Source organism: Narcine bancroftii, chromosome 4 (assembly GCF_036971445.1).
Source record: "Narcine bancroftii isolate sNarBan1 chromosome 4, sNarBan1.hap1, whole genome shotgun sequence".
NCBI classification, from domain to species: Eukaryota; Metazoa; Chordata; class Chondrichthyes; order Torpediniformes; family Narcinidae; genus Narcine; species Narcine bancroftii.
The window spans coordinates 171,983,891-172,926,853 of NC_091472.1; the positions used below are offsets into that span (position 1 = coordinate 171,983,891).

General features: G+C 41.8%; 7 protein-coding genes, 8 long non-coding RNA genes and 1 pseudogene across 35 annotated transcripts; 10 read left to right on the plus strand and 6 right to left on the minus strand.

Moving 5' to 3' along the window:
* The first annotated feature begins 3,902 nt into the window (after window positions 1–3,902).
* On the plus strand, window positions 3,903–62,504 carry LOC138761223 (solute carrier family 2, facilitated glucose transporter member 11-like). Of its 3 annotated transcripts, none has more exons than XM_069933004.1 (12): window positions 3,903–4,021; window positions 5,743–5,841; window positions 6,371–6,531; window positions 13,460–13,584; window positions 15,138–15,267; window positions 20,430–20,578; window positions 39,948–40,135; window positions 44,709–44,819; window positions 54,684–54,785; window positions 56,079–56,154; window positions 56,966–57,093; window positions 61,841–62,504. In XM_069933004.1, the coding sequence occupies exons 1-12, from the start codon at window positions 3,953–3,955 to the stop codon at window positions 62,027–62,029; spliced, it is 1,527 nt and encodes a 508-aa protein (XP_069789105.1). In that variant the 5' UTR covers window positions 3,903–3,952; the 3' UTR covers window positions 62,030–62,504. The 3 variants fall into 3 exon arrangements, with proteins under 3 accessions (XP_069789105.1, XP_069789106.1, XP_069789107.1); XM_069933005.1 differs by having other exon boundaries at window positions 6,383–6,531; XM_069933006.1 differs by lacking the exon at window positions 54,684–54,785.
* Window positions 51,386–67,205, minus strand: LOC138761225 (uncharacterized). 2 transcript variants are annotated; one of them, XR_011356198.1, is made up of 4 exons: window positions 66,847–67,205; window positions 61,825–62,010; window positions 55,544–55,669; window positions 51,386–52,526 (listed from the first exon to the last, which is right to left on the minus strand). It is a non-coding gene; the product is annotated as an uncharacterized lncRNA (long non-coding RNA). The 2 variants fall into 2 exon arrangements; XR_011356197.1 differs by lacking the exons at window positions 51,386–52,526; window positions 55,544–55,669; window positions 66,847–67,205 and adding an exon at window positions 56,160–56,326 and having other exon boundaries at window positions 61,825–62,130.
* Window positions 67,206–67,307: 102 nt separating this feature from the next.
* On the plus strand, window positions 67,308–145,235 carry LOC138761224 (solute carrier family 2, facilitated glucose transporter member 11-like). 5 transcript variants are annotated; one of them, XM_069933009.1, is made up of 13 exons: window positions 67,308–67,397; window positions 88,998–89,071; window positions 92,638–92,736; window positions 92,837–92,997; window positions 109,274–109,398; window positions 112,376–112,505; window positions 118,766–118,914; window positions 119,419–119,606; window positions 120,190–120,300; window positions 127,875–127,976; window positions 136,913–136,988; window positions 139,954–140,081; window positions 141,918–145,235. In XM_069933009.1, the coding sequence occupies exons 2-13, from the start codon at window positions 89,063–89,065 to the stop codon at window positions 142,116–142,118; spliced, it is 1,479 nt and encodes a 492-aa protein (XP_069789110.1). In that variant the 5' UTR covers window positions 67,308–67,397; window positions 88,998–89,062; the 3' UTR covers window positions 142,119–145,235. The 5 variants fall into 5 exon arrangements, with proteins under 5 accessions (XP_069789110.1, XP_069789109.1, XP_069789111.1 ...); XM_069933008.1 differs by having other exon boundaries at window positions 67,340–67,445; XM_069933010.1 differs by lacking the exon at window positions 67,308–67,397 and adding an exon at window positions 68,090–68,162.
* Window positions 145,236–148,532: 3,297 nt separating this feature from the next.
* Window positions 148,533–220,184, plus strand: LOC138761227 (solute carrier family 2, facilitated glucose transporter member 11-like). Of its 2 annotated transcripts, none has more exons than XM_069933013.1 (13): window positions 148,533–148,633; window positions 160,514–160,675; window positions 185,240–185,338; window positions 186,543–186,703; window positions 189,188–189,312; window positions 194,601–194,730; window positions 197,541–197,689; window positions 201,311–201,495; window positions 206,430–206,540; window positions 208,209–208,310; window positions 215,748–215,823; window positions 219,219–219,346; window positions 219,873–220,184. In XM_069933013.1, exons 3-13 carry the CDS (start codon window positions 185,282–185,284, stop codon window positions 220,092–220,094), a joined length of 1,446 nt encoding a protein of 481 aa, XP_069789114.1. In that variant the 5' UTR covers window positions 148,533–148,633; window positions 160,514–160,675; window positions 185,240–185,281; the 3' UTR covers window positions 220,095–220,184. The 2 variants fall into 2 exon arrangements, with proteins under 2 accessions (XP_069789114.1, XP_069789115.1); XM_069933014.1 differs by lacking the exon at window positions 148,533–148,633 and adding an exon at window positions 151,065–151,167.
* LOC138761229 (uncharacterized) lies at window positions 188,802–191,255 on the minus strand. Its single transcript, XR_011356201.1, has 3 exons — window positions 191,183–191,255; window positions 189,404–189,484; window positions 188,802–189,293 (listed from the first exon to the last, which is right to left on the minus strand). It is a non-coding gene; the product is annotated as an uncharacterized lncRNA (long non-coding RNA).
* On the minus strand, window positions 191,969–196,608 carry LOC138761230 (uncharacterized). The gene is made up of 3 exons (XR_011356202.1): window positions 196,510–196,608; window positions 193,214–193,360; window positions 191,969–192,121 (listed from the first exon to the last, which is right to left on the minus strand). It is a non-coding gene; the product is annotated as an uncharacterized lncRNA (long non-coding RNA).
* Window positions 220,185–246,655: 26,471 nt separating the features above from the next.
* On the plus strand, window positions 246,656–294,093 carry LOC138761226 (solute carrier family 2, facilitated glucose transporter member 11-like). Its single transcript, XM_069933012.1, has 12 exons — window positions 246,656–246,806; window positions 258,734–258,832; window positions 263,979–264,139; window positions 265,574–265,698; window positions 269,280–269,409; window positions 274,543–274,691; window positions 278,112–278,299; window positions 281,610–281,720; window positions 283,856–283,957; window positions 285,384–285,459; window positions 287,234–287,361; window positions 293,654–294,093. Exons 1-12 carry the CDS (start codon window positions 246,801–246,803, stop codon window positions 293,867–293,869), a joined length of 1,491 nt encoding a protein of 496 aa, XP_069789113.1. The 5' UTR covers window positions 246,656–246,800; the 3' UTR covers window positions 293,870–294,093.
* Window positions 278,609–295,011, minus strand: LOC138761228 (uncharacterized). Of its 2 annotated transcripts, none has more exons than XR_011356199.1 (3): window positions 294,869–295,011; window positions 293,647–293,732; window positions 278,609–278,962 (listed from the first exon to the last, which is right to left on the minus strand). It is a non-coding gene; the product is annotated as an uncharacterized lncRNA (long non-coding RNA). The 2 variants fall into 2 exon arrangements; XR_011356200.1 differs by lacking the exon at window positions 294,869–295,011 and adding an exon at window positions 294,174–294,198.
* A 14,594-nt stretch (window positions 295,012–309,605) lies between these two features.
* Window positions 309,606–880,001, minus strand: cabin1 (calcineurin binding protein 1). Of its 8 annotated transcripts, none has more exons than XM_069933017.1 (36): window positions 879,916–880,001; window positions 870,280–870,369; window positions 866,970–867,083; window positions 860,060–860,194; window positions 859,341–859,521; window positions 851,394–851,523; window positions 840,710–840,859; window positions 825,377–825,663; window positions 820,403–820,568; window positions 811,961–812,097; window positions 805,832–806,049; window positions 803,358–803,436; window positions 798,038–798,225; window positions 786,091–786,240; window positions 777,016–777,210; window positions 775,486–775,722; window positions 773,486–773,636; window positions 770,048–770,160; window positions 767,867–768,028; window positions 763,177–763,383; window positions 751,559–751,704; window positions 747,437–747,698; window positions 744,431–744,601; window positions 739,734–739,823; window positions 732,988–733,139; window positions 727,071–727,240; window positions 672,616–673,379; window positions 644,547–644,660; window positions 581,540–581,703; window positions 521,950–522,046; window positions 520,492–521,133; window positions 443,531–443,605; window positions 372,079–372,367; window positions 333,893–334,069; window positions 325,887–326,104; window positions 309,606–314,666 (listed from the first exon to the last, which is right to left on the minus strand). In XM_069933017.1, the coding sequence occupies exons 1-36, from the start codon at window positions 879,919–879,921 to the stop codon at window positions 314,520–314,522; spliced, it is 6,774 nt and encodes a 2,257-aa protein (XP_069789118.1). In that variant the 5' UTR covers window positions 879,922–880,001; the 3' UTR covers window positions 309,606–314,519. The 8 variants fall into 8 exon arrangements, with proteins under 8 accessions (XP_069789118.1, XP_069789119.1, XP_069789117.1 ...); XM_069933018.1 differs by lacking the exon at window positions 879,916–880,001 and adding an exon at window positions 879,476–879,746; XM_069933016.1 differs by lacking the exon at window positions 879,916–880,001 and adding an exon at window positions 878,394–878,442.
* On the plus strand, window positions 317,808–331,761 carry LOC138761235 (uncharacterized). The gene is made up of 3 exons (XR_011356206.1): window positions 317,808–318,153; window positions 324,203–324,469; window positions 331,670–331,761. It is a non-coding gene; the product is annotated as an uncharacterized lncRNA (long non-coding RNA).
* LOC138761233 (uncharacterized) lies at window positions 426,882–484,977 on the plus strand. Of its 2 annotated transcripts, XR_011356203.1 has the most exons (4): window positions 426,882–426,958; window positions 427,325–427,451; window positions 438,032–438,251; window positions 484,871–484,977. It is a non-coding gene; the product is annotated as an uncharacterized lncRNA (long non-coding RNA). The 2 variants fall into 2 exon arrangements; XR_011356204.1 differs by lacking the exon at window positions 438,032–438,251.
* On the plus strand, window positions 523,292–574,685 carry LOC138761234 (uncharacterized). Its single transcript, XR_011356205.1, has 3 exons — window positions 523,292–523,421; window positions 569,700–569,775; window positions 574,446–574,685. It is a non-coding gene; the product is annotated as an uncharacterized lncRNA (long non-coding RNA).
* Window positions 729,203–729,553, plus strand: LOC138760234 (U1 small nuclear ribonucleoprotein 70 kDa-like; the record flags this gene model as incomplete). Its single annotated transcript, XM_069930566.1, has 2 exons — window positions 729,203–729,304; window positions 729,509–729,553. Coding segments are annotated over 2 exons (147 nt in total), but the record flags the coding sequence as incomplete, so codon positions are not given.
* LOC138759980 (uncharacterized) lies at window positions 734,425–738,492 on the plus strand. 3 transcript variants are annotated; one of them, XR_011355293.1, is made up of 4 exons: window positions 734,425–734,682; window positions 735,118–735,249; window positions 735,455–735,798; window positions 736,815–737,277. It is a non-coding gene; the product is annotated as an uncharacterized lncRNA (long non-coding RNA). The 3 variants fall into 3 exon arrangements; XR_011355292.1 differs by lacking the exon at window positions 736,815–737,277 and adding an exon at window positions 737,292–738,492 and having other exon boundaries at window positions 734,426–734,682; XR_011355294.1 differs by lacking the exon at window positions 736,815–737,277 and adding an exon at window positions 737,292–738,492 and having other exon boundaries at window positions 734,434–734,682; window positions 735,455–735,652.
* A 29,420-nt stretch (window positions 880,002–909,421) lies between the features above and the next one.
* LOC138761236 (protein PML-like) lies at window positions 909,422–939,468 on the minus strand. 2 transcript variants are annotated; one of them, XM_069933024.1, is made up of 7 exons: window positions 939,111–939,468; window positions 927,184–927,302; window positions 923,191–923,687; window positions 915,392–915,969; window positions 914,541–914,605; window positions 913,523–913,727; window positions 909,422–912,515 (listed from the first exon to the last, which is right to left on the minus strand). In XM_069933024.1, the coding sequence occupies exons 2-7, from the start codon at window positions 927,217–927,219 to the stop codon at window positions 912,478–912,480; spliced, it is 1,419 nt and encodes a 472-aa protein (XP_069789125.1). In that variant the 5' UTR covers window positions 927,220–927,302; window positions 939,111–939,468; the 3' UTR covers window positions 909,422–912,477. The 2 variants fall into 2 exon arrangements, with proteins under 2 accessions (XP_069789125.1, XP_069789126.1); XM_069933025.1 differs by lacking the exon at window positions 927,184–927,302.
* LOC138762396 (phosphoserine aminotransferase-like) lies at window positions 928,209–934,520 on the plus strand (annotated as a pseudogene).
* Window positions 939,469–942,963: the final 3,495 nt, after the last annotated feature.

Genomic DNA, 942,963 nt, shown 5'->3' on the forward strand with positions numbered 1-942,963 from the left:
TGGGTGAACCGGTACGATAAATGGTGAGACAGGCACAGCGCTGACCAGGTAACCCCATGCACAGGCCAAGGTAAGAAAACTGGACTTTTAAGTATTGCCTTGGTGGTCTAGATCCCGAAGGAATTGGGAATAAGAGGCCCAATGTGGGAAATAAGGGAAGTACATGTACGGGTCCAATTAAGAGAACAAGGAAATGTCTCTGGGACAATTCCTCCTGAAAGTCCCTTGGGGAGGATGATAAGGAATTGGAAACTTAACTAAAAGAATCTGACCAGGACAAAAGTTTGGGTAACATTAATTCATTAGGTCCACTGAACGGACTGGAATCAACATTTAGTGTCAGAAGTGGGATTCCAAAGGCTCTGCAGATCTTTGGCAGATGGAGCAAAATGGTGTGGGTCTGTGCAGACCAGGGATTTGGCCAGTGGAGTAATTATAATTTTTATCTTCTCCATTTTTTCTGCTCTGAACGAACCATCTCTGCATGATTCTGTGGCCAGGGACTGAGAGACCAGATGGAATTTAATGGAAGATAGCAAAAGGTCAGACTTGAATTAAGAGTTCAGGGAAGTCGGCGGTCTGGGACCGTGGTTGAATAGGAGGTCCGAGAGCTCAGATAAAGTCAGGGACCTTAATGGGTAATTGTATGAATACAGTGATTGAACAGGGTTCACCAATACAACGTGTGAGAAATATCCAGAAGATGAGAAGACTATACGTGAAGTTTTTGCGGGGGTGGGGGGTACTTTGAATAAGAGATCATGTAAAATTGGGTGGTTTTTAGGAGGTACATGGGATGATGAACTAATTAAAGAGGCACAAAAGGTGATTTGGAAGCAGATATGAAATGAGAAAGCTAGAAATATAGTAGGGAAATGGCATCTACTGACACAAAAAAGAAAAGAGAGAGATAAGCTTGCAAGTTGGCAGACTAACGCCATAAAAATGGGTATCCCACTGACAGAAGGTGGGACAGTAAAACCTGTGGAAGTCCTCCAGAAAGAATGTGCACATAGAAAAGAAAAGGAAAGATCAGGAAAAAGAAAAGGTGAAAAGCAGGCAGGTAAAACCTCCCGTATCAGAGGATAAACGAAGACTACGTAGTCAAATGGAAGCCTTAAGGCTGATGGAGGAGGGAGAGACGAGTGACCCCTGGGAGGATGTAGAATGGACCCCAAGTATTCCTTGGGGACCCCCTTAAGGACCACCACTAGCATATCATCCACCCGTATCTAGACCCCCAGCAGTGGTCCTCACTGCGCCAGCAGTACCCAAAGTATTTTTGGATCCTGTTAGTGCTCGAATCCAGAGCCATGATAAATCATCTGGCCACTGTAACAAAGAAGTTAAGATTTAAAGAAAGTCTGTAGAAAATTGCAGAGTTTAAAATTAAGCTGAAGCCTCAGTGAGGATAGAAGTCTGGAAGGACACCTGTTGACCTAAGAGAATTCTGCAGAAAAAAATAAGATACCGCTCGACCAGCCAGGCAAATTGGCAGGAAGACCAGAAGAAATGTTTTGAGAAGTTATTGAAAACATAGATAATACAGCCAGTTTGTGCAAAATACTACAGAACACAGAACGAAGACAGCCAGGAATACTCTCAAAGGGACAACGCAAGATACAACTTTGTTTACAGTTCAAAAAAGAACACAGGTTGCAGTGTAAAGATGGAGAAGAGGTCATCTCGTCGGGCTACAGACCTCGAGCTCTTCTCACAGAGATGTCTGATTCATGAGTTGAGCCAGCAAGGCAGATGGATAAGGCTTGGTGGAAGGTTGGAGTCAGTGACCAGAGAAGAAGCAGCTTCAACTACCATGCAGGAAGACTCCTTTAAGGCACTGCAGTCTTGACACAAAGGCACGGTGACTCCTTTTGACCAACCAACTACTTCTCCACAAAGATGGAGCCATCAATGCAGGGCCTCTCCACCCTGGCTGAGGAGTTAGCCAAAAATTCGGGAGTAGACACCTCACTAACTGGATGGCTGGAATCCTACTTTGGGAAATGGAAGGGAGTAATAGTCTCCAGACTGACTTCCCTAATAGTGGTGACAGGAGTATTAACTTGCATGGGATGTTTATTATACCCTGTGTGCGCGGGCTTACACAGTGGCATATTGAAACTGTAATTATGAAACAAATAGCCGTGAGGGATGTAAAAGATGGGTCAGCATGAAATAATTTGTACCCACTTGATAGCGAAAGCAGAAACAATATGGAAGAGACTAGTGGTATGATGCTATCCAAATTGGAGGCGTCTTATGGTTTTGTCTCGGAGCCTACCTCAGCGAATTGCCAAGGCCAATTCCCAGCCTCAACTCCAGGATGATAAAGATCTTGGGCCAAACCTCAACCCAGATGACATAGTCTGAGAGTTTGATCCTGAAGGGGACCTGGGTGAATGGGTCAATTAAACTGAGAGGAACAGGTTAATTGGTCACATGGATGTGTTTGGGCTGTGCCAAGAAGGGCTGGTGACCTGCTGTATCTCTGGATTAAGTTAAAATACCTTTCAAATGGTGAAAAGAGCCAGAGACCAGTTGAAGTGAATACAGCATAACATTATGAAACCAACCTTGGATTTAAAACCCTGGAAGAGGACTAGGTAAGCAAATTCATGAACAAGTGAAAACAAAGTGATGGTGAAGCTCCAGCAATGTGTGGTGTCTGCAGACTTTCCGGTTTTACTTCTTTAATGACAAATGAGTGGAAGTTTGATACTTTCAAAGGAATCAAATGTCACGGGGAAAAGCAGTTCTCAAGAATGAGAAGAGGGCGGTTGGAATATGTGTAGAAAGCAGAATTGGAGGGGACAGTCGGCACCGGGGCGGGGCCCCGCGATGGAGGGGACGGTCGGCACCGGGGCGGGGCCCCGCGATGGAGGGGCCGGTCGGCACCGGGGCGGGGCCCCGCGATGGAGGGGACGGTCGGCAGCGGGGCGGGGCCCCGCGATGGAAGTGACGGTCGGCACCGGGGCGGGGCCCCGCGATGGAGGGGAAGGACAGGACTGGGTGGGGACCCGCAATGTAGGGGTCCATGATGGAGAGGATTATGTGCAGATGGGGAAAATCCTAATGAATATTTTGTGTTTATATTTTACAGTGAATCAGATGTGGGAGGGGAGGCAACTAACTGAAGAGAGTTTGCAGTAGTAGTGAAGAGATGTTCACCTTAGATTGTATAAGGTGTATTAATCTCCCCGCCCAGACCACTTTGCTTTCTAGTACATTGTGGAAAGGTCGGAAGAAAACTGTTGGGGACTGGACAGACAATTTTTAACTCATTGCTGAGGACAGGAGAAATTCCAGAGGACTAGAGGATGGCAGGTGTGGTCCTCTGCACCAGGAAAACTGGACAGAGACTGCGAGATGGTTCCGTTGAGCAGTGTCCCTCTGTCCGCTGCAACAGCATGGACCTCCTTGTGACCAACCACTTGGACTCCTCAGCTCAATACCACACCGACACGTCTGTCCATGGGCAAACCGATGGGACAACACCCCACCTTCCTTCTAGGCTGTCTCCAATCAGACCATCAACATCTCCAATCCCCCCCCCCACCCCTCTCTTTCCTCCTCCAGCACCCCATCCATTTCCCCTGAGTCATCTGCTCCTCCCACCGGTACCTCCCTATTACCTCGACCTGTGTTCCTCCCCCACCGAGGTTTCCCGTTCTCCAGAACTAAGGAGCGCCCAGTGCCGAAATGATGAGCTGCTTTTTATTTCACGTGGATGCTGCGTAATGAGTTCACTTTCCCAGGCAGGTTTGGGCACTGAGCCAGATCTTAGCATCGTGGGGTGGTTCTTATTCACCCCTCAGGTCTCTGCGCTGTATTGACTGGTGCTCTCTCCGTTTCTCTCGCCCATTTCTTCGGTAACAACCTCTCACTTCCTTTGCAGAAACCGGTGGGAGCCGTAGCCCCCTCGTTGTCATCGCTCGACACCTCAGTCGCCATGAGCTGCTGCAGATTTCGACGCTTCTCCCAGAGCCAGGAGTCCATTTCCCGGTTCTTTGCCTATCTGGTATCTACTGGGGATCGCAAACTCGGCCCTCGACCCACTGCTCCTACCGCGGGCCCCCACCCCGGCCCCTGCTTCATCCCACCCGGCCCCCCGCCCGGCACCCCGACCCCCGTCCCCGCCCGGGTCCCCGCCGGGTCTACCCCCGCCCGCGTACCTGGTCCCGGCCCAACTTCCGCCCTGGGTCCCTGCTGCCCCCACCCCTCTTGCCTTTCGCCCTGCACAACCCTCCCCCTGCGCCCACCCCCTCCCCTTGTTCCCTTGCCCTGCTCTCCCCCTCGATTGACCCCACTTCCACCCTGCTCTCCCCCTTGCCCCACCCTCACCCACCACCCCCTCAACACTCTCCAGCCCCCCCATGACTACCTTAACCTTCCCGAAATCATCCCTCCACCTCTCTCCCTCATTCTCCCCTCTCCCCCATTGATCCTTTCTCTCTCTGTGTCTTCACTATCCCCTTTGGCCTTCCCTTCTCTGACAATGTGGTGTCTTCAGTAGAGGCCTCGCCTTCATTCCCCTTTCACACACTTCAAAGATTTCTGTGCAAGCCACGACTCAGGACTTTTCTCTCGTCTCTATCTCAGTGCCTACTTCTTCCACCAGGATTCTCCATTCCATACTAAAGACCCCTTCTCCTGCCTTCTTCCTCCTCCTGGACGTTTTGTTCTGGGCTTCTGCCTGGCTGTTTCTTTTTATTTCTAACTGCTGTCAAGACATCAACCATCTCGACTATACCACTCCACTCACTTGTGAGTCTTTAGGGACCATTCACTGCATCCGGTGCTCCTTATGTGGCCTCCTCCACCTTGAGACTGGATGCAGACTCCGAGATTGTTTCTTTGAGTAGCTTCATTCACTTTGCTGCAGCAGTCAGGACCTCCCAGTAGCCAACCATTTTAATTCCACGCACCATTGCCACACTGGCATGTCTGTCCACAGGCTTGTGTACTGCAAATCAAGACCTCCCACAAATTGAAAGTGCAACAACTCCTATTCCATCTTGTCAGGCTCCAACCAGATGGTATCAATATCCTCTTCTCCAACTTCTGTTAATCCAACCTCCAGTCCCTTTTTTTCCCTCATCACTCTGTGTCCCTTCCTCCAGCTCCCCACCTCTTCCTTCTCCTATCATCTTTTTTAGCCCTCCATCTTCTCCCTCTTTCTCTTCTGCCCTTCCATCTGTATCCACCTGTTACCTCCTATCTGTTAGCCTGTGCTCCTACCCCACCCCTCTCTCACCCACCCCCCTTCCTGTACCCCACCCCCCCATCTTTTGATACAGGCATCTGGCTGATTTTTCAGCATTCCTGAGAAAGGACTCAGCCCAAAACATGGACTAATTTTACTTCCTGTGGATGCTGAGTGACCAGTGGCATACCTAGGGGATGCAGGGGAAGTGAGCACATTTTCCAAAAGTGGTGCCTCCCCCCGCTCTGGTCTGATGCCAACTGCCACCTTCCTCTCCGCTCCAGTCTGACGCCACCCCCGCTCCAATCCAACAACGGCAAAAAGTTAGTGAGGCCCTCCATTCACCCACTGACTCACCATCTGGTATGTGTCGTGCTTTATTAATGTGCTCACTGCCCCTAATGTTAGAACCTGGATACACCCCTGTGAGTGATTTGCTGAGTTCAGCACTTTTGGGCACAGCACTAGCCCTCAACATCTGCTAACTATGACACCGATGGAAAGTAATCCTTTCTATTTTCTCCTTGCTCCTTTAGCTGCAGATTAGGTGCCTCCTCCTGACCATCTTTGCTGCCTGTGTTGGTGGCACCTTCCAGTATGGCTTTAACCTGACAATCATTAACGCACCAACATTTGTGAGTCCAACATTTGTTTTCTCTGGACCATCAAGGGATGAAGGGTGACCTGATAGAAGTTTATAAATGTATGAGGGCCTTTGAAAGGGCAGTCAGAATTTTTTCTGAGAGCAAAAGTGTCATCTGCGAGGGTACATACATATGTTTAAAATGGTGGTGGGGAGGGGGTGGTTTAAAGGAGATATTCTGGGCAAGTTACTTACAGAGTGGGAGATGCCTCACCTGGAACTTAGCATCAGGAGTGGTAGTGGTGGTGGAAGTAGATATGATTGTCATGTCTAGAATAGAGTCTTCTAGAATAGATAGACCTATGAATATGCAAGGAATGGGGGGATATATAGTATGTGGAAGAAGCAAAATTTTGGTTTAAAGTGGGCATCATGTTCAGTGCAGGCATGTGGACAGAAGGGCTTGTTCCTGTGGTGTGATTCTATTAGAGTTCTGGTGAATTGGTAAAGGTTGATTGCCACCAAATCTGTAAAACCAAAAATTAAAACTAAATCCCTACTTTTTAACCTTAAAATGACAGTTTGTCCAACAGTTCATCAATGAGACCTGGTCTGAACGTTTCAGCAGCCAGCTGGAGAGCTGGACCATCACACTCCTCTGGACCATCATTGTGGCTGCCTTTTCCATTGGAGGACTGGTTGGGGCTCTTATTGCTGGACCCATGGCCATAACATTTGGAAGGTGTGCCATATGAACTCTGAGAGGAAGATAAGCCAGTTTTCATTTCTTCTTTTTAAAGAGTACATTGTTGAGGTTATTTGTGAGTTCAAGACCCAAATACATAAAGATACATTTTTCTCCTGCATTTATCCACCCCATTATTATTTGCACTCCACCGTCCTCCATTCAGCGTTACTCAATTCTCCATCCTCCTTCCTCCATGACCCCCTTGTCTGTCTGTTTTTTTACCCTTCATAGCTCTCTCCATCTCTCTGAAATTTTCATGCTGCTAAATTTCCTCTTCTCTTTTCACTTCACCACCCATGCCTCTCTTGTCATAGCTCTCTATTATTAGTCCTATCTAAATTCAACCGAACCCCCAAGCCCTTCCTGCCTGCACATGTCCATCCTTCTCCATGCTCTTCCTCCATCTATTCTCTGTTTCCACTCCCATTCACTCACTCCCTTCTGTACTGATAATAGCCACACCAGCAGTGCAAGTATAAGACAGTTTTAATAAACTAATATGTACACTAAGAAGTCTTGTGTCTCTGCAAGACGAACCTGGAAGGCTGGACTGTAGCTCTGGACTGCTTTATATGCAAGGTCACCGGGATGACCCCTGGTGACCTAGTGGTGTAATTACATATCACCACATTCACCCCCCCCTTAAAAAAAAATTGTTATTCCCCCACCGTTTTCCTTCCCTTGTTTGTAAGTTCATGTCCAAAATTTTTCGTGGCTTCCGTTGCCTTCTGGACCTTCTCGGTAGTGGTATAGGGGTGGGGAGCGCGGTCTGCCTTTCGGCCTTTCTTGGTGGAGGTGTGGGAGTGGGAAGTACTAGATGGCCATGTGGCTGTGTGGGCTGGGGATCCTCTTGTATGTGATTAGGTCCTGCCATCAAGTCTAGGGTGGTGATATTTTGTGGGGCGGGCGTACCCAGGGTCCTGATTTCTGGGGTGGGTGGTATAGTCCTCTGGGGTGACTCGATGGACGACTGTTCTAGTGACTGCTGCTGCGCTCCTTGTTGATCCGTAGACATCTGTGTTTCCTCCGCGTTGTTCGCCCATCCGGCCGGCGCGAGATTCCTGGTGGCCACCGAGTCTTCTCTTCCATCTGGGAATGTGACGAAGGCGTACTGAGGGTTCGCGTGCCTCAACTCCACTTGATCCACCAGCGGGTCCGCTTTGTGGGTTCTGCAGTGCTTCCAGAGGAGAACAGGTCCCGGTGTCATCATCCATTTAGGCAGCACTGTGCCCGTCGTGGCTTTCCTTGTGAAAGAAAAGATACGTTCATGTGGGGTCATGTTAGTGGCAGTACACAACAAAGAATGAATAGAGTGTAGGGCTTCTGGCAACACTTCTTGCCATCTAGTAACAGTCAGGTCTTTTGCTTTTAAAGTCAAGAGGACCGTTTTCCAGATAGTGGAATTTTCCCTTTTGACTTGTCCATTCCCCCTGGGATTGTAACTTGTAGTGCGGTTGGTAGCAATCCCTCTCTCGTGCAGGTACTGCTGTACTTCTGAGCTCGTGAATGCAGCACCCCTGTCTGTGTGTATGTAGTTCGGGTACCCAAATATGTGAAGATGCGTTGGAGGCATTTTATAACCATGGTTGCTGATACATCAGAACACGGGATTGAGAAGAGGAAACGGGAATATTCATCTATTATGTTTAGGAAATAGACATTTCTATTATTGGACAGGAGCAGGCCCTTAAAATTGAGGCTGATGTGCTCAAAAGCTTTTATCAGGGTGGCTTTGTCTGGCCAGTAAAATTGCGGTTTGCATTCCACACAGATGGGGCAGCTCTTGTTCACTGACCTCACTTCCTCTACCAAAAATGGGAGGTTTTGGTTTTTAATGAAGTGAAACAGTCTAGCGACCCCCCCCCGCCCCCCCCCCCCAGGTGGCCCAGCTCATCGTGCAAGCTCTGCAACTGGGACGTGTGGTTAAGGATGGCGCAAGTGCCTCTGGACAGTACGTCCAGGGGCTCGTTGAGTCTCCCGGGGTGGTATAGAATGTCATAGTTAAATGTAGACAATTCTATCCACCAGCGCAGGATTTTGTCATTCTTAATTCTCCTCCTGTTCTGGTTATCGAACATAAAAGCCGCAGGCCGTTGGTCCATGACGAGGGTGAAGTGTTTGCATGCCAGATAATGTCGCCAGTGCCTTACTACTTCCACAATGGCTAGGATCTCCTTCTCTACTGCTGAGTGTCTTACCTCTGACCACTGTAGGGTTCGCGAGAAAAAAGCCACTGGTCGTCCGTCTTGGTTTAGGGTGGCTGCCAGAGCCACATCAGATGCATTTGTTTCCATGGACCGCATGGTAGCTTTAGCGATATGGTCCCTAATGTCCCTGAATGCTCTGGTGGCTGCTGGGCACAGTGGAAAAACTGAGGCTTTATAAGTGGGTGGGCCCTGTCAGCGTAGTTGGGGACCCATTGGGTGTAGTAAGCGAACAGTCCCAAACACCTTTTTCGTGCTTTCAGCATGTGTGGCACTGGGAGGTCTAGGAGAGGATGCATACGGGCTGGGTCTGGGCTGATTTCCCCGTTCTGCACTATGTAGCCGAGGATTGGCAACTTCCTGGCACTGAAGACGCATTTGTCCCTGTTGTATGTTGGGTTCCTTTTCTCAGCTGCCTGGAAGAAGCATTTTAAATTCATGTCATGATCCTCCTGTGTTTGGCCACAGATTGTCACGTTGTCTAAGTCGGAGAACACCGCTTTCAGTTAGAACTCCTCTACTATTCAGTCCATTTCTCTCTGAAACGAGGACATTCCATTGGTGACACCGAAGGGGAGTCGCAAAAATTGATACAGCCTGCCGTCTGCCTCAAGTGCCGTGTAAATACAATCGCTGTTTCTAATGGGCAGTTGGTGGTATGCTGCCTTCAGGTCTATGGTGGAGAACACCTTGTATTGCGCAATGTTGTTGACCATGTCTGCTATGCGGCGGGGGGTAGGCATCTAGTTGTGTAAATTTGTTGATAGTCTGGCTGTAATCCACTACCATGCACAGTTTTTCTCCTGACTTTACTACAACCACCTGGGCTCTTCAGGGGCTGGTGCTCTGCTCTATGGTGCCCTCCTGTAGCCTGTGACCTCTGTCCCTCGGGCTGTACCTCCTGCTCTTTGTGGCTATTGGTGTGTATTCTGGGGTCAGGTGTGTGAACAGTGAAGGGGGTTCTATGTTCAGGACAGACAGGCTGCAGTGTTGTTTCTTCGTAAGGCGTAGTGGGGGGTGAGGCCCGTTGTGCACAATTGTAATGCTTTCTAACTGGCACTGAAAATCTAACCCCAATAGTACCGGGGCACAGAGGTGAGGGAGTACTAGTCATTTGAACCCTTCATATTTTGTGCCTTGGATTTCTAGAGTAACCCCGCAAAACTGTTTTACCTCAGCCGCAAGGCTGCAGGCTGCTAACAGGATCTGGTGTGTGGGGAGGGCAAGGCAGTTGACTAATCCCTGGTCAATAAAACTTTCAGTGCTTCCACCATCTATTAAGCAATTTATCCTCACATCATTAATTTTGATGCACATAGTAGCATCAGATAAATTGTGTGGACTCGCCTGATTCATCCGTAGGGAAACAATTCTGGCGTCTTCTTCCATCCGATAGCACTTGTGGTGATATGTAATTACACCACTAGGTCACCAGGGGCCATCCCGGTGACCTTGTATATAAAGCAGTCCAGAGCTACAGTCTAGCCTTCCAGGTTGGTCTTGCAGAGAGACAAGACCTCTTAGTGTACAGATTAGTTTATTAAAGCTGTCTTATACTCGCACTGCTGTTGTGGTTATTGTCAGTACAGTACTCGGCGTCATATTCATCTCCTGAAGACTGTGTCCTCTGCTCTGTAGCATTTGTCCAAGATGGCTGGCTGCACATGGCATTCTTCTTCTTCTGTTTGTCTGTGGAGAAAGAAGAGGTTTCCTGCCTCTCATTAGCATGAGAATGGGCCTCTACAGATTTTTGCTAATGCCCATGTTTTCCACAGTTGGAACAGATATTTTCTCTGGCAGGGCAGAGGCCTCTGGGGTGCTTTCTTTGTCCACAGAAAAAGCACTTGGGACCCTCAATGTGGGCTGCTCCTGCTGTGAATTCCTGCGAGGCAGCATACTTTTCTTCTCGTGGGGCTAGAGAATCCAGCAGTGTGAAGTTTGTCTGAGCCCCAGGGTCCTGTGAGTACTCCTCCAATTCTTTCCTGGTGCTTTCTAAAGCTTCTGCAATAGTCTCTGCCTCATCTAGCCCCACCATTCCTTTCTCCAGCAATCGATGTCTCGTCTCAGTGGACCATGTGCCCGCAACAATTCTGTCCCGCTGTAGAGCTCGTCGAAAGAATCAAAGACTTGTTGATCCAAACCAAGGCTTTTATTAGCAAAAGACAGGAGCTCTTCACAGGTGGCCGACCAGTCCGGAATGATCCGACCTGGCTAGGGACACAACCCTTTAAGGCCCAGACAGTAGGCGTGGCTTAGCTTTCAGCCAATCGGTGTAAGCACAGTCTAGATACTGTAACTATATACACTATATACTATAGTGTATATAGACCTGTACTATCACACCCGCATACTCCTGAGCTGATACTGCTTTAAAGTTGAAGCCTTTCGCCAGGTCTTTCAGAGAGAGTATAAAGTCTCTGGCAGACTCCCCTACTTCTTGTGACCTGGTCATGAGCCTGTACTGGGAGTGGAGTTCACTATGCCCCTTACTGTAATGCCTTTGTAAAATGCTTATTGGTTCTTGGTAGGACCTGGCATGCTGTATAAGGGAGTAAGGGTGGTCTCCCAGCTGCGCTAACAGCAGCATTAATAGCTCTTTATCAGACGCCTTAGCACCCTCCATGCAATTCAGAAAGCATCTCTGCCAGCAGCCGAAGTGTGTGCCGGCTCTGTGATTTCTGGGGTCGAGCTCCAGCCTGTCTGGTCGCAGCACATGGCTAAGCTGCAGTCTCTGGTCCCTTAGTTGTAGCAAAGGTGGACTCTGGGGTACTGCTGGTAGAGCCTCTGTGGGGCTTGTGTCTGCTGGAGGAGTAACCTAGGTGCTTGGGGCTGTTGGCTGAGTCTCTGGCTTTGGGACGTTTGCAGCGGGCTTGGGGGGAATTCCCAGCAGTAGCGTCAGGACTCTGTGGTACTGGGGAAACTGCTGCTGGGGAAGTGACGGTGGCGGTGTCTGCTTTCCCTGACTCTGGAGTGGTCGGGAATTCTGCACATATGTGGCGATTGGGAGCACGACTTGTGGAGATCCTTCCACCTGTGCTTGTAGTGGCCCCTTTCTGATTGGACCGGGGTTTAGGGTTGGCGGCCCCTGTACCAGCAAACCCACAGGCAGGCAGGGCTCTTGGCCGTTTCTTACCTGCCCTATTGTACTTCTGTGGTCTTCCCCGCATTCCACCATGATTCCAGTACAGCGGTCCCTCACCGTCTCTGTCCTCGGATGCACATATGTGCTGGTCGTCCCTGGATTCCATTCCTCAGGAAGAGTCTCCAGGTGGTCGGGAAAGTGCGTTGTAGCAGAAGCAGCTTCCATCCTATTAGTTTATTAAATTGTACTGACAATAACCACACCAGCAGTGCGAGTATAAGACAGCTTTAATAAACTAATATGTACACTAAGAGGTCTTGTCTCTCTGCAAGACGAACCTGGAAGGTTAGACTGTAGCTCTGGACTGCTTTATATTACAAGGTCACTGGGATGACCCCTGATGACCTAGTGTGTAATTACATATCACCACACCTCCATCTATCCATCCTCTGCCACTATCCCCACCTCTAACCTGCCTCGTTCTTCTAACCATCAAAAATTTGAAATTCCATGCAGATGAAATCTGAGGTTTTAATTTCTAAGGTCAGAAGCTAATCTATTTCTTGAGTTGTCTGACTGGGATAAATAAATTTGCCAATAAAACAGCCTTTTCTAATTGTGCAGGTTCTGAAAGGTTGGAATATTTGTCAGAATGTTGCTCACCAAGCTTTCATTTCTGACATTGAGCACATAAGCTTGTTTCATTTACAATTAATTCCTGTTGTCAATTAGACTTGAAATTGGTTTTGTCTGTTTAATGTAAAAAGTGCAAGGGTTGAAATAGTGAGTTAGAATCAGGGGATGGAGCAGAGGTGGAGACACAGAGGATGAAATGGGATGGAACAGAGGGGTGGAAATGGGTAGGAACGGGCAGAAATAGGATGAAACAGATGGGGAGAAACATGGAGAAACATGTAGATATAGAGGAGAGGAAGAGAAGGGGAGAAATGGAGAGAAATTGGTTGAAAGAGAGGGGCAGGAACAGGGGAGAAACAGCAATAGAAACAGGGAATGAAACAGAGGGTAGGAACAGAGGGAGAAACAGGGGGAGGAACAGATGGGTTGGTGTACTACAAGTATACTTACTCCCAACATCAATCCACAAAGAACATGGTTCTGATCTTTATATTGCTTTAAATCCAGATCTGATTGGATTTTGTGATCATGATGATGTATTCATCAAGAGTACCCTGTCAGCACACATCAGTGTCTGGCATGGAAGCTGCTCTGCTCATGTCTTCAGGAAACTGCAGAATTGTGAGCAGAGTGTTGTGAGTGTAGCTCAGAACCTCACACAAACCCCTCTTCCCTCTATCTCTACCTTGTGCCTTGGAAAAGCAGGCAACGTGCAAATGATCCATCCCACCTCGGTCACACTTTCTTCTCCCTCCTCCTGTTGGGAAGAAGATTCAAGATTGTGAAATGATGCACCACCAAAATCAAGGACAGTTTCTTTCCCGTGGCTATCAGACTATTGTATGAATCCCACACTGGCAAAGTAACTTGACTGAGCTGATATCTCATTAACTCAACTCACAGTATGATGACTTCACTGTTCCTTGGTGCACGTGACTATAAATGTAAACTGGGTAGCATAGAAACTTGCTATATTGTCAATTATTTTCTTTTCACACAGGAGGAATTCGCTGCTACTGAACAATGTTTTTGTACTCATTGGTGCTTTGCTAATGGGTTTGAGCAGAACAGCCAAATCATTTGAGATTATCATAATTGGAAGGTTCTTTGCTGGAATAAACTCAGGTATCTATTTTTTTCCAAAGTATTGGCCTTGGAGAATGGCACTCCATAGAAGTCACCACATAGATGCTGTCCAGTGGGAACATCACCACTCTTGTCATACTCCCTGCCCAAAGTAATCTCCCAAGTTCAAATATTCTTTAAATGTGTGCAAATATTATGCAAAAGTGATACTCACCAATTTAAAGCTCTGTGCATTGGGCCATTGCTTTCTGCTGTGCATTCATCCACTGGAGGGTGTTGACTCAGTAGGATCACAAAATACATTAGAACATATCCTGAGGTTTTTGCATTCTCTTGTCAAATTCAAATGAAAATGTATATTGAATGCACTCTGCCTTGTGTGACAAGTCCCCGTAGTTTAATCCTCATGCTCATGCTCATCCTCATACTAGTACCTTGTAGAACTGGAGGTAGGGCACATGGGTTGTTCAATCATTTTCATCGATTCTTCACAAAGCTGGTCTCTTGGTTGGCTGGAGTTGGCAACATTTTCTTTATTAATTTTTTTGTATTTGCAAGCAAATTTGATGAGTTCTTCCTTTCTACATTTCGGTTAGTGTAGCTGTTGGCAAATGCCGTTACAGTGCCAGAGACTGGAGTTCGAACCCAGCGGTGTCAGTAAGGAGTTTCCTCCAAGTATTCTGGTTTCTTCCCACTCTTCAAAACCTATTAGGGTTGTAGGTTCATTGGGTGTAATTGGCTCATCGGCTGGTAGAGCCTGTTACCATGCTCTATGTATGTCTATGTCTAAAATTTGCATCCACAGAGCACTTTCCATAATTTCCATTTGTTCAATCCATGGTTCGATTGAACCTGCTTGGAAAGATGTATCTTACCATCTTGATGCAAGCAGAGAGGAAGTCCCTGGGTCTCAATGAACCGAACTACTACACAACTCCAGAGAACAAAACCCCACAGTCCATGAAAGATTTGCAGCCTTTGCTCCTGTAGTCACTCTTGGCTAGCCTTTCATCCTTGCTAACAGCTAATGGCCCTATTCTCTTCTGTAATCCCAATTGCCCCAAATTTCAAATTCACTGGTGAAAGTTTCCAATTGCCCTGATAAACATTCTTCAAACAAAGGACTGAAGGTCCCACTGATCTTTTTGCTTCAGCTGCCTGACCTTACAGCAAACCTATGTGGATGCGGTCATCCTTCATTGTAGCAGACGCTCAAGCCACCTCAATATTTGCTTGATGGGTGCAGGGTGCCTGGCGTCTCGCTGAATGAGAGGACTGTGGCTTGGTGACTTCCTTCCTCAGGAAATCAAGGCAAATATGGAAAAAATGCACGAAAAAGGAAAAGTCTGCTCAGCCTCAGGCAATTGTAACTATCGGGATGGCCCTTGCAAAGTGGTAGCTCAGGCACATAGGGCAGAGTGGCTTCCTCATGCGAAATGATGTTTTATGATCCAAAGCAACTGAAAACAAAGCAACAACATTAGTGACTCACCAGGTACCATGAACAAGAAGTTGCAAGTTGAATGTATAATGTGCTGAGTATCCAGTGAGAGCATGAACAAAGTATAACTTCATTGTCCTTATGTCTTGAGGTGTGGGATTCAACATCAACCCCATGTATCTCGGTGAGAGTAGTCCGAAGGAGATACGGGGCACTGTGGCCCTCTCGTTTGCTCCGTTCACTGCAGCGGGATTGGTGGTGGGACAGACCATTGGACTTGGGTAGGTTCTTGCATTCTTTCCACTCCTGGGCCAGTTTCCTTGGACCTATAAATCCAGGCCACAACAACTTGGGCCATCCCTAATCCCCAACTCTATGGTGCAGCCAATACAAGCTGTTCTACTTGGCTTGGTCTCCATCAAATCAACCCATTGCACACATACCTGTACTCACCTACCCTCAAACCCAACAGTCCCGATCACCTGGTTCCAGTAACAACACACACATACATCTGAATACACATGCATGCACACCCACCCATTTACGCACACACGCACCTGTGAACGCAGTAACATGTATAGATACACACACGTGAATGCAGACATGGGTTTACACACATACAACTACACACAGGTTATACACACAACTGTGTACACATACACGTATACACACAACTGTGTACATATATGTATGCACTCACACCTATGTACACACTCACAGGGGAACTCGGGTCCCGGATCCGATGGTAGCTCTGTTGGAACCATGTCGTCTGGAACCCTGCGGTGGGTATTTGGAGTTTCCGGGCTTATTGTGGGTGTCGAGACCTCAGTTCCTGAAGGTGTCAGGTCTCCGATTGAGACGGTGTCCTCTCTACCATCCAGATATGCCACGTCGGCATCCATCAGATTTGCGTGCAGTAGGTGCACCCTCTCGACCAGATAGTCCGTTTTACTTCTCGTGCTTCTTCAGCAGGACTGATCCTGGTGTCATTAGCCATGCTGGAAGAGTAATCCCCGACATGGATTTCCTCGGGAATGCAAACATTAGTTCGTGAGGAGTCGCATTGGTCGCGGTGCAGGGAAGCGTTCTATTGGAGTGGAGCGCGGTGGGGAGAACCTCATGCCAGTGCGAGTCTGGAAGGCCTTTAGAATGGAGGGCCAATTTTACAGCCTTCCAAACCTTTGCATTTTCCTCCAGTTGCAGTGACGGCCACCATTGCATCTCTTACAGTAGCAGTTCCCGCCATGAAGCACAGCAAGATGGCGGCGGCGAGCAGCATGGAGAGGTGGGGGCTCACACCTCTGGGCCTGGGCACAGGGTGTACGACTGTTCGGGGGCCACGCACATGGTAGCCTTCCAGGGGTTTCCCTTTGCCCGACAGACTTATGCTCAGTGTCCCCTCTTACTGCATCATGAACACACGGAGTCTTTCACGGGTCATCTGGCGCAGGGGTGTTTGGCCTGTCCACAGAAGTAGTACTCCCGGTTGTGTTTGGCCGCAGTAGTCTGTACCTGGGACAGCAGTGCTCCGTGGGCCTGGCTTTCCCAGAAGACACCACTTTCGTTAGTGAGGTGGTCTGCTCCCAGATGGGCCTCTTCGAAGTATTTTGCCAGATCAGGGGTACTGGCAAGGTCCTACTTCCCCAACTCCAGTAGACGCAGCCTCATGTACCTCAAACTCACTCCAGTCACGAGTGTATCCCAGACTGTGGTGAATCTGTGTCGTGCTGTCAGTCTTTCACTGTGCTTAGTCTGCTTTACTGTCATTGGATGTGTATTATCTCTACCACTAAAGACACTCCCCTTGGGTATAACTGTGTATGCACCCATATCATTCATTATTGTACCACTAGTTTCTGCTAATAAAAGTCATGATTCCTGGTTAACTACACAGCCCTCATCTTCTTCATTAACTGGCACTTCACAGACTTGCTCTTATTCCCTCACTCGGGCTGAGACCACTTTGTAGTGACACTATCTCGTCAGCGTCCATAGTTCCAGGACGTAGTCATGTAGCGATTCACCCGGTCATTGCCAAGGTGTGAGTTGGTGTCATTCTCATATGTTGCGCAGTCCTTGATGACCGCATATCCCTTGGGGCCGACTCGAGAGAGGAGGGCCGATCTCCAGAGGCCAACAGAGTGGAAGACTTATTGGGAGGCCACTAAGTAGGACTGGAAGCACTCCAACCAGTAGGTGAGTTTTTCCAGGGTCTCTGGGGACAGAGGGTCGACCTGGAGCATCACTGGCTTCAATGGGGCTTCCATCCCGTCTTCAAAAGTAAGGTAATAAGAGCATGTTTGTGCTTCTCACAAGTCTCCGAGTTCTATCGATCATGTTACAATTCTTGTCGCTCCTCCTGGCCGATGCCACCTTTGTGGCCTTCGTATCAGAATGATGATGGCAGGGGGAGTATTGCAGCCTCTGGAGTGGTGGCATCAGTCGTCCTCGATCAAGCAAAACCCCGCCAGCTGAGCAACTTGATGATGGACGTGAAGATAAATGGACATCTAACAGATTGTTTATGGCTTGACGGAGAGCTTTATAAACTCTATGACCGCTGGGAGACACAACTTAAAGGTTTACCCCATGGACTACTGTATCTATCTTGCATTGCAATTATATTCGGCGACTATTCAGGGGAATTTTAGAGACCGGCTGTTAGTTGTAAGCTAATAAAATTTTAACGTGATGGTTAGTACTCAGAGACTTGTGAGGAGCAGAAACACGCTTTTATTAGCTTAGAACTAACGGCCGGTATCGACAATGGTCTTCAGGTAAATCGGAGGTAAGGCGGAAAAACAAGGTTTATATCGGGACTGACGGGGGTGGAGCCAAGAGGAAGGGTCGGCCATCTATACATAGACAGTGAGTTCCAGTTCACTGTACACACACACATTTGTGTACACAGCTGTCTACAAACAAACACACCCGTGTACAAACAAACCCGCACAAACACACACACCCGTGAACAAACACACACCCGTGAACAAACCCGCACAAACACACACACCCGTGAACAAACGCGCACAAACACACACCCGTGAACAAACCCGCACAAACACACACCCGTGAACAAACCCGCACAAACACACACACCCGTGAACAAACCAACCCGCACAAACACACACACCCGTGAACAAACCAACCCGCACAAACACACACACCCGTGAACAAACCAACCCGCACAAACACACACACCCGTGAACAAACCAACCCGCACAAACACACACACCCGTGAACAAACCAACCCGCACAAACACACACACCTGTGAACAAACCGCACAAACACACACACCCGTGAACAAACCGCACAAACACACACACCCGTGAACAAACCCGCACAAACACACACCCGTGAACAAACCAACCCGCACAAACACACACACCCGTGAACAAACCAACCCGCACAAACACACACACCCGTGAACAAACCAACCCGCACAAACACACACACCCGTGAACAAACCGCACAAACACACACCCGTGAACAAACCGCACAAACACACACACCCGTGAACAAACCCGCACAAACACACACCCGTGAACAAACCAACCCGCACAAACACACACACCCGTGAACAAACCAACCCGCACAAACACACACACCCGTGAACAAACCAACCCGCACAAACACACACACCCGTGAACAAACCAACCCGCACAAACACACACACCCGTGAACAAACCCGCACAAACACACACACCCGTGAACAAACCCGCACAAACACACAACCGTGAACAAACCCACACAAACACACACAACCGTGAACAAACCCGCACAAACACACACACCCGTGAACAAACCCGCACAAACACACACACCCGTGAACAAACCAACCCGCACAAACACACACCCGTGAACAGACCCGCACAAACACACACACCCGTGAACAGACCCGCACAAACACACGCACCCGTGAACAGACACGCACAAACACACGCACCCGTGAACAGACCCGCACAAACACACGCACCCGTGAACAGACCCGCACAAACACACGCACCCGTGAACAGACCCGCACAAACACACGCACCCGTGAACAGACCCGCACAAACACACGCACCCGTGAACAGACCCGCACAAACACACGCACCCGTGAACAGACCCGCACAAACACACGCACCCGTGAACAGACCCGCACAAACACACGCACCCGTGAACAGACCCGCACAAACACACGCACCCGTGAACAGACCCGCACAAACACACGCACCCGTGAACAGACCCGCACAAACACACGCACCCGTGAACAGACCCGCACAAACACACGCACCCGTGAACAGACCCGCACAAACACACGCACCCGTGAACAGACCCGCACAAACACACGCACCCGTGAACAGACCCGCACAAACACACGCACCCGTGAACAGACCCGCACAAACACACGCACCCGTGAACAGACCCGCACAAACACACGCACCCGTGAACAGACCCGCACAAACACACGCACCCGTGAACAGACCCGCACAAACACACGCACCCGTGAACAGACCCGCACAAACACACGCACCCGTGAACAGACCCGCACAAACACACGCACCCGTGAACAGACCCGCACAAACACACGCACCCGTGAACAGACCCGCACAAACACACGCACCCGTGAACAGACCCGCACAAACACACGCACCCGTGAACAGACCCGCACAAACACACGCACCCGTGAACAGACCCGCACAAACACACGCACCCGTGAACAGACCCGCACAAACACACGCACCCGTGAACAGACCCGCACAAACACACGCACCCGTGAACAGACCCGCACAAACACACGCACCCGTGAACAGCCCCGCACAAACACACGCACCCGTGAACAGCCCCGCACAAACACACGCACCCGTGAACAGCCCCGCACAAACACACGCACCCGTGAACAGCCCCGCACAAACACACGCACCCGTGAACAGCCCCGCACAAACACACGCACCCGTGAACAGACCCGCACAAACACACACTTCAAGATCATGCATTTACTCCCCTACCCTCACACCATCCTCACCACCATCACCTCCTGCTGTCACCTTCGATTCCTGGAACAATTTGCAGGCATTAAGATGGTGGTGTTAACTCTGGAAAGAACCCTGCACTCTTCACTACACTCTCCATATCCACACAGTTTCTCTGGGATTGATACTCAGCAATTTTCCCTTGATGCCAGGGTTCTGAAGACTGCAATTGATTTGAAAAATGCTCAAAGTGAAAATTTTAATTTCAAATGTATCAGGTAATAAAGTTAGAAAAATTTCTATCTTTCATATCGCTGTTATTTTAAAAATAATTCTTTGGCAACGGGTGTCGCTGGGAAGGACAGCAATCTCATGCTTCTCTGCATCCTCCCACTTCCTGAGTCTTACAGGTGTTGTGACCAGACGTGGACTGTGTCCATAGTGCAAGGTATGAGAAAGTAAAGCTATTTTGTGATGTTAATTGCAGAGAGGTTTTGGGCAGTGAGGAATTGTGGCCTCTACTGCTGGCATCCTGTGGCGTGCCAGCCCTGATCCAGCTCATTCTGCTTCCGTGGTGCCCAGAGAGCCCCAGGTACCTACTGATTGACAAGAAGGACAAGGAGTCGTGTATGAAAGGTAAGTGATGTCATAGGGAAAAAAAATCTTTTTCATTTTGGGTGGGAGAAAGAAATGACTCGTGAGTTCAAGTTCATTGTTCACATGATAGTGTGAATGAGATCCAAGTACCCTACTCCCTCGCTATTCCCTAATGCCTTCTTTCCTGTTCAGCCCCTCCCTCCATCCTCACTCACCTCCTTCCATCCTGACTCCCCTCCTTCCATCCTCACTCCCCTCCTTCCATCCTCACTCCCCTCCTTCCATCCTCACTCCCCTCCTTCCATCCTCACTCTCCTCCTTCCATCCTCACTCTCCTCCTTCCATCCTCACTCCCCTCCCTCCATTCTCACTCCCCTCCCTCCATTCTCACTCCCCTCACTCCATACTCATTCCCCTCCCTCCATCCCCACTCCCCTCCCTCCCTCCTCCATCACTCCCCTCCCTCCCTCCCTCCTCCATCACTCCCCACCCTCCTCCATCACTCCCCACCCTCCTCCATCACTCCCCTCCCCACCCTCCTCCATCACTCCCCTCCCTCCCTCCTCCATCACTCCCCTCCCTCCCTCCTCCATCGCTCCCCTCCCTCCCTCCTCCATCGCTCCCCTCCCTCCCTCCTCCATCGCTCCCCTCCCTCCCTCCTCCATCGCTCCCCTCCCTCCCTCCTCCATCGCTTCCCTCCCTCCTCCATCACTCCCTTCCCTCCCTCCTCCATCGCTCCCCTCCCTCCCTCCTCCATCGCTCCACGCCTTCCCTCCTCAATCACTCCTCTCACTCCCTCCTCCAACACACCCCTCCCTCCCTCATTCATCACTTCCCTCCCTCCCAACTCCACTCCCTCCTTCATCACTCCCCTATCTCCCACCCACCTCCATCACTCCCCTCCCACCCTCCTACCTTCCCTCCCTCCTCCAACACTCCCCTCCCTCCCACCATCACTCCCCTCCCTCCCTGCTCTATCATTCCCCTCCCTCCCTCCCTGCTCCATCACTCCTCTCTCTCCCACCTCCAACACTCCCCTCCCTCCCTCCTTCATCACTTCCCTCCCTCCTACCTCCAACACCCCTCCCTCCCCATCACCCCCTAACTCCCACCTCCAACACCACTCCATCCCTCCCTCCCTCCTCCATCACTCCCCTCCCTCCCTCCTTTATCACTTCCCTCCCTCTCTGCTCCATCACTCCTCTCCCTCCCACCTCCAACACTCCCCTCCCTCCTTCATCACTCCCCTCCCTCCTCCATCACTCCCCTACCTTGCACCTCCAACACCCCTCCCTCTCACCCTCACTCCCTCCTCAATCACTCCCATCGCTCCATCCACCATCACTCCCCTCCCTGCCTCCTCAATTACACCCCTCCCTCCCTTCTCCATCACTCCCCTCCCTTGCTCCTCCATCAGTCCCCTCCCTCCCACCTCCATCACTCCCCTTCCTCCCTCCACCATCACTCCCTTCCTCCCTCCACCATCACTCACTCCCTCCCTCCACCATCACTCCCCTCCATTACTCCCCTTCCTCCCTCCACTATCACTCCCCTCCCTCCCTCCCTGCTCCACCACTCACCTCCCTACCCCCTCCAACACTCCACTCCCTCCATCCTCCATAACTCTCCTCCCTCCCACCTCCAACACCCCTCCATCACTCACACCTCCATCACTCCCCTCCTTCCCACACTCCTCCATCACTCCCCTCCCTCCCACCCTCCTTACCTCCCTCCTCCAACACTCCACTCCCTCCTTCCATTCACACTCCCCTTCCTCAATCCTCACTCCCCTCCCGCCATCACTCCCTCCCTCCTCCATCATTCCTATCCCTCCCTCCTCCATCACTCCCCTCCCTCCCTCCTCCGTCACTCCCCTTCCTCCATCCTCTGTCACTCCCCTCCTTACCTCCACCATCACCTCTCCCTCCCTCATCCTCTACCTCCCTCCCACTCCCACTCCCCTCTCTCCCGCCTCCTCTCCCTCCCTCCTCCACCACTCCCCTCCCTCCCTCCCCATCACTCCTCTCCATCCTCCATCACTATCCTCCCTCCCTCCTCCATCACTTCGCTCCCTCCTCCATCACTCCCCTACCTCCCACCTCCAACACCCTTCCCTCCCTCCTCCATCACTCCCTCCCTCCCTCCTCCATCACTCCCTTTCCTCCCTCCTCCATCACTCCCATTCCTCCCTCCTCCATCATTCCCTACCCTCCCTCCTCCATCACTCCCTTTCCTCCCTCCTCCATCACTCCCCTCCCCCTCCATCACTCCCCTCCCTCCCCCTCCATCACTCCCCTCCCTCCCTCCTCCATCACTCCCCTCCCTTCCTCTCCATCACTCCCCTCCCTCCCTCCTCCATCACTCCACTCCCTCCCCCTCCATCACTCCCCTACGTCCAACCTACATCACTCCCCTCCCTCCCTCATCCTTCACTCCCCTCCCTCCCTCCTCCATCATTCATCCCCCTCCCTCCTCCACTCCCTCCCTCCCTCCTCCATCACTCACCTCCCTCCCTCCTCCATCACTCACCTCCCTCTCTCATCCATCACTCCCCTCCCTCCCTCCTCCATCACTCATCTCCCTCCCTCCTCCACTCCCTCCATCCCTCCTCAATCACTCACCTCCCTCCCTCCTCCATCACTCCACTCCCTCCATCCCCTGTCACTCCCCTCCCTCCCTCCTCCATCACCTCTCCCTCCCTCATCCTCTACCTCCCTCCCACTCCCACTCCCCTCCCTCCCTCCTCCCTCTCCCTCCCTCATCCTCTACCTCCCTCACACTCCCCTCCTTCCCTCCACCTCTCCATCCCTCCTCCATCATTCCCCTCCCTCCCTCCTCCATCACTCCCCTCCCTCTCTCCTCCATCACTCTCCTCCCTCCCTCCTCCATCACTCCCCTCCCTCCCTCCTCCATCACTCCCCTCCCTCCCTCCTCCATCACTCCCCTCCCTCCCTCCTCCATCACTCCCCTCCCTCCCTCTGCCATCACTCCCCTCCCTCCCTCCTCCATCGCTCCGCGCCTTCCCTCCTCCATCACTCCCCTCCCTCCCTCCTCCATCACTCCCCTCCCTGCATCCTCCACTCCCTCCCATCCTCCTCTATCACTCCCCTCCCTCCCTCCCTCCTCCATCACTCCCTCCCCTCCCTCCTCCATCACTCCCTCCCCTCCCTCCTCCATCACTCCCTTCCCTCCCTCCTCCATCACTCCCTTCCCACCCTCCTCCATCACTCCCTTCCCTCCCTCCTCCATAATTCCCTACCCTCCCTCCTCCATCACTCCCTTTCCTCCCCTCCATCACTCCCCTCCCCCTCCATCACTCACCTCCCTCCCTCATCCATCACTCCCCTCCCTCCTCCATCACTCCCCTCCCATCCTCTCCATCACTCCCCTCCCTCCCACCTCCATCACTCCACTCCCTCCCTCCTCCATCACTTCCCTCCCACCCTCCTCCATCACTCCCTCCCTCCTCCATCACTCCCTCCATCCTCCATCACTCTCTCCCTCCTCTATCACTCCCTCCTACCTCCAACTCCCCTCCATCACTCCTCTATCACTCCCCTCCCTCCCACATCCAACACCCCTCCCTCCCTCCTCCATCACTCCCCTCCCTCCATCACTCCCATACCTCCCTCCTCCATCACTCCCCTCCCTCCAACATCACTCACCTCACTCCCTCCTCCATCACTCCCCTCCCTCCCTCCTCCATCACTCCCCTCCCTCCCTCCTCCATCACTCCCCTCCCTCCCTCCTCCATCACTCTCTTCCCTCCCTCCTCCATCACTCGCCTCCCTCCTCCATCACTCGCCTCCCTCCTCCATCACTCCCTTCCATCCATCCTCCATCATTCCCCTCCCTCCCTCCTCCATCACTCCCCTCCCTCTCTCCTCCATCACTCCCCTCCCTCTCTCCTCCATCACTCCCCTCCCTCCCTCCTCCATCACTCCCCTCCCTCCCTCTGCCATCACTCCCCTCCCTCCCTCCTCCATCGCTCCGCGCCTTCCCTCCTCCATCACTCCCCTCCCTCCCTCCTCCATCACTCCCCTCCCTGCATCCTCCACTCCCTCCCATCCTCCTCTATCACTCCCCTCCCTCCCTCCCTCCTCCATCACTCCCTCCCCTCCCTCCTCCATCACTCCCTTCCCTCCCTCCTCCATCACTCCCCTCCCTCCCTCCTCCATCACTCCCCTCCCTCCCTCCTCCATCACTCCCCTCCCTCCCTCCTCCATCACTCCCTTCCCTCCCTCCTCCATCACTCCCCTCCCTCCTCCATCACTCCCCTCCCTCCTCCATCACTCCCCTCCATCCCTCCTCCATCATTCCCCACCCTCTCTCCTCCATCACTCCCCTCCCTCTCTCCTCCATCACTCCCCTCCCTCTCTCCTCCATCACTCCCCTCCCTCCCTCCTCCAGCACTCCCCTCCCTCCCTCTGCCATCACTCCCCTCCCTCCCTCCTCCATCGATCCGCGCCTTCCCTCCTCCATCACTCCCCTCCCTCCCTCCTCCATCACTCCCCTCCCTGCATCCTCCACTCCCTCCCTTCCTCTATCACTCCCCTCCCTCCCTCCCTCACCTGCTCCATCACTCCTCTCGCTCCCACCTCCAACACACCCCTCCCTCCCTCATTCATCACTTCCTTCCCTCCCACCTCCAACTCCACTCCCTCCTTCATCACTCCCCTACCTCCCACCCACCTCAATCATTCCCCTCCCACCCTCCCACCTTCTCTCCCTCCTCCAACACTCCCCTCCCTCCCTCCCACCTCCATCACTCCCCTCCCTCCCTCCTCCATCACTCCCCTCCCTCCCTCCTCCATCATTCCCCTCCCTCCCTCCCTGCTCCATCTCTCTCTCCCACATCCAACACTGCCCTCCCTCCCTCCTTCATCACTCCCCTCCCTCCTACCTCCAACTCCCCTCCCTCCCGTCTCAATCACCCCCCTAACTCCCACCTCCAACACCCCTCCATCCCTCCCTCCCTCCTCAATCTTTCCCCTCCCTCCCTCCTCTATCACTTCCCTCCCTCTCTGCTCAATCACTCCTCTCCCTCCCACCTCCAACACTCCCCTCCCTCCTTCATCACTTGACTCCCTGCTCCATCACTCCCCTACCTCCCACCTCCAACACCCCTCCCTCTCACCCTCACTCCCTCCTCAATCACTCCTCTCCCTCCATCCACCATCACTCCCCTCCCTGCCTCCTCCATCACACCCCTCCTCCATCACTCCCCTCCCTCCCTCCTCCATCACTCCCTTCCCTCCATCCTCCATCACTCCCTTCCCTCCTCCATCACTCCCCTCCCTCCCTCCTCCATCACTCCCCTCCCTCTCACCTCCATCACTCCCCTCCCACCCCCCTCCATCACTTCCCTCCCTCCCTCTGCCATCACTCCCCTCCCTCTCACCTCCAACACCCCTCCATCACCCACACCTCCATCACTCCCCTCCCTCCCACCCTCCTCCATCACTCCCCTCGCTCCCACCTTCCCTCCCTCCTCCAACACTCCCTTCCCTCCCTCCTCCATCAATCCCCTCCCTCCATCCTCCATCACTCCACTCCCTCCCTCCTCCATCACTCCCTTCCCTCCTTCCTCCATCACTCCCCTCCCTTCCTCCTCCATCACTCCCTTCCCTCCCTCCTCCATCACTCCCCTCCCTCCCTCCTCCATCTCTCCCTTGCCTCCCTCCTCCATCACTCCATTCCCTCCCTCCTCAATCACTCCCCTCCCCTCCATCACTCCCCTCCCTCCCTCCTCCATCACTCCACTCCCTCCCTTCTCCAACACTCCACTCCCTCCCTCCTCCATCACTCCCCTCCCTCCCTCCTCCATCACTCCCCACCCTCTCATCTCCATCACTCCCCTCCAACCCCCCTCCATCACTTCCATCCCTCCCTCCTCCATCACTCCCTCCTTCTATCACTCCCTCCTACCTCCAACTCCCCTCCCTCCCTCCTCCATCACTCCCCTCCCTCCCACATCCAACACCCCTCCCTCCCTCCTCCATCACTCCCCTCCCTCCATCACTCCCATCCCTCCCTCCTCCATCACTCACCTCCCTCCAACATCACTCCCCTCCCTCCCTCCTCCATCACTCCCATCCCTCCCTCCTCCATCACTCACCTCCCTCCAACATCACTCACCTCCCTCCCACTCCCACTCCCCTCTCTCCCGCCTCCTCTCCCTCCCTCCTCCATCACTCCCCTCCCTCCCTCCCCATCACTCCTCTCCATCCTCCATCACTATCCTCCCTCCCTCCTCCATCATTTCGCTCCCTCCTCCATCACTCCCCTACCTCCCACCTCCAACACCCTTCCCTCCCTCCTCCATCACTCCCTCCCTCCCTCCTCCATCACTCCCTTTCCTCCCTCCTCCATCACTCCCACTCATCCCTCCTCCATCATTCCCTACCCTCCCTCCTCCATCACTCCCTTTCCTCCCTCCTCCATCACTCCCCTCCCCCTCCATCACTCCCCTCCCTCCCTCCTCCATCACTCCCCTCCCTTCCTCCCCATCACTCCCCACCCTCCCTCCTCCATCACTCCACTCCCTCCCCCTCCATCACTCCCCTACCTCCAACCTACATCACTCCCCTCCCTCCCTCATCCTTCACTCCCCTCCCTCCCTCCTCCATCATTCATCTCCCTCCCTCCTCCACTCCCTCCCTCCCTCCTCCATCACTCAATTCCCTCTCTCATCCATCACTCCCCTCCCTCCCTCCTCCATCACTCATCTCCCTCCCTCCTCCACTCCCTCCATCCCTCCTCAATCACTCACCTCCCTCCCTCCTCCATCACTCCCCTCCCTCCATCCTCTGTCACTCCCCTCCCTCCCTCCTCCATCACCTCTCCCTCCCTCAACCTCTACCTCCCTCCCACTCCCCTCCCTCCCTCCTCCTCTCCCTCCCTCCTCCATCACTCCCCTCCCTCCCTCCACATCACTCCTCTCCATCCTCCATCACTATCCTACCACCCTCCTCAATCACCCCTCCCTCCTCCATCACACACCTACATCCCAGCTCCAACACCTCTCTCTCCTCCATCACTCCCCTCCCTCCATCCTCCATAAATCCCTCCCTCCCTCCCTCCTCCATCAATCCCCTCCCTCCCTCCTCCGTCACTCGCCTCCCTCCCTCCTCCATCACTCCCCTCCCTCCCTCCTCCATCACTCCCCTCCCTCCCTCCTCCATCTCTCCCCTCCCTCCCTCCTCCATCACTCCCCTCCATCCGTCCTCCATCACTCCCCTCCATCCCTCCTCCATCATTCCCCTCCATCCCTCCTCCATCACTCCCCTCCCTCCTCCATCACTCCCCTCCCTCCCTCCTACATCATTCCCCTCCCTCCCTTCTCCATCACTCCCTCCCTCCCTCCTCCATCACTCCCCACTCTCCCTCCTCCATCTCTCCCCACTCTCCCTCCTCCATCTCTCCCCTCCCTGCTTCCTCTATTCCCACTCCCTCCTCCATCACTCTCCTCCTCCATCACTCTCCTCCTCTCCCTCCTCCATCCCCCTCCCTCCCTCCTCCATCACTCCCCTCCCACCCTCCTACATCATTCCCCTCCCTCCCTCCCTCCTCCATCACTCCCTCCCTCCATCCTCCATCACTCCCCTCCCTCCCTCCATCCTCCATCACTCCCTCCCTCCCTCCTCCATCACACCCCACACTCCCTCCTCCATCTCTCCCCACTCTCCCTCCTCCATCACTCCCCTCCCTCCTTCCTCTATTCCCACTCCCTCCTCCATCACTCTCCTCCTCTCCCTCCTCCATCACTCCCCTCCCTCCCTCCTCCATCACTCTCCTCCCTCCCTCCCTCCTCCATCACTCCCCTCCCTCCCTCCTCCATCATTCCCCTCCCTCCCTCCCTGCTCCATCACTCCTCTCTCTCCCACCTCCAACACTCCCCTCCCACCCTCCATCACTTCCCTCCCTCCTACCTCCAACTCCCCTCCCTCCCTTCTCAATCACCCCCTAACTCCCACCTCCAACACCCCTCCATCCCTCCCTCCCTCCTCCATCATTCCCCTCCCTCCCTCCTCTATCACTTCCCTCCCTCTCTGCTCCATCACTCCTCTCCCTCCCACCTCCAACACTCCCCTCCCTCCTTCATCACTCGCCTCCCTGCTCCATCACTCCCCTACCTCCCATCTCAAACACCCCTCCCTCTCACCCTCAATCCCTCCTCAATCACTCCTCTCCCTCCATCCACCATCACTCCCCTCCCTGCCTCCTCCATCACACCCCTCCTCCATCACTCCCCTCCCTCCCTCCTCCATCACTCCCCTCCCTCCCACCTCCATCACTCCCCTCCCTCCATCCTCCATATCTCGCTCACTCCCTCCACCATCACTCCCCTCCCTCCTTCCTCTATTTCCACTCCTCCCTCCCTCCTCCATCACTCCCCTCCCTCCCTCCTCCATCACTCCCCTCCCTCCCTCCTACATCATTCCCCTCCCTCTCTCTTCCATCACTCTCCTCCCTCCCACCTCCAACACCCCTCCATCACTCTCACCTCTATCACTCCCCTCCCTCCCACCCTCCTCCATCACTCCCTCCCTCTCACCCTCCTTCACTCCCTCCTCCAACACTTCACTCCCTCCCTCCATCCTCATTCCCCTTCCTCAATCCTCACTCCCCTCCCGCCATCCCTCACTCCCTCCTCCATCATTCCTATCCCTCCCTCCTCCATCACTCCATTCCCTCCTTCCTCCATCACTCCCCTCCCTCCCTCCTCCATCACTCCCTTCCCTCCCTCCTCCATCACTCCCTTCCCTCCCTCCTCCATCACTCCCTTCCCTCCCTCCTCCATCACTCCCTTCCCTCCCTCCTCCATCACTCCCCTCCCTCCCTCTTCCATCTCTCCCTTGCCTCCCTCCTCCATCACTCCCTTCCCTCCCTCCTCCATCACTCCCTCCCTCCCTCCTCCATCACTCCCTTTCCTCCCTCCTCCATCATTCCCTACCCTCCCTCCTCCATCACTCCCTTTCCTCCCTCCTCCATCACTCCCCAACCCCCTCCATCACTCCCCTCCCTCCCTCCTCCATCACTCTCCTCCCTTTCTCTCCATCACTCCCCTCCCTCCCTCCTCCATCACTCCACTACCTCCCTCCTCCATCACTCCACTACCTCCCTCCTCCATCACTCCACTCCCTCCCTCCGCCATCACTCCCCACTCTCCCTCCTCCATCACTCCCCTCCCTCCTTCCTCTATTTCCACTCCTCCCTCCCTCCTCCATCACTCCCCTCCCTCCCTCCTCCATCACTCCCCTCCCTCCCTCCTACATCATTCCCCTCCCTCCCTCCCTCCTCCATCACTCCCTCCCTCCCTCCTCCATCACTCCCTCCCTCCCTCCACCATCACTCCCCACTCTCCCTCCTCCATCACTTCCACTATCCCTCCTCCATCACTCCCCTCCCTCCTTCCTCTATTCACACTCCCTCTTCCATCACTTTCCTCCTCTCCCTCCTCCATCCCCCCTCCCTCCCTCCTTCATCACTCCCCTCCCTCCCTCCTACATCATTCCCCTCCCTCCCTCCTCCATCACTCCCTCCCTCCCTCCTCCATCACTCCCCACTCACCCTCCTCCATCACTCCCCTCCCTCCCTCCTCCATTTCTCCCCTCGCTCCCTCCTCCATCACTCCCCTCCATCCCTCCTCCATCATTCCCCTCCCTCCCTCCTCCATCACTCCCCTCCCTCCCTCCTCCATCACTCCCCTCCCTCCCTCCTCCATCACTCCCCTCCCTCCCTCCTCCATCACTCCCCTCCCTCCCTCCTCCATCACTCCCCTCCCACCCCCCTCCATCACTTCCATCCCTCCCTCCTCCATCACACTATCCTCCATCCTCCATCACTCCATCCTTCTATCACTCCCTCCTATCTCCAACTCCCCTCCCTCCCTCCTCCATCACTCCCCTCTCTCCCACATCCAACACTCATCTCCCTCCCTCCTCCACTCCCTCCCTCCCTCCTCCATCACTCACCTCCCTCCCTCCTCCATCACTCCCCTCCCTCCCTCCTACATCATTCCCCTCCCTCCCTCCCTCCTCCATCTCTCACCTCCCTCTCTCCTCCATCACTCCCCTCCCTCCCTCCTCCATCACTCATCTCCCTCCCTCCTCCACTCCCTCCCTCCCTCCTCAATCACTCACCTCCCTCCCTCCTCCATCACTCCCCTCCCTCCATCCTCCGTCACTCCCCTCCCTCCCTCCTCCATCACCTCTCCCTCCCTCATCCTCTACCTCCCTCCCACTCCCACTCCCCTCCCTCCCACTCCCCTCCCTCCTACTCCCCTCCCTCCCTCCTCCTCTCCCTCCCTCCTCCATGACTCCCCTCCCTCCCTCCCCATCACTCCTCTCCATCCTCCATCACTACCCTACCACCCTCCTCCATCACCCTTCCCTCCTCCATCACTCGCCTACATCCCACCTCCAACATCCCTCCCTCCTTTATCACTCCCCTCCCTCCATCCTCCATCAATCCCTCCCTCCCTCCCTCCTCCATCACTCCCCTCCCTCCCTCCTCCATCACTCCCCTCCCTCCCTCCTCCATCACTCCCCTCCCTCCCTCCTCCATCACTCCCCTCCCTCCCTCCTCCATCACTCTCCTCCCTCTCTCCTCCATCACTCCCCTCCCTCCCTCCTCCATCTCTCCCCTCCCTCCCTCTGCCATCACTCCCCTCCCTCCCTCCTCCATCGCTCCGCGCCTTCCCTCCTCCATCACTCTCTTCCCTCCCTCCTCCATCACTCGCCTCCCTCCTCCATCACTCCCCTCCTTCCCTCCTCCATCACTCCCCTCCCTCCCTCCTACATCATTCCCCTCCCTCCCTCCTCCATCACTCCCCACCCTCCCTCCTCCATCACTCCTCTCCCTCCCTCCTCCATCACTCCCCTCCCTCCCTCCTCCATCATTCCCCTCCCTCCCTCCTCCATAACTCCCCACTCTCCCTCCTCCATCACTCCCCACTCTCCCTCCTCCATCACTCCCCACTCTCCCTCCTCCATCACTCCCCTCCCTCCTTCCTCTATTCCCACTCCCTCCTCCATCACTCTCCTCCTCTCCCTCCTCCATCCCCCCTCCCTCCCTCCTCCATCACTCCCCTCCCTCCCTCCTCCATCACTCCCCTCCCTCTCTCCTACATCATTCCGCTCCCTCCCTCCCTCCTCCATCACTCCCTCCCTCCCTCCTCCATCACTCCCCACTCTCCCTCCTCCATCACTCCCCACTCTCCCTCCTCCATCACTCCCCTCCCTCCTTCCTCTAATCCCACTCCCTCCTCCATCACTCTCCTCCTCTCCCTCCTCCACCCCTCCTCCCTCCCTCCTCCATCACTCCCCTCCCTCCCTCCTCCATCACTCCCCTCCCTCCCTCCTCCATCACTCCCCTCCCTCCCTCCTCCATCACTCCCCTCCCTCCCTCCTACATCATTCCCCTCCCTTCCTCCCTCCTCCATCACTCCCTCCCTCCCTCCTCCATCACTCCCCACTCTCCCTCCTGCATCACTCCCCACTCTCCCTCCTCCATCACTCCCCTCCCTCCTTCCTCTATTCACACTCCCTCCTCCATCACTCTCCTCCTCTCCCTCCTCCATCCCCCCTCCCTCCCTCCCCCATCACTCCCCTCCCTCCCTCCTACATCATTCCCCTCCCTCCCTCCTCCATCACTCCCTCCCTCCCTCCTCCATCACTCCCCACTCACCCTCCTCCATCACTCCCCACTCTCCCTCCTCCATCACTCCCCTCCCTCCCTCCTCCATCACTCCCCTCCCTCCCTCCTCCATCATTCCCCTCCCTCCTTCCCTCTTCCATCACTCCCTCCCTCCCTCCTCCATCACTCCCCACTCTCCCTCCTCCATCACTCCCCACTCTCCCTCCTCCATCACTCCCCTCCCTGCTTCCTCTATTCCCACTCCCTCCTCCATCACTCTCCTCCTCTACCTCCTCCATCACTCTCCTCCTCTCCCTCCTCCATCACTCCCCTCCCTGCTTCCTCTATTCCCACTCCCTCCTCCGTCACTCCCCTCCTCTCCCTAACTAATCTTGCACCATTCCCAATTCCAAAGTCCTCCTTCCTTTCCCTTGTTTGTTTATTTAGTAATGGCAGACCATTTTAGTAATGGTGACTGTTGCTTTATGATTACTGCATTTGATTAACAGCTGAATGGATTTTAACAATTATAGGGGCCTGCAGAACGAATCTGGAGTAGCCTTTCGAATCAGCTATGAATCTGTGAGCTCTGGGTTTGTTCACTTTCTCTCACATAGAGTGACATTAAGAATTGAGATCAGCTTTTGTTTTGTCTTCAACTTCAGCAAGGACTTTCCCGTGCCACTTGGGGCTGACCTACCTGTTGTCTCTTTCCATAAGACAACTCTTTTCCCATTATACTTGCTACAAATTAGAACCATCAAACACTAGAGCGCAGAAACAGGCCCTTTGGCCCCTCTAGTCTGTGCCGAACCTTTTATCTTTCCATAGTCCCACTGACTTGCACCCAGTCCACAGTCCTCCATACCTCTCCCATCCATCTACCTGTCCAAATTCTTCCTAAATTTTAAAACTGAGCCCACATTCACCATCTCAGCAGGTAGCACATTCCAGACTCCCACCACTCACTGTGTGAAGACATCCCCCCTCACATTCGCCCTGAACTTTTCCCCTTTCAATCTTAACCCATGTCCTCAGGTTTGTATAATTATCTCGCCTACCCTTAGTGGAAAAAGCCTATCTACATTTATTCTGTCTATTGTTATGAGCCCAGAGGACCCCAAAACCCAGCAGCAATAGATATTCATCAAGATAAATGGTTACTTAAACAAAAGTTGATTTTAATTATTTTTAAACATGAAAACAAAATCAAACTTTAACTTTAACTAACCTAACTTCACCCCCTTCTAATTCTAAGTGCATGTGTGTAAATTTAAGAAAAGTTCTTTGGTTCACAGTTCAATCTCACTTCTCATTCTTCCAAGTTCACTGGTTGCAGGCAATTCTTATACTGTGCACAGAATTTAACATGCATAAAGTTCACCAGGCTTTGGTGCTCGAAAGGTAAATGTTTACTGCTCAGGAAGGTTCTTGTTGGTCTTCAGAGAGAGATTTGTTGTACGCTGACACCCACAACTGATTCCTTTTTGAATCAGTCACTTCAGTGTATTGCCGAAGAACCTTTCCCCTTCAGGGTTCTCCAGATGATAACCTCTTTCTTTCAGGTCACCACAGAGTTCCTTTTTGTTTCACTTATTTCAAGTGAAACATTAGACAGCCGTCATCTCCTCTTGCATGAACCACAAGGGCTTTGACCTTGCTGAACTAAGCACTCACAACTCATCTTCCAAATGGGGTTTTCCACAAGCTTGACTGCTTGTCCTGTTCCAGTCCCAGTTGCTGACTGAAACACTGCAGAACTGAATTCCCTCTCTAAGAGAGAAAACCTGTTTGACTCTCTGCTTGCAAAACCACATGACCCTCTTTGAACAGCAAGTTCCACTCCAGACAACCTGCAGCTCCAACGAGTTCTTTCATCTGTTTCCTTTTTGTAAACAACAATCCATTAGTGAAGTCTCTTGGGCACTCTCCAAAGCTTTTGTAAAGTCTCTTGGCTCCGATATGTCTCGCACTAGCAGAGCTCCAGTATTTTAAATAAGAACTGTTTTAAAGTGTTTGTATGTGACCTATACAAAAAAAAACCTGCCCCAATTAATCTCCAAAAAACATATCTATATACAATACAAACACAACATAATCTGTCACACTATCCCCACCATAATTTTAAATACCTCTATCAAATCTCCCCTCATTCCTCTGCATTCCATGGAATAAAGTCCTAGCCTGTATAACCTTTCCCTGTAACTCAGTTCCTGAAGTCCAGACAACATCCTAGTAAATCTCTGCCCTCTTTCTATCTTATTGATATCTTTCCTGTCGTAAGGTTGTAATGGCACTGATTTACCACAGCTTACAAACAAATAAAGAAAATACTCCTCGTTTCTTTCTGCACACCATGAAGTCAACTTTCTTTTATTATTCACCAGGCACAACACTGCATTCTTCAACTCCCCAAACACCACCCAGCTAAACTCCTCTGTGGCTCACTGCCACGTGGGTGATCTTGACACTCTCCTCCTTCTGCATCTGAGATTTATCATTCATATACAGACGCTAACACACCCGCGCATGAACATTATTATCCCCATGTGTCACGCTGCTTTATGTCATCAGCTGCAGCCAGCATCGCTCCCGACGAATAAGTACGTGACTGTGACAGCCACCCACTCCTACCCACCCCCAGCCTTCAAGCCATGTAAGGAGTTTCTAGCTATAAAAAAAATTGTATATCCGATCTGTTTGAACACCTTCCAATAATTTTCCAGCCTATAATTTCCAGGTTACTTTGAGAGCCTTTTTTAAACAACGGAACAATGTGAGCTACCCTCCAATCATCTGGCACCACACCTGTGACCAAGGACATTTTAAATATTTCTGCCAGAGCTCCTGCAATTTCTACACTAGCTTCCCTCAGGGGAATATCTTGTCAGCCCTTGGGATTTATTCACCCTTATTTGCTTTAAAGGAGCAAGCACTTTCTCTAATCTACATAGTTTCCATGACCTCACTGCTTGTTTGCCTTACTCCCACAACTCTGTGCCTATTTACTGTGTGAATACTGATGAAAAAAACATTTAAGATCTCCATCTCTTTGGCTCCATACAAAGCTGACCATTTTGATCTTCAAGAGGACCAATTGTGACCTCTACTATCCTTTTCCTTTACTATAACTGTAGTAAACCTTAGGATTTTCCTTCACATTGATTTGTCAAAGCATCCTCATGTCTTCATTTAGGCTTCTTGATTTAATTCTTGAGATTTATCTTGCATTTTTTATACTCCTCAAGAACCTAATTTATTCCATGTTGCCTATGCCTGCTATACACCTCTCTCTTCTTCCGAACCAGGTCCCCAATATCCCTGAAAACCAAGGTTCCCTATACCTGCGAACTTTGCCTTTAATCCTGACAGAAACATAGAAACTCTGTACTCTAAAAATTTCACCTTTGAAGGTCCTCCACTTACCTTGCACATCCTTGCCCGAAACAACTTATCCAAATCCACACATTCTCGATCCTTTTCTCATTTCCTCAAAATTAGCCTTTCTCCAATTTAGAATCTCAACCCAAGGTCCAGATCTATCCTCCTCCTTAATTAACTTGAAACTAATGGCATTATGATCAGTGGACCCAAAATGTTCCCCTACACATACTTGTCTCGTTTCCCAATACGAGATCCAGTATTGTATTCTCTCTAGTTGATACCTCTATAGATTGATTTAGAAAACTTTGCTGAACACATTTGATAAACTCCAAGCCATCAGCCCTTTTACAGTGTGGGAGTCCCAGTCAATATGTGGAAAGTTGAAGTCTCCTACTCTCACAACTTTGTTTCCTGCAGCTGTCTGCTATCTCTCTACAGATTTGCCTCTCCAATTCTCGTTGACTATTGAGTGATTTGTAATACAATCCCATGAGTGTGGCCATACCTTTCCCGTTCATCAGCTCCACCCATATAGCCTCAGTAGATGAGCCCACTGATCTGTCCTGCCTCAACACAGCTGTTATATTTTCCCTGACAAGCAATGCCACTCCTCCCCCTTTGTCTCTTTACAGTGTCTCGCACACACTGGCTGAGAGAGCTTGTTTTTTCTCCCTCTCTTTTTCAACTGAACTGCCAGAAAGCCCATGTGACTCTCACTTGCAAAACCCCAACCTTCTTCAGCAAATAACAGGAGTTCTTCTCCTTGGCCAAAATGTTGTCTTGGATAAACACAACCCAGGAGTGACCTTTTTGTGCACTCTGTAGAAAGGTACTTGTAGCCAGTTTGTCTCCAGTCCATTCATTTTATGACATTAGTTCAATTAGCACCTACTTGTGAAATGTGCATCACATTTTCCAGATATGGTGCAATGCTATTGAATATGAATCCTTCAGTCTTTCAAATAAGATCTATTTTAAAATGTATGTATGTATGTAACCCACTAATCTTACCAAAATTCTCCCAAATATTTATCTATTACAATACCTAAAAATTGCCCTCACTTTTCCCTCCTGCTGAATCCTTTTTGTTCCTCGAATAGGGTGGCCCTTTTCTTGCTTCAACTCTGAATATCCCTCACCTTTTGCATGTTCTTGCCAAAGCCTTACCACTCTGACCCAGTGCAGGCTGATGATGACCACTTCCTCGATGATTTATTTACATTGTCTCCTTAATAGGACAAATGTGCAACTTTAATTATCTACTGGCAGCTCATAAGGAAGATGCTCCTTGCTTTCCAAAAATCAATGGGTAGATTCCCTTAATTTCTCTAATAAAAATCCCTTGCTATTCCAAACATCTTATTGTAGTGATCTTGTTCCTTATCATCTGGCCTGCTATAATATTGGCTCAAATCCCGACGATCACCTCCATAGGATATTTAATAACAGCGTACACAAAAGTGCTGGAGAAACTCAGCAAGTCGCACAGCATTCCTTGTATGGCAAAAGTAAACATACATAACCAATGTTTCGGGCTTGAGCCCTCTGTCAAGGCTTGAGGAAAATGCAGGCAGGTGCAAGCTGGATGAGGGAGGGAGGGTAGAAGGGTAGATAACTCGCTGAATGAAGAGGATGGGGAGCTGAAGGGAAAGGGAAAGAGATGGGGAAAGGGCCCAATGGAAACCAGAGAAGTCGATGTTAATGCCATCTGGGTGGAGAGTGTCCAGGTGGAATGTTAGATGTTGTTCCTCCAATTTTCAGGTGGCCTCAGTTTGGCAGTGTATAAACCCATGGACAGACGTGTCAGCACGGAAGTGGGGTAGGGAATTGAAATGGTTGGCCACTGGGAGACCCTCGCCATTGCAGTTTTGTATATTTTTAACTTTATGTTGGGGTTAAAATAACAGCATTATGGAAGTCATAGTGTTCCTTTTTTTAAAATTTGTTTTTCCATTTGCATCAGTAACAAGTACAATACTTATCCATAATCTTACAGAGTAATAAAATGATGCCAAAAGAACACAGAAGAAAAAAAGGAAAAAATCCTATCTGAATTTATCATATTAATTGAATTTCAAATTTACAAATATAATCTTAAGCCTTAAATTAACTAGGGTGAGTTGACGTGGGAGCAGCGGACGCCATGGATGAACTCTTATCAATGAAATCCATATAAGGCTTCCAAATATTATAATTTTTTTCTGGTTGATTCCGTAAATTATACATTATTTTCTCTAATGCTATACTATTTAGTAATTCCATTTACCATCTAAAAATCTGCTTAGTAAATAGTTCAGACAAAGCTTTAAAGTTTGCCAAATAGATGGGAGGATGTTAAGATTCGGTAAAGAAAGATGAAGAACTTGATAGTGCAAAAATGGGAGAATGAGAAAAAGTGAAACCTGAAACAAATTATAGACATTTCCATAGGTATGTGAAAGATTAATGAAAGTAAGCATTGCTCTTCCTTTTAAAAAAAAAACCAAGAAATAAGAAATGGCAGGGAATGCCATTTATTTGCTGAGAACACATACAGATACAAGAATATTGTGAGGGAACAAAGACCTTCTGAGAAATAAAAAATGGTACAGTAAAACACCTGCTATCGGAATTCAGCAACCAGCAGCCTCAAACAACCAGCAAAAATATCATGGAAAATAAACAGGTAAAGAATACGAACATTTAAAATTTAATCCCCCCGCCCCCCCTGAGCTCAGTTCACCAATCACCCAAAGCGCAGTCTTAAGTAACCGGAAAATTCACATATCTGGCATCTACCAATCCCCGTAGGTGCCAGATACTGGGGGTTTTAATGTACTTTTTTTATATATCAGAAGATCCTTGGAAATTATGTTTGGAAAAATGAATGGAATTAAATGAAAATGAATGGAAGTAACAGAAAATAAATAGACTGGAGTCAAGGTGTAAAGGTGGAGTTCATTTACTTTTGAATGACAGCATACACTAAATGACCTAATTCAGATCCTGTGATTTGTTTGTCTATTTTATTGTAATGATTGGCATAGCTGTTAGTGATGTGACAGAGTATACAGAGTATATAGATATGTTTTTGGGAGATAAATTGGGAAAGGTTTGTTAGAGTAGGTCACATACAAACACATATCAGCTACACAGCTTTTGCAAGAGCTCTGAAGAATACTCAAGAGATTTCACTAATGCATTGTTGTTTACAAAAGGCAACAGATGAAAGAGCAGGCTGGAGCCACTGCTGTTTGAAGGAGAGCTTGGTGCTGTAAGAAGGTCATGTGTTTTTCCAAGTAGAGAAAGTCAAACAAGCTTTCTCTCTGTGTGAGTGAGAGAGAGAGAAAGACAGGGATCACTTGTACAGTAGCTGGGACTCGAACAGCACAAGCTGGCAAGCCCATTTGGAAGATGGCTTGGTCAAAGCCCTTGTAGTTCATGCAAGAGGAGAGGACTGGCTGTCTCATGTTTCACTTGAAATAAGTGAAACAAAAAAGAACTCTGTGGTGACCTAAAAGAAAGAGGTTATCATCTGGAGAACCCTGAAGGGGAAAGTTTTGTCAGCAAGACACAGGAGTAGCTGGTGGAAGTACATCAGTTGTGGATGTCCTGGAATAAAAAATCTCTCGACAAGAACCTTCCTGAGCGGTAACCATTTACCTTTCGAGCACTAAAGCATGATGAACTTTATGCATGTTAAATTCTGTACAGTGTATAAGGATTGCCTGCAAACAGTGAACTTGGAGGAATGAGAAGTGAGATTGGACTGTGAACCAAAGTTCTTTTCCGAACTTACACGCACATTACATATACGTGCACTTAGAATTAGAAGGGGGTTAAGTTAGGTTAAGTAAGTTTGTGATAAGTTAAAGTTTGATTCTATTTTCATGTTTAAAGATAATTAAAAGCAATTAAAGATAATTAAACTTTTGTTTAAGTAACAATTTGACTTGGTGAATGTCTATTGTTGCTGGGTTTTGGGGCCCTCTGGGCTCGTACAAATCTGCCACTGTCTATAAGGAATTTGTACGTTCTCCTTGTATCTGCATGGGTTCCCTCCAGGTGTTCCATTTTCCGAGACACTCAGTGACTCAGAAAGGACTCTTTTTGTTCCATGTTATGTACTGTTACATAGAAATAAAGGTATCTTGAATCTCTATCTCTTGATCTGAATCCTCCACTCTCCAAAAACGTATGGGGTTTGTAGGTTAATTAGATTATTTGGGTAGCACAGGCCTGAGGTCTGGAAGAGCCTGTTCCCATGATGTATGTTGAAATTAAATTTTAAAATATATCCTGTTTGACTCCAGCTACTTTTCCACCAGCTTTGTTGACCAATTGGTCAGTCAGAAGGTCAAAGAGCTATTTGTAACTAAGAATATCCCCCTTTCTGTCCGCACAGCACTAAGAAGGCTGCAAGGCAATGGCGACATCACTGCAGAATTGGAACAAATGCTGGCAGAGCAAACTGTGCTTGAGAGTCAGAGGGCAAAGAGACTGTGGGAACTCTTCCAGGACCGTGCTTACAGATGGCAGCTGATCATCATCTTTGTGTTGGCCAGTGCCGTGGATTTTTCTGGGAATGACACTGTGAGTACAATCCAGGTCCACTGGAAGCTTCACTCTTGAAGTTAGGCTGCAACAGTTATTGCCTTGTGGCTCTGGTAACCCTAACCTCGGGCGGTGTTGGGGTGGAATCCATACATTTTCTGTCACTGGATGGGCTTCTCCTTTGTCTTCTGGCTTCCTCCTACAGCGCCCTCCATAAAGTTTGGGCCAAAGATACACATTTTGCCTTTATTTTCCCCTATGCTCAACAATTTTAAATTGTAATCAAACAATTCTCGTGATTAAAATGTGATTCCAGATTTTATTAAAGGATATTGGTGTACATTTTGGTTTGACAATGAAGAAATCACAGGACTTTTTATGCATAGTCCCTTCATTTCAGGGCACCATAATATGAAAGTGGTCATGCTTAGTACTTTGTTGCTTATCCCTTGCAGGCAATGACTGCTTGAAGTGTGTGATTACTAGACATCACCAGATGCTGAGCATCTTCTCTGGTGATGCTCTGCCAGGCCTCTACTGCAGCCATCTTCAGCTCCTGCTTGTTTTGGGGGATTGTCCCCTTAAGTTTTCTCTTCAGCATTTGAAAGGCATGTTGAATTGGATTTAGACTGGGTGATGTGGGTAGTTCCTGGTCAGCAAGGACACGTGACGAACATGGATCCAAGACATCACCAAACACAGGTCTACACCATCTGCCTGTGCTGGAGATGCCTCCCTCCCAGACGCAATGAACAACTACTATGTGTGCTTTGAGGCAAAAAAAGACATTGCAGCGAAGAAGACCACCTCTCCTACAGTTGACTGGGTGCTGTGTCTTGCAGTGGTCGACGTGAAGAGAGAGAGAGCTAAGCAAGGTCAGCTCTATTCCAGGTGAAGTGTGATGGCTCTGATGTCACCCTCGCTGCCACCTTCAATCAAGGGGGAAAACCCATGGCCTTTATCGCCAGGACCCTTCACAGTTCAGAGCTTGGTCACTCTGCCATCAAAAAGGAGGCCCGGGCAATTGTGTAAGCAGTCCATCACTGGTGCCACTACCTAGCAGGCATTCATGTTCAGCACCACCCACAGAGGCAAGATCAAAAATGTCAAGCTCCTGATGGAAAATCGAGCTGGCCACCTTCAGCTATGACATCCAGTATAGGCTGGGGAAGTCCAATGACTCCCCTGATGCCCTGTCCTGGACTTCCACCCTCACACAGTCCGAACAACTGCAGGCAGAGGCATCACGCGCCTGTACCATTTCATGAAGTCCCGAAACCTCCCCTTTACCATCCAAGAAGTCCGGACCATGACCAAATCCTGCAGAGTCTGTGCAGAGTGAAAACATGCTTCTTCCACCCGCCATAGGCCCATGTAGTCAAGGCCACTTGGCCCTTCGAGCGACTCAGCGTCGACTTCAAGGGACCATTGCCTTCCTCGAATAAGAATGTCTATTTTCTCTCAGTCATAGAGAAATATTCCCATTTTCCCTTCGTCGTCCCTTGCCCTGACACCTCCACTGCCTCTGTTGTCAGAGCCCTAACACAGATCTTTACCATGTTCGGATACCTGGCAATCATCCACACCGACCAGGGTTCCAGCTTCATGAGTGAGGAGATGCAACAGTACCTGACAGAGCGAGACCTTGTGGTGAGTTGCACGACTAGCTAGAACCTTGGGGGCAACGGGCAGGTGGAGCATGAAAATAGGGTAATCTGGAAGGCAGGCCTCCTGGCCCTGAAAGGCTGGTCCATCGACTGCTGGCAAGTGGCCCTCCCCTAGGCACTCCACGCCATACGGGTGCTCTTGTGCATGGCTACCAATCAGAACCCTCATGAACGCCTTTTCTCCTTCCCTAAGAAATTGGTGACTAACATCTCCTTGCTAACATGGCTGATGTCTCTGGGACCGGTACACCTCCGCAAATACGTGCAGACCCACAAGACCGACCCCCTGGTTAAGCAAGTGCTCCTTCTCCATTCAAACCTGAACTATGCCTATGTCAGGTACCCCAGTAGATGCAAGAACACCATCTTGACCAGGGATCTGGCACCAGCAGGGGACCAACCTTCCCACCCCGGCCCACCCAGGATTCCTCAGGAGCCAACCCACTCCCTCTGCCACTCCAGAGGGCCCCATTTCTTGCAGACCTTCCCCACACCTACATCCCCTCACTGCCAGACCACATCCTGCCCACACCACCTGCCTTCCCACCCTCCCTGGACCCAGTCAACCTTCAGGCAACCCTGTCCCTGCTGACCATTGACCAGGAGTCTGTCCTGTGATGATCTCGTAGACACAGACAACCATTGGACTACGTGAATTTGTAAATACTACCTGGTGTCAAAGGACACCACCCCCCACCAATCCCCCACCAAGGACATTTTAAAGAAGGGGGTGAATGTGGTGATTCAACCATAACACTGGCCACACTCCTATCAGCTTACTGCAGGGGGCAACCTCTGTACCTGCATGTAGGCAACCTGGGAGCCTGGACCCACATGGCTGTCTGTCAATCACCAGCCTGTATATAGACTTGAGCTGGCCCCTCCCTGGGGTCAGTCGGACACGTGGAGCCAGCAGAGGACAGCCTGGAACACATGGAACCAGCAAGATATTAAGACTGGTGTATACAGAGTTTGAGGTGATTAAAGTCTGTAGTGCAGTCTTCTCACGTTTTGTGTTTGCTTGCTGCACTACAGCGCATCACAGGCATCTTCATTCTTCTAAATTCCAATGAGTACAGCTGAGTCTATCCAGTCTTCATATATTAGTCTTGCCGTCCCAGGTGTCAGTCTGGTTTCTTAGTCCTTGATAGTTCAATTGAAGTAAAACATGAAAGGCTGCAGACACCGTGATTGAAGTAAAAACACAATGCTGGAGAAACTCAGCAGGACTACTGTGGGCAAGAAGAAACTGGAGGAATCAATGTTAATACCATCCAGTTGGCGAATGCCCAGCTGGAATATTAGGTTGCTTCTCTAATTCAGCCAACGTGCCACCGCTTCCAGTTTTATTCCTCTTGAAGGAACGGTTAAACCTTGTCAGCTTTCCCAAAGTTGCTCGCTCTTCAGGGCTCGTTCTTCAGGGCTCCCACTTACTGTCATCTAAACCAGGCATTCTATACCCTTTTCCGGCCACACCACCCCTCCCCCCAACCCAGGATTTGGCTCAAAGTTCATGGCTCCCTTCCCTGTGTAGCAGTCAAGTTATGGTTTCTTCCAAATTTCCCTCCTACCGACTACATAAAATAAAATTAAATATATTTATAATACATGAGGCGAAAAGAAAACCGGGCTTTTATCAAGGAATGAGCAAAATGTAGGCAGATGCTTGAAGGTCTCAGGCCTGAAACGATGATTATGTATCTTTATCTTTGCTACATAAAGGACACTATTTGACCTGATGAGTTTCTCCAGCATTTTGTGTTTTTACTTCAATAACAGTGATTTATTTATGCTGTTCGCATCGTTGTAGGACCGGAGTGTGAATATCTTTATCTGGATAAAGATAACTTATCTCCTTCCATGAGGATATTAGTAAATCACCCAGCTTTTGCCAAGAGGGTCACCAATTTTGATTCAAGGTTTTAGTTCCAGACTTCTTTAATTGTTAATTGCTGCTGTGATGGGAATTGAAACTGTACATAGAAAATAGGAGTGGGAGCTGGTCATCAAGTCCTCCAAGCCTGTTTCACTCTTCAACATCATGGCTGATCACTGACTTCTATATCCTGTTCCCACCTTCTCTTTGTATGCCTTCATCCCTTTAGTATTAAAAATATTCAAGGAGATCTATTTCTTGATTATTTGGCCATTGCCAGTTCAGTGATGGAAAACTTTGCAGATTCACTAACGAAGAAGTTGCCTTCAAATTTCATTTGGTTCATCTGTGTCCATGGCTGTGGATTCTCTAGTTGTAGGGGACATCTGGCCTCTATCTATGCCTCCAGATCATTAATCTAGGATGCTGGATTATCAATGCAGGATTTAATCACTTTATCACCTATTTCTAAATCCCATTTAATTTATTCCCCTTCTTCTCTTTCCTATGAGTATATTAAATCTCCATTCTAAAGGACAGCTGAGGTTTGAGTATTTTCAAGAAAGAAGTCAACAGAAATTGCAAGGCTCTTATTGAGGGACCTGTGTCTGAATGATTCCTCCACAAATGTGGCCTGATCACTTGTTTCTTGCCAGATATTTATATATAATGGGATATCAGAGGATCATTAGGTTTGGGCATGAAAGAGTTAGAAGATCAGCCTTGATCTTATTGAATGCTGAGCAGACAGGAGAGCCTTCTGCTGGTTTTAATTATCATGTGATCACCAAACCTTTCATTCCATTGCTGAAGCGGCCTCTTCAGCTTTTAAATAAACCTGCTGAGGAGACTATTTAATACAAAGAGGTGACACTGTAGAACTCCATTAAATGATGTAAGTACTTTTCTGAAGATATCAGACACTATAAATTTATGAATCAGGTAATGGGATAACTGGGTGCAGAATTTCTTAGTTGCATTCTGAAACATGTATATTTACTGTGTGTCCAGTAAATTCTGTGCTAACTAACATTGCTGGATTCTGAGTATAATTTCTTTTCCCCAACAGATCTATTCCTACGCTGTGTATGTGTTTCGCGCTGCAGGAATTTCCGAGGCAAACATCCCATATCTCACGATTGGAACTGGGTGCTGTGAGTTCATCACTTCATTGATAAGTGTAGGAACTGTTATGATTTTCCTTCGTTTCACCGTGAATACGTTTATTTTCACATTTCTGTTGTTGGGTTCTGATTATTTTACATTAATTTTCATTTCTGATTTTGATATTGATGGCAGGACTGGGCTGCACTGTTACACAGTCTCTCATCTTGGCTCACTGTAAGGATTTTAATCAGTCAACTATCCTCCCCTCTTAAAATCTCAAAAACACACAGATTGTTCCAATTTTAAACTTTTAATGATACAACAGGTAGAAGGCCCTTCTGGCCCAATTATAACCAATTAATCTACCAACTCCTTACTTTTTGGATGGTGGGAGGAAACTGGTGGACCTGGAGGAAACCCATGCAGACACCAGGAGAATGTACAAACTCCTTATAGTCAGCACCAGATTCCAACCCAGATCACTGGAGCTGTGATAGTGTAGTGCTACACTAACCCTGCCACCCTTTTCTGAAGGATAGGGCAGAGATTGGATACATGCAGAATAACATTAACATTGGCCATTGGATAATTATTTCCTCTCCCATGCTCACAGATTTGAAAAGGCAAAGGGCAATATTTACTCCAAAAATCTACATTTAGAGAAGAATGTTGCATTCATGAGCAGGAATTATCTCAGCCTGTGTACACCACTTTGTCTTGAAGGAAGTCAAAAGTTCCAACTAAGTGAAACATTGTGGCCTAGAAATTCCTTTCTTCAACTCCGGACATGGAGCTGTCAGAGTGCAGCTGGTGGAGCTCTAAGGGCCCAGTCAGTGGGGCTGTCAGAGCGCAGTCACCGCGCACCCAGCGGGGCTGTCAGAACGAGACTGACGGGGCTGTCAGCACGTAACTGTGCTTTAAATCATCTCAAGTTTACTTATAATAGCTAATGCAAAGTAATGCTATGTAAATAGTTGTTATTACTCTATTGTTTAGGGAATAATGACAAGCTAGTCTATGGGTTTGTCCTAAGTTTGGACAGTCTGAAGCCACTCTGGTAGATTTTCTCATGATCTTTTATACATTGAGTGCATATGTCTTATTAAATTGTGCACATTTTTCCCATGGTCTCTTATACATTGAGTGCATAGTGCTTTATTCCTGCTCTGATTTCACTGTCAAAAGTATTTAATATGCTACTTGGGATGTCACCACTAGAGGTGGCTCCTCCCCCCTTATATCCAAGAGATCTACATGAACCAGGTAAATCATGGTCCAATGTGAATGACTTACCGGATATTGCGTGCTCAGTAAGTTTACCTGCTTCCTAGGAGGGTTGGTAGTGTGAAAGGGGCAAAAGAAAAAAAAGGCATCTTAGCAAGAGCTTTGGGAAACATTAGAATCTATCATCCCCTGGCCTGAAAAACAACCATTTATCTTAAATGTGAAACACAGAAGCTGTAGATCAGGGGTGTCAAACTCAAATTCACGGAGGGCCAAAATTAAAAACTTGGACTAAGTCGAGGGCCGAACTAAATATTTATTGAAAATTTTCAACAACATCTGCATGTTTTCTCTTCTTTCAACATATGTAATGTTAAACTTTTTCTTATTAAAATAAATGTTTAATAATAGTTTTGGATAAACTCTTTCATTGTCATTGGCCCATTTCCTTTAGCGTTCTGAAACCGTGCACATGACGAGTCAATGAGGGATGATTAAAGCAGTGGTCTTCAAACTTTTTCTTTCCACCTACAGACCACCTTAAGCAATCCCTTACTAATCACAGAGCACCAATGGCACAGGGACGCGAATGAAAAGAAAAAGGTTGAGAACTGTTGTATTGTGGTAACTCCACATCTGATTAGGTTAATTGTTAGGCAAGTGGTTAGAGAAAGAACCCCCCCCCCCACCCCAAGAAAGGCTTAAATCACAGGAACAAAATAAGCTTCCGTCTCACTGCTCCCAATCTTACACACAGTCCTGATGTGGAATGTGGGGTTGCAGCTCCACGTTCACCCGAGTTCAGGTGCTGTCTGTGTGGAGTTTGTACGCTCTCCCCTGTCTTGGACCAACAGGTCGGTCGCCTGACGAAGGCACCCGAACCCCCCGTTGAAACGCCGGCGTCCGGGGCGGTGGAGGAATTGGCTGAGAAGAGCGCGTTGCTCCCACCCCCCTCCCATGGTTGAAGAGGGATTAAACTGCGATCTCACGGCGCCGGGCTCGTCTCCAACAAAAGGAGCGGGAGGCAGGGTCCACCGCGCACAGAACGAGGGGGAAGTCATCGCCAACGAGACGTTTGGTCTGGTGTCGCCGCTGAAGCGCAAACCCAGCGAGGATGGTCCCCAAGTCCAGCCGCGTCTGTGTGTCCGGGAGCCGGGCGGGCTGAGCTGGCGCTCCGATCCCCGGGATTCGGGACTCTGAGATCCTCCACACCTCCGGCGTCTTCATTTTCACCTTCAGTGTGCATGCGCTATACTGGCGCGGCGGCCAGCGGGCCAACTCTAATATTTATTTAATATGATCTTGCGGGCCAAATATAATTATATCGCGGGCCAAATTTGGCCCGTGGGCCAGAGTTTGACGTGTGCTGTAGGTGCTGGAAACTTGAGCAGAAAAATTTATTATCATCTGACTGTACATGTGCAACCTGATGAAATAGTGTTTCTCTGGACCACGGTCCACATTACAAAACCACACAATACACAGTACATGATAATCACATATATACAGAAAGGTATAATTCAAAATAAAATATGTTTAAATGTTTTCGGAAGATTTACTCCTTTCAGGATACTGCTCATCAATCTCACAGCCTGTGGGAGAAACTATTTCCTATTCTGGCAGTTTTGATTTTGTTGCTCCTGTACCTCCTTCCTAATGGTAGTGGGTCAAAGGTACTGCGTGTTGGATAGAAAGAGTCTTCTATAATTCTTATTAATATTTAACCATGCTCCCGGTAAATGTCATGAGTGGAGGAAAGGGAGACCCCAGTGATCTTCTCTGCTGCATTGATGATCCTTTTTATTGACTTCAAGTCAAATGCTTTGCTCATCCCAACCCACACAATGATGTAGCCAGTCTGGACACTTTCCAATGAGTACCTGTAAAATGTTAAGTTGAGGGCCAGTCGTCAGCATGGAGAGACCATGAATGATGGAAAGGAGTGAGGAGGCACTATTCAAGACAAACAAACGGTGGTGTGGTGAAGGTGAAAATATAAGATATAGAAACACAATTAATAAGACTATCAAATTTATTAGTATCAATGTGAATGGTTTAAATGGCCCCATAAAGAGGAAGAGGGTCCTGGCTCACCTTAAAAAAAAATCAGAGCAGATATAATATTCTTACAGGAAATGCACTTAATGAAAAGGGAGCATGATAAATTTAAAAGGGAGTAGGTGGGGCAGGTGTTCTCTTCCTCCTTCAGCTCTAAAGCTGGGGGGGGGAGCCATTTTAATACTCAAAAGGATCCCGGTGGTGGTGAATGGGGGAGCTACAGACCTGGCCGGGAGATTTGTGATGGTACTCTGCCAGTTATACTCAGAAATATGGATACTGCTAAATCTCTATGCCCCAAACTTTGATGATGAGCAGTTCATGAAAAATTCTTTTCTAAGGGATGCAGAGGGTAAACAGATTCATTGGAGGAGATCTTAATTTTTTCCTGAACGCTATTCTAGATAAGACATCAAAGACATTGACAAGGTCTAAGGCAGCGAAAACCACTCTGGCCTTTATGAAAGAATTGAATTTGATGGACATATGGAGGCAGAGGAACCCGCAGGCTAGGGACAACTACTTTTACTCAAAGCCCCTTGACTCTCATACCAGAATTGTATTAACACTGTTGTTAATGGATGTAGTGATCCAAGCAGAGGAGACACAGACTCCCAGAATCTTTTTCAACAGCGATTATTGTGGTGATACCTAAAAAGAACAGGGACCCTTTGAAGCCATCCTCATACAGACCTATTACATATTGATTACAAAATAATAGCCAAGGCACTGGCCAATAGGCTGGGTCAGTACTTTCCCAAGTTGATAGATCTGGATCAAGTGGGCTTCATCAGGAAAAGGCACTCTGCTAACAACTGGACAGAATTGATTATTTTTTGATGTCTGTCCGGTTGAAAGGCAAAGTACTTGAATCAGAATATTTAGTGAGGTTAGTATCAGACCATTCACCATTGATCTTGCAAGTAACAATGCCTGAAAAACAGGCAAATGTTTATAGGTGGCGCCTTAATGTTCCGCTGTTGAAAAACCCAGTCTTTTGTACTTTTATAAGGGGTAAAGTTGCTCTGTTTTGTGAAACAAATTGCCCCTGAATTTTTAAATCTGGGACACACTACAGGTCTATCAAAGGGGGAAAATAAATTTTGTATACCAAAAGTATTAAAAAAAAAGCACTGAGGTGTAGATGTTGGAACAGGAAATCACAAAATTGGAAAAAGAATATTAAAACTTGGGATTGAATGATTGGATCAGGAATTGGAAAATAAGAATTATAAATAGAACACTCTGTAAACATACAGTGGAAAAAACTCTCATGCGATCCAAGCAAAGATATTATGAATTAGATGGAAAAAAAAGCACATAACATTTTGGCATGACAACTGAGAGCAGAGGAAACTTCAAGGACGATTAATGTGGTTCAATCGGGGCCAGACTTGGTAAAGTACAATCCAAGAGAAATAAATGACACCTTTAAAACTTATTTATGAGAAATTGTATAAACCCGAGGTGCAAGAGATGTAAATAAAATTAAAGAGTTCTTGGTAGGGGTTGAGTGGCCGAGATTAACCCAGGAGAACTGGACAGAATTAGATGCCCCATTTTCCAGTGAGGAAATCGAACAGGCCTTGGGAACATTACAAACAGGTCTCCGGGAGAGGACAGCTTCACCCCTAAGATTTATAAGAAACTCAAAGACCTGTTAACACTGTTGTTAATGGGTGTAGTGATCCAAGCAGAGGAGACACAGACTCCCAGAATCTTTTTCAACAGCGATTATTGTGGTGATACCTAAAAAGAACAGGGACCCTTTGAAGCCATCCTCATACAGACCTATTACATATTGATTACAAAATAATAGCCAAGGCACTGGCCAATAGGCTGGGTCGGTACTTTCCCAAGTTGATAGATCTGGATCAAGTGGGCTTCATCAGGAAAAGGCACTCTGCTAACAACTTGAGCAATCTATTTAACATTATAGATTTGGCAAAGGCAAAACATGATCCAAAAATAATAGTTTCGCTAGATGCAGAAAAGGCCTTTGATTGGCTAGAATGGCCTTTTTTGTTAAAATTTTGGAAAAATTTGGAATGGGACAAATGTTTGATTAAAAACATTGTACGACAAACCACAGGCAAAAGTCAGTACGAATGGACACATGTCACCAACATTCCCCTCAATAGGTCCAGCAGGCAGGGCTGTCCTCTGTCTCCAGGACTGTTTGTCTAAGCAGAGGGCATCAGGAAAGATCCATTGATAAAGGGATTCAAAGAGGGTCAGTGTGAGCACAAGATAAATGGCAGATGACGTGTTGCTATACCTGACAGACCCAGCCGGGTCTTTGCCAAAGTTGCTTATCACACTGGAGGACTATGGTACAATATCGGGCCAACATAGTAAAAAGCAAGATCATGCCATTGAATAAATTTAACCACAAAGAATATAAAAGAAACAGCAATTTCATTTGGCATGCAGGAGCTGTGAAATACCTAGGAATCAAGATTGATAGTAATCTGTAAAATTTATATAAACTCAACATGCTGGAGAAGATTGAAGGTGACTTAATGAGATGGAGGGATCTGCCCATCATCTTAGGGAAGGGTTAACTGCATAAAGATGAAGGTGATGTCAGGACTCCAATATATCTTCTGTTCTTTGCCATTTCCATTGCCACAATCTTTTTTTAAAGGTGCTGAATGATAGCAGAAGGAAATTCATCTGGAATGGGAAAGTACCCAGAATAGCCTTATAAAAACTGACATGGGACTACAGTTTGGGGGTGGGGGGAGGATCTAAGGTTGCCTGATTTTAAGAAATATTATCTAGCAGCTCAATTGAGTTTCCTTGCATCCTTCTTTGAGGAGGGGAAACCACCCACTTGGGTGCAAATGGGATTACATGCAATGGGGGAGAGGACGTCAAAGGATTGCATACACAAATGGGATGCCAAATTAATAGGGAAAAAATGGAAAACCCAGTCTGAAACATCTGATTAAAATCTGGCATGAGATCAATGAGCTTATTGGAAAGGAAGTGGAAATATTGCTAAAGGCACCAGCGGCTCGTAATGAATTGATGCCCATGAACATGACAATAAAATCCTGGAGATTTGGCATCAGCAGGAGATCCAATAGATTGAGGACTACTACAAAGGGAGGCAGCTTATGTCCTTCGAGCAGTTTAAAGGGTAAATATGATTTATGGGACCTTTCATTGTTTCCTCCAGTTAACATCCATTGCGGCTGTTTTTCCATACACAAGCTTTAAATTAGCTTGGAAAAAAACCAATTGACGAATAACACCCAAAACCCGACTGGACAAGCCCCCATAAAATGATGCAAGCCCAAAGGACCCCAAAACCCAGCAGCAATAGATATTCACCACGACGAATGGTTACTTAAACAAAAGTTGTTTTTAATTATCTTTAAACTTGAAAACAGAATCAAACTTTAACTTATCACTATTAACTAACCTAACTTCACCCCCTTCTAATTCTAAGTGTACTTGTGAAATGTGCATAGCATTCTCCATAGTTTCTGTAAAGTCACTGAATATGAATTCTTCAGTATTTCAAATAACATGTTTTAAAATGTGTATGTCTGTAACCTACTCTAATTTATCAATTTATCTCCCAAAAACATCTCCAAATATTCCATCACACAGCCATAGCTGATGTACACAGCTGTAGCCACTCCCTGACAAAAAGACTTGCAGAGATCTACCAATAGATCGATTAATGAAAATAATTATATAAGGGAGTGGCTTCACAACCTCCATGGACACTTACTGGAAATGCCGACACCACATCCAGCCTCTTTTTTTCTCCCTTTTTGTTTTCTCTGCCCTTTATTTTTAGGGGGGTGGGTTTGGTAATGGGAAGGGAACAAACCCCACATGTATGTAAATCGCTGGGAGATATTGATATTTCTGTAACAGTCAGTGATGTTATCTTTTTTTTAATTGATGGAAAACGTAAAATTAAATATTTTTTTAAAATTGGGACGACCTTGCCCTCTTCAACCTTCCTAGGAAGTGTAGACATTGCAGCACCTTCCTGACTAATGAGGAGGTGCTGTGTGTCCAGTATAGGTCATCCTTTATATGTACACCAAGGAACTTTATGCTCTCTGCTCTCGCCATGACAGAACCATTGATATCTCATTGAGAATGGTCAAACTTGGTCCTTCTGAAGTCCAAAATTAGTGCTTTTGTCTTGCTGAGACACAGGTTATTGTTCCCATGCCATTTTAAATTAAAATCTTAAATTTAAAATATTTAAATTTGGTCACCCAATTAACCTACACCCCTGATGCATTTCAAATGGTGGGAGAAAAGTGGAGCCCCCCCCCGGAGAAAACTCACACAGATGCAGGGAAAATGTACAAACTCCTTACAGACAGCGCGGGATTTGAACCCGTCCTGATTACTGGCGCTATGAAGGCATTGCACTAACCTTTATGCTCCAACCTTCCATTTTATGAGCTTTCCATCCCCTGTTCTGTAAAGTCTCTTGTTGCTGATGAGGTCAACTCCTATTGGGCTTATGTGGAAATGGATCAGATACAAGAAAAATCAATTTTATATATAAATGGAATTTATTGCTTTTACAAACATATTAGTTACCTGGTTTAACTCATTCAAAGTATGGAGTAAGTGGAACCAATTTATAGGTTCGAAAGATGTATGTTCAATTAAAACTCCATTATATCAAAAATCAGTTGATTCCTTTTTCTATGCATAACCCTTATTTGAAGGAATGGGATTTAAAGAGTCTGGTATCAATTGAAGATTGTTTTGAGGCAGGTTTATTTCTTTCATTTGATAGGCTTAGAGAGAAGTTTTGGATATCACAAAATACATTGTTTGCCCATTATTAAGTACGAGATTTTTTAATGAATAGGTTTGGTTGAGTAATTATATAACCAATACAATTGAAGTTTGAAATATTGTTTATGGATAAGGGAATGAAAGGGTTTGTTTCTGAAATGTATTCATTGTTAGACAAAAATGAAGAAGGTAGGCGTATTGAGAATAAGAGATAAATGGAAACAGGAGTTATCTACTTTTTCTGAGGAAGAATGGTCTGACTTATGTTTGCATAGTGTTACAAAATTAGTTAACGTGCGTTATAGTTTATTCAATTATAATTTTCTGCATCAGTTATATTTAACTCCTGAAAAGTTAGAGGTATGGTTTTAGAGATTTTAATTCGTGTTTTCGGTGTGGAGATCAGATAGGTACTTTTGTTAATTCTGTGTGGAATTGTACCTATCAATTTTAAACCTTTTTGGGAAAAAATTATAAAATTTTTGCAAGATTTATTTCAAATAGATCCATGGTTATGTTTATTAGGATATATAACAGTGCATTTGGATAAATCTTGGATTGCATTTATTCGGTTGAGCTTGGCAGTAGCTAGGAAGTGTATAGTGGTAACTTGAAAAAATGATGCAGAGTTGAGTATACAGAGATGGCATAATGAAATTTAATCATGTTTATGTTTAGAGAAAATTATATATAATTTGCAGAATAATTACTCTTTTTGAAAGAATGTGGACTCCATATTTAAAATCTAAGTAATTTTTAAAAATCATTCTTGTTTGAATTGTATAAACGATGTATTGTAACCTAACCCACTTTATTTGTTTGTTTTAATACTTTCCTTTGTGTATGTTAAGCCCCGCGTGGGGGGGAAGGGATAGTAAGGGGTGGGATAGTGGGCTGGAGGGTGGGGGTTATAGGGGAGTAATTTAGAGGAGTGTCTTTTATTTATATTTGTGTATTTTATAAAATTTTAAATAAACTTTAAAAAAAAACCTCCTGTTGAATCATCTGCAAACTTGGATGATTCTGGTAGCTTGAACAGTAGTGGACAGAGCACACAGTTCTGAGGTGTGATGGGACTTGCAGTTTGCTGCCAACCTGGACCAACTGTGGTCTGTGGTCCACTGTAGTATTTCCATCAAGAAGTCCAAAATCCAGTCATTGGCAATAATCATACAGTCATCAGGGTGAGTTGCCTGGACTTCACAGTTGGCCCCATAAAGTTTTCTCAATACTTCCCCAGCATTTGCAGAAGCAAGAATGTAAACTGCTAAGATCAGAGTGCCTGTAAATTCCCTGAGTAAGTAGAAGGGCCTGCATTTCATCATTAGGAACTCTATCTAAGAACCCAGCAGGTCACTCAGCACCCATGGATAGAAATGCTCAGTCGACGCTTCAGGACTAGAGTGAAACATTGACCATTTCTATCCATGGATGCCATCTGACCTGTTGAGATCCTCCAGCTATCCTTTGTCGGCTCATTGACCACAACTCATTGTTTTTTGTCCATAAGTCTATTTTTATAGAAGTAAACTCTGGTGAATGTTTCCAACATCTTGTTACATGAGCCTGTAGCTCTTCATTGTAAAACACATTCTTAAAATCAGTATAGCAAAAACCTTCTGTCACGTCAAGAAATAATGACTTTTAGTTCTGCAGCAGGTCTCTTTCTCTACTGAATCAAGTTATGACTTCATGTAAAATAGATGACCAAGACTCTCACATGAGGCTTCAGAATTAGGGTTTAGCAGCACCAGGAGATTGGGTTTATGCCAGTGATTTACTACCAGATTTGCAAGGTAGCCAAGTTTGCTTCTTGCTTTAACAGAGGACATGTTTGTGATAGGTTCTGACATTGACCTTCCTCAATTAGAATCTGTTAATTGACCGGATTGGGCGCAGGCTGCTTCTGATTGGAGGTTATGGTCTGATGGCTGCCTGGGGAATATGTTTCACCATCTCGTTGAGTCTCCAGGTGAGTCACAACCTCTGCCTCACTGGTAAAAGCAACACGGAAGGTTTGACTAAATCTGTTTTCTGGTTACGTTACCACTTATTGGAACTCGCATCTGAAGGGCTCATAATGAACCCCCCAAAATGGAAATCTCATCCTGTTTGTTGCCTCCACCTTTTCAAAGGGCCTTTTTCCCTGTGAGGTGGCAGAACGATTGTTCTGGGGAGATAAAAAAAACTAGTCTAGGAGGGATAAAATACTCAAAATGGCCAGTCTGATAGATTAATAGCTTCCTCCTGACCTTTATTCCGCTGCTCAATTAATTCCAACCTGCTGATAAAGTTTTCATTCATCTTTTTAATGTAGACTTAATTATTACTTCATGGACAATCTTTATATTTCCATTCTCTATAATCTTTATAAGATCATTTAAAAATGTGCAGGCACCAAACCACTCACCCATCACCTTTTCATTTGCTGAACTATCTTGGCATCCTGTCAAGTCTTGCATACATTCGAAGATTCAGATCATTGTTTTCAAGTGCTCTACAGGCCTACAACATCTGCTCCTTTAATTCTGCCTCTTAGGACCTTTCTGAATCTAACTGCTCCACCAGTGGTATTGATACCATTCAGTATGTTGCCCAAGGTCCTGAACTCTTCTATTCCCTTCAGAAACCTTTTTAAAATCCACCCAAGGAAGAGGGAGATCTAAGCCTAGATTAGTGGCATGTTCTCATTGAGTCATAGCATGGAATAGGCCCTTTGGTCCAACTCACCCATGCTGGCCAAGATGGCATTCGGGGATGGTCCCATTTGCTGGCATTTGGCCCATATCCTTCTGAATCCTTCCTCTCTGTACATCTGTCCAAATGTCTTATGGCTGCTTTAATTGTACTTGATTCCTTTACAGATTATTAAATTAGATGGGAAGCATTAAAAAATGTTTCAAGAGGAAATGAAGCATTTAAAAAATATATGTTAAATAGCCAATTCCCATCATTAAAGTTACATTATGTTAAAATCTTGCTCCCATGGATGTTTGGATTTTTTGCTTTGACCTTACTCTCGTGCATGGGACTGGCTCGTTCCCGGCCTTCAGTAGTGAGTACACTTCACTGATCAGACCGGTTTTCTGGTTGGGGATACGCATCCTTATACACACTTGGTGATAATGGTGGTGGAGAACTTATTGTTGCTTGCTGAGATCTTGAGTCAGGCACCAATTTAACCTCACTGAGAAAGTGTTGTCATTGGGAAAAGGTAACAGAGAGGGCAGCGCCTTACATGCCACATTGATTCTCCCTTTCCTAGGATAAGATCAGCTGGATGCCATTCCTCAGCATGGCCTGCATTTTTGCCTCCATCTTAAGCTTTGGAATCGGACCAGGTAGGTTGTCTGTCATTGAAGATTTTAATACACAAAAAGAAGAAAGTTCTCATTGAAATTTAAAAAAAATGCAGCAATTACAACAAATCTGAAATAAACAAAATATAAGTGCTGGAAGTTCTCATTGGGCCAGGCAGCATGGAGAGATGTTTCAGGTTGATGACGATCAAAACTGGAAAATATTAGAGATAAGACCAGGTAAACATAGGGAAAAGGAAGCGATGAAGAGCAAAAAGGACGGTCTGTGATAGTGAGGATGGCAGTAAAATTTAATGTGTACAACAGGGCAGAATTTAAAAAAAATGGTTCGAGAGGGGCCATCAGATGGGAGGTCACTCATTGAAATTGTTGAATCTTGTACCTGCTGGAGCAATGAAAAGTGCCCATTTGGGTAGAGGATTAATTCTGTCAGTTTAAGATGAGCTCTATTAAAATAGTATAGGAGCATGGAGTAAACACGTGAAATGCCATTTGTGATTGTGTAGCTCCAAATGGAGTTGCTCATCTTCCATTGATCCCCAAATTCCATGCAAGCTCAGGGATAGAGGAATGATCACGCTGCATCTGCCTGGAATTCAACCCATGGAATTTCAGAACCATAACACTTCCATCTCCCACCCCCCCCCCCCACCCTTTTTGATACAGCCTTACATCCAATGTATATGTGAAACGGAAAGTAAATCAGCCATGATGGAATGAGTAGGCGGGCTTGATGGGCCGAATGACCTAATCCCTCTCCTCTGTCTTATGACCTTGTATTCAGTCATAATGAGCAGAGGTTGTAAAGACTGTATTTTTTTCTCTTTTGTAGCCGGAGTGTCTACAGTCATACCAATGGAGATTTGTGACCAGAAGGCAAGGCCAGCAGCCTTCATGATCTATGGCTCCCTATTCTGGATAAACTTCTTTCTAGTTGGAATGACTTTTCCATTCCTTGTTGTAAGTATCCAGATTGCAAACATTTAACTGAATATTGTGGCATACATGCTGAAAAACCATCTGGAATCTAGATAAGTAGTTTTCAAATGTTTTCTTTCTATTCACATACCACTTTAAGTAATCCCTATGCCATTGGTGATCTGTGATTAGTAAGGGATTGCGTAAGGTTGAGAATCACTGCTCTAGACCCAATTGTTACTGAAATATTTTACTTGAGAAAAATTGTTGTTGGCCCATTTTCTTTGAAGTTATGCAATCGGGCACTTAGCAAGACTATTGAGTGCAATTAAAACAGATTTTCAAACTTTTTCTTTCCACTCACATACCACCTGAAGTAATCGCTTACTAATCACAGAGCACCTATGGCACAGATTGTTGTATAGATCTCAAGCAATCATGAGAGTTGTTAGATCTGTCCAATGTAGCCATATTTACTGATGGCCCTGGTGTCACATAGCACAGAAACTGTCAGTGCCACCCATAAACTAACCCTAGTTACCTGCACTGATTCTTTCTCGCACTGCCGAGAGCTTCACCTCTGCACAGATTCTGGCCCACTTCCTCACACACATCTCCCCACCGAGACTGCTTCTTGTGTTCTTCAGACTCCAGCTGCGGCTCCACCGTCTTGGTGTTGGTCAGGGGTGCAGTGCTGCTAGAGCTCACCAGTGCATCACTACAGCACCTCATGGGGTTGCTATGGACGGCAACCCCCTCCAACCATCCCACCCTGCTGAGCGCTATTCTGGACATACAAGGAACCTGTTTATTCCATGACTGGTTGTCCACCTTTGTCCTACCTTTCACTCTCAATTATACAACACCAAATATAACATGGTGGCCACCAATGCCAAGTCTTGCGAGACCACCTTGTTGCTGTTTTTGGTGTACTCCAGCACCTAAAATATTAGCACTGCACCCCTGGTGTTGGCCATGACTTGGTCAGTACTCTGCACTTTGCGGGTCCAGTCCCGGCCCGCCTCTCACTCACCTTTTCAGGTCCACTTTGGCCCGGTCTGCTTTATTCCTTTTGCATTTGTTCTGTCTATGCCCTTCCAGCAATGCACAGCTGGCCAGATCCTCGGCCAGTCACCCTCTCACCTCGTGTCTCCCTTTTGCCTCATCACATGCCCACTGCCACCCACTGCCTCTGAGTTCAAGCACGTTCTGTTCTGCAGTGCATCCCATCCGGTTCTGTTGCCGTGCACATTTTAACATTTACTGTTTGATTTCTAACCTGCCACCCCACCTCCCAACCCTATGCGGCTGCAGTGCGTTGCTTGGGTTGGTTACCGCTTCACAGTGCACTGCCCGGCTTCAGGTTCACCTGTCATAGTAGGTCCACTTCAAATCACCCATCAATCTCCACTTCACCATGCAGTCATTTACTGCCGTGCCTTTCTTCGTCAGTTAATGCTTTCGTCTGTCTGCATCTGGCCTTGATTCACTCTGCATGGTCTGAAAAAGTTCATCCTTTCAAGTCCACGTTATCCCCATTCCTGCTGTACCCCTTTCAGGTTCATGTTGTCCCTGTCCCATTCATACCCCTTTCAGGTTCACATTATCCCCATCCCACCGTATCCTTTTCCGGTTTGCGTTATCCCATCTTGCTGTACCCCTTTCAGGTTCGCGTTGTCCCCGTCCCGTTCGTACCCCTTTCAGGTCGGCATTGTTCCCATCCCGTTCATACCCCTTTCAGGAAAGCATTATCCCCATCCTGCCATACCCCTTCCAGGTTCATGTTGTCCCCGTCCTGTTCGTACCCCTTTCAGGTCATGTTGTCCCCGTTCCTTTCTTACTCCTTTCAGGTCTGCATTATCCCCGTCCCGTTTGTACCCATTTCAGGTCCACATTATATCCGCCCCATTCATATCCCTTTCAGGTCTGTGTTATCCCCGTCCCATTAGTACCCCTTTCAGGTCTGCTTGGTTCTGCTGCTCCTCATCCACACCCAGTTTGCCAGACGCGGATCATCCTGATGCCCTCTACTTCTGAGTCCATCGTGGTCCTTGCTTATTGGCACCGCCCTCTTCCACCGCTGCACATTTTGCAGTCCAGTTTAAATCATCCAGCACTCCCTGGAATGGTTGGGCAAATTTATCAATGGCTTGTCCCACTCCTTGTTTACCCTGCACTTTAGCCTGCCCTGCCATACACCTTTCAGGTCCACTTGGCCTCTGCTCTGCTGTGTCCACTCTAAGCAGTCCATTCTCCCCCCCCCATCCAATGGATTTAAAGGAAAAAGGCAAATTGTTTTTTTTAAATCTTGACTGCTAACGTTTCGTTTTAAGGGCAATTTTTAAGCAAAGTTTTACATGCACTTGAATATTAGAATGTGGTAATAGTGGTCGAACTTAGTTTTCCAACTATGGCATGGGGGTCAATGAGTTACTTAACTGCATTCATAATAACTATTTTAGCCAGTGTGTAGAAGGATGAATAAAGGCATGGGGTCATAGGTAGGTGGAATTGTAGATTTAGTTTTAGAGAATGAAGCTGGAAGCATTATCAGTAGAGGCCATTGATGTGAATGTCACAGCTATTACATTTAGTAATGTTGTGGAAAAGGCAAAAATAGAATATGGGTCGTAGCTGTAACATCCATGGCTGGTTTAATCAAAGTAAACCAGAAGCAATGACCTGACAAAAGAGAAAATTACAGCGTACAGGAAGGAGATGCAAGAAAGCAGGATAAATTGTCCCAAAAAAGCTTGCCTGCCAAATCCAGTGACCTTCGGGTCAAAGATTTTTTCCCTGAGGTTAGGTGAGACAAGAATATGGGTTAAGGGTGAAAGGAGAAATATTTAGGGGGAACATTAGGAGAAATTTCTTCACTCAGAGTGATGGGAGTTTGGAATGAGCTGCCAGCTGAAGTGGTGAATGCAGTTCAATTTTGATGTTTAAGAAAAAATTGGGCAGGCACATGGATGGGAGGGGTATGGAGGGGTATAGAGTCAATGGCACTAAATAGAGTAATAATCCAACATGAACTAGATGGGCCAAAGGGTCTGTTTCTGTACTGTAGTGTTCTGTGTTCTAAAATATCCAAAGAAGGCAAGGCAAAACAAAAGGTGATGACCAGAGACCAAACTGGTTTATTAGATGAAGGACAATAGTTGAGCAGGGAGATTTTGGTAGGACTGTGCATTGTGTGGAGTCCCTATTTTATGGCTTTAGTTCGATAAATATAGCATCGTTGAATAATTCTAAAAATAATCTATCTTGAAAAACCGTGATTTTGCCTTGAGACATTATCACCTCTCCTGTCCTCCTTATTCTCCTCTCTGTATCTTCTGAACCATCTGTAGTTCCCACAGAATTCTATAATACCCAGTTCTCATCTCTTTACTTGAGAAACATCACATATTTATTAAAATGAAGAATGAGCCATTTGGCCACTCAGGTCCAATCTGTTCAATTCCTCTTTATACTATTTGCAAACTATTCAGAACATTACAGGACAGGTGTGGTTGCACAGGAGAGCACACTGAGGAGACCAGAACTGGAAAATGTTCACTTTGTGGTAGCATTGGAAAAGCTGGGATGGTTTTCTTTGGAACAGGTAAATCTTGATAAGATGTGCAAAATTACAAAAGAGTGAGACAAAGTAAAGAGGCAGGATAAATTTTTTGGTGAGGCAGTCAAAACCCAAGGAACATAGATTTAAAGAACTGGGGAAGAAATGAGGAAAATACAGTTCCCCAGTAGGTAGTCGGGGTCTGAAACTCACTGCTTGAAAGGCTTTTGGAGGCAGAAATCCCCCCACACCCCCTCCACCCCCACCACCTCAGTTAAAAAGAGCCCAACCAAATGGTCTGTGAAGAGCAATGGGCTGCAGGGCTCCAAATCAGATGCTGGAAGTGGTGATGAGGACGAATAGCTCTGCCCTCTCTAGCACAGACATGATGGGCTGAATGCTCTCCCTCTATGCTGTAAATGTTTATTCTAACAGCACTCAGATTTCATTTTTGGACTCAGTAGTGGAGGAGAGATGCCCTCTACGTAACTGCCCAGGCAAATTTTGAAGTGGGAGTGGCAGGAAGCAGATGTGTGGGGTGGGTGACAAGTCCCAAGGATATAGATGAGGTGCTCCAACAGGGTCACTGACCATGCATGCACAGTCAAATGTCATTCCTAAAATCCACACCACCATTTGGATGTACTATTCTGTGCACCACACCTTCACCTGCCAACATTCTCTGCCAATAAAATGTCTACTTCACGTTCAAACCCCACACCCACGTTTTGAAGGATGCTCACCTGCTGACTATACAACCTTGACCTGCTCATTGCCCACAAAAACATTCACCAAGTTTCTGTGTTTTCAAATGTGCATCTTCTGCTTGATGATAGGGGGAGGAGATACCAGGGTGGGATGTGACCTCTAATTTGTTTGCTGTTTTTCCAAGACATCAGGAGGCAAAGATAGAGTCAGTGGAGGGGAGATTAATCTGGTGATGGTTCAAGCACATTCACAATTCTGCAGCTTCTTGCAGTCTTGTCAAGAGTATGGTGTATTGTAAATTGTAATTGTAAATTAGCGTTAAAAGTTGTAAAGCTAGAACAATTTCAAGCGGGTAGCTGAGGAAAGAGCACAGGAAGGAAAGAACATGTGGCAATTTCTGTTAAGAAAATGGAAAGCAAGAAAGATTACACAAAAGCACTAATGTTGCAGGTTAAAAGTAGTGGGTATTGCCAACAGCACAATCACTCCCAAAAATGTTCACTGACCCTTTTTGTCTTTCAGGAAGGTCTGGGCAGTTTCTGTTATCTGCCGTTCCTCTTATTTAGCACCTTTACAGCCATTTTCATTGGATTCACACTGCCAGAAACAAAAGGGAAGACTTTTCTGGAGATTTCTCAGAAGTTTCACACTCTCAACTTTGGCACTCAGCTGTACAAGTTCCTGAAGGCAAACTGGAGAGAACAAAAATAATGTCATTAGCACAAAACACTGGTCTGTATCACTGATCTCACCATGTAATTAATATCTTTCTAGGCACCAGCTGAGTTTCTCCCTTTAGCATCTGCTTTCTTCATTTATATAGCCTGAATGTATTCAATAAAAAGGCAGGAAAATTGCAAGTTAGTTCCAAATTGATTGTCAGAGTACATACTGAAAATATTTGTGCATAATGCGACGGCCCCCCCATTTTGGAGGGCAAAAGGGGGGGAAAATTTTGCCCCCCCCCCTTTTTATTGCCCCAAAATCATCATGGAAATGCCACTTTAACAGGTTGTGGGAGACAAGTGTTGTGTTGTGCTGAATGAAATTACAAAATTATCATAATAAATGTAATCAATTTATTGTTCCAAATGTAAACATAAATAAAAAGAAAAACATTCTTTTAAAATCCTTCAAAATCAGACTCATCGTCATTAGATGCTCCAAAAAGCGCATTCCCTTCTTCTCTGTTGATCTTCTCATCTGTGTCCTCGCCTGTTGTGTCTGTTATTTCATCTTCAGATTCATGTTCCTAGTCTGAAGTAGTAGTGGTACTTGCATCGTCCCCTAAAACATCATCTTCAGTCCCATCCATTTTGTTGCTGATACCTGTCTTTTAAAAAAAACTCAGAGAGACCATATTACTTGGAAGTGAATCCCAGGCCTGCTTCACCCAGGAAACAACAGTGGCTAGGCCTGGTTTCTTGAGATTTCCCCCGGCTGTTTTCTCCACTTGGTCTGAGGCCATCCAGGAAATCCAATCTTTTCTAACATGGTCCTTAAATGGCTTATTAAGCACGACACATCAAGAGGTTGCAGTACACTTGTCAAGCCATCAGGAATAACATCTTGGTGTGTCTTGAATCGCTTGAGCTGCTGCTTTACCGCTTCTGTCAGATGGCCTTGAAACTGGTCCTACAATAACATTGATGGTTTCTTTAAATGAGATCCAGATCTTCTATTCCACACCTTCTCCAACCACTGTTTGACGCCCTCTTCATCCATCCACCCTTTGGGATGGCAGTGTACAAGAACACCTGGTAGGAACTTTTCTCCTTTTGGAATGGTCTTACGCTTAAAGATCACCATTGGCTGTAACTTGGACCCTTCAGCTAAACGGCACAAAACTACGGCGAAATGGGTCCTTTCATGACCTGCTGTCCTTACATAAACAGTCATACTAACTACTGTGTCAATAGTTCTGTTACCAGGCATAGCAAAACAAGGGAATGTCATCCATATTGCCAATATTATACATGTCAAAGTCATGCTCCATCCTTAACTTAATCACAAAATCGTGAAAACTAATTATCTTGTCATCTTAATCACTGGGAAGCTTCTGTGAAATCTTGGTTCTCTGTCAGGGAGTGCCTCTTCATAATCCTCTGACACCAACCATCCGACACCTTGAATGTGCCACTCACTCCATATTTGCGATCTTTCTGCAGTTTCTTAGCTTGAAGCTGGATATGGAAACAGGTGACAATGTAGCCATCCTTTCTGCGCCTTTCTACCCAGTCAACCAATGCCTTCTCCAGATCTGGATACAGAGCCCGCTTTCCCCTACGAGCATGTTTGGTCATGGGCAACTGGGCTATCTCTGATTTCTGCTTCCTCCAAAGCCTGACGTTACTCTCAGCAACACCGAATTCTCTGGAGGCTGCATAGTTGTTATTGCTTTCTCCATACTTGATCACTTTCAGCTTAAATGATGCATCAAAAGCACTGCATTTTCTCTTCGTTCCAGGAGAAAACATCAAGGATAGAAATTAAGAGCAACAGCAAAATATGCGTTTCATGTGACCACCTCATGTGACTCCCCCTCCCCTCACCCGCCTGGCTGCATGAGTCGCTCTGTCGACTACCGCTCGCCCGCCCTGCCGCACAAATCACGCGGCCAACTACTGGCCGGCTGAGTCGTGCTGCCGACTACCACTCGCCCAGTCGGCTGCCCACCTGAGTCGCGCTACCGACTATCGCTCGCCCGCCCGAGCTGCCCTGTGAGTTGCAGAAATTTTAAAAAAAAATTCTACTCCCGTGTATAATGTGACCCCCCTTTTTCTGAGGGAAAAAGGGGGTAAAATGTTTTGCATTATACATGAATATTTATGGTAAATGACATCACATACAGCCCTGTGATTTTTTTTTCCTGTGGGCCAGGCAGAATTACCACTTATTAGTGGTGCAAAAAAAAACTATTCAACACACAAGGGTAAACAAGAAATGTAAATAAACTGACTGTGTGATAGAGAGATATAAAAAAAATAAAGTGCAAGATTCCTTAAACGAGTCTCTGAGTTTGTTGTGGAGGGGTAGCAGCTGTTCCTGAACTTGGTGGTGCGAGTCTCGTGGCAGCTATACCTCTTTCCTGCTCGTAGCAGAGAAAACAGCGTGTACTAAGTGGTATGGATCATTGATGATTGCTGCTGCTCTCCATCGGCAGAATTCCCTGTAGATGTTCTCAATGGTGGGGAGGGTTTTGCCTGTGATGTCCTGGGCTGCATTCACAACATTTTGGAGGGCTTTACGTTCAGGGGAATTGGTGTCCCCATACCAGACCATGATGCACCCAGTCAGCACACTTTCCACCAAACATCTGCAGAAATTTGCCAGGGTTTCTGAATCATGTCAAACATCTACAAACACTTGAGGAAGTAAAGGTGCTGGCATGCTTTCTTTACTTTGTCATTAGTGTGTTGGATCTAGGAGATGGAGACTCCCGAGAAATTAAAGTTACCAAGAAAAAGTGAATGTGACAATGGTATTTTGCTTCTGGGTTTCATGTTCAAGCTGATGCTTCAGGTTGGGATTGGAAGTTGGGGGGTGTGGGGGAAAGGGGAAGACTTCGATGTCACAAAGATCACAAAATTCTGTCAATAATTTAAAAAAATGTTTCCACGTGTTACAAATGTGACTGTGGTGCCTTCATACACAGTGAAAGAACCCTGATGAAGGGCTCAGGCAGAAAACATTGGTTATATCTCTTTGCTTCCTATTAGACACTACAGGACCTGCTGAGTTTCTCCAGCACTTTTGTTTTTGCACTTTAATCACACAATTTGTTGCTTACAGCGACACTGGTTGCTTTTATTAATGATCCAAGCCTTATTTTTCTTTACAAAAATAGTCTTTATTCACAATAAATTATTGACAGAAAAAAATATCGTTCAAAGTTTTTTCACACCCATATCAGTCAAATCTCTATTTTCTCATCAATGTAAAAATGTCACATTGTTTTCTAAATAGATCATTACCATCCCTATGGCACCTTGCCGTTTCTCCACCCACCCCTTCCCCCCAGCCCACCCTTGTTGGTCAAGGGAATTGCCCTCAGTTTCAGCCTCTCAAAGCCCAGTAATGGGAGTCTAGACTGTGGTCCTTCCCCGCAACTCCCTTGCGTTGGCTGCTGTTGGACTCTGGCTTTACCCTACCCTTAATTTAGTCTATGTGTCGTCTGAGTCCAGCGTGTTCGTTAAATGAAGTGATAGGAGAAGGTATTCGGTTCAACAATCAGTTTATTACACAGCACAAGAATAAAGCTCAACAGAGCTTTGGTTCAGTCGTTAGTTCATAGGTCACCTGCACAGCGAGCTATTCCCCAAGACTGACCTCTACTGTCCAGTCTCTACAGTTTATATAGCTCAACCTTATACAGAACAAAAGTTGGCTTCCTTTGCTAGATTTCTTGCATAAGATTTATCACGAGTAATTTCCTGCTCTGCAGATATCTGGGGTGTAGAGCTCCCATCTTAATCCTCAAGGCCAGAATATCCTGTTGTTTGGATCAGAAATCAATTCATATTTCTTTGTTCTCATCTGGCCATATTCTTCTGTTCTACTCAACACCTCCTTCTGTCTTAGCCTTCTTACTGAGTTAGTTTCCATTCTCTTTGTTTCTGACAGTCTCTGTCAGGATTCTCTTTGTTCTTGTCTGGCCATCGGCTCCTGTGCTCATCAACACCTCCTTTTGCCTTAACTTTCCTACTAAATTGTTTCATACATATTCTCTCTTTTGTATTTGGGGAGCAGACAATTCTAAACCTACTGTAATCAGCCAACTTTGCTATATACTGTGACTGCCCCTTACTTACATTACTCTTTCCCTTCACCATGAGGTAAATATTAAATTGTTACATAGTACTGGATTCATGTATACAAAATGAATAGTACATAAGCATATATTCTACATATTTTCTATGATTAATTAACCCCTACATTCCAACACTGCACCAGACTTCAGTGTGTCCCTCAGTACATATTCCTGCAGCCTGGAATGCGCCAGTCGGCAGCATTCCTTGACCAACCAACATCTTAGTTCGCTGAAAGACCAACAGGTTTCAGGCAGACCAAAGTAGTCTTTCACTAATACGGTGTTCTTCCAGCTGTTCTGGATGTCTGACTCCGAAAGTGTCCCTGGGAACAGACTGTTAATCAGAGTCCTCTGTCACGCTGCCGTGGGGAATGAACTGTGACAAGGACCCTTGCATTCTTCTCCACACACTCCTAAGTGAATCTGCTTTCTGCAAAGAGGCACAGTTTGCACAGCAATTAGCGCAACACTGTTACAGCACCAGTGATCGGGACCAGGGTTCGAATCCCACCCTGTCTTTAAGAAATGTGCACGTGCTCCCCATGTCTGCATGGGTTTTCCCCAGGGGCTCGTTTCCTTCCTCTGTTCAATTGGGTGAAAATTGTGTGCAGAAATGGCTTGTTAGCAGACTGTATATTTAAATTTACACTCCACTGCAATCATCTTGAGGACAACTTGTGTGGTGGGTGATGTTCTGATTGTACAGGAAGGATCTTACCTCCAATCAGGCTAAGTCCTGGTGCTGGTGAGCCCTGGTGATGAAGCCAGATGACCTGGATGGTCTGCTCAGGGAACCACTCCACCATTTCCATCGAGTCCTAGTCTCTCAGTGTCTGCAGGCCGTTCCGTGCTGACCACTGCCTGACCTGATGGCCTTAATGTGGAGGATGGAATAATAAGTTCCATGGAGCTCTCTGGAATTGTGAGCTGGGTGTTTAGCAGGAGGTGGGGAACTGTAGTCACTGGGCATCAGGGAGAGCCACCGATCTATATATGGTCAATGGAAGTACCAATAACATCGAGACGAAGCAGATGTTGCCAGGAGGTCCGCAGCGGCCGCCTGGACACCGCCCTCTGCCGCCTGGAGGTCCCCAGCTATTGCCTGGACACCGCCCTCTGCCGCCCGGAGGTCCCCAGCTACTGCCTGGACACCGCCCTCTGCCGCCCGGAGGTCCCCAGCTACTGCCTGGACACCGCCCTCTGCCGCCCGGAGGTCCGCAGAGCCTGAGGGACCTTGACCTACCGTTCGGTGGATTCCATGGGCGACCGGTGAGTCTGCAGTTCAGACAGATTCGATGGAAGCGTGAGCGTGTCCAGGTAAAGCGGGGGGTTGGCGAGGAGCGCCGGCGGAAGGTTGGAGATTGCATTGGGCGGGCGGGCGGGCGGGGGGTCGCTGGGAGCCGGTGATCGCGGAGAGCGGCCGGGCGAGTGTATGGATCACAACTCCGAGGCACCCTGTGGTCTACCTGACGAGCAAAGCCCTGGAACCCCTCAGTCCCCAAACCCCCGGGGTTTCCCCCGCGACATTCTCCCGTTTATTTGTCTGCAGCTGCAGTCTTCACGAAAATTTCATCCACGCAGGTGCGTTCCCTTGCCCCGCCTGCATTTGGCTCATTCTCGCTCCGAGGAAGACCGTTAAGAACAAGGGTATTTTCTAGCTAGTAAATCATTTGCTTGGCGAAATTCATTAGTAAGCGCTGCTTTGCGCTTGCAGCATTGGCAAGGAGATGAGCCGGGCTGGGCTAAGGCAGCTGCTTTGATGGCGGACTCAAGGCTGTGGGGAGAACAGCAAGATCGCCTTGTCGATGCGGCCACGCAGCTGCTGTTTGGAAAGGCAGGCAGTGCGAATGTCAGAGCCAACCTCGCAGGATCGGAGAAACAGGCGCTGGGACAGTCCGTAGTTGAAAGGGTTCCCGTGCTGCTATTGATAAGGATGCCCAGGTATTTTGACCCGAGAATGGATGTGCTCGCCAGAAAGGATGGTGTGGAACTGGACGGCCTACTAGGTGCAGCGTTATGAGATGCAATCAAAAGGTGCGTTGCTGCAGGGCATCCAGGTGGTAGTAGGCACCTTGTGCACTGGTAGGGGTGGAAGTGATGCCATAGCTGAGATGCTGACCTTGGAAGCTGCTGGATCTCAGATGAATAGTGTTGGCATCCATAAAATGCCTGAGTTGTGGAGTCAAAAAGTGGAATTCTCTGTACCAGTGGGTTGTGGTGGCTGGAACATTGAGGTTATTTAAAGAAGGATGTTTTGAAAGATCAGGGAACAGATGACTCTGGCACTGAACCATGGAACGTTGCAGCACAGAAACAGGATCCTTTGGCCCTCCTAGTTTGCACTATTTTTCTGCCTGGTCCCACTGACCTACATGCTGTCCATGGCCCTCCATGCCTCTCTCATCCATGGACCTGCCCAGATTACTCTTAAATGTGAAAATTGAGTGCATTTCACCACTTCAGCTAGAAGCTCATTCCACATTCACACCACTCTGTGTGTGAAGATGTTCCCCCTAAATTTTTCCTCTTTCACCCTTAACCCATATGCTCTGGTTTGTATCTACCCTCAGTGGAAAAAGCCCACCTACATTTACTCTGTTTATCCCCCTCATAATTTTAAATGCCTCTATTAAATCTCCCCTCTTTTTTTCTTTGCTCCAGGGAATAAAGTCCAAACTTGTTTAATTTCTTCCTGTAACTCAGTTGCTGAAGTCCAGGCAACATCCTGATAAATCTTCTGTGAACTCTTTCTATCTTATTGATAGTTAAATTACCAAAATTGCACATAATACTCCAAATTTGGCCTCACCAATGTTTTATACAACTTTATCATAACATCCCAACTCCTGTACTCAATACTTTGATTTATGAAGGCCAATATGCTAAAACCCTATCCACCTGTGATGCTACTTTCGGGAAATTATGTACCTGTATTCTCAGATTCTTCTGTTCTATTGTACTCCTTCGTGTCCTACCATTAACCGTATATGTCCTTTCTTAGTTTGTCCTTCTAAAATACAACATTTTAACCACCCATTTTTTTAAATGTTAGCAGTTGAGAGGGAGGGGTGAGATTTGGGCAATCAGATGAGACTTTGTAATTTTAAAATACTATTTATATGATGTATGTAATAATGTTTGATACGAGTCGTGGAAAAATTAAAATAATATATTAAAAACAAGTGGTGGATGATTTCTTCTCAGACTGGGGGCCTGTAATTAGTGGTGTGCCTCAGGGATCAGAGCTGGGACCATTTGTCATTGATATCCATGATCTGGATGATAATGTGGTAAACTGGATCAGCAAGTTTGCAGACAACACGAAGATTGGAGATATTGTCTGCATTAAATTTCACCTGCATTTTTCAGCCCAGATTTCTAGCTAGTCCAGATCCCTCTGCAAGCTTTGAAAACCTACTTCACAACATCGCCACAATATCTCCAATCTTCGTGTTGTCTGCAAACTTGCTGATCCAATTTACCACATTATCATCCAGATCATGGATATCAATGACAAATGGTCCCAGCTCTGATCCCTGAGGCACACCACTAATTACAGGCCTCCAGTCTGAGAAGAAATCATCCACCACTTGTTTTTAATATATTATTTTAATTTTTCCATGACTCGTATCAAACATTATTACATACATCATATAAATAGTATTTTAAAATTACAAAGTCTCATCTGATTGCCCAAATCTCACCCCTCCCTCCCAACTGCTAACATTAAAAAAATGGGTGTTTGAACATGCCTTCATTAATTAGTCCATATCTTGATCTTCAGGAATTCAAGGCTATTAACAAAACTATTATTTAAACCTTTTTGGGGAAGTTAATTATATCCTTAAGCCAGTATGATTCAAATAAGTTTGCCATATTTTAACAGACACGCCATATTTCTTTCTAAGATTGTTATCTTTTCCGGGGTGGGGGGGGGGGCACAACTTTGCATTTCTATATTCCAGTGAGTAATAAGCAGGGGGGAGTCAAACTTCCATGAACTGTATTTGATATTTTGATAGTTTTGTGCCAATCACCATAAGATTGGTCAATAAATACAGTCTGGTTCCAATGGAAAATCCACTTCTATAATTGTTGTCAAAATTTCTGCCAAGTCATATCAAAAGGATCTTACTTTCACGCATAGCCGGGTTCAATGAATGAATGTTCCTACCTCTATACCACGCCTAAAACACAAGTCTGGACTTTCAGATTTTAAACCATGCAATTTTTGTGGCGTAAGGTATAATTGATGCATAAAATTATATTTGTACCAATCTATATCTGACATTAATAAATGATGTCATATTATCAGAGCACAATTTTGACCAATAATCTTATTGAATCCTTTTTCCCAAGTCAGTTTCCCACCTTTCCCTCGATTTATGCAAACCCCAGTTTTGGGCTATTGCTCTGCAATAGGAAATGCATCTTGGATCTAAATGTTCTTGTGATCCCCTTTTGAAGAGCCTCCATGACACTACACATATGGCTGGTCCTAAACTATCTCTTCAAAAACATTTTAATTGACGATAGCAGAAGAAAGTTCTATTTGACAAATCATATTTTTTTTTTAGCTGCTCAAATGTCATAAATTGTCCTTGTTTATAGCAATCCTCGAATCACTTGATCCCTTTACAGTGCCAAGTGATCATCCACCACGGCTCCCTGGCTTCTCCTATCCAGCCATTGTCGAATCCACTTTACTACTTTACCATGAATACCTGGTATCTGAACCTTTCTGACTAACCTCCCTTGTGGAACCTTGTCAAAGGCCTGACTAAAGTCCATGTAGACAAGATGCACAGCTTTTCCTTCAAAAACTTTCCTGGTAATCTCAAAAAACTGTAAGATTGGTTAAACACGAGCTACTAAGCACAAAGCCATGTGGATTATCCCTAATCAGTCCCTGGCTATCCAAATAATTGTATATCTGATCTCTTAGAACACCTTCCTATAATTTACGTACTACTGATATCAGGTCTATGATTTCCAGGGTTAGTTTGGGAGCCTTATTTTTTTTTAAACAATGGAACAGTGTGAGCTACCCTCCAATCCCCTGGCACTACACTCATGGCCAAGGACATTTTAAATATTTCTGCCAGAACCCCTGCAATTTCTTGTCAGGCCTTGGAGATTTATCCACCCTCATCTCCTTTAAGACAGCAAGCACCTCCTCCTCTTTAAAATCTGTATGGGTTCTGTGACCTCACTGCTTGTTTTTCTTACTTCCCACGACACTGTGCCCATTTCCTGAGTGAATACTGACGCAAAAAACCCATTTAAGATCTCCCTATAACTTTTGGCTCCATACAAAGGCACCCACTCTGATCTTCAAGGGGACCAATTTTGTCCCTTACAATCTTATTGCTCTTAATATAACAGTAGAAAACTTAAGGTTTTTCCTTCACATTATCTGCCAAAGCATCCTTATGTCTTCTTTTAGCCTTCCTAATTTCTTTCTTGAGGTTTTTCTTGCATTTTTTATACTCTGGTACCTCATTTGCTCCATGTTGCCAATACCTGTATACACCTCTCTTCTCCTGAACCAGATCGCCAATATCTCTCAAAACCAAGGTTCCCTATACCTGCTAACTTTAATCCTGACAGAAGCATACAAACACTGTACTCACAGAATTTTACCTTTGAAAGTCTTCCACTTACCTCGCACAAATTTGCCTGAAAACAAATTACCCCAATCCACACATTCTAGATCCTTTCTCAAAATTAGACTTTCTCCAGTTGAGAACCCCCACCCGAGGCCCAGACCTATCCTTCTCCATAATTAACTTGAAACTAATGGTGTTATGATCACTGGACCCAAAATATTCCTCTACACATACGTCTGTCACCTGTCCTGTCTCATTCCCTAATATGAGATCCAGTATTGCACTTTTTTCTAATTTGCAACTCTATATTGATTTAGAAAACTTTCTGAACACGTTTGACAAACTCCACCCCAGTCAAAATGTGGAAAGTTAAAATCCCCTACTATCACAACCTTATGTTTCCTACACCTGTCTGCTATCTCTCTACAGATTTGTTCCTCCAATTCTCGCTGACTAATGGGTGGTCTGTTATACAACCCCTGAGTGTAGTCCTACTTTTCCCATTCCTCAGCTCCACCCATATTGCCTCAGTAAAGGAGCCTCTGGTCCGGCTCTGCCCGAGCATAGCTGTGATATTTTCCCTGATGAGCAATGTTACTCCCCTCCCTTTCATCCCCCCGTGCTATCACGTCTAAAGCAACAGAAGCTCAGAACATTGAGCTGCCAGTCCTGCCCCTCCTGCAATCAAGTTTCACTAATGGCCACAATATCATAATTCCACGTGCCATTCCACACTCTAAGCTCGTCTGCCTTTTCTACGATATTCCTTGCATTGAAATAAATGCACCTTGAGAACATTTCACCACATTCATTCTCTTAACGTCTAATGTTGCGTGCAATTTTCATATCATTTTTTCCCTCCTCCACTCCTCTGTCTGCTCTGTTATTCTGGTTCCCATCCACCTCTAATCTTGCTTAAACCCATCGGAGCAGCACGAGCAAACATTCCTGTGAGGATATTAGTCCCCTTCCAGTTCAGATGCAAACTGTCACATCAGGACAGGTCCCACCTTCCCTGGAAGAGAGCCCAATGATCCAGAAACCTGAAGCTCTCCCTCCTGCACCAAGTCTTTAGCTATGTGTTAAGTTGCATTATCCTCCTATTTCTAGCCTCAATAGCACACGACATGAGCAGCAATCCTGAGATCACAACCCTGGAGGTCCTGTCCTTCAACATGGTGCCTAACTCCCTGAACTCTCCTTGCAGTACCTCATCACCCTTCCTATCCACGTCATACATGGACTACAACATCTGGCTGCTCACCCTCCCTCCTGAGAATGCTGTGAACTTGATCTGAGATACATCAGACCCTGGCACCAGGGAGGCAACATACAATCTGGGAATCTTTTTAAAATATTTATTATTGATTTTAATAAAGAACATACAAACAAAAAGAGTACAATTCACTAAGATGACATGTGGACAGTTACACGAATTAAATAAAATATTCCGTATATCACTAACAAACATAAATTTTAAATCATATCTGTAATTCATATTCCATATAGTATAAACCTTTTTTAAAAAAAAACCCTCAAATAATACAAAAAAAAGAGGAAAGAAGAAAATAGTAAAAGATAAAAAATCAAACCCCTTGCCTAACTGCATTGCTAGATGTTATATATGACTGTATTAAAAGAATACAGCCATGCATGCAGCCATGCAGCCATCTTCAGCGCAAACTCCGGGAGATCCAAAATGAGTGGTGGACTAGCCTCGCCAAACGAACACAGCTCAGCGCGGACATTGGCGACTTCAGGGGTTTCTACGAGGCTCTAAAGGCTGTGTACGGCCCCTCACCCCAAGTCCAAAGCCCGCTGCGCAGCTCAGACGGCAAAGTCCTCCTCAGCGACAAGATCTCCATCCTCAACCGATGGTCAGAACACTTCCAATCTCTTTTCAGTACCAACCGCTCAGTCCAAGATTCCGCCCTGCTCCAGCTCCCTCAACAGCCCCTAAGGCTAGAGCTGGATGAGGTTCCCACCCTGGATGAGACATATAAGGCAATCGAACAACTGAAAAGTGGCAAAGCAGCAGGTATGGATGGAATCCCCCCAGAAGTCTGGAAGGCTGGCGGCAAAACTCTGCATGCCAAACTGCATGAGTTTTTCAAGCTTTGTTGGGACCAAGGTAAACTGCCTCAGGATCTTCGTGATGCCACCATCATCACCCTGTACAAAAACAAAGGCGAGAAATCAGACTGCTCAAACTACAGGGGAATCACGTTGCTCTCCATTGCAGGCAAAATCTTCGCTAGGATTCTACTAAATAGAATAATACCTAGTGTCGCTGAGAATATTCTCCCAGAATCACAGTGCGGCTTTCGCGCAAACAGAGGAACCACTGACGTGGTCTTTGCCCTCAGACAGCTCCAAGAAAAGTGCAGAGAACAAAACAAAGGACTCTACATCACCTTTGTTGACCTCACCAAAGCCTTCGACACCGTGAGCAGGAAAGGGCTTTGGCAAATACTAGAGCGCATCGGATGTCCCCCAAAGTTCCTCAACATGATTATCCAACTGCACGAAAACCAACAAGGTCGGGTCAGATACAGCAATGAGCTCTCTGAACCCTTCTCCATTAACAATGGCGTGAAGCAAGGCTGTGTTCTCGCACCAACCCTCTTTTCAATCTTCTTCAGCATGATGCTGAACCAAGCCATGAAAGACCCCAACAATGAAGACGCTGTTTACATCCGGTACCGCACGGATGGCAGTCTCTTCAATCTGAGGCGCCTGCAAGCTCACACCAAGACACAAGAGAAACTTGTCCGTGAACTACTCTTTGCAGATGATGCCGCTTTAGTTGCCCATTCAGAGCCAGCTCTTCAGCGCTTGACGTCCTGCTTTGCGGAAACTGCCAAAATGTTTGGCCTGGAAGTCAGCCTGAAGAAAACTGAGGTCCTCCATCAGCCAGCTCCCCATCATGACTACCAGCCCCCCCACATCTCCATCGGGCACACAAAACTCAAAACGGTCAACCAGTTTACCTATCTCGGCTGCACCATTTCATCAGATGCAAGGATCGACAATGAGATAGACAACAGACTCGCCAAGGCAAATAGCGCCTTTGGAAGACTACACAAAAGAGTCTGGAAAAACAACCAACTGAAAAACCTCACAAAGATAAGCGTATACAGAGCCGTTGTCATACCCACACTCCTGTTCGGCTCCGAATCATGGGTCCTCTACCGGCACCACCTACGGCTCCTAGAACGCTTCCACCAGCGTTGTCTCCGCTCCATCCTCAACATCCATTGGAGCGCTCACACCCCTAACGTCGAGGTACTTGAGATGGCAGAGGTCAACAGCATCGAGTCCACGCTGCTGAAGATCCAGCTGCGCTGGATGGGTCACGTCTCCAGAATGGAGGACCATCGCCTTCCCAAGATCGTATTATATGGCGAGCTCTCCACTGGCCACCGTGACAGAGGTGCACCAAAGAAAAGGTACAAGGACTGCCTAAAGAAATCTCTTGGTGCCTGCCACATTGACCACCGCCAGTGGGCTGATAACGCCTCAAACCGTGCATCTTGGCGCCTCACAGTTTGGCGGGCAGCAGCCTCCTTTGAAGAAGACCGCAGAGCCCACCTCACTGACAAAAGGCAAAGGAGGAAAAACCCAACACCCAACCCCAACCAACCAATTTTCCCTTGCAACCGCTGCAATCGTGTCTGCCTGTCCTGCATCGGACTGGTCAGCCACAAACGAGCCTGCAGCTGACGTGGACATTTTTACCCCCTCCATAAATCTTCGTCCGCGAAGCCAAGCCAAAGAAGAAAAGAAAAATGAAGGTAAAAAAAATTAATATAAGGAATGTGGAAAAGATACAAGTCAGACAATTACAATGGAGTAAAATTATGAAGTAAGAAAATGAGTCATAAATCACCCCCATAACTTACTGAATCTTACATTTGAATTATTAATTGAATAACGAATCTTTTCCATATTCAAACAGGACATGATGTCACGGAACCACTGATCATGAGTAGTCTGGGATTCTTGATCCTTTCCGCAGAACCTCTTATCAGTCCCCCTAACTATGGAATCCCCTATCACTACAGCACGCCTCTTCTCCCTTACCTTTTTAGCCACCAGACCAGATCCTGTGCCAGAGACCTGATACTGTTTCCCCCAACAGTATCCAAAATGGTATACATGTTATTACATAGAATGCTACAGCACAGTACAGGCCCTTCAGCCCTCGATATTGTGTCGACCGATATATTCCTTAAAAAGAAAGTACTAAACCCACCCTACCCTGTAACCCTCTTTTTTTTCTTTCATCCATGTGCCTGTCTGAGTCTCTTAAATGTCCCTAATGTTTCTGCCTCCACCCCCCCCAACTCTCTGTCTAAAAAATCCCTCCCTTCACTTTGTATACATGTCCTCTGGTGTTTGCTATTCCTGCCCTGGGAAACAGGTGCTGGTTATCCACCCTATCTATAATCTTGTAGCCCTCTATCAAGTCTCCTTTCATACTTATACGCTCCAAAGAGAAATGACCCACCATTACAAACCTTGCCTCATAAGGCTTGTTTTCCAATCCAGGCAACATCCTGGTAAATCTTCTCTACACCCTCTCCATAGCTTCCACATCCTTCCAATAATGAGGTGACCAGAACTGAACACAGCCCTCCGTGTGGTGTCACCAGAGATTTGTAGAGTTGCAACATGACCTCTCTACTCCTGAACTCAATCTCCTTATTAAAGAAACCCAGCATCCCATAGACTTTCTTAACTATCCTATCAATCAGTGCAGTGACCTTGAGGGATGTATGGATTTGAACACTCAAGGTCCTTCTCTTCCTCCACATTCTCAAGTAACCAACCATTAACCCTGTACTCAGCCTTCTGGTTTGTCCTTCCAAAATGCATCACCTCACACTTATCTGGATTGAACTCTATCTGCCACTTTTCAGCCCAACTCTGCATCCTGCCCATATCTTCTTCCAACCTTTGACAACCAATACTTCCATTTACAACTCCTCCAACGTTCGTATCATCCGTAAACTTACTGAGTCATCCTTCCACATCTTCATCCAGGTCATTTATAAAAATAACAAAGAGCAGGGGTCCCAGATCAGATCCTTGTGGTACTCCACTAGTCACCAACCTCCAGGCAAAATATTTTCCTTCCACGACTACTTTCTGGTTTCTTCCTGCAAGCCAATTTTTTATCCACACAGCCAAGGTTCCATTGATCCCATGTCTCATGACTTTCTGGATGAGTCCTTGTCGAATGCCTTGCTAAAATCCTTTCTTTTTCAATCTTTTTATTGATTTTAATATATTCAAAATACATAGGCACATATAGTAATAATAATAAAGTAAGTTAATATCAAGTTACAAGTATCAAGTAACGATAAACAAGGTAGGTATGAACCCATGTTATAAATTGGAAAAAAGTTAAAAGAAAAAAACATATTCTTAAACTAATCTAATAATCTAACCCCCACTCTATGAGGGTTGTTGGCCATTAAGGAATCCACTACCATAATAATAACTTTTGGGCCATAAAAAAAGCAGAGATGAATAATGTACAAATTTTGAAAGTAATTGAGAAAAGGACCCCAAAGAGAAAGAAGCTTAAGATCCATTGCAGTAGTAGAAGACCTAATGTTTTCTAGAGACAGATATGCCATCACATCAGACAACCATTGAGTATGAGGTGGGGGGAGGGGCAGCATCTTTCCACCTCAGCAAAATGGCCCTTCTGGCAATGAGGGAAGCAAAATCCACTACATGGGATTGTGAGAAAATCAGTATTAAATCCATTGGCCCACTTACTCCAAAAATAGCAATGAAAGGGCTAGGAGTCAAATTAATATCAAGAACTAACAATAAAGTACTAAATACTCCTTGCCAAAAATTAAAGAGAGAAGGACATAGCCAAAACGTGTGATATCTATTGTGAAAGGGATTAGTTGATTCTGCATCATTGAAATTTAGCTAACAGTATCTTAGAAAAGTGTGCTCAATGAACTACCTTAAATTGAGTTAATGAGTGCCAAGCACAAAGAGAAGATGAGTGAACATGTTTTAAAATAGAATCCCATGTAGTTTCGGCAAATGGTTGTTGAAAATCTTGTTCCCGTAATTTCTTAATACCACCTCAATCCTAGGAGTAGTTCATAAAGGGCAGAAAGCAATCCTTTATGATTAGGTTTAAAATTATATACTTGCAAAATAAGGTTAAAATCTAAATCCTGTGGAAGCTTCAATGTTGAAGAATTTAAGAAGCTTCGAATCTGTAAATAACGTAAAAAATTCTGTTTAAGTATTTAAAATTTAATAGATAATTGTTCAAAAGTGCCAATTCTTGGTCAATATATAGATCTAGAAAAGATAGGATTCCCAAGCTTAGCCACTGAGTGTAACCAATATCGTGGGCCGAATGTTGAAAAAAAGGAATAACATAGACTAGGGCTAATCAATAAAATCCTTTGGTAACCAAAATGTTTTCTAAATTGAAACAAAATTCTCAAAGTGTGTCCGACGACTAAATTATCAGTTAACTTGGAAGCCAAAAAAGGCAAGTATCAAAATGAGAGAATACCGTTTAGTAGAATTAGTCTCTAGGTCAATCGATCTTTTTTTTAAATTTTTTAAATTTTTCACACTATGAACCATATTAATCAAAATACACACAAGATTTCCCTCTTGAATATACACAGTGGCATTTTCTCCCCTTTTTTTCCCCCTCCCTCCCTTCCCTCCCTCCTTCCCACCCCCCTCTAAACCTATTAAACATTCAACATATACATTACAATAAACCCATTAAACAATGTCATCACACAATGAAAATAAACAAGAAAATTGCATCATCTACTTTTACATACTGGATCAGGTAATTTTGTCTTCTTCTCATTCTATCATTTTAGGGGGTGGAGGTCTGCGGTAGTCCCTCTCTGTTGTGTTCCATGTACAGTTCCCAAATTTGTTCAAATAATGTGACTTTATTTTTTTAAATTATATGTTATTTTTTCCAATGGAATACATTTATTCATTTCTATGTACCATTGCTGTACTCTCAGGTTCTCTTCTGATTTCCAAGTTGACATTATACATTTTTTTTTGCTACAGCTAAAGCTATCATAATAAATCTTTTTTGCGCTTCATCCAGTTTGAGGCCTAATTCTTTACTTAGAAGAAAGATCTCTGGATTTTTTGGTATGTTGCTTTTTGTGATTTTATTTAATACCTGATTTAGATCTTCCCAAAACATGCCCAAATTGCATGTACTGTTGTTCCTGTTTCCTTCTTACAGCGAAAACATCTATCTGATAATGTTGGATCCCATTTATTTAACTTTTGGGCATGATATATATCCTGTGTAACCAATTATATTATATTGGTAGTATGGACCAACCTAAGAGGGGAGGCAGGCCCCTCCAGCCCGGGTAAGAAACCTGCATAGGAGAAGGCCACTCCGATATAAAACCTATGACCCAAGGACCTCGCTGCCACGTCCCAGCTTGCTCGGCCACGGCACACGAACCATGGGTGTAAAGGGTGGGGCCAGTACTGCGCGCACTGCACTCCACCTAAAAGCTCCTTTGCGCAGGCCCGAGGACAAGTCCACGTCCTCCCCCTCCACGTCCTCCCCCTCCACGTCCTCCCCCTCCACGTCCTCCCCCTCCACGTCCTCCCCCTCCACGTCCTCCCCCTCCACGTCCTCCCCCTCCACGTCCTCCCCCTCCACGTCCTCCCCCTCCACGTCCTCCCCCTCCACGTCCTCCCCCTCCACGTCCTCCCCCTCCACGTCCTCCCCCTCCACGTCCTCCCCCTCCACGTCCTCCCCCTCCACGTCCTCCCCCTCCACGTCCTCCCCCTCCACGTCCTCCCCCTCCACGTCCTCCCCCTCCACGTCCTCCCCCTCCACGTCCTCCCCCTCCACGTCCTCCCCCTCAAAAGATGCTCACAAACTAAAGCTAGCATGCTGGAACATCAGAACCATGCTAGACAAGGCTGACAGCCACCGACCTGAACGTCGGTCTGCCCTCATTGCACATGAACTCCTCTGAGACCGCAGAGCCCACCTCACTGACAAAAGGCAAAGGAGGAAAAACCCAACACCCAACCCCAACCAACCAATTTTCCCCTGCAACCGCTGCAACCGTGTCTGCCTGTCCCGCATCGGACTTGTCAGCCACAAACGAGCCTGCAGCTAACGTGGTCTTTTTACCCCCTCCATAAATCTTCGTCCGCGAAGCCAAGCCAAAGAAGAAGAATTATATTGTATCATGTGTAACCTTGTATTTATTATATTTTTCATAGTTTCAAAGCATAACTTTTCCCATATTTCATTTTTTATCTTTATGTTTAAAATCTTTTTCCCACTTTTGTTTGGGTTTATAGCTTATTTCATCATTTTCTTTCTCTTGCAGCTTGATGTACATGTTTGTTATAATTCTTTTTATATCGTTGTTTCTGTAATCACATATTCAAAGCTGCTTCCTTCTGGTAATCTCAGACTGTTTCCCAATGAAATCCTTCAAGTAGGTTTTCAGTTGGTGGTATGCAAACATTGTACCATGAGTTATTCCATATTTGTACTTGATTTGTTCAAATGATAATAAATTATTTCACAAAAAACAGTTTTCTATTCCTTTAATTCCTTTTCTCTCCCATTCTCTAAAGGAAAGGTTATCTATTGTGAAAGGGATTAGTTGATTTTGCATCAATAATAATTTTGGTAGTTGGTAATTTGTTTTTTTCCTTTCTACATGAATCTTCTTCCATATGTTGAGTAAATGGTGCAGTACTGGTGAACTTCTATATTGCACCAGTTTTTCAAACCATTTATAAAGTATATGTTCTGGTACCTTCTCTCCTATTTTATCTAGCTCTATTTTAGTCCAATCTGGTTTTTCCCCTTGTTTGATAAAAATCTGATAGATACCTTAATTGTGCTGCTCTATAATAATTTTTAAAGTTTGGTAGTTGCAAACCACCTTGTTTGTAACATTCTGTCAATTTATTTAGTGCTATCCTTGGTTTGCCCCCTTTACATAAGAGTTTCCTTATTATTCTCTTTATTTCATTGAAGAATTTCTCTGTTAAGGGAAACGATTGGAATAGGTATTGTATCCTTGGGAAGACATTCATTTTAATGCAATTTACCCACCCTTTCAGTGTTAGTGGCAATTCTTTCCAATGTTCTAAGTCATCCTGTAATTTCCTCATTAATGGCTGATAATTTAATTTGTATAGGTGGGCTAAATTATTATCTAATCTAATACCTAGGCATCAGATTGCTTGTGTTTGCCATTTAAATGGTGATTCTTTTTTAAACTCTGTCTAATCCGCATTAATCATTGGCATCGCTTCACTTTTATTTGCGTTGATCTTGTTCCCTGATATTTCTCCATATTCCTTCAATTTCTAATGTAATTCTTTTATTGATATTTCTGGTTCTGTTAAGTATACTATGATGTCATCTGCAAATAAACTGATTTTATATTCCTTCTCCTTTATTTATATCCCTCTTATTTTATTTTCTGTTCTTATCAGTTCTGCCAATGGTTCTATTGCTAAAGTGAACAGTGAGGGAGATGGTGGACATCCCTGCCTAGTTGACCTGCTTAATTTAAATTGGTTTGATATGTATCCATTTACTGTCACCTTTGCCAATGGTCCCTTATATAAAGCTTTAATCCAATTAATATGTTTTTCTGGTAGGTTGAACCTCTGTAATACTTTGAATAAATAATTCCATTCTACCCTGTCAAAGGCTTTCTCTGCGTCTAAAGCAACAGCCACTGTTGGTATCTTATTTCCTTGTACTGCATGGATTAAGTTAATGAACTGCAGACATTGTCCGTTGTTCGTCTTTTCTTAATAAATCCAGTTTGATCTAGTTTTACTATTTTTGGTTCACATTCGGCCAATCTGTTTGCTAATAGTTTTGCTATTATCTTATAATCTGAATTAAGTCGAGATATTGTTCTATATGATGCTGGTGTTAGTGGATCTTTCCCCGTCTTTGGTATTACTGTAATTATTGCTGTTTTACATGAATCTGGCAAGTTTTGTGTTTCTTCTATCTGGTTCATTACTTCGAGGAGAGGAGGAATTAATAACTCATTAAATGTTTTATAGAATTCTATCGGGAGTCCATCCTCTCCAGGCGTTTTATTGTTCGGTAGCTTTTTTAATATATCCTGTATTTCTTCTATTTCAAATGGATTTATCAATTTGTTTTGCTCCTCTTCTTGCAATTTCGGTAGTTCAATTTTAGCTAAAAACTCATCTATTTTGTCTTCTTTCCCTTCGTTATTAGTTTAGAATTTCTTAAAGTTTTCATTGATCTCTGTTGGGTTTTATGTAATTTGTTTGTCCTTTTTGCTTGATGTCAATACTGTTTTTTTTAGCTTGTTCTGTTTTAAGTTGCCAGGCTAGTATTTTGTATGTTTTTTCTCCTAGCTCGTAATACTTCTGCTTTATTTTCATTATGTTCTTCTCCACCTTATACGTTTGTAATGTTTTGTATTTTATTTTTTTTGTCCGCCAATTCTCTTTTTGTTGTATCTTCCCTTGTTGCTAGTTCTTTTTCTGTACTTACTATTTCCCTTTCCAACTATTTTATTTCCTGATTGTAGTCCTTTTTCATCTTAGTTACATAACTTATTATCTGCCCTCTAATGAAGGCTTTCATTGCATCCCATAATATAAATTTGTCTTTCACTGATTCCGTATTTATTTCAAAGTACATTTTAATTTGGCGTTCAATAAATTCTCTAAATTCCTGTCTTTTCAGTAGCATGGAGTTTAATCTCCATCTATATGTTCTTGGTGGGATGTCCTCCAGTTCTATTGCTAATAACAGGGGTGAATGATCAGATGACAATCTAGCTTTATATTCCGTTTTCTTAACTCTCCCTTGGATATGGGCTGACAACAGGAACAGGTCAATCCTTAAGTATATTTTATGTCTACTTGAATAATATGAGTATTCCTTCTCCTTTGGGTGTTGTTTCCTCCATATATCCAAAAGTTGCATTTCCTGCATTGATTTAACCATAAATTTGGCTACTTTGTTCTTTTTGCTAGTCTTTTGTCCAGTTTTATCCACCTTTTGGTCCAAATTAAGGTTAAAATCCCCTCCTATCAATATATTACCCTGCGTATCTACAATCTTCAAAAAAATATCTTGCATAAACTTTTGATCCTCTTCATTAGGTGGATATATATATATATATATATATATATATATATGTATATGTACGTAGACCAAATTCCAGAATTCTGGATATATCTGACATTTTATCATTACATATCTCCCTGCTGAATCTTTTATTTCCTCCTCTATTTTGATTGGTACATTTTTATTGATTAATATAGCTACACCTCTGGGTTTTGAATTATATGATGCTGCCATTACGTGCCCTATTCAGTCTCTCCTCAATTTATTATGTTCCACTTCAGTTAGATGCGTTTCTTGCTTGAATACTATATCTATTTTTTTCTTTTTTCAGTAAATTTAATAGCCTCTTCCTTTTGATTTGGTTATGTATTCCATTAATATTTATAGTCATATAGTTCAACATGGCCATCTCATACTTTGTTTACACCTCATTTCTGCTTCCTCACCACCACCTTTCCCTTTTTCCCCATTTTCATCTCTCAGTTTTCCTTTTTTGAACTCAATGTATGACAACACTTCTAAAACATTAAATACTTCAACCATCTAAAATTCCCTTAACCCAAGTAACCCCGCACCCTTCTCTGAGTCATCCCTTGTCCCTTGCCGGGCAACTACAACTCCCCTCTCCATTCGGATTGCGAATCCGTTCGCAAGCTTCAACTGATTTTGCAGTGATTGTTATTCTCTCCCACCCAACCCTCTCCAGAAAAGACTTTTATCTTCACATTAAAACAAAGCTCACCCTCCTTTCTTCTCTTTTTTCCCCCTCCTTTTTTTTTACCCTCTCCCTTACTTTTTCTTTCCCTTCTTTAGTTCTTACTTGTACATTATTTTTAGATCTTTATATGCAGTTTGTCGTTGTTCTTCATTCTTGTTACATCTCTTCATCTCTACTTCTGTCCTGCAGGCATTCTGCAAATTCTCATGCTTTCTCTGGATCTGAGAACAGTCTCTTTTGCTCCCCCGGGATAACTATTTTAAGCACAGCTGGATATCTTAACATAAATTTATAGCCTTTTTTCCATAGGATTGATTTTGCTATGTTAAACTCCTTCCTCTTCTTTAGGAGTTCAAAACTTATGTCTGTGTAAAAACAAATTTTTTGACCCTTATAATCCAATGGTTTTTTGTCTTCTCTAATTTTATTCCTTGCCTTCTCCAATATATTTTCTGTTGTCGTGTATCTCAGAAATTCTACTAAAACGGATCTTAGTTTTTGTTGTGACTGTGGTTTCGGGGCTAGTGTTCTGTGTGCCCTTTCTATTTCCATTCCTTCCTGTATTTCTGGCATTCCCAGGACCTTTGGGATCCATTCTTTTTATAAATTCTTTCATATTTTTGCCTTCTTCATCTTCCTTTAGGCCCACTATATTTACTTTGTTTCGCCTACTATACTTTTCCATTACATCCATCTTCTGAGCTAACAACTCTTGTGACTCTTTAACTTTTTTGTCAGTCTTTCAATTTTCTTCTAAAGTCATTCACTTCCATTTCTACAGCCATTTCTCATTCTTCCACATTTTCTAATCTTTTCCCTATTTCTGTTATGACCAGCTCTATTCTACTCAATTTTTCTTCTGTGCTTTTCATTTTTCTTTTCATTTCACTAAATTCTAATGTCATCCATTCTTTTAATGCTTTCATTTGTTCTTGAACATTTTTTTAATCTATGTACTGTCCATCTATTTTACCTTCTAATCCTCTGTGCAGAGCTTAGTGTTCTTCTTCTTCTGTGTCTGCTCTTGGGTTTGTGTCTTCAATTTCTCTCCCTTGTATCTGTACTTCTTCTGACTTTCTTGTTGAGCTGCTTGCCTCAGTTTCTTGGGTGTTTTTTTTTCATTGGTTCTTGTTGTTGGTCCTCTTCTTCTGGGCTAGTTATCTGTTGGGCTTCCTGTTGCTGTTTTTCGCTCTTATCACTCCCTTTTTCATTGCTTTCCTCTTCTTCCAGCTGAGAGCCCTGTTTTCGGGCATCTCTCAGCTGGTCGCACTGCGCAAGTTCACTCCACAGCTGGGCTCCCCTCCCGTCGGTGTTTTCCTTTTCCTTGTTGTGCGCATTGCACACTTCTGTTTGGCTCAGTGAGCCATTTTTGCAGTCCCGCGGTCTGGAGGTCGTGACCCTGCGGGGTCTCCACTATCCTTGGGGAGCGGACTCTTTGTCCACGGTGGGTCTCTGTCTCTTCATGCAGCTAAGGCCTTTACCTTTCTCTTCCGGCGTCTTTCCTTCTTTTTTTCCCATTGTTTTTGGTTTTTATTTCTTAGGTGCCATTTTCTTTCTTTTCTCCACACCTTTATCTTTAATTTGTTGTGTTTTATGTTTCTTGACCTTTGAGTTTTCTTCACTTTATTTCTTCTTTTCTGGAGAGGGCTGGTATTCTCCTACCGGCCACTACTCCATCACGTGACTCCTCCCCAGGTCAATCCATCTTGAATCACCTTGGTATTCATTATGATGAATCCAAATAGTAATAGATCTATTATTCGCTGCCCAGTAATAAATTCTAAAATGAGGTAATGCTAAACCTCTATTTATTTTAGTGTTTTGAAGGAAATTTTTTTTGAAGCAGGGGCGCTTGTTTTTCCAAACAAAAGAAGAGATGAGAGAATCTAATGAATTGAAGAAGGATTAAGGAACAGAAAGCAGTACAGCTTGAAAGATATATAAGAATGTAGGCAAAATATTCATTTTGATAATATTTACATGTCCAATTACAGTAATTGAGAGAGGAGACCATTGAGATGGGTACTTTTTAACATAATTCAATAAATTTTAAAAGGGACAAAGGAATCAAAGGAGCAGGAAGAGTTCAAAACGAGTATTTCACTCTTCTGCAAGTTTAATTTATAACCTGAAAACTGACCAAATTGCCTGAGATGTAACAAAATGTGTGGAATCGAATGGTCAGGATTGAATATGTATAGTAGAAGATTATCAGCATAGAGAGACACCTTATGAATATTTCCAGCTGTAGGGATTTCAGAGATCACTGCTGATTGCTGAAAAGCGACCACTAATGGTTCCAAAGCCAAATTAAATAGAAGAGGATTTAAGGGACAACCCTGTCTGGTTTCATTATGCAGTTTAGAAGGTTTGGATTTAATTGAATTAGAGAAAATTGAAGCTGTAGGGGATAGTATATCAGTTTAATCCCATTAATAAATCGAGAACCTAAATTAAAAATTCTATAGTACACAAAATAAATATTCCCATTCTACTCTATTAAATGCCATTTTAGCATCTCAAGAAATAATACATTCAGAGGATGAATTTGTGGGAGAGTAAAGAATGCATTGCTAAAATCCATGTAGACCATATCTACCACCCTACCCTCATCAATATCTTTAGTTATCTCCTCAAAAAACTTAATTAGGCTCATGATGCACAATCTTCCCTTCACAAAGCCATGCTGATTATTCTTGAGTAGACTGTACTTCTCCAAATGCTCATAGACTGTATTCTTAAGAATCCTCTCCAATAGTTTGCATACCAAGACTCGCTGGTCTATAATTCCCAAGATTCTCCCTATTAACTTTTGTAAACAAGGGAATTATATTTGCCATTCTCCAATCCTCAAGCACCTCCCCTGCAGCCAAAGAGGATTCAAAGATCATAGCTACTGCCCCAGCTATCTCTTGTCTCATTTCCCACAGCAATCTGGGGTAGATCAATTCTGGCCCAGGGAACTTATCAATCTTGATGTTTTTAAGAAGATCCAACACTTCCTCTTCCTTAATCCCCACATTGCCAGCACACAGGTCTGTTCTATTTTAACCTCACTCTGATCAAGGTCCTTTTGTTTTGTGAATACTGACACAGGCTATCCTTCCTCACCATCGAGAACATCTACAGAAAACGCTGCTGTGAGAGGGCAGCAGCGATCATCAAGGATCCACATCACCCAGCACATGTTCTGTTCTCACTGCTACCATCAGGAAAGAGATATGGATGCCACGAGACTCACTGTCAGGTTCAGGAATAGCTCTACCCCATCACCATCAGACTCCTCAACAACAAACTCAATCGAACTCATTTAAGGACTCTCATTTGTGCACTTCATAGATTTTTTTTTCCTCTTTGTATGGCACAGTTTGTTTACATTTCTTTGTTGGTTTACATGTGTATGTTGTGTTGATTTTTTGTTGCACTAACTCACCCGCAGGAAAAAGAATCTCAGGGTTGTACGTGATGTCATTTCTGAACTCTTGACAATAAATATGAAATCTGATACCCCAACTTTTCAGATATCCATCAATCTCTACATTAAATACCACTATAGACTACTCACTTGTTGTGGTATGTGTGTATTGCTATTCTTTTTAGGTCTTTGGCTAATGATGACCCTGGGATACTGATCTTGGAATATTGATGATTCTAACAGCAGTGAAACAATGAAGATTTATTTGTCAATGTGTGGCTTTTGTGTTCTGTAACTGGCTACTCATCAAACTAAGCCTGATGTACATCCAGCTAACTCAATGTTGAGTAAACTTATTCAATGTCTTAGAAACTGCAGAAGGAATCAGTTCCTGTCCAATCAGCAGTAAATATTTTTATTTCTGACATGGGGAGAAGGTAACTGATGAATCAGGTGAGGACCTGTGGACCTTGGACATGTTTCTGAGGAAATCCCACTCAACTTCATGTGGTGGAAAAGTGACTGAAAATCCACACATACTTTTTGACCAGATAATTCTGTGAGTGATGTGGTCTGTGTGTTGGCAGCTGGGAATTCTTTCCTTGAACCTGATCACCTGCATGAGACCATTGAATTTCCTGTTGTCCTGGGCACCTTTTCATGTTGCCACTCCATTTCCATCCGTACCAACTGGAAGTCATAATCATAAAAATGGTACAAGAGGACTGGGATCAGGGAATGTATGAACAGAAATTGAAAGGGCAGGGTAGTTTAATAAAAATGGTTATGGAAATCTATGGGATCCTGGGCATTATAAATAGAGGCATAGATCACAAAAGCAAGAGGTCACGGTGAACAGTTATCAAAGAGTGGTTTGTCCCAAATCAGAGGGCTGTGTCCTGCTTCGGAAACATATGAAGGCTTTAAGGAGGGTGCAAAAAAGGTTTATTAAAATGACTCGAAGGATGACAGATTTTAGTTGTTTGGATAGACTGGTGAAGCTGGCGTTCTCTTTGGAACAGAGGAGTTTTGAGGGGACATGAGAGTGTTATTTTAAACTGCTATTCGATACTGAGAGAAACTCCAGTGGTGGTGGTGTTAAGAATCTGGAGAAAATGCAGATGATTGACAGGATATCCCAAAAGTGACATGAGGAAAAAGGTGTCATTCATACAGCATGTGGAAAACCTGCCAGGTTGTTGTGGAGTCAGATTCAGTTGTAGGATTCAAGAGGGAACTGCTTAATTATCTGAAAGGAAAGGATTTGCAGGGGATTTGGATCAGCTAGATTTTTCTTGCATAGAGCTGGAACAGACTTGATGGGCCCATTGGCCTCTGATCATTCTTTGATATTCTGAGGCTTGAGGTATTTAGCCTCCAAAAACTACAGCCATCCCCAGTTGTTAGTGCATCCCTATCAGTGGGGACATTTCTTCTTGATTCTATTTAGTTTGGGTGTTGATTCCATTAATTAAAAATAAAATATGACCTTCTTATTGATTGTTTTCTGTAAACTTTTTAAATTTTTGGTCTTCTCTATTACTCATTGAATGAATGTGAATATTTCCGAGAGAATGTGCATTCAGCTGTTGTTGCATCCCACTGCTTTGGAGTTGGGATACAGTTTTCACAAATATCACAAAACATTTGAGCTCGGGCATCCTGAGAACGGGAACACGCAATGCCCAAAGGAATCATGGAGGAGTTCCAGAAGCGTTAGGCAATGTGCATCATCAGTGGGATGGCAATATTTTAATGTAGTTGTCTTGAAATTAACATTATAATTTGATTTGATATTGATTTGATGTAATTGCGTTAAGACTTTTGGGGAAAAAAGTACCTTGGAAAACAAAATAAGACAATCAACTTCTATACTGCTTCAAGATAACCACATTATTTTGTCATGAATGAACTGCTAATTCATCTTGTGATTAATGAAAGGTGCCCAACTTTACTCAGTTCCATTATTTTCTTTCAGTCCTGATGCTGCCAACTCCTTGGAACATGACCTCCCAGTTAAATGTCTGGCAGAAAAATTTGTAGATGGAACTGGTAAGTTATTGTTAGAAATTATTGTCAATTACCGATACATATATTGAAAATGTCAGATTAACAAAATTTAAATAATGTGTGGAATAAATAAAAAATAAAAGGAAATGTTATTTGAAAAATAAGTTGCTTCTGACTCTTGAATTTTGGACCACATGTTTTTGCTGTTTATTTTAAAACCTCTCTGTGAAATAAAGAGTATTTTTCTGATCCTGAACCATTGAGGATGTTCAGGGACCAGCTACAATTCCTTTTCATTAGAAAGCTGAAAAACACTGGCTATGACATAATTGTCCTGTGGCTCATTGTTGATGTAAATCAGATTATGAAAGGGAAGAATAATATATCAGCAATGAAGGCATCACCCCCCCCCCCCCCCCATCCCAGTCTATCCATGGCCTTGCTCCCTTCTTGTACCATGTTTCTATGCAAAAATAGATGTACCACTAGTCTTTTAATATTCCCTCTTCTCTTTAATCCCCAAATACTCATCCTGGGTAAAATAGTGACATTGACGATTCAAGATTATTTTATTGTCATGTAATAAAACAGAAAATGTAATATTACACAAAATTCCCTTTAGTTTGCTGTAAGGCAGACAAAGGTTTACTATCAGCAAAAACTGCCCAGTGCTCTTACAGCCAGAGAGAGAAAAGAAAAGGAGTCCCTGAGTGGCCATGGATTCGCCTCCAGTGCTTCTGCAGCCTTTAGTCCAAACCATCAGCAACCTGAGTTCCAGATCCAAACCTCTGACATGATCAGATAGTCTCCAGCACCCTCTCGCATTTTGGTTCCAATACCTGCTACCACTTCAGCCCATCTCCAGCAATCCACAGCCTGGTGAGAGTCCTTTGAGTGCAGTCGCCAGCAGCCCGCATCCTGCGTGGGTTCCTCACCGCAAGTCACCAATTGCCCATCGCCTGTGTGTTCTTCAGCTTCAGAGCCCCTTACTGGCACACTTGATTTGTTTCGTTAGTGTATCACACTCACTGTTCGCAATGCGATCACTCTTACAGTGGGGCACGTCCTGAATTTTTACCCTAAGCCTCAGGTTGGAAGTGGCACTCTACCCCACTTCCACTCTGATTTTTCTGTTCTCTGTCTTCTATACTTTCTCCTAAAATACAGATCCACGTAACTTCAGATAAATCGTTTTATCTATCACTCGGGCAACTTACCACTTCCCCAAGCTCAACAATCTGTTCAATAGTTTTGATTATAACAGTAACTTTTTTTTATATAATCACCAAGCACCTGTCTCTTGCAGAGTAACTCCTGAAAATTGGAATGGTCCAATGGTCGAATTTATTTAAGTCATGAAACACTGACAGATCCCTTGTGGTGTCACTTTTAGTGAATTGGAGGAAAGTTTTATAATAACAAAGCTTGCATTATGTGATGTGTACTTTCGATTCAGAGTTACACAGCCATAGAAACAGGCCTTTTGGAATGCCACCCACATGCCTATTAAAGCTAATCCATTTTGCTTGCATTTGACCCATATCCCTCTAAACCTTTGCAGTCCATGGAGCTGTCCAAATGCTTTTTAAACAATGTACCCACCTCTACTACCTTCTCCAGTCATTCGTTCAATATACACACCACCCTCTATGTATAAAACATGCCTCTCAGATCTCCCTTAAATCTTTTCACCTTAAATCTATGTCTTCTAGTTTTTCACTCCACTTCCTAGGGAAAAAGTTAGTGATTATCCACTCTATTTATACCCTTTGTAATTTTGTAAACCACTCTAAAGTCACCCCTCAGCCTCCTTTGTTCCAAAGAAAATGTTCCCAGCCTATCTAATCTCTCCTTGTAACTCAAGCCCTCCAGACCAAGGAACAAGGAATTTCTCTGCACTTTCTTTAGCTTAATCATAACCTTCCTCTAGTGTGGCAACCAGAACGGCGCACAATACTCCATGTGACAACCAACCAACATTTGGTCCCACATCTGGGACTCAGTTCCAGGGTCACCATCCTATCGACCTGTGTTGCTACTTACAGGGAACTATACTTGAACCCCAAGATATCATTGTTCAACAGCACTCCCTGTTTTCACTGTGTATATCCTGGCCTGCATTAACTTCCCAATATAGATCATTTTGCACTTGTCTGAGTTAAATTTCTTCAGACATCCCTTTGCCCTCTTTCCCAGATGATCAATATCCTGTTGTAACTTTCGATGACTTTCTTCACTATCCACTATGCTGGCAAATCCAGTGACATCTATAAACTTTGTGGTCACACCACTGACATTCTCATCCAAATCATTAATGTGCAAGATATCTATAATTTCCCCGACTGTAGGGGTGTGGCTGAGAGCCACCCAAGCCCATTGTTCACCAGTGTCTTGAGTTTTTAAATTTTTGTGAATAATTTTCATAGTCAAACATTCAAAATTAAAAAAAAATGTAAAACTTAATAAAATAATTGAAAAGGCAGAAAACAAGCAGTAGTGGACAGTTAGGATGATAGCAGAGTGGGCTTCTTAGAAAGGTTGGGACCCCCACATTCACACAATCTTGTATAATAGTTTCCACTTTTGGAGAGGTACACGGAGAAGCAAAATTTGGAGGGGGGGGGGTGGGAAGGGATGTGGTGTCAAGTATCCTTTTGTATTTATTGTCACCTTTTAATACAATTAAGTTTAATATTGCAGGTGGTTTTGTAGATTTTATTTTTGCAAAGTTCTGGTTCAGCTGCAGCAGGTAAGAATTTTGCTGCAAATATACATTGTACAATGAGTATGGCAATAAACTCATTATCATAGATTCTCATTTTACTTGGTTTTGAATTGCACATATGAAATTCTTTGTATCCTTCACTAGAATAGTGGTGTGGACTTAAATGCATCTTAAATCAATATTAAAGGTTAATCTATTTGAGGATGTATGGAAAACAGTTGTAATATGGGTTTGTTTGTGAATATTCTAGGCCAGTGGTTCTCAACCTTTTTCTTTCCACTCAAGTATCACTTTAAGTATTCTCTATGTCATCGGCGCTCTGTGATTAGTAAGGGATTGCTTAAGGTGGTATGTGGGTGGAAAGATAAAGTTTGAAAACCACTGTTTTAATCGTACTTAATTGACTCGTTATGTGCACAGTTTCACAACTCCAAAGGAAATGGGCCAATGACAATTTTTTCTCAAGCAAAATATTTCAGTAACAATTGGGTCTGGAGCAGTGGTTCTCAGCCTTCCCTTCCCACTCACATACCACCTTAAGCAAACCTTGACTAATCACAGAGCACCGATGGCATAGGGTTTACTTAAAGTGCTATGTGAGTGGAAAGAAAAAGGTTGAGAACCACTGTTCTAAGCTAAAGATAGAAATGCATAACATCGATGCATTTTTATCTTGGCTGTGTAAAGTTTGACCTGCTCAGCTTCTCTAGCATTGGTTTTTACTGAGATGAGTAAGGTGTAATGAACTTTTCCCTTGCAAACTTGAGAATGTTAAATGTGGAGAAAGACAAATCTCGTGGTGTGGCATAACAAAAATATTTGTGAAACTGAGTGGGATAAGCCTTAATTGAAAAGTAATCCTATTTTCTTTTTGTTCCTTCAGATGCAGATTAAGGGTCTCCTCCTGACCATTTTTGCTGCCTGTATTGGTGGCACCTTCCAGTTTGGTTTAAACCTGACAATCATTAATGGACCAACAATTGTGAGTCCAGAGCGAAAGTCTCTTTAAGTGGTTGGTTGTATGCAGATGCATTTTCGGAAGCAACATTAAATCTGTACTTTGCTCTCCCTCAAAATGACAGCTCATTCAAATATTCATCAATGAGACATGGACTGAGCGCTATGGCAGGCACCTGGACAACAGTAACATCATGTTGATCTGGACCATAATCGTGACTGCCTTCTCCATTGGAGGATTGGTTGGTGCACTAATTGCTGGACCCATGGCTATAACCTATGGAAGGTATGGATTATAAGAGAAATGCTAGGGTGAAGCCCTGCCAATTCAAATATCTATTAACAAGAGCAGTGGATGACCTACCATTCAGAAGTAAGAGTCATGGATCATTACCACAGAGATTAAAAATATGAAATGGTGAACATGGACAAAGAATTAGGCAACTTTTGAACTTTGATTCTGTGACTGGCTTGAGGTTTCCGATTCCAAACTTGGTTATGCCAGGGCATGGTGGAGAACAGAATTAGAGGGGAAGTTGGAAGGAGCAGGAAATGTGAACTGGAAGGAGTAACAACGCATTGGGCCATCAGCAAATATACTCCTTGTTTTATTGCAAGTTGCTGATGAAGGTGTGTGGCATGGCTAACTGACCCATCTTTAGTTGTTGAAAAAATGAGACAGCTAAAGCTAAAGGCTTTCAAAGCTTGCAAAGGGATCTGCACCAGATGGAAAAACGCACTGCAAAATGACAGATGGACTTTAATTCAGTCAAATGTGAGGTGTTGCATTTTGGAAGGGCAAACTAAAAAAGGATATACATAGCAGGGCACTGAGGAGTGTGGTAGAACAGAGGAATCTAGGGATACAGATACATAATTCCCTGTTTTAATCATACCTCATTGACTTGTTATGCGCACGGTTTCATAACTCCAAAGGAAATGGGCTAATGACAATTTTTCTCAAGCAAAATATTTCAGTAACAATTGGGACTAGAGCAGTGGTTCTCAACCTTTTATTTCCTCTCACATTACCACCTAAAGTAATCCTTTACTAATCAAAGAGCACTTATGGCATAGGGATTACTTAAGGTGGTATGTGAGTGGAAAGAAAAAGGTTGAAAACCACTGGTCTAGACAGAGTAAATGTAAGTCAGCTATTTCCATTGAGGTTAGGAAAGATGCAAACTTGAGGACATGGGTTAAGGCTGAAAGGGAAAAAGTTTAAGGGGATCATTAGGGGGAACCTCTTCACACAGAGAATGGTGGGAGAGTATGATACGAGCTGCCAGCTGAAGTGGTAGATGTGGGTTCAATTTTAACATTTAGAAAAATTTGGACAGGTACATGGATGGGGTGGGGCGGGTATAAAGTGCACGTCAGTGGGACTAGGCAGAATAATCAGCACAGACCAGAAGGCCTGAAGAACCTGTTGCTGTGCTGTAATGTTCTATGGTACATCAATGACAAAATTAGATGTGAGGATTAATTATGACAGCATGTTTGGCCTGGTTTCCTGATGGGAGAGGTTTCAACAGAAGATGTGCACAAATACTCAAAATTGCACAAAATATGGGCACAGATGGGTCCAATTTCTAAACAAAAAAGTTGTTCTGGTGTTGTGGATGGTGAGTGCAGTGATGGAGGGACAGGAAGCAGGTTTGCTGTGGAAGCTGGGAACATGCTCCCATCCATCCAGGCCAAAAAACAGTCTTTATCCGTTCAATCTTGGTGGGTTTTTTTTAAAGAGGCCTGGATGTGTGTCTCACCACTAGAAGCCCGAGAAATTGATTAATCTGAGGCATGCAACCTCCATTCAATATTTAAGCAAGCAATCTCTTTCCTCAGAGTGGGCTAGCATCATGGTCCTCCTCTTAAGAGCACTGCTTTCAATTTTTTTTTTAAGATGATGAGCTTGAAATAAATGTTTAACTGGTGTGCCTCGGCAATAATAATATCTCTGAAGTTGGGTTGGCATTCATTAAAGGGAGGATTTAAAGTGCTCCATTGTTTACATTCCACAACCAGCTCAAGGGTCATGGCCCAGACTTTGAAAAGCAAGGGTGTGGAGGCAGTTATGAATGTTCCAGCTTTCCTACATTTAAACAGTGTGTCAAAAAGTTCAAGGCAGTTCTGAGGATCACCGAATCAGACTACAATTACAAGTTGTACTGAAACACAAGTGCTTTGGCCATGGTTTAGATCTGTGGCCAAGCAACAATCAGTAAATCAAGGATCAGAGAGAGTCCACTTTATAGGGAGAACAAATATGATTTGTTTGCTCCTCTCTGACATTTTTTAACCAGATAATAGTTTTTTTTTCTCTTCTCTCAGCTTTCTCTTCCGTGACTGGTGTCTCTAAAACTCTGTTGGTAACTGTAATGAACTTGGATGGGATGGCACTATTCCTTCTACCCTTTCCTCGTTCTGCATAAGGGTCATTTGGAGAAATCTCATTGGTAAATTTGACATTTCTTCTTTAGTGAGGTGACTCCCCTCTCCACTTCAATACCACAAGTTCTGCATCTGATCTGAAGCTCTCCAGGTGGGGTACGTGACAAAACATTTTATCCAATTGTCCTCCAATAATTAATTGACATTACAAGTCCTACAAATTCTCTTTCCATGAACACACTGTTCCCTTTAAGCTTTCAGTTCTCTTCAGTTACAGTAAAATCCCCGATATCCTGCAACCATTGGGATCGCGGATGCTGGATATGCAAATTTTTCGGTTGCCTGAGACACACTCTTTCAATGCCTAACTAATACACCTGCATCAAAAATAAACACTTTAAAAGATAAGAGTGCAAAATGTAAAGTAATTTTTAAAAAAAAATCTGTTTTAGTCCTTATTTAATTCCTATAACTTACAAAATTTAAATTCAAACCCCAGTTGGTGGTGCTGTAACAGTGTCGTGCTTTACTACTACGCTAACCGTGTCACCATCATAATTAACCCCCTCCCCCAAGTTTACTGACAAACCCTTACTAATGTACTTAAAAATATACTAATAAAGACTTACTAGGCAGGGAGGGGGAGACACTGTGAGGAGTCACGCCAGCAGCGAAAGGCATGGGCCAGCTCTTCAGCCTGAGCCCCACCACCTATTCAAACACAAATTTGTTCAAACTTTGTTCAATTAGCTGCTGCAGGTGGGAATGACCAGGCCGCTACACTGGCTGAATGTTTGCTCCCATCTTCACCAAGGGGTTGTGTGTTGCTTCAGAGAACATTTTACGATTTTAAACTTTTATTTACTTTTTTATTTATTCTTGTTTATTTAAAATATATTTACTTATTTCCTTTTAATTGCCAGTTGCTTGAATTCTGGATACCGGGAAATTTACTGGGGTTTTAAACCAGCTGGGAGATCACATGGTTTCACGTGTACAAGTGATCAATTGTAGTTTTCTTGCAAGTTGCTCAAGTTTGTCCTTAATTTTCTGTAAAACAACAATCGCATTGGTGATAATATGTTTGATGCAATACTCTTTCTGTCACCCACCCTCCTCACCTTTCAATTTCATTGTATTTTTAAGCTTGTCTGTAACTTTAAGCTTGTCTGCTGGGACTCTGTAAAATGGTTCTTTATCACTTCTGCGTCAGTAAATTGTCTATTGCCCACTCAAGGGTTTCAAGTTGGTTACATCATACCTGGTACAATCAGAAGGACTCTTCAGTGAGCATTTGTAGAGGTGAACTCTTAACATTCACATAGCCATGCAAAGCAGAAGGGCAATAGCACAATGAGATAGTACAGAGTCAACATGAAAAAGATTGATTTGAATATTGCAAGGGCAGCATGAGAGCGCTGTTCATTCAGGCAGTGGGAAAGAAACCATTTTTAAGTGTGTTGGTGAACAAATTCACACTTCACCCCCTCCCACTGGGGAGAAAGCTGAAGAGAGTGTGTCTGTTATGTGAGACGTGTTGGCTATCTTTCTGAGGCAGTGAGAGATGTAGGTGGAGCCCATATAGTGGAGGGGATTTTGCCTGAAGTCTTCTAAGAAAGTAGAGGCAATGGTGTGCTTTTTTTGACTGTTGTGTCAATGTGGTTGGCCTCAGGTCAGATCATTGGAAATTTTTACTTTCAAGAACTTTGAGATGTTTCCACTTCAGCACCATTGGTTATGGAAAGGATGTAGCATCCGCCTCCTCTCCTGAACCCTATCATTATCTCTGTCCTGTTAACCTTAAGAGAGGTCGTGATCTTGCCTTCTGTCATTATCTTTTTGGTTGTGCATTCCATCTCCACATTATTTAATACCTAGCCCACTGCTGTGGAGTTGTCAGTAAATTTGAAGATGGAGTTGGAACAATATTTGGCTGTAGATTTGCGGGAATAGAGGGAGTATAATAGAGGGACTAAGTTTCATTTTTTGAGAAAGAGCGAATTCCCAACCCATGACATATTGTCCTTGATCGTGAAACTAAGAAATATGAAGTGGACTTTCAAATTTGACTCTACTATTTATTTTAAAAAATATTTATTTTTATATACATACAGTATATATGTACAGAATATATATTGTTTGTATGTACACTGCCTTCCATAACATTTGGGTCAAAGACACTTTTTTTCCTTTATTTGCCCCTGTGCTCCACACTTTTACATTTGTATTCAAACAATTCACATGTGATTAAAGTGCACATTGCAGATTTTATTCAAAATTATTTGTATACATTTTGGTTTGACCATGTAGAGCACACATGTCAAACTCAGGCCCGCGGGCCAAATTTGGCCCGTGATATAATTATATTTGGCCCGCAAGATCATATCAAATATGTATTAGAGCTGGCCCACTGGCCACCACGCCAGTATAGCGCATGCACAGCTAATACTACAAATCCCAGAATGCTTTGCAAATGCATTGGCACCGGCCCGTCAGCCCGCTAATCGCCCCCACCTCCTCTGTTTACTTTCATTAGCATCTGCGACCTGTCGCCCAACTCACATGTAATAAACCCCTTACGAAAAATGGCCAAACCAAAGACAGAAAACAGGACCTTTCAAGACAGGTGGGAGGCAAACTCTGACCCAAGAGTTTGATGAACTTGCATCTAAGAAGAGATGCCAAGTATCTGGTTTAGACCCAGGTGCATCAGAGTAAATCACAGTGTAGCAAGCTAAGCTTGAATTAATATTTTCTTTGATTAACTTTGGACTGTTCATAGTTGAAAGATTGGATTTTCATTGAAGCAAGTTGTTATTTTTTTGACTTGTTGGCTTGTGAAAAAAAATACATTTAAAAGGAGCTTAAAGGCTCTAGAGAAATATTATTTATTGAATATTTTATTTCTCATTTGTTAATGCTTCTTCTGGAAAGAGTTTAACCAAAACTATTATTAAACATTTATTTTAATAAGAAAAAGTTTAACATTACATATGTTAAAAGAAGAGAATACATGCAGATGTTGTTGAAAATTTTCAATAAATATTTAGTTTGGCCCACAACTTAGTCCAAGTTTTTAATTTTGGCCCTCTGTGAATTTGAGTTTGACACCCCTGATGTAGAGATTACAGCGCTTTTTAATCATAGAACCTTCATTTCAGGGCACCATAATATTTGGGACATTTGGCTTCATAGGTGTTTGTGATTACTCAGGTATGTTTAATTGCTTCATTGGTGTAGGTATCCGAGTGCTAGGCATGCTTCTAAGCTTTTGATCACTTTTGGAGTCTGTAAATTTAAAAAAACTTTAAATTTAGACATCCAGCATGGTAACGGGCCCCATCAGTCCATGAGCTCGTGCCGCCCATTTAACCTACAATCCCCGGTATGTTTCGAATGGTGGGAAGAAACCGAAGCCCCCGGGGAAAACCCACACAGACGTGGGGAGAATGTACAAACTCCTTACAGGCAGCACAGGATTTGAATTCCGATCCCGATCGCTGGCACTGTAACGGTATTGCACTAACTGCTACGCCAACCCTTTTAAATAGTTCTTGACATTTTTCAACATCCGGACCAGAGTTGTGGCAACAATGAAAGTCAAAAAAGCCATTATGAGGCTGAAAAACAAGAGTAAAATAGTAAGAGACTGGAGTCCAAACCTTGGGAAAACCAAATTCAACTGATTGGAATATCGTTAAGAAGAAAGAGCGTACTGGTGAGCTCAGTAATCACAAAGGATGTGGTATTCCAAGGAAGATCTCCAGTGCTGATGAAAGAAGAATTCTCATCATAATGAAAATAAATCCCCAAATGTATATACGACAGATCAGAACCCTATCAGGTGTGGATAAGATATTGATTACTGTCTGCAGAAAAACCGAAGCTACACTGCAAGATGCAAACCATGGCAAAGATAGTATACTTTGTATCTTTGGCAGTTCCTTAACGCCTCCACACTTTGCTCTTGCCATCACTCTGATACAGGTTAATCTTGGTCTCATCTGTCCACAAGACATTTTTCCAGAATTCTGCTGGCTCTTTTAAATACTTATTGGAAAACTGTAACCTGGCCATCCTTTCAGGGCTAACCAGTGGTTTGCAACTTGCAAAGTACTCTGTCTTTCTGTTCATGGTCTTCTGCGGATAGTACTCATTGACACATCCACATCTGCCTCCTGAAGAGTGCTGCTGACATATGCTTGGCGATTTTAGTTTATTATGATGAGAATTTTTCTGCCATCAACAGTGGAGATCTTCCTTCGAATACCAGTCCCTTTGCAATTACTGAGTTCTCCAGTACACTCTTTCTTCTTAATGATATTCCAAATAGTTGATTTTGGTAATCTTAAAATTTGGGCAATGTCTTTTACTATTTTATTCTTGTTTTCAGCCTCATAATGGCTTCTTTGACTTTCTTTGGCACAACTCTGGTCCTCATGTTGAAAAGTGGCAACTACAGACACCAAAGATGATCAAAAGGTTAGAAGTCTAGCTCTCTTCTACCTGCACCAAAGAAACAATTAAACATACTGTGGTGGTACACCACCGGCCTACTGCAGGGGGCAACCTCTGTATCTGCAGGAAGGTAAGGGGACAGGGGAACACCTGGCCGGGCTGTCAATCAGTCGGCCTGAAGGGATCAAGCCCCACCCGGTCAGGTGTCAATCACCCTCCAGGATATAACCTGCGCTGGCCTCCCGAAGCTCACTCAGAGTTACTGCAGCTACAGCCAGCCTGGCTCTGTGGAAGTCTTTGTGGATTAAAGCCTGGTGTACAGTCTTTACCTTGTGTGTGTCTGATTCTGTCTAACACCGCACCACAATTTAATCCACAAAATTTTTCCACAGCTGCCATGGAAAAACTCCTGTGTGCAGGGAGCCTCGAAGTTGACCGACGCCACCCGGAAGCCCAGACACGCTTCGAGATCTGGCACCACGCGGTCGAAGCAATCATCGAGGCACATGAAGGTGGCATCCTGGACTCAGATTGGAAGAGGTCGGTCCTACTCTGGTCAAAGCTGGGTCCCCATGCCTTCCAGGCAACCAAAGGATGCTCCATGTACAAGAGCACAATGGACACTCTCGAGAACTTGTACAAGCCCCCCATGAATGCGGTCTGTGCAAGGTACCTCCTCAACACCTGAGCCCAGCAACCTGGGGAGACGGGTTATGAGAGTTGGCTGAACCCGGGGTAGGTGCAGAGGAGGTCGAGAGATTGATCCGGCACGCCTTCGTCTGAGGGGAGGTTGAGAGGCTGATCCGGGACGCCTTTGTCCGAGGAGAGGTTGAGAGGCTGATCCAGGACGCCTTCATCCGAGGGGAGGTTGAGAGGCTGATCCGGGATGCCTTTGTCCGAAGGGAGGTCGACAGGCTGATCCGGGACACCTTCGTCCGAGGGGAGGTCGAGAGGCTGATCTGGGACGCCTTCGTCCGAGGGGAGGTCGAGAGGCTGATCCAGGATGCTTCGTCCGAGGGGAGGTTGAGAGGCTGATCCGGGACGTGTTTGTCCGAAGGGAGGTTGAGAGGCTGATCTGGGACCCCTTTGTCTGAGGGGAGGTCGAGAGGCTGATCTGGGACACCTTCGTCCGAGGGGAGGTCGAGAGGCTGATCTGGGACACCTTTGTCCGAGGGCCATGCTCGAGGGCCATCCGGCAGAATCTGCTGGAAGACCATATCTACTCCCTAACTGTGGAAGTGGTCCAAACCCTGGAAGCAGCATCCCTGCACATCGAAGTCTTCGATTCCAGGTTCCCCCAGGCTCCCTCATTGCCCTCGCACACTACAGCTGCAGCCCAAGACCGAGCTGGGGAGGAGAACGTCACTGCGGCAGGCGCCCAGGCTCCTGTAAATACTGTGGGTCCTGGTGTGGGTCAGATCGACGATCGCGCCAAAACTGCCCAGCTAGGAACCAGTATTGTTCCCGATGTGGCAAGAAAGGCCACTTTGCAAAAGTCTGCCTCTCAAAACCTGCTGGCAGCTCAGCAGCCCTCTATGACCTCCCTCGTGGACCCCCCCCCCCCAGTGCGCGAGCCGCGCGGCACCATTGTCCCCGCGACACTTCTGCCTTCCCCGACTTCGACGGTGCAACATCCAGCCCTGCCGGCGACTCTCGCAGCATGTGCCCTGAGCACCTACACCAGCCCCCCGCCCTCGCCAGCGCCATATGCCAAGAACTACAGCAATGTCACTTCTGGCTCACGGCGTACTGTCACTTCCGGCTGACAGTACAACGTCACTGCCGCCAGCCGTGATGACGTCATATTCCCTGGCGCAATGGACACGGCTGGGGAAAGAGGCCAGCCACACAGCGGGCCCCCACTTGCCGGTGCCATCTTGGGTCAGGCAGCGGCTGACATGGAGGGCCCCTGACGACTTTGAGAATGACGTGGTCAACACAAGGGACGACCAAGCCGTCCTACCGACGCTCAAGGTGCCATCGGCTGCTGCATGACATCGACGTGGTCAACACTACTGACGCTCCCCATGTCTCCGGATGCCATCGGCTACCGCACGCCGCACCCCACCACCGATGTCAATGTGGTGAACACAGGCGATGACCAGGCTGCCCTACCGACGCTCCCCAGGTCTCCGGAAGCCAGAAATCGCTGCGCACAGCTGGAGAGTGATGACTCCGAGACAGTCCTGGCCGACACCACCACACTGACCAGGGACATCCCTCACGACCTCGTGTGCTCGATGATGGACATGCAAGTCAACGGGCAGCTAACAAAGTGCCTGTTCAACAGTGGCAGCACCGAGAGCTTCATTCACCCGAGCGTGGCCCACTCCCTGAGATTAAAAGTCCACCCCACCACCTGCTCGATCGCCCTCGCTGCCAAGGATAAGACTGTTGGTCTTATCCTTGGCCAATATAACTGTAGGAGTGGAGACTTACACAGGGTTCAGGCTCCTGGTCATGCCCAAACTCTGCGCCCCATTCCTCCTGGCCCTAGATTTCCAGTGCCACCTACAGAGCTTGCCTTTGGGGGGGCCCCAACCTCCACTCACATTACACAGCACGCCAACCTACCAGCCATGGCCAATCTGCGGCCTCTCCAAACTGCGCATCACCCCACCGGCGCTCTTCCCACGTCTTGTGCTATGCTGCAAGCCGATTGCCGCCAGAAGTAGGTGCTATTGCGCCGCAGACAGAGACTTCATCAAGGCAGAGGTGCGACAACTCCTGGCGGAAGGCATCATAGAACCCAGTAACAGCCCTTGCAGAGCCCAAGTCCTGGTGGTCAAAGGGGGAAGTAAGCCGAGGATGGTCGTGGATTGCAGCCAGACTATTAATTGGTACACCCAGCTGGACGCCTACCCCCTGCTGAGGATTGCCGACATGGTCAATGAGATAGCCCGCTACCGGGTTTTCTCCACAATTGACCTGAAGTCGGCGTATCACCAAATCCCTACACCACCTTTGAGGCAGATGGGTGTCTGTACCAGTTCCGCCGAGTTCTCTTTGGGGTCACAAACGGGATCTTGGTTTTCCAGTGGGAGATGGATCTTATGGTAGACCGGCACAAGATGAAGGCGACGTTCCCATACCTGGATAACGTCATTATCTGCAGCCATGACCAGCAGGACCACGATGCTAACCTGGAGAAATTCCTCCAGACGACCGGGAAAGTTGGAACCTCACTTACAACAAGGAGAAGTGTGTGTTTAGCACCATCCGCCTCGCCATCCTGGGGTACGTTGTGGCCCATGCGGCCCAGATGCAGAAAGGGTGCACCCATTAATGGAGTTACCCCCTCCCCCCCACACTAAAGGCCCTCCGCAGGTGTCTTGGCCTGTTCTCTTATTACTCGCAGTGTGTCCCTCGCTTTGCGGACAAGGTCTGCCCACAGGCCCAAGCTACAACCTTTCCCCTCCCACCCGAGGCTCAGGCAGCCTTCACCCACATCCAGCAAGACAGGTAGCCCCCATTGCTATCCTCAACCAAGGGATGCTTTCTTCTCCAGGACCCTCCACGTCTCTGAGTTAGGGCATTCCGCCATTGAAAAGGAGGCCCAGGTGATTGTGGAAGCAGTCCGCCATTGGTGCCACTACCTGGCCGGCAGGAGATTCACCCTCCTCACGGACCAGCGGGCCATGGCATTCATGTTTAACACTACCCACAAGAGCAAGATCAAGAACGACAAGATCCTGCGCTGGAGAGTCGAGCTCGCAACCTACAGCTACGGCATACAGTACCGCCCCGGGAAGTTTAACGACTCCCCCGATACCCTCTCCCACTCCTGTGCGTCTATGCACGACGACAGAGTGCAATTATTGCATTAGTCACTCTGCCATCCGGGTGTCACCAGGTTGTACCATTTAATTAAATCCCGAAACCTGCTGTACACCATCAGGGATGTCAGGGATGTGACCGAGGCCTGTCGGGTCTGCACGGAGTGTAAACCCCGCTTCTTCTGCCCGCCTCAGGCCCATGTTGTTAAGGCTACCTGGCCTTTTGAGCATCTCAGCATGGACTTCAAAGGGCCCCTGCCTTCCACGAGCTGAAATGTCTACTTCCTCATGGTAGTGGACGAGTATTCACGCTTCCCTTTCGTTATCCCTTGCGTGGACAGCTCCACGTCCACCATCATCAGGGCCCTGGGGCAGATTTTCACCATGTTTGGCTACCCCGCCTTCATCCACAGCGACCAGGTGTCTAGTTTCATGAATGACGAGCTGCGCCAGTTCCTGATGGCGAGGGGCATCACAACCAGTCGCACGACCAGCTATAACCCGAGAGGCAATGGACAAATGGAACGTGAGAATGGTGTGATCTTGAAGGCAGTCCTCCTGGGTCTCAGGTTGAAAGGGTGGGCTGTTGAGTACTGGGAGGACACCCTGCCCGAGGCACTCCACGCCATTTGGTTGCTGCTGTGCACAGCTACCAATGAGACCCTTCACGAACGTCTGTTCTCATTCCCCAGGAGATTGGCGACTGGAATGTCACTCCCAGCATGGCTCTCATCCCCGGGACTGGTGCTCCTGCGTAAGCACGTACGGACACACAAGGCCAAAGCCCTGGTCGAGCAGGGAGAAGAACAACTGGTTTGGTCCAGATCCTTCTGTCTGCCTTTGGAATGTTCATCCCTTTTTGAAATCCAAACATTCTAAACTGCCTCCAGACAATGACTCTGTTGGGGCCTCCTTCCACTCCACAGCACCACCTAGTGGTGGTTTGTCTTCCAAGTCCAGAAATTTCCAGATCAGCTTCTGCACATGCCCAGTCCGTCTTCCACTCTCTCACACTCTCTGCATTCCACCTTCACTTTGCCTACGTTAGGTTTGGCAGTGGCAGGGAGGACACCGTCTCAAATAAGGACCTGGCACCAGCAGGAGCACCCACCACACCACGGCATCCTCCAGCCCAGGACAACACTGACCGGGCATACATCCCTGTCCCCAGGCAGCTATGAGGCGCGCAGGACCCCCTTAACCACCAGGGGCCCGCTTCAGCCTTAAGAGACGGATCGTCTCAACCTGTAAATATTGTATGTATAGAGTGGGTGCGATTCCTTATTACTGCCCCCCACCCCCAGGTCAATTTTAAAGAAGGGGGTGAATGTGGTGGTACACCACCGGCCTACTGCAGGGGGCAACCTCTGTACCCGCAGGAAGGTAAGGGGACAGGGCAATACCTGGCCGGGCTGTCAATCAGTCGGCCTGAAGGGATCAAGCCCCACCTGGTCGGGTGTCAATCACCCCCCGAGATATAAGCCTGCGCCGACCTCCCGAAACTCACTCAGAGTTACTGCAGCTACAGTAGCCTGGCTCTGTGGAAGTCTTTGTGGATTAAAGCCTGTTTGGATTAAAGCCTGTTTTACAATCTTTACCTTGTGTGTGTCTGATTCTGTCTTAACAGTGCACCCCACATACCTGAGTACTCACAAACACCTTTGAAGCCAAATGTCCTCAACATTATGGTGCCCTGAAATGGGAGAACTATGTATAACAAGTGCAACATGGTCAAACTAAAATGTAATCATGAATAAAATCTGGAATGTGCACTTTAATCACATGTGAATTGTTTGAATTCAAATTTAAAACTGTGGAGCACAGGGGCAAATAAGCATTAGGGAAGGCACTGTATGTGTGTTATGTTTGGATGTTTTGCACTGAAGACAGGAGAACGCTGTTTAATCAGGTTGTACTTTGTACAAGTAGATGATAATAAACTTGAACTTGATGAGTGACATATAGTAGGATCAAGATGTTCTGGTGGCAAAACTTTAGCAGACGATTACAGCAACTACCTAGGAAGGCAAAATGCATGCTGGTCTTTACTGCCAGTGGTGTTGATATTTAGAAATAGTTAAGTGTAGTTTGATTTGTACAGGTGAGGCCATACCTGGAGGGCTGCACAGTTTTAATCCCTTTATTTAAGAAAGGATTTACTAGCATTGGAGGCAGTTCAAAACAAGATGCACCAATTCCTGAGATGAGAGGGTTATACTATCATGAGTGGCTAATGAAATTAGATCTAAAATATTATCTTTGGTGTTTAGAAAAATGAGGGATGATTTTATTGAAGCATACCAAATTCTGAGGGGGCATTGGTGGCAGTATCTTGAACAAGGGAACGTTGAAGGCTTGGAGTGGGGGAATAGATGTATGAACTTCTTGGAGAGAGTGATGAATCTCTGGAATTCTCTACCATAGTGGTGGTGGAGACTATGTCATTGGGAAATATTTGAAGAGGAAGTCAATAACTTCTGTAAGATCGGGGAATTGTGGCATACCGTTTGCCAAGTATTCTACTCCTGCTCATATTATCTCATGTACTTCTGTTCAGGTTCAAGTTTCAGTTTATTGTTAGATTATACCCAGTGTAGTGAGAAATGTTTGTTCTGTGAGCAGACCAGCCTGTCAACTCGAATATGCTTACAGTAGTACAAGGTAGAAGAGGAAAAGCACATTACAGTGTATTGTGTTACAGTGAAAAGATCAATTAGTGCGCGACAAGCACGGGATGGGAACAATCTTGTGAGGTTCATTCTGGAGCCTGATGGCTGCTGAAAAGAAGCTGTCTTTAGCTTCATACTCTTAAACCTTCTCTCCGACTGGAGGAGGGAGAAGTGCGTGTCTGGGGTGGCATGGGTGTTATATAGAGAATTTAGGTTAAAAAGACTTGTTAAAATGTGATGATTAATCATAAACAGGGAAGCCAGAACGGACAGGGAGTTTACTAGCAGTCAAGGACAAAAGGATCTGCTGAATATGTTTTTTTAAACCTATCTTTTCATGGTCATAGTGAGAGACATGCAGGAGACAAAGGATTGATAAGAAGGGTGAGAAACAGAATTTAGTGTATGTAGAGTTCACAGCGTACGTAACGAACGTGATAATTAAAAATGCAGTTATACTTAGAATGCTTTTGTAATACTAACCAATTAAAACAGTATTAATAAGAAGGGGAAGGGCAAATAATAAGGGTATAAAAATCAATGCACTGTATGTATCGGGGCTTAACTGGTGAGAAACCAGTTGAGTCCAACTCTGCAGACTTGTAAATAAAGCTTGTCGTGTCATCAGTTTTAAAGAGACTCATGTGTGAGAAGTTTTATTTCTGACAATGGGGTCTTCAGTCTATTGGCTGCTTTTCCAAGGCAGCGGGGTGTAATGGTGTTGATGCAGGAAGGTCTGCATGATGCTCTGAGCTGGATTCACTGCCTTTTGCAGCTTCTGATGTTGGATGAGCACCTGATGCATCCAGTTAGGGTGCTTTTGGTGGTGCACCTGTCAATTTTGTTAAGGGACATGGGGCAACACGCCGAACCCCCTGAGCCTTCAAAGAAAGTAGAGGTGTCAACGTGCTTTGATGTGGTTGGTCCAGGTCAGGTCACTGAACTTGAAGCTGTTTACTGTCTCCACTTCACCATTAATTTGGAAAGAGGTGTGGACTCTACCATCAGAGCAGTAATCTTACATGTTATCAAGCAAAGTTGTTTTGATGAAAATAGTTCAGGATTAACCAATATTTTGAAAAGCTGGCAAATGTATTTCCAAAGAATTTGGGTATTAATTCAAGTGCAATGGAACCTTCCCATCCCAAGTGCAAGAAATGGGATTTGAACCTTGGATTTTTATTTAGAGAGCTTTCAGTCACTGTGGAATTAAACTGGCATTTTCTTTGGGTGAAGATTGCTAAACTTTAGGATGTGAGGGAGTCCAAACTCCCTTGTATAAATGTCTGTTTCGCATGAAAGAAAGAATAAATTTCCTTATGAAGCTGACTTGGTCTGAATAGTAGCACACAAATATGGAAAGGTTAAACAGATTAGGACTTTATCCCCTGGAGCATAGAAGAATGAGGGGAGATTTAATAGAGGTATTTAAAATTATGAGGGGGATAGACAGAGTAAATGTAGGTAGGCTTTTTCCATTGAAGGTAAGTGAGATACAAACCAGAGAACATGAGTTAAGGATGAAAGGGGAAAAGTTTAGGGGGAACATAAGGGGGAATTTATTCACGCACAGAGTGGTGAGAGTGTGGAACAAGCTTCCAACAGAAGTGGTGAATGTGTTACAGAGCTCTGTGTTGTGTATTGACCAATGTGTTGTGTGGTTTTATGTTAAAAAGTGACAGTTTGCCTTTGAAAGCCAAAGTGAAGGTGGACTGCAGAGAGTGTGAGAGAGTGGGAGACGGACTGGGCATGTGCAGAAGCTGATCTAGAAATTTCTGGACTTGGAAGACAAACCACCATTGGGTGGTGCTGTGGAGTGGAAGGAGGTCCCAGCAGAATCATTGTCTGGAGGCAGTTTAGAATGTTTGGATTTCAAAAAGGGATGAACATTCCGAAGGCAGACAGAAGGATCCGGACCAAACCAGTTATTTTCTCTGCAAGCAACATAAGAAGACAACTTTGAATTTTTGTTCCCTCTCTCTCTCTCTCTCTCTCTCTCTCTCTCTCTCTTTCTCTCTCTCTCTCTCTCTCTTTCTCTCTCTCTCTCTCTCTCTCTCTCTCTTTCTTTGAGTCTTGTGTGCTTTGTGTTTGTTTTGTGTCTTCTAAGTTTTTCTGTGGGCTGGTTGGAAATATAACTTAGACTTTAATTACAAATGGTTTTTTTTAGGCTGGGGAATTTATTAGTTTTATACTGTTATAAACATTTGTATATTAACCAGTGGGCATTGTTATAAAAGGGGAGATTTTGAATTAAAGTTTGAAGGTGAAATTTTGTTAATAAAGTAATTGTTCATCTTTACCCCTATGTGATATGGATGGGAGAGGTATGGAGGGATATGGTTTAGATCAGTGGAACTAGGCAGAAAAATGGATCGGCACAGACTAGAAGGGCCAAAGGGCCGGTTTCTGTGCTGTAATATTCTATGATTCTTTGGTACAAAATGCTGAAGAAACTCAATGGGTCAGGTTTAATCCATGGAAGTCACCATTTTGGGTGGAAGAAAGAATTTACTTCACTGTGCACCTTTGCTCCATCTGTCCCAAAGGCTGGGATCTCCTGATAGCCAGCCACTTTAATTCCACTTCCCATACGGACATGTCTGGCTATGGCCTACTTTACTGGCAAGTTCAGATGCCCTACACAAATTAGAATTATTTTACGTGTGGGCAGTCTCCATCTGGACAACATCAATATTGACCACTCTGATTTCCAGAAACCCAACCTGCCCCCCCCACCCCCTTATTTTCAAACTCTCACCCTTGCTTTTCCTGATCCCTCTGGCTACTTTCTTCTCTTTTTCTTTCCCTCTTCCACCCTCTCGGCCTGCCTGTGTGTCACACCTTCCTTCATCTTGCTCCCCACCTCCTTTCCTTTATCTATTGCCTCTTCTAGCAGAGCTCATCTTCCTCAGCCCTCTGCTCCTTCCTCCCATCACCAATCTTTTTACATTATTCCCATTTCTGTCTCCACACACATTCCTCCCCCTCCCACCTCGGCTCATGCTCCTCTCCCTCCCCCCACCATTTTTACTCTGGCTTCTGCCCTCTTTCTTCCCAGTTCTGATAAAGACTCTGGGCTTGAAAGGTTGACAATTTGTTGCCTTCCACAGATACTGCCTGACCCGCTGAGTTCCTCCATCATTTTATGTGTTGCTCCAGTTCTGCAGTATCTGCAGCCTCCCTTGTTTAGCTCTGATTAGAACTTGTTGGAATTAATTAATCGCCGCCAACATTATTTACTGACTGACTTCCATTTCTTTCTTTTCAGGAGGAACTCGCTGCTGCTGAGCAATGTATTTGTACTCATTGGTGCTTTGTTGATGGGTCTGAGCAAAATGGCCAAATCCTTTGAAATGATTTTAGTTGGAAGATTCTTTTCTGGAATAAGCTCAGGTATCTTTCTGAGAAATTAAGTTGTTGTTCACCGTGCAACTGCAGAGGAGGCTGTTGTGCCAAAGTTGAGCAAGGCTGCTCGTAGATCCAATAGAAATAAGCCTTGCACGCACACTGCTGCACGCAACACATTTTAATAGCTAAGTTAAAATGAGCGATACTTATCTCAGAAATACACCTGAGTCCGCTTAACCCCAGTGCCCCATTCCAATAGGTCCACAGCATTGATCGTGACCTAACCTGTGGTGAGCCCAAATCCAAAAGACTACCACCAGGGTGCTTTCTCTTTTACATCCTGGTCACTTTTCTCCACCCCAACCTTTGTCTACCTTGGGTATCTCTCACCCAAGTCAACCTTACCCAACACACACACGCCCACACACACACACACACACACACATTTGGCTCCTAGCAATTGTCCCTTGCATCATAGACCAACATAGTACAGGCCCTTTAGCCCACAATGTTGTGCCAAGCTATGTAAACCTACTCCACAACTATCCCTTGCCCTTACCTCCCTCTTCTCCTCCCCCCACTTTTTAATTCTGGCACCTGTCTGCAGTTTGCTCATACCCTAACCATATTGACAAAGGGCACTGGCCCAAAATGTTGGTATGAAATAAACCTGTGTGACTTGCTGAGTTTCTCCAACACTTTTGTGTATTGTAATACAATCACACATTGTAATACAATCACACATCTGCAGACTTATCTGTTTAACTTCACAACCATGTAATCCAGTGGTTCTCAATCTTTTTCAAAAAAATGTACATCCCACCATTGGCAGAAAAAAGTTATATATTCAAAAGACATTTTAACTATATCATTTACTGCAAGTGTATTTCAATGCAATTAAGGCTGGGAATACACTGGAACACATTTCATATCCTACTACCACTTCAATATGTCAACCATCTCAAACACACATTTAACCTTTGCTTGCTTGGTCTCCACGTTTTGAATATACAATAGCACGAGATCCCTTAAACCGATTAATCAATATTTTATTATGTCTTAGAATTGAAAAATGTAATAAAAGTAATGATCGAATCAGAAGAATACTGACTCAAAGAAAGCATGAAAAAAACACTAGCACAGTTTCTGACATTTTTTTCCTCAGAGTTCCATCAAAACTGTGCTAGTCTCATGCTTTACCTTCTGGGGTCCCTTTTTTCCCGATTTTGGTGTCCCCCTTAGGCTGGAACCTGGAGCGGACCCACCCCACAACTCCCCCCACCCCTCACCCCCAACAACTATCAATACGTTAGCGCACAAAGATACATACAGATCCAGGTCTCACTCACGACTGATCTGAAAAAGTAAAGGGGTTTGAACAGATTGTTGAGATAATTTGGAATCCTCGTCGCCAATGAGATCATTTGAAATGGATGATAATAAGGTTGGTTAGAAAAAATATAATTATAATGTCAAGCAAGGATAGCCACGGTTAAAATAAGAGAAACAACAGAGAAACATCGGAAGAGCAAAAACGTGTTATGAAAATAAAAGGAATAAAGTGATTTTACTTGGAAGTTACCACCATTGTGTTGTACTGACAGTGTTGCCATGTCACATCTTTCACACCAACATAACGAGTTTATTTTTTCAAACCAACTTTTTAATTATTTCCCAAAATATTCCTATGCTCCACCTTGAGAATCTATGATGTAATCCTTCCAGACCCATAGCTTTCTATTTTTCTTCCATTCATGTGCCGATCAGAGTCTTTTGAATATCCATATTGTACCAACCTCCATCTCCTTCCCTAGCAATACATGCCAGGCACCCAGCACTGTGTAGAAAAACTCTGAAATCTCCCCTAAACTTTCCTCCACGCTCCTTAAATGAATGTTCTCTGGCATTTGCTGTTAACGGCCCAGGAAAAAGGTGCTGGCTGACAATCCCATCTATGTTCATAATCTTGTATACCTTTGTTAAGTCTCCTCTCATCTTCATCGCCACAAAAAGAAAAGCCCTAATCGTACTTCCATTGTGTTCTCTGCCGACATGTTGGGATCTTACTGCAGGGACTGATGTCACAGGAATGGGTTGAGAGTTACTCCCAGGTCTTTGCAAAATGAAATCTTCAGTTTACTTAAATGTTTTGATAGTTTCACCTTCACTTTGTTCGCACAACTTGGGTAGACTTTTGTGGCTGATCTAATGTTCGATTCTCAATTGAGAAGATCTTCATAATGGGTGGATCAATGGCACAGCAAGTAATGCTGCTGTCTCATTGCTGAAACCTGACCTCCAGTGCTGCCTGGATGGAGTTCACACCAGGCATTCTGGTTTCCTCCCACTCTCTGGAGACGGGTTGGTCAAATGGCTATTTCAAATTACCTCTAATTTTTAGGGATATGAAGTTCAGGGGGAATTTAATGGTCATGTGAGAGAGAAATAAGTGAGGGATTGTGATTGGTGCCATTGCTCTGAGGGCCGGCATGAGACCAATGAGCTGAACATTTCCTTCCATGTTGTAGGGCAATATGAGAAAAAGATCTGGCTGTTACCTTTCAGTCTTCTTAGCTGCAATGACCCCTTCCTCCTTCCTGGTATACCTTTCTTTAATTTAAGAGTCATGAAGGGCCATTGCTCTTGGAACGAGGGGGAGAAATTTTAGTGGAGAGGTTGATTGATCACTTCCTCGAGATGCGACCTTTTCAGACGGGTTTGAATAGGCCTGTGATCTCTTTCCCCTCCATGTGCTTACATAGCTTATTGACACTCACCAGTCAGGGTTGTCATGAGGAACCACTTTCCCTTGGAATGGCAATGGTGGAGTGGGGGAGAAGAAAGGACCAAGAGAGGTGCAGCTGACATACATGCAGTAAACCATTTCTTTGTTGAATGTGTTTATAGATAGAAGTTAATGGTGCAAAGTTGTACTTGTGGAGAATTAGAAGTAAAATGTGACACATGCCCATTTCTATGAGTACCTATACGTAATGAACTTCTTTTTCCTTTTGTTCTTGAGGTGTGGGAATGAACATCAACCCCATGTATCTTGGTGAGAGTGCATCAAAGGAGAAACGAGGCACGGTAGCCTTGTCATTTGCTCCATTCACTGCAGCAGGATTAATAACAGGACAGGTTTTGGGACTTGGGTAAGTTCAGTCATTTTCCCATTTATAATATATACGGTTTTGATTCTGGACTTTATTGAGGTTAGCATAGCGGTTAGCCAGACACTGTTACAGCTCTAGTGACCTGGGTTTAAATCTAGTCTTCTCTGTAAGGAATTTGTACATTCTCCCCGTGTCTATGTGGGTTTTCCCCAAGTGTCCGGTTTCCTCCAACCCTCCAAAATGTATGGGGCTGCATTTGGGTGTGTTTGGGCGGCACGGGTTTAAATGGCTGGAATCAGCTTCTACCGTGCTGTAAATAAAATTAAAAATGTTCATGTCAAAAATGGAATAAATGTATCCCTCTCACAATGCAGCTGTAAAGAAAGTTTGTACCCAGGGATCAAGCCTTGAGATCACTGCTATTCCTTTCAATATCATACAACTTCAACCCCCCCCAAAAAAAAAATTACTCGAATGTTTTCATCTCTCTTGCTCTTTCTCTATTCCTTGAATTCTGCTACTGTGGTAAAGGTTTTGCTTGCCTAATTTGTCATCTCTATCTATGCTCTTGTATCAAACTATGCTTCGTAATAATTTCTGCCAATGACCCTGGATTTTTTGATAACATTTAGAATTCCTATTTAAATGAAAGTTGTTGCTAATTAAATTAATGGAAAACATGAAGGCATCATTTGAGATCCATTACATCCTTGCAGGATGTTAACTTTTGAGAAAGCTACAGCTTCATCCCAAAGTTCTTTTGGTTTATGTTTGAACCATCCAAGCCCTAGAGAAGCCTGCTTTGCTATTGATAAGTAAAACACAAAAGTCTGAAATAAAAACACAAAGCTGGAGAAACTCAGCAGGTCAAACAGCATCCTTTATGTTATAGCAAAGATGAAAATACATAACCGATGTTTCAGGCTTCTCCGCCTTCTCCTTTCTCTTCTCCTTCTCCTCCTTTGCAACCACGCCTCCTTCCTTACCCTTTTAGTCACCCGTATATTGGAGGAACAACACCTGATTTTATGTCTGGGCACTCTCCAGCTGGAGGGTATTGACATCTACTGTTCCAGTTTCTGCTAACCTGCTCTCCTTCCCCCCCACCTCCCCCACCCTACCTCCCCCACCCCACCTCCCCATCCCTTCTCCCCTGTCAGCTCTCCACTCCCTTCCTTCTCTCTTCACCTAGCCTTCCCTCTTTCCCCTGCTTGCTGCTGTCCCCTCTCTCCCTTCTCCACCTATCATCTCCTGCCCTTGTGGCCACGCCTCCCCTTACCCTTTTATTTGGACACCTGCTGACATTTTTCCATAGCTTGACGAAGGGCTCAAACCCAAAGCATCGTTTATGTATTTTTATCTTTGGTATATAAAGGACACTGTTTGACCTGCTGAGTTTCTCCAGCTTTGTGTTTTTATTTTGCTATTCATCATGTTCTTTAACAGTTGTTTGAAATTTGATTAGATCCCAGTCCTCAGCATTGTTTTTTAATATTATGAACATTATGATCTAGTTTGTAATATATTCCACGTTAATCTGTAATTTCAAGATCTATTATTTCCTGCTTGTAACCTAAACCCTGCTTTTTTCTAATATCTCTCCATAATGAATTGTGGTTCTTTCAGATCTTTCTTGTCAATATTGTGAATTTAAGTGATGATTATACTCCTGCCAAATAACAAACAAAGTGCTGTGTCCTCTACAAGTTGGTTCCCATCATGCATTTTTATCTCATGACTTAACATACCTGCTGCATAATTTTTTGGGGGCACTAACGTGTTATATTTTGTGTACTGAACCTCGAATGCTAGTTAGTGTTGGTACAATGACATTTAGCTGTTGATTTAAACTTGCATGTAATTGGCTGAATTGAGCATCTGATTCACTTCAGCTGTGCTACTTCTAGTTTCGCGTGATGGAAACACTCAGTAGTTCAGGCTGTATCTATTTCAAAGGCCAAGAAATATGTTCTTGCAATACTGAAAATGTGCTCTATGGTTGAAGGGGATGAAAATGGCTTTAATCAAGGGTAAAGCAAAATTGTGACCATTTTCAGACATCTTAACTCCACTAAGGGAATTAAGCCCCTGACTCAAGATTTTTATTAATTCTGCATGTATGTTTCCAATGCGAATCTCACCAACTCATGTCGACAATGGTGCGTTGCCTCATTCAGATTTTACAATGCACTTTTTAACTTACCTATGGCCTTGGATACATGTGTCTGAAAGGGCACAGTCACTGCTCACATACAGAAGATCCAGATTTTAGCCTGAAACTGTGCCTTATAGTGAGTCAATCACATTCTGCCTTGTTATATGCTGAGCAACTCCACAAAACTCCTTGGTTTGCTGTTTGTTTGTCATTACTTCACACTTGATGAAGGTGCGAGGAAAGCTCAGCGTTTAATCTTCTGTGGTCAAAACCCATCTCTGATGGTCAGCCATGGGGAATGTGGAGGAGGGGGTAAAGGTGGGCTGATTGCTGAAGATCTTATACACTTGGTTCATTGGCACAGATGCTCTTATCAAGGCTCCTCTATGGAACAATGCCTTTGTAGGTGATGCAAAGTTTTGCTTCAACAAGATAGTCCTCATTGTGACCTTAGATACAAGTTCATACAAATGTCTGGGCTACTACCACAATAAAAATGAGTATCACCATCTCTCTCAGCATTCTAGCCTCGGAGTCATTCCAGATTGCTACCACTGATCTTTGTGTCATCTTGTGGTGGGTTGCTCACCATTACATTGGAAAGGTAACTGAAGTGCTGTACTCCGGAAGAGGCTACTTTATCCACTTTTCCTTAAACTCAGACCAGGTATGGACTTTTACTAACATCGCAGGCTTGCTCAGAACGTAGGCACTCATAGGCTGTGCCCATGTAGTCTTTAGAGCTCCTCATTACTAACCTGAGCTGTTTGTTCATCAAGTGGATGTCCATTCACTCAATATACAGCTTACGATTGACCTTGATACAAAATTCAGTTTGAGTTACCCTGGCAACTCATACAGCTCTTTCATTCAAAGACAAGTTGCTAACACATTAGAATGAATTTTGGATGACTCTTTCCTGGTATGGCTTCCTTTTGTTCTGTAAACTTTAGACACTGGATTTGTCTGCAACCACAAGAGAACTACAGTGTTTATGGGACCGTGGTGAAGGCTCTGATAGAGCTATCCAGAAAAAGATTTCAATAGCTTCACCACTCAAGGGGGCACAAGTATTTTCCTAATTTTGTACTTCTGTTTTCTCCCTGCTCCATTCTTTTCTGTATTGGGGAATAAAGAAATGCTAGAGAGATTAAACACATATTTTTGCATCAATATTCATGAAAGAAGATCCAAAGGAAAAAAATCTCCTCTATCATGTAAAACAACAAGTGAATGAGCAGCTGGATGAAATTGGTAATGAGGGAAATTATTGGGATTGACAGCTGATAAATCTCCATAATCTGTATGGCCAGAGGCACCTATGGATGCACAGGTTGTTCTCTTATGGAATGCATTCAACTCCATCCTGGTTTCCACTGGTTGTAAGATAGTAGTACTTTATTTGCATAGTGCATTTAAAATGACGCACACTGAACATACAATTAGGAATAAATTGATTACTATCTAAACAGCAACAAGCAGCCAAAAAAAACTGGCGCGCCCATCTTTTTAACAGAGATTATCCCACTTAGAACGTTAATATTTAAACCCTACCCATTCCTCCCAATCGCAGTAACGAACAACTTCTCAATTTTAAATGAACATCAGTGTAAATAAGCTTGGTTGCAATTCTGTTTAGATGTTACAAAAACTGCAGCCATCTTGGGGCAGGTTTGCTGGCATCAGCAAGACTTAGATGTTACTGTCTACCAGCTTCAATGGGGGAAACTACCAATCAAGTCACAGTTTCTCGAGTTGTCAAATGAAACCCAATGATTTAAGAAATAAACGAGAAAGACCAGTTAGACTGATGTCCTTAGCAAGGAAGTGCTGGAAACTTTTATTAAAGTAAATAATAATGACTAGGCAGAGTTATTATGGATTTATGGCTGTTAAACCCATTGGTTACAATCTTTTAAGGTTCCATCTAGCTGAATAGATAAGTGGGAGGAGTTGTGCTGTATTTGGCCTTTCAGAAGATTTTCTATAAAGTAGCACACATTTAATCAAAATGAGAGCATGTGGATTTGAGAGTTGTACACTGGGGTAGACTGAGGTTTGCTTAACAGACAGAAAACAGAGTAGTAATAAATGGATCACTTTCACGTGTGTTTCTGATTCATGGGTGGATTGGGAATTGGTGCTGAAACCCCAGCTTTTTGCATTCTATGCCAATTATTCAAATGAGGACTCCAACTCAATCCAAGTTTGGTGATTATAGAAAGTAAGATGGCTTTGTGAACTGTGAGAAGATGCAAGAAACCTTGGATAGGATATCAATAGGCTCAGTGTGTGTGAGGATAATAATGTGGAAAAATGTGAGGTCATCCATTTTGGTGATAAAACAGAAAAGCAGTGTATATTTTATACCCTAGAATTGACCTGTGCATCTTTGTACATGAATTCCTAAAAGTTCACATACAATTATTGTGGGCAGTTAGGAAGGCATACAGTATATTGTTTTCATCACAAGAAGATTTGAGCACACAAGTATAAGTGTGTTACTGAAATTATAAAGGGCTTAGGTATGACTGCATTTTTCCACATTATTATCCTCACACACTGAGCCTATTGATATCCTATCCAAGGTTTCTTGTATCTCCTTTCAGTTCACAAAGCCATCTTACTTTCTATAATCAGTAAACTTGGATCTCGTTGGATCTGGTCTCATTCCCCAAGGAAAGCAGAGAAGTGGAGCAGAAGTTCACCAGGTTGATACCTGGAGTGGGGCGAGGAGGATGGTTGTCCTAATGAGTGAGAGAGGGAGGGGGAGAGAGAGAGAGAGAGAGAGATTGAATGAGACTGGGTTGGGATTGTGGTTAGCAGAAGGAAGAGAAAATAGGCAACGAATGTAGGGAACTGGTTGCTGAGAGTTCAGGACCATATGAGAGTGAATGAGAGAATGCCAGTGTATGTGAGAGAGGACAGGCAAGGGGGAGAATGTGTGTGTGTCAGGATGGAGGGGATTGTTGCTTGTGGGTATGTGTGAGGGCGCATGTATTGGAGGCAAGTGTGAAAACAGCTGAATGCAAAAAATGTAGAATGTCACAAAATGTGTATTGAGGTTGTGATATGTTTTTATAGCCCTGATCTGCAGTTCTAGGAGTGTTATTGTGGAGAAGAGACCATAGTGTGAGTACTGAATGTTGTATGCTGAAGTGGACGGGGTCTTTGAACCATTAAGGCTGCTTTGCCTTAATGTTCCTATCAGAACATTTGACAATACAATCATGAAACTGCTCTTTTAGCACACTTAAGAAGGGACTTTCTCTGCCAGAGTACTTGGCGTTGATGACTCGTAGTATCTTTCGTGACCTTTCCCCATTCATCCCATTATTTCCTTTCTCATTACAGCTGTCACTGGTACAGCAGCCAGTTGTCCAAACCAGGCCACATTTAATGCTCATTCTGCCTCTTTGTAGGCTGGCTCCCAGCCCTTCAATCCTCAACAAATATCTTCCCAAGTTCCTACTGCAGGCACCTTTTTGTCACATCTCCCAAGTGCAGAGTAGATGCTGTCAATGAATCAACAAAGATTCATTTACAGACATGCTGATCTGACCACAATGTACCTGATATGATCAGCGCAGCCTGAAGATCCTCCAGGCAGGAGGATTTGTGTCCCAAAATATTATCATCATCTCATCACTAATGTAACAACATTTTACAAGGTTTAAAAAAAAAACTAAATTGTTTGTATGAATTTATTGAACTGTTATTCTCTCCTCACCTTTACACTGTTCTTGAAACTGCACCCTTTGTATATGATTCTGTGGTCACGGTTAATGGTTTGTCTGATTGTAAGTTGCAGCCTGTGCTATACTTGATCAGTATATATTGTGAGGTGAACTGTTTGTACACACTGCTGATCCTTAGCACAGTTAGTGCAGCTGTTAGCACGACCCAGGTTCAAATTTGGCGCTGTCTGTAAGGAGTTTGTATGTTCTCCCTCTGTCTGCGTGGGTTTCCTCCCACCATTCAAAAATGTACAGGGTTTGTGGGTTAATTTATGTGTTTGGACTCATGGACCAGAAGAGCCCATTACTGTATCTCTAATATAAAATTAGCACATCCTTCTATTGTGTTGGTGGACAGCATTGATAGTATTCACGAACAAGTGGTCATTTTGTAATCCTGCTCACAGTGAGGTACTCGGCAGGGAAGAAATGTGGCCTGTCCTGCTAGCAACCTGTGCATTTCCAGCTCTAATCCAACTTGTCACTCTTCCGTGGTGCCCAGAAAGCCCCAGGTATCTGCTGATCGACAGGGAGGACAAGAACCTGTGCATGAAGGGTAAGCAATGCTGAGAGAAGAATTATTCTTGGGTTAAGGCCTTATGGAAAAAGCTGAAATAGCCAGTGGTTTTAGAGGCAACACTTTTACAAAAATGTTCTCACTTCCTGCTGCTGAAAGCTTTGTCTTGTGGCTTGTGGGTCCAGCAGTCTTAGATACCAGAGATCACAAGAGGTAGTGTGAATCTTGGACTTCTCGGTGTGCCTCATAACAGGTGGAAGTCCATGGCATGCTCATAGATTTAGCAAGAAGCTGTAAGTTTTGCTTTGCTGCTCAAACGTCCAATGGCAGAGGCTAGTTTTTCAGGGCTTCAAGGTGCAAAAGTGCAGGGAGATTGATGTGGGGACGGCAGTTGGCAATTCAGGTGGGGGGGTGGGGGGGCAAGGTTAGTTTAGGTCAGCACAGTCCAACGTGCAAAGTAAAATGTGCAGTGAGCAGCTGTTGGTGAATCTGTCAAGCTATGCCAGCTTATGATTGGCTCTCTGCTGTGCTCTATTTTCATAGCACTGAAGCGATTGCATGGCAATGCCAACTTGACTGCAGAAATGGATGAAATGCTGAAAGAGCAGACTGCGCTTGAAGGAAAAAGGGCAAAGACCCTGTGGGAACTGTTCCGAGACCATACTGTCCGAAGGCAGCTGATCACCATCTTCGTGCTGGGTAGTGCCATGCAGTTATGTGGGAATGACGCTGTAAGTAGGGGTGAGGTCCAAAGACAGTTTTACACTGGGAATGTAAAATAGCAGCATCTGCTGTCTAAATCTTTATTCAAATGTGTGTGGGTGGCATTCAAATGCAAGCTTCATTTTCTCAAAACTCTGCTGGATGCAGGGGTTTTCCCTTCTTCATTTCAAGTCAAGTCAAGCTGATTGTCATCTGATTGCACAAGTACAACCTAACAAAACAGTGTTCTCTGGTCCTTGGTGCAAAACACACAGACACACAACCAGATAGAGCACACATTCGGACAAACAAAGCTTTATAAAAGGAAAGAATTAGTGAGGCAATATACATCATGGGGCAATTTTAAAGGATGCATGAACAAGTCTCCCTCGGCATTCACCGATACAAGTCTCCCTCGGCATTCACCGATACGTCTCCCAAGGCATTCACCGATACAAGTCTCCCAAGGCATTCACCGATACAAGTCTCCCAAGGCATTCACCGATTCAAGTCTCCCTAGGCATTCACGATACAAATCTCTGAAGATGGCACTACAAAAAGATAAGCATATTTCACTGCATTCAGAGTTTAATTTTTTTTCCTCCCCAACAGATATATTACTACGCTGTTTACTTGTTTCGAGCTGCAGGAATTTCCAATGATAAAATCCCATATGTCACTATTGGAACAGGATGCTGTGAGCTCGTTACTACTTTAACAAGTGTATGTAATGTTTAATTTTCTATTCATATTTATTTAGTTTTACTTATTTTCTATATATTATTGCTCTAAATATATTTGACTTACTATACAAATGACAAAGAGCAAATAACCCCATTATATAGGCCAAAAGCAGAGAGGAATCTTCTAGTTCTCAATGATTCTTCGTGTTTGGACTCAAAAGGGATGAAATGCACTGAACAATGAATAGACTGAAGAATACAAACGTACTGTGTGCAGAAGAGGTGCAGGGAGGAAGCAGTATTTGCAGGGTGAAGTGCATTATGTACAAAATCATGCACTTGTGGCGGTGTGAGCAATGGAAGAAACACAACCACCATGTTGAGGGTCGTTAACAACTGTTTTTATTTAAATTCAGCGCGCCCCTATAAGGGCAGCAGGAGCTCAGTCACCTGGTGCATTGTGACATCATAATCGCTGCCCAGGGTAGGCGCTGGAAGGGATGCTGGAGTCAGAGGGAAACCTCCGACGATGCCATTTCCCCATGGTTGTCCCGCTACGTGGCGATACAAGCAGGGCCGGTTCGCCATGAGGATGTGCGCCGCCACACAACACCCCCCACAGAACCGACTACGCGCCCTGTTGCTTTGGCGGCCGGCCCCGGCGATGGGGCGCAGCCATCTGCACCGGCTGTGATCAGTCCAGATGGGCCACCTTCAGGCAGTCCACCTTAAAAAGTTCCTCTCTCCCCCCCCCAACATCCAGGGTGAAGGTTCTGCCGGACCAGTGCAAGACTTTGTATGGTCCCTCGTACGGTCGCTGTGGTGGTGCACCTTGTGGTCCCCTCTGCACGAAAACGAACTGGACCAAGTCGAGCTCTTTGGGGAGACAAAACAGCCAGGTGCCGTGGCGTGCCAGGGGTGAGGGAGCTAGGGAGGCTAGTCACCTGCGTAGGTCCGCCAGCATGTTTTTGTCAGTGGCCGTGGTGTCAGGGTCTGGGCCGAAAAATTCACCCGGCAGAGAAAGCGGTGCGCCATAGACCATCTCCGCTGCTGAAGCCTGCAGGTCCTCCTTGGGTGCCGTCTTAATCCCGAGGAGGACCCAGGGTAGTTGGTCCGCCCAGTCTGCCCAACCCGTTGGACTGCGGGTGGTATGCTGTGGTGTGGTGGAGCTTGACCCCCAGGTGCTTCACCATCTGAGTCCACAGGGCAGACATAACCGGCACTCCTCTGTCGCTAATGTTGTGCGCCAGTACTCCAAAACGGGTGATCCATTGGTTGACCAGAGTCCTGACGCACGTCTCCGCGGAGGCCTCCTTAATCGGGATGGCATCCGGCCACCTTGTGGCCTGATCCACCACCATGAGGAGGTAACTAGCCTCGTTGGACACCGGCAGGGGCCTGACAATATCAACGTGGATGTGTTTGAATCTGCGAACCACCGGGTCAAAGTTCTAGATGGGGGCTTGTGTGTGTCACTGGACCTTGGAGATCTGGCACCTGGTACAGTTCCTGGCTAGTTCCACCACCTTCTTCTTCAGCCCGTGCCCTACAAACCGCTCCGCAACCATCCGCACGGTTATCTTTACCGCTGGGTGAGCGAAGTCGTGGATCAGACTGAAGACTTTCGCCCTCCAGTGCAGCGGGACCACTGGGTATGGCGTGCCTGTTGAGACGTCACAGAGCAATGTGTCTGAGCTGCTGGGCAACCGGACATCCTTGAGTTTGAGGCCCGAGATAGCAGTCCGCGAGGCCCGAGATTGTGGACTGCAAGGCCTACGTCTCCGCATCGTTCCTCTGTGCCTGAGCCAGTTGTTCATAATCCAGGCCGGGCCCTGGACGGGAGAGCGCATCCGCCATTACATTGTCCTTGCTGGCCCTGTGTCGGATGTCGGTCGTGAACTCAGACACGTACGAGAGGTGGCGCTGCTGTCTGGCGGACCACGGATCCTTGGCCATCGCCAATGCTTGAGTGAGGGGCTTGTGATCCGTGAAGGCTGTGAATGGCCTGCCCTTGAGGAAGTAGCAGAAATGACGGATGGCCAAATATAGCGCCAGGAGCACCTGGTCGAAAACGATGTATTTGAGCTCCGGCGGGTGCAGCTGCTTGCTGAAAAAGGCCACTGTTCCAGAACCCCCCCCCCCCCCACTGCTGTAGCTGAGGCATCCTTGGAGAGCACCATGTGCGCCTCTGGCCATGGGTGCACCAGCAGCGTGGCACTGGCTAGAGCCTCCTTTGTCGCAATGAAAGCCTCTGACCATGATAACGTCTTTTCTTTGGTGGCCATGAGCCCGAACAATGGGTGCATTGTGCGCGTGGCTCCGGGGATGAAACGATGGTAAAAGTTCACCATCCCCACGAACTCTTGGAGGACTTTCAGGGTGGACGGTTTGGGGAATCGTTGAACAGCCGCTACCTACTCCAGCGCCAGCGTGGCCCCAGCCACCGAAATGGTATGCCCCAGGAACTGGGGGGACTCCTTGCTGAACTGGCATTTGGCCGCGTTGACCGTGAGGCCGAAGTCCACCAGCTGGACAAAGAGTGTGCGGAGATGGGCTTTGTGTTCGTCACGGTTGTGACTGGCAATGAAAACATCATCCAGGTAAATGAACACAAAGTCCAGGTCTTTTCCAACCGCGTCCATGAGGCACTGGAACATTTGGGCCGCATTCTTTAGACCAAAGGGCATACGCAGGAACTCGAAGAGGCCGAAAGGGGTGATAATGACCGTCCTACCTACATCGTCTAGATGCACTGGGATCTGATGGTATCTCTGAGGTCCACTTTGGAGAAGACCCGTGTGCTGTGGAGGTTGGCGGAGAAGTCCTGTATGTTGGCCACCGGGTACCTGTCGGGGTGGTTGCGTCGTTCAACTGACGGTAGTCCCCACACGGTCTCCAGCCCCTGGACGATTTCGGGACCTTATGGAGCGGCGATGCCCAGGCACTGTCCGAGCGCCAGACGATTCTCAGTTTCTGGAGCCTGGAGAACTCCTCCTTTCCCTGCTGGAGCTTCTTGGGCAGCTGCTGTCTGGGTCTAGCATGCATTGAGGAGCCCTGTGTGGTGATGCGGTGGAAGACCCCCATGCTGGAGCAGGGCGGCATTGAACTGTGGCTCTAAGATGGTGAGGAATTTGTGGAGGATCTCATCGAACTTGTCCCTTGTGGCAGCTATGGTGGCGATTTCGGGCCTGTGGGCTTCTGCTGTGTTTGGTTGGGTGGAGTGGAACGTTCGGGCGTTGACCAGCCTTTTGCCCTTCACGTCAACCAGTAGGCCATGAGCTCTGAGGATGTTGGCTCCTAACAGCGCGGTGCCCACGGAGGCTAGGACGAACGTCCAGTGGAACTTCTTCCTGATCTGTATCTGTGCCCTGTGGGTGCTGTAGGTCCTGATGGTGGAGCTGTTGGCCGCCTGCAGGGTTGGACCTCGAGATCAGGTGCGAGTCTCTAATGCTGTGGGGGAAGGACGCTGAGCTCAGCCCGTGTTCACCAGGAATCGGTGGCCGGTGGATCTGTCCGTCACATGAAGGAGGGTATTTGTGTGGCTAGCCATCAACGGCAACTGGTCTGGTCGTTTCCCTGAAACTGCAGGGCTGGCGGCACTTACGGGCTTGCTTGCTCCCCAGCGCTGGTGGTAGAAACACCAGGTTGACTAGCCCTTCTCTGGCTTGGTCTTGGAAGCGGCTTGTGGTCGGCTGGCTCCTGGTCATGCCACCTGGTTGAGGGCTGCCTCGTTCTCCCTCTTCGTGCACCAGAGGGCATCCACACGGGCTGCTGCTCTCCTTGGGTTCGAGAAGTCTTCATCTTTGAGGAGCAGCTGGATGTCCTCCGGCATCTGTTCCAGGAATATCTGGCGGAAGAGAAAACAAGGCTTGTGGTCTTTCGCCAGGGCCAACATTTTGTCCATAAGTGCCGACGGACTAGGGTCCCCAAGCCCATCTAGGTGAAGGAGCCTTGAAGCCTGTTGCTGGGGAGTTAGCCCAAAAGTTCCAAGCAGCAGGTCTTTGAGGGAGGTCTTTGTAGAGACTGAGTCTTCTCATTCTGGAAAAAGATACCTGAGAAATGTCCTACAGTGTTTTATAAATATTGTTACGAGTCCAGAGGACCCCAAAACCCAGCAGCAATAGATATTCACCAAGACAAATGGTTACTTAAAAAAAAGTTGCTTTTAATTACCTTTAAACATGAAAACAGAATCACACTTTAACTTATCACTATTGACTTAACTAACATAACTTAACCCCCTTCTAATTCTAAGCGCACTTGTATGTAATGTGTGTGTAAGTTCAGAAAAGTTCTTTGATTCACAGTCCAATCTCGCTTCTCATTCCTCCAAGATCACTGGTTGCAGGCAATTCTTATACTGTGCACAGAATTTAACATTTATAAAGTTCACCAGGCTTTGGTGCTTGAAAGGTAAATGGTTACTGCTCAGGAAGGTTCTTGTCAGTTTTCAGAGTGATTCATTGTACGCTGACACCCACAACTGATTCCTTTTTTAAATCAGCCACTTCAGTGTCTTGCCAAAAAAACTTGTCCCCTTGGGGTCTCTAGATGATAACCTCTTTCTTTCAGGTCACCACAGAGTGCCTTTTTATTTATCTTATTCCAAGTGAAACATTAGACAGCTAGTCCTCTCCTCTTGCATAAACCACAAGGGCTTTGACTAGGCTGAACTAAGCACTCACAACCCATCTTCCAAATGGGGTTTTCCACAAGTTTGTCAGCTTGTCCTGTTCCAGTTGCTGCTGCTGACTGTAAAACTAGAACTAATCTGTGTGAGTGTGTGTGTGTGTGTGTGTGTGTGTGTGTGTGTGTGTGTGTGTGTGTGTGTGTGTGTGTGTGTGTGTGTGTGTGTGTGTGTGTGTTTCTCTCCCTCTCTCTCTGAGAGAAAAAGCCTGTTTGACTCTCTCTGCTTGAAAAACCATATGACCCTCCTAGAACAGCAAGTTCCATTCCAGACTGTCTGTGGCTCCGACAAGCTCTTTCATCTGTTGCCTTTTTGTAAACAACAATCCATTAGTGAAGTCTCTTGGGCATTTTCCAAAACTTCTGCAAAGGTTCTGGGGCCAATATGTCTAGCATTAACAGAGCTCCAGTATTTTAAATAAGATCTGTTTTAAAGTGTTTGTATGTGACCTACTCTTAAAAACCCTTCCCCAATTTATCTCCCAAAAACATATCTATATTCTGTCACAATATTGCCTCACAGCATCTGATTGCTACACTGGCCAGGTCAATCTGTAATTAGATGTCCAAACTCTGCTGTGCCAGGCAATGGAACAATTAGTATATTGTGCTGAACTGTGAATAGATTACTGCAATTAAGCTATTCTCCAGCAGAGTATAACAGGTTATTGCATTGGTCCACTGTGGTCGAGGCTATGAATCTTCTGGGCAAAGATATCCCTGTTCTTTTGTGTCACGCCATGCTCTTAAGGTTACTTAACTACCTGTCCTAAATTAGAACATGTATGAAGTGAGAAGCGTAGGGTTCATACTTCAGGTTAGTGATCTCAAATCAGTCTGTGAGGTTAGTGATTTTTTTTGGTCATATTTTATTTATCATTTTAATATATTTAACAATCCCTCCCTCCCTCCACTCCCTCCCCTCTAAACAAGTCCTATTAAGCAGAGAACAAACAAAGAAAAAGGAACAAAAAAAAACATCCCATTGTCATTGCGTATGGTAAAACCAGTGTTAAGATCTTTACAGAGGTCTACTGGCTAGCCAGTAGTGTTTCTAAATAAGGCTGCCAGATTTTTAGAAAGATGTTGTATCCTTTTCTGAGATCATATGTAACCTTTTCAAATGGGATGCAGCTATTCATCTTTGAAGTCCACCTATCCATGAGTAGATGGGAGTCAGACTTCCTTGTTACTGCTATGCATTTCCTGGCCCGCATAAGGCAATTTTTGTGAATTTAATTTGAGAATTAGTTAGTGATCTCCCAACCATGGTAAAGTTCCCCGGAAGACCAAGTTCTGGATCTACTGGGAAGATAACTCCTGTGAGTTGGTTAGGGTGTCACAGAGGTCATATGAGAAGGGCCTCACCTTTGTGCAGAGCCAGGTAGAATTTAAAAAGGAACCAACTTCTACACCACACCTAAAACACATCTCTGATAATTCAGCTTTATATTGGTGTAATTTCTGTGAGGTGAGAGAATTATAATGGGCAAATCTATACCCAGCATTGATAGTAGCCATCAAATTTTCCTGACATAGATCTGACCAGAGTTGTTTGTCAATTATTGTTTCTACGTCTGACTCCCATCTCACCCTAGATTATGCAAACCTGCCTTTGGGCTCTCACACATCAGTAAAAAGTACATTTTAGAAATAAATGTATATATTTGAGGTTAGTGATCTTTACTCAGTCTGTGATGCAAAGGCCAGGCACATGGGCAGCATTGAAAGGAGAATGTTTAGGGTCCAGCAAGTTATTGTAAGGGTGAAGGTGGGGGATAACAAGTGCAGCAAATAGAAGGTTGAATAAAGTTGGAGGAGAAAAGGCCTGTCGAGAGTATAAAGAGGATAGGGATGCACTTAAAAAGGAAATAAGGAAGGCGGAATCAGATCACAAAGTATCACTGGCGGATAGCATTATGGTAAATCTGAGAGTATTTTAAGGATGAACGAGGGAAAGAGTCAGGCAACAGGAGCTATCTGTGGATGAAGCCAGAGGTGAAAGGTGAGGTCCTAAATTACTTTCATCAGTATTCATGAAGGAAATGGACTTTGACAGTGGAGCATTCAGTGGAGAGGGAAGTGATATCTTCTTGCTGGCATCCTTGAATAAAGAGGAGGTGCTCAGTGCCTTAGAGGGCTCAGAGGTGGATAAATTCCCATGGCAGGATGAGATTCATTCCAGCCTACTACGGGAGGCAAAGAGAAAGATTGTTGAATGTCTTGCTGAAATGTTTAAATCTTTACTGGAGAAGTTATATATATATATATATATATATATATATATAAATTATGAGGGGTATCGATTGGCTGGTCAACAGGAAACTTTGTCCATGTCAGAGGGAGATAAAACTAGGGGGCATATATTTAGGATAAGGGCATAGAGATTTAGAGGGACCTTTAGGACCTAGTGTTTGGTGAGTACCAGTGATACACTGCCTAAAAGAGCGGTGACAGCACTTGGTTGAGCACTGGGACCGCCTAGTACTAGCAAGCCATGGGTCTTGTGCTGGTTGGTTGCCCACTGGTCGGTGTTGATACAGAAGGAAGAATAATTACACGATTGCATGGCAATACCAGATCCCATGTGATTTGTGGCCAATGGCATTTAATTTCAGAATTGCGGTCCAGCTGAACCATGGAGCTGGACTTATGCTAATAAAGGTAAACAAGAAAATTTGCAGATGCTGGGGACTAGCAAAAGTGTCAATAGTATGTAAAAGTACTGGAGAAACTCGGCAGGTCACCCAGCATGCATAAGAAGTAAAAGGCAGTGACGTTTTGGGCCTGAGACTTTCTTCAGGAATCCTGAGCTCCGAACTTTGCTATTGTAGGAATGACATACGAGATTTTGACATCAGACTTGGGAGTGCTTGCAGAGATGGATGCATTATTGACATGCTCTAAAATTTGATTTTCTTCTGTTAGAACCTGTTTGTTGACCGGATTGGGCGCAGGCTGTTGCTGATGGGAGGTTATGGTCTGATGACTGTCTGGGGAATATTGTTCACCATCTCATTGACCCTCCAGGTGAGTCAGAATTTCTATGTCAGAGTGAAAAGATGATCAGGATTGGAATTTAATTTTCAGAATGTGATTCCTAATTTGGGTCCAACAAAATGAAAGAATCTTGTGAGTAGAGTTACAGAAGAAGGTCACAAGACTTAGGAGCAGAAGTAGGCCCATTGTCCCATCGAGTCTGCTCCGTCATTCTAGTCATGAGCTGATCCATCCTCCCAGTCAGCCTCACTCCCCATAACCCTTGATGCACGTACTAATCAAATACTGTCAATCTCTGCCTTAGAACACAGAACATTACATTATAAAATTTATATTATAATACACACACACATTAAAATAGCACAGTACAGGCCCTTGAGCCCACAATTTTGTGCTGACCTGTGTAGACCTACTCTACAGCAATCTAATCCTCTACCTGACACCCATTACCCTCTATTTTTCCTACATCATATGCCCATCTATGAGACTTTTAAATGTCCATATTTCTACCAGCCTCCACTGCCAGCAATACATTCCGGACACCCACTATTCTCTGTATTTTAAAAAAAACATCTCCCGTAAACTTCCCTCCTTAAACAAATGTCCTCTGGTATTTGCTATTATTGCAGCAGGAAAAAGGAAAAGGCTCCACCCTATGTAGGCCCCTCATAATCTTATTTGAAGTAAAACCCCTGGTATCTGGTACTTGTATTGGTAGATGCCAGATAAACAGGTTTTCTGGTTGCTTGAGACTAACTCTTGCAGTGATTAACTAATGCACCTGTATTAGGAATAAACAGTTTAAAAGACAAAAAAAATACTGTACTTAGACTGAACAAATATATAAACCTTAAAGCATGTCACTTTATTTTCAGTTGCGTCCTTTTAAACATTTAACCGTTGCTACATCTGCAGGTTCCCCCACTTTCCATGGAGCCCCTCCAAAAGATGAACAATAACATTATAGATAATTAATCTCCCACCCCCCACCAAGTTTACATATAAAGTTGTACTTAATAATGTCTTTCTTTGGCTTGGCTTCGCGGACGAAGATTTATGGAGGGGGTAAAAAAGTCCACGTCAGCTGCAGGCTCGTTTGTGGCTGACCAGTCCGATGCGGGACAGGCAGACACGATTGCAGCGGTTGCAAGGGAAAATTGGTTGGTTGGGGTTGGGTGTTGGGTTTTTCCTCCTTTGCCTTTTGTCAGTGAGGTGGGCTCTGCGGTCTTCTTCAAAGGAGGCTGCTGCCCGCCAAACTGTGAGGCGCCAAGATGCACGGTTTGAGGCGTTATCAGCCCACTGGCGGTGGTCAATGTGGCAGGCACCAAGAGATTTCTTTAGGCAGTCCTTGTACCTTTTCTTTGGTGCACCTCTGTCACGGTGGCCAGTGGAGAGCTCGCCATATAATACGATCTTGGGAAGGCGATGGTCCTCCATTCTGGAGACGTGACCCATCCAGCGCAGCTGGATCTTCAGCAGCGTGGACTCGATGCTGTCGACCTCTGCCATCTCGAGTATTAATAATGTACTAATAACAATAAAGACTCTTACTAAGCAGGGATAAGGAGAAACTAGAAGAGTCTCCCCAACAGGAACCAGCCCTTTATCCTGGGTGATGCCATTTTATTCATACATAATTTTGCTCAAACAGCTGCTATGAGCAAAGCACAACGAAGGCCCTCCACTGGCTGAATATTTGCTCCCATCTTCACCAAATTTTTGAGTTTTTTCAGAGAACGTTAACTTCTATAATTTTAAACTTTTATTTAAATTTATATTTATTATTTATCTTAATTTGTATTTTCCTCGATTTTTTTTTTTGCCGGTTCCTTGAGGTTGCCGGTTACTTGAATTTCAGATACTGTACTATTTTGTAAGATACCTACTTTCTCACGACAAAGAGAAAAGCTCCAGCTCTGTCAACCTTGCTTCATATAACATGTTTTCCAATCCAGGCAACATCCTGGTGAATCTCCTCTGCACTCTCCTCAAAACAATCAAAATTTCCATGACAAGAGTCTTGTATGAGAATAAAAATGTTTTGATCCAACCTCTGCTTGGAACTTTTACAATGTTTAGCAACTCCAGGGTGATTTTCAGATCCATGCAGAGATCAATTTTGAATCATTCAAATTAGCAGGGACAGTGTGCAGTTCCACACAGATAGCACCAGAGGTCAGAGTTGAACCTGGGTCACTGGACCTGAGATGCAGCTGTTCTCTGAGCTGCAACCCTGTGTCTCCTTCTGAAATTCTCCCCTTAATTCACATTCTTTGAGGCCTGGGCTGGTGTCTGTTTTTGAACAACAATGCTTCTGTGATCCTTTTAAGTGCTTGTTGACTTAAAAGAGCAATGTAAATGCAAGTTGCCACCATTGTGCTGTCACTTGCCCCTTTCACACTTGCAAGTGGGCCCAGGAATTAATGGCCAATCGGCCTTTGAAGTGTCTAGTGTGGAAGGAAAATAGTCTCAACATCTGTATCAGATGGTAACATCTCACACTTCGACTGCATCAACCCTTTGACCCATCCTTGGCGTCTGCAGACGCTTGCATTATAATCAAGCAAGTGTAGAATGGGCAATTGCATTGTGGGATTGAAATGACCCAAGTTTTTGTGTGAATGCAGGAACATGAAGGAAGAAAAGATTACTATGAAGATATAAAATTTGCTGTGGGAAAGTCGCAGTGGGAGAGAGGAAATAAATAACAATAGTGGACAATTTTTAAACAGCTTGGGAAAGTTGGTAGCGCTAGACTGCACAATTTATAAAGGTCGTGGGAAACAAATGATGGTGGACCTGACTTTCCAGAATGCTGCGCGGCAGAGAAATCCCTCCATGAGTGCTCCGGGCATACAGCCCTTTCTCTGCCGCACAGAATTCTGGGAGGTCAGGTTTGCCATTGCTTTTTCCCTAGGTATTTCTATATTGTGCGCAATAGCGCTATCAACTTTCTCTCGCTGTTTAAATTGTATGAGATAGCGCTACCAACTTTCCCATGGTCTTTATAAATTGTGCGCTATAGCACTATCAACGTTCCCACTCTGTTTAAAAATTGTCTGCTATTGCTATTTTTTGCTAGCATTTTTGCCATGGTCCCCTATAATGGGACAACAACATCAGGGGCTGAAGGGCTCATACTGTGCTGTACATAAAGCTTAATTATGTTATAATTAGGCATGATTAATTTTGTTTGAATATAAGATCATAATATATTGATCAAGATTTAGGGCAGGTCCACCATTGCTCAATGTGTCATGACATCATCAGTAGAAGGTAGAACAGTCCTAACCCCCGCCCCCAGGGATAGCTCCTTGCAAGTGTGAAAGTGTTCAGTGTTCTATTTAGGAGTGGTCAAGTGTGAAAAGCCAAACCCCCATCCCTATCCCAGGTCACTGAATGGCCGATTTAGTGGGATGCAAGTGTGAAAAGGGCAAATGATATTTATGAATTAGTTTGTAAAAGGCCTCTGGATGTTATTTTACAATGAACAGGGTTAACTCCTCTTCCAAAATAATAAATATGAGAATATAATACATTTTCCTGGATGGTAATATTCTATATTTTTTTCTCCTCACTATTTTTTTCTGCCCTTGTATTTTCAAGCCATTGGCTCCCTCCCTGTTTGGTAATACGTCTTCCAATGCCTTAATCAAAGGGCACCGATCTTGTTTGAGTTTGGAGCAAAGCATTTCCTGAAGATACATCACATTAGCAATATTGGGCAGGAGGAAGAGAGGAACCCCTCCCCCACCCCAAAAAATTCTGTTTCACAAGCCAAATCTGATAATTCTGGAAGGGAAGCAAATTGTGCTAAAGGCAGAAAGTCTATACAAAGGGATATAGAGAGGTTGGATGAAGAAGCAAAAATATGGGAGATGGGATCAAAGTGAAATTGTCTGCTTGGGTAGGTAAAGGTTACGTTATTGTAATGTAATGCTACATTTAGAACGTAACATACACAAAATTCTTTAACTTTTGTCTCCCATAAGGCAGACAGAGAGTTGCCACTTTGTCCAGCCCCCCCATCACAAAAACCTATAGCACCTAATATTCCTAGGTGGTCTCCCCGCCATACTGACCAGGCCTGAGCCTGCTTAGCTTCTGAGATCATTCTCAGGCGTCTTCATGCTATTTGGCTTAGTAAAGGATAGCAAAGCAAAATGTTATTTAAATGTGGAGAAACTACAGGATGAGGAGGCACAGAGGGTCCTTAATCTTGTACATTAAACCGAGTAAGTTTGGATATTGGTTGAGCAAGGCCTTTCTCACAGGGGAATGAAGAATAACAGTAGAACTGAGCCTTGTGTGCACAGAGCTTTAATGAAAACAGACCTGGAGTGTATTTTTAGCTTCTTTCTTCAAGGGAGGGTATTCTTGTGTTTGAGGCAGTTCAGAGAAGGTTTACTAAATTCTGGAATTAAAGGGTTGTTTCTTGAGCAAAGGTTAAGCAATTTGGCTTGTACATTGTACTTTAGAAAGAGAGGTAGTCCAACTGAACCTTGAAAGTTTCTGAAGAAGATTGACAATCTAATTTATTTCCCCTTGGCAGTTTTAGTTTCAGAATAGAGTGAAACACAAATGGAAGAATTTTTGCCAAATGTTAAACTTCCAAAACTAGAAGAGAGAGAAAGGCTAGAATTAGACACTCCTTTTACAAGGGAAGAAATTGAAAATGACCTGGGTACCCAACAGGCTAAGAAATCACCGGGGGAGGATGGATTCCCACCTGAGTTTTACAAACAATTGAAAGAACTATTAATGCCCCTGTTAATGGATGTTCTGGACCAAGCAGTAGAAACACCGACCCTCCCAAAGTCATTCTCAACTGTGATTATTACAGTGTTATCAAAAAAATATGGACCCATTAAAAACTTAATAATTTGCACCAATATCCCTGTTAAATGCTGATTACAAGATACTAGTGAAAGCATTGATTAATAGGTTAGGACAATATTTACTAAAATTGATATGTATGGATCAAGCAGGATTTGTTAAAGAAAGAATTCCTCAAATAGTCCAGGAAGATTATTTAATGTAATACACAAGGCAAAATTTGAACGGAATCCAAGTATTACAGTCTCCCTGGACACAGAAGAAGCAGTTGACCATCTGGAATGTCCCTTTCTATTTAAAACACTGAAAAAAATTTGGTATAGGTGGAACATTTATAAACTGGATAGAAACTTTAAAGCATAAACTGCAAGCTAAAATTATAATCAATAATCAGATGTCAGCGATTTTCCCCTTGAGTAGATTGAGCAGAGAGGGAATGCTCCCTGTCCCCAGCGCTTTTTATTTTAGCGATTGAACCCCTGGCAGAGATAATAGGAGGAGACCGGATATAAAGGGCTTCAAAGTTGGACAAGAAGTACATAAAATTAGTCTATTTGTTGACGATGTGCTACTATACTTATCAAACCCGCTTAATCTTTGGAAAAATTACAAAGTACACTAAAAAAATATGGAAGAATATCAGGTGATAAAATAAATATGGACAAAAGCAAGATAATGCCATTAACAAATTTTGATTACGAAAGATAACAAAAAGGAAGTAAATTTAAATAGAAGACGGATGGAATGAAATATCTTGGAATAGCGACTGTCAACAACTTACAAAATCTGTACAAACTAAATTAAGTTCATCTTCTTGGGATGATAGAAAGGGACCTGCAGAAATGGAGAGGCTTACCGATTACTTTAGCGGGGAGGGTAAATTGTGCCAAATGAAAGTGATGCTAAGACTGCAGTATCTTTTTCAATCACTGCCTATTCCGCTACCCAAAAACTTATTTAAACTACTAAACAATCATATTATGGGATAATATGGTACCAAGAGTCGCACTGGAAAAACTGACAGAAAGCTGGGAGGACTTAGACGTCCTGATTTTTAAAAAAATATTACTTAGTTGCACAGGCTAGATTTCTCACAGTCTTTTTCATTGAAGACACCACCCCCCACCCCCCCCCCCCGCTTGAATTCAGATGGGAATGCATTCAATGGAGGAGGGGGAAACAAAGGATTTTATCTACAAATGGAGTGTCAAATCACTAGAAATAAAAGATAGATAATCCCAAACTAATACGTATGATTAGAACGTGGCAAGAAATTAATGAATGTACAGGTAAACAATGTAGGGATATCAATAAAAGTACCATTGTGTAAAAATATATTATTGCCTATGAACATGGGCAATAGAATATTGAATTTGTGGTATGACAAAGGTATATTAAGGACAGTTACATGGAAGGAACTGATATCCTTTGAACAATTAAAACACAAATACGGAGTGGCTAATGGGGCCACCTTCTGTTTTCTCCACCTTAGAGCGTTCTTAAGAGAAAGATGGGGACCAACGTTGACCCCATCTGAAATGAGAGAAACTGAACAAACGGTTTGGATGAGGAATACACCTAAATTTATAACAAAAATGTACTGGGCTCTCCAGAGCGTAAGTGCAAAACCAGGGTTGCAGAAATCAAGGAAAAGATGGGAGTTGGAAGTGGGTATGATGATTTCAGAAAAAAGCTGTTCAGATTGGTGTAAGGACAACATGACATCAATGGTCAGATTTAATGCAAGTTCTGGACTGGTTCATTATAATATTTTATACCAATTACATCTTACCCCACAGAAAGTACATAGATCAAAAGCTGAAATATTAGAGATGTGTTTCAGATGTGGGACTGAGACAGGAACTTTACTACATGCTATGTGGTCGTGCATGAAGGTGAGGCCATTTTGGCAAAAAATCACAGAAAAATTTACCAGGATAGCAGGAGTGGTCTTCATGGGTGACCCGAAGCTATACCTATTAGGTAATTTTATGGAAATAAGCAACAAATTGAATAAATGTCAAATCAATTTATAAAAATAGCACTGGCAGTAGCAAAAAAAGTATCGCGATTACTTGGGAGTCCGATTCCCCTCTACTTATAGCACGATGGACTGTGGAAAAAAAATCACGTAACTTAAAGAATAAATATGACATTTTTGTAAAGATCTGGCAGCCATACCTGGACCACATAGAGGCCCAGATACAGTAATAAAAATAGAAAAAGGTCTATAAATGCATCTATTGTATATATTTAAATGTGGTTTCCCCGACTGTATTCCATATATTTAAAAGATATGCAAACTCTGACGGTGTGTGAATTCATGCGTATGGAAGGGGGGAGGGAGGGAGGGACTGTTCTGATTTTGTTGTTTGTAGAAAAAGTTTAATATATTGTGATATTGAAAATTTTATTATGTATATTTTTGAAAATAAAATATTTAAAAAAAGAATAGAGTGAAACTTGAAACTCTGCAGATGCTGTCTTTGTAGTAAAAATCACACCATAATGCTGGAGGAACTCAGCTGATCTTTCAGCGTCCATAAAAGACAAAGATATATTGCCAACGTTTCAGGCCTGAGCCCTTATTCAATGAATAGGCAGAATGAGCCAAAAGCAGCATATCTCAGAAAATATCAAAATTCTGACAATGCTAGCTGGGGGAGGAATCCAGACCAACAAAAAGTGTTAATTGGATATTATAACGGGAGAGGTAAGAATTTATCATGTCTGTCCGGTGCTCCTATTGTGGTCTCCTGTACATCAGAGTGACTGGACACAAACTGGGAGAACACTTTGTTGAGCACCTCGACTTTGTCTGCTGCAATACCATGGATCTCCCAGTGGCCACCCATTTCAGTTCTCCATCCCATTCCCTTGCTGACATGTCTGTCCCTGGTTTCATGCACTGCCAGACTGAGACCACTCACAAATTGGAGGAATAGCATCTCATCTTTCGACTTGGTAACTCCAGTCAGATGGCATTAATATTGACTTATCTGATTTTTGTTAAAACCCCCACCCCCTGCCCCCTCACTTCTTCCTCTGTCACCTTCCCCCAGCTCTGTCTCTCCCTTTCCTGTCTCCTTTCGCTCAGACATAATAAATTCTCACCTCTCCCGTTATCATATCCAGTTAACGCCTTCCGTTGGTCTGGATTCCTCCCCTAGCCAACATTGTCTGAATTCTGAGATGTGCTGCTATTGGCTTATTCCTTGAAGCAGGGCTCAGGCCTGATATGTCGGCAATATATCTTTGTCTTTTATGGGATGCTAAAAGGCCAACTGAGTTCCTTCAGCATTTCGGTGTGTTTTTAGTTTCAGAATAAGTAATTGCCCATGAAGATTTAAGATGAAGATTTTTCCAAGAATTATTTCTTTGGAATCCAGAGAACTGTGGATGCTGGTTCAGTCAATATATTCAAAGCAGAGGTAGTCAGATTTTTTAAATGAAGTTATAAGGAAGAGGAAGAAAACTGGAGCTAATACTAAAATTAAATTAGCCACAATCTTATTGAATAGCAAACCCTGCCTGAGAGGTCTCAAGGTCTATTGCTGTCCTTTTTTCCATCAGCCAATGCCAGCAAATTGTAGCTGGAGCACAGATTACTGCAGAGGTACTTAGAGAGATCATTGAAGCTGATTTCCTTCCTAACCTGTGGCTGATCAGGGTAAGTATTGTATGTCCACCAAAATGCAGACTCAACTAAATCTGAACAGAATTGAGCTTGAGTCCAGGGCACCACGGTTAGCATAATGCTATTACAGCACCAGTGACCCAGGTTTGAATCTAGCACTGTCTGTACAGAGTATGGACGTTTTCCCTGTCTGTGTGGAAGCTCTGCTTTCCTCCCACTCCTGAAAACTTGCAGGGGTTGTGGGTTATTTGGGGTATTTGGCCAGCATGGGTTCATAGGCTGGAAAGGCCTGTTATCATGCTGTATGCATGTCTACATTTAATTTAAAATTTGACTGGGCCATCTGTTGCAAGGAAAGAAATTCAAATTCATTTGAGAGCTTGAACCTCATTCTTAAGAATATTTTCAGTTGTACTGTTAGAACTAACCATCTAATGACTGGTTGTAAACCTAAGCCCTGCATGTCTAACTAATGCAATCTGTCTTGAACTAGGACAAGTTTAGCTGGATGCCATACTTGAGTGTGATTTGCATCTTCGCATCCATCTTAAGCTTTGGACTCGGACCAGGTAAGTTGCTGTGTTACAGTTTGTAAATAAAATCGTAAATGTTGGGAAAATCCAATAGACGTTGTGGGGTAAAAAAGTTAACATTTCAACTTGAGTCCTTCAGAAGTGGAATCCAAATGAGCTATTCTTGTACAATTAAGACAGAAAAACTGCATGAAAAGGACATGAGATATTCTGGTCAGAAATAGGGAGTTGATGGGTTGAATTGCATGCAACCAGATAATGGAGAAACAAGATGTTCTGCATCTACCATTTTGCCCTGCTTGACCTGGGAGCTGCTGGTGTGGTATTTTGTACGGCTTTATTTAATGGTGTCACGTCTCCAGAATGGAGGACCATCGCCTTCCCAAGATCGTATTATATGGCGAGCTCTCCACTGGCCACCGTGACAGAGGTGCACCAAAGAAAAGGTACAAGGACTGCCTAAAGAAATCTCTTGGTGCCTGCCACATTGACCACCGCCAGTGGGCTGATAACGCCTCAAACCGTGCATCTTGGCGCCTCACAGTTTGGCGGGCAGCAGCCTCCTTTGAAGAAGACCGCAGAGCCCACCTCACTGACAAAAGGCAAAGGAGGAAAAACCCAACACCCAACCCCAACCAACCAATTTTCCCTTGCAACCGCTGCAATCGTGTCTGCCTGTCCCGCATCGGACTGGTCAGCCACAAACGAGCCTGCAGCTGACGTGGACTTTTTACCCCCTCCATAAATCTTCGTCCGCGAAGCCAAGCCAAAGAAGAAAGAAGATTTAATGGTGGCTGAAAATATTGAAACCAATCAAAGGTTCCCCATCAATTAAGTTTCAGATTTCAGATTTATTGTTGGAGTACATACATGACATCACATACAACCCTGAGATTCTTTTCCTGTGGGCGAGGTAGAATTAGCAGTGCAAAAAAAAAGTGACTCAACGTACACATGTAAACAAACTGGCTGTGCAATACAGAGATAGAAATAAACCATAAAGTGCATGGATAAGAGTCCTTAAATGAGTCTCTGATTGAGTTTGCTGTTGAGGAGTCTGATGATGGAGGGTAGCAGCTGTTCCTGAACCTGGTGGTGTGAGTGTTGTGGCACCTGTACCTCTTTTCTGATGGCAGCAGTGAGAATAGAGCGTGTGCTGGTTGGTGTGGATTGCTGACGATTGCAGCTGCTCTCTGACTCTGACTGCAGCGTTCCCTGTAGATGTTCTCGATGGTGGGGAGGGATTTACCTATGATGCCCTGGACTGTGTCCACTACCTTTTTCAGGGCTGTACGCTCAGGGGTATTGATGTCCCCATCCCAGTCTGTGATGGAACTGGTCAGCACATATAGAAATTTGTCATACCAAACCTCTGCAAACTCCTGAGGAAGTAGAGGCGATATCGTCCTTTCTTCATGATCCCATTGCTGTGTTGTGACCAGGAAAGATCCTCTGTGATAGTGACTCCCAAGAATTTTAATTTGTTCATGCTCTCCACCTCTGATCCTTCACTGATCACTGGATCGTACACCTCTGGTTTTCCCTTCCTGAAGCTGACAATCACCTCCTTGGTTTTGGTGACATTGAGTGTGAGGTTGTTGTTGGTGTCATTGCCCCTTTTTATGCAACGCACTAACATGGTATCATCAGCAAGTGTGAAGATGGCGATGTCATACAGTCATGTGTGTTTAACAAGTGGAGCAGGGGGCTACGATTGCAGTTTAGTGATCCCGCTGCAGTAAGTAATGTGAGATTAATTTTAGGTGCTGTCTTTCAGTGACTTTTTCTGGTGAAATTGCTCCACTTTTCCAGGATGAAGTTGCTGTACTTTATGTTGCTCTTTTAAGTAGACTGTGTTTTGAGTAAATAGATTTGCTGTTAAAAATATTCCTACCTACCTCCAATTCAATGGTGATTAATTAATATATTCTATTGCCTAGCACTGAAATTTCTCATCTTCCTGACGTACGTGCTATAACGTATCAAGAAAGCTGCAGATTATGATGTTAGTTGGGGTCACTTATGATATAATGGTCTTATAGAACAGAACAATATAGCACAGTACAGGCCCTTCAGCCCTCGATGTTGTGCTGACCTATATATTCCTAAAAAAAAAGAAACCCTCCCTACTCCGTAACCCTCCATTTTTCTTTCATCCATGCGTCTGTCTAATAGTCTCTGCAGGCATTGTTTCCCCCCACCCACCCCCCCCCACCCCCCCCCACCCCCCCCCCCCCACCACCACAGCACTAGCATCACTAGTCTCTACACGATATAAGCAGCGGGTATGTCTGTTACGTCACAGGTAGGTGGATGTGTGATGGCGGCACAGAAGAGGTTCATGGCAAGTAGGCACCACCATCCCCCTCGTCCCCCACTGAGCGAGATTTGGAATGTCAGATTGGGCCCCCTCTCCTGTCGTGGTTACCCTAATGCCGCCCGATTAGATGTCCTTGCGCTGACCCTGTTCCATGGCAAAGTATTCCAGGAACCCACAACACTCTGCGTTTTTAAAAAAAAAAACACCCCTGATGTCTCCCCTAAACTTCCCTCCCTTCACTTTGTACTCATGTTCTCTGGTGTTTGCTGATCATGCCCTGGGAAACGGGTGCTGGCTGACCTCCCTTTCTATGCCTCTCATAATCTTGTAGACCTCTATCAAGTCTCCTCTCATCTTTCTATGTTCCAGAGAGAAAAGTCCCAACTCTTCTAACCTTGTCTCATAAGACTTGTTTTCCAATCCAGGTAACATTCTGGTAAACCTCCTCTGCACCCTCTCCATAGCTTCCACATCCTTCCTACTGAACCCAGCTCTCCAAGTGTGGTCTTACCAGAGATCTGTAGAGTTGCAGCATGACCTCCCTATTCCTGAACTCAATCCCCCATTATGATGGGGTGTTCATTCCTGCATGCGATGGGCACTAGAGTTTGAACAATTGCAAGGAGTATCTGGTATGCTATTTGATTCAATGTTACTCCTTTCTGATTTCTTTACCCTTAGCCGGAGTAAGTGGTGTCATACCGATGGAGATCTTTGACCAGACTGCAAGGCCAGCAGCCTACATGATCAATGGCTGTCTTCTCTGGATAAATTTTATAATTGTTTCATTGTCTTTCCCATTCCTTGTTGTAAGTACTGTTTCCATAATGTTGACAACCTTTGACTGTGATATTGTGACAAATTAACCTTTTTTATACTTCTGTAAATTTGCTTCTCAACCATCCATGGTCTATAGTGTACGAACAGGAAATGTTAGAGATCCCAAGGTCAGGTGACATCCGCAGACTGAGAAATTATTAGTATTTCAGGACAATGGGCTTTCATGGAGACTGGTAAAAATAAGAATGCAGTAAGTTTTAAGGTAATGGGAGAGAGAGAAGCAACAAAGAAGCAAGGGCTTAAGGAGGAAGGAATGCTGGCTCTGGGATAGATGAAGAACAAAAGGTGGATTGAGAGAAAGAGTAAATGTGAACAGTGGAATCATTATCTGCAATTGCCGAACAGTTGTACCTGGGCAAAGTAGTTAGAGTTTGAACAGTGGGGAAGGACAAGGGAGTGTATCATTTGTGACTCTCGTTGGAGTATGTTGTGGGAATGGGTGTGAAAATTGATGAGTTGTCCAGGCCTTCTCTTTGGAATTTTAAAAGGGCAAGATGAGATGTGCTTTACAGGTAATGTCAGGCTGAAGGAGGAAGAAATGGCAGACAGTGTTTATTTAATATGTGGCTGGCAGAGTGGAAGTTGCAGATAAGGAAGCAGTAGTATATTGTTCCAGGAAATTCGGAAAGGTGGAAGTCAGAGTGAGGGAAATGGAAAGGATGCTATTGAGGATCTTAGCAGTTCTACTGGGAAATATTGTTTTGTTGAAGGATAAGGGTAACATACACAGCACCACCATATGCGTGGAAGCATCATCAGAACAGATGCAGTGGAAAGTGAGAGAATGGGGTGTCGACAGAGTAAATGCAAGCAGGCCTTTTCCACCAAGATTAGGTGAGTCAAGAACAAGGGATATGGGTTAAGGGTGAAATGTTAAAAGGGAACCTTAGGGGAACTTCTCCACACAGAGGATTGATTAACTGTCAACTGAAATGGTAAACATGGGCTTGATTTAAACATTTAAGAAAAATTTGGATAGGTACATGGATGGGAGGGGTATGGGGACCTATGGTGCAGGCACAGGTCAATATGACTAGACAGAGTAATAGTTCAGCATAGATTTGATGGGCCAAAGGGCCTGTTTCTGTGCTGTAATGATCCATGGTCAAAGTCCTCGCAGGAAACTGGATGAGAGGACGTGTATGGAATGATAGAGGTGTAGGTGAGCCATGGGATGTGGAGCTGTAAAATAAAAGTTCACCTAAATAAGGCCCAGAGCTAGTTTGGATCAAAGAAACTGCCAAATGCGAGCAAAGCATGGCCAAGGCACTCCACTGGCTGAATATTCACTCCCAACTTCACCAAAGGTTTACATGTTACTTCAGAGAACATTTACTGTTTTAAATTGGATTATTTTGTGGTGGCTGAGTTATACACCATCCTCCATGCTGTCTGGGATGTACATCTCCAGTGCTTAATTCAATGGCTGAATCCTGGAAGTCCTGCCTGTTCAGCAAACAGGACTGCAAGTGGTTCAAGAATCCAACCCACCACTACCTTCTCTAGGACAGTTAGGGATGGGCAATAAATGCTGACCTTCTCACAACACCCAGATCCCAGAAAATAAGTTGAAAGGTTATGAAAGAGTGAGATGTGAAGACAATCTTAAGCAGAAAACTCTTTGTTGGCGGAACGCAGCAGGAGTTGACCAGTACCTGGGGAGAAATAGTCAATGTTTTGGGTCGAACCCTTCATCAAGATTACAGCTGCAATATTATCTGTCTTGTGTAAAGGATTAAAAAAAAGCTTTGATCCAGTTCTGAAAGCATGTTCAGTGGTGCTCACTTTGTCTTTGTGTTTTGCAGGAGGCGTTGAGCAGTTTCTGTTATGTGCCATTCCTTTCTCTCAGCTTCCTCGTCTCTTTATTTATTGGATTCTTCCTTCCTGAAACAAAAGGAAAGACCTTTCTGGAAATCTCCAATGAGTTTCACAAACAAACTCTCCATGGGCTCAAGCAGAGCAATGAAGATAAATCAATGAAAAGACCAGAGCCAGCCGTAACATAAATGACCAAAGGTCCCAGTCTCAAAGTAAGGGTTTGAAACTCAGAAGCCTGCAGTAAAAACACACAGTAAATGCTGGAGGAACTCACCGGTCTATCAGCGTCCATAGAAGGTAAAGATATATTACCGAAGTTTTGGGCCTTGAAGAAGGGCTCAGGCTAGAAAAGTACGTAAGATATCTTTACCTCCTTTGGACTCTGTAAAACTTGCTAAGTTCCTCCAACATTTACTGTGTGTTTTTTGCTCAAAGTAAGGATTTGATCATTCAGGACTGATGAGAGAACAAATTTATTTTCACCTAGAACAGTGGTTTTCACCCTTTTTCTTTCCACTCACATACCGCTTTAAGTAAATCCCTATGCCATTAGTGCTCTGTGATTAGTCAGGGTTTGCTTAAGGTGGTATGTGAGTGGGAAGGGAAGGTTGAGAATAATTGCTCTAGACCCAACTGTTATTGAAATATCTTGCTTGAGAAAAATTGTCATTGGCCCATTTCCTTTGGAGTTATGAAACCATGCATGTATAATATCAGTTAGGTACGATTAACACAATGGTTTTCAAACTTTTTCTTTCCACCCACATACCACCTTAAGCAATCCCTTATGAATCACAGAGCACCTATGGAATAGGGAATACTTAAGTGGTATGTGAGTGGAAAGAAAAAGGTTGAGAACAACTGATCTAGAAGATGGTGAATCTGTGGAATTCCATGTCACAGAAGAGATTGATTTGCTGATTTCAATCATGATAGACTTTTAGCTGTTGGATGAATGTAGGGACATAAGGATAGGACAGAAAAATGGCACTGCGATGAAAGACCAGCCATGATCTTATTGAATGATTAGCATGTGATGCTTAATACTTATCTAGTTCAGGCATTTACCCCCTCCATAAATCTTCATCCGCGAAGCCAAGCCAAAGAAGAAAGAAGTTCAGGCAATATCTGTGACAGAGATATTGTTAATAAACTGATGCATGAACTTGGTTTCTCTGCACAGATACTGACTGAGTGTTTTTTAGATTTTATTTCAAATTCACAGCATCTGTAATTTATTTTGTTGCTTTTCTGCAATATTCATTTGGGTGGGGATGTTTGCTCTCTCCATCCTGAGCTGTGTGATAGGGCAGCGATTAGTTTGTTATCTCTGTCACGGGGTGGAGAACTGATGACAGAAGTAAAATTAGTTAATAGTCCAGTTAGTATGCTGAAGAATCTGCATATTAACTCAGAAAATTGACAGGCATAACCAGAAATGGTCAATAAAAATGAAGTTCATATTTAAACGTATATAAAAATAACTTGCTAAAATACAGGAAGCTAAACAGGAAAGTCTTCAGATGCTGTGATTGTAGAGCAATACACTAAAAATTGATGCTCCCATGACCTGCTGAGTTTTTCCGGCACTTTTGTTGCTTCAAAATACAGGAAGCCCCTGGGTTACATTAGGGCTCCGTTCCTTAGAACATACCAGGGTTGAGGTCAATTGGGTGTAATTAAGCGGCATGGGCCGAAAGGGCCTGTTACTGTGCTGTATATCTAAACTGTCTAATTTCAGTCAGAAACAGTTTGCAATAGTTGCTCACATCATATCACTCTGCATGCACTTGCTATAATGTTTTAATTTCATTGAATATTCACCCCAACATTACACACAATTAAACTAATGAAATACATAGTCATAATGAATTCCACAAATAGTTTATTATTACTACTATCTTGAAAATGGTTTAAAATGGAAGGGAGAATTTGTGACATTAGATTTCAGTAACCCAGAGATCTCCTTTATTCTGTATCTCCTTGAAGAGCTTAATGACAGGAAATGCTGGAAATACACAGGCAGCAATGACAATCAAGGTTACCTCAAAGGATCTCTTGTCTATAAACAATAGTGACAGTGAAGGAAGCTGAGGGAAAACCTTTGCCTTCACTGTCCAACCATGTTGGGGTTGTTCTGCTGTATCCCTGCTTCTGACTGATCAAATGCACCTATCCCTTGAAAGGGAACAACAGAAGAGTTCAAGATGGCAGGTGTTTATAGCCTCGTCTGAAAATAAGAGGGAACAGAGCGTGCTCAATTTAACCAGGTGTCTGGATGTACTCCCCATTCCCCTACTAATCTAGTGCCAATAAGTCCAGTTGCACTGAGCTGACTGATCCCAGAGATAGTTAGTGAGATGTCTGAACCCCAACCCTGCAACTTTCGGATAGACCTTGTTTGGCAGCCAATCGACGTGTTTCTAGTCAAAGCAAGGCCTTACATTTTTAAATATTACCTCAGGACAAAGACATACAAATGGCAAAACGTTGATTCAAAGTTTATTGAAATATTCATACAAATAATTAAAATAAAGTACAGAAAAATAATGGGTAATTAAAACAAATGATGACCAGTTTTATGCCAGAAATATTAGCTAAACATTCCCACACAGGCTTTATGAAATGGGAAAGGTGATTAGTATTAAGCAGTCAAGTAAACTTAATGATATCAAAGTTAAATATTCACTATTTCCTCACCCCCAAAATGAGAACTGCTGCTAAACATATTTTTCCGTTTTTATTATTTGTCTTGGAATCATAGAACACTACAGCATAGAAATGGGCCCCTTGGCCCATCTAGTTTGTGCCCAACTATTCTGCCTAGTTCAGTAGTTCTCAACCTATTTTTTTTCCACTCACCACAGAGCACCTACCGCATCCTCGGTGTAAGGGATTACTTAAGGTGGTATGTAAGGGGAAAAAAAGGTTAAGAATCAATCCAGGGGCATTAGTATCATGAACAGAATAGGGCAATATAAAATACCAATAAAACTAAATGTGTATCATTTGTGTATTTAAAATTTTATAACTTGTTGAGCATACCTCAGGTGAAATGCATGGAAGCTTCCACCAAATAACCGAATCATAAATGAGGAAATAACATGGGCAAGAGAATGAAATGTATTGCAGTAACTTACTGGATTGCAGTAGAGCATGCTTGATTTGAGATGTTCAGGATGTACTTTTTCATATTTTCCATCTTCTTGGATGGTACTGATTACTTTTCAGAATTGGCTTTGAAGAGCTGTGGTTCGATGTCTACCAATGTCTTCAATGCTTCGATCAATAAATGACTATTTTAATGCTTTTGTATCATTTCAGTTACAATTTTTGAAAGGTTGCAAATAAAGCAAGTGATTGAAGAAAAGTTGTTCAGAAAACAACTTGTCCATACAACTATAACAATGAACCACTATATAATATTAATAATAGTTATATAATAATATTCATTTATAGTCCGTTTTTCTTCCCAAATTATAAACTTAATTTACATTTTTCTCCATATAAAGCTACTTTTTAAACAGTAGAGAAGGATGTGCTTTGGAGGATTTGGGTTGTAATTTGAATGCAATACTGGAGAATCAGAGTCAAAAAGCCTGTGAGTTCTCTGGAAGGGTATTTTCACTTTTAATGCCTCCCTCTTTTGTTCCTTTCACCACTGAAATGATCCATCCTTTTGATACTGTTACTTCCAAAAGCATATTAAGACAGTGCATTCTAGATTTCAGATTTATTGTCAGAGTTCATAGGTGGCATCACATTACAATCCTGAGATTCCTTTATCCAGTGCGCACAGAAGAATTACCCAAAAAAAAGACACAGTATAAACATGTAAAAGAAATGTAAATAGATAATGAATGTAAACAAGCTGCAATACAGAGAGAACAAAGAAAATCAATCAATCAAGTAAGAGTCCATAAATGGAATCCCTGATTGAGTTTGTTGTTGAAGAGTCTGATGATGGAGGGGTAGCGACTGTTCCTGAACTTAGTGGTGTGAGTCTTGTGGCACCTATAACTCTTTCCTGATGAGAGCAGTGAGAATAGAGTGTATTCTGGTTGGTGAGGGTCTTTGATGATTGCTGCTGCTCTCCAATGGGCCATTCCCTGTCGATGTACTCCATAGTAGAGAGGGTTTTGCCTGTGATGTCCTAGGCTGTATTCAATTCCTTTTGGAGGGCTTTACACTCAGGGGTATTGGTGTTCCCATACCAATCTGTGATGTAGCCAGTCAGCACACTTTCCACTACACCTCTGTAGAAATTTGCCAGGGTTCATGGTGTCATACCAAACCTCTATAAACTTCCCAAGGAAGTAGAGGTGTTGACGTGCTTTCTTCATGATGCCATTAGTATGTTGGGTCCAGGAAAGATCCTCTGAGATAATGACTCACAAGAACCTAAAATTGCTCACCCTCTCCACCTCTGATTCCCCCAATGATCACTGGATCGTATACCTCTGGCTTTCCTTTCTAGAAGTCGTCAATCAGCTCCTTAGTTTTTTCTAGATCATATCAATGGATTGAGTAAAATAATTTCTCACCTTTTTATTTGTCCAGTGTTTTCAATCTTCATCCTAAGACTAGAGCATCATGAGGTGCTCCGTCAGTTCTGGCTCTGCCTCCCCTGGTTCCTCTGTCTCCCTGCTGTTTCTATGTACAGTTGTACTGAATGAACACAAATGCAACAAGAGCCAAGAAACAAAACACTGCAGGAGGAACCCAGTGAATTGTGGGGGGGGGGGGGGCAGTGGCAGTGGTGGAAGGAATTGTCAATGTTTGATTCAAGACCTTGCGTTGAGATTGAGAGGGAAGATAGCCAACATGAAGGGGCAGAGGTGCAAGGAAGGGGCCAATGTGTGATAGGTGTACATGGAGAGCTGGTACTAGAAGCCTCAGCAGCAATTTCAGCAGGAAAAAGGAGGCAATTGGTGGATTATGAGACTTAGCATTCACTGCCTTGTATCTCAGCTAAGCAAAGGAAGCTGGAATTTTCTACATATGATACAAGGAACTCCTTAGTAGAAGATTTGTTTTGCTATCGTACAACATGGAACTCCCGTCTGCAAATGTAGTCACCCTCTCCACATTATAAAGCTTGACTCAATAAAGTTAATCAGTAATGAGAAAGGACAGATAAAATCCTAAAGCTTGCTGTTGCATTGAACATTACATTTAAATTGATGATTCATTGACCCTTTACACCCACAAATGTACCACTAAATACCGATCCAACTCCATCTTCTAATTTGCTGCCAATGCCAGAGAAGTAGGCCAGGTATCATCACCAATGGTTATCATTGACAGTTCCCGATCCTTGGGAATTACAGACAGGGGTGCAATGCTAATTTTTTAGGTGCTGGAGCTCCCCATGAGGCGCCTGCAGTGGCACTCTGGTGAGCTCCAGCAGCATTGCACCTCTGATTACAAAGTAGTAATTGTGTCTGGCGTGACAGAGTATATAGATATGTTTGTGGGAGATAAATTGGGAAAGGTATGTTAGTGTGGGTCACATCCAAACTCTTTAAAACAGATCTTATTTGAAATACTGGAGCTCTGCTAATGCTAGACTTATCAGCCCCACCGCCTATATAAGAGCCTTGGAGAGTGCCCAAGAGATCAAAGAGCTTGTTGGAGCTGCCTTCTGGCTGGAAGAGAACTTGCTGTTCTAAGAGGGTCATGTGGCTTTTGCAAGCAGAGAGGGTCAAACAGACTTTTACTCAGTCAGTTAGAGAAAGAGGGAGAGAGAGAGAGAGAGACAGATCAGTTCTACAGTGTTAGAGCCAGCAACAGCAGCTGGGACTAGAACAGGACAAGCTGGCAAGCTTGTGGAAAACCCCATATGGAAGATGGGTGGTAAGTGCTTTGTTCAGCCTGGTCAAAGCCCTTGTGGTTCATGCAAGAGGAGAGGACTGGCTGTCTAATGTTTTACTTGGAATAAGAGAAATAAAAAGGCACTCAGTGGTGACCTGAAAGAAAGAGGTTATCATCTGGAGAACCCTGAAGGGGCAAGTTTCATCAACAAGGCACTGAATTGGCTGATGGAAGTAAATCAGTTGTGGATGTCCTGGAACAACAAATCTCTCTCTGAAAACCGTCAATAACCTTCCTGAGCGGTAACCATTTATTTCAAGCACCAAAGCATGGTGAACTTTATACATGTTAAATTTTGTGCACAGTATAAGAATTGCCTGCAGCCAGTGAACTTGGAGGAATGAGAAGTGAGATTGGACTGTGAACCAAAGAACTTTTCTGAACTTACACACACATTACATAACACGTGCGCTTAGAATTAGAAGGGGGTTAGGTTAGTTATGTCAATAGTGATAAGTTAATGTGTGATTCTATTTTCATGTTTAAAGATCATTAAAAGCGACTTTTATTTAAGTAACCATTTGTCCTGGTGAATATCTATTGCTGCTGGGTTTGTGGATCGTTGGCTCGTAACACTGGAGCATGCATTTACCTTCATCCTTCAGTTCAAGGAGACTGATAGCTATTTATAGAGAAGCATTATAATGGTGTTTTTAGTTTGACATTCTATTGCAACATAACTGGTGTTGGAACAACTTGTTCTTTTCAGTCCTTGGACAGGAATTCAAAACTGATCCAGGACCAGTCTTTGTGTTTTCCTATTTTTATCGAATAGGGGAGAGGGTCACAATTCAGCTTGAGAATGGAGATAACAAGATTTCAGGTTTAGGTAAGTGCATTTTCTTAAAGAAGAATCTCAACTTGTCACAAATAAGTTGAGTGCAATGGGATGACTCCGATGTATTTCTATTGACTTAAAAATTAATCCGCCCACACTGAATTTAATAGCAGTTTCTGCAGATAAACAGGCCATTCAAACCAACAGGTCTAAGCCAGAATTTATGTTCCATACAGGTCTCCTCTCCATCTCTCTACTGCAGAAAAGGCCATTTAGCCCATTGACCTTGGGCTGGCTGTTTTCAATGCTGTCCTGTGTTCTTTCCCCATTGTGTAAAAATCTTTAACCTTGTATGACTATTTTTTTGAAAGCCATAATTATATCTGCTTCCACTTCAATGAAAGCTGGTGGATTCCAGATCATAACTACTAATTATTTTTTAAAAAATTTCTCATTTCATAGATTTACAGAGAGTTGCATCCCAGAAAATTGGGTTGCTTTCTCCAGAGCATAGGAGGCTGAGGGATTACCTGTTAGAGGTGTAGAAAATCTTGAGAGTTGTTCGTAGGATGGACAATCAGAATCATTTCCCCACGCACACGAGAGGACGTGAGTTTAAGATGAGGATGAGGAAGTTTGGGGGTGATATGTGGAACAAATATTTTACACAGAATGGCAGGCACCTGAAACAGGCTGTTAGGAGTAGTGGTGGAAGCAGGAGCAGCAGTCACGTTTAAGATGCTTATATAGACAGGGGATAGAGTGATGCAAGGAGCAGATTTTTAGTTTGATTTGGACATCATGTACAGCATAGACTTGTGGGAAGAAGGGTTCGCTTTTTTTGCATTTTGTTTTCAAATTTGCCACCACGTGTATATATATATATATATATATATTATTTAGAGTAAAATATGAAAGTCTACAGACACCACGATTGAAGTACTTTATATAGCAAAAATAAAGATACATAACCAAAGTTTCACGCCTGAGCCTTTGATGTACGAACATGGTACATCTTTGCTATATAAAGTATGTTTCTTCAGCATTGTAGTTTTACATATTATTTGTTTATTACATCAGTAATATTTGACTTTGCTGCTGGGTGCCCTTAACAAACCCTAGGCTGAGAAATACTGATTAGATGAATCTGTACACTTAATAAAGTATTAAGTTCAAATCTGTGTAAACTGTAAATGAAAATTAAAACAAAACTTTTGATGTTCAAAATCTAAAATAAAAGCACTAAATGCTGAAAACTCTCAAAAGGTCAGGCAGCATCTGTGGGGTGGGGGGGGGGGTTGGGGGGGGGAACAGTTACATTTTTATGTCCAGGACCCTTCACTAGGATTTCTCTCATTTGCCTGTCTTATATTTTTGGAACCCAGTTTTAAACATCACACGTTGAAACGGCTCTATATTTATCATGTTTAGTCTCTCCAAAGTTTCAGTGATAGAGAACAAGTCACATTTGACTTCTATTTTCGATAGGAAGAGCACCAGCTTGTGTAGCCAGACTTGATGGAAATCATTCCTATATTTTGATATCAGATTTTAAGTTTGTTTATCATCTGATTCCACAAGTACAACCCGACGAAACAGGGTTCTCTGGTCCTCGGTGCAAAGGATGCAGACACACAACCAGGCATAACATACATACAGACAAACAATACATATACTGGACAAATATATATATATATATATATATATACATATAAATAAATTTTGTTAAACAAATAGAGTCTCGGATGGTTAGTTTGAGCAGTATGTTTAGTCGTTCAGCACTCTCGCTGCTCGTGGGAAGAAGCTGTTTCTCAGGCTGGTGGTGCTGGCTCTCATAGTCCTGTATCTCTTCCCCGAAGGGAGTGGCTGAAAGATGCTATGGGCAGAGTGGAAGGAATCCTCAATGATTTTGTGTAACCTCCTCAGACCACGATCCCAGTAGATCATGTTGATTGGGGGGGTTGGAGGGATGCCCCCTCTCTGCCACTCTTATGGTCCTGTGGATTGACCTCCAATCCATTTGTCTGCAGCAACTGTACCACAATGTGTTGCAGTCAACCAGGACGCTCTAGATAGAGCTCCTGTAGAAGATTGTCATAATGGTGGCTGATAGCCTTGCTCGCTTCAGTCTTTTCAGGAAGTGCAGTCACTGTTGTACCTTCCTGACAAGGAAGAAGACTGGAGAACATTGTCGGGTTGTACTTGTCCAATCAGATGATAATAAACTTAATTGTATTGAATAATGCATCCAAGTTCTCTTATTACTCCACTGAGACTCTGACTTTCAAGCTTCATTTGCATTATTCATCCCCTTGAAACCCCAATTAATGCAGTTGTTTGGGTTTGAACAGGGAATATTTTTGGCCATTCTCCGTTCTAACACCTTCAGTCTGTGATCAAAACCTATATTGAAATAATAATCATTCATGTTGTTTTTTTATTCTTGGGATTAAAGTTACTGGCACATCTGTCAGCCCTGTCCCTGAATGAAGGTCGTTTTGTGACATTATTTAGAATTGCTGAAGACTATACTGAAGATCAATCTGCATTACCTGAAGAGAATTTGAGGATTTTCAAGATCTGAGGTTTGATATATGGTGACTTGTTCTGTATTACATTGGCATGTGTCATAGAGGTGACATTGTTCAAGCTTATTATCATCTGACTGTACACATGCAACCCAATAATGCATTTCTCCAGACCATGGCGCACACATACACACAGTACTATATCTACACACACACACACACACACATACAAAGGTATAATTTAAAATAAACGTATTTATAAATAGTATGGGATGATTTACTTGGTTACAGGATACTGTTCATCAATCACGTAGACTGTAGGAGAAGCTATTTCCCAGCCTGGTAGTCCTGATTTTGGTGCTCCTGCACCACCTTTCTGATGGTCATGGGTCAAAGATCCTGTGTTCTAGATTGGAAAGGTCTTATTCTACAAGCTCTCTTTTAAACAATATTCCCGGTAAATGTTGTCAATAGAGGAAGGGGATCTTGTTGGCCCTTTTGAAAAACCTCTGTATTGGCATGCAGTCCAATGTTTGCTGCTACTGTACCACAGAATGGTGCAGCCAGACAGGACACTCTCAAATGTTCTCCTGTAAAAAGTTGTCAAAGTGAAGGCTGGTAGCCTTGCCCTCCTTAACATCCCTAGGAAGAAGCATTTGGAGTTTAGAGCATAGGTTTGAGAAATGCTTTGATGGAGGCTTGGCATGATGCCATGTTGCATTTTGATGATACACACAGAAGCCACCATTGTTGGGTCAAGAGTGTTTGAGATCATTGTATTGCATTGTGTTGAACTTACTTGATGTTGTTTGAGCTCCATCTTGTATGTTGCAAATAATAGAATAAATCAGGTGATGAACACCCAGAGTAGCATTTCAAGTTTATTATGATCTGACTTTGCGTATATAAGACATAATAGTGTATTTGCAGACCAGATACACAGAGCACATAATAATCACATACAGATATAAATATATAATGTACAATAAATCTGAAATTGTTGGAATAGCACATCGGCCTGTGCAGTTCATCCCTTTGCTATTTCTAATGGACTTCAGCACTTTGAAAAACCATACGAGCTGAGTTGAACTTAGAATTTTAAACTTCCATATTTTTTTACCTATTTTCTGCATTTCTCTTTTGCCGGTTACTTGAGGCTGCCAGTTGCTTGGATAACAGGAGTTTTTTGTTTAAATGTTCTCCTTACACAAGAGAGAGAGTGCCAAGAGAAACAGAAGGGCGAGATGGAGGAAGATGAATCATTCAGGGTGGGGTGGGTGATAAGCAGGGACAAGGGTTACCAGCATTGGGTTCTGATAAGAAGGTGACAATACAGGAACTGAAGGGGAACAGTGAAAAAAGGGGAAGAATCGAATGGGGAAATGTGGATGGAAGACAAAGGATCCAAAGAGGGAGGGGGAATGAATAATGAGAGGCTAGGTGGGGGTGGGTAGGAAAGGAGGCAAAAAAAAATGGGGGGGAGAGGAAAGGGGAAGAACAGATATCATTTGGAAGAAATGAGAGAGGTTGTTATCTGAAATTGGAAAACTACTTGTTCATACCACTGGGCTGTAGACTAGTCAGGTGGATTATGAGGTGGTGTTCCTCTAGTTTACATTGGGCTTTGCACTGGCAGTGGAGAAGACCTGGGTACAGAGATTGGGAAGGGAATAGAAGAGGAGATGAAGTTGTACACAACCAGGAGCTCAGGGTGGCCATTGTGGAAGCATGAAAGCTTTGTAAAACAGCCCCCAAGCCTGCCCTTGGTCTCACCGACATAGAGGGGGCCACATTGGGAGCACTGAGCAAAATGGATGAGTTGATGAAGTGCAAGTTAACCTTTGCCTCAACTGGAAAGGCTATTTATGTCCCTGGGATGGTGGTGAGGGAGGACGTGCAAGAACACGCCACGTCTTCCCTTCCCCTTGGGCTGCTGTGGAGGCCAGGTCATTGGGTGTATTTAAGGCAGAGATGGCTAAGTTTCTGAATAGACAGGGTATCAAAGGTTATGGGGAGAAGGGGGCTGAGATGGAGATTAGATCAGCTCATGATCCGATAAGCTGAATGGCCTAATACTGTTCCTATATCTCATAGTCTTATGGGTTTTTTATTCAGGCAGTTGTCTACCTTTTTTTTATATAGCTGACCTGAAGGGCCCAGGCCCGAAATGTTGGTTATCCTTTGGTTCCTGTCGATGCCACTTAACCTGCTGACTTTCTCCAGCACTTCCTGTGACTGCTAACTAGAGTTCCAGGGGTCACGGAGGGGTGGTTGGGGAAGGATAAGTAGACAAGGGAGTCAAAGGAGATGCCGGGAGTGGAGGTGGAGGTGGAGGTGGAGGGGGGGGGGGGGGGGTCCTACAAAACAAATGAATAGAAGCAGGCAATTAGGCCCATCAAATCTGTTCCATTAATCTACACTAAGATACTCTATACTAGTTCCAATTTCTGGCCTTTTCCCCATATCCCTTGATACCCTCACTAATGAGATACTTGTCTATTTCTTGTGTAAATACTCCCAGTGATCTGGCTTCCACTGCTGTATGCGGCAGCAAGTTCCACAGATCCACGATCCTGTGGCTAAAGAAGTTCTTCCTAATCTCTTTTATATGGATAACCTCTAATTTTCAGACTATGACCCCTTGTCCTCAATTCACCCACCAAGGGAAACATCGTACCTGCATCCACCCTATCTCTAAACCTTTCAAAATATGAAATACCTCTGAGATCTCCTCTCATTCTCCTATACTCCAATGAATACAGCTCAAGAGCTGCCAAATGCTCCTCATACATAAGCCCTTACATTCCAGGAATCATCCTAGTAAATCTCCTCTGCACCCTCTCCATCAACATCACATCCTTTCTAAGAGAGGGGGCCCAAAACTGCACACAGTTCCCCAAATGAGGCCTCACCAGTGCCCCATAGAGCCTCATCAACATCTCTTTTCTCTTATACACTTCCTCTTGAAATGAATGCCAACATAGCATTCGCTTTCTTCACTATCAATTTCACCTGGTCATTAACTTTAAGGTTTCCTTGCACGAGGACACCCCAGGACCCTTTGCACATTTGAGGTCTGAATTTTAACCCCATCCAAATATTATTCTGTCTGTTTTACTTCCACTGCCAAAATGTACAATTGTACATTTCTCTATGTTAAATCTCATCTGCCATACTTTTGCCCGGTCTCCTAATCTGTCTATATCCTTCTGCAACTTTACGGTTTCTACTCCGCCTCCTATCTTGGTTACATCCACAAATTTGGTCACAAAACCATTAATATCACAATCCAAATCATTAATATAAATTGTAAACAGCAGCGGCCCCAATACCGACCCCTGCGGAACACCATTAGTTGCAGATGGCAAAAATGAGGGAGGATAATGTGCAGAATGCAGAGGATGGTGGGAAAAAGGGCTCTTTCATTAAAATTGTTTAAAACTTCACCCTGAATGTAGTAAATTAATCCTCAACCTGCTTTTCATTGCACCTGAAAGAATTTCTGTCCTTTAGTGTTGAAAAAGATACATTTTGAAAAATTCTGATTTGTTTTAATGACAGCATTTTCGACCAAGATCATTGGAAGAATCTGGGGTCTTGACTTGCTGCCATTATCCTGTATGTTGTAGGAACCACTGGCAGTCACATTGAGTGGTTCCATGCTATTTGAGACAACACCCTGGAATGATTTGTGACAGGATGTCGCACAGCCTTTTGCAACCAGGTGCTCTTCCATCTTGCGAGCTTCGTGCCATGGATTCTTACCAAATACAATTCCCCTGTCTTAAATCCTGTGCACTTCAGAAATGGTTCCTAAGATGAGCTGCGCAAAGTCATTGTGGTCATCGAACAGAATTGCTTGAAGCAGTTTGAAATGATGAATGTAGAAATGATGAATGCAGGATGTGGTTATGAAAGGTACGCAGTGTCCAGGCTTCCTCGTTGCCAGGTGCCAAATATTCTAATGAGCTCTTGCAAAGGGAGAGAAAGTATTTGAAGTGAAATAATTTTTCAGTGAAGAAACCATCTGCAAGGCAGTTTTGTATTTTTGTGAAAGGTCTGATGAACTAAATAAACCCATACTATTAGTGTTAAAGAGGAAAGTCTATAGACCTGTGATTGTAGTGGAATACAGAGGTAATTCATTTTCTTCTCCAGCAATCTTACATTTGAGAGTAAGGTGGTCAGGAGCGCAGGTCTAAGGCCTTATCTCCTTCAGGGCAGATAGAGACACTGCTGCTTCTGGCAAGACTCGAGGAGGGGTCTGTGCATTTACATCAACAAGAACTGGTGAGGATAAAGCCATAAAGGAGCTTTATGGTGTCATCTGCAAAGCCCACCCTGACGATGCCATGATTGTTGCTGGTATCTTCAATCACTCCAACCTGAAAATGGTCTTACTACAGTTTTAACAGCTAATTAACCACCACCAGAGGAGAGGACACCCTGGATTGGGTGTACACCAACGTGTCTGGTGCGTGCAAGCTGCAACGCACCCCCACATTGGTTACACAGATCACATATCTGTCCTGCTAACACTGATGTACAGACTGCTGGCAAAGCAAACTAGGCCAGTTAGCAAGGAAATCAGGACATCGGGGCTATCCACAAGTTATGGGGTGAGGGGACAGAGGCACTATGGAACTACTTTGAGACCACAGACTGGAGCTGCTTCAGGAAGGCAGCCACCTACAATGGACATATAAACATAGAGGAGTACACGAAATCAGTGACTGGCTAGATCAGCAAGTGCATTAAGGATGCCACTGAGATCAAATGCTTCACAACCAGGGCTAACCAGAAACTATGGTTGGATGGAGAGGTCCGGACCCTTCTCAGAGCTCATGATGCTGCCTTCAGGACAGGGAATAGGATGGCACTAAGATCAGCCAGGGCTGAACTCCCCTGTGCAATCCAGAAGGCAAACTGGGTTATACACAAACAGAAGATCCACAGACAGCTGTGTGACACAAGGGACATGTGGCAAGGGATCAAAAAGTTAAGGACAATGATGTTGCCCTTCCAGGCAGAATGAACACCTTCTATGTACAGTTTGATGAGAAGAACAGAAAGATGGCAAAGAAAGCTCCGTGTCCCGCTGATGAACAGGCCCCTTGCATAGCCCAGCCAAGGTGAGGAGAACTCTATCCAAGATGAACCCACACAAGACGGTGGGAGCAGACAACATACCTGGTCGGATAGTGAAGAACTGTGCTCACCAATTGATGGATGTCTTCACGGACATCTTCAACACCTCACTGCAGTAGTCTATCGTTCCCATAGGGTTCAAGGCAGTCATCATCATCCCAGTACCCAAGTGGGCAACAATAACAGGCCCAATGACTGTTACTGCCCTCCAGCATTATGAAAGTTTCAAGCATCTGGTAATGGAACATATCAAAGTACACCTCTCAGGGATGCTGGATCCATTTCAGTTTACCTATAGAAGAAACCATTTCCCAGACAAGCCTATAGCCTTGTTGCTTCACTCCAACCTGGCCCACCTGGGGAATGATGCCTGATACGTAGGAGTTCATTGACTTCAGCTTAGCATTTAAAATGATAATTCCCAAGAGGCTGGTGGAGAAGCTGACCTCACTGGGACTCAACACCCCATTCTGTAACTGGGTCCTAGACTTCATAATGGAGAGACCACGATCTGCCCAATCAGTATATTGAGTCCTGTCATGTGTGTGTGCTCAGTCTGTCCAGTCAGAATATCGAGTACTGTCATATGTGTGTGCTCAGCCCTGTTCACACTACCGACCCACAACTTCATCGCCAGATCCAGCTCCAACGGTGTCATCAAATTTACAGATGACACAACAGTAGTTGGTCTCATCAGCAACAATGATGAGTCGCACGACAGAGAAGAGGGAAAATCTCGTGAAATGGTGCGAGAATAACAACATGAGACTGAATGTGGACAGGACAAAGGAGATGATCGTGATGGTTAATAATTACATTTTGAAAATATGGGATCAAAAAGGAATTAAAATTATACAGGATTGTTATGAGGCAGGTTATTTTATTTTCAAAGAATGAAGGAGAAATATGAAATAGCATCAAATACTCTTTTTTGTTATTATCAAGTTATTTGTAATTGGATCATTTTGGGAATACTTTGAGGTTACCTCGACAGGCTAAATTTGACATTTTAATTATGGAAGGTAGGAAAAAAAGATTTATATCTGAAATGTATACATTATTGCAGAATAAAATGCCTAAATTGGATTTACAAAAATCCAGGTTAAAATGGAAAAAAGATTTAGGAATAGAAATTACTCAAGAGGATTGGAGAAATTTGAGTAAAGGTAGTATGACAAAAATTGTGAATGTAAGATATAGACTAGTTCATTATAACTTTATACACCAATTATATTTAACTCCCAAGAAATTAAAGAGATATAATTTACTTTTCACAGATTTATGTTTTGGATGTCAGAAAAAAAAAGGAATGTTTTTACATCCTACATGACTTTGTGATAAGGTAAAACCTTTCCGGATGTGATTTAAGGAACTTTTACAAGATATTTTAAAAATTAAACTTCCAGTGGACCCATCGATATTTTTGTTAAGTAATATCAAAAATTTTTGTTTGGAATTAAGATTAAATAAATTTCAAATAGCATTTTTGAGATTAGCATTAGCAGTAGCGAGAAAATGTATTGCGATTCCTTGGAAAAATTATGTAGATTTGAATTTACGTAGATGGCAGACAGAATTGAAATCTTGTACACCTTTGGAAAAAATAAAAAAATTTATGAGATAATTATCTTTTTAACGATAAGTTTGGAGCTCTTATTTGTATTACATGGGTTTAAAATTTTGAATCTTTCAGCCTTGCTGTGGTGGAAGTACCTCAGTCCACAGTAATTGTCTATGTTATTGTAGTTTGCATCTCTATTTCTCTTTTTCTTTTATTTTTTTTGTTTTCTGGGGTAGATGGATGGTAGTTTAGGGGTGGAATCAGGGAAGGGGTATTTAAGGGGGGAGGGTTACATTGATTAAAGAGTGGGATAGTGAGGTTTTTGTTTCTTTTTGGGTTATACACCATGTATATTTTCTAACATTACATATTATGTACTAATCAATTTATTAATTGTATGTATTATGGTTTAAAATTTTAAATAAAATATTTTAAAAAAAAGGAGATGGACTTCAGAAGGACCAGGAACAACCAGCCTCCACTGTACATCGCCAATTCTGTTGTAGAGAGAGTGGAGACACCAAGTTCCTTGGAGTTCACTTAATTAGTGACCTTTTGTGGACACTCAACATCCCCTCACTTGTCAGGAAGGCACAACAACAACTGCACTTCCTGCGAAGACTGAAATGGTCAAGGCTACCCGCATCACAGTGTGATATGGTTGCTGCAGAGAACTGGATTGGAGGTCAATCCACAGGACCACAAGAGTGGCAGAGAGGAGCGCGGGAGTCTCCCACCCCTCCATTGATGTGATCTACTGGGATTGTTGTCTAAAGAAGTTGTGTAAAATTATTGAGGGCCCCTTCCACCCCACACACTGCATCTTTCATCTCCTCCCTTCTGGGAAAAGATACAGGAGGATCAGAGCCAGCACCATCAGGTTGTGAAACAGCTTCTTCCCATGGGCAGTAAAAATGCTGATTAACCAAAGGAACTGCTCACACTAACCATCCGAGACTCTCATATTCATGAAACAACATTTATTTATTTATTTGCTTAGATAAAATACTTGGCCTGCATATGTTTTGCTTGTCTGTATTTGTCTTATGTCTGGTTGTGTGTCTGAGTGTTTTGCACTGACCGGAGAACATTGTTTCATCAGGTTGTACTTGTACAATCAGATGACAATAAATTTGATCTGACAAATGCAGGAGAAACTCAGCATGTTATTCAGCATCCATAGAAAGTAACGGGTAACTAGTGTATCAGACCTGACCACCTTTATTCTAAAAGCTGCATTAACAGAGTCCTCCCAATGGTCAACCATTTTAATTCCACAAACCATTCCCAGACCAACATGTCTGTCCATGGTGTCATGCACACTGACTGTTCCACCTGGGCACTCTCCAACCAGATGACATTAACATTAGCCTCCAATTTATGTAAAGCCCCTCCCCCTGAGTGTCTGTTTCCTTTCCTCCAGCTGCCCACCCCTTTCCTTTCCCTCTCCATTGTGAAAGCTACCCCCTTTCCCAGTCACTTCTCAGCCTTTTTCTCTTCTACCCTTCTACTTATATCCACCTGTGAGAGATAATAGAATATAGGAAGTAAAGCTAGTATGAATGAAATAAGGAATACTGGACTGGACTAGAGGAAGTTAAGTAAGTGCTGAGTAGGGATGAATTCCGATAAGAGTGTGAGGAAAGGTTACGCAAGTATAATAGAATAAGGGTCTTATAGTGATAGAAAGAATTAGCAAGTCCTGGGGGTTGAGATGTGTGAATAAGGACAAAGGCAGATTCATGAATAAGGAGTACCAAATGCCAAACCAATCCAGGAGGCAGAAGAATGTTAGGGGGGGGAAGGGTACCTCTACACTGAAATGAACTGTATAAAAGTTGGGTGAGCCCCAGTGTATGTGTGTATTCCCAGGGTAAGGGGAAGCTCCCAACTTTGCACTGTTGTACAATAAATGTTCTTTGTTCTCAATTTTTGTCTCGAGCGAAATCTGTAAAGGTACTTCTGTTTCTCACATACCTGTTAGCCTGTGCTCTTCCCCTGCCCCTTCCTCCCTCCTCTCCTCTCCTCCATCCACCTTTTCATTAAGATGCCTGTCTCCTTTTTCCTCATACCGTGACGAAGGGCTGAGCCCCAAAACTGGTTACTCTGTACTTCCTATAGATACTGTGTGGCTTGCTGAGTTTCTCCAGCACTTCTGCTTATTCCACAAACCCATACTATGAATTACTGGCTAAATATGATATCTCTCTGCATTACTAGCTACATGCTGCCACAACCATTTATGCATAATTTAAGATAAATAGTTGTAACTTGCTGAATAAATCCATCATCAACACAAAGCAGAAAAAATGTAGAAAATGCTGGAAACAGGAGGCATCAGTGGAGAGAGAGGCATAATTTGTATTTTGCTCTTGTATGTATAAAGTATTTTGTTGTCAGGTGCAGAAATCCCCGAAGCAGATACCTGAATAAAAGAAAGGATAAGATCACTTCTGCTATGAATTACAATCTACTAACCCATGAAGTACTGTATATTTTGGTGTATAATTTGACCCAAATGTTTGAGCCTAATTTTAAGGGATTTATGGTATATCCTGCCATCTAAGTCGAGCCCCACTTTTTTGGGCTGTCCTGGTCTCACAGGAACAACAACTTTTTTTAAAACACCCCAATCAGAAGAAACAAAGCTCTAAATTAAGTAAGTTTTTAAAAAAACTCTGGCCTATCAAACAGCAACGGCAATGGCCCACGGAGCTGGAGCAGTGACATCTTGCACCAGGCAGGAGCAGGAATCTCAGCCTACCAGACAGCAATGGCGACGGCCCACAGAGCTGGAGCAGTGACATTGTGATCCAGGCGGGAGCAGGAGTAGTGACGGCGACCTCAGGGTCACAGGTAGGAACAGTTATAATGGTGCCCAGCCATGGGGAGGTGTCGGGGAGCAGCACCAAAATACATGGTATATGTTATTTACCTGCAATGCATTTACAATGGACAATATATTTTTTTGAAAAGGTTTGCTTCCTGACTATGATAGATAACTTGTGTTCAGGCTGAACACAAAGATAATTTTAGTTGGAAGTTGGAGAAACATTAAATTAACTTTTATTGAATTTAGCATGTTTAATCTCATAATGATTGTATTAGTTCAACTGACATCAAAATGTTTTTTCACTGATTTTCATTTGTATTCAACATCTGATGCCTCTTGAGTCAGTGCCCAACAATTGTCGGAGAGCATTGATAGGTTTCATTTCCCCTGATACTGTTTTTCCATGGTCGCATTGTCTTGGTGAAACTTTCATTATGTTCATCACCAAGATCAGCAGGGAAGAAGTCCAAATGGGAATGCAGAAAATGAATTTGCAATGACATGTTGCATGTCATGGTTTTGTGTGCTTGAAACATGTTAAAAATATAACAGGAAATCAGAAAAATAGGCTTTATATAAAAAATGGTACATGATAAGAAAATCTTATGGTGATTTTCGCAATCAGCTGCCCAAAATCTATGAAGTAGAGCCAAAAGTGTTCTGAAAGCAAACTCTTTGTTGTCTAGTTGCAAACATATCAAAAGAGAATTAGAAACAGAGATGATCCATGAGAATTAGAAAAGGAGATAAACAACAAAAAGAAATCATTTATTATCTTGATGAATGTAATTTCAGTGCTATTTGAAGCTTGAGTGGACAGATTTGAATAAATTACACTGAAAAAGAAGGATTGGAGATTGGAAGGTTACACACCTGTGCACTTTAGATAGCAAAGGTAATTTGGAAATGAAATGACAGTTGGATGGACAACTGGATCAAGGTTGGATTATTGGAGGAAAAGGTGATAGAACATATTTTAAAGTAGGGGGAAATATTCCTTAAGGAGAGGAATTAATTTAAGAAGGTTTCTTAAGAAATGGAAGCAGGTGAATATGAATACAATAAAATGGGAATTAAATATTGTTTACCTAATGTTTAGAAAAGTTGAGCAAAATGGAAATGGAGGACAAGGTAAAAGATGAAATAAAGATAATAAAGAGCATGAAAGTAAAATTAGTTTGAGTGGAGCATGGAAATTCTAAGTGCAGGAAACATTTGGTGTCTTGTTCTCCATGTAGGACAAATGAAAAAATTAGAAATGTATCAATACGATTACGATTGGGATATTTCATTGACATGTAGTCTAGGCAACTCAGATTAGCAGCGTGTGATAGTACAGATTCTATCACCAATGTGTATATGTACAGATTGTAGTGTAGGATGACTGTGATTGGCTGAGAGTGTAGCCACACCTACTGGCAGGTCTTAAAGGATTGCTCCTAGCCAGACCAGGTCATTCTGGACTGGTCGACCTACATGTGATATGCTCCAGTCTTTTAGTTAATAAAAGCCTTGGTTTGGATCAACAAGTCTTTGGTTCTTTTGACTCGCTCTACAATTTTATTAACTAAAAGGTTTTGAAGGGATGGAGCATATGCTACGGCTGCAACGCCTCGACGTCGATCCACAGTCAGCTACAGCCTCGAATGACTTTAAGCACTGGGTGAGATGCTTCGAAACATACTTACAGCTCTCTGACCCTGCCGTGATAGATGACAGCCGTCGACTACTAGTATTGATGACTATGGTGTCCCCGAGAGTCTTCCAGAGCATCCAGGACACGACCACTTACGCCACAGCCATGAAGATGCTGAAAGGGCTCTACGAGTGACCAGTGAACAGGATCTATGCTCAGTACAAATTAGCAACAAAGAGGCAACAGCCCGATGAGTCCTGTAGACCTTATATTCAGGCACTAAGGGCAATGGGCAGGGACTGTGCCTGCACAGACAGAACTGCCGCGGAGACCAGAGACGATCTCATTCAGGATGCCTATGTTGCCGGGGTTCAATTGAATGAAGTGAGGCAGTGCCTGCTAGAGCACGAGGGAGAAAACCTAGAGGACATGATCTGGATCGCAGAGACGATGGAGGCTGCAGTCTTACATATGGACGTGTATTCTCGGGGCTGGACCCTGTAATGGAAGATTTAAACTGTTTTTTACTTTTGCAGCCTTTGCTTCTGCAAGGCTGAGAAACTGCTTGTTTTTTTAGAATCAGCAGACATAATCTAATTTACACCATGAGGCCCAGGATGCAAATGAATTAGTAGATACACCTAAATTCCACCATGGGGCCCAGGATGCAGTTGAATCAGAAGACATAATCTAAATGAGGCCCAGGGATGCAGTTTTCTTTTGTTGGTCGCAGACTGTCAGGAGATCTTGAAGATAATTAAATCATTTGTTCAAAGAGATAAGCTATGAAGTAAACAACTTTTGGGTAATATAAGCCATGGTCCCACTGCTGAAGTTTGAGACTCTCCGAGAGGTGGCAAAATCTCTCAGCAAGAAGAAGAACTTCTAGAGTCCAGCTAACATCCCGGTCGAGGGAGGTGGAGAAGCTGCTACCAGCGCCCCGACAACCTACTACAAGTGTGCAGTTGTTGCCTCGCTTCAGGAGTTGGGACAAGTCCAGGTCTTGATAAGTATAGTTGGGAAGGGCTAGCATATTGTAGTTTGAAATCAGCTTTTGAATTTGTAATAAACATTTGTATAAACTGAACTGCTCTCAGTGTGTGTGTCTATTTTCTTTTGGTAGCTCAAACACTGTGACCAATCTAAAACGAACAAAATGAGAGGTACAAGTTTACCCAGGACAGACCCCATGCTCTGATGTGAGTAGGATGCCCTCCCTCGACCCTACTACCCCCCGGCACAACAACGGCCTGTCGGCTGCCGCTACGCTGCCCCATGCGACCCCGAAGTGTTATTTCTGTGGGAAGAACAAGCACAGCAGGTCCCAGTGCCTTGCGAGAAAAGCCAGGTGCCAGAAGTGCCTTAAAAATGGCCACTTTGCTGTAGTCTATCGCTCCAAAATGGCCACCATCAAACACAGTGCCTCGTGTGAAGCCAAATTGCCACCCTCCCAATCAAACACTTCTTCCTCAGAGCTCTCGTCCAATGAGAGCAAGGGCTCCACCGCACGGCAGCGCCTGACGTCACGGGACAGACGCCGAGTGCGGAAGGTACAACCCACCCTTGCCGCAATGACATTCACACTCCCTCACGAAGCAACATCCAACCAGGTCCCAGCCCCGACCTCAACTGCCGCTGCCGACCAGGGACCCGCTACCGCCATCACCGCTGAGCCCACCGCCACCATCACCGCTGAGCCCACCGCCACCATCACTGCTGAGCCCGCCGCTGCCGACCAGGGACCCACCGCCGCTGCCGACCAGGGACCCACCGCCGCTACCAACTGGGGACCCACCACCATCGAGGTAGCTGACCTGGTAGCTGCGACCGACACTAGCGACCCATTACCCCTGACGCTGCCGACCGGGGACACGCCACCGCGACCAATGCTACCGACCTGGTACCCACTGCCATGACTGCTGACGACCACCTGACTGACCGCCCCACCGCTGACAGCAAGTAGCGATCCCCAACACTTACCGTTGACTGGCTGACACCCCCAGCAGGCTGCAGGCAGCAACACCAACTCCTCGATTCTGTCTCTTCAGGCCTAACTGTTTGCGTGATGTCATCACGCACACGTTGTGTGACATCATCAAGCAGGACTCCACTATCCCCATTACAAGTTTCTGCATCAGTTACCGTAGACCAGGACTTCCCCCAACCCTTCACAAAAGCAATGGAACTGCTTAAAGTGCATGGACACTATACCAATTGCTTATTTGACTCGGGGTCAACTGACTGTTTTATCCGCCCAGACCTGGCCCACCGTTGCGGACTGGCTATTCCCCCCATTGCCGACCAGATCGCACTCGACTGGGGTAAAGGGGTATTGCATGGCGACCCTGAAAGTCCAGGGCATCACATTCACAGACTTCAAACTATTAGTCCTTCCCCAATTGTGTGCCCCTGCACTGCTGGGACTGGATTTTCAGTGGCAGTTTCAAACCATTTCCCTGCACTTTGGGGGGCCTCATGCTCCACTCTCTGTCTGTAATCACTTCACCCTGGAAGCCTCCTGCCAGCGACAGCCCGAGCCACCCGCCCCTGTGCCTCACCTGTAGCCTCTCCACCCTCCAAGTTGCTCCACCAGCGCTCTTTGCAAACCTCACCCCTGGCTGGAAGCCTGTGGCCACCAAAAGCCGGCAATATAGTTATGAACACAGGAAATTTATCACAAGCGAGGTGCGCAGACTGCTGGACGAGGGCATTATCGAACCTAGCTCGAGTCCCTGGAGGGCCCAGGTGGTGGTTGATAAAAACGGGGAGAAGCTGCGGATGGTGGTTGACTACAGCCAGACAATCAATTGCTTCACGCTTCTGGATGCGTACGCCCTTCCATGGATCACAGATGTGGTGAATCAGATCACCCAATACCGTGTATTCTCCACCATTGACTTACGTTCGGCCTATCACCAGCTCCCGATCCACCGAGAAGACCGACCTTTCACGGCCTTCGAAGCGAATAGATGGCTGTATCAATTCCTCAGGGTACCCTTTAGGGTCACAAATGGTGTCACGGTCTTCCAGCAGGAAATGGACCGGATGGTGGACCAGAACGTGCTAACTGCTACTTTCCCATATCTGGACAATGTCACCATCTGCGGCCATGACACGAAGGATCATGATGCCAACCTTGAGAAATGTTTTCAGACTGCAATTCGGCTGAACTTGACCTACAATTTCGACAAGTGTGTCTTCCGGACCACTCTGCTTGCAATTCTAGGTTGCGTGGTGGAAAACGGGGTGGTCATGCCAGACCCTGACCGCATGCGTCCCCTCATGGACTTGCCCCCCCCCCCCCCAACACCCAGAAGACACTTAGACGCTGCCTGGGCTTTTTCTCTTACTATGCCCAATGGGTTCCACACTATGGCGACAAGGCACGGCCACTCATCAAGACCACCTTCTTCCCCCCGTCAACCGAAGCCAGAGTGGCTTTCGACCGCATCAAATCGGACATCGCTACTGCAATGCTGCATGCCATTGAGAATCCATCCTGTTCCAAGTCGAGAACGATGCGTCAGACTTTGCACTGGCAGCCACTTTGAACCAGGTAGCCTTCTTCTCCAAAACCCTCCAGGGTCCTGAGAGCCGATACTCTTCTGTTGAGAAGGAGGCCCAGGCCGTAGTCGAAGCAGTATGTCGTTGGAGACACTACCTCACTGGTAAGCGCTTTACACTGCTGACCGACCAACACCCGGTCTCCTTCATGTTTAGCAATACCCAGCGAGGTAAGATCAAGAATGACAAAATCACCAGGTGGAGAATCGAACTCTCCACCTTTAATTATGACATATTGTATCAGCCTGGTACACTCAACAACCCGTCAGATGCGCTCTCCAGGGGGACTTGCGGCAACATACAACTGGACAGGCTGCAGAGTCTCCACGAGGAACTTTGTCATCCAGGGGTCACTAGATTTGCGCACATTGTCAAAGTTCAAAACCTGCCCTACATGGTTGAGGAGATTCGCTCCATGACCCGAGCCTGTCCGGTGTGCGCTGATTGCAAGCCCCACTTATTCCATCCGAAGAACACCCACATCATCAAAGCTACCCGCCCCTTTGAGCATCTCAGCGTGGACTTCAAAGGGCCCCTACCATCGACCATACGTAATACCTACATCCTTACGGCCATCGATGAGTACTCCCGCTTCCCGTTCGGTGTGCCCTGCTCGGACATGACTGCCTCCTCAGTCATAGAGGCCCTGCACAGCATCTTCGCCATCTTTGGGTACCCCAGTTACATCCACAGTGACAGGGGGTCCTCGTTTATGAGCGCAGAGCTGCGGCAGAACCTTCTGGAGTGTGGTATTGCTTCAAGCAGGACCACCAAAGGAGGAGTTACGTGATGGAGTAGTGGCCGGTCAGGGAACTCCAGCCCTCTCCGGAAAAGTTTAAAAAAAACACACAAAGGCACAAACATAAAAATTAAAACAAAGTGAAAGTAAAGGTGGGAAGAAAATGGCAGCGAAGAAAGAAAAGTCGAAAGCAACGGGAAGAAGAGAAGAAGAAAGAACATCGGAAGAAGAAGGTGAAGGCCTTACCTGTCTGAGGAGGCCCGCCACGGAGAGAAAAGCCCGCTCCCTAAGGTCAGTTGAAGTCCCGAGCTCAGGACTACAAAAATGGCTTGCAGAGCCAAGTAAAAATGCGCAACCGCGCATGCGTGAGGAGTCGGGCATGCGCGATGCGCATGAAAAAAAAAACACTGACGGGAGGGGGGACCAGCTGAGGAGTCGATCTCCACAGCTGAGAATGACAGCTGCAACTCAACAACAGGAAGAGAACATAGAAAATAAAGAGAACAAGAAAGAAGAGAGTAAAAAGAAAACAAGGAAACAACAGATGACCAACCCAGAGGAAGAAGAAGAACATAGAGAAATGGAAGAAGAAGGGAAAGGCAAGACAATGGATTTTTTTTTTAAAGAATATATGGAATCAGTGAAAGAATGGCAATTACAAGAATTTAATGAAATAAAAAGAAGAATTAAACGTGCAGAAGAAAAAATGAATAGAGTAGAGATGATCATGTCAAATATAGGAAAAAGAGTGGACAAGGTGGAAGAACGAGAAACAGCCGTAGAAATGGAAGTAGAGGACTTAAAAAAGAAATTAGAAGAATCTAATAAAAAAGTTAAAGTGACACAAGAGCTGTTTGCTCAGAAGATAGATATAATGGAAAATTATAATAGAAGAAATAATATAAAGATAGTGGGCCTTAAGGAAGATGAAGAAGGCAAGAATATGAGAGAATTTATAAAAGATTGGATCCCCAGGGTCCGAGGAAGACCAGAATTACAGGAAGAAATGGAAATAGAAAGGGCACATAGAACATTAGCCCCGAAACCACAGCCACAACAAAAACCAAGATCCATTTTAGTAAAATTCTTAAGATATACAACAAGAGAAAATATATTGGAGAAAGCAATGAAGAAAATAAGAGAAGACAAAAAGCCACTGGAATACAAAGGTCAAAAAATTTTTTTCTATCCAGACATAAGTTTTGAACTCCTGAAGAAGAGAAAGGAGTTTAATACAGCAAAAACGATCCAATGGAAAAAAGGATATAAATTTATGCTAAAGTACCCAGCGGTACTTAAAAGTTATTCCAGGGTAGCAAAACAGACTATTCTCGGATCCGGAGGAAGCACGAAAATTTGCAGAACAACTACAAAACAGACAGGGAGATGAAGACATGTAACGAGAGTAAAAATGACCACAAACTATATGTATGTGTGTATGTATATATGTGTGTACATGAGTGTATCCGTATTTAAAGGAAAATATATAGAGTATAGATAAGAATTAATAAGGGAAAGAAAGGGAAGAGAGGAAGTAAGGAGGGAATTAAGAGAGTGACCTTTGTTATATATGAAAATTGAAATCTTTTCTGGGGGGGGCTGGGTGGGGAGGAGTTACGGTCACTGCGAAATCAGTTGACGCTTGCGAGTGAATTCGCAAATCCAAATGGAGAGGGGAGATGTGGTTGCCCGACAAGGGATAAAGGGCTACTCAGGAAGGGGAGGGGATAGTGGGGTTAAAGAAATTTTAGATAGGAGAATAAGGGAAATGTTTGATGTTTTAGAAATGTTGTCTTATAAAGTGTTCAAAACAAGAAAGCAGAAATGGATAAGAAGGAAAGGTGATGATGAGGAAACAGAAAGGAAAGATAAACAAAGTATGAAATGGCTACGTTGAACTATATGACTTTAAATATTAACGGAATACATAACTAAATCAAAAGGAAGAAACTGCTAAATTTACTGAAAAAAGAAAAAATTGATATAGCATTCGTGCAAAAAACACATTTAACTGAAATGGAGCACAAGAAATTAAAGAGAGATTGGGTAGGACATGTAACAGCAGCGTCATATAATTCAAAAGCTAGAGGAGTAGCTATATTAATCAGTAAAAATGTACCAATTAAAATGGAAGAGGAAATAATAGATCCAGCAGGGAGATATGTAATGATAAAATGTCAGATATATTCGGAGTTTTGGAATTTACTCAATGTATATTCACCTAATGAAGAAGATCAAAAATTTATGCAAGATTTTTTTTGAAGATAGCAGACACGCAAGGGAACATACTAATAGGAGGGGATTTCAACCTTAATATGGATTCAAACATGGATAAAACTGGGAAAAAAATTAACAGAAAGAACAAAGTAACCAAATTTATAATTAAATCGATGCAAGAATTGCAACTTTTGGATATATGGAGGAAACAACACCCAAAGGAAAAGGAATATTCATATTATTTGGGTAGACATAAAACATACTCAAGAATAGACCTATTCCTGTTATCAGCTCGTATGCAAGACAAAGTAAGAAAAACAGAATATAAAGCTAGAATATTATCGGACCACTCACCCCTGACATTGACAATAGAGTTGGAGGACATCCCTCCAAGAATGTATAGATGGAGATTAAACTCCATGCTACTTAAAAGGCAGGATTTTAGAGAATTAATTGAAAGACAAATTAAAATGTATTTTGAAATAAATACGGAATCAGTGAAAGATAAGTTTATACTATGGGACGCAATGTAAGCGTTCATCAGAGGGCAAATAATAAGTTATGTAACCAAGATGAAGAAGGACTACAATCAGGAAACAGAGCAGTTGGAAAGGGAAATAGTAAATATAGAAAAAGAATTAGCAATGAAGGATGATACAACTAAAAGAAGAGAATTGGCAGATAAAAAAATAAAATATGAAACACTACAAACATATAAGGTGGAGAAGAACATAATGAAGACAAAACAGAAATATTATGAACTAGGAGAAAAAACGCACAAAATTCTAGCATGGCAGCTTAAGACAGAACAAACTAAGAGAATGGTATTGGCATCAAGGAAAAAAGACAAACAAATCACATATAATCCAACGGAGATTAATGAAAACTTCAGAGAATTCTACGAACAATTATACCAAACTGAAAACTAAGGGAAAGAAGACAAAATAGATGAATTTTTAACTAAAATTGAACTACCAAAATTACAAATAGAGGAACAAAATAAATTAACAGAACCATTTGAAATAGTAGAAATACAAGAGATAATAAAAAAAACTACCAAATAATAAAACACCAGGAGAGGATGGATTCCCAATAGAATTCTATAAAACATTTAAAGATTTATTAACTCCTCCCCTCCTGGAAGTAATCAACCAGATTGACAAAACACAAAGCTCACCAGATTCATGTAAAACAGCAATAATTACAGTAATACCAAAGCAAGGGAAAGATCCACTCGCACCAGCGTCATATAGACCAATATCTTTACTTAACACAGATTATAAGATAATAGCTAAACTATTAGCAAACAGATTAGCCGACTATGTACCAAAATAGTAAATCTAGACCAAACTGGATTTATTAAAAAAAGACGAACAACAGACAATATTTGTAAATTTATTAACTTAATTCATGCAGTAGAAGGGAATAAAGCTCCAACATTAGCAGTTGCTTTAGACACAGAGAAGGCCTTTGTCAGAGTAGAATGGAATTATTTATTCAAAGAATTACAAAAATTCAGTTTACCAGAAAAGTATATTAATTGGATTAAAGCATTATATAAGGGGCCATTGGTGAAAGTGACAGTAAATGGATATATATCAAAGCAATTTAACTTAAGCAGATCAACAAGGCAGGGATGCCCACTATCACCCTTATTGTTCGTGTTAGCTATAGAACCACTAGCAGAATTGATAAGAACTGAAAATAAAATGAAAGGGATAAAAATAAAAGACAAGGAATATAAAATCAGTTTATTTGCAGATGACGTTATAATATACTTAACAGAACCAGAAATATCAATAAAAGAATTACATAGGAAATTGAAGGAATATGGAGAAGTATCAGGATACAAGATGAATGCAAATAAAAGTGAAGCAATGCCAATGAATAATGCAGATTTCACAAAATTTAAGAAAGAAACACCATTCAGATGACAAATGCAAGCAATACAATACCTAGGTATACAAATAAATAAAAACCTCGGCCATCTATATAAACTCAATTATTATCCACTAATGAAAAAATTACAGGACGACTTAGAGCATTGGAAAGACTTACCACTAACACTAATAGGAAAGATAAACTGTATTAAAATGAACATTTTCCCAAGGATACAATACCTATTTCAGGCATTGCCAATACACTTGACGGAGAAATTCTTCAAGGAGTTAAAGAAAATAATGAGGAAATTTTTATGGAAAGGGGAGAAACCGAGGATAGCACTAGATAAATTAACAGAATGGTATAAACAAGGAGGCTTACAACTGCCAAACTTTAAAAATTATTATAGAGCCGCACAATTAAGATACCTATCAGATTTTTATCAAACAAGGGAAAAGCCAGATTGGACTAGATTAGAACTAGATAAAATAGGGGAGAAGATACCTGAACATATATTATATAAATGGGATGAAAAATTGGTACAACGTAGGAATTCTCCAGTATTACATCATCTGCTCAATATTTGGAAGAAGATTCATGTAGAAAGGAATAAAACAAATTACCAATTACCAAAACTAATACTGATGCAAAATCAGCGAATCCCTTTTACAATAGATAACCTTTCTTTTAGAGAATGGGAGAAAAAAGGGATCAAAAGAATAGAAAATTGCTTTTTAGGAAATAAATTACTATCCTTTGAACAAATGAAGGATAAATATAATATAACTCAAGATACAGTGTTGGCATACTACCAACTGAAATCCTATTTGAAGGACAAATTGGGAAGCAGTCTGAGGTTACCAGAGGGAGGTAATTTTGAATATGTGATTACAGACACAATGATAATCAAAAAATTTATAACAAATATGTATATTAAACTGCAAGAAAAGGAGAATGAGGAAGCAAATGGTAAAACTAACAAAAATGGGAACAAGATTTAAACATAAAGATAAAGAAGGAAACATAGGAGAAGTTATGTTCTGGAACGATGAGAAATACAATAAATACGAGGTTACGTATGATACAATATAACTGGATACACAGGCTATACATTACACCTCAAAAGTTAAATAAATGGGACCCAACAGTATCTGACAGATGTTTTTGTTTTAAAAAGGAAATGGGAACAACAATTCATGCAATCTGGATGTGTGAGAAAGTGAAAAAATTTTGGGAAGATCTAAACCAGATATTAAATAAAATCACAGAAAGCAATATACCAAAAAACCCAGAGATCCTCCTCCTAAGTAACATAAAAAACAAAGAATTTGGACTTGATTTGGATGGTGCACAAAAAAGATTTGTTAGGATAGCCCTAGCTGTAGCAAAAAAATGTATTATGTCAGCCTGGAAATTAGAAGATAACTTGAGAATACAACAATGGTATATAGAAATGAATAAATGTATTCCATTAGAAAAAATAACATATAATTTAAGAAATAATATTACAATATTTGAACAAATATGGGAGCCATACATAAAACACAATAGAGAAAACCTACCGGGGACATCTACCACCTAAAATGACAGAAGGAGAAAGAAATGAAAAGAATTGACTCAGTGGAATTTCTTGTTTATTTTATTGAGTGACAACATTGTTTGACGGGTTTAATGTATCTTAGATTCTGTACTTTAAATGAATGGGAAGGGAGGTAGGGAGGATGGGATGGGAAGGGGTGGGGGGTGAGAAAACGACACTGTATATATTTGAAAAGAAAAATATATGTATCTTGATCAATGTGTTTTTAGTGTGAAAAATATAAAATTTTTAAAAAAAGCAGGACCATCAGCTATAACCTACGCGGTAATGGGCAAGTCGAAAGAGAGAATGCCACCGTCTGGAAAGTGGTTACACTTGCCCTCCGGTCCAAAGGTCTCCCCACGTCTCACTGGCAGGACGTGCTCACTAGTGCCCTACACTCCATCTGCTCCCTCCTATGCACCGCGACCAATGCCACCCCCCATGAAAGGATGTTCTCTTTCCCAAGGAAATCCGAATCGGGAACAACCATACCGGCGTGGATCACGGTTCCCGGGCTGGTCCTCCTACGGCATCATGTCCGGTACTCAAAGAATGACCCCTTGGTTGACCGAGTGACTCTGCTCCATGCGAACCCGCATTATGCCTACATCGAGTACCCAGTTGGGCGGGAGGACACTGTCTCGGTAAGGGACCTAGCTCAAGCCGGATCAGGCGCAGCAGTGCTTTCAACCAAACCTCCCCCAATTCCTTCTCCCCCAGGTCATGTGCTTGAACAGAGGGACCAGCACCACCCCAGCAGCTCAGGCCAGACTGTCGACAACGCCGTTGGGGAATTGAGGGAAGCAGTGGCCACACCCTACAAGCCTGCCAGCGACACAACTCCAGTGACCCCAATCCTGGCACCATGGCGGTCACGCCGGATGGTCAGGCCCCCTGACCAGTACAGCCCCTAACCTCCACCAGACCCTTCTTTTTTCTTTTTTCTTTTTTACAGCCCTCCATCCACCCCGGGGTCATTTCTCAAAGAAGGGGTGAAAGTGGTAGTACAGATTCTATCACTAATGTGTATATGTACAGATTGTAGTGTAGGATGACTGTGATTGGCTGAGAGCGTAGCCACAACTACTGGCAGGTCTTAAAGGATTGCTCCTAGCCAGACCAGGTCATTCTGGACTGGTCGACCTACATGTGATATGCCCAGTCTTTTAGTTAATAAAAGCCTTGGTTTGGATCAACAAGTCTTTGGTTCTTTCGATGCGCTCTACACAGCAGTAATATGGAGGATACATTTATTGAGTGTAGAAGAGATAATTTTCTAGATTAATATACTGAGGAATCATCAAGAGAACAGGTTCTATTAGATTTAGAAAGGGCAAGAAATGATTAATCAATCATCTTTCTGTTAATTGGCCTTTTACTGGAGAACAGTAATCATTACACGACATAATTTTATGTTACATTTGAAAGTGATTTAGTTCAATCTGAAACTTGGACCTTAAACCTAAATGAAGTTATCTGTGAAATGTGAGTTGCACAAGATAGATTAGAAAATCAATTAAGAACTAAAATTCAAAGTTCTGATTTTATGTACATGACATCACATACAACCCTGAGATTCTTTTCTCTTGTAGGCAGGTAGAATTTATATTTATCGATAGTGCAAATAAACTGTGCTCAAGGAAAGACAAAAAAGATAAATGTAAACAAGAAGAAAGTGCAATACAGAAAATAAATATTCAACAATAAATAATGTGCAAAATAAGAGCCCTTAAATGAATCTCTGAGTTTGTTGTTGAGGAGTCTGAAAGTGGAGGGGTAGCAATTGTTCCGGAACCTGGTTGTATGAGCCTTATGACACCCATATCCCCTTCCTGATGGCAACAGCGAGAACAGAGCACGTCCTGGGTGGTGAGGATCCTTGATGTTTGCTGTTGCTCTCTAACGGCAGCATTCCATGTAGATTTTATTCATGGTGGTGGAGAGTTTTGCATATCTTTTGCAGGGATTTCCACTCAGAGATATTGGTGCCCCCTATACTAGGCCACAATGCAACTGGTCAACACTACACATGTTGTAGTGTTCCACTACACGTCTGTAGAAATTTGCCAAGGCTTTTGATGTCATACTAAACCTCCACAAACTGCAGAGCAAGTAGAGGCATTGACGTGGTTTCTTCACAATGACATTTGTGTGTTGGGTCTAGGAAAGTTCATCCAAGAGAGTGACTCCCAGGAATTTAAATTTGACCGCCCAATGATCAACTGTTTGTTGTACACCTTTGGCTTTCCAAAAATCCATAATCAGCTCTTTGATTTTGGTAACATTGGGGACCAGGTTGTCACTGCACCATTCAGCCAAGTTTTCAACCTCCCTTCTGCATGCTACTGTTAATACATAGCTACATATACTCCATCCACAATAAATAAGAGAAGTTAGTGTTAGTATTAAGTCAAAAGAAAAGGCCAAAATAAACCAGTAAACCTGAGGATTGGGAAAGTTTCTTTACATTTTGGTCGTGAAATTGATAAGTAAAAGGGTTGGGTAATTAGCATAGATTTATGAAAAGGAAATTAAGCTTGATAAATTGATTAGCGTTCTGTGTAAATAGCAGAATAGATTGAGAAGCTGCAAATATGGTGTATTTGCATTAACGAAAAGACTTTGATAGAGATGTAAATAAATACAATTAAAGTCGATGCTGTTCAGTGTTTTGGATACAGAATTGATGAGTGGAGTGTGGAAATAGGTTATTTTTGGATTAGGAGGTTGTGACCTGCAAGAACCGGTACTTGGACCCTAAATGTTCACAATCTGTCAGTGATTTGAATGCAGGGACCATGTGTAATATGTTAAAGTTTGCTGTGATTCTAAGCTGGGTGGTGAGGAGGATTCAGAAAGAATTCAAGAAAATGCAGACAAGTTGAGGGAAAGGCCAGGAACATGTAATATAATGGGGAAATGCAGTCAATCACTTTGGTTGAAAACAATTTGAAAGCTGTTTATTTTTTAAATGTTGATGGACTGAATTTTTTTGGTGTTTAAGGGGACCTGTACACAAATCACTGAATAGTAATACTCAGATGCAGCAAGTAATTACAAAGGCAAACAGGATGTATCCTAGCCTTATTTGCAAGAGGATTTAAGGTCAAAAATAACAGTATTATCTTGAGACTGTGGGTTTTACCTCAGGAAGGATGCATTTTGAAATAGAGGGAATGCAACAAGCATTCGTCAAATTGATGGTTGAAATCTGGGTTTTATTTTACAAGGAGAGATTTGGCAGAATGGGCAGACTGGAGTTTAAAAAGATAAAAGTGACCTTTTTGAAACCTTTATGATTTTTATAGGTGGGCAGGAAAATCAAAGCTGAGATAGAGTGATAATCAGTCAGGAAAATCAAGACTTATGGGGAGGGTGGGAAAGTGGGATGATCCATAACTCCAATCAAGGGTACATGGGGAGAACTCCTCTTGTTTGTTCCTCCTTCTTGTGGACCCAGAATCCCAGTGGCCATCCACTTCAATTCCCCACCCCATTCCCTTGCCGACATGTGTGTCCATGGTCTCATGCACTGCCAGACCAAGACCACCTGCAAATTGGAGGAAAAACACCACATCTTTCATCTGGGCACCCTCTGACTGGACGGCATTAACATTAACCTCCAGTTTCCATTAGCACCCCCGCCCCATCTTTCCTTATGACTCCTTTCCTCTAGCTCTCTCTCTCTCTCTCTCTCTCTCTCGCTCTATCTCCTCCCACCTTTTCCCTCTGTCTCCTTTCACAGAGCCAAAAACAACCCCTCCCTCTAACAATTCTCACCTTTCCTATCTCCTGTCCTCTTATCATATCCCATTGACTGTTGTTCTGTACTCCCTCCCCTTCCCATTCTTCCCTTCTCACTAGCCTTTTAATACTGTGCAGGAGCCTGCCTGTATTTATTCATACCTTGAGGAAGGACTCAGGCCTCAAATATTGGTTATATATCTTTATCTCCTCTGGATGCCTTGAGACCTGCTGAATTCCTCCAGCATTTATACATTTTTTTCTCTCAAAATAAGAGGTTTGAAATGTCTTCACCCTGTGGGTAATAAATCTCAGGGATTCTGTCCCCAAGAAAACAGTTGCTGAGAATGTTCAAATCAGGCACAGCTAGCTTAGCAGTTAGTGCAATGCTATTACAATGCCAGAGACCTGGGTTTGAATCGGCGCCGTCTGTTAGGAACTTGTACGTTCTCCCTGTTTCTATGTGAGTTACCTCCAGGTGTTCCGGTTTCCTCCCACGTTGGTAGGTTAATCAGGGTATTGGGTGGCACGGGCTCGTGGGCTGGAAGAGCCTGTTACCAAGCTGTATGTCTAAATTTAAAAAAACAGCAATAGATAGAATTTTGAATGTTCGAAGAATCAAAGGACGTGCAATTACTGTGGAGGTAAATAATTAACCGTGATCTCTTACAGTGGTGAAGCAAGGGTTTGACTGCCAACTGTTGCCTCTATATCTATTTCTCATGCTGGCACAGGTCTAGTAGTTTTCCAATCGTACTAGAACTTCATTCATGGGCATCATTCATAGTGTTACCACTGGCACAGTCACCATCATATTTAAAGACCTGAACTCCAGGAATTCCGATTCAGTTTAGTCATGGTTAAAGTAGAGATGGTGCTCAACCAATGTTATCGAGCAGAGTGGGATGGTGGATGTTGAACAGCTGACTCTTCCCACAATAATAGTTCTGCTTTTATTATGGTTAAGTGTAAGGTGAATAAAATCAGGAGGAATTTTACAAGTTATGTTACTGGAGAAGTATTAGCAAGAAAAGAAACTTTCAGCTGGGTCAAATATGGTACTCGGATAGATTGCAACATCACAGTCACCTGGACAATGAGGGAGTCCAGTTCTTCTGAAGGTTAATTGGTCTTCCCAACAGAATAGGAAGAAAATGCAATTCAGGTATTTTTAAGATAATTAACAGAGCATGAAAAGAGACTGTGGAACAATCTGCTCATGCACAAACTCTATATAAGACCCATGCCGGAACTTTATACCATTGATCCTTCTTCGTTCCCTTTGCAACGTTTCATTGCTTGCAGAAATTGGGTGTGGCTTGGGATCAAGCATCTAATGGAAAATATCCTGAAGGAGCTGGTATGATCACATTATAACTTCACCAGATTGGAAACTGAATGTTAAAAATGCACATGGTTAATATTGATATCTGTTTTGTGGTTTGTAGATTATGTTTGCAGTGATGATACATGATGATGAATTTACAGGGCAAACAATGGGATAATTTTGCCAGGCTGTGCTGCTTGTGGGGAATCCTGAGATCTCTGTTCAAGGGCAACCACAGAGAGGCTGGTGAGCAAACGGGGACATCTCGGTAGCGCAGACTCGTAGAATTAACCCTTCGATCTCCAAAAAAAGTTAAAACCTTCTGCATTCTTTTGAACTTGATTTGCTTAGCAGAGTACATTGGAGCAGTAGGTCATTGTCTCCATTGGCAATGGGCACAGACCTTCAAATACTGTCAACCATTTACCCTTGAGAAGAGATTGAAATTGTACAATGGCAGAAACACGACAGCTTTACCTTCCTTGTAAAATGCTCACAGTGGAAATACAATGACTATCCTTCCATTTTGCCGTTACCGGTTTCTTGAATATGTTTCTTTAATACACAAAACCTGATGTTCTTTTTCTGGGGAACAAAAATATTGTCATTACTGCTTCACAGGACAGGGAGCAGAAAGATATATTTCAGTACAAAGAGGGATGGTAACAGTAGTTAACAATATGTGAACTCTGTAACATTTCATTTGATTTCATAATCCTTGATTTATTTTATTTTTTGGTTGGAATCAAATTGGGAGAGATCAGTGATGAGACTAGAGTCGTACTGCACCTGTTATATGCAGATCAGATATCGGTTAGTCATGGCACTTGGAAAAATCCTTCTGAGCATCCCAATAAGTAATATCATGTTGGGTACGACAGACATTAAAAAAAAGTGAAATTTCCTAACTGTGTTTTCAACAATATTCATTCAGAGGGAATTTCACTAAAAGTTATTTCTGGCAAACTGAGCAGAATTATTTACATCACAAGCAGACCAACATAATCCTTCTAGCCAATAAATAACCTTAGGCTGGTAAAGGGAAGGAAGAGAAGGAATGAGCAATGCACATAAACAAGTTACAACATGATGCTGGAGAAACTTAGCAGGTCAAATAATGTTCTTTATACAAAGATAAAGATACATAACCAACTTTTTTTGAGCTTGAGCCCTGAGTAAATAGAGAGCAAAACATCGTCTGCAGAACAAAGAGTACAAAGCAAATAAAATGCAGGGAAACAAAAATCAAATGGCAGATGGGGGTGGCAAGGAGTGAGGTTAGAGAGAAGCATGGACAGAGGAAATAGAATGAAACTTAGACAAAGAATGAAAGAGAGGAGAAGCAGAGAGCAAGTAGAGAAAATAATAGAGCAATGAGTGTAGAAGGGGGTTCATTGTAAAGAAAACAGAGAAACACAATCCAGGGAGAACAGAAAGGAACAGAGTGGGAGGAAATAAAGTGAGGAACCAAGTTGTTGGAGGTATGAGACCATAAGACAAAGGTCCAAGAATAGGGCTATACAGCCCATTGTGTCTGCTGCACCATTTGATCACAAGCTGATCTATTATGCCTATAATCTTTGATGCCCTGGCTAATCAAGAGCCTATCAATATCTGCATTTAATACACCTGGCATCTACCACCGCCTGTAGGGAGATCCCAATGAAGTTCTGTCCGCACTACTGACTCCGCACTTTTTGCACTATAACCAACAATGGATATTTATTATTCATTTTTCCTCTTTCCCCACCTGATTTTATTCATCTGTATATTGTATTTATGTATATGACAATAAACTTCAAACTTCTGTGACTATAAACAAATGATACAGTAGATAGACTAGTGGGTTATCTATCTGAGGACATACAGAATTTTGGTGTTGACTTTGGAAAGGAAAACATGCAGAGTGAAGAAATAGAGAAGGGAGTGTACAATAATATGAGAAGACTGGGGAACTTGTAGTCAATTAAAAAGATGAGTTCTGCAGGAAAAAAATGAAACAGATTATGCTAATGGTGAGAGATTATAGAGGCATGATTTACCAACAACCAATCAGCAATTTCAGTAAGTAAACAGGAAATCTAGCAGAATGTAATTGTTTACTGTGAGGGAAGTTAAAGCCAAATGCATGGAGGTTATTTTTCATTCTGTATGGGAAAGACCACTCCTGTTATTCTGTGTATGGCAACGATCTCTTGATTTACGAAAGGAATTAAATGCTTTGGAAGTAGTCCAGAGAAGGTTTACCAGATGAACATCTGGAATGGGTCGGCATCTTATGAGGAAACAGGGGTTGGTTTGTATCTGCTGGGGTTGTAAAATTTGAAACAAACAAGATTCTGATGAATTTTGTCAGGGTGGCTATGGAGAGGATGTTTCTTTTGGTGAAGAATCTAGATGTAGGGATCACTGAAAGAATAAGGGTGAGACAATGATTATGTAAAATCATTTTCTCTGAGAGGTCTGTGAGTGTTTGAAACTCTCTTCTTAAGAGGCTGTCTACAACCAGATGGTACTAATATGGACATCTCTAATTTCCATTACCCACCCCCCCCCCCCCTCCTCTCCCCTCTAGACTCTCTCTTTCCCTATCCCTCTGTCTCCCTTCCTCCAGCTCCCCATCCACTTTCCTTCCTTCTCAGCTCTCTGCCCTCTCCCCCATCATTTCTCAGCTGCTTTCTATTCTACCCTCCCACCTATATCCAACTGCCTCTTACCTGTCAGCCTGTGCTCCTTCCTTTCCTCCCTCTCCCCACACCTTCTTCTCCCCCATCCCACCTTTTTATTTCAGCCATTTTCCTGTTTATCCTGATTCCTGATATGGGCACAGGTCCAAAACTTTTCACTTCCAGTGAATGTTGCATTACCTGGTGAGTTTCTCTAGCACATTCAACCCCAGCATCTGCAGATTTTAATTCTTCAAAGGCTGCTGCAAGAGAATCGATAGATTCTTGATAAGCAAGTTTCAGTGGTAGGTAAAAATGTGTAGTTTGAGGTTAAAATTAGATCAGCTGTAAAGTCATTAAATGACAGACCCAACTTGAGGGACAAGTTCCAAATTCTGGTGTATGATTGTTTGTAAGTAAAGGCAATAACGGTAACCAAGTGAAGTAATATTCAATGAACAAAAAAAAAATAGCTAGAATGTTGTGGTTTAATTACTTGTAGATTTCAGGGAATGAAATGCAATCCATACATAAGCAACTATAATCAAAAGTGTCAAATTATTTTGGTTAAAATCAGGATATACTGGAGATACTCAGCAGGTCAGACAGCATTAATGGAGAGAGAAGGAGAGTTAATGTTTCTTGCCATGACCTTTTATCAGCCCCAAGTAATCAAACTTAAGAAAATTCAAACAAATGGAAAATGACATTATAACCAAAATTTGTTTCTGCTGGATGGGCTTTTTAAAAATTTACACTCAGATATGATAGTTTAATTTATAAATGAGGTATATAGAGAAGTTTAAATTGGACACAAGGGAACTACTTAATTGGATGCCCTCAACAACTGGTCAGGATTATATGCAAGACTAACGTAATTGACTCAGGAGAGATGCTAACTTGCTGGCTGAATATTTGCTCCCATCTTCACCAAAGGTTTATGTGTTACTTCACAGAACATTTACCATTTTAAATGTATATATTTTTTACTTATTATTTCATTTTATTTATTTTAATTTTTTGTATTTATTTTCCTTGCTGGTTGCCAGTTGCTTGAATTCCAGATACCAGGGATTTTTCTGTATATATTTTTTCTCATGGAGGACTAAAGAGTCTGTTCCCATGCTGTATTTTTCTAGGTTTCTATATGATGTTAGCATGAGCTTTGGAATCGGATCTCAAGCCATGGGTTGCAAGCCCTTTCTGGGAGGCAGCGAAGGTGATTTCATCCAGGAGGCCTCATGTAGCTGACATGGCCACCTTCGTTGATCTGCTGAAGGATCCCTGCCACCTCTGCTGTATCCGTTGCCCACTTGCAGCACACCAGACAGCTGGAGCTCCCAGAAAGGGCACGTGGCCGGAAACTGGGGAGAGGGAGATGGGTCACTCAGGCAACAATTCTCTAGTGATGAATTTCCTGCAGTCTGGGATAGGTGATCAGCTGATGTAGATGCTGGGAAAGAAATGGGATCAAATGCAGCTCCCCTGGACATGATGTCTTCTGGCACAGACATACTCCTCCTATGCTCTACTATTCCATGTGGAATGTGAATAAGCAAACTACCTCCTGGCAACAAGAACATCTGCAGGTTCTGGGGTACACAAACATGCTGGAGAAACTCTGCAGGCCATGCAGCATCTATAGGAAGTAAATGGCAGTCTATCTTTGGGGCTGGCAACATTTGCTTTTCATTATCACACCATTGAATCTGGGAAATAGTGGTTTAGAGCTACCCTGTGTATAGATTAGGACTTTTTAACATTTTAATATCTCATTGACTGCAAGCCCATCCATTTTTGGGTTTATAATTATCTCAATACCTCAATGTGTGTCTAAAAGTGTAAGTGCACTTGTGACTGTGACAAATGGAATGGCCAAAGAGATTTAAATAGTCCCATTTATACCAACAATAATGTTCATACTTGATCGATTTATTGATTTAACATCCTGAACATAACACATAATAAATTATTTGAATAAATAAATAAATTAGTGGAGCAGGCAGAGGAGACACGGTGCTTCTCCGCCAGATTCTATTGCCTAGTCAAACTAATGAAGGCTCAATGCAGGCTTTAAATAGCCTGTTAAGGAGCAGATAGTGGTTTATTTTAAAATCCTGCAACTGTGGAGTCTCAGCCCAAGATGGGTATATATGCTAGGGGTAAAATTATTAAAATCACTAGATTCTAATCCTAACTATCATGTTGGATGTTTAAATTATAAGGCTGCATTATGACCTAAAAGCTCGTTTTAATGAGTTTCATTATTATTCAACTTTGCTGACCAGTTTTTGGTGTATTAAATCACAGAGAGCAATTACATAATCTTTAATCTGTTTGTCCTTCTTATCGTAAGCTAGTTAACTGCTCAGGCCACCTCCCATGGATGCCAGCCTTGAGGATTCGTCCTTTCTCATCCACCCATTAATCGGCTGACTGTTAGATAGTTACTTATGAAAGTTGACTATGACATTAAATCTGCCAAGTTATCAACAATTGCCTTACAGTCTAATCCTCCTTCAGAGGAATTACTGATTGCAAATGGCCAAACTGGTTGTATATCAGTCAGGCCCTGTGCACATGGTAGTGAGGTGAAGAAGCAGGGATGGCTAATGGTGACAGCCCCCTTATCCACCCACCTTGGCTTAATTACTAACGAGCTTTATCCCTCACTGTGTACACATGAAAACAATTCATGCATATATTCAGGAGAGCTTAATGCTTAATATGTTACTATGTGACAAAAAATATCCAATGAGAAAGGAAGGCATTCCATAACCAGTTTGGGTTTTGTACAGCCCATTCAGCTCCAGATCTCTCCACAGTCTTGGTCCAGACTTAAACCAAAGCGGTGATTTCATGAAGTGAGATTAGAGTAGCTACCCTTGACACCAAGGCAGCATTTGACCAAATGTTCCATTAAGGTGTCCAAGCAGGATTGGCCACTTGGTGTAAAGGGGAAAACAACCCAATGATTGGAATTATACCCAGCACAAAGGCACTTGGTTTTGTCAAAGGTCAACCTCTCAGCACCACGTCTTTGTGCCAGAAGTTCCTCAGGGCAAGGGCCTCAGTTCAATAATCTTCAATGCTCTTTCATTCATCATAAGCTTAGAAATGGGGATAATTGCCGATGATTACACAATATTCGGTTCCGTTCTGAAGTCCTCAACAAGTGAAACAGTCCATCCCTGCATGTAGCCAGTTAACATTCAGGCATGGACTAATAAGTAGCAAGTAACATTGTGCCACAGAAGTGGCAGATAATGACATCTACAAAAGAGAGAGCTTAGTCACCTACCCTTAACACCCAATGCCATTACAGTTGTTGAGTTCCTTTGGATTAATATGCCAGGGTCATCAAAAGATCAAATCAACGTCACATAAATACCATGGTTATCGGAACTCATAAGGGGCTGTGTATCCTGCAGCAAGCGCCTCACCCTCAATGTCACAAAGCCTACAAGGCACAAGTCAGGAGTGTGGTGGATGATGCTCCACCTTCCTGGAGGAGTGTAGCTCCAGCACCTCCCAAGAGGCTTGACACCATTCAGGGCAAAACAGCCAGTTTGACTGGTGCCTTGTCATTCACCCTAGACATTCTTTTCCTCCACCACTATTTGCTGCAATGTGTACTATCTACAAAATGCACAGTGGACAACTCTGCTGGCACCACCTTTCAAATCCACCATCCCTACCACCAAGAAGGTTGAAGACATCAAGAGCATAAGAGCGCTGCCACCTACAAGATCATTTGAAAATAGACATTGGGACAAAATGTTGGAAGTTACTAACCAACTGCCATGGGAGTACCTTCATCAGGAGAACAATGGTCAAGAAGGCTGACCAAGTGCCATTAGAGATAGGCAATGAATGCTCATCTTATCATGAATGCCCAAATTTGCTCAAAAAATGAACAAATTATAAAAGTTTACTTCAAGCCCACCAGTGGAGATTACTTGATCTGTATAATATAGCTTCATGTTTCGAATCACAAATAATTTTTGCAGCTTCTGCAGATTTAGTCTTTAAAACTCCTTCTCCTCTAATTTGGATACTGCCATGTTTCCTTCGATTTCATTCAGCTGCTTTGCCATCAGATTCACAGGATTTACATATACTTATCACATTTACAATTTTGTTTTGGGTTCTTATATGCTCTAAATGTCAGTAGCTGAAAGCTGGTTCTGACCAGTATCGCAGCACCATCTGCCCCAGTTACTGAGGGCATGGGTTAGATATTTGTCTCTGCTTTCCAAGTTTGCCTGATGGGCTGGTGTAAGTCCAATATGGCAAAACCCATTTGGTTCTGATTCCAAAGTCTTGAATGAACATAATCCATGATCTTGTTCAAAGTATTTGATGAACCATTGCCCAGTTATCCATCCTACTCCCTTCGTGGCTGGTCAGAATCATGCAATGTTCATAAATGTTTAAAAGTGTTCACGCCTGAACTCTATCAACACAGACTTTGTGGTGATGCAATTCCTTTCCTACCATGTGCACTGCTGGATCCCATGAATTACTTCAGCTATTTACCTTTTTGTGACTGGCTTTGTCAGACCTTACAAAAAGAGAGTACGTTTATTTTCTCTCTAAAGTCGGGTTATCAAGGGAAAAGGAGATAAGATATGGCAATAGAATTGAAATGCAGATTGGGTAGAATGATGGAGTAGCTTAAGAGTCTGAATGTTCACAAGAGGACTTTTCAGGTGCCACATTACAGAGAGACAAACTCGGGAACTAATCTCAGAAGGTATGTAATGCAAGAAGGAAGTTAGATCTGGATTGATACCAGAAAACATAAAATTTGATCAGCATATAGAATGGGTTGCCAGGAGATGTAATTAAGGACAGGATACAAGGCATTGAACAGCATGGTTAGTGCAACGCTGTTACAGCGCCAGCAATTGGGACCGAGGTTCGAATCATATTTGTACGTTCTCCCCGTGTCTGAGTGGGTTTCCCAGGAGATGGCGGTTTCCTCCCACCCTTCAAAAAGTATGGGGGTTGTGGATTAATTGGGTGTAATTGACAAAAGTGCCTGTTACCATGCTGCATGCATAGATTTAAATTTAAAATTTACAAGATTCTCCAATAAAAATGTCACTGTTGGTATTACATAAATTTGAGATCAAATGAGCTCAGGATCTTTCAGCAACCATACCTTAACAAGTATGAACTCTAATTCTAGTGCCAGCCATGTTTATGAATACTTTCTCCTCATATAGTTCCACCTGAAGGTCCTTCTGCTGCTAATCGTTGTCACGGGAATGGGAGGAACATTACAGCATGGCCTCAATATATCTCTCATTAATGCACCATCTATTGTGAGTTACCAACACCTTTATGTTGAGTTGTTTAGTGGGATGAAGAAAATGATATTGCATTGATGTTGATTTGTCAGATGAATGGATTTCTCTTTCCTCCCCACCACCCCCCCCCCCCCACTTGATAAACTTGACATTACTCCTTCTTACTTTAGTCTTGATTAAGGGCCCTGACCGGAAATGTTGACTATTTCTGCCCATGGATGCTGCCTGACTCAGAGTCTGTCCAGGAGCTTATTGTTTGCTAAAGGTTGCAGAATCTGAAGCTTATCTGTCTCTTGGAGGTTGTTCCAGCGCCCAGAGGGATCATCCCTGATTCTAATCACACTTCAAATTACACAATTACACAATTTGCTTGCTCTTTTACAATGACATTATCATGCTTCCACTGGGTTATCACCAGGACTGGAAGGCCAAAGTTACAAGACTGAATATGCTGGAAATGTTGACAGAGATATGAGTCAAATGCAGGAAAAAGGGACGAGCTCAAATAGGCAACTTGGATAGTATGGACATGTGGGGCCAAAGGACCTCTTTCCATTCTATACAAGGAGTGATGCACGAAGGTCTGCAATTGCTGTGATTGTAAAAACACAAAAATGCTGGAGGAACTCAGCAGGTCTCGCAGTACCCATAGGAGGTAAAGATACTCAACCAACATTTTGGGCCTGAGTCCTTCTTCAAGGCATTAGTAAAAAGCAGGCAGACATCATAGCTCTGTGACACTATTTCCTACATTACAACAGTGAACACACATAAAGATAACAAAATTGTTTTTATTAGGTGATGAACTACACCCTATGTAAATTCTTGTTCTCAATGGCTAAAGCAACTGGACAATAGTGGACAAGTCGCCCAATTGCTTTCCTGATTCGGAATGGTGCGCAATGCAAAGATCTTAAACCAAAGTGCTGGGGGTGTGAAAGGAGGGGATTCATCAAATATCACAATAGATGGACTTGACTTCAGAATGCTCTAGAAATTGAGTCCAGGCACATCCATGGAGAAAGTGGCTTGTTCTTTCTTTGGGACTGATCATGGAGAAACATTGTCAGAGAACTTGAGGCAGTAGGTTGCAATAGGTCAGATGGCAGAAGGGAAAAGGAAGCTGAAACAATTAAAAATTCAGAGGGACATTCACTCTTGCCATTAAGAAGTCTTTTGACAGAAATGTTGATCTCAAATCAATTTGTTCTAATTGCAGTATATTAAATATTTTATCAATGAGACTTTGCTGGAACGCCATGGCAGTGTGATGGAGGAACAGCTAATCAAAGTGATCTGGACAGTCATTATATCGATCTATCCAGTTGGAGGTGTGCTTGGGTCATTTATTGCTGGACATCTTTCAGTTAGATTCGGAAGGTAAGAACAGAGACATTCAGGCTTGGCCCCTTGGAATTTTCATTCACCTGGTTTTGCAGCAGAAATATAGTTGGTCGAACCGTGAACTTCCAATTCCTGAGGTGAGCTGAAAATATTTCAGATGCCATGCCATCTCTGGCAAGTTTCAATAAATCAGCTTGTTGGTTTTCTTCAATATGCATATCTGGATCCTCTGTGGGTTAAAGGGAACAACTGTCTATTTGGGTAATAAACTTGTCCATGTAGGCTCCTCCCAGTTAGTCCAGGCATTTGAATGTTTAACCTCTATGACACACTATAAAGGACCTGTTCCAAGAAAGGCACAACAAAAGTTCCCAGCAAGAAATGGGGCCACATTGTCGCAGACCATTTGATCCCTCCTTCTGATTGGAAACCCAATTCAACTGACCTCAATCAGTGCAGATGAGCAAGAACATCTCCACAATCTCCATCAGCACCAGAGCACCATAGGGATGTGTTCTTAACCTCTTGCTCTACTCACTCTACATTTATGAATGTGTGTCTTGTTACTACAATAAGACCATCTACATATTTTGTTGATATAAACAAAATAGAGAGAGTGCAGAGAAGGTTCACGAGAATGTTGACAGGATTTCAAGGTCTGAGTTACAGGGAAAGGTTGTGCAGACTGGGGCTTTTTTCTCTGGAGCGTAGAAGATTGAGAGGGGACTTGATAGAGGTGTTTAAGATTTTAAAAGGGACAGACAGAGTAAATGTGGATAGGCTTTTTCAATTAAGAAAGGGGAGATTCAAACTAGAGGACATGGTTTAAGATTGAAGGGGGAAAATTAAAAGGGGAACATGAGGGGAAATTTCTTTACGCAGAGGGTGGTGGGGATGTGGAATGAGCTTCCGGCAGACGTGGTCGAGGCGGGATCATTGGTTACATTTAAGAAAAGACTGGATCGTTACATGGATAGGAGGGGACTAGAGGGGTATGGACCGGGTGCTGGTCAGTGGGACTAGGAGGGTGGGGATTTGCTACGGCATGGACTAGTAGGGCCGAACTGGCCGGTTCTGTGCTGTAAGTGGTTATATGGTTATATGGTTATATATTCGTTGACAATACCACAAGAGTGAGATGCGTAAAAAGGGGTGATGAAGCAGCATGCAGGAGAGAGGTTGAAAACTTGGCTGAAAGGCGCACCAACACAACCTCATACTCAATGTCACCAAAACCAAGGAGCTGATTGTTGACTTTAGGAGGGGGAAACCAGAGGTGTATGATCCAGTGATCACTGGAGGATCAGAGGTGGAGAGGATAAGCAAATTTAAATTCCTGGGAGTCACTATCTCAGAGGACCTTTCCTGGCATGATGAAGAAAGGACATTAGCATCTCTACTTCCTCAGGAGTTTGTGGAAGTTCAGTATATCATCAGAAACCCTGGCAAACTTCTACAAATGGAAAGTGTGCTGACTGGCTGCATCATGGTCTAGTATGGGGAATCAATACCCCTGAGCATAAATCCCTGCAAAAGGTAGTGGACACAGCTCAGGAATTAACAGACAAAACCCTCCCCACCATCAAGAACATCTGCAAGTAACGGTGCCTTTGGAGAGCAGCAGCAATCATCAAGGCTCCACATCACCAGCACATGCTTTGTTCTTGCTGCTACCATATGGAAAGAGATACAGGAGTATCAGAGCCAGCACCACCAGGCTGAGGAGCAGCTTCTTCCCACGGGCAGTAAGAATGTTGAACTGCTCACACTAACCATCCGAGACTCTCATTTGTACAAAACAAAATCTATTTATTTATTTATTATAGCTAGAATAGCTAGAATAGCTAGAATACTTGTCCTGCATATGTAATGTTTGTCTGTATGTGTGGTATGACTGGTTGTATGTTGGCATGTTTTGCACCGAGGACCTGAGAAACCTGTTTCGTCAGGTTGTACTTGTACAATCAGATGACAATAAACTTGCCTTAACCATCAGGAAAGAGGTATAGGTGCCACAAGGCTCACACCACCAGGTTCAGGAACAGTTGCCACCCCTCCACCATCAGACTCCTTAAATGACAAACTCAATCAGAGACTCATTTATGGACTCTTACTTTTCACTTTATTTATTACTGAACCAATCCTTGGATGTTAGAGGTGGTGACCTTGGTCTGGGTCTGTTGTTAAGGGTGACATCTTTGAGTAAAGTGGTTTCCTGCTCTCTTCTGTACCTATGACAATTGTGTACTGTTAACAGTTATTACCATTGTAATGGTCCATTTGTTCAGAAGTGGGAGCTCATGTTTCATCAAGGAACTACTGTCATATGCTCCATTGCAATTCTATCACATTCTTCTGCTTGTTTGAAGCAGTTTTGACTGGCTATGGTTCAACATGTTTTTATATGAATGTCTGCCAATGTGGTATTGTACTTTGAGACCAATTGTGACTCTGAGAGGGAGCTGAGATGTTTTCGGTCTGCTGAATTCATCCTTTCAAATCAAATTTATTGCATTACAGGAAGAACTGTCTGATATTCAACAATATTGTGGCAATAGTAGCCGCTTTAATAGTGGGTTTTAGCAGGATGGCGAAATCTTTTGAGATGATCCTTGTGGGAAGGTTCCTGTATGGAGTAAATGCAGGTACGAGAGGCATTTATTAAACTTTGCAAATATTGTGGCAAGGGTTTGAACAATGTTATTTCCAAAGCTTCAGATTTAAGCTGGATCGTACCTCAGACTCTAATTTTCTACAAGCAGATAGCCATCTCAGAATTTTCCTGTGTTAAGCTGCAACAATGCACTCTGAGTTGCCCTAGGAAATGTGACCAGTAATTTCAAAGAGAAAGGAAAAAGAAAATCAATGTTGATCAACTCTAAATTAAAAATTAGAAAAGTTATGCAGTTTCTTAGATATTCTTAATACTGAAAGCTCTGTTTTAAAAGTGTGATATCAAGGAGAGAGACAAATGTCTGAAAATCCCCATTCTGATAATACTACCTCCCCCTCCCATGAAATTATTCTGATAAAACCATTAAACTACCTCCCCCTCCCATGAAATTAAAGCTTCCCTTGCGTGACATTAAATCATTTCTGGCATCACGTTAACTTATCACATTGAACTCCAATTACCTTAAACTCCACATGCCTAGCGATAATAAAACCTCACCACACAGTCTTGTGATTTTAGAGCTGAATTTTTGATGACGTTAAAAGTTTAAATTGTTAAACTCTCACATCAGATGTAAGCCTTATCCTTTTCTTGTGATTTTCATTTCACCCCATTAGCTTAATTCTGTGACAGCATCCTTGTATGGACCTAAATCCTTCCTGTGAAAGTTCTGTAAATGTACCGATGTGTCCCAATTCCCTCCACCTGCTGCAGCTTTCATTTCTGGATGACCGCGATGCCTTCTATACTTCTTTTGAAAGAAAAGAAATAAAGACCCCTCACAAGCTCCCACAGTCCCAGTGATTCTGTGCTTCCAATCTCTGAGGCTGAGCTGAACAGAACCTTCAGGAGGGTGAATCCTTGGAAAACATCCGGCCTAGACAGTGTACCTTTCCGGGCATCTTAGAACCTGTGTTTTTTCAACCTTTCGCTACACTGGTTAAGGTCCCCACTTGCTTTAAAAGGGTATCCATCATTCCAGTACCCAAGAAGTACAAGGTGACATGCCTCAATGACTATTTGCCCATGGCACTAGCATCTGAAGTGCTTGGAGAGGTTGATTATGGAGCAAAAAGGACCTGGGCCCACTTCAGCTTGCCTACTGACACAACAGGCCAACGCCAGATGCCTTCTTGCTGGCCTTCTTCTCTGTGTTCGATCACCTAGACCACAGGAACACCTTTATCAGGCTGTTGCTCATTGACTACAGCTCAGTGTTCATCATTATTATGCCAGCAAGACTCATGACTAAGCTAAAGGGCCTGGGACTCTTCTCATCCCTCTGCAACTGGATCCTTGACTTCCTCCCTGCAGACCCCAGTCAGTGTGGATCAGCAACATCACCTCCTCCACAAGACCAGAAGAAAAAGGAGTAGATTTAGGTATTTGGCCTCGAGTCTGCTCCACCCTTCGAATCATAGCTGATGTATTTTTCCTCTCAACCCTATTTTCTTGCCTTCTCTCCATAACTTTTGACACCCTGAATAATCAAGGGCATATGAAACTCCGCTTTAAATCTACCCAATAACTTGACCTCCACAGCCATCCTTGACAACACACTGACCATCCACACAGGGACACCCCAAGGCTGCGAGCCTAGTTCCCTGTCCTATTTTTTGTACACCCATGACTGCACAGCTAAGTTCTGCTCCAACTCAATCTACCAATTCACTGATATTGCCATTGATGTTGGCCAAATAACTGGAAGCGATGAGTCAGAGTACAGGATGGAGATCAGTAATCTGGTTGGATGGTGTCTAAAGAATAGTTTTGCTCTCAACGTCACCATGTCCAAGGAGTTCATCGTGGGTTTTAGGGAGGAGATGCAAGGGACCACACACCTGTCTGCATTGATGGGAGGAGGTGGAGGGAGTCATAAAACTTCAAGTTCTTGGGAGTCCATATCTCAGAACATCTCTCCTGGAACCAGCAAATCAAAGCAATTGTGAAGAAGACACACCAATGTCTCTACTTTCTAAAGCAGGGGTGGGCAACCTACAGCCCCCATGGCCTGGATCAAAACTTATCGGGCCTGCAACCAAGCGTTTGCCCGATCACACTCAGCTGCTCCAACATACATCGTTCGCGCACTAAACTGTCAGCCTTTGTCATTGGTGGCCCTAGGTGGGGACAGTGTGCATGGATGAAACATTCTTCAGCAAAGGTGGCTATATAAATGCCATCTGTTCCTTTGGGGTCATGAACCAGGCAGAAAAATGACTGAGTTCACATAGAATGTTCACTGAAGTCTCCACATCGTTATAAGCAGGAATCAATCACCAACCGCATCGCTTTCTGCCCCTGGAAAACTAACTTGCCCTGGTGCTTCCGGGAACATTCTTTGCCCTCAAGCTGGGCCTGAGACAAACTATGATTCAGTGGCCAATTATCCCGCTCTTGGTCCCAGACCACTCATCCACCGGTGAATGTGGAGCCAGGCGACCAATGGGGTGAACCTTTCGGAGTGACCCCGAAATACTCCCTCCCCTGAGCTGCTCAAAAAGGCACAAACCCAGATGTCCGTGCGTGGGACACTGTGATGTTCCTTCGTCCAATTCTAGCTGGAAGCAAAACTCATTTAAGCATAAAGCAAATTTCGTTCACTCGGAAATGGGATTTACCTCACATTTTCGTAGTTCAAAACACACCTTAGAGCGCAGAGAAATTAAATAAAATTGGGTGGTCTGGATCAAAGACAGAAGTTGACAGGAATACACAATAGCTTCTGCTGAGGAAGATTCAAGATGCTATATTCGACAAATTTATTTATATCCGCAGTTCTGAAATAAAAATAATTGTTACTGATTATTTTTAAAGCTCCTGAACTATTTGAAGACTTATTTAAAAGCAACCAAGTTTAAATGACAGTTTGCAGCACTGTCCAAAATATTTATATCCAGCAAAGGAATATTTTATCACTCCTGCTAAATCGTTTGTTCTACCAGTGGTAAGATTGATTGCACAACTCCTTGAGATGATGTCTTGTAATTGGCATCAATCATACAACAAACAGAATCAAGTTTCCCACTGACTGAGCTGCTGTCTGTTTTGGGGTTAGTTATTTTGTTTTCATTAGGACTCATTTTTCTCCTTTTGACTTCTTTTATTGTGTCATTTTAATGACTAACTTGTGATTTTTGGTACATTTCCAGATTTGAATATGCCTTCCCCTGACTTGAAATGCACCATCGTAGTTTTTTGGAAGGAATACGGTTGATGTCATTGCTTGAATTTTTTCTGTGGATTGATTTTTGATAAATTATCATTAGTTATGTTCCTATATTGTACTTTATATTGTACTTCAAGCAGAGACAATCAAAAAATTAAATTACATGATGTCTGTGTTTTAGTATTTATTTCAGTGCGGCCTGCCGTTCAACCATGGACACACCATCCAGCCCACGCACGGTAAAAGGTTTCCCTCCCCTGTTCCAAAGGGACTGAGGAAATTTAGCATGTTGTCAGATACTCTATCAAACTTCTTCATGTGCGCTGTGGGACGAAAACATAGTCTGGTCCATCACAGACTCTAACCTCCCAAACATTACAAACATCTCTGTGAAGTACTGCCTCAAGAAGGCAGCAGGCATCATAACGGACAGTCATCACCTTAGTCACAACTTCTTCTCGCTGCTACCTTTGGGCAGAAGGTACAGAAACCTATAAACAAGCATATCTGGGTTCAAGAACAGTTTCTTTTCAACTGTTATCAGACTCTTAAACCTCTCCTTGATTCACTAATCATGGACTGTCTGAACTTGTACAAAAGGACTGTCCTACACTATTACAAGTCATTTTCTTTGCACTATGATTTGTTTTACTTTTTAATTTAATTCAAATAGTTTAGTATTACAGTTTTTTTTTATAAGTACCTGTTCGGATGCAGCAAGTAAGAATTCAAGACCATGTACTTTGTACAATGTTACTGTTGAGCAACATACATTTTAGACCAATATTCTAAGAGTCAATCCCTTAGAAGACACATCCCTTCCTTTCCAGTGAGAGGTCCTTTCTAGTATCTGTGGAGAGAGAAACCAATCACCTAAGCCACTGATTCAAAACATTAATTTCATTTGTTGTTCCACAGATACTTCCTTGTTCTCATTGACCCTTTTAAATTCAAAGTGTCTGCCATTCTTTGATTTTGTGTCAACACTTTCCTCCTTATCCAGACTATTGCCTTCCAGTGCCAGGGTCTTCCTTCCCTGCTTGAGGGGCACTTCCTTTTCAAAGTTGTCAGCTATTTAATCCCCGTTACCCTTGCCACCCAGTCCTTGGCTTCATCCAATGCCAGGGTAAGGCCAAATGAAAACATGAACAATTTATTATATTCCACCTCATTAGCTTAAAATCCAGCTGCATGAACATAAACTTCTCCAAATTTATGTCATCCCCTCCTCATTCCATTTCCACTGTTTCCGTCTGTCCTCTACCTGCTCCCGTTCTCACTTTTCTCTTAAACCTTCCCCCTCCCCCCAATGGGCTCCTCTCTCTCCACCTCACTCACCTTCATTTACATAGAACAGAATAGGCCCTTCTGCCCACATTGTTGTGCTGACCAATGTAAACCTACTACACAACAATCTCACCTATCTTCTATATTTCTTACATCCATGTGCCTGTTTGAAAGTTTTTTGAATGTCCCTGTCATACCACCCTCCATCACTATTCCTGGCAATGCATTCCAGATACCCACCCCTCTCTGTATAAACTGACATCTCCCTTAAACTTTCATCTGCTCATCTTAAACCATTGTTACCTGGTATTTGCTATTGTCACCCTTGGGATTAGGTGCTGGCTGACCCCTCCTATCTAAACTCCTCATAATCTTATGTACTTGTCCACCATCTATCACCTCTTGACCTCTCCCCATCACCCATCCCCTACCTTTTTATGCTTGCTATTCCCTCTTCCCACTTTATCCTTGAATAATGCCCCCAATGCAAAACATTGAGTGGCCATCACTTTCCACAGATTCTGCCTGACCTGATGATCTCTCCAGCTTCTCTTTGTCTGTTGATAGATTCTACCATCTGCAGATCTAGTGTTTCTCTGTCGCTTTCTTCCTGTGTTTCAGTCCTTCCTCTTTCCTGACCAATGGCTCACTCCCCATTTACGTTAACCCTTCGTATCAAATAATCAAACCTTTATCACGACTGCAACCAGACAGATGTGCTGATGGCGTTTACATCTCATGTTCCTTCAATAATCCAATGAGTGGCAAAATTAACCTGTGTTTTATTTCCTTTCCATCTAAAGGGAACGGTATGAATATTCATTGTATGTACCTTATGGAATGTTCTCCAAAGAAGTTACGAGGCCTTGTGACTATCACCACAGCCACATTCATTTCTCTTGGGAAATGCTTAGGACAGATTGTTGGACTCAGGTCAGTCTCCTTGAGATGATCGAGTATATTCACACGTGTAGTATAACAGTGTCACCATGTGATCACCAATGTGGGCTGCAGCTCATTCAGAAGCTAAGAGGCTTCAGGAACTGCCTTATGTTCCAGTGAGTCTTTAAAGTGACATGTCAGGAATGTCTGAATTCCTGGGGTTTTAATACAGGGGGAAGAGAGGGGTGGGGTGCCTCAGCAAAGTGTTCTGGCATTTGGGACTGCATAGCAACCAGAGAGCCAATCCCTGCTGGTCTTTTGGAGATCATTGCTACTTTTACATTTCATCAGGTGCCAGGCTCCCACTGGTGGGTGGTTTGATCCCACCTCTGCCCCAGCTGAGTGGATGGTGGATTGAACCTGCAACCTTCCTCCTTACTGCTGCTTCCTCAAAGGTCTGTCATCTGCATTCCACCTGAGGGGCTTGTCAGATCATTTTCTCAACTTGGCTGGCAGATTTTATTCCTCTCTACTCTTTTGCCCTCATGATAAGTTTGTGAACTTGTATGACCCTGCTGGACACCTGTACCTAATTTGGTCATACACTTGCCTAATAACTAGTCGTTGGTTGCAGTGAAACTTAAAGACCAGCCATTCTCAACCTTTTTGTTGTTATGGCCCTCTTAGGACTCTGCTCAAAGTTTACAGGCCCCTTCTCTGTGAAGCGCACAAGTTTAATTCCATACTTCTCTCCTACCGACTGCATAAAAAACAAAAAATGTTATGATTTCAGACCGTGGCCCCTCCCCCCACCCCCAGAAAAGTGCTGTGGCCCCCCGAGTGGGGTTTCAGCCCCTGTTGAGAATGGCTGCTGTAGACCTTGTGCTCAACGATAGCTCCTGAACTAATTGTGGATCCTGAATAGTCCGCTTCACAACAGCAAATGTTTTGTTGCCTGCAGTGAAGGTGTCACTGTTCACGTGCTTACGACATTGAATTTATGTCACTGGTGCAGGCATGTCGCCTTGTATTTTGAGTTTGTTTCTTGGAGACAGGTCTTTGCTCACATTGTTTAAGAAATGAATAGTTATGGCAGCCTGTGAGAAACCTGTGAACCAGAGTAATGTTGAAGATATAATGTTTGCATAAAACGAAGCTCATTAAATCAGTCTTATCACAGCTGCTGGGGAATTAGAGCTTTTAGAGGAATCCAAAATGAAGACAAAGGGATGGGGAAGAGAACAAGAAGAGCACTGGCAGAAATTCTATCCCTTTGAAACCTTTCCTCCAGCTCTCCACCCCCTTCCCTCTCCATTCACAGAGCCATCCCCCCTCCCCTTGTTTGCTGGTGTGCTCCTCCTTCTGCCTGACCCCACCACCATTTTGTGTGGGTGCCTGCCCATAGTTTGTTCATATATTGATCATTGGTTATGCATCTTTATCTTTGCCATATAAAGTACATTGTTTGACTTGCTGAGTTTTTCACCACTTCCTTGGAGAAGAGGCATCTCTCCAATATTATTCCTTGCTGTAAGGGGCATGTAACAGAAACCCTTTGCCGATGTAACCTTCAGCTGACCGTGGTCCCCTCCTGTTTCCCTGTCTGGCAACCATTCCAACTCTGCTGTGTCTCTCCTCATTGCTCCACCTTGCACAGGGATCAGTATCACACATTCCATGTGGAAAAGCAGCAGAGTTTGGGCGGCACGGTTGGCATAGCGGTTAGCACAATGCTGTTACAGCACCCGGGTTAGAAACCAGCGCTGTCTGTAAGGAGTTTGTACATTCTCCACATATCTGCGTGGGTTTCTTCCCATCCTACAAACTTACAGGGGTTGTAGTTTAATTGTGTGGCACAGGCTCGTGGACCAGAAGGGCTTCTTTCTTCTTTGGCTTGGCTTCGCGGACGAAGATTTATGGAGGGGGTAAATGTCCACGTCAGCTGCAGGCTCGTTTATTACTGTGCTATATGACTAAATTTAAAAAAAAATAAAACAGGGAATGATCCTAAATTTTGCTACTTCCCACATTTTGGACATTAAATATACACGTTCCACTTTTCTACAGCCGACTATCCCACAAAAGAAAACACAAAAACAAAACAAAACTAAACCTGAAAGTAATCGGATATTAACTTAAGTAGTGCAGTGGGGTGAAGCCTCTTCCTGCAAAACACTGGGATTTCTTTGCAAATATACTTGGCTATGTTCAAATTTGTTTAAGTGTCATCGAACTATTAGTATTCAACCAGTCGAAGCAGCGTTTCTCCGGACTATAGTGCACCCACATAGTATAAAGCACATAATATATAATGTACATAAAGACATAAATAAATAAATAGATTTAATTATGGCTGCTTCATCAAAATCCCGTTTGATAGCCTTGGTATAAAATCAGTGCTGCTCTCAGATTAATGTGGCAATCTGACTTTTCTGTACACTTTGTGTCAGATTAATGTACATAGATGAGTGTAGATACTTTGTATGTTGTGCAACTATTTTAAAGAAATTGATGCATGTAACACGAAACAGTAGATATTGTGCAAATTCAAAGGCTCCGACTCGGGTTCGAATCTGGTGCTGTCTATAAGGAGTTTGTACATTCTCCCCATTTCCTACCACCCTTCAAATCATATGGGGGTTGTAGGTCAATTGGGTGTATTTGGGAGGCGCAGACTTGTGGGATGGAAGGGCCTGTTACCGTGCTGTATGTCTAAATTTAAATTTACAATATTTCATGTCTTTCACAAAATAAGTTTTACTTGAGCAAAAACATCTTTTGGAGGTAGAAATGTCTGAAAGATTTTGAGAATATTTAAATATATCTCAACCTTGTGTTATGTGCTCTTTTTGTTTCTCCAGAGAGATTTTAGGCAGTGAAAGTGTATGGCCTTTATTGTTGGCCTTCAATGCCGTACCTGCCTTGATTCAGCTTGTTATCCTGCCCTGGTTTCCAGAGAGCCCTAGATACCTCATGATTGACAAAGGAAACAGGGCTTTGTCCATGAATGGCAAGTGACAACAGTTTATCTCCTGAGTGATCATTACTGCAGCTGTAAAGAGCTTTACTGTTGGATTTGTTGTTGTAGTCACTAAGAAAGGTTATGCAACATTTCATTAATTACAAAGCACTGTTCCACACTGAAATAAGGAGGGATTACGCCTTTCAGAGAGCAATGAATCTGTGGAATTCTCTGCCCAAGGAAGCAGTGGAGGCTATCCCTTTCATTGCATTTAAGACACAAGCCCCTTTCACACTTGCAAATTGTCCCAGGAATTATGACCAATCGGCCTTTAAGGGTCTAGTAACTGCTTTCACACTTGCGTCCCACTAAGTCGGCCATTCGTGTCCCGAGATAGGAATCGGGGTTTGGTTTTTCACACTTGACCACCCCTAACTGGGACACTGAGCACTTTCACACTTGTAAGGAGCCTTCCTTGAGATTAGGACTATTCTATCTTCGACTGTTGACGTCATGACACATCGAGTGATAGTGAACCTGCCCTAAATCCTGATCAATGCATTATGTAAGATCTTATATTTGAACAAAATTAATCATGCCTAATTATAATATAATTAAGCTTTATGTACAGCACATTATGAGACCTTCGGCCCCTGTTGTTCTTGTGCTGACCGATATAAACCTTTATAAGGGAACGTAAGAAAGTGTTAGCAATAAATAGCAATAGTGGATAATTTTTAAACAGGGTGGGAAAGTTGGTAGGTCTATCACATACAATATAGAAATACAGTTGGGAAAAAGTGATGGTGGACCTACCCTCTCAGAATTCCATGCAGCAGAGAAAGGGCTATAGGCATGGCTGCATGCACAGAGTAGTCATGGAAGGGTTTCTCTGCCACAAGGCATTCTGGGAAGTCATCCACCATCACTTTTTTTCCCACAGTTTCAATAAATTGTGCACTATAGCGCTACCAACTTTCCCACTGTTTAAAAATTGCCCTCTATTGCTGTTTATTGCTATTTATTTCTTCTTTCTCTCTCTCTCTCTCTCTCTCTTTCTCACGGCAAATTTTATACCTTCATTTTAATCTTTTCTTCCTTCACGTTCCTACACTCATGCGAAAACTTGGGTAATTTAAATCCCACAATGCAATTGTCTCTCCTACACTTGCCTGATTGCAACGCCAGCATCTGCAGGCCAGGGATTGTACTAGGGGTTGAGGCCGTCATTCAGTGGTCTGAGATGACGTCATGTGACACCGGCGTTGAGACCATTTTTCTTTCACACTAGACACTTTAAAGGGCAATTGGCCGTTAATTCCTGTGACCACTTGCAAGTGTGAAAGGGGCTTAGTGTGAAAGGAAAATCTTCTCAACACCAGCATTAGATGATGACATCTCACACTATGGATTGACGGCCTCGACCCCTAGTACAATCCTCGGCCTCTGCAGACACCAGAATTGCAATCAGGCAAGTGTAGAATGGGAAATTGCATTGTGGAATTAAAATAATCCATGTTTTTGCGTGAGTGCAGGTACGTGTAGGAAGAAAAGATTAAAGTGAAGGTATAAACTTTGCCATGGGAAAGTCCACAGTGGGAGAGAGGGAGAAGAAATAAACAGCAATAAATAGCAATAGCGGACAATTTTTAAACAGCGGGAAAGTTGGTAGTGCTATAACGCACAATTTATAAGGACTGTGGGGAAAAAAGTGACAGCAGACCTGACTTCCTAGGATGCCTTGCAGTAGAGAAATCCTTCCATGAGTTCTCCGAGCATACAGCCCTTTCTCTGCCACAAGGCATTCTGAGAGGGCAGGTCCAACATCGCTTTTTCCCACTGTATGTCTATGTTGTGCGCAATAGAGCCACTAGCTTTCCCATGCTGTTTAAATTGTGTGTGACAGCGCTACCAAATCTCTCATGCTGTTTAGAGCTGCTAACTTTCTCATGGTCTTTAAAAATTGTCCACTATTGCTATATCTAGGTCAGCACAACAACAGGGGCTGAAGGGCTCATAATGTGCTGTACATAAAGCTAATTAGGTTATAATTAGGCATGATTAATTTGTTCAAATATAAGATCATAATACATTGATCAGGATTTAGGGCAGGTCCACCATTGCTCGATGTGTCATGACGTCACCGGTAGAAGGTAGATCAGCCCTAACCCTGGGGATGGCTCTTTGCCTTGTGAATATGTGCAGTGTCCCAGTTAGAAGTGGTCAAGTGTGAAAAACCAAACCCCCATCCCTATCCCGGGACACTGAACGGCCGAGTTAGTAGGACGCAAGTGTGAAAGCACCTAAAGATAAATTGATTTTTGAAGAATATGAGATTTATGAAGAGCCGGCGAATAAAATGGAGCTGAGTCCACGATCAGATCAGCCATGATCTCATTGAACGATGGGGCAGGCATATAATGGGCCAGATGGCTGACTCCTGCTCTTGTTTCAAATGTTCTTCTGCTTGTGGTTATTGGAGATAGACAGGATTGGAAAGTAGAACACCTACTCTCATAGATTAAGTGCCAATTATTTATTTGTAGAAAGTGTGTCATTTCCACAATTTGCAATTTTCAGGACTGACTAGTCTGAATTATCATCTGGTCCTTTGCATTGATAGAAAGAGTGGCAATGTGAATAATAGATGACCACAGCCTTTGATGGCTCAATCATATTTGCCCATTTTAATTTGTATAGAGATTGTTGAGTCTCTGTAGTAGCTCATATTGGGATTACTATTTGGTATTTACAAATAAATCAATTGGTCAGGGAGGTCAGTTGGGTGTAATTGGGTGGCACGGGCTCGTGGGCCCACGCTGTATGTCTAAATTTAAAAATGGCATTTAAACAAATCCCTCCAATAGTCTATTTAATTAGAAGCTACTGAGAAAGATCTATCATGCCTGCTAGTTTTTCTTTCAAAATGACAGAGGAGGCGCCATTTTATAAAAAGCATAATTTCAGTGTGAATTTTCACTGAGCTGCCCTGAATATTTGTAATATATGAAAAAAATACCATGCCAATTATTTGGTCCAAAAAGCTGTTGACTTCAAGTTTGCTTTATGGCATTAACTTTTTGAATCTGGTGAAATTCCCAGGAAAACTCCTGCTTCTGAAGCTGAGCTCAACGTTGGTGCAGCAGGGGAGGCCTTGAACTGGATAAGTCCTTAGTTCTAATACATTCAACTTGCATGGGATTGCAATTGATCAACCAGTGAACCTGCTTGTGCTGAGATGACATTAAAATGTTGCTGCAAGTATATTCATGTACACTACACTAAAAGTGACCGAAATGCAAGAAAATAGGAGCAGGAGTGGGCCACTTGCCTCATTTAGCCCCCCTCCACCTCCCTCTCCATTCATGTGATCACAGCTGATCTGCTCCAAACCCCGATTCCAATGTACAATTTCCCCATTCCCTTCAATCTTTCAAAGATTCCCCCAATCTTTCAAACACTTATCCACCTCCACTTAAAGGTAAATCTAGTCTCTAAGGCTCTCTGAGGCAGTGAATTCCAAAGATTCGCCACTCTCTGTGAGAAGGAATTAATATACGGAGATTCTTCTGTCTCCTTCCATGGGCTCACGGGGACAGCACTAGATCAGCTGAGCTTACCATGACACCAGACTTATATCCATTTTGTTTCCATCCAATTTGCTTGCAGCTCTTCAAAGACTATGGGGAAAACACGATTTTCATCAAGAGCTTGAAGAGATGCAGGCTGAACGATCTGCGATAAAAGAGAGATCAAGGAGCATGTGGGAGCTGTGCAGGGATCCCTCAGTTCGAAACCAACTTGTTATTGTCATCATGATGTCATTCTTAATGCAGCTCAGTGGCATTAATGCTGTAAGTATCCAAAACAAAAGGGGAAGAGAGAGGTTGGAGATTAGTGCTCACAGAAACCTCAGATGTTCAACTTCCATCCTATTGCAGAGATACGTTAATGATTTGAAAGAGGGGACAGAATGTAGAGCCCCTACATTTGCTAAATTGAGTTGAAAAACAAATTATGCAGAGGGTACAGAGAGTCTGCAGAGAAATATCGATAGACGAAGTGAATGGGCAAGGGTCTGGCAGATGGAGTACAATGTTGGTAAATGTGAGGTTATCCACTTTGGAAATAAAAATTGAAGATCAGATTATTATTTAAATGGCAAGTGATTGCAGCACGCTGTCAAGCAGAAGGACTTTGGAGTGCTTATGTACGAATTACAGAAGATTGATTTGTGGGTGCAGCAGGCGATCAAGAAGGCAAATGGAATGTTAGCCTTCATTACTCGATGTATTAAATTTAGTTGCTGGGAGGTTATGCTGCAACTGTATGATGTACTGGCAAGGCCACATCTGGAATAATGCATACAGTTCTTTCTGGAGGAAGGATGTACTGGTTTTGGAGGCGATGCAGAGGAGGTTCACCAGGTTGATTCCAGAGATGAGGGTATTAGCCTATGAGGAGAGATTAAGTCATCTGGGACTGTATTTGCTGGAATTTAGAAGAATGAGGGAGGATCTTGTGGAAATGTATAAAATTATGAAGGGCATAGATAAGATAGAGGTAGATAAGTTGTTTCTATTGATAGGGGAGACTAGAACTAGGGGACATAGCCTCAAGATTCAGGATATTAGATTTAGGACAGAGATGAGGAGGAACTGCTTTTCCCAGAGAGTGATGAATCTGTGGAATTCTCTGCCCATTGAAGCAGTGGAAGCTACCTCAGTAAATATATTTCAGACAAGGTTAGATAGATTTTTACAGAGAAGAGGAATTAAGGGATATGGGGTAAAGGCAGGTAGGTGGAGATGAGCCGATCATCAGATCAGCCATGATCTCATTGAATGGCAGAGCAGGCTCAACAGGCTGGATGGCCGACTCCTGCTCCTATTTCCTATTACACATTTGCACAGTCAGGTTGTGAAAGTTAGCTATCTCATTAAAGAATGACAGCTTTAACTCTGATCAGGACCTGTGGACAAGAACTGAATTTGTTTTGCACAGTGGCGCAATTCGCCAGTGATCTGGGTTCAATCCTGACCTCTGGCGTGGTCTGTGTGGAGTTTGCAACTTCTCCCTGTGGCTGCATGGGTTTCTTCTTGGTGCTTTGAGTTCCACCCACATCCCAAAAACATGCAGGTGAGTAAATTAATTGGCTGCTGCCAATTGCCCCTGGTGTGTGGGTGAGAGAAAGAATCTAGGGAGAGTTGACAAGAATGTGGGCAGAATAAAATAAATCAATTAATGTTGGTTTAGTGTAAACAGGTGGTTGATGTGGACTTGATGGGCTGAAGGACCTGTTTCTGTGCTATGTATCTCTATGATTCTATAACTTGCTCATAATAATGAGTTTATTATCATGTGCATTTTACAATCTACATTTGCACCCAAATTCTTAAGCGCTGCAGCTGAACAGGTACTTTGTAAAAAAACACACAATATCAACTGCAAAAACAACTAAAAATTATTACAATCCATACACTTAATTGGATTAAAAAGTGACAACAAAAAGAAAATAAATTAAAAAGTAAAATAGCATGTACACCACAGATGTAAAATGCAAGCAGGAAGCAGATCAGAACATTTGGCTTGATGACCCCTTATTAGATGGTTAACTTGTAACATTCCTTTCTCCACAGTTGCTGCCCAGTCTGCTGAGTGTTTTTTTTTAAATTAGACATAGAACACAGTAACAGGCCAATTCGGCCTTACGAGTCCAAGCCGCCCAACTTACACCTATTAGCCTGCACCCCAGTGTGTTTTTGAAGGGTGGGAGGAAACTGGAGCCCCTGGAGAAAACACACGCAGACATGGGGAGAAGGTACAAACTCCTTACAGACAGCACAGGATTCGAATCCCCATATGATCCTGATCGCTGTCGCACTGTAAAGATGGTGTAACCGCTACGCCCACTGTGCCACCCATGGTATTTACAGTAGCATGTTGCTTCAACCCATGTTTATTTAGTTGTAGTTTGTGGAACCCATGTGAGCAATTTGGTTCCTGTGTTTATCCTACAATTTTGTGCTCTAAAGGATTGCAATAGGTGTGATGTGGTATTGAGTATTCAAACTGAGAATTCAAATAATTGAATATTGTGAAAGGCATCAGAATGATACAGGCAAATTGGGCAACTATTGCCTGGAAGAAGCCAGTAGAATGATCAGAATTACACAAAACAACCCAAAAATGGATATTATTGCACTTCAGTTTGAGGAAGAAAAACTATTTTTATGGCAGACAATCTTCAGTGAAGCAAACTCAGGAGTAATTCTTTCTTCTGATGCTCTCATACTTACTTTTCCTTCTTGCAACTATGTATTTAGATTTTTACTTCTTGGATTAAAACAAAACTGCGATTAAAAATGCACTTCAGGTAATTAAAACTTCCCAGTTCTGTTTCTGTTTCACCTGGACAAGGATTATCAAGGACACACTGATTAAGGAAAGCATGCTCACTAAAACATGTATCGTGCTCATGTTTACAGTCAGGTCCCAAACACATATCAACCTTTCAAATAAATCTATTTACAAAGTTGCAGAGGTTCCATGCTGCAGTATCTTCACCCTCTTTATATGGCCTAAACCCCTCCCCCCCCACCAAAGAAAAATCTTGCCTTTATATATTGTTTTGCACAATCTCAGATTGCTCACTGTACATTTTATCCCCATAAAATTATGGGTTAAAAGAAGGAAAGAGAGGCTTTTTACTATCCATCAATAATGGATAGAAGAGCAATATAAATCCACTAATATGATAGGAGATCAGGACTATATTTCCATTGATTGTTTTTGATTAGAAAAATATTTCTGTTTCAGTGATTGTCACACTCATGTTATTTTTGTGCCACTGATAATAGAATTGTATTTTAAATGGATTGATGTCACATTAAGATGGTGGAGAAAGGAATTTGGTTTGATCACATTAATCTATCATCAAATCATCATGGCAAGTGTTGATCTTCCTACTTTTAAACGTGATATAAAATGAACCGATGTAACCTAACAGTTAATGTATATCACCACTTATTTTCATACCTGTGGAATTGTATCTGCTGGCTGCTATATTTTTCTCTGCCATGGGATTGCAAAGATTTTGAAAAGATTTGAAAAGTTTATTCCACAGTATCACCAACTGGTGATAATGTGAAATCACAGCATGTAACAGCACACCTACTTGATTTATTTAATTTAAATTTAGACATAGAGCATGGAATGGCCTATGTGCCTATGGCGCCCAATTACACTCAACGAACCCGTACATCTTTAGAAGGTGGGAGGAAACCGGAGCACCTGGAGGAAACCATATAGACGAGGGGAGAAAGTACAAACTCCTTACCGACAGTGCTTGATTTTGACCCAGGTCGCTGTCGCTTTTTATGTTTTTAAGTTAAACATTAACAAACAAGCATAACCAAAACCAATTGATCTCCCATTGCAACATAGCCGTTGATTTTTCTGCTGACTATATCAAAGATGTCTGCTTCAACCATGTCACATGGATAGGCTCTACCTTCTCACATAAAGGAATTCTTCCTAAATCCTACATTTGCTCAGTTAGAGGCGATCTTGTATTCAGGTCTCCTTGTTCTGAACTCATCCTATTAAAACTCTTGATAATTTTATAAACCTCTTTTATTTCTGGTTCTTTTCATGAGGAAGAACCAACTTTTTCTGCACTTTCCTCAATGGCTGCTTTGCAGCACGAATGGGTTGAGTGCACGCAGTATTCTTGCTGTGCACGGATCAAATGTTCATGATAAAACAGCATGACCTTTGATTGCTTAAGAATTCAAATTTACACTCATTGTATTATACACCTCAAAAAGTGAACAAAGCCGAGCCAGAAATTTTAGTTTTAGGTGCAGCATAGAGACAGGGACCTTTGTGCACTCAACCTGGTCATGCTCCAAAGTGAGGCACTTTTGGGTAGAGCTAGGCCAAGTCCTAGAAAAAAATCATAGGTAAAGAGTTTCCACAGTATCCAGAGTTGTTCCTTTTGGGAAACATCATGGACATAAGGCTTACGATGAAGTTGTCCAAATTACAAATCCAATTTGTGTTGATCGCATTGGCAGTGGCCAGAAGTACATAGGGGTTACCTGGAAGTCAGAGTCTTAACTAGCCATTGCACTTTGGAATGCGGTAATGCAGAGCTGTGTTCCCTGGAGAAAATTACCTCTAATATAAGGAGGAAATATACACCTTTCTTAAAATTTGGTAGCCATACCTGCGTCATAAAGGGGCAAAGATATAAGGCAGTTCTTTATGCTTAGTCACTCTGCCCCCCACCGTGTCTGCCCTCTCCCTGAGGGTTGAGGGTGGGGGAAAGAGAGAGGTTGAGCCACAAACATTTAAAGACCTGGAGGCCAGTGGTGTGGTCCCGACGAATCCTGCAGTTTCTGTTTTTCCTCTGGGTTTATTTTCTTTTGTAATAATTCTTTAAATGTAATTGTTTTGTTTTACGTTCTGTCTTTATGTCCCTACCTTGTCATGAAGATTAAGAGACACTGATAAATGTTACATGAATAAGGAATGAGGGCTCATTTATTGTTGCTTTTTCTTTTTCTGAGGTGATTGTCTATTTAATTTTATTTTCGTATGTAATGTTCGTGATTTGGGAGGGATGTGGGGGTAAAAATTGGACTCGACGGTGAAGCTTGTATATAATTGGAGAATGTAGTGTGTTTGAGTTTTATAAATAAAATATTCAAAAAAAAAAGGGTTTAACTCTTCTGATTTTTATGTACTTTTCTTAAGGGATCATATTTAATTTTTTGTTTTCCAGATCTATTCCTATGCCTTTGAGATTTTCTCTGCAGCGGGGATTGGTGAGCAGACAATACCATATGTGTCCATTGGAACAGGGCTGATTGAAACTCTCACATTGCTGATCTGTGTAGGTACAATGCAGGTCTGGATAACTACTGATCAGGAAGGGTAGAAATGATATGAGTTTGTGGTTGTGGGTAGTTAGTTATATTAGATGCGGAAGCTGCTTTCTCTAGACCTCTGTGATTCTGCTGAATCTTCTTGGATTGACTGAGGTCATGCACAGAATGTACTACTTGCAAAGAACTACAGGTCATCTTTACACATCTTCTCATGATGTGGAAAGAAGGCTATTCACCCCATTGGATCCAGGCTAACTCACAGGGGAGCATTTCCATCAGTTCCAATCCCCCTCTCCTATTTCCCTCTATCCCTGCAACACATTCTCTCTCATCCATGCTGTTCAAGTGATTTTTGATTCTTGTTGTCACTTTCCAATGCAAAGAGGTCATGTACAGTTGACAATTAACCTCATAACCTCCCAGCTGTGGGGTAAGGAAGGAGACCAAAGGTCCCAGAGGAAATGCGCATGATCGTAATGAAGTAGACAAACTCTGCAGTCAGGATCTAAACCCAAGCCTTTGAAGCTGGATACTAGCTTAGTTTCCTTGAGTTCAAGGCAGATCCCATATGGTAATTAGCTTGGGCCATCACACGGTAGTCACTGTTGAGATTAGATAGAGATCTCTAATAGAGATCTGAGAGTGATGCTCAATCTAACTAGAAGTGCATTAGGAAGAGACCTTTCCGTGGAGATGTCTGAATTATTGCATTTATAAACCTGAGCCACCACACAAGGCAATAGGTACAATTGCCGAGGTCTTGAAACTGTATCAAACTTGGTTTGTATCTTGGAGGTTGAATCACCACAAAGTACCCAGCCCCTTCCTAATCTGATACTGTTCCACAAAAAAACCACAGAGTATATAGTTTATCCTGTTGCAAGACCAAGCTATTGCTATTTCTGTTGGATTTGCCGACTCAAGGAATGATTTTAGTTAATTAATGCCTTGTTGAAAAGCTGAGAGAAGAGTTCAGAATGGCTCATTTTAACCACCTGACCACGTCCAGCTCATATCCATTGGTTCCACAGGCACGTGTGACCTGACACTTGGTCTTAAATTGTTTATTATCTTATGCACAGAGAAACAGTGGAAAGCTTGATTTTGTATGCAATGTACTCAGCTCCCAAAAAGCCAGCACTCTCAGGAACAAATTGGCATCCAAAAAAAAATGTTCACAGACAATATAAGAAGGGCTCCCACCGGACCTCAGATGCTGGCAGTTTCCTGATCATATGGGCGGGTTGGATCTAGAGCTCAGCTGGCCAAATGGTTCAAACAAGGATCTGTGCGGCTGCCGAGGCTATGGGAAAGCTGGAGATGGATCCATGCACACTCTTTTGCTTTTCTTTCTCATACTGTAGACAATGCTAATTGTCAGACAATGGTAATGGCGATCCTTATGGCAGACTAAAGGAAATTTTGTGTAATATTACATTTTCTGTTTTATTACATGACAATAAATTAATCTTGAATCTTGTCCACATACACCTTTACCTTGCTCTACTCTACTTGAGTTAAAAATCAAAAACTACCATCAGAGTTCCATGAGATCATGAAAAATTCTTTCACCCAGGTTGGAGCCTGGGTTAGTCTTCAAGTTAGGTCAAAGACAAAGGAAAATGGAGCCTCGGCATAACTCAGTGTTTTATTTTGTGTATCTTGTCTCACAGGGCTACTTCATTGAACACACTGGAAGAAAGCCCCTCTTCTGTAGAGGGTTAGGCTTTATGAGTCTTTGGTTGGGACTTTTGACGGTTACCTTTTCACTACAGGTGAGAAGCATTGAGTGGGGCCTAGAGAGAGCAAGCCACCAATGTTAGGAGTCATCTCTCAAGCTGGCATTCATAATTAATAAGGGTTGTGATCTGTGAATTTAATGAAAGAGCAAAAAGTTGCGGGTCTCAGGGGAGTAGGGAAAAAAGTGAAAATGAAATCATTTGTCTCAGCAAGAAGTATTAAATTCTACAGTAAGTACATTAGATAACACAGCTTGAGTTTTGCAGATTAAAGGAGGATCTAATATATTTTTAAAATCGAGCTTTAGAAAATATTAAAAATATATTTCTCCTGGGGGAATTGTAATGCAGAATATAACTCTGACAAGTGTGAAGTGATGCCTTTTGGTAAATTGGAGGGGACCAAATGTAGAAAATCTAAGCTTTCTGAAGTCACAAATTTGAGGGGAAGAACCAGTTGAGCAAAGTCTGTAGAGATGTATAGGTGGGTTAAGACTGTGGGCAGGGCCTGGCAGATGGAAAACAAGGCTGCTAAATATGAGTTCATCACTTGGGAAGGCAAAAAGAGTAAATTGAACTATTACCATATATGCCAGCATTTAAGATGACCACTTACAATGTAGATTTTGAACTTTACTCACTGTATAAGGCTACTCTAAGTCTGGAACTTACCACTGACCAGTGGAGTGATGCTGTCACAATATTTTAAAAGCAAATTATTCAGTAAAGGTTTAAATGTTATTAGCACAATAACATTTAATGTTTAAAATAAACCACCTTTAACAAGCCGTTTAAAGCCTGTACACAGCCAACAGCAGACTGGGTGGATGTACCCCATGGGGGAGCACTGAGACTTTACTGTCAAGGTTCACATTGTATACCGGCTGTGGGGAAGTGCTGAGGCTTCACTGTCAAGGTTAACATTGTATACAGGCCGTGGGTGAGCACTGAGACTTCACTGTCAAGGCTCGTATTGTATACAGGCCGTGGGGGAGCGTTGAGACTTCACTGTCAAGGTTCACATTGTATACAGGCTATGGGGAGTGCTGAGACTTTGCTGTCAAGGTTCGCATTGTATACAGGCAATGGGGAGCACTGAGACTTTGTTGTCAAGGTTTGGATTTTATACCTCTGGGTTTGGGGTGACATTTTTAAGTTTTTCCTTACTTATGTGCTGGCATATATGGTATTTCAATGGTGAAAAACTGCAGCATGAATTGTAGAATTTGTATTAGACATAACTTTTTTACATAAATCTTACCAGACCTCTAACTATTGATATATTCAAATCTTGTTCCCAACTTTTCTTTGACTTAAAGGTAATTTGTAGTTTTTCTTGTAGCATCATATATGCTATAGAAATATTTTTTTAGAAATTCCATCAACAATTAACTGTTCTAAATCTGTAAGATCTTTTAAAATCATATCCAATCCTAATTTCTCTCTTAAGCTCTTAATTAAAAATAACAAAAAAGTGTATTATGAGGAATGTCATTTTTAATTGATCCAATGACATCAGCCTATCATTATCAAACAATCTCCTAATTTAGAAATTCCTTTATTATTCCAATTATTAAAAAAAGGATTATTAAAAAAATTAAAAGGTTAATCAATGGCATTTTTAATGATGAAGGATTTCCATCAATTTCTAATTTAATTTTATTCCAAATGTTAAGTAAATGCTTAAATAGAGGAGCATCCCCATCAGTGATCATCAACCTTGATTCGCATTTTGAAATAAATTCTTCAGGTATAATTTCTCTGATCTTATTTAATTCGATTTCCATCCATGCTGGTTCAATTTTCCCATATAACGAAACAAGAAATCTTAATTGTGCTGATTTATAATAATTCTTAAAATTATGAATCTGTAATCCTCCTAATTCATATTTCCATGTTAATTTTTCCAACAATTTTCTTGCTATTTTCCCTTTCCAAAGAAACTTCCTGTCTTGTTTATTTAAATCCTGGAAAAAAAAAATTGTTATAGAAATGGGTAAAGTCTGAAATAAATATTGAATTCTTTGAAAAATATTCATTTTAATACAATTAACTCTTCCAATTAGAGTAATCAGTAAATTTACCCACTTTTAAAAATCTTCATCTATTTTCTTAAATAATCGAATATAATTTAATTTGAATAAATTTTTCAAATTATTATCAGTATATATACCTAAATATTTAATCTTATCTATCCATTTAAATTGAACAGCTTTTTGACATTGTAAGTAATCCCCCTGCACCAATTCCATTTCCTCACTTTTATCCCAATTTATTTTATATCCTCAAACTTTTCCATATTCTATCAACTGCTTATAAAGTGTAGTTGAGTTAAATATACTAACACATCATCTGCAAATAAACTAATCTTATGTTCAGTTTGACTTACTACAAACCCTTTCAACTATTGATCAGTACGAATCCTCTGTGCAAGAGGTTCTATACCCAAAGCAAACAAAGCTGGAGATAAAAGACATCCCTGTCCACTCGATTAGGTTAATTTAAATAATTGAGATATCTGTAAGATGTAGATTATTTCATTATAACTTTTTACATCAATTGTATATTACACATCAGAAACTGAATAGATGGAAATTGGGTACATCAGATGTGGAAAGGATACTGGAAGTTTTATTTGTTCTAAATGGTCTTGTTCAAAGGTTAAACCTTTTTGGGTTTCCATTAATAAGTTATGGGCATTGTTTTTACTGTTAAATCCTGAATTATTGCTGTTGGGAAATTTTGAGAATATAACTCCTCAATTATCTTTATCATCTTTTCAATTGAAATTTATTAAATTAGTTTTGGTAATAGCAGGGAAATGTATTGATGATGATTTGAAATCAGATGTTTCATTAACATGAGAAAGCTGGCATACAGAGAGTCAAAGTTGTATTCTATTCGAAAAAATTACATACAATTTGAAGGGTAAATATTCTGTATTTTTATAGATTTAGATCCCAAATGTTCGAATAATGGGATTAAAATTATAAATAGTTCTTTTGAGTCCTTCAGATCAGTGAAGTCTTCCCTGAAAAATGAGTAAGGGTCTTTCATAAAAAAATGTTTTTCTTTGGGCGTCTTGAGCGTCTTCCAAAGCAATCCAATTCAATATATAATATTCATTATATATTTTAGGTATTAAGTTTTAGTAGGGTTAGTAAGGGTTGGGGGAGGGGGTAGAGATTAGTTGGGTTTTTTAGGTGTTTTTTTCTCTTTTTCTCATATATATATATATATATATATATATATATATCTCTCTCAGCATATATGTGTAAGTTCTCTAATATCAATTTATGATGTTATAATTGTCATATATGCATTGATTTAAATAAAATATTCAAAAAAACTACAGAATGCTCCTGTGAAGAGACCTGGGAGTATTTGTGCAAAAGATTAATTTGCAGATGCAGCAGGTAATCAGGTAGGCAAATGGGCTTTCATTGCTGGAGGGATTGAATTGAACTTAAGAGCAGGGAGTTTCTGCTACAACAAGGTATTGGTGAGGAGGCCATTGCTGGAGCACTGTGTGCAGTTCTGGTCTCCTTTCTTGCAATATTGATTAAGGAGTCCATCAAGCTCAAGCTCATTGATGGAGGCCATTTGGATAGAGTTTATACAATAGAGGGCAATTATTTTGTTCTGGGCACCCAGTGATGTGTGGGAGATAAGAAGGGCAGATTCATATGCAATCATGAAGAGGTGTCAGAATAACAGAGTTAGAGAAATAAGAGATTTCTACTTTTCCAATAATAATTTGGATCACTTCATACAAAAATGCTTATGGGGGTGGAATTTTAGGGTGCATCCAGAGGAGTTTCTGAACCTCCAAGACTTGGTGCAGGACTGGGCCTAATCTTAGAGAATGTTTGGTGCCAGTGGGAGAACTTTTTCGAGATAGTGCCCACGTTCCATAAGTTACAGAAAGAGCTGAGAATGGATGGGAAATGACGGTCCTAGATTGCAAGAAGCCTAATTTGAACAACACAGGATCTGAGAATAGCTGCTTAAAGGTGGTCTACATCTGACAAAGTGGATGTAATTCACAAGTGAATTAGTGAGAGTTCAATGTCTACTTGTTGCAATAGGGTGAATGGTAAGGCTGACAAGTCCCAGGAAACCAGGACATCTGGGGATACTGAGAATGAATTAAAATAAAAGAAAACATATGGTATGTATATGATAGGAACGTTGTGAGCTGTTTTGACTGTTTGTTTTAACATTGGAAAGGTTTCAAAGGAGGTTCACAAGGATGATTCCAGGAATGAAAGGATTATTGTATGAAGAGCATTTGACAACTCTTGGCAATTTACACTGGAATTTAGGAAAATTAGGGGATTGGGATCTTATTGAAACATTTCAAAAGTTGAAAGACAAGGATAGAGTAGATGTTGAAAGGTTATTTCCCATGGTGCGAGTATCTAGGACAAGAGGGCATAATTTCAGGATTGAAGGGTGTCCACTTAGGAATTTCTTCAGCCAGAGGGTGGTAAATCTGTGGAATTTGTTGCCACGGAGGTTGTGGTGACCTAGTCATTAATAAAGATTTTAATAGGTCCCTGATTAGTCAGGGCATCAAAGGTTATGGGGAGAAAGCCAGGCACTGGGACTGAGTGAGAAAATGGATTAGCTCATGATTAAAATGGCAGGGCAGATTCAATGGGCTGGATAGCCTATTTCTGCTTCTATGTCTTGTGATCTGATGGTATTTCTTTCTTTGGCTTGGCTTCACGGACGAAGATTTATGGAGGGGGTAAAAGTCCACGTCAGCTCCAGGCTCGTTTGTGGCTGACAAGTCCGATGCGGGACAGGCAGACACGGTTGCAGCGGCTGCAGGGGAAAATTGGTTGGTTGGGGTTGGGTGTTGGGTTTTTCCTCCTTTGCCTTTTGTCAGTGAGGTGGGCTCTGCGGTCTTCTTCAAAGGAGGTTGCTGCCCGCCAAATTGTGAGGCGCCAAGATGCACGGTTTGAGGCGATATCAGCCCACTGGCGGTGGTCAATGTGGCAGGCACCAAGAGATTTCTTTAGGCAGTCCTTGTACCTTTTCTTTGGTGCACCTCTGTCATGGTGGCCAGTGGAGAGCTCGCCATATAACACGATCTTGGGAAGGCGATGGTCCTCCATTCTGGAGACGTGACCCACCCAGCGCAGCTGGATCTTCAGCAGCGTGGACTCGATGCTGTCGACCTCTGCCATCTCGAGTACTTCGATGTTAGGGATGAAGTCGCTCCAATGGATGTTGAGGATGGAGCGGAGACAACGCTGGTGGAAGTGTTCTAGGTGATGCCAGTAGAGGACCCATGATTCGGAGCCGAACAGGAGTGTGGGTATGACAACGGCTCTGTATACGCTTATCTTTGTGAGGTTTTTCAGTTGGTTGTTTTTCCAGACTCTTTTGTGTAGTCTTCCAAAGGCGCTATTTGCCTTGGCGAGTCTATCTCGTTGTCGATCCTTGCATCTGATGAAATGGTGCAGCCATTTATACCATTTCTGATGGTATGAAGGAATAAAAAATGGAGAGACTTGACACGAACTGTTTGATGAGACACAACGACCCGGCCAGTGGCATTTGCTGCCTCACATTTCCAATGGCCCAGGTCCATTCCTGACCTTTGGAGTGTTTGTGTAGAGTTTCTACATCCTCCCTGTGACCACATGAGTATTTTGGTTTTCTCCCTCATGTTAAGGCATTTGAGTTAGCTGTTGTATTGGCTGTTTTAAAGAGGAGGGGGGATTTGAGGGGAATGTGAGGAGAGCAAAATGGGATGAGTACAGGATTAGTTTCAAGGTGTGCTTTAGATAGGCTCAGTGCACCAACGAGCCAGCTGCTGTTTGACTCAACGAGGATCATAGAAATTCTAGGGGTTGTTTCTTAGAAAATGCGTGGCAAAGAGGGGACACAAAATATCACTGGTTGACAAGCTTAAGGAAAATCCTGAAGTATCTTGTAAGTGTATTAAGGACAAGCAGGAAAGACTAATGGTGAGGTCTCTGTATGGAGCCAGAGGACGCAGGTCAGATCTTCAATGAATATTTCTCATCTGACTTCACTAAAGAGAAGAATGTTTTAAGTGGAGAATTGAGGAAAGGGGATGGTGTAATTTTGCAATATAAATACACAAAATGCTGGAGAAACTCAGCTGGTAAAACAGTGTCCTTTATGGAGCAAAGGTAAAAATATATAACCGACATTTTAGGCTTGAGCCCTTCGTCAAGGTATGGAAGAATGTCGTCAAGCATCTGAACAAAAAGGATGGGGGGTGCTAGGGGGGGCAAAGGCAGGAGATGATAGATGGAGAAGGGAGGGAGGGGACAAAAGCGATCAGGAGGAGGAGGGATGGCTGTGTGGGTGGAGGGTGAAGGGATGGGGAAGAACTGGAAAAACTGGCGAGCAGGTTAGCAGAAAGCAGAGAAGTTGATGTTAATGCTATCCAACTGGAGAGGGCCCAGACTGAAAATAAGGGTGTTGTTCCTCTAATCTGTGGGTGGTCAGGTGGGACAGTGCATAAGACCATGGACAGACATGCAAGCATGAGAGTGTGACTCAGAATTGAAATGGTTGGCTACTGGGAGACCTCTGTTGTAGCGGAGGGAGTGGATTTTGTCAATTATCCATCCAAGTTCCTGATGCCTCGAATAAAGCAGGTACTTACTGTGGTCAAAAGTAGTATGCATGAAATAGTTGACCACCTAAATTTTACCCTAAGAATTGTTCCAAAATTCAACAATTACATTCATGTATAGGGTATGTGATGGTCAGCATGGCTACAGTGGTCCAAAGGCCCTGATTCTGTACTCAATGTAATGTGCTGAGAATTTCCAGCATGGGATGTTAATGCTTGGTTTTTTGAAAGCTGTTAGAAGAAGATTCAATAATAACTTGCAAAAATGTTTTAATATTTGGGAATGATAACATGGACAAGACAATCATGTAGAGTTATAAACAGATGGGACAGATTTTACAAAGAATCACCACAAGGTTGTCCTTCTGCACTGTATGCTTCTGTAATGATTAATCTGCCATGCTTTCCATGAGAAATAAGTACAATAAAATCCCTGTTATCTGGAATTCAAGCAACTGGCAAAAAAATTGCAGAAAATAAATATGTAAAAAAAACAAAAGTTTAAAATTGGCATCCCCTAGAATCAGTTTGCCAATCACACAACACGTAACCTTAAGAAACAAGTAAATTCTCTCATTCCACATCTACCAATCCCCTTAGGTCCTGGATACCAAGGGTTTTAATGTATTTGAAATAATTTGCAAAGTTAAGAGGTTGATATATCAGAGAGAGTTAATAAAATTTGAAGTTGTGATAGTATATTTGATGGGTTGGGGACTGAATGGTCTTTATGTTTCATATAGTTGCATCCTCACAGAGGGTCCTTGGAGAGATGGGGTGAATAAGGGTGGAGGAGCAGAGGGAGGTACTTATACACATAGCTGGCACCTAATCTTGCCTTTTCCCTACAGCACCTTGTCAGCTGGATGCCATACTGCAGCTTGGTCATCATCTTTGCCTATGTCCTCAGCTACGGATTTGGCCCAGGTAAGCTGAGTTCCTAGGTGTAAGCATCTCCGATGACTTGACCTCTTGTCCTGATCCACCCATGTCAATGCAATGGCTAGGAAAGCCTGAGGAAATCTGGGATCTCACCTGCATCCCTTAACACTTCTTTTTCCAACTCATTCATGAAGTGCACCATTAAATTGCAGTGCCACACATTAACCTACACGGCTGGCACCCTCAAATGCACAAGTGCAAGTTGACACTGGAGGGTAGAACGCCATTCCTAGTTGCATGACCCCTGGTACTGCTCATTGTAACTGACTTTATCGAGTGGAACATATTGCATCTCACAATCAAGGATACTTGGTGCCCCGTTGCACAGGTCTCCTGGTTAACCTAGGAGTAGGTTAAAAAAGACCTCTTTGTTCTGTGAAAATTCATGCACAAGAAGGTATATAAAATAATGTTCACAGTGCGTACTGCTTGTTGTGGATAACAAGTCAGAAGCTGGCCATTCTCCTCCCGGTAAGAATCCAGTAAAGCAAAAGGAAAGTGCACTTGTTTTCACCAGATGAAAGTGGCAAATCATTCTATGGTCATTGTGGAAGTGAGCTGATGCTCAAGAGTTTTTTAAAAAATCATTTTAATAGCTTGTTTATTTCACAGGTCCCTTCCCATTAACTTTATCAAAGAGAATGTTAAATGTTACTTATTTTCACAGATCTGTTTTATGACAGTTTCTAAGTGTATGCCTGTTAAATGTTCCAGACGAAACATTTGTTAAACAACAAATTAAATTACCAGTAGATAAAATGCTTCATTCTGGTGAAGATTAATTAATGAATGTTTGCCCCACTAGGAGAGACGTACGGGCATCTGTTAATGCTGGTGCTTGAACAGAGGGACAAATTGAGTAATGCAAGAATTGAAAGCAAGTACCAAAGCAAATTGCTTCTGAAATCCCTCAAGTTCAGGAATGGGATTGTGAGTAATTTGTAAGTTTGATGCAAGGGTAATAATATCATCACCAACATCAAAGTACTCGAGCTGGCAGAGTCCGCAAGCATCGAATCCATGCTGCTGAAGATCCAACTGCGCTGGGTGGGTCACGTCTCCAGAATGGAGAACCATCGCTTTCCCAAGATCGTGTTATATGGCGAGCTCTCCACTGGCCACTGAGGCAGAGGTGCACCAAAGAAGAGGTACAAGGACTGCTTAAAGAAATCTCTTGGTGCCTACCACATTGACCACCATCAGTGGGCTGATATCGTCTCCAACCGTGCATCTTGGCGCCTCACAGTTTGGCGGGCAGCAACCTCCTTTGAAGAAGACCGCAGAGCCCACCTCACTGACAAAAGATAAAGGAGGAAAAACCCAACACCCAACCCCAACCAACCAATTTTCCGCTGCAACCGTGTCTGCCTGTCCCGCATCAGACTTGTCAGTCACTAACGAGCCTGCAGCAGACGTGGACATACCCCTCCATAAATCTTTGTCTGCGAAGCCAAGCCAAAGAAGAAAGAATAATATCATCAAAACAAAGTATTTCTCTGGATTTTCATCATACACTGAATGGACTGGAAGAGTCCCTGTCTGAAATGCTAGATTATTGATTCTGCATTAACATTAGCACTGGTGGAGTGGAGATAGTGGATAGCTTTAAGTTCCTAGGTGTAAGCATCTCTGATGACTTGACCCCTTGTCCTGATCCACCCATGCCGATGCGATGGCTAGGAAAGCCTGAGGAAATCTGGGATCTCACCTTCATCCCTTAACAACTTCTATCAGGGTCCATCATTGTGTAGGATGGGAACTGCTCCTCCAAGACCGCAAGAAACTGCAGAGGCTTGTGATCATGGCTCAGCCCATCACACGCACTCCACCGACTCCATCTAGAACTCCCAATGCCTTGGAAAAGCAGCCAAGATATTAAAAGACTCGTCCCACTGTGGCCATGCCCTCCTCATCCCCACCTGCCACCACACCCAGTTAGGAAGTAGATTCACGAGTATGAGATAACACACCATCAAATTCAAGAGTGTGTTTCTTTTACACCTTTATCTGACTTCTTTACTCCATACAAACTGATCTCTCTCTATAAATCAGTACTTCTTTTATGTCTTACTTATTGTATTATGTATGAGATATCTACTGGTCTGCTTGCAAAATTACCTCCATCACCGCACCTTGGTACATATGACAGTAAATGAACCTGAGCTTCAATCAACTCATTACTTGATCACCATCATGAGACCTCTGGCCACTCTCTCCCTATCCTCTGATCATACAGCATAACTATCCTCATTTTTCTTCTCCAAACGGGGTGAAAAGGAGCTTTCTTTACTAAATCGGACAATTTTTGACCGTGTCAGACTCTGAAATAAACAAAACTGTAGAACTTTGTGACTCAAGTTCAAGTTGTACCAGAATGCATGTACTCATGTACCAGGATGCAGCGACTGAACTGGTTTTAGGCCCATGTTCTCCCAGCAACAAATATCCTTCTCCTATGATTTACTATTTCAATTTCAATTACAGCATGGTTAACATTGCGTTGTTGCAACGCCAGTGACCTGGGTTTGAATCCCATGCTGTCTGTAATGAGTTTTTATGTTCTCCCTGAGTCCACATGGGTTTCCTCTGTGTGCAACAGTTTATTCCCACCCTTTAAAAGTGTATGGAGGTTGTAGTTTAATTGGGTGGCATGGGCTCATAGGCTAGAAGGGCCTGCTACCACGTTGTATGTCTAAATTATTTTCAAAATTTAAACCACACTGACTCCTACCGGTCATGGGACAAAGATCTGCCTGACTAAAGTCAGCAAAGAACAAATGAGCTTCTACTTCATGTGACTGTCAAGAAACAATTTGGCAGTGGAAGTTCAAAGAGAGTCAGCAAAGAGCACTGGCTTGCAGAATCCAAACCAATGGAGCAAAAAGGCTTTAAATGTGTTCAAACACAGAGTTACTGGAGGAACATAGCAGGTCTTTACCTCTTATGGATGCTGCAAGATCAGCTGAGTTCGTCCAGCATCTCTAAGTTTGGACTACAATCACAGCCTCTGCAGATTTTAAAGTTTCACTTTAAGTGTGACCAGCTCTCTTGCCTCAATCTCCCTTACCCTCTAGAAATATTTTTTTCTCAATTGGCCCTTCACCCCTGCTAACTTCCTAAACTAGGATTCCCAACATTCAACAAAGGCATTCTGGAGGTTTAATCTGACTGCCACAGAACCTGTTCCTCCCTGGCATCTTCCATTCACCAGCTCACCATGATGCCACTTTACCAGTTCAGCACCTGGCGGTCAGATAGCATATTTCATTTCAAAATGTTTTAAATGTCTTAATGTTTCACTTCCACCTTGGTAAGATAGCAGGACAATCTTGAAAAGTGAAAAAGTTTGTGGTGATCTAGGATTGAACAATGTTTTGCAGGAGGAGTGGCTCTCATGTTACCCACAGAAATATTCCTTCAGTGTGACCGACCATCTGGCTACATCATCAATGGCTTCCTCAACTGGTTTGGGCTTTTGCTCCTCGCGCTGATTTTCTCCTTCATGGTTGTGAGTATTCAATGATAATCTTAAAATGAACTGAAAGCTTCCCATCAACATGCACAATTAAATCAGGGGACTGGGTACCTGTCACAGCTGCCTTACCCTGACAATGTCTGCTTCATTGGCCTGTTTGATCTCTCTCTCTCTCTCTCTCTCTCTCTCTCTCTCTCTCTCTCTCTCTCTCTCTCTCTCTCCCCCCCTCACATACATGCACCCCCTTGCTCATTCTCTGAGATACTCTGAGAGACACCCACACTCTCAGACCCTCTTCCAGACTCTCTAACTCTCTGTTACTTTCACTCATTGAGATTTTGTCATTCTTCACTCTAAACTATTCCATTCATTAAGCCTCAGTCCTCTCTGATCTCTCATTTGCCCTCTCCCTCTCTGTGACCTTCAGTCTCATGCACTGACCCTCCTTGTTGTAACCTCACTCACTGTCCTCTAGTCACTATATCTCACCCAAGGAGCCATCCACTCCTAAGGTTTTGTTTGCCCTTTCACTTATGGCCATTGTCCCTCTCTGCCACAGGACGGTCTGGGCTACCTCTGCTTTCTGATATTCAGCGGAATCTGTGTCATGCTAACCCTCCTGAGTTACTTCATCCTAGTGGAAACGAAGGGTAAGACAACGATTGAAATCAGCGAGGAATTCAAGAACAAAAAGCTCTTTCAAAAAGCAATGCTCCACACGCCACCTAATGGGGCACTCCCGCAAAGCACTGTGGAAATTATCATGTCAACTGCATTCTAGTTTCTGGAAGATGTTGCTAAAGAGAAACGGATGATATTTTGAACTGAGCTGCAATGTTGTGTTGTGTGTTAACCTTCCCCCCCCCCCCCACCCCCCCCCCCCCCCCCCCCGGCCACTCTGGTCCTGATACAGGAAGAGTCCTTATTTTGTCAACATTTATACTGATCATTTATAAGCCAGGACTGCCATCTGGAGGATGACCCCTCTTGACCATCTGCAGGCATGCACCTAACTGCTCATTTGCCTATGTCATGATGTAGAGCAGTTATATTCATCAATCTTAGTTTTCTAAGACAGATTTTTATATTAATAAACAAGTAATCATTTGGGAATCCATCATGGAATAGTGCCAGCAATCAATGGAAGGCTTGTGCCATGGGAACAGTGGTCTTTTGCTGTATTTTATCCAAATACCTGATTAAATGTTGTCAGGACACCCTCATGAATTTCTCCTGCTAAAGGGCTACTGGCAAACTCATTGGGAATTGCTTTATATATTAATATTTAAATTGAAATGGGTGCCATGCTGGCATTATTCTCAGATTTGAAGTAAACATAGGACAATCAGACCTGCTTGCTGTAAGCTGCAGCAGTGCTGGCTCCAAATGTTCCCAAGTCCTTTGGTTCAACACTTCATCGATTGATGTGTTTGCTTCACCCTGTGATAAGATCAGCAATGTGATTGTTGCCGACAGTTGTCTGCTCCTCTGATAAGAAAGGAAACCTCGGTCGTCTGCAGCATCCAGGCCTTGTCAACACATGGCAGCAGCATCCACGGCAGAAACATGTCAGCGCTGCTTTTCTTTTCAATTTTATTTGAAATGTAGACATATAGCACAGTAACAAGTTATTTCAGCCCATGAGCCCATACAGCCCAATTAGCCTACAACCCCTGGTACACTTTCAACAACACAGTTTTCAGTGTCCAGCTCTCAGGAGGACAGAGGGTGAAACATCTTATGTCTATTCTAAGTCATGCACCGTGTTTACTGTGAGACATATAATGCTTCTCAGAATCCTGGAACTCCTGCTCACAGCTCAGAGAAAGCATCTACACCACATGAATAACATAAAACAATATTCCCTGCAAGGTATCAGGTAATACCATTCCAAAGAAAAAAAGCCCTACCATAATTCTGTCCCGTATCTTTAAACATGGTAAACGTAAATTGAGCTGCCAGAAAAAATTAGTAGACAGGAAGGTGAAGGAGGTGGGTACAAATACAGCAATGAGAAGATATTTATTTAGGTGTGTGGATCAGAAAGGTTTAGAGGGACGTGAGCCAAATGTAAGTAAATAGGACTAGCCCATATGAGCAACGTGACCAACATGGGTGAATTGGCTGCAAGGCCTGTTTCCATCCTGCCTAACTCTTGTTAATCTCTGAGTGACCTTCCATGGCAGAGGAATTAACCCAGACTTACCAATGCCTATTGTAAAGGGAGGATTGATGGTGACTGGCCAACCCTTTCTAAGATGAAGGGACTAACACTAATTAAACAATGGTTTACTCTGTGACTGCCCAACAGCTCCCCTTCAAATACAACAACCACAAAACTGAATGGATGATAGTGGTAAATGATAATCTCTCTTTAAAGAGGGATTGACACTGACTAACTGCTCCCATTACAGGGGAATCGAGACTTGACAAAAACCTTCCACAACAAAAACACCTGACATTGACTTCCCAAAGCCAACAATTATAGACAGATTGTTTATGAGATGTTAACAGATGAACAGTGATCATAAATGGATTTGACATTGATGACAACTTCCTACCAGCACCACACTGACTCTTGAATGGTAGCTGTAGGCACAGTAGCTGTGGGAATGAAATCCATGTAATTAAATAACTTTGGAATAAAAAGTTAATGGTGAGTATGGGACTGCTGGATTGACCCAACACCCAACCTTGTGGGTATCCAGAGCTGAATTCAAATGTCCATCACTGTTATATAATGGTTTGCTTCATCATGCTTCTATTTATAAAGATTTAATACAGAATGTTGCTCCAACAAATCATTGTTGTCGAGACTATAAGAGTAAAGGAAAGAAAGCTTCAAGTAACCATTATGCAGGGCTTACCATGCTAGTTGAGGGAACCAGTTATTCAAGCACTCTTCTGACGAGGAAGGCAGGCTTTGTATCCATATTGTTCCCCATTTGGTAAGCAATTATCAGTGGAAATTCTTCACAAATAGAATCAGTTTATTCCATCTTCAATGCACTCCTGTCAAGAGCAAATGGTTTTAAAGAGAGGAAATATTTATTATTTCCCTCACTACCTTCAACAGTCAAGAGTACCTTGCAGCTTGTAATTGGTCCTTGTTTAGCCTTTCACGAATGTGGTTGCAAGGTGACTGAGTCTAGAAGCTAGGTATCCCACCTCAATGGGTTGAATATCTTATGGTCCTATGGACTAATTTGACAGTTAAATAATATATGCAAAACAGGATGGGGCTGGAGGGGGAGGTGACTCTATAAATAAAGGATGAAACCAGAACTGTGGTGGGAAATTATCTCTTGACTCAGAAGGTTAAGACAAGGAATCCATTTGGGTGGCAATTAAATACAGCAAGAGGTGAAGACGGCCATGAGTTCCCTAATAGTAGCCATACAGTAGGACATTGTATCTGTGAAGTAATGACGGCTTGCAAGAATGGTACTGCAAGCTTTAATCTTAATATAAAGGTATTTAATGTTGTCTGACACCTCACAAGATTTGAAGTGTCCTTTCTACTATTTTTTGTCACATAGTCTAGAATTGAACAAGATTATCTACCTCAGACCTTTGAGGATGAATTAATTGAGTGCATTCAGACCAGTTTCTTAGCATAGAATGCAATGGAATTTGCCAGGAAATATTTTATGGTCATGCATAATCTCAGAGTGGACACTATGGAAAAGAACGGGCACACCATGATTGAATTGCAGATTCAGCTTGAGAGTTGAAAAACTTGACCGTGAAACTCATGTCACAAATGTAATGCAAGGCACAAAGGCAGACTGGAGAAATAGATGAAAAGATAAGCAGAGGCTGACATTTGAAAAGACATTTTATAATGTCTTTTATAGTAAGAAATGAAGTCCTAAAGCGAAGATGGTTCCATCTGTGGATAATGAACCAATTTCAGTGTGAGATCAGTGTAAAACAAAGCATCAAAAGTTGTGAAAATGAATGGAGGGGCAATAGGTTGGGACCATTTAAAACCAGCAAAGGATGACTAAAGTAAAAGGGGATTAAAAGCCTTATCAGAGTAAACAAAACAAGGAAAATACCAACAGGCAGTAAGAGCTTCGCTAACTTTATAAAAAGAAGAAACAGAGCAATGGTGAACTTCTGTAGAGGATGGGACTGGTGAATTACAAAATAATGGAGCTTGAGAAAATATCTTGTATCTACCTTGCTGGTAATAGACACTGAAAATCAGTCAATAATAGAAGAAACTAGGTTCAAAAAAGAAAGGAATTTAACATAATTAGCATCAGTCTTGAAATAAAAGTAGAAGGTGCACTAATAGGAATGAAGGATAGCCATCGTTGTTCCTTTATTCAGTAGAGAAGTAGAGATTAACTACAGGGAAAGGTTATAATGGACAGCATTTCCACTTTCAGGATGCCTTTGGGCCACCCAAGGACAAATTTGTTTAAAGACCAAGACCTCAAATGCAGTAGAATTCCTATGGTGTACCAGTCAATGGTGATGCTTACCTTCTCAAGTGTTTCTGAAAACCTCTCTACACCACAACACTGATGAATATTCTCTCCCAGATCACCATCCCCTGCACTGAGGCCTTAATTATACACAGGCAACTCCAATGGCCATCAGACTCCCGAAGCAGGCATACTATTTGAAGCTCAGAATGGGGAAAAGATCACCAGGTGGTTACAGGAGATGATTTATGGATGTTCTTAAACCCTCTCTGCACAACACCCCTCCTGACTTCCGGGTATTCCTAGCCATGAGCACGCAAAGTGGAAAAGGAGCACTCAGGATGGTAATGTGAGGACCCCAAGCCAGTGCATTGGGAGCACATGATGCCCATCTAAATGCACCTCCTCTCAAATTACCCAGCTGCCCACTCTGCCGAACAAGTCCTGTCTCAACTATGTCAGAATCTGCAGGTCTAACATTGTCCCCATCATGAACAATGGAAGTTATAGAACTGTAGTAGAAGCAAGTTACTCTCAAAGCCTAAGATGACCACTCCAAAGCTCCTCCCACTCCAGTTTTCAGCAATTTCCACTCCATCTTCAGTAGGTTGGTGCACATCTACAAACATCAAGCTTCAATCTCCTTCTAACCTGGGAGGTAGAGTTTCTGACTTTTGTTTTGCTCCAGTATTTTTCCAAGCTGCTGAAACTAACAGGCGGCACAGTTAGCTTACGGGTTAGCACAGTGCTGTTACAGCGCCAGCAACTGGGGTTCGAATCTGGCACTGTCTTAATGAGTTTGTAAGCTCTTCCCATGTCTGTGTGGGTTTCCTCTGGGTGCTCCGGTTCCCTCCCATCCTTCAAAATCATATCAGGGTTGTAGGTCAATTGAGTGTAATTGAGCAGCAGGGGCTCATGGGCTGAAAAGACCTGTTATCATGCTGTATGTCTAAATTGTTTAAAAATCGCAGGAGAAAAAAAGCCAAAGGCGTTTGGATTCAATTCTTTGTCCTTTAATTCTTACAATTTGCAGACTGTTACAAACCACTGTTTGATTGCCATTCATAAATCATCCAATCCAATGAGAGTATGCTGCTTTTCCAGAAAGTGGGGGTAACTGAAGGATGGATGTCGGATGAACAATGTAGAAGGGGGATAATTGACACAGTGTCTGATTGCCCAGCAAGAAATGGCAATTCCACCATGGAAACAGAAATCAAAAGAGAACACCAGGCAAAAACAAGCTTCTCCCACTGGTAACACATTGACAGGGACAATGTATTGAGTTCAGGTAAGATCAGATTTAGATTTATTGTCAGAGTTCATTCATGACATCACATACAACCCTGAGATTCTTTTTCCTGCAGGCCAGGCAGAATTTCTACTGATTGGTAGTGGCAAAAACTTTACTCAATAAAAGTTACATATACTAAAGAGAGAAATATAAACAAATAAAGAAATGTAAACAAACTGACTGTGCAAATACAGAAAATAAATATTCAATAATAAATAATGTCCAAAGTAAAAGTCCTTCTGATTGAATTTGTTGCAGAGGAATCTGATGGTAGAGGGGTAGCAGCTGTTCCTGAACCTAGTGGTGTGAGTCTTGTGGCACCTGTACCTCTTTTATGATGGCAGCAGTGAGAACAGAGCATGGCTTGGGTGGTGTGAATCCTTGATGATTGTTGCTGCTCTCCAATGGCAGTGTTCCCTGCAGATTTTCTCAATTGTGGGGAGAGTTTTACATGATGTACTGGGCTGTGTCCACTACCTTTTTCAGGGCTTTCTGCTCAGAGGTATTGGTGCCCCCATACCAGGCCATGATGCAGCCGGGCAGAGCACTTTCCATTGCACATCTGTAGATGTTTGTCAAGTTTTTTGATCTCATACCAAACCTCTGTAAACTCTTAAGAAAATAGAGACACTGACATGCTTTATTCATGATGTCATTCATGTGTTGGGTCCAGGAAAGGTCGCCAAGACAATGCTCACAGGAATTTAAATTTGCTCATCCCTTCCACTTCTAATTCCCCCAATGATCACTGGATCGTTTAACTCTGGTTTTCCCAACCTAAAGTCCAGAATCAGCTCCTTGGTTTTGTTGACATTGAGTACAAGGTTGTTGCTGGTGCGGCATTCAGCCAAATTTTCAATCTCCCTCCTGTCTGCTGACTCAGCGCCATTCTTTATACAACCCTCTACCGTAGTATTGTCAGCGAGTTAGTTGATGGTGTTGTCATACCAAGCCACTTAGTCATAGGTGTAAAGAGATGAGAGCAGGGGGCTAAGAACTCAGCCCTGTGAGAATGGGGAATTGAGGCCCAGGTCTGGTAGTTTGCTGATCGGTTTTGAGGGATTGATGTATTGAATGCCAAACTATAATCTATAAAGAGCATTCTGATGTATGTGCCTTTGCTGTCCAGGTGTTCTAGAGCTTTGTGCAGAGCCAGTGAGATGCATTTTTTTGCTGCGGAAGGCAAATTGGAATCGATCTATGACACTGTTCATACAGTGATGTGCTTCAACTCCATACTCTCAAAACATTTCATTTGGGTGCCACTGGTTGGTAGTCATTTTGGAAGGTAACCACTCTCTTCTTGGGCACTGGTACAATTGAGACCTGTTTGTAACTGGTGGGTACCACGCCATGCCAGAGAGATGTTGAAAATATCCATGAATACATTGGCAAGTTGATCAGCACAAGTTTTCAGTACACAGCTGGGTATTCTGTCTGGACCGGATGCTTTCCTTGGATTTATCCTCCTGAAGGCAGCTCGCACGTCATCCTCAAATGCTGAGTGTAGAGAATCATCAGGGGATATGGGGATGTGCAGTGGTTTGTCCTTGTTCCAATGGTCAAATCAGGCGTAGAAGGCATTGAGTTCATTTGGGAGTGAAGCTTTGCCATCTCCTACTGCACTGGATTAGGTTTTGTAGCAGGTTATGCCATTTATGCCCTATCATAGCTGTTGGGAAACCTTCATGGTTTCCATTCTTGTCTGGAATCTCACTCTGTCCAAGAGATGGATTTTCATAGGTTGCACATGTTTCTTCTGTAGTGTTCTGGATCTCTGGACTTAAATGCCTGTGATCTGACTCTCAGCAGTTCTGGATTTCATTTTTCATCCAGGGCTTCTGGTTGGTGAAAACCCTGAATGATTTGTTGAGGACACACTCATCCACAGATATTTTGATAAAGTCTGTGAAGTCCCTGGTGTAATCATTCAGATCCTCAGCTGAGTCAATCCATTGACTCGAGGCAGTTAAAGAACTGTTCTTCCTTAACTTTGTGAGACCAAATAGAAGTGTCCATCAAGCTGTTGATGGGCTACATGATTATGGTGCAATGTGTCAAATCTGTAGATTGGCTATTAAAGATAGGCGATTAAAGTTAACAGATTCCTTGGAAATCAAACAAACATTCTTTTCTTTGACTTCTGTGAAAAAATAATAATTTTCCCAACATGTCTGAAATTTTCAGAACTTTGCTATTTTCTCTTTTTTCGGTTCCACCATGTTTCATCATCTGAGGTAAACATTTCATTGATGAGTAAAATTTCACTGGTTGGTCTAGTAGTTGTTCAAAATAGCAGCGACTTCTAGTACCCTGTATGAAAATTAAGTAGTGCAATGTACATACAGAGACTAATGGGTCGTATTCTATTTTATTTTAAAAATTCACCCTGGGCCACTTAAAAATAGGCAAAAGTTAGCCTGGGAACCATAATTTGGCCAACCCTGGTTTAATGTAAGTGGAGGAAAGTTTAAGGGAGATATCAAAAGTAACCTTTTTTTTTACACAGAGACTGGTGGGTGCCTGGAATCCATTGCTGGGGTGGAGGCTGGTACAATGGGGAAATTACTCTCTTAAAGGCACATGGATGTCGGAAAAAATAGAGGGTTATGGGAGTGAGGTAGAAAAATAGAGGGTTATGGGTATGCTTGTTGTATAGGTTTACAAAGGTTGGCACAACATCGTTGGCACAACATCGTTGGCACAACATTGTACTGGACTATAAGATTCTATGGTGTTCTTTTGTACTTTGATATTTCTTTTGCTTTTTACTATAAAGGTTTGAATTAAGGAATTAGTAAATAATTTGGGGCCACAATTTCATCAGTGTAACCCTTTACATTTCTTTTACTGATTAATTTGGCCACAGCACTCTTACATCGTGAGATAATTATGTGCTATAATAAAGCTTTATAACTGCCAAGGGTTATTTTATGAACCTTGATCTGTGCTGCTCAGTGGTTGGCTGTCATTTTTCTCCGGATGACTGTGCATGCAGTGAATGTCAAGGGTCACTATTTTGTGGAAAGTGACTCATTGAATGTATTTCTCACATTGGGAAACCCAGCACTTACAGCCAAGGAGATTGAGAAAGATTACATCAGGGGCTCCAACCGAGTCTATCTGCAGAATAGTGCAACATGGAAAATTTCTGGGTTATATATTTAAGTCAAGTTTATTGTCACCTGATTGCACAGGTATAACCCAAAGAAACAGCATTCTCTGGTTCTTGATGCAAAACACACAGACACACAACCATGTATAAGACACATAAAGGCAAACAATACATATGCAGAACAGGAATTCATGTATACAAATAAATAAATAAAAGTTGTTTTGTACAAATGAGAGTCTCAGAGGGTTAGTGTGAGCAGTTTCTTTGGTTGTTCAGGATTCTCACTGCCCGTGAGAAGAAGCTGTTCCTCAGCCTGGTGGTGCTGGATCTGATACTTCTGTATCTCTTTGCCGATGGGAGTAGCTGAAAGATGATGTGTGCAGGTGGAAGGGGTCCTCAATGATTTTGCACACCTTCTTCAGACAAAGATCCCTGTAGATCATATCGATGTGGGGGAGGGAGACTCTAGTAATCCTCTCCGCCACTCTTATGGTCCTGTGGATTGACCTCCGATCCATTTCTCTGCAGCAATCGTACCACACTGTGATACATCTAGCCAGGATGCTCTCAGAGCTTCTGTAGAAGGTTGTTATAATAGTGGCCAATAGCCTTGCCCTGTCAGATCTTCCCCATCTCCAAATAAGAAACCATTTTGTGGACGGCATGCATCAAAAAACAACCATTAATTAAATGCATAAATTGAAATGAAAGATCAATGGTGTAAGTTGTTCATATCTTCAAAAAACCCCATCTCCCCACCCCCCAAACAAAGCCCCAAAGTAGAAAAAAGAACAAAAGAGAGGATATACATGAAAAAAGAAAAAACAAAGAAGCAAGAAAGAAAAGAAGAAAGAAAAAAAGGAATTGCCGGGATCTGGTATCCAGTCATAGGAGCTAATTCCTTTTCTTACCTAGATCTCAGGGAAAAAAACCAGGATGTGGAACTCAGATACAGAATAGGTGTCCCTAAATATGACTACCATACCTACAAAAACATATTATACTTCCTTAAGTTGAAGTACTCTTCTCCAGGGAAACACAACTATGCATTTCCGCATTCCACTGGACTCTGTGCAGAAGGGAACCAGTCTTCCAAGTAACTGCAATTATAAGAAATTCTAATTCAGTGGTTCTCAACCTTTTTCTTTCCACTCGCATACCACTTTAAATAATCCCTATACCATCAGTGGTCTGTGATTAGTAAGAGGTTATGGGTGGAAAGGAAAAGGTTGAGAACCACTGTTCTAAATGATATTTGGACAGTTTCATTTTAGATTTTACACCCACAGTATTTCCTAAGAGAAACAATTCTGGACTTGGTGTTAATTGTTTCCCAAGAATTTGATTTAATGAAATTCTTAAATTTTCCCAAAAGGGGTTCGCTTTAGTGCTCGACCAGGTGGAATGTAAAAAGGTTCCTGTTTCTTCACTGCATCGCAATATATTAAAGTTTAATTTATGCAACTTCTGCAGGATAAGGTCTAAATGATGCAAAAAATTATATTGCACCAATCTATAACTTATATTAATTCTATTGGTCATGCAGTCCTGACATAAGTCAGACCAGTTCTAATCATCAATACTAATATTCAAGTCTGATTCCCATCTTTGTTCTGATTTATATAACTTCCACTTGTAAGTGCCCGATTGAAGTAAGGAATGCATTACAGATGTAAACTTTCTTGTGTTCCCCTTTAGAATCAGATTCTCCATTTCATTGCACCCTGGTAACATAATGGTCAGACCTAATTCATCTCTGATAAAAAGCTCTTAATTGAAAGTAGCAGAAGATTGTATTATTAAGAATATTATATTTATTTATTAACTGTTTAAATGACATTACTTCCCATTGCAGATAATAATCTTCCACATACCTGATCCCTTTACAGAACCACGCATGATCTTTGATATCCATTTTAAAGGAATTAATCTATTTTGAGTCAAGGGCATTTTTGGAGATATTTTTCTTTTTGTTCCAATTAAATTATTCAGCTTGTACCAATAATTCAAAATATGTTCTTTTTTAAATGATGCTTCCTTTCCACCAGAAATAGATTTAGTATATAAGATCGACTGCTACTCTCTGTCCGACTGTGCAGTTCAATTTCCACCCCTGAAGGCTTGTCTCTTCTGTCAAAGAGGGAAGTGACAAATTTCATCGGGGCTGCTGGTAAACGATTCATTGACCATGGAGCCAGAATATCCACCTGTTCAGGGCAAACACCTAGGAAATTAGAAAGATGTAAATAACACCGAGCTTCTCCTTTGATATTTTTCCAGTGTTGTGTGTGTGGAATTATCAAAAGTATATGGATCATAGATAAGAAAGTGAATCCTGTCAGAAGCTGTGACAATGAAGATATTCCCAGTCCTGTTTGGGAGATGCCTTATCAAACATAGAAAAGTGCTACCTTTTACCCCATCTTGTAAACTTGGATGGAATATACCGGGTCTGATATGCAGGCAGTGCCTGCGCTGGGCAGTGGACCACGAGGGGTTGCAGACTCCAGGGGAGCAGTGGACAGGTGCAGGGCAGCAGAAACAGGGAGAACACCCTGTTCACTGAGAAGCCTGGGGATGACCCTCCAGGATGGTAACCATTGGAAGTGGACCAGCGAGGGGCTCAGCGGCTGAAGGACCCAGGCAGCCTGTGGGCTGCTGGCAAACCTGCAGTTGAAGATCTCACAAAGGCTGCAGGCACATGGAATCAGGTACAGAACTGGAATTTGAGGGGGTGCTGAGGGCAAGAAGGGTTCTCAAAGGCCTGAAGCGCTGAAAGCTTCCTCATAGTTTTGGAGGCTTGGATCTGGAGCTCAGGTTCCCAATTGTTTAAACATGAGTCTGAGGCTGCAGAGGCTGTGGGAGCACTGGAGGCAAATCCACAGGATCTCTGAAGGGACTCCCTTTTGCTTCTCTTATTGTTAGGGACAGCAGACAATGCTCATGGTGACTCTGTTTGCCTTATGGCACACAAAAGTTGAATCCTTGATATTTCGGGAGTTACTCTCTCCTACTGTCAGAAACTCGCCCAACTTCATCTCTCCCTCTCCCCGACCTAACTCCATCTGCCCATCACTCTCCACCCCTCCTGGGCCCACCATCACACTCTAGCTTCTCTCTCCTCTTTATACTAGCTATCTTCCCCTTCCATCCTCCTGTAGGGACAGGATCTTAAAAGTCAACAATTCCTAACACCCCCTCCCCACCAACCCCCCCCCCCCCACCCACATCTGCTGTTTGGCCTGCTGAGTTTTAAATTTTAAATTTAGACATGCAACACAGTAATGGGCCCTTACAGCCAAATTTGGTGCTGCCAAATTACACCCAATTAACCTACAACCCCTGTATGTTTTTGAAGGGTGGAAGGAAGCCGGAGTACCCCGAGGAAGCCCACGCAAACAAGAGGAAAACATACAAATCCTTACAGATAGCACTGGAGTCTAAATATACCTAAATATCCTTACAGATAGCACTGGAGTCGAACCCCGGCTGCAATAGCGTTGCGCTAACTGCCACGCTGATCTTGCCACCCCCTTCTTCAACAGTTCTCTAAAAGTTTGTATTTTGCAGGATATAAGCGGATACTGGGGTGAAAATCAGGATTCAAACAAAATAAGTAAATAGCTTCACTTTTAATATTTCCCTTTTATAACTTGAAGTAGATGGTGCCTTGAATGACCAATCTGTTTTCAACAAGCATTCTGTAATGTTCCATGTTCGATATTCTACTCCAGTAATAGAGTGTGATAGGCAAACACTGACAACTTAAATTCAGAGCCCACTATACCTCTGGTGAGAACCTTTATCAACCACTGTAATCTGGATCAAAAGAACGTGTATATAAATACAGGAATGTCTTTGCTTGTTCACAATCCAGTTATTTGATCAGAGTCACATGATTTTCAATGTGCTATATGTCCCCTAGACTGAGGTTGCAAATGAATCTACAAGAGAATATTAACCAAAAAGGCTCACTGATGTGAAGAAGAGAGTTGAACATTTTGTTTTACTTCTTTCTGCCTTCAAAGGAAAAACTGTACATGACCAGGTGACCAGAGCAATATTTGCAACGGTTTGCGCAGTGGTTAGTGCAACACTTTTACAGCGCCAGTGACCTAGGTTCAAATCCAGTGCTGTCTGTAAGGAGTTTGTGTGCTCTTCCCGTGTTTGTGTGTGTTTCCTCCAGTTTCTTCCCACCTTTCAAAAACTTACAGGATTTGTATGTTCATTGGGGGACACAAGCTCATGGGCCAGAAGGCCCAGTTACCGCACAATATGTCTAAATTTAAATTTTAAAAGATTTAAAGCAGTAGAGCGCTGGGAACACGGAACCCAGTCAAGCTGAATCAACCCAATTTCAAGAACTCAGCAGTTATACCAGGCACCTATGTTCACAGCGATTGGGATATGAACCAGGAGGAGTGCCTTTGAAGACGAGGGTTTTCACCAAAAACCCTTGGAAATGAGAATTTGGTGGGAGTTTTGGAGTTCATGATGAACGGTCCATGGTAAAAGGTCCCCAGTCCCCAAAGTCTGCACCTGATGAGATCCTAATTGTAAGAAATCGGAGGATTTCTGAACATACCCTCCTCAGAATGACAGTCCTTGCCCTATTTTATCCTTGGGCCAAAGATGAACATTGAAGACAATCTTTGCCCCAGATACTGGGAGAGCTCTCTGCTCTTCTTTGAATATTACATCTTATCTTGAACCTCCATTTGAGCACACAGGTGCCTTTGGTCTAAGTTCTCCTGCAACCATGCTCTCTGAAATAGAGAAAAGTACACTGGTTTGTGCAAAAGTCTCCATAAAATACCTGGTGTAGATTTCTGAGACTCCCACTATTAAAGAGAACCTCTCCCCAACTGAAATCAGTGACATTTCCTTTCAGACCCTGAATAAGATTACAGTTGAATTATCCCAAGCCTTCTCAGTTGTTATTCAACAAAACACACGCTGTTCCTGGGTTATGTAAGGGTTCTGTTCCTGAGAATTGTTGTAAGCCAATTTATTTGTGTTTAAAACATCCATTTTCCATACTAACCCATATCATATTGTTCTGCAAACACTTTCTACAATTCTCCTCAAATATTCACCTGAACTCTACTCCTAATTAAACTAATAGAATATATCTTAATTATCAGTCATTAATTAATACCATGAAATAATAATAATAATTATTATTATTCTTACTAGCTTGAAAATATGCTTAAAAAATTTATGGAAGAATTTGTACTGTCAGATTTCCATAAGTCGGTTATCTCTTACTTGTGTTCAGTAAAGTTGTTGTTTCTAAATATGTCAGAAAGGAGTAAACCATAGGCCACCCACACCCTCACAATTGCTTTCCCTTTCAATAGGATTATGGCTGAACTTTTATCCCTCAATGCCATTTTCCCAACAAATCTCATCTATCTAATTTGTAAATATCTCTACCTCGGAAAGATTCACAATCCTTGGGGAGGCAGAATTGCTTCACATCTCAGTGCTGAATGGCCAAGCCCTTGCCTCTGAGCATCTGATTCTCAACACCCCACACCCATAGGGGAAACATAATCTTTGCATCCACCCTGGCAGATCTAGGAAGAATTTTGTCATTCCCATTTCTGAATGAAGAGCAACAAATCTGAACCCAATTGCCTTTGTGTGACTGTACCAATCTGGCAGCACGTTAATCAGATGACAAGTATTGCTCCTTCAGAAATATTAAACAATCATGGGTGGAAATTTTTCTTTGGCTTGGCTTTGCGGATGAAGATTTATGGAGAGGTATGTCCACGTCTGCTGCAGGCTCGTTGGTGACTGACAAGTCCGATGCGGGACAGGCAGGCACGGTTGCAGCAGTTGCAAGGGACAATTGGTTGGTTGGGGTTGGTTGTTGGGTTTTTCCTCCTTTGTCTTTTGTCAGTGAGGTGGGCTCTGCAGTTTTCTTCAAAGGAGGTTGCTGCCCGCCGAACTGTGAGGCGCCAAGATGCACGGTTGGAGGCGATATCAGCCCACTGGCGGTGGTCAATGTGGCAGGCACCAAGGGATTTCTTTAGGCAGTCCTTGTACCTCTTCTTTGGTGTACCTCTGTCTCGGTGGCCAGTGGAGAGCTCGCCATAGAACACAATCTTGGGAAGGCGATGGTCCTCCATTCTGGAGATGTGACCCACCCAGCGCAGTTGGGTCTTCAGCAGCATGGATTCGATGCTTGCGGACTCTGCCAGCTCAAGTACTTCGATGTTGGTGATGAAGTCATTCCAATGAATGTTGAGGATGGAGCGGAGACAGCGCTGATGGAAGCGTTCTAAGAGCTGTAGGTGATGCCAGTAGAGGACCCATGATTTGGAGCCGAACAGGAGCTTGGGTATGACAACGGCTCTGTACACGCTGATCTTTGTGTGTTTCTTCAGGTGGTTGTTTTTCCAGACTCTTTTGTGTAGTCTTCCAAAAGCGCTATTTGACTTGGCGAGTCTGTTGTCTATCTCTTTGTTGATCCTTGCATCAGATGAAATGGTGCAGCCGAGGTAGGTAAATTGGTTGACCATTTTGAGTTCTGTGTGCCCGATGGAGATGTGGGGGGGCTGGTGGTCACGGTGGGGAGCTGTCTGATGGAGGACCTCAATTTTCTTCAGGCTGACTTCCAGGCCAAACATTTTGGCAGTTTCTGCAAAACAGGACGTCATGCGCTGGAGAGCTGGCTCTGAATGGGCAACTAAAGCAGCATCGTCTGCAAAGAGTAGTTCACGGACAAGTTACTCTTGTGTATTGGTGTGAGCTTGCAGGCGCCTCAGATTGAAGAGACTGCCATCCATGTGGTACCGGATATAAACATCGTCTTCATTGTTGAGGTCTTTCATGGCTTGTTTCAGCATCATGCTGAAGAAGATAGTAAAGAGGATTGGTGCAAGGACACAGCCTTGCTTCACGCCGTTGTCAATGGAGAAGGGTTCGGAGAGCTCATTGCTGTATCTGACCCGACCTTGTTGGTTTTCGTGCAGTTGGATAACCATGTTGAAGAACTTGGGGGGGAATCCGAGGCGCTCTAGTATTTGCCAAAGCCCTTTCCTGCTCATGGTGTCAAAGGCTTTGGTGAGATCAACAAAGGTGATGTAGAGTCCTTTGTTTTGTTCTCTGCACTTTTCTTGGAGCTGTCTGAAGGCAAAGACCATGTCAGTAGTTCCTCTGTTTGCGCGAAAGCCACACTGTGATTCTGGGAGGACATTTTCGGCGACACTAGGTATTAGTCTATTAAGGAGAATCCTAGTGAAGATTTTGCCTGCAATGGAGAGCAGCGTGATTCCCCTGTAGTTTGAGCAGTCAAACGACAGAGAAATAGAGTTAAACAAAATTGGAGAAAATTTTCCTGAGGAATTTATTTATAAATGGGAACCAAGGTTGATTTGTTGCTGACAGAAATGCTCCGTTATTGAAACATTTGATTAATATTTGGAATAAGATTAAGTTAGAAAATGGTGGAATTCTTTTGTCATCAAAAACGCCATTAATTAATCCTCATAATTCTTTCAAAAGATAACCCTTTTAAAAATACCTGGTATACTAAAGGAATTTCTAAAATAGGAGATTGTTATGAGAATGGTAGATTGATGTTATGATCAGTTAAGAATTGAATGTGATATCCCACATAATACTCTTTTTTGATATTACAATTAAAAGCCTATTTAAGAGAGAAATTGGGACCAGATAAGGTATTCAAAGATTCTATAGATTTAGAACAGTTGATTGTTGATGGAACTGTTAAAGAGTTTATTTCAATAGCATATATGAAATTACAAGAGAAAGCACCTAAATTAGGTTAATTTAAGTCATGAGAAAGATGGGAACAACAAGGAAGTCACATGATGGAGTAGTGACCGGAAAGAAAATACCAGCCCTCTCCAGAAAAGTAAAAAAAGTAAAGAAAAAGGAAAGCCACAAACATAGAAACCATAACAAATTAAAAATAAAAGTGTGGAGAAAATAGCAGCAAAGAAAGAAAAACCAAAAACAACGGGAAGAAAAGAAGAAGGAAAGACATTGGAAGAGAAAGGCCTTACCTGTACGAGGAGGCCCGCCATGGAGAGAGAAGCCTGCTTCTTGAGGTCAGTGGAAACCCCGAACACAGAACTATAAAGATGGCGCACGGAGCTAAACAAAAGTGCGCAACTGCGTGGGAGGGGGAACCAGCTGAGGAGTAAATCTCCACAGCTGAAACAGACAAGAATAACACGACAGCAAGACTCCCAACAGGAAAACATAGAAAATAACGGGAACAAGAAGGAAGAGAGTAAAAAAAGGAAATCAGAGAAACAGCAGATGACCAACCCAGAGGAAGAAGACCAAAACCAAGTCACCTTTAATAAAAATAAGAAGACCAAAAATACCCAACAAAATAAAATAAACAACCCAACAAGAAAACCAGAAGAGACAGAGGTAAAGGACACAGATCCTGGAGTGGACTCAGAAGAAGAGGAGGGAGGACATCAAACTCTACACAGAGAAATGGAAGATGAAGGGAAGGGCAAGTACATGGATAAAATTTTTTTAAAGAATATATGGAAACATTAAAAGAATGGCTGACACAAGAATTCAGTGAAATAAAAAGAAGAATAAAAGGTACAGAATTAAAAGTGAGTAGATTAGAGATGGTCATGACAGAAATAGGAAAAAGAGTAGACAAGGAGGAAGAACGAGAAACAGCCACAGAAATGGAGGTAGACGACTTAAAAAAGAAATTGGAAGAATCTGATAAAAAAGTTAAAGAAACACAAGAGCTGTTAGCTCAGAAGATAGATATAATGGAAAATTATAATAGAAGAAACAATATAAAGATAGTGGGCCTTAACGAAGATGAAGAAGGCAAAAATATGAAAGAATTTATAAAAGAATGGGTCCCCAGGGTCCTAGGAATGCCAGAATTACAGGAAGGAATGGAAATAGAAAGGGCACACAGAACATTAGCCCCTAAACCACAGCCACAACAAAAACCAAGATCCATTCTAGTAAAATTCCTAAAGTATACGACAAGAGAAAATATATTGGAGAAGGCAATGAAAAAAATAACAGAAGACAAAAAACACTGGAATACAAAGGTCAAAAATTTTTTTTCTACCCAGACATAAGTTTTGAACTCCTGAAGAAGAGGAAGGAGTTTAACGCAGCAAAAATGACCCTATGGAAAAAAGGTTATAAATTGATGTTAAAATATCCAGCGGTGCTTAAAATAGTTATCCCAGGGCAGCAAAACAAACTGTTCTCGGATCCAGAAAAAGCACAAAAATTTGCAGAACACCTACAAAACAGACAGAGAGATGAAGAGATGTAACAAGAACAAAAATGACAACAAACTATATATAAAGAAGAATAAAGTATAAGTAAGAACTAAGAAGGGAAAGAAAGGGAAGAAAGGAAGTAAGGAGGGAATTAAGAGCATGAGCTTTGTTATATGTGAAGATTAAAATCTTTTCTGGGGGGGCTGGGTGGGGAAGAATAACAGTCACTGTGAAATCAGTTGATACTTGTGAGCGGATTCACAATCCAAATGGAGAGGGGAGATGTGGTTGCCCGACAAGAGACAAAGGGCAACTCAGAGAGGGGAGGGACTATTGGGGTTAAAGGAATTTTAGATATGGGAATAGTGGAAATATTTTGTTTTAGAAATGTTGTCTTACAATGTGTTCAAAAAAAAAACAGAAATGGATAAGGGAAGGTGGTGATGAGGAAATGGAAAGGAAAGATAAACAAAGTATGAAATGGCCATGTTGAACTATATGACTATAAGTATTAATGGAATACAATACCAAATCAAAAGGAAGAAGCTGTTAAATTTACTGAAGAAAGAAAAAAATTGATATAGCATTCATGCAAGAAACACATCTAACTGAAGTGGAACACAAGAAATTAAAGAGAGATTGGATAGGGGATGTAACAGCAGCATCATATAAGTCAAAAGCCAGAGGAGTAGTTATATTAATCAATAAAAATGTACCAATCAAAATAGAAGAGGAAATAATAGATCCAGCAGGGAGGTATGTAATGATAAAATGTCAGATATATTCAGAATTTTGGAATTTACTCATTGTATACGCACATAATGAAGAAGATCAAAAATTTATGCAAGATAACTTTTTGAAGATAGCAGACATGCAAGGGAACATACTAATAGGAGGGGATTTTAACCTTAATTTGGACTCAAACATGGATAAGACTGGAAAAAAGACTAACAGAAAGAACAAAGTAACCAAATTTATAATAAAATCGATGCAGGAAATGCAACTTTTGGATATATGGAGGAAACAGCACCCAAAGGAAAAGGAATATTCATATTATTCGGGTAGACATAAAACATATTCAAGGATAAACCTATTCCTGTTATCAGCCCACATTCAAGGAAGAGTTAAGAAAATGGAATATAAAGCTAGATTGTTATCGGATCACTCACCCCTGTTATTGGCAATAGAGCTGGAGGACATCCCACCGAGAATATATAGATGGAGATTAAACTCCATGCTACTTAAAAGACAGGATTTTAGAGAATTCATTGAGCGACAAATTAAAATGTACTTTGAAATAAATACGGAATAAGTGAAAGATAAGTTTATACTATGGGATGCAATGAAAGCGTTCATCAGAGGGCAGATAATAAGTTATGTAACTAAGATGAAGAAGGACTACAATCGGAAAATAGAACAGATGGAAAGGGAAATAATAAATACAGAAAAAGAATTAACAATAAAGGAAGATACAACTAAAAGAAGAGAATTGACAGACAAAAAAAATAGAAACACTACAAACATATAAGGTGGAGAAGAACATAATGAAGACAAAACAGAAGTATTATGAGCTCAGAGAAAAAAACACACAAAATACTAGCGTGGCAGCTTAAGACAGAACAAACTAAAAGAATGGTATTGGCATCAAGGAAAAAGGACAAACAAATTACATATAACCCAACGGAGATCAACAAAAACTTCAGGGAATTCTACAAACAACTATATCAAACTGAAAACGAAGGGAAAGAAGACAAGATAGATGAATTTCTAACTAAAATTGAACTATCAAAATTGCAAACAGAGGAGTAAAATAAATTAATAAAACCATTTGAAATTGAAGAATTACAGGAGATATTAAAAAAAAACTACTGAACAATAAAACACTGGGAGAGGATGGACTCCCAATAGAATTTTATAAAACACTTAAAGACTTATTAATTCCTCCTCTCCTGGAAGTAATGAACCAGATTGAAAAAACACAAAACATACCAGATTCATGCAAAACAGCAATAATTACAGTAATACCAAAGATGGGGAAAGATCCACTAACACCAGCATCGTATAGACCAATATCTCTACTTAACACAGATTATAAGATAATAGCTAAACTATTAGCAAACAGATTGGCCGACTGTGTACCAAAAATAGTAAAACTAGATCAAACTGGATTTATTAAAGAAAGACGAACAATGGACAATATCTATAAATTCATTAACATAATCCATGCAGTACAAGGAAACAAAACTCAAAACAAAACTCCATCAGTGGCAGTTGCTTTAGATGCAGAGAAAGCCTTTGTCAGAGTAGAATGGAATTATTTATTCAAAGTACTACAAAATTCAACCTACCAGAGAAATATATTAATTGGATTAAAGCATTATATAAGGGACCATTGGCAAAAGTGACAGTAAATGGATATATATTAAATATTAAATTAAGCAGATCAACAAGGCAGGGATGTCCACTATCTCCCTCACTGTTCACGTTAGCTATAGAACCACTAGCAGAACTGATAAGAACAGAAAATAAAATAAGAGGGATAAAAATAAAAGAGAAGGAATATAAAATCAGTCTATTTGCAGATGACGTTATAATATACTTAACAGAACCAGAAATATCAATAAAAGAATTACATAAGAAATTGAAGGAATATGAAGAAGTATCGGGATACAAGATGAATTGAAATAAAAGTGAAGCAATGCCAATGAATAATGCAGATTTCACAAAGTTTAAGAAAGAATCACCATTTAAATGGCAAACACAAGCAATTCGATACCTAGGTATACAACTAAATAATAATTTCGACCATCTATACAAATTAAATTATCAGCCATTAATGAAAAAATTACAAGACGACTTAGAGCATTGGAAAAACTTACCACTAACACTGATAGGAAAGATAAACTGTATTAAAATGAACATCTTCCCAAGGATACAATACCTATTTCTATCATTACCAATTCACTTAACAGAGAAATTCTTCAAGGAGCTAAAAAAAATAATAAGGAAATTCTTATGGAAAGGGGGGAAACCGAGGATAGCACTAGATAAATTAACAGAATGGTACAAACAAGGAGGGTTACAACTACCAAACTTTAAGAATTATTATAGAGCAGCACAACTAAGATACCTATCAGATTTTTATCAAACAAGGGAAAAACCAGATTGGACCAGATTAGAGCTAGATAAAATAGGGGAGAAGATACCTGAACACATACTAAATAAGTGGGATGAAAAATTGGTGCAACATAGGAATTCACCAGTATTGCACCATCTGCTCAACATTTGGAAGAAGATTCACACAGAAAGGAATAAAATAAATTATCAACTACCAAAATTAATATTGACACAAAATCAACTAATCCCTTTCACAAGAATGGGAGAGAAAAGGGATCAAAAGAATAGAAAATTGTTTTTCGGGAAATAAATTATTATCTTTTGAACAAATGAAGGACAAATATAATATAACTCACGATACAATGTTTGCATACCACCTACTTGAAGGACAAATTGGGAAACAGTCTGAGGTTACCAGAAGGAAGCAATTTTGAATATGTGATTACAGACACAATGATAATTAAAAAATTTATAACAAACATGTATATCAAATTGCATGAAAAGGAGAATGAGGAAACAAGCTGTAAACCTAAACAAAAATGGGAACAAGATCTAAACATAAAGATAAAGAATGAAACATGGGAAAAGCTATGCTCCGGAACTATGAGAAATACAATAAACACGAGATTACGAATGATACAATATAATTGGTTACATAGGCTATACATCACACCCCAAAAGTTAAATAAATGGGACCCAACAGTATCAGACAGATGTTTTCACTGTAAAAAGGAAACGGGAACTACAATACATGCAATTTGGGCATGTGAGAAAGTGAAAAAATTTTGGGAAGATCTAAACCAGATATTAAATAAAATCACAAAAAGCAATATACCAAAAAACCCAGAGATCTTCCTTCTAAGTAATATAAGAAATAAAGAATTTGGACTCGATTTGGATGGAGCACAAAAATGATTTATTATGATAGCCCTAGCTGTAGCAAAAAAATGTATTATGTCAACCTGGAAATTAGAAGACAACTTGAGAATACAACAATGGTGCATAGAAATAATAAATGTATTCCATTAGAAAAAATAACATATAATTTAAGAAATAACATCACAATATTCAAACAAATATGGGAACCATACATGGAACACAATAGACAAATCCTACCATGGACCTCCACCACCTAAAATGACAGAAAGAGAAGACAACGAAATGAACTGACTCAGTATATAAAAGTAAAAGACAAAAATTTCTTGTTTGTTTTTATTAAGTGACGACATTGTTTAACGGGTTTAATGTATCATATAGATTAAACTTTGAATAAATGGGAAGGAGGAGTGAGGGAGGGAGGGAAGGGAGGGGGGAAAAAGGGGAGAAAATGACACTGTATATATTCAAGAGAAAAATGTCTGTATATATTTTGGTCAGTATGGTTCATAGTGTGAAAAATTTTAAAAATTTAAAAAAAGAAAGATGGGAACAAGATTTAAATATATCAATAGATCGACAAATTTGGCAAAATTTATGTAAAGAGGTTATATCTAATACAATTAACGTAAGATATAGATTACTTCATTATAATTTATTACATCAGTTACACCTCAGAAATCGAATAGATGGAAGTCGGACATATCGGATCAATGTTTTAGATGTGGGGAAGATATTGGAAGTTTTCTTCATTCCACATGGTCTGGTCCAAAAGTTAAACCTTTTTTGACCTCTATTAGTAAATGTTTGCAACAGGTTACAGGTGTTTTTCCTTTGAACCCTGAGTTATTTTTGATGAGAAATTTTGAAAACATAACTCATAAGCTACTTTTTTCAGATTTTCAGTTGAAATGTGTTATATTGACTGATGACAGCAAGGAATATATCGCTGTCACTTGGAAATTAGATGTTTCTTTAACATTAGGAAGATGGCAAACAGAGATTTTTTAGAAAAAAAATTACAAATAATTTGAGAGGTAAATATTCTATATTTTTATAAATTTGGAGCCCGTATACTCCAACATTAGGCTTGAAATTATAAATAATCGCTTTGAATCCTCCGGACCAGAGAAGACTTCCCTTAAAAATAACGATTTCTTGTGAAATGTTTTTGGGATATTTGAGCATTTCCTAAAGCAATCTAATTCAATATATAATCATATTCATTATGTATTTTAGTAAGTTAGATTTTTTTTATAGTTATTATTTTTAGTGGAGGGTAGAAGGGATTGGGGGTTGGGAGAGAGGGTTTAGTTAGGGTTCTTTTGTACTTTTTTCTTTTTCTTTATATAAATCAACATGTATTTAATCAATAACTTTGTAATAGTGTGATGTGTTTTTTTATTTGTCATAAATGTGTTGATCGTAAAAATATTTTTTTAAAAGACATCGCTCCTTCAGCGTGCCTGAACATTGCAAAGTGCTGAAAATGCTGCTGCTGAAGTATTTGGGATCAGAGTACACGAGTGACTCTGTCAACCATAAGCTTGCGGTCATTCAGACAGGAGCCTGGATGGAAACCCAGTTGGCTTAAATCCAGAGCTTGTGACTTTGCTCTGTTCTGCTTTCAAATGCCAAATGAGTAACAGTAAAGCCTTGCGGTTGCATAATGCAAAGGTCCTATTCTCCTCAAACAGCATCAAATGCACACCAGTCATTCAATATGCAGAATCGGACATTTTGGTGCCTACAGTTTGTCACCGCATATTTTGATGCTTTCATTTTGGCGATGGATATTTTAGCAAAAAAAATGACTTGCAGCCCCTCGGATATTTTGGCGTCTGCAGTTTGGTGCCAGCTCTTGCATTTGGTGATGGACATGGCATGTAATTTATTATAATTTTAATTGAATATAATAAATATTAAGGATCGATTGAAATTGTTTCTTGGTGCTAACAGTTAGGCTACAACAATTTATTCACATTATGAAGTGAGGAGCAGCGCTTTGGTCTATCGTGTGGGACCCTGCACTCGGGACAGCGGTTGTCGCTCTATCACTGACATGGCACTATGGGCGCTGGATGCTTACCAGCGATGACTGAGTTAATGAGTCAATAGAACCAGGGGATGGGGAGCCAAGTGGAGGGGGGAAGGGGGGAACCACATGGAGGTGACTGGATGGAAGAGGGGGTCCGGGAGTGGAGGGTGATTAGGGATCATGAGGGTATCAGTATCCAGTCCCCAGCCCCTGGACACCCTGCCTCCGCTACCCCGAAAGGGCTTGGCAATAGGTTTCCTCCCACTGTCTGCTGCCTCCGCTTACTCACCATCATGCGCTGGTAAGCCTCCTGCATCTGTAGTGCTATGTCAGTCAGCTTGACGCGATAGAGCAACAGCCGGCATCCCGAGTGCAAGGTCCCGCACGACAGACTGAAGCACTGCTCCTCGCTTCATAATAAGTATAACAAGTGAATAAATTGTTGTAGCCTAATTAGTGCCAAATGTTCAGTGCCAAACTGTGGCTGGCAAAATGTCCGGAACCAAACTATGGCTGGCACAATCTCCAGAGCCAAACTGTGGGTGTCAAAATGTCCTGAGCCAAACTGTGGGTGTCAAAATGTCCAGAGCCAAACTGTGCAGGCCAAAATGTCCAGTGCCAAAATGTCTTAGACCCTTCAATTTGAGCTACTCTGCAAACACTGGTTTCTTGAGGTGCACCACACACTTCACCATTCACAGAGATATTTCCTGAGGCTATGCAAACACCCATTCGGATCCTGAACATGGATGAGAGGTAAACAAAAGCATGAGGGGATCAGAAGAAAATAGGAGCAGGAGTCAGCCATTCATCCCTTCAAACCTGTCCTGTTATTTAATATGATCTTGACTGATCTTCCACAGGCCTCAACTCTTCCCAAAGGCCTGAGTTCCCCCTCTTTAAAATAAATGATCTGCCTCTTTAAGTAGCTCTAGCTATCCAGCTTCCTCAACCTTGTGAGGTAGAACATAGGCATAGAACATTATAGCATAGTACAGACCCTGCAGCCCATAAGATAGTGCCAACCTATATGAACATAACAACCTAAACCTTCCCTAACTCATTCCCATTACCTTGTATTTTACCTGCATCCGTGTAGCTATCTAAGAGTCTTTTAAATGTCCCTATTATACCAGTCTTCACCACACGTGCTCATTATTCTCTGTGTAAAAAGGTTTACCCCTGATTTCTCCCTTAAACTTTCCTCCTGTCTCCTTATACATATGCCTTCAGATAAATGCTACTGTTGCCCTCATAATTTTGTAGACATCTATTTAGTCACCTCTCAACCTTTTTTGGTACAAAGCATAAAGCCCTAGCTCTGTTGACCTTGCCTCATAAGACACACTCTCCAAACCAGGCAACATCCTGGTAAATCTCCTCTGCACCCTTTCCAAAGCTTCCACATTCTTCCTGTAATGAGGCAACTGGAACTGAACACAACATTGTAAGTGCGGTCTAAGCAGTATTTTATAGAGCTCCAACATTACTCCATGGTTCTTGAACTCACTCCACTGATTAATGAAGGCCAGAACATCATAAGCCTTCTTAACTATCCTATCAGCCTGCATGGAAGCATTGAGAGATCTATGAATTTGGATCCCAAGGTCCCTCTGTTCTTCCACATGGTTAAGAATCCTGCCATTAACCATATACTCTACCTTCAAGTTTGACATTCCAAAATGCATCACTTCACACTTAATCAGATTGAATTCCATTTACCATTTCTCCACCCAACTCTGCATCCTGTCTATATTCTATTATAACCTACAACAACCATCTACACTTCCATCCTTCATGTTATCTGTAAACTTACTGACCTATCCCTCCACTTCTTCATTCAGGTCATTTATAAAAATCACTAAGAGCAGGGCTCCCAGAACAGATCCCTGCAGAACTCCACTAGTCACTGACCTCCAGGTAGAATACGTTCCATTTAATACTACTCTCTGCTTTCTGCAGGCAAGCCCATTCTGAATCTACACAGCCAAGGTTTCATGGATCCCATGCTTTTTTTCTGAATGAGTCTCCCATGGGGGAACCTTGTCAAATGGCTTACTAAAATCCATATGCACCACATCTACCACCTTCCCTTCATCAGCTTCTTTGATCACTTAATCAAAAAACTCAGTTAGTCTCATGAGGCATGACCTACCCCTGACAAAGCCACACTCATAATCCTGACCCTTTGAATAGTTTGCCCAGCACTGGGCAAATTCACCATCATCTGGCAATCCCCAGTTAGGACTTGATGTTGTGAACTGGCGTTGTGAAAAGATGGGCCTCATAAACTTTTTTTAATGTGAAAAGTACACCACGGTAGAAGGTCCTCTGTCCTGTGAAATCCATCCAGTCAAATTACACCCAATTAACCTGTACATTTCTTTGGAGGGTGGAACACCCAGAAAAACCCATGCAGATCATGGGGAGAATGTCCAAACTCCTTAAAGGCAGCACCAGATTCGAACATGGGTTGCGGGCTCTGTAATGACGATGTGCTAAATGCTAGGCTGACCAAGCCTGCTCCCTCTAACACTGAAGGAATCTTTCCAGGTTTGCTTGATTGCTACAGAGAGAAAAATGGAGTTCTTTACTGGAGGGGCAGGAATAGCTGGTATTGCTCACCTTACAGCATAGGATGTCATAGATGCTCTGTGGTTAGTAAGGGATTACTTAAGGTGGGATGTGAGTGGGATCATCCACAGCGATGATCAGGCAGAAAGCTGGTGGGCCTGTGTAGAGAGTTGGCCAACCCCCTGCTCACCCCCATCAAGGGTTAAACTCAGAAGGATCATTCTGTTTCTGTGACCTTGTTGTCTTTACCGCCAGCACATTAGTCAACATGACTGGCCAGAAAGTAATGCCTGTCCATCTTATCTTACTTTCCCTATTAATTTCAGACTAATGTATCTGAAGTAAGAACAATTCAGTCTTTAACAGAAGCAGCAGAGCATATAATGTATTACATCTTGCACCTTTACATAGGTAATGTATTACACATGGGGCAGAATTCACTCTTGAGTTCTTGGGACTTTCAACCAGCTTACATATTAAAGGCTGAGCTTCTTGGAGCATTACTGTTGAACACACGGTGCCGGGCGACTGAGCCTGGAAATCAGATCGCAGTATGTTGAAGGAGCTGGTACGATCCAATTACAATGTGATTCTGCAGTTCAATTATTTTTGTGGGCGCAGTGCAAGGGAAATCTCCGCTCCAGCTGCCAGCTATTGAATGATCTGGGCATTTACAGCACAAGTCAAACTCTTGGGGATCCAAAGAGCAGGTTCTTTTCCCCCGGGATCTCTTTCAGCAAGGTTTGATGTCGTTGCAGACTGAAAGAGGTAGCCTAAAGAGGAATGATGGTAGAGTTTTAACCTTATCTGATTTAAATGGATTTAAGTGTTGAGTTGTTGAAATTGGATTTATTTACTGATTGCCTAGAATTGCAAAGTAAAAGCTTTTCGAAATGAGAACTTTTTCATATGATAAATGTCTGTATTAATGACGGACATGTGGGGGTCGTGTTATTTATGTGTGTCCCTTAATGTAAGTTGATGCCTGTCTAAAACCATGCCAACCATTCATTTGGAACGTACAAATGAGTCCTCAGCTCAAAGTGCGTTTTGTCGCCCTAAATGGGGGTGGTACAGTTGAAGCCCAAATACAAGAGGATTAGACCGCCTCTCTGTGAAGTTGCAATTCTGTTACTTTCAACATCACCATAAGTTTTGTCTTCTCTGTTTTCACTCATGGTGATGCCAGAGAGTTGCTGTTGGTTTCAGGACCAGAGGGGAGATTATGCAAATGCAAATTACTTGAGCCTCCTGCAAATTGGGAGAGAGCCAAAAAGCTTCAAGAAATGAATGGATGGCAGTGAAGTGTGGTGGAGATCCTTGGGGGAACTGGAGAGCTATGCTGTTAGAGTGGACTGCACTCAAATCATGTTGCAACCTACCATAGAACTGAGGGAGTATAAAGGATTTAACGTTAAAGAGCCTAAAAATCTAAATGGAGCTGTACACAGAATCCTACTTACTTACCATCACACATGAACAGCAATATAGGGGCTGCAGAGAGTGGTGTGCACATGGGATGCACTGCTGGCAACAGTGGTAGAAGCAGGTACAATAGGATCTTTTAAGAGACTATTATCTACATATATGGAACTGAGAAAAATGGAGGATGACTCAGTATGGAAATTATAGGCAATTGTTAGAATAAGTTATTAGGTCACCACAATACTGTGGGCTGAAGGGCCTGTAACAGTGCTGTAGATTTTGGTGTTCTATGTTCTATGTCAAGCCAGGGAACCACAGGCTGATGAGCCCAGCATCAGTAGTGGGAAAGTTACTGGTGGGGATTCTAAGGGACAAGATCTGTCTGCATTTGGAAAGTCAAGGGCAGATTATAGATAATCATCATGGGTTTGGGAAATCATGTCTCACAAATTTAATTGAGTTTTTAAAGAAATTGCCAAGACGACTGATGAGGGCAGAGCTGTGGACCTTGATACAGGCTCTTGGAAATCAAGTTTCCACTTGGTAGACAGGTCCAGAAGATAAGATCACATGGGATCTAAGGTGAGGCAGCCAAATAGATGCAAAGTTGGGTTGGTGGTCCGAGTCAATGGGTGGTGTGGAGGGTTGTTTTCAGATCAGAGACCTGTGATCAGTGTTGCACCACGGGGATCAGTGCTGGCACTCCTGTTGTTCATATATATTAAAGACAGTGATATTGTGGACAGAGAAGAAGGTTAGAACAAGATCTAGATCAACAACAAAAGTGGGCAAATGAGATAGAATTTGACTCAGACAAGTGCAAAGTGATGCATTTTGGGAAGCTAAACCAGGGCAAGACAGACACCATGAATGGGGAATGTTGTAGATCAGAGAGACCTAAGGTACCTGAAAACAGTTCCCCGTTAGCTTTGACACAGATAGAGTACATAGTGAAGAGGGCATGTGGCATGGCTTGTTTTTGTTAGACCAGATAATGTGTACATGAGTCATGTTAAAGGTATACAAGGGGTTGTATACCTCTAATAATACTCATGTACACTGGAATACTGAGCATGGTTCTGGTCACCATACTGTGGTTAATCTAGAATGAATATTGATGTTGCCGGAAAAGTGAAAGATGGAAGTTTGCAGACACTATGGTTATAGTAAAAACCCACAGTAAATGCTGGAGGAACTCAGCCAGTCTCGCAGCATCCCTAGGAGCTAAAGATATATTATCGCCTTTTCGGGCATTAGCCCTTCTTCAAGGTACAAGCCAAAATCAGGCGAGTGTCTGAATGAAGACTGAGAGAAGAAGATTGAAGGAGAGGAGACCAGCCCAACGAATAATAGGTGTTAATTGGGTAAGAGGAGAGGTGAGAATTGATTTTGGCTCTGTGAAAGGAGACAGAGGGTAAAGGGAGGAGAGAGAGAGAGAAAGAGACAGAACTAGAGGAAAGGAGACAGGTGATGAAGATGGAATGGGGGGAGGTTGTTTGGGAAGTTAATGGAAACCATAAAACTCAATGTTAATACTATCCAATTGGAGGGTGTCCTGATGGAAGGTCAGATGTTGATCCTCCATTTTGTGGGTGGTCTTAGTCTGGCAGAGCATGAGACCATGGACACATATGTCATCAAGGGAATGGGGTTGGGAATTGAAATAGGTGGATACGGGGAGATCCACACTATTTCAATGGACAGAGCCAAGGTGCTCCACAAAGCAATCTCCCAGTCTGCACCCTGTCTCTCTGAGGTAGAGGAGACCATAATGGAAGCACCAGATGCAGTAGATGATCCCTGAAAAAGTGGCTAGAGCTGAAGTGCTCAACAAAGAGATCTCCCAGTCTGTACCCAGAACCTCTGGGTATGGAGGGCTTAAGTTACAAGAATAGGTTGGATCACCTGGGACTGTTTACCCTGGAGTGGAGGAGGCTGGGGGGTGACCTAGCATAGGTTGTAAAAAGCTATGAAGTGCAGGGATAACCAATGAGTGAAGGTCTTGACAGTTAACCAATGAGTGAAGGTCATGGCAGCCAACCAATAAGTAAAGGCCACAACAGCTAACAACCAATAAATGCAAGACACGAAAGCTAGGCTCACTGTTTTTGTTGAGCACTTCATGGACTTTGGGAGATATGTGAACATCCTGTATCAAGTTATCCAGGCTGTTCTCCTGATGTCCACAATGCCACTTTAAATCATGAAACAGTAACAATCTAACCTGATATACAAAATAGAAAAGCATAGGAACAGCCCTTTTAACCCTGTCTCTATGCCAAGCACAATGTCTAAATCAACCTAAAACTCGGCTGCTTCTTTTGAAAGATATCCCTCCATCCCTTTCACATTCATGTCTACCTTGAAGCCTCTTGAATGCTACACGTATCTCCTTCCATCACTACTTCAGGCAGCCTGTTCCAGTTTTGTGAAGCTCTTCGGTGGGGTTGTAATAATAGTGAGCATTTTGCTCCAGTTTAAAGCAGCATGGACTAAAATGGGCTGTACATAAGTCAGGGCACTGTTCAATACAGAACATTTGTCAGAAAATGGCCACCATGAATGTCCATGGTCTAATTTTGTGACTGAAATTATTTTACCCAAAAATGATCTCCAACCTAATCTACTCTGGGCAGAGCCTGTTGTCAGTCAGCAGTAAGCCTCCCAAAGTTCAGTAGCTGATGGAGTATCTTCCCATTTCCATTGAGGCACAGAGTCTCAGTTTGCTCCACTCCGAGCCCGGACTGTGCCACGCGGCTCCATCTCTCCGAGAGCAGAGGGACGATGCCAAACAACAGAACATAGTCATGCTGGAGCTGACAGTTGATGACTCCAGAGTGGCCATCATGAATCAGACCGCTGCCATCTGGAATCGATCCAGTGTGTTGGCATGAGGGGCATGATGTGTTACATCAGGCCATAGTCCCAGTGATGCTTGATTAAGGGATGGCATGTGTGGCATCGTGGAGATTGGAATGTTCTCTCCTCTCTCATCTTTTCCCTTCCCACTGAGTGGGTCACTGCATGGGACAGGCTGTACAAACCAAGCTGCAATGTTGGCACAAATGGTGACCTCAAAGGTAAATAGCTCCGATAAGTATACAGTTTGTAGTTTTTCATTGAGTGTGATTGTAAAAAAACCTTATATATTTGAATAAAGTCATCCCAAATTCCAAGGTATGCAGATCTAAATTGTCTAGCCTCTCTTCAGAGGGCAACACTGTTAGCATAGCGGTTAGCGCAATGCCTTTACAGTGCCAGCGATCAGTACTGGGTTTTGTATCCCATGCTGGCTGTAAGGAGTTTGTACGTTCTCCCTGTGTCTGCGTGGGGTTTCTCTGGGAGCTCTGGTTTCCTCGCATCGTTCAAAACATACTGTGGGGGTATAGGTTAATTGGGAGTAAATTGGGCAGCATGGACTCATGGGCTGAAATGGCCTGTAACCATGCTGTGTATCTAAAGGTCTAAAATAAAAGACAACCAGCCACATTTCCTTGAATAGGCTGAAGATGTCTTCGCTTCTACCTTGAAGAAGAGCTCAGGCCCAAAACGTCAGTAATATATCTTTACATCCTATGGATGCTGCGAGACCATCTGTGTGTTTTTACTACACTCATAGTGTCTGAAGACTTTTTTGTTTTACGCAGTGATCACTTCTGCCAGCCAGAAGCCCATGCTTCTATAAATGGGAATTGAGTCCCAGCTAATCTAAAGACTGAAAAGATTTCCATCAAGCTAAGGGATTCAGCATAGGAGCAACAAAATGTTTCAGTGAGATATGTGCCACTGACAGGAATGGCTAGGAGGTTAAAAAGTTCAACAATACCTTGACCATCACAGGCAGAGCTAAGAAGGCATGGACACAGTGCTCACCCATTAGGTTCTGCCTCTGATACCTGTCTATTAGTGGACCAGGTGGGGAAAATGGGGAAAAGAAGCACGTCCATCAATGTATCCAAGAAAACTTTATAATTTTCCTCATAAGTCTTCAGGATACTTACAATGTCCAGTTGAAGCAGACCACAGAAGTAAACATAATGTGCATAATGAGTAACAGTCGATATCAGCAATGAAAATATGGAGAGTTTAAAAACTCTTAATACTATAAAGTGGACTGGAAATGTCAACCATGGAGGCTGTTTAAATGAAGCTTTATGCTGTACCTGCAAGCCATTGGGATTGATAGCAAGTCGGATACATGGAAGATTGCACTGCTACTTACTGTGGCGGCACTTTAAACGCTAGAGGTTTTCAACACATTTATTTTTGCTGAGGCAGAAGATCGGAGCAAATTCGACAAGATTATTGAGATGTTTGATGAACACTGTTCAAAGAAAAATGAAACCTTTGAGAGGTATATGTTTTGCTCGTGCACACAGATGTAGGGAGAGAGTTTTGATACTTAACTAAAAACAAGAACATACAATTTTGATTTGCAGCAAGATTTAATGAACTATGAACAAATTGTGTGCAGGATTAATGATAAGAAATTGAGAAAGAGGTTATTGCGAGAGACAGAGCTTTGCTGGAGCTATGAATCTATGCCACGCCAGTGAACTTGCTCTGCAGCATGCGAAAAAATGTGGTGATAGTGTAAAAGCTAGTGAAAATGAAGACATAGTCATAGCCACAGTATCTGGCCATGCACACAAATGAAATATGAGATCTAGGAACCAACAAAATGATGGAAAGGCATTCAATTGTAAATGATACAGCTCCAAGCATGCTCCAAAGCAATGCCCAGGTTATGGGAAAGCCTGAAACAAGTGCAAAGGGCACAATCACTATGGAAAGCAATGTTTTTCCAAAGGGAAACTAAACAGAAGTAAAAGGGTACACACTATAGAAGAAACTGCTCTCAGTGAATCACTTTTCATGGGCCTGGTGGTGCAGGAAGTGAACAGAGTCAAGCAGGATAAGTGGACTGTGCCATTTTATACAAATGAAATAAATATTCCTTTCAAGTTAGACACAAGGCAAAGGTCAATTTGATCTCTGAGCATGACATCAGGGCAATGAAGATAAAGCCATACATTCATCCAAATCCTGTGCTGCTCAAAGCCTACAATGGACAGAGCATTGACACAAAATGTACATGTAAACCAGTGGTTCTCAACCTTTTTTTTCCACTCACATACCACTTTAAGTAATCCCTATGCCATCTGTGCTCTGTGATTAGTAAGGGATTGCTTAAGGTGGTTTGTAGGCAGAAAGAAAAAGGTTGAAAACCACTGTTTTAATCAAACCTAATTGACTCGTTATGTGCACAGTTTCATAACTCCAAAGGAAATGGGCCAATAACAATTTTTCTCCTGCAAAATATTTCAATAACAACTGGGTCTAGAGCAGTGATTCTCAACCTTCCCTTCCCCCTCACAACCCAGCTTAAGCAATCCCTTACTAATCACAGAGCACTTATGGCATAGGGATTACTTAAGTGGTATATGAGTGGAAAGAAATAGGTTGAGAACCACTGAGTTAGAGGTTCAAGCAAGCAAGTCTCATGTAGAAAACAGGCAGGGCAGGTCAATGAACAGAATGGTACTGTCAACTCAAAGTGAAAGTTAAAGATAAAGAGCACCACCTCAGGATCTCAATAGTCTCAGAATGACATGAATCACTGCTCAGTGATAAAGCATGTGAAAACAAACCTAGTTAACAGTGACCATGCAGAGAACAGTGCAGAGGAAATAATGGTCAATTTCCTGACATCTTCAAGGGGTTTGGAGTTCTACCATTCACCTATCTTCTTCTTTGGCTTGGCTTCGCGGACGAAGATTTATGGAGGGGGTAAAAGTCCACGTCAGCTGCAGGCTCGTTGGTGGCTGACAAGTCCGATGCGGGACAGGCAGACACGGTTGCAGCGGCTGCAGGGGAAAATTGGTTGGTTGGGGTTGGGTGTTGGGTTTTTCCTCCTTTGCCTTTTGTCAGTGAGGTGGGCTCTGCGGTCTTCTTCAAAGGAGGTTGCTGCCCGCCAAACTGTGAGGCGCCAAGATGCACGGTTTGAGGCGATATCAGCCCACTGGTGGTGGTCAATGTGGCAGGCACCAAGAGATTTCTTTAGGCAGTCCTTGTACCTTTTCTTTGGTGCACCTCTGTCACGGTGGCCAGTGGAGAGCTCGCCATATAACACGATCTTGGGAAGGCGATGGTCCTCCATTCTGGAGACGTGACCCACCCAGCGCAACTGGATCTTCAGCAGCGTGGACTCGATGCTGTCGACCTCTGCCATCTCGAGTACTTCGACGTTAGGGATGAAAGCGCTCCAATGAATGTTGAGGATGGACCGGAGACAACGCTGGTGGAAGCGTTCTAGGAGCCGTAGGTGATGCCGGTAGAGGACCCATGATTCGGAGCCGAACAGGAGTGTGGGTATGACAACGGCTCTGTATATGCTTATCTTTGTGAGGTTTTTCAGTTGGTTGTTTTTCCAGACTCTTTTGTGTAGTCTTCCAAAGGCGCTATTTGCCTTGGCGAGTCTGTTGTCTATCTCATTGTCGATCCTTGCATCTGATGAAATGGTGCAGCCGAGATAGGTAAACTGGTTCACCTATAATATCCAGTTAAAAGAGGATGCACAGCCAGTAGTGCATGTCCTGAGGTGGGTTCCAGCACCATTACAAGAAAAGCTCAAGCAATAACTCAACTGAAAGACATCACTAGGGGTCATAAAGAATGTGGAGGAACCCACAGAATGGGTGAACTCAATGGTGTGTGTCAAAAGGAAGAATAGTGACCTACATATGTACATAGACCCAAAAGACTTAAATGCCAATATAAAGAGGGAACATTATCAGATTCCAACCAGGGATGAAATTACAAGTGAGATGGCCAGTGCAAAAGTTTTTCACTAAATTTGATGCATCCCAGGGCTTCTGGCAAATAAAACTGCACGATGATAGCACAAAATACTGTACATTTAATACACCATTTGGCCGATACTTCTATCTGAGGATGCCTTTTGGAATTTCCTCAGCTCTGGAAGTGTTCCACAGGACAATGGAGCTCATCATAGAAGGCATAAATGGGGTACGCACATACATGGATGACATGATCTTATTGAATAGTGGAGCAAGGTCGATGGGCTGGATGGCCTATTCCTGCTCCTATTTCTTATGTTCTTATGATCCTATGGTGATCCACACAAGAACAACACAAGAGGCTCATCAAAGTGCAACAATGCATCCAGAAGTATGGATTAAAGTTAAACAGAGAAAAATGTCAGTTTGGTGAGAAGGAAATCAACTTGCTGGGAGATAAACTGTCAGAGGCAGGTGTGGAGCCAGACAAGAGCAAGGTGAAAGCAATTTTATAGATGCCCGACCCTCTGACAAAAAAGGCATATTGAGAATCCTGGGAATGATCAATTTCATTGGTAGTTCATACCAAAGCTGTCTTCCAAAACAATGAACTTAAGGAAGGTGCTACAGGTCAAATGTGAATTCAAGTGGACAACCAAACACGAGGAAAAATGGGGATGACTGAAAACTATTTTAACTTCAGAACCAGAACTTTTTATGTTCTTTGATGGATCCAGAAAGGTGAAAATATCCATGGACGCTTCAAAAGATGGAGTAGGTTCCGTACTATTTCAGGCTATAGGAGAAGTTTGGAGGCCAGGAGCATAGGGATCAAGGACAATGATAACATCTGAATGTTGATATGCATAGATAGAGAAAGAGTGTTTAGGTCTGGTCTATGGATTCGAGAAATTCCACAGTTATGTGTATAGTCTACCAATATTTATGGCAGAGACAGACCACAAGTTATTAATAGCAACAATCAAGAAAAATCTCTGGGAAATGTCGCCAAGAATCCAAAGACTGATATGAAGCTACAATGTTATGACTTTGAATTGGTGTACATACCAGGGAAACTTATCGTGTTAGCTGATGTGTTGTCCAGGGCAATGACACAGATTGAAGCACACGATGAGAGTTCCACAGAGACAGATGTGATTCTCCATGTGAATCTGATCACTGAATCTCTTCCCGTATCTGACATAAAATCCAAGCAGTTCTACAGAAGGTCATCAAGAATCTGAATGAAGAATGACCAAGAGGTGAACGTCAGCCATACTATAATGTCAGAGCTGAGCTGTGTTGTCAATGGGCTTCTAATTAGATAGAGCAGATGCTAAAAAGGGTGCATGAGGGGCACCTTGGAATGGAAAAATGCAAGAGGAGGGCCAGGGATAAATGCTGACATTGACAGGATGGTTCAAGCTGTAAGACCTGTTTGAAGCAGCAAGCAAAGCAGACAAAGGAACCCATGATAATAACTGACCTACCAGCAGAACCATGGCAGGAAGTTGGGACTGATCAGTTCCACATGGATGGAAAGAATTAATTGGTGGTTATTGATTATCTATTGAACTATCTGGGGATTTTGCTGCTTCCTAACATGTCTGCTACTTGATTGATCAAATACACAAAATTGATCTTTGCAAGATATGGAATTCCTCAAATTGTCTACAGTGACAATGGACCATGCTACAGTTGTAGAGAACTCCAGAACTTTGCAGAAGAGTCTAATTTTCAGCATGTGACTTCAAGTCCTCTGCATCCAGAGTCGAATGGTAAAGCAGAGAAAGGAATTCATATAGTTAAACAGTTGCTCAAGAAAGCACTAGACAATGACTCAGATCCATATCTAGCTTGAGTGAGTTACAGAGCTTCACCACTTGAACATGGCATGTCACCACTGAGCTTCTGATGGGACGTAGACTACGCACCACACTTCCCCACTCTGTAGACCCAAACAAGAACTGGGATGTTGAATGGAAACAAAAGCGTCTGCTAGGGAGTCAATAGGCAAGTCAGCAAGAAACAGAGCCACTCACACAACATGACACAGTGAGATTCAGAGATTCCAACTCTTGGGACAAAAAGGCTACTGCTTTGGGAGAAGTAAATCTAAGATCCTACACTGTCAGAGCAGAGGAGGGTCAAATACCAAGGAGGAATCAAAGGAGCCTGCTGAAAACACCAAAGATACTGGAAAAACTGATAAATAAATGCAGGGGATTCAGCCAGCACAGAAACAGAGGAAGCACCACCAGTGGTAGACAGTAATGGACCAGTAGAGCCGATACAAGCACTTGTGTTAAGAAGATCTGCACATGTCATCAAAGCACCTGACAGGCTGAATCTATAAAAGGAAAAGAACTGCACACTTTAATGTTTGTGCTGCTAATCTTCATGTTATGTTTCTGTGGAACTTTAAATTGAAAGAATGCTGTATTAATGCTTCATGTTTGATTAAGGATCTCAAGGAAAGGGGATGTAGTGATAGAATGCTACCAACAGGAGTTGGAGACAGAGTGTGTAGCATCAGGGAAATGTTGCATCTTTGGAATGCTGTTGCATCTTGGGTAGATTCAAGATGGATGCTTCCACATGAGGCCAAGCATGTGTATGTTCTTTCCATTGAGCTGTTTGCTTAGTTAATAAATCTAGTTGTTTTAAAAACAACCCAAGTTTCTTTACTATAATAAAAGAAACATCATAGAAAGTAATCCTCAAGTACTATAGATCTCAAAATGGATCTGTGGGAATATGAGTTTCCTTGCTTGCTTTCCTTTTGTTCAAAGATTCTATGCAACACAAATGGATGTTTTGGTTCTTCTTTCTTCCTTAAAGTAGGTCAGATTGAAAGCATAGATCAGGAGAGCCTAATTTACAGGAGGAACTGCTCTGGGTTAAAGGTGTTTGCTCCCTCTTGCAAGAGAGATCTCCCTTGCACTTGTAAAGCCTCCGTTTAAGTTATTTCCTTGGACAGGAGTCACAATGAACTTATTAGTCACTATTTAACTAATAGTGAAAAATAGCAAACTATGGTCAGAAATGGTAGGGAAGATGTTAACACAGATCCCTTGGTTTATAAGTGCTTGGCATTTAATTTTAGGTAGAGATAGAGAGATATAACATGGAATCTGGCCTATCAGCCCAAATCCCTGCTGTCCATCAACTACTCATTTTTACACTACTCCAATCCTAATCCATCTTATTCTGACCAACACACCACCCTTGCTGGAACTCACCTACACACTAGAGACAATTAGCTCATTGGTGGAGAAAGTCAGTTGTTCAAACAGTGGACATTATGTAGCAAGGATAAAGATACATAGCCAACATTTCAGGCTTGAGCCCTTCATTAAAGTATGGACAAAGCCTTGATGATGGGCTCAAGCCTGAAATGTTGGTTATGTATCTTTATCTTTGCTATATAAAGGACCTGACATAACTCTTTGCTTTGAGAAAATTTGGGGAAAAGTCTCAGAATCCTGTGATGATTTATGTCCAATATAATCTTTATTATCTGGTAATAAATGGGAAGCTATTGAGGACTAAGATGAGAGAAATTTTTCATGCAGTAGGCAACTTGGAGAGAAAGCTTCCTGATTGTATCAGAGGTTCAGACCTGGGAGCTCAGGTTAGCTAATGGATCAGACTGGAGGCCACGTTACTGCAGTGGTTGGAGGCAAATCAGCTGGGTGTTTCTGAAGGAGCTCTCTTCTGCTTCTGCTTCTCTTATGGGAGGGGGCACCAGGCAAGGCTAATGGCCCCTCTTTGCCTTTACAGCACTTTCGTGCTTTATTACATGACAACAATAAAGGAATCTTGAATGAACCTGTGAAATTCTGAGTCATGTTTTTGTGAAAAGAGATAGATAAATTATTGGCCATTTCAGGAATTAAGGGATATGAGAAGAGTGCGGGAAAATGGTGCTTAGATAGTTGTGATGGTGGATGGTGGAGCAGGCTTGAAGGGTTGCATGGAGTTAACCAAGAAAGTCTGTAGATGCTGTGATGTTTCTTTTATTACAATAAAGAAACAGGTTCTTTTTAAACAACTAGATTTATTAATTAAGCAAACAGCTCAGAGCACACACAGACCAGACCTCATGTGGAGACCTCCATCTTGAATCTACTCCAGATGCATCAGCATTCCCAAGATGCCACACATTCCATCTCTGACTCCTCCTGGTGGTAGCACTCTATCACTGCATCCCCTTTCCTTGCGATGTTTAATCTAACATTAAGCATTAATACAGTATTATTTCAATTTAAAGTTCAACACAAACGGTGGTACCACTCTATCTCTATAGATGCTGTGGTCAAGTGCAACACACAAATGATCTGGAGAAACTCAGCAGCATCTATGGGAAGTAAAGGGTGACCAATGTTTAGGGTGGGCTATTTGTGAAAGGCCTCATACAGCCACTTGTATAAGTCTGTGTGTTTTTATTCAGCTCTCAGCAATAATCACAACATTTGTTTTAATTTGCAGTTTCTGCGAAGGAACTTCTTCTTGTTCGTTTTTGTGGTGGGACTCGGTGGGAGTTTCCAATTTGGGTTCAACGTATCTGCCATCAATGTACCATCAGAGGTAAGCCGGGCATCCCCTCACGTGCACTTTTCCTGACACACTCCATGGTGCTTCCACTCTGCCTGCTCCTGATATTGCAAAGGAAGGTTGCCTAATAGTTATGATCCAAAGACTCAGGGACATTGGCTCGAATCCACCCAACTACAAGGCTCAACTCATCTGTCCATGGTGGAAACTATTGTAATACTGTAATGTCATAAAAATGGCAGACAGTTAAATTGTGTTACTTAAGGACAGAAAGTTACTGTAACTCCAAGTCAATAATAAAAATGTTAATTCTTAAGTGCACCAAGTTAGACCCCACCAGGAGGAGGAACTGAAGGCAAAAGAGAAGGCAAATTTAAGTTTTAAATTTAAATTTTAAGTTTGGACATCAGCACAGTAACAGGTCCTTTTGGCCTATGATTCCATTGTTGCTTAATTACACCCAATGAACACACCCCAGTGTGTTTTGAAGGGTGGAAGGAAACTGGAGCACCAAGAGGAAAACCTTGCAGACATGGGGAGAATGTACAAACTCCTTACAGACAGCACTGAATTTGAACTCCAGTAACAACATTGCGCTAACCGGTACACTAATCCTGCCACCCCTTTACTTCGCGTGATAACATATGGAGAGGACAGTTGGTCACCTGTTACTGAAATCCACGTGCAATGCACCAAGGAGCTGGAGAAACTCAGCAGGTCACTCAGCATCTATAGCAGTGGCTCCCAAACTTTTTCTGGCTGCCGCTCCCTTGGATCCCAGACCACATCACCCCCCCCCCCCCAACCCACCAACATGTACAACGAACGGACCCCTCTTTGTTGGTATTGGGTCTACTGCAAATTTAAAACAACAACTAATCTAACACTATAAACAAGTGTATGTATTTCACAAATAAAATTTGTAGTAAACCAATTTATTTAGATATATGAAAGGGTAAATTTACATCTCACCTGTCACTACGCTGTCTTCACAGTTTTCACACTATATATTTGCCTACACTTTTTTTGTTTGCTGTGCTGTGGCCATATGTTATTCTGTAGTCACCATCCAGGTCAGTCGGTCGCCATCCCAAGCAGTTGCCATCCTGAGTGATCCCGTCCTGGCTAGCCACCATCCTAAGCAGTCACCTCTTCACCGACAGATAGCACGTGATGAGCGCTGCAGGTTGAATTTGCCGGAAACATTCCGACTGCCCCCTGACTGCCTTCTTTTCCCTCACCTCTCCCTTGGATCTTTCCACCACCCCCCAGGGGTGGGGGGTGGGGGCGGCAGCACCCACTTTAGGAATGACTGACTATAGGAAGCAAAGGGATATAACCAATGATTTGGGTTTGGGCCCTTCGTCGAGCTATGAACAAAAAGCAGGCAGCTGTCTGAGTAAAAGGTGGGGGGAGGAGAGGAGAGGAGGAAAGAAGGGCAGGGGAAGGTGCACAGGCCAACATGCAAAGAGGTCACTCGACATGGGTGGGAGGGCTGAAGAGAAAAAAGCTGAGAAGAGATGGAGGAGGCGGTGAAGAGCTGGAGGAAAGTAGACGGAAGGATAAGGAAAGAGAGGGGGGGTCTAATGCAAATGGAGGTCTATGTTAATGTTGTCTGATTAGAGAGTCCCCAGATGGAATATCAGGTGTAATTTCTCCAATTTGTGGGTAGTTTCTGTTTGGCAGTTCATGAAGCCATGGACAGACATGTTGGTGTGGGAATGGCATGTGGAGTTAAAATGGTTGGCCATTGGGAGTTCCCAGTTATTTCAGTGGACAGAGCGAAGGTGCTCAACAAAATGACCTCCCATTCTCTCTAATATAGCGGAGGCTACAACAGGAGCACTAGGTGCAATGGATGAGCCCTGCAGATTCACATGTGAAGGGCTGCTTCATTTGGAAGGGCTGTTTGGGAAACCTGCTGAGTTTCTCCAACACAATCACTGTGTCTGCAGATGTTCCTGTTTAACAGTTTTGGTGGGATGCCATTTAATGCAACCAATAATGCCAACATGGTTCCCAGACAAATATGATTTGCTCAAGTGGGCAAATTAGTTAGCATGGGTGAGTTGGGCTATAGCTCAATGACTCTAACAATGCATAACCACATACGCTGCTTTGATGGAAGGTTAAAACAGCATTTGCACTTGAGTGAAAGCCCATGGGTTACCCTAACCATTCATTCCCACCAGATGCGGTGTTCCACACATGCAGAGTGTGCTTCTAAATGCTCTGCAACATCCCAAACCTGCAGCTTCAGCACCTAGAATGATATGGACAGGAGTGTCATCTTCTACAGACTCCCATTCAAGTCACATGCTCTCCTGGTTTGGAAAAATCATTGCTCTTCCAACATTTTTGCATCAACATTTCAGAATGTCTGATCCAACAGCCCCGTGGAGCACCACAAATTCTACAGCAGTCCAGCAAAGTCCTTTGGGATGAGGGATAAATGCTGAGCTGGCCAGAGATACAGATATGCCAAAAATAACATAGAACACTACAGCACAGAACAGGCCCTTTGGCCCTCAATGTTAAACCAACTCATATATTCCTTAAAAAAAAGTATTAAACCCTCTCTACCCCATGACCCTCTATTTTTCTTCCATCCATGTGTCTATCTAAGAATCTCTTAAATGCCCTAATATTTTAGCCTTCACGACCATCCCTGGCAACGCATTCCAGGCACCTACAACCCTCTGCATAAAAAAAACTTACCGCTGATGTCTTCCCTAAATTTCACTCCCTTCACTTTGTACATGTCCTCTGGTGTTTGCTATTCCTGCCCTGGAAAACAGGTCCTGCCTGTCCACCTTAACTATGCCTCTCATAATCTTGTAGACCTCTATTAAGTCTCCTCTCATCCTTCTATGCTCCAAAGAAAAAAGTACCAGCTCTGCTAACCTTGCCTCATAAGACTTGTTTTCCAATCCAGGCAACATCCTGGTAAATCTCCTCTGCACCCTTTCCATAGCTTCCACATCCTTCCTGTAATGAGGTGATCTGAATTGCACACAACACTCCAAGTGTGGACTCACCAGCGATTTGTAGAGTTGCAACATGATATCTCTACTGCTGAACTCAATCCCCCTATTAGTGAATCCCAGCATCCCATAGGCCTTCTTAACTATCCTATCAATCTGTGTAGCGACCTTGATGGATGTATGGATTTGGACCCCAAGGTCCCTCTGTTCATCCACATTAGCCATTAACCCTTTCTTTTTCAATCTTTTTTATTGGTTTTTATAGAAAATACAATGCAATGAAAGGGAACAAAACTGAAAATACAGTATTGTGTGTGTGTGTGTGGAACTTCAAACCATATAAACTCGATCCCCCTCCACTCTAATAAAAAAAACTAACTAAAAACCGCTGAGAAGTTTATCTTGAAGGTTATATATATTTTGTAGATTTTGGTTCCTACCTTAAATTAAAAAAAAACCAAGATAAGGTTAAATATCTCATGTGGAAGAGTAAATATATCTAATCATGTTAGAAACATTTACATCAAATGAAAATAAGACATAAAAGGTTGCCATGTAGCTTCAAATTTCACCAATGAATCAAATACATGATATCCATTTGTTTCTAAACTTATACAAGACATAATATGAGAAAACCTTTGAAACACTGTTGGAGGTCTAGAGTCTTTCCATTTGTATAGGGTAGCTCTTCTAGCCAACAATGTAGAGAAGGCCACAACCCATTGAACAGGCACAGAGAAACACCCTATGTCTGGGTCAATAGGGCAGTTATTGGATTGGGTCGTAGCTCCTCCTGGAGTAGAGTACTGGCCATTAACCCTGTATTCAGCCTTCTTGTTTGTCTTTCCAAAATGCATCACCTCACACTTATCCAGATTTAACTCCATCTGCCACTTTTCTCCGCAACTGCATCCTGTCTATATCTTCTTGTAATCTTTTACAACCTTTAGTTCCATCCACAACTCCTCTGACCTTTGATTTATCTGCAAACTTACTGCCCCATCCTTCCACCTCTTCATCCAGGTCACAATGAGCAGGGGTGTCAGAACTGATCCTTTTGCCATACCACTATTCACCAACCCCCATGAAGAATACAGTCCTTCCACTAAAACTCTCTGCTTTCTTCCTGAAAACTAATTTTTGTATCCACAGTTAGCATATCAATATGATAATCCTATGTAACCCTGCACTCTTTCTACAGCCAGCCTGCCCATTGATACCAATACTCCTTTTTTTTCAGACATACAGCATGGTTACACACACTTCTGTCCCATGAGCATGTACCGCTCAATAACACAAAATAACCTATAATCCCTGTCTGTTTTGAAAGGTGGGAGGAAACCAGAGCACCCAGAGGAAATGCACATAGACATGTGGAGAATGTACAAAATCCTCATAGACGAGGCCAGATCCAAACCCAAGTCATGGGTGCTGTAACACCATTGGACTAACCGGGTTGCTTCTTTTTAAGACTCTTCTAGAGCCCTATTCTTATGACAGCAGAGAGAAGGTTCAGCCCATTGGGTCAATGCCAGCTCTTTAGGAAGCAATCCCATTTTTCTTCTCCTCATTTCCCTGCACCCTGCAACTTACTTTCTCTCCTACAAATTCCCATTAACTCCCATTTGGTTCCTTTTGCCAAACTTTCACTGAAAGCAATATGTAAGTAAATATCTCATTGGCTTGATATGTAGGTCGTCCAGGTCTCATAGAAGGGCAGGGACCTCTATCCCAGGTCTCGATGTACAATTATCCTTTTCCTCAATCAATTAAAGACAGTGGTCAACTTTATCATCAACCCCTGCCCCCAGTGGGTGGTTGTGCCTGAGATTTAGAAAATGGTCCCGATCTTCCAAGATCTTGCCCTTACCCATTGTTCTGAGAGGTCAGTGTGGCGTACTCAAGGCAGGTAGGTTCATAGAAACTGTTGTCATGAAGATGTCACTCATAAAATTTTATTGAGATTGATAAATTTCATGAAAATCAAAAACTACAGATGTTGGAATAAAACTGAAAATGCTGGGAAAACTCAGCTGGCCAGGAAGCATCTGGCTTTGACCTCAGACTTAAACTCAGCTTCCACTTTTACTAACGGTGATACTCCCAACAATAATCATAGTGGTCCAGAAATATATCTGAAATTATATTGTTGTGTAGCATTGAGTGTAATCTGCTGTGTCAATTAACTCTTCCAGTATATTAAAAACTTCATCAATGAAACTTGGATCCATCGATATGAAACACCCCTGCAGGAATATTCGTTAATGTTGCTCTGGTCCTTCATTGTATCTGTGTACCCAGTTGGAGGATTGGTCGGAGCACAATTTGCCGCTGTTTTAATTGTGAAGTATGGAAGGTAGGAATACTTCATTTGTGGCCATATCTTGAAAATGTGGGCTCTGAATTTGTCTCACCCCACAACTTGGTTTAAACAGAAAAGCTATGCTCCCAAAAGGGATGATGTGTGTATTTGGCAACTTGAAGGCAAAAGCAAGACAATAAAATGGCAACAATTCAGGAAGGCAAATGAAGAATTGACGTCAAAGAATTAGATGGAATTGACAGACTGAATCTTGTAGGGACAGTCAAGGGGTGTCAATAGCAAATACCAGAAGACATCGATTTAAGGTGAGGAAAGGAAGGTTTAGGGGAGATGTCAGAGGTAAGTTTTTTACACAGGGAGTGATAGGTGTCTGCAATGCATTGCCGGGGGTGATGGTGGAGGGTCGTAGTGTGCAGTAGGGGCATTTAAAAGAATCTTAGATAGGCACATAGATATTAGAAAAATAGAAGGTTATGGGTGTGAGGTTGGGGATTAGATGGTTATAGAGTCGGTTTACATATGTCAGCTAAAGGGTGATAATGCATTGTTCTGTGTTCAATTTAAAAGACTTTCAGATAGGCACATGGGTGTAAGAAAAATGAAGGGTCATGGGCTGTGAGGGAGGGAAGGGTTAGGTTGATGTGGAGCAGGTTATATATCAGTACAACATTGTGGACAAAGGACCTGCACTGTGCTGTATGGTTCTATGCATGTAATTGGGGATGGAGTTAAAGTAGATTGGATTGGAAGAGTAGATTCATCAAGGAGTTTGAGATGGGTGATATGTACGCTTATAGGCAGAGGACATTACTGATGAACCTTTCTGTGGACAGTCAGACTGAGGGATTGGAGATAGAGAATGATTAAAGTTCGAGTGGTAAATGGTTAGACCATCTGAGAGATTGGTGGTGCAATGATGGATGGATGTCTGAAGATGACAAGAATTCTAAATTGAAGGTAGCTGTCAGGGTCCATCTGATCAGAGGAAAACAACAATTTTGTAGACAGACAGGAGGCTGCAGATGCTGGTATCTGAAGCCAAAACACAATCTGCTGGAGGACCTCTGGATCGAGCAGCATCAATGAGAGAAGTGAAGAGAATGGTCAACATTTTGGACCGGAACCCACGGAGGAGGTTTGTGGGTCTGTAGAACATTATATCTCTGGCTAACTGCATTAATCTTATTTTCAAGTGAATTTGAAGATAGAAGATGATTTATGTCTAGCAAAATAAAGATAAATGCATTAGGTTCTTTAAATAGCATTTATTCTAACTGGGACTATTGAAGAGATATCTAATGTGAAAAAGATTCAGCTAGTTCTGTACAATTCCCAGACATTTCTTGCTATTTCATCTCGGTGAATTGAGCTTCTCCAGTCTTCCAATGCAGAGACTAAATTGCTATTACTGCACGGAGCAAAACTTGTAATTATTTAGTATGTATCTACCATGCATTTGTATTTCAGGAAGAAATCCCTGATGTGTAATAATGTTGTGGCAGTTGCAGCTGCGTTAATAATGGGATTCAGCAAGATGGCAAGATCATTTGAGATGATTGTGGTGGGAAGATTCCTGTATGGAATTAGCATAGGTAATGGTGTATTTTATTTATGGCTCAAAAGTGCTTTGTTTTTCAGAAATAAAAATTATGCCTATTAAATGTTGGGAATAGATACAGAAAATTCTGTCTCAACCATTACCTAAATCCTTCAGGTTCTAGCATCTTCTAGTTGCTACTTCTTTTCAGGGCATGCAGAGTTCTTCCTCTTCTCATCAGCAGAAATCTTGCGAACACCCCTTTCTCACTGCTTCTCACTCTGTGATTTCTATTTATCTTTCTTCACCTGATCCCTTTTTTAATCTTCTTTCTCTCTGTATATCTCTCTCCTTTTGTCTCTCCCACCTGCCAATCAACTGCCTCTGTCCCTCATCTTGGACCTTCTTGGTCCACCAATCCCTTACTGGCCCCTGTCCAACCCCCTCCCACTCTGTTATCTCCCCTCTGCACTCCTAGTTTCGGTGAAGGGGTCCAGTCCGAAACATTGACGATTCTTTTCCTCCCACTGAGCTCCTCCAGTGGACTGCTCTTTGTTCCGGATTCTGTGGCCTCTCCCATGACAATGGAATCAGGATGCTGCCTCACGACATGGTGGTGCATAGCTCCAAGATCTCTGCCTAATGACACCATTAAATGGACTCATGGAGCTCATTGACTGCACCTCAAATTCCTCCTATTATCTGGTGCTAATTATTTTAAATTGCCAATCCAAATGGTCACAGTGCAATCAAGAGCACAGCAGAGAAAGACATAACCATATAACAATTACAGTACGGAAACAGGCCATCTCGGCCCCTCTAGTCTGTACCGATTTAAGTGATCTCCTCTAGTCCCACCTACCTGCACCCTGCCCATAACCCTCCAAAAACTGTCAGTTACCCCACTGGTCCTGCTTTTTACCCATCACCTTGTAAATCGTTCCCCCAATGAACCCATTTCAAGATTCAAGATTCCTTTATTGACGTGTAATAGTATAGAAAATGTAATATTGCACAAAATTTCCTTTTGCCTGCCGTGAGGCAGGATGAGAGAAAGAGAAGCAAAAGGGAGTCCCTTCTGAATCATTGAGTGTTCGTGGATTTGCCTCCAGCACTTCCACGATCTCTGCACCTACACAGGTTTCTGTTCAATTCATCGGCAATCCGAGCTCCAGATCCAAACCTCTGACATGATCAGGAAGCTTTCAGCACCCAAAACCTTTCAGGGACCCATCTTGCCCTCAGCACCCTCTCAAATCCCTGCTCCATTACCTGGTTCCCATGAGCCATCCTCCAGTTGCCCTCAGCCCATGTGGGTCCCCCAACCACAAGTCTCCTGCAGCCAGTGTGGGACCCTCAGGCACTGACCCCCCTCGCTGGTTTTCTGCTGTGGTCACTATCCTCTAGGGTCATCTCTTCTGCTTCTCCTTCTCAACGGGAGATCTTCTTCCTATTTCTGGTGCCCTGCGTCGGTCTGCTGCTTCCCGGAGTCTGCGACCCGTCGTGACTGCTGCCGAGCACAGGTTCTGCCATCTTGGGCTCTGACTTCCACCGTTTCACGATTTTACTTATAAATACTCATGTTACAGAACAACATGATCTCATCAGAGAAGTATAAAATATTGTATAAGGGAATTTTACATGTATTATTTGTATAATTTTTGTATTCAATATTACAAGTCATTATTTTATTGTTTAATTATTATAGAATTTGATGTCCTGAATGAAATAAGTTATGGTTCTGCTTCTAATTTACAATTGATGTTTGATATGTATATGATATGATTTGTTTCATAAATACTATTGGCTCCTTTAAGAGGACGGTTAATGCCTGTATGAAACCACTAGCATTAGGACTGGGTGCCTGAACCCTTTGGGGGAGCACTGTGTCTTTGCTTCCCCAGCAGCAGCTCTGTCATTGCAGCAGGTTCTGGCAGTGTCACCATTTTTGTTTTAATTTAACATCCATTTGAATGTTGTGAAGGATTTTGTATCCACCACCCTTTTATAAAATGCACCCCAGGTAATAGGAAACTGATGCAGAAAAAAAACTTCTAAATTCTTCCCTGTCACTTTGCCACTTATTGTGAGCCTTACAGTTTCTAGCTCTCCATGTTCAGCTTGTGATTCCAAACTTCTGTTTTGTTGACTTGGATGATATAGACTATCCACGTGAGATCAAACATGCACCTGACCAAAGGGAGAATGTTTTACCTCACTTCTCCCATCTCCTTATTTTCTTGAAATTCTTTCTAACATGAAATGCTTTAATCGAATGCGGAGCAACTTTAATGAAAACCCACCAATACCCTGGGACACTCATCTCCTCCTCTGCCTGAGAGATTTCAATTGTTTGCTTAAGGTGAATGTTGAGGTGACAAAGATCAGTTTGAGATTTGGAGAAAAAAGTGAGCTGGTGCCTGTGGCTCATTGTCCATTCAGAAATCTGATGGCTGAGAGGAAGAAGCTGTTTCAGTATCATTGGGTGTTCATCTTCAGGCTCCTGTACCTCCTTCCTGATGGTCGCAGTGAGAAGAGGGCCTGGCTTAGGTGGTGAGGGTCTTTGATGATAGAGGCTATATGTATGAGTTGGTATCCTTTCATGCCAGTGTGTGAATCCTTCAGTATATCTTCATATTGTCCAGCGCCTCTTGATATATAGTTGTGATGCACACACAATAAACAACCTTCCCACCGCTCCTCCGATCAATCGACCCCCGGCTGGGTTGGTTTACTTATGTGGTCAATCACTAGAAGAAATTACCCACATCATTTGCTTTAATATTCTCAGGTTTCACCAGAATATTCTCAACTTCAATACACTTCAGCTGATAGCACCCTCATAAACATCAAGTTATACATATCTCTTCCCATAATGGAATAATCTGTATTACTATTCTCATCAATATCTTGCTTATTAACCTTTACATTTGAAATTGTTGATATTTTAAATGATGACTGCTCGCAGATATAATACCTAAAATGTTTGCCTCACCTTGCTCCTCGACGTTAAACAAGCCCCTTTTCTGTCGTTTTCTACTGCCATTATTTCTGCTCTGTTGAGACACTACTTGACTGACGTGACTTTGGCTTACGGTATTTTGCTGAACCTTGCCTGCAATGACTGTGTGCCCTTGCTTTCTATCAAGGGAGCATTTGCCACTCTGAAGCGATGCACTTGTGTCAAGTAATTCTTATTGCACTGGGAACATATTTCTCACGAGATCTGTTCACTGATGTCACACATGTTCAAATAACCCAGACTCCATGTTAAAGACTCCATCAGTATTCTCTTCATTGCTTTGCATAGTATCTATTAGCAGTAAATCAGAGGACACTGGGGTGTTTACAAAATTAGAATGAAACGGGGATTTGGACTTTCCAATTGTCTGCAGAACAGAAAAATAAACTTTGGGCATTTCACTGTGGGCTTGAAATTACAATGAATGGTTGACTTCACCAATGAGTGTTCTCCATAGTGGCCAGTTTATGACTGGGTTGGACAATTGAACATCTACCCCCATTCATCGTGATAATATTGAATTTCTCCAAAAGCTTTAAACACAAATAAGCTGGTGGCGCTGACATGCGTTGTTGCTGACATACTGTTTTTGTTATTTGGATTCTTTTTCAAAGGCATTGGATTGGTTGCTCATGGCTTGTACCTTGGAGAAACAGCGCCGAAGGAATTGCGAGGAGTCGTGTGTCTGACCCGCACTGTATTTAATGCCTTTGGGAAGTGTATGGGCTTAGTAGTTGGACTCAGGTAATCCACAAAAACCTCTCACTTGCAACGGAAGCGATGAAGATCCCTCATTGTGAACAGCACTCTTTCAATGTTTAATATTGAATGGGATGGGAGTCCACATGTCAGGCGTTGGGGCCACAATAAAGAGCGGTGCTCATCAAGAAATTTACTATTAGTCTTACATACCTGTGAATGACTGAGAAATAACATTTAATAAGTTAAATTTAAATCTTTTTAAAAATTCATTAAATTATTTTTTTTAATTTATAAAATTAAATTAAAAGAACAATTATATGTTCCATATTTATGGTCTTATATTTAATATGAATGTATTTTTTGAGAAATTGCTGTGCTCCTTTTGGACAACTTTTTATTGTTTCTATTTCCTCCATTCTCTAACTTGATTCTGTTTTCTGATTGTGTTTGCTGTGAAAGGAAACACAACCCTTGAGTGAACTCAAGGAATCCGCCCCGCCCAGGGCACACAGTTGTCAATAAATGTTCCGATGGCACACACCTGCTTCATACAAGGTCGGGAAAGACTACCTTTGGGTATCATGGGAGATCACACGATTCTAAATCATTCAACTTTAACAAGGGCGGTGGCGGGGTGGGGGGTCGTGAGATGTTTGCTGGAAGTATTTACAAATAAAATTACCATTTTTGCTGAACATGGGAACGGAGATACTCACACATTGTGTCCCGAGCCAAGCATAGTGATCCTTTTTACAGTCTATGCGCGGGCATGGTTTTAGTCAGCATTGAGGCATGGCATTCAGGCCTTTGTATCATGCCAACTGATTATATCTCCTTCCTAAAATCTGCAGGCAGGACTAATCTGGTGGATGGATTGCTTCTATCTGTTCTCGGCATAAAAGCATATCTCTTCCTCTCTTGATTCTCTTCTTTCTCCCTTTGAGATAAAAGCTCCCTTCCCCCCTGAGTCTTGCTTTAATGAAGATTGCTGTATAAATAGGAATACATAATGAATAGGGACTCATGGCATCATGTAACATGTTAGTGAGAGAACTGATGACTGGAATATAATTCCATTAAAAAAATCGTATACACTAGAAATCAAATATTATTAGCCTCAATTTAAATTGAAGTAAAGAGCCTCTGCATAGGACCTGTAATTAATTCATACACTTCAGAGATTTTCAGATAGCTAAGGCTTGCATTCCATTATCCCCCTAAAATTTAGAAGTGATAAATAAACCTCTAAATATTATTGCTTGAATTAAGAATATGGAATTATGACCAAGATATTCTTGATTATTCACCATAAGTTGGGAGGGAGACCGATTTCAGGAATTCCTCAGATTCCTCTGTAGTTAAAGTCGACAATTGGGAGCATCTATTAATGGAAAATGGGTAATACTAATTTAGTGTAAATCCAATAAAGTTTACAAGCATGTTTTAATTGTTAATTTTACCTAAGGTCCTTTGTAAACGGACTGTAGTTGAAACAATAAAAGAATCACTGAAAGCAGTTGGAACCACAGTGAAAAGGGTGTTTAATAATCTAGATCAGGGAAGTTCTCAACCAAGTATGAAAGCAGCAAACGTGTACCACCACCTTTCAGAAGAAGTCAGCATTTTTACTTGGATCATTACATTGCTAAATCTAATAATGTGACTTAGAAGGTTTTCCATTCAAATCGATAATTCCAGATTTCTACTCAGATAAAAATTATTTCAGTGAGTAGAATTTATTCTTCATTAATCTCAAAAATATCATTTCACTATTTGGGTCTGATCACCCTGAGACATCAAAACAATCTATGTTTAGGGACCACTTGTATGGAGTTCTGGATAGATTGTCCCAGAGACAGGGAAAAGATAGTAGGATGAGGGAACTGTGGCTAACAAAAGAGGTGCGACAGCCAGTTAAAAAGAAGGAACAAATAGAGGGTTTAGGAAGCAATAGTAGAAAGAACTCGTGAAAATTATATGGTAGCCAGGAAGGAACTTAAGAAAGGACTAATGAGAGCTAGAAGGGAGCATGAGAAGGCCTTGGAAAGTAGGATTAAGGAAAACCCTAAGATGTTCTGTACATTCATGAAGAACAGAAGGATGAACAGACTGAACAGTTGGACTTAGAAAACCTTCTAAGTCACATTATTAGCCTTTTTAGGATAAAGGAAGGAACATGTACCTGGAGGTAGGGAAGATCCTAAATGAATAATTTGCTCAGTGTTCACCAGAGAGAGAGAGACCTTGAGATCAGAATAGAACAAGCTTATGTAGTTAAGAAAGAGGAAATGCTAGATCTTCCTAGAAACATTAGGATTTCAAAATACCTGGGAATGGATGAGATATACCCCAGGTTACTACAGGAAGTGAGGGAAGAGATTTCAGAGGATTTGGCAATGATCTTTGCAACCTCCAAGAGGCAGAGGCACCCAAAGATTGGAGAATGGCAAATGTAGTTTTCTTGTTTAAGAAAGGCAAGAGGGAAAATCCTGCAAATTATAGATCAGTGAGTCTTACATCAGAGATGGGCAAACTACTGGGCGGGATCCTTAGGCCCAGGATTTATGAGCATTTAGAGAAGCACAGTCAGCATGGCTTTGTGAAGGGGCAAAAGAAATTGATGAAGGTAAGGTGATAGATGTAATGTATATGAATTTTAGTAAGACAGTTTGACAAGGTCCCCCATGAGAGGCTTGTTCAGAAAGTCATGAGGCATGGGACCCATGGAACCTTGGCTGCATGGATTCAGAATTGGCTGTGGACGAATGTTGTCAGAAGCCCCTACAGCATGCCCTGTGGCTGTCTAACCTGCTCAGTAACAAGACAGAGCTGAAGATGGTGGAGGTGGTACCCATATGTACAATGGGGACATTCAAACAACTCTAACATAGGCCCTTGGATGCAAGAAAATTTGAGGGTTATGAGTGTGAGGAAGGGAAGGAGTAGATTCCGATAGAGTAGGTTTACATGGGTTGGCACCACATTGTGTACCAAAGGGCTTCTACTGTGCTGTAATCTTCTATGTAAGAATGAATCCAATGACTGGCTCTGACACCTATGTCTACCAGCTCAAATACATAGCAGGGTATTGATGCAGGGTTGCGAGCAGTTCCAATTGGTACAGAATCCTTTGTACCTGAAGAGAATGTTGGCTGTCCCTTTGATATTGATATGATCACCTGTCTTTCTATAAACCAAAAGAGATCCTATGGGGATTGTGTCCAAGGCTTGTTAAACATAACCATAGAAACCCAGCACTGTGCAGTGACTGAAGGTGACAGCAGGAAATTGAGGATCTTCCCCCTACCTGTTCCAACCCTACTGTCCACCAGATATTAACCTGCAAACAGTCTCGATTGAAGCCCCATTAACCATGGGTCCACGGCTAAGGATCAGGGATTTGACACTGCCCCCTCGCCCTCCACCCCACAGATAATCCTGCCACATACCTGCGCGCAACAACAATTAAATACCTCGTTAGGATTTGGAAGGTAAGCTGGGTGAAACCCAAGCAATCACGGGGAGAACATGCAAACTACACACAGGCAGTGCCCAAGGTCGGTGAATAGAGCTTGGTGGCCATTGCACATCCTATTCTCCTAAAGTGCCACTGAGGTGGAGGTCAGTTTGGTAAATGAGGAGGGGAAGAGGGCTTATTTGGAACTGTCCAGATATCTCCAATGGCTTGGTTCCCCTCTCTGAATGATTTGTACATCTTCCATCACCTTTCCCCCAAGGAGTCGCTCAATCTCCTTCTTTGCTGCCCAACTTTTTGCACAGTCTTGATCTCTCTCCAGCTGTTCTGCTTCTGAATCTGCATGAAGTAGCAGGGAGGAAACATCTGCCTTTTGGATGACACGTCAAGTGAAGCTAGAGTCAGATCTCCCAGCAAGAGCAAGAGGCTCTGAGCCCATCTTTAGCTTTCATTACTGGCACTGGGAACTTACTACTGTAATGGAATATATTTGGGAGATAAATTGGTAAAAATTAGAGTAGGTTACACACACACACACACACACACACACACACACACACACACACACACACACACTTTAAAACAGATCTTACTTGAAATACTGAAGAATTCATATCCAGTGATTTTACAGAAACTATGGAGAATGCTATGCACATTTCACAAGTAGGTGCTAATTGAAATTATATCATTATAGCAACAAGCTAGGAGACTCTCGGGCTGTTGAAAGGTCTTTGCAAGGGTTTTGACAGAGTGCACTGAAAGGTCACTCCTGGGTTCTTGTTTACGTAAAAACAGAAGCTTAACTAAGAAGACCAACCCCTATTGTTTGCTGAAAAAGGAGGGGGGAGGTTTTGCAAGTGTGAGAGAGAAAGAAGAACATGTGGCTAGCAGTTGGTATCTCAGATGAAGGGAGAGAATCACAGTTGAAACAAGCAGGAAGCTTGTTGGAACTGAAACAGAAAGCTCCAGAGTGACGGACGGTTGGCAGTGCTATCTGTCTGATGTTTCTCTTGGAATAAGTCGAACAGAAAGGAACTCTGTGATAGCCTGAAGGAAAGAGATTATCACCTGGAGAACCCTGATGGGGCAAGTTTCATCAGCAAGACATTGAGGTGACTAATGGTGGTACCTCAGTTGTGGAAATCCTGGAACAAGAAATCTCTATCTGCAAACCTACAAAGAACCTTCCTGAGTGGTAAACATTTACCTTTCGAGCACCTAAGTCTGGTGAACTTTATACATGTTAAATTCTATGGACAGTATAAGAATTGCCTGCAACCAGTGAACTTGGAAGAATGAGAAGTGAGATTGAACTGTGAATCAAAGAACTTTTCTTAAGTTTACACACATCTTACACCTTACGTGCGCTTGGAATGATAAGAGGGTTAAGTTGGGTAGTTAAGTTTATAGAGATAAGTTAAAGTTTGATTCTGTTTTCATTTTTAAAGATAATTAAAAGCAACTTTTGTTTAAGTAACTACTTGTCTTACTGAATGTCTATTGTTGCTGGGTTTTGGCATCTTTTGGGCTCATAACACTACCCCTAACTTGGCAGCCTTATAACAGTGACTGTACTTCATGGGTTGTAAAGTGTGATGGGATGACGTCCGGTGGTGAGGGATGCTCTGTTAGTAAATTAATTGAGGTAGTGGATCAGGAGAGTGGCAATCTTAATCGTCCCCTCTTATATTTTATATCAGGGAAATTCTAGGTGATGAAAACAAATGGCATTTATTGCTGGCCTTCAGTGGATTGCCTGCCATGATTCAACTTGTCATCCTGCCCTGGTTTCCAGAGAGTCCCAGGTATCTTCTCATGGAGAAAGGAAACAGAGCTCTCTGCATAGATGGTAAGTGAAAATGCAACAGACTAGACCATGTAGGCCATGACGGCCAAACATCCATTACACATTCTCCTTGAAAGAGCAGCCTGATCTTTTCCTGGTTATTAAGAGCGTGCGGTGGTGTAAGATGTTTTCTTGCAGAGGCACATATATTTCTGACATCATTAGATGAATAGACCCAGTTGGTGCCAAGTCAGTAAAGCAGAAGCAGGCCATTTGGCCTGACTAGTCCAGACTGGTATTTATGTTCAGCACGAGGCTCCTCCCATCTTTCCTCATCTGACTCGATCAGGAGGAAAGTTTGTGGGGTTGACCAGCTCCAGAGGATGGAGCACAATGTCTAGGCTGGGACACCAGGATGGACCTGAAGAGGGTGTTCCATTATCAGCACTCAAACTTTTTCCAAGATCCCCTGCCGCTCCTTCCAAAAATAACTCTTCCCCGTGGATGACTAACATTCAACTAATAGCTGCAAAAAACAATGATGCTGTTGGTGGAGGTTCCTGGATATGCGTTCACTGCTGATGCCTGCATTGTGGCATAGTGCAAAAATTACTCCACTCTCTGTATGGTGCCCTGGTACTATTGGATATCAAATGAAGCACTTCTGAAGGTTACGCAAATGCATTCAATTATGCCTTTGAGCAAACAACCATTGTGGAATATTCTTTTTTCTTCCAGCTTGCTTCAATGCATACAAGTCAAGTTACCTTTATTTGTCATTCATACCATAACTGCTAGTGTAATGCACAGTAAAGACGAGATAGCACTTCTCCAGGACCATGTAGTAGATTTACATAAATAAGAGTTAAATTTTAAAACACAATACAATAAAAGCCCATGATATACTAGTGCATGTGTGTTTTAGGAATTGAGGAGCCTGACGGCTTGGGGGGAAAATACGGTGGTACAATCTGGACATGTGGGCCCAAATGCTCTGGTACCTCCTTCCAGATGGCAGAAGGGATGAAAGTTTACAAGAAGGGTGTGAAAAGTCCTTCACAATGTTATTGTGTGTCCGTCATGGTAGGAAGCGAGATCCCAATAATCTTCTCCGCTGACTTCACCATCCTCTGCAGGGTCTTATGGTCTGAAATGGTACGTTGTCAAACCAGGCGGTGATGCAGTTGCACTGGAGGCTCTCGATACATCCTCTGTAGAATGTAGTGAAGTTGGAGGGTGGGAGATGAACTTTCCTCAGCCTTTGCAGGAGGTGGAGGCACCGCTGGACTTTCTTGGATATTGAGCTGGTGTTGAGGGACCAGGTGAGATTCTCTGCCAAGCGCACACCAAAAAACTTGGTTCTCTTAACAATCTCAATGGTCAACAGAGAGTGATCCCCCGGGTCCTCCTGAAGTTGACAACCATTTCTTTTGTTTTATTAATGTTCAGATACAGGTGCTTGGCTCTGCACCAGTCCATTAGCAACTGCACCTCATCTCTGTACACTGACTCATCACTTTTGCTGATAAGGCTGGTAGTATTGTCAGCGATGCAGTTCGAAGTGTGTATTGCTGCACAGTTAAGAGTCAGTAGAGTGAACAGCAATGAACTAAGGACACCCCCTGGGGGTCCTCCATGTTCAGTGTTCAGGTGAGAAATGGGTATAGTTCCTGTTGCGGCGGGTTTAGGGCAGCACGGTTGGTGCAGGGTGATTAGTGCAGAGCCTTTACGACACCAGTGATTGGGACTGGGGTTCGAATCCGTGTGGTGTCTATAAGGAGTTTGTACATTCTCCCCATGTCTGTGTGGGTTTTCCCTGGGGGCTCTGGTTTCCTCCCCCCATTCAAAACATACCGGGGGTAATAGTGCCTATGCGCAGGTTTGTTAAGTGTCAATATATGGGTGATGAATCTCAGATCCAGGAGCAGGAGAGTGTCAGGATCACCCATGTGGCAGTGAGCCAATGAGAAGGTCCGAGGAGTTTAACTAGGTGTTGTTTGGGGAGTTGAAGAATGCAGTGTTGTGCCTGGTGAATGATAAAAGAAAGTCGACTTCATGGTGTGCAGGAAGAAACAAGTGAGTGTATTCTTTATTTGTTTGTAAGCTGTGGTAAATCAGTGCTGTTTACTCTCATTACTTTGGCCATCTGCTGTAATGTAAACAGAGCCCCACCTGCACTGTGATGATAACACCGCAGCCACATAATTCATTCCCTTTAACACTTCGTTTCAGTACTAAGACATACATACAACAAATTCAAAAATCTTTGTGGTAAATAAAATAAGTTTTTTTTATTCTTTATTGGTGGAAGATGAACAACCAGATTACAGACAATTATCAAATTGTGATCTAGAATATCTGTCAGAAATTGTACCATTTTAATAGTGTAACACAAGAAAGAGTGGGGGAAGACCATACCACCTCTCAGGCCCGTCCACCATTCGGTTGGGAGAGAGGCAGTACAGATATTGGGTTCTGTGTTAAATCATTTTACAATCTTCCATTAACATGTCTTAGCTTTATCAGCCTGCCGTGCGCATGTATTGCAAAAGAAGGCTCGTGTACTCTATTCTTCACCCTCAGATGTCTTCATATCAGTTTGCTTTTTATATTTAAAACACTCAAAATTTATTTCCCACAGAGGAGAGTTGATCACTCCCACTTCCAAGCCTTAATCTCAGTGATGGATTACTATGTCCATTGGGTACTAACTTATTCCAAACTTTTAACATTGCTTCTTAATTCATGGGTCCTGATATTCTACCAATTGAGATTTTTTTAAATCCTTGAAGCAAGATGATCAGAATACTGAATGTAAAAGTGCAGGTCCTAAGGCATTACATAAGTGAAAAAAACTGGCTTAAGACATGGAGATGATCAAACAGTGTCTAACCACCCCCCCCATCCCCCCTCCAGGCCCCAGGACAGCACGGTTACAGTAGCATAGTGCAACACTATTACCCAGGTTCAAATCCAGCGCTGCTTGCAAGGAGGTTGTACGTTCTCCTTGTGACCTGCATAGGTTTTCTCTGGGTGCTCCACTTTCTTCCCACCCTCCAAAAATCATATGGGGTTGGTAGGTTAATTGGGTAATTGGACAGAATGATTTAAATGGTTAGAATCGGCTTCTGCTGAGTTGTATTGTTAAATTTAAACATTTAAATTCCAAAAAAAATTAAAAAGGCACCAACAATTTCTAACCTGCTTCATCACAATGTGTAAGCCTCTATACTAATTAATTTCTGTTTTGTAAATACCATGCTTGTTTTGCCCGCTATATGTTACTGTGGAAATGATTTCCCAAGCCCTGCCCAAATTGTATGAGTACCAAGGCATTTAGGTCACCGATATGCACAGTAAATCTATAAGGATACTGCATCAAGATGCTGGCAGTAGCCTCACTAGTTTATGATTCAATATCCACCTGCCTTGTGGATGAGCATTTGTTCTAATTTGTTGAGTCCACGGTTTCTGTTTCCAAAGCTCTGCGAAGATTGTGGGGTCCAGGTGATTTCACTGAGGAGGTGAAGGAAATGATGGCCGAGCAGGATCAAGCTCAAGGGGCTGTCAAAAACAATCTCCTGCAGCTCTTCTTGGACAAAACGATACGGTGTCAGCTCCTAACTGGTGTGATCGTCAGTGCGGGTTTGCAGCTAAGTGGCATCAATATTGTAAGTAGTTCACCAGGTTCAAGTGCACTAATCCCAAGCCACAAGCAAAAATCCCCAGTTCTGTCACTTCTGATTAGAATGAATGGCCAGGTAATTTCCAATAGGCCCGACATGCAGAATACTTCAAGATGACTTGCTGTAAAACTTTCACCTTATTTCAGGTTAAAGAACAGAAAGCAGTTTTATAATGAAATCTGTGGACAGCACCTATGGGAATTGGTAAATGCCAGATAAGTGCATTTGCCAGTGGCTTGAGATTGTGTGTTGTGTGATTGGCGACCTAACTACAAGGGGACACCAATTTTAAACTTTTGTTTTTTACCTATTTATTTTGTGTAATTTTTTTGCCGTATGCTTGAATTCAGATAACGGGGATTTTACTGTTCATCAATCTGAAACAAAGTCACGAGGAACCCAAAGTGCCAACACTGTTGAACAGACCACAGCACCCCTCTATGCTATGCTTGGGTGGGGTACAATCTGAGCCTGTGTCTGTGATTTCCCAGTGAGGGGCTTTGTGATTGTACCATTGAAATGGATTCACTTTCGGAAGAACAAAACTGGGGGACGAGTGTTCGCCTCATTGACTGCTGTATGGCTGGTTTTTGGAGTGACAGAGATTCGGGAACGAGCTTGCTTTCCACTGGTGCTTTCACTGGACCGCTGAAACAAAACAGAAACTGAGGATGAGACTTTCATCTGTGCGGCACTTATACTGCCTGACAACTAAACCCAAAATCTGCCAAATCGTTCACTAAAGAATACGCCGTGTTCTTTGCCATCTGTGTGCAGGCTAAAGCCATTGGTCAACCCGCTAACCCAAGAAAACAGGTAGACCTACAATAGGGCCGCAGATAGAAGTCCCCCCTCAATCCATCCTCCCCACCCAGTGATGAAGCTGCCCCAATGGGTCATCAAGCTGCCCCAATGGGTCATCAAGCCATTGTACCTCATGCAGTGTCCAGTGCTTGAAAGACACGATAGGCAATTTCTGCATGGAAAGTGGAAATGGTCAGACCAGAGAAAGATATTTGGAGCTTAATGACCTTTGCTTAAATGTTTAAGATTATCCCTTGAAGAGATGCTACTCACGAGGTTTAATTTCATTAGACATCAAAGGAATTGGCATTTATCATGATTTTAAATCATGGCAAAAAATGGATACAGAGTTGGCTAGCCCACAAAAGACAGAGGGTATGGTAAAGGGTGTTATTCAGTGTTTTTCCACAAAGATCGGTGTTGGGACCCTTATTGTTTGTGAATACAAATGACTTGGGTGAGAAAGTAGGTGGGTGGGTTGTAAAAGTCTAGGTTACCCAGAACTGCAGACAGTGTAGAGGGTTGTCAAAAAAAAACATAATAGGACATACCTGTATATCAGTTGCAGACATGGGTAGTTTAATCTGGACAAGTGTGAAGCATTTTGGGAAGTCAAATGTAAAGGGAAAGAATACAGTTAATGACACAGCCCTTAAAAGCATCTAGGGGTTGAGGTCCTTGAAAGTGACCCCACAAGAAGATAGGGTGGTAAAGAAGGCTTATGGTATGCTTGACTTCGTTGGGAGTGGCAGTGAGAACAAAGTCAATAAGTTATTTTGCAGTTGTTATTAAACTTTGGGTAGGCCGCACTTGCAATTCTGTGTCCCACATCACAGAAAGGATGTGGAGGCTTTGGGAAGGAAAGAAGAGATTTACCAGGATGTTGCCTGGTTTAGAAGGTATGAGTTATGGGAGCAGGTTGGACAAACTTGGGTCATTTTCTCTGGACTTTTGGAGACTGAGGAGTGACCTGACAGAGGTTCATACAATCAGGAGAAGCAGAGATAGAGTGGACTGTCAGAATCTTTTACCGGGTAAAATGTTAGAGGACATGCGTTTAGGATAAGGAGGCAGAAGTTTAACCAAATGTGTGGAGGATTTTTTTTCAGAAGTTTAAGGGAGAATTTTTTTTGACACTGAGTGGTAGGTGCCTGGAACAGGCTGCCAGGAGTAGTGGTGGTACCAGATACAATAGTAGCTTTTAAGAGGCTTCTAGATAGGCACAAGAATATGGAAATGGAGGGAATATTTATCACATGCAAGCAGTAGAATTTTAGTTTGGTTTAGACATCATATTCAGCACAGACATGTGGGCTGAAGGGCCTCTTCTTGTGCTGTACTGTTCAATATTCTATGTTCATGTGTAATGACATAACAACTGGGGGTTCCCTTATTCCTTCAATATTATTGTTTGCCACATCAACTATTAAAGAAATTCCTTTTCCTTGTGACTGAAACAATAATTCTAAAGAAACTCTAAAACTGTTTAAGGAAACAGAGAGTACTTCTTTTCATTTATTTTAAACCCTTTACAGGAGGGTTGCCAGATTTGGCACCTTTGGCCCCAAACAGCAGAAATTTGGCATTTTGTTGAATTCGTTGGTGGCAGGAAGTGCCGAATGGCAGGCTTTTTGCAGTTTTGGAAGATTTTTAGGCTCTTTTTAGTTCTGTTGGTGCTTTTTACAACTTTAATTTTTCTTTAATTTCGGCAACCCTGCTTTAGAGCTGTAAATGTTGTCAAGAAAGGTGGATATATCTAATTGCCGGGAAGTGTGGAAAAGTGTGGTCGCAGGAAGAAAACATTGGATGTAAATATAAATCACCATCAGGGATCAGGTATAATCCTGGGCCATCTTGCCCAGTCATTCTCAACTCTGTGGCCTCCTTAGAACTCTACTTGTCCGTGAAGCAATCGTTTAGTTGGTTTCTTCCGTACTTCTCCACTACATAAAAAACAAAAATATTTTTGTGCTGTGAGCGCTCCCCCCATCCCCGGCCAATTTAGAATGCCTGATCTAGCCCAATGACACTAGGTAAAAGCAACTCCAGGATACTGATGCCACAACCCCATGGAGAACAGAGTCCTAAAATGGCCACCTTTGATCCCCAGGAAAACCCAAAGGTTACATGGGGATAATGAGATCCATTTTCAACTAGCTGCCCTGGACACAAACTTGGTGAAGCAGGTATCACTAGATCAAAAACTTAAACAGCTTGCAAAAGTGATGGTCGATCTGAATCCTCAGCCTACTACCAAATTAAAAATGTAACCAATATATACAGAATATGGTTACAGGCCCTTCAATCCACATGTCTGTGCTGAACATCTTACCCAACTAAACTAATTCTCTGCAGCTTGAATTTGGTAGATATCCCTTGGCTGTTTTATTCATTGGTCTGATATGTTTTTATTTTAATGAATGGGCCAAAGCTAACTTTTCTTAAGTAGATCATTTCTGAACAAAATCTGACAATTGATATTGTTTTCCAGATCTATTTTTATGCAAATGATGTTTATCAGCAATTGGGAATTACAAAGGACAAGATTGTGTACGTGGGGATTGGTGCAAGTGGAATTGAAATATTGACTTCAGTGATATGCGTAAGTTCAGTCTCCAATCAATTATCAATTATTGAAGAGTAACTATCATTTTGTTTATAATATTCCCCCTAAGAAGAAACTCCAAATAGCGGAGTCTCTGAGTAGAGAGATTGTCCTCTGTCTCCCCAACCTGAGTCAATGCCACTCCCCCCACCAAAAGGGGTTTCATCTCCCTCTCACACGTGCTGGTTGTGATCCCTACCTCTCCATCCATTGATTCATAGCAACACAAGAAACCAGAGCACTCAGTCTGCCCCACCATCCAACATGACTGCTCTATTTGGCCTCAGCTCCACTTCTGCGCCCCTTCATTCCTCAGTCTCTCAAACATTTATCTATCTCCATCTTGTATCAAACGATCTGACCTCTGCCTCCTTCACGACAATAGAATTTCAGAGATTCGCTACCCCTGAGAAAATTTTCTTTGTCTCTCAGCTTTAGATGCTTTATTCCTTATTTTGTTATACACAAACATGCAGCATTCAGGATCCCAATGAAGAGCTCAGGCCTGATACATCAGTTCCCCTTTCCTTCCTATGGATGCTGCATGACCTGCTGGGTTTATCCAGCACATTTTACATCCCCTTGTTCCTAATTCCCTGCGAGTGGAAATATCTTCTGCCTTCTCCAAAGGGGAATCAGAAATCACCTTAGGAAAGGGCATGTGCCCAGGAACAAGAAGGGGAGGAGGCCAGGACTGCATTCAGGGTCATGGCTTTGGTTCAAGGTTCAAAGTTCAATATTCCTTTTTATTGTCACGTAGTAATACATAAAAATGTCTGCATCAGTGGCAGGGTTCTCCCAGTGGCCAACCACTTCAATTCCGCACCCCGCTCCCATGTCTATCCATGGCCTCAAGCACTATCCCACCAAAACCACCCATAAAATGGAGGAACACCACTTGATTTTCCATCTGGGCACTCTCCAACTGGATGACATTAATATCATCTTCTCCGGTTTCTGCTCACCTACTCTCTGTTTTCCCTCCCTTTCCCTTCCCTCTGTCTTCTTTCCTCCAGCTCTCCACTCCCTTCCCTCCATTCACAGAACTATTCCCCCTTCTCCCTGTTTGCTGGAGTGCCCTCCCTCCCTTATTCACCTATTACCTCCTGCCTTTGGGACTGTGCTCCTGCCCCTTCACCCCACTATTTTGTTTGGGCACCTGCCAACATTTGTTCATACCTTGATGAAGGGCTCAAACCCGAAATGGTGGTTATGTAACTATCTTTGCTGTTAGTCCTACTGAGTTTCTCCAGCATTGTGTCTTTATTTCATCCACAATGTTTGTAGACTTTGTGAAATATTCTGGATATACTTCAACTCTGTCTGCCGTCAGGCAAATGAAGAGTCATCATGAGCATTCCCTGGCACCCTAACAATAGGAGAAAGGGAAGCAAAAAAGAGTCCCTTCAGAGACACTGAGAGTCTGGGAGTTTGCGTACAGTGCTCCCGTAGCCTCTGCAGTCTCACAGACTCCTGTTCAAACCGTTGGCAGATCCAATACGATCGGGAAGCCTTCAACCCCCAAGGAACTTCGGGAATCCTTTCTTGCTCTCAGCACCCTCTCAAATCCTGGTTACGATATCTGGTTGCCATGAGCCAGTCTCCAGCAGTCCACAGCCTGTGTGGGTCCTTCAGCCATTGGTCCACTGCTGTGGATATGTTCATGTAGGGTCATCTCCTAATCTTCTCCTTCTCAACAGGGGAGGGGAGAGTGTGATTAGGCATAACAAAGGTCAGTAAATCCCCTGGCTGGACCATGTGGCAAATAAAGCCAATCTCCCCGAGAGAAGCAAGAGGTGGTTACTGAACTACTGAGTATGAAGCTTCAATTGAACTCAGACGTCCATACCTATATCAGATCAGCCATAAATCTATTAAATGTGAAGTGTGCATAGCTCGTCTATGAAATCTTCAAAGTCGCGTACTCCTGCGTTAATGTCTAATGTTCTTGAAATAGATATTGCGATCTGTATGAGGACTCGTTTCTTGCTACAGTTGAATGGTCTGAACTTGGGTAGAGGAAATAGAGTTTTAAAGTTTGCAACTGAAGTAAAAATTGGCAGCATAGAATGTCCCAAGAAAGTCTCACTCTTTTTAAAAATCTCACTCTTTTTAAAAATCCTATTGCACAGGGATTCGTCATTGAGCGAGTTGGAAGGAAGATCCTGCTGTGGAAAGGGTACTCCTTCATGGCATTGTGGATACTCCTACTGATTATTACACTCTCTCTGAAGGTGAGCTTCATAGAAGGCCTGTCCAACATTTGTTAGAATGATGACATGAAGGTAAAGATTCATGGGTTCTTTCTCTCTCTCTCTCTTTCTCTCTCTCTCTCTCTGGTGGATGTGCATGCCTGTGTGGGGAAATGAGAAAACTGTTGCATGTCCACGTCCACCCACGTTTGTCGGAGGGTCCACCCACGTTCACCCTCCAACAAACTCCTCAACACAGGAAGGCTGTGTAAAAGTGCCCCTGTGTAAACGAGCACATCAGAACACACCGGAGGGAAGTATGCTAATCTTTTTTCAGAATAATTCAGCTGTTTCTGTGTAAAGATGCCTTATCATGTGGGCTCCACACTATAGGATGGAGAATTACACATCAACTCAGCAGGGCATTGAAATGCAGAAGAGAGAGTGTTGGATAATCAGACGTTCCTTCATTGGAATTGCTCATTTTGATACCATGGGGACTTTTAAAAGCATAAGCAGAAGATCCATTCCTGCCGTCAGTAGGTCTCGAACATGGAGTTGAAAATCCAGGAATAACTGTTAGCAATCTAGAACAGTGAAAAGTAAGGAATTGAAACCCTGTGAAAGAGATCGAAGTAACATAGACCTGAATGGATATTTTCCTGGGATTTCCCCTTAAACTATGCCTGGGACATTTATCCTTCCTGCTTTTTCTCAGAGACACAGAGCACTCTGTCCACTGTGCTGTGCCATTGCTTTGAAAGAATCCACTCCTGTGTCACTCACATGCTTCACCTTATAAAATCCAGAGACTTAAGCTTCAAATGCATGATTGGTTGAAAGTGAGATGTGGTCACTTTGATGGTAAATGGGGTAAACCAATGGCTATGAATTCAGAATCTATTGTCATGAATTTGTCACGAAATTCATTGTTTTGCTGCAGCTTAACAGTCCAAATGTTGCTATAAATTACATTTTAAAACAAATAAATAAATAGTGCAAGAAAATAGGAGAAAGTGAGGTGGGGTCTGTGGTTCATTGTCCATTCAGAAATCTGATGGCAGAGGGGGAAGACGCTGTCCTTGTGCTGCTGGGTACTCATCCTTGGACTTCTGTACCTACTTCCTGATGATAGCAGAGTGAAATGGGTCATGGGGGTCCTTGAGGATAGAGGCTGCTTTCTTAAGACATTGCCTCTTGTAGATCTCCTTGAAGGAGGGGAGACTGGTGCCTGTGACATTGCTGGTCAAGTTAACAACTCTCTGGGGTTTATTTCCTGTCCTGTACATTGGCACCTCCAAACCATGAGAGCTTCAATCTCAAAGGATAGAAAACCAGCCCACACTGAAACATGTGCAGGCTGCCCTCAGGTGCTAGGAACTATTGGTTCTGTTCAGCTAATGATTCAAATGTGTGTAACTTCTCTAACATTTCCCCTTTGCTCACTCATTGAATGGGTCTCTTTCAGGAATATTTCTCCTGGATTCCATATTGCAGCCTGGTCTTCATCTTTGCTTACATCTTCACTTTTGGGATAGGTCCAGGTGGGTACAAGCTCTACTGATTCTCTTTAAACCCTTAGACATGCTTTAGGTTTTCTAGGAGGTGGCTGAGGCAGGTACTATTGAAACATTTAAGAAAATATTGGACAGATATATGATGGGTTTAGAGTAATATGGGTCAAATGCAGGCAGGTGTGGGTGAGACATTTTGTCGGCATGGGGAAGTTGGGCCAAAGGGCCTGTTTATGCACTGTATCTAAAAGGAGCAATCATACATAGGCATTGCATGTCATCTCTCCCAAAGTTGGAGACATTTTTATGCAGTTCCAAAGGGTAGACGGTTTGTTTCAATTTCACTCGGCTGGACAAAAATAAGACACCCTCTTCAATATCAATTGCTGAGCTCCATGAGCATCTGTATTCTGGTGAGCGTCAGTATTCTGGAGAAAATCCTAAAGGAAAGGTTGTACATATGTTTGGAAAGGAAGGGACAATCAGGGGGAGTTAGCGTGCCTTGGTGTGGGGAAGATCTCACCTCTCTTGAATGACTGAGTTTTTTTAACCTCCCCATAAACTGATTGGAGTTTACCTCTGAATACAGTAAGTCCACTGGTATCCGGCACCCATGGGGATTGATAGATGTGGATAAATGTACTTTCTGGTTGCTTGAGACCTACTCCTACAAAGCCCAACTAATACCCCTGCATTAAGAATAAAAATACAACAGTAAAAGTCTCAAAATCCAGATTGCTCAGGGATTGGGTCAGTCCCAATTTTTGGATTTTCCAGATTTTGATCAGTACTTTTAAAATTCAAATTTAAGGAGAATAAACAAAAGTATTTTTTCATATAAAATACCAAGTACAAAAACACAATTTTTTTCCCTCACATTTCCACGTGGTTGCTTTTTGCCGCTGTGTATCTGCGAAAGCTGAGAGTAAAGGTCTAGGTTCTTGATTGGTCTGGATTTCTGATGTCCAGATTTTCAGATTTTTTTTGTATTCTGTACTTACACTGGACAAACTTCACGCATGAATTATATAAACCTTAAAGCATTTTACTTTATTTTCAGTCACATTCTTTAAAAACATTCAACTGTGGCTGCATCTGCAGGTTCCTCCCCCTCCACAGATCCTCCTGAAAGACTAGCAATGATTAACCTCCCTCCGCCATCCCACAAGCTTATAGATAAAGCCTCTGACTGGGGTGACTCTTACTAAGCAGGGATAAGGAGACACTTTAAGAAAGTCCCCCAATGGCGAGCGGCATCCACCAGCTCCTCATCCTGGGTGACACCATTGGTGAGTCACATAACTTTATTCAAACAGCTGCTACTGGCAAAGCACGACCAAGGCCCTCCGCTCCCATCTTCACCAAAGGTTTATGTGTAACTTCAGAGAACATTTACTTTTACAGTTTTAAACTTATCTATTTTTACCTATTATTTTATTCTTATTTATTTAAATACCTGAACATTTATTTTCCTCAATTTTTTTTGTCGGTTGCTTGAGGCTGCCACTTGCTTGAATTCCAGATACCAAGAGTTTTACTGTAGTCATTATTCAAGAGGTAAAATTTCTTACGCAGCCAATTCACCCTATACCTTTGCCACTGCTTCACAAAGTCCAGCAGTTCTCCAGGGAAGAAAATGAGTGCAGATTCTGTGAAAAAGCAGGGCATGAGGGAAATCCTCAGCAGATTGGCCCTGAGGAACACACAGTTAACATCGCAGGCCAACATGGTGCTGTTAAAAGGTTGTTCAAGTCTCCTGACCTCTATCATTAAGACAATGAATGATTCTTTGCTCTTTCCCCAGGTAGTGTCAGTGGAGTTTTACCTTTGGAAATATACACTCAGTCTAATCGGTGTATTGCTTTGGTAGCAGCAAACAGCCTGCAGTGGCTGTCTCTCTTCATCCTTGGTCTGCTGTTCCCTTTTATTATTGTAAGTAGAGTTTGAATCTCAATAGTGAGCAGGCCAATCTGCGCGCGCAGTGAGGAGGGGCGGGGGATGGGAGGGGCTGGGGGGTGGGGGGAGACTTCATCTGGTCAACTTCTTCACTTTTACTGCTGTGTTAACTGAGATCTAACACACTCAAAAATTTCATCTTGACCTGACACACACAGGAGACTGCAGTTGCTGGAATCTGAAGGCAAGCACAATGTGTTAGAGGAACTCACCCGGTCGCATGGCATCAGTGGGAGAAAAAATGGCCGGAACCCTTTATCAAGATATTCCACAGTTTATAAGCAACCAATACTTAGAGATTTCCCCTTCAAGTGTCACTCTGCTAAAAACCATGGTCAATATATTGGGATTAAGGGAGATGTGTCTCAACCAAGGGTTTGGCCTGAAACATTGACCATTCTTTTGCTGCTTGATCTGCTGAGTTCATCCAGCAGAGTGTGTTCAGATTAATTTTGACCATTTGACACTGTCCTATGATATTAATCACATAAAAGGAACCTGGCAAGAGCGATGGATTTTTTTTCTGAAACTGTTCTCACTTTATCTATCACAGTAACAGTGAATTAGAGTTTGATGCATGGCATTGCACTATGCATACAGTTCATCTGTTTGTAATGGCACTGTTTTCCAATTTTACTGAAGAAGCTTTGTGGCTCAAGCAATTAGATTGTCTCAGTTTTCTGTGTCCTTCTGCACTTAAATGATTCCCAACAGAGTGACACCTGAAGGAGAAATCTCAAAGTATTGGTTGCTTTAAATTGCTGAATTATTGGCCAATCTTGATCAGGGAAACATCTTTTCAATGGGAAGGTAATGTGCTGATATATTGTTCCTGATATACCAATATTCAGTTTAAGTCTGCAGTTGCTGTGATTGCATTAAACACAGAAATGCTGGAAGAATTCATCTGGTCTCCCAGTATCCATAGGAGGTAAAGTGAGGAGCGAGTAACGAGACTTAGTGAGTAAAGAGGCGTGTTTACCGATCTCAGGCCTAGTTTAGGTGAGAGGTGAAGGACCAGCGAGGAGGAGGAGCAAGAAGTGAGCAACAGCGAGTTAAAAGGCGCGTTTTCCAATCTCAGGCCTATTTTGGTGACAGGCGAAGGACCAGCGACGAGCAAGTGACAGGGCAGTAGGATTAATTTGTAGGGGCCAATAAAAGGAGGGGAAGGACAAGGAGTGGCCATCAAGGAGTGGCCCAGCGAGTGAGTGGCACAGAGAAGGAGTGGAGCACTGAGGTTTTGGCTTGAGAAGCTTCGGCGTGGAGAGGATGAGGCACAGGTAAAAAGGGTAAGTTCTTTATTTATTTTTTCTCTTTTAATATAATCACTGTGTTCGTTTCAGGCATGGCTCCAACCCGTGTCATGCTCCTCCTGTGGCATGTGGGAACTTAGGGAGATTGACAGTGTCCCTGAGGACTACAAGTGCAGGAAGTGTGTCCAGCTGCAGCTCCTGGTAGACCACATGATGGCACTGGAGCTGCGCGAGGACTCCCTTTGGAGCAGCCGGGATCTGTAGAATGCAGTGGATAGCACATTTAGTGAGTTGGTCATGCTGCAGCTTAAGAGAGTAGAGAAAGGTAGGGACTGGATGATCAACAGTGAGCAGTATTAGGAAGGTCATGCAGGAGTCTCCTGCGGTCATCTCCCTCCAAAACAGCTATACCGCTTTGAATATTGTTGGGGGGAGATGGCCCATCAGGAGAAGGCAGCAGTAGCCAGGATCATGGCACCATGAGTGACTCTGCTGAGCAAGAGGTAGAGCAATAATTATAGGGCGTTCTATAGTAAGGGGAATAGACAGGAGCTTCTATGACTGCAAAAGGGACTCCTGGATGGTGTGTAGTTTCCTGGGTGTAAGGATCTTGGAGCAGCTGCAGGACATTCTGAAAGGGGACGGTGAACAGCCAGCTGGCATGATCTATATTGGTACCAATGATATGGGACGAGATCCTACAAGCTGAATTTATGGAGCTGAGAGCTAAGTTAAGGAGTAGGACCTCAAAAGTAATAATCTCAGGATTATTACTGCTGCCATGAGCTAGTCAGAGTAGAAATAGCAGGAGAGTTAGAATGAATATGTGGTTTGAACAGTGGTGCAGGAGGGAGGGTTTCAGTTTCTTGGGGCATTGGGATCGGTTCTGGGGCAGATGGGACCAGTACAAACCGGATAGTCTACATCTGGCCAGGGCCAGGATCAATGTTCAAGGGAGGTTGTTTGCTAGTGGTGTGTGGAAGGTTTAAACTAATGGGGCAAGGGGAATGGGAACCTACAAAGAAAGAATGAGGAAGGTGGTACAGAGACCAAAGCTAGAGTTAGAAAAGAGAAAAGAAAAATAGAGGGCAGAAAAGGCTGCAGAGTTCACTAGATACTAAAAGGACAATGAGTATAAAGGCACTTCATCTAAATGCCTGTAGTGTTAGAAATAAGGTTTGTGAACTTGAGATACAAATCAGTCCCCAGGCATATGATTTAGTGGCCAACACAAAAACATGGTTGCAGGGTGGGCATGATTGGGAATTAAATATTCAAGGGTATCAGGTAATACAAAAAGATAGACAGGAAGGTAAAGGAAATGGGTTGGCACTCTTAATCAAGGATGAGCTCAGGAAAGGGGGGGGGGAGAAAAAGTCACTGTATATGTATGAAAAAGAAATAGTGTATATCATGGCTAATGTGATTTATGGTGTGAAAAATAAAAAAATTTAAAAAAAAAAGAAAAGAAAAAAAAAGGATGAGCTCAGGGCAATAATGAGAGATGATGTAAGATCTAAGGAGCAGAATGTTGAGTCCATCTGGATAGAGATTAAGAATAGTAAAGGGGGAAAAAAAATCACTGATGGGAGTTGTCGATCGCCCACCAAATAACAATAGCACAGTGGCAGAGGCAATTAACCGAGAGATAGCTGAGGCATGTAGAACAGAATGGCAGTTGTCGTGGGGGACCTTAATTTCCACGTAGATTGGGAAAATCAAGTTGGTCAAGGTAATCTGGAGGATAACTTCATAGAATGCATCCGTGATAGCTTTCTTGAGTAGCATGTTAAGGAATCAACAAGGGAGAATGCTATTTTAGATCTAGTATTGTGCAATGAGAAAGGTAAAATTAATGATCTAATAGTTAAGGACCCTCTTGGGAAAAAACAATCATAATATAATTGAATTTCTCATACAGATGGAGGGTGCAATAGGTAGATCTAAAACTAGCGTACTATGCTTGAACAGGGGAGACTACAACAGGATGAGGGAGAAATTGGTCAGCATTAATAAATCCAGTTTCGTCGTTTTACTATTTTTGGTACACACACAGCCAATCTGTTTGCTCATAGTTTTACTATTATCTGATTCCACCTGCATTGAATTCGCCCATCGTTATTGAATGCCTGAAGAGGGCGCACAAAATCAATGAACCGGTGTGGACTCGAAAGGCCAACATGGCCTGTTTCCGCTCCGTAAATGGTTATATGGTTATGGTTATATGGACTGGGAGCAGAGATTTTTCACAGTGCTCCACAAAAATATATTTCCATTAAAAACAAGGGCACTAAGAGAGGGAAAAGCCAGCCTTGGTTAGCTAAGGAAATAAAGGAAAGTAAAAAATTAAAAGCTCATGTGTTCAAAGTATCCAAGAGTAGTGGGAAACTGAAGGATTGGAAAAACTTTAAAAGGCAACAAGGGACAATTAAACGAGAAATAAGGAAAGGGGAGAGGATTATGAAGGTAAATTAGCACAAAGTATAAAAACAGATTTTAAAAAAATTATAAATATATAAATCAGAAGACGGTGACTAGAGTCACCATAGGACCCTTGGAAGAAGAAAAAAGGGAGATTGATATTGAGTCATGAGGAAATGGCTGAGGCAGTGAACAGATATTTGGTGTCAGTCTTCATGGTGGAAGACACATCCAGCATGCCAAAGAGTGGTGTTAGAGATGCGAAGGGAAGTGAGGGCCTCGATAAAATAATTGTTACAAAAGAGATAGTGATGAGCAAACTAATGGGACTGAAAGCAGACAAATCCCCTGGTCCTGATGGGATCCATCCCAGGATACTGAAGGAAATGGCGGGAGTTATAGTAGACATTGGTAGTCATTTACCAAAATTCTCTGGATTCTGGGCAGGACCTGGCGGATTGGAAAACAGCAAATGTCATACCACTTCTTAGAAAGGGATGTAGGCAGAAGGTGGGTAACTATTGGCCAGTTAGCTTAACGTTTGTAGTCAGGAAAATGCTTGAAGATGTCATTAAGGATGAAATAGTGAGATATTTAAAATGAAGGGGTGCCATCAGGGAGATGCAGCATGGATTCAGAAAGGGAAGGTCTTGATTGACAAACTTGCTGGAGTTGTTTGAGGATATAATGGGTCCAGTACATAGAGGGGAACAGGTTGATGTTGTATATTTGGTTTTCCAGAAGGCATTTGATAAGGTGCTGCACAGAGATTTATCAATAAGATACAGATGAATGGAGTCAGGGGATGTATATTGGCATGGATTGAGGATTGGTTAACTGACGGAAGGGCAGAGAGTCAGGATAAGTGGGTGTTATTCTGATTGGCAGACAGTGGTAAGTGGGCTGCTGCAGGGGTCGGTGCTGGGCCCGCAGCTGTTCACTATTTACAATGATGATCTCGAAGAGGGGACAGAGTGTAGTGTGGCCAAGTTTGCAGATGATACTAAATTGAGTGGAAAAGTCAATTGTACAGAGAATGTGGAGAGGCTGCAGAAGGATATAGATAAGTTAGGTGAGTGGGCAAAGATCTGACAGATGGAGTACAACATTAGTAAATGCAAGGTCATCCACTTTGGTAGGAAAAATAGAAGAGAAGATTCTTATTTAAATGGTGAAAGACTGCAGCATGCTGTCATGCAGATGGACTTGGGAGGGCTTGTGCATGAATCGCAAAAAGTTGGGATGCAGGTACAACAGATTATTAAGAAGGCAAATGGGATGAGGGCCTTCATCGCTATAGGAATTGAATTCAAGAGCAGGGAGGTCATGCTGCAACTGTACATGGTACTGGTGAAGCTGCACCTGGAGTACTGTGTACAGTTCTGGTCTCCATACTTGAGGAAGGATACACTGGCCTTGGAAGCAGTCCAGAGGGGGTTCACCAGGTTGATGAGGGGGTTGAGGAGGGACTAAATCGTCTGGGATTTTACTCACTCAAATTCACAAGAATGAGAGGACATCTTATAGAAACATAAAATTATGAAAGGGATAGAAGCAGAAAATTTGTTTTCACTGGTAGGTGAGACCGCAACTAAGGAACACGGCCTCAAGATTCAGGGGAGTAGATTTAAGACAGAGATGAGGAAAAACTGTTTTTCCTAGAGAGTAGAGAACCTATGGAATTCTCTGCCCAGGGAACAGTTGAGGCTACTTCATTAAATTTATTTAAGGTTCAGTTAGATGGCCTACTCCTGCTCCTATTCCTTATGTTCTTATATTACCTTCCTAGAGGTATCAGGTCCAAAATGTTGGCTATATATCTTTATCTCCTTGATGCTGCGAGACCGGCTGTGTTCCTCCATCATTTCTGTGTTTTACAGAATCAATTCCAGAATTTACATGTAATGAGTTCTTAAATCAGCTAAAGTGGACAGTAGGAAGGCAGACATAGTACTTTCATAGTACTTGCGAGATATTTCAGTGTGATGGAGGTGAACAGGAAGACGGATGGGGCAGGATGCATTGCATTTGGGAGCCCATGGTCTGAACATGGGGGATTTAATGCACTTGTATGCTGGAACATCTCAGGCACAATGGTGAGAAAATGACCATGGTTTCTGTGTCTTAAAACAGCAGAGATTTAATGTTTCATTTAGATTTAGACATTAGGCACAGTTACAGGCCTTTTCGGCCCTTGATCCAGTGCTGCCCAATTACACCCAATTGACCTATACTCCTGGTGCGTTTCGAACGATGGGAGGAAGCCAGAGCCCCGGAGGAAACCCACGTAGAGACAGGGAGAACGTTAAAACTCCTTATAGACAGTGATATAGATTTGAACTCAGGTCGCCGGTGCTCTAACAGCGTTGTGCCATCCACTACACTAACTGTGCCAGCCTGATGATAAATGTTATGCTATCTCGCCCAGCTTGAAAATGACTGCAGTTCCATTCCCAGCACTTAATGCATTGTTGCTTAAACACATGCTTAACCTTTTCACATGTCTCTCTTTAATCACCTTCTAATGCTTCAGCACACAGGAAGGTTGTTAAATTATGTACAAGTTCCTCTCAGATAGACTGTTTACCTTGCAGGAGGCATTGGGTCCATTCTCCTTCTTCCTGTTTTTTGGAAATTGCATGCTTGCCTCGATCTTCATGTTTTACGTCCTCCCTGAAACAAAAGGAAAAACTCTTCTTCAAATCAACGAGGAGTTTAAAAAGCTACGCGAGGCAAAAAGTGGAACATGTCCTGTTCTCTGCATGGGATGTATCCCCGACCAGGCAGTGGTTCTATCTACAAGACTGTGACCAAATGCGAGGCGGCTTCCAAATATAGTAATGTTAGTCCAAGGCTGCTCTACAGTGGTCCCACATTCAGCTGCCATGTTGACTAATCCTCAGATTTAACTTGTTTCTTATCAGTGGCTAAACTCAGGAAAAGAGACATCTTCAACATTACAGGTTAAATGCCAGTTTAAAATCATTACTGTACTATCTTCACCTGAAACAATAAATAACTCTTATTTACTTAAGCGTGACCCACATTTATCACGAGTTATGATAAAAAAACATGTTTACAAAAATAAGGGGAGGACAAATAAGATCCTGACACCTGTATGAACCATTCTTGATCATTGGATAGTTAGTGCATTTGATTAGAATCCAGGCAGTTAATGTCACACAATGCAAACCTCCAGTGTTGTTCACACTGCTGCTTGGCACCAATTAACACATTCCGCTGGAGATTGACCTGCTGTACAAACAAGGTGCAGCATATAATTGAACCTCCCCCACCCCTTTCCTGAATGGGGAGGGTGGAGTACACCAAACATTGTGAACAGCTCACGCTCACAGGAATTCCTTTTTGGGAGGCTCTTTTGACAGAGGTCCAGGGGTAGGAGAGAAGGGGTATGAATTAAAGAAGGTCAAGGTGGGTTTTGAGGGGAGGGGGTGAAAGTGGTGTCAACCAGGTGTGGGAGAAGCGATCAATAGAGTGAGGGGAGTGTGGCAGAAGAAGAGAACAATAGATGGAAATGAAGAGTGGTGATTACAATAGAGAGCATCAATAAAGAGAGGGAAGAGGAATCAGGGTAATGTACACAGACAAGAGGCAGAAAGTGGGATAATCAAATCAACTTGAGGATGGTGTGTGCAGTGGGATCGTGTCAGAGAGAAGTATGCAGTAAGAAGGGAAGGAACGAATTGACAAGACATGAGGAGAGTGAGAGGAGACGAAACTCCAGAGCTTCCAGATCCATAGGGAAGAAAAACCAAGAAAAATATTAAAATAATAATCAAAATACTCACCAGTGGTGTTGGAAAGCATCAGCAACCAGCAAAAACATCAAAGAATTGGCTCCGATGCCAGGGTTTGACCTGAATGCCTTGTGGCAAAGGAAATGGTAGTGCCTCCTTGAGGCTCAATGCAGAGGATGACATGGGAATGGAGATGCAGCCCATCCCACAGGAGTGCTGAGGTAAGGCCAATCCAGGAAGGGGAAGTGATACTACCCTGGACCAGCAAACAGACAATGAAAGCCTTGTGGAGTGGTCCAGAGCTTGGGAGGAGGGGGGCTTGGGCCCCCGTCCCATGGCGAGAGCACAAGGACAGGCGCTATCGCATCGAATGCGACGTGGCTGGTGGGAGCAGTGATGGATTGAGTGGCTGGGAAGCGCGGGGAGCTCATCGATTGGGGAAATTGCAGGCTCAAGATGATCCAGCATCAGGTCAGGTGACATGCCAAGCAGTACCGATGGGTGTGGTGATGGCAGTGACAGCAATGGAGGTGGCAGTGGTGAAAATGAAGGACAGGAGGATTGTCCCGAGGCCTGGGAAGGACTCCACGGTAAGGCAAAGGGAGAAGGAGGGCTTCTTGTGTGATATTTTGGAGGCCATGGGACTCCGGGAAGAGAGACTGTTCCAGGCAGAGGAGAAGAGAGCTGAGAACAAGGCTAAAAAAAACTGGACAAGATGCAGAGTGCCCTCTCAGCCTAACAGGGAGAATGGCAGAGGTAGAGGACAGAATGGGCACAAATGAGGATAGAATAAGTAGAGTGGGAAATGAATTGGATGCATTGGTGAGGGAGGGGGAATGTGACTGTGGTAAGTTGGATGTCCTGGAAAACTACAGTTGAAATATAGTGGGGCTGGTGGAGAGCATTGAAGGGAAGGACCCTGTGAGGCTTTTTCCAGAGATGGATCCCCGAAGTGCTGGGCATAGACACATTAGGAGAGATGGTAGAGGTGGAAGGGGCACACTGGTCAAAAACTGGGCCCTGGGCAGAAACCCCATTCCATCCCCAGTGAAGCTGTTGCGTCACCAGGACAGAGGGAAAACTTTGGGAGTGGCGGTGCCCAGTGCAAGAAGGAGGGGGGTGGGGCGATGGAACTAGAGGGATATAAAGTATTTTTCTACCCTGATAATAGCGCAGCACTTTTAAAGCACAGAAAATAATTTGTACCAGTTAAAAGACTGATTAAACAGAAGGGGTGTCCTTTGACCCAGCTACTCTGTAAGTGGTGCTGCCAGGGGGTGGGGAAGGAAGTTCTTTGCGGAACTTGAAAAGGCACAGCAATTTGTAAAGGAACTGCCAGCACTTGGTGGAAAAAAATAAAAACAAAAGCCGGGACTAATGTATTTTACTGTAAAAATAAATTGCATAATGGAAAGTATTTTGATGTAAATATTGGTTTTATGTGAATGCATTGGAAATGAGAAATGGGAAGGGATCTGGGAGGATTGTGGGGTGAGGGTGAAGGGGAAAGGGAAAGGTGTAGACACACAGAGGGAAATGGAGATGGCATGGGAGATGTGATCGCTGTGGGGGGGGGGGAGTAGGAGAAGGGAATATGGGGAAGGTTTGGGGTTTGTTGTTGTACTCTGTAGTGTCTTTGTCCTTTTTCTCTCTCTTGTTTTCTTGCGTTTTGTCATGGAACCAGCGGGATGGTCCGAATGGTCAAGGATAAAGAATTGGATGGATATCGGACTAGGGTTGATGGGGGTACATGGGGCGGAACAATCACAGGAGGAATCACTGGGGCAATGACCAAGTAAAATACTTCGCTTTAATGTGAACGGATTAAATGGGACGGTGAAGAGGAAAAGAGCCTTGGCACACATAAGAGCATTGGGAGTGGATATTGCTTTCCTTCAGGAACATATTTAATGGAATGTGAACACCAAAACCTGAAGAGAGGATGGGTGGGCCAGGTACTAGTGTTCTCCTTTAATTCTAAGGCAAGGGGGGGTTGCAATTTTGATAGAGAAAAATGTTCCAGTGAGGGTAAGGAATGTGGTCATGGACATAGCAGGTAGGTTTGTGATGGTACACTGTCAGATATACTCAGAGTTCTGGACCCTACTGAAAATATATGCCCCTAATTGGGAGGATGAAAAGTTTATGCATTATTTTCTTGACATTGACAGAGGGAAGAGAAAACATCTGGTTTTTTTGGGGGTAGGAGGATTTCAATTTTGTCTGAATAAGTTGTCAAAAAGGGTAAATAAGGTCAGGGTGGCTAAAACTACCCTGACCTTTATGAAAGAGCTGAACTTAATAGATGCCTGGAGGTGGCACCATCTAAGGAAAAGAGATTATTCTTTTTATTCAAGACTGCATGACCACGACACCAGGATAGATTTATTTTTGGCATAAGCCCAAATAGAGGGTGGGATCATGGAAACAGAGTACATGGCAAGACTTTGTCAGACCATTACCCCTTGACATTAATTGCAATGCCAGATAAACAGGAGATGATGTATAGATGGTGCCTTAACCCATTGCTGTTCAAGAAGCCAGGGTTTTGTAGCTTTATTAGAACACAGATAGACACATTCTGCGAGGCCGACTGAAACTCGACTGCGGTCAAATTCCTTCTTTGGAACACTTTTAATACATTCTTGAGAGGTCAAATAATTGGTTGTACAAAAACAGTTAAAAAGGAATATCTTATAGAGGTAGAGGAATTGGAGCAGGAGATTGTGGACTTAGAAAAGATTTTCAAAACTCAGGGTCAGAAGAGGAATATCAGACTTTGACAAACAAAAGATTCATATATAACACACTCCAAACTTGTATGCTGGAGAAGGCCATATTAACCATATAACAATTACAGTACGGAAACAGGCCATCTCGGCCCCTCTAGTCTGCACTGATTTAAGTGATCTCCTCTAGTCCCACCTACCTGCTCCCTGTCCATAACCCTCCAATCCTCTCACATTCATATATTCATCCAACCTTCTCTTAAATGACAAAATTAGCCCTGCTGCAACCACCTCTTCCGTAAGGTCATTCCACTCAGCCGTCACTCTCTGGGTGAAGAAGCTGCCTCTCATATTACTTCTAAACTTTTGCCCCCTAACCCTTAACTTATCCCCCTTCGTTCCAATCTCACCTACCATCAAAGGGAAGAGCCTATTCACAGCTAATCTGTCTATCCCCCTTATAATCTTAATACCTCTTTCAAATCCCCCCTCAACCTTCTACGCTCAATTGAATAAAGACCCAGTCTACTCAATCTTTCTTTGTATTCTAGATATTGCAACCCAGGCAACATTTTAGTAAATCTTCTCTGCACCCTCTCTACCTTATTGATATCCTTCCTATAATTTAGAGACCAGAACTGCACACAGTATTCCAAATTTGGCCTCACGAATGCCTTGAACAGTCTCAACATCACCTCCTAGCTCCTATATTCTATGCTTTGCTTTATAAAGGCCAGCATACCAAAAGCCTTCTTTACCACCCTATCAACATGTGAATCCACTTTCAAAGAACAATGAACCATTATTCCAAGATCTCTCTGTTCCTCAATGTCCTCCCCTTTACTGTATATGTCCTGTTTTAATTATTCTTCCCAAAATGAAGGACTTCACACTTAATGATATTAAACTCCATCTTCCAGCCCACTCTTGTAAGCAGTCCAAATTCTTCTGTAGTCCCCGAAAACTATCGCCACTACCCGCAACTCCCCCTATTTTTGTATTGTCAGCAATATTTACTAACCCAACTTACCACTCCATCATCCAAATCATTAATGTAAATGACAAACAACAAGGGACCCAACACTGAGCCCTGAGGCACACCGCTTGTCACCTGCCTCCATTCTGACAGTTATCCACCATGACTCTCTGGCATCTATCTTCTAGCCACCATTGAACTCATCTATCTCAACATTAATACCTAGCGCCTGAACCTTCCTCACCAACCTTCCATGTGAACCTTATTGAAAGCCTTACTGAAATCCATATAGACTACATCTTCTGCTCTACCATCATCAACCTTCTTAGTCACATCCTCAAAAAGTTCAACAAGATTTGTCGAACATGACTTTCCCCTCACAAATCCATGTTGGGTGTCCCTGATCAGTCCCTGCCCCTCTAGATACTTATACATATTATCTCTAAGAATCCTTTCCGAGTTTACCAACCACTGACGTCAAACTTACTAGCCTATAATTGCTGGGCTTACACCTGGAGCCTTTTTTAAACAGAGGAACCATGTTTGTGACACATCAATCCCATGGCACCATGCCTCCCTTCAGTGATTGTTGAAAAATCACCGTCAGAGCCTCTGTTATTTCTTCCCTGACTTGCCTTAAGATCGAGGCAAAAATATCACAAGCTGAGGGAGTGAACCCATAATGTTCTCTCCTGGCAGCTGAGGGCCTCAAGAACAATTAATGCAGTCCAGACAAGGGATGACAGGATCTCATAAGTCAAAGGAGCTAAATGAAGTCTTTAGACAATTTTATGAAAAATTGTATAAATCAGAATCATTGGGAAAGCCTGAGAAAATAGATAAATTCCTGTTAAAATTGGAGTTACCAAATTTAGATCAGGAAGATCAGGAGGGATTGAATACTCCCTTCATAGAAGAAGAAGTAGAAAAAGCATAGAGTCTGTTACAAGCTGGCAAATCTCTGGGGGAGGATGGGTTCCTCCCTGAGTTTTATAGGGAATTCAAAGATCTCCTGATGCCCATCTTTATGGAGGTGGTGGATCAGGTGGTTGAAACCCACATACTCTCAGAATCTTTTTCAACATCAATTATTACGATGATTCCTAAAAAGATAGGGACCCATTGAAATCTTCTTTTAGACCTATTTCAATGCTGAATACAGACTATAATATATTTGCTAAGGCCCTGGCAAGTAGATTGGGAAAGCATTTTCTGAAGCTAACAAATGAAGACCAAGTGGGCTTTGTGCAAAAAAAGACAGGCTGTGGATAATATAAGCATACATTTGGCATAGTCAAGGGATGACCCAAATGTAGCCATGGCCCTTGATGCTGAGAAGGCATTAGAGTGGGACTTCCTGTTTAATGTACTGGAGGAATTGGGATTAGGGTCAACTTTTATAAATCGGATCAAAACGCTATACCATGCACCCAAGGCCAAAGTTGCGACCAATGAGCAAATATCTCCAGCCTTCCCATTATTGAGATCTAGTAGGCAGGGGTGTCCATTGTCTCCAGCTCTATTCTGAAGTCATACAACAAGATCCAGACATCAAGGAGTTCAGAGTGGGTCGGGAAGAAAACAAAATTAACCTATTTGCTGATAATGTGCTAATTAATATATCTGACAGACTCAGAAACTTCATTGGCCAGGCTCCACTCTACTTGGGAGGATTATAGTACAAGATCATTTGGGACAAGAGTGAAATTATGCCACTTACAAAAGAGGATTATGGTCATTTTAAAGAAAGCAGCCAATTGAAGTGGCCACAAAAGAGGATTAAGTACCGGAGAGTCAGGGTGGACAAAAACCTGCAAAATTTATATAAACTAAATTAGACTCCCTTGCTAAAAAAAAAATGAGGAGGACCTGAACATTGGTGGGCAGGGTCAATTTTGTTGAGGTTAATGTGCTGCATTAAGGCTTCATTACCTCTTCCAGACTTTGCCCATGACATTGCCCCAGAGATTCTTTCAGAATATTAATTCATAAGTAGGTTCATTTGTAATAGGAGAGTGGCCAGGGTCTCCATGCAGAAATTAACCTGGGATTACAGACTGGGCAGATTGAGATGACCACACTTTAAGAAATACTATTGGGCAGCACAGTCAAGGTAGATCACCTCACTCTTTGAGGGAGGAGGTATACCATCCTGGGCACAAATTGGTCTGCACACGATAGGTGAGAAGATAGCAGAAGACTACTTATAAATGGGACTCTAAATTATTATCTGGCAACAAAGACACCCCCTTATTAAAACACACTATATGTGAAACAAGATTAATCAATGCATTGGACTTAAAGTGGGGTTGTATTCAAAAACCATCCCTGACTCAGAATGGCATAATACCATGGTCAATAGATAACATGATCCTGGACACCTGGCGCCAGAAAGGGATTATGTGTATCGAGGACTGTTATGAGTGGGGGCAGCTAATGTCATTTGAACAACTTAAAAATAAATATGATTTGCCAAACAAGACATTCTTTTTCTATCTTCAGTTAAGGTCTTTCTTAAGGGATAAATTAGGCCAGCTATGATCCTGCCAGTGGCATGGTGGTCCTGATTCGAAAGGGGAAGACATGCAAGTTTATTACGGTAATGTATTTCTTACTCCAAGTAGAAAGCCCAAAACCAGGTCTTCATAAATCTAGGGAAAGGTGGGAGTCAGACTTGGGTATAATGATTAATGAACGGTGCTGGTCAGACCAGTGTTGTGACAGCATGACCTCAATTATTAAAACTCGATACAGGCTGGAGCAGTATAATTTTCTACACCAGTTGTACTATTCGCCGCAGAAATTGAACAAGGCTAAACCAGAAATTTCAGATCAATGTTTTAGGTGCAGCATAGAGATGGGAACCTTTGTGCACTCAACCTGGTCATGCTCCAAGGTGAGGCCCTTTTGGGTAGAGCTAGGCCAAGTCCTAGAAAAAAAATCATAGGTAAGTGTTTCTCCGACAACACTCTCCCCTTCCTGCATCTCTCAGTCTCCATCTCAGGAGACAAGCTTTCCTCCGACATATATTACAAGCCCACCAACTCCCAAAATTACCTTGACTACATGTCCTCACACCCTGTCCCCTGCAAGGATTCTATCCTCCTCTCTCAATTTCTCCAACTCCGCCACATCTGTTCCCAAGGCGAGGTCTTCCAGTCGAGATCTTCCAAAATGTTTGTCTTCTCCCGCAAACGTGGCTTCCCCTCCACCATCATCAACTCAGCCCTCACCCACATTTCCTCCATTTCCCACTCATCTGCCCTGGCCCCCTCTGCCCCCAGATGCAACGAACATAGAATCCCCCTCATTCTCACCTACCACCCCACCAGACACTGCATCCAACATATTATCCTCCAAATTTCCAGCACTTACAACAGGATCCCACCACCAGACATATCTTCCCCTCTCTGCCTTCTGTAGAGAACGCTCCCTCCGTGACTCCTTTGTGCACTCATTCCTCCCCACCAATCATCCCCCCGGCATCTTCATCTGTGGCCACAGGAGGTGCCACACTGACGCCCACACTTTTTCCCTCACCACGATCCGGGGCCCCAAACTGGCCTTTCAAGTGAAGCAACAGTTCACTGTGTATCCACAGGATTGATTTACTGAATCCCATGCTCCCTTTGTGGCCTTCTCTACATAGGAGAGACTGGGCACAGATTGAGAGATCACTTCGTTGAACACCTTCGCTCCATCTGCTACAGTAACAGAGACCTCCCAGTAGCCATCCATTTCAGTTCTGTGTTACACTCCCACACTCACATGTCAGTCCACGACCTTATGCACTGTCCCACCAAGTCCCCACCCACAAATTGGAGGAGCAACACCTGATCAGGGCACTCTCCAGTCAGATGGCATTAATATAGACTTCTCCGGTTTCTGCTAACCTATTCTCCTCTCACCCCCCTTTCCTGTTCTCCTCCCTCCCTTCCCCCTCCCTTCAACTAGCCATCCCTCCTCCATTTGATCTCTGCTGTCCCCTCCCTCCCTCCTTCACCTATTACCTCTTGCCTTGTGACCACACCTTCTCCCCACCTACTCTTTTGCTTGGACACCTACTGATATTTTCCCATACCTTGATGAAGGGCTCAAACCCAAACGTTGGTTATGTATTTTTACCTTTGTTATACCGTGACAGAAGTGCACCAAAGAAGAGGTACAAGGACTGCCTAAAGAAATCTCTTGGTGCCTGCCACATTGACCACCGCCAGTGGGCTGATATCGCCTCAAACCGTGCATCTTGGCGCCTCACAGTTCGGCGGGCAGCAACCTCCTTCAAAGAAGACCACAGAGCCCGCCTCACTGACAAAAGGCAAAGGAGGAAAAACCCAACACCCAACCCCAACCAACCAATTTTCCCCTGCAACCGTGTCTGCCTGTCCCGCATCGGACTTGTCAGTCACCAACGAGCCTGCAGCTGACGTGGACTTTTTACCCCCTCCATAAATCTTCGTCCGTGAAGCCAAGCCAAAGAAGGAAAAGAAGATACAGGACACTGCTTGATCTGCTGATTTTCTTCAGCTTTGCGTGTTTTTCCTTAAGGATAGAAGCTGCTTTCTTAAGACACCATTTCTTGTACATGACCTCGATGTAATGAAGACTGATTCCCATGATGGTGCTGGTTGAGTTCATAACTCTCTATAGCCTTTTCCTGGTCTGTACATTGGCATCTCCATACCAGATAGTAATGCAACCGGACACAATGATCTCCATGTAGAAATTTGCAAGTCTTTAGTGACATATCAAATCTCAAACTCCTCACAAAGTATAGTCGCTGACAGGCCTTCTTCATGATTGGATTGACATGGAGACCCCAGAACAGATCGCCAGAGATGTTGGCCCCCAGGAATTTGAAGTTCTTGACCCTTTCCACTGCTGACCTCTCGATGAGGACTGGGTCATGTTCTCCTGATTTTCTCCTCCTGAAGTCCACAATCAGTTCCTTAGTTTTGTTAACATTGAGCGCAAGGTTGTTGATGTGACACTGCTCGAGCTGACCTATCTCCCTCCAGTACGATTCCTCATTGCCATCTGTGATTTTGGCAACAAACTTGGTGTCTTCAGCAAAATTATATTTGGCATTTGGCCACCCAGTCACAGGCGTAGAGCCCTTTCCCTTCAACTTTTTATTCTCTCTCTTACCAGAACCCCTCAAAACCACTCTACACTGTTTAGTTTGAAATTTAATCTACAATTTGCAACCCACACAAATGCTGGAGGATCTTATCAGATCAGGCAGCATCTCTGGAAGGCAGCAGACAGTTTGGCTATAACCCTTCTGATAAAGATCGCAGCTGAATGATTTCTACCCATGGATGCTGTCTGACCTGCTGAGATTCCTCCAGCAGTTTTTTTTTGTTTGCCTAAGATTCCAACATCTACACTTTCTCACGGTTGAACAAATGTTTGTGAAGTTGGACCAAAACCAACCTGCTGTCACATTCACTGTTAATGAAGGCTAACATCTAGTGTGGCTTCCTTACCACCTGATCAACTTGATTGCTGCCTCTTTCATCTTGCACACTGAGGTGCCTCTTGTTCCTCAATACTCCTCAGGGCTCTCTCACTTCCAAGGGTGCTCCGGTTTTCTCCCACACCCATAGCTGTGCGGGTTAGTGCGAGAAGGAAAGTTGACTGGAAGAGAGAAGCTTGCTGCATTCCTTTCTTTCTTGTTATCAGCCAGAGCTGATAAAAGCCTCCTTATTTGACAAGGTAGTAAAAGATTGTTGACCACTGAGTAAAGGACACGACTGAAAATTCTCCCAAGAGAATTCTAAGAAATATGCACTTTTCTGGAGCAGTCTGTTTGAATGTCCTGGAAACTGAGGGATTTGAGGGTGTAAATATATGACAGAAGCCACAAGGGAGATTTACTTGGGGTGAGACTAGCTCCTTGTGGCAGTGCATCTTGCTGTATTGGAGTTCTCATGCTTTGGAAAGTGTGAAAAAAAATCAGTGCAGCTGTATTCATGTTTGTTTTCAAACAACTCAAGGTCCACTTTAACAAATGAGTGAGTTGGCCACTGTAAGTTGCCTCCAATGTGAGCTAAGTGTCCCAGTCCGTGACTGGGAAATTAGATCAGTCTCTGCGACTTTTTCAAAGCCTCCATCAAATTTGCACAAACACTCTCCTTTGCTCATTAAATACAGCCCCTCTATTGTGCTCTCCTGCAAGTTCCCACCCAGTTCCCTTTTACCTCCTGTTGGATGCACTCTGCATTGAGCAGGGGGCTATCCATCGTCCACTGCCCGAACTCCCGCATATCCCCCCCAAATAGGAGCGCCTGACATCCTCCTGCTATCCCAAGGCACGCCAGCGGGCGGCGCGGCGAGCCAGGATTTAAGGGAGCTCAGCAGCAGTACCAGCTGTATCCCCCCACGCAGAGAGCAGAATGGAGCGGCGCCTGGCAGGGCGGAGCCCTGGAGACAGGATGGAATCATGTCAAGGCAGTGGATGCACAGACTGCAACCCAGTTGCCATCCCGATTGCTCTTCTCCACACTGAGCGGGCAGTCCTGGGTCAATAGGTACACTAACGTACAAGAGCCTCATTCCACTGGGCAATAAGATGACAAGTGACTTGTTTCTGCAGGACCACCCCCACCCCCCCGCACCTCCCACTCGTCAAGGAATCGGACTCTTGAACTAACCACACAAAGATGCTTTCACCCCATATCAACTGTAATCTCTATAACTCCCTACTCGGTGCTCTGTTTTCACCTGCTGTACTACAGGAGGGTTGTTGAGCTGGATTGCTTGCAAAACAAACTTTCTCATGTTCATATGACAATGAACTTATCAAGTCTCAGTCTCCCTCTGTTTATTCATTATCGTGCATATTGTACAATGTATATATGCATCAAACTTCTTTCTTACTGCAGCCAAACAAAACAAAAACTACCTACTAAATACTTGATTGAATTAAAAAGACAATAAGCCACATCCCCTCCCCGCCCCGCCCCCCCCCAACTTCCAAAAAATAGATAGTGAAACAGGACAACCTGCAGATGCTGGAACCTAGTGCAGAAGATAAAGGTGCTGGAAAAATTCAGCAGGTCATGCAGCATCCACAGTAAGTAAAAGGCAGTTGACATATCAACCCTGAGCCCTTCTTCAGGGGTGTGAAAAATTAGGCAAATACCTGAATAAAATGGTGGTGGGGGTGGGGACAGGGGGGAAGAGCACAAGTTTAACAGATGAGGCAAAATGTGTATACAGGTGAGAGAGTAGAAGTTGAGAGGTGAAGGAGAGGGCAAACACTGAGGAGGGTAGCTCTCATAGGGGAGAAGGGAAACAGAGGCATGGGGAAAGAGAGAGAGAGACTTGGGGGAGAGATTTAATGGAATTTGAAGGTTGATATTAGTGCTGTCTGGAGATTGCCACAAAGGTGTTGTTCCTCCAATTTGCAGGTGGCCTCGATTTGGTGTGCGGAAGTGAAATGGCTGACCACTGGGAGGTCCTTCCAGTGGACAGAGTGAAGGTGCTTAATGATGTGATCTCCCAGTCTGCGTCCAGTCTCTCTGATGTTGAAGAGACCACAGCAGATGCCATACGTGGGCCCCTGCAGATTCATTTGGAAGGACTATCTGGGCCCCTGAATGGTGGTGAGGGAGGAGGTGCAAGTGCACTTATGGCAGTCACAGGGGTAGGTACCAAGGGGGTGATTGGTTGGAAGGGGACAGTAGATGAGGAAGTTCACAGAAAATGGAGGGGAAAGATGAGAATACACGATATGTTTGGTGGTGGGATCCCACTGTCGGTGGTGGGAATTGTGGAGAATAAAGCTTGATCAGCCAATGTGCAGCGTGATGTGGAGGTGTCTCTGACCTGAAACCTCGACCATTCTTATCCCCACAGATGCTCCACGACCTGCTGAGTTTCTTGGAAGATCATGTTTTACTCCAGATTTTGGCATCACTCAAACTGATTTCATATTTGGTTCAATTTGCCTCCAAGAACATAAACGTGACAGTTGCAGCTCTCCCGTATGGACCTTTTGCAGGAGGGCGAGTGCACACACCAAAGTAAGGGCATGACATTCAATCCATGCCCAGCTCTCTAGCCCTCTGCCATCCTAGCCCCAGAGATATTCATCGCCCCCAACAAGTGTCTCACCCAATGGGCACCAGATGTGCCAGCAAGGCGCCCAACCTTACCAGGAAGCTCCTGACTCCCTGGGCGGTGGATGGACAGTTCCAGTGACAGTCTCTCTGAGGTTTGAACACCCTGGCACCCTATTCCCTGTCCTGTCTGGTTCAGCAGCAACTGTGTCACCTGTACCCAGACTGATATCACAGCAGGTAAAGCCAGATTTAATCTTCTGTCCTCTTGTTACCAATTCCCCTCCTCATGCATCCAAGGGGATATATTTTCTCCCTCAATATCCTCCAGTAACCTACGACCACAGATGTTGGGCTCACCGGCCTGTAGGTCCTTGGCTTTACCCTACAGAATTTCTTGAACAGAGGCACATTTGCCTCCCTCCAGACCACTCGCTCCTCACCTGTACTTAATGACAACATAAATTTCAGCCAGGGCACCTGCTATTTCCTCTCTGGCTTCCCAGTGTCCATGGATCAGGACCTTTAGCACCTCAGCAGTAATACTGATTGTTCTCAAGACACTAATATAGACTTCCCCAATTCTTTCATCTTTCTGCACAGTAAAATCAGAGGAGAAGTACTCATTTAGGACCTTGCCCATCTCCTGTAGCTGAGGGATCCTACATTTTCTCTGGTTACCCTTTTTATGTGCACCATGAAATAATCCCCAGTGTTATCTGCCAGCAATATTTTCTGTCCCCTCTTTACCCTCCCAGTGTGTGCCAAGTCTGACGACCTGATCTTCAAACACTCACCTTCCTCAGAGACTGAAGACTGTGCTGGGGCATTGGAGATGGAGGCAGAACTTCATCTTTGCTGGTGTGGGTTCTCGTCCGTCACTGCTGGGTCTGTCCACAAGGATCCTGATGCTCCAGGCTCTCAACTTGCGAATTTGGAGTGAAGGGTTTCCTGCTCTTTTAGTGATGAGTGACTCATAGAACATTACAGCACACAATGTTGTGCCGATCTATAAACGTTCTCCTCATCAACCTAACACTTCCCTCGCTCACAGCCCATAATCCTCCATTGTTCTTACATCTACAGTTGCTATCTATCTGAAAGTCTTCTAAATAGAGTATTGTACTATAGTACAGGCCCTTCGGCCCATGCTGTTATGCCGACCTATGTAAATCTACACCACCACAATCTAATCCTCTTCCACACGCCCATAACTCTCTATTTTTCTTACATCTATGTGTCTATCCAAGAGCCTTTTGAATGTCCTTATTGTACCAGCCTCCACCAGCACCCCCAGCAAAGCATTCCAGGGACCCACCACTCTGTGTAAAAAAAAAACATACCCTTGACATCTCCCCTCAACTTTCCTTCCCTCTGGAATCATCAAACCCAGGGAAAAGGGGCTAATCTTTTAACCTTGGTTAAGGTCCACCCTAACCAAGCTCTTCATAATCCTATATACCTCTATTGTCGCTTCTCATTCTTTGTCGCTCCAAAGGGAAAAGTCCAAGCTTGCGCTGGACTCGGAGTGCCAATGAGCCAAAAATTGGCCTGGCCCATCCCTCAATCCACCCCTCCCCCAGAATTAGCCTTCCCCTGGGGTACTGTTGCTTGGTTCAGCTCCTGTTGAAAGACTAGATCATGGATTAACAAAGCTCATTATGTTTGGACCCAAGTTTGGAGTCATCTACAGATGAGACAGAATTAGCCATGGGCTGAGAGTGAGGAACAAAGCGTTAGGGTGCAGGGAGATACAAAAGATTAATTGTTGTGCGAACCCCCACAGTAACTGTATTTTAGGCTTGAAATATAACTGCATTTTACGCTGGCGGGGGGGGAGGGGTTGCAACAAGACTTTAAAAAATACAGGGTTCCTTGGGTGTAAGTATCAAACACCACGGAACCAGGCCCACAGACCCAGCTTGTCCATACCGAACAACGTGTCCTCCTACTTTAGTCCTACTTCATTGCATTAGGCCCTCACCCCTTCAATCCCCTCCCATCCATGGATTTCTTTAAGTTAGTGGTTTCCAACCCTTTTCTTTCCACTCACACACCAATTTAAGTAATCCCTATGCCATCGGTGCTCTGTGATTAGTAAGGGATTGCTTAAGATGGTATGTGAGTTGGAGAGGAAGGTTGAAAATCACTGCTCCAGACCCAATTGTTAATGAAATATTTTGCTTGAGAAAAATTGTCAGTGGCCCATTTCCTTTGGAGTTATGAAACCGTGCACATAACGAGTCAATGAGGCATGATTAAAACAGTGGTTTTCAAACGTTTTCTTCCCACCCACATACCACCTCAAGCAATCCCTTACTAATCACAGAGAACCTATGGCATAGGGAATACTTAAAGTGGTATGTGAGTGGAAAGAAAAAGGTTGAGAACCACTGCTCTAAGTGTTTCTTGAAGGAAGCTAACATAGCTGCCTCCACTACTTTGGCAGCTCACTCCATGCACCCACCAGCCTCTGCATGAAGAACTGTCCCACAAACCCCCCCCCACTTCTCAAACCCATCCCTCTCATCTTGTAGTTATGCTGCTTCAGTTAGATTTTCCAACTCTGGGCTACAAATAGTTAGTAGAGGGGAAATGTGCAAGCTAAGTTTTCCTTTTTGATGAGGAGCAGTTGGTGCCCTAGAAAGGTGGTTTTAAGCAGATACAATGGTAAGGTTTGAGAGGAATTTAAGCAAGGATGATGGGATTAGTTTAAATGGGCATCATAGTCAACACAGATATAATGGGCCAAAGGGCCTGTTCCTGTACTGTCCTGTTCTTTGTCCTACCAAGTGTGATCAGTAACAAGATTATATTTCATTCCCAATGGAACCTGCGATGTAAAACATCAAAGACAAGGGTCACAGATGGGAGTGAAAGGAGATGCAGGAATCTACTGGAGGAACTGCAAGGGTCAGAGAGAAAGAAAGGCTGGCATGTCGGGTCAGATCCTGAAACGATGGGAAAGCCCTCGGCTTCACTGGCTGGTAGCGAATGGAAGCAAAGAGACAAATGGGTCAGATGGAACCCCCTCCCTCACAGACAGAGGGGTTGTGGTTTATTGACAGCTGCCTTCAGCTCATAGTATTTCACATGCAACATATTTTCTGATTGTACACAAAACTTGAACTGGAATAGCTTTACATTTAAATCATGGCATATATATATAAAAAAGCAGAGATCATTCCTGCAGAAGAACATTGAACAGTTAAGCCCTAACACTTTTAATAGTTGTTTTGCTGCAAAGCGATGACATGGTTTAAAAACACTCCCTGTAAAAATGTATGTTCACACTCAAGAGGCAGAATCCCTTAGAAAAAGTACAATATATAAAAAAACATTCCACGCTGCCGCTGGTAACCCTATTGTGTATTTTACATTGTTCCAAGATATTCAAATACAAATGACCCCTCTACCATATACCTTGAATCAATTGTCTCGAAAAGTCAGATTACTGCTTGTACTTTGGCCACTCTTGCCCCTTTAACAATGGAAGAGTGTATGGGCAGAACTTGCGCAGAGAATGCCCCCCTCAGGATCCCGTAGCCTTTCACTGATGTCATTGTGCTGTACAATCCATTCCAGCTGGGTCTGGTGACAGGAGGTCTCCCCTCTCAGAGAAGGCAGCTCTTCGGTGAGCAGCATTCTGAATGGTTTCCATCAAAGGTGGTGGTTATATTCCCACTTCTGGGACAACAGCTGAGCACTTGATTCCCTGAGCCGGTGGCGTATTAAGTTCTGGGACACCAGTGTGCACGATTCAGTCTGCAAAACCAAAGCTGTTGAGCTGCAAATTAGGTTCAACTACTGTCACGAAAAAATAGTGTAAAGCAACCCTCCTATGGCACCTTACAGAACAATATTTTCTTCAGTTATTTGTTGAGTGGAGCTTCTTCCTCCAGAGTTCCCCTCGTGAAGCAACCGAATTGTTTATCAAAATGACCCCAATATCGGGTCTCTGTACCATTTACGAGTTTATCCATTTCTCCCTTCTATCTGTACACAGGCTGTGACTTCTTCTACTCCCATTCCACATGGCATCAGGTGGGTCTGAATCCCCAGCTGCCAAGGCCAGACAATTGAGCATTCCTGTCCTAACCCCACTTCTTCCTTTGTTACTCCTTCAAAACTGCCTTTCCAGAAGCCATTTGTCATTCTTAGATGGTTAACCTTTAGATATTTTATGAGGAAGTTGCTGAAGACATTTTAGATTGCATGTGCAATATAAATGCAGGTTCTCATGTCTTGTGGCAAAGCTCACTTGGGGAACTCACCATCATTGTGGGTGACTGCTAAAAAATGCAAGAGAGGACCCCAGGGCAAAACACTCACTGCATTGACAGGGCAACCAGATTCAATTTTTGGCACATAATGGAGTGAAACACAAAAGTCTACAGATGCTGTGATTGTAGTCAAAACAGATGCTGGAGGAACTCAGCCAGTCTCACAGCTTCCACAGGAAGATATACCCTTTCCTTGAGGAAGGGCTCAGGTCCAAAATGTCAATACTATATCTTTACCTCCTTTGGCACATAATGGGAAAGGTTGGGGTTGGGCGGGGGGGGGGGGGGGGGGGAGAGAGGGAGAGAGAGAGAGAGAGAGATAGAGAGAGAGAATATGTGTGCATATGCTATCTCTCATTCATCTTACACAGTTGTCCAGTCACAGAACTATTTACTACCAATTCATCATTGCTTTCCACATTCAGCTAATATTTAAAAAGAATTTGAAAATTTAATGTTAATTTCAAAACAATCTAATTATTATAAATTATGAAATGGCCGCTAAATAAAGATCTGTCTGAACCACTGCTAATTCTGTGCCCAAAAGCCTCTTGGGGAATAATCATAATAAATCATTGCAAGCTTTCACAGCTCTTCATGATGAATGGCAGCTCTCACTGGTACATCTGTGGATATATACTGCAGGTCCATGTTATGTTGTGGACCTGATAACACCCTCCACTTCATGCAAAACACTTAATAATGAACCAATTCAGCCCACAATGGTCTCAAGTGCACTGTGAAGAGGCCCAAAGCTACAGTCAGAAGAATTATACCCTCTGGGAAGAAATAGCTCCAGCACTAATTGCTCTGTTTATACTGCAAGATCCTCCTTGGGTAATGCCAGTATCCGCTCAGTACTGCATAAGTTGGCAGCAGATTTAGTGGATGCCAGAACCTGCCAATCTCCAGAAATCAATGATGCATTTACATCAGTCTGGTACATGCCTTACACAAATGGCAAATTGTTTTTTCTCCACCTGTTATTCTTGGAAATATTCAAAGGATTTGCATATTTAACTCGCTGGTTAAGTGGTATGGGCTCATAACCGGTTTTCAATACTGAGATAATGCAATACCTGGACCACAAAGGGGCAATTTTAACTTAATGCAGTACATTCTGCTCAGACATTCAGAAGAAAGTTTTTTTTCTTACTTTCTCTTCCATTCATCTGATCTCTTCAATCTGACTGTTCTCTCGATTTTTTCCACAAAAGCTGTTTGGAATTCAATTAACTCCCTTCTCAGACATCGCTGTGCCTTTCTCCCATTTCTGGTCAAGGAGGCAAGATGAATTGCCAGATATTCTGTTCTCCAAACCATGCCGTTAACAGCTTCTGCCAAGTTGTGCAGTACAGGTTTTCCCCAACATATGTCTGAGTTCCTTTCTGACTGACCAGTCGTTTCTCGAAATGGACGCAAGTCAGATATATGGTAGCTCCGCTTGTAGTCTCCATGCTGATCCCACCACCCCACGCTCTCCCAACAGCCCGCTGTACCTGCATAGCATTCTTTTATCCTGAGAATTGACTGACGTACACAATGCCGGGATATTGTCTGACAGTCACTATTGTATTTACGCAGCCGTTACCACTGGTGGACGAACGGCCAAGCATAATTTTTATATTTACGTATATTTTTTCTTCACTTTTAAAAATTTATACAGTACTTTTTTTTGGTCATAAGTTGGGGAGAGGCTGTAATTTAGAAATGACTTAATGAAAGCTGGAAAACATCCAACAACTCCATTACGGCAAGACCTGACCCAGAACATTTGGAGTTAGACTGAGTGAAGGTGGGAGTTAATAACATACACTGTCAGCTAGTCTCAGATATATCAGACTGTAGTAATATTTTACTGCTTGACACAATGTGAGTATGCTATCAGTTCCACAAACTAGATGTTTTTATTGGCCTGGTGTCGACAATGGCTGTAATATTAGTGTCTGACGACTCACCAGGAGGTTGAATCAACACACAAAGTTCTGGACAAACTCATCAGGTCATCCGTGGAAGGTAATAGACTGTCGACGTTTCAGGTTAAACCCTTCACCAGGAATAGCAGGAAACAGGTAGATGCTCGAATAAGAGGGGAAGTGGAAGGGGGAGAAGCATGGGCTGGTAGGTAGATATAGGGGGGAGGGGGCGAAGAACCTTGGAGGTGATAGGAGGAAGTGGAAGGGGTGAGGAAGATGTGCTTTGATAGGAGGAAGGGAAGGAGTGGGCAGCTGCAGGAAAGTGTGGGTGAGTAAGTAGAGGCAAGTAGAGAGGGTGGGGAGGAGAAAGGAAGAGGATGAATGGGGCTCGTGATAGGGAAGCGGGGAGGGGTGGTGTTGGTAGAGTAAACAAGGGGAGAGGAGATTTACTGGGAATTAATTGGAAATATCAATGTATGCTAAAGATTGCTGATCTCCACAGATCAGCACCTCGTGTGTTGGTCCATTTTCCGAGCAGGCTGCGTGACTGGATATGGGTGGAGTCATTTTGAGCTGACTGCCCATCCTTCTACTGGGCCTTGGGTTGAGACAGACATGATTAGGATTCTGCTTTGTTTTAAGATGGATGCCCTATGTGAACATTTTCATTCTGATGAGGTGCCTCCTCCTACACTCTCCTCCTCTGATCTGACGTGGGCTTGCATGGTCCAATGGCCATTCAACAGTGAGAGATACCAGCAAAGAAACTTGCTTGAGTCAGACAATTACTGCACAGGTGCCAACCTTTGTCCTCCAGCATCTCTCAGTAACCATCTCGATGTACTGGACTCCTGGTTCTAGAATTGGCTTCACTGAGCTCGAAGATATACAGTCAGTTCCCTGCATCTAAAATATTGACTAAAAACATGCAAAGGAAACTAACATCAATGATTCAAAAAGGTGCAAGGTAGAAAGAAATTCCCCTCTCCTGATTAGATTGACATAATACTTCACTGAGAATGCATGGAGGGAAGTTAAATGTATGATCTTATTGAATCAAGTCACGACAGGGAGACATTGGCAAAATCTACAGAACAATCAATCCATTCTAAACAGTGCCACCCACATTTACTTATTTCAAGGCCATCTCTGAGGATGGCTGGAATTCCAGCAGAAACAAGAGCCGGGAAAGCTGGAAGGAGCTTAAGTAGCTTCTTGACCCATCATATTTTCACCATTCTCAATCCTTCCCTTGTGATCGCAGAGGCATTTCCTCTGCGTGGTACACAGCAACTGCAAAAGGATGTTCTTGCTTCACATTTTCTGCCCAGTAATCGAGCTGGAAACTCGGTTGAGGTGGGGGGGGGGGGGTGGGGAGGGGAGGGAAGAGGCCATGCTTTCTGGGACAGAGAAGGGACCATGTTTAAAATCGCGGAGTCTCAATCCTGAACGCTGAACAAAAACATTTCTCTTACAGAGGCAGCCCTTGGAGTCAGAAACAAGGTACCCAGCGAGGCTCAGAAACTTAGCTGCTCCTGTTGCCACAGTGCCCTTAATATTTACAACATCTATTGCTGACAAGAGAATGCTACAATCTCATCAATCATCTTCATACAAATTACCACATAATCCTGTCTCCTGTAGAAAATTGTACTGCCATTTATTTTTACAACAGCATTTGTGGGTCCTCATCACTTGTGTGCCCAGGGCTGCAGTGTGACACTCCACCCACTCATATGTCCATGTAGTCATCTTCCTCATCATCAGTGTCACTCTCCAATGAAGACTCTTGGCTCGACGTCTCCAGAATTTCCAGTGCTGGCTGCCGTAGAGCCTCCTTCTTCACATTGGCAGCACTCTGGGAGGACAGAATGGCAGTCTGTTGGAGAAAGAGGAGAGGAACCTTTAGCCCAATGGCACTGGAGACCTAATCATAGGGTCATTTTGCAAAACCAAACTTAACAAACACATTTGTGGAGAGATCTACCGGGACCAATGCCTGAAGAGGGCGCACAAATTCAGTGAACCGGTGCGGACTCGAAAGGCCAACATGGCCTGTTTCCGCTCCGTAAATGGTTATATGTCTATGTAGGAGTCAACATTTAGGATCTAGAATTGTTACGTTCAAGTTCAAATTTATTATCACATACAATCCTGAGATTCTTTTTTCCTGCAGGCCAAGCAGGAAACTGTAACTGTACTCAAGAAAAAGATAGGAATACAAAAGAAGAATTGTAAAGAAAAAAATGTAAACAAATTGACTGTGCAAATACAGTTAAAATATTCAGTAATAAATAATGTCCAATGTAAGAGTCCTTAAATGAGTCTCTGATTGAGTTTGTTATTTGGAGTCTGATGGTGAGGGATAACAACTGTTCCTGAACCTGGTGGTACGAGTCTTGTGGCCCCTCTGATAGCAGTAGCGAGCACAGAGCATGTCTTGGGTGGTGTAGATCCTTGATGATTATTGCTGCTCTCCAATGGCAGCATTCCACATAGATGTTCTCGATGGTGGGGATTTGGCTGTGAAACACTGGGCTGTGTCTATACCTCTTGGAAGGATTTCCGCTCAGCAGTACTGGTACCTCCATACCAGACTGTGATGCAGCCAGCCAGCACACTTTCCACAACACGTTAAAGTTTCTGATGATATACTAAATGTCTGCAAACTCTGGAGGAAGTCGAGATGTTGACGTGTTTCTTCACAATGACATTAGTACTTTGGGTCAAGGAAAGGTCTTCCGATATAGTGACTCCTTGGAATTTACATTTGCTCACCCTCTCCACTCTGATCCCCTAATTATCACTGGATTCAATACCAGAGTCCCCAGCAAACTCCTCCCCAACCAGGATCTTGGCCTCAGCACTGCCCTCTGCAACTGGATCCTGTCTAACACACCACAATCAGTGATGATGGGGAACATCTCCTCCACCATCACAATCAACCCACTGCTCCTCAAGAACGTGTACTCAATCCCCTACTATACTCCCTCTGCACCCAAGACTGTACAGATAAATACCGTTCAAACTCCATCTTTAAATTCACTGACACCACAGTTGAAGACCGAGTATCAAATAATGACAAGACAAAATACAGAAAGGACATTGAGGGTCTAGTGGCACAGTAACAAAAAAATTACTCTCTGACAACATCAATAAGACAAGGGAGCTGATCAGAGTCTTCAGGAAAGAGGGTGGAGCCTACAACCCTGAAGAAGAGACAGTGGATGGCTTAAAGTTCTTAGGAATAAACATCTCTAATGACCTGGCCTTGATCAGCCACATTAATACAATGGCCAAGAAAGTGCATCAATGCCTCTACTTTCTTAGAAGACTAAGGAAGTTTGCCATGTTCCCCTTGTCCCTCAAGTCCTAGGCAATGAGCCTGGGTAGGTGACAGACCTCTTGGTGGCTGCGCATTTCAGAGAGAGTAACCACAACACTATGGCCTTTAGCAGAGTCATTGATTGGGAATATGAATGGATGAAATGGGAAATTTTACAATTTATTTGAATTAGAGAAGGCTTAATTATGATAGTATTGGGCAGGAACTTGGGAGAGTAAAATCAAATTTTGTTAAAGAAATGCAGAGCAGAAATGCGGAAGATGTTTAAAAAAGATCAAGTGCTGGAACTCCTTAAATTCATCAGGTTACTATGGGAGGTGAGGGAAGAGATTGCTAGGGCATTGGCGATATTCTTTGTATCTGCTTTGGCTACAGGAGGATTGGAGGATGGCAAATGTAATTCCCTTATTCAAGAAAGGTAATAGGAAGACTCCTGGGAATTATAGCTTATTGAATCTTATGCCAGTGGTAGGATAAGATTCATGAGCATTTGGAAAAGGAAAGTCTTATTAAAGATAGAATGGTTTTGTGTGGGGCAGGTCAAGTCTCATGAGCCTAATTAATGAGGTGACAAAAGAAATTGATGAAGGTAAGGCGATGAATGTGAATTTAGTAAGGCTTTTGACAAGACTTCCCATAATAGGCTCATCCAGAATGTCATGAGGCATGGGATCCATGGAAACTTGGCTACGTGGATTCAAAATGGGCTTGCCTGCAAAAAGCAGAGGTTATTGGAGGATGGAACATATCCTGCCTGGAGGTCAATGCCTAGTGGTGTATGAAGGGATCTGTTCTGAGACCCCCGCTCTTCGTGATTTTTTATAAATGACTTGGATGAAAAAGGGGAGGGGTGGGAGAGTAATTTTGCAGATGACATGAAGGTTGGATATGCTGTGAAAAGTACAGAGAGTTGCCATAGGTTATAGCAGGATATAGACAGGATGCAGAGTTGGATGGAGAAGTGGCAGATGGAGTTCAATCTGGAAAAGTGTGAAGAGATGCTTTGGAAGGTCAAAGGTGAAAACAGAGTATTCAAGTTTAAATTTATTGTCATATTAATAAAATGGTGTTGTATTACATGAAATTTATTTTTTGCCTGTTGCAAGGCAGATAGATTCACCACTGGCAGGAATTGTCAAAGCACCTTTGGTGCCCAGCTCCAGTCATCTGCTTCCCCAGAGTCTGCAGCCCCTCATGGCTGCTGCCGATTAATAGGCACCACCATCTTGGGTGCAGATCCGCGGTCACAGGATTTCAATTAAAATCACTGACAGCTCCCTCAACTGGCCGTTCAAAGCCCGCTTGGAGCTGACAACAATTGACTGGGCAGCTTGACCCTACGGGAGTGCTACATCTCTGCACCCTGTGGGCCCGCACCGGTGGTAGCATTGCTGTTACAGAGGCTCCATCAGCGCCACCATCTTGAAATGTGGTTAATAGCAGGATTCTTAACAGTGTGAAGGAACAGAGAAATCTCGTGGTCTCGGTTCATAGATCCTTCAAAGTTACTGTGCAAATTGACTGGGTGATTAAGAAGGCGTATGTTCAAGAGCATTGCAGCATTATAAAACTCAGTTTAGACCACACACTTTGGATATTGCATTCAGTTCTGGTTGCCTCATTACAGAAAGGATGTAGATCAAGGGTGGCCAACATTTTAATTTTTAATTTAGACCTACAGCACGATAACAGGCCATTTTGGCCCACGAGTCCGTGCTGCCCAATTAATCTACACCCCCAATATGTACTCGTGCACCAAAATAGCCTGTTACCATGCTGTATATCTAAACTAAAAATTAAAAGGTTAGCCACCCCTGGTATAGATGTTTTAGAGAGGAAATTTCTCAGGATATTGGCTAAATTGGAGAAGTACCTTATGAAGAAAGGTTGAGCGAGCTAGGGCTTTTCTCTTTGGAGCAACAGGAAATGAGAGATGTATGAGATTATGAGAGGCATAGATAGGTGGACAGCCAGCACCTTGTTCCAGGGTGGAAATGGCCTTTACTAGACATCTGTTCAGGTGAGTAGAAGAATGTTTAGGGGAGATGTCAGAGGTGGTTTTTATCCCCCACAGAGAGAGCAGTGAGTGCCTGGAATGCATCACCAGGAGTGGTGGTGGTGGTGGTGGTTGGTACAATGGGGACAGTGAAAACATTTTTAGGAAGGCACATGGTTGCAAACAAATGGGGTGGAAGGGTTTAATTGAAGCTGATATAGGTTTATATAGGTCAGCACAACATTGTGAGCTGAAGGGGCTGTAATGTTTTATGTCCATGCCTACTAACAATGGCATAAGTGGGTCCCAGAAAGGGGTACAGTAGGTGGGGAGAGAGATCACGTGCAGAAAATAGGTCTGCCAAGTGGGAAGAGCAGAGAGACAGGAGGGGGAGCTCGAGAGGGAAGGCAGACTTAATTGTATTTACTTCAATGCAAGGAGCCTCAAAGATCAAAGGGATGGATCGAAAGCTCAGACCAGCACAAGGGAGTAAAATATTGTTACAATCATAGAAACATGGGAACATAGAGTGTATGAGTGTGAGATCAGGAAAAATTAAATTATTGTGGAGTTGGTTACACAGATCAGCACAATATTGTGGTTTGTATTGTGCAAAAATGTTCTATGTTCTATAGCAGGAGGAGGGTTCTGTGGCAGAGGGAGGGACAGGGGTTGGCAGCTCAAAGCTCCAGGGGATAGAAGTTTTACACAAGACACAGGCATGAAAGGTGGGGGTTGAAAGAGGTGTCTTAGTGGAAGGAGCTTAGATGAGGTGGAATTTGTAAATTGCATCCAGGAATTTTTTAAAAGCAGCATGTAGAGAGGTGGCTGAATTTGATATTGGGCAACGAGGACAGACAAATGAATGAAGTGTCTGTGAGGGAACCTTTTTGCAATAGTGACCAGAGTTGGTAAACTTCAAGGTAGTCATGGAGAAAGATAAAGCTGGTCCTCCAGGTTCAGGCCCAAAACTGGGGGAAGGCATACTTCAGTCAAGTGAGACAGGACCTTGGGGAGGTTGACTGGGAGCAACTGCTGAAGGGAAAATGATCTGCGATCAGTGGGAGGAGTTGAGAATCGAGACAGTCAGGGTTCAGAGACAGCATGTCCCTGTAAAGGAAAGAGACAAAGGTATTAAGCATGTTGGGAATGCTGGTTTAGAATCAGAATCAGGTTTATTGTCATGAACATGTCACAAAACTTGATGCTTTGCAACAGCAGTATTGTGCATTACAGGTGCAAAACTGATACGATTACAGTTCCGTAAACACAGTATTTAAAAATAAACAAATAGTGCAAAAGAAGAGAAAAAAGTGAGGTAGTGTCTATGGTTCATTGTCTGTTCAGATATCTGATAGTGGAGAGGAAGAAGCTATTTTTATAACATTGGGTGTGCGTCTTCAGACTCCAGTACCTCCTTCCTGATGGTAGCATTGAGAAGAAGGCATGGCTTGGATGGTGAGGGTCCTTGAGGCTGCTTTTTTGAGATGCCACCTCTTGTAGATGCCCTTAATGAAGTGAAGACTAAAGCCCATGATGGTGCTGGCTAAGTTTACAACCCTCTGCAGCCTTTTTCTGACCTGTGCATTGGCACCTAAGTACCAGACAGTGATGCAACCAGTCAGAATGCTCTCCACAGTACACTTGTGGAAATTTGCAATAGTCTTTGGTGACATACCAAATCTCCTTAAACGCCTAACAATGTCCTTTACAAAGGACATTGATGGTATGATCAGGCATGAAAAAGAAGGAAGCGTTTGTCAAGCACAACCAATCAATATCACATCAGTGTTTTGAAGTTTATGGGATATCGGCAAGTACTTAAGAAAATTAAGAGGGCAAAAAGAGGCCATGAAATTACTTTGTAAGTAGGAAAATGAAGAACTCGAGAAGGAGGGTGGAGAGTAAGGGGAGCGGGAACACAGATATTCCAGAAAGGAGGAAACATGAAGGTAGATAAATCTCCTGGGTTTGATGGTATCTTTCCCAGGATGCAATGGGAAGTAAGGGAGGAGTTTGTTCGGGCTCTGATAGTGACTTTTGCATCTTCATTAGTCAACAGGTGACGTATTAGAAGACTGGAGGATGGCAAATGTTGTCCCCTTATTCAAAAATGGATAATGCAGGAAACCATATGCCAGTAAGCCTTACATCAGTAGTATGGAAATTATTAATTCCAAGGGACAGGATTTATGTTCACTTGGAAAGGCAGGAACTAATTAGATGTCGAACACAAAAATGCTGGAGAAACTCAGCACGTCATGCAACATCTATAGGAAGTAAAGTGTAATCAATGTATGGGGCCTGGGCCCTTTGTCAAGGTATGAGCAAAAAAATGCAGGCAACTGAATCATTAAAAGGGGAGGGGAGAAGGGGAGGAGAGCAGAGAGGAAGGGGCACGGGGAGGAGCACAGGTTAACCAGGTAAAGTCAAGAAAATAAAGCAGCCTGAGCTCTGGCCACCGTGCCATGACAAACCCACAAAGCCCAGATATATGTTTCACATCCTGTTGTAAATGTCTTCAATATCGTGTGTGACTGTGGTTAGTTAAGTGTTAAATGTTGAAAGTCTGGAGGGAGGGGGACTGAAAAAGCTTGAACTCTGCAGAAAATTTTGTATAGAATTGATAACTGTAAACTGTAGTCAATGCTGATATTGATAATATTGACACTGATAATATTGATAACTGTTTGAGTTCCAGTTTGGAAAATCATAAATGTTCAAAAAAAAGTCTAAGGTGGATGCACATGGGAGAGAAGAGAAAAAAGCTGAGAGGCAATATGAGGAGGTTAGCTCTCTGAATGTAGAGGGAAGGGAAGGGCATGGAGAGCAGGTAAAAAGGAGAGAGGGGGAAAGGGTTGGACCCTTTCACCTGTATGATCTCTTCCCTGTTAGTCTGTGCTCCTCCCTTTGGCCTTTCCTCTCTCTTCTCTCTGCATCCCCTCAACCATTGGTGGCACAGTTTGTGTAGAGGTTAGCGCAACATCTTTACAGCGCCAGCAATCAGGACCCGACCTGGATTTGAATCCTGTGCTGTTTGTAAGGAGCTTGTACATTCTCCCAGTGTCTGTGTAGGTTTTCTCGGGGGCTCCAGTTTCCTCCCATCTTTCAAAAATGCACTGGGGTGTAGGTTAATGGGATGTAAATTGGGAGGCATGGACTCGTAGGGCTGAATTGGCCTGTTACAGTGCTGTATGTCTAAACTTGATTTTAAAAAATTATTCAGGCGTCTGCTTGTTTTTTGCTCATACATTGGTGAAGGGCTCAGGCCCAAAACGTTGGTTACCCTTTACTTCCTATAGATGCTGCGTGACCTGCTAAGTTTCTCCAGCACCTATGTGTATTGCACTGCACCCCCAGCATCTGCAAACTTTCCTGTTTAGTTAATTAGCTGATTGTTTTTGTGCAGGGAAAATTCTATCTCATCTATCTGATTGAGTTTTTTCAGGAGATAACAAAAAAAATTGATGAACACGGTGTTTTTGATGTGGTTTCTGTTGACTTTAGGAAGTCTATTGACACTGAATGTAAAGCACATGGGATCTGAGGAGAGTTGGCAAACTGGATCCAAAATGGACTGGGTGATAATTGATGTGAGTAATGATGGAGGATTGCTTTTCTGACTGAGTCTCTAACAGTGGTGTATTGCACGGATCAATTTTGGGTCCTTTGTTATAAAGAATTTGGATATATGTCACATATATATTACAAAAATTGGTAGTGCATATGGAGAGACATGATGAGCTGGAAAATAGGGCGGAATCTTAGCAAATGGAACTTAATCCAGACAAGTGTGATATAATGACTTTTGGGATGTCAAATGCTGGCAGGACATCCAGAGTAAATTGTAGCGATCTTAGGAGCATCGATGTAGAGCGAGCCCTTGGGGTGCAAGTTTGTAACACTCTGAAAGTGGCATCATGGGTTGATAGGGTGGTGAGGAAGGCATTATTGGCACTTCCTCTTCTCTGGGTCTGCATCCTGCAACCACATGGCATTGTGAGAATGTGTTCACTGGAATGGACACTGCAAGGACAGTGGAAGAGCAAGGCTCCTTCCACACAATCCCAAGGATTTTCAGTTCAGGTACAGGTACAGCATTAGTTGGGTATAGATTGATTGCCTTTATACTGATCCACTGACAAATCCCAGCAGGGAGCCCCTAATGCCTGTGATATTTTTCCATTTAGTAAGCATGCTTTGTATGAAATTGCCAATTTAGTCCCACTTAGTGGCAAATTAATACAAGTTCCCATGACCACAAGGAATGGGACTCCAGCAGTTGATATTAGATTTGACCCTTAAAGGCAGTCATATTCTTCTAACGATCTAAATGTAATTAGGATGTTCTGTTTTGCACACTTTAAAGTCGGCATTAGTGCATTTAAAAATGTTTCTGCAATGTGTTTGTCTAAACCTTACCTGGAGTTATGGGAAGAATCCAATTTCATTTTTAATTGAGAAATCAGCTGCATATTGCTTGCAGATGTATTACATTTATATTATGGTAAGAATTGGTATACAGGGCGGCACAATTAACGCAACCCTATCACAGTGCCAGCAACCTGGGTTCAAATCCAACCATGTCTATAAGGAGTTTGTCTGTTCCCCTTGTGATATGTGTGGGCTTTCCTCAGAAGCTCTGGTTTTCTCCCTCTCTCCAAAACATACAGGGTTGGTTGTTGATTGGTTGTAATTGAGGAGCATGGGTTTCAATGGCCAGAGTTAGCTTCTACCATGTTGTAAATAAATTTTAAAAAATTGCTGAACCCACCAATTAAAGAAGGGGAAAAATTAAACTAAGCACTGAGTGACTAGACCACACATGTCAAACTCTGGCCCCCGGGCCAAATTTGGCCCGTGATATAATTATATTTGGCCCGCAAGATCATATTAAATATATATTAGAGTTGGCCCGCTGGCCGCCGCGCCAGTATAGCGCATGCACACTGAAGGTGAAAATGAAGATGCCGGAGGTGTGGAGGGATCTCAGAGTCCCGAATCCCGGGGATCGGAGCGCTGCACTCAGCCCGCCCGGCTCCCGGACACACAGACGCGGCTGGAGTTGGGGACCATCCTCGCTGGGTCTGCGCTTCAGCGTCCGAACGTCTCGTTGGCGATGCCTTCCCCCTTGCTCCGTGCGCGGCGGACCCTGCCTCCCGCTCCTTTTGTTGGAGATGAGCCTGACGCCGTGAGATGGCAGTTTAATCCCTCTCCAACCATGGGAGGGGGGTGGGAGCAACGTGCTCTTCGCAGCCAATTCCTCCACCGCCCCGGACGCCAGCGTTTCAACGGGGGGTTCGGGTGCCTTCGTCAGGCGACCGACCTGTTGGTCCAAGACAAGGGGAGAGCGTACAAACTCCACACAGACAGCACCTGAACTCGGGTGAACGTGGAGCTGCGACCCCACATTCCACATCAGGACTGTGTGTAAGATTGGGAGCAGTGAGACGGAAGCTTATTTTGTTCCTGTGATTTAAGCCTTTCTTGGGGTGGGGGGGGTCCTTCTCTGACCACTTGCCTAACAATTAACCTAATCAGATGTGGAGTTACCACAATACAACAGTTCTCAACCTTTTTCTTTCCACTCGCGTCCCTGTGCCATTGGTGCTCTGTGATTAGTAAGGGATTGCTTAAGGTGGTCTGTGGGTGGGAAGAAAAAGTTTGAAGACCACTGCTTTAATCATCCCTCATTGACTTGTCATGTGCACGGTTTCAGAACGCTAAAGGAAATGGGCCAATGACAATTTTTCTCAAGCAAAATATTTCAGTAACAATTGGGTCAAGAGCAGTGATTCTCACCCTTTCCTTTCCACTCACATCCCACCTTAAGCAATCCCTTACTAATTACAGAGTTCCGATGGCATAGGGCACACATGTCAAACTCTGGCCCGCGGGCCAAATTTAGCCCGCGATATAATTATATTTGGCCCGCAAGATCATTTCAAAAATGTATTAGAGGTGGCCCGTTGGCCGCCGCGCCAGTATAGCGCATGCACAGTAATACAACAAATCCCAGAATGCATTGGCGTCAGCCTGCTAATCACCCCCACCTCCTCTGTTTATGTCGCAGGGTCTCACCGTGGACTCTGGTTTTGGGGCCTGGCCGGTGTCAGGGGAAGCCAAGGCCGCTTCCCAGCGCCCGGAACCGGAGGCCTCGGGCCTGACCTCGCCAGGACCGTTGCCCACTCCCCCTCCCTGCCGCAGGCCGACCCGCGATTTACGGTGACGGGGCCGCTGATCCGCCGAGATGCCGCCCTGCAGCGAGAGCCGATGCCCACGCACTGTCGTTGTCCAACCCGATCGCCTGCAAACCCCGCCCTCCCGCATACAGGCCTGAGTAAGTATTATGAACTTTAATCTCAGGATAAAACGATCTTTCAATCGTTTCATGTCACAGTGATAAATATATTCCTGGTTAAAAATGGTCCTGCACCTGGATACAAGCTCATTAGGCATAAAACTTGAAAAGTGTGTAAATCAAAGGATATCTGTACCAATGGAAAAAGGGCATGGCAAATAACCCTGCTAGAGTTCATGCCCACAATCAGTCACCCATTTGATTGTTTCAGGAATCATGTTATTCTCCCACATTCTCAATAGCCCTCAGATTTTACTATTCGACAGCACACTAGCAACATTTGACAAATCCTCCATAGACAAATATTATTTATTGAATATTTTATTTCTCATTTGTTAATGCTTCTGGAAAGAGTTTATCCAAAACTATTATTAAACATTTATTTTAATAAGAAAAAGTTTAACATTACATATGTTGAAAGAAGAGAAAATATGCAGATGTTGTTGAAAATTTTTAATAAATATTTAGTTCGGCCCTCGACTTAGTCCAAGTTTTAAATTTTGGCCCTCCGTGAATTTGAGTTTGACACCCCTGGACTAGACCAATTGATTTAACTGCATTTGTGAAAACCACTAAGTTTTAATCTCTCTAAAAGCCTATGAAAAACAGAAAAAAACCCACATTAGGTGATGTGATCATGATTTTTGTTGGCATTACTATGTTTGATGTTGAGAGATGTGTATTATCAAACTGGACAATCTTAGCCCCGAGTGCTATTTAAACCCAGCTCATTGGTGTAAATGAAAATCAGTCCTAAGGGGAATGTATGCTTTAAAATATTGACTGGAAGAGAAAAGCTAGCTGCATTCCTTTTTCTCTGTAATCAGCCAGAGCTGATAATGGCCTCCTTATTTGGTAAGGTAGTAAAAGACTATCAATCCTTGGGAAAGGGATACGACCCTGATTAACAAATCCCAAGAGGATTCAAAGGAATATGTGCTTATATGGAGCAGTATGTTCAGGAGACCTAGGCATACAAAGGTATAAAAAATGACTTGTAAGCCATGAGGAGTCTCTCTTGGATTAAGACTAGCTGCTCGTGGCTGTTACTTGCTGTAACAGAGTTTTCACACCTTGCAAAGTGATTTTAAAAATCTGTTTGTGCCACTGTATTCATGTTTGTTTTCAAGCAACCAGTTACACTTTAACATTATTTGATGACCTCTCATCATTCAATAAGTATCATTTGCTACCCAAAATCTTGTGTAATTTTGAAAGCCCTCTACAAAGCCTTTTCCAGAACATTGGGCACGACATCCTAAATCATACACATCAAGTTGATGCCGAGCTGTGTGAGGAACTGACTCCAGTCACTTGAACACTTGGCACAGTTGACAACGGGAGCTAAAATGCGGTATAAAAATAACAATTCAAGGCAGCATGAATATTAACTTACCTTTAATTTTTGCTTGGTTTCCTCAGACACACTGCCTTTTGGTGACAGGAGGGTAGGGGTAGGTGGTGTGACTGTTATCTCTGGTGGAAACTTTGCCACCGATGATGGGATGAAGAGTTTTGGCATGTTTGGAGGGACACGTGACTTTATACGACTGCCATCTCCTTTGCAGGATTGGGGTGCTGAGGTGGTAGAGGACTCACTTACAGAGCTGGAAGCTGCAGAGAAATAACATAGGAACACAAGGTGAATTACAGCAGTCAAGTATCAGTGGTTTTGAAAATGAATCTGGGTCAAATGCCTCCCTAAAATGGGGAGATTTGAATTTAATTCATACATACTATCAAGTCTTCTATGTCAATTAAAATTCCACAAAGAACTAATCCTTTAACATTAAGAAACATCTTTTACATCTTTCGAATCCCTTGACAAATACATTGCAACTTGTATGGTAAAACTCCCGGTATCTAGCACCAGTGGGGTTTGGTAGATGCCGGATAAGTGAATTTGCCAGTCGCTTGAGATGGCGTGTTGCATGAATGATGAAGTGACCACTAGAGGCACCAGGTTAAAACTTTTGTATTTTTTACCTATTTATTTTCCATGATTTCTTTGCCGGTTGTTTCAATTCCAGATAATGGGAATTTTAGTGTAATTTGATTGTGACCATCATTTACAGTGTTCTCAATAATGTTTGGGACAAAGATACTTTTTTCCTTTATTTGCCTCTGTGCTCCATAGTTTTAAATTTGTAATCAAACAATTCTCATGTGATTAAAGTGCACATTCCAGATTTTTTCAAGGTTATTTGTATACATTTTGGTTTGACCATGAAGAAATTACAGCACTTTTTATACATAGTCCCCCCCATTTCAGGGCACCATAATGTTTGGGACATTTGGCTTCACAGGTGTTTATGAGTACTCAGGTATGTTTAATTGCTTCATTGGTGCAGGCATCAGAGAGCTGGGCTTGCTTCTAAGCTTTTGATCACCTTTTGAGACTGTAGTTGCCATTTTTCAACATAAGGACCAGAGTTGTGCAAATGTAAGTCAAAGAAGCCATTATGAGGCTGAAAAACAAGAATAAAACGGTAAGAGACACCACCCAAACCTTAGGATTACCAAAATCAATGGTTTGAAACATCATTAAGAAGAAAGAGTGTATTGATGAGATCAGTAATTGCAAAGGGACTTGGAGGCCAAGGAAAACCTCCACCTCTGATGACAGAAGAGTTCTCATCATAATGAAGAAAAGTCCCCAAACAGCTGTCTTACAGATCAAACACACTCTTCAGGAGGCAGATGTGGATGTGTCAATGACTATTGTCCACAGTAGGCTTCATGAACAGAAATATAGAGGCTACACAGCCAGATGCAAACCATTAGTTAACCACAGAAACCAAATGGCCAGATTAGTTTGCCAAGAAGTATTTAAAAGATCCAGCAGAATTCTGGAAAAAGGTCTGTGTACAGATGAGATCAAGATTAACCTGTATTAGAGTGATGGCAAGAGCAAAGTGTAGAGACATAAAGGAACAGCCAAAGATCTAAAGCAGACCACCTCATCAGTGAAAATGGTGGTGGGGGTGTTATGACCTGGGCATGTACGGCTGCCACAGGTACTGGTCACTTATCTTCATTGATGATGTAACTGCTGATGGCAGAAACAAAATGATTCTGAGGTGTATAGAAACATCGTATGTACTCAAGATCAAGCAAATGCTAAAGCAACAAAGGTGTTTTTAAAAGTTAAAATTTGGAAAATTCTTGAATGGCCAACTCAGTCACTCGATCTAAATCTAAATGAGTATGCATTCCATTATGGTGAAAAGAAAACTTAAGGGGACAAGCCCCTGAAACAAGCAGGAGCTGAAAAGGTTGGCCTGCACCAACAGGGGCGAGCCGTAAACCAGCTCAGCTGATGAAGCTTGCAAGTCATCTTTTGGAGCGGTCCGTATCCCCAGCGTCACCCAGGATAACACATCCAGCCATTGCGGTCCTGTGAATCATGCACGAGGGCCTGTTTCAGGACTGTGGAAACACTTCACTAGACCGTTGGACTGTGGATGGTAGGCCGTGGTGCAATGGAGTTGGGTGCCGCAGAGGTGTGACAAGGTGGCCCACAGTTACGAAGTAAACTGTGCACCTCTGTTAGAGGTAATATGCTCTGGTACTCCAAAATGTCCCACCCAGGTAGATAGGAAAGTCCTGGCGCAAATTTCGGTTATTATATCGACCATGGGTGCAGCTACTGACCAGCGAATGAATTGATTGACCATGGTGAGGATGTATCTGTGGCCGTGTGATACGGGCAAAGGTCCAACAATATCAACGTGTATGTGTTGGAATCTCTGGGTGGTCAGGGGAAAGTCCTGCATCGGGCTCTTGGTGTGTTTGTGGACCATGGCCGTTTGTTGGCACATCATCTAGCTGTACGGGGATTTTGTGGTAGCCTTTTACGAGGTCTACTTTGAAAAAGAGCAGTTTCCCATGTAGGTTTACGGTGAAGTCCTGAATGTGTGGTATCGGGTACTGTCTCTGGTAGTCGCCGCATGGACGTCAACCCACGCTTGCTTTAGGATCCGTATGTAGGGGAGATGACCATGGGCTGTTGGAATCCCTGATGATGGCCAGCTCCTCCAGGGTTTTAAATTTAGCTTGTTGTAGATGGTCGGAGGGGAAGTCTCCTCACCTTGGCGTGGATGGATGGTCCCTCTGTTATCACATAATGCTGGATGTTGTGTGGCGGGGTGTTCAAATCAAAATCCAGTATGAGGATTTCAGGAAATTCAGTTAGGACTTTCACAAATTTGTCTGTAGCTAGAGTTTGTATGCGCAAGGCTGGCTGCATACTAGGCAAGAGTGGGCATGACTGGAAAGTGGGGGCATGGACTAACCGGCGGCTGTGCTCATCAACCAGTAGGTTATTTGGCCCTCAGGAAATCCAGCCCTAGGATCAGTTGGCGTACGGCTGCGATAGTGAAATCCCACTGGTAAGCTGAGTCTCCCAGTAACAAACTGACTGACCTGGTGCCATAGCTGGGTATAGACGTTCCATTTGCCGTGAGTAGGTTGAATTGTGTTTCCCGTTCAAAGGCATTCGGCAGGATGTTGCGTTTAGCTCCCATGTCAACCAAAGATCTTCGTCTGGAGATCTGGTTGACGGCGCAGAAGAAGCCTGTGTATTCACCAACCTCTGCAGCTGGTGTTGCCATTTCCTTGGTTGTCGGCCAAGTAGGTACATGGTGGGACACAACGGCAAGCATTCCAGCCCTACCTTATGTGGTAGAAATACTTCCCATCTCGTTGCTGCCCTTTGGGTCTCCCTACCTGTCTGGGGATGTGGGCGGTTGCCGAGGTGGACAAGGTAGTCACTCTGTTGGTTGTGGCTACCTGTTGGACTGTCCCAGAGGTCTTAGGAACCCTGTATAGTCCGTCTGTCTCAGCTGCTACCATGAAGGTCAGAAAAATCTGTGTCGGACAGGAACAAGGTAATATCATCGGGGAGGCGCTGTACAAAGGCGGCTTTGAACATCAGGTACTTGGAGTGTCTGTCAGCTAGCACTAGCATTTCAGTCATTGGCTCGGAGGGGGACCTGTACCCAAGTTCATCAAGGTTGAAGAGGTGTGTCCCTTTTTTCAGCTCAGTCATGGAGAAAGTTTGTAGGAGGTGGGTCTTGAATGCCTCGAATTGACCTTCTGCTGGAGGGTCGCTCAGGAACAGTTCGACTTTAGTGGCTAACTCCTTGTCTAGCAATGCGATGACATACCAAAACATTGTAGCTTCACTGGTAATATTGCAGAAGTGGAATTGTGCCTCCGCTTCAATGAACCACACACATGGACTATGTGGCCAGAACGCTGGCAACTTAATGGCAACAGCACTCAGAGATGGTTCATCTGCCATTGTGTAGGGTTCAGAGACACCTGAGCCATTAGGGTCACCAACGTGGCGCCTTAAGGACAGAGCTACAAGGAAAACATCTGACTCAAGTTGAGATCAGCAAAAAACTGCTTTAATCAGTTTTACAGGTAACTTTTATGTCACATCCGGTTTGGCTGTCCCAAACACGGAAGTGACATCATGACACTTCCAACGTATTCCCCAGCCTGCTGACTTCATCCCCGAGATGAAGGGCGTCCAGCGCCATTTTAGCGCGGACCCCTGGAACGTGTGGATGGCCAGAATCATGGGAGCTATTCGAGCTTGAAGTCCCGCCCCTTGGCTGCCACTATAGTGCCCTGCAATAAGGGTACAATGTATAAATCCTGTAATTTCTACATGGTCAAACCAAAATCTGGAATGGGCACTTTAATCACACGTGAATTGTTTGATTACAAATTTAAAACTGTGGAGCATAGAGGCAAATAAAGAAACTTTATGGAAGGCATTGTATGTAAAAAGCCACTACTGATTAGTATGGAAATTCCCTATAAAGCATTACAGGGAATATCAGCTTGACTATAACATGGGGAATGTAAAGCCTTTACAGAACACAAGAAATATTGTGTATAGTGACAGTCCCAAAATACATCATATTAAATACTAACCTGTCACTGCAGAAATTTCTAGTTCCATTCACATTATATGCAATAACTAAAAAGTGTGTATTTCAGGTTATTGTGCACATAGCAGGAAATGGGAGATCTTGTTCATACTTTCCAGAAATCATAGCTCCCTGTGGAAGACACAGAACTACAGTCCCTGTGTATATTATAACAAATAACAGGCTCTGAACATATCACAAGGAATGCTGCATTAGATGTGTATCACACAGAATACCAGATCTTTGTCCATATGTAAATTATAGATTAATTAGTCTCTTTATACCTTAAGTGAATATATGCCCTGAACACATAACAATTAAGGGATATAATTGGCTTGTTCATTGTGGAAAGCAGCCTCCTTGTTCACATTATGAGAAACACATATTTTATGGAGCAGTAATTTTACAGGGGCATTCACCATTTGTTAAATGCAGGGAGCGAGTGATTGGAAATAGCAGCATTTGCTGATATACCTTGAAGTGTTCTTTTCATACTCTTACTGTTTGTAACCCTTTGCTGTTCTTTCAATCACTCGTTCACCAGTTTTGATGCCAACACAGTATGCCTTTTTACTTTAGTTTTGTCTTTTAATAAGTCATGTTGGACTTCTGTTTTCACTTCTTGTCATATCTTAAATATGATCTAAGGAGAGCTGTTTTGCAAGGAAGCATTGGTAGTCACTGCCCAGCTGCCATTGTTGGACCAAGGCTGGGATGAGGTTGAGAGCCAAAGTAGTCCTAATGACACCCAAACAGAGCATCAGTCAGGTTACCCATGCCCAATTCAGGAGAAACAAGTGGCACTGTTCCTATCATTCATCTGTTCAGGAATCTGGAGAAAGGTCAGTAAGAGCTTCAATAAACTGAAGTTCAGGAAGAACAAAGAAATGCTGTACTCCTCCCCCTGCCTTTTCGTTCCTTCTCCCCAGCCCTTCAGGCACGACCTGCTTTTTACTCATACTTGAAGAAGGGCTCAGGCCTGAAACATCTTTATATATCTTTACTTCCTATGGACAGTGCGAGACCTGCTGAGTTTCTCTAGCTTTTCTGTGTTTTTACTAATATTTTTCTGTGTTTTTTACTAATATGACAGCAGCTTTTGTGATTCACTTTAAAGTTGGCTTTGAATATGAACAATTGTTTTAGCCTGTCAATTACCTGATAATGTTTGGAAGTTTTTTTGATTAACTTTAATGTTAATTATGATTGATTTTCAAATACATTTATTTTTCAGGAGTTAAAATGAAAATCTGCATGCTGCGAAGAACCTGTGTCTGCTTTAGGAAACTAACAGAAGCCACCAAGATGCAAAACTGATCCATACTTTCTGGTGGACATCAGCATCAATAATAAATTGTTGCATCAAATATTACTGCACCATGTTTTCTTCCTCAGGATAATGGCTTCTTCCTTATGTTTTTCAAATCAGTGGCCTATCAACAAAAGGCCATTTTGCAGTTTGTACTTTGGAACCTTCGCTTTGCTACACTTGGGCTTTGAACAGCAAAATGATTATATGCAACATTTACACTCTGCTTCGTTAATTTAAATACTTTTGGGGTTTGGTAGGCAATTAATTTTACCACACCAACTTGCATCAGCATTTAAAAACACATCAATTAAAGTATATAAGATAAAAAGAACATTCAGGTGGTTCAGAATCAGTGACTTCAAAACTTGTAACAGAATTCACCAGCAAGTTGTTGCCCCATTCAATAATCTCTCCCAGTGAATGATTAATGCTTCAGCTATCAAAGGTGATCAGCTTCAGAGTGGAGAGGTGATGTGTTTTGTCATTTTAGCCTTGATTCTGATTTGTTTAAAATAATCCAAATAGACGGTTTTCAATGATGAGAAAGGATGGGTGGCACAATTAGCATAGCAGTTCACACAACGCTATTATACAGGTACACAATCCTTTATCCGGACATCTAAAATCCGGAAAGCTCCAAAGACAGGCATTTTTTTCCTGGTGCTGGTACAGCGGAGGGAAAGAGAGAGAGAGAGACGGCAGCATGACTAGGGTGGGTGAGGGGGGAGAGAGACGGCAGCACGACTCGGGTGGGCAGGGGTTGGGGGAGAGACGGCAGCGCGACTTGGGTGGATGAGGTGGGAGAGAGACGGCAGTGTGACTCGGGCGGTGGGGGGGAGGGAGACGGCAACACGACTTGGGTGGGAGGGGAGGGAGACGGCAACATGACTCGGGTGGGAGGGGAGGGAGACGGCAACATGACTCGGGTGGGCGGGGAGAGAGAGACGGCAGCACGACTCGGGTGGGCGGGGGGGCAGGAGAGAGACGGCAGGAGCGTGACTCTGGTGGGCGAATGGAGAGAGAGAGAGTCGGCAGCGTGACTCGGGTGGGGGGAGAGAGATGCCAGCGCGACTGGAAGGGGTGAATATGGCAGCACAATTTGGATAGGCTTAAATCTGGGCAACTGGCTTTTGTTCTGAAATCCAGAAAAATCCAAAATTCGGAACACAAGGGTTCCGGATAAAGGATTGTATACCTGTAGCACCAATGATCTGGGCTCGAATCCGCTACTGTTTAAAAGGAGCTTGTATGCTCTTCCAGTGTCTGCGTGGGTTTGCTCCTGTTTCCTTCCAGTTCCAAAGATGTACAGATTTAATGGGTTAACTGGGCACATGGGTGTAATTGAGCGATGCAGGCTTGTGAGCCAGAAGGGCATATTACTGTGCTCTACCTCTAAACAAAAGGGCATTTTATGCTAAACGTGGTGAATTTGGCACTGATGCGAAGATTTACAAAATTAGCCAAAAGTACAGTAGAACTAGCACATCTGTGGTTTGCTAAAATGGGTCCTGTTTCATTCCAGGGAGGACCTCACCAACTCTAGCAGTGACAACAAAAGATTGTCAGCCTTGAAAGGCACATTCCCACAACAGCCAGACTACAGCAACCCAGACTGTGACTGCCATGCAGCAGAGAGAGGCACGCTGCTTTAGAGGCCACAGACCTCTTGATTTAGTGTAAGATTCCCAGGAATCCTTTAAGCCTGTGCTACTGAAATGAATCAGTTTATTACCAAAACCCCTGTGTTCTCCAGCACATTGATTTGCCAGTTACTCACTAAGCAGACCAATGGATAGTATCATTAGTGTGTCTACAGTCAAAGCACAATAAAGAATCTGGAAACACTGTAGCAACTACTTAGTAAAGCATAATTGAGTTTAATGCTTTAGTGTTTTGAGAGCTTGTCCCTGGAGCAAGACATTTGGCAAGACTGTTCAGTTTTTTGAAGTTACTACATTTCCTTTCAGTTGGTGCACCATTTGATTCCATTGCAGGAGTGGGGGGGGGGGGGTAAGGGTTAACAGTGATGGGAGACTGAAGACTGGACTGTTGATGCCACCTCCCTTTAGTTGCTTATATTGTGTACATCTTCGTGGTTGATACTCAAGCTACATATCTATCTATTCTTTGGCTGAATGTACTCACTGTGACTGGAGGAGTGTTCAGGATGAGGCGCCTCATTCTGTTGAGGGTAACTGCTCTCTTCCTTCCAGTGGGAGGAATCATGGGATGAAGCCACAGTTGCCATTTTCATCTGCTGGCACAAGTGAGTCTCCTGATGCCGATAGTTGAGTTCTTCTAAAGGTTCCTCTGAGTCCTCATCTGAAGAGCGTGGTGGATAGAACAGAATTGTTCATCAGTCCTTTATGTTCAGTGCTCTCAAACCTGCACCATAATGCCCAGAAACATAACTGAACAATGTCTGTTTTATTGTGCCATTCACTTCCCCATCATAGTTCCTGCATATGATAACATCATCAACATGCAATGCTTGTCTTAATTACTTAACAGAAATGGGGTTGTGACATATAACCTTGAAATATAACTGTCAATGAAAAACAGTGGATGTCACCTTAAAGTAATCAATGGTGTGGGAATTAAAGTTTCTTACCCTCCAAAAACTGAAAAACACTACAGGGTTTATCAAAATTGTATTGGTCTGTCAAGATGGAGGGGCCTATAAACCGGTTCAGAGGACTACATGGCCAAAGTGACAACAGGATTCCATGAAGCAACTTTTGATATTTGGAAGACCACTGACACCCTTCCCTTGGTCAGCACCCATCAAGTATAGATAACCTGGTGAGCTGTATTGCCTTGTGGACATGCAGGACAAGTCTTAAAGGTCAGGAAACCATGAAAATTATCTCTTAAAGCAAGGATGTTCCCATTTGGCACTGCTCCAATCTAGCACACCCACCAAATTTTCTTCACATCCAACTTCGAGACACTTGTAATGTTATGAGACAAAATTAGGGTTATGGGACCAATACATATAACCAGCATCGCACATTATGCTGTGTTAATTGCTTTTATGAGGTACTCAATATTTCTGTCCAAGTTGCTTCCTTCGCCACTTTAAGCACCTCAACCCACAGATATTCAGTTCAAAGCATGTTCTGTTGACACGAAGCATGGAATTGAGGAGAGTAGCTTCAGTTCAAGCCACTTGTTCTGGAGATGGATTCCAAAAATACATTGAACCAACATCTGAAATGCACACATTATATCTTTTGTAACAATAGGATGCAGAAAGGTTACTGAGAAAACAAAGTAGAAAGAGACTGAAAGGAGTATTCTCTGTTTCCATTTCAGATTTCTATCCTCGGTGGTTTTCGGTTTCACAAAGGTATACCATATGTTACTGTAACAGCAAATATTGGAATGCTGAAAGATGTTAATGTGCATTTATCCAAGAAGGACAAGCCTGGGAACTCCAGGCTGATAAGCCTAATGTTAGTAGTGGGAAGGTCACTGGAAGGGATTCTGAAGGACAGCATTTGTTCACATTTGGAAAGGCAAGGATTGCTTGGGGAGACTTCACATGAGAGTTCATGAGTTTTGCAATATCACTGACAAGGTCCCACATGGTGAGCTGGTTAGAGTACATGTGATCCAGGGTTAGTTAACAAAATTGGATGCAAAATTGGCTTGGTGGTAAGAGGCAGAGGGAATCAGTTTTGGAGGTGAGGGGATGGTGCTGCTTTTCAGATTGGAGACCAGAGACCGATGATGTGCTGCAGGGATTGGTGCTGGGTCCCATATTGTTTCCTGTGCATATTAATGATTTGTTAGAGAATATAGGTGGTGTAGGAACCAGAATTTACCTGATCGCATTGTTTGAATACTGCAGACATGTCTGCGAGCATCGGTGGTGTCCCTGGGTCCGGAGACTGTGCGTGATCAGTTCTTCCAGTGCTCATGCACTTTTCACTGGGGTTGTTGGTGCATGCACAGGGATTTTGTGCAGTTGGATTTTTAGTTAGCCAATGTTGTCTGTAATGGCTAGATAGACGGTGAGTGAATAGGGCTCCGATATTTTCTGTTTATTGCTAGGCTACATTAGGATAGACGTTAACGAAGGTGTTAGACTACGTTAGCAAGATCGTTATTATGTTATCTTTACCAAGTTGATAGATGTTATGAGTCATTTTGTGTTAATAAATAAACTTTTTATAACTCATCTGGACTTTGTTAGGAATTCCTCGCAACATGACACAGTTAAGAGCCCATTTAGCCTCAGAGCGGGTTTGTTTATGGATAGTAGTCGCTACAAGTGGCATGATCAGTAAGTGAGTAGGTGATCCCACAATTGATGGTGAAGAAGACTGTCTCAGGTGAAAACTGAATCCAGATCCTCGGGTTAAGTGTGCAAGGAGATAGTGTAGAGGTTATTTCCCATGATGGAGGAGTCTGGAACCAGAAGGCACAGCCTCAGAAATCAAAAATGTCCCTTTAGAACAGAGATGAGGAGTAATATCTTACCCAGAGCATGGTGAATCGATGGAATTAGTTACCATGGAGAGGTATGGAGGCCAAATCATTGGGTATATTTTAGACGGAGGTCGATAAGTTGTTGGTTATGAAAGAAAAGGAATCAAGGTAGGAGAATGGGATTGAAAAGGATAGTAAATCAGCTATGGATTCAATGGGCTGAATGACATAATTCCACTCTTACATCTTCTAGATTCATGGAATGGCAGGTGGAATTTAACTCAGACAAGCGTGAAGCAATATATTTTGGAAATTCAAACAAGGCCAGGATTTACACAGTGAATGACAGAGGCCCAGGGAGAGTTACTGAATAGCACAACCTTGGATTTCAAGTATATATTTCCCTGCAATTGGCAACACACAGTTAGATAAAGTGGTGAAGATGGTATTCTTGTCTTAATCAGCCAAGACATTGAGTCCTGAGGTAAAGGACATCATGTACAGTTGTGCAACTCACTGAAGTACTGTATCAGTTGCAGTTAACACACTATAAATTAATATGATCAAACTCGAGAGAGTGCAGAAAAGATTCACAGGATTATTGTCCGGAGTAGAGGAAATTGGATAGGCTGGACTGAGTGAAGGAAGTTTAAGGGTGAAATTATAGAGACATAAAATTATTAGGGGCAGAGAGAGGGTGGACAATATCAGTCTCTTCCCCGGGGAGGGGAGTTCAAAAGCAGAGAGCACACATTTCAGATGAAAGGGAAAGAGTTAAAGGAGATCGGAGTGGGAAGATTTTCACAAAGAGGGTATATGGGACAGGCTGCATACAAGGCATGAGGGCATGTACATGGAGAGGAAAGTTCACCAGGTTGATTCTAAACCTAGGGGATTTGTTTGTGAGGAGAGATTGGGTAGTCTGGGACTGTACTTATTGGAGTTTAAAAAAGGGAAGTGGGAATCTCGTAGCAACAAGTAAAATCATCAAAGGAAAAGAAGCAGAGAGGTTTTGTTCATGGGCAGGTGAGACGATAACTTAGGGACATAGCCTCAAGGCTTTGGAGAGTAGACTTAAGACATGGATGCAGAGGAACTGCTTCTACCACAATCAATGGAATTATCTGCCCAAGGAAGCAGCAGAGACTACCGTCAGAGATAGACAGATTTTTTTAAGAATAAGGGAATGAAGGGTTTTGGGTCAGGTGGGTAAGTAGAGCCAAATCCACGGCTAGATCAGCCCTGATCTTGAATGGTGAAACAGGCTCGACGGGCCTGATGGCCGACTCCTGACGTTCTCATTTGCAGTGTCATTCACCCTTCTGGATATCATTATGTGCTCTACTGAAGCATACAAAGCAGGAAATGCAGCAGCCAAAATGTGCAACAGGCCCACAAGGTAATTACAAGGAGATAATATTAGTGATGTTGGTTGAGAAATAAACATTGACTGGAATGCAGGGAGAGTTAAAAGCTCTACTCTGAAGAGGTGCCATGGGATCTCTCTCAGAGAAGAGACAAGACTGGGTTAAATTGTCAGGTCTCAGAGAGTGTACTTTTAGAGAGTAAGCCCGGATTCCAAATCAGAATTTATTTTCATGAACATGTGTCACAAAATTTGTTGTTTTATGGCAGCATTACATGTGTAAAATTGCTACAACTTAAATTTTTTTTAAAAATTAGTGCAAAAGAAGAGAAAGTGAGGTAGTGTCTGTGGTTCATTGTTCGTTCAGAAATCTGATAGCAGAGGGGAAGAAGCATTTTTTTTGACTACTGCTGCTCGTCTTCAGGCTCCTGTAATTCCTTCCTGATGGTAGCAGTGAGAAGAAGGCTTGGCCTGGGTGGTGAGGGTCCTTGACAATAGAGGCTGCCTGTGGTAAGATGTCCTTAATGGAATGAAAGCTGGTGCCCATGAAGGCACCAGTGGAGTTTACAACTCTCTGCATTCTTTTCCTGTCCTGTGCATTGGAACCTCCATACTAGACAGTGATGCAATCAATCAGAATACTCTCCACGGTTCACCTGTAGAAATTCTCTGCTCATGTCCTTGTCTTGTCACCTCCTGCCCCATGTTCCCAGAGTCCATAGTTCTTGAATTGGCTTTGTCCACCACTTCACAACCCACAAAATCAAACGTAATTCATCACTGGGATTCCAGATAGCAGCAGAAAAAGGAAAGAACGGTGTAAACACAACAAACAGGAGCAGGCCTTTTGAACTTGAACTTTTGGAACAAACCTACTGTTAATTCCTGACTGGGTACTCCGCTCCATCCTCAACATTCATTGGAGCGCTTTCATCCCTAACGTCGAAGTACTCGAGATGGCAGAGGTCGACAGCATCGAGTCCACGCTGCTGAAGATCCATCTGCACTGGGTGGGTCACGTCTCCAGAATGGAGGACCATCGCCTTCCCAAGATCGTGTTATATGGCGAGCTCTCCACTGGCCACCGTGACAGAGGTGCACCAAAGAAAAGGTACAAGGACTGCCTAAAGAAATCTCTTGGTGCCCGCCACATTGACCACCGCCAGTGGGATGATCTCGCCTCAAACCGTGCATCTTGGCGCCTCACAGTTTGGCGGGCAGCAACCTCCTTTGAAGAAGACCGCAGAGCCCACCTCACTGACAAAAGGCAAAGGAGGAAAAACCCAACACCCAACCCCAACCCACCAATTTTCCCCTGCAACCGCTGCAACCGTGTCTGCCTGTCCCGCATTGGACTTGTCAGCCACAAACGAGCCTGCAGCTGACGTGGACTTTTACCCCCTCCATAAATCTTCTTCCGCGAAGCCAAGCCAAAGAAAACTCTCTGCCTGTTCTGCCATTCAATAAGATCCTGCCCCTGACAGACTAAAAGACACTTGATATTGCCCTCTGATGTATGAATGATGCCACAGGTCTCTTGGGGCAACATGAATTCCAAAGATTCATGACTCTTTTACTGAAATCATTCCTCCTCGTTCCAATTCTCCTTGTGAGTGGAAACACCCTACTCTGTCAAGCTGTCACATAAGCTGACACAGACGGTTCCAGAAAGAATGTGATTGCTGGGGATACAGACATAGGATCCTAGGGAGAATCAGCAAGACAAGAGCAAATACCAGTGCACATCTGTTTAAGGTGAATGGAGAAAAGTTTAGGGGATATGTCAAAGTTAAGATTTTTTGCCAGGGGACTGCTGCAAATAGGGACACTCAAAATACTCTTAGATAGCATGATGTAAGAAACATAGAGGGTTATGGGTAAGAGGTAGGGAAAAATTAGATTGTTGTGGAGTAGGTTTACTTAGGTCGGCACAACATTGTAGGCTGAAGGGTCTGTACTATGATTTTAAGTTCTATTGGTCAGACAGATACACCAGATTCCTGAGAAAATGAACAAGACCGAGCTAAATGAGTCCTGGGGCACTGCTTATGATGTGTTAAGGCATGGAGGACCTATTTTACATTCGATTCCCTTTAATTAGGTATTTAAGCAGCTTCCTTTCAGGTTCTCTAGTCTAGATCTTCAGCCACTCTCACTAATCCTCCCCAATGCTGGTGACCACCATTTGATCTGGCCACCCTAACCACTGATTGGACCCAAATCCCACAACTTTTCCTTCCACCCATTCCACTTGACTACTGACTTTGCTCCCCTGACTCCCAATTGCACTCTCGCACCCCAATTCTGATCCTTGACAATCAATCCTAATTTTACAATCAATGGCAACCAATCTCTCAACCACAATGGCTGTGCATTCAGCGACTCCCCTGGTACTCAGGCTTTAGTCCCCTGCAACGACTCTAACCAAGCCCTGATTTACTCATATTTCATACTGGCAGAGCACACCATCTCCTTGTGCAGGCCTACAGAGTCACAAATCACCATATGTGATATATTGCCAGGGGGTGGGGGGTGGGGGGGAGGGAGGGGGAGGGTGGTTGAAGTAACATTCAAAAGACCCTGAGATAGGCACACAGATATGAGAAAAATAAAGGGTTACAGATGTGATGTAGGAAAGTGTTAGAATATCATGGAGTAGGTTTACAGAGGTTGGAAAAACATTGTGGGCTGAAAGGTCTGTACTGTGTTGTAATGCTCTATGTTCTACATGAAAGTGAATTTCCCCATAGTTCATACACAATCAAAATGTTTGTTGCCCTGCTACCAGCCACTGACAAAACGAGGTTGTGGAGACATTGGTTGATTTTTAGGAGCAAAGTATTTCAAATGGTCTTTTTTGTATCCAATCTACAAGAGTGATTTCTTGAAAGACATCTGAAGAGTGGAGTCACGTGATGGAGTAGTGGCTGGTCGGGGAACTCCAGCCCTCTCCGGAAAAGTTAAAAAAAAACAGAGAAAACACAAAGGCACAAACACGAAAATTAAAATAAAATGAAAATAAAGGTGGGAAGAAAATGGCAGCAAAGAAAAAGTCGAAAGCAACGGGAAGAAGAGAAGAATAAAAGACGTCGGAAGAAGAAGGTGAAGGCCTTACCTGTCCGAGGAGGCCCGCTGTGGAGAGAGAAGCCCGGTCCCTCAGGTCAGTCGAAGCCCCGAGCTCGGGGCTACAAAAATGGCTCGCAGAGCCGAGTAAAAGTGCGCAACCGCGCATGCGAGACTCCTCGCGCATGCGGGATGCGCATGAAAAAAAACAGTCGGGAGGGGGGACCAGCTGAGGAGTCGATCTCCACAGCTGAGAATGACAGCCACAACACAACAACAAAAGGAGAACATAGAAAATAACGAAAACAAGAAAGAAGAGAGTAAAAAGAAATCAAAGAAACAGCAGATGACCCACCCAGAGGAAGAAGAAGAAGAAGAACACAGAGAAATGGAAGATGAAGGGAAGGGCAAGACAATGGATATATTTTTTTTTAAAGAATATATGGAATCAATAAAAGGATGGCAATCATAAGAATTTAATGAAATAAAAAGAAGAATAAAAAGTACAGAAGAAAAAATGAATAGATTAGAGATGGTCATGTCAGATATAGGAAAAAGAGTGGACAAGGTGGAAGAATGAGAAACAGCCATAGAAATGGAAGTAGATGACTTAAAAAAGAAATTAGAAGAATCTAATAAAAAAGTTAAAGAGACACAAGAGCTGTTAGCTCAGAAGATAGATATAATGGAAAATTATAATAGAAGAAATAATATAAAGATAGTGGGCCTTAAGGAAGATGAAGGAGGCAAGAATATGAGAGAATTTATAAAAGATTGGATCCCCAGGGTCCTAGGAAGACCAGAATTACAGGAAGAAATGGAAACAGAAACGGCACATAGAACATTAGCCCCTAAACCACAACCACAACAAAAACCAAGATCCATTCTAGTAAAATTCCTAAGATATACAACAAGAGAAAATATATTGGAGAAAGCAATGAAGAAAATAAGAGAAGACAAAAAAACCACTGGAATACAAAGGTCAAAAAATTTTTTTCTATCCAAATATGTTTTGAACTCCTGAAGAAGAGGAAGGAGTCTAATACAGCAAAAGCGATCCTATGGAAAAAAGGATATAAATTTATGCTAAAGTACCCAGCGGTACTTAAAATAGTTATTCCAGGGCAGCAAAGCAGACCAATCTCGGATCCAGAGGAAGCACGAAAATTTGCAGAACAACTACAAAACAGACAGAGTGATGAAGACATGTAACGAGAGCAAAAATGACCACAAACTATATGTATGTGTGTATATATGTGTGTACATGTGGGTATGTATATTTAGAAAAAAATATATAGAGTATAGATAAGAATTAATAAGGGAAAGTAAGGGAAGAGAGGAAGTAAGGAGGGAATTAAGAGAGTGACCTTTGTTATATATGAAGATTAAAATCTTTTCTGGGGGGGGGCTGGGTGGGGAAGAACTACGGTCACTGCGAAATCAGTTGATGTTTGCGAGTGATTTCGCAAATCCAAATGGAGAGGGGAGAGGTGGTTGCCCGACAAGGGACAAAGGGCAACTCAGGAAGGAAAGGGGATAATTGGGTTAAAGGATTTTTAGATAGGAGAGTAATGGAAATACTTTATGTTTTAGAAATGTTGTCTTATAATGTGCTTAAAAAAAGAAAACAGAAATGGATAAGAAGGAAAGGTGATGATGAGGAAACAGAAAGGAAAGATAAACAAAGTATAAGATGGCTATGTTGAATTATATGACTTTAAATATTAATGCAATACATAACCAAATCAAAAGGAAGAAACTGTTAAATTTATTGAAAAAAGAAAAAATTGATATAGCATTCATACAAGAGACACACTTAATCGAAGTGGAACACAAGAAATTAAAGAGAGATTGGATAGGACATGTAACAGCAGCATCGTATAATTCAAAAGCTAGAGGAGTAGCTATATTAATCAGTAAAAATGTACCAATCAAAATAGAAGAGAAAATAATAGATCCAGCAGGGAGATATGTAATGATAAAATGTCAGATATATTCGGAGTTTTGGAATTTATTCAATGTATATTCACCTAATGAAGATCAAAAATTTATGCAAGATATCTTTTTGAAGATAGCAGATACGCAAGGGAACATACTAATAGGAGGGGATTTCAATCTTAATTTGGATTCAAACATGGATAAAACTGGAAAAAAAATTAACAGAAAGAACAAAGTAACCAAATTTATAATTAAGTCGATGCAAGAAATGCAACTTTTGGATATATGGAGGAAACAACACCCAAAGGAAAAGGATACAATGTTTATTTCAGACATTACCAATATGATTAACAGAGAAATTTTTCAAGGATTTAAAGAAAATAATAAGGAAATTTTTATGGAAAGGGGGGAAACCGAGGATAGCACTAGATAAATTAACAGAATGGTATAAACAAGGAGGCTTACAACTACCAAACTTTAAAAATTATTATAGAGCCGCACAATTAAGATACCTATCAGATTTTTATCAAACAAGGGAAAAGCCGGATTGGACTAGATTAGAACTAGATAAAATAGGGGAGAAGATACCTGAACATATATTATATAAATGGGAAGAAAAATTGGTACTACGTAGGAATTCTCCAGTATTGCATCATCTGCTCAACATTTGGAAGAAGATTCATGTAGAAAGGAATAAAACAAATTACCAACTACCAAAACTAATACTGACGCAAAATCAGCTAATCCCTTTTACAATAGATAACCTTTCCTTTAGAGAATGGGAGAAAAAAGGGATCAAAAGAACAGAGAATTGTTTTTCAGGAAATAAACTATTATCCTTTGAACAATTGAAGGATAAATATAATATAACTCACGATACAAGGTTGGCATACTACCAACTGAAATCCTACTTGAAGGACAAATTGGGAAACAGTCTGAGGTTACCAGAAGAAAGTAATTTTGAATATGTGATTACAGATACAATGATAATCAAAAAATTTATAACAAACATGTATATTAAACTACAAGAAAAGGAGAATGAGGTAACAAATGGTAAAACCAAACAAAAATGGGAACAAGATCTAAGCATAAAGATAAAGAATGAAACATGGGAGAAACTATGCTCCGGAACCATGAGAAATACAATAAACACAAGGTTACGTATGATACAATATAACTGGATACACAGGTTATACATTACACCTCAAAAGTTAAATAAATGGGACCCAACAGTATCAGACAGATGTTTTCGAGGGCGTGGCAAGATGGCGTAAGGAACAGACGTGCCTTCCAGTCCTATCCTGACTCTAACTTATTGTTTTGTCTTTAAATGCCCGTTAAAACTTTTTTAAAAAGTTTATAAATAGTATGAGATGTTGAATTAATACCTAATGGTATATTTGTTAAAAAAAAAGTAAAAGGAAACATCAACAGATTGTTAAAAAATTATATTTTCCAAAATTATCTGAGCCTGCTTGTTTACAAAAAGCCACAACTCAGCGTGAAATGGATCCAGGAAAACAAGCGAAGAATTCAGCCTTGGAGCTCCGTTCTGATTTCATAAGTCTTTCTGAAGGTCGTTTTCAGCTGCCTTTAGAACAAAGGACTGGCCGGATGCCAGTATTTCAAACAACGTCTACTGAGACTTTGACTGCTGAATTAGCTGGGGCGCTACCAGTTGGAGAGTTAAAGAGTTGTTATTTGACTGCTATACCACCAGTTATATCAGCTCTTCCAGATACTGACGTAACGAAGCTTTTAAAGAAGGTTTGGATCAAAGATAACCCTGATCATCAGCCTCCTGATACTTCTGGGGGGTTTGTGGCAGGGGCTCTTACACGGAATCAAACTGCAAGAAAAGCTACTAAATTAAAAGAAGGGATAGAAGGTCCTCTGATTCCACAAAAACAGCAGAATCCCACCATGTCTGGATCTATTGATGTTGATATACTTTTCAAGAGTCTTGAACATAAGATCTTTTCTTCAATGATGCATTTAGGTGATTCTATGAATAATCTTACTTCTAAGATTAATGCATTGGTGGATGTCAATACTCAACAGATGGCTGATTATGGAGCTTTTAAAGTTGAAACTATTGAAAGATTTGAGATGTGTGATCAAGGATTATCTGATGTACAAGATCAATTGCAAGATGTGAATAAAACAATTGAAACGTTACAGATTCAGAATAAAAATTTAGACGGAGAACCAATCCAGACGGAATAATGTGAAAATTGTCGGCTTGCCAGAAGGCATAGAAGGGCCAGATCCAAGAAAATTTTTCACTGAATGGATTCCACAAGTGTTGGGACAAGATAAGTTTTCTGAAGGTTTAATATTGGAACGGGCTCATAGAGCTTTGAGAAGGAGACCTTTTTCAGGACAGAATCCAAGACCTGTTCTGGTTTGCTGTTTAAATTACTGTGATAGAGAGACTATTTTACGTATGGCTATTAGAAATGCACAGCAAAACAAATCTCCTTTGATGGTTCAGAGTAATCGTGTTTTCTTCTATCCGGATTTGAGTCAGGAAATTATGTTTCAACGACGTGAATTTAATTCTGTGAAAGAATTATTGTGGGGAAAAAAGGATATAAGGCAACATTTAGATACCCTGCGGTACTGAAGATTTTTCAGGATGGATATCAACCAAAGTTCTTTGATAATCCTAAAGAAGCTATGGATTTTGCTCAGTCTTTACCAATTACACAATTCCAGGAACGACGTAGTCCTCCACGGTCTCCAAAGAGGGCAGAGCTGCAAGAAGGGAATTTGATTTCTGGAAGAAATGGAAGAAACAGTGGTCGCAATGACAAAGGAAACTCATTTATTGGATAAGGAACATTTGAAACTCAAACGTGAATGGGTTGGGCACGTTTTTTTATTCTTCGTTTAATTCTAAGGCAAAAGGTGTGGCAATTTTGGTACAAAAGAATCTACCATTTTAGTTACAGAGTGAAGAGAAAAATGGTGGAAGATTATTAAAATTAAATTGTACAATCTTTAATGAGGCATGGACTTTGCTTGATGTTTATGCTCCTAATGTTGAGGATACAGCTTTTGTTGTGGATATGTCTTTATTACTTGGACAATCGAACTCTAATGTGATGTTGGGGGAGATTTGAATGTGGTGTTGGAGCCTTTATTGGATAAGTACTCAAGAGTAATTAAGAAGTCTAAGATGGCAATCCAAGTGATTAATATGATGGCAGATTTGAATTTAATTGATATTTGGTGAAGAGTTAATCCTACAGAGAAAGATTTTTCTTTTTATTCCTCGCGACATAATTCTTTTTCTAGAATTGATTATTTTTTAATATCAGCACATTTGCAGGATAGGGTTACATCTATGGAGTATAAGGCTAGATTGGTTTCGGATCATTCATTATTATTATTAGAATATTTGAGTTCACAAGATGTTCAGAAAGCTTCAAGATGGAGATTTAATACTATGCTATTACGACGCGAATTTAATTCTGTGAAAGAACGGTTGTGGAAAAAAAAGACAGGGCAACATTCAGGTATTTTGCGGTACTGAAGATTTTTAGGATGGAAATTAGCCAAAATTCTTTGACAATCCTAAAGAGGTTATGGACTTTGCTCAGTCTCTACCAATCATGCAGTTTCAGGAACGATGTAGTCCTTCAAGGTCTCCAAAGAGAGTAGAGATGAAAGGTGGTATCCAGATTTTTAAAAGAAATGGAAACAATGGTGATCGAAGTGGTAACGTTGATTTAAAAAAATAAATCTTTTATCTTTTTTTTGAAAAGAGTTTAAATAGTTTAAATAATGATGATAGTTTAATGAAATGGGAGTTGGGAGAGGGAACTGGGTGGGCACTAGTTTCCAGAAGTCATCAGCTACCTGTGAGTTATCTCACACCCAATATTTTGGGGGAGTTACTGCTTTAGGAGGTTTAAACAGGAGGAGGTAGTGTGGCCTCCGAACTGTTTTTTGTTTCTTTTTAATTTTTGGGTTAAGAAGTGAAGGTTTTTTTTAATTATTTTTTAAAAATAAATAATAATTATTTTTTTTAAACTCTTTTTGTTTTGATTGTAATTGAGAGGGAATTAGGAGGTTTTTTTTCTCTCCTTTTTTTTTCTCTTTTTTTGGGGTTTTTTTTCTCTTTTTTCTTTCTTTTTTAAGAGGATGATGTCACAGAAGATAATAAGTCAAAAATTGAGGATGTTGAATTAGATGAAGAGGAAGATGAGGGGAAAGGTGATAAGAAGAAGAAGAAAATTAAGTACAAATACATTGAGGGAGAAGAGTTTAATAAAATTAAGTTAATTTTGATAGAGAATTTTGAAGATGTTATAAATGAAGAATATGGAGAATTTTATAAGAGTTTGAACTTTTTTTTCTTTTTATATAAGGGGAGGGGAAGGGAATAAAAAGTTTATTTGATTGTTTTTCTAAGGGATGTTTTTGTTCTCTCGATGAATTATAAAGGAAACTTGGTATTAATGGAAATTCTGTATTTATGTATTATTAATTATGATTTTTTGTATAACAGATATGTAGTTGATATATGATTTTAATATTTGAATTTAGTTTTAAAGTGGATTTCATTTGTTAAATACATGAATTATGTTTGATTTAAATATATGTTTAAGGGTATTTTTTTAGTATTGATTTTTTTTGTTGTTAGTAATTTTTTTTGTTGTTAAGTTTTATCCTTTTTTTTGTAAGTGGGGTTTTTTCTATTTTATTTACAACATTGTTAATTAATTCTTCACTCTTTATTTTGGGGGGAGGGTTGGATTAATTTTAAATTAGATGATTAATGTTGTGTTATAATTATTGGGAGGGTTAATTTGTGTAGTTTAATGATGTAGTATTCTAATTTTTATTATCTTATTTTTTATTATTTCTTTAAATGTAATTTTTATTTTATTCATGTCATAAAATTTTAAATAAAGTTTAAAATAAAAGACAGATGTTTTCGCTGTAAAAAGGAAACGGGAACAACAGTTCATGCAATCTGGACATGTGAGAAAGTGAAAAAAAATTTGGGAAGATCTAAACCAGATACTAAACAAAATCACAAAAAGCAATATACCAAAAAACCCAGAGATCTTCCTCCTAAGTAATATAAAAAACAAAGAATTTGGACTTGATTTGGATGGAGCACAAAAAAAATTTGTTATGATAGCCCTAGCTGTAACAAAAAAATGTATTATGTCAACCTGGAAATTAGAAGATAATTTGAGAATACAACAATGGTATATAGAAATGAATAAATGTATTCCATTAGAAAAAATAACATACAATTTAAGAAATAACATTACAGTATTTGAACAAATATGGGAGCCATACATGAAACACAATAGAGAAAACCTACCGTGGACATCTACCACCTAAAATGACAGAAGGAGAAGATAATGAAAAGAACTGACTCAGTGGAATTTCTCGTTTATTTTTATTGAGTGACAACATTGTTTAAAGGGTTTAATGTATCTGAACTTTAAATAAGTGGGAGGGGAGGTGAGGGAGGGAGGGAGGGGAGGAGGGAAGGGGGGAAGAAAACGACACTATATATTTGAAAAGAAAAATGTATGTATCTTCATCAATATGGTTTATAGTGTGAAAAATAAAAAAAAATTTAAAAAAAGAAAGACATCTGAAGCTACCTTTGAAGAGAAATCCACACAGCAGCATGCACAGGGTTTGTAAAGCCATTGCCTCATTTGAGGATTGGCTTTGTGTCAGTGCCCACCTCAAGCCAGACACAATGCAGCTCAAGTCAAATCTTCACATAGATTTTTAAAACCATGGACACAGAACTAGCAAGTGCCCTGGCATCATTAAAGGACTCCATCACCATGGTCACAACCCTTCTCACTGCTACCTTTGGGAACATTTAGGAAGCCAAAATTCAGCACCTCTTGGTTTCAAGAACAGTTTTTATCCAATGGCTATCAGGCTGTAAAACCTCCCCTAACTACAAACTATTCCAGGACCATCAAAAAGATCTCTCTGCACTTTTGAAATGCCACATTTTTTCTTGCATTAACTGTAACTGCAAAAATGAATTTCTCTATCAGATCTTTATATTTATTTCCTCTTTCTGCACTGGGGTAATTTAATATGTACTTAGTGTTAGTGTAATATAAAATGAGTTTATATTTTATGTATCTAAAACCCATTAGTCATTATAACCCAACAGATTGATGAAGGCAAGGTAGTGGATCTGGATTCTAATAAGATGATTGACAAGGTTCCCCATGATAAGCTCATCTAGAAAGTCATGAGGAGTGAGATCCATGGAACTTGGCTGACTGCATTAAGAATTGGCTGGTCAACATAAGGCATAAGGCAAAGGATGGTAGTGGATGGAGGTTGATCACTGGTGGTATTGTCTAAGGATCTGTTTTAAGTCCCTGCTCCTTGTCATAACTCTATAAATGACAGATAAGGAAGTGAAGGGTGGGTAAGTGTGCAGATGACATAAAGATTGGTTGTGTATATTGTACAGGATTGTTATTGGCACAACAGGACATAGACAAGTTGCAGAGTTGGGTGAAGAAGTAGATGGAGTTCAATATGGAAAACTGTGAAGTGATGCACTTTGGAAAGTTGAACCCAAAGGTGCAGTATGTGGTTAATGGCAGGAATCTACACAGTGTGGAGGAACAGCTGGATCTTGACGTCCAAGTCCATTGATCTCTCAAAAGGTAGTTAAGAAGACTTATGGTGTTCTGGCCTTCGTTAGTTGGGGAACTGAGTTCCAGAGCTGTGAGGTATTGTTGCAGTTCTATAAAACTCTGGTTAGACCACACTTATTATAGAAAGGATGTGAAAGCTTGAGAGAGGGTGCAGAGGAAATTTACCTGAATTGGATTAGACAATATGCCTTATGAGGAAAGGTTTACAGAGCTAGGGCTTTTCACTTTGGAGTGACAGAAGATGAGAGGCAACTTAATAGGGTGGACAGTCATTCCCTGGGTGGCAATAGCCAAAATCAGAGGACATAGGTTTTAAGTGAGTGGAGGAAAAATCAGGAGAAACGACAGAGGTAGGTTGGTTATGCAGAGTGGTGGGTGCTTGGAATGCATTGCTGGGGGTGGTGGTGGAGATACAATTGGGACATTAAAATGCTCTTAGATAAGCACATGGATGTAAGCAAAATAAAGGGTAATGGACTGAGAGGAAAGGAAGGGTTAGATTGATCATGGAATAGGTTCATGCAGATCGGCACTACATTTTGGGCAGTTCTCTATTACATACTTGTTATCATTACCAGCTACCTGCATATGCATATGAATGTGCATATCTGTAACAGATCAACACTTTCACTACCAGAGGCCTACAAATGTGGCAAGACACAAATCATGCTCACTGATGGGGAACAACTTCTCAAGCCTTTGGAAAGTCGACGTGAAGCATCAAAGCAAATTTGTGTTAGAAATGTAAAGAGATTTGATGGACAGATATAAGAGAACCAACTGTCACTTGATTGAAGCCCAAGATTCCCTTTGCTACTGTGAGAAAGTTCTTTAAAAATCTCCGCAGATGCATGAAATATTTCAATAATTAGATGATCCTTTCTTAAAAGATTACTGCATTCACTCATAGGAGCACCTGTTTGATATGCAGGTCTTGCCTTTTCTCATCTTATGAAGATATTAGGTCAATGAGGTGGTCTTTATTCATTTTTCAGGAATTGTACATTGCTGGCAAGGCCAACATTTACTGCCCATTTCTGTGGTTAGTCATCTTCTTGAATTGACTTCATTCTTATGGTAAAGATAGCCCAACAGTCCCATGTTAAATCCCTGTTGAACAAAAAAAAATTGACCTTTCGGAATATTGATCAAGAGAACTGAGAAGGATTCAACACTGAATATATAAGCAGCTTGTGGCTGAGCCCACTAGAGAAGAATATTTGATAACAGATCTTAAGGTAAAGGAACTCTTAGGAGGCAGTGATTATATGATCATAATATATCCAAGGCTGATATAGACAGATATTGGGTCTACAGGGGAATCAAGATCAATGGAAAACGTCAATGAAGTGGAGGTGAGGCTAAAATCTGCCATCACTTGATCAGATGTCAATATAAGTGCAAAGAACAGTATGAGCAACCTCTGCACCCATTGTGTTCTTATTGGCACAGTGCTGGAGAGGGTTCGGAGTTGGAGTGGTAGGTTGCATGTAATGTGTGACTTGGCATCTTGTTACAGCAGAGAAGTGAATAGAAAAGGAGGCAAAAAATTATCACTTCCAATAAAAAGAATCAGGACTGCCAGCTCCAGATTCACTGAAGAAATAACAGAGTCATGCAGAGCTGAATGCTCTCAACTTCGAACTTTTGAATTGCCAAGTTTGTTGATCTCAATCAATGCAGCATTTTGGGAGCTGCCTTTAGAGATGGGCAGCATTTGAGGATAGTCAGGCTTCACACCATCATCCTTGGGGATCAGAAATCAGAGAGGCTGATGACACAGGAGGGTTTTCTGTCCACACTGGTCAAGACAGAGTTACTCCTACTTCCCAGCTCAGGGCCCATTGCCGTCGGTTACAGTGATCTGTCGGATGTTGTCCATCTCTAGGTAAGCTATTCTGAGCAGTTATAAAATTTGCAACTGCCTGACAATGTTGATAATTGCCCAAAGGAGGACAAATCCAAACTGGCTAATTATCACCTGATCAGTCTACACTTCATCAATAGCAAGCTGTCGCCGATGATGCTAACAAGAGGCAATTATTAATCAATAACCTGTTCACCTGTGCCCAATTTGAATTTCACCTGGACCAATCAGCATCAGCCCTTGCCTTAACCTTAATCTTAACATTGACCAGAGATGAATTCAGATATGATTGGCTTTAACATCAGGGTGGCATTTGTTTTGTGTGGCATCAGTATACTGTGGTAATACAGAAGACCCTGGGCACTGAGAGGAAAACACTTCCATGGCTAGAGCCAACCTGGCTCGGAGGAAAATGCTTGTGATCATGGAAGGTCAATCATCTATGCCTCAGAACATGACTGCAGAAGTTCCTCTAGTTAATGTCCCAGATCCAATAATCTTCAACTCTTTCAAATTCATTGAGAGGTACAGACAGAGTAAATGCAAGCAGGCTTTTTCCATTAAGATTATGTGAGAAAAGAACTAGAGGACATGGGTTAAGGGTGAAAAGGTGAAATGTTTAAAAGGAACATATGGGGAACTTCTTCATGCAGAGAGTGGTAAGAGTGTGGAACGAGCTGGCAGGGGAAGTGGCGAATGAGGGTTCAATTTTGACATTTTAAAAATTTGGATTGGCACACAGATGGGAAGGATATGGTTCACGTTCAAATGTAAACCAATGAGAAAGCGCTCTGGTCCTTGGTGCAAAAACATCCAAACACATAACCAGACATAACCTACAAACGATACAAACACAGTACGTATACACACACACACACACACAAACACAAAAATAAATAAATATTGTTTAATATATAGTGGAGTCTCAGAGGGATTGTATGAGTAGTTCATCAGATTCATTGCCCATGGGAAGAAGCTATCTCCCAGTCTGATGGTTTGAGCTCTGATACTCTTATATCTCTTTCCTGAAAGGAGTAGTTGAAAGATGGTGTATATGTGGGGTAGAAGGAGTCCTCAATGATTTTGTGAGCCCTCTTCAGACAACTATCCAGGTAGATCACGTTAATTGGGGGCGAGGGGAGACCCCAGTGATCTTCTCTGCCGCTTTTATAGTCCTGTGAATTGACCTCCAATCCAATGCTCTGCAGCAACTGTACCACACTGTGATGCAGCCAACCAGGATGCCCTTGATGGAGCTCCTATAGAAAGTTGACAGGATGGTGGCCGGTAGCCTTGCCTGCCTCAGTCTTCTCAGGAACAGCAGTCACCGTTGAGGAGATGTTGTGCGACTAGATTAAATCACTTCTTAAGTTGAGTCTGAAGAACTAGTGCACTCTATTCTCTCCACTACTGAGCTATTTTAAAGAGATCATTTCTGGTCCTCCTGAAGTCCACAATTATCTCCTTTGTTTTGTCCACAATGATAGAAACATAGAAGATAGGAGCAGGAGTAGGTAATTCGACCATTCGAGCCTGCTCCGCCATTCAATGAGCTCATGGCTGATCTTAAAGTTCAGTACCCCATCCCCGCCTTCTCTCTGTAACCCCTAATTCCCTTATACTGAAGAAATATGTTGAATTCCCTCTTAAATATATTCAATAAACCTGCCTCTACTGCTCTCTGTGGCAATGAATTCCACAGATTCACCACCCTCTGGGTAAAGAAATTCCTCCTCATCTCGGTTCTAAATGGTTTGCCTATTATCCTCGAACCATGGCCCCAGGTTCTGGACTCCCTTACCATTGGAAACATCCCTTCCGCATCTATTCTGTCCAGTCCTGCCAGTATTTTATATGTCTCTATGAGATCCCCTTTCAATCTTCTAAACTCCAGCGAGTACAATCCCAATTTGCATAATATTTCCTCATAAATTATTCCTGCCATTCCAGGTATCAGCCTGGTGAATCGCCTCTGCACTCCCTCCATTGCAAGAACATCCTTCCTTAGATAAGGTGACCAAAACTGCACACAATACTCCAGGTGTGGTCTCACCAAGGCCCTGTACAGCTGCAGTAAGGTATCCTTGTTCCTATACTCAAACTCTCTTGATATGAAGGCCAACATACCATTTGCCTTTTTAACCACCTTCTGTACCTGCATGCTCGCCTTCAGAGACTGGTGTACAAGTACCCCTAGGTCTCTCTGCACTTCCCCATCTCTTAATCTATTGCCATTCAAATAGTAGTCTGCCCTCCGGTTTGTATTACCAAAGTGGATAACCTCACATTTATCCACATTGTAGTGCATTTGCCATGTATCTGCCCAGTCTCTCAATTTATCCAAATCACACTGGAGCTTCCTGACCCCCCTCTTCAGTGCACACAACCCCTCCTAGCTTAGTGTCATCTGCAAATTTACCAATCCCCTCATCCAGATCGTTAATGTAAATTGTGAACAGCTGGGGTCCCAGTACAGATCCCTGTGGCACCCCACTGGTCACCGCCTGCCACTCAGAAAACGAGCCATTTATCCCAACTCTCTGTCTTCTACCTGCCAGCCAGTTCTCAATCCACATCAATAGTTTGCCCCCAATCCCATGAGCCTTGATTTTGGAAGCCAGTTGTTTATACGGGACCTTATCGAAGGCCTTTTGGAAGTCCAGGTACACCACATCCACTGGCTCTCCCCCATCTATTTTACCTGTCACCATCTCAAAGAATTCCAATAGATTTGTCAAGCACGATTTACCTTTTGTAAATCCATGTTGACTCTGTCCAATCCCTTCTCTGCTAGTCATATGCTCCGCTATTACAAACCGTGCATCTTGGCGCCTCACAGTTTGGCGGGCAGCAGCCTCCTTTGAAGAAGACCGCAGAGCCCACCTCACTGACAAAAGGCAAAGGAGGAAAAACCCAACACCCAACCCCAACCAACCAATTTTCCCTTGCAACCGCTGCAATCGTGTCTGCCTGTCCCGCATCGGACTGGTCAGCCACAAACGAGCCTGCAGCTGACGTGGACTTTTTACCCCCTCCATAAATCTTCGTCCGCGAAGCCAAGCCAAAGACATCCTTAATAATGGATTCCATCATTTTGCCCACTACTGATGTAAGGCTCACCGGCCTATAATTCCTCGCTTTTTCTCTACCCCCCTTTTTAAATAGTGGGGTAACATTAGCTACCCTCAAATCCATGGGTACTGATCCTGAGTCTATCGAGTTCTGGAAAATAATGGCCACTTCCTTAAGTACCCTAGGATGTAGATTATCAGGCCCTTGGGATTTATCTGCCTTCAATCCCATCAATTTCCCCAAGACCATGTCCTTAGAGATACTGATTTCTTTCAGTTCCTCCCTTGCATTAGTCTCTATGTTCCCCAACATCCTTGGGAGGTTATTTGTTCCTCTCTTGTAAAAACAGAACTAAAGTAAGAATTTAATTGGTCTGCCATTTCCTTATTCCCCATTATATATTCCCCTGATTCTGACTGCAAAGGACCTACTCTGGATTTCACCAATCTTTTCCTCTTGACATATTTATAAAAGCTTTTGCAGTCGGTTTTTATATTTCCCGCAAGCTTACTTTCGTAATTTATTTTTGCTCTCTTGATTAATCCCTTTGTCCTCCTTTGCTGCATCTTGAACTGCTCCCAGTCTTCGGTTGTGGTACTTTTTTTGGCCAATTGATATGCTCTCTCTTTGGACCTAATGCTGTCTCTAATTTCCCTTGTTATCCACGGTTGAGTCACCTTTTTTGGTTTATTTTTATGCCAAACTGGTATAAACGATTTTTGCAATTTCTCCATTAGATGTGTGAATGCTTTCCATTGTCTATTCACAGTCAACTCCCCCATAAACACCACCCAATCAATCTTACTCAACTCCCGTCTCATACCATCATAATTCCCTTTATTTAAATTCAGGACCTTAGTCTCGGTTTTAATTTCATCACTCTCCATGTCGAGTGAGAATTCGATCATATTGTGATCGCTCCTACCCAAAGGGCCTCGTACAACAAGATTGTGATTCGCCCCTTATCATTGCATAATACCCATTCTAAAATGGCCTGCTCCTGAGTTGGTTCCTCGACATATTGGTCTAGATAACCGTCCCGTAAACATTCAAGGAATTCCTCCTCCTCAGTATTTTTACTAATTTGGCTAGTCCAATCTATATGTAAATTAAAGTCTCCCATGATGACAGCTGTTCCCTTATTGCACGCTTTTCTAATTTCTCTTTTAATGCCTTCCCTCACCTCTACATTACTATTTGGAGGCCTATATACCACCCCCACTAACGTTTTCTTCCCCTTGCTACTCCTCAGTTCTACCCATAAAGATTCCGCATCTTCCGAGTTGATATCCTTTCTGTCAATCATGTCGGTCCCTTCTCTCACCATCAATACTACCCCACCCCCTTTTCTCTTTTGCCGATCCCTCCTAAATATCGTATACCCCGGGATGTTAAGTTCCCAGGCTTGCCCACCCTGCAGCCATGTTTCTGTAATCCCAATCAAATCATATTTGTTTATCTCAATTTCCACAGCTAATTCATCTACCTTGTTCTGAATGCTTCTTGCATTAAGATATAAAGCCTTCAGATTTGCTTTTTTCACCCTCCTTGGTCTCTCTGATTTTTTACTTTCGCTGCCTAACCTAACTTTTCCTGTTTTATCTTTTCTATCCTTTGCCCTATCATAAAGGTTCCCACCTCCCTGCCAAATTAGTTTAAACCGCACCTGACGGGTGTACCAAACCTAGCTGCCAATATATTGACCCCTTTTGGGTTTAGGTGTAACCCATCCTTCTTGTAGAGGTCATGCCTTCCCCAAAAGAGATCCCAATGATCCAAGAAGCCAAAACCCTATCCTTTACACCAGCCCCTCAGCCACACATTCATTTTTCTGAACCTTCCATTTTTGTCCTCAGTTGCACTTGGCACAGGTAGCAAACCAGAGATCACCACCCTGGCTGTCCTATTTCTTAGTTTCTGTCCTAGCTCTCTGTAATCCTTTTTCAGTACTTCCTCCTTTTTATCTATGTCATTGGTACCCACATGTACCAAGACATCAGGCTGTTCGCCTTCCCCTTTTCGAATACCCTGGACCCGATTTGAGATATCCCGCACCCTTGCACCAGGGAGGCAGCACACCATGCGGGCATACCTATCTGGCTCACAGAATCTCCTGTCTGTATTTCTGACAATGGAGACTCCAATGACCATGGCATTCCTCTTTACCTTTTGGTCCACCATGCCAGGTTCAGTGCCAGTGACCTGGTCACTGCTGCCAGGTTCTGTCAGGTTGCTGTTCTTGCACCACATTACAAGATTTTCCACCTCTTCTTTGTAGTGCAAGTTATCATTGTTGTCGATGAGGGCAATTACAATAGTGTCATCTGGAAACTTGATGACTCTGTTGGAGGTGAAACTGGCGATACAGTCATGGGTCAGTAGCGTGAATAGGAGCGGGCTGAGCACACAGCCGAGGTACTCCAGTGCTCAGCATAACAGTGCTCTACATTCTGCTGTCGACCTAGACAGATTGAGGTCTTACTGTTAGGAAGTCCAAAATCTGTTACATAAAGGGGTGTTGAGTCCCAGTGAGGACAGGTTTTCCACCAGCCTCTGGGTAACAATTGTACTAAACACCACGCTCAAGTCGACGAACAAGCAGCCTGGCATATGAGGCATTGTTCTTCAGATGTATCATGACAGAATGGAGGAACAACGCTTTAGCATCATCAGTGGAATTGTTCTGTCTGAAAGCAAATTGAAATGGGTCCATTTTCCTGGGAGGTGTGCTAAGATAGGTTCCATCACCAGACGTTCGAAGCATTTCATAATGGTGAAGAACATTGCCATGGAGCAGTTGTCATTGAAGCCTGTTACTGTTGCCTTCTTTGATACCAGGATGATGGTGGCAGTCTTGAAACCTGTGGGGATAATGGACTGTTGCCGTGAGGTGTTGAAGATGTCCTTAAAGACCTCAGTCAATTGTCTGTTCAGTACCCAACCAGGTATGTTGTCTGGTCCTGCTGCCTTGAATAGGGTTCTCCTCACCTTGGCCCCAGCTCTGTCATCCTATTCTTCTCATTGAACCATGCATAGAAGATGTTCAATCTGTCCAGGTCTTGGTGCAAGTCAATGAGACAAAGTGTAATAATAGTGTAGCACAGACCAGATAGGCCAAAGGGCCTTTTACTGTGCTGTACAGTTCTATGGTTCAACACTTTTCTCCATCGCAGAAGTGGAAATGTTTTCTGAAGGCTGCAAAATGTTTAATTCCAATTGCAGCCTCTAAGCAAATGAAGCAGTACATGCTAATGAGGTCTTCCATGCCGGGTCATCTGAGATGTTCTCCTTCATCAACATGCATGGCTTCTCCTGCAATATCATCAACTCTGTTCTCACCTGCATATCCTCAATTACCTGCGTCTCTGCCCTGCCCCCCCCTTTCCCCAAGCACAACAAGGACAAGATTTGCCTTGTCCTCACATACCACCCCTCCAACCTCCACATCCAACATATCATCCCATCACCAGTTTCATCTTCCTCTCCCCTCCCCTCTCTCCCTTTCTCAGGGACCACTCCCTCTGTGACTTCCTCTTTCACTCATTCCACCAATCTCCCCCTTAGTATCTAATCCTGTGACCACCAAAAATGTCACACTTGTGACTACAACTCCTCTCTCACCACCATTTGGGGCCCCAAACAATCCTTCAAAGTGAAGCAACACTTCACTTGTGAAACCACAGATGTCATCTACTGCATCCAGTGCGACCTCTACATCAGAGAGACTGGACACAGATTGCGCGAGCACTTGGTTCAGCACCTTTACTCCATCTGCTACAATATCGGGGATCTCCTTATTTCAATTCCTCTATTCATTCCCATGCTGACACGTCTGTCCATGGTCTCAAGTACTACCAGACTGAGACCACCTGCAAATTTTATGAAAAACACCTCTGTGCTCCCTCCACCAGGTAGCAATAACATTGATTTTTTGGTTTCCTCCATTAGACCCCTTGCGCCACCCCAACCCTCCATCTCTCCTCTTCCCCTATGTCTCCTTTCCTTTCCTCTAGCTCTGCATTCACTGAGCCACCCACCCCCTCAAACATTTCTCACCTTTCCTCCCATCCATGTCCAATGATCACCTTTTGCCTGTTAGCTTATGCTCCTCCTCCTGCCCTTTCTTCCCTTCTCCATCAGCCTTTTTATTCAGGTGCCTGTCTGCTTTTTATTCATATCCTGAAGGGCTCAGGCCTGAAAGCTGTTATAGATCTTTACCTCCTATGGATGCTGAGTAACCTGCTGAGTTCCTCCAGCATTTTTTATGTTTTTACTACATTACACCATCTGCAAACTGTTTTTCACTACATGCTAACAAGAAACAAGTCACATTCACTCCAAAAACAGTTTCACCACCACTTCTCATATTTCTTACAAGAAATCTATCTGTCCATCAACCAATGTCAGCTCACGGAAACAAAAAATCCATTCCCCACTTATTTTCTGTGACCTATTCTTTACAACATGTCTATGGCAGTACTCATTGTCCCTGTCTTCACAGGCCAAAGCAGTGAGGTGACTCCTCCTGAACTCCACTACAGTGATGCCTGTTGCTGCTCGAGACCCACAATCCAGATTCTGACTGGACTGTTTTGATGTCACTTCCCTCATTTGTGGTTATCCAGAATATGAGGAGCATCCTAGATTTCAAACAAGTGGCAGGATGCAGATCCCCTGGGAAAGAGGAGTTCTGCCAAACCAATATTTAATAGGGCCACTAAAAGTACAATGCACAAAAATGCTGAAGAACTCAGCAGGTCATGCAGTTCCCATGGAAGCAACACTCTTGGATCTGGACAGGTATCTGAGGTACAGGTAGGGGATCACTTTGCGACCAGTGACCATAATTTTATCAGCTTGAACCTGGCTATGGAAAAGGATAACATTGGTCCTCAGATTAGAATCCTAAATTGGGGCAAGGCTAATTTCCACATGAAATAGTCAGTAATAGTTGACTGAAGCAAATGTCAGAGAATTAGACCACAAATACTAAATGGGAGAGAATGGCAAGGTAAAGGAACCCTGCTTAACATGAGAAACAAGGGCATAGAAACAAGAAAAAAGAGGCATACATCAGATTCAGACAGACAAGTTCAAAGGAATCCCTTGACAAATATAAGGAGCATAGGGAAGAGGGAAAAAAGGAAGGCTAAAGCAGGTTTTGAGATGGCATTGGCAAACATTGTTAGGGAGAATCCAAAATGATTTCAAGTACATTAAGAGCAGAAGGAGGTTCCACAAGGGAAGGAGCAAGTTTCCTTAAGGTTCAAAGTCTTTGTGTAGAGCCAGAGGAGACGAGGAAGATCTTAAATAAATATTATGTGAATGTGTTTATTGTACAGCAGGAAGAGCAGGAGGGGTAGGGGAAGGAGGTATCCAGAGATTGCCTAGGGCATGTCTGCATCAGTAATGCAGAGGTGTTAGCGGTCTAAAGCTCCCTTTACATTTGCGTTCCACTAAATTGGCTGTTCAGTGTCCCAGGATAGGAATGGTGATTTTGCTATTCACACTTGACCACTCTCATCTTAGAGACTGCATGCTTTCTCACTTGCAAGGAGCTAGCCCCGGGCTTAGGACTATCCTACCTTCTACTGGTGATGTCATCGATTGATGGTGAACCTGCCCTAAATCTTGATCAATGTATTATGATTTTATATTCAAACAAAATTAATCATGCCTAATTATAACATAATTAAGCTTTATGTACAGCACAGTATGAGCACTTCATAAAATCATATAACAATACCATTAAAGCATAGACACAGGTCAACGGCCCTTCTAGTTCATGCCGAACACTTACTACCACCTAACCCCACTGACCTGCATACAACCAGTAACTCTCCATTCCTTTCCCATCCATATACATATCCAACTTCTCCTTAAATTCTAATATTAGGAGGAGTCACGTGATGGAGTAGTGGCCGGTCAGGGAATTCCAGCCCTCTCCCGAAAAGTTTAAAAAAAACACACAAAGCACAAAGGTACAAGATTAAAATTTATAATAAAGTAAAAATAAAGGTGAGAAGAAAATGGCAGCGAAGAGAGAAAAGTCAAAAACAACGGGAAGAAAAGAGGAAGAAAGAATGTCGGAAGAAGAAGGTGAAGACCTTACCTGTCCGAAGAGGCCCGCCGCGGAGAGAGAAGCCCGCTCCCTCAGGTCAGTGGAAGTCCTGGGCTCGGGACTACAAAAATGGCTCGCAGTGCCGAGTAAAAGTGCGCAACTGCGCATGAAAAAAAACACACTGACGGGAGGGGGGAACAGCTGCGGAGTCGATCTCCACAGCTGAGAGAGACACCTGCAACACAGCAGCAGGTGCAGAACACAGACAATAACGACAACAAGAAAGAAGAGGGTAAATGGCCATGTCAGAGATAGGAAAAAGAATGGAAAATATGAAAGAACGAGAAACAATTGTAGAAATGGAAGTAGAGGACTTAAAAGAGAAATTAGAAGAATCTAATAAAAAAGTTAAAGAGGCACATGAGCTGTTAGTTCAGAAGATAGATATAATAGAAAACTATAATAGAAGAAATAATATAAAGATAGTGGGCCTTAAGGAAGATAAAGAAGGCAAGAATATGAGAGAATTTATAAAAGATTGGATCCCCAGGGTCCTAGGAAGACCAGAATTACAGGAAGAAATGGAAATAGAGAGGGCACATAGAACTTTAGCCCCGAAACCACAACTGCAGCAAAAACCAAGATCCGTTTTAGTAAAATTCTTAAGATAAACAACAAGAGAAAATATATTGGAGAAAGCAATGAAGAAAGTAAGAGAAGACAAAAAGCCACTGGAATATAAAGGTCAAAAAATTTTTTTCTATCCAGACATAAGTTTTGAACTCCTGAAGAAGAGGAAGGAGTTCAATACAGCAAAAATGATCTTATGGAAAAAATCATTTATAAATTTATGTAAAGTACCCAGCGGTACTTAAAATAGTTATTCCAGGGCAACAAAACAGACTATTCTCGGATCCAGAGGAAGCAAGGAAATTTGCAGAACAACTACAAAACAAGCAGAGAGATGAAGACATGTAATGAGAGTAAAAATGACCACGAACTATATGTATGTGTTTAAAGGGGTATATGTGTGTATATATATATAGTGTGTATACATGAATGTATCCGTATTTAGAGGAAAATATATAGAGTATAGACAAGAATTAATAAGGGAGGGAAAGGGAATAGAGGGAATAAGGAGGGAATTAAAAGAGTGACCTTTGTTACATATGAAAATTGAAATCTTTTCTGGGGGGGCTGGGTGGGGAGGAGTTACGGTCACTACAAAATCAGTTGACGTTTGTGAGTGAATTTGCAAATCCAAATGGAGAGGGGAGATGTGGTTGACCGACAAGGGATAAAGGGCAACTCAGGAGGGGGAGGGGACAATGGGGTTAAAGAAGTTTTAAATAAGAGAGTAAGGAAAATGTTTGATGTTTTAGAAATGTTGTCTTATAAAGTGTTCAAAACAAGAAAGCAGAAATGGATAAGAAGGAAAGGTAATGATGGAGAAACGGAAAGGGAAGATAAACAAAGTATGAAATGGCTACAATGAACTATATGACTTTAAATATTAACAGAATACATAACCAAATTAAAAGGAAGAAACTGCTAAATTTACTGAAAAAAGAAAAAATTGATATAGCATTTGTGCAAGAAACACATTTAACTGAATTGGAGCACAAGAAATTAAAGAGAGATTGGGTAGGACACGTAACAGCATCGTCGTATAATTCAAAAGCAAGAGGAGTAGCTATATTAATTAGTAAAAATGTGCCAATTAAAATAGAAGAGGAAATAATAGATCCAGCAGGGAGATATTTAAGATAAAATGTCAGATATATTCGGAGTTTTGGAATCTACACAATGTATATTCACCTAACGAAGAAGATCAAAAGTTTATGCAAGATATTTTTTTGAAGATAGCAGATACGCAAGGGAACATATTAATAGGAGGGGATTTCAACCTGAATTTGGATTCAAATATGGACAAAACTGTGAAAAAAATTAACAGAAAGAACAAAGTAACCAAATTTATAATTAAATCGATGGAAGAAATGCAACTTTTGGATATATGGAGGAAACAACACCCAAATGAAAAGGAATATTCATATTACTCGGGTAGACATAAAACATACTTAAGAATAGACCTATTTTTGTTATCAGCTCGTATGCAAGATAGAGTAAGAAAAACAGAATATAAAGCTAGAATATTATCGGACCATTCACCCTTGATATTGACAATAGAGTTAGAGGACATCCCTCCAAGAATGTATAGATGTAGATTAAACTCCATGCTACTTAAAAGGCAGGATTTTAGAGAATTCATTGAAAGACAAATTAAAATGTACTTTGAAATAAATACGGAATCAGTGAAAGATAAGTTTATACTATGGGATGCAATGAAAGCGTTCATTAGAGGGCAAATAATAAGTTATGTAACCAAGATGAAGAAGGACTATAATCAGGAAACAGAGCAGTTGGAAAGGGAAATAGTAAATATAGAAAAAGAATTAGCAATGAAGGAAGATACAACTAAAAGAAGAGAATTGGCAGATAAAAAAATAAAATATGAAACACTACAAACATATAAGGTGGAGAAAAACAGAATGAAGACAAAACAGAAATATTATGAATTAGGGGGAAAAACGCACAAAATTCTAGCATGGCAGCTTAAGACAGAACAAGCTAAGAAAATGGTATTGGCATCAAGGAAAAAAGACAAACAAATCACATATAATCCAACAGAGATCAAGGAAAAATTTAGAGAATTCTATGAACAATTATATGAAACTGAAAACGAAAGGAAAGAAGGGAAAATAGATGAATTTTTAACTAAAATTGAACTACCAAAATTACAAATAGAGGAACAAAATAAATTAACAGAACCATTTGAAATAGTAGAAATACAAGAGATAATAAAAAAATTACCAAATAATAAGACACCAGGAGAGGATGAATTCCCAATAGAATTCTATAAAACATTTAAAGATTTATTAATTCCTCCCTTCCTGGAAGTAATCAACCAGATTGATAAAACACAAAGCTTACCAGATTCATGTAGAACAGCAATAATTACAGTAATACTAAAGCAAGGGAAAGATCCACTCGCACCAGCGTCATATAGACCAATATCATTACTTAACACAGATTATAAGATAATAGCTAAACTATTAGCAAACAGATTAGCAGAGTATGTACCTAAAATGGTAAATCTAGACCAAACTGGATTTATTAAAAAAAGATGCACAACAGATAATATTTGTAAATTTATTAACTTAATTCATGCAGTAGAAGGGAGTAAAGCGCCAACAGTAGCAGTTGCTTTAGACGCAGAGAAGGCCTTTGTCAGAGTAGAATGGAATTATTTATTCAAAGTATTGCAAAAATTCAGTTTACCAGAGAAGTATATTAATTGGATTAAAGCATTATATAAGGGGCCATTGGCGAAAGTGACAGTAAATGGATATATATCAAAGCAATTTAACTTAAGCAGGTCAACACGGCAGGGATGCCCACTATCACCCTTATTGTTCGCGTTAGCTATAGAACCACGAGCAGAATTGATAAGAACAGAAAATAATATAAAAGGGATAAAAATAAAAGACAAGGAATATAAAATCAGTTTATTTGCGGATGATGTTATAGTATACTTAACAGAACCAGAACTATCAGTAAAAGAATTATATAAGAAATTGAAGGAATATGGAGAAGTGTAAACACAAGGTTACATATGATACAATATAACTGGATACACAGGCTATACATTACACCTCAAAAGTTAAATAAATGGGACCCAACAGTATCTGACAGATGTTTTTGTTTTAAAAAGGAAATGGGAACAACAATTCATGCAATCTGGACATGTGAGAAAGTAGAAAAATTTTGGGAAGATCTAAACCAAATATTAAATAAAATTACATAAAACAATATACCAAAAAATCCAGAGATCTTCCTCCTAAGTAACATAAAAAACAAAGAATTTGGAATTGATTTGGATGGTGCACAAAAAAGATTTGTTAAGATAGCTCTAGCCGTAGCAAAAAAATGTATTATGTCAACCTGGAAATTGGAAGATAATTTGAAAATAGAACAATGGTATATAGAAATGAATAAATGTATTCCATTAGAAAAAATAACATATAATTTAAGAAATAATATTACAATATTTGAACAAATATGGGAGCCTTACATGAAACACAATAGAGAAAACCTACCGGGGACATTCGAAAGGAGAAGAAAATGAAAAGAATTGACTCAGTGGAATTTCTTGTTTATTTTTATTGAATGACAACATTGTTTGACTGGTTTAATGTATCTTAGATTTTGTACTTTAAATGGATTGGGGGGAGGTAGGGAGGGTGGGATGGGAGGAGGGAGAAAATGACACTATATATTTGAAAAGGAAAATGTATGTATCATGGTCAATGTGGTTTATGGTGTGAAAAATAAAAAATTTAAAAAAAACATATCTATATACAATATAACATCCATCACAAGTGAATGACATATCATTAATAGCATCTGATCTGCATGTATTAGCTTTTATTTCTCTTATGGCTAGGCGGGCGGTGTTGCTCAGATGGAGGGACATTACCCTGCCTACTCATGCTCAATGGCTACGTGACGACACGTAAACTTAGAGAAGATTAGATGCTCAATTTCCAATTTGAATGTAAATTTTCAAACACTGTGGGGACCCTTTTTGAATTACTTTCATAATCTTTATTTGTTATGAAGGTAGAAATGTAGATTAATGAGGCAATTTATCACTCTGATGAGAAATTTGTCTTTTTTTTTGGCCAAACAGCTTCTTTCTTGGTAATAGGTTTAGATTTTCATTTTTTAAATAAAATAATAAAATATCCATGCAAAATAAAACAAAAATAAAAAAAAATGCTAATATTGAGCCTGCCTCTGCCACTTCATCTGGAAGCTTGTTCCACACACCCACCACTCTCTGAGGAATGAAGTCCCCCCCCCTCATGTTTTGCCCCCTAACTCTCAACTCATGTCCTCTCATTCATATATCTCCCTTTCTTAAAGGAAAAAAGTTTCTCCACGTTAACTCGATCTATACCCCTAATAATTTTTAAATACCTCAATCAAATCCCCTCTCAACCTTAGACCCTGTAACCCCGGCAACATTCTAGTAAATCTTCTCTGCACTCTCTCCAATTTGTTGATATCTTTCCTATACTTTGATGACCAAAACTACAATACACCAAGTTTGACCTCACCAATGCCTTGTACAATTTTAACATAACATCCCACCTCCTATACTCAATGCTCTGATTTATAAAGGCCAACATACCACAAGCTCTCTCTACCATCCTATCCATATGTGACTTCACCTTCAGGAAACTTTGTCCCTCTGTTCTACTGCACTCTTCAATACCCTACCATTCAGCATTTCATTCCTATTTTGATTAGCCCCACCAAAATGTAACACGTCACATTTATCTGCATTAAACTCCATCTTTCATCCTTCAGCCCACTCTTCTAACTGGCCTAAATCCCTCTGCAAACTTTGAAACCCTTCTTCACTATCTACAGCTCCACCTATCTTAGTACCATGCTCATACTTACTAATCCAATTTACCACCCCATCATCCAGATCATTAATGTACATGACAGATAGTAATGGATCCAATACTGAACCCTGAGGCACACCACTAGTCACTGGCTTCCAATCTGACAGTTATCTACCACGGCTCTCTGGCATCTCCCATTCAATCATTGTTGAATCCATTTTACTACTTTAATATTAATACCTAATGATTGAACCTTCCTAACTAACCTTCCCTGAGGAACCTTATCAAAGGCCTTACTAAATTCCATATATACCACATCCACTGCCTTACCCTCATCAATTTTCCTAGTAACCTCCTCAAAAAATTCGATAAAATTTGTCAAATATGATCTTCCCCTCACAAATCCACTTTGACTGTTCCTAATCAAACCCTGCCTATCCAGATATTTATATATACCATCTCTAAGAATACTTTTCATGAACTTCCAGGCCTATAATTACTAGATTTACTCCTAGCATCTTTTTTCAACAATGGAACATGAGCTACCCTCCAATCTTCCAGCACCATCCCGTTACTAATTACATTTTAACTATGTCAGTCAAAGCCCCTACGATTTCTACACTAAACTCCCTCAAGGTCCTCGGGAATATCTTGTCAGGACATGGAGACTTATCCTCCTTTATCTTCTTTAAAAATGCCATCATCATTTCCATAACTTCCTCACTTATTTCCCTTACTTTACACAGATCAACATCATTCTCCTTAGTAAATGCTGAAGAAAAAAAACAGTTTAAAATTTCCCCTATCTCTTTTGGCTTCATGCACAGCCATCCACTCTCATCCTCAAAGGGACCAATTTTATCCCCCACTATCCTTTTGCTCCTAATATATTTGTAGAAACCCTTTGGATTTATTTTCACTTTACGTGGTAAAGCAACTTCTTATCTCCTCTTAGCCTTTCTAATTTTCTTTTTAAGATTCTTTTTACATGCTTTATATTCCTCTAACACCTCATTTACTTCCTGCTGTCTTTACTTTTCGTACACCTCCCTCTCTTTCTGAACCCTTGAAAACCAAGGCTCTCTAAAACTTTTAACCTTTCCTTTCATCCTAGCAGGAACATAACGTCTCTGTATCCTTCAAATTTCACCTTTGAATGCCCTCCATTTTCCTTTAACATCCTTCCCATAAAAGCCTCTGTTGTTGTTGTGCCAACCTATATAAACCTTTTATAAGGAACTCTGGGAAAGTGCTAGCAATAAATAGCAATAGCGGACAATTTTTAAACAGTGTGGGCAAGTTAGTTGCACTATAGTGCACATTATAGAAATACTGTGGGGGGAAAAAACAATGGCAGACCTGCTCTCCCAGAATGCCGTGAGGCAGAAAAAGGGTTGTATGCACAACTGCATGCACGGAGCAATAATGGAGGGATTCTCTGCCACACGGCATTCTGGGAAGTCGGGCTTGCCATTGCTTTATTTCCCCCCCCATGGTCTTTATAAATTGTGCACTATAGCGCTACCAACTTTTCCGTGCAGTTTAAAAATTATCCACTATTGCTAATTATTTCCTCTCTCTCTCTCTCTCTCTCCCACTGCGACCTTCCCATGGCAAAGTTTATACCTTCATTTTAATTTTTTCTTCCTTGATTTTCCTGCACTCATGCAAAAACTTCTATCCCAGAATGCAATTGCCCATTCTACACTTGCCTGTCTGCAGATGCCAGGATTTGTACTAGGGGGTCGAGGCAGTCTTTCCCTGGTGTGAGATGACATCACCTCATACCAGCATTGAGAAGATTTTGCTTTCACACTAGACCCTTTTTAGGCCGATTGGCTGTTAATTCCTGGGATCACTTGCAAGTGTGAAAGGGGCTTTAGATTGTATCAATGTGGATAAACCTCCACGTCCAGACCAGGTGTATCCCAGAACATAATAGGAAGACAGGACAGAAATTTTGAGAACTTGACAGATATTTTTGCCAGCTTTAGGAAAGTTAGCGAGAGACTGGCCTATTTTCCTCAGAGCATTGGAGGTTGAGAGAAGATCTTACTGAAATCGATAAATTCAAGAGGGGCATATGGTAAATAATCTCAATCTGTTTCCAAGGTAGAATCTAAGACAAGATGGCTAAGGTGAGTGGGTGGAATTCAGAAGGGGCGTGAGGGGACAGTTCTTCACTCACAAGGTGGTGGGCCCATGGGAGTATTTGCCAGACAAGTGGTGGAGACACTTCCTTTAATAACCTGGATAACACCATGGATGGGAGAGGACTGGATGAGTATGGGTCAAATGCAGGCAAATAAGACTAAAGCATTTGGGTCAATGTTCAGCAAGGAGAAGTTGGACCTGTGGGCCTGCTTCCAGGCTGAATGACTCTTGTAACTCAATATTTAACATCTTTTAATTTTTGAATGAACAAAGAGAAGCTGAAGGGACTCAGTAGGTAAGGCAGCATCCGTAATTTTAGACATGCGAAATGGTAACAGGCCCTTCCAGCCCACACCCAGTTAGCCTACAATCCCCATACAAGTTTTGAAGGGTGGAAGCAGCCAGAGGAAACCTACGCAGACATGGGGAGAAACTCCTCATAGACAGTACCGGATTCAAACCGCAGTCATTGGCATTGTAACAGTGTTGCACTTCTTCTTTCTTTGGCTTGGCTTCGCGGATGAAGATTTATGGAGGGGTAGAATGTCCACGTCTGCTGCAGGCTCGTTGGTGACTGATAAGTCCAATGCGGGACAGGCAGGCATGGTTGCAGCGGTTGCAAGGGAAAATTGGTTGGTTGGGGTTGGGTGTTGGGATTTTCCTCCTTTGTCTTTTGTCAGTGAGGTGGGCTCTGCGGTCTTCTTCAAAGGAGGTTGCTGCCCGCCGAACTGTGAGGCGCCAAGATGCACGGTTGGAGGCGATATCAGCCCACTGGCGGTGGCCAATGTGGCAGGCACCAAGAGATTTCTTTAAGCAGTCCTTGTACCTCTTCTTTGGTGCACCTCTGTCTCGGTGGCCAGTGTAGAGCTCACCATAGAACACGATCTTGGGACTAACCACTACACTAACCATACTTCCCTGTTTAAACACTGATTTTTAAAAAATTTCAGGTAACCCCCACCTTGATCTGGTTCCACTGTTTCTATCTCTTTATTTACTCCTGTTCTCACTTTTCTGTCTAAATGCCTTCCCATTCCCAGTGATCTCTCCCTCAATCTGTCTCTCTACCTCTCCTGCCTTTTGTCCAATGCCCTATCACCTCTTAACTCCTCCCCAGTTTATTCCCCTCCTTGATATACCTGATATCACCCCTTCCTACTTTAGTCTCAATGAAAGGTCCCATCCAAAAAAGCTGACTGGGTACTTCTTTCCATGGATGCTGCCTGACCTGCTGAGTCCCTTCAGCTTCTCATTATTCACTCGTTTTTCTGTTTCTGTATGGCTCTTGTGTTATCTCTTCGAGAGTTTCACAGCATGTAAGCTGGCCCTTCAATCCAACTTGTCAATGCTGACCAAGTTGTCCAACCAACCTAAGCCCATTTCATGCACTTTTTACCTGCCCATATCCTTTAAATCCTCTTATCTTTTCATGCTTTGCAGGTTTATTTAAATGAAAGCATGTTTATTTTCATGTATAGTAAAACTCCTGGTATCCCAAAGCATGGAGATTGATAGATGCTGGATAAGTGACTTTTCCAGTTGCTTGAGATTGCATGTTGCATCATTGCCAAACTAATGGGAAAGGGTGTCAATTTTAAACCCCTTTTTTACCTATTCCCCCAATTTTTTTTGCTGATTGCTTCAGACTGCTAGTTATTTGAATTCTGGATAACAGGGGTTTTACTGTATTTTTAATATCCCTGAACACCTCTTTCCTTGTTCACAAAATTCCACTCCTTGTTCAAGCTGCACTTAGCAACCACAAAAGCTGTTTTATAATGCATAGCAATATGCCAGCCCAAATTCCCCAAGCAATGACTCAGCCTCTGCTGTTAATAATCACACCTCCTCAAGTCGCCAGTTGTCGCTGACCATCTGATTACCTGCCAACAGATACTACCAGGCAGTTCTTTATTATTCATTAGTATTGTAAATTACACAATAAAATTACATAAATACAAAGTCAAGATTAAATGTTAGCATGAAATCACTTCCTCACTAATTCCCAGTTTAGCAAGCGAGATCTTAGCAATTAAAGTAATGAGGAAAAATAATAGGTTCAGTCAATTTTTGAAGTAAATGAGCAGGGGTTTTCATAGTTATCAAGGGATATTGGTAACAGTTAATTACATTCAAAAATCTAAGATGTAGTTGAAAACTAAGTCATTTAGGATTGGATTAACACTGAATGATTTTGAGAATAATTAGTGTGTGGACTAGACAGTAAAAAATACAAGGGCGAAGATTGTAAAGAGGTCAGGGTGCATGGCATGGTTACCTTAGCAGTTAGCACAACTCTATTACACCGACTCAGGCTTGAATCTGGTGCCGTTGGTAAAGAGTTTGTATGTTCTCCCCCATGACCTCCATGAATTTCCCTGGCTGCTCTGGTTTCTTCCCACCCTCCAACAGTTTGTGGGGATGGTAGGTTAATGGGTGCAAATTGGTGGCACAGGCTTCAAATGGCTGGAATTGGCTTCTATTGTGTTGTAATTAAATTTACATATGAACTTAATTTAACTAAAAGGCAAACTGAGCTTAAAGACTATCTCGTTCTTCAACTTGGCAGTTTTTCTTGCTAATTAGTATGCTGGCATTCACCATTAGGTACATCCCAGAACTTCTCTTCTTTGGCTTGGCTTCGCGGACGAAGATTTATGGAGGGGGTAAAAAGTCCACGTCAGCTGCAGGCTCGTTTGTGGCTGACAAGTCCGATGCGGGACAGGCAGACACGATTGCAGCGGTTGCAAGGGAAAATTGGTTGGTTGGGGTTGGGTGTTGGGTTTTTCCTCCTTTGCCTTTTGTCAGTGAGGTGGGCTCTGCGGTCTTCTTCAAAGGAGGTTGCTGCCCGCCAAACTGTGAGGCGCCAAGATGCACGGTTTGAGGCGTTATCAGCCCACTGGCGGTGGTCAATGTGGCAGGCACCAAGAGATTTCTTTAGGCAGTCCTTGTACCTTTTCTTTGGTGCACCTCTGTCACGGTGGCCAGTGGAGAGCTCGCCATATAACAGGATCTTGGGAAGGCGATGGTCCTCCATTCTGGAGACGTGACCCACCCAGCGCAGCTGGATCTTCAGCAGCGTGGACTCGATGCTGTCGACCTCTGCCATCTCGAGTACTTCAACGTTAGGGGTGTAAGCGCTCCAATGGATGTTGAGGATGGAGCGGAGACAACGCTGGTGGAAGTGTTCTAGGAGCTGTAGGTGGTGCCGGTAGATGACCCATGATTCGGAGCCGAACAGGAGTGTGGGTATGACAACGGCTCTGTATACGCTTATCTTTGTGAGGTTTTTCAGTTGGTTGTTTTTCCAGACTCTTTTGTGTAGTCTTCCAAAGGCGCTATTTGCCTTGGCGAGTCTGTTGTCTATCTCATTGTCGATCCTTGCATCTGATGAAATGGTGCAGCCGAGATAGGTAAACTGGTTGACCGTTTTGAGTTTTGTGTGCCCGATGGAGATGTGGGGGGGGCTGGTAGTCATGGTGGGGAGCTGGCTGATGGAGGACCTCAGTTTTCTTCAGGCTGACTTCCAGGCCAAACATTTTGGCAGTTTCCGCAAAGCAGGACGTCAAGCGCTGAAGAGCTGGCTCTGAATGGGCAACTAAAGCGGCATGATCCCAGAACTACTCATTAATGGAAATATCTGGAAATGCTGGCAACATCCTTGACTCAGAAACGTGCACAAGTCACTATCTGCAGGACCTCTTTTCTCTTCCTGCACAAGAAGGAACTTCACAGGGTAATGAAAGCACACCCGTTGCAATCATCTAATTGTCATTGCTATTTGTGTACTGTTGCCAACTCCATACATCCCTTCTCTACCCTCCCACTCACTAATCCAGTTTGCCCATTGCACCTATTGTTGCAGCTCAACTTTAACTCCCAGTTACCAAATACCTGCAATTTAAATATCACAAACTCTTTCTTTCCAATCTCCACAATTGCTACAAGCCTTAAACCACCTAAAAATTCCCCAAGTTAATTGATTTCAATTTCTCATATCATCTCTCCATCCCCATTTTGCTTCCAAATTTCTGGACTAACCTCCCAAATCATTCACCTTTTCACCGGCAAGCTACCTACTCAAAGATTGCATCTAATTGGTTGTGTGCAACCCACCCATTCCCCTGAAAATTCTGTGAAACACATTGGGAAGCTTTTCTACATGCATGGACATATTAGAAAGCTTTTCTACGTGCATAGACACATTATAAATGCAAGCTACAGTGGAGCTTACCTTGAGTGAGGTACGCTGCAGTGGAATGCGTCTCTGATGGAGCAGAAGTTTGGGGTTCGGCTTCACGCACATTTGACCTCAGTGTGACCTCAGCACCTCGTGTGTCTCCTTGGACTGTGTGACTTAACTTCATCTTGGGTTGCAAATCAGGGGGCTTCACACTCTCAGGCACCACTGTGCTGGGTGTGGTCAGGGTGGCAGCAGATGGGGAGATAGTGCTTGAGGTTGAAGGGAAGAAGCTCTCCTTAGAGTCCTTGGAATATTTTGGCGTGGTTGGCGTCTCTCCTGACTGTAAGAGAGTTGAATGAAAATTAATGGCAGAGTCATCTGTTCATGTAACTGTGGAGTGAGAAGCAGAATTACAATTTTGAGAGTTTTCACCAAAACTGAGAAACATTAGGATGCATGCTTTCATCCCCTTTTCTACTCCATGAGTGTACAGCCAATTTCAGCTCTAATTCAACCTCCAAATTCACTGACAACACGACTATTGTTGGCAGAATAACTGAAGATGAGTCAGGATTTAGGATGGAAATAGAGAACCTGGTTGAATGGTGCATGGCAACAGTCGACTCTCAACATTACCAAGACCAACGAGCTAATTGGTAATTTTAGACAGGAAAAGCTGAGGGACCAAACACCTATTTACATTGATGGGATGGAGAGAGAGAGGGTTAGGACCTTCAAGTTCCAAGTTCCTGAGAATCCAAATTTTAGGAAACCTTTGCTGGAGCCAGCACATCAAGACAACCATGAAGAAAACATACAATTGTCTCCACTTTCTAAGACTTTGAGGAGATTTGGTATGTTGTTGGATACTCCATCAAACTTCTATAGATGTACTGTAGAAAGTATACTGACTTTGGAAAATCTGGTAAATTTCTATAGATGTGTGGTGGAAAGTGTGCTGACCAGCTGCATCACAGTCTGATATGGGGACACCAATTCCCCCGAGTGAAAATCCCTGCAAAAGGTAGTGGACACAGCACAGGACATCACGGATAAAACCCTCCCCACCATCATGAACATCTTCAGTGTGGAGCTGAAGTGGCTAGCTATTGGGAGGTCCTTGCAACAGACATGGGAACAGGTCCTTAAGCCCACAATGTCCAGCCAATCATGATGCAAAATTAAACTAATTGCATCTACCTCCATGTGGTCTATTCACCATTTCTTTCATAAAGACAAAGAAAATTCAAACGTCTGACTAAATTGCCATAAACCTGGTGGTGACCTTTGTTAGTACCAAAATAAAGATTTCTCTTGGCATAAAATCCCGGGCAGGTAGAAGAAATAGAAAGTGTATTAAAATCTGTTCAGTTGCACAGCATCCCCTAGCTGAGGAGCAACTCTCCCTCCAAAATTGACCCCTCCTCATACTGAAGGGCCTTAGACAGGTAATAACCAATGAAAAGCATGGGCTGTTTTTCTCCTGTCAAGGCTGCCCATCAACTCCACATAGTAACATAAACACCCGCTTTCAACATGAATTGTTTTTGGAAATTGCAATCTGTCATGTAAGCACTCTAAGTTGAAACATTGAAATATTGCCTGGCATTGTGCTGAGCTCTGACAATATATTGAATTCTCTGCCTGGAGCATGCTTAAGCTCTGCCAAGGGCAGGTTGGAATAATGAATGTGCAAGGTCTGAATCAACAATATAATGATCATGGCAGTTCCACACTCAATTGGAACAGAAATAATCCAAACCATTTCATGCATGGAATATGGAGGTCGGTTCATGGATTCACTAAGCCACATTAAATCCAGAAAGATGATCTGTTCTTTCTGGTAAGAATGGAAATCTCTATGCTATAGCATGTCCCTATGCAAAATGCACCACTCTTGCCTTTAGGAGCCACGAGGTTGTGATCTTAAAACGAATTCAGAAGCTTGAATGCAAAGGTCTATGGTGACTGTGGACAAGTGCAAGGTTGTTGCACTTTGGGTGGTCAAATCTAATGGGTGAGTGTACAGTTCCCCTTGAACATTGATATACAGAGAGATCTTGAGGTGCAAGTCCAGAGCTCCTCAAGAGTGACTGCACAATGAATAAGGTGATAAAGAAGCCAGGCTGGACATCATGCATAAAAGTTGGCAAGTAACGTTGCAGTGGTATAAAATATTGGAGTGTTGTGTGAAGTTCTGGTCACCATATTACAGGATGTGGAGGCTTTGGATAGTATGTTTAAGAGGCACTTAGATAAAGAGAGGTATAGACCACATGGAGGTAGATGCAATTTGTTTAATTTTTCATCGTGATTGGCTGAATGTCGTGGGCTTAATAAGGACCTGTTCCCATGTCTGTTGCAAGGACCTCCCAATGGCTAGCCACTTTAGCTCCACACCGACATGTCTGACTATGACTTCAGATACTGCCAGTTGAGGTCAGTAATAAATTGGAAAAATAATACTTTGTATTCTGTCTTGACAATCTCCAACCAGACAGCATCAATTCAACTTCTCCAATTTTACTGGACATCGAAGATTTTGCTCCCTGAACACTTTTGGGTATATTATATGGATTTTGAGCTACTGATTACAAAAATCACCTTAAAATTTTCCTATCATGTACAATTTATTTAGATATAACCTATATTTTGTGATTTCTGTCATATTTTAAGTCTACTAGTATATTGCCCACAAAGCAAGCTGTTTTGGTCAGTTCAAGCATGCCTGGGCATGCACTCAGTGCAGGTGCTATGCAAATTCTGTCTTGGGCCTGGGCATGCTTAGTCAGGATAGATGCAGACAGGATGTAAAAGCAGCTCACATATAGATGCTGTGCATTATTACATTGATATAGATTGAATGCATGTTGATGCACACATTTTTCAGGCAATAGTATAGTGAATGTATTTAACAATAGCATCTATTGTCTTCAGGAAGATTCAATACAGCAGAAATATCTTGTCAATGTCGCATTAGCTGTGATACATTCTGTTACATTTGTTGTGAGTTTACACTTGAGGCTCAAAGACGCAGCATGACTGGACATTAAAAAAGCCTATGAGTTCTACTTTGGTTGTAATATTGGTGACAAAGACAATCCCTGGGCTCCTCACTTTTGTTGTGCAACATGTGCAGTCAACCTGAGAGCTTGGCTCAGCATCATTATGCAATTAAAAGTGTTAAATTTAATAAAGGTTAATTTAATGTTTCTCCAACTTCTAAGTGGTACTGTAAATCTGAAATTATCTTTGTGTTAAGCTGGAAGTAGTCTCTCATAATCCAATACAGGTACACGATCCTTTATCCAGAACCCTTGGGGGATAGTGTGCTCCAAATTTTGGATTTTTCCGGATTTCGGAAAACCCACCCGAATTGTGCTGCCATACTCACCCCCACCCCCTTCTAGTCGCCGAGCTGTCTCCCCCAAGCGCCAGCTGCCCGGCTGCCTCTCTCCCCACTTACCAGATTTTGGAACTTTTTGGATTTTAGATGTCTGGATAAAGGATCCTGCACCTGTATTTTTTTCAGAAGCTAACCTTTTGGAAAAAAAATGTTGTTCAGTGTAGGAAGGAAGGTGTGTGTGATGTGCAGGTCGTGAGGCTAGGGGAGGGGGGAAAGGGAAGGAAAAGAGGAAGTATGGGGTAGCCCACTTTCCATCACCTAACTGACCCCATTCTTCCTCTTTTCTTACCCTTTCCCCTCCCCTGGCCTCTTGACCTGCACATCACACACACCTCCCTTCCTCCAGCCCCCCACCCCTTCCCTTCTTTCCTCCTATCAGAGTGCACCTTTCTCAGTCCGCTTCCTGTTGCCCTATCATCCTTCAGCTCCTTTCTCTTCTGGCAAGACTAAGGCCAGTACAGATGCTCATTACCCAAGCTAAAAAACAAACTGCTGGAGAAACTTAGCAGATCAGGTAGCATCTGCAGATGGAAATGACAGTCAATGTTTTGCTTTGAAAACCAGCGACCGAACTGCTGAGTCTCCGCAGTCTCTGATGTCTGATTAGAACCCTGTTGTGAGCTTGAGTGGCAAGCATCGTGTCTAGAGTAAGAAGCTAACAAGTCATTAGTGTACATTTCAGGGGTGCAGAATTCTATTCAGTTGTTCTCGGGCAACTCCTGATTGTAAAGTTCAAAGCAGTAGACCCTTTCATGACAGGGGTCCATTTGGAGGCTGACGACAAGTGTGCAGGGGAAACGTAAAATGTATCTTTCATGGAACAGCCCTAAAAGGATGCTCCTGCGCTGCATTCATATCGTGTGGTGCCTCACAGCGCCCTCTGGAGCCAATGGAGGCGGATGACTGGTGCTGTAGTGCCATCTGTCATAAATATACGGTGTTTCCCAGAACAGTTCCAGCTGCAGGGGGAATTATGGGTAGGGATGACGACCATTACTCTGCCATGTTTTGAGCTGCTGATAGCGGCCCCGAAGGCTGAAGTTGCCCAGTGAGGCTGTCACAGCCCGCACCAACCACCCTGCTGGCCGCCCCTGCCCTTATGGCTCCTGCTGCGTGACGGCCTCCACTGACATCCCCTGACCTGACGACCCTCACTGCCTGACAGCTTCTGCCGGCTGCCCCTGCCTTGACTGTTCCTGCCCACTGCCCCTGTGCTGATAGCTCCCATCTGCCACCCTACCCTGATGGCTCCTGCCTTGAGGGGGTCATGTACAGAGAGGGGAGATGGTGCCATCAGCCCACCCATAACCAGCTGCTTGCAGTGGTTATACATTCATGTGGGGCGGCAGAGCACAGCGCTCTGTCGATTATCCTTTCCTGAGAGGGATTGCAGTCGGTACCTTGGAGCTGGCCACAGTGCATTCAAGAAGGTAAGTCTCCCAACATAAGAGCAGAGAAGCTCCACCTTTACAGTTGGGCTTTTTCTTTGCATGAAAGGGCCTAATGTTGGTAAGGTGCTAACTGCAATGTGCCAGCAGGAGTATTTCTTTTAATGATTGATATGAGTAAAACATCTCAAGATCTCCCTTCTATTTATTAACCAGCAAGACAATTCACTGGTGACAATGGACAAAAGTGGCCAAAACAAAATGCAGGACATATAAATGCACAAAATGATTTGTTTTGTTATATGGAATGTGTTTGATGCACAGGGTGATGAAGCTGATGGAGTGAAATGCTGTTTGCACATGGACAACCTGTGCAGGGATTCTCATAATGCCTGCATGCCTGACATGAGAAATGCACTCCTTCAGGAGAGGCATTTTCACCTCTTGTCATTCTAGTGCTACTTCTAAATGTCAGTTACTACTGTCAGTTTGCAGGCCCCTCAATAACATCACGTCGAGCTAGCTTCCATCAGAATTCTCCCTCTTCACCCGTTTAGCTCCCCTCCCCACTATTCTCCCTTTCCTCATGTAAACAGGTTGGGTGACTATGATTTATACTCCTGTAACTGATCGAATCATTGTAAAAAATTAAATGCAAATTTACTTTATGATTTATAGTATGTTTCCCATTCAGGATCTCTAATTAATTCAAATGAAAGTATAGAATGACTGATTAGTTAGCTTGAAATACTGTATTGCTTTGAATGTTCACTCTCCATAGAAATGTATAGTCCATCATACAACATGTCATTATTTGCATAGTAGTCTGTTGTGTACATCGATTCTGGAGTTTGTTTTAACTTAATGAGGAGGGTGGGTTTTCAGGAAACAAGATGATGCATGAATTAAATAAATATAAATAGGTCACAGAAAATAAGAGAAATGGTGGAAGTTTATTGTCATGGGTACTAAGGTACAGCGAGAAAGGATGTCAGAATGCCTGGCATGAGAAATTAACCTCAATTTCTCACTTCTTCAGTGAATCTCATAACCAGAATGATCTGTTTTTGCATATGAACTGCATGTAATGAGAGGCTGAACATACTCTTGTCGGAGAAAGAAACTGAGAGCTGTGCTAATGAAAACAGTGAAAGACTTGGTTGGACCAGAAACCACAGCAGAAAGCAGCTAGGCTGAGGGGCCTGCTTCAGAGCTGCATGGTTTTTATAATTAAATGTTACATATGACCAAGCAGGGACATGGGATGTTCAAGATTTAATGTATGAAGTCGGGTTGGAACCTGACTTATTTGAGCAGATGACAGTGAAGCTGGTAAGGTTATTACTTTCATACTGATCAGTATCATAGATGTACTCGTAGTAAGTCAAGGTGCAGCAATTTCCACTTGAACCAAAGGGAAAAAGGCAGAATAGGAAACTCTGGATGGAAAGAGATATTAAGGCTTTGGTTCAAATCAAAGAAGGTGTGTATCAGATTATTGGCAGCTGGGATCAAGCAAATCTCTGGTGGACTATAGGGGGCGCATCACAGTTAGGTATGGGAACACCAATACCCCTGAGCGTAAAGCCCTCCAAAAGGTAATGGACACAGCCCAGGACATCGCAGGCAAAATCCTCTCCACTATTTGAGTACATCTACAGAGAACGCTGCTATTGGAGAGCAGCAGCAATCATCAAAGACCCATGCCAGCACACGCTCTGAAACTCAATGCTGCCATCAGGATGGAGGTATAGGTGCCACAAGACTTGCTCCATCAGGTTCAGAAACAGCTGCTTCCCCTCCACCATCAGACTCCTCAATAACAAACTCAATCAAAGACTTATTTAAGGACTCGTGCACTTTATTAATTTTCTTTTGTTCTCTCTGTATTGCACAGTCAGTTCGTTATTGGTTTACAGTTCTTTTGTTTACATGTTTATGTTGTTTACAGTTTATTTTTTGCACCAATTAGTGGTGATTCTGCAGTGCCCGCAGGTAAAAGGAATCTCAGGGTTGTATATGATGTCATGTATGTACTCTAACAATAAATCTGAAATCTGGATCTAGCACAACACTCAAGAGGGAGATCACCCGGGGGTGGGGGGGGGGGGGGGGGGTGAAGACATGGGAGTCTGTTTCTCCTCAGCTGAAATGTTCAGAGCCCGAATTTAAGGACTTAATATATGTTTGAAAGTTTTATGAAAAGACTGTTTATGATACGAGAAGAAAGTTGGTTAAAAGAGCTGAAGTTCAACAGTCAAAAAAACTGCATTTTAAGAAGTTGGAAGAGTCTGAAAAATCTGGCCTTACCGAAGATTTGGAGCCTCAAAGTCAGTTGCAGATGGAGCCAAAGACCCAGCGACCTATATCAGTGACGATGGCTGTAGTGGCTGCGTCTTCTACGCGAAGAGCAACGCAAGATGGTGCCGCCGCAGCATCTTTGATGTCGCTTCGGGAGGTACACGATGTGCGGGAGTCCGCCGTGTTCAGCGTGTTGAGTAGCGCGGTCAAGTGTGGGGAGGGTGGGGGGTGCGACGCATCGCTTGCAACTGTGTCTTTAATGCAGTATGCAAGGGACGTGGCGGAGACGGCCTACCAACGTTTCACGGTCACTGCTGGGACTCGCGCAGTGGTGCGTATGTGCGAAACTCTCGAGCGAGTGAGGGCTGCGGGGGCTGCTCGACGCTGAGTGAGAAGCAGACCTGCAGCCAATCTAAAGAAGTTCAGGAGGCTGATATACAGAAAGAAATGGAAGAAGAGCTGGAACATTATCTGGAGGAAGAAGACAGTCAACTTTTATTAGCTGCAGCTAAAGTAGAAGGTACACCTACATCTTTAAAATTACCTTCACCTTATAAGTCTCCCAGTACAATGAGTCCTATGCCCCCTTCTGACGTGATGGTAATGTTAGAAACAATAACTAAGCAAAATGAGAGTTTGATGGACTATGTCTCCACCAGTTTTCGAAATGTTGATCAACAGCTTTCTGATATTAGACTTAAAATTACTAATATGTCTGGTGAGATTGCTTCAATGAAGGTAGATGTTAACAAGTGCTTGACAGCAGTGGATAAAGTCGAAAATAAAATTAAAAATGCAGAAGATTGAGTGGATCAAGTTGAATGAGCGGTGGCTGGATGGCAGATTGAGAAGAATTTTTTACAGAAGATGGATTCTTTAGAAAATCAAAGTCGACGAAATAATATAAAAATGGTGGGGTTGCCAGAAGGATTTGAAGGAATAAATCCTATGAACTTTTTTTAAAGAATGGATTATTGAAATATTTGGTCCAGAATATTTTCCAGAGGGTTTGGAGATCGTACATTAAGAAAAAAACCATTGCCAGGGCAACCACCTCGAGCTGTTTTGGTGAGGTGTTTGAGGTATCAAGATCGTGAGATGATTCTATGTGCAACGGTTTTACAGGTTCGTATGAATGGTCCAATGGCAATTCAGAATAGTAAAGTTTTTTTTAATGCAGATTTGAGTCAGGTGGTTGTTATGAGACAGAAAGAGTTTAATGCTGCTCAAGCAGTTTTATGGAAAAAAGGGTATAAGTTTACTTTTAGATATCCAGCAATTTAAAAAATATTCTATGGGCAGTATCAATCTCAATTTTTTGAAAATCCATGGGCAGCCTTCACTTTTGCTAACTCTTTACCATATTCTAACTTGATACAGGATTTTTCTTCGAAACCGCTGGTGCTGTTGAGCAAAGCTGAAAATGGAAATTCCAGTAGTATCCAGTGCCTGAGGGGCCTCTTTGCTCTCTGGCTGGGGAGAAGATACCATCCCAGCTAAATCCGAAGTCATCAGCCACTGTTGGTATTAACCGCACCCGGTGGTGGTTACTGCTTTGCAGTTTTTTTTGTGGGGGGGGGGTTTAAAGGGTTTTTTAAAAATTGTTTGTTAAGGGTTTTTTTTCAAGTTAATGGTGAAAGATTGGGGGCCATTGTACAAGTTGTAATGAGTAGTTTAAGCTTTGCAACTTTTAACGTTAAGGGTTTAAATCATTCAATAAAGAGGAAATGTGTTTTAGATTAAGAAGTTAAAAGTATATATTGCATTTTTACAAGAAACTCATTTGACAGAAAAAGAACATTTGAAGTTAAAAAGACATTGGGTAGGAAATGTAATTTCGTCTTCATTTTATTCTAAAGCTAGAGGGGTGGCGATTTTAGTTAATAATGCAGGAAGAGTGTTGATTGTTAATTGTAGATTGTTTTCTGAAAGTTGGACTTTAATGAATGTTTATGCACCAAATGAAGAAAGTCAAACATTTATTTCAGAGGCATTTTTAAATTTGAATCAGTCAAATGGGAATGCATTAGTACAGGGTTTCCCAACCAGGGGTGCGAGATAGCATTCCAGCTTTTTTTTTATAAATCTATACTCCTTCAATTTGGATAATATGTCAGATGATGAAGAGCTAAAGGAAGATCTTATTGAACTGCACACAAATCGTGTTCTTGAAATGCAGTTTGAAAGCAAAACTTTGGAACAATATTGGTGTTCGGCAATGGACAGGTTTCCAAGACTTTGTGAAAAAGCACTAACTGTGCTCACCCCATTCGCGACGACATACTCATGCGAGTCTGGATTTAGTGCCCTTTTGTCAATCAAGACAAAATCTAGAAATCGCTTGGGTGCCCAGGCAGATGTGCGGATTGCTATCTGCAACAAGGTGCCACGTTTTGGAAAACTCTTCAGCAATAAACAGGAAATAAAGCATTATATAAGGGACCGTTAGCGAAAGTGACAGTAAATGGACATGTATCAAAGCAATTTAACTTAAGCAGGTCAACGCGGCAGGGATGCCCACTATCACCTTTATTGTTTGCGTTAGCTATAGAACCACTAGCAGAATTAATAAGAATAGATAATAATATAAAAGGAATAAAAATAAAAGACAAGGAATATAAAATCAGTCTATTTGCGGATGATGTTATAGTGTACTTAACAGAACCAGAACTATCAATAAAAGAATTATATAAGAAATTGAAGGAATAGGGAGAAGTGTCGGGTTACAAGATCAACGTAGATAAAAGTGAAGCAATGCCTATGAATAATGCGGATTTCTCAAAATTTAAGAAGGAATCTCCATTTAGATGGCAAATGCAGACAATAAGATACCTAGGTGTACAAATAAACAAAAATCTCGGCCAACTATATAAACTCAATTATTATCCACTAATGAAAAAATTACAGGACGATTTAGAGCATTGGAAAGATTTACCACTAACACTAATAGGAAGGATAAACTGTATTAAAATGAACATTTTTCCAAGGATATTATACTTATTTCAGGCATTGCCAATACAACTGACAGAGAAATTCTTCAAGGAGTTAAAGAAAATAATAAGGAAATTTTTATGGAGGGGGGGGAAACCGAGGATAGCACTAGATAAATTAACAGAATGGTATAAACAAGGAGGCTTACAACTGCCAAACTTTAAAAATTATTATAGAGCCGCACAATTAAGATACCTATCAGATTTTTATCAAACAAGGGAAAAACCAGACTGGACGAGATTAGAATTAGATAAAATAGGGGAAAAGATACCTGAACACATATTATATAAATGGGATGAAAAATTGGTACAACATAGAAGTTCTCCAGTATTACATCATCTCCTCAATATTTGGAAGAAGATTCATGTAGAAAGAAATTAAACAAATTATCAATTACCAAAACTAATATTGACGCAAAACAAGTTACTCCCTTTTACAATAGATAACCTTTCCTTTAGAGAATGGGAAAAAAAGGGATTAAAAGAATAGAAAATTGTTTTTCAGGAAATAGATTCTTATCCTTTGAACAAATGAAAGATAAGTACAATATAACTCAAGATACAGCGCTGGCATATTACCAATTGAGATCCTACTTGAAGGATAAATTAGGAAGCAGCTTGAGTTTGCCAGAGGCAAGTAACCTTGAATATGTGATTACAGATACAATGATAATCAAAAGATTTATAACAAATATGTATATTAAACTGCAAGAAAAGGAGAATGAGGAAACAAATGGTAAAACTAAACAAAAATGGGAACAAGATTTAAATATAAAGATAAAAAAGGAAACATGGGAGAAATTATGTTCTGGAACGATGAGAAATACAATAAATACGAGGTTACGTATGATACAATATAACTGGATACACAGGCTATACATTACACCTCAAAAGTTAAATAAATGGGACCCAACAGTATCTGATAGATGTTTTCGATGTAAAAAAGAAATGGGAACAACAATTCATGCAATCTGGACATGTGAGAAAGTAGAAAAATTTTGGGAAGATCTCAGTCAGATATTAAATAAAATAACAGAAAACAATATACCAAAGAATCCAGAGATCTTTCTCCTAAGTAACATAAAAAACAAAGAATTTGGAATTGATTTGGAGGATGCACAAAAAAGATTTGTTAAGATAGCTCTAGCCGTAGCAAAAAAATGTATTATGTCAACCTGGAAATTGGAAGATAATTTGAAAATACAACAATGGTATATAGAAATGAATAAATGTATTCCATTAGAAAAAATAACATATAGTTTAAGAAATAATATTGAAATATTCGAACAAATATGGGAGCCTTACATTAAATACATTAAATACAATAGTGAAAACCTACCGGGGACAATCATTACCTAAGTTGATGGAAGGAGAAGGAAAGAAAAGAATGGACTCAGTAGAATTTCTGGTGTATTTTTGTTCAGTGACAACATTGTCTGACTGATTTAATGTATCCTAGTTTGTAAACCTTAAATGGATGGGAGGGGGGGGGTGGGTTGGGAGGAGGGAGGGGGGGGGGAGAAAATGTCACTGTATATGTGTGAAAAGGAAAAAGTGTGTATCATGGCTAATGTGATTTATGGTGTGAAAAATAAAAAATTTAAAAAAAAAGCAATAAACAGGAACAAAAGAGTCATTAAATTTAAATTGGCTTATGAACATTAGTTCTTTAATTTTTTTAAAGAAATTTCATTCATGGATGAAAATTTAATTTTTTTCTAGAGTTTATGCAACTTTTAATTGTAATATTTTTTCTTTTCATTATGTTTAATTTTTGTTTATATATTATTAAAAATTGATTATACAAATTTGTTTTGGTCACCTTCACCTTTATTCTTAAATAAATTATTACTTTATGGGGTGTGAGAACATATTAAAAATTTTTAGGGGTGCGGGGCATAAAAAAGGTTGGGAACCACTGTATTAGTAGGAGGAGACTTTAATTGTTGTTTGGATCCAAAAATTGTTAAAAGAACTAAAATGGTGAAAAGACTGCTTGAGATGATGAAGGATTTAAATTTAGTGGAAATTTGAAGGAAATTAAACCCAACTGAGAAAGATTTTTCATTTTATTCGGCTCGATATAATTCTTTTTCAAGAATAGACTTATTTTTGATTTCTACACATTTACAAGGTAGATTTAACTTTGCAGAATATAAAAGTCATTATTGTCAGATAATTCGTTACTATTGGTTAGATGTTTAGGTACTGAATTAACTGAGACAGCTTATCGATGGAGGTTTAATGAAATGTTATTGAAGAGACCAGATTTTATTAAGTATATGAGAAATCAAATTATTTTTTATTTTATTATTTACAAACGAGTGAAAATTCAGTTCATAATAAATTCATTTTGTGAGATGCTTTAAAAGCATATTTGAGGGGATAAATTATTAGCTATGCAACAAAGATTAAAAAAAACAGTATTTATTAGAAAGTTTAAATTTGGAAAAGGAAATTGAAGGCTTGGAGAAAAAATTACAAAACAATTGTACAGAAGATCTAAATTGAAATTATGTTATAACAACTTACAAACATATAAATATGAGAAAATGATTTTGCGGTCTAAGCAATGTTATTATGAATTGGGAGAAAGAGCGCAAAAGGTTTTGGCATAGCAACTTAAAACTGAGCAAGTATCAAGGACAATTAATGCTTTTAGGAAGAATGGAGAAATTACTTATAAACGAGAAGATATTAAATTTTTCAAATTTTATGAAAATTTATATACATCAGAGGATGATCAAGAAATGGATCAAATTGATTTACTTTTATCTAGCCTAAATTTGCCAGTGTTGAATGAAGTTGAAGTAAAGAATTTAGATACTTTATTTACTGAATTAGAATTGAAAGAAGCTTTGCAATCGATGCCTAATGGGAAATCTCCTGTAGAGGATGGATTTACGGTGGAGTTTTATAAAGAGTTTAATAATTTATTATTTCCATTATATAAAGATGTTTTGAAACAAGCAACTGAAACGGGTGTATTTCCAGAATCTTTCTCAAGAGCATTGATTACAGTTACATACCGATATCATTATTAAATGTTGATTATAAATTGGTGGTGAAAGTTTTAGCTAATAGGTTACCGAATTATTTGCCAAAATTGGTACATGTAGATATTCAGCAGAAAATATAGTTAAATTGATTTTATTAATGAATGCGGAAAAACAAGATAATCAACCAATGGTTGTATCTTTGGATGCTGAGAAGGCATTTAAACAAAAACTTCCCCTCGACATGGTCAAAGTATTGGAAAAATTTAATTTTGGTCCTTTTTTAGAGGTTGGGTTAGGGCTTTATATGGGGGACCTACAGCAAGGGTAGTGACGAATGGTCAAATTTCAAAATCTTTTAATTTGTCTCGTTCTACAAGACAGGGTTGTCCTCTTTCACCTGCTTTGTTTGCTTTGGTGATAGAACCTTTAGCTCAGGCTGTTCGACAAGATTTTGGTATTAGGGGAATTCAAATGGGGGAAAATGAATATAAAATTAGTTTATTTGCGGATGATGTTCTGGTATATTTAATTAACCCAAAAACTTCACTAAAGTCATTACAGGATTTGTTGAATAAGTACGGTAAATTATCGGGATATAAGATTAATTGGGAGAAGAGTGAGATTTTACCAATAGCGGAAGAAGATTAAATGGATTGTAGACAAATTACTAAATTTAGATAGTCAAATAAAATTAAATATTTAGGAGGAGTTGTAAATAAAAATTATCATGAATTATTTAATTTGAATTATGTACCTTTATTAAATAAGGTTAAAATTGATTTAGATAACTGGAAAGATTTACCATTAACATTAATGGGAAGAGTGAATTGTATAAATATGAACATTTATCCTTGAGTACAATATCTTTTTCAATCTATCCCTTGTATGGTACCAAAAATATTTTTAAAGGAAATAAATAAAGCTATTAGGTTATTTTTATGGAAAGGTAAATTATCGAGGGTTTCTTTACAAAAATTGACTTGGCAATATGAATTAGGTGGTTTGCAATTACCTTGTTTTTATAACTATTATGAAGTGGCACAGTTGAAGTTTATTAATAGGTTATTTGATATTGAGCAATCTCCTAGGTGGGTAAAAATAGAGATGGATCAGATTTTGGAAAATATTTATTTATGAATGGAATCTTTTATTGTTACAATAATTTAAATTACCCATTTTACGACATGTAATGAACATTTGGTACAATCATAATTTAGTTATAGGTTCTAAAGGGATAATTTCGATAAGGTCACCATTATACCAGAATAAATTAATTCCCTTTTCATTGCATAATCCTTACTTAAAAGATTGGGAAATTAAAGGAATAGCTAATGTTATAGATTGTTTTGAAGCAGGGAGGATTTGTTCATTTAAAAGGTTACAGGAAAGATATGGCATTGTATCAAATTCTTTGTTTGTTTATTTCCAACTTCGAGATTTTTTAAAGAAGAATTATGGTAAGGAAATAAATTTACCAGGTCAAATGAAATTTGAATTATTAATTGCAGATAAAGGTGAAAAAGGCTTTATTTCTGATATGCATAGGTTGTTGCAAGAGAAAATGGAAAAAGTAGATAAGTATAAAATTAAAGAGAAATGGGAAAACGTGGGAGAAATGATCAAAAATGTGTGTTGACAGTTACAAAATTAATTAATGTGAGGTATAGTATGGTCAATTATAATTTTTTGCATCAATTATATTTTACCCCTGAGAAACTGAAGAGATATGGATTTAGTATAACAGATTTATGTTTTAGATGTAGGGAGCAGAAAGGTACTTCTGAACATTCAGTTTGGTCGTGTAAGAAAATTAAGTATTTTTGGGAGGAAATTAAAAAATATTTGAGGGATTTGTTTAAAATGGATATCCGATTGGATCGAAAAATGTGTTTGTTAGGTTATGTTAATGTTCCATTTGTTGATTCAAAAATGTCTAAACCATATTTAGCTTTTTTAAGATTAGGGTTAGTAGTAGCAAGAAAATGTATAGCTGTTACATGGAAGAATGATGTACAACTAAATTTGCGAAGATGACATAATGAATTGCAGTCTTGTTTATATTTAGAAAAATTAACATATAATGTAAGAAATAATTACTCTTTTTTTATTGATATGTGGGGTTTATATTTGAAACATATGGCTATAGAAATTAAATAATTGTAGTAAGGTTGGCACACCAATTTGATACATTTTTGTAAGGTTATGGGGTTAGGTTTTCTTGTTTGGTTTTGCGTGGTTTTTTTGTATTATAAGGGGCAGGGGATGTAGTTATAGTTACTTTATATGTATTTGATTTTCTTTATGTAATTTGAAAATATTAAATCAAATTTTCAAAAAAAGAGGGAGATCACCAGAACAAAAGGGGTCATGAGCTAGCTCTGGCATATAAGGTAAGAGAGACTCTACAAGTACATTAGAGGGTAAAGGCTAAACAGACAGGGCCTTTGAAGAATTAATGTGGTCGTTGCCCCAGCAGATGGGAAAAGTCATAAATGAATATTTCTCATCTTTTTTTAATGTGGGGATATACATGGAAGCTTGGTAACTAAGGTTACAATGGGATCCTGATCAATTGGCTAAGTGGGCCAAGGAATGGCAAATGGAGTTTAATTCAGCTAAATGTGAGGGAAGTCAAACAAAGGCTGCAAATGGTAGGGCCATCAAGAAGGTTCCAGAACAGTGAATAGAGGGGTACAGGTACAAAGTCCCCAATTTAAGTGGTGACACAGGTGGACAGGGTGGTGAAGAAGTTGTTTGGCATGCTTACCTTCATTGGTCAGAGCACTGAGCATGGAGTCAGCACATCATGTTATATCTGTACAAGACTTTGGTAGAAATTTCAGGCATAGCAAATCAGCACCCTCTGGTTCCTGATCCTTTCATCGCTGCCAGTTAGAGTCATTTCTTTCATTAAATCCATACACATGGGAAATTGACCCTCTTGCCACATTTACATCTATGCCCCCCGAGTACCAATCCTTCTGCCATTATTTATGTATCCAAGCTTCCTGACTAATCTGCCATTGGAAACAGTGTGTTAAAATCAAAATCCCTCAAGATTTTGAATATCCTACACAGTGATTATATACAATTTCACACAAGTACTGCCAGTTCTCCTCTAACATCTCTTAAAAGTGGTAAAGGTTAGCTTGCACTGACTCTTGTCCATCTCCCAGCAGCATGTCACACCTCCCTTCACTCTATTATTCATTAATAGTCCGGTTCTCTTTCCCTCTTGATGTCGATTTTGCCCAATGTTAACAACACTTCTTTGGCTTGGCTTCGCGGACGAAGATTTATGGAGGGGTAATGTCCATGTCAGCTGCAGGCTCATTTGTGGCTGACAAGTCCGATGTGGGACAGGCAGACACGGTTGCAGCGGTTGCAAGGGAAAATTGGTGGGTTGGGGTTGGGTGTTGGGTTTTTCCTCCTTTGTCTTTTGTCAGTGAGGTGGGCTCTGCGGTCTTCTTCAAAGGAGGTTGTTGCCCGCCGAACTGTGAGGCGCCAAGATGCACGGTTTGAGGCGATATCAGCCCACTGGCAGTGGTCAATGTGACAGGCACCAAGAGATTTCTTTAGGCAGTCCTTGTACCTCTTCTTTGGTGCACCTCTGTCTCGGAGGTGATCTTGGGAAGGTGATGGTCCTCCATTCTGGGGACGTGACCTACCCAGCGCAGTTGGCTCTTCAGCAGCGTGGATTCGATGCTGTCGGCCTCTGCCATCTCGAGTACTTCGATGTTGAAGATTAAGTCGATCCAATGAATGTTGAGGATGGAGCGGAGACAACGCTGGTGGAAGCGTTCTAGGAGTCGTAGGTGATGCCGGTAGAAGACCCATGATTCGGAGCCGAACAGGAGCGTGGGTATGAAAACGGCTCTGTATATGCTAATCTTTGTGAGGTTTTTCAGTTGGTTGTTTTTCCAGATTCTTTTGTGTAGTCTTCCAAAGGCGCTATTTGCCTTGGCGAGTCTGTTGTCTATCTCATTGTCGATCCTTGCATCCGATGAAATGGTGCAGCCAAGATAGGTAAACTGGTTGACCGTTTTGAGTTTTGTGTGCCCGATGGAGATGTGGGGGGGCTGGTAGTCATGGTGGGGAGCTGGCTGAAGGAAGACCTCAGATTTCTTCAGGCTGACTTCCAGGACAAACATTTTAGCAGTTTCCGCAAAACAGGACGTCAAGCGCTGAAGAGCTGGCTCTGAATGGGCAACTAAAGCGCTGCCTTCCCTGTGCCCGGACCAGGGCCGCCACCTCCTTCTTTCTACCCAGACCAGGGCCTCCGCCTGCTTCACTCTACCGAGGCCGGGGCCGCCGCCTCCCCCTCGCTTTTTACATTTTACACCCCAGTTACACAGCAGTAAGAAAGGGTGTGACTCGGTCAACCCCGTCAGAATCCAACCAGGTCCTTGACCTACCTCAGAGGTAGTTAAAGAACCCAATTAAACTTACCTAGGCCATGTCCACAGGTGATTTGCGACCAGGTAACAACACTTACATATTTATCTTATCTACAATTTTTTTCTACACCATCAGCTCTCATTAATTAATAGAGATCAAAAAGTCATGGTTCACATATCAAATCCTGGGAATTCTGCTACATCCTTCTTGGCAATTTGAAAAACAGTAGCTCATACATTTGTTTTTTTTATCCCAAGCCAATTTTTTTTATCCTTGTTCCTCCTTATTTCCTACTGGGGAAATAAATTTAGAATACTTATCTAGATTTCTGGTAGCTATTGTGAAGGTTTGTAATAGAGAATGGAAAAACAACTTTTGGAATGGGAGGCTTGGTCAATAAAATGGGCAAAAGGGTAAAGCTAGGTCATTTTGAAAGATGTTTTCTCACCTGCACTATGTCAGGAACCTCAAACAACAGCCAGGGTATGTACTAATTATGCAAATGAATAACAACATGACTTTCTTGATTAATTTGTAGGAAAAGATAGGTGGAGAAAGGAAATTAATGGAATAAATTTGAAATTAGTATCTTGTTAAAAAAAAACAATCTTTTTAAGGCCAAAATCATTCACTACATTCTAGATTGCCTCTGTGAATCTTGCTTTCTTGAGAAAAGCATGAATTTGAAGCTTCTATCCTTGTTCATCTGGTACACACCCACGCAATGTGGTAATAAACATTCTAACTCATCCAAGACTGATTTTTTGGCTCTTTTATTGCTTTCACTTTGTTTGTAGCACACTGCCTGCCCAAACACAGGGAATCATTAATGACGTGAGGCAGAGCTTTCAGCTGGTTCTTCCCTGTGGCTATTAGACTGATTATTTCATGAGCACGACATTGCAGCTTCAGCTTAATCAGGTCCATTGCCACTTGAAATTCACATTTTGGATCAGCAACACCACAGCAACCACAGTAAAATGAGCCACAAAACAAGACATCAGCTTAATTTATCAGGCTGATACTTGCGAGAGAATTCAACTGACCACACTGTTCTCAATGAGATGAGGTGGTGCTGGATAAATTTGGCAGAAATGACAGAGCTAGGGCTTTTCTCCTTGGAGAAAAGAAGGATGAAAGGGGACTTACTAGGTTATACAAGATGAGGGGCCTAGATAGGGTGGACAGCCAGAACTTTTTTCCTGGGGTGGCAATAGCAAATACCAGAGGATATCTATTTTAAGGTTAGTGGAAGGAAGTTTAGGGAAATGTCAGAGGTATGTTTTTTTTTAACTCAGAGACTGGCGGGTGCCTGGAATACATTGCCTGGGGTGGTGGTGGAGCCTGGTGCAATAGGGACATTTAAAAGACTCTTAGAGAGACCCATGGATGTAAGAAAAATAGAGGATTATGAATGTGAGGGAGGGAAGGATTAGATTGTTATGGAGTAGGTTAACACAAGTTGGCACAACATCATGGGCTGAAGGGCCTGTGCCATTCTGTAATGTTCTAATTTCTATGTTAAATGTGGCAACAGGATTCAAAGCAAGAACTCAATATCTGCATGCATATAAACTCAAGATTTCATCCTTTAGCACTCAGACCTGGTACTTGTTTTATAAACAAGTTAGCCTGAGAAATTTAATCTGAAACATATTGAACTGTGTTCTAATAATTAGATACAAAAATATCAATAATAAAAATAACAGAACTGGATCATAGTTACTATGAGCCTGCTGCCCTCTGCTCCAAGCAGCCAATTAAATGATGACTGGGCTTTCAGAAGTGCTATTTTGAAGCAGGAGAGGACTCCATCCTCCCCAGCCTTGTTGCTGTAGATTGAATAATGACTCCTGTCATACTACAATTATATGGTGATTGGTTATCTAGTTGCTTTTGTCTGAAATATTACACATGCCTTCACCTCAGCACACAAATACATTTGCTACAAACTGTGAAATGCTCCATCAGGTTTATACAGGGTAGAAGTTGCAAATGGCAATGATAATAATATAAACCTAAAAATGAGGGGAAGAGAAGATGGAAAGGTTTCAGTCCATGTGTGCCATTTTGACCAGCTTTAATAGCTGAACGGAAGTAAATCTTAATAAACAAAAATATTTGAAAATAAATCCAAGGAGGAGTCTTCTAGCATTTCATAAATATACAGGAAACGAATGAAACAGCAGAGTGGAGTCGTGGAGCAGACTCGATGGGCTGATTGGCTTACTTCTGCCCCCATACATCTTGTGAAACTAGGCATCAGTATTTTGGCAGCCAGTGATTTGGTGCCTGATGACCTGTAGTGGTGCTGAGAGAGAACCGAAGTGCAGGGATGCATACTCTGGCCATATTGGTAATCCAAGCATTCTGAGTAATCGAAGTATATGTTCAAGGTTCCTTTATTGCCACGTACAAAAATACACAAAATTTTGCACTACTGAAACATCACTTTCATTTTGTACTAACTGCAACTGTGAAGATTTATCTGTCTCCTTATTTATTATGTAAAGGCACATAAAGAGGCAACATTAATCCAGCATCCCCAATAAGAAGAGAAAAAGAAGCAAATGTGAGCCTCTTCAGAGACAGAGTCCGTGGATCCCACCGCCTTCTCCGACACCACCACCTCATGAGCTCCTGTAACCCCTGTCTGTTCCAGCAGTGAACCCAAGCTTCAGGCATACAAGTCACCCTTCTCGGTTTACAGCTCTGATATGATCAGGAAGCTGTTAGCACCGAAGACCCTTTGGGAGCCCTGATCCCAGCCCCAAAACCTGGCTCCCTTGAGCCTGTCTCCAGCAGCCTGGTGTGAGTCCTCTGGCCACCAAGCCCTGTGCTGGCCCACTGGTGTGGTCTCCTCCCCTGTAGAGTCCCAGTTTCAACCTCTCAGTGGGCTGGCGTTCTCCCACTTCAATGCCCTGTGCCTTACTGCTCCCCCGGAGTCTGCAACCCTCATGGTCTGGGCTACCAAACATGGGCACTGCCATTTTGAGTATGGACTCCCCATTCTATTGGCAGATTAAGGGATACTTGGGCCTGAAGACCAGACAGTAGGACCCATGGAGGAATGCTGGAAGACTCCTCCTGGGTCCACACCTATGGCTGTGCTGCCATTACTGGAGCTGCAGCCTAATGATTAAATTGCCAGATTAATGACCAATGAGACTTTAGTGTCACATACGTAACTACAATTTAGAGATCCTACTTGGAGCTGGCATACAGGTATGTAATAGACATGATGATAATTGAAAATTAAATTACCACAATGTGCCAAGGAAGAAAGGAGACAATAAATAAAGAATAAATAAATATTCATAGTTGCAGTTAATGCAAAATAAAAATTATGTTTTGATCTTTAGGTGGTTCTGGGCTAACTTATGTTGAGGGTAGCATGGGGAGGTTCCTGATAGCTGTTGGAATTAAAACTGTTCTTGCTGGTCTTCAGGCTTTTGTACCTCTGCCTGAAGATAGCAGCAAGGTTGTGACCAGGGCAATGAGGGTCATTTAGAATGTTGCCTGTCTTCATGAGGCAATACCTCACATAGTTATCCAGACAGGAGACAGGAATCATTCAGGAAATAAGAATTCAAATAATTAAAAAGGATTCAAAAATAATTATTCTTATTATAAATTACAACAATAAATCAACTTTCATTTAAAGCCATCCTCAACTATTTTGGCAAGTTTGTAGCTTCACCAACACAGTTAATTTTTAACTGGCCTCTCATCTGGACTAATTTGGTTGGGCATCTCTTCCCAAGAGTAAATAAATAAATAATCCAGGAGCGTGACCATCTGTTAAACCTCTTACCTGATGGCCCAACCCACAGACCAGCTCCAAATGCTCTCCACACTGGACTACCAGCTATGTTGACAACAAATAAATAATCTTCTATAGAGGCAATAACAATGGGGAGTGAGAACAAGGTGCATGAAGAATACATTGCAGCAGGGGTAAGGAGAATAAATCTGTAGATGGTGCATTTTGTTCAAACCTGAGGATACACTGAAGTATTTCCAGGGTTTGAATAGTTTGGCTAATAATTAAACATGTCAAGTAAAAACACACCAAAATCCTGGAGGAACTCAGCCGGTCTTTTCAGCATCTAGGGGAGACAAAGATATGTTGCCAATGGGTCTTAACAGTTGCCAATTCAAATGCCATCTGCAAATTTGCCACAGCTGACGGCAGAATCAGAGATGGCAATGAGGAAGCATACAGGAGGGAGGTAGATCAGATAGTTGAGTGATGTCACAACTTGTACTCAACATTAGCAAAACCAAGGATCTGATTGTGGATTTGAAGAGGAAATCAGGAGGACTTGAATCAATCCTCATCGAGGGGTCAACAGTGGAGAGGGTCAAGAACTTCAATTCCCTCTGAGGATCTGTACTGGGGCCTTCCATGTCGAGGCAATCACGAAGAAGGCTTGCCAGCTGCTATACTTCGGAGGAGCTTGAGGAGATTGTAAAGATGTCACTAAAGATTCTCGAAAATATCTTCAGATGCACCATGACTGACTGGTTACTTCACTGTCTAGTACAGAAGTGCCAATGCACAGAACAGGAAAATAAAAAGAAAATTGTTAACTCGGCCAGTGACATCGCAGGCATCAGTCTTCACTCCATCAAGGACATATACAAGAAGCGGTGTCTTAACAAAGCAGCCTCTATCTTCAAGGACCCTCACCACGACCTGTCTTCTTCACACAGCTACCATAAGGATGGAGGTACAGGAGCTTGGAGATGAGCACCCAACTGCTTTTTCCACTCTGCCATCAGATTTCTGAATAGACAATAAACCACAGACACTACCTCACTTTCTCCTATTTTCTTGCACAAATTATTTATTTTTGAAATGTAATATGTAGCAATATTCACATTGTAATGTTGCACAAAACATCAAATGTTGTGACATATGCATGACAATAAATTCTGATTCATATGAATGAATTCATATCCTTTCCACCAGCTGAGTTTAGAGACTCCAGGACTCAGAATTTTAAATGGATATGGAAGTATAGGAATTATCGAACAATTCACAGGTAGCTCACATCTAAAATTTTAATCCAACTAGAAGGCATGCCAACAATTTTCAACACTGCACATGGTCTATGATTAATAATTAGTACAGTAGGAATAATAAGTATTCAAGTTGCACAGGGAATGGGTGCAGGAGGGGGCCATTCAGCCCTTTGAGCCTGCACCCTATTTAATATGATCACAGCTGATCACATGACCTCAGTACTGTATTGATAGTGATCACTAGCAATGCCTTACTGTTTGATTAGACTTGGCTGCCAGCAGGGAACTGACACAGAGTATGCAATATCTGTAATGTAGACTTCCAGCCTCATGGCATGCCTCATGTGCTCTTTACAACAATTTTTAAAGTAAAGAACCTTTTCCTTCATCCATGTGCTGTCTAAGAACTCACACATACAAATACAAGATGAAACAAATACCTTTTCCTGATTTCTCTCCAGACCCTTCAAATCTACCTTATGAACAGGGCTCAACAACTTTCTGTAGCAGAGAGTTCCACAAGTAAGTTCACAGCTCAGTGTAAAATGGTTTTCCCTTTATCCTGTCCATCTCAGTCCTAAATGGATTTTCCTTTATCTTTGGACTTTGACCCTGTGTTCTAGACTTCCACAACATTGGGAACATTCTTCCTGCATCTAACCTGCCATGTCCTGTTAGAATTTTGCATGCCTCTATGAGATCCCCTCTTATTCATTCTAAATTCCAGTGAGTATGACCCTCGTCTATCCAGCCTTTCTTCATACTTCAGTCCTGCCATCCCAGGAATCAGTACACTGAATCTTCACTGCACCCACTCAATAGCAAGAATATCCTTCCTCAGAATGAGACAAAAAATGCACACAATACTCAAAGTGTGGCCTCACCAAGCCCCTACATAACCACAGTAAGACCTCCCTACTTCTGCTGTCTATTCAAAACATCTGGTAATAAAGGTCAACATGCTGTTCACTTTCTTCACTGCCTGTATTTCAACCCTCAGAGACTAATGCACCAGGACACCTAGATCTTGTTGCGCCTCTGCTTTTCCTAAAACTTCGGAAGTTAATTGGGACCCTGGCTGTTGCCTGCTCTAGTCTTGCATTGCTTGCTTTGAAGAGCCTTTAGTCTTTGAGTTCTTGCAGTGTCCTTCCACTTTCTAACATCATTCCTTCTTTCTAAACTCTCCAAAAAGCTTGAAAATCTTTCATGAACATTATATTGACAGAATCACACTAGCCACCCAGCAACTCAAGTCTACTGCATAATAGAGATGTTTAACCTTAACTACAAGATGTTAGATTGTTTAAAAAACAGTTGTAATCCCTCTCATACCCCATAAGGATTCTTCAACTGCAAATATACTTCAGGGTTATATTTTAATATTCACAACCCTGTGGTCACATTTTCAGATTTTGCTAGTGTATGCAATGGTCGCTCCAGGCAATTACAGGCCTAGAGCAGAGCTAGGGAGACATAAAATAAAAATGAGGTGCTGGGCATGAGACATTCGACACAGTATTCCAAAGGGCTCATTGACATGTTTCATTAATATTTATTCTGTATAAGTTCTCCAGCCAGCTTCTCAGAGTCATCAGATACTACTTAACCCACAACAGATGTGCCCTGCCTGCTAAAAGAATTGGGGAAAGTTTCAACTGGCAGCAAAATTAAATTCTACCAGCATCTTTAATGAAACCTTAACCCATCTTCATTTCTTTTAGATGCTGACAGTCTAACTGTATATTTTACTAATATTTGGTTTTATTTTTAAATTTAGAGACATATAAAAATTCTTGCTCTTTAGAATTTAGTTTCACATAAAGCCTCTGGTCATCCCAAATATATGAAATTTTCCACCTTGTTGGCAGAAATGCAGACCACCAGGGTCTGTAGACTTGTGGCCAGGCACAATCCTCTACACAATCAGGCCGTGGAATGTTGTAGCTTTCAATGAGTACAGAAGGATTGCTGTGAGCAGTATCAGGTCTAAAAATGAGCTGGCAATACGGTGATGTTGCAACATAGGCCAAAGGCCAGTATAAGGGGCAAACAGCACCCAATGGACAGAGGTTGGCCAGCTCATAACCACTGGATGTCAAAGCTCTGCAATCCTTCCACATATAGTCATGAAACACTTGCCCAACTACACAGTTAATCACAATGAGAAAATGCACCAAAATTCTACATGCTGAAGCTGAACAGGTACTTGTAAAAAAATATATAATGGTACACTTAATTGAATTAATAAAGAAAATAAATTTTTTAAATAGGTTTATAATATATATTCACAGTTAGCCCAGTGCACAAATAGTGCAGACAGTCATATTGTGGCATTGGAGCAGTCCCTGATTAGTGTAACAAGGGGAGTTCAAGAGCCTGACAGCTGGAGGTATGAAACTGTTCTTGAACCTAGAGGTGCTGGATTTCAGGCTTCTGCCCGAAGGTAGCAGTGAGAAACGGTTGTGACCAGGATGATGGGAGCCTTTATGGCTTTGATTGCCTTATTGAGGTAACACCTTACATAGATGTCTATAGTGGATGGGAGAGGGGAAGACTATAATGGACGTGGCTAATTTGGCTTGGTGAGAGAAGGCAGAGCAGTGTGGTAAAGGGATGCTTCTCCGATTGGAACTCGGTGACCATTGTTGTGTGATATAATGTTAACAACTTGCTTTTGAGGGCAAGTATGATCAGTGAGTGACTACACCTCTTCATATCCTCTCCCCTCTAAAAATTATCTTCCTTTCTCTTATTTCCTCTACTTCAGTCACATCTGTACCCAGGATGAGGTCTTCCATTCCAAATCATCCGAGATATACTCTTTTTTAAAAAGAATGGCTTCCCCTCTACTACACTCAACTCAGTCCTTACCCACATCTCCTCCATTTCCTGTACATCTGCCCCAATCCCATCTGCTCTTAAATGCAACAACGACAAGATTCCCCTCATTTCCCACCCCACTAGCCTCCACATCCAACATATTATCCTCCGCAATTTCCCCCACTTACAATGTGATACCACCACCTCCTGCATCTTCCCATCCCCACCCAGAGACAGGACCCTCCATGACTCTCTTGTCCGCTCAACCCTTCCACCAATTGCCCCCTTGGTACCTACCTCAGTGACCTTTGGAAATGCCACACTTGTACCCATACCACCTCATTCACCACCATTTGGGACCCCAAACAGTCCTTCCAAGTGAAGCAAGACTTCACTTGTAAATCTGCAGGCATCATCTACTGCATCGGGTGCTCCTGTTGTGATCTCCTCTACACAGGAGAGACTGAATGAAGACTGAACGTTCATTTCATTAAGCATCTTCTCTCTGTCCTCTGTAATAACATAGATTTCCCAGTGGTCAACCATTTCAATTCCATGCTCCATTTCAAATGAAGTCCACCCACAATTTGGAGGAACAACACCTAATATTCTGTCTGGACACTCCAACTCGATGGCAGTATCATTCATTGGCTTCTCCAGTTTCCATTAGGTCCCTTCCCGGTCTCTCTCTCTCTCTCTCTCTCTCTCTCTCCCTCCCTCTGTTTTCTTGAATTTAGTTCCCCACCCCATTCCCTCTCCATTCAGAGAGTCATACCTTCCCCGTCACCTTTTTTTTCTGTTCTCCCACCCAAATTTGGTTAGGAGAAAAAGGGAGGTGCACAAGAGGTATAAAGAGCAGGGAGCTGAGAAGTTGAAGGAGGACTACCAGGAGTGTAGAAGGAATCTTAAGAAATAAATTAGAAAAGTCCAAAAAAAGGCATGAAGAGGCTTTGGCTGACAGAGTAGAAAGAAATCCAAAGGGTTTCTATAAGTACATTAAAAGTAAAAGATTAGTGAGAGATAAAATTGGACCCCTTGTAGATAGCGAGGGTAGGCTGAGTGAGAAGTCTGAGGAAATGGGGGAAATTTTGAATGATTTCTTTGCCTCGGTATTCACTAGGGAAAAAAATGTTGAACCAGTTGAAGTAAAGAAAAATAGTGGGGAGGTCATGAAGCATATAAGGATAACCAAGGAGGTAGTGATGGCTGTGTTAAAAAAGATAAAGGTGGATAAATCTCCCGGACCGGACAAAATATTCCCTAGGACACTCAGGGAGGCTAGTGGACAGTTAGTGGGGCCATTAACAGAGATATTTAGGATGTCACTGGCCACGGGGGTGGTACCAAAGGATTGGAGGGTGGCGCATGTGGTTCCTCTATTTAAGAAAGGGTCCAAATGCAAACCTGGGAATTATAGGCCTGTAAGTCTGACGTCTGTGGTGGGCAAGTTGATGGAAAGTGTTCTGAGGGATGCTATTTACAAATTTTTGGACGTACAAGGATTGATAGGGAGTAATCAGCATGGTTTTATCAGGGGTAGATCATGCTTGACAAACCTGATTGAGTTCTTCGAGGGGGTTACAAAAAAGGTTGATGAAGGGAAAGCTGTGGATGTTGTCTATTTAGACTTTAGTAAAGCTTTTGACAAAGTTCCCCACAGGAGGTTAGGAAAAAAGGTGGAGGCATTAGGTATAAATAATGAGGTAGTGAAATGGATTCAGCAGTGGTTGGATGGAAGGTGTCAGAGAGTAGTGGTAGACAATTGTTTGTCCAATTGGAGGCCGGTGACTAGTGGAGTTCCTCAGGGTTCGGTCCTGGGTCCACTATTATTTGTTATATATATTAACGATCTGGATGTAGGGGTAGAGAATTGGATAAGCAAGTTTGCGGATGACACAAAGATTGGTGGTGTTGTGGACAGTGAGGTAGATTACCGTAGATTAAAAGGTGATTTAGGAAGGCTGGAGGTGTGGGCTGAGAAATGGCTGATGGAATTTAATACAGATAAATGTGAGGTGCTGCATTTTGGAAAGGCAAATTTAAATAGGTCATATACATTGAATGGTAGACAATTGAGGAGTGCAGAGCAACAAAGGGATTTAGGAGTTATGGTAAATAGTACCCTCAAGGCTGATACTCAGGTAGGTGGTGTGGTGAAAAAGGCATTTGGAATGTTGGCCTTCATAAATCGGAGTATTGAATTCAAGAGTAGTGAGGTTATGATGAAATTGTACAAGGCATTGGTGAGGCCAAATTTGGAGTACTGTGTACAGTTTTGGTCACCAAATTATAGGAAAGATATAAACAAAATAGAGAGAGTGCAGAGAAGGTTCACGAGAATGTTGACAGGATTTCAGGGTCTGAGTTACAGGGAAAAGTTGTGCAGACTGGGGCTTTTTTCTCTGGAGCATAGAAGATTGAGAGGGGACTTGATAGAGGTGTTTAAGATTTTAAAAGGGACAGACAGAGTAAATGTGGATAGGCTTTTTCAATTAAAAAAGGGGGAGATTCAAACTAGAGGACATGGTTTAAGATTGAAGGGGGAAAATTATAAGGGGAACATGAGGGGAAATTTCTTCACACAGAGGGTGGTGGGGATGTGGAATGAGCTTCCGGCAGACGTGGTCGAGGCGGGATCATTGGTTACATTTAAGAAAAGACTGGATCGTTACATGGATAGGAGGGGACTAGAGGGGTATGGACCGGGTGCTGGTCAGTGGGACTAGGAGGGTGGGGATTTGCTACGGCATGGACTAGTAGGGCCAAACTGGCCTGTTCTGTGCTGTAAGTGGTTATATGGTTATATATAGTTATATCTGTTGATTATTTGTGTTCTTGTATCCACCTATGACCTCTTGCCTGTTTGCCTGCACTCCTCCCATTGCCCCTCCTTTCCTCCCCCCACCTCACTCCTTTTCATTCAGGCACCTGCCTGCTTTATGCTCAAACCTTGCCAAATCTCTCACACTGATTTTATCTCTCTTTGGTTCCTTTAAATGCTTCGTGACCTGCTAAGTTTCTCCAGCAGTTTTGTGTATTAAACTACAACTGCTCCACTCTCCTTTCCCTCCACTCTAACATTTCCAAGATTACAATCTCTGTTCTTCTAAATGACTTCAGCAAAATGTTGTCTTGGCTCTGCTGTATCCAATCACTGTTGGTTACTCTGCACTCTGCACTGTGTGGTTATGGCAGTACTATGTTTGGGTTAACTTGCTAGCAAAAAAAAAGAGACGTTGGCCTTTCGAGCCGAAGCCCTTCATCAAGCCCTTTCCCCCAAATGCTGCTTGACCTGCTGAATTCCTCCAGTGGATGGTCCAGAAACCCCTCCGCAGCCGGGATCACTCTCAGAACTCAGGGTTACTGAGCTGAGGCCCCGGTACGTAGAGAGGGCTGGGTTCAATCCCTCGTTTTCCGCCTCATCCACTGAGGTAACCAAGAGCCCCAAGCAAGTATTTCCATCACTGTAACCTTCTCGAGACCCTCAAAACAATGTTGTCAGCATGTTGGAAATATATAAGAGCATAAGAAGTAGGAACAGGAGTCCGGCCCGTCGAGCCTGCTTCACTGTTTAATAAGATCATGGCTGATCTGGCCGTGGACTCAGCTCCTCTTACCTGCCTGTTTCCCATAACCCTCAATACCCTTTTCCTTCAAAAATCGATCTATCTGTGTCTTAAATACACTACTCTCTGGGAGAAGCAGTTCTCCTTAGATTTTGTCTCAAATCTTGTCACCCCTGAAGCCTGGAGGAGATGTCCCCTAGTTCTATCTCACCTGCCAGTGGGAATGACCTCCCTGCTTCTATTGTGTCCATTCCATTCATAATTTTCTATGCCTCACGAAGATACCCCTTCATCCTTCTAAAGTCCGATGAGTGTAGTCCCAGGCTACTCAACCTCTCCTTATAAGCTAACCCTTCATTTCCTGGTGAACCTCCTCCGAACAAACAAGCTCAAACTATGAAGGCTGTACTACAGGCTTTAATTAGCTTAAAACTAGCACACAAGTTTCAGTATCCTTGAGTTATTGGCTGAGAGCAGGAGGGTTGAGCTAGTGGAGTTATTCCAGTGAACCGGTGCGGACTCGAAGGGGCGATATGGCCTGTTTCCGCTCCGTAAATGGTTATATGGTTATAAAACAAACTTTATCACTATACTCCACTAGATAAACTAACTTCTTTCAAAGCTAAGGTTGACAGGCTTTTTGGATATTAAAGGAATCATGGGATTTGTGGACAGGGCAGGACAGAGAAGTATGAGCTGGAGCATCAACCTTCAGTTTGATGAAAGATGGAAAGGGTAAAGGGGCTATGAACTGAGTTCATTGCAAAAAAGATTTATTCATAATTAAGGGAATATGTCAAGAGAATGAGCAAAAATTCATACACAGCTCATTTAGAACATGATTTTGCTCATGGATAAAATTGGAATTAAACTGCTGAAATTTGGCGCCAAGTACTGAGAAGTCACATGACTATTATCTTTCCAAAAAAAAGCCCCCAATATGTGATAACACAAAACCCAAATTGCTACAGCAAATATAGATACCAAAACATCATACTTTTTATAATGACACATGAACTAGTCACTTCCTTAGCTATTAAACCTTAACAAGTAGATACTCTCAGATCAAAGCTTGCCTTAGGAAGGTGCAAAATAATTCTATGCTGGCTTGGAAGTGCAGAGTCAAACCTCAAATTCCTGTTTCAAGCCACAATGTTTTTATACGTCTCATTTTAACAGCTCAGGAAATCATTTAAATTTAATGTCTTTATTGACAGATTAAATACCCTTCAATTGGGGAAAAACTGGAGAATGAAAGTATGATTGTCAAGGGGCTAAATATCACCTTGTCAGCTCCTTAGTTTTTGATCACTGATCTGAGTGCGATGGACACCAAACATTAGCCAGAAATCTACATCAACTCTCAACTAAAATACTCAGCAGCAATACACAAAAGTACTGAGAAACACAGCAGGTCACGCAGCATTCACGGGCCGGAGACCATCGTCAAGAATGTGGAAAAACCAGTAGATGTCTAAATAAAATGGTGGGGGACATGGGAGGGGAGGAGAGGAAGAAGGGGAAGGGAGAGGAGCACAGGCCACAGGTGTCAAGGTCAAAGAGAAGAAAGCTGTTAAGTGATGGAGGGAGGATAGCTCTCTGATGGGAGAGGAAAGGGAAGAGGTTGGAGAGCGAGGAAAGGAGACAGAGATAGAGACAGAGAGAGACTTGTGGGAAGGGTTTAACAGAAATTGGAGAAGTCGATGCTAATGGCTTTTGGTTGGCAAGTGCTTAAACAGGCTATAAGGTAAACAAACTGCAATACAGAGGAAAAAAAAATCAATAAAGTACAAAAGAGACATGAAGGAAGTCCCTGATTGAGTTTGTTGTTGAGGAGTCTGATGGTTGAGGGGTAGCAGCTGTTCCTGAACCTAGTGGTGTGAGTCTTGTGGCACATATACCTCTTTCTAGATGGCAGCAGTGAGAACAGTCCATGTCCTGGGATGTGTGGATCCTTGATGATTGCCTTTCCGATGGAAGCATTCCATGTTGATGTTCTCGATAATGGGGAGAGTTTTGCTGTGATGTACTGGGCTGTGTCCACTACCTTTTGCAGGACTTTCTGTTCAGAGGTATTGGTGCCCCCATACCAGGTCATGATGCAGCCGGGCAACACACTTTTCACTGCACATCTGTAGAAGTTTGCCAAGGTATCTGATGAGATACTAAACTTCCACAACCTCCGAAGGAAGTAAAGGCACTGATGTACTTTCTTCACAATGACTATAGTATGTTGGGACCAGGAAAGGTCTTCTGAGATAATGACTCCCAGGAATTTAAATTTGCTCTGAAATCACAGAAATGCTGGAGGAACTCATCTGGTCTTGCAGGTCCATAAGAGATAAAGATAAAATTGATGTTTTGGGCCTGAGCCCTTCTTCAAGGTGCTCACCTCTCCAGCTCTCCACCTCTGATCCCCCAAAGATCACTGGATCCTACACTTCTGGCTTTCTCTTCCTGAAGTCTACGATCAGCTCCTTGGTTTTGTTGACATTGAGTCGTTGGTGCACCATTCAGCCAAGTTTTCATTCTCCTTCTATATGCTGACTCATCACCCCTTTTTATACAGCCCACTACCATAGTATTGTCAGCAAATTTGTAGATGGTGTTATTGTCATACCGAGCCATATAGGTGTAAAGTGAGTAGAACAGAGGGCTAAGTACGGAACCCTTTGATGCTCCAATACTGCTGGAGATTGTGGAGGAGATGTTCTTGCCAATCAACACTGATTGGCGTCTGGAGGTGAGGAAATCCAGGATCCATTTACGCAGTGGAGTATTGAGGCCAAGGTCGTGCAGTTTGCTGATCAATTTTGAGGGGGTGATTATGTTGAATGCCAAAACAATTGGGCGGTACTGCCGGAGATGCTGCAATGGCAGTGCTACCCCTGGTGCAAACTCAGGGAAGCAGAAAAACAGTGCTGCTCTGAAGGGTTCAACCACCCAGTCCTAATGCCAGCAGCTGAATACAGGATTTAAACAACCTGTTAAAGGAACCAACATGTTTGTATGTGAATTCCTGCAACCGTGGATGCTTGTACCCAAGACTGTGCTCAGCAGTGGCCACAAGGGTTTGCAGACTCTGGGGGAACAGTGGACCGGTGCAGGACACCAGAAATGGAGAGAGCACCCCCTCCCCCCTTCCCCTTCCCAAACATTGAGAAGGAGAAGCAGAGGGGATGACCCGACAGGACAGTGACCATGGTAGCAAACCAGCGAGGAGCTCAGTGGCTGAGGGATCAATACAGGCTGCAGGACACTTGCAGTGGGGGTACCCCCACAGGCTGAGGGCAACTGGAGAGTGGTTCATGGGAACCAGGTATTGAGGGCAGGATTCAAGAGGGCAAGAAGGTTTTCTGGCCGTAGGTGCTGAGGACTTCCTGATTGTGTCAGAGGTTTGGATCTGGAGTTTGGGTCGCAGATGAATCGAACAAGAGTCTGTGCAGCTGCGTAGGCTGCAGGAGCACTGGTGGTGAATCCATGGACATTCAGTGACTCTGAAGGGACTCTCTTGGTTTTCTGTCTCTTTTATTCTGAGGGTTGTGGGGCAACACCAATGGCAACTCTTTGACTGCCTTACATCAGGCAGAAGGAAATTTTGTGTATAATTAGGTTCTGTACTATTTCATGACAAGGTTTTGCAGATATGGCATCTGCTGTAGACATGTTGCTGCAGTAGGCAAATTGGAATGGATCCATGTTGCTTTTCAGTCAGGAGCTAATATGCTTCAACACCAGCCTCTCAAAATATTTCATTATTGTGGATGTGACTACCACTGGGTGGTATTCATTTAGCCAGATGAAGAGGCTACAATTGCTGATTTCATGTGGGTGTTGGAGGGGGAAATTACATTCACCTACCATACCTGTATATCTATCAGGAACTAGTATGATGGTGCATGAGCAAAGGACAGCAAACATAATTTTGTCAGGACTATGCTGCATTTTAATCGTCAAGTATTTACTTATTCATTTTGCAGGACATGGCTTTCCCTGGCAAGGGCAGTGTTTATTGCTAATCCCAGTTGAGAGAGTGTTACGCTATGTTACAATAGAATGTAGCATTGAGAGGGTGTTACACTGTGTTACAATAGAATGTAGCATTGAGAGGGTGTTACACTGTGTTACAATAGTGTTCAGCCATGTTGCAATAGAATGACTGTGGGAGGCAATTAAGGTTTGCCACCTTGTTACAGCTCTGAAATTAAAGGGAGCCAGAGCAAGTAAGAACAGCAGATTAAAGCACAATAAGGAATCCAAAAAGCTTTTGTGATAATTCAGTGGTGCCATGGTCTGATTACTGATCTCATTTCAAACAATTGCATGTTATTTAATAAATACATTTACATTCCACAGGTTTTGGGATCATTAGTCCAAGTCTCCAAACTAGTGCTTCATTCATTTTATCACTGTCTCATGATTTATCACAATTACTGGCTTCAAAATACTCCAGATCACTTTCATTAAGCCCAAATAATTTACTGTTGCAGCCACTTGGCACCATTCTTATGGGTCCCAAAGGGTTCCCTGCCCCTAACATCAAATTACGGATAGTTAATGCCTACGACATAAAGATCCCTTTGTATATTCCATGGGAAAAAAATCAAATCTAAACTGCAATTTTTCAAATTATCCCAAAAGGAAGGAGATACTTGGATGATGAAAAGCTTGGACAGAGAAGCTGCATTTAAATTGCCAGCAGGAGAAAAAAAAAATGATCAGCTTTTGACATAGTTTGATGCAATTCTATGAGGGAAGGGATGAAAGACTGGGGAAATTACGTGGTTATAGAGGTCAATGAGATTAGGTGGTGAGGATTCACTGACAACCTTGCAAGTGGAGTGGCATGATGTCAGGATAACAACCTCTCCCTCAATATCAGCCAAACAAAAAGGCTAGTTGGTCAATAATGTCAGGAAATGGAGAGGAGCATTTGTCCCAGTATGACTCAATAATGATGAGATGGAGGTGGTGGAGAGCTTTAAGTTCATGTTTAACGACTCTGTTTTATTTTTTGAAAAAATAGGGCAGCACGGAGTAGTGTAGCAGTTAGTGCTAATGTAGCACCAATGACCCGGTTCAAACTGCTGTTGTAAGTAAGGAGTTTGTATTTTTGCCCCATGCTCTGCCTTGGTTTTCCAGAGATGATATAGTTTCCTTCCACCTGTCCTGGTCTAATTTTGCTGATGTTAAAACCAAGGAAGTGCATTGATGCCTCCACTTTCTCAGAAGTCAGAAGAAATTCGGCATGTCCATGAGGTCTCTTACCATCTTCTACAGGTGCCCTACAGAAAGTATCCTGTCAGATGCATCATTGCTCAGGATGGGAACTGCTCCATCCAAGACTGTAGAGAATTGTGAACTCGGCTCAGGCCATTGAAAGAGCAAACACCCCCTCCATCGACACTTCCCACCGTCTTGGGAGATCTGCCCATCCCAACCCCAATCACACTTTCTTCTCTCTGTTTTTGTCAAGTAGAAGATACATGCGTATGAAAATGCGAACCTCCAGATTCAAGAACATTTTCTTTCCTGCTGTTATTTGACACCTGAATGGATCTCATTGGGTCAAACAGTTGCACTGTATTTTTTAAACAATACTTTTTTTCCATTCCTTGTACTATTCGTCCGCTGTCACACTGCTCTTTGTTTATTATTATTGTATTACCCGCTGTTTGAGTTGAATTGCTTGGATAACACAGAAGTCAAAGCTTCTTACATTAAACTTTGTTTATTTGCCACAAGGTGCCTCATAGAGAAGAGTTCTTCTGCGAACAGACTAACAGGTTACATTTAACATTAAAGTGCACAAGTATAAGATTGTAATGAAAAGATTAATTAGTACCAAGCAAAGGCAGCACTGTGAAGGATTAATTCTGGAGTCCAGAATATGTCAGAGCAGAATTTGGCTATTTGGTCCTTCGAGTCTGCTCTACCAATCAAATTATGGCTGATGTATTTTTCCTTTGAACTCTATTCTCCAGCCTATTCCCTATAACCTTTGATATACTTACTAATTAAGAAACTATCATCCTCTGCTTTAAATCTACCCAATGACTTGGCCTCTGCAGCTGTCTGTGAAAATGAATTCCACAGATTCTCAAGGTTCTGGCTGAAGAAATGTCTCCTCATCGCTATTCTGAAGGGAATTCCTTTTATTCTGAGGCAGTGCCCTCTGGTCCAATACTCTCTTAATACTTTTCCATATCCACTCAATCTTCCAATGAGATCCTCCTGAACGCTCTAAACTCGAGCATGTACAGGTTCAGATAATCGCAGGGAATTGGTGCACATCTTCATGCTCTTAAGTTTTCTCCCTGATTTATTTTGAGGGTGGGGAGGGTGGAGAGAAGAGAGAGTGTCCAGGGTGTGATGAGTCCTTCAGGATGTTGGCTGCTTTTCTACTGTTGGTAGCAGAACTTGTAGATGGGAGTCTATGGAGGGTAGATGGCTACATGAAGTTCTGAGCTGCATTCACCATTTTCTGCAGCTCCTTTGGATCTTGAGCAGAGCAGTTTCTGTCTGACTCTATGATGCATCCAGCTAGTCTGCTTTTGATGGTGCACCTACAGAAGTTGTTGAGGGATGGGGTGACATGCCAATAGAGGTAAATTCACTCTTACTTGAAAAATCATCTCTACCTCCCAAATCAGGTCATTGGAGAAGATTATTCCTAAGAACTTGAAGCTATGCACTCTTGACTTCAACACCATCAACAGGGATACTGTCTAACCTACTGGGCTCCTCCAGCTTTTAGTGCATTTCTCTCCAGTTTTCCAGCATCTGCAGTTTCTCTTGTTTACCATATTTTTTCCCCCTTCTTATTAATCTTGAGAGGAAGGTTGTCATGCCTCAGAAATGTTACTGGGTAAAAATTTTCAAACTTCACATTACACAACACTATGGGAAGAACTAAGTCAAATTAAGAAGGCAACACAACATCAGATCCTTAAGGGAGATCAAGGATGAATGGTGATCCCAAGAATTTTCTGTTTGATTTTTTTTTAGTGACATTTAATGACCCACTCCCTTTGTTGACCTTACAAGTCAAAACTTTTGCAAAGACATCTGACAAATCTTTTCACTGTTGTCTCTTTCCTGGAATGAATAAACATCACTAATATCACCTATAAGGTGCAAGTTCTCCATTCTGAAATAATTCTTGTAAGCCTCATCCCACTTTCTTTCCATATTTTTTTATGGCCAGAGATACACAGGAAATCCCCAAAGAGATGTTCAAGTTAGTCATAGATTTCACCTTTGATTTTCAAAAGCAACAACTTATGATGTCACTGCTTTTACAAACAGAAATCAATGAACTTGGCACCTGCTGGAGAGAAAGCCTATTATAATTATAAACCCATTGACCCAAGAACAGAAAATAATGCTGCACGTCATCAGAAACAGCACTTTCTCTAAATACTGCATCTCAACATCAGCAAGAGCTGACTGAACTTTAGCTCTCTTCTTGCTGCTATTTTCAGAAAGAAGGTACAGAAACTTGAAGTCCATCACCTCCAGGTTCAAAAATAGTTTATTTCCAACAGGTATGAGGCTCTTGAACACCTGAACCATAACTCTACAACAAAACCATTGTCTACTAATGACAGGACAAATTTTTTGCACAACCAAGCAAGTGTGAATATTTATTATTTTTTTTCTTTTCCTTTTGTATTAATTATAATTTATTTCATATTTTGTGGTATACTAATTATACCTAATTAGTGCTGCAGTGTTTTACGTAACTGGGAAGCTTCAGCAAGATATTCATTTCACCTGTACATTGTATTTCTGTACATGACAATAAACTTGTTAATTCAAATGATAACTGTGTCACATTCACACATGCAAAACAGAAGGAAATGTAAATTCGAATTATGAAGATTTATAAAAGATTATCAATATTCATTTCTGCATTTTAAATACACAATAAAAACTCTTGATAAATATAAAGGATTCTGGAAATTAAGAATTCACATAGTGAACCAAGCTATTCCAATAAAAAAAAACTACAGACACTGAAAATATAGAAACAAAAAGATTTCAATGCCCTAATCCTTGCCACAAACTGTCATAGGACCATACAACTGAGAAGACTCTTCAGGCCACTTTGAGCATCTTGACCATCAAGTATCTTTCTCCACTAATCCCACTCATCAGGACTTGTTCCCCAGGCTTCCATGTCTTTATGATCCATGTGCTCACTGACATCATATAAAATGTTGTGAAAATCGACTATCCCTTCAGGTTTCAAACTCTAAACATCTGGGTTAAAGAAAGTTTCCTCCTACTCCTCATCTTAAACCTATGCCATCTGGTCACGGACACCTCTGCCAAGGGGAACAGTTTTCTCCTGTCTGCCCTATCTATGCTCATCACAATTTTCTACACCTCAGTCAAGTCCTTCCTTCGGCTTTCTCCACTCCAAGGAAATCAAACCCAGCCAATTTCATCTCTCCTGGTATCTGGCATCTCTTAAACTATTTGGCTAAAGAAAGGTGTGATCATATGAGTGATCCTCAATGGAACCAATAAATACTGAAAACTGCACAACTCCCAAAATATGGGGAGAAATTATGGTTTCAAAATATTATAGGTTTCCAAGAACCTTACTTTCCAGGCTGCTGCATTTGACCTATTTAACTAATATAAACAAGAAGTCAAGAACACAACTGGCCAAGAGGAAATAGTAGATCTCTAAGATTGATACCTCCAAGATAAATATCATAATCCAATTCTGTGTGTTGATGAGAGATTAGATATTGATTAAAAAGCATAAAAGAAATTGATGGATTCTAAATGTGGATGACTAAATCCAGGCAACATCCACATTATTGCAGTTTCGATAAAAGAAATGGAATTCATAAAACATAAACATTTGAGATGTGGAATGAATTCACTCTTGCAAAATTTGTGAGGGAAAATTTTATACAAATAAACACAAAATGCAAAATAAATGACAATTTTTATCTATTTTGGTCTTTTTCAATTCGCATTTCTTGACATGTGTAGACAATGTGGTGAGTATTTTTTTAAGCACGAGTGGTAAATTTGTTTTACCCCAAGAGTTTTTCCATAACACATGACCAGCAAGTCGTGAATTGAAATGACTATTGTTGTTTGTTGTTCCATATTCCAACATCTGCAGACTCTCAGAGGTCTACTGTTTTCTGTTGTGAGTTATATTATCAAACTATCAAAACTATATTTGAAGTGCATTTGGAAGTCTACATCTCCATTTAAACTGGAGCCTGGAAGATGATCAGCATCTGCAATGGCATGTGTTGCCAAAAGTAGCCCACTAGGCACTTATAATATCTACTTTTGAAAATGACAAAGTAATTTCTGAAGAGCATTTCCCCCCCCCCCCCCCCACCCCACTTCCTCTCCACACCAATGAACCTGCAGCTGTGGTATTGTGAGAAAAACATCCTACAGTCCACCTAAAACATGGAATCAATGGGAAATAGGGTCGTGCATATTACTACCATAATGCAGGAGTTGCCTGTAATTGTAAATGCTTTTACACCAGTAAATTTTTCTGTTAGTCATGATTTAAAACTAAAACAAAAATGTTCCACTTTCCAACACCCCTATCTCCAGAAAGGCCAACATTTTATTTTCCTTTACTCTCTGTATTGATATTGCTGCCCTATTTGATGGGCATAATGACTGCTTTTCATTTGACTTGGATGGCTTCACACTTCTGATTTCCTGATGCCATCACTCCTAATACAACTGCTACATAGTACAGTATAGTTCATATGCCACATTGCTATTTGTGCTTTACAGCTCTATTTGAACTCTTCAGCATGTCCCAATCTGGACATTTAAAAAGAGCAGCACATGTACCACAATCGATACAAAAAAAAAACTCCTCAGGATTACCTTGTACCATTATCCAAGACATAATCAAAAGTGATTCTGTGGAAGAGGGGAACACATTGAAGGTATTTGCTCCATATATGTCTGCTTCTTCGAGCTCATGCATAAATAAAAAGCAATTAGGCCAATACAACATTAACATATTTGCCCACCAGTGTCTGGAGCACAACACTGATGAAGAGATGAAGAACTGACAGTATGTATGGGGGCAGAAAAGAAGTGGGTGTCTTGATTGGTAAACAGGAGTGATATTGTTCAGACAGCAACACTCTCACATGTAGCTTTTCTTTTTTATTATACAATGATTGCTGCATGGGCCAACAAAGAAATGTGGGTTGTTTCATTTCTCTGAACCGAGAGTTAAAGTGCTCCCAAACTGAATGTCAAAAATCGATTAGCCAACAAATATTTCAGCTGCTGAAGCTGATAGTGAAACAGGGTTTTTTGGTGCCTCAACGGAAACCTGAAAGTTGCGGCTCTTGGAGGAAATTTCACTCAATTCTTTCAATCAGTGGTTCCAGAATGTGGGACCAGACCTGTCAGGAAGGCCAGTTTCAGAAACTCACCGTCTCAAATTAATGATGTTTCACGTCCACAGAAACAGGCAGACACTGAAATGAAACATCTTGTAGTACCTTTCCACTGTGTACAAAGTCAAACTGTAAGCTGGATCAAGCATAAGGGAACTCAGAAAGAAAGAAGGTGGCACAAATGGAGAAGCTCGAAGACCCACTGCCTCACAGTTCAAAAGACCCAGATTCAATTATGCCCTCCAGTGCTGCCTGTGTGGAGTTTGCATGCTCTTCCCTGTGATCATGTGTGTTTCCCCTAGATGCTCTGTCTCCTTTTACATCCCAAAGTTTTGTGCTTGGTAGGTTAGAGACACAAGAAACTGCAGGTGCTGGAGTCTTGAGCAAACAACGAGAAGCAGGAATGACTCACTGGGTCAGGCAGCATCCATGGACAAGCAATGAGCAGTTATCATTTTGGACTGGGACCCTTCTTCAAGGCTAAGGTGGGAAGGGAAAATAACAAGCATCAAAGCCTTCCCCATTCCTTTTTATGCTTGCATTCTCCTGATCCCTACTTACACTTGAAACAGGATTCCAACCTGAAGCATTGATTGCCAGCTATTCTTTGTGGATACTGAGTCCCTCCAGTTTCTCAAGATTGGTAGGTTGATTGGCTACTGTAAAGTAAGCATGTGTAAGTGTATGAATATGTGTGATTGAATGAGTGCACAAGAGAGAAAGAATGAGGGAAGTTAATGGCTATATGGATACAGGGAAAAATTAGTAGAGTGTGCTGGCAAAGGCTCAATGGCTCAAAAGCCCTCCTGCTATGAGTAGAAGATGTGGAATGACAAGTTCCAGTCCAGCTTTTGGGAATGGGAGACAAGAGAGATCTTGTGTTCATATGAAATAAATTAATGAAGGATGTTCTTGCTCCAGGGGCAAGATCACAGGAGACACATGAGAGGCCATTGGAAGCACTGCTGGAGAAGGCAGAAACATGGAAAATGGGCCAGCATCAGAGTTAGATTGAGTGTTAACCTCTTCAGACGGCGTCCTGACGATCTTACTCTCAAATCTAAGATCACCAGAGGAAAAAATGGATTACCTGAGGCTGCATCTGAACCAGAGAGAATTACAGGGCTGCTGTGCTCTGGTGATTACAGAAACATGGCTCCAGGATACCATTCCAGACTCATCGATTCAGCTGGATGTACTTATCTCCTTCAGGACAGACAGAGACACTGCTGCTTCTGACTAGACTTGAGGAGAGGGTCTGTGCAGTTACATCAATGAGAACTGGTGCACCAAAGTCTCTGTTGTGAAGACCTTCTGCTCAGCAGAACAGACTACCTCCTGGTGAAATGCAGACCCTTCTACCTGCCCAGGGAATTCTTGGTGATTGCCGCAGTCTACATTCCACTTTGGCTAACGAAGGTAAAGCCATGAAGGAGCTTTATGGTGCCAGCTGCAAAGCCCAGACTTCCAAATCTGATGGTTGTTGGTGACTTCAATTATACGAAGCTGAAAACAGTCTTACCATGGTTTCAACAGCATGTGAATTTTGCCACTAGAGGAGAGAATATCCTGGATTGGGTGTACACCAATATCTCTGGTACGTACAAGGCTGCACCCTGCCCCCACCTTGGTTACTTGGATCACATATCTGTCCTGCTCACTCCAGTGTACAGATCGTTGGCAAAGCAAACTAGGTCAGTTCGCAGGGTGATCAGGAAGCGGCCTGGATGCCAGAGCAGTGCTGCAAGACTGCCTTGAGACCATAGACTGGAGCTATTTCAGGGAAGTGGCCACCTACAACAGTCATGTAAATATAGAGGAGTACATGAGTTCAGTGACTGGCTTAATCAGCAAATGCATTGAGGATGTCACCAAGATCAAATGCATCACAACCAGGGCTAACCAGAAACTATGGTTGGATGGAGAGGTCCGGGCCCTTCTCAGAGCTTGAAATGCTGCCTTCAGGACAGCGTGTAGGATGGCACTAAGATCAGCCATGGCTGACTCTCCCATGCAATCAGAACGCAAAGTGAGGATATGCACAGAAGATCCATAGAGTATGAAACTGGAGACATGAGGTGCATGTGGCAAGGGATCAAGAATATTTTGGATCACAAGTCAACCATGTGAATTAAGGACAATTATACCTTCCTCTGGACAGACTTAACACCTTCTATGCATGGTTTGATGAGAAGAACAGAATGATGCTGAAGAAAGCTCTATATCTCCTTGATGAATAGGCCCCCTGCATAGCCACAACCGAGGTGAGAAGAACCTCATCCAAGGTGAACCTATACAAGGCGGTGGTACCAGATAACATACCTGGTCAGGTATTGAAGGACTGCACAGACCAATAGACAAAGTCTTCATGGACATCTTCAACACCTCCCTGACTCAGTCCATCATTCTCACACGGCTCAAGACAGCCATCATCATCCAAAGAGAGTGACCATAACAAGCCTCAATAACTACTGCCCCTGTGGCACTGACCTCCATCATTATGAAATGCTTTGAGCATCTCGTGATGGAATGCATCAAAGCACACCTCCCAGGGATCCTGGATCCATTTCAGTTTGCCTACAGAAGAAACCGTTCCACAGACAATGCCTTCTCACTTCACTGTGTCTTGGCCCACCTGGAGAAAAATACCTCATATGCCAGGATGTTGTTCATTGGCTTCAGCTCAGCGTTTAATATGATTATTCCACAGAGGCTGGTGGAGAGGCTGTCCTCATTGGCACTCAACACCCCTCTCAGTAATTGGATCCCCTAATGAAAAGACCTGTCTGGGTCAGTAGCAAAATATCGAGTCCCATCACGCTGACCACTGGTGCCCCTCAGGGCTGTGTGCTCAGCCACTCCTGTTCACACTACTGACCCATGACTGCATCATCAGATCCAGCTCCAACAGTGTCATCAAGTTTACAGATGACAGAAATGAGTCACGTGATGGAGTAGTAGCCGGTAGGGGAACTACAGCCCTTTCCAGAGAAGTAAAAAAAAAGATAGAGAAAAAACAAAGGCACAAACATAGAAACCATAACAAAGTGAAAGTGAAAGTGTGGAGAAAATGTCAGCGAAGAAAGAAAAACCAAAAACAACGGGAAGAAAAGAAGAAGGAAGGACTTTGGAGGAGGAAGGTGAAGGCCTTACCGGTACGAGGAGGCCCGCCGTGGAGAGAGAAGCCCACTCCCTGAGGTCAGTGGAAACCCCGAACACAGGACTACAAAAATGGCTCACGGAGCCAAACAAAAGTGCGCAACCGCGCAAGACAAAAATAACACTGACGGGAGTGGGGACCAGCTGAGGAGTAAATCTCCACAGCTGAAACAGACAACTACCACACAACAGCAAGACTCTCAACAGGAAAACATAGAAAATAACGAGAACAAGAAGGAAGAGAATAAAAATAGAAAATCAAAGAAACAACAGATGATCAACCCAGAGGAAGACGACCAACACCAAGACACTTTTAATAAAAATAAGAAGACCAAAAATACCCAAACAACCCAACAAGAAAACCAGAAGAGACAGAGGTAAAGGACACAGATCCTGGAGTGAACTCAGAAGAAGAGGAGGAAGAACACAGAGAAATGGAAGATGAAGGGAAGGGCAAGTACATGGATATATTTTTTTTTAAAGAATATATGGAAACAGTAAAAGAATGGCAGTCACAAGAATTCAGTGAAATAAAAAGAAGAATAAAAAGTACAAAAGAAAAAGTGAATAGACTAGAGATGATCATGACAGATATAGGAAAAAGAGTAGACAAGGTGGAAGAACAAGAAACAGCCATAGAAATGGAAGTAGATGACTTAAAAAAGAAATTAGAAGAATCTGATAAAAAAGTTAAAGAAACACAGGAGTTGTTAGCTCAGAAGATAGATATAATGGAAAATTATAATAGAAGAAACAATATAAAGATAGTGGGCCTTAAGGATGATGGAGGCAAAAATATGAAGGATCCCCAGGGTCCTAGGAAGACCAGAATTACAGGAAGAAATAGAAATAGAAAGGGCACACAGAACATTAGCCCCGAAACCACAACCACAACAAAAACCAAGATCCATTCTAGTAAAATTCCTAAGATATACAACAAGAGAAAATATATTGGAGAAGGCAATGAAAAAAATAACAGAAGACAAAAAAACCACAGGAATACAAGGGTCAAAAATTTTTTTCTATCCAGATACAAGTTTTGAACTCCTGAAGAAGAGGAAGGAGTTCAATGCAGCAAAAACGACCCTATCGAAAAAAGGTTATAAAGTTATGTTAAAATACCCAGCGGTACTTAAAATAGTTATTCCGTGGCAGCAAAGCAAACTATTCTCGGATCCGGAAGAAGCACGAAAATTTGCAGAACAACTACAAAACAGACAGAGAGATGAAGAGATGTAACAAGAACAAAAATAACAACAAACTATATATATATATGTGTGTGTGTGTGTGTGTATATATATAAAAAAATAGAGTATAGGTAAGAACTAAGAAGGGAAAGAAAGGAAAGAAAGGAAGTAAGGAGGGAATTAAGAGAGTAACCTTTGTTATATATGAAGATTAAAATCTCTTCTGGGGGGGCTGGGTGGGGAAGAATAACAGTCACTGCGAAATCAGTTGACGCTTGCGAGCGGATTCGCAAATCCAAAGGGAGAGGGGAGATGTGGTTGCCCGACAAGGGACAAAGGGCAACTCAGAAAGGGGAGGGGCTATTGGGGCTAAAGGAATTTTAGATATGAGAATAGTGGAAATATTTTATGTTTTAGAAATGTTGTCTTATAATGTGTTCAAAAAAAGAAGCAGAAATGGATAAGAAGGGAAGGTGGTGATGAGGAAACGGAAAGGAAAGATAAACAAAGTATGAAATGACTATGTTGAACATTATGACTTTAAATATTAATGCAATACATAACCAAATCAAAGGGAAGAAACTGTTAAATTTACTGAAAAAAGAAAAAAATTGATATAGCTTTCGTACAAGAAACACATCTAACTGAAGTGGAACACAAGAAATTAAAGAGAGATTGGATAGGACATGTAACAGCAGCATCATATAATTCAAAAGCCAGAGGAGTAGCTATATTAATCAATAAAAATGTACCAATCAAAATAGAAGAGAAAATAATAGATCCAGCAGGGAGATATGTAATGATAAAATGTCAGATATATTCAGAATTTTGGAATTTACTCAATGTATATTCACCTAATGAAGAAGATCAAAAATTTATGCAAGATATCTTTTTGAAGATAGCAGGTACACAAGGGAACATATTAATAGGAGGGGATTTTAACCTTAATTTGGACTCAAACATGGAAAAAACTGGAAAAAAAACTAACAGAAAGAACAAAGTAACCAAATTTATAATTAAATCGATGCAAGAAATGCAACTTTTGGATATATGGAGGAAACAACACCCAAAGGAAAAGGAATATTCATATTATTTGGGTAGACATAAAACATACTCAAGGACAGACCTACTCCTATTATCAGCCCACATTCAAGGGAGAGTTAGAAAAATTGAATATAAAGCCAGACTATTATCAGACCACTCACCCTTGTTTATTAGCAATAGAGCTAGAGGACATCCCACCAAGAATGTATAGATGGAGATTAAACTCCATGCTACTTAAAAGACAGGATTTTAGAGAATTCATTGAATGACAAATTAAAATGTACTTTGAAATAAATACGGAATCAGTGAAAGATAAGTTTATACTATGGGACGCAATGAAAGTGTTCATCAGAGGGCAAATAATAAGTTATGTAACTAAGATGAAGAAGGACTACAATCGGGAAACAGAACATTTGGAAAGGGAAATAACAAATATAGAAAAAGAATTAGCAATAAAGGAAGATACAACTAAAAGAAGAGAATTGGCAGATAAAAAAATAAAATATGAAACACTACAAACATACAAGGTGGAGAAGAACATAATGAAGACAAAACAAATATTATGAGCTAGTAGAAAAAACGCACAAAATTCTAGCGTGGCAGCTTAAGACAGAACAAACTAAAAGAATGGTATTGGCATTAAGGAAAAAGGACAAACAAATTAATATAATCCAACGGAGATCAATGAAAACTTCAGGGAATTCTACGAGCAACTATATCAAACTGAAAACGAAGGGAAAGAAGACAAAATAGATGAATTTCTAACTAAAATTGAACTACCGAAATTACAAACAGAGGAGCAAAATAAATTAATAAAACCATTTGAAATAAAAGAATTACAGGAGATATTAAAAAAACTACCGAACAAGAAAACACCAGGAGAGGATGGATTCCCAGTAGAATTCTATAAAATATTTAAAGACTTATTAATTCCTCCCCTCCTGGAAGTAATCAACCAGATTGATAAAACACAAAGCATACCAGATTCCTGCAAAACAGCAATAATTACAGTAATACCAAAGACAGGGAAAGATCCACTTGCACCAGCATCATATAGACCAATATCTTTACTTAACACAGATTATAAGATAATAGCTAAACTATTAGCAAACAGATTGGCCGACTATGTACCAAAAATAGTAAATCTAGACCAAACTGGATTTATTAAAAAAAGACGAACAACAGACAATATCTTTAAATTTATTAACTTAATTCATGCAGTAGAAGGATATAAAACTCCAACAGTAGCGGTTGCTTTAATGAACATTTTCCCAAGGATACAATACCTATTTCAGTCATTACCAATACACCAAACAGAGAAATTCTTCAAGGAGTTAAAGAAAATAATAAAGAAATTCTTATGGAAAGGGGGGAAAACTGAGGATAGCACTAGATAAATTAACAGAATGGTACAAACAAGGAGACTTACAACTACCAAACTTTAAGAATTATTATAGAGCCGCACAATTAAGATACCTATCAGATTTTTATCAAACAAGGGAAAAACCAGATTGGACCTGATTAGAACTAGATAAAATAGGGGAGAAGATACCTGAACACATACTATATAAATGGGATGAAAAATTGGTGCAACATAGGAATTCACGGGTATTGCATCATCTGCTCAACATTTGGAAGAAGATTCACGTAGAAAGGAATAAAACAAATTACCAACTACCAAAACTAATATTGACGCAAAATCAGCTAATCCCTTTCACAATAGATAACCTTTCCTTTAGAGAATAGGAGAGAAAAGGGATCAAAAGAATAGAAAAATTGTTTTTTGGGAAATAAATTATTATCCTTTGAACAAATGAAGGATAAATATAATATATCTCACGATACAATGTTTGCATACCACCAACTGAAAACCTACTTGAAGGACAAATTGGGAAACAGTCTGAGGTTACCAGAAGGAAGCAATTTTGAATATGTGATTATAGACACAATGATAATTTAAAAATTTGTAAAAAACATGTACATCAAACTGCAAGAAAAGGAGAACGAGGAAACAAACGGTAAACCTAAACAAAAATGGGAACGAGATCTAAACATAAAGAATGAAACATGGGAAAAGCTATGCTCTGGAACTATGAGAAATACAATAAACACGAGGTTACGTATGATACAATATAACTGGATACACAGGCTATACATCACACCTCAAAAGTTAAATAAATGGGACCCAACAGTATCAGGCAGATGTTTTCGCTGTAAAAAGGAAACGGGAACAACAATTCATGCAATTTGGACATGTGAAAAAGTGGAAAAATTTTGGGAAGATCTAAACCAGATATTAAATAAAATCACAAAAAGCAATATACCAAAAAACCCAGAGATCTTCCTCCTAAGTAATATAAGAAACAAAGAATTTGGACTCGATTTGGATGGAGCACAAAAAAGATTTGTTATGATAGCCTTAGCTGTACCAAAAAAATGTATTATGTCAACCTGGAAATTAGAAGACAACTTGAGAATACAACATTGGTATATAGAAATGAATAAATGTATTCCATTAGAAAAAATAACATATAATTTAAGAAATAACATTACAATATTCAAACAAATATGGGAGCCATACATGAAACACAGTAGAGAAATCCTACCATGGACTTCCACCACCTAAAATGGCAGAAGGAGAAGATAACGAAAAGAACTGACTCAGTAAAATATCTTGTTTATTTTTATTAAGTGACAACATTGTTTAACGGGTTTAATGTATCTTATAGATTGAACTTCAAATAAATGGGGAAGGGGGTGAGGGAGGGAGGGAAGGGAGGGGGGAAAAGGGGGAGAAAACGACAGTGTATATATTTAAGAAGAAAAATGTCTGTATGTATCTTGGTCAATATGGTTTATAGTGTGAAAAATAAAAAATTTTTAAAAAAGTTTACAGATGACACAATAGCAGTTGGCTTCATCAGCAACAACCATGAGTCGCACTACAGAGAAAAGGTGGAAAATCTCATGAAATGGTGCGAAAGTAACAACCTGAGTCAACATGAACAAGACGAAGGAGATGATCGTGGACTTCAGGAGGACCAGGAATGATCATCCTCCACCACACAACAACTCTGTAGTAGAGTGTGGTGAGTGTGATAGAGTATATAGATATGTTTTGGGAGATAAATTGGGAAAGGTTTGTTAGAGTAGGCCACATACAAACACTTTAAAACAGATCTTATTTAAAATACTGGAACTCTGCCCCATGCTAGACATATCAGCTCCATAGCTTTTGCAAGAGCTTTGGAGAGTGCTCAAATGACTTCACTAATGGATTATTGTCTACAAAAGGCAACAGATGAAAGATCTTGTTGGAGTTGCAGATTGTTTGGAAGAGAGCTTGCTGTTCTAAGAGGGTCATGTGGTTTTGCAAGCAGAAAGAGTAAAAAAAGGCTTTCTCTCTAAGAGAGAGAGACTTCTACAGTGTTACAGCTAGTAACATTAGCTGGGACTGGAACAGGACAAGCTGGCAAGCTTGTGGAAAGCCCCATTTGGAAGACAACCTGGTCAAAGTCCTTGTGGTTTATGAAAGAGGAGAGGACTGGCTGTCTAATGTTTCACTTGGAATAAGAGAAACAAAAAGGAAATCTGTGGTGACCTGAAAGAAAGAGGTCATCATCTGGAGAATCCTGAGGGAGCAAGTTTTGTCAGCAAGACACTGAAGTGGCTGATGGAAGTACATCAGTTGTGGGTGTCCATCGTACAACAAATCTCTCTCTGAAAACTGACAAGAATCTTCCTGAGCAGTAACCATTTACCTTTCAAGCTCCAAAACCTGTGAACTTTATAAATGTTACATTCTGTACAAAGTATAAGAATTGCTTGCAACCAGTGAACTTGGAGGAATGAGAGGTGAGATTGGAATGTGTACCAAAGAACTTTTCTGAACTTACACACACACACATTACGTACACGTGCGCTTAGAATTAGAAGTGGATTAAGTTAGATTAGTTAAGTTAAAGTGCGATTCTGTTTTCATGTTTAAAGATAATTAAAAGCAACCTTTGTTTAAGTAACCATTTGTCTTGGTGAATATCTATTGCTGCTGGGTTTTGGGGTCCTCTGGGCTTGTAACAAGAGTAGCAAGTTCCTTGAAGTTTACTTAACTAGTGACCTATCATGGACACTCAACACCACCTCACTTGCCAGGTCGGCACAACAGTGATTGGACTTCCTGAGAAGACTGAAGCAGGCAAGGCCACCAGCCACCATTATGTCAATCTTCTATATGAACTCTATCGAGAGCATCCTTGGCGGCTACATCACAGTATAGTGTGGTACAGTTGCTGCAGAGAAATGTATCAGATATCAATCTACAGGACCATAAGAATGGCAGAGAGGATCACTGGAGTCTCCCTCCCCCACATCAACGTGATCTACTGAGATCATTGTCTGAAGAGGGGGCATAAAATAATTGAGGATCCTTTCCATCCTGCACACAGCATCGTTCAGCTGCTCCCATAGGGAAGAGATACTGGAGAATCAGCACCACCAGGCTAAGGAATAGCTTCTTCCCACGGGCAGAGAGAATGCTGAACAACCAAAGGAATTGCTGACATTAACCATCCAAGACCGTCATCTGCACAAAACAAAATTTATTTATTTATTTATATAGATATAATAATACTTGTCCTGCATATAAGGAACTGCTCACACTAACCATCCGAGACTGTCATTTGTACAAGACCATTTATTTATTTATATAGATATAATATTTGTCCTTCATATGTATTATTTGTCTGCATATGCGTTATGTTTTAATACCGAGGACTGAAGAACGCTGTTTCATTGGGTAGTACTTGTACAATCAGATGACAATAAACTTGACTTGACGAGAACAATACCAAGAATAGTGGAAATGGGGAAGTATTACTTTCACTGTAAGAAGTCTGCTAGAAAAGTGCAAAAAGTTTATGATTTGTTTGAGGGAGAAGAAAATCCTGTCAGTTATGTTCAGTTGATTAACAATAAAAGCAGGATCCAAATTAAGTTATTCTGAAATCCAAAAATTGATCTGAGAAAACACGGAGTAAAATTTAAAATGAAAACACTTTTATAAGCCTCAATTTAAAAGGATAAAATGAAATTCAATGGAAACACATTCTAACAGGTCAAATGCTTTGCATTTCCTGAGAATACGTTATGAAACAGTACGAGCACAGTTCAGGCCCTTCAGCCCTGACAGTGTGTTCCAGGCACACATCACTTTCAGTGTAAAAACCTACCTATACCTTTCCTCCAATCACCTTAAATGGAGGTCCTCTGGTATTGGCCATTGCCATCCTGGTAATGTATTAGATTAGACATCTTCCTTTCATGAGATGCAGAGAAATAAAATGCCACAATCCTCTTTAGCACATAACAGATAGTAACCAGCAAAGGCTGGTTGCCCACTTCAAACAGTTCACTTTCTGAATAAGATAGCCCAAGAACAAGTGAAGAGGGAGCCCACAACTCTCTATTATGTTAAGAAATCAAAGACTTGGAGGCCTAATCAATTTCTGGAATACTAATAGAAAATGAACGTACAAGGAGAAACGGATACCTGCTCCAGATGCCAGGCCTGAGTTTATCAACTTCTCTGCACATAGAACCGTGCCCTTCAACTCTTGCACTAATGAAGTCTGAGCCCACCAAATCTTCCAGTCATCCTGCACCCACCAATCAACCTTCACATACATAACAGGAGCTCCTACAATTTCCTCTGGAGTCCAGTTAGAAATTCCTTGATATTGGACTTCGCTCAGCAATTCCTTCACACGTTCCTTTCCCCTACTTTCGACTTACAGAAGAAGTATATCAGAGCTCAAGATGTGTTGGAATTTGCATGGAAATTTAAACATTCAGAGTCTGATCCACTTCGTGGATTATAAATGCACACCTATTTCATATTTGAATAATCCAGTTTCAAGGATGGTCGATCATGATGATTTATAGGAAGCTTGCATTATTCTCAGAAACATTAACAGAAGACAACACTTTCAAATTAAAATCATGAAATTCACAGCAACATTTTTTTTCTATTCTTGGTAACAATTTTCAGAGTTTACTAAGTTTAAACTACAGAAAATGAAATGATTAACACTGCTGCAGTGTTAAAGAATCATTGCTACTGTTGATGTGGTTTGCTCACATTCGCTAATTGCATTTTGGTGTGTTTTCCAAAACTACGAATTTTGAATTGTCCTTCGGTACAGAAAACATTTCCTTAGTATTAGGCTTCATTCAAAACCTAGGGTGATAAATTCTTGAGCAAAATCTTAATGGTGTATTGTTCAAGATCCAGCAAGGCCCATATTTATTGCCTACCCTCATTATTCTCGAGTGATGGAAATGGGAATGCTGTTCCTCTGATGAAGGAGCTCCCACATTGGTGGTGCAGTGAGAATCTTGAATTCAGATCTTGCAATGATGAAAGAATGGCAATTTTTCTAAGGGATGCATCTTGGAAGGAAACCTTCAGGTGGTAGTGTACCTTGACACCTGCTGTCCTTGTTCTTCTCTGTGGTAGAGACCACTGATTTGAGAAGTGCTGCTGCAGAAGTCCAGGCAAGTGAATGTAATACATCTTATCGATGGTACAATGCAGGGAATTAATTTATTTGGTTTGGATAGGGCGTCAATCAAGCGACTGTTTCTCAACAGCCATTGGAGCTGTATGCACAGTCAAATGGATTCTTGAAATCAAGGGAATCCTTCCCATTTCACTGTTGGAATTCAGCTCTTTGGCCCCTCATTGGTCCAAGGATGCAATGGATCTGGATGTGCTTGGATTTTGTGAAACCCAAACCCCATTGACCAGCTGACTATCCTTGGATTGCAGAAAATTCCCCATTATCCAGAATTCAAGCAACCGGCAAAAATAAAGCAGAAAATAAATAGGTAAAAAATACAAAAAGATTAAAACTGGTGCCCCCTAGTGGTCAGTGCATCAATCATGCAACATGCAATCTCAAGCAACCAGAAAATTCACTTATCTGCCAGTTACCAATCCCTAACGGTGCTGGATACTGGGGGTTTTACTATTGATGGGCAAAAAAAATCCCATGATTCTAACCAGTATCTGATCAAAACTGATGCCATCACTTTGAGAGAGTTGAACTAACACAATTAATTTATGTAATGTTCAAACACCCACTGAAACTGAGATTCCTAAACAGAATGAACAAGCACACAGGGAAGATGGAACTTGTGAACAGTAATTTATAAATAGCCTTCCTCAGCTGCCAACAAGTAGTATGTTGTGTTGTTGAATTACTCCAAGTAATTCAAATCAAACCAATTGGGATTTATCAGATGTCAGCGATCAGAGAGGAGTTAAGTACATGCACAGGAAACATTGGAGATTCTGCAGCAGACTGTGGAGTGTCCTGGGATAGACTGGGCTGCCAGCATAATAGGATAGTTAAGAGAGCTGAAATGCTGTTCCTTTGCTGCCAACAGTGATACCAGAAGGAAATTTAAATCCCCAACAAATTATGTCTAAAAAAAGGAAACACCATCGACAATTATTACACTATTCTTTAGGATTCACATTGCCATTCAGGTTTACTACATCAAATAGAGCAAATGGAATACTGGAAATTAAATACTGGGTTTAACTCAGAAATCATTAGTATTTTAGACAGATTTCTCTCAGATCTTCGGGTGAAAAGAAAACACTAATCACCAGATTTGGGACATTTCCCTCAAAGGAGAAGAGATAAAAGCAGCAGAAAAAAAATTCAAGGGTGAGTCACCAACTCAGTGAATGCCTTGAAGGGATTACTGACCGACCAATGAGTTTGAGTATTAGAGGCAGCGCTTGAAGATTTCTGCTGTAATACTGTGCCCTGCTTCTTTGGCTTGGCTTCGCGGACGAAGATTTATGGAGGGGGTAAACGACCACGTCAGCTGCAGGCTCATTTATGGCTGACAAGTTCGATGCGGGACAGGCAGACACGGTTGCAGCGGTTGCAGGGGAAAATTGGTTGGTTGGGGTTGGGTTTTTCCTCCTTTGCCTTTTGTCAGTGAGGTGGGCTCTGCGGTCTTCTTCAAAGGAGGTTGCTGCCCGCCAAACTGTGAGACGCCAAGATGCACGGTTTGAGGTGATATCAGCCCACTGGCGGTAGTCAATGTGGCAGGCACCAAGAGATTTCTTTAGGCAGTCCTTGTACCTCTTCTTTGGCGCACCTCTGAAACGATGGCCAGTGGAGAGCTCGCCATATAACACGATATTGGGAAGGCAATGGTCCTCCATTCTGGAGATGTGACCTACCCAGCGCAGTTGGATCTTCAACAGCGTGGATTCGATGCTGTCGGCCTCTGCCATCTCGAGTACTTCGATGTTAGGGATGAAGTCGCACCAATGAATGTTGAGGATGGAGCGGAGACAGCGCTGGTGGAAGCGTTCTAGGAGTCGTAGGTAATGCCGGTAGAGGACCCATGATTCGGAGCCGAACAGTTGTGTGGGTATGACAACGGCTCTGTATACGCTTATCTTTGTGAGGTTTTTCAGTTGGTTGTTTTTCCAGACTCTTTTGTGTAGTCTTCCAAAGGCGCTATTTGCCTTGGCGAGTCTGTTGTCTATCTCGTTGTCGATCCTTGCATCTGATGAAATGGTGCAGCCGAGATAGGTAAACTGGTTGACCGTTTTGAGTTTTGTGTGCCGGATGGAGATGTGAGGGGGCCGGGAGATCCAAAATGAGTGGTGGACTAGCCTCGCCAAACGAACCCAGCTCAGCGCGGACATTGGCGACTTCAGGGGTTTTTACGAGGCTCTAAAGGCTGTGTATGGCCCCTCACCCCGTCCAAAGCCCGCTGCGCAGCTCAGACGGAAAAGTCCTCCTCAGCGACAAGATCTCCATCCTCAACCGATGGTCAGAACACTTCCAATCTCTTTTCAGTGCCAACCGCTCAGTCCAAGATTCCGCCCTGCTCCAGCTCCCTCAACAGCCCCTAAGGCTAGAGCTGGATGAGGTCCTCACCCGGGAAGAGACATATAAGGCAACTGAACAACTGAAAAGTGGCAAAGCAGCAGGTATGGATGGAATCCCCCCAGAGGTCTGGAAGGCTGGCGGCAAAACTCTGCACGCCAAACTGCATGAGTTTTTCAAGCTTTGCTGGGACCAAGGAAAACTGCCTCAGGACCTTCGTGATGCCATCATCATCACCCTGTACAAAAACAAAGGCGAGAAATCAGACTGCTCAAACTACAGGGGAATCATGCTGCTCTCCATTGCAGGCAAAATCTTAACTAGGATTCTCCTAAATAGAATAATACCTAGTGTCGCCGAGAATGTTTTCCCAGAATCACAGTACGGCTTTCATGCAAACAGAGGAACTACTGACATGGTCTTTGCCCTCAGACAGCTCCAAGAAAAGTGCAGAGAACAAAACAAAGGACTCTACATCACCTTTGTTGACCTCACCAAAGCCTTCGACACCGTGAGCAGGAAAGGGCTTTGGCAAATACTAGAGCGCCTCGGATGCCCCCAAAGTTCCTCAACATGGTTATTCAACTGCACAAAAACCAACAAGGTCGGGTCAGATACAGCAATGAGCTCTCTGAACCCTTCTCCATTAACAATGGCATGAAGCTAAGCTGCGTTCTCGCACCAACCCTCTTTTCAATCTTCTTCAGCATGATGCTGAAACAAGCCATGAAAGACCTCAACAATGAAGACGCTGTTTACATCTGGTACGGCACGGATGGCAGTCTCTTCTATCTGAGGCGCCTGCAAGCTCACACCAAGACACAAGAGCAACTTGTCCGTGAACTACTCTTCGCAGACGATGCCGCTTTAGTTGCCGATTCAGAGCCAGCTCTTCAGCGCTTGATGTCCTGTTTTGCGGAAACTGCCAAAATGTTTGGCCTGGAAGTCAGCCTGAAGAAGACTGAGGTCCTCCATCAGCCAGCTCCCCACCATGACTACCAGCCCCCCCACATCTCCATGTGCCCTGCTATTGTGGCAACAATACCATAAATACTGCACACAAAACAATCTGAAGTGGCCTGAATTTCAATGCAAAAGGGAAGAAGACAGTTCACACTCCAACATCATCCTGGAGGTTACATTGCACACTGAGGTCTCACAGAGAGTAGAAATCTTGAAGAAATCAACAATGTGTTGACATAGCAACAGTCACTGGGACTGGCTGGCTTGGGTTCTAAGAGATAGAACTGACAGATTTTTCTCCCTTGACCATAGGGATGTAAAGTCAAGAGGAGCATAGACTATTTCACAGGTAAGGGAAATCTAAAACTAATGGTTTTAAGGTGAGAAGGGAAAGATTTAAAAGGCACCTCTTCCCGTGGGTATGTGGACTAAGCTGACAGAGTGACAGAGGAAGTGGTAGAGGCGCGTACAATATAAGAATTTAACAGACATTTAGAAAGGTACATTGAGAGAAAAAGTTTAACAGAATATTATAGGCCAATAGAAGGCAATGGGACTAGCTGAGTCAGACCACTTGGTTGGCATGGAAACTTGGGCTGAAGGGCCTCTTGCTGGGTTGTAAAACTCCATGACAATGTTGGGCTACCAAGTCAATGATCCATTATGTAATATTTTACAAGTGCTGGGTTTCTTTTCTTTGCTGTGCACGCCACAGATATAGAAAGCACTTGAGGAATAAGACAGGAGGAATCAATCCTAAGAGAGGAACATAAAAAGAAAATGCTGGAAACTCTCAGCAAGCCAAGCAGCATCTGTAGAGCGAGAAGGAGTCACTGTATCAGGTAAATAAATGACCCTTTATAAGAGATGAGAAAGTGAGACAAACTTGTTTCCAAGTGTAGAAATGATAGAGGTGGAAAGAGCACTGGAAATATCCGAGATAGAATGGACACTCAATTCTCTGAAGGGACTCTCTTTTGCTTCTGTTTCTCTTATTGTTATTTGTTAGGGGCACTGGACAATTCTCATGATGACTTTTTGTTAGTCTAACAGCAGGTTTATTGGAGGGGAACCTGCAGGTGGTGGCATTGTATCATGAATTACTTTTTTTTGTATAATGACATGACAATAAAAGGAATCTTAAATCTTGAACTAAAGTGGTCCAAGGTAGCAATTCTTTTTTTGTGTAAGAAAATGTTGGAATAGTCTAATTCAAAGAACAGCATGGACTTACGAAATAAAGTACTGGAAACACTCAGATCAGGTAGCATCCACAAAGAGAAAAGCTTCTGTTAATGTTACAATGGATGAGCTTATGCCAGGGCGGTCTACTCTGACACAGTTACTTGAAACTGATGAATTCAACATGGAGCCCAATGGCTGCAAATGTGCCCAGAGAGAAGACGATGATGAGTTTAGTGTCCAACACATTGTACAATGCGCTTAAGTTCTTACTTGCTGTGGCTGAACAGGTATGTAAAGAAAACCTATAAAAGTAAACTAATTGAATGAAGAGTATTCACAGAAAGTGACTTGCAATAGTGCAGACAGCCCATGACTAATGTCTCAAGGGGAGTTTCAAGAATTTGTTGGATACCAACTGTTCTTGAGTCTCAAGGTGCTGGTTTTCCGGCTTCCGTTACTTCTGCTTGAAGGTAACAGCAAGAACAGTTTGTGTCCAAGGTGATAGCGGTCCTTTTTTGATGTTGAGTGCATTCATGAAGCAGTGCCTCACACAGATGTCTGCAATGGAAGAGAGGTCAGAGCCGTGATGGATCATCATAGCCTTCTAGATTTCTGGGGAGTCAAATTCCCAAACCAGGCTGTGATGTAACCAGTCAGTATACTTTCCATAGTGCACCTGGAGAAGTATGAAGAATGTGCCAAATATCCTCAGATTCCTTGGGAAATAGAAGTGCTACTCCTTAAGTGTCACTGGAATGGCGTAGGAGGCTAAAGACAGAATTTAGAGCAGGAGACTAGGGAGATGGTGAATTAAAGTGAACAAAGAATTGCTGGGAGAATTCAGCAGATCAGACAGCATCCAGTTCAGGATCATCATCAAAACAAGAGGGAAGGAAGTGATATTAAATATATCAAGGGCTTATAAACCTATGGAAGGGGCCAGAGGTGATAGTACATAGGGCAGAAGGTGGGAGACGTGGAAAAACAGGTAGAAGGAGAGACCACGGTGGGGGGAGTGGGGGGGACGGAAGAAGGGAAGAAAAGTTAAATAAAGAAAAAAGAAAAGAAAAAATAAGTGGTGGAGTGGATAAAGAAGAAATGGAAACAGTGGAGATGGGGGATAACTAAAAATGGAAACATCAATGTTCATGTCATTAGATTGAAGGCTGAGCTTGGATCCATTGCCGGACAAAGTTGTCTGTGTTTGGTCTCACTGATGTTAAGGCCACACCAGATATATCAAGTGCAAGCTTAGTTCATGTAAAGCTCAGCCTCACCAATCTCTCCATTCATTGTACTCTATATAGCCTAGTCTGCTGCATTCAGAGATGCAAGAGAGATCCAGTTGTGAACATCATGGTCCCTTTGGAATGTTGAAAGAGTTGGGTAAGATGTGCATGGTGGTGGGATTTTATTGAAGATGGCCAAAACTATGAAGGATGATCTGTTGAATGTGGAGGTTGGCAGGATGTAAAGTGAGAGCAATGGGAAGCCTGCCTTCATTGTGGCTGGGTGGAGAGGTGGCGACAGCAGAAGGTGGGAACTAGAAAGTTGAGGGTCCCATCAGCTACAGCAGAGGGAAATCCACAGTTATGGAAAAAGGAAAGTGCCCCATAAAGTTTTGTGTGGAATGACAGTAATAAACTTGAACTAGACTCCTCATCAGAACAGATGTAATGGAGATCAAGAAATTGGGGGAATGGAATTAATAAGTCTGTACAAAAAAGCAGAATGAGAGAAAGTATAGTGGGAATAGATTTGCAGTGGGAATCTGTGGACTTGTAATGAATTCCACTAAATCAGAAACATTCAGTAGGTCAGGCAGCTTGGTTAAGGTAGTGGAATATTTTGTTCATTTCCAGGCAGAGGGAATGGAGTTTATTTTTGAATTTTGAGTTTGAACAAAAATAACATCTGTACAGCAAGCAACGGTTTTGACTCTGCTTTTGAAGTGCAGCACCTGGGGCTGATAATGTGTGAAAGCAGTTTGTGGCTTGATGAAAGTTTTACAAAGTGGGGTGCTTCCTTTTCATCAGTCTCCCTTCCCGTGACAGTGGCATTATCATTATTAGTACACAATTTTTTTTAAAAACTGCACATTTGATATTCTTTGATATTCAGTTCAATGGAATATTGGCCTGTGGAAAAGCCCTGTGCTGGCATGATGCAAGGCACAGAGCTCCAACACATATCACATGTCAGTTAAGAGTTCACAACTCTTTGCAAGAGCATGTCTGGGCACAGGCTGAACAATACAGATCTTTTTGTCTGAGGTGGCAAGACTGTCATGAAGCTCCCTCAACAGCATTTGTGCACAAGTGCAGTCAATACCATTTGCAGAGTCTTAATTACTCACAGAAAGTAAAGCAATATTGCTCTAATGCAATACTTTTTTGAGAAACCAGAGTTCCTTCATCCTGAGCCAGTTATTTGGGTGCATCTTCTGAGGTGGTATGTGCACTGTTGGAGGTTAGATGACTGATAAGATCACAGGAAGCTGCTGCTGTTGCCACTTTGCATCTGTTGTTTCGCATCACAATTCAAGTTCTCCTGTCCTTTGTGAGGACAGTTTCCCAAAGTATTACTGGGAAATCAGAGACATTTTTCAAATGCATGCAGTAATTTTAATAAAGCCATGAATATTATTTACAAGTAGAGCAGCAGCACATCTTTATTCAAAGCCTTACACAGCATTATTGTGTGTTGCATTCAACCAGATGGCATTAACATGGACTTCTCCAGTTTCTGTTAGACCACCATTCTCCCTTTCTTCCCCATCCCTCTGTCTCCTTTCCTCCAGCTCTCCATCCCCTCCCTTTTCCATTCACAGAACCACTACAGCGCCCCCCCCCCACCCCACACACACACACACACACACACACTGTTTGCTGTTGTGCCTCCCTCCCTTATCCACTTATTACCTCTTGCCTGTGGGACTGTGCTCCTCTCCCTCCAGTGATTTTGTTCAGGCACTTGCCTACATTTTGCTCATACCTTGATGAAGAGCTGAGGCCTGAATCTTTGATTATGTATCTTTTTCTTAGACAATAGACAATAGGAGCTGGAGTAGGCCATTTGGCCCGTCGGGCCAGCACCGCCATTTTAGATCATGGCTGATCATTACCATCAGTACCCCTTTCCAGCCTTATCCCCATAACCCTTAACTCCGTTACCCACAAGAGTCTTATCTAACTCTCTTTTGAACATAGTCAGCGAATCCGCCTCTACCACCCTCTGTGGCAGAGCATTCCACAGATTCACACTTCTCTGGGTAAAAAAATGCTTTCTCATCTCCGTCCTAAAGGGCCTACCCTGTATTCTTAAACTATGCCCTCTAGTCCTTGTCTCCCCCATCATTGGGAACAAGTAATCAGACTTCACCTTGCCTATCCCCCTGATGATTTTGTATACCTCAATCATGTCCCCCCTCATCCTTCTAAACTCCAATGGATACAAGTCCAGTTTTTCTAGCCTTGCTGCATATGATAACCCTGCCATCCCTGGAACTAACCTTGTAAATCTCCGCTGCACACCCTCTATAGCTAGTATGTCCTTCCTCAAGTTTGGAGACCAGAACTGGACGCAATACTCCAGGTGGGGTCTCACCAGGGCTCTGTATAACTGCAGAAGGGCGTCTCTGTTCCTATACTCCAATCCCCTCTTTATGAAAGCCAACATTCCATTTGCCTTCTTCACAGCTTTCTGAACCTGCATGCTAGCCTTCAGTGACCGGTGAACAAGTACACCCCGATCCATTTGCACTTCCCCACTCCCTAGCTTGTCTCCATTTAAATAATACTCAGCTTTCCTATTCCCCCAAAATGAATAACCTCACATTTGTTCACATTGAAATTCATCTTCCATTTAGCCGCCCACTCCTCCAGCCTGTCCAAGTCCCTCTGCATTTTCCTTACATCCTCCTCACACCCCACACCGCCACCCAGTTTAGTGTCATCTGCAAATTTGCTCATGTTATTTATAATCCCCTCATCCAAATCATTAACATAAATTACAAACAACTGAGGACCCAACACCGATCCCTGAGGCACTCCACTCGTCACATCCTGCCATTCTGAAAAAGACCCATTTACTCCAACCCTTTGTTTCCTATCTCTTAACCAATTTCCTATCCATGTCAGCACCTTACCTCCAATACCATGCTCCCTGATCTTGCCCACTAGACTCCCGTGCGGTACCTTATCAAAGGCCTTCTGGAAGTCCAAATACACCACATCCACTGGCTCTCCCGAATCCACCCTCTTTGTCACATCCTCAAAAAATTCCAGAAGGTTAGTCAAGCATGACTTACCCTTAAGGAATCCATGCTGACTAGCCCTTATACTATTATTACTGACTAAGTGTTCTGCTATTTCTCCTTTTATGATGGACTCCAATATCTTCCCCACCACTGATGTCAGGCTAACCGGTCTATAATTTCCCGTTTTCTCCCTCCCTCCTTTCTTAAAAAGCGGCACCACATCAGCCACTCTCCAATCCTCAGGGACCTCCCCGGAATCTATGGAACTTTGGAAAATGTCGACCAGTGCCTCCACAATTTCCATAGCCACCTCTTTAAGCACCCTAGGATGCAGCCCATCAGGCCCTGGGGATTTATCAGCCCTCAGTCCCAACAATTTACTCATAACCTCCTGCTTCTGGATCCGGATATCCATTAGATCCCCTACCTCCCCAGTAAAGTTCCCCAAGTCTCTTGGTACCGCATGACCACTACCCCCTAACTGACTATAACCTATATCCTCCTTGGTGAAGACAGTTGCAAAGTATTTGTTAAATTCCTCTGCCATCTCCTTGTTTCCGGTAATAATTTCACCCTTGCCCATTTTCAAAGGGCCAATTTTAGACCGAACCAATTTCTTCCTCTTCACATACTTAAAAAAGCTTTTGCTATCCTCCGCAATATTATCTGCTAATTTCCTCTCGTACTTCATTTTCCCGTCTCTTATGGCTTTCTTAGTTACCCTCTGATGTTCTTTGAAGGTTTCCCAATACTCTAATTTCCCACTCCGCTTCGCTATCTTATAATTACTCCCTTTGGACTTGATAATGCACTTGATTTCCTTAGTGAGCCAGGGCTGCCATTTGCGTCTCCTAGAGCCTTTCCTCCACTTTGGAATAAATTTGTCCTGAATCCTGTGAAAAATGTCCATAAAAACCTGCCATTTTTCCCCAGTTGTCCTCCCAGCTAGTATATCTTCCCATTTTATTTTGGATAGCTCCTCCCTCATAGCTGCAAAATTCCCTTTATTTAACTGAAGTACAGATGCTTCCGACTTCCTTTCCATTTCCCTTTCTAATTGCAGCTTAAAAGTAACCATACCATGGTCACTATTCCCTAATGGCTCCCCTACATCAAGGTCACTTATTAAGTCTGCGACGCTGCACAGCACCCAGTCCAGAATCGACTTCCTGCTTTGATAGGTTTGATAGGTTCCTCCACTAGCTGTTCCAAGAAAGTATCTCGTAGACATTCTATAAACTCGCTCTCTTGTGTTCCTGCCCCCGTCTGATTATCCCAGTCCACCCTCATGTTGAAGTCCCACATAACTACCGTATTGCTACCACTTTGACATGCCACTCTTAATTCCTGATTTATACTACTACCGATATCTGAGCTACTTTTCAGAGGCCTGTAAATGACCCCCATTATATTCCTCTTGCCCTTGCAATTTCTTAATTCAATCCAAACAGACTCTACCTCACCTGTTTCAATGTCCTTCCTTTCAAACGCCTGAATCTCATTTCTTACCAACAGAGCTACCCCACCTCCTCTTCTTAACTTTCTGTCCTTTCTAAAGGACGTGTACCCTAGAACATTTATTTCCCAATCCTGCCCTTCCCGCAGCCATGTCTCCGTTATTCCGACAATGTCATAACCTCCCATTGCCATTTGCGCCTCAACCTCATCCATTTTATTCCTTACACTCCTTGCATTCATACACAATACCTTGATGCCATACCTCCTTTCTCCCTCCACCTTGGTTCTTGGTGCATTCGTTCTTATTCTCCTATCACTTTTAGCTCCCTTATTCCTTATTGTTTCACCGTCTATTGGAACCACCCCTATATTCTCTCTCCTATCTACTTCCCTATCAGTCCTGCTCCCTTCCCCCTGCCAAATTAGTTTAAATCAGCTCCGACAGCTTTATTAAACCTAACTGCCAGTATATTGGCCCCCTTCGCATTCAGGTGTAAACCATCCCTCCTGTATAGGTCCCGTCTTCCCCAGAAGAGATCCCAATGGTCAATGAACCTGAATCCCTGCACTCTGCACCATTCCCTCAGCCACACGTTTAACCTCTTGATTTTATTATTCTTGCCCCCACCCTCGCACAGTACAGGAAGCAGCCCCGAGATTACAATCCTGGAGGTCCTGCTTCTCAACCTCCTTCCGAGCTCACGGTAGTCTCTCTTCAGGATCTCCTCCTTCAATCTATCTATGTCATTTGTGCCCACGTGTATCAGGACCTCTGGCCGGTCTCCTTCCCCCCGCAGGATACTCTGAACCCTATCCGAGACGTCACGTACCCTGGCTCCTGGGAGGCAACACACCATACAGGAACACTTGTCAGGTTCGCAGAATCTTCTGTCCGTTCCCCTAACGATGGAGTCCCCAATGACCACCTTGTTCCCCTTCTTCTCCTTCCGTACCACTGTCTCCTTTGGCGCTACCTCTGGCAGGTTATCTCCCCCTACTTCATCCAATACTGTATATTCGTTGCTAAGATCTGTAGCCACTGGGGTGCTCTCCACAGAGCTAGCAACTTTTGCCCCACTCCTGACAGTAGTCCACTTTCCTGACCCCCCCAATCCAGGTGTGTGACCTGTTGAGTTTCTCTCGAATTGTGTTTTAGAGCTGAGGCCTGAATCTTTGCTGTATAAACTATGGTGTGTGACCTGTTGAGTTTCTCTCAAATTGTGTTTTTACTTTCTGTTGCTTATACCTGAAATGTTGGTTATTCTTTACTTCCTTTGGATCAGATACTGCATGACCTGCTGAGATTCTCCAGCACATTTGTGCATTGCACTCGACTCCTGCATCTGCGGACTTTCTTGTTTATCTGCGTATTGCCTGCTTTGATAGATCAAGACTGAGGAGGAAGGAATTATTGTGATCTGTTTAATGTTTACTGATACCAAAGTACAAAGTGCCTTATTTCTGTGGTTCTGACAAATATATAAGCAAAAGTGTATGACACAAACATGCAAGCTGTAATGTTTCTGCCTTTGTGGGTTCTTGGTCTGTAGTGAAGCAATATGCAGAGTGTGCAGTGAAATACATGGTTGAAGTAAAAAAAACACAAGAATGCTAGAGGATCTCACAGGTGTTACACAGCATCTATCAGAGGTAAAGACATACAGCCAATGTTTCAGGCCTGACCCCCTCTTCAAGTAGGAGCAAAGAGCAGGCAGATGCCTGAATGAAAAGTAAAAATACACAGAAATGCTGGGGTCATTCAGCCAATCGTGCAGTGTCCATAGAAGGTAAAGATATATTACTGACATTTCAGGGTGGAAACTTTCTTCAGGGCATAAGCAAAGAACAAAAAGGGATCAGAATAAAGACAGATGGAGGAGTCCAAACCAACAAAAGGTGTTAATCAAATATGACAAGATGAGAGGTGAGAATTGATTTTGACTCTGAAAGGAGACAGAGGGAAATGTGGGGGGCGGGGAAGGGTGTGTGAGAGAGAGAGAGAGAGAGAGAGAGCGCGAGCTGGAGGAAAGCAACAAGGGGAAGAGAGAGGGGGGCATGTTTAACAGAATCCGGAGAAGTCAACGTTAATGTTATCCAGTTGGAGGGTGCCCAGACGGAATATAGAACATAGAACACTACAACACAGTACAGGTCTGGGGGGGCGTGGCAAGATGGCGTAGAATCTAGACATGTAATCTCGACCTCTCTGGCCAGACTTTTAAGAACCCGTTTTTAACTCTTTGTTTTCAGATTTAAATTTTTTAAAACTTAGTTTAAAGTATCAAGGAATTGTTATGGCTATTAATGGTAAAAAGATTAAACCTCAAATACAGAAGAAACGACATTTTCGGAGTGTTGAAGATTTAGAGCCTAAACAGTCTGCTACAACTTCAGGTTTGCTTTCTTTCAAGCCTAAACCACAGAGATTGCCTATGGGAGCTGAAAAAATGACTACTACTCACCAGGAGAAGGACATGGCTGGAATTACCCATTCTCAGAAGGAAGGTACGTGTGCACGCAATGTGGATCCTGATTCTGGCAGCCTGCCAACTTTAATGCAGGGGGCACGCAAGAAGATTACTCCATTGCTTGAAATACCCCAGGATATACTCCAATCTGAATATTTTGGTCTTTTTTGTGAGTTTTTGAAGCAACAACGGGCTGTGGGGGGAGAACAGCGTCAGCCCCCTGAGGAAGTCGGGGTGCCATCGCTGGGAGTCCAGACCCGCAGTAAAACTGTTAAACTGCCTGTTGTTGAGATGCAGCAGGAGCTGCAGTTACCTGGTTCTGCCACTATGCAAGAGAAAGCAGGGCTGAGCTTTTCTGAATTACAATGTAAACAGCTAAGCCTTATCATTCAGCCTATGCTGAATGAAATGTCTCAAAGGCTCAGTTTGGAACTGGATACAGTTAAAATACGTGTGGAAGCATCTTGTAAGGATTTTAAACAATTTCAGGCTGCTTTTTTGAAATGTCAACAACAAGTAGCTTCTAATATAGAAAAGGTGTTGGAGGTGGAAAAATCCGTTGAAGAATTGCGAGAATGTGAGAGGGAGTTAGAGAGGAAAGTAGATTATTTGGAGAATCAAAGTAGAAGGAATAATGTGAAGATTGTTGGTTTGCCCGAAGGTATGGAAGAACAAGATCCTCTTCGTTTTTTTACCGAATGGATACCACAAATACTGGGGCAGGAATTTTTCTCTGGAGGTCTGGCATTGGAAATAGCTCATTGAGCCTTAAGAAGAAGACCTCTGCCTGGTCAACCACCGAGACCCGTGATAATTCGATGTTTGAATTATTTGGACAGAGAAACGATACTTCGTTTAGCAGTGCAAAACGCGAGACAACGACAAGCTCCGTTAATTATTCGGAATAGTAGAGTTTTTTTCTATCCTGATTTGAGTCAAGAGGTTATTCAGTGTCGGCGTCGATTTAATCCAGTTAAAGAAGTTTTGTGGCATAAAGGTTATAAGTTTACTTTTCGCTATCCGGCAGTGTTGAAGGTATTTTGTGGAGACTTTCAATCTTGGTTTTTTGAGAATGAGTGTGAAGCAATGAGTTTTGCTGATTTGTTGCCAGATATAAGAGGACAAAGACGTAGCTCACCATTGTCTCCTAAAGAAAAATCTGGTTGTTCGGGAAATGGAAGAAACGGGAGAAATGGGAATGAAAAGAGTCTGTTTCCTTGAAATGGGGTCGCCGAGTCTGAAATTTCTTGGATGAATAGAATAACTTCTTTATGTCATTGTGATATCTTGTTGTTATTCTTTGTTTGGCTGGGGAGGGAGAAATTGGCTCTATGTTCTACTAGTCATCAGCCACTGGTGGGTGATCCACACCCAACTTTTGTTTCGGGATTACTACCTATTGGTAGTTTTTTTTTGGGGGGGGGGGTTTCTTTTTATCTTTTTTTTTTAATTTTCATTTTATTTAGACCTTAATTTGTGGTTTATTTTTCTCCTATTGGAGGGCCTATTTACGTTGATCTGAGTCTTTATATATTGATATTATTAGTTTTTAGTAATATTAGTGGATATGTCAAAGTTGAAGTTTGCTACTTTTAATGCTCAGGGTTTAAACAGTCCGATTATGCGTAAGTATATTTTTATCAAGTTTGATCTTAGGTAAAATGTGTTCAGTATGTTCAGTAATGTGTTACCTGAAATTATTAAATTTTAGACTTTTGGCATAATGAGATGAAATATTGTTTAATAATGGAAAAAATTACATATGTTTCGCAGATAACTATAGTTTTTTTTATTAATAGGTGGTTGTTATATTCAGAATATTTACATTTTTCTTTTTGGAGTTGGCTGAAAGAGGGAGGGGTTTCTTTCCTTTTTTTCCTTTCTTTTTTTAATATATATAAAATATAACGTTCATGCTTTGTTTATTGTTATATATATTTTACTTACTATCTGTATTTTGAACGGATAAATAAAGTTTAAAAAAAAACACAGTACAGGTCTTTCGGTCCTCAATGTTGTACCGTATTTGAGGTGTTGTTTATCCAACTTGCAGGTGTCTCACTCTGCCAGGGCTTGAAAAGTGTTTAGACAGGTCGGCGTGGGAATGGGGCAGGGAATTGAAATGGATTGCCAATGGAAGATCCCTGATGGTGCAGCGGACAGAACTAAGGTGTCCACTCTCTTTGATTTAGAGGAGACCACAATGAGAACACTGGATGCATTAGATGACCCCTGCAGAATCAGAGGTGAAGTGTTGCTTCACTTGGAAGGAGGTAACATGGTTGAAAAGCTGTACCTAGTTTTATTCAATGTTCTTCTTGGGGCACATGCATCAACACTGCACACGGTCAGACATAAATTAAATTTCTTTCCATTTAGAAAGAAAAGAGCAAAAATAATTCAACAACACTCTCAAAATTACAAATGTAATTGGTTTGGTAGGTTCTGAGGTCAGGATGTGTTGATCCTGGAGGCTCAATAGATGTTGTGAGTTCACCCATGGACTTAAAACTGAAAATGCCATTTCTTGACTTTATCCAGTCATGGTCTGTCAACTCTTCCATAGAAGCTGTCGGACTCACTTCAGGATTACGTTCAAACTTATCTTTTCCTGTGATCAAGGAGTCTACATGAAACTTCCTGAATTCCTATTTCCTCATGGGACTCTTCTTGGGATCTTGTACACTCAATTTCTCCAATGTCTCAGCACAACAGCTCTCAACATGTACCCCAAACTCCTCAACTTAACAGTATACGCATGAGGTTTGCTTTGTTTCAACTCTTTCTCCCAATTCCCCTTGCAGTAGAAACACAAAAAATATTGATGCTGCATTCTTGAGTGAATGAAGAGAAAGTGGAGGAAGTCTCTCTCCATTGAATAGACATGGTCAGTCAAAGTTGGGTCCCTTTATCAAGACTAAAGGGAGATAGGTATAAAGAGATGTAAAAAGAATGGAAAGAAGGGTTCGGGAGGAATCAAGAGGTAATAGGGCACTGGACATAAGAGGAATGGAGAGGTAGGCAGGGGAGTAGACCATTGAAAGAGTTGGGAGGATGGGGGAAATGGGTTAAAGAGTAAATTGGAACAGGATAGAGAAATTAACATTGCTGGCAACCTGGAATTCCAGCTTAGACCAAAAGCAGAAAGTGCAATACCTGTCTCCATACACCCCCTCTCCTCATCACCTCCATCCAAGGCCATAAAAAACATTCCCAATGGGGCAGAGCTTCACATGGACCTCAGCAAACTCAATCGATTGCACTCAATGCGGAATTCTCAGCATCGGTGAGACCAAATGTAGATTGGATGACTGCTTTGCTGTTTAGAGGTCCAATCTACAACTCCTGGTTACAAGTCACTGTATTTCCTTTCACCATTCCGCACAAAAGTGTCTAACCCCAGCCTCATCCATTGTCAGGGTGAGGCAAAACATAAACTTGAGGAACAACACCTTATATTCCTCCTAGACAGCATTAAACCCAATGGTATGAGGATTGATGTTTTCCAATTTTAGATAACCCCCATCTCTACCCTATTCCACCATTTCCATCTCTACTCCAGCTCCAACTTCTACCTCTAACCTATTCCCACTTCTCATCCTTCGCTGTGTTTTCTCCCTCTACCTGTCTCTATACCTCTCTCACCTTCCTCTATCCAGTAGCCCTTCAGCTTGGGCCATCAAAAACATTTTTTTCATATCTTTGTAAATGGTATCTCCTCTTTTTTAACTTTAATCTCGATAAAGGGCCTTTACTCAAAGCCTTGACTGACTATTTCTATCATGAATGCTGTCTAACCTGTTAAATCCCTCCAGATTCCCTTTGTTCAGTCCCTTACCAGTACAACTGAGTCAGACTTAATTATGACCTGTGGTTGCTGTGTACCATCCTTTTTGCAGGTGTGTATCCTGCTATTGAGTTCAGTATTGGATCTGTAGCTCTGAGGAAAGACTGAGAGTCAATGACATCTGATCTGCTTTCTGTGTCTTGTTTCATAGGTGCCTTTTGCTGTGCATACTGAGAGAGTTAGTCATTCAGTGCAGAAACAGACCCTTTGGCCCAACTTACCCATGATAACCAAAATGCGCCACACACAGTAGTCCCACCTGCCTGCATCTTGCCCATATCCCTCTAAACCCATCCTCTCTATATATCTGTCCAAGTGTTTCTTAAACATTGCAACATGACCTGCTTCAACCTCCTCCTCCTCCAGCACCCCATTCCACATACTCACCAACCTCTGTGTAAAAAAAGTTACTTCTCAGGTTCCTGTTATATCATCCCCCTCACCCCCACCCCCCCACTTCTTCACCTTAAAGTTATGTTCTCTGGTTAGTGATGACCCTACTAGGGAGAAGGTCTGTACATACACACATAGAACACAAAAGCTTGAAAACAGGCCTTTCAGCCATCTAGTCCATACCAAACTATTATTCTACCTGGTCCCATCAACCTGACTCTGAACTATAGCCCTCCATGCCCCTCCCATTCATTCACCTATCTAAATTTTTCTTAAATGTTGAAATCAAACCCACATCCAACTCTTTGTATACTCTCACCACCTTCGGAGAAAAGAAGTTCCCCTTAAATATTTCATCTTTCACCTATAACCCTTAAGCTCTTGTTCTTGACTCACCCAATCTCAGTGAAAAGAGTCTGCTTGCATTTATCTGATCTATACCCTTCATATTTGTGTATGCCTCTACCAAATCATTCATTTTCAAATGCTCCTAACCTAATCAACCTTTTTCCATAACTCAACTCCTCAAGCCCAAGTAACCTGATTTCTTCCTCTTTTGATTTTATTGATCTCTCAGCTCTCCCATCTGAGTTTGAACGATACGGATTTGTTAAGCAATAATAGATCACAAACTGAAATGACTGAAAGTGTTAGCCACCTTTTGATACAATCTCCTCAGGAAGACCCAGTGTTGCACAAGGAGGTCAGAGACCTAAAGTGTACTCAGTGGGGGTGCACAGTCCACGTGCTCTACCTCAGTCCTGTATGACTGATAATACAATACATGGAAGGTGGACACACTGGAACTGCCTTGTGGGCCATTTCCACATTTTGAATGGTGCTTTTGGGAGTTGTCACCTGCACCCTTTTGATTGCCAGGCCAACAGCCAAAGCAGTTACTGCACTGGTCTGGCTGATCATTCTTCAGTAGTGAATGTCAGGACTGTTTTGAGGAGTAGCAGAAGCCCAGCATCTGGGGAAGATTGATGTTCGCTACTTATGCCCATTTTCTCGCTACAACAATCGAATCATCCTTCTCTTTGTACAGTTATAACCACATGAGTCTCTTGCAAAACCATTTTTTTTCTGCACTCTTTTGCTCCCAAAGCCTCCTGTATGTCCCCTCGAGTATTCAGAGATTTTGCCCATCTCCAAATAAAGAGTGTTTTGTCTTCCTCAAGTCCTAACCACAACAATGAGCATTACTCAATCAGACTGAGAAGCTATAATCCTCACAATGGGTCATTCAGTTTAATTAATTAATCTTGGAGCTAAGTCTTCGGTAGTCTGGTCTCAATTAACTTGTCTAGATGTTCAGCTGAATGTGCATGGGGCTCTCAAATTTGATCCAACTGTAATTACTCATTGTTTCAATCCTTTTTTAATTATCTGAGCCATTCCTTTACAAACAAATTGGCCTGTAATTTTTTTTTTTCACAAACAAGTTGATTTGTAAATCCAGCTACTGTTGCGGTTTGATTCATTTTTCAATATCTCTTTTAGTAAGATTTCTTTCGTACATGCTTACACATTTTGAACAAGAACACTTTTGTCTTCAATTTGCCCTCATAAACACCCTCATTTGTTCCACAGGAAGGGCTTGTTGTAAACGTCATGGCTCCCAGTGTAGGTTTGGATCTGAACTGCCACGTGACACTCGTTCCACTGGTTTAACTTGGTGATCCACATGCTCTACCCACAAAGACACCTGTGCCTGAGCTGACCTCTGGGTCTGTATGCAGTTACAGCAACTGATCTTACATTCTCAGACTCGGGCCACCACCACACTGCAGCTGCTCAAAGCACTCAACAATTTTATTACTTTGCACTGCTTCATTTCTTTCCTGTTCCTTTTCCATTTCCCAGCACCTGCCCCTGTAGGTCACTCGTCACTAGGGAAGTAGCATTCAGAACAAGACAAAGAAAGCATGATGTACAAGAAACATGCAGAGCTCTGAACATTGTGTATTTGATGTTCTTTTCAGACTTCACATTGAAATACATCATGCAGTGACATCACACTTATTTACATTCAAAGGTATTTGAAAGAGGATAAATGACGATGAGTGCCTATGAGTGAATGGCACAATGTGCACATGAAAAATAAGAAAAAAAAAGTCACTGAGGGCACGTGAATATATGGCAATGTATTTTTGAGTAACAGTGAGTGGGCATCTATGTAAGAGTATGTCAATAAAAGCAAACAACACTGTACAGATGAATAAATCTATACGAGTTACAGGTGACCATGTGAAAGTGTGCAAATGAATGAGAGAGCACAAGTAAACGGCAGCAAGTTAAGTGTATAAGTGGATGAATGAGGAAGGGTAACATACAATATGCATGAATCCAGTACCCAACATGAGGCACAGCCTGATCGGAGTCTGTAATCTGCTCTGCAGTTGGTGCAGCTGTCAGACCCTTCACTGAACTGTATCACATGCTGTGGTCTCTGGTTTACGGAACTCCAAACCACTGTAACCATAAAATAACATTTAATTTCGAGATGCAGCACAGTAACAGGCCCTTCCTGCCAACAAGCCTATGCTACCTGATTACACCCTTGTGATCAGTCAACCTTCCTAGCCCATATGCCTTTTGAACATGAAAGGAAACCAGAGCACCCAGAGGAATCCCACGCTGTCACGGGGATAATTTACAATCTCCTCACAGACAGTGGAGAACTCAAACCAGGGTTGCTGGCACTGCAATAGCAATGCATTAACTGTGCTCTTTCAACTAATATATCACACATCTTCCTTTTAACCTTGATCAGTGCAGACACAAGTTTTATATATTTCTAGCATATTAATTTTTTAATAGCTTCACAATCACTAGCCACAACCTATATAAATTTTCTATATAATGAAGAGTACTTTATATCAGAAATCCAGTCTCCTTTTCACACAACCAGATAAGAACCAGATTGCCATTTCGTTCCAATGGAGTGGATTGCTTTTGATCATTGACAAAATAGAGTTTAGCAAGAACATGCTAAAATTGATATCAAAAAGAAATCACCAGCCGTGGCAGAATTAGATAAGATCAGGAAGAGTGTTTTATTTTGAGAATTTGGCTTGGAACTTTTCTTGAAGAATAATTTAGATGAGCAGCAAGAGTTCCTGAAATATCTTATTGGCTTCTAGAGAAACAGAAGAACTGGAATCTTGAGCAAACAAGAGGAACTGGAGGATTACTGAGACCCAGATCAGTTCTGGACTTCCTTCCAATTATTACTGTGAAAAGATACAAATACGTGCACGAACACAGTGTTCTCTTCTCCCCAGTGGGCTTACAGCCTGCAACAGATACCTGTTTCTGCGTTGATGTGGCCATTTGCATTTGGCAGAACTTCATGGCTTGCTCCAAAGCCACATCTTCATCAACCTAGCAAAGAAAAATAAGATGAGGGAACAAACATTAGAAATCCTAAAGAAATCCTCAACAATAAAACCAAATCACATAAAGTGGAGCTCATAGAGGTCTTACAGCATGGAAATTAGCTCTCCAGCCCATTTTACCCACATCAACCAAAATGTCCTTCCCACACTAGTTCCGCCTGTCTGTCTTTGCCCATATCCCTCAAAACCCATCCTATCCATGTATCCATCCAAATGTTTCATAGGCCTGCCTCAACTACCTCCTCCAGCAACCCATTCTATACATTCACCATCTTCTGTGCAAAAAAGTTACGCCTCAGGTCCCTGTTAAATTCCCCCACTCCATTTGATAAACGCTGGTTCAGTCACAACTGAAATATTGCGCCCGCATTCCAGATAAGATGTGAAGATTTTAGAGGGGTACAGAAAAATATTAATCCAAGGATGAGAGACTTCAGTTAAGCAGGCAGAACAGAAAGGGTTGTTCTGGGAACAGAGGAGGTTGTGATGGCATCTGACAGAGACATTTAAAATCTTGAAACAAACAGACAGATTTGATAAAGAGAAACTATTCTGCAGAAGGATGAAGAATGAGATGACACACAGTTTGAAGGATTCTGGCACAGTACTAAAAGTGACACAAGGACAGCAAGTGGTTTGGTGCCTGGTACAATGCATGGAGACAGATTCAACTGTCATGTTTCAAAGAGAGTTGAAGAAGCAGATTTCACATAAGAATCTGCAAAGCTCTGAGGAGAATGGGTCAAGCCAGACCTGTCTTATATTGAGCCGATGGACCGAATGGCCTTATTCTGTGCTGAGATCTTTTGGCACTCCAGGCCAAGTTCAGCGCAAAAACAAACATTTCTCAACTACTGAAAACAACAATTAGACATAACAAATCTACCTCTTTTTGCTGCCTCAATTTATACTTCCATCAAAAATACAGATAATTGTCCTTTGAGAACATTTGTTCTGGCCACTATCCTTGCATTGTCAAGCATTTGTGTAATGCTTTCTAAATAAAACCCTCTCTTTCCATATGAAATCCAGGGAGCAATGTGGAGAGAGGTACATTTTTTAAATGTCTCATAAAATACTGAAAACCTAAGTCAGATTGCCTTTGAGATCTTGAGTTTTTGAAAGTAAATAGTCCTGCTTTTCATTTTAACTTGGAGTCATCTTTATTATCCACTCTGCTTACTCTCAGGACAAAGTGATATGAAAATGGTATAGCCATCAATGAGAATATTTCTGACAACCATGGAACAATTTCATGCCTTTAGTTTAAAAAAAGACAAATATCTTTCCACAAACAGCGATGCAATAATTCAGGTGTACTGCTTTCTTTACAGGATTGCTATTAGTAAGGTAAGAGCTGCTCAGCCTTTTCTCCTGTTATGTGAATCCTTTCTGTGCAGTTACTTGAGTGGAGAATCAGAATGTCTAATCCTGTCTGTAAAGTAGATTTTCTATCCGTATTGCACTGAGAAACTAAAGAATATCTAATCCTATATGTGATGTGGATTGATCATCTAGGAATGCCAGTGTTGACTTTTATTTTTAAGAGATACAGCATGGTAACAAGCCCTTCTGGCCCATATGCCACCCAAATACACCCATGTGGCTAACCCTGAACATCTTTGGAATGTGGAGAGAAACCGGAGCACCCAGAGGAAATCCATGCAGACTCAGGGAGAATTTACAGACAATGCTGGATTTGATGCTTAAATAGCATTGTGCATTTCAGTACTCTATTCTCAGGAGTGGAATTGCACTCTGATTTAGAGATTTTCACAGCTATGAATGAAAAACCCAACCTGAGGAATTTTTAAAGTTATTTCATATAGGCTGACTGACCATTCCCCCACAGCTACAATGATCCCAAACATGATATTGATCTGTTTAATGATGAAACATCAGATATTGATCAGAAACAGAGGACACATGCAGAAAACGGAACAAATCATTCTGTGTTAGTGTTAGTGAAGCAATTCCACAAGGCACAATGCCATAACCAATAATACTAAGTTAATAACAATAAGTAAGATGTTATAATAAGAATGTTTGCATTATGTTGCTGCCACAAGACACCAAATATCATGACTTGTTCATGACAATAAATTTGGATTCTGACCTTTCCCCAAAGAACATAACAAGCACTTAGTCAGCATCTTCAATATTTCTATTTAGTGCACTTGCTTGAGTCTATATTGTTGATGGATATTTTTAGTTACTTTTGAGGTTTGTTCTTTTATATGGGTTGTGTGGGGTGGTGGTAATGTGGCTGATGGTGTAATTGAGATATTTTGATTTAGTTACCTCTGTATTAAAAATTTCAAAGGTTCAAAGATTCAATTTATAGTCACATAACAGTTTATTAAAAATGTACATGATATACTTCAACTTTTGTCCACTGTAAAACAAACAAAGTCACAAGGAGCATTGCCCAGCGCACCTGACAATAGTAGAAAGAGAAGCAAGAGTCCTGTCAGAGACACTGAGTGCCCATGGATTGGCCATTTACACTTCCATAGCCTCTGCAGCCACACAGAGTCCAGTTCAAACCATCAGCAGACTGGGCTCCAGATCCAAACCTGTGATACAATCAGGAAACTTTCAGCACCTGAGGTCCTTCAGGAGCCTTTCTTGCCATCAGCACCCTCTGGTTCCCATGAGCCAGGCTCAGCAGCTCGCCATCTGTCTGGGTCCTTCAATCGCAAGTCACCAACAATCCGCAGCTGGTGTGGGTGGGTCCTTGAGCCGCTGAGCTCCTTTCTGGTCCGCTGCCATTGTCACTTTCCCTGCATGGTTGTCCTTCTCCTCAACCGGGAGGTGGTGGGTTTTCTGTTTCTGGAGCAAGGTGCCAGTCTGTTACTTGCTTGGAGTCTACAAACCCTCGAGGCACACTGTCCAGCATAGGCACCACCATCTTTGGTGCAGGACCAGTGTTAAATTACTTAAAAAGTACAGGCTATTTATTGACAACACTCTCAGGCAAAGATCAGATGTGGATTATGACAAAGCAAACAATGTATTGAACAGTCAATAAAGTCTAATTTTCTCAGAAATGAGAAGTTAAAAAATTGAGGTAACGAAAACCACAGCAACTTCTCAAAAGCAACTTAATTTCTGAAAAAAACTGAAGGCATCAGATCAATCTCAATCACTACAGCTCTGCAGTCAATCACCCTCTCAACTGGATCAATGCCAAGAAATACCCGCCTACCTCCATCTTCCTCAGCCGACCATCATTTCTAAATTTAAGGCTCTCTTTGGCAGGATAACATTACAAAGAAATCTCCAAAATGTGTCAGCACACATGGCAGGAACTGGTGGGATTAGACACCGGTGAAGTTATGCCATGAAGAATTCCCTCTGCTGGCCGTTGTGAATTTTTATTTATTTTTTTAAATTTAGAGATACAGCCTGGTAACAGGCCCTTCTGAGCCACGGACCCATGCTGTCCAATTACATCCATGTGACCAATTAACCTACCGACCTTGTATGTCTTTGGAACACAGGAGGAAAACAAAGCACCCGGAGGAAACCCACGCAGACACAGGGAGCATGTCCAAACACCTCAAGGGCAGCAATGGATTCGAATCTGGGTCACTGGCACTGTTATACTGTTTCGCTAACTGTGCCGCTCATTTATTTTAATCATTCTAACTATAGTATCATTCCTTTCTGCTGCAATAGGGAGAATAAAAAGAGATTTTCTGCTGATAGTTATCTTGCGGTTAACAATTGGATAATTAGCTGGTAAGAACGATACAGTCCAGAAGTAGAAATCAGGAAATCTGCTGATGCCAGGATATAGTGCCATTCACCAAAGTGTACGAAAAACTCAGCAGCATCTATCGGAAATAAAAGGCAGTACCTGGAGTACTGCGTGCAGTTTTGGTCACCTTATCTGAGGAAGGACGTCCTTGCCTTGGAGGGGGTGCAGAGAAGGTTCACTAGGCTGATACCGGGGATGGAGGGACTCGCATATGAAGAACGGTTGGATAGACTAGGCTTGTATTCTCTGGAATTTAGAAGATTGAGGGGGGATTTTATTGAAACATAAAATTCTTAAGGGTTTAGACAGACTAGACGCAGGAAGGTTGTTTCCAATGCTGGGAAAAACCAGAACCAGGGACCATAGTTTAAGGATAAGGGGGAATTGTTTTTAGGACTGAGATGAGGAAAAATTTCTTCTCTCAGAGCGTGGTAAATGTGTGGAATTCTTTGCCACAGGAAGTAGTTGAGGCCAGTTCTCTGTCAATATTTAAGTGTAAGTTAGATTTGGCTCTTGTGGACAAGGGGATTAGGGGGTATGGGGAGAAGGCAGGAACCGAGTACTGATCAGCCATGATCATAATAAATGGCAGTGTAGGCTTGAAGGGTAAAATGGCCTACTCCTACACCTATTTTCTATGTTTTTATGATGTTTCAGGCCTGAGCCCTTCTTCAGAAATGTTGAAAATCACAGATGCCTGAATAAAAAGGTGGAAGGGGGGAAGGGAAGGGAGAGGAGCCCAGGAGTAATAGATGGATACAGGTGGAAGGGTAAAAGAGAAAGAAGCTGAGAAGTGATAGAGGAAGAGGGCAGAGGGCTAAGAAGAGTAGCTCTCTGACAGGGGAAGGTTGGGATGGGTGCAGGGAGCTAAAGGAGGAGCGACAGAGAGATGAGGGAAACAGAGAGACTGGGGGGAGGGGGGGTAACAGAAATTGGAGGTTGATATGGATGCTGTCTGGTTGGAGACTGCTGAGGTGGAACACAAGGTATTGTTCCTTTAATGTATGGGTGACCTCAACATGGTAGTACATGAGACCATGCGACATGTTAGCAAGCCAATAAGATGTGGAATTATATTTGTTGTCCACTGGAAGGTGCTTGCTGTTGCAGTGGACAGAGCGAATGAAGTGATCTCTCATTCTGCATCCAGTCTCCCTGATGTGATGGAGGGCGCATCAGATGTGGTAAATGACTCCTACGTGACTCCCTCATTCACTCATCCTTTTCCACCAATCCCTGGTACCTACCTCTGTGACCACAAGTGCTACACTTGCACTTGTATCTTCCCCCCTCACCACCATTTGCGGCTCAAACAGTCCTTCCAAGTAAAGGAACATTTCACCTGTGAATCTGTCACAGCCATTTACTACATTTATATTTTGTAATGCATAATGGTCCACATGGTTGGAAACAGAAGAGACTACAGGTGCTGGAATGTTGGAGAGGTGATGGAACTATGTGGAGGGAAACACTTTGGTCCAGTGATCATAATGCCATTAGTTTCAAGATAATTATGAATAAGAATTGGAGAAAGGCCGATTTTGAGGGAAAAGGATCTAGAAAACATGGATTGGGGCAGGTTGTTTTCTGGCAAGGGTGTGCTTGGTAAGTGGGAGGTCTTCAAAGATGAAATTTGAGAGAAAAAGTTTGTAGGCTCCTGTCAGGATTAAAGGGAAAGTTAATAGGCATAGGAAACCTAGGTTTTCAAAGGATATTGGGGATTTGGTTAAGAAGAAGAGAGAGGTGTAGGCAACAAGGATAAATCCCTAGGGCCTAACAAAGTATTCCCTCAGACCTTAAGGGAGGTTAGAGTAGAAATTTCAGGGGCCCTGGAAGGTATATATATGGTAAGTCCTTAGCCACGGGTGAGGTGCCATTGTTTAAAAAAGGCTCTAAAAATAATCTGGGAAATTATAGGCTGATGAGCCTGACATCAGTAGTGGGTAAGTTATTGGAAGGTGTACTAAGAGATTGATATACAAATATTTGGATAGACAGGGACAGATTAGGGATAATAAACATGACTTTGTGCGGTGTAGGTCATGTTTAACCAATCTTATAGAGTTTTTCAAGTATATTTAAAGTTGACAAAGGAAAGGCTGTGGATGTTGACTATATGAACCAGTAAGGCCTTTGACAAGGTCACTCATAGGAAGTTAGTCAGCAAGATTCAGTTGTTCTGTGTTCAAAGTGAGGTAGTAAATTGGATTTAACATTGGCTTTACAGGAGAAGCCAGAGAGTGGTAGCAGATGACAGCCTCTCTGACTGGAGGCTTCTAACTAGTTGTGTGCCACAAGGATTAGTGCTGGGTCTACTGTTTTTTGCCATCTATATTTATGATCTGGTTGATTATGTGATAAATTGATTCAGGAAGTTTGCAGATGACAAAGATTGGAAGTGCCATGGTCAATGAGGAAGGCCTTCAAAGTTTGCAGAGGGATCTGGAGCAGCTGTAAAAATGGCAGATGGAATTTAATGTAGACAAATGCAGACTTTGGATGGACAAACCAAGGTATGACAGACTGTAAATGCTAGGGCACTGAGGAGTGCGGTTGAACAGAGGTAACTGGGAATAACAGATACACAATTCCCTGAAAGTGGTGTCATGGGGAAATAGGATCATAATGAAAGCTTTTGGCACATTGGCCTTCATAAATCAAAGCACTGAGATAGGAGTTGGGATGTTATGGTGAAGATGTATCAGACATTGGGAAGGCCAAATTTGGAATATTGTGTGCAGATTTGGTCACCTAACTACAGGAAGGATATCAATATGATTGAAAGAATGCCAAGGAAATTTACAAGGATATTGCCAGGAAGAACTGAGTAACAGGGAAAGGTTAAACAGGTTAGCACAGAAGAATGAGGGGAGATAGAGTAAATGCAGGCAAGCTTTTTCCATTGAGGTTAGGTAAGATAAAAACTAGAGGACATGGGTTAAGAGTGAAAGGGGAACATTTCAAAGTGGGAACAGAGAGTGGTGGGAATGTGGAACGAGCTGCCAGCTAAATTGGTAAATGTAGGCTCAAGTTTCACATTTAAGAAAAATTTAGACAGGTACATGGATAGGAGATGTATGGAGAATATGGTTCAGGTGCAGGTCAGTTGGACCAGACAGAAAAATAGTCTAGCACAGACTAGAAGGGGCAAGGGGCCTGTTTCTGTGCTATAGTGTTCAATAAATCTATGGTTAAGCAGCATCAATGGAGGGAAAGGAATTGTTGATGTTTCAGATTGAGACACCATCAAGTTCATGGTCATGTTTCATCTGAATGAAAAATATTCCATGATTCATTTGTTTTCTTTTGGTAGGTCAATTCAACCATCCACACAATGTTCATTTTTTAAATTTAAATAATGCAGAGCCAGGCCTCAACTATACTTTTGCTGCTGTTCAGATACTGCTGGAAGGAAAGTTCCTGTCATTGACATACTTAATCTTCAGAACCCCAAATCTGTGCCCTATTTATCCTGATGTCACTGCAAGCTTTCTGCAGTTGATCTCTTGAACATGTTCTAAGATTATTCACCAAAAATGTTCATACCTTCAAGTTTCACCCACAGACCACTGATATCCATTACACAATTTTGAAAGAAAGCAGAACTACTACTTAAAATTGCCTTTACCCATAGCAGAACAATAGTGCATTTGAGTTTCTTAGCATTCACTGTGAAATTCAACTCAATCTTTTGATAGGATTTTCATTTGTGCAAAAACCTTTCTTCTACTGTAAAACTCTCCAAACGATATCCACAATTGTTCAATGCTCAAAATTAGCCTTCAGCAAAATTTTAAATCTCACTGATCCTGAATAATTATAATTCTTGGTCAATGGCAGAAGAACCGGTTTTCTTCATAAGCTTCCTCAGAAGAGCTGACACTCTAACTGCATTCTTCTGTCATTAATACCATGCAGCGCAGGCACAGCCCTTCACTCCACCAACAATCAAGCAGCTGTTCACACTAATCTTGCACTAATCAAATGTTATTCTCCCCATATTCCTACTCACTCTCAGATTTGATCACTCAAATAAGGATGGTTTACAGTAACTGATGAACCAATCAACCTACACATCTTTAGAAGTATCAGACTATACCCCAATGGTCACAGGGAGAACATGCAAGCTACATACAGACAGAGCCCAAGGTCAGGATCGAACATCAATCAGTGAAGCTGTGAGGCAGCAGCACTGTGCCACTGTGGCAGCTTCCTTTGTGTTCAGCCGCATCATCTATTCAACACATTAATTTTAATTTAATGGCGCAGCATGGTAAAAGGCCCACGAGCCTGCGGCACCCAAATACACCATGCAACAATTAGTCCATTAGTCTTGTAGGTCTTTGAAATGTGGGAGGAAATCGGAGCACTTAATCTGTATGGAGTTTGAACGATCTCCCTGGAGGAAACCAAAGCAGATCACAAAGAGAATGTTTAATCTCCTTGCAGACAGCAGCAATTTTGAACCCAGGTCACTGGCACTGTAATAGCATTGCACTAATTGTTGAACTAACTGTGTCCTACAATGTTCTGGGATGATTTCCAAGTCAACATTCTACTACATTGGGTTCAATTTCTGATCCTGACCAATATGAATTGGGGTCACTTCTGCAAACTGAGTGAAAGAGCATTTCCAACTTGGGCCTTGAGGTGCTCCAAATAACAGCCCTTTTTCATGAAAAGAAATCTTGGTATTAGTAGAAAAAAAAGAAAAAGACCTACACCTTTGGATATTGTTGGAAATGCAAGTAGTTTCAAAGTTAACTTGTCTAAAAAAACCTTTTCACTTTCCAATCCTTTGCAGGGGTTGGGCTGCATTACAATTACTAGCTGGATGATTAGGTTCAGCTATTCTCAACCATTTTTTGGCTATGGCCCCTTTAGGACTCTGCTCAAAGTTATGTGCCCCCCTTCCCTGTGAAGCAGGCATGCAGGTTTCTTCCATACTTTTCTCCCATCGACCTCATAAAAACACATTTTATGATTTCAGTCCATGGCCTCCCTTAAATGTGCTGTGGCCCCTGTTGAGAATGACTAGGTTGGCTCACACTCTGGTACACAAAGACATCAGCAAATTAAAATGTTCTCAATCATGAATTGATTCTCTCGCCTTAATATGTACAAGAGTTGAACTTTGACGACCACAACAACTGAATGCAAGAAGTCCCCAGGCAAAAAGCTAGAGATCCTTTGCCAGACTGAGTGGTTTAAACAAAGAACAGTGGGCATGCAATTAACCAGCTGTCACAGTGGCAACTTTCAGCTTCTCTCCACACCAGTGCATCAAGCACAAATTCCTTCTGCAATAAAAAACTACAATGTAGTTTTATAAATTCATACAAATAATTGAGATTACAGTATTTAAATAGCAATCTCTTTTCCTTCAAAGAGCAGTGAGTCCATACAACATGTTGCTGAAAAGCTCACTGCATTAAAGCAAAAAAAAAAGGAAGATATGAATTTTTTTTAAGATGAAGAAAAATCTCAAATCATTCTTTTCTTGGTGTGATCCGAGAACATTTGTTCCAGCTTAATGTGTTAATAAAGATGAAACTGCAAAGTAAGTGTACACATGATAACACATCGGAACCGGGACAAATAACAGAAATGCAAGCAAATCTAATACAATTTGGGTTAGTGGGTCAACAGGTGGCAGAAGCACTTCAATATAGACCACTATGAATTCTGTCTTCAATTCTGTTTGGCAAGAAGCCAAAGGTTGTCTAGTCTAGTGGGACAGTCACAAACAGTATGCAGTTAAGAAAAAAAAATCCCAGGAGGAACTTCGTTTGTTTTACCCACCACAAGGAATCATGCCTTTAAGTGAACTGCTTTAAGGGAAAGAAAACAGACTGTAGGGCACCTTTCAGGAGGGAGCTAATTAAATACTTGGACACAAAAGCAGGGCTGTGAGCAGCTGTTTTCTCTGCAAGAACAACCTAGTACTCATGAAACTTGAACAGCTTCTGAGGACATGAGAAACAGCAGTGGGTGGTGGCCCCACGCTTGAGCCTGCTTCGTGATCATTGTCACTTTGCAGCTATTTTCCACGTAGTCTGAAAAACTGAGTATGTCAAGGCTAAGATGGTCACTGGCTGAGGTTTCACCCATGCACAGTTGGAACAAGACTTCAATAAATTTATATCCATCCCCTTTGTAATAAAGGTCAAAATCCCATTTTTCTAGTTATTACTGTACATGATGACCAACCTTTCTGAGCTTCATGTGTGTGATGACACACATATCTATTCACTCAGGCATTCTGTAGTCTCTCTCCATTTAAACATTTCTACTCAAATGAATCACATCACATTTCCTCACGTTATATGTCATCTGCTAAATAATTTCTAGGTATATATGCAGACTTCGAGTTCTCTCCAGTTTCCTATCTCACCTATCTTTGTGCAATCAGTAAATATGGCTACAATATTCAGTATTCCATTTATTTTTTCACAGGGTCATTGACTGCATCCGGTGCTCCCGAAGTGGCCTCCACTATATCAGGGAGACCGGATGCAGACTGGAAGATTGTTTCGTTGACCACTGCAACACCAAGGACTCCCAGTGCCAAAACACTTCAATTCTTGTTTACCTAAAATACACTTGGTCCCTTGTTCAAAAACAGAAGCAGGGGTAGGACATTCAGCCTTATTTCTTACTCCACAATTCCTTGAAATCATGGCTGATCTTGGAAATAGCACAACATTATGTATTCACTTTAATTCCCTTCACATCTAAAATCTCTTGATTTCCATCTTGAATGCACCACATTATTGAGCTGTGAATTTTGTTGCATATTTACATTGCACAGTGCAAATGATAGTAAACCTGCTATCTCCTACAGTCCTCCTGGCTGGTGAAGAAATTTGCTCTCATCTCATCTTTTCCCTCAACAGCAAATCCCTTGTTTTGTGACTGTGATTCCCGGTTCTAAACATCATCGCGGTAGGAAAGATCAGTCCTGCATCTACCCAGTCAACTTACTTTGTCCATTTCAATGAGATCACTTCTCATTTTTCCAAACTCAAGACAACATGCCTAAAATACAACCAACTTATCAAGCCAGCAAATTTTTGTTGCACCCCCTCTTTTACAAGCGTGTCCTTCCTCAGGAGGGAAACCATACCTGCACACAATTCCAAATGCCGTATCACCTTTGTATTATTGGAGCATACTGTCTCCAATCTTGCACTGAAATCTTAACATAATAACAAACAGCACACAATTAACCTTTCCGATTGCCTACTGAACCTACATAGTAACTTTCAGTAATTAGTGCACAAGGAAACCCAGATCGCTTTCAATCTCTCACTATTTAAAAAGTATTGCGGCAGACAGAGCTAAGGTTCTCAACAGTCTCTGCTTGTATGCTGGGAGTAGGAGTGCAGCCAGGTGATTAGACTTCCCAAAGTGTGGTCGTGGTATGGCTCAGTTGGTGTTCTTCATGGTGGTGTAGCATGGTCGAGTGTGTTGCCTCCCCTGGTCTTGAATATGATGTGTTGATGGTAGATTGTCAGAGACTTCCTCAGGTTGGCCTGATTAAAGTCCCATATAGGAAAGGCATCAGGATGTGCTGATTCATGGCACTTAATCACGGAGCTCAGTCCCTCCAGTACCAGCGTGACATTAGCCTAGGGCTGAATATACACTGCGACTAGGAAGATGGCAGTGAACTCCCTCAGCAGATAGAATGGGCAGCACTTGATCACCAGATGTTCCAGGTCAGGGGAGCAGGATTGGTACATAACCGTCAATTCTGTGCAACATGATGAATTGACGATGACATGAATGCCACTTCCCCTGGTTTTTTTATGACGCCAGTGTTCAGTCAGCACGATTGAGAGTGTAGCCCTTGAGCTGTACAACTTGGACTGTACCACTGTGTCCGGAATGTCCATGTTTCTGTAAAGCACATCATACAACACTCCCTGATGTCTTTCTGATGTTGAAGTCTGGCTTGGAGTTCATCCAGATTGTTCTCCAAAGATTGTACGTTGGCCAGGAGCTTGATAGGGAGAGGAAGCCTCAGCGGCCAGCATCTCAGCTTAACCTATAGCCTCCCTCTGCATCCACTTGATCAGGTCTTCTTTACATGGTTCATGGGTCCGCTGCAGATAGTTCCCGCGGTGTTTAAATAGTCCGTACGAAGTCCCTTTAAATCTCCCGTGATGTTTAAAGATAATGAGCACCAACTATTTGCGATTCCCAAGAAATTTAAATGGCTCGATTGCTGGCTTTTTAACACTCCCACAGTGCTGAACTTGCCTGAGCACTGGTTGTTTAAAGGTCCCACGTTCCAATGTTGACTGCTGATCCTCCTGATTCCAAGGTCTGCCAGACATTATGACAGATTATGTTATATTTTATATTGTATGTAGATATGTTTTAAAAGGAGATAAATTGTGGCAGGTTTTTTTAGTTTAGGTCACATACAAACACTTCAAAACAGATCTCATTTAAAATGCCAGAGCTCAGACAGTTCAGGCTCCGAGTGCCTTTGCACAAACTTTGAAGAATGCCTATAAGGACTTCACAAGTAGGTGTTAATTGGACATGCTGTGGAGTAATAGATTATTGTTTTAGAAAGCAACAGATGAATGGACTTGGAAGATTTGGTCCGGTGCCACAGTTTGTTTTTTTAAATATTTTTTTATTTTTCACACTGTGAACCATAACAACCAAAACATGTACAAACGTTTCTCATTAAATATACACAATGGCATTTTTCCTTTTTTTTCCCTCTTCCCTCCCCCCTCCAAAACCAATAAATAAGACCATAAAACAATGTCTTCACGCAAAGGAAAAACAAACCAGAAAAATGTGTCATCTACTTTTAGACACTAAATCTAATAGTTTTGTCTTCTTATCATTTTAGGGTATGGAGGTCCGAGGCAAGCTCTCTCTGTTATGTTCCATGTATGATTCACAAATTTGTTTGAACAATGTGACTTTAGTTTTTTAATTATATGTTATTTTTTCCAATAGAATACATTTATTAATTTCCATGTACCGTTGCTGTATTCTCATGGTCTCTTCCATTTTCCAAGTTGACATTATACATTTTTTTTGCTACTGCTAAGGCTATCATAATAAATCTTTTTTGTGCTTTATCCAATTTGAGGCCTAATTCTTTATTTCTTATGTTACTTAAAAGGAAGATCTCTGGATTTTTTGTTATGTTATTTTTGTGATTTTATTTATTATCTGATTTAGTTCTTCCCAAAACGTATTCACTTTCATACATGCCTAAATTGCATGTATTGTTGTTCCCATTTCCTTCTTACAACGAAAACACCTATCTGATAATGTTGGATCCCATTCTTTTAATTTTTGAGGAATGTGTAACCAATTATACTGTATCATGCGTAACCTTGTGCTTATTGTATTCTTCATAGTTCCAGAATGTAACTTTTCCCATGTTTCATTCTTTATCTTTATGTTTAAATCCTTTTCCCACTTTTGTTTAGGCTTATAGCTTATTTCCTCTTTTCCTTACCTTGCAGCTTAATGTACATGTTCATTATAAATCTTTTAATTATCATTGTGTCTATAATCACATATTCAAAGCTGCTTCCTTCTGGTAAACTCAATCTGGTTCCAAATTTATCCTTTAAATAAGCTTTCAATTGATGGTATGCAAACACTGTACTGTGAGTTATTCCATATTTGTACTTCAACTGTTCAAATGTTAATAAATTATTTCCCAAAAAACAATTTTCTATTCTTTTGATTCCTTTTCTCTCCCATTCTCTAAAGGAAAGATGATCCATTGTAAAAGGGATTAGTGGATTTTGCTTCAACAACAATTTTGGTATTTGGTAATTCGTTTTTTTCCTTTCTACGTAGATCTTCTTCCATATATTAAATAAATGATGCAATATTGGTGAGCTTTTATATTGCACCAGCTTTTCATCCAACTTATAAAGTATATATTCCGGCACCTTCTCCCCTATTTTATCTAGTTCTATCTTAGTCCAGTCTAGTTTATCTCTCAACTGGTAAAAATCTGATAAATACCTTAATTGAGCGGCTCTATAATAATTTCTCAAGTTTGGTAACTGCAAAGTACCCTGGTAATACCTCTCTGTTAATTTATCTAACGTTATCCTCGGTTTCCCCCCTTTCGACAAGAATTTCCTTATTATTCTCTTTAGTCCATCAAAGAATTTTTCTGTTAAGGGAATTGGTAACATTTGAAATAAATATTGTATCCTTGGGAAGACATAAATTTTAATGCAGTTCACCCTCCCTATCAACGTTAGCGGTAGATCTTCCTAATGTTCTAAGTCTTCCTGCACTTTATTTATTAGTGGTTGATAATTTAGTTTGTACAAGTGGCTTAAGTTATTGTCTAACCTTATTCCTAGGTATCGGATTGCTTGTGCTTGCCATTTAAATAGTGATTCTTTTTTAAGTTCTGAGTAATCCACATTATTCATTGGCATCATTTCACTTTTATTTGCCTTGACCTTGTACCCCAATATTTCTCCATATTCCTTCAATTTCTTATGTAATTCTATGATTCTGTTAGGTATACTATGATGTCATCTGCAAATAAACTGATTTTATACTCCTTCTCCTTTATTTTCATCCCTTTTATTTTGTTTTCTATTCTTATCAGCTCTGCCAATGGTTCTTTTGCTAAGGCGAACAATGAGGGGGATAATGGACATCCCTGCCTAGTTGATCTACTTAATTTGAATTGGTTCGATACATATCCATTTACTACTACCTTTGCCAATGGTCCATTATACAATGCTTTAATCCAATTAATATATTTTTCTGGCAGATAGAACTTCTGTAATACCTTAAATAAGTAGTTCCATTCTACCCTGTCAAAGGCTTTTTCTGCGTCTAAGGCAATTATTGGTTTCTTATTTTCTTGAGCTGCATGAATTAGATTAATAAGTTTACAGACATTGTACGCTGTTTGTCTTTTCTTAATAAATCCAGTTTGATCTTGTTTAACTATTTTTGGTACACAGTTGGCCAATCTGTTTGCTAATAATTTCTCTATTATCTTAAAATCTGAATTAAGTTGAGATATTGGTCTATATGTCTATATGGTGTTAATGGATCCTTCCTCTTCTTTGGTATTACTGTAATTATTGCTGTCTTACATGAGTCTAGCAAGTTTTGTGTTTCTTTTACCTGATTCATTACTTCCAGGAGAGGAGGAATTAATAACTCTTTAAATGTTTTATAAAATTCTATTGGAAATCCATCCTCTCCTGGTGTTTTATTGTTCAGCAGCTTTTTTAATACATCCCGTACTTCCTCTATTTCAAATGGTTTTATCAGTTTGTTTTGTTCCTCTTCTTGCAATTTTGGCAGATCAATTTTAGCTAAAAACTCTTCTATTTTATCATCTTTCCTCTCATTTTCAGTTTGGTATAATTGTTCATAAAATTATTTAAAGTTTTCATTAATTTCTGTTGGGTTATATGTGATTTGTTTGTCCTTTTTCCTTGATGCCAATGCAGTTCTTTTAGCTTGTTCTCCTTTAAGTTGCCAGGCCAATATTTTGTGTTTTTCTCCCAATTCATAATACTTTTGCTTTGTTTTCATTATGTTCTTCTCCACCTTGTACGTTTGTAATGTTTCGTATTTTATTTTTTTGTCCGTCAATTCTCTCTTTTTCTTTATATTGTCCCTTCTCACTAGTTCCTTTTCTATACTTACTATCTCCCTTTCCAACTGCTCCATTTCCCGATTGTTATCCTTCTTCATCTTAGTTACATAACGTATTATCTGCCCTCTAATGAAGGCTTTCATTGCGTCCCATAGTATAAATTTATCTTTCACTGATTCTGTGTTTATTTCAAAATATGTTTTAATTTGGTGTTCAATAAACTCTCTAAATTCCTGCCTTTTAAGTAGCATGGAGTTTAATCTCCATCTACATTTTCTTAGTGGGATGTCCTCCAGTTCTATTGCTAATAACAGGGGTGAGTGATCTGAAAGTAGTCTTGCTTTATACTCAGTTTTCCTAACTCTTCCTTGAATATGGGCCGACAACAAAAACATATCAATCCTTGAGTATGTTTTATGCCTACTCGAATAATATGAATATTCCTTCTCTTTTGGGTGCTGTCTCCTCCATATATCCATAAGTTTCATTTCCTGTATTGATTTAACCATAAATTTGGCTACTTTATTCTTTTTGCTTGTCTTTTATCCAGTTTTATCCAACAATGGATCCAAATTAAGGTTAAAATCCCCTCCTGCATAAACTTTTGAACAAATTCAAATTCCAAAATTCTGAGTATATCTGACAACTTATCATTATTTACCACGTGACTTCTCCGTGCCACGGTCTGTTTGAAGGCAGTTTGCTGTTCTAAGAGGGTCATGTGGTTTTCTCTGAGAGAGAGAGAGAGAGAGAGAGAGAGAATTCAATTCTACAGTTTATCAGCAGCAGCTGGGTCAGGAAACAGGAACAGGAAAAGCTGGCGTTTGTGGAAAAACCCCATTTTAAAGACAGATTCTGAGTTCCTAATTCAGTCTGGTCAAAGCCCTTCTGGTCCATACAAGAGGAGATGGTTGACTGCATAATGTTTCACTCGAAATAACCTGAAAAGATCATCATCTGGAAAACTCTGATGAGGAAAGTTTCTTCGGCAAGACACTTACGTGGCTGATCGGAAGGAACGAGTTTGTGTCCAACGAGCACCAAATCTCTCTCTGAAAACTCACAAGAACCTTCCTGAGTGGTAACCATTTACCTTTCAAACACCAAAGCCTGGTGAAATTCACATTTGTTAAATTTTGTGCACAGAATAAGAATTGCTTGATACCAGTGAACTTGAAGGAGTGAGAAGTGAGATTGGACTGTAAATCAAAGAACTTTTCTGAACTTACTATGACAGAATAGAGATATACTTTTGGGAGATACATTGGGGCACCAGGGGTTTTAGTATAGGTCACATACAAACCCTTTAAAACAGATGTTATTTAAAATACTGGAGCTCTGCTCATGCTAGACATGTTGGGGTGAACAGTCTTTGCAAAAGCTTTGGAGAGTGCCCAAGAGACTCCTCTAATGGATTGTTTCCAAAAAGGCAACAGATTAAAGAACTTGTCAGAGTCGCAGACTGTCTGCAGAGGAACTTGCTGTTCTAGGAGAATTATGTGGTTTTGCAAGCAGAGAGAGTCAAACAGGCTTTTTCTCTGTGGGGGGGGAGAGAGAGAGAGAGAGACAGACAGAGATCAATTCTACAGTTTTACAGTTAGCAGCAGCAACTGGTACAGGACAATCTGGCAAGCTTGTGAAAACCCCATTTGGAAGGCAGGTTGTGAGTGCTTAGTTCAACCTGGTTAAAGCCCTTGTGGTTCATCCAAGAGGAGAGGACTGGCTGTCTAATATTTCACTTGGAGTAAGAGAAACAAAAAGGCAATCTGTGGTGACCTGAAAGAAAGAGGTTATCATCTGGAGAACCCTGAGTGAGCAGGTTTCTTCAGCAAGACACTGAAATGGCTGATTAAAAAAAGGAATCAGTTGTGGGTACAACAAATCTCTCTCTAAAAACTGATAAGAACCTTCCTGAGCGGTAACCATTTACCTTTCAAGCACCAAAACCTGTGAACTTTATAAATGTTAAATTCTGTTTACAGTATAAGAATTGCCTACAACCAGTGAACTTGGAGGAATGAGAAGTGAGATTGGACTGTGAATCTAAGAACTTTTCTGAACTTACACATACATTACATACACGTGCGCTTAGAATTAGAAGGGGGTAAAGTTAGGTTGATAATTCAAAGTTTGATCATGTTTTCACGTTTAAAGATAATTAAGAGCAACCTTTGTTTAAGTAACCATTTGTTGGTGAATTTCTATTGCTGCTAGGTTTTGGGGTCCTCCGGGCTTATAACAACATCCTTATTAACAGGTAAGTTTAATTTTGTGGTTCTGGTTTTTTGGTTGTACTTTGTCATTCTGAAAAGGAATATTTGATAATTCCCATCAGAGCTGCATGCAGAGTCGTTACTGTATCTTGTAATTGTACGCCTTAATATATGTTTTGTATATTATTGATCAGTTACTCTCATAACTAAAATATAAAGGTGGAAAAAACTGATTTTTTTTGCTGGATTTTAAATTCTCCCATCTACTGGGAATCTACCACAAATCTTTTCAACCATGACAGATATCTAAAAGCAAAATACAACAAAGGATGTGGGCAAAAGGATAACTGATTTATTTGTATTTACTATCTTTTCAATTTAGTTGTTTTTTTTAATATATTGTTTTTGTAGTTGTTCGGCTGCAACACGTAAGAATTTTGGTGCAAATGTACATTTGTGGTGGCCCGCAATTGCGGACATCAGGTCGGCACATTGTGCGACTGCAGACGTGGACAGAAATCACTAAAGCAACTCCCAGGGCAACGAACCGGCGGGGGTAGAAGCTGGGGCAGCATCAGACCAACAGCCCTAAAATGGCATTGGTCAAGCTGCCCAGCTAACTCAGCAGAAACAGCTGGGGAAGAAGGGCTTTCATATGCAGGAACGTTCCCGCCCGCTATTGTTATTCATATGGATAACTCAGTCAATCAGCAAAAACGGCGAGAACTTGAACAGTATAAAAGCAGCCTTTCCAGCCCTAGGAGTGAGCTTAACCTGCCACACTGTGTGTGTTTCTTTGTAGCGGTCGGCTATACATTGTCTCTTCTCTTCTCTTCGGCTTGGCTTCGCAGATGAAGATTTATGGAGGGGTAATGTCCACGTCAGCTGCAGGCTCGTTTGTGGCTGACAAGTCCGATGCGGGACAGGCAGGCACGGTTGCAGCGGTTGCAAGGGAAAATTGGTTGGTTGGGTGTTGGATTTTTCCTCCTTTGTCTTTTGTCAGTGAGGTGGGCTCTGCGGTCTTCTTCAAAGGAGGTTGCTGCCCGCCGAACTGTGAGGCGCCAAGATGCACGGTTTGAGGCGATATCAGCCCACTGGCAGTGGTCAATGTGGCAGGCACCAAGAGATTTCTTTAGGCAGTCCTTGTACCTCTTCTTTGGTGCACCTGTCTCGGTGGCCAGTGGAGAGCTCGCCATATAACACGATCTTGGGAAGGTGATGGTCCTCCATTCTGGAGACGTGACCAACCCAGCGCAGTTGGATCTTCAGCAGCGTGGATTCGAGTACTTCGATGTTGGAGATGAAGTCGCTCCAATGAATGTTGAGGATGGAGTGGAGACAACGCTGGTGGAAGCGTTCTAAGAGCCGTAGGTGATGCCGGTAGAGGACCCATGATTCGGAGTGTGGGTATGTACAATTTGAACAATAAACAATATCATTACCAAGAGTGTGGATGGGTGATCAGGTGTGGTCAAACTGAATGAAAGAGCAGATTCAAAGGGCTCAAAGGACTACTGTTGTTTTTTAATTTAAATTTTATTTTATTTTTCAAATTTACAAATCCTACAATTCCAAAGTTCAATTATCTACATTTTACCCCAATATATCCTCTAATTGTGAGAAGTGTACAATTCATACTTTATATCATATGTTCTGGCTACTCCCCTCCCTTTGTAACTCCTGGAAAGAGTTATTTACCACATTATCTTTAATTCTTGATATAATTCTGTCTCCGAGCCCTTTTATTGCTATTTTTGGAATGAGTGGACCAATGGACTTTATTTTGACCCCATCTCAATCTCATGTGGTTGATTTTGCTTCCCTGATTGCTAGAAGGCTCATTTTGCTGCTGTGGAAAGATGTTGTCCCTTCCATGCAGACACAGTCGTTATTGGATTTGATGGCATCCCTCTCTCCAGAGAAAATTAGGTGTTCAACTACTAAAACAAGTATTTTTTTCCTCTCTTTGGGTTTTTTTAAATTATTTTCAAAATTTAACGATCAATTATTTTTGGTCTTTATTAATTTTCTTTCCTTTTCCATATCATTTTTTCTAAACTGTTTTGAAATTAATAGTTGATATCTGACTTTGATAGTAATTGGTCATATAATAGATTGGGGTTAGAAATTTAGTTAGATTAATGATAGAATTTTTTTTCTTTTCCTTTTCTTATCAATAACATGATCTGTAGTGGGTCGGCTCAACCCCACACACATGACAGGCTGAAATGCCATAGCAAACAGCCAGAGCAGCAGGGCACAGGGGAGCGCTGGATCTTTGCTCCGACGGGGAGCCAGGGGAACCCGGCCAGGCCTCACAGCACCATTATGACATCAGTCCCGAAAACTTGTCGCCTCCCCTAAAAAGGAACGCGTGTGGTTTGAATAAACGGCAGTTACTGGTTTACTTGCTTGGTGTGGACAACATTTATTTCAGCAACTCGGTCTTTGGCAGTGCTACAGATCATCATATCTTGCTAACTATCATATATTGCTAACTATCTGTAATTTTAATTTTCTGTTACCTGAACATTATATCATATGCATCTGTGTATCTGATATTATTTTTTTCAAAAACCAATAAAAAGATTGAAAAAGAAATTTACAGATCCAGTAAGATAACAGGCCCTTCAGGCCCGTGGGAGCAAAGATGCAGCACTCCCACAGAGTCCAGCTACCAATTGACTGCTGTCGGCTCCGAACGGGCCAATGGGGGCTTTTATTTGAAAATCATGATTACATTTTAGTGTGACCATGTAGAAATTAAAGCGCTTGTTATACAGTGTTCTCCCATTTCAAGGCACCATAATGTTTAGGACAATTCGCTTCACAGGTGTTTGTGAGTACTCAGATATGTTCATTGGTGCAGGTACAAAAGAGCTAGGCTTGCTTCTAAGCTTTTGATCAAACACCTGTGAAGGCAAATGTCCCAGACATTATGGTGCTCTAAAATGGGGGAACTATATTTAAAAAGTGCTGTAATTTCCCCATGGTCAATCCAAAATGTATACAAATAACCTTGAATAAAATCTTTAATTACTAATTGTCTGTTAAAATTGCATATATACATTGCCCAAACTCAGAATTACCAACAATTTGGAACATCATTAAGAAGAAAGAGCCTACTGGTGAGCTCAGTAATCACAAAGGGACAAGTAGGCTAAGGAAGACCTGCACTACTGATGACAGAATTTTCTTCATGATGAAGAAAAATCCCTAAATGTATGTCCGACAGATCAAAAACACTCTTCAGGAGGCATGTGTGGATATCTCTGATCCTCATGTTGAAAATGGCAACTATAGACACTAAAGGTGATCAAAAGCTCAGAAGCAAGCCTAGCTCTCTTATACCTGCACCAATGAAGCAATTAAAGATACCTGAGTAACCACAAACACCTGTTAAGCCAAATGTCCTAAAAATTATTTCAGGACTCGGGAGAGCTGTGAGTGTCGGGAACCAGCTGGAGATGAGTGCAGTTTAAAGGGAATCAGAGGGAAACGGAACAGTGATTGGTGGGAGGAGTAATAAAGATAAGGGCAGTGACAAATAAAAGAGGGTAGCTCAAGCTGAGTGGCCAGTGTTCAGTGTGTGAGTGGACCAGTGGGACTTAGAGGCTTTGGCTCACAAGGCTTCACCAAGCAAAGACAGAGGACAACCTTGATTCCAGTGAGGCAAGGCCAGATAAGATATTTGTATTTAAATTAGGAAGAGTTAATGGAGACAGCTTGGGCAGAGGAATGTTCTGATTGCAGGATGTGGGAAATCTGGGACAGCCAAATTGTTCCTGAAGACTACATCTACAAGAGGTGCAACCAGCTGCAGCTCCTGTAGATTGAATTATGGAACTGGAGCTGGAGTTGGATGAACTCTGGATCATTCGGGAGTCAGAGAGAGTGATAGAGAGGAGCTTCAGGGATACAGTCACCCCCAAAAGTCAGGAGGCAGGTAACTGGGTGACTGTTAGGAGAGAGAATGGGGATAAGAAAAGAGTGCAGCACACCCCCGTGGCCGTTCCCCTCAACAAAAATTATACTGTTTTGGGTACTGTTGGGGGGAGGCATGATATATCAGGGGAAAGTTGTAGTGGTCTTGTTTCTTGCACAGAGGCTGCTCCTTGGCTTAGAAGGAAAGAGGGGAAAGGAAGAGAGCTATGGTGACAAGTGGATAGGAGGTTCTGTGAATGAGATTGAGGCCCCTGGATGGCATGTTGCCTCCCAGCTGCCAGAATCAAAGATATGTCTGATTGAGTTCACAGCATTCTGGAGGGGGAGGGTGAGCAGCCGGATGTCATGGTCCACGTGGGACCAATAACATGAATAGTGATGAGGTCCTGAAGAGGGAATATAGGGAGTTAGGTAATAAGTTAAAAAGCAGGACCTCAAGGGTGGTAATCTTGGGATTGTTGTCTGTGCCATGCACATGAGAGGGTAGGATTATGAAGTTGTGGCAGATGAATGAGTGGCTGAAGAATTGGGGCAGGGGGTAAGATTTGTGGATCACTAACTCTTCTGGGGAAGGTCTGACGTGTACAAAAAGGATGGTCTGCACCTGAACTGAAAAGGGACCAATATCCTGGTGGGCAGGTTTGCTAGAGCTGTTGGGGAGGGTTTCAACTAGATTGGCAGGTAGGTGGGAACCAGAATGTGAGCAGAGAATAGGGTATAAATCAAAAGGATGATACTATGTGTTCTGAGTTTGTGAGGAAGAACAGGCAGGAAACAAAACCTAAATGGAGCCAGTTAGAGGATTTGAAATCTGCCTATTTCAACACAAGGAGTATTAGGAATAAATGGGATGAACTTTGCGCATGGATCAGTATGTGGAATTATGATGTTGTGGCCATTACAGAGATTTGGCTGGAAGAAGGGCAGGGTTAGCTGATGCAGGGACCGGGGTTTAAAAAGGAATAGGATGGGAGGTGGAAAAGGGGGAGGAGTAGCATTACTGGTCAGGGATAGCATCACAGCTATAGAAAGGTAGGATGCTACAGAGGAAATGCCCACTAAGTCGGATTAAGGAGAATCCCAAGTTCTATGCGTACGTGAAGAACAGAAGGATGATGAGAATGAAGGTGAGGCCACTAAAGGTGTGGGTGGAAGTCAAAAATAGGAAGGGAGCTATCACTGTGCTGGGAGTAGTCTATAGGCCCCCAAATAGTCCTTGGGATACCAAGGAGCAGATAAGCAGGAAGATTTTGGATTGGTGCAGGAAATATAGGGTTGTCATTATGGGAAGATTTCAACTATCCTAATATTGACTGGCACCTCCTTACTGCAAGAGGGATAGAGAGAGCTGAATTTGTCAGGTGTGTCCAAGAAGTTTTCCTGACACAGCATGTGGACCAGCCAATGGGAGGAGGGGCCATACTGGATCTAATCCTGGATTATGAACCTGGTCAGGTAGCGGACCTCTCAGTGGGGGAACATTTTGGTGAGAGTGACCACAACTCCCTGAGTTTTAGCATAGCCATGGAAAAGGATAAAAGTTGACAAAATTGGATGAAGGGCTAATTATAATGGAATGAGGCAGGAACTAAAGTAAAATGTAAGCAGATGATCAAAGGAGAAACCACAGAACTAATGTGGAGGAAATTTATGTTGGGTTCAAGATATGTTTGTCCCACTGGGACAAAGAAAAGATGGGACAGTTGATGAAACAGGTGAAATAGCCCGTCAAAAGGAAGAAGGAATTATATATTAGATATAAGAAGCAGGAAACAGGAAAGCCTCATAAGTATAAGGTAGCCAGGAAAGAGCTTAAGAAAGGATTTAGGAGAGCTTGAAGGGAGCATGAGAAAGCCTTGGCATGTAGGATTAAGGAGAATCCCAAGTTCTATGCATACGTGAAGAACAGAAGGATGATGAGAATGAAGGTGAGGCCACTAAAGGATAAAGAAGCCAACATGTGCCTGGAGGCAGAGGAGGTTGGGGAGGTCCTAAATGAATACTTGGATTCAGTATTCATAAAAGAAAAGGATTTTGATCAGGGTGAGGTCAGAATAGAGCAGGCTTGTGTGTTCAACAGTGTTGAAATTAAGGAAGAGGAGGTGTTGGATCTTAAAAACAATAAGACTGATGTCCCCGGGGCTGGTTGCGATATATTCCAGGTTGCTATGCGAAGTGAGGAAAGAGATAACTGGGGCAGTAACAATGAACTTTGAGCCCCCTTTGAAAGCAGGGGAGGTACTGGTGGATTGGAGAAAGGCAAATGTAGTCCTCTTGTCTAAAAGAGGTAATAAAGAGAATCCTGGGAGTTATAGACCGGTGAGTCTTATTTCAGTGGTGTGCAAACTATTGGAGAGGATTCTTTAGGATAGGATCTATGAGCATTTGAAGAAGTACTGTCTATTCAAGGATAGCCAGCATGGTTTTGTGAAATTATGGTCATGCCTCAAGAGCCTAATTGAGTTTTTTGAGAAGGTAACAAAAGAAATTGATGAGGGTAAGGCCATAGATGTGATCAACATGGATTTTAGTAAGGCATTTGACAAGGTTCCCCCATAAGAGACTTGTTCTGAAAGTCTGAGGCATGGGAATCCATGGAACAATGGGTGTGTGGATAAAAAAATTGGTTTGCAGGTAGAAAGCAGAGAGTAGTTGTGGAAAAAGAATTCTTCCTGGAGGTCAGTGTTTAGTGAAATACAGCAAGGATCTGTTCTTGGACCCCTGGTCTTTGATTTTTATAAACGATCTGAAGAGGTGGATGGGTCTAAGTCTGCAGATGATATGATGGTTGGAGGAGTTGTGGATGGAGCTGAAGGTCATTGAAGGTAACAAAAGGATATAGACAGGATGCAGAGTTGGGCGGAAAAGTGGCAGATGGAGTTCAATCTAGATAAGTATGAGGTGGTGCATTTTGGAAGGACAAACCAGAAGGTCAAGTACAGGGTTTATGGTCGGTTACTTAAGAGTGTAGATGAACAGAGGGACCTTGGGGTCCAAATCCATACATCTCTCAAGATTGCAGCACAAGTTAATAGTTAAGAAGGCCCATGGGATGCTGGGTTTCATTAATAAGGGGATTGAGTTCAAGAGTAGAGAGGTCATGTGCAAATCTACAAATCTCTGGTGAGACCACACTTAGAGTATTGTTTGCAGTTCTGGTCACCTCATAACAGGAAGGACATGTAGCTATGGAAAGGGTGCAGAATAGATTTACCAGGATGTTACCTGGGTTGGTAAACAAGTCTTATGAAGCAATTTAGCAGAGCTGGAACATTTTTCTTTGGAGCGTAAAAGGATGAGAGGAGACAATAGAGGTCTACAAGATTATGAGAGGCAGAGATAGGGTGGACAGCCAGTGCCTGTTTCCCAGGGCAGGAATACCAAACACCAGAGGACGTGAGTACAAAGTGAAGGGAAGGATGTTTAGGGGAGACAACAGGGGTAAGGTTGTTTTTTTTTTAATGTAGAGTTCTGGATGCCTGGAATGTCTTGCCAGGGATGGTGGTGAAGGCTGAAATATTAGAGGCATTTAAGAGACTCCAAGACAGGCACATGGATGGAGTAAAATAGAAGGATAAGGGGTAGGGAGAATTTAGTATTTTTTAAGGAATATATGGGTTGGCACAACATCAAGGAGGCAAAGGGCCTGTAGTATGCTGTAGTGTTCTATGAAATGAGCAGAGTATGTATAAAAAGTGCTGTAATTTCTGCATGGTCAAAACATATACAAATAACCTTGAATAAAATCTGGAATGTGCACTTTAATTACATGGATACTGTTTGATTATAAATTTAAAACTGTGGAGCATGGACAAATAAAGGAAAAATGTGTCTTTGTCCTAAACATTATGGAGGGCACTTTACATAACGATCCAAAATAAATATATATAAGAATAATTTACACGTTTCTAAGATTGTTCAACAGTCTCACTGCCTGCTGGAAAACACTGTTTCCCAGCTGGCAGTTCTGGTTTTTATGTTCTTGTACCTCTTCCTTGAAGTGCTCTGGCACCACTTCACAAGCTTTTCAATTTCCTCTCTGTTGCCAATGAGGTTAATTACTATTTCATCATCCACAAATTTGATGATTCTGTTGGAGCTGAACCTGGCAGTACAGTTGTAAGTTAGCAATGTGAAAAGTAGTGGGATGAGCACACTACCATGAGGTGCGCCAGTGCTCTGTGTGATAGGCTGGGTAGACTTTGGTCTTTCAATTAAGTCGTCCAGCATCCAGTTGCAAAGAAGGATACTCTATGCCAGTGAGGACAATTTATCCACCAGCCTCTGAAGTATGATTGAGTTGAAACCCGAGTTGAAGTCAATAAACAACATCCTGGCACATGAGGACAAAAATCAGCACCACCAAAGCATTGGCCATCCGGCTGGAACAACAGTTCACATACAAAACTTCCATGGAAATAATCAAAGCCTTGCAGTTCCAAACCACCAACATGGCTCAAGTCCTCTGCATCATCCCCCCCAATGAAAACAAGTCAAGAGGCCACTGTGCTCCAAGGATAGCGTGAGACCAGGTTGGCTCACAAGCACCAATAAACCAGGACATCGAATGCACGCAGTCAGAGAGCTGAAATTTCAAATGCTCTGTGAAAAAATGGTCATCCCACCTGCCATCCTAAGAGGAGCCCCTAGCCTTCATGGTCTGCTGCCAAGCATAAATGCTACCCCAAACAAACAGTACATAGGAATTATTTGGCTTCAGGATGACAGCACCCAGTTGGCAGTAGAACATGAGGGGTGTGGGCTTGGGGGGGTGGGGGGGGGTGCTCAGTGAACCGCCATTGGGCACTAGTGTGGGAAAATACCCCCTCCCCCCACCGAGAAAGAGATTCCTGGAAAAGGGCCCCACAGCAGTGAAGGTTTCAGCGGCCAAGGGATTTACACAAAGCTGCAGGCTGCTGGAGACCGATTTGTGGGAACCAGGTATCAGGATCAGGATTTACGAGAGGACCGATGGTGAGCAGGGTTCCCGAAAGGTCTTGATAGTTAACAAGAAGTTCCTGATCATGTGGAAGATTTGGAACCAGGAGCTGGGGTTCACTTCTGGAACTGTCAGGAGGCTGTGCATCTCTGCAGAGTTTGGGGGAGCGCAGGAAGTGAATCCATGGACACATGGTTTCTCTGAAGGGAATCTCTTTTGCTTTTCTTTCTCTTGGATAGTGGCACCTTTATGTGTATCTATGGCAAGCAGCAGTTGACAAATTTTATGTATTTATGTACATGACAGTAACAGAATCTGGAATGTTAAACACATTGTTTGATGTCACAAGGTCTGGTCAGGTGGTCAGCGACTAAACCCGTTCCCCCACCAGGCTTGCCTGGTGTGGAGGGTGGCTGGACATCATGCAGGATAAAAACACAAGATGTCAACGGGCAGACGAACCCTCTTGTAGGGTCAAAGACCATCAAGCAAACATGTGCTGTGAAAAGTGGAAAAGACATCCCTTACATTGTAGCTTGGTCTGGCCATTCACTGCAACAGAACTTCCCCTAGCCGTTGGATCTGAGACTGCCCATCAAGAATCGGCCTGTACAGCCACTCCAGGACACACATATCAAACCCCACAAACTGACTAAAAGAAACCATCATCGTTGTATGTGATAGATAGCCAGAAGAAGATGGTATCAATACAGGCAAGCACATTACGAGTGCTGATATGGAAACATTCTTAATATTGGAGATCGACACTGCAATTATTCAATTGTCTATGGCCATCTGAATTGTGAATATATTTCACAATGTAGCACACAAGACTGCTGCATTACTTAGAATTTCTCGTCCAATACCTGACTTTAAAAGCAGAGGATTAAAATTGCCACCCATCAAAATTTAATCCATAAAATGCCTGGTGTTTGCAACAAGGCAGCAACTTACGAGTTCTTCTAAACTTAATTTCTTGTTTCTATTTGGATATCCAATAATTGGATTTGAAGAACCAACAAGTTGTCAGAGATTCTATCAAACTTCTACAAGAAAACTGAGGAAAGTATACTGACAAGTTACATCAATTCAAGTGCCCAGAAACACAGAATGTTGCAGAAAGTAGTGAACAGAGCCAGATCCATACAGGCTCTGACCTCCCATCCATTCCAAGCATTCACATGAGGTGTTGCCTCAAAAAAGCAGCCATCATAATAGAGGAGCCCCAGCACTCCAGTCACTACCTCTTCTCACTAACATCTTCAAGCAGAAGATACAGAAGTCTGAAGACCAGCACCTCGATGTTCAAGAACAGATTTCCCCCCCCCCCAACAGCTATCAGGCTTTTGAACCTCCCCCTTCTATTCTAATGATAATCTATCCAGCACCACAAAAAGGTCTTTTTGCACTTCAGAAACCCCAATTTTTTTTAACAGTACTGTAATTATGTGTATATTTATTATCTTTTATTTTTATTATCTCTTTCCATACAGTAATTTACTATCTACTATTGGAGCTTTTTTTTATACAAAGTACTTGTTTGGAAACAGCAAGCAAGAATTTTAGTGCATATGTACTCGTACATTGTACTTACGTGTACGATAATAAACATGATCATTAACAGCATGGTCAATTATGTCCTCTATCACTTTACTAATAATTGAGGGCAAAATTATTGCATTAATTAACAAGATTGGATTTGTCCTATTTTCTGAGAAAGGAACATGTCTTGGCATCTTGCCAAAAATAAGAAAAATTACACATGTCAGTTTGATTGGAGGCACAGTTGGTTGTGAAGCATGGGGCTTCAGTACTACAAGTTCTACAGCCAGGAGATTGTCTCTTGGCTTTTGATTTGTCCTATTTTCAGTAGGAGAGATCAAGTTGAGTGAAACAAATTGGCTCAAAGATGGCTTTTGTGATGATGTGAAGTTGAGGATCAAGTCCAGAGAAAAGGCTCTCCAGAAGCTAAATAATTCCTGGATTACCTCATCAAAGGACAAGTATAACACTTGAAATGGAATCAATAAGAAGCATGCTAACTGCACGGGCAGAAATTCAGCCAGTTCTTCTTTCTGGCGAAACAGAGAGTCGTGTCAGCCTGAAATTGTCCACGGGCCACGGATGTGGCCATTGACAATATCACTCAATTGTTGAACATTGAATGCAGAGATACTGCATATTGTCAATGATAAAAAGTACATATCAAATAAATTTTCCCCTGGCTCTGCTCCAAAGTAAGCAATCTTCACTTATCCAGACTTTCCTCACAGCTAGTATTTTCTTGTCATGACATGTACATTTTTGTTTTGCATTCTCTCTCTCATGCAATCACAACCTTCTTGAACTGGAACTATATGCAAACCCAAGGCTTTGGCTTATCAAAGGCTCTCATGAGCTCCAAAACCTATTGGTCTTCTTGAGAAGATGCTCTTCTTGGTTAATACCTCTGCTCTTATATGCTCTGCCTCAGAAAGCATTGGAAACCTTTCAAACCATTTTATGGACCGAACCTATATCTTTATGGATCCGTGGTCACATATATCAAAGTTTCTCTGTAGTTCTTCCATTCTTCTCAATTTCCTGATTTTTCACTGTTTATTAGTTGGTTGTATCTATTGATTATTATTCTACTCATCTAACTGAAGCCCTTTCCTCTTCAGTTCAACAATATGGTCAATTTTTGTATCTTCTAAAATTTCTTTATCATACATGCAAAACTAAATCATAAATACAGCTAAATTTTAAGTTTTAATTTGTTAAAAAATTATAGCACCAGTGACCACAGTTCGAAGCCAGTACTGTCTATAAGGAATTTGTGTCCCCATGACCTGTGTGGGGTTTCTTCAGGTGTTCCAGATTTTTCCATCTTCCAAAATACACAGGGTATGTAATTAGGGGGGGGGGGGGGGTTTCAATGGCCAGAATTGGTTTCTCCCATGTTGTAAATACATTAAATTATGTTTTTTTTAATTAAATACAGCTAAAAGGAACTGATAATTGAGTAATGAGGAACTAGAGTGGTAACAGCTTTCAAAAAACTAAACACCCATCAACCTTCCCCCGTTGCCTCCTGTCATTGAATCAATTTGACATTTCCTTTTGCTTCCTTTGTAGCTTTAATTTTTTTTGACCAGCCCACATTTATTTATGTCATCAAAAGCCTGGCTGAAATTCATGGACACAACATCAAATGAATTGCCTTGATCAACCCTCGTCATTTCCAGATTGAATCAATTTATGTAGTCAGACATGGCACTACATGAACAAATCTATGTTGACTGTTCCCAATTAATCAGAGCCCTTCTAAATAAAGGTTTACAATATTCCTTAAAGTCGATTCCATTAATATGTCAGCCCTGAAGTTAAACTAATTTCCAGTATTTACTTTGCTTTTTCCTTCCTTCAGTTTTAAACAATACAAACAAGTAGTTCTGTGACATCTCTTTTTTCCCGCCTATTTAGTGATGGCCGTTGCTGAGTTACATACTCACCATGAGACCGGCACGTCATGCTTGGTGAACAGGGAAAAGGGCAACTTTTAAATCAGTTCTTTGTAAATGAGTTTTGTGTTGTAGACAATTTCCAGATGCACTGGCACCTGGTAGGCTCTCCAACATACACACACAGCTGATGACAAACTCTAGGCTGCCTCTGTGGCTACCAAGTGCTGACAGGTTGACAGGTAAATATATACCTTCAGACCAGAGCACCAGCTTCGCCAACTCTCAGAGTTGCAAAATAAACACAACACTGCAATCGACTTTTGCAAGAGCTGTCTCAAAGCCAAGCAGGTCATCTTTAACACCATACTATTTTTGAGGTCAAGGTACACACACTCACACTCGATTCATTTGAACAAGCATTCACCTTCAGGCAAATACAAGGGCTCTGCATATTGCATTAATTGTTTCCAAAATAAGTTTACCCGAAGAGATACCACACCAAGGACACAAGAAAATAGAAGAAGAAATTGGCCATTCAGCCCCTTAAACCTGTTTCATTGTTCAAATACGATAAGTACTGAAATGTGTAAAATTAAGTTATTTTTTACTGCGCCTGTTTCCTATAATCCTCAATTTTTCCAGCATTTGAATATTTTATTAATTTTAAATATATCGAGGATTTGGTCTACACCAGTGGTTCTCAACCTATACCATAGGTGTTTTGTGATTAATAAGAGATTGCTTAAGGTGGTATGTGAGTGGGAAGGGAAGGTTGAGAATCAATGCTCTTGACCCAATTGTTACTAAAATATTTTGCTTGAAAAAAAATGTCATTGGCCCAATTTCCTTTGGAGTTATGAAAACGTGCACATAACGAGCGAATTAGGTATGATTAAAATGGTGGTTTTCAAACTTTTTCTTTCCACCCACATACTAGTTTGAGCAATCCCTTACTAATCACAGAGCACCTATGGCATAGGAAATACTTAAAGTGGTATGTGAGTAGAAAGAAAAAGGTTGAGAACCACTCTGGACGACCTTTGGAGACAGGAAATTCAAGTGATTATGATGCTCAGGGAGAAGCTCCCATGGAGCTTAGTTTTAAAGGACTGGCCCCTGATTTGTTGCCATGAATCCCTTGTTCATGTCTCTTCCACCTGGAAATTTCCCAACATCTCCCTTGTTAACCAAACACACTCTGCCGGAGGAGCTCCGCAGGTCAAGCAGAATAAGTAGGAGAAGCTCCATCAAAATTGGGAATATTGTCTAGTCAAGCTCCTTTTGGATCTTGTGTGTTTGAATAAGATCAACCCTCATTAGAAACTCCAGGGAATACAAACCCAATAATCTAGCATCTCTTGCTTGGACAACTAGTGAAATAAACAATACCCAAGGTGCTGGAATAACTCAACTTACATGAAGCTGTAACAGGCAGTCAACATTTTGGGCCTGAGCCCTTCAACAGGAGTGTCAAAAATGCAGCAGATGCAAAAATAAGAAGGTGGGAGGAAAGTGGACTGGGGAGGGAACACAGCCCTGATGGTGATAGGAGGAGAGGAGACTGGTGAGAAGGGGAAGAAGATAAGCGAGCTGAGAGGTGATAGGTTAAGGGGGCAAGGAGCTGAGAACAAGGGTCTCTGACAGGAGAAAAGAAGGGAAGGGGTAATGAGCTGGAGGAAGGAAGACGTAGATGACAGGCAAGAGAAAGAAAAGGAAAAGTGTCAGAAATATGAGGAAAAGCGAGGGGGGGGAAGAAAAAAGATGTTGGGGGAGGGGGTTACTAGAAATTGAAGATCGATATTGATATCATCAGGTTAGAGATTGCCAAGGCAAAATATCATGCGTTGTTTCTCCAATTTACGTGTGATCTCAACCTGGCAGTGAAATTAATTCTTCATAAAATAGTTCAGATTTAATAATTTAATTTAACTCCATCCAGACTACTAAATGTAATCCTTGGGAAGAAAGAGAATCATAATTTTTCCTTCCCAGTTTCCAGAAGCAATGAAGAGGAAAATTAATTGCTCTGTCAAAAAGAAAATGGCAGCGCTGTCTGAGTTACTGTAATAGCAGTACTACCGCTGGTGCAGTTCTGGGAGAGCGAGGAGCAGAGACACAGTGTTGCTTTGCAGGATCCTAGCTTGTTAGAAGAGCCAATAGTGTTTTTTTTTTAAAACATTCTACAACCACGGAGGTGTGTGCCCAAGATGTTCTGGGCAGCAAACCACTGGGAAGGTTTCAGCAATTCTGACTGGTGAAATAACAACGTATTGGTAAGCATTGTAGTCATTTACTGACCAACGTAAGAAAATAACTTTCTTATAAGTCATTTTAGTTCTGATACTTCACATTTTGCAATCAAGAATTTTTTTTTTTTGGCATTGGAATTACTTTTAGCCAAAGAAAAAAAACATTGCAATTTTAAACTTCATTTTTATTACGTATCCACAATATGCCTTGGAGTGGGACAGTACGAGCCAGCACCCCACAAACAATTCATTGAGGATACTTTGACTTCATGGCATTCTGGGACATCTTCATATCATTGGTGAAGGGTCCCAAATGTAATTCCTTGCTCCTCTCAGTACAGGTTTTAAATTGTATATAATTAGTCGTTTCATCAGATGATTTTTGATTTTTAAAAATTCTACTTTTCCTGTGTCTACCATAAATTTTGTTTGAGGTGTTAATTTAAAAATTGGTGCTGTTGCTTTAGCTCTTGAGCAGCTGTCCATCAAAGAACTATAAAAACTTATCAGCTGCCAAAATAGCTGCCAACTGTTAAATTGTTGCAAGTTTTCAAGATGAATTATAATTAAGGAAGGGATTGTGATTCCAAAAAGCTTTTGATCATCAACAAGCTTCGAAGTATAATGAACCAAATAACCCAGACGGTGACCTAAAGCTGGATCCCAGTCTCCTAGACAGTTTCCCCTTTCTGGTCCTGAATTTCGTGCAGAAGGCAGCTTCTCCTCTGACATCTCCACCTCCTTTAGGGAACACATCTGTTCTCCTGCCCTCCCTTTTAGCACCTCATTGAGACTGCTCCCTCCCTCATGTCCTTGTTCATCTTTCAATCACCTTGAAGACACCCCTCTTTTCAGAATATCCCCACATCCAAGCTCCGGAGATGCATGTTTATCTTTATCTTCTCCTTTCTCACTATTCAGGGAGCCTAACAAATCCCACAAGCAAAACCTTGGCCTCTTTTAATGTATGCTGTGCATGCTTTACAGCGGGTAATAAGCAAAGAATAGACACACATTTAGCTAGGTACTCCTATTCAGTCCATAGAGTTAATGCCAAGCTTCTAGTTACCTGTGACTTTATTTCTCAGCACCATTTCCACTCGAAGTTCTCTGCGGATCAAAATGAGTCATCTACTGTTGGTAAGGAACTTTAGTCTTCCTGATTCAAAGTTGTTCAGCAATTTTGCATCAGAACCTTTGCTGAGAACCTCTGCCTAATTTGTAGGACTAAACTTCCACAGCTGACCGTTTCAATTCCCTCAACCATTCCTACGGTAACATGTCTGCCTCGGCCTCATCCATTGTCAGGGTGAAGCCAAATGTAAACTTGAGGCACACACATCATATTCTTCCCGAATAGCCTTATACCCAAAGACATGATCATTCAGTTTTCTAATTTTAGGTAACCTCCATCTGATATAATTGCTTTCATATCTTTACCTACTTCTGCATTTAATATGCTTTTCCTTGAACTTTTCTTCCTTCGCACTCCTAATGGTTTATCCTACCTCTCTTCATTTTTCACACCTTCTGTCGTATCACCTACAAGCCCAACCCTCGTTTCTTTCCCACTTTATATCTGTCATTGTACCTTTTAATCGTAGTCTTGTTAAAGAGCTTCAACTCTAAACAATTAACAGACCATCTGGATCCATGGATGCCATCTGACCACCTGAGTTCCTCCAGCAATTCTTTGTCTGCTCACTGTTCTTTTTAAACAGGAGCCACCAGTAAGATTCTGAGAATTCCATCTAAGTTCTTTCTAGGCCCGCATTTTGTAATTTTTATGTTGTAATATCATCCTTTTCTTTTACTTTATATCATCAACACTGTTTTCATTTCATTCCTCCTTATTTCTGTCCCTCACAGGCCCTCTTCATCTTGGCACCAGACCCTGCCTAAAATCTGTTATTTAACTTTTGAAGGCATTGATTTGCTAACCCAGCTTCCCTCTCCACAGGAGGTACTGACCTGCTGTGTATTTCCAGCACAACCTGCTTTAACTACCGTCTTTCAGAACAACTCCACAATGTCTTTTTGGTGCATTATAATGATATGGGATCCTCACCGACTTAAAGCATGTACATAATGTTGATAATAAAGGATCCTCGCTGGTGATAAGTAATACAAGGGATGTTGAAGTTAAGCAATCCTCACTGACGATAAGGGATATTTATAATAAGAACATGAGAAATAGGAGCAGGAGTAGGCCATCTGGCCCATCGTGCCTGCTCTGCTATTCAATGAGATCATGGCTGATCTAATGATAGGCTCATTTGCACCTACCTGCATTTACCCCATTTCCCTTAATTCCCCTACTTTGTAAAAATCTATTCAACTTTGTCTTAAATATATTCACTGAGGTAGCCTCCACTGCACCGAATTCCATAGACTAACCACTCTCTGGGAAAAGCAGTTGCTCCTCATCTCCCTCCTAAATCTATTACCATGGATCTTGAAGCTAAGTCCCTATTTCTAGTCTCTCCCACCAGTGGGAGTAACTTGGCTACCTCTATCTTATTTATCTACGCCTTTCACAATTTTATGCATTTCTATAAGATCCCCTCCCAATCTTCTAAATTCAAGAGAGTACAGCCCCAGATGAGTCAATCTCTCCTCATACGCTAACCCCCTCATCTCTAGAATCAACCTGGTAAAACCTCCTCTGGATGCCTCCAAAGCCTTCCTCAAGTAAGGAGACCAGAAATGCATATATAGCATCACCAGTACTTTGTACAGTTACAGCATAAACTCCTTACTCCTAAGCAGCAATGAAAGCCAACATTCCATGTCAGCCTGCTGCACCTCCAAACCAACCTTTTGCGATTCATCCACAAGCACCTTCAAGCCCCTCTGCACAGCAGGATGCTGCAATCGCTTGTTATTTAAATAATAATCTGATCTTCCTCTTTGACAATATGGGGTATTTACAAGAAGGGATCCTCACTGACGACCTGCTTGTCCAGTAATTATTCAGGAGTGTCCAGAAGCCACAATCAGGTACAATCAACAGATTTTTTTAAAAATTCAACTGATTAAAATGCTTGTTTACACACTTTGCTCTTTTCTTTTATTCCCAGACTCACCCAAAAGATCCCACAAAAAAAATCACAATGCAACACTGCTCCTGGAACAAGTCTTTTGGGTGCTCTAGACTAAAATGCTTGACTCTCATTCTTTGAAAAATTCCCTATTTCCAGGTATAATCGCTTCAAATACCAATGATTCATGTATCGGAAGATTCTAAGGGTCAAAAGGATATTAGTCAGTTGTGGTCTACACCTGGAATGTGGCCATGGACCAAAAGATTCAGCTGACCACTGAGAAAATGGAGCATTTTCTGTGACTGAACATGATCTCTGAAAAACTCCCATCACTCAGATCCAGCAGCTACAGGAACCTGGACAGTTACACCTTACACAATGAACTTGTCCTATCGTACAGGAAAAAATCCAGGGCTCGTTGAACTCAGTATTGCTGATCCTCCCATAAACATGCATCAGTTCTTGTGCCTTCTGAGAGCTGTGTGTGTACCCCTTCCCTCACTAGGTCCTCCACCCAAATTAGTCTCAGCCCTCCTCCTTTTTGGCTTTCTTGTGCACTTCCCCAATCCCGTTTTGAAAATCACAACCAGAGATGACTCTGCCTTTTCTTTCTCAACCTCGCCACCTCTATTTCTCTCTCCTCCATCCCTTCTTAAATCGATCTCACTGCCAAGCTTTTGGTCACCTAATAACCCCATCTAGTCAAAACTTGTTTAATAGTTCTCTGCAGAAATGGACCTGAGAAACTCAGCAGGTCACACTGCAGGCCATAGGAAGTAAATGGAAACCAACATTTCAGGCCTAGACCCTTATATATATAGGCAGAATCCAGAATAAAAAGGATAGGGTGAGCAGAAAAAACATCAGAGGAGAGAGAAAGGGAAAGGAGAACAGGCTAACAGGTAAGAACAGGTGGGGTGGTGTAAGTCCTATTGTCAGGCCCCGAAAATATGCCACGTAAATGCAAGCCATTTTTATGGATCTAATTCAGCAATGTTTCCTTTTCCTGGCTTTGCTGCTCAACAACTAATGGAAAATCCATTAGGAAAAGAACTTTCCTGTTTTATTTTAACATTCCCTTCTGAAAAGCATTCTTGCCACACTGCATACCCACTCTTATGACCTCTGTGTGACAAACTACAACAATCCAAAGGTGAGAAGTAAGACTTTGGATCGAGGCTGTTCTTTTGACAAGCATGGAAGATTTTTATCAAATAGATCCTTTTCCACATCTCAATGCACCAATTTTTTAAAATCGGTTTGGTGTTTCCCAAGATCAGTAACACTGGGTGACTCAACTGCATATAAACTCTGTAACTCAGGGAATCTGTAACATTTAAAGCTGATCAAAACGTGAACTTAAAATCAAGATGACTTTAATGATCACATCAATTGCTGATATTTTTCTGCTAATTTTTAGAAGCATTTTTTGTTACCTCTGATCAACTTTGATGACCCTTGGAGGCAAATCATAGCTAACTTTGTAATGTGAAAATGGAAACAGGTTTTCAAACGGCACTACGAACATTTCAGGCCTGAGACCTTCGTCAAGGTGTGAGCGTTTGAATAAAATGGAGGAGGAGATGAAGGAGCAGGGGTCAGAGCACAAGCTAACTGGAAAGAGGCCATAGGTGGATACAGGTGGGAAGGTGGCTCTCTGATAGGTGAGAGAAGGGAAGAGAAAAAAGCTGAGAAGTGGTACAGGGAATGTAGCCCTTTGATAGGAGATGGAAATGAAGGGAAGGGCATGGGGAGCCTGCAAAGGAGACAGAGGAATAAGGAAGGAGAGAGACTTAGTGGAGGTGTTTAACAGAAATTTGAGAAGTTAATGTTAATGCTGACTGGTTGGAGAGTGCCCAAATGGAATACAAGGTATTATTATTCTGACTTCAGGGATAGCTCAGTTTGGCAGTGCATGAGGCCATGGCTAGACACGTCGATGTGGGAATGGTGTATGGAAATAAAGTGGTTCGTCACTGAGTGATCCTTGCCACTGCAGTGGAAAGAGCAAAGGTGCTCAACAAAATAATCTCCCAGTCTGCATCCAATCTCACTGATGTAGAGAAAGCCACATCAGGAGCACTCGATGTATCAGCTCCCATCGACCCACACAACTCCAGTCTACCCAAGCAGTTGGATTGAATCTTACTCCAAGTCCACATGGTTGCTGGTATGCAACAACCAACCAGTTAAAAGAAACCATATCCAATATGAAGTTGAGGCCCAGAAACAGCAGGACTTTCACAGACAACCCATCAGTACTAGACTTAAAGCCTACTCCACTTTTATAGCCTGGCAGTGCTGATATTGACATTACCACAAGCAAGGCATGACAGGCAGGATTTGACCAGCTCAAAACACAAGGTGTAGGTGCATATTTTTCTGAAAAACTGCAAGGGGAATGTCTTTAAGAATGAGCTTGTTTTGTGTCTCAGCAACTTTACTGTGAGATAAATGAGCATCTTATGACAATCTTGATCACTCTGATGCAGAAAGAGGACGCTATGGCTTTTAGCACATAACTCAAAGAGTCACAAACAAGGCCAAGCAGGATTCTGCTTTGACCTTGGAAAAGGCCTAGGCTGAATCTCATAGAGAGACAAACTGGTCCTTGAGAGACTTCAAAGTTCGAGTCAAAAAGGACACATTCCTTTCAAAGAGTACAACTGAAAAAGGATTATAGAATATAGGTGCAAGAGATGGCCATTCAGCCCTTCAAGCCTGTACTGTTCAATATGATCATGGTTGATCACATGACCTCAATACCCTAGTCTTACTTTCTCTTCAGACCCCTTGATCTCTTTAGTCATAAGAACTACGATACTCAAGGTATGGCCTCAGCGAGGGCCTACACAACTGCACACAGAAATGCTGGAGGAATGCAGGCAGTCTTGCATCATCATTAGGAAATAAAGACGTATTACCAATATTTTGGGCCCGAGCCTTTCTTCGAGGAATAAGCAAAGCACAGAACACACTGAAGGCCATGTTTGAACCCACATCACTGGAATTGTCAGCCATTTTGAATTTCAAAATTGAAACACAGTTCATCTACATACACAAAAAGAAAGCCAAGTAAGCAAGTAACATTTGAGCTGTCATACCACAAAACAACATTCATACACACATCCTGCTTCTTCACAGTGCTGCTCTAACCTGAGTCGAATGCCGAGACAGATTTTGTTCTGACTGTGTTGTGCCCAGTCCACCACTATTCACTCTTGCTGCTCTACTTACCCTCCTGAGACTTGAGGGTTCTGGAACAAGTCTTTCCTTTGGTAGTAGAATTCCTGCCTTGGAATCAGAAGTACATGTTCCCAACCAATGGGTTTGGATGGGATGATCTCATGAAAGCCTCCACCGTACCCAAAGACTAACCATCACACAGGCTGATCTCAAGCTGTTTACAGCCATGAATACAATGTCCATTCACCAGCGTCCAGCTCTCCAAGGGAAGAGGCTAAAGATACGAAAACAACATCTGCTGCTTGTCAAACCACCCCAATTCCATCAAGATGCTTCTATTTTTAGTCTCCAGGTTCCTAGATGTGCAAATTTAGCTTATTTTCTCTCTCCATGTTCAGGCTACTCCTGCAGAATGCCTGAGTGAACCTTGCCTTTTGAGGCACTTCACAAACCGTTCATTCGGATCCATTCAGTCCTTTACTCCTGCAGTGAGATCCAATTCCTGGTCAATTCCAGGCACAAAGCCCCTTCCTTTGGGACTAATTTCTAATCATCTTATCAAAGTCAACCAGAGCCCTCTTCAAAACTCGTCTTCATGGTAAACTGAGTTAAAACCAGCTGCGACTGACTTACTCACAAAAAAGTACACTACAACACGGTTGAACAGCAAGGTTAGTGCAATGCTATGACAGCACCACCAACTCGGGTTCGCATCTGCCACTGTCATTTAGGAGTTTGCCTGTCCTCCATGTGTCCACATGGGTTTCCTCCCACGTTCCAAAGATGTACAGAATTAGTCAGTTAAATGGTCACAAGAGTGAAACTGGGTTTGTGGGTCAGAAGGGCCTGTTACCATGCTGTATTTCTTCATTAAATTAAAAATTAAATACAATGCATGGAATTCAATGAGAATAACTGAAAATCCTGGGTGATACTGAAAACTTAACATGCTGTGAAGAAATGTACATAAATAAGACAACATAAAGAAAACAAATGTCAACATTTTTAAAGCCTATGGATAGACAGATAAAGGAATTCACCAAGAAAAACAAACAAAGCCTCAAAGCAACACGGGAAAAGACATTGAACAAAAAATTTGCTGGTCTTTGTTGTTCAATTTTGTGGCTCTTCAGAGAGCAAACCCAACAACTTTCCATCAAATCCTTCAACACTTCTGTTTGACAAGAATATATCAAATAATTAACTAGAATTCAAATCCAAGCATAGGATAGTTTGCAATTAAATGTAATGACCTTACGCCGCTTCTACAAGTTATACAGCAGTGGCAGAGCAAATAAAACCAACTAACCTGCAAGTTGTTTAGATATAGGAGGAAACTAGAGCATCTGGGAGAACTCATGAGGTCATAGGAAGAATGTGCACATTCCACAGTCAACATCCAGGATTGTAACTAAACTTGCCTCACTGCATCTCTGATGCTGCAGTGGATACGATCCTGGGGTGTTGACACATGGAATTCACACATTCTCCCTGTGACTACATTGGCTCTCCCAAGTGCTCTGGCTTCCTCCTACATGGAAACCACATACAGGTTGATAGATTTAATTGGTTGCTGTTGATAGCAAAGGAGAATTGTGAACCAGTGGGCAAATTATGGGGTTGTGAGAGTGAAAATGAGATGAGTGGATGGCTGTTCGGTGGGCACTGCTGTTGTCAACTGTGGAACGGCATGATTTTATGAAAAAAACCCATGGAACTGCAGCCATGCAGAGTGCTGTGTACTTAGGGCAGGAAGGTGGGAAGTATCAAGTCATCACCAGGCAGTCACTGAGAAGTAAAGTTCTGAAACATCGCATGAAAGTAACTCTCTAAATGGCAACCATTGCGGAATATGAAGGGATAGATTGTGTCTGCCCCATAAACTTGATACTCTGTTATATGGCGAGCTCTCCACTGGCCACCAGAGGTGCACCAAAGAAAAGGTACAAGGACTGCCTAAAGAAATCTCTTGGTGCCTGCCACATTGACCACCGCCAGTGGGCTGATAACGCCTCAAACCGTGCATCTTGGCGCCTCACAGTTTGGCGGGCAGCAACCTCCTTTGAAGAAGACCGCAGAACCCACCTCACTGACAAAAGGCAAAGGAGGAAAAACCCAACACCCAACCCCAACCAACCAATTTTCCCCTGCAACCGCTGCAATCGTGTCTGCCTGTCCCGCATCGGACTTGTCAGCCACAAACGAGCCTGCAGCTGACGTGGACTTTTTACCCCCTCCATAAATCTTCGTCCGCGAAGCCAAGCCAAAGAAAGAATCAATAACTGAGATCTTAAGTGGACTCAACTAGCTATAAGAAGTAAAACCAGTGGTTCCATATTAAATGCTGACTCTCAAAGTCAAAGTATCCTGAATACTTATTATCTATCTTTTTTATTCATTATCTCTTTCCTTACACAATTTAATATATATTATTGGAGTTGTTTTTTTATACTGACAAAGTACCTGTTTGGTTGCAGCACAAATTTTAATGCACATTGTATTTATGTGTATGACAATAAACTCATAATTTTCATTAAAGTCTAGTATCAAACATTGTAGGTAAAATTAGAACAAATTCCTTATTCACTGCCAAAGAAAAAAGATTCACAGCAAGTATTAGCCAGGAAATGATATCAGGCTTGAGTGATGCACTGTGGGAATCTTATTGATGCTTTTAGATTCTAAAGGACATAGAGAAAAAACACTAAAATACCATATAGCATCTTTTGACCTAAAAATGTCCTAGATGCTAGAGCCAATGTAGAATTTCAGAAGTGCAGTAAATTATCAACAATATGGGGCCAATTTGAAAATTGTGTTTATTTCCCTTTTAGAGATGTTGAAGAGTTTAATATCGAGTCCAAGGCATGAGGAATATACATCTGCTCTTCTTCAATACATTGCTACTGGTTCTTTTACATCTGAGAAAACTGCATCAAAGTAAAAGATCTCATTACAAGATAGAAATGTTGTCTCACTGGTGAGCTGGCAGGGTTTTGTTCAGGTTTACGGCATGGGACAAGAACCCAAAAGCCTTCCAGGAGTGGCCAGAGCACTACCAACTGAGCTGTGGACTTATTGGGAGTAATCAAACTAAATTAAACATGAGGGGGTAGAGCTCAACTACTGGGTTAGTGAAAAACCGAGACAATGTTTGCAATTGGACAAAATTCCACTTGAACCCCACTGCAGTTTGATTTAAGACAGCAGGTTCAGTAGCCAGGGAGCTAAAGTTGTCGCAAAACAGCAAGTAACAGAGCATAGAGATTGCTGAGCCACACTAATAAAGTATAAAGCATGCACAGTGGGCATAGGGCATCTTGAGTCTGATCAGAGCAAAAAGGTAAAAGGTCAAGATTAGGTGGTAAAAGTGAAGGCTGAAATTAACAGGATTAACTCCCCTTCTTGTGCTAGTACAGTTCAGTGCTTTACTTGCAAGAGAGGAGTTGGCACGCAACTCAACGTTTTTCAGGCAAGCATCCATTTAATTCACTGCAATTTTAAACTTCATTTTAAATTTGTAATCACTCAGCTCTATACATTATATTTTGCATATTTCAGTCGATCCTACAGCACTGGGGGGAGTCACGTGATGGAGTAGTGGCCGGTCGGGTAAAACCAGCCATCTCCAGAAAAAAAGTTAAGAAAAGACAAAGCTCAACAAATAGAAAATATAAGAAATAGAAGATAAAATTACAGAGAAGAGAAAGAAGATGGCACCCAAGAACCAAAAAAAAGTCACCAGAGAAGAAATAAGGCGGCCTTACCTGGACGAAAGAACAGGTAGCTGTGGTGGCGAGGAGCGCCCGATCCCTGAGGCTGGTGCCTGCCCTGCAGAGTCGCAACCTCCCGACCGGTGGACTTCAAAAATGGCTCTCAGAGCCAAATAAAAGTGCGCAACTGCACATGCACAAGGAGTCGCGCGAGCGCAGTATGCAATCAAAGGAAAAAGAAAACACCAACGGGTTTTCGACAGACAGGAAGCCCAGGAGGGGAGGCCCAACAGCAAGAGGAGGCCCAACAAAGAGATATAAGCAACTCATCAGGAAAAACAGAAGAGACACAGACACAAAGAATAGAAGAGGACACAAACACAGCTACATACACAGAAGAGGAGGAATAAGAAGACCAAGATCTTCTCAGAGAAATAGAAGGTAAAACAGATGGACAGAATATAGATAAAGCCTTTTTTGAAGAAAAAATTAGATCACTAAAAGAATGGTTATCATTAGAATTTAGTGCAATTAAAAGTTAAATGAAAAGAGCAGAAAATAAAATTCAAAGTTTAGAACTGGTCATGACAGAAATAGGGAAAAGAGTAGAGAATGTGGAAGAGCAGGAAATGGCTGTAGAAATGGAAGTAAACGACTTAAGAGAAAAAATAGAAGAAAGTGTCAAAAAAATTAAAGAGACACAAGAGTTGTTATCACAGAAAATTGAAATGTTGGAAAATTATAGTAGGTGAAACAACATAAAAATAGCGGGCCTGAAGGAGGGTGAAGAAGACAGACATGAAGGAATTTATAAAAGGATGGATCCCGAAGGTCCTGGGAACGACAGAAATGCAGGAAGAAATGGAAATAGAAAGGACACATAGAGCACTAGCTTCGAAACCGCAGACACATCAAAAACTAAGATCCATAACTGCGGGGTACTTTATGTCTTAAATGTGTTGTCATACATTAAGTGTAATAAGAGAAAGCTAAGAGATGAAAATGGGGAAAAGGGGGATGGAGGTGGCAAAGAGGTGGAAAAGATATAAGATGGCCATGTTGAACTATATGACTATAAACATTAATGGAATACATAACCAAATTAAAAGGAAGAGGCTACTAAATTTATTGAAGAAGGAAAAAATAGATATAGCATTTCTGCAGGAAACACATCTAACTGAAGCAGAACATAAAAAACTAAAGAGAGACTGGGTAGGACACGTAACAGCAGCATCCTACAATTCAAAAGCTATAGGTATAGCCACACTAGTTAACAAAAATGTACCAATCAAAATAGAGAAGGAAATAATAGATCTGGCAGGGAGGTATGCAATGATAAAGTGTCAGATATACTCAGAATTTTGGAATTTGCTCAATATATACGCACCTAATGAGGAGGATCAAAAATTTATCAGGATATTTTTTTTAAAGATTGCAGACACACAAGGAAATATATTGATAGGAGGGGATTTTAACCTTAATTTGGATCCAATGTTGGATAAAACTGGACAAAAGACAAGCAAAAAGAATAAAGTAGCCAAATTTATGGTTAAATCAATACAGGAAATGAAACTTATCGATATACGGAGGAGGCAACATCCAAGAGAGAAGGAATTTTCATATTATTCGAGTAGGCACAAAACTTACTCAAGGATTGATATGTCTTTGTTGTCAGCCCCAATTCAAGGGAGAGTTAGGAAAACTGAGTATAAAGATAGACTACTATCAGATCATTCACCCCTGTTATTAGTAATAGAACTGGAGGACATCTCACCAAGAACATATAGATGGAGGTTAAACTCCATGCAACTTAAAAGACAGAAATTTAGGGAGTTTATTGAACACCAAATTAAAACATATTTTGAAATAAACACAAAATCAGTACAAGACAAATTTATATTATGGGATGCAATGAAAGCCTTCTTTGGAGGGCAGATAAGTTATGTGACTAAGATGGAAAAGGATTACAATCGGGAAATAGAGCAGCTGGAAAGGGAGATAGTAAGTACAGAAAAGGAATTAGTGAAAAGGGATGATATAACAAAAAGGAGAGAATTGGCTGGCAAAAAAATTAAATACAAAACATTACAAATGTACAAGGTGGAGAAGAACATAATGAAAACAAAGCAAAAGTATTATGAATTGGGAGAAAAAAAATTCGTAAAATATTAGCCTGGCAACAGAACAAGCTAAAAGAACGATACTGGTATCAAGGAAAAAGGACAAATTACATATAATCCAACAAAGATTAATGAAAATTTGAAGAATTTTATGAACAATTGTATCAAACTGAGAACGAGGGGAAAGATGATAAAATAGAGGAATTTTTTGCTAAAACTGAACTGCTGAAATTGTAAGAAGTGGAACAAAACAAACTAATAAAAACATTTAAAATAGAGGAAGTACAGGATATATTAAAAAAGCTGCCAAACAATAAAAGACCAGGAGAGGATGGATTTCCAATAGAATTTTAGAAAAAATTTAAAGAGTTATTAATTCCTCCTCTCCTGGAAGTAATGAACCAGATAGACGAAACACAAAACTTGCCAGATTCATGTAAGACAGCAATAATTATAGTAATACCAAAGACGGGGAAGGATCCATTAACACCAGCATCATATAGACCAATATCTCTACTTAACTCAGATTATAAGATAATAGTGAAATTATTAGCAAACAGATTGGCCGAAGGTGTACCAAAAATAGTAAAGCAAGATCAAACTTGATTTATTAAAAAAAGACGAACCGCGGATAATGTCTGTAAACTTATTAAGCAAATTCATGCAGTTCAAGGAAATAGGAAACCAACAGTGGCTGTTGCTTTAGATGCAGAAAAAGCCTTTGACAGAGTAGAGTGGAACTACTTATTTAAAGTATTACAGAAATTCAATCTACCAGAAAAATATATTAATTGGATTAAAACATTGTATAATGGACTGTTGGTGAAGGGAAGGTTGCAGTAAATGGATATGTATCGAACCAATTTAAATTAAGTAGGTCAACTAGACAGAGATGTCCATAATCCCCCTTCATTGTTCACCTTAGCAACAGAACCTTTGGCAGAACTGAGAAGAATAGAAAATAAAATAAAAGGGATGAAAATAAAGGAGAAGGAACATAAAATCAGTTTATTTGCAGATGACATCATAGTATACCTTACAGAACCAGAAATATCAATAAAAGAACGACATAAGAAATTGAAGGAATATGGAGAAATATCGGGGTACAAGATCAACGCAAAGAAAAGTGAAGTGAATCCAATGAGTAATGCAGAATTTTAAAAAAGAATCACCATTTCAATGGCAAGCACAAGCAATCCGAATCCTCGGGATCAGGTTAGATAATAACTTAAGCCATTTGTACAAACTAAATTATCAACCACTAATAAAGAAATTGCAGGAAAATTTAGAACATTGGAAAGAATTACCGCTAACGTTGATAGGGAGGGTAAACTGCATTAAAATGAACGGGTTTCCAAGGATACAATACTTATTTCAAACATTACCAATTCCCTTAACAGAAAAATTCTTTAATGAACTAAAGATAATAATAAGGAAATTCTTGTGGGAAGGGAGGAAACCAAGGGTAGCATTAGATAAATTAACAGAGAGGTATAACCAAGGGGGTTTGCAGTTACCAAACTTTAGAAATTATTATAGAGCCACACAATTAAAGTATTTATCAGATTTTTACCAGACAAGGGAAAATCAGACTGGACTAAGATAGAACTAGATAAAATAGGGGAGAAAGTACTGGAACATATACTTTATAAGTGGGATGAAAAGTTGGTGCAATATAAAAGCTCACCAGTATTGCATCATTTACTTAATATATGGAAGAAGATACACTTAGAAAGGAAAAAAACGAATTACCAAATACCAAAATTATTATTGACGCAAAATCCACTAATCTCTTTTACAATAGGTAACCTTTCCTTTAGAGAATGGGAGAGAAAAGGAATCAAAAGAATAGAAAATTGTTTTTTGGGAAATAATTTATTAACATTTGAACAGTTGAAGTACAAATATGGAATAACTCATGGTACAATGTTTGCATATCATCAACTGAAAGCTTATTTAAAGGATAAATTGGGAAACAGATTGAGATTACCAGAAGGAAGCAGCTTTGAATATGTGATTACAGACACAATGATAATTAAAAGATTTATAATGAACATGTACATTAAGCTGCAAGATAAGGAAAAGAGGAAATAAGCTATAAACCTAAACAAAAGTGGGAAAAGGATTTAAACATAAAGATAAAAAATGAAGCATGGGAAAAGTTATTTTCTGGATCTATGAGAATACAATAAACACAAGATTACGCATGATACAGTATAATTGGTTACACAAGGTATATAATCACTCCTCAAAAATTAAAAGAATGGGATCCAACATTATCAGATAGATGTTTTCACTGTAATTAGGAAACGGGAACAACAATACATGCAATTTGGGCATGTATGAAAGTGAATATCTTTTGGGAAGAACTAAATCAGATATTAAATAAAATCACAAAAAATAAAATTATTTAAAAAATCCTACAGCACTGGTGTAATTTTTGGGCTTTAAATCTACATTCTGCGGAGGAGAGACAGGAATCAATGAGAGAAAAGAACATGATGCTGGAAAGCAAATTTTTATTTGGTTCTCACCATTGCTTCATTTTAAATACAAGTACCACAAGCAAGTGGTTCCCTGGCACTGATGGATGATACAACCCAAAAGACAATAATTTGATCCACTTTGCAATTTCGAGAGAGCTGTGCAGTTCGATCCAAATCCTGTGCTCTCTCCTCGTAGCCTTTCAGTTTTCCCTTTCAAATACTGAGATCCAGTTTGAAGCTTGTTCTATCATCATTTCATGCAGTATATTTCTGACAAGAAATTGCTGCTTCTTTTATTTACTTGCTATTGTTTCTAATTTTTTCTTTCTTTAAAAAAATATTTTAATAAAGAAATTAAACAAACAAAAAAGGTACAATTCAATAAGATGACGTGAACAATTACACAAACTAAATAAGTCATTCTGTATAACACCAATTGCATAAATAGTAAATCATATTCATAATTCACACACTTAGTATCTACATTTTTTAAAAAACCTCTAATAATGCAAAAGAAGAAAAACTCAAGCCTCTTAGCTAACCGCATTGGTATTAAAAGAAAAACAAGGTTTAAAAAAAACAAAGAACTTGGAAAAGGAAAAAGTCAGACAATTTAATTACATTGGAGTAAAATTATGAAGATAGTGAGTCATGTGACCCCATAACTTATGGAATCTTATATCTGAATTATTAATTGAATAATGATTCTTTTTCATATTCAAACATGCAGAGCAGAAGCCTTCCATTTAAGTAAAATCACATGCCTCGCCAAAAGAGATACCGTGACTCTGAATCAGAGATAAAGGAGAATCACTCCCTCCCGTTGTACTGAAGAGAGCCAGCAAAGGGTTTCATGTTAAATCTACATTGGAAATTTTTGATAGAGTATGCAAAACCTTTGACCAGTATTTTTCTAGACTAGGACAAGTCCAGAACATATGAATTAATGACGCTTCTCCCCTCTGACATCTCTCTCAAATCCTATCCTATCCAATCGCTCTTTTCAACACTCTTTAAATTATATTTTTTTTCAGAGATGGTATAGCGAGGGTACTCGAAGCTTTAAAGATCTGTTCATTGATGGATATCATGCATCATTTCAACAGATTACTGCTAAATTTAACGCCCAAATCTCAATTCTTTCGGCATTTTCTTGAATCACGTTTCTAATTTTCCAAGACAGTGAATCAAATTCTGTTGGTGAGATTTTTTTTAGCTTAAAAGCCTTCTTGTAAAGGTTTAATATCTATTATTTAAGATAAATTGTTATGTTTAAACCAGACTTTGTTAGTTAAAATCAAAAATGCTTGATAACAGGATTTAAATTTGACTATATCAGAAGTGAATTTGGACACAATTCTTAAATTGGTTAATAGCTCTTCATTATGAGCTCGACATTTTTCTAAGGCTAAATTGTCTCGCTTTTATTCCAATATGACTCCCTGGTGTAATTGTTTTATTGTCAATTGTTTTAAATCTGGTTGTTAACTGAACAGCCTTAGAATATATTTTTCCTTATTTACTCATTGTAACTATTACATAATTGAACATTTCTAAACAAATACTGTAATACAATAATCTTCTCCATTCAGAAGATAATATTCTCAGTTTTTTCATCCTATAATGCATTTGAAGTCTTTCATTCAATACAGTAGTCTTCATCTGTACCCTCTCCAACATCATAAAATCTTATCTGTGATCAGATTGAAATTCATTGCTTCAAGTTGGATCCTAACCTGTTTTCTAAAGCTTTAGGAGACCGTCAATCTCTATGTATAAAGGCAAGGTTTCTGCCTTCAGTTTTATTGATTTTACAAGGTCACCATAAATACTGGGGTCTAAATATTAGAATTCTTGAGCAACTCTTCTCACCAAGATATCAACACAGAATTACATTTTTTAAAGAAATCCTTGGGCTGTCAAAGGGCTCTTTGAAAAACCTGGGCAAATTCATGTGAAAAGTTGGAACACATTCATAGTATGAACTGTTGGTGCAATTCAGCTGCAAGACTTTTTTTTTTACTTTCTTTCCCTCTTTTTCCAAACATGCATACAGAACAGATATACACCAAGTTCATGTGCTCTGTGGACACACAGGCATGACCCTGGGCCTTCAAGTGCACACAATACCTGTCATGAATGGAAAATATAGAAACATCTGGAAGGTGCTGATCATTGTCCCATGAAGAAGGGAAGTCCAGTTAATATGCATTTTTAAAAATCTTCACTTCTATTTTCTAACAAGCAGTAGAGCTTTAAAAAGCACTATTTTCCAGAGCCCATGAGAATTGGAGAGGGCAGTGCAGAAGGTCAACTTGCTTTGCAGATGGTGATCATAAGACCCATCCTGTCCTGTAGTGCAGTGAATGGGTCGATGATGACTTGGAGCTCAGCCTCTGAACATGCACAAATGCTACATCTAAAGCAACAACTCAAAGGTATGCAAAGTTCTGAGGTGGTAAACATAAAAGCGTAAAGGAGAGAATGAAAGAAAGAAGTTTGAAATAGGAAAAGGGAGAGGGTTGGAAAAGAGAGATACTGAGAGAGAGGGAAACCGCATCCATGGGTTGAAATAGTCAGTCAATATTTTGAAATCTTTTCCCCACAGGACAAAAATGCCACACACAAGTGGATGTGAATTTAAGGTAAGGAGGAAAAAATTTAAAGGAGATGTAAATGGCAAATATTTTTATACAGAGAGTGGCAGGTGCCTGGAACAGTCTGCAGATAAAATGATAATGTTTAAGAGGGATTCTCAACAAAAGCATAGATATGAAGGGGATGGAGGAATATCTCACAAACAGCAAAGTTTTAGTTTGATTTGGACATAACATTCAGCACAGAAGGAACTTTTCTTCTGCTCTACTGTTCTACATCACTGTCATCAGATATATCTCAATCAACGAGTCAGAATAGAGAAGGGACATGGAAGGACAACAAGCTCTCCCTCAGTGTCAGCAGACTAAGGACATGCTTGTAGACTTTAGGAGAAGTAGAGCTCAGTCTCCAGTCTGCATCATACAATGGAAGTTGCAGCCTGTTTTAAATTCTGAGGGTAATCATCTCCAGTAACTTGTCTGGCCCAACTATGTCAATAGTTGAAAGTGCACCAATGCCTCTACTTCCCTCAGTGCATGAGGAACTTTGGCTGCCTCCCTGTCTCTTGACAACCTCTACAGGTGCACCATTGAAAGAATCCTGCCAAGTACGCAAATGGAAACTGCTCCACCCAAGACCACAAGAAACTGCAGAGTGTGTGAATGCATCTCAGAACCTCATACAACAGTCTCTAACTTCCCAACTCCATTCTGTTGCCTTGGAAAGGCAGTCAAATATTAAATGACTCATCCCACCCTGGCCACACTCACTTCACCCCAATCCAGTGGTTCTCAACCTTTTTCTTTCCACTCACATATCACTTTAAGTAATCCCTATGCCATAGGTGCTCTGTGATTAGTAAGAGATTGCTTAAGGTGGTATGTGGATGGAAAGAAAAAGTTTGAAAACCACTGTTTTAATTGTACCTAATTGACTCGTCATGTGCACGGTTTCATAACTCCAAAGGAAATCGGGCCAATGACTTTTTTTCAAGAAAAATATTTCAGTATCAATTGGGTCTAGAGCAGTGATTCTCAACCTTCCCTTCCCACTCACATACCACCTTAAGCAATCCCTTACTAATCACAGGGCACCAATGGCATAGGGATTACTTAAAGTGGTATGAGGGGAAAGAAAAAGGTTGAGAACGACTGCTCCAACCCCTCCACCTGCCAGGAAGAAGAGTCACAAGTGTGAGATTACAAAAATCAAGGACAGCTTCTGTCCTGCTGTTACCAGATCCCAAATGATCTTCATTCTCGTCACTATTACCGTTGCTCGGTTTTAACTGATCCCTATAACTCAGTACTGTGTTTCGCTGCTGTACTCTGTACGGGTTGACAAACAAGACTGTTTGGAAAACGGACTTCTTACTGTACTTCAGCATACGTATCAATAAACTTTAACTTGAAAGTTTAGAGACAAAATAATTCCTATTTTAAAAATTTTCCTGACTTTTTAGCTCATTTGCTGGACAGTTCAAACCTCCCACTAATGCTACTGTGAAGCAGAAACCATAAAGTACCCAAAAGCATTCTGGGGGAGACCAGCCAGAGAAGAATAGGTCTCTTCTAGATGGAAAAATCATGGAAACGAATTTCAGCTTGTGCAAGAATTGACACCTCACATGAACAAAAGTCTAACAAAATCTTGACAGCAGTACAGTATATTCTGTAGTAATTTCAATGCCTCTTTGCGGATGGTGGCAGAGAACTCACATGGGCTGAGATTAGATTAGGACACCAGCACAGCAACAACATTACCTCTTTCAGTGAGCATGTCAAACCCCATGTGAGCATGTGAGTCCTAGGACTCACTACCAACCAGAAACTGAACTGGAGCACCACACTGCCATAAGAGCAGGTCAGAGGCTCAGGATCCTGTGGTGAATAACTCACCTCCAAATTCCCCAAAGCCCATTCACCATTTCCAAGACTCAGGTTGGAAGGGCAGCTTCAGCAAAACTCAAGAAACACATCACCATACAGGATACAGCAGCTCGTTTGATCGTTTCACACCCCCCCCACCCACTCACTCCACCAATGCGCAGGAGCAGTTGTTTGTCCCTCTACAAGATATGCTGCAACAACACCACCTTCCAAACCCACCACTACTTCCAGCCAGGCAGCAAAAGTATGGGGACACCACTAATGGAAGTTGCCTCCAAGCCACCAACTATCCTGACTTGGAAATATATCACCGTTCCTCTGGGTCAACATGCTGGAACCCCCTCCCTAACAGCATTATGGGGTTCCCCACATTCAAATACAGCAGTGGTTCAAAAAGGCAGCTCTCTACCACCTTCTCAAGGATAATCACAACCTCTTCCTACTGCTACCTTCAGGCAGAAGATACAGAAACCTAAAGTCCAACACCCCTCGGTTTAAGAACAGTTTATTTCTAATTTTTGACAGGCTCATGAACCTCTCCTTGTTACAGTGATCAGGGACTTCTCATACACCACAAAAGGACTGTCTGCTCGAAAATAATCCTACTTTTTCCTTGCACTATGACAACTGTAAATATTTATTCCTATCTTTTGCATTTATTTACTCTTTCTAATTTAATATATACTATTGATGTTCTTTTTATAAAGTACCTGCTCAGCTGCAGCAAGCCAGAATTTCAGTGCATATGTACGTGAACGACAATAAACTCATTATCTTGAGTAATGGCCCATTTTCTGGTTCAGTTTGTGAAACCCACATCCTTTGAATGAATATATAAAATATTTCTCTAAAGTCATCAGTCCTAAAGGATATATGAATAGTTATAGTTCAGGCAACTTTGACAAAGCATTTAATTTTGGCCTTTGGAAAATTAAATTTTCCACCATTTAATTTTGGCCTTTTACCATTCTTGAACAACGTTTTAATTCTGGCCTGTGTTTCACATTTGTGTTCCAGTTTGTTCTCAGTCTTTTTCTTCTTCATCCAACCACAGAACCCCTCAGATTGTACTCATTAAGGCCCTTGTCACAAGACTACATCATTATACCTCTTCTCCACCAAACATTACAATTTTGAGCACAGCTTGCCCCCGCTCCAGTTTCGTGGGCTTTGAGGTGGCTAGCGAGGGCTACTGGGGACCAAGACACTGCGTCAGAAGTGAGGTGAGAGGCACTTGATGGGGTGACGCTCCTCTTCTTCCCTGCCTTTGTGTACGCATCCAATACTGCCTGGAGGTTTCAACACCATCCTGACGGGACCACTTGCTTTAAAGTAGTTAAAGGTTCATAATAGAAACCCCAATCTCTCCCTTCCTCCAGCTCTCCACCTCCTTCCCTACCTCCCTCTCTCCTCTCTCTCTATCACTTCTCAGCTTCTTTCTCGCCTATCCTCCCACCTGTATCCACCTATTAACTTTTACTTGCTAGCCTGTGCTCTTCCCCCTCCCACTACCTTTTTATTCACGCATCTGCCTCTTTTTCAACACTCCCTATGAAGGGCTCAGGTCCAAAATAGACCGCCTTTTGCTTTCTATGAATACTTCACAGCCTGCTGAGTTCCTCCAGCACTGCACTAGACCCCAGCATCTGCAGACTTAATCTCAGTTGTATTTCTGGTGTCTGAGTGAGTGCTCATGCTACCATCCACAGAGATACACTGAATTAACAGCAGAATATTCTGCTTGTCCTTTAATTTTCACTTTAATGTGGCTACTTGACCAGATTTTTTTCCAGCTTTGTTGTTTGCCCAATGGTAATTTAAAAAATAAATTACTGCCCACTTCTGTGTGGGTTGCTGCAAGATATTTAAAGTGCACTACTTTTCTTGCTATTCATTACTAATTGTTTTATAGATGCAGATGACTGTTCATTGCCACACAGGCTTCCATTCCATTTTCACATTTCTGTTATTTCTTCAAGCTTTTCTACACTTCCAGCTGATAATCAGGACAAATTTATTTCTGAGAGACTTCTTAACCTCAGTCATGAGGACAACACGCAACAGGCTTGAGTTACAAATAGCAAAAGGAAAATCTAGAATCTGCTCTGAAAGCTGCTTCAATCACCACAACTCTTGTTCAAAGTTCATTTACTTCAGAAAAAGCTTTGGACAAGTTGTAGCAAAAAGCACATGCTGACAATAAGAATAAACATAAGCTCCACAATAAGCCTTCCATAGAAAAAGTAGATTCAAAATTTCATTTCATGTGCACAAAAACATTGAAAAACTACTTTACAAGAATTAGGAGCAGAAGTCGGCCATCCAGCCCATCGAACCTGCTCCGCCATTCAATGAGATCGTGGCTGATCTGATAACAGGCTCATCTCCACCTACCTGCCTTTTCCCCATATCCCTTCATCCCTTAATTAAAAAGTCTATCCAACCTTGTTCAAAATATATTTACTGAGGTGGCTTCCACTGCTTCACTGAGCAGTGAATTCCATAGATTCACAACCATCAGGGAAAAGCAGTTCCTCCTCAACTCTGTTCTAAATCTACTACCCTGGATCTTGAGGGTATGTCCCCTAGTTTTAGTCTCCCCCACCAATGGAAACACTTGCCTACCTCTATCTTATCTAAACCTTTCATAATTTTATGTTTCAATGAGATTTCCACTCATTCTTCTAAATTCCAGTGAATGCAGTCCCAGACAACGCAATCTCCTCATAGACTAACCCCCTCATCTCTGGAATCAACCTGGTGAATCTCTTCCTGCACTGCTTCCAAAACCAGTACATCCTTCCTCAACTTGGAGACCAGAATTGTATGCAATACTCCAGATGAAGCCTCACCAGTACCTTGTGCAGTTGCAGCAGCTATTTTCTTTTGCCTATCCTGTAAAGGTACAGAAAGAGACACAATTTGTCCACTGCTCTTATCACGAAAATAAGAGAAGCTAAAGAGAGTTCCTTCAGAGAGAGTGTCAATTAATCCTGCCACCTCCTCTGACGCTGCTGTCTCCTGCACCCCCATAACCCCATAGCCTACTGTCCATTCTGAGCTTCAGGGATCCAAGTCAACCTACTAGGCCCCTGTTTCCGAACCCCAAAAGTGATTCAGAAACTGTCAGCACCCAAGATCTCTGCTTGCCATCAGCACCCTGATGAATCCTGGTCCTTATACCTGGTTCCCAGAAACCAGTCTTCAGCAACTCCCAGCCTGGTGTGAGATCTTTGTCTGTATTTGGCCTGTATTGGCCAACTGGTGTCATTTTCTACACTGTAGGGTCCTCTCCCAGACTTCTTCTTGGCATGGGGGTGATCTCCTTTGCTGAACCACTGTTTTCCCTGAGCCCCCAACCATTGAGATCTGGGCTGACGAATGTGGGTGTCACCATCTTGGGCGCCAAACCTCAGTTAATCATTGATGAAACAATTGTCACAGGCCCCATTCTACAGGTGGTATAAACCTGTATGAAGCTACTGGGTTTGGTAGCTGGGAATTAAGACCCCATGGAGGTGTGGAAGAAGATGTGTTTCCACCCCCCTGCTCCTCCCAGGTCTGCGTCAGTGGCAGCGCTGCCATTGCAACTTTGCCATCTTGAACATCAAGTGCTACAGTAGTTTACATCATTCATTAGTTTTGTTTAAAACAGGTTGAAAACTGGCCCTTTGGCTAAATTTGCTCATGCTAACCAAAATGTCCAACCCATACTTGTCCCAACTACCTGCCCTGGCCCATATCCCTCTCAACCCATCCTATGTTGGTGCCTGGAATGTGTTGCCAAGGATGGTGGTGGAGGCTGACGCATTGGGGGCATTTAAGAGACTCTTGGTCACATGGATGAAAGAAAAATAAGAGGGTTATGGATTATGGAGGGTTTGGTACTATTTTTTAGGAAGGAATATATGGGTTGGCACAACATCAAGGGCCAAAGGTTATGTACTGTGGTGTAATTTTCATGTTATCCACATATCCCATCCAGATGCTTCTTAAAGTTGCAATAGTACTTGCTTCAACTACCTCCTCCATAGTTTGTCCTATACACCCACCACCCTCTGTGTAAAGAAAAAAGTTATCCCTCTTCTGACTATCCATCCCATAGGATGATGATGGTTTCTTTCAGTTTGTGGGGTTTGATATGAGGATACCCACTCCTCAGAAAGGAACATCATGTGTGTGAATGGATTTTATGTAAGAAGGGGGTTGCACGGTCCAGACTCACCCTTTAGACATCCCTTCCTGGATCCAGCGCCATGGTGAGGTCCAAGATGGCTGGGGGAAGTTTTGTTGCAGTGAATGTCCAGATCAAGCTTCGATGCAAGGGATGCCCTTTCTGCGCTTCACGACACGTGTTTTCCAGATGCCTGTTGGCCCTACAAGAGGTTTTGTCCACCCTTTGACAGGTCTTGTTTTTCATCCAGCATGGTGTCTAACCAACCTCTGCACCAGGCAAACCTGGTGGGGGAGCCTGTTTAGTCACTGACCATCTGACAGGTAGTACTGAGTTACATGGTACCAGCAGCACTCAGACAAGTGACCTAACCCCTCAGGTTCCTGTTAAATCTCTTCCCTTAAATCCATCTTCACTGGTTACCAATTCCCCTACTCTGGGCAATGACTCGGTGCGTTCACCCAATCTATTCCTCTCATGATTTTGTACATCTCTATGAGATCTGGAACAAAATATGTCAGGTATCTTTAAGAACCTCACAAAAATAGCAGTGGTCAGAAGATAAGAAATTAACTGCTTTTACTGATAACAATGATTGCACTGTAGAATTGCATTGAAGAGCAGATCCTAATAGACAACTTTGAAGGTGGAATGTGACTTAATTACAACATGGAAAATGTGGCAGTTTTTGTGATGAACATGGACATAGGAATTGATAAAGGAAGAAGGTCTCTTCAGATGCCCCTCCCTGCACTCCAGCAAAACTTAACTTCAAATTTCCATCCCCAATCCTCTATCCAATCAGGTGCTGGAGAAAATCAGCAGGTCATCCGGCATCCGTGAAGACAATCAACGTCTCGGCCTGAGCCCTTTGCCTTAATGTTTTAAGCTTCAGGTCTTCGAAAAGAGTTGACAAAGAAAACGTAAATTAAGTGAAGCTCATTTAACTTTAGGGCTTTTAACTATAGTTAACTTATTCTATACTCTTACTAAACACACTTTTTTCATGTACAGGCAGGAAATTACTGATTGCTCACCTATTAATGACTGCACATTAATTCCATGTAGTTAGTAAGTGAGAAAGTGATTGTATACAGAGTTCTTATGTAAGTAGATGCATTTTCTGCAATATCCTGTACTAATAAGACATTGCAGAAAATGCATCTACAGGATTCTTCAGGATGGAGCGGCTCATTGAAAATGTAATACATGGCTGACAACTACAAAATTCTTCTGCACAGAGTGGTTCAGGGTATGGCCAAAGTCCATGGGCTGAGGGTGGGTGCAGTGGGAAACACAATGCTCATGGTTAATCAGAATCTTAAGGATCTGGTGGGAACTAAATGGCAGGGAAGGGCCAATGGGTTTGGGACCTGATTGGACAGAGGGTGGGGATTGAAAACGTAAAGTTAAAATTTGCTGGAGTGCAGGGAGGGACACCTGGAGAAAGCCACAGTGCCAATAAATAGCACCAAACTCCACTGAACAGGACCTGCTAAAATCATGTCATCCATGTACATTGCTCTCAATGTCAGCAAGACCATTTTGAATTTTAGGCAGGAGTGTCTGAGGGACCACAAACTTGTCCTCAGTGATGAGATATTGGTGAGAGGGTCAGTCCATATGTCAGAAAAGCTCTCCTAAAGCCAGCACATCGAGGAAAATGTGAAGAAGGCACATCAATGACTCTACTGTTTAAGTCTGAGGAGATTTAGCATATTGTCATATTACTTAACATCTAGATTTAATGAGCAGAAAAGATAATGAAGAAATAATGGATGTGTGGCCTACTTGGACTTCCAGGAGGCTTTTGATAAGGCTCCTGGGAAGACATCAGTCATGATTTAAATGGCAGGCTGGATGGGTTGAAAAGCTCTATTCTAATCCTATCTCTTCTCTGGTTCTACAAAAGAGTGTGAAAAATTAAAGACTGATAGGAATGCAATGTGATGGACAAAACAGGTTGTCTGAATGGAAACAAAGAGTGAAATACCAAGTGACAGGCAGTGATTAGTGAGGTACTGCTGGGATCAGCACTGAAACCCAAGCTATTTACAATATGAATTTCACAATGGAAGAAAGAGGAGCAGGAGTCAACCATCCATTCCGTCAAGCCTGCTCTAGCACTGAATAAGATCATGAATGATCCGGCCATGGACTCAGCTCCACCTAACTGCTCCCCATAACATTTCATTCTCCTACTGTGCAAAAATCTATCAAACTGTGACTTGGATATATTTCATGAGGCACCTCTTCTGCTTCTAAAGAGTCTTCCTTTGATTCTGAGGCTGTGCTCTCCCATCCTATTCTCTCCCACTACTGGAAACATCTCATCTACATCCACTCTACCCAATACTTTCCATATTCGGTTGTTTTTAATGGGATCTCTGTCATCATGCTTATAAACTCCAGCCCAAGAGCCATCAAACACTGCTCATACAATAACCCTCATATCCTCTAGATCATTCTATGCCCTCTCCCATGCCAGCATATCCATCCTAGATATGGCAACCAAAACTGCCCACAATACTCCAATGGTGGTCTAAAACTTTATAAAGCCTCAGCATTTTATCTTGGCTTTTTCATTCGTCCTCTCTGCCTTCTGCAGAGATCGCTCCTTCCCTACTGATCATCCCTTTGACACCTATCCCTGCTCCACTTGTGCCCACACGTTCTCAAATACCGTTGCATTTGCCTTCCTTACTACTGACTAAACCTGCATGTTAACCTTTAGGAAATTCTGTATTGGGACTCTCAATCCCTTTGGATCTACTTTTTCTGAATTCTTTCCCCAGTTAGAAAATACTCAACACCTTTATTCCTTCTCTCAGAACATAGGACCATATGCTTCCCTATGCTGTTTTCCATCTGCCACTTCTTCGCCAATTCTCCCAACCTGAAACCCAAGCTATTTACAATATGCTTCCTCAACACCACCTGCCCCTCCACTTATCTTTATATCATCCACAAGTGTTTCCAGAAAGCCAACAATTCCATCATCCAAATCATTAGCACATATCGTGAAAAGCAGTGGACCCAACCCAAACCACTGCAGAGCACCGCTGGTGATCGGTAGGCAGCCAGAAAAGGCTGATATTCTGCATTAGCTGAATATCCGGATCCATCTCCTCGTTTACCTACTCCCAATTCTTATTTTTCTCTCCTACTATCCTTCTCCATTCCAGTAGTCTCTCCCTCTACCTGTCTCTTCATCTTTCTCAGCTTTTGTCCCTATCATCTATCCCTCTCTTTTTTTTCTCCCCCTATTGATATACTTGATATCCCAGGCAGAATATAAGGGGTTGTTCCTCTCATTTGCCCAGTGGATGAGGTTGGAAGAGATGCATGTGAATCTTTGAAGGATGTAACTAGTGGATAAGGAGCAGAGTCTGTGATGGGGGCAAAAGGTAATGGATTTAGGCTGTCCAGTGTTTAAATATTAAAAAATGCATTCAGCTCATTTAAAATTAAACTCATTCATGTGCCTAGTAGATGGGCAAACAAAATAGATGACCAACAATTTTTTTTTCCTTTAGATAGCCATGATGAGCCAAAGAACAACAATTAGTTTGAATTAGACTCTTATTTACTCATTTGGCCTCCAGATTGAACAACCTCGCTTTAATTCTGCCTCCCTTATCCCACACTATGAGGCACAATATCGTTTAGGTGCTCGAGTTAGAAACACAGGAAATTTTCGATTTACTCCATCTAAAATACCCCCACAAGGGACATTTCTCAGAAACCATAGCCAAACTCTCAATTTGCTAAAACCAGAAACCATAAGCATAGTCATTAACAAGCAGCAAAACTGCTATGTAGTTTGCTGTAGTTACAATCACCTTTGTTGCCAGGAGATCAAAACAAAACACAGCAACTCATTTTCAAATTTGGATTCTCTCAGCCTAGAGAAAGAGCTAAAATGTCAGCTTTACAGACACAGGGAAAATGAAATACAGTATATCCTTATGCTAATGTTATCAGCCTCACTTGTTAATCCATTTAAGATTACAATGACATTTTTGCATCAATATGGAAAGAAATATAATGAAATCCAAAAATATGAGAAACAAAGGACTTCCCCGCTGGGTTTGTTTATTTCTCCTGCACTCTTGACCAGAGCACCACTGCATGTTTAAAACAACCGTCTGGCAGATCTTAAAACTTCATTTTAGTACACTTTATGTGCTTTGCATTCAGGGCTAGCTTTCATCTATTTTGTTATTACTGCAAAAGCAATTTTCAAAAAGAATGTTCCTCACTTACCATAAGCAAGCATAGCTTGGCGTCGTGAGATGAGTCATTGAATCATGTCAGGTTCAGCTTATTACAAGCTTGAATCATATATTCAGATCTCTATGCTTTTAGTTCAACTACTGTTCTTTGTCAGAAATCAAGATGGCCACTGATAGAGTCAACCTTTCTGTTTGATAACTGTTTACAATAACTGTTTATTTTAGGATATAACATTTGCTGCTAACACTAAATAACGTGGCCAGTTGACAAGTCAATGGGATCGACGGAGTTATGTACCAATTAAAAATATGCAGCTAAGGGACAGCTGATAAGTAGTTAGAGGAGAATTGTGTGGTTATTATAACACACACCAATAAATTTTCTTTTTTAAGATATACAGGATGGCAACAGGCTCTTCCGGCCCATGAGCCCATGCTGACCACTTTTTTCTTTCTTCTTTGGCTTGGCTTTACGGACGAAGATTTATGGAGGGGGTAAAAGTCCACGTCAGCTGCAGGCTCGATTGTGGCTGACAAGTCCGATGCGGGACAGGCAGACACGGTTGCAGCGGTTGCAGGGGAAAATTGGTTGGTTGGGGTTGGGTGTTGGGTTTTTCCTCCTTTGTCTTTTGTCAGTGAGGTGGGCTCTGCGGTCTTCTTCAAAGGAGGTTGCTGCCCGCCGAACTGTGAGGCGCCAAGATGCACGGTTTGAGGCGATATCAGCCCACTGGCGGTGGTCAATGTGGCAGGCACCAAGAGATTTCTTTAGGCAGTCCTTGTACCTCTTCTTTGGTGCTCCTCTGTCACGGTGGCCAGTGGAAAGCTCGCCATATAACACGATCTTGGGAATGTGATGGTCCTCCATTCTGGAGACGTGACCCACCCAGCTCAGCTGGATCTTCAGCAGCGTGGATTCGATGCTGTCGGCCTCTGCCATCTCGAGTACTTCGATGTTAGGGATGAAGTTGCTCCAATGAATTTTGAGGATGGAGCGGAGACAATGCAGGTGGAAGCGTTCCAGGAGCCGTAGGTGATGCCGGTAGAGGACCCATGATTCGGAGCCGAACAGGAGTGTGGGTATGACAACAGCTCTGTATACGCTTATCTTTGTGAGGATTTTCAGTTGGTTGTTTTTCCAGACTCTTTTGTGTAGTCTTCCAAAGGCGCTATTTGCCTTGGCGAGTCTGTTGTCTATCTCGTTGTCGATCCTTGTTGTAAACTACACCCCCGGTACATTTTGAAGGGTGGAAAGAAACCGGAGCCCACGGGGAAAATCCATGCAGACACAGGAAGAACGTACAAACTCCTTACAGACAGCATGGGATTCCGATCGCCAGCACTGTAACAGTCTTGCGCTAACTGCTACACCAACCACGTGGCCCCAACCGTACTTAAAATGTGATTTTGTTACTTCAAATATACAATCTCTTTTACTGTTGTCCTTGTATTTACCTGTCTCATAGCATGCAGCATCCCTTCCACTGAGAATTATAAGACAGACACCCCTCCAAACTACCCTAATTTGTACAACTCAAGGACACCACCAGAGATCAAATGTAAATTAGGATCAATAAATCAAATCTTGACATCAAAGAGATTTCAAAAATCATGAGCCCATGGATCTGTGAATTTAATCAGATTCCTACACTGTGGTGTTTGGTTCAGTGGTAAACATGAGGCCAAGATATTTGAACGACACAGCAGCACAGATACTGCATTTTCCTGCAGAGGTCCCATTGTCCTGAGGTCTGCCCTCCAGGCAGGATAGATCTGGAGCAAGTCAAGAGGCTTGGAAAATGAATGGGCGAAGTTGGGTGCCAAGAGAAAGGTCGATGGAAAAACAATTTATTATTTATTTGTTAGCTTGAAGGCAAGGGTGGCCAAACCACAGCTCATGAGCCACATGCAGCTCTTTGACATATAATATGCGGTTTGCAGAAATATGCTGCCTGAGACAGGAATCATATGAGCCGTTGCTCGCAATGGTAGTGTTGGAGGGCATGGCTTGCGATTGAAAATATTTGGTATGTATACTGTAAATACGAGTAATAGTCGACCACTCCCCTCCCCTCTCCTCGCCTTGGCTGCCCTCCCTCCAGAGACCCCATAGCCCTGACCTCAGACCGTCAACTCGGTGGCAGCCACCAGCCCACACAAGCTCTCGTCATCCCAGCTGCCCTCCCATCCAAGTAGCTGGTGCCTCAACCGTGGATTCTCACCCATGACCCAACTGCCTGTTCCCTGAGCTCCTGATACCACCCACCCCTGCCACAGACTTGCCTTCCCGCCCGCCCATCAGAGCTCCAGACACCACAAACGATGCAGGAACTGTGGTCAAAATAGTAAGCATGTAATAGTTGGTATGTGTACTTTTTGATTATTAAAACTAATACAAATTAGCAGTTTAAAAACTGCATACATATATTTTTAAAATATTTATAGTAATATAATCATTCCCTCAGAGGCTGGTGGAGAAGCTGTCCTCACTGAGATTCAACACCCCTCTCAGTAACTGGATTCTGAACTACGAAACAGAAAGACCACAGTCTGTCCGGATTGGTAGCAGAGCGTCATGCACCATCATGTTAAGCACAGGAGCACAAAAGGCCTGTGTGCTCACTCCACTCGTGTTAATGCTACATAACCAGATCCAGCTCCAACAGAGTCATCACAACAGTAGTTGGCTTCATCAGCAACAACTATGAGTCACACTATCGAGAAGAGGTGGAAAATCTCACGATATGATGCAAGAATAACAACCCAAGCCTCAACGTGGACAAGAGAAAGGAAATGATCGTGGAGTTCAGAGGACTAGGAATGACCACCCTCCACTGCACATCAATCACTCAGTAGGGGAGAGAGTAGGAAGCACCAAGTTCCTTAGAGTCCATTAACGCGTGACCTATCGTGGACAAACATCTCCTCATTTGTCAGGAAAGTGAAACAGTGACTCCACTTCCTGAGAAGACTGAAGGTTACTGGCCACCATCAGGTAACCCTTTGACAAAACCTCTATTGCGAGCACCTTGTCCAGCTTCATCAGTGTGATGTGGGCGCTGTAGAGAATTGGATTGGAGGTCAATCCACAGGACCATAAGAGTGACAGGGAGAATCATTGGGTTCTCCCTCCCGTCATCCACATGATAGACCAGGATAATTGTCTGAAGAGGGGGCGCAAAATTGTTAAGGACCCCTACCACCCTGCACACATCTTTTAACTACTGCTGATGGGAAAGAAATACAGGACTATCAGAGGTGGCGGCACCACCATGATGAGGAACAGCTTCTTCTCATAGGCAGCGAGAAGGCTGAATGACCAAACAAACTGTTCACACCAACCATCTGAAATGAATATTCACCAAACAATATTTATTTATTTTTATACGTGTACATTTGTCCTGCGCATGTATTATTTTTCTATATGTGTGTACGTCTGGTTTGTGTGTCTGCACATTTTGCACCGAGGACCAGAGAATGCTTTTATTGTTGGGTTGTACTTGGACAATCAGATAATAACCTTGAACTTAATTGCAGGTTAGTTTTTAATCTGTTAAATGTAAAAAAAAATATTACTGAATGTCTGTGAATTCAAATACACTCACAAACATTCATCCTCCATGGATGCTGTCTGGCCTGCACTTGAGCTCCTCATGATTTACTCAGTAACTAAGAAAGCCTCAACAGCCAGCAAGATGAGATGGGTGACTGCTGTCATCTGTTGAGTGAGTGCAGCCAACTACTTGTATTACCTCCAATCATGCTGAAGTTCTGGGAAATGCACACACGACCAGATTGCACAAAGGCAGCCATATCAGAGGGTGAGGATCTGCCCCTTTTATGCCACATGGCCTCTGACCCACACCACGCCCCCAGCTAAATAAAGAGGAGTCCACAATGAATGCCTGGCTTCGTTCACTTTGGAGCAACAGTGGTTGAGGAATGAATTTAAATTTAGACAAAGTCTCGAGCCCATGCCACCCAATTACACCAAAAACCCCCTTACGTTTTGAAGGTACATGAGATTGGAAGCTAAGCAGAGGGAAGTTGTTCCCATGAGCATATGGTTTATGCATCAGATGGCAAGATTTAAAGTTTTGAACAAAAAAATGCAAGGAATAAAGCTCTTTCCGATGTTTCTGTTGATTATACCCACAGGATGCATGTCCATTTGCAGCTCCTGGCAGACTGAATAGAACACTGGACCCACGACAGAGTTTCTGGGATGCAGAAAATGTGGTATCTCAGTGCTCTAACCTTCCCCAACTGCAACTGTGAATATTTCTTTATCTTTTTATTTTTTTGTCTTGGCATATTCTGGTCATTTGTGGTTGGTGTATCTTACATACATGTACTGCTGCAGCAAATAAAAATTTTAGGGCATCTGTACATTGCAATTATGTATACAATAAACACTAATCTCATTATTGAGTTGGTCATGCTGCAGGTGCAGTAAAAGAAGAAATGGGTGATCACAGGGAGGCCAGACAGAGAAACAGTATGGGCTACTGCTGGGTGGATGGAAACAAGTTTGTGGCATCTCAGAGGACTTTGTTGCACAGAAAGGGAGAAATAAGATTAGGGGAGTGATCATGTCAGGGGATTCCATCTTGAGGTAGGAGCAGATAGGCTCTGACTGCTAGTGAGACTCCAGATAGCATGTGGCCTCCCTGGTGTCAGAATCTAGGATGGCTCATAGTGACTGCAGGACATTCTGAATGGAAGGGTGAATACCAGCTGTTATGCCAAATATTGGTAACAATTACATAAGGAAAAGATCCTGTGTGTGTTGAGGAAGCAAGGTTGTAGAGTAGGACCTTGAAGGTTGTAATCTCTTGATTGCTTCGAGTGTTCATGAGCTAGCTGGTGATGAAGGTTAAGCTGGATGAAACTGTGGATGAAGATTTGATGTAAAGAGGATAGAATTGAGGTTCTGGATCTTTGGGACCAGTTCTGGGATAGGTATAAACTGTTCAAAAGGGATATGCTGTACATAAACCAAAACAGGAACAACATCCAAGCAGTTAAACAGGAAAGTCTGCAACACATAAAAGTGCTGGAGAAATTCAGCAGGTCACACAGCATCCTCAGGAAGTAAAAAGTAATAAACTTTTCAGACCTGAGCTCTTTGTCAAGGTATGAGCAAAAAACAAACAGGTGTCTAAAAAGGTGGTGAAGGGAAGGAGAAGAGGAAAGAAGGGAGGGGCAAGTGAAGGAGCACAGGCTAACAGATGAGAGGCTACAGGTGGATACAGGTGGCAAGGTGCAAGAGAAAAAAGCTGAGCATCAATGGGGGTTATGGTTGTTCTTTGATTGAAGAGAAAAGGGAAGGGATTGAGGAGCCAAAGGAAGCAAGATGGAGAGAGAGGGAAAGAGGACGACTTGGGGGATGGGTTTAATGGAAATTGGAGGTCCATATTAATGCTGTCACTGTCTGGTTGCAGAGTGCCCAGATGGAATACAAGGTTTTGCTCCTCCAATTTGTATCGGTTTGACAGTGCATGATGTCATGGATAGACATGTCAGCATAGGAATGTTGTGTGAAATGAAAATGGTTAGCCAATGGGAGGTCCTTGCTATTGCAGCGGGCAGAGCAAAGATGCTCAACGAAACAATGTCCCAGTCTGCGTCCAGTCTCTCCACTGTAGAAGAGGCTACATCAGGAGCACCAGGTGACCCCTGCAGATTCACTTGAAGTATAGCAGGAAGGTTTTCTCATGCTATTGGGGAAGATTTAAACTGAGCTGGCAGGGTAATGGGGTTTGGAATAGACGTTCATATGGGGATGTACATACAGTCAACTCTAGGGGCAAAGTTAATATCCAGTAAGCAGAACATTTTCAATCAAGAGGACCAACCCATAAAGTAGATGAACGCAAAACCTTACTTAACATCTGGAATGGTGCTGCTGTCTCTAAGATGTGGTTGAAAGACAGACAGGACTGGCAACTCAGCTTCCCAGAGTAAAGAAAATTCAGGCAAGATAGTGGGGGAGGTTGCACAGTATTGTTATACAAGGAATGGAGTACTTTAGTCTTGAGGGAGAAAATCCTAAGTCTCCTCAAATGAAGCTGTATGGGAACAGATTAAGAATAAAGAGGATGCATTACAGATAATAGTCAAGAGTTGGAGTACTATTTCAATTTCCCAAATGTTAACTGGGATTGCCTTAGTATAAAAGATTAAAAGGTTTGGAATTTTTAAGGTGTGTCCAGGAGAGCTTTTTGACTCAGAATGTAGATAGACCAGTGAATGAAGAAGCATCACCAGACCTTGTCCTCGTGTAATGGAACTGGTCAAGTGGGGTGAGTGTCAGTGCGGGGTCAGTAACCCGATACATGTCAAAGTAGATATGGAAAAAAAATGGGGATAGACCAGGAATAAAGATCTGTATCTGGGGAAAGGCCAATATGTCAGGGCTTGGTGAAGGTAGACTGGGTGCATCTGGCTTCAAGTTGGGAGAATTCAAACAAGCAAGTGTTCATCATGTTCCTGTAATGATGAAGGTTCATGATAGCAAGTAACAGGAACTCTGGATGTCTCAGGATATTGAAGTTTGGGGAAAGAGAAAATAAGGAAGTGAGTTCAAAGCATTCTAATAAGAGACGGTGAACAATCTTAAACCGTGGTACAGAAAGGCAACAACGACATTATTAAGAAAAGAAAAAGTCCTGAAAAGAGAATACGGGGAGCTCGGTAGGAAGTTGAAAGGCAGGATCTCAAAGGTCATAACTCTGGATTGCTCCCTCTGTCAAATGCCAGTGAGGGTCAGAATAAGATAATATGATAGATGAAAAGTTGGTGCAGGGTTTCAGATTTCTGGATCACTGGAACCTCTTCTGGTGAAGCAACCACCTGTACAAAAGGACAGGTTACACCTGAACAGGAGGGGAACAAATATCCTGATGAGCAGGTTTGCTAGGGCTGTTGTCGAGGGTTTAAACTAATTTGGCAGGAGGGTGGAAATTGGAGTGATGAGGAAGAGAATAGGGGAGCTGACAGACAAGTAGATGCAGTGTGTAGTGAGACTGTGAGGAAGGACAGGCAAAGGATAGAGCAAAGATGCACTCAGACACTTGGGTTGAGGTGTGCCAATTTTCATGCAAGCATTAGGAATAGGGCAGGAGAACTCAGAGCATGGGCCAATACATGGAACAATGACATTGTGGTTATTACAGAGACTTGGCTGTCTCGGAGGCAGTAATAGCTGCTGAATATGCCAGGATGTTTCAAAAAGGACAGGGAGGAAGGCACGGTGATGGGGGAGTGGCATTGCTGATCATGGATACTATCGCAGCTGCAGAAAAGGAGGAAATAGTGTAGAAATTGTCTATAGAGTCAGCGTGGGTGGAAGTCAGAAACAGTAAGGGGACAATAACCCTTCTGGGAGTATATTATAGACCCCAACCCAATAGCAAAGGAGACAGAGAGGCAAATAGGGAGACGGATTCTAGGAAGGTGCCAAAATAATAAGGTTGAAGTGATTTTAACTTTGCTGATATGGATTGGCACCATATTAGAGCAAAGGATTTGATTGGAGTAGAAATTGTTAGATGTGTTCAGGAAGTTTCCTGACACAATAGGCCATCCAGAAGAGAGGCTACACTTGACCAGGTACAGGCCATTGAAACAAGTCAGGTGTCAGATCTCTCAGTGAGTGAGGTTTTTGGAGAATGTGATCACAAGTCTCTCTCCTTTACCTTCACTGCTGGAGAAGAACAGGAATAGACAAAACATTTAATTGCCGCAGGGGAAAATATGATGCTATTAGGCAGGAGCTTAGGAGCATTAACTGGCAGCAAATGAACTTTGGAAAATATACGGCAGAAATGTGGCAAATGTTCAAGGAACATTTGCATGGTGCTCTGCACAGCTAGGGAAAGGATGGTAGGGTTTAAAAAAAACATGTACAAGGGAAAGAGAAAATTGAGTCAAGAAGAAAATCTTATGAGAGATTTTAAAAGATAGGAACTGACAGAGCTCTAAAGAATTATAAGATTCCCATGAAAGAACTTAGGAAAGCTGAAAGTGGCCATGAGAGGGCCTTGGCAAACAAGATTAAGGAAACCCCAAGGCATTCTACAAGTATATGAAGAACAAGAAGATGAGTCGTGTGAGGATAGGACCAATCAGGGATGACAGGAGAATCGGAGGCGGTTGCAGAAGACCTTAATAAATACTTTGCTTCAGTATTCATCCAAAAAATGGACCTTGGCAATTGTGAGCATGACTTAAAGCAGACTGAAACACTTGAGCATATTGACATTAAGGAAGAGGATGTGTTGGAGTTTTTGAAAAACATGAAGTTAGATAAATCACTAGGATCAGACGAAATTATCCAAGGCTACTCGAGGAAGCGAGAGAGGAAATTGCGAAGCTACTTGTGAGAATTTTCGCATTGTTACTTATCATGGAAGAGGTATCAAAGAATTGGAGGGTTGCAAATGTTGTTCCCCTGTTCAAGAAAAGTAGTAGAGATAACCCAGAAAATTACAGACCAGTCAGTCTTCCTTCAGTAAAACGTTGAAGAAGATTTTGAGAGACAGGATTTATAAGCATTTAGAGAGGCATAATCTGATTAGGGATAGTCAGGATGCCTTTGTGAGGGGAAGATCATGTCTCATGAGCCTAATTAAATTCTTTGAAGATGTAACAAAGCATATTGATGAAGGTGGAACAGTGGATGTAGTATATATATGGATTTCAGTAATAAATTTGATAAGGTTCCCCATGCAAAGCTCATTCACAGTAAGGAAGCATGGAATTCAAAGAGGGCTTGCTTTGTGGATACAGAATTGGCTTGCCCAGAGAAGGGGCAGGATAATTGTATATGGTTTGTATTCTGCATGGAGGTCAGTTCTGCAGGCCTATTCTGGAACCCCTCCCTCTATGATTTTATAAATTATCTAGATGAGGAAGCAGAAGGATAGGTTAGTAAGTTTGCAGATGACACAAACATTGATGGTGTTGTGGATAGTCCACAGGGTTGTCAGAGGTTACAGTGGGTCTTTGTAAGGATGGAAAGCTGGGTTGAGAAGTAGCATATAGCATTTAACCCAGAAAAGTATGAAGACGTTCATTTCAGTAGGTCAAATTTGAAGGCAGAATAGCTGTTGTACTGGTGAATAATGTTATTAAAAAGGCATGTGGTTTGATGTCGGATCAAGTTCAAGAGCTTAGTTAGACACCACTTGGAATATTGTGTTCAGTTCTGGTCACCTCACTACAGGAAGGATGTGGATGCTAAAAAGAGGGAGCACAGGAGATTTACAAAGATGCTTCCTGGATTGGAGAGCATGCCTTATGAGAATAGGTCAAGTGAACTTGGTCTTTTCTTCTTGGAGAGTCAGATAAGGGATGACCTGATCAAGGTGCACAAGATGATGAAAGGCATTCATTATGTGGATGGCCAGAGGCTTTTTCCCAGGGCTGAAATGTCTAATATGAGTGGGCATAGATTTGTTTTTTGGGAGTAAATACAGAGGGAATGCAAGAGGTAAGGTTTTCACACAGATATTAGTGGGTGAATGGAATGTGGCTGCTGGCAATGGTAGAAGAGGCAGGTACAATAGGATCTTTCAGGAGTCCATTAGATAGGTTGTTGGTAATGAGAAAAAGGGAGGGTTATGCAGTGGGGAAATTCTCAGGAGAGTGGGTAATTAGGTTGGCACAGCACTGTGGGGCTGTTACAGAGTTCTGTGTTGTGTATTGGCCTAAGTGTTGTGTGGTTTTGTGTTGAAAGGTGACAGTTTGCTTTTGAGAGCCAAGGTGAAGGTGGACTGCAGAGAGAGTGGGAGACAGACTGGGCATGTGTAGAAGATGATCTAGAAATTTCTGGACTTGGAAGGCAAACCACCACTGGGTGTGGCTATGGAGTGGAAGGAGGTCCAAGCAGAGTCATTGTCTGGGAGGCAGTTTGGAATGTTGGGCATTTTAAAAGGGAGGAACATTCCGAAGGCAGCCAGAAGGATCCGGACCAAGCCATTGTTCCTCTCTCTTAAAGCAACACAAGAAGACCACTTTGAATTTTGTGCTCTCTCTCTCTCTCTCTCTCTCTCTCTCTCTCTCTCTCTATAAAAGATCTTTTGGCTTCAGTTTACCAAACAAACTGAATTTTGTTTACGATCTGTACTTCGATTGTAATCGAAGTTTTGTGAGTCTTATGTGTTTTGTATTTGTTTTGTGTCTAAGTTTTTTTCTGTGGGCTGGTTGGAAATATAACTTAGACTTTGATAACATATGTTATATTTAGGCTGGGCAATTTATTAGTTTTACACTGTTATAGTAATTTGTATATTAACCAGTAGGAATTGTTATAAAAGGGGGATTTGAATTAAAGTTTGAAGGTGAAATTTTGTTAATAAATTAATTGTTCATCTTTACCCCTGTGTGATATGCCTTCTTTGTGGTTGCTGGTTTGATCTTATAACAGGGCAAAGTGCCTGTCCTGTGCTGTAGATTTCTGCTCCATGTGCCATATGGCAGATAGAAGACAGGGAGACCTGTCAATAGTACAAAAAGTGGAGAGAGAGATTTAAATGGAGTAGAAATTTTATAGCATAGGAATAGGACCTTCAGGCCCACTTTCTTGCATTCGGCCCATAACCCCTGAAACTTTCCAATCCATGCCTCCACCACTTCTTCCCGAAGCTCAACCATATACCCACCATGTGAAGAAAAAAAACATCTCATGTATCAAATCTTTCTCTTCTCATCTTAAATTTATGCCCTCTACTTTTAGTTTCCCCTACTCTGGGTAACTATTTATTTTATTTATGTTCCTCTTGTTTTATAATCCCCATAAGGTTCCCCTTTTGGCTCCTAATCTCTTGGGTGAAAAGCTCCAGCCTATGAGTTCCCTGATACAGTGGATCATCAAAATGGCTGAGAAGATCACTGGGGTCTCCCTTTCCTCTATTGATGACATAGACCAGGAGCATTACTTAAATGATGCTCAAAGAATAATTGAGGACCCATTGCATCCAACGCACAGGATCTTTAACCTACTACCATCAGGAAGGTGGTACAGGAACATCAAAATCAGTACTGCCAAGCTGGAAAATAGCTTTTTATTGCAGGTTGTGGCTTACAAGACAACCTTTGAACTCCAACTCTTGGACTCTGGTCTTCTCTCTGAATTTGGACATTTTCAACATTATTTGTTCTTTACAACTTGGAAGAACCCTGGGATATTTTCCTTTTGCACTCAGGATGAAAGATGTCAGAAATATTCATGAATATTAATCCTCGGCTTAGACAGTGTGTACACAGTTTAAAAAATGCCAAAGATGGAGAAAGTTCTGATATCTCTGTTTTGGGGTGCAAAATTCAAATTGTATTGGGTGATCCAGCATCAGCAGGGGTTAATTCAGTAAGCATGTTCTAGGTCAGAGATTGGACCTAGTGGCATGATCAACTGAGCATCAGTGATTGAAACTGATGGAATCATGGTCCAGTCACCTCTGTTGGATCTGTGTGTACTGAATAAGAGAGCTATTCTTAATCACCAATCATGAATTTAGTTTCAGAATCTGAACATATGTGGTAAACTAGCATTTTACTCACTAGTCAACAGGGGCACTTTGTTTTCGTGGAAACTGATTAAAAACAGTAGGCAGACAACAAAGTAGGCTGTACCGATTGTTAAGTTCCAACAATGTGACTCAGCACCTTTGTATTTCTCAATTTTATGAACCCCCCAGAGCGAATTCTACTTCCACCCATGCCTGTCAACAGGATACACAAATTCCTAGAAGCACAAGTCGAAAGAAAGTGGCCAACTGTAAACAAAGTGCAAGCACCAATCTACTTTTGCAGAAAGATTAAAGATTTGATCTAATACAAGATAGTGAGCAGACAAGGACCATCAGCAGTTTAATGAGAGACCTGAGATTTTTTTTTACATTAAAGAAACACATGCTGAGATGCAGTTAATTAACTTACATCCTCGGATCCAAGGTGTTTTCAAAGAGCTATATCACCTCACACTTATCTGGATTGAACTCTATTTCCCTCTTTTCTGCCCAACTCTGAATCCTATCTAAAGCCCAAGACAACCTTCAACACTATTCACAATGGCTAGAGGTTTTCAAGAAAATACAGGGCATTTGTGCTGACTTTGCACTTATTGACATCTTGAAACTTCCTTTAAATGAATATAAAGTCATTGGTCCCTATTAATCAATTTTATATAACTAGACATCTGTAAAAGCCTCATCAGATTGGTCCACTGAAATTTGAAACACTATTCTGAATTCCTTCTGTCAAAACATGCACAGATCATGTGATATTTGGGCAAGATTTTATTGAAAAATCCCAGGCATTTTATGCTGTGGCATGGTCACATGTGGCTCCTGTACCACCACACCAATTGAAGATGCCAAGATATAAAATGTTATCACACACACACACACACAGAGCCATGGTATGGTTGGACTTCTATTGTATCATTTCAATATTCTAGATCTGCAGATGGGTAATATGTTATATCCCAAAAGCATTGCTAAATTCACAATCTTTTAATATTTTCACCAGATACACCCCCAAGATTTAATAAATGTCCAATGATAAATTTTGAATACAATTACAATCATAATTCTTTGAGGAAATGCAGTTAAGATGTCAATTAAAATGGATGAAGCAGGTGATTCGGGCGAATGGAAGGCATTTATGCACATGCTAGGTTTTCATTTTGACATCCAGATATTTCATTGAATATTCAATATTCCATTCACGTCACAATTAGAAAAGATCATCATTTCACCACATGGAAAGGGGTTGATCTGGGCCCCAACTCCATTCATCCACATCTGCTTTATATAGTTTCATAACCTAAACTAATAAAATATCTTGTTCCTGAATAATCCAAATTTCCTGCCACAAACACACAAATTTAGGGAAGAGTTTCAAATTTCACTATCTTTTGTGTGAAACAGATTCACATCTGAATTTTTAGTTGTTCTTGGTTCTTCCGCTATTATATTTCCTCTATATCTGCAAATCAAATTTATTCCACTTCGACACAGCCAAATCGAATTCAAACTATTTTTGAAATGAGCCAAGTTTACAGAACAAATCCTGCAACTTTTTTTTAATGAGCCCATCCCTCAAAAGCAAATATGTCCTTCCTGAGTACTTAAAAAAAAACCAAAGCAGAACCTCACCGTCTTGGTAATCCACAAAACCTCCACACCCAAAATACAAAGCCAAAATTCTTGCAGCTTCTACAATGATTTTTTGCACCAACTTTTTCCTGGATGTCATCTTGTTTGCTCCCTGACATTAAAACAAAAACAGTGCACAAAACATTCCCACGATGTTGTGCTGGCCTAAATATACTCAACAAAAAAACATCCCCACCTCATAACCCTCTATTTTACTTTCACCCATGTGGCTGTCTAAGAGTCTCTAAGATATCCCGATTGTTCCAGCCTCCATCACCATTCCCACCAATGCATTCCAGGTACCCACAACTCTGTTTAAATAAACATACCCCTGATGTTTCCCTTAACCATTCCTCCCTTCATTTTGTACAGATGTCCTCTAGTTTTTGCTACTCCCACCCTGGGAAAAAGATGCTGACTGTATGCCTCCCATAATCTTGTTGACCTCCATTAACTCATCTTTCTTTGCTCCAAAGAGAAAAGCCCTAGCTCTGTAAACCTTGCCTTATAAGATAGACAATTCAAAGAATTATTAATGGATGTTCTGGACCAAGTTGTGGAAACACAGTCCCTCCTGGAGTCATTCTCAACCGTGATTATTACAATGTCACCAAAAAAGAATAGGGACCCACAAAAATACATCATATAGACCAATATCCCTGTTAAATACTGATGATAAGATACTTGTGAACACATTGGCTAATAGGTTAGGACCATACTTGCCAAAACTGACACAAATGGACCAAACAGGATTTGTTAAAGGAAGGGATTCCTCAAACAGTCAAGGAAGATTATTTAATATAATACACATGGCTAAATCTGAATGAAATCCAAGTATTACAGTCTCCCTGGATGCAGAAAAAGCTTTTTACCATTTGGAATGACACTTTTTATATACAACAATGGAAAAATTTGGTATAAGCAGAACATTTAGGAATTGTATAAAAACTTTATACCATAAATCATAAGCTAAAATAACAAAAAATAATCAGATGTCGGCCGTGTTCCCCTTGAGTAGATCGAGTAGATAGGGATGCCCCCAAACCCCAGTGCTTTTTATTTTAGTTATTGAATCGCTGACAGAGATAATAAGAAGGGATCCGGATATAAAGGGCCTCAAAGTCGAGCAAGAAGAACACAAAACAGTCTATTCGCCAATGATGTGCTATTGTACCTATCAGAACCGGCTAAATCTTTGGAAAGATTACAAGGAACACTAGAAAAATATGGAAGAATATCAGGTAAGAAAATAAATATGGATAAAAATGAGACAATGCCATTAACAAATTTTGAATAAGATACTAAAAAGGAAGTAAATTTAAATAGAATACAGATGGAATAAAATTTCTTGGAATAAGCAACTGACAATAACTTGCAAAATCTGTACAAATTAAACTATTTTCCTCTTCTTGGGAAGATAGAGACCTACAGAAATGGAGAGACTTACCGATTACTTTGGTGGGAAGGGTTAACTGCGTCAAAATGAAAGTGATGCCATGACTGCAATTCCTTTTTCAATCATGGCCTATTCCGTTACCCAAAAACTTTTTTAAGCTAATAAACAACCATATTAGACAGTTCCTATGGAATTATAAGGTACCAAGAATTGCATTGGAAAAACTGACATGGGACTACGGGCTGGGAGGATTTAAACTTCCAGAATTTAAAAAATATTACCTAGCTGCACAGGCTAGATTTTTCACAGCCTTCTTCACTGAAAACAACCCCCCCCCCCACCCCCCGCAACCCCATCTTGGGTTCAAATAGGAACACACTCAATGGAGGAGGGGAAAGCAAAGGATTTTATCTATAAATAGAGTTTCAAATCACTAAAGAAAAAGTTAGATAACCCCATTCTTATACATATGATTAGAATGTGGCAAGAAATTAATGAATGTATAGGAAAAAAAGTAGGGATATCAATAAAAGCACCATTGCATAAAAATTTGTTATTGCCTATGAACATGGGCAATAGAATATTAAACTTGTGGTATGACAAAGGCATAAGATATATTAAGGACTGTTACATGGAAGGAACTCATGTCCTTTGAACAACTAAAACACAAATATGGAGTGGCCAATGGAACCTTCTCTGTTTTCTCTGCCTTAGATCTTTCTTAAGAGAAAAATGGGGACCAACGTTGACCCCACCTGATATTAGTGAAACTGAACAAATGGTTTGGATGGGGAATACCTCCAAATTTATAAAATGTACTATGCTCTCCAGACTGAAAGTGCAAAACCAGGGTTGCAGAGGTCAAGGGAGTTGGACTTGGGTTTGGTGATTTCAGAAAGAAGCTGGTCAGATTGTACAAGGACAACATGACATCAATTATAAATGCGTGATATGGACTGGTTCAGTATAATTTTTTTTTACACCAATTTTATCTTACCCCACAAAAGTTACACAGATCAAAAGCTGACATTTCAGAGATGTATTTCAGATGTGGGACTGTGATAGGAACCTTTTTACATGCCATGTGATTGTGTGTGTGAAAGTGAGGCCATTTTGGCAAGAAATCATAGAAAAATTAACCAGGATAACTGGAGTGGCCTTCACAGGTGATCTGGAAGCCCAGCAATACCAAAGCCTTTCTTAACAATCCTGTCAACCTGCGCAGCAATCTCGAGGGATCTATGGATTTGGACCCAAGATCCCTCTCTTTTCAACATCATTAAGTAATCGGACCATTAACCATCAAGTTTGACCATCCAAAATGCATCACCTCACACCTATTCAGAATGAACTCTATCTGCCACCTTTCCACCCAACTCGGCATCCTGTCTATAACCTACAACAACTTTTAACACTATTCATATGCACAAACTTACTGACCCATCTATCTGCTTCAAGCTCGGCTGCATCTTTTTCATCTGATGCACGTGAAACTATTTGATGCAATACAGGCACACCCCAATACCTCAAGGATCATTGAATCCACCCCCACCATGCCATTTACGCAGTGGCACACACCTGAGCTGCTCTTGGATTTAACCTCCTCCGTCATGTGACTGGGCAGGGAATATGCCGGGAAAAATATCTGAACATGAGTCTGCTGTGAATCAGGGAAAACCTGACCAAAACATTGCCTGAAGTACACAGAGTGCACCCAAGTAAACATCAGGGCTTGCGTTGAAAAGGCCATGGAGGTAACTGAGTGAAATTCTCCACACGTACTCCGCATAACTCAGGTTTTGTGTCCTCTATGATTCTTGCACAATGTACTGTCCTACTACAAAGAACACTTGCACATTGATGTAATAATTAGCATGAGAAGAAAATATATTTTACTTCTCTTAATCAAGGATAAATAACATTTTTGTGAATTATTGGCAATTTCAGTGACATTAGTAGGTATGGATAAATTTCCAATACATTTCACAATTTGAGCAAGGTTTGGTTCTTCACATAAAACCATTAATATTATGCACACAAAATATCTTCTTCTTTGGCTTGGCTTCGCGGACGAAGATTTATGGAGGGGGTAAAAAGTCCACGTCAGCTGCAGGCTCGTTTGTGGCTGACCAGTCCGATGCGGGACAGGCAGACACGATTGCAGCGGTTGCAAGGGAAAATTGGTTGGTTGGGGTTGGGTGTTGGGTTTTTCCTCCTTTGCCTTTTGTCAGTGAGGTGGGCACACAAAATATATTTATGACAAAATAGACATGGCTAATGTCATCTCAGTTAGTATCCAAAAATCCATGACCACCTGAAGAATTATTTACACTTGCCTCTATTTTCCTTCATGAGGGATACATGGGCTGACCCTGAGATTTAAGCATCATATCTTTTGCTCATTTTGATGCAATGGATATGAACTTCCTTGACATGATACAGGCACATCCCAGTGTCTCACACACACACTAACTAACTACAGAACAATAAAGTGCCCTTTGTTAAATAAAGATTCTCTGAAAAATTCATCATCAAGCATATTGAACAAAATACTGGGACACCACCAAGCAAAGTGTACAGACTCATTTTGAGATTCCTTTGCACCCAATATAATTGCACATTTTTGATCCACGATAAATACTTATTGATGAATATACTTTTAAAACATGATGACTGTGCATTACCTGTTTAATCAGCATGTAGGTCTCTGACATAATTTTCTCAATCTTTCCAAGGTCCACAGTCATAACCTTTTGACCTTGTTGCCACACCCTGTAAGCATCCAATAGCAATGTTTTGCCAGATTCTGTGTCATCTATCAGTTTTCTCTTCCTTCCCATTTTTCTGACCACTTGACTGGACATGACACATGACATCCCTGTTGGTCCTTGCTGTTTGGAACTGATGCTCAGCTCCTCCAAAGAAAGTTCAGCAGGCTTGCATTCAGGGACTTTACTCTCAGTGAGGCCAACACTTTTGTTGTGGTCTGCATCCAAACCACAAGAAGGCTTGAATGAAAAATCCAATTTTCCATGTGCAGCAAAGCTGTCAAGTTCCATGGGCTCATCTGTACCAGTGCATGGTTTGCTGAGGTCACCCATAATTGCATCATTTTTGTCCCCTTGCTCCATGTCCATAGACTTGGGGGATTGGACCCTTGGAATATCCTTCACTCCATTTTCTGTATTTTTTAAAGGCCCATCAGAGATGGTGGACTTTTTTGCCACCACACCTTTGTGATCCTCAGCATTTGGCTTGTTTGAAACATCTGATGTCATCTCCCCCATTGGACAAACCAATGATTTTGAAATCTGTTCTTCAGATACCTAAGCAATGAGATGGAATAATGGAGGAACACATTTGTTATATTTAACTTATTTAACTGCCGAACACTTCAACACTTTTTCCAAAACAATATACCCACACATCTTCTGCAAATTCACATCTACTTCCAATTCTTAACCTGTAAGTGTTACCTGTGCACAGGCTAGGAAAGATTCCTTCTCACTCCCCTCTTGTTAATGGAGTTGTGATTTCATTACAGGCAGTCACCTTTAGTTTTACAGATGCCCTTCCATCCAATTTACCACCAGCATCAGGAGCAAACTATATGCCTGGTGTGGCAACATGACTTGTGCTGTCTCGAGACACAAGAGCCCAGCCCACCTCCCAAGAGCTGACACATTAATATTGTTATGAACTTGATAAGCATCTGAAAATGTAACCACTGTCAAAACCAAAATGAAAAATCAGCTCTCTGGGAGCAAGGGCATTAAATTCCCAAAACTGGTCAACATTTCTAAACGTGACACTGTAACTAGACGCTGGAAATCTGAAATATAAAACAGTGGAAGCAAAGAGCAAGTTAAACAGCATCTGTGAAGAGTGTACAAAGAGTAGCTGGGGGACTCAGCTGTGTCCCTCCAGCTTCTCTTTAAACACTCAAGATTCCAGCATCTGCAGTTCTTTGTGCTTCTGTAGCATCTGTGAAGAGATCTTTTCATCACTGCTGCCTGCCTCACTGAGAAGTTTGGTTTTTATTTCAGTCATAAAGTAGGCTAGACAACTTCATTGTCCAATAGAGAAAAGGCACATCAAAAGCCTTCTTAACAATTGACTATATTAATAATTAATAGCATTACCCCAGATAATTCTTTTAAGTTGTCCTCAAGCACTTTTACAGTGAAAATTAATGCCCGCTTGGCAAGGACTTGACGATCCACATCACGTAAATATTTTCTGTGAAAAAGAAAAGGAAATCCATGAGAGCAGAACTTTACACATCCATTAATAGAAGCACAATAATGGATTCTATGTGGGCTATTTCATCAATAACAGGAGAAGCAGAATCTCAATCAATGTTTAAAAAAAATCAATAATCACATCTCTCACCCCAATATCATACTGTTTTAACTGTACTTTCCCCCATAACATTTGTCTCTGTGACTTGCTGTGTCACCACACCCTGCACTCTGACTTCCTGCAACACTACATACACTCTGTACACTCTGACATGATGCGCCACTGCACCATGAACACACTGACTTTGTGACATGGCACCCTGCACACACTAACTTGCTGCAACAACACAGCCTGCACACTAATTTGCTGTGACACCACGCCCTGCACTCTGTGACACACTGTAATAGCACACCTTGCACTCTGATACACTTAATGCCATACCCTGAACTTGGTGACATACTGTAATACTGAAACCTGCACTCTTCAACACACTGTAACATCATACCCTGAACTCTCTGACACACTGTAACACCACACTCTACTCTCAGACACAGTAACACTGCACCCTGCACTCTCAGACACTGCAACACTATAGCCTACACTCTGTCTCAATAATACTGCACCCTGCAATCTGTAACATTCTAACACCTCATCCTGCACTCTGTGACACACTGTAACACCACACCCTGCATTCTGTGACAACACTAACACCACACCTTGCACCATGTGACACACTGCAACACCACACCCTGCACCCTGTGACACATTGCAACACCACACACTGTAACACCACACCTTACTCTCTCTGACACTGTAACACCACACCCTGCATTCTGTGTAAAACCATACCCTGCACTCTCTGACACACTGTAACACCACTCCCTGCACTCTCTGACACAGTAACACCACACCCTGCACTCTGTGACATGCAGCGTCACTACACCCTGTACACAGTGACATAATGCAACACCACACTCTGCACACACCGACTTGCTGTGACACCACAGCCTGCACTCTGTGATTTGCTGCAACACCACACTGCAACTTGCTATGACAAGTAGAGCTGTTTTATTATTACACTACCTGCTACAGGTAGTGAAAGCTTTTCACTGCACAAACAATATCATTGAATAACTGCAAATATTCTGGAGTTTATTTATGCAGGCAATAGCAAGGTCTAAATAGAATGCTGAGTTTCAAAACAAATTAAAACAGTTTAACTGTACAGATTCAAAGAGCTTATCATCGAGTCATGCAGCACAGAAGAAGGCACTTCAGCTCAATTCATCCATGCCAACCCAGGTGCCTTCCTAAGCTTAACAACGCACAGGTATGCTGGAGGAACTCAGCCATTTCGCAGCATCCATAGGAGGTAAAAATATATATTACTGACCTTTCAGATTCAAGCTATTTTGGAGTACAGAACTGAGGTGCTCAATGAAGTGATCTTCCAGTCTGCACCCAGTCTCTCCGATGTAGAGGAGATCACAACAGGAGCACTGGATGCAATAGATGACCCCGGCCGAATCACAAGAGAAATGTGCTTCACTTGGAAGGACTGTTTAGGGCCCCAAATAGAGGTGAAAGAGAATGTGTGGGCACAAGTGGAACAGGGATAGGTGTCAAAGGGATAGGTGTCAAAGGGATGATCAGTAGGGAAGGAGCGATCCCTGTAGAAGGCAGAGAGGGGAGGAGAAGGAAATCAATGTTTAGTTTTGGGATCATGTAGGAGGTGGCAGAATTGGCAAAGGAGAATATGTTGGACATGGAGGCTGTTAGGGTGGTAGGTAAGGACAAGAGGAATCCTGTTCTTTTCCCGTATGGAGGTAGAGGGGGCCAGGGCAGATGTGCAGATGGTGGGGGCTAAGTTGATAATAGTAGATGGAAAGCCATGTTGTTTCAAGGAGGAAGACATCTCTAATGATCTGGCATGGAAGACCTCATCCTGGAAGCAGATGTGATGGAGACAGAGGAATTGAGAGAAGAGAATGAAATCCTAACAGGGGGGTGTGAAGAGGTGTAGTCAAGGTAGTTGTAGGAACTGGTGGGTTTGTAGAAGATGTCTGTCAAGAATTTGTCTTCTGAGACGGAGAGAGAGAGCTCACGGAAAGGGAGAGTGTATTTAGAGATTAATCAAGTGATGGAACATGGCAGAACAGTAAATAAAGTCGACAAGTTCATCATGGGTGCATGAAGCAGCACCAAAGCAGTCAGTCACTGTAGCAGAAAAAGTGTAGGCTTGTAACATGGATTGCTGCATGTAGCCAACAAAAAGGAAGGTATAGCTGGGGCCCACGCGGGTACTCATGGCTACCCCTTTGACCTGGAGGAAGTAGAATGAGTCAAAGGAGGTTATTGAAGGTGAGGAGAAGTTTTTCCAGGTGGAAGGGGGTGATTGTGGAAGGAGACTTGTTGTGTCTATTGTTGAGAAAGAAACAAAGAGCTTTGAGGCCTTCAGTATGATGCATGGATATCCATGGTAAAATTAGGTGGTCAACTTCAGGGAACTGGAATTTCTTGAAGTGATGGAGAGCACATGAAGTGTCCTGGATGTAGGTGGGGAGGGACTGGACCAGGGGGGACAAAATGGAGTCAAGGTAAGGGAGACCAATGCAGTGGGGAAGGAGGAGTGGACACGATGGGTCTGCTAGGACAATTGAGTTTGTGGGTAGTGTAATGGAGTAGATAATTTGGGAGAATTTGGTAAGATTAGAGTAGGTTACATACATACACACATTTTAAAATGATCTTATTTGAAATATTGAAGAATTCATATTCAGTGAATCTTACAGAATCAATGGAGAATGCTAAGCACATTTCACAAGTAGGTGCTAATTGAAATGTCGTCATAAAATGAATAGACCATTGTCTTGGAGGAGACAAACTGGCTGTTTGCAAGTACCTACAGAGTACTCACAGAAAGGTCACTCCTGGGTTTTGTTCACCTAAGACAACAGCTTGCCCAAGGAGAACTCCTATGGTTTGCTGAAGAAGGTGGGGGTTTTGTAAGTGAGAGAGTCACATGGACTTTCTAGCAGTTGAAGGGGGAGGGAGGGAGGGAGAGAGAGAGAGAGAGAAAGAGAAAGAGAGAGAAAGAGAGAGAAAGAGAGAGAGAGAGAGAAGCTCAACAAATTCTCTCAGCCAGTGTATATGTGACACTGAAAGAGACTGAACAGTCACAGCTGAAACAAGCCAGGAAAAGCTGATAGGAAACAGAAAACTCCAGAGTGGTGGATGGTTGACAGTGCTATCTGTCTGACATTTTGCTTGGAATAAGTCGAACAGAAAGGAATTCTGTGGTAGCCTGAAATAAAGAGGTCATCATCTGGAGAACCCTGATGGGGCAAGTTTCATCAGCACGACATTGTGGAACCTCAGTTGTGGAAATCCTGGAACAACAAATCTCTATCTGCAAACCCTACAAGAACCTTCCTGAGCAGTAAGCGCTTACCTTTCGAGCACCAAAGCCTGGTGAACTTTATACATGTTAAATTCTGTGCACAGTCTAAGAATTGCCTGCAACCAGAGAACTTGGAAGAAGAAGTGAGATTGAACTGTGAACCAAAGTTCTTAAATTTACACATACATGATGCATGTGTGCTTAGAATTAGAAGGGGGTTAAAGTTTGATTCTATTTTCATGTTTAAAGTTAATTAAAAATACCTTTTGTTTAAATAGCCATATGTCGTCGTGAATACGTAATACTGCTGGGTTTTGGGGTCCTTTGGGCTCGTAACAGTAGAAACGGGCAGTGTGGGGTTGGGAAACAATAAAGTTGGAGAACGTACATGTCTTGGTTCACGTGGGTAAAAAGAGGGAGGAGGTACTAAAAAAGGATTACAGAGAGTTAGGACAGAAGCTAAGAAACAGGACTGCCAGGGTGGTGATTTCTGGATTGCTACCTGTGCCAAGTGCAACTGAGGACAAAAATGGAAGGTTAAGACAAATGAATGTGTGGCTGAGGGGCTAGTGTAAAAGAGAGGGTTTTGGCTTCTTGGACCATTGAGATCCTTTTTGGGGAAGGCATGACCTTTACAAAAAGGATGGGTTACACCTAAACCCGAAAGGGGTCAATATATTGGCAGCTAGGTTTGGTGCACCCGTTGGATGCGGTTTAAACTAATTTGGCAGGGGGATGGGAGCCTGTATGATAAGGCAAAGGACAAGAAAAATAAAATAGGAAAAGTTGGGTTAGGCAGCGAAAGTAAAAAATCAGAAAGAGCAAGTAGGGTGAAAAAAGCAAATCTGAAGGCTTTATATCTTAATGCAAGAAGCATTCGGAACAAGGTAGATGAATTGGCTTTGGAAATTGAGACAAACAAATACGATTTGATTGGGATTACAGACATATGGCTGCAAAGTGGGCAAGCCTGGGAACTTAACATCCCGGGGTATACAATATTTGTATACAATACAAAACGTTAGTGGGGGTGGTATATAGGCCTCCAAATAGTAATGTAAAGGTGAGGAAAGGGATAATAAGAGAAATTAGAGAAGCGTGCAATAAGGGAACAGCTGTCATCATGGGAGACTTTAATTTACATATAGATTGGACTAGCCAAATTAGTAAAAATACTGAGGAGGAGGAATTCCTTGAATGTTTACGGGACGGTTATCTAGACCAATATGTCGAGGAACCAACTCGGGAGCAGGCCATTTTAGACTGGGTATTATGTAATGAAAAAGGGCTAATCAGCAATCTTGTTGTACGAGGCCCTTTGGGTAGGAGCGATCGCAATATGATCGAATTCTCACTCGACATGGAGAGTGAAGAAATTAAAACCGAGACGAAGATCCTGAATTTAAATAAAGGGAATTATGATGGTATGAGACGGGAGTTGAGTAAGATTGATTGGGTGGTGTTTATTGGGGGGGGGGGTTGACGGTGGATAGACAATGGAAAACATTTAAAGATCTAATGGAAGAATTGCAGAAATCGTTTATACCGGTTTGGCATAAAAATAAACCAAAAAAGGTGACTCAACCGTGGATAACAAGGGAAATTAGAGACAGCATTAGGTCCAAAGGGAGAGCATATCAATTGGCCAAAAAAAGTACCAAATCTGAAGACTGGGAACAATTCAAGATGCAGCAAAGGAGGACAAAGGGATTAATCAAGAGAGCAAAAATAAATTACGAAAGTAAGCTTGCGGCAAACATAAAAAGCAACTGCAAAAGCTTTTATAAATATGTCAAGAGGAAAAGATTGGTGAAATCCAGAGTAGGTCCCTTGCAGTCAGAGTCAGGGGACTATATAATGGGGAATAAGGAAATGGCAGACCAATTAAATTCTTACTTTAGTTCTGTTTTCACAAGACAGGATACAAATAACCTCCCAAGGATGTTGGGAAACATAGAGACTAATGCAAGGGAGGAGCTGAAAGAAAACATGGTCTTGGGGAAATTGAAGAGATTGAAGCCCGATAAATCCCAAGGGCCTGATAATCTACATCCTAGGGTACTTACAGAAGTGGACATTCAGATAGAAGATGCTTTAAGAATTATTTTCCAGAACTCAATAGACTCAAGATCAGTACCCATGGATTGGAGGGTAGCTAATGTTACCCCACTATTTAAGAAGGGGGGGGGTAGAGAAAAAGCAGGGAATTATAGGCCGGTGAGCCTCACATCAGTAGTGGGCAAAATGATGGAATCCATTATTAAGGATGTAATAGCGGAGCATATGACTAGCAGAGAAGGGTTCGGACAGAGTCAACATGGATTTACTAAAGGTAAATCATGCTTGACAAATCTATTGGAATTCTTTGAGATGGTGACAGGTAAAATAGATGGGGGATAGCCAGTGGACGTGGTGTACCTGGATTTCCAAAAGGCCTTCGATAAGGTCCCACATAAATGACTGGCATGCAAAATCAAGGCTCATGGGATTGGGGGAAAGGTATTGATGTGGATTGAGAACTGGCTGGCAGGTAGAAGACAGAGAGTTGGGATAAATGGCTCATTTTCTGAGTGGCAGGCAGTGACCAATGGGGTGCCACAGGGATCTGTACTGGGACCCCAGCTGGTCACAATTTACATTAATGATCTAGATGAGGGGATTGGATGTAATATCTCCAAATTTGCAGACAACACTAAGCTAGGAGGGGTTGTGTGCACTGAAGAGGGGGTCAGGAAGCTCCAGTGTGATTTGGATAAATTGAGGGACTGGGCAGATGCATGGCAAATGCACTACAATGTGGATAAATGTGAGGTTATCCACTTTGGTAATACAAACTGGAGGGCAGATTACTATTTGAATGGCAATAGATTAGGAGATGGGGAAGTGCAGAGAGACCTAGGGGTTCTTGTGCACCAGTCACTGAAGGCGAGCATGCAGGTACAGCAGGTGGTTAATAAGGCAAATGGTATGTTGGCCTTCATATCAAGAGGGTTTGAGTATAGGAATAAGGATACCTTACTGCAGCTGTACAGGGCCTTGGTGAGACCCCACCTGGAGTATTGTGTGCAGTTTTGGTCGCCTTATCTAAGGAAGGACGTTCTTGCAATGGAGGGAGTGCAGAGGCGATTCACCAGGCTGATTCCTGGAATGGCAGGAATAATTTATGAGGAAAGATTGTGCAAATTGGGATTGTACTCGCTGGAGTTTAGAAGATTGAGAGGGGATCTCATAGAGACATATAAAATACTGGCAGGACTGGACAGAATGGATGCGGAAGGGATGTTTCCAATGGTAAGGGAGTCCAGAACCTGGGGCCATGGTTCGAGGATAATAGGCAAACCATTTACAACTGAGATGAGGAGGAATTTCTTTACCCAGAGGGTGGTGAATCTGTGGAATTCATTGCCACAGAGGGCAGTAGAGGCAGGTTCATTGAATATATTTAAGAGGGAATTCGATATATTTCTTCAGTATAAGGGAATTAGGGGTTACGGAGAGAAGGCGGGGACAGGGTACTGAACTTTAAGATCAGCCATGATCTTATTGAATGGCGGAGCAGGCTCGAAGGGCCGAATGAGCTACTCCTGCTCCTATCTTCAATGTTTCTATGTACTAGGGCGATGACCAGAATTGATGAGTTCAGAGATACTGCACAAGGCAGTGGGTTTATGAGTTATAGTGGGGTTCTTTTTTTTTTTTTTCGAAACTTTATTTATTAATTTTAACATATGAAGAAAGTAAGTAATTCACGTACAGAAAAAATATAAAATAAAGTAATACAAGTACAAAGTAACATAGTTAATGCAATACCAATCTCGGCATCTCCCCCTAACAATTAAAAACTAAGACTAAAAAAAAACCTATTTTAACCCCTAAACCCCCCCTCCCCACCCCCACGATAAAGAGTGAAGAATTAATACTATTAGTATAATAAAAAATATATATATATATCTTTTAAAAAAATCTATATATATATAAAAAAAACAAAAAATATTAATTATTAATTATTAATCCAAAAAATTATATAAGAATATATGAAAAAACAAAAACAAAAAGAACTTAAATGAAAAAAAACCAACTAATAAAAAAACTAAAAAAAAAGAAACATATATATAGAAAAAATATATAATAAAAAAATGATTAATGTAAACTTATTTAAATTGTATATAATCAATGAATGGGGTCGACTTTAACTCATAAAAAGACATCTTATCTTGTATAGAAAAAGATATTCTTTCCATAACCAAACAAAACTTCATCTCTGAATACCACCTCTCTAAAGACAATACATTTCTATTCTTCCAAGTAATCGCTATACCTTTCTTGGCCACTGCCAGTGCTAAGTAAATAAAAGAGATCTGGTAATTCTCTAATTCTAAATCAATCAACGGTTGCATATTCCCTAATAAAAATATATCAGGGTCTAATACAATATGAAGATTATATAGATTATTAAATACAGATTGAATACCTTATAGTGGGGTTCTAATGAAGAAATAAGTAAGAGTGAAGTGCTGAAGAGTTGTCGTCTGGCTTTGGCCCAAATACAAGTCAGAGCACCAGAAAAGCATCACCTTTGTCTGTGGATTTGATGGTGAGGTTGGCATTAGAGCAGAGAGAGTGGAGGGCCAGGTGATCTGAGGGGGTGAGACTGGAATGAGTGAGGGGAGTAGTGAAGTCGATACAGTTGATACAATTGAAAATAAAAAGGTCCAGAGCAGACAGAAGACAGGAACGAGATGTCCAGGAGGCGGAATAAGGTTTAAAGTGGGAGAAGGGATCTGTAGAATGGGGGAATCCTGGTTGTGGTAGACAACAAAGAGAGAGTCGACAGAAGCCTTCTGAAGCTTGTTTCATTTACCTGCATTTGGCCCATCTTCAACAATGAATGAGCAATGAGAAGCTGGAGGGACTCAGCAGGTCAGGCAGCATCCATGGAGAGAAATGACCAGTCCACATTATGGCTCAAGATCCTTAATGGAGACTCTTGTGTTCCTCTAACCCTTTGCTGTCCATGAATCTGTCCAAATGTCTTTTAAGTGTTGTATTGTAATTATATCCTTCACTTCCACTTCATTTAGCTGCTCATTTTAGAAACCTACCCCTTTTTTTTTAAATTTTTTATTTTTCACACCATAAATCACAATAGCCATGATATACACTTTTTCTTTTTCACACATTTACAGTGACTTTTTCTCCCCCCCCCCCCCTCCCTCCTCCCAAGCCACCCCCCCACCCCCCCCTCTCATCCATTTTAGGTATACAATCTAGGTTGCATTAATTCAGTCAGACAATGTTGTCATTCAACAAAAATACACCAGAAATTCTACTGAGTCCATTCTTTTCTTTTCTTCTCCTTCCATCAACTTAGGTAATGTTTGTTCCCGGTAGGTTTTCGCTATTGTATTTAATGTAAGGCTCCCATACTTGTTCGAATATTTCAATATTATTTCTTAAACTATATGTTATTTTTTCTAATGGAATACATTTATTCATTTCTATATACCATTGTTGTATTTTCAAATTATCTTCCAATTTCCAGGTTGACATAATACATTTTTTTGCTACGGCTAGGGCTATCTTAACAAATCTTTTTTGTGCGAAACCTACCCCTTGATGTGTGGAAAACCTGCCCCTCGGGGCCCCTTTAAATCTATCCTCTCACACCTTAAGTCTGTACCCTCTAGTTTTAGATTTCACTACACTGGGAAGGAAAGTCTGTGGCTGTCCATCATAATTTTTATAAGGTCACCTTCCATCCTTCTCCACTCGAGGGAAAATAATCCCAGCTTTTCCAGTCTCTCATAACTCAAGTCTTCCAGTCCAAGTAACATCTTGGTGATTCTTTTTGGCACTCTCTCTCATTTAATCGCATCCTTCCTGTAGTACGGTGATCAAACTGCAAATACTAGTTTTATATAGCATCTGGCAACGCTTTTAAGTAAGGGGTTGGAGTTTTTCTCTTCTACTATTGACTTCTTTTGCTTTTTTTTATATTATTAGTTTTCTTTCCCCCAAGGTATATACTATTTAGAATATGAATTATGGATATAATTTTCAATTTATGTGTGTAAATGATATATGGAATATCTTATTTAGTTTATGTAACTGTCCATAATATCTTATTGAATTGTACCATTTTGAAAAAAAAATGTTTTTGAACTGCAAACAACATTCCAGGTGTGACCTCATCAGCTATTCATACAGCTCTAATGTGATGCCTTAACTCTCGTACTCAATGACCTGTTCAATGAAGGCAAGCATGCCATACATCTTCTTCACCACCTTGTCTACTTGTGTTGCAACTTTGAAGGAAGTATACTCCAAGGTCTCTGCTCTACAACACTCTCAAGGGCCCTACAGTTCACTGTGTATGGTCTGTCTTGGTTTCATTCACCAAAAGGTAACAGTTCAGCAAGCTTCCACTGAAATCTTTGATTTCACTGTCCACCACACCATCAATTTTTGTGTCATACACAAACTTACTAATAAAGCCATCCAAATTGTTAATTTTTTTTTTACAATAGCGGGTACCCAGCACAGGCTGTTCTGCTTGGATTCTATTTGATCTTCTTGCTGAAATCCACATAGACAACATCTACCTCTCTGCCCTTTTTTCACTTCCTCAGAAAACTCAGTCAATTTCAACAGTCATGACTTCCCATTTACAAAGCCATGTTGACTATCCCTAATCAACTGTTGCCTTTCCAAATGCAAATAGATCAGAATCCCCTTCAGGAAACTACCCACCTCTGATGTTAGGCTCACCAGACTGTAGTTCCCTGGCTTGCCCATCTTAAATTAAGGCACATTAGCTGCCCTCCAATCTTCTCATTCCACACCCACAGAAAACAAAGATACAAAAATCTCTGCCTTGGTATTGACAATTTCTGGAACAGGCAATAATTGCTGGATTTCCTAAGTTTCTTTCCTGTCTCATTTAGCACATCTCTCTCAACATTAAATGAGGAACAAGAAACTGGAGGGACTCAGGCCATACATCATCCATTGATAGAAATAGTCAACATTTGAGTCAAAACCTTTTATGCAGACGAAGATAATAAAGCATATTACTTCCCACAATGTTCTTGGATACCCATGGTCAGGACCCGGTGATTTATCCACGTCATGCACCTTAACACTGCTAAAACCTCCTCTTTCATAATTTTGAAATGTTTAAGGACATCGCTGTTCTCTGCCCGGAATTCCAGTAAACACGGACAGGCAGTATTCATTTAAGACCATGACAGTCTCCATGTCTCCACACATAGATGACCACACTGATCCTTAAGTAGGGGTTATTTTTCTGGTTACCTTTTATATGAAGTCCGCTTGCACAATCTCTTGGTATTTTTCTTTCCCTTATCTGTCCAGGATATCTCATGCACACTTTATGCCCTTCTGATTTCCCTGAGAGAGTCCCTATCACTTCTTAGCATTTTTTTCTCTTTTCTCTTCAGCTCACCCATCCTTATCCACCTCTGACTTCTTGCCTGCTGGCCTGTGCTCCTTCCACTGTCCCTTCCTTCTTCCCCCTACTTTTTTATTCTGGCACCTGCTTGCTTTCTATTCATACCTCGACGAAGCACTCAGGTCCAAAATGTTGATGTAACCCTTCGCTCCCAAAAGACGCAGCATGACTTAACTTGATCGAAGCTGATATAAGCCTTTTGTCTAACCTCACTGTCCCTCATTAACCATAATTCACTGATCCATCCTGTCTTGCTCTTCACTCTAACAGGAACATGTTGACCTTGAACTCTCACTTTTAAAAGCCTTGCATTTATCAAACCTCCTTTTATCTGCAAACATCCTTTCCTGTCCAAAGCTTCAAAATTAGCCGTCACAATTTGAGGCTTTGCTTTTCCAAAGTGATCCCCCACTTACACTAAGAAAATGAAGGATATTTAGCACGTCCCTCACAGCTCCTGCAGGTTCACCATCGAAAGCAAACTGGCCAGATGTATCACTGGATGATTCTGGAGCTGCTGCAAAAGAGGGTGAATGCAGCTCAGAAGATTATGCAAACCTCCCTCCCTTCAATGGACTTCGTCTACTCTTTCCATTGCTTAGGAAAGGCAGCCAACAAACTGAAGCTCCTTCCGTCAATGAGAAGGCTCAAGAGTGAGAAGTAGTGCACCAACTTTCTCCCCCATAGCCATCAGGCTCCTGGATGGAGTTAAACAGGGAAGTCTGCCGTCACTGCAATTGGAGCACAACGCACAAAAGCTCATTCAAACCAGAGGACATGGGTTAAGGGAGAAAGGGGAAAAGTTTAGGGGGAACATGAGGGGAACTTCACACAGAGAGAAACAAGCTGCCAGCTGAAGTGATAAATGTGGGCTCAATTTTAACATTTAAGAAGAATTTGGACAGGTACATAGATGGGAGAGGTTTGGAAGGTTATGGACTGAGTGCAGGTCAGTGGGACTCGGCAAAAAGATGGTTCAGCACAGACTAGAAGGGACAAAGTTTCTGTGCTGTTATGTTCTATGGTTCTAACTTCTAAATGAACTTCACAGCTGTGCTCTTAATCTACCCTTGCTGTGGATTGATTGATCTTTTTTGCCCACTCAACTCTACACTGTAATTGTGCTCTTGCCCTTCTACTTCATAGAGCAAAATGAATGCTAGAGTTGTTCTGTTAGACTGCTTACAGAAAATACTTTCTCACTATACCAGGTATCATGTGACTGCAGGAAAAAGAATCTCAGGGTTGCATGTGATGTCATGTATGCACTCAGACAATAAATCTCGACTTTGAACAAATAAACAAACACTTCAGTCTCCTGACCTAACTAATTTCCCAAGAGGCAGTTGAGGGTGTTGCCCCTTGCTTATCAGGCCATCTGCATACTGCTTGTAAGAACTTTCCAGGACACATTCAAAAAATTCTGAATAAATTCTGCCCCATCCAATTGAATTGTACTGGGGCAGTCTCAGTTAATATTGGGAAGTTAAAAATCACCTACTATTACAACCCTACTATTCGTACAGCTATCTATGATCTCTAAACACATTTGCTCTCCAAGTTCCTGCTAATTGCTGGAGGGACAACCATACAATCCCATCAAAGCAATCACTCTCTTTATTCCTAAATTCCATCTGTACAACCACAATGGATGGCCCTCCAGAAATATCCTAAGTACAATATGATGTTCTCGTGAATTAAAAACACAATTCCTTGCATCTCTCTTACCTCCACCATTCCTGTGTTACTGCTACACCAGATTGTTGAACTGCCAGTCCTGCCTATCCATTAACCACATTTCTGTAGTAGCTGTAATATCCCAATCCCATGTACATATCTATTCCCTAAGTTCCTGCCTACTGGACTTGCTTTAACTTCTATATTTCCTTCAACCTTCCCATCTGCCACACGACAAATTTGGGTTAAATTCCCAAGCAGATTAGGGGAAACATACTTGAGTATCACTAGCAAACTCCACATGAGGATATTGGTGCCCCTCCAATTCACGATCAACCCAGGTCACCTCCATAACAGAAGAGATCCCAACGGTTCAGGAACCTGAATCCCTCTCACCTGCACCAACTCCTCGGCTATGTACTTGACTAGTTCTTAATCAACAGTACAGCAGAAGAAACATATGGAGTAATAATAACATTATTTTACATTTTGGTAAGAATCTCAAATCCAGCAATGAAGAATGAAATCTATTTGCCTTCCAATTTCCATTTACATCTGATTTCACTGATCTATGTTAGTGCCCCACTCATTTTCACATCCTTAAACCTTGTATCCAAATCTTTCTAACAGTAGCACTACCGAAAGGAGAGACGTCCGCACAGCATGAGGTGGACCAGTAACTGAATTTTTTTTAAAATTAATCACGCTGCTCAAGAGGACTGCCCACTTCCTGTGAGGAGCGCGTTGGCCTTCGGAAGTGACGTCAGCACATTGCGACATCACTCCCCATCCAGCAGCATGTGACACAGAAGCAGCACCGTCCCCGGGCAACGCGTGTCACCAACCGTAGGGTTCTCTTCAGAAGGGAAGGGGGCCCACGCCATCTTACATCAGAAGCCTGGGGTGGCGATTTGGCCCGTCTAACCATGAGGTTTCTCAGCCGGCTACACCATATCCATCCACGTTTCTCTGATATTCAACCATTCATAAACTGGGTTCTTGCTTAAATTCCTTTTTCTTTATGCTACTGTTGGCAATCATGCTTTCTTCCCTTGAACCCCTAATGGTTGGAATTCTGACCTGAAAGCTCCCCATCCTCTGCCACTAAGTTTTTAAACCAACCTTTTAGCCAATGAGTGAAATAGCATTGTGATTATATTACTGGGAAAGTAATCCAGTGACATGAAAGAATGATCCAGAAATATGATAGTGGCAGGTGGATAAAAGCAGCTACCTGTCACTGAGATGACAAGTGTTGTATAACCTCATCTGGATCACTTGCATCCTTTAATCTACTCACTCTCACCATCATGACTGATGTCTAATTTCCCCCGAGAGTTTGTCAGACTCAAATGCCCATCACTACCAGTCAATTCAAATGCTCTTTTAAAGAAAGGCAATAAATGCTGGCCATACCCACATCTTAAGAATGAATAACATGAAATCTATTCCCCCAAGTGACAATAGTTAGTGAGATCAAGGTTCTCCTGTTTTATGCCAAAAATAGTTTAGCACAGGAATCATTTCAGTGACAGATTTTAAAATATCTTCAGGCTGAACTGTAACAAGATTCTCTGCTTTCAATATCTGAAAGAAACTTGAACAGTGAAAAATAACACAAGGCAACAAGTAAAAGGCCGCTGTTTACAAGGAGAATTTTTCCTGCTTGATGGTGATTTGAGCAGCTATCAATGGACGTTGCAAAGTTGGAAGTGGACTGGTTAAAGAGGATAAGAGAACTGGCATCTTAATCTGTCTTCAAGTGGTTCCTATCTCTTCTAAATTCTCAATGAAGACAACAATGAAAAGAAATAAACACATTCAAAAAGCTTCAACACTGCACCACAAGGGCTCTTTGGGGCGGATATAATTCAAAATGGTTTCTTTCATTTTAGCTAATAGTGTATGCCTTCTGCCAGTGATGGAATGGGATAGAGATCAGAATCAGAATTTATTATCATGAACATGTCATGACATTTGTTGTTTTGCGGCAGCATCTCAGTGCAAACATTTATATAAATCACCTTACAAGATAAATAAAAATAGTGCAAGAAAAAGTCAAGGTAAGGCAGTGTCTGTGTTCCATTGTTGATGGCAGAGGGAAAAAACGCTGTCCTTGTGCTGACTTCAGGCTCTTGTACCTTTTTCCCAATGATACCAGAATGAAGAGGGCATTGGCTGGGTGGGGGGTCCTTGAGAATAGGGGCTGCTTTCTTAAGACACTGCCTCTTGTAGAAGTCCTTGATGGAGTGAAGTTTGGTGCCCGTGATGTCACAGGCCAAGTTAACAACCCTCTGGAGTTTTTTCTTGTGCTCAGTGTTGAGACAGCCAGCCAGAATGCTCTTCACGGTACACCTGTAGAAGTTTTCGAGTCTTCGTCGACATGTCCAATTTCCTCAAACTCCTCACAAAGTATAGTTGCTGGAAAGCCTTCTTCTGGTTTGGTCAATATCCAGTTTGCATTAACATAGAGAAGCACAGAAAGGAAATGTGCTTTTTCAAAAAGATAAGGGTCTCAGAAAATTAAACTACTTTACACAATGGTAAATTCCTATCAAATGGTGATGGCCAGATGAGAAGGATATTTGCTCAACCATTGGAAATATTGATATTCAAATTCATATTTGCCAATTTTCTGTGCATCAAATACAGTCAATTAATCAAATCAGATTCTGTTTATTGTCATGTAATTGAACAGAATTGTGGTATTACACAAAATTGCCTTTCATGTGCCCTAAGGCAGACAAAGATTCATAATTAGCATTGCCCAACACCCTTTACAGACAGAGAAGGAGAAGCAAAAGAGAGCCCCCTCAGAGTCACTGAGTATCTGTGGATTCGCCTCCAGCCTCCAAAGCCACACAAGAATCCAGTTCAGTTTAAACCATTGGCAAACCAAGCCCAGATGCAAATCTCTGACACGTTAAGGAAGCCTTCATTGCCCAGGGCCCTTCGGGAGTTTTCCTTGACCTCAGCATCCTCTCAAATCCCAGTTCCGATACCTGGTTCTCATGAGCCAGTTTCAGCAACCTGGTGTGAGCCCTTTGACCTCAAATCGCCAACAGACTGCAGCCTATGCGAGTTTCTTGCCCACAAATCACCATCAGCTTGCTGCCTATGCATGTCCTTCAGACGCAGAGCAACTCGCTGGTCTACCACCGTGATCACCATCCTTAGGGTAATCTCCTCTGCTTCTCCTTCTCAATGTGGGGGAAGGGGGGAGGGGGGAAAGAGTTCTCCCTGTAACTGGTGCTATGCACCAGTCCACTGTTCCTCCAGAGTTTTCAACCCGCAAGGCCGCTGCTGTACACAGGCATTACCACCTTGGACCCAAACCACATGGTGGCAGAATTTTTAAAAAATAGCATTGGCTCTTTTAACAGGCATTTAAAGCCTGTACAGAGCCATCGGCTTAAAGCTGATACAGAGCCATCAGTAGTTGGACTGGGCAGGAGAATCCTGCAGAGAAGCGCTGTCTCCTCTCTTTGGGTCCGCACCAGCAGCAGTGCTGCCATTTTTTATTCTGAACAATGAGTTCAGATGCAGCACGATACTCAAAACCAGAGAGAGCAAGTTTACTGGACAAACTAGTGAATACTACTGAAATTAGTCAACCAAGGCCCCGAGATGATTTGATAGGAATATAATCTCAGGTATGTATCAGTTGCTAAAATTAGATCTGCGCCAAACCCAAAAAGAAATCTTGTTTTCTGTGCATGGGTTTTTGTTAAGAACAGTAGAATCCCCATTATTCAGCACCAAGATCATAACGGATGTTAGATATGCAAATTTTCCAGTTGACAGAGACTCACTCTCCCAATGTCTAACTAATACACCTGCATTAAGAATACAACATTTAATAGACAAAAAACAGTGTAAAATGTAAAGTAATTTGAAAATAAAAATCAGCATTATGGTCTTTAATTATATAAAGTTGGCTTTAATCAGGTAATTCCCAGAATTTACATAATTTAAATTTGAACCCCAGTCACTGGCTCTGTAACAGTGTTGCGCAAGCTGCTACACTAACCACACCAATGTCATAATTAACTCCTGCTAATTTTATACTTGTGTATTTTTTTTGCCTACCCTATATGCCAGCATATAGGACGATCCTCGAAACTTATAAATGCAATCTCAAAACTGAATTGACTTATATATCAGATCTAAAGTCCAAACCTTGACAGTGAAGTCTCAACACCGCTGCCATCTTCCTCCTCCCTCTCCATATCCTATCCCCATCCCACCAGCTCTGACTCAAGGTGCATTCTACCATCTTCCTCGTGCGGACAATCCAGCTTACCTCCATGCAAGTGTCCCAGTCAGACTCTCGGCGCACCTTCCTCACACTGACAATCCATCTCACCTCTACGCAAATGTCCCGGAGAGGCACTCGGCGCACTTTTGTAGTGCTGACAACCTGACTCACTTCCATGCAAGTTTCCCAGTCAGGCCCTTGGTGCAACTTCCTCATGCTGATAATCCGACCTATTTCCACGCAAGTGGCGACCACGAAAAGAATGTGCGCGCATTGAAGGGCATTGCTAGTTCAGCGGGGAAAACCTGCATGTGTCCAGCAAAGTCTCTGTGCTGCCCCATAGGGGGAGTCCAGTCTTTTTTATCAGAAATAAAATTTATCTATTTATTTATTTCCTTTGGGTTTTTTTGCTGGTTGGTTGAGTTAGTTGAATTCCAGATAATGGAGATTCTACTGTAATAGAAAAATATCACCCTAGTGTTTCAATCTTAAAATGCTGTTTAAATCAGTGCTAAGGACATTTTCTGAGGTGAAATATGATTCTGGGTGCGGTGTTTCAATTACCTATTATTCGTGGTAGCTATGAAAGGAACTTTTTCCTCATCAATGCTGAGTCTGGTGGGTGCTCACATGACTCTTCATTTGAAGGTAGTCACAACAGTCTAACATCTTTCAGGGTCAGATGGATGAACTTTGGGAGATACCTTCCTTACCTTTCCATTACAGCAGCTCTGGTAGCGCCGCCATTTAAATTTAATTTTTTTTTAATTTTTAAAAAAAGAAAGTTAAAATAATAGCATAAAATTTTTCACTGATTGGAGGCTATAATTGGACGTATAATACTTCTAGCAGTTAACAAAGGACTGCCTCCATTACAAAAGAAACAAGCTTTAGCTTATGTTTATCCTTTCATGTGAAATATTTTATACATCTGAAGCTACTTCATTTTAACCTCTTCCTTCTCAGGCAAAAGACCATGTTTTTTTTTTCCAGCTTTTGTGGCATCCATTGAAAAGTTCGAAACATTCTTTGGGTTTTCTTGGAAGCTAGCAATCCTGCAAAGGCAACATTCATTAACCAGCCTTAGTTCCAGTGCATTTCATCTGTTGAAAGGGCTATTCTCTGATGCCACATAATACAATAAATTTACTTGAAGCCAATCCTCTTATTGTAGATTTGAGGTCATGATCATGTCAGTTCAGCAATTTTTATTCCAAAAGGACATCAGTGAACCCGCTGAGTTTTTAAAACCATTATTCATTGGCTTCATAATTATTTTTTACTGAAATCCTTTTTTTAAATTTCCAAATGCAAAAAAAACATAGCGAAGTGGAAACACTTGGTTTCTGAAGTGTATTATCACACCCTTGTACCAATATGCCCATTATATGCATCTTCTATTATGTCAGAAAGATAGTAGTTCTCTTTTCATATTTGTTCAATCTATGAACCTGCTGCAATTTTGCAATACATTCTTCCAATACTTCTATCCATCCTGATACTGGTATGATGACAACTGAAACATAATGTATCACAAACACAGCATGACAGCTCTCACCCAGTTTTAGCAAAGTGAGGTTCTGGAAGGGTCAATCGATGATCCAAATATAGAAAATGCCATTTCAAGAATACATTATGTGTGCAACAGCCACCTGAACAAGTACCCAAGTTACAGCCAATATCTTGAACCGCCATCACTTTTCCTACATCTAATGTCTTGAAACAAACCAAAATGCAGCCACAGTAGTTCTGCTCAGAACTTTGAAAGTAGCGAACAAATTATGCTTAAATAACCAATCTTCCATTTACCTGAAACGTAAAATAGCCGATGAAATGAATACTAGATAAGACACTGGTGAAGGACTCGCTTGCCCTACTTTGAAATAGAGTTATAGGATCATTGAGAGTTTATTGAAACCCAGAATCCTCCAGGAGACAACCAGTGTAGATACTGAGATGCTCCCACCAATGGGAGCATCTTGAATAAGGGCAATAATAGGAAGCAGACATTTAAAGGGCTGGAGGCATTGAATGGCAGGGCAAGCTTGAGAGGTAAAGTTGCCAATTCCTGCTCCCACTTTCTTGTATTCTGATGTTCTGTGCTCACAAAGAAGCACTGATGTGGTACAAGACTGCTGGTACCTATGGAATTGAACCATGCAAGTCACTTTCAGGAAAGGTAAGGATAAACAAAAGGTGGGGCACTTATCGAAATGGGGATGAACTTTCAATTGTATTTCATATTGTAGCCCAATCGTCAATGGGACCAAGAGAAGCAAATGTGCAGGGATATTGGTAATTTCAATTCCCCTCACATTGAGTGGGACTCTCTCAGCCCAAAGTGCTCAGATGGGGAAGAATTTATTTTAGGTGTCGAAAAAAGTTTTCTCAAACAATATGTAAATGGCTCGATTAATTACGGGGCAACATTGTTCCTTCTTTCGGGAAATGCAGCAGGCAAAGTGATTGAGGTGCCAGTAGGAGAGCACAATGACCATAACTCCACTAGTGTTAAAATAGTTATGGAAACTAGATGGACAGGTTGATAAGTTAAAGTCCTAAACTGGAGCAAGAGCGATTTGGATAGCAATCGACAGACACTTGCAAATGTCGACTGAGAAAGGCTGTTTTCAGGTAAAGGGATATCTGGCTCATGGAGGCTTTTAAAAGAGAGATAGGCAATGTACAGTGACAGCATGCACCTATTAGAATGAAGAGCAAGACTGGCAAGATTAGGGAATTCTGCATGACCAGAGATACTGAGGCTCTGATCAAGAAAAGGGAGGAGGTATAAGTTATAGACAGGTAAAATCAAGCAATTCTTTTAAGTGTGGAAATCAGGAGGCCAAGAAGAGGGCATGAAATGGCTCTGGCAAATAAGGTAAAGAGTCCTATGGGATCCTACAAATCTATTAAGGGCAAAAGAGTAACCAGGATGAGAATTACACCTCTTAAAATCAACAAGGTCAGCTTATGTGTGAAGCTGCAGGTGCAAAACGAATATTTCTCATTTCCCATGGAGCAAGAGATGGAGTCAGGGAACAAGAAATAAACAGTAATATCTTTTAAAGAGTCCAGGTTACAGAAGAGGAATTGCTGAAGGTCTGAATATATATAGAGATATAGATTTATCTATCTATATATAGATAGAACTATATCTCTCTCTCTCTATATATGTATATATAAATAGATAGATAGATAGATATATCAATAAAAGTCAGTAAATCCACAGGGCTTGATCACGAGTATCTGAGGACATTGTGGGAAGTTCTGGAAGAAATTGCAGGAGCCCTGCATCATTGTTAACAATGGGCGAGGTGCCAGAAGAGCAGATGGCAATGTTGTGCCTTTATTTAAAAAAAGCTGCAATGACAAGCCAGGGAACTATCATTGAAAACATCACACATGGTTGTTATTGGAGGTGGGGGGATTCTGAGAAACGGGACCTACAGACATTAGGATATGCCAGGACCAATTAGGCATAGCTAACTTGGTTTTGTGCATGGGAAAACATACCTCACAACTTTGATTGAGAGTTTTGAAGAGGTGACCAAAAAGATTGATGAAGGCAGGACCGGCTACATGGACTTCAGCCAGACCTTTAACAAGGCCCCGCACAGTAGGCTGGTCCAAATTAATGACTTGGACGATAATATATTCAGCGTAAGTAAGTTTGCAAATGATACCAAAATTTGAGTTATAGTGAACAATGAAGACAGTCATCTAAAATTATACAGGTCAAAGTGAGCAAGGGAATAGAAGATGGAATATATCTCAGACAAGACCAAGGTGTTGCGCTTTGGGAGGTTAAACTAGAGGAAGACACATGTCGATGGTAGGCCTTTTGAGAGTGTTATAGAACAGAGAGATATGGGGTATGAAGTTCCATGAAAGTGATGACATAGGGAGACAGGAATCTGGGACAATGGTCAGGCCATTAAATATAGGAGTACAGATGTCAATTTGCAAATGCACAAGACTACAATGAGACTGCTATAGGAAATATATCATGAGGTTGGAAAGGGTGCAGAAAAGATTCATGAGAATGCATTGGAACTGGCAGGCTTGAATTCTAATGAGAGTCTAGAAAGATTGGGACTTTTCTCCCTGGAGCAAAGGAAGCCGAGGGGGGAATCTTTATTGTTTATAAAATCCTGCGGGGCATATGGAAAATAGACATTGTCATTCTCCCCATTAAGGAGAAAAACAAAAAGGCATAGATTTGCAGTGATTTAAAAAGAACGTGAGTGGCACCTTCTTCACATGATGGAATGAGCTGCCAGAGGAAGTGGAAGAGACAGGAACAACTGTAATGTTTAAAAGATACATAAACAAGCATATGGACAGGTGAAGTTCCTAGAGATATGGGCCAAATGCAAGCAAATATGACTAGTTTAGTGGGCATTGACAGGTTGGGCTGGAGGGCTTGTTTGGGTGCTTCAAAACTCAATTACACAGCATCTTATGATCTTGTAGGTGATGTGGTAAGCAACTGAATCAGAGTCAATGCATGTGCAATATATTGTTGCAAAGTTGTTGTTCCCTAAACACTGACGAGAAAAATGTTATAAAACTAAATTTCCACATTTAAATTTGTATTCTGCCATGCAATCAGCAGAATGCATGGGTTTAAAACAACCACCAGCATCGTGCCTCATGCTGCAGGGCTAAGTAGATTTTAGATACGATAATGAAGATTTTTTTTTGTCAAATAAACCTTCATAATAGAGCTTGATTAATCATAATTAATCTAAAATTGTACTGGATAGCAATTTTGAAAGTGCAGATATGCAATTTATGTACAAATACCTATCAAAAGAGGAAGATAACAGTTCCAAGCTGCTTAAAATGGCAATTTCCAGTTTGCACGCAACTCAAAATGGCAACTTTCTTTCTCTCAACAGCACATCACCCAGGCAGAAAAGAAATAATACGGAGACAAATGGAAAAGTAAGCCAAGGAATGGCAGATGAACAAGTGGGAGGAGTTGGATTTTGGGAAGTTAAAGCAAGGCAGAGCATGCACCATAAGATCTAGGGACAAGGAGACCTATGGGCACAGGTACCTAGTTCCTCAAAAGTGGCAACGCAGATCGAAAGGGAAGTGAAGAGGTTATGTGGCAAACGCCTTCGGAGACCAGGGAACTGCATTCAACAGTTGGGATTTATAGGTAAAAATCCACTTCTACACTTGACCCATTCATGATCCAGAAATGACTGCCAACATTTTGACTGGGAAGGAGGCAAGCAAGTGTAGCGCCACTGATGGAAGAGCTATGGAAGAAAATAATGTTGGACATTGCGCAGTGGGGTGTTCAAATGAAAATCCGGTGTAAGGATTTCAGGGAACTCAGTCAGAACATTTGCAAATTGTCCGTAGACAAGGTCTGCATGCGTAGGTCTGGCCGTTTACTAGGTGAGACTGGGCATGTCTGGAAAGTGAAGGCATGGACTAACCACCATCCCCTCATGTTGACCAGTAGGTTTTTAACCCTCAGAAAATCCGCCATAGAATCGGTTGACGTATGACTGTGATCGTGAAATCCCACTGGGAAGCCAAATCCCCCAGTAGTAAACCGACTGACCTGGTGCCATAGCTGGGTATAGGCGTCTCGTTTGCTACGAGTAGGTTGGACTGTTGATGCCGGAATTCTCATTCAAAGGCATTCACTGGTAGGATGCTGCATTCGGCTCTCATGTCGACTAAAATTCTTCATCTGGAAATTCAATCAACTGCACAGAAGAGACCTGTGTGTTCACCAACCACCGCAGCCATTACTGGCGGCTAGGCATGCCATTTCCCTGGGTGTTAGCTGAGTAAGTGCACAGTGGGACGCATTAGCGGGCGTTCCGGCCCTACCTCCTGTGGTATAAACACCATCCGCCCTGCTGCTTGCCTTTGGACCCGCCTGCCGGTCTCGGGGTTGCAGCAGTTGCTGAAATGGACGAGGTAGTCGCACTGTTGAACGCAGCTGCCTGTTGGACTGTTGTGACAGAATTTTTGGGAACTCTGTATAATCTGTCCACTTCATTTTCCACAGCCGGAGGGTCAGAAAAGTCTGCGACGGACAGGAACAAGGCAATATCATGGAGGAGGCATTCTAAGAATGCAGCCCTGAACGTCAGGTACTTGGTGTGTCCTTTAGCTAGCACGAGCATTTTTGGTCATTAGTTCAGAGAGGGACCTGTCCTCAAAACTTGTCGGAGATGTAGGAAATGCATGCCTCTCTTCAGCTTGGTCATGGTGAAAGTCTGTAGGAAGTGGGCCTTAAAAGCTTTGTACTGACATTTTGCTGGAGGATTGCTCAGGAAAAGTTCAACTTTAGCGAGGAGACAACTTGCCAAAATTTTGGAGCCTCCCTGGTAATGTTGTGGAGGTTGAATTGTGCCTCTGCCTGAATGAACCACATGCGTGGTCTGTGTGGCCAGAACACTGGCAGCTTAATAGCAACTGCACTCAGCGCTGGTTTGTCAGCCATTGTGTTGGGTTCAGCAATGTCTGAACTGTTGGGATCACCAATGTAGTGCCACTGAAGGCAGAGCTACATAAGAAAATGCCTGGCTCAAGTTGAGATGAGCAAGAAAAACTGTTTAATTCTCTTTCCAGCCAACTCTTATGTAATTTCCGGCCCAATTGTCCTGAAACTGGAAGTGACATCATGACCCCCCCACCGACATGTTACTCAGTGTGGGCTGCATACCTGAGTGGAAGACCCCAGGAACCTGTGGCCGCCCGTCATTATGGGGATGATCGTGTCTGAAACTCCGCCCCCTGGATGCTGCTACACAAGTACAATTATTTTAGATATGCATCACTGTCAGCGTGGACAAGCTGGCTGAAAAACCAGGTTCTGAGTTGCAAAATTCTCTGAAGATTCAAAAGAAGGCTTGAAGAATCACAAAAATGTTACCGGAATTGGAGGAGAAGGATAGACTGAAGCATAGGAAGCTATGGAGGACTATAATCTTAGAGGTTTGTAAAATCAAGAGACCTGAAGGGAATCTTAAGACTTAGCTAGCAGAATTAGGCCATTCAGCCCACTGATTCTGCTCCACCATTCAAATTGTGGCTTATATATTTTCCATACACCCTCATTCTCACGCTTTCTTCCCATAACATTTGACTCCCTTTGTAATCAATCTCTGCTTTAAATATACTAAGCCTCCACAGCTGTCTGAAACAGATTAGCCACCCTCTAACTGAAGAAATTTCTCCTCACCTCTGTTCTAAATGGACATCCTTTTATTCTGAGGTGTGCCCTCTGATCCTCTCACGGCGTGAAACGCCTTCTCCACATCTACTCTATCCAGTCTATTCGATATGCGATATGTTTCAATGAGATCCCCCATTATCCTTCTATACACCAGTGAGATCAGGACCAGATCCATCCTCGTACATTAACCCTCTCATTCCAGGGATTATTCACCAGCTATTATGAAAGGGGTCAATTAATGACATTTGAACATTTGAGGATAAATATGCTGTACCGCATAATACTCTTTTTTTTGTTATTTTCAATTAAGAGCACATCTAAGGGATAAGCTTGGGTCGATTATTTTTATTTAGCCTAGTTGTACCAAAATAAAACTTCTTACTAGGAGAGGAAATGTTTAAAAAAATTTACATCTATGACAATCATTTTTACAAACAACAACTCCCAAACAAGGACTTCATAGATCTAGACAGAGATGGGAAACAGATTTGAATATTATAACTGATCAACAAATATGGGAAGATTTATGCAAGGATTGTATGGTTCATACTATTAATCCTAGATATAGATTAGTCCAATATAATTTTTTACATCAGTTATATCTCACACCACAGAAATGGAACAGATTGAAATCAGATATATCTGATCAATGTTTTAGATGTGGTGTAGATGTAGGATCTTTTTTACATTCAACATGGTTTTGCCCCAATGTAAGGCCTTTTTGGATACATTTATGAAATTTTTTGGAACAAGTTACAGGAATTGTTTTTCCACAAAGTCCTGATTTATTTTTATTAAGGAATATTGAAGGTAGAAGACCTAAATTAAAACTATCAGTTTACCAGTTTGAATTTGTTAAATTAGTTTTAGCAGGAACAATGATATGTATTGGAATTACTTGGAAGTATGATACATTTTTGGGTATGTTAAGGTGCCACGCAGAAATTCAAAGTTGTTTTCCTTTGGGAAAAAAATTAAATATAGTTTGAGAAGTAACCTTTTATCCAGAATTATGAAAACTGGCAACCTCCTAAAACTGGCACTTTTTCAGTAGATGACATCTGCTCATCAAAGATGGAGTTTGGCACCAAACATGACCCGGCACGACCCTAGCACAACTCCCATGTATTCCGTCACGTTCTGCTACTTTATAAGCGTCTCCGAATAGCCTATACTGACGCCCATCTAGCATTGTGGTGCTTTTTCAGTCAGCCCAGTGGTGGCTCAATGGCCGTCATCACTACCCATAATCCCCCATGCAGCTGTACCAGTGCAAGATTCCGGATTGTTCTCCTGGCGCTGGTACAGCAGGGGGCGGGTGAGAGAGAGCACAGAGTGCCTCAGGCAGGCGAGGGGGAGAGACAGCAGCGTGGCTCAGGAAGGAGAGGTGGGGGTAAAATGGCTGTGCGAGTCAGGAAGGAGAGAAGGGAATGCGACTTGGGAGAAGGGTGGAAGGGAGAGTTGGCAGCACAACTCGGGCGGATGAGGGGATAAACAGCAGCTTGACTCGGGTGGGCGAGGGAGGGAGAGACGGCAGCATGACTCTGGTGGGCTTAAAGGGACAGAACTCAAAATGATTCCGAAATCCGGAAGATTCCAAACACCAGCAGATGTCCAGTCCTGATGATCCTGGATAAAAGGTCAGGCACCTGTATTCTATGTTCATACAGATTTGGTACCCGTACACCCAAGTAATGGGATTAAACTTGTAATGATATCCTTCTATGATTCTAGACCTGTGAGATTCTCCTCTGAGTAGTTACGAAAAATTTCAAGATGTGCACCAGATGATGCTTCTCAATGCAATCCAAAAACTCTTTCTAAAATTTATCTTTTTTCTTTTCTTTTTATACTTATAGATTTATAGTATCCGTAGGCACATCAAATCTTCAAAGTGGCATGACAGGTAGATAGGGTGGTGAAAAAGGTTTTCAGAATATTGGCCTTTATTGGTCAGATTATTGAGTATAGAAGTTGTGAGATCATTATGCAGTTGTACAAGGCATTGATGAGGCCACTTTTGGAGTGTTGTGTTCAGTTTTGGTCACTGATGTAAGAAAGATGTTGTCAAACTGGAGAGGGTGTAGAGAAGATTAACAAAGATGTTGCCAGGCCTCAGGGGGGCCTGAGCTATAGGGAGAGGATGATCGTGCAAGGGCTTTGGAGGATAGGGAAGGGGGTGGGGCACATAGTCTTTTGTCCAGAGAGGAATTGAGAACCAGAGGACGCGAGGGGGAAGAGATTTAACAGGAACCTAAACAGTAACTTTTTTTTTAATATAGAGGGTGGTGGATGTATGGAATGGACTATGGAGGTAGTTAAGGCAGGCACTATTGTAATGTTTAAGAAATATTTGGAATGATACATGGGTAGAGTAAGTTTAAAGGGATATGAGCCAAAGCCAGGGAGGTGGGTTTTGGTCAGTGAGGGTAAGTTGGGTAGAAGGGTTTGTTTCCACACTGTCTCAGGCTTCTAATTCCTAAAAGCAAACTCACACCATTACCCTCTGATTCCTGTTACAAAGTCAAATTTTTGATCCTATTTGATAACTTGCCTCATGATCAATAGTTTCTAACCTTTTGGACTAATCTCCCAACTGTCAAAGGCCTTACTGCAGTTTACGAGGACAACATCAACCTCAAACACTCCTCGAAAAATTCAAATTGGTCAGATAGTATCTCCCATTAACAAAGCCATACTGACTTTCCTTGATTATTTCCCTCCTTTCCAAGATTAATCCAAGTCCCTCAGAATTGTTTGGGAAATTTTACAGGGAGCAGACAATAACCTGCAACAAATGGCTTATTCCTCTGACCTTCTAGACTAGAGGGAGCCAACATTTTAATTTTTAAGTTGGACATACAGCGCAGTAACAGGCTGCTTCGGCCCACGAGTACTTACGGGGATGTAGGTTAATTGGGTGGCACAGACTCATGGGCCAAATTGGCCTGCTACCATGCTGTATGTCCAAATAAAAATTAAAAGGTTGGCCACCCCAGTTCTAGACAAAAGGTAACAACTGGCTGAGAGATTTCATTAGGCTGATAACATTTTGTTATTTTGATTTAAAAGGAATGGATTTTTAATGTTGAGACCTTTCCAAGTTTTACTTCATTTTTTGATGCTGAATGAAGCACCACTGTTTGAGTTTGAATCCTGTGTGACAAGGAACCTTGCCAAAGGTTTGAAGGAAAAACACAGAAATTCTGGAGGAACTCAGCCAGTCTTGCAGTGTCCTGAAGAAGTAAATATATTTCTGACATTTCGGGACTGAGTCTTTCTTCAAGGCATAAGCAAACAACAGGAAAGCATCAGAATAAAGACTGAAGAATGGCAGGGGGAGGAGTCCTGACCAAAAAAGGTGTTAATTGCATACAAAAGAGGTGAGAATTGATTTTTAGCTCTGTGAAAGGAAAAGTGGGGGGGGGGGAAAGGGACACTTCATCCAGGTCATTTAAGAGCAGGGGTCCCAGAATAGATCCCCGCGGAACTCCTCTAGTCAATGAACGACAGGCAGAATACTTTCTGTCCACTACTACTCTTGGCTTTCTACAGGCAAGCCAATTCTGAATCCACACACCAAAGTTCCAAGGATCCCATGCTTCATACCTTTCTGAACAAGTATCTCATGGGAGACCTTAACAAATGCCTTACTAAAATCCATATACACCACATTTACCAACCTACCTTCATCAATTTATTTTGTTACCTACTCAAAAAATCTCAAGTAGGTTCATGAGGCATGACCTTCCACTCACAAAGCCATGCTGATTATCCTTGAGAAGACTGTACTTCTCCAAATGCTCATAAATCCTGTCCTTAAGAATCCTCTCCAATAGTTTGCACACCACTGACGCAAGACTCACAGATTGATAATTCCCAGAATTCTCCCAATATTTTTTTTAAACAAGTAGATCACATTTGCCTTTCTTCAATCCTCCGTCATCTCCCCTCTGGCCAAGGAGGATGCATAGATCATTGCCAATATCCCAGTTATCTCTTTCCTCCCTTCCCAAAGCAACCTGGGTTATATCTCATTCGGGCCTCATGACTTCACAATTTTTTTTAAATTTATCATTTTAAATATATTTAACAATCAATCACAAATCAACAAAACATCAAGGGAACCCCTATCTCCACCCCTCCCCTCTATACAAGTCCTATTAAACAGAGAATTAAGAGAAAGAAACCAAAAAAAGCATCCCATTGTCAGTGCGTTCAGTAAAGCAATTGGAGAAATGATAATACCAGTGATAAAATCTTTACAGAGGTCAATTGGCTAGCCAGTTGCGATCATAACTTTATATTGGTGTCAGTGAAGTACCTACATGCTCTAAATAAGGCTGCCAGATTTTTAGAAAGGTGTTTTCTCCCTTCCTGAGATTGTATGTGACTTTTTCAAGTGGGATGCAACCATTCATCTCTGAAGACCACCTATCCATGAGTAGATAGTAGTCAGAGTTCCATGTTACTGCTATGCATTTCCTGGTTCCCCAGAAGTCAAAGCTCTGGGTCTACTGGGAAGGTGATTTCCATGATCTTGGTTAGAGCATCACAAAGGTTATACTGAAGCCAGGTGAATGCAAGAAGGAACCAACCTCTACACCAGACTTAAAACACATCTCTGATAACTCAGGTTTGGTGTAATTTCTGCAGAGTGAGGTACAGTTGATGGAGAAAATTATAATGGACTAATCTATACCTGGTATTGATAGGAGCCAACAACTTCCCTGACATAGATCTGGCCAGAGTTGTTCATCAATTGTTGTGCTCAAGTCTGACTCCCATCTCACCCTAGATTTATGCAAACCTGGCTTTTGTCTCTCACTCATCAATAAAAAGTACATTCTAGAAATAAATATAAACACTTCCATGAAGTAGTTTCTCCTTTTCAGTGAGTCCCGGCAGAGTTTCAAGGCCCAAATTGGCCCTAACGAAGGGTTGTAACTGGAGGTAACTAAAAAGGTATTTGGACAAGTCATATTTCTTCTTCGGCTGTTCAAATGACAAGTTCTTTTTCATAATAATCTTCCAGATGTTGAATCTCATTATGATGCCAGGTTTCCAAGATTTTATTATTCAAAGTCATGAGTATAAGTTCATTTTGTCTTAAAGGTGTTTTCAGTGACAATCCTCTTTTCAGCCCAGAGCCTTCACAGGTTTCACACCATATTTTAATTAAGTGTTTAAAAATAGGGTTGCCTGTCCTGCTGGTTATAATTCTGGAATTTCATTTATACATAAGATCATTATACACCTTCTCTTTTAGAGAGTGCAATCCAATTTGTACCCAGGAGGGGGTATCACCCCTCTCAAAAAATGAAGAAGTAAATCTCATTTGGGCCACCAAATAATATACATTTTTTAAAGGAGACAACTGGATGCCTCTTAATCTATAATCTCATGTTAACTTTTTTTATGGATATTCTGGGTACTTTACAGTTCCAGATAAATTGTCCAATATGCTTATTAAGGGTTTTAAAAAAGGTTTGAGGAAGTGAAATGGACAAGGACTGGAAAAGGTACTCTAATTTTGGCAATATATTCATCTTTACACAGATGACTCTTCCAATTAGAGTGATGGGCAAATTCATCCACCTCCTCAAGTCTTCTTCAATTTTACTAAGTAGTGGGAAGTAACTGAATTTGTATAAATTCTAAAGATCATCATCCACCACTATTCCAAGGTATTTGATGCCATCCGAGGGCCATCTAAATGGACTTGTTCGCTGGTACTCTGAGATCAAAATTTGTTAGTGGGATGATTTCACCTTTTCCCTAGTTTACTTTGCATCCTGAAACTTCGCCATAAGCCTTTAATAGAATCTGTAATTTAGTAAGGGAATTAATCGGATACAGGATTATATCATCTGCCTTAAGATTAATTTTGTGGTTTGTCTGACCCACCATAAAACCCTTTTTTGTATAATTGCCTCTGCCAAGGGGTCAATAGTCAAGACAAAAAGACCTGGAGATAAGGGGAACCATGTCAGCTCAATCTGCTCAAAGGGAACATTGCTGAGATCAGTCCATTAGAAGCGACCCTAGCTTTTGGTCTGTAATAAAGAGTTTTAACCTAATTAATGAACAGTTGCCCAAATCTGAGCTTGGTCAAGACTCTAAAGAAATATAGACATTCTAGCCTGTCAAAGGCTTTCTCAGCATCCAGAGCTACAGTAATACTCGTTCAACCTTAGACTTTGCATAGTATTGAATAATGAAGAGCCTACATAGGTTGCTAGCTGACCGATGTTTTAGAATAAAGCCGCTCTGATTTGGATTTATTAATTTTAGCAAGTAGCCAGGGCCTTAGAAATCAATTTGTAAACTGAGTTTAGTAATGAAATGGGTTGAAATGAGGATCATTTTAATGGGTCCCTGTCTTTTTTTAATGAATCACAGTAATTATGGCAGTAGAAAATGATTCAGGGAGAGTTTGAGTTTTAGATGCTAAGTTAACCATTTCCATGATGAAGGGGAAAAGTAGCTCCTTAAATTCTCTAAAATTCTGGCAGGAAACCAACCTCCCCTGGTGATTATTGGACTGTAGTGAGCCCAAGGCTTGTTCAATTTCTTTTGAAGTAAAGGGAAGGTCCAAATTTACTTAATCTTTTTGGTCAAGTTTGGGTAGTTCAACAGTGGATAAAAAAAAAAGTCATCAACCTTAGGTCTTCTGGAGACTCTGATTTATATAAAACTATTTAAATGCAACATCGATTTCCATTGGATTCTGTGAAACTGAGCACCTCTGTCTGGATTGAATTTATTGTTCTCAAACTCTGCTCTCAATTTCCAGGACAAGACTATGTGCTTTTTCTCCCAGTTCATAATTTCTTTGTTTAGTTCTTAGAATGGTTTTTTTTTCAATTTTATAAGTGTGCAGTTCATTATACTTGAGGTTTTTTTTGGTTTACAAGAACTTTATAGGTTTCTTTGGAGCTAGACTATTGAAACTCCTTTTCCAATTGTAGAATTTGCGTTTCCAATTCTAAGTCTGCCATATATTTCTTCTTAATACATTTTGTATGAAATTATCGTTCCCCTAAGGTAGGCTTTTAATGTGTCCCATAGAAAAAAACTATTGGGAGCAGAGGGACAGTTTATCTCACAGAACAACTTTATCTGGCCTCTAATGAATTTACAAAATTCTGGTTTTTGGAGTAGGGTAGGATTCAGACACCATCTATATGAGTTAGTTGATTTTTCTGGCATCAAAATAGAAAGAGTCAGATGCAAATGACCCAACAAGGTTTTAGATAGGTATTCAGATTGTAATGTTCTATAGATCAACTGTGTTGATAACAAAAAGATGTCAATCCTAGTAATGAGTCATGAGATGCGGAATAAAAGAAATAATCCCTGGTTCAAGGGTGTGTTTGCCTCCACACCTCAAAAGTTGAAGTGGTTTTGGCCACTTTTATTTTGGATACTGTTTGCGTTGATTTGTCCAGAATAGGGTCCAAACAAAAATTGAAGTCATCCCCACAAGTATATTTTGTCACCCCCCCCCCCCCCCTCCACCACCACCCCCCGAAACCTTAAGGAAAATATCTTGAATAAAGGATTCATCATCATAGTTAGGTGCATATAGGTTTAAGTGTCCAGGGTTCTGAGTAAAACTGAAAATTAACCAAAAACATATCAGCCTGACTGGTCAACGATAGTTTCTCCAATCGATACTGGCACATTTTTGTTTATCAGGATGGCTGCCCCCTAGCTTTGGAATTAAAAGATGACGATATTACATGTCTTACCCACCATTTTCTTAGTTTATTATGTTCCTGTGTAGTCAGGTGGGTTTCTTGAACAAAGGCAATATCAGTTTTCATTTTTTTCAGGTGTGCCAAGACTCACTTCCTTTTAACCGGTCACATTAAAGCTAACAAATTTCACTACCTTATTCATTGATAATAATCATATATATTTATATTGCACACATACATATATATACACCAAAGTGTTGTGACCTCCTGTAAAATCTCCATACAAGTAAAAATGTGTCCCCTGTGACAGAGTAGCAAAAGATCAGATAAGGCACTGACATGGTTGAAAAATTTAAAAATAAAAATAAGAATAAAAATAAAAAGGCCTCCTCCCCCCCACCCCCCTCCCAATGTCACCTCTGAGCATTTGGCATGACCTTCCCCATTAAGATGGGATGTGCATCCTGAACTCACTAAGTACAACATATCAAGATTCGATTTATTGTCATAGTAATAAAACAGTGACCTATTACATGAAATTCGTTTTTGCCTACTACAAGGCAGACAAATTCGTCACTGGCAGAAATTGCCAAACTAACTCTTAAACTGTTTGCCCGGCACAGGGCTCCTATCTAAAAATATGAATTTTTATACAAGATTATTCAATTTTGAATACAATAGGTTTTTTTTTAAAAAAACACAAATCAGAAACAATTTCTGTGAATTATCAGCTGCCATAAAAACTTATCAGCTTAAATTGGAACTTGTCTATCTATTGTAGGTGGAAAAAGTGACTACAGTTTAAGGCACATATTCACAACAGTTCGTGAGGACCACGATTGCCTATCTAATTTTCCTCCACCTGCTCTTGCTCATCATTTTATTCTCCACCTGGCCAGAGCGTCATCACTTCCCCAGGTACCTTGAAGAATCTCTTCCTTCAATTAGAGACTACAACCCTCAGTGTTGCTGGGTGAAGCCAGGCAAATGGGATATTCTTTGACTTGAGCTCCTTCTTTACCTGGTTGCACCCCCTCCTTATTAGACCTGCACTTTGGTCAGAGAAAAAAGTAGCACTAGTCTATTGAAATATATAATGGAGCCCTTGTCCTCAACAGACGTATCAGGACATGTCTCAATCTCTAGCCCACAGACATGCCAGGTGCAGAAACCCGATGGGCCCATTCAATCACTATTGGTTCACTAAAGTGTTCTCATCTAGAATGTCTGGAATGCAGCCTTTTAAAAAATTCTACAGAATCCTTTTCATCGTAACGTTTTAAAAAGATCCAGTACTTCATCTTTGCTAATCTCAACATGGTCCAGCACACAAGCTTATTCCATTCTAACCATACCTTGACCTTTTCTATGGAGAATATTGAAGCAAAGTATTCATTTACAACCTCCCCAACCTCCAGGCACAAGTTGCTTTCTTTATCCTTAAGCAGCCCGACCTTCACTCTCGACATCCTTCTGTTCTTCATGCACGCATAGAATGAGGCCTTGGGGGTTCTCCTTAATTCTTCTTGCCAAGGCCTTTTCATATCTCCTTCAAGCTGTCTTAAGTCCTTAAGTTCCTTCCTGGCTCTGATATAATTCTCATGAGCCCTTCCTGATTTTGCACTTCCTATATCTAATGTATGCTTCGTTTTTCCTCTCAACTCATTGCCTCACCTGTTTTATCAACCACGATTCCCTTTTTCTAACATCTTTTCCCTGACTCAGTGGGACAAACCTATCCAGTACCCACCATAAAAGTTGACCCTACACATCCTCCACATTACTTCTGTGCTTTCTCCTGTACACAACAATTTACCCTCCCTAGTTTCTGCCTCATCCCATCACAATTAGTCCTTCCCCATTGTCTGCTTTTACCCTTGGTCTATAGCTAAGCTAAAGCTCAAGGAGTTGTGGTCACTATCACCGAAATACTGCCCTACCAAGAGGTCCGTCACCCGACCAGATTCATTACTCAATATTAGATCCAGTATGGCCTTTCCTTCCTCCAGTCAGCCAGTCAGGAATCCTCCTTGGACATAACTGATAAATTCTCCCCCATCTATTCCTCTTGCAGTCAGGAGATGCCAGTCAATATTTGGGAAGTTGAATTCTCCCATAATGACAACCATGTAATTTTAGCACCATTCCAAAATCTGCCTATTTATTTGTTTCTCAGTATTCCAAGGGCTATTTGGGATGTACAAGAATGTCACTAGGACTAGAAATTAAAGTTATGAGGAAAAATTAGAGGATTGTTTCTTTGAAACAGAGAAGGCAGTAGGGATCTTAACTGAGGTTATAAAGAGTTATAAAGCATGGAAACAGGCCCATCAGCTAAAATCATTAGTACCAAGGTGCTTGTACCATTTGCCAATCTTCAGTCCATATCAGTCTAAATCTTTGCAATCCATATACTAATCCAAATGTCTTAAATGCCTCTACTCATTTCTGTTAGCAGATGTTAAGTGCCCACAAAAACGTGCCCCTCAGGTCCCCTTAAATTCTTTTGTCTCTTGCCTTAAGCCTATGCACTCCAGTACTACAATACACAGAAGTGCCGGAGAAATTCAGCAGGTCCTGCCCCACCAAAAGAAAGCAAAAGGCAACTGAGGTTTTGGGCCCAAGACCTTCATCAAAATATGAATAAAAAACAGGCAGTCACCTGAAGAAAAAGGTGAGGAAAGGAGAAAAGGGAGGAAGGTACAAAGGAAGGTATACAGGCTAACAGGTAAGAGGTCAGAGGTGGATATGCATGAGAGGGTAGAAGAGAAAAAAAGCTGAGAAGTGACAGGGGGAGATTGTAGCTCTCTGAATGGAGAGGGAAGGGAGTGGGTAACTGAAGGAAAGGAGACTGAGGGATAAGGAGAGAGGCTCAGGGGTTCAACGGAAACTGAAGAACTCTATTTTAATGCCGGCTGGTTGGAGAGTGCCAAGGAGGACTATTAGGTGTTGATCCTCCAATCACTTGACAATCACAGTGTCTTCAGAATTCCTTGTTTGAATTCACTCCAGTATTAAATTCCTACATTCTGGGTGGCATGGTTGGCGCAGCTGTTAGCACAACTACTACAGTGTCAGTGACCCAAGCTCACATCCAGCATGAGAGCTTGCACGTTCTCCCCATGACCTCGTGTGGGGCTTTTTTTCCGGGTGCTCCGGTTCCTTCCACTTTCCAAAATGTATCGGGTTGGTAGGTTAATTGGATGTAATTGGATAGCATGGGTTCCATGGGCTTTCTACTGTATAGAAGCATTAAAATTAAAACAAATATACAAAAAAAATTGTGACCGCCCACTTATCTATACTACACTACTTTATATACCACAATAACTCCCTCAGCCTCCTTCACTCCATTCCATCCAAATAACTCAAGCCTGCCTGCCAGGCAGCATCTTTTCAGTACTCCCTCAAGCTTAACCAAATCCTTTTGAAAGTAGGCAACCAGAACTGCACACAATATTCCAAGGGTAGTCTCACCAACCTCTTGCCCAGCTGGAACATGGCAAGAGGGGAAATAGCTGATTTTGTACTGTTCGATGTTCATCTTCAGGTATCTCCTTCCTGTTGGCAGCAGTGAGAAGAGGGCATGGCCTGGGTGGTGAGAGTCCTTGATAAGAGAGGCTGGGGGTCTACAATTAGTTGTCTGAATGGATAGTGGGAGGATAAAATACTCACCACATTTAGAGTGTACTGTAGTACTTGAGGCTTATGCTGGAAAGTGGGAATAGGCTGAACATCTCTATTAACTCCTACAACAAAACACCCTGCTGTGTTATAAATTTTCTGCGAACAAGGCATTAATCCTAGCAAAGAACTGGGATGACTTTTATCGTTTAAATTGCTCCTGACCACAAATCTATTGATTCAAATCTCCAAGTATCGCAACTGATTGAAAAATGTTTTACAGAAGATGAAGTAGTTCCAGGCAGATGCAAATCCAGGCTGGAACTGCTATCACACTGAAGTTCATGGAAAGAATATTTGTTAAGACAAATAAAACATTTTTTCAGTAAATATGCAATTTTGTCTTTAAGCATGTTTTTCAGTATTTTGTGTTTTTGTGGTACACTTGAAATGAATGGGTGTGAATTGTTTGACCTCTACTGTGGGATCTTATACCCTTACTACTACTGGTTCTTGTTTTGCCCAAAGGATATTGCACCAATATTGAAAAATGTTTTGAGTGGTGTGGAAACCAGTTTACTCTGCGTACCATGAGAGCTTCTGTTATATTATGTAATGCCACACAGCATAACTATAAAGGGCCTCCTTGTCTCCCTGACCTTTCACTTGCACCTGCTATCAATGTTGGCCCCATTATTCACTGGATCTTGCTCCTCCTTTTGTAGAAGGCCCTCAGACAAGTCCGGCCATTTACTAAATGGTGATAATGTCAAAGGCTCCTTCAGTCCCCCACCTGTTTCATGTATCTTGTGACAATCACTCCCACATATCTTGTCCTGCCAACATTTTGAATATTCATTTCTCAGCTGCAGGGGCTGGAGATGAAAATAAGGTAAGGTAGGTATCTCCCAATACCCATCCATCTGACCCTGAAAGATGTTAGACTGCTGTAACTACCTTAAAGTGAAGAGTCATGTGAGCACCCACCATAATTGGGATTGATGAGGCAAGATGGTGGCACCCATGTTCGGCAACAGCCTAGGCAGTGGCGGACCAGAGATGGGCTTTGCGATGGAAGAACACACACGCAGTGGGCTGTTGGTAACTTGAACCCATGCAGGCAGCAGGTGATTGAGGCCAAAGCCTCACAAAATGCTGCAAACTGCTAGAGACTGGCTGAAGGGGTATCAGATATCAGAACCGTGTTGCAAGAAGGCTTCCTGATCGTGTTGGAGGTTTGGATCTGGAACTCAGGTTGCTGATGGTTTGGACTGGAGTTTCTGTGGCTGCAAAGACTGCAGGAGCACTGGAGGTGAATTCACGGACAGACTTTCTTTTGCTTCTCTTTCTCTGACTGTAAGAGGCGCCTGGAAATTTCTGCTGATGGCGAATGTGTCTGCCTTTCGGAAGACTAAAGTAAATTTCATGTATATTACACCTGTTTAATTACATGACATAAAAGGAATCTTGAATCATTGCTCTGAAGCACAGTTGGATACCATGCTGAAGCTTCATGTTAACTAAGATTTTCTTTTGTCTATTCCTTCACTGTCTATCCCTCAAATTCTACTTCTCTGCTGCTTCTGTACCAGTTTCACATGTGAAATTAGCATCATGTATAAGTTAACATGCTTTCTATTTATTGCTGAAGAACAAGATAATAGAAAACATAATACAAGTCAGCAAATTAATGTGCACTACATTTTGCAGAAACAAGGTTAGCAGCACAAATAAGGCAGCCTTTGTGGATTGTAATCAACAGGGCTGATGAAACTGTCCTCAGTCAGGCCGTCATGCTCATCTGGCAAACTACAGAGAAAAAATAGGGAGGGTCAGAGAGTAAGGTCCAGAGGGTTGGGGGAAGACAAGCAGTATTAAAATAAAAACAAGCTCAAAAGTCAGAGGAATTAAATGGAGCGAAAATAAAAACAGAACAGTCTAGGGCAGATTTTAAAGCAGGGCTGATGATCGGCAAACACATAGCCAAACTGGGTGCAATATATCATTCTGTGACAAGGAGGGAGATCCATCTCAAATAAGGAATTTTCCAGCCATATCTTCATGAAATAGGGAAGAACAAAGGTCAGGTGTTACATTTTTCACTCACTCTTAATTCTCATTTCTTAGTGTCTTTGCATCACTGACAAAGCAAGCATTTATTTGCCATCCTTAATTACCCTTGAGAAGGTGGTAGTGAGCTGCCTTCTTGAACCACAGCCATATTTCTGGTGAAGCACTTCTACAGTGCTGTTGCCAAAGAAGGTTTAGTATATATCAAAGTTCAAATTTATTGTCAGAGAACATACAAGACATCACATATAACCCTGAGATTCTTTTCCCTGCGGGACATGCAGAATGACTACATATCAGTGATGTAAACTGTACTCAAGAAAAATATACATATACCAAAGTGAAATGTAAACAAGCTTTCTGTGCAAATATAGAACAAATAAATGTCCAGGAATAAATAATGTGCAAAGTCAGATTCCTTAAATGAGTCTGTTGCTTCAAATTCTGATGGTGGAGGGGTTATATCCAGTAATTAAGAAGGACCAGCAATATAATCCCAAATCAGGATTGTGTTCCCAAATGCACCTGCTTCATTTATCCATGGTGGTAGAGGTCATAAATTTGGAAGGTGTGGTCTGAGTAGGCAAAGCAATTAACAACAAAGACATTTTACCTTTTGTCAAACTTCTTGTCCCAGAGGTACACTTATTCATGCAGGTGGAGAGGATTCCACCTTTTGCCTCGTCAATGGTAGAAAGATGATCAAGCAGTTAACAGGATACCCAGTCTCTGACCTCCTCTTGCAGCCATAGTAATTATGTGGCTGGAAAGTAGGGTTTCTGGTCATTTTTGACCTCAGGAATGTTGACGATCCATTGATGTTATCATTAAAAAAAAATACTCCAGCCTGTATTCCCACTTAGCTTGTACAATATTCATTAACACTGTCAATATCCATCTCTCGTGCCCCTCCACTGTCTCTAATATCTGTCATCCACTTACAGGATGGAACAGAAAATTCTATAAACTCAACATTGGGACATCCACCTCCTTTGGACGCTGCCACACATTCTATTCCCAAGCTGCGGCTTCCAACCCCTTCCCTGGACACTGTCTGAATGTTAGCAAGGCTGTCCCAACCTCATATCATACATGACTCAGCTTAGTTTTGGATCACATCAAGTGATCATTTTACTACTTCCAGAAAAGCCTCAGCTCATCAGCTGCTGAGAGCCATTTCCATGTTCACGTTACCTCGACATTGGGTTATGAAGTACACATCTGGCTGACTTCCTACATTTCATTCTCCTCAAGTCAGGGGTCATTCAAAGCTCTACTGCTCATTCCCTGGCTCATACTGCTCCAACTCAACCATCATCCTCTACCGACATACCAATTGGCCATGCAACTATTTACTTTTAAAGCAGTCATCCTCATTTTCAACTTTTCTCATGGACATCCTCATTATCTACATGATCTTATCTAACTCTCTAATCATCCAAGATATCCACGTTGTTCTATATCTGGCCTCTTCCACCTCACTGATCTTAATGGTCTCGCTGTCAGATGCTTGGTTTTAAACTACAAAATTCCACCACTGAGTCTCTCTCCCTCTTCCTTTCACTAATTTGAAGTAGTTCTAAAAATTATTTCTCGATTAAGTAACCTCTTAATTATCAGCACTAATCTCTCCTTATGCTGCTCACTGTCAAACATTTGATGAAGCACTTGTGGAAGTTTCTTGGGTGATTTACAGTTTTAAATCAGTTATATAACATGCAGTTGATGGAGAAAAATGACATAGTTCCGTATTGCAAGACTGAATTGATTTTGTCAAGATAAGATCCAGCAGGGTAGAAAACCACGAAATAGGGGAAGGACAAAAAGGAGCACATTTTAAGAGGAGCGCAAAACCAAAAGCTTGGTGATAAAAGGGTACTTCTTTCATACCAAGATGAACTGAAGAAAATGGTAAATAGCAAAGTACTAAAATACAAAAAATCTTTATCTGAATGTTATTCAGGACAACAATAAATGAAGCAGTGCTGGATCTAATTCCACAGAATTAAGGTTCAGTGGGAAAACATTTGGGGAAATATGATCACAATTTCATTAGGTTTAGCAAACAATGAACTGCTAGAGGAACTCAGCAATGAGGCCACATCCGTGGGTAGAAAGGGTGAGCCAGCATTTTGGGACCAGATCCTTTTAACGAGGAAGTGGTGATATCAAGTTTATCAAGCTGGAAAAGAAGCCAGAGGAGGCAAAAAGAGGTAAGGGGGTATTGGGCAGAAGGTGGGAAATGTAAAGACAGCACTGTATGGGAGAGAATGGAGAGAAAAACAGGATATGTAAAAGAAAAGATGAAAGTGGGGGTTAATTAAAATTAGAAATTTAATATTCATAACCATATAACCATTTACAGAGCGGAAACAGGCTATGTCGGCCTTTCGAGTCCGCACCAGTTCACTAGAACAACTCCACTAGCTCACGATGACCTTTTCCATCCAGCACGGAGCATCTCTGACCCATTACCATTGGGAAGAAGGTACAGAAGCATCAAAATCAGGACTTCCAGGCTGGGAAATTCAAGTAGGTTTAAGGCTATCCTGAAGGAATATAACATTTTGTCTAATCCTGGCAATAGAGAAGAAGGAACAATCTTCTTCTTCTCCTTCTTAATGTCACGTTATTTATTTTATTTCTGATTTATTGTCAGAGTACATGCATGACATCACATACAACCCTGAGATTCTTTGTCCTGTGGGAAAGGCAGAATGCTACTTATTGGTAGTGCAAAAAAAAAACTGTACACAACGTACGCATGTAAACAAATAAAATGTCAAGCAAACTGACTGTACAATACCGAGAGGATACAAATCGATGAAGTGCAAAAGTAAGAGTCCTTAAATAAGTCCTTGATTGAGTTTGTCGTTGAAGAGTCTGATGGTGGAGGGGTAGCAGCTGTTCCTGAACCTGGTGGTGTGAGTCCTGTGGCGCCTATATCTCTTTCCTGACGGTAGCAGCGAGAACAGAGCAAGTGCTGAGTGATGTGATTTCTTGATAGCTGCTGCTCCCCACAGCAGTCTTCTCTGTAGATGTTCTTGATGGTGGGGAGAGTTTTGCCTGGGTGGGTTGTCCTGGGCTGTGTCTACTACTTTTTGGAGGGCTTTGTGCTCAGTGATATTTGTGTCCCCATACCATATCAGCACACTTTCCACCAAACATCTACAAAAATTTGCCAAGGTTTCTGATGTCATACCAAACCTCCACAACTTCTGAGGAAATAAAGACGCTGATGTGCTATCTCCACAATGTCATTTGTGTGTTGGATCCAGAAAAGATCCTCTGATATAGTGACTCCCACCTCTGATCCCCAATGATCACTGGATTGTATGCATACCTCTGGTTTTCCTTTCCAGAAGTCAACAATCAGCTCCTTGGTTTTGGTGACATTGAGTGCAAGGTTGTTGTTGGTGCACCATTTGCCATGTTTCCAATCTCCCTCCTATGTTCTGACTCATCACTTTTTTATACAACCCACTAACGTGTTATTGTCAGCAAATTGGTGTTATTGTCTTATTAAACCACACAGTCGGAGGTGTAAAGTGAGTAGAGCAGGGGGCTAAGAATGCAGCCCCGAGGTGCTCAGGTACTGCTGGAGATTGTGAAGGAGATGTTCTGACCAATCCTCACTGACTGTGGTATGGAGGTGAAGAAACCCAGAATCCAATTACACAATGGGGTGTAGAGTCCCAGGTATTGGAGTTTGCTGATTAGTTTAAGGGGATAATGGTGTTAAATGCCAAACTGTGGTCAATAAAAGCATTCCGATGAATGCACATTTGCCATCCAGGTGTTCCAGGTATTTGACTAGAACCAGTGAAATGCCATCCACCATAGATGTGTTGCTGACAATCTGCCTTTGGATGTCAGCCTTGGAAAGAATATTACCTCTCTTATGCTTCAAGTAAGGCAGAAATGAACCCGCAAAATCGCAAATAGACTGACTTACCTGGACAGTGAGGAATTATCAGAAACATAATTATTTGTCACAGGGCAAAATACAAAAATACGAAATTATAACAGCAACTCTTTGCGAGCAGCTCTGATGGGAATAATCAAATATCCCCATTCAGAACTGCTAAAAATCAAATTAAAAAAAACGAGAAACAAAATCAAACTTAGCTGACACCATGGAGGTCCGAAGATCAATTGGAATCAGCAGAATAGGCAATCTCTGTTGGGCCAAAGAACCTTTGAACAGCTCAGCCACCACTCCAGCAGGTACTACAGCCACCACTCCAGCAGGTACTACAGCCACCACTCCAGCAGGTACTACAGCCACCACTCCAGCAGGTACTACAGCCACCACTCCAGCAGGTACTACAGCCACCACTCCAGCAGGTACTACAGCCACCACTCCAGCAGGTACTACAGCCACCACTCCAGCAGGTACTACAGCCACCACTCCAGCAGGTACTACAGCCACCACTCCAGCAGGTACTACAGCCACCACTCCAGCAGGTACTACAGCCACCACTCCAGCAGGTACTACAGCCACCACTCCAGCAGGTACTACAGCCACCACTCCAGCAGGTACTACAGCCACCACTCCAGCAGGTACTACAGCCACCACTCCAGCAGGTACTACAGCCACCACTCCAGCAGGTACTACAGCCACCACTCCAGCAGGTACTACAGCCACCACTCCAGCAGGTACTACAGCCACCACTCCAGCAGGTACTACAGCCACCACTCCAGCAGGTACTACAGCCACCACTCCAGCAGGTACTACAGCCACCACTCCAGCAGGTACTACAGCCACCACTCCAGCAGGTACTACAGCCACCACTCCAGCAGGTACTACAGCCACCACTCCAGCAGGTACTACAGCCACCACTCCAGCAGGTACTACAGCCACCACTCCAGCAGGTACTACAGCCACCACTCCAGCAGGTACTACAGCCACCACTCCAGCAGGTACTACAGCCACCACTCCAGCAGGTACTACAGCCACCACTCCAGCAGGTACTACAGCCACCACTCCAGCAGGTACTACAGCCACCACTCCAGCAGGTACTACAGCCACCACTCCAGCAGGTACTACAGCCACCACTCCAGCAGGTACTACAGCCACCACTCCAGCAGGTACTACAGCCACCACTCCAGCAGGTACTACAGCCACCACTCCAGCAGGTACTACAGCCACCACTCCAGCAGGTACTACAGCCACCACTCCAGCAGGTACTACAGCCACCACTCCAGCAGGTACTACAGCCACCACTCCAGCAGGTACTACAGCCACCACTCCAGCAGGTACTACAGCCACCACTCCAGCAGGTACTACAGCCACCACTCCAGCAGGTACTACAGCCACCACTCCAGCAGGTACTACAGCCACCACTCCAGCAGGTACTACAGCCACCACTCCAGCAGGTACTACAGCCACCACTCCAGCAGGTACTACAGCCACCACTCCAGCAGGTACTACAGCCACCACTCCAGCAGGTACTACAGCCACCACTCCAGCAGGTACTACAGCCACCACTCCAGCAGGTACTACAGCCACCACTCCAGCAGGTACTACAGCCACCACTCCAGCAGGTACTACAGCCACCACTCCAGCAGGTACTACAGCCACCACTCCAGCAGGTACTACAGCCACCACTCCAGCAGGTACTACAGCCACCACTCCAGCAGGTACTACAGCCACCACTCCAGCAGGTACTACAGCCACCACTCCAGCAGGTACTACAGCCACCACTCCAGCAGGTACTACAGCCACCACTCCAGCAGGTACTACAGCCACCACTCCAGCAGGTACTACAGCCACCACTCCAGCAGGTACTACAGCCACCACTCCAGCAGGTACTACAGCCACCACTCCAGCAGGTACTACAGCCACCACTCCAGCAGGTACTACAGCCACCACTCCAGCAGGTACTACAGCCACCACTCCAGCAGGTACTACAGCCACCACTCCAGCAGGTACTACAGCCACCACTCCAGCAGGTACTACAGCCACCACTCCAGCAGGTACTACAGCCACCACTCCAGCAGGTACTACAGCCACCACTCCAGCAGGTACTACAGCCACCACTCCAGCAGGTACTACAGCCACCACTCCAGCAGGTACTACAGCCACCACTCCAGCAGGTACTACAGCCACCACTCCAGCAGGTACTACAGCCACCACTCCAGCAGGTACTACAGCCACCACTCCAGCAGGTACTACAGCCACCACTCCAGCAGGTACTACAGCCACCACTCCAGCAGGTACTACAGCCACCACTCCAGCAGGTACTACAGCCACCACTCCAGCAGGTACTACAGCCACCACTCCAGCAGGTACTACAGCCACCACTCCAGCAGGTACTACAGCCACCACTCCAGCAGGTACTACAGCCACCACTCCACCAGACCTATGAGCCAGGTAAAGAAGACCCAACCATGTAGATGCAGAGGAGGGTTACAGATCAAGCTGAGATGCCGGGACCTGAAGTTACCGCTTACCACCATCTCTCTGGTTACATACAGTCCTTGGAGAACAAACTTGATGAACTCCAAGCCAGACTTGAACATCAGAAGTTATCAGGGAATGCTGTGTGATGTGCTTTACGCAAACATGGCTAAACATGGACATTCCAGACACGTCACTACAGTCCAAAGGGACTGAACACTGGCGTCTGGAATAACCAGGGGAGAAAGCGTTTGTGTCATTATCAATCCATTGCGGTCCACAAACATGACAATGTTGTCCCAGTCCTGCTTCCCTGACCTGGAACACCTGACAATCAAGTGTCACCCATTCTACATGCTGAGGGAGTTCACTGCCATCATCCGAGTTGCAGTGTACATTCTGACCTGGGCTAATGTCAGGCTGGCATTGGAGGGACTGAACACTGTGATAAATAGCCATTTGACAGCACATCCTGATGCCTTCCCAATCATTATGGGAGACTTCAATCAGGCCAACCTGAAGAAGTCTCAAAATATTTTATTTAATATTCAATACATGCAGTGAGTACAATTATTATAATGCAAGGTATCAAGAACAAATTGATTGCACACATGATGGTTTTCACCCCACCCCAGAAACGATCCCCACCCAAAAAAACAAAAAAAAAGAGAAAATAGTAAAAATAATTTTTCTTGGTATAAAAAAAAAGGGCAGGGGTGGGGGGGCATGGTGTGATGGCGTAGGAAGAAGACATGGAATACACCTCTCCCTGGCAGAACTCTTTAAAACCCGTATAAAAATTTCAGTATTGCTGAAGTACTTTACAAGCAACTATGAGAAAAACTAAGACTTAAACTGCAAAAAGAATAGCCATTAAACAATCAACTACAATGGAGGAATCTTGGCCTACCCTACCAATGCAGCCTGCTGACTCGATTTCTCTTCAACCTTGACCGCAATGCCAGTTTAACGGTAAGGTGTATACAACACCAGCGATGACTTTGCGTTGATCCACTCCTAACCAGGAAGATCAACTGCGCATGCGTGAACTTCCACACATGCACACATCACCCGAAAAGGCCCAGGCTGCGGAAGGACCCAATCTACCTCGGCCCAGTGATCTTGGGCCAGTGGGGGAGGGTAGCCACACCTGTAGTTGGGCTGAAGTGGCCTTTATACCGACAGAAGAAGAAGAGGACATCATTGGAATGGAGGAGAAAGAAGAACAATATCAGATGGAAGAGGAAGCAGCAATATTTCAGGGTAGGCCTATGGTGAGGCACACTTCTAAGTCTGGCCCTCACCAGTCAGATTTGCCTGCAACTGCTGATCTGGCTTTGCAAACAAGTCAAGGATTTTCAATTATGAAAGATCAATTTGCTGAAATGAAGGGGGAAATAGCTTAAATTTAAATGTATGTGGAAAAATGTTTGAAAGCTGTGGATAAGGTTCAGGACAAGTTTAAGAAAAATTTATTGACTGTAAAGATGATGTTAATCATTGCAAAGAGAAGGTGGAAGAGATGGAGAACTCATTTACTGGTTGGGAAATTCAGAAGACTAATTTGTTGAAGAAAATTGATGCTTTGGAGAACCAAAGTCAGAGGAATAATGTTAAGATAGTTGGCCATCCAGAAGATTTTGAAGGTCCAGACCCAGTCCAGTTTTTTTTTTAAAAAGTGGATTCCTGAGGTTTTGAGAATAATGCATTTTCTGAATGGTCTGGAATTGGACAGGGCTCATTGAGCAATACGAAGGAAGCCGCTTCCTGGTCAAGCGTCACGTTCTATTTTGATCCGTTGTTTGCGTTATCAGGATAGAGAATTCATTTTGAGACTTGCGGTACAGAATACGAGAAATAATCAGGGTCTATTGCTTGTCAAGAATAACAGGGTATTTTTTAAAATGTCGATTTGAGTCAAGCTGTAAATAAATGTCGTAAAGAATTTAATTCGGCTAAAGCTGACTTGCGGAAGAAGGGCTATAAATTTGTTTTTCGTTACCCTGCTGTACAAAGTTTTTTATGGAGATTATCAGTCTCAATTTTTTTCTGATTATGCTGAAGCTCTTGTCTTTGCTAATTCTCTACCCGATAATAAGCAGTTAAAATTCAGACAGGTTTCCTCAATAGCTTGTTGTTATTTAGAAAGGGAAGAATGGTAAACGAGAGATGGAATCTCAGCAGTTGATTGATATTGGTATTGATGATGATCAAGTTAATTGAGATTTGGAAGAGGCATTTTATACTTGAGATGATTCTTTTTGTTTTAATTTTGATTGCTCTGTTCGGGGTCCAACTGCTGACCCTTTCGACGTCGTCGGCCACTTGTGGCATTTGTCACTCCCTTGTAATTGAGGGAGGTAATACTATTGAATACTTTTTTTTGTGTTGTTTTTTTTTAAAAATGGGGATTCTTTTTTCTTCTTTCTTTTCTTGGAGGAAATCTTTAGCTTTTTAAATTCATTCCATGGGGAGGTGGTTCGCCATTTATGGTGGGATGGTTGTAGAGATATTTTATGGCTACTTTTAATTTTTGTCACTTTTAAAGTTAACAGGCTGAATAACCCAATCAAGACAGAGAGAGAGAGTATTGGCTTATATTAAAAAATTGAAGGTTGATGTAGCCTTTTTGCAAGAGACCCATTTGACCGATAAAGACCATAAAAAAATAAAGAGTTTGTGTTGTACAGGTTATAGCATCCTCTTTTAACTCTAAAGCAAGGGGGGGGGGGGGGGTTGCTATTTTGATTAACAAGAAATTAGCTTTTAAATTGGAGTCAGTTTTTGAAGCGGCTGATAAGAGTTTTGATTGTTACTTGTACAATTTTTTCCCGAATGTTGGACCTTGATGAATGTTTATGCCCTGAACATTGATGGTGGACTCTTTTCTTAATTTAAGTCAAGCTTATGACAAAATGATGGTAGGAGGTAACTTTAATTGTTGCTTAGATCCATTATTGGACAAATCTGCTAAATTAGTAATTAGAACTAAAATGGCTAAGCAGCTAATGGTGTTAATGAAAGACATGAATTTAGTAGATATATGGAGGAAATTAAATCCTAAGGAAAAATATATTTCATTTTATTCATTTCACCACAATTCTTATTCTAGGAATAGATTTCTTTTTTAGTATCAGCACAATTATAAGGTCTAGTTTTTAAGGCCAAATACAAGTCTAGGATTTTGTCTGATCATTCTTTGTTATACATGTACTGCCTCAGAGAGAGTAGAAAATGTCTATCATTGGCGATTTAATTCTTTTTTTGTTGAAAAATCCTGTATTTTGTAAATTTTTAAGAGACCAAATCCAAATTTTTTTGAAAACAAATATAGTGATCCTATAGTTGACAGTAAATTTGTTTTATGGGATGCTTTGAAAGTCTATTTACGAGGACAAATTATTAGTTATACTGTTAAAGATAAGAAATGACAAATGTTTGAACTTAATAAATTGGAAAAGGAGATAGAGACTTTGGAAAAAGATTTACAACAAATTTCTACCAAAGATAAGAAAATATGATTAGTTAATTTGAAATTATAGTATAATTCATTACAAACATTGAAGTTTGAGAAACTATTACAGAGAACCAGGCAGCGGTATTATGAATTGGGGGAAGAGTGCTCATAAAGTGTTAGCATGGCAGTTAAAAAAGTAACAAGCGTCTAGAACAATAAGTGCTATTAAGCATCATTTGATGATTATGTTTAAACCTCAAGACATTAATGATGAGTTTCGTATGTTTTATGAGAAATTTTATACTTCTGAGATATCGCAAGATGAGGTTAAAACTGAAAATTTTCACTCCGGTTTATCTTTACTTTCTTTGAAGGATAAGGATATTAAGGAATTGGATGCTTCTTTTACTGCTAAAGAATTGACCGACGCACTTCGGTCTATGCCGAGTGGTAAGTCTCCAGGTGACGATGGGTTTACTTCTGAATTTTATAAAGAACTTCACGATTTATTAATTCCCTCACTGATGGAAGTTTTAAATCAAGTGGAAAAGATTGGGTCCTTCCCAATTCTTTTTCTAAAGCAATTATTACTATTATCCTTAAGAAGGATAGGGATCCCTTGAAAGCAGGATCTTATAGACCTATTTCTTTGTTAAATGTGGATTATAACATTGTATCCAAGTTTTGGCTACTAGATTGGCCAAATGTTTAACCTGACCTGGTTCATGTAGATCAGGTGGGTTTTATCAAGTACCATTATTCAGCAGACAATGTTGTAAAGTTGATTTCATTAATATTTCTCGGGAGCAATCTGACCAACCAATGGTAATTTTCCTTGATTCAGAAAAGGCCTTTGACAGGGTGGGTTGGAGATTTTTGTTTAAAATTTTGGAAAAGTTTAATTTTAGGCCTCTTTTTATTGGTTGGATTAAGGCTTTATATAAAAATCCCACTGCAAGAGTGGTGACAAATGGACAGATGTCTTTATCTTTTGCATTATCTAAATCGACCAGACAGGGCTGTCCTTTGTCACCAGCTTGGTTTGCTTTGGTCATTGAACTTCTGGCCCATATGATTAGGCAGGATAGTACTATTAAAGGTATTAAGGTTAACTCTGATGAATACAAGATAAACTTGTTTGCAGATGATGTCTTGATATATTTAACACATCCCTTGCACTCTTTGGAGACTTTGCATGAACAATTGAAACAGTATGGTGCACTATCGGGATACAAAGTTAACTGGGAAAGAAGTGAAATTACTCCTTTAGCTGAAGTGGATTATTCACCTTGTAGACAAGTTGTGAAGTTTAAATGGTCTAATCGGATTAAATATTTAGGTATTATTATTGATAGTAATTATAATCATTTATTTGAATTGAATTATTTACCCTTATTGTCTAGAATTAAATATGATTTGAATTGGTGGAAAGATTTACCCATAACGTTGATAGGATGGGTTAATTGTATTAAAATGAATATTTTTCCCCAAATTCAATATCTTTTTCAGTCTATTCCAATGTAGGATCCCTCAAAAATTCTTTAAAGATTTGAATACTTTGGTGAAAAAATTTCTGTGTAAAGATAAAATGGCAAGGGTATTATTGCAGAAGTTAATTTGGCGATACGCATTAGGAGGTTTGCAACTCGCTAATTTTCAAAATTATTATGAATCAACTCAGTTGAAATTTATTAATAGGATGTTTCAAGTGGACAACCCTCTGACATGGGCTAACATTGAATTATCTCAGATAGGTGAAAAGAGGATAGATCAATTTATTTATCGATGGAATTCTCAATTATTAAGTAATTATAATTTACCGGTGTTATAACATTTGATGGAATTATGGAATAAAAAGAATGAAAATTATAGGTACCCAAGGGAAAACTTTGTTTCAAAATAAGCCTTTTCCCTTAATAGTTAATAATCAACTTTTGAAGTTGTGGGAGCAAAAAGGAATTAAATTAGTAGAAGATTATGAGGCGAGTTATTTTATTTCTTTTCAAAGAAATAAAGAGAAATATGAAATATCTTCGAGTACTCTTTTTTCCTATATCAAGTTAAAACATTGTTAGATAATTTTGGCCATTCTTTGAGGCTACCTAGAAAGTCTAAATTTGAAATTTTACTTACTGATAGTGGTAAGAAAGGATTTATATCTGATATGTATGCTTTATTGCAGAATAAAGTGTTTAAACCAGATGTTTATAAATCTAGAGTGAAGTGGGAAAAAGATTTGGAAATATCTATTTCAAGATAATTGGATGTCTATGTGTGAGGATAGTATGACTAAAATTGTAAATGCACAGTATGGATTGGTTCACTATAATTTTATCCATCAACTATATTTGACTCCAGATAAATTAAAGAAATATAAATATGTTTCTTCTGATTTAGGTTTTAAATATCATGAGGAAGTGGGTTTTTTTTTTAAAAAAAAACATTCGGTTTGGTTATGTGAGACAGTTAAATCTTTTTGGAATAAAATTAAGGAATTTTTGGAGGTTATTTTTAAATTTAAAATTTCATTTGACCCCCAATATATTTTCATTGGATTATATTAAAACTCTGAGTTTAAAATTAAAATTAGATAAATTTCAAATTGCTTTTTTAAGTCTAGTTTTAGCAGTGGCTAGGAAATATCTAGCAGTTACATGGAAAAATGAGATTAAATTGAGTATTCAACAATGGCATGTGGAAATGAGATCATGTATTCCCTTGGAGAAAATAACGTATAATTTACAAAACAATTATTCTTTTTTTATTAAAACTTGGAGCCTATATATGCGACTAGGTCATTAATATTTTCTTTCCCATACATTGGTGGTGCAGTCCCAATCCATGGCAAATGTTCAAATGGCATTCTTGCAGATCTCTTTTTCTTTTCTTTTGTGGTAGTTTAGAGGGGAGTTGGAGGGATAGGGTTGGGGGGTGGGGGTGTTATTTGGGATAAAACATTATGTATTGGATTGCATTTTGATTGTATTTAAACATTATTGTTTAAAATAAAATTAAAAAAAGAAAAGAGCAAGGGAAAAAAGTCTGGATTGCAGAGTAAGATGTTGTGCAGTACAAATCATCATTTCTAACATAAACACAGAGGAGAATTCTGCAGGGCTAGAGGGATTAAAAAGGATAATGCTACAAATTTAATCCCATTATTTGAGTGTACGGAAGCCAAACTTGTAAAAACATAACGCATTTATTTCATAAAGTATAAGTAATTTTTCCCAAAGGAATACAACTTTGAATTTTGACATGCTACCTTGGCACAGTTAAAGATATATCCGATTTCCAAGTAATTGCAATACCCTGAATAAGTCTCTGACAAACTACCACCAACACGTCACATGCGAGACCAACAGATTCAACGACTGTTATACCACCAAGAAAAACGTATATCGAGCCAGACCACGACCACACTTCTGTCTGATCACCTGTCTGTACTTCTACTCCCAGTGTACAAGCAGAGACTGAAGACCACAGCACCAGTGGAGAAGATGGCGAAAGTATGGTCGAAGGAGGCGGAGGAGCGTCTACAGGACTGCTTTGAATCGGTGGACCTGGAACATGTTCAAAAATTCATCCATAGACTTGAATGACTATGCAACAGGTATCACCAACTTCATCAAGACCTGCATGGATGAGTGTGTTGCCATGTGAAAATACCAGGTGTCCCCCAACCAGAAGCCCTGGATGAATCAGAGATCAGCAACCTGCTGAAGGTGAGAACAAGGGTGTTTAAGGCCAGGGATCCAGGTCTTTACAAGAGGTCCAGGTATGACCTACAGAAAGCCATCTCTGCAGCAAAATGGCAATTCCAGAGGAAGTTAGAGACAGACATGCCAGCTATGACAGGGAGTGCAGGACATTACAGCCTACAAAGCGAGGGAAAACACTATTGGCAGCTGCCAATGCATCACTACCCTTTGAGCTTAACAGCTTTACCTGCCAGAAGAAGAACCAAACAGTGCCTACAAGAATTCCTGAAAAGGCTGAGGACCCTGGCGACATCAGAACATCATTCAAGAGGGAAAACCCTTGCAAGGTATCAGGCCCTGTCAGTGTACCTGGCAGGGTACTGAAAATATTCACCAACCAACAAGCATGAGTGTTCACGGATATTTTCTTTTTTCATAATCTTTTATTTTTCAAACTGTGAACCATATCAACCAAAATACATACAAACATTTCCCTCTTAAATATACAGTTTTCTCCCTTTTTTCCCCCTACCTTCCCTCCCCCCTCCAAAACCAATAAACATTCAACATATACAATAAAACCATTAAACAATGTCATCACACAATGAAAAATAAACAAGAAAAATGTGTCACCTACTTTTACACACTGGATCAAGTAATTTTGTCTTCTTATCATTTTAGGGGGTGGAGGTCCGAGGCAAGCCCTCTCTGTTAGTTCCATGTATGGTTCCCAAATTTGTTCAAATAATGTGACTTTATTTTTTAAATTATATGCTATTTTTTCCAATGGAATTCATTTATTCATTTCCATGTACCATTGCTGTATTCTCAGGCTCTCTTCCGATTTCCAAGTTGACATTATACATTTTTTTGCTACCGCTAAGGCTATCATTTATTCATTTCCATGTACCATTGCTGTATTCTCAGGCTCTCTTCCGATTTCCAAGTTGACATTATACATTTTTTTGCTACCGCTAAGGCTATCATAATAAATCTTTTTTGCACTTCATCCAGTTTGAGGCCTAATTCCTTACTTCTAATATTACTTACAAGAAAGATCTCTGGATTTTTTGGTATGTTGTTTTTTGTGTTTTTATTTAATATCTGATTTAGATCTTTCTAAAACTTTTTCACTTTCTCATGTGCCCAAATTGCATGTACTGTTGTTCCCATTTCCTTCTTACAGTGAAAACATCTATCTGATAATGTTGGATACCATTTTTAAATAACTTCTGGGGCATGATATATAACCTGTGTAACCAATTATACTGTATCATGCATAACCTTGTGTTTATTATATTCCTCATAGTTCCAGAACACAACTTTTCCCATGTTTCGTTTTTTAATCTTTAGGTTTAAATCCTTTTCCCACTTGTGTTTGGATTTATAACTTATTTCACCATTTTCCTTCTCTTGCAGCTTCAAGCCAACAGTGAGGGAGATAATGGACATCCCTGCCGAGTTGACCTACTTAATTTAAATTGGTTCGATACATATCCATTTACTGTTACCTTCACCAATGGTCCATTATGTAATGCTTTAATCCAATTAATATATTTTTCTGGTAGATTGCTCTGCAATACTTTGAATAAATAATTCCATTCTACCCTGTCAAAGGCTTTTTCTGCATCTAAAGCAACAGCCACTGTTGGCATCTTATTTCCTTGAACTGCATGATTAAATTAATAAATTTACAGACATTATCCGCTGTTTGTCTTAATAAATCCAGTTTGATCTTGTTTTACTATTTTAGGTACACAGTTGGCCAATCTGTTTGCTAATAATTCTGCTATTCTGTTATAATCAGAATTAAGTCGAGATATTGGTCTGGTCTATATGATGCTGGTGTTAATGGATCCTTCCCAGTCTTTGATATTACTGTAATTATTGCTGTATTACATGAATCTGGCAAGTTTTATGTTTCTTCTATCTGGTTCATTACTTCCAGGAGAGGAGGAATTAATAACTCTTTAAATGTTTTATAGAATTCTATTGGGAATCTATTTTCTCTCGGCGTTTTATTGTTCGGCAGCTTTTTTAATATATCCTGTACTTCCTCTATTTCAAATGGTTTTATCAGTTTGTTTTGTTCCTCTTCTTGCAATTTCGGCAGTTAAATTTTAGCTAAAAACTATTCCATTTTATCATCTTTTCCCTCGTTCTCAGTTTGGTATAATTGTTCATAAAATTCCTTAAAAGTTCTCATTAATCTCCATTGGATTATATGTAATTTGTTTGTCCTTTTTCCTTGATGCCAATACAGTTCTTTTAGCTTGTTCTGTTTTAAGTTACCAGGCTAATATTTTGTATGTTTTTTCTCCTAGTTCATAATACCTTTTCTTTATTTTCATTATGTTCTTCTTCAGCTTATACGTTTGTAATGTTTCGTATTTTATTTTTTGTCCGCGAATTCTCTTCTTTTTGCGAAATCATCCCTTGTTCCTAGTTCCTTTTCTGTACTACTTACTATCTCCCTTTTCAACTGTTCTATTTCCAGATTGTAATCCTTTTTCATCTTAGTTACATAACTTATTATCTGTCCTCTAATGAAAGCTTTTCATTGCATCCCATAATATAAATTTGACTTACACTGATTCCGTATTTATTTCAAAGTATATTTTAATTTGGCACTCAATAAACTATCTAAATTCCTGCCTTTTAAGTAGCATGGAATTTAACCTCCATCTATATGTTCTTGGTGGGATGTCCTCCAGTTCTATTGCTAATAACAGGGGTGAATGATCAGATAGCAATCAAGCTTTTATATTCAGTTTTTCCAACTTTCCCTTGAATATGGGCTGACAACAAAAACATATCAATCCTTGAGTATGTTTTATGCCTACTCGAATAATATGAGCATTCCTTCTCCCTTGGGTGCTGCCTCCTCCATATATCCATAAGTTTCATTTCCTGCATTGATTTAACCATAAATTTGGCCACTTTATTCTTTTCGATAGTCTTTTGTCCAGTTTTATCCAACATTGGATCCAAATTAAGGTTAAAATCCCCTCCTATCAATATATTCCCTTGCGTATCTACAATCTTCAAAAGAATATCTTGCATAAACTTTTGATCCTCTTCATTAGGTACATATATATATTGAGCAAATTCCAAAATTCTGAATATATCTGACACTTTATCATTACATACCTCCCTGCTGGATCTATTATTTCCTCCTCTAGTTTGATTGGTACATTTTTATTAATATAGCTACACCTCTAGCTTTTGAATTATATGATGCTGCCGCTACGTGCCCTACCCAGTCTCTCCTTAATTTATTATGTTCCACTTCAGTTAGATGCATTTGCTGCACAAATGCTATGTCTATTTTTTTCTTTTTACAGTAAATTTAATAGCCTCTTCCATTTAATTTGGTTATGTATTCCATTAATATTTATAGTCATATAATTCAACATGGCCATCTCATACCCTGTTTACACCTCATTTCCGCTTCCTTACCACCACCATTCTGCCTTTCCCCATTTTCATCTCTCAGTTTTCCCTTTATAAACTCAATGCATGACCACACATTTAAAACATAAAATACTTCAACAACTCCCACATCCAATATTCCCTTAGCCCCAAATGCCCCCCCCCATCTCTGAGTTGATCCTTATCCCTTGCCAGGCAACCACAACTCCCCTCTCCATTTGGATTGTGAACCCGCTCGCAAGCGTCAACTGATTTCCGAGTGATGGTTATTCTGTCCGAACCAACCCCCGCAAAAAAGACTTTTAAAAAAAAAACACATATAACAAAGTTCACCCTTTTTCCCCCCCTTACTTTCTTCTCTTTCCCTTTAGTTCTTACATATACATTAATTTTACATCTTTATATACATTTTATTGCCACTCTTCATTCTTGTTACATCTCTTCATCTCTCCTTCTATCCTGCAGGTGTTCTGAAAATTCTCGTGCTTCCTCCGGATCCGAGAACAGTCTGTTTTGCTCCCCAGGGATCAATATTTTAAGCACAACTGGATGTCATAATATAAATTTATAACCTTTTTTTCCATAGGATCGATTTTGCTGTATTAAACTCCTTCCTCTTCCTTAAGAGTTCAAAACTTATGTCTGGGTAAAAAATATATTTTTGACCCTTGTATTCCAATGGCTTATTGTCTTCTCTAATTTTATTCCTTTAATTTTCTCCTGTTGTATATCTCAAAAATTTTACTAAAACGGATCTTGGTTTTTTATGTGTCTGTGGTTTCAAAGTTAGTGTTCTGTGTGCCTTTTCTATTTCCATTCCTTCCTATATTTCTGTTGTTCCCAGGACCTTTGGGATCCATTCTTTTATAAATTCCTTCATATCTGTGCCTTCTTCATCTTCCTTTAGGCCCACTATTTTTATGTTGTTTTGCCTACTATAATTTTCCAACCTATCAATTTTCTGAGCTAACAACTCTTGTGACTAACTTTTTTGTCACTTTCTTCCAATTTTCTTAAGTAATTCACTTCAATTTCTACAGCCGTTTCTCATTCTTCCACATTTTCTAATCTTTTCCCTATTTCTGTCATGACCAGCTCTAATCTATTCACTTTTTCTTCTGTACTTTTCATTTTTCTTTTCATTTCACTAAATTCTAATGTCAACCATTCTTTTATTGCTCTCATTTGTTCTTGGAAAACAAAACTATCTATATTCTGTCCATCTGTTTTACCTTCTATTTCTCTGTGCAGATCTTGGTCTTCTTCTTCCTCTTCTTCTGTGTCTGAACCTGTGTTTGTCTCTTCTTCTTCTCTTCCTTGTATCTGTGTCTTTTCTGACTTTCCTGATGAGTTGCTTACCTCACTTTGCTGGGCTTCTTCTTGCTTGGCTTCTTGCTGTTGTTCCTCTTCTTCTGGGCTACTCATCTGTTGGGCCTCCTGCTGCTGCTCTTCTTTCCTTTCACTCCCTTTCCTGTCGCTTTTCTTCCAGCTGAGAGCCCTGGTGTCGGACATCCCTCAGCTGGTCGCCTTGTGTTTGCCCGCTTCTCGGCTGAGCCCCCCCTCCCATCGGTGTTCTCCTCCTGAGTAAGCACATTGCGTATGCGTGACTCCTTGCACATGCGTAGTTGCGCACTTTTGTTTGACTCAGAGCCATTTTTGCAGTCCAGCGGTCGGGGGAATCGCGACTCTGCGGGGTCGTCACCAACCTCGGAGAACAGGCTCTCTTCTCCACGATGGCTTCGTGTTTCTCCATGCAGGTAAGGCCTTCTCCTTTCTCTTCTGGCATTTTTTCTTTTTTTTTTCCATTGTTTTTACTTTTTCCTTCTTGGGTGCCATTTTCTTTCTTTTCTCTACAACTTTATCTTTTATTTGTTATGTTTTGTATTTCTTGAACTTTGTATTTTCTTCACTTTATTTCTTCTTTTCTGGAGAGGGCTGGTATTCCCCTACCAGCTACTGCTCCATCATGTGACTCTTTACGGACATTTTCAATCTCTCATTGTGGCAGTCACCAGCTTCAAAAAGGCATTAATCATCCCAGTACCGCAAAAGAATAGCATGTGCTGCCTCAACAACTACCACCCAGTAGCAGTAACTTCTACTGTGATGAAATGCTTTGAGAGACTGTTCATGGCCAGAATTACCCAAGATCTGGACCCACTGCAATTCACCTATCGGCACAATAGCTCCATGGCAGATACAATATTGCTGGCTCTCCACTCAGCTCTGGATCACCTCAAAAACAGCAATTTCATACATACAGCTGCTCTTCATGGACTACAGCTCAGCCTTCAATACCATTATTCCCTCAACGCTCATCAAGAAGCTACAAACTCTTGGCCTCTGTACCTCCCTTTGCAACTGGATCTTTGACTTTCTCATTGGAAGACCAGAGTCAGTACAAATTGAAAATGTCTCCTCCTCGCTGATTATCAACACAGGCACACCCCAAGGATGCGTGCTTAGCCCACTGCTCTACTCATTATACACCCACAACTGTGTGGCTCGGCACAATTCCAATGCCATCTACAGGTTTGCCAATGTCACCACAGTTGTCAGCCAAATCACAAATGGCAATGAGAAAGCGTACAGGAGGAAGATAGCTCAACTTGTTGAATGGTGAAATGATAACAACCTTGCGCTCAATGTCAGCAAATCCAAGGAGATGATTGTGGACTTCAGGAGGAAGTCAGGAGAACACTACCTCACTGAGGGCTCAGTAGTGGAGAGGGTCAAGAACTTCAAATTCCTAGGTGTCAACATCTCCAAGGATCTATCCTGGAGATCACATTGATGCAATCATAAAGAAGGTTTGCCAGCAGCTATACTTTGTGAGGTGTCTGAGGAGATTCGGTATGTCACTGAAGACTCTCGTAAACTTCCACAGGTGTACCATAAAGAGCATTCTGGCTGCTTGCGTCACTGCCAGGTATGGAGGCACCAATTCTCAGGACAAGAATAAACTCCAGAAGGTTGATTAACTCGGCCTGCGACATCACAGGCACCAGACTTCGCTCCATTGAGGACATCTACATGAGGTGGTGTCTTAAAAAAGCAGCCTCCACCCTCAAAGACCCCCTCCATCCAGGCCATGCCCTCTTCACTCTGCTACCATCAGGGAAAAGGTACAGGAGCCTAAAGATGAACACAAGGACAGCTTCTTCCCCACTGCCATCAGATTCCTGAATATCAATTAACCAAAGATACTGCCTTTTTGTGCCCTATTATTGTTATTATTTTATAATCATGTCATAAGATGGTTATAATATGTCTGTTTATACTATGATGCTGGAGCAAAACACTGAATTTCATCACTTGTTCGTGACAATAAATCCTGATTTTGAATCAAGAAAGTTCTAAAATAATTTTTAAATGCAAATTGTATGCAACTAATTTTCTTGTTCAATGAAATAATAAAGAAGCTGATGAAAATTGTAATATATAAACTTGCAAAAAGAATTTAATCAAGTAGCATATTATGTAATAATGAAAATCCTGGGGTAAAATGAGCAGTAGTAGTGTAGACAAAACTGGCAAAAAGAAGTGACACTAGTAATAACAAGACAATGAAATACAAGAAAAAAGGCAGGAGATACTCAACAGGCCAGGTATATCAAAGGCCGGGTACGGCAGGGTGGAGGGCAGAGATTGAGAAATAGAACTAACATTTCAGATCTTGTACGTCTCGGATTCTCTTTACCCAGATGCTGCCTCATTTGCTAAGTCTTTCCAGCAGTTCCTATTCTTATTATCTTAGTGAACAGCTGTGTTTCAGTCTGGAAGGAAGTATGTTGTGATGTTCCCAGCAGTCAGCTTTCAGAATATCACATTTTAATTTATATGGACCCCAGATTTGTGGAAAGGGAGTATAATTTAAAAGTCTACAGCTGACTCAAAACCTGAAAATATAGTAAACAATGAGGGGGATAGTAGCAGATGTCTGGAGGAAGCAAGCAGACTAGCAAAATGGACAAACATATGGCAGATAAAATTTAAAGCAGCCAAGTGTGAAGGAATCTATTTTGGAAAGCAAAATGAAGAAGGGGAGTATAACTTGATTACCATTTTAAAAGAGTGCAGGAACAGTGGCTGTCCAGAAGTGCAGAAACAAATCTTCGAAGATAGCAGGACAAGATAATTAAATCTTAATTAACCAGATGGGAGTGTGGGCTTGAGAAGTATAGGCACTGGTGACAGAATCGATTGTAGTCATGAAACCTGGAAACGTGAATTTCCCATCTAACAACTGCCTGGTCAGGAAATTGCAAGCAAGCTCAGGAGTGGTCATGGGAGCAGGAGAGTTAGATTTACTGGGGAGAATGTCACAGAAGGGAGGGAATTGTGACATCTTGGACCAGATCAAATTACAAATGAGGTGCTCAGTCTTAAAACTTGATAAATTCCCAGGATATGACCTACGGTATCCTCAGACACTGTGGAAAGCTAAAGAAGATATAGCTGAGATTTTGGCAGAGGGGCTTGCATCATTGTTACAACAGGTAAGTTACCTGAAGACTAGAGGATGACTCATGTTCTACGTCTATTTCAGAAGGGCTGCAAGGACAAGCTAGGCATTGACAGCCCAGTTCGGTTAATGTCAGTCATGCGTAAGTGGGGAAGAGACTCTGAAAGACAGAATCCACAAGTTTTTTGACGGTCAAGGACTGATTAGGGATAGTCAGTCTGGCTCTGTGCATAGGGAAATTTTGTTTCATATATTTGATTTGGGTTTTTATTGAAGAGGGCGCTCAAGGGAATTGACGAGAGCAGGCTTTCCACAAGAAGTTTAGCGAGTCCTTTGACAAAGTCCCAGATGGTTGGCTAGTGAGAGTCCCGAGGTAGTTGTTATTTCCTTTTGAAACCCTGGTGATTGTAGAGTATAATGAGTATCAAGAATATTCACCACTTAACTAGTTGCATGATAGTATCCATAAATAGTGTAAGCAATATTTGATTTCCTCAAAAATTCATAAAAAATAATTTTATATTTTATGTGATTCATATTTTTGTTTCTTTCATCTGAGTGAAGTACATTGCTATCTTTTATGCAAATAACTGAAGTTCTGAACTTGCACACTTACTTTCCTTGGTCAGGAGTTCTCTGAAGCATGGAAGATACTCTTAGCAGTGTATTATGGTCCTTCAGTTGAGACAGAACATCAAGTAAGATAACAATCGAACGGTTCATATGTGAGGCAAAGCTGCCAGGACGGTCAATTTCATCCACAGGAATACGCCAGATTCCCTAGGGAAACAAAAAATAGTTTGACCTTTCAACATTCAGATTTTAAATGCGAGGATAACAGATGACCATATAAGCACAACTTCAAAAGGTTACACAAAACTATCATGTTACAAATAGTTGAGGGAGAATCCAAACAATTGGTTGTTCTTCAACCTGTAACATTTCATGGAAGTTCTGGGCTATCTCATACTGGCTGTATTTCAGCACATTAGAAAAGAGCTCATAATCATAATGTGTTTATTACTATATTTTCCCCCCAGATACCAAGACATTCAGTAAGAATATGTGTTAAGGTTAGTAAAACGGAGTTCATTTGTTCACCTGGTTCCCATTCTCCTTTCTTCCATTTAACCAATCTTGAATGTTGATAGTCCTGTCTTAACTTCTCTACCTGGGAGTGAATTTCAAGCATCCCAACTGTTTGAGGTTTGATCTATTTTCTTTTCTAATTAGGAAAAACATCGGAACATAGGAAGTAGGAACAGGAGTAGGCCAAAAATGGCCCATCGAGCCTGCTCCGCCATTCAATACGATCATGGCTGATCTAATTTATGACCTAACTCCACCTACCTGCCTTCTCCCCATATCCCCCAATTCCTCTATCATGTAAAAATTTATCTAACCAAATGTTTAATGAAGCAGCCTCAACTACTTCCCTGGTTAGAGAATTCCAAACATTTACTACTCTCTGGGAAAAACTATTTTTCCTCATCTCTGTCCTAAATCTACTCCCCCGAATCTTGAGACTGTGTCCTCTCGTTTTAGTTTCCCCGGCCAGCTCAAAAAACCTTCCTACATCAATCCTATCCATACCCTTCATATTTCTTGTATATTAATTTGGTATCTATGGCCCATCAAAGCTCCATTTTTTTCTACACCTTTTTAAATCTTGTCATAACTTTACATTTAAGATCACTTCATCATATGCATACTCCATCATTATCACACCCAATGATCTGCATTGTTCTGACTATAAAGCCTTCAACCTTTCATGGCTTTTGACCATTAAACCACACAGCAACTTTGCAAATCTGTGTTGCAGCCTTTCACCAGGTCCAGTTTCCTTCCCACAGTGTAGTTTAATCAATAATATCTTGGGCAGCACAATTAGCTTAGCAGTTAACGCAACACTGTTGAATCTTGCGCTATCTGTAAGGAGTTTGTACGTTCTCCCCACGTCTGCATGGGTTTTCCCCACGTGCTCCAGTTTCCTCCCATCATTCAAAACATACATGGGCTTTTTGTCAATTGGGCACCACGGGGTTGTGGGTCAAAAGGGCCTGTTATTGTGCTGTATGTCAATATTTTTTAAAAATCTAAATTTAATTTAAAAATTTAAATTTAATAAAGCTGATTATTACATTCTACACTTTAAACAGTGCTTAATTTTAATAATAAAAACACCCACAACAATTGGAAATGTTCCCCTTTAGTTCTCTGTGAGCCCATATTGGAGGTTCTCTTATCCTTTCACCCAATGAAGCCCAATCTATTTGGAGTGGAATTGTTTTCATCACCTTATAACCCAAAACTGCATCATTTCCCAGTTGCCGTACTGGCTTGCATTTGGCAAATGCTTGCCCATTCCTCTGTTTTATTGATAGGGATATGGGGAGAAGGCAGGTAGGTGGAGTTAGGTCATAAATTAGATCAGCCATGATCGTATTGAATGGCGGAGCAGGCTCGATGGGCCATTTTTGGTCTACTCCTGTTCCTACTTCCTATGTTCCTCTGTTAATAGTACTCAATCATCTTCTAAAGAGTCAATCTTAGTGTAATCTAATAGTGCAAAACAACCAATTGATTGTTATCCAAAATAAACAAAAATGGCCTCAAGTAAAATAAACCATGTAGCCTGTACGTTATCCTGAGAAAGCACTCTCAATTAAATGGCTTGCTATTGTCACATCATTTCTCCACTACTTCATCACTTCAGGCAAATCAATAGAAAGAACTTTGCTAATAATCATGAACAACAGGAGACATTTTCATTAAGTTGGCAGTTTTTAACCAGAGAGAGGCCCATTTTCTATGGTTAAAAGATACACAAGACCAACATTTGAAGAAAAGTATCAAAGATGAAGAAAATACAGTAAACCCCTGGTAACTGGAATTCAACCAACCAGCAAAAAAAAGTTTTAAAAAATATGCGTTTAAAATTGTAAATGTTCTCTGAAGTAACACATAAACCTTTGGTGATAATGGGAGCAAATATTCAGCCAAAAGAGTGCCCTAGTCAGGCTTTGCTTGTTGTAACTGTTTGAATAAAGCTATGTAATGGCTTCATCCAGGATGAAGAGCTGGTTGATGCTGTTTGCAGTTGGGATGACTCTCTCCTTATCCTTGCATAGTCAGAGTCGCCCTATTCAGAGGGTCTACCTGTAAACTTGGGAGAGGAATTGTGTTAATTATCTATAATATTATTATTTACCATTCAGGCGGCTCTGTGGAGAGGGAGGAACCTGTAAATGTTTTCAAAGAGTGCAAGTGAAAATAAAGTAAAATGCTTTAAGGTTTATATGTTCATGCAAGTGAAGTTTGCTCAGTGTAAGTATAGTTTTTTTTGTCTTTTAAACTGTTTATTCTTAATGCAGATGTATTAATTAGGCATTGTAAGAGCAAGTCTCAAGCAACTGGAAAATACACTTATTCGGCATCTACCAATCCCCATAGGTGTGGGATACCAGGGGATTTGTCTTGTTGGAACCTTGGTAAAAAGCTTCATTAGTTTTACTGAGCCAAGTTTACATCAAAGTATCCAAGAGTTTTTAAATTATATTATCTTAATAGTTCTGAATTTTTAATTTTAAAAAATTTTGGATGGGGTTCCTGGGGGAGTCATATCATGGACAAATATTTTAGAAATCACAAGTGATATAGTGCTGTTTCACCTGAACCCAACTGAGAGCTTACACTCCCTGTCTATTGGCAACCAACTCGTTAGAATTGGCATCCTGGAGAAACAAGATTAGTCCAAAACATTCAGAAATATCAACCTCATCACCTGGATGATTCAGTGATTAACTTAGAACATGAACATTGAAGGATTCCAAAATAATGTGTTTTTTTTTCCCATTTCTTGAGACACCAGATTATTGGATGTACCAAATATTAGTGATGGGGAGAAAAGTTTCTTCAACTGGTATTCAAAGGAATTGCCATATCTCATCATGAAGAGATGTGGGCTTTCAAATCATATACAACATCGCTTGAGATGGAACATTGCAGTTATGAGGAGAGACTGGATCTGTTCTCCCTGGAGTGGATGAAGAGTTTGGATAAGGTAAGATTGCAGGAAGTTTTAGGATAAGGTGTTAGAAATTTTCCATCCAGAAAGCAACAATTGCCTACCTTGTTCAAACTACCAAGAGAGTTGTGGCAGAGTTGCTAACAGCACTCAAGTCTCTTGAGTATTAAAGGCTATGGGTCAATGGGATTAATATGGTTCAGCCATTGGTCATTGATGACTGAATTCTGGTTTCCATGCTGTACCACACAATGAAATGGCTAAGTGCCGTGTCATTGAAGGACCAAAGGGATAGAGAGAAGGGCAAATAATGAACCATTCAGGAAATCTCTATCAATACATTCAATCTCAGAGAGTGAACCAGTCTCAACAAACTGAGAAAATCTCAATCCTTTTCAAATTTAAAATTTAGACATAGCACCATAATAGGCCTTTCTGGCCCATGAACCCATGCCACCCAATTACACCCAATTGAACTACAACCCCCCCATATATTTTGAAGGGTGGGAAAAAGCTAGAGCACCCGTACAAAACCCATGCAGACACAGGAAGAATGTACAAACTCCTTACAGACACCGCTGGACTCAAACCGGGGTCACTGTAACAGCATTGTACTCTCCCTTTGGCTTGGCTTCGCGGACGAAGATTTATGGAGGGGGTAAGTGTCCACGTCAGCTGCAGGCTCGTTTGTGGCTGACAAGTCCGATGCGGGACAGGCAGACACGATTGCAGGGGAAAATTGGTTGGTTGGGGTTGGGTGTTGGGTTTTTCCTCCTTTGTCTTTTGTCAGTGAGGTGGGCTCTGCGGTCTTCTTCAAAGGAGGTTGCTGCCCGCCGAACTGTGAGGCGCCAAGATGCACGGTTTGAGGCGATATCAGCCCACGGGCGGTGGTCAATGTGGCAGGCACCAAGAGATTTCTTTAGGCAGTCCTTGTACCTCTTCTTTGGTGCACCTCTGTCACGGTGGCCAGTGGAGAGCTCGCCATATAACACGATCTTGGGAAGGCGATGGTCCTCCATTCTGGAGACGTGACCTACCCAGCGCAGTTGGATCTTCAGCAGCGTGGATTCGATGTTGTCGGCCTCTGCCATCTCGAGTACTTCGATGTTAGGGATGAAGTCGCTCCAATGAATGTTGAGGATGCTATGCTATGCTAACCATGCCATCCCAACGTTGAGTCTCACTAAAGAGAAAATAGCTTTGCACCATGCCTGGATCTGCATCATGGAACATTCAAAAGGCATTCATTCACCAGATCTGATCACTTACACAAGACATTTATGTGGGAAAAGGCCATTTGAAATGTTGATTTGCCTGCTGTGCTCATTCCAGCATTTCTAATTTCACTGGAGCTGAACAAGAAAATGTGCATATGCTGGGATCGAACACAAAACACAAAGGTGCTGGAGAAAGACAGCATCCAGACGAAGTAAAAGGTAACTGTTTGGGACCAAGGGGCGGAGGCCTAAATAATAAAGTGGGAGGGGAAGGAGGAGAGAAAATGGGAGAAAGGAGAATGGGGAGGAGCACAGGCTAACAGGTGGATGTCGACTGGGGGGGTGAGGGTGTGGAGAAAAGCTGGTGAGAGGGGAGAGGGCAGAGGATGAAGAAGGGTAGTACTCTGATAGAGGGAAGGGGTGGGATGCTGGAGGTAAGAAAAAGGATAGCAGAGGGGTTAATGGAAATTGTAGAAATCAAAATTGATGCTGTCTGGTTGACGACTACCAAGAAAGAATCCAGACCACCACTGGCTTTGCTGGAATGAAATGCAAATATCTGCCCTTCAAAGCTTCGGAGTGGACTGGTGCAGTGCATGGCTGAGCTGAGACCAGGCGTTGCATTCTGGGGTACAATGCTGTTGATGATAAGGAGTTTATTGTCATACACATCATACAATGTACATTTGCACTGAAGTTCTTACTTGCTACAGCTGAACAGGTACTTGTAAAGAAAAACTGTCAAAATAAACAATTGAATTAACTTAAAAGAGATAATAAATACACAATACAGATAATAAATGTTCATAGTCATTCTGGTTCAAAAGGTGAGTTGCAATAGTGTAGAGTCCATGATTACTGTAACAGGAGAGGTTACAGGGAGAAGGGTGGCATGGTTAGTGTGAATCTGTTACAGTACCAGTGACTGGGGATTGAATCCAGTGCTGTCTGTATGGACTTTGTATGGTCTCCCTGTGTCTGTGTGGGTTTCTTCCAGGCACTCCAGTTTACACTGTTCAAAATGTACCAGGGTTGTAGGTTAATTGGGTAGCACGGACTTATGGCCTGTAACTGTGCTGTGTGTCTAAATTTAAATTGAAGAGCCTGATAGCTGTTGGAAAGAAACTGTTCTTGAATTAAAGATGCCGGTCTTCAGACTTCTATACTTCTGCCTGAAGGTAGCAGTGAGAAGAAGTTGTAACAGGATGATGGGGGTCCTGTATGATATCAGTTCCCTTGTTGAGGTAGCACCTCACAGAGATACCTGCAATGGATGGAAGGTTAGAGCCTGTGATGAACCTGGTAACATTTACTACCTTCAACAGCCTTCTGCATTCCTGGGCACTTGAATTACCCAACCAGGCATGATACAACCAGTCAGTATACTTTCCACAGTGGACCTGGAGACGTTTGATAGAACGTGTGTTTAACGTTCATCACAGTCAATTGCAAATCCAGCTTTTAGGCAGCAGACAAGGAGCATTAAAGTAAAAAAATACAAGCTACTTGCACCCAATCTCTTTCCCTGAAAAAATCTTTGATGCAGGGAGGAATGTATTTATGGATATGAATTTCATATTAATTGGGTTAATTATGCCAAAGGGGAAATCATAACTGCCAAACTCAAATGTAAACCTGATTAAACCAATGCTCTCTTCTCTTGCTTAAATTGCTGCAGTCCCCCATTTTAATTTGCAGTAATAATGAAAGTAACTTCAAAGGAAGGTAATTAGAGCAGTTATCGAATGGAGAATTTGGCTGAACACAGTGGTAAGAACAACACTAGAAAAACAATTAAGAGCACAATATGATGGAGTCACTGTGCAATGGACTTCATTTTATTCCAGCATTCATCCAGGTGTTGATGTGCACGGGACCAATAATTCAATTCACTTTCACCATTTCAATTTACAGATCTGCCACAATTACAACACAAGCATGCTCAGATGCAGCCTCCTTTAAAACCCTCTAAAAAGCTTTTAAATGTTGAAAGTTAATTCTCACCATTCCAGGACTTGAACACTGTTGACAGTTCACCCAGTTCTGAGGGAGTAACAAGTCTTTCACACGAGATGTTAAACCGAGGTCTCTCGTTTCAAGTTGATGTAAAACGTTCACCATTACTACTTGAAGGTGCAAGATGCTACTGCTCACCAATAATCCTTCAAATTACAAAATCATTCAGAGGAAAAATACATATTTTTATTTGCTGTGAACATCAGCTTCCCACATCTGCTCAAAAATTACCAACTGCTTTTCAAAAGAAAACCTGATTTATTGTTGAAATGCTTTGAAACCTCAAGTTAACAGAAAATTCTTAGTGGAAATTCCCCCGATATTTTGGGGGACAACCCAATAACCAAACCTTGAGATGACAGACTCAAAACTAAATGAGGATTATTTTATTCAATCAACTCAGCATTCTTGGTAATGTGCTACTCATATGGAAACATCTGCCACATCGCACTGTGCAATACTGCTGCGATACAGAACATAAACTCACTTCCTGGACCCAAATCAACAGTCATTTGTGGCGAAAAGGTTCCAGGAACAAATCAACTTGTGGAAGTACTTTAGTGGAAATACAATTACATGCCTCACAGAACAGTTGTTCATTTTATCACTGGCAGTGCAAATCAAGAGCAGAATTGTGGTTCTTACAGACTAAGCATAGGTAAAGGTCCTCTGATCAAGAGCAGATGGGTCCATGTGATGCAAGCTGGAATCCAAACATAAGTTGTTCTCTACATTGAGACGCGCACACCTCAGATGCTGCTTCCAGACTGCAATGGAGCACTCCATTACAGAGAATTCCAACAGAGGCAGTCACCTCTTTGCAAGGAATGATCTGGTGAGAGTGATGGGAAGTTTTAAAATCTAGATTGTGCTGTGTGGGTCCTTCAAAGATGTTTGCATTAATTCATGCAGTATTGGAAAATTAAACTGTGCTGAAATTGCAAAGAAAATGCCCCAGGGACATTCTGGATAGACAATCAGTACACATGAACAATTTCCCACATTATTGCTCAAAAGATTAATGTACGTACATGTGTTCCTTCCTAAGAATGGCAGATCTAGTTTCCTCTCTCTCTCTCACTTTTAGTAATTATAATTTCTTCTCTGTCTTATGCCCTTTTTGACACACTCTGGAAACGTGATTACCATATCATGATTTTTTTTTTTTTAAATGCATTTTCTGACTTATGGGTGTCTATAAAAATGGAAGTCATTCTTAACTCAGGGACAGCTTATACTCCAATTTGTGTGCAGTTTCAAGGATTCCTATGATCACCTTCTAATGTCTGAAACATTCCGAAAGAACAGGAGCTACCGTGCTGCTCTTTCCTGATGAATTATCTGGATCTGGCGCTTAGGTTGCCATAGGTTTGAATTGGACTCTGTTGGGCTGCAGAGGATGCGGGAGCACTGGGGGGAAATCCACAGACACTCAGTGACTCTGAATGGACTCTCTTTTGCTTTTCTTTCCCTTATAGATAGAGGCGCTGGGGCAATGCTCATGGCAACTGTTTGTTTGTCTTATGGCAGATAGAAGTTAAAGTATATCATGTATATTAGAACATTAGGGCTCAGTACAGGTCCTTCAACCCTCATTGTTGTGCCGACCTATATATTCCTCCCAAAAAAAAACTAAATCCTCTATTCTTCTTTCATCTATGTGCTGAAGAGTCTCATAAATTCCCCTAATGTTTCAGCCTCTACCATCACCCCTGCCAATGCATTCCAGCACCCATTAACCTCTGCGTTAAAAAAACCCTAATGTCTCCCCTAAATTTTCCTCCCTTCACTTTGTAGAGATGTCCCCTGGTGTTTGCTTTTCCCACCCTGGGAAAAATATGCTGGTTATCCACCTTATCTATGCCTCTCAGAAGCATGGAGACCTCTACTAAGTCTCCTCTCATCCTTTTACTCTCTCAAGAGATAAGTGCCAGCTCTGCTAACCTTGCCTCACAAGACTTATTTTCCAATCTAGGCAACATACTGCTAAATCTTCTCTCCGTACCTTCCACATCCTTCCTATAATGAGATGACCAGAACTGAACACAATACTCCGTGTGATCTTACCAGAGATTTTTAGAATTGCGACATGACCTCTTAACTCTTGAACTCAATCCCCTGAATAATCAAGTCCAGCATTCCATAGGCCTTCTTAACTATCCTATCAACCTGTGCAGCAATCTTGAGAGACGTATGGGTCTGAAATTCAAGATCCCTCTGTTCTTCTACACTGTTAAGTATTCGACCATTAACCCTGTACTCAGTCTTCTGGTTTGACTTTCCAAAATGCATCACCTCACACTTACCCAGATTGAACTCCATCTGCCATTTTCCTGCCCATCTCTGCACCCTGTCTATATCGATTTGTAACCATAACAACCATTATCTATAAACAAGCTGCTCGGAGGCTAAGTGGGCTCTTTACTGTGATGTGTTTGAGGAATTCATGATGAAGTCAGATGAGTTTTAAAACCATTTATTAATTTACCTAAAAGGACTCGTAATGTCTACAATAGTGTAGTAACAAAAATCTATTGTAATATCCTAACATCCTTGCTAACGTAGTCTTATCACCATCTATCCTAACATATATGCTAACGATAATGGTCAATGTCTAACATCTAACGATAACGTCTGTAGTAATGTCTATGAATTTGGGGCAACAGTCAACAGAACATATCAGAGCACTACTCACCCACCATCTCAACCACCGTTAGTCAATGCGGGCTAATGACTCTCCAAGCCTGCCAACCTCCACCAACAACCAAGGTGAATAGCATATGTACACTGGCAGAAACAGAACGTGTACAGCCTCCGGACCCCAGGATGCCGCTGACACCCACAACTATTATCAACAACACCATCAGGTGAATTCTGGATCCTTCAGTAACCTACGAAAACGTTCAGCACTATCCACAATCCTTCTAACCTTCAAATCATTTGAAAACTTAGTGACCCATTCTTCATCTAAGTCATTTATAAAAATTACAAAGAGCAGGAGTCCCAGAACAGATCCCTGCAGAACTTCACTAGTCACTGAAAATTAAATTTTAAAAAATATATATATTAATAAGTTTCAATAAAAGGAACCTTGAACCTTGATTCCTATGGCCATGCATGCAAGAGGTGTTGCTCTCACCAGGCTGAGATATAGACCAGAAACAAGCAACTACAGCCATTCAGTTTACAGAAATTCACCCTTCAGAGTTCACAAATCACTACCCAAAAATTCACTCTCACATAATTTATCTGAAAAAAAAAGTAAATCTTTTTTCCAAAGCATTTCTTCGCAGAGGGACAGATCATTTCTATTATGAAAAATCATGGTACACGCCATACAATTGGAACTCAAATTCCCTGCAACATAGAGGTTACCTTTAATAGACAAACTGAACAAACCCTTTTCAGAAAGAGAAACCAGTTAATAAAAACTCAAAAGCTGCAGATGCTGGAATCTTGAGCAAATAATTGTCCCGACCTGAAATAGTGAATTACCATTTCTACCCATGAATGCTGCCTGGGCTGCAGAGTTCCTCCAGCAATTCCTTGTCTGCTTCAGCTCCAGTTAACTTTACCTACACATAGCAAAGGTCATGATTTTAATGAAGAAATAACCCAGCTTGCTTGGTGAAGAAACCCTTCAAAACAAAAGAGCAGAATTAAGCCATTCAGCCCATGAGTCTACTCTGCTAATTAAATCACGGCTGTTGTATTTTTACTCTCAACCCCATTTTCCTGCCTTCTCCCCATAAACTTTGACAGTCTTATTAATCAATAACCTATCAAGCTCTGCTTTAAATATAGCCAATGATTGGCCTCCACACCCATCTGAGACAATGAATTCTACAAATTCACCACCCTTTGACTGAAGAAATATCTCCTCATCGCTGATCTAAAGGGACATCCTTTTATTCTGAAGCTAGGCCCTCTGGCCACCACTGTAAATATCTTTTTCATGTCCACTTTATCTCGCCCTTTTAATTAGAGATGAAACTCATTGGAATGAATTTGCATTTTTAGGGCTTCAAAAGATCCTCCAGAGACTCAGGTTTGGCTGCCAGTTTAGGAATTACTTCCAATTAGGGATTAATTAGTATAAAGGGTAAAACTGCTCTTGAATTTAAACTTAAAAAAAAGCCAACATGAGAGCACAAAAAAGACAAAATTTGAACTGTAAACTGTTAGTCAAGGCCTGAAATATATTGACCTAACTATTCAAGGAGCTGGATGGTGAGGAAAACCTGTTGGGAAACTGTGGAAATATCAATGAGTTAACAAGAACAAGGCATGACAGTCACAGGTAGATGCTGTGAGGTGAGGGGTGGTGCCAGCTAAGAAACATCAGCTCCATCAAAAAGAGCAATCCAGTTAGTCCCACTCTCTTCCCATGTAAATTCTTTCCTTATAGGTACTTTGAATGCCTCAATAGAATTAATCTCTGCTAATAGTCCCAGATTATAAATGTTTGGCTAATTTCTCAATTGAGTTTTAGTTATTTTGCCAATTATCTAATCATATGTCCCTAGTTCTTGGCCCCTCCAACCAATGGAAATGGTTTCCTTCCATCTACTCTGTCCACAGCCTCATGATTAGGAAGTTTGTAGATCACTCTAAAGTACCTGGTTGAAGATTATTGCCAAAAATTGCAGCATGATGTTGATCAGTTGGGCAGGTGGTCAGAGGAATGGTTTATGGAATGTAATACAGAAAAAATCAGAGGTGTTGTATTTTTGGAGGTCTAACATGGGAATGATCTGCACAGTGAGTGGTAGGGAACTTAGGAAGTGCTATAGAGCAAAGGGATATAGGAGTATAGGTACATTGTACTTTGAAAATGGATAAGGTAATCAAAATTCCTTTCAGCTCATTAGCCTTCATCATTCAGAGCAATGAAACAGGAAATGGAGGTCATGTAGCAGCTTTTTAATTTGTACAAGATGTTGGGAAGGCTCCATTTGAAATACTGTTCAGCTTTGGTCACCGTGCTATAGAAGAAATTTTGTCAAAGTGGAGAGGATGCAGGTTGACGAGGATGTTGCCAGAACTTGCAACCTGAGCTATAGGGAGAGATTAAGCAAGTAAGGGCTTTATTTGTTTGGGCACAGGAGGATGAGGGGGGTCATCTCATAGAGGTGCACAAAATCATGAGAATAGTTCAGGTGAACACACAGAGTCTTTTGCCCAGGGTAGGGCAATTAAGAACCAAATTACACAGGTTTAAGATGAGGGAGAGAGATTTAATGGGAGCCTGAACATTAACTTTAAACAAAAATAAACACAGAAGATGGTGAGTGCATAGAACAAGCTGACAGAGAAGGTAACTGAGGCAGGCACTATTGCAACATTTAAAAACATTTGTACAGATACATAGATAGGATGGGTTTAGAGGAATATAGACCAAATGCAGGTAGTTGGGACATCTTGGTTGGTGTGGTCAAGTTCGGCCAAAGGGCCTATTTCCACACTGCAGGAGTCTATGATTCATGATTTTAAATTAGTCAATCATATTTCTTCCTAACTTTTCTATTTTAAGAATAATGGCCAACTTTTCCATTCCTTCCTCGGAACTATGGAACCAAAACTCAGGGTCATTTTAATAAATATCTTTTCCAAACCCTATAAAGTCTTTGGCATTTTTCCAAAAATGTGGCTCCCAGAACTGGGCATGATATGCCAAATGTAGCCAGACTAGTGTAATATCAAAGTTCTTCATGATTTCCTTATTCTATACCTCATTTGAAAGGCCCGATGTCACTTTTTCTTTTAAAACCAGTTTTCTCAATCTGCCTCAGCACTTTGAAAGTACAGTTTAACTGATTATCCAAAATGGTTGGGACCAGGCCTATTTCAGATAAATTATATTTTCAGATAACTGGTCATTTTTAAAAAACAGCCCAGTAGCAACTGCAAATCATTTGTAACCGTGTTTAAACAGCAACAAACAACAAGGGAAGGCTTTTTAAGCATGAAATAATGTTTAATTCTCACCAAAAAAAAACACAACCTTAACAAAATAAGATAAATCCAACACCAAAAACTCAAAATTCTACTCAGTAGTTTTTCCAAATTTTTTTTTCAACCTATGATGTCAGTTTGGCTCTGGAAAAAAAATTGGGTGACTAAATATTTCTGATTGTTTCAGATATCCTCATTTGTCCAAAATTTTTCAGAGGCAAAATGATGTCATTTCGGCTCCATAATTTTTCAAATAGATGAGGATTTTAGATTTTTCTGAAATCCTCAGTTATCTGGAAAAAAAAATGATCAGAGCCAAACAGATGTCACTTCTGGGTCCAAAAATTTTTGGATAACTGAGGAGATTCATTAATCAGATTTCAGATAATTGGAGTTGTATAGTACCATGCATGTGTCTCTGCAGATCTTACTGTTCCTGTACCTTCTGTGGGACAGTGTCCTCGAGTTAATATTACCTCTCATTCTTAAAGAAATGTAATATTTCACAATTCTCAGTGTTAAACCTGCTGGCTAATTCAGATTTCTGATTTATTGTCAGAGCACATACATGGCATCACATACAACCCAAAGATTCTTTTTCCTGCGGGTGAGGCTGAATTACCACTTACTGGTCATGCAAGAAAAAAAAACTGCACACAACTTACAGGTGCAAACACAAAAATGTAAACAAACTGACTGCATGCAGAAAGAGTGTGCTGGATGGTGTGTATCCTTGATGATTGCTGCTGTTCTCTGATGGCAATGTTCCTTGTAAATGTTCTTGATGATGGAGAGGGTTTTGTTTGTGTTGTCCTGAGCTACCTCCTCTATCATTTGCAGTGCTTTATGCACAGGGATACTGGTGTCCCCATGCCAGACTGTGATGCAGCCGGTCAGCACTCTTTCCACTACACATCTGTAGAAATTTGCTAGAGTTTCTGATGTCATATCAAACCTCAACGAACTCCCAAGGAAGTAGACGTGCTGACATCCTTTCTTCATGATGCCACAGAGGCTATCTGTATCTACTTGACCTATAATCTTTCACCTAGCTCATCAAATCTCTAAGTTTTATGTGATGCAAATTCAGAAATTTAAATTTTTAAAATTTATTTATAATACTCCAGAAGCCAATTCTGGCCCATGAAAGCTGTGCCATTCCAATTAACCTACTAACCCCACGTTTTTGGAGGATAGGAAGAAACCCAAGCACCTGGAAAAAACTCAATCAGGTCATGGGGAGAATGTACAAACTCTTTACAGACAGCATCGGATTCAAACCTGGGCCGCTAGCACTGTTAAAACATTGTATTAACTGCTATGCTTTCCATGCTACCAAAATTGTATCTGCACATTAAGTACTAAGAAAAGCAGTAGTCCTAATACACATTGCTAGCACCAGAATCAAACCTGGGTCGCTGGCACTGTTAAAGCATTGTATTAACTGCTATGCTCTCCTTGCTACCCAAATTATATCTGCACATTCTTCTTTTCTTTCTTCTTCTTTGGCTTGGCTTCGCGGACGAAGATTTATGGAGGGGGTAAAAAGTCCACGTCAGCTGCAGGCTCGTTTGTGGCTGACAAGTCCGATGCGGGACAGGCAGACACGACTGCAGCGGTTGCAAGGGAAAATTGGTTGGTTGGGGTTGGGTGTTGGGTTTTTCCTCCTTTGCCTTTTGTCAGTGAGGTGGGCTCTGCGGTCTTCTTCAAAGGAGGTTGCTGCCCGCCAAACTGTGAGGCGCCAAGATGCACGGTTTGAGGCGTTATCAGCCCACTGGCGGTGGTCAATGTGGCAGGCACCAAGAGATTTCTTTAGGCAGTCCTTGTACCTTTTCTTTGGTGCACCTCTGTCACGGTGGCCAGTGGAGAGCTCGCCATATAACACGATCTTGGGAAGGCGATGGTCCTCCATTCTGGAGACGTGACCCATCCAGCGCAGCTGGATCTTCAGCAGCGTGGACTCGATGCTGTCGACCTCTGCCATCTCGAGTACTTCGACGCTTGGGGTGTAAGCGCTCCAATGGATGTTGAGGATGGAGCGGAGACAACGCTGGTGGAAGCGTTCTAGGAGCCGTAGGTGGTGCCGGTAGAGGACCCATGATTCGGAGCCGAACAGGAGTGTGGGTATGACAACGGCTCTGTATACGCTTATCTTTGTGAGGTTTTTCAGTTGGTTGTTTTTCCAGACTCTTTTGTGTAGTAGTCTTCCAAAGGCGCTATTTGCCTTGGCGAGTCTGTTGTCTATCTCATTGTCGATCCTTGCATCTGATGAAATGGTGCAGCCGAGATAGGTAAACTGGTTGACCATTTTGAGTTTTGTGTGCCCGATGGAGATGTGGGGGGGCTGGTAGTCATGGTGGGGAGCTGGCTGATGGAGGACCTCAGTTTTCTTCAGGCTGACTTCCAGGCCAAACATTTTGGCAGTTTCCGCAAAGCAGGACGTCAAGCGCTGAAGAGCTGGCTCTGAATGGGCAACTAAAGCGGCATCATCTGCAAAGAGTAGTTCACGGACAAGTTTCTCTTGTGTCTGCACATTAAGTACTAAGAAAAGCAGAAGTCCTAATACACATTGCTAGGGAACTTTAATGTCATGCTGAGGCCTTCCACCACGACTCTGTTTCTTCTGAATTAATTTTCTATCCAAACAACCAAAAATAAAGCCACAGGGTGACACCCAAACAAGCACCTTTCAGAGGTCCGATGAGCAACTGCATTTGCCTTATTGACCCTATGTAATCTGTTTAATAAAAAAAAAGTAGAGTTCGTTAGACAAATCGAGACTGATCTCCTCTAATCAATCCTCTCTTGTCCATGATTGCTGTTCCCAGAAGTCTCTCCATTGGTTCATTTAATCTGAGTGGTCTATGGTTACATTGTTTATCCCTGCAACATTTTGTTTTCAATCATGAGTAGAGCGTTTGCAATTTTGCATTTCCCAGAACCATCCATAACCTATTCACATGTAAAACACAAAAGTCTGTGATTAAAGTAAAAACATAATGCTGGAGAAACCCAGCAGGTAAAACAGTGTCCTTTATATTGCAAAGATAAAGATACATAATCAATGTTTCAGGCTTAAGCCCTTATTCAAGATATGAGCAAAATTTAGCCAGGCACCCAAGCATTTTGGTTATCTTTCTTTATCTTTGCGATATAAAGGACACCATTTGACCTGTTGAGTTTTTCCAGCATTGTGTTTTTACATTAGGCTATTCACGTTTGGGAGATTATAGCCAGGAGTCTGCAATAGGCTTGCGTACTTCCCTCAGCAATCTGGGATACATCTCATCTGGACCAGTTGACTTTTGGCTTTAGTACCTCCTCACTATCAAGGTTATAGAGAGTCTAAACCATATTTTCCTCTGCTGCACCTCCAAGACATTGGATTCTGTCCAATAAATTTTACCTCTTCTATTGCAAAGCTTTTCAATTCGCATGGCTTGAGAATAGCCCTGTGGTTGCTGCCAGTTCCACTTGCCCTCTGAAATTTCTATAATCAATCTGTTTTTAACTTGTTTTGTTCACAACCTACCATAAATCACCTGAACATTTTGTTATCTCATTAACTCAAGCTGAAACATCGCAACCTTAAAATCCACCCCCCTCCCCGCACCATGGAATTTCACTTAAAAGCTTTGATTCCAATTCAACTTGAAAGAGCTGCCTCTATGCCATGAGGATTGGTCCTTCTCCAATTTGACTGTTTCTAATTTGTAAAATGGTCTAGATCCCTTTCTTTAAATATTCCCAATCATGATATTATAATAAATGTTAATGTTATACTTGCTGTACATATTGTCTTCGTCTTCAAAACCAACCTCAAGAAAGCCATCTTTTTAGGCCAGTAATGTACAAATTCTCCTAAACAGATTTAAATGATTGAAGCTTCCCTTTTTTACTGCAATATGGCTTTAGCACATTTCTACAATTTCTCTGCAATTTTGCCCCTTGATAATCTTCCCACTTGTTGACAGCTAATTGAAGTCTTAATATCATAACTGTGGTAATGTATCTTAATTTTGAACAAATAGATGACATATTACTCTACCAAATTCCTACTCTGTCACTCAACTACCTTTATGTTTTATTTTAATTTTAACGAGACAACATGGTCGAAGGTCCTTCCAGTCCATGAAACCCATGCAGCCCAATTACACCCAATTAACTTACCAACCTCATGTTTTGGAAGGGGAGAGGAAACCAGAGAACCCAGAGAAAACCCACACAGATCATGGAGAGAACATACAAACACCTTACAGATAGCTCCAGATTTGAACCAGAGTTACTGGTGTTGCATTAGTGTTGTGCTAACCGCTCTGGAAACTGTGCCTTCCCCATCTTTCCTGAACACTTTCTATTAATATTTAGAACCCATTCCTGGCCCCTTTTTTCATCATGTCTCTGCAGTTCAATGTTGTTGAAGATGCTTCTTGTATTTATTTAAGTCACCATAAGTCTACATGAGACCTTTGTGAATTCTCTCTCACGTTTAGATGTCCAAAGACTTTGTTTTATTCTAGTGCTATTTAACTCTCCTCATTCCTCCTGCAGTTTTCCAGAGCTACTTTCCTCTACCAACATAGTTTGAATCTCCTCGCCCCATCCTCCTTCCTCCAGTGCAGCAGCAGGATGATGTTAATACTAACTCCAATGCAATACACAAACATGCTGGAGATGCTCAGCAGGTCATGCAGGATTCATAGGATGTAAAGGGAAGTCAACATTTCAAGCCTGATCTCTTTGTCAGGAATCTCAAAAAACAGGAAGACATCTGAATAAAAAGAGGGGTGGGGAGGGAGAAGAGGAAGAGAGGAGGGAGGAACAGGAAGAGGAGGAGCACAGGCTAACAGATAAGTAATAGGTGGATAATGGTGGAAGGGTAGATTAGAAAGAAGTTGAATTCAACTCTGTTGAGCTCTGATCTGCTCAGGCTGGCCAGGTCCCATTTCTCCAGGTAACCAAAGCATTCCGTCTTGCACCATCTCTGCAGCTTGCCGTTGGTCTGCTCCATCCTCCTACTTCTGTACTCATTGGCACGTTCCTCAGGGAATCACACAAAGATATCCTGCCTTTGAAGTCCCAATTCTTGCTCTTTTTTCCTAACTCCTTAAAATATCCCTGCAGGTCATTGGCTTCAACATGCAGCACAATTTCTGATTGCTCACCCTCCTTCATCAGGTTGTTCTGTAGCCACTCAGTGATATCCTTGACCTCAACACCACGGAAGCAATATACCATCCTGGGAACAAGCCTGCAACTGCAGAAATGCCTGTCTGCTCCACTAACTACAGAATCCTCTCACTTTTGTTTTCTTGATCTTCCTTCCTCCCTCAAACCACATAGTGCACTGGCATTTCCTTGAGGAAACCTCTTTCCCATCAGCATTCCAAAGTGACCACTGGCTAGAGAACAAGCTGGCCTCAAGTGTCTCCCGAATTGTCGGCTCGATTTTGCATGGCAGTCATTCACCTGAGCTTTGTCGACAAACTCCTGAAAAATTATATTCACCAAAATTGCAGCCTTGCCAATAGATAGGAGAAATGCCACTCAATCTCAGAAATTGAGGAAACAAGGGTCATGCAGTTGACAATACAACTTAAACCCCTGGTTTTCCACTAAGAAATATTCTGATGTAGCCCACTTTATCTCTTCTTATTAGATTAACTTAATTAGCAAATGAAGTCTGTACTTAAAATTATTTTCTATTTACTAAATGAATTGCTATTCCTTGAATTTTACTTACTCTGGAAAAAAAAATTCTAAATCCTAAGGCTCTTTGTTCAGCTCATACACAGGGGACTACGAGGCTGTTACTTAGAGGAGCTCTGCTCAGAATTAGTAGGTTCTGATGCAGTTCCTCAGGTAATCTGCTCCCTGGATGGAGGTAATGAATGGCTCTGTCCCAGAGCCTGAAGTAATAAAGTAGGCGGGTCTAGTAACTGTCAGGCTAGGATATGCTGCCCTGAAAACAGGTGATTGGATGACCCTATTCTGGATTTGTAACTTTGCACAGGGTTGTGGAGGGGGAAACTAAATGGCTCTCTTGCCAGGCTTGGGACAATTAAATGGCTACTGATGACAGGGGGCAATTAGGTCACCCTGTTGCTGAGAGTGGGGTAAGTACGTGGCTCTGCTCTATGACCTGAGATAAACGGGAGGCACCAGGCTGGGCTTGAAATGGGTCTGAATACCTTGGAGTTTACAGGGCAGATGGACTCAACTCCTGCACGCCAAGGTAACTTCACCAGAGTTCTGTCAGTAGTAGGTGAATTTGGGAGAGCTCAAATACCTAAGATATGAGGTTCATTATTCTCCTTACAATTTGGGAACCCATGGTGCAATAAGTCTCTTTGTTAGAGCATACGATTAACACATTGACAAAATTAACACAAATTTGTGATTGCATCCATCCATCACAATGACATTAACAACAGTAAAATGATCCTTTTGGGGGGTGGGGGCTGGTGGGTCAGGTCAAGTTGGGGTCAGGCGATGGAATGCTGCCACACTGCAGCCTTTGTGTTCCCATAAAGTACACCACAAAACATTGCACTCCGCACATTCCAACATGAGAATACTTAGAATTAAATTTGTGGTGATATACATTGCCATAGAATGCCCTTTCATTGCAAAAAGGTACTGATCCTGAAATATGCCTAATTCTGTAAAATATAGCTGCTTTTTACAGGCTTCAGTTGTTAAAAACTTGCGGCCTCTGAGAAGTTTGTTTAACGTTTTTTTTACATTCATAGGTCAGCAGTAGTCAAAGCTCTTGAGGCTGAAGATCTTGACTAAAACTAAAACAAGCAAATTCAATCTTTTTTATTTGTGTAAACCAATAAAACAGTCATCTCATAACAATTTGGTTTGATTAAAATTACATAAAAAGTTGTTCGCATTTTTGCCATGTGGATCGTTTGTTCATTTACAATTTATTTTTAATAAATTACTCAACTTGTTTAGCAAAACTATGACAATCCTATCCAACGCAGTGGTTTTCTCCAGCAAGCCGTGCAACCTTACATCATTTCCTACCTTCCTGACTGTGGGTATGTAAATAAACAAAAGTGATTTGCATATGCCCCTTCATCTGGTTGGGGGAGCAACTGGATTATTACTCACTCTATAAAATTTGATTTAATCTATTTTTCATGAGTTTTGCAGTTTTCAAAATGGCAAGCCACGCACAGCAAAATATTATAGCACCGCAGTGTTTTGAAGCAAGCAAAAAGTCTTGAAACATTTTGAACACTGAGGAAAAGTCGACATATCAGGTTCAAATGAATAAAGCCCATGGCCTTGGAGTTTTTAACTGCTTAAACTTTTAAACGTACACAAGCAACTAAACACTATGAAAAGCAGGGATACTTTGATGAGTGTTCATGTTCTCCAAAGATGAAACAATATATGGCAATTTTAAGAAAATAATTTTATTTCAATGCTGAATATTCTTGCCAGGATGTACAAGGTGTGATGCTTAATATAAAAGCAGTGTTTCTGGTGCAACACACTTTGCTTATTAATTTTCATTCCAACCATTAACCTATAGATGACTAAACTTTACATACAAATAAATACTTCTTGCAAAGCCATCAGGTTAGCATTATCATTCTGCTTCTTCCAAGTCAGAGGTAGATCTTTTTGAAAGAATACAATGTCTCTCCTCAGATTGTTCCTTGTTAAGCAGCTCTGTACAGCCATGTCAGATTTAAATGTTTCACAGGCAATTGTGATTATACTATTAATTGGAGTAGACACACCTTAACAGCCTCCACATAATGATAGAGAAAAAGATGTAATTAAGGACAGGACAAAGAGCCAGATATCACTTTTCATCAATCACAAAGAAATCAGTAGTCACTCTCTCTCCCCCTCTCTAAGATACCTCAAATACTTCAGTAAACCTGAAAGTGTTAAACAGATTATACCAACTAGCTTTTTTTTAAAAAAGGTTGGAACTTAATGACAACCCCTTCCTTTAATTAAATACATTTGACTTTCAAGTACGACAAGAAGCCACAAATATTTGACTACTTCACCTTTTAGATAATCCTCCATACCATTTACATCAAAAATTCAGAAGGGAAGCTAAGCTGCGTTAACCAAAAATGAGATCAAGTTGGAGCAGCTGTAATACAAATACTTGCCAGAAACACTGCCTTGCTGTTTATATATGCATACCATGGGGGGGGGGGGGGGGGGGGACACGACACACATCAGACCTCAGTTCAAGACTGTGCACGAGGAGACTTCCAGCACGCTTGTGGAGGGATTCCCCTGTCCTAACCACAGGTGACAGAGAGTACGATGATAGCATTCATAGGCAACTTCAAGGGACGGTACTTACCATTACAACAGTCACTACAGCTTCATCCAATTATCGTCGTATTTACTACAGTACTTAAAATCCTTCCGTAAATCTCTGGCTGGTAAGCATAACGAAAGCCACCCACATAGCCTGGACACCATAGAGGCACAAGAGCATCTGCAGGTCTGAGAGAGGCAGCAGACGTTTGTTCCTCTTTCAACCGTTCCAGCTCACGCCCACACAGTCCCCCCTGACCCCAGCTTCACTGCTTTTAAGGCAGCTCGAGGCTCAAGGCAGCCAATCAGAAAGCCACATCACCGCCCACCCATCATCCACCCACACAAACAGACATGCCCACCTGATTGTACAGTACATACAGTAGGGCTACAAGTAGCTACATATTTCACAGAAGAAAAAAATATAACAAATACTACTGCCTAAGGGTGTTTTCAGAAGCAAAAATTTGCAGTGTTTACACAATTCTCAGCATCTGTGGTAGCCCTGCAACCTGGACATTCCTTGTACTTTCAAACTGTATTTGTTTGCAACCACGCCAGTTTTAGTCTTTCAGTTAACCCTTTCCATCCTGGGATCCTTCATATTTTGTTCAGCAAAATCATCTGTACTGAGTAATGATGCAAGAAATAGGCACATACAAAATCTAAATCATGGATTTGACTTCACCTCCTCAAACAGACTTTGAATCAACCCGAAATACATTTTCATCAACACCAGCACATGCAAAGGATCATTTGTTTTCTCTCCCCCTCACCAGCCTCCAGTCTGGAGCCCTGTACCTTCAATCAAGCCGCAATAGTTCAGTCAGGATATTAACAAAGGCACACACACACACAGTTGCTTTTCATTAAAATCATGCAAAGTATTTTGTGGCTATTCCAAATGCAACAAATATTTAAAAGTGCAGTGGTGTCAGGAGCTTGGAAGCTTTCAAAGTGTGCGTGTGAATATATGAAGCAGCTATTCACCAGTTTATTATTCAACACACTACAACGCCCACAGACAAAACTGGATACTGGCATCAGCAAGGCTCGGAGAAATCACTGGGGGCCTCACAAGAAGTGAGCAGGATTTCTGCAGTCCTCCATCCTATTCCCCACTGTTTATTACATTTCTGAAAACACGGGAGAACCACTTTCAAGGAAATAACAGCGGAGGGAGATCCAGAGAATTTCTTGAAATGGGGCCAAAGGTAGGGTGGGCCGAGATTTGAAATGATCTCAAGAACTATAAAGTACAGCGCAGGACAGAAGAGAGTGCATTCAGAAAACATGGGTAATGAAAGGCGATATTAACACTGAATAAAAGCTGGACAATATCAGTTTTAAGATGAGGGTTATCCAAAGCACACCTCACTGCCAACAATATAACCAACTCTGTGAAATCACACTGCCCAAGTGAGTTCCTTTGATCTACCATCACCTTCGTCTTGCTAAATGATATTTTAAGTTCTGCTCAGTGTCCTTTTTCATTCCTGGATCAGAGGAAGCAGACATTAACCTTGAAGAAGGACTCAAGCCTGAAACATCAGTTACCCCCTGGATGGATGCTGTGAGACTTGCTGAGTTCCCCCAGCATTTCTGTGTTTTTTTTTCCTGCAATCATGGCACCTGCAGACTTTTGTGTTTCTCTAAGCAGACATTAACCACTCGCATATTAAAACTGCATGAAAAAGTTCCATGAGAAACTAAAGCTACTGCTTCATATCCTGAACAGCTATCAAAATGAATAAACTTACCCCCAAAACCATAATTGCTCGCTTCAGCAACACACATACTTAAAATCAGAACAACAGGCAAAGACTAACATGGTTCTATGATATGTGAATCTGTGTAGTGTTCCCAAGGGAAAAAGAGCAACCTCCAATCTTTACTCTGAGCAAACTTTCTTTCAATGGAGGAAAGGACAAAGAGTTAAAAATCAAGAAGATGATTTCCAGATACAGGGATAAAAGGAAGTCTTAGATAATACAGCATGATAAGCCAAGCTATTGTTCAAATGTAGGACATGCAGCCAGCACCAAACAAGCAACTACAATCAGCACTGCAATAACATCTTCATCTACTTCCCTGAAGGATCGATATTGGCCTGAATTCCTTGGGTAATTCATTTCTTATAGCCCCAAGATATCTTTACCAGCAGACAGTGACTCCTTCACGCTTCATCAAGAAGGTGGTATTCTCAAGTTAACTCAAGTTTATTGTCATCTGATTGTACAAGTACAATCCAACGAAACAGTGTCCTCCGGTCCTCGGTGCAAAACATGCCGACACACAACCAGACATAACACACATACAGACAAACAATATATATGCAGAACAAGTATTTCATCCATACAAATAAATAAATAGATTTATATATATATATAAAAATAGATATTGTTTTGTACATATTAGAGTCTTGGATGGTGAGTGTGAGCAGTTCCTTTGGTCACTCAGCATTCTCACTGCCCGTGGGAAGAAGCTGTCCCTGAACCTGGTGGTGCTGGCTCTGATACTCCTGTATCTCTTCTCTGACAGGAGCAGCGGAAAGAAGCTCTGTGCAGGGTAGAAGGGATCCTCAATGATTTTGCGCGCCCTCTTCAGACAATGATCCCGGTAGATCACCTCGAGCGTGGGGAATGAGACTCCTGAGATTCTCCCTGCCATTCTTATTGATCTCTGATCCATTTCTCTGCAGCATCCATACCATACTGTGAGTACCACAGGGCTGCATTCTTAGCCCCCTGCTCTACTCACGTTAACACTTATAATTGTATGGCTCGGTATGACAATAACATCATCTACAAATTTGCCCACAATACCACAGTAGTGGGTTGTATAAAGGAAGGCGATGAGTTAGTATACAGGGTGGAGATTGAAAACTTGGCCGAATGGTGCACCAACAACAACCTTGCACTCAATGTCACCAAAAATAAGGAGCTGATTGTTGCCTTCAAGAATGGAAAGGCAGAGGTATATAATCCAGTGATCATAGGGGGGGAATCAGAGATGAAGAGGGTGAGCAAATTTAAGTTCTTAGGTGTCACTATCGCAGAGGATCTTTCCTGGACCTAACATGCCAATAACATTGTGAAGAAAGGACATCAGCATCTCTACTTCCTCAGGAGTTTGTGGAGGTCTGGTAATGTCATCAGAAACCCTGACAAATTTCTACAGATGTGTGGTGGAAAGTGTGCTGACTGGCTGCATCTTGGTCTGGTATGGCGATACCAATACAACTGAATATAAAGCCTTCCAAAAGGTAGTGAACACAGCCCAGGATATCACAGGCAAAACCCTCCCCACTACTGAGAACATCTACAGGGAACACTGCCGTTTAAGAACAGCAGCAATCATCAAAGACCTACACCACCTAGCACATCAAGAAAGAGGTATAGGTGCCACAAGATTCACACCACCAGGTTCAGGAAGAGCTGCTACCCCTCCACCATCAGACTCCTCATCAACAAACTCAATCAATTTAAGGACTCTTGTCCACTTTATTGATTTATTTTTTTTATTTTCTCTGTATTGCACAGTTTGTTTACATTTGTTATCTGTTTACAGTTCTTCCTTTGTTTATATGTATATGCTGTGTACAGTTTTTTTGCACTACCAATTAGGGATAATTCTGCCAGACCAAAAGGAAAATCTCAGGGTTGTATGTGATGTCACTCCGACAATAAATCTGAAACCTGAGGCAGCTGGCCAGGGTGCTCTCGATCGAGCTCCTGCAGAATGGTTGCCGGAAGGTTTCCCTGCTTCAATTTTCTCAGGAAGTGCAGCTGCTGTTGTGCCTTCCTGACAAGTGAGGAGATTTTGAGTGCCACTGATAGGTCACTAATTAAGTGAACTCCAAGGAACTTGGTGCTTTCCACTCTCTCTGTTGATATGTAGTTGGTCATTGCTGGTCCTCCTGAAGTCCACAATCTTCTCTTTTGTCCTGTCCATGTTGAGACTCAGGTTGTTACTCTTACACCATTTCACAAGATTTTCCACCTCTTCTCTGTAGTGCGACTCATCGATGTTGCTGATGAGACCAAATGCTGTTGTATCATCTGCAGACTTGATGACTGTTGGAGCTGGATCTAGTAATGCATCAGTGATCAACATGATGTACTCAACATTCTGCTACCGACCAAAACAGACTGTGGTCTTTCCGTTAGGAAGTCCAGGATCTAGTTACAGAGAGAGGTGTTGAGTCCCAGAGATGACAGCTTCTGACACTTCACCATTATTTATGCTATAATGGAGTGTCTCCGAGGTGGGACTTGAACCAAGAACCTTCTGATGCAGAAGAAAGAATGCTGTAGACCAGTGGCTCCCAAGCTTTTTTATGCCCCGCACCCCTAAAAAATTTTAATATGTTCTTGCACCCCTTAAAGTAATAATTTATTTAAGAATAAAGGTGAAGGTGACCAAAACAAATTTGTATAATCAATTTTTAATAATATACAAACAAAAATGAAACATATGGAAAAGAAAAAATATTACAACAAATTAAAAGTTGCATAAACCCTACAAAAAAATTAAATTTTCATCCATGCATGAAGTTTCTTAAAAAAATTAAAGAACTAATGTTCAAATGTTCATAAGCCAATTTAAATTTAATGACTCTTTTGTTCCTGTTTATTGCTTAAGAGTTTTTCAAAACGTGGGACTTTGTTGCTGATACCAATCCGCACGTCTGCCTGTGCACCCAAGCGATTTCTAGATTTTGTCTTGATTGACAAAAGGACAATAAATCCAGACTTGCATGAGTATGTCATCGCGAATTGGACGAGCACAGTTAGTGCTTTTTCACAAAGTCTTGGAAACATGTCCATTGCCGAACACCAATATTGTTCCAAAGTTTGGCTTTCAAACTGCATTTCAAGAACACAATTTGTGCGCAGTTCAATCAGATCTTCCTTCAGCTCCTCATCATCCAACATATTATCCAAATTGAGGAGTATTGGTTTATAATCCATTCTTCAGAAGTTTCCAGTTCTCCTCCTCCAAAATATCCATCAAATGATTTTGATAGTATTTCCAAATGATCCACAATTTCTTCACACACACTTGGAATTAGGGACTCATCGTCATCAACCATTTCTTCGAGTGATGGAAAATTTGAAAGATTCCCTCTTTTAACTTGTCGACACCAAAAATTTAACTTTTCTTTGAAAGCATTTAACTTTTTGCACCATTTCAATATGTTTATGTTTTTCCCTTGAATAGATACACTCAGGTCATTCATACGAGTAAAAATATCACTCAAATAGGCTGCATTTGGTTGAATTCTTGTGATTCCATTTCTCCGGGCAGATCATAGTCACGTTCCTTCAGAAAAGCTTTGGCTTCTTCTCACAGTTCGAAGAAGCCTGTTAAAGCCCTCCCACATGACAGCCAGCGGACTTCCGTGTGGAAAACCAAAACTGAATGCTCACTTCCAAAATCTTTACAAAGTGACTTGAAGAGGCGGTGGTTCAGAGCACGACCCCTAATCCAGTTGATGGTCTTCACAGAAGTGTTAAAGACCTTTGTCAACTTTGGAGGCAATGTTTTTGATGCCAAAGCATGTCAATTAAGAAAACAGTGGGTGTAGAATCTCTTGTTTCATCAGTGCAAAAAATCCTGATTTATTTCCTAGCATAGCAGGGGCACCGTCGGTACATACAGAACCAATAATTTGGATATCTAAGTCATATTTCGCAAAGAAGTCCTTCACACACTGGAAGACATCTTTTCCTTTTGTGGTTGTTTTCAGATCTTCACAGAACAGGAAATCTTCCATTATGACACCATCATGGACAAACCTCACTAATGCGATGAGTTGACTGCAATTTGCAACATCAGTTGGTTCGTCCAACTGGAGAGAGATTTTCAAGGGACTAGCCCTGATATCTGCGATAACTTGCTCCAAAATGTCCAAACTCAAATCACCAATTCGGCTCTGAATAACATTATTTGATAACGGCACTAATTTAAGCTTGTTTGAGGCTTCTTTTCCCAGAACAATTGTTGCCATTTCTAATGCACACTGTTTTATCACCTCTTCTGCAATTGTATGGGGCTTCTTGGATTTGATTACTTTATACACCACGTGGTATGAAACCATCAGCAGTGGTTTGTCAGCAGATATAAAACCTAATTTTGGAAGGATTGCTCAAGAATCAAAGCGGGCCCTTTTAGCTTTCAATGATCCAACATCATGGCCTGCAACATCTGCTCCACCATGTCGGTTGTTGAAGTGTTCCTGCAGCTTAGTTGGCTTCAAATTTGCGTTTGAAAAGATAGCGTCACAAAGCATGCACTGGTGTTTTTGCAGATCCTCAGTTGTTCCGGTGCAAGTGAAACCAAACTGCACATCATCATCCTTTCATTTCCTTTTTTTTGACATATTGAAGGGTTAATTAATAATTTACATAACACAAATAAATAATAAGAAATAAAAATCGAATGTAATTCACTACAAAACACGAAACAAGAAGTTTGGCCCCCATTTTAAATGTCCCGATTAAAAAAAAGTTATAGGGCGATGCCATTTAAAAGGAAACAGCGCATTGAAATGCTTTAAAATTCATAGAGAATCACATTCTATTGAATAGAGAAAAAAGAGAACATCCCCATCTTTAATTTGGACTTTAAAAAAAAATCGATATTTTTATCTTGAATATACAAGACAGTACCCTTATAATAAACAAAAAAACTGAAATGTTATCTCGCACCCCCTGGAATGCTATCTTGCACCCCTGGTTGGGAAACCCTGCTGTAGACTGAGGTAAACAAGGAGTCTGCAAATGCTGGGGTCCAGTGCAGCACAGTAAAGTGCTGGGGAAACTCAGCAGGGCATGTAACATCCATAGAAAGCAAAAGGCCTCAGCCTTTATTAGACAGGACATACCTGAAGAAGGGGTCAGGCCCAAAACATCAACTGCCTTTTGGAATCATAGAACAATATAGCATAACAGGCCATTCGGCCTTCTAGTCTGTGCCACAAACATCATACCACTAGTCCTACCAACCTGCACCCATTCCATAATCTTCCAGACCTCTCCCATCCATGTATCTATCCAGTTTATTTTTAAAACTTAAGAGAGAGCCCACATTTACCTCGTCAGATGGCAACTTGTTCTACACTCCCACCACTTTCTGAATGAAAAAGTTTCCCCTAATATACCCCTTTGACCCTAAAGCCATAGCCTCTTGTATTTATCTCTTCTAATCTAAGTGGAAAGAGCCTACTCGCATTTACTCTGTCTGTACCCCTCATAATTTTGTAAGCTTCCATCAAATCTCCCCTCATTCTTCTATGCTTCAAGGAATAACCTGTTTAATTTTTCCCTGTAATTCAACTCCTGAAGACATGGCAACATCCTAATAAATCTTCTCTGCACTCTTTCATTCTTACAGATATCCTTCCTGTATTTTAGCATCCAGAAATGCAATACACCAATATTCTGGAGACATTCAGCCAGTCATGCAGCAGCCAGAAGGGCCTTGACCAGGCAGACCTTAACTGACAAAGAACTCAGGTACGAAACATTGGATACCCTTTATTTCCTATAAATGCTGCATGATCTTCTGAATTTCTCCAGCACACTGATGTATTTAACTCGACTCGAGTATTTGCAGTTTCTTAATTAACTCAACTGCCTTTTGCTTTGCATGGATGCTGCATAACCTCCAGCACTTCAGTATACTTCCCTGAAAGTGGCGTCACAGTCAGAAAGAGAGCTTTTCCACACTGACTTTCATAAATCCAAGTATTGAGTCTAGGAGTTAAGATGTTATGGTAACGTTGTAAAAAATATTGGAGAGGCCAAATTTGGAGTATTGTGTGTAGTTTTGGTCACCTAACTACATGAAATATATCAATAAGATTGAAAAAGGGCAAACAAGATTTGCAAGGATGTTGTCAGGACAACTGAGCTACAGGAAAAAGTTAAACACACTAGGACTTTATTTCTCTGAGTGTGGAAGAACAAGAGGAGATTTCAAACGGGTGTACAAAACTATGATGAGTACAGATAAAGTAAATACAAGCAGGCTTTTTCCATTGAGGTGAGGTGAGATAAAAACCCATGGGCCATGCATTAAGGGTGAAAAGGGAAAAGTTCAAAGGGAACATTAGGGAGAACTTCTTCAGGCAGAGAGTGGAGACTCTGTGGAACAAGCTGCCAGTTGAAGTGGTAAATGCAGGCTCAATTTTGACATTTTGATAAACTTTTGGACAGGTATGTGGACAGGAAGAGTATGGATGGATATGGTCTGGGTGTAGGTCAGTGGAACAAGCAGAATAATAGTTGGCACTTACGAAAAGGGCTGAAGAGCCTGTTTCTGTGCTGTAGTGTTCTATAGTTCCAAAGCATGCTGCAGACAGAGCCATGGCTATGAGTTTACAGAGATAAAATGCAGCATCAATCAGAGAGAATGAGTCTGACTTGCCGCCACACCAGAAAAAGTGGACTTCTGACTCTGGTGCAAGCACAATGTGACCGACAAAAGGTTGTAATTTTCTAAACACTGGAACACCTTTGGAGTAATCGCATTGTTGTCCCACTGAGTTTACTATGGTGCACTAGATTTAAGGTCTCACGGGAAACTCAATATAGTGCCAGCGATCCAGCAGCCTCTAATGAGAAGGCAAAATGACTAACACATCACACCCACGTGTACACAAACTACTCATTAATCTCAAACATAAATAGAAAATCTGGAAATACTCAGGTCAGGTGGCATTTGTTGGAGGGGAAACAGATAAAAAGAGCAGATCCTAAAACATTAATTCTATCTCTCCACAGATTCTGCCCGACCAGCTGTGTACTGGCTGCAGCTTTTGCTTAGATTTTAAACCATTGTAGGATTTTGCCGTCTGTGTTATTAGCCATAAAGTTTCAAGATGGAAACTTGGAAATAAATCACAAATCGGTGCAAAGGAGGTTCTCCAGGTTGAGATGAGGTATGTTATGTTGGACTAGATGTTAATATCCCTATTCCACTCCTGAGACTTGCTGCCCAGACTCTGTGGGGTAGCCAAGTGAGTGGTGGCATCTTCTGGGACACCCTCCTTCCTCAGTGTTTTGCTGATAGATCCTCAACACCCCCAGAGGGTTTAGCAGTGCATCCCGGGCTCACCCCCTAAAAGCTATTCGCTCACTTGGGACCCCAGATGGAATCCTTTCTCCTCATCCAGAGCCATTGGTTACCTTTTTCAACAGCTCTGGAGAGATCTTTGTCTGCTTGTCGGTGTATCTTTCCTCACCCTCTCAGCTCCCAGAGTAGCCTTTATGTAGATGTGGCTACAAATCCTCTGCAGCCAACTTCAACCGGTCGGACCCTTGTCTTCCAGCCACGTTGCTGCACATCGGCTGCAAGCTCAGCGAACCTCAGTTTCTTGCTCTCATAGGGCTCCTCCACTGCATCCTCTCAGGCCACTGGAAGCTCGATGATGTGAACGAGATGGAGTGAGGCCGACCACAGCACAAGATCTGGTCTGAGGTTTGTTTCCACAATTTCATTTTGGAAGCAGAGCCTCTGGCCTAGGTCTCCCCCCATCTTCCAATCACATGCCCCGTCTAATCAGCTGGAGGCTAATCTTGATGTGGCAATTCTGGCCTGATCTTCACCTTCCCAGACAAATGCTGTTAAAGGCCAGTAGGATGAAGGGGAAGGTAGAGTGTTGACACACTCCCACCGATTTTCAAGTGCTTCTGCAATACACTGTAGCACCTGGTTGTGATGCTAAGTGTATTGAGGTTGGTCTTGCAACCCTCCAAAATATGTTTTAGTGTTGCTGAAGTCAGGCAGAGGGAGCATGTAGGGTCCATGAGATTCATGGTAGACAGTAAGACATCGAATGCTGCCCTGATGGTGAAGCTTGCTCTGAATATCTCCGTCTCCCACAGCTCTTTCCACAAAATTTTCCTTTTCTCTTCTCCCTCCCATCTCGACAATTGCCCTTGCCTTGCCTGAGCGATGGCCTTTGCGTACCTTGCTGCCTCCTTCTGCCGACGTATCTCCTACGTCACAAACCTGCGTTACTGAGACGGAGCAGCCTTGTTCCAGGCTGGGGTCCTGGCCCCAGGACCATTCCCCCCCTTGCTGTGCTTGGCCCACAATGTACCTATGCTTGAGGGCTGCTTTCTGATAGAATCCATTTCCTCCCAGTATCCAGAATGCCAGGAGCTTGTGCTAAAAATGGATCACTCGCCACTGTTAATATCATCTCCAGTCTTACTTTGGCACACTTGTACTCCTCTGAAAGACTGGAAATGGGTAGCTCTAGGACTCCTTTGCCGAAAAGCCATATCCTGCTGAGGCACCTGGGAAGGTCAAGCCACTTCCTTATATACAAGTTGATCAGTCTCTCCAGGTTTTCTATACTTGAAACTGGAACTTCATACAGAGTTAGTAGCCACATGAGGTGTGGAAAGAGCCCATACAGCATACACCAGAGCTTCAACTTACCAGGTAGTGTGGATCTGTCAATGTTCTTAAGGCCAGTGACAGCATCCTTCCTGAGCTGATGTACCTGCTTTGTATCTTTGAGGGATGTGTTATACCACCGACCTAAACTTTTCACTGGTTTCTCGAAGACTGTTGGAATTGTCTCATCACCCATGTAGAAATGTTGGTCTACTAGATTCCCCTTGACAATAGAGGTGCTCCTGGACTTGCATGGCTGGATCTTCACCCGAACCTGCTCAATGTTCTCTTGAAGCTTCCTCAACAGATATACATTACATGCCTTGGTCGTGGTCAGTGTTATGAGATCGTCCATGTATACTCTGATAGGCAGCAGCCTCAAGCCAGGATTTATGCGCTGCCCTCCAACCACCTTTCAAGATGCTATAGTTGATCACCTCCATGGCCATGGTGAAGGCTAGCAGAGAGATAGTACATTCAGCCATGATTCCCACCTCCAGATGTTGTTACACTATGGTGTAGTCTGCTGTTGTCAAACGTACTGAATGCCCTGGAAGTAGGCCTTTACAAGGCTTCTGAGGGCCACAGGGACCCTGAAGAAATTGAAAGCAGTCCAGAGGAGGTTGTGTGGGATCGAGCCAAAAGCTTTGGTGAGCTCCAGGAACACCACATGAAGATCTGTTCCCTCCTTCTTGGTGACCTAGATCTGATGCCAGATAGTGTAAGCATGTTCCAGTCACCTTAAAAGTCCAAGATCTGCTTTCTGGATTGATGTATCAATCAAATGACTTCTTTGAAGTTATCGTGACAGCCTATGAGCCACCACACTTAAGAAAAATTTGCCCTCAACATTCAGGAGACTGATCTAGCTTAAGTGGCTGATGAACCATTTTCCTTTGGGTTCAGGATTCCTCCAGCTCTCTGCCAAGATATCAGTATCTCCTGGTTACACCATATCATATTCATGAGCCTCCAGAGGAACTGCAGGACACGATGTGTTTTTGTGTAGAGCCTGTATGGCACTCCATTGGGACCTGGAGCCAATGCTTCCCTTGCTCTATGCACAATTTTCTCCACCTCACTCCATTCAGGTGGGCTGATATCAAGTTGGTGTTCCGGTGGATGGATTGGTGGCATATCAGGTGGCATCGGTTGTCTGTGTAGAGCTTTTCCAGGTGTTTTTTCCAGTTCTGCCCTTGACACTGAGAGACTTCCACTCTTCTCCTCTGTGAAGCGACCCTTCACGGACTTGAAGGAATCTTTAGAGAAGCTTGTTCTTGTCTGCTCCTTCCTCCTGTGCTTCCTTACCAAGTTCTCAGCTCTCCTCAGTGTCACATGCCTGCAACAGGTTTATACCTTCCTTCTCCTCCTCTGTGGCCTTCCTCCATTGTTTCAGCTGCCTCCTCTCTCTGACCAGATGATCTATCTCCTTCAGCCTCCTTGGACTTGGGGATCATCGCTGTTGTATTCTTCCTCCATTGCCCCATTCTCTCCAACTTCTTCATGGTGTTGCCTCTGAGAGTCCCTAAGACATTACAGAGGTCACCATTGACCTCCCCCCACATTGCCTTCTCACAGGATTTTGTCCACTTGAGCAATGGCTTTCGTCCCTGGATCTTCTTTGCCGTTGCTGGTTAAAATGGGCTGGGTTCAGGTTGTTCTTCTGTGCCTTGCTCTTCCTCCGCTGGGATTGGGGTATTGATGTCATGCAGACTTTTGATTTTGTTCTGCTGCTGAACTTCAGTCGACTAACTCGACCTGCTTCCCAAAAAGTAGCTATCGCAAGGTTCCTGTTGCACCTTTTTCAGGCATCCTTTCCTGTCCTGATGTATTTTCAGGCCTCTGGTGGAACTAACCTTTGCCCAGCCATATATACAAATCTGGAGCTTGGGTTCTACTGCAGAGGGGGTTAGCCTATGAGTAGGTTAGCCTACGAGGAGAAATTGAATCATCTGGAACTACTCTCTGGAATTTAGAAGAATGAGAGGGGATCTTGGAAAAGTATAAATTATGAAAGGCAGATAGGATAGAGGGAGGCAAGTTGTTTCCATTGTTAGGGGAGACCAGAACAACAGGACAAGCCCCTTTCACAATGCCAATTACATCTGAGTTAACCCGCCAATAATGTGGATCAAGTTGCATGGGGTGAAATGAGATAACCGGGCAAGGCAAATAAATTTCAACCGGGATCTGATACATGGAGGGAGCAAGTATCAGAGCCCAGCCAACTTAACTCATCGATCATCTTCTGGCAGTGTAAAACGACAACTAGCCCAACCAGGTATAATTAATTATGTCAGCGCCTGCGTGTGTGTATCACAGTGTTGGGAAGTTTGTCAGTGGATGCTCTAGTTTTAAATTAGCATTCCAAAAGTCAGAATAAGCCTCCATTTACATCTATGACTACACAATTCAGCCTGCCTATCTGCCTCCTCCCTAATCCTCCTCATATGCTCCATGAAACAGCAGTCTTCTTTGACTAGTGTTTCTAACACAGCATTGATAACTGTTTTGATGAGACTTGCCTGGTTTATAATATAACAGCAGAGTTGCAGGGCCAGCATTCAAAAACCAAATCCGTTGTCCATTACTAACTGTGCATTTAGACTTCTGTGTGACTTCCAATCAGTACATACCAAGTCACTCGCGATGTCATCGCTGGAAGCGGGACCCTTCCCTTAAAACCCCAAGTTGCAGAATTACGTGCAAATGTGGTGTGAAAGGCTCCTGGGGTCAGGAAATTTTTTTGTTTCCTAGGAGGGTTGGCAGTGAGAAAGGGGCTATAGCCTCATGATCCTGGGAAGTAGATTGAGGACGAACTGCTTTTCCTAGAGGGTGGTGAATCTGTAGAATTCAATGCCCATTGAAACCATTAAAGCAGTACCTCAATAAATAAAGTTAAAATAAGGTTGGATAGATTTTTACATATCAGTGAATTAAGAGATAAGGGGAAAAGGCAGGTAGGTGGAGACGAGCCTATCATCAGATCAACCATGATCTCATTGAATGGGAAGCAGGCTTGATGGGCTGGATGGCCTACTCCTGATCCTATTTCTTAGTTTCTTATGTTCTTATGGAACACATTTTTGAAAATGTCAGTGGTCCGCTGATGACAATTGGGCCACAGGTAAAAAGCTCGGCCTTCCTCAGTCAAATGAACAGAAAGCAAATGGGCAATGTTTCTTAACAATCTTTGGAGGGAATCACAACTCAAAATCTCCTGGCAGGGGGAGAAGGTAACAAACTAGCATGAGTAAGTGAAGAGTCGCAATGAGGGAAATAGGAACTCAGCAAAATGGTTGGCACAATGTCATTACAGTGCCAGTGATCCGGGTTCAGATCTGCTGCTAAATGCAAGGAGCTTGTATACTCCCATTGAAAGTCGAAAAAATTGTAACTCAAAAAAAAATACCACACTGACCATTTTTTAATAATTAAATGCTGAATACAACATGTTGACAGTTGAATTCAGCGACTGCAAGTGTGGTTGATTCAGCATTGCGAGAGAGTATGCTGTACGCTACCATCGCCCAGAATCATGTGAGAGTAGCGTGCCACATATCACAAGCGCGGGGACCCAATGGAACTCAAAATCCAAAGTACAGATTTGAACCATTGTAACTTTGAAAATTCGTAAGTCAGACCATTGTAAATTAGGGACTATCTGTACATTCTCTCCATGTCCGTAGGTGCACCAGTTTCCTTCCACGATCCAAAGACGTATGGAGTTGGTTGGGTTAATTGGTCATGTGAGTGTATTTTGGCAGCAGTGCAAGCTCTTGGGCTAGAAGGGCCTGTTACCATGTGTATTTCTAAATTAAATTTGTAGCTTAACCAAATATCTCAGTGCTTCCTTCAGAATTAGTTACTTCATCACAATTATTTCCATGTATGCCAAAACAACAGCTATTTTGCACAGAGCAAGAAAGAAAGACCAGTTAATCTAAGTTCTGGAAAAACCTCCTGCCTTTCTGTCAATGGTTCAAGAGATGTACAACAACCAAAAATGGGGCCCGAATCTAATATCAAAACAATGCATATCCCACAGATCTACAGTACATTGGCAACAATTAAGGTCCGATATCTCCAAAAGTTAAAGCACCTTGCTCAGAGATGTCCAATGAGCAATCTCCTTCTGGCTTGAATAAACAAGTAAAATGTTATGGCTTTAACCTGAGATCAGCCATTAAACAACAGCTAAGAGAACTGTGTGGTCACAGAATTATTTCACATTATCATTTACCATTGAACTTTCATTACAAGAGTCTACAATAAATACCTTTTGGTTCAAGCTTACTTAAGTCAAGAATTACTTCAGGCAGGTCAATTAATTTTAATACAGGTTAATTGCTGAGACGTCCCAAACTGAGACATATTACATCAATCCATTAAATCTTTATAATGCACTAATTGATGCCAATGCCATGTGGGTAATATACACTTTGTGGAGTATTTGTGTCAAGCATGGACAGAGAATGGGGATGAAGAGTAAGCAAGAGGAAAAAAATGAGCAAGACAAGTCAGGTTTTTTTTTAGTTTTTTATTTTTCACACCATAAATCACATTAACCATGGTACACACTTTTTCCTTTTCACACATATACAGTGCCATTTTCTCCCCTCTCCTCCCTCCTCCCATCCCACCCTCCCTACCTCCCCCCTCCCGTCCATTTAAGGTATACAATCTAGGATACATTAAACCAGTCAGACAATGTTGTCATTCAATAAAAATACACCAGAAATTCTACTGAGTCCATTCTTTTCATTTCCTTTTCCTTCCGTTAACTTAGGTAATGATTGTCCCCGGTAGGTTTTCGCTATTGTATTTAATGTAAGGCTCCCATATTTGTTCGAATATTTCAATATTATTTCTTAAACTATATGTTATTTTTTCTAATGGAATACATTTATTCATTTCTATATACCATTGTTGTATTTTCAAATTATCTTCCAATTTCCAGGTTGACATAATACATTTTTTTGCTACAGCTAGAGCTATCTTAACAAATCTTTTTTGTGCATCCTCCAAATCAATTCCAAATTCTTTGTTTTTTATGTTACTTAGGAGGAAGATCTCTGGATTCTTTGGTATATTGTTTTCTGTTATTTTATTTAATATCTAATTTAGATCTTCCCAAATTTTTTTTACTTTCTCACATGTCCAGATTGCATGAATTGTTGTTCCCATTTCTTTTTTACATCGAAAACATCTATCAGATACTGTTGGGTCCCATTTATTTAACTTTTGAGGTGTAATGTATAGCCTATGTATCCAGTTATATTGTATCATATGTAACCTCGTATTTATTGTATTTCTCATCGTTCCGGAGCATAACTTCTCCCATGTTTCTTTTTTTATCTTTATATTTAAATCTTGTTCCCATTTTTGTTTAGTTTTACCATTTGTTTCTTCATTCTCCTTTTCTTGCAGGTTAATATACATATTTGTTATAAATCTTTTGATTATCATTGTATCTGTAATCACATATTCAAGGTTACTTCCCTCTGGCAAACTCAAGCTGCTTCCTAATTTATCCTTCAAGTAGGATCTCAATTGGTAATATGCCAGCGCTGTATCTTGAGTTATATTGTACTTATCTTTCATTTGTTCAAAGGATAAGAATCTATTTCCTGAAAAACAATTTTCTATTCTTTTAATCCCTTTTTTTCCCCATTCTCTAAAGGAAAGGTTATCTATTGTAAAAGGGAGTAACTTGTTTTGCGTCAATATTAGTTTTGGTCATTGATAATTTGTTTTATTTCTTTCTACATGAATCTTCTTTCAAATATTGAGGAGATGATGTAATACTGGAGAACTTCTATGTTGTACCAATTTTTCATCCCATTTATATAATATGTGTTCAGGTATCTTTTCCCCTATTTTATCTAATTCTAATCTCGTCCAATCTGGCTTTTCCCTTGTTTGATAAAAATCTGATAGGTATCTTAATTGTGCAGCTCTATAATAATTTTTAAAGTTTGGCAGTTGTAAGCCTCCTTGTTTATACCATTCTGTTAATTTATCTAGTGCTATCCTCGGTTTCCCCCCTCTCCATAAAAATTTCCTTATTATTTTCTTTAACTCCTTGAAGAATTTCTCTGTCAGTTGTATTGGCAATGCCTGAAATAAGTATAATATCCTTGGAAAAATGTTCATTTTAATACAGTTTATCCTTCCTATTAGTGTTAGTGGTAAATCTTTCCAATGCTCTAAATCGTCCTGTAATTTTTTCATTAGTGGATAATAATTGAGTTTATATAGTTGGCCGAGATTTTTCTTTATTTGTACACCTAGGTATCTTATTGCTTGCATTTGCCATCTAAATGGTGATTCCTTCTTAAATTTTGAGAAATCCGCATTATTCATAGGCATTGCTTCACTTTTATTTACGTTTATCTTGTAACCCGACACTTCTCCATATTCCTTCAATTTCTTTTATAATTCTTTTATTGATAGTTCTGGTTCTGTTAAGTACACTATAACATCATCCGCAAATAAACTAATTTTATATTCCTTGTCTTTTATTTTTATTCCTTTTATATTATTATCGGTTCTTATCAATTCTGCTAGTGGTTCTATAGCTAACGCAAACAATAAAGGTGATAGTGGGCATCCCTGCTGTGTTGACCTGATTAAGTTAAATTGCTTTGATACATGTCCATTTACTGTCACTTTTGCTAACGGTCCCTTATATAATGCTTTAATCCAATTAATATACTTCTCCGGTAAACTGAATTTTTGCAATACTTTGAACAAATAATTCCATTCTACTCTGTCAAAGGCCTTCTCTGCGTCTAAAGCAACTGCTACTGTAGGTGCTTTATTCCCTTCTACTGCATGAATTAAGTTAATAAATTTACAAATATTGTCTGTTGTGCGTCTTTTTTTGATATATCCAGTTTGGTCTAAATTTACCATTTTCGGTACATACTCTGCTAATCTGTTTGCTAATAGTTTAGCTATTATCTTATAATCTGTGTTGAGTAAAGATATTGGTCTATATGACGCTGGTGAGAGTGGATCTTTCCCTTGCTTTAGTATTACTGTAATTATTGCTGTTTTACATGAATGCTGAAGATCCAGCTGCGCTGGATGGGTCACGTCTCCAGAATGGAGGACCATCGCCTTCCCAAGATCGTATTATATGGCGAGCTCTCCACTGGCCACCGTGACAGAGGTGCACCAAAGAAAAGGTACAAGGACTGCCTAAAGAAATCTCTTGGTGCCTGCCACATTGACCACCGCCAGTGGGCTGATAACGCCTCAAACCGTGCATCTTGGCGCCTCACAGTTTGGCGGGCAGCAGCCTCCTTTGAAGAAGACCGCAGAGCCCACCTCACTGACAAAAGGCAAAGGAGGAAAAACCCAACACCCAACCCCAACCAACCAATTTTCCCTTGCAACCGCTGCAATCGTGTCTGCCTGTCCCGCATCGGACTGGTCAGCCACAAACGAGCCTGCAGCTGACGTGGACTTTTTTACCCCCTCCATAAATCTTCGTCCGCGAAGCCAAGCCAAAGAAGACATGAATCTGGTAAGCTTTGTGTTTTATCAATCTGGTTGATTACTTCCAGGAGGGGCGGAATTAATAAGTCTTTAAATGTTTTGTAGAATTCTATTGGGAATTCATCCTCTCCTGGTGTCTTATTATTTGGTAATTTTTTTATTATCTCTTGTATTTCTACTATTCAAATGGCTCTGTTAATTTATTTTGTTCCTCTATTTGTAGTTTTGGTAGTTCAATTTTAGTCAGAAATTCATCTATTTTCCCTTCTTTCCCTTCATTTTCAGTTCGGTATAATTCTTCATAGAATTCTCTAAAGTTTTCCTTAATTTCTTTTGGATTATATGTAATTTGTTTGTCTTTTTTCCTTGATGCCAATACCATTTTCTTAGCTTGTTCTGTCTTAAGCTGCCATGCTAGGATTTTGTGCATTTTTTCACCTAGTTCATAATATTTCTGTTTTGTCTTCATTATATTCTTCTCCACCTTATATGTTTGTAGTGTTTCATAATTTTTTATCCGCCAATTCTCTTCTTTTAGTTGTATCTTCCTTCATTGCTAATTCTTTTTCTATATTTACTATTTCCCTTTCCAACTGCTCTGTTTCCTGATTATAGTCCTTCTTCATCTTGGTTACATAACTTATTATTTGCCCTCTAATGAATGCTTTCATTGCATCCCATAGTATAAACTTATCTTCCACTGATTCCGTATTTATTTCAAAATACATTTTTATTTGTTTTTCAATAAATTCTCTGAAATCCTGTCTTTTAAGTAACATGGGGTTTAATCTCCATCTATACATTCTTGGAGGGATGTCTTCTAACTTTACTGTCAATATTAAGGGTGAATGGTCCGATAGTATTCTAGCTTTATATTGTTTTTCTTACTCTATCTTGCATACGAGCTGATAACAAAAATAGGTCTATTCTTGAGTATGTTTTATGTCTAGCCGAGTAATATGAATATTCCTTTTCCTTTGGGTGTTGTTTCCTCCATATATCCAAAAGTTGCGTTTCTTCCATCGATTTAATTATAAATTTGGTTACTTTGTTCTTTCTGTTAATTTTTTTCCCAGTTTTGTCCATATTTGAATCCAAATTCAGGTTGAAGTCCCCTCCTATTAATATGTTCCCTTGCGTATCTGCTACCTTCAAAAAGATATCTTGCATAAACTTTTGATCTTCTTCGTTAGGTGAATATACATTGAGTAGATTCCAAAACTCCAAATATATCTGACATTTTATCATTACATATCTCCCTGCTGGATCTATTATTTCCTCTTCTATTTTAAATGGCACATTTTTACTAATTAATATAGCTATTCCTCTTGCTTTTGAATTATACGATGCTGCTGTTATGTGTCCTACCCAATCTCTCTTTAATTTCTTGTGCTCCAATTCAGTTAAATGTCATATAGTTCAGCGTAGCCATTTCATACTTTGTTTAACTTCCCTTTCCGTTTCTCCATCATCACCTTTCCTTCTTATCCATTTCTGCTTTCTTGTTTCGAACACTTTATAAGACAACATTTCTAAAACATCAAACATTTTCCTTATTCTCCTATTTAAAACTTCTTTAGCCCCAATCTCCCCTTCCCCTCCTGAGTTGTCCTTTATCCCTTGTCGGTCAACCACATCTCCCCTCTCCATTTGGATTTGCGAATTCACTCGCAAGCGTCAGCTGATTTTGCAGTGACCCCAACTCCTCCCCACCCAGCCCCCCCCCAGAAAAGATTTCACTTTTCATATGTAACAAAGGTCACTCTTTTAGTTCCCTCCTTATTCCCTCTATTCCATTTCCTTCCCTTATTAATTCTTGTCTATACTATCTATATTTTCCTCTAAATACGGATACATTCATGTATGCACATTATACATATACACACATATACCTCTTTACCCACATACATATAAATCGTGGTCATTTTTACTCTTATTACATATCTTCATCTCTCTGGTTGTTTTGTAGTTGTTCTGCAAATTTCCTTGCTTCCTCTGGATCCGAGAATAGTTTTTTTTCCCATAAGATCGTTTTCGATGTATTGAACTCCTTTCTCTTCTTCAGGAGTTCAAAACTTATGTGTCTTTTTAGTTCTCAGTCTTTTGTACTCTCGTTACACGTCTTCATCCCTTAGTCTATTTTGTAATTGTTCTGCAAATTTTCGTGCTTCCTCTGGATCCGAGAATAGTCTGTTTTGTTGTCCTGGAATAAATATTTTCAATACCGCTGGATGCTTTAGTATAAGTTTATACCCATAAAATTGCCTTTGCTGTATTGAACTCCTTTCTCTTCTTCAGGAGTTCAAAACTTATATCTGGATAAATGAAGATTTTTTGCCCTTTGTACTCCAGTGGCTTGTTGCCCTCTCTTACTTTTTCCATTGTCTTCTCCAGTACCTTTTCTCTTGTAGTATATCTTAGGAATTTTACTAAAATAGATCTTGGCCTTTGTTGTGGATGTGGTTTAAAGGCCAATGCTCTATGTGCCCTTTCTATTTCCATATCTTGCTGTAGTTCTGGACATCCTAGGATCCTGGGGATCCAATTTTTTATAAACTCTCTCATATTCTTGCCTTCTTCATCTTCCTTAAGGCCCACTATCTTTATGTTATTTCTTCTGTTATAATTTTCCATTATATCTATTTTCTGAGCTAACAGTTCTTGTGTCTCTATAACTTTTTTATTAGATTCCTCTAATTTCTTTTTTAAGTCCTCTTCCTCCATTTCTACTGCTGCTTCCCGCTCTTCCATCTTGTCCATTCTCTTTCCCATTTCTGTTAAGGTCATATCTATTTTATTCATTTTCTCTTCTGTATTGTTTATTCTTCTTCTTAAATCATTAAATTCTTGCGCTTGCCATTCTTTAAATGACTCCATGTATTCTTTAATAAGAGAAAGTATATCCTTTATCTTGCCTTTCCCTTCTTCTTCTATTTCACTGTACTCTTCCTCTTCTTCTTCCTCTGGGTTGGCCATCTGTTGTTTCTTTGTTGCCCTTTTCTTCTCTTCTTTCTTGTTTTCGTTGTCTTCTATGTTCTCCTCTTGCTGCAGGTGTTTTGCAGCTGTCATTGACGGCTGTGGAGGTCGACTCCCCAGCTGGTCACCCCTCCCGTCGGTGTGTTTTTTTGCATGCGTGGTTGCGCACTTTTACTCGGCTCAGCGAGCCATTTTTGTAGTCCACTTTCTACCGACCTGAGGGAGCGGGTTTCTCTCTCCACCGCGGGCCTCTTCGAACAGGTAAGGCCTTCTCCTCTCTTCTTACCGTTGATTTCGATTTTTCTTTTTTCGTCGCCATCTTCTTTCCACCTTTATATTCACTTTTCTTTAATTTTTATTTTTGTGCCTTTGTGTTTTCCTTTGTTTTTTCCGACTTTTCTGGAGAGGGCTGAAGTTCACCGTCCGGCCACTACTCCATCACGTGACTCCTCCGAAACATACATTTTTCAATATGCCTCAGTGAATATGTCAATAGCTTCAAGAAGGCCTCCTAATACAAAAAAGGGCTTGCATTTGTGTAACATTTCAGAACCACAGAATGCACTGAAGCGTTGCCATTGTCTGAATATGGGAAGCTCCTAATTATGATATTAACTGGTCCATGACATGAGGTTCTCTGCATTGAGATGGACAACAAGGACAGCATAATTTAGACCAGTGCCGATCTCTCCAAACAAGCTGCTCTCAATTCTTAACTCCATTTATAGCAAATAAATATATGATTCTGAGTGTAGGTAGAGAATCTGCTTCTGGGACCATTAAACTGTCCCTGTATTCATGCTTCTCCTATCCACAAAGTGCTATCTTTACTAGCCTTGTTCTACAGGCTTTCCCAAGGCCACAGTTAACCATGTAAAAAAATGTTAATCAGATTTTAGGTAGCCATATTAATATAGTCAAACAGGAACAGGTTAGCTGAAAATTTGCTAATGTACTAGTCAAAAGGGGTTGGGTGGTGTTGAATCTGCCATAATTGTAATGATTATAGAAATCCCTTTTGCCAGAAAAAAGTTGATCTGCCTGTCCAGATAAGATGACATAGTTATATGATCCTTCTGTGATATAACAATAGATTCCATTGGGGCATGTTTGTACAATTTCTCCCAGTCTGTCTCAAAGCAGACAGTGGCATTGAAGTCAAGTGTGGTTATTGCTTGAAGAGAAGGATTGCCGCAGCTCTAGTTTCATGTGTTGACATAGTTCTTCGTGACTTTGTCATTGTTCATGGTTGATACAGAGAGATTATATTATGCTGTGTCATTAGAAATCAATAAACAGCCGTGGCTCTTAACTGTTTCAGCCCATCTGCTAAGTGTCCAAGATACTTCAAAACAAAAAACTCTAACAATGTTTGTCAGGGTAAATTCAGAAAGATATTTCCCCTGACTAGATACTGGTTGAGAGAAGGAGGCTAGGGTTTATGTCCAGTGGATTCTGTTGAGTCAGAACACACTGAAATGCTGGAAGAACTCAACCAACATTAATAGGAGACAAAGATAAATTGCCATCGTTTCGAGCCTGAACCTAATATGGAAAAGGGCTTGTATTTGTGTAACATTTCAGAACCACAGGATGCACTGAAGCGTTGACATTGCCTGAATATGGGAAGCTCCTAATTATGACATTAACTGGTCCATGGCATGAGGTTCTCTGCATTGAGATGGACAACAAGGACAGCATAATTCAGACCAGTGCCGATCTCTCCAAGGAATAAACAGAATGAGCAAAAAACAGGAAATCTCAGAATATAGACAGTGCTGGTTGGGGAAAGGATCCAGACCAACAAAAGGTGCTAAATGGATATGATAAGAGGAGAGGTGAGAATTGGTGTCTGTGTGAAAGGAGACAGGGAAAAGGGAAAGAAAAAGAGCTGGGGAAGAAATGAGGGGGGTGGTTTAACAAAAGCCTCTACATCTCTTCTACATCGGAGGGACTGGGCACAGACTGGGAGATCACTTTGTTGAGCTCTGTTGTCACCCATTTTAATTCCCCATCCCATTCCCTTGCTGACATGTCTGTCCATGCACAACCAAACTGAGACAACCATAAATTGGAGGAACAACACCTCATCTTCCAACTGGACACTCTCCAACACGGTTGGCATTAATATTGACTTCCTTGGCTTTTGTTAAACCCCACACCTCCATTTTTCCCCCAGCTCTGTCTGTCCCTTCCCCAGCTCCCTTCACACAGACATGATAAATTCTCATCTCTTCCCTTATAATATCCAATTAACACCTTGTTGGCCTGGTTTCCTCCCCCAGCTAGCATTGCCTGAATTCTGAGATTTTCTGTTTTTTGCTCATCCCTTGAAGAGGCGCTCAGGCTTGAAACTTTTGCAATATATCTCTGCCTCCTATGGATACTGAAAGATTGGCTGAGTTCCTCCAGCATTTTGGTGTGTTTTTTTACAACAAGCACAGCATCTGCAAACACTGTTGAGTCAGAAATTACAAAAAAAATTATCAACTGAAAGAAGTGTGGGTTTTGTATAAAGTATGAACCACACCACACTGTGGTATTCATACTTCATACTTGTATTAAGCAAAAATAAATGAGAAATTTTGTGGACTGTTTCAGAAGTCGTTCAGATTAGTTATATGTTTTAGTCTAATTTGAAGAATTATATTTGAAAGTCACAAACTAAAAAAAGGATCATTGCTATAAACAAATAGGAGAGTGATTGAAAGGGAAAGATAGATTTATTACAGGTTGGCAATGTATTCCAGTGTCTCAACATGCTATGGGAACATGAAAAGATTTTTCACCAAGTGTTGTAAACTAATTACTTTAAATACACATTATTTAGTTTTTTTTTTAAAACCTCTTTGCTGGGGGAAAATTGATTGTTTTGATACATGCCATCTTGTCCTCAATCAAATCTCCCCTCAAACTCTTTTGGTCTGAGGAAAACATCCAAAGCAGAATCACATTCTGCTCCTTACTAAAATTATCCATTGTCCACAATCTCTGCTGATATCTCTCTGGTGCGTTTGTTCACTTTATGAAGTCTGTGGACCTGAACAATGCACTGTGACTTAATTAATGTTTTATATAGTTCTAACAACTTCCCTGTTCTTGTGTTCTGAGCATCTTCCAATAAAGGCAGGAATCTTTTCATAACCACTTCCCCTACTCACACTGTCACTTCAGAAATCTGCGGACATACACACAGAGATCCCGCTGTTCTTCCACAATATTGAGCATCCTATCATTTACTGGACGTTTTTTTTTCCTTGTTTTCCCATGTGCCACCCAGGTTACAATATAGCCAGTCCATCAGCACCTTTCTGCAGCAGGAACCATCATGATCAATCAGAGAAGCAATTTTGGTATTCTCAACAGGAACTAAGCATTTCCCCTATAATTTAAGTCCAGGTACTCATAGTATGAAAATCTTGAACTCTGGGAAACGACACCACACTGTGGTATTAAAATTCCTGTCTATTTCCACTCTGCTTCCAACCACCAAAGCAATATTGTCCCCTTTCCTTGGATCACAATGGCAGTTAGGTTTCACATCAACCTAAGTTGATGGAAGGAGAAGGAAAGAAAAGAATGGACTCAGTAGAATTTCTGGTGTATTTTTGTTGAATGACAACATTATCTGACTGGTTTAATGTAACCTAGATTGTATACCTAAAATGGATGGGGGGGGTGGGGGGGTGGCTTGGGAGGAGTGGGGGGGGGAGAAAAAGTCACTGTATATGTGTGAAAAAGAAAAAGTGTGTAGCATGGCTAATGTGATTTATGGTGTGAAAAATAAAAAATTTTTAAAAAAAAATCTGCCATATTTTGGTCATTACCTTGTTAAATATCTGTAAACACTCCATCAGCTACACAAGTTCACTGGCCCTCCTTAAAGTCAAAGAGGACAGAAACAGGTCATTCAGCTCATCATGTCCATGCTGACCTTCAATTACACATCAAAAAAAAAGTTCACCAAATTCATCAGACATAATGGCCCTTGAGCAAGTACTTTTCAACTGTCCTTGATTTGGTCAACTTTCTAAATCCTCAAATGCAAACCTTTGACATTTACTCCAATGATTTGTCCACCATAAAATGTCCTGTAATTACATGGCAATTCTCTCTCTCTCTTTCCCTTTATTGAAGCTGGAAATATTAGCTGTGCCAAAGAGGATTGTGAAATGAAGGTCAGATCCCCCATTTCCTCCTCATCTTCTTTTCAGAGGCAGTAATATATGGATAAGATGGGTTGAGAGGAATATGGGCTCAACACAAGTAGGTGGGATGTATAGGTGGGGCTTTTTTTTTTAAATCAGCATGGGCAGTTTGGGCTGAAAGGCCTGTTTTAATGATTTATGATTGACTTTATGAATACATTTTACAGAGGTGAGTCAATTAATCCAATGTTAATGTGCTGAACTCTGAATATTTCCTCTCCAGAATTACAATTTCCAATGTTTCATGCTATTTCATGTTGATGTCAAGGTTAAGACATGCCTGTGTCTTCCCCCTCAATCAGATTAGCCTTTAGGACATTAATCAGCCCTTGGCTTTCACAGGAATGGAATACATCACTGCAATCATGGGGTGCCAGAGGAACTTCTACCTTACCCCTCTCCAATTATTTATTTCCACACCAGGCAGTTTTCCTGGACCTCCACCTTTCCAATAGAGGCAAATATCCAAGATGCTACATTACTATATTCTGCAAAGCCAAATGTCTACTCGAGAGAGTGATGTGCTCAGGCACCTTGTCTAAACCTCTTTGGTCATCGGAGTCTGTCAACCATTCACTCATTCTCTATCTGCCCATGATGGTAGTGTCTGTGCTCAGCAGCGGCCACGAGGGGTTGCAGATTCTGGGAGAGCAGCAGACCAGTGCGGGGCACTAGAAAAAGGAAGAACACACTCCCCCTCTACCCCCATTGAGAAAGAAATGTAGAGGAGTTGACCTGAGAGAAGGGTGATCATGGAGGCGGACCAGTGAAGGGCTCAGTGACTAAAGGACCGAGACAGGCTGCGGACGATTGGCAACTTACGATCAAGGACCTGCACAAGCTGTGGACTGTTGTAGACTGGCCCAAGGGAACCAGATATTGGAACTAGGATTCGAGAGGGTGCTGAGGGGAAGAAGGGTTTCTGAAGGGCCTCGGACACTGAAGGCTTGCCAATCATGTCAGAAGTTTGGAACTGGAGCTTCGGTTGCCAATGGATCGAGCAGGAGCCTGTGCCACTGCAGGAGTACTGGAGGCAAATTCATGAACACTCAGTGGCTCTGAAGGGACTCCCTTTTGCTTCTCTTTCTCTCTTACTTCATGGGGCGCAGGGCAACACTAATGGCGATACTGCCTTACAACAGGCAGAATGCAATTTCATTCATCAATTTCTACACTATTACATCACAATAAAGGAACCTTGAACCATTGAGTTTTATAACATGGAAACAGGCCCTTCAGGCCAACTTGTTCAAGCTGACCAAGTTGTCTACCCAAGCTATTTCCATTTGCCTACTTTCAACATATATCCTCCAAATGTTTCCTCTTCATGTGCTTGTCAAATGTCTTTTAAATGTTACTCTTGTCCCCACTTCTACCACTTCCTCTGGCAGCTCATTCCATATACCCACCACCCTCTGTGAGAAAAAGATGCCTTTCAGGTCTCTTTTAAATCTTACCCTTCTCACCTTCGACCTGTACCCTCTAGTTTTAGATTGTCCTATCCTGGGAAAAACAATCAGACCATTTACCTTGTGATTTTATAAACATGATTTTTTTCTAAATTCTAGAGAATACAGATCTATATTCTTACTCTTCATTTTCCCCCAAAAACTAAATGTCATCACAAGAAAATTATGTACAAAGGAAAACCGTGCAAAGCGTTTTCACATTTTAATATACAGTGCACTCCATTATGCTTGGGACAGACACTTTCTTCTCCTTTAGTTATCCCTGTGCTCCACAGTTTTAAATTTGTAATGAAACAATTCACATGTGATTAAAGTTCACATTCCAGATTTTATTCAAAGTTATTTGTGTACATTTTATATACATTTAGAAATTACAGCACTTTTTATACAAAGTTCCCTTATTTCAGGGTGCCATGTTTGGGACATTTGGCTTCACAGGTATTTGTGAGTACTCAGGTATGTTTAATTGCTTAATTGGTGCAGGTATAAGGGAGCTAGGCTTGGAGTCTGAGGTTGCCATTTTTCAATATGAGGACCAGAGTTATGCCAATGAAAGTCAAAGAAGCCATTGTGAGGCTGAAAAATAAGAATAAAACAATAAGAGACACCACCCAAATCTTAGGATTACCAAAATCAACTGTTTGTAACATCATTAAGAAGAGAGTGTACTGGTGAGCTCAGTAATCGCAAAGGCACTGGTAGACCAAGGAAGACCTCCACTCCTGATTGAAGAATTCTCATCATAATGAAGGAAAACCCCCCCAACCATATGTTCGACGTATCAGAAACACTCTTCAGGAGGCAGGTGTGGGTGTGTCAATGGCTACTGTCCATAGAAGACTTCGTGAAAAGAAGTACACAGGCTACACTGCAAGATGCAAACCATTAATTAGTCACAGAAAGGATGGCCAGATTACTGTTTTCCAAGAAGCATTTAAAAGAGCCTGTAGAATTCTGGAAAAAGGCCAGTGAACAGATGAGACCAAGATTAACCTGCGTCCGAGTGATGGCAAGAGCAAAGTGTGAAGGTGTAAAGCATACCACCTTTGCCATGGTTTGCATGTTGCAGTGTAACCTCTATTTCTGTTTCATGAAGTAGTCTTTGGCAAATCCATGCCTGCCTCCCGAAGAGTGTTTCTGATCTGTCAGACATACGTTTGGGGATTTTTCTTCATTATGATGAGAATTCTTCTGTCTTCAGTGGTGGAGATCTTCCTACAAGTCCCTTTGCAATTACTGAGCTCACCAGTAAACTCTTTCTTCTTAATGATATTCCTAACAGTTGATTTTGGTCATCCTAAGGTTTGCGCAATGTCTCTTCCTGTTTTATTCTGGTTTTTCAGCCCCATAACTGCTTATTTGACTTTCATTGGCACAACTCTGATCCTCATGTTGAAAAATGGCAACTACAGACTCCAAAGTTGATCAAAAGCTTAGAAGCAAGCCCAGCTCTCTGATGCCTGCACCAATGGAGGAATTAAACATACCTGAATACTGTACTCACAAACCCTTGTGAAGCCAAATGTCCCAAACATTATGATGCCCTGAAATGAGGGGACTACGTATAAAAAGAGCTGTAATTTCTACATGGTCAAACCAAATGTTTACAAATAACCTTGCATAAAATCTGGAATGTGCATTTTCATTACATGTGAACTGTTTGAATACAAATTTAAAACTCTGGAGCACAGGAGTAAATAAAGTGTCTTTGTCCCAAACATTCCATTAGCGTAAGTTGTAATGTTAACTCTCTAATTTGTTACATAGCATTGTTGCCATTAATGTAACCCCTTTTAGTTATTCCCAACTATGTTGTTTGAAGGACTTCCCCTTTGGTCTCAGCTCCTCAATGCCTGGTTGCAGAAGAACTCTAGACTGTGGTCCTTCCACACGAAGCCTTTTTGTTGGCTACGCCAAGCCTCTGCATCCTTCAGCTTGTACTCCTGCAGCCTGAAATGTGCCAATTGCCAACATTCCCTCACAGACATGTCAGTGAGGGAATGGAAGACCAACAAGTTTCAGGCAGACTAAAGGGCTAACTCTTCACTGTTTATTACCATCTTCCCTACTTTTGTTTTATTGCAACATAATTCCTTGCACTTTTGCTTTTACACTTGCAAAATTAGTCATAATATAATGAGGTTGACTTGCTTGAATCATTCGTGAAACAGATTTTCACTGTACTTCAGAACTTGTAACAAAAAACACTCCCAATTAATTTCAGCTTTCTATCCCATTATTTAATTTATAGATTGTTGTAATGGGCTCAAAATAAAAAATTGCAACAACTGCATCGTAGGACACCCTACTAATCTGAGCAATTGCTTAGTATCACTGCTCTCTCATGTTGCTCACTTAGTTGAGTTAATACATTTCTTCAACTTCGGGAGTTTTAAGCTCTGCTAGCAACTTCATACAAGGACTATATCAAGTATGTTCTGGAACTTCAGTCAAAAATACTTTAGCCACTCTGCTGCCCACTAATGTAGTCAGTATCTCCAGAGACTGAATTGGTTCATCAGACATGATCTACTCTTCACTGATCAAGGTGTTCAGTCTTCATTTGTTATTTCAATGCCAGTAATTTTCCAACAACAGACATTATGTTCCCTTGCCCACAATTCCCTGGTTGCTGTTTATAAACTTTCTTAAGTACCAGTATATCAAGAATTTTCCAATTGAAGGGTAGGATTCCAAAATCAAGAAAATGTTACGTTAAAGAGAGGACATGTGCAACAGTTTATTTAGAACTCTTGGATGAAATTGTGATCTGGGAATTTGCCATTACCTTTTTTACTTTCATTTTAATGAGTTAATGCTTTTGATTTAACACGTTTCCTTGGGATGGCTAAACACAACGCTGGAGAAACTCAGCAGGTCAGTGTACTTTATCTAGCAAAGACAAAGATAAATAACTAACATTATGGGCTTGATCTATGAAAAAGAAAATTTTTTTATACCTTGATGAAGGGCTCAACCCCATAACGTTGGTTATCGATCTTTACCTTTGCCAGATAAAGTATACTGTTTGACCTCCCGAGTTTCTCCATTATTGTGTTTTTACTTCAACTACAGTGTGTGCAGACTTTGTTTTACTCCTTGGAATGACTGACAGGCTATTCCCTTCCTCCACTGTGAACACTGGCACAAAATAATTAATCAACATGTCCACCATTTTCCTCATTTCATTTACAACTTTGCTGTTTCAGTTTTTAGTGAGCTCAATGCTCCTTGGTCTCAACTTGCTAATGAAAAAAAATACTGTATTGATTTTGACATCCTTTGCAAATTTCTCCTGATACTCATTTTACAGCTTTAATATTTGTTTAGTCATCGAAATGTTCTTCGATTTTCTTTTCAGTCAATGGGGTCTCTACTAGATTATGCTTCTTTGTATGGCTTTTTTTCATATTAATATTCTCTTTTATTTCATCTGTATAAATAAGTGTAAACCACGTGCATGATTTTAAGCAAGCAGAGCTGTTGTTCTTCAGACCTATTAGATGAAATTTGTTTTTGATCATCTGCCAGAGATCTTATTTTATCACTAATAGAAATAAAATGGTTTTCCTCACCACTCACCAACAAAAAAAACTTGAATCAAGATTCATGACATGAGGACCTACCTCCCAAAGCATCCTGCAGCCAATAAAGTATTTTTGAAGTGTAATAAGTAGTGCAATGTTGAGAAACAGACTCTGTATAATGGTTTAAGAAATGAGTGTCACCAATGAACCAAGAATAACACATTGTTACACATTAATTCATTCCACGGTTCATACAGCACAAGGATGGAATGTCAAAAAGACACTTCTTAAGCACACACATTGAACAGTCAGCAATCTCACTTCTCAATGAAGCAGTTTTCATTGTTGCAAGGAAGTTATAATGATTAAATAAAGTACTGAAGTCTGTAAATGGAATGTGAGCCCCTAAGCAAAAATAAAAATTACAGGAAGCCCAAGAGTCAATGCATAGAATCAGCTCTAGAAATGTTCATTTCTTAAAACATCGATCAAAGCACTATTATCAATTATTCAGAATGTAACTCTATTATATTTTATACATACTCCATTACAGACATATTTCTGGCAGTGAATTTAATTAAGAGGTTAACTTTGTGAAGCTAGGGTACAGTGTCCTGTGCTCATTGAATGGTACACTTAAATTGTGGTTACTCCACCAATGCCAAGGCATTTATGCTGTTCAAATGAAGTGTATTAGTTCCCAAGATATTGATCTAGATACTGAATTCAGGCGTGACAAATTTGAACAGCCCAGGTGACACATCAAACTTGTGCTCAGGAACACAGGGGACCCATAGTTAAATTTAGGGAAAGCTATCCCTCAGACTAGTCAAGCAGCAGCCTGAATGTAGTTGGACTTACAAGAATCAAACCATACATATAATAGACACACAAAAGACTGCAGTTACTCCAATCTGGAGCAAAAACTGAGATGCTAGAGGAACTCAGTGGGTCAGGCAGTGTCTGTAAAGCCAGGAAGGTGGTTGGCATTTTGAATCAACAACCCCCAAATGTTCATTATATTTATCACACAGACGCAGCCTTTCAACCCAAATGCTTCCTCCCGTATGCTCGGGACGAGGATGTCTCTGAGTTGGTGCAGAATATTCTTAAGGGGGAGGGTGAGCAGCCACAGATCATGGTACATATTGATACCAATGACATCGGCAGAAATGGGATAGAAGTCCTTTAAAGTAAATTTAGGGAGTTAGGAAAGAGGCTTAAGCCAGGATCTCCAAGGTGATAATCCAGTGCGATGAGCTCAGGAAGGCCAGAACAGGAAAATAGTGCAGACAAATGTGTGGCTGAAGAGATGGTGCATGAGGCAGGGTTTCAAGTTCTTTGATCATTGGAACCTCTTCTGGCGAAGGGGTGACTTGTTCAAGTGGGATGGGGTTGTATGTGAACATGAGGGGAACCAATATCCTGCCAGGGAGATTTGCTAATGCTGCTGGTGGGGGATTGGGGGGTTTAAACGAGATTCACAGAAGGGTGGGAACCAAAGTTAAGAGGCAGTTGATGCACAAGTAGGGACAGCTGTTAGGGAGTTTGTGTGGAAGGACAAACAGATGGGGCAAAATTGCATCCAGTGGGATGAGTTGCAATGCAGCAGGAACATAGAGTCAAAAGTAACAAATAAAGGGCTGAAGGTGTATTGAAATGCACACAGCACAGGAAATAAAGTGAATGATCTTATCAAATAGCTACACATTGCAGGTATGATGGCCATCATGGAGTTGTGGCTAAAGGATGGATATCATTGGGTGCTCAATGTCCAAGGATACACAGTGTATCAAAAGGATAGGCAGATAAGCAGAGGGCACTGCATAGCACTGTTGCTAAGAAACAATATTAAATCATTAGAAAGAGGTCACGTAAGATCAAAAGGTATAGTATATTATAAGTTAAGAAATGGCGCTGGCAAAAAGACACTTGGCTGTTATATACCGATGTCCAAACAGAAGCCACTATGTGGACAACAAATTGCAACAACAGATAGAAAAGGCATGTCAGAAGGACAATGTTATGGTGGTCATGGGGGGAATTTAACATGCAAGTAGATTGGGAACACGAGGTTGAGATTGGATCACAAGAGAGAGAATTTGTTGAAAGCCTATGAGATGGCTTTATAGAGTAATATATTGAGAGCGACGAGAGGATTAAGTCTTGTGTCATGCACCAGAGGTGATCAGAGAGCTTAGATTAAAGGAACCAGTGATCAAAATATGATTGTTCAATCATTTAACAAGGAGAAACTAAAGTCAGATGTGCCGATATTTCAGTGCAGTAAAGGAAATTACAGTGGCACGAGAGAGGAACTGGCCAAAGTAGTTTGGAAGGGGGCATTAGTAGGGAGGACAGCAGAGCAGCAATTGATGGAGTTTCTGCAAGAAATGAGGAAAGTGCAGTATAAATACATATATTTTAAAAAAGTAATTATTAAAAGGGGAAAATGTCACAATTATGTCTGACAAGGGAAGTCAAAGCAAACATAAAAGCAAAAGAGGACATACAAGGAAGCAAAAATTAGTGGCAAGAAAGAGGATTAGGAAATTTTTAAAAACTTGCAGAAGGCAATTAAAAAAACACAAGGGTGGAAAAGATTAAATATGTAAGTCAGTTATCAATTAATATCAAAGAGAATATAAAAAATTCTTCAAAGTATTTAAAAAACAAATTTTTTTTTCAAAAATGGATTCCATAAGATTTGGGAGAGCAAAATTTTGAAAATCCAACTGAAATTAAAAGAGCTCAGAGTTATGAACGCTAAATCTCTTTCAAATCAGAAGCCGCATTTTATATTTATTAAATTTCTACGATACAAGACAGAGAAAATTTTAAGTCTTGTTGTGAGAGGGGCAAGGGAACGGAAAGGGTCACTTCAATGGGATGGAAATAGAATCTTATTCCATCCTGATTTTAGTGAAGATTTGCTGATGAGAAGGAGAGAATTTAATCCAGCCAAGAAAACTCTTTTTGATAAGGGTTATAAAATTGTGTTATGTTACCCTGTGACTTTGAGGATTTTCACACCAGGAGACCAAAATAAGTTTTTCCTCTAATTTTACTCAAGCAGAAGCATTTGCCTGGGGTCTCCCTACAGTGCAACCTCAAGAAGATACTATGTTGGAATAAACTATTTTTCCTACCTTTGTCTTATTATTATTGGCAAAGAAGAAGTTTATATGATTGAAGAAATAAAAATAATAATTTTTTTCTTCTTCTCTATATATTTTTGATTTTTATTGTTTTGGGAAATTTATTTTAGATGTGTATAAATGATTAATTAAAAATTATATAGTATATGAACCCAAGGGAGCTAACAAATGCATACTAACATATGGGATTTTTAAAAATGGAATTAGGAGGAGATTAGCAGGGGGAGGTAAGGGATTGAATATAATTTATCAAGATGAGTGAGATAATGAAACTTCTAAATTTTAATTTTAAAATTAATTAAAATTTTAATGGGTTATACGGGACTGTAAAAAGCAAGAGAGTATTAACACATATTAAGAAAATGGGAGTTGATGTGGCTTTCTCCAAGAAACACATTTAACCAGAAAAAAAAACTTGAAATTAAAAAGAGATTGGGTTAGACATGTAGCCTTTTCTTCAGAGGATATAAGCAAGAGGTTTGGCAATTTTGATATAAAAAAAGAATCTTCCAATTAAAATTCAAAATGTTGTGATAGACCCCGCAGAGAGATAATATAATGATACATTGTCAAATATCTTCTGAATTTTGAACTTTCTTAAATTTATATGTTCCAAATAATAAAATAGGAGAGGACAAAAAATAATTTGTATGTAAATGGGATGCAAAATTGATGGTTGGAGAAAAAGAGACACCATTGTTGAAACATCTGATTAATATATGGAATAAAATAAATGATGAAATTGGTGTAAAAGGATATATATCACCTTTGGCCCAAAATTCCCTTATATCTTTTTCAAAAGACAATCAATTTTTGGATATTTGGTTTTGTAAGAGGATTATAAATGTTGAAGATTGTGATGAAAGAAAGTCAATTAATGATATTTGAACAATTGAGAAGTAAATATGGAATACCTCAAAATACGCTTTTTTGTTATTTTCAACTGAGAGAATATTTGAGAGATAAATTAGGACCAATCATGTTGTTACCTGGCTGTTGTGAAATAGAAATTCTTATTAAAAAAGGAATTGTTAGAAATTTACTTTTACAATATTTTTTTTATTACAATTAGGAACTCCTAAAAGTGAAGTTCTTAAATCTAGACAGATGTGGGAACTGGAATTAAATATCACAATTGATGATGAAAGATGGGCAGATCTTTGTAGAGATTGTATGACTAATACTATTAATGGAAGATATAGATTAGTTCAGTATGATTTCCAACATCAGTTATATCTTATACCACAAAAATTGAACAGATTGACATCAGTCTTATCAAATGTGGTGAAGATATAGGAACTGCTTGGTCCTGTTCCAAGGTAAGATCCTTTGGCTGGGCTTATTAAACTTTTTGGAACTTATTAGGAAATATTGAAAGAACAAAACCTAAACTAAAATTGTCAATATACTAATTAGAATTTGTTAAAATTACATTAGCAGTGGCAAGGAAATGTATTGCAGTTACTTGGAAATCAAATAAGCATTTGAGAATGGCACGATGGAATGCAGAAATTCAAAGTTATATTCCTTTGGAAAAAAATGACATATAATTTAAGAAATAAATATGCTGTGTTTTTACAAATTTGGTGCCCATATATCTCAATTATTAGGTTTAACTTTATAACGTTGTACTTCCAGTACCTCTAGACCCGCTAGAATCTCCTCTGGAATGTATTAAAAGATTTTGTTTCAATACATATGTTGGATGATATTCCTCTGTGGAATCCTGAAAGTTTATTTTCTTTCTTTTATATAACTATATTTTATTTCCATATTAAATATTTTGAGGGTGGGGGGTGGTTTTGGGGGGGTATTATATACCATCGTGTATGTAGTTTTAGGATGTTTTTCTTTTAATATTTTGTATTAATATATCGAATTTGATGACTACATATATGGAGAAAAATAATAAAATATTCAAATAAAAAGAAAGCTGAATGGTCTCAGGGTGGACAAATATCTCAGACTAGATGGATTGTATCCTTGGGTTCTGAAAGAAGTTGCAGTAGAGATGGTGGAGATGTTGGCGTGATCTTTCAGGAATCAACAGATTCTGGCATGGTCGCAGAGAACTGGAAACTTGCAAATGTTACCCTACTATTCAAGGAGGGAGGCAGCAGAAAGGAAATTATAGACCAGTCAGCCTGACATCAGTGGTTGGGAAAATGTTGGAGTTGATTGTAAAGAATGAGGTTATGGAGTACTTGGACGCATATGACAGGACAGGCCAAAGCCAGCATGGTTTCCTTAAGGGAAAATCTTGCTTGACAAACCTATTGTAATTCTTTGAAGAAATGTCTGGCAGGCGAGATAAAGGAGATGCAATGGATGTTGTGTATTTGATTCTCAGATGGCCTTTGACAAGGTGCCGCACATTAAGCAACTTAACAAGATAAGAGCCCATGGTATATCAGGAAACATACTAGCATGAGTAGTGCATTGGCTGATTGGCAGGAAGCAGAGAGTTGGAATACAGGAATATATTCTGGTTGGCTGCCAGTTACTAGTGGTGTTCTACAGGGGTCAGTATTGGGCTGCTTCTTTTTATGTTGCATATTAATGATTTGATTTATAGAATGAATGAATGTCTTTTGGCCAAGTTTGCAGATGACATGCAGGTAGGTGGAGGAGCAGGTGGTAAAAACACAATGCTGGAGAAACTCAGCAGGTCAAATAGTGTCCTTTATATAGCAAAGATATATATATATATATGACATTTCATCAAGGAAGAGCAGGTTGTGTGGAGGAAATATAGAGAGTGCAAAAGGACTTATGGACAGATTAGGAGAATGGGCAGAGGTTGCAAATGAAATTCAGTAAAACCACTGGCATCTAGCATCTGTGGGGATTGTTGGATGCTGGGTAAGTGTATTTTCTGGTTGCTTGAGGCTTACTCTTAATGCCTAAAACTTACCTGCTGCCTCATGATCTGCTGATTTCTGCTGCCAGATAAGTCTAATATACTGATACAAGCTGTTTGAAAATGAACACTGTGCTTCAATATTTATCTTCTCATGGAACTCCTGTCCTTTTTCTTGCAACATGGGTCCTGATATGCAACCACCTTCTTACTTTTTCAAACAAAATCATTTAAAAAGAGCCTGGTTGAGTAAATCCATCTTGAAGGTATGAGGAGTGTGACATTGCTCAACACTTTTATCGGTATCGGACTTCATCTAAAACTGCTTAATTTTATGAGACTTGACCTTAATGTCATAGATGATTTATGAGCCTCCATAAGCACTTTCACCTTTTTCCAGAATCTGACATATTTCCATCTTCTGCTGAAGGGTGAGCACAACACATTTACACTTCCCTGGCAGTTTTTTCTTTTGGCATGGTAATGATTAGAGGGAAACTTGTCCATAATAACATCCTGCAAAATGAAATTTCTGTTTACGTTGGTCACAAGGTGGTATCTGATAGCAGGTGTCGCTTATCGCACAAGTGGTGGATTGGCCAACATCAAGAAGCACAAAGATGGGCTGCCAGACATATTATGGAAGTCCCCTGCCCCAACCTAGAACCACATGATACAGCATATTACTCACCCTTCTATTTTAATATGGCAGTAACTCTACTCTTGTTCAAAGAGGAGGGGAAATGAGATGCCAACCTAATGAAATTCTAATACAAGATTATACACGTGCTAAAAAAAACAGAAGCAACATGCATAAGAAAAAGCAACTTGATCTCACAAGCAACACAATCAAAGCTTTGTACACCAGTCGTAATAAGCTCTGTAAACTCCTGAGGACGTCAAGGTGCTGACTGACAGCTTGGCTGAATGGTGTACCAGCAATAACTCTTCACTAATGTCACCAACACCAAGGAGCTAACTGTCGACTTTAGAAAGAGAAAACCAGAGGTGTATAATCATTGGGGAAATTAGAGGTGGGGAGGGTGAGCAAATTTATATTCCTAGGAGTCACCATTTCAGAGGACCTTTCCTGGACCCATGTCATTGTGAAAAAAGCATGTCAGCACCTTTACCTCTTCAGGACTTTCATTTCACCTCATGGTTGCACAATATCTGCAAAGAGATGGCCAAATTGACTTTAGCTAGCAGGGGGGCTACTTTACATCCGATATCCTGCAGAGTGTCACATCCATTTCTAAAATGGTCAAACTCATGAAGTGCTGGGAGTAATGAGGAAAAAAGGAGAGGAAAATGGAAATGAGTGACATGGATGAAAAGGTGGTGAGTGAAAGAAACAGGGGAAGAAACTAGGGAAAGAAACAGAGGGGGCGAAAGAAACAGAGGGGGCGAAAAAAATCAGAGGGGGCGAAAGAATCAGAGGGGGCGAAAGAATCAGAGGGGGCGAAAGAATCAGAGGGGGGTGGGGATAGATTACCTCAACCCCTCAAACAATCCCCGTTGTCTGCAGACGCCGGCGTTGCAATCAGGCAAGTGTAGATTGAGCAATTGCATTGTGGGATACAAATTACCCAAGTTTTTGCGTGAGTGCAGGAACGTGAAGCAAGAAAATATTAAAATAAAGGTACAAACTTTGCTGTGGGAAAGTCGCAGCAGCAGGAGAGAGAGAAAATAAACAGCAATAAATAGCAATAGCAGACAATTTTTAAATAGTAGGAAAGTTACTAGCACTATAGTGGACAATTTATAAAAACCGTGGGAAAAAAAGTGATGGCAGACCTGACTTCCCAGGATGCCTTGCGGTAGAGAAATCCCTCCAAGAGTGCTCTGTGTATACTCTATCACTATCACACTGCCAGTCGAGCAACATTATTACTGGAAAAAGGATGGTTGAACTTTTGGGTTTAAACCCTGCATCAGGAAAAGGTGGCACTCTAGGGTCTTGACTGGAAACACCAACCATCCCTTTGCCTCTACAGATGCTGCCTGATACACTGAGTACTCCCAGCAGTTTAATTTTTGCTCCAAATTTCAGCATCTTGAGTCTTGTGTATCCTTGGGACTCTGCTCAATATTCTGTCCTGTGGATTTTCCAGAAATTTGACAGGAACAGACTTTGATGGATTTTGCTTGGAGTCAGTTACCCAACTAACAAAAGAGCAGTCAATAGATTCATTGAATGCTGAAACAATTGAAGTACTCTTGCTCAAAAAAAATCTTAGAAACTCAGCATCAGAAGGAGAAAAAATATACGGCTAATAGTTCGGATTGCAGCTCTTCGTCAGACTCGACGAAGGGTCTCAACCCGAAATTTCAGCCCTTCTCCTCCTACCGCAGCTGCTTGCCAGATGAATTGTTCCAGCAAATCAGTTTTTTTTTGCTCCAGATTCCAGCATCTGTCATTAACCTCAAAGTACACTTGCCTACCTCTAGTCAGCTAAGGCAATAGTCACAAGGTTTCAGACACTAAACAGGTACCTTTGTTAACTTTAATTCAGTGAAATGGAGTGTGTGCAAGTAGTCTACAAAGGAAGCACATAGAATTGCACTATTTAATTAAAATTTTAACTCACAACTGCAAACAATTCATGAGATTGATGAAAAAGTTGAAACAATGCCTCCTTTCATTTAAGCTTCTCAGTTCCCGAAATGGTAGGCTGGAAGCAAAGCATGACTTTCATGCATACCTGAAACAGGCAATGGATTTTTCCAAAGCCATATACGGGAATAATGTCTGAACAGAGATCATACCAAAGATTTGTGTCAATATGAGGTACCCTTAGGGAAACCAGCCACAACCATCCTGCATGAAGTGCCAATGCTCCTGTCCATCCAAATAAAACAAGCCTATTCATATCTGTTAATCTCAGCTAATCATTTTACATTGGCAAAAAGAGAAACTTAGCACCTTCGTATGTGGCTGTATCAGGCTGTGCATGGAACCAAAGAGCACGGGCACCAAGTGTCACAATGTGCTGAAGTTCTACCTGTCCAGGTGTTGCAAAGGATGGGCCTGGTCCCATTGCTGTGCAATATCCTTGTCAGCTGGGCACTGTCACACTACCTGCCCTGATAGAAAAGTTTTGCCAAATACCTTTTGGTCACAAGACCATCAGGCAATAGTCAGTATGGAACATCCTGCAAGTCACTGACGGACAAGGACTCGATGGATACTGTGGAATAGTTCCCTGTGCAGACTGTCCAGGTCATCTAGCAGAATGCCTCATCACCAGTGCTCACAAACAAGCACCAGGACTTGGCCTGGATGGTGGTGAGAGGAGCTCTCCTGGTCATATCCTTACAATATCACCTACAACACACTTTCCCCCTTGAGATGACTGTGGTGAAGAGACAGTGGCTCACCTCTTTGCAGAATGCAGATTTGCTCAGTGTGGGTGGAGATCCTTGTCATGGATCATCCTCAGCAGCAGCATGACAAATGATTCTCTGATTTCAGGCTGTTCACGGGGACACACAGAGTCAGTCATCCAGAGCTGCCAGAAGACCATCAACTTGGTGAAAGATGCCCTTTGGTCTGGCTGAAACTTGGTCTTTCAGCACACGGAAATGTTGCTGAAGGAATGCTGAGAGAAGCAATGAGGCTTGGCGCATTTGAGGGGAAACCCCTGAACTACAAGAAGCCATGGTGGTTACAATGGTGAGAAATAGAGGATGAATGTAACAATGTACAGTAATGGGAATGTAAATATGTGACACTAAGAGTGTGAAAATATTTTGAATGGTTTTGTTTTGTTGAAAACTTATTGTGAATAACATTTATTTTCAAAAAAAGTAGTGATACAACCTGGGACAAACTAAAGATGCAATAATGGCCTGGATGCATGTGGCATCAAACATAGGTAACGTCAGTTTACTGAATGTAGAATCAAACTTCAGCTTAAACATTGAGTGATGATTCCAACTTTTAATAACAGGAGAGAGAGGGAGAGAGAGATAAATGTGAAAACCTGCATAGGCAGCCTTGAAATTTTCACTTTCAATTTTAATTTTAAGTCTTGTGATTGGAAAACCAAGCATGTAAGAGAGCCAACAAACAGTAGCATAATAAATAACCACGGTGCTTCCTCATTGTTGGTGATGATCAGGGTGGTCAGGGTGCCAGGGAACCCCCTGTAAATAAAGTCACAGGGTTTTTTTTTCACGACCATTGGAGAGCAGACAGGGTTGCTGCTCAATGTCACATCTCAAACATCACATCTCCAACAGTGCTCCACTCCCTCAGGAGTAAACTAGAACTGTAATCGGGAAAACCAACCACAAACAAACAAAGTCTTCAGATGCTGGGGTCATGTGCAATGCACAAATATGCTGGAGAAACTGATCGTCCGTAGTAAGTAAAGAATATACTTGATAAAGGACCCAGGCCTGAAACTTTGGTTACCCTTCACTCCTTCAGATGCTGTGTGACCTGCTGAGTTTCTCCAGCACATTTGTCCATTGCAGGACAATCCAAATAATCTTTTATAAAAACACTGAATGAATATAATTGTAAACACAACATTTACCTACATAGATATAGCACGGTACAGGCCTTTTGGCACACAATCCTTTTGTGATCTACAGAAACCTACTCAACAGTCTAAACCTTCCTTATTTCACACACATAACCCTCCATTTTCCTTACATTGATGTGCCTGGTTGAGTCTTTTAAATGCCCCGATTGTACAAGCCTTCACCACCACCCCTGGCAATGCATTTCTGGCACCCACTATTCTGTGAGTCAAAAAAACTTACCCTGACATTTCCCTAAACTTTCCTCCCATTGTGCAGATGTCCTCTGTTATTTGCTATTCCAGGCCCAGGTAAAGGATGCTGGCTGTCCATCCAATCTATGCCCCTCATAATTTTGTAGACCTCTATTAAGTCTCTTCTCATCCTTCTACGCTCCAAAGAGAAAAGTCCTAGTTCTGCTAACCTTGCCTCACAAGACTTATTTTCAAATCCAGACAACATCATGGTAAATTTCCTCTGCACCCTCTCCAAAGCTTCCTCATCCCTCCTATAATGAGGTGACCAGGACTGAACACAATATTCCAAGTGTAGCCTAACTAGGGTTTTATAGAGCTGCAAGCAGAATTTTATCTGCCATGTCCAAACCATCAGCACTCAGCATCATCATACTGTGAAAACAGATGCTGTAGCTTTTTCTAGATGATGCACATTTGTAGCTGAACGTGGAAAACCTGTGATTCCTTGCTCACTCACAATAAGCTTTGCAGATTAACAGAGAAATCACCACACTGACATTTACTTACTATTTCTGTAACGCAATACAGTAGAATACGTTTTTAAATGATGGGCCTGGCCACAATTAGAGTTAATCCAAATTCTTTGGTACTTAATTTATTTTAAAGTTTATTCATAGAGGTGTTCTGTTTATTTAGATTCTAATTCCCTTAGATAAGTTTTCAAAACATAACAGATTGTTATGATAGGTACAGATTCTACCTGAATCCTGTGTGCGTGCTTCAATCATTATTTTTATAACAGCCAATTTCAAACTAATACATTTTGCTTCTGATTTTGTTCCAAGTGGGAATACTTCATTTTAATCACTAACTTGATGTCACAGTTTATGCATGTCAGGGATCATCTTAATCTGATTGGCCAATGATCTCCAACATGATCAAGAGAAGTACATATCTTGGAGAATAGGCAGCTATCATCCACTCAGTTGGAAGTTCCATCACTTCATCATTCACAGCAAATTTCAATCCCCTTTATATGTGGACAACTCAGCAAGTACAACTGAGATTTTAGAAGATTTAAAAAAAGAAACAGGAAGAAAGAATAAACAAGATCATAGTTGCATTAAACTCGAGGAGAGATAACGGTGTTTACATATTTCTTTTGGTGATACCTTCAAGTGCAACTTTTCACAACATGGAGTACAAGTCGTAAATAGACAGGGGTAAATTATTTTGAGAAAAGGCCTCCATGCAACTTACATTAAAAAAATTTGTCTTGTTCCTCTCATAAAAGAGTCCTTGTGCTGGCATATGCCTCAACTGTTGCCATGGAAGAGTGACACCAAGCAACACGTCTCGAGCCCAGTTCAAATTCTGTGGAAGACAAAATTGATGGAAGTTACAACACTCATGATACCCAAATAATCAAAAACATGTCCCAAAATTTCTGCCTTCATTGATGATCCCAAAAACTTCACCTTAAAGAATACACAATAGGCTGAATTATAGAATGGGTGACACCTGTATTTTATGAGTTTTAATTGTGTTTTTAATTGAACTTTTAAGTTCAAGACTTAAATAACTTTTTACTTCAAGTTATTTAAATTGCAGTTAAGAGATTTTACATGTCACCAAAATTGCCACAGATCACATTTTTTAAATAATGGATTTTAAATTTCCTACAATAGTTTTCAAGAATTTCAGATATTTCAATCAGACCAAAACTCAATGAATTCAGCAAACCTGGATTTGGAAGATGCTGGTCTAGCAAATTTTTTCACACAGCTGATATCCTAACCATCAATTCCCCAAAAATTTCTCATTCAATTTTTTTTTAATGTTACTCATCATTCATACACAGATTAGTTTTCCTGTGAACCCAATGAGTTTCAAGTTGAGTGAGAATTGTGGCCCCTGGGTGGCAGAGGGGACTCAGGAGCCCCCGTGTGTGGGAGGGAGTGCAGAAATCAGCATCTCATGAGCCCAATGCTGAACAATTGGGATTTCAATACAAATAGATGGTAGAATATCAGAGATTTACCACGTCAAATCTCTGCATCTGTCCAAATTCTTATTTTGCGTGATATAAACAACCATTTGAAAATAATGCTTTTTTACTTTCTAGTTTGCTGTTGAAGAATTGAGAATTTGACACAAGGCAAAATCTCAGCTTTTCATTGGAGCTCTCCAGGTACAGGCCTGAGGCCTTTGTCACCATCAGCCACTTTCGCTTCACTGCACCTTACCAAGAATCTAGTGGTTGCACAGTGGGCCCTTTCTCAACAAGCATCATCTCATACTGCAATCACTGTTCAAAACAACAAGGGCTGGAGCATTCACAAGACATTGATCCAGAAGTCCTGAATGGACTTTACTAAGGGCCCCCTCCTAAAATCCCCAGTGTCACTGAAGCCAAGCGTCTCCAGCCAAATTGATTCACTCCACATCATGTCATGAACCAGCCAAGAGCACTCCTCTAAAACCCCTGACTTCCAGAGGAATACCCCAATCCACATCTCCCTTCAAAGATGCACTCTATCCTGACCAGCAGCACCATGGGAGTACACCAGGAGACCTGTAGCTCTTCTTGCTGAGTGGAGGCTCACTTGTACCTTCTCAGAACACCCAAAAGAGGTGGTGTCTTTAGAAAGCACCCTCTATCCTCAAGGATCCTCACCACCCAGGCCATGCCATCTGCAACCATCAGGAAGGAGGTACAGAAGCCTGAAGACAAACACCCAGTAGCACAAAAACAGCTTCTTCCCCTCTGCCATCAGATTTCTGAATGGGCAATGAACAACAGACACTACCTCACTTTCTTTTCTTTTGTACTAATTTATTTTTAAAATGAAATTCATACCAATAGTTGCACTTGCATTTGCTGCTGCACAACAACAAATTTTGTGACATTTCATTACAGTAAATTAAGGATGTACAACAAATAGTCGTCTTGCCAATGATGCCAAGATCCCAAAAATAGCAGAGCAGAACTTCAAAATAAGCTTGCATCCAAGGGGAATTTTATATCTTACTGTTAGAAATGAAAAGGAGCAATATCCAAAGCATCAGCAGTATATTCAATCCAATCAAACAACAAAGTAGAAATAATATATAAGCGATAAATAGACACGATTATGGTTATTTATAGGCCAACAGGCATAAATGCTGACAGACTGATTGCTGAGGTAGGGCAGGAGAAATTAAGCAGCCTTGCTTGAACTCCTTAACAGGGCAGAGGTAGATCCATGAACCCATTTCCTCTGGCTAGGATAAAACATAGAAATACTGGAGGAACAACAGGTCTCACAGCATCTATAGGAGGTAAAGATATATAACCTTGTTATACATAACTTTAAAGAAGTCCTTCTTCCCTTGAAGAAGGGTTCAGACCTGAAACGTTCATTGTATATCTTTACCTCCTATGGACGCTGTGAGACCTGCTGAGTTCCTCCAGCATTTCTGAGTTTTTACCATTCTGTTATCCAAGATCAGTTGTCAGTGAACCAATGCACGTTGATCACAACTCAGAAGGCTGTGGGTTCAACTCCCATGACAGCATTCTGAAGGGGCTTCGTGATAAAATATTAAATACAAAATATTTAACACAAAATGTGCCAGAATTGCATTTAATAATTAAACAGACAACAATGATGGAAAATGACATTTGGACTACTTACTTGCCAAACATTTCCTAATCCTGGCGATACTTCAGTCACTTTTACGCCCAAGAAATGAATTTAACAGATAAATTATTGAAGACTATGTACAATTCAGTTATTGGCACAACAGAACAATGGCAGACACCATCTCTTTTAAATTTTAAAAGGTGATGAGTATCTTTTCTGATGATGCTCTGCCAGGCCTCTACTTCAGCCATCTTCAGCTCCTGCTTGTTTTGGGGGCTTGTCCCCAGAAGTTTTCTCTTGAGCATATAGAAGGCATACTCAATTGAATTTAGATCAGGTGACCTACTTAGCCACTCAAGAATTTTCCCATTTTTAAGCTTTGAAAAATTCCTTTGTTGCTTTAGCAGTATGTTTGGGATCATTGTCTTGCTGTAGGATGAAGCACCGTCCAATAAGTTTGGAGGTATTCACCTCAAAATTTATTTTGCTGCTGCCAGCATCAGTTACATCATCAGTGAAGATAAATGCGCCAGTACCTGTGACAGCATGCATTCCCAGGCCATAACACTCCTATCACTATGTTTTACAGATAAGGTGGTCTGCTTTGGATCTTAGGCTGTTCCTTTACACTTTGCACTTGCCATCATTCTGATGCAGGTTAATCTTGATCTCATCTGTCCACAAGACATTTTTACAGAATTCTGCAGGCTCTTTTAAATGGTTCTTGGCAAACTGTCATCTGGCCATCCTGTTTCTGTGGCTAACTCGTGGTTTGCATCGTGCAGTGGAGCCTCTGTATTTCTGTTCATGAAGTCTCCTGTGGACAGTAGTCATTGACACATCCACACCTGCCTCTTAAAGAATGTTTCTGATCTGTCGGATAGGCATTTCGGGGACTTTTTTCTTCACTACGATGACAATTCTTCGGTCATCAGCAGTGGAGGTCTTCCTTGGGCTACCAGTCCCTTTGCGCTTACTGAACTAACCAGTACACTCTTTCTTCTTAATTATTTTCCAAACAGTTGATTTTGGTAATCCTAAGGTTTGGGTGGTGTCTCTTGGTGTTTTATTCTCATTTTTCAGCCTCATAATAGCTTATTTGACACACATCTAGTTCTCAAATTGAAAAATGGCAACTACAGACTCCAAAGGTGAGCAAAAGCTTAGAAACAAGCCGAGCTCTCTGATGCCTGCACCATTGAAGTGAATAGAAACATATTTTCTGCTCAAGTTCGAGCAAATACTTCCAAACTCATTGGATGGTGCTTCATCCTACAGCAAGACAATGATCCCAAACATACTGCTGAAGCAACAAAGGAATTTTTCAAAGCTTAAAGACGGGAAAATTCTTGAATGACCAAGTCAGTCACCTGATCTAAATTCTATAAACATACCTGAGTAATCACAAACACTTGTAATGGCAAATGTCCCAAACATTATGATGCCCTAAAATGTGGGAACTAGGTATAAAAAGTGCTGCAATTTCTACATTGTCAAACCAAAATGTATACAAATAACCCTGAATAAAATCTGCAATGTGCACTTTAGTCATATGTGAATTGTTTGATTACAAATTTAAAAATGTGGAGCACAAGAGCAAATAAAAAAAGTGTCTTTGTCCCAAACATTAATATCATTACCTAGCCATTCACCATCCTCTCTTGTTCATCAGCAGAAATGCTTGTGAGGTTCTGTGCGAGAAAGGAGCTGAGCTGTAACCATTTGTAAATAAGCCCTTTGACAGGAGCATCTAAAATGAAACTGTTTTACATTTGCAAGAATGAGTAAAAATCTGACAATAATCCAAGGTGAATAACTTGGGGTGACATGGTCAGAAATGAATCTCAATTAAAAAAAACCTCACAGACTGAGGTGATCTCAGACCAGGCGGTGTTCTTCCAATCTGTACAAATTACCAGGTGAACCTCAATAATATTCAAGACCTAATGTGCTGTATTCTCCATAATACATTAAGCTCAACTTTTCCAAAATAGCAAGCAATGAATTCACTGACATAGATAACGCCTGATCAGGTATTCTCTCGGTAATTTTCTCAAAGTTTATTAACATCCGATTGCCCAAGTATAACCCAACGAAACTGGGTTCTCCAGATCTTTGCAAAATATGCAGGGTCATAATCAGACATAACGTACATATAGATAAACAATACATATATAGGACAAATATATAAAAATAAATGAATAAACATTGTTCAGTAAATAGTAGAGTCTCAGATGGCAAGTGTGAGCAGTTCCTTTGGTTCACTGAGCCTTCTCACTGCCTGTGGGAAGAAGCTGTTCCTCAGCCTGGTGGTGCTGGCTCTGATACTCCTGTATCTCTTTCCTGATGGGAGTAGTTGAAAGATGCTGTGTGCAAGGTGGTAGAGGTTCTCAATGATTTTGCACGTCCTCTTCAAATAATGATCTCGGTAGATCACGACGATGAGAGGGGAGGAAGACCCCAGTGATCATCTCTGCTGGTCTTGTGGATTGACCTCTGATCCAATTCTCTGCAGCAACCAAACCACACTGCGATGCAGCAGGCCTGGATGCTCTCAGTAGAGCTTCTGTAGAAGGTTGACATGATGATGGGCAGTAGCCTTGTCCAATTCAGTCTTCTCAGGAAGTGCATTTGCTGATGCACCGTCTTGACAAGTGAGGAGATGTTGTATGTCCACGATAGGATGCAAACTTGGTGCTCTCTATTCTTTCCACTACCAAATTATTGATGTATAGTGAAGGGTGGTCATTCCTGGTCCTCCTGAACTCCACAAAGGTTTCTTACTTCAAACAACCAGAGTGACTGAAGAAGTGTGCTGTGCTTTTGTGCTTGGAGTCCAAGGAGACACAGGTATTCAAAGCCTCAAACACAGACAGGAAAAAGACAGAAGGCCTGGACAAGGACCCATAAGGCAGGCTGGTCAAAGATGTGTGTGCATTCATGGCTATCCCTCAAGGTCGAAGATGATGAACTTTGTTCTATTTTCCACAGAGCGAAGATGCCTGTGGGTGTATTTGTTTAACGTGTACTTAATATTGCACTCCAAGAAGCACACAATACTTCACAAATCAATCAACTAATTCCAATAGCATTGAAACCATGACTACTGGAGATGGTGGATTTGTTGCAGCCTTTGTCCACCTTCACAGCCATCGAGTTCAAGGTAACTTTGTCCACCGTACCACCCTTGAGGTCTCAGTTGAATTGTTCTTTGTCAGGGACCTCACCGTTGACCTTACCTCCATGGGTAGTCATACTAGGAGCATAGCTGCAGATGGCATTGCTCTCAGGACCACTTAAGTTTCTCCACCACGACAAGGTGACAATCCATGTGTGTATTAACCACATCGCAATGACACAGCTGCTGAGGATGCTGTCTAGTGACAGAGAGGGAAAAGGAATAGGTGATCCAAACTCAAGTGGCAAATCAGATCTAAAATTGGCTAGGTGACAGAAAGCCAAACCTTATGGTTGAGGGGTGTTTTTGTGACTGATTCCTGATATCAGGAGTTCAATCGCAATGCAGAGTACTCAGCCCTTGTGTTTTGTAAAATATGTTAACGATTTGGAGAAATATTGGGAAGCACAGAAAAGAGTCTTCAGCTAGCACAAAAATTTGGCCATGTGAACAATATGTTTTTGTGACTGATTCCTGATATCAGGAGTTCAATCGCAATGCAGAGTACTCAGCCCTTGTGTTTTGTAAAATATGTTAACGATTTGGAGAAATATTGGGAAGCACAGAAAAGAGTATTCAGCTAGCACAAAAATTTTGCCGTGTGAACAACAGTGAGGAACATTAGAGTGCAGGAACAGATCAATGCTCAATTTAGTTGGACAAAAATATAGAAAAAAGTGTTAAGGCACGGAAGGAGGTAAAACAAGCCAAAGGAAATATGCAATAAATAGCAGACATTGAGATGAATGGAAGACTATGGAGTGTATTTCCACAAATATAATCAGAGAGATGAAGTCTGTTTACAAAAGCAAATTGAATGTTTCCCTTTATTAGCCAAAGCACAGACAAGAACAGCGCGGGGGGGGGGGGGGGAGTTATGGCAGAAAACATCAGCTCCATCGAGAAAATTGCACAATTTTTGATAGCGCATTCCGGAAAATTTTGAATCCAATGAAGGTGTGCAAAGAATGGGGAAAAATAGATATATTGAGGTTGTTTGCTTTGGAACAAACTGAAAAGAAACTTAATTAAGGAAAACAACATTAGGTTATTTTCCTCATTCCGCTCAATAATGTAACATTTTGTAAACATTAAGATAACATTAAGATTCTTAGATGTTTCCCCCATTTCTTCCCTAACTTACCTGTATTCACCTATCACCTGCCACTCTTTTATTCTGGCTTTTGGCCTCTTTCTCACCAGTCCTAATGAAGGATTTTGGCCCAAAACATCGATCATCTATCATCAGGATGCTGCCTGACTTGCTAAATTCCCCCAAAAATTTGTGTGTTGTTCCAGCTTCACAGCACCTGCAGTCTCTCTTGTTTGCATAACATTATATGGTCAAGGCATCAAGAACCAGGGTCATGATTTTGAAGGATTTAGCTGAAAGATTAGAAGAACAATGAGGTAGGAAAAATAACACATCAAGGGTGGGAACTTGGGAACTTAGTGCCCAAAATAGTCGGCATGTTTGAACAACATCTGGATGTGGATTGAACACCAGTGACCTGTAGATGAAGAACCAGGTGCTAGCTGGAATGAGGCTGAGCAGCACTTTTGTGACCAGCATGTACATCACATGGCCTTCTTCTCAGTCAAAGATTTTCTATGATTGCACAAGGTTGTAAAAGTACATGGACTACTTCTAACTAACCCACACTTTCTCTCCATATAATTCAGTGATTATGCCCACTGCAACAACCCAGCCCACCATGCAGATTTGTGTGGTCAACCTTACCCACTGGTGTTTCATCCTGAGGGAATCTCTAGAGGATTATGGAGGCCTGGTCATTCAGGTCATTTAAAGAGCAAGTGTATAAATGTTTGAAAGATCTGGGAATTCGGGGCAACAGGGAATGGGCACAAAGAAGTGAAGCCTGGGTTGGTCAGCCATAATCAGGAAAAGGGTGTGGGAGAATGGTGGTGGTGTTGCTGTAATGGTAGTATCACTGCCAATGTTGTGGACCCAGAAAGGGTACAGACACAGCCTTTTAGCACTTCTACGCAGTGTACGACTGCCTGTCTGTCCACCAAAATTCCCCTTTGCTACTTTAACTGGCTATATAAGGCAGCCAAAGGTAGTTTTGTTCCATTGAGGTCCATAGCTAAGATGCCAGTGATTACTCTCGGCAGCCAGACTTCAAGCGTTGCAGGCTCTGAGGAAGCAGCAGATCAGAACAGAGTACCAGAGTGAGAGAACAACCCCTAGCCAAGAAGGAAGAGGTTGAAAGAGAATCCTACAGAGATGGCCAGCCACAGAAGCAGATCAGCCAAGGCTGTAGGAACATGTCAACGAAGGCTTCTGCCAGTACAGCTGGAGTGCACATGGCTAAATGTGGCAGTTATGGTAGGCTCTAGCTCAGGCCTCATCAGCCAAAGGTCTGACTACAGGAACTAGGCTTCTGGTGAACCATGAATCAGGTGCAAGATTCCAATAGATGTGATGGTGATCAGGAACTCCTGAAAGCCCTTGCGTACCTATGGCTTCCTAATGCTTCATGAATTGGGAACCACGGATCGAAGAGATGAGTTCTGGACACCCTGTGTTCAGCTTCATTGCTAACAATAAGGCCTTGTGGTTACTAGGGTGGTGGAGGCAGTGGGATCCATAGCTGCTCAATGTCTCTGAAGGGACTGCCTTTGGCTTCTGATTTTATTTTAATAATGGGGCTAGATTACTTTCCAACTCTTTATTTGTCTTTGCAGGGCAAACAAAGGAAAGATTTTTGCATACATGACTATAAATGGAATCCTTTATCTTAAATTAATACAATTTTCTTCAATTTAAGTCACATTTCAAAATTACAAATCAGTCTGAGCTGATACATCATTAATAGTGAAAACCTGAGTTGAACTAGCAGATAAATTTCACCGCAGTGGAAGAAATCCCATGGTAAATACCAAGAGTAATCACATGGTAATCACATTATGTTCTTTTCCACCTTTTAAAGGACATCTTTCCAATTAATTCATTTGCAACATGCTTAAACAGAGAACTCATTTGCTCGGGGATTCCCTTTTGTTTCAGAATAATGGATTCAGCAACAGTGGCAGAATGATTTCTAAAACGCACAATTTTAGTTCAAACCCACATAAATAATCATCGAAGAAATGCCAGCTGCTGGAAATCCGAAGCTAAAAGTGCTGGAAACATTCTGCAGATGAGGAAAAACAAATCAAAGCCTAAGAGATTCCATAGTTTGAGGGATAGATAAAAGGTTCTGAGGAAGAGATTGAGTATCCTGATGGTAGGTTGCCTCTCTGATGCCAGGGTCCAACATATCGCAGATTGAGTTCACGGCATTCTCAGCAGGGAGGGCAAGCAGAGAGATGTTGTGGTCCATATAGGGACCACTGATGTGGGGAGGAAAGGTGAGGAGGTCCTGCAAGGAGAGTTCAAGGAGTTAGGCACTAGATTGAAGGACAGGCTCTCCAGGTTTGTGATCTCAGGATTGCTACCCATGCCATGCGCTAGTGAGGTTAGAAATAGGAGGATAATGCAGCAGTTAAAGACATGTTGCAGGAGGGAGGGCTTCAGGTTTCTGGATCATTGGGCTCTCTTCCAGAGAAAATGGACCTGTTTGGACGAGACTGTTTGCATGTAAACTGGAGGGGGACTAATATCCTTGTGGAATTGTTTGCTAGTGGTGCTCTGGTAAATTTAAACAAGGTGAGAGGGGGATGGGAACCAGAGTGACAGAGTAGATAGAGGAGTAGAGGGAAAAGATGATGTGAAAATTCACTGTTGGAAGCCAACAGGCTGTATCCGGTGGGAATTCTTTTTTAAAGTGCATCTATTTCGATGCAAGGAGCATTAAAGGAAAGGCAGGCGAGCTTAGAGTGTAGATTGGCAAGTGGAATTATGATATTATGGCCATTAGTGACACTTGGTTGCAGGAGAAGCAGGACTGACAGCTCAATGTTCTGGGCTTCCATTGCTTTAGATGTGATAGAACGGCTGGGAAGAGGCAGATGAAAGGGGGAGGAGTGGCATTGCTTGTCAGGGAAATTATCACAGCTGTGCTCAAGCAGACAGACTAGAGGGCACATCTACTGAGTTGAGGAATGGGAAAGGTATGACCACACTCATTGAGTTGTATTATAAACCACCTAATAGTCACTGAGATTTGGAGGAGCAAATCTGTCGAGATAGAAGACAGCTGCAAGAAATGCAAGCTTGTGATAGTAGGGGGATTTTAATTTTCCACATATTGACTGGGACTCCCATACTGTGAAAGGGCTCGATGGCTTGAGTTTGCCAAATGTGTTCAAGAAAGTTTTCTAAATCAATATATAGAGGTACCAACAAGAGAGAGTGCAATAATGGATCTCCTTCTAGGGAATGAGACAGGCAGGTGACAGAAGTATGTGTAAAGGAACATTTTGGATCCAGTGATCATAATGCCATGAGTTTCAAGTTAATTATGGAGAAGGATAGGTTTGAGTTGAGATTCTCAATTGGAGAAAGGCTAATTCTAAGAAAATTAGAAAGGATCGAGCGTATGTGGATTGGGATGAGTTGCTTTCAGTCAAGGATGTGTGAGATAAGTGGAAGACCTTCATAGGCGAAATTTTGAGAACACAGAGTTTTTATGTTCCTGTCAGGATTAAAGGCAAGGTTATCAGGCATAGGGAACCTTGGTTTTTGAGAGATATTGGGGATCTAGTTCAGAAGAAGAGAGATAGGTAGCAGATATAGGCAACATGTAGCAAATGAGGTACTTGAGGTGAATAAAATGCAAGAAGAATCTCAAGAAAGAAATCAGGAAGGCAGACAATGTGACCTAAGGGTTGCTACATGTATATTAAGAGCAAAAGGATCTTGAGGGACAAAATTGGTCCCCTTAAAGATCAGAGTGGTTGGCCTTTTATGGAGCCAAAAAAGATGGGGGAGATCTTAAATGTGTTTTTTTTTCCCATCAACATTCACTCAGGAAATGGGCACAGAGTCGTGGGAAGTAAGGAAAACAAGCAGTGAGGTCACGGAACTTGTAAAGATTAAAGAGGAGGGTGCTTGCTGTCCTAAAACGAAAAGGGGGGGGGGAATCCTCAGGGCCTGACAAGATATTCCCTTGGACCTTGAGGGAGGCTAGTGTAGAAATTTCAGGGGCTCAGACAGAAATATTTAAAATGTCCTCAGCTACAGGCATGGTGCCAGAGGATTGGAGGGAATCTCACATTGTTCCATTGTTTAAAAAATGCTCCAAAAATATTCCTGGAAATTACAGGCCAATGAGCCTGATGTCAGTGATAGATAAATTATTGAAAGGTGTTCTAAGAGATGGACTTTTAGTAAGGCCTTTAACAGGTCCCGCAAAGGAGGTTAGTCAGGGAGGTTCAGGCACTAGGTATTCATGGTGAAGTAGTGAACTGGATTCAACAATGGCTAGACAGGAGAAGCCAGAGAGTTGTGGTGGATGATTGCTTTTCAGTCTAGAGGCTGATTAGCGGTGTGCCTCAGGGATAGGTGCTGGAACCATTGCTGTTTGCCATCTATATCATGATAATGTGGTAAATTGGATGAGCAAGTTTGCAGGTGACACCAAGACTGGAGGTGTTGTGGACGGCAAAGAAGGTTTTCAAAGCTTGCAAAGGGATCTGGACCAGCTGGGAAAATGGGCAGAAAAATGGCAGATCGAATGTAATGCAGACAAGTGTGAGGTGTTGCATTTTGGAAAGAAAAACCAAGAAAGAACATACACAGTGAATGGTAGGGCACTGAGGAATGCAGCTGAACAGAGGGACCTGGAAATACCATACATAAATCCCTGAAAGTGGCATCATAGGTGGATAACTTCAGGAAAGATATCAATATGATAGAAAGAGTGCAGAGAAGATTTACTAGAATGTTGCCCAGACTTCAGGAACTGAGTTACAGGGAATGGTTAAACAGGTTAGGACTTCATTTCCTAGAGTGAAGAAGTGGGGAGATTTGATAGAGATATTTAAAATTATGAGAGGGAAAGACAGAGTAAATGTAGAAAGGCTTTTTCCACTGAGGGTAGATGAGATACAAACCAAAGGACATGGGTTAAGAGTGAAAAGGGAAAAATTTAGGGGGAACGTGAGGGGGGACTTCTTGAGAGTGGTGGGAGCGCGGAACGAGCTGCCAGCTGAGGTGGTGAATGCAGGCTCAATTTGAACATTAAGGAAGAATTTGGACAGGTAGATGGATGTGAGAGGTATGGACTGGGTACAGGTCAGTGGGACTAGGAGGAAAGGTTTGGCACAGACTAGAATGGTTGAAGGGGACTATTTCGGTGCTGTAGTGTTCTATGATTCCAAATGAACTCTCTGCACACATTGAGGTAATAATTTGCTCCAGAAAATTCTTAACCTTTGAAGTAGTCACCAAGTGCATTCATCTGCTATCTGAAAAGTAGCAAGAAATAATACAGCATTACATTAATATTCCACTGGTGATTACCCCCAAACAAGCCAATGACCAGCATTTCCCCAAAGGGAACAAAGCTCCAAAAATTGGTGCAGCACATAGAACTACTGCCTCACAGCACCAGCAACTCAGCTCAATCCTGACCAGTGCTGCATGAATGTGACATTCTCTGGTCTCCTCCCAAACACTACAGACTTGGCTAATAAGCTGCCCACAGTTGTTCAGGTGAGTGGCAGAATTTGTGGGCAGTGGAGAAAACAAAATTAGACAAGGAATAGGACTTCTTTGTGAGCAAGCATTGGGTCAATGGGCTACATGGTATTCTTCTATGTTGCAAGTATTATGAAACCCTGACCATACCTACAGCAATTCTAAGCACACTATGTGGCTGACCAGGAATGTGCATCAAAATTACATGAAACCATGAACATATTTTCAGATTTCAGAGTTATTGTCAGAATACATATATAACATCACACAAAACCCTAAGATTCTTTTTTCTGTGGGCGAGGAAAAATTACCACTTTATTGGTAGTGCAAACAACATGTGCACAACATACACATGTAAATAGGCCAAGAAATGTAAACAAACTGACTGTGCAATACAGGGAAAACTAAAGAAAACCAATAAAGTGCACAAGTAAGAGTTCTTAAATGAGTCTCTGTTTATTATTGAGGAGTCTGATGGTAGAAGCTATTCCTAAACCTGGTGGTCTGAGTCTTGTGGCTCTTTACCTCTTTCCTGAAGGTAGCAGCAAGAACGGAGCATGTGCTGGGTGGTGTGGATCCTTGATGATTGCTGCTGCTCTCTTACGGCAGCATTCCCTGTAGATGTTCTTGATAGTGGGGAGGGTTTGCCTGTGTTGTCCTGGGCTGTGTCCACTACCTTTTGGTGGCTTTACACTCAGGGGTATTGGTGACCCCCCCATACCATACCATACCATAATGTAGCCAGTCAGCACACTTCCACCAAATATCTGTAGACATTTGCCAGAGTTTCTGATGTTATATCCCCAAATACCTCAATTCACTATGAATTGTTCGTTGTTTCCTCCCCAATGCCGAGAAAGGACCTGATGCATGAGATTTACTGAGCTTCCAAGGTCAGCTCATCAATCAGCAAGTACCACAGTAGCACATTGACTAAAGAGCTGCCATTGAGAGCATGAATTCCATCAGATAGTAATTTCAAGTAAAATGCAGGGAGAAGTATCAACCACAACACATGGCCTTTTGTTTCCCATTCTCAACTCCTTCAGGTGCGGAACATTCTTCTCAAATGTGACAACCTTACAAAATTCTGTCTACATTTCATGCTAACTTAATGATAGCATGTAAGCCATGATCTTATCCAACGGGTCCAATCTTCATACAAAATAATATCAAGCAAGGTTGCTTTACTGTCCAACACTTCTCTTAATCTTTCTCACAACTCTGCTGAATCCCCATTCCAACAAGATTTCTGCTGAAGTACACTGTTCAAACAATATCATCTCCACTCAGAACCATGAACAACTCAACTTCAGATATCAAGCTTCAAGTACAGATAGCACTTGCATTTGCTCATTATGAAAAATCACTGACTTATTCACTGAAGCATCTGACAAAGCAGCACTTGATATCCACAATATTGAAGTCTTCTACCAACCTGTCTCCTTTGTACAGCACCACCCTCCACAACCAGAACATGAAAAATGTAGCCGATTTCCTGTAACCCAGGAACCACTTCTCAATAAAAGCAAACCTCCACAATGAAATTCACCACGGTGGGGAGTATACACAATGCTCCTCCATGGTGTCCTACTGCCCAATCATTTTCAACAGTTTATTCAAGTGTACTTTATTTTCAATACATTGGTGAACTCACTGAGGTCCGTGCACAAAATGGCAGCACTCAAGTAAAATTGACAATTCTTTTGTATTTCTGAACATGACAGTAATCTTGAATCTATAACAGCAGCAGTCTGTGAACATTGGAAGATCAAGATATCAGACTGAACACAAAATTTATGGTCTACCAGCTATCTGTTAACCCAGCCCTCCAATAAGGTTATGAGACATGAGGGGTCAAAGCACTCAGAAGAACAGTTACACTACAGAAACATGGTTGGGAGCTAACAATAAGGATGCCAGATATATGCATAAACAAACACATGCACACACACACCCAATAAAAATGTTTACTCTCAAGGGCAATGTTATTTCATTTTTCAGATAGTCCCTGATTTATAGTAATTGAGACTAAAGGGTCAGTCATATTTTGGCATGGACATGTTGGAATTTTGCCCTTGCACATGGGGTACCGACATCTTAAAGCAAACTTTTTAATCAAATCTTTTTTTCATCATGGATTTTTGTTGCATTTGACAAACTATAATAGCGATACAGGGTATGTGAGAGCCAAGGGGTCCATAGGCTGGGGGCGCCATCTTGATTCCTGTGTGCATGTGTTAGTCTTCAGTTGGCGCAGTGGGTTCGCATATTGGAGTTTTGTTGGCGCACGTGTGGTGAGTTCAATATTGGAGTTCAGTTGGCACATGCGGGAGAGTTAAGCATCCTGACCATATTGAATTTGCGCCCTTACGAACTCACCACACATGCACCAACCGAAGACTAACGCACGCACACAGGAATCAAAATGGTCACGCCCAACCAATGGACCCCGGAATGCTAAATAATAAGGTAAGTATGCATATTTTGGCTCTTACATGCCCTGTATCCCAGTTATAGTTTGTCAAATACAACATAAACCACGTAAATTTTATATCATTTCTTATACATTTTTTTTAAAATTCGGTCTATGTGCAGGTGGATGTAAGACAAGTAGGTCATAAGTCGGGAAGTATCTGTATATGTAGTTCCTCAAGAGAAAGTGTCTTCTTAATAATTTATGGATTATTAATTTCTTAGTCACTAGTTTGGCCATGTGAATTTGTACATACACAGCAAACATTGACTTCCTAAGAAAATAACTACACATTGCTGAAGCAGATGGCAGTGGCAGGCTGTGTGTTCACTTCACACAGATTCCTGCTGCCCACCATGCTGTCAATATGAGCCACTTGCCCAATGAGGAAGGAAAGGGAATGGTCTCATCGCAAGGTGCCCTCACATCATATGCAGCATGTGGCCCTTCTCTTAAGCTACAACTGGTGAATCATGTAGATTGTACTTGCTGGAGAACAAAGGGATCAAAGTGAGATGACCATGCATGCTTTAGGAAGGACAGATGCAGGAGGGTGCAATTTCCATGGATAGAAAATCATATTTCTCCTCTATCTCATATCTACCAGCTATAAACCCCAACACCACTAGGACTGTCTACACTATTGTAAGTCACTTTTTATTTGTACTATGACAACTGTGAATATTTATTATCCATTTCTCTTTTGTATTTATTACCTCTTTTTTTAAATTTAATACTTTCTATTGCAGGCTTTTTTACAAAGTTGCAGCAAGTAAAAATGTTGGTGTTGGTGAATGTGTTCATTATCATTATTATTACAAACAACTTTACTAGGCCAAGTTAATTTTGGCTAAACTTTTAGAAGTAGAAAGAACAGGTAATAAGTTTTAGATCTGAGATAATAAGAAATGATGGCAGATGAACCCGATCATTTGGTTTATAAACCTTGGTGTTTACTTTAACCAATTTCAAGCAAAATAGAAAGTCGGCAAGGACAGGGACATTTATAACTCAACTTTCAGCATATCATATCCATCAATAAATTTGAAACAACTTGGACCACATAATCTGGCCTATCCCTTTTTGTGTTTGTAATAGTCACGCTTGTCACTTAATGACTTTTTTTAATCAAGAGAGAGCCGATCAAGTTTCCACATCCCAGCATACTGATCCAGTTTAATGCCCAAGCAAAATCTGCAGACCCTTGCTTCGCCACCCAAGATCCAAACAGCGCTAATGTTATTCAAGACTGAACAGCAGAATGGGAGAGAGGAGCCAAGGCAAGGCCTCTGACCTGGCAAGAACCCAGCAAAGGAGAAGACCCCCTGAGATGGGATTCTGGGATCAATCCAGAGCAAATCAAAGAGAAACAGCAAATCAAAAAATTGCCTCCGACAATTCAGCAGATTCCATTGATGGGCTGATGTTCAGCATGGTACATTTTCTGGCCACTGTCCAATAATCCCAGTCGAAAAGTGCTTCACATCTCTGCATTAAGAAAGGATTGAGATCAGTCTCACAGGATCAAGAAGCCAGCCAGCTAAAATTCATTTTCCATTCTTACACATGAAAAATGACTGTCTGAGGGACTGGTGGGCTCATGAACACTGTGGAAACCCACCTCCACCAAATACTCAGAATGGATTTTTTTTAAATTAGCAAAAGAAAATTCAGAAATTCTTAAATTATAAAAGTGAAACTGAACTGATTAATCCATCAATTAAAAAGGTTTGAATGCAAAATTGTTCGTTTTATATTTTAAAAGACTAAGTATAAAAAAGCTGCAGTAATTGTTGGGATAGGGTTAACCTTTAGACTGCTTGACTTGAAGATTCATAATGGGTTCTGATTTCCTCAATGAAAAAAATCTATGTTGACATTTTCAGTGCCGAACACTTACCACGCAAACATTCAGGTGCTGTACTGGATTCGTTTGGCAAGCTCACAGCTCACGATCAGGAATTCGGTAAGGACAATGGGAGTGAAAGAAATCTGGACTCATAAATACTAGGAATATAGCTGATTGGCATTTTGAAAGATCTAGCTCCGAGCTATTTCCAAGAATCACTTTCATCTAGTTACTATAGTACTAACGGCAGGTTTTGTCATGTAAACACATTTAATAAGTGGATGTTACACAGCTTCTATACTTCTGATATTATTTAGGCTTCTTCAATTTTCCTGTTTTTATTTACTTTATTTCTATTCTCATTTTGTATTTATAGCTTCAGTTTTTCTCTGCATTTATTTTCACACTGACAATTCCTGGAGGAAATCCAGAATGAGAACACATCAACAAAAACTGAATCATTTTACTTTCATTATTGTGCGGGATTCACAGTTTTAACGTTTTATTCAGGAATCATGGAATAGAACTAGAAATTGATGGTTCAGAAAAGAATCAAGCAAAAAAAAGGTACCTTGTAGAATCCCTGTTACAATTTTAAAAGCCTGTAACCAGTGGTTCTCAACCTTTTTATTCCACTCACATACCACTTTAAGTATTCCCTATGCCATAGGTGCTCTGTGATAAGGGATTGCTGAAGGTGTTATGTGAGTGGAAAGAAAAAGTTTGAAAACCACTGTTTTAATCGAACCTAATTGACTTATGTCCACAGTTTCAACACTCCAAAGGAAATGGGCTAATGGCAATTTTTCTCAAGGAAAATATTTCAATAACAATTGGGTCTAGAGCAGTGATTCTCAACCTTCTCTTCCCACTCACAGACCATCTTAACCAATCCCTTACTAATCACAGAGCACTTCTGCATAGGGATTACTTAAAGCAGTATGTGAGTGGAAAGAAAAAGGTTGAGAACCACTGTGTAAACTGTTATTCTCTGAAAATTTTTACTTATGTGCCCAAGAATCCTATTTTATTACTCGTGTTACCAGAGGCTTTTTCAGAGTCTAATCTCTAAATCAACAATAATTACTCGTTGACTAATATTGTTGAAATCAATATCTCTTATCCATCTGCTCTTCAATTTCACCAGTGGCAGAAACTCATTATATCAGGGTTGAAACTAGAATTACTGCAGAATCTGTGGTGGTTGTTGAAACATAAAGGAACTCAGCAGCATCCACAAGATATACAACCAATGTTTCAGGCCTGAGCCCTTCATCTAGGAATGGGCTTGATGAAGGGCTCAGGGCTGCCAAGGCTGTGGGCAACATCAGAGCTGCCAAGACCACAAAATTAGAAGTTATGAATAGGTGTTCTCAGCCCACCTAATGTGACCTCACCATATTTTAAAAAAATCACATACTTGCCAAACTAAAATTCAGAAGATTAGCACAATTTTAAAAAAATGAAGCAGATCTGCATTTTGGACTCATTAAATAGCTATTTTCCTTTCTAATTCAAATTTACCACCATCACCTACCAACCATAAGGGCAAAAGTTCAGTAGCAGTAGCTGAAAATTATTTAGGCCTATAATTCAGCTTCAAAAGAGCACAAAAAAATGCAAGGTTTGCAGAGAATTTTATAATTGAATTTTGAATTCTATCTCCATGCAATGACACCTATTTGATTTGAGATGTACAGTAAAATTCCTGGTATCCGGCACCTACAGGGACTGGTGGATGCTGAATAACTGAGTTTTCTGGTTGTTTAAGACTGCATGCTATGTGAATGGAGAACTGATGGTGAGGTGCACCATTATTTTCCACAACTTTCTTTGCTGGTTTTTGAGGAGGTCGGTTGCTTGAATTCCAGATAACAAGGATTTTACTGTATCTCAATTTAATTTTATTCTGTGGTTATGCCTATTGAAAATGTAATGAAAGTGTTAATCATACATTAAATTTAATTCTTAAATAATTAATTAGTTTCCAGCATGATCATCTCTGGTTTATGAAAATTCATTGGCTGATGAAACAAACTAGGCATCTCAAAAGTGTACAGTCATGGGGAACTCATGTACTCATCCAAGAGATGATCCCACCTTTGCCAGGTGAATGGCCTTTCATTTACCAGTCAAACACAAATGAAGTCCAAGAGATGATCCCACCTTTGCCATGTGAATGGCCTTTCATTTACCAGTCAGACACAAATGAAGTAGAAAACAATCTGCTGGTGGACCACAGCAGTTCAGGCGGCATCTGCAGAGAAAAGGGATAGTCGACACTGAGGGCTGAGATGCTTTGTGAAGACCACCAATGGAGAGGGAACCCTAACGCTAACCCTAACCCATGAAGGCATGGGGAGGAAGTGAAGACAGCCAAATAAAACCACTAAAGCCAAATGCTGAAAATGCTGGAAAGCATGTCGAGCTTTCATTACAGTCAGAACAAAATCTAGTTGCTATAGTTCCCACAATTAAGGTGGAGGTGGGAAAATATTTGCTGTCTGCATGGTAGCAGTGATTAGAGCTTTGGCAGGAGAAGCAGATATAGATTAAATTTTTTTTTTCTTCTGTGAAAAAGTGAGAAAATAAATCCTGTTTTCTTGTGATCAAAACACCAGAGAAAGCCATCAGACTGAATTATGAATTAACAGTACCCAAGAGAAAAGTGAATCATTAATATATATGCAGTGGCATCATTTGCTGTTCCCCATGATATCATTTATAGGACAGTGTATCCAATTTTAAAGTACTCGACATGTCTGTCTATGTTTTCAGGCACTGCCAAACTGAGACCACCCGCAAAGTGGAGCAGCAACACCTCATATTCCATCTGGCCACCCTCCAACTAAATGGTATTAACATTGACTTCTCTGGTCTCCATTAGCTTCCAACCCCCCCCCCCCCCAGACTGCGTCTCTCTTTCCCTATCCTTATGTCTCCTGTCTTTTGGCTCCTCACCCCATCTCTCTCTCCCTATCCTTTCATCTCCTTTCCTCCAGCTCGGAAATCACATATCAATTCTCAGCTTTTTTTCCTCCTGCCCTCCTATCCATGTCCACCTATGGCATCTTAGCTGTTGGCCTGCACTCCACACCACACCACCCCTCCATTCCCCTTCTCTCCTTCCCCTTTTTTTTATTTAGGCACCTGCCTGCTTTTTGCTCATACCTTGGCTAAGGATTCAGGTCCTGCAGAGCTTTTTTTGTGTATTTACTGCAATCACAGCATTTGCAGACTTCTTGTTTCACCCTGCTTGCTGCTTGAGAAACTGCCTTATTCAATTAGAATTTTCATGAGCCTTTTGAAAAGTAGAGGACTTTTAAGCAAGTGCTTAAGGCATCCAGAAAAACAATGAATGGAATTTATTTCAAAAATATAGTATGGTCAAAGGCCATTCCAGTCCATAAAATCCATGGTGCCCAATCTTTCCAATTAATCTAGCAATCCTATAGGTTTTGAAGGGTGGGAAAAAACCGGGGCACCCGGAAAAAAATGCATGCAGGTCACAGGGAGAACATACAAACTCCTTATAGACAGCACTGGATTCAAATCTGGGTCACTGATGCTGTAATAGTGCTGCACTAACCAGTAAAGTAATCATGCTGTCGTATTGCTACAGACTTAATTAGACCTTTGTTGAGGAGCATTATTCACTGTCCAAGGAAACAAAGAATCAACTTTTTGCAACAATGAAGAAGATTGATCTAGAAAAACATTCAGTGTGATTTTATCACAATTCCCAGGAGCTTTGGTTCACAAATAACCGCTGAATTTTATTATCTGTTACCACTTTTTTTAAAAAATTGAACTGTACCTATAATACTTGTCCAACAAGTATAACAGCTAGTAGAAATGCTGCCTCAGAACACCAGGTTCTGTGTATTAGGACTTTGCATGTTCTCCGTGTCTCCAGAAGTTTCCCTCAGGTTCTCTAGTTTCCTACCATATTTCAACAACGTGGGGGTTAATAGGTTAATCGTGCATTGTGACTAACACTTCATGTATAGGCGAGTGTGTGATGAAATTGTGTTATTAATCTTTTGGTATGTAAAATTCTATATTATTTTTTAATGAAGTCATTTTGTGGGTTTGGACACAGGGACACACAGGCACACACAATTACACTCAGAGTTACAAAGTCTGGTAAGCAACTCCAATAAAACTAGAAGTGTTTGTTCATTGGAATTTCTAGGGCAATGAGTTGCTCAAGAAGGACATTTAATTAAACAAAAGGCTCTTTGCTTGCTTATCTATGTTGTTAGAATGGAGACTCAGATGGCATCTGGTTAGCAGACAGATCAGAGGCATTGCCTCAAAAATTTTTGGAAGAGATAAAGTCATATGCTTTTAGCATTTAGATGTGAAATAACTTAATGTCACATGATTAAAGACATTTTCAGAGAAGATATTACTGAAAACAGAGACACTGAAACAAGAAGAAGGTGCTTGACCATCCTATAAGTCGCACAGAATTGAAATGTCGTAACATTCTGTGAGTAATACAGACTGATAGTGGCTCCAAAAGGGATGACTATTTTGTTGCTTCTCTTGGTCAAGAGAGAGAGAGAGCAGTGCTGCGGTGGCATTTTAAATAGCCACTTGAGACTGACGCAATTCTGGGCAAAAGAAAGCAAGGTCATTCTTGTTTCTGAATCATAACTATTGTAATGGTTACTTCGTCAGACTCATACCGGAGTTTGTGAAATCATCTTGGAAGAAAACACGTTCTGAAACCTCCATGCAAGAGAGGGAAATCATTTGCGTGAAGAAAGGATTTTCTGAAAACTACTCTACAAAAATTTCATGAGCTTTGAGAAGTCTGATGCCTCACAACTACTCCATAATTGCTTTTGAACAACAATTTAAAGAATCTGAGTTTCAAAACAAAGCTGACTGAACTTTAAAATCATTTCTTCAGAATTAAGCCTGAATTAAGCCCCCCCCCCCCCCACACACACACACACACATTTGCACATAGTGGTGTTAAGATAGAGTTAAATAAGAAGCGTTATGTTATTAATATTTCTTAACAAAAATTATTCTTTTGAAGATACCATTGTCTTGCTGATTTCCATCTTTACTGATCTAGTACGTAACAATGGAAGAATCTAGAGAGAGTTGTTGAAATATTTGGGAGACTAAATGGGATTGTGCAAACGGATACCTATTGTTGGACATGGCCTCATTAGATTGTCTCGCTGACATACAGACAATGTCCACTTTTCCCTTCCATCAATGTAAACAGAAAGGCCTGGAATATATCCTCCTCTAAGAGGTTCACAAAAGCAGCATTGCACAATTAACAACACATCTGGAGAAGGGGTATTCCAATGGAACTTTGTTGAGCATACTAGGATTCATGATCCATGTTCATACAGCACTTGCAATCAACCTTTTTATCAAGACTTGATGAAGAATCCTGACCCAAAACAGTGAACATTCTTTTTCCACCACTGATGCTGCTCGACCTGCTGAGTTCGCCCAGCAGACTGCTTGTTGCTCCACATTCCAGCATCTGCAATCACCTGTGTGCCATTTGATCTGCAATACTGTGTGCTTTAAAAATCATGAATTCAAGGCCATAAGTGTTCCTGCTCCAAATGGACACACCTCTGCTAAACCACCAACTGTTCAAGTCTCTGTAGTTCTCTTACTCAAATGGCTACACAGAGAGGTCTTCTAGGGAGGCAGAGTCAGCCTTGCTTTACTGACGTGGACCTTTGTAATTTTGTAGATAATGTCAAGAAGAACAATGCGCTCTGCACCAGAAATGTCAAAAGGGTTACCAGAGCAGAAAGAAAGGCTGGAGGTAAGAAAAGTGAAATTAAAAATGAAAAGATGAATACTGTGGCCCTTCTCACTGACAGTGACAGTCACAGTCGAGACAGACATTGACCACAGCAGCAGAAATCTCACTCAGCAACTTCTCAATTACTGCACTAGCCATTTCTCATGGTTCCATTCGGCTTAATCACACATCACACACTCAATAACTACAATGAACTCAGGCAATTATATTGGACTTTGGTATAAACATCCTTTTCTCTCTCTTGCAAGATGGGGTAATTTGAAAGGGCTTGAAAAGCAGAAGCTAAGTAGAAGATTGGATGTCCATGAGCAAAGTGGTTACTCCAGCTATAATTCCTGCTGGAGCAAAGATATCATGGACTGGTATCATGTGAATAATGATCTATGTATATCAGTGCATCTGTTGGACCCTCTTAGTCTAACCCTTGTTACGTTCCTTTTATTCTCATCATTGCAGAGCCACTGGAAGTACCACCAGCAGAACAACCACCATTTTGTCAACATTTTCTCACACCACGGCATTAGGAGCATTTTATAAAGATTAAGAGGCTATTTATTTATCATGATAGTTGACTCCACTGAATTAGAAGCACTTAGATTCATAGAGGTGTACAGCATAGAAACAGGCTCTTTGGCCCAACTTGTCCATGCCAACTAAGGGACTTCCTGAGCTAGTTCTGTGTGCCTGCATTTGGTCCATATCCCTTGAAACTTCTCCTATTCATGGATCAGGCCACTTTTTTTTTTTAAATGTAATTGAACCTGCCTCTACCTTCTCCTCTGGCAGCTCATTCCATCTACCCATTACCTTCTTATGCCACTCTCCAAATCCCCCATATCCTTCCTGTCATGCAGCAACCAGAACTGTACACAATACTTCCAAGTGTGCCTTGTTACAAGCCCAAAGGACCCCAAAATCCAGCATTAATAGACATTCACCAAGACAAGTAGTTACTTAAACAAACGTTGTTTTAATTATTTTTAACCATGAATAAAGAATCAAACTTAAACTTATCTCTATTAACTTACCTAACCCAACTTAACCCCCTTCCAATTCTAAGCGCACATGTATGTAATATGTGTGTAAATTTAAGAAAAGTTCTTTGGTTCACAGTTCAATCTCACTGCTCATTCTTCCAAGTTCTCTTGCTGCAGGCAATTCTTATACTGTCCACAGAATTTAACACGTATAAAGTTCACCAGGCTTTGGTGCTCGAAAGGTAAATGGTTACCACTCAGGAAGATTCTTTGTAGGTTTGCAGAGAGAGATGTGTTGTTCCAGGATTTCTACAACTGAGTTACCACCATTAGTCACCTCAATGTCTTGCTGATGAAACTTGCCCCATCAGGGTTCTCCAGGTGATAACCTCTTTATTTCAGGCTATCACAGAGTTCCTTTCTGTTCGACTTATTCCAAGAGGAACATCAGACAGATAGCACAGCCAGCCATCTGCCACTCTGGAGTTTTTGTTTAATCTCAATCTCTCTCTCTCTCTCTCTCTCTCTCTCTCTCTCTCCTCTCTCTCTATCTTCCCAAAATCCCCCTCCTTCTCCAGCAAACAATAGGATTTAGTCTTCTGCTCCCATCTGTTGTTTTTAGGTAAACAAGAACCCAGGAGTGACCTTTGAGTGAGCACTTTGCAGAAAGGTCAGAATTCTTGTTGTAAAAATGTTCAACACAGACGACCTGTCTCCAGTCCATTCATTTCATTACATCATTTCAATTAGCACCTACTTGTGAAATGCGCATAGCATTCTTCATAGTTTCTGTGGTCACTGAATATAAATTCTTCAGTATTTCAAATAAGATCTGTTTTAAAGTGTGTGTATGTATGTAACCTACTCTAATTTTATCAATTTATCTCCCAAATATATCTACAAATATTACATCACAGTCCCAACTAAAGTTTTATACAGCTGCACAACTTCCCAGCTTTTTATATCCACTGCTCTGTCCAATGAAGCCAAGCACACAGTAATCTTTGTTACCACCCAGACCAAGTTACACCCCATCTACCAACACTTAGCCCACTTTTTCCATTGATCTAGACTAGTGGTTTTCAAACTGACCCCCAAATTCACATACTACTTTAAGCAATCCCTGTGCCATAAGTGCTCTGTGATTATTTCTAAATTAGAATGTGAGTAGAAAGAAAAAGTTTGAAAACCACTGTTTTAATCATACCTAATTGACTCATTATGTGCAGTTTCATCACTCCAAAGGAAATGGGCTAATGACAATTTTGCTCAAGCAAAATATTTCAGTAATAATTAGGTCATTTTGGGGGCAATAATGGGAAAGCTGAGTATTATTTAAATGGAGACAAGCTAGGGAGTGGGGAGGAGCAAATAGATCTGGGAGTACTTGTTCACCAGTCACTGAAGACTAGCATGCAGGTTCAGAAAGCTGTGAAGAAGGCTAATAGCATGTTGGCTTTCATAAAGAGGGGATTGGAGTATAGGAACAGAGACGCCCTTCTGCAGTTGTACAGGGCCCTGGTGAGACCCCACCTGGAGTATTGCGTCCAGTTCTGGTCTCCAATTTTGAGGAAGGACATACTAGCTATAGAGGGTGTGCAGCGCAGATTTACAAGGTTAGTTCCAGGGATGGCGGGGTTGACATATGCTGAAAGGCTAGAAAAACTGGACTTGTATCCGATGGAGTTTAGAAGGATGAGGGGGGACATGATTGAGGTATACAAAATTATCAGGGGGATAGACAGGGTGAAGTCCGATTACTTGTTCCCAATGATGGGGGAGACGAGGACTAGAGGGCATAGTTTAAGAATACAGGGTAGGCCCTTTAGGACGGAGATGAGAAAACATTTTTTTACCCAGAGAAGTGTGAATCTGTGGAATGCTCTGCCACAGAGGGTGGTAGAGGCAGATTCACTGATTATGTTCAAAAGAGAGTTAGATAAGACTCTAGTGGGCAAAGGAGTTAAGGGTTATGGGGATAAGGCTGGAAAGGGGTACTGATGGTAATGATCAGCCATGATCTGTAAAATGGCGGTGCTGGCTCGACGGGCCGAAGGGCCTACTCCAGCTCCTATTGTCTATTGTCTAGAGCAGGGATTCTCATCCTTCCCTTCCCACTCACATCCCATCTTAAGCAATCCCTTACTAATCACAGAGCACTTATGACATAGGGATTGCATAAGGTGGAATGTGAGTTTACGGGAACAGTTTGAAAACCACTGATTGAGACCCTGTTGTAATCTCAGATCACCTTTTTCACTGCCCACTATATCACTAATTTTGGTGTCATCTGTAAACTCACCAATTATGTCACCAACTTTCTCATCCTAATCATGAATATACATGACAAACAGAGGACAAGCACAGATTCTTGTTTGATGTGTATAGTCCCTGGTACCAGTAGACTGCAACTAAGTAAAGGTGATATGGACTCTTACACTTCAGGTCTCCAGACAGCAAAGTTACACAGCAATCCAGCCACACAGCACTCAGCTAAGGATGGTTATTGAAGCATATATCTAAAGGTTGCTACAGATGACGTTGAAACATTGCACATTGCCCATGCTTGGGACAATCATGTCATTGAGCAGAAATATTAACTTTGTTGCATCCTCCACAGATACTGCCAGATCTTCTGAGCATCACACTTGTGTTATTGCTTTCAGATTTCAACTAGCTGAAGTTTTCTTTTGCTTTTAATTTTACTTCCTTCATTCATCTAATTTTTCAAAACCAATTTTGCATAAATCAAAGAAAGGTGATAAGTGTTCAGATATCATCCCCACCAAGCCCTAATTAAGATTATTGATGCTGTTAAAGTTGGAATCAAAGAGCTTAACCACCTAGAAACAAGCCCTTTAGCTCACAAATATATGGCTGGCCACAGAAAGCAGCAAGGAGAATCAATGTTTTTGAATTGTCACAGATACAAAAAGAATTGACAAAGTCTGCTGAGGTTGCCAAATATCAAACATGAAGGAAAGCTACAAGAAATCAGCAGTGGGAACGTGGAACTAATTGCAATTCAATAATGGCAATCTAATGAAGTAAAAAAGCAAAGAGGGGCTGAACAATAAACTTCTAAAACACAGAAGATCAGAGAGTCAATATGCTTTTTCATGGACCTTAAAAGGTGCAGCAGAGTTAGAATAGGCCAAAAAAAAGGCAATGGGATCCTGTGTTTTATTTTCACTCCCATGGTACATGTATAACAGCATGGAAATTATGTTCAACATATTGAATTAAAAGAAGATGGTTGCCATGTTGCACATCTCATTGCAGAACAAGCCTAGTTCAAGGAAAATGAATGGAATCATACTACAGTAATTGTAAAAAGTTATTTCTGTGAAGATGGTGTAAAAAGTGCCTTTCCAAAAGATGCAGAAAAGGTTTAGTTAAATCCTGAGAAGTATGAAAAAATTCTGCAAGTATTTTTAGAGCAAACATAGTGAAAGATTTTCCACTTCCCATGAAACAATTATAAGGCGGCATGGATTCAAGTCTGCTAACAAAAGGGTGAAGTTAAAATTTATTTCTAGGCAGATGAGCATTCATTAGTCATGTGAGTGCTGATTAACATACTCTGTGATAAGAGTGCTGAATGACAACTGGAGAATCCTCACTGACTGCCTTGAGCCAACAAATATCCTTGGTTCACAGATTCCCACAATAATAATGCTGCCAGACACATGGAGAGTCATAGTCATCCAAGTAGAAAGCATGCAGGGAGCAATGGTCACATCATTTCCTCATAACAGATAACCAGCTCTACCATTACAGTGACTATGAGGAGTTACAGCTGGCACGTCTTACAGGTATAGACAGTGGGGGAGCTGGTGAATCAGGTGTGGGGGTTCAACACGGTGAAATGCACAAGACCTCCCATCACAGTGTGAGAAAGATTGTGCAGCATCTTTTGGACTTTCCACTATTTAAGAATGATCCATACATGGCTCAGGGCCATGCACAGCCCAGCTTACTTTGCATTGTGCCTGTCAATGACAGTATCTATGACATCATTGATTGGACAGAGAAAAGGCACCCATTTTCTGGCACATACAACTGTCCAAACTGCCAGTCAACAAATGCCTAAAGTTTACTCCTATTGGTAACACTAAAAATGGTACAGTCACCCCAGTACCTTGTATACTGTCTCATTGACCTCATTTTGGAGTACTGGATATAGTGGATTTAGACTTCCGACTTGGGATGAATTTCTGAGTAATTATTCAGAGGTAAAATGAAGGATAAGTTGTAATGAAAAACATCCGAGTAGCCATTAAGGATATTGAAAGCGCAGTGGAAATTAATGAAGACTCAGCATGTCAGTGGAGATGGCAATAACTCAAGAGGGTGAACAATGCATCTTTCTAACAGGAAGTTACTTTCCAGAAAAATATCCTTTACTGCTGGAATCATCTTTGCCTGTTATCCCAACAGTGGCCCAGGTAGGCTTAGGCCATTAAATAATGCAGGGTGTGTTCTCCAGCTAAGACAGCTTGAATTTCCCAAAGCTTGCATACTTCCCTGAACGGGATCAGGTTTTTGATAAAATTCAATGAAGCAGCACACAAAAAAAAAATCAATCTGCCACAGAATGGAATTTCTTGGGCAGGACCTCAAATCAGTCAGTAATAACTCTAGAGCTGAAAATTCTCACCCCTCCCCAGTATAGGTTCTTCTTACCATTTTAGCATTCCTTCGATCAATCACAACTTTTCATTCATACAAATTTCAGCTTTTCAAACAGCAATTTATTGCTGAGATCTGAAGAAGACTTTACAAAAGAATGATATGCATTTACCTTGTGTGTTCTGCTATAGATGTACAGATAAGCCAGTCTGTAGAGACTCTTATAGTGCTGAGGGAATCGACTGAGACACAGATGGAGGGCTCTAATGCATTGCTCGATTAAGACTCGACGCTGCTCCCTCTCGTCTCCAGACAGGCTCTGAGGGAGGTCCTCCAATCTGTAGGTGTCTTTCACATCTCCTGATGGCTCTGTTGTTTTCTTTTTTGAGTCACAGAGAGATGAGGAGGTGGTCCTGGTGGGAGCAACATTAGCAGTGCTAATGCTACTAATCTGACACTGTGACTCAGCATACAATTTTGCCCCTGCTTGTGCTGCCAGTCTCAAAGCCAGAGCATCTATGCCTTCACTGATCTCCACGTTACTTCCCCTACACAGCTCAGAGCAGACACGTCCCACAGAATCTTCTTCCTCCAACTTCCTATAATGCTCCCTGGTTGGGACAGCAGACTCCATGGGTGCCCTGGGACCTGTACGTTCTGCCAGCCTCAAAGTCAAAGCATCAATAGCTTCTGTAATCTCTGCACTGCCACCTCTACAATCCTCTGAAGATATCCTTAACCCAAAATCTTCTTCCTCCAGTTTTCCATGGCTCTCCCTGGATAATACAGTAGCCTCCACAGTTGAAGAAGATGACGGACTACCTTTACCAGAGTGAACCTTCTTACTGCTGTCCTGGGAGCTCGCTGCATCTGTGAAGACGTCTTGTGTTGAGCTAGAATCTGAGAGTACCAAAATCACGCTATCTTGACTTCTCTCTGAAAAGAAAACAAATTTTTTTTAAAGTTAATTTAATGATACAGCATGATGACAGGCCCTTACAGCCCACAAATCCGCACTGCCCAACTAACCTGCTAACCCCATACATCTTTGGAATATGGGTGGAAACCAAAGCACCTGGAAAAACCCACGGGAATGGGAAAATGTACAAACAGCAGTGGATTCACTCTCAGGACGTTGGCATTGTAATAGCATTGTTCTAACCACGATACCACCATGCCACTCTAAAGTAATTCACCTACAGGTTGTAGTACTTGGAATAATAGAATCTATTATTCAATTACAACATGGAAGTTGCCCATTTGTCTGGAGTCTGTTTGCAGCTGGAACAATTCAGTCAGACCCTTTCGTCAACTCATTTCCCATAACCCTATGATTATAGCTTTCATATTTCCCCTAAAGAAAGTCTTGACTGAATGTTCTTATACTACAATGAATTCCATACATCAGTAAAGAAGTCTGCATTTTAAGCTGTACCACCCTTACTAAATTAAAACCTATTGCTCAGTCTCTAGTTTCAACTGATCTCCAACATCCATGTCATTTTGGGGACATATTCCAGATTTTTTTGGTGAAAGCAAAAATTGAGTTTACATTTCCCTGTTCCAGCAAAAGAAAAGGTTTTACACTATTCACCAAGCCACAGAGCCATGCTTTTCATCCTCAGCATCCTGGCAACAGGACCTGGTGGTCAGAAAAGTCAAGTTATTATCATTATTCATCTTTTTTTAAAAATATAGAACATAGAAATCTACAGCACTGTACAGAGCCCTACAGAGCCAGTGCTGTGCTGACCTCATAGCCTACTCTGCTTAGAAGTTCCCTTCTGCATAACCCTCTATTTTCTCAGGTCCATATACCCATCAAAAAGTCTCTTAAAAGATCTTATTGCATCTGACTCCACCGTTTCCAGCAGTGCATTCTATGCATCCACCACTGTGCGAGAAACCTACCTCTTACATCCCCCTTCCCTCTTACTCTCCAGCTACTTGAAACAATAGACCCTTGTGCTAGCCATTTCAGTCTTGGGAAAAAAAGTCTCTGGCCGTTCACATGATCAATCCCTGCCATCATCTTATACACCTATGCCAGGTCACCCCTCCTCCTCAATCATTCCAAAGAGAAAAGACCAAGTTCACTCAACCCATCCTCTAATCCAAACAGAATCCTTGTAAATATCCCCTGCACCCTCTCCATAGCATCCACATCTTTCTTGTAGTGAGGTGACCAGAATTGAACATAATATTCCAAGTAGAGTCTAACTAAGGTCTAATGGCTACAACATTATCTCACAGCTCTTCAAATCAAGTTTATTGTCATTTGATTGTACAAGTACAATCCAACGAAATAGCATTCTCCAGTCCAAAACATGCAGACATACAACCACATATAACACGCATACAGAAAAACAATGCACATGCAGAACAAGTACAGCCTCTCCTCTACTTACGACCTGTGCAACTTATGCCCATCTGTACATACAATCGAAAATACTGTACTGTATAAATTTTTTAAAAATAAGTAAAAATAAAAATTACACTTGGTTGTTCATCTACCGGGGACATATTCCAGATTTTAATGGCTGCGTGCATATGATAATGAATGTCAGATAATATCCCAACATTGTGTATGTCATAGCAGTTCTTTCAGTTCTCAGGATAAAAGAATGCTGTGCAGTACGGTACAGCAGGCTGTTACGAGAGCATGGGGCAGTGGTATCAGTGTGGGGACTACATGCCATGCTAACTTATGTCCAACTACGTCCATTTCGAGATCTGACCAGTCAGTCAGAGCGGAACTCAGACATATATCAGGGAGTGGCTGTATTCATCGATATCTATCTATTTATTTATATAAAGAAATAAATGAATAGATATTGTTTAATGAACATGACTCTCAGATGGTAAGTGTACGCAGTTCCTTTGGTCGTTTAGCCTTCTCACTGCCTGTGGGAAGAAGCTGTTCCTCAGCCTGGTGATGCCAGCTCTGATATTCCTGTATTTCTTTCCCAATGAGAGCAGCTGAAAGATGCTGTGTGCAGAGTGCAATGGATCCTCAATGATTTTGCACACCCTCTTCAGTCAACAATTCTGGTAGATCATGTTGATTGGGGGACTGCCACTCTCATGGTCCTGTGGATTGATCTCCGATCCATTTCTCTGTAGCAACCATACCATACTATGATGCAGCCAGCCAGGACGCTATCAATAGAGCTCCAATAAAAGTTTAAGATAATGGTGATCAGTAGCTTTGCCGGCTTCAATCTTCTCAGGAAGTGCACCTTTCTGACAAGTGAGGAGATGTTGTGTGTCCACAGTAGGTCACGAGTTAAATGAACTCCCTCAAATACAGAGTTGTTGATGTGTAGTGGTCATTCCTGGTCCTTCTGAAGTCCACAATCATCTCCTTCGTCTTGTCTATGTTGATTACTCTCATACCATTTCACAAAATGTTTCCTCCTCTTCTCTGTAGTGCAACTCCTCGTTGTTGCTGATGAGGCCAACAACTGTTGTGTCATCTGCAAACTTGATGATGCTGTTGGAGCTGGATCTGGCAATGCAGTCATGGGTCAGTTGTGTGAACAGAAGTGGGCTGAGCACACAACCCTGATGTGCGCCAGTGCTCAGTGATAGTGCTCAATGTTTTGCTACCGATCTTGACAGGCTGTGGGTGGTCTTTCCATTAGGAAGCCCTGAATCCAGTTACAGAGAGTCTCAACAAGGACAGCTTCTCCACCAGCCTCTGGAGAATTATTGTATTAAATGATGAGCTGAAGTCAATGAACAGCAGTCTGAGGCATTGAGTCAGGACAGAGTTAAGGGATAAGGCTATAGGACCGTCTTGAACTTAATCCCACAGTTAATGAAAGCCAACACACAATATGCCTTCTTAACAACACTATCAAACTCTGCAGCAGCAGATTTGAGTGTCCTATGGACATGCACACTGATCAGAGCCCTCCCATTAACTATATACTGCCTTCAAATTTTACCTACCAAAATGAACCTCTTCATACTTTTCTGGGTTAAATTTCAATCACCAGTTTTCCATGGTCTGCATCCTTACAATGTCCTACTGTCATCTCTAGCAATCCTCCAGACTAGCGACAATACTACCAACCTTCATATTACAAACTTACTAACTCACCTTCCACTTCCTCATCCAGGTCATATATAAAAGTCACGAAGTGAGAGGGTCTCAGAACAGATTCCTGCAGATCACCAACCTCCATGCAGAACACAAACCATCTACAACCACCCTAACTTCTCTGGGTAAGCCAATTCTGTATCCACAAGGCAAGGTCTCCTGGAGACACTGCTTGTTTGTTTAAGATGCTGCTGTTCTTGGGTTTCACCAGAATATTGCCTTGAATGGATTGTTTCTGTTCTTAGTGGCTAAGTAGGCTGTTTTATTAACCCTGGAACAGAGGAGTCTGATGTGCGACCTGATGCATGGTTCAAGGAGGATCGATAGGATTATAATAAAAAATCCTGTTCAAATATCGGGATGTCTAAAACAAGAAGGCATTAATATAAAGTGACAGACAGGAGGTTTGTGTGTTGAGCTACATTTTAGAATTCACAGTCTAGCTCTTGAATTCCAAGCTATGCAAGGAATGATTAATTTACCGCGGTTTCCTGCCAAATGCTGTCGTGTCTCTCTTACTTCTTATCAAACAACTTAATGGATCCGACAAGTCCATTTCTGAAATGCCTTCGAGTTTAGGTGACGATGCCATTCGTGCTTTCAACTATGTGAAGACTGCACTTGCGAATGGCACAATACTTGTACACCAAAATCCCGATGCCTAGCTCTCTATTACTATGAATGCCTCCGACTCTGACACAGAGTGGTGTTAGAACAAAGAGTTGGTGGGAAGTTGGAACCTCTGTCATTCTTTTCAGCCAAGCTGTCACCAGCTCACTGAAATATAGCATGTTCAGTTGAGAACTGAACTCTTAGTCATTCATCTTGCAGTGAAACATTTCCATTTTATGTTGGAAGGTCGCCCTTTTACCATTTATACAGACCACCAGCCTCTTATGCGCTGAGTGCACAAGCACGCATCTCTACGACTCAAGAGAAATTCAGCACTTGGACTTCATCTTTGAATTTTTTCAGAAATGCAGCACATCCGAGGGAAGGAAAATGCCGTGGCTGACGCCCAATCCAAGGTGCTGATGTTTAGCAGAAGAAGTAGTATATGACACCATGCTGACTCTGCCTGGCGAGTTTGTGAATCCGGGTCCAGAGACAGCACTCTATTATCCATCTTCAGGAAAGCACACCTACACAGCATGCAGCACATGCAGTATATGTGCTGGATGACTTATAATGCTGTATGCAAGTGTTCCTTTGACATGACGCTGTTCACAGACCACTTCAGCCCATTTACGACACTCCTTTTGAACTCTTACAGTGCCACCCAAAGACCTTGTGCTTCACAGAAATGGGCAAGCTGACACGGTCTCCATTGAAAATTGAAACCAGTGTATATCGATGGTCCATATTCTGCATCAGTGCCAATGTCAAAGGAACATTTGCACCCCTACCATTCAGGGCATTCACCACCTGTCTTGCAGTATCATACAAGGTCAGGCCAAACTGTCAGCCCTCCAGACTGTTACAGAGCAGGACAGATTGAATCAGTCATATTCTCACATAGCTCAGAAGCTGAGAGTGGTTTGGGAGGGGCTGTCAAGGTCGCATACTTACCTGTGTCGGGAGCAGCACAGGTCACCACTGATGACATATCTGGGTGACGCACGTGAGTAGCAGCACGCATGAGCGGGTCAGATCAGAAAGCCGCGTACATTATATGATCTCGGACGCAGGAAAAGATTGAGAGTGCCAAAACCACCCGTGTGGCAGAGAGCCAATGAGAAGGTCAGAGGGATTTGGCTGGATGGTGTTTTGTGGATTGAAGAATGTATTGTTTACCGGGACTCACTGAAAAGGAGAAACAATTCCATGAAGGAAATGCATTTAAGTTTATTTCTAGAATGTACTTTTTATTGGATGAGTGAGTGCCCAAAACCAGGTTTGCATAAATCTAAGGTGAGATGGGAGTCAAACCTAGACACAACAATTGATGAACAACTCTGGTCAAATTGACGTCAGGGAAGTTTGATGGCTGCTATCAATGCTGGGTATAGATTGGTCCATTATATTTTCTCACTGCACAAAAATTACACCAATATAAACCTGAATTATCAGAGATGTGTTTTTGGTGTGGTGTAGAGGTCGGTTCCTTTTTAAATTCTACCTGGAATTGAATGAAGGTGACGCCCTTCTGGTATGACCTCCATGACACCAAAAACCAAGATCACAGAGTCACCTTCCCAGTAAACCCAGAGCTTTGTCTTCTGGGGAACTTTACCACGGTTGGGAGATCATGAATAAATTCTCAAATTAAATTCACAGAAATTGCCTTAAGAGTGGCCAGGAACATGGAAGTCTGACTACTATTTACTCATGGATAGGTGGACTTCAAAGATAAATAGCTGCATCCCAATTGAAAAGGTCACACACAATCTCAGGAAAGGATATAACACCTTTCTAAAAATCTGGCAGCCTTATTTAGAGTATACAGGTACCTCAATGGTTACGATCACTACTGGCTAGCCAGTAGATGTCAGTAAAAATTTTAACACTGGTATTATTGACTGGCTGCCTAATTCTTCACTCGAAAAAAGAGAAACAAAACGGAACTCTGTGGTGACCTAAAAGAAAGAGGTTATCATCTGGAAAACCCTGAGGTGGCAAGTTTCTTCAGCAAGTCACTGAAGTGGCTGTTTAAAAGAGATCAGTTTGTGTCCAGGAACAACAAATTTCTCTCTGAAAACTGACAAGAACCTACCTGAGCGGTAACTATTTACCTTTCAAGCACCAAAGCCAGGTGAAATTCATAAATGTTAAATTCTGTGCACAATTTAAGAACTGTCTATAATCAGTGAACTTAGTGGACTGAGAAGTGAGATTGGACTGTGAATTAAAGAACTTTTCTAAACTTACACACACATTACATACATGTGCACTTAGAATTAGAAGGGGGTTAAGTTAGGTTAAGTTAAGTTAATAGTAATAAGTTAAAGTTTGATACTGTTTTCATGTTTAAAGATAATTAAAAGCAACTTTTGTTTAAGCAACCATTTGTCTCGGTGAATATCTGTTGCTGCTGGGTTTTAGAGTCCTCTGGGCTCGTAACATTATCAATATACTCTATGTTCACTTGTCAAAAATCTGCAAGGTAAGACAAGCAAGATTTTTACTCTTGTAATCTATGTTAACAATTCACCATTGACCCTTTCATCTCTAGGTGTTATTTTTCCGCTCCTTTAGCAGAAATCCAATTATTTTTCCTGCATCCACATGAGCTGACTGGTGCATAGTCAGTCATTACACACAGAATCAGGCCATTTGGTTCAGCTGACTATTAACCACCCAGTTGCACTAATCCTATTTTATTCTCTTTGTATTCCCATCAGTTCCTCCCAGATTCCACAATTACAATGGCGTTAATCTACCAACAAATCTTTAGGATGTGGGAGGAAACCAGAGCACCAAGAGAAAACAGTTAGCTCAGAGCCTTGCATAGCTTGGAATTCAAGAGCTAGACTCTGAATTCTAAAATGTTGCTCAACACACAAACCTCCTGCCTCTCACTTTATATTAATGCCTTCTTGTTTTAGACATCCCAATATTTGAACAAGATTTTTTATCATAATCCTATCGATCCTCCTTGAACCATGCATCAGGTCGCACATCAGCCTCCTCTGTTCCAGGGTTAATAAAACAGCCTACTCAGCCACTAAGAACAGAAACAATCCATTCAAGGCAATGTTCTGGTGAAACCCAAGAACAGCAGCATCTTGAACAAACAAGCAGGGACTCAGCAGGTCAATGTTTTGAGTTGGGGTCCTTTTTCTTAAAACATTAATTGGCCATCTCCCCATGGATGCTACCCGACCCGCTGAGTCCTTCAGACTTGTCACTATTTGCTCAACATCCTGGTGAATCACCTCTGTAGCCTCTTGAACATAATCACATCCTTATTCTGGTGCAATGAATAGAACAACACACAATTCTCAAAGTATGGCCTAACTAATGTTTTATAAAGTTATCACCTGACATCGCGCACTTAAGATTCAAGATTCAACATTCAATTTATTGTCATTATAATAAAAGTGTCCTATTACATGAAACTGTTTTTGCCTGCTGTAAGGCAAACAGATTCACCATCGGCAGAAATTTCCTTAAGCGCCTCTTACAGTCAAAGAAAGAGAAGCAAAAGAAAGTCCCCCCAGCGTGTCTGTAGATTCACCTCCAACACTTCCGCGACCTTCACAGCCACACAGAGTCCAGTCCAAACCATTGGCACCAGATCAGAACCTCCGACACAGTCAGAAGCCCTTCAGCACCCCCTCACCCCTTCAGCCAGTTCTGAGCCAGTCTCCAGCAGTCCACAGGCCAGTGTGAGTCTCCCAACAGCAGTCTCCAGCAGCCCACAGGTTCCTTGGGTTCCTCACCTCGAGTCACCAGCAGCACACTGCATGCAATGGTCTTTCAGCTGAAGAATCCCCTCACTGGTCTGCTGCCATCTTAATCCAACATCCCATTTACCTTCTTCACTAATGTCTTGATCTGTCCTGCCACTTTTAAGGATCTGTGGACTTGTATGCCAAGATCTCACAGTTCATTAACACTTTCGTATGGCACTATAATTTATAAAGTATATATTCTACCCTCATTTGATCTTCCTAAATGTATTATTTCACCCTTGTCAGAAATAAATTGTCTGCCATTGCATTTACTCAAGGAAAACAGTACAGAATCAAAAGGTAAACTGTCACCAAGAATAACGCATCAAGAATATTAGAATGGTTACATTAACAACCTGAAAGTGTTTTGGTGAAGACAAAGGATCATAAAAGATATGGAAATAAAATAAATCCAAATAATCTTGGATTGATAAATGCTAAAATGAGGATATATTCAAACAATGAAGAGCAATAAAATGGAGACTTCAATGTAATGGAAAGTAGCACAGAATCAACAAAAAGAGTTGGGATTTGAAGAAGACTGATTTTTGAGACGAATCAAGTATTTTCCACATTCCTCACTCAGAAAAGTTGTATGATTTGTTATCTCTCAGACAAGTGAAGAATTCATTATACTTCCATCTTCTCTCAATAGGCCCACCTCAACTAGAGTGGTGCAAACATGGGTTTATATTGCAAGGTCACAATAAGGACAGTAAAGATCATTCCAAAGATGATGACAGAATTGGCAACCTAAGTGATCTTTGAATTTGCAAAATCAGCCATTTGCGGTCAGGCCTTCAGAAGCTGAGGAAACCAATCTCCTATGTTCTGACAAAGAATGTTCAACCCGAAACTTACGCAGTGTTTTTGCTCCATGTTTCTCCTCCACCATGTGCAGCCTGAGCTACTGAGTATTTCAAGCATTTTCAGTTTTATTTTCGAATTGCAGTATTTGCTGTCTTTTGTTTTACTTTCACAAACTGATTTCCTTCCAGGAAATCTGTTTCTTCAAATAGGACCCACTGTTCAATTTGAAATTACTCCACTCATCAGGCTACATCATCACTCCATCAAGGACATTTACAGGAGTTGGTGTCTTAAGAAAACAGCCCCTATCCTCAAGGACTCCCTTCATCCAGGTTATGCACTCGTCACTCTGCTACCATTGGGAAGGAGGTACAGGAGCCTGAAATCAAACACCCAGCAGTACAAAAACAGTTTCTTCCCCTCTGAATGAATAATGAACCACAGACACTACCTCACTTTCTATTCTTTTGCATGAATTTATTTATTTTTCAAAATGTAATTGAAAGCAACATTTGCACCTGTGATACTGCTGCAAAACAACATATTTTGTGACACATTCATGACAATAAATTCTGATCCTGGCATTAGTTTGATCAGTCATCACTGGGAGGAACCCATAGAAACAAAATATGAAATCTGAAATGACAACTTAATCACCCAATGGCCAAGTTGGTGGAAAAATCCAACTATACTGGACAAAATAAAACAAAGTAAACTCAGTGATAATTTATTATTTAGGTGATATAAATATGAAACCTAATAAAAATGCAGGAAACTACAGTATTCAAAGTAGTTTCCTTATTAAAAAGGAACAAAATAACAATAAAAATACATTCTACACAGGCTCCATAGGTTACCTCACTAACAATCATGTCCCAGAACTTCAAAGTTAAACCAACATGCCTCACTTTTAGTGACTGTACACTGACATATTTTTTAAAAGCAGAAACTGAATGTGGAAGTATCTAATATTAAACTTCTGCATTAAAATACTTATCGATCACAAGAATTAGTCTGTACCAATTGTATTTCTATAGTTCAATTAATCTTGATCCCATAATGAATGATATTAGTACTTAAATAGTTCAGATACCAGGTGAAAAATATAGTATGCAATTACCTAAACTCTAAACCAACAACTTGCCTACTCTGTGTTGAAAATGATTAGTTGGAAGTGTGAGAACCTGAACTAGGGTAACACACTCTTGAAGAGGTATTTACTGTGTTCTAAGCTCTGCCGCTGCAACCGTGTCTGCCTGTCCCGCATCGGACTTGTCAGCCACAAACGAGCCTGCAGCTGACGTGGACTTTTACCCCCTCCATAAATCTTCGTCCGCGAAGCCAAGCCAAAGAAAGAAGAAAGCTCTGCCTGTAACTCTGCACTTCTGTACTGTGTTTTACTTGCTGTACAAGGTATGGGATATCTAGTTGGACTGTTACCAAATAAACTATCTCAACTCACATTGGTACACGCGATAATAAATTTGAATTTGGGAGTGTGGTAAATGGTTTCAACTCCAAGATCAGGAATATAAACCTTTGGGTATTTAGGAATATGAACATAAGCTTTCATTTTTCACAAAGATTGATTAAACAAAAAGCAGAAAAGATTGCTCGTCAGAGATCAAGATATAAAATGTGATTTAGCGGAAGTGAAGAAATCTGGTCTAGAGATATTCCATGGGCCATGATTACAGTAATATTTAACAAAAAAAAATTGCTCTTTCAAATGTTAGATTGCCTGATACATCTTTGCAAAGGTTTTCCTGTGGAAGGGAGGGCAAGAATTAGAACATGCATCCTGAAAGTTTTCATAGGGAGCTGCAAACTTCAAACATCTTCAAAGCAGAGATATATTACAATGAAACCGAGATTCTACGTTATGCAAGATCACCAGTCCAACTCCAAAACCTCTCACCTTAACCCTATGTCCTCTATTTTTAGATTCCTTTGCCCTGGGAAACAGACTGTGACCATCTACCTCATCTATGTTTTTCATTATTTTCTAAACATCTAGAAAGTTGCCTCCTCAGCCTCTTATGAAGCAGAGAATACAGTCCTAGCCTATCCAGTCTTTCCTTACAACCACTCCAGTCTTGGTAACATCCTTATGAATTGTTTTTGCATCTCATCCAGTTTAATGACACCCTTCCTACAGTAGGATGAGAATGGCACATTACAATCTAAAGGTAGCTTCACCAATATCTACTCAACTGTAACATAACATCTCAATTCCTGCATTCAATGTCCTGGCTGATAAGGGCAAGCATGCTAAACAGTTTCTTCACCATCCTTTTTGTGTTAAGGAATGATGAACCTTTATCCCTCGGTCTTCCTATTCTACAACACTCTCAAGGACCCTACCATTTACTGCGTATGTCCTGCTTTGGTTTGAATTACTAAAAAATCTGAATTACACTCCATCTGCTCATCCTTGTCCCACTTACCCAGTTGATCAAGATCTTGTGGAAGTCTTTGATAACTTCTTCACTGTTCACCACAAATTTTACCAGGATCCACAAACTTACAAACTGCACCACTCTCATCCTTTATATCAATGACAAACAAGAATGGACCCATCACCAATCCCTGTGGCACACCATGGTCACCAGTGTCCACTCTGAAAAACAACCCTCCACTGCCATTCTCGGACTCCTTTAATTAAACCAATTTTGCATTCAAATTCCTAGCTTGCCCTCCTGGATCCCATATGATCTGACCTTCTACACTAGCCTCCCATACAAGCCTGTGTTGCAAGTCTACTGCCATGTCCTTATCCATCCTGTTGTTCACCTCCTCAAAAACCCAATCAAAAAATGCCTCTGCATCCTTCCTAAAGCTTCCACATCCTTCCTGCAGTAGGAGTCAAAAGTCTTTCTCCACAGCATCCTTTGGGTCACAATAGCCCCAAAAGATGAAAGGGAGAAGTGTGAAGGAAACATGAGCTGTCAGCGTAACGACTTGACTATGACAGAGTTGCTAAGAAAATCAACCACAAACTTCGTGTTGATTGAATGGAATCCTGTCTGTTAAATCAACCAGTCAGGTTTGTAAAGGGGAATCCTAATGACTAAGAGTGTAGTCAGTCCACATCTTTATCAATGATTTGAAAGTAAAATCAGCTTGTTGATGATGCGTATAATAGGTGACAGTGGGGGCTGTGAGAGATACAGATGAGCCAAATGAAGGACCAAGGGCGCAGTAGATATGGTAGAAAGATCAAGTAGAAAAAAAAATATACAGCACCAATTTCACAGCAGTTTGAGAACTCATTTGAGCTTCGGTCACCATATTACAGTGGAGCATGATTAAGCATTCTAGCTATGAGGAAAGATGGGATAAGACAGGGTATTTTCTTTGTAATAGAGGAGACAAGTGAAAGAAAACAAAATTTAGGAGAGGCTCAAAAAAACAAATAGGGAGCACCTATTTTCCTGAGCAAATGGGGTGCAAAACTAATGTATTTGATGGAAGGATGTTGGTAAAAAGTCTGTTAAACCAGTGGGTGGCAAGGCCTGGAACCCACTGATAAAAGAGTGAGAAGCAGAAACCTTCATCACAATTAATCAGCACTTGCATGGGTAATTGAGATGATATGATCTGCAGTGATTTGGGTTTGTCATATATTTTCTGTATTGTTCTATGAAACCACGTTTCATTAAAATTTTCCTGAGCATGGCTGCTGACCACTGAAAAGCAGCAAATGTTTTTTAAAAATTTCTTCATTCTCAGATGCATATGATGTAGCAAAATAAAAACTCTCCAGCAAAATCAGTTCATTCATAGCTAAAGGTCACATGGAACTAAACTATTTCACCCACTGAGTTCATGCTGACCATCAAGCATCCATTTACACCAACACTATATTAGTCCCTTTGCCGCCGCCTACCCTTTGCCCGGACCGGGGCCGGGGCCGCTGCTGCTCTCTCTGTGCCTGGACTGGGGTCGCCGCCTCCCACTCTCTGCCCGGATCGGGGCCTCCGCCTGCCTCACTCGACCGAGGCCGGGGTAAACAATGGCGTGAAGCAAGGCTGTGTTCTCGCACCAACCCTCTTTTCAATCTTCTTCAGCATGATGCTGAATCAAGCCATGAAAGTCCCCAACAATGAAGACGCTGTTTACATCCGGTACCGCACGGATGGCAGTCTCTTCAATCTGAGGCGCATGCAAGCTCACACCAAGACACAAGAGAAACTTGTCCGTGAACTACTCTTTGCAGACGATGCCGCTTTAGTTGCCCATTCTGAGCCAGCTCTTCAGCGCTTGACGTCCTGCTTTACGGAAACTGCCAAAGTGTTTGGCCTGGAAGTCAGCCTGAAGAAAACTGAGGTCCTCCATCAGCCAGCTCCCCACCATGACTACCAGCCCCCCCACATCTCCATCGGGCACACGAAACTCAAAACGGTCAACCAGTTTACCTATCTCGGCTGCACCATTTCATCAGATGCAAGGATCGACAATGAGATAGACAACAGACTCACCAAGGCAAATAGCACCTTTGGAAGACTACACAAAAGAGTCTGGAAAAACAACCAACTGAAAAACCTCACAAAGATAAGCGTATACAGAGCCGTTGTCATACCCACACTCCTGTTCGGCTCCGAATCATGGGTCCTCTACCGGCATCACCTACGGCTCCTAGAACGCTTCCACCAGCGTTGTCTCCGCTTCATCCTCAACATCCATTGGAGCGCTTTCATCCCTAACATCGAAGTACTCGAGATGGCAGAGGTCGACAGCATCGAGTCCACGCTGCTGAAGATCCAGCTGCGCTGGGTGGGTCACGTCTCCAGAATGGAGGACCATCGCCTTCCCAAGATCGTGTTATATGGCGAGCTCTCCACTGGCCACCGTGACAGAGGTGCACCAAAGAAAAGGTACAAGGACTACCTAAAGAAATCTCTTGGTGCCTGCCACATTGACCATCGCCAGTGGGCTGATATCGCCTAAAACCGTGCATCTTGGCGCCTCACAGTTTGGCGGGCAGCAACCTCCTTTGAAGAAGACCACAGAGCCCACCTCACTGACAAAAGGCAAAGGAGGAAAAACCCAACACCCAACCCCAACCAACAAATTTTCCCCTGCAGCCGCTGCAACCGTGTCTGCCTGTCTCGCATCGGACTTGTCAGCCACAAACGAGCCTGCAGCTGACGTGGACTTTTACCCCCTCCATAAATCTTCGTCCGCGAAGCCAAGCCAAAGAAAAAAAAAATATTAGTCCCATTTTATTCTTCCCTTGAGGGGAGATTTGATAGAGGTATACAATATCATGAGGGGTATAGATAGGGCAAATGTGTGCAGGCTATTTCCATTGAGGTTAGATGAGACAAGAACTCAAGGACATGGGTTAAGTGTGAAAGGTTACACGTTTAAAGGGGAACTTCATCACTCAGAGTGTAGTGAGTGTATGGAATGAGCTGCCAGCAAGGGTGATGGATGCAGGTTTAATTTTGACATCTAAGTGAATTACATGGATTGGATTAGGCATAATAAATAGTTCATCATGGATTAGATGAATTGAAGGGCTTGTTTCTGTCCTGTAATGTTCTATGGTTCTAACTCCTCCCAATTCTCATGCCACCCACCTTCTCCAACAGCAATTAACTTACTAACAAACACCTTTGGCACATGGGAGGCTCTACATCAGCGGCACAAATCAATTGGGGTCAAGGAAGTTCTGATGATAGATTATCAAGTTGGAAGGTTGATTCTATTTGTCACCCCACAGGAGCTGACTGATCTACTGAGTCATTCCAGCACTTTGTTTTTTGAGTCATACCGCACAGAACAAGCCCTTCACCCCAACTCACCCATGCTGCCTAAGTTGGCATTCTAGGCTAGTCCCATTTACCTGCAATTTGGTCCATATCCTTCAAAGCTCTTCCATACCATAAATCTGTCCAAACTATATTTTGATTGCCAAAATTGCACCTGCTTCGGGGGGCATGGCCATGCAAAGGACTTAGACAGATGTTGGTTGGAGGAGCTTTCCGTGAAGATTGATTAAAAAACCAATTTAAAGTCATCAAATCAAAAGTTTTACGTACTGAAAACAAAAGATTGATGGGTAAGAAGAACAAGACCCAAAAAAATAAAACTGAAGAAGCTCAAAAGTTGCCGAAATAGTCAAGAGAAAGTCCACAAGGGAGTGGTGAAGAAGATGCAGCCACGATGTCAAGACAAACCTAAGGAGGTGGGGGATCAACACAGGATATTCAAAAATGATAGAACTATGGAGGTTCTGATTGAATGATTCTCCAAGGTGGAAAATGTATTAAGAGAAATTGCAAGAAAATAACAGTGATGGCGGCAGTGATTGAAGATCTGACTTTTCGGGTGGGCCAGGTTGAAAACGACCTGATAATGACTCAAGAACAGTTAAAAATTCTGGAGGAAAATACAAAGAAGTGGAAATCGGATAAACAACTGCTGCTGGACAAAATCGACTACATGGAAAACATCAGCAGAAGAAATAATGTCCGAATTGTCAGGCTGAGAGAAGGGACTGAGGGGAATGATCCTGTGGAAAAAAAAGATAGAGACCTGTAAATGTTAAAAATTGGATAAAAGTAAAATGAGAGTTATATTTTTGAATTATCTTTTATCAGTTACTTAAAGTAATATTGAAATGTACACGGAGAACTCAACAGAAAGTAAATATTTATCAAAAGATAGCAGGGTCGATACTCCAATTTAAGGGGGTTAATGGCATCGGAAAGGGATAATTTTTTCAAAATGGCGCTGAAGTTTAGGGAAAATGCCAATAAAAAATTTATCTGGTTCACGTGAAAAACCAAACAGTGCAGTTAAAGGGCAAGCATCTAATTTAACCTTAAAAATCATTGACAAAAAATTAAAAGTATTCTGCCAATAACTTCGTAATTTAGGACATTCCCAAAACATGAATCAGTGAGGCTTCAAAGATTTTACACTTTTCACAAAATGGATTAACATCTGCATAAAAACGGGATAATTTAAGTTTAGACACAGCGGCTTCACGATATTTAACCTTAGAGAAAATTAGGTATAGTATTAAAGATAAAAGGTTTCAGTTTGACAAGGTATGGGGCCCTATTATTGAATATTATCATAATTGCCAGCTTTAGAGGATTTGTTTTGTCTGTCTTCTAGGGATCATGACTTGATCCATTTTTGTTTTTTTTTGCAACCTTGATTAGTGGGTGGGGTAGATTAGTTTTACTTTTAGGTTTTTCTTTTTCATAAGTGGATTTTTTGGTTTAATTAATTATCTTGCATAATGTTCCTTTTTTAGATCTTATTAAAATATATTGTAATGATTTGTTGTCATAGTAATTAATTGATTTATATGTATTATTAGTTAACAGATAATCACAATTAATATTAAGGGATGGAATTTAAAATACGGCATACGTTACTTAATTTTATGTTATACATGTTATTATTTTGTCTAGATTTTTAATATTTTGTATATGGATAGTTATGTTTAACTCAAAAATATATTTTTTTAAAAACAGTAGAGGATAGATGTACTGATTATAGGAGATTTTAATTTTTGCTTGGATCCCATCCTTGATAAATTAGCAAGGATAGTGACAAAGGCAAAAGCTGCGAAGTCACTCTATCTTTTATGAAAGATTTAAACCTGTAGATGTATTTAAACCTGTAGATGTATGGAGACGAACTCAGCCCACAATGAGAGATTATTCATTTTACTCAAAGGTTCACAACTCAAGAATAAATTTGTTTTTAATGTCTGAACAATTGAAAAACAAAGTGGCTGAAACAAAATATCCAGCCAGATTACTTTCTGACCACGTGTCTCTAACTTCAACGATAATGATGCCCAAGAAGCAAGAAAATGTATACAGATGGCCATTGGTTATAATTTTGGCTTGTGGTTTATGGTAAAAAATTTTTATCCAATCAATAAATGGTTGGCCTTTTCCAAATTTTTCAAGTACTTTGAATAAGAATGGCCACTCTAGTCGATCAAATGTCTTTTCTGCATCTAACATCCTATGCTGTTGAGATGGAACAAACAGAATTGTTTGGCAAAACAAATCGACCCTCTACTAATGATAGATTCCAAATATGGGATACACTAAAAGCTTATGAGGGAACAGATAATTTCATATACAAAAAGGGGTGTAATCACCTGAAGAAAGAAATAACCGAATTGGAAAAAGAATTCCAGAAAAAGGGTTTGAAAGAAAAAATATATTGAGTAAATAAAATACTTTACAAATATATAGAATAGAAAAACTATCTTAAAGTCAAAACAGAAGTGCTATGAATTGGGAGATAGAGCACATAAAGTTTTGTCATGGCAATTAATGACAGGGAGATCAAGGATGATAAATGCAATAAAAAACGGAGCGTGACAAATTAACATATAATGAGAAGGAAATCGATGATACTTTCAAACAAAGCTGTATGAATCAGCTTTGTTTGACAGGGGGATAGATAGGGAGTTCTTCTGATATAGATGAATTTCTCTCAATGATTGAACTGCCAAAATTGTAAGGTAGAAATCAAATGGAATTAGATGCTCCCTTCACTAGAGAAGAGATTGAAAAAGCCTTGAATACACTACAGGCAAATAAGTCACCAGGAGATGATTTCCCACCCAAGTTTTATAGACAATTTAAAGATCTTTTGATGCCTCTCATTATGGAGGTATTGGACTGGGGAGTTGAAACTAAGACTCTTCTGGAATCCTTCTCAACAACTATTACTATGGTACTACCAAAATAAAACAGAGACACTCTAAAACTATCTTTCTACAGACCTATCTCTTTGTTAAATGCAGTTTACAAAATTTTGGCAAAAGCATTAGCCAATAGACTAAGGGAATATCTACATAAACTGATAAATTCAGACCGGCTTTGTTTAAAAAAAAGAATCTGCAGATAATTTGAGCAGACTATTTAATATAATTCATTTGGCAAAGTCTAAAGAAAATCCAAGTATAATTGTATTGTTAGATGCAGAAAAGGCATTTGATCGACTAGAGTGGCCATTCTTATTCAAAGTACTAGAAAAATTTGGAATAGGCCAACCATTTATTGATTGGATAAAAATTTTTTACCATAAACCACAAGCCAAAATTATAACCAATGGCCAAATGTCTTCGATATTTTCTTTGAGTAGATCCAGCAGACAAGGCTGTCTCCAGGCCTCTTTGTTTTGGCGATTGAACCATAAACAAAAATTATAAAGAGTGATCTGGATATAAAGGGATTCAGAGTTGGCCAGGAAGAGCAAAAAATCAATTTATCTGCAGGTGCTGTGCTGCTATATTTATCAGACCCAGCGAAGTCTTTGGCCAAACTATATAACACACTGAAAAAATATGGGAAAGTCTCAGGTTACAAAATAAATTTGAAAAAAGTGAAATTATGCCATTAACAAATTTTGATTATGAAAGATATCAAAAAGGAAGCCAGTTTAAGTGGAAAATGGATGGAACTAAATATTTAGGAATAATGGTGGATAATAATTAACAAAATCTGTACAAACTTAACTATCTCCCATTGCTTGGAAAGATAAAGGAGGATTTACAAAGATGGAAAAACCTTAATTGAAAGGGTTAATTGTGTGAAAGTGAAACTGATGTCGAGATTGTAATACCTCTTTCAATCATTACTGATTTCTTTGGAAAGTTCTTTAAGATACTTAACGGTCATACAAGACAATTTGTTTGGAATAATAAAATATCTAGGATTGTCATAGAGAAATTGACGTGGGAATATAAGTTGGGAAGACAAAGATACTGGATTTTTAAAAATATTATTTAGCATCCCAGGCGAGGTTGCCTTTATCCTTTTTTAAAGAGAACTCTCCCTCAAGGATCCAAATAGGACTACATACAATGAGAGAGGGTGCAGCAAAGGATTTAATTTATAAATTGAATGTCAAATTAATAAAAAAGATAACCCCATTTTAATACATATGATTAAATTCTGGCATGAAAGTAATGAGAGTGTTGGAAAAAAAGTGGAGCTATCACCAAAAGCATCATTGTGCCAGAACGAACTTTTGCCCATGAACTTGAGCAATAGAATTTTAATCATTTGGCATGAGAAAGGAATTAAATTTATTGAAGATTGCAATGAAGAAGGGGTACTTATGTCCTTTGAACAACGAAAGCAGAAATATAATCTGTCAAATGGAACTTTCCACTGCTTTCTTCAGTTGAGGTCCTTCTTGCGAGAGAGATGGAGTCCTACAATGGCCCAAAATTCATAACTATGATTTATTCTGCTCAAGGCGAAGATGTTAAGCCAGGCCTACAAAGGTCAAGGGAGAGGTGGGAATCGGATCTAGGTGTAACAATACTGGAGGAATGTTGGTCTGATTAGTGTTTAGACAGTATGAAATCAATGATTAATGAAAGATATGGACTGGTCTAATATAATTTTCTACATCAGGTATATCTTATGCCACAAAAATTACATAAATCAAAATTTGAAATATCTGAAATATACAGCATCAAAATTGGAACCTTCCCACATTCTACAGAGTTGAGTGTGAAGGTAAGATCATTGTGGCACGATGTTGCTAAAACACTAACAAGAGTAACAGGAGTGACCTTCACATACGACCCAGAGCTGTACCTTTTGGGCAACTTTATGGATGTGAGCAATAAATTGACTAAATTTCAAATCTGTTTTGTTAAGGTAGCCCTGGCTATGGCCAAGTAGTGTATAGCAATCTCTTGGAAGTCCAACCCTCCCCTACATATTGCTCGATGGCCCGGGGAGATGTGTAGTTGTATACCCATGAGAAAATTACTTATAATTTAAAAAATAAATATGACACTTATATTCAGATATAACAATCATATATAGAATATATAGGGGTTCAATTGTAAACTTAACCCTTCAATGTATGTAAAGATGTGATATCCCAGAAAAAGAACCACGAAAAAAAAGAGAGCACTGACGGTGTGTAAAGTTATGTTCTTATATTTGTGGGGGGAGGGGAAGAAAGGGGGATTTTTTTCTTTCTATTTTGTTTGTAAATATTTAATATACATTTGAAATGTTTAAAGACTGCATGAATTTATGGAAAACATGGAAAAATAAAGTTTTTTTTTTAAATTGCACCTGCTTCTACAGTTTCCTCTGGCAGCTCATTCCAGATATGGACCTCCTTCAGAGAATAAGTTGCTCCTCAGGTCCTTCTTAAATCTCTTCCTTCTTACCATAAATCCATGCTCTCTAGTTCTAGAATCTTCTGCACTCAGAAAAAAGACTGACCGTTCACTTTATCCATGCCTCTCATGATTTTTTAACATTAGCCTCCTAAGATCTACAGAACAAAGGCCCAGCTGATCTAAGCTCTCCCTGTAACCCATTAGTCCCAGCATCATTCTCAGGAATCTTCTTTGCACCCCTTCAAATTTATGGATGTCCTTTGTAGCTGGCCACCAGAACTGAACACATTACTGTGGCCTCATTAACACCTTGTATAGCTGAATCTATACAGTAATTAAACATTCTTGCATAATGAGGGTATTCCTGCCAAATGCCTTCAACTGGAGTTGCCACCTCCAGGGAACTATGCACCTGTACCCCTTGGTCTCCTTGATCTATAACAGTTTCCAAGGCCCTACCATTCACCTTGTAGGTCTTACCCTGACTTGTCAAAGAGCAGCACCTCACATTTGTCAGTTCCATTCGCCACTCCTTCATCCACTTTCCCAAGTGATCTAGATGTACACTCAGTCTTGAGCCAAAGGAAGGCAACATTTGTAAGGATTTGAAAGAGTGATTTCTTGATTAAGAGGGCCAGCTTGTTCTCACTTGGATTGGATTGGATTATGAAGATCAAATGATTGAAATATGCAAGCTTTTGAGAGGGACTACAAGGCTGAAGGGAGGAGCTGAAGGTGCGAGACAGTTTTCAGTAGCTGATGAGTCCATAAATAATGATTATGAAGTCAACCATATATCTCCAATGCAAGGAGGATTTTCTACACTGAGAAGGTTATCTTTAGTACTGTCCATTCCAGGAACTATGGATGATCAATTACTGAATAGGTTCAGCACATTGATCAATGCATTTCTGATCTCTGATCAAATAGGAAAGTGAAGCTGAAGGCAAGGATGAACACTTACATGAATAATAGAGCAGGTTTAAGGGGACATATGTTTTTTTGTAGATTTATTTAATGCTGAGGTTATTATTCTAGAATAGCCCTTGAAGAAGGGCTCAGGCCCGAAATGTCAGAAATACATACATCTTTACCTCATATGGATGCTGTAAGACTGGCTGAGTTCTTTGAGCATTTCCGTGTTTTTACTACAATCACAGTATCTGCAGACTTTCGTATTTCACTTAAATCTTCTTTCAGGACTGATTAATTCTCCCGAATTAACTCCTAAACAGTGCCATCATGCTGTCCTTGCTTGAAGATGTCCCCTGATCTCAACTCTCCTCAACAACTACCCTGACAATTATTTTCAGAATTATATGTGCATTATTCATTCTTGACACCCATTGCTTGTGGCTCAACTCTTCATGAATGGTTTCAAGTGCAATCTACTGCGAAGTAATGCTCGGCTTTCTGTGGTCATTTTGGGACCATATCCAGTTCCATCTCATCACCAATGTTCTCATCTTCTCCATTGCCTCTAAAGTGTCACATTAGTTATCTTAGATCCATGAACAGATGAGCAAAAACTCTCTTAGCTGTGTTTAGTTCTCAGCATAAACTATATTTCCCTCCCTTCCACTCCAATGGAAACTAACCACAACCAAACTAGTCTCTTTACCACCCCTTGGATTCACATTGAAACATATTCACTCATCACCCTCTAAAACATTGTCCATCTCATCCCCTGGTGATAACATTATCCTTACTGTTCTTAACTCAGTAGTTGCCTATTCCAACACAGACCATTAAAACCTACTCTCTGAAAGCACAAAATCATCAAACCCTTTGTGGCCTTGTCTTGACCTATATCAAGTCTTCACATCACTGCTCTGCATAAATTTCTCAGTTTTGAAACTCTCACCTTGGCTTTCAAATCCCGCCAGAGGCTCACTCCTCCCCATCTCTCCATCCCCATTATTTCTGGTCTCATGCTCTTCCCTAAATTTAAATCCCATCATATACATGCATTCAACTGTCAAATTCTGAAAATCCATTCCTAAATCTTTATCTTTTCTCTTTCATCTTCAACTTGTCACTAACCTGGTCTTTCGTCCTCTTTTCCCAGTACTATACTCCCATGTAGTTCAGTGTCAGACTTGGTTTGATTCCACACCCGAGGAATGCCTTGCAACCAGAATGGGACATCAATTAGTGGTGCTGCCTCAGGGCTCCAGGAACCAGGTTCAATCCTGAACTTGGGTGGTATCTATGCAGCTGGACTATTCTCTCCTCGACCAGATCAGTTTCATTCCATGTCCCACAGAGGTAAGTTAATCAACTATTGTAATTTACCCCTTAGTGGATTAATGTGAAAAAAAATCAAAGGGAAGTTAATGGGCCAATGTGAGCAAGACTAAATAGCAGGGGTACATGGAGATAAGGAGCATGAGAATAAAACTAATGGGTTTACTCTCAGGAACCAGCACTGATTCAATGGGATGAATAACCTCCTTCTACGGGCAAACTTAAAGTATATCCCAGGTATAAAATGACTCGTGTATAAGATGACCCCAAGAAATTCCACCTAAAATGTAGGTTTTGAGCTATACTCGCCATATAAGACTACCCGAAGTCTGGCGCTTACCACTGACAGTGATGCTACTAGGCACATTTAATATACTCATTCACAATATTTTCAAAGGAAATTACCCAATAAAGGTTTAAATTTTATTAACATATTTTAAAATAAACCACTATCTGCTCCTTTAATTGCCATTTAAGGCCTGTACAGAGCAGATGGCAGTCATACTGGGCCACGCTGGGAAGCACTGAGACTTTGCTGTTAAGGTTCAGATTTTATAAATGGTGTGGTGGAGTACTGAGACTTTGCTGTTCAGATTGGGATTTTATACTTGGCATATAAAATGACCCCGATTTTGAGGTGACATTTTTAATATTCAAATACTGACTTATACGTCGACATGTATGGTAATAGCAATCATCATTGATGTAGAAGTAATTAATATACTGATCAGAAATGTTATGTAGGACTAGATGTTAATATCCCCTATTGCACTCCTGAGACTTGCTGCCTAGACTCTGGGGTAGCCAAGTGAGTGATGGCATCTTCTGGGTTATTAAGGGGGTGTCCTCCTTCCTCAGTGTTTTGTTGATAGACACCTTCAGAGGGTTCAGCAATGTATCCTGGCATCCCGGGTTCACCCCTAGATGCCATTCACTCACATGGGTGCCCAGATGGAATCCTTTCTCCTCATCCAGAGCCTTTTCAGCAACTCTGGAGAGATCTTTAACTGCTTGTCATGCATCTTTCCTCACACTCCCAACTCCCAGAGTAGCCTTGATGTCGATGTGGCTACAAATCCTCTGCCACCTACTTCAGCCACGTTACTGCACATCAGCTGCAAGCTCAGCATAACTCAGTTTCTTGCACTCATAGACCTCCTCCACTTAAAATTAATTTGAATGTCATCTTATTTGAATTATTGCAAATTAAAGATCAATGTTCTCAATTAGCTTTCAAGCTTGCCCCAGTGTATATTTGTAGAGTCAGTGTCAGACAGATGGAGCACAGAATCTAACCCTTTGGCCCATCAACTCCACATGGACCACCATCCATAGATTTGCACTAATTTTAGCTGAGCCCTATTTTTTATTTTCCCTATGTCATCTCCTCCCAGATCCTACCATCCACCTCCATACTAATGCAATTTACAGTGGGTAATTAATCCACCAACCCACCCGTATTGGGATGTGGGAAGAAAGTAGAACACCTGAAGTAAACTACAAGGTCAAAGGGAAAACACACAGTCAGGTTTGAAGCCAGGACTCTGCCACAGTGAGGAATTTTGAAAGTCCCTCAACTTATCACAACTTACTTGCCAGCTAAGCGGTGGTGGGAGGGCAGAGGTGGTGATGCTGTCCAATCTTTCATCTCAACAGTTTCCACAATGGATTGCTCTGAGTTTTACCCTATTTCAAACCAGGTGTTCCATGTTTGGTTGGTGGTGATGCTGTCCAATCTTTCATCTCAACAGTTTCCGCAATGGATTGCTCTGAGTTTTACCCTATTTCAAACCAGGTGTTCCATGTTTGGTTGGTGGTGATGCTGTCCAATCTTTCATCTCAACAGTTTCCCCAATGGATTGCTCTGAGGGTGTTCCATGTTTGGTTGGTGGTGATGCTGTCCAATCTTTCATCTCAACAGTTTCCCCAATGGATTGCTCTGAGTTTTACCCTATTTCAAACCAGGGGTTCCATGTTTGGTTGGTGGTGATGCTGTCCAATCTTTCATCTCAACAGTTTCCCCAATGGATTGCTCTGAGTTTTACCCTATTTCAAACCAGGTGTTCCATGTTTGGTTGGTGGTGATGCTGTCCAATCTTTCATCTCAACAGTTTCCCCAATGGATTGCTCTGAGTTTTACCCTATTTCAAACCAGGTGTTCCATGTTTGGTTGGTGGTGATGCTGTCCAATCTTTCATCTCAACAGTTTCCCCAATGGATTGCTCTGAGTTTTACCCTATTTCAAACCAGGTGTTCCATGTTTGGTTGGTGGTGATGCTGTCCAATCTTTCATCTCAACAGTTTCCCCAACGGATTGCTTTGAGTTTTACCCTATTTCAAACCAGGTGTTCCATGTTTGGTTGGTCAAAACACTATGACTGAGCTTAAGAACTTACCCAGCACAAACTTTATGACCATCTTTCAACAGAATATCAGCTATTCTGCACAGATTGGAATTGTTAAAATGCTGATTACAATATTGTTATCAAATCTTGCTGCTTCGTTTCAGAATTTTCAATGAGTGCAGAGTCATTCAGAAACATTTAGGGAAAGGTTTAAGTTTTCAACCGGAAATTTACTTTTAAAAGCACAAGTTATAGTTTTTGTCAGTTGAATTAACTGATTTCCTACTTCTTCAGGCACAGCACAGAAACAACATAGTTTATGCAAATAAAACAAAGCAATTTTCCTCAATTAAAATTGAATTATTAGGATAATTTTCTGTAAACAATTTCACTAAGCTCAGCATGCAATGAGTTTTATCATAAAGCAAATTTTTGTCAGGTGCAAGCAGGCAAAGATTGATAGGCATATGATCCAAGAAAGGTGATAGGCAAACAGGGCAATATGGCTGCTCAGGGATTTCAATCCACATTTAACAATACTGTACAACACCAGGGCACAAATATCAAAGACAAGTTTCACATACAAAATTCACAACTTACCACACTGATTCCTTCATACTTCAATCTCAAAATAAAAGCAAATATTTGGTTCTTCCAAACCCTAACAAACTCAACAACTTTAGATATGGAAATGCCTGGAAACAATGTCACATTTCAACAAGACATCAACAGTCATCAGAAGCCACTCCTGCCAATTCTGCAAAACACCAACAGCCAATACGAGAAATACTGAAAGGTGACAAGGTTTACATTATACATCCTTAGAAGGTGGATATTATTGGCAAAAACAATAGCCCTTTTTCCACTGGAACCTTGTCCCGGGAATTGACAGCCAATTTACTGGTTAAGGGGCCAGTGGAAAAGGGGAACAATCAGCGTGTCAAATGACGTAAAATCACGCCGGAGACTGATGGACTCAACCCCTACTCATGTCCCCGGCATCAGCTGACGCCAACGTGCCGATTAAACCAGTGGAAATAGACAAGTTGCATCCCTGGACTACCAAGAGGTCCTGAATTCCCAAGAATTTCACCGGGACAAAGTAGGGTTATCATTCACATGCGATGTGAAAACAGTTACTATGTCATCAGGACTGGAGGATGGATGGGCTTTCAACAACTGGCTTGTGTTGTCCTGGAAAATGTGGAGTTTCTTGAGTAATGCTGGAGCTATACAGCAACATTGTGAGTAATCTACAGTACAGGTAGAGAAAAGGAGTTGAGGGATAAAGGTTGATTTACTTTTTAATAGCTTTTTCTTGTGGAAAAAGCATTTATAATGACAGGTACCAGTAAATGTTTGGTCAATGATGCCCTCACCACATCTTCATGAACATTCTCTATCCTTGAAGGATGTTGATAATTTAATTTCTGACAATAATAATTACATTCATGAAGGAATGTGCATAAAGGTTCAATTGTGGAAGATGTTTATTGTCTGGCACTCTCTGTGCACAAATATAATTTAACAAATTTCAGTCTAAGCTGGATGTTGTCCAGTTCCAGATAAGGTAGGTGAAGGTAGTTAGGCTTTGTAAAATGCCCAGGAAGAAAAGAACATGAGGATACAAAAAGGAGATTGATAGCATGAGTAAGTAAGGATGTGCTCTCCAGAGAATTTATGGAACTGCATTTTTTTTTAAAGGTGTCATCCTTTAGAAAAGGCATTAAACTAATACCCTGCCCTTCTCTAAAATGGGAGAAAATATGCTTTGGCATTATTAGAGAGCTACAAAGTTAACCTCAGTATTCTGGCCGATAGTTATGTTTCTATCAAAGCATCAAAAAGAGATAATCTTGACACCGTCACTTACTGTTTGTGGGAGCTTGCCAATTATTAATCAGCTGCCAATTCACTCATAATTTATTCATCAAAATTTCTGAATTGGCTCCAAGTTGCTTTTGGATGTTACCAAAGATGTTCAATGTGAGGAAAACTGACGGTGTCTGCTTTGGAACAATGAAATACAGAAAAAGATAAGCCAAAATCATGAAAAGCTAAAATCTATGGAAGATCAGAGAATCACTCCAGTCGGAAAACATTCAACTACTTTCTTTCAATCACATGAGAAAAATAATTTGCTTCAGTTATACTTAAAATCTCAAGTGTAGTTTACCCAGAGGGTGGATGATATCTGCTTGGGAGAATAATGAAGGTAGGCACCCTCAAAACCTTTTTTAGATCAGCACCTGAAATGACATGGCATGGAAGGCTGCATGCAAAGTCCTTAAAACAAGACAGGTACCAGGCAGTGAAGTGAAATACCTATGGTCGTGCTGTATGACTACGACTCTAATTTCTAGATGGGTCATAGCCCTTGAAAAGTATCTTTTACAAACTCTCTAAAATTATAAAGGGGTAAAAAGGACAAGATTGTGAAAATTATTTGCAAAGATTAGACATATTCCCTTCAGTAAAGGAAAAAAATGGATACCGTAATTATTTTGAGGTATTTAACCCAAACTACAGATAATGCATGCTTGTGCCTGGCCTAGTCTAACTTAGCAAGCCTTTTATAATGAGGAAACCACCTTATCCAGCTGATACCATTACTTTCCCCAGTCTCCTCATGCCCAGCATTCCATCTTTGGTCAGCCCTGTTGCTGGATGGTTGACTCCATTCTCACAAGGTTATTACACTTCCAGGTTCCTGACAAGAACAAACCTCTTCATCGGTGTGCTTTTACTCAACCCTCTTAAGGTTCAACTTCACATTCTAATTCAGTGGTTCTCAACCTTTTTTGGTCAAAGGTCCACTTGGCTTCCAGCTTTACATGCCACGATCCTCTATTGTCAACGACTGAACAATATTTTCAAGTCAAATGCAGCTCTTTAAGAAACACATGTCCCACTGGTTGAGAACGCATGTTTTTAATTAATATAATAATTCTCATAATATTCAAGCTTCTCAAAGATGAACAGGAGACGGATCACTTCAACTTGCTGACTTGCAACAAGCTACCTGCCAGTAACAATCGGCTTTGTTTTCATTAAAAGATTCCAAGTATGGAGGGAGTCACGTGATGGAGTAGTGGCCGGACGGTGAACTCCAGCCCTCTTCAGAAAAGTCGGGAAAAACAAAGGAAAACACAAAGGCACAGAAATAAAAGTTACAGAAAAGTGAGTATAAAGGTGGAAAGAAGATGGCGACAAAAAAAGAAAAATCGAAAGCAACGGTAAAAAGAGAGGAAGAGAAGACAAAGGAGGAAAAAGGTGAAGGCCTTACCTGTCCGAAGAGGCCCGCTGCGGAGAGAGAAACCCGCTCCCTCAGGTCGGTAAATAATGGACTACAAAAATGGCTCGCTGAGCCGAGTAAAAGTGCGCAACCGCGCATGAAAAAAAACACACCGACGGGAGGGGGGGGACCAGCTGGGGAGTCGATCTCCACAGCCGGCAACGACAGCTGCAGAACACCTGCAGCAAGAAGAGACCACAAAAGACAATAGAAACAAGAAAGAAGAGAAGGAAAGAGCAACAAAGAAACAACAGATGGCCAACCCAGAGGAAGAAGAAGAGGAAGAGGAAGAGTACAGTGAAATAGAAGAAGAAAAGAAAGGCAAGATAAAGAAGGTACTTTCTCTTATTAAAGGATACATGGAGTCATTTAAAGAATGGCAAACACAGGAATTTAATGATTTAAGAAAAAGAATAAACAACACAGAAGAGAAAATGAATAAAATAGAGATGACCTTAACAGAAATGGGAAAGAAAATAGAAAAGATGGAAGAGCGGGCAGTCGCCGCAGAAATGGAGGTAGAAGACTTAAAAAAGAAATTGGAGGAATCTAATAAAAAAACTAAAGAGACACAAGAACTACTAGCTCAAAAAATAGATACAATGGAAAATTATAACAGAAGAAATAACATAAAGATAGTGGGCCTTAAGGAAGATGAAGAAGGCAAGAATATGAGGGAGTTTATAAAAGATTGGATCCCTAAGACCCTAGGATGTCCAGAACTACAGCAAGAAATGGAAATAGAAAGGGCACATAGAGTATTGGCCTCTAAACCACAACCACAACAAAAACCAAGATCTATTGTAGTAAAATTCCTAAGATATACTACAAGAGAAAAGGTACTGGAGAAGACAATGGAAAAAGTAAGAGAGGGCAACAAACCACTGGAGTATAAAGGGCAAAAAATCTTCATTTATCCAGATATAAGTTTTGAACTCCTAAAGAAGAGAAAAGAGTTCAATACAGCAAAGGCGATTTTATGGAAGAAAGGGTATAAATTTATACTAAAGCATCCAGCGGTATTGAAAATATTTATTCCAGGACAACAAAACAGACTATTCTCGGATCCAGAAGAAGCACGAAAATTTGCAAAACAATTACAAAAATAGACTGAGGGAGGAAGACGGGTAATGAGAGTAAAAATGATCACGATTGATATGTATGCGGGTAAAGAGGTATAAGAGTGAATAGAGACAATGTGCATATGTGAATGTATCTGTACTTAGAGGAAAATATAGATAGTATAGACAAGAATTAATAAGGGAAGGTAATGGAATAGAGAGAATAAGGAGGGAATTAAAAGAGTGACCTTTGTGACATATGAAAAGTGAAATCTTTTCTGGGGGGGGCGGGGTGGGGGGAAATAGCGGTCACTGCAAAATCAGTTGACGCTTGCGAGTGGATTCGCAAATCCAAATGGAGAGGGGAGATGTGGTTGTCCGACAAGGGATAAAGGACAACTCAGGAGGGGAAGGGGAGATTGGGGATAAATAAGATAGAAATAGGAGAATAAGGAAAATGTTGGATGTTGTAGGAATGTTGTCTTATAAAGAGTTGAAAATAAGAAAACAGAAATGGAAAAGGAGGAAAGGTAATGATGGAAAAACGGAAAGAGAAGATAAACAAAATATAAAAGGGCTACGCTGAACTATATGACTTTAAATATTAATGGAATACATAACCAAATTAAAAGGAAGAAACTACTAAATTTAAATGAATAAATGGATTCCATTAGAAAAAATAACATATAGGTTAAGAAATAATATTGAAATATTCGAACAAGTATGGGAGCCTTACATTAAATACAATAGCGAAAACCTACCGGGGACAAACATTACCTAAGTTGATGGAAGGAGAAGGAAAGAAAAGAATGGACTCTGTAGAATTTCTGGTGTATTTTTGTTGAATGACAACATTGTCTGACTGGCTTAATGCAACCTAGATTGTATACCTAAAATGGATGAGAGGGGGGGGTGGGGGGTGGCTTGGGAGGAGGGAGGGGGGGGGAGAAAAAGTCACTGTATATGTGTGAAAAAGAAATAGTGTATATCATGGCTAATGTGATTTATGGTGTGAAAAATAAAAAATTTTAAAAAAAAAGAAAAAAAAAGATTCCAAGTATGACAGAAGAGTAAAAATTTTATAATGGCCTTGGAGATAATAGGTTGGACTTGCTTCCTTTTAGAATTGGCCACACACCCATAAACTGGATTGTTTCTGTGTTGGAAAGTAGGAGTTAACAATGAGCAATGAAGACCCATGTCTGGACATGCAAAGACCAGACAAGGGCATGAGCAACAGATTAGCTAAGTTGAGGCAGAGGAGGGAAATAAATTTAAAACCCCAAAACGTTGGAAATACATCTTTGCTTTTTTGGTTGCTGAAAAGACCGGCTGAGTTCCTCCAGCATTTTGGTGTGTTTTTACTACAATCACAGCATCTGCAGACTTTTGTGTTTCACTCAAGGAAATAAATTTGCCTGGCATCTTTCAAGGTTGGAATAGATACACAGATCAGAGTGATCTATCAACAAAATCTTTAGATAATATATCTATAATGAGACATCACTGTAATCTTAATTTTATTACTACCAATTATTCCAATACTATTCAACTTCAACACGAATATTTGGTTAGATGCTACTTGCTAGACCGAACATTGAGGCAGAAGAACAGCCTCTCACTGAACAATTGAACAATGGAATAGACGTGAGAAACACAAAAATATAGCCCATGCTGGAATCTTGAGAAAAACGAAGAGGAGCCGGAGGGACTCATCAGGTCAGGCATTATTCATGGAGAGAAATAGAAAGTCAATGTTTGAGATCAGGACCCTTTTTCAAGACTAAAATGGGAAAGGGAGATAGCAAACATCAAAACAAAATGAGGGGAGGAGGGTCCAAGATGCTCGAGGAGACTGGACAAACAAAGGTGGGAGGTGGAGGGGATGAGATCACTTAGTTGGGGAGGAAAGCAAATACAGGGATGGGCTGGGGATAACAGAAGCAGGTAAAAACAGATGGAAACAGTGGAACTAGTTTAGAGTGGGGGTTAAATGAGATTGGAAAACTCAATGTTCTTAATCAGGTGGAATATTATACATTTACAGGTAGGTTCACCCTGGCGTGTTTGTCATCTGTCTCATTAACTACCAGCATGAGGCCAAAAGTAAACTTGAGAAACAGCATGTCATAGTTCACCTGTGAGGCCTCCAATGACATGACGTTCTAATCTCAGGTGACCTGGTCGTGTTCCACTGTTTCCATCTGTCCTTCACATTCTTATTTCTTCTAGCCTGTTCCAGGACTCACTACCCCCACCAGTCTATCTCTCCACCTCTCCTACCTTCATTTGTCCAGTATCCTTGACTCCTTCCAGCTCTTCACACTCTACTGCTTATGCTTGTTATCTCCCCTTCCCACCTTAGTCTCAAAAAAGGACCCCGACTCAAAACACTAACTGCCTGTTTCTCTCCTTGGGTACTGTCTGACCAGCTGAGCTCTTCTGGTTCCTCTTTGTATGCAATGGATAGACTCAGTGACTAATGATTTATCTTCTGCTGTAGTATAGATAAAGTGGAAAAAAATAGGTACATTTTGTTCAGAGGGACATGTATCTCCATTCAGGGTCAAATAATACGCTTTGGCTGCAGAGTGGTTCAGTTTCAGACAGGTGTCACAGGGAACAATGGAACTTGTTTCAAGGATTCCAAGCTGGTGCCAGGAGTCATGCATGACTGCAGATCCACCAGAATTCAATGCACATCAGTAGGTGCTGCCTTGTCATTCTAGTGGTTTGTTTCAGGAAATCTTTGAATACAAAGTCCTGGCATTCAATAAATCTAATAATATAATTAATATTGTTCCCCACAAAAGAGAAAGGGAAAGGCATAGCTTGGATGCATAGTTTGTGACAGACAAAGCTTTCTTGTTGAAGAAATATGTGCAGTTGAAGGCCCTTAAGTGAGAGAGCCAGTGTATCCAGGAGGAGAATATGGTAAAGGGGTGCTGGCTGGGCCTCTGTTCAAGGAAGAAGCTCAATGCCCTGAACCAGCCTGGTGTAGAGAGATTAGGCAACTATGGTGAAAAAGAGTCCACAGAATAAAGCGAGTCTGCCCTCTGTAAGAATGAAGTTAAGTTTGCGAAACAGCAACAGTGCTACACTCTCAACTCCAGACTCCAGGTTTTGGTCACAGAGATAGTGGTTGAGAGTACAGCATAAAAATGGTGTTGATGACAGTGATAATGTTCAGAAAGACAAGAGAAAGAGTTGACAAAAATACATGGTTTTATTCTATGTCCTCAAAAATATGATTTTTAACATGAATGGCCAGTAATAGGAAGAAATCTTGGACCAAGTCCACTCTAATAAAGGGCTATCATTTTTAGCTGTCAAGAACAATTCAAAGAGTCATAGATCTTGGAAAAGAGCCTTCGTCCCACCTTGTCCATGCTGATTGTTAGCATTTTGGGTTGTCCCATTTGCCTGTATTTGCTCTATATCCTTCCTGTCTGAACATGGAAATTATCTCCAGCTTTCAATTAATGCTCCCACGACCGGTCCGCAGAACAATTGAGATTGTCAATCTTATCCTCTCCCAATAAAGTATCCAGCACATGGTGCAAGATGGGGTTTGGGTGGGATCAGGGGGCCATACGAAGGCAAGATTGATACACCTTTTCCAAGCGAAATCCATTGACAATATCGAATTTCAATTCCATCTCTTCAAAAATGGTTGTTGAAGGAAAGATAATCAAAAAGTCCTCAACTAAGACAGACAGATTACCTTCAGGTAAACAATAACAAGGAATATGTAAGAGTTAAATGGCAGGACTGATATGGGAAGCTGCACAGTCAACTCCTGTTCCAATGTATGGCAGCTGTACTTGGAATTCAAATGGATCAGTCAAAATATCCTTGTTTCAAATCTTGCAGCCACTGCACCAGGATTGCTTGGTGGATTTTATGCTGTTTTGAATTAAAATTAAATTCAAAACAAACCCACCCCAAGACCATGGCAGCACACAACGGAAATCAAAAAAGTGCAGTTTCTAGAAATTCAGAAGTCAAAAGAAAAAAGCTGGAAGCACTTGGCAAGTCAGAATTTTAGATCATAGATCTCTCACTAGAAATGTGCGATGACAAACATCCAACCCAAAATATTAACTGGAAACACACAGATGCTGAAATTGGAAGCTAAACATAATGTATTGGAGGAACCCAATGGTCAAGCAGCATCAGTGTGAATGAAAGAATGGTCAATATTTCAAGCCACAACTCTTATCAAGACTGAGGGAATCATTACAGAAGCCAGTATAAAGAGAACAGGTTGGAAGGGTGGATCTGCATCCCATTATGGGTTTGGTGACCAGGTAGAAATGAAACGTGATGGACAAAGACAGAGGACTGGAAGATGCCAAAGGGAGAAAAAGAAAAGAAAGCCCATCAGGTGGAGCATGAGTCATGGTGGAAATGTGCATGATTAGAAGAAAAAGGCTGTCACTGCTGGAGTGGCCTTATGGGACCTGGATGGTGTCGAGGGAGGGGATGCAAGAGCAAGAACTTGGGATAGCAGGGAGGTGGGTGAGGAGAGATGAGTAGACACGGAGAAAACAATCCCTGCAGTAAAGGGTCAGGTAGCTCTCAGTAACCCTTTGTCTTCTCACCTCTCCCCACCCACCTTCCTGTTATCCCTGGTATTTTTTCCCTGTATCTGCAGGAAGTATAACACTTGCTCTTTCACTTCTCCCTTTCTACCATCCAGGCAACAAAACAGCGGTCCTTGGTGAGGTAAAGATTCATATGCATCTCCTCTAACCTCATTGACTGCATTCAATGCTCCCAATGTGGCTTCTTCAATATTTGTGAGTTCAAACTCAGAGTTGGGGACCTCTTTGCCATCCTTAGCTTCCAGTTGTATGCTGTTTTAACTCCTCTTCCCATTCCCAAACCAAAAAGACAAACCACTATCAAAATGAGGTCCCATGTAAACTAGAGAATAAAACTTATATTCGGCCTGGGCAGGGCAGTCGAGAGCCCCATGGTATTAACATAGAATTTTCTAATTTCAGATAACGAATCCGCCTCCTTCTATTCCCCTCTTGCCCTATTCCTTCATTCATTTGTTTGTCCCTTTTCCCTCCCACCCAGAACTGGTCCCCTATTCACTCATTCCTCCTCCTCTTTGGTTGCATCTCCCTCCACCCCCATCTATCTCCCCACTGGATTTGTCTGATCTTTCCTCTACCCCAAATCCCCCTTCAGTTTCATTTGGCTCTCTTTGAACATCTAGTCTCACTTTCTCTATTTATCAGATTCCAGCACAGACAGCCTTTGTCATTAATCCCTACCCCCTCCATCCTGTGACCCTGGGTAACTCATTTTCCTCCACCCGACTCCTTGGTTTTTCTTGCCTCTCTCTTCCTTTGTCTGGCATCTGCCAGTCCTCTACCTCTGTCCATCATTTTTCACCTCGACCTAGTTCACCAATTCCACATGGTTCTCTTCTTCCACCATTCCCACCCTGTCCATAAGACCAGAAGACACAGGAGCAGAAATAGGCTATTCAGCCCATCAAGTCTGTCCAACCACTTAATCATGAGCTGATCCATTTTCTCAGTCAGCCCCACTGCCCTGCCTTCTCACAACTTTTGATGCCCTGGCTAATCAAAAACCCATCAAACTCTCTTAAATACATCCAATAACCTGGCCTCAACAACTGCCTGCAGCAACAAATCGCAGTTTTACGACCCTTTGGCTGAAGAAATTCCAATGCATCTCTGTTCTAAGCAAACACCCTTCAATCCTGAATTTGTGCCCTCTTGTCCTTGACCAGTGGTTCCCAACCTGGGGTACATGTACCCCCAGTAGTACATTTGCACTTTTCAGGGGGTACATTGGGTCTGAGAGAATAACCACTACTGTACAACTCATGGTGTTGTAAGCTGCAGTCAGATTGCACAATGTCGTGTTTTTTTTTTAATCCTTAATTTTTAAGGGTACACGGGAACCTATAAAAATGCCCAAGGGGTACAGAAGAACACAAAGGTTGGGAACCCGTGTCCTAGAATCTCTCACCATGGGAAACAACCTTTCTACATCAACTCTGTCCATGCCTGTCAACATTTGAAATGTTTCAATGAGATCCTCCCCCTCATTCTCCTAAATTCCAATGAGTGCAGGCCAACAGCTGTCAAATGCTCCTCACATGATAACCCTTTCATTCCCAGAATCATCTTAGTGAACTTTCTCTGAACCCTTTCCAACTTCAGCACATCTTTTCTAAAATGAGAAGCCCAAAACCGCACACAATACTCCAAGTAAGGTCTCAGCAGTGCTTCATAAAGCCTTAACATTACATCTCTGCTCTTGCATTCTATTCCTCTTGAAACAAATGCCAACATTGCATTTGCCTTCTTCATCTCTTCAGACTAGCCTGCATGAGGTCTCAGATCCTTTCTATCTGTGTATTTTCAAATTTTAACCCAATTTTAAAAATAGTCTGTGTTTATTTATTTATTTTTTTAAAATGCATGACCATTTTCTTTCCAAGATTATAGTGTTTTTCATTTACCAATTCTCTGGCCATTCTCCTAATCTATGTCCTTCTGCAACTTCCCAGTTTCCTAAACATTACATGTTCCTCCACTTAGCTTCATATCATCTGCAAACTTGACCACAAAGCCGTTCGTTCCAAAATCCAAATCATTAATATACAACATAAAAAAGAAGCAGCCCTCAACACTGACCCCTGTGGAACACCACTAGCAACTGGCAAACAATCAGAATATGATCCTTGTATTCTAACTCTGTTTCCAGTCAATGCTTTACCCACATGAATACGTTTCCTGTTTTGCCATGGGCTCCTAGCCTCATGTGCAGCTCCTTGTCAAATGTTTTCTGAAAATCCAAATACACAACACCCACTATATCTCCCTTATCCAGCCTGCTTGTCATTTCCTCAATGAACTCCAATAGATTTGTCAAGCATGATTTTCCCTAAAGGAAACCATGCTGGCTTTGGCCTATTCTCTCCTGCGCCTCCAAGTACTCCATAACTTCATCCTTTATAATCGACTCCAACATCTTCCCAATCATCAACATCAGGCTAACTGGTCTACAATTTCGTTTCTGTTGCCTTCCTCCCTTCTTGAATAGTGGGGTGACATTTGCAATCTTCTAGTCCTCTGGGACCATGACAGAATCAATTAATTCCTAAAGGTTCATTCAAATGCCTCCACAATCTCTACCACTGCCTCTTTTAGGATGAGAAGATGCAGTCCATCTGGCCCGGGAGACCATTCAGCTCTCTGAGCACCTTCTCCCCTGAAATAGTAACTGCATTCATTTCCCTTCCCTGATACCCTTCGACATCTGGCTCTGTTTGTCTCCACTGAGGCAAAATACTCATTTAGATCCTCTGCCATCTCCTTGTCTCCCATTATTATTTCTCCAGTGCTCCTGTATCTACTGTTCTCTTTCATTCTTTACATACTTGAATGAGCTTTTTATATCCTCTTTGATATTATTTTAGTTTTATATTATATATAAAAGTCGACTTTCATACTTCACCTTTTCCCTTCTGTTGAGTTTTTTTAGTTATCTTCTGTGTTTTTAAAAACTTCACAATCCTCTTATCTTCCCACTAACTTTTGCTTTCATGTTGGCTTTGAATGACATTATCCTTTCACCTTCCCCATTTCTTGCATAAACTCCATCCATTGTTGCTCTGCTATCTTCCCTACTGGTGCCTTCTTCCAATCTACTTTGGCCAGTTCCTCTCTCATACCACTATAATTCCCTGTTCTCCAATGAAATACAAACACATCTGATGTTATTTTCTCCTTGTTAAATCTCAAATTGAACTGAATCATATTTTGATCACTGCCCCTTTACTCTAAACTCTCTAATCACCTTGGGTACATTACACAACACCCAGGCAAGTACAGCCAATACCCTCACGGGCTCAACAAGCTACTCTAAAACGCCATCTCATAGGCTTTCTACAAATTCTCTCCGAGATTCAAACACAACCTGGTTTTCCCAGTCTGCTTGCACATTAAAATCCCCCATGACCACCATAACATTGCCCTTCTGATGTGCCTTTTCCATTTGCTTTTGCAATTTGCTGTCCACATTGCAACTACCGTTTGGACATTGTATGTAACAGCCAACAGCGTCTTTATACCCTCGCCATTTCTTAACTCAACCCACATTGATTCTATAACTTCTGGTCCTATGTCACCTCTTTCAAATGATTTAATGTTGTTCCTTAACAACAGAGCCACGCCGTCCCTTCTGCCTACCTGCCGATCCTTTTGATACACTGTGTATCTTTGCACATACAGCTCCCTCTTTATATTGGCTTCTATACTCCATTTCCTCAGACTTGATAAAGAGTTTTGGCTCAAAATGTGAACCATTCTTTTTTCTCCCATTGATGCTGTTTGATCTGCTGAGTGAAAACTAAATATTATCTGCTGAGTGTACCTAAATATTATGTTTCTCTTTCCACAGATAGTGATGGCATTTTCAGCTTTCTATTTCACGTCTTCGATGGCATGGTATGGGACCACAGTAGGGCAGGTTGGTCTGATAGGTCAGATTGCATGGGATCCAAGGCAAGATGGCCAACTGGATACAGAATTGGCTTGATGGAAGGAAACAGAGTATGGTAGAGGAGGGAATTACTCAAATTGAAGGCCTATGACCAGTGGGATGGCACAAGGATTGGTGCTGGGTCTACTGCCATTTTTCATCGACATTAATGGAATACTAAAAAGCAATAGACTATTACTGCTACTGTTGCCAATCCCTTGGCATCTGATCACACCAGGCCACACAGTGGACTCCTTGCCAACCCGAACATAAAAGTCTTCCAGCAACAGCAGCTTATCAGAAGTTGCCACGTTTCTAATGGTGGTTTTCAGCTCACGATAAAATGCCTCCTTGACTTCACTGGTATTAGTCAGAGTTGGGGTGTAAACATTGACGATGGTGAGGTAGCGCTTTGCTTGCAGAGGTATTCGCAGGGTCTGGATTTGATCATATACAGCAAAAGGCAGGGTTGGTAGCTTTGCTGCGAGGCAGTTCTTGATAGCCAAGCACACACCAGATTTTCGTTTTTCCTCCTCTGGCCTGCCAGACCAGAAGAATGTGTACCCTCCTTTCTCTTCACGCAGTGAGCCCTCTTCAGCAAGTCAAGATTCCTGAAGAGCCACAATGTCCACTCAAAAGTCCTTGAGCACATGAGCAACAAGTGCAGTACGCCTCTCTGGGCAATCAGAAATAGCATTGTCCAATAGAGTTTGTATATTCCATGAGGCGACGATCAGATTCTGCTTGTGATTCTTACCACTAGCGTTGGACAATCTGCCAGTTGCAGCAGACTGGCCAGGTTGGTGTGAGCAGGCTTTGTTTGAGCCACCTTTTCTAGGCCCTTCCCTTACAGTAGGGTGAGCAATGCCACCCAAAACAAGGCTGCTCAGGCACAGAGGGTGCTCCACTCTGTAATCCATCTGCGACCACTGTCCCCCTGCCGTCTGCATGCAGACTTGTAACTACGGCTCCAAGCTGGTCAACCCTTCTGCTTCACCACTTGTCCATCACTACAGGACTTGGGTGTGTTGAGGATACCCCACTCCTCAGAAAGGAACAGCATTTGCATGAATGGATTTAGATGAGTAGGAGTGGCACAGGTCCAGACCCACCCTCTCGACATCCTGTCCTGGATCCAGTGGCATGGTGAGGTCCAAGACAGCTGGGGGAAAGTTCTGTTGCAGTCAATGGCCAGACCAAGCTACAAACAAGGGATGTCCTTTCCGCATTTAATGGCACATGTTTGCTAGATGGCCGCTGACCCTACGAAAGGGTTCGTCCATCCTTTGACAGCCCTTGTTTTTCATCCTGCAAGGTGTCTAGTCTCTGCACCAGGCAAGAGGTTCTACATCAACAGGCAAACTGGCCTAAGGATTGGCAGATAGAATATGATGACAGGACAAATTAGACAATTTGACCCACTGAATCTGCTTGGCCAGTTGAATCACGGTTGATGTATTTTCCTCTCAACTCCATTATCCTCATATCCTTTGACTCTTACTACCGCATCAAAAACTGAGGAACTTGCACATTAAATAATACTCAATAACTTGGCCTCCACAGACATCTGAGGAAAAGAATTCCACAGATTCATTTCCCCTCTGACTGAAGAAATTTCTCCTCATCTCTGTTTCTAAAGGACGTCCTTTAATTCTGAGGCTGTGCCCTCTGGTCCTAGACTCTCCTACTTCTGGAAAGATCTTCTTCATGTCCACACTATATGGGCCTTTCAATATTCACTATATTTCCATGAGATCCCTTCATCCTCCTAAATTTTCCAGAATTTACACTGTAGCCTCTCCAATGCCAGCACATTCTTCCTACTGCTCACACTGCTCCCAATGATGTCTGAGCAACATCATATAAAGCCTCAACATTACATGTTTGCTTTTATATTCTAGTCCTCTCAAAATGAATGCTAACATTGCAATTGTTTTCCTACAACTGACTCAACCTGCAGGAAATCCTGTACTAGGACCCTCATCCCTTTGCATTTCTGCTTTCTGAATTCTCTCCTAAGTTAGAAAATATTTGATGCTTTTATTCTTTTTTCTGAAGTGCATGATCATATACTGTACTTCTCATGTTGTATTCCATCTGCCACTTCTTTTCCCATTCTTCCAAACTTTGCAAGTCCTCTGCAGACTCCTTGGTTCCTCAACATGGACCTATCTTTGTAACATTTGCAACCTTGGCCACAAAGCCATCATTAACATGTAACATGAAAAGTGGTGGTCCCAAGATCAACCCCTGCGGAACACCACAAGTCACCAGCAGCCAGCCAGAAAGTCTCCCTTTATCCCCACTATTTGCCAACTGCCAGTCAGTCAAGCTTGTATCCATGCTTGTAAATTTCCTGTAACACTATTGGCTCCTATCTTGTTTAGCAGCCTCATATGTGGCACCTTGTCAAAGGCCTTTTGAAATTCAAAGTAAACAGCACCCACTGACTTATTGCCCAACCCACTTGTTGTTTCCTCAAAGAATTTCAACACATTTGTCAGGTAAGATCAACCCTGAAGGAAACCATGCTGATTTTGGTCAACTTTATCATGTGGCTTCAAATATCCCAAAACCTCATCCCCAACAATGGACCCTAAATCTTATCAACTACTGAAGTTAGGCTACCTGGCCAATAATTTCCAGTATTTTGTCTCTCTCTCGCTCTCTGATCTTAGAGTGTAGTGACATTTGCAATTTTCCAGTCCTCTGGAACCATTCTTGATTCTTGAAAGATCACTACTGATGCCTCCACAATCCATTCAGCTCCCTTTGAATTTAACTCTACCAAGTTCAAAGCATTGCACTTTGGTATGACAAACCTTAGCAGGCCTTGCACAGTGATAGGTTAGGCCATGGAGAGTGTCATACAACAAAGAGATTTAGGGATACAGGCTTGTAGCTCCATGAGAGAGATGACACTAGTGGAAATGGTGGTGAAGAAGGGAGTTGGCATACTTGCCTCGATGGTCAGTGAATTGAGAACAGGAGCAGGGACATAATGTTAAAACTGTTCAGGACTTTAAAGTACTAGGCACAGTTTTGGTCAAAGCAAACACAAAAGGGTACGAGGTTTTCCAGGGGCTTGTAGCCTTCATTATTTCCATCCCTTGCACTGGCAAGAATCAAAAAATCATTCATTAATTATCCAGGGTCAATGACTACCAGCAGAAAGAGATACTTTGCTGGTTCCTCAAACAAGAAATCATCTGAACTCCATACTGCAAAGGAGTTCATCATGATTATGTTTTAAGAGTCAGACTTAAATACTGCTTTACCCGCACTGCAATCAGCAGGTAGCTAATATGATCAAACAGCATTTGTAAAAACTTATCCCACAACACTACCTGCTCAATGAAGTCCATAATGATTCATTAGAACATCAAAGAATCATTGAAAGGTGAAATTCAGGAAATCATCTACCTCGGTCAAAAACAGACATTACACTTCCAGTCCTTGGTTCATAGTCCCGCAGGTTTCAGCTCTTCAAATAATCTTCCAGATGCTTTATACATTATGGGCTTTCACTTCCACCACCCTTTCAGTTAGTAAGTTCCAGACTCAGCTGTTCATTGTAAAAGATTATTTTTCTCTCATCCTCCCTGCACCAGTCAATTTAAATTTCCCTGTTACTAACTCTGTTGTGAAAAGAAGTGGGCCTTTTATACAGTTTTCCATTCTGGATTTACCCAACATGCCGTCATCCTGAACTTCATTGTTGATAATAAAGGTACCTCCATATAGTCTTCCATGAAATTAGAATGAATGCAAGTAATCCATCAAGTATTGACAATGCTGGGGGCATGGCCAGGCAAAGGACTTCGACAGATGGGTTTTGATTGAGCGCTTCATGAAGAGTATCAAAAGTACAACTAAATTTTTAAACAAGAATTTTTCACTAAAAAATGGACAAAATAAGTACTAAGAAACCAAAGCAGCAAGAACAAAAAATGAAGAAGTTTCTACTCAGTCAGGAACATCAAGTGAAAGCCCAAAAGGGAGCGGCACAAGAATGGCCTCGATCATTGGACCTGGCAGAGCTGGGGAGTTGGGACAAGAACTAAATATTATCCTGGAGAAAATGGAAAACTTGAGCAACTGATTTCTTGGCGCTGAAAATATAATGAGAGACATGACCGAAAGGATGAATGAAATTAAAGAAATCATTGAAGACTTAATGGAGTGAATGACCCAAGCAGAAATAGACAGTAAAAACACAAGATAAGCTAAAAGGTTTGGAGAAGGGTGCAAAGCAATGGGAGTCAGACAGACAAGTCTGCCGGACAAGATCAACAATTTTAGCAGACAAAATAATATCCGAACTATTGGACCGAAAGAAAGAATCTAGGGAAGAGATTTGGTGAACTTCGAAACATGGATCCCACGAGTGCTAGGAGAAGACAAATTCAGAGAAAAACTGCATGTTGAAAGGGCTCACTGGACCCAAGAGAGCTGGCAATCTAGGTCATGGTAAGACTTTTGAGTTACCGGGAACGGGAAACAATTCTGGAAGCAGCATATGAATACTCTAAGCAAAATAATGGCCTGCCCAAGAATGACCATGAAAAACTGCTATTTTTCCAAGATTTTAGTCTTACTTTGAATAAGCAAAAGAAGGAGTTTGAGGATGTAAAAAGACAACTGAGTTCCAAAAATTTGAAATATTCGATGATATAACCCGTGAATCTGATGGTTAAAGTAGCAAAAGGTCATCAACGATTTTTTAAGACTAAGAGGGGTGGAAGACTTCCTGCGAGGATTATGAAAAGGCTAAGGTTAATTAGCCATTGAAGAATATTTACAATGGAACTAAGTAAAAGTTGTGTTTTTTTTAAATATTGTCTTGTTGAAAAGTAAATTTTATTAAAATGTTCACGGAGATCTCAGAAAAGAGAGAAAACGGGAAAAGTAGAAGATCGGTGGAGACTCCATTCTAAGGGGAAGAATGGCGCCTGAAGAGGAGTATCTATGGTACTAAAGGGAGGGGTTCTTCTTCCTGAGAGATTCCACTGGGTTTATTTCGTGGACTTTCAGGGTTTCCTGTTTAAGTCACCGTCTGGGCAGGGACATTGTACATGTTTTTTAAAGGGCAAAGATCACTATTATTTAAACAATTAAAAAGGTTTTATTGTTTAACAATATTTAAAAATCAATACGGACAGAACGTTAAAATTTTTTAGTCTTAATGTTAATGGAATAAACGGTACGGTGAAGAGGAGACAGGTCTTGGCACATCTAAAAAAAATTAAAGGCAGATATAGTCTACAAGAAACACATTTTACCAAATTAGAACATGCTAAATTAAAAAGTGGATGGGTGGGACAATATTGTCTACATTTAGCTCAAAAGCAAGAGAAGCAGTGATCCTAATTAACAAAAATGTACCAATAATAATAGAAGAGATATTGACTGACCAAACCGGAAGATTTGTAATGGTACATTGTAAAATGTATGCAGAATCATGGATTTTTATGAACATCTATGCACCAAATTATGATGAAGAAGCCTTAATGAAAGATATATTTTTTAAAACAGCAAAGGGAAGACAAAATATACTGTTCGGAAGAGACTTCAATTTCTGTCTCGATCTAATACTGGATAAATCTGCCAGAACAGTGACAAGGGCAAAAGCTGCAAGAACAACAATATCATTTCTGAAGATTTAAATTTGATTGATATATGGATGCAGCTTAACACCCTAGAAAGAGACTATTCTTTCTATCAGGGTACATGATTTACATACAAGAATTGATTTGTTTTTAAATATCTGCCCAGTTAAAAATTAGAGTAGCAAAAATTGAATATTTGGTGAGACTTTTATCAGATCATTCACCATTAACTTTAACTATTGCAATAATGGAAAAGCAAGAAAGTGTGTATAGATGGTGCCTCAATGTCACATTGTTGAAAAGGAAGGACTTTTGTGAGTTTATTAAAAGACTGATAATACTATTCAGTGAAACAAACCTTTCTTCTACTGATAATAGCTTTTTAATATGGGACAGGCTTATAGCTAAGAGGACAAATTGTCTTTTATACAAAAATTCTTGAGAGAATATGCTATAGAGCTAGATGGTCTAGAGAAAGATATAACAAAATTGGAAAAAGAATAACAAAGAACAGGGTCACAAGAAAAATATAGATGGTTAGAGAATAAAAAAAAACTGAAATATAACACATTAGAAATGTATAGAATAGAAAAAAATATTAAAAACCAAACAAAAATAGTATGAATCAGGAGAAATGGACAAATTTTTATCAAATGTTGAACTTCCAAACTTAGAAGATGGAGAACAAATTGATTTAGGTGTCTCATTCACAAGAGAAGAAATCGAGAAAGCGTTTGGGTACTTCACAAACTAACAAATCTCTGGGGGGATAATGGGTTTCCACCCGAGTTCTAAATACAATTTAAAGATTTATTGATACCGCTTATGATGCATGTATTGGACTGGGCAGTGGAGACCCACACCTATCCAGAATCTTTCTCAACTGCTATAATTACAATATTTACAGTGCTACCGAAGAAAGGTAGAAACCCATTAAAAACTTCATCATATAAACCTATATTACTCCTCAATGCTGATTATAAAATATTGGCAAAGGCATTAGCTAATAAACTGGGACAATATCTGCCACAATTAATATATACAGATCAGGTTGTATTTGTCCAAGGAAGGCATTCTTAAAATAGCCTAAATAGAATATTTAATATAATACATATAGTAAAATTAAAGTTGAATCCAACTATAACCATTTCTCTAGATGCAGAAAAAGCATTCAATCAATTAGAATGGTCTTTCTTATTTTACACATTGAAAAAATTTGGTGTTGGCAGAAAATTTATAAATTGGATAAGAACTCTCCATCATAAACCACAAGGCAAAATTATAACTAACAATAGATGTCAATGGTTTTTCCCCTTCAGTAGATCAAGTAGACAGGGGTTTTCTCTTTTTATCCTACCCATTGAACCACTGGGGGAGATTATAAGGAGAGATATGGATATTGATAGCTTCAAAGTTGGACAGAAAGAACATAAAATTAGTTTATTTGCTGATGATGTGCTGTTATATATATCTGACCCAGCTGAATCCTTGATATAATTGCAATCAACATTAGAAACAAAATGAAAGAATATCAGGTTATAAAATAAATATGGACAAGAGCGAGATAACACCATTGAAATATTTTGATTATGAATCAAAAAGGTAGTAGATTTAAATGGAAGATAGATGGAATCAAATTATTAGGAAAAATGACAGATAATAATTTGCAGAACTTGTATAAATTTAATTACACTCCTCTTTTAGAAAAAATAGAGAAAGATTTACAGAAATTTAAAGACCTGTCGATTACTTTAGTGGGAAAAGTAAATTGTATTAAAATGAATGTGATGCCAAGATTACAGCATCTTTGTCAATTGTTGCCTATTGCACTACCTAAAATTTTCTTTAAATTATTGAATAATTACATAAGGCAATTCCTATAGAATAATAAAGTGCTGAGAATTTCATTGGAAAAGCTGACATGGGATTATAAATTAGGAGGACTTAGACCTCAGGACTTTAAGAAATAGTATTTATCAGCACAAGCAAGATTTTTATCATTCTTTTTTGAAGAAGACAGTCTCCCTTCTAGGATCAGAATGGGATTGAATTCAATAGAAGAAACAGCAAAGGACTTTATAAGTGGAATGTGTGAAGTTAACAAAAAAGGATAACCCTACATGAATACATATGACTAAAATATGGCAAGAAATAAATGAGCGTATTGGAAAATAAAGCAGTTATATCATTAAGAACACCATTATGTAAAAATATGTTGCTGGAAAAGAATAAGATATATTGATTGTTATGTGGAGAGATCTTTTATGTCTTTTGAACAATTAAGAAATAAATATGGAGTAGTTAACAGGACTTTTGTTTTTGTTTTCTCCAGCTAAGATCTTTCCAAAGAGAAAGATGGGTGCCAAGTTCTGCCCCACCTGAAATTAGTGAAATGGAATGAACGATTCGGCTGGGGAATACACCTACATATATAACTAAGATACACTATGCTGTCCAAAATGAAAGTGCAAAACCAGGTTTAGAGATCAAGAAAGAGAGGGGAGTCAGATCTAGGTGTTGCAATAATGGAAAGATGTTGGTCTGATTGGTGTTTGGATAGAATGACAACAATTATAAATGCAAGATACGGATTAGTGCAGTGTAATTTCTGACACCAATTATATCTCACACCACAGAAGTTGCATAAATCAAAATCAAAAATATCGGAAATGTGTTTTAGGTGTGGGACAGAAATAGGAACATTTTTACATGGTACGTGGTCATGTGTTAAGGTGAGACCTTTCTGGCAGGATATTACTGAAATATTAACAAGGATAACGGGGTAGCATTCACAGGCGACCCGGAGCTTTATCTTTAGGCAACTTCATTGAACTAAGTAATAAGTTAACTAAATTTCAAATTCCATTTGTTAAAATAGCTTTAGCTCTGGCTAAGAAATGTATTGTAATTACTTTGAAATCTGACTCCCCTCTACATATGGCATGATGGGCTGCTGAGATGAATAGTTGCATATCTATGGAAAAAATTACATACAACTTAAAGAACAAATATGACATATTTATTAAGATATAGCAGCCATATTTGGATCATATAGGGGCCTAATTGAAATTATAAATATAATAAAAAGGATAATAATAAATCCTGCTAAAGTATGAATGCAAGTGACTTCCCCATATAGAATTTTTGACGATCAACATAAATGTGAGCCCTGACAGTGTGTGTGTGGATTTATATTGTGAAAAGGAGGGGAGGGGTTGTTTTGTCTGTTATTTTTGGAATAGAAAGAAAAAATATATGCATATATGTAAAATAAGATTGGAGAGTTTTTCTATCTATATTTATGGAAAAATACTATTGGCAATGTTCCAGCACTGCCCAACAATAACTCTTCTGTCTTCATACGAGGTAGTCCCTGGGATCAAGGATGACTTGCTTCCAGTCCAGTCTTGCGGACTCCAGGGTAACTGATTAGGCCAATGTGAGAACCACAGGTTCTGCCACAAATGGGGCACAGAATAGCTGGTGATAGTTAGTGAGGTGATGTATTCTGTCATTCTGTGTACCTCTGGATGAACGCACTCCAGGTTCTCAATACCGTCCAAAATGTTCCTTCTTCACTTTGAACAGACATGGATGTGGACTCCCCAGAAACAAAACAAAGGTAACAGCTTCCCTTGGGCTTGCACCATTCACCTGGTGAGCTGTTATCATTAGATTAGTACAATCTGGATTCAGCATTGACAATGAATGTTGTTCACATCCTGCAGAACTGCCCGAAGGCGAATTTTATGGCAGCTGAATTAAAATCACATTATTGCCATTAGATTGACAAGACATTTAGTATTAAGGCAGTCTATCTCCTCCCCTTTATTATCTCCTTTCTTGTACAATGGGCCTCAAGTACCTTCACCCAACAATCTACCCATCAATTAGTAATCCTCCAATCTGCAACTCTTACAAATCGATATTTTAGCAGTGATAGCATCAGTAGTTATCAAGAACCAACATTCCTCCTTCAACCTCTCCTTCTCAAAATCTCCTTCATGTGCTGATCTTGCCTATAACCTAGCTCTGACCAGTATTTTCACTAACTTATTACAATACAATGAATCCCCTTCAAAAGGTACTTCACCAATGGTTTAATTTCTTTGTACCATTCCTGTGACACAAATGTTGGAGTTGTTGTAAATTGCCACCTTCAAAGTGTATTGCTTCACACTTCTCTGTATTAAATTTAGCAGCTGAGTATCTGCCTGTTTCACCAGTCTATAAGAATCAGAAGCAGGAGTGGATTATTGGCCACTTCAAGACTGCTCTACAGTCATCCAGCTCAACTGCATTTTCGTGTAGTATACCCATAACCCACCACTCCCTTACTACCCAGAAAACTATCTATTTCTGTTTTGAATGAACTGACTGAGCCTCCTCAGCTTTCCATGATAGAGAATTCCACAGATTCATCACATTTAAAGAAATTTCTACTCATCTCAGTCCTAAGAGACTTATTGCTTGACTGATACAGAGTTCAAAACTTTTGAGTCAACAAAAGCATCCTCCCTACATCCATCATGTCAAACTCTCAGTTTTGTTTTAAGTCATTGAGTTTTACAGGGAAACAGGACCTTCAACCCAACTTGTTCATGTCCACTAAGTTGTCTATCCATTTACCTGCATTTGGTCCATATACCGCTAAACCTTTCCTCTTCATATATGTATCTTAATGTCTTTTAAATGTTACTCTTGTCTCCACTTATACCACTTCCCCTGGCAGCTCATTCCATACACCCATCACTCTCTCCAAGAAAAAGATGTCCCTCAGGCCCCTTTCAAATCTTTCTCCATTATCCTGGAAAAAACACTGTCTACCTTATCTATACCCCTCACAATTTTACAAACATCTGACTCTCTTCAACCCAAGAGAATAGAGGTCGACATTCTCTTACTAACTCTTCACTGTTTATTACCAACCTGTATAAACTCAGTAGGTCAAACAGTGTCCTTTATATAGCAAAGGTAAAAATGAATAACCAACATTTCAGGCTTCATCATGGGATAGAAAAATGTCAGCAGGTATCCAAGCAAAAGAGTTGGGGGGGGGGAGGTGGGGAGGAGAGAGGAAAAGGTGTGGTCGCAAAGGCAGGAGATGATAGGTGGAGAAGGGAGGGAGGGGACAGCGGTGATCAAGGGGAGGAAAGATGGCTAGGTGAAGGGAGGGAGAAGAATTGGAGAGGGGAAGGGAAGGAGGGAGGAGGGGAAGAGAAGAGTTAGTTAACAGAAACTAGAAAAGTTGATGTTAATGCCATCTGGTTGGAGAGTACATACTGCCTGTATACCCAAGTCCACATCAATGAAATACCCACAGTAGCTGGGTCGACCACACTCTACTGCTTCCTGGAAAACACCACAATCCCTTCAGTTTAAACATAATCCTTCAAAAACAAAAAAAAGCCTGAAGTTGACTGACACACAAAACCATCCAGTTTGATTATAGTCATGACCACAGAGGTAATTTATCATCCAGCACAGAATAACTATATACACCAATGTAATTACCATGATTAGTGAAACAGAGCCTCATTTCATTTATTTATCAAAAAAATTATATTTGGGAACCTTCTTTTACAAACGATGTACTGACAAAATTTTATCCCTCTTCAATAAATCTACATCTGAATTAAGAAAAATAAGTTTTGCATGAAGAAATATAGAAATAAAAAGACACATCCGCAGCAATAGTGGAAATATTGTTGTCTTCATTTTCCTCCTATGTGTCTGTCTGTCGACAGCTTGTAAAATTGTTGAAATTAAAATATATTAGAAAAATATTTAGAAAGAACATCCAAAAACAGTATCATTTAGGTAGAGTAGCGCAAAGGTTTAAATATACATTTGATACCACAATATTACAGACGTAACAGATACCTGCAATGAATTGGAAAAATGGACCATTATTTTGTCATGTACACTATAATTCTCCAGAAATGAAGGCTGTGAAAAAACAAAACATAAAAATTCTGATATCAAAAACTAAATGGATAAAGATACAGGTTAAAAAGCACATTTTTTGTTTTCCCTTTTAATGAGAAAACTGGGTGAAGGTATTAAAATCTGGGCCAATGGTAGAGGAACCAATAGTGTAGACAAGACTAAGAAACCAGGTGAACAATGATACAGCAGACTGGCAACACAAAGCTAGTGTTTGGACAAGCCTGCAAGAAATGTGAACAGATGAACATACTTTTTTAAAAGTGTAAGAGGATTGAAAGAAGACGAAGTGGATGGAATTAAATTTAAAAATGTTAGAGATAACCCAGACAATAAAATTAAATTTAAAAATAATCTGGGAATATTCATGATTGCCACATAGTAAAGGAAATGTTTGCTGAATAGGGTAAGTGTGGGAAATGAAGGGATATGGTCTTTATTAATAATAATGTATTCACAGTAGAAAAAAAGCATCTGGTGGTTGAAAGATGTAACAGGGCAGAGTAATAAGGTGTATCAAGATGATATTTGAGCTTCAGGACAAGAAAATGTAGAATGCGTCCAGTATTACCAAGAACATCTCTATATGGAAATTGATACAGAACACTGGAGGTAATGTTGAGGTGGGGGGAGGGGAAGGGTTTGACCTAAAGAATGCTTCGAGGAAAACTCTGCAAAAACATTTGAAGGAGGAAAGTTAGTATTTTGAGGTGTGAAGCCATGAAGCAAAGGGAGAGTTCAGAGAAAGGAACTGAACAGGAGCCAAAGCCAGAAACTCAAAACTCACTGAACACAAAGCAGCAAAAGTGGAAGTTAGGTTCAGACAAGTCTCAAGCTCAATGATCTTGAATTTTGTGCATGAGGGTCAAAGAGCATGGAGGCAGGTGATACAAAAACAGTGCTAATCAGCATGGAATGAGGTCCAGTCCGAGGAGCCTGGAGCTCGTGAAGATGTGACTGAAAGTTTCAGCAGTATTTAGGCTGTTGCAAAAAGCAAAAACAGGTGTTTCTGTATCATTTTTAACAATAAAATTTCCTATTTAATAACAGAACCAAATGAAGAGCATGAGCAAGCATATTCATAGCATGAGCCACTATGAGACGACAGCAAAAAAAAGAAAAACATTTACCCTTAAAAAGAAGACGCTTCATAGCTTCCAATACAACTAGCCAAAAGCACAGGCAAAGAACACTAATCAATTACATGCAGCACCAAAGTCACTTCTAAAATTGGTTTATGGAAAACATCAGCTATCTTTGCCAATACTTTTTTTTAAACTTTCAAGGGCACCCATTTCCTTCTGAAACCACTGCGCTCCAGTTGGAGTTTACGATCTCATGAATGTTACCAGTGACATGGTGGTTTCCAGAATTCTCCATTTCCCCTTTTTGGTTCCTTCTTCACATAAATGCCACCCACCGCCCAAACCATTACAGTTCCACACTGCATTCTCCAAATTAATCTCGACTTCCCACACTCGATTACTGTACCTCAATTTTCATTGGAGCAATTACAAATCATTTCTTCGTCGGTCTGACAGCTGTCACATTTTGCCTTTGATAAATTCATGCTGGCAGAGTGGGGCTATCAGTGCTCTAGCCTAAGTTGAACTCTATCATAGCAAAACTCCTTCCTTTCCATGACAAACTTCTTCCAGATCAAGGTTCAGAAAGCAAAATCCACACTGACCTGCAGCACCACTCAATAATCCAGCAAGTCAATTCACTTTCCCAAATATGTGGCAACAACCACTGCTACCTTTACTTTTAATTATCCAATGCCTTCGATATGGTAAAGCTGTTTAAAGTACTACAAATGCATTGTCAAACAAATTTGACACCAGACCACACAAGGCAATATTAAGAAACTATCAACGAGTTAGAGCCTCGAAAGAAGAGGATTGAGAAATGTGGAGAATATCAGGGGGAATTAACCATCATTCCAAATCTAGGCATCTGATGGCTTATGGTTGAGCCAAGAATATCCAGAATTTAGAAGTAGAGGGCAATGCAGAATATTTGGAGAGCTGTGTGCTGAGGCAATTAAGAGAACAAGGGTATGGCTGTGGAAAGATTTGAAAGGAAGGTGGAGAATCTAGAAGGCCATTTTTTTCCTGACCAGAGACATTTTAAGCAAATAGAGAGTGAGTAAACCCGATCTGCTGCAAGTGGGGTAAAGGCAGCAAAAATCTAAATAAGCTCAAGTTCGTGGAGAGTACCAAGTGTCTGATCTGATACAAGAGTATTTGAATAGTCAACTTAGCACTGCTAAGTGCTTCAGCTGCAAATGAGCTCAACCAGGGCCAGACAGTCAGCAACATGAAACTGGTGGAAAGAGGTGGTCTGGTGAAGTGAATTGTGGATGATGTTCAATGGTCATGCAGCAGGTGAGAGAGCATCAATGAGTAAAGAAAGCTCATCAAACTTGTGGGTGGCATACGTGGTCAATGGCAGATTTCTTAACAGTGTAGAGCAACAAAGGGAGCTTGTGGTCCAGGTCCATAGATCCCTCAAGGTTGCCATGCAAGTTGAGAGGGTGGTTAAGAAGGTTTATGGGTGTGTTGGCCTTAATTAGTCAGGTGATTGAATTCAAGAATTGTGAGATAATGTTGCAGCTCAATAAGACTTGTGATATTGCATTCTGTTCTGCTTGCCTCATTATAGGAAGGGTGCAAATGCTTTAGAGAGAGTGCAGAGGAGATTTACCAGTCTGTGGCCTGGTTTGGAGAATGTCTTACTAAGCAAGGTTGACCGAGTTGGGATTTTTCATTTTGGTGTAAAGAATAAGAGTTGACTTGATGTATACAAGATTATGAGCGGCTTAGATAGGGTGGACAGCCAGGGTGACAACAACAATAACCAGAGGGCATCTGTTTCTGGTGAGTGGAGGGGTTTATGGTGATATGTCAGACGCATTTTTTAAAAATATAAATACAGACAGTGATGGGTGTCTGGAATGCATTTCCAGGGGAACTGGCAGAAGCTGGGACAATCAAAAACTCATAGAAAGGCATATGGATGCTCTATGTTCTACAAAACAGAGACTTCATGATGAGTTCTGGCCATTCCTTTCTCCCACTGATGGTGCTCGATCTGCTGAATTCTTCCAGCAGGTGTTTTCTTTGCTCCAGATTCCATCTGCCATCACTCTTGTGTCCCTATGTTTGATTTTTTTTTCCATTTCCAGCCTTTTCCCCCACTGCTCTCACCATTCTAAAACTTGTCTAGTTTACTTAATATCCAATACTTACAAATCCCACAATACCTTATCACATTATTGTATTATTTCTGAATACCTTCATAGTTGAAAAGCAACATATCTACAAAATGCAAAAAGAGCAATTGCAACTCAATCTAACAGCAGCCAAAAGTAATTCAGTTTCTAGATGCCTAACTTGGACTGCCAAAATTCTGCCAGTCAGATTCAAGAATATTATCATATCTCTCCAGCACTAATTAAACTCGACAGCTTTACAAAAGATCACCACAGCACTCATGACACCTAAAATAAGGGTTTCATATAGATGAAGTTGATTTATCGAGGTCAACACAATTTCTTCCAAAGTGTCAGCTTGGGCTTGAAATCCAAACAGAAATAGAGTTGCCAACCAACTCCTTTAACCAACAAAATACAAAATTCACAGAAATCTCTTAACCTACAAGATGAATAGGAATTCAATAACAGAGGACTGAAAAATTTTCAGCAAATTCTACAACAGTTCTCTTTAGAAGTCAACATGGAGTCACTTTTTATTGCCATTCTAAACTTTAGCTGAAAAGGTTACCCATTGATTTAAAATATACCAGAAGGCAAAGTCTCTGCTATTCCCTTCCCTTTCCTCTCCTTGCATGATCATTTGTTATTACATACACTTAAATTACCAAAGTACTGACCCTTCAATAACTGAGTATGCAAAAGATTTTTTAATCCATTTTAGAGAACGTGAGTTTTGTTAGCAAGGCCACCATCTATTCCCTAATTGCCCTTGAGAGGTAAGTGGTGAGCTGCCTTCTTGAACCACTGCAGTCCTTTTGGGGAAAGTGCTCTCACAGCTGTACCAAAGTTTAGCCCTGACAATGATGCTTTTCTAAGTCAGGGTTGTACGTGACTTGGAGGATAATGTGTAGGTTCCTATGTGCCTGTTACCTTGTACTTTTTTGGTGGGAAGGGTCACAGGTTCAGGAGGTGCAGCACGTAGTGCAGCCCTTAGCACTGGCACTGAATGGAATATGTAGCAGGTGGTCAGGATGGAGCAGACCGCTTTCCCCAGAAAGCTCCAAAAAATTTATTTTAAGAGCCTTTCTTATCCACACTGATAAGTGAAAACTGTTCCATTGCATGCCTGATCTTTAAAAGCTTTTGGGCACAAGAAATGAGCCACATTGCAGGATACCTCATCTGTGACCTACTCTGTTTATGTGACTGGACCAGTTGGGTCTTAGGTCAATGGCAACCACCCCTACACTCCCCCTCTTCACCCCCCAGATGTTGAGGATGTAGAATTCAGTAATAGTTATACCATTAAATGAAAAGGGTAAATTGCAATATTCTCTTTTTGGACATGTTCATTGCTTGTGGATCCTTAAACCAGCAAATATATGCAAAAGCTCATGAACAACAAAAAAAGTCACAGAACTAGCAAAATAGCAAACACAAAGCATGCAGAAGTGGCTTAGACAATAATTGCAGCAGACACAATCTGCATCAATTCAGACGATGCCTGCACGCATCACCACAAAATTATTGAGTTGCAGTGGCTACTTGCCACATTTGGTGGAAGAACAGTGTCTGGAGGCCTGCGCCAGAGAACTATAAGCAACAGCTCGTTGTGGCATCATTCAGTGCAAGCTTATTTAGCTACATTTCTTGTAAAGGCACTGGATGTAGCCAAACTTCACCTCCACTAATGCAAGCAAAGCAACGAACACTTAAAGAAGCCATCAACAATTTAAGCAAGCACCGAAAAAAGTTTGAAAGAACCTAATTCCCATCATTTTTAAGAAGCTAGATAGCAGCCATATTGCCCATTCTCCTGCACACCATCACCCAGTGTTGAGCATTTAACAGAATTCACCACTTATGATTGCCCAATTATTAACCACATCCCAAGTTTGTCATTATCTATAACAAGAAAAATACCATCAATTGAAGCCTGCTGACGGGGCATTTTACGTTTGACGTAATCGTGGTCAATCGGAGTGGCTGTGTAAGGTGGGGATGTCAGACCTGGACCCGAGGTAAGATTTCCTTGACCTTGTACGGTTCCAACAGAAGAATGGGAGTCATCATCATTTGTGCAGGACTTCTCCCTACAGAAAAGAACAAGAGATACAGTTGTATCACACTCCATCATTATCACCATCATTGTAAAAATATTTTCATATTGTTAAAGGAGTAGTTATGTTTGCATGTATGGAGCTACACAGACATCACTGTGGGACTGTAGCCATAACCTAGGGCAGTAGCTCTTAACCTTTATTTTCATCTGCAAATCACCTTTACTTACCACACATTAGCTCTAACAAACCCCTAGACCACAGAGAGCAGCTTGTTGGAGAGCTCCACCCCCCAACCCCACCAAGCCATTGACAGTGCTTTGGTGAGAAAATTTGAGATTTTTTTTTCCAATCGAGATTGCAACACTGTGTTACAGATTACTTATTACATCACTCCAGGGTACACAGGCACTGAACTAATGATAAAGAAAGTAACATAAAACCTGCAATGTCACATGCCTACCACCAGGTGCCACACACTATAACCCAAGTTTTGTCTGCAGTTCATGAAGAATTTACTAGTGCCATTGTCAGACGTTTTGGGCCTCTCCATACCACTGCTTGCTGAGATGCCTTTTCTTTAAAAACCAAGACAAGGTGCTGGAATCTGGAGCAACAAGCAATCTGCTGAAGGAACTCAGCAGGTCTATCAGCCGAGTTCCTCCAGCAGATTGTAGGTCTGGGGCAGGTTAGATCTAGCACTTGTTACATGAATGCAGTCATTGTAACATTCAGTGTTCATAATGTGACCTCCTCTGAATTGATGTGATGTCCACTCTACGGGAACACTCGAGTTCTGTCCTCTGGTGTAATCCTGAACTTGCAGCTGCCTGCCACTTTAATCCTTCATTTCATTCCATCAATTCATCTGGGCACAACATAGAACACAACAGAACCATCTAGTCTGTGTTGAAATAAAATTTTACAAAATCCCATTGATCTGCACCTGGTCAATAACCCTCCACACCCCAACCATTAATGCACCTATCTAAACTTTTCTTAACTGTGGAAATCAAGTCTTCATTCACCACTTCAGCTGGAAGCTCATTCCAGTCTCGCCAATCTCTGCTTGAAGAAGTTCCCCTAAACATTTCAATTTCACAGAGACAGAAAGACAAAGACACAGAATAGTAAGAGGGAGAGAGACGCACAAAGTCGAGAGAGAGAGAGAGAGAGAGAGAGAGAGAAAGAGAGACATACATAGTGGAGAGAGAGACAGAAAGAGAAAGACAAGAGTACAAAAAAGCACCAGAGAGACAGCAAGAATGAGAGAGAGGGAGAACGAGAGAGAGAGCGAGAGCGCCAGAGAAAGAGAGCACAACAGAGCAAGCCAGACAGAGAACGAGGCAGTTAGAGAGCGAGCCAGACAGAGAGCGAGAGAGAGAGAGAGAGAGAGAGAGCGCAAGCGAGAGAGCAAACCAGAGAAAGAAAGAGTGAGCAAGCCAGAGAAAGAGCGAACGAGCCAGAGAAAGAGCGAACGAGCCAGAGAAAGAGCGAACGAGCCAGAGAAAGAGCGAACGAGCCAGAGAAAGAGCGAACGAGCCAGAGAAAGAGCGAACGAGCCAGAGAAAGAGCGAACGAGCCAGAGAAAGAGCGAACGAGCCAGAGAAAGAGTGAATGAGCCAGAGAGCAAGCAAGCCATAGAATGAGTGAGTGAGCCAGAGCGCGAGCCAGCCAGACAGACAGACCGCAGGCAAGCCAGCCAGAGCGCGAGCCAGACAGGGAGAGAGCGAGCAAGAGAGCAAGCCAGAGAGCAAACGAGCCAGAGCGCGAGCCAGCCAGAGAGCAAGCGAGGCAAAGAGAGCGCGCCAGAGAGAGAGAGAGAGCGCGCCAGAGAGAGAGAGCGCGCGCCAGAGAGAGAGAGAGCGCGCCAGAGAGAGAGAGAGTGCGCCAGAGAGAGAGAGCGCGCCAGAGAGAGAGAGCGCGCCAGAGAGAGAGAGCGCGCGCCAGAGAGAGAGAGAGAGCGCGCCAGAGAGAGAGAGCGCGCCAGAGAGAGAGAGAGAGCGCGCCAGAGAGAGAGAGCGCGCCAGAGAGAGAGAGAGAGCGCGCCAGAGAGAGAGAGAGCGCGCCAGAGAGAGAGAGAGCGCGCCAGAGAGAGAGAGAGCGCGCCAGAGAGAGAGAGCACGCCAGAGAGAGAGAGAGCGCGCCAGAGAGAGAGAGAGCGCGCCAGAGAGAGAGCGCGCCAGAGAGAGAGAGAGAGCGCGCCAGAGAGAGAGAGAGAGCGCGCCAGAGAGAGAGAGAGAGCGCGCCAGAGAGAGAGCGCGCGCCAGAGAGAGAGAGAGCGCGCCAGAGAGAGAGAGAGCGCGCCAGAGAGAGAGAGAGAGCGCCAGAGAGAGAGAGCGCGCCAGAGAGAGAGCGCGCCAGAGAGAGAGAGCGCGCCAGAGAGAGAGAGCGCGCCAGAGAGAGAGAGCGCGCCAGAGAGAGAGAGCGCGCCAGAGAGAGAGAGCGCACGCCAGAGAGAGAGCGCGCCAGAGAGAGAGAGAGAGCGCGCCAGAGAGAGAGAGAGCGCGCCAGAGAGAGAGAGAGCGCGCCAGAGAGAGAGAGCGCGCCAGAGAGAGAGAGAGCGCGCCAGAGAGAGAGAGAGCGCGCCAGAGAGAGAGAGAGCGCGCCAGAGAGAGAGAGAGAGCGCGCCAGAGAGAGAGAGAGCGCGCCAGAGAGAGAGAGAGAGCGCGCCAGAGAGAGAGAGAGAGCGCGCCAGAGAGAGAGAGAGAGCGCGCCAGAGAGAGAGAGAGAGCGCGCCAGAGAGAGAGAGAGAGAGCGCGCCAGAGAGAGAGAGAGAGCGCGCCAGAGAGAGAGAGAGAGAGGGAGAGCGCGCCAGAGAGGGAGAGCGCGCCAGAGAGGGAGAGCGCGCCAGAGAGGGAGAGCGCGCCAGAGAGGGAGAGCGCGCCAGAGAGGGAGAGCGCGCCAGAGAGGGAGAGCGCGCCAGAGAGGGAGAGCGCGCCAGAGAGGGAGAGCGCGCCAGAGAGGGGGAGAGCCAGCGCCAGAGAGGGCGAGAGCCAGGCCAGAGAGGGCGGGAGCCAGGCCAGAGAGGGCGGGAGCCAGGCCAGAGAGGGCGGGAGCCAGGGCCAGAGAGGGCGGGAGCCAGGGCCAGAGAGAGCGGGAGCCAGGGCCAGAGAGAGCGGGCGCCAGGGCCAGAGAGCGCGCGAGCCAGAGAGCGCGCGAGCCAGAGAGCGCGCGAGCCAGAGAGCGCGCGAGCCAGAGAGAGCGCGAGCCAGTGAGAGCGCGAGCCAGAGAGAGCGCGAGCCAGAGAGAGAGTGCGAGCCAGAGAGAGTGCGAGCCAGAGAGAGAGAGTGCGAGCCAGAGAGAGAGCCAGAGAGAGAGAGAGCCAGAGAGAGAGCCAGAGAGAGCGCGAGTGAGCCAGAGAGAGAGAGAAAATGAGCCAGAAAGAGAGAGAGAGAGAGCCAGAGAGAGAAAGAGCGAGCGAGACACAGAGCACCAGACAGACACACAGTGCGAGACAGATTAAGAGAAAATAAGTATAGGAATAGGTAGAGATGGGGACAGTGCAATCAGTCAGGTGTTAGGGTTACCTAAAATTAGAAAAGTAAATGTTTATGCATTAGGTTAAGGCTGTCTAGGAGCATTAGGATGTGTTGACCATCAAAATGGATGAGGACAAGGACAGACATGACACTGTAGGAATGGCTGGGGAATTAAAATGCTTGGCAGCAGAAAGCTCAAGTTTGGATCCAATGTCAGAACATAGGACTTTTGGCAAACCGGTCACCCAATCTGTCTTTGGGCTCCATTGCTTTCTCTCTCTCCCAGTTCTGATGAAGAATCAATGACATGTTGACTGCTTCTTTTTCCTTCAATATTTCATGACCTGTTGATTGTTTCCAGCATTATCTGCTTTCATTTCACATTTCCAGCATTTGCAGTTTTTTAACCTTTTATTTAATGCAAATAGAGCTTGGCTTCAAATCTTGTAAAGATCCTGTAACACAATACACAAATGGGCTGGAGAAACTCAGCAGGACACAAAGCATCCTTGTTAAGTAAAAGGTAACCAATGTTTTGGGCCTAGGCCCTTAGTCAGGTATGAACAAAAACAGGCAGGCTCCTGAATAAAATGTGGGGAAGGGGCAGAAGGAGAGGGGGAAGGGGCAGAAGGAGAGAAGGAAAGGGCAGAAGGAGACAAGGAAAGGGCAGAAGGAGAGAAGGAAAGGGCAGAAGGAGAGGAGCACAGGTTAACATGCAAGGGGTGATAGGTGGCTGCAGGTGGAAGGGTAGAAATATAAGGTACTGATCTTCCCATGCCAAGTAGTCTCATTTTGGCAGTCCATGTGCCCATGGACAGACATATGGGTATGGGAATGAGGTGTGGAATTGAAATAGTTGGTGACTGGGAGGTCCATGCTTTTGCAGAAAACATGTGTAAGTGTTCAACAGAATGATTTTTCAGTCTCACTGATGTAGAGGTGGCCACATTGGAAGTACCAATGCTCCCAAAGTTGCCTCCTCTACATTGGGAACCCTTTCCTGCATCTACTCTATTTCACACACATTCTTCTGTCCTGACTCATTCCACTCTAAGATACAGAAGAACAGAATTCCCGTGGTCTTCACTTCCCACCCCAACATCTGCCATATCCAATCTGCAATTTATGGCACCACTGGACACATCTTCCCCTCCCCACTTTCCATAGAGACCATTCTCTCCAGGACCCACTCATCTATTCATCCCTTCCCACAAATTGCTCCCTTTGCACTACCCCTTTGCCACAGGAAATGCTGCACTTGTACCCACACCTCCTCACTCACCAGGATTCAGGGCCCAAAACAGTCTTTCCAAGTGAAGCAACGTTTCATTTGTGAATCGTTTCAATGAGCACCTTCACTATGTATGCTGTAACATCAAGGACCTGCCAGTTGCCATCTATTTCAATTCCACACCCCTTTCCCATGCCAACATGACTGTCCATAGTCTCAAGTACTGTCAAACTGAGGCCACCCACCAAATGGAAGAACAACACCCTGTATTCTCTCTGGGCACTTTCCAACCAGATAGTATTAACGTCAACTTCTCCAGTTTCTGTTAATCCCCTCCCTCATGTCTCTATCTTTCCCTAACCCTCTGTGTCCTTTCCTCTTGCTCCCCAAACCCTTTCCTATCAGAGAGCTACCCTTTCCCCTACTCAGCACTTTTCTACCCTCTCACCCATATGATCTCTTGGCTGTTGGCCTGCACTCCTCCTCCTGCCCCTTTCTCCCTCCTCCACCTTTTAATTCAAGCATCTGCCAATTTCTGCTTATACCTGACGAAGGGCCCAGGCCCTAAACATTGGTTACCCTTTACTTCCCATGGATGCTGCGTGACATGTTCAGTTTCTCTCGCACATTGAGGTATGGCACTCAACCCCAGCATCTATAGACTTGTTTAACTCTAAAAACAGGTTTACATTAAGTTTACACAAAAATGCTGAAGAAACTCAGCAAGTCACATAGCACTAAGTTGACCTAAATTTGAGGAAGTCAGAAATGAAGGCACACTCCTCACAAATGCTCAAATATATAACAAATCAAAAAAGACAAGTTAATTTGGCATAAATCACCACCACAGAATGAATCTAATGTGCACTACATTAAACAACCCAACAATGATTTTAAAAGTCAGATACAAAGGCATTTGAATTCACCATTTGGGATCGTTTTTCAATAGGCTACAGACAATAGTGTGTAAGAGTGACGATTCTTTGTAAACTGGCAATGCCGAAAGATCAGCTATTTAGTTGTAATAACGTTGTGATCAGTAAAGTTCACTATTTAATGCCACTTACTTCTCACTGACTTTAAATGAGCTCTTCTCTTCGCCTCTGGCGAAAGGTCCATGTGCTGCCTCTTTTATGTAGCTAAAGAGCATCTCACAGTCCACAGTCACTTCATCCTTCTCCAGCAGTTTGAGGATTGAGGCATGAAGTCTGAAGTAAACCTGAACATTATATGGTTATATGAACAGATAATTCCCATATTCAAAACTTGCACCTTTAATAATGTTCTCCCAATTTATTGCAGTCATTATCTTTCCATTTCTAGAGGTGTTGAAATTGGAACAGCAAGGAAATTTACATAAGTTTATCTAGAAACCCCAGCCCCGGTTGCACACTGGGTCCACAACCAGATCCAACTCATAAAGGGGCTGCCACTTTCTCACGGCGACGTGTGAGGAATGAACCAATTCAAGCTGGCAATGCTTAGTTGCTTTCCATTTGGAATATTTGTCTATTTATACCAGTTTCTCAAAGGGAATGATTTCCTACCAAGTTTGAAAGCATATTATGTGAATTATATGTAATGTAAAAAAATACAGCAAGATTCTTCAGTTGCATATTAGTTAGTATACAATGTTCCCCATATTTGGGACAAAGACACTTTTTTTCCTTTACTTGCTCCTGTGCTCCAAAGATTTAAATTTGTAATCAAACGATCCACATGAGATTAAAGTGCACATTCCAGATTTTATTCAAGGCTATTAGCATATATTTTGGTTTGACCATGTGGAAAATACAGCACTTTTTTTTCCATAGTCCCCTTATATCAGGGCACCATAATATTTGGGACATAGCAATAATATGTTTATTAAAGTAGTCACAATGAGTACTTTGTTGCATATTCTTGCATGCAATGACTGTTTGAAGACTGTGATTAATAGACATCACCAGGTACTGAGCATATAACCATATAACCATTTACGGAGCGGAAACAGGCCTGTTGGCCTTTCAAGTCCACACCAGTTCACTTGTATATTTTCTTGCCGGTCATCCTTCTTTTCACTAAGTAGATTCTGCTGTTTGCCACAGGCCAGTAGACCATGTCTGCTGAGTAAATACACTTGCTAGTGACGGCATGGTTGGCATAGCAGTTAGAGCAACACCATTACGGCGCCAGTGATCGAGACTGGGGTTCGAATCCCGCACTGTTTGTAAAGAATTGGGACATTCTCTCCATGTCTGCTTGGGTTTTCCCCAGGGGCTCAGGTTTCCTCCCACGTACTGGGTGGGGTTGCAGGTTAACTGGGTGTAGTTGAATCTTCAGCTTCTGCTTGTTTTGGGGACTTATCCACTTAAGTTTTCTCTTCAGCATATGGAAGGCATGCTTAATTGAATTTCAATCAGTTGGCTAACTTGACCATTCAAGAATTTTCCAGTCTTTAGCTTTGAAAAACTCCTTTGTTGCTTGAGTAGGATGTTTGGGATCATTGTCTTGCTCTCGGATAAAGCACTGACCAATGAGTTTGGAGGTATTTGCTCAAACTTGAGCAGACAAGATATTTCTATACACCTCAGAATTTATTTTTCTACTACCATCAGCAGTTACATCATCAATGAAGATCAGTGACCAGTACCTGTGACAGCCATACATGTCCAGGCCATAACACCCCCACCACCATGTTTCACAGATGAGATAGTGTGCTTTGGATCTTGGGCAGTTCCTTTACGCCTCCACATTTTGCTCTTGCCATCACTCTGATACAGGTTAATCTTGATCTCATCTGTCCACAAGATCCTTTTCCAAAATTCTGCAGCCTCTTTTAATACTTCTCAGCAAATGATAAACTGGCCATCTGTTTCTTGTATCTTGCAGAGTAGCCTCTGTATTTCTGCAGACAGCAGTCATTGATACATCCACAGCTGCCTCCTGAAGAGTATTTCTGATCTTTTTGACAGGCATTTGGGGATTTTTCTTCATTATGATGAGAATTATTTTGTCATCAGCAGTGGAGATCTTCCTTGGCCTACCAGTCCCTTTGTGATTACTGAGCTCATTTTAATAATACTCTTCTTAATAATATTCCAAACAGTTAATTTTGGTAATCCTAATGTTCTATTCTTGTTTTTCACCCTCATCATGGCTTGTTTGACTTTCATTGGCACAACTCTGATCCTTGTGTTGAAAAATGGCAACCACAGACTCCAAAGGTGATCAAAAGCTTAGAAACAAGCCCAGCTCTCTTATAACTGCACCAATGAAGCAATTAAACATACCTGAGTACTCACCTGTGTATGCCCTGAAATGGGGGAACTGTAATGGCACAGAGAACGGTGAGTGAAATGCTCATAACTTTAGTTGACTGTCATTATAAATGTTACTTTGTATTCACGGAACTTTAATTCAGATGTTATTTATAGTCATTTCATCGAATGTTGAGGAAGATCATTTCAAGTTTACATGTTAAATAAAATATTTAAATACTTCTGAAATTGTATTGGAAATAATTAAAATTCATCACTAACATGTCTCACTCAGCCTTCAAGCGACAATTTATTGGATCAAAGTCACTCTCATCAGTACGCTGACTGCTTACTAACCCACACCTGCATGCTAATACTTCCACACATCACTTTGATGATATCATCAGCGGCGACTGGCACCGCTCCCGGCACAGTCAAGTATACGACGGCGACAGCCACCCCACAAACTCCAGCCTCTGAGCCACGCAAGAAGGCGAGTGAATAAAACTGTCCTGCGACATAACAGCCTGGAAGGTTGACAGTTTGGCATGACCTCATGCAATACAGGTCGACCCTGACTTACGATGTTCCGACTTAATATTTCAAAGTTACAATGATCAGAATCCGTTTTGAATAAAGGTAAGTCGGGGTCAATCTGTATTAACGTGACTACCTTTCCTTCTCTGAAGGAAATGCTTCCATCCAATCAGTGCATGCAGATCACTTCCTACCCCCATCAGCCCCACTAAATGTCATCATTTCAGTGCTCCTCTTATAGTGACACCAAGGAAACGTGCTTTGGCAGACCCAATTACGTTTCTTTTTAAAAAAAAAGTAATTTGGAACACATGAGCAGATTGCCATCGCTGGGGAAAGAAGGGAGAGAGAGCAACGGCAATCTGCGCATGCATTCCAAATCACAACAGAGGTTGCGAGGTGACGCTGCTGCCCCAAGTTATAAGGAGAAGATAGTGAGTGAGGGAAAGGGGGTGCCAAGAGCAGGGTCATCTTGCTCGCTGCCCCGCCAAAAGGCAGCAGGGGAGGAAGGGCTAGATTGGGCGGCGAGAGGGACAGGAATGTTGAGTGCGTCTCCCTCCTGCAAGTTGTACACAGTCTTCTTGGTGCATGGAGTTCTCAGATGCTGTGATACCAAGGCTGTGGGGATCAAACTCCAATGTGTGAATAAAGGTTTTCAGCATCCTCTCCCCAACCGCCCATGCATCTGAGCTCCAAATGCCCCTGCCTACCTGTATCTAAACTCTGTTTTCAATTTTTTTGTGGATTATTCTAGGTATGCATGATAAGATTGTCACATATTTTTAAAAAAAATCTGTACATGTAGACTGCAATTAAAGGTACATGATCCTTTACCCGGAACCCCTGGGGGACAGTGTGTTCCGAATTTTGGATTTTTCCAGATTTTGGAAAGCCAGATTTAAGCCCACCCGAATTGTGCTGCCGTTCTCTCCCCCTCACCTGCCCAACTCGCGCTGTCGGTCTTTCACCCCCCCCTCACCCGCCCGAGTTGCGCTGCCGGTCTCTCCCCCATCCACCCGAGTCACGCTGCCGGTCTCTTACCCCCAACTCACGCTGCCAGTATTTCCCCCTCACCTCTCCCCCAGACTCACGCTGCCGTCTCTCTCCCCACTTGCCAGATTTTGGAGCTTTCTGGATTTTAGATGTCCGCATGAAGGATAGTGTACCTGTAACAATAATTTCAACTTATGATGCAAGCGCCAGAAACGAACCCCATCGGAAGTCACAGGAATGGGCTCCTACCACCTGGTAGTCCAGTCCTCACATGTGAGCAAAGTGTATATCCCCAGAATGGTGGAAGCAGGCCTACAAAGTCCAGGTGCATGTACTGGAAATGGGAATACAAAACAAAATCGCCCAGTTTGGATTTGGGGTGTCTCAAATCTTCAGTGTGTGGACATGCCAAGCATCCAACATCCCATTTAACAGGAGGTCAGGTAAAATATTCCATAATCAGTTTGAATGATACTCTTCTGCCAGGATGAGATAAATTAAGAAGAGACTCAAAAAATCTCCCACCTCTTTACTGCCGATACAAAAGGCCTTGGTCTTCCTGTGGAAAAATCACAGACTAACTTTTTATCCGATTCATTCAGGATCGCATCTTGAAGATGGAGACCAGAGTTGATCTGGTGATACCAGATGCTGTACGTGAGCCATGGTGGTGAAATCGACTGCAGTAGTCCTATGTAAGGCATCAATGTCGTGCCTGGACAGAGCATCGGCCATGGCATTTGGTCATCCTCAGATGTGCCTGACGTCAGATGAAATTTGTAAGATAAAATCCAAGTGTCGAATTTCTAGGGATGAGTCTAGACGTGTACTTGTACTCGTGTATGCATAAAAAGTTGGTGATCTGTATAAATGGTGCGAGATAAATGGCACAGAATTCTCGCCTGAACGTACTATACTTTGCCTGAGCTGGTGACAGCTTGTCTGAAAAAAAAATTGCAGAGGTTCCAATTGTCCTAGGACTCATTGTTCTAACACTGCTCCCACAGCATTGGCAGACACATCTGTGGCAAGAGAGAACAAGGCGTTGGGCTTTTGATGTAGAAGTCTTGTTGCATTCGCAAGCGCAGTCTTCACATCATTGAAAGCATGCACGGCATCGTCTCCCAAAATCAATGGTCTTTTGGAAACTGACTGATCAGATCCTCTTAGTTGTTCATCTAGGGGTGAATAGAGATGCTGAGGCATTCAGCAGGAAACAGCAATAGAAATTCATCACGCCTAAAAAAAATAGCAACTAGCCAAATTTAATGTGTAACAGCTACAGGAAATTCTCAAATTTCTCGCACTTTTGATTGATAAGATGCTAGCATTTCACAACTCCATTTGCTCCTGCTGACTTCCCAATCCTTCTTTCTTCATTGCAGAGGTCATAGACATAACGAGGTCGGCATAATCCGCCAACTGATCATGGGTGGGTATCTGAAAGACACTCACCAAAATGTCCTTGAACATGACGAGGTAAACATTGGAGGTACCTCTGTTTCCAAAAATCCCCTTCTACAGGTTGTGTTCCAGCTCGCTGTGCCATTTCCTCCACATCTTGACGGTGGCCTATCACCTAGCATGTAATCAGCTAGTAATTCGGCAATGCAAGTCTCTCTAGACAGCTGAGTACGCCACTGAATAGCAGTGTTGTATGGGAGGTTACCATCTGGATCCACTAAAACATTCTCTACCACAGGCAATCTGCTCTGGAAAACCCTCCACAAGTAAACCATATTTCATCTTCTGACCTTGCACACTGAGTACGGAGAAATGCACCCTAGAGGATCATGAACCACGCTGGTGTATTATTAATAAAATGAAAAGGTGCTGTGAAAGCATGGGGTCACCACTTGTAATGGCATTGATTTACCCAATTTACACAGAATTAAAGAATACACTCCCTCATTTCTTTCAGCGCAAAATGGAATGAACTTGCTTCTCTTCAGACACAACACTGCATTCTTCAACTCCCCAAACACCACCCAGCCAAACCCTGGTGATCCTGACACATTCTCCTCCTCCCGTGTCAGAGATCGATCACCCGTATATTGACGCTTAACCCATTTGCGCTTGCACACTATTACTCCTGTGCTTCACTTCAATTACATCATCATCAGGGACCAGCACTGCTCCCAACGCAGGGAAGTACATGACAGTAATTTCTACATGGTCAAATAAAAATGTACACTAATAATCTTTAATAAAATCTGGAATATGCACTTTAATCACGTGAATTAGTGTGGAGCACCAGGCAATAAAGGGAGAAAAAAAAATCTTTGTCCCAAACATTATGGAGGGCAACTGTATATCCAGTATGATGGAAGTACTCAAACTATCACTCAACTGATACCTAAAGATAAATGGTATAAACGGGCCTTTGCAATTGCATGTAAATTCTGGCTTCTGGTCATTAACCTCCTCAAAATTTTTTCTTTTAAATGGGATGCGTGCAATATAATCGTACACAAAACTTTGCTGATTTTCTTTTGCTCTAGGTTTAAAATAGATTCCAGCATGGTTTTCTTTCACAGAGTGGGATTACTGAAGCAGTCAAAGTGAACAATCTTAAAAAGACACAAACACAAAAATACCTTAATACTGAGAAAATGCAAAGTGGAAACATGCAGTCATAAAACAGGACATAAATACTTTGGTGAGAAATCAGTATTTTATGTTGATTAATACAGAGAATTGCTGTCAAACTAAATGCTTTCAATATCCATTCATACTCTGTTCTTAGTGATGTAAAAAAAATGACAAAGCGATTATCTAGGTACCTATTGCTCAATTGTAGGACAGAGCTCCTACACCTCTCAGACATCTTGATGTGGAAATGAATGAAAAACAAAAGGTCTTCCTATTGACAGCAAGCAAAGGCTTAATTCTGCAGTTCAATCTGGTGTGGAGTGTTTTACGTCGAATTGTACCCCCTGAAAGCTCAAGAATATTTGCACACTGAAATACGAGTTAGAAAGAGACAAAAGACACAAGCACTCCATTGCTGGAGGTCTTGCTTTGCTTGTCATGTGATTCAGTACCTCAAGAGCTTCCATTGCTAGATCAGGTGGATTGTGATAATGGATCTTCCGTGGGTAATGTGCTGCATCTTCATGGAGGTTATGTGCTGCCTGGACAAAACAAACCACCACAGTGTTTTTAAAAAAAACATTCACACAACAATCTAAATTAGCTCTCTTTGTTTCCAACTACTCAAAAATGCAATAAATCCTTTCAAAATGCAGTCTCAGATGTAACATGAAAGAACTTGAACTTGGCATCCACTTTGCATCCAGCAGGGCTCCAAAATACAATAATGATCTGATCAGATAATCTGCTTAAGTGATGTTAACTGAAGGAGAGTTTTCATCAGGATACTTGAGAGAAATTCAGCATGTCCCCAATGTCCTTTCCAAATTTTAATAATGCACCATCAGATGTATCCTATTGGGATGCATCACAGCTTGGTAAGGGAACTCTTTGAAGAAGAGTTGTGAATGTAGCTCAAGCTATCAACTCCATCTACACCTCCTGCTGACTCAGGAAAGCTGCCTGGCCACATGCTCCTTTCTACCTTCCATTGGGCAGTATCTGAGCTCAAAAACACAAGCTTCCATATTCAAGAAATCTTTCTTTCTTTCTTTCTTGGCTGCTATCAGTCTCTTGAATGGATCTCTCATAGGTCAAAAAAATACAATCCCCCTATTATGATTACGTATATTTTTTATATTCTGTTTTTGTCCTAGTATCATGATGCCCTGGACTTTTTGACTTGCAGCAACATTACACCCTGTACTTTGTTTCATTATTGCGGCAGCTGCTGTGTGGGGTTACTTGCCTGGATTGCACGCAAAACAAACCTTTTTCATTCTATTTTGGTACATATAACAATGAACAATTCAGATATCACAAGCATTTCTTTGTATTATGCCATGGAAATTTTATGTCCGCATGATGACAAATTGGATTAACATTACACTTGAAAGCATCTTTTACAGCACACCAAGCCTTTCCTGGTACACTGGAATCACAGACTCTGATCAAGCCTCTGGTGTGATGTCTGGATGTGTAATTGATAAACATTAGTGCAATAGATGCCAGGAACTATTCCAAAGGAAGCATACGAAAAACGATCAGTGTGGGGGGGAGAAAGTCAAATTAAGAACAAGAGTGAGAAAAATCAGAAGAACACAAACTGACCATCAGAGCAGAATGCGACAGCAGTGAAACACTGATAATCCAGCATGCGATTGGTTGGAAATTCTAATGGGTCAAAATCAGGTTCATTCATTTGACTAGAATGCACGTCTGTGGGCCCAGTGTGCAGCTGGGAGCCAGGATCGGGTCTGTGGGCCCAGAGTGTAGCAGTGGGCCAGGATCTGCTCTGTGGGACCAGAGTGCAGCTGGGGCCTGGGATCTGGTCTGTGGGTACAGAGTGAAGCCAGGGGCCGGGATCTGGTCTGTGGACCCAGAGTACAGCCGGGGCCTGGGATCTGGTCTGTGGACCCAGAGTGCAGCCGGGGTCCGGGATCTGGTCTGTGGGTACAGAGTGCAATCAGGGATGGGATCTGATCTGTGGGGGCTGGGATCTGATCTGTGGGGGCTGGGATCTGATCTGTGGGGGCTGGGATCTAGTCTGTGGGTGGAGTGCGCAGCCGAGGCTGATATCTGGTCTATGGGTGGAGTGTGCAGCTGGGGTCCAGGATCTGGTCTGTGAGACCAGTGTGCAGTTGGGGCCGGGATCTGCTCTGTGTGTAGAGTGACAAGGATACTGAAAGGCTGCAGAGAGACTTGTTTAGATTAGGAGAATGGGAAAAGGGGTGGCAGATGAATACAATGTTGGAAAGTGTACGGTCATGCATTTTGGTAGAAGAAATAGATTGGCTGACTATTATTATGGGGAGAATATTCAAAATTCGGAGATGGAAAAGGGCTTGGGTGGCCTTGTGCAGGATATCATACAAGTTAACCTCCAGGTTGAGTTGGTGGTGAAGAAGACTAATGCAATGTTGCCATTCATTTCTAGAAGGATAGCATATAAGAGCAGGGACGTAATGTTGATACTCTATAAAGCGCTGGTGACACATCACTTGGAGCACTGTGTACAGTTTTGGGCAACTTATTTAAGAAAAGTGCTGCATTGGAGAGAGTTCAGAGAAGATTTACTAGAATTATATCAGAAATGAAAGGGTTGGCATATGAGAAACAATTATCAGCTCTTGGACTGTATTCATTGAAGTTCAAAAGGATGAGGGGGACCTAAGAGGCATTTTGAATGCTGAAAGGCAAGTACAGAATAGATGTAACAAGGATATTTCCCATTTAAGGTATTTTAAGACAAGAAGGCATATCTTCAGGGTAAAAAGGCATAAACTTAAAACAGAGATATGGAAATATTTCTCGTCCAGGATTCATGAGTCTGTGGAATCTGTTGCCACAGATGGCTGTGGAAGCAAGGTTGTTGGGTGTACTTAAGGCAGAGATTAACAGGTTATTTGATTAGTCAGGATATTAAAGGTTATGAGGAGAAAGCCGGGGTTGAGTGGAAGGGTGTATCAGCTCATGATAGGAATAGTGGAGTAGACTCCGTTATTCCAATCATGGATACATGCTTAGCCTACTGCTCTACTCATGATACACCCTTGACTGTGTGGCCAGGCACAATTCCAATACAATCTACAAGTTTGCCAATGACACCACAGTTATCAGTAAATCACAAACGGCAGTAAATCATAAACCATTCTTTGAATGGTGTCACAACAACAACCCTGCACACAATGTTACCAAAGCCAAGGAAATGATTGTGAACTTCAGGGGGAAGGTTAGGAAACATGACCCAGTCCTCATCAAGGGCTCAGTAGTGGACAGAATCGAGAACTTCAAATTCCTGGGGATCATCTCCGAGGATCTATCCTGGAGCCTCCTTGTTGATGAAATCACAAAGAAGGCTCGCCAGCAGCTATACTTTGTGAGGTGTCTAAGGAGATTCGGTACGCCACCAAAGACTCTCGAAAACTTCCACAGGTGTACAGTGGAGAGCATTCTAGATGGTTGCATCACTGTCTGGTACAAAGGCACCAACTCTCAGGACAAGAATAAACTCAGAGGGTTGTTAATTCGCCCTATGACATCACAGGCACCAGACTTCACTCCATTGAGGACATCTACATAAGGCGGTGTCTTAAAAAAGCAGCCTCGATCCTCAAAGACACCCACAATTGTTAGGTCTGCTTTGTTCATGAATGAGTGAGACAAACACCAGGCTGAGTCGAAATCAGGGTTCTTTGTTCTTTATTACCGGATTGTAACACTTGCGACTAACCATGTTAGTCGGAGAATGCATTCTGCCGTTATCAGCAAAATGGTGATTTTTTATACCCTTGGATATGTGCTTAGAACATCATCATATCATTACTTGTCCAATGACTAAAACTGTTGCTATCCTTTCCCTGCTAGCTTCCTGCCTCTCAATCCATCAATGTCTCTCTTATCTTGTAAGTACAAGGATGCATTCACATCTTGTTACAGCCCTGCACATTCCCATCTCATGATGTTTTACCTTACACTATCCAGGCCATGCCCTCTTCACACTGCTACCATCAGGAAAAAGATACAGGAGTCAAAAGACGAGCACTCAGCAGCATGAGAACAACCAATTCCTGAATAATCAATGAACTAAAAATACTCCCTAATTTTCATGCACTTTTTTTTTAAGATTTATTGTAGTAAGATAGTTTATAATATGAATTTTTACACTATGCTGCTGCAAACACCAAGTTTCGTGACTTGTTCACCATAATAAATTTGTTCTCACTTGATGGGCCAATGGGCCTACTTCTGCTCCTATCTTGTGAATTGCACGTGTCTGAAACTCACCCCAACTTTAAGTTATTAACATATTTTCCAAGTCAATGGTTGGACAGGTAATCAGCTCAGATTTTTTTTGTCATATTTGGAAAAACTATCAAAATGCTGTGGAATTGATTCATGGGAGAAATTCTTCAACTTACCCATCTATTTTGGAGCAGCTTGACAGCGGCATAAGCAATGACCTTCAAACTAATAATTTCTCAATAAACTTTCACCATGTTACCATAAAGTAACAGAAATTCGATGTTACACTTTCAAAACTGCAGTTTTAGGTTCAGTAATAACTGCAACTATATTTAAATGATAGACTGCGCCTTTGAGAATAGAAAATGTGAAACTCGGCAAAAAAAATCAATACTGTTTATTTGTTTTGACACATAGAACAGGAATTCCAATTTTCCTTGAACAAATGGTGTTGAAAAAGAACTTCCAAATTCCGTGCTTCCAACCTTTGAGCATTCTCCACTTTCATGGCGATTGCCTCAGATGAAAGCCCAATCCAATTTCTGCTTCAAACACTGATCTACATGTACTGAAGGAGAAAATATACCCAAAGTGGGCTACTTGCAGCATAACATAGACCCTCTGATCATTTGTGCATCATGCAATGATACATTAATTTCTACAACAACTTAGTATCAGCCCTTGGGACAATTTATCAGATCTCACTGCAGTGTCAGACTAATCTTTTGTCTACCTATTTAAAACACAATATTGTTGTGAAAGACATTAAGGAGAAGACAGCAACAAGATCAATCACTAGCAACAGTCATGTCACTTTTTTTTAATTTCAGTGGCTTTACTTCAATACTGAGGTGGACTGACAAAATCCTAACAAAATTGACTGGAGCCCAAGAACAATGCTGACCTGCTTGTAATGTTCCAAGTATTCCTTTGGGGGTTGTTTCTGTTTCTCTGCGATTTTACCCAACATGTAATGAATGAGCCATTCCTCCTCATCGCCATCACCTTCACAATGTGCTGCTGATAGGAAACATTGCTTGGCTGTCTCAAGCATGCTGTCTCTTCTTTCTTCCATCTGTGGTGGACAACAAAGACAATGAATCGCACAAAAATAAAGTTTTGGTGATCATTTGGCACGCTGTGAAGACCAATGGCAGCAAATCATGTGCCCATCATCCGAACCACAGAACAACATGAAGAAAAGTAGATAAAAAGCAAAAAAAAACTTTGAAAAGGGAGCTTAATATCTCAGTTTAAAATTGAAATTAAAAATGATACTCCTGTAATTTCAGTCAAAATTAACTTACCATTGCTCCCAAAGACCAGTAGTTTTACTCAGCAATGTTCCATTTTAAACCATGAAATTTATGCATATTTGGCTTTTTTGTTGCCTCTCCATGCACACTTGAGGAATGGCACAAAGTGCTTCCTATATAATAAATGAGCACTGCTGTGTTCAAATGCAGACATCTTAAAGACTCAACATCAGCTGAGATGTTTACCTGTCGGTGTTATCTGGCCTGTTGCATATTTAAGTGTTCTGTATCAGAGGTTTTCTCCCCCTTCAAAGTACAACACCTCTGAAAAAAGAAACTACCCAAGCCTACTAAAGAGTGGCTCTTACGTAATGCAATCAACTAGCTAGGTAGTAAACATCAATCACCTTTAAAGATTATAAATGACTAAACAATTGTGCAACCACAAAAATAATCCATCCACACTCAGTACTTTTCTGGTCCAAAGGCTTCAAGCCCATGGCAAGTTGATCAACCAGATCCAAAATCGGGTGAGTAACAGAAGACAGGCAATGATGATAGGGCCTTGCTGCTGTTTTTGTGGGCCTGTGACCAGCTGTGTACAATATAAACTGATGCAAATGTAGGGGGTACAATGAGCAAGTTTGCAGGTGATGTGAAAATTGGCGACAGAGAGGAGGGGAGTGATGACAGTGATCAGCTGGTAAATTGGGGAGGTAAATGGCAAATGGAATTTAATCCTGAAAATTGTGCTGTGATGCATTTTGAGAGTTTACTAAGGAGAAATACCCTGAATAAGTAGCCAGCATTGAGGAACAAAAGGAACTCCAAAGATCCATGAAGATGGCTGCATGAGTACATCAGAGAGTGAAGGAAGCCAACAGGATGACTACCTTCATTAGCAGCAGCAGCATGGAGCTAGACCAAGATGGTCTTGGTGCAACTTCATACAACGTTCATTTGGCCACAACTGGAGTGACATATGCAGTTCTGGTAATCATGCTGTAGAAAGGAACTGGTTGCACGGGAGAGATTGCAGAGGAAATTCATTTGATGGGTTGGATTTCTTTGGAGCAGGAGGCAGCAGAAGGGTAAAAAAATTATGAAAGACAAAGTTGGTTAAGTGGGTGAGGGTTTTGAGGCAGATTTTTTTTCGAATTTGGTTACAATTTGGTCCAAGGAAAGAGTGGAGGCCAATACCTTCACAACATTCACAAAGCTCAAAATTTATACCAACAGGCAAAGGGACGAGGGTATTCAATTAAATTTGTTGTGCAACAGGGAAAATAAGATGCAATATCTCAGAAGAGAACACAAAAACAATGAAATATTAAATAAAACAGTCTGTAAAAAGCCAAAGAAATGATTTGAAGTGTTATCTATCACGATTCTCTTCATAGTTCACTGCACTGTCAAGTTTTGCGTTAACTGCAAATTCGAAGTTGTTACTTCAACCTTGGTCTTGGTCCAAATTAAATGCAATAGTTTAAACAAAAGACAACAGCCCTAATACTAATCCTGAGGGAACACTATTATTTGCCTATCTCCAATCCCAAAAACAATCATCACCAGGACGTGCTGTGACCTGCTACTTGGTCCATACTATCAATGTCCCATTTATGCCACATTCTTCAACTTGCTGATGAGCATACCATGTGGCATCTTATCAAAAGATTTCTGGAAGTCCATCGACACCATATCAACTGCATGACCCTCAGCAACTCAATCCATTACCTTATCAAAAAATTCAATCAAAACAGCAAAACATGATATGATTCCGACCAGTGTTGGCTTGTCTTAGTTAATCAATTTTCCTCTCACTATTAATCCTCTCATGGTTCGAGCTTTCTGAAATCTTGCTCATCACCATAATCTGTTGTTGCTGGACTTAACCTTGCACATTTAACAAGGGAGTAACATTCACCACTTTCAGATCTTTGGCACATCCAAAGACAGCAGAAGAGAGCCCTCAAGATCCTGCGATGCATCCCATCTCGGCATAGTGGCTTACCCGCTAACTTCAACCAACTTTTCTAATATATTTATATTTGTTTTTAAACATACCTGTCTCAACTAGCTCTTCCTTCTCTCCAATTTGGAAACTGTCTCCTTCCTGAAGACAGGTGCAAGGTACTCATTTAGTACTGTAACCATGCCTTCAGCATTCATGTACAAGTTTCCATTTTATTTTTCTTACAGGCTCTGTATGATGTACCTTCATATGGACAACAGACTGTGTCCAAAAGAGAAATGATTTTTCCCAAAGATTTGTCAGTTGATTCAAAAGGCTACTCTTCAGGTATGGTTAGATGTCAGAAGTGTTTATTTTACACCTGCTAATAGCTGTAGTGAACCAAATAGAACACAGCTTATTGCCTGGCCCACTGAAAAAGGAATCCTCAGGGTTGCATGTGATGTCATGTATGTACCCTGACAATAAATCTGAAATATGAATCTGAAATCTGTTAACAGATCCAGTTATAAATTCACAAAGTATCCATTTCAAAGCAACTAAGAAAGCAAGATATAAACCAAGAACAAAGATGGAAAGAGAGCAATAAGAAAAGGCTTAGATGCAAGGTCCAATCCAAAATTAACCTCTAACAATTAAATGTGCTCTTGCTGATAATGTACTGTGACTTTTAGATACTCACTTGTTGTACAACTTCTGATGGCAACTCCATTTTCCACTGCTTTAGCTGCCGTGAAGCAAATGAGTGCAGTGCATAGGACATGGAGCCATACTCAATCCAGAGTGAGAGATTTGAGTGGTCTATCTCAAGTGCCCGTTTAAAGCAGTTCAGAACAGCAACTGAGTGTTTCCAGATAGGGCCATCACTCTTCAATTCATTTGAATTCAATTTGTCCTGGATACGGCTGGCTCGAGCCAGAGCCATACCTGCCCATGAATCAAATCTACGCAATGGAAGTTTAAGATATTATAGAGGTTAGTCTACAGATAAAAAAAATTTGTCAAGCCTCTAGAGAACCATTCTGATAATGAGTCTGTTGTCTCACACATTGTAAAATGCACCAAATTTCTTACATGCTGTAGCTGAATAGGTATGTTGTTTAATAAAAACAATAATATACAGAATTGAATTAAACAGATAATAAATATAATAAACAATAAATATTCAGATACAAATAGTCACATTGCCAAAAAAAAGTGACTTTGCAATAATGTAGACTATCTATTTGTAGTATCGGAGCATCCAGGATTAGTGGTTCAAGAGCCTGAAGCTGTTGGAAAGAAACTGCTTTCACAATTGCATTCGTCTTGGAGACACAAGAGACTGCAGGCAACTATTCATATCTAACAATAAACTCACACCTTATCAAATGGACATCATCCACACAAATTACCACCATTAACTTCACTTTTTATCAATTGGTAGTAATTTTTCTAAGCAATCAAGATTTTGGACAAAGTAGGCATGTTCAAAGTAAAGGATACGAAAACAGAGAATTAAAAATTTGCCACAATATGCTGCATCATTCTGGGTCAGTTAAACAGTCAGATGCACATCACAGCCCATCTATCTGCTGTTGAAATACGATGCACACACAAATTGTTTCATTTCCCAAATCTTAAAATTTTGAAGAGCCAATTTAACCTGTTCACTTCCACCTGCCTTGCCTACTACACAGCAAAGAGATATTCTGAAAGATACTTCAATGCCGAGAAAGTGTATTTTACCCATTTTGGAGCATTCAACGTTTGCTATGTTTTGCTGCATTACAACACTGGTTGTCACAAAAAATGCAGAAGAGGAATGGTAAGAAATTGCAATTGTGGTTTTCTCCCATTTTAATTGTTAGAAACCAAATTGTTAAGTGACAGCAACTGCTGCCTAAAAATATAGTGGAATTCTTAGTCTCATCCAGCCATGGCTGGGAAATGCTTTAGCACCATTAAGGATTTCTCTCCATGACAGCCAAACAGAGCTGTGGAAGTGGTGAATGGAAGCAGCGAATGGAAGCAAGGAAAAATTGTCACATTGCAAGAATGTGATAGGTAATGTGATGCCCTATGCTCTGGAGCAGAGGTTATCAAAAAATGTGCATTGGTGGAACTGCTGCCACAGCAGAAAACAGAACTACAAATCTCAACACCTAGTACATGGATGCCTTGATCCTGGCAGCAAAAATACAGCACTTACTCCCAGATTTTAAATTATATTATCAAGCAGCCCAATTGAAATTTGTCACCTCTTTTTTTAATAGAGGAGACAAACATTCATGGGTAAATATAGAGCTACATAAAGTTAGAGAAAAGATAGCAGAAGACATGATATATAAATGGAATTCAGAAATATTTGTGGGGAATAATAAAACATCGTTAGTAAAATATATTATTAGTACTTGGAAATTAGTTAATGGTAACAAAGCAAATGAATTACGAGTCTCGTTGAAAATGCCTCTTGCTCAGAACAGACTCTTACCAATCCTATATGACAATAAAAATTTAGAAAATCGGCTCCAATATTTGATTAAATATTTGGGAGACGATTATGAGCAAGAGGTATTTATGTCATGTTTGATCAAATTAAAATAAATTTGGGATTTCACAAAATAGGTTCTTCTGCTATCTTCAACTGAGATATTTTTTAAGGGATGTATTAGGCCCAGAACTAATTTTGATGCAGATTAATGGATTGGAGATTGTGATTCATGAGGGAATTTCAAAGAAACTTATTTCTAAATTGTATCTTCTACTTCAGGAGGAATCTCTAAAACCAGATTTGAATAAATCAAAAGAAAGATGGGAATTAGACTTGGCAATTGAAATTGATCCTTTTTGCTGGTCTGACATTTGTGGGATACAATTAATGTTCATTATAGATTAGTTAATTATAAATGTATTCATCAATTATATTTACCACCACATAAATTAAATAAATTTAATCTAACTTTTCCAAATTTATGTTTTAGATGTGGCACAGAAATTGGTACGTTTATACATTCTACCTGGTCATGTACCAATGTGACATCATTTTGGAAAGATGTGGGCAATTTTTTGGAACAAATCATAAAAATACATTTACCATCAACACCCAAGCTTTTTCTTTTGGGAAATATATATGATTTGGAACCCTAATTGAAGTTGTCAAAATATCAATAAAATTTTTTTAAAGTCGGATTGGCAGTGGCCAGGAGATGTATAGCAATTGCATGGAAATCTGAATCCTGCCCTAAGACTGATTGTTCAAAGAGGGAGATGCAAAATTGTATTCCCTTAAAAAAGGTGACTTATAATATTAGAAATGGGTATGATACATACTTTAAAATATGGAAACCATATTTAGATATTATGGGTTTGGATATCTAATGTTTTCTCTTCTACACCCCACCACCACTTTTTTTAAAATCTTAATGGTTGAACCATATCATCTTGGTTTAATTCTATTTTATTAATATCCTGTCTTTCTTTTTGGGAGGGTGGGTAGTTCTCACAGTAGCTTTGCACATATATCTATATTCTTTTTTCTTTTATATTTTTTTTATCTTCTCACCTTTATGTACTATACAACCATTTACTTTTATTCTAGTTTGATAATTAAAATTATCATTTGGATATGATTCTATTATTATATTGGATGGTATACAAAACATAAATATATATTTTTTTAAATACAGCACTTATAAAGGAGTCAGGCAAAATAAATTCCATGTCCCAGCAGGAATCCCACAATACACATGTGGTTCCTGACTTCCTGAGTCATGTACTCCATGCTTTGCCAAGTGAACAAGAAGGATTGTAACTCACTGCCTTTCCAATTTGTTGTTAAGTTATCAACAAATTGTCCTGGACATTAGGTGAAGTGTGACAGAAAATGCCCAATCTGATTTAAAGCAAGCTCAATAAATATTATACGTGTAGCTTGTGTATAAAAATGCATTGTAACAATTTATCCACACTCTGTGCCAAATCATTCAAAGTCTCCGACATTAAAATGTGCTCTTGATCAAAGCCTTGGTAATGCTACAAGGGCTGGTTTAAGAGACATGCTGGAATAGAGACAAGAGATTGCAAATTCTGAAATCCAAAGCAAAAAAACAAACTAGTAGGGAACTCCACAGCTGAGGCAGCATTTGTGGAGGCAAAGGGACAGTTGACGATTTGAGTCAAGATATTGCATAGGGCTCAAAGTACAAAGGCGAGACATACATTATAAAGAGATGAGGGGAAAAGGGTGTGGAAGAAGCTGGTGGATCCAGATGAGAAAGGGTTGATGGCCAGATGGAGCCAGGTTGGGGATAGAAGATAGAGACCAAGGTTGGGAGGTGATGCGGAGACAAGGAAGAGCTGCACACAATGGAATCCGATATGAAAGCAAAGTTATGAGTGGAACCAAATATCGGAGGGATAATGGACAACATGGAAAGAGGATTGGGGAGAGTGTGGGAGATGAGCATATGGGGAAAAGAGAAGGAACACGTGAGAGAGAAGACCTGGGTGGATCAAGAGAGAAAGAAACTGTGTGGATGTAGATCACCTTAAATTAGATAGTTCAACGTCTGTGCTTTTGGGTTGTGGACTAAGCTAGAAATTGGAAGGAAGAGGATACAAAACTATCTGGCAATAAAGGCATAAACCTCCTCTTGCAATGTCTTGCAGGTTCCCTTCAACCATATAAGAACTCGTATTGCAAATACAGGAAATGAGATAAAGAATATTCAATTACAAAAAAACACTCTAATCTTTCCAAAATACCACCACAGTTGATTTTCTTGAAGTCAGGACAACACCACTGAACACGAGCAATTCATACCTGGCTGGGCAGACACAGATATCATGCATGTAGAATTTAATAGCTTTGGCCTGCTCTTTGTTCTTGAAATGATAGTCAGCCAAGAGGTAATACAATTCGTTAACAAGTGGAAGCCCAGAATCTGTTCCTTCTGGGAGTGCTGGCACCTAAGGAGAAAGGAAAAATAAGATTCATCAGATTTAAAGTTGTTACATTCGCCTTTAAAAAAAAATTCGTTGATCACTAGAAATCACTTTCTAATTTACCCAAATAAAGCTCAGTGAAAAATTTCAAGAAAGCATCTTTAATACAAGCTGCTACTTAATTACTGCAGTTGTTACCCTTTTCTCTTTCTTCCTCTCTTCCAAAAGGATTTAATTTCAGAAGTTTCAAATTATGCAAAACCACAGCAAAATTCATCCAAAATCTTTCTTCAAACAAGCTGCCTCAAGTGAATATTTGTCCCTTCAATTTGCAGATTTCATCAACAGCTCTGCTATTCCAGTCTTTTAAATATCTTTGAATGAGTCACCAACTCTGGTAACATGTTTTTAAGATCCAGCACAGGAACATGCCCTCTGACCCCTGAACCTGGGCATGTTATGTGACCCACATGATCAATTAACCTACTAACCCTGCACATCTTTGGAGCATAGGAGGAAACTGAAGCCCCCGAAGGTAATTCACGCAGTTTCAGGATAAACTTGTAAACTCCTTACAAAGAGGTGGATTCAAACCCATGTCACTAGCATTGTAATAGCTTTGCACTAACCACTATGTTAAGCGTGCCTCTGATATGACATTTTCACAAGGGTTTCACAAAACAGCCTCTAGCCTCCAACTATGTCAAAAGCTTAAGTGTCCTTGTTTACTGTTGATGTTTTACAACTAGGTGTAAATGTTTAAGAAAACACATTTTCCTCTACAAAGGTCACACATCTGGATGTATCATCCCAAAAAAGATAAATTGTACAACTAAACAATGCATAAAATACTGAAGAAGAAATATAACCACAGAGCATAAACTGGATGGGGTGGAAAACAGACGTTATAATTACAAAAAAAAACACATCTAAAATAAATTAATGTTTTATAAAATGTTAAAAGTTATCAAGTCTGGAAATATTCATCAGCATAATCTGTAACCACAGTCATGTGTTATAAGTTTCAGTGTTCAGAACAATTGCCACACAGACGGTTGTGAACATGGCTCAGTCTGTCACACAAACTTCTCCTCTATCAACATCTTTACCTCCTGCTTCTTGAGCCAACAGATTATAAGACTCATCCCACTCCAGCCGCTCTTACACTGCTCTTATACTGACTCTATTCAGAAAGGAGATTCTAGAGTGCGAGATCACATGCCACCATATTCCAGAACAGTTCTTTTACATGCCAGATTGATTAGCGAGCTTTGAAGTAAAGGAACCCCAAGGAGGCAGGGATCACCGTGTGATAAAATTCAACCTGCAGTTTAAGGGGGAGAAGCTAAAACCAGATAAATCAGTACTTCAGTTCAGTTAAGGTTAACGACAGAGGTATGAGAAATGAGCTGGCTAAAGTTGATTGGAAGGGGACCCCAGCAGAGATGTCAGTACAGAAGCAAAGACAGAAGTTTCTGAGAGCAATTTGGAAGACATAGGATCATTTGCTCTCGAAGAAGAAGCATTCCAAAGAAAGGATGAGGAGTGTGGATGAAAAGGGAAGTCAAAGTCTGCCTGAAAGCAAAAGCAAAAAAGTATAAAATTGCAAAAATTAACAGCAAGCTTGAGAATTAGGAAGCTTTTAAAAGTCAACAGGAGGCAACCAAAAAACAATAGGGGTGAAAAGATGAAATACGAAGGTAAGCTGGCTAAAAATACCAATATATTTTCAGATATATAAAAAGTAACAGAGAGGCATGAGTGGACATCAGATCCTTGAAAATGACAGGCAAAGAGAAAAGGCAGGTGAAGTGAATATGTATTTTGCGTTGGTCTTCACTGTGGAAGAAACCAGAAACATCCAAAAACTTGAGCATCAAGGGCAAAAGTAAGTGCAGTCATTATTACTAAGGAAAAGATGCTTGAAACTCACCTTCTTCCAAAGACAGCTAGACGCCTGAACGGACTGCAGCCTGAGGTCCTGAAAGAAGCCACTGAAAAGATTGCGGAAGAATGAGCAGTGATATCTTAAGAATCACTATAGTCAGGAATAGTTCTAGAAGACAGGAAAATTGCAAAGGGACTGCAGAGTCCAAAGGAGGTTGAGCAGGGCAAGGTCCCTATCTTGACAACGCTTCAATCGTACTGTGATCATTGCCTTCTAAGGGTTCCTTTACATTACAGCACTCTAATCAATCTGGTCCATTGCAGAAATGAAAGTATCCTGTCTGGCTGCATTATTGCATGGTATGGTAGCTGCAAAGCATCAGACCAGAAGTTTATTCAGAGGACCATCAAAGCAGCCAGAAGATCAATGGGTTCTCCCTTTCCTCTATTGAGGACATTCACCAAGAGCATGCTTAAATTGGGCTTGAATAATTGTTGAGAACCCTTTCCATCCAGCACTCAGTATCTTTGTACTAAGATTAAGTAGGTGGTTCAGGAGCATCAAAATCAGGATTGCCAGGCTGAGAAATAGTTTCTTTTTGCAGGCTGTGAGATCGATGAACAATACCCTGTGACCAAATAATTTTAAATATTTTTATATACATATTTAGTTTAAATTGTATCTGTACGTATATATGTGTTTATTATGTGCTGTGTAGTTTGTATGTGTGTTGCATCGTAGTCTGGAGAAATACTGTTCCATCTGGTTGTATATTTGGTCAGATGATATAACCATATAACCATATAGAGCCCAGAACAGGCCAGTTTGGCCCTACTAGTCCATGCCGGAAAAAATCCCCACCCTCCTAGTCCCACTGACCAGCACCTGGTCCATACCCCTCCAATCCTCTCCCCTCCATGTAATTATCCAGTCTTTCCTTAAATGTAAATAACATCCTTGTTTCAACCACCTCTGCCGGAAGCTTATTCTACATCCCAACCACCCTTTGCGTGAAGAAATTTCCCCTCATATTCCCCTTATAATTTTCCCCCTGCAATAATCAAACCATGGCCTCTGGTTTGAATATCCCCCATTCTTAATTGAAAAAGCCTATCCACGTTGACTCTCTCTCTCCCTTTTAAAATCTTGAACACCTCCATCAAATCCCCCCTCAATCTTCTACGCTCGAGAGAAAAAAGCCCCAGGCTGCTCAATCTTTCTCTGTAACTCAAACCCTGACATCCTGTCAACATTCTCGTAATCCTTCTCTGCACTCTCTCTATTTTATTTATATCCTTCCTGTAATTTGGTGACCAAAACAGTACAGTATTCCAAACTTGGCCTCACCAATGCTTTGTACAATTTCATCGTAACATCCCAACTCTTGAATTCAAGGCCAACATTCCAAATGCCTTCTTCACCACTCTATCTACCTGAGTGTCAACTTTGAGGGTACTATTTACCACAACTCCTAAATCCTTTTGTTGCTCTGTACTCCTCAATTGTCTACCATTCAATGTATATGGCCTATTTCGATTTGCCTTTCCAAAATGCAACACTTCACACTTATAATAAATTTGAATCCACAAAATGGAGGTCAGTGGTTCTCAACTTTTTTCTTTCCACTCACAGACCACTTGAAGTAATCCCTATGCCTAGAAATGAATAAATGTATTCCATTAGAAAAAATAACATATAGTTTAAGAAATAATATTGAAATATTCGAACAAGTATGGGAGCCTTACATTAAATACAATAGCGAAAACCTACCGGGGACAAACATTACCCAAGTTGATGGAAGGAGAAGGAAAGAAAAGAATGGACTCTGTAGAATTTCTGGTGTATTTTTGTTGAATGACAACATTGTCTGACTGAATTAATGCAACCTAGATTGTATACCTAAAATGGATGAGAGGGGGGGGGGGTGGGGGGGTGGCTTGGGAGGAGGGAGGGGGGGGGGAGAAAAAGTCACTGTAAATGTGTGAAAAAGAAAAAGTGTATATCATGGCTATTGTGATTTATGGTGTGAAAAAAAAAGTAATCCCTATGCCATCGGTGCCCTGCGATTAGTAAGGGATTAGTAAGGGATTGCTTAAGGTGGTCTGTGAGTGGGAAAGGAAGGTTGAGAATCACTGCTCAAGACCCAATTACGACTGAAATTTCTTTGTGAAAAATTATCATTGGCCCATTTCCTTTGGAGTTATGAAACCGTGCACATATCGAATTAATGAGGTACGATTAAAACAAGTGGTTTTCAAACTTTTTCTTTCCACCCACATACCATCTTAAGATATCCCTTACTAATCACAGAGCACGCATGGCATAGGGAATACTTAAAGTAATATGTCAGTGGAAAGAAAAAGCTTGAACCATTGGTAGGACCAGAGGGCACAGGCTCAGAATGAAAGGACAGAGATGACCAGGAATTTCTTAACCTGGAGGGTGTTGAGTCTGTGGAATTAATTGCCAGAGATGGTTGTGGAGGCCAAGTGACTGGGTACATTTCAAGAGGAGGTTGATATGTTTTTGATTGGTAAGGGCGTGAAAGGTTATGGGGAGAAGGCAGGAGAATGGGTTCAGGTGGGGAAAATGACATTACCATGATTCAATTCGTAGAGCATATCCATGGGTTGAATGGTCTAATTCTGTTATACCTTAACAAAGGTCTCAGGCCCAAAACGTTGGTTACTCTTTACTTCCTATGCTGTGTGACCCGCTGAATTTCTCCAGTCATTTTGTGTATTGCACTCATTTTGTTGCTGGGTCTTATGGTCTCTCTGTAACTCTGCACTTCTGTACTATGTCTTACCTGCTATACTATGTATGAGATGTCTAGTTGGATTGCTCACTAAACACATGACAATAAATTTGAAGTTTAAGTACAAGAGCTGTTATCAAACAGAACACATACAAGATTTTTAAAATTCACAGATGAGTAATGTGAGATATAAAATCTGAAAGATAATTAAAAAAAAATAAAACCTACAATATCTGATTAAATTTAAGATGAGAATAATTAGGCATGCAGATAAATGAAAAATAAAGAGAACAAATTCATTTAAAGTTTAAAAATAGAGGCACAAGAACCATGAATAAGCACCCAGCAACTTCAAGTCTGCACAGTTGATCCCATGTTTCCTGTTTACTTACCACCTTAACTCTCCATCCCAAGTCCTTCTCTGACTTGTCTCGATTTCTGCACTGCCTCGGGTTGAGGAGCAGCATTTCCCCCTTTTTGCGGGAACACTGCAACCTTTCAGATTGCATTCTGATGTACATCATCTAATTGTAATATTGATTCAGTTTTACCCTCTCCAGCAGCACAACCTGACCAGATGGGCATTTAGAACAGATCCAAATTTGTAAGCAGGTAACAGCTGGAGTACTACATTCAGTGTTGTGCTCTTGTTTCTTTGCTTTGGTCCTCTTTTCTGTCTGTTTTTTATAGTTTTTATGTTCACCTTTCCTCCAACAAACCTTCTCTTTAACCTGTTAACTGAAATGCTTCATCTGCAGCTTCCCCTTCCCCCCACCCCCCATTTCTCCCTCACCTTCTCTGCAACAAACTAACAAACTTTCCCCTCTTTCACAGTTCTGCCATCGTGCCTTTGTCTTGAAATGTTAATTGTTTGGTTTTCCACAGTTGTTGCCTGACCTGCTGAGTATTTTGAACATTTCTGTTTTTATTTCAGGTGTGCAGTCATGTGTTTTTGACATTTACTAAAAGAATGCTATAGTCAGACAGATCTGGGGAAAAGCACAAGGTTACTATGGAGGTGATTCGGAAGGCAAATAGCTCAAAAATAAAGGGATCAAGGAATAATGTGAAAATTGTTGGTATGCCAGAAGGTATAGAAGGACAAGATCCTCTTCGTTTCTTTAAAGACTGGATTCCGCAAATATTAGGGCAAGCATTTTTCTCTGGGGGATTGGTACTGGAAAGAGCCCATAGAGCTTTAAGAAGAACACCCTCAGCTGGTCAACCACCGAGACTGGTAATAATTCGATGTTTGAATTATTTGGACAGGGAAGCAATACTTCGACTTGCAGTACAAAATGCGAAACAACGACAAACCCCATTATTGATTCAGAATAGCAGAGTCTTTTTTTATACTGATTTGAGTGAAGAGGTCATTCAATGTCGATGTCGATTCAATCCAGTTAAACAAGTTTTGTGCTGTAAAGGTTATAAATCTACTTTTCGTTACCCTGCAGTGTTGAAGGTGTTTTATGGAGACTATCAATTTCGGTCTTTTGAAACTGATCGTGAAGAAATGATTTTTGCTGATTCATTGCCAGGTACAAGAGGACAAAGATGTAGTCCACCATTATCTCCTAAAGAAAAATCTGGTTGCTCTGGAAACTAAATAAATGGCAGAAATGGGAAAAACGGGAATGGAAAGAGTCTACCTCCTTCTGAAGTGGGATCTTCGAGATTGGAATCTTCTGGATGAAAAGAAGAATTTTTTAATTCTATTTTTTCACTTTTGTTATTTTGATATTTTCATGTTATTGATTGTTTGGCTGGGGAGGGAGAGATTTACACTAAGTTCTTTACTAGTCATCAGCCACTGGTGGGTGACCCACTACCTTTTGATAGTTTTTTTTGTGGGAGGGATTTTCTTTTTTTTTTCTTTTTTTTTAGTTTTTAATTTGTGATTTTTTTTCTATTGGAGGGCCTATATACATTGATTTGAATTTTTATATAAAGATATTATTAGTATTTAGTTATAATAGTAGATGTGTCAAAGTTGAGGTTTGCTACTTTTAATGTTCAAGGATTAAATAGTACGATTAAGCAAAAGCATAAGCGAGTCTTGACGTATATTAAGAAAATGAAAATTGATATTGCTTTTTTACAAGAAACATATTTGAATGTGAAGGAAAACATGAAATTAAAAAGGGACTGGGTTGGGCATGTATATTCTTCATTTAATTCTAGAGCTGAAGGTGTAGCAATTTTGATACATAAAAATTTATCTTTTGAATTACAATCAATGGAGGAAAAGGCAGGATGTATTCTTAAATTGAATTGTAAGATTTTTAGTGAATTTTGGACTTAATATTTAAGCCCCAAATGCAGATGATGAAATATTTATTTCAGAAGCATTTTTATGTTTGGGTCAGGCTAATGATAATATTTTAGTTGGTGGTGATTTTAATTGTGTTTTGGAACCTTTATTAGATAAATCTCCAAAGAAAATTTAAAAATCCAAGATGGCAATTCAGGTCCAAGCATTGATGAAAGATCTTAATTTAGTAGATATTTGGAGACGTCTTAATCCGACAGAGAAAGTTTTTTCCTTTTCTTCATTTAGACATGAATCGTTTTCAAGGATTGACTTCTTTTTAGTATCGGCACATTTACAAGGGAAAATACAACAAGCAGAATATAAAAGTAAGGTGATTTCAGATCATTCTTTGTTATATTTTACATATGAAACTTCTGAGAAAACTCAATTGCTTATCATTGGAGATTTAATACAATGTTGTTAAAAAATATGGAATTTATTGATTTTTTGAAAAAAACAAATTAATTTTTTTTAAAGAAAATTCTAATTCTGTTCAAAGTAAGTTTGTATTATGGGATGTTATGAAAGCCTATTTGAGAGGACAAATAATTAGTTATACTTCTAAAATAAAAAAGAGTCGATTAAATCAGAGTCTTGAATTAGAGAAACAGATCGATGAGTTAGAAAAGGAATTTCAGAAAGATGCTACAGAAGATCAGAAAATAGAATTATCTAGGATGAAATTGAAATATAATACTTTGCAATCTTATCAATTTTAATGTGTGATTAATAGGACTAAACAACGGTATTATGAATGGGGAGAGAAAGCACATAAGGTATTGGCGTGGCAATTAAAGAAAGAACAGATATCGAGGACTATTAATGCTGTTTGACGGAATTCTCTTATTACTTATAAACCTCGTGAGATTAATGATGAATTTTATTTATTTTATAAAAAGTTATATACATCTGAAGGAAAACAAGAAACTGGATCTACTGATCTTTTTTTATCACAGTTGAATTTACCGATATTACAGGATAGAGATGTACAGGAGTTAGAAGAACCATTTACTGATTCGGAAATTAAAATGGCTATGCTGGAAATGCCAAACGGTAAATCGCCTGATGATGATGGATTTTTGGTTGAATTTTATAAAATATTTTATGATGATTTATCTACAGTGTTTGGGAATGTATTACGTCACGTTAGAGAACATTATGAATTACCTGAATCTTGTTCTCGTGCTTTAATTACAGTAATTCCTAAAAAAGACACAGATCCTTTGAAAGTATCTTCATATAGACCAATTTCATTGTTAAATGTAGATTATAAAATAATAGCTAAAATATTAGCAAATGGATTGGCTAAATTTTTACCCAAGTTGATTCATATTGATCAAACAGGTTTTATAAAGAATAGATATGCTTCAGATAACATTTTGCACGTGATTAGTTTGATTAATAGATTTTTAAAATCTTCAGATCACCCGATGGTGATATCCTTAGATGCAGAAAAAGCATTTGATAGAGTTGAATGGAATTTTTTATTTAAAGTTTTGGAGAAATTTAAGTTTGATCCTTCTTTTATTGGTTGGATTAGGGCTCTATATAGTAAACCGGTAGCTAGAGTATTGACGAATGGTTTGATTTCGGAATCTTTTAAGTTAACTCGATCAACTCGTCAAGGTTGTCCTTTATCACCAGCTTTGTTTACATTAGTGATTGAACTTTTAGCGCAGTAGATAAGACAAAATACACAGATACAAGGAATGAAAGTTTTAGATGAGGAGTATAAAATTAATTTATTTGCTGATGATGTATTGGTGTATTTAATAAACCCAGCTCAGTCACTTTTACATTTGAAGGAATGTTTAATACAATATGGATGTCTTTCTGGATATAAAGTTAATTGGGAAAAAAGTGAAATTTTACCAGTAAGTGAAGGAGATTATTCAGTTTATAAGAATATTATTAATTTGAAGTGGACTGATCGAATTAAATATCTGGGTATAATTTAGAGTGTTAATTATCAATCTTTATATGAATTAAATTATGCTCCATTAATGAAAAAAATTAAAACTGATTTGATAAAATGGAAAGATTTACCTATTAATTTAATGGGAAGGAATAAATACAATTAAGATGAATATCTTTCCGCGTATACAATATTTGTTTCAATCTATTCCATATTTACTTGATAAAATTCTTTTTCGAGATTTGAATAAAATGGCTAAGGAGTTTTTATGGAGGGGTAAATTTTCGAGAGTAGTTTTGAATAAATTAACTTGGAAATATGAGTTAAGGGAACTACGTTTACCACATTTTCAAAATTATTATGAAGCAGCCCAACTTAAATTTATTAGTTCATTGATGGATTTGGTATGGCCTCCGAGTTGGGCTAAAATTGAGATGGCAAGTATTTCTGAATTTGAAATACATCAATTTTTGTTTAGGTGGAATATAAATTTGTTACAACAATATAATGTTCCTATACCAAAACATTTAATGAAGTTATAGATAAATAAAAATAAAATGATAGGCGCTAGGGGTAAATTATTGGCTTTGACTCCGTTGTATAATAATCAACTTATTTCTTTTTCAATACATAATCAAAGTTTATTGCATTGGAGATTTAAAGGTGTGAAAAATTTGGGAGATTGTTTTAAAGAGGGTAAGTTTTTATCTTTTAATCAGATGAGGGAAGATTTTGTTATTGATAAGAACTCTATTTCTTTATTATCAAATTAGATCTTTTGTAAAATATATGTTTGGTAGAGATATGATTTTACCTAAAATGACTAAATTTGAGACTTTTCTTATGAAGGTACCAGAGAAGGGTTATATTTCATCTATGATTCAAATATTACAGGATGGTATGGATAAAAAGGGTTGGGATAGATCTAAAATTAAATGGGAAGTGGATATTGGTTTTATTTTTTTCTGAAGATGATTGGTTAGATATTTGTTATGATAGTGTAACTAGATTGATAAATGCACGTTATGCAATGATTAATTACAATTTTTTACATCAACTATATTTGACACCTGAAAAATTAAGAAAATATTGTTTTAATAAATCAGATTTGTGTTTTAGATGTGGTGATACGGTTGGAATTTTTTTTCACGCTGTTTGGTCATGTATACATATACAATCTTTTTGGAAGAAAATTCAATCGTTTTTAGAATATCTGTATAAGATTAAAATAGTTTTAGATCCAACAGTATTTTTATTGGGTAGTTTGCAACCTCTGAAAGGTTTGGGATTAGATAAGTTCCAGCTTGCTTTTGTATATTTAGCTTTATCCGTAGCGAAAAAATGTATTGCTAGTACATGGAAAGATACAAATATGATTGATATTAATAGATAGCATAATGAAATGAAATATTGTTTAATAATGGAAAAAATTATGTATGTTTTGCATAATTATAATTTTTTTATTAATAAGTGGCTGTTATACTCGGAATATTTACATTTCAATTTATATTGACTAGATTTCAATATGTATATATAACTTTTTCTTTAATATTCTTTCTTTTTTTTTATGGCTCTCCTTAGGAGAGTTGGCTGAAGTGGGGCGTCCTTTTCTTTTTTTTTTCTATATATATAAAAAAAAGTTCATGTTCATGTTTAACTGCTGCATATGTCATATATTATTTGTTTTTTGAACGAATAAATAAAGTTTTTAAAAAAAATAAATGAAGGGATCGAGTACAAAAGTAGGACTACCTTGCTATAACAATAATGAGCAGGTAACAGCTAGAGTACCACATTCAGTTTTGTGCTCTTCATTTGAGGAGCAAGAGACTTGCCAAAGAGACAGTTGAGTGAACCCCAACTCCCCTGATTGCCAAGGTGGCAGTGGTGTGCAATGAGGGAAGTCTTGGCTGAAAAGGTGAATATTCCCTGATGGTCACCTTGCCCAAACATGGTAGATTTCAAGGGCCTTGGCAGAGTGATTGATATGAGAATATTTCCACTCATGGAGGAATCTAAGCTGAGGGGCAAAGCCTCAGGATAATTAGACTCCCTTTTAAGATAGAAAAGGAGGAATTTCTTCTCAGATAATTAGAAATATTTGGAATTATCTACAATGGAAAGCTCTGGGTGATGAGTTATTGATTATTTCCAGACTCTAAGCTTCAGACTTTGGTAGGATTAAGGGTTCATACGATTCAGGAGAGTTGAGATGACAATCAGCCATTTCTTACTCCATTTTTACCTTTGAAGAAATATACAAATATATAAAAGAAACAGATAAGGGTAGATGCAAGAAAGTTGTTTCCACTGGTAGGTGAGACTAGAATGAGGGAACAGATTTAGGACTGAACTGAGGAGGAACTGTTTCTGCTAGAGTAATGAATCTATGGAACTCTCTGCTCAAGAAAGACTCATTAAATGTATTTCAAACAGATAGATTTTTGGGAGTAAGAGATTTAAGGGTTATGTGGGAAAGACAGATAGGGGAGCGGAGTCCACAGCCAGATCAGCCATGATCAAGTTGAACAGCAGAAAAAATAGATGGCCTCCTCTTTCTCCTCTTTCTTATATTAAAAGATTATCTTTTTATAGTCCCTCCAGTGTGATATTAACATTACCTTATCAACTGAGCCTTCAATATATGCTGTGACACTCTCTATCGAAAGAGGCAAGTTGTCCTCATCACGATCTATTGCAGCAATCTTCTTCAAGAGATTTGCCAAATCTGCAGACACAGTGCTGGTCTTGTAACTGTCAAATTCCGGGTAATTCTTGGGTTTGAAATAATCAAACATGAATTCTGCATCATTCCAACCCAGTTCAACCTACAGTTGAAAACAAAGACAAAAAAAAATGTGTTATTTTGCATTGAGCCACTGATTTTAGTTCAAAACAAAAACAAGTAAAACAAAAGGAACCAACTTCCTGTAGAAAAATTTTAAGAATCTTACAGCACACAAGAGAAACTGACAGCCCAGCATCTGCATTCAGCATCAAGGCAATAACACTCACTGCCCTCGAACTTCAACACTGCACTGTTGACAGCATTGTCTACAAGAACAAATCCTATTCTAATAAATGATGCCATCGGGCCTCTGTTCAAAGTGAGCTCTAGCATTCAGTGTCATCAAGGATGGGTCAGCATCAAAACATTAAAGTGCATTCCGAATCAGCACACAAGCGAGCAACTTTTCATTAACTTTATAAGCATACTGAACAAAGTTCATCAGAGAAACCGGTGCAAGGGGCAAGCTTCAGGTTCTTGGTCATTGGGATCTCTTTTGGGGAAGGTATGATCTAAGCAAAAAGGATGGGTTACACCTGAACCCAAAAGGGACCAATATCCTGGCACGCAGGTTTAATATAGCTGTTTGGGAGGGTTTAAATTAATTTGGCTGTGGGGACAGAAACCAGAGTGCTAGGGCTGAAGAAGGGGGAAAACAAGAGTGAAGTGAAAATAGTGTGCAGCAAGAATGACAGACAGGTGACAAAACAAAATAATAGCTGGAGGGATGACAGAGACACAGAGTGTTCAAAATCTGGTCTAAAGGTATTATACTTAAATACATGCAGCATTAGCAGCATTAGAAACAAGATAGATGATCTTGCTGTATAGTTACAGATTGGAGGGTACTGTAATTCCTGTCACTCCACTGAAATACTGACAAATCAGACTTTAGCCTCTCCTTTTGAGTCATGGCTAAAGGATGGATGTCAATGGGAGTTGAACGATCAAGGGTATACAGTGAATGGGCAGGGAGGTGGGGGGGTCGGCATGGCTCTACTTGTAAGCAACAATATTAAATTGGAAAGAAGGGCCATAGGATCAGAAGAGGTAGAGTCCTTATGGGTTGAGTTAAAGATTGGTAAAGGTAAAAGGTCAATTACATACAGGCCCCCAAACAACAGCTGTGACATGGATTACAAAACACAACTGGAAATAGATATGGACAGCATTACAATAATCATGGGGGATTTTAACATGAAAGTAGATTGGGAAAGTTAGGTTGGGAAAGTTAAGTTAGGTTGGTGTGGGACCTCAGGAGAGAGAGTTTGTGGAATGCCAACAGGATCAACTGTACTGGATTGGGTGCTGTGTAATAAACCAGAGGAGATTAGAGATCTTGAGATAAAGGGACCCTTAAGAGGCAGTGATCACAATATGATTGAGTTCACTTTGAAATTTGAAAAGGAGAGGCTAAAGTCTGATTTGTCAGTATTTCAGTGGAGTGACAGGAATTACAGTTGCAAGAGAGAGAAATTATCCAATTGATTGGAAAAACACTCTCATGGGAAAGAGAGCAGATGAGCAATCCATCCATTGCAAGTTTATGCAAGAAATGAGCAAAATGCAGGAGAGGCACATACCAAAAAGAAAAGAAATTGTGAATGGTAAAATGAGACAATTGTGGATGTCAAGGAAAGTTAAAGCCAAACTAAAAGCAAAAGAGAGGGCAGACAAGGAAGCAAAAATTAGCAGGAAGATAGAAGACTGAGAAACTTTTAAAAAATGTAGAGGACAACTAAAAAGGTGATTAAGAAGGAAAAGGTGCATTAGGAAAGGAGGTTAGCAAGTAACGTCACAGAGAATACTGAAAGCTGGTTTTTTTTTTTAAATATATAGAGGAAAAGAGTAACCAAAGTAGACAAAGGACCAATAGAAAATGACACTGGAGATTTTGTAATAGGAGACAAGAAGATGGCAGGAGCTGAATGAATACTTTGAATCAGTCTTCACTGTGAAAGACATTAGTAGCATACCAGACTCTCGTGGCTCTCTGGGAAGAGAAGTGGATGAGGTCAAGATCACGAGAGGGAGGGCATTTGGGAAGCTAAATGGTCTAAGGGTAAACAAGTCTCCCGGACCGGATGGAATGCACCCTAGGGTTCTGAAGGAGGTAGCTGTAGATATTCTGGAGGCATTGGTAATGATCCTCCAGGAATCAATGAAGCCTGGCATGGTTCTGGTGGACAGGAGGATCATGAATGTCCCTCCACTGCTTAAGAACGGAGCTAGGTAGGAGTAGCATATTATAGACCTATTAGACTGACATCAGTGATTGGGAAGCTGTTGGAGTCGAATGTCAAGGATGAGATTATGGAATACCTGGAGGTGCATGAAAAGATAGGCCCAAGTCAGCATGATTTCCTTAAAGAAAATCATGCCTGACAAACCCATTGTAATTTTTTTAAGAGATGACAAGTAGGAGAGACAGGAGAGATGCAGTGGATGTTGTGTATTTGAATTTTTAAAAGGCCTTCGACAAGGTGCCACACCCAAGGCTGCTAAACAAAATGAGAGCCCATGGAATTACAGGAAGGATACTAGCATGACTAGAGTATTAGTTGATCAGCAGAAAACAAGAGTAGGAATATAGAGATCCTATTCTGGTTGGCTACCAGTTATCAGTGGTGTTCTTCAATAGATGGCTTTGAGTCTAAATTTGCAGATGATACCAAAATAGGTTGAGAAGAAGTGGTGCTGAGGATACCAAGAGCCTGCCAAGAGAATTAGATAAATTAGGAGAATGGACAAAGAGGTGGAGGATGAGGATTGAGGATGAAATACAGTGATGAAAACTGTACAGTCGTGCACTTTGGTAGAAGAAATAGACAGGTAGTCTAATTATTTAGATGGTGTTGGAAGGATTTGTGTGGATCCCACAGGTTAAGAACCAGACTGAAATCGATGTACAAAGCACAAATTTATTTTGGGGATATAGATGGAGCAACCAGGTTAAAATGCTAAATTAACCTATACACACTCACAATAGGCAAGGGGTGAATATACACCGGATAATGAGGGAGAAACCGACAGAAACTGGGGAAATGTGTATTTTAGTCAGAATCAAGGTGATACTACATGCCCCCACCCCTTGACCTGTACAGACATGGCTCGAGTTAGCTAATCCTGAGAATCACCCCAACCCAGTGAAAAAGGGGATACTTACGTGCCATGAGAGGTTAAAATGAGACACAACAATGGGGAACATGGTCCTTTATAGCCCTACAGCAGGTATTGGGGGGGCCAATCACTCGAGGCAGGCTGAGCCCCATTGGCTGCTGTGGCCAATCGCTCGAAGCCAAGTTCAGGGGCTCAGCAGGGGTCAGCCTAGGTGATTCACCTGGGCCATTTGGGTGATGGACAGGACTGAGTCCCGACAGGCTGCATGGACTCCAGCACCTGGTAATTTTGATGGACCAATCACAAGGGTCACCTTAATGGCTTGAGGTGAGTCTGACCTTGATTGGCATGCAATGTGTCCTCTGAATAGAAGCGCAGCAGCGCCACCAAATGGTGGTTGCAGCCTCTCCATTACAGATGGGGAGAAAATTCAAAATTCCAAGGTGCAAAGGGACTTGGGAGTCCTCATGCAGGATACCATAAAGGTTGACCTCCAGGATCAGTTGATGGTGAAGAAAATAAATGCAATGTTGGCATTTATTTCTATAGTGATACCATGTTAGAACAGGGATGTAATGTTGAGATTTTATAAAGGACTGGTGAGACCTCACTTGGAGTACTGTGCACGGTTTTGGGCACTGTATTTAAGAGGAGACATGCTGGCATTGGAGAGGGTACAGAGAAGATTTGCTAGAATTCTACCAGGAATGATTGCCAACTCTTGGACTGCATCAGAAGAAATATATTGGATTTGCCGAGGTTCAAGGTCCTTTTTCTGTTATTTCTTTACTGCTCAATTACTCTATTTGCTCTTCTCATGGCTCATTTGTGTTCATATTTACAAAGCAACATTTAAATATATCAGCAAATATTCTTCCTAAACCAGGTAAGGGGGCAACACTTTAGGAGAAATATTAGAGGTGGCTTTTTCACTCAGCGAGTGGTGGCAGAATGGAATGATCTTCCGAATGAGATAGTTGCGGCAGGGTCCATTCTGTCCTTTAAGAGAAGGTTGGATGTGTACGTGGAGGAGAGGGAGTTGGAGGGTTATTGGCGGAGAGCGGGAGGTTTGAGCTAGTGGAGTTGTTCTAGTGAACCGGTGAGGACTCGAAAGGCCGACATGGCCTGTTTCCGCTCCGTAAATGGTTATATAACATTCATACAAGTAATCCAACTCCCAAAGTCCACACTAAGACCAAATAAATATTTATCACAATCAGAAATGCAGACATGTCATACACATTCGCAGAAAGTAGAATTGTTTTAAGAAGGTTACATCTAGTCTATTCTCAGTTGACAACATTCACTCATCAGTACAAAACTTAATAGCACCCATTTCTCTAGCATGAAGTATCCCCCCCACAATCCAGCTTGTAACGTGCAATGTATACATAGCTACGTGCCTGCTGAGCAGAGTGTTCCTCCAGATATCTGGCTTTGCTTTTCTTACTGGGATAGGCATAGAGACAGTAAAAACATTGCTCAAGTGCAGTTTCCAGTTCCTCTTTAAAGGGGTGAGCATCTTCAGCTTTTGAAGCAGACAATTCCTTCTGAAGAACTCGCACCTGTTGAGGAAGGCATATTATTCTATTGGACAAAGTATTATGCAAAACAACATACAGTAAAATCACCGAGTTCAAGCAACCAGCAACCCAACCGACAAACAAAAAAAAATTGATGAAATAAATATTTTTAGAAAACTAAACAAGAATAAATAAAAATTTAAATAATAGTTTAAAATTGTAAAAGTACATGTTCTCTGAACACACAACTCCTTGGCAAAGATGGGAGCAAACATTCAGCCAGTGGAGTGCCCCGGTCGGGCCCTGCCCACAGCAGCTGACTGAATAAAGTTTCAATAAAATTGTGTTTGAATAAAATGGCAATGCTGAGGATGAAGAGCCGGACGATACTGCTCGCCGCTGGGGCAACTCTCCCAAAGTGTCCCTCTATCCCTGCCTAGTAAGAGTCTTTATTAGTATTATCTATATTATTAAGGCTTTATCTGCAAACTTAGTTGTGGGGGTGGGGGTTATTATGATGGTGCACAATTTGCATAGCAGCGACCAAAGTTAGAATTTAAATTTAAAATCTGTAAGTTACAGGAATTACCTGATTAAAGTGAATTTTACATATTAAGGACAACAAGACTTTTTTTTTTAATTACTTTGCATTTTACACTCTTTCGTCCTTCCAACTGTTTATTCTAAATACAGGTGTATTAGTTAGGTATTGTAAGAGCGTGTCTCAGTCAACAGTAAAATTTGCTTATCTGGCATCCGTGAACCCCCGGTGGTTTTACTATAATTGGATCAGCAGTGGAGAAGTAAACCATTTGACCACAGTTTATATGCCCGGTACATTTCACTTAATCTTTCCACTGTCTGATTCCTTCTTCCTTGTCCACATTGCCCTTTTGTGCATCTCTAATTTCCCCCTGCAACTACATATTGCAGTTCTATATTCTACACATTCTCTCAATAAAGTAATTTACCCTTTCGTACTCATTAGTAACCATATTGGACTTTAGGACCAGAGAGACAAGAGACTACAGACACTGGAATCTGGAGCAAATAATAAAGGCTGAAAGAACTCCATGGGCCAATGAGAATCTGTGGAGAAAAAGAGATGGACAACTTTTCAGGTCAAGATCCTGCATTGGGATTGAGGGGGTAGAGGGAAGATATCCAGTACAAAGAGGTGAGAGGGTGCAGTGAAACAGAGGCTGATTGGCAATAGGCAAAACCAGAAGGGGAATTGGGAGAAATGGTAGACAAGATGGACCAAGAAATAGAGATGGAACAGATAGAGGCTGGTAGATGATAGGTGGAAACATGAGAAAAATAGAAAAAGAAGGCAGGTGAGGAAGAGGAAGATTGGATCAAAGTCTAGTAGGTGATAGGTGGAAACAGATAAGAGAAGGATGACAGGCAGATGTAGCAAGGATAGGAAAGGCAAACCAAGGGAGAAAACCACAGGTGGTTCCTCAACCAAAGATATATTTCTTTGGTTGTAGCTCTAAATAAAATAATCAATCTCTCAAGCTTGAGGATCAAGACAGGAAATGCCCATTTTGATGTGCCCCAAGATCATTCTGGATGCATCAGTCAAATAAAGCAACTGGAATCTACTCTAAACTTGGCAGAGATCTCTTTACAAACTTTACTCAAGCAAAAATGACTGCACTGCACCAGCTGAAAAGACCTGTACTAATGAAGAGCATTACGCATAAAAGTATTTCCTTCTTTCTTTAGGTCTGACAATGAGCTACAACAGAGTTCCTACAATGCATCTGTACAAGACTATCCTCTCCCTAATGCACCATCAGGGCTTTTCAAACTGTGAAAGTGAATAACACCAAACATTGTTCATTCAAGGTAGCTTTCCAGGTGAAAGCCTGCATTTCTCATGAAAGAGTTCAATCATCACTAAGCCTCCAGCACATAATGCTAATACCAAAAGGGGAAAAGAGAAGGCCGGGAGAATACGTGAGAAACATAGGTGGATTAAATGAACTCTGTTTTTACCCACACTCCACAATAATGTGAACATTTTCATTCCATAATCGAAGTCAGGCTACTTACATAGAACTTCAGCAGAGCTCCATCAGAGTTACAGCACCAGGATCTCCGCCCTAGATACTCATGAGCTGTATTCAGTAGCATTAGAGAGGAGGGCAGCATTGGAGTTTCAGGATCTACAAGAGAGGTTTTGAAAGGTAAGAATTGGAGAAATGCATCCCTTGCCATGAATAGCAACAACTTGAAGTGAGTACGATGCATAGTGATTGCCGTACTCAGCTAGAATTCGGCACCATTTGCTCATATTCATGTGCAGCTGAGGAATTTAAATTTAAGTGGACAAATAACTCTGTTACTAAAGAACTAGTATCAACATTGATTACCAAGAAACTCCTGATTTGATGCCTTGTTCTCCAGCATGCTTTCCTTACCTGGTGTGTTGTATGCAACTCCCAACCAACCAGTTGACTTTTAACCTTCTTTTCAATCAGGGGAAATTAAGACCGAAGAACAATTGCTGGCATCACTAACAAAAGAGTTAGATCATTTCATAAATTGAATGGTCATTAATATTCCACAGTTGAGGCAAGAAAATTAATCCAGCTTTCAAACTTTTTATTCAGATGCACATATATCGGATGAGAATTGGTCTTCACCACACTATGAAATATAACCGGACAAGGCTATTATGAACAGAAAGCTCTACGTGAGCTAGTGAAGCAAACTCATTTTCTCATCACAAACCATCGGCAGAACAGAAAAGGGTAAATAGTTCCTCACAAAGTAAAACAATCGAGATAGCTGGGATTGTGCACTCTATCCCCAGAATTCTGTGGCTATCACTTTACAGCCATGTAAAATATATCACCAATTATAAATAATGAGCACTGGGATCCCTGGAGGTGAAGGTAGGTATCGGAGATCACATAATCAAAAACACGAGGGGACAATTTAAAATGTAATACAAAAGCTGAATTATAAAATGACAAATTCTTCTTTCTTTGGCTTGGCTTCGCGGACGAAGATTTATGGAGGGGGTAAAAGTCCACGTCAGCTGCAGGCTCATTTGTGGCTGACAAGTCCGATGCGGGACAGGCAGACACGGTTGCAGCGGCTGCAGGGGAAAATTGGTTGGTTGGGGTTGGGTGTTGGATTTTTCCTCCTTTGCCTTTTGTCAGTGAGGTGAGTAATTACTAGTTATAGAAAACACATGTTGTGCCAAATCTAGAATACTGAAGCATTCAGTTCCTTAGTTGAGGCATTTTGCTTTATTCATTCACTCCCAGATTTATTGCTCATTCTTGATTTTCCTCATGATGCAAGGTTTTCATCTTTTCAAACCCTGCAGTTCAGTGTTCTTAAGGCATTTCTGTGATGTTATGGATCAATAATGCTGGCCTTGCATACTCATCAGCCAAAGATTCCCCGTTCCCAATTTTTCCCCAGAGGTTTTGAAAATATCTTTAAAGCTTTTTTTCCTGTCTGCCTGGTTACCTCTTTGCATGAGTGAACTTGGGACTTGCATTGCATCAGGCATGTGAATTACATCTCTGTCCGTCCTAGATGACTCACTCTAATTTGGGCTTCAAAGCTGGCAATACTAGTATGGGAGTCTATGGATTTCCTCACCTCCAGACCACAAGAAGTGAGGATTGGTAAGAACATCTCCTCCATGACCTCCATCAGTATCAGAGCACCACAGGGCTGCATTCTTAGCCCCCTGCTCTACTCACTTTACACCTACGACTGTGGGGCTCAGTGAGACAATAACATACACAAACTTGCTGATGATACCAGGGTAGTGGGTTGTATAAAGAAAGGTGTTGAGTCAGCGTCCAGGAGGGACTTGGCTCATTAGTGCACCAACAACAAACTTGTACTCAACGTCACCAAAACTAAGGTGCTGATTGTTGACTTCAGGAAAAGAAACCCAGAAGTATACAATCCAATGATCATCGGGGGATTAGAGGTGGAGAGGGTGAGCAAATTAAGTTCTTGGGAGTCAAAGGATCTTTTCCTAGACCTACACACGAATGGCATCATGAAGAAAGCATTTCTGCAGATGTGTGGTAGAAAGTGTGTTGACCAGCTGCATCACAGTCTGGTATGGGACACCAATAGCCCTGAGTGTAAAGTGTAAATGGTAGTGAGCAAAGCCCAGCACATCACAGGCAAAACCCTTCACACTATTGAGTACATCTAAAGGCAACACAGTCATCAGAGAGCAGCAGAAATCATCAAAGACCCACACCACCCAGCACACGCTCTGTTCTGGCTGCTACAATCAGGAAAGGGGTACAGGTGCAACAAGACTTGCACCACCAAGTTCAGGAACAGTTCCTACACCTCCACCATCAGACTCCTCAATGACAAACTCAATCAGGCACTCATTTAAGGACTCTTACTTGTGCATTTAATTGATTTATTTTATTCTCTCTATTTCATAGTTTGTTCACATTCATTATCTGTTTACAGTTCTTTATTTTTTTTTACATGTACTGTATATGATGTGTATTTTTTTGCACTACCAATAAGTGGTAATTCTGCCTCACCCACAGAAAAAAGAATCTTAGGGTTGGATGCGATGTCATGTATGTACACTGACAATAAAGCTGAAATCTGAGAAACAATGATATTGGTTCTTTTATTATTTCCAATACATGTGGAGGAATTTGCACAAAATAAAAATTGGGACCATCTTTCCATTGTCACAGTTTAGGCCAGCCATTCTCAACCTTTTTTTGGCTAGGGCCCTCTTCGTACTCTGATAAAAGTTTATGTTCCCCCTTCCCTGTGAAGCAATCAAGTTTAGTGGTTTCTTCCATACCTCTCTCCTACCGACTACATTAAAAAAAATTACAATTTCCATCTGTGTCACCCCTTAAATTTGCTCTGAACCCACAGGCAACTAGATGCAGTGGAACATTTAAAATCACAAAACTCTCAACAATATTCCAGGATGTGACATTATTGGAAAGAATAGAAAGAGGTGAACAAACAAGAAATTAAAGCCAACATTGTTAAGAAAAAGGAACATAATTAGAAATTGGAAACTTCTTTATGGCTCCTATTTAGAATGGATGGTTTAGGCTCATTAGGACGCGGCAGTTGGGGTCCAAGATTTCATACCGTGTTACAGCTGAAACATGGAACAGATGCATATCTGTAAATCAACTCGCGATAATTGAGGTAATTTATGCAGATTAACACCTTCAAAGAAATTAAATTCAAACTGTAAATATACAAAATGTCAGTCAAACACATCTATTAAAAATAAGTTAAGTATTTAATTTATAATTTCAATTGGTTCCCTTTGTCATCTTGATCAAAGAAACCGATTTTGAGGGCAAAACGCATATCAATAATCTGTCAAACCCATCCTTTTTTCCATCTACCTATCTTTCAAAATTTGCAAAGTTTGTGGTCCACAGACACCCATGCTATAACCAATTCTGCAGATTAATGAATTGCGTTCTAATGAGGTTTCAGTGTAGTACTCACCTGAGTCTTCACTCTTGCAATGCTGACGGCGTAGGGTGTCAAACTCCTCCTCCTCATGTTTTATGATTCTGTAAAGGGTTATCCAAGGCAGCACTGATGAGACATTGGGTTCTTTGGCATCTTCTGATATTCCCATGCTGCTGTCAATTACCTATAACAATGCATAGAGATTCTGGTTAATATCCATCACTTCTGCAGGATACAGTCCTGTCTTCATGGAGTGCATGGTCACTTCAATAAAAAATTCATAAGCCAAAGGCATCATGCAGTTCATAACCCAGGTCCTCATGCAACAGCACCAACCTGCACTAAAGAAATGCTTGCAATGTAAAGCAGCAGTCAATAGCAAAGTAAACAAGTAATGCTAAAAATACTGATCATGCAGAAGCCAACATACATCAGCAATTACAATTACTGATGAACTGCAATTTGGCTGGATTCCATAGAGGATAACTAATTAACAATTCTCTAATGTCTCAAATTAAGTATCTTGGCTGATCCTTAGTCTACCTATAAGATAAATTTTTTATGTGTTGATGACAACATCTGCAACAATAACTTGTGATGAGGCAGCAACTTTAAAGTGACAAAACGTATCAGGACACTTCACAGGAAAATTATCAGTTATTAATTTTTTTTAAATCAACCTCTTTATGGTACTCAACATAAAATAATTTTTGGAGAATTAATGTATCAAAAGCATTCATGGCTAAAAGAGCCAAGCAGAAAAGGATGGTTCCATTTCACGGCTCACAAGCACCAGCATGAGGACAGGAACCAATGAACCCCATCTACATTGAATGAGGAAAAACATTCAAGGAGAAATGGTAAATACAGAGGTAAATATGCAGTTGATCTGTAACACTATTAATATTTGGGGAGAATTTATAAGATTTAGAGTAGGTCACATACATACACACATTTTAAAACAGATCTTATTTGAAAGACTGAAGAATTCACATTGCAAGATCTCGAGAATGTAAGCACCTTTCACAAGTAGGTGTTAATTGAAGTGACGTCATGAAATGCTTGACCATCGGCTTGCTGGAGTCATGCTGTCTATCAGTTAAGTGCTCACAGGAAGGTCAATTCTGGATTGTTTACCTAAGATAACAACAGATGGAGCAGAAGAAAGAACTCCTGTTGCTTGCTGGAGAAGGTGGGGGCTTTGTAAGACACAAGTCACATGCTCTCTTTGGAGTTGCAGTTGGAAAAGAGAGAGAGTTGAGTTACAGCTCAGTCGGTCAGTGTGTGGGACACTGACAAGTAACTGAAAAGTGCAATGCAGGGTAAACTGTTTGAAACTGATGAAAGCAAGTTCCAGAGCAGTAGATGGCTGTAAGTGCTATCTGTCTGATGTTTCTCTTGAAATAGAGGAAAGAATGGAACTCTGGTAGCTTGAAGAAAGAGGTTACTATCTGAAAAACCCTGATGGGACAAGTTTCATCAGCGAGACATTGAGGTGACTAGTGGTGGTACCTCAGTTGTGGAAATCCTTGAGCAACAAATATCTCTGCAAATCCTACAAGAACCTTCCTGAACAGTAAACATTTACCTTTCAAGCACCAAACCTGGTGAACTTTATACATGTTAAATTCTGTGCACAGTATGGTGATTGCCTGCAACCAAAGAACTTGGAAGAAGGAGAATTGAGATTGAACTGTGAACCAAAGAACTTTTCTTGAATTTACACACACATTACATACACGTGCGCTTAGAATTAGAAAGGGGTAATTTGGGTTAGTATAGAGTATCATATAAGAATAGAGTTAAGTTAAAGTTTGATTCTATTTCCATGTTTGAAGTTGATTAAAAATAAATTTTGTTTTGAAAGGCACTTGTCTTGGTGAATGTCTATTGCTGCAGGGTTTTGGGGTCTTTTAGCCTCATAACAGATCCTGAACTATTTTGGACGAATACAAAACAACAGAAAAGGACCTCTCTAAGAAGCAAATAATGATTGAAAGCCACAGAATGGATATGCACTAAGATCTACCTACCTGGATGAGATTGTTGGCAAATCTGACAAAACAAGGGTTCATAGATTGTTCCTCCAGGATACTGTTATCACCAGACAAAGAGTAGTCAATTCCATTCAGCAGCTGAGTCACTGTCGAAACCCATTCTTCCTTTGAAGATGAAGATGACACGTTGTTCATCTGCTGAATAGCTTCATTGAGAGCAACTTCAGAACACTCCAAGCACTGCCGATAATCTTTCAGCTTTAGTAGGGAGTCCTGACAAAAAGCGATTGTAAGAAGCCATTCATTAAACACAAAACATTTTGGGAAGCAGTGAGGAAAAAAAAGACCAAAGCAAAAGCTTTCCATATTTCCAGTTCAGTGAAGGGGGGGAAAAAAATCGAGCTTATACTATTTGAAGATTTATCTTGGTGTGTGTGTGTGTGTGTGTGTGTGTGTGTATGTGTGTGTATGTGTGTATGTATGTATGTGTGTGTATGTATGTATGTGTGTGTATGTATGTATGTATGTGTGTGTATGTGTGTATGTATGCATATGTGTGTATGTGGTGTGTTTATTAATTTATCTTTCTATTTATTTATTATATACACATATGCGATATTGCATTTTCAGTTTTGCTCCCTTTTCTTCACTGTACTGCATTTATTATAAAAATCAATAAAAAAGATTGAAAATATAAGCTTTCTATATTGATTTGTTAGCACAAATGTAAAGAGTAAAGCTATGTTATAGGAATAGGGTAGATATGCAACTTGATTTAAATAGATTAGTATATCTGCATTATTTAATATTTTATTCATATAGTTAATGTATTGATGTTTATATCATTATTCTTCATCCATTTATCATACTGAATAAATAATATTTTAATTCCACAATAATTACTTTTGGAAGCTATACTGAGAGCCCAGTTTTAAAAAATTATCTCTGCCACAGTATCTTCCCTAAAATCATTGATAAACTGGAATGATGACATACCAAGTTAAAACTCGTCCGGGATATTTTTCTCTGACCAAATCCAATACATTTGACTCAATCTCTAAATCGTCAATTTGTCAGATAAAGACTGATACAAATCTGATCCTGACAAGCAATTAAACAGAACGATAATCATCAAGTACATGTCTGTGTTGCATTTAGGCGTGAAGGCGAGACTGAATATAGGCCTGCTTGGAGTCGTCAAGGCTGTACAGTTAGTGTACAGGGCGGCACAGTTAACGTCGTGGTTAGCACAATGCTGTTATAGGGTTTGAATCCGGAACTGTCGCTAAAGAGTTTGTATGTTCTTCCTATGTCTGCGTGGGTTTCATCTAACTGCTCCGGTTTCCTCCCACCCTTCAAATATACAGGGTTTAAAGGTCAATTGGGTGTAATTAGGTGGGCTGGAAGGACCTGTTATCATGCTGTATGTCTAAATTTAAATGAAAAAAAAAACAGATTCACACAGTGAACTGTTTACATAGTGAAAGCATGTTTGGTTCTTCCTTTTGACCAAGTCCTTTGTACTGCCACCTGACTCACCAAAATGAAGCGAGACATCTGGATTACCTGCAGCAGGAGAAGCTGAGCAGGTCGTTCAGGGATGGACGTAACAAATTCCAAGGGCTTTGTTCTGCCAATTGCACCAAGGGACAACGTGGGTCGCAATAGCTTCACAACCTGGTCATATTCTCCCATCTCATACAATCGCTGAACCTCCTCTAGGCTCTGGCACCTCTCAAGTGACTTCAGTTTTTTATCAATCTGGCATGAACAAATTGGGGGAAAAAAAATACACAGCATCATTAGAGACCAACATTGGCAAACCCAGAAAAACAGAAATAAGGATCAAAGCCAAATGACACTAAAAATATTTCAAGATAGTTGCCTACTTCAAAAATAGATTACATACTTTTTGCAAAACTTGAGACCTAATGTTTTGAGTTATAAGATTAGAGGTAATCACTTAAATCAGAGGTGCTTGAAGAGAGTGATGTATTTCTGGAAATGTTTACCTTGGAGAGCTGTATTGGTTGAATCACTGGTTGAACAACAAATCTCTATCTGCAAACCCTACAAGAAACTTCCTGAGCAGTAAACATTTACCTTTCAAGCACCAAAGCCTGGTGAACTTTATACATGTTAAATTCTGTGCACAGTATAAGAATAGCCTGCATCCAGAGAACTTGAAAGAAGGAGAAGTGAGATAAAACTGTGAACCAAAGAACTTTTCTTAAATTTACACACACATCATACACGTGCTCTTAGAATTAGAAGGGGGTAAATTTGGGTTAGTTAAGTATAAAGTTAAGTTAAAGTTTGATTCTGTTTTCATGTTTAAAGTTGATTAAAAATAACTTTTGTTTTAAAAACCACTTGTCTTGGTGAATGTCTATTGCTGCTGGGTTTTGGGGTCCTTTGGGCTCATAACAATACCTTGGTATCAGAATAGACAACCAAAACCACTTGTACAAACTAAATTATCAACCATTAATAAGGAAAATACAGGAAGACTGGAAAATTGGAAAGAATTACCATTAACGTTAATAGGGAGGATGAATTGCATTAAAATGAACATATTCCCACAGGAACAATACTTATTTCAAACATTACCAATTCTCTTAACAAAGAAATTCTTTGCAGAACTAAGGAGAATAACAAGGAAGTTCTTATGGAAACGGGGAAAAAAAATAGAGGGTAGCGCTGGACAAATTAACAGAGATGTATAATCAAGGTGGATTGCAGTTACCAAACTTCAAAAACTATTACAGAGCTGCGCAATTAAGGTACTTAACAGATTTTTACCAGACGGGAGAAAAACCGGATTGGACTAGGATAGAACAAGATAAAATAGGAGAAAAAAAGACCGGAACATATACTTTATAAATGGGATGAAAAGCTGGTACAATATAACAATTTACCGATACTGAATCATTTACTTAAAATATGGAAGAAGATAAATGTAGAAAGACAAAAGATAAATTACCAAATACCAAAAATGTTACTGACGCAAAATCCACTAATCCCTTTTACAATAGACAACTTTTTTTTTTAAATGGGAGAGAAAAGGAATCAAGAGAATAGAAAATTGTTTTTTGGGAAATAATTTATTAACATTTGAACAGTTGAAGGACAAATACAGAATAACTCACAGTTCAATGTTTGCATACCATCAATTGGAAGCATATTTAAAGGACAAATTGGGAAGCAGATTGAGACTACCAGAAGGAAGCAGCTTTGAATATGTAATTACAGACACAATGATAATTAAAAGATTTATAACAATCGTCTACATGAAGCTGCAATGCAAGGAAAATGATGAAATAAGGTGCAAACCTAAACAAAGCTGGAAAAAGGATTTAAACATAAAGATAAAGTACAAAGCATGGGAAAAGTTATGTTCTGGAACTATGAAGAACACAATAAACACAAGGCTACATATGATACAATATAATTGGTTACATCACCCCTCAAAAATTAAAAGAGTGGGATCCAACAATATCAGATAGATGCTTACGCTGTAAATAAGAAATTGGAACAACAATACATGAAATTTGGGCATGCACAAAAGTGAATACTTTTTGGGAAGAGCTAAATCAGATATTAAACAAAATTACAAAAAACAACATAACAAAAAATCCAGAAATTTTTCTTTTGAATAATATAAAAAGTAAAGAACTGGGTCTCAAACTGGATAGAGCCCAAAAAAGATTCATTATGATAGCCTTAGCAAAAAAATGTATAATGTCAACTTGGAAAATGGAAGAGAGACTGAAAATACAACAATGGTATAATAAGTGTATTTCATTGGAAAAAATTATGTATAATTTAAAAGACAAAATTACAGTGTTTGAATAAATTTGGGAGCCATACATGAAATGTAACAGAAAATGCCGGCATCGGATCTCCACCTCCTAAACTGATAAGAAGATAAGCAAGATCAGATTTAATGTGTAAAAGTAAATGACACGTCTTTCTTTTTTGTTTTTCTTTTGTATGAAGATGTTGTTTTATTGTTTTTTTATATGTTTAATATTTATTGGTTTTGGAGGGGGATCGGGAGAGGAGAGAAGAGGGAAATTGTCACTGTGTAGTGGGCGCACAGCGTGGTATTGCGAACCGCCATCATCAGTTCACATACTTACCTGACACATCGTGGGATAGCAGTGCTGGGCACCAAAGTACAATGAGTGAATCAGATGAAGACCCTGCCTAAAGGGGCGGGGCACTAATGGCTCATAGCTTTAACCTGCTGGTCATGTGGACCAGCAGCTATTCACTAACGAGCTCATTAACAGGCAGGGAACAAAAGGTCTGTGTATGTCTGCAATAAACCAATCTTGAGTTGACTACCTATGTGTGTGTTTGGCTTTATTTAGTAGCATCTACCATAGTAGCTGCTACAAATTGGTGACCCTGAAGTTAAGACTCAACCTATTTGAATCATTATGGAAAAGGAGGACACTTCAACAGCAGGAAAATCTGCTGCCGCCGCCATGACAGTTAATGCAGTTGGGCTTCATTTGCCTCCTTTCTGGACACATCAGCCTCAAATTTGGTTTCTTCAAGCTGAAACCCAGCTTTGTCTTCTGGGTATAATGGTGGAAGACACAAAATTTTGGCATGTCATGAGTACACTGGTCGTGGCCACTGCATCGCGAGTAAGCAAATTTATTGCTCATCCTCCGGCAGAAGACCAGTACACCATGTTCCGCCAGTTTCTTATTGACACATTGGAACTTACTAGGCATAAGCATAGCATGCATCTTTTGAACATGGAAGGCCTAGATGACAAGAATCCATCAGACCTGATGAATGAGACGCTGGCATTGTCAGATGGTCATTCCCATTGTCTGCTTTTCGAAACCTTATTTCTGTCAAAACTTCCAGCTCACATCGCCATACCCATTGGTAACATGGATTTCCGCCATCCCCATGATGTGGCTCGAGCGGCTGACAGGGTCTATCATACTCCTACACAAGAGTCTGCCCAAATACATCCACTTTTTGCAGCAGATGCATCTCCCATATCCTACCAGCCTCCTGGATCTGCAGTCCAATCCAAGAAAGAGGAACGTGATGATATACATCGAGAGTGGTATTTTTACCATCGCCGCTGGGGAAAAATGCCCATAAGTGCGTCCAGCCATGTACCTACTACAAAAAGAAGTCTGGAAACGAGAGCCGGCTGCCAGTAGTGGCTTTGGCACCTGGCGTACATACAGGCCTATCGTATCTTCAGGACAATGCGGGTAAGCACAAATTCTTGTAGACACAGGTGCTGAACTTGGTTTGCTCCCGCCGACCTATTTTGAAAGGATGCATAAAAAACACCACTTGACCCTGCGAGTGGCAAATGGAACTGTCATTCCAAGTTTCGGCACTCGACAAGTGGACAATTGGTGGAACCACGTTCCATTGAATTGTGTCTTCGCTTCTGTCGCTCAACCCATTTTGGGTGCGGATTTTTTATGTTCCCACGACTTATTGGTAGACTTAAATTGCAGACAATTAGTTCATGCCACCACCTTTCAGACATCTCCACTGGTGTGCAACAAGGGGAGACTTTCACAGCTCGGAGTACATACGTTACACAAGGACGCATATACTGCTCTACTCAACGAATTTTCTCATATTCTCACCCCTAACTTCAATGCTTCAAGAACATGGTGTGTCTCATTACATAGACACATCAGGCCCACCGGTCCATGCCACGGCTCATTGTCTGATGCCTGATAAATTGCGGCAAGCAAAAGCAGAATTTAAAGCATTGGAAGAATTGGGTATCATCCGATGCTCAAACAGGCCTTGGACCTCACCTTTGCATATGGTACCCAAGAAGACAGGTGGATGGAGACATTACGGCAACTACCATAGGCTTAATGATGTCACTGCACCTGACAGATACCCAATTCCACACATACAGGATTTCACCGCCCATCTACATCATTGCCGCATATTTTCAAAGATTCATTTGGTTAAGGGATATCATCAGATACAGATTCATGAGAATGATATTCCCACGTCAGCAATTATTACACCATTTGGTCTTCTTGAATTTCTCAGAATGCCATTTGGCTGAAAGAATGCTGTGCAAACTTTTCAGCAGCTTATGGATGCTCTAGGCAGAGATTTAGACTTTGCGTATATTTACTTGGACGACATCCTTGTAGCAAGACAAAATGAGCAAGATCACCGCCTGCATTTGCCTCGCCTTTTCCAACAGCTCCAAGACTTTGGTCTGACAATTAACCTTGACAAGTGTCAATTTGGCAAGTCAACCATAGAATTCTTAGGGCATAAAATTACAGCAGACGGCATATCTCCGTTATCAGGCAAGGTAGACTACATCCGTACATTCTCCAGACCTGTCACCGTCACAGGGCTACAGAAGTTTTTGGGAATAATAAATTTTTATCACCCATTTATTCCTGAGATTACTGACATCCTGCAACCACTGTTTGACATCATTTCTGCTCCAAACAAAATCATTACCTGGACCGCAGAGGCCGCATTTATGTCTGCCAAAGAGGCATTAGCCAAACCAGCAATGCTTGCGCATCCAAATCCTGACGCTTAGCACAGATGCCTCAGGAACAGCACGTCAATGGCCATTATCAGCCCCTTGCCTTCTTTAGTCATCATCTAAGACCAGCAGAAATGAAGTACAGTGCCTTTGATCAAGAACTATTAGCACTTTATCTGGCTATAAGGAACTTTCGTTATATCTTGGAAGGTCGACATTTCACCATGTTCACAGACCATAAACCGCTAATTTTTGCCTTCAGCAAAGTCACAGATCTTTGGTCGGCAAGACAACAATGACATTTGTCCTACATTTTGGAGTTTACTACAGACATGCGTCATATTTCGGAAAAGGACAATCTGGTCACAGATGTGCTCTCTAGATCAACTGTGTGCCAACATTGCTGAACTGGCTTGTGGCACAATCCGCAGATCCGGATATACAGGCATACAGTACAGCTATTACTAGACTCGACATTCAACAGGTGGCACCACAACAAGGTAGTCCAGAACTCCTTTGTGACGTATCATTGGGCTATCCTTGACCATTGGTCCCATTATCTTGGCGACAGTGTCTTTTTGATGACATTCACAATCTATCACACCCATCCATCAGGACTTCAGTCAAAATAATGTCAAACAAGTACATATGGCATAGGCTGGAAAAAAGATGTCGCGCAATGGGCACGAACATGTATATCCTGCCAATCTGCAAAAATTCAACACCACACCAAGACACCCCTGCAGCCTTTCCCGAAAATACACAGAAGATTTGAGCATGTGCACGTGGATCTGGTTGGACCATTACCAGTATTCACAGGACATGAGGTATATTCTCACTGTAGTAGACCGCTTCACACACTGGCCAGAGGCCATTCCATTACCAGTCAGTGATACTGAGGCATGTGCTAGAGCGTTCATCTTAAATTGGATTGCTAGATTTGGAGTGCCTACACACAACTTCAGACTGTGGAGCACAGTTCACTTTGGCGTTATGGGCTTCCTTGGCTCGTTTTTGTGGTACACAGTTGCACCACACTACTGCGTACCATCCGCAGTCCAACGGCCTAGTGGAATGTTTCCATCGACAACTTAAATCTTCACTGATGACCCAACCCACTGGCCCCAACTGGGTCGATGAACTTTGTGTTCTACTAGGAATATGAACAGCTCCAAAAAAAATTGATGTATGGTACGACCCTTATGGTTCCAGGAGATATTCACTTCACAAGCAATTCAGACATGGACGTCCTGCAACAACTCCGCAAGGGTATTGCTAACAGCAAACTATCCTCTACCAAATGGCATGGCAAACCTAGGCAACAAGTGCCCCAATCACTATTAAACACTGAATTTGTATTTGTACGAAGACAGGTTTCAGGGGCTCCGTTACTAAAACCAGATGAAGGACAATTTCATGTGATTAAGAGAGATGGAGTGTTATAGACATTAGACATCAGAGGGCATCCGGAACTATTCAACATGGACAGACTTAAACCCGCCCATATGGGCCCTACTTCACCAGATCAGTGCCCTCAACCCAGGCGATGTGGACGTCCTCCTAAGTCAAGCATATCTGGCATCTTAAGTTACGATGACAATTCAGGGGGGGGGGGGTGGGGGGTTGATGTAGCGGGCACCACCGTCAGTTCACAGACTTACCTGACGTCGTGGGATAGCAGTGCTAGGCACCAAAGTACAGCGAGTGGATCAGATGAAGCCCCTAACTAAAGGTGCGGGGCGCTAATGGCTCATAGCTTTAACCTGCTGGTCCACAGGACCAGCAGCTGTTCACTAATAAGCTCATTAACAGGCAGGGAATAAAATGTCTTTGTATGTCTGCAATAAACCAGTCTTGAGTTGACTACCTTTGTGTGAGTTTGCCTTTATTTAGTAGCATCTACCATAGTAGCCGCTACAACTGTGTACATTTAATGAGAAACATTTGTACATATTTTGGTCGATGATGGTTCATAGTGCGATAAATAAAAAGTTACAAAAAAAAGGATACTGCTGGGGATGGAACTGCACTCGATACACAGGTTAACAGACAGGTATAGGGACTGGTAATAAGCCCAAAACACACATGGATTCAAATGTTGGTCACAGGCTTGCTTTTGGAACCTGAAGAGCATCTCATATAGGTTAATGCTGGGTGGGGAATTGAATGAACAAAGAGTTTTTTTTAAATGTGTATTCCTCAATGCTGAACTGAAAACCTAATTGCAAAACAACTCAAGTACAATTTCTGCAAAGCATAATCTAAAATTTTCAAACAATATCCAATAAAGAAATTTCAATAAACTTTATAAATTAACAATCTACACCATATTAATTATTTGAAACATTATTTTATAAAAATACAAAGAGAGGACATCAAAACTACTCAGGTTGAATTTGTGGAGAAGGAAACTACTAATAGAATGAGAAAAAGCTAGAGGAATGGTCAAGATGCAGTAAGAGGGAAGAAGAGCTCTATTATACTGGAAGACTGGAACAGTTAAGTGATTATTGTGCAAGGTGAAGGAGGTAAAGGAAGAAATAAGAAAAAGACTAGAAGACTAATAGATGACAAAACCAGAATTATAAACTAGAAATTCTAAACAGAAAAAAAAACACAAAGAAAAGCAGAAAATTCTGCAAGCCCTTACTCTCAGAAAGTGGATACAATCCTGAATGGAAGGATGACCTGAGGATTTCCACCATTTAGATTTTATTTTTGATCTTTGGCTTTCACAAAATTTGTTTCATTCTTCTGTTGAACATCAACAACTGATTTAATTTGATGTGCTACTCCAACTGAAAAGCTTTCTTCAGCTAAGTTGCATCAGGGCAATTTCATTTTATATTTCTTTTTTAATCCTCCCTCTAAGCAAAAAGAGTATTTTGAGACATTGATAGACAAGATTCCACCATCAATGGATTAGATACATAGGAAAATTCCTGCTGGTTAGACTCTTGCATAGATATGAAACACCAGATTATGTATGCAATTCTCATTAAATTAACACTGATGGATCCAGTAATGGAGAGGACATGGAGGGAATATAAACCATCAGTGTCATGTATCCAGCAGATGGCTTAAGTGTGGCAACACTACAATGTTACAGATTAGGAGATGGCAGAATGCAAGATGCACATCTCCTGTCTGAGCGGTGATATGGATACATTCCAGTTCGCCTATCATAATAACTGGTCTACGGCTGATGCCATCTCATTGGCTCTACACAAAGCCCTGGAACACTGGCAGCAAAATGCACACATCAGGATGTTCTTTATCGACTACAGTTCAGCAATTTAACACCATCATCCCTTCAAAACTGATCAGCAAACTCCAAGTCCTGGGAGTTAACACCCCACTGTCTAACTGGATCATCAATTTCCTCACCTACAGACCACAATCATTGAAGATTGGTGAGAACTTCTCCTCCACAATTTTCATCAATACCGGAGCTGTGTTCTTAGCCCCCTGCTCTACTCATTTTACACATACGACTGTGGGGTCAGTGTGACAAATACGCCTTCTACAAATTTGCTGACGATACCACAGTAGTGGGTTGTATAAAGGAAGGGAATGAGTCAGCATAGAGGATAGAGATTAAAAACTTGGCTGAAAATAATATAAAACAGAATTACAAAAGATAACATACCAAAAGATCCAGAAATCTTTCTGTTAAATAACATAAAAGACAAAAAAACTAGGCCTAAAATTAGACAGAGCCCAAAAAAGCTTTATTATGATAGTGTTTGCAGCAGTAAAAAAGTGTATAATGACCTCTTGGAAAATGGAGGCAAGCTTAAAAATACAACAATGGCATATAGAAATGAACAAGTGTTTTCCATTAGAAAAAATTACCTAGAATCTAAAAGACAAATATACTTGAACAAATTTGGGAACCATACATACAATATGTTAGAAACTGCCAATTTCGGATCTCCATCTCTTAAAATGATATATACAAGAACAATAAGACTTAAATATGGAAATATGGATGACGATTTTTTTTCATCTTTTTTCTAACACACCAGCAAGCATGACCAATTGCATAAAACATCAAATGATAGTTCTTCTGCTATTGTTACTCAATATTTTTCAGGACAGAAAGCAAAATTTTGTACCTCGTCCAGTGATATGGCAGAATCCACATGTAAATTTGGCAGTCTGATTGTGAAACCATCACCATTCCTGCTGCCCACCTTAATCCCCATTGAACTGCAAAACAAGCTAGTGCAGATATCATAGCTCTCCAGAGCTTGTTCCATATCACCCTGTGAAAGAATATGTTAAAACATAAAAATTGGTGGGTTTGAATCTTATTCACATTGATTAATACAAAATTATTTTCCTTCATGAAGAATTTCTGAATATACAACATGCACCAATTTGACATTATTACATTTACTGGCAGCCTCACAGTTTGCACCATTCCTGGTCTGCACAACATCAGCTTCAGCATAGGAAAAATTTGAATAATGTACTGTAAAGTACAGTGTATGTGATTTAAGATACCCTCAAAAGTTTCAGTGTGTCTCTCCAATTACTTAAAATCATAATTTTGCATTATACAACAGTGTACGGCATCACCAGATTAGCACTTGACCAAGAACATAGGAAATGGTGCAGACCACTTGGCCCATCAAGCATAAAATGCCATTCAATAAGATCATGACTGATCCACCTGCGGACTCAGCTCCATTTCCCTGCCCATTTTCCATAACCCTCACTTCCCATTATTCAATAATCTACCGATCTGTGTTTGAAATATATTTCATGAGGGAGCCCTCATGTCTGCCCTCAGTGGGCAGACAATTCCAGATTCACTCCTCTCTGAAAGAAGCAGTTCTTTCTCATCTCAATCATCAATTATACCCTGAACCTTGAGGCAATGTCCCCTCATCTCACCTACCAGGGGAAACAACCTCCCTGCTTCTATCACCTAATATTCCGCCTGGGCACCCTCCAACCACATGCCAATAACAACAACTTCACTGATTTCCATTCGGCCAATCCCTTGACTTCCTCTCTTTCCCCAATCCTGTTTCCTTTCCTTCTCCATTAAGATATCCCTTCCCCTTAACACTTCTCAGTTTTCTTCTCTTGTGCCCTCCCACCTGTATCCACCTATGTCCTCTTGCCTATGGGCCTGTGCTCCTCTCCCATTTTATTCAGGTGCCTGCCTGCTTTTTGCTCATACTTTGATGAAGGGCTCAGGCACAAAACGTTGGTTATGTATCTTTATCTTTGCAATATAAAGAACACTTCATGACTTGCTGAGTTTCTCCAGCATTTTTGTGTAAACTCCATTCATGGTGTCTGCAGATTTTCTTGTTTAACCCCCTGCTTCTCTTGTGGTGGCCCATCACCACGGAGATGGAGCCAGCGCGGCGCGCGCAGTAGTAAACAGCAGTATAACACACTGTAACACCACATAACCATATACAGCACAGAACAGGCCAGTTTGGCCCTACTTGTCCATGCTGGAACAAATCCCCACCCTCCTAGTCCCACTGACCAGCACCTGGTCCATACCCTTCCAATCCTCTCCCCTCCATGTAATTATCCAGTCTTTCCTTAAATGTAAATAACGTTTTTCCTTCAACCACCTCTGCCGCAACCCCATTCCACATCCCAACAATCCTTTGTGTGAAGAAATTTCCTCTCATAATTTTCCCCCTGCAATCTTAACACGTTCCTTAACACAGCGAACTGGCGCAGTTGAAAGCTGGAGCAGTACAAGACCAGCAGCCCTAAAATGGCGCTGGCCGAGCTGCCCAGCTAACAGATCAATAACAGGCTGGGGAAGAAGGGTATTCACATGCAAGAATGTTCCCGCCTACTATTGTTATTCATGCAGCTGATGTCAGCCAATCAAACCAATGGCGGGAACTCCAACTGTATAAAAAGAGCCTTTCCAGCCTCAATAAATCTCAGAGTTTAACCTCCCACTTGTCTCTTTGTAACAGTTGGCTACATTCTCATCTTTTCCTTTCACTCACTTGATACGTTTCTATAAGATTCCCCCTCATCCTTTGAAAGTCTAGTGTATAGCCCCAGGTAACTTAACCTCTCCTCACAAGCTAAATCTCTCATTTTCAGAATCAACTTGATGAATGTGGGGCATCAGAGTGAGTAATTAGAGCACTAGTGACCTGGGATTAAATCCGCCACTGTCTGTAGGAGTTGGTCTGTTTTCTCCCTGTGGGTTTCCCCCTAGTGCTCCACTTTCTTCCCATGTTCCAAAGATATGTAGAATTAGGAGGTCAATGGTCACATGGGTGTAATTGGATGGAGCAGGCTGGTGGGCCAAAAGGACATGCTACCATGCTCTATCTCTTTAAAAAAATCTCCTCTGCACTTCCTCCAAAACCAGTACATCTTTTCTTAAATAAGGAGAAACTGCACACAGTGCTCAAGGTGAAGCCTTACCAGTACCCTATAAAAAGGCACCATGGCATTTAAATCAAATAAATGCACAATCATGCATTTAGACAGGATCAACAGGGGTTGGATGTGCACCATATACTAGGGCCCGAAGAGAAATTAGGAAGAAAGGAACTTTAGTGTATCTCAAAAGTGGGAGCACAGGGAGTGGTAAAGTCATGTGGGATGCTGGCCTTCATTAGTCAGGGCAAAGAATACAAAAGCATAGGGGGTCATGGTATAACTTGATAAAACTTCAGTTGGGACTACAGTAGATGCAGTTCTGGTCACTACGCTGATAGAAATTCACTAGAAAGATTGCAGAAGAAATTATCCAGGATTTTGCCTGTCATGGAGCATTTCAGTTATGAGAAGAAACTAGATAGGTGAGGTTTATTTTCAAGTGAAGTCAAGTTTATTGTCATCTGATTGCACGAGTACAACCTGACGAAACAGCGTTCTCTGGTCCTTGGTGCAAAACATGCAGACACACAACCAGACATAACACACATACAGACAAATACATATGCAGGCCAAGTATTCATATATACAAATAAGTAAATATTGTTTTGTGAATATGAGTCTCGGATGGTAAGTGTGAGCAGTTCCTTTGGTCATTTGGCATTGTCATTAGGTGAGAAATTATCAAAATTTTGAGAAATTAGGAAAAAAGGAAGGTGGAGTGAGACCTGGATGTCATGATGCATCAGTCATCAAAGCTTGGAATGAATGCAAGTACAGTAGGAAATGAAGGAAGCAAACTGCAGATTGCCTTCATTGCAAGGGTTTTGAATACAAAAGCAGGGAAGCTCAACTGTAGTCACATTGAACCTTGATGATGCCACACTTTACCTATTCGGCACAGTTTTGGTCTCTGAATTTGAGAAGCTCATTCTTGCTATTTAAGGGTGCAGCAAGTGATTCCTGGGACTGCAGAACTTACACATGAAAAAATACTGGATAAAGTAGGGCTCTACTCATTGGAACTTAGAAGAATGAGAGGTTATTTCATAGAGACATACAAAATTCTGACAGGATTAGACAGCTAGATACAGGAAGAATGTTGCTGATGTTGGAAAAGATCAGTTCAAAGTTAACGGGAAGCCATTTCAGATTGAATTGAGGAGAATATTCTTAAATTAGAAACTTGTGGAACTCCCTATCACAGTAGGTTGTTGAGAGCCATTCATTTGATAAACTGCTATTTCCCGACATGTGTCCTCAAGTTCCGTTCTGACCGACTGGTCATATCTCAAAATGGATGCAAGTCGGAAGAATGTCAGCATAGCATGTGGAAGTGTAAATCAAGTCATTTTCCATTCCAAATCAAGCTTCTTCCTCGGCTTCTTGCCAGATCTATCAGCAGGGAGGGGTTTTTCCTCTTGCTCACCCTCTTCTTTGGCGAGTTACTGAATGGCAACGGAGAAACCATTCAGATCATACGCAGGCAGCCATTACTTTTTTTTCCCGTTCCATGTAAAAATGACTGTAAATCGCATAGGTCACAAGTCAGGGAGAGGGTGTATTTAAAAGGGAGCTGGGGATGTGGCCATGCAAAGGACTTAGACAGATGTGATTTGATTGAGCTCTCCTTGAAGAGTATCAAAAAAGCAGTTAAAATCTTTAAATTAAAAATTTTTTCACAAAAAATTGGACAAGGAAAATACTCAGAGAACAAGGCAGCCAAGAACAAAAAAAAATGAAAAAGTTTCTACTCAGTCAGGAACATCGTGAAAGCCCGAAAGGGAGCAGCGTAAGAGTGGCCTCGGGACCAGTGGACCCCAGAGTCAGGACAAGAACTAAATATAAAACTGGAGAAAATGGAAAACCTGAGCAATCAATTTGCAGGCGTCGAAACTAACATGTCTAAAAGGATGACTGAAATTATAGAAATAATTGAAGACCTTCTGGAAAGAGAGAACCAAGCAGAAATAGACTTGGTAAAAATCTAAGATAAACTAAAAGCTTTGGAAAAAGCTGCAAAGAAGTGGGAGTTGGACAGACAAGGTCTGCTGGACAAGATCGACCATGTGGAGAATTTTAGCAGACGAAATAATGTTCAAATTATCGGATGGAAAGAAGGGATCAAGGGAAGGGATCCAGTTAACTTCTTTGAAATCTGGATCCCACTAGTACTGGGAGAAGACAAATACAAAGAAAAATTACATATTGAAAGGGCTCAGACCCAGAAGAGCCAGCAATCAGTCACCACACCGGTCCTGGTAAGACTTTTGAGTTACTGGGAATTGGAGACAATTCTGGGAGCAACGTATGAATGCTCTAAGCAAAATAATGGCCTGCCTGAGATTGACTATAAAAAAGTGCAATTTTTTTTTCAAGATTTTAGTTCCACTTTGATTAAGCAAAGGAAGGAGTTTGAGGATGTAAAAAGACAACTGCGTTATAAAAACTTGAAATACTTAATATACACCGCATCTTGAGGGTTGAACTAGCAAAACGTCATCGGCAAATTTTCAAGACTAAGAATGAGGTGGCTGATTTCTTGCAAGGTTTATGAAAAGAATAAGGTTGCCAAAGAAGATTGTGAAGAATGTTTACAATGGGACTAAGTAAAAGTTATATTCTTAAACCGTCTTTAATTTATTATTGAAAAGGAAATTTTATTGAAATGTTGAGAGCTCAGTAAAGAACGAAAATTTGGGAAAAGTAGTAGCAGAGTGGTGACTCCAGTCTAAAGGGGAGAATGGTGCCCAGAGAGAAGTATCAAAAAAAGATGCCGCTAAAGGGAGGAGTTCTTCTTCCTCAAGAGATTCTGTAGGCTTTATTTGATAATTTATGTTTTTTAAAGGGGAAAGATCACGATTATTTAAACAATTATAAAGCTTTAATTGTTAAACAATATTTACTTAAAAACCTGTATGAATAGAACGCTAAAATCTATTAGTCTTTAATGTTAATGGGATAAATGGGTGGATGAAAAGGAAGAAGGTTTTGGTACATCTAAAAAAATTAAAGGCAGATATAGTCTTTCTACAAGAAATATATCGGTGGTAAGGAGGAGACTTTTACCGTCGGCCACTTGAAACTGGCATATCTGGACTGTGACCATCTGGTCTCCACTCCTCCCCCGCGACACAGGGGCAGACTGCCCAATGCAGCGGACAATGGGCCGATCACCAATTCTGGGAGGAGGGGGTGTCATGTAGAAACCCACACACGGAGATGAGGACCAGCCCACAAGATGGCTGATGAATGTGGCAACTACGTGAACCAGAGAGTGACACTAGCTGTCCTCCCAGATGACCTCCCATACTGCGGGAAGACTGGGAACTGTGACGGGAACACCAAGCAATCCCAGATCGGCACTCCGGTGATGCAAGGCCCTGTCATCAGTGCCTGGGGCCCGTACAAATGTGACAGCCAGTGCAATAACTCAGTCTCGACTTCAAGGCTTTGGTGTGGCTGTCGTTTTTCTCCTCGCCCAATGAAGTGAAATGGGATTCACTGGTAATGTGTTGTGCTGATGGTTGGTTCCACCTCGCTACTCTGTCCCTATCTGCTCACAATATAACGCATCATAAACATATAGGATGGAAAAAAAATATTAAAAACTAAACAAAAATATTATGAATTAGGAGAGCAGGCACAAAGTTTTATCTTGGCAGGTAAAGGCAGAGAAGTCATCTAGGATGATAAATGCAATGAAAACAGAGGCCCATATTATAACATATAATCAAAAAGAAAAAAAATGTTTTAGACAATATTACATGAAACTATACAAATCAGTATTATTAGAAGATGAAACTAAGATGGATGAATTTTTAATAAATATAAAATTTTAAAATAGAGAACGGGTTGCTTTCGATGCCCCTTTCACAAGAGAAAAAATTGAGAAAGCTTTGGACACTTTACAAGCTAACATATCTCTGGGGGAGGATGGGTTTCCTCCTGAGTTCTACAATTTAGCGATTTATTGATATCTCTTATGTATTTGACTGGGCGGTGGAGACCCAGACCCTACCAGAATCTTTCTCAACTGCTATTATTACAAGTGCCACCAAGAAAAGTAAAGACCCATTAAAAACTTCATCACTTCTGCATGTTGATTATAAAATATTGGCAAATACGCTACTAATAGACTGGGACAATATCTACCAAAATCAATACAGATCAGGTGGGATTTGCCAATGGAAGACATTCTTCAAATAGTCTGGATAGACTATTTAACTTGATACATATGGCAAAATCCATGAATAAGTGTCTCCCTAGATGCAGAAAAAGCATTCAAACATTGAGAATGGTCTTTCTTATTTAAAACATTGGGAAAAAAATTGGTTTAGGCAGAAAATTTATGAATTAGATAAAAACTCTATCATAAACGACAAACCAAAATTATAACTAATAATCAGATGCCGTTGACTAGTTTGAGAAGACAGGGGTGTCCTCTGTCCCCAGGGCTTTTTATCCTAGAGATTGAACCACTGACAGAGATCTGAATATTAAGAGCTTCAAAGGTGGACAGGAAAAACATAAAATTATTTGTTGATGATGTGCTATTACATTTATCTGACCCAGCTGAATCCTTGATAAAATTACAAACAATATTAGAAAAATATGGAAGAGCATCAGGATATAAAATAAATATGGACAAGAGTGAGATAATATCATTGTGGAATTTTGATTATGAAAGATATCAAAAGGTAGTAGATTTAAATGGAAGGAATTCAATTTTTAGGAATAATGAAAGATAATAATTTACAGAACTTGTATAAATTTAATTACACTCCTCTTTTAGAAAAAAATAAAGATTTACAGAAATGGAAAGACCTGTCGATTACTTTAGTAGAAAGAGTAAATTTCATTAAAATGAATGTGATGCCAAGATTACAGAATCTTTGTCAATCGTTGCCTTTTGCACTACCAAAAAATTTCTTTACTTTATTGAAAAATAACATAAGGCAATTCCTATGGAATTATAAAGTAGCAGGAATTTCATTGAAAAACTAACATGGGATTATAAACTGGGAGAATTTAGGCTCCCAGATTTTAAAAAGTATTATTTATCAGCACAAACAAGATTTTTATCATTTTTCTTTGAAGCAGACAGTCCCCTCCTCTTGGATCTGAATGAGAATTAATTAAATAAAAGAGGAGATAGCGAAGGACTTTATTTACAAGTGGAATGTAACAAAAAAGATAGATAACCCTATATTAATATGCATGTTTAAAATGTGGCAAGAAATAAATGAATGTACAGGAACACGATCCTTTATCCGGACATCGAAAATCTGGAAAGCTCCAAAATCCAGCAAATGGGTAGAGAGGCGGCAGCGCGAGTCAAGTGGGCGGGGGGAGACCAGCAGTGCGAGTCGGATGGCCGAGGGACCAGCAGCGCGAGTCAGGTGGCCGAGGAACCAGCAGCTCGAGTCGGGCGGCCGAGAGGGGTGGATACGGCATCACAATTCAGATGGGCTTAAATCCACCTTCCCAAAATCCAGAAAACTCCAAAATTCAGAACACACTATCCCCCAAGGGTTTCGGATAAAGGATCGTGTACCTGTATTGGGGGGAAAAAGCAGGTATATCACAAGGAACACCATTATGTAAAAATGTGTTACTGCCTATGAATCTGGGTAACAAAATATAAAATACATGGTATGAAAAAGGTATATTGATGACTGTAATGTGGATGTACCTTTTATGTCTTTTGAACTATTAATAAGTAAATATGAAGTAGCTAATGGGACTTGCTTTTTTTTTCTCAAGCTAAGATCATTCCTAAGAGAAAGATGAGGGCCACACATGGCCCCACCTGAAATTAGTGAAATGGAACAAATTATTTGGCTGGGGTTTAAAGATAATTAAAAACAACTTTTGTTTAAGTAACTACTTGTAGTGAATATCTGGGTTTTGGGGTCCTTTGGGCTTGTAACAGTGGTCTTCACAGATAACCTGGAGCTTTATCTTTTGGAGAACTTTATTGAAATAAGCAATAAATTAACCAAATTCCAAATTTCATTTGTTAAAATAGCCTTAACAGTGGTTAAGAAATTTATTGCGATTACTAGGAAATCTGACTCCCCACTACATATGGCATGATGGGACTGCTAAGATGAATAGTTGCATATCTATGGAAAAAAGTTACATACAACTTAAAGAACAAATAGGACACACAAAACAAAACAATGGGTTGTAATTCATAGAACATTAGAACATTAGAGCACTATAATGTGCCGGCCAAAGAGATACACAGCAACGCACTGACATCACTTCCGGAAGCCGGTGCATACGTCACCAGAGGTGAGCATTCCCCACTGGGCAACGTGGCAAATTCAAATAATAAAGCCAGTTTTTGGTTCACCCTCGACCTATGTGAACATCATTTCGTAGCACAGTCGCTACAGTGGTGACCCCGACGATTCCAACATCTTGGAACTCACATCGAAAGCATCAGAATGCAAGAATCCACTTCTATTACAGTCGCAGCAGCTACAACCAACGCGGTGGGCGTGCATTTACCATCCTTCTGGGCAAACCAGCCCAGGAACTGGCTGAGTCCAAGTTCCACATCAGGGGAATCGTCTCAGAGGACACCAAGTTCTGGCACGTCATCAGTGCAGTGGATGCCGCCACTGCTGCCAAAGTAAGCTCCTTCGTGGAGAACCCGCCAATGGAGCAAAAGTACAAGCAATTCCAGTGGTTTCTACTCGACATCCTAGAACTCAGCCGGCACGAGCGTGCCATTCGGATTTTAAACATGCAGGCCCTGGGCGACAAGAATCCCTTGGAGCTCACGCACGAGATGGTGGTCTTAGTGGATGGGCAAACGGACTGTTTCCTCTTTGAGGCCCTGTTCCTCTCAAAGCTGCCAGTACGTTTCCTCGGCAGTTTTGGATATGGATTTCAGCGCCCCACACTTAGTAGCCAAGGAGGCAGACAGGCTGTCCGCACCCCAAAGCAGAGCTCCCTCCACATGCAGCCCATCTACACCGTCGGCCTCGCCATTGGGACCAGCCCACCGGAAACCCCAACTGTGGCATGACACAGTAGCAATGCGACGGGCTCACAGGGAAGCATGGTGAATACTGTTCTTCGTCTACTTAGACAACATCCTCATTGCCAGCCCCAACGCCAGCACTCACAGGACACATCTGACCCTCCTGTTCGACAGACTGCAGCAGTTCGGGCTCACGGTGAACCTGGTCAAGTGCCAGTTCGGTTTAGAGACAATAGACTTCTTGTGACACCGCATCATCCCAGAGGGAGACATACCACTGCCCAACAAGGTACAGGTCATTCAAAATTTCCCCAAGCAAAACATGACCATAGGCCTGCAGGAGTTCCTGGGGATGGTTAACTTCTATTATTGCTTCCTACAAGGAGTGGCCAGTCTCATGCAGCCCCTGTTCAACCTCGTCAAGCTTGGCGACGAGACGCTCCAATCAATGCTAGATGTCACAGAAGCCTTCCACGCCATGAAAACAGCACTGGCAAAAGTCACGGTCCTGGCGCACCCACACTCTACCTTACCCCTAGCCCTTGCAACAGATGCATCAGACAGAGCAGTGGCCACAGTGCTGGAGCAATGGGTGGACGAGCACTGGAGCCACTTTGCTTTTTTCAGTAAGCACCTTTGAACGCCAGAGCTAAAATACAGCATGTTTGACCACAAACTGTTGGCCATGTACCTGGCGATACAGCATTTCCAGTATACGCTAGAGGGAAGGGTTTTCACTACCTACACGGACCACAAACCACTAATCTACACACTCGGCAAGGTCTCGGACTAGTGGTCGACAAGACAACAGCGGCAGTTCTCCTACATCTCAGAATATATCACAGACATTCGCCACGTTACAGGCAAGTCCAACGTGGTGGCCGACGCGCTGTCCAGACCCACAATCACTGCAACCTCAGGAGGGCTCGACGTTGCCCAGCTGGCCAAGGGCAAGACAGAGGATGTGGACATCCAGGCCTACTAGATGGCCATCACCAGCCTAAAGATCAGAGATTTCTGCCCCTCACTAGGAGGCCCATCCCTGCTGTGCGATGTCTCCACAGGTTTTCGATAAGATCCATGACCTATCCCACAGTCCGCCTGCTGTCCGACAAGTTCACGTGGCATGGCCTCCGCCAAGGCGTAACCCTGTGGGCCTGAACCTGCTTATACTGCCAGTGCGCCAAGATACATCGGCACACAAAAGCCCCACTCTAGACTTTCGAGCCAGCGCAACGCTGGTTCGAGCATATCCACATAGACATTATCGGCCCACTCCCCGTGAGCCAGGGAATGTGGCACTTGTTCATAATGATTGACCATTTTACCTGCTGGCCAGAGGCAATACGTATGCCGGCGTGCAATACAGAGATGTGTGCCAGGGCTTTCCTATCCACCTGGGTAATGCACTTCAGAGTCCCAACCCACATCATCTCAGACCGAAGGGCTCAGTTCATCTCCTCACTCTGGTCCAATCTGACTAAATTCTGCAGCAGTCAACCATGGCCTGGTTGAGCGTTTCCACCACCACCATCTGAAGGCCGTCTTGAAAGCACAGCTGCATAGCCCGAACTGGGGAGATGAGCTCTCATGGGTACTGCCAGACATTCACACAGCACTGAAACAGGAGCTGGCAGCCTCGTCGACAGAGCTGGTGTATGGTTTCCCACTCACCATTCCCAGGGCATCCATTTCAACCCATTCCCTCCCCCACCCTGGCCCACAGCCCAGCACCTAAGACGTCCTCCACAGGATGAGAGTAAAAGCAGGTAAACACCCCCTCCCCCGGCCACCGTCTCGGCACGGCACGCCACCCAGCCACGTCCCCATAGACCTGCAGTCCACCAATTATGTTTTCGTAAGGGGAGGTCTGCAAGGAACACTCCTACAGTGCCCATACAAAGGTACCACAGAGAGACGGTATCGTATTTACACTGAACATTAGCGTCCGATCGGACAGATTCACAGTGAACTGCCTCAAAGCTTTGCACTTGGACTCTGATCTGCCGGCTCCAGACCCCCAGGTCAGATGCAGAGGCTGACTGCCCATAGACTATAAGTTAAACTGCTCAGGGGGCGGCAGCGATTCCGGTGGTGGGATGTTGGTGGTGTGGCGGGCTGAGCTTTTTCCCCCACAGGCTCTGTGATTGATGAACAGTACCCTGCAACCTTTTGTTTCTTAATATAAAATTAGCAAATTATTCTGAAATATTTATACATATTTATTTTTATATTATATTTATCGCCTCAAACCGTGCATCTTGGCGCCTCACAGTTCGGCGGGCAGCAACCTCCTTTGAAGAAGACTGCAAAGCCCACCTCACCGACAAAAGGCAAAGGAGGAAAAACCCAACACCCAACCCCAACCCACCAATTTTCCCCTACAACCGCGTCTGCCTGTCCCGCATCGGACTTGTCAGCCACAAACGAGCCTGCAGCTGACATGGACTTTACCCCTCCATAAATCTTCGTCCGCGAAGCCAAGCCAAAGAAAGAAAGAAGAAAGAAAAAATATTTTTGTTATCTATCTATGATTACTACGTACTTTGTATTTATTATGTATGCACACCGTGGTCCAGAGAAACATGTTTTCATCTGGTTGTATTATATACAATGAGCTAAGAATCAGAAAGCTGGTACCATTGAACTCTCCTTATAAGCAGAGCTTCAACTCAGAAAATACTGACCTGCAATGCCATGAACCTGGCTTTCAACCAATACACTTGAACAACAAAAACCAGCCAGTCATTCTCAAACAGATCCCTCTGCGAGGAAGTGAAGGCAAGTTGAATCAGGTCCCCCAAATAATGGCTTCCTGGAAAATCAGGTCCCAGCTGAGCAGCCGTGCTGCTGGAAGCACATTTCCGAGGAGAAACTAGTGAGAAAACAAACACACTTTGAGATTTTATCCAAATAAGAATTGGTTCCTTGAGCACCATATGTAAACAAGAAATTATTCTGTAAAGTATCCAATTCCAATTGCCTGACTGGAACTGTATGGCTCACTTTAAATGAGACACGTCAGTGCTTTATATCTAGACAGGTTCTTCCTGCAGACTAGAAAGTCCAGGCACTGAAATCTATGATGCCGGTAAAAAGTGATCAGAACATTTACATTAACTATTTGGGCTTTGGACCAAAAATACAGTACTTGAAATTTGCAAATGTTGAAATTGTGAGAAGGGGAGATATCTAATAATGATGACTGCAGAAACATACAATAGAAAGTCAACATACTTACAAAACATGCAAATAATTGGCAAATTAAGGTCAATGCAGGTTGAGTCATACAGCATGGAGCAGGCCCTTTGCCCCAACTTAGCTACGTCAACCAAGCTGGCATTCTGGGCTTGCCCTCATTCACCTACATTTGGTCCATATTCTTTTAAGTTCATGTTCAAGTTTATTTATCATCCAAATGCACAAATACAACCCGACAAAACAGCATTCTCCAGTCCTTGATGCAAAACATGCAAACACACAACCAGAGATAACACTCATACAAACAAGCGATACATATGCAGAACAAATACACATATAAAAAATAAGTAATTATTGTTAAATAAATAGTATAGTCTGGGAGGGTCAACTTGAGCAGTTCATTTAGTCATTCAGTACTCTCACTGCCCATGGGGAGAAGTTGTTTATCAGCCTGGTGATCCTGGCTCTGATACTCCTATATCTCTTTCCAGACAGAAGTATCTGAAAGATGCTATGTGCAGGTGTTGTGAGTGAGGAAAAAGGTTTGGTGGGTCTCAAAGGCAAGGACTCTGGACACAGTTTTGTTAGGGAAGGATTATATTTACAGAAGGCAAGTGTGAGAAATAGTAACTGATGCAGCACACATACACATGCACAGTTTACAGCAGCCATGGGAAAGTAATAGTGGAGAATTAACAAACATGGGAAAAATGGCTTGGTTACAAAATACATTCTCTCACACACACACACACACACACACACACACACACACACACACACACACACACACACACACACACACACACACACACACACACAATGAACTGGTAGATACAATGATCAAGAAAAACTCACTACAATGGCCCACCATCCCTTGACTCAGTGCAGGTACAGCTCTTTGCTACAAGGGATACTAATTAAACACTTCCAATCCTTTTAAACAGTTCACATCTTACCAACAGTTTCTCCAGCACCCTTCCACATTTCTAGGCCTGGAGTGAAGCAGGGTGGTCCCAAGCCAGCAAAGAGGGAGAACAAAGAACACACAGCACTTTTGGAGGGTTCAGCCCCAGTTGTTAGCCAATGGCTCAGTTCCAGGATGGTTAATCCAATTAAAATAACTAATGGTCCAAGGCCAAGTACAGGCAGGGTGGAGAGTCCAATCCAGGTAATTTATATGGTACCAACAGCAAGGTGTGCATTAATGGGTGGAACCAAACCTTGATTGGCAGCTGGTGTGTCCTCTGACTAGGTAGGGGTCACATTAGGTGACAGAACTCCTCAAAAATTTTGTGCACCCTCTTGGACAACAATCCTGGTGGATCAAATCAATGGGCAACCACCCACCCTCATGTCAACTTTTCTTGCTTCAGTCTTCTCATAGTGCAATCGCTGTTGCACCTTCCTGACAAGTGAAATATGTGTCCAGGATAGGTCACTGGTTAAGTGAGTTCCAAGGAAATTTCTGCTCTCTATGTTCTCAACTACCAAGTTATTAATGTGTAGTGGAGGGTGGTCTCCTAATCCTTCCGAAGCCAACAATCATCTCCTTCGTCTTGTCCACTTTGAGACTCAGGTTGTTATTCTTCCACCATATTATGAGATTTTCTACTTCTTCTCTGTTGTGTGACTCATTGTTGTTACTGATTAGACCAATTACTGTTGTGCCATCTGCAAACTTGATGACTCCGTTGGAGGTGGATCTGGCATTGCAGTTGTGGGTCAGCAGCTTGAACAGGCTGCGCATGCAGCCCTGAGGGTGCACCAGTGCTCAACATGATGGTGCTTGATGTTTAATGCTTCCTATCCATGTATCAAATGTCTCTGAACACTAAAATTGTACCCTTTTTTCTAGCTTCCTCTGGCAGCTTGTTCCAAATACAGACCATCCTCCGAGTGGAAAGGTTGCCCCATCAGGGCTTTCTTAAATCTTTCCCTTCTCACCTTAAACCTATGCTTTCTCATTGTAGAATCATCTATGCTTGGGAAAAGACTGTGCATTCATTTTATCAACACCCCTCATATCTTCATAAACCTCAATTAGGTCACATTTCAGCCTCTCACACTCCAGGAAATGAAAACAGACCCCATCCTGTCACTGCCTGTAACTCAATTCATCCATTTCCAGCAAATGATAAATGTGAGGCAATGCATTTTAGATGGAAGAGAGACTCGATTCACTTCTTTGAGCACACCAGTCCAGGTGAGGCGGAGGAATTAATGGAGAGAGAATACCTGCACTAATTGCTAAAGGTGACACAAGTTAGCAAGGTTACAAAATAAAAAACACTAAATTAAATATTAGTATTTACACATTGAGGGACAAAAAGAAAAGAGGGGTTGTATACTGAACTGGTGTCAAACTTGGTTAGACTAATACTGGGGTATACATAGCATGAAACGACAGAGTTTCTTTTCTTGGTAAAATATAGCTGAGAGGGAATTCAAGGGAGGACTTTAAAAAAATGAAGTGTTTTGGAGCAGAGAGAATGTTTCTATAAGAAAGTCTGCAGATGCTGGGGTCGGGTGCAATGCACAAACATGCTGGAGAGGCACAGCAGGTCATGCAGCATCTAGGTGGCCAATTTTCCGGGCCTGAGCCCTTCGTCACGTATAGGTCACCCTTTACTTCCTATGGATGCTACGTGACCTGCTGAGTTTCTCCAGTACGTTTGTATATTGCAGAGAGAATGTTTCCCCTTGTAGTTTCCCCTTGTAGAGAAGAATATGAGGCCATCAATAGAACTCACATTTCTACAGCAGATTGGAACATATACACGTTTCCACAGTTAATGACCTAGCTTTGAAGTGTTATAACTAAAACAGGCAATTATGAGCAAGTTTTTTTGCATAGCTGCATATCAGAAGCATAGATAATGAAGACAGTTGCCAAAGGTTGCTGCAAGATCTTGATCAGCTGGACAGGTTGGCAGGGGACAACACAAATGTGAGGTGTTGCATTTTGGGAGGTCCAACGTGTGATGGTAGTGTCCTGAGGAGTCATGTAGAGCAGAAGGTTCTAGGAGTGGTACCTTGAAAGTGATGTCACAGGTAGTTAGAGTGGTCAAAAGGCTTTTTGGCACCTTGGCCTTCATCAGTCAGGCTACTGAGTTCAGAAGTTGGGAGGTCATGTTGCCAACATTGGTGAGGCCACATTTGGAGTATTGTGTTCAATTTAGGTCACCATGCTAGCAGAAAGATGTCAAGTTAGAAAGGGTGTATAGAAGATTTATTAAGATGTTGCCAGGTCTCAGGGCCTGAGCTATACAGGGAGGATGAGCTAATTAGGGCTTTATTCCTTGGAGTGCAGGAAGATGAGGGGTAATCTCAGAGATGTACAAAATCATGAGAGGAATAGATCAAGCAGATCCACTGATTCTTTTGCCCAGAGTAAAGGGATTGGTAACCAGAGGACATAGGTTTACAGTGAGGAGGGAGAAATTTAACAGGAACCTGAGGGGTAACTTAAAAATAAAACAGAGAATGGTGGGATGATTTAGGAAGGTATTATTGAAATACTTGTGTAAAAATTGGACAGATATATGGATAGAATGGGTTTAGAGAGATATGTAGCAGCTGGGATATTTTGATTAGCGTGGGCAAGTTGAGCCAAAGCGTCTATTTCCATGCTGTATAACGATGGCTCTAAGCAATCTTTATTCAATTTTCTCATTGCACACAGTTTTATTTGCTTGCCAAACTTTGGGCAGCAGTGATAAAGGAACTAACTTCACGTAAAAAGTGCGCATGTATCTCTAAATTGTTCATGATGGTTGTCCAAATGCATGAGGGATTATGTGAATGCAGGCGACACTGTAAATGTTAAAGCTGAATAAATGATTATCAACAACTGAAGAAAAGCTCTCAAGAAATAAGAAAACTGAGAAAATATGTCATAGTATCAATCTTGAGTTTATCCATACTGGAAAAGGTTGATGGGAATTTAGACTACACCAGTGAAAGTCGCTTAGATGATTGGATTGGGAAACATTTTTAGACCACAAGGTCTAGCCAGCTCAAGAGAAATAAGTATTCATGAAGACTAAATGCAGGAGAGTTGATCACTTGATAAACAAAAATACAACAAGAAAACATGATTATAAAATCAAACACATAATTTACAGAGGGAATGGCGAAAATGATCAGAGAAGCTGTTCGCGCAACATTACTACAGCACCAGTGACCCAAGTTCAAATCTAGCGCCACCTGGAAGGAGTTCGTACATTCTCCCCATGACTCGAGTGGGTTTCCTCCAGGTTCCTATTATGTTCCAAAGACGTTGGGGATTAAATGGTTATTTGGTCACATGGATGTATTTGGACAGCATGGGCTCGAGAGCCAGAAGGGCCTGTTACCATGCTGTCCCTCTGAATTTAATTTTTTAAAAAGGAAATCTATCGGGTCAGGTCCCACCTATCAGGCAGAAATAAACAATGATCAAATAGTACAACAGAAAATTTAAATTTAGATCTACAGCACGATAACAGGCCCTTTCAGCCAACAAGCCCACACTGCCCAATTACACCCAACTGACCTACATCCCCCTGTAAAGGGAGGGAGGAAACCGGAGCACCCGAAGGAAACCCACGCGGACACGGGGAAAACAGACAGCACCAGATTTGAACCCCAGTCACTGTTACTGTAACAGCTTTGTGCCAACCAAGCCACCGCTGGTTCCTGATGAATTAATGTCAAACAGTAAAAGCAGCAATGAAGCTCGTATTATAAATTGCAGGAAAATCCCTTTGACAATAATCCATTATTACTGTGAATTAAACCAAATCTTTGAAGTTAAATGCTTCATACCTGTGGTGCTTTTGGACTTGGTCAGAAGCCACTGATCGAGCTGCAGCTCCATACAAACCAGGCACATCACCATCATGTCCTGAAGACAAGCAGGAAAAATTAACTTTCCAAATGCAAAAGAAAGTGAAACCCAAAATGCATAGCAGAGTTAATTATTAAATAATGATGAAAATAAAGTCTCTGAAAATTGTCTTGCCCATCTCAGTTACACATTCAATTTGACTAAATGCTAAGCAGCCTCAACACGGTCATACAAGTATATTATTCCAAACGTTATCCTAATTTTAGTCTTTTTATTGAGCAATAACAGGTTTTGGAAAACATGTGTTTGAACTATATTGTTATTCATTGATGATATTCATAATCCATAATCTGTGATCATTGTTGAACCCTAATAAATTATCAAGAATGGATATACTTCTCACTATGATTGATTTGAATTAAAGAGCGTTTGAACAGTGGAGAATAACCATTTATGTGGAAATAATGCACTAAACTGTCGTTAAAAAGACCCTCAAGTAAATACTTTAAAATGAATGTAAATTTGCAAGACAGCACAGAAAAAGAGTGGTGGGAGAGCATAGAAGTGGCAGGGATTAGGGAGAGTTGGAGGAGTGCGAGTTCGTGGAGTTAAACAAGAAAGTCTACAGACAACACGACTGTAATTTAATACACAAGGGCTGGAGAAACTCAGCAGGTCAGGTAGCGTTCATAGGAAGCAAAGTTATTTAACCAACATTTCAAGCCTGAGCTCCTCATCAAGGTAGGAGTACGAATCAGGCAGGTGCCTGAATAAATGTAAAAGGCCGCTCTCTGAGTGGGAGAAGGTCCCTGGAATCATTAATCATCCTAATTAAAAGGTCCAATTACAGAGCCCCATGGGAACCTTCTCAGTTGCTTGTGTTGTGTGATTGGTGAACTAACAGCAAGGCTCATCAATTTTAAACTTCCATATTTTTTATCTATTTACTTTCCATGATTTTTTTGCTGATTGCTTGAATTCCAGATAACAGGGTTTTACTGTATTGAAGTAGCAGCAGCATTCGCTGAAACTGTTCATAAGCAGTTTCCAGAAGATGCCAGGAAAATAAAACAATAAATCATTAATGTTAAACAAGAAAATCTGCAGATGCTGGGTCATATGCAATACATACCATAAAAAAAGAACCTCAGCAGGCCACCCAGCATCTATAAGAAGTAAAGAGCAACTAATGTTTCGGGCCTGAGCCATTTGTTAAGTTATGAGCAAATGACACGCAGGCACCTGATTAAAAAGAAAGGGGGGAGGAGCAAAGGGTAACAGGCAAGAGATCATAGTTAGATAGAAGTGAGAGGATAGAACAGAAAAAAAGCCAATCAGTGATGGGGAGAGGATAGCTCTCTGAAAGGAGAATGAAGGGAGGGGCTGGAGCTGGAGGAAAGGAGACAGATAGTAAAAGAGAGAGAGACTCAGGAGAAGGGTTTAATGGAAATTGGAGGTCATTTGGTTGGAGAGGTCAGAGGCAGGAACAGGTGGGACGGTGTTCAGAGGCAGGCACAGGTGGGACGGTGTACAGAGGCAGGCACAGGTGGGACGGTGTTCAGAGGCAGGCACAGGTGGGACGGTGTTCAGAGGCAGGCACAGGTGGGACGGTGTTCAGAGGCAGGCACAGGTGGGACGGTGTTCAGAGGCAGGCACAGGTGGGACGGTGTTCAGAGGCAGGCACAGGTGGGACGGTGTTCAGAGGCAGGCACAGGTGGGATGGTGTTCAGAGGCAGGCACAGGTGGGACGGTGTTCAGAGGCAGGCACAGGTGGGACGGTGTTCAGAGGCAGGCACAGGTGGGACGGTGTTCAGAGGCAGGCACAGGTGGGTAGGTGGTCAGAGGCAGGCACGTGCAAGAAGATGATCATAAGCAGACACGCGCGAGAAGGTGGTCATAGGCAGGCACGCGAGAAGGTGATCATAGGCAGACACACGCAAGAAGGTGGTCACAGGCAGACACGCATGGGATCCATGGCCTCTTGCACTACCTAACCGAGAACACCACCACAAATTCCATCTGGGTACTCTCCAAACAAACAACACTAACATCAACTTCTTCAATTTCCATTAAACCTCTTCCCCAAATCTGATTCTTTCCCTATCCCTCGGTCTCCTTTCTTCCAACTTGCCAGTCCCTCCCTTTTCCTATCAGAGAGCTACCCTTCCCCCATCTCCTCAGCTTTTTTTCCTCTTCTACCCTCCCACCTGTATCTACCTATGACACTTGTTAGCCTGTGGTTCCTCCCCCTGCCCCTTCCTCCCATCTTTTTATTCAGGTGCCTGTCTGCCTTTTGCATATACCTTGACAAAGGTTACCCTTTACTTTCTATGGATGCTGTGTGACCTGCTGAGTTTTTCCAGCACTTTTGGGTATTGCAATAAATTGTTGATGGCAATATAGTACAAACAAAATTGAAAAGTATTTATGATTATTAGCCTCATAGCTGTACCTTGATGTGCTGGTTGCTGCACTCTCTCAGGATAGGATTAGGCAGACTGCTGCAGTGCTTTCTCCAACTGTTGTAGATTGAAAGTACAACCTCCGCCAATCTTGGTGGCCATTTTGCCAAGAACTTCTGACCAAGTACCTTTAAATATTTTAGCATCAGATCCAGTATCCCTCCATTCTTTAGATTGTTCAATAAGAACCTGTGAACATCTTGCTTTTCTGTTGGTTTAAAAAACTAGGATAACATACATTCTATAATGTACATTACATAAAGCCCATTTCATTCCATTACATTATTCACAGAAACATCAACATAAAATGCAAAATGTACACGAGGACAAAAGGAAATTCATCAGTCAAACAACTCTTATTCAAAGCCACTTTGAGACCTGGGGGCAAAGTTGGTACTTGCTGCAAAGTTTGAAAAACAAACAAAAAGGTTGCAAGCAAAATAAGTCGAAGAGGAAATGAAATTGAAGACTGGTCTGTATTTCCTTTCTCCTCTTGGGCACGAATAGTGGCTGACCTGTGGAGCCAAAAACCAAAGAGCAAGGAAAGGCCATAGAAGGGGCACAAACAGCAGTGGACACTTGCAGTGAGAAATTTCAGGTTACACAGTAATAACTGAGAGAGAACCAAAACTGATATTCCAGTTCAAAGAGTGATACGTTGTAAGGGGAGATAGCTGACTGGTACCTTCATTTTACTATTTTTATTCCCCAAATTAAAAATAAAGGCAGGTGCCTGAATAAATGTAAAAGGCAGCTCTCTGAGTGGGAGAAGGTCCCTGGAATCATTAATCATCCTAATTAAAAGGTCCAGTTACAGAGCCCCATGGGAACCTTCTCTGTTGCTATTTAACAAATCAGAGTCGCAGCAATACAAGAAGTGAATCCAACTGCAGCTTCAATCTTGATGAAGGGCTCAAACTGGAAACATCAACTAACCATCCCCCCACCCAGAGATGGAATACAAGGCGTTGTTCCTCCAAGTTGTGGGTGGCCTTGGTTTGGCAATAGACAAGGACACCCTTTACTTTTGATGGATGCTGGATGTCCTGCTGAGTTTCTCCAACAAATATGTGTATCGCAGAATGAGAACCTATTTTCTCATCAGGATGTTGCCTGGTACTGTCGCGGAGAATTTACACAGACTAAAGGCATTGCCTCTCAACACATGGAGTGCTCACAATAAGAAAGATAATTTAACCATGCAAAGAGCAGAAAACAAGTGCAATTTAGCCCTTTGTAAAAACACAAAGCTGGAGAAACTCAACACGTCAAGCATTGCCCTTTATATAGCAAAGGTAAAAAATACATAACCAACATTTTGGGCGAGAGCCCTTCATCAACTTGGCCCTATGAAGAATAAGGATGGGAACTGAAAAGCCAGGGATATTTAATATTTAGGAAAGACAGGCAGAAGAAAGGAGGCAGAGAAGCACTGTTTATCAAAGAGGGTATCAGTACAACTGTGACAAAGGACATTTGCTCAGAGAAACCCAATATGGAATCTCAAGAATTACCAACGTTGATCCTCTTTCCCCCCTCAGTGGTGCTGATATTGGGAATAGTGTTATTCATGAAGAGTACAGCTATAATAATGGGTGAATATCATCTACATACAGTATAGATTGGGCAAGACAAATTCATAATAATATTCTAAAGGAGGAATTTCTGAAGTGCACCCATGACATTTTAAGATCAAAGAGTTCAGGAGTTAACCTGAGAAAAGACAACCCTAAACAGAATATTGTGCAATGAGAAAAAATATCAATTAACAATTTTGTGGTCTGGGTCCCAAAACATGAATTCTTAATTAACATGGAGAGTGAGAGAATTTGAAGGGAATGTCATTTAAAGGATTGATTGTGGGAACTGTTAAAAAGTGCTGGACAAATTACAAAATGTGTTCACTCCTCTCTGGCATAAAAATGAAACAAGAAAGGTAGCTCATTTATGGCTTACAAAAGAAATAGCAAATCAGAGGAGAAATAAAAAATGGCCAGAAGGAGCAGTGGGGACAAAGGATTGGGAGCAGTTTAGTATTCAGTGAGAATAGGATGCAAAGAATGTAAAAACAGATGGTAAAAGTTTCTATAAACATGAGAGGGAGGGAAAAAAAGCTGAGTAAAAACTTAGTGGTTCCTTACAGCCTGAAACAATAACAGTGTGAAATTCCATTTGTCACTCTTTGGCCCACCTACTCAACTGTTACAAACTTTGATATCCTTTCTCACTGTCTACTACACCCACTTTGGTGTCATCAGAAAAGTTACTAATCAAGTTATTGCTATGCAATACAAATCATTAATATTGATGACAAACAGCAGTGGACACAGTACTGACCCCTGCGACACAACTCTGGACACAGGCCTCAAATCAGAAAAACATCCCTCCACTACAGATTGTACTTTTCTTATCTGGTCCTCTGTGGTCTGGAAACTCCCATGGTCCAGCACGTTTGAATCTGCCGCCATTAGTACAAACTCCTTAAAGACAGCACAGACTCGAACCCCAGTCGTTGTAAATGTGTTGTGCTAACTGCTTCACTAACTGTGCCTCCCCACATTATTATTTCCTATTTTAAGCTTTGTTCTACCTTTGATATGTTTACATGAGGGTTCCATTAGGAGTAAATTTCTGTTTTACGTCATTTTCTGTGCTCAGCAATGGCAAGGTCCCAACGTCATCAGATTAAAGAGGTACAACTTGTACAACCATCTGCCTCCGTACTTCAGTCTTGAATCCAAACAGACCAGCTCACCTTGGATTCCATGCAAGTTATTCTTCCAGACTAACCAGCCATGCAGAATCTTATCAAAGGCCTTGCCTGACCATGCTCTCATTATGTTTCACCCTCTGGAAACACATTGGCTCTGAGCTCTCATTATTTGAATCCAATCAATAGATAAGTAAAGTTACACAAATTTCTAAGAATTGGCATCTTCAAATACACATTATTGGTGGCATTCTGAGAATTGAGTCTGTTTCAAGGAACCTTCCAAAATTCCGAACTCCTGATCAAATGAAGTAATAGCAACAAGCTATTTGTCATGACAAAAGATCAAGCTGCAGCATAACTTGCACTTGTATAACAAATGTAAAATATCCAGAATAAATAAAATTTAGCACCAAGCCACTCAGGGAGCTATTAGGATTGGTAGCCTCAAGCTTGGTCAAAAAGGTAGGTTTTACATGGATGAATATCAGGCTGATAAAAATGAGATAATACTATTAACAAATTTTGAATATGAAAGATACCAAAAAGGAATTAAATTTAAATGGAAGACAGATGGAATAAAATATCTTTGAACAGCAATTGACAATAACTTGTAAAATCTGTATAAACTAAATTAAGTTGCTCTTCTTGCGAAGATAGAAAGAGACCGACAGAAATGGAGGGACTTACCGATTACTTTGGTGGGAAGGGTTAACTGTGTCAAAATGAAAGTGATGCCAAGACTGCAATACCTTTTTCCAAAAGCTGCCTATTCCAGTACCCAAACACTTTTTTAAGCTAATAAACAACCATATTAGTCAGTTCCCATGGAATAATAAGGTACCAAGAATTGCACTGGAAAAACTGACATAGGACGATGGGCTGGGAGGACTTAGATTCCAGATTTTTAAAAATACTACCTAGTTGCATAGGCTAGATTTCTCACAGCCTTCTTTGTGGAAGACAGCCCCCACTCTTGGATTCAGATGGGAATGTACTCAATGGGTGAGGAGGAAGTAAAGGACTTTATCTATAAATGGAGTTTCAAATCACTAAAGAAAAAGATGGATAACCCTATTCTGATACATATAATTAGAACATGGGAAATTAATGAATGTATAGGAAAAAAGTAGGGATACAATAAAAGCATCATTGTGTAAAAATGTTATTGCTTATGAACATGGGCAATAGAATATTAAATTTGTGTTATGACAAAGGAATAAGATATATTATGGACAGTTACATGGAAGGAATTCTTAGTCCTTTGAACAATTAAAACACAAATACGGAGTGGCCAATGGGACCACCTTCTGTTTTCTCCAGCTAAGATCGTTCTTACGAGAAATATGAGGACCAATGTTAACCCCACCTGAAATTAGTGAAACTGAACAAACGGTTTGGATGGGGAATACATCCAAATTTATAACAAAAATGTACCATGCTCTCCAGAGCGAAAGTGCAAAACCAGGGTTGCAGAGGTCAAGGAAAAGATGGGAGTCGCACCTTAGGTGTGGTGATTTCAGAAAGAGGATAGTCATATTGGTGTAAGGACAACATGACATCAATTATAAATGCAAGATATGGACTGGTTCAGTATAATATTTTACACCAATTATATCTTACCCCACAAAAGTTACACAGATCAAAAGCTGAAATTTCAGAGATATGTTTTAGATGTAGGACTGAGACAGGAACTTTTCTACCTGCCATGTGGTCATGCATAAAAGTGAGGCCATTTTGGCAAGAAATCGCAGAAAAATTAACCAGGATAACATGTGGCCTTCACGGAGCTATATCTATTAGGTAATTTCATGGAAATAAATGACAAATTGACTAAATATTAAATCTCATTTATAAAAATAGCACTGGCAGTAGCAAAAAAAATGTATCGCGATCACTTGGAAGCCCAACTCCCCTCTACTTCTAGAATGATGGACTATGGAAAAAAAAATCACATAGCTTAAAGAATAAATATGAAAATTTTGTAAAGGTCTGGCAGCCATACCTGGACTACATAGGGGCCCAGATACAGTATAAAAAGGAAAAAGAGTATAAAAGTAACTATTATGGATGCAAAAACACAGTTTCCCCAAGTGTACTCTATATACTTAAAATATATGCAAGCTCTGACGGTGAACGGATCTGTATGTTTGGAGGGGGAGGGAGGGAGAGGACGGTTTTGTTTTTGTTTGTTGTGTTTGTGAGAAAAAGTTTAAGATATTGTATATTTAAAATGTTACTATGTACATTCCCCCCCCCCCAAATAAATAAATAAATGGAATTTTAAAGAAAAAGGTTGGCTTTACAAGGTGTCTTAAAGGAAGAAATAAAATAGGGAGGCAGAGACGATTAAGGAGGAAAATCCAAAGTTTAGATTCAAAGAAACTGTAGTTGCAGATGTCAATGGTGAAGAAATTAATTTCAAATATGATCAAAAGGCCAAACTTGAGGCAGGATAAATGTCAGAGGGTTAAGGGTCTGTCAGAAAATAGAGAGGCAAAGATGATCAAGGCGATGGCTTGATTTGAAACTCGGCTGAATTTTTTTTAAAACTAAGCTGTTGCCTAGCTATGTCAACATATGATGGCTAAAACAGAGCCAGTGGGGAGGGGGGTGGGGGAGAAAGAAAAACACACGCTACAGATACTAGAATTACAGGAGGAACTCAGGAGGTCAGACAGCATCCACAGATCAGTCAGGTTAGGACCTTTTATCAAGTACAAGATAAAATAGGAAAAATTACATACACAAGGGGATAAAAGAATCGGGGTGGTGGGGAAGAAGAGGTGACAGATCATAGGACGGGAAATGGAGAGGCAGGTTGAGAGAGAAATCATTGGGTTGAAGGAGGGAAGAGAAAAGAAGTCTCTGAGACAGAAAAAAAAATATAGGTGCTGGTAAAGAAGATATGGAAACAATGGTGGTAGAAAACTTCATTGTTTATGCCGTTAGATTTAAGGCTGTCTAGGAAGAATGTGAGGTGTTCTCAGGTTTGGCTCACCCAGATGTATATTGAAGAAATACAGATATTACTTTTTCCATCATAAAAATATCAGAAATAATTTTAAGATCTGGGCTATTTTTTTTGTGAAAATTTGCTGCATTAATTGGAGAATGGTGAAGAATTGAAAAAAAACTGGGAAATGGATGCTGTAGTTTCATTACCAAAATATGTGGGTTATATAGCTAGGAAGTTTCCCCAGAGGAACAGGTGACTTAAAGAATCTGAGAGGAATTGATGAGAATATAAGGACCATAAAAAATTGAATTCACATGGAATGAGTGAATATGAGTGGTTGATAGACAGTGCAAGCCAGAGGATATTAGGGTGCTGAGACAAAAAGTGATCAACAGTGATTATGCAGAAAACTGGAAAGTTCCCTGATGAAACCTTGAGATGAAAACCTACCAAATTCCATGAAAGATGAAGGATCAAATTGCATTCTATAAGGGCCCATTAGTTGTTGACTTTCCTTTTTCAGTTCTGTCTGTACTTCAAAGGTGCTAAAAGCATCTTCTTCATCGTCCAATTCAACCCTCTTCAGCCTAGTAGGAGAAAAGAAGTCAGCATGAAAAGTCTGTCTTACTATAGAAGTAGTACTGTAGGCAAAAGCTGGAATGTGAGGAGTTGATTGACTGCTTGAGCTTAACCCCATTCAGTAAGATTGTGGTAGATCAGATCTTGGTCTCAACACAAATTGTGCCACTCTCCACAGAATCACAACTCCCCTTGTAATTCAATTGTCTGCCAATCTCCACTTTGAATTGATTACCTTGCCCTTTAGAGGAGAAGCTAAATTTACATGACACAAGTGTTTAAAGCAAGACAATCCCAAAGTGTTGAGGAATATGTCAATTAAAAAGGGTCACGAGTACAAGTTGAAGGAGGAAGATCCTGGTGAAATGCACAAAAACATTCATTCATACATCGCGCATTTGAAAAAGTAGCTGAGTGGAATGATAGGAGTGAGAAGCTCAGAGGATAAATAACTCGTGTCTTATAAATCTGATAGAGTTTCCTTTAAGGAAATGTATGTGGAAATTGAAGCAAGATGTGTGGTAGACATGCTTTAAATGGACTTAAGTAAAGCTACTGACAAAGTCTCAGATGCTAGGCTAGTCCAAAAGGTTGAGACACAAGGGATACCAGATGAAATGACAAATAGGACCTAAATAGAGAAAAAGTGAATAGGGAAGCTGGAGGGACTCAGCAAGCCAGGCAGCATCCATGGGCTGATATGGTCAGTCAACAATTTGGGTCAACTCAAAGGGTACAACAATCTACCAGAATTAGTCCTGGGACCTTTGTTGTTTATATATATATATATATATATATATCTATAGATATATATAGATATATATATAGATATATATCTATAGATATATATATATATATATATATCTATATATATCTATAGATATATATATATAGATATATATATATATATATATAGATATATATATATATATATATATATATATACATATATATATATATATATCTATATATATCTATATAGATATATAGATATATATATACATATATATATGTGCCATCGGGCACACAAAACTCAAAACGGTCAACCAGTTTACCTATCTCGGCTGCACCATTTCATCAGATGCAAGGATCGACAACAAGATACACAACAGACTCGCCAAGGCAAATAGCACCTTTGGAAGACTACACAAAAGAGTCTGGAAAAACAACCAACTGAAAAACCTCACAAAGATAAGCGTATACAGAGCCGTTGTCATACCCACACTCCTGTTCGGCTCTGAATCATGGGTCCTCTACCGGCATCACCTACGGCTCCTAGAACGCTTCCACCAGCATTGTCTCCGCTCCATCCTCAACATTCATTGGAGCGACTTCATCCCTAACATCGAAGTACTCGAGATGGCAGAGGCCGACAGCATCGAGTCCACGCTGCTGAAGATCCAGTTGCGCTGGGTGGGTCATGTCTCCAGAATGGAGGACCATCGCCTTCCCAAGATCGTGTTATATGGCGAGCTCTCCACTGGCCACCGTGACAAAGGTGCACCAAAGAAGAGGTACAAGGACTGCCTAAAGAAATCTCTTGGTGCCTGCCACATTGACCACCGCCAGTGGGCTGATATCGCCTCAAACCGTGCATCTTGGCGCCTCACAGTTTGGCGGGCAGCAACCACCTTTGAAGAAGACCACAGAGCCCACCTCACTGACAAAAGACAAAGGAGGAAAAACCCAACACCCAACCCCAACCCACCAATTTTCCCCTGCAACCGCTGCAACCGTGTCTGCCTGTCCCGCATCAGACTTGTCAGCCACAATCGAGCCAGCAGCTGACGTGGACTTTTACCCCCTCCATAAATCTTTGTCCGCGAAGCCAAGCCAAAGAAAATATATATATATAGACACACACACACACACACACACACACACACACACATATATACACACACACACACACATATATACACACACACACACATATACACACACACACATATATATACACACACACACATATATACACACACACACACATATATACACACACACACACACACATATATATACACACACACACACACATATATATACACACACACATACACACACACACATACACACATATACACACACATACACACACACACACATACACACACACACACATATATTATACACACATACATATATATATATATATATATATATATATATATATAAATTAATAAAAAAGAGCAGGGATGTGATTTTGAGGCTTTCTCAGGCATTGGTGAGACCTCACTTGGAGTACTGTGAGCAGTTTTGGGTTCCTCATTTCAGAAAGGATGTGCTGACATGGGAGAGGGTTCAGAGGAGGTTCACAAGGAAGTTTCCAGAAAAGAAACCATTATCATATGAGAAGTGTTTGACAGCTTTTGGCCTGTATTCATTGGAATTTAGGAGAATGAGGACAGAATAGATGATGAAAGGTTATTTCCCATGGTGGGAGAGTCTTGGACAAGACAGCACAACTTCAGGCTTAGAACAGAGATGCAGAGGAATTTCTTCAGTCAGAGGGTGCAAATCTGTAGAATTTGTTGCCACAGGCAGTTGAGGAGGCCAAATCATTGAGTGTATTTAAGGCAGAGATTAATAGGTTCTTGATTAGCCAGGCCATCAAAGGATAATGAGAAGGATGGGCAGTGGGGCTAAGGGAGAAAAGGGACCTGCTTATTATTAAATGGTGGGGCAGACTCAATGAACTGAATAGCCTATTTCTGTTCCTGTGTGTTATGGTTGTCCTTAATGACCTTTATGAGAATATAGATTGGCAATTTTGTAGACAAAATGGAATTGGAAGAGCTGTAGATAGCATAAAGTTAACTAAAGATACAGTGGGATATTGCTAGGATGGAAAGATGAGCAGAGGGGCAACAGACAAAATTTAATCTAAACATGCCACAATACATTTTAAGAAGTCAAAAGTAGTCAGACACACAGATTAATTGAGGGGTCCTTTGGACAAGATGAACAGAGGGGCCTACAGGTGCATGCAGTTAGAAAGTGGTGGCACAGATGAATAGGGTAGTGAAGAAGGCACTTGGTAGATTGAGACATTGAGTTGGAACATCATAACGCAGCTTCACAAAACATTGGTAAGATAATTTTTGAAGTATTGTGGACAGTTCTAGTTGCCATGCTATTAGAACGATATAGTAGCAATAGTAAAAGTGCAAAGAGATCTTCAGGTCTTGTCTGAAATAGAGAGTGGTTGTTATAAAATGCAATTGGATAGGGTGCATGCATTCTCATGGAACATTGATAAACTAATCCAGCAATGACAACTGGAGAATCTAAAATCAGATAAGTAAATCTGGAATAAACAGCTAGTTTCAGTATTGATGACTGCAAAATTACTGGATTGTTGTTTTAAACAAAATCCAATTCTCACTTTCAAAAAATTAGTTATCCATGAGTGAGAAAGAGGGTATGAAATCTTGCTGAGAAACAGGTGATAACAATTTGATCAAATTGTGGCAGCTCACCCACACAACAGGCAAACTGGCTCACAAAGTCACGGGCAAGTCCATGGCAGATCTGATTGTGAGAGGTTTGAGTGCGGGGCAAGCCCACAGCCTAGTGGCAGACATCATAAAAGTCCCAGGAGTTGCAAGCATCATCAGGTTCCAAGGAATTTAAATACGTGCAAGAGTTCTATTAAAGTCAGTTGGTTCAACTCACTTTTGACTCACTGCACGCCTTGTGCACCCACATTGGTGACCCTGATGGTCCAAACGGCATTTGGACCTAACAATGACCGACCCAAGCACTCAAAATGCAGTTTCACTGAAACTGCTGGCTTTCTGGACCTCACAGCCACAGGTCTGGTTTGAACAGGCTGAAGCCCAATTCCACGTCAGTTAAATCATCTCGGACACCACAAAGTACAACTATGTGGTCTGTTCACTAGACCAGGAAACAGCAAGGCCACATCATCAACTTCCTACACCAGCCAATGGTTGTGGGCGGATAGGTATGAAACAATCAAGGCACTCCTGATCTGTACTTTTGGCTTTTCCCTCCGTAAGTGTGCAGCGCGGTTGCTCCACATGGATGGCCTAGGCGACTGCACATTATCAGACAATGAAAGAGATATTGCCACGAGCAGACCCATAAGCCATGTTTGCTGTTTGAACAGATATCTTTCTTGAGCAGATGCCAGAAGATGTCCGCCTCCTCATCACTGACAATTTCAGAGACCCACGCAAAGTAGTGGCCCATGCAAATATCCTGTGTCACACCAAGCAGCATGGCGGGGCCTCCATTGACCAAGTTGCTGCATCACGCCCTAAGGGCTGGGTCTTCCCCACGCCACCAACCAGCAGAGAGCAACCCCAATTCAGATCATTGGGGTTGAGGAGCTAACCATTGCCGCCCACCCTGTTCTTTTCCAGGAAATGACAGGGCTGGCCGTTGCTAATGGCTATGGTGGCTGGCCACCATGATAGCTTTCTTTACTTATGGGACCAACACTTCAAGCGAAAGTTCCTCGTATACACAGGGGCAGAGGGCACATGGGCATCTTGCCCCCCTCAAGCCATGACACCCACGCCTTGACAGTCAAGACCAGTGCTCACCACTGCCAACAACAGCAGTATTCACACATATGGCATGTGAACCATCCCACTACAGTTCAGTTCCAGCCATTTCCCCTAGTCATTTATGCTGGCAGCAGTGTTGCAGCCTTTATTGGGTGCAGATTTCCTCCTGCCTCCTCGTGGACCTCAAGGAACGACACCTAGTGAATGCCAAGACCTTCCAGACCTTATCGCTTGGTGAAGCTAAGTAACACCTGGACTCTATGACTTTGTCAGATAACAAATTTGCCAGACCATTATTATACCACAGTTATCCACCGACACCCCTAAGCATACACGCCCAGGCATGCAGGCTCCCACCCAACAAACTCCACCTCGCCAAGGAGGAATTCAAGAAATGGAGGAGATGGGGAACGTCCGGCACTCAGACAGCCCATGGGCCTCTCCGCTACACGTGGTGCCCAAGACAGCCAGAGGCCATGTGGGGACTACAGAAGTATCAACAATGCCACCATAACCAACTGCTACCTAGTGCCCCACATTCAGGATTTTATGGCCAATTTGCATGAGATACATATCTTTTCCATCGTCGACCTGGTCCGCGGATATCACCAGATTCCCATCCACCCCAGTGATTACCCCAAGATGGCCCTTATCACCCCATTTGGCCTATTTGAGTTCCTACAGATGCTTTTCAGACTCAAGAATGCAGCACAGACATTCCAGCGGCTCACAGACTCAGTGGGGTGTGGCTTGGATTTCATCTTCATCTACCTAGATGATATCCTGATCGCCAGCCACTTGATGTTCCTGCGTTAACTCTGCCATCACATGAGTGAATACAGCCTGGCTGTCAACCCCACAAAGTGCCAGTTCAGACTGTCAGCCATCGATTTCCTTGGGCACTGCATCAACCGGCATGGAGCGGTTCCCTTGCTGACGAAAGTCCAGGCCATTCCCCAGTATGCCATGTCAAGGGCCTGCAGGAGTTCATGGGCATGATCAACTTTGACCACCAATTCCTACCATCAGCGGCCTGAATCATGCAACCCCTGTTCGGCCTGATCTCCAGCAAGGCCAAGAAAATCACCCAGGACACGGAGTCAGTAGCGGCATTCGAGCAGACCAAGGGTACCCTTGCAAACACCACCCTCCTGGTACACCAGTGGGTGGATGTGCCCACAGCCCTCACGGTTGATGCTTCCAACTCAGCAGTCGGCAGCGTGCTGGAACAACTAATTGAGGATCAATAGAAACCACTCACATTCCACAGAGAACTGCTCGCCCTCTACCTCGCCATCTGGCACTTCCTGTATTTCTTGGAGGGACGGGAGTTCAGAGTCTTCACAGACCACAAACCCCTCACCTTTGCATTCGCCAAAGTGTCAGATCCATGGTCAGCACAGCAGCAATGCCATCTATCATGCCTCTCAAGAGTATACCACCACCATCAAACACATCTCTGGGAAAAACCACACCTCCATCCACTCGGTGCATTCTCTGTCCCCAGGGGTTGCACTACGCAGTGCTCGCCGAGGCACAACAGCTAAACAAAGAAATGCCAGTCTACTGCACTGCAATCTCGGGCCTGCAACTTGAGGACATCCCCATCAGCCCAACAAGCAGCAATCTCCTCTGTGACATGTCCACCGGCCAACCCTGGCCCATCATTCCAGCCACTTGGAGCATCGCATTTTTGACACACTACAGTCCAACTGATGGCAGATAGATTTGCTTGGCACAGCCTACGCAAGCAGGTCAGGTATTGGGCCAGGACGTGCATACACTGCCAGACCTCCAAAGTCCAAAGGCACATGAAAGCCCCCCTTCAATCCTTCCAGCTGATGCACAGGATGTTTGAGCAAGTGAACATGTGAACATCGTCGGTCTGCTGCTTGTCTCCTGGGGAGCATGATACCAGTTCTCCATGATCGACAGGTTCACCAGGTGGCCGCCAGAAGCCGTACCTGCTCACCGACACATCGAAAGAGTTCTGCGCCAGAGCCCTCTTTGAAAACTGGGTTTGTACATTTCAGCCTACTTGCCAACATCACCTCAGACCGGGTTGGGGGGCGGGGGGGTGCAGGGTGGTGCAGTTCACATCCAGCCTATGGTCAACCCTAGAACAGCGACTTGTGGCCCAGCTGCACCACACCATAGCCTATCATCTGCAGTCCAACAGCCTGGTAGTGCATTTCCATTGGCATCTGAAGTCAGCCTTGATGGCGTGTCTCCAAGGCCCAGATTGGGTGCTTCTTGGCATTGACACAGCTCCCAAAGACTTAGCCATGTCTTCAGCAGAGTTAGTATATCACGCTCCACTGACAGTTCCAGGTGAGTTTGTGCCAGTGACCTGTGGCACAGAGGAAACACTCATGGCTTTGTTCATAAGAATCTGAGAGAAGGAAGGAACACTAGTTCCTGTCCCAACCTCGTGCTATGGCCCAACTCCTTCCTTTGTCCCTAAGAACCTCCAGAACTGTGACTATGTCTTCATCCACAAAGTGATGTACCGTACAAAAGCTCGTACAAGGTGGTGCATCAGATTGGAACCACCTGTGACCTTGATGTGAATGGCCATGAGGAGATCTTCACTACTGACTGCCTCAAGCCAGTGTACCTAGACCTGGAACACCCTGTGACGAGGCCATTCCCACATATCAATGAGGTTGGCCACCCAAACGAACAAGAGATGTTGGCCATTGACTTCACACCTCATAATGCCAGTTGGGGGGGGGGGGGGGGGGGGGGGGGGGAGGATCATGTGGTGGCTCACCCATGCAAACAGGTGAACCCACTCATGGAATCACGGGAAAGTCCATGGCAGATCTGACTGTGAGAGCTCTGAATGCAGGGCAAACCCACAGCCTAGCGGCTGACGTCATAAACTTCACAGGAGTTGCAAGCGTCGTCGGGTTCCAAGGGAATTAAGCGCATGCGAGAGTTCTATTAAAGTCCATTGGTTCAACTCACTTTCAACTCTGCATGGTTCTTTCACTCGCTCTACAAAATTTAAATTTGGGCACACAGCACGGTAACCATTCTACAAAATTTAAATTTAGGCATACAGCATGGAAACTAGTCCTTCCAGCCCATGAGCCCATGCTGCCAAATTACACCCAATTAACCTACAACACACATACACTTTGAAGGATGGGACTAAACCAGAGCACCCAGAGGAAACCCACGGAGACACGGGGAGAATGTACAAAACTCCTTACAGATGGAGTCAGATTTGAACCCGGTTAGCTGGCGCTGTAATACTGTGCCATTAATGATAGTTTAATTGAGAACAGTTAATCTAAATTTGCAAGAGATTCATAATGAATATATACACAAAAAGGAAAAGATTAAATTATGAACTAAGCAAAGAACTACAAGTAAAACCATAATCTGGTGTATTTTATTAGATATGCCAAAAGACTTAACAGAATGCTGTTCTTTGGAATGTTGTTAAAACTCAGCTTCAAAGGACTGTGGATTAAACAGTAAAAGAGAGATTATAACTCCATGCTGGAGGATAAGGCTGTCACAAGAGTGAGATGTCCAGCTGCCTACAACATTCCTTGTCGCCGTATTCTGGATCTCCAGATTGCAAGACTGTATAGAAGCTATTGGCCATTAATATAGAATGAGCACATGTCCGCAGAAAAACAGGCATATAAAGCAGGAGTAAATTCCATTTTGTGGCACACAAATTACTGGGTCAGCCTCTGCTCAACTAATACAGCACTGAGAACATTTAAAATATCAATATCTTTCACTAAAAGGGCCATTTTACCTTGAGGGCAAGAACTTAACAAGCAGTTCTTGAAAGTCAACCTTCTCTTCTTTTTTACACTTGGTGTTTCTCACTCGAGCAGAGCGCCTCTTAGCGGGCTCGCCAGCCTCATCAGCAATCCGCTTCCTCTTCGAGCCTTTTTTTGTCTTGTCCATGATCAAAGAGTCTGTTTTCAAATTTATTTCAACAGAAAACATCAGGAAATTACTTACAAAGACATCTTTTCAGTATTAATGGCAAAAATGTTGCTACATCAATCATACCACACTTTACATAAATGTTCTCAGAACCAACAGAAAAGTTAAGCCATACTTGATTACCAGCAACTGCTTTTACAATATACTAGTGGTGGTGGTCAACCAGATCTTCCGAAATGCCTCCCTTCTTCCACAATCGTGGCTTCCCCTCCACCACTATTATCCTCACCCGCATCTCCTCCATTTCCCATTCATTTGTCCTGGCTCCCTCCACCCCCAGGCACAACAAACATAGAATTCCCCTCCTCCTCACCTACCACCCAACCAGCCTCTGCATCCAACACATTATTTGCTGAAATTTCCAGCACTTACTAAAGGATCCCACCACCAGACACATTTTTCCTTCTCAGTTTTCCACAGGGACTGCTCCCTCCACGATTCCCTCATGCACTCATCCTTCCCCACGCATTGCACCTCCAGCACCTTACACCGTGCCTGCAGGAGATGCAACACTTGCGCCCACATCTCCTCTTGTACATAACACTTCTCTTGCACATCCAGACAACTTATTTACTGCATCCAGTACACCCTTTGTGACATTCTCTAAGTCGGAGAGACCGGTCGCAGACTGGGAGATCGCTTCGCTCAGCACCTCTGCACAATTTGCAGCCACAGCAACCTCCCAGTGGCCAACCATTTCAATTCTAAGTCACACTCCATGCTCACATGTCTGTCCATGCTCTTGTGTACTATCCTACCATGACCACCCGCAAATTGTAGGAACAACACCTTATTTTCAGACTGTGCATTAAACGCTCACTTTTTTTCCCCTTTTTTCAGTCTTTCCAGTTCTTCTACCCATCCAGCCATCCCTCCTCCCCCTCAATGCTGCTGTCCCCTCCCTCCTTTCTCTACCTATCATCTCCACTCTTTGGCCCAGACACCTGTGGGCATTTTCTCATATTTTGATGAAAGGCTCAAGCCTGAAACGTTGGTTTTTACCTTTGCTTTATAAAGGACACTGTTTTACCTGCTGAACTTCTCCAGCATTTTGTTTTTTTTATTGGTTTACTTATTGTTGGTCAAAGATCCCTCCAAGTGTCTGACAGTTAAAATTTCTCAAGATGTTCAGATTTCATATTTTCAGATTTCAGATTTATTGTCAGACATCACATACAACCCCGAGGTTCTTTTTTCCTGCAGGCGTGGCAAAATTACCACTAATTGGAGATGCAAAGAAACTGTACACAGCATCAATATGTAAACAAAGAACTGTAAACAGATAATGAATGTAAAACTGACTGCACAATACAGAGAGAACAAAAAGAAATTCAAGAAAGTGCACAAGAATCCTTAAATGAGTCTCTAATTAAGTTTGTCATTGAAGATATTGATGGTTGAGGGGTAGCAGCTGTTCCTGAACATGGTGGTGCGAGTCTTGTGGCACCTATACCTCTTTTCTGATGGCAGCATCGAGAACAGAGCACGTGCTAGGTGGTGTGGGTCTTCAATGAGTGCTACTGCTCTCCAACAGCAGCATTCCCTGTAGATGTTCTCAATAGCATGGAAGGTTTTGCCTGTGATGTCCTGGGCTGTGTCCACTACCTTTTGGAGGGCTTTACACTAGGGGCATTGGTGTCCCCAAACCAGACTGTGATTCAGCTGTTCTACACTTCTGTAGAAAGTTGTCAGGGTTTCTGGTGTCATATCAAACCACTGTAAAATCCTGAGGAAGTAGAGGTGCTGAAGTACTTTCTTCACAATGTCATTGGTGTGTTGAGTCCAGGAAAGATCCTCCAAGATAGTGACCCCCAAGAACTTAAATTTGTTCATCCTCTCCACCTCTGATCCCCCAATGATCAATGGATTGTATACCTCTTTCTGTTTGTTCATTGTGAATGCTCCGACAGGTGAAGATGTAGGTTAAGATTCACATCTTCATGTTCAGATCCCTCCACTCCACCTATATCCAGAATCTCATCCAGCTCCATAACCCTCTCAGTAGTTGCATGGATTAGTTGTTGCATTTGCTACCTGTGCACTAATGAAGATGATAGACAACTGAAATAAATCAATGGAATGGTTTGGTGGGCAACAAAGCAGAAAATAGAATTCAATCACAATGAGGTGTTGTGTTGTGTTTTGGGATGAAATAAAGCAAGGGATTTACAACACGTGGCAGAATAAAAAAACGTGGTTGAAGAGAGGAGGGAGTTCAGTCAATACCTGCCTTTCTGATGCTTTGAAGGAAAAGTGGTGAAGGTGAATCTTGTTATGATTCAAAGTGTGAAATACAAGACCAGACCAAAAGAAAATCCTAGTTGGGTTGCAGCAAGAATGGAATGTACAGTAATGACCTCCAAATTGCTGGAAGTATGGCAATATCAACAGAGAAGGTAGAGATTTGTCTTGATGTTTCCAGGATTGCAGAATTATAATGAGAGGCAACTGGCTAGCTTTTCAAGGATCTGATTTGGTTTACTATTAAGTCAAAGAAAACTTGCTGACTCATAGGTCTTGTAGAGGATCTGCAGATGCAGAGGATGAAGGCAAATGGGGTAGATGGATGGATTTTTGGTTTGTCATATGTTTTCTCCACTGCTTTTTATTTGGCCTCCAGTTACTCCTATCATAGAGACTTGAAGTGTTCAGTGCCTTCTGAATGCTTTGCTGACAGGTTAAGCACGTGCCAGGCTTCCCCATGAGTCAAGAGCCAGTTTAGCAGCAAGCACTTGTACTGCCAGTTGATTTGGCTGACGAAACAGTGATACATCTCAAGTGTTTGAGGTGCCCATTGTATGACCTCCCTGTCAAATACAGGTGGATCGGATCACATCTGCTTGATAGACTGCAATTCTATTGCCAGGAGCCAGAGCCTGCTCTGGTACACTGGATGCAGTGGTGGATTTTGTCATTGACGCCATCCAATATTGAGAGATGGTTTTAGAGATACGTGGCAGGATACTAAAAAGTGGTCTCATCATGAATTTTTATTATTGGGAGGAGGGAGGGGAAGCAGTGTCGTGCACAGAAGATTATTCAAGGAATTTTGTTTTCTGGATGCTTAGTGCTCAGAGAAAGAATCAACAATAAATTAGAGCTTAGTTTCTGATGATAGTCAGAGGTCACCTGGATACAGCAACTCAACGGCTATGGTTCAGGTGATCTTAGTTCTATAATAGAGGTGTTGACTTTATAGTTTCCAGTTCTCCATATGGATTAACTCCACTTCTGCAGGAAACTTACTGAAGGCAGAACTGAAAACATTAAGATTCAGAGTTGAAGTAATGACTTGACCTCAGTTTGCACTCCAGGAACATCTAGGTTGGATATATTGATGAGAATCATAGATAAATTGTTATTCTGGACCAAAGTTCTATGACAATTTTTTTTAAAAGGCAGATGAATTTGAGAAGGATCCTTCATAATCCCTTGAAGTCCAGTAATTATTGCCGCTCTGTACATTTTCCTTACATTAGTGCATGGAAAAGATCCTGTCCATAAGAGAAGTAGAAAAGAAAGATATTTTCCAGAACAGAATAACAATTTTCTCTCAATCTATTTAATTACCCATATTGTTTACAGGTATATATTAACAGCTGAGGTGTCTTAACCTGTGATGGTATAAAGCAAGCAATGGAAAGATAAGCTGGCCTTCTCAAAAGGCCTTCTTTTCACCATACATTTTCAGGTAGTTTGAGGTTCATCCACTTTGTCTATTGGGCATTACTCATGTCTTTCACCCCACACACAGTGGTCTTTAGCAATCTAGACACCCTGCTTGGGTTTGGCTCACTAAACTTTCATATCCGCACCTCCCTCCCTCTTTCACCAAGGTTTTCACCTAGATTCCTCCTTTTACAGATTTTCTCAGATTATACATGAGGTGGCTTGGAAACTTAAATACTTTAAAGGCATTAAAAGGTGCAAGTTGTTCTTAATTACAAAAGGGAGCTAGGTCTCAGCAAAGTTTACTATTAATTCCTGCAATAAAAGTGCTTATATTTGAGTTCTCATGTTGTTGCATCAGGAAATGAAATCAATTGAATGAGTATAACCATATAACCATAACCATATAACCATTTACGGAGCGGAAACAGGCCATGTTGGTCTTTTGAGTCCGCACCAGTTCACTGATTTTGTGTGCCCTCTTCAGGCATTGGTCCTGGTAGATCTTCATTCAATAACGATGGGCGAATTCAATGCAGGTGGAATAATAAATTTATTTGGTAGATGATGTTCTGTTTACCTCAGCAAATGATTTGACTTTGGAAAGTATATGTAGAAAGAGACTTAAATTGATTATGTCACCAAAGCAGTATGTTTTAAGTCACAATTCAAACTAACTGTGGATTTGTAATGGCCATCAGATTTCTGGGAGGACAAACTTTCTATCATTTTTCCCCATCCCACTTGCCAATTGGATCAATGTCCCATGCATAGTACTTGGACCAAGTGCATGAGGGGAGTACTGACCACCTGTCAGTTATCCACCCAAGATTTTCTGAATACTACCCTTGTATTATGCCTTCCCTAAATCCTCTCCCATTCATCCAATTTATTGCAGTTTTCCTCACATGATTCAAAAGGACAAAAGCACAGAACACCATCAGCCCTCAAAAATGATGATTCAATCAGTACAACATAACTAAAACCATTATAATGAATATCCAAAAACCAGAACAATTAATTTTTAAAAACTAGCTCAGAAGCAAAGTCTTTTCACTATATCCCACTATTCTTCACAATCAGAGATACAAATGACATTCATGCTAACCTTGTACTACAACAGCTTCTGGTACACTTAGAATAGGAGTTGGAGCAGTAAGTGTAACCGTGGCTGGTGCTGGCATTGTCGGTGTTGTCACCACTGGTGTAGGACTAGAAGTGGTAGGATTGGGCTGAATAACACTAACAGGTGTTCCTGTTGGTGATGTCAGGAGATGCTGGGAAGGATCTCTGTACATGCAAAGATCTATCATCCTCCCAAGTCCAGGGTGAGGCGGCTCAGATGATGTCAAACTTATATAAGTAGCCAGTAAGCTCTCACCAAGGCACGTCCACCTGAAATAAAAGAACATCCAGTGACAATGTTGCTGACAGAAATTCAAGTACTTTAAACTGTACAGTGATGCTCTGGAGTTGATTAGAATTGTATTAGAATACCTCAGTTCCCTTGTTGATTCCACCAATAAGAGACAGTGCTGAAGGGGTGGAGAAAAACAGTTGTTCATCCTACAATTTATCTTATATATCTACAGTATTTGTACTTGATGCATAAAGGGTGTGCGAAGGTAGGCATGTTCAGTGGTCTGGAGAAACACTGTTTCGTCTGGTTGTACACGTACAGTCACATGAAAATAACTTTGAATTTGATTTGCTTCATTTTCATAGATTTGTATTCACATGCTAGAATCAAAATAAAGAGTTTTGAAGTCCAAATCACAGCATGACTCAGAAACTACCATTTCCCTTTCCAAGCACAGTTTCCCAGGAGGCTTCAATATATTAAACCAGTAAGGAAGGGAGGTGGGAGGAGTTGATGTTCTTGCTCTAAAGATAATAAAAATAAATAAAATTGCAGACTTTTCAAGAATAACTGTCAAAGAGCAAGGTAAAGGTGAACACAAAACAAATTTAAAGCATGGTTAAAGTGGCCCATTAAATGAAGGAAAATGAACAATAACAGAAGTCCTATTAGCAGCCATTTATTGATCCACTATCCAATTGACACGTGGCGCACAGGGTAAGGAAGGAGTAACCTTCAAAGATGAAATTTGGAGAGTACAGAGTTTGTATGTTCCTGTCAGGATCAAAGGCAAGGTTATCAGGCAGAGGGAACCCTAGTTTTCAAGGGATATTGGGAATCTGGTTCAGAAGAAGAGAGGTTTATGGCAGGGATACACAGCATGGAGTGAATGAGGAACATAAAAATTGCAAGAAAAACCTCAAGAAAAAAATCAGGAAGGCAAAAAGGCACGAGGTTGCCTTGACTGACAATGTGAAGAAAAATCCTAAAGGTTTCTACGAGTACATGAAGAGCAAAAGAATTGTTAGGAACAAAATTTGTCCCCTTGAAGATCAGAGTGGTCGGTTTTGTATGGACCCAAAAGAGATGACGGGAGACATTGGTGAGGCCAAATTTGGAATATTGTGTGCAGTTTTGGTCACCCAACGACAGGAAAGATATCAGTAATATACTAAGAGTCCAGAGAAGATTTATTAGGATGTTGCCCAGACTTCAGGAACTGAGTTACAGGAAAAGGTTAAATAGGCTAGGACTTTATTCCCTGAAGCATAGAAGAATGAGGGGAGATTTGATAGAGGTATTTCAAATTATGAGAGGTACAGACAGAATAAATGTAGATAGGCTTTTTCCACTGAGGGAAAGTGAGATACAAACCAGAGAACATGGATAAAGAGTCAGAAGGGAAAAGTTTAAGGGGAACATGAGGGGAAGCTTCTCACACTGTAAGTGGTGGGAGTATAGAATGAGCTGCCAGTTTAAGTGATGAATGCAGGCTCCATTTTGATATTTAAGAGGAATTTGGACAGGTACATGGTTCGGAAAGATATGAAAAGCTATGAACTGAGTGCAGGTCGGTGGGACTAGTTTAAAAAAAAAATGGTTCAGCACATACTAGAAGGGCCAAAGGGGCCTGTTTCTGTGCAGTAATGTTCTATGGTTCTATCGCTCTGCTCTTATCAATCCTTTTATCCACCTCTTCAAAGAGATTCAATCAAATTCCACCAAAAGCCAATGCTGACTATACCTTATCGATTTTCACCTTTCCAAATGAAGATAGTTCAAGCTTATTATCCAGGTACCAAGGTGCAGCAAGAAACCTTTTTTTGCAAGCAGTCCAGCCAAATATCACATACATAATATAGGAAGGCAATACAGAATTGCAGTTACAGAGGGATATCAGTTTATACAGTGAAAAGGCCATATAATTTTATCATTTTGATGTTGTGGAATATGATAATAGCAGGAAACAGTCCTCTAATCTGGTATTGTATGATCCCACACTCATGAATCTGCTTCCCAACAGGAGGTTGAAGAGAACATAGCCATAGAGGAAGGAGTCTTTTAATATGTTCCCTGATGTTCCATAGCAGCAAGAGATACAGATGGAGACAATGGAGATGCGGGGGATATGTGTGATGGTCTGAGCAGCATTGACAAACTTTTGCAGTTTCTTGCCTGGACATTTCCCATCCCACACAGTGATGAATCCTGACAGGGTATTTTAAATGGTACATCTGCCAAAGTTAAGGGACATGTGATATGAAAAACGTCCTCAGACTTCTGAGAAAGTGATGGCCCTGATGCATTTTTTTAGCCATTGCATTGGCATGAATGGACTAGGACAGGTTACTGGATAAATTTAATCCTTGGAAATTAAAACTATCCATTATCTCCACCTCAGCACCATTGATGCAGACCAGGGAGTGAGCTCCACCTCTCTTACTGAAGTCTATGACCAGCTCCTTTGCCTTGCTGACATTGAGAGAGGTGGTTGTCCTGGCACCAAGCCACAAGTCTCTCCATCTCTCTTTTATATTCCAACACATCGTTGTTGGAGATCCTGCCTAAAATGGTGTTATTTGCAAATTTATCGATGGAATTGGAGTAGGGTTTGGCCATGCAGTCATGGGTGCACAGGGATACAGTAGTGGGGACTGAGTATACAGCTTTGCAACAACCTAGTTTTGAGGATAATTGAGGTGGAGATGTTGGCACCAGTCCACTGATTTCAGCCTTCAGGAAAAGAAATTGTGCATCCAACTACAGAGGCCAAGGTCACAGAGATTGGGATAGTTTGGGATCAATTCACATTATATTCCCAGGACTGGAGTCCTTGAGTTACAAGGACAGACTGGATAGTCTGGTTATTTTTACTGGAATGAAAGAAACTAAGGGGTGATCTTAATTGGGTTTATAAAATCACAAGGGGCATAGATAAGATGGATTGTTAAAGTCTTTATCCATACTTGGGGTAGCCCAAAGTTAGAGGAGAAAGATTTAAAGAGGCCCCAAGGGACAAAATTTTTCACATTCAGAATGGTGAGTATATGGACTGCCAGAGGAAGTGGAACATTTAAAAGACATTTGGACTCGTAATGGGTTAGAAATATTTGAGGATTATGGGCCAAATGGAGCTAGTTTGTGAGAACCAAGAGCACACTGGTTGGCATGGATATGTTGAGTCAAAAAGTCTGTTTACACTGCATAACTCTCATTCACAGAATGTTGACCATACAGAACAAAGCCATTCAGCCCATCAAACCCATGTCACCTGTCTATCAGCACAACTCTAATTCTACTGAAGACAAGATGCAGGGCCTCAATCAGTGGCATTCAACACCATCATACCAACAAGACTCATGACCCAGCTAAAGGGCCTGAGACTCTTCATCTCTTTGCAACTGACTTCTTCATTAGTAGAGCACAATCAGCGAGAATCAGCAACATCACCTCCTCTCTGACCAGCAACACAGGAACACCCCAGGATGCACAATTAATCTCTTACTCTATTAATTACATAGCCATGACAGCATAGACAGGATCAGCTCCAAATCAATTGACACCACTAATATAAAAAAAGGCAGCACTGCCAGAGCTGCTGTAACAGCACTGCCGCTGCTGTGGATACAGGAGAGCGGAGACATAGCGATGATCCAAAGAGTTCAGCTGCTTAGTCCCAATGCTGGTGGCTCTGCATAGGCATTAAATGGCCTGATAAAGGAGCCAATGGTGTTTTTAAATTAAAATCCTGCAACCACAGACTGAGGAGGTCTAGAAGGGGACATGAGAAGGCCTTGGTGAGCAGGATTAAGGAAAATCTCAAGGCATTCTACAAGTATGTGAAGAACAAGAGAAGTAGTTGTAAGAGGATAGGACCCAGGATAGGACCCACCAGGGGTAATAGTGGAAACGTGCATGAAGTCAGAGGAGTTAGCAAAAGTCCTTCATGAACACCTTGCTTCAGTATTCATCAGACAAAATTGTGAAGATGGCTTAAAGTGGACTAAAATGCCTGGGCATATTTACATTAAAAAAGAGAATGTATTGAAACTTTTGAAAAGTATGGTCACCAGGACCAGATGAGATTTACCCAAGGCTACTGTGGGAAACAAGGGAAGAAATTGCTGAGCCACTGGACAAGTATCAGAGGAGTCGAGGATTGCAAATGTTGTTTTTCAGTTCAAGAATGGAAGTAGAGGCAACCCAGGTAATTAAAGATCAATGAGTCTCACTTCGGTGGTGAGTAAGCAGTTGGAGGAGATCCTGAGAGACAGGATTTACAAGCATTTAAAAAAACAACTTGATTAGGGATACTCAGAATGGCTTCGACAGGGAAATGTAGTGCCTCCTGCGTCTGTCTGAATTCTTTTGAGGATGTAACAAAACACCTTGATGAGTGGAGCAATAGATGTAATGTACATGGATTTCAGTAAGGCATTTGATAAGGTTCCACATGCAAGGCTCATTCAGAAAAGAGGCATGGAATCAAAGGAGGCCTTGCTTTATAGATAAGAAATGGCTAGCCCAAAGAAGGCAGAAGGTAGTTGTGGGTGGTTCATGCTCTGCATGGAGGTCACTTGCACAGGGATCACTTCTGGGACTTCTTCTCTTGTGGTTTTTATAAAATGACCTGGATGAGGAAGTAGAAGGGTGGGAGAGCAAGTTTGCAACTGACACAAATATTGGTAGTGTTTTGGATAGTATGGAGGGTTGAGAGCATCAAATCACCAGTGTGGCATGAGGCTTAAAAATATTTTAGTGGGGCATAGGAATATTTTGGGAAATAATTAAAAAGTTGGTTTGAAAAAATAAACTCGTTATGTTGGTATGAAAGATGTGACTTGGCAACATTGTTAGTACAATACAATTGTGGTGACTTCCAAGTAAAATCACTGTTCTTTTTATTTTCATAAAATGTGTTTTTGCTCATCTGATGTTTCTCCATTGTTTCTCTTATTTTAACTATTGTTATCCTTGGTTAAAATTATAATTATATTTTTTTCTGACCAATCTTATTATCATCCATTCCAAATTATCTCAACAATCATGGCTCCTTTACCTTTTCAGGTCAGTCGTGAGTGAGACCAGTATCTGTCTGTATTTTTGTGCACTAGAGTATTGATGGGTGTTGGGGTCCACTCCAGGCGCCAGCCTGAGAGGGACGCCAAAAAAATTTTTAAAAACAGGGACCCTAAAATGTAAAGCATGAGGCTAGCACAGTTTTGATGCATTCTCTGCAAGAAAAAATGTCAGAAACCACACTAGTGTCATTTTTCATTTTTTTGAGAGTCAGTATTCTTCCTTTGATTCGATCATTACTTTTATCACATTTTTCAATTCTAAGACAAAATAAAATATTGATTAATCTGTTTCAGGGAGCTCGCGCTGTTGTATATTCAAAATGAGCACACCAAGCGAGCAAAATTTTCATCAATATTCCATGGAGTACTTGAAGTTTGGGTTTATACCTGCTGTACACAATGAACGTGCACCTTTTTGCCTATTATGCCAACAGACTTTGACAAAAAAAAAATCAATGAAACCAGGCCATCTTGAAGCTCATTTGAGGTTAAAACATCCTAATCATGTCACTTCAAAATTGGAATATTTTAAATCACTGAAAGAGAAGTTTGAAAATAGATTTTTTTTTAAATCACTTCATTACTCGCTGTGCAAACTACAGCCCTGAATCATACCGTTGAAGCTAGCTATGAAATTTCTCTGCTGATAGCAAAACATGGGAAGAATCATATGATTGGGTAGAAACTGATTAAACCCGCAATATCATTGTTTCCCAAAACAGTTCTGTAAAAGGATGACAAAGATGTCAGAGCAATGCCATTGAGTAATAGTACTGTCTGGAATAGAATAATGACATGGGTCAAGATGTTGAAAAACAGTGTGTTGAGAAGTTGAAATCACGAAACTGAATCATCCAACTGGATGAATCTAGCATATGAGACAGTAAGGCTCTGTTATTGGCACATGTGAGATATATCGATCAAGAAGTGTTTCAAGAAGAGATGTTTTAAGAATCATTAAGAACAACCACTACTGTCGTTGATATCTACAGCAAGCTCAGAAATTATTTGGATGAAAATGAAATACCAAAAGGAAACATTATATCTTGTGTGACAGAGTATTTAGAGGTGGTTTGGGAGTAATTGTTGGAGCAGCTTGCACACACACATTTCAAAACAGAGTTGTTGCAGGACTTTTGCAGAATGCTTTTTGATGAGGAGCAACAAAGTAGCACCATTCAGCAGCTTGCTTTGGAAAGCATGTGATTTTTGCAGGCAAAGGGAGAACAGTTTTGCTCTCAGAGAGGGAGGGTGTGAAACAGAGAGAGAGGAGACAGAAATCAGTTCCAGAAGGACAAGCTGGCAAACTGTGGAAGGCTGCCTGGTCAAAGGAGAAGACTGGCAGACTGAAAGGTGACCTGAAAGAAAGAGGATCATCTGGAGAACCCTGAAGGGGGCAAGTTTCGTCAGCAAGGCTGATTGATAAGAAATCAGTTGCGGATGTCCTGGAACAAAAGGAATCTCTCTCCGAAAACTAGCAAGAACCCTCCTAAGTGGTAACCATTTGCCTGTTAAGCACCAAAGACTGGTGAACTTTGTTAATACTAACCTCTGTGCACAGTACAAGAATGGCCTGCAACCAGTGAGATTGGACTGTGATCCAAAGAACTTTTCTAATCTTAAATATACATTACACACACCTGTGCTTAGTATTAGAGGGGGGATTAAGTAGGTTAGGTAGGTTAAGTAAGTAGGTTAAGTAACAAGTTAAAGTTTAATTCTGTTTTCTTGTTCAAATATAATTAAAAACAACTTTTGTTTCAGTAACCCTGTGTTGTGGGGCATATCCATTGCTGCTGGTTTTTGGGGTCCTCTGGACTCCGTAACACTTGTGCTGCAGTTGGTGCACCTGCTATGATGGGTAAAAAAAACAGGATGTTTAAAACTAATGAAGGATGAAAATCCAAACATGTTGTTTGTGCATTGTGTTATCCACCAAAAAAACAGTTGCCAAGAAAGTTTCCCCTGTTCTACATGAGATACTGCATTGTGATCAAGCATATCAATGCCATCAAAGCTAATGCCAAACATGAATGGCTGTTTAAGCAGTTTTGTGTCGATAAAAATACAGAACATGTGAGGTTATTGTTTCACACTGAAGTAAGGTGGTTTTCAAAGTGAAACTGCTTCAAAAAGGTTTATGGAACGGTTTGATCTTCCTCAGCGAGTTTTTGAAGGACGGACCTGAAATGAAGAAGCTCTTGCTAACAACAAATGGCAAAGCTTATGTGAATTTCCTGATGGACATTTTTGAGAAACTAAGTACATTGAACAAATAACTCCAAGTAGCAAATATGACACTCATTGATGCAAAAACAAAGATATCTGGATTCATGACACTTGTAGAATTATGCCAAAGGAATATTTCTGCAAGAAATTTCAGTCAATTCTATCGGTTGAGTAAGTGTGAGGTAACTAATGCTGCTACAAATGTCAATGTTGACCATTTGAAAATGTTGGTTACCAACTTCAATGATAGATTTTGTGATTTAAAGACAAAGGATTTTCCCTTTTGGTTAACTCAGCCATTGTTGGTGGATTTGTCTGAATTTCCAGTGCAATACCAAGAGGAGTTATCAGAGTTGCAACATGATGAAAACTCTGTTCAAAGTAAAAAGAACCATGATGTGTCTGTCAAACAAAATCAAAAAGAAATACCCAAATTCGACTACTTCATAAAGGAACTTTTGATACATTTTCCATAGTCTTATTTAATAGAATGTGGCTTCAGTGCTGAAAGTGATTTGCTACAAGAGAAACCGACTGGAAATTACAAAACACGGGAATTTAAGGTTGAAGCTAACAAAATTAGTCCTTCAAATAAAAAAAATCTGCAGCCAGCATCAGGGATGAGGTTCCCACTGAAGTGAAGTCAATTGTTGAATGTGTGTTTGAGATGGTTGACATATTGAAGTAGAAATTGAATATGAAATACGGGTTCCAATGTATTCACGACCCTTAATTGCATTGAAATCCACAAGGTAAAAGATTTAATGAAAACTTCTTTTGAATATGTAACTTTTTTCTGCTAATGATGGGGCAAACAATTTTTTGAAAAATTAAAGTGGGGCCTAGGACAAATAAGGTTGAGAACCACTGTTATAGAGGGACAGAAATAGGATGCAGATCCAGGCTGAGAAGCAGTAGATGGTGTTTAACCCAGAAAAGTGTGGAGGTCCATTTCAATAGGTCAAATTTGAGAGCAGAATACAATGTTAATGTTAGGACTGAGTCGTGTGGACGAACAGAGATCTTGGGGTCAGTGTCAATAAGACACTCATAGCTGCTACATAGGCAGATCGCACTCCACAGCCATAAAGTAATTTTGCAGCTTTTCAAGACCCCTTATGAGGATAGATTTTTTTGTCCTTTAATGACAGAAGACAAAGGGTGACGTGATAGAGGTGTACAAGAGGCTCTTTCCCAGGCCTGAAATTATAACACGAGGGGGCATAGTTTTAAGGTGCTTGAGAGCAAGTACAGATGCAAACATGGAACGTGCTTCTGGCAACAGATTCCAACAATATGCTGCATTGAAAAGTCTTTCCTTGTGATACTCTTAATTTCATTCTTTTTATTTAGTCCTTGACCCCTCCCATGCAAACAGCTTCTCACTATCCATTCTAGCCAGATCTCCTTTAGATGTCCCTCAGTTTTCTCTTCAAAGAAATCAGTATCAATCTATGCTTGCAATTGTCATCCCTTTTCCAAGAAACTATTCCTGTCAATTGTTGGGAGGCGCAATTAGCACAACACTATTATAGTGCCGGCAACCTGGGTAACCGTACACTTCCTGTAAAGTGGTGACCAAAAGTGAACACTTATTTCAGCTCAGGCCAGACCTACATCTTAAGAGCTTCAGCATGATGTTTCTACTTTTATATTCTGTGGTCTTATTGATAAAGTCTATAAGGTGTATTTTTTTTTTTTTTAAATATTGCAAATGCTGAAATCTGAAAAAAAAAACAGAAAATGCTCGCAATACTCAACAGGCAAGGCAGCATGTACAGAAAAAACATTAGAGCCCAAAGACACTTCAAAGTTATGCATGACTGATTAACTCAAGCTGGCCTCCAACTTGCAATTACATACACATAACCCATTTTCCCCTCAAGCTGGCCTCCAACTTGCAATTACATACACATAACCCAAGTCCCCCTACTCCTAATAGTATCCTTTCTTGTATATAGTCATTTCCCATTTTTTCTCCCAAAATATCCATCACATTTCTCTGCATGAAACTCCATCCTGCTGCAGTACCCACCTGCTTCGATCCTGCTGCAGTGTATCACTGCCTTTGCAGTTTATATAGCATTACAAGACACATCATCGTCAAATTTATAAATTATTGCTTGCAAATTCAAGACTACTTCCTTTAATATAGGTAAAAAATCTATGGGTCTTGCACCAATTCCTGGATAAACCACTATTTCTCTGGTCCAAAAAGGACAACCATTCACCATCACCCTTTATTGCTTGGCCAACTTCATACTGATGCAATCAATGTTTCTTTTGTGTCACATGATTCAAGTTTACGGAGGAGCTTATAACACACCTTCTCAAAAGCTTGTGGTTGCCCTGTGTCACAGCAAGAGAAAGAAGGAGCTTGATTTGAGTGGCATCCAGTTGGGAAACAGTTTACTTATTCACACACATGTGCATTTTAAACATTCCTCTCAGGAACCCCCACACAGTTTGCCCTGCAGTCAGAGTCCTCCCGGTTCCTGATGTCAGCAGTTCAACTTTCTAAGCCAGTTTGAACTGCCCTTGGGTGAGCCACCACAGAAGTGAAATATCCAGCACCTGCACTTGCTCTGGTTGTTTGGGTAGGCCTCCTTGCCTTTGCAGTGTGGGCACTGTTATCGGTCGATCGAGGTCGAGGTGTGCTGGTTTGAGGTGGTCAATGGTGAGTATCTCTTCATGTCTCCCATGTCCAGGATGCAAGTCAAGCCATTGTGGCATACCTCCTTAAATGGCCCCTCATAGGGGCGGTCGTGCGTGCCTTTCTGGACAAATGTCTTCTCACAGCCCTGCAAGTCCTTTGCCATCTAGCGTGTCGTCGTCCCATGGCCATTGTGATGTTTAAATCCGTGCCAGTTTACTAAGCCACTCACGCAGTTTGTTTAAGACCTCTGATGGCTCATCTTCCTCCCTTCAAGCTACTGACACGAACTCTCTAGGCACCGTGAGTGGGGCGCCATATACCAGCTCTGCTGATGAAAACTAGGTGCTTGTTGGGCGCCGTTCGTATGCCAAGCAGCACCCAAGGTAGTTTGTCTGCCCAGCCTGGCCCATGGAGATGTGCCATCAGGGTGGCTTTAAAGTACCCATGGAAGCACTCGACCAGGTCATTTGACTGCAGGTGGTAGGCTGTTGTGCAGTGGAGCTGTGTTCCCAGCAGGCGCAACATTGCGGATGTGAATTGCGGACCTCTATCCAAAATGACGTGGGCCGGGAGGCCAAAACGTGCCACCCAGGTGGAAAATGAGGGCCCGAGCGCATGACTCTGTGGAGGGATCTGCTACGAGAATTGCCTTCAGCCATCTTGTGAACCTATCCGCCGTGGTAACAGGTACCTTGATCCTCTTGACCCTGGTAGAAAGCCAACAATGTCTACACATACATGCTAAAACCTCCACTATGATGCCTGAGGCTGATCTGTGGATACATTGCAAAGGAGTGTTGGATCCCTGGTCCAATGGCGATGTCCTCCAGGTGAAGGCTCAAAACCGGAGTCCTGTATGCCGGGATCTTCGTGTCCTGGCGCTGAGCTTCAGCTCGTGCCGTATAGTCCACCCCCTGAGATAGGGAATGCACTGCTTGCACAGAGGCGCGTGACGGCACATCAGCAACCTCATTGCTCTTCCCGGAGATGTGTGTCATCAAACTCCAAGACACAAGAGAGGTGGCGTTTTTGGCGGGCTGACCTTGGGTCCAACACTTTGGGGAAGCCAAAGGTTAGGGACTTGTGGTCAGTGAAGACAGTTCCCTTCCTTTTGAGAAAATCCTGAAAGTGCTGGATGCCAGGTACAGGGCAAACAGCTCCCCGTCAAAGGCGCTGTATCTGACCTCCAGGGGTCATAGGTGCCAGCTGAAGAACATCAGGGGCTTCCATTGGCTGTCGATGAGCTGTTCCAGGACACCGCTCACCATGAGAGCGGTCGGTACACCCACTTGGGGGTGGACCACAAGTGTGCATTTGCCAGGGCGTCCTTGGTCTTCTCAAATGCCGTTGCCATCTCTTGTGTCCACGTGATCTCCTTAGTTTTGCCAGACATGAGACCAAACAGGGGTTGCAGGATGCGGGCTGCCGAAGGTAAAAAGCAGTGGTAAGCGTTCACCATCCTCACAAATTCTAGTAGATCCTTAACCACGATGGGTCTGGTGAACTGGCAAATGGTTTCCACCTTTGCCGGCAACGGGACGTCGCCGATGTGGATGATGTGGTGCCCTAAGTCTATAGTGGACAACCAGAATTGGCACTTAGCAGGGTTTATCGCAAAGCCGAAACCATGCAGGCAGCGGCAGAGAAGACACAGGTGTTGTAAGTGTTCCTAGCGGGAGCTGCTGGCGATAAGTATGTCGTCCAAGTAAACAAACGAGAACTCCATGTCTCGCCCCACCATGTCCATCAACCATTGGAATGTTTGTGCTGCGTTTTTCAGACCAAATGGCAGCCTGAGAAACTCAGAGTCCGAACTGTGTAATAAGAGCTGTCTTTGGTATCTTGTCTGTGTGCACTGGAATTTGGTGGTACCCACAATGCTAGGTCTATTTTTGAGAAAATGCAAGCCCCGTGCAGGTTGGTAGTAAAATCCTGTACATGGGGCACAGGGTAGCAGTCTGCGGTGGTGGTGTCATTCAGCCTTCTGTAATCACTGCATGGTCTCTCCACTCTCACAACAGGCTTGTCCATGGCCTCCTGCACTGGCAAACCTAGGCCACTGCAAATTGGAGAAACAACACTTAATATTCAGTCTGGGCACTCTCCACTCAGATAGCATTAACATCAACTTCTTTGGTTTCTATTAGCCCCTTCCCTGTGTCTGTCTGTCTCTCTTTCCCTATCCCTGTCTCCTTTCATCCAGCTCCCACCCCCTTCCTTCTCCATTCAATGAGTGTGGGCAGCACGGTTGGCATAGCTGTTAGTGCAACACTGCTACAGTGCCAGCAATTGGGACCAGGGATCAAATCCAATGCTGTTTGAAAGGAGTTTGTATGTTATCCCTGTGTCTTTTTTTGGTTTTCCCCAGCGACTCCAGTTTCCTCCCACCATTCGAAACGTACCAGGGGTTGTTGGTCAATTGAGCAGCATGGGCTCATGGACCGAAATGGCCTGTTACCATGCTGTATATCTAAATAAATAAATCTCCTCCCGCAATCACTTTCCAGCTTTTTTTCCCTTCTGTCCTCCCATGACCTCTTGCCCAAGCCTGTGCTTTTGCATGGCCATGCAACCCAGCACCTCCATCACCCCCCCGCCCCCATCACTTTATTCAGATGCCTGCCCGATTTTTGTTCATACCATAATGAAAGGTTCAGGCCTGAAATGTTGGTTAGATATCTTTGCTTTCTATGGATACCATGTGACCTGCTGAGTTTCTCCTGCACTTATTTTTTTTTAAACTTATTTATTCTAAATGTTTTCACTCCTCTAACTCCAAATCTGTGCCAAAGTATTACTATCAATCGCACATGCTTTAATTTTGCTGAATAATCTCTTGTCTGCCTTCTGAAAGTCCAAACACATCACGTTCATATGTACAGCCTTAGGTATTTTGTAAGTTACAACCAAAAACTATTACCTTCTAAGTGCATTCACTTAATAATAGAATTCAGTGTTTCCTCAACTACTGGTGACAGGCTAATTGATTTACAGTTCCCCACTTCCTTTCCCCATCCTTTTCTTAAACAATGGAGTTCTGCTTGTTGCCTCGCAATTTGAATAAACTGCTCTAAAACTCAAGGAATTTCAGAAGATGACAACCAGCACATTCAGTAGCTTCACAAGAACTACTTTCCAGTCATCAAGACCTTTCAGGTGAATTTCTATCAGCTCCAATTCTGCTTTTATTACAACTGTTGCTTTTCACCATTACTAGGAGGTCTTCAATATATTTCAAGACACACATTTGTTTAATTTTTCAGCCATTTTCTTATTCCCCCATAAGAAATTCTCATTCTGAAAAGTACAATTTTGACTTTAGCTGATCATCTCACTCTATCTCTTCAATTTCATAGACCTAAATTTCTCAAAGACTGTTCTTTTTGGCAACATTACAAGCTTTTTCCTAACATTATTCCTAACAGCCATGGCTGTTTAGATTTTTTTTTGCCTTGAGGAATAAGTTTATTACAACAGCAATTCTTTAAATGTTAGACATTGCTCATTCAGCACAATACTTTTTAATTATTTTAAATTTAAATTTAGACATACAGCACAGTAACAGGCCATTTCGGCCCATGAGCCCGTGTCATATAACCTACAATCACAAGTACGTTTCAAACAGTGGGAGAAAACTGGAGCCCCCAGAAAAAATCCACACAGACTCAGGGAGAACACATGTCCTTACAGACAGTGCAGGATTGTAACCCCAGTCCCAATCACTGGCACTGGAACAGCATTGTGCTAACCATGCCACCCCCTAATGTAGCTTCCCAATTCATTGTAGCCAACTCATGCCTCACACCTTTGCAATTTGTTTTGTTCACATTTAAGAACCAAATCGTTTTTTTTAATATTCTGTTGTGTATAATTGTATGTTATTACAGTATTAATCTTCCCTACAACCAGCAGATTATTAACTCTTTCTTGTTGCACAATACGAGATAGAAACATCATCTGTTTTCTCATTGTTCCTGCAACATACTGATCTAGAAAATCTCTCCTGTACATATTCTGCAAATTCAACCTCCACCTCATTACCCTTAATTTTGTGAGCTCCTATAAGAGTTCAACAGATAAACAAGGTTGGTGAATTTTTGTGCCATTCAGCAAAATCCAAACATCTGCAAATCAATTCTGATGCACATGGAAGGAAACAGTATGCACCTGACAACCCATTGTCCATTTTTGTGGAAAGCAACAAGAAAAGAGCATGACCGTATCCAAAATTACCAAAGACTTCAATCGCCATTTGATTGAAAAGCAGCAAAACCATGCTAATATAACCAATTCTAACCTATTATTTCAAGAGGAAGCCAAACTGCAACAGCCCTGACAGTAACAAAAAAATCATGGCTAGCTCAGGAAAAAGAGGCCCATGTTTCAGCTCTTGCCTGGAGTTTAATATCACATACAAAGCAGAGATGTGTTCACTGAATGTAATTTTTAATGTCAAATCTTCGGGAGGAAAGCTAGAGTAGATCATACAGCAATCAGAAGGAAGGGAAGAGAAAAAACAATTTGCGAATTTTCAGGAAAATCTCAAAACATATATTAAAATCTATTAAGATCTGCAGAAAATATACGAGCAATAAAAACTAATTAATGTACATTTTCCAAAGGGTTAAAGAACAATCTGTGAGCAAATATCAGCAGAAGCATTAATTCTCAACACTTCAACATGTAAACAAGACAACTAAATATGGTACAATATACAATATACCATCATATAAAGCCTGTGACATCAAATTCATATGGGTTTTGAAGAACAAATTCAAGCTGAATTAAGAGGATGTCAGTGAAAACAAAATTAGCTTCTTACTTCACAAGTTCTATCCATTTATTCAGAACACTTCACAGAGCACTGGGATAATGGTCTAATTTTTCAGAAATCTAGGACAATATTAATGGAGGGCATCAAAAAATAAAACCATTAAATGAGTTATAAATCATTACATAGTGACATCATGATGTGTTCTCATTTTATCTTGCTTCTCAATTTCTGAAAAGAAAATGTATTCCTTTGGTGGAAAAATAATCTAAAATGTGGTAGTTAAAGTTTAAGCACGCCCAAGATTAAATATGTACGATACAACAGCCTGCGTTGGTACATACGTAAACTGAGAGATAGGTTGTGCTAGCTGAAGATCTGGCTCCTCATCTTGAACTGCCAATGCCCGTTTATTTCTGCGCAGCTCAAGTGCTTCCTCAATCACAGCCCGAGCCTCTGCTGGATCCACATCCAATGCATGAATGGACATATCGCTGAACACAAAAAATAACACAAATTCAGCAAAGCTCAGAAGTCAATATCTGCATAGGCTAATTTGTTTTTCTACTTATTGCGTTTCACTTTAAATTATCATTGTGAGAAGGAGAAGACCCCATTTAACCCAAAATCAATTGAATAGCCCCACTTTAACAGATTATTTTCTGTCTGCAAGGTCTCAACATATTGCTTTGCTTGCTTGACATGCCTTTAACAAAAATGGGTACAACCTGTGTTTTCAATTCAAATACAAAATAAATTCTCTCATTTTCTTTCTCTCTCTACCCCACCCCCCCCCCCCCCCCCCCCCCGCCCTCCCTCAATGTCAAAAGACATTTGACAATAGATATAATGAATACCAGCTGGGTGTGGTTTTGGTGAATTAAAGTAGTTCAAGAACAGAGAGCAATGAACAGCCACTTCTCAGACTTTTTAAATATTTAATTTTGGGATCCAGAACAAGGCCAGCATTTACCTTGCCCATCCATAATACCAGAGGATCAATGAATGACAAATGACAAAGGGCAAGGAAAGCATACACAAGTGTAGAATGGTAGCAAGGTAGAGAGCAAAGTTGTACATTTAAGGAGGTAAATGTCAATAAAATGGAGAGGGCGAGCTAACTTTAGAATGCTTTCAAGTTCTTCTAAATAGAAACAAGACCCTTAATGCTGAGCATTCAGCATATAATTTTAAAGTTCACAGATAATGAAACAAAAAAAAGGAAACAACTCAGAATATATTAACAGACTTCATAAGGGAACAGACTGATGAACTAGGAAAACATTTTATGAAAAATTTTAAAGCAAAGAATTGAGCAGGACCTAGAAAGTGTTTGCACACAATTTTTTGACATTGGTTAGACATGTTGAAAAGCTTGTTAAAAATGTTCCTGTGGCGGCACACCACTAGGCAGGCATGTAATCCACGTGGCGGGGCAGCCGGCCAAAATGGCGCCGTCAGGGGTTTCCTCTTCTTCTCAGCACAGAGCTCAGAAGCCCGCGCTGGGAGACCACGTGACGCCCGGTGACGTCAGCGCCCCTCAGCACGGTTCTCAGCCAGGTCCGGGCTGGGAGTACAAGTCCAGCCCAGCAGCCTGCAATAAATCAGTTCTGCTCACTGAGCTCGACCCGTCTGGTTGTGTGTTCTTTCAGTAAGTGTAGCTGCCGCTACAATTGGTGAACCCCGACTGGTTCAAACATCTTTGAACCCATCATGAGCAAACCTGGGATCAGTGCTATAGCCATCAAGCTGCCCGACTTCTGGGTTCAGGAGCCGGAGACCTAGTTCAGTCACGCGGAGGTTCAGTTTCACCTCCGCCAGATTTCATTTGACACAACCAAATTCTACCATGTGGTCACCGCCCTGGACCAGGCCACCGCCAAACGCGTGCTGCACCTCGGTCAGCACCCACCCGCCGAAGACAGATACAAGACCATCAAGTGAATGCTCACTGGATCCCTTGGACTATCCAGGCGCCAACCCATGGGTGATTACATCAGCTGCCCACTCTTCGAGCACATTTTCCTCGACCATCTTCCTAAGGACATCCAGCCGTTTCTGGCCCAAGAGAGCTTTACCGACCCGAGGAAGGTTGCTCAGAAGGCCCAAGAGCTATGGCTTGAGCGATTCCCAGAGGGCTTGTTGGTCTAGCACAGGGGTGTCAAACTCAAATTCACGAAGGGCCAAAATTAAAAACTTGGACTAAGTCGAGGGCCGAACTAAATATTTATTGAAAATTTTCAACAACATCTGCATGTTCTCTTCTTTCAACATATGTAATGTTAAACTTTTTCTTATTAAAATAAATGTTTAATAATAGTTTTGGATAAACTCTTTCATTGTCATTGGCCCATTTCCTTTAGTGTCTGAAACCGTGCACATGACGAGTCAATGAGGGATGATTAAAGCAGTGGTCTTCAAACTTTTTCTTTCCACCCACAGACCACCTTAAGCAATCCCTTACTAATCACAGAGCACCAATGGCACAGGGACGCGAGTGGAAAGAAAAAGGTTGAGAACTGGTGTATTGTGGTAACTCCACATCTGATTAGGTTAATTGTTAGGCAAGTGGTCAGAGAAGGACCGCCCCCCCACCCCACCCCAAGAAAGCCTTAAATCACAGGAACAAAATAAGCTTCCGTCTCACTGCTCCCAATCTTACACACAGTCCTGATGTGGAATGTGGGGTCGCAGCTCCACCTTCACCCGAGTTCAGGTGCTGTCTGTGTGGAGTTTGTACGCTCTCCCCTTGTCTTGGACCAACAGGTCGGTATCCTGACAAAGGCACCCGAACCCCCCCCGTTGAAACGCCGGCGTCCGGGGCGGTGGAGGAATTGGCTGAGAAGAGCGCGTTGCTCCCACCCCCCTCCCATGGTTGGAGAGGGATTAAACTGCGATCTCACGACGCCGGGATCGTCTCCAACAAAAGGAGCAGGAGGCAGGGTCCGCCGCGCACGGAGCGAGGGGGAAGGCATCGCCAACGAGACGTTCGGTCCGGCGTCGCCGCTGAAGCACAGACCCAGCGAGGATGGTCCCCAAGTCCAGCCGCGTCTGTGTGTCCGGGAGCCGGGCGGGCTGAGTGTGGCGCTCCGATTCCCGGGATTCGGGATTCTGAGATCCCTCCACACCTCCGGCGTCTTCGTTTTCACCTTCAGTGTGCTTGCGCTATACTGGCGCGGCAGCCAGCGGGCCAACTCTAATATTTATTTAATATGATCTTGTGGGCCAAATATAATTATATCACAGGCTAAATTTGGCCCGCGGGCCAGAGTTTGACATGTGTGGTCTAGCAGGTCACGTGACATGAGCATGACCATGACAAGCCCACCCCAGGCGCTGCGGTAGAGCATCCGGCCCCTGCAGGGGCCACTAAGAGCATAATCAGAGGCACGGCATCCGCTCCAGGCCTCTGCTTCTACCACCAGCACTGGGGAGCCAAGGCTCAGAAGTGTTGTCAGCCCTGCTCATTCCAGGGAATCGAGCAGGCCAGCCACTGTTAATGGCTGCTGTGGCTGGCCAAGGACACAGCCTCCTCTACCTGGGGACTCAGCCAGTGGTTCCTCGTAAATACTGGGGCCCAGATCAGCGTCATCCTGGCCACAACCATCGAGTCCAGGAAACGACCTCGAGGACCTCCCCTCCGTGTGGCTAACTCAACAGAGATCCAGACTTATGGAGACAAGACGGTCCACTTCCAGATCGGCCGACGAAAATTCTCGTGGAGGTTCACCGTCTCGTCCCTTCCGACCGCCATCCTGGGTGCCGACTTCCTCCTCGCCCACGGGCTTCTGGACGACATTCAGGGTAGGTGCCTGGTGGGCACCTGTACTTTCCAGGCCGTTCGCCTCAATGCCTCCCGCACAGAGCAGCCGCAGATGGCCATGATCAGCACGCCCAGAGAAGAGTTCCAGCGAATCCTGGACAAATTTCTGACCCTCCTCAAGCCGCAGTTCTCCGCTGCCTCACTGCGCCACGGCATGTTCCATCACATCCCCACCCAGGGCCCACTGGTTCATGCCAAGGCACGCCAGCTCCCACCTGACAAGCTCCAGGTGATGAAGGAGGAGTTTCTGCATCTGTTGGAGCTGGGGATCATTCGGCGGTCCAACAGCCCGTGGGCCTCACCGCTCCACCTGGTCCCGAAAGCCTCCGGCAGCTGGTGCCCCTGCGGAGACCATCGACGGCTCAACGAGGCGACAGTTCCTGACCATTACCCCACCCCTCACATCAAGGACTTTACGGCCAACCTGCATAGTGCAAGGGTTTTCTCCAAGGTTGACCTGGTGCACGGGTATCACCAAATCCTGGTGCACCCTGAGGGCATACCAAAGACGGCCATCATCACCCCCTTCGGCTTGTTCGAATTCCTTCGCATGCCGTTCAGGCTCAAGAACATTGCTCAGACCTTCCAGCACCTCATGGACTCAGTGGGCAGGGACCTGGATTTCATCTTCATTTACTTAGATGACATCCTCGTTGCCAGCAGGGATTTGGCGCAACACAAGGCCCACCTGCGCACCCTCTTCTCCCGGCTGGCCGACCTCAGCCTCACCATGAACCCAGCCAAGTGCCAGTTTGGGAAAGAATCCATGCAGTTCCTGGGCCATACCATCACGGCCAAGGGAGCCACGCCAGCCGCTATGAAGGTCGCCGCTATCAAGGAGTTCCCACGTCCGGACAATCTCAAGGAGGCTGCAGGAGTTCACGGGTATGGTCAACTTCTACAACCAATTCATCCTGGGAGCTGCGCGCATCATGCAGCTGCTATTCACCCTCATCGCAGCCAAGCACAAAATGCTCACCTGGACCCCAGAGGCCTGCAGCGCATTCGAGGACACCAAGGATGCCGTTGCGAAGGCTACCATGCTTGCCCACCCGCACAACGACTTGCACATGGCACTCTCCATCGATGCCTCTGCCACAGCCATTGGCGCCTCTGCCACAGCCGTCAGCACCGTCCTGGAGCAGCAGGTGAACGGACAATGGAAGCCGCTGGCATTCTTCAGCTGGCTTCTCCGCCCACCAGACCACAAGTATAGCGCTTTTGACTGTGAGTTACTGGGCATGTACCTGGCGGTGCGGCATTTCTGCTATTTCTTGGAGGGGAGGACTTTTACCATCTTCACTAACCACAAACCCCTCACCCAGGCACTCGCGATGGCAAAGGAAGGACCCCTGGTCGGCCCGCCAACAGCATCACCTCTCCTTCGTGTTGGAGTTTACCACCAACATTCGGCACAAGTCGGGGAAGGACAACATGGTTGCCAATGCACTTTCACGACTGCCCATCTGCACGCTGACGCCCGGCCTCGACTTCAACCAGCTTGTCCGGGGCTAGAAGTCCGACGAGGAGACGCGAGCCTTCAGGACAGTCTGCTGTTCCGGGACCTCCCGACTGAGCGGCGGAAGAACCGTCCAGTGCGATGTCTCACGTGGACATAGTCGGGTCCTTACCCATTTCCCAGGGCAACCATTACCTATTCACGGTGGTGAACCGCACCACTCATTGGCCCGAGGTGATCCCGATGCCGGACACCTCCATGGGCTCCAGCTCCCAAGCGCTGTTGCACAGTTGGGTCAACCAGTTCGGCGTTCCAAATCACCTCACCAGCGATCGGGGCGCCCAGTTCACCTCTGCGCTCTGGGCAAAGCTCACCAACAGGTTGGAGATTGAGCTACACCACACCATGGCCTATCACCCGCAGGCCAATAGGCTGGTTGAGCATCTGCACTGCCACCTTAAGTCGGCACATAGCCCGCCTTACCAGTCCCGACTGGGTGAACGAATTGCCTTGGGTGCTCCTGGGCATCTACATAACACCCAAGGAGGATCGGCAGGTGTCATCAGCTGAGCTGGTCTACGGCGCACCGCTGGCACTTCCTGGTGATTTCATCAACGCGCCTCACAACCCCCAGCAGTCACCACACAAGCTGTTTCTCCACCTCTGGGCCCACTTGGACTCCTTCACACCCCCACCACTGCCAAGTCACGACACACGGCCATCTCATGTTCCCAGCGAGCTGCTTTCCGCAGAGTATGTTTTTATTCAGTGGGGCCTGCCCGCGGCACCTCTGCAGAGTCCTTACGAGGGGCCATACAAGGTTGTCCAGCGTTCAGGGTCTGCGTTCACGCTGGACATCGGCGGCAGGCTGGAACTATTTACTGTGGGCAGGCTGAAGCCAGAGGACCTCGACCCCACTGAACCAATAATTGTGGCCCAGCCCAAGAAGCTAAAAAGGACATTGGCAATGGGTTCATGTTCTGGCCCAGCCCGCGATCTGCTTCCGCAGCCCATGCCAGATGAACCACTCTGCCACCATCTGGACCGTGGACCTGATGGATGGGTGCGAAAGGTCGTGGGTGTGATGGAAGACTTGCCTGCGCCACTGCTGGGGAACCACTGGCCACGGGGTTCTGGGGGGGGTTGTGTGGTGGCTCATCACAAGGCAGGCGAACCGGCCCCATTTGTAATCCGCTTGTAATCCACACGGCGGGGCAGCCAGCCAAAATGGCGCCAACAGGGGTTTCCCATTCTTCTCAACACAGGGCTCAGAAGCCCGCGATGGGGGACCACGTGATGCCCAGGTGACGTCATGCCCCTCAGCGTGGTTCTCAGCCAGGTCTGGGCTGGGAGTATGTTCAGCCCAGCAGCCTGCAATAAATCAGTTCTGCTCACTGAGCTCAACCTGTCTGGTTGTGTGCTCTTTCAGTAGCAGTGTAGCTGCCACTATATTCTGTCGATTTTATAAACAGAAGCATAGTTTTTTTTTAAATGGACAATTATGCTGGGCCTTGATAAGATTCTAGTAAATTCCTTGACCACGTTGTGTCCAATTCGGAGCATCACATTTGAGGAAAATTGTCCAGGCCTTAGAATGCGTTGAGAAGAGATTGAAGAGAATGGCAGCAGGGTCAAAAGTTTTCAATCTCAGAGACCAGATAAAGTGTGGTGGTTCTTCTTTTGGTGCAGAGATGTTACAGGAAGATTTGCTACTGTTTAAAATTACGAAGAGTTTCCATTATCTGAAGTTCTGGCAACTAAGAGACACTAATTCAATACAATTGACAAAAGAACCAGAGATGACAAGACTTAAAAAGGAAAATTATTCCATTGTGGTTCAAATTTTAAGCAGTGCCAATAAAAAAAGTCTCAAATAAAAACTAGTCAAACTCAAAAGGGAACAATTGGCATGAAAGAGCCTCGGGATCAGGATCATTTAGATAATTATTTCAAAAAGCAATTTCAGGGAGAGAAACAGCACAGAAATAACCTTGTCCCATGCTAACTTGTTCTATAGTTTCAGAAACCAAGTCCACTGCAAAACAAACCATTTTGTTTCTATAGAGAAACAACTGCCAAAACAAAATCTGAAAACATTTCATGCAGAGAAACCTGAAATTTCTAGGTACCACAGAACAGCTGAGTTATATACACAGCAAGGAAAGGAAATGGTAGTCAAAAAAAATGTCTTGCATTGTCTGGGTTTTGAAACAGAAATCAATAAATATTCACCAAATACTTGAAAGTTGCAAAGTATTCAAACTTGTCTTAAAACATGATGCTAGAGTTGCAACAATCCTCAAAAAATATTTGTAGGTATTTAACCTCCATCTGAGTGTATTATAGCAAGGCGTTATTTAGATGAACATACATGCACGCCACCTCAATTCATTCAACTTGTCTCTTTCCTTAGCTACAACCCCAAGGCTGCTTCTTACTGTTAGCATGTGCTCCTCCCCTTCCCTCCTCTCCTACATTTTTATTAGAGTGTCTGCCTGTTGTTTTTTCTTATTCCTGATGATTGGCCCAGGCCCAAAATATTTGTTTCCTTTAACTTCCCATGAATGCTGTGTGACCTGCTGATTTTCTCCAGCACATCTGTGTATTGCCTTTGACCCCAGCATTTGCAGATTTTCTTGTTCAATTTCGTGCTTAGTCCCCGACACTGGTCCCTGAGCACATGTGATTGCATTGCTATATTTGGTTCCAACTCTAACTACAAATTTGCTAATAAAACCACTGCTATTGGCCAAATTATTGGAAGTGGTGATCAAGAATCCAGTTGACTGGTGCCAGAAATACAATCTTGCTCTCAATGTCACCAAGACCAAGGAACTTATTATTGATTTAAGGAAAGAGAGGCTGAGGAACCAAACACCAGTTCATATTGATGGGATGGAGATGGAGAGGGTTAGAACCTTTAACTTCCCATTGTCCATTTTTCAGAGGACCTCTCTTGGAGTCAGCACATCGAGGCAACTGTGAAAGCACACCAATGTCAGTACTTTCAAAGGAGTCTGAAATGTCGTCACATACACCATCTAACTTTTACAGGTGCAGTGTGCAAAGTATACATCATAGGCTCTGACCTCCAACCCACTGAAAGCATCTATGTGGCATGCTGCCTTAATCAGGCAGCCAACATCACAAAGGACCCCTATTATCCTTCACAATCCCTTCTCACTGCTACCTTCAGGCCTCAAGACTAACACCTTTAAGTTCAAGAACAGTTCCTTTCCTACAGCAAACAGATTCTTGAACTTCCCTGATGCACTAACCAGGACCTGCTCCAACACCTCAAAAGGACTGTTTGCACTATTGTGAGTGACTTTTTTTTATTTGCACAAGGATAATTATGAATATTTATTATCTATCTTTTATGTCTATTTATTGGCTTTCAGTTCAATTAAGTATTTAGCATATAGCTGTTTTATAGATTTTTTTTTAAACAAACCTGTTCAGCTCCAGAAAAAATAATCGGTGCATTTGTACATTGTACAATGTATATACATTTTGGCAGTTTCCGCAAAGCAGGACGTCAAGCGCTGAAGAGCTGGCTCTGAATGGGCAACTAAAGCGGCATCATCTGCAAAGAGTAGTTCACGGACAAGTTTCTCTTGTGTCTTGGTGTGAGCTTGCAGGCGCCTCAGATTGAAGAGACTGCCATCCGTGCGGTACCGGATGTAAACAGCGTCTTCATTGTTGGGGTCTTTCATGGCTTGGTTCAGCATCATGCTGAAGAAGATTGAAAAGAGGGTTGGTGCGAGAACACAGCCTTGCTTCACGCCATTGTTAATGGAGAAGGGTTCAGAGAGCTCATTGCTGTATCTGACCCGACCTTGTTGGTTTTCGTGCAGTTGGATAATCATGTTGAGGAACTTTGGGGGACATCCGATGCGCTCTAGTATTTGCCAAAGCCCTTTCCTGCTCACGGTGTCGAAGGCTTTGGTGAGGTCAACAAAGGTGATGTAGAGTCCTTTGTTTTGTTCTCTACACTTTTCTTGGAGCTGTCTGAGGGCAAAGACCATGTCAGTGGTTCCTCTGTTAGCGCGAAAGCCGCACTGTGATTCTGGGAGAATATTCTCAGCGACACTAGGTATTATTCTATTTAGTAGAATCCTAGCGAAGATTTTGCCTGCAATGGAGAGCAACGTGATTCCCCTGTAGTCAGCCTGAAGAAAACTGAGGTCCTCCATCAGCCAGCTCCCCACCATGACTACCAGCCCCCCCACATCTCCATCGGGCACACAAAACTCAAAACGGTCAACCAGTTTACCTATCTCGGCTGCACCATTTCATCAGATGCAAGGATCGACAATGAGATAGACAACAGACTCGCCAAGGCAAATAGCGCCTTTGGAAGACTACACAAAAGAGTCTGGAAAAACAACCAACTGAAAAACCTCACAAAGATAAGCGTATACAGAGCCGTTGTCATACCCACACTCCTGTTCGGCTCCGAATCATGGGTCCTCTACCGGCACCACCTACGGCTCCTAGAACGCTTCCACCAGCGTTGTCTCCGCTCCATCCTCAACATCCATTGGAGCGCTCACACCCCTAACGTCGAGGTACTCGAGATGGCAGAGGTCGACAGCATCGAGTCCACGCTGCTGAAGATCCAGCTGCGCTGGGTGGGTCACGTCTCCAGAATGGAGGACCATCGCCTTCCCAAGATCGTATTATATGGCGAGCTCTCCACTGGCCACCGTGACAGAGGTGCACCAAAGAAAAGGTACAAGGACTGCCTAAAGAAATCTCTTGGTGCCTGCCACATTGACCACCGCCAGTGGGCTGATAACGCCTCAAACCGTGCATCTTGGCGCCTCACAGTTTGGCGGGCAGCAGCCTCCTTTGAAGAAGACCGCAGAGCCCACCTCACTGACAAAAGGCAAAGGAGGAAAAACCCAACACCCAACCCCAACCAACCAATTTTCCCTTGCAACCGCTGCAATCGTGTCTGCCTGTCCCGCATCGGACTGGTCAGCCACAAACGAGCCTGCAGCTGACGTGGACTTTTTACCCCCTCCATAAATCTTCGTCCGCGAAGCCAAGCCAAAGAAGAATGTATATACCAATAAACTCATTATCAGCTCTCTATTTAGCACATGTAGGTGCTCTCCTCTTCCTTGTCCATTTTAATTTTTCATTTATACTAGCCTCTCTTTCAATTTCTTGAAAACATTACAACCACCCCATCATTTTAGCATCATCTGGTCTGCCACCATTATCTCACTAACTTGCCATGCCTTCTCGTCACCCAACAATGAATTCCAACATGCTGCACTCCCTTTGCTGTGCCATTTTCACTGCTATTTTTTATCATTTGGTCTCTATTCTGCTGCTCCTCCCTTGCTGTCCATTCTCTCTGCCTCATTATCCCTTTCTATCAATCAATCTCTCATCGACTCTCCCCCTCCCTTTGCATATTCTCACTCCTTCATCCATTTCCAATTACTTAATCCTCATTTTCCCCATCACATTCTTTCTTTCACATGCACAAAATATCTGTTGCTCCAAACATAGAATTCCTGTTTGAATTTGCACTTTTTTTTCATTCCTCATGCATCATAATTATGAAGGCATTTACCCATAGATCTAAAAATGTAATTATGAATAATACATCTTATACTGAAAATAGATTTACAATGGTGCAAACCTCAATATTCTCTATTATAATAAGCAAAATAGAAATATTATGCAAGTGCAATTTTGCTTCCATGTTCATTAAAAGATAAAAGCCTACCATTTCAAGAACATACGAAATGAATCCTTTCTCAAGCAAGGCTGTTCTTCATATATTTTCTCTTTCAAAACTAAGCCCTTGCTGTACCGGCAGTCTTTCTCCAAAGCTTTGCATATGTAATAAAGACAATCTGAAATGAGAAAACAATGAGACTTCATGCACTTGGTTTTAAATAAAGCAGTTTGTTAAACCATCTCCACTCATTATGTCCACTTTAAGTGGCTTTATAATTATCTGCTTGAAATTAAAAAAACAATTAACTTTGCAATGTAATGTTGCATTTTTGCTTTGAATTATCCTTAAACCAAGCATGGTAGTCAACAAGAGGATTATATTATGATTGTTCTACAACACGAAAGTAGATTAAACCAACAATGTACACGTACATAATCATTAAATAGTTTTGAAAAAAAGTTTTCAAAGATGATTGTTCCACAAGACTTGAAAAGCTGGTTCTCAAAATTTTCAAGTTAGCCTGTTGAAGAAAGTTTTAAGTAAAAATTTTAACCTGAGGATCAGTAATACAAGGCACCTCATCTTCAGCTACCTTCTTAGATATTCTTCCTCTCCATAGTTGCAACACCACTTGCAGGTTGGAGCAGCATGCTGAAACAAGTCATGAAAGACCTCAACAAATGAAGACGCTGTTTACATCCGGTACCGCACGGATGGCAGTCTCTTCAATCTGAGGCGCCTGCAAGCTCACACCAAGACACAAGAGAAACTTGTCCGTGAACTACTCTTTGCAGTCGATGCCGCTTTAGTTGCCCATTCAGAGCCAGCTCTTCAGCGCTTGACGTCCTGTTTTGCGGAAACTGCCAAAATGTTTGGCCTGGAAGTCAGCCTGAAGAAAACTGAGGTCCTCCATCAGCCAGCTCCCCACCATGACTACCAGCCCCCCCACATCTCCATCGGGCACACATAAGTCAAAACAGTCAACCAGTTTACCTATCTCGGCTGCACCATTTCATCGGATGCAAGGATCGACAATGAGATAGACAACAGACTCAACAAGGCAAATAGCACCTTTGGAAGACTACACAAAAGAGTCTGGAAAAACAACCAACTGAAAAACCTCACAAAGATTAGTGTATACAGAGCCGTTGTCATACCCACACTCCTGTTCGGCTCCGAAACATGGGTCCTCTACCGACATCACCTACGGCTCCTAGAACGCTTCCACCAGCGTTGTCTCCGCTCCATCCTCAACATTCATTGGAGCGACTTAATCTCCAACATCGAAGTTCTCGAGATGGCAGAGGCCGACAGCATTGAATCCACGCTGCTGAAGACCAAACTGCGCTGGGTAGATCACGTCTCCAGAATGGAGGACTATCGCCTTCCCAAGATCGTGTTATATGGCGAGCTCTCCACTGGCCACCGAGACAGAGGTGCACCAAAGAAGAGGTACAAGGACTGCCTAAAGAAATCTCTTGGTGCCTGCCACATTGACCACCGCCAGTGGGCTGATATCGCCTCAAACCGTGCATCTTGGCGCCTCACAGTTCGGCGGGCAGCAACCTCCTTTGAAGAAGACCGCAGAGCCCGCCTCACTGACAAAAGACAAAGGAGGAAAAACCCAACACCCAACCCCAACCAACCAATTTTCCCTTGCAACCGTGTCTGCCTGTCCCGCATCGGACTTGTCAGCCACAAACGAGCCTGCAGCTGACGTGGACATTACCCCTCCATAAATCTTCGTCCGCGAAGCCAAGCCAAAGAAGAATGATAACTGCAGGAACCAAAAATGCTTTTCTCTCATTCTGATTTTTATAAGAATGCATTGTCAGCTTGGTTTAATATGATTTTTGGGTTTTTTTTAAATTTAGATATATAGCATGGTAACAGGCTCTTCCAGCCACAAGCTCACACCACTCAAATATACCCATGTGACTAATTAACCTACAAATCCTATGTGTCTTTGGAAAGTGGAAAGAAACCAGAGCACCTGGAGAAAGTCACACACACATGGGAAGAACATACAAATTCTGTTCAGAAAGCAGCGGATTCGAACCCGGATCACTGGCACTATAATAGCATTGTGCTACCCCCTGTACGTTAACGATGCCGCCTGAATCTTCTGTGATGAAGAGGTTGAAAATCCACTGAAGACATTTTCAAACAAAACATATTCACATGAAGCAATTCTGTATTGTTCCCTTCTTTGTCCAGACCGACTTCAGTAGGAGGCTCAATGGTTGAAGCAAATTCACATTAAAGTTTATCAGATTCTGTACAGACAATTTTCGTATGGACAGCCAACTTGCAGTAAAAATGTGTTTTTTAAAAATTATAGTCTAGTCCAATGGCTTTTAGTCTTTATACATCAGGGACAAACAGCAATTATTCACTGGCCACAGGATCGTTCCTGACTGGAACTGCAAATAAGGGTCCAGTTGCTGACTGCATCACAGTATGATGCAAACCAGAGGTCATGGGTTAAGAGTTAAAGGGAAAAGATTTAGGGGGAATATGAGAGGGGAACTTCTTCGCTCAGAGAATGGTGAGTGTGGAACGAGCTGTTAGCTGAAGTGGTGAAAGTGGGCTCAATTTTAACATTTTAGAAGAATTTGGACGTTCATGGATGGGAGGGATATGGAGGCCTATGGTTTGGGTAGAGGTCAGTGGGTCGAGGCAGAAAAGTAGTTTGGTACAGACTAGAAAGACCAAAGGGCCTGTTTCTGGGCTGTAATGTTCTAGTCTCACAGGATCCATAGGAGGTAAAGATATCAAACCGACATTTCGGACCAGAGCCTTTCAAGGTTCAAAACACTCTTATAACTGGGAACAGTGGGCAGCGTCACAACACCAATAGGATCCTAGAAGTGGTTAATTCTTTACAGTTTGCATCCTTCAAAACCAAAAGATCCTCATCAAATAATTCCATGAAGATGGATACAAAGAGGTCTGAATGCAGATCTACACATTTATAACCCCACAAACTGAACCCCAGGCTCATTTTATTATTCTCTAAGGAACAGGACATTAATTATGATCTATTAAATCTACATCAATGTGCCAGTGCATTAGGGAAAAAGGAATGGCTGAAAGCAGCTTGCAAGATTGAATGAGCAAAAGGGGCTCAATCTGAATCCTGCTGTTAATGTTAAACATTAAGTGAGAAATGTGCTTTAAAAACATAACGACCAAAGGCAGCAGCCTCAAATTCTTATTCCATCACGATTGCGCAGGATGATTTGTGTGTATAAAATGACAAACTGTACAGTGCTCTCCTTAATGTTTGGGACAAAAACACATTTTTCCTCATTTGCAACTGTGCTCCACAATTTTAAATTTGTAATCAAATGAATCACATGTGATTAATGTGCACATTCCATATTTTAAAGGTTTGACCATATAGAAATTATAGCATTTTCATACATCGTCCCCTCATTTCAGGGCATTATGATATTTGGGACATAGCAATGGTATGTATATTAACGTAGTTCTGCTTAGAACTTTGTTGCATATCCCTTGCATGCAATGGCTGCTTGAAGTCTGCCATTCACAGACATCACCAGGTGCTGAGTATTTTCTCTGCTGATCCTCTGCCAGGCCTCTACTTCAGCTCTTGCATGTTTTAGGATTTAGGGCAGGTCCACCATTGCTCGATGCGTCATGACGTCACCGGTAGAAGGTAGATCAGTTGTCCCTTTGTGTTTTCAGCATATTGGAGGGTAAGTTCAATTGTATTTAGATCAGGAGACTGACTTCGCCATTCACGAATTTTCCAGTTTTTAGCTTGAAAACTCCTTTATTGCTTGAGCAGTATGTTTTGCATCATTGTCTTGCTCAAGAATGAAGCACTGTCCAATGAGTTTGGAGGCATTTGCTCCAACCTGAGCAAATCAGATGTTTCTATGCATTTTGCTATTGCCATCAGCAGTTACATGATCAATGAAAATAAATGTGCCAGTACCTGTGGCAGCCGTACATGCCCAGTCCATAACACCACCACCACATTTCACAGATGAGGTGGTATGCTTTGGATCTTGGGCAGTTCCTTTACACCACCACACTTTGCTCTTGCTATCACTGATACTGGTTAAACTTCGTATCATCAGTCCACAAGATCTTTTTCCAGAATTCTGCAGACTGTTAAGCCCCTTTCACACCTGCCAGTGATCCTACGAATCAAACACCAATCAGCCTTTAAAGTGGCAAGTGTGAAAGCAAAATCTGCTCAACACCGGCATCAGATGACATTATCTCACACCAGGGATTGCGGGCCTCGACCCCTAGTACAATCCCCAGTGTCTGCAGATGCTGACATTGAGATCAGGCAAGTGTGAAACAGGCAACTGCATTCCAGGCACTTCCTATTAAAGGTAGAACAGATAAGTGTCGGGGATAAACCCTCGCAAGTGTGAAAGCGTTCAGTATCCTAGTTAGGAATGGTCTAGTGCGAAAGGCCAAACCCCCATTCCTATCCTGGGACACTGAACGGCCAATTTACTGAAATGCAAATGTGAGAGGAGCTTCAAATACTTATTGGCAAACTGTAATCTGACTATCCTATTTCTATGGCTAACTAGTGGTTTGCACCTGTATTTCTACTCATGAAGTCTTCTGTTGACAGTAGTCATTAGCTCCTTTCACACTTGCATCCCACTAAATTGCCCAGTGTCCTGGAATAGGAATGTGGCTTTTCACACTTGACCACTCTGAACTGGGACAATGAAAGCCATCCCCAGAGTTAAGACTGATCTACCTTCTACCGGTGACGTCATGACGCATCGAGCAATGGTGGACCTGCCCTAAATCCTGATCAATGTATTATGGTCTTATATTTGAACAAAATTATAACATAATTAAACTTTATGTACAACACAGTATGAGGCCTTCAGCTCTTGTTGTTCTTGTGTCGACCTATATAAACCTTTATAAGGGACCGTGCGAAAGTGCTAGCAATAAATAGCAATAGTGGACAATTTTTTATTTTAAACAGGGTGAGAAAGTTGGTAGCACTTTAGCACACTATTTATACAGCATGGGAAAGTTTGTAGCACTATAGCACATAATTTATATAGTGTGGGAACGTTGGTAGCACTATCGCATACAATTTATAAATACTGTGGGAAAAAGTAATGGCAGACCTGCCCTTCCAGAATTCTATGTGGCAGAGAAAGGGCTGTATGCAATGGCTGCATGCATGGAGGGGTTACTCCGCTGCACAGCATTCAGGGAAGTCAGGTCCGCCATTGCTTTTTCCCCCAGTTTTTATAAATTGCGCATGAAAGCTCTACCAATGTTCCCACATTATTTAAAAATTGTCCGCTATTGCTATTTATTGCTATTTCCTCTCTCTCCCATTGTGGACTTTCCCATCGCAAAGTTTATACCTTCATTTTAATCTTTTCTTCCTTCACTTTCCTGCACCCACGCAAAAACTTGGGTCATTTCAATTGCATGATTGCAATGCTGGCATCTGCAGACACCGGGGATTGCACTAGGGGTCAAGGCCATTAATCCAAAGTATAAGATGATATCATCTGACGCTGCCGTTGAGCTGATTTTGCTTTCACACTAGACACTTTAATAGCCGAATGGCTGTTAATTCCTGGGATCACTGGCAAGTGTGAAAGGGGCTAATGACACATTCATGCCTGCCTCCTCAAGAGTGTTTCAGATCTGTTGAAGAGGCATTTGGGGACTTTTCTTCATTATGATAATTCTTCGGTCATCAGCAGTGGAGGTCTTCCTTGGCCTACCAGTCCCTTTGTGATTACTGAGCTCATCAGTATGCTCTTTCTTCTTAACGATGTTCTAAACTGTTGGTTTTAGTAATCCTAAAGTTGGGTGATGTTTATTCTTGTTTTTCAGCCTCATAATGGGTTCTTTGACTTTCATTGGCATAACCCTGGTCCTCATGTTGAAAAATGGTGACAAGAGACTTCAAAGGTGATCAAAAGCTTAGAAGCAACCCAAGCTCTCTTATACCTCCACCAATGAAGCAATTAAACACACCCAAGAAATCACAACACTGTGAAGCCAAATGTCCCAAATATTATGGTGCCCTGAAATGGGCGAACTATGCATAAAAAGTGCTCTAATTTCTACATGGTCAAACTAAAATGTACCCAAAAACTCTTTAATAAAATTTGGAATGTGCACTTTAAAATCACGTGTGAATTGCTTGATTACAAATTTAAAAGTGCACAGCACAGGGACAAATAAAGGAAATAAGTCTTTGTCCCAAATATCTTGGAGAACACTGTACTTAAAGTTACTAATTGTATAAGCTAGTTTACACATCTGCCACACACGATATTAAATCATCACAATGACAACTTAACAAAATAAGAGTTTCAGAAAGGCAGGAACAGTGGATGCCAACGTGTCTATGGGGGCTGGAGTTGTTGGCATAGGAGAGAATAACAACATTGATTTGTTCATCAGTCCATCACAAATTTGGAGGATTTTGCACTGATGGTGTTTTTGAAGGTGTTGTGGGCTGTCCAGGTCTGAGAAGCATTTGGTAGCTGGGATTATTGCCCCCTGAAGACCAGATCTTAATCTTCAAACCGGACAGGATGTTAAAATTTAATGAAGAGCAAGTGACATGGGCTAAAATGATTAACTATCCACCGGCAATACTCATAATGATCACTTCACCATCAGTCAACATTAAAATTAGTATCTGCCTTAGCTGCAAATGAAGACAAACAAAAGCCTGAAGCATCTACCGTTGAGGGCGTCAAGAGTATCAAGTTCCTTGGTGTGCACTTGGCGGAGAATCTCACCTGGTCCAAAGCCAAGAAAGCCCAGCAGCACCTCTACTTCCTGCAAAGGCTGAGGAAAGTTCATCTCCCACCCTCCATCCTCACTACATTCTACAGAGGATGTATTGAGAGCATTCAGAGCAATTGCATCACCACCTAGCTTGGAAGCTGTACCACTTCAGACCATATGACCAGCAGAGGATAGTGAGGTCAGTGGAAAAGATCACTGGGGGCTCTCTTCCTACCATGATGATTATCTACAACACACGATGCACGTGGAAAGTAATAAACTTTATGAAGGTCTTCACACACCCCTCATGTAAACTTTTCTCCCTTCTGCCATCTGGTAGGAGGTTCATCCAGATTGGGCAAGTCTTTTCCCCCAAGCCTTCAGAGTCCTAAATTCCCAGAACGTATGTAATGTACCATGGACTTTTATTGTATATGTCTGAAAATTTAACTTCTATTTTAACTTATATTCATGTAAATCTGCTTCGTGGTCCTAGAGAAACACCATCTCATCTTTACCAGAAAGACAAAGGTGAGGGACATGGGAAATTAGGAATGATGAAACATCAGAATAATTTAATTAAAACTTTAAAATTTTCAAAACAAGTTCCAAAAATCTTACTTTATTAAAAATATGCACAGACCTTCTCTACAAAGTAAACCTAAAAAGAATCTGAAATTATAAATCTAACTCCAGAACAAGTTCAGATTAAGCAAAATTAAACAAGAATATTAAACCATTCAGCAAGAATCCACACAAGTGCTCAGGAAAAGACTTCAAGCAGGAATGCAAATTGTCTGAAATTTTTAAAAAATCATTCTAAAAATTGAGGTAAATTTTATTTTTTGGTTACTCTTTCTCTCCCTGCACAATTCACAGGATGTATTGTATTAAAATGTAACCTTCTGAGCCACATTTTGTTCTCCAAAAGACTGACAAATCATTACAAATGGCTCAGAAGCTGACTGTTTCTTCGCTAATACATCAATCTTTATAGGCAGGCCTAGAAATTAATGGCAGCCATACTGCCCTGAAATCCAAGTATAAACCTGTCCAATTCTCATACCTACTCCTTCCAACAAAGGTTACAGCAATCATCAATGATCAGATTACATTCACTGTGCAAGGGCAATAAACTGCATTTTAAATACCATTCTAATGATGGAAAGCACAGCTAATAAATTCAGTCTATGAACTTGAGAGACTTCAACTTACTGGTGTAATCACTAAGTGTGTAGAGTACAGTGATAAGATTATCCAGGCATGGCCAATGATCAGCATTACACTTCAGTCCTTCTTCAAAAGCATGGCGAGCCAGTGGAACTCTAATCAATTTTAGTGCCACTCTTCCTATTTTATACCAGAGGTTTACATCAGTAGAATCCAACATTACAGCCTGTGAGAGGGAATCATTGGAAATATTAATTCAGCAAGTTCAATAATGCAAACGCAGAAGTATTAGCAAATGAGCCAAAAAATTCTTTTTTTTTTAAATCAATTTAAAACTGATAGTAATGCCAGTGCATTGAGGAAAGTGGGCAGACCAAATATGGTACCAACATGTAGTCGTACCCACACCACTTCTCCAAAGCATTCTGATGCTGCAAAAAACAGACACAAAAACCTGTTGCACATCAAGCACAAGTGGGGAGAAGAGAAAGGGAAAAGAACAAAGGACAAGAGCAGAACATTTATGAACAGCATTACATTTTGCACTGGCCCTTATTACAAGTTGAAGGTAGCAACAACGGTTGGGAGTGAGAGGCTGCAAGAATTTTGGGGGGAGAAAATGGGCACCAAGGCTGTCAAGATCTACCAAAGAAAATGAGCCACCATTTTACTACCAAAGTCAAAAAGTTAAGATTTCACTTTTGAATTAATTTTCTCACATCCACATCTATTTCTTTCACTTTTACATTTATTTTGCTCCTTACCTCCAAATAAAATTCCATTGCTGTACTTGGGTCATCCTTTTGGGATGCCAAACTGGCCAAGTTTTTATACGTCGAGTACTTCAGCATTAACCCTGGGTGCTTTAAACCTTCATTCTCATCACCTGATAAAATGGCCTAAGGAAATAAATGATCAGAGCATTAGTGTGTACTATCAGGGTGCACAGCTCCAATCGCAAGAGCCAGGTGACTCATTAGGCCAAAAGTCATTAGTTCAGAACAAAAACTGATGCATTAGAGGGCTTGAATGATACAATCAGAGGGAAATTTTGACATTTTGAACAGCCTTCGTAACACTTATTGGTCTCAAACTGATAAAAAAAATAGATGGGGAGTCAAGGGAGAGGATACTGGCAAGACAATTTTGTGCAAGGTTCCCACTTCCACAGGATGAATTCAAGAAATTATGTACTGATGCCCACTCATAACTTAAGAACCAGCAACAATCTGCCATTATTATGTAGCATTAGATGGGCCACCAAAGATTCTCCAAAGATTTTCTGGGTGGGTCTAGTCCAGGCTAAAGCCACAGGTTTATAGGCAATAGAAACAAAAGACAAATGCTGGAATTTAGAACAAAAACAGAATGCTGGATAAACACAGAAGGCCAAGCATATTTGTGGAGGAAATAATATGCTGATGTTTTGGGTCAATACCCTGCATCAAGGACTAAGAAGTTAGCATTTGAGAGGAAGGGGAGTGGGACAGAGGCTGGTCAGCGATAGGTAGAACTGAAAAACCGTCAGAGTGTATTATTACTATAATCACAGCATCTGCTGACTTTCATGTTTCACTCTTTTATAATAACCCCGTTGTTCAAAATTTGGTTTAAACCCTTGATGACTGATTCAAGTGCTCATCTGGACACATCATAAATGCAATCATCATCCCAGTTTCAAACACGCCCTCAGGCAGTGCATTCCACTTACCACTGCAGCCAACCATTCTCAACCTTTTTTGGTTATGGCCCCCTTTGCACTCTGTTCAAAATTTATGCTCCCACCCCCCCCCCCCCCACCACCTGCCTGTGAAGCAGTCAAGTTTAGTTGGTTTCTTCCATACTTTTTTCCCACCAATTATATAAAAAAGAAAAAATTATGATTTCAATCTGTGGCCTCCCTTAAATATGTTGCAGCCCCCTTTGAGAATGGCCGAGACTGCAGGAACACCTAGATGAGGCTGTTGTTCAGTGACTACAGCAGTGTTTATCGCCCTGATACAAGCAAATCTTATGACCAAACTAAAGGATCTGGGACTCGAATCGAATGTCGACTTCCTCATCAGCAAACTCCCCTAATCAGTATGTACCAGCAACATCACCTCAACCTCGCTGACCATCTACACAGGTGCACGTCCAGCTAAAAGACTGGGTACCTTGCTCTATTCATTGCACACTTCTGACAATGCAGTCAAATTCAGCTTCAACTCCATCTACAAATTTAAGAGGAGCAAAAATAGGCTATTCAGCCCATCGATTCTGTCTGCCATTTAATCATGAGCTGATCCATTTTCGCCACTCAATCCCACTGCCCGGCCTTCTCTTCCAGCCCCACCCCCCGGAAAAATAACCTTTGATGCCCCAGCTAATCAAGAACCTATCAATCTCTGCCAATGACGGCCACCACAACCACATACGGCAACAAATGCCATAGATTTACCACCTCTGGCTGAAGAAATTCCTCCTCATCTCTGCACTTCAATCCTTGTGCCCTCTTATCCAAGTATCTCCCACCATGGAGAAACAACCTTTCTATATCTACTCAGTCCATGCCTTTCAACATTCAAAACGTTTTAATGAGATCCTCCTCCTCCTCCCCCACCCCCCACCCCCCAACATTCTCCAAAAGGACCCTTTCATTCCTGGAATCATCCAAGTGAATCTCCACTGAACCCTCTCCAATTTCAACACATCGTTTCCTAAATGAAGAGCCCAAAACTGCTCACAAAACTCCAAGACAGGCCTCACCAGTGACTTAAAAAGCCTCAACATCACATCTATGTTATACTGGGCTGGCCAAATCACGGCTCACGAACCACATGCAGCTCTAACATATAATGTGCAGCTCACAGAAATCTATTGGCTGAGACAGGAATCATACAAGTTGGTCAACACAATGGTAGCATTAGTGCACGTGGCTTGCGATCACCTAATTGCGGCTCTCAAACATCTGAAGTTTATCATATGTTACTTTTACGTGAAGCAAGTTTGGCCATCTCTGTCTTACACTCTATTCCTCTTGAAATGAATGCCAGCATTGCATTTGCCTTCTTCAACACAAACTCAATATGCAAGTTTAACTGCACTTGCTGATGACATCACCATCAATATTGACCGAATGACTAGAAATGATAAGTTCTAATACAGAATGGAGATCAAGAATCTAGATGCAATACCAAAAAAAAGAAAAAAAATCAGATGGTCATGCAATATCCATAGGACGTAAAGGATAACCAATGACCTTTCTTCAGAAATAAGAATAGCCAGACACCTGAAATAAAAGGAGGGAGTAGGGAAGAGTGGAAAGGAGGGAGGTGGGGAAGGGGAGGAGCACAAGCAAATGGGTAAGAGGTAACAGGTGGGAGAGTAGGTAGGGAAAAATGTGAGTGATGGGGGGAAAGCAAAGGGCTAAAGGGGGTAACTCACTGACAGGAGAAGAAAGGGAAGGAGGTGAGGAGCAGGAGGAAAGAAGAGGGAGGGATATGGAAAGAGAAAGGCCAGGGGGAGGGAGTTTAATAGAAATTGGAAGTCAATGTTTACGCTGATGGGTAGGAGAGTGCAGAGATGGAATAGAAGATGTTGATTATGCAATTGATCTCAGTTTAGCAGTAAAATGTCAGTGTAGGAATGGTGTGTGGAATTGAAATGGTCACACACAAACAAAAATGGGGAGATTGTTCCAAAGATAGACCAAGTGAATTTATGGTTGGGTAAAAGTTGGCAGCAAAGTGGATAAAGTTGGCAGCAAAGTGGATAAAGTTGACAAGTTCATCATGGGTGTAAGAAGCAGCACCAACATGGTTGTCAGTATAGCGGAAGAAGAGTTGAGGAGCATTTTCTGTGTAGGCTTGCAATGAGTACAACTCCACATAACCAATAAAAAGGGGGCATAGCTGTGATCCATAGGAAGCAAAGGTGAACCAACCAATCAGGGCTGGGCTCTTTATCAGGTGACCTGATGAAGGGCCCAGGTCTGAAACATTAGTTACCCTTAACTTCCTATGGATGCTACATGACCTGCTGAGTATATCCAGCATCTGCAGACTTTCTTGTTTAGCCACAGGAGAACTAGGATCCATGCATGTACCCATGGCTACTCCTTTGACTTCAAAGAAGTACAATGAGCCAAAGGAAACGTTATTGAGAGCTAGTACAATTTCTTCCAAGTAAGGAGAGTAATTGGTGGAGGGGGAACTGCTTAGGTCTGTTATGAAGGAAGAAACTGAGGGCTTCAATAACTTCTGTATGGGACTCGACATACATGGCAAAATTAGGCAGCCCAGCCATCTTGAACTTGGTGAAGTTATCAAGGACATGTGATAGAGGAGAAGAATCTTGTTGGGTGTTGCCACAACAATTTTGTTCTCATTGTTACCAGCGCAAACCAGCATATTGATGAATCTAGGAGAGGCTGAGGGACTATACATCTCTCCGCATTGATGAGATAGAGGTTAAAAGGGTTAGAACCTCTAAGTTCCTAGAAATCTAATTTTCAGAAGACCTCTCCTGCAGTCAACTCATCAAGACAAACATAAAGGCATCACACCACCTACATGTTTTAAAAATTCTTTGGAAAATTGGTATGTCTTGATCAGACATCTGCAGGTACACAATAGAAAGCATACTGACTAGTTTCATCACAACTTGCTTCGGAAATTCGACCACCCAGGAACACAAAAGGTTCTAGAAGGTAACAAAAATACCCAGATCCATCAAAGGTTCTGACCTCCCATCCACTGAATGCATCAATGCAAGGCACTCACTCTAGAAGGAAGCCAACATTGTAAAGACTTCCATCATCCTGTCACAAAGTCTCGTCACCACTAATGTCAGATAGAAGGTACAAAAGTCTGGACACCAACACCTCTTGGTTCAAAAAAAAGTTTCAAGCTCCTAAATCTCCCCCTTGTAACATGAATCAAGGGCTTCACTGAGTTCAAAAAGGTTGACTGCATTATTGCAAGGTCACATTTTTGCACTAGGATAATTTTGAATATTTATTATTTATTCATTTTTGTATTGTCCCTTTTCAATTCTATTAACTACACTATTGCAGTTCTTTTAAAAAAATATATTTGTTCAGCCGCAATATGCAAGAATTTTGGTGAATATATAGATTTTACGATGTATGACAATAAACTCCTCAATATCATCAGAAAGAAGGCAAACACAACTCCTGTACCTCCCTGCTGTGTGTTTTCTGAAATTTATCTCCACCTACATCTGCTAGGAGTTGGAATGCAAGCTGTGATCTTCACCAACATATCAGAATAGACCCAATCTCAGTGCAAAATGGTATCATGGAAATGTATCATCACCCCAAAGCTTTTCTCAATCTTGTCGCAATCCTGCACCTCATCTGCGGCATTCCACTGTGGTTTCAACAAAAACCAGCCAACTTTGTACTGCCCAAGAAAACCAGCTCGCTGCCACTCTATCATTCAATGATGGCAGTTGTGAGCACTGTTCTCATATGATGTGTTAACCAATACTCTTCTCAATGAAACTCAGTACCCCACTCAGTTCACAACTTAAATCGCAAAAATAGACACAAGTGAGGCAAAAACAAGATAGCATTTGGCCAAGTGTCTCACTATAAGAAGTCCATGATGAAGAATAAACTCTCCATAATTCAAATCACAACTGACACCATTAATATTCCATAGGGATCGAATATCTCATAAAATATTCTTGTGACTGTAATTACTAATAAAGGAGAACATCCCATATGTTTTTTTTGACAACTCCATTGACCTGCCTTCCTACTTTTCAGGTTCTATGAACATGAACCTCTGCATCTTCCAGTTTATAAGTAAAACACAAAAGTCTGCAGACACCATGATTGAAGTAAAAGCACAGAAATGCTGGAGAAACTCACCTGATCAAACAGTATACTTTATATAGCAAAGATAAAGATATTGTACATAACTAATGTTTCAGCTTGAGCCCCTCACCAAGGTATTTTTATCTTTCCGTTTATTATACATTTCCTTGTCTTGTTGCAATTGCCCAAATGCACAACCTCATACATCCCTGGATTCCATTTGCCAGTTTTCTATCCAACAAACAAGGCCATTTGTGTCCCCATGCAGTCCTTCACTGCCAACTAAATTTTAATCATCTAGAAATTTCTTTATCACCTCCCCAGACATTTACATCAAATCATCAAAAGAAAATAACAAACAATTAAATAGTGAAAAGTAAAACACAAATATCCACAGCCCTCATCTCGATGAAGGTCTCAAGCCAGAAACATCAGACACTGCTTGACCTGCTGAGTTTCTTCATCTTTGTATTTTTAATAGTGAGCACTGCAGAGACACCATTAGTAACAATTTTCCATTCATAAACTACTGATTAAACATTGCCTTCCTTCCACTGAAGCAATACATGCTCTAATTTGACACTTTCTCTTGGATTTCATGGACAAATACTTTCTAGACTGGCCTGCCAGACAAGACCTCAAAGCCAAACTAAAATCCATGCAGATTGCATCAAGATTCACTGCCTTCATTAACTCTCTTGTTACCTCTCAAATAATTAGACTGCTTTCCAGAGATGACATCACTTTCACAAATCCATGCTGATTAATGTGCGCCTTTCCAAACAAAATGTTCTGTTGAACTTCAGAATGGATTTTGATAATAAGCCCTTCAAAATTAAACCAACCAGACTGCAATTATTCAGTTGATTTCCTCCTTAAAAAAAAATAAACACAGGTACATGTTACCAGTCCTCCAATCCTCTGGTACTATTCGTGCAATCAGGAAGGACTGAAGAATGATCGCAAAACATTTGCCATTTCCTTCCTTGCTTCTTTATAACTGCAAACATTTCATTACTTTCAAAGACACTTTGATGCCCTTTAACCCATCCAAAATTCATAGTCAACAACATCAGGATCACCCTGTTAATTGGTGAAGACACCTGCATAAAACTATCCTGTCTCAAGCTGGTTACCTTTTTGGTCTATACTCTTTCCTTCGTTATCCTCTTGCCCTTTTAGGACTTTATGTAACATTAGAATGTTCTTTATCAGAGTGGGAAGGGAAGGTTGAGAATCACTGCACTAGACCCAGTTGCTACAGAAATATTTTGCTTGAGAAAAATTGTCATTGGCCCATTTCCTTTGGACATAATGAGTCAATTAGGTACAATTAAAATAGTGGTTTTCAAACTTTTTCTTTCCACCCACCTACCACCTTCAGCAATCCCTTACTAATCACAGAGCACCTATGGCATAAAGAATACTTAAAAGTGGTATGTGAGTGGAAAGAAAAAGGTTAGGAAGTTTAAATGAGATTTACAACGCAAGTTTTTGTTTGAGTGGTAAGCCCCTAGAATCAGCCCATTCCATAAACCCACCACCCTCTGTGCAAAAACAAAAGTTACCACTCAGGTTCCTGTTAAATCTCTCCCATTAAACTGATGTCCACTCCTCCCCTCTGGGCAAAGCATGGCTCATCCAATCCACTCAGTAAAAAGGAATACTTGCAAACCAATAAATTAATTTTTATTCATAATTTCATAGTGAATATTTAAAAACAATTTGTGTACAGCACTAAACAGAGGCCATTTTTATTTACTGAATCTGACAAAATTGTTCTTAAATATTTCATATTAATTACCAATATATTGCCACGGCATCAAGCCTTCATGTTTTCTATAATTTACCTCTTTCAACAACTGCGTATTCAACAGCTCGTGGTAAGCTTTTGCAGATTCTTCATACCGATCATGCTTCTGTAGATCTAATGCTTTGTGGTACAGGGAAAATGCTTCAGCTTCCTGTATTGAAGGAAACAAACATCTGGTTAGACCCTGCAGATCAGCCTCCAAGGGAGAGACTACCCTACAAATCTCCAGCAGATAAACAAAATAGCTGCTTAATAGGATTATCAAACTGGAAGAACACGTAATAGGGAGACACAAGAGGAGACAGCGGAAATCTGGAACAAAACCTGGGAGGAATTCAGCAGGTTAGGTTCAGCATCTGTGGAGTAAAAGAGATCATCAAGGTGATACCATGATATCGCAAACAGCAGTAAGCCACCTGACCCCTCAGGGTGATACCATGATATCGCAAACAGCAGTAAGCCACCTGCCCCCTCAGGGTGATACCATGATATCGCAAACAGCAGTAAGCCACCTGACCCCTCAGGGTGATACCATGATAACACAAACAGCAGTAAGCCATCTGACCCCTCAAGTACACTGTGCCATTCAGAATGTTCAAAGCTCCAGGCCTGTTCTGTACCACATCCACACAGAACATTACAGCCTTTCAACCCATGATGTAAACCTATCCCACAACAATCTAATTTTTCCCTACTGCACAGCGATAATCCTCCATTTTTTTCTTACATCCATTTACCTCTCTAAGAGTCTTTTTAATGTCCCTATTGTACAAGTCTTCACTACCAACCTTCAACTGCTCATCTTAAACAGACATCCTCTGCTATTTGCTATTTGTCCACCCTATTAAGCCATTTGTAATCTTGTATACCTCCACTAAGTCACCTCTTATTCTTTGTTGCACAAAGACAAAACCCCTAGCTCTGTCAACATGTTCTCCAATCCAGGCAACATCCTGGTAAATCTGCTCTGCACCCTCTCAAAAGCATTTACATCCTTCCTGTAATTAGGCAACCAGAACTGAACGCAATATTCAAAGTGGGGTCTAATCCAAACTTTGCAAAGCTACAATAGAGCCTTCGATTACTGACCTTCAGTAATCCAGCCTCCAGCACTAGAAAATTCCAGAACTCATCACCCTGTGCAAGAAGAATTGCTCTGTATCTCAGTTTTAAATGACAGCTCCCCTATCTTGCAACTAAGTCCTGGATTTTGGACTCTTCCATCAGAAGAAGAACACAATAGGATACAGGGGCCACAGATAGCATAGCAGTTAGCGTAACATTGTTACAGTGCTCGTGACCTTGGTTCAAATACGGCACTGTCTGTGAAGAGTTTGTACTCTTCCCGATCTTGCATGATATCCTCCAGGTGCTCCAGTTTCCTCCCACCTTTCAAAACGTGATAGGGTTGTCCTCTTTCCAGAACACATTTTTGTCCTCTTTCCAGAATTGAAATCATTTTCAAATCAAAATGGAACACACCGTTAGAAGATGAAGACCTTTTTCAGTGAAAGTTAAACTTCATCCACTTGACGCATTCAAGAATACAAGTCAACCCCAAATTGCACGTGACCTTGGCACACCTGAATCAACACTTCGTGGCTGTAAATCTCAGGAAGCTAAGTTATGCACATCTTTTTGGAAAGTTGCAGAAGAGGCAGGACTAAAGGCCAAATGCATGAAGACCACAAAAGATGACTCCCTGTATGAATGGTTCGTTCAGTCATGCTCAGAAGGCCTTCCAATTACCGGGCCTATTCTCAAAGCTCGAGCCAAGAAGTTTGACCAGCTGATCAACGGAGAAATCACACAGTTCAAAGCTAGCAATAGATGGCTAGACTGGTTTAAACGCCATCAAGGGATTTCTCAAGTTTTAGTGTCTGGAGAAATTCGCTCAGCCGACAGTGCTGCCTCCAGCAAATACCCAGCAGAACTAAAAAAAACTCAGAAGAAAGTGGCAATGTTGAAGAACAAGTGTACAACTGTGATGAAACAGGCCTCTGCTACAAGATGATCCCAGACTGCACACTGTCTAGCAAAGATGATGCCCATCGACAAGAAGGGTTCAATCAATGCAAAGATCACGTGATGTTGTTTTGTGTTAACAAGACTGGAACACATCAGTTAAAACAAATTTCGCTCACTTTGTTGTTTCCACCATGTCAACATGGTCATTACCGTACATAGCAGCAATGCTTGGATGACCAGTATCATCTTTGAGGACTGGTTTTATATAACTTTTGACCCTGCTGCCCAGCCTCATTTGCATAAGCAAAAGCTAGAACCCAAAGCTCTTCTTTTGCTTGACAACTATCCTGCCCACCCGCCAGCTGCCAAACGATTAAGCCGCGATGGAATGATCCAAGTTTCTTATCTCCCAAAGAACACTACATCTAAGATCCAGCCCCTAGATCAGAGGATCATCTCTGTGTTCGAGCAGAATTACAGGTGTGAGTTAATTTGCAGAATTGTAGACAAATCAACAACACTGGATGACTCTCTGAAAAGCATGAATGTTAAAGAAATTTGCCACTTAGGTGGGAAAGGCTGGGCAGCAGTCAGCTCATGTGTGGAAAATGCTGGGAGAAGGGTCTAGGTCCAGCCTTTTCATAATGAAAATCCACCAAGGAAGATGAAGACGACGATGATGATGATGAGCGAGAATTCGACGGCTTCACAAATAAAGAGGTAGGTGAGGCGCAGAGGCTGTTTCAAATTACCAAAGAGAATTTTCACCAGTGGTTCTCTGGCAATGATAAATGTCCGACATATGAGCATCTGAGACTCCGAGATCATCCTTAATGTTACTATAGCACCAGATCCCGAACCACAGGAGGATGACAATGAGGAGCCTCCACCCCCTACCCCCGAAAGTGTCTGAAGTCATTGAGTACCTCAAGGCCAGCCTATGTTGGCTGGAGACCCAGGATGCGGAGCACATAAAAGTCCTCCAGCTCAGAGGCATTTTGGATTTCACTCCCCCCAGCGACCTGCTGCGTTCAGGCAACAAACACTTGACTGCTTTTTTAAAAAATCAAATGAAGATTGTAAGAAATAAAAAAGATGATTGCAAATACAGGTATTGTACATGCATTCTTTATTTTTTTTTTAAAACGCTGTCTATCGTGACCCCGATTTAGCACGACCCCACTTTTTTGTGATCCAATTTTTTGGACCCAAATCATCGCGTTATAACAAGGTACCACTGTATTCTGATTCTGATTTCCCCATTACTAAAAGAGATCCAAATGGCCCAAGGCTCTTTTCCAGTTTGTGCTGATTTAGCTAATCTCATCTGGTCTGCTACCACTGGCACAATAAGCCATCAAAAAATAATTAGTACAAACCTGAGCTTCTTTTGTTTGAGTTTTGTGGCTCTTGTAGGATTCTTCATAGTCTTCCACCACTGTAGTGTCATTTAAAGCTGCAATGCGAATCTAGTGAAACAAAAAAAAAACAATTAACTGGACTCCGCACAATCTTATTCAAAACATTGAGATGCTACTTCAAACCCATCCTCTCAGCAGTGGGAGGGTATGGATGGAAAAGTCAGGACCAAGACACGATGCAACTCTTACATTTGGGGCATTTATTAGCCTTTTCAGTAATAATGTTTAAATACTGCACTTCCAAAGTACAAAAGAACTGCTGCAGAATCAACCTTAACCAGCAACATTATTTTATCATGTTCTTTTCTTATATTTCACTCAAAGGGTAAAGCAGAAAATAAAATCTTCTAATTCTGCACTAAAATTTTAAAGTAAATAAAGCCTCAATCCATTTACCCTCCATTTTCTTAGGCATTAGTATGTTCTACTGCTGCCTGTACAGTACTTCAGCTTGCTCCCAATGCATGGGATAAAAATTTTTATTAACATCACCAACATTCTTCCTCCACTCTGAGATTTTGACATAAAACATGAAAACAGACCCTTCCGGCCCACATGATCAAATATACCAATTGACCTACAAACTCCATACATTTTTGGAGGGTGGGAGAAAATCAGAGAACCTGAATGAAACCCACTCCGATATGGGAAGTACAGACAAACACCTTGCAGACAATTCCAGATTCAAACCCAGATCTGCAATAGTATTTCACTAACCACTCCAGTAACCTTGCTGCCTAAAATTACTGGACCCCTGGGAGTCAGGATAACTTAAACACACCCTTGAATCTTCTTCCCTGTCGATCAGATAATTTCCTACCATGACAGAGCTCAGAATAATGCACCTACTTTGAGAATTTGGTATTAGGCTTGCTAATGGCATGGCCAGACAGATGCAGCTGATAGAGTAACAAGAGACTCAATGTGAGGGACATAGCTTTGGGGAAAGTTGCTGATGCCACTTTGCTTGCCTTTCTCATGAATATGGAAGAATCTGCAGAGAAATGTTGGAGGCATTTCCCCTTCCCCCACCATCTTGAGTTACTTGTTATAGTCTTAGAAGCATATGGGCACTGTATAAAGACTTCACTACCATTTGTATGCTCTCAAGAGCCCAGGCTTCAAGATATCAGACTCAAGGATGGTCTGACACTCAACATCCAGAAGACAAAGGTCCTCCACCAAACATCATCCAAAAATAAAAGGTCACCACAAATCTCTGGAAAACATGAACGCTTCCCATATTCCAGGAATCATTTCTCAGGGAAGGAAGAAATTTAGTGAAATTCATCATCACCTGAGAAAATTCACCATCAATTGACAAAATGAGCACTTGATAATCAGACCTGGCAGAAAACTTGTGCTCTGTCTCACAGCTGTGTATCCTGCAATATAAGTAATTTGTGTCTGTCATCTAACAAATGTACTACAACTTATTGTTCTCTTAAGTACTTTTCCCCCACGTAACATGGCAACAAACTCTTTTGTCGGAGTCAATTCGAACTGACCTTGACCTTACTTCTACAACTCTTGTAATCACTCTTCAAGATATTTTTTAAATTATCACCCATGTTCTGACCTTTCTGCTGAAATATTTTTGTATATCCCAATGTTATTAATAGAATGATGCAGTCTTGGGACTCCAAGCTTTAAAAAACGTATTTTGAGCTTTTAATAGTTGAATGTTACAAATGTAGAAACAAATTAGAAAACAGCAAATATAACACAAAAAGGAGAAAGAGCACATTGCAGTCAAATGTTGCAAAAGTGTCAATAAGGCACGTGGGAAATAATAATGCGATTAGACAAAACTTGCAGTTTTCCTGTTTCAGTGGATGAAAAAAAAGGTAACCAGTGAATCAAGATACTTAACTTTTTAAAAGTTCATTTTCAAAGGGGCTACATATGACATGCTAAGTATTTTAATGATATATTATAGAAATAAGCATTTATAAAATAACATTCTGAAAACATTTGCCGGTCAAAAAGAATCTGTGAAAATATAGAAATGACATTTCAGGTTCAAGATACTTCACTAGCATTGGGTGGGATTACAAATTTAGCATGGATAACAGATTAACCAATGGACACAGAAAATAGTGGACTCTTTTCACATTGGCAGGTTATAACAAGGACAGTGCTTTACAGATCAATGCATAGTTTTGTAGCGGCTGCTACCACTGGAGAGGTTATGCTCAGAGACACACATAATGGGAGTGAATTCAACACTGCTTTATTGTGCTGGCAGCTCTCCTTATATAGGGCTCAGAAGCCCATCTCTGACATCATCATGCCACCTGATTGGTGGTATTACAATCGGCTTCCTGGGATTGGTTGTTTAACGCTATCCAGTAAGCCCCTCTTATCCTCGGGTGTGGCTGCTTCCCCAGCTCCACCCAATCGGCTGCCGCTTGCCAGCCCATCAGAGTGTGCTGCTGAGTCGAGTGTCGACATCAAAGTGCATAGCCCATCTCAGCCAGCATTGTAGGCTGTGGGCTCCCGGGGTCAGGTCGTCGCTTCGAGCATGGCAAGGTTGGCCGCTACACAACCCACCCCCCCCTCCCAGAATCGGCGCTAGAAACGGCCTTGTGCTTGGGAGGCCTCCCCCTTCGGCAAGGGGTTGGATCAGGGATCGGGTGGTCAGAGTCAGCTTGAGCTGGTCCAGGGTGAAAATCTCATTTCTCCTTCCAATATCCAAAAGACACATTGACCTGTTGTGTCATATAACTTTGATGAGCCTTTGTAAGGCCTCTGTAGTTGGGGTCTGTGTACCCTGCGTCTGACAAATACTTTTTTACAAGTCTCAACTTCTTTAAGTACGAATATCATTCGTGAGCTGTGCTGCTATGGCTGTGTCGGGGCGAGTGTGCCCAGGGGGTCCTGCAGGTGGGACAAGGCAGCCGCAGGGAAATCATCCCCAGTGTCTCTGACAGCCAGGAATTCCCCCAGAATCACCAATGGTGCGCCGTACACTATTTTGGCTCCAGAAACCTCTAGGTCCTCTTTAGGAATGGCCCGGATCCACAAGAGTACCCACTGGAGCTCGTTCACCCAGTTAGGGCCATTGAGTCTGGCCATGAGAGCTGCTTTAAAGTATTGATGGAATCACTCCACCAAACTATTGGCCTGAGGATGATAAGCCTTGGTATGGTTGAGCTGAGTACCCAGGATGTTAGTGAGATTAGACTAGAGGCTGGAGGTAAATTGGGAGCCCCTGTCCAAGATTATATGCTCTGGAACACCGAACCTAGCCACCCAATTGTACTGGAGGGCTCTGGCGCACATTTCTGTGGAGGTCTCTGGCAATGGCTTCCGGCCATCTGGTCAACCTGTCTACTAGGGTCAGTAAGTAGAATACACCTCTGGATATTGATAAGTGGCCCACCAGATTCATGTGAACGTGGCTGAAATGGTGTTGTGGTGGTTGAAATTATTGTGGGGGGCTTTAGTGTGAGCAAGCATTTGAGGCCTGGTACCGTATACAATTCGTGTCCCACTGGCTGACCTCTTTACAGACAAATCGACTAACAACCATCATGACAGTCATTTTGATAGCAGGGTGTGCCAAGTTGTGTATAGCCTCAAAAATCCAGGTAGTGGGAATGATCAGATGAGGCTTACCTGTAGACATGTCACACAGGACAGTCAACTCCCCAGGACCAAGCTGTACATTCTCCAACAGGAGGCCAGTAATTGCAGTGTGATATGCGTCAATGTCCTTGTCCGCTGCCTGTGCTTCAGCCAGGAATTCCCCCAGAATGCTTCATGTTGAGGTGTGTACAGACTGTATCATGGCACGTGACAGGGCATTGGCCACCACGTGGGATTTTCCAGCAATATGCTGAATGTCATTAGAAAATTCTGAAATATATGAAATGCCCCTTTGTTGCCTAGCTGACCACGGGTCAGAAACCTTAGAGAAGGCGAAGGTAAGAGGTTTCTGGTCTGTAAAAATTTGGAATTTCCTGCCCTCAAGGAAGTATCTAAAATGTCTGATTGCCAGGTACCACGCCAGGAATTCTCTATCGAAAGCACTATATCTCAGTTCAGACGCCCACAGATCTCTACTGAAAAATGCAAGGGACTGTCAGTGTCCACTCATCCACGGTTCCAAGGCTCCCCCTATTATGAGAGCGGTGGGGGCATCAATTTTAGGGTGTATCAGGAGGGCGGTGTTATCCAGCACACCTTTTGTTTCTTGGAACGCATCGGATGCCTCTTGGTTCCACGAAATCAACTTCTTTGTACCTGTCATGAGGGAGAATAAAGGTTTCATGGTGTGAGCCAACCCTAGCAGGAATCTGCAGTAAAAATTCACACCTGTGAATTCTTGTAGTCCCCTTACTGTCGTAGGCTTGGTGAATACTCGAATGGCCTCTACCTTGTTGGGTAGTCGTTTGGCCCCATAACAGTCAATCTTGTGACCTAAAAAGTCAATTGAGTCTTTGCTGAACTGGCATTTTCCTGAATAAATTGTAAGGCCAAACTCACTCAATCTGTGGGGCAACTGTCTGATGTAACCAGCGTATTTGGCACGATCACAGCTTGCAATCAGAATGTCATCAAGGTAGATGAACACAAATTTCAAATCCCTGCCCACAGCATCCATAAGCCTTTGAAACACTTGCGCAGCGTTTTTTAGGCCTAAGGACATTCTGAGGAATTCGAACAGCCCAAATGGTGTAATAATAGTAGTCTTTGCGATATCCTCAGGGTGGACGGGGATCTGATGATAGCTACAGATTGTCAATTTTGGAAAATATCCATGCCCCCTTCAGGTTTGCATAAAAGTCCTGAATATGGGGGACAGGGCGTGGTGGGTTCATTTAACCGGCAGTAGTCCCTGTGTGGTCTCCAACCCCCTGATGCCTTCGGGACCACATGGAGGGGGGAGGCCCAGGGCTGTCAAAGCAGCGGACAATGCCGAGTTCCCCCATTTTAAAAAAACTCCTCCTTGGTGAGGTTGAGTTTATCTGGCGGGAGACAGCATGCTCTGGTATGGGGGGGCCTTTAGAGAGGATGTGATGCCTTGTCCCGTGGAGTTAAAGTTCGGCACCGTGATGGAGGGGAACTCGGCTAGAATCTTGGTGAACTCATTGCCATCAAGTGTAAGTGGGGATCAGTCAATTTGGTGCCTTCCAGTGCAAGGGTCTGAAAGGTCTTTGCATGTACAAGCCGACAGCCCTTGATGTCAATTAGGAAGAAGTGGGCCCCCAGGAAGTCTGCCCAGGAGAGGCTGGTAGATGTCTGCTAAAACAAATTGCCAAGTGAAGCGGTGGTTGCCAAAATGGTGGGGGATAGTACGGGAGCTGCAAGTCCGTATTGAAGAGTAATTGGCAGCCTGTAACATGCGCCCTGCCTTCCGGTGGCGTGCGTCGGAGATGGGGGGGTCGGGAGGAAAGGGTGTCAACCAGGAAGCGTCGCCCAAGGAGATTGGTAGATGCTGGATAAATATATTTTCCAGTTGCTTAAAACTTACTCTTACAATGCCGAACTAATACACTTGCATTAAGAATGCATATGTAGGACAAATATTTTGTCTATAATTAATAAATATTGCTTTGTGCAAAAGAGAGTCTCAGCAGTTCCTTTGGTCATTCAACATTCTCACTGCCCATGGGAAGAAGCTGTTTCTCAGTCTGGTGGTGCTGGCTCAGATACTCCTGTATCTCTTTCTCAATGGGAGCAGCTGAAAGATGCTGTGTGAATGTTGGAAGGGTTCCTCAAATGATTTTGTGCACTCACTTCAGACAACGATCCTGGTAGATCATGTCAATGGGTGGGAAGAGAGACTCCAGTGATCCTCTTTGCCACTCTTATGGTCAGTGGATTGACCTCCAATCAATTTCTCTGCATCAACTGTACCACACTGTGATGCAGCCGGCTAGGACGTTCTTGATAGAGCTCCGAGAGAAGGTTGACAATAACAGTGGCCTTGCCCGCTTCAGTCTTCTCAGGAAGTGCATTCACTGTTGCACCTTCCTGACAAGAGATGTTCAGTATCCACAATAGATCACTAGTTAAGTGAACTCCAAGAAACTTGGTGCTCTCCACTCGCTCTACCACAAAATTGTTGATGTGTAATGGAGGATGGTCATTGCTTGTCCACCAGAAAAATTACGATCATCTTCCTTGGCTTGTTCATGTTGAGACTAAGGTTGTTACTCTTGCACCATTTCATAAAATTTTCCACCTCTTCTCTGTAGTGTAACTCATTGTTGTTGCTGATGAGACCCAACTACTACTGTGTCATCTGCAAATTTGATGTCATTGTTGCAGCTGGATGTGGCAATGCAGACATGGATCAGTAGCATAAACAGGAATGGGCTGAGCACACAGCCCTGGGGTGCGCCAGTGCTCAATGTGACAGTGATCAATATTCTGCTTCCGATCTAGACAGACTCTAGTCTTTCCGTTAGCAAGTCCAGCATCCAATTACAGAGAGGGGTGTTGAGTCCCAACGAGGACAGCTTCTCCATTGGGCTCTGGGAAATTATCATATTAAATGCTGAAATGAAATCAATGAACAGCAGTCTTGCAAATGAGGCATTGTTCTCCAGGTGGGCAAGGATAGAGTGAAGCAACAAGGCTATAGCATCATCTGTGGAATGGTTTCTTCTATAAGTGAATTGAAGTGGATCCAGTGCCTCTGGGAGATGTGCTTTGATGCATTCCATCACCAGAAGCATTTGGAATTCTCCACCTCAATCTTTGGAATTCTCCACCTCAATCTTTGGAATTCTCCACCTCAATCTTTGGAATTCTCCACCTCAATCTTTGGAATTCTCCACCTCAATCTTTGGAATTCTCCACCTCAATCTTTGGAATTCTCCACCTCAATCTTTGGAATTCTCCACCTCAATCTTTGGAATTCTCCACCTCAATCTTTGGAATTCTCCACCTCAATCTTTGGAATTCTCCACCTCAATCTTTGGAATTCTCCACCTCAATCTTTGGAATTCTCCACCTCAATCTTTGGAATTCTCCACCTCAATCTTTGGAATTCTCCACCTCAATCTTTGGAATTCTCCACCTCAATCTTTGGAATTCTCCACCTCAATCTTTGGAATTCTCCACCTCAATCTTTGGAATTCTCCACCTCAATCTTTGGAATTCTCCACCTCAATCTTTGGAATTCTCCACCTCAAGAGGGTGCATATTCTCCATTGCTGAGTATATTCAAGACTGAGATCATACCTAAAAATTGATCCGAGGGAAGAGATCATTCCTGTAATAAGTCACATTGCCATAAAAGATGTACGGTATGTTAACATGCCCTCCAGTCCATGTTAAACATCAAACATCCATTTGCACTAATTCTGCATTAACCCTTCTTCCCTCTACTTTCCCATTAACTCCTATCATATTCTACCACTCACTCACATATTAGGAGCATATTACAGCAGCCAATTAAGCAATAAATCCATGCATCATTGGGACACAAGCAAACCAGAGACCTGGAAGAAGCCATGTGTGAGAACATGCAAACTCAAAGGGCAGGAATGAACCTAGATCTCAACATTGTGAGGCAGTGCTCTTGCGGCTATACCTCTGTGCTGCCCAAATGATGAAAGCAGGCTCATTTACATTCTCAATGATGAACACAATTCAGGAGTACACACAAGAGCCTGCAGTTGCTGGGATATGGAGCTAAACACAATCTGCTGGAAGAACTACTGCTAGATGGAGAAAAAAATTGTTACTGTTTCAGGCCAGAACCCTTCATCAAGGCTGAGTGAGCAAAGGGAATTAGCAAGTATAATGACACAGGATGGGAAAGGTTGGACAGGGACCCAAAGGGGGGGATTGGTGAACCAGGGAAGGGTGATCAATGAAACAGAGGCAGTTAATTGGCATGTGCCGATCAGATCGTGAAGCAAGAGAAACCAAAGGACCAGGTGGAGGAAGAATAGTGATACTGCAAGGGGGTGATAAGTGGGTATACAGTTCTTGAATGCAATGACCAGAGAAGATTGATCAAAAAGGATCAAGGGGATACTCTACCAATGAATAGGTTGTAGCAGGTGCAAAGCACGGTATTGCGAACCGCCACCATCAGTTCACAGACTTACCTGACACATCGTGGGCTAGCAGTGCTGGGCCCCAAAGTACAGTGAGTGGATCAGATGAAGCCCCTGCCTAAAGGCACAGGGCGCTAATGGCTCATAGCTTTAACCTGCTGGTCCTGTGGACTCATGAACAGTCAGGGTGTACGTCTGCAATAAACCAGTCTTGAGTTGACTACCTTTGTGTGTGTTTGCCTTTATTTAGTAGCATCTACAGAGTAGCTGCTACAAGGTCATCCTTATTTACACAAGGCCATGACAAATCTTACCTAAACTCACCTTGGAGCCTGCAACCAGGCACAACGAGTCATTGAAAGACACACAGATTTTTTTTTCTAATTGAAAGGGCACTCCAATTTTTTTTTAAACCATGGCTGCAGTTCACATCAATATCAGATAACAGCCATCAACCGCCAGCACCAAGAAAAAGCACATCACCTTCTCTGGGCCAAACGCCACCATTTTCATCATCCCATTAATCAAAATTAACAGAGAACCCAGAAAATCAAATGAAGCATCCTAAAAAGCCAGGTGGTCACTCTAACTGCGTTAGGGTTTTCTTGCTCACCTTACCCGATTGGATAAAAGAGGGACTCTCTTCTAGACCTTGGACATCATCAAGTGCTCTTCATACTCAAGTTCATTATCTTCTTTATTACCAGTGTACCACATGGGGAGCATGTGTTATCTCAGACACACTGCAAAAATTGATCAACCCCGGTTTGTCAGCCACCTCCAGGACTGCACCGGGGACAGCGGTCATGGTAGCACCATCATATTGTTTCCCTTTCATATCATAAATACAAGAGGAGGACCCTGTTAATCTAGACAGAGAAACGCCACCAGCAGCTAGATACCGTAACGGCGAGATCTCCACCGTCGCTCCACCCACTCCATCACCGGTTCTGGTCATACTGATGATGCGACAGTGCCCTGCGGAGCCACCTCTGACTAACGCAGTGGCTGCTTCTGCCATTTAACATCCATTAAAAGACGGGAACCGTTAAACCTCGGGCTTCCCGCCCTCCTTCGGCAGCACAGGGCCTGGAGGAAGTGTCGCTGGTATCCGGCAAGATCAACTCACTCACCATCCTGCGGCGGCTCTCGGCTCCGCTCCACGGCGAGAGGCTCCCGTCCTCCGGCACGGGCTCGGCTCGGAGCGGGGGCCGCAATCGGCCGCAGGAGCTCCCGGGGCCGACCTCAGGTTTTTCCCAGCCGGTCGCGCGACCTCCAGGGTCGATCCCGCGGCTCTTTCGCCGCCCAGCCGCTGAGCACCCGCTACCGACCCCCGGCGTTCTGCCGCGGAGCTCGCGCCACCGCCACCCCGGTTTCCATGGGTTTATGCCACCCCGCAATAACTTGGCATCCTAGTGGTGAGCCGCACAGACTCACGATCCAATCAGAATTCAGAATCCGTTGTCCAACCAGAACATTGATCATGTGGGGATCGGAGCCAGAATCAAGGTAAAACACCAAAGTCCAGAAATGCTATCCTTTCTTCGAACAACATCTACCACTCGGCTCTCACCTGCATCTCCTCTGTAACCCGCACATCGGCCCCCTCGATGTATTCAGGACAGGATTCCCCTCGTCCTCACCTCTGGACCTACCACCCCAACAGCCTCCACATCCCACATATCATCCTCTGCCATTTCTGCGACCTAATAGCCTGAGATTGTCTGACCTCGGAAGCTAAGCAGGCTCAAGCCTGGTCATAACTTGGAGGGGAGACCACTTGGTTTCTGTGAGGGGTGCTGTACAAAGTGACAACTACATTCTAAATGTAATATTACGTGACAATAATAGAACCTTTATCCTTTACAACAGGGGTGTCAAACTCAAATTCACGGAGGGCCAAAATTAAAAACGTGGACTAAGTCGAGGGCCGAACTAAATATTTATTGAAAATTTTCAACAACATCTGCATGTTTTCTCTTCTTTCAACATATGTAATGTTAAACTTTAGGATATAACTTTAGGAGGATAATGTTACAGGTAGCTCAAGTTCACCCTTTGCTTGACCTGAGGGAAACATATTTGGTCCCTGTGGAGATGTAGTCAGCATTCACAGGCTGTGTCCATTTTGGCCTGCATCAGGACTCAGCATTTCCTGCTCACTCCTCAGGCTCTAGGCCTCTATTCACCCTCGACCCACCATCCCTCTACCTGACCAGTCCTTTACCCAACCTCTAGTCACCCCTCACTCCACTCGCTCTGCCTCTACCCACCCCATCCTATACACGCCCCTCTACTGCCTCTCCACTCAACCTGTTCCTCCCTCTACCAGTCTCTCACCCTCTAATCACCCCTCCCCTACTCGCCCTGCCCCTCCCCTTTTACCTCTTCCCTATCCACCCCTCCTTCTACTCATCCCTCCCTCTAACTGCCCTTCGCACCACCATAACTTCCCCTGCCATTACTCCTCACCTACACCCTCTGCCCACCCCTGCTTACCCACCCACTCAGGCCCAGCGCACTGCCGATCAGCCTTTGCGGACAGCCACCATCTCTCTCTTCACGTGCAGGGCCGAACCAGCCGTCCCTGGGGTCAGCGCGGGTGCAAGCGCTGAAGGCCGTGGCGACCAGGAGAAGTGCGCTCGCGCTGTGGAAGGGCTGTCCGGTGCCAGTCGCGCGGGGCTCGCGCTGCCCGGGGGCCGTGCGCAGCCTGCCATGCCCGTCGCGCCGACAGGAAATCTCAGGCGCTCGCCCATCCGCTGCACCGCTCGACAGGTGGGAGAAGTGACTGGTTGTACGGGGAGCCTTCCAACTGGCTTGCCGGCTGATGACATCGACAGATTTCTCGTGTTACAATTTCTCGTGTTACAATGGAGAAGGATGTGCAATGAAGGGGGAGGATGGTGGGGGTGACATTACCAAAAAACAGCATCGGCTCTCGCTGCAGGGCGGGCCACCTCTAATACATTTTTGAAATGATCTTGCGGGCCAAATATAATTATAGGGCCAGAGTTTGACATGTGTGCTTTACAACATCTGACTACCAGACACACCTTCCCCTCTGCTCCCTTCATGTCTCTCTCGTTGTAGCGTGAATCAAAGCTCTCACGACTGGAGGGAAAACATACGCTTTTATTAGCTTATAACTGAGGTTAGGGTCTTACAATGGTCTTCAGAGGGGCTCAGGGTTTAGGTGGGAAACCAGGGTTATATTTGGGTTGATGGGGGAGGAACCAGCCATCAGTATAACACACCACCAGTGAATCTCAGTTCACTGCATTCACCCCTTCCTGCAGAATTTAGGGTCAGTGGATGAAGACAAAGAACACTGATTCAGAAAAACAAATACAATTATTTACAATTTTAAGAGGACTGGAGATCCTGGTGGAGCGCCTAAGCTCGGGATGCCCTTGGGCTCCTCGAGTCTCCTAGTCCCCTTGTGGGAGAGGAGTGGCGGAGTCTCCGGCTCTACAGTGGTTGGGGATGCACTTTCCTCCTGAACCGGATTCCCTGAAGCCCTGACTGGGGTTGGTCGGAATGAGCTCTATGGCTCGCAGGGCACTTGAGGCAACGGACCCATTGTTCTGGTGGGTGCCACGTCCTTGATGAAGAAGGTGTCCTCCCTGCCACCCGGGAACACCACATAGGCGTACGTGGGATGGCGTGGACCATTTTCACCCTTTCCACCAAGGGGTCGGTCTTGCTTCTCCTCACGTGCTTCCTGAGACGATCTGGACCAGGAGTTGTAAGCCAGGTTGAGAGTGTGGTTCCCGATGCCGACCTTCTTTCGAAATTGAATAGAAGCTCGTGAGGAGTAGAGTTGGTCGCAGTACATAGTAGTGACCAGATGGAATGGAGCCATAAGAAGGACTTCCTGCCAGCATGAGTCTGGAAGGTCTCTTGACTTCAGGATGAGTTTGATAGCCTTCCTAGCCTTCCAGATCATGGTGTTTTCCTTTTCAACCTTACTTCCCCCTCCCCTCCCCCAGCTTATGGTCCTGCTGGATGTGATGCCCCTCACCAGCAGGTACTGACATAGCTCGTCACTCATAAAGGATGAGCCCCAGTCACTATGAATATAGCCGAGATACCTGAACAGGGCAAAAATGGAACCTTGGGCCTTTATGACTGACAAGGTAGACATGTCTGGACACGGAATGGCGAACAGGAAGTGTGAGTATTCATCAATGATAAGAGAGGAAGAAAGTGTTCTCATTCATGGAGGGGAGAGGTCCCTGGATGACTTGATCAGCTGCGCCTTTACGGGGCATTAGGAGTGCGGCTTGCACTCTATCCAGACCTGGCAAGACCTGGTCATTTCCTTGACATCTTCCATGGAATAGGGCAGATTGCGCACCTTGACAAAATGAGCCATGTGGGTAATCCCTGGATGGCAGAGCTCATTATGCAGAGACTGCAGTTGGCCGATGTGTGCAGAGACTTCAGTTGGCCGATGTATGCAGAGGCACAGCTTCCTCTAGATAAGGCTCCTGGAGGATCATTAAGGGCTCCTGGCCAATAGGCAATGTCATTATTAAACATGAATGCAACAGAGTGTTGGTCAGTGAGGAGCATAAATTTCCTACCAGCCAAGTAGTGTCTCCAAGGCCTCATCTTCTACAATGGCTTGAGCCTCATTTTCAAGAGGGGATCCAGAGCTCATGGCCTTGCAAAGTCTGAGAAAAAAATGCAACCAGCCTGCCCGCCTGGTTGAGGGTATGGCCAGGGCTACGTCCGAAGTGTCACTTTGCACTTGGAAAGATACATTCTCATCCACCGCATGCATGGCAGCTTTTACAATGTGATTTCGGAGTTAGTTAAAGGCCATTTGGGCATCAGCCAAGAGGGGAAAAATAGTGGCTTTTAAAAGAGGGTGAACCTCATCAGCGTATTGAGGGATCCACTGGGCGTAATATGGGAATAACACCAGGCATCTCCTCAAAGCCTTCATGGTCCTGAAAACAGGGAGCTCCAACAGGGGGCACATCTTATCGGGATTGAGGGCCAATGATGCCGTTCTCCACCACTTAGCTGAGGATAGACAGACATTTAGTCCTGAACATGCACTTGCTAGAGTTATAAGTAAGGTTCAGGGCTTTTGCCGCGTGGAAAAAGCTCTGGAGGTTGGCATCATGGTCTTCCAATGTATGGCCACAGATGGTGACATTATTGAGGTAGGGGAAGGTAGCCTTCAAAGCATACTCATCCATCATTCTGTCCATCTGCCTCTGGAAGATAGAAACCCCATTAGTAATACCAAAAGGGACCCTCTGGACATGGTAGAGACGACCGTTAGCCTCAATTGCCATATATGGACGGTCCTCGGAGTGGATTGGCAGTTGGTGATGAGCAGCTTTCAGGTTGATGGTCAAATAGACCCAATACTGTGCAATATCATTTACCATGTCTGAAATTCGAGGGAGGAGGTAGGTATGAGTCCAGGAGCATGTACCGATTAATGGTATGGCTATAGTCAATTACTAGCCTGGACTTGTTTTCCACTTTTAATGGTTTGGGTATAGACAATTATTAGCCTGGACTTGTTTTCCCCTTTTACCGCTCCCACTTGCACTCTCCATGGGCTGGTGCTAGGATCAATGATACCTTCATCAACCAGACATTGTGTCTCAGGCTGTATGAAATCTCGGTCAGCTGTGATTTACCTTCTGCTCTTGGTAGCAATAGGTTTGCAGTCAGAGGACAAATTCGGGAAGAGAGGTGGGGTGGGGGGATTGATATTCAGTGTGGAGAGGCTGCATGTGGGTTCAATTTTAGAGGCCCTCTGTTCTGAACCGTTAAGGGGGAAGGGACCAGAATACTCCAAGGTCACCCTTTTAAGCTGACACAGGAAGTTCAGACCCAACAGCACTGGAGCACACAATCCATCAAGTACATATAGGCATATCTTACAAAATTCCCCCCTTCAAATGACAAATGTACTATACAATGTTCTTGAATACGAGTGCAACTGAGATGCAAGGAATATGCGATAATTGGAAGGATACATCTTTAGGTTGTACTCTTGCACAGTCCGTGAGTCTATGAAGCTTTCAGTGGAGTCTGTGTTGATTAGGTATTTAGTGGAATGAATGTCTGTTTACCTTCACAGTCACTATGGAGTTACTGAGCTAGTGAGGTCTGTTCTGATCTCGAACCATCGAGGCAAGGAGCCAGAGACTCCATACTCTTGAGTGGCCCCCATTATCCTGGGTAAGATAGCATCAACCTCGTGGCGCAGAAAGATGGCCACCCACCTTCCTCCACTGAGAATGATGGCACCGAGTTTGAATTTGATTCACGGCAAATGGCCGCCAAGCCTTTTCGCACTGTATCCTCACTGCCACCTTCCGTCGGCGTGTAGTACAGCAAGTGGGTTCGGGTGAATTTGGGGCAGATGGCTTGGGGCTGGAGTGGGATCTGGGAGCAGTGCACGCTGCAGACTTCCCCGGGTTTCCCCTCGCATGGCAAACCCTCGCCCAATGTCCTTTCTTGCCACAGATGGAACACACTGAGTATTTAACCGGGCAACGCAATCGGGGATGCTGGCTCTTGCCGCAGAAAACGCACTCCCTAGTGCGGGAGCTCTCACTAGCATGGGAAGCGGCAGCCATTAGGACTGGGGTAGTGGGAATAGCCAGTCCTGTCCTTGGAAGGGGTCACCTGGGTGAGTGAGCTCACTCTCTTTGAGGTCGTCATTCTCAAGCTTGGCCCTTTCCAATGATTTGACTGGTTCAACATGGCCAGGTCCTTACCCGACTCGAGCAGAAATCTGTCTCATGTATCTCGAGCGGACCCCGCGACTAGAGTGTCCTGGATCTGTTCTTCTTCACAAACGCTGCCTGTAGCCGCTCGTACCTGCACTCTTGGCAAGTGTCCACAGATCCAACAGGTAGTCATCGATGGTCTCGCCTGGCCGTTGGCGATGTAGAGCGAATCCATGCCTTGCTAGGACCTCGTTTTGCGATTTCAAATCCTCGATGGCAGCATCATTTGTAGTGCAGTCCCTGATGACTGCATACCCTTTCATTCCTACCCTCGAAATGAGTGCGGACCTCCTGAGTTCATCGGTGTGGAAGGCATCTCTGGTCGTGTTCAGGTAGGCCTAGAAGCAGTCAAGCCAGTACGTGAACTCCTCAGCTGCGTCGGTGGACCGAGGGTCTATTGGTAGAATACCTGGCTTGAATAGCACTTCCATCATTTAGGGAATAAGCTAATAAAATTGTGGTGTGAATAAAAGCACTCATGACTGGAGGGAGAACATACAATTCTTTTAAGCTTATAACTGAGGGTAGGATCTAATAGTGCTCTTCAGAGGGGCTCAAGGTTTAGGCGGGAAACCAGGGTTATTTGTGGGTAGATGGGGACAGAGCCAGCCATTAGTTTAATACACCACCAGTAAATCTCAGTTCATTGCAATTGTCCACTCTTCCCTTTGCATCAATTGGCCCCTTGTCACTGCAGGAGGTACTACACTTGCATCCACACCTCCTCCCTCACTACCATTCTGGGGTGATAAAGGTTTTTTTTTGACTGGCTAGCTGTGTTGGGTCTGCTTCTTTTCACTTTATATGTTAATGATCTGGATGATGGCCTTCACAACAACCTATGGCACAAATTCCACAGATTTACCACCCTCTGGCTTTGGCCTATCCTGACATGTGTCTGCCAATTATTCCATAACCAACATCTTCCCAACCACTAATGTCATGATGATTGGTCCTGCAGTCATTTCCTAAGCAGCAGGAGATTTGGTTGGAGTCCATGGAAGTGAGGGATGTTTGTGTTATGTTCTGAGCTGCATTCACAACCTCTGTAGATTTTCCCTAACCTGAGCAGAGCAGCTCCTGTACCATGCATGCTATGATGCATCCAGCAAGTAAGCTTTCAATTGTGCACCTGTGAAAATTATTGAAGGACTTCCTTCTGAGAAAATAGAGGCATTGGTACACTTTCTTAATTGTCCTTGGTCTGGGTCAGGTCATTGGAGATGGTTATTCCAAAGAACTCTTTCCACTTCAGCTCCATTGATGTGGACAGGGGTATGGTCTCTGCCACCTTTCCTGAAATTAACAATTATCTCCTTCTTATTGAGGTTAAAAGAGAGGTTGTTATCACAGCACCATGCCACTAGATTTCCCATCTCCTTCCTGCATTGCAACTTGCAGTTGGTTGAAGCAGTCATGAGGAGGACTTCACAGAATGCATCCAACGACAGCTTTCTGAAACAGCCAGTCACTGAACCATTAAGGGAAATGCTATCATAGATCAATGAGACAGGTATATTTTTATTCAGATGCCTGCCTATTTTCTGCTCATTCCTTAACTGAAGGCTCAGTCCCGAAATATTGGTTTCCGTTTACTTCCTACAGTTGCTACATGACCTGCTGAGTTTCTCCATTGCTTTTGTGCAGGGGTGCAGTGCTGCCGAAACTCACCAGAGCACTACTCTGGTACCTCATGGGCCCACACAGGGCGGTGGCTCAGTGGCCCTCTTTGTTAACCATAATCTCCTATGCAGTTGGAACTGCTCTGCCAGTGCCATAGCCAGGGAAACACTTACCCCTCACCACCACTGAGTGCTGTTCTCTATTCTGGACGTACCTGCATACCTGATTCTTCCACAACCGGTCGTCCTACTTCTACTTCATAGTCCTACAATTTGCTGTCAGTTATACAGTCAAATACAACATGGCTTTTGCGTATTATTAATTGACAATCTTGTCGTTAGTGAATCTCTCAGAAAGAGTGACCACAGTATAAATGAATTTCTCATACAAATTAAAGGTTCAATAGTTCAATCTGAAACCAGCAAGTTTGGGATAAGAGAGGAGTTGGCTAGCATAGACCGGGAACACAGGCTGTATGGTGGGACAGTTGAAGAACAATGGAAGACATTCAAAGAGATTTTTTATAGTGACAAACTACAAGGACAACCAATGTTTCAGGCCTGGGCCCAACTATAAGTAAAGGACAACCAATGTTTCAGGCCTAGGCCCTTCATCAGGTATAAGCAAAAACAGACAAGTGCCTGAATAAAAAGGTGGGAAGAAGAGGAGAGGGGAGGAAAGGGCAGGAGTACAGATTCATTGGTGGATGCAGCATCTCCCTTCCTCACCATTTTATTCAGGTGTCTGCCTGTTTTTGCTTATAGCTGAAGAAGGGCCCAGGCCCAAAACTTTGGTTACCCTTCACTTACTATGGATGCTGCATGACCTGCTGAATATCTCCAGCACGTTTGCATTGCACTTGACCCCAGCATCTGCAGATATAGTAATCTTGTTTAACTCTTGTGAATCAACTGCTTTTTTTTAAGTTTAAGTTGAATTTAACTTGCAGAATTCTTCAGAAAGAAAAAGAGGGGCAGTGCAAAGGATGGGTCTGTGATTCCTGCCATGAGGGCTTTTGCAACACTTGCTCTCAAACAGAGGTTGAGCAAGGAAGGGTTTTATTCCTTGGCGTACAGGAGGATGAGGGGTGATCGCACAGAGGTGTACAATATTAGGAGAGGAATAGATCGGGTGAACGAATAAAGTCTTTTGCCCAGAGTTGGGGGATAGGTAGCCAGAGGACAGGTTAAAGGTAAGGGGAGAGAGATTTAGCAGGAAAATAACTTTTTTTAACACAGAGCCTAGTGGAGCAAGAAGAGGTAGATAAGGTAGGTACTATTGTAACATTTGAACAAAAAATTGGATGGATAAATGGAAAGGATGTGTTTAGAGGGATATGGGCCAAACCCAGGCAGGTGGGAATAGTTTGGGTGGGATATTTTGGTCAGTGTGGGCAAGTTGGGCTGAAAGGCCTGTTTTCACCCTGTCTGACTCGATAATATCCTGCTTCACCACCATCCAGGGACCGACATAGCCCTTCTGTGCGAGGAAAAGATTCACATGCATCTCTTCCAACCTCATCAACCACCACTATCGGTCATCCTTCACACTGGCTGGTTCACCAACTCCATCCCCTACCCTTGCCCAACCCCTCCCAACCTGTCCTCATCATACAACCATCTCCCCTCTGCACTCTCAGTCTTGATGAAGGGTTCTGGCTCAAAACATTGACCATTCCATTTCTCCCATTGATGCTGCTTGGCCTGCTGGGATACGGACCTAACGTGAGCAAATGGGATGAGTGGAGATGAGTCAAAAGATCAGCACGGACATGGTGGATTCAGGGTTCAGGTGCTGTTATTGTGCTTCACAACTCTACCTTAGTCAACAATGTTTCAAGATACCACTTTTATTGTTTTGGAATTGAATCAAATAGAATAAAATAATGGTAATTACATAATTAATTCACATAAAATTCAGTTAATTTCTTTATGTGAATAGTTTGCAGCTAAATTTTGCATGAAAAAAGAGCAGATATTTTAAAGAAGCAACACAATGTCCAATGATATTCAAAGACTGTAAAACAATGTTCTAATCATGTTTCTCTCGGTATACTTATCCTTAGTCTTATTAGCAGAAATGACAGCAACCCAGTGCTGTATATAAGGAGTTTGTATATTCTCCCCATATCTACATGGGTTTTCTCTGGGAGCTACGGTTTCTTCCCACCCTTCAAAGCATACCAGGGTATAAGCTAATTTGGCAGCACTGATTTAAATGGCTGGAATCGGCTTATACCGTGTTGTAAGTAAAAATTAAATAGTGAGATGCTTAAATCTGGAACAAAAATCAGAGCACTGGAAGAACTCCTGCAGATGAGTTGACTCGTCGAGTTCTTACTGGAATGGTCAGCGAGAACTGTGAATAGTGAAAAAATCTGTCTCTGCTTACACAGTAACAGTGGAGAAAGGGATTAAAGGGTCCCAGCGAGACATGCAAAATATTCATATCCAAAGGAAGACAACTACCTTCTAACAAAATAAGCCCGAAGAGTAAATCTGAAACAAATCTCGGTGAATGTTGGAAATATATAATTAGAACAACTTGGAACCAAATGTTTTCAAGAGACTATTGAGCAGAAGAGTTCCTTCTTGCAGGTGACTGAGTCATGGCGCTGACAAAAGCCCTATCACCCCTGAGTGGCTTAGATTACAATTAAGCCACTACAGATGCTCATAACCTTTTGCAGGCAAGAGAGAAAATGTCAGTCTGAATCATTATTTGTACCTCTTTTCAAAAACTGCACTGAACACATTTCCACTGGAGCAGAGCAAAAAAATACCTGCTGAGGCACTCACTAAAACTGAACTGGTTTACAACATATTGCTCCTGATCTTGGTGCCCTTATAGAATAACATAGTGAAAAATCTGTGACGTCTCTGGCCAGGAAATACATGGAGAGGACTTTATAAGCAATGTAATTCCTAATTGCTCCCTGGACAAGGCTACTAGCACGTCTGTTTTAAGGCACTTCATTTCAGAAGCAAAGCCATAGAACTACAGGCTGAGGAGTCAAATTACAGTTGTGGAAAAGTGATTCTGTGGGACAGGATCCACCAGAATTTGGAAAGGCTGGAGTGTGTCATTGTGGACCCTGTAGGTTTTGACTTTATCAGTAACACTCTGACAACCCAGTATCCGATTGTTTGGAAATGGTGCTGTTCTATCGTATGCAGACAGGCTTTTTCCACTGAGAGTGGGGGAGATTCGAGCAAGAGAGCATGGATTGAGATTAAAAGGGGAAAAGTTTAAGGGAAACATGAGGGGGGAATTTCTTCACGCAGAGGGTGGTGGGGGTGTGGAATGAACTTCTGGCAGTGGTGGTAGAAGCAAGATTGATGTTAATATTCAAGGAAAGGTATATGGACGGGAGAGGTGTGGAGGGTTATGGGGCAAATGTGGGTCAGTGGGACTAGGTGAGAGAAGATGTTCAGCACGGTAGTAGGGCCAAACTGGCCTGTTTCTGTGCTGTAAATGGTTATATGTGGTTATATATAAAGTCAGCATGTCTTTCTGATCGGGAAATAGTGTCTCACGAACTTGATCATTTTTTGAAGACGTAACCAAGAGGATTGATGATGGCAGTTTTTTGGGTGTTGCCTTTGACAAAGTCCTGGATGGCAGGCTAGAATGGAAGATGAAATCATATGGCATCTAAGACAAATGAATTCAAAATTAGATTGGAGGGGGCATGCCACACGATGACATGGGGCTAGACTTGAATACCCTCTACGAAAAAGTTTTTTAAAAAGTCAAGAAGCCTGAACTGACTGCAAGAAAATAGAAGAGGAAGCTATCAGATAGCCTATAGAACAATAAACAATGCCATCTAAGAAAGATAAACTGACTGTTACTTTTCAAGAACTGGAACAAGATAAAGAAGCAGATAAAGAAGAGGCCTACCTTGAAGAAGGATCCTGGAGCTCTTCGGACGATAGGTGCCCGTGACGATAAACCTGGAGCTGGGGAGACCTTGGACATCGCTGTACAAGGTTTTCCCTGACAATAGCTAATTGATCCAGTGATCAAGAAGAGGAGCAAGAAGAAGAAATGTATGTTGAACAGAGTTTTGGCCAAAAAAAACAGGAGAAAATAAAATAAGAGTCTTATATATCTTGTATATCCAGCAAACCTTGCTACAGTTAACAATGGAGTTTAAAAAATGTAGAGGGTATAATTGAAAATAAGGGTTCTACAAAGAAGGTGGAGAGAATCTATCACAAATGGAACAAAAATTTGAAGTGATGGATGCAAAAATTAGGGGTAATTAATTTGAAATTCAGCATGTAAAAGAGCAAATGAAGAAGGTTCAAGCTGATGCTTGAATTAACTCAAAAAATTGATATGTTAGAAAACTTCAGTAGAAATAATATAAAAATTGTTGGACTTAAAGAAGGTGATGAAGGACAAGATATGAAGATTTCTACAAAGCCGCTTTCAGGTGGCCAGAATACCCCAACGTAAAGCTACCTAAAATACTCTAATATGGCTGTTGGGAGGCCATCTGAAAGCGGAGAACCCTGGCCTGAGGAGTACTTACCCAACCCTCCTCGGGTAGGTGTATTTTCCGCTTCCAAGCGCTCCCCCTAGGCAACTGAAAGCAGCAGAGGCTGCTGGGGGTGGGGGCGGGCTGATGTCATTGCAATAATGTCATCAGCCTGAGACGCTTGGCGTGATTTTTGCAAAACCTGAGAATGTGCAGGCTCGGCATTACTGGTGCAACTAAGTTTTTCAGTACTTTGGAGGCTCATTTCGATTCCATGGTGTCAAACTGAACTGATGCTGCGATCAGACTTCTTCTGGAGCATTTATCTCAAGAAGCCCAGGAAAGGGAGCTGACAGGGACAGTGAAGGATGGTCTCACATATGAAAGAGTGGCCATTGCACTTTCAGCTAGTGGTCATGTCCTCTCGAAAACCCAGGTAGTGACCAAGCTGAAGAGCCTGCATAAAAAGTTCCACGGTGTGTTGGATCATAACCGGAGGAGTGGTAACGCATAATTGCAGAGGCAGTACTTTGATTAATGCCACACTCTATGGGGGTCCAGCTGCTCTGTAGAACCCTTGAGCGTTGCCAGTGCTTCGGAGAGCCCTTATTCCCCAGAGCTCATCCCTGGGGCGTCTCAGACCGCAACTGGTACCTTTGAAGGAGGAGAGATGCAGACTCAGGAGGCGCAGGTCACCAGAGATGAATCCACTGGCATGGCCTTGGATGGCCCCGAAAGCAGCAGTGGAAATGGAAGTAGCCAGGCGGCTCTCTCACTAAAGGACACAGGTATAGTAGAATTGATTGGGTTGTGTGTATTGGGAAGCACATAATTGAAATACTGATGATCTTTTTCTGATTTGACCCCGAGTGCCCTGTCACGCATGCAAGCGCAGGAGGCTGACAAAGGCTCAGATTCTGTCCAAGGAGCTGCATAGCATGATGTCCGCACTTGAGTGGGAGGAAGGAGAGAAGGACCGCCAGCATGCAGAGGTGACTCTGGAGCAGGAGAGAGCGCTGCTCAGGGAGCTGAAGAGGGACGAGGAGACAGCATGCCGGTCGGAAGGTGACAAGCACGTGCAGGCCGTGACTCGCTTGTCATCTGCGCTGGAGCATCTCAGTGCTGCACTGGACAGGGAATCTTCATGCAATTTGAGGCCTGCCCGTCCCAGTTCCAAGAGACCTATGGATCCCCTCGCATGTACCTGCCCCCTTGCACCGGCTTGCTATATCATTCAACGACAGCGCATCACAGTGATGGCCACATGGAGAGGAATGAGATGCTGGGGTCCAGCACCGGGTCTCTTCCCCCACCCCCCCTCCTCTCAATACTGACAGAATGATCTGTATGTCCACTGTTAATGTGTATGTCAATGCTGCTCAATCACTTGCGATTTTTGGTAATGAAACCCTGTTATATGTGCAATATTCTGTGCATCAGTGGGATGAAATGGTGCCGGGTGAAGGTGTTAGTTATTAACCATTTTCTTATTTGGGTCTGATCAGTTGTGGATTTGCACTGTTTTTTGTCCATTCAAATGTTTACAGCTTGTTAGTTGAAAATGTTAAATTGTTATTACATGTTATCCACCTCAGGCAGAAACCAGACAAGTGTCACTGAACACGTTCTTTACTAAAGTTTAAAAGAGTATGAAATATGAAGCCAGGCATCAGGCTCCTGTCATGGCCTTTGGGGTTGGGGGGTGGAGTTGGTGGGAGTTGGGTTGGTGGCCGGGAGGGATATACCCGAGTAGCACGGGCCACCCCTCAGATTTACACCCCTACAGGATGGACATAATCACAGAACAGATGGCCTAGAGGTGATGGGGTTGGGGATCATTGCAATCCTGGCTACTGGGTGCAGGGGAATCTGCTCAAATCAATGCCCACTCTGGCAAAAAGTTCTCCTTGTTGAGCTCACATATATTGTGCAATACGTAGCAGGCAAACGCAACATCTGGGACAAAAGTGGCATCAACATCAAGACTCTTGGACAAGCATCGCCAGCGGCCCTTTAGATGGCCAAAGGCATGTTTCACCACTATCCTTGCGGAATTCAGCGCCTTGTTGAATCTTCACTTGTCTGCAACCAGTACTCGATGCTGTGTGAACCCATTCATCAGCCAGGTTCTGAGGGGGTATGCCGCATCGCCCACAAGATGAGTTGGGACCTCCACTCCATCAACATATTTGGACACCAGTGGGCACAAAAGTGCTGAAATGCCGTTAGTTTGTCAACCTGCCCATTTACACATGGGGCATGAACAAAGTCAGCACGAGGAGTTTTGAAGGGTTATCATTCACGTCACGTGGGAAGAGGTATCCGGCCTGGTCCTCCACCTTCCTGTACAGAGGAGAGTTGGCAAGCAGGTGTGCATCATGCGTACAGCCAGGTCAACCCACAAACAGGTCTGAGAAGCTGCAACATAGAAAGTATACTTATGGACATTGGCACACGAGTTGACAAACTTAAATGGCTCTAACTCACCAAAACTTGTGGACAACCGCCTGCAGAACCACCGAGTGCCACCCCTTGTGATTGTAATATGCCGCAGGGTCCACAACGGGGGAAATAATGGGAATATGTGACCCATCGATGGCACCAGCACACATTGGGTAGCCCCTTTCCGCAAAACCGTCAATTGTCTCCTGGAGGCGTGTTCCACTTGGCAGGGAGATGAAACGCTTACCGAGGACACCTTTCAAGGCTCCTGTCACCTGCCGCAATAGGCAATGCTGATGCCTATTCCAAAGATTGCACTGAAGGATCGATACTCACAAGGAGTGGCATACTACCACATGGCCACAGCCAGTCGAAATCCCAGCTCCAATGGCTGCTGCGCATCTGGTCTATGAAGCTGCAGGTGAGGTTCTATGAGTTCCAGCACAAAGTTGAAGGTGCTCCACATCATATGGAAGTGTCTCCTCCTCTTGTCATCATCAAATTTGGTGAGGACATTATTCCAGAACGCAGTCCCCTGGGATCTGTCAAACCTCCAGAGAGACCTATTTGTTATCACGGCCAATTGACTGACAAGCAGCATTCGCCTCCGTCTGCGACACCTACACTCTGCAATAGTTTCCACCTCTAATTGCCGCCTCTCGCCCACAACATTTGCAGGAACTGTTGCCTGATCTCAGTTATGCGATGTTCTTATCTCTTGGAGCTAAGAAGAACTTCAACATATTTCATAGTCTTACCAAGGATTTCATGTATCTGGTCCTGAATGCTGACACAGGATTCCAACATCCAAAGCATTTCTCTTCTCTGCTCTGGGCCCACCATGATCCTTACAGCTTCAGCCTCGATGTGCTGCAAATGATGTCACGACAGTGACCACAGTTGACAGGAGCCGGTGTTTGCTCCACGGGGCATCTCTCTGCTGCAGGCCTTTCAGCTGCCACAACAGTGCCTTCAGTGCTGCCACCTAAACGTCACTTCGCAGACACCCGCAGCCAGCTCCAGAGCCGCATTCTCCCAGCGATTCCACCTGAAAGCGGCTAATGTTGGATTCCACAAACTTTTGGGGTCAATATTTCAAGGAAATATTGAGATTAAAAGAGCTCATCGAGCATTACGACCTAAGCCACAACCAGATCAGAAGTCACGTTCAATTCTGGTCAAGTTGTTTCATTATGAAGTGAGGGAGAAGATCTTGAAGCTGATTGCAAAGTAAGCGAAGGAGAGACAATCGCCATTGATTTATAATGATAATAAGATTTTCTTTCACCCTGATAGAAGTTTTGATTTGTTGAAAAAAGAAAAGAATTTAATGCTGTTAAAAATGTGCTATGGAAAAAAAGTGACACTTTTGTTTTAAGGTACCCAGCAGTGTTAAAAGGTTTTGTTCCTGAGGGCAAAAACAGATTTTTTACAGAACCCAATGAAGCGAAAGTGTTTGCAGATTCGTTGCCTGAGAAAATGAGATGAGAACTGGGAGAAATCTGAAGAGAGAGGAAGCAGAAAGATTGCAGTTGGGGATGTACAATGAAATTATACAAATTTAAAGGAGGGAATATTGGGAGCAGTTTTTACCCAATAGATCTGTGTAAAAAATGAATTGATCTTTTCAAGTTTGAGTAGGTTTGAGGTGTAATATTTCAGGGGAGTTAGGTGGGAGAATGAGCCTGGCCTCCTCAGAATCTAGTGAGTGGGTGTTGGTTTTTGATCACAACTACAGACCAGGGGTGTAAAGATGCATATTATAATGTATGCCTTTGTGGGAGGGGGGGTAGGGTTTCTGTTTTTTTCTTTGTTTTCTTTTTTCTCATTAACACACATAAATTTAACAATTGTATTATGAAGTATTTAGTTCGTATTTTTGGATGTGGGAGAAGTGGAGATGAAAAGTTGGACAGTTATTGGATTTTATGAAAGATTAGATGACTGATAAATTGAATTTTATTAGTAAAACAGTTTTTTTTTACAGGAGACACATTTGACGGAAAAGGAACATCAGAAATTAAAAAGGGATTGGGTAGGGAGAGTAATACCATCATAAATTGCCAATTTATTCAGAACAATGGACCTCAAATTTATGCAAGATGTCTTCATGGATTTATCAAATGCCAAGGGAAAAGTTATATTGAGAGGGGATTTTAATTTGCTTTGGACCCTAAATTAGATCGATCAGGAGATAGAATGGTGAAAAATAAGGTAGCAAAGATGATAACAGATTTGATGAAAGATGTGGATATTTGGAGAAAAAAACACCCAAATGAAAAAGATTATTCTTTTTGATTTAAAACATATTCACAGATAGATATGTTTTTAATTTCTGCACAATTTCAATAGAGAGTATTAAGAGTGGAATATCAAGCGCGAGTTTATCAGGTCATTCACCTTTAATTTTGTCTATTTCATTGGAAGAAAAAAAGATAGGTTATAGATGGAGGTTAAATACAACATTGTTAAAAAAAAAGGGAATGTTGTGATTATATAAGGCAACAGATAATTTTCTTATACACTATTAAAGATTCAGTTGTGAGTAAGTTAGTATTATGGGATTCTATCTAGGCATAAATGAGAGGTCAAATAATAAATTAAACTTCAAATATAAAGAAAGAATACATGAAAGAAATAATTCAATTTGATAAAGAAATAATTAAATTGGAGAAGGAATTCAAGTACATAAAGATGAGGAGAAAATTGTTAGTTTTTAAAAAACTTTATTCATTCAAAAAACAATTAATATATAACATATGCAGCAATTAAACATAAACATGAATTTTTTTTATATATAGAAAAAAAAAGAATAGAGCCCCTCCCCCCTTCAGCCAACTCTCCTAAGGAGAGCCATAAAGAAAGAAAAAAGAAAGAATATTAAAGAAAAAATTAAATATACATATTAATATCTAATCAATATAAATTGAAATGTAAATATTCTGAGTATAACAACCACTTATTAATAAAAAAATTATAATTATCATGCAAAACATACGTAATTTTTTCCATTATTAAACAATATTTCATTTCATTATGCCATCTATTAATATCAATCATATTTGTATCTTTCCACGTACTAGCAATACATTTTTTGGCTACGGATAAAGCTAAATATACAAAAGCAAGCTGAAACTTATCTAATCCCAAACCTTTCAGAGGTTGAAAACTACCCAATAAAAATACTGTTGGATCTAAAACTATTTTAATCTTATACAGGTATTCTAAAAAAAGGTTGCATTTTCTTCCAAAAAGATTGTATATGTATACATAACCAAATAGCATGAAAAAAGTTCCAACCGTATCACCACATCTAAAACACAAATCTGATTCATTAAAACCATATTCTCTTAATTTTTCAGGTGTCAAATATAATTGATGTAAAAAATTGTAATTAATCATTGCATAATGTGCATTTATTAATCTAGTTACACTATTATAACAGATATCTAACCAATCATCTTCAGAAAAAATAAAACCAATATCCGCTTCCCATTTAATTTTAGATCTATCCCAACCCTTTTTATCCATACCATCCTGTAATATTTGATACATAGATGAAATATAACCCTTCTCTGGTACCTTCATAAGAAAAGTCTCAAATTTAGTCATTTTAGGTAAAATCATATTTCTGCCAAACATACATTTTACCAAAGATCAAATTTGATAATAAAGAAATAAAGAGTTCTTATCAATACCAAAACCTTCCCTCATCTGATTAAAAGATAAAAAACTTACCCTCTTTAAAACAATCTCCCAAATTTTTCACACCTTTAAATCTCCAATGCAGTAAACTTTGATTATGTATTGAAAAATAAATAAGTTGATTATTATACAACGGAGTCAAAGCTGATAATTTACCCCTAGAGCCTGTCATTTTATTTTTTTTTTATCCATAACTTCATTAAATGTTTTAGTATAGGCACATTATATTGTTGTAACAAATTTATATTCCATCTAAACAAAAATTGATGTATTTCAAATTCAGAAATACTTGCCATCTCAATTTTAGCCCAACCAGGAGGTCGTACCAAATCCATCAATGAACTAATAAATTTAAGTTGGGCTGCTTCATAATAATTTTGAAAATGTGGTAAACGTAGTCCCCCTAATTCATATTTCCAAGTTAATTTATTCAAAGCTACTCTCAAAAATTTACCCCTCCATAAAAACTCCCTAACCATTTTATTCAAATCTCGAAAAAAATTATCAAGTAAATACGGAATAGATTGAAACAAATATTGTATAAGTGGAAAGATATTCATCTTAATTGTATTCATCCTACCCATTAAATTAATAGGTAAATCTTTCCATTTAATCAAATCAGTTTTAATTTTTTTCATTAACGGAGCATAATTTAATTCATATAAAGATTGAAAATTAACATTCAAAATTATACCCAGATATTTAATTCGATCAGTCCACTTCAAATTAATAATATTCTTATAAACTGAATAATCTCCTTCACTTACTGGTAATATTTCACTTTTTTCCCAATTAAATTTATATCCAGAAAGACATCCATATTGTATTAAACATTCCTTCAAGTGCAAAAGTGACTGAGCTGGATTTATTAAATACACCAATACATCGTCAGCAAATAAATTAATTTTATATTCCTCATCTAAAACTTTCATACCTTGTATCTGTGTCTTATCAGATGTGCTAAAGGTTCAATCACGAATGCAAACAAAGCTGGTGATAAAGGACAACCTTGACGAGTTGATCAAGTTAACTTAAAGGATTCCGAAATCAAACCATTTGTCAATACTCTAGCTACAGTTTACTATATAGAGCCCTAATTCAACCAATAAAAGTAGGACCAAACTTAAATTTCTCCAAAACTTTAAACAAAAAATTCCATTCAACTCTATCAAATGCTTTTTCTGCATCTAAGGATATCACCATCGGGTGATCTGAAGATTGTCAAAATCTATTAATCAAACTAATCATGCTCAAAATGTTATCTGAAGCATATCTATTCTTTATAAAACTTGTTTGATCAATATGAATCAACTTGGGTAAAAATTTAGCCAATCTATTCATTAATATTTTAGCTATTATTTTATAATCTATATTTAACAATGAAATTGACCTATATGAAGATACTTTCAAAGGATCTCTATCTTTTTTAGGAATTACTGTAATTAAAGCACGAGAACAAGACTCAGGTAATACATAATGTTCTCCAACTTGACATAATACATCCCCAAACACTGTAGATAAATCATCATATAAAATTCAACCAAAAATCCATCATCACCAGGTGATTTACCATTCGGCATTTCCAGCAGAGCCATTTTAATTTCCAAATCAGTAAATGGTTCTTCTAACTCCTGTATATCTGCATCTTCTAATATCGGTAAATTCAACTGTGATTAAAAAATGATCAATCGATCCAGTTTCTTGCTTTCCTTCAGATGTATATAACTTTTTATAAAATGAATAAAATTCATCATTAATCTCACGAGGTTGATAAGTAATAAGAGAATTCCGTCTAACAGCATTAATAGTCCTCAAAATCTGTTCTTTCTTTAATTGCCACACCAATACCTTATGTGCTTACTCTCCCCATTCATAATACCGTTGTTTAATCCTATTAATAACACATTCAAATTGATAAGATTGCAAAGTATTATATTCCAGTTTCAACCTAGATAATTCTGTTTTCTGATCTTCTGTAGCATCTTTCTGAAATTCCTTTTCTAACATCAATCTGTTTCTCTAATTCAAGACTCTGATTTAATCGATTCTTTTTTATTTTAGAAGTATAACTAATTATTTGTCCTCTCAAATAGGCTTTCATAGCATCCCATAATACAAACTTACTTTGAACAGAATTAGAATTTTCTTTAAAAAAATTAATTTGTTTTTTCAAAAAATCAATAAATTCTATATTTTTAACAACATTGTATTAAATCTCCAACGATAAGCAATTTGAGTTTTCTCAGAAGTTTCATATGTAAAATATAACAAAGAGTGATCTGAAATCACCCTACTTTTATATTCTGCTTGTTGTATTTTCCCTTGTAAATGTGCCGATACTAAAAAGAAGTCAATCCTTGAAAACGATTCATGTCTAAATGAATAAAAGGAAAAATCTTTCTCTGTCGGATTAAGACATCTCCAGATATCTACTAAATTAAGATCTTTCATCAATGCTTGGACCTAAATTGCCATCTTGGATATCTTAACTTTCTTCGGAGATTTATCTAATAAAGGTTCCAAAACACAATTAAAATCACCACCAACTAAAATATTATCATTAGCCTGACCCAAACATAAAAATGCATCTGAAATAAATATTTCATCATCTGCATTTGGGGCATAAATATTAAGTAAAGTCCAAAATTCACTAAAAATCTTACATTTCAATTTAAGAATACATCCTGCCTTTTCCTCCATTGCTTGTAATTCAAAAGATAAATTTTTATGTATCAAAATTGCTACACCTTTAGCTCTAGAATTAAATGAAGAAGAATATACACGCCCAACCTAGTCCCTCTTTAATTTTATGCTTTCCTTCACATTTAAATGTGTTTCTTGTAAAAAGGCAATATCAATTTTCATTTTCTTAATATACGCCAAGACTCGCTTACGCTTAATCAGACTGTTTAATCCTCGAACATTAAAAGTAGCAAACCTCAACTTTGACATACCTACTATTATTACTAAATACCAAGAATATCTTTTCATAAAAACTCAAATTAACGTATATAGGTCCTCCAATAGAAAAAAAATCACAAATTAAAAACTAACTAAAATGAAAATAAAAAAATAATTAAAAAAAAAAGAAAATTCCCCCCAAAAAAAACAAACTATCAAAAGGTAGTAATCCTCTAAACAAAAATTGGGTGTGGGTCACCCACCAGTGGCTGATGACTAGTAAAGAACTTAGTGCAAATCTCTCCCTCCTCAACCAAACAATCAATAACATCAAAATATCATAATAACAAAAAAAATAGAATAAGAATATTCTTCTTTTCATCCAAAAGATTCCAATCTCAGAGATCCCATTTCAGAAGGAGGTAGACACTTTCCATTCCCGTTTTCCCATTTCTACCATTTCTTCCATTTCTAGAACAACCATATTTTTCTTTAGGAGATAATGGTGGACTACGTCTTTGTCCTCTAACATCTGGCAAAGAATCAGCAAAAATCATTTTCAAAAAACCGAAATTGATAGTCTCCATAAAACACCTTCAACACTGCAGGGTAGCGAAAAGTAGACTTATAACCTTTACACCACAAAACTTCTTTAACTGGATTGAATCGATGTCGACGTTGAATAACCTCTTGACTCAAATCAGGATTTTAAAAAAACTCTGCTATTCTGAATCAATAACGGAGTTTGTCATTGTCTCGCATTTTGCACTGCAAGTCAAAGTATTGCTTCTCTGTCCAAATAACTCAAACATCGAATTATTACCGGTCTCGGTGGTTGACCAGCTGAGGGTATTCTTCTTAAAGCTCTATGGGCTCTTTCCAGTACCAATCCCCCAGAAAAAAATTATTGCCTTAATATTTGTGGGATCCAGTCTTTAAAGAAACTAAAAGGATCTTGTCCTTCTATCTTCTTCTTTGGCTTGGCTTCGCGGATGAAGATTTATGGAGGGGTAATGTCCACGTCAGCTGCAGGCTCGTTTGTGGCTGACACGTCCGATGCGGGACAGGCAGACACGGTTGCAGCGGTTGCAAGGGAAAATTGGTTGGTTGGGGTTGGGTGTTGGGTTTTTCCTCCTTTGTCTTTTTGTCCTTCTATACTTTCTGGCAAACCAACAATTTTCACATTTTTCCTTCTGCTTTGATTCTCCAAGTAGTCTATTTTTCTCTCTAGCTCCTTCTCACGTTCTCCTAGTTCTTTGACTGATTTTTCAACTTTCAACACTTTTTCTGCATTAGAAGTCACTTGTTGTTTACAGTTCAAAAAAGCAGTCTGAAATTTTTTAAATTCTTCATAAGATGCATCCACACGTACTTTAACCGTATTTAATTCTGAACATACCCGCATTCATTTGAACCATGTCATTCATTAGAGCTGTCAACATAGGTTGAATAACTGCATTTAATTGCATACATTGTGAATCCGTAAATCTCAGCTCTGCTGTCTCTGACATAGTGGCAGAACAAAGTAACTGCAGCTCCTACTGCAACTCAACAGAAGGCATTTTAAAAGTTTTATTGCAGATCTGGACTCCCAGCGACGGCACCCCGACTTCCTCAGGGGGTCACCGCTGGTCTCCCCCCACATCTTGTTTTTTCATCAAATCACGAAGATAAGCAATTTCTTCAGATTGAAGTGCTACCTGATGCATTTCCAACAATGGAGTCGTCTTCAAATCGAAAGGCTTTCCAAATTGAGGTCCACTTCTTGGGAACACGCACCTTCTTCCAGAGAATGGGTAATTCCAGCACCATCCTTCACTTGGTGAGTAATAGACATTTTTTTCCAGCTCCCACAGGCAGTCTTTGCGGTTTAGACAATGAAGAGATTGAGCCTGGGGCTGTATCAAGTCGTCTAGGCCCCAAATCTTCAGCACTTCGAAAATGTAACTTCTTCTGCACTTGAGGTTTAATCTTTTTACCATTAGTGGCCATAATAATTCCTTAATACTTTAAACTAAAATTTAAAAAATTTAAACTTGAAAACAAAGAGTTAAAAAACAGGTACTTAAAAGTCTGGCCAGAGAGGTCGAGATTACACTTCTAGACTCTACGCCATCTTGCCATGCCCCCTATTCTTTTCTTGCCACACCCCCATTAAAGTGAAGAAATTAAGATTTAATGCTGTGCAGATTTGTAGAGTGGAGAGAGATATAACGAGATCATAACAAAAATATTATGAGTTGTGTGAAAGGGCTCATAAGGCTTTAGCATGGCAATTAAAAATAGAACAGATTTCGAGAACAATAATTGCAACCAAGAAATTATCAGGACAGATAACTTATAAAATGCAGGAAATAAATGACAATTTTAAAAGCTTTTATGTTAAACTTTATCATTCAGAATCTATGATAGATAATAATAAAATAAGAGATTATTTGAGACAAGTTAAATTGCTGGTGTTGAAGGAGGATGAAAAGTTAAGACTGTCCGAGAATTTTTCAGAAATAGAAGTTTATGAGACCCTAATGTCTTTACAGAATAATAAGGTGCCAGGTGAAGATGGTCTTCCACCAGAATTTTATAAAGGGTTTAAGGAGTTATTAATACCTGTATTGATGGAAGTATTAAGTCAAATGAAAGAGGTTCATGATTTACCAGAATCTTTTAAAACAGCATTAATAATTGTAATTCTGAAAAAAGGCAAAGATTGTTTACAGCCTTCCTCATATAAACCTATACCATTATTGAATACAGAATATAAAATTGTATCAAAACTGCTAGCTAATAGATTAGTTTAATTTTTTGCCAAAATTAATAAATTTAGATCAAACTGGTTTTATTAAAAATAGGAAAGCAGCAGATAATATAGTCAAATTTTTAAGTTTGTTAAATATAGCACAAAATATATAGATTCCCATGGTAGTGGTAGCATTAGATGCAGAGAAAGCATTTGATTGATTGGAATGGGATTTTTTTATTTTAGACTCTTAATGCTTTTGGAATTCCAAATACTTTTATAAATTGGATAAAAGCATTGTATGATGAACCTATAGTGATTACAAATAAACAAATCTCACAACATTTTTTACTTGAAAGGTCTTTGAGACAAGGTTGTCCATTATCATCTTTTTTATTTGCATTAGTGATTTCCAAAAGTAATCACTATTGTAATGGTAGAAGTTATTAGAACTGATAATGAAATTAAAGGATTTGAATTAGGGAATAAGGAACATAAAATTATTTTATTTGCTGATTATGTTTTTTTTAATTTTTATTTTTCACACTATGAACCATACTGACCAAAATACACACAAACATTTCCCTCTTGAATATACAGTGTCATTTTCCCCCCTCCCTTCCTTCCCTCCTTCATCCCCCCTCCCCACCCACTCAACGTTCAACATATATGATACATTAAACCCATTAAATAATGTCATCACACAATGAAAATAAACAAGAAAATTGTGTCATCTACTTTTACATACTGGGTCAGTTCATTTCGTCTTCTTCTCCTTCTGTCATTATAGGTGGTGGAGGTCCGCGGTAGAACTTCTCTGTTGTGTTCCATGTACGGTTCCCAAATTTGTTTGAATACCGTGATGTTATTTCTTAAATTATATGTTATTTTTTTCCAGTGGAATACATTTATTCATTTCTATGTACCATTGCTGTATTCTCAGGCTATCTTCTAATTTCCAGGTTGACATAATACATTTTTTTGCTACAGCTAAGGCTATCATAATAAATCTTTTTTGTGCTCCATCCAAATCGAGTCCAAGTTCTATACTTCTTATATTACTTAGAAGAAAGATCTCTGGATTTTTTGGAATGTTGTTTTTTGTGATTTTATTTAATACCTGGTTTAGATCTTCCCAAAACTTTTCCACTTTCTCACATGCCCAAATTGTATGTACTGTTGTTCCCGTTTCCTTCTTACAGCGAAAACATCTGTCTGATACTGTTGGGTCCCATTTATTTAACTTTTGGGGCATGGTGTATAGCCTGTGTATCATGCGTAATCTCGTGTTTATTGTTTTTCTCATAGTTCCGGAGCATAGCTTTTCCCATGTTTCATTCTTTATTTTTATGTTTAGATCTTGTTCCCATTTTTATTTGGGTTTACAGCTTGTTTCCTCGTTCTCTTTCTCTTGCAGTTTGATGTACATGTTTGTTATAAATCTTTTTAATTATCATTGAGTCTGTAATCACATATTCAAAATTGCTTCCTTCTGGTAACCTCAGCCTGCTTCCCAATTTGTCCTTCAAGTAGGTTTTCAGTTCGTGGTATGCAAACATTGTACCATGAGTTATACCATATTTGTCCTTCATTTGTTCAAAAAATAATAAGTTATTTCCTGAAAATTCTATTCTTTTGATCCCTTTTCGCTCCCATTCTCTAAAGGAAAGGTTATCTATTGTGAAAGGGATTAGTTGATTTTGCGTCAATATTAATTTTGGTAGTTGATCATTTGTTTTATTCCTTTCTACATGAATCTTCTTCCAAATGTTGAGCAGATGGTGCAGTACTGGTGAATTCCTATGTTGCACCAGCTTTTCATCCCACTTATATAGTATATGTTTAGGTACCTTCTCCCCTATTTTATCTAGCTCTAATCTTGTCCAATCTGGTTTTTCCCTTGTTTGATAAAAATCTGATAGGTATCTTAATTGTGCAGCTCTATAATAATTCTTAAAGTTTGGTAGCTGTAAGCCCCCTTGTTTATACCATTCTGTTAATTTATCTAGCGCTATCCTCAATTTCCCCCCTTTCCATAAGAATTTCCTTATTATTTTCTTTAGCTCCTTAAAGAATTTCTCTGTTAGATGAATTGGTAATGATTGGAATAGGTATTGTATCCTTGGGAAGATATTCATTTTAATGCAATTTACCCTTCCTATCAGTGTTAGTGGTAAGTCTTTCCAATGTTCTAAGTCGTCTTGTAATTTCTTCATTAATGGCTGATAATTTAGTTTGTATAGATGGCCTAGATTATTATCTAGTTGTACACCTCAGTATCGGATTGCTTGTGTTTGCCATTTAAATGGTGATTCTTTCTTAAACTTTGTGAAATCCGCATTATTCATTGGCATTGCTTCACTTTTATTTGCGTTGATCTTGTACCCCGATACTTCTCCATATTCCTTCAATTTCTTATGTAATTCTTTTATTGATATTTATGGTTCTGTTAAGTATACTATGACATCATCTGCAAATAGACTGATTTTATATTCCTTCTCTTTTATTTTTATCCCTCTTATTTTATTTTCTGTTCTTATCTGTTCTGCCAGTGGTTCTATAGCTAATTCGAACAGTGAGGGAGAAGTGGACATCCCTGCCTAGTTGATCTGCTTAATTTAAATTGGCTTGATATATATCCATTTACTGTCACCTTCGCCAATGGTCCCTTATATAATGCTTTAATCCAATTAATGTATTTCTCTGGTAGGTTGAACCTCTGTAGTACTTTGAATAAATAATTCCATTCTACTCTGTCAAAGGCTCTCTCTGGGACTAAGGCAACGCCACTATTGGCGTCTTGTTTCCTTGAACTGCATGGATTAAGTTAATGAACTTACAGATATTGTCCGTTGTTCGTCTTTTCTTAATAAATCCAGTTTGATCTAGTTTTACTATTTTTGGTACACAGTCAGCCAACCTATTTGCTAATAGTTTAGCTATTATCTTATGAGAGATATTGGTCTATACGATGCTGGTGTTAGTGGATCTTTCCCTGTCTTTGGTATTACTGTAATTATTGCTGTTTTGCATGAATCTGGCATGTTTTGTGTTTCTTCAATCTGGTTCATTACTTCCAGGAGAGGAGGAATTAATAAGTCTTTAAATGTTTTATAGAATTCTATTGGGAGTCCATCCTCTCCTGGCGTTTTATTGTTCGGTAGTTTTTTTTAATATATCCGTATTTCCTTTATTTCAAATGATTTTATTAATTTATTTTGCTCCTCCTCTTGAAATTTCAGTAGTTCAATTTTAGCTAGAAACTCATCTATTTTGTCTTCTTTTCCTTCGTTCTCAGTTCGATATAGTTGCTCGTAGAATTCCTTGAAGCTTTCATTGATCTCCGTTGGGTTATATGTAATTTCTTTTTCCTTGATGCCAATACCGTTCTTTTAATTTGTTCTGTCTTAAGCTGCCAAGCTAGTATTTTGTGCGTTTTTTCTCCTAGCTCATAATACTTCTGTTTTGTTTTCATTGTGTTCTTCTCCACCTTGTATGTTTGTAATGTTTCATATTTTATTTTTTTGTCTGCCAATTCTCTTTTTGTTGTATCTTCCCTTTTTGCTAATTCATTTTCTGTACTTGCTATTTCCCTTTCCAGCTGTTCTATTTCCCGATTGTAGTCCTTCTTCATCTTAGTTACATAACTTATTATCTGCCCTCTGATAAACGCTTTCATTTCATCCCATAGTATAAATTTATCTTTCACTGATTCTGTATTTATTTCAAAGTACATTTTAATTTGGTGCTCAATGAATTCTCTAAAATCCTGTCTTTTAAGTAGCATGGAGTTTAATCTCCATCTATACGTTCTCGGTGGGATGTCCTCCAGCTCTATTGCCAATAACAGGGGTGAGTGATCCGATAACAATCTAGCTTTATATTCCATTTTCCTAACTCGGCCTTGGATGTGGGCTGACAACAGGAATAGGTCTATCCTTGAGTATGTTTTATGTCTACCTGAATAATATGAGTATTCCTTCTCCTTTGGGTGTTGTCTCCTCCATAAATATAAAAGTTGCATTTCCTGCATTGATTTAACCATAAATTTGGTTACTTTGTTCTTTGAGCTAGTCTTTTTTCCAGTTTTATCTATCTTTGAGTCCAAATTAAGATTAAAGTCCCCTCCTATCAGTATACTCCCCTGTGTATCTACAATCTTCAAAAAATATCTTGCATAAACTTTTGATTCTCTTCATTAGGTGCATATACATTGAGCAAATTCCAAAATTCTGATTATATCTGACACTTTATCATTACATACCTCCCTGCTGGATCTATTATTTCCTCCTCTATTTTGATTGGTACATTTTTATTGATTAATATAGCTACTCCTCTGGCTTTTGAATTATATGATGCTGCCGTTACGTGCCCTACCCAGTCTCTCCTTAATTTCTTGTGTTCCACTTCAGTTAGATGTGTTTCCTGCACGAATGCTATATCAATTTTTTTTCTTTCTTCAGTAAATTTAACAGCCTCTTCCTTTTGATTTGGTTATGTATTCTGTTAATATTTATAGTCATATAGTTCAACATGGCCATTTCATACTTTGTTTACCTCTCATTTCCGCTTCCTCATCACCACCTTTCCGCCTTATCCATTTCGATTTTCCTTTTTTGAACACACTGTAAGACAACTTTTAAAACATAATATATTTCCACTATTCCCACATCTAAAATTCCCTTAACCCCAAATGTCCCCCCTCCCTCTCTGAGTTACCCCTTGTCGGGCAACCACAACTCCCCTCTCCATTTGGATTGCGAACCCGCTCGCAAGCGTCAACTGATTTCACAGTGACTGTTATTCTCTCCCACCCAGCCCCCTCCAGAAGACTTTTATCTTCACATGTAACAAAGCTCACCCTCTTAATTCCCCCTTACTTCCTTTCTTCCCCTTCTTAGTTCTTACTTATACTTTATTTTTCTTGTTTATATGAAGATTGTCGTCATTCTTGTTATTTGCTGATGATATTTAACGAGACCAGAAATATCTTTAAATAAGTTGAATGAGAGATTAAAAGAATATGGGTTACTATCGGGTTATAAAGTCAATGTTGATAAAAGTGAAGTAATGCTCATGGTGGATATGGATTACTCTCAATGTAAAAGACTGACAAAATTTAAATGGAAAAATGAAACGAAATACAAGTAATTTGTTTAAGTTAAATTATGTACCATTGCTAAAAAAAATTGGAAGAGCATTTGAAAAGATGGAAAGATTAACCAATAACATTAATAGGATGCGTGAATTGTATTAAAATTATAATTTTTCCAAGAATGCAATATTTATTTCAATCATTGCCCATCCATGTACCAGAATTCTTTTTTTTTCAAAATTTGAATAAAATAAAAACGTGGATTTTTTGGGAAGATATCAAGAATTGGTTTAGAAAAATTAATGTGGAAATTTGATCAGGGTGGACTAAGACTACCAACTTTTACCACCGCCAGTGGGCTGATAACGCCTCAAACCGTGCATCTTGGCGCCTCACAGTTTGGCGGGCAGCAGCCTCCTTTGAAGAAGACCGCAGAGCCCACCTCACTGACAAAAGGCAAAGGAGGAAAAACCCAACACCCAACCCCAACCAACCAATTTTCCCTTGCAACCGCTGCAATCGTGTCTGCCTGTCCCGCATCGGACTGGTCAGCCACAAACGAGCCTGCAGCTGACGTGGACTTTTTACCCCCTCCATAAATCTTCGTCCGCGAAGCCAAGCCAAAGAAGAAATAATTTTTCCAAGAATGCAATATTTATTTCAATCATTGCCCATCCATGTACCAGAATTCTTTTTTTTTTCAAAATTTGAATAAAATAAAAACGTGGATTTTTTGGGAAGATATCAAGAATTGGTTTAGAAAAATTAATGTGGAAATTTGATCAGGGTGGACTAAGACTACCAACTTTTAAGAATTATTTGAAAGCAGCTCAATTAAGATTTTTGTCCTCCTGTTATCAACGGGATGAAAAACCAGCTTGGATTCAAATAGAAATGAATAAAATTGGTGAAACTATTCTGGAGATAATTTTGTATAAGTGTAATAGTGAGTTGTTTAAAGTAATTAAAGGTTTTTCAGTGTTAAAGCATATATTAAAAATATGGAATAGAATTCATATTGAGAGAGGAATTAAAAATTATCAATTACCAAAAATGTTGTTAAAACAAAATCAACATCTTCCTTTAACTTTGAATAACTCTTTATTTGACAATTGGTATAGTAAAGGTATACAGAGAATAAAAGATTATTTTTAGGATATTTTTATTAACTTTTGATCAATTAAAAGATTAATATGATATGCATATAATAATATGATTTTTGCATATTATCAATTATTTTTTGAAAAAGAGACTGAGAGTAGATTTGAGACTCCCTAAATAAAGTCAATTTGAAGATATAACAGATACATTTGCTGTTAAAAAAATTTATTATGAATATATTACAAGAGATGACAAAGAAAAAAGATTTATATAAATCAAAGATTGAAATATTCACATTCAGGAGGAGATTTGGTCAAAATTATGTTATGAAAGTGTTATGAATACAGTAAATGTTAGATATCAAATGGTTGCATATAATTTTCTTCATCAATTTAATTATACTCCATATAATTCTAATTATTCAAATAAATGTTTTCAATGTGTGAAAGAAATAGGGATATTTTTGCATTTTGGTGTGGTCCTATGAAAAAGTTTTGGAATGAACTGAGTTTATTATTAGGAAAAATTATGAAGATAGATACCAAAGGATCCAAGAATATTTTTACTTGGGGATATATATGAAAAGGATACAAAATTGAAATTGGACAAGTATCAAGAAAAATGTTTATGTATTGCAATAGCAACTGCAAAGAAATGTATAGCAATATCATGGAAAGACGATAGAGAAGTGTTAAGTAGATGGTATAATGAGATGTGAAATTGTATACCTTTGGAAAAAATTATATATAATTTAAAGAATAGAGTGAAAAATTTTTATAGTATTTGGAAACCATATATGGATTTTATGAAAAATTTTCCATCCACCTCTTCTACCTTATCCACTCCTCTTAATCAGTAATTTTAATAACAATTAATAATTGTTTATGCTAATATTATTGTATATTAAATGGTAGGTGTTTCTTTTCTTTTTGGTGGGAGGGTCGATGAGGAGAAAAATATAAAAGTTTTTTGTATCATTGGATATGGACATCTGATTAATGTTTTATTCATTTTTTTTTCTGTAATGAGACAAATAATTAAATAAAATTTTCAAAAATAATTCGATTGGAGGAAGGAATCAGAGGGTAGAGGAGGGTCGCATCTCTGATTTAAGGCCAATGACCATTGGTCAGTGAGTAGAGTGGTATATTGGTCAGTGAGGAAAGGAGAGATATACATCTGTAATTGGGTCTAGATCATTTGTGAAGGTGGGCCAAGGAGTGGCCAATGGAATTGGTGAGATTTTTCACTTTAGATGTCAAACTCAGGCAGAATTTACACGGTGTATGGGAGAGGACCCTGGAGAGTTATGGAAGGCAGCAACCTAGGGGAACAGAAACATAGATCCCTGAAAGTGGAAACTCAGATGATCAGGGTGGTGAAGAAGGTATCTGATATGTTCTGTTTACTTAGTACAAAAGTCAGGACATAATTTAACAGCTGTACAAGGTATTGGTGGAACTACACTTATGCATGTATGCAGTTCAGATCGTCCGGCAATAGGACAATGTCACTAAGTTGAAAAAGATACAGAAGAGATCTGCCAAGATGCTACTAGGAATTAAGAGCTTGATTTATAAGGAGAGGCTGTCTTTCTTCTTTGGAGCATGGGGGGAGGTATGTGAAATCATGAGGGGCTTGGATACAGTGATTGCTCATCTTTTTTTCTCAGAGTTGACAATACTAAAACTAGAGGGCTTGGATTCAAGGGGAGAGAATTAAGAGGGACCTGGGAGATACCTTTTTCATTGAGAGGCTGGTCCTATCTGGAATGAGATGCCAGAGAAAGTTGTATAAGTAGGTACAATTTTACGTTCAAAAGACACTTAGACAAAACAGCAGTTGTCCTGAATGCCACCTTGGTTTTCATGGATGAGTTGGACCAAAGAGTCTGCTTTGTGCTGTTAACCTCTATAGCCCTAGAGAACAATTAAGCGACACTGTCATTGGTGGGAGCTGGAGCCGTGTTTAGTTGAAGAGCATTTGTGACCATATGGAATTTTAATATCAATGCAGTAAATTGATAGGAGTTTTGTTACAGTAAAATCCCCAATCAAGCAACTGAAAACTGAAAATAACTGCCTTTTTAAAAAAAAAACGAGGAAATAAATAAATAAAAGATTCGAATAAATAAGACTGGGCCAGATGGACCCCATGGGGGAGCACTTAGTTGGATACGAGCAGGTTTTCCCCCTGAACTAGCAATGCCCCTCAATGCATGCTCATTCTTTTCACTGATGCCACTTGCGTGGAGGTGAGTTGAGTTGTCAGCGCAAGCAAGGTGTTTCAAGGGCTCGACCAGGATGCTTGCATGGAAGTGAGTTGGGTCATACCGAGGGCCTGACCAGGACACTTGTGTGGAGGTGAACCAGGTTGTGCCGAGGACACTAGGATGAAAAGCCGGCTGATGCCATTCGCTGCTGGGGTGACTCTCTCGAAGTGTCTCCCTATCCCTGATTTTTATAATGTTAGGTATATTAGTAAGGCTTTATCTGTAAACTTGGGGGAGGGGTTTAAGAGCGCAACCCTGTTACAGCACCAACAACCAGGATTTGAATTTAAATTTTGTAAGTTACAGGAATTACTTGATTAAAGTGAACTTTAATTAAAGACAACAATATTGATTTTTTTTTTTCACATGACTTTACATTTTGCAGTGTCTTTTGTCTTTTTAACAGTGTATTCTTAGTGCAGGTGAATTAGTCTGCATTGGAAGAGTGAATCTCAGTCGAGCAGAAAATTTGCATTTCCAGCATCCACAATCCCTGTGGGTGCCGGATAATGGGGATTTCACTGTATATCCTTACGTTGTTGTTCAAATCCAACATTTATTTAATTGTTTGAATTTTAATTCCCAGACAAGGTGGGATGGAATTCAGGATATCAAATCAATGGTCCAGGTTTATGAGTGCTATTCGGCAAAATTTGCACAATGCTATTGGACACATCTTGCTCATTTCTCTCATTCTGAAAGCCAGAGGGTGTCGTTCTCTTTGCCTGAAATATTTGGTAACAAATTGCAAGCAGTGTCCTAGAAACAGCAGCCAAATAGCTCTGAACAACCCCTTTAAACTTTCACCAGCTGTCAGGAATCAATCAAATTAGTTCAGCCCTTGCGAACATTCCCCATTGAGAAAAATAGACAGGTTCTCATTTGAACATCATCTTTGACCCTGCTTCCATCACCTTGTCAAACAGTCAACATCAGCTAACGTTAACCAAAGTAGTAATGCTGCTCCTGGGGATTTCTGATCCAGTATGAACAGACCTTCGGCCAAATCTCAGTTGGAATCTTCAGGATCTATTTGTATCAGTTCCACTGCAGAAAAGGAGAGGAAAGATCAGAATCAAACTGTGTTTATAACACATACATAACAATCAATTAGCAACCTGCATGGTTCCTAGAATGAGCTGAATGTCAGAAAACACATTATTGCTAGTTTTCCTGAGAAAGCGCATTGATATGGATGCAATCCCTGCTCTCCATCAAACAGCTCCCATGCGTTAGCTTCAGACCAATCCATCCAAGATCTGAGACCACACTTGCTCAGTGACTGTGGCAGGTTATATCCTCAAATCCCAGAGAGTCTGAGCCCATAAACTTCCCATTCTCAGGTGAGAGTGGAACCAGCTTTGCTCATTGATGAAGATGTGCCGGAGTCAGGAAGTTGTGACCTCAGACCACACTGCAGGCTGACACTTCAGTTCATCACACAATGCAACATCAGACGGATTGGATGAGGGCTTCACCCACACCAGTTTCTCCCACGTCCTGAACCAGCATCTTGCCACAAACCAGCACACCAGCTAAAGCAGTGAGCTGACACAGTGATACCCTGGCTTGATCCTCCGGTCCAATCCTCCTGTGCTACCCAAATGGAATTCTCATAACCACATTGCTTTCCCCTAGGTGTTCCAAGGCATGCTTTGATCAGTCCATTGGGTGCTGTAAGTTGCATCCAGTGTGCATGTGGGGAGTTGTTGAACAGGTGAGAAAGAGATCAGGTTACAAGGAATTAGATGGGAGTATGGGACAGAGGGGGTTGCATAAACTCAATAGCTTCATCCATTGTAAGGAAATAGAAACCCACTCATTTTTTATTTTGCTTGTTCTTTATGAAATCTTACTCATGAAATTGGCTTCTCAAAGCTAATTTACCAGGTTCACAACACTTGGGAGCATTCCACTGTCAGAAGCTAGTGTGGAAATGTATGCCCATTCCTTTTGGAGGAATGAAAAAATTTAGTGTAATGTCTGTAGAAAGTGTGGAATGGATTTACTTACAATGTCAAATGGAGGTGAAAATATATAGAATGCAAGTTTACCCACGGTGCTCTGTTCCTCGCTGTCAGACTCGGTGAGGATCGTGATACTTTCTGTGTAAGGAGAAGTGCTCTGGCTAGCATTGGACACTTCCTTGGCATTGGTGTTTGGCTCCTTGTTCAGGCACTGTTTTTTGGAAGTTTGTGCTTCCTCAGCTATGGAACATTTCCTTTTGTTGAAATCACACTTTGAAGTCTCGATCACATCCTGTGAAGCAAACAATTGTTTGAGGTGTCTGGTGTTACCAGCAGAACACAAACCTAGTTCATCTTAGGAAACACCAAAGGTCCTCGGGGCCAGGACCACAGACTCACCCTCTGCACTACCCCTCTTGTTCTATCTGAAAGATTCTGTCTTAAGTCAAATGCAATTGAAGTTTTAAGAAAGCAATTGATTCACAAGGGTTAAACGAGAAAATCTGCAGATGGTGTGGTCAAATGCAATGAGCTACAGAAACTCAGCAGGTTACGCACAATGTGAAGAAAGTAAAGGGTAACCAATGTTTCTGGCCTGGGCCCTTCAGAAGAGGAGAGGAGAGAGGGAGAGAAAGCTAACAGGTAAGAGGTCTATCTAAACTAACTGCACTGAAAGTTCGACAGAACAATAACTAACTCACAGCTCACTGAACTCTACAACCCTTCGCATCTAGTCTGTGCCAAACTACTGTTCTGCCTGGCCCAATTAACCTGCACCCAGACCATAGCAATCCCATGGCATAGAGTTGGTACAGAGACAGGAGAACTGCATGGGTCTTGGTGAGAAAGAGTAACAGAGATAACAAGGGATTAACAGTGGGGAAAGTGGAGTAATGGCAGGGAACAGTGATAAACAGAGCCAACTGCAAGATTGATTTTTAGCTACTCAAAATCTACACTAGTGTTGGCCAATCACAGTTGTTTCCGACAGAGGTGGAAACCACGACTATCATCTGTCAATCCATTCCTGACTCGTTTTGTCAGAGCATTCTGAACTCCGTGTTAAAACTGTTTCAAGTCCTGGTACAGAATTGCGTATATTCACCTTATTATCACATGCAGCAATACTGGAACTAGTCGACTGTCCATCAGAAGTGGACTCAGATTTCACTGAAAAAAATAATTTTGTTGAATAAATTATTTATGTAACCAGCACTTTTATTTCATTCAATCAAAACAGTACTCAGGGTTGGTCACTTGACCAAAAAGTACAAAGCCAACAGGAAAAAAAGGATAACAGGTCCCAATATCTCCACATCCTGATGTCAAGACACAATTATTCTCCTCACCCATCCATGCAATGTTGTTTTTATTTAACGAGGAGCAGCTCCCAGCACAAACTCTAGGAATTTCGTGGGAGTAGCACCAAGCTTAAAGCCTGGGAATTTACTGGGGGATCGGCACTGAGTGCAAGTTTTGGGAAATCACAAGGAGTCACAGTACATGCCAGCAGACCTCCCAGGTCAACCTGCTGGGAGTGCACGGGCAAGAGCCAGCCCACCAGCCATTGCTGACCAAGCCTCCCTCACATATTTAGACAAACACACGGTAACAGACCATTTCAGCCCGTGATGCCCTATTGACACCCAATTCGTTTCAAATGGTAGGAGGAAACTGGAGCCCCCAGGGAGAACATACAAGCTCCTGAAAGACAGCGAGGGATTCAAACCCCAGTCCCAATTGCTGGCAATGTAAAGGCTCTGCACTAACCGCTATGCCAACCATGCAACTCCGACTAACTCAGGTGTCTCAACAAGTGTCCTCGGCCCACAGTGACTTCAGGGCAACTGTCCGTTTCAACCAGGAAACATGGGTTCCCAACCATTACAATTGAACAGGGAAGTCTACAGATCCTGGGGTCATAGTGCAATACACAAAAGTATAATTATTACTCACATTTGGTGATCTTCAATCTACCCAGCAACTTTTCTGGAAATACACAGCTCTGCTGGAAATCGATAACTGTGTACTCCATGTGCATGTGTGTTGGCTTTTCATCACCAAGCTTGTCAAGACCTGATTTGATCAATGCCTGCAGCTTCAGGATTTCCTGATCCGTGGCATAGCGCAGCAGCTGGGACACTACATCACTGCTCACATTCATCCTCTTTATCACATTTGCTGTCTTGGTCAAACTCTCCTGGATTTTCTGGGTTTTGGAGTGGTGAAGGTCCTCCAGCTCTCTGAGCAGCCTGCTCTCCTCTTCCTTCACCATGTGCAGGGCAGCAGTGACTCGGGCTTTGATCAGATCCTCCACCTTGAATTTCTCCCTGTTCGCCGTGTCCTCGAGTTGTTCCAGCTTATTCTGCAAACCCAGAAAGTTTTCCTGGTTCGTGTGTATTGCAGCCAGTGTATTCTGCAGCTCACTCTTCTGGAAGGCAATATGCTTTTGTATGGTAATGCAGTTGTGCTCCTTGTGTTCCAGAATCGTACACAGTACACAGAGCCACTTCGAGCAAACACTGCAGTATAGACTGTACACAAAGTCCAGTTAGAAATACTGTCAAATAAAGGCATAAAGCTCCCATCTAAGCCTGCCTTTCCAGCCCTCCAAAGGGCTTGGTTCCACAAATAAAACCCCAGTCTTACATTTTACATAAAGGATGGCAAAACCAACCTGAACCTAATTGTCCCCTCAACAGGATGACTTGCTCGGCAATCTCAGAGACCAGGTACAAGTAGATGGGAGCTGGGGTCACAGATCTTATTTCACAGAGAGAGCAGCGGGAATGGTAGCCAGGACAGGAGTATGCTCCTTTTTCAAAGTATGGATGATCAAGGAAGCTACCAGTGATCTTACTGACAGTATTAGGGAACTGGAGTTGGATGAATTTCAATCATTCAGGAGCCTGAAGGGGGTGATAGACAGGAGGTACAGGGAGGCAGTCACACTGAGGAGGCAGGACATACAGGGAAAGGGAACAAGCAGTCAGTGTAGGGTACGCCCACTCTGTGGCCGTTCCCCTCAATAACACATCCACCATAGAAATCTACAGCACAGAACAGGCCTTTCTGTCAACCTAATAACCTACTCCAACAACTGCCTAGAATTTTCTTACTGCAAAATCCTCAATTTTTCTCAGTTCCACATACTTATGCAATAGTCCCTTAAAAAGATCTTATTGTATCTGCCTCCATCACTGGTGCTGACAGTGCATTTCCATGTACTCACCACTTTCTGTGTGATCCCCATTGTATTTACTCCAAGCACAAAGCTAGGCCATAAGACAAAGGAGCAGAAATAGGCTGTACAGCTCATTGAGTCGGCCCTGCCATTTAATCATGAGTTGATCTATTTACTCACTCAGTCCCACTGCCCAGCTTTCTCCTCAAATCTTTGATGCCCTGCCTAATGAAGAATTTATCAATCTCTGCCCTAAATGCACCCAATGTCTTGCCTATGACAACAAATTCCACAAATTTACCACCATGTAGTGAAGAAATTCCTCCACATTTCTGTTCTAAGTGGACGCTCTTCAATCCTGAAGTTGTGCCCTCTTGTCCTAGACTCTCCCACTGGGAAACAACCTTAACAACCTTTCTAAATCTACTCTGTTCATGCCTTTCAACATTTGAAATATTTCAATGAGATCCTCCCCCCTCTCCCCCACATCCCAACACCAATTATCCTAAATTTCAACAAGTACAGGCCACGAGCTGTCAAATGCTCCTCATATAATCCTTTCATTCCAGGAATCATCTTTGTGAACATCCTCTGATCCCTCTCCATTGTCAGCACATCCTTTCTTAAATGAGGAGCCCAAAATTGTTCACAATACTCAAAGTGAGGACTCACCAGTGCCTTATAACACCCCAACATTACATCACTGTTCTTATATTCTATTCTTCAAGCTATCTTGCACAAGGACCCCCACATCCCTTTGCATCTGGTATTTTCAATTTTCTCCCCATTTAAAAAGTCATCTGTCCATTTATTTTTTATTTTTTTCTACCAAATTGCATGACCATACACTTTCTGCCATTGTAATCCATCAAAGTCCTTCTGCAGCCTCCATTTCCTCAACCCTACCTGCTTGTCCATCTCCCTTCGTATCATCTGCAAACTTGGCCACAAAGCCATTCGTTCCATAATACAATACACAACATAAAAAGAAGAGGCCTCAACACTGACCCCTGTGTAACTGGCAGCCATCCAGAATATGATCCCTGTATTCCAACTCTGCTTCATGCCAATCAGCCAATGCTCTGCCCACACTAGTATGTTTCCTTTTATACCATGGGCTTGTTAAGTAGTCTCATGTAAAGCACCTTGTCAAAGGCCTTTTGAAAATCCAAATACAACATCCACTGCATCTTCCTTAGCCAGCCTTCATGTCACTTCTTCAAAGAATTCCAATAGAATGCTCCCTTGTGTTAGTCATTTCAGCTCTAGGAAAAAACTTCTGGTCATCCATACGATCAATACCTCTCATCATCCTGGGCATCTCTAGGAGGTCACCCTTCATTGCTTCAAGTTCATTCAATTTATCTTCTTTATAGCATCTACATCCTTCCTGTAATGAGGTGACCAGATCTGAACACAATATTCCAAGTGGGTCTAATTAAGGTCTTATATCACTGCAGTATTATTTCATGGCTCTTGAACTTGATCCCACAATTAATGAAGGCAAATACACCATACGCCTTCTTGTGCAGCAGCTTTGAGTGTCCTCTCAGTTCATCCACATTGGTCAGAGTCCTCACATTAACTTCATATTCAGCCTTTAAATTTGACCTACCAAAATAAATTACACTTTTCTCAGTTAAATTCCATCTGCCAATTCTCCCAGTTCTGCGTCCTCTCAATGTGCCATGGCAACCCTCCAGACTATGCACACCAATACCAAACTTTGAATCACCTGTAAACTTAACTCACCCATCTTTCCACTTTCCTTGTCCAGGTCATTTGTAAAAATCACAAAGAAAGAGGGCCCCAAAACAGATCTCTGCGCAACACCACTGGTCACTGACCTCCATGCAGAACATGAACAAACTACAACCACCCTCTTTCTTTTGTGGATGAGCCAATTCTGTATCCACAAAGCAAGGTCTTCATGGATTCCATGTCTCTTTACTTTCTGAATGAGTCTTCCATGGGGAGCCTTATTAAATACCTTACTGAAATCTATACGTACATTATCACTCTACCTTCATCAAGGTGCTTTGTTACATCCTCAAAAAATTCAATCAGGTTCATGAGGCATGACCTTCCCTTGACAAAGCCGTACTGATTATCCCCATTGAAATATTTCAATGAGATCCTCTCTAAATAACCCTGTTATTTATGCCTCTCTAAATGCTTGTAAATCCTGTCTCTCAGGATCTTCTCCAGCTGCTTCTCCACCACTGACTTGAGACTCATTGGTCCATAATTTCCTGGGTTTTCTCTCTACTCTCTTTCTTGAGCAAAGAAACAACTTATGTAACCCTCCAATCCTGTGGTACTTCTCCTGTCCCCAGTGCCAATGCACAGATCATCTCCAGTGGCTCAGCAATCTCCTCCTTCATTTCCCACAGTCGCCTTCGATAAATCTTGCCTGGTCCTGGGATGTGGAATTATGACATTGGGGTCATTAGTGAAACTTGGTTGCAGGTGGGCCAAGACTGGCAGCTCAATGTTCCAGGCTTCTATTTTAGGTACGATAGAGGGGTAGGGGATGAAAGGGGGAGGAGTGGCATTGCTTATCATGGAAAATTTCACAGTTGTGCTCACACAGGACAGATCAGAGGGTTCATCAATTGAGGCTATTTAGGTGGAAATGAAGAATGGGAAAGGGGTCACCACATTAATGGAGGTGTATCAAAGAACAGTGAGAAATGGAGGAGAAAATGGACAGAGAGATAACAGGTAACTAGGTGATTTTAACTTATCACATATTGACTGGGATTCCCATACTGTTAAAGGGCTGGATGGGTTAGTGTTTGTCAAATGTATTCAGGAAAGTTTTCTAAATCAATATACATTATAGATATATAGAGGTATAAACTTGATAAATTGCAATACTGAATCTCCTATTAGGGAAAGAAAAGGACAGGGGACAGACTGTAAGTGTTTGTGGGGAACACTTGGGGTCTAGTGATCATAATGCCATTAGTTTCAAGAATCAGGTTTATTGTCATGAACATGTGTCACAAAATGTGATGTTTTGTGGCAGCAGTACTGTGCAAAACAAAGGTGCTAAATTACAATTCCATGAATACAAATAAAAATAACTCATGCAAAAAAGAGAAAAAGTAAGGAAGCGTCCATAGGTTCATTGTCCGTTCACAGGGGAAGAAACGGTTTTTGGAACATTGAGTGAGTGTGTCATCAGACTCCTGCATTCCTTCCTAATGGTAGCAGTGAGAAAAAGGACATGGCCTGGGTGGTGAGGGTCCTTGAGGACAGAGGCATCACCTCTTTAAGATGTTCTTAATAGAGTGAAGCCTCAAGCCCATGATGGCGCTGGCCAGTTTTACAAGATATTGATAGATAAGGATTAAGATCAGGAATAATTGGAGAAAGGCAAATTTTGGGGAAATGAGAAAGGATCTAAAGAGCATGGATAAGGACAGGGTTATGTTCCTATCAGGATTAAAGGCAAAGTTAACAGGCACAGGTAACCTTGATTTTCAAGGCATATTGACGATCTGATAAAGAAAAATGTGTACAGCAGGAATAGGCAACAAGGAACAAACAAGGTTGTTGAGGAGTATAAAAAATGCAAGGAAATAAGCAGAGCTAAAAGTCATGAGGTTGCTTTGGCAGACAAGTTGAAGGAAAATCCTAAGGGCTTTGACAGACATGTTAAGAGCAAAAACATAGCAAGGTACACAATTGGTCCCTTCAAAGACCAGAGTGGAGAGCAATGCTCTAGAAACTGACACAGATTTTTAAAAATTGGGGAAAGCAGTAAGGTCATGGACCCTACACAGATTAAAGAGGAGGAGGTGCTTAAGGCAAATAAGAGCGGATAAATACCCAGGGCCTGTCGAGGAATTCCCTTGGACCTTTGAGGGATGCTAGTGTAGAAATTGCAGGGGTCCGGACAGATATATTTAAAACGTCCTTGGCCACGGGTGAGGTGCCAGACAATATTCTTCTGCTCTGAACCTACAGGCTGGTGAGCTTGATGTCAGTGGTGGGTAAGCTATTGTAAGGTATTCTAAGAGATCAAATAGGCAAATATTTGGAGAGCCAACATGGCTTTGTGTGTGATAGGTAATGTTTAACCATTCTTACAGAGTTTTTCAATTATGTTACTAGAAAAGTTGAGGCCATGGTTGTTTTCTACATAGAATTTAGTAAGGCCTTTGACAAGATCACACATGGGAAGTTGATCAAGAAGATTCAAATATGAGGTGTTGCACTTTGGAAGGACAAACCAACATGGTACATACATGGTAAACACTAGGGCAATGAGGAGCACAATAGAACAGAGGTATCTGGAACACAGATTTGTAATTCCCTAAAAGTGGAGTCACAGGTAGATAGGGTTATAAAGAGGGCCTTTGTTATATTGTCCTTCATAAATCAATGTATTGAGTATAGAAATTAAGATGCTATCATGAAGTTACATAACAATGCGAGGCCAAATTTTGAGTTTTGTGTACAGTTTTAGTCACCTAACAGGAAAGATACCACTACAATTGAAAGAGTGCAGAGAAGATTTACAAGGACTTGAGGAAATGAGTTGCAGGGAAAGGTTAAACAGGTTAAAATTTTATTTCCTGGATTTGATAGAGGTTTACAAAATCATGAAAAGTATAGACAGACCAAATGCAAGTGGACTTTTTCCACTGAAATTGGGTAAGACAAGAACAAGAGGACATGGGTTAAGAGTGAAATAAGAAATGTTTAAAGGGAATATTTGGGGGAACTTCATCACACAGAGAGAACGATCTGTCAACTGAAGTGGTGAATACGGGATCCATTTTGACATTTAAGAAAAATTTGGATAGGTACATGGATGGGAGGGGTATGGAGGGATATGGTTACGGACAGATCATTGAGACAAGGCAGAATAATAATCTACAGACCAAATTGGCCTTTTTCAAAGCAGTAGTGATCTATGGGTCTACAAGGTGGGGTTTTCCAGCTTGAGGAGTATCAGTGTACATCATAACAAATTGATGGATTCAATTATAATAAAATAAATCCAAGCTATATTTCATCTGGCTGTTGGTGGAATTGTAATTCTGGACAGGGAATGATGGGTCCGGCACTCTGGATATTAGTAGCCTAACCGCTGTCCTATTGTACCCATTATTTGCATTTACTTCTCATCTGGGAGTCATGGATTGTCACCGGTTTTATCTGAATGTGCAACCCCAGCTAACAGTATGCACACACTATATACTACACATTGCATTTCATACACTACGTTCCACATGCTGCGCACCATACCGACATTCCACGTGCTGCTTTCCACATGCTGCATACCACATCCTATGTACAACGCGCTGCATAGCACACAGGCTGCATTCCACACACTGCATACCACATGCGCTGCATACCACACCTGTGTTCCATATGCTGCATACCACATACTATATACCACGTCCTATATACCATGTGCTGTGTACCACATGCTGCATACCATGCACTACGTACCACACGCAGCTAACCATGAACTACGTACCACTCAAGCAGTGTACCACATGCTGCGTAGCATACATTCTGCTTTTTACACCCTGCATCCATATGCTACATTCCACAAAGGCTGCGCACATGCTGCGTTCCACACACAGCATACCACCCATTGCGTAGCACACACTGCATTCCTCATGCTGTGTTCCATGTTGTGTACCACACATTGCGTTCCAAACTGTGTACCACACTCGCTGCATTCCTCACACTGTGTTCCACGTGCTGCGTACCACATGCTTCATTCCACAAACTATGCACCATACAGTCCCAGCTGACTGGATACACATATTGCATACTGTGTACCTTGTATATATCCAGTTGACAGGATGTATAGATATATATAGACTGTGTACTTAACACCATGAACCACACACATTACCAGGTGAAAGGATTCACAAACTGTGTACTACACACTGTATATCTCACACAGCCCCTCAATATAGGATATACCCCATGCACTGTGTGTTACGCATAGCACCTCAACATAGGATACATTTATTGTGAACCACACGCAGTCCACCATGGGTATCACAGAATCACATAGAGTGGAAATTGGCCCAAACTTTCCTGCCGACCAAAATTTCCCACCCACACCTGCGTTTAGTCCATATCCCTCTAAACTCATCCTATTCACGTATTACTTCAATATTTTTTAAAACATTGCAGTAGTACCTGCCTCTACCACCTCCTCCAGCAGCCCATTGCACGTACCTATATCGTGCCTCAGCATGGGATATTCAATGTACCACACACTGCACTGGTGGCCCAGAGTTGCAGCGTATAGCAAACCTCCAAGCAGTAACCAGCACCCCTTCCTTTCCACATTAGGTTGACCATTCCCCATGTCTACCACCCACTTTTAAAGCCATCATGTCCTTCTGGAGGTCACTCCAATGGACCTTCACCCCATCTGTGAACCACAACCATTTTCCATTCTCCACCTGAATGCTGGGGCCCTTTCAACTCTCCTTTGATTTTCTAATCTACACACAGATTGATGTGGAGAGAAAAACAAAAGCATAAACAAGAAAGTAAAAAGCAAGCCAGTCCACGGGATAACCATTACTTAATTTTTTGATCATCATGTATGCTGCAGAAGAGGTCTTTCGATCTTCTCACAATCTTCAAGAATTCATCTGAATTCAACTTCCTCAAAGTGCTCAAGGCGTGCTCTTTCTTCTTGTGATCTGGCATGAGCATCTGATGCACGTGGAAGCACTTGTTACACAGCATCTTGTCACACTCCAGACACAGGAACTCTGCAGAAGTGGTTCCCTCACACAAGGCACAGAACAGTTCCATATTTGCAAAGATGTGCTGCCTCTTTCTCAAGCTGTTTTGCAAATTTGACAAAAATATATTGTCCTGCAGGGAAGAGAAACCTTCCATGGTCACCATTTCGCAGATGGGACACGTGATCTCATTTTCTTTGAACTCACGCTCCAAGCAACTTGCACAGAAGGTATGAAGACACTGGAGGAGCTTCGGACTGGTCAATGGACTGTTGCAGAGTCCGCAATGAAAATATTCCATTAGACTTGTTCCCGGCTCAGTGGCCATGACCTGCAACAAAGAAATGGCCATCAGAATAAATTTATTTTCATTGAACAATGAACTACCCACCCTGCCAATCTGAAATGAAAGCTGAAAATGCTGGAGAGACTCAGCAAATCAGGGAGTAACTATAGAGAGAGAAAAATAGCCATCATTTCAATCGTAACAAAGACAAAGGAGAGGAATTCCTGCCTGAGAGGGAGGGGTGCAAAACATCAAAGATGATGCATGGTTAGTGCCACACTGTAAAAGTGCCAGAGACCTGCTGTCTCTAAGGAGTTTGTATATTCTCCCCGTGTCTGCGTGGTTTCCTCCAGGCAATCCAGTTTCCTCCCACCCTTCAAGACGTACAGAGGTTGTTGGTTAATCAGATGTAATTGGGCGGCACAGGCTCATGCTTTATGTCTAAATTTAAAATTTAAGTGGCATCCCTGAAATGATGAATCCAACATGAATCAAAAATGCAAATTTGCTGCAGATCTTGGAAATCTAAAGTAAACAATGTCTGTTCCTTTTAAACATTCTGATATTTCCAAATTTTGACAGAAGAATATTTGACCTGAAGCATCATCTCTGGTTCTCTTTCCACAAAAGCTGCCTGGCCTGAATATCGCCAGCATTTTCTGTTTTGGCTATGTACAAGCTTGCCTGAACAACCTGGTTTGCTGTCATTGGTTGGTGAAGCACAGAACGTCTGGTAATGGTGTGGACAGAAGGGTTGTCTCTAGGCTCCCAGAGTGTCCACAGAGCAATGCATGAAGAATTGTCCACACTGCTGTCCACCTTGCAGCCAGTAGTAACAAGGGATTGTAGCCCTTAATTTGTCACTGGGACAAGGCTGAGATCAAATAAGTGATAACAGGATCCAATACAGAATATTTTAATAAGGAGGGTCAACATGGCTTCAGGAAAGGGAAGACATATTTGACAAACTAAGCGGTTTTTTTGAGTATTTCAAAGAAAAGTTAAAGGGGAACCAGTAGACGTAGTATATTTGGATTAATGTACAAGTTAATCCACATAGTAAGAGCATTTGTGATTAATATATGAAGATGGAATGAGAATTGATGAACTGAAAACAAAGAGTTGGAAAAAATGAGTCATGTTCAGGTAAGCAAGTTGTAACAAGTGAGGTGTCGCAACTAAATATAATCTATATAATTAGTTAGTCAAAGAAACCAGATGCTGTATTATTGGCAAAGACAGGTGGGAAGTTGTGAGAGCACAAAGAATCTGCAAAGAGACAGAGAAGTTTTGTGAGTGGGCAAAACTGTGGCAATTGCGTATAAGATGGAGATTGTGAGGTTATCCATTGCGGTAGGTAATAGGGGAAAAGCAGAGTACTGCTTAAACAGTGAGAGACTGCAGAATGTAGCTGAAGAGAGATATCAGGATGTCCTTTCATAAGACAGAGAAGGCAGCAAATAATTAAGGACCTAACTGGAATCATAACCTAATATGGTTTAAAAGCAGAGAAATCTGCTGTCAAGGGACTCACACCAGAATCGAACTGCTGGAGTCTGGCTTGTGACTAGCTGAAGGGGTTTCAGGTATAGGAACAGGGATGCTGGAAGATGCCAAGGGCAAGAGAGTCTCCCGAGAGGCCTTGGGCACTGAAGACTTCCTGATTGTGTCAGAGGTTTGGATCTGAAGCTTGGGTTGCTGATGGTTTGGACCAATGATCTTCAAACTGCCCCTCTAAACTCACATTCCACTTAAGTATTCCCGATGCCATAAATGCTCTGTGATTAGCAAGGGGTTGCTTAGGGTTGTATGTGAGTGGAGAGAAAAGGTTTGAAAACCACAGTTTTAATCATAACCAATTGACTTGATATGTGCCAATGTTTTCTCAAGCAAAATATTGCAGTAATAATTGGGTCTAGAGCAGTATTTCTCAATCTTCCCTTCCCACTCACATCCCACCTTAAGCAATCCTTTACTAATCACAGAGCACTTATGGCATAGGGATTACTTAAGGTAGAATGTGAGTTTGAGGGGGCAGTTTGAAAACCACTGGTTTGGACTGAAGTCTGTGTGGCTGCAGAGGTTGTGGTGGCACTGGAGGCGAATCTACAGACACTCTGACTCTAAGGGACTCTCTTTTGCTTCTCTTTCTCTGATTATAAGGCGTGTGGGACAATTTCTTTGCCTGCCTTACAGCAGATTAAATGCAACTTTGTGCAATATTACATCTGTTTTAGTACGTGACAATAAAAAAAATCTTGAAATCTTGCAACAAATGTACAGGGCATTGGTGCACCACACAATGAGCATTGTATCTAGTCACCATCTTATTTAATGTATGTTGGACAACTTGCACCAGAGACAGAGCGCAAGACTCATTGGGGTCATAGAAGATAGATGCTAACCTGTGCCAAACTATTATTCTGCCTTGTCATGCTGCAGTATCAATGCTGCACAATCGCTCAGCAAATGGAGGTGTAAGGTGCTCCTTCTATCTGATAGCCTACAGGTCGAGCCTTCACCAAAGGAGAACAGAGGAGGCAACAACTACAATTCGGAGGGTCAGAGATCGTGACGGATGGAGAGACATGATCACTCATGCCGAATAGCAAGGCACCTGAAGAGAGAATCCACTGAACTGCACGAGGATCATATCCTTCCATACCTCTCCCATCCATGTACAAATTTTTCTTAGATGTCAAAATTGAGCATGCATTTACCACTTCAGCTAGCAGCTCATTCCCCACTCCCACAACAATTTGCGTGGAAAAAGGTCCCCCTTATATTCCCTTTATACTTTTTTCCCTTTCACCCTTAACCCATGTCCTCTAGTTTTTAAACTCACCTAACCTCAGTGGAAAAACCTCGCTTGCATTTACTTGATCTATGTCCATATAATTTTGTATACATCTATCAAATCTCCCCTTTCTCTTCTAAGCTCCGAGGAATAAAGTCCTAATTGTTGAACCCTTCCCTGTAACTCAGTTCTTCAAGTCCCAGCAATATTCTTGTACATCTCTGCACTCTTTCAACCTTATTAATATTCTTCCATACCTCTCAATCAGGGTCAGGTGACCAAAATTGCACACAATACCCCAAATCTGGCATCACCAATGTCTTATACAACTTCACCATTACATCCCAACTCCTTTTTTTAATTTTTTGGTTTATGAAGCCCAATGTGCCAAAAACTTAGTTTAGGAATCAATCTGCCGGTGACGCCACTTTCAGGGAATTAAGATTCCGTGTTCCCAGATCCTACTGTTCTACTACACTCCAAAGTGCCCAGTCATTTGGTTTGTCCTTCCAAATTGTAACACCTCACATTTGTCTGCTTTAAATTCCATCTGCCACTTTGCAGCACTTTTTTTTTTATATAGCTGGTCTAGATCTCTCTTCAAACTTTGAAAGTCTACTGTCTACTACACCTCCAATTTTTGTATCATCTGCAAACTTGTTAATACAATTTAGCACATTATCTTCAGATCACTGATATAGATGACAAACAACAGTGGATCCAGTACCAAGCCTTGAGGCATACCACTAGTCGCAGCCCTCCAGTCTGAGAAGCAATCATCCACTACAACTCTCTAGCTTCTTGGGGGAGATGCCATGTGATGCTGTAGGATTAGGACATAGGAACCTGATCCTCCTGGAAAACTAGTAAAAAAATTATTAAATAAGTAATGTTTTAAAGTAATTAAATTTTTTAAAGTATACTTAAACACTGAAATAATACTTTAAAAATGCCTCCAAAGAAAAAAACTGTTGCAGCCTTACCTGGAGCCCGACATGAAGACTAGAAGAGATTGGAGGCCTACATTGAGTTTGAAACAGGGAACTAGCATTCGAGTTGTTCCCTGGGTGAGTGAAGCTGTGAGGGGTCATCTACTACAGTGGCAGAGAGATGGCGATGGGGAAGAACCCAGAAGTGTACTGCACATGCGCGAAAAGTTGGGGCTTCAGTGACAGAATCAGAAGAGGAGTCGGGCTTGCAAAAGTCTGCAGGAACCATAGTTCAAGAGAAGACCATGCAGTTCTTGGATTTAGTCTCAAAATCTGCCAAATTAGTCAATGGCCATTGTTGCATTGGATTACCTTCAAAGGAAAGTCCTATGAAAGTGTTGGTTAATCCCTTGGACACAAAGTCTGATCTTGAAGTTCCAACTAGAAGCATTATGGATCTTGAATTAGGATCTGCTCTTCCTCATCCTAATGATCACAAAATGGTGGATGTTGCTTCCTTAATCCCTGATGCACAACCTATTCTCAATGACCCAATAGCCAGTTTTGTATCTATTGTTGGAAGTTTTAAAATTCAGCCAGAAAGATGTGGATGCTGCAATGCGAGCTGTAAAACGAGAGCTCACTGTCCAGGAAGATACAACTTTGGAATTGAAACAGAATCATGAGAAAAGCCTTGAATAGAGTGCAGAGATGAAAAAGGTTATTGATGAATGTGTTAAAATCGGTTTCCAAATGATGGAGGCCTGTGACAAAAAGAATGAAAAGGCCAAGGCAGAGCTAGGGAAAATAACAAAAGAAAAACAGCAAGCCTGAAAGGAGATGAATTTGATTGAAACATCATTTTCTGAGTTGTTCAAACAATTTGAGAAACAAGAAGTACAGGAATGGATGTGTTGGATTCAGGATCTTCATAAGATGGAAAACTTTAAGAATGACAAATGCTTCAAACCCACAAACTTTGGAACGGTGGCATCTGCTCAACTGCACCATTTTGCTGATGCGAACTGTTGGTTACCTGTTACTGCAGAATAACCATGGTCAGAAAATGAGCAAACATGAGATGCATTGAGGCTGTACCTTATTAATTCCCCTGTGGAAAGAGCAGAATTTATGGTTTAAAGAAGATGTTCTCTAGGTTGTCTTCCTACCTTGGTAAAATGCATACAGATTCCTTATTCAGAATATTTAGAGATTGCAGAATGAAGAGGGTATTCGATTTCTTTTCAATGAGAGTACAGTTGACGACAGTGACAACATCATGAATAAATGGATGCGTTCATTTACACATTTCCTAATGCAATTTTCAAATGCAGAAATGGAAGCATGCAAGCTCAGACTATGGTGACTGTGGTGCCCAGACTAGTCAAATTTGTGGGCATGCTCACGAACTGGTTTGTGCAAATGAAACATAGAAGGTTAAAGGGTGAAAATGGTAATGAGAATTGTGAAAGAGCTTTGGAAACTTTATTTGCTGTTCTATTCGACATGTGCAGGCTGATGCCACCCTTTACACCACACATGTCAAACTCTGGCCCGCGGGCCAAATTTGGCCTGCGATATAATTATATTTGGCCTGCAAGATCATATCAAAAATGTATTAGAGGTGGCCCGCTGGCCGCCGCGCCAATATAGCGCATGCACAGTAACCGCTGTGTCCCAGGGTGAGAGAGAGAGAGAAAAATTCTGGTCCTTGAAAAGTAGTGGTGGGTGGTTTTATAAACACACTGTCGTGTCCCCCCGCCCACCCCCCCACCACAGCGTGGCCTGGACGGTGACAGGGGAAGCAAAAGCTGCTTTCCAGCGCCCGGAACCCCAGTGGCACAGCGTTTCTTGGAGCTGCAGATGGAGTCGGGACGCCGGAGGGAAGATTGGGGCTCCCCGCCAGGCGATGGGGGCGCCGGCCACCGTGCGCCTTCCCACCGGACCAGCGGCGGGTGCCCGGAGTACACGTGGAGAGCGAGGCTGGTCGGGCAGGTAGGGTGGAACCCCCCGCCAATCTCGGAGTGGCGTGGGCTGGATCGGGATTAGCTGCGCTCACCTGCTCCTCCACCGCTGACCGGGATCCCAGCGCGGTCCTGAGCGCGGAGACTACCCTGGAAAGGTCCTGGGACACAGGCACGGAAAGAAAAGGGGGTCCGGGAGAAACTCAGCAGGTCAAGGGGGGTCCGGGAGAAACTCAGCAGGTCAAGGGAGGTCCAGGAGAAACTCAGCAAGTCAAGGGGGTCCAGGAGAAACTCAGCAGGTCAAAGGGGGATCCGGGAGAAACTCAGCAGGTCAAAGGGGGATCCGGGAGAAACTCAGCAGGTCAAAGGGGGATCCGGGAGAAACTCAGCAGGTCAAAGGGGGATCCGGGAGAAACTCAGCAGGTCAAAGGGGGATCCGGGAGAAACTCAGCAGGTCAAAGGGGGATCCGGGAGAAACTCAGCAGGTCAAGGGGGGGTCCAAGAGAAACTCAGCAGGGCAAGGGGGGAGGGGTCCGGGAGAAACTCAGAAGGTCAAGGGAAGGGGGTCTGGGAGAAACTCAGCAGGTCAAAGGGGGTCTGGGAGAAACTCAGCAGGTCAAGGGGGGTCCGGCAGAAACTCAGCAGGTCAAGGGGGGTCCGGAAGAAACTCAGCAGGTCAAGGGGGGTCCGGCAGAAACTCAGGGGGGGCCTGACCTCACCAGGACCATTGCCCACTCCCCCTCCCTGCCACAGGCCGATGGTGACGGGGCCGCCGATCCGCCGAGATGCCGCCCTGCAGCGAGAGCCGATGCCCCCGCACTGTCGTTGTCCAACCCGATCGCCCACAAACCTCGCCCTCCCGCACACAGGCCTGAGTAAGTATTATGAACTTTAATCTCAGGATAAAACGATCTTCCAATCGTTTCATGTCACAGTGATAAATATATTCCTGGTTAAAAATGGTCCTGCACCTGGATACAAGCTCATTAGGCATAAAACTTGAAAAGTGTGTAAATCAAAGGATATCTGTACCAATGGAAAAAGGGCATGGCAAATAACCCTGCTAGAGTTCATGCCCACAATCAGTCACCCATTTGATTGTTTCAGGAATCATGTTATTCTCCCACATTCTCAATAGCCCTCAGATTTTACTATTCGACAGCACACTAGCAACATTTGACAAATCCTCTATAGAGAAATATTATTTATTGAATATTTTATTTCTCATTTGTTAATGCTTCTGGAAAAAGTTTATCCAAAACTATTATTAAACATTTATTTTAATAAGAAAAAGTTTAACATTACATATGTTGAGAGAAGAGAAAACATGCAGATGTTGTTGAAAATTTTCAATAAATATTTAGTTCGGCCCTCAACTTAGTCCAAGTTTTTAATTTTGGCCCTCCGTGAATTTGAGTTTGACACCCCTGCTTTACACCATTTATCAATGAACTCATGAACCAGAACACAAAGCATTTGGTTGATCCATCCTCTGGAGAAAATAAGGATACACAAAACACTCACTACCTCAAGCTTCCAAAAGTAAGGGAATCTTATTGACAAATTGAGGCAGTAGTCACCCAACTGCAGTCAGTTTTTGAGCTTGGAAGAGTGATCCAAGACAAAAAGACCCTTCCTGTTAAGTACCCTCAGAAAGAAGTTGAGGTTATTCACCAGGATTCAGAAGCACAGAACGAGCCGTTCGATTACAGCGGGCTTGGAATTCGTGTTCTGGAAATGAGCCACAGATCAACAGACTTAATCAAAATTGTCAACACTGCAGAAAATGACCTGCAAGAACTATTAAAATTTCCTGAAAACAGCAAAGTGATCTTTCTCCAGAGAGGCGGAACTGGACAGTTGAGTCCCATAAATCCCATAAATCTTATGGGATTACAAGAAGGGAGGAGAGCAGATTATGTGGTTACTGGAGCCTGGTCTGCTAATGCACCCAAAGAAGCTCAGAGAAAAATTGGATGTGCTGGGGTGACTGTGGTAATAATCAAAGAGGATCTTCTGGGATATACACTGAAAGAATCTCCAGCCATTTTTGACTAGAAAGTGCAAGGGAGTTGCAGCTCTATGTACAACACTCCAGCAACCAACAGTATTAACATTATGGGATTGGTCTTGCAATGGATCAAAAATTCTGGGGGTTGCTGAAGCAATGGGCCAGAACAGTGCAGTGAAATCAAAGCTGATTTATGATTAAATTGATGGATCAAATAGATTTTATGTGCATTTGGCTGCTTCAACCTGCAGAAACACAATAAATATTCCAATACACGATAGGAATGCAAATGTAGACTGTGTTCTTGAAACAGAGTTTCTTGACAAAGCTAAGAATAACATGACATCATTAAAGGGCCGCAGATCTGTTGGTGGAATTCAAATATCTTTATATAATGCTGATATAGTGGAAGAAACCCAAAATCTGGCTGACTTTTTTTGGACCTTGCCCCTTGCTGACTACACAGCTACAGACTTTACTGGTCCAGAGTGGTGGTAAAGATCACTCTTTTCAAGGGTATGTGCTGGTAACTTCTAGCCTATGAAGAATGAAGTAAGATCTACATAATATTGGAATTTACTGTATTTGATTGTTATTTATTATTGTGTAATTATTATTTGAGACTTTTGATCCTCTTCATTAGGTGCATATATATTGACCAAATTCCAAAATTCTGAATATATCTGACACTTTATCATTACATTCCTCCCTGCTGGATCTATTATTTCCTCCTCTATTTTGATTGGTACATTTTTATTGATTAATATAGCTACATCTCTGGTTTTTGAGTTATATGATGCTGCTGTTACGTGCCCTACCCAATCTCTCCTTAATTTCTTGTGATCCACTTCAGTTAGATCCATTTCCTGCACGAATGCTATATCTATTTTTTCTTTTTTCAGTAAATTTAATAGCCTCTTCCTTTTGATTTGGTTATGTATTCCATTAATATTTATAGTCATATAGTTCAACATGGCAATCTCATACTCTGTTTACACCTCATTTCCGCTTCCTCACCACCACCTTTCCCCTTTTCCCCATTTTCATCTCTGTTTTCTTTTTTGAATGCACTGTAAGACAACACTTCTAAAACATAAAATACTTCAACCACTCCCACATCTAAAATTCCTTTAACACCAAGTGTCTCGTCTCCCCCCCCCCCCCATCTCTGTGTTGCCCCTTGTCCCTTGCCGGGCAACTACAACTCCCCTCTCCATTCGGACTGCGAACCCGTTCACAAGTGTCAACTAATTTCGCAGTGACTGTTATTCTCTCCCACCCAACCCCCTCCAAGAAAGAAGAAAAAAAGTGAAGAAAAAGCAAAGCCCCAGATACACAAAACACAATAAATAAAAGATAAAAGTGTGGGGAAAATGGCACCCAAGAAAGAAAAACCAAAAATAATGGGAAAAAAAAGGAAAGACGCCGGAAGAGAAAGGTGAAGGCTTTACCTGCACAAAAAAGCAGGGACCCGCCGTGGAAAGAGGAGCCCGCTCCCCGAGGTTAGTGGAGACCCCACAGGGTCGTGATCCACTGACCACGGGACTGCAAAATTGGCTCACTGAGCCAAACAGAGGTGCGCAACTGCGCATGACAAGGAGAACACCGACGGGAGGGGGGACCAGCTGTGGAGTAAAAATCCACAGCACGAACAGCAGAGCTCCCAGCTGGAAGATAAAGAAAGCAACGGGAAAGGGTGGGGTGAGAAAGAAAAATGGAAGCAGGAGACACAACAGATAACCAGCCCAGATGAGGACCAACATCAAGAAACCATGAAAAAAAATGCCCAACAAACTGAGACAAGCAGCTCAACAAGAAAGACAGAAGAGACAAAGATACAAGGAAGAGAAATAGAAATAGTAAACCCAAGAGCAGACACAGAAGAAGAACACCAAGTTCTGCACAGAGGAATAGGAGGTAAAATGAATGGACAGTACATAGATAAAAAAAATTTCAAGAACAAATGAAGCATTAAAAAAATGGTTGACACTAGAATTTAGTGAAGTGAAAAAATGAAAACTGCAGAAGAAAAAGTGAGTAGAATAGAGCTGGTCATAACAGATGTAGGGAAAGGATTAGAAAATGTGGAAGAACGTGTAATGGCGGTAGAAATGGAAGTGAACAACTTAGAAAGAAAATTGGAAGAAAGTGACAAAAAAGTTAAAGAAATATAGTTGTTAGCTCAGAAGATGGATATAATGGAAAACTATAGTAGGCAAAACAATATAAAGATAGTGGGCCTTAAGGAAGATGAAGAAGGCAAAGATGTGAAAGAATTTATAAAAGAATGGATCCCATAAGTCCTGGGAATGACAGGAAGGAATGGAAATAGAAAGGACACACAGAACATTAGCCCCGAACCCATAGTCACAACAAAAACCAAGATCCATTTTAGTAAAATTTCTGAGATACACGACAAGAGAAAATATATTGGAGAAGACAATGAATAAAATTAGAGAAGACAAAAAAACCACTGGAGTACAAAGGTCAAAAAAAATTTTCTACCCAGACACAAATTTTGAACTCCTAAAGAAGAGTAAGGAGTTTAACGCAGCAAAATCGATCCTATGGAAAAAAGGCCATAAATTTATGTTAAGATTTCCAGCGGTGCTTAAAATAGTTATCCCGGGGGAGCAAAACAGACTTTTCTCGGATCCCGAGAAAGCACAAGAATTTGCAGAATGCTTGCAAGACAGAAAGAGAGATGAAGAGATGTAACAAGAACAAAGAACGACAACAAACTACATATAAAGATGTAAAAATAATGTATAAGAACTAAAGGAGGGAAGAAAAGGGAAGTAAGGGAGAAGGGGGGAAAAACAAAAAGAGAGGGGTTAAAAAAAATTTTTTAAAGAAAAAGAGAAGTAGAGGGGGAGGACACATCCTTAAGGAGCACCTGTGTTGATCGACAGTGACAAGAAGACGTTGTTTCCAATCTGCACTGACTGTGGTCTTCCAATGAGGAAGTCAAGGATCTAGTTGCAGATTGGGGTACAAAAGCCCAGGGTTTGGTGCTTGTTGAACAGCATTGAGGGAAAAATGGTGTTGTAAACTGTGCTATAGTTGATGAAGAGCAGACGTATGTATCAGTTGCTGTTTTCAATTCAAGGTGACCTAGAGCTGAGTGAAGAGCCAGTGATATTATGTCTGCTGTGGAATGATTGCAACGACAGGTGAATTGTAGTGGGTCCAGACCTCTGCTTAGGTACGTGTTCTTTCTGGCCGTGATCGATCTCTCAAAGCATTTTATTGCAGTAGATTTGAGTGCTACTGGGCGATAGTCATGAGGTAGCTCACACTGTTCTTGGGCACCGGGATGATTGATGCCCTTTTGAAGCAGGTGGGGACCTTGGACTGCAGCAGTGAGAGATTGAAAATTGGTTGGGCGTCAAGACCTGTTGCCTTGCGAGGATTTTCCCTCTTGAATGATGTTCTGACATCATCCTTAGACACAGTTATCACAGGGTTCTCAGCCTTTGTCTGGATTCTCAAAGGCACTGTTGGGTTCTCCTTCTCAAAGCAGACATAGAGGGTGTTCACCTCATGAGGTAATGAAGCATCACAGCTTCACCCTCACTTTGTTGGCTATATTGGCCTGCACATCCTGCCAAAGCTGGCGTGTCTCTGTCTCTAGCTTCCTCTGAAATTGCCACTTTGTTGTTGAAATAGCCCTGCAGGTCATACCTGGACTTTTTGTAGAGATCTGGATCCCCAGCTTTAACGCCCATGATCTTGCCCTCAGCAATTTGCGAATCCGCTGATTCATCCAAAGTTTCTTGTTGGGGAACACCCGGTATGTGCGCATGGACACACACTTGTCCACACAGGACTTGATGAAGTCGGTGACACGTTACCTATTCATTCAAGTCTAAGGATGAGTTCTTGAGACTGGTCCAGTCCACCGATTCAAAGCAGTTCTATAGACGTTCTTCTGCCTCCCTTGACCATACTTTCGCCCTCTTCACTACTGGTCTCTGCTTGTACGCCAGGAGTAGAAGTACAGCCAGGGGATGAGACTTGCCCAAGTGCAGTTGTGGTATGGCTCAGTAGGCATTCTTCATGGTGATGTAGCAGTGGTTGAGTGTGTTGGCTCCTCTGGTCTCGCATGTGACATGTTGCTGGTAGTTCGTTAAAGTCTTCTTCAGGTTGGCCTGATTGAAGTCCCCTGAATAATCAGGAAGGCATCAGGATGTGGTACATCATGGCTGCTAATTACAGTGCTCAGTCCCTCCAGTGCTATCCTGACGTTAGCCTGGGGTGAAATGTACTCTGCAACCAGCATGATGGCAGTGAACTCTCTCAGCAAGTAGGTGGCACTTGATCGCCAGATGTGCCAGGTCGGGGAAGCAGGACGGAAATACAACCACCTTATTTGTGCACCACAATGACAAAAATGCCTCATCCCCTGGCTTTTCCTGAAGCTGGTGTCAACACGGTGGAAGGTGTAGTCCATGGGCTGTAGTGCCATGTCCAAGATGTCCCTCATTTAACCATGTTTTTGTGAAGCACATCACACAGCATTCCCTGATGTCATCTGGTTCAGAGTTCGTTGAGTTTGTTTTCCAAGGATTGTACATTAGCCAGGAGGATGGAAGCCTCAGGGTCTGGTGTCTTAATTTAACCTGTACCCCCCCCCCTTTGCGTCCACGTGGACGGATCATCTTTAATTGGCCTTTGGTGTCTGGTAACTCCTGTGGTGTTGAAATGGTTTGTTCAATGTCCTTTTAAATCTCCTGTGATGTTTAAATGGATTGGGTGACTGCTCTTTGTGATTCCCGCAAAGTTTGCATGATGTTTAACTTGCCTGAACTTCAGCTGTTTAAAGGTCTCGCATTCCAACAGAGACTGCAATTTCTGCCAAATCCCAGGCCTGCTACCATCCTTATTCACAGATAAGTTTGATTCCATGGTTATGGGGTTGACTTTTAATAGTTCTGAACAAGAATATTTGGCAATTCCCATCAGAGCTGCAAGTTAAGAGTCTCCACTATAAGGCGACATCTTGGAACAAGAAGATACAAAAAGCTTCAAGTATATAAAGAGTAAGAGAGGTGAGAGTCGATATAGGACAACCTGAAAATGTCAATGAAGAAATAATAATGGGAGACAAGCAGTTGACAGTGGACCCATGAGTATTTTGCAGCAGTCTTCACTGTGGAAGACACTAGCAGTGAGTCAGATATCCAAGGATATCAGGGAAGTGAGTGCAGAGGGAAGAGGCTCAAAAAGCTGACAAGTCTGAGAGTGGATAAATCTGGACTGGATGGATTGAACCCTTGGGTTCTGAAAGAAGTAGCGATAGAGACTGTGGAGGCATTGGTAATGATCTTTCAAGAATCAATAGATTCTGGCATGGTACTGCCACTTTTTTGCCCAATGTTAGAAAATGTCTGGTCATGCACTTTGGTAGAAGAAATTGGAGAGAAAATTGAAAATTCCCAGATGAAAAGGGACTTGGGAGCACTCATACAGATTAACCTGAAGGTAAATTTGCAGGTTGAGTCAGTTGTGAAGGAAAAGTCTGAAATTAAATGTGCAAGGAGAGATAACGGTGGAGAGAAGGAATGAAAAAAAAAATTGCAAATGCATGTAGAACCATAGAACAGTTCAGCACAGAAATAAGCCTCAAGGCCCTTCTAGTTTGTGACAACTATTATTTGCTGGAAGAGAATGTTAGGATCCCCAGCAAGGCCAGGCAGCCTCTGTGGTGATGCCTCGCATTCTCACCTCTCCTCACTACAACTCAACACAACCCGAATTTGTTTCTGGGCTCGATAAAAAGTCCGCCTTTTGACATCACATTGGCAGGTCCGACCTCGTAGGGCAGTGGCAGTTCAAAGCCCGTTAACACCAGTGGGCACCAGCTTGCGGCAGATCCCGAGGTAGCTGCTCTGCTTGGAGGGGGTCAAGGACCCACCTTGTCCTTTCTTCCCTCCCTTCCTCCCTCCCTCCAAGTGGAAGATTAACCATTAGGCAGAGTAGCATTAAGCCTAGAGACCTGAGAGCAAAAAATTTATTTAATTGAGTGTACACAAGAGTATTTTGGATGACATTTGCATTTTTTCCCATAACTGGAATATGACAAATATTATTTTGTTTTTTAAATTAGGCTCCAAACAGATAAACATTTTGAAATAATGCTTTTAGGAATTTGTGTTTACTAAGATGAGATTATTATGTCACGAGTAAGACAGGGAGCAAAGCCTGTTGAAACATGAATGCCAGTACTGTGAAATCTATAAAATATGATGGTAAAGAGAAATATTACTTTAGTGAGTTCACATTTTACCACTCCATAACAAAAAGTGAGAAATTCAGAAGTTGGCTGTGCTATTCTCCAAGCACAGGAAAAGCATTCAAGACCATGCTTGATCTCCCCCATCCTCTTTCCACCCCACTCCCCCATCCTCTTTCCACCCTACACTCCCCCATCCTCTTTCCACCCTACACTCCCCATCCTCTTTCCACCCTACACTCCCCATCCTCTTTCCACCCTACACTCCCCATCCTCTTTCCACCCCACTCCCCCATCTCCTTTCCACCCCACTCCCCCATCCTCTTTCCACCCCACTCCCCCCATCCTCTTTCCACCCCACTCCCCCCATCCTCTTTCCACCCCGCTCCCCCCATCCTCTTTCCACCCCACTCCCCCCATCCTCTTTCCACCCCGCTCCCCCCATCCTCTTTCCACCCCGCTCCCCCCATCCTCTTTCCACCCCGCTCCCCCATCCTCTTTCCACCCCGCTCCCCCCATCCTCTTTCCACCCCGCTCCCCCCATCCTCTTTCCACCCCGCTCCCCCCATCCTCTTTCCACCCCGCTCCCCCATCCTCTTTCCACCCCGCTCCCCCATCCTCTTTCCACCCCGCTCCCCCCATCCTCTTTCCACCCCGCTCCCCCCATCCTCTTTCCACCCCGCTCCCCATCCTCTTTCCACCCCGCTCCCCCCATCCTCTTTCCACCCCGCTCCCCCATCCTCTTTCCACCCCGCTCCCCCCATCCTCTTTCCACCCCGCTCCCCCCATCCTCTTTCCACCCCGCTCCCCCATCCTCTTTCCACCCCGCTCCCCCCATCCTCTTTCCACCCCGCTCCCCCCATCCTCTTTCCACCCCGCTCCCCCCATCCTCTTTCCACCCCACTCCCCCCATCCTCTTTCCACCCCGCTCCCCATCCTCTTTCCACCCCGCTCCCCCCATCCTCTTTCCACCCCGCTCCCCCATCCTCTTTCCACCCCGCTCCCCCATCCTCTTTCCACCCCGCTCCCCCATCCTCTTTCCACCCCGCTCCCCCATCCTCTTTCCACCCCGCTCCCCCATCCTCTTTCCACCCCGCTCCCCCATCCTCTTTCCACCCCGCTCCCCCATCCTCTTTCCACCCCGCTCCCCCATCCTCTTTCCACCCCGCTCCCCCCATCCTCTTTCCACCCCGCTCCCCCATCCTCTTTCCACCCCGCTCCCCCATCCTCTTTCCACCCCGCTCCCCCATCCTCTTTCCACCCCGCTCCCCCATCCTCTTTCCACCCCACTCCCCTCCATCCTCTTTCCACCCCACTCCCCCCATCCTCTTTCCACCTCACTCCCCCATCCTCTTTCCACCTCACTCCCTCCATCCTCTTTCCACCTCACTCCCCCCATCCTCTTTCCACCTCACTCCCTCCATCCTCTTTCCATCTCACTCCCCCCCATCCTCTTTCCACCCCACTTTCCCACCCCCCCTCCTTCATCATTCCCTCCTGTCATCCCTTTTCCAGCCGCCGCCGCTACTCACGTTTCCTGGATCCCGCTCCCCTTACTCCTGAAACGAAAGTGAAAGACAACGGTGCAGGCGGGGCAGAGGCGTCTAATTGAAAGAGAGTGATTGGGCTTTTTTTAAGTGTGGGAAGGTACTCTTTTTGTCCCATTTGTTCTCAGCAGAAACTGACTTCACGGTCCAAACGCCCAAAGAAACTCAGCCAAGGGAATCCAAATTGGAAATGCCGAACTGGTCCGTGAACTCCCTGCATTTAACCAATTCTGTTCATGTCAAAGCGCATTAAAGATACAACACACAAACATGCTGGAGTAACTCAGCAGGTCACGCAGCATCTTGAAGTAGCAAAACGTTTTGGGCGTGAGCCCTTCTTCAAGCTATGAGCCAGGCGCTTGAATAAAAAGGAGGGGGAGGGGGCAGGAACACAGAGGGGGGCAGGAATCCAGGGGGCGGGGGCAGGAACCCAGGGGGAGAGGCAGGAACGCAGGGGGAGGGGCAGGAACGCAGGGGGAGGGGCAGGAACCCAGGGGGAGGGGGCAGGAACGCAGGGGGAGGGGCAGGAACCCAGGGGGGGGCAGGAACACAGGGAGAGGGGGCAGGAACGCAGGGGGAGGGGCAGGAACCCAGGGGGAGGGGCAGGAACCCAGGGGGAGGGGCAGGAACCCAGGGGGAGGGGCAGGAACCCAGGGGGGGGCGCAGGAACGCAGGGGGAGGGGCAGGAACCCAGGGGGGAGGGCCAGGTACCCAGGGGGAGGGGCAGGAACAGAGGGGGGCAGGAACCCAGAGGGGGGGCAGGAACCCAGGGAGAGGGGGCAGGAACGCAGGGGGAGGGGCAGGAACCCAGGGGGAGGGGCAGGAACCCAGGGGGGGCAGGAACGCAGGGGGAGGAGCAGGAACCCAGGGGGGAGGGCCAGGAACCCAGGGGGAGGGGCAGGAACAGAGGGGGGCAGGAACCCAGAGGGGGGCAGGAACCCAGAGGGGGGCAGGAACCCAGAGGGGGGCAGGAACCCAGAGGGGGGCAGGAACCCAGAGGGGGGCAGGAACCCAGAGGGGGGCAGGAACCCAGGGAGAGGGGGCAGGAACGCAGGGGGAGGGGCATGAACTCAGGGGGAGGGAAGAAAAGCTGAGAAGTGATGGGGGAGAAATACCCTCTGAAAGGAGAGGGAAGGGGGCGCGAGCTGGAGAAAGTGAGGACAGGGAACAAGGGGGCGGGTTGAACTGAAACTGGGGAAGTCAATGTTCATACTGTCTGGTTGGAGAGTGACCGGACAATTATTAGGGATCAAGGCTCACGAAGAATAGACCCAAACGCACAACTCAGAGACAGGTCAGTTGGTCGATTATCAGAATCTTTACTGGGGATCAGTGCACAGGTGGTCAAAAAACACGAGCAAGTAGATTAACACTCGGGAAGAAGTCTGGACCACCTGTGACAGAGAGGGAAGAGAACACCCAGCTTATATGCACAAGGGGAGGATAACAAGTCACAGGAGGGAAACAGGAATGTGTCCTCTTTCCTCCAGGGCAATGCAACTCTGCATTTCCATATTCCAGCGTGTGGTATTTAGCTGGCAGTCTGTGTTGATGGAAAACTCACCCACCCTCCTTCTCCCTGATTCCCCCCATTCCCATTATTACCCAACCCCATCTTGACCATCTCTGTTATGACCTTCCTCAGCTTTCTTGATCTGTTCCCCCTCAACTATTCCCCACATCTTACCCCCCCCCCCCCCCTTTTTGGTACGGTGCCACCCCACTGGGGGCAGTGGAAAGATCCAAGGTGATGAGAAAAAAAGGGACAGTCCAAACATTTGTTTGTACCTTGGTGACGTGGTCTGGACAGGACATGTTCCACATGCCAGCCAGATCAGACAGCAGACGCCGCGGAGACTGGTGATCATCGTCTGCAAGGGCCAAGGTTTTAGGGTTGTAAGCATTGCAAGTTAACTTCAGTCTTGTAATGTACATTTAAATTATAATAAAAGGTAATGATTGGGGGACCCCACGATATTTCCTTATGTTTTTCTGCTGTGATTTACATTTGTTATTTTGCAAGAAGTGCTTTGTTTTGTTCTCCTTTGTAGCGGCACACAATATATTCATTTATTTATACATATGTAACATCAGGCAGCATTAACTTGTACTTCATAAATGCACATATACATGTTATGCACATAAAGGCAATGTTATGTTGCCAACATGTCGTAGTTTTCGTTAGGTATTTATGTCTAACTGTAACTTCTAATATTAAGCAGTTCTTAAGTATTTGATTTTTTAGTTTCACATTCGTACTTGTATTGATGTGTCACGTACTTTTCCCAGCAATTGCATTATGTTTTTTCTGCTGCATTTTGCTGTGTTTGCCATGATTTTTACAAATAACGTTTAGTTGCAGAATAAAATATAGCCACAGCACAGCAAAGAAGAAAGTGTGGGCAATATAGTGTGGAATATGAATTTGTATCAGTTTTATTTGTGAAATACATACACTTGTTTATAGTGTTAGATTAGTTGTTGTTTTAAATTTGCAGTAGACCTAATATCAAGAAAGAAGTGTGTGTGTTTATGGAGGTGGGAGGGTGCCAGGGATGTTGCCTGGAAGCCAAGGGGCCAAAAAAAGTTTGGGAACCACAGATGTAACATAATCAAAACGTACACAGGTCAGGATATAGTTGCAGAGATCACCCAGAAAGGATGTCTGCTTATCAGGGCTAAAGAGAGGGCCAAGGTAGTGAAAGGTCCCCTCCTACATGTTAACCAACATCCCAGAGGTAGTGCCGGTGGGACACCTTGCTAGTGATTTAGGCAAACTTGCCAAAATGCTGGAGGAACTCAGCTGGTCTTTTCAGCGTCTGTTGGAGTCAAAGATATATTGGCGACGTTTCGGGTCTGAGTCCTTCTTCAAGGAAAAATCAGAAAAGGTAGAAACCGGATCTATCAGAAAGACTCAGAATTCACACAATGGGGGAGGAATCCAGACCAACAAAAGGTGTGATAAGTGGCGAGGTAAAATTTATCATGCATGTGTGAAAGAAGACCAGGAATGGAGAGATGACAGGGGGTGGGGTGGGGGTTTAATAAAAGCTAGAGAAGTCGATATTAATGCCATCCATTTGGAGGGTGCCCAATTGTTCCTCTAATTTATGGGTGGGCTCAGTCTGGCAGTACATGAGACCATGTCAGCAAGGAATTTAGGCTTTGAGTGTGCGCCTTTGTCTGAAGCAAAAGAAGATAATGTTGGAAGCATTCAGCAGCTTAGACTAAGTTGTCCCTCTGTCATTTTAGTCATTATTGGATGGTCAATTGTTATGTATACAGACATAGTAAATAACTATGCTATCCAGGTAAGTTAACCTATCCTGAGTACAATGAGTAGTGCAACATAAAACAAAAGTACCTTGCATAGTGTTAAAGGTCAGGTTAAACAGTGCAAGGGCCACATAATCTTACAAAAGGTGGATTTTTTCATGGTCAAATAACATCAAGAAAGAAGTGATCCTTGAATCTGGTGGAAGGTGTTTTAAATTTGTGTATCTTCTACCTGACAGGAGAGAGGAAAGCGGGTGTGACCAGTGTGGGACTCTTGAATTACATTGGCTGCTTTTCCAAAGCAGTGGGAGTTATAAATAGAGACTTGAGGATGTTGGATGGAGCAGTTCCTGTCCTGTGCAGCGATGGACCCTGGCAGGATGTATCTGTAGAAGTGGTGAAGGGACACAAGTGACTTGCCACATTTCCTCAGCTGTCTGAGGAAGTAGGGGTGCTGGTGTACTTTCTCCTGCTTGTGGAACAGTTGCGAGAGTGAGTCCATACCTTCAGCACTCGATAGAAAGAGTTCCATAGGATTTCAGCACTTCCAAAAGTTGACCAT

Coding starts and splice junctions, on each gene's coding strand:
- LOC138761224 (XM_069933007.1), top strand. Junction 119,607..120,189: donor AGTTATGTGGGAATGACGCT/GTAAGTAGGGGT, acceptor CCTCCCCAACAG/ATATATTACTACGCTGTTTA. Junction 127,977..136,912: donor CCATCTCATTGACCCTCCAG/GTGAGTCAGAAT, acceptor GTCTTGAACTAG/GACAAGTTTAGCTGGATGCC.
- LOC138761226 (XM_069933012.1), top strand. Junction 285,460..287,233: donor CACTTTTGGGATAGGTCCAG/GTGGGTACAAGC, acceptor CTCTTTCCCCAG/GTAGTGTCAGTGGAGTTTTA. Junction 287,362..293,653: donor TGCTGTTCCCTTTTATTATT/GTAAGTAGAGTT, acceptor TTTACCTTGCAG/GAGGCATTGGGTCCATTCTC.
- LOC138761227 (XM_069933013.1), top strand. CDS start 185,282: ATGGGAGGAACATTACAGCATGGCCTCAATATATCTCTCATTAATGCA. Junction 194,731..197,540: donor GGACAGATTGTTGGACTCAG/GTCAGTCTCCTT, acceptor TTGTTTCTCCAG/AGAGATTTTAGGCAGTGAAA. Junction 206,541..208,208: donor CTCTCACATTGCTGATCTGT/GTAGGTACAATG, acceptor CTTGTCTCACAG/GGCTACTTCATTGAACACAC.
- LOC138761223 (XM_069933004.1), top strand. CDS start 3,953: ATGAGCTGCTGCAGATTTCGACGCTTCTCCCAGAGCCAGGAGTCCATT. Junction 40,136..44,708: donor ATTTTTCTGGGAATGACACT/GTGAGTACAATC, acceptor TTTCCCCAACAG/ATCTATTCCTACGCTGTGTA. Junction 54,786..56,078: donor CCATCTCGTTGAGTCTCCAG/GTGAGTCACAAC, acceptor TCCCTTTCCTAG/GATAAGATCAGCTGGATGCC.
- LOC138761236 (XM_069933024.1), bottom strand. CDS start 927,219: ATGATTGCTTCTCAGACTGGAGGGCTGCGACTAGTG. Junction 915,970..923,190: donor CATGATGATCAAAAAATTAA/GTAATGGTTATC, acceptor CTTTGTGTACAG/TCTATACTGCAGTGTTTGCT. Junction 914,606..915,391: donor TAGATTGAAGATCACCAAAT/GTGAGTAATAAT, acceptor TATTTTTTTCAG/TGAAATCTGAGTCCACTTCT.
- cabin1 (XM_069933015.1), bottom strand. CDS start 874,530: ATGCGTTCCAAGAAACAAAAG. Junction 798,226..803,357: donor CAAGTCCAAAAGCACCACAG/GTATGAAGCATT, acceptor TTTTCTCACTAG/TTTCTCCTCGGAAATGTGCT. Junction 372,368..443,530: donor CCACATCAACGCAGAAACAG/GTATCTGTTGCA, acceptor ACTCTCTTACAG/TCAGGAGAGACGCCAACCAC.